This window comes from Canis lupus, chromosome 6 (genome assembly GCF_011100685.1).
Source record: "Canis lupus familiaris isolate Mischka breed German Shepherd chromosome 6, alternate assembly UU_Cfam_GSD_1.0, whole genome shotgun sequence".
In the NCBI taxonomy this organism is placed as follows: Eukaryota; Metazoa; Chordata; class Mammalia; order Carnivora; family Canidae; genus Canis; species Canis lupus.
The window spans coordinates 23,677,767-24,823,115 of NC_049227.1; the positions used below are offsets into that span (position 1 = coordinate 23,677,767).

A 1,145,349-nucleotide genomic window follows, 5' to 3' on the forward strand; every position below is an offset into this window, starting at 1 on the left:
CACAGAAGTCTGGGGGTCAAGAGAATGCTCTGAAAAAATGACACATATTTGGGAGGTGGTGGAGACTGAGGCCACGGGAATGGATAGACATGCTCAGGAAGCGTGCACCCGGGGAGGAGAGAGGCCAAGACAGAATCCGAGGAACGTCATCTTAAAGGGAGGACAGTGGGAGGGAGGGGACAGAGAAAGACTGGCCAGGGACAGGTGAAAAACACGTGTGGTGTCATATAGGCCAAGAAGAGTATTGCAAAGGGGGAGTAGCCAGCTAGGTTGAACAAGGCTAAGAGGCTTGGCAAGATAAAGACTAAAAAAATATCCACCGGACTTAACGATTTACGGACAAGGTCATGGATGACCCCCATGAAAGCCATTTTGGATGAGTTGAAGAGAAGAAATAGAAACATAAGTGTGGACAACTCACCACAATATTTGATCCTGAGAAGGAGGAGAGCCATAGGACCAGTACTGAGACAAGGAAATGGGGAATCAATGGAGAATATATTTTTTTTTTCTTTATTTTTTTAATTCACGAGAGACACAGAGAAAGAATGAGAGACACAGGCAGGGGGAGAAGCAGGCTCCCTGCAGGGACCCGATGTGGGACTCAATCCTGGGACTCCAGATTCACGCCCTGAGCCAAAGGCAGATGCTCAACCGCTGAGCCACCCAGGCGTCCCAAGGGACAATATTTTTAAGATGAGAGAGACTAGAGGATACATTTTAAATTTATTTTTTAGCAATCTGTACCCTCAACATGGGGCTTGAACTTACAACCATCCCTGAGGTTAAGGGTCACATACACTCCTCCCACTGAGCCAGCCAGGTACCCTGAGAGTGGAGGATATCTTAGACACCCAGCCTTGGGCCTACAACAGGGAGTAGCATCAGTACCCACAAGTGGAAAACATGAATTCACCTTGATGGTCCGTTGGGATTGGCTGCCCACAGCGATAGCTCTCTTCTCTGTATTCACGTTGCTCCTACTCATGTTTCCAAGTAATCTAGGACCTCCTACTTCTCTCAGAACCTCATGCATGGGGGGCTGGTTACCTGGGCAGCCTCTAAAGTGCTCATGGGGACTGAGTTTATCTGTTGGGTCAAGGGACTGCCTCTTTTTCCACTGGTCAAGACACAGGAAAGGAGGGAGGTTTTCTTGGCATAGTGACCCACACTGCCTGTGGGCCCAGAGTGTAAATATTCAGAGCCTCAAAGGAAAGATGACTTAAAGAGAAAATCCAGAAAACAAAGAAACTGATTTTCCTTGTGTTTTTTGAAAGCTGTGTTTTGGCAGAAGACAAAGGATTTAGAAGATTATGTGAACAGTGAAAGCTTGTTTCCCCTGCCCCGAGAACAGATTTCCCAGGATTGACAGAGAGAGGAAAGTCAGAGAAGAAGGTGGTTCATTTAGAGGCACGTGCATTACTAAGAAAGGGAGCCCAAGGGCTGCCAGCCCCAAATGGCCTGAGGTGGTGCCAGAGCTCAAAGGAAACCCTTACATGGCTGAGGTGTAGAAATCACCGTGTGTAGTGTTTAGGCCAGTGGGCCTTGGGCAGCTCCTCCACATTGCTCCAGCTGCAGAGGAGTAACCCCCACCTCTTCCACTTTGAAGTTAGATATAACCTCAATTTCCATAAACCCTACTGTAAGGGTGGCCCTAAGAATTAAGTAAGAGCATATAGATGAAAGGCCTTTTAAACTGTCAAGCATTAAACAGACATGAAGGATTATTACTGAGCTTTAAAAAATTATCAGCACAGGGCAGCCCCGGTGGCGCAGCAGTTTAGCGCCGCCTGCAGCCCAGGGCGTGATCTGGAGAACCTGGATCAAGTCCCACGTCAGGCTCTCTGTGTGGAGCCTGCTTCTCCCTCTGCCTGTGTCTCTGCCCCCTCTCTCTCTGCATCTCTATGAGTAAATAAATAAAATCTTAAAAAAAAAATGATCGGTACATATACAGTTCAACCCAGCAAAGAGGAGCATATACTTTTTAGCTGCTTCCCAAACTTTCTTAATTGTTCAGCAAAGAGGGATACACTGGGGAGGGCCACGTTGGCTCTAATACATACCCTCCCCTTCACCGGAGGTTTTGTTAGGCTTGTAATGGTTTCTTCTGCCAGGATCCATTGTTTGGTGGGCCAGTTCCACGTGTGTACACTATGATATATACATGGATATATTTACACACTGCTATGTTCGTACTCGTAATTAATACAGAGACAATGGGGAGGGATGTTTCTGTGGAGAGCAAAGCTTGAGAAATGTTGTGGGTTTGAACATTAAACGGTGATCACCACTGCCCCTATTAACAATTAGAAGAAATATGAAATCATAAGATATGACCAAAACAAGCGTTAATTCTTCCCATTGTAATTATATGGGTACTTTTTCAAAAAGTTATTTTTTGAGATATAACCTACACGTAATATTAATTTCAGGTGTACAACATGATTTATGTATATATTATGAAATGATCACAACATCTAGTTAACATCCATCGAGACATATAGCTACAATTTTTTTTCTTATAACAAGAATTTAAAGGATCTATTCTCTTAGCAACTTTCACATATATAATATAGTATTATTAATCATAGTCATTACATCACCGTGACTTATTTATAACTGGAAGTTTACACCCTTTGACCACCTTAAAACGTTTTGTTTTGGTTTAGATCCTTGCTGGTACAGAAACCTGTGCTTACTAAGTCAGCCCCAGACTAGTAAACCGGCAACCCAAAAAGGCCAGATTGTGTTGGGCAGAAGCCTGGGTCTCAGATGTCCCTCCAACCCCGGCTATCAACACACAGGGAGATGTGCATGACTGAGTGACCCCAAAATATTTTGATTGCAGGTCAAAAGCAGTTCTCCTAGATGAACCTATTCCAACATCTCAAGATGATTTCAGGACAAGCACAGAGGAGCTTGACCAGCGAGGAGGGTTCAGTGTCCCTAGAGAGGCCGCAGGAAACCGGGAAAACTGCAAATGCCAGCCAGGCCGGCACTTAACCCGCTAGTGATGACCCTGGCCAAGCCCCAAGAACTCACCCAGGAGGCGTGGCTGGAGGGGGGTGGAGTCAGAAAGGGAGGGGGCGTGGCTATTGCCGAATTACAGGTAGGAGAGGGTAGGGACCAGATCCAGAGGGAAGTGTAGGGCCAGTCCGGACAGAAAAACGAAGGGGAGGGCGCAGTCATACCCGCAGAGCCAGAAAGAGGGCGGAACCAGGGCAGGGGAGAATCCGGGGCAGAGACCTCTCTGGGTCTGAGGTGGTGCCAGAGCTCAAAGGAAACCCTTACAGAAAGGCCAGAAAGGCAGGTGAGGCTGTGCGCTGCCTCCTCAAAACGCGGCCTGGACAAGACCCAGAAGGCGGGGCCGGGGCTCAAGAGGCAGAGCAGAGGCGTGCCCAAGCCGCGAAGGCAGGGCAGGGGCGGAGTCAGGACCCGGGGCGGGTCCAAACCCAGAGGGCGGGGCGTGGGCGCCGGGCCGAGCCCGGAGGCGGAGCAGGGCGTGCCCAAGCCTAGGGCAGGGGAAGGGGCGGAGTCAAGACCCGAGGCGGGAGTGTGGGCGGGGCGAGCCCGGAGGCCAGGAGAGGGGCGGAGTCAAGACCTGGGGGCGGGTCCAAGTCCAGAGGGCGGGGGTGTGAGTGAGGACAGGGGCGGGGCAAACCCGGAGGCGGGGCAGGGGGCGTGCCCAAGCCCAGGCCAGGGGCGAAGTCAAGACCCGGGGCCGGGGTGTGGGCGGGGCGAGCCCGGAGGCCAGGAGAGGGGCGGAGTCAAGACCTGGGGGCGGGTCCAAGTCCAGAGGGTGGGGCGTGGGCGGGGCAAGACGCCGGGCCGAGCCCGGAGGCGGGGCAGGGGGCGTGCCCAAGCCTAGGGGCAGGGGCGGAGTCAAGGCCCGGGCCCGGGGTGTGGGCGGGGCGAGCCCGGAGGCCAGGACAGGGGCGGAGTCAAGACCTGGGGGCGGGCCCAAGCCCAGAGCGCGGGGGGCGGTGTAAGCGGGGAAAGGGGCGGGGCGTGCCCAGTCCTGGAGGTCGGGACAGGGGCAGGCCCAAGCCCAGAGGGCGGGGTGTGGGCGGGGAATGGGGCGGGGCAAGCCCGAAGGTCAGGACGGGCGGAGTCAAGACCCAGGGACGGGGAAGAGGGCGGGGCAAGCCTGGAGGCGGAGCTGGGGCGAGTCCAAGCCCAGGGGTGGCGCGGAGGCGGGAACTGGCGGTGGCCGGCGCGGAGGTCAGACGCCGGACGGCTGCAGGCCCAGGAGGCGCAGGGCCAGGGCGAGCAGCCCGAGCAGCAGCAGCAGCCCGAGCAGCAGCCGTAGGAGTGTCCGCGCCGTGCAGCCGCAGGGCCGCTGGCTCGTGGACCGCACGTATTGTTCCACGACGTCCGCGAAACGGAACTTGTCTGGCGCGTAGCCAAGCTGGGCGCGGGCCTTGGCGATCTGGAAGGTGTGCGTCACCGCCACGCTGCGCACCTGGGGAGAGGCGGGCAGCCAGATGCAGGGCTGTGCGGGTAGCCTTGTTTCACCGCAAAGGAGAGGAGGGCAGAGGTGTGTTGCCCTTCCGCCGCACAGCAGTTTCAAAGAACCCGTATGCTGGGTCTTGCTCCCGGGATGCCCACCTCAAGGAAGATTTCCTTTTTCCCTCCCATCTCCATTTTCCTCTAGGGCGCAGCCTCCAGGAGGCCTTTTCTGCTTCACCCCCAGCCTTACTGAACTCGGTCCCCCAAAACTGAAGGCCTCATCACCTCTGCACTTCCCCGTCCTTGCACGGTGCTGGGACTCAGCAGGCATTTACACATTCTTGGGGATGCTCCTGGAGAAGCTGACGTGTGTGTGTGTGTGTGTGTGTGTGTGTGCGCGCGCGCGCGCGCGCGGCCCCCCCTCCCCCGCCCCCGTCCCCGTCCCCGTCTGTGGCCTGGGTGCAGCTCACCGGAAAAATCCCCCCAGGAAACGCTCTAGGCTTCTCTAGAAGCCCCAGGGCGCAGCCTTCTTGCGCCCTCCCTGGTTAAGCTTCCCTAGGAGAGGAATACAATTATACAGAAGTGATTACTCTCCAGGGTCTGGGCTGCATTTCTTCAAGAGCAGTACTGGTAGTTATCATAACAACAGGCACTGTGTCTGGCCTGAGCTAAATCCTTTCTAGGCTTTATCTTATTTAATCCCCTTAGGTGGTAGGTACTACCACCATCTCCTCTTTACATATTTGGTGTGTGTGTTTTTTTTTTCCTCTTTACATATTTGAAAGTTTAAAACATAAGAGACTTGCCCAGACTCACACAGGGGAGCCAGATTCCATCCCAGGCTCTTCCCTGCTATGCTGGGATTGGGAGGATGCCCTCCCACCTCATTTCTTCCTCTGTTGTTCCTCAGCTGGACCCTAGGAAGGGGTCAGAAAAAGCTGCTTGATTTTCCCATAGCACGAAAACGGCTCCTGTGGCCAAGCGGCTGGTCTTGGATGCTTGTGCAGGAGAGGCCAATCTGGTCCCTTTTTGCCCCAGGTAGTAAGTTCAGGGCCTTGGGGGATACAGCCGGGAACTAGATCAGCAGGGTCCTGGACACAGTGCTCTCAAGTTTAGATGTCCTGAACTTTCCTTTGGGAAGTATCCTTAACTTCCTCAGAACTGGTTTAGGTGCCCCTTCTATGTGCTCTGTAGTTCCTCATAGTTTCCTCCAGTGTAGCCCTTATCCGAGTGTGTTGAGTTGCCCAGTTGCTGAGCTGTCTTCCCCTTTGGACGGTGAGCTCCTTGAGGTAAGGGCTATGTCTTGTCTCCATTGGTCAGCCCAATGCCTGGCGCACAGTGGGTGCTCAGTGTTCAGTGAAGCAGACTCTAAAACTGGAGGGCTGGTTGCTATGGCACAGACGGACCAGCAGAGAGCACCCGAGCCACAGTGAACAGAACCGTCCTTAGCTAAAGTAGGGATCCTTTACCCCTTCACTGAACAGGGAAACCTAAGAGTGAAACCAGAGGGAGGGGAGCTAAGTCCCGCCCAACCACAATTCAGCAGCACTTCGGCAGCTCATTTACATGATTGTGATTCCTGACTGGTTTCACAAGTTGATGGTTAAGCTTGAAATCATTTAGGTCTGGTTTACGTTCGAATGTCAGCTCTGCTACTTAACTGAATACTCATGGGCAGGTTATTTCACCCCTGTGTGTCTCATTTCCTCTGTAAATGGAAATAACAATGTACAATTTAGTAGTGAAAATTAAATAAGCCAAAGCACAATGCCTACCGCATCCATCACTCAACAGATGGCTGGTATCGTCATTCCCTTTCCTCTGCTAGTTTGCATGGTCCAAGGAGAAGCCACAGAGAAGTGCTTCTTTCTGTGGCCCCTTCTCTATCTGAGTCAGACGGCACTGAGCCTGGAGTATGAAGCCGATGCCAAACCATGTGACCCTGGACAAGTCACTAGCTTCTCCAGTGCTCAGTTTATCATAAAATACAATCATAATCTCTTGCCCTTCTTAATTTAGCAGGACACCAGAGAGAATCAAATGAGCCCATGAGCTAGAAGGATTTTGCAAGTAATGCCAAATACTACTATTTACAGTCTGCATTAAAACATCCTCTCTTGGGGATCCCTGGGTGGCTCAGCGGTTTAGTGCCTGCTTTTGGCCCAGGGCATGATCCTGGAGTCCGGAGATTGAGTCTCACATCAAGCTCCCTGCATGGAGCCTGCTTCTCCCTCTGCCTGTGTCTCTGCCTCTCTCTCTCTCTTTCTGTCTCTCATGAATAAATAAACTCTTTAAAAAAACAGAAAAAAAATCCTCTCTTTTAGGGGTGCTTTGGTGGCTCAGTCAGTTAAGCATCTGACTTATGATTTGGGTTCAGGTCATGATCTCAGGGTCATGATCCCAGGTTCATGAGATCAAGCCCTGAGTAGGCCTCTGAGCTCAGTGCAGAGTCTGCTTGAGTCTCTCCCACTCCCTCTGCCCCTCCCCCCACTTGCACATGCTCTAAGGAAATAAAGCCTTTATTAAAAATCCTCTTTTAAAAATTGTATGTGCAAATAGAAAACTGAATCATCATCATTTGAAAATAGTATTGTGTACACAGTTAGCACTCAATATATCCTTATTACTCAGTAAGCATGAATGGCCACCAGGCTCCGTGTGCATGTGTCTTGAGAGCTGGTAGCCTTGGTGGGTGGCATTAAAAAATGTGAATGTCACAGAACCTGCCTTTGGGAGCCTCCTGTCTGGCAGCGAAGATAAGCTGCTTATGAATGAAGTGACAGGGATGAGGGACAGGCTTAGAGCTAATCACATTGCAGACCAAGGAAGCACAGCCTAAGCAAAAGCCCAGAGGTTGGGATGATTATGAAGAAGCTAGTGCTTGATGTGGGCCCACAAGGAAGGTTCTGAGACCTCAGACAAACATCCAGTTATAGTGTCAAAGGGGTGAGGGGTGGTGCCGATGGAGGTTGGAGCAGGGGCTCCCCCAGCAACGGTGCACTTACCTCGCTCCGGGTGAGCAGTGGTGGAACACTACAGATGGGCCTCAGGGCCAGGTGCAAGTACTCCATCACTGCAGCTGTGTGGGGAGAGAGGGGCCAATGACCAGGGTGCCTCACTCTGTGCAAGCTCCAGGGAGGCCCTCGGGGACAAATCAGTTGGGGGCATTATTTGCTTTGCTAGGGAGAGTCTCTTCACTTTGCCAAATTCTCCCATCCTTGGATTCCTTTAAATCAGTTCTCAGCACACACCGGGGTGCCTTGTTTGGCTGTGAAATGTGTCACAAGGAAGTTGTCATTCATTGTAAAGGACAGACATTTGAAAATAAATCTGAGCAGATTGAAAGTTGTCTCAAATCATGCCTCCTTCTTTCGCTCACTTCTATAACAGTGTGGTCTCCTGAGTAGAAGAGAAAGATGTTGGAGCAGTGGCTCTCAATCTGGGTGGCATGCTGGACCACTTTTAAAAATGCTCACACTCCTCCCGCCCCCTCCCTCTTGCGGATGCTGATGTAATTGGTCTGGGGTGCAGCTGAGGCATTTTTATATTTTATAAGCTCCCAGATGATTCTAATGTGCAGCCACAGTTACGAACTGCGGGGTTATAGTTTGTGAGCTAGGAATTGGAAGTTTATAAACAATCCTGTACAACTGCCAGAATGTGTGGCTGATCTTTCCTTTCCTGGGGGGGGGGGGGGTTGTCAAATAGTGTCAACCATTGTGGCAACAATGGGCACAAAAAGTCACCCCACGTGTGTGGCCAAGTGGGCAAAAGTTTGCAAATCCCTGTTTTCAATGGCAAGCATCCCAATGCATTGAAAACAGATCTTAACTAAGGTCTTTCAGGGATGCAGCTGTTTGTCACTTGAGGGTCAGCTGTCCCCTGGGGCTGACTGCTCCGTGCCTGGTGCTGGCTCTGCATTCCAGCTGGAAGGAGGCCAGCAGAGGTGATGATGGGGGGTGAGACCCGAAGAGTGAGGAAACTCCAGATCCCCAAAAGCAGCCTTCACTTCAGGGTGACCTCGGGGGACAAGGCAGCCCCAGGGCTCCCTCTCCTCCTGATTGGCATGATGCCTCCCACCGCAGACCACAGGGCCAGGTGTGAGCTTTGGAGTCAGCCAGGCCCAGGTGTGATTTCTGCCTCTGCCGCCTGCTCGCTGTGGCCCAATCGCACCCACCTTGCAAGTAGGACGGGGCTCATTCAGGGCGGGGACTTCGGGGAGGAGGTTGCCAGGCAAGTGCAGATCAGGCTTGGGGCACCTGCCCGTGAGAGTGGTGGTCTCCTGAGATTCTGTGCCTTCGGTGCCTCACTCGCCCCCACCTATCCTGTCCTGGGTTTGAAATGAGGGGATGCATGTGCAGCTGGCACATAACAGACACCCTCCTCTCCTTACCTGTTAGGTAAACCCAGGAAGTAGGCACCTGGATCCAAGGCTGGCTGTACCCTAGCTTCTCAAACTGCAAGGAAACAGGGTCTAAGATGAAAACAGGTCTTTCAAGGGCTGGTGTGGAAAGGCTGCATGTTCCCTTTACCCTGGAGCTGGCAGGTGTACCACCTGGCCCCCTGCTTGCCTACCCCACATGGGTAGTGAACTCCACAGCCAGCCCCAACCTTGCTCCAGTCTTGAAATGGAAAACTTTGATCTAGAAAAGTCAAGTAGGGCTTGAATGCATCCATCAGTTTTTAACCTGGGATCGTTCACGTCACTTAGCTATTATTTACATCTGCTTATAGCCAAAGACACTCCAAGGCACAGACACAGAATGATTTTTCTAGAATTGACTTTTCTGCTATTAAAGAATTAAAAAAAAAAAAAAAAAACCAACACCCCAGCCTATGTGTATAGGGTGGTAGGAGATGCATGAAGAGAATGGGTTGGCACAGGGTGAAATGAGGTCTTCGCTTGTATAAAAACTCTCCAGATCAAAAAGACTGACCATCACAAGGGTTGGCAAGGATGTGGAGAAAAGGAACCATTGTCTTACACTGCTGTTGGGAATGTAAAATGGTGCAGCCACTTTGGAAAACAGCCTGGCAGTTCCTCAAAAGGTTAAACGGTGAGATACCACAAGACCTAGCAATACTACTCCTGGGTATACACCAAGGGAAATAAAAATGTAACGTCCACAAAAAATGTATACACTAATGTTCAAAGCAGCATTATTCATATTAGCTCCAAAGTAGAAAAACTCCAATTTCTATCAACCAATGAATGGACAAACAAAATGTGGTATATTCCTAGAAGGGAATATTTTTTGACATTATTGCCAAACAGGATGAATACTAATATGATGCAGGTTACACATGGATGAACTTTGACAGTACGATGCTAAATGAAAGAAGTCTAACACAAATGTTCACGTAGCATATGATTCCATTTATATGGCATGTCCAAACAGGCAAATCTACAGAAACAGAGAGTAGATTAGGGGTGGTGTGGGGCTAGGGGTAGGGTTGGGGTAAAGGTGTAACTGAGGGGGATGGTTCTTTTTTGGAGGATGATGAAATGTTCTAAAATTGGTTATAGTGACGGATGCACCACTCAATATGCTAAAGACCACTGAGTAACGTGTTTTAAATAGATGAATCGTAAAGTATATGAATTATATCTCAATAAAGCTCTTGACATTAATGTGCCCACATGCCGTGAGGATGGATCCTCCAGTGTGGGGTTTCTGGTCGATCCCTTCCAGGCAGGCCTGGCCCCAAGAAGGAGTCTGTAGAGTACTGGATGGGAGGCCAGGGTTCCCTGAGGGGCTGCAGCATTGGGAGCCCCAGGGCCAACACCTCTCTATGTGCTTCAGTCTACCCTCTACTTGTGCCTTACAGAGCTTTGTCATGTAGTATGGGGGCGTCACAAGCAAACTAGCACAGGACAAGTCAACAGAAAGGAATCAGGCTGGGAAAGACTAGGGGATTACGTGGTCCCCCAAAGGGACAGCCACACCCAGTTCTGGCCAGTTCCAATGTTGCCCAGTGGATACTATCACCAGAATTGCTTTTTAATGTGAAAGCTTCTGATTTTCTGGAAGGAGGAAAGGATGACAAGGAGAGAAGATGTGCAAAATCCCAGAATTCTCACTCGGGATGGGGGTGGATGGACATCTGGGCACCTACCAGTGGGGCCATCCACTCGAAGAGGTTGACACTCTCCCCATCATTGATGTAGTATGCTTGGCCACTCTGAGGGGACATACAGGGAGGCGGACAGTCAGGCATCTGCCCCCCCACCCTGATCCCACCCTTTTGGATAGCTCAGCAGCTGCTCTGACCTCCTCAATTCTCCTGAGCAGCCACTGAAGAGTCATGGCTGTTCCCCAGCCCTGGGGACAGACTTGGGCAATTCTTTTTGAATTCTGGGGCTGCCACGCTGACTAGCTTTGTGACCTCAATAGAGTCACTTGACCTCTCTGTACCTTAGTTTCTTTGTCTGAGAAATGGGAAGAAAATAATGGAATCTCCCTCTCCAGGTGTTGTGAAGATTACATGTGATGGTGTATATAAAACACTTAGCATTTGGTGACCATTACTTCAGGACCAACAAGTCCTACATCACGGGGTCACTGCAAGGAGTTAATGATGCTCTATAAAGACATCCCCACCCAAGCTTCCCTGGGCCTACAGTCCCACCAACCATTTTGAGTTGGGGAGAAATGTGCATGAGCCAGGGATCCCCTAGTGATGGGGACAGCACCACGGGAGACTCACGGCCACGTAGCCCTTGGCAGCGGTGAGGGCCTCAGCGGCCAGCACGTGTGCCTGCACCAGATTGTGTACGTGCACCCAGTTCATTTGCGTCCTGCGGTCCCCAAATCGGAACATGAGTAGCCTCTTCTTGATGTGGCTCTGGAGGGGGGATAAACACAGACTCATGCCTGGAGTGGCTCTGAATACCATCTGTAGGATGATGGCTCCCAAATTTCTAGCTCTAGGCCAGACCCCTCTGCCCAAGACCCCTGTCCTGATGTCTCCATGTGGTGGCCATTTGTCCACGTCCTGGAGGGAGTGCCTGACATTCTGGCTCTTGTTGGATTCACACACACACACACACACACACACACACACACACACACATACACACCCGGTCCCATCTCAGTAGACCGCACTCAGAGGCTCAGGCTGAAACCCTGGGCCTCCGCTGGCCTCCCCTTCTCTCCACTCCACGTCAACCCACGTGCAGAGCCAGCTGGCTCAGCTGGTACGCTCTGGCCAGAATCCAGCAGCTTCTGACCACCCCGACTGCTCCCCCCTCTCCTCTCCCTGGACACCCAACTAGTCTGAACTTGTCTCTGCTTCCCTGCATGGTCCCTGCGGCTCTTCCCTACACGGCCAGGGGAGATCCTCCTGGATCTTAGTCACAGCCTGTGTCTCCCAGCTCAGAACCTTCAGGATGCCCACCTTGCCCCCAAAAAAGTCCTGACAATGGTTGAGGAGGCCCTTTTGATCTGGCCCCAGCTACTCTCTGTCTCCTAACTCCCCAGGCTCCAGCCACACGGTGTCCCTCCACCTCCCCCCCCCACCCCAGGAATGGGCAGCAGGCTCCCATCTCAGGGCTTCGGACTCGCTGTTCCCTCTGCCTGGAAGGCTCTTCCTCCAAATACTGGTGTGATCGCCCTGCCACCTTCTTTGTCATTCTGGGTGGCATTCACCTGCCACCTGCTCGACGAGGCTCCCGGGCTGCCCGGGCGCCCAGCTCCCACACCCTGCCCCCCCTTCTTTTCCATCCTACCTCACACCTTCAAATGCTCCTTATCATTTCCCATGTTTATTTCCCATCTCCTGTGAGAACAGGAGGGCAGGAATCCTCGTCTGTTTTACTCACTGATCTGTCGCAAAGCCGGGAGCCGCGACCTTTGTCATACTCAGGTTTGTGCCCTAGTTGCCTGCTCCGTTTGGACCACCTTCTCTCTCCCACCCCGTTTCCTTGGTTAATTCTTTCTTCTCTTCCTGAACAGCACAGGTGTATCCTGGACCTGCCCCAGGATGGAGCCAGGCCCTCTCCCCTCTGTACCGGCGTTGCCCTTCTTCCCTCCACGGAGCCCTTGCCACACATTGGCCCAGTGACCGTGGCGTCGGTCTCCCTGGCCAGGCTGCGAGCAATCTGAGGACAGGGCCTACAGTCCCTGAAGGGCCCCGATCCACGCACACAGCAGCCAGGCTCGTCCTGTGCCTCAGGCCCAGGGCTGGGCTGACATACCGCCACGCGGGGCAGGTGCCTCTGCTCTTCAGGGCCATAGATCCCTGGGGGCCGGAGCACACACGTCCGCAGAGTCCCTCCTCCTAGGACACAGGGAGGGTGGTCAGGGGCTTGGGGAGGGGGTGGACCAGCAAGGAGAGACACAGAAATGCTGTCCACACCTCCCGGTCCTTGCCTGGACAGGTGAGCAAGGAAGACAGGCCTTGGGGTTTCCTTATTCAATTAATTATTCTCAGTCGGTCTGTTAGTCATTTAACAAACAACATTCAGAGGTTCCCCCAACGTCTACCTCCAGCACTGGGCCCTGGGATGGGTGCTGTGGAGAATCCAAGGATGATCAAGAAATGGTTCCTGACCTCATGATGCTCACAGGTCAGTAACGGGGTAAAACTTAGATGCAGGTGTGTGTGCAGCCCATGAGACAGATGTAATCTTTGACTCCCTGCCACTCTACAGACGTAATCTCTTTTGACTCCCCTGAGAGTTAACTGCACCCATTTTACAGATGCACACAGAGACCCTCACTCCCTCACGCCAACGGCTGTAGCTCTTTCCCTTTCCTGATCATCAGCTGCCTAAGGACTATGATGGCTCTCAGGGAAGTCCTACTATGTGCCTGGTGCTCTGGTAAGCCAGAGTTTTTTTGTCCTTCAGGATGGGAGCTGTAATTATCTCTGCTTCCTGGATAAATGAACTGAGGCTCAAAAAGGGGATTTGCCTAAGGGCACACAGCTCAGCCTAGAGGAGCCGAGATGGGGGACAAGAGCTGAGGTTCCTGCCACAAATGGACCTTTTCTACTCCCTCAGCCTTGGTCTCCTCATCTGGAAGATGGGCACTTGCAAGCAGTGGTAGTAGCTGTACTTTCCAGACAATCAGTGGAGAAAGGAAAAGACAGGAGCTGTCAGCACAAGAGCCTGGGGGCTGTGCTGTCCCCCTCGCTCTCACTGCTCTGTGCCAGCAGAGTCCCCCAGACCAACTCAGAGCTTGGTCCAGGGCTTCCTAACTTTTCTGCCCAGGGTGCCCCGCATTGATGGAAAGGGTGAAGAAGTCTCCCCTGGGGAAATCTGGAGGTGCAGCCTGAAGGGCTGCCACAAACATATTTCTCTCAAGTCTTAAGAAAGCCTACAGAATTGTCAGTCTATCTCATAATCCATTTGTTGAAGATTAAAAAAATTTTTTTAAATTACTAATTTGTAAATTATTTGCCTCTCAATCGCACCCCCTTAACTGAGGTGGAGTCTTGTGGGAGATGCTCCACTTTCTGGGGCTCAGGTTTCCCAAAGGGCTGCACCTCAGTTTGGGGAGCCCCTCTCCTTCCACACAAAGTCTCAGAGGACTGTCAATCTAGATGTGCCAGATGCGCCACTCTCCCCTGCAGTGGTGGCCATGGGACCCAAGTCAGGCTAATGACATATTCTCACCCAGGAACGTGACACCAGGATCTAAAATCCTATGAGTGGATTCACCCTGAAGATACTGGTCACAACCAGCTCCTGCTACCCAGTCCCTGGAGCTGCCCCAACCCTATCCTTTCCAAGCTCTGGTGGTCATTTTTCTGCAACTATATTTTCCAGAAACTATCTCACATCCTTCCGCTGTAAGTTCCTTTCACCAGAATATGAGCCAGGGCCGGTGTCTTGGGTCATAACCAACACCCAAACATCCTCACTTTACAATGAGGCCAGCATAGTAGGTTGAGAGGTGGCCCCCAACAAGGTAGGTCCACATCCTAGAACCTGTGGATATGACCCTATTTGGATGAGCATCTTTCCAGATATAATTAAAGATCTCAAAATGAGATCATCTTGGATTATCCGGTGAGCCCCAAATTCTTTGTGAGTCCTCATGAGGGACTAACACAGACATGTGTACCCTAAAGAATGAGTGGGGCCACTGTAAGCTGGTGAGACGAGGAAAGATTCTCCCCTAGAGCCTTTGGAGGGAAGCAGCCCAAATGGCACTTTGATCTCAGAGATCAGGCTGTGAATTGTGAGAATCATGAGAGAACACATTTCAGTTTTAAGCCACCAAGTTTGTGGTCAGTTGCCCCATTTGCACTGAGCTGAGATCTGCAGTCTCAGGGTTCTGCTTCAGGGATGGGAGGCCCTTCATGCTGGGTTAGAGGCAGAGTCTCAGGGACCAGCCTGTGTTAGCAGACACTGGAAATCACCCAGGGTGACCATGGCTGGACTCCTGGAAGGCAGGTATCAGGTAAGCTTTTCTGTAAACAGCCTGCAGCTAATTTTAAACTCTGGGGCACCTGGGCCTGGTGGGGGGGAGGTCTGGTTGCAGCTGACATTGGCCGGCAGGGCACTAGGCAGCTACGTCACAGAGGGGCGGGGCTCAGGGTATCCATGACTCCTGACCACGGAAAGCTGGGGATGCTCGTATAAATAATTCTTGGCCAAAGGATTAAGTGTCTGGTTTGCAGGCTGCCAGTCCAGCCAGGGAAGGCCCCAGGCAGAGAAGAAAGCTCAACCACACATGGTCAAACCCCTGAGAAAACACAGCTGGATGTATGTTCCCTCTGGGATCCGGGGTCAAGGCCTGACAGGTCCAGGGTGCCAGGGTAGGGTGGTGAGATTTTAAGGAAAAGAAGACACCTCATGGGACACCTGGGTGGCTCATGGGACATCTGGGTGGCTCAGTGGTTGAGTGTCTGCCTTCAGCTGAGGTCATGATCCTAGGGTCCTGGGACCAAGTCCCGCATCAGATTCCCCACAAAGAACCTGCTTCTCCCTCTGCCTGTGTCTCTGCCTCTGTCTCTTTCTCTGTCCCTCATGAATAAATAAAATAAAATCTTAAAAAAAAAAAAAAAAAGAACCATGCTTACTCACCTGCTCAGCTGTGGCTACAGGGAAGCATGATGGTTCAGCTCCAGGCTCTGGTGTCAGACCCTCTGGTGTAGGGGTTTGGGGTTTAAATCCCACCTCTGCTCCCTAATAGCTATGTGTCCTTAGCCAAGTCCATTCACCCCTCAGCCCCAGCCTCCTCCCCTTTAAATCTACAGATTATAATTGTGAGGATCTCTCACTCTCCAGATCTACTTGGCTCCTGAGTTTGGATAGTAAGAGAAACCAGGTTTTCTGTTCTTTTTAGTTTCTGAATTTCAGAAAGCAAACAGTGATAATTTGGACAGCAAGGGATTTATCTGGATCATTCTGGCTCCTGAGTTTGGAACGCAGGTGATCCCTCAGGTACTTAGCTCACATGGATGCTATAAAGAGTTACTGAGAACTTTGCATATAAAATTAGTATGAAAAATAGGGCTGGGCATACAGTAAGCCCTTGGTAAATGTAAACTGTTCGTATTCTCTTTTTTCCTTTTTAAATAGTGCCTGTTATTATTTTATTCTCAGATCTTCGAGGTAGATTCCACTATCATCCCCATTTTGTTACAGGTAAAGAACCTGAGGCATGGAAAAAAAGTGTATTGGCCAAGGTCACATCACAAAGCTAAGAGATGGTAGTGGTGCTTGGATTTGAACTCACTTGAGTCTGAGCCAGTGTATGGGAGCAGCTACTGTGTCATATACCTGTCTCTCTCTATATATCTATTAAGATCTGTTTATGAGAATGAGAAAGAGAGAGAGAGGGCATGCACAAGTTGGGGGAGAGGCAGAGAGAGGATCCTGAATCCTGAGAATCCTGTGCTGAGCACAGAACCCAGTGGGATGTTGGGGCTCAATCCCAGGACCCCAAGATCATGACCTGAGCCAAAATCAAGAGTCACTCACTTACCCGGCTGAGTCACCCAGGAGCCTGTCTATCCATATTCTATTATTATTTCTCTATAACCACAGGAGGCAATATGGTAGGGCAGCCGAGGCCGTATTTTCTGGTAAGTTATTGAAGTTTGAGATTCAAGCCCTCACTTGCATGACCTTTCCATAGTGCTCTGCCTCATTCCATAGTCATCATTTTGTACTCTTTTATCTAAAGAGCATACTTAAACTAGATCCACTCCTACATGGCAGAAAAAAGGCCCATTTCTATCTGGTTTCTCCCCCACTCGAGACTATGAGCAACATGAGGGCAGAGACTGGACCGGACTTTCCCTGGACTGTATCCCTGGTGGGGTTCGGGCACATAGCAGGTGCTCAGAATTTGTGGAATGATGAGTGATGAAGGCCCAGGGGAATTGTCCTTTGGAAGGAAGGTGAACCTCAGAAACATAGAAGCTAAAAGCTGGACTCACCCATGCATTCTGGGGGAGGCAGCAGGGTGCACACGCATTTGCCCTGACACCCACCTGGGAGAGGTGTTCCATTGGCCATAAGGGTCAACTGGTCAGCGATGGCTTTGGTTCGTGAGTAGTGGTCCATGTGCTGCCGGAGGAGGACAAGAAGAAAAGAGCCACCAGGTAGGGGTCAGTGACACTGCTGGCAAGGCCTGGCCAGCCCTGCTTCAGACCACACATGGCTAGATTCTGGGCCCCCACTCCCCCACCAGGAAGCAGCCAAGCCCTGAGCCTCAGTGCCCTTCTTTTCTCTTGGGGTGGGAGCCACGGGAGCAGAGCTCAGAGCAGTAACAACAACCAGGGCTCTTCCACTCAGGGAGGCTCTTGCCGGCCCCCAGGGCCTGCTCCGGGATGCAGGTGCAACGTGTGAGTCGGATGACCTGTTTCCACCTAGTTCTTTAGTGTTTGTGTTTTTTTCACATACATCATCTCATTTCCCGCTCTCTGCACCCCCATGGGGTGGAGTGGTCATGCCCAGATGAAAAAATAGAGGCTCAGAGTAAAATGACTTGCGCAGGTTCCCACAGATAGAAAGTGGTCTGGCTGGCTCAAGGCCAGGTCTGTGTGATTTCAAAATCCCTGCCGGCATGGTCAGCTAAAATAGAAGGCTCATGCTACTCAGTTTTAGGGATCCCCTCTTCATGGGACTAACCCCGAGTTGTGAAGTTGATCCTGGTTTCCACCCATCCGGACCCCTGTGGGTCCGAGGCCCAGTGGCCCTGCCCACCTCTCCTGGAAGCCAGGTACCTTTTCCAGTGGGAAATATGGCACAGTGTCCTCATCACCCTGTTCTATGGGCTTCCCGCCGAATGCGACATTGACCGTGCTGGTGTAGATGAGCCTTGGAACCCGTCGACGGACACAAACTGCAGTGACAGGGGCACACAGCAACACACACACACACACACACACACACACACACACACACAGGGCCAATGTGAGTAGGAGTTGGCTGAGGAGGTGCCCACTGGGACCTCCTTGAGAAAATCCACTGACCTCCACCCAGTCTTTGACAAACATCCTGGCCTCCCAGAATATAGATATGCTCAGGAGGGAGTGGGTCAAGTTCTTGCTCCGTGGGACCCTGGGCGCCAGGTTGGCTCACTCCTCCTTCTCAGTATGGCCCTGGCCCCTGAGCTACCTTGCCAGGAACGAGTCAGAAGAGTCTCACTCGATGGGGATATAGAAAAAAAGACACTCTAGGACTAGAGAGAAAAACAGGATGCAGGACAAGGCAAGACATGCCCAGAGAACCCAGATGTAGGTCTTCTATTTTGGAGTTTCAGTGACTTTTCTAACCCTAATCCCTGAAATCCAAACCCCGCTGCCCGTGTCCCCAGACACACTATGGCCACGCTGACCCACCCCATGCAGGGGCCTGGGCAGGTCTGCAGTACACTTAGGATGTGCTGCCCACAGGCCCTCTGCTGGGGGTGGCAGGGGTGGGGGAGGAGGGTCCCACCTCTGTCCCCCTCCCCCATCCCCAGAGGTGGGCCTGTGGCAGGAGAGGGGACAGAAGCAGGAAACACACAGCAGGTCACACTGAGCTCCAAGCGCCTACCATTGATCACTAGTTTGGTGCCTCCAACATTTATAGACTCAATCTGCTCTTTTTGCAGCTAAAAGACAAGACGGAGGTGGGAAAGTCGTGGTGCTGCTCATGCCTCATTGCTGAGGCCATAACACTGGGCTGAGGGGGGACAGGGCAGGGGGCTGCAGAATGTCTGGCTCGGAAGCAGGGATCTGAGAGGCCCACAGGCAGTGGCCAGCTCTGCCCACCAGCTCCCAGGGCGGCTAGGGGAGGTCCCTTCCCCTGCCTGGTTCTCAGCTCCCTCATCTGTGAGGGCAGACCCCCCAGGGTGGTCAGCAGGATTGAAAACACCCCGTGGGAGGACCTGGTACAGTGTCTGACACAGAAGAGGGACTCAAAATGTGCGGGGTCATCTCCTCACTCTGGAAGTCTGGGTTTCCTTAGGGTAATACTGTCCATGTGCTAGCGAGGTTGGGGTGTGAAAAATAAAAACATCTTGTGTACACATGAGAGCTACTTGCATTCCCCCCCCCACCCAGGACAGGGCAAAGCCTTTATAGCTCACTTAGTCCTTACAACCAACCACAAGATGGGTTCAATCTTGATTTCTAAGCTATATTTATTCATTGCTGTAGTTTTTGTTTAATAGGCAATATAATTGCAAAGTTAAAAATAAGTCAGACAGGGGCACCCAGGTCACTCAGTCAGTTAGGCATCTGACTTTTGATTTCAGCTCAGGTCATGATCTCAGGGTCGTGGGATAGTGTCTCGCATAGGGCTCCGTGGTCAGCGCTGAGTCTGCTTGAGATGCTCTCTCTCTCCGTCTCCCTTTGCCCCTCCCCACACCTTATGTGCTCGCTCTCTCTCTGAATAAATAAATAAAGTATTTAAAAAATATTTATTCATGATAGTCACACACACAGAGAGAGAGAGAGAGAGAGAGAGGGGCAGCGACATAGGCAGAGGGAGAAGCAGGCTCCATGCAGGGAGCTCAACGTGGGATTCGATCCCGGGTCTCCAGGATCGTGCCCTGGGCCAAAGGCAGGCGCTAAACCACTGCGCCACCCAGGGATCCCTAAAAATATATTAAATAGGGACGCCCCGGTGGCTCAGTGGTTGAGTGTCTGCATTCAGCTCAGGGCGTTGATCCCAGAGTTCCAGGATCATTCCAGGATCAAATCCCATATTGGGCTCCCTGCAGGGAGCCCGCTTCTCCCTCTGCCTATGTCTCTGCCTCTCTCTCTGTGTCTCTCATGAATAAATAAATAAATAAATAAATCTTTAAAATATTAAATAAAAAATAAATAGAACATTTAAAAAACCCTCAAACAGTAAAAAGGGTATATAGTAAAAAGGAAATTTTTTTCCCACTCCTTTTTTAAAAAATATTTTATTTTTATTTATTTATTCATGAGAGACACAGAGAGAGAGAGAGGCAGAGACATAGGCAGAGGGAGAAGCAGGCTCCCTGCAGGGAGCCCGATGTGGGACTCGATCCTGGGTCTCCAGGATCACGCCCTCAGCTGAAGGCAGACGCTCAACCACTGAGCCACACAGGGATCCCTTTTCCCCACTCCCGATTGCCTGCTCTTCTTCCCACCCCCCCCAGAAGCAACCACCACTACTGTTACAATCGGTGTATTTCTAGAGATGATCTATACTTATTAATATCAGCACATACACACATGTGAGCATATAAATATTTATCCTAGCTTTTTTTTTTCCATACAAACAGGAGGATGTCAAACACTGTTTTTGCACTTTGGACACTATTCTGTTATCAGAACATATTGAGTCACTTCATTCTTTTGCATGGCCTCATAGAATTTCAATGTGTGTGTGTGGATACCTAATAATTTATTTAAATAGTCCTTAACTGACGGGCATTTACGTTCTTTCCCGTGCTTTGTTATTATAAACAATGCTGTAAATATACACACAGCGTGATTTCACAGTCTATGGGTATCTGTATGTTTTGACCTCGTGTCCTCACCCCGAGGAGGTTCTGACATGAGTACCAGTACAGATGAGGAATCAGAGGCTCAGAGAGGTTAAGTGAATTCCCCCTAGGTCACACAGCTTGAAAGAGGCAGAACTGGTCTTTAGTCCCAAGGATGCAAAATGCAGGCTGAGTAGAGTTCAAATCCTTGCTGGATTAGGTGGGGGGCCATAATGAATACACGGCATGAAGGGGTGGGATGGACAGAAGCTGGGTCTGAACCCTGCACTGTTAGATAATGTACGTGGGGTGCTCACCTTCTCAGCACCAGACATTCCATAGGATGCCACATGGAAGACACAGTCCACCCCTTCGAAGGCACGATACAAGGCTTCCTCATCTCGGACGTCCGCCTTAAACAGAGAAGGAAGAGCTGCAGACAGGAGGTTTGGGTCCGGGGCAGAGATCCCAACTCTGCGCGTTGCCAGGTTCCAGAGTTGGGCCTCTGATCCCACCCTGGCCAAGCACCTGGAGGAGAGGGGTTGGGGCAGGATTTACTATGTGATTCTACAGGGCATCACGGTCTTCACCATCATAGCCAGCTCCATTTACCAAGCTGAGTCACAGGGGCAGTACTCGGCGTTTTACACGCACCGTCTCACTGACTCCCCATAAGATCCCTGCACAGCCTCCTTTCTCTGGGTGAGGACACTGAAGCCAGAGTTGTGGAGCCCTGTGGCCATGGCTGCCAGCTGGGAAGTGCCAAAACTTAAAGTCCCACTCCAGGAGCCCATGCTCCTCAACACCATGCTACTGGTTGCACATCAGACACTGTCCCCAGACCTCCACCCCCAGCCTGGGCCCCCCTCCCAGGACCCTCAAGATGCTCATCACTGCACCTGGATGAACTCGGTCCCTGGGGACAGCTCCCACTGTGGCCTGCGGAGGTCGAGCAGGATGACAGAAGTGCCACTCTTGGCCAGGCTGGAACCCAGACTAAAGCCCAGGTAGCCTCCTCCTCCTGTCACCAGAACCTTCTGCCGAGGGGCCTGCATGTGTGCAGTCTGAGTCTTCTGCTGCGGTGCTGGTGTCCGGGCTGTCTCTGGCTCACTGGGTTTGGGCCCAGTTCCAGACCCCCGTCTGGGCGCAGGCTCTACTGCTGGCCCAGGTAATGGTGCAACTCCGGGCCTAGGTGTGGACCCAGGTACTGACCCAGCTCCTGACCCAGGCCCCAGACCTGGCCCAGGTCCTGAGACAGCACCAGGCCCTGGCCTAGGTCTGGACCCAGCTCCAGGCCCTGGTCCAGGTCTTGGAACAACACCAGACCCTGGCACACGTCCGGACATAGCACCATGTACCAGTCCGGGTTCTGAAGCAGCACCAGGCCCTGGCCTATGTCCAGACACAGCACCAGGCCCTGGTCCAGGTCCTGAAGCAGCACCAGGCCCTGGTCCAGGTTCTAGAACCACACCAGGCTCTGGCCCAGGTCTGGACACTGCACCAAGCCCCAGTCCAGGTTCTAGAACCACACCAGGCCCCAACCCAGGTCCTGACACAGCACCAGGCCCCAGCTCCAACCCCAGAACAGTAGTTGGCCCTGGTCCAGGTCCTGAAACTGCACCAGGCATTGGCCTAGGCCCTAACTCAGATCCCAGGCCTGAGACTCCTCCCCAGGCCTGGCAGACAGGGCAGCTCTTCTCACCCTGGCCTGCAGCTTTGCAGGCCTCTGGGGAGGAGCCTGCTGGGTTGGGCTTCATCCTCTACTGAGCCATGCAGATTGAGGATCTGTCCACCTGTAGAGAAAAACAAAAGAAAGAACATTCTAGAGTTGTTGGATCATGTGGATTATCAGACTAAGGGGAACTCCTGGTGGGGCCTAGAGATGCTCTGACTTCCCAGTGAACCTGTCCCTTTTAGAATTTTGAGAACTTTCCAGGTGGCTGCTGCCTCCCTCAGAGAGAGAGAAACAAGGCAGTTAGGCCTTGGGTTTTACAGCTGGGGAAACTGAGGCCCAAAGTCACACTGCATGGCTGAGGTTTACACCAAGCATTCCTGATTTCTCTACCAGTTCTTTAAAATCCTAATTCCCGCATAGTATCAGAGGAAGACAGATCAGATCATGCCCAGGGAACTGCTTTCTGACTGGGAAGGTGGGGTGGGCTTCCTGGAGAAAGAGGTAGACAGAAAAGAAGGCAGAGGAGGACAAGGAGGAGAGGAGACGTGGAGAGAGGAGATGGGGAGGAGGAATCCATGTGGAATTCCAAGTGCCACACCACCTCTACCCTGACACCTGCTGCCTCCGGTCCTCCCAGGTCCTCTGGCTGTGCAGGTGGCTGGCACCGCAGGTCTGTGCAAGCCCTCTGCTGGCTTTGGGGTCAGGTCTGTGAGCCCTGGGGTCCAGCACTGAGGATCCTGTGGTCCTCACTCCAGACTTAAAATGAGCCAGGCTGTCAGCCACTATCACTATCATCATCCCACCCTCTCTGCCCGCTGCCTCCTACTCCACCTGAGGAGAAGATGTGCTCCTGGGGCCAGACCACCATCATCATCACCATTAATAATGGCAGCAACCACGTATGGTGGGCCAACCATCTGCCAGGCCCTGTGGATACACAGATAGGTGTCTCTGCCCTGCCTGAGGCCGGCTGGCTGTAAAAAAGAAGGGGCATGCTGAGTGGCTAAGTGATGAGCCCCGTGGTTGGTGCTGGTGGTGCCACAGGGCAGGGACCCTGACAGCTATAGGGACTGTTATCTTTTAGGCTCTGTTGTCACTGCCCTGCTCTCAGAGTTCCAGGTTAAGGGACACAGTCACACCCCATACAGACATTGGCACTCAGGGGTTTAACAGGGAGGAGACACCCCAAATCTGAGTCATCACAGGAGATGAGTCTAATTCCCCTATAGGGAGGGGGAAAGGGTGCAGCCCCACGGTGGAGCCCTTCTTTACCCAGGATTCTGTTCAGGGGACTGGTCTCTGGGGCCAAAGCCATCTTTCTATCTTATGGGGATGCTTTTTTGGTGACCCTTAGGCAAAATCCTTAAAACCTCAGGGTACCTCAGTATCCATAGCTGTAAAATGGACCCAAGTAACCCTGGCTGCTCCGTCTACCCCACCAGGCGGTCATGAAGAGATGCCTTGGCAGGGCGCTGGGAAGCAGTCTCCAGGAGGGCTCCGCTCACCGTCCTGTCCCCGCGCCGGGAACAGCGCTGGCACCGAGCAGGGGATAAGGAGCTGCTGACCGCGCCGCCCGCTAAGAACTCCGCATCCGGGAGCACCGAGCACCGTGGCTGCGCCCCCCGTGACCCGGGCCGCGGCGGCACTCACTGCCCCGGGCAGCCCTGTGCACTACAGGCTCCTGTCCCCATCACTCAGAGCTGGAAACTGAGGCTCAGGGAACATTCGCGAACTTTGATGGGGTCTCAATAAATGGGTCGGCCGGGTCACCAGGGACTCGCAGTGGGGTGTGGGTAAAGGAACTGGGGAAGGGGCGTCGGGGACCACCCCGGCCGCATCGCCTGGCAGGGGCGGGTCCCCCCGCCCCCCCACGCCCGACTCCGAGAGCGGCTCCGGCCCCGCAGCTCGGGGAACCCCCCCTTAGGCTCCCCGCCCCCCGGGGTCCCCGCTGCGCTCACCTGCCGGGCTCCCGCGGCGCTGAGAGCTCCCGGCGCTGCACCCACGGTCTCGGCGCGGAGCCCGGCGCGGCCCCTCCCGGGGCGGGACGGGGCGGGGCTGAGCTCCGGGACCGCCCCCGCCCCATCCCGGCCCCGCCCCATCCCGGCCCCGCCCCATCCCGGCCCCGCCCCTAGCCCCGGCCCCGCCCATCGCCCGGCCCCGCCCCCGCCCCGCCGGCTCCCCGCGCGCGAACAGCCGCCTCTTGCAGGGCGGTGGCCGCAGGCTCTCACAGCGGGGAAACTGAGGCCCGTCGAACAGGGAGCGGGTGCAATGGGCCCAGATACTGGTGCAGAAAGGACGCAAAGGCCCTGCCGCACAGTGGTCCTAGAAACCCAAGAAACAACATTTCTTTCCTCAGCCCCCCATACCCTGGGGGTCCGTCTGTCGCCCCAACTCGTTCCTCTCTAGGCAGCCTGCCTCCCGCCCACCTGCTGCTTCCTGCCTTCTCTCCCTCTTCCTCGTCCATCTATTCATCATCCTACCTGTTCTTCCATCCACCTATTTACTCATCCGTATTCCCCGTACATTTCTTTCTTCTTTGTCCATTCATCCATTCATCTATCTATCCACCTGTCATTCTATCTTTCCACCTCTCCGCCCAGCCTTACATCCATCCAGTTCATTCCATGTATCTTTCTTTCCTCCCGTCCACGGATCTGCCTTCCTTCCTTTCTTGTATTCCCCTGCCCATCTCGGGGTTCATCCATCCTCTGATACAGTCATCCCACGTTTAGTGGGTGCTTCCTTGTTGTTGGCCTTTCCCTTGTGCTGGGGACCCAGCTGGATCACACCACTCCTGAAGATCCATTTGCAGGGGGCAGTAGCAGAGGGGCAGGCATGTGCCAGACAGCGGGCGCTGCTGCTATAGTGGAGCTCTGAGAACTGACTCTGAGCTGGGAACACTGAGGCCTGCTCACTTTGGTGTGAAGAAGCTACTAGAAAGGCTTCACCCGTTGGAGCCTCCTCTGTGAGCATAGGTGGCGTGGGGAAGAGAAAAAAATCTTAGCTCGTACATGCTATGTGCCAGGTGCTAAAGTATCTTGCCCAATCCTCACAACTCTGTTCTGACATAATTTTAGAGGCAGAAAAATGGGTTCAGAGTGATAAGAAGAGGCTCAGAGTGTGGTGGATAAAGGCCATGGGGTCCCCCCTGGCTTTAAATCTTGACTTTGCCACTTTCTTGCTGTGTGTCTCTGGGCAGCTACAAGGCTCCACATCCTCATTCATAAGCTGGGAGTGGTGCGTACTTTACAGCTGTGATGTTGTTGGGCTTGTAGCAAACAAGGTATAAGGGATGAGGATGGTGCCTGCATAGTCAGTGCTCAACCAAAGGCAGGTGTTACCGTTATATGAGAGATTGAGATTCAAACCCAGGTCCTGTGCCTCACCACTTTCCAAACCTTGTCTGACGTATGTCCATCATTCTATTCCCAGAACTAGCCCCTCCTCTCCCACCAGCAGGGCCACAGGGCTGATAGCCCCAGGTCCAGCTGGCTGCTCTTGTCCTGCTGAGAGCATAGTTTACCACACAAGAGTTATATGTTGAATTGTGTACCTCCTCCACCCCCACCCCCCAAATTCATATGTTGGAATCCTAACCCCCAGGACTTCAGAGTATGACCTTGGAAATAGGGTCATTGCAGATGTGATTAAAGATAAGGTAATAGAGAGTAGGGCTCGTCCAATATGACCAGTGTCCTTATGAAAGCGGGGAAATTTGGATGCAGACGTGCATACAGGAAGAGCATCACGTGGAGGTTGGAGTGATGCGTCCACAAGCCAACGAACTACAAGGAGCCAGGAGAGAGGCCTGTCACAGATCCTCCCGAGTGCCTTTGGAGGGAGCTGGGTCCTGGCAATACCTTGATCTCAGACTTCTGGCCTCCCGAACTGGAGATAATCCATTGCTGTTGTTTCAACCACTCAGTTTGTGGTACTTTGTTATGACAACACCAGCAAAGCAATACAAACACCACAGGCTATTTTCTCTCAGTCTGTGGCGGTGACGTGGAAGGGCAGCTACCCAAGGCAGTGACCAGACTGAGAGCCACAGAGGCAGGGGCTGTGCTCACTGCTGCCTCCCTGGGCCCAGCATGGAGTCTGGCCAAAGCCAGTGTATGTCAAGCCTTAGTAAACTGTGGGTTGTTTTTTGTTTTTGTTTTTTAAATTGATGAATTTTTACTACCTAGATGAAGATCTAGAACACTTCCAGCACCCCAGATGTCCCCAGTATGCTTCTCACCACAGGGTAACCACTCTCCTGACTTCTATTGCCAACAAGAGTTTTTGCATATTCTTGAACATAATGTAAATGGAATTACACACTATGTACTCTTCTCTTGCCTGACATTGTTCATAATATCAATGCATCTTGTTGAATGTAGTTGTAGCTCATTTTTTAAATTGATGTGTAGAAATGTACACTATACAAATGGAACAAACTGTATTTGTCCATTTTACCATGGGGGACATTTAGGTTGTTTCCAGTTTTTGGATCTTATGGATAAAGCTGCTATAAACATTCTCCTATGTGTCTTTTTTTAAAAAACATTTTTTAAAATTTATTTGACAGAGAGAGAGAGCACAAGCAGGGGGAATGGCAGAGAAGCAGATCCTCCACTGAGCAGAGAGCCTGGCACGGGGCTTTATCCCAGGACCCTGGGATCATGACCTGAGCCAAAGGCAGATGCTTAATTGGGTGAGCCACCCAGGCACCCCTCCTATATGTCTTTTATGGAACATATACGCTTTTTCTCTTGGAGTGGAATTGCTGGATCATAGAACAAGCATATATTTTCTCTCAGCAAAAGTTGTTACACAGTTTTACAAAGTGGTTGAACCAATTTACACCACCCTATGCCCTCCCAAGCAGGGCAGGAGAAGGAGAGTTCTAGTTGCTCCATTTCTTGATATTGTAGGTCTTTTTACCTTTTGCCATTCTGGTGGGTGTGCAGTTGTATATCACTGTGGTTCTCATTTGCATTTCACTGATGGGCAAGGCTTTGAGTACTTTTTCATATACCAGTTGTCCATTTGTACCTGTTTGAGTGTTTTGTCATTTAACAAAATTAGGCTGGTCATCTTTTTCTGGTTTTTAAATATTTTATTTATTTATGAGACACAGAGAGAGGCAGAAACATAGGCAGAGGGAGAAGCAGGCTCCCTGTGGCGAGCCTTATGTGGGACTCGATCCAAGGACCCTGGGATCACTCCCCAAGCCGAAGGCAGATAGATGTTCAACCACTGCACCACCTGGGTGTCCCTGCATATGAGTTTCTATTTTTTGTAATTAAAAAATATTTTATTTATTTATTCATGAGAGACACAGAAAGAGAGAGGCAGAGACGCAGGCTGAGAGAGAAGCAGGCTCCCTCCGGGGAGCCCGATGTGGGACTTGATCCCAGAACTCCAGGATTATGCCCTGAGCTGAAGGCATACACTCAACTGCTGAGACACCCAGGCGTCCCTGCATCTGAGTTTTTATTTTATTTATTTTTTTTAATTTTTTTATTATTTATTTATGATAGGCACACAGTGAGAGAGAGAGGCAGAGACACAGGCAGAGGGAGAAGCAGGCTCCATGCACCGGGAGCCCGACGTGGGCTGGGTCTCCTGGATCCTGGGTCTCCAGGATCGCGCCCTGGGCCAAAGGCAGGCGCCAAACCACTGCGCCACCCAGGGATCCCTGCATCTGAGTTTTTAAATAAAGTTTTATATCACCAAAAATTGACACACACACACACACACACACACACACACACACACGAACCAGTCATCACTTCAGCTTAAAAGTCATTTTGCTCCTATTTAATTAAGTACCAGCAATTTTTTGTCTCAGGATATGACCCCAGACCACATAATACATGACATATTCATTTTGTATGTACACAGTAGGGCTGGGGCCCAGCCTGATTTGCACCTGTTTGAGCAGAGCACTCTCTCTGGACTTGGCTCCAGAGCAGACTTTAATTCTGTTTGGTTGAACAGACAGGTGGTAAGCCCACTTGTTTATTCTCCCAAGGTGGGCTGACAGTGAATCTTCATTATGTGGACCAGGGTGATGGGAAGCACTGAGTGAGGGGACTAGGGTAGAAACAATATCCTCTGGTTGGTTTCCAGAGCTGGGCTCCCACAACTGAGCTGGGTGCTCCCAGTTAACTGCAATCTGCCCTGTGGCAGGTTCTGGGGACCTAGAGATGGTTAGGACACCAGCTTCATTTCTGGGTAGAGCTCACAGTCAAGGAGAAGAGTTGGCAGGGAAACAAGGAAGCATGACATGGGGTACTAGGCATAATAAATGCTAGGTGTTGCTGCTATGAAAAGGGATGTTTGGCCAGGATACAGTGGGAGGAAGGCTGGAGGCTCCCAGCTCTCAACGGGTCTCAGAAACATCTTCACAGTGGAGCTGATGTCATTTGAGCTGTGCCTTGATTGAAGAGCAGAAGCCATCAGGCAGAGGGTGGTAAGAAGGGGGTTCCAGGCAGGCCTCGGTGCAGGGCTTCCCAGTGAGTGACAGTTTTGTGGCTGGCGTGTAGGGTATGTTGGGAGACAGGGAAGGAACATTAGGGTAGACCGAGGATGCCAGAGCCTTCCCTCCCTCAGCATCCAGAGAGCCTTGGTGCCTGCAATCCTGTTTCTTGGGAGGAACTCTGGGTTACAGCTTTCTCAGGGCCAATGTGTGCAAAGTGAGTGATTATTTGTGAGGTGGCCTTTCTGTTTAGAGGAATCACTCTGGTCCCTCCCTATAGTTACAGCTGTCCATGATACAGAGCCTGCTGTCAGCCCTTGGTGGATACTTACAAGATGAAGAGCTTCTCCTTTCCTCTTACCTGAGAACACATCTCTAAAAAAGAGTGACATTTGGTTCTGTGTTGTTTTTCTTCTGGAGTTGGGACCTAGAGGACAGGAGATGAAATAAGATGATCCCCCTTAATGCCCAGATTTCTGGGCCTGGTGGGGAGAAGCAGGACAGGAGCTTGGGATGGAAGGCTGCCATGATCAGGATGGACTTGGTCTTGAGGAGGCCCAGGATCTGGGCAGGCTGGAGCCATGAGGCAGGTGGGAGGGGCTGCTCAAAGGGTATACCTGAAGGACTGGGCCTTCCAGAGGAAGCTTCTGGCCTTGGTGATCTCCTGGGCCAATCTCCTTAAATCATCTCCTTCAAACAGTGGCAACGTGGAATCCTTGGAAAGGGGAAACAAACATGAAGTTAGATCCATCAAATGACTGGATGTAACCTGAACATCCAAAGTCTCAGCAGAAAAATTTTAGAGTTAATCAAATGCAGCCTCTCACCCAGGGCAGAAAATCTGTGGGCCTTGGTTTGCATCCTTCCAGGCACAAGGAGCTCACCACCTGACAAGGCAGTCATTCTGCAAATGGGACACTTTAAGATGAGGCACCTGAGAGTCTGTGTCGGGATGGGTGGGCAGTGGCAAACCGAGATGGCCACCGAGCTTCCCTGAAGTCTGCCCCTCTCTTCCCAGCAGAAGTGGGACATGCTCCTTATCTCACTGTTAGGCAGCAAAATCTATTCCACTCTTTCTCCATTGCTTCTATTTTTCCCCCCATTGCTTCTAGTAAAACCAAGCTTCACAGACATGTTTTTCTCGTAGGTCAACCCATGGAATTCCAGAGGCTCGTGTTAAAAACACAAGTTCTCACAATCAGCAAGAAAATGTAGGAAAAAGATGAAGCTGCCTCCGCTCCTTGGCAGCAGGAGCAGAACGATCCCATTCTGCATCCAGACACGATTTAAAGAATCTGATCTGAAGAGGTATTAAACTGCGGACCTTTGCAATACTGTCAATGTATTCTCCTGTGTATAAGGACATGGGTGAGGGGATCCCTGGGTGGCTCAGCGGTTTGGCGCCTGCCTTTGGCCCAGGGCGTGATCCTGGAATCCTGGGATCGAATCCCACATCGGGCTCCCTGCATGGAGCCTGCTTCTCTCTCTGCCTGTGTCTCTGCCTCTCTCTCTGTGTCTCTCGTGAATAAATAAATAAAATCTTAAAAAAAAAAAAAAGGACACAGGTTCTTAGTAATATTCATTACTTCTACTTGTTCTTTTTTTTTTTTTTTTGATTTTTATTTATTTATTCATGAGAGACAGAGAGAGAGAGTTGTAGAGACACTGGCAGAAGGATAAGCAGGCTCCACGCAGGGAGCCCAACACGGGACTCGATCCAGGGTCCCCAAGGATCAGGCCCTGGGCTGAAGGCGGCGCTAAACCGCTGAGCCACTTGGGCTGCCCACTTCTACTTGTTCTGTTCTCTGAACTATTTGTAATATTTGTCCCTAGAAGAGGTACTTGAATAAAGGAGTCATGCAAAGTACTGGACTTCAAAAATTATGCCATGTCCTGTAACATGTGCTTTAACCTCCAAAAACAGAAACCTGGAATCTGGTTGTTTGTCTTACTTGATAATTTGTTGTCTTGAAATGTTATAATTGATAGCACCATGTTCCTAAATGTATAAACATGTGTATAACTTTTCGGTCAGATCAGAAGAGCTTGGTTGGTATTCTTCTCTTACCTGGCCTGTGTGACTTTATCAGATTTACTACTTAAGATCATTTGCATATCTGTGTTTTAATGAATTGAACACTGGGAGACAGAAATATGCACGACTCAAAGGAAAGAGGTTAAGAGCTTCGGTGTCTGAGCTCTGGCTTTACCATTTGCTATGTCCTTAGCTGTAGCCCTATCCCTTGCTGAGCCTACTTATTCATCTGTTTAACGGCTATAGTAATGGCTGAGAGGATTGAAAAGTCATCTATAAAAGCAATGGACCTGCACAAAGTAAGTGCTCAATGAATGTGATCTGTTCTATTATTTTTTTAATGTTTTATTTATTTATTTGAGAGAGACAGAGATAGCCACAGAGATAGTGAGAGAGAACACGAGGGAGAAGCAGGCTCCTGGCTGAGCAGAAGCCCGACATGGGACTTGATCCCAGGACCTTGGGATCATGACCTGAGCTGAAGGCAGGTGCTTAACCAACTGAGCCACCCAGGCACCCCTGTTCTACTAAATTTTTTTAAAAGTTTTTAAAATTTATTTTGTAGAGAGAGAAGGTGTGTGCCTGGGGAGGGGGGAGAAACAGAGGGGGAGGGAGACAATATTAAGCAGATTCCCTGCAGAGTGCAAGGCCCCACTCAGAACTTGATCTGATAACCCTGAGATCATGACCTGAGCTGTAATCAAGAATCAGCCCAGTGGACTGAGCCACCCAGATGCCCCTGAACTGTTCTATTGTTAAATAACACCTCCACGCTCTGCTTCTTTCCCACCTTGAGGAGAGCCAGCCGAGAGGAAGAGCCACAGGGAAAGAGAACCCTTTCTAGCCAATACTTGCTATTCTTACAAGAGAAGCAGAGGGGGAGAAGCCCACATCTGCTGACAGTATATGGAGACAGCTGAACAGCCTTCACTCTGCAACCTACCCTTTCGTGCATGATGCCCTTGGTCAGCAGGCCATGGATTCTGAGGAGTGTGTCCTCATCAACGGGGCAGTGATAGCGGCCCCCCGTGAGGGCGGCCAGATTTCTCAGGAAGTCACCCGCTGCCCTAGTAGGGAGAACAGAGGTTCTAGGGCCAGGCCCACTGACTGGCTAGGCAAGCTCCCTGCACACCCCCAGCCCATTGGGAGCTCAGGTCTGCTGGGCACTGGGCCTCGGGCGCTGAGGCTCTGTGCCCTTGAGACCATGTCAGCATCGCGAGCCCACACCCTGTCAGCTTATGGGCTTGGCGGCCGCATGAAGCAGATTCAGTGCTTTCATGTCGCCACTTAGCATGAAAGCACACGGCCAGCACACGTTCCTTCATTAGACATCTAGCCAGGGCCTGCTCCTGGGTGTTAGGCCTGGCGGGGACACAAGTGTGACCTTTACGGAGCTCGTGGCTTAGATAGAGATCACATATGCACCCAAGTCATCCGAGTTTTGCCAACAACATTGAAGTCTTTTCTGGAAGGAGTAGAAGCTCTCTGGTCTAACACACGTTCCTCTATGGTGATCGTTTCTAAAAAGAACCGTAACAAAGCTACTTTAAACTTTTTCCCCCCTCCACATTCACTAACATGCTCCAGAGAAAGATCAGGAAGGAGAATGCCCCGTGTGCCCAGGGAATCAGCGCCAATCCGTTTCCAGGCTGGAGAAAGTCAGGAGAGCGGGTTCTGGGGGGCTGAGTGGGAGGTGGAGAGAGGGCTTTCACTCGGGCCTAACCCTCGCCGGCCCCTTCTTGCTTCCCGCTCACTGATGGGGGCCAGGAGAGGTCAGGGTCTAAGGGGAGGCCTTGGCCCTCACACATGCAGCCACAGGAGAGGCACACAGCGCGGCCCACCTGCCTGAGTGGTTCAGGGCAATGGTGTGCATTTTCACATCTCCTGTCTCCGTAAGTCTTTGGACTTCACGCAGAATAAGGCTGCAGCTTGTATCTGGCTTCCCGTCGGTCAGGAGGTACAATCCTTCCACATCGTGAAAAGTGAAGGCTTTCTGAAAGAGGGCGGGCAGGTCGTCTGGCTCAGGGGTCAGTGCTAATAGGGAAGGGTAAAATCCAACTGCCTGCTGTCCCCAGGGAAACTGTGTCTGACTGGATCCCACTGACTTGTCCATTAACAGTGAGAGATGACCAGCCTCTTTCAGCCTACCACAGACTGAGGAGACTGCCAAGGTTTGGGAGAAAGAGCACGGCCCACTTCCTGGCTGGTTAACCCCAGCCAGTCACTTAACCTCTCTGAGCCTCTGTGTCTTTACCTATAACATGAGAACCAGAATCCCTTTCTTACTGGGTTGTTGGGAAGATGAAATAAAGCAACAGTTCTTAAATCTAAGAAAGTGCTCTTTGTAATTTGAAAGCCTCACGCAGTATCAGTTTTGGGGGTGATGGTATTTTCTGTTTGGCCAACAGGGTTGGGCTTGGTGGTAGAACTTGCCAGTAATGCCTGCAAGACGGAGGTGCTCCCATGAGCGCGCAGGTGGGTCACCCACTGCATAGCCTCATGACATGCCTCGTCGGTGGTCTCCACCAGGGTGTCCCGCCAGAGTTGCAGGTCCTCTGCAAAGCTAAGCAGGTTGAAGCTGGGAAGAGAGGAGAGATGGGGTGGGGGGCAGAGAGGAGGTGAAAGAGAGTGGCTAGAAAATGCCTGGCTGAAGGATCCCCTTGAGGAAGCTTCATGCCGATGAGCTTCAAGCACCTATAGTGAGCGCCTGCCCCCCCGCCCCTCCCCAGGGAGAATGAGAAGGTACACATTGGATACAGACTGAAGTAGATTGATGTCCCACCTCGGCCACTAACAGAGTATGTGATCTCTGGCAGAGTACTTAGCCTAAGTCTCCTTTTCTGAAAAATAAGAATAATAATGGCAACACCTCCTAGGGGCGCTGTGAAGATGGAAGGAAATCATGCACTCAAAATGCTTGGCCTGTAGAAGGTGCTCAATCAATGTTTACTTATTAATAAGAAGGCAAGGATGGGTCCCAGCCTAGGATCAGAGTCTCCTGCTATCTCCTAGCGTCAACCTGTCTGGGCAGAAAAAACAACCCCAAACCCCCTCTCTTAAAAAATCAGGTTAGCTGAAATCCACAATTCAAGGCCACCTGGTGGTTCCTTGGCTCTGCTTACAATGGTCCCTGGGCCTGAGATGGATTTCTAAAGGCTGCTTTACTTCTACAACAGAGTGCAGTGTTTTTTACTACTTAAATAAGCTTTGCCTCCAGGCCTCGTGAACAGTGAAGACAGAAGCCCCCAAAGGGCCCCTTTGATCATCCTGCCCACACCCACTTGCACCCCTGCCTCTCACCTGTCGCAGTGCTTCCGCAGCTGCTCCCAGATCAGCAGAACCAGCTCCGTCTTCACCTGCTGCAGGTAGGGGCCCATGGATCCCGACGTGTCCACCAGGATGCACACTTTGCGCTCCAGAATGGTGCCAAACAGTCGGCGGCTCCCTGCTCCGAGGTGGTGGGGGCAGAGGTAGGGAAGGAGTGAGGGGTCGTTCCCTCCCCATTCCCGGGGTGGTTTTCTCACAGCAGCTATCAAATATAAGGTCTACCAAATACACCTGTTGCCTGACTGATCACCAATCAGATGTCAGCCCACTGGGAGATGGCCTTTGTGGTGGTGCTGGTGGGGTGTTGGTTGTCCAAGGGCAGAGCCAGTCAGTGGTCGGGGCTTTGGAGGTCAAAGTTTCATATGCGGCTTTGCCTGTGATCTATGATCACTTGCACAAGTGGTTAAAATTGCTCTGGCCTTGGGGCGCCTCAGTGGTTCAGTTGGTTAAGTGTCTGCCTTCAACTCAGGTCATGATCTCAGGATCCTGGGATCGAGCCCCGTGTTGGGCTCTCTGCTCAGGGGGGAGTCTGCTTCTCCCTCTCCCTCTGCCCTCTCTCTCTCTCAAATAAATAAAAAATCTTTAAAAAAATCTTTAAAAAATTGCTCTGGCCTTGAGTTTCCTCATTCCTATAGTTGAGCGATGGGACAGAGTGGTATTTACAGTATTGTTTGGAGCTGGAAAAGATGTTAAAGAGCATGGAGTCTGTCAACTGGTCAACAGAAATCAGCGGAGTCTGGTGCTGTGCCCTCATGGAGTCAGGCAAGGAAGACAGATGTTAGATTTATAGTTATGGCTCTCCGAGGCTCATGACAGAGTGTCATGGGGCACACCATGGGGAGAATCTGAATTCTGTGGGTGAGCTACCACTGCAAGAGGAACAGGAGCGAGTGGAGGAAAGAAGTGGAGATAAGGAGGGAACAGCCTGGGAAGGCCTGAGCTGGAGGAGGAGAGCATGGTGTGCTCCAGGACAAAGGGAAAGCCCATGTGAGGAATCAGGACACCTGGGATGGAGAGACCCGTGGGGAAAGGGACAGGAGGTGAAGTTGGTGACGTGCTGAAAGGATTTGGGATTTATCCCAAGGGGAAATAGAGAGGGCCAGTGGCTTGCCAGCGTCACAGAGACTGGCGGTGACCGCAGACTCTCATACCACATCCTCTGATCCACACTTTAGTCAGGGACACCTGCTACCCTACCCTTGCGGCTCCACAGGCTAACTATGGAGGAAACCTAGGGGGAAAGCTGAAGGAACAGAAGAGGATGCGTAGCATTCTTGATCACCCCTCAGGGACCTCAGCAGAGGCAGTAGTAGAAACAAGGGGAAAACTGCTACAAAACAGATGATGGGCTGCTTTCCAGGAAAAGGTAGATGGAGCTGGCTGGACCCTCTGCCCAGGAATCTGCCGGGACTCATCTGGGGGTATTCTCTAGCAGTGCTCATGTCAATATGAGGAGCCATCCTGGGGCAGGGAGACGTTCCATGAGGATGGCCCTCCAGGCAGCCAGCTGAGGGACCTCTGACCACAAACAGCTGGTGATCCATTGTAGGAACCAGAAGGTGGAAATATAGTGCAAGTCCCCAAGCCCTGTCCTTTCTACCTCAAATCTCTCGGACTCTTTCTACTTCATCCATCTCCATCATCCCCACCTCTTCCAGCTAGCCTGGTCCTTCACCTGGGCCACTGTGATGCTACCTGATTCCACTCCATCCCCTCAGCAACTTATATTCCATGCAGCAACCAGGGGGATTATTGCCAATGCTAACTTGATCACTTTCCCCTTATTTAAAACATTTAGTACCTTCCAACTGCTCTTAGGGTGAAGTTTAGACAAGGCTTCATCTCTCTGGGATGGTCTCACTCTTATTCTCCCTCATTCTCAGCCATATCGGCTTCTTTTTTAGTCTTTGTACTCAGCATTCCCCCACCCCCCAGCACCTCAGACATGCCTGTCTTTCTTCTCTTGGCCCAGCAACATCTATTCACTTTTCAGATCTTGGCTCAAATATCACCTCCTCAGGGAAGCCCTCCATGATCTTCCTGTCCAGGCCTGTCACTCCTCTTGGAGGCTCTCACTTCACCATGCCCATCTCCTGTCTACACGTCACTGTTGTGACATTAGACTTGTTTGTGAGACTCTTTGGTTAATGTCTGTCTCCTAGACCATATGCTCCTTGAGCTCAGGGACCCTGCTGGGTGTTGCCTCCCACCATCTTCTAGTGCCTGATGAGACAGCAACACATATTTGTTGAATAATGAATGAGTGAATAAGTGAAGTAGCCCTGGGTTTTAAAGTGTTGGTGGCATTTGAAGTATTAGCTGGTGCTGGGGTGAGCACTTGTATGCGAAGTGGGGATTCCATTGGTCATCACACTCTTCCCTGCAACAAATGTGCTTTGGGATTGGACAGAGGTATATGACCTTTTTGCTCCATGTCAGCCTCTGACCTGACAACTACACCTGGAGTTGGCAACACTGCCCCTCATCCCACCCGAGGTTCTGGGAAGCAGCAGTCATCACTACACACTACACCCCACTGTACAGTATGGTCTGTTTTACCAGGTTCTACTGCAGAGGATTGGACCTAATGAATTTGCACAGGATCCTGAGGGGCCTCTATGAAAGCCTCCCCCTCTCCTTCCTCCTGTTGTCCCAGGAACCATCCAGGCCCCAAAGCCTCAACACCCCCTGTCCAGCTCTAGCTAGCTCCCTGGTCTCTTGGACCTGATGCTTCTGATCATCTCTCAATCCCCAGCCCACCCTTCCCTAGGATGTGAGCCTGGCTCTCCTGGGCCAGCCCTGCCATTTGCCGGCCCGAATGGGCCTCAATACTCTTTGTAAGGAAGAACAGGGATTCTGCTCTGCTGGGAGCCCCTCCCATATCCACCTTCATGGACCAGCTCTGTGGGGTCCAATCAATACTGAATTGAACCTCTTGAGAGTGAGCCCCTGAGTCACGTCCAGGAGGGCAAGGGGTGGGAGATGGCCTTGCAGGGTGGGCCTGGACAGGCCTGGGTTCTCTCTGGTGCCCTTTGGCCTACACTCTACCTCCCTGACATCCAGCACCTTGCCTGACCTTGGAATCCAGAAAATCGTGTTGTACCTGGATGGCCCTCCTGGTCTCACCCCTGATCTGATGGTTTGTGCACCTGGCCTGGGAAGGGCTGGCCCTGGTCCCTGGGGTTGACCCTGCACTTCCCCTCATGCCCTTCCTGCACTCCAGGACAGCAGGAAGCCTCACCAGACAACAGCCACTGCAGCCTCTGGACATAGCGCTTCATCACCTTCTCCAGGCACGTGATGTATACTTCAATTTCCCTGGGCATCCACTGGATATGTCTCACTCTCCCCTGGATGAAGGCAAGCCAAGGCAAATTTCCCCACATCAGCTATGTCTTTAGATCCCCATCACCCCCATAAATAGTTCAATTGGTTATGGTTAATAGTTTCCAAAACATCTGTTAGGCAGATTTGTTACAGGTTTGCTATTTGCTTACAGGTTTTTTTCTTTTATCAAACTATTAGATTTATGGTTCTAGAGGAGTAGGGGAATTGGGATGATGGTTTTGTGGCAAATGTGGTCACTGAAATAATAAAAAACGTAGCATCTCTAAATTTTAAATTAGAAAACCCTTAATAGTAGGATGGGAAGTCCATAAATGTCAAACTAAAAGATGACCATAGACAGAGAAGGGGACAGAATGATAAAACTCCCATAAAAATCCTTCTGGTGAATAATTTTGAGTTTCGTAGCTACTTTTGACTTTCTAATTTCTCCTAACGCGATAATGTCATATAAAATGGAAAGAATAGAAAACAGGGTCTTCTAAACACACACACACAGACATACACACTCACACACACCATGATTTGTTGCTCACTTGTACTAAATTTCCTTGTTCTAGTGTTAAAGCAATGAAAAAAAATTACCCCCAAACTAGAAACTAGAGAACACAGTAACCTCCCCTGGGGGGCAGAGGAGAAGGGAAGCCCGCTATCCTAATAGAACCATCAGCAGCACTGGGGGTACAGAATTCTGGTGAGTTCTTCAGCCACAGCCTATTCTCAGCAACTTTCTTTCTTTCTTTTTAAAATATTTTATTTATTTATTCATGAGAGACACAGAGAGGCAGAGACATAGGCAGAGGGAGAAGCAGGTTCTCTGTGGGGAGCCCGATATGGGACTCAATCGCAGGATCCCAGGATCACGACCTGAGCTGAAGGCAGACACTCAGCCACTCGGCCACCCAGGCGTCCCTCTCAGCAATGTTTCTAATTGTCACACCATGTAGCCCATCTAGCTCTGGGGGGTGGTATTGGGCCCTCCATGGGTTGACTTTTCTTCCAACGGGATCTGTATTTCCTTATATGCCGAGAGCAATCCCACATTTGGGTGGAAGCAGGAAGAGAAGCCATGGCACAGACATGCACATGGAGTTCTCCCCAGCACACTTGTGCCATTTGTGGCTGATCACAGACAGGGGGTGGCAGGAAGAGAAGAGCAACGAAACCCACAACTTACGTTAATTTCTATGCTGGGCAGGATGGCGCAGTGTTTGGCTGACGCCAGCCCCTGGACCGATTTTTGATGGGCGCAGCTGGGACCCATGTATCTGGAGATTTCCATCTTCAGTTTTTTTAGTCCATAATTCGCTACCCACTCGAGAAGAGAGGAAAGAACTATTATCTTGGGTAACATAGGCTTAATTGAATGATGGTCTGACTCATCTATTGAACCTTATGTTTGAAATCTGTCTCATATTGGAAATGTGGGGTTTCTCGGTCCTCATTGAGCATCCGTTGCCTGTGGATTCTTTCCCCTGTGCTGGGGAGAGATGCATAAGAAATATGGGCAACAGGGGAACACAATTTATTGAGCATATGCTACTTTCTAGTCTGGTGGACACTGTTAGTTCCCCAATTCCATTTCAACTCTCTCCCACAAAATTTGAGTGGAAAGCTATGATTGGTCTGAAGTTCAGCCTAAGCCAATTTGGAGAATCTCAACCTCCCTGTCACAGTGAGAGAGATAAGAATGGGCAGGTTCACGGCAATTACAAGCATGGCTCCGGGATCAGCCCAATCAGACCCAAGCTCAGACTTTTACTGAATGGTTGTGGGAAGAAAGATGTTCTACTTTCAGGATATGAACAAGAAGGGGAATTTCTGCCGCTTGCAACCAAAAGATTGACACCACTAAGTGATTTACACAAAATACACTTCAACTAGCATCAATCCTATTAGGTAGGAACATCTGTCTTCATTTTTACAAATGAGGACCCCGAGATTCTGTGACTAGCTGGATGATTTGCCCAGCCAGGAAGTGGCAGGCCCAGGTTTCAAACATAGGTCTACTTAACACCTCCTCCCCATTTGCCACTTAAGCAGTTATCATAAGCAGCTTTGTCCCCGCTTCCTTTTTTTAAAAAAATAAATTTATCTTTTATTGGTGTTCAATTTGCCAACATATAGAATAACACCCAGTGCTCATCCCATCAGGTGCCCCCCTCAGTGCCCTTCACCCAGTCACCCCCACCCCCCGCCCACCTCCCTTTCTACCACCCCTAGTTCGTTTCCCAGAGTTAGGAGTCTCTCATGTTCTGTCTCCCTCTCTGATATTTCCCACCCATTTTTTCTCCTTTCCCTTTATTCCCTTTCACTATTTTTTATATTCCCCAAATGAATGAGACCATATAATGTTTGTCCTTCTCCAATTGACTTATTTCACTCAGCCTAATACCCTCCAGGTCCATCCATGTCAAAGCAAATTTTGTCCCCACTTCCAACGATGCCAATCTTCCTAAAAGTGGAAGGTTGGTAGAAGGAATTATTGCTTGGGGGGGCATGTGCTGGTGCTAAGAAATTCATACCTCTTGGCTTGAGCAAATTGTATCCTTCCTTGGCAACTGTATAGAAGAATTAACCCTTCGTATGCCCCTTCCTTGAGGGTACTTCTTGTATACAGAACCTAGGAGAAACAGAGTGAGGTTACTTTGTACACCTCTCATTCCTTCCACCCCTCCCTTCCCCCTTGGGTTTCCTTTTGCATGTTAACTTCTCTGTGAATCAAATCAGCCAAGGGGTGTGTGGGTGGCTCAGTCAGTTAAGCACCTGCCTTCTGTTCGTGATCTTAGGGTATTGGGATCGAGCCCTTCATCAGGCTACCTGCTAAGTGGGGAGCCTGCTTCTCCCTCTCCTTCTCCCCCCACCCTGCTTGTGCTCTCTCTCTGTGTCAAGTAAATAAATAAAATCTTTAAAAAAATCAGCTTTTAAAAAAATGTGCTGAAGGGCAGAAGGAAGGCTTTTAGGTGGATCAGGGGAAGCAGGCTCAACCTCCCCATCTCCACACCTCAGGGAATCCTTGCTGGGATTTGTACCATTTCACAGTCATCAATGGTGGGGTGCTCATCTCCACTCCCTTCCTCATTTCCCAATCAGACTCAGCAGAGAACGCTGCCTCTGATGGATGGAGGATGAGTGGTGTCAAGAATTTGCACGTCTGTTTCCCTGGGTTGGGAGACCTGAGTCGTTTGAGGTTAGGCCTGCTCTGGAGGTACGGCTGCCCATGTCCTGGGACAGTCAGAGGGGGTCTCCCTACCATGGGGCCTGCTGACCTTACAGTTCCCCAGGGGCAGGGGGGCTGTTCAGACATTTGTATAGTTTTCAACTCACCCACATTATTCCTTGTCTCTGTATAAAACAGTGAGAGAGATGTCTCTGCTTCCCTCCACCTGGTCTTCCTCCTCTGTTGTGCAGTCCCTCCTTTCACTGGCTGGGCTGCAGCTAGGGGACAATTGGCCTGTTGGCTGGAGCGACCTTGGGGGTGTCATGTGGTGACACTGTCCAGCTTGCCTTAGAGACTTGTCAATTTCAGCTATGTTGCACCCTTGAAATAGAGCTCCAAGATGGCTTTGAGGTCCTTTGGGACTATCCCAAGTCTTCTGGCCTCCCCTGGATCAGCCACAGCTAGAGCTGCTTGTTACCAAGTACTGATGTATACCAGGAGAGGTGATAAGAGCTTTCCATACCCTGTCTCATCTTATCCTCACGGTGCCCCCATTTACAGGGGGTAAGGGGGCCTCCGAGTCAGCAAGGATCCCACCCAGGTCTCGCTCACTCCACAACTCTGAACCATTCTGCTATGTCCTTGCCATTAGAAATAAGATACATGGTCTTGGTTCTATAAACTGAATACTTTAATAAAAATACTTGATGCTCTATCACGACCCGCTGGCACTGGTCATTAGCCCGTCTGGGCCTAAATTTCTTTATTAGTAAAACGGGGAACAAATAGATTACCTGTCACACAGGATTGATTGTTGTAAGCTTTAAATGGGACAATCTTAGCAGAAGGGCTGGCATGTGATCAAGACTCACGCTCATCAATCATTTTGGTTACTATCATAATTAATTCACATCCCACCCATGCCCGCCACCCTCTACGCATGAGCCTGAGCACAGCCATGCCTTACCTGGTGGGACGCCTGCTTTGCCACTGAGTGGCCGCCATGTCAGAACTTGCAAGGGGGATCTCTTCTCTCTGTCAGGGTCCTCTTTAAGGCTCTAGAAAACAGGCAGTCTGTCCCATCAGTAACCTGTTCTCCTTGGCAGGCCCAGACCGTGCGTAGCTCACTCCCATCCCAGGGGCTGCATTTCCAGGAAGTCTTGTCCACACAGGCACTGCCCTCATTCAAAGAACTCCATGAGGTTGTAGGAGCCAGCCCAGGGGCATCATCACCTTCCCTTGCCTTCCCAAACTCTGGAATGAAACCCCAGGCTCAATCTGTCCATTAGGAATCTGTACAGGGAGGGGTCAATGGGAACAAATTCTTTGGACATGTTTGCCCCATCTCCTGCTGCAGACTCAGAGGAGACTGTGGGTTTTAGGTAAAAAAGTGTATGCATGTGTGTATGTGCATGTGTGTGTGCATTTCATAATAGAGAGAGAGGGCATGCTAGGACAGCCGTGGGATTTGCCAGAACTTTCTTCAGTTACCTGCCCTGCTTCCTACTGGACTGGAATTTCTGGGCTTCCAGCGTGATAGGTAAGTTCTGTGCTGTATCGGGAGGAGTTCTTCCTTACTGGGAGAACTGGGCACAAGGGGAAAGTGACAACACCTGAACAAAACTACCTGGGGCCATGGACCAGCTCACACCATTGGGTGAGCTGTTGTGGAAAAGGATCTGGTTGCCGCTACCCCAGGGAGCCTCCAGCCCTGGTTCTGGGAGGCTCTTTGGAGGCCTGGGCACAGCCTAAGCCTCTTCATGCTGAATCAGCTCAGGAAGCACTGGAGGCCCAAGAGGCAGCCTCTGAGACTCTCGGGTTTCATCCCAGAATTTGCCTCTGGGCTGGCTCCTGGAACCTGGTGGAGTTCTTCGAATGAGGGCAGAGCCTGTGTGGATAGAAACTTCTGGAAGTGCAGCCCCCAGGATGGGAGTAAGCTACACAGGGTCCAGATGGATTCCCTCATTCTGCAAATGCACTGTGTTTACAAGGATCTGTCAGTCAGTGAAACGCTGAAGGGCTCCAGATGCTTCCTGTCTGCTCAAAAGCACTGGAGCCTGGGGTCCTTTGAGGGCTCCCTGATTTCTGCAGTGGGGTGCCTATTTTATGCAGGGCAGATTTGACAGGCTGTGACAGAGATAAGGCCCGAGAAGGCACAGGTCACCCCCAGGGTCCTGTGGGCCCCCACCAAGCCTTGGGCGGCAGTAGCTGCAGTAGCAGGAGCCCATTACATACCCTAATACCCTAGCTCCTTTGCCCCCGAGAGAACCTCCAGCACAAGCCCTCCTGCCTTATAGCCATCAGATGTCACAGTGGGGACCAATTCCAAGGAGTCCTTAGTACCTGGCTGAGACAGGAGGCCAGGGATGCTAATAAGCAGGAGCTTATAAGAGCTAATAAGCAGGTCCCCCAGAGGAGTTCTTCCCCTGGGAGGCCAGGGCTGGAGGTACCCTTGGGACACTCACCACAGAGTACCCTGCCCCCACCCCTGCTGGCTCTGGCATTTCAAGATCTAGGAAAGACCAGGAGACAAGGTGGCAGCAAAGTCCTCTGTGTGTTATTAGGGAGGGGAGTCAAACCATTCTGGCCACCGAGGAAGCTGTGGGTTTGGAAGAACAGAGTTTCTTGGGCTGACTTCTTTGCTTGAATATCTTTGGCTTTGCTTTCAGGAGGACTGCACTCTCTAGTTCCTTTCCAGATTGGTTCTTCAGGGAGGACACCAGCAAGGCACACTGCAATTGGGATTGGGAGCGTTAGCAGCACCCCAGCCATGGCGTGCCTCCAAGCAGGGAACACACACACACACACACACACACACACACACACACACACACATGCACACCAGGAGGGGCCACTGGGGCCTCTGGACTCCTCTTCCTGTCCTTAGAATGCCACTTGGGACTGAGAACACTGTGGATCAATCTTATTAATAATAAGCCCGATGCATTATTGGGATGCCTCAGGCACTGAGCTGCTTAATGCCCGGGGGGTCTCATGTAATTGCCGTGAACCTGCCCATTCTTATCTCTCTCCAACAAGGCAAGCCAACTATGCTTTTAGGGAAAGTGCTATCTTATCCCCGTTTTGCAGGGGAGGAACCCAAAGCTCCATGAGTTTAAGGGATGTGACCAAGGCCACTTGTATGTGGAGGACCTTCAGTTCAAACCTGGGTGGGTCTGGTTCCAAAGCCAGTGCTTTCCATATGTGGACCTAGCGTTAACATATGCCTGTCAGCTCACCACGTACCCAGGGCGGATGCTAGCAGAATAGTGATATAATACTTGGTTCCTTTTGCCAACACATTTCTCAACTGCCTGAAAGCTTCTCCAGTGATTCTCAAAGCATGAAGACACCACTTGAATGTAAATAACATCCTAGGAAGGGTGGGTTCAACCATTATTGCCACTAACACTTGGCAAATGTTGGTCAGAGGAGGGAACAGCCTAATGTGCATTCGAGAAGGCAGAAACAAAGCACCAAAGAGGTGTCCCTGCAGGGAGAGCAGCTAAGGCATGGTTAGGGAAGCCACAGACGTGCCCACCCAATGGACACGGAGGAAGGAACACAAAGCTGTGGCCCTGCCCTCCCAGGAGCTCACAACGTAGTCAGGAAGATGTTGCCCTGCCAATGGCTGCAAAGAAAATGTGAGTCAGGCTGAGTCTCCTTCATGGGGTCTTCCTCCCTCCCCACCTTGACCATGACTCCCTTCATGCTGTTTGTCTACCCTGATGGCTTGAACTGCTCCACATCTACCTCCAGCCCTTATCATTCTTCCTTGTTTGAAGTACCCCCATTTGTCAGCTCATGAGCCCCACAAACTCACCTTTGTCCTAGGCCTGCCCTCCCACATTCCCTATAGGATTCTCTCCTGTTTTCTCTCTCTTGGTAAATGGCACCGCTGTCTACCAGGTTCCCCAGCAAGGAACTCGGAAGTTACCCTGGGATTCTTCTTCCTTACCCTATACATTCAATCACCATAAATTTGGTCAATTCTTCCTTAAATGTTTTCATGCCCATTCCCTTATCCCTGTTCTTATTGCTTATAGGAAACTCCCATGCTTCATCCAAAGCCTTGGGTATCTGTGGAGCAGGACACAGAGAGGGAAGCTGATATGGGGTGAGTCGTGTCCCCCAAAAAGATATGTGGAAGTCCAACCCCCCATATATGTGGTTCCCCCATATATGTGGTATATGTAAATGTGATATTCCTTGGAAATAGAGTCTTTGTAGATATAATTAAGGTGTAAGTTAATGAGGACATACTGGAGAAGGGTGTGCCCTCGATACAATAGGACTGGCATCCCTGCAGGGGAAGAGATGCACACACAGCAGGAGGGGAGCCATGAGAAGATGGAGGCAGAGCTGGGAGCTATGTTGCCACAGCCAAGGAATGCCAAGGATTGCTGGTGACAAGGACTCTGTCCTTGACTAAACTTTTTTTTTTTTTTTGAGCTTTTATTTATTTATTCATGAGAGACACCGAGAGAGAGAGAGAGAGAGAGAGAGAGAGAGAGACATAGGCAGAGGGAAAAGCAGGCTCCATGCAGGGAGTCAGAAGTGGGACTTTTAAATTTTTTTTAAAATTTTATTTATTTATGATAGGCACACAGTGAGAGAGAGAGAGAGAGAGGCAGAGACAAGGCAGAGGGAGAAGCAGGCTCCATGCAGGGAGCCCTATGTGGGACTCGATCCCGGGTCTCCAGGATCACACCCTGGGCCAAAGGCAGGCGCCAAACCGCTGCGCCACCCAGGGGACTAAACTTTTGTTGGGCTCCTCTGAGTACTCTTCTTGACTCAGTTTTGACTTTGGCCTATTAAACCCAGTTTTAGTGAAGAATCCTGTTTAAGCCTGTTTTGTAAGAATCTCCCTACCTTTAATATTTAATCAAGTTCCTCTCAGCAAATTTCTATCCACTGACCCTTTTGCTGTATTGGCTATGTATCTTGGCTGCTACCTTGGCTGTAGATTCAGAGCTGAGTTCAATCTCTGTGCTCTACTGTAGTAGTTTTGGATAAAATCTTCCTTGCCATTTTTAAAAAATATTTTATTTATTTATTCATGAGAGAGAGAGAGAGAGAGAGAGAGAGAGAGAGGCAGACACACAGGCAGAGGGATAAGCAGGCTCCATGTAGGGAGCCCGATGTGGGACTCGAACCCGGGTCTCCAGGATCACACCCTGGGCTGAAGGCAGCACTAAACTGCTGAGCCACCTGGGCTGCCCCTTCCTTGCCATTTTTAACAACAAGCATCCAGTGCAATTTTTAAAAACACCAACCAGCACCAGAAGCTAGGAAGGGGTAAGGAGGGACTCTACCCAGAGCCCTTAGAAGGAGCATGGCCTCTCTGGGACCTTGAGCTCAGAATTCCAGTCTCTCAAACTAAGAGGATAAATGTCTGATGCTTTAAGCCACCTGGTTTGTGGTACTTCACATATCAGCCCCAAGTGACTACAACAAAAGTGTGGTCATTCGCCCCACACCTAAGCCATACCTTCTGCGAGTAGTTGAGCGCTTTTTCCATTTCAGACATGATGGCGTTAATGTCATCGCTTTCGTAAATACCTAGACACAAAGCACATTGTGAGCATGGAGAAGGGGTGTAGATCCTGGCAAGTGTCCATATTTGTACACACCAGGGCTATGTGAAGGTGCCCTGAGCCTGAGGGGCAGGGAGGGATCCCAGTGGGCTGAGCTAACTAGCCCCCACCCCTATGCCATCCAGTGGTGAAGGAGATGGGCAGGTATGGTGAGGCTCTCAGCAGGAGGGCTGGCCCTGGGACCCAGCACCCTGCACTCAACCAACTGCTCTCACCCAGAGGAAGGGTAGGTTAGGTAGGAGCAATGGTCCTGATATTCTGGTGAATAAAAAGACCCACCTTGGGATGGGTGTAATGTAATGTGTCTGTAATGAATATTGGTGACTTATTTGAGAGGGATTGGAGTGTAATGACTAAGAAGACAGCCTATGAAGTTGCTCTCTGGTTCTACCACTTATTACTTCTGGGCTTTTGGGCTCTATGTCCCAGCTTTCCTATCTGTAGAATGGGGATAATAGTAACCCACTTCATAGGGTTATTGTGAGGAATGAATAATAATATATGTAAAATACTTGGAACCATGTCTGGCAATATAATAACTGTTACAGAAGCATGTGCTATTATTAGTAATAATCACTAATAATAACAAATGTATATGTCCAGTACTTTTCACAGGATGTGGGAAACGGCCCCAGAGTTCCAGCCCCAGCTATGCCACTAACTATGTAACCATAGGTTACATGACTCTCAACCCTGAGAATCATTTCTTCATTTGTATATTGGAGAGGGTGGAATGTACTAGTGTGTCCTGAGCCTCAATCACTCCTGTATCCCTGTCATGATTTCCCCTTATCTTCATACCACCCAAACCATTGTCCCCTTAATATACATTTTATCAGGGGCACCTGGGTGGCTTAGTGGTTGAGCATCTGCCTTTGGTTCAGATCATGATCCCAGGATCCTGGGATGGAGTCCTGCATCAGGCGTCCTCCCTCTGCCTATGTCTCCGCCTCTCTTTCTGTGTCTCCCATGAATAAATAAATAAAATCTTAAAAATATATATATATATATATATATATATATTTTATCAATTTACTTTTATTTACTTAGAAGCATATATACATATTATTGACATATGTTAGTTTCATGTATACAACATAAAGATTGGATATTTGTGTGTATTATGAAATGATCACTATAATGCCCATCTAACATACTTAAAAGCATATTTTAAAAAATAAAACTTAAGGGTGCCTGGGTTGCTCAGTTAGCTAAGCATTGGACTCTTTTTTAAAAAAAAAAAAAGGTTTTATTTATTTACTTATGACAGACACACACAGAGAGAGGCAGACACAGACAGAGGGAGAAGTAGGCTCCATGAAGGGAGCCTGACATGGGACTCGATCCAGGGTCTCCAGGATCACACCTTGGGTTGAAGGTGGCGCTAAACCACTGGGCCACCAGGGCTGCCCAGCATCTGACTCTTGACCTCAGCTCAGGTTTTGATGTCAAGGTCATGAATTCAAGTCCTACATTGGGCTCCATGTTGGGCATAGAGCTTACTATAAACAAACAAACAAACAAACAAACAAACAAATAAATAAATAAAACATTTTTAAAAATAAATTAATTTTTAAAATAAATTAATTTTTAAAAGCAATTTTCCTTTTTTTAAGAAAAAAAACTTTTATTTATATTTAAGTCAGCTCTAGGGCCAATCTGGGGCTTGGACTCATGATTCTAAGATCAGTCAGTGGAGCTAGCTGGGCTCCCCAGAAAGTTAGCACTTTCTTTTTTTAAAGATTTATGTATTTCTTATTTTAGAGAGGGGGAGGGGCAGAAGGAGGGGGAGAATCTTAGGCAGGCTCCATGCTAGGAGCCTGACCTGGGACTCAATTTCATGACTCCAAGATCATGACCCGAGCTGAAGAATTGGTTGCTTAATCAGTTGAGCCACCCACATGCTCCAAAGTTAGCACTTTTTAATGAAATGTTAAAATAAGCAAATAACTACTTAGGGGAGGAAAAAAAACAATTTTTTTTTCTCTATTCTCTTAGATTTCTCCAGCTGGGAGGATTAAAGAATTAAACTGACAGGGGCACCTGGATGGCTCAGTAGTTGAGCCTCTGCCTTTGGCTCAGGGCGTGATCCCGGGGTCCTGGGATCAAGTCCCACATCAGGCTCCCTGCATGGAGCCTGCGTCTCCCTCTGCCTATGTCTCTGCCTCTCTGTGTGTCTCTCATGAATAAATAAATTAAAAAATCTTTTAAAAAAAGAAAGGATTTAAACTGACAACGACAGATTAACAACAACAAGGAAAAGTATTTTTAACATGTACAGCATGTACACAGAAAGGAGGAAGGCAGTAACTCAGAGCGCATGATTGGAACTCAGAGGCCTATGCTGGTGTCTTAACCAAGGACAGTTCATCTGTAAGGAAGTGACAAGGACAAGACAAAGGGAAGGGGATTAGGCTTGTAGGAGCTGCAGACTGTGGGAAGGCAAATATGGGGAGGTAACTGAGGGAAGAGAAGTGTCATTTTTGTAAGATTTGTTGTATCCAGTGCTTCTCTCCTCTTCCTGGCACAGGAGAGGGAGACACCTGAGATGGAAACGTATTCCTGCTTTTAGGCAAGTGGGGGTGGGAAGGGGCAGAGAACTCCTTCACTGTTTCTTAGTTATCTTCAGCTCAAAATAATCCATATGCCACAGCGGATATGTGGCAAACTTTGGGGTGGCATGTTCTGATCCCTAACTATCACAACAAGAGAAACTATTGCTCTGCATTCCACCTTCACCCGTCTTGCCACCTTCTTATTTTTTTTAAAAAAGATTTATTTATTTATTCATGATAGAGAGAAAGAGAGAGAGAGGCAGAGATACAGGAGGAGGGAGAAGCAGGCTCCATGCCGGGAGCCCGACGTGGGACTCGATCCCAGGACTCCAGGATCACGCCCTGGGCCAAAGGCAGGCGCTAAACTGCTGAGCCACCCAGGGATCCCCACCACCTTCTTATTGTGAACGTATCACCTTTTGGGAAACGCTAAATTCCTGAAGAGACCCTTCAGCCCCCTTCCAGCTGCGACATTCTGAAATATTTTTAAGTCAGGGCACCTGCCTGGCTCAGTCCATAGAGTGGGCCACCCTTGATCTCGGGGTTGTGAGCTGAATCCCTACATTGGGCATAGTGCTCACTTAAATAAATATTTTTAGTAGGTTTACTTTTTTCTTTTTTACTTAAAAAATCGCAGTAAAATATACTTTATATAAAGTGTGTACCATTTGAAACATGTTTTCTTTTTTTTCTAAGATTTATTTATTTGAGAGAGAGAGAGCAGGAGGGGCAGAGGAAGAGGGAGAGAGAATCTCAAGCAGGCTTTGTGCTGAGCATGGAGCCAATGTGGGGCTCTATCTCACAACCCTGAGATCAGGACCTGAGCTGAAACCAAGAGTCGGATGCTTAACTGACTGAGCCACCCAGACACCCACCACTTGAACCATGTTTGAAGTATCCAGTTCAGTGGCATTAAGTACATTCACAGCATTGTGGAGCCCTCACCACCATCCATCTCCAGAATAGGAATTCTGTATTTCCAAATGGGATTTTTCACATGCTCCTTTTCTGGAACACATCTATGGCACAGGGAACTATGTTGGTACTGAGACAACTTTCTAGAAGGAAGGAAGTGAAGGGGTCTGCCAACCCTCACACACCTGTGTCACCAAACCAGTGGAAGCGCCCAGCAGTAGCCTGGGTGACCTCCCGGTAGGCGGCGGCTGTGTCTGTGCGGCTGGCATAGCAGGCAGGGGGCATGATGTCCATCTGGGGCTCACCCACGTAGAAGAGACACACGTTCAAGTGGAGGTCGCAGCCCCCACAGGCCTCAGTCATGTAGGCGCTGAGCATGGGCTGTGGGGAAGAGAGGGCAGGAGGGCCTCACAGCTGACAGCTCCTGGAGTGGCTGCTCTCAGGTCAGCTGAACCAAACTCTCTTTCTTCAGAGCCTGCTGGGCACCTGGTCTACTACTTGGTGTGAGGATAGAAAGATAACTGAGCTTGGGCTCAGTTTCTCTGTCTTAATAGGGTATGGCCTGGGAATGGACCCGAGAGCCCACTCATGCCGAGTGTGGTCAGGGGACCAGAAGCATGGACATCTCCTGGGAGCTTGCTAGGAAGGCAGGCTCTCAGGTCCCAGGCCAGACCTTCAGTAACATGATCTGCATTTTAGCAACGCCCCAGGTAATTCTTCTGCCCATTATAGTCAAGTTTGGGAAGTCATACTGGAGAAACCAGTTGTTAGGCACCCACCGAGAGGAAGATGCAGGCTCATAAAGGATGCCCAGGACAAGGCCTACTCACCATGTCCTGGTCAGGGATGCCCCCTGTGAAGAGGTAGATGCCCTGTGACTGGTGTTTGTCTTTGTCCTTGAAGTCCACTTCCACAGCCTTCCGCAGGGCGCTGAGGACATTCCTGCTGCCCCGACACTGCAGAGTCAGGGCCCACCTGGGAGGGAAGGAGGCTCTCTCAGCTGAGGGAGACCAGCCACGAGGCTCTGGAGCAGGAGGGCAGGGATTCTGCTGGAGAGGGCAACAGAGCAAATGGCACCACAGAGGCTGCCCCCAGACCCAGCAGGTGCAGTCTCTGATGGTCACCTACCGCCAGGCGCTTTGTAGGTTTTCATGGCTCACGGCAACCATCTCGGACCTCCAGCTTTCAATTGTGCTTCCAAACCTTTGGAGGGAAGGAGAGCGGGTGTGTTATTAAACAGGAGATATATTCACTCTATACCCCGGGTCTTTGGGCCCTCCGGGCTTTTAGAGGGGTAATAGTCTGACTGTACCCAAAAATGTTAGGATGTCTCTGGCCAGGGCCAGTCATACGATTTCCTTGCCTGGGTGGCTCAGCGGTTGGGCACCTCCCTTCCGCCCAGGGCGTGATCCTGGGGTCCCAGAATCGAGTCCCACATCTGGCTCCCTGCATGGAGCCTGCTCCTCCCTCTGCCTGTGTCTCTGCCTCTCTCTCTCTCTCTCTCTCTGTGTCTCTCATGAATAAATAAATAAAAATAAAATATTGAAAAAAAAGGAGTGGGGAAAAATTTCCTGTGTGAGCAGAGCGGGGGCGTGGGAGGGAGGTTTCAGTCATAACTCAGAGCCAGGAGCAGCTCTGGCCAGACTTCTTTTCTGACTTCCCCACCCCTCAAAGGAGGGAGTCATTGTCCCATTTTAAATTCCCCTAGAACCAATTCGACCCCGCAAATGACCTTTTTCACTCAGTCTGTACTATAGTCTTTTTTAAAATATATAAATTTATTTTTTATTGGTGTTCAATTTGCCAACATATAGAATAACACCCAGTGCTCATCCCATCAAGTGCCCCCTCAGTGCCCATCACCCAGTCACCCCCACCCCCCACCCACCTCCCTTTCTACCACCCCTTGTTCGTTTCCCAGAGTTAGGAGTCTCTCATGTTCTGTCTCCCTTTCTGATATTTCCTACTCATTTTTTCTCCTTTCCCCTTTATTCCCTTTCACTATTTTTTATATTCCCCAAATGTGTACTATAGTCTTTTAAAGATTTTATTTATTTAGGTTTTTTTAAAAGATTTTATTTATTTATTTGAGAGAGTGAGAGCTTGAGCTGTGTGGGGAGGGGCAGAGGGAGAAGCAGACTCCCTGCTGAGCAGGGAGCCCGATGCAGGGGCTCGATCCCAGGACCCTGAGATCATGACCTGAGCTGAAGGCAGATACTTAACTGACTGAGCCACCCAGGCACCCCTATAGTTTTTTTTTTTTTTAAGATTTTATTTATTTATTCATGAGACACAGAGAGAGAGAGGCAGAGACACAGGCAGAGGGAGAAGCAGGCTCCATGCAGGGAGCCCAAGTGGGACTTGATCCTGGAGTCCAGGATCACACTCTGGGCTGAAGGCGGCGCTAAACCGCTGAGCCACTCGGGATGCCCCCATATGGTTTTTAATTTAAAAAAAAGCATCATCTCATTTTCCTATGAAACAGAATTTAAATCTTTGGGAAAAGGCTGATCCCCTTTATCAAGAAAAAGGTGTCCCTTCTCTGGATCAAGGTTAATTCCTTTACCTGGTCTTCTGAGACCCTGCCCACATATAGCTCCCTCCCCCACACATCCCCTACCTCACTCTATTTTCCTCTGCCCCACTGTCTCTGCACATGTTTGAGTCTGTCCATTCTTTTTTTTTTTTTTTAAGATTTTGTTTATTTATTTATTTTTATTTTTTATTTATTTTTTTTTTTTAGATTTTGTTTATTTATTCATTAGAGACACACACAGATAGAGACAGAGACAGAGAGAGAGAGAGAGAGAGAGAGAGAGAGAGGCAGAGACACAGGCAAAGGGAGAAGCAGGCTCCATGCAGGGAGCCGATGTAGGACTCGGTCCTGGGACTCCAGGATCACGCCCTGGGCCCAAAGCAGGCACTAAACTGCTGAGCCACCCAGGGATCCCTGAGTCTGTCCATTCTTAAAAAGAACTTCCTCTTTCTAACAGGGCCCACTCCATTAGCCACTTCTCCTTCCTGTGTATGGACCAGCTCCCTGGAAAATAATGTCTTAACCACTTCAGCTTCTCCTTATTCTGAAACTCACTGCAGTCAAGCTTCTGGTAGGTTCTCTGGCAAATATTAACAGTGACCTACTTCCCCCTTTCATGAAAATATCTATTGTAGTTGGATAATAAATCTTCTATTACTGTTTGATAAAAATTCTAACAATATCCAGAGAATGAAAATTCCTCCCATTTTATTCCCCAGAAAAAATTCTGTGAATTCTTTACTCTATGTTCCTTTGGATTAAAAAAATAAGAAGCAAAAGGGCACCTGGTTGGCTCAGTTGGGAGAGTATGGGACTCTTTTTTTTTTTCCCCTTAAGAGACAGAGAGAGGGGACATCTGGGTGCCTAAGATGGTTAAGTGTTTTCTTCAGCTCAGGTCATGATCTCCGGGTCCTGAAACTGAGACCCACATTAGGCTCCCTGCTCAGCAGGGAGTCTCTGCTTCTCTCTCTGCCTCTCACCTCCCTGCTCTGCTCATGCGCTCTCTCTCTCAAATGAATAAAAAAAAAAATATATATATATATATATATATATATATTTTTTTTTTTTTTTTTAAAGAGAGAGAGAGAGAGTGGAGGTGGGGGGCAGAAAGAGAGGGAGAGAATCTGAATCGACTCTGCATGAAGCATGGAGCCCGACACAGGGCTCAGTCTCCCGACACTGAGATCATGACTGGAGCTGAAATCAAGAGTTAGATACTTAACAGACTGAGCCACCCAGGCACCCCAGAGCATGTGACTCTTGATGTCAGGGTTGTGAATTGGAGCTCCACATTGGGTGTAATGATTACTTAAAAAGAAATAAAATCTTTCAAAAATAATAAATAAACAAAAATAAAAAAACATAAAACTTGTCAAATCACTAAGTTGTATACAACTGAAACTAATGTAACATCATGTCAACTATATTTAAAAAAGCATAAGTAGAAATAGAATATTATAGTTCATATTCTTTGTAACTTGCTTGTTTCCTTTCATTGGGATTTACTGAGGACATTTTTCTTTTCTTTCTTTCTTTTTTTTAATCTGGAATAGTCACAATTTTTTTTTTTTTTTAATGATAGACATAGAATGAGAGAGAGAGAGAGGCTGAGACACAGGAGGAGGGAGAAGCAGGCTCCATGCAAGGAGCCCGACGCAAGACCTGATCCTGGGATTCCAGGATCGTGCCCTGGGCCAAAGGCAGGCGCTAAACCACCGAGCCACCCAGGGATCCCTGAAGACATTTTTCTAAATGCAAACATGTAAATCTCCCTCGTTCTTTTGAATAGTTGCACTGTCAGGATTGTTTTACCCATTTTGCCAATGATCATGCAGTTTGTTCCCGGGTTTATCTACTATTAGAACTCCTGCCTGGTTATCTATGCAGACTGATCTTTGTATTTCCTTCAGGTAATATATAAAAGTTTAATTGAAGGAATGAAAAATATACACTTAAAAATTTAATACAAGGGCTATACCAAATTACACTTCTACAGACAGTTTTCAAGAGTGCCCTTTCCATCACATCATCACCAGCACTGGGCATTATTATTATTATTATTATTATTTTTTTTAAATTTTATTTATTTATGATAGGCACACAGTGAGAGAGAGAGGCAGAGACACAGGCAGAGGGAGAAGCAGGCTTCATGCACCAGGAGCCTGACGTGGGATTCGATCCTGGGTCTCCAGGATCGCGCCCTGGGCCAAAGGCAGGCGCTAAACCGCTGCGCCACCCAGGGATCCCAGTTATTTTGAATCTTTTAAATATTTGGTTGCCAAACTGAATTGCAAAAAAAAATTATATCTCATTGTTTTGTTGTCAGTGAGCTCTACTGCCAAATTTAGTGGATTCCTTTATTCTTCCCATTCCTGCTTGCTTCTGCAGGATCAAACTCTTTCTTTCTGAGATGTGTCTTCTCAATATCATCCTCTCCTCATTTTCCTCCTACCTCTCTGGCTGCTCCTCTCCTGTGTGCCTCTGCCCGCCCTCCAAACATTAATGCCTCACCAGTTGTGTCTTTGGTTGTCTTCTCTACCCTTCATGTCTTCACAGGTGCCTTCATGCACTTCTGTGTTTTCTCTTTTTTTTTTACTTCCGTGTTTTCAACCATGTAACCAGAACTCTGATGGTTCGCAAACCTGTATTTCCTGGCTAGAACTCCTCACTGGAGTCCCTACGAGGACATCTCCACTTGACAATCTCCAATTCTACATGATTAAAACTATCTTCTACTTCCAAGATCTGCTCCATCTGGGACATCTTCTTTTCACCATTCTCATATCCTATAGCCAAATAATAACTCATTTTGTAGATTCTAACTCTATAGCCTCTCACATGCATCCCTTCTTTCATCCCCATGGCCATAGCTCAAGCCTACTTCACGCTAGTACAGACCACTGTAGCCATCCAGATGGCTTCCATCCCTCCAGCATCACATCACTTCAAAACATCCTTCACACTGTGACTAGAGCATTCAATATCTGATCATCTTTTTACCTTGCTTAAAATCCTCTAATGCCTATATGTCCTATAGTATAAAAGCTCCTGAGCATATCATATATATATGTATATATATATATATACCCTCCATCATCTGTTTAATTTTCTCATGCACAATTTCTCTTTCTCTCCCTATAACCTATTGAACTCCCTGATTCTCCCAAAATTCCATAGTCTGTGACCCCACAGTCTATGTCTCATAATTACAACACCTCTAATTTTCCTGTTGCTTCCTTTACTGAAAATGTCTTTCCTCCCTGCTGCCCTCATCATTTCCATGTTCTGGGCAAACACCTACTCATTTAGCAAGACTCAGCAAAAGGATCACCTCCTCTGTGAAGATTTTCTTTTCTTTTTAGTTTTATTTACTTATTTTTTAAGAGATTTTTAAAAAGATTTATTTATTCATGATACACACACACACACACACACACACACACACACACACAGAGGCAGAGTCACAGGCAGAGGGAGAAGCAGGCTCCATGCCAGGAGCCCGTTGTGGGACTCAATCCCGAGACTCCAGGATCACGCCCCGGGCCAAAGGCAGGCACCAAACCACGGAGCCACCCAGGGATTCCCTATTTACTTATTTGAAACTGAGAGAAAGCATGAGTGCAGGGAGAGGGACCAAGGGTGAGAGACAGAGGGATAGAGAGGGAGAATCTTAAGTAGGCTCCATATCCAGTTTGGAACACGATGTGGGTCTTGATGTCACAACCCTGTGATTATAGCTTGACCTGAAACCAAGAGTTGGACATTTAACCAACTGAGCACTCAGGTGACCCTGTGAAGATTTCCTGATCTCCTGTGTTCAGGTAGGATGGTCTGATCCTGCCTTCTACCTCTTTCTGCAGAAATCAGTTAATCACACTTATTTCTTAACATGCCTGTCTCCCTCTAGTAGATCCCAATTTCCCTGAGGACAGGTATTATATGTATTCACTTCCATATTCCCCAATGCTTAGCGCAGCAATTTGTACATGGCAGGCTTTCAATAAAAGTCTGTTGAATGAATTAATGGTTGGATAAATTAATGAAAGCATTGCCTAAAGTATTTCTCTAGCCATTTCTTTTTTTGGTAGAATGTATTAGAAAAAGATGAGGCTCTGGTACAGAATAATATATAATATGAATGCTGACTTAATAGGTTTAGAATATTCCCTATTTGATATGAAGTGGTATAAAAATGTATAGTCTGGGGCACATGGTGACACAGTTGGTTGAGTGTCTGACTCTTGGGTTTGGCTCAGGTCATGATCTTGGGGTCATGAGCTCAAGCCCCATGTCTGGCTCTGTGCTCAGCAGGGAGTCTGCTTGAGATTCTCTCTCCCTCTCCCTCTGCCTCTGTCCCTCCTATTTGTACTCACTCTCTAAAATAAATAGATCAATCTTTAAAAAAAATTGTCCAAGTGGGTTCCTTTTCTCTCTTAATTAGTGGAAAAGTTATGCAATTATAATAAATATATAAAACTATATATATTTAAATTAAATGTAACTATATGGATTACATATAGTACATAATTTAAATATATGGTATATAGTTATGTATAATTTAAATATATATAGTTATATATAATTTTTAAAAGATTTTATTTTTCAGTAATCTCTACATCTAAGGTGGGGCTCAAACTCACAACCCTGAGACCCAGAGTTTCATGTTCTACTGACTGAGCCATCCAGGTGCCCCAGTTATACATGATTTTAAAAATATATATTCTATACACAATATTTATGTTTTATACCTATGTATCAAATTATTTATCTGTTAAATATAGAATTTAAATACACATAATTTATATAAATTATATAGTTACACATAATTCGAATATATATAGTTATATATATAAATCTATATAATTAACATTTGGAATTAGAGTCTTCAATGTTCTTGACATAGTGTGGCTTGCTAGACCTGAATTGGGACCTCACACTGGGGCATGCCTGGGGGCCCTTCTTTCTCTCTTTTGCTGTTTATCAGCTTGGAATCCAAATGGGGCAATGGGCTAAGTTACTTTATCTTGGTTGATCAAGCACTGTGTTTTGGGGCCACTTATCACCTTCGCCCTAGTGGGACTGTCTTGCCACCATTTAATTATTCAATACCCCAAACAAGATGATTCAAACCAGATAAACTGATGGTCAGCGTAGCATGCTAGGTGCTGGTGACATGTCATCTAGCCACCTGCCAGGAATGTTAGCCCAGTGGCAGCACTGAGCACACGCGACCCCTGGCCCCAGCATCCCCCGCCTCAGGGGGAACTAGAAACTTACGCGATGATGTTGAAGCAGTCCTTGTTGGACAACTGTTCTTCCAGCAGAAGCCGCAGGGAGTGCTGGATATGAATAATGTACATGGAATTGGTCACAGAGATATCCAGCAGTATAACCACTCTAAAAAGAAACACAAGCTTTAAGAAGAGAACCGAATCACTCAGATAATGTTTATTTTGTTCCATTTTACTATTTAAAGCTTTTTCCAGAGGAATTTTGCATGCCAAATTCACAGCTGGCCAAAATCTTTCTCCAGGGAGTGAGGTCAGTGGGAGTGGGTTTACAATAGTAGACTAAGGGGGTCTTGGAAGCTTCTCTCCCAGGGGCTTCTAACATGGAGTAAAGCCGATGGTAGAGATGGTTTACAGGGCAGGGGGGCTGCCTAGAATGATTTTCACACATTTTCCTTGTTTTAAAGCATTGGCATTCGATATTATTATAGGTTGGGGTCTCTGTAGGGGCAACAGAAACAAGTAAGCAAATGAGATGGGGACTTAGGTGTATTGGGGCTTCTAGGGAAATAAGTGTATCTTTTTGTTTCTTCTCTCTGTCCATTTGGCCTTCTTTCACTACTTCAAATCAATTCCTAACTCCACCCTCCACTCTCATTTTGAGATAGCAATTACGGGGTTCCATTTCTTTATTTTTATTTTTTTAGTGAATGTGCTGCCAAAGCGAGAACAAGATGGCAATTACAGATGCAAAAGAAAATCCACTGGATTTAGCGTCAGAAGATCTTGGTTCAGGTCCCACTTCCTGTGTGACTTAGGCAAGTCACAAAACCTCTCTGATCCTTGCTGTATTTAACTATGAACTATTTATAACAAGATTCCTTCCAGAGTTGCTTTGAGAATTAAATGATAGAATAGTATGGTACTTTGTAAGTGGTAATGCATCCAATAAGGTATGGGATGGTAATGATGCTATAAACACTGCCAGTTTTTTCTCCCTGTTCAGCATCCGTCACCTCCCCCCACAGCAGCATCCTGATTTTCCTTTGGAAAACTCCTCTGCTTCTATCAAATGAGTGGGACAGACCCACCCTAAGCTTGAAGGGTGGGCATTTGACATTAGGCAATTAGAACATCCTACCTCCCAGGCCACAGTGAATAGCTCCTGGACAGGCCCTGCCTCAAGCCCCAGGAATGCTAAATTGATAAAGTAAGTGGGGAGCTGCAGGTGGCTATTCCTGGAAGGGAAAGCCTGCCTGACAACAAAGCCAACAGGGAAGGAAGTAGAGCTGAGAGATGGAGATAGATTCTTGACATCCAGGCTCCCCTGGATGGAGCCATGCTTGAAGACAGCTATCAGATCTATTTTAGAATTTTCAGTTACCTTCAACCAGACCTCCTTGTTTTGTTTAAGCCAATTGGCATTTATTTTGTGTTGCTTTTTAACTGAAAGAATCCTGAGTAACACAATGATGATAGTATTGATAGTGATGCTGGTAGTGGCAACTTTTTTCTGCAGGGGTTCTACTGAGTGATCATTGATCCTGAATCTAAGGGATAGTTTCTTTTTTTTTTTTTTTATTATAGTCACACACACACACACAGAGAGAGAGAGAGAGAGAAGGCAGAGACACAGGCAGAGGGAGAAGCAGGCTCCATGCACCGGAAGCCCGACGTGGGATTCGATCCCGGGTCTCCAGGATTGCACCCTGGGCCAAAAGCAGGCGCCAACCCACTGTGCCACCCAGGGATCCCTAAGGGATAGTTTCTGATGCTACCAACAGGGAATCATGAGTTGGGTAGGTGCTTAGGTCACAAAGGGGGTCTCAAAAAGGACAACAATACTACTTGAGGGAAGGTACCTTTTTTCACAGACGGTGCCCCAGATTCTTCGGCTGGCCAAAGAGAGCCACTCAATCCGTCTCTCATACATCCGCATAGCTCTGCTGAGCTGTTTCTGCAAATCCATGGGCCACACAGAGTGAGAGACTGACCAAAGGATGTCCAGTTAAAGGGTCTGTAGGGGGAGGTTGGCTTCTGGGGATGGGGACATGGGTATCCAGGCAGTATAAACATTCCACTGATCCTGGATGAGTCTGCCACAAGACCAGGAAGAGAAGAGTCCACATATTTCATTGTCTGGAATAGGAGAGGGAGTAGATCTTGCCCCAATAGGTTAGAAACTTGTCTGTTTGACAGGTCCCTGCCTGAAGAGCAGATAGAGGAAGCTCCAGAGGTACCTAGAGGCAGAGCACAGTCTATTTATAAGAGGGAGTTCAGTCAATGGCTTGGTCTCCACATTCCACGGCACCTTCCTCCTGTCCCCTCTTCCCAAACCCCATATTCTTTTCTTTTTTAAAGGATTTTATTTATTTATTTGTGGGGGTGGGGAGAGAGAGAGAGAGAGAGAGAGAGAGAGAGAGAGAGAGAGAGAATGAGCAGGGGGGAAAGGCAGAGGGAGAGGGATAAGCAGACTCCCAGTTGAGCAGGAAGCCCAAATGGGGGCTCAATTCCAGGACCCTAAGATCATGACCTGAGCTGAAGGCAGACACTTAACCAATTGAGCCACCCAGGTGCCCCCTCACTCCTCCCCTGCCAGACCCCATATTCTGACCAATTGGACCCATTACTAACCTGGTACTCATAGAGGAAGGGCGGGTCCACGTGAACATTCTTCACTGTCCCGTCATGCCATTCAAACTGTACCATTGCCTTCTGCACACAGATGTGGCCAGGATGGGCAGCAGGTGAACAGAGCACATGCGGGAAATGATTATAAGTTTAATTTGGGCACCAGGTTTCTCCCAATCAGATGTGTGAGAGGGAAACAGGTTTGAGGACATCTGGGGCTGGATTATGCCTCCCTGGTTCAGCAGCAGAAGGTTCAGGACAGTGATCCCTGAGTGCACCACACCTGACAGCAAGCCAGGCTGCCTTCTGGGGGTGGGGGTGGGTGGGGGAGTCTTCTAAACATCAGAGTCTTAATACAAGACATGGTTGGAGGGTTTGAGGTAGCAGCGTTGGAGACCTTAAAACACACTGGCCAGGGGTTCTTAGGGTTGGGAACCCAGACAGGTCTCCATGGACACTTTGAAAATCTAATTTTTCATCCTTCGCCAAGTTGTCACATCCACCCACCTACTCACTCATCAATCTGCTGCTACAATTCTCTATCCCTCTTCTCTTTAGTTCTTCCATATTTCCATTGACCTTCTTCTTCTTCACCTATTATACCTTCCTTCTATTTATCTACCCTTCCATCCTCTTCTATTCATACTTATATATGTTCATGTTTCCATCCTTCCTTCCACCAGGCAGCTGTCCAGGGAATATGCACCAGCTGCTTGCTTGTGTTAGATATTGGGGATATGAGATTGGGGAAGGGCGGTTTGTTCTTTTAAAGGCTCCTACTCTGGCAGGGGTGTAGGCATGCACCAGGGGCACATGCTAACACATTACAGGAGGAGCTAGAGCAGAAGTGTCTGCCAGGTACAGTGAGGACATGATGAGAGCATGTGTGTTCTACATGCCTGCCAGACAATCCTCGCAGAGGAGGTGACCGCAGAACGACGTGCTCACTCTCGCCCCATCTCCCAGAGCTCATTTTCAAATCTTTGCAAAACAGCAGTTGGGGTATATCTGTTGAGAGTTTTAGAGTCCTGGGTGGAAAGCCTGCATCCCACCCCAGGACCCCAGACCCCTGCTCCTTGTGCTCTGACTTATGACTCTTATTTCCTGAACATTTAAGAAGGGAACTGCCACAGAGGAGCCCCCTGCAGAGGAATGGAGAGAACTCTGAGTTGGAGTTACCTCATGGATAGTGGAAGATACTGTTTTCTGGAGAATAGGCACAAATTCCTCCACAGAAGAGAATGCATTGGGTGCCAGAACCTGATAAAGGCTTAGCTTCCTGGCTGTAAATAAAGGGTGGGGCTTGAGATGCAACTCTGGAAGCCCCAGAGGGCTCGTGCCTTTTCATCAGTCACCTGAATCCTGGGGTCTGCCCTCTTTTGGGGACTTACCTTTTAGGCCATTGATCTTTAGCCATTCTGCAGAAGTCTTGTCCAAGTTTGGGAACTCAATTGTGAGGGGACCCTCATGCTTTGGGGGTTTAGGCAAGAGACCTGTGAGTGGCCCTTTTGCAATCTCTGTGGAAATCTAAATTAAATTTAAAAGCCCTCATTACAAAATCATATTTTAGAACCAATGAGTCCTTAGTCTCCCCGTCCCACCCAGTTCCACTAAGTGGAGCATCTGAAAACATTACCTGATAAATTAAAGGCAGTTCTATTTTCTCCTCCAACCAGCCCCATCCCCTTCTCTGGAGATGGCTGGAATTTCCAGGGAAAGAAGTAGATGTCCCCAGCAACTTGCTTCCTCTTTGATTTGTCTGTCTTCCTGGCCCCTTCCCCAACCCTTACCATCAAGATCGACACGGTAGGCTCCAAGATGGCAGGTGGCCCCTCCATGAGCTCCTAATGCAAGGCTTAGAAGAAGTAAAAAGTAACTCCTACACCAGATCATTTCAGGAGCCCTGGTCTAGCCTGGCCTCCCCTTGCACACATTTATAGACTGAAAGCCTGATGTTCTGAGATGTTAAGTCATAACTCCTGTATAAATAAGACACAGAACAGGAATTCCCAAACTTTAGACATCTGAGTACTGCCTTCAAGAATTATGCTGTATCTGAGTACCACTGTGCTATTATTTAGAATTTTTTTTTTAAAAATTCACTTTTTTATTTTTAAAGATTTATTCATGTGATAGAGAGCAGAGAAGCAGAGGGAGAGGGACAAGTGGACTCCATGCTGAGCATGGAGCTCAACTCGGGGCCTGATCCCATGACCCTGAGATCTGACCTGAACCCCAAATCAAGAGCCAGATGCTCAATTGACTGAGTTACCCAAGTGCCCTTAAAGATTTTACTTTTAAGTAATCTCTACATTACAAAACCCTGAGATCAGGAGTTGCATGCTCCACTGACTGAGCCAGCCAGGCACCCCTAGAATTTTTTAAAAATAAATCAAATATGAGGGTGTCTGTCTGGCTCAGTTGGTGGAGCATGTGACTCTTGAACTGGGAGTTGTGAGTGCAAGGCCCATGCTGGGTGTAGAGATTACTTAAACAAATAAAATCCTTAGGGGCACCTGGGTGGCTCAGTCAGTTAAGCATTCAAATCTTGATTTTGGCTCAGGTCATCTTGGGGTTGTGAGATTGAGCCCCACATGAGCTCTGTGCTGGGTATAAAGCCTGCTTAAGATTCTCTCCTTTTCCTTCTGCTCCTGTCCCCAACACTCTCTCTTTCAATATGTAAATAAATCTTTAAAAATAAATAAATAAATAAAATCTTAAAAAAAGAAAACAAACCCAATATGTACCGTTAAAACTTTTTGTTAATTTGATTTAATTTTAAAAATTGACTCCCTTTATTGTACTTAAATAATTTTAGAAAGAAGATGTACTGGGGCACCTGGGTGGCTCAATGGTTGAGCGTCTGCCTTTGGCTCAGGTCACGATCCTGGGTTCTTGGGATCGTGTCCCACATCAGGCTCTCCACAGGGAGCCTGCTTCTCCCTCTGCCTATGTCTCTGCCCCTCTCTCTCTCATGAATAAATACATAAAATGTTTAAAACCCCCCACCACAAAAATAGGTGTATTACTACTGTAACGAGCTAGTTTTAAATGCACATTTAAAAAAAACTAATCCACTTGTAATTATCTTGTAATTATCTTGCAAACTGTGGGTAATACGTGCGTTGCACTGTAGGAAACTCCTGGTTCAGGTTTTGCCATCAGGCAGACCTGGGTTCAGCTCAAACTTGTTCTATCTCTGGGATCTGAGGCAAATTAGTTAGCCTTTGGACTTCAGTTTTCTCACCAGTAAAATGGGGGTAATACTATATCTACAGCAGACTGTTGTGCTGAAATAAGACATTTAAAGAATTAAGTATTGTGCCTATCTTAGAATGAGCACTCAGTAAATGAGAACTATTCTAATTATAATACTAAGAGTTGGGGTGCATGGGTGGCTCAGTTGCTTGGGCGTCTGCCTTCAGCTCCAGTGATGATCTCAGGGCCCTGGGATCAAGCCCTACATTGGGCTCCCTGCTCAGCAGGGGGTTTGCTTCTCCCTCTCCCTCTGCCTGCGCTCTGTGCTCTGCCTCCTTGTGCTCTCTTTCTGTTAAATAAATAAAATCTTTTAAAAAATTACAGTTTTTGTGATTTATAGATACTCAGTAGAAGAGCTGGGACTGAAATGTAACATTCCAGTTTCTAGGCGCTGTGCTCTCCCACCCCATCCAGCCAGACCAAGACATCTTGTCTGTCCCATCTGCACCCTCATTTGGTGGAGCTATAAATCCATTCTCAGTGCCTCCTGTCCGCAGTTACGTTTTCTGTGTGGACTAAACAGCTCACAGCTTTTATGGTGCCACTTCCATGAGCTGGCCGAGCTATTTTGCTGTCGTTATATTAATCAAGTCACCGGCAGGGACACTTGACCTGAATGGCAAAGACCATCTTCAAGACAGCTCACTCTGTGTGGTGAGGTTTCCATCCTCCAAACTGGGGGTTAGGGCAGGGACAGTGGGAGGTGGGTGGGGTTGGCCGGAGCCTGCTGGCCTTTCTCTGAAATACGTTTTTCAGATAGAAAATCCATGAGGGGGACGCCTGGGTGGCTCAGTGGTAGAGCATCTGCCTTCAGCTCAGGTAGTGATCCCAGGGTCCTCCACTGAGTCCTGCATTGGGCTCCATAGGGAGGCTGCTTCTCCCTCTGCCTACATCTCTGCCTCTCCCTCTGTGTCTCTTAGGAATAAATAAATAAAATCTTTAAAAAATACATCAGGATCCTTCTAGCACAGGGGAGGGCCCACCCAGAGCTGCGGGGTACAGTGAAGGGCAGGGCTTTGCCTTGTTTCTCTGTGAGCACACGGGGGTCTTGGCAACCATATTTTCAGAGAAACAGGTGGGAAAGGAAGATGGGAGTGAGCCAGCTCCAGAATCTTTGCCTACACCACCTACCTCCTTCATCATGCCGGTTAGCTCCTCACAGGGGGTCTTTTGGCACAAGGCTTGGATGTGGCCCAGGAGGCTCTGGGCTTTCTGGATTTCTGCCAGCAGCTGATCCATGTCCCAGCTGGTGTAGACCTGGGGGTAATAGGAGCAATCAGCCATTAGAGGTCACTTGGATACTAGCTGTGGCCAACACAGGAAAGGGCAAGCAGTCATATCACTTCCTAAAGCTGAGTGGTGGGTTGGTTAAACCAGACATTATAAACTAGCATCCATGTGCCAGATAGAGCCTGGGAACATGTTGTGTTCCATTTCTACAGTATTGGCCTGCAGTGTTTTTAAATAACTGAAGAAAATCCTCACCTTAAAGATATGAAGAAACATTTTACACTCACTAGACTGGCTATAGCCATAATTTAAAAAGGACTATACCAAGGGTTGGTGAGGATGCGGAGACCTGGAACACTTGTGCACTACTGGTGGGAAACAGATTGGCGGTTTTACCACCAAAGAATTAGACACAGAATTACCACCTAACCCAGCAGTTCCACTTGTAGGTATATACCCAAAATAATTGAGAAAGGGGACTCAGGTACTTGTGCATCAATATTCATAGCAGTTCACAATGGCCAAAGGCTGGAGACAGCCCAGGTGTCCATCAGCTGATGAATGGACAAACAAAAGATCTAGACAATGGATCAACTGTAAAAAAAGAATGAAGCTCAGAGACAGGCTTACAACATAGATGAACTTTGAAAACATTATGCTAATGGAAGGAAGACCGATACAAAAGGTGCATGATTCCATTTATAGGAAATATTCAAATAGGTGAATCCAGAGAGACAGATCAGTGGTTTCAGTGTGGGGGAGGGGAAATGGGGAGTAACTGTTTAATGGGCACAGATTCTTCTTTTAGGGGGATGAAAATGTTTTGGAATTAGATAAAGGTGGTGGTTGCATAACCTTGTGAATGTACTAAGTGCTGCTAATGGTTCACTTTAAAGCTGGCGGCGCCTGGGTGGCTCAGTCATTGGGAGTCTGGCTAGGGTCATAATCACGGGGTTCTTAGATAAAGCCCCACATCTGACTTCCCGCTCAGTGAGGAGTCTGCTTCTCCCTCTTCCTCATCCCCCTGACTCCCACTCGCTCCCTGTCAAATAAATAAAATCTCAAAAAAGATAAAGTGATTAGGGACACCTGGGTGGCTCAGTGGTTGAGCATCTGCCTTTGGCTCAAGGTGTGATCCAGGGATCTGGGATCAAGTCCCCACGTTGGCTCCCCACAGGGAGTCTGCTTCTCCCTCTGCCTGTGTTTCTGCCTCTCTCTCTTTGTCTCTCATGAATAAATAAATAAATCTTAAAAAAAAATAAAGTGGTTAACTTTATGTTATGTGAATTTCACCCTCATTTCATTTTCATTTTTATTTTTTTTAGATTTTATTTATTTATTCATGAGAGACACAGAGAGAGAGGCAGAGACACAGGCAGAGGGAGAAGCAGGATGCTTGTGGGGATCCTGGTGTGGGTACTCGATCCAGGACCCCAGGATCACGCCCTGAGCCGAAGGCAGACGCCCAGCTGCTGAGTCACCCAGGTGCTCCTCACCTCCATTTTAAAAGAAAGTACAGAAGTCACACATACACACAGATTCAGATTTCTGGTTCAAACTATTGGAAGACCTGGCAGCATGGGGGTCACACTCCTCCAGAGCAACAATGGGCTGGGGCTGAGCAGGGATGCCTCCCTAGATGGGGCAGGCGCTATCTAGTCCTCCATAGCCGATGCACTCTCTGCTGTCCCCTCTGAGTCAGCTTAAGTTTTTTGTTATCCTTTTGCCGTTGTCTTGATCATATTAAAATAAGACAATGAAATTTATTGCACTTCTATTTCTACCAAGAAAATACAATAGAGAAGCCAAGATGGGCACAGGTTTTAAGGTAAAATATTTGTTTTTCTTTTTCTTTTTTTTTTAGAGACAGAGTTGGCGCTTGGCAGGTGCACATGAGGATGGGGAGGGGCAGAGGGAAAGGGAAGGGGAGAAGCAGACTCCAGGCTGAGCAGGGAGCCCGACTCCCCACTGGATCCCATGACCCTGAGATCATGACCTGAGCCAAAACCAAGAGTCAGACACTTAACTGACTGAGCCACCCAGGTGCTCCTAAAATAAAAGATTTCTTAAACCAGTTAGTTTCATTCATTTACTGTACTTTCCTAGCCCTTGTAATCTGTGGCCTCAACAAACAAGAGTCTGGGAAATGATGTAACCAGAAAGGGTGTAAACCAAGGAAAATGTTGTTTGACCTTGGCTCCTTGGTATGAAACGGTAGATTCTGTGACACTTGAATACTGTGAGATGCAAATACTCACTGGCTTATGGCTATTAATGGTTTCAGGCAAGACACAGCCTGTGAGCTGAACAGATGGTTGGATTCTCAATCTGCCAAATGGCTCTACACACACATTTGCTAATTGTTATCTCCATTGTGGACACAGGGTGCGTAATGCTATTATTAATCGGGACAAGGACACTACTGGATGGATGGCTACAGAATTCATCATTCATTCAGAATTGATTGCTGTGGGTCCCCTGTAACAGCAAGGATGTATCTTGGAGAAAGACCTGAGGCAACTGTTTCAGACTCAACTTTAGTGGGAGCAGAGGTAGGGTGGAGCTCATGTTGATGACAGAGAGTCAGGATTCCACCAGCTAGGCTTTAAAAGGCCTCTAGGCTCTCTAGTGTGCAATTGACTCATCATGCACGCTGAGCAAAGGATCTCCCATGACTTCACACTGTCCCTGTTCTTCCCACCTTCATCTTAAACTGACTATACTTGTGCAAACCTATTGAAAACAGCGGGCAGGGAGGGGGAAGCATCTATGTACTTACATAGATAGCATGGTCTATCCTGGCCCTGGTCGCCTAGACAGGGAGGTAGGAGGGGCAGTGTGTTGGCAGAAGGGCTTACCTCCGTTTCTGGGCTGTAGCAGTGGTAGTAGCCCCCAAGATGTTCTGCAAGGTTCTTTAGGACAGCCTGTAGGGATGGTGATAGGGTCAGCCCTCACTAGGGCAATGCCAATACTCCCATAAGCCTTCTCCTTGACTGAATCTCCCAACTGCCCAAAGGAAGAATTAGGTACAAGGAGAGTCATATTCTGTTCCACAACTTCAGGGGGCCTGTCCATGCATGGAGCATCCAAGATGGCCCAGCTGGATCACTATGGCCAACCCAAAGGAAACAATGAAGAATCCCAGGTACTTACAAGGGGCACCTGATTGCTGCATTTGTAGGTGATGATGTGGGTGATGAGGCCCATTCCCATGGTTGATTGTTGGATATAGTCAGACAGAATTTCAGAAGGCTGATCTGGGCTGGAGAGGAGACAGAAGAACAGGGGGTGCCCCAGTCAAATCACTTTAAGGACATTCCAGAGAAAAATGGGACCATCTACCAAATCTAACTGGCCACCTGTGGAAGATGCAAGGTGGAGTAGACTGCAGGCCTGGCCTGCCCTGGCTGCCCTGCCCCAACACCCATGGACAGATGGCCTGTGAACTAAGTCCTTCTCTCAAGTGTGTGTGAAGAGTCCTGTGTGATGGCCTTTTCTCAAACACCAGTTTGGTTCCCCAGCCCCGTTTGTGTGGTCTGTTACCCACATAGGAAAGGAGACCTACCAGCTTCCCATTATGGTCACCAGAGAATTCAGCCCTTTCAGGGTGAAGATCTTCCTCAGGGCTTGTAGCAGATTGCTGCCTCCATCAGGTTGCAGCTTCTTCACCCAGAGCTTGAGTTCCTGGAGGCTGAGGAGATGACAAACATGTAACCATGGTGCCGGGTTCAGGACACCCACGAGCTCGTTTCTGACTCACCATAATTCTTGAGGTGAATACCTTTATTCCCATTTTATAGATGACAAAACTGAGTTAGGACTTGCCCAAGGTGATATTGTAAGCAGCTGGCAACACTGGGATTTCAAACCAGGCCTGATTCAAGCCACTCTGCTACCAGAGGGTCTGAGGTAAGCTCCTTCTGTATGCCCCAAGCCACTACCCAGTCCCCCAAGTGCAGATTTAATCCCCTGGCCCCGAGAGGGCTCCAAGAGGGGGCACCATGGCCATGTGGTGGCATCTTGCATGGGCTGGGGTACACCCCAGGCCTAAGAGGGAAAATTATTTCACGCAGAGCTTTCTTGGTTAAATACCTCACATTGTTAACAGTGAGGGAGTTTTGCTCTTTCCATTTCTCTTTCCATCTGATCGAAAAAAATAAAAATAAAATTAAGAAAATCTTAGCTCATTGCCAGTAAGTCTGTCTTTCATTATAACTGTCAAGTCTCCCCTCTATATGGAGAGCAGATCCCAGGGCTACCACTTTCTCCAGCCGATGGGTTTCAAGTTGGAATTTGAGATCATTGTTTTATTTGCTTTCATTATACTTATTGTTATGGCTGCATTCTAATTACGGCAAGTGATACGGGCTTCTTGTTAGGTACTCATAGTTTCCTTCAATAATACATGTAGATGAGAGTTGATGTTTTAAAATAGTACATGTGGCAGAGATATGATCAAAATCACAAGTGGCCTCCAGGAGTGAGAAGCTTTTGCCTATGACCTCAGGGTGACTTCTAGGTCAAACATCCCAGAGATTGGGGGTCTAACTGGAGCAGAAACCACAGCTAAAACTGCTCTCATTCACTGAGATTCCCACCACACACCAGATGCTTATCCCTCACCTCATGGTCACAGTAGTTGAGTGAGGGGTAGGCATCTGGGCCTCACTCTGCTAAAGAGAGTTCGAGGACTGGTCACAGCCACCCAGGAACTGTCATAGCAGGATGCAGAGCCAGTGCTGCTGGAACTGAGCTAGAAGTGCTGGGCAAGGGGACCTCCAACCCAGAAATACATACACGTGGGTTTTCCGGGAATCAGCTCTGGGCTTTGGTAGCCAATCCTGGTTCTGCCACTCTAGACACATACCCTAACCCAAGTCCCAGTTTTTTCATCAGCAAAATGGGGACAAGAATCCTATTCCATATGCTAATTGTAAGTATTGAATAAGATCGCACATGAAAAGTGCTTAGCATGGCACCTAGTACCTGGTGGGCAACCAAGGATATACTCTTCACAGGAAAGAAATTTTTACCTACTAGCATAAGAAAGTAGAAATTCTTTTTTTTTTAATATTTTATTTATTCATAGACACACACACACACACACACACACACACACACACACACAGAGGCAGAGACACAGGCAGAGGGAGCAGCAGGCTCCAAGCAGGGAGCCCCACGTGGGACTTGATCCTGAGTCTCCAGGATCACACCTCAGGCTGCAGGTGGCGCCAAACCGCTGCGCCACCGGGGCTGCCCGAAAGTAGAAATTCTTATACATCATCCCTTGGCCCCCCCCCTCACGAATCCCCCCCAAAAAACCCAGACTAGAAGCTTCCAAATAAAGGACTAGTTAAATCACAGTACATTTATACAGTGGAATAATATGCAGTCATTAAAGAAGAATAAAGTAGATCTGTGGGTGCTAAGCGAGAATGGTACTCAAATTAAGTGCAAAGTCAAAGTGCAGGATGGTGTGATGCCTTCCCATTTATGTTTAAATAAAAGAGGACAAACATACCGAAGCATGTACATGACAGGCTGTGGAAGTATGTAGAAGAAACAGTTATTGAGAGGTGAGACAGAGACTCTGCTATTATTTACCTCTCCATACTGTGTTAATTTTTAAACGTGTATTATCGTCAAAATAAGCAAACTATCTGTGCTAGTTTGCTGGACAAAAATGGTACCTTGTAGTTGTCTTGTCTTTTCATTTTGTGGATTGTTCACAAGAGTGGCCGCTTTCCCAAAGGTTACTGATCCCTGTGTGGCTGCTTTGCGGGTTGTCTCTTTGTAGTCACTCACCTGTCAGGGTCTTGGGTTTGCACTGTATTCATTCCAGAAAGATGCTACCATGCAGGAAGGTAAATGAACAAGCAAGCACCCTGGCCAAGGTGTAGTCACTCACGTGGAGGTGCTGACATCCACGGGGTCTGGCCAGAGGGCGCTGGTGGCAGTGCCGAAGGACAGGACATACAGCTTCTCCTTGTGGCTCAGCTGCTCATTGATGAGGCTCTGGCAGACAAAGGGACATACTGGCTCCTGGAGCTGCGGGCCACTTGGAGCCTTGCCTCACTCCTCACGCTGGGGCTGGCCCCTCTGGACCCGGGTGTCAGCTGTGCTGGGACTGGGTCGCTTAGTGGACCCAAGCTGACATTTGCTTCCTGCCCACTGAGTCAGAGAGGGGTGCAAGTGCCCAGGTGACCCATCCTAGCCTGTGTGTGTGGTGGGGGCAGAGCACAGATCCCCCTCACTCTCTCCCAGTGACTGCAGGCTGATGTCTTCTTCTGGAGCAACTCCTTAGGGCTGTCACACACTTGGGTCATGCACTATGGGGGAGATGAGCATCTTAGCTACCCAACTCAATATGTGCTATGGTTGGACCATTAACCGTGGCATCCAGGGAGGGAGGACAGAGGTCAGGGGCAGTGATTTCTCTCTGAAGCACATGAGGTGGGGACGGAGCCATGGGGCACAATGGCAGCCTATTTGACGCTCTCAAGCTATAGTGGATGAATATCCAACAGTAAGACAGCTCCTGCACCCCCCTCTTCCTGGCTACGTAGAATTTCATCTCTATGCCACCAACACAGACCTTAATCTGGCTAATCTGCAACCAGCACACCTGGGGGAATCTTTAGAAACTCAACCCTGAAGACTTGTTACGAAGGGGACAACGCTGTTTCCTGACGTCTACTGAGACCAGGAAAGGGGACCGAGTCTTGGATGACTAGCCCATGCTGAGCTCTACAAAGTGTCCTCAAACTATTGCATCCAAAGCTCTAGGGGATCCCCATAGGAAAAGAACCCCTCCACATTAGTTCACAGAAGCTACAGGTTTGTTTTTTTTTTTTTCCCTGAGCACTTAACTTGCATGAATTCCTTTCATCCCATGGCAACCCTGTCAGGTGGCTACTATTCTCATCTGCATTTTACAGATGAGGAAAGGAAGGCACAGGGAGATTAGGTGGCAGCGTCACAGCCCAGAAGTAACACAGGTGATGGGGCTTGAGTCCAGTCATCTGGTTCCAGAGTCCTTCGCTTCTTTGTTATGGACAGGCGAAAGATAACAAACTAGCTCTTTGGTCCAGAAAAAGGTCTGGGACCCTGTGCTAAGCTATGCTGGACCCAGTCCAACTGATTACTGTTGGCACATCCTCTTTCCAGGGAACTGGGGGCTCCTGTGGCCAAGTCTAGTTGGTCGGGCGTGCTGTGGTGAGAATGCTAGAAGCTCACACAGGAACTGAAAATGAGCTCTACGTATTTCTTTAAACTGTAGGTGCTAATTAAGTGTGAATTGTTCTTTGCAAAACACCTCAGTTTGCAGTTGCTATAAACAAAGCCGGTTAGCAAGACTCACAGAGGGGAGGGGGGTGTGTGTGGGAGGTGGTTCCAGGTACTTCTCTTGCCAGACAGACTCACCAGGAAGTCATTTTGGAACTCCTCTTTCTGAGAGCCACTGCTCGTGGCTGACACATCAATGACAATGGCGACTCTGGCTCCCTTGATCAGACCAAATGCCTAAAACCAAAGAGGGCAAGTGGAAACAACCAACACAGCTCTGTGCTTCTCTTAAGCCTCTCACCGGGCACTTCTGCATGATGCAGAATTTGGAATGCACCCCCAGCCTCCAAAAGCAGCAGAAGGCAGGCCCATTTTGTAGATGAAAAGGCAAAACCCATTGTCCTGATTTTAGTTCTGGGCCTCATCTGCTCCTATTTTGTAGTAGCCTGGTCTGCACAAGTTTTTTTTTTTTTTTCCCCCTAATATTTACAGTCCATTCTGATAAAGGAATATATGTCCATTAAAGAAAATTTGGAGATCACGGCAAAGCATCCTTTGCAAGATATACAGTTGGATTATCTAATCACATCAGCTGATTTGATTCTACTTCTCGACATCCTTATTTGTTTTCCGCCCACTCTACCAATCAAAGGCAGATGTGTCAAGCTGCCGAGGTATTTCTGTGAGCTTCTAATTATGTTTCTAACACTGCGCTCTACGTGCAGATGCGTTGGACTTCGCCTTGGACTGTTCGTCCTGTTACAGCTGCGTTGTGAACTGGGATTTTCATTCACACGAGACGGATCATTCTTTTGGGGCAGTGGGTTCCACTTAATGCTTTTTGCCTTAAATCCTGCTTTACTGCATTTTCCTGTTCAATTTGTTTCTCTATTCCCACAGAGTACACCCCAACATTCCCTTTGAACGCTCCCTCAGCCAGGGATTTTGCCTCTGATTTCACTGAGAAAAGAAAGACAACCCAGAGTTTTGTTTTTATTTTTTAACTTTCCACACAGAACCTACCACCCTGCCTGCCCCCTTTGCCCACACACTTGGTCTTCTTCCCCCGTTATGACGTATCTACTACAACTTCAAGCTCTAAGGCCAACCTTTGACTTCCATTACCCACTGTTCTCTTGCCAACTAGGGGCTTTGCTGCTGTAATCATCCCTTCTCCTAGGTCACCAGCTCCTCCTATCTATTGTACCATTTCGATCATCATACAATCTACAAAATACTATTTCCCATCTGAAAAAGGAAAGAAACCTTTCAGGACCGCACCTGTCCCTCCTGCTTCCCTCATTTCCCTGCTTCACATTTTAGTGACACTTCCTTACCCACCCCCATTTCTCTGCAACCCCTGGGGTTAGGCTCCTGCCTCCCCACTCCCCCGAAGTTACACTTGTCAAGGTGATCCATGATCTCACTCTTGCCAAACCCAATGGTCAAATGTAGGTTCTCAGCTTCCTCTAATTGGCTTTCTTTAATTGGCTGCGTCAAGCAAGTTGAAGCACTTAACAAGTACTCTTGTCTTTCAGGACATCAGGTTTTTCTGCTTCTTCTACTTGCTGTCCAGTCCTTCTTACCCTCTCCCACCTCCCCGCAAAGTCTACATAGTAGAATGTCCTGGGAACTTGTTAGATGCAAAATCTCAAGTCCTACTCCAGATCTGCATCTAATTAGAGTCTGCATTTTAACAGCCCCCCCACCCTGCTCCGCCCACCAAAAGGTATTTGGCTGCCTTGAATGTTTGAGAAGCACAGGGCTAGGGCTTCATCTTCTTTTCTCTTCCTTATTCACATCAGAGTTTGTCAAGCCCTGAATTACTGACATTTCGAGCTGGACAATCCTCTGCTGTGGGGAGCTGACCAGTGTACTGTAGGATGTTTGGCAGCTTCCCGGGCAACCTCCTGTCTCACTCTTGACAACCAAACATTCCTGCAGACCTCACCAAATGTCCCCTGGGGGCAAAACTGTCCCCTCCTCCCCACCCTGTTAAGAACCACTCTTCTGCATTCACTCCCTAAATGATCTCATGTGTCACGGGATTAGAACACCATTAGGACCCTGATGATAATTCAAAGTCCATCTGCAGACAGAGTTCTCTGGCAGCTCCAAACATATGCATTCAACTGCCTGCTCTGTGTCTCTGCCCAGATGTCTGGTAAGCCTCAGATTTCATATGGTAAAACCAAGACCTCTTGCTTTCCTCCTCATACCTGGTCCTCTTGTGAATGGCATTCAACAGTCACCCAACCACTCTGGCCCCAAACACATCAGCAATCCATCAGCAGTCCTGCTGGCTCTACATTCAAGCCACGCCTTGAGCCCACCATTTCTCATTCCATCCATCCTAGCTCTTGAGCTGAAGTCACTACCATTCTGACCTGGCCTCGGTTCTCTACAGTCAATTTATGAAGTAGCCACGGTGATCTCTTGGAAACTTAAGTCAGATCATGTCACCCTCCTGATTAAAAGCCTCACCTGTGGAATGAGCTCTGAACTGTGTGAGGCCACCCCTGATTAGAGCCTCATCTCCTCCCCTCTCCTTCATATCACTCACTTTGTGCTTGCTACATTGGCCTGCTTGCTGCTTCTAGAACATGCCAAGCTTGTTCCTGTCTTAGAGCCTTGGCATTTGTTGTTTCCTCTGCCTGGAATGTGCTCCCCTAGATCTCTACGTGAGAGTGCCCTCATCTCCTTCAGGTGTCTGCTCAGATGTCTCCTCCTTGACCATTCTATTTAAATAGCCCTCTTTCTATCCTACTCTCTATTCCCTTGCCTTGCTTTATTTTTCTTTATAGCACTATCACTAACTTGGCTTGCATAGGATTTGCTGATTATTCATTCTCTGTCCTCCCCCATTGGACTATAATCTCCATGAAGGTGGGACCTTTGTACTGGTCATGTTTCTAATCCTCAATCCTGGACTGGTGCCTGATATGTAGTAGTCATCCAATCAATGTATGTTGAATTCATGACCCAAACAACCCAAATGCTGAGGCCTCCCAGAACATTACCAATCCTCAGGAGCCAAAAGGAGTTCAAGAGTGGGGCCAGTTCTATTCCTTTTACAGTTTACAGAAACTGTCTTTAGAGATTTTATAATTGAAAGCATTCATTCTCTTAAACTTAGCCATTGGAATTCTAGACATTTATCCTGTAGAAATAACTGGGTAAGTACATAAGAGGGAATTGAAACCTGGTGATGCCAGATATTCCCATTTTTCAAGAGAGGGCTAAAAACAGACATAAACACAGAACACCAGGATTTTAAGTCTTGGCAACTAACTCGAGAAATATTTTTAAACTAGGAGGGCCAAGAAAAACATGGCTGTGGGCCAGATTTGCCAGCATGCCACTGGTTTTTAAGTCCTGCTTTTATCCTCCATAAATATGGAAACAGACACCCAGAGAAGTGAGGCCACTTGCCCATGGCCTTGCTGACAGTAGTTGGGAAGCAGGCCCAATGCTGGCCTGTCTATCACCCCAGGCTGCCTCAACACCCAGAGGACCCACAAATTGATTTATGGGTGATTGCTTCTCTGGGATCCAGCCTGTGCTTGTTTCATGGCTCTTTTGTAGCTCCATCAGAAAAAGGTATGGTGGGGCCTGTTGATGGCTCAATCACTTAAGTGCCAACTCTTGGTTTTGGCTCAGGTTGTGATCTCAGGGTTGTGACATCCAGCCCCAACCTGTGTTGGGCTCCCCACTCAGCATGGAGTCTGCCTGAGATTCTCTCTCCCTCTCCCTCTGCCCCTCCCACTCATGTTCTTTCTCAAATAAATAAATCTTAAAAAAAAAAAAAAAAAAAAAAGAATAAAACCAACCCAGAGAAAAGGAGAGCCCAGAGACAAAGATATGACATCATCTGAGCCCATGGATACAGCTGTGTTTGGGTTTTTCATTTATGTAGGTTGAGAAATTCCTTTTTCAGCTTAAGTCAGTTTAAATTGGAGGTCTGTCATTTGCAACTAAAAGAACTGTAACAAATACAGATGGAATGAGTAAAAGGGGGCAGAAAATGAAATCCTTGCCTCTTACCTTTCTGCTGCTTTCTGTGAGCCACTGGATTCGCTGTTGGTAGAGTTTAATAGCCCTGTCAAAACACCAGAAAGACTCATCACCTAAGGTCAGCTCCAGCACTGAGTGACAGGCACTTATGTGCATGTGAAGAAGATGTGGGTGGGATTTTTGGGTACTGTCTTGCTCTTCTCAAATCTATACCTCCTCAAGTGAGACTTCCTAGTCATAGGGAGATGATCATAAATGCCCAGTAGAGGCAGTTCAGCCTCAGGTTCTCAGTGGACTGATTGACAAAAACCCCACTCAGTTTCCAAAAAGTAGTTGGGAGAACTTCTTGAACTTGCCCTATTGCAAACCATTCCAATGACTGAATAGAGAGCATGTAACAGGTGCTCAAGTTCAGGAATCATCACTTGAATTTAACTGAGCTGCCCTCACTGAGGGCAAGAGGTATTTGGCAGCCTACAAAAGGGCAAGCAAGACCTTTGGATGTGAAATGATGGGGCAGTGGGTGGTGGGTAGAGTTTTAAGGTATACATGAGGGTAAATAGAACGAAGAGTATGAGCTTCATAATAAGATGTGCTGGTCTTTGAGAGCCAGCTGCGCTGTTTACTAGCTGTGTGACCTTTGACAGGTGTGGTAACCTCTCTGAACCTCCAACATAAAGATAATACCAGGACTCCACCCAAGTCAATTTGACAAAAGTCAGATTACTGAAAGCCAATTCCCTAAAAATCAATTTGAATTAGCTGAATGGACTTGAACCTTCCTTAACATGCTTGATTCACGATTAAAACCAATCAACCAAAATATTACAAAATTTTTAAAAAACCTATTTAAAACTTCATACCCAATAAAGTTTGCCACACAGGTTATAGCTAAGGGGCAACTGGGTGGCTCAGTAGTTGAGCATCTGCCTTTGGCTCAGGGTGTGATCCCGGGGTCCTGGGATCAAGTCCCACATTGGGCTCCCTACAGGGAGACTGCTTCTTCCTCTGCCTGTGTCTCTGCCTCTTTCTGTGTCTCTCATGAATAAATACATAAAATCTTAAAAAAAAAAAGTTACAGCTAAAATGTTTTGATAAATCTGGCAAATTGGTCAGTTATCAACTGAATTTTGGATATTTGGTTTGAGAGTGATATATCTCCAGTTGTGATAATTAAACAAGATAATGCACACAGCCTTTAGTAGAATTCCTGACACATTAATAAATTACAGGTATTAATTATTACAGGCTTTTAAGAAACCCCAAGTAAACAGTAATAATGGATCATAGATTGCTACAATAGGGATGGAATATATATATATGTGCTCTGAAAATCTGGTTTGGGAGAGGATAGACTGCCTATTTTTGTTATACATTTGCAAAAGTATAAACCCAACCAATCTGTCATCGAAAGTGATCACTTAACTATTACACCTCAGATGAAGGTGTGAGGTTTTACGTGCTCACCCAAAGGGCCCATGGATTTTAAAAGGCTGAGAAAAACTGGTATGATCCAATCTCTTTATTTGAGGAAAGAGGCATTTAGGACCAGATGTGGGAGAGACCTGCCCAAGAACCCAGAGATTGTTTTTCAAACAAACTTTTTTTTTTTAAAGGTTTTATTTATTGGGACTCCTGGGTGGCTTCAGTGGTTGAGCATCTGCCTTCAGCTCAGGGTATGATCCTGGGGTCCTAGGATCAAGTCCCACATCAGAGTCCCTGCAGGGAGCCTGCTTCTCCTTTTGATTATGTCTCTGTCTGTCTCTGTCTCTCTCTCTCTCTCTCTGTGTCTCTTATGAATAAATAAATAAAATCTTTTTTGACTATTTATTTATTTATTTTAGAGAGAGTCAGGGGGAAGGGGCAGAGGGAGAGAGAGAGAATCTCAAACATACTCCATGCCAAGCATGGAGCCCAATGTGGGATGGGGTTGGATCTCACGACACTGTGATCACAACCAGAGCTGAAATCAAAGAGTTGGTTGCTTACTGACTGAGCCACCCAGGCACCACTGGACACAGTTACTTTCAGGCTGCTGGAATGAGGAAATTCCTGAGCTCTCATACTTACTCAGAAAGCCTTGATTCAAACTGGTGGATGATCTGGGTGGAGAAGTGCACTTTCCTCATCACATTGCTGCCTTCCTCCCTGAAGAAGCAAAGTCTTATGAAGGGGTCTCCCAGGATGGGGCAGGAGTGTGCAGGACCTAAAGGGTTGGGGTGAAGGGAAGGGTGCCAGACTCACAGCACAGCGGTGCCCTGGCTAAGCAGGTCAGCCAGGGTGAGCCTCTCAAACTGTAAACTGCGTGTTGAAAGCCAGTCTTCTGAGTCCTCCCAAGCCGAAGGTTGGGTCTCATCTCCCTGCAGCCTCTGTGAGACGGAGCCAGAATCAAACAGAAAAGTGGGGAAAGAGGGCAAGGCTGAGGACTCCCTAGGTCTCCTCCACCCAGATGCCCAAGGCTTGCCAACTCCAGTGGGTCCTCCCTGAATGCAGTCTGTTCAAGAACTCAACTTGCGGATGAATGTGTGGTTCAGTGGTTGAACATCTGCCCTTGGCTCAGGGAGTGATCCCGGGGTCCTGGGATCGAGTTCTGAACCAGGCTCCCGTATAGAGCCTGCTTCTCCCTCTGCCTGTGTCTCTACCTCTTTTTCTGTGTCTCTCATGAATAAATAAATAAAATCTTTTAAAAATCTTAAATAAAATCTAAAAAAAAAAAAGAACTCAACTTGCTGAGGGAACTGAGGAGGCCTGTGTCCAGGGCCAGCTGCTCTGGAAATACCCATTCTCATCCCTCACCTCATCCCCAGTGTGTGGCTAGACAATCTGAGCGTTGCTTACCACATCTTGCCTGTGAGAGACTGGATATGAGAGACAGTGGCCAGACCACATAGGACGATAACACTCCGACCCACCACCTTGATAGCAACCAGTCCATGAAGCCAAACCACAACTGTAGCAACTGTCCCAGAAGGATCAAGACATGGTCAATGACCGCCAGCTTTCCTATTTTTGTTCCACATCCAACTCAGGACCCACCAGAGACAACCAAATATGCCCTCAAAGCCAATCATAGGAGATGCCTGGCTTCTAGTTAGCGCACTTCCAGCTTCCTCATGCCAACATTTCCCTTCTGGGCATACCTGAAGCTTTTCCCTTTTTCACTCTAAAGCTCTCCTACTTCCCTGCCTTTGAGTCTCTGCCAAACACAAGTGAAAGTGGCTGGCTCCCTTGCTATAAACTCTGAATAAACTTCCTCTCTTCTCATGTGGGTGTTCTTTATTTCCGTACTTGCATTTTCTGTATCTTGCCCAGAGTCCTGCCTTGCTATCAGTCTGATGGGTCCTCACCCAACATTGTCGGCTGATGGAAGAAGGAATGGGTTTATCCCATCTAGTCCAGAAGCCAGAAACAGGAACAGCAGGTAGGAATTTTAAATACAGAATTCCCTCGCCATCACAGGAGTCTGACCACGAGGACTATGCCCTCTTGCTTATACTTAGGGACACCTGTGTCACTTTCACTGTGCCAAGCTCAGGATTTGGGTGGTGGCCTTGGTGGTGGAGCTGAAGTTGTTCTTGGCAATCATTCAACACTGGTGGTGCTTTCTGGAACCCAGAAGGCAGAGAAAACGGACTGGAAGCTCTGAGCCCATTTGGCCTTGATCATCTCTCCTGGGGGCAGGCATTTCTTTCTTCCCCCAGTAGGTGTTTCTGAGACCTTCTATGAACTAGGTGCTGTCATTGGTGCTTGGGCTACAGTGTGAACAAGATAAAAATGTTCTTGCCTTCTTGGACTTACATTTTCGTGTGGGTAAGGTAAACAGTAGAGAAGAGATGAAATCAGTGTATGTAATTTCAGAAAAGAACAGTTCTAGTAAGAACATGGAGCAGGGAAATGTAATAGTGAGTAGGGTGGAGATGGGGAGGTCACTTCAGCTGGGGCGGGGGTAAGAAAAGGCTGCTGTGGGCGCCCCAGATGGCTCAGCGGTTTAGCGCCGCCTTCAGCCCAGAGCCTGATCCTGGGGACCCAGCATCAACTCCCACGTCAGGCTCCCTGCATAGAGCCTGCTTCTCCCTCTGCCTGTGTCTCTGCCTCTCTCTCTCTCTCTCATGAATAAATAAATAAAATCTTAAAAAAAAAAAGACTGAAATTAAAAAAAGAAAGAAAGAAAGAAAAAGGCTGCTGTGAGCTGAGATCTAGAGGTTAAGAGGGAGCTGGCCCTAGGGGGCCTGCTGACTCAGTTGGTTAAACAGCTGCCTTCAGCTCAGGTCATGATCCCAGAGTCCTGGGATCAAGCCCCACATTGGGCTCTTAGCTCTGCAGGGAGCCAGAGCCTGCTTCTCTCTCTCCCTCTGCCTGTTGCTCCCCCTGCTTGTGCTTTGTCAAATAAATAAATAAAATCTTAAAAAAAGAAAGAAAGAAGAAGGAGAAGAAGAAGAAGAAGAAGAAGAAGAAGAAGAAGAAGAAGAAGAAGAAGAAGAAGAAGAAGAAGAAGAAGAAGAGGAGGAGGAGGAGCCGGCCCTGTGCATAGCTAGGGCACCACTATTCCAGACAGAGGCATGGAGTGGGGAAGGTGTCGGACTGTTTGTAGAGCAGAAAGGTGGCCACTTGCAGTTGGAATGTGTAACGTGACATGAAAAGGGGCTGGGAAGGTGTGCAAGGCCTGGTTCAGACAGGGCTTCCAGAGTAATCACTGTTGTGTAATATACATAAGATGTAAGTGTTGCCAGAATTGGGCATGACTCGCCCTGGCCATGGTATGGCATCATAAGGGAGGCCGGCTGAGTCCCACTACGATGGAGATTGCCCTGCAGCATCTGATGGCTGGGGAATGGGCCTGCGCACTGTTTAGCCCACCTGGACTGCATCCACATCAGACATGGCTGTGCCATTCTCCTGGGCACCTGATTGAACCCTAAGTGGGTGCTGCTTGGGCTTGTATCTTCAGGACTTTTGTAGTGAGTGAGGTGTTTGACAAAGGGTTGAAAACTGCAGATAGCTGATTGAGCTCCACTAGACAGGGTAGAGGACACAAGGAGAGTCCAGAGAAGAGCAGGAGAGAATAAAGGAGTGCAGTATGTGGGGTTCTCCATCTACTTGCTTTGTGATACTGGGCAAGTCCATGTGGCTCTTTTTTCACCTGTACAAGGGGCATTTGAGGCTAAGCCAGCACATAGCCTTGGGTGTCCCTGCATTAACAGATCTCAACAATGGTCCATATCTCCCCCTCAATGAAAATGAAATCCTGCTATTATATTCCAGCTAGATACAATTGTAAGCCCTCAGTTCTGTGCCTGAGGCCTGTTCACTGCCCTGTTTCAAAAGGAAATTAGCAAGTAAAAGAAGTGCGAATAACAGTATAGAGCAAACACTTAAATCGTACTTACTATCTGTCAAGCACTGTCCATATGTTGACTCATTTAATTCTACAAAGTAGTTTCCAGCATTACCCCAGAGAAACCGAGGCACAGAAAATTTAAGTAATTTTCCCAAAGTCACATAGTTGGTAGGTGGTACAGCTGGGACTCAAACCCAAGCTGCATAGCTCATGTTAGCATCAAACTGTGAGTATCTTTGTGAAGGATTGAGGGGGAACTGACTAAAAAGATAACTTTCTCATATGATTTTATGCTAATAATGTCCTGCCCTTGGACAGCACCACCTAAAATCATGGTCCCTATCTTGCACTTAGGGAAACGCTGCTTTACCTTGTATAAACAGTAGATGTCACTCTCTTCATCTTTCAGGACTCAACTGACTCCCTGGTTGATAACATCATGCATGGTAGACTGATAATTCACCTTTCTTCCATCTTACTTGCATTTGAATGTGAAATGACCCATCGTGTTTTAGGACATGGGTTTGATATTATTGCTATTTGAAGTCCACCATTACCACATGGACATGATAGATTTTCACTGTAGGGCCCACTGATTACATACTAAGGTATGGGCTTCATATAGAAAGTAGGAAGATCTTTGTTTTGGGGCAATCCTTTTTCTTTCCCCTGCTATTCATCTGTGAAGTAAAGGAGGTCCCAGCTGTAGCTGGTAAGTGTATGAGGGGTCCTTGTACACCTGGGAAGTCATGTATTGGATATGAAATGAGATGAAGTAAAGACTCATATTATATCAACATCTGAAGTCATTGAAAAGAATCCCCCAGAATCTCCAGACTATTGACATTTCCTCATTTTCTTTTAATTAAAATTACTTTCCTCTAGTGCCAATACTTGAGAAAAGCAAAACAGGACCATTTTCCTGATTGTTTGATTGCATTAGAACTGTATTATTTTTGACAGATTGTCATCTCAGACATATAATCTTTAAGCTCTCAGGTAGATTAGGTAGGTGATTATAGGACCAGGCTTGCACCTAACTATCCCAATGACAATTATTTCTGTGGTAGAGTGAATTCTGAGGTCTAGACCATCCATCTACCATCGTGGGAAAACAACGTGTGTTGTGTGTCAACACACACAACAGTGTGTCAACAGTGTGTCAACTGTTTATCAACACATTGAGAGTCAGCCTAAAACCACAGTTCTGGTTATTCTAGAAGTTAATTCTCTTGCTGCAATGCTCTTGCTCTGATAGCACTTCCAGAAACTGATTTTTGGATCTAGCTTTTAGGAAATCCTGAAAGAAACACAAATCTCAGAAAGGGGAATTTTAGAATTACATTCTCTAGTCTTCAGGTTTTGCTAACATAGACAATTTTCATATACTCCTGAATATTTAATGATATGACCAAGAAGGCTATAAAATTTCTATACACAGAATAGAGGTTCCTGTCACTTCTAAAGGCAGAGGATTAGAGGTGAATGCTTAATGATCATTTTCTATCCTGAGATCCTATGTGAGGAAAGAAACACCCAGAGTTTAACACATTCTGCATTCCCTGACTATGATTTGTAAGCACCATGACTCGGTTAAGGCACTAATGTTTTTACCAGTAAGTCTTGTGTCTGGTTAACATGTGTAACCAGTAGTCCATTGTCTGGATTTTGGTCAAGTCCATGGATATCCTTCTGGTCCAATTGCTTCTTTGGATCTCTGTCATTGTTTCTCCTCACACTACAAAACACACAGTGAGTGACTGATCAATGTCCCAGCACTAGACATTGGTTCCACATTGCCAGGGTCTCCAGAGACATTTTTATTTCTGTATGGTAACTGGGAAGGGTTCCTATAGAGTCCTGATAAAAGGTGGACTCCAGGTTCATAAGACATTTTATTCAATTGTTCAGGTAGTGAGAAAACTGAAGCCCCTGGGCGTGAGATGATGCCATGACCTTTTATCCAGTCTCACTTGGAGGCAGGTCCCCCTTCCCCCTCCTCAACCAGAAGGAACAAAATGTGGTTGCTGTTGTTTTCATTTGAAAAATCAGAGAGGATGCTTACCAATGATTTTCCAGAAACTTATTATCACGACCATGGAAGTCATGAGTAATATGTGTAGCCATTATAAAAACACCCGGCACTTATTTTCCTGGGGAGAAAAGGAATACCAGAAAGAGAAAGATAAATGAGACAGTAGCATAGAGACAATAGCTTTCGCAGTATCTATAGTCAACTCAATTCTTCTGTCATTCATTCATTTATTAACTAAATGCTTTTCGAACACTTCCTAGGTGCTAGGTGCTGAGGATATGATGGTGAATAATGTAAGGGAGGCTTCTTCACTTTGGTACTTTTGACATTTTGGACAGGGTCATTCTTGGTCGAGAAGCTGTCTTATACATTGTGGGATGCTAAATAGCATCCCTGGTCCTCCCTAATATAGGCCAGTAGCATACCTACTTCCCAAGTTGTGACAACCAAAAATGTCTATAAACATAACCTAACATCTTCTGGGGAGCACAGTCGTCCCCAGTTGAGAACCACTGAGCTAGAACTTCTATGCTAGAGGGGGAAGATGGATGTTAAAAAATGAAATATAGTATATATGGAAATTGTGGCACATGCTAGGAAGGATGTGAATAGGATGATGGGATGGAGAGTAATTAGGAAAGAGGTCTGGTTTGCATAGGTAAGGTGGTCAGTGAAGCCTTGACCATGAGGAGCTCAGACCTTCGTGAAGGACAGGAAGGAGATGGCCTTGTTAAGAGTATGGTGAGGGCTGAAGTGGGCAGAGAAGGCAATGAGTGAGGGCTGACCCTGCAGCCTGCTCCTCACAGCTTAGAGTCAGCTGTGGACGGGAACAAGATGGATCAATCAGATCCTCTCTGGGAATTTGGAATAAGAGTTACGGGACCACCATGTACATTCAGAAGCAGGAAAAGCTGGTCTTCAGATAAAGGGGAGTGAGTGGTCCTTCCCTGCCTTGGTTTCCTCGGGGCCATTCTCTCTTGCCTTCTTCCTCTCTCTGCTGGCTCCTTCCTGGTCTCCCGTCCCAGACTCATTTTTTCCCCTCTACCGGAGAATTTTAAGTCGGTATTCCTCAAGGCTAAACTATGCCTTCTCTAACCTTCTCTATTTTTTTTTCCTAGGCAGTCTTATCTTTCACTGTCCATGGGCTCCAACTACAATGTACATGCATCAATGACCGCCCCCCCCCATGGCTGGTCAAAAATCCCTACCTCCCACTCTGACTGCCAACCTCCCACTCTGTGTTCATCAACACGGGATATTTCCACCTGGAGTATCTCAAACTCAACGTGTCCCAAGACTGAATTCATATTCCTTACAAACTTATCCTCTTTGCGGTATTTTCAAGCTTAAAGAAAAGACCCACTCTTCATCTCCTTATATGAGTCTGAATCCTAGGAATTATTCCTGATACCTCATTCCCCATATCAAATCCATCACCCAAACTTGTTAATTTTCCCTCTCTCAAATCTCTCCACTTATCTCTGTCTCCAGTGACATTTTCTGTCTAGGCCACTGTCATCTCTGCCACAGACAACTCCAATAGACCCTAACTGGCCTCCTCACCTTCCCTCAGACCCTCCCATCCAGTCTGTTCTCGCTGAAGCTAGAGTGATCTTTTAAAAATACAAATCCAATGCCATACCTTCTTTTCTTCCTCCTGCTTCAAACTAATCAAAGCCTTCTCTTCATTTCTAGGATGAAGACTAAGATCCTTACAATGGAGTTTGAGGTCTTGCATGATCTGGCTGCTGCCCACCTACCTTTCCAGATTTCCCCCTGCTCCCCCATTTTGTGTCCCACGACCCCTCCTTCAGTTCCTGGAATGTTATACAGTCCCTTTAACCACAGGGCCTTTGCATGGGCTGCCTTTGCTCTGGAACATCCCCTCCTGTCTCCCGCAACTCATTCCTGATATTTCGGCCTAAGTGTCACTTTCTCGGGGAAGGCTTCTTCACCCTCTTGCTGTATTTCGGGTCCTACGTGTTATGTAAACTTTCACAGAACTGTGCTCCTTTCTTTCAGAGTACTTATTTTAATTTAGAATGATACATTCACTAGTGATTTTTAAAAATTGGTGTCTCTCTCCCATCAGACTATAAGTTACAAGAGAGCAGGGACTGGCAGGCCATAAATTCTTGGTGGAGGGGACGTTAAAGGAGGGGAGGAGGTTGAGAAAGTGCCTTGGTTCCTGAATTTCTAAATGCTGATCCCAGGTACTTGTGAGAACTGCCTCCACTTTTTGCTCTTGGGTTCCATAAAAAACCCTGTTCCTTGTAATTCCCTATCTTTCTGCTTCAGCTAGCTCATTTAGATTTCTGTTACTTGCAACCAGAAAAAATTGGCTAAAATACAACAAGAGAGAAACTCGGGAATTGCAGCTTGAAAATTTGAGAGTGTGCATTCTTATGAAATCATTAAAGAAAATAGCATAATGATGGTGCAGCAACTTGGTTTTCTCTCTGGGGTCTTTAACCTTTTACTCAGAGGATGCTTTGTTTTTTTGGGAAGCACCAAGATAATGTGGCAACGTTGTTAATGTTAAAAAAATGTTTAAAAAACAACTGGCTTTCCTTCAGGACTCTTGGCTGAGAGACCAGTGACGGAAACTGTTGAAATAGAAATGCTTCGTGAACACTGCATGCCCCGCAATGTCCCAGTTCCAGTTTTTCAGTGAATGATTAACAATCTAATGAATTCAGAGGCCTACACGACTGGATTATAGGGTGACTGTTGTGACTGATGGAGGAGGGTGTGGTCAGCATAAAACACGGACACAATGTAGTGTTCTAGAAAGCACTGGACCTTGGGTTTCTTCATCTACAGAATAGAACGGGGTTGCTAGTAACTGCCCTGCCTGCTTCAACACAGCCATCAAGAGACCCATCTCTGACGTGGGAATGTCAAAGAGCTCTGTAAATACAGACTACTATAGAAATGCAGAATAGTGTTAGAAGGATGTGCTGCTTCTTCAAGCGCTTCAGCATGTGACACATAAGCCATCACTCATCCCATGAACATTTTTAGGATGTTTGCTGGGTGCCAGGAAGAGCTGGTACTGAGGAGGCAGAGATGAATTGCAAAAGGCCCTTACCCTCCATCTTTGCTCAAATGAAACGTCATTAGAGAGCTTTGATTACCCCATCTCAAATAGTACCCTCTCCACACCCTGCTTTACTTTCTTCAGAACATCTTTTGTTTTATCATCTGGAGTATTATTTACTTACTTATTACCTTTTCCCCTCACCCATCAATCCACTAAGAGTAAGATCCATGAGGGAAGGGACTTCGTTATGTTCACTGTCGGAAACCTTTTGTGTAGTCAATGCCTAAAACATAGTAGCTGCTCAAAAAATTTGTTGAATTAGTACCCTCAGGGCAGGTCTGGAGTTTAGACAAAGGTGGGCCAGGTAACCCTGGGGGACTGGGCTCAGGTGGGGAAGGGGATATGTAGACTGGCCCCTAGGAGATGACATCTTGGTCAAAGGGAGAGAGGGAGTAGCCCTGGTTACTGGATAAAAGAAAACCTCCAGCTAGTTTCCTTGTTTGTTAATAGCTGGTCTCCTAAACATCCAGGACACAGCCATCCCCAGGGTTTGTATTTTGAATGGCTGAACAACCTAAGCCTTGCCCGCATCCAATCCATTTTATGTTCTGCTGACAGAATGATTTTTCTGACATGCAGAGTTGTTCACCTGTTTAGAACCCGCCATGGGCTCCTCAGGGCCGGGGATCATGAAGCTGAACCTTTCTCACAATGTTTACCATTCTTTTCAGGACCTGTTCCTTGCTTACTCCTCCACCTTACCTCTTACCCTTCTATAGCCCCTGGCAACCCCTACTTACATGCACCTTACATGCACTATTTCACACCCTCTGTGTTCAAGTTGGACCTGCCTCTAGAAACACCCTTAGCCCTTTTTGTTTGACAAGAAAACCCAGCAAGTCTATTCTGAACCGCATTTGCTGCCCCCAACTCCCAGGAAGGAAATCATTTCCTCCAGTGGGGGGGGCTGCCTCATACCAAGTTGTCATGATCCTTTTTCCAGAACAGCCCAGCTACTGCCTAGTCTACGGTTGCACCCCCAGCACCTAGCACAGCACCTGGTATGTAGGGAGCAGAGGCCCATGGGCCCAGGCTCCTTAAACCTTTTTCACTCGGTCCAGAGCTCAGAGTCTGGCTGTCCTCTCTCTCAGCGTCCTGCCCACCCCATGACACTCACCCTCATCTGCATTTCTCCATTTATTTCTCCATCTTTGGGAGAGGGGCCCCTGGTCATTCCAAGACTCTGCTTTTCCTGGTTCCCACTTCCTCTAAGCTCCTCCAAGCAACTCAACAGCAGAGCCTGCCCTGCCGGGAAGTGTTAGCTGGTCTCCAAGGTAACAGACTGCACCACTGCCACCTGAGGCAGGGACAGGGGAATACCTCCCTCACCCCACTTCATCTTAATAACTGACTTTCCCCAGGCACTCTGCTTTTCTCCACTCCTACAAAAGCCTGGAAGCAATATTTGGGCTTCTATTTCTAGAATCTTTGGGTTGGCAGGAAACTGTGGTTTAGACCAGGAGAGCCCTGGTACGTGCTGCCTTACCGTGGTAGGAACTGAAGACAGGTAGCAGAGAACCTGCACCGTGCCAGGCGTGAAAGCTGGTAACTGCCTCCTCCTTCTCAGATTCCCTGGGGTCCCCCCAGCACACACCCTGAGAGAGGTCTGGCATTCCCTCACCTCCACCAGGTCCAGCCCCACTCAAAACTGGCTAAAACAGCATCAGGCTCAGTGACCTCTTAGCGTCAGAAGAGATCATCTACTGCAGTGGTTCCCACACCCAGGTGCCCATCAGAATCACCTGGGTTGTTTGCTAAGGAAACATACATACATTCCCATTTGGGAGACTGATACAGAACTGTGAGAGAGTGTAGGAACATGAGTCTTTAACAATGGTCCCGGTGATTGTGATGTAACCAGCCCTTGGCCCATAGCTGGGGGACCCTCTTCAAGTCCTTTTTTTTACAGAAGTCAAGAGAGATGAAGTGATGTATCCCTGTCAACCAGCTTGTAAGAGGCTAAGAGATCTCCACTTAGTTTATCTAGGTAGTTTCTCAAATGTCTGTACTTCCTGAACCTTTCATTTGATAATGTAGAACATGTGCTCCTTGCAGTAATCATCCTATGGCAGAGAACCTCTTCTGATGTTGACACTAGCAGTGGCTCCTATAGACCCGATCAGAAACAACAAAATCCCTCGAAATAGAAATTGCTTACCTACCACCAGTCACTGTGGGCAGTAGTCATGGGTTGACAATAGTGTGGCATTCGGAAGGGCATTTTGTCAAAACCAACAAGGCAGGAGAGGAAGGAGATCAGAGAGAGGTAAAGTCAGAAAATGGAAGTCATAAGAGGCCGAGAGCAACCAACAAATGGCTACTCTGTGAATAAGAGGGGAAGGTCCTTGTGCCCTCCCTCTTGGAAATCCTGGGCAGAAGGGGCTGGCTAGCTTTGAGATGCCATTTTGGAAGACATGAGGGCCGAAGACAGGTAGTTTAACACCTTCACAGTTTCCTTGGCTCCTGGATACATAGGTTCTCAACATTTTGCAAGAAGTAAAACCCAATACTGAAATGTCACTGTTCTTGCTTTTTTTCCTCCTGGAGCCTATACAATACACATATTCTGAATGTATTTGTGTCAGATAGATAAAGTGGTGTAAGATTTTCAGGCTGTATGACCAGGCAGGAGGAAAACTATGTGTGCATACCATCTTTCCTATCTCTCCTCAGATGGTATGTAGCTCATTTGGGGCCCCTGTAAGGAATTAGAGCACAATAGGAATTTGTGTTTCTTACCTTAGGTTCTTAGAACCTGATTACAGTCAAACCTCTGATCTTTATTTAAGAGCTGTAGCCTGGTCCCTCTGCCCCAAATATATTGATTGTGGGATTTCCTAATTCTCCCATTAATTCTATTTTTGTTTCATGTACTTTTAAGTTCCAGTATTACAGAATACACACTTAGATTGTTCTTTCTCCTTAAATGACCATTTGCCGTGGTCTGAATTTTTGTGTGTCCCCACCCCTACCCACCAGCCCCTAAATTCGTATGTTGGAAACTTACCCCCTAAAGCGATGGTATTAGGAGGTGAGATAGGAGGCAGTTAGGTCAGGAGGGGAGAGCCCTCATGAATGGGATTAGTATCCTCATAAAAGAGGATGGACAGAACTCTGTAGCCCCTTCTGCCTGTGAGAATACAAGGAGTTCTGCAACCCAGAAGATGACCTTTACCCGACCATGCTGGTACCCTGATCTTGGACTTCCAGCCTCCACAACTGTGAGAAATACATTTTTTTAAAGTGTTGTTGCAATGAATATTGTTTTACATCCTTGTGCACTGTGAGATTTTATTTCTGTAAGATAAAGACACAGAAGTAAAATGTATGAACCTAAGGGCTTTATTTTAGAAGTATAGGCCTGGGGCACCTGGGTGGCTCAGTTGTTTAAGTGCCTGCCTTCAGCTCAGGTCATGATCCCAGAGTCCTGGGATCGTGTCCTTCATTGGACTCTCTGCTCAGCAGGGAATCAGCTTCTCCTTCTACCATTCCCTCCCAACCAAATCCTCCCCCACCTTGGGCTCTCTGGCTCTGTCAAATAAATAAATTTAAAAAAAAATATTTTATTTATTTATTCATGAGAGACACACAGAGAGAAAGAGAGAGGGAGAGAGGCAGAGACACAGGCAGAGGGAGGGAGAAGCAGGCTTCATGCAAGGAGCCTGACGTGGGACTCGATCCTAGGTCTCCAGGATCACGCCCTGGGCTGAAGGCAGCGCTAAGCCGCTGAGCCACCCAGGCTGCCCAAATAAATAAAATCTTAACAAAAACAAACAAACAAACAAGTATAGACCCTAAAAATGAAGTTTTTTCCTAAGTGCATAGCAAACTCATAAGTACCTCCTTGATTTTTTTCAAATCTGGAAAAAAAAAATGAATTCCAAAGCTCTTTTAACTTGTTGATGAATGCTATAGTGTTGTGCCATATTTAGTCTATAAACCACCTGTGTTGGACTGAGCAAATAGTGGTGACTTTGATGATCTTGTCTTCAGCATTTAAAACCCCCTTTGGGGGTGGGGGTGAATGGGTGACGTGCACTGAGGGGGGCACTTGATGGGATGAGCACTGGGTGTTATTCTCTATGTTGGTAAATCGAACACCAATAAAAAATAAATTTATTATAAAAAATAATAAAAAAAATAAGACCCCTTTGTCTTTTTTTAACTGAGATATGACATAACATTATATTAGTTTCATGTGTATACCATAATTCGATACATAATATATTGCAAAAATGATACCACAGTAAGTCTAGTTAACAGCTAATTAGATTTGTGTTTTATAAGCCGCCTAGTCTGTGGTATTTTGTGATAGCAGCCTAAACAGACTAAGATGATATTATTGCACAACATTTTAAAAAGATATTAAGTTGTATTTTGCTTTCTTCCTTTCCTTTATTTCAAGCCAGTAGCAGGTGCTTTTTGTTGGGTTGAGAAGTAGCCTGAAATCAACATTTTTTTCTGTCTTTTGTAAGATCCTAAGCTAACTGAAAGATTAAAGTGACGTGCCAAAGCACGGGAGGTGAAGGATGTGTTTAATGTCAAGAGGAAAAGTGTGAGAGTATCAAGATTCTTTCAGTTAAAAGACACAAACCCAACTCAAACTGGCTTAAGGAAAAGAAGGAATTTATTTGCTCAAACAACAGAAAACTCCAAGGATTTTCTGGCTTTGGCCATGGCTTGATCCAAAGGCTAATATGATGTTAATAGAAATCTGTCTCCAGTTTTCAGCTCCTTTCTTCTGTGATTGCTTTATTCTTAAGTAGGGTCTTCATGAATGGTTGTCAAACTTGGGACACCAGCAGCGCTCAGCTCCCCCAGCTCCCCCAACTTAGCAATCCTAAAAGAAGAGCACCTCTTTCCCGAGGAGCTCCGGGAAAAGCCCAGCCTTGGCTTGGTCACGCAGTCCACTCCTTTCTGAAACAATCTCTGTAACTCTAATTGGCCAGACCTGGCTTCTGCATCCAGTCTTGGAGCCAGAGGGTGAAAAAAGCTGGGTTTGTTTTGTTTTGAACCAAAGAAGGGGACCTGGGTACTAGGCAAACATGCTTCTGAGGGAAGTCAAAGGGGAGAAGACAGAGACAGGTCAAGAAATCAAGTATCTGAAAATCAGAGGGAGTAGGGGCTTGCTCAGTGTTTGGTAGCAATACTTTGAGATGGCAAGACCTAAGAGGAAGTGGGTTTCCAGTCCAAGGAGAAAGCTTCTCAGCTAACCAAACTTCACCATGCCCCAAACAGGGGATGGACACAGTCTATTGTACCATTCAGCCTGAAATAGTTGATATCTCAGCAGTAATGAGTGTAGACAGATGAAAAATGACTGGAGGGTGCTTTCTAATGTTTGAACCATGGACCTCTGCACAACCCTAGGGTGACACAATAACTAGATTTCCTATGAAAGGTGGAAGGTGGAAGGGATCTAGTTAGTTGTTTTTTTAAGCACTACAGAGGGGACAAGACATAGCCTGTTTGGGGAAATTTCCTTGGGTGCTCAATTCCCATAAGGGTCCCAGTAAAATCAAGGGGGGTTGATATCATTTGGTTCAGCAATCAGTGAAGTTATCACTTAGCAGGATTGCAGAAAGCTTGACAATGAGAGGGGAATGATGGAAGACTGAACACAAACAGCTTAATAACTTACATACTTTTTTCCCCAATAAAATATATAATATTTATAGGTTGTTTCTAAGCAGGACTACCTTCTATGGTTGCTTGCATTCCACATCCAGAAGAAGCAAACCATAGATTCAGCTGCTCATGTCTGAGCCAAGAAATCATGCAACTGGGACAAGCTATTTTTATTTCCTTCACACTAGCCAGGACAGAAGTAGTCCTCGATTTGAAGTCAGAGAACCTAGGTTTGAAACCAAGATTCAACAGTTACTAGTTACTGAACCTTGGGTAAATTATTCCCCCTTTGATCCATGGTTTTCTGGTCTATAAAATACCACCTCCACTTAGGAGGAGGATTAAGTAAGATGACATATGGAAAAACACATAGTATGAATTTAATGTTAGTTTCTTTCTCCAACCTCTTATTGAATGCCACTATTTCGTAACCACAATATTTTAAAATATATGAACTGCCTTAAATTGGGTAGTTGATATGCTTCAGTGAGAATATCAGGTTATCATGGTATTTGGGAAGTTTCTGTTATCTAAGGCCTAAGTTCAAGCAGCATGATTTGTAATAGCAAAAAACTTGAAGACTACCTAAATGAATATCAACCAGGGAGGAGGTAACACACACACACACATTGTTTATGTTTACTGACACAGAAAGATTTCCATCATAAAGTAAAAAAGTAGTGGCAGACATGTATAATATGATCTCGCTTTTGTTAGAACTGAACAGGACATACCCATCATATACACACACAACATGCATATTATACATATGACATATATATTGTACATACAGCAAGAAATCTAATATACCATTAATAGTGGTAATTTCTTGAAGGTAGGTTGAGAAGTGACTTTTAGCTTCCTATATTCATTTTTTTTTTTTAATTTACATGTTATTGTAAAAAAACAAAAAATCCCTTCGCCCCAGTTTAGAGTTATGGTAACTTCCTTCTCCACAACAGCACTTAGGCCAAGAAAAAGTTATTGATGATCCTGAAAGTAGAAATGAGGTAAAGTGTTAAGACTGGTGTGTGTATGAGTGGGGGTTACACCGCAATACGAGTCCACTATGCTACTCACTAATGACATTAGTAAAATATGAGGTAGTTAAAAGCTCTCTTAGATACATGGATTATTGTTCCCCTCGAGCAATTTATTATGCATAATGGAAAGGATTTTCTTTGATGGGTTCTTCAACTGCATTTGCATTTTGCCACAGAGAACAAAGCAATGTAAAAGAATGAGTTGTTTTTTAAATTTATTTAAGAAAATACTTGAATTGTGTAAGACAACCAAATTAAATATTTAAACATGAAAAGAGTGCCAGAGTCAGGACACAGCATTTATTTTGCTGACTTGCTCTGACAGATAATAGAGATTGATTTAATAGTGGCCAAATACAATGGCAGTATTTACTAAAGGGCCAGAAAGTGGCTAGTTGGGGATAACTGCATTTAAAAGGAGATCCAATCCTTGAGTCCATTCCTTTTAGCAAAAATAACTAAAACCATGTTGGCAGAACCAAATCTTTGCAAAACATACCACATCTATGGCCTCAAGATAGCTGAGAACCCAAAAGCTTGAAGAAGCCTCCAGTGTTCTCTCAGGATCAACAGGGTGCTTGCATCATCCTGGTCCTCTGTATTGATATTGACATTGGAGCACTGTGAATTTGGTAGTACAGGGTCAGCCTACAAAGGGTCTTGAGTAGTAAAGGTCTTAGGTCTTGAATCCTAAGGAGGTCAATGAAACTGGCATATTATACAAATACTTACTAATAGAATAACCACATAAGGGCTGATCTAAGGAAAGCCTCTGCTTTCAGGAAGAATTTCACTGAAACCCTCCTGGCAGGTAGGTGACTGGGTCTTTCAAATATAGTGTCATAATTTTTCTTTATAACCTAACCCCAAATTTAATTATAATAATTCAATTTACATGTAAAGCAACGTGCCATGTCTCTAAGGAAAACGAGAAAGCCACATTCCTTGCATTCAACAGTTTATCATCTAGTGATAGGTGTTTATTGAACAGCAGCAACTGACATCTGAATGCTTACTATGAGCCAGGCACTTCCCATGCTTTCTCATTTAAACCATCACCTTATGACACTGGTACTATTAGCCTCATTCTACAGGTGAAAAAACCAAGGCTCACAGAGGCTAAGTGATTCACCGAGGGTCACACAGCTAGTATTCTGGAACTGAGATTTGAATCCAGGCAATCTACTCGCCTCAAGTTTTATGACAGAGGTACAAACCAAAGAGAAAGCAAAACCAATTAGATAGGTTTCAAATATGGGAGGGAAAAAAATATGGGAGGGATTTGGGAAAACTGCCAGGAGGAGGTAGTGCAGTCACAGCCAAGACAAAGCACAGGTGTAGTGAAAGAATGGAGACTAGCTAGTTTGGCCATGTAAGGTGAAAAGGTACAGTGGTGGATATAAAGAGTGAAGAGACAGCCTGAAGTCGGATCATGAAGTTATGCTTAAACAAGTTTAGTTTAGATTTCATTCTGTAGAGTGGGAATGACAGGAACTCAAAGAAATGATATGCTTTCTTTTGTGTTAGGATTATTTTGGTAGAAATTATTTGGATAAAGTAGCTGGAGATGAGTTGAAGGAAGACTGGTTCAGACGCTGTAGAAGTCGAATAGCTTCTCCTATGTCAACTGTCCAAGGACTATTTGTTAAGACATTTCTTCTGTGTTGAAGGCTCTGCTATTGTGTGACTTCTGGCAAGTCATATACCTTTCTGACGCCTTGATTTCTTCATCTGGAAAATGGAAAAACTGGATGAGCTCTTTTAGATTTCATCCAGCTCTAAAATTTTCTGAGTTTCATGAAAAAAAATTGTCTTCTTGAAATCTAATCCTGGATGGTTTTAGTCTGGGAGTGGAACTGGGCTGAATTGTAGAAAACTTGAATGTACTTGAAAATATCATCCCATTGTTATCTCCTCCTGGGAAAAGAACCAAAACTCTAAAAAAATAATACAGCATTATGCTTTCTATCTTTGATACCATTTATAAATACCTACTTTTATTTTGTTGCTGGGTAACTGTGACCCAGAAGAGTTGACTTTGCATAAGAGAAACCCAGTCCTCCAGTCTTGTTTTTTTTCCTATAATCTCCTCATAGAGTGGTTAGGACAGAGTTAGTGGAAGACTAAGTCAAAATATGGTGTTTTTGGACTCATGTTACAGGGGGTTTTTTGGCCCCAAAGTGGGGCTTGGACTCACTGACTGAGCCAGCCAGGCATCTGGAAAATGTTATTGTTTTTAAAGCTAATCTGTTTTTGTCCTGAGATATTACCAAGGAGAAGGAAAAGTGTTTTCTCCCACTCTCTTAGAAGTTGTGTTAAGTCTACCATTATAATTTCCAATTGACCTGTTGGGTAATATTTATAGAACTTTTCTAATACATCTCATCTGTGTTATACATCAGGATAGATTTGGATGGTGTGAAGGTAGGGTGATCACCTCTTCCCTTTTGCCTGTAATTTTCCCAGTTAGGCACTGCAAGTCTCATGTCCCAGGAAACCCTTCAGTCTCAGGCAAATGGGGATGATTGGTCACCCCAAAATAAGATGCCTTTATGATACTCAAGAACATCCAAATCCTACCTTGTCTTTATCTTTCAACTCCCCACGAGGATCCTGTAAAGCCTACATAAAGTAGAGACAGGAGCAAAGGGTAAATATAGTGCTTTACTTGATTACTAGTTATCTTTTGGCTGAGCTAATCCTGAGGCCCCTTAAGAAAGCTATAGTAAAGCTGTGATGGAACACATGAACGTGTCTAGAGACTAAAGGCCTCTATGCTCTCCTTCAACCCAAATTTTATAATTTTAGAAGTTAAGATCCTTTGGCCTACAGTGAAGTAGAAACAGAAGACTGAAGCAAAGATGAATGGGCCTAGGTCTACGTGTGAAGGAGAAACACAAGTTGGCTGGCTTTGAGGGCCTTGATTCAGTGGTTCTCTCTCAATTCATTGAAACATCATGCAGAAGAAAGAGCCACAGATGTGTGGTCTTTTATCGCAGAGTGACTCTTCTAATTGGTAAACATGGCCAAATCCATATTCTGGAATATTAACAGCATCTCTTCCCAAGGAGGGAGCAGGGAGTGGGAGTGGAATAAGAGAGGGAGATCTTCTCCCTGTATGATACTAACAAAACCAAACCAAGAGGCAGTGCAGTGTCACTGTGTGAATATGTAAAACCTCTGTAAGAAAGCAACTTCTGAAATGAATTTTTAAAATCAGAGCTTATTTCAAAGCAATAGAAGCCTTTTTAGTTTCTTTAGTAGACAATTTATTTTGATAAACTTGCTCAATAACAAAAATACAAGTGAAGAAAATTATGTTCATTTTATACAGTTTGTATTAACAATTTGTTTTGAAACTATTAATTGAAAAATGTTATAACCAATTAGAAAACAATTCTTAATAAAATTTGGGGTAATATACAGACCTTGATCACAAACTCTAAAATCTCTTGAGGTGATACAACTAATAAGTCCTGTGTAGGGAATACAACCTACACAGGCCATGTTTTTCCTTCATATATTTTTATCCTTCAAAAATTAGTTCTGAAAGACAGCTTACTGTTTTGAATTGTGAATGTAAATTTAATTTTTAAAAGAAGGTCAAAGTGGGTTGATAAAAGTTACTACAATCAGAGTAACTTGTGGCTAGTAGTCTTTTAATAAAGACAAAATAAATGCAACATGTTCTTCGCAAGAAGCCCACGATGCAAAATAATAGCTAAGAGTATATCTAAAGTTAGTTTCCAATACTTTTGCAGGGCCTTTCCTCTAAATCAATAGGTTGTATGTCACCAGGACTATTATTTTACTTAATAGATTAAACAGTGAATTCACAGAAAATCAAGCAAAGATATCAAAGCTTTAGGCAAAAAGGTAAAAACCAATGAAGTGTTTTGGTCATTTAGAATATTTAAAAAAAAGAAGAAGAAGAAGAAGAAGAAGAAGAGGAGCCATCCTTCAAAAACAAAACAAATGGAAGAGAAAATAGGGTAAGAAGAAGAGTCAGAAAAATTACATACACACATTAACAACATAGAACATGGATTACCTTTGGAAAGAATCATACTGAAATGTTTGCTTTTAATGAATTGAAGATTTTTCATGTTTACAGATGTTTAGGCATGTTCAATAGGAGCTTCCCAAACTTTCAAACTAATTTAAGTCTTGTGCAAATAAAACCTATAAATAGTTTTCAGCAGATTTTACAGTGATGTTCTTAGGTATGAGAAGAATGCACACACTCTAAAAACAATGTAACAGACAAAGTTTGACAAATGATTGCACCATAAAACAGTGTTTTATATACAGTTTACAAGATATGATTTCCTGCTATAAATTAATATTGTACTATATAGTACTTATTATAGTGACCTTTTTAAAAGCAACTGCTGACAGTTGTCTAACTTTTCACTTACAGGATTTATAGAATTTTTATATGAATGAACCCATTTCATTGTTTGGTCTGGAAGAGTACAAAGATTTGACTTCACATACTACTTGATGGGACAGTCCCAATCCTGGGTTAGAGTGCTGACTGGTTAGAGGGAGTGTTCTCCTACCAGCTCTTTATGCACTGGACCTCCAAGACAATGATGAAATTAAAGACAATTTAATGGTTTGGGTAATAGATACAAATAAAACCTAAAATTTTGTAATCTTATATGCAATACCACTGTAAGTGAAAGAAGTAAACAGTGGGGGAATTCTTAGCAGCTGAGAAACTTTCTCTCCCCATGCTCATGATCCAGTTAAAAATATTTTGAGAAACTATTTACAATAAAATTCATCTTTTGGAAGAGAAAAGCTCTTGGTCATATCATAAATTAATTTGAACCATACTTTGCTAACACTTTATCTCAGTGGTATAATGGTGACAACCAAAACTTTCCTTCGAAGTGATCCATTTGACGAGGACCAATCAAATCACAATGGGAACTGCAATCCCAAATGTCCGTAGAACACGTCCAGTGGTATTCTCAGAATTAACTAGACATCATAATACTTGGGGAAAAAGAGTCTCCTTCAGTCATTTCCCAAAGGTTTCTTTGACCCTGGAAAGGAAGAGTGTGACATTCCCCCAGAACACTCAAGGAATGCACCACAGTGGTGGTTCACCTCTTACCCTGACTCCTGAGTGAGCTGAAACACTGGGGTTTTCTTTCACAATAAAATACTGCTGAATTAACAGTAAGATATATGAATGTCAAACAAGCCAGTGTGAAACACATCAGGCTCCTCCATTTTATACTCTGAATATCCAAGGAGGCAGCCCCGTTTCTGAAGTAATCATTTTATAATTTATAATTAAGCTTTCAAAAAACAGTGCATTTGTTTCTGTTTGTGTGAAGCATGGACAACACGGGACTCTAACTCTACTGATAGGGACATTTGGGTTGCCGTTTCACTAGAAAGAGGAAAAACTTTTAGCTCCATTGCCAAGAAAGAGCCTCCTGCCCCACATTTCAAACAGGAGATTATCTATAGTGTTCACCTGGAAAAACAACTGGTATGCAAGCATGGAAATGTGGAGAAAAGAAACAATGTATTTTAAAACTATTTGTGGATTGATTTGAGGGTTAGCTGCAATGCTGCTTCTAAGAAAAAAACGTAAAGCTGTGGGTTTAGTACAGCCCTTTAAAGTAAATGCAAAAGTGTTAGCTTTTAGCAAACAAAGGCATATAGTATATAAAGAAAATATTGTATTGCTCAGGTTTTTGGTAAAGGAGATGTACTAATAATGCTTACAGATGAAAAGAACATAAATTCAGCTTTTATAGCAGAGTGAAGTTAGTGTTGTAGAAAGCCAAAATATTATAAATTGATATTACTAGTGAACTTTGTATTTATGTAAAGTTGTGTGCTTGAACATAGAAAATGCATTATTCAGGTAACAGACCAAGCCAGTAGAAAAAAGAGAACCTCTGTACAACAGACGACAGTTGCCAATAATTTAAATAGTGTCAGATTCCCCAAATTATAAGGTTTTACATGATCTTACCTTCTACTCTCATATACAAATAAATTAACCCTACAAAGAATTTTAGCTTAACTTAAAATTGGACCTAGAAAGGTATGGGATTTTATTTGTACCTATTACAAAAACCTGTTAAAATCAAGGGCTGCTACAAAGAATGAGGTAAACTGAAGACTCTCTCCACTATGCAGCCTTCAGATAAATGGCTTTTTTTTCTATTGAGTTCTAGGTTTGCACACCACAGTGTTTTGCTAGCAAAGCATTCAGAGTTCTCTTCCAGGAACTGTTTGCATGTGTGTGTATATAAATTTACACACACATACACACACACACACATATATACACACTGTATACTGCATCAGCAAAATATATATATTATATATATATTTATATAAATATAAGTAATATTTCCCCCACCCACCCACCCCCAACAACATGTTTCTTAGTGTTTGATTTTTTTTTGTTTTGTTTTGTACACAGAGAATAGGGAATTTCAGGATTTTTACATACATTTTAGCAAACAAGTTTTGATCTATTGGCTTCTTGGTGTAGTAATGCAACAGCAAATCATTCTGGTGCCAAAGGCTCATACCATTACAAGGAAGCTGTGAACACTAATTTCTTAGGAGGTGAGGCCAGCCCCACATGAACTTCTCTTGTAACCCTCTGGTCCACCATGATTCATAAATACTTAGACTTTTTTTTCTCAATTAATCATTAGACGTTAAAAACGGAACAACAGAGTCACAAAGGGCCACATGCTTTTCAGTATAAAGCATTCTCCTTCACTAGGTTGCTATCACAGTGCAGACCTGACTGCCTGAATATGCTCAGGAGATTTAGTCAATATTGTCTGTATTTGGTTATGGAAAAGGCTCTCCTTTTTTGTTTGTTTTGTTTTTAAATCCAAAGTGCATAGTGAGAACAAATCAAAGCATTTTTTTTTTCCTTTTTAGCATCAGTTGCATCTAAGCATCTTCCCGTGAGAGGACTACTCAGATGCCTTGTCTTTGTCCTCCCCCCTCCAAAAATAAAAAAATAAAATAAAATAAAAAATAATAAAAGAGTTGAGCAATTTAGACATTCATCAGCCTGGTAAACAAACTTTGCCAGCAAATAGAAGTCCTACTATTGTAAAGAAAATTGATAAGACAAAAAGTACATATGATGACCCAACTACTGTGTTGTTGGGTAATTTATAAGGTTGGCCTCCGACTTCATTGATGTAAAATCCTATTGGAAATATTAGGGCAGCCATACAGAAAAGGATCACTGTAAAACAAACCAAAACACAACATTAGTAACACGGTTTGGTAATTAGGAAAACAATGAAAATTTGGCACAAAGGAAGTTTATAAGAAGGGCTGTGGATTGATAACATGGTCAAACCTGTTAAAACACTGACCACTTGTCAAAAGATTTTACATTTTCTATGGATCACAAAATATTGCCAATGCCTAACTATTCAACACAGTAAAAGCTAGACTAGCCTTTTTTACAAGCGTTAGGACAATTTCGAATATCAGCATTAAGAAAGGGCTTCAAACCTACTAAGTAAGTGCTTACTTACTATTAACTATATAAATGATTTGTTTTTACATTTTGATTTAAAAAGTTTAATTCTAGTATATTTAACACAGTATTATATTAGTTTCAGGTGTGTGCATAAAGTATATTTGACCACTTAAAATAGTAGTTAAGGGCTCTAGCTAGAATGAGAGAGGGTTTATGATCTGGCTCCACTACTTACTGGCTGTGCTTAGGCTTCTGGTTCCCTTCTAGAAATGAGGTAAGTACCAGAAGGATAAATAAAACAATGTTAAGTCCTTGGCCTGATGCCAGGCTGATAGTAAGTGCTGAATAAATGTTGCATATTATTGTCATCAGTTATTCTGCCAATTCTCTGTTCCTCTCAGTATCAGGAGGAATTGGAGAAAAGGTACATAGAGATAATAGTACTATTTTTCTTACTCTGATTTAAAATCACTTAGTGGAAAGAACCTCAGGCTTTTGAGATGATTAGTAAACTCATTAGAGTGGTTATCTCTCATTATCGACAAAGTTAGAAAAAAGATCTCTCTCAGGTTTTCTGAGTACATAGAGGTTAAAGTGGGGTGTGTGTGGGGGGCTTCTTTGTGTTTTGTATAGGAACACAATGAAATATATTATTTGCTAAAAATATTTCTAGAACAGTCCCAGAAAACCCATCTGGGTGGAATTACTCAGTCCTATTTCAGCAAACAGCTTGTGGCCCTGGGCTACCAAAGAAATACTCTTCCTAGTGAATAGAGATTACCATTGACAGGCTAGCTTTTCCAAGAAAATATTTTATGCTTTTTGAAAGCATTTTGGTCAAATGTTCACAGTCCTTCAAATTTCTTTGGAGGTAGAAACATTTCTTCAGCGTAATATGAAGACAGGTTACTATACTCACTGCATATGAAGGATTGAAGCTTTCCATTATTAACCGAATGAGAAACTTCTTCCAAGTTAAACATATCCCCACGAATACAGACAGAGTCCTGGATAATCAGCAGCTGACACTTGTCCTAAATTATTTTTGTGTTAATCAATCAACAAATTTAATAGGAGAGTCCTTTAAAAAGCCAATTAGGAATCTTTTCCTGGAAGACGTACCTCCAGGGTAATATCCAAGGTATTAAAAAGTAACATTTTCTTAATTAATACACTGGTCTATGGAACACATCAGCACTGTTGTTTGCTTTGCACCACCTAGATGGATGATCTCATATTATACATACAGCCTACTTCATTACTTCATTTTGGGCCAACGACCACACCAAATAATGTTACACAAGTGAATTTATTCTTATCCAGGTGCCTACTACTACAGAACAAATGAAAAATTTAGATATTAAGTATTAGATCTTTTTGCCTTTCTGTTGTAGAGTCAGCAGTAAAAGACTATTAGTGCTTCCAATGTCCACTTATCAGTGTTATCTGTCACCAATTTCTAACAGTTCTTATTATGCTCTAATATGGTTTGGTAAGTAAAATGAAACCGCAATCTAAGTAGCTATAGACCATCTAATAGAAAAACAATGGGAGAAAGTTATTGCTTTAAAAACAAATTGTTTCTTAATGTTGACTAATCTAATCAAGAAACGTAATTTGGAAGTGCTTTAGCGATACGCAGGTATTATAACTGTTCATTCTGTTAATTAAAGTGCCAACTTCATTCCTATCTTTTTCTATTTTCTACTGTAAAATAGAAATCTATCCTTTTTAATGAAATAATCATTTAATGATTATATTTAAAGTAGAGTTTAATATTTTACAAGAGTTAAATACATTCCAGTTAGGAAAAGCTTAATCAAATATTTTTTTAATTAATTTTTATTTATTTATGATAGTCACAGAGAGAGAGAGAGAGCGAGCGGCAGAGACATAGGCAGAGGGAGAAGCAGGCTCCATGCACGGGGAGCCCGACGTGGGATTCGATCCTGGGTCTCCAGGATCGCGCCCTGGGCGAAAGGCAGGTGCCAAACCGCTGCGCCACCCAGGGATCCCCAAGCTTAATCAAATATTAAAGAAGCAGTAAACTCCTATTTGATCTAATCCTAGTTTTTAATCCAAAGAGTTTCGTTCTCTATACTCTGGGAAGATTTAATGTAGGTAGCTGAGTTTTCTTTTAAGCTCTTGGGACCTGTGAGGTTAACTTTAGATCTTAAAATCTTATTATTTTTTAAAATTTTTATTTATTTATGATAGTCACAGAGAGAGAGAGAGAGAGAGAGAGAGAGAGAGATAGAGGGGCAGAGACATAGGCAGAGGGAGAAGCAGGCTCCATGCACCGGGAGCCTGATGTGGGATTCGATCCCGGGTCTCCAGGATCGTGCCCTGGGCCAAAGGCAGGCGCCAAACCGCTGTGCCACCCAGGGATCCCTTAAAATCTTATTAATGGTGATAGTATCTATCAACTTTTTACAATTAAATTTTGAGTCCTAAATAAGCCTATAAAGACATAACTTCCAATCTTCCATGGCACAGATTTCTTGATGGTGAGAATCAGATATTGAGTTTACTGGGAGATAAGAATGTAAATTACAAGGGCAGAGTTAAGGATAAGGGGGAGACTTGAAGAAAAAGACATCTTTGTCACCTTTGCCCCCAACAGGCAAGCTGCGTCACATGTGGCTCTCGTCTGAGAGTTCTCCACTGTGTAAACCTATTAGAAAATGTTACCCTGACATTTTTACCAGAACTACAGTTTAAGCAGAATAGAAATATATACAGTAGAGATGAAGTATATTTTCAAAAGCTGAATGGAAATAGCAAGGGGAGCTCAATCCTCAGGACTGCCACCCCCGTGGACTAGCTCTGGTAACAATGACAGTGGATTTAAGGAAGCTGAGAAGGGTAAAGCAGCTCTAAGCTTACTGAGATGACATTAACTACAAGATAGATTGCTGAGCTAAAAAACCAAGGTACGGAATAGTATACATAGAAAATATTTTCATAGAACATCCAAACATATACACATATGTTTCTGTGCACAGGACACCTCTGGGAGGAAATCCCAGAAACTTGTAACAACGGTTGCTTCCAGCAGAGGTATTGAATGGCCACAAATGAGACTCACTTTTCACTTGGTGACACTTTCCTAGGCTTTGAATTATGTATCATATGCCCAGATTATTTTTTAAAGTTATTATTTTAAATTATTTAACTAAAAAATAAAGGCAAAGCACATTACATTTGAGGTAGCTACATATACTTAAATATCTGTTGAAAAGAAATGAAAAACAAGATAACCCTAGTTCTTTCTGTTTATTGGGTTGCAAGAACCAAAGGAATCTTAATGCTCCCATTAACTCATACTAAAGTAGTGTTGTTATCAAATTATACTTTAGATTTTTGGTATTCAGAGCACATGCATTCCTAAATGTTAACTAAGTCCCCAAACTAAATCCTCCTTTTTTGACTTTATCTTACTCCTTAAAGAATGAATTCTTTCTGGATTAAGTGGTTGTTATCTGTGAATAAAGATTCTCTTCAAATTTGCATCACTTAATTTAGCAGCACTGTCTCTACAGCTGCCTGTGGACCCCACTATCCAGAAAAGAATTAAACAAGGTCATCAACTTGTTTCACATTTCTTAACTAGAATGGAGAAGCCTCTCTAGTCAAAGTCAATTTGATCTAAATTTTAAAATTAAGGGAGTAGTATAGACTGAAATAAAACAACAAAGCCAGAAAGATATACATTAAAGAGTTTCATAGGGAGATAGGGAGAAACTGACACTCATAAACGAATATCTCTATCTTATGGTCTTTAAAGATAAATTGAGCTTTAACATTAATAGGGCTCCACGGGATTATGCCTTACCCTACCATACAAGTTCTAAATGAAAATATTAAGTGAAAGTAAGCCGTGTTATAATATTCACTTTTTAAAATTTATGCAAACCTGATATAATTATAAGGTATTGAATTAGAAGTTAAATCCCATGGTATGTGGCATAAGAATTATTATCCTGTTCTTCAGAGCAGAGTTTCTCAACAGGGCCCTATTGCCATTTTAGGCCTGATAAGTCTTTGTTGTGGGGAGCTGTCCTTTGCATTTGTAGGATGTTTTGCCATTATCCCTGGCATCTACTCAAGATGCCAGTAAAATCCTCTTAGTTATGACAACCGGAAATGTTTCTAGACATTGACAAATATCCCTGGGTAGGGGGGTACAAAATTGCTTTAGAGAGAAAGAAGAAAGCAAAATTTCAGAAATATCTTTCCTTCGTGCATTTTTGCTGCTTTTAACTTGGGAAAAGCCCCTGATGTGTTGGGAAATTAAACCAATTTTGTAGAGTACAAGAAAATGTATAATATATATCATACCTTGGGGCACAGCTTAATAGAATATGAAATGATAAACAATTATTAACCAAATGTGTTGATTTTGCAAGGTCATGCAACTTACAGTAGAAACTCAAAATTAATATTAAAAAGCAAATCACCACCTTAATCTAATTTATATTTCTGTACATTTTCTTCTAGATTTACCTTTATTTGGTGGAGGATACCAATACCTTCAAGAGGAGTAAAAGACTCAGTAAAAGACAGCTCTGAGCCACAGACCTGGAATGCTTATGTCACAATGTGAGCAAAAATAAAATTCATTAAAATAGCATTTCATACAAAGCAATTAAGGTTTTGGATGTCTTGGTCTTGTGGTGAGAATTCTGAAGAACTGATGGGACTGTGTAGAGTCTATATGATGGCCACAGCAAGTGGTGCTCTTTGATGATTATGGAGTCTTTATGACTGATTCTTGATATCTTCATTAAAATACCAGTGTGCACGCCTTCTAGACAAATTTAGTAAGCACAGGTTACTTACTTCCAGTGAATGCTATCCATCGAGCATATTTTGTAGCTTCTCTCCGCCAGTGGGAAGCTACCAGCAAACCACATGTGACAGTCAATGAAATGATTCCCATGATGATAAAAAACAGTGTGGTGACCCACTCTGGGGGAAGCCGAGGTGGGATGCACGTCCGGTCTCGTCCATGGATTGTTTGACACTGTCGCACAAGGCCCACAGTGAGTGCTCCTGGGAAGATGCAAAAGGTGGGAGTATTTTAGTGGGTTTGGCATTCCCAAGGAATATCCCCCACCAATATCCCTTTAGTCCTTAAATCTTATTTCTGTGTAAGCCACTCGGGCATTTAATTCCACTGAGTCTCACTAATTAGCATTCTGTTGTATTCCACAATGCAGTCATACTTAACAAAGTGAACTTAAAACCTCACAGAAACCACAAAATGCAGTTCTTTCAGTCATTTATTAAACAAAGTACTTTTTTGAGTACTTGTATCAAGCAATGTTCTGCGTTCCAGGGAAATAACAATGAACAAGACATATGAGGCTCCTGGTCTTGCTATGCTTATGTATTAGCAGAAAGAATTAGAACTTTTTTATTCTCAGATCAAAGACTCATTGTATATTATTCGATTTTGGATGAGAATAAAAATGCTTTTCAGGAAATTGAAGGCAAACTTGAGATATGTCTAATCATAATATACAGATAAAATTACATAATGGATTAAATATTAGAACCAATATATTTTATTAAAGTTTTGCCTAAGAATAGGAGTGCCTCGGTGGCTCAGTCGGTTAAGCGTCTGACTCTTGGTTTCGGCTCAGGTCATGATCTCAGGGTTCTGGGACTGAGCCTCACATTGGGCTCCGTACTCAGCATGGGGTCTGCTTGAGATTCTCTCTCTCCCCCTTTCCCTCTGCTCCTCCCCCCGCTTGTAACCCTCCCCTCTCAAATAAGTAAAGAGATACAGAAAATCTTAAAAAACAAAAAAAAGGACTAAGAACATTACAATATAAATACTTTTCATTAAATTCAAGAAAATGTTGGGAAAACTAGTAGGTTCCCTCCTATGGTAAGCTCAACAATTTCTGTGCAATGCACAAGTGTTCAGATTGCTAAACCATTACTAACATGCTTTGGCAGAAAAGCATAAAGGCATTGGTGGTAATTTTTCAAAGGCCCCTTTCCCATTTAAATAACATGAAGGTGATTTTTGTAAAACCTCAGGTGCTATTGTTACATAAACATGTTCTTATGTCAAACCCAAGGAATTCCTTTATCAAATTTGGGGTGAATTAATTTATAGAAACCTAAATAAAAAAGGTGAAAATGTTTATTTTCTTCTCTTCCCCACTAAGAACAATACAAATGTTACTTTTTTTTTTTTTAAAGATTTTATTTATTTATTCATAGAGACACAGAGAGAGAGAGAGGTAGAGACACAGACAGAGGGAGAAGCAGGCTTCATGCAGGAAGCCCGACGTGGGACTCGATCCCCCGTCTCCAGGATCACACCCCGGGCTGCAGGCAGCACTAAACCGCTGCACCACCGGGGCTGCCCCAAATGTTACTTTTGAGTGAAAATTGCTTATTTCTCCCTTTAAGAGCAACTGCAAATGGGAAAACTGTTGCCTAAAACACAAGAAATTTCTGGAACCATTGAAAACATGGGGCATCTGGGTAGCTCAGCTGGTTGTGTCTGCCTCTGGCTCAGGTCATGATCCCAGGGTGCTGGGATGGAGCCTAGCATTAGGCTCCCTGCAGTGGGGAGTCTGCTTCATCCTCTCCCTCAACCTTGTGCTCTCTGGCTCTCTCTGTCAAATAAATAAATAAAATCTTAAAAAAAAAATAACAGATTTCTGAATCTTTTTTTAGCCTTAATTACTTTCTCAATTTGAACAAAAACACCACCAACAACAAAAAGATATTAACCTCAAAATCATAGCACTTGGCACAAACAAGTGCCTTTTCTGAGGACAGTCAGTGAAATTCTGAGAGGCATTTTGGGAAGCTGCCTTGGTGGGAGAAGACAGCAGAGATGGATGTGTGGATACAGATGTGTGTGTGGGTAGGTAGGACTGCTGGAGGGAGGGGTCTCTCCTGCAACCTGTGTTTTGCCACTGATACATTTTTAGAAATAAGGCAATGTATTCAAAGAAAAGGAAGCAAAAAAATCAGCTTTCTCAAAGCTGAGTTGTAGTTTTTCCCCCTCTCTCTCATGCTAATTCTGATTCTTTTGATCAAGTGGGAGAAGAAAACTCAGACAAGTAGTACCTTTTTCTCTCAAATCATCTAATAATTAGGCCCGTCTTGTAATTTCTGCAAAGGTGTAAACAGCATTCTAACTGTGGGATCATCTCCAGCAGGATTGAGGCAGATGGGGGTTTAGAGGGGAATAGGAAGCGAGCAAACCTTCATAATAATGCCACACACTATCCCTCTTTCTAGCTGCTGCTTGAGAGACTTAGTAGGTTGAAGAAAAGGAAGTCAGCTAAAAGTTTTGATACTTAAATTGCTAACCTTAAAAATATCATGGTAATTGCTTGAACCAGAAAAAGGGAGAGGGTAGGGGTGAGTAGGTATCAGGAAGTTGCATAACTGTTTTTAAATTGAAACACTAAAAAGTTTCCTTGAAAAGAAAACTTAGGGGACAGAGGGTGTCTTATTATGATAAAGCATTTTATTATAATTTTGGAAATAAAGTATTCACAGCAGTGCTCAAGAATGAACAGGAAACTACTCTTGATCATTCAGCAAAAAACTTCTAACAAATTACCCTGTATAGTCACTATCCCTTTTCTTATACTGTAATTGCTATAAAAATAGACAACAGGCAATGAAGGTCCTTTGAAAAATGCAATATTGTGGATTCTGATTACAGCAGTAACTTACTTTACAACTTAAAATACAAAGAAAGTTTTATTGGTAACTCTAATGGACTTAGATTTACATTTGATAATTACTTTTTGCTGGCAAATACTTAAAATTGTACATTCAGTAAATCATAACTAAAATATCTGTCCTCCAAAATATTTCTGAGTATCTTATGTTACCTCTTACTTTCTGTTTATGGACATGGCCAAGAGGTTAGGGCTCAAATTTAAAGAAACCTCCTGTGCTTAAAGACTGTTAAGTTTTCTGAGTGGGATTCCTCTTGCTTCTCTTCCTGACTGGCATACCACACACCAGGTGAATATGAATAGAACAAGTAAGAAAATGAAAATTAGAGCTACCCCTTCCACAAACCAAATGGAAATAACCTGACAGATGTTCAGTTTTAAAAGAATTATGCTCCTGTATACAAAAGTCCTTCTTAGCACAAATCAAGATCAAATACTCAGCAGTTACATTCTGGAAGAAAAGAAAGATAAAGCTAGCTGATAGCCAGAAGATATGCTGTATATAAAAAAATCAATTCACAAACATTTTATTGAATGTGTTTGTGCCCAGCATTGTTTAAGTGGTCAGAGAGTCCAAAAGCTAATAGTCTGTCACACTTTTAGTGAAAATAGACTTTCCTTAAATAAATTATACAAGCTAGTACAAAGAGTCAACATTCTTGTTTAAGTTCTTTTTCATGAGTAAGAGTCTAGGTCAACATAGTCTATATCATGGTCACATATTTTCCATAAGCTGCCTGGGGAGAGGATCTGCAAAGGTACCTGTGCTGCTACTATTACATCTTGTAAGTTCAGGTACTGTTAGTACCCAAACTCACATCGGGTCTTTAAACCTTATCTTTTACCTCCAAGAATAATCTCCTGCCTGTAGATTCAAATCCCTCCCTTATGTTGACTAGATAAGATCTTTACATCCTCCAAATTCTCTGGATACATTTAGTCTGTATCACACAACCATGTATTTGATTTTAAGGTAACTTCTTTTTACCTCAAACAGAAAATGAGCTTTTCAGGAAGGCACTGAACCTTCTCTTCAATGGTAACCCCCAGAATGGCTGGCAGCAGTGGGCACAAAGCAGGGATTAATAAAGCATTTGGTGAACTTAAAAAAAATTAAAAACAAGCTAAATTTAAAACTGCATCGCATTAAATAGGTTCCTCTATAGACCTTGTCTTAGTGATTTCCTAAAGCACACTAATTGATAATTAAGCACAAGCTCAGCCGTTCAATGATTTTTGTTTTATTATTATTTTTTCCCAACAGGTCTTTTGCTTCTGTGAGGGGCCTGTAATTCCATTTCTCAAACAGCCAATCCATCTTTACGTTGAAGCTGTTTCCTAGGTAACCAATCCAGCAAATAAAAGATTTGCACACAATAGGAAAAAGGAAGCCAAACTAGGAACTACAGCATCCCACACTCCTCTCGGTAGCTCACCTGTGTATCATTACACACAAAAGGAAGTCATGAGTCTTTCTCTGTTGAGAGGGGGGTATCTTAACTAAAGAGGCTTTTGACTCTCATCATCTATAGATCCAGACACCGCTGAAAAGATTTAGCACAGCCAGTGTGAGCATGTCTGTTGCCACAATGAGGATCATTATAAGGCATGTCATCACCACAAGTAAAAGATGTGCCACGGAAAATTGGAAACACAGGGCTTGTAACAGACACACAGACCCAACAGAGTCTATTAGAGCTAATCATGTCCAGTAAGTGCTTGCTAACCTGGCTACAGAGGGCAGAGGCTGGTCAAGATTTCTGATGACAAATCAGGTGTTAATAGTATTGAGGATCTCATGTATATGAAAATTCACTTTTTTCCTGCTGTTTTCAGGGTTTTATGTCATCGGTTTTTAATTATGATTTGAGTGTGGATTACTTAAAGTCTACCCTACTTGGCATTTGTTGAGATTCTTGAATGTGCAGATTTAAAATTTTTCATCAAATCCGGAGAGATTTCAGTCATTATCTCTTCAGATATTCTTTCAACTCCCTTCTTTCTCTCTTCTTCTGGAACTCCCATTATATAAGTGCTGGAGAACCTGATAATGTCTCATTGGTCTCTCAATTGCTCTGTTCATTTTTTATTATTTTTTCTCCTCAGATTAAATCATTTCAATTGATTTTGTCTTTGAATTTGCTGAATCTTCTGCCAATTTTTCACTTCAGTTATTGCTCAGGAATTTCTATTTTCTTTATATAATTTCCATCTTTTTATTAGGTATTCTCTATGTGATGAGATACTGTTTTCTTACTTTAAGTCTTTATACATGGTTTCCTTTATTTTTTGGAACATACTTATAATAACTGATTTTTTAAAACTTATTTATTTATTCATGAATAAGAGAGAGAGAGAGAGAGAGAGAGGCAGAGGGAGAAGCAATCTCCATGCAGGGAGCCTGATGTGGGACTCCATCCCAGATCTCGGGATCACGACCTGAGCTGAAAGCAGGGGTCCAACCGCTGAGCCACTCAGGCGCCCCATAACAACTGATTTAAACTCTGTCTAGTAAGGGGATCCCTGGGTGGCTCAGCGGTTTAGCGCCTGCCTTGGCCCAGTGGGCGATCCCGGAGTCCCGGGATCAAGTCCCATGTCAGGCTCCCAGCATGGGCCTGCTTCTCCCTCCTCCTGTATCTCTGCCTCTCTCTCTCTATCATAAATGAATAAATAAATCTTTAAAAAAACAAACTCTGTCTAGTAAGCCCAATGTCAGGGCTTCCTCAGGGGCAGTATCTATTGATTGCTTTTACTTTTCTTATGTATGGGGCATACCTCCCTGTTTCTTTGTGTGTCTTGAAATTTTTAGCTGAAGACTGAAAATGTAAAATATACAATATGACAACTATGGAAATCAAATCCTCCCTTCCCCAGGGTTTGTTGTTGTTACTGTTTGTTTACTGACTTTCCTGGAATAGTTCTGTAAAGTTTGGGTCATTGTTGTATGCGGCCTCTAAAGTCTCTGTCCATTAGCTTAGAAGTCAGCTAATGGCTAGAATAAGCTTTCTTTCTCCTTTCTTTCTTCTCAGATTTTGTTTATTATTTATTTGAGAGAGAAAGCATGAGCAGGGGTAGGAGAGGGAAAGGGAGAAGCTGACTTCCTACTGAGCAGGGAGCCTCCTGTGGGGCTGGGACCCAGGACCTGAGCCAAAAATAGATGCTCAACTGACTGAGCCACCCAGGTACCCCTGGAATGAGATTTCTTTAAATGCCTTGAATCAACGTGTCTCTTAGCCTTTGCTTTCTGTGTCTGTTGTGGTACATTTTCAAAGCTCCAACAGGCAATTTACAACTCTGCTTTAGTACTCACTTTCTGCTTGCACAGAGCCTCAAGGTTAGCTAGAGGCAAGACATTAATTAAGGACTTCATAAGTCTTTCCTAGATATGTGAAAAGCCCTAAATATGTGTATAGCCTTCTAGAATCCTAGAAGTTTTTTAAAGATTCCTTTGGACATCTTGTTCCCTAGTTTTTCCTTTATGTTTTTTGGTTAGCCTTTTGTTAGTGTCAAATGATAACATCTCAGGTACCTGCAAAAATTTTTTTTTTTTTTAGATTTTATTTATTTACTTGAGATAGAGCATGAGCTGGGAGGAGAGGGGCAGAAGGAGAGGGACAAGAGACTCCCCACTGAGCAGGGAGACCGATGTGGGGCTGAGCCAAAGGCAGATGCCCAACCAACTGAGCTACTCAGGTGCCCCAGGTACCTGTAATGTGAAACAACTGCTACCGATTGTTTCTAACAAATATCTGGGACTGAGACAGAGCAAGCTCCAAATCTGGTCAAATAAACGTAAGGCCTAAGGAAATTCTCAGTGAGCTGACATACCAAATGGTAGCAATTCTCTGAGGATGGGGCTTTAAGAAGGACCAGACTCATTTGCCATCTCAAGTGGTTGCTGAGCTGCTGGTTTACACTGCTACCAGCCAATACCAAGGCTATTGGCTTTCAAGGTTACTGTGTAGCTGAGGGGAGGGGAGTGTGGTCAGTGCAATTTAAACTGCCACAAAGCTTGCTGTTATTGCCAAGATTCAGGTGATTTTCTTAAATAAATACTCCTTGATTGCTGTAAGCCTTAGTTAATTTCCAGAGTTCTGAAAAAGTTGATCTGACAATTTTTGTCAGTGTCCTCAGTACATTTGCGGAGGAGGAGATTTTCAGAAGTCTCTAGTCCACTATCACAGGAGTTAAACCCAACAGGTCACAATATGAATCTCAGCTTTGACACACTTAGGGCAAGTCCCTTAATTTTCCTAAACTTGCTTCTTCAGGAAAATAATGACTTAATATTTAAGTTTCTGTGAGAATTAAATAAGATGATGAGATAATACTTGCAAGCAAATGCAACTGTAAGCACTAAATAACTATTACATGTCTTCAGGGTTACAAGTAAATGAGATATTTTTGTTTTAGTTAAAAAATACAAACACAGGGAAGTAGTAGACACAATGATACACTCGTGAAACTCATATTCTAAAATAAAAAGGTTGACATCTGATGGTTGTTATGGTTGCTAGTCGTAAAAAGTACTCAGGACATCACTCTCCTGCCCAACTGCTTTGGTGTATCATTCAGGTTGAAGATTAAGCACAAGGCAAGTTCAGACTTGCTGAAATAAAAGCTCTGGAAACAAATTTTATAGGAATAGCAAGCTGGGAACATTGAGATTGAGAATGCTTTGTTAACAGAATGAAATTACATGTTTTGTTAGAGAGCAAGTAAATAAAGAACAATCATTAATCTTTTTTAGTTTGATTTTCTTTTCCCTTAAACTCTACTGGCTGTTCCATCTCTACTTAAAATACAACTGTTACCAGCTGTTTGCAAGTAGGACTGTAGTTCAGAGGTCATATCTCATTTTAAAATTGACTAAATCATACTAACACTGTCCTCTCATTGTAGCTTATTCTGTTAGCCCTTGCTCCATAAACTTGGCATTGGGTCTAATCCTATAAATACATTAAACATAAACCAGCAGTGAATTTCTATTTTAAAATCTGCCTTATCAACATGAACAATATGGTACCAGAATCTGTCCTATTACAATTCCAATAATTGGAACTCTTAATATATATAAATGCATGAAGTCATTAAAGAAAAGCTCACCACAATGTTTAAACTGTCCATACAATGTATGAAAAATATGTGGGAGAGTATTTCTTACATGGCTGAATAGCCTACTCTGGCTGAATAGGATTGGAGGGTAGAGTGGGGTTCTCAAGTACAAGGGGTTCTCAACCCTTGTACTTTTCACTGTCTTATGTAAGTGTAGATAAATTCATACAATTTTGTCCTTTAAAAAAAAACTGTGCTATTTATTTATTTATTTATTTATTTATTTATTTATTTATTTATTTATTTGAGTGAATGAATCAGAGGAAAGGGCAATGGGAGAGAATCTTAAGTAGGTTCCATGCCCAGCACGGACCTGGATGTGGGGGCTTGGTCTCACAACCCTGAGATCATGACCCGAACTGAAATCAAGTTAATTAACTGAGTCACCTAGGCATCCCTATGCATTCACTTTATATTTTAAAATTCTAAAATGTAAAAAAAAAAAAAAAAAAAAAAAAAAAAAAAAAAAAAAATAAAATTCTAAAATGTTTGTAGAATGTTACATATCCGATTTAAAGAAAGTTACTCATTGCACTTATATTACACATTATGAAGTCTTTCCACCATGTATGAATTTAATCACATGTTCTGGATCTAAAATAAATTAGAGAATGCCAAAGGGTTTAGAGTAAAATATATCAGGCAGAGAACTAAAATGCAGGGCACTTGGGTGACTTAGTCAGGTAAGCATCTGCCTTCTGCTTCAGGTCATGATCCCAGGGTTCTGGGATCCCTGCTCAGCCAGGAGTCTGCTCCTCCCTCTCTCTGTCCCCCACTTGTGCTCTCTCAAATAAATAAATAAATAATTTTTTTAAAAAGAACTAAAATGGGACTTAAATTACTCTGTCTCCATTTTCTTTTCCATTTCAATGAAAGTATCATGAGAAACCACCTTGGAAGAATTCAACAGATCATACTGGAGTACTGACTGACGTAGCAGTTAAACAAGTTTAACATTCATTTCACTTAAATGAATAGTCTCCATGTTTTACATGTAGAAGTGAGCTGGTTTAAGGGAGAGGATATGGATAAAGAAAATAAAATCAAACAAATTTGGTAGCCCAAATTGTTTTTGTGGGCAAAAAAGTGTTGCAGAATCATTTACAAAAGTATGTATGTATGTATGTATGTATGTATGTATGTATGTATGTATTTATTATTTATTTATGATAGTCACAGAGAGAGAGAGAGAGAGAGAGAGAGAGAGAGAGAGAGAGGGGCAGAGACATAGGCAGAGGGAGAAGCAGGCTCCATGCACTGGGAGCCTGATGTGGGATTCGATCCCTGGTCTCCAGGATCACGCCCTGGGCCAAAGGCAGGCGCCAAACCACTGCGCCACCCAGGGATCCCTACAAAAGTATTTTAATAAAAGGGCTGAACATTAATAACTCTAGCCTTCAATCACTGAAAAGGTTCGTCTGTGGACAATGATCAAGAAGTCAACAATACAGCAGACCAGAATGGCTTTCAATCATGCAAAATTCCTGGCCAAAAGGAGCCATAAAATTAGAGAATTTAGAGCTAGAAGGGATCTCAAAGATCATCAGTCCTAATCTCCCCAAGTTAGGGTTTGAAGACTACTGAGGCCCAGAGAGGTTACGTGCTAAGTCCAAGGATGGAAAGTAGCTAGCAGTGCCAGAACTAAAACTCAGGTTTTCAATTAACCACCCCTAAACTATTCCTGCTGCATGATGCTGACTTCCTGAACACCATTCACTAAATAAGGAATAGTATTCCTAAAAATACCATCAGAAACATTTAGATTTATATCAGAGCAGACTTAATTACAACTTTGTAAGCACAAGTGAGAGTGAGTCTAAGAGGAGGAGTCTTCACAGGAGGTCAACACAAAGTGGGAGACAATATTTTTGTCAGTTCATAGGAGTGATTCCTTTGAGTTTTACTCACTCTAAAATACAGTTTCCTCCCACACCCACATTTCTCCCACATTTCTCGTAAATGTTCAAGGAATACACCACTCCCAGTTCATCCTCCTTAAAGAAATATCTCCATTTCTTTGTCTCAAGAACACAAAGATTCTGTTTCCCATCTCTAAGAAACTTTTTTGGTTATTTAAACTCTACTCTCCACTTGATCTTAGCCAAAAGGCTGAGAAGTGAATAAAATCTACTCTCAAACACTGCAATAAGCACTCATATTTGTATATTTATTTGCATCATATGGAAAATGTGCAGTGTCACTTTCTTAGAAAGAACTCTGTAGGGTAAGTCACAAATAATAAATAACTTCCCTGTGGTATAGCAAAGGTTCCATTGTATGACTTCCAGGTCTGTCAAAATATTCTTTTGCCAATTAGCTGATATCTCAATATTAAATAATTCAAAATAATTTATTTAAGAAATTATACTCTCGGGATCCCTGGGTGGCGCAGCGGTTTGGCGCCTGCCTTTGGCCCAGGGCGCGATCCTGGAGACCCGGGATAGAGTCCCACATCGGGCTCCCGGTGCCTGGAGCCTGCTTCTTCCTCTGCCTGTGTCTCTGCCTCTCTCTCTCTCTCTGTGACTATCATAAATAAATAAAAAAAAAAAAATTAAAAAAAAAAAGAAATTATACTCTCTTAATTTATGTAAGTAAAATAATTCTGATAATAAATCACGTTCTAGGGGTGCCTGGGTAGCTCAGTAGGTTAAGAATTTGCTTTTGGCTCAGGTCATGATCCTGGGTTCCTGGGATTGAGACTGCATCAGGCTCCCTGCTCAGTGGAGAGCCTGCTTCTCCCTCTCCTCCTCACACATGCTCTATCTGTCTCTCTCCATGAATAAATAAATATTTTTTTAAAGATTAAAAATTTTCTTAAAGATGTAAATTTAAAAAGATTTTAAAAAATCTTTTAAAAATATTTTATTTATTTATTTAAGAGAGACACAGAGAGAAGGCAGAGACATAGGCAGAGGGGGAAGCAGGCTCCTCCCTGGGAACTCGATATGGGACTTGATCCTGGAACTCTGGGATCATGCCCTGAGCCGAACTCAGCAACTGCTGAGCCACCTAGGCGTCCCAATAAATAAAATCTTAAAAAAAAAAAAAAAAAAAAAATCACACTCTAAACTAGTTGGTCACATATTCACTGACCTAACTGGGAGATATCCTATCACAGTGGCTGGACTTCAGGCTCTGGATTCAGATTCCAGGCCCACCACTTACTGATAATGAGATTTCAGGCGAGTTATTTAACCTTTGTGTGCCTCAGTTTCCCCAGCTGTAATTGAGGCTAACAAAATGACCTCATAGTGTTGCATGGATTATGTGTTAAGCACTTAGAACAAATGCCCGATACAGTACTCTGTTGGTCAATGTTAAATATTATTAACATAAGTTGGTCAATGTTAAATATTATTAATGACATATTGCTCTTTCACCAAAAGTATGTATTTTTACTTTAAGAAAAGAAACAATCTATGGGATTCCACCTTCTTTTTAAATTTGTTGTCTCTCTTGGGCTTAAATGAAAAAATATAACTGTTCAACTCATGTAGATCTATTGAATTATTTAAAAGTGAATCAGAGTTGTAAAAGTTTAAAGTCTTGAAAATGCAAGGAAAATGAGTTAAACATTGAGATGAGTGTTTATTCCATTAATACAGTCCCCAATTATAAAAGAGGATGGATTTAAGAATGGAGAGCTTTGGGCAGCCATGGTGGCGCAGCGGTTTAGCGCCGCCTGTGGCCCAGGGCCTGATCCTGAAGACCCGGGATCGACTCCCACATCAGGCTCCCTGGATGGAGCCTGTTTCTCCCTCTGCCTGTGTCTCTGCCTCTTTGTCTCTCTCTGGGTCTCTGTGAATAAATAAATAAAATCTTAAAAAAAAAAAAAAAAGAATGGAGAGCTTTGGAAAAAGACAAAAGTCCTGATATTCTGACAGCTGCTCTTCTATTTAATCTTTAAGAGGAGTTTGTGTTCTCACTGTAGTTATATTTGGCTTCAGATTGAAAATGTAAAGTGATATCTCCCTCAATTTCCAACATCAGAAAACATTACCTAAGCTGTCACAGAAATATATAAAACATCAATCCCCCATTAATTAGCTTACATTTGTGGTAGATGTGAACTCCTAAGCAAAGACATGGTGGTCTAGGGAAACCATACATCAGAGAAGGTCTCTGCTGAATTTGAGAAGCCTGGCACTATGCCATGAGATAGTCCTGACTCTTCTGTCTAAGTCTGGGAGGCACGGTGCACTATGCTAACATTTCATTCATTCAGCAGATACTAAGCACATGCTCTCTGTCCAATACAATGTGGGAAGTATGAAGAGAAACATAGACATGATCTTTGTATTTCCAGAGGTTATAATATATACAGAGAGCTAAGATGAACACTCAAAGTAAATTTATAAAGCATAATTGTGAGATAATAGAAAATATATATATTGGTCTCTACCTCTGGGCCCCTAACATCCTTGTAATGTCTAAAGTGATAAGAACACTAGGACCATCTCATGTTCTTATATTGGTCTTTGACCTTTGTTCCTGACACAGGGCTCTTTAAACCGTTGTAATTTCCTGGGTGATAAGAGTGTCTTTTGTTCTAATGAGGCAACTCACTAGACTCCTGGATGAGGCCCGGTCAAGGGAAAGACTAAGCCATGATTAGAAGCTGGGAATTTTCAGCCCTGCCCACCCCCCTCATTCTCTTGAGAAAAGTTATGAAAATGGAGTTAATGATCAATCATGCCTACATGATGAAGCCTCCATAAAATCTCAAAAGTACAAGGGTTGGAGAGCTTCCAGGTTGGTAGTGGGAGAAGACCATACACAGAGAGGTTGGAAGCTCCATGGCCCTTCCTATATCCCTTGCCCTATGCATTTCTTACATTTGGATGTTCATCTATATCCTTTATATACGCTATGTCCTTTTATAATAAACTGGTAAACCAAAGTAAGTGTTACCCTGATTGAACCCAAGGAGGGAATCTTTGGAACCTCCAATTTTTAGCCAGTTGATAAGAAGGACAGGTGATAGTCTGGGCTTGTGATTGGCATCTTAAGTGTGTGTGGGGGAAATGGGGTGTGAGGGGCAGTCTTGTGAGAGTGAGCTCTTAACCTGTGGGATCGAACATTATTTTTGGGTAGTGTCTGAATTCAGTAAAATTATAGGACACCCAGCTAGTGTCACAGAGAATTGTCTGTTGTGGGAGAAACCCCTATACATTTGGTGACCAGAAGAGTCAGAAGTGAAGAGTGCTGTGAGTGGTAAAGGAGAGTGACAGGAAAGAAAGACATAGTAGGGAAGAACTAGGTTTTGGCCTACACAGGATGGAAAAACCTGAGTTTTGCCTTTACAACAACAGATAGCAGGATGTGATCCAATGCCAAAAGGATTGTGCAGCCTCGTGACAATAGGAAGCTGGAGATATACACTCTATCCACAACACACCATCCATGGAATTTTGAACAAAAAACTTCACTTCTTTAGGTATGTGCCCCATTTTACAATGAATTATTTCCTGAAGGTTTCCCGATAACTCTTCACAATTGTTTAAATTAGCCTTATTGAGATATACTTTAGATACAATGAAATTTGCCATTTTATGTGTATAATTCAGTGAGTTCTGACAACTGTACATAGTCATCTCAGTCATTACACTGATTATCACCACAAAAAATTCCTTCATCATCCTTTGCAGTCAATCCCTTCCCCCAAGCTCCCAAGATAGACTTGCTTTCTATTACTATAGTTTTGCCTCTTGTAGAATTTCATATAAATAGAATCATACATTGTTTGCTACTACGAATAAAGCTGCTACAGACTACAAACCTCTGCATACAGGTCTTTGTATAGACATGTGTGGTGGTGTGGGTAGGCTATCATCCAATCCGTTGAGGGCCTGAATAAAACAAAAGGCTAAGGAAGGAGGAATTCACCCTTTTCTTTTCCTTTACAGATATTTTCCCCTAGTCTTGCCTATAATTTTTTTTTTAAAGTAAACTTTATGTCCAACCTGGGGCTTGACTCATCACCCCAAGATCAAGAATTCCAAGCTCTACTGACTGGGCCAACCAGGTACCCTTTGCCTTTAAATTTTCTTAACAATGGTTTTCGAAGGATAAATGTTTTAATGACAGAGTCCAATTTATCAATTTCTTATCCTGCCTTCTATGACTACTTAGCAGCAGAGGGAGCATATTTTACCATTCTAATCCCGAACTGAAATTTAGGCAATCAGAGACCATATCAGGTAGGACACCAGAATAATAAACTTTCTTTGTTTTTAAAGCTGTCTAAAGGAGATTACCAATGGCTCACAGAAAAAGACTGCTTAGGAGTACTCAACTTTCTTTATTACATCTGGATAGATAGCTAAAAATAATATTTCTTTAACCACTTAAGAGCAAATACATTGTAAGAATAGTTCTTCACTCCTTACTTAAACAAACTCATTGCCTAGTCCAGATGCTTAAAAATATCAATTGCATTACTTTGGGAAGATTAACTCATTGCAAAATCTAGTCACTGAGTAAATAATCAATAGTATACAAATAATAATAAAGAGATGACAAATACATCTGGCAAGAGGAAGAGGGTTATTCTATCACAACAGTAAGCTTCAGTTGAAACAGCCAAGGTTATTACAAAGGACCTTCTTATAAAACCAAACCTTCTCAATAACAAAAATTATATAGAACATCATCAGTGAGTTCTTCAAGTTCATTCCCAAGTTACCTTTTATTTCTCCACATTCTTTCTAGGTAATTTCAATTAGGTTCACAGATTCAATTATCACCTATCAGCCAATGACTCACAAATTTTTTCCTGTGAGAATGCTTAAGATCTACTCTCTTAGCAAGTTTCAAGCACACAATAGTGTATTAGAAACTATAGTGACCATACTGTACATTAGAGCCTAAGAACTTATTCATCTGATAACTGCAAGTTTGTTAACTTTTGATCAATATCTTCCCATTTCCTGCCCACCCTAGGCCCTGGTAACTACCATTCTACCTGTTTCTAGAAATGCAACTTAAAAACAAATATTCCATATACAAATGACACCATATAGTATTTGTCTTTTGCTTTCTCTGACTTATTTCACCTAGTATAATGCCCTCCAGTTTCATCCATCCATTCATTTGTCACAAGTGTCAGAATTTCTTTCTTTTTTAGTGGGTGAATAACATTCCATTTTACATATAAACAATATTTCTCTGCTTATCTGTTGATGGACTTTAGACTCTTTCCATATCTTGGCTATGTGAATAATGTTACAATGAACATGGGAATGCATATATTTCTTCAAGACACTGATTTTGTTTACGTCAGATACATAACCAGAAGTGAAATTGCTCGATCATATGGTAGTTTTTTTTTCTGAAGAATCTGCATACTGTTTTCCATTGTGGCTATATCAATTTACATTCCTAGCAATGATGTACAAGGGTCCTTTTTCTCCACATCCTCACCAACATCTATTATCTCTTGTCTTTTTGATAATAACCATCCTAACAGGTGTGAGGTGATATTTCACTGTGGTTTTGATTTTTAATCATCTCTGATGATTAGGGAGAAAATACTGTTAAAATGTTCCTACTACCTAAAGTGATTTACAGATTCAACTCAATGTAATCCCTACTAAAATTCCAATGGTATTTTTCACAGAAATAGAAAAAACAATCCTCAAATTCATATGAAACCACAAAAGACTCCAAATGGCCAGGCAATCTTGAAAAAGAACAAAGCTGGAGGGCATCTTACTTCCTGATTTTCAAACTACATTGCAAAGATACAGTTATCAAAACAGTGTAGTACTCACATAAAAATAGACTCAGGGACTAACAGTGGAGCAGAATAGAGAGCCCAGAAATAAATCTATGCGTATACAGTCAACCAACCTTTGGACAAGGGCATCAAGAACATACAATGGGGAAAGGATGGTCTCTTTAATAAACAGTGTTGGGAGAATTGGATATCCACATGCAAAGGAATGAAACTGTACCCCTAGCTTACATCATGCACAAAACTAACTTAAGATGGATTATGGACTTAACTGTAAAGGCCTGAAACTATAAAATCCCTAGAAGAAAGCTCCTGGACATTGGTCTTGGCAACGATTTTTTTTTTTTTTTTTTAATGAAAACAAAAGGAAAGACAACAAAAACCAAAATAGACACGTGGGAGTATCAACATCAAAAGGCTTCTGCACAGCAAAGGAAACAATCAACAAGATGAAAAGGCAACTTGTAGAATGGGAGAAATATCTGCAAACTGTATATCTGGTAAAGGAGTTAAGATCCAAAATATATAAGGAACTCATACAAGTCAATAGCAAAAAACCCCCCAAATAATCCAATTAAATGGACCTGAGCAGAAATTGATCCAAAGAAGATACATAAGTGGCTAACAGGAACATGCAAAGGTACTCAACATCACTCATCATCAGAAAATGCCCTTAATATTAACTGAATGAATAGTGAATATTCTTTATAATCTTTATGACTACTATTTAATAACCCATATTTTATCATATTATTTTCTCCCTCCAACATAAAAGATAAATTAGGATGTAATAATTTTTCATTTTAGTTTCCCAGGCCACTGACACTAGTTTTCTAACTATTGGAGGGGTGGGGGGGGAGGAAAAAAGAAAAAAATAGAAATGAGTATTCACTTAAATAAGCCCACAAAACATGTTACATTTTAGGAACATATCCTGATAATATTCTCATTTACTTCATAAACTAAAGGTATCCCCACAATAGAATGAGAAATGTATTTTTAATGTGGCCAGCCAACTGTTAATTAAGATGTGGCCAGCCAACTGTTAATTAAGATGTGGCCTGGGGAATATACTAGTTCTTGGTATATTTACAGTGAAATGTAAACAGATATTTTCATAATTCTGTTTGTCTAATTTGAAAAAAGGAGAAGGAAATAGCAATAGAGACTTGGAGGGAATAAAAAAGACTATAGAAGTGACAATGTCTGACCTGGGGCTTCAGGAGCAAGTGCTAATGTCACTATATCCCAGAAAATAGGTTACATTTGTGAAACTCAAGGTTTTAGAAATGGGATTAGAAAAGTCTACTCCCCAAGAAGAGAGGGCTTCCAGGCAAAGGTACAAGGTCTAGCATGGGTTATATAGCCTAGTTTTTGTTGCCTCTGTGAAAGTAAGGATACTATCCCTAGTTTTAAAAGAACCAAACTCAGTTCCTTTAGGTTTACTCCTCTTTATGGACCACAGTGTGGAGAACATAAGCAAACAGATTTAAAATTTGGCAATGAGGGTGCCTGGTGGCTCAGTTGGTTAAATGTCTGCCTTTGGCCCAGTTGGACTCCCTGCTCAGCGAGGAGTCAGCTTCTCCCCCTGCCCCTCCCCCCCGCTCATGTGTGTTCTTTTTCCCTCTCGTCTCTTTCAAATAAATAAAAGCTTAAAAGAAAAGAGAATTTGACAATGATCCAACCCCATACTTTGTACTGTTCAATTCAATAAGGCAGCTAAATTCCTCCTCCTCCTCCAAGATTAGCCAAAGGCAGAGCTTATTAGAAAGTCATTTCTTTCATCCTGAAGTGTCGGCTGAAGGTGAAGGTGACTAAAGTCTTCAACTTCTTCTATGATCCACCTATATTGACTAATTTTCCATTATAAGACCTGATATATGACAGAAATTTTGTGATTTGGGCTCCAAGGTCACTCTTCCTTAAGAAGTTGCAAATTTAACCTGGTAATTAAGCCTTTATCATCCATCACAGAGGAGTGATTCTGAATACTGTATGGTATCAATTTTATTGGCCTCCTGTGGATTTGTATTTAAGCCCAAGGAGGATGTGAAAATTGTGGTGGTGGTTAAGACAGGGATAAGAGAGCCAGTTCCATAAAATATCTATAAAAAAACTGGAGGAAGTAGCAATACTGTCTGCTACTGCTCTAATCAAGGTATAACATAAAATGGAATATATCTTCCATTTCAGGAGAACACAATGTACCTAACTTTAATATTCTGTCATTTGGAGGATACCAGTCTATCAACATTAATGTAGAGGAAGCAGTTAGTGGTGCCTGTGGATATGGTGTGCCCAGCAGAAGCAGTGGTGACCAACAGATGCCAAGCTGCCTAGTATAAATAGCACCAAAGCCTGGATGGACTCACTGGTACTATACAAATGTAAGATTTTGCACAAAGGCCAACCTCAAAAATAATTGGAAGAAGGTAAGTTTTCAGAAGGCTGGAGTCTTGTAGTAGGAAGAGAATGTAAGAAGAGTCAGCTACAGGGATGCCTGGGTGGCTCAGCAGTTGAGTGTCTACCTTTGGCTCAGGGTGTGATCCTGAGATCACAGGTCCTGGGATCAAGTCCCACATCAGGCTCCCTGCATGGAGCCTGCTTCTCCCTCTGCCTATGTCTCTGCCTGTGTCTCTCATGAATAAATAAATAAAATTAAAGAAAAAAAGAGCTAGATACAGGTGACATTTAGAGTGTTTTAATCACTTATACCAAAGATAACAAACAGAAGAGAGAAAAAAAAAACAACTTTAAGAAAGAGAATGGATTTAGTGATTAACGAAGACAAATGCCTTCGACATTTTAAAATAATTTTAATTAAGTAATAAGACCCAAAGTATTCCCCTAAAAATGTGGAAAAATATTTGTGAACAGTCTTTAGAAAGAAGAAAAATGCTCAATTAGTAGATTCTTTTTCTAAACACTCAAGGTAGAGGAAGAAAGATTGAATTTTGCTATACAGACAGGGTCTGAATAAATGTTTTGGTGAGATACATATGTATTCAAATTACTAGGCATTGCTCTAATATAAATGCAAGTACTGTTTACTAAGAGTTGAGATATGAAGAGAATTAAGAAAGGACACAGCTTCAATAAGACATTAAAAATACTTGTGGAAATCTTCCGAGATTCCTCACTGCGTAATATAGAGAAGAAAGGTTAGTGAAGCTTTAGATCTGGGCTAAGAGTAGAATATCACTCATCTATGGCAAATATATTATATTCCATGGAATTTAACCTTAAGGAAAAATTGGCATGAGAAGTGAAAGAGCTTGTCAACAAAAATGTGTACTTCCAGGGCACCTGTGGGGACTCAAGTCAGGTGCATCAGACTCAATTTCGACTCAGGTCATGATCTCATTGTCTGTGCTCAGCACAGAGTCTGCTTCAGATTCTCTCTCCCTCTCTCTCCCACGGACTCTCCCTCAAATAAATAAGTAAAATCTTGAAAAAAAAAAAAAAAACAAACGCGTACTTTCATCTCATCTATGATTTGGCACAACTTGCAAAGTCACCAATGGTAGAAATGATACAGGACTTTCTCCAGCCATCTCACAAATGATAAATGACTTTCCTTTCCTTTTCCTATGCATATTTTTAAGCTAAAATATAAGTATGTACTATATACATTTGCTACAAAAATTCAAAAGGTACAAAAGGTGTAATGTAGAGCAGTAAGTAAATTTCTTTTCAGTGACTGACCTCCAATCACCAGTTGATTTTCCTTGAAGCAACAAACACGGTTACCAGGTTCTTGTGTATCTTACAGAGATAATGTATGATTATATGTGTGTGCACATTCTTTATTTTAAAATGTCCATGTAAGATAGTAACATATTATGTTTTATATCGTGCTTTCAAAAATTATTAAATAATATAAAGAATATAACATATACATAAAATTTAAAAATCCATGATATAATGAATACCCATGTACCCACAAACTAGTTTTTTTTTTTTTTTTTAAGATTTTACTTATTTATTTGAGAGAGAGAGAGAGAGAGAAAGACCGAGAGCACATGAGTAGGTGGAGGGGCAGAGGGAGAGGGAGCAGACTCTTTGCTGAGCAGGGAGCCACACATGGGGCTGGATCCCAGGACCCCAGGATCACGATCTAAGCCAAAGGCAGACGCTTAACTGACTAAGCCACCTAGGTGCCCCCCTCCACATGCCAGTTTTAAGGGGAAAGAATAATTATTTTTGAATCCTCTACGTGCTCTCCCTAATTCCTCTCCCCCTAGGTAATCACTTTCCTTGGTTTTGTGCTTGTTAATTTCCTTGTTTGTAGTTTTGTAATTTTTTTTCCTAAACAACATATTTAGTTTTGTGTTTCCAAACTTCATATGAACAGAATTTTATGGGTATACTAACATGACTTGCTTTTCTTATCCAACATGACTGTCTAAGATTCATTCAGACTGTTGTGTAGCTGTAATTCATTCATTTGCACTGCTGTATAGTATTCTAAAATTTATTTATTCTACTCCAGACATTTCAGGTGTTTCTAGTGGGCTGTTGCTATTGTTCTGTTTTCATGATTATAAACAGTACTATGTCTCATAGACAAATGAGCAAGAGTTCCTCTAGAATTTATTGACAAGAAGAAAACTACCAGGCCATAAAGCATATGCACCTTGAATTTATGAATGATGCCAAATTGTTTTCCAAAGTGGTTGTGCCAATTCTACCAGCAGTATATGTGTTCCAGTTGCTCTGTATCCTTACCAACACCTGATACTGCCTGTACCTTGCTGTTTTACTTCATAATATATTACGGAGGAGTTTATAAATTAGAATACATAGAGCTGCCTCACTCCTTTAAAACAGCTTCATAGCGGGACGCCTGGGGGGCTCAGTGGTTGAGTATCTGCCTTTGGCTCAGGGTGTGGTCCTGGGTTCTGGGATGGAGTACTGTATTGGGCTCCCCACAAGGAGCTTGCTTCTCCCTCTGCCTATGTGTCAGCCTCTCTCTTTGTGCTTCTTATGAATAAAAAAATAAAATCTTAAAAAAAAAAAAAGCTTCATAGTATGCTAACATACAGATGTGCCATATTTTATTTACAAAGTTTTATATTGAGAGGACTCTCCAGTATTTCCCCTTATTAATTTCTAATCTTTTCCTATTTTGAACACTAATGCAATGAACAGTCTTATATATTTGCTATAAAATTTATTTCACATATGAAATTGTATCTGTAGAATAAATTCCTAGAAATAAAATTTCTGGATTAAGTAATATGTGAATATAAAATATTCCCATATTGTCCTCCATGGAAATTATATTAATTTGCCCTCAACCAGCAATTTGTGTTTATTTCATCACATCCTCACTAATACAATATTTACCAACCTTTCTATCTCTGCCAATATAATATGTGAAAAATGGTATCTCACTGTATTTACTTTTTTATCATTCTATTTTTTCATTTGTATTCTCTTACCAGAGGCAGAACAACTTGAAGGGCCATTTGTAGAAACTACTGAAATCATGTGTTCACATCCTTTGCTTTTTAAAATTGAGTTGTTGATAATTCCCTATTGAAGTAGAAGAACTCTTTAAATATTAAAGAAATTAACTATTTGCCTATGATTTGAGCTACAGATATTTTATCCTGAGTATTTTTGAGAACTCCTGCTCTAGAGATAGGTTTACTTTCAATACTTGCTTCTAATCAAAGAGATGATCAGACCTAAGGAAGAACATCCAATTACATTTGGCAACAAAGATGTTTTTTAAACACTAGAACTATTTTCTTTTGGAGTTTAGTATTTTAAATAACAAAGTATCTGGTGCTGATACTTCTTTTGGACAGTTCTATCTCTAGCTCTGTAGCAGCTTAAGAACAACCATTATCTCATGTCCTCAAAAACTAATCAAGTATGTTGTTTACAGACCACAAGGCAGAATGTTGACAGAAGGCACTCAAGCAGAACTTAATGCAATTAATTTCACTTACACTAGCTTACAAGGGATTTTCCTTTTAACTTCCAAAATTAAAGTCAATGTTTGAAAAAATCATTCCATAGAGTGCTTTCCAAGGTGAATTCTCTCTAGCCACAAAACAGATATACCAATCAATAGAACAGAAGCAAACACACCTCAACAGATCAACAACTTTATAAAAGATGGCATTAGAAATCAATGGAAAGAATGGATAATTTACCTTTTGTTGGCAAACTGAATTTAAATAAAAATTAAAACAAAACATAATAAAATATTCTTTAAGAAAAAAAGGACAGATAATTTGGTAAACTGTTTTGGATAATCAACTTATCCACTATTTAGAAAAGAAGAAATGAATTAATGCAGATGGCAGATGAATATAAAAATTAAAATCACTTAAGTAAAAAAAAGGAAAGTATTTGAATTATGTAGTCTTAGAAGTAGAGAAATATAGAAATATATAGACCTGTCTAAATATGCAGAGTCAGACTCTATTAATAAAAAGACCATGAATGTAATTTAAACAATAGCCTCTGTGCAATACACATGAAGGGGTAATATAATTTATATATAATGAGGCCTTCCAAATTGACATGAAACCAAACACCAAAGTTGAAAAATGGACAAAGAGGGATGCCTGGGTGGCTCAGCGGTTTAGCGCCTGCCTTCAGCCCAGGGCATGGTCCTGTAGTCCTGGGATTGAGTTCTGCATCAGGCTCCCCTGCATGGAGCCTGCTTCTCCCTCTGCCTGTGTCTCTGCCTCTCTCTCTCTGGGTCTTTCATGAATAAATAAATAAAATCTTTAAAAAAGAAGAAAAGAAAAAAAAGAAAAAAGGACAAAGAATATGAATAAACAATTCATAGAAGATGGCATACAGAGCATTATAAGTATATATATTTTGGGATGCCTGGGTGGCTCAGCGGTTGGGCGTCTGCCTTCGGCTCAGGGCATGATCCCACAGTCCCGGGATTGAGTCCCACATTGAGCTCGCTGCATAGAGCCTGCTTCTCCCTCTGCCTATGTCTCTGCCTGCCTCTCTCTGTGTGTCTCTCATGAATAAATATATATATTTATATATATACTTTAATGTTCACTCTAGTAATTGAACATTCACTTTAGTAATCAAAGAAATGCAGACCAAAACAACATTTCTATTTTTTGACTATTAACTTGGAAAAAACTGAAAATATAAAAACTAAACAAAAAAAATTGGGTAGAGGATGCAATAAAACATTTTCTAATATGACAAATTTCTAAATGTATTCCTCAGGATAATTGGGCAACACATACTAAAACCTTCAAAAATATCCATACCTTTTCATCTAACACTTGTAAGAATTTGGAACATGGTAAAAATGCCATTTCAAAGCATCAGGGAAAAAAAAGGAAACTATTTTAAATTATGGATAAAAATAAATTCAAGATGATTTGCAAAGCCGAAGTTTGCAAAAACTAAGTTTGGAGTAGGAAAGTCCTCTTCTTCTTCTTCTTTTTTTTTTTTTTTTAAAAAAAAAGGTTTTATTTATTTGAGAGAGAGAGAGTGAGCAAACATAAGCAGGGGAGGGCAAAGGAGAGGGAGAGGTAGGCTCCCAGTTGAGCAGGGAGCCCTACATGGGGCTAGATCACAGGACCCCAAGATCATGACCTGAACTGAAATCAAGAGTTGGACACAACTGACTGAGTCACGCAGGTGCTCCTTGAATACTATTCTAAGTGCTTAAGATATGCTAGCTTATTTCATCTCTTTGAACACATCGAGGTAGGTACTATTACCTCTCCAGTTTATAAATGAAGAAACTAAGACATAGAGATGTTGAACAACATCTACACAAAGATGTTGAAGCCAAGGAGTTTGGCTTTAGCCTCCATTATCATCCTGTAGGCTCTACTATACTGCAGTGGTGGCTACCTTGGTACACTAAGATCTCCCTTGAAGATGCCTTGCGGTTTAGCTCCAAAGGGTACAGTTGGCCTCCAGTTAGTGCTTTTAAGAGTCACCTTATTTTTCAAGATGGAGCCACTTTCCTCTCAGGCAGTCCTTTGTCAATAACTGAGCATGAGGGAGTTCTAGGGGCTAGCCATCTCTTCCCAATAAGATACAGCTCCTGTAAGAGGCACTCTTACTCCTAAGTGCCCCAGTGAGCTGGCTGAGACTCAGATCTGCATTAGGATCTGACTACTGTCCTATTTTTTAGCTTCCACTCCCTGTTTTTCATAGGCACTTCGAACACTGCTTGCAGTTCTAACTCCATCTCAGTGTCAGCTTCCCAGAGGATCCAACTGACACAATTACCTTCCTAACAAAATTTAAAGTGTATATACCCCTCCGCTCAGCAATTTCATTTTTATATATGTAATCCTAAGAAAGCCTTGTACATATGGACAAATAGGTACAAAATATTCACTGCAAATTATTTATAATAGTGAAAAATTAAATACTTATGAATAGAGAAATGGTTAAATAAATTATGGTACATGCACACCACAGAATATTAAAAAAGCATGAGACTATTCTGTGCATATTGATGTGGAAAGATCTCCAAGACATCTTGAGAAAAAAAAAAGCAAACTACAGAACAGTATGTATCATGAGATCCACTTATTAAACAATACATATTTACTTCTATAAGTGCACATATATGTAAATGCACAGAAAACTGACTGGTTACTTCTGGAAAGATGGAGCGGGAATAGAAATGGTAGAATGGGCAAGAAGGTTCTCTATTTTTACTTTTCGTTTTAATATTTAGAATGCATTTTTTAAAAATTTTTATTTATTTATGATAGTCACATAGAGAAAGAGAGGCAGAGACACAGGCAGAGGGAGAAGCAGGCTCCATGCACCGGGAGCCCGACGTGGGATTCGATCTCGGGTCTCCAGGATCACGCCCTGGGCCAAAGGCAGGCGCCAAACCGCTGCGCCACCCAGGGATCCCCCTTAGAATGCATTCATAAACGGTCCTCATTATTTACAGATTACATGCTTGCAAATACTCCTACTCACTAAAATTTATTTGTAACCCCTAAATAAGCTATGGTACTTTTGTGGTCATTTGTAGACATAATGCATGTGCCAAATGGCAAAAATTTTGAGTCGCCCAACACACATTTCCAGCTTAAGTCAAACTAGGTAATCTTCTATCTTATTTCAGCTACAATACAGTAAAAAAAAAAAAAAAAAAAAAAAAAAGTGTCCTTTCTATGCTCTCTTAATGCCATGTTTTTCTATTTTTGTGCTTTTTGTTGGTGATTTCACTGTTTAAAATGACCCAGGTATAGTGCTGATGTGCTGTCTAGTGTTCCTAAGCTCAATAATTCATTAACATTGAGTCAACAATATATAGTAGTGTCTTTAAAGAGAAACGCACATAAAGGGGCACCTGGGTGGCTCCTGGAGGTCAGGTCATGATCCTGGGGTCCTGGGCTGGGACCCCATGATGGGCTCAGCAAGGAGTCTGCTTCTCCCTCTCCTCTGCCGCCCCACCACTCTACTCAAGCTTGCTCTCTCTCTCAAAGAAATAAACCAAATCTTTAAAACACACATACATATACATACCAAGGTAATACAGTGACAGGTGGACAAAATGTGACCAGAGACTCCTAGGAACTGAACCCTGTATTTCCGCCAGGGGCAATGATCCAATATTTACTATACCAGCACTCACAGTGACTTTATAGAACATAACTACCAGAAGAGTATGTTTTAAGATTTATGTTAGCCAGAGTTCTTTAAAAATAGAGCAAGAAAGTCATCACACAGCTCTCCTGTGTATTCTAATCCCACAGCCGGCTGCTTGTCATAGTGATAATACAGCTGTTTCAACTTTTCTTAACTCATTTTTTTTTTCACAGAGCCCCCCAAAGGAATTAAATCAGAAAGAGTTACTACTGACACCCAAAGAGACTTAAAATTTTATTCTATGAATGAGCCTTTGGACAGCCTGAATCTGCACTAATATGATACCCATTAGTATTGAGTACTTGAGATATATATATTAAAAAATTTTTAACACTAATTAATGTCTTTAAATTTACTATAACCCTTTTAGCATAGGAAACCTTTTTTAAGAAATGAAATAGCAGACACATTTTTATTTTCAGGATCCAATAACTGATCATTTTTATCAAGTTTCCAAATATTTTTACTACCCACCAAGGCCCAGAGCCAACATTAGAGAACTCAATACATTTTATTTATAAAGATTCTAAAGATCTAGCACAAAAACTGCCCTTCTTATGCCTTTCCCACTCTGGTAAGGTGACACCAGAAAACATATTCATTTTTCTCAAATACTCAAACTTAACACTATGAATTAACTACAAGTATGTTAGAACTTGACTGTACATAGAGCTGATTCTTTCCTTTCACTTAGTTATATTTTTGCTATTAAACACAAGTTAATCAAGATAATGCAAAATAACTTGCTAAGCTGTTTGAAAAGTTATCCTTAACATGAGGGCCATGAAAAGTGGCAGAGACCAGTGGTTAGGAGCACAGTAAGTGAGGTATAGAACAAGTCTGCCTGGGTCTGTGCCACTAACTAGCTCTGTAACCTCAAGCAAGTTACTGATTGATCTCTGTGATTCCCTTCCTTCACCTGTAAAATGGGGATAATAAATAGTACCTATCTCATAGGATTTGGGGAAGTTATTAAATGAGTTAATTCTTGCAAGAAGCTTAGAACAATGCCTGGCACACAGATGTGCTTCATAAATTAGCTGTTGTTCTAGCAAACTATAGAAGTACCTTTTCAGTTGTAAGTCTGGTAAGTTCTAGATACTTGATATCTTGTAAATTTATGAACTTCATTATTCCATGAAGTGGGTCAGGCTAAAAACATAAAAAAGATATAAATCTGCAGATGATGGAATCATGATGAATAACCAAGAGAAGAAACATGTTCTCAGGGCTATTCCTCACTTTTAAAAATGTCAGGTAACTGCTGACCATGCCACCTAATTTAACAGCAGCCAGACACTGCTCAGTATTGCTTATATTCCTCCTCTGTCCTCTCTGCTGCATCCCCCACAGCATTTTCAGACCCTTTCAACACTCCTCAGATTCTCTAATGCCTGCCCAGAGTAGATAACCTTTCTTCCCACCTACAGGAAAAAAATCAAGGTCATGCAAATAAAGCAATCTCATTTGCCCTCCTCTCTACCTGAAAACCTCTTTGAAGCTCAGTGCATCACCCCCAAACTTCTCTGTACCATCTCTTCCTGTTTATTTTAAAATATTTTTTTCAGTTTTATTGAGATATAATTGACATAGCCAAATCTTTTTTTTTTTTTTTTTTTTAAGTAAACTCTGTGCCTAATGTGGGGCTTGAACTCACGACTCTGAGATCAAGAGTCACATGCTCTTCTGACTGAGCCAGCCAGGTGCCCCTCTTCCAGCTTATTTTAAAGAAGATGAGGGCAGCCCAGGTGGTTCAGTGGTTTAGCGCCACCTTCATCCCAGGGCGTGATCCTGGAGATCTGGAATCGAGTCCCACATCGCGCTCCTTGCATGGAGCCTGCTTCTCCCTCTGCCTGTGTCTCTGTCTCTCTCTCTCTCTCTCTCTCTCTCATAAATAAATAAATAAATAAATAAATAAATAAATAAATAAATAAATAAAATCTCTTTTTTAAAAAATAAAGAAGATGAATTCCTTCTTTTTCCCAAACTCCCCTACCTTTCATTTTTCAAAAATCAAATTCCCTTCCTACCCCTTTCTTTTGACTTCAATTTTCACTCCCTGGACCAGTGTTAGTGTGGTTCTAGAATTTAACTACATCAGAGTCTTCTGGGGGGTAGGGGAGGTGGGGTGGAGTAGGGGTGTGTGTGTGGGCAGGAACTTGTTTAAAGTGCCAATACAGGTAATCTTTACTTTTTGAAAGTTTGCATTATATCACTTCACTTTTACAAAAGACCTACATTAGTACTAGTTTTCACTAATCAGAAGAAATCCAAAGAGGATTTTTGCTTTTACAAAAAAAAAAAAAAAAAAAAAAAGTGATTTACAAATATATATATATTTTTTAATGGTGAAAAGGGAAATAGTGTTTGGCATTTGTTTTGTAGCAGGGCATTATAGAAGGAGCACATATCCCAAACTATACTCAGCATCAAGCCACCACAGCTTTGAACTGTATCTGTGAGCTTCTGTGCTTTATTTCAACTTATCCTGTGCATCTATTAGCAAGATATGTCTTAAGATACAGAAAAGCCTAAGTTATTTTTTTAGGTCTAGGAATGCTCACATTTTTTTTCCAGGGAAATCAATGGTAATGATTTCCAAGAAATCAATGGTTTTCTTCACTTTATTTTTTTTTTCAAGATTTTATTTATTTATTTGAGAGAGAGAACAAGCAGTGGGGACGGGCAGAGGGAAGAAGAAAGAGAAGCAGACTCTCCTCACTTAGCAGGAAGCCTGATGTGGGCTCCATCCCAGGACCCTGAGATCATGACATGAGTAGAAGACACATCCTTAATGGACTGGGCCACCTAGGTGCCCCACTTCTTCACTTTATTCTATTTTAGCTTACAAAAGCTTTCTTAGGAATGTTCTACCTTCAGATAGCAGGGGAAACCTGTATCTGGTCCCCACATCCACCGAATCAGATTCCCTATATGTGGTGCCAGCAACCTTCCTTGTGAACAAGATTCTCTTCCAATTCTTGTGCACACTAAAATTTGACAAGTGTTTTGGATTATGGATCTTTCTTTCTCTCCCTAAAAACACGCTTATGTCTTTATATAAAAAAACAAAGTGTATTTCTTTTATTTTTATTTTTTAAATTTTATTTATTTATTACAGAGAGAGAAAGAGAGAGAGAGGCAGCACACAGGCAGAGGGAGAAGCAGGCTCCATGCAGGGAGCCTGACGTGGGACTCGATCCCAGGTCTCCAGGATCATGCCCTGGGCCGAAGGCGGCGCTAAACCGCTGAGCCACCCGGGCTGCCCAGTGTATTTCTTTTAAATGACCATCTCAGATGACCACATTGCCTCTATTCCTTTGGCTCTGTGGGGGAAATTTATCTCTACTCATTCCTCACACCCTTTGTGTTAGGACTTTGACGTCAATGCTCAATATAAGTTGTTCTGTCCGAGATCATTCCTGGCCTTTCAGTCTCTAAATCCAAAGATCATTTCCAGTCTTCACTTTCTTCAGCTTTTCTGAAGCACATAACTATCTCTTTTGTGGGACTGCTCTGTCTTTGCTTTCATGAAAGTACATTTTTGTTGTTTTCCTATCTCTGAGGCTGCTCCTTCTATTTAGTTGGTTCTTTCCTCTTAAATGTTATAAATCCCAAGGCCCTTTATTCTTTCCAGAATTTTAGCCGCATCCTCCACCTGTGGTTGTCCTACTGTTACTTTAAAAACACAACATATCTAAGATGTAACCTTCTGATTTCCCCTACTTTCTCTCATTCATTCAAATATTTACTGTTCATCACTTTATGCTAGGCACTGTTTTGAGTATTGGGCATAAAAAATTTAAAAAGGAGATGAAGGCAGACACTTTCAATGATACTGTTACTGCTTCAGTCACCCAGTTTGGAAATCTAGGAATTATCTTGTTGCTTGCCTCCTTTTTGTCCTTTCTATTGCATAAAACAAAACAAAACAAAACAAAGCATTCTTTCTTTGTAATTTTTTAAATTTGTTCCTTCCTTTCTTTCATGGCTATCATCCCTGTCTAGGTCTTCGTATTCTAATATCAAAATTATTGTTATAATTTCTTCAGTAGTCTCTCTCCTTCCAGTCCCTCTTTATATTTTATTCATTTATTCAACATGTGTTTATGGAATGAATGTCTTCTATGTCCCAGGCACTGTTCTGGGCAGTGGGATATAGCAGCAAAGCAGAAACATCCCTCTTTGCATGAAGCATATATTTTAGTAGAGGAGACAGGAAAAAAAAAAAAAGTAAAGTAATAAACAAGGTGATTAGTAGATAGTCACAAATGTCATGAGGAAAATTATATAGGGGTAAGGTGTTAGAGAAGCATTATCCCAGATTCTCAGGGTGGTTAAGGAAGGCCTCTCTGAAGAGGTGGTATCTAGTTGAGACCATAAATCCTATCATACTACAGATAAATTTATATTCCCTCAAACACCATTTTTATGCTATCTCTCTACTCATGAACTTTTAAAGGCTATCTGCTAATTACAAAGCAAAGGCCAAAATTCCCATCTAACTTTCCAATTTAATTTTCTAAAAATCTACAGATTCTGCTTCAACTAATATTTACTAAGCAGGAAAAAGGATGTGCCATACACAGTGCTTAGCATTTTTTTCCTCCAAAAGATATCCAAATGATACTCCCAATAAGTATTATAATTCCCTTTTTACAGATTAAAAGGAAAGAAATTTGCTTAAGGCCACTCAGCTACTAAGTGACAGTACTGGGCTACAGATAATAATATAAGCAGTTATTTATTAACATTTATTATGTGCCAAACAATGTGTTAAGGGACTTGTTTGTCTCATTTACTTTTCATAATTGAAAGAGATAGCTATTATTATGATTAGGCCACTGATGTGATTATGTGTGATTATTATTAGAAACCTGAAGCTTAGAGAAGGTTAAGTAATCTGCCTAAGTCACTAAGTGGACAAAGCAGGATTAAAACTAAGACCCGTCTGACTTCAAAGTCTGTATATGAGACCACACTGCTTAGTTCATTTAATGGCTCATTCCCCAATGTCACCTGGGACAAACTCTAACCCTAGATCAACACGATGGTTTCTTTTTTTTTTTTTTAACACGATGGTTTCTTTTCCTACATCTCCACCCAGGCTGCTGAACTCTGCTGGAAAAAAAAAGACAAAAACAAAAACAAAAGCCTGAAGACAGGGTTTAAAAAAAAATAAAAATAAAAATAAAAAAAGATGCCTACGGGCCCAACTAGGCCCTCGTTATGACCTAGAAATCTAGCCAGCTGTCTATCATTCTCTATAGCAGCCATCTCCTCCTTTTCCACTCTCCTAAAACTTCCCAATGTACTATGCCTTTTCACTCCTACCAGATGACCCTCCCTCTGCTATCTCACAGAGAAAATATAAGCCATCTAAAGTAAACTCCTTCCACTTTCTACCATCATATCTAAAACCTTACCTTACCTGCTTCCTTACTTCCTTTCCTCTTGTCACAAAGGAAAATGTATCTTGCTTCCTGAAGTCTATCCCTCTGCTATGCTCTATCTACCACTCCGTGTGGTGTCATCAGGACCCTTGCTCAATCAATCATTCCTTCCTTTGGTGCATTATCAACCCCTCCTGTCTACTTATCATCAACATAAGCCTAAATCTCTCTAAAACTGACCCACTCTCTGGGAAACGAACAAGGGGTAATGGAAGGGGAGGTGGCAGGGGGATGGGGTGATGGGCTGAGGGGGGCACTTGACAAGATGAGCACTGGGTGTTATATGTTGGCAAATCAAACTCCGATAAAAAAATATACAACCACCCTCCCCACCCCCTCCAAAATTGACCTACTCTGGACCTCACATTCTTCTCTAGTTAATTAACTTTTCTCTCCCTTCCACAGGCAAAATTCCATCTCCATCGCTACCTTACCTACTAGTCATTTCTCAACTCATTGTGAATAAGGCTCCTTTTGTGTGTGTGTATGTGTGTGTGTGTGTGTGAATAAGGCTCCTATCATACTACTTCACTAAAACTTCTCTCACCAAGGTTATTAACAAACTCTTTAAAACTATGTATTTTTCAATTTCACACTACTTGCTCTTTGGTAACACTGTTGATCATGTCTTTCTTCTTCTCCCCAGGCCTCCACAGTATCAAGTTTTCATGTGGTTTCCCTCTTAAGTCTAGCTCTTTGCCAGTCTCCTGAAAATATTGGTGATCTTCAGGGTTCTGTCCCAGATTCTGTTCTCTCCCCCCCACCCCCGGCCTCACTCCTTGTACTTTTGCTGGAAAATACTACCCTCACCCATAGGTTCTACAATCAATCATACACTGATAACTACTCTGTATCTCCAGTCCAAGTCTGATTTATGAGTTTCAGATCCATATGCTTACCTGCTCGGCAGGTGTATTCTCTGGTTTGACAACCTCTTCAAATTCAAAAGATTAATACTGGGATTAATATTAAAATGACCCCTTAATGCCCTCACAATCAAGTCCAAATTCTTTTTTTTTTTTCAAGTCCAAATTCTTATCATGCTTTAAAAGGTTAAAAAATATTTTGACAATTCCTTTAAAAACATGCAACTATTCTATGACCTAGCAATTACACATTGGGCATTTATCCCAGAGAAATGAAAATTTAAGTTCATAACAAAACCTGCACATGGATGTTCAGAGTAGCTTATTTGTAATAGCCAAAAACTGTCTCAGATATACATCAGCAGGTGAATGATTACACAAATTCTGGTATATTTATACTATAGAATAGTATTCAGCAATAAAAAGAAATGAACTACTGACATGCACAAGTTGGATGTCTGAACCTGTGACAGTGAACAAAATTACACAGGTGATAAAGATGCACAGGACTTATTAATACATAAACACAAGTGAATACAAGTAAAATTAAGGAAATTTGATTAAGGTCTATGGAATTCTTCAATGCCAACACCCTTTGTGACATTACATTATAGTTTTGCAAAAATGTTACCACTGTGGCTAGAAATAGAAATGATCTTCCTCAACAGATAAATAGTATATACCAAAAACCCACAGCTACCATAGTTAATGGAGAAAAATGGTGAATGCCTTCCCCCTAAGATCAGGAATAAGACAAGGGTGTCCGCTCTTGTCACTTGAATTTAACACTGTTCCAAAAGTTCTAGCCAAGGCCATTAGGCAGGAAAAATAAACCCACTAGAGCACTTAGAATAAATGACTTTTAAAGGTTGCAGGATATCAATACGCAAAAATTGAATTTCCATACACTAGTGATGAGCAATCTGAAAATTAAGATGGTAATGCTTTTATAATAACAGCAAAAAGAATAAAATACCCAAGAATAAATCTAACAAAATAAGTGGGAACTTGTGGTTTCTGGTCCAGCAATGTAAGGAGCTAAGAAATTGTTACTCTTGCCCACAAAACAAGAAAGATGCTGAACAAACTGAGTATCAACAACTCTTCCTAGAGCCATCAAAGAGCTGAGGACATATGGCAAACCATTGCCTCCAAAGTTAGAGGGACAAACAGGCAAATACAGAGAATCAAAACTTATCAGATGGAAACCTAGAAACTTTCATGGGAGCAAATACCAGGATAGGAAAACCTAAACTGTAAACGGATACATTCTTGGAGGTCCAGTGTGGTCAAGTTTGAGAGTTAAAAATTCCCAGGGGTGGCAGGGCGGGGTTTGGGGTGGGGGAGCAGTCCCAGGGGATCTCCCATACTTTTGTGAGTTTTATCCACAGAAGTCCTTACAGCTCTCACAGTGAAAATAGGAGAAGAATTCCCCGTGTGTCTGGCAGGAAAAGTTAGTGGGAAAACAGCTATTTTGAAATAAACCCAGAGTATCCTGTTCTCAATGAGGCTTGGTCTCAAAAGAAACTATTTCACCAGAGCCTAAATAACTGGGGTTTCACCAGGGCCCAACAGAGCCGGAGAAAGAGAAATAGCCAACTCCAGGATTTCTTTAGCCTTCGTGTCTCATCTAAGGAGAGTAGGGGGAACTGAGAAACACTTGTTAAGGTGACACGCCAGGGGCACATATTCACTGAAAGACTGAGACCTAATCATAGAACTGTAGAATGTTTTCCCGTCTACAGACATATAGATCAATGGGACAGAATTGAAAGTCCAAAGATAAACGTTATATTTACGGTCAATTGATTTTCAGCAAGGGTGTCAAGATTATTTAATGCGGAAAGAATAGTCTTTTCAACAAGTGATAGTGGGACAAGTGGATATTCACATGTAAAAGAATGAATTTGGACCTTTACTTCATGCCATATACAAAAAATTAACTCAAAATAGGCGAGAGCTAAATGAAGAACTCAGACTCCCAGAAAAAAGCTTAGGAAACAATCTTCATCCCACTGGATTAGGCAATCATTTCCTAGATATGATAACAAAAGCACAAGCAACAAAAGAAACAATAAAGTGGACTTCAGATTTAAAAAATTTTGCGTATCAAGTGATACCATAAAGAAAGTGAAAAGACGGGATGCCTGAGTGGCTCAGCAGTTGAGCATCTGCCTTCAGCTCAGGGCGTGATCCCAGATCCAGGGATTGAGTCCCATATTGGGCTCCCTATGCGGAGTCTGTTTCTCCCTCTGCCTGTATCTCTGCCTCTATCTCAGTGTCTCTCATGAATAAGTAAATAAAGAAATAAAATCTTAAAAAAATAAAAAAAGAAAGTGAAAAGACTGGATGGGAGAAAATATTTGCAAATCCTGAAAATGACTTATCTCTTACAACTTAACAATAGAAAGACAATTCAATAATGGTTAGAAGATCAGACAGACATTTCTTCAAAGATATCAAAATGGCCAAAAGCATATAAAAGATGCTCAACATTACTAGTCATCAGGGAAATGCAAATCAAAGCCACAATGAGAAAATATTTCATATCCACTATGATGGCTATAATAAAAACAGGTATAACAAGGGCTGGTGAGGATGTAGAGAAACTGGTATCCTCATACATTGCTGGTAGGAATGTAAGATGGCACAACCACTTTGGAAGACAGCATGCTAATGCCACAAAAAATTAAGGATATGATATAGCACTTTCACTCCTAAAAATGCAAGAGAAATGGAAACATGTCCATACAAAAATGTGTACATAAATGTTCATATTATTATTTATAAGTTACAAAAGGTAGAAACAACCCAAAAGTCCATCAGTTGATGAACAAAATGAAGTTTATCCATAAAATGGATTATTATTTATCAATAAAAAAGAAATGAAGTACTGATACATGGTAGAGCATGAATCTTGAAAACATTAGGCTAAGTGAATGAAGCCAGTCACAAAAGACTACATATTATATGATTCCACGTTTATGAAATGTGCAGAATAGGTAAGTATACAGAGACAAAGTAGAATAGTAGTTGCTTAGTGCTGGGATAGTTGGGAGGGGAGAAATGAAGGATACACAGAGTTACTTTCTGAAGTGAAGAAAATGTTCTAAAACTGACCATGGTGATGGTTGCTGCATAACTCCTCTGAGAATATACTAAAAGCCAGTGAATGGTACACTTTAGGGATAAACTATATGGCATGTGAATCATATACCAATAAATCTGTTTAAAAAACAGGGAGCAAGGAGGACGTAGCTCTTCATCAAAATAAGCTCTTCATCATCTAGTCCCTGCTTCCCCATCCATAGGCATCTAATGCCACTCCTCCTTTCAAACTACTATTATCAGGCACACAAAACTTTCAGGTCCCTACACAAAACTTGTTTTTCCTTCTACCTGGACCATTTTTACATCCTTCCCTTCTCTGGTCAATTCCTGTTTGCTCTTTAGATCTCAGCTTAGATGTCATTCCTCCCTATGGTCCTTTCTAACCTTCCAAGCCTGAATTAAAGGTACTCTGATGTGCTCCCACAGCAACATGTGCTTACTACTCTCCCAGTGCTCTTCTTACTGAATTCCAATTAACTGTTTAATTATCTGTAGCTCTCACTAATATTTTAATTTTTAAAATGTTTTATTTATTTATTTATTTTAAAGAGAGAGAGAGAGGATGCATGAGCAGAGAGGGCAGTGGGGAGGGGTTGGTAGGGACCAAGAGGGAGAGAATTTCAGACTCCAGGTGGAACTCATAGCTGCAATATGTGCCTCGATCTCATGACCTTGAGATTACAACCTGAGCTGAAATCAAGAGTCAGATGCTCAACCACTGACCCACCCAGATGCCCCTAAAACTGGGTTTTATTTATGGCATCTTGCCTTAGAGAGGGTAAAAAATACTTTCCAAAGGTTGGGCTAAACGAACTTTAAGTCAGAATCACTTCTGTGATCATTTGCCAGCTCAAAAGAATACTTAAGAAAAAAAAGTTCCAAGCTACTAGAAATATTTAATTGTAAAGAGAAAACTGATTTCTCTTTACCTAGAAATAAGTATGAAGCACTTAATGTTCAGACATTCTAAGCAAAGTTTCAAATAGAAAAATAGTGATCTGCCTTATCTGATTAAGATCTGTGCAGACATGTTTAACCTGACCAGAAAATAGTTTTGATTTTCAAATACTTTGTATTTGAATCTTTTCCTGCAATGATGCATTATACATTCCGTATCCCAGTGAATATCTATCTACAAGCAAGTCTGCAAAATAAAACACCCAAGAGAGTACTAAGGCTCAATTCATTCTCCTTTATCAACCTGAATCAGAGCGAAAGTAGAATATATGCTATAGATTATATCTAGAGTAGGAAATAACAACAAATAATAACTACATATTTTGCTAGGTAACTTTCAGAATCGGGGTGGGGGGTAATGTGAAGAAACAGGTTTATGGGGGAGGAATCTGAAAAACCAGTCTTTTAGAAATTTCTCTTTCTCTTTCAGAAATTTCTACAAGAGGTCCAAATAACTGCTGAAAAGCTGTTAAGAATTCAACAGCATTTTCTGTCCAGATGATTTAATTGTCTAAAGTTCCAAGTCAACTGACTGCCAGACCACATTTTAGTGATACAATGAAAGGAGGGGTAAAAGCTTTAAAAAGGAAAGAAGAATGAAGAAAAGAGAATCTTCTCAAACCATAAGACCTAATTTAATGTATGTGACATTAGAGTATGTTAGATTTTGTCCCTAGACAGATAAGGCCAGAAGACTGTAAATGTCAACTCAATTAAGAAAGAACAATAGGCAACCTGTTTCGTGTTATGAATCATACATATATCTAACAGCTTAGAAAAAAAGTACTTTTGAACTTGGAGGGATTTAAAATCCTAGGAATGTGTATTAAACAATCTGCCTTTTATGACTTAAAAATATGAACACTGCAAAAGTGGTAAAGGAAACAAAGCTCTGAACTCATTCACATATATGGTAGTAAGGGAATGCTAAGTGGAGTATAAATGTAGAACATGAGATATATAATTTATATCACCTTTAGGAAAATAAAATATTAGAAAGAAAAAATTAAAGGAAATATGACTGAGTAGATTATACACAATAATTGCTAAAAAGAGTAAATACAGAAAAAGGTAAATTAAGAAAGGAAACAGTTATTTTAGAAGTAAGGTTAAAGCACCCTTCAGATATTCAGAAAGTATGAATTAATGTGCTTCTGATGATAGAATTCTCTTTCTTTACATTCCAGAGTCCAGCAGCCTATCTATCCATGGTGACGCTGACATGATTATAATCAGACAAATATCATAACTTCTGCTACTTACTGCAACTGATCGGTCACATAAAAGAAAATTGCATTTGTATATATGTGCGTATATGTATATGCATGGATATGTTTGGTGTAATAATTGTATTACGAAAATTTGAAAATAAGAAAGTTTCCAGTTTTCCTTTCCAGTTTAACTGATAATGATTTTTTATTGATGTCAATTACATACTTTATATTTTCTGGATAAAAGACATACAGCTCTTAAAATGGATGGGCACAATCTAGGAAAAGAACTGAAACCAATAATTTAGAAGTATAGGAATTTAATGACCTAAAGAATTATAGACTTTAAAGACTGAAACTGCATCCAGATGTTATCCCAAAAGGGTATGGTTAGCTCTAATAAAACTCCTGGAGATTGTTCTCTGTTTCTGTCAGGCAAGAATCTCCAAAGGAACAGAGAAATTTTCATACTGAGGCAGAGGAATGAAGGCAGAGGCTAAGGGCAGGGAACAAATTAGAAATTCAATCTTCTTGCCATTGCAGAGTAGGTATCGGGCAGCTTCCTTTCTCACTTCCCAAACAGAATCTCAAGTGTTTAGATTCAGAAAAATCTAGTTTTATCTTAAATTTCTACTTTAAAACTTTGACATTAGGGATCCCTGGGTGGCTCAGCGGTTTAGAGCCTGCCTTCAGCCCAGGGCATGATCCTGGAGTCCCAGGATCAAGTCCCACATCGGGCTCTCTGCATGGGGCCTGCTTCTCCCTCTGCCTGTGTCTCTGCCTCTCTCTCCCTCTCTCTGTGTCTGTCATGAATAAATAAATAAAATCTTAAAAAAAAATAAAATAAAACTTTGACATTAAAATGAAGGACACTCATAATAAATTTCCTTTCTCCATCACTCTTAATCTGGAGGTGACAAGATCAGTAATAGCTGCCACTATATTATGGGTGTTTACTCAGTGCCCGTCATGGTGTTAAGTGCTTTACCTATGCTCATTTAATTCTGGAAACAATCCAGTGAGGAAACTGAATAACAGACTAAATGACTAGGTGCCAATTAAAAAAAGCTGGAGATAGAATATGAACCAGGTATGACTCGACAGCTGTGCTCAAAGTCTACTATTTAAGAATACTTTTGTAAAACAGTTTGATTTTTCTTGAATGTTTGTCCAGAGAATTAAAACCTTTGGATCATCAATAGAGAGGTCTTATAAACACGGACTTCCACAGCCAAGTGGCACATTCCCCACAAACAGCTATTTTGGATAGGAAACACTAAAATAATTTTCTCCAGGTGTTAAGAAACTCGGTTAATCTAATAAAAGACTGTAACACTATTTTACATTCTTAATTCTGGTTAAAAGCATTTTTTCAAATTAATCTGATTGCCAACCCTACTTTTAATAATAACTATGTTAAAATTCTGGTCCTTGACTTCTGGACAATTTCTCTGGTATATTATTATGAAATTACATTTTTAAAGTCACACGTTTAAAAGACAGTTCAGGAATGGTTTAAAAAGAGTTTCATTTTGATTCTGCTAATTCAAGAAAAGGTTCTTCAAATGCTGTAATGTTAAAAATAAGTTGAGAGATTTACTACACAAAGTACTTTAAAGTAGATTCAACTAAATCTTTGTAAGGTTTGATTCCTCCCATCATTTCTACTCAGCAAAATCTCAAATAGTAGCTTGTGTACTCAAGATATCTACATACTTTCCCCCTTCATCATGCCCTGTTCAAAAGACAGAGTTCATTTAAATACCAGTTATTACGTCTTTGTTTCATTGCTATTTTTATTTGCCTTCTTTAATGAATGCATCATTTCAAAACCAGAATTTAGGGATCCCTGGGTGGCGCAGCGGTTTAGCACCTGCCTTTGGCCCAGGGCGCGATCCTGGAGACCCGGGATCGAATCCCACATCGGGCTCCCAGTGCATGGAGCCTGCTTCTCCCTCTGCCTGTGTCTCTGCCCATCTCACTCTCTCTCTCTCTCTCTCTCGTTCTCTCTCTGTGACTATCATAAATAAATAAATTAAAAAAAAACAGAATTTAAAAAATAATACCCAGGGGGTCCCTGGGTGGCTCAGTGGTTTAGTGCCTGCCTTTGGCCCAGGGCGTGATCCTGGAGTCCCGGGATCGAGTCCCGCTTCAGGCTCCCTGCATGGAGCCTGCCTGTGTCTCTGCCTCTCTCTCTCTCTGTGTCTCTCATGAATAAATAAATAAAATCTTAAAAAAAAATAAAACAAAAAGTAATACCTGTTGTACTATTTCTCATGCAAACAATGCAGGTCCAACGAAGGCATTCTTTACCACTCTCCTCCTACATGTCTTACCAAGTCACCATGTGATATCTTAAATTACAAATAGACTAATGTATTTAAGTATTTAAGAGTGCAGCTCTCTCATGTACAAGCTCCAGGCTTGGTTATTAATACAGACAATATTTGTAATAATTATGACTTTGACACTAGCTATAATTTAGGAAACTAGTTATTGATGAAGTAGGACAAATGAGAATCAAAAGGAAAATCTATCAGGTCATCTAAGAATTCATTAAAAAAAAAAGGGTGGGAATAGTCACATACCCTTTAATTTAGGAAGGCAGATTTCAAAGAAGTAGGCATGATTGCATGAAATGAAATTCTTGAAGGAAAGGAGATTCAAGAGGTTAGGGAGCTCTTGAAAATGTGGTTCTGACTAATTACAGTTGATGCCAATAAAAGAAAGGGGGATAGGTACTAATGAAACCAGGATGGTAGCACAGCAACTCATTTGAATAGCACACTATAAACATTAAAAAAAGCGGTGTGGTATAATGAATAGAACACAGACTTCTGAATCCAGCTCTACCACCTAATTAAATGATGCCAGGCAAATCATTTCTCTCTTTGAATATGCTTTTTCATCAGCAACATGGGAATAACATTTCTTGAGAAGAGCTATTACAGAGGGTTTGCTACCCACTGAATTCAATATTTCTTTGCTGTTCTTTTTGTCCTTAGGCTATATCCCATTAAGGGAGCACAGTCAGAATTCTATGTTCAAAAGTTACTTCTTTTTTCCTTGGTAGTTACATTATCAATTTGATATCGTTAAGCTCACTGTTTTCAATTTGTACTCAGCATTAGGATTTGCTTTCTTTCCATCATTCTTAATTTTCTGAATATATAAAACATATGCATGGTTCAAGCAAAGCATCCTCCTTCTACTTCATTATAGTAGTAGTTCTATTTGTTACATAAGGTAGAAATTCTGGCAATTTGTCCATGGGCTAGAATGTGAATTCTAGTAATGGTAACATTTACATGTACAACTTAAAACTACATAGCATTTATGATCAATTTTAAGATAGGGGTCTATGGCTACTGAAAAGATTATAGCTAAGATTCTTCAAAGTTAGTCCCATTAATTTTAGTTGATGCTTATGCTGCTATGTGCCAAGCACTTAAGTGTTTTATGTACACAAATACTTTAATCTTCAAACAGACCTCTGAAGTATGTTGGCCAAGATCATGCGGCTAGTAAGCGACATAAATAGAATGTGAACCCAGACTCCAGTCTGTGCTATTAGCCACTTAACTATAATGCCTCCTGCATTCAAACTGATGACACCTATGTTCCTGCCATATGGGGACTATAGAATTTAAGCCTTTTCTGGCTTACATAAAGAAAATATGTGATCTTAGGAAAATTACTATATCATAACGTTCCCAATACTAATAAAAATTTAAAAGATAGTATGTCAATATGGACTAAATCTCTTATAAATATTTGTAAATATTTACACAACTCAGCTGCACTAGCCATTCACTGATTTCTCTCATTCAATGAATATTTATTAAATGCCATTGAGAGGTAAAGTGAGTCAAATTACTCTCCTTTCTCCAAATTCCACTGAAAAGACAAGGTTTTATATATATATATATATAATTATTTTTTTTTAATTCTCTAATAGCATGGGAAAATGACAACAAACAGAACTACTGAAGAGTTTCTGGAATGTGTATAAAAGAACAGGTTCACACAAAAGGAGTAAGTACCACTACAGCCTGTAAAACAATAGTCAAAAGATAATCCTCTTCCTCATTACAGAAGTAGATGAATTCTCCTAAAAAAAGACTTCAGTGACACCCTGAGCTCAGAGAAATAGGAACTGAGCACAATATGAGGGTTGTGTGTGGTATCTAAGTGGGATATAAGAAAAGTCAGTAGGAACTGCGTTAGTTCCCTGACCATCTGGAAGAGCTGATGACTTCTGCACCCCAGACTTTTTTTATCTGGGTATGAATGCCTAAACGGCCAAGTTGGGAATATGCTACAGGCTCCTAAAGAGGGGGGGCAGTGGGCAGTAGGAGGGAATGCATGAGGGATACAACACTTTAGTTAACTCTAGGCTAACAGAGAGAACAAAAGCACTAGCCATCATCTTATAAAGACAAAAAAGTAAATAAAAATAGCACAGTGGGAAAGTCCATAAAGTACCCAACCTCCTTGATAATTGAAGATACAATAAAGGATACTCACATCTTAAATAGAGGGAGGTCTACTTAAAGCAGGCATCTTACTAGCTACTGTGGGATTCTAAACAGTTATTGGAGAATAGTTACCTACTGGGTGGTAAGTAGCAGATACCACCAGAAAGAGTCCTCTAAAGCTCCTGGGCTACTCCTATATCAATGATGTTTCAACATATAAAAGTTGCCTGTTGTCTTTTTTTTTTTTTTTTTTTAAGATTTATTTACTTATTTGAGAGAGAGAAAGAGAGAGAGAGAGAGAAAACGTGAGCGGGGGGCAAGGGGCAGAGGGAGAGGGAAAAGATCTCAAGCAGACTCCCTGCTAAGCGCAGAGCCCAACATGGGGCTTGGTCTCATGACCGAGATAATGACCTGAGCCAAAATCAAGAGTTGGACACTTAACTGACTGAGCCACCCAGGTACCCCAAGAATTGTTTGTCATCTAATCCTAACCCACTAAATCTTAGCTAGAGTGGGAGTCCTAAAGGTGATCTAATATGCTGATATATAACTGTATACATCTGTTTAAAATAAGATTTATTGGGGGATCCCTGGGTGGCTCAGCGGTTTAGCGCCTGCCTTTGGCCCAGGGCATGATCCTGGAGTCCCCAGATCGAGTCCCACGTCAGGCTCCCGGCATGGACCCTGCTTCTCCCTCTGCCTGTGTCTCTGCCTCTCTCTCTATCATGAATAAATAAATAAAATATTTTAAAAAATAAAATAAAATAAGATTTATTGATATGGTTTTTTAAGCAATTTGACTTTTTTAAAATTTAAATTGTGAAATTATTTTATCTTCAGGATAATGAAATATACTCATCTTATGCTTCATAATAAGCAAATGAATAGGATTTAAGCAAATGATCTTATAGGCTACCTGTGATCATCAATCATGCTTTGCTTTAACTTTTTAACTTTCAAATTCTTTATCTAACTTGGTTACTGACTTCAACTAATGAGGTCAGGGTCCTGCTTTATACACTTAGCCAGTTGGGGGGAAATCTACTCTAGGGCCACAGACTACAATCCATAACCCACTTAGCAAATGTTAGCTAGAGTAAGGTTGACAGAATGTTAATGGCTTAGTATAATCCGTCATCATTACTGGGAAATCTCCCCAAACATGTCACCTTTGACATGAAGAACAGCACTTTCATATAAACATTTGGATAGGTTTCCTGGTACTCTTTGCTCTTAGTGGAAGAAGGCAGCAATCCAAGTAAGTAGCAGGGGCACAGTACAGTGTGTATGTTAAAAATGAAATGGGGTACGGGGTCTAACACAGGACATATCCTAGTTAAAAAAAACAGACTGCTTTTGATGACTGTACAATAGGTAAATAATCAATTGTATTATATCCTATTTATCCAATGTAAGAAGAGATTAATCCATTTAATTACATAACAACAATTAGCTACTATAAATGTCTGTCCTGGTAGGTGTTTCAGATATATTAACTTTAGTTCTTAGAGCCACCTTGCAAGGTAAATGGTATTATTCCCATTTATAGATGAGGAAACCAAATCTTAAAGAGGCCAAGTAACATGCCCAAAGCAACATAGCTGGTAAATGGCAGAGGCAGAACTTCAACTGAGTTCTGACATCAATCCCCAATCTATTTTCACTATGATTTTCTTAATAAAATAATTGTTTAAGAATTTATCATACAGGGTGGCTCAGTCGGTTAAGCATCTGCCTTTGGCTCAGGTCATGGAGCCCTGTGTCAGGCTCCCTGCTTGATAGGGAGTCTGCTTCTCCTTCTCCCTCTGCCTCTGCCTATCACATCCCCCGTTTGTGCGGTCAATTTTTTTAAAAAATTAAATCTTAAACAAAAGAGAGGCACACGTCATGTTAAAAATATTTTGCACCATCTTAAACCCTAACTGGCATATAAATTTTTTTTTTCTCCTTACTCTGTCCATTATGGGTCCCCCTCAACAAACAGTAATCATTCTAGTGCAGACTCACAGCCCTTTCCATTGGATGAGGGACACTGGATCCAACTTCTTCTGTAACACCTTGTTCCCCCCCTGAGAGAGATCATTTACCCATTACAAATTCCTCATCTCCCCCATGTCCATTCCCCACCATAACACATCACACATATCTATGAACTTTCATGCACTCAGACACACCTTCCTGGTCTCCACTGATTTAACTCTGTCTCAGGCTATTTCACCTGAGGGAATCCCTTAAACATACCATTTCCTGCAAATTCTCTTGTCTTTCTCTGATAGGCAATTTGGAAGTAAAAAATGACAAAAAATATTGTTGACAAATGTAAATAGAATCTCAGTGAAGCACCTAATATCACATAGCAGGAATGTCATAAGCTTTTTTTTTAATTGAAGTACAGTTGACACACAATGTTACACTAGTTTCAGATGTACATTGTGATTCATCAAGTCTATACAATATGCTGTGCTCACCACAAGTGTAGCTACCCTCTGTCACCACGCAACACTATTACAATACCTCTGACTATAGGGATCTCAAAGCTTTAAAGTCAAATTGGCAAATTAAAGGATCAGAGAAATAAGCTCCCTTTTCTTAGTCCTTTTTATCTTTTTTTTGGGGGGGGGAGACTTTTTAGATTTTTAAAAATGCTATTAGCAATGCAACTGTACTGCTTTATACTATTTTTTTGTTGTTACAGAAGTGAATATTTCAGCTACAACATGGTCTTACCTAGTAATCTAACTCCTGTATTGATCCAGGAACCAACATTCAACCTACAAATTAACTTTCATCTTTTTTTTTTTTTTTTTTTTAGAGAGAGAGCGAGCGCGCACGTTTTTTTTTTTTTTTTTTTTTTTTTTTTAGAGAGAGAGAGAGAGAGCGAGAGCACATGCATGAGAGGTGGGGAGGAGGAGAGGGAAAGGATCTCAGATTCCCTGTTAAGTGCACAGCCCAACATGGGGCATGATCTCATGACCCTGATATCATGACCTGAGCCAAGCTCAAGAGTTGGACACTTAATCAACTGAGCTACCCAGGTGCCCCTCATCTTAGTATATGTATGTACATAAATATATATTATATATATTATATATATATATGTGTGTGTATATATATATATATATTTTTTTTTTTTTTTTTTAAATCAAAGTTGGGAATGACAGGATGCCTGGGTAGCTCAGTGGTATGATCTTTGGCTCAGGGTGTAATCCTGGGGTCCTGGGATCAAGTCCCACATCGGCTCCCCCCTAGAGCCTGCTTTTCCCTCTGCCTGTGTCTCTGCCTTTCTTTGTGTGTCTCTCATGAATAAATAAAATCTTTTTTAAAAAGTTGGAAATGACTATATGGTAGCTGGGTCTTGCTTCCAAAATGAAAACCAACTGATAAATGTAAAAAAAAAAAAACCCCTGCATTCCATGAATATGCAGCTACTAAGCAATAATTTGATCTATGTAACAACATAAGTGTTATGCTAGCAAAAATAAGATAAGATTAGGAATGGCAAATATTACTCTCTTTAGTCCATTTTTGCCTGGATATTCTATTCTGACTTCAAACATAACATGTCTGAACCAAACACATCACTTTTGCCCATAAATCAGCTCATTCTCCAAAATTCCCAATTCTGTTCTTACTCTAGGTTTAAATTCTTAGGGTTAACCATAACACCTTCTCTTTCTTGCCATTTGCAAGGCTGGACAGAGTGCTACCGAAGGTATAGAGATCAATAAATCATATTCTCTACTGTTAGGTAACTAAAAAAAAATCTACCAGATTTCTACTAGAAAACAGGCAAGTGACACACAAATAACCATGATACAGACATGCTACCATGAAAAGTGTGTGAGGTATTACCAAGGGGTTGGTGTTAGGGGCGGGGGGATGACTTTGAGGAAGGGATCAAAAAAGTTTTTACAAAGATGGCAGTTGAAATATACTTAAAAGATGGGAAAGGCTGATAAGACTGGGCAGAGTGAGAGAGCATTTCAGTCTGAGAATAGATAACACAAACAAAGTTGTAGAAATGAGAATACAGATTGTATTTAGGAAACAAAGTAATACAGAGGAGCTAAAACACAGATCCATGCAGGGGAAAAAGTAGGATCTAAGGTTGGAAAGGTAAGCTAACGCCATATTGTGAAGATACTTGAATGCCCTTATACTGTGGAAGATTGAAGAGTCACCTGACGGTTTCTGGTACAAGCACATGAAGTGGTTAATATCCAGGATTTTGGAGCTAAACTTCCTGGGTTCAAATCTCAGTTCTTCATATATCAGCTGTGTGACCCTAGGCAAGTTACATAACTTCTCTGTATCTCTGTGAAGGCTAATAACAGCATCTATAGATGGATGTTGCAAAGGTTAAATTAGTAAATACACATAAAGTGCCTAGGAAAGTATCTGTCAAAAAGTAAATACTATATAAGCAGTTGTGATTATTGTAACATTTATCCTTTAGAAAGATGAATTTAGCAGCAATGTATAGAAATGGACTGGAACAGAAATTTCCCTGCTTTTACTCATGCCATTTTACCCTCAAGGACATGCACTGCCCAAATCTTCAAAACTATTTAAATATTCATCATTAAGTGTATCTTCTGTTAAGCTCAAATGTCATCTCCTCCTCGACCACCTGGGCAGAAATCACATATTTGACACATTTCTTACATATATAATTTTACCTTCCCAAATAGAGTGCAGGTTTCTTGAGGATAAAATACTTTTTCATTTGCTTACACGCAATCTCTCAGAATATTTAGTACACTTCCTTAGAGGTCTCACGTACTTCAATAAACATTTGTTGTGAGGCTGTCTGGAATAAAAGTCCAGTGGTATAGGAAATATTTATGGGAAGATCTAAGAAATATGCATAGTAAATTAAAGATTTTATTAAAATGAATGGTACTTTTAAAATGAAATGGTGATAAGCGAAATGGTCTTAGAAATCTTTGCCTCTTGAGTTAGTGGTCTGGTCAGCAGAACTAACTTGAACATGGCCTGTTTTTGAAAAAAAATCTTCTATATTACAGCTGAAAGTAGACCCAGTGATGTTCCAGGTAAATAGCTTACTGTGAATACATCACAAATGGGGAGACTCTGAAATTTTGCTCTCCCATATTCTTTCTTACCCAACCAATGCATTTATCTTTACTCCTTTTTAATCTCTAATGATAGCAGTATATAGTCCCTGGGTCAACAGGGACTATATTAAAAGTCAACAGCTGCCTTTTTGCTCAATATATACAACAGCCAAGTGTCAAAATGCCAAATGTGACCTTTTATTTATAGCAGAGCTAGTGTAAAGAGACATACAAAAAGGGCAGCCTTTTCTCCCTAATTAAAAAAAAAAAAAATAGAGCAGTAATTCAAAGAAATGTCACTTTGCTTTGAAACTGGAGTCATACATTGAAACCTCATGTAAGTAAATTACACGTTTTTGGTATATACTCATAAATACATGTATCAGTGAGAGTAACACCCAAATTCATATGCTTCTCTATTTTGTCAACTCTAAGGCAGTAAGTCCCAATCATCACATTCTACTTGCTCATGGAATATCTGGTAAGGATTCTCCTCCCTATAATTTACAGCTAATGAGAGAACACAGAGTAAGGTTTGCATACGTATGTTACTGAAAGGTGACTTTGACCCAGAAACTTATTTTTAGGCACCTTGATATTCAAAGATTCCTAGGTTCCTTCATGGCTATTGTTTAACCTCTCCAGTATTTCAATAAATATTAGTTTTTCTCATCAGTTTGAGCCAACAAACAGTGAAATAATATAGCCACTAGATCCAATCTGTTGTTATCAATTGTATCAGGTGATGTAAGTATTAAACTTTTTAGCAGCCAGCTGCTAGATGGGCAAAGAATTAGAGAAAGCACTTGGGAAAAATCGTGTAGCTCTAGAGCTTGAAAATAAAACATTCTGACAACCAAAAAGATATGATGTCATGTTTACATAAATCATCATAGACAAGTAAAGCTGTAAATATGAAATTTATACCTATATACTGTCACTGCTGTCACTGTATAACCTAATCCCCTGGGTTATTTAGGGGGTATAAAATAAGGTCACTATGTAAATAGTTATCCATTCAACTAATTAAGCTCTTATTTACAATCCAACAATAACAATTTCATAAACAACAATACTTCATTATGTGACTAAATCTCCCCTATAAGATTATAGAATACAGCCCACTGCTTGAATATGCATTAAAATGAAGTATGGAAAAAAACCAAAAACTCACAGTTGCATTACAGAAGCTAATGACAACTAGAAGAAATTTTATTCCATATCAAAGATTAAATTTTCAGTTATGCTATTTGCCAGGTCTCTATAGAAGCAATCTCATATATCCAAACATATTTCCAGGCTTTGAGGTGAGATTAATCGACTCTTGATATCCAACTGTGAAGTTTATAGACCCAGCTCTTAGATATATTCATTTAAAAATAACTTCTGAACTAAAGGATTTTCACAATGCACTGTGGTTCTTACTCCTTAACCTACAGGAAAACAGAAAGCTGGGAGTCTGAGCCTGCATAACAATTGGAAGGGTTGAAAAAAGTATTAATCTAGTCTGAATGATATAATTTTTATTAATAAAAAAACTCTCAACTACCACTTGTTTAAAATTAATTACATGGCTGGTAAATAGCAGGACTGGGCTCTGACTACACGTTGGTTTTGGTTTCACTCCAAAACCCGTGTGCCCTTTCTACTATAGCTAGGCTGCCTTTCATTTAGAAAGCCTCTTCAATCTGCTCCAGAGACATAGAAACCCAATGCACGTCTTAGTTTGAGTGCTTGTATGTGTCCCCTCAAGTTGATATTACCACTACAATGGACTTTGTAGTCTTTCTTTCTAGATTGGACTTGGCTTTCAGTTATACTCAAATACAGACATACCATGTTACCTTAAGTGTCTCTTTTAAAAATATTTATAATATAATTATAATTATATTATATATAATATTTATATTATTTATATATTTATTGAGAGAGAGAGAGAGAGAGAGAGCACGAGCTGGGAAGAGGGGGAAGAATCAGGCTCCCTGTGAGCAGGGAGCCGATGTGGGGCTTGATCCCAGGACCCTAGGATCATGACCTGAACTGGAGGCAGACGCTTAACTGACTGAGCCACCCAGGTGTCCCATTCTTAAGTCTCTTTTTGGAACAAGGCAAGCTGTAAGGAAGTAAGACTGATGGGATGTCTGGGTGGCTCAGAGGTTGGGCATCTGCCTTCGGCTCAGGGCGTGATCCCGGGGTCCTGGGATAGAGTCCTGCATCAGGCTCCCTGCATGGAGCCTGCTTCTCCCTCTGCCTATGTTTCTGCCTCTCTCTCTCTCTCTCTCTCTCTCTCTCTGTCTCTCTGTCTCTCATGAATAAATAAATATTTTTTTTAAAGGCAGACAGGAATAAAAATGGGAATATTAAAAAAAATGTCTGGACTTCTTATACAATAATTATGACTAACATTGGAGCATTTTGCTAGGTACTAGACCATGTGCTAATTCCTCATATGCCATGGTTTATTTCCTCACAACCACATTGTCCCCATTTTATAGCTGAGAAATCAAATTACATGCCCCAAGTCATAAAACTTACAAAAAGGGAATCCAAGAATCAGATCTAGATATGGCTGACTCTCAATCCTGGGGGACTATTTTAATTTCCCTCTGTTGTAACTCCAATACAAACCCAGTATTTATCAGAAAAGAGGTTAAACAACAACACTGCTGTAGGTCATACCCTGCTGAACAGCGGAGGGCTGATGTAGACAACACAGTATTCCAGCTTTCAAAGCTTTGGCTCTAACAGCCAAGTGACAGAATTTAAGAAGTTCTGGTCAGTCTAATAAATGGAATGGCATCATCACTCTGTCATTACTTTTTCAGAATTTCCTGCCTTTTAGTGATTTCCATTTATTCCTGGCTTGTGTCCATGTTCTTGGTCCCAAATTCCCCTTCTTCAAAACTTTTAGGCCTACTAGCTTATATCCTTCATCCTGAAGTGCCTACATCCCTGTTGATAGTGGTAAAAAGAGAGGACTTCTGGAATGAAGGCTGTAAAGGAAATAAACGCTTTGTTCAGGAAATCTCATCTCGAATTAGAAAATCTGGCCTACACTGTGAAATTTACAGCATCATAAATGATTTCAAGCTTCAGGTATGTCCTGTGAACACTGTAAAAAAGACTGGTCTTTGCATTTTTATTCAAGGTTCTCATTATTTGCTAAGTACTATATATACTGATAATGTCACTTTTTAAAAACCCAAATTAAAAAAATGAAGTATTATTTGAAAAGAAGCGTACTGGTCCAACTGTTCAACTGATGAATAAGTAATGGATAAATTAATTTGACAATAAAAAGAAATGAAATACTAATATTTACTATAATAATATGGATGAGCCTTGAAAACATTATGCTAAGTGAAAGAGGCCAATCACGAAAGACCATATATTTTATGATTCCATTTATATAAAATGTTCAGAATAGGTAAATTCTGAGACAGAAAGTAGACTGGTGGTTGCCTAAGAACAGGAAGTTGAGGGGTGATGGCTAAGGGAGGGAGTTTCTTTTGGGGGTACTGAAAATGTTCTAAAATTGATTGTGGTGACAGTGGCACAACTTTGTGAATATACTAAAAGCCACTGCACGCACACTTTAAATGGGTGAATTTTATGGTTATGGGAATTATATTTCAGTAAAGCTGTTTTTTAAAAAGCAATTTACTGGAAAAAGATTCAAAAGGCCATTGAAGAAATTTTGTTAATGCTTCTTAAAGAATACAATCTCAAGATTTTTTTTTTTAAAGATTTCATTTATTTGAAAGAGAGAGAGCATGCATGCTTAAACACGAGCAGGGGGAGGGGCAGAAGGAGAGTGAGAAACTGAGGACCCCCTCAGCAGGAAGCCCGAAGAGGTGTGGGGTTTGATCCTAGGACCCTGAAGATCATGACCATCATGACCTGACCAGAGCTGAAGGCAGATGTTTAACCAACTGAGCCACCCAGGCACCCCCAATCTCAGGACTTTTGCCCTCTTAGGCAGAACCAAATTCTGTCCTTCACTAAAAGTCATGTCCAAAGTGATAAAATGAAGTTCTGGATAGACTATTTTGTTTATTTTATTTTTATTTTTATTTTTTTAGACTGCTTTGTTTAAACTTGATGTTTCAGAGCTGCTTCGTGGTAAAGCACCTTTGTGATCACTGAAGTTTCCATTCAGGGGAAAGTGCTTCCTGTTTAATAATTTTCTAGTATTTAATTTAAAAAGTCTGCTTGGATGGCTTATAATTTTAATGTCTTTTTTTTTTTTTTTTTTTTTTTTTTTTTTTTTTTTTAATTTTAATGTCTTAAACCAAGGACCCAAACTTGCCAGTACCCACTTACAGATCTTAAACTCTTACATGACAAATGTCAAGCACCCTATCTGAGGTTTACCAGGATTTCCTGTGGACAGGGCAGTGGGCAGCAGAATGGGAAATGACACCCTATTCAAATCTTTCACTTCCCCAAGCTCCTGCCAGGTTTTATGCTTGAGCAGAAAGAAATCTCTTCCTCACAAAAGGTCAGCCATCTCCTAGGTTTCAAAGCCTTTCTCCCCCATGGCGGATAGGGGTAGGGATGGGCTGTAGAATAATGTTCTTAGCTTATCTGTGTCCCCTCACTTAATCTACAGATAAAAGCCGCATTCTCCAATATCCACTTTATCAGTAACAAAATAATATTTTGGATCCTAATTATTCTTTTTTCCCTCAGTTCAGAATATAAGCAGGAAAGAGTGTGTTAATTACTGTGATTCCTTAAACATTTTATTTTATTTTATTTTATTTTAAATTTATTTATTTATGATAGTCACACACACAGAGAGAGAGAGAGAGAGAGGCAGAGACATATGCAGAGGGAGAAGCAGGACCCATGCACCAGGAGCCCAACGTGGGATTTGATCCCGGGTCTCCAGGATCGCGCCCTGGGCCAAAGGCAGGCGCTAAACCGCTGCGCCACCCAAGGATCCCTCCTTAAACATTTTAACATCCAATCTAAACAATTTAAAAAAGAAGAAGAATGAAAATATTTCAGGAATAACTACACTAACTACAACAGACTACAGAGTGAATGTGATAACCAACTGTACAGAGGGAAATTCGGATTAGACATAAAAGAGGAGTTTCTTTATGTACTGGAAGAGACTTTTGGAAAACATTTGGAAATCTTCATCAAGAATACTAAGCAAAAAAAAAAAAAAAAAAAGGAATACTAAGCAAAGCTATCCCAGATGATTTAGGATAGTATAACCCGGGCAGCCCCGGTGGCGCAGTGGTAGCGCCGCCTGCAGCCTAGGGCATGATCAAGTCCCACGTCAGGCTCTCTGCGTGGAGCCTGCTTCTCTCTCTGCCTGTGTCTCTGTCTGGCCCCCCCACCGCATCTCTATGAATAAATAAATAAAATCTTAAAAAAAAAAAAAAAAGGATAGTATAACCCTAAACGGTCACTAAAATCCTTGCTGTAAAGGGATGATAACTCCATAAAGGGATCTCTAGATCATTTTCATTTATCAGAAGCAGCTTTGCTGAATCTTTGAGCTTGTTAGAATTAACTCAATACAACTAAACCTTTTTTTCTCCACAAAAATTTGTCTCTTTAGGGATAAGAAAACAGTGACAGTGAAGTTAAGGGATTTGTACAAACCAAAAGACATCACTTTAAGATTAAAAACAAATCTCCTTCTTTCCTTCTTCTGAAATCTGGCAAGAACTTCAGCCACTTAAGAATTTTTATCTCTGGTAAGTAAATAAAAAGATATGCATAAATAAGGTATTGGTAATACTTCAATGAAGAGTTTTCTTGAAGGGAGTCTGAAACACTGAAACTCAAATCTCATGAGCAAAGCACTGACATGTGGGAAAAGACGTGGAAAGGACTATTCCATATTGGCCAAAATCAAAAAGCCTAAGAAATCAAACCAAGTCATGGATATTATTAAGTTGCTTTCAAAAACTATAAAGCACTATATAAAATGAAAGATATTGCTACTGATGTTGAGTTCCAGTAACCAGAAGACATTTGACCCAGACACAGAATTATGCAATTATATTCACCTACCATTTAATATTTCTTATTAATAGGAACCACTAGGATCCTTACTAAGGAGCCCCTCCCCATGTACTTTCCTCATACATATAATATCTACCTCTGTTTCATTATATCTTCAATAGTTAGTGCATAACTTACAAGCCATCAGTACAATTTCAGGAAATGTTACCACATACAGATGAAAAAAAAAAAAAAAAGGAATGTATTTTCTCTGTTTGTGCACCAATACAATAAAAATGAACTAAAAATTCTGCCAGTATGAAGCGTAGTCCACAACCTTATGATAATATAGTTTATTAGTCAGGATTTTAGGAAGTTATCCTGTTCAGTTTTTTGTTTTTGGATATTTCATTTCCTTCTGTGGTAGTTCAAGTAGAAACTGAAGAGTAAAGAGACCAGAATATAGCAAGGAAAGGCTAAACGACGAAGAACAGTATAGGAGTGATCACAAAGTCCTATGCCAAGAGGGAAGATGAATTTGGCTTGTGTGAAGCCTGGTCATATTATTCTTCATATTTCCTTATTTCCAAGAACATCTTAAAAAGAAAATGTGTCAGTTCTCACAGTAACAAGTTCTGAGCTTTAATTTCAAAACCAGAATTCTAACATATTATAAACGAGACCGGCAATACAACAATATCTAACTTTTAATGAGCACTTAGTATGTGTCAGACTGTTCTAAGGGTTTTACATGGACTAACTCAACCATCATAACAATCCAGTGAGGTAGGTATTATTAATATCCTTGTTTTACAGAGGAAGCACTGTAAAGAGAGAAGCTAAGTAACTTGCTCCAAATCAAAGAGCTAATAAGTGATGAAGTTTGGATTTGAATCTTGAAACTTTCTATACTAGTTCACTGCTGTGGTTTTCAAATTACATCTGCAGAAGCTTTCAGCTCTAGGAATCAATTTTCAAAATATATTTTGTCCATTTAAAAAAAATGCAGTAAAAACACCACAATCAAAATATGTTGTATTTAATGCACAGAAGGGAACCAACACATTAACTTTTTGCTGCTAGGCTGTCACTTCTGTGCAGATCTTAGAATAAAGCTAGTTAGTCCTGTCACCTCTGCAATCTTATTTGAACTTCCTGTAAATGTCCCACTAAATTGGAAGATGTAATTCTGCCCAGAATTTCTTTAAAAACTCAAGACTAGATCTGTCTGCTCAGATAAAAGTGTACATTGAGCATACATTTACTATACCAGGCAAAGTTCAGGTAATGTCTTATCACAGCACAAGTCAACAAAGGAACTTCCCATTTAAGTTTTGGGGGGCTTACAGTCTGACATACTTAAGGTAAGAAACATAGTTAGGGGGATCCCTGGGTGGCTCAGAGGTTAAGCGCCTGCCTTTGGCCCAGGACGTGATCCTGGAGTCCCGGGATCGAGTCCCACGTCTGGCTCCCTGCATGGAGCCTACCTCTCTCTGCCTGTGTCTCTGCCTCTCTCTCTCTCTCTCTCTCGCTCTGTGTTTCTCACGAATAAATAGAATCTTAAAAAAAAAAAAAAAGAAACATAGTTAGATATGATTTTGAAAAATTTCCTACTGTTCCTACTATCTCCTGCAATTATTCCTCTTCCAAGTTACGGAATAGTTAATTGAAGGGTATCCTGAGATGGTTAAGGAAAAAAGGAAAACTGTTAGGAAAAAATCTACCTCCTCTACCCCATTTTAGTCACACATCCCCACTGTCACTTTGGACCAAAATCTCCTGCCCTTCCACGTTGATATATCAATCATTCCTAGTCAGGTCTTCAATTCTATTGGGTCTACTATTCCATTGACCATATACCATCTGCTATTCATTGACCAATACATCAGCTCTTTCCTTTATTCACTTTTACTTTTGATCTAGCTGAGAATCCATTAGCCATCATTACAGTGACATTTTGGCCAATACGTTAAACACCTTTGCTCCTCTGTCATTTTGCTGCATTTCATTGGCAAACCCCAAATGTGAATGAAGCCTTCTATTGGCTTTCACCATGCAGTGGTATCAAAGCAGTTGAGCACTACTAGAGGAGGTCGCCAAGATACATGGCTTATTACACTATATGTTCTAGACCACTGACTTCATTGAGGCTTCCATGCTGCTAGACAATCCTACTGGATCACTGGTTGGCCATTCTCTGCAACTATTTACTTATTTCAAACATTTTCTACTTTTTTCAGTCCTTGAACTTCTGTTCCTCCCATCTCTGCAGCAACTCACAGCTGAAGACTTAGTCTACCAATATGAAGGAGTTATTCCTGTCCTGCATGGTTGAAAATTCATGCATAATTTCTGACTCCTCTAAATCTTAACTACTAATAGCCTATTGACTGGAAGCCTTGCCAATAACACAAATAGCTGGTTAACACGTTTTGTAGGTTATATGTATTATACATTGTATTCTTAGAATAAAGCTAAAGAAAAGAAAGTGTTAAGATAATCATGAGAAAATACATTTACAATACTGCATTTATCAAAGAAAATCCATATAAGTGGACTAGTGCAGCTCAAACCCATGTTGTTCAAGGGCCAACTGTGTCTTTTTCCATGGACAGTTACTTTGGGATTCATGTAAAAGCACTTTGCAAAAAGCATCTTCTCTGCTAGAACAGTGAAACCTCTTTACCCCTAAGTATATAAAGCCTCAAAGAAAGTCTCATAAAAGAAGTCACTGCACATATAGTTTGAAAACAACTGTCCATGAAGTGGATGTCACACATATAACTGTATAAACTAACTAGTAGTAACATCGACACTGTCAACATTTTCAGAAACAGCCCAATTTCATCAAATTCCAAACCATCCCGACACTTTCTTATACACCTTACAATTTTTAAAAAACTAAGATATAACTGACATATGACATTGTGTTCATAAGGCATACAATGTGTTGATTTGATATATTTACATATTGCAAATTTACCACAGTAGCATTAGCAACAGCTCAATCACATCAAAATAATCCTATATGTTTTACAATTAAGAGCTCTGCTAAAACTGTAAAGGCAAGAAAAGGAGAATTTTTTAGTGTGTTATTTTAATAAGCCGTAAATCTGACAGCATGATTTCGTGTTACTAGATCTAGATGGAGGAGAGAAGGGAGAAAGGAGGGAGCAACAAATGTCCCAGCTACAGCTTTTTTAAAGAGCTAAATATATTGCAGGATAAATACAGAACCATAAGTAATACTTAAGAAGTAACTTTGACAGCACAGTGATACATTTTTATAACAAATTATTCACGGAGGGAGTCTGACATTCCCAGCCCCCAATACTCCCTTCACCTGCACTGAACAAGCGGTTAGAAAACAAGCTCATTCCTTCATTCTGATCAGCTCTCCTGACAGCTGTGACATTAATTAGAGGTTTGGTCTCACAGGTCTGAGTGCGTATGTGAGTATGTGTGTGACTGTGTGTGTGTGTGTGTGTGTGTGTGTGTGTGTGTGTGTGGGGGGGGGGGGGAGAGAGAGAGAGAGAGAGAGGCGGCCAAGATGAGAGAGAGAGAGAGGCGGCCAAGATGAGAGAGAGAGAGAGAGAGAGGCGGCCAAGATGAGGAAAACCCTGCAAGGGCATTCACCTGGGATACCCTTCAGAAGGATGCCTACTTCTTTCCTGAGGGCACCACCTCGTCTCTGCTGCCTACAGCTCCGCGGTGTGACAGCAGGCACTGCTACTGCTGCTGGGCTGCTTGCAACTCTAATGTGTTATTTAATTTCGTAACTACTATTAAGATCTCTAAAGCGTTTTGTGATGCGCTGGAATGAAAGATGCTCCATAAAACGAAGTTTATTATTAGTATTATTATAGCTCCCGGGCCTAAAATAAAGCAAAATTATAACCACACAGACTTCAAAGGGAAAAAATTCGGAAGCCACATGCGTCTTAAACACTGCCAAGCGGGGCAGGGGACGGGCGAGGGCGCGGGGAGGGAGACCCCCCACCGCCCAACCCCGCACCCAGCACACCAGCTCCCTCAGCACCATTAACCCTGTCTGGGCGGGACTCCTGGAACCCGGCCGCGGCTCCTCTGGGGTCCGGGGCCCGCACGTCACTCCCCGCGCGGCTTTCCCGTGGTTCTCGCTTTTGCCCCACAGGCTGCGTCCCTCGCGGCCCCGGCTCCCCGCCTAGTTTCTAATTCCTTCGCAGCCGCCTCAGTTTTCTTCCCGTCTCCCACCCGGACTTTCTCCCCCCGGTGCGCCGCCTCCCCTCGCCCCGCCGCCTCTATCCGGGACGAAGCTCGTTCCTCCGCGGTCCCTCAGGTCCGAGTGACTGTCTCCCCGCCACCCTGCTTGCTTCCCCGTCCGGGAGCCGCCAGCGCAGCCCGGGGCTCGCCGCCCCTCGGCCACTTTTCCTCAGCCTGGGGCTCGGCTCTCCTCAGCCCCAGGGTCGCGGTCGCGACCGCGCGCCCTGCCCTCCGCCCGCCCTCCCGCTCGGCCCCCCGGCGCCCCCCCCGCCCCGCCCCCGCCCCCGCTCGCCCCTCCGCCCCCTCCCTCCTCAGGCCGGCCCCCGCCTCGCACCCTCCAGCGCCGCTCCCCCCTCAGCCGGGTCTCCCCTCCGCTCCCGCAGCCCCTCAGCCAATCCCCCGCCCGGCGCCGCGCGCGCCGCCGCTCACCCGCGGACTCCCCGGTGTTGATCCAGTCCGGGTTGGCGATGCTGGCGATGGCGAAGATATCGGCGGCCAGAAAGAGGCATCCTGAGATGATGGTCAGTTTATCCATCTCCCCGCCCCGCTCCCCCCCCACCCCCCGAGCCCCGGGCAGGCCGCGGCCTCACGCCTCCCGCCCCATGGGCCGCCGCCGGGGCCCGGAGTCCCCGCGCCGCCGCCTCGCGCCCCCTCGGCCCCCGCGCGCCACTCGCGCCCTCCGCGCGCCCGGGACCAGCAGCCGCGGCGCGGCCCGCACAGCCGGAACCGCCGCCCGCCCCGGAACTGCTCGGCCCGCCCGCCCCTCACCCGGAAGCGAAGCCGCGGCGCTGGCGAGGCCGGGCCGGCCCCCGGCCGCCGTGACCCCGCTCGGCGCTCCCGGCCCCGCCGCCCCTCCCGGGCGCCCCGGGCCCGCCCGCGTTCCGCCGGCCTCTCTCTCCTCGGACTCCCGCCTCGCTGCGCCCGGGGCGAGCCGTCGGGACCCGCCGCCTCTTGGCTTTCTTGCCTATAAGAACCACACCGCCGTCGTCGTTAATGAGTGTTTCGTGACAGGATGCCCCTCGGTCTTTAGCCTTCCGGAAGGGAGCCGGCGGGCGTAGGTCGGGGAGCCTGCCCAGAAGCTCGCGGCCCCGAACGGCCCCCGGCGCCTCCTGGCGGCCTCGCCCGCTTCGGAGCCGTCGGCCCGGGGCTGCCCCCGTTTGGCATATGACTGTCGACACCTAGTGGGATGCCGGCCTGGACCTGCGAGACAAGGTTCCCACTCTCCGAAAGCTTCCGTCCCGGTGGGGAAGAGACCGACACGTTAACGTTTTATCTTTGAAGATCATTTCAGGGCAGCCCCGTGGCCCGGCGGTTAGCGCCACCTTCGGCCCGGGGCGTGATCCTGGGGTCCCGGGATCGAGTCCCGCGTTGGCACCGGGCTCCCTGCGTGGAGCCTGCTCCTCCCTCTGCCTGGGTCTCTAACCCTGTGTGTGTGTGTCTGTCATGAATAAATAAATAAAATCTTTTAAAAAAAAATCATTTCAGGGACGCCTGGGAGGCTCGGTGGCTGAGCTTCTTTCTGCCTTTGGCTCAGGTCCTGATCCTGGGGTCCTGGGTTCGAGTCCCTCCCTCTGCCTGTGTCTCTCACGAATCAATAAAATCTTGGCGGTGGGGGTGGGGAGATCGGTCCAGGTTTTGCTTTAAGAATTAAATGGGGAGGGGATTGGTCTGATGGCAGGGGAGGAGGAGGGCTGCGGTGATAGCTTAGGATGGGCAGGGAAGGCTCACTGAGGTCGCCAGGACCACGAAGACCTGACCTCTGAAGACCTGGGAAAAGCAAGTGCAAAGAGGATTAGGGGAAGGGACAATGAAGAGGTTGGCTTATTCAAGGAACTGTGGGGGTAAATAGCCTGTTTGGCCGGATTGTAGAAGGAAAAGACAGAGAGGTAGACAAGGCCAGCCTTGGCTTTGGGAGCCATACTTAAAAAGTCTGTATTGTGTTGTAAGTGGAAGGGAAAGGGACCAGAGGTTTTCAGCAGGAGACTAACAAGGTCTTATTTCATCTGTGAGGATGGTGTAATTAGTAGGGGGGAGGGGCCACAGGGAAAGCAGGGATACCAGTGAACAGGCAAAATTACAGAAATGCAGCTTTGGCCAGGATGAGAATGGTGACAGTGGAGGAAAATGTACAGCTTTGGATGTTTTGGAGGCAAAGGAAAGGGCTAACTGACAATGGGGGAGGGGATGAAACAAAGAGAGTCCTCAGGAATGTCTCCTGAGGTTTGGGCCTGAGTAACCAGGTTGTTGGGGGATAGGGTTGACCAAGCTGAGGCCTGAGAGGCTTAAACAGAAAACAAACACCACAAAAAAAACAAGACCTTGGCATAATTTGTTATGATCAAATACTAATGATTGATCTATCTATAATTTTGCTGTATAGTGGAGGTTTCTTTTTCTCTCATGACTCATTGACCAAATCAGCATTAACCCTACCTTTGGATCCAGCGCTTTCCTGGATAGTCCCCCATGCAGCAAACTGGAGATGGGGTACTCATTTTTCTCTTTAAATGCTGCATAGGTCATCTCTAGAAAGACCTAGAAGAGTGACATCTGTCTCTATTTTCGGAATGCCTGCACGTTCACAGAACTCAGCAAGTTTCAAATTCCACTAAATCCAACAGCCTTGCAAAAACACAGGGAGTTATCAGTGTCACTACACAGATTGGGTAAGGAGGGATTTGATTGCTAGTCTATAGACTTTCCTGTCCAAACATTGGTCTCCTGGGGGGAAGGATTTAAAAAAATATATTCTTACACCATTTAGTGTTCCTCTGCCACAGAAATTGGCAGAAGCTGATTGATATATTCCACGGATTCAGATATGCATATCATTATTGCAGGAGGGCTTCACTTTTTTTTTTTTTTTTTTTTTAAGTACTGGAAAAGTTTGATGGAATCACATTCTTAGCTTCTTATCCAGAGTTTCTGTTGCCCAGGAATAGAATAAACTCCAACTACATAGTTCTGAATTACCAAATAATGTCCACTAATGTTGTCTACTACGCAGTTGATGAGAATCCTGAGGTGAAATGTTGAAAGAGTTTGCCTATTCTAACTCCAATGAGTGGAATGATGATCATTTGAATATTGTGTTTAAAAAAGACAAGTATATGGGGCGCCTGGTTGGCTCAGTTGGACAGGTGTCTGACTCTTGATTTCAGCTCAGGTCATGATCTCAGGGTTGTGAGATTGAGCCTGTTTAAGATTCTCTCAGGACACCTGGGTGGCTCAGGTCATGATCCCAGGCGGAGGGTGGATGGTGGGATGGGGGGTGGTGTTTCCTGTGATCAAGTCCTGCATCAGCCTCCCCACAGGAAGCCTGCTTTTCCTTCTGCTTATGTCTCTGCCTCTCTCTGTGTGTCTCTCACGGATTAAAAAAAAAAAAGATTCTCTCCTCTGCCCTTCCAATCTCCCTCTCTAAAAAAAAAAATAATAACGTTTTAAGAATAAATAAATAATAAATAAAACAAGTATAAATTTCTCCTTCTACCTGGGCAGTACTTCCCAGTCCCTCCTATCTCTGCCCCTCCACAAAAGGTGGATCTAAGATTAAAGGATAAAAACAAGCAGTATGATGGTATCTAGACTTATGGTGGTGATCATTTCATAATGTATATGAATGTCGAATCACTGTTTTACACCCTAAACTAATATATGTCAACTATACTTAAATTTATAGAAGAAAATAGTGTGAGGTTAAAAAAAGAATATTTTTTACCAGATTAGTGGTGGCATGTTAGACAATAGTTACCGATCCCATTCCTTCTTACCATCCAGGATCAAATATTTTGGGACCAAATACTTTGCTTATGGATTTTCCATTAACCCTGTTTTTAGCCCCACATCTCATTCTTGACTTACAACATACCTGGTGTTTCTAAGTCCTAGGCCTCCCTTAGATCTATAAGACAGAGCAGTTTGCTTCTCCTCTGTATCTCAGTCTAGATTTTAGCAGAGGCAAAGCCTATGGGTTAGGGAGAGGCAGTGTGATGGAACAAAAAGGATACAGAACTGTATTCTAGGGATGCCTGGGTTGCTCAGTGGTTTGAGCATCTGCCTTCAGCTCAGGGCATGCATGATCCTGGGGTCCTGGGATCGAGTCCTACATCAGGCTCCCCTCAGGGAGCCTGCTTTTCCCTCTGTCTATGTCTCTGCCTCTCTCTGTGTCTCTCATCAATAAATAAAATCTTAAAAAAAAAAAAAAAAAAGAACTGTATTCTAGTCTGCCCTCCCCTCCCCCCACTGACTTGAACTTGGGAAAATCCTGTCACGTCTCTGGGCCTCTTTCCCTTATCTTACTTAATAGACTCCGAGTCATTGCACGCTGCTCCTGTGATAGAACTTCCCCATCCCCTCACTCACCCCTAAGCAAAGCAGCTACGACTTTTCTATTCAGAGAGAGATGAACTACAAGGATCCTTAAGGCAGAAAATCCTTGGGGACCCAGAAAGCGCCCAGAATGGATCTATACTGGCAGCCTGGAGTCATAAACCAGGCAATCTGTGGCTGTTAAGGGGCTGTGAACACGGTGTGCTTTATCTTGATGGATGGTAGGCCTTGGCCGGCAGAGGCCGAATCCAGAGGGGACCTTGGTGCAAGCTGTGGAGGGACCGTGTAATCATTCTTCTCTTTAAGGAGTATCTTTGGCCTGACAAGATAAAGAACATGCCGCCTACCCCCCTACCCCCCTGCCAGAGGGTGAAGTTCACCATACAAGCCAGGAGTGTGGTAGATGGACCATACATGTGCACATGGGGTTTTTGGGATTAGATAAAACAAAAAAAGCTAAATCCAGAGTTTCACAGTTTGTGCCTCTGGCTCACATCTCCTTTCCTCTCACAGACTGGGTTCCACTGGAGCTGACTCAGAGACAAGAGATTATCCATTAGATTAGTGTGCTGAGTGCGCTCAGGAGCAGCTCCTGTGGAGGGTGGGAGGTGGGTGGGTGGGCAGCAGGGAAGCCCAGGGAGCAGTCTAGTGGTGGTGCAGTCCCAGAAAGCTTTGGCAGACCCCATGGGAAACTCTGAAGTTGGGATGGCTGTTTGGAGTTGGGCCAAAGGGGCCAAGCCTTTGCATACCTGCATGGACCAGTCATGAGGTGCTAGGAATGGGGCATGACCTGGGGTGAGGCTGCTTTTCAGCCAGGGGCAATTCCTTGAGAGAGCTGAGATCTGCCTACCTTCCCAGCAGCTGGGGACTAGGCCCTTCAGTCTTCAGGGGTACCAGATCATACAGGGCAATGTTGGCCACTGTGCACCATTGTACTCTCAGGTCCACCAGCTTTTCAGTTATGAGAGCAGGACCCTGGTGGGCATCTCTTCCTGTGGGAATCTTAGAAGAGGAAGGGTATTGGAGCAAACTACAGCTCCCACTGCAGCTGCAGCTCATCTTGAGGCCTGACACACTCAGCACTTCCCTCCTCTCCTGCCCATCCTAAATTCCTCTCACCTTCTGCTAGCACCTCTGGTAGTCTAGGTGGCTTATGTGGTGGTGGGGGCTCACACCTCCATCCCTAAGGAGTTTGAGCCACTAGTTGTCATGTATTTTCTCAGCCTGTGGCTTCTTTGTCCATTTACTGTCAAAGTAGGGCAAAGGAATACCAAGAGATACACAGGCAGATCATATGGGTGCCCAACCATTTCATTTACTCAGGTGAAGAATGGAAGGCTACTCCTCCTCTACTGAGGATGGGACCCTCATGATTACCTGGACAGCAGAGTCATCCAGCCCCCAAATCCTATCTTAGCATCTGCTCTTTCAGACCATCCCTGGCACTAGCTGCTGCAAGTTGGGGAGGGTTCTCTGGGAGACACTGTTGAGTCACAGGGAGTTTACTGGGATGTACCCTTGGGACCCCACACCTGTGAGGGGAGGGAGGGGAAGCAGCACCAGGTCGAGGGAGGTGCTCAGGTGGCAGCACAGCCACAAAAAGACCTCAGTGGACCCCCTCCCCGCTCCAGAGCTCCTGGAGGGATTGCTCCCAGAGCTGGGATTGCTCTCCAGAGTTGCCTGAATTGGATGGAGGGAGGCAGGTTTTCACCCTATGGTGACCAGCCACTGAATGGTAGCTGCCCTGGGAAGGTGTGAGCCTGGGCAAGGAGCTCAGCTAAAAGCAGAGGTGGGGTGGAGGGGCAGGAATCAACCCTTCAGTCCTGCAGGGGATGCTGGGCAGCACAGGACAGCATCCACGACCCTTTGTGTCCTGCAACTGCGCCCATCAGTGTGATCTTGACTCTGCTCCAAGAAGGTTTTTAGCCTGGGATGGAGGGAAGGCAGAAGGACCTGCTGTGTGCCAGGTGCTGATACACTCCCCTCACCAAATCTCTGTTGTGGACTTACTTTAGTCCCACAAACTCTCACCATCCCCCCACTCATAGGAAAGTAGAGGAAAAGGATACATTTTATGATGGAATTAATTTGGTGTCCCAACAGACACCTCGCCAGACTGTTTGGAGGAGGAAACTGGTGATTGATCACAAGAAGCCACCTGCTGGAGACTCCTGGAGGTTGAGAGTACAAAAGTGGACAGGCTCTGTTCATTTCCCTGTCTCAGCTTCTGCAAAGACAGGATTTATCCAGTGAAAATCTTCCATGGTTTCTTGTCTGGGTAAAGCTACAGAAACAGCCGATGAAACTGGAACCTGCCCATGGTGTGTTTTGCCAGCGTCTGACACTTAGTAAATGCTTGATAACTACTTGTTGAAAGCATGAATGCAAGGTACCTACCCTCTCTGTGTCATCAGAGTGGGGATGACAGCAGGACCTACCTCATCACATTGTCTTCTATTTCTTCTAGAATATATTTTTGATCATTTACTAGTTTCCTAAAATTATCCGCTTCATCTGCTTTTTAAAAATTGAGTTCCAAAAGGATAGGGCCCTTGTTTGTCTTGCCTACTGTTGTGTCCCCAGCATCAGTACAAACCACAGAATGGGCTTCCAGTAAATATTTGTCCTGTGAGTGAATGTGTGTGGGGGAGGACAGATTATTTTGGAAAAAAAAGAAGGAAGAATTAATTCCTCTCCTAATCGTGACTCATTTTTTTTTTCGAGCAACCCTTGGCCTTTCCTCATTCAAAACATCCACGAAAACAGTGCAGTTCCAGAAACAGTTGGAACTGTTGATGCAACAATATTTAAAAATACCATTATTGGGAGCGCAGCAGGGGCTTCTGTGCTCTTCTGTGGTCCTCTCGTTATGATCCGCCTCTGCAGACCATTTCGTGTCTTTGCCACATCCTCCTCTGTGCTTTCTCCATCCTTCCCGCCTCAATTGTTTTCCAAGGATGGATGATGGACCCACTGTGAGCCAGGCGCTGGGTTACCTAGGCCCTCCCTCCTCCTGCACAAGTTCTGTTGTTTCTCCACCAAAATGTTCCCTCCGCTTGCTTTCCGGGGTCCACTGAGGCCTTGTGGCCACACGGTCGCCCAACTTCTGCCCCCTGGCGGCCATCCCGAGAGCAGCGCCCGAGGGCTCCCGCCGCCCCGGGGTGCCCCGTGGTCCGCTCCAGCCCGGGCCCGCAGTGCGCCGGCGCCTCGCAGGTTCGAAACAGTTGGGAGTTGGATCCACTCCAGCTTCGGCTCCGGGAGGCCCCCCTGAGCGGCCTGCCCCCCTGGGGCCATGAAGAAGGCCGCCAACAAGAGCTGGAAAGGTAACGGGCCGTGGGCAGAGGGGGCCGCCCTGGGACAAAGGCTCCATCACTTTGCCTCGCCTGTAAAATGGGCACATCACACGCTTGGCCTGGGAGGCGGCCGCTCTCCATCATCTGTTCACTTTACATACTACTTTACATACAGTAAGAGCCCCCTCCCCATTCTTAGTATAGCTTCGAGTTTTGACAAACGAATACCCACGTTAAACAGCCACCATCATGGCACGATCAAGATGTGGAACGATTCCCCACCCCCCCACCCCCGACCCCGTTCCCCAACCCCCCAATGACTGCGCTGCCCCTTTGCCGCCGGCCCGCACTTCAGAGCCTGACCCCGGTGCCCATCTGCTTCCCGCAGTCTGGCCCTTTGCACGGAGAATGTCATAAAAGTGAAATCCTCAGAGGCTTTTGAGCCTGCCTTCTTTCAGCCTTAGCCCCGGCGTCTTCTGAGACTGGGCTTCCCAGGTTGGTTTATCCCATGCACATTTATTTAACTTGCAAGCTGAGGTTGGAACTCCGACCCTGCCTGGGAGGCCACTTCTCGGCATGTTCAGGAAGGCCAGGCTGGAGAGGGTATGACCGCTCCAAATCGCTCCTATAATCCCGTCAAGTCTCCAAAGGTGGTACCTTCTTTATATGGGGTTCCTTTATTTTCTAGAGAGGCTCTGTGGTTTGGGGGAGAGTGAGGTTGAAGATGAGCAAGAACGCTTGCCTAGAGGGAAGAGCCATGAACCCTCCCCAGACCTCCACACCTGGGGGTGGGGACTGGGGGACCCCTCCCTCAGCAGTGGGGGAGGACTCCAGGGGCCCTCAGAGCACCACCTTCAGGTGGATTTGGCGAAGGTTCTCGCCAAGTAGCAGTTTGTCACTTGGCCTTAAGGAAAGGTGTGCTGAAAATGAATGTCCCCCAGAAGTTTCCTGTGTTCTGAAAATGAGTCTTCTGAGAAGCTTCCTCTTGGGAAAATAACTTGTTTTACACCACCCCACAGTCCTTGAAACTTTCCTTGTGACAATTGGTTCTGTAGAAAACATGTTTTGACACCCCTCCACCACCACCCATTGTCCCAGATTTTCCTGCCAAATGATCTTTTCCTACTATTTCCTCCGTCATTGCCATGGCATGCTTGGGTGATTACAGCAACACTGATTTCCCACTTCCACACTGGACCCCACAATCCATGCTCTACACAGAAGCCAGAGGGTGGGTTTTTGTTTTGGTTTGGTTTTAAGAAAATGCAAATCTTACTGTGTCCTGCTCAAATTGCTCCTAAGCTTTTCCAGTGAGGTAAGCCAATGAAGCAGCCCAGGTTGGCTCTGCCTTTGCTCCTAATGCCTCCACCACAAGTCTCTATGTTCTTTCTTGTCCCAGAGCCTTGATCCCATGTGATCCCTCCCACCCTCCTTTGTCTAAACATTTCCTGTTGGTCTTTTGGACCTCAATTCAAATTTGACTACCTTCCCTACCGGATACCTGGTCCTTGTGTCAGCTCCCCTCAGAGCTCTCTGTACTTCCTAGCATGTGTTACAGTTGGTTACTCAACATACATTTACATGACTGATGCCTTTCTGTCTCTTCCACGAAGCTGGAAGATCCATAGGGCAAGAAACTGCTCTTTCCTAGCACACTGCCTCCTTCAAAAAAAAATCATCAAGTGGACAATTGATAACGGACAGTGATTAAGCACTCGGCAGGTGCTAGGCGCTGTGCAAAGCCCTTGAGTGGTCTCGTTTACACTCCCAACAAGCCTGCAAGCTAGACACGTGTTGTCTTCACTTTACTGATGGGGAGACTGAGGAATAGAGAGGTTGAGGAACAGCCCCAGGCGTCTGGCTTTAGGATCCCCGTGGTAACTGTCATGCTGTCGTCTAAGTGACTGGAATGAAATGTCTCCCTCTTTTTTATTAGACAAACAAATCGACTTCAAGGTCAAGTCATCTGTACACAACTTGAGCAAAACTCAGCAGACCAAACTCACCGTTGGGAACCTGGGCCTGGGCCTGATCATCATCCAACATGGACCCTACCTCCAGATCACCCACCTCATCAGGAAGGGGGCTGCGGCCAGGGATGGAAAACTCAAGCCAGGTGACTGTGGTCTCCCCTGCCTCCCTCCTCTGCCTTTGAGGAGGCTCCAGTTAACAGGTTTCCATATAACCGTAACAGTGATGCTGATGTTGTTTGGCAGCCGATTTCTGTGGGCCAGCCAGTTGCTATCACTTCATTGGCTCTTGCTGTTGTGCGTTTTTATTCATTGAATGCTTACAAGAAGTCTCTAGGTAGGAGCCTTTATCATCCCCCTTTCACGGGGAACAAAACTGAGGCTCAGCGCGATTGAATTCTTGCCCAGGTTCACCCCACATGCAGAGGCACAGTGGCGCTCCAGAGTTTGAGGCTCTCTGTGGAGAAACCCTTCTTTCAAAGGCAGTATCGTTCATTGTTACCATTCAGATGCATTAATTCAGAATTATTCAGACCCTCCTGACAATCCCTGAGCTAGGTTCTGCAGTAAACCACCTTATAGATAACGAATTAGGTATTAATAACTTGCCCATGGTCACACCAGGGATCAGGGGCTGGACCCTCTCTGTTAGACTTCGGAGCCCAAGGGCTTTATCCATACCTCTCTGTTTCTCTTGTCGTTGATGAATTTTCCATTCAGCGTAAGACATGTTTTCTGGTGTCTGCTCCAGTTTAGCAAGTCAGGGAGACGCAATGGGCTGGAAGGGTGCTAAGAGGGAAGAACCATCCAGTTTCAGTTGGGCCTGAATTCATGCCCAGGCTCTGCCACTTTGTAGTTCTGTGACCTTGGGCAAAGTCATGTAATCTTCCAGGTGTATCCTAAATCTCTAATTTAGGATAATACCACCTTCATCAGAGGGGACAAGGATTTGGAGAGATAATCTTTATGAAAGTGCTTTGAAAACTACAGTTCTCTGGGAATACTGGCAATCATTTCTCTGAGGCTGTTCGAGTTTCCAGACTTGTGTCTTTTTTTTTTTTTTTTAAATAAAAAATGATTGTGGTACAGGAGCCCCAGTGGATTAAGCCGCTGGTTTGTAACTCTTGTTACCTATTAGAATCATCTGGGAGTTTATAAAACTGAGATGCTTAATGCCCATCTCCCCAGAGGTTCTGATCCAATTGATCCGGGGCCAGGGATGGTTTCAAAGCCCCTCCGGTGATTCTAAGTGCAGGTCAGGTTAGAAGCAGTGGATTAAAGATGAAAATAATTAAATGATGCCATTATGAAAGTTTACCTCACCTTAAAATCCAAAACATTTTTCTCCAAATGTCACTACCTGGTGCCGGGGCACGAAGTGCCAGAAAGAGAGTTCTGGACTTTCCAGACCAAAAAAAGTCCAGGAGAGGTTGTGTCAGCTTTTCTGCTTGTTCTCCTCAGCTTTTCTGGGGTCAGGCGACAGATGCTAGTTGATAGCCAGAGCGCACACTGGCTGGACTGAGACAGGAGAGTGTATTTACGCACAAGAAGCAGGCAGGACCTCATGGTGCGGTCATGGGCTCTGTGAGGTCAGAGGCAGTCTTTAATTCGTCTTTTAAAGCCAGGACTTAACCTACAGTGCTTGCACAGTTGCTATGTCTGCTTAATAAACAAATAATAAGTATTTGTCGCAGCCATTGTGCAAGGAGTTTCCGCACCTATGATCTCATTCAATCTTTGCACCACTCCTGGAAGGGAAGTAAACTGAGCCAGAGGGTTAGAGAGATGAAGGAACAGGGTTGACACACAGAGCTGGGACTCAAGTCCATGGCCCCTGACTGGAAGTAAAATTTCAGTACCAGAGAGAGTCCAGAGTCCCAAATCTCTTCAGGATAGGTCAATCACTTCTCTTCAGGGGCTTGGTTTCAAAGACCCGAATTCAGTGCTTTTGACATTGATGGAGAATTTCAGAGGTGACAGTCCCACAAGCCTGCCATTTCTTTGACCCTATGACCTCCCGTTCCCATTATTTGTTATTCAGGTGCTTCACATTTTTCTTTTCTGGTGTTTCAAAATAGGGTTTCAACTTGATTTCCTAGTTTAGTGTTAGTGTATTCTAGCTAAACTTTAAATTCCTTTTGCCCAGTATGGCTTTAAACAGCCCCTGGGGGGCGCCTGGGTGTCTCACAGTCAGTTGAGCATCTGCCTTGGGCTCAGGTTGTGATCCCGGGGTCCTGGGATCGAGTCCTACATCAGGCTCCCCAAAGGGAGCCTGCTTCTCCCTCTGCCTATGTCTCTGCCTCTCTGTCTGGGTCTCTCATGAATAAATAAATCTTTAAAAAAAAAACAGACTCTGACACCTAGAATCTTAAGAAATTATAGCTTTGAAGGCAAACACAGGTCGCGCACTGGCCACATTCAGTAAGTGTTTCCTGAATGCCTACAGTGTGCAGGGGTCCTGCGAGGCACAGAGGTATACAGGTGAGCCAAACAGATATGGTCTCTAACCACAGGGAGCTTATGGAACTCACAGCCTCATCGGGAGAGATGAAGAAGAAACAAAATCTATTTTTTGGTAGTGGATTGGCTTCCACAAATTTGATTTAATATAGGTAATGGAGACAATGTTTGTAATAATGTAGTTCCTAAAGCCCATTAAAAGAGGAAAAATAAAGTGTAATGAGGTTGGTGTTCATAAATAGCAGATTGGCATTTCTTTATGAAGGGCAATGTTAATATCTATTGCCGGAGTAATCACATTCATACAATGACATGTTTGGTTTACAGCCAGGATGGTCAGGGAATGAAGCTGTTTATTTTCTGCCCTCTTGATAAAAAAAACACCCTTTAACAACGTAATTAAGCAGAATGCCAAACCATAGCTTTTAGCTATAAACACCCCTTTTAACATTAGGCACGTAAGCTCATCCAGTGAGGGGTTTTTGTTGTTGTTGGTTGTGTTTTTTTTTTTTTTTTGCCATTGTAATTAACCTCCATAGGATGAACAGCTATTTCAGACTGCACACTCCGCAGGTAGCTGGGAGAAGCTGGTTTCATTTTGAAGTTAGCTGCAGATACTTGGCTGGTTTTACTACCCTCTTACTTTCTAAGACCCAAGCAGGTTTTCTCCACTCTTCTAAGTATTCATTTTCTTTACTACTTTGAAACTGAAGTTTCTGATAGGATCTAGCACTATGGGAGTTTGTCCTTGGCATTCCCTGGATGCTTCCTCTGAGATTAGCATAATTCTCAACTACACCACAGTGGGGTGTGGTATCAGAGAAGGTACTTCATCCTCTTTTCTCCTTGGAGGTTAGGCTTCAGCTCTCTTGGAATGGGGGTGTTTGAGGGGGCCCTGGCTTCCCTGGAGCAGAGAGATGAACACGCCCTTTGGGACTTCATTGGAGTCCCTTCATCCAGTGTTAGCTGTAAAGCCTCCATCACCATTTGGCAGGCTGTTAGTTCTAGTGAGATCTAGCTAAGACTTTACCCAATGTGAGCCCTTAAAAAGTAGTTTCTTTGTATTCCTTCCTCTCTTGCTGCACGTCCTTGTAGTCAGGATTATTTGGTGCCAGCAATAGAAAACAGTTTTTATTAAGGCACTGAATTTAGAACACTCAGTCTGACAGAACTGCTAGAAAGGCTGGAGAACCAGGCTTGGAAAATGATGAGAACAAAGGACCACGCATAACCACCCCTGGAAGCCGGGTTGCTCCTGTCATCCCTCTTCATCGCCTTGCCTGCTTGGGGTTCAGGGACCCAGGTGGGAGTGTCCAGTGGCTGGATCTCTTTACATGTCCCTGCTGTGCCTGCTGGCGGTAGGGAGGTGGGCACAAATGAGTATCATCCACTTTGGGGGTCCAGGGGCTTGCCGTCAAGGTGTGGTTTCCATCACACTTGCAGGGGTTTCAGAAGCTCCATACTTGACCATCACACTTCTCTCCAGGTCCAGTAATGCCCCAGACTGGGCCCCCTAGCTGTCAAATCCCTTTAACCAACATACTCTCTGTGTAGGCATCCTAAGCTTAATTATTATTATTATTTTTTCGTAAGCTTAATTAAAGCATGCTGAATGTCCAGTGTTTTTCATGCAGAATTATTTGCTCAACTAATACTGTGCAAGATAGAAAATTAAAATCAAAGTCTTGAATCTTAATACCAGAGGAGGACACTGGAAATTGCCAGGCAGGTAGAATAAAAACTAGGTCATTTATTCGCTTAGTGTGTTTTTTTTTCTTTGATAGCTATTCATTTTACCTGAAACAAACACATTTTTAGAATCTTAAAGGATGGTTCAGATTATAATTTTTTTTTAAAGATTCTATTTATTTATTCATGAGAGACACACAGAGAGAGGCAGAAACATAGGCAGAGGGAGAAGCAGGATCCCTGCTGGGAGCCTGACACAGGACTCGGTCCCAGGACCCCAGGATCCTGCCCTGAGCCGAAGGCAGATGCTCAAGCACTGAGCTACCCAGGTGCCCTGGTTATAAATGTTTTTTAGCCTCTGTCACACCAAGGACCAAAGAAATTCATTAAAAACATGATATAATATTTACCGTTACACTGTTATTAAGAAACATCTTGCGTGCATTCTCCATTATGCAAAGGACACCCATGTCACTGAGATGACTTTTTTTTTTTTTTTAAAGATTTTATTTATTTATTCGTGAGACACACAGAGAGGCAGAGACATAGGCAGAGGGAGAAGCAGGCTTCATGTAGGGAGCCCGATGTGGGACTTGATCATGGCCTGAGCCGAAGGCAGATGCTCAACCACTGAGCCACCCAGGTGTCCTGATCATTTTTATTAAATAAAGGCTGAAGCCTGGTTTGGGTTCATAATGAACCAACAATATGAAGCCTTAAGATGAAACAATTCACAGTAAAGCCAAAAGTGGTATGAACCAACTGACCCATTATCTTAATTTTACTGATAATTTTCTCCCTCTTTAGGTGATGTTCTGATTAGTGTTGGCCATGCCAATGTGTTAGGATATACTCTTCGAGAATTTTTAAAACTTTTGCAACACATCACCATAGGCACAGTGCTACAAATCAAGATTTACCGATATTTTATCGACATACCCCCAGAATGGAAAGAAATCTATGATTTAATCCCTGAGACCAAATTCCCAGTAACACGGTAAGTAGTTTATCTTAGGAAATCTTTTGTTATGCTAGTACCCCGGGGTCTGTGAAGCACTGGGTGGGTCTTGGTTTCATGTGAGAATGATCAGTTGGCCCAGGGGAGAAGGGATAGGTGAAACCAGCACAATAATTTGGTGGGTTCTAAATCCCTCTGGAAAAGTACACTCTACAGGACCTAATGTGAGGCAGATTAATGAAAGTGAGAGCCTTGAACCTGGAGCTATAAAAAAAGAGAACCATTCAGGGGAGGAGCTCTGCCTCCAAAATCTACCTGCAATGTGTCCCCTTGTCCAGAGTCAGCTTTAAACACCTGCTGTGAATCCCACTCCTTCATTTGTCTCCCACACATTCAACTTTTTTCTAGCTAGAGTCTTCTCGATAACTAACATGTAAGCCTTTTTTAGGCTTCTGCCACCTTCACAAGCCCCACCTTGACTTGGCTGCCCTCTTCCTGCCCCCCTAGGACAGGAAGACATAGTCCTGTTTGTTTGACTTCAGACATGTGGAAAGAACTGTAGCAGACGTGGGCCATTTCCCCAGATGATTTCCCAGGTGCTCTGCCCCCCACCACCTCTGTGTAGGCCTCTTAGCAGGGCCACTCATAGCCCTCATATTCCTGATTCCAGTGGATCCTTCTCAAGTCTTCATTGTACTTGGCTCCCGAGCAGCATTTGACACTGTACAACTCCCACCACCCCCCTCCTGTTGAAACACCATTTTCCCAAGGCTTCTGCCTTGGAGTTCCCCAGGGCTGAATCTTTGGCTCCCTTCTCTCAATCTTCTGGGCGATCCCTCACTGAGGCCTGTGGTTTCTATCACTCTCCAAATGAGTGATTTTCAGTTTGTATGATCTTCAAACCTTGTACACTTAAACCCTTCATCTTCCACTTGATAGCTCCATTTGGGTGCAACACAAATCCCTCACACTCATTATGCCAAAAAATCAAAGCCAGCTCACTGCTGATCTCCCAGTGGTCCTATCTTACTGGAGGAGCATTTGCCTTGTTGAACAAGTCAGAAATTTAGGATTGTGCTAGATTTCTCCATCTCCCTTGTTTCCACCCAAAATAATCACAAAGACTTGTCATTTTACCTTCTAGTTGTCTCTCACATTTGTCCATTATCTCTCTGGCCACTACCATCACCCCAGTCAGGGCCACCATTTGGTTTCTACCATCTACTCCTGTCCTCTCTTCATTCTCTACACAGAACAATTCTTTTACAATGCAAATCTGATTGACGTGTTCCTGATTAAAATGTTTTATCCAAGAGGCTTTCCTAAATTAGTGTTAAAACACTGTCTGGTCCACCCATCATATGCTTTCAAAGTAACCTGTGTATCTCCTTCACAGCATTTATCCTAATTTCAGTGAAGTAATCTGTATAATCCATTGTTTACTATGTTGCCCTGGGAGAAAGTAGACTGTAAGGCAAGGACTAAGTGTGTGGTTATGCTAAATTTGCCACAGGACTTTCACATGGTTTCCCTTATTCAGAATGAATGAAAAAATCTGGATTTGAAGCTCAGGCTAATCACTTGAGAGCATATTTATCTGGAGCTCAGGTGTACCAGAGACTCTTCTGAGGATGAGATGTGTGAGGAAGTTCTCTTGAATATGAGATCATTTTCCTTTAATGATGAGTTCGGTGCTCTGATGCCAAGAGTGGTCCTTAATAATTTGACAGGATTTCTGAGCACTAGTCACTACAGCTGTGTATCTTTGGTTATTGGGATGGGCTCAAGGAAATCTGGCTAGGGACTTTACTAAGGACTAAAAAAAAAAAAAATGGCCCACATTGCATAGATGTTACTTCAGATATTCCAACTTGTGGTCCAAGGGGCTGATATGGCCAACAGATGTACTTTGCTAGTCTCCCAGAGCATTTTAAAAAGCCAGAATAGCAGTGACTTGTATAGAGAAAGGCAGATCCGTGGGGGCTTTTCCAGGGGCCAATGTTCTTATTTCTCAACCTGGGGATGTGGCTACCAAAGTGTTTATATATTTTTTCATTAAACTATTTATATATTGTTCTGTATATTTCAAACGTTTTAAAATGAAAAATATTTGAATTAGTTGCCAAATTTACACATCTAAGATTTCACGGAAAGAATCTGCTTCTCTGGTTTCTCCCGAAAAATCAGAAGATGGGCTTGCATCCCTACATGGTGATAGTGGGCTAGAGCTGTCCCCTTAGAACAGGCACAGACTGGGGACAAGGTTTTCCCCCAATAACCAAACCACTCATGATTTAGCTAAAAATTATTAATGATAACATTGCTTACAATGTGGTAGACCCTGCTTCCAAGCATTATACCACTTAATCCTCAGGCTAATGCTTTTTATTATCCTGATTATAGATAGGAAAACCAAAGCCAAGAGAGGTGCATGTAAACTTGACAGAGGTCACAGGGCTAAGTGCGGCTAGGCCTGTCTCTAGAACAGCAATGTTCAAAAAGAACTGTGATGGTGTCAATGTTCTCTATTTGATCTGTCGCATGTGGTAGCCACTCCCAAGCACCTGTAATGTGAGGAATTGCAACTGAGGAATTTTAAATTTTATTCAAGTTTAACCATTTAAATTCAGCAGCACAGCTGGAGGACCCTGTGCTGGAGAGTGCAGCTCTCAGGCCTGAGTTGTTAATCATTTGTTTATAGAATGAATGTTTCTTAGCAGTTGTTCAGAGTCTGAGATTCAAAATACTAAAATCTAAGAACGGCAGACTGACCAATCAAAAGCAAAGAAGAAACAGAATAGCACAACTCAAGAATGAGGCTAAAGCCCACAGACTTAGGACCAATACCAAACACTTTCTGACTCCCTTAATTAAACAAAGCATTTTATATCTAAGGCACTTTGGTAATTTATAGGGATGGGGCAGGGAAGGAGCAAAAAGGGAAAGAGAAGGCTTATTACACAAAGCTGGTATGACCTTTTTCAGAAGCAAATGGCACTGTGAACATTGGAGAATATTGCACATAATAATCTGGACAGGCCTAGTGGTATATAAACTGTTTCCAACCAACTCTGACCTCTGCTGGCTTGTGGCTTTATAATCTTACTTCAGTTGAAAAAGAACATAGCTCTACTACTTGTTCCTTATAGTTACCTAATACAGAGTTAACAAAGGATATTCTTTGCAGTCTGGAAAAAAAAGTAACTTGGATTTTTTTTTTCCCATTCTTGTGCTGTTCAGGAAGTCCTGTGCATGTTTGAAAGCAAACTGTTCTAGTCCTGAGAAAATCCACATTTTAAGACTAGTGGCTCTCAGTGAAAATGACTCAATTACTAATTGTTACCAGAAGAGATAAGCTTTAGGAAAACCTGTTCCAATTCTTGGAAGCAAATAGAACAGTCAGAACTGCAAGAATATTAGTGATAACGCAAGCCAGTCTGAAAGGCTGGTGAGGGGGATTGTGGGGGAAGAAAACGATTTCCTATTTCCCTGTAGCAGGACAGATGTCCCAGAGGGCCATAATCACAAAGACCAGGATGAGGGGGAGCAGGAAACAGCACTTTGTTCAGGCTCAGGAACTGCAGGCATTAGAAAGGTCATGCACTGCCCAAGTTTCAACAATCAAGAAAGCCAGTAGCTGGAGATATGAGGGTGGTCTGGCTTGCCAGGCAGGCGTCCCCTTCCTTCCTCATTGCTCATGCGCATCCCTTCTGAAGCTGTGTACTTGGTCAGAGAGGACAATTGTTCTTTCATCAAGGGTGTACAATTAGCTGTGCTCCTCTGTTGGAACCTCCAAATGAGCTCTCAAGAAAACCAACAGTTGGGGCAAGTTATATGGGCAGCCCCGGTGACACGGGTTTGGCGCCGCCTGCAGCCTGGGGTGTGATCCTGGGGACCCGGGATCGAGTCCCACATCGGGCTCCCTGCATGGAGCCTGCTTCTCCCTCTGCCTGTGTCTCTGCCTCTTTCTCTCTGTGTCTATGAATAAATAAATAAAATCTTTAAAAAAAATAATAAAAAATCTTTAAAAACATTTGGTCAGCAACAGAGAAGTGGAATAGTGAATGAGACACATCTGGGTGCAGAGGGTGTTGTATAAATCTGTTTGTAAACCCCAGAGAGAGGCAAATGATGATGCTTAGGGGAAAAAAGAAGACTCAAAGATTTCTCAATAACTAGTGTGTTGAAGATCTTAGAGGCCCATTGGTTTCTGAATACTCTGGAAATGGGTAATATCCTGTTATTGCTGACTCAATGTAACCCATAAGAGAGCTCTGTGGAGGAGATGGCCAGGTTGACCTGTCCTTCTGGAGGGAAATTAACCTACACTTTAAGGCCTGCTAATATTCTGGTCAGTAGTCTGGCTTAAGTCAGTACAAAGCAATATAAAATAAGTTACTTAAGGCAGAATTTGATTTACACTTAGGAATGGAAACAAATGTAAAGGTATCTTTAAAGAGAAAAATGTCAACAACACAGAAAGTGCTAAAGCTAACTTATATCCTTTCTTTTAAGAACCAAAGCCACTTATAAGACATCTTGTTAGGGGATAATGAATGTTTAGACAATTAAAAATCCATTTCTTTCACTATTTTTTTCATTTTAGCACAACAACGAAAACTAAGCAGTCAAAAGATGACTCCTTCACAAGCAGTGATGAAAATGAAGATGTAGTTTCAGATAAAAAACTGAAGTATTATAAATATTCACAGTCCACTGGGCACCAGTCTGCAAGGAGACCAGTGTCTATCTCCAAAGAATGGCATGGATATAAAAAGAAGAACCATACCATTAGTGTAGGAAAAGACATTAACTGTGATGTGATGATTCACAGAGATCTTAAGAAAGAAGTGAGAGCCCCTTCTCCATACTGGACAATGGTGAAGCGAGACAATGAAAGTTCCTCCTCCTCCACAGCCTCCTCCACCTCAGATGCATTTTGGCTGGAAGACTATGCCCACGTTGAAAAGGGCAAGGGTCAACCTGTATTGAAAGTTGCTTAGGAGCAGTTTGTAAATTGGTGATCTTGAAAACACCCAATTTTTGTGCATTGCTATGTACAGGTTTGCTATACTTAACAGGAATATGTGCAGACTTACCACTTCTTTCACAAGTGCATTGTAATGCCTTCAGAGACCTTCTTCAATGATATCCAAACACTTCCCTTGGGTCGGACAGGCCTCACTGCCTTTTCTCAAAATAGCAACATCATTCACATCATTAACACACTCCCTTTGGAGAAGAATGTTTCATCTTTTACAAATGTAGCAGAAGAGTACAGGACCAGAATGTCTAAACATAGAATTTCACTTTTTAAGGTAAGTATCACATTTTTATTTAGATATTTAGTTGCTCTTGTTTTGCAAACTTCAAATGCCCTACTTATAATAAGTGATGCATTTTCTGGCTAGTTGTTCATGTAATAATTTTTCCCCCTTAGCCCTAAGAAACAGAATAGAAACAGACAAGGGAGAGGGAGAAGATAAGGAGAAAGACAAAACTCTGTCACACAGTGAAGATAAAACTGACATAAAATAAGGCAGTGGGAATATAGAATATGATTAATAGGGAATTTATATTCTTCAGAAATAACTCTATATTGTGAAAAAGACAGAAAGGGGGTAAAACCCAGACTACTTAATAGTTCTGATCCAAAAGGATAGATTTTAAAAGGATAATTATTGATGGCTTATCTTTAAAAGCCATCAATATTATCTTGATTTTAATAGTTTCTGATGTTTCTGGGCTCTGTTGTTATACTCCTGTTCTGTTATAGCATCTAAGACAAAGATCTCAGCATATAATAAATACTTTATTAGCCAATTGCAAAGATGCAAGAAAAACATTTAAACAGAATGTTTTATTGACTTTAAGTCAGTTGGGAACAAAAACCTGTATTTATGTTCTAAGACATTTCATCTCATTGGGGAAAAAAAAGATAAATGTTATATTAGAGATTTTTGACTTTCATGTGTTTTCTGCTCTGGGTTGAGAAAACGTTCAGCTCTTCCCTGAAAGATGTGTTTCAGTATTACAACTCATCAACAAAAGGTGTATGGCCCAAATTTCCACTTGCTGCCATGGACTTCCGGCCAGAAACAAACTTCTTTGCAGCCTTTAAATAAAAAAAAAGAAAAAAAAAGAAAAATGAATGGAGATAAGAGGATGTATTATCTAGTAGACAAACTTATTTTTCTGTTATTTCAAGAGTGTATGGGCAGGGCATCCTGAACTAGCAATTCTGGACTAAGCTCTTGTGAGGGTCAGTGCATTATTCTAATTTGTGACATTGTAAGAAAACAAAGCTTAGCTGTTCCTTTGAATGTTCCCTCCTATGTGTGACTGAGAAAGTGTGGTGCTCCAGATATGAGGAGAGCTATTAAAAAGGGGAAAGGGAAAATCTCACTGATGTTGCAAAATAGGGCGGGCAGAGTTGGCCTCAGGCCGGGCAGTACTTTCCTGTTCTGTATTACCATGGCAAATAGTCTTGAGTTAATAAAAATACACCGTTAACATAAAAGTTACTGTGTTCTTTATGCCACTATTTCAAGTATAGAGGCTGGTTGTTTAGGTTGGATGTACTGCCACAAGTAGCAGCCCCTACATTATCTCAGTTTTTTCATGGGGAGACGGTGGGGTAGTGGCAGCCAGGGCTGGGACTCACATGATGATCATATACAAGAGGAAGAGAACCATTTGGAAGAGTATGAAAATGATGAACTTAGGGGCCAAGTGAAATCAAGTCAAGGTTGCTACCTTAAAATAACCTGTTTCTTTTTTCTATCCCCGCTGCCCCTACATAAGGTAGAGCTGTTCATGAGAAGATGGCTGAGACCTCTAACAACGCCCAAGGAGTCGACATTTTTAATATAGGAAGAAACTGGGAAAACCCACTGATTTTGGATTTATTCTGTAGTTTACATATTTGTTAGGCACCGTAAAGAATACAAAAAGGTATAAGACGTAGTCCTTGCCCTCAAAACAACTCAATCTCATAATTATATATGTGAAAAAAAATACAGCAATAGCAGGAGAATGTCTTCGGTTGAGAAGACAAATGGAAATCTTGAGATGCTGGATGGTGCAGGACTGGCATAATAAAGTTCATTTCTTGGGAAGGAGAAAAAAACGCCAAATTCAACTATTAGGTTGAATCACATGAAATGGCCAATATTCAACTCTTCCTGACCTCTAAGAATTTTAAATGGTTTACTCTGGTACTTTTAGTTGAATGAGGAAGACACACACCCTGAGTTGACAAGGAAGCCATCTATGGAAGTGATGGTAATGAGCCCTCCCGCCTCTGAGCCAGGCAGAGAGGCACCAAACAGTAGGATATATGGCCCAAAGGAGCTTATGCATTCCTTCCAAAATTGGATCATTTAGGTCAAATTATTTGATGTTAAATCATAAGTTTTCATTTGCTTACATTTACGATATCAGCGTCAGCTACGGAATCAATCTGCTGAAGGACCGTGGCTGGCGGCGTGTACGATCCAGCAACCAGCGCCTGGGACCCGACTTCATCCAGGAACCCCTCAGAAGACTCCACTGACATTAGGTAGGCAGCTTTCAGCTTGTTCCTGTTCAGTAAAAGGTATGTAACTAAGGCAAAAGCCAGTTTTATAAGAGCAAGGAAATTTTAAAGTATGTTCTCAAACTCAAACCAAATAAAATATGTTCTCGAACTCAAAGATGTTTTCATAAATACACAGATTAATAGATTTGAAATCTTCCAGGCCTAAAGCCCTCCCTTCTGTGTCTTCAGTTAATCAATTATGTTATTATTTGATTATTTAGAAAGCTGTCAATATAAGATTATACTGGAAACCCAACAGACTGCCTTTTGATTTTACACTAGAACTTAGACTTTAATTTTTATTTCTTTAAAGACTATTTTAATGCGAAGTTTTGATTAATGAAGTAAACTCTTGCCTCATAATACTTTTCTGGTGATGATTTTAGGCATTTCTATTAAGCAGACTATCTATGTGGGGTCTTAAGGCACTGTTCACTTGTAGAATATTAATATTGTGTGCTGATTCTCAATCTACCTGCATTCCCCGAGGCCCACTGCTACACTGAGATTTGTCTCAGTGAGGATGGGGCGTGATTGAGAAGGCAAGTGGGGAAGGACAGTAGAGGTCTTACGGTCTTTGCTGCTTAAATATGAGCACAAAGCATGAATTTGAAATAAAAATCCAATTCATAATTCTCTCAGAAACTGGTGTTCAGAAAGGCACTCAAGTAACTTAATAAACTACCCTCGTCTGGAACTCTGTAGCAAGACTTCCATTTACACATAAGCAAAATTTAATGCAGCAGTTTTACCACATTGTCAGCTTAATTAAAATAAGACTTAACCTCTTTTTTTTTTCTACCCAAGAGAGGGCGCGGGGAGAGGGAGGAGAGAATCTCCAGTAGGCCCCACGCCCAGTGAGGAGTCCAATGCAGGGTTTGATCTCACGACACTGAGATCATGACCTGAGGTGAAACCAAGAGTTGGACGCTTAACAGACTAAGCACCCCCAGGGGCCCCAAAGATTTTACCTCTTCACTCTAGGTGACAATCTGATCACCAGAGGGGCGGTGGGTGGGGGTGAAACAGGTGATGGGGATTAAGGAGTGCACCTGCTGTGATGAGCACAGGATGACCTATGGAGGTGTTGAATCACTATACTGTACACCTGAAACTAACATAACACTGTATGTTAACTAACTGGAGTTTAAATAGAAACTTAAAATATTTCTTTACCTACCATAAACTTTACCAAGAGATTATCAGTTTGTTCCTTCAGCAATGACACCTTACTTTCTTTCCTTTCCTATAGGAAGACTCATAAGAACCTTACAAGAAAAAGTATCAACCCCATCAAAACGGCAGAAAAGAAACATATCTTGTTATTAGTAGCTGAAATTCCATTTTCTACATGTTGCCATACCTTATAAAAACTACACTAAGCTACGCTTAAGGAAATACATTTTCTTAAATAAATTAGAATTGAAACCAATTTTTAAGTAAATCTAGGGTTTCAATTTATTCTCATTGTGTTTTGTTTCTGGTGCAATCATGAAGAACAGCATCCTATTAACCAACCTTGGTCCCATGTACATAATATTTAATAAACTACTGTTCTTATTTAAGAGATGCAATTTTTTTAGTGTGTTCAGTCTAACAGAAGTAATAATGCTAATGGGAACAGAAATGACCAATAAGTTGTCCCCTCTTGGGTAGTAATCTGCTCTGTCATACTTCCTTTGTGGACAATACTAAAGGGGATCATGAAGATAGTCTGAGTTTCATGATTCACATTTTGAACTGTCCTAAATGGATGAAGTCAAGTTTAAGTGTTTTAAACTGACATATGAAAAGGCAAGCTTGGTCCAAAGTATGCCTCTTTTGTTAGAGAAACTCCCCAAACTAACTGAGTGAGGTTTTGCTGGCACTCCCAGTTGCTGGAATTCCCATAGTGGGAATTTTAAAATCATCAAATAGGAGACAGATATTTCAATCTTTTAATCAGACACAGTGATCATCCTTTATCCATAGTGAATACCTTCCAAGACCCACAGTGGATGCGTGAAGCCATGCTTAGTACCAAGCCCTATATGTACTATGTTTCTCCTACATACATACCTATATTTAACTTAGGCACAGGGGAAGATTAACAATAACTATTAATAAAACAGAACAATTTTAACAATATAATAAAAGTTATGTGAATATGGTCTATCTCTCTCATTTAAAAATATCTTATTGTCCTGTACTTACCTTTCTTCTTGTGATGTATGAGATGACCAAATGCCTATGTGATGAGATGAAGTGAGATGAGGGACATAGATGTGCTGTGACATAGTGTTCAGCTACTAGTGACCTGACAATAAGTCAGGAGGAGGATCACCTGCTTTCAGACCATGGTTGATTGCAGGTAACTGTGGAAAGCGAAACCATGGATAAGGGAGGACTACTGTATCTTTTTTGGGTCTATCAAATCAGTAAAGAGGTAAAAAAAAAAAAAAAAAAAATTGCCAATGGTTATGGCACAACAGGTACTCTCATATACTGGTGGTGTGATTATAAACTGGTACAACCTTTTTATGTTGGGACTTTGAAATACAAAAATAAAAATATTATACACACACACACATATATTTGAACAGACTTTCATTATAATATTTATAATTCTTGACCCAGTTGGGAATATATACCAAGAATGTGGTATGAAATACAAAAATGTTTTAAAGCCAAAAATATCTTTTACAGTAGGAAATGTCCAACAAGTATATTTTGATACACCTATTGATATTGTTTATGACACATTTTTAGTAATCTGAATAAATGGAAACATTATGATGTTAAAAAAAGAGGAATCATTGGTAAGGAATGAAAGATCGTTTTTGACTTATTTCCAAATTTCAAATTTCTACCATAAACATGCTTATATACTTATAGGATATAAATATATATAATAATAGTAACAATTATGTTTAGAAAGCATAAAATGGTCAAGAAAATAAGCAAAATGTTGAAAATTATATCTCTAGGTGGTATAAGATGTGGGTGTGTTTCCCTTTTAAATACTCTCTGTATCTTTCAATGCTTTTGTGTGTATGTTACAATAAAAAATACAACTTTCAAGGGGACCTGGGTGGCTCAGTCAAGTGTCTGCTTTTGGCTCAGGTCATGATCTCAAGGTCCTGGGATAGAGCCCCAACTCAGGAAGGAGTCTGCTTCTCTCTTTCCCTCTGCCCCTCGCCACTGCTTGTTCTCTCTCTTGAATAAATAAAATCTTAGAAAAAAAACCTTTCAAATAGGCGAAACACAAAAAACAGTTAATACTGAAACATACTTGGCAACCTGGACATCTACACTGGAAAGGTTTCCTTGAGCAACTGTTTTTACTTGATTATAGGCAGCCTTGATAACCTAGGATAGATAAAAGAAAGCTGGTCATTTTTGATCAGTGCCAGTCTTCCTGAAGCAATCAAATGCTTCACTACTGAGGCAAAAACACAAGGTGGAAGGTTAGTTCCATAGAAACAGCACTTGGAATTCTTGCCACTATGTGTTCTTTATTCTTCCAGTGGTCCATAAAGCAGCTGTTTGTACAAATTTATAGTATCCAAGTAGCCAAGCTTTTTTAGAAAAGTGGCAGAAAATGCCAAGATGGTTTAGGAAAAGCAAACACAGAAATTCATAATTGCCCTTAAAGAATAAACACTTTTTAAAATTTCCCCAGACTTTCATTATGCAATTAATACTGCTATCCCTTACTATTCACTAAGAAGAAGGTAGTAATTTATACATGGCCGATTTGTAAAGCTTGTCCGTGTCTGGGATGCCAGAGTCAAGGAGGAAGCAAGTTCAGTAATGTGGGTAGGCATTTGGCAAATATTTGTTGAATAAATTCATAAATCCATTCAATAATTTTCTCCAACCCAACTTTGGCGCCATCCTGGGTCACTGACCTACCTCTAATCACTTAAATTCTAGGACCTCCATTTCCAGTGCATTTTAGCTACCCATTTCCATAGCCACACCCGACCTGGATATAACCTAAATTTGCCCTCCCTGTGAAATCATCAATTCCAAGACCCCTGACCTAAGTCTTTAATCACACTGTCCTTGTTCTTCCACCTCATCATGATCTTTAATTCCTTGGTGTGTCCACTTTTTATCAGGCCCTTTGGCTTCTCTATCTGGCCAAGATCCAAGATTCACTCCTTCAGTCCCTCTTGCCAGTGTGCCCCACTCCTTTTCCATATGCCCATGCTTCTGACCTGCCCACTTTGCATGCTTCCAATCTTGGATTAACCCTACAATCTGTCTCCTCCATTTCTCCATTGGGAATACCACTGAAGAAAAACTATGAAATGACTGTAATACATGACAATATGTGTAATAAGTAACTGCAGTACAAATTTGTAGTCTCTCACCTCTCTCACCAGGAGACATTTACGTGTCTGTCGATCCCCACTCTGTGTGTATCCAGCCATTCACTTGTCCCAAATCCCATTATTTAAACTCTCCTGCCTTCTCTTACTCTCAAGATCTGACTTAGCTTCCTCACTGGGATGTACTTTTGCATCTTTCCAATATCCTCCAAAACATCAGCGTTTGTGTCCAAGGCTACAATATCCACTTGTATACTCTGTATCCCACCTGTTTGCACTTTTTCAGACCTGATCCATTTTAAATTTCCTAGCAACTACACCTGCTCCCATCTTTCTTTCCGTTAGGTATGAATTCTCTCCCAACTTAATCTCTCAGTGTAAGCTCTCCTAAAACTACCACCCAGTAAGTCTGAGCTCCACTTGCCTATGCCAACCTCACATTTCTTTCTTCTCATTCGTTCCTTAACACTTCTAAACACTCTGGTAAAAATTCTATTACCAATGATGTCCTGGTTTATTATTAACTATTGGGGCTCTCTGTGGTAACTAAATGGACATTAATTCAGATTGGATCAAAATGGTGTTAACTGTTCTCTCTTTTCTGGTCTCCAAAAATTTCAGTTTCTCTTCTTTTTCTTTCTGTTTTTTGGTCCATTTTCCTTAGTCACTTGGTGGCACGCCCCAGAACTGGAGCTTTGGTTTTCTTCTCCTACAATCTTTCACACACTATCCTGACTTCAGCACAATTTCTGTACTGAAAACTCTGGCCTTGATGTCACTGGAGTTCTCAATGAGAGGTCCCAGAAACAACTCAATGCCACCTGTCAAAACAGAACCAAAATACCAAGGAGACACTTCCTCCCTTTTCCCTGAAAGCAGAAGTATACATTTGTAAGTTCCTTGCACAGCAGACACACTCTAATGAGATCCACTATATAAAGAGCTCCAGTAAGTCATGGCTTTCAAACACTCCCTATTTTTACTAGAAAAATGTTAATGGAGGAAAGACACTTTTGAGAGATAGTGAGTTTGCAACTTACATCTCCAGCTGCAGCAGCCTGTGAGATAGTGTAAATCCCAAAGAGGCCGGAATCAGAGTAACTAGCGTTAAAAGCAGAAACCTGAAATATAATGAAATTTTACTGCATGTCACTTTATCAGGTAAAAGGACACAATTTTCCAAAGAGACGAAAATTTGGGACCTTCAGAGTATAAGCAAGAGAAACTAGTATTTCACATAACCAGCTATATCAGACTGAAGTGTTTCATGTACAGGTTACTTTTGTTTTGTTTTAAAGATTTTATTTATTCATGAGAGACAGAGAGAGAGAGAGAGAGAGAGAGAGAGAGACAGAGAGAGAGAGAGAGGCAGACACAGGCAGAGGTAGAAGCACACTCCATGCAGGTTGCCTGATGTAGGACTCAATCCCTGGACTCCAGGATCAATCACATCCTAAGCTGAAGGCAGACGCTCAACCGCTGAGCCACCCAGGGGTCCCCAGGTTACTTCTTTTGAAACCATAATGGTTTTAACTTTTTTCATTTAAATATTTATTAAACAGATTGCTTGCTTCACTTTCTTAGTATTTTCTAACCTTTGATGATTAAAGGTTAATGTAAATATTACTTTGTGACAATTATTATGGCTGAATGGTACAGACTGTGGGCTTTGGCATTAAACAAACCTGCTTTCTTCCCTCTGCTACTGCTGGTGACTTTTTTTTTTTTAACCAGTTCACGTACACTTCTACACAAAGTTAAAGGGTTGGGGGGAAATGTCTGCTTAGTGGATGTTATTCAGGTATCCAAGGCAGCCACAGGTCTCTGGATAGCAGGGGTACTGCTGCCTGCAGTCTGAGCAGAGCGTTAAGTTCTGGAAGGTGATCGCAAATGCTTAGTATCATGTTTGCCAGTGTTTATGAGGATGATTTACATAAAGATCACCTGATCTGTTATTAAAAATACAGACTTTCAAATTCCTCTAACAGATTTACTCACTCAGATCCCTATAGATGCAATCTGGAAAAGCCACATTTCAAAAATAATTCTAGGTGATTCTTATGCATGTTAAAATTTGAGAACCACTAGCTCAGCCCATATAGAGCACAAGAAGAAATGTTCTTTAATGTTTTGAAGTTTAATTACCTTTTTGAGACTCTCTTGTTCATACCTCAAATTTCTGGCCAAATGCTAAAGTAGGAATTTCTGTTAAATTACATCACTGGGGGGATCCCTGGGTGGCGCAGCGGTTTGGCACCTGCCTTTGGCCCAGGGCGCGATCCTGGAGACCCGGGATCGAGTCCCACATCGGGCTCCCGGTGCATGGAGCCTGCTTCTCCCTCTGCCTATGTCTCTGCCTCTCTCTCTCTCTGTGACTATCATAAATAAATAAAAATTAAAAAAAAAAATTACATCACTGGGATTAAACTCCATCCACCCAGAAGCATCATTAATATTCAATGGTGAAGACTAGCATGAAGAGAACAGAGCAGACCATGAACCAGGAGAGAGAAATTGTAGAGGGAATTTAAAAAGCAGCAGCTAAATTTAATGTAGGACTAATTTAAGGTAATGGTTTTCAAACTGTGCTCCAGGAGGGAACTCCATGGTTCTGTACAGAAGGTTCCAAGGCTTTCAATGTTAAGTAAACATTAAAAATTTATTTAAAAGTGAAAATTTTTATGCTCAGCATTGCAGTTGGGAAACTGTATGGGATAAAAAAGGTTCCTCTACTTAGAAAAAGAAAAAAGTTTGAAAACTATTATGTAAGAGAGAAAAACTCTCAAGGCTTGATATACAGGAGAACCATTTTAGATTTCTTTCTTTCTTTCTTTCTTTCTTTCTTTCTTTCTTTCTTTCTTTCTTTCTTTCTTTCTTTCTTTCTTTCTCTCTCTCTCTCTCTCTCTCTCTCTCTCTCTCTCTCTCTTTCTTTCTTTCTTTCTTTCTTTATGATAGGCACACAGTGAGAGAGAGAGAGAGAGAGGCAGAGACACAAGGCAGAGGGAGAAGCAGGCTCCATGCACCGGGAGCCTGACGTGGGATTCGATCCCGGATCTCCAGGATCGCGCCCTGGGCCAAAGGCAGGCGCTAAACCGCTGCGCCACCCAGGGATCCCCCATTTTAGATTTCTAAGTCAACATGACCATACATAATAAACTTTCCTCAAACCAAAAGCCTGATTTATGGCCTGCCACATATCACTGTACATCTGCTTTGTGAATGAGTAGCCTAAAGGAAACTATGTTGTCCTTAAGATACCGATCAGTGCTCATACCCCCTGCACTTCTTTATAGTAAAACTCATGATTCCTGCCCAGATGCTATTCTATGATCTTTTAAGGTTTTACGAGATATAAAAAGTATATGATTCTGTAGAAACTGTTCATTCTACAGAGCACTTTCTTCCTTGTGAAGAACATGTTTCCTGGGCAAGGTGTCCTGACTTGTGCTCCAATAAAATATTCTTACCTTCAGAGATTCTAAAAGGTCTGTTCATCTTATGTTGACAATATTAAACAGAGGAATGAAAAGTGAGGTGATTTTAATTCTACTCAAGTGTCCAATGGTCAAAGGCTACCTACTTGTGCCATGTACTGTTGTAAAATCGTGAACAATATTAAATCCTATAATTTAGTATATTTGTTGCCCTTTAAAGGCTTATCATTGAAGGCCATGTGGGGTATTACATTGGCCAAACAATGGTCATTCATTAAATTAGTAACTGCTGACATTTTACATTCTCTTGATTTGAATATCATTATTTTGAAAGTTTTTCTGTCATAAAAAGTGTGTTCTAGAGTAACATGGCTTTTTGTTACAATTTCTTTTTAAATCTCAAATTGGAGGGATAAGTCTGTAAAGTTTTTCGTGTATGATATACATCTGGTGGGAAAACATGAAGAGCAATGAAATTCATGAAGTAGGGGTGCCTGGAAGGCTCAGTGGTTGAGTGTCTGCCTTTGGCTCAGGTCATGATCCTGAGGTCCTGGGATCGAGTCCCGCATCAGGTTCCCCTCATGGAGCCTGTTTCTCCCTCTGCCTGTCTCTGTCTCTCTCTCTCATGAATAAACAAATAAAATCTTAAAAAAAAAAAAAAATCATGAAGTAGCCACAAGAACACAAAATGACAGAAGAAAACTTAGAAAATAGACTAATTACAATCTAGGAAAATATTTAATATCTAAAATTTTGTTCTAAAGGGAACTGAAGTATGAAGTTTCTAATTTTTAAGCATTTCCTTCTTTCTATATTAGAATAATTGAAAAGAGAGGAAGTTTTCTATTAGACCCTATCTCTTCAATTTTACAAAGATTTTCTTTGTTCTTACCTTAGATTTTAAGAGCAGAGTAACAGGACTACATCATACACAGTAAGCCTTTAAAAACAAAAAGGAGAAATGTTGACTACTCAGACTCACATCAAATGGCTGGTGAACTCCCTTGGCAACAGCCTGGTATAGGGAACTGGTGGGATTGCTGCCCCTCTTGACGTGTGGTCCAGCACCAAGGACATACTGGAGAACACTAAATGCATTTGCTTCTGTACTTCCTATGGCAGCACCTTCTGCTACAAGAGCCGCATGAACAAGACTGTCTCCATTCTGCTCTCGGATTTCACCTGGTACCACATAAGGAGAGAGTAAAGAATAAAGGGGCTTTGTCATCACTTGTTTTATTCTTTCATATTTTCTATGACGAAGTATTAACCCACTAAGATTAAGATTTTCTGTGGCCTGGTGCTCTCAGCATGCCATCCTGTTCTCCCCATAACACACACATGAAACATATTTAATACACAACACCCAAACAATCTAGTCTTTCCCTTCTATACTGAGTCTGTTTGGTGGTAAGTAATCAGGCCTATCCCACTCCATTATGCTATTCTGAAGGGGAACGTCCTTCTGATAAATCAGCTCTAACAGAACAAAATGCTTACCTCCACGGTATCTGGCCTTTGCACCAGGTAAACCAAGCCCGCCCCTCATGTTGAGAAACTGTTCCGCAACTTGCTTTAGAACAGGGTGACCCACACCTATTTCAATAGAAACAAAATCAAGCCAGAACCATAGTTTTTAAAATACAATTATAACATATAGGTTTTAAAAATACGTGATTATACAATTCAAGTTATTACAGAAATAGTAAAGAAAACAAGAGCCCCCCACAGTGCTACTCTCCCAGAGAGTCCACTTACAGTTTACTAATACATATTCATCTAGCACTTTTTCTACATATGTACTCCTCATTTTCTTTTCCTTTTAAAATGGTGTTATTCTATTCATATCGCTTCTAACTTGTTTTTGGTAATTTATATCTGAGTGAGTGGTCTACAGCAAAACATTTAATGACTATAAAGAATTCCTTAATATGGATGTACTATCATTTATTTAATCAATCCCTTCTAGATGGACATTAGCATGTTTCCAATCATTGACTATTAAAACAGTATTGCATTGTGCATCAAAGAACACTTTAATATTTAAAATCAATTAATTGACATAGTATATTAGTTTCAGAGGTAGAGTTTAGTGATTCATCAGTTGCATATACCACCCAGTGCTCATTATACCACGTGCCCTCCTTAATGTCCATCATCCAGTAACTTCATCCCCTCTCCCTACTTCCCCTCCAGCGACCCTGTTTCCTATAGTTAAGAGTCTCTCATGGTTTGTCTCCCTCTGATTTCATCTTATTTTAATTTTCCTTCCCTTCCCCTATGTTCATCTGTTTTGTTTCTTAAATTCCACCTATGAATGAAATCATAATATTTGTCTTTCTCTGACTTATTTCATTAGCATAATGCCCTCTAGTTCCATTCACGCTGTTGCCAACAACAAAATTTCATTTTTTTTAATGGCTGAGTAATAATATTCCATACACACACATGTAGGTGTGTGTATATATATATGATCAAAGAACACTATCAAGAGTGAAATGGAGCCAAAGAATGGGGAAAAAATGTCTGCAAATGATATAACTGATAAAGATTTAATATCCAAGATATATATAAAAAAACTCTTACAACTCAAAAATAAGGACAACCCAATTCAAAAATAGGCAAAGGACTTGAATAGACATTTCTTCAAAGAAGATATACAAATGCCCAAAAAGTGAAGATGTTCAATGGTATTAGTTATTAGGGAGATGCAAATCAAAACCACAAGGAGATACCGCTTCATAGACACTAGGATGTCATCAAAAAGACTGATAAAAGTAAGTACTGGTGAAGAAGTGGAGATAATGGAACTCTTGTGCATTGTCAGTGGGGTTCAAAATGGTTCAACTGTCTTGGAAACAGTCCGGCAGTTCCACAAATGGTTAACAGTTACCATAGATCCTGGCAATTTTACTTCTTTTTTAATTTTTATTTATGATAGTTACAGAGAGAGAGAGAGGCAGAGACACAGGCAGAGGGAGAAGCAGGCTCCATGCACCGGGAGCCCGATGTGGGATTCAATCCCGGGTCTCCAGGATCGCGCCCTGGGCCAAAGGCAGGCGCCAAACTGCTGCGCCACCCAGGGATCCCAGATCCTGGCAATTTTACTTCTAATAATATACCCCAAAGAATTAAAAACAGGCGTTTTACCTAAACCTTATACATCAATGTTTATATTTACAATAGCCAAAAGGTGAAAACAACTCAAATGCCCAAGTGACAAACTGATGAACAAAAGGTGATAATGGACTATTTTTGCCAGGAAAGGGTACTTTGCCAAGGAACATTGGTACTTGCTACAGTATGGATGTACTTGGAAACATTATGTTAAGTGAAAGAAGTCTGCTATAGGGTGCCTGGGTGGCTTATATGGTTAACGGTCTGCCTTTGGCTCAGGTCATGATCTCACAGTCCTGGAATTGAGTCCCGAGTTGGGCTTCCTGCTCCATGGGAAGTTTGCTTCTCTCTCTCCCTCTGCCTCTTGCCCTGCTTGTGCTCTCTCTCTAATGAATAAAAAAGAAATCTTTAAAAAGTCAGCTATAAAAGGCCATACACTGTAGGACTCCATTTACATTAACTATCCAGACAAGCCAACTGTACAGAGACAATAAGCAGGTCAGTGGTCACCAGAGGCAAGGAGGAGATGGAGTAAGGAGTGACTACAGTGAAGGCAGAGTTTTTCTTGGGGGGGGGGGAGGGGGTATGATAAAAATGTTCTGAAATTAGATAGTGGTAATAGTTACAGCATTCTGAATATAATAAAGCTCAAGGAACTGTATACTTTAAAAAGGTGGATTTTATGGTATTTGAATTAATACCTCAATTAAGCCGTTATTTACAAAATGAATGAACCAAAAAACAACACTGTAAATAATACCTTTGTGCAACTGTTTTGTAAACTTGACCAACTGCTTTGTATGAAAAATGCTTAAAAGTAAAATTGCTGGGTCTAAAAATATCAATATTTAAAACTTTAATATATTTAAATAGACGTCCAAAAATGTACCAGTTTATACTCCTACTGACAATTTTTGAGTGCTTAATTTCTCCATATCCTGGTTAATACTGGGCAGCATCGATCTTTTAATTTTTGCCAATTTCACTATTAGCAAGGCTATCTTTTACAACAATTGGCTACACACACATTTTCCCCATGATTTGTCTGTTCATGCCTCTTGTCTATTTTCAATTAAGTTATACTTCTTTGAAACATAAACAAAAAACTTGTAAAAGCACTTTGCTTAGAGAAATTTGCCCTTTGTCATAGATTTTTCAAATACTGTAATGAACTCAAAGCCATTTTTTGCTTGTTTTTGTTTTCTGGATTTTCTGAAATGAACATGTCCCTTTTATGATAAAAGCTGTAAACTTATAGTTAAATGTTGGATGCTGCTTTTACTAAAACAAAAGAACCTACCCATTAAAATCCTATCATACAGTCCCTATCTGACATAAACAGAGGACCGAGTTATCAAATTTGGTTTAATCCTGTGCTCATGTAATTACAGATTAAAAGACTACTCTTAAAGAAAGAGAAGGACATGAAGCAATTCCCAACTTACCAAGTCCAATCAAAGCCATTCTTGCACTTGTGAAATGGTTCTGAACATAGTAATGCAACTGAGGAAATTAAGAACATTTGTGAGGTTATATTGGTCTAAATACAAAAAGCTGTAAAAAACTAAAACTGCAGGTCCAAAGAAAATAAATACTCAGGCTTAAAAGCTGCTATAGTGAACTACTGACTACCCGGTGTTGAATTACACTGCTTTTTTTTTTTTTAAACTATTGCTTAAAAGAACTAGAACTTAATGGTGGTAATGGTTACATGGCTGTGAATATAGTGAAAACTACTGAATTGTGCACTTTATTTTTTTTTAAGGCTTTATTTATTTTAGAGAGAGATCAAGAGAGCACATGCATGGGCACGAGTGGGGGAAGGGGCCGAGGGAGAAAGAATCTCAAGCAGACTCCATGCCCAGTGTGGAGCTGACACTGGACTCTTGATCTCACAACCCTCACACCATGATCTGAGCCAAAACCAAGAGTCAGACACATCACCACATGAGCCACCCGGGCACCCCTGAATTGTACATTTTAAGTAGGTGAATTGTATGGTACATTAATTTTACCTCAATAAAGCTGCACTGAAAAGAAGGAATTTTTTTTTTTTTTTTAATTTATGATAGTCACACAGAGAGAGAGAGAGAGGCAGAGACACAGGCAGAGGGAGAAGCAGGCCCCATGCACTGGGAGCCCGACGTGGGATTCGATCCCGGGTCTCCAGGATCGTGCCCTGGGCTAAAGGCAGGCGCCAAACCGCTGCACCACCCAGGGATCCCGAAAAGAAGGAATTTAAAAAACATTAGAGCACACACTGGTTTAAACTTGAAAAAAATGAGGCTAAGTTTATCATTTTTATTATAATGTGATTTTAGCAGATGTGTATCAGATTTCTTTCTTTATACAGATAGTAAGAGAGTACTATTAACATTCTACAGTAGAGCTAAAACCTGTTCTCAATAGGAACACTGTTGCTTCCAAGGGGGTGAAAACTGGCTCTCAGGAGCAAAAAACCATTTTATTCCTTTAAATATAAAACACAAACACATAGTAAATGTACATATGTAAACCTAGATAGGCCGTGTATCTGATATTAAAAATTCACTGTGAGTCAAGAATAGAAAAAATTGGCTAAAAAAGGTTCCTTGGAAATGGGTCATAATGTTGAGAATCCCTTAGGCTAAGGTAACGTGACGGAATCAAGTTACCAGAATCTGTGCCCTAGAGTGAATGGTGCCTACATCTTGGGAGTCACCTTGGAATCATATTCTTGGAATGCCACCATCGCTCAAGGTATTTTAGCACCAATTTCTTTAGAACTTCCTTTAGACTAAGGACACATTTAAATATGCTAATAACTTTGAAATAACCATGGTTAACACCTTGGTATTTGTCCAGGATAAACACACACGCAAGTGCGTGCACACATTAACAACCCCCCCAACACACCTTATTTTTAAAAAATTGAGGTCCTATGGTATATCCTATTCATAAATTCCATTTTCTACACTTGATCTTAGCCAAAAGGCCAAGTGATGATAAATTCCATTTTCTAACTTGACAATATGCTATGGAATTTTCCCATACCAATATTTTTGAATGGCTGTATAGCATTCCATTCCATTTCATAGATACTTAATAAGTTGCTTAACTAGTCCTCTAAATTTGGATATTTAACTTGTGTCTAATTTTTCACCATTATAAACATGCTACAATAGATATCCCTGTGGATAAATGTTTTGCATGTACACTCTTTCCAGTTATAAATTTTTAAAAGTGCTATATGGGGTGCCTGGGTGGCTCGGTTAAGGTCTGCCTTTAGCTCAGGTCATGATCCTGGGGCCCTGGGATCAAGTCCCATATCAGGCTCCCTGCTCAGTGGGAAGTCTGGTTCTCCCTCTCTCTCTACTCCTCCCCTGCTTGTGTTCTTTCTCATGTGTGTACTCTTTGTCAAATAAATAATAAAATATTGGGTGCCTAGGTGGCTTAGTCAGTTAAGCATCTGCCTTTGGCTTGGGTCATGGTCTTAGGGTCCTGGGATCGAGTCCCACATCAGGCTCCCTGCTCAGCAGGGAGTCTGTTTCTTCCTCTGCCTCTGCCCCTTCCCCCCCTCAGCTCGAAGGCACTCATGTGCGCACTCTCTCAAGTGGATAGATAAAATCTTAAGAAAAATTAAAAAATAAACAAATCTTAAAAACAAAAACAAAAACGTGTCATATGAATGGTAGGCATTAAACTGTTGATTGATAAGTGTATAGTTTTCCAACTGGGAAATAAGAGTAAAGAGAGAAGATATACAGTTCAGTTTTCTCTAGTGGCTAACCAGAAATGAAATGAGAATAAAACCTAACTTCCGAGCTGTATATACTTTGCAAATATTGATAGTTCCCAATTTTTCTTTTAATGTCTTTTGATAAATTTTTTTTCCAAGGTCATAGGAGTAGAAAATTAAGATTATATACACGTATCTACACTTGCAGGTTTCACATTCTGGAAGTGAAGTTTTACATTATATATATAGCTGTGACATGTGACAAATCTGTCCTGGCAGCAAAGTAAGGCCAATCTGCTGGATGAGGCAAATGAGCTACCAAGCAGGCTGATGATGGATGGGAGGTGATGTGGGTTTATTCCTAACTGCATATTCAGAGGAGTTACAGGAAGACTTCTGGTCACAAGATTATGAAATTTAACATTTAAATACTGTTTAAATAAGATAAATACACATAGAAAAAGGTCCTGAAAAAGGCATTCACATTCAGTGCCTTTAGGTATGTGAGAGGTTTTCCTTTTTTGCTTGTTTTTATTTTCTGGATTTTCTGAAATGAACATGTCCCTTTTATGATAAAAGCTGTGAAAATTGTTCAGATAAAATTTTATTTAAAAAGCCAAGCTGAGGGGATCCCTGGGTGGCTCAGTGGTTTGGTGCCTGCCTTTGGCCCAGGGCGCAATCCTGGAGTCCCGGGATCGAGTCCCACGTCGGGCTCCCGGCATGGAGCCTGCTTCTCTCTCTGCCTCTCTCTCTCTCTACGTCTATCATAAATAAATAAATAAATCTTAGGGAAAAAAAAAAAAAGCCAAGCTGATAAAAATAATAAAGCCAGCAGGTGAGTCTTTAAAATTTGAAGATAAAAAGAAACGTTAACAAATAAACCTGAAATGGCAGATGGATGTTCAATTTCATGTGAAAATAAGCACATTTGAAAATGTAATGTGTTTTATTAGTACCTCATCTGGTGTCACTTTTCCAATCCTGTAGTCAGGACAGTACAGGGAATTAGCCAAGGCATTTCGGTAAGCTGCAGCATGCAAATTTTCAAGGACATCTGTAAAATAAGTAAAGAAGCATTTGTAGGAACATAATTCAAATAAGAATAACGTTTTTAGAACCTAGAAAGCAACTAGTCTATACAATTTTGGTCACCTTATGCCATTCAAGTGTTAAGAGGGCTTGAAATTTAAAACTCTGGCAGGCGAATGTGCTGAGAAAAATAGGAAATTACTTGGCAGCAGCTTCTACACACCAGGGCTCGCCTATCACTAGAAAGTATAATGGCCTGGGTTTCAGCAAGTCTGACTCTAGTTGTAGCCCTGCCTGATGTGCCATGTGACCTTGGATAAGTCATTTACCTGAATGTTACTTCTAGGCTAAGTAATGAGTTGTCAGGTTAAGATACACGCCAGTGCCAGTGTTAAGTTGAGTTGTCCTCACTGCTGCACTGTCCCTGTCCCTGCCTTCCTACTTCAGTCATGCCTTGTTTGACTGGGGTATGTCCCTTTATTTACTCACTAACTGGGTAATCTCCCATGCCAGGCCCTGCTAGGTGCTGGAAATAGAGAAATGAGGGAGACAAAATGCCTGCCCTCAAAATGCCTAGAGGGAACACTGAAATAAAGCATTATGGGTGTGATGCCAGCAGATCAAAAGAGCATCAGGGATGCAAGGGAAAAGCAGTGGGGATTGGAAAGGAGTAGAAGAAGTAAAATCTGGGCATGAGTCTTTACAGAATGAGTAGGTGTTTACTAGGGGAATGATGAGAGAGGGGCATCTCAGGCAGAGAAAACAGACAGTAGCATAAAGCACAACAATGGATTCAAAGGGAACTGCAGCTAGAAGGGAACAAGGCAGAGCAAGAGGCAAGAAAGGTAGGCCAGGGCCAGACTGTGAAAGCGAACATATAGGTTACATGAAGGATAAGAAGAAGCCTTGAAAGGATATTCATGTCAGAAGGATTGCTCTAATGGGATGTGGTAGATGGACTAAAGAGGCAGACGTGGCAGACACCAGCCAGGAGACAGTAGTAACTGTGCAGGCAGAAAGGATGAGGGCTGGACCCTCACTGCTAACGGCAGGGAAGAAGCCACTGTTGATACAGAAGTCATTTTTTCTGCAATTTTAAGAAAGATCATACTCCTTTGTAAAACAGGGTATCACTGTGAAATAGATTAGCTAACCTAAATCAAGCTCTCATTTGTTGCAGACACTTGAGCAAATCCCATCCCATGCTAGGCCCTGGCAGCCAGTCACCTGTTTCGACCTGAGTGGCCCACCTGCACACTTCTGCTCCTGCCAGAAGTTGTAGGACTTGCAAGAATCCGTGGTACTTATTTACTAGTTTGTTTTGTTGATTATACTTGTCAAGATCATATGAATACCAGAAAGTCCCTATTTTTTAAAAAGTTAAATTGTTTACTTTGGAAAGATCCAGTAAAGGTAAGTGGCTAAATAATAATAGCAACAGTAGCAGCAGCCCTGAACTGCTGCAGGATTTGCCGTTAACAAACTATTGAAAAAAACACTGTATTCTTCTTTCTTTTTTCTTTTTCAAAGATTTTATTAATTTATTCATGAGAGACACAGAGAGAGAAGCAGAGATATAGGCAGAGGGAGAAGAAGGCTCCCCATGGAAACACTGTATTCTTCAAAATAGGGGTTCTATACATACATCAAAGATGAAAAATAATCAAGAATATCAACATTTAGAAACACACGAAAAGATAGGTTAAGATATTAGACAAATTTTTGGAAAAGGCATTTTTAAACCCAAGCAGAGAAAAATTCAATAGCAATTTCTTTCCTCCACAAATTGATTTTCTCTAAAACCCAATATCTTAGAACAACTGAAGCAGGATCAGAAAATGTACTTACGAGCCTGTGGGTTCTGAAAAGCCACAGCTTTGTCAATCCTTAGCTGAGACTGAAGGGCAGCCACTTCCCAACGACGAAATTCTGGTGATGTGGTGACATTGAGCAGGAACTCCATTAGAATATCACTACAGAAGATATCAAGATGAGAGTTTTGAGCCAAAAATTTAAAACCAACGTCCATGCTCTGTAAATGTAATGTTCTCATATATTAAGTTTTGGACTTATGGTAAGCACAATGTTCTACAGTTTGTGACTAAGAGCCTAAAACCAAAATCAGAGGTCATAAAATGCCACATTAAAAAGAGACAAGAACTGAGCGGCTAAGTGTTTCTTTAAAAGCAGATGTCCTCAACACATGCAGGTACTTACACATCATCCCGCAGGCATTCCACAGTGTAGGCCATATTTTCCCTGGTTGAAGTCACACTGCGTCAGAAATAAATTACAGTGATTTATCTAAATCAGAAGAATAAGCTCTCCTTACATCTTTGCTACATCAACCAATTCCTTTGGAAAAATTATTTTGAGGTATAAAAATACACATATTCATCAGCTAAAATATAAAATATTTAAGAAAATATTTTCAAGGAAGGAAATCTTGACATGTTATACATGGATGCACCTTGAAGACATTCTGCTAAGTGAAATAAGTCAGTCTTGGAAGAACAAACACTGTGATTCCACTTTCAGGAAGAACCTAGAGAAGTCAACATCATAGAACATAGAATGGTCATTGTAGGAGGTTGTGGGAAGAGAGTGGGAATTTACTGCTTATTATTTATAAAGATTTTACTTATTCATTTGACAGAGAGAACATAAGCAGGGGGAGCAGCAGAGGGAGAAGGAGAAGCGGGCTCCTTGCTGAGCAGGGAGCCCAATGTGGGGGCTTGATCCCGGGACCCTGAGATCATGACCTAAGCTTAAGGTGGATACCTAACTGACTGAGCCACCCAGGTGCCCCAGGAGTTACTGTTTAATAGCTAGAGAGTTTCAGTTGGGGAACATAACATTCTGGAGATGGATGGTAGTAGAGTTTCTTAAAGTCACTTCACACCAAAGACCCGTATATTTAAAGCAGTAAATTTTTTTTAATCTTTTTTTTTTTTAATTTTATTTATTTATGATAGTCACAGAGAGAGAGAGAGAGAGAGAGAGAGGCGCAGAGACACAGGCAGAGGGAGAAGCAGGCTCCATGTACCAGGAGCCCCACGTGGGATTTGATCCTGGGTCTCCAGAATCGCGCCCTGGGCCAAAGGCAGGCGCTAAACCTCTGCGCCACCCAGGGAATCCCTAAAGCAGTAAATTTAAAGTATATTTTACCACAACTTAAAAAAAAATGGCAATTAAAGCTGAAGATCTCTTTGTACCCTTCTCCTGCTAACTTCAATCCCCTCTTCCCACTCTAGAGACAACCAATTGTAATAAGCATTGTGTATTGTTTTAAAAAAAGTAATAGGGGATCCCTGGGTGGCGCAGTGGTTTGGCGCCTGCCTTTGGCCCAGGGCGCAATCCTGGAGACCCGGGATCGAGTCCCGCGTCGGGCTCCCGGTGCATGGAGCCTGCTTCTCCCTCTGCCTGTGTCTCTGCCTCTCTCTCTCTCTCTCTCTCTCTCTCTCTGTGTGACTATCATAAATAAATAAAAATTAAAAAAAAATAAAAAAAAAAAAAAAATAAAAAAAGTAATAAATGCCTCCTGCCTTAAAAATATCTCACTGTTCCACAAAACATTTCATTGGAATGATCTAGCTTATCCCTTAATTGCTCTGTACTACTAGTCTTGTCATATCACTAGATCATACTTTATTTATCCCATTTCCCTGAAGATAGCATTTAGATTGTTTCCAGTCTTTTAAAAAAAAAAAATGGTATCTTTGTACAGGTGGATTAAAAACAGAAGTTGTAAGATATGCTCCTTTTCAATGTTACTAGATTTTCCTTAATTCTTTTCTAAGTAGTTTTATCAATTTATTCCACTAATTGTAGAAGACAGTCTCCCTCTTCCTTAACACCGCCAACACAGTATATAAATCTGATAGGTTATGGCATCAGACTGTGATTACAGGTAAATCTCAGTGTTTCTGGCTTCCTTCTCTGGGAAGAGCCTGTTTCCATCCTTTGTCTATCCATTTTCTATTTACTTGTCTTCTCTTAACATATAGTTCTTTATTTTTCCTCTTTCTGTTATGTTGCAAACATTTACTACCAGTTACTTGAATTTTCACTTTAAGGCATAAAGATGTTTTAAGGCATAAAGAAGTTTTAATTTTGATATGGTAAAATTCATTAGCCTTCTCCTGCTTGTGTCTGTTTAACAAATCCTTCATGCCTTGATAATAGAGAAAAAATCCCTTATGGTTGAATACTTTCTAGTGTTTTCACTATTTATTTCCTGTTACTTATTTTAAACAAACCTTAATTTACCACCAACTGCTTCAATTCCACGGGTTATCTTGAAAGATGAAGCTCCTTTTGTAGTCTAGAAAAAAAAAGGAACAACTGTACTTTCAGTAATTTTTTAATGCCAAGTTTGCAAACATCATGCTATATCACAATTTAATGTCTAATTATGATTAGATTCAAAAAGAACTTTACCTTAACAGTGGATCCTTTTTTCAGCTTTAAGAATTATAAAGTGAAGTTTGCCAAGAAGCACACAATAGTTTCTCTTTTCCATAGGACCACGATACCATAGCATTCCTGAACAGAGTGAGGTAGTAAAGATGCTTACCAAACTGGATGCAAGACGAAGCAAATGAGAGGTTCCTAAGTGGTTGGAGTCCTCATATCTACTGCCTGCTTTAATAAACAAACCAATTCTTGATGCAGGAGCATAGTTTTCCAGAGAAGCAATCACTAAGCCATTTGGTAATTTGGTAAACTGTATTTAAAATAAAGTGAGATGTGATCAATGCTTTTATATTTCCAAAGATGCTAAGATGTATATGGGTTCCAGTGAGTAACTCAGTGGGACTAACCTCAAGGTCCTGAGGATGTAAAGGCACTCCTGCAGGGGCAGCTGTGGCTTTCACTTTGGGAGCAACTTTCAGGGAATAAAATCTCTAAACACAGAAAAAACAGGTTACATACATTTCTCTCAAATGTCTTGTATTCTGGTGTGCCCAAGCAGCAGAAGGTATTCAGTGATAAAATATCTTCATGGGAGGATTTAGCTCATTATTTCCTAACCACTTTTAAATCTCTATTTGTGATTTGTAGAGGCTAAAGGTATATCTAATCCAGTATTTACTTTTTAAAAGTGTAAAAAACGACTGTATTTTCTCCCTCCCTCCACCATTTAAAAGATTTTATTTATTTGACAGAAAGAGAGGAAGAGAGAGCATAAGCAGGGGGAGCAGCAGGCAGAGGGAGAAGCTGACCCCTGCTGAGCGGACCACATCAATCCCAGTAACCTGGGATCATGACCCTGACTCGCTGACCCTGACTGAGCCATCCCCAGGTGCCCCTTTCCCTTTTAACTATCTAATTAAAGGTTCAGGTGGTTCTTTCTGGCTCTAGCGCTTTGAAATTTTTTGAAAAAGTTTGGGACTGCCATTCCCTTTCATAGATTTTCGCTTTACTGTTTCCCTTATCTGCCCAGAGTCTCATTTTAGTCTACTTTTCAAGTGAAATGCCTTCATCTCCATAATCATTTCAGTAACCTTTAAAAAAGACATAGTATACCAAGGAAACTTCCTCCAAGCCCCCAATAACTTCCAAAGTATCTTGATTCTCTTGGGTGCTACGGTAAGACCACACAACCAAGGATTTTACTTCTTTGACTAATACAAATTTACGTCATCCTGAATTAACCATAGCTGCAGCTACACTAGATTCTCAGTTCATTATATGCAGCCACTGGAAAGGTAAAAAGGTCCTCTTAAATTCTGGATAATGGATCCAAGATGTGTAACTTTATTGGCTTTTGGTAATGATACACAATGCTACAGAATTCATCCTAAGGTTCATGAAGTTATTAAGCAGAGATGTTTTCCCAAAATCAAGTGAACATGCTGGAGTTTCCTGAGGATTCCCTAATATCAGGGGCTGCAATGCCCCTACTCTGTGATGTCCTGGAGGGCATTTTGTTATATACTCAACATCAGTGCTGTGCTAAGTTGGTTCCTAGTTTTCACTTGTTATTAGTACTTTTTAACAATAAATTACAATTAGCTTTTTTTTTTTTACCATCAATTTCGTCTCCTGGGTGTGGTATAGTTAACCCTACTTGTGATTTGCCTTTTGATTTTCTAAAAGTAAAGTTTTAGATACATGAGCATAGCTGTTCAAATATGAATAATAGTCTATAGTTCCACTACCAAGGGAGATTTAGGGTTTTCACCTCAAGAAATAGTGACACTTTGATTATGTACTGCCTATAATTTGTCCCATTCAAATCAGATGCAAAGAATTACTCCCATAATTGTTATACAATCACTAGATAACTCTAATAGCAAAATATGTATAAATTTATTCTTTTGTCAAATGAGGGATACAATTAGAAACACTAATTGCTTTCAAGTTTACTGCTATTTGTTTTCATTGGTCCTCCCCAACTGTTACCTTGGACTTTTTTAATCTACTGCAAAGTGGGGATGGATGGAATGGATATTTTGGGGGTCTTTTGTCAGTCTAACTGGGCTGCTCTCAGCGTTGTTAATCATTGGTTTGTCTAGGTGTGCCTGGATGTGTAATTTAGGCTATATTATAGTTTAAATTACAACCATTTGTATAATCTACAGCGTATATGTATTTAAACGTTAGGCACAGGGAAACTCCATTCCGTTCTTCTGCACCTCCGTCTAGGTTACTGGTCACCTACTAAGGCAGATGCTATCAGCATTTTGGGCTAGGTTAATGTTTTGGTTGTGTGCGTGTGGAAGGGATGGACGCGCCTGTGTACGTAGACTCTTTAACAGTACCTCTGGACTCTAGATGCCAGCTGCGCTCCTCCACAGGTTGTTACAACCAAAATGTAAGGGGCAGCCCGGGTGGCTCAGCGGTTTGGCACCTGCCTTCAGCCCACAGCCTGGTCCTGGAGACCCGGGATCGAGTCCCACATCAGTCTCCCCGCATGCAGCCTGATTCTCCCTCTGCCTGTGTCTCTGTCTCTTCTCATGAATAAATAAATAAAATCTTGAAGAAAAAAAAAGCAAGCAGATATTGCTAACTATCCCCTGGGAGCAAAACCGTCCCAGCTGAGAATTTTTTTTTTAAAATTTTATTTATTTATGATAGTCACACAGAGAGAGAGAGAGAGAGAGAGAGAGAGAGGCAGAGACACAGGAAGAGGGAGAAGCAGGCCCCATGCACCGGGAGCCTGACGTGGGATTCGATCCCGGGTCTCCAGGATCGCGCCCTGGGCCAAAGGCAGGCGCCAAACCGCTGCGCCACCCAGGGATCCCCCCAGCTGAGATTTTTAAAAGTGTTTCTCACTTCCACTCCGGATAAGCAGCGCTCCACACCGGTAGCAAACTGACATTTGAGGAGTTTCCCCCCAATGACAGCTATGTTTGGCTTGGCCTTGGAGAAGGAGTCTTAAGCAGCTCCCGAGGACAGACCAAGAGCCCCTTCTAGAAGTCTCTAATAGGACATCAAGAAAGATACGTTATCCCGTTCGGGCACCATAACAAGGTGTAGAACTTATGCATAAGCTCACACAGGCATTAGCTCATTTCTTCCTTAGGATTTCGCTCATAAGCCCACCTAGCCGTTGGAGAGACTGACACTCGGTAATACACTAAGAGCAGAGGCCAGAGCTGAAGGGTAACGGTGGAGGGCTAGCTCGACGCCGGCCTCCTGTCCCCGAGGACTCGCGGCTTCCTCCTCGGGCACCCAAGTGCAGCAGTGACCTTCAGCGGTCTCTCCACCGAGTCGCTTCACTTCCGTTCTCAAGCCCTTTCACTTTTCCCTTCAGGTTTTCCGGCGTTCGGTCTCTTCTGCTCGTAGCACGAGATGGGCCTCGAGCGCCCGACCCTCACCCAGCTTGCAGACCCCTTGGCCCGCAGAGTTCGGCTGAAGGGCAGGCGGGAGCCTCAGGCCCCGGAACTCTACAACAGGCACCTCCGGTCCGTACCACCTTGCTGACAAACTGCTCCCCCAACCTTTCCCCATGCCCGCCGGCTGTGCTCACCGAGAGGGACCCGGCTCTCCTCAGCAGCTTCATGGCTCAAGATTGCTCTGCTCCACAGGACCCGCCGGCTTGAAGGAAAGCAAGATGGTGGCCGAGGACAGGAGTTTCCCAGCTTCCCCCGCGCGCCCTTTCCCACGCCTTCGACGTGAAGGGGACTCTCTATGCCGCTCGCGCTCTACTGCTCCCTGACCCAACCTCCGGGCCAGTCCAATTCCTCCGAGACGCAGTATAGGCCGACGCAAAGTTTTTAAAGTAAATACTCAGATTACTTATGTTCCCACTTTTTGGATCCTCGTCCTTGCTCGGATATCCACTCTGTGATCTTGCTCTGACTACGTGTAGGACAGCCTATCATAATTCCCACCCCCGCCCCTTTGGATTCTCCCGATCCGGACTGTCCAATGAGGAAGTCCCTTTTCCACCGGATTCCACCTGTTGTATCTAGGCTCCTGCCCGCCGGAGCGCCTGCGCAACCCCCGCCCCCGCAGCGCGAGTATCTCGGCTTTCTGACCCCTCCTGCGCGTGCGCCCCGCGACCTCGGCCCCAGCGCGTTCTTGCCGCGCCCAGACCCCGGCGCTTGCAGCCTTGGGTCTGGGTTTGGGGTCTGATCCCTGTCAGCTCCCCGCAGTGCTCCCCGCCCCCTCAGTCCTTGTGGATGCCTGGGAATCTCTCAGCCTTTAATCCTCCACACCCCCACCTCCTACCCTTAGCTAGTCTTATGCCTGCCCATGCACCCTACACCCTTGGCCTCCCACTGTAACTGTCCGCCTTTCTACTTCCCTTTTCTCTTTTTCCTGCAACAGGTTCTCTTCTTGTGAGGCCCTCCTGCGCCCTACCCTCTTCATCCCTTTCCACCGATTAGCATGACCCATCCTTGATTAATGTATGCTCTTAAGATTATTCCCTACATAAGGGAAGGGAGAAGAAATGTGTGGGAAATATCAGAAAGGGAGACAGAACATAAAGACTCCTAACTCTGGGAAATGAACTAGGGGTGGTGGAAGGGGAGGAGGGAGGGGGTGGGGGTGAATGGGTGACGGGCACTGAGGGGGGCACTTGACGGGATGAGCACTGGGTGTTATTCTATATGTTGGCAAATTGAACACCAATAAAAAATAAATTTATTATTAAAAAAAATTATTCCCTACCTATGCTTCGGAGATTGAATTTGTGTGTGTGTGTGTGTGTGTGTGTGTGTGTGTGTGTGTGTGTTTCTTCTTTCGTTTAAATTTTTAGTCTTTGGATTCCGGAGGACATGGTGTTTCTCATCCCTAAAATGAATGGAATGGAAATAAACTAACAAACGAGCGGGAAAAAAAGCAAGGGTCATGAGTGGGTTAACGATATCAAAGACTGGAAGTTGGAAAGCAGACGGAAGTTTTCATTTGTTGACAAATGAAAACAAGAGAAATCGACTGTTACCATGCAAGTAACAGGGGATATGCTAGATCTGGGTGCAGATTTTCTCAGTGGAGTCCTGGAGAGGCCCAGGGCTTGGAGCTGGCATGTGATTTGGAGATCTTAAAAATATAGGGGGAAATATATACATATTTAAACATACATATAAAATTTATATGTTGAAATTTATATATGTAATTTAAACATACATGCAAAATTTAACATGTCTAGAACAGTTGTGCCAGTTCGGTAGGGTACAGAACCCACATGGCTCTATGTGTAAGAATCTTCAGGCAATTAGAAAAGCCTGCAATGCCTAAAACCAGAGGATGCTTTTTGAAAAAAGGGGCCCTTAGGGGGGGCAGGAACACTTTGAAATGAAAAAATGTCATTGCTTAAAAGAAACAAGAGCTAGAAGACAAAATGGAGGCACTCTCTAAGAATACAGAAAAAAAGAAAAATATGGGAGAAAATAAACTAATGCAGGAGATCTCACATTTGAATAATAGTAAATACAGGAGAGAACAGGGGAAGATAGAGGGGAGCAATTAGTAAATAATTGAAAACATTTCCTTAAAGCCCCAAAAGACTTGAGATTGTTGAGTAACAGGAGGAATATAACAAGGCTTACACCAAGACTTCTCCTCATGAAATGTATGATGAACCCTTGAGGGACGGGGAGACCTGGGTATGTTCATGTTTGGGTTGGGAACTGTTTACCTATAAAGGAATGCTAATCAGCAACCCTGGATGTTAGGAGACTGTGGAAAAATATACCACTTAGAGTAGAATTCTATAAGCAGACATTCTGTCCTTCCAGTGTGAAGTAAAAAACATTTTCAGCCAGGCAATCACTCAGAAACTTTACTACTCACTCTTGCTTAGAAAGTTACTTGTAATTTCACTCTACCAAAAAGAGAACCACCAAGAAATAGGAAGATGCAGTGTACCAGAAAAAGTAGAACCCAGGAGCATAATAAGATGGAATACCAGGATGATGATGTAGAGAATATTTAGAAATCTGCCCAAATCTATGTTCATAATTGAAATGGAATTAAAATAGTTTTCTTGAATTATTCTTATCCAGTGTTGGTATCAAAGTTTATATGATTGTTGGTATCAAAGTTATATGATCTCATAAAATAAAATGAGTTTGATAAATTTTGCAGTTTTGTATTTTCAGGAACAACTTACAGAGATTGAAAGGAGGGAAAAAACTCACCTGGGCTTTTTTTTTTTTTTTTTTTAGCGTTAGATGGGATGAGGTGTTTTCTTTTTTTTTTTTTAATTGGAGTTTGAGGGGGATCCCTGGGTGGTTCAGCGGTTTAGCACCTGCCTTTGGCCCAGGGCGCGATCCTGGAGTCCCGGAATCAAGTCCCATGTCGGGCTCCTGGTATGGAGCCTGCTTCTCCCTCTGCCTGTGTCTCTGCCTCTCTCTTTCTATCTCTCTGTGTCTATCATGAATAAATAAATAAATCTTAAAAAAATAATTAGGGTTCAATTTGCCAACATTTAACACCCAGTGCTCAACTTATCAAATGTCCCCATCAGTACCCATCACCCAGTCACCCCATCCCCTCCCCTTCCACTACCCCTTGTTCGTTTCAGATGGGATGAGTTTTGATTAACATTATCATTTTTAAAAAGTAGTTATTAATAAGTTTAAGTTTTCTACTTTTTCTTGGGCCTATTTACTTATGTCTACACATAATCAAAAATTGTATGAGACAAATTAAATTTGGTCCCAAACTCAGATTAACCAGAATGGCTGATATGGTGGCATACTCAGGAAGAAATTTGCCAGAAGCCATGCTGGTGTGGAAACAAGGGGCAGATGTTATTGGGAGACAATTCTTCATTGGTCTCTTGCATTTCTGCATGACTGTGTTGCCTTGTAGAATTAGAAATTAAAGAACTGGCACAAATATAATCTCTGAATACTGGTGTTGCTGTAACAAACCCCTGTGTCTTTGACCCAAGACCCAATGTCCTCTGACAGTATTTGTAAAACTGTGGAAAGCCAACTTGATAACCTTCAATTAGGGTAAAATCGCAGTTCAGCTCTGCACAACAGGTCACTTAATCTCTAAAGCTAACAAATTTTCTTCTTTGGGGGATGAACCTGTGTATACACACGTGCACACACACACACCACATAAAGACACAGAGGTTGAAAAGGAGAAGTCCCTCTGTGTATCTAAATGCAGGCAGCAATCTAAGAAAGACACTGGTCACTAGTTGGAATTGAATCTCATAGCAGTTTTATTTCTTGAATGCTTTCTGTTTTATCAATATTAGCAATGGTCAGGAAGATTTGCTCCAGTGTTATCCGGCTGACAGAGTAGTCTTCTAGATTGAATAGGGCTTTAGCTTCCTCCAAAATATTAAACACCTTTAACAGAAAAAAAAAAAAAAAAGATGGTATTACTATTGTAATATCCCCAGTGACTCTTTTCCCCACCCAGTCATTCCCCAACTCCTGCCAGGCTTATGCTCAAGGATAAAAAGACATGGAAGGGGGAAACTAGAAAGCAGAAGGAACAGGTGGCTGAAAAATAAAGAGGAGGCAGTTTTCCTCATCAATTTCTTAATAGTATGGAATAATAGAATATAGGGTCAAAAGTCTCAAACTACAGGGCCTTTGAAAAGTAACTTAAAGGTTCTCCTTTGTCATTGTCAGGATCCCATTCTACATACTTGAATTTCAATGCCTCTTTCTGTCAGTCCTCTATTATACATGATGCTAGAAGTGTATGATTTCTACAATCACCTTTCCCCAGCAGATTTCCTGTTTTGGAATGTAGTAGCAAATAATCCCTTGGTGCTCCTGGTTTATGATGTAACCTAGGAAAGGAAAGTAACAGAAGGGCCACATATTTGGTAAGAGTTTTACACGATTCCCAAATAAATACCACTTCAATTGTCCATACCAATTGCAGAGAGAATATATGTTAATGCAAAGGACAGCATAATCCCAAAGCCCATTCTCTTTTAGTATATGTCACTTTGTTAAATATTTCAATAATTTCCGTGTGAAATATGGTCTTAATTGCCACAAACTAAAAAATAGTTTGTAAAAATTACAGAGGGTCAAATAATCACGGCAAGCTCAGACACTTACTTTGCCAAACCTGACTTACATAAATCATAGTTTCATTGTCCCGAAACTGCTCATAAAATTTGGGTGCGGTTTCTTTCTCCAGGTGTCTGTGTATGGGTGTGTGTGTGTTTAGGGTAAGATCCTTATACTGTTCTTTTTTTTTTTTTTAAATTTATTTATTCATGAGAGAGAGAGAAAGAGAGAGAGGCAGAGACACAGGAGGAGAGAGAAGCAGGCTCCACGCCGGGAGCCCGACGCTGAGCCCGACGCTGAGCCCGATGCGGGACTCGATCCTGGAACCCGATCCCGGGACTCCAGGATCATGCCCTGGGCCAAAGGCAGGTGCTAAACCGCTGAGCCATCCAGGGATCCCCAGATCCTTATACTATTCTTACAACTAGGTAATCTTCATCCTAAAGGAAAGAAAAAAATCATCATAATAAAACACGTATGTGAAGACATTCACTGGAGAAATGGGATATTACAGCTTTTGAAAATACAGTAGTAATACTGTAGCCATTCCTGATTGATAGAACGCACTTGGTTTTTTTTATGTTTTTATTTTTATTTTTTTGATAGAATGCATTTGTATGCATTATCACACAATTGAAGATTATTGCAAATGGAATTAATTGAGATTAAAATATTTAAAAAGTACATGTCAATAATACTGATTTTATCTTGTAATGAGTCCCTAAATAACCTTCACAAGGTAAAATGTTAAAAAGCTCTTCAAATTGGGGAATACATCAAACATATAAACTATGTAACATGAATGGAACATAAATGTACAGCTCAGTGGATTATAATAAAGTTAACAAACATGTAAGTGGAACCCAGCACTCACTCCAGCAGTCAGTTATGTGCTACTATTAAGACTCTCTTCCTCCCTATGGTAAGCATTTATTTTCCTATTCTTTATGGTTTTATTGCCTCAGTATGGAATCCAAAGTGCTATAGTTTGATTTTGCCTGTTTTGTACTTCATATGAGTGCAATTATACAGTCTGTATTATTTTTATCTGGCTCTTTCACTCATATTTTTAAGATTCATCAGTGCTGCTATGTATAACTGTACTTCATTTGTTTTCATTACTATAAAGCTGACAGTGTATGACTATACCTCTATTGTTGGTGGATATATGGTATGGTATCCAGCCTCCTAAATGGCCCCAAATGATCCCTACTTCCTAGTAATCACAAAATTGTCTAGTCCTCTCCTCAAAGAATAGGGCTGACATATTTTCACTGCAGAAACAACAGAGTGTGACTTCTGAGGCTGATTCATAAAAGACATTGTGGTTTCTATTTTGCTCTCTTTAGGATCAGTTGATATAGGGGAAGTCAGACACTATGTTGTAAGGAGGACACTCAAGAGGTCCTGTGGAAGGAGAGAAGCATGTGGTGAGGAACTGTCAAAAGCCATATATGCAAGTCATCATGGAAGAAGATTGTCCAGCTTCAGTGAACCTTCAGATGATTGAAGCCCCAGTCAACAGCTTTACCCCATTTTCATGAAAGACATGAGCGAGAACTACCCAGTTAAGCCATTCCTAAATTTCTAACTCACAGAAGTGAGTGTTTATTTTTTAGACTACTAGTTTTTTTGGTAATTTGTTATGCAGCAAGAGATAATATAGTTTGAGGCTACTACATATAATTAAAAAAAATACTCTCTCCCTACCTCATGGTGCTTCTATGAAATCATTTTCCTAGGAGTGGAACTGTTGGGGTAGGGGTTTGAGATTCACTAGCATTAGTAGATACTGCCAACATTTTTCAAGTATTTTTTTTTCCAGGCAGCCACGTTTGAGAGTACACCTTATCCATATCTGTAACAACTCTTGGTATGGTCAATTTTTAAATTTGTAGCCTTTCTTATGGGTGTTCAGTGTTATCTAATTGCAAGTTTAAATTTGTATTTCCCAAGTGCCTGGGTGGCTCAGTCGGTTAAACGTCTGCCTTTGGCTCGGGTCATAATCCCCAGGTCCTCAGATGGAGCCCCACATGAGGCTTCCTGCTCAGCAGGGAGTCTGCCTCTCACACTCCCTCTGCCCACCCCCCACTTGTACTCTCTCTCTCTTGCTCATTCTCTCTCTCAAATAAATGAAATCTTTAAATTTGTAGTTCCCAGATAACTAATGATGTTCAGCACCTTCTATATGTTTGCTATTTTGGTTACTTTTTAATTTTATGTTATTAATTAATTAATTAATTTTAAATATTTTATTTATTCATTCATGAGACACAGAGAGAGAGAGAGAGAGAGAGAGAGGCAGAGACACAGGCAGAGGGAGAAGCAGGCTCCATGCAGGGAGCCTGACAGGGGACTCGAACCGGGGTCTCCAGGATCAGGTCCTGGGCTGAAGCTGGCGCTAAACCGCTGAGCCACCTGGGCTGCCCTTGGTTACTTTTTTAAATAGAAAATTGCTCTATCCAAAACTTAACTATTTCTAGAGTCAACCATCCTTTCTCTTCACTTGGCTGTGTCCAGCATAACTGCCGATTGTACATGAGTCTTGTTGCTGTCAGTGGTTTTGGCCTACCTGTTTGTATTCCAGGTTTTTTGGGAGATACTCTATCACTTAATTTTTGTTATAGATATTATAGATGTTTACCACGGATTTTCACTTTTGTCATTCTATTTGTGTGTGTGTATGTTATGTCTATATACATTTACAATAGCCAAGATATGGAAGGAACTTAAGTATTCACCGGTAGATGAATGGATACAGAAGATGAGATATACATATATCTATGTATCTATATCTATACACACAATGGAATATTACATAGCCATAAAAATGAGGAGATCTTGCTGTTTGTAACAACATGGCTAAATCTGGAGAGTATTATGATAAGTGAAATAAGGAGGATGGAGAAAAATACCATGTGATTTCACTTTTATGTGGAACCTAAAAAACAAAACAAATGAACAATTTGGGTTAGAATCAGACTTGTAGATATGGAGAAAAAAATCGATGGCTGCCAGAAGGAAGGGGGTGATGGGACAGGCAAAATGGGTAAAGGGGAGTGGTAGATACAGGCTTCCAGTTATGGAATGAATAAATCACAGGGATAAAATGTACAGCATTGGGACTATAGCTAATGTTATGGTAACAGCCTTGTATGATCACAGATGCTTGTAGTGAGCATTGCATAAAGTACAGAGATGTTGAATCACTATGTTATATAACTGATAATAATGTAACAAGGTGTCTAAAATGTACTCAAATAAGAAGATTAGACATACATACAGCAAAGTGAATAATGATGAAAATACTACATATAAAACTTTTGGAATGCAGCTAAAACTATTTAAGAGGAAACTTTATGTTTCATATTATAAAAGAGGAAAGATTAAAAATTAGTAAGTTAATTATATAATTAAGAAGTTAGAAAGGGAATAACAATAAATCCAAATAAAATAGAAGGAAGGAGATAATACAGTCAAGAGGAGTTAAAAATACTAATATGTATACTAATACATAGCATAAATGAAAGAAGCTGGTCTACAAAGTCTACATGTGTGATTCCAACTACTGAACACTCTGGAAAAGGCAAAACTTTAGAGACAGTAAAAAGATCAGGGGCTGCCATAGGCTAGTGAGGAGAGGAGGGATAAATAAGTGGAACACTGAGGCTTCTAGGACAGTGAAACTATTCTATATGATACTTTAGTGGTGGATTCATGACATGCATTTGTCAAAACCCATAGGACTGTATGACACAGAGAATGAAATGAACTCTAACGTAAACTATGGGCTTCAGTTAATAATGTATCAGTATTCTAACTATGTTACTTAAGACACAAAATCCATTAACAATTTGTTATCAGTTGTGGTCTTACCGGAAATTCTTAACTGTACATTTGTTTCAACAAGTTTTTTTGTTTTGTTTTGTTTCAACAAATTTTATTTATTTTTATTTTTTAAAAGATTTTATTTATTTATTCATGAGATACACACACACACACACACAGAGGCAGGCACAGACACAGGCAGAGGGAGAAGCAGGCTCCATGCAGGGAGCCTGACGTGGGACTTGATCCCGGGCCCCCAGGATCACACCCTGGGCTGAAGACGGCGCTAAACCACTGAGCCACCCGGGCTACCCCAAGTTTTATTTTTTAAATGATGAATTGTCTTAGTCTAAGTTACTGCATTTTTATAATAAAGTAATGAATGGCACAGCTAGTGCAAGCAAACTTAAACCCAATTCAACTACCAGCTGAAAAAATACTTTGGTTCTTCAGGAGAAAAATGAGCAAAGCAAAAAAAAAAAAAAAAAAAAAAAGAAAAAAAACTGTTTCATTTAATAGTTCTGAAACCTAACTCCTGGTATGGTTATTGGTTACTATAGGAAGGTACTTTTAAATTTAACCATTAACTAAGCATCTTTTCTTTATGATAGGGTCTACCTTCTGTTTCCCTAGAAAGGATGAATTTATATCATTTGACAAGCCTATTTCAAGTTTTTGTTGTTGTTGTTGTTATTGTTTGTTGCTTGTTTTTATCTTTGCAGCCTAAAATAAAAATGTCAAGTGTAGGGGCACGTGGGTGGTTCAGTCAGTTAAACATCTGCCTTCAGCTCAGGTCATGATCCTGACTCCTGGGATTGAGCCGTGCATTGGGCACCCTGCTTAGCAGGGAACCTGCTTGTCCCTCTCCCTCAGTCTACACCCCATGCTGCCAGTCTCTCAAATAAATAAGTAAATAAAATATTTTAAAAAATATCATATCAATGTAGGTTCTTCACTTGTAACCAATGTACCACACTAATGCAAGAATGCAAGGGAAAACTGTGTGAGGGATGGGATGCCTGGGTGGCTCAGTGATTGAGCACCTGCCTTCCGCCCAGGGCGTTATTTTGGAGTCCAGGGATTGAGTTCTGCATTGGGCTTCCTGAAGGGAGCTTGCTTCTCTCTCCGCCTATGTCTCTACCTCTCTCTCTGTGTCTCTTATGAATAAATAAATAAAATCTTAAAAAAAAAAAGAAATTGTGTGAGGGAGAACAGAGTGCATGTGAAAACTCACTTATCAATTTATCTGTAAACTTCAAACTGTTCTAAAAAGTAATGTCTATTAATTTAAAAAAAGTGAAGATGCACCATCCTAAAAATAACCATGAATATATTTTACCACATTAACAGAAAAAAGGCAAAGATTATAAAATCATTTTCATAGATGTGAGCAAATCATAAGATAGAATTCAACATCCATTAATAATTAAGGTTCACAGTAAACTTGAAAGGAACTTCCTCAATCTACTTTATTCACTTTTGGTAATCTCTAATTGTTCTTTTTTCATTGTGGTAAAACATGCATTGTAACATCATTTAAGCCATTTTTAATTGTATAATTCAGTGGCATTAATTACATTCATAATACTGTGTTCTCACCATCATCTATACCAAAACCTTTTCATCATCTGCAACATAATTTCTATACTCATTAAACAATAATTTCCCTTTACCTCAACCTCTATTCTTTCTGTCTCTATGAGGTACCTCATATATAGGTGTTATCATACAGTATTTGTCCTTCTGTGTCTGGCTTATTTCAGCAAGTGTAGTATTTTCAAAGTACAACTATGTGATAGCATATATTAAAACTTCATTCCTTTATGTGGGTGAATTTTGCATATGTATCAAATTTTATTTACCCATTCATCTTTTTTTTAAAGATTTTATTTATTTGAGAGAGAATGAGAAAGAGAGATGTGAGGGAGAAGCAGACTCCCTACCGAGCAGGGAGCAGGACGCAGGGCTCAATCCAAGGACCCTAGGATCTGAGCCAAAGGCAGACACTAAATCAACACAGCCATCCAGGCGCCCCTACCCATTCATCTTTGATGAACATTTGGGTATTTTCCATCTTTTGACTACTGTGAAAAATGCTGTTATGGACATTGGTGTACCAACATTTGCTCAAGTCCCTGCTTTCAGTTATTTTGGGAATCTACCTATGAGTGGAATTCCTAGATCATGTGATAATTCTGTTTAGCTTTTTGAAGAACTCCCAAACTGTTTTCCACAGTGGTTTGACCATTTTACATTTCCACTATAATGCATAAGAATTCCAATTTCTCTATATCCTCACCAACACTTATTTTTCCTCTTTGATTATAGCCAACTTAGTAGATGTGAAGCAGTATCTCATTGTGGTTTTGGTTCACATTTCCATAATGACCGGTGATGTTGAGCATCTTTTCATGTGTTTATTGGCCATTAGTATATCTTCTTTGAAGAAATGTCTACTGAAGTCCTTTACCCATTTTTGAATTTTGTTTCTTTACTGAGCTGTAGGAGATCTTTATATATTCTGGATATTAATCTCTGGTCAGATACATTAGTTGCAAGTATTTTATCCCATTCTGTAAGTTGTCTCTACTTTGATAGTGTTCTTTGGTACACAAAAGTTCTTAATTTTGATGAAGTCCAATTTATCTATTTTTCTTTGTTGTTGCTTGTGCTTTGGGCTCATATCAATGAAGTCATCGCCAAACTCAATGTCATGAAAATTTCTCTCAATATTTTCATGTAAGAATTTTATAGTTTTAGCTTTTATGTTTAGGTTTTCAATCCATTTTGAGTTAATTTTTACATATGATATAAAGTAAATGTTCAACTTCATTCTTTTGCATGTGAATATCCAATTTTGCCAACACCTTTCTCTTTTTTTTTTTTTGTATTTTTTTTATTGGAGTTCGATTTGCCAACCTGTAGTATAACACCCAGTGCTCATCGCATCAAGTGCCCCCCTCAGTGCCCGCCACCCAGTCACCCCCACCCCCCGCCCTCCTCCCCTTCCACCACCTCTAGTTCGTTTCCCAGAGTTAGGAGTCTTCCATGTTCTGTCTCCCTTTCTGATATTTCCTACCCATTTCTTCTCCCTTCCCCTCTATTCCTTTTCACTATTATTTATATTCCCCAAATGAATGAGACCATATAATGTTTGTCCTTCTCCGATTGACTTATTTCACTCAGCATAATACCCTCCAGTTCCATCCATGTGCAAGCAAATGGTGGATATTTGTCATTTCTAATGGCTGAGTAATATTCCATTGTATACATAAACCACATCTTCTTTATCCATTCATCTTTTAATGGACACCGAGGCTCCTTCCACAGTTTGGCTATAGTGGACATTGCTGCTAGAAACATCGGGGTGCAGGTGTCCCGGTGTTTCATTGCATCTGTATCTTTGGGGTAAATCGCCAGCAGTGCAATTGCTGGGTCGTATGGCAGGTCTATTTTTAACTCTTTGAGGAACCTCCACACAGTTTTCCAGAGTGGCTGCACCAGTTCACATTCCCACCAACAGTGTAAGAGGGTTCCCTTTTCTCCGCATCCTCTCAAACATTTGTGGTTTCCTGCCTTGTTAGTTTTCCCCATTCTCACTGGTGTGAGGTGGTATCTCATTGTGGTTTTGATTTGTATTTCCCTGATGGCAAGTGATGCGGAGCATTTTCTTATGTGCGTATTGGCCATGTCTATGTCTTCCTCTGCAGTAACACATTTTGAATTAATCTTTGTGAAGTTGGATATGTGTTTAGATTCATTTTTTTGCATGTGGATATCCAGTTATTATAATATCATTTGTTGAAAAGACTATCTTTGCTGCATTGAATAGCTTTTACTTCTTTGTTAAAGATCACTTGGTTTCATATTTCTGGGCTCTTTATTCTGTTCCATTAATCTATTTGTCTGTTTTTTTCCCCAATGCCACAATGCCTTGATTGCAGAACCTTTACATTAAGTCTTGAAGTCAGGTACTGCCAGTCCTCCAACTTCTTCTTTTTCTTTTTTTTTTTCATTTTAAAAATTTATTTATTTATTTATTCATGAGAGAGAGAGAGAGAGAGAGAGAGAGAGAGAGAGAGAGACGTAGGCAGAGGGAGAAGCAGGCTCCATGCAGGGAGTCTGACGTGGGACTCCATCCTGGGTCTCCAGGATCATGCCCTGGGCCGAAGGTGATGCTAAACCGCTGAGCCACCTGGGCTGCCCTTTTTCAATATTCTGTTGGCTATTTTGGAACCTTTGCCTCTCCATATAAACTTTAGAATCAGTTTATTGATATCCACAAAACTACTTATCCTCTCAATGATGAATACATTTATTTAGTTCTTCTTCATCTTCCTTTATTACAGTTTTGTAGTTTGCCTCATATAAATCTTCTACAAATTTGTTATATTTATACCTATGTATATCATTTTGGGAGCTGCAAATATATATGGTACTGTTTTCTTTTTTTTTAAGATTTTATTTATTTATTCACGAAAGACAGAGAGAGGCAGAGACACAGGCAGAGGGAGAAGCAGGCTCCTTGTAGGGAGCCTGACGTGGGACTCGATCCTGGGACCCTGGGATCACGCCCCGAGCCAAAGGCAGACGCTCAACCCCTGAGCCACCCTGGGGGCCCCGGTACTGTGTTTTCAATTTAAAATTCTTCTTGTTCAGGGATCCTTGGGTGGCATAGCGGTTTAGCGCCTGCCTTTGGCTCAGGGCGCGATCTTGGAGACCCAGGATCGAGTCCCATGTAGGGCTCCTGGTGCATGGGGCCTGCTTCTCCCTCTGCCTGTGTCTCTGCCTCTCTCTCTCTCTCTCTCTCTCTCTCTCTCTCTGTGTGACTATATTAAGCTTATATTCTGCAGCCTTGTTTTAAGCACTTACTAATTACCAGAGTTTCTGGTTCATTCTTTCGATTTTTCTAACAGGTCAATCATATCTTCAGTCCTATTCAGATTATTTATTTATTTTTGTGTGAGTTTTGGCAGATTGTGTCTTTCAATTGATCCATTTCATTTAGATTATCAAATTTATGGACATAGAATAGTTCATAGTATTGCTTGATTATCCTTTTAATGTCTATGGGATCTGTAGTGATATGCCCTATTTCATTTCTGATATTAGTAATTCATGTATTTTCTCTTTCTTAGTTATCCTGGCTAGACATTTATGGACTATATTTGTACTTTCAAGAATAAGGTGTTGCAAACAAAAACAATTTTACTTCTTACTTCCTACTTTGTATGTCTTTTATTTTTTTCTTACCTGATTTATCTGGCTAGGACTTCTGGTACTATGTTGAATAGGAGTGATGGGAGTGGACATCCTTGTCTTAATCATGATCATAAATGAAAGGCTTTTGACCTCTCACTGTTGAGTATGATGTTATTTCTGAGATTATTACATATTGTCTTTATTATGTTGAGGTACATTCTTACTATAACCAATTTGTTGAGAGTTTTTGTCATAAATGGATGTTGAATTTTGTCACGCCTTCTTTTTTGAGGGCATTGGTTGAGATGATCCTATAATTTTATCTTTCATTCTATGAATATGATGTATCCTACATTACATATGTTGAGCCATCCTTGCATCCTAGGAGTAAGTCCCACTTGATCATGATGTATGATCCTTTTAATATTCTGTTTAATTCTGTTTGCTAGTATATACTTTTGTTTTTCTTTAAGTTCCAGTTAGTTAGCATACAGTGTAATATAAGTTTCAGGTGTATAATATAGTGATTCAACACTTCCATACAACATCCAGTGCTCATCACAACAAGTGTACTCCTTAATCCTTAATCCCCATCTTCTAATTACCCCCAACCCTCCACCCACCTCTCTATGGTAATCATCAGTTTGTTCTCTACAGTTAAGAGCCTTTCTCTTGGCTTGCCTCTCTCTCTTTCTCCTTTGCTAATTTCTTTTGTTTCTTAAATTCCACGTATGAGTGAAATTATACGGCATCTGTCTTTCTCTGACTGATTTTGCTTAGCATAATACTCTCTAGCTCCAACCATGTTGCCAGTGGCAAGATTTCATTCTTTTTTTATGGCTGAGTAATATTCCTGTGTGTGTGTGTGTGTGTGTGTGTGTGTGTGTGACAACTTCTTTATCCACTCACTATTTGAAGGACACTTGGGCTGTTTCCATAGTTTGGCTGTTGTAGATAATGCTGCTATAAACAACTGTGAGAAGGAAAAGCAAAGCTGGAGGCATAACAATTCTGGACCTCACATTATATTACAAAGCTTTGTGATCAAAATGGTATGGTACTGGCACAAAAATAGATACATGGATCAATAGAACATATTAGAAAACCTAGAAACAAATCCACAACTATATGGTCAATTAATCTCTAACAAAGCAGAAAAGACTCTTCAATGGGAAAAAGACAGTTTCTTCAACAAATGGTGTTGGGAAAACTGGACCACTTTCTTAGACCAGACACAAAGATAAATCCAAAATGGTTTAAAGACCTTAATGTGAAACAGGAAACCATAAAAATCCTAGAGGAGAACACAGGCAATAACCTCTTTGACAATGGCCATGGTAATTTCTTTCTAGATATGTCTCCTGAGGCAAGGGAAACAAAAGCAAAAACTGCTAGAACTTCATCAAAACAAAAAAAGCTCTGCACACCAAAGGAAACAATCAACTAAACTAAAAGGCAACCTATGGAATGGCAGAAGGTATTTGTAAATGACATATCTGATAAAGGGTTAGTATCCAAAATATATTAAGAACTTATAGAACTCATCACACCTGAAACCGAATAATCCAATAAAAAATAGATGTGAATAGACATTTTCCCAAAGACATACAGACAGCCAACACACACATGAAAAGGTGCTCAATATAAGTTATCATCAGGGAAATTCAAATCAAAACTATAATGAGATATCACCTCACTCCTGTCAGAAAGGCTAAAATCAACAACATAAGAAACAACAGATGTTGGTGAGGATGGGGATAAAAGGGAACACTCTTGACTGCTGGTGGGAATGCAAACTGGTACAGACACTCTGGAAAATGGCATGGAAGTTCCCCAAAAAGTTAAAAACAGAACTAGCCTATGGTCCAGCAATTGGACTACTGGGTATTTGCTCAAAGGATAAACGAATACTAAAAAGGACATATGCACCTCAATGTTTACTCGTATTTTGTTGAGAAGTTTTGCATCCATATTCATCAAAAATATTGGCCTGTACTTTTCTTTTCTTATAGTGTCCTTATTTGGCTTTGGTATTAGGATAATTCTGGCCCTGTAAAATGAATTTGGGAGTGTTCCCTCCTCTTCAAATTTTTGGGAAATTTTGAAAAGGATTGGGGTTAATTCTTTAACTAACTATGAGGTATAATTCATCTGTGGAACCATCTGGAGTTGGGATTTTCTTTCTTGGGAGGGTTTTTCATTCTGCTTCATTCTCCTTACTCATTTTTGGTCTGTTCAGGTTTCTATTTCTTCATTATTCAGTCTTTGTAGCCTGTATGTTTCTAGGGTTGTATTCATCTAGTCATCCAATTTGTTCACATATAATTGTTTCTAGTAGTCACTTATGATCCTTCACATTTGTGAAGGATCCATCAGTTGTCATGTCTCTACTTTCATTTCTGATTTTTTAGTACTTTTTCTTTTTTTCTTAGTCTGGGTACATGTTTGTCAATTTTGTCTATTTTTTTTTAATTTATGATAGTCATACAGAGAGAGAGAGAGAGAGAGAGAGAGAGAGAGGCAGAGACATAGGCAGAGGGAGAAGCAGGCTCCATGCACCGGGAGCCCGATGTGGGATTCGATCCTGGGTCTCCAGGATCGCGCCCTGGGCCAAAGGCAGGCGCCAAACCGCTGTGCCACCCAGGGATCCCCTGTCTATTTTTTTTTTTTTAAGCAGATCTTAATTTCACTCATTTTTCTGCTGTGTTTCTGGTTGCCATCATTTGTTTCTTTTCTGAACTTTGTTATGTCCTTCCTTCTGGTAACTTTGTGTTTACCTTTTCCTTCTTTTTCTAGTTCCTTGAAGTGTAAAGTTAGGTTGTTTATTTAAAATTTTAATTTTTTTCTTTTATTAAAAAATATTTGTATTTATTTATTCATGAGAGACAGAGGCAGAGCAGGCAGAGGGAGAAGCAGGCTCCCCACAAGGAGCCTCATGTGGTACTTGACCCAGACCCTGGGATCATGCTTTGAACTGAAGGCAGACACTCAACCACTCAGTCACCTAGGCACCCCTATTTTTTTTCTTAATGTAGGCTTTTGTTGCTATAAACTTCCCTCTTAGAATTATTTTGCTGCATCCTATAAGTTTTGGTATGCTCATTTTCCATTTTAATTTGGTGCCAGATATTTTTTAAGTTTCCCTTTTTATTTCTCTTTTGACCCACTAGTTGTTCAGGAATGTATTAATTTCTGCATACTTGTAAATTTTCCCCTACTTCTCATGTTATTGATTTATTGTTTCATATCATTGTTGTTAGAAAAGATAATTGGTTTATTATTATTATTTTTTTAATTTGGTAAGGCTTGTTTGGGGGCTCATACAGGTTATATCCTGGAGAATGTTCCATGTGTGTTTGAGAAGAATGTGTTATGTTGTTTTAGATTTATTTGGTCTATTGTGTCATTCATGTTTGCTGTTACCTTATTGATTTTCTGTCTGGATGATCTAATCATTGTTCAAATTATGGTTTTGAAGTCTTTTTACTATTTTATTGTTGCCCTTTTCTTCCTACAGACTGTTAGTATTTGCTTAATATATTTAAGTACCCTAATATTGGGTGTGTATATAATTGTTATATCATCTCGATAAAATTGATTCCTTTATCATTATATGAACTTCTTTGTCATTTGATACAATTTTTGACTTAAAGTTCATTTTATCTGATATGAATATAGCAATTCTGATCTCTTGGTTCTATTTGCATAGGGTATCTTTATCCATCCCTTCACTTTGAGCCTAGTCTTTACATTTGAAATGGCAGTCACCTCCTCCAGTCTTTTCTGACTGCCTTCAGGAAGAAAATACCTTCTGTCATCCCCAGTTAGGGATTCTGAGGCTTTCTCAAATGCTTTTAATGAGTATGCTTACTTCATACTATTTGTTCCCTCTTGGGAGTGAATTCTTAAGACTGTATGACTTCTGTCCATTCTGCTATGCTAGGCTAGGTGATGAGAGTATACTATTTGTTTTCCATAGCATGATGCTGAATGCTCAAATTTGTGTACCTTCTCCCAACCTCATAGATTTGGACCAGCTGTCTGTGCGTGCACACTAACCATCTGCAAAGGCTCACTCTTGACATCCTTGCAGTTGCACATAGGGAGCCAGCCACAAGATATGGAATTTGTGTGGGTGACTTGCGTGGAGCATTGGTGCTTGTGGACTGGTTAGGGGGAATTGTAGTTGAGGTGTTAACAGCGGCTCATGGGCAGGCTTCCTGGTGGGGTCTGCAAAATGACTTGTAGGATCTGCTTCCCTTTGATAACTTCTGAGAGTCTTGCTGTTCTCTCAGCTTGTCCCTGCCGCAGTCATGCAGTGCACCTCAGTATTCTGGATGGAGCAAGAAAAAAGGGGATCTCTTTGCCAGTGTCCCTCACAACTTGGGAGGCTGGATGCTTATTATCTTTTTTTCCTTTTCAAAGATTTTATCTATTTATTCATGAGACACAGAGAGAGCGAGCCAGAGAGGCAGAGACATAGGCAGAGGGAGAAGCAGGCTCCATGCAAGGAGCCCAATGCGGGTCTTGATCCCGGGGCTCCAGGATCACGCCTGGGCCAAAGGCAGGCGCCAAACCCCCAAGCCACCCAGGGATCCCAGGCTGGTGCTTATTAATTCACTCTTACTTTCCCTTCTGGGGGAACTGTAGGCAAAAAAGGTTTCTCTTGGCACTGAGCTGTGCCACCTCATGATCAGGGTGACACTGTTTCTCTTTTCCTCATCAGTAGGAGCAATCTTGGACTTTTCTGCTTACTGATGTGCTGGAACTTCTCTACCGGACTCCAGCTTCCACAAAGGGGATCTTACATGTGGGTGACTGTCAAAATTGATGTTCTTTGTGGAGAAGACAGTAGAAAACTCCTTTGGTCATTTTGATTATATCACATTATTATTACTTTGAAAAAAATTTATCTTTTAGGTTAATTAAGAATAAGAAAAAATAGGGAAGCCTGGGTGGCTCAGTGGTTGACCACCTGTCTTTGGCCCAGGGCATGATCCTGGAGTCCTGGGATCGAGTCCCGCATCAGGCTCCCTACATGGAGCCTGCTTCTCTCTCTGCCTATGTCTCTTCCTCTCTTTCTGTCTCTCTCTCATGAATAAATAAATAAAATCTTAAAAAAGAAGAAAAATAGAAGTTTTCATTTTTATCTTTACTTATTCCTTCTTTGATGCTCTTCATTTGTTTATGTAAATCTGAATTTCTGATATTTCATTTTCCTTCTCTCTAAAGAACGTCTTTTAACATATCTTGTAAGGCAGGTGTACTGGCAAAAAGTTCCCTCAATTTTTTTCTTTTCTTGTCTCAAATTATTTCTCCTTCACAATGAAGTGTAATTTCTCTGGGTACAGAATTCTATGTTGGTGGTTTTATTCTCTCAACACTTTAAATATTTCACTTCACTCTTTGCTTGCATATTTAAAAAAGAAAAGATTTGAGAGAGGGGGTTAGAGGGAGAAGCAGACTCCCTGGGCTCAATCCCAGGATCCTGAGATCATGACCTGAGCCAAAGGCAGATGCTTAACCAACTGAGACACCAGGCGCCCCTACTTGTATGGTTTTTGAGGAGAAGTTAGATGTTATTCCTCTATAGATAAGGTGTCTTTCTTCTCTGCTTTTTTTTTTCCCCAAGATTTTTTTTCCTGTGATTTTCTGTAGTTGAAAACTGATATGCCTGGGTGTGGTTTTTTGTTTGTTTTGCATTTATCCTGTTGATGTTCTCTGAGCTTCCTTGAACTGGCGTTTGGTGTTGACATCAATTTGGGGGAGATTATATCATCATGGTTTCAAATATTTCTTTGGTTCCTTTATCTTTTTTTCCTTCTGATATTCCCATTATGCATATGTCACACCTTTTGTAGTCGTCCTACAGTATGCATACTCTCTTCTGTTGTGTTTTCGTTTGTTTGTTTTTTGTCTTTGTCTTTGCCTTTTGTTTTTGGTAATTCTATTGATACATCCTCCAGCTCAGATTCTCTCCTCAGCCAGGCCCAGTCTACTAACAATCCCATCAAATGCATTCTTCATTTCTATTATAGTGCTTTTGATCTCTAGCATTTCTTTTTGGTTCTTCCGTAGGATTTCCATCTATCTGCTTATATTGCCCATCTGTTCTTACATGCTGTCTACTGTATCCATTATAGTCCTTAGCATGTTAATTATAATTGTTTTCAGTTACTGGTCTGGTCTGATAATTCCAACATCCTTGCCATGTCCGATTCTAATGCTTGTTCTGTCTCTTCAAATTGTGGGGGTTTTTTTTCTTTCCTTTTCATATGCTTTGTAATTTTTTATTGATAGCCAGACTTCTTGGGGAAAAGGAACTGGTGTAATTAGGCTGTTAGTAATCTGGTGGTGTGGTGTGGGGGAGGGGAAGCGTTCTATAGTCTGTGTATCTCTCACTCTTTTAGTGAGCCCATGCCTCTGGATTATAAACTTCACAAGAGTTTCTTAGCTTTTTTTCTCCTCTCTTATGTGGGACAAGATGGTTGAAGTTGGGTATTTCCCTTCTCCAAGGTCAGTTAAGCTCTGATAATACCCTACCCAGTTAGGGTTAGGTTAACTAGTTTTGTCCTGCGGGCAGGTCTTGTTATAAAGAAAAGAGTTGTCTGATATATTTCAAAATGATTCCTCTTCTCTTCTCCCTGCTGGAAGCATGCAGGGTTTTTTCCCTCTGATTACTGTAATAATCTGCTTGTAGATATCCCCCATGATTTCTTACCTGGAATCTTTACCTCTCAGAATTGTCCATACAGCACACTCAGAAATTCAATTACAGATCAGGGTTTCCGATCCTGGCCCTGGTTACCACCGTGGTTTCTGCTTGTAAGTCTCTGCTCGGGTAAGCCAGGACTACCTGTATTTGCCTGTCTCTCCAATCTTGGCTGCAGTGGTTTGCCCTGTTTCATCATCTCTCTTTCATATTCTAGAAGAGTTTGTTGATATTTCAGTTTGTTCAGCTTTTTACTTGTTATGACAGAGTGGCAATTTCCAACCTTTTTATGTGCTGGACTGGAAACAAGAGCGTCTGTTCAGTTTTGAAGGTCCTTGCTTACTATGGGAATCTTAGGTTAAGCTACCCAACCTTGCAGTGAGTCCAAAGTTTCACCTATCTCAGTACTGGCATTGGAACTTGCTTCAGGAAAATTAGCTTTTGCATTTTTAAATTACTATCAAGTTCCAGCTTGATAATTTTTTTCTGTACAGTTTTCCTTTTGAATTGTTGTAATGTTCTTTGTGAGTCTAAGTAAATCATTAAAAAACAATTTTACTTTATGTTTCCAGTATGTATTTTTATTTAGTAGAAGACCTTTTCTGAGAGTATAATCTACCGTTCTATAAAAAGAGCAACTGTTTTCTTTCTTTCTCCTTTTCTGAACAATCTGGATAATGTACCTAAAAATTATCCAGAAAAGGAGAAAGAAAGAAATATAACATTTGGAAAAACAGCATATGTGAGATACTTTGTGGTTAATTCCATATCTTCAGCATTGCATGCAATAAATGCTCCATCAATCTTATGAATGAATGACTAAATGAATATTCAACTGCCTAAAAGACATATTTATCTGAATATTTAGGTATAATTAATATGGTCAATTCTGAATTAATGATCTTTCCCACGTAGTGGTTTCTCCCTTTAATTGAGCATGCACTCATGTGTATATGTATCCATTTCCTATCATATCCTCCTCTCTATTCTTACTGTGACTTCCTTTGTGCAGTCCAATACCATTCACTTCTTTATCATCATTATAGACTCCATGTTTTTAATCTTGTATCTTGACCATCTGGCTACCACGCTGATGATAGAGTGATCATTCAAGCTGGAGACTCAAGAAGTCAAAATTCTTAAAGGGCTTACCATGTCTCTGCTTAATGATTAGAATAACGTAGTGGGAATAGAGGTAAATATAGAGCTGGCTATAAATGACTCTACCATGAGTACAGAGAAGTACTTACTGAATTTAGCCACAAAAGCAGAATTATTGATTTTTATGTTACACATCCAGATTATTTTCTTGAAGCAGTAAAGGAAGTTTATTGTTCTAGTTTACATTTCATAAACATTGCCTGTCTCAGGGACCAAGGAAAGGCAGAAGATAGATGGTCAGGGGGAAACCTTAAAGAATTATCAAAAGAGGGTGCCTAAGTGGCTCAGTCAGTTAAGTGTCTTCTCAGGTTGTCATCCCAGAGTCCTGGGATCCTGTCCTGCATTGGACTCCCTGCTGGTGGGGAGTCTGCTTCTTCCTCTCCCTCTACCCCTCCTCTCTGCTTGTGTGTGCTCTCTTTCTCTTACACATGCACACTCTCTCTCAAATAAATAAATAAATAAATAAAGTCTTAAAAAAGAGTTATCAAAGCTAAAAAGGTTACTTAATCTCAATAATTTAATTCTAGATGAATACATATTAACAGGTCTGTCTTACTGGTTGATTCCTATAATAGACTGGTTAGAGCCTCTGCTATTTTGAGAAAGTTTCTTGGCATTATCATGGATAATATCTCAGAGAAATTATTCCAAAGGAGCTTGGTATAAAGCTCAGTAAAAATAACTCTTAGGAGGGGCGTCTGGGTGGCTCAGCCATTGAGTATCTGCCTTTGGCTCAGGTCGTGATCTTGGAGTCCTGGGATGGAGTCCAGCATTGGTATCCCAAGAGGGAGCCTGCTCCTCCCTCTGCCTGTGTCTCTGCCTCTCTCTCTCTGTGTCTCTCATGAATAAATAAATAAAATCTTTAAAAAAGTAACTCATAGGAAAAGGATATGAGGATATGAAGCAAAACAAAGTAAAAATTTAACACAAGGCAGCCCTGCCTACATTACCTGGGAAAGTTGTTGCTATGAATTCTTTGAACTTCTCTAGTTTACTTTTATTGTTTTCAAACTTAATCTTTGCTGTCAGACTGTATGCATTACCAAATTTGTTCTTGAGGTGCTGAGGGCTGCCCAGGCACTTGAACTTCCCCTTTACCATAATGGCCAATCTGGTACAGAGGGCCTCACATTCTTCCATGCTAGGGGGACAAAGGAGGTATGGTTAAAGAGATTCCCCTTCAGCAGGCAAATTCCGTATATCAAAACTGAGCTAGAATTATAAAGTAACAGTTGTAGTAGGAAAGCTTGGTAATGCAGATGATCACTACTAAGACCATAACTGGAAAGAGGAGATCTTAAAATTCAAAGCAGTTGATTCCTAAATAATAATAGGAACACAGTTCCTTAACTTCCTATCTTCTGTTATTTCTGGATTACTGGATTCAGCTGAGGATTCTTGGCATCAATCAAGAATCAGCCTCTACTCATAGTCCCTCCTACATAGCTCATGTACTTAGACAAGTTCACTGACTTATACTCCTGGTTCCACCTAATTCCCTCCTATACTCTTCTGACTCTCAACCAAGCTTCCCAATGGGTCATACCTGTGGGAAGTTATGATGATAGCTTTGCTTCTACACATCCATGTAATGGTGTTCCACAGCAGGCGCCTGGCTACTGGGTCTAAGCCAGTAGATGGCTCATCCAGAAAGACAACTGAAGACTCTCCCATTAGGGCAATAGCAGTATTCAGTCTACGTCTGTTTCCTTCACTTTATTGACAAAGAAGGAGAAAGTAGATGAAAAAGAAGATAAAGGTACACATGTCATTAATTCATAGGAATTAGGTCATCTATACAGAATGATGATTTGATATGACTCACAAAGCAGTAGGCCCAAGTCCAGATGCATGTATCAATTCATTTTCACTGAAATAACTTTTTTTCTTGGTAATTTATTACAGCATCATTATTGGTAAAATATTTTTGTTTTGGGGAGACAAAAACCTTAAAGAAATAGGGATGAAGGCACTTTTTTAAAAAATGAAGCTCAGAGTCTACAGCTCACATCTGCAAAAGGTTAATTTCATGTAAGTGGGATCTGCCTTATTCCTGACATCTGAACGCTGACAGGATATTAGACTGTCTCACAGTCATTACCTCTGTGTGACAGATGGATTGGGTTGAGTTTGCAGGCTTTCATTCTAAATAGTAGAAACACAAGTAGGCAGCTTAATTGCAACAGCATAATGTCTGACCTGTATATGTGGACAAAATCATCAGCATTTGCTTCCAGTTGCACTGCATACAAAAAGGTTTCCACATACTTGGAAATGTCTGGCTCAGGGACCCCTCTCAGTCTGGCATACATGATCAGTACTTCCTGACCTGTCATGTGGTTCAGCACGGGGTCATCTTGAGGACAGTAGCCAATTCTTGACCTAATCTGAATCAAGAGAGTAATCATAAGGATAGATCTAAGTCAACTATTCCACTGAGCATATAGTTTACATGAATAAGATAGAAAACCTGGTTTTCTAGCCCATGTTACTAAGAAGGTTTGATACCCAAAGAGCTCCCAACAAGTATTATCTCTTTTCCAGGTAGAATCCACTGTAGTAAGATGGAATACTAACATCTCTAACTGGAATTTTCAACACATATCCATTGTGCCCTGCTATGTACCCAAGACAGAATTTTGTTAGAGGAAATTGCCTATTTAAATATCATTGGAAAAACTCTTCTATTGAATCAATTAAAATAATATATAGGATTTTATTTCTAATAATGGTCAAGTTATTTCGATTAAGAAGTATATGATATATATCATACATATACATATGCATATATATATATGCATACATTATATGCATAAAAATACAAAATAAACAAGTCAGACCATATCAAACTAAAAAGCTTTTGCACAGCAATGGAAACTATCAATAAAATGAAAGGGCAACCTATTGAATATTTGCAAATGATGTATTTGATAAGGGGTTAATATCCAAACTACATAAGGAACTTACACAATTCAATAGCAAACAAGCAATCTTATTAAAAAATGAGTCTGAACAGCAACATTTTTCCAAAGAAGATGTCCATGACCAACAGAAACATGAAAAGGTGCTCAATATTACTAATAATCAGTGAAATACAAACAGAAACCACAATGATTTATCACCTCACACCTGTTAGAATGGCTATTATCAAAAAAAACCAAGAGATAACAAATGCTGGTGAGGATGTGGAGAAAAGGGAAGCCTGTGCATGGCCAGTGGAAATGTATATTGGTACAGCCAGTAGAGAAAAGAGTTTGAAGTTTCCTCAAAAGATTAAACATTGAACTACCATATGATCTATTAGTTCTACTTCTGGGTATTTATCTGAAGGAAATGCAAACACTAACTCAAAAAGATAACCACATAATAAAAAAGGTATCTGCTGTTCATTGCAGCATTATTTATCATAGCCAAGACATGGAAACATGAATCCAATGATGGTTGAATGTATAAAGAAATATTATATGTATATGTTGTATATTTATACAATGAAATATTATTCAGCCATAAAAATACAGAAATCCTGACATTTGTGACAACATTGATGGCTCTTTAGGGCATTATGCTATGTGAAATAAGTCAGTCAGAGAGACACAGTATGATCTCACTTATATGTAAACTTTATTTTTGTTTTAAGTATATTGTTATTTTATATTGTTCAGTTTTAATTTTTCTAGGATCTGAACATTTAGATATCGTTGTTCTTATCTACTCTTTAAAAGTTTATGGAATAGCCTCTATGAAGCCATCTGGTACTTTATCTTATTTCATTGAAGAGTGAATCTTTGACAAGTTTATTTCTGTAAAAATTTTGAAAGTTTCAGTTTTCTGTTTATTTCTTTTGACATCAGTTTTAATAATTTGTAGTTAGAAAGTTATGAGTTCCATTAAATTTTAAATTTTATTGGGATGACTGGGTAGTTCAGTTGGTCAAGTGTTTGACTCTTGGTTTTGGCTTGGGCTATGATCTCAGGGTCATGGATTCAAGCCCTGAATCAGATTCTGTGCTTGGTGTGGAGTCTGCTTGTCCCTCACCTTCCGCTCCTCCACACATCCGCTCTCTCAAATAAAATGTTAAATAAAATCTTTTTTAAAAATTTAAATTTTACTTGCATGGAATTCAAGTGCTTTGTGTTTCTTATTTCTTTTTAAAAAGTTTTTACTTAAGTTCCAGTTAGTTAACATAGAGTGTAATATTAGTTTCAGATGTATAATATAATTTCAAGTGATTCAACACTTCCATACATTACCCACTGCTCATCATAACAAGTGCACTCCTTAATCCCCATCACCCATTCCCCTACCTACCTCTCCTCTGGTAACCATCAATTTGTTCTTTATAGTTAAAGAGCCTGTCTCTCGATTTGCCTTTCTTTTTTCCCTTCCTATTCATTTTTTTTGTTTCTTAAATTCCATATATGGGTGAAATCATATGGTATTTGCTTTTCTCTGACTGACTTATTTTGCTTAGCATAATACTCTGTAGCTCCATCCATTTTGTTGCAAATGGCAAGATTTCATTCTTTATGGCTGAATAATATTCCATTGTGTACATATACCATATCTTTATCCGTTCATCATTTGATGGACACTTGGGCTGTTTCCATGACTTGGTTATTGTAGATAATGCTGCTAAGACATCACTGATTGTCAGAGAAATACAAATCAAAACTACAATGAGATATCACCTTACACCTGTCAGAATGGCTATAATCAACAATACAAGAGACAACGGGTATTGGTGAGGATGTGGAGAAAAGGGAATCCTCTTGCACTGCTGGCGGGAATACAAACTGGTGCCATCACTGAAAAACAATATGGAGGTTCCTCAAAAAATTAAAAATAAAACTACCCTACAATCCAGCAATTGCACCACTAGGTATTTACCAAAAGAACAGAAAAATACTATTTTAAAAGGATAAATGCATTCCAATGTTTATAGCAGCATTATCTTATCATTTCTTCGAAATATATTTATATCTCCTTTTTAGGGGCAGGTTTTCCATTTCTTTATTTTAACAAAGTTCTAGTTGTCTTAATTGTTGGTTAGCTGGCTTTATATTTTTAATTATTAATGTATGCACTTGTCTACATTTTTATATGTTTTCCTTCCATTCATTTTTAAAAATGTTTTTCTTTTTTATTGAAATGAGTGTATAATGTATATGTATATTATTCACCCAATAGTTAGTTATTGCATCTCATAGTTTCTTATATATAAGGTTTTCATTATTTTCTAGAAATTTTTGTAATTTGTGGGGCACCTGGGTGACTCACCTTCAGCTCAGTTTGGGATTGAGCCCTACATCAGGCTCCCTGTTTAGTGAGGGGCATCCTTCTCCATCCCCCCTCATTGTGCTCTCTCCTGCTCTCTCTCTCTTTTTAAAAAATATTTTATTTATTTTTTCATTAGAGACACACAGAGAGAGGCAGAGACATAGGCAGAGAGAGAAGCAGGCTCCCCATGGGCAGCCTGACGCGGGACTCAATCAAAGGACCCCAGGATTTTATTTATTTATTTGAGAGAGACAGCAAGAGCATGAGCAGTGGGAAGAGGGAGATGGAGAGGGAGAGAGAGACAAGCAGACGCCAAGCAGAGCAGGGAGTCTGATATGGGACTCAATCCCAGAACTTCAGGATCAAGACCTAAGCCAAAGACAGATGCTTAACTGACAGAGTCACCCAGGTGCCCCTTTAAACCTAATATTTTTGACTACAGGTGTGTTTTTAGTGATCTTTGGCTAATGAGTTTTACTATAACAATGACTTAGAATCAAGTGCCCATCAAAGAGAAAGAGTGATATATTTACTTACCTAAAAGTTTTTGCAAGATGAAAACAGTATGAGCTAAGTCACGAAGCAAACATGAAATATATTTGAAACTCATGTTGCAGAAAATGATAATATATGAAGAACTCGAGGAAATTAATAAAAGTGTCAATAATTTAAAGATGTATAAAGATTATAGATAGACATTCATAGGAAAGGAAATGTAAATGACTTTTAGACATATAAAAAGTTGGAGTGATGTCAACAAGATGGTGGAATAGGAAGCTCCTCAATTTCTCTCTTGATGGATGCACCAAATAAACAGATGCCTATGGCTCAATTCCTTTTGAGAGAAATACAGAAAAAATTAAGAGACTCCTACATATTGGGTAAGAAAATGCCCACATCAAAATGGGTAGGAAAAGCTGAGACACACTCGTTCTGTAAACCCTGCTGTTAGCATACTGCCTTAACAATTAGAAGGGAGTCCCAACTCCCAACTTCTCCTTGAGGAGTGAAAGCTTTGGCCACACATCTTTTTTTTTTTTTTTTTTTTAACTGAAGCCTGAAGAATGGAGAGAAGTTAGCCAGTTAAGATAGGGGAAGTCATTGTGAGCTTAGTAAGTGTAGTTGCTAAGTTGGAAGTCTCACCCTATAACAAGTAAATATTTTTGTTTGTTTTAAGTTTATTTTTTAGTAATTTGTACACCCAGTGTACAACCTAGAGACCAAGAGTCACATGCTCCACCTACTGAGCCAGATAGGTGTCCAGAACCCTTAACTTCTGTGGCTGCCATCTAAGGGACCAGATCCCAAATTACCCAGCTCAGAGCTACGTGGCTTGACATTTATTTGTCCTTAGGACCACAGAAAGCAAAGATGTATTTTATTTTATTTAAAAAAGTTTGGGATCCCTGGGTGGCGCAGCGGTTTGGCGCCTGCCTTTGGCCCAGGGCGCGATCCTGGAGACCCGGGATCGAATCCCATATCAGGCTCCCGATGCATGGAGCCTGTTTCTCCCTCTGCCTGTGTCTCTGCCTCTCTCTCTCTCTCTCTGTGACTATCATAAGTAAATAAATAAAAATTAAAAAAAAAGTTTATTTTATTTTCATTTTTATTTTAATTTCAGTTAGTTAAAAAATAATTTCCGTTAGTTAACATACAGTGTTATATTAATTTCAGGTGTACAATATAGTAATTCAACAGTTCCATACATTACCTTGTGCTCATCAGGACAAGTGTACACCTTAATCCCCATCACCTATTTAACCCAACTCCCCCATCCACCTCTCCTCTGGTAACCATAAGATTGTTCTCTATAATTCAGAGTCAAGGAGGTGATTTTAAACAAGCATGTAATCATTTGCTGTGACTATACCATCAGGTTCAGTGCAGAAGGAAAAGGGGAAAACATCCAGTTCCCATATTCTCCCTATAATGGTTAGACTGAATACTTTCCCAAATGCAGATGGAGAGTTGTGCTTCCATTTGGTCTGCATTTGGGGGCTTATAGAACAGATAATTAGTTGTTTTTCAGAAGCCTGGATTAGCATGTAGGAATTTCCTGTACCTTTCTCTACGGCTTCCTCCAATGATAAAACCAAGTTTCTAGCTTCTCTGTGAAAGGAGTTTGTCTACATATATGGCACCCTGTGCTACTGGCTCTTGTGGGACTGGCTCCTAAATCATCTAACTCTGGGAGCTAATGTTTCTCAGCATTTGCTCGTCCCCCAGGACCATAGAGAACAAACACAAGCACTCCAGGCAGCTATTCCCACTGGCTAGGGACAAAGAGAACACAAAGAGAACAGGCAAAAGCACCTAGCTATGTTTCTCCCTGAAAGGGCTTAGACTGTGTATCTAACATTACAACTTTCCCAGCTGCAGTCCAAAGGTTACGCTTCTAATTATCTTGCATCTAGGAGCTAATGGGCAGGCACTTTGTAGTACTTCAGCAGCCGGAATGTGTGTGTACCTTTCCTTTGCCTTGAAAGCACTGATGAAACTTGACATAACCTAATTTCCCAGGGGCCACTAAGAACAAAGATGGCAGTTTGGACAAGCACAAAGGTTTGAGAGGCACCTGTATCTCCAGCTGGGCTGATTGGCAAGGGTTATCTCCTACTAGCTTCTACAAGGCCACTCTGTTAAGACTAGGAGAGATGGTTTCTACATAAAGTATAGAAACAAATTCAAAGAGCTAAGGGAAATGAAGGAACAGATAAATAAAAGAACAAACAAAGAATAAGTTAAATCTCCAGAAAATGACCCTAATGGGATGGAGATAAATGACTTATTTACCTGACAGAGAATTCAAAATAATGGTCATAAAGATGCTCACTGAGGTAAAGGAGAGAAGTGCATGAACAAAGTGAGAATTTCAATAAAGAGAAAATATTAAAAAGTATGAAACATAAATCATAGAGGTGAAGATTATGATAACTGGATTGAAAATTCAATAGCAGGGATCAACATCAGACCAAATGAGGTGGAAGATAAGATCAGTGAACTCAAAGACAAGCCAGTGGAAATCATCTAGAGAAGAAAAAAGAATTAAAAAGAGGGATGATACTTTAAAGGACTTATGGGATACCAGTAAGTCTACCAATATTCGCACTATGGGAGTCTCAGAAAACAAAGAAAGAGAGAAGGAGCAGAAAGTTTATTCAAAGAAGTAGTGGCCAGCTTTCCATGCTGTCCAGAGAAGAGATACTGTCATAACTTAAAGGAAAACTTTCTTTTTTTTTATTTATGGAAAACTTTCATCATGTCTGGAGACCTTGGTGTCTTGTAAATGAAGAAGAAAGGTATGGGACCAACCTTGAGTTCCAAATGGAACAGCACTTCTTTTTTTTTTTAATATATTACTAAATTTTATTCCTAGTATTTTGTGAAGAATTTTTGCATCTGCATGTGTGAAAGATGTTGGCCTTTGGCTTTCTTTCTTTCTTTCTTTCTTTTGCCTTTGTTTTTGTTCTTTTGGTTTTTTGTTTACTTATTGAGATATAATTGACATAGAACAGCACTTCTACAAAAGGAAAAGTGATAGCATCCGTATCAAAAATCTGAAGAGAACCTGAGATGTTTCTGCTAGTAGCTCATGCCATTGCTGACACTGAAAACCTGGCTGATGTGTGTCTTATCCTCCAGGAATATTGCCCAGCAAACTGTGTTGAAGTTTGCTACTGTCACTGAGAGCTTTCCCCTAAGGTCAGGAACACGACAGGGATGTCCACTCTAACTACTGTTGTTCAACATAGAAGTCCTAGCCTCAGCAATCAGATAGCAAAAAGAAATAAAAGGCATCTAAATTGTCAAGGAAGAAAGCAAACTCTCAGTCTTTGCAGATGACATGATACTCTATGTGGAAAACCCAAAGACTCCATTGAAAAATTGCTAGATCTCTATAGCAAAGAGGCAGGATATAGAATCAATGACAGAAATCAGTTGCATTTCTTTTTTTTTTCAGTTGTATTTCTATACACTAACAATGAGACAAAAAAAAGAGAAATTAAGGAACCGATCCCACTTACAATTGCATCAAAAACCATAAGGTACCTAGGAATAAACTTAACCAAAGAAGTAAAGGATCTGTACTCTAAAAACTATAGAACACTTATGAAAGAAATTGAAGAAGACACAAAGAAATGGAAAAACATTCCATGCTCATGGATTGGACCAACAAATATTGTCAAAATGTCTATTTTACCCAAAGCAATCTACACATTCAGTGCAATCTCTATCATAAAACTATGAATATTTTTTCATAGAGCTGGAACAAACAACCCTAAAATTCATATAGAACCAGAAAAGACCAAAGGGCTATTGAAAAAGAAAACCAAAGCTGGAGGCATTACAATTCTGGACTTTAAGCTGTATTACAGAGCTCCAATCATCAAGACAGTATGGTACAGGCACAAAAATAGATGCATAGATCAGTAGAACAGGATAGAGAACTCAGAAATGGGACTCTCGACTCTCTGGTTAACTAATATTTGACAAATCAGGAAAGAATATCCAATGGAAAAAAGAGTTTCTTCAACAAATGGTGTTGGGGGATGCGTGGGTGTCTCAGCAGTTAAGTGCCCACTTTCAGCTTAAGGCATGATTCTGGAGTCCTGAGATGGGAGTCCCACATCAGGTTCCCTGTATGAAGCCTGCTTCTCCCTCTGCCTATGTCTCTGCCTTTCTCTCTGTCTGTGTCTCTCATGAATAAATAAAATCTTTAAAAAATGGTGTTGGAAAAATTGGACAGTCACTTGGAGAAGAATGAAACTGGACCACTTTCTTATACCACATACTAAAATAAACTCAAAATGGCTGCAAGACCTCAATGTGAGACAGAAATCCATCAAAATCCCAGAGGAGAACACAGGCAGCAACTCTATGACTTCAGCCACAGCAGCAAAAAAGGCATGTCTTCAAAGGCAAGGAAGGCAAGGGAAACAAAAGCAAAAAATGAACCATTGGGACCTCATCAAGACACAAAGCTTTTGCATAGCAAAGGAAACATTCAACAAAACTAAAAGACAACCTACAGAAAGGGAGAAGATATTTGCAAATGATAGATAAAGGACTAATATCCAAAATCTATAAAGAACTTATTAAACTCAGGGACACCTATGTGGCTCACTGGTTGCGTATCTGCCTTCAGCTCAGGGTGTGATCCTGGAGACCCAGGGTTGAGTCCTGCATTGGGCTCCCTGCAAGAAGCCTGATTCTCCCTCTGCCGATGTCTCTGCCTTTCTATGTCTATCATGAATAAATAAAAATCTTAAAAAAAGAAATTATCAGTTGAGTTTGGATGTAAAGTTCTGTAGATATCTGTGAAATCCATCTGGTCCAGTGTATCATTTAAAGCTCTCGTTTCTTGGGAGATGTTGTGTTTAGAAGACCTATCGAGTGTAGAAAGTGCTAGATTGAAGTCACCAAGTATAAGTGTATTATTATGTATGTCTTAATTTTGGTTATTAATTTATTGATATATTTGGCAGCTTCCATATATATTGATATATGGGCATATATATTGATGATTGTTAAGTCCTCTTGTTGGATAGATCCTTTAAGTATGATATACTGTCCCTCTTCATCTCTCACTACAGTCTTCAGGGTAAATTTTAGTTTATCTGATATAAGGATGGCTACCCCTGCTTTCTTTTGAGGACCATTTGAATGGTAAATGGTTCTCCAACCTTTTATTTTCAGGCTGTAGGTGTCCTTCTGTCTAAAATGAGTCTCTTGTAGACAGCAAATAGATGGGTCCTGCTTTTTTATCCAGTCTGACACCTGCGCCTTTTGATGAGGTCATTAAGCCCATTCACATTCAGAGTTACTATTGAAAGATATGAGTTTAGTGTCGGGTGGGGGTGAATGGGTGATGGGCACTGAGAGGGGCACTTGACGGGATGAGCACTGGGTGTTATTCTGTATGTTGGCAAATTGAACACCAATAAAAAATAAATTTATTATTAAAAAAAGAAATTATCAAACTCAACATCACTCATCAGGGAAATACAAATCAAAACCATAATGAGATACCACCTCACACCAGTCAGAAATGGATAACATTAACAACTCAGGAAACAATAGATGTTGATGAAGATGTGGAGAAAGGGGAACCCTCTTACATTGTTGGTGGGAATGCATACTGTTGCACCCAGTCAGAAAACAGTATGAAGGTTCCTCAGAAAGTTAAAAATAGAATTACCTTACAACCCAGAAATTGCACTACTAAGTATTTATCTAAAGGATACAAACATAGTGAATAGAAGGGGCACCTGCACCCTAATGTTTATAGTAGCTATGTCCACAATAGCCAACATATGGAAGAAGCCCAGATGCCCATCAACAGATAAATGGATAAAGAAGATGTAGTATGTATATGTATATATAAAAGAGCTACAAAACTGACAGGTAAGTTTACAAAGTGGCAATAGTAAATCTTCTATCAGTAATGATTTTAAAAGTAAGAGAACTAAATCCCCCCTAAAAGACACAGAGTAGCTGAATGCATAAATTACCAGAATCCAACTGTTGTTATCTACAATAAACTCACATTAGATTCAAAGACACAAATAGGCTGGAAGTGAAGGAGTGGAAAAAGATATTCCATGTAAAAGGTATCAAAATATAGCAGGAATGGTAATACCAATCAGACAAAGTAAACTTTAAAGCAAAAACTATCTCTGGAAGCACGGAAGGTCATTACACAATGGTAAAAGGTTCAAATCAACAGGAATATAAAACAAATGTAAATATACATGCACCCAACATCAGAATACCTAAGTATATAAAACAAATATTAATGGAGAAATTGATAACAGACTCGGGGCAATATGGCGGAAGAATAGGGGTCCTCACTCTCCTGGTCCCACCAACTTACCTATATAACTTTCAAATCATCCTGAACACCTATGATTTACCTGAGATTTAAAGAGAGAACAGATGGAATGCTATAGAGAGAAGGGTTTTTGCTTTTAGCAAGAATCATCTAGGGTGGAATTTACTTAGGTCATGGTCGATATTTTTTATTAAGCCCGCTCATACAGCCACTCTTCACTGAGCAAAATGATAGAAGGAAGAACTCACCACAAAAGAAAGAATCAGAAACAGTACTCTCTGTCACAGACTTACAGAAATTGTATTACAATATGATGTCAGAAAGCCAATTCAGAAGCACAATTACAAAGCTACTGGTGGCTCTGGAAAAAAGCATAAAGGATTCAAGAGACTTCATGACTGCAGAATTTAGATCTAATCGGGTCAAAATTAAAAATCAATTAAATGAAATGCAATCCAAACTGGAGGTCCTAATGACGAGGGTAATGAGGTGGAAGGAAGAGTGAGCAATGTAGAAGACAAGTTGATGGCAAGGAAGGAAGCTGAGGAAAAAGGAGAAAAACAATTGAAAGACAATGAGGATACTAAATGAGAAGAACATGCAGCCAAGAATACTTTACCCAGCAAGGCTCTCATTCTGAATAGAAGGAGAGATAAAGAGCTTCCAAGATAGGTAAAAACTGAAAGAATATATGACCACCAAACCAGCTCTTCAAGAAATGTTAAGGGGGACCCTCTAAAAGAAAGAGGAAGTCCCAAAAAATAATCCACTAAAACAAGGACTGAATAGGTATTATGATGACACTAAATTCATATCTTTCAATAGTTATCTGAACGCGACTGGGCTAAATGATCCCATCTAAAGACGCAGGATAGGGACTGGATAAAAAAGCAAGACCCATCTATTTGCTGTCTACAAGAGACTCATTTTGGAACTAAGGACACCTCCAGCCTGAAAATGAAAGGTTGGCGAACCATTTAACATTCAAATGGTCCTCAAAAGAAACCTGGGGTAGCAATACTCATATCTGATAAATTAAAGTTTATCCCAAAGACTGTAGTAAGAGATGAAAAGGGACATTATATCATACTTAAAGGGTGTATCCAACAAGAGGACCTAACAATCATGAATATTTATGCCCCTAATGTGGGAGCTGCCAAGTATATCAGTTAATAACCAAAGTAAAGACATACTTAGATAATAATACACTAATAGTAGGAGACTTCAACATGGCATTTCCTGCAAATGACAGATCTTCCAAGCACAACATCACCAAAGAAACAAGGACTTTAAATGATATACTGGACCAGATGGATTTCACAGATATATACAGAACTTTCCAGCCCAACGCAACGGAATACACATTTTTCTCAGGTGCACGTGGAACCTGAATAGACCACATACTGGGTCACAAATCAGGTCTTAATACCAAAGATTGGGATTTTTCCCTGCATATTTTCAAACCACAGTGCTTTGAAACTAGAACTCAATCACAAGAAGAAATTGGGAAGAAACTGAAACACGTGGAGGTTAAAGAGCATTCTACTAAAAGACGAATGGATCAACCAGGAAATTAGAGAAGAATCAAAAAGATTCATGGAAACTAATGAGAATGAAGATACAATCGTTCAAAATCTTTGGGATACAGAGAAAGCAGTCCTAAGAGGGAAATACATCGCAATACAAGCATTCCTCAAAAAATTGGAAAAAACTCAATACACAAGCTAACCTCAAACCTAAAGAAATTGGAGAAAGAACAGCAAGTAAAACCTACACCAGGCAGAAGAGAGATAATAAAGATTGGAGCAGAACTCAATGAAATAGAGACCAGAAGAACTGTGGAACAGATCAACAAAACCAAGAGTTGGTTCTTTGAAAGAATTAGTAAGATAAACCATTAGCCAGCCTTATTAAAAAGAAAAAAGACTCAAACTAATGAAATCATGAATGAAAAAAGGAGAGACCACAACCAATATCAAGGAAATACAAACGATTTAAAAAATGTATTATGAATTGCACCCAAAAGCATAAGATACCTAGGAATAAACCTCACCAAAGAGGTAAAGGATCTATACCCTAAAAACTATAGAACACTTCTGAAAGAAATTGAGGAAGACACAAAGAGATGGAAAAATATTCTATGCTCATGGATTGGCAGAATTAATATTGTGAAAATGTCAATGTTACCCAGGGCAATTTACACGTTTAATGCAATCCCTATCAAAATACCATGGACTTTCTTCAGAGAGTTAGAACAAATTATTTTAAGATTTGTGTGGAATCAGAAAAGACCCCGAATAGCCAGGGGAATTTTAAAAAAGAAAACCATATCTGGGGGCATCACAATGCCAGATTTCAGGTTGTACTACAAAGCTGTGGTCATCAAGACAGTGTGGTACTGGCACAAAAACAGACACATAAATCAATGGAACAGAATAGAGAACCCAGAAGTGGACCCTGAACTTTATGGTCAACTAATATTCAATAAAGGAGGAAAGACTATCCATTGGAAGAAAGACAGTCTCCTCAATAAATGGTGCTGGGAAAATTGGACATCCACATGCAGAAGAATGAAACTAGACCACTCTCTTTCACCATACACAAAGATAAACTCAAAATGGATGAAAGATCTAAATGTGACACAAGATTCCATCAAAATGCTAGAGGAGAACACAGGCAACACCCTTTTTGAACTTGGCGACAGTAACTTCTTGCAAGATACATCCACGAAGGCAAAAGAAACAAAAGCAAAAATGAACTATTGGGACTTCATCAAGATAAGAAGCTTTTGCACAGCAAAGGATACAGTCAACAAAACTAAAAGACAACCTACAGAATGGGAGAAGATATTTGCAAATGACCTATCAGATAAAGGGCTAGTTTCCAAGATCTATAAAGAACTTCTTAAACTCAACACCAAAGAAACAAACAATCCAATCATGAAATGGGCAAAAGATATGAAGAGAAATCTCACAGAGGAAGACATAGACATGGCCAACATGCACATGAGAAAATGCTCTGCATCACTTGCCATCAGGGAAATACAAATCAAAACCACAATGAGATACCACCTGACACCAGTCAGAATGGGGAAAATTAACAAGGCAAGAAACCACAAATGTTGGAGAGGATGCAGAGAAAAGGGAACCCTCTTACACTGTTGGTGGGAATGTGAACTGGTGCAGCCACTCTGGAAAACTGTGTGGAGGTTCCTCAAAGAGTTAAAAATAGACCTGCCCTATGACCCAGCAATTGCACTGTTGGGGATTTACCCCAAAGATTCAGATGCAATGAAACGCCGGGACACCTGCACCCCGATGTTCCTAGCAGCAATGTCCACTATAGCCAAACTGTGGAAGGAGCCTTGGTGTCCATCGAAAGATGAATGGATAAAGAAGATGTGGTTTATGTATACAATGGAATATTACTCAGCCATTAGAAACGACAAATACCCACCATTTGCTTGGACGTGAATGGAACTGGAGGGTATTATGCTGAGTGAAGTAAGTCAATTGGAGAAGGACAAACAGTGTATGTTCTCATTCATTTGGAGAATATAAATAATAGTGAAAGGGAATATAAGGGAAGGGAGAAGAAATGTGTGGGAAATATCAGAAAGGGAGACAGAACATAAAGACTCCTAACTCTGGGAAACGAACTAGTGGTGGTGGAAGGGGAGGAGGGCGGGGGGTGGGGGTGAGTGGGTGATGGGCACTGAGGGGGGCACTTGACGGGATGAGCACTGGGTGTTATTCTGTATGTTGGTAAATTGAACACCAATAAAAATTATTTATTAAAAAAAGTATTATGAGCAGCTATATGCCAATAAATTAGGCAATCTAGAAGAAATGGATGCATTTCTGGAAGACCACAAACCACCAAAACTGGAACAGGAAGAAATAGCAAACCTGAACAGGCCAATAACCAGGGAGGAAATTGAAACAGTCATCAAAAACCTCCCAAGATACTAAAGTCCAGGGCCAGACCAGATGGCTTCCCAGGGGAATTCTATTAAACATTTAAAGAAGAAATAATACCTATTCTACTAAAGCTGTTCCGAAGGATAGAAGTGAATGCAATACTTCCAAACTCATTTTATGAGGCCAGCATCACTTTAATTCCAAAACCAGACAAAGACTCCATCAAAAAGGAGAATTATAGATCAATATTCCTGATGAACACAGATGCAAAAATTCTCAACAAGATACTAGCCAATAGGATCCAACAATACATTAAGAAGATTATTCACCATGAGCAAGTGGGATTTATCCCTGGGATGCAAGGCTGGTTCAACACTCATAAACATCAACATCATAGATCATATCAACAAGAGAAAAAACAAGAACCATCGGATCCTCTCAATATATGCAGAGAAAGCATTTGATAAAATACAGCATCCATTCCTGATCAAAACTCTTCAGAGTGTAGGGATAGAGGGAACATTCCTCAGCATCTTAAGAGCCATCTACAAAAAGCCCACAGTAAATATAATTCTCAATGGGGCAGCACTGGGAGCTTTTCCCCTAAGATCAGGAACAAGACAGGGATGTCCACTGTCACTACTGCTATTCAACATAGTACTAGAAGTCCTAGCCTCAGCAATCATACAACAAAAAGAAATAAAAGGCATTCAAATTGGCAAAGAAGAAGTCAAACTCTCCCTCTTTGCAGATGACATGATACTGTACATAGAAAACCCAAAAGAATTCACCCCAAGATTGCTAGAACTCATACAGCAATGTGGCAGCATGGCAGGATACAAAATCAATGCCCAGAAATTCAATGGCATTTCTATCCACTAATGAGACTGAAGATAGGGAAATTAAGGATTCAATCCCATTTACAATTGCACCTAAAAGCATAAGATACCTAGGAATAAACCTAACCAAAGAGGTAAAGGATCTATACCCTGAAAACTACAGAACACTTCTGAAAGAAATTGAGGAAGACACAAGGAGATGGAAAAATATTCCATGCTCATGGATTGCAAGAATTAATATTGTGAAAATGTCTATGCTACCCAGGGCAATTTACACAGTCAATGCAATCCCTACCAAAATTCCATGAATTTTTCCTCAGAGAGTTGGAACAAGTAATCTTAAGATTTGCGTGGGGATCCCTGGGTGGCGCAGCGGTTTAGCGCCCGCCTTTGGCCCAGGGCCCGATCCTGGAGACCCAGGGTCGAATCCCATGTCGGGCTCCGGTGCATGGAGCCTGCTTCTCCCTCTGCCTGTGTCTCTGCCTCTCTCTCTCTCTCTCTGTGTGACTATCATAAATAAATAAAAGTTAAAATAAAAAGATTTGCGTGGAATCAGAAAAGACTCCAAATAGCAAGACTCCAAATATCCAGGGGAATATTGAAAAAGAAACCAGGGCAGCCCAGGTGGCTCAGTGGTTTAGCATTGCCTTCAGCCTAGGGTGTGATCCTGGAGTCCAGGGATTGAATCCCGTGTCGGGTTCCCTTCATGGAGTCTGCTTCTCTTTCTCCCTCTGCCTGTGTCTCTGTGTCTCTCATGAATAAATAAATAAAATCTTAAAAAAAAAGAAAACCAGAGCCAGGGCATCACAATGCCAGATTTCAAGCTGTACTACAAAGCTCTGATCATCAAGACAGTGTGGTGCTGGCACAAAAACAGACACAGATCAATGAACATGATAGAGAACCCAGAAAAGGGCCATCGACTCTATGGTCAACTAGTATTTGACAAAGCAGGGAAGACTATCTACTGGAAAAAGGACAGTTTCTTCAATAAATGGTGCTGGGGTTATTGGACAGCCATGTGCAGCAGAATGAAACTGCACCATTCTCTTACACCATACACAAAGATAAACTCAAAATGGATTAAAGATCTAAATGTGAGATAAGAATCTATCAAAATCCTAGGGGAAAACACAGGCAACACCCTTTTTGAACTTAGCAACAGCAACTTCTTGCAAGATACATCTATGAAGGCAAGGGAAACAAAAGCGAAAATGAACTATGGGACCTAATCAAGATAAAAAGCTTCTGCACAGCAAAAGAAACAGTCAACAAGACTAAAAGGCAACGTACAGAATTAGAGAAGACATTTGCAAATGACATATCAGTAAAAGGGCTAGTATCCAATATCTATAAAGAACTTATTAAACTCAACACCCAAGAAACAAACAATCCAATCATAAAATGGGCAAAAGGCATGAATAAAAATTTAATCAAAGAAGACATACACATGGCCAACAAGCACATGATAAAATGCTCTGCATTGCTTGCCATCAGGGAAATACAAACCAAAACCACAATGAGATGCCACCTCACACCAGTGACAATGGTGAAAATTAACAAGATAGGAAACAACAAATGTTGGAGAGGATGTAGAGAAAGGGGAACCCTCTTGCACTGTTGATGGGAATGTGAACTGGTATAGCCCCTCTGGAAAACAGTGTGGAGGTTCCTCAAAGAGTTAAAAATAGAGCTACTCTATGAATTGCACCACTGGGTATTTACCCTAAGGAGATGCAGTGAAACACCAGGACACCTGCCCCCCAATGTTTATAGCAGTAATGTCCACTATAGCCAAACTGTGGAAGGAGCTTCTATGTCCATTGTCAGATGACTGGATAAAGAATATGTGATATATATTTATATATACACAATGGAATATTACTCAGCCATTAGAAAGGAGAAATACCCACCATTTCCTTCGATGTGGATGGAACTGTAGGGTATTATGCTGAGTGAAGTAAGTCAGTCGGAGAAGGACAATCATCATGTGGTTTCCACTCATACGGGGAATATAAGAAAAGTGAAAAGGATTATAGGGGGAAGAGGGAAATGAGTGGGAAATATCAGAGAGGGTGACAAAACATGAGAGACTCCTAACTGGGAAACAAACAAAGGGTAGTGGAAGGGGAGGTGGGCGGAGGGACGGGGTAACTGGGTGACAGCACTGAGTGGGCACTTGATGGGATGGGCACTGGGTGTTATGCTATATGTTGTTAAATCAAACTTCAATAAAATATATATCTATATCTATATATATATCTGTGTGCAGCTCCAAACTGGGAAGAAGATGCTAATTAAAGTGAAGACACTGATCGGAAAGGAGAATGAGGTTGACATTGAACCCACAGACAAGGTGGAGCGAATCAAGGAGCGTGTGGAGGAGAAAGAGGGAATCCCCCACAGCAGCACAGCGGCTCATCTACAGTGGAAAACAGATGAATGATGAGAAGACAGCAGCTGATTACAAGATCTTAGATGGTTCAGTCCTCCACCTGGTGTCGGCTCTGAGAGGAGGAGGTGGTCTTAGGCAGTGATGGGCCCTCCCTCCATTTTACCTCCTTACCCTGTCGCTCATAATGAGGCACCATATATCCTCTCACTCTGTGGGATACCAGAGCCACTGCCCCCTCTCCTGGATGCCCAGTATTGTTTGGTGGGAGACCGTGAGGACCCCAGGATGCAGTGTTCTTGGCCCAAAGGGCCCTTGCTGGCTATTGGGTTTTAGTTTGCAGTCCTGTGTGCTTCCTTCTCTTACAGCCATGCCCCTAGTTGTCAATAAAATATTTCCTGACCTCCTGGAAAAAAATATATATTGTGTATATATATATATATATATATATATATATATATATATATATATATGAAGAAAGTTCCTCAAAAAACTGAAAATAGAGCCACTATATGATCCTGCAATCCCTCTTTTGGTGATAATACCCAAAGAAAGGATGCCTGGGCGGCTCAGAAGTTGAATGACTGCCTTTGGCTCAGGTTGTGATGCTGTGGTTCTGGGACCCAGTCCCACATCAGGCTCCCTCCAGGGAGCCTGCTTCTCCCTCTGCCTATGTCTCTGCCTTTCTCTGTGTTCTCATAAATAAAATCTTAAAAGAAAATGCCCAAAGGAAATGAAATCAGTACCTCTAAGAGATATCTGTATTCCCATGGTCATTACAATCTTATTTGCAATAGATAAAATATGGAAATGACCTAAGAAACTGTCAATAGATGAATGGATAAAGAAAATGTGATGTATATATATACACACACAATGTAATACTATGCATCCTTAAAAAAGGAGATTCTGGGATCCCCAGGTGGCTCAGTGGTTTAGTGCCCGCCTTTGGCCCAGGGTGTGATCCTGGAGTCTCGGGATCAAGTCCCACATCAGGCTCCCAGCATGGAGCCTGCTTCTCCCTTTGCCTGTGTCTCTGCCTCCCTCTCTGTGTCTCTCATGAATAAATAAATAAAATCTTTAAAAAAAGGAGATTCTGACATTTGCATCAACTTCAATGAACTTGGAGACTGTTATGCTGAATAAAACAAGCCATAGAAAGAAAAAAAAAAACAACAACCCTGCATGATCTCATTTTTATGTGGAAGCTAGAAAATACAGAAAAACAGAGTTGAATGGCAATTACCAGGGATGGGAGGCGGGGGAAGAGTGTTGGTGTTGGGTAAAGACTACAAAGTTGCAATGATGCAGGATAAATAAGTATGATAATGCCATTATGACAAGATGCCATTAAAAAAATCTACCAGACTGGTAGATTGATACAAGAGTTGTTCATATACTCTATTGTGATTGGTTCAGGGATATAGGCATTTGTAAAAATTTCTTGTTTAGTACATATTTATATAACCATATATGGAAAGCACTTTGGCAAGATTCAAAAGATTGTGTTTAGTAGGCTACATTTTGTGTAAAAGAATGGAAGATAGATCACTATATTTTATTGACTATGCATAAAATATATGTAGTGTGATAAAAGTGGTTATCTTTTTCTGTGGGAAAAAATAAAGGAAAGGTGGGTAGGAGAGGGAATTAGACTTGTATACCTTATTATATTGTTTTATGATTTATTTGAATGAATGCCTTTTTTTTTATCCTAGAGCTCCTATTGCTACATATTTTAAACTTCTTAGTGCTTCCCCCTGTTCATATAAACATGTTCTAGTTACTATAAATTATGATTCTGTCTTTGTCATTTCCTAAAATGCTGGGTGTCACTCTTTTTCCTCTTTTGACAGCTGCCTTTCTTCTGTTTTGTTCACATTCATTATTTCCCCATCCTCACCTTTCTGTGTGTCAACCCACTGCTTCAGCTTTCAATGATGTCCAGTGAATACTATTGAGGTCTATTTTGCTTCACATTTCTGTTTCATTTTCTTCTTGACACTTTCTCTTCATGTGGATTGTGTAATAAAACTTTATCCATATTCTCCTCCTATCTCACTGGTTCTGCCCAATTTTTCTTCAGTTATTCTCTATCATAGAAATGTTGATAATCCTCAGGATTCAGCCCCCATCTCCCTTGTCATTATTATCCATACTCCCAATAGATTATCCATCCAGTTCAAATTTCACTTGTGCTTTGATGAATCGCAAATTTATATCTCTGTATCAGTTCATAGATTCCAATGGCATGTTGGCTGTTCTCCCATTTGAATGTGTCACAGATATCTTACACTTGACATATCCTCTTCCAAACAGACTCATCTCTTGTGTTTAGTTATTGGTAAGTAACTTTCACCTATTCATTGACTCATGATAAAAACACAGGCAATATCTTAAGATCGTTTATTTTCCTTAGAAGTTACATCCAAAAGGAGTCCAAATGCTGTCAATTTGACTTTCTTAGTATCTTTCACAACTACTTTTTCTAATAATTGTTTCATACCAAATTCTTATGTCATAGCGGGTTAAGTGAAATAGCCACTCTTTTTGTTTCTAGTTTGTCCCATTAAAGATAATCATACTTTATTTCAGCCAGAAAGAATATTTGCCTTTTCTCAAACTCAATTATGTTATCATGACTATTCCTGTGTCTGGATTCTGTTACTTTTGAGGAAAGAATATATAATATTATATATTATATAATATATAATAATATATATATTCCAGCTTCCCTTTTAGGTCCCCCATCCACTTGCCCAGTTTCCTCCTTCTTTAGGGTACCAACTCAGTAATTAGGAGCAGAAATACCTTTCTGATATTTTTGGTGATGTTAAAGCCATCAATCAACACAGCTCCAGATGTTGTGGTCTCCTCTCCAGTCAGTATTTTGAATGTGGTGGTTTTCCCAGCTCCATTTAATCCAAGTAATCCAAAGCACTCGGATTTCTGGACTACAAGGGAGATATTTCTTATAGCCTTTACAACTGGACACTTATAATAAATCTGAGAAAATAAGACAAAAGACCCCACAATGTACTGGAGCACTGGTTATGGGCCTACCACAATCATAACCTCAAACCCCTGTAGTGCTCTTCCCCTCTCACTTTCTATTTTACCAGATATATCCAGATCCCAAAGAACTCCAATAGATTAGGAGTACTACTAATAAATTCTTGTGATGTTGATTACTGAATGACTTTACCTTTGTAAGTTCTTTCAGAACCAGTGGGGTATTCTTTAACTTGGGAGGCAGTGACAGGGCTCTGTTTTCTTCATTTTTTATATCTTCATCCTCATAGTCCGTTGATTACTTGACAGGACACTGTAGACTATATTAAGACAAAAGTCACAGATATGAATTCACTTTAGGTATCTAGTTTAAACCGAGTGACTGTTTCAAAGCTGACCTGAGGAAGAAATATCAAAGACATCAGAAAATGTTTAATTTCCAAGAGCCTTCCCACCAATTTCCTAAACTCTCATGTGTAAGTTTATTCTTGACTTGCTTAGATTTGGAAATTAGAGACATGAGCATGTTTTTATACAGCTATGAGTAAGCACTATGTTCTTGCCAATAACATGGGCACTTCATGGAAAACAAAAGCCACACTTGTACTTGTTGTCTAGTGTGATTTGTTCCAAATAAAATATGTTGAAGACACCATTAGATCCACGTTAAAAAAAAAGAATTAATTTTTTCTCTTTTGAAGGAAATACCCTCTATAGGTGAAGTCAGAGCTTGAAGAATAAATTAGGATTTATTGAAAGATTGAAAGTAGGGTGGGGATGGAAGAAAGCTGCCATCAGCAGTGGGAGCTTGGTGAGAGATAAGTAGGATTGAAACAACAAGACATGTTTTGTGAATAGTAATTTGTACTGTTTGAGCACAACTTTTTAACTGTCTAGTTTTGTATCAAGCACTCATTTAACAGTACTTCATTTCTGAGGAATGGAGCAGGAGAATGTAGTTAGCTCAGTAAACATGCTAGTCAGAAGAGTGAGAAGAGAGCTGCTTTAAGATTTTTTTTTCTTTTCCATTCTAAAAATTGGATGCATAGCAGCTGTAAGAGTGAACAACTTTGTCCTGCTTTCAATATTAGTGGGAAAACATTCACTCTTTTGTCATTATGTTCACTGTAGACTGTATAAGTAGAGGCCATTTATTAGGTTGAAATGTTTCCTTTCTTTCCTTAGCAGTCTTTTAAAAAATCACAAATGGATGTTGAATGCTTTTTTTTTTTTTTTTGCAACAATTGGTGTTAAGGTGTGGTTTTTCTTCTTGAGATTATTAACATTGTGAGTAACAAATTTTCAAATATTAAACTAGCTTTATATTTATGGAATAAGCTCCACTTGTTCATGGTGTATTATTCCTTCCATATATTCTTGGGTTCAGTTTATGAATATTTTGTTGAGAACTTGTGTGTCTGTGTTCATGAGGGATATTGGTTTCTTGTAATTTCTCCATTTTGGTATAGGATGATGGTTTCACAAAATGAATTGGAAAATGTTCCCATTTCTACTTTCTGGGAGAAGTAATGCAGAATTGATGCTATTTCTTCTTTAAAATTTGGTAGAATTCATAAGTGAAATTATAGGCTTAGCATTTTCTTTTTTGGAGGCTTTATATATGCACATGTCTTTAATTGAAATAAAACTAGTTTCTTTATTCTTGAGTGAGTTTTGATAGTTTGTGTCTTTCTACAAATTGTTCTGTTTCATAGAAGGTGACAAATTTATGAGATAGACTGGATTTCAATTTCTGTGGTATCCATAGTGGTAGCTCTTCCTGTCCTCATACTGGTAGTATGTTTCTATTTCATGATTACTCTGGCTATCGGCTTATCAATTACAATCATTTTTTAAATTAGTTTTTGGTTGCATTCATTAATTTATCTCAATTGCTTTTCTGTTTGCAGTTTTATTTCTTTTATTTTTATTTACTTTTGCCTGCTCTGAGTCTCTTTTGCTCTTTTTATCCTAATTTATTGAGGTGGAAGTTTCAGTCATTAACCTGGGACCTTCTTTTTTCTTCTAAAGTTTCAGAGGTGGAATTTAGTCATACGTCAGTTGCATATAATGCCCAGTACTCATTCCAAGTGCCCACCTTAATGCCCATCACCCAATTATTCTACCCCCCTCACTTCCCCTCCAGTAATCCTCAGTTTATTTCATAGAGTTTAGTGACTCTTATGGTTTGCCTTCCTCTCAGAATGGCTAAAATTAAAGACTCAAGAAACAACAGATATTGGCAAGGATGCAGAGAAAGGGGAACCATCTTACACTGTTGGTGGGAATGCAAACTGGTACAGCCAGTCTGGAAGACAGTATGGAGATTCTTCAGAAAGTTAAAAATAGAGCTACCTTATGACCTAGCAATTGAACTACTAGGTACTTATCCAAAGGATACAAACATGTATTGGTTTGTATCGGTATATGTATTGAAGTGGTACTTGCACCTCAATGCTTATACCAGCAATGTCCACAATAGCTAAAATATGGAAGGAGCCCAGATGCCCACTGACAGATGAATGGATAAAGAAGATGTGATATATATATATCACATCTTATATATATATATGAATATTATTCAGCCATCAAAAAGAATGAAATCTTGCCATTCGCAATGATGTGAATGGAATAGAGGTTATTATGCTAAGTGAAGCAAGTCAAAGAAAGACAAAAATAAAAAAAATAAAAAAAGAAAGACAAAAATACCGTATGATTTCACTTGTATGTGGAATTTAAGAAACAAAATGGATGAACATAGGGAAAGGGAAGGAAAAATAAAATGGGACTTTTTTTCAATAATAATGTAAACCATTTAATACTATAAATTTCCCATAAAACACTGCTTTAGGCACATCCCACAAATTTGGTATGTTTTGGTTTCATTTTCATTCAGTTCAAAATATTTCTTAATTTCCTCTTTGATGGAGGATTCCAGAGATGTATGTTGTTTAATTTCCCAATGCTTATAGATGTTCTCCTGTTATATTTTTATTATTCATTTGTAGCTTAATTTCAAGATAATCAGAAAACACTCTGCATTATTTCTTTAAAAATTGTGAATGGTATTTTGGGTGAAGTTTCCATGTGAAATACTCTTATTAGGGGGAGTGTTCTATAAATATCATCTAGATCTAGTTGGTAGTGTCTTATAGTTCTTCACTGACTTTGTCTTTGTTTTCTACTGATTAGTGAGGGACTATTTGACTATTGACTATTTGACTATTCACCAAAAGCTGTGAATAGGCACATGTTGTTTTGCAGAGGAGATTTCCATATTTTCTTCACCTGAGAAGGGAGTGTGACTTCTTAACAGAGAGAAGTATGCCACTTCTGTAGACTCTTTGTGTTCAGGGGAATCTGGAAATTTAAGATTTTTGGGTCATTAACTCAGATGTTCCTATTCTATGTGTCAGGGTTCCATTCTTTTCTAATAAGAGCTGTGATCTTGGCATAGCAGATCTGCCTTGGTTGGATTTGACCTTCCTGGAGCTCATCAAATCTGAAAATTAGACCTTGAGCCTAAGTACTCACTTTTCTTTGCTTTTCCACTGAAGGAAAATAGAGCTCTCTTACTAATAACTCTCTGCCTTTTATAGAGTAAGGAGTTTAGCAACAGTCTCACAATTCCATTGTTCTAATGGTTGCTATTTTCCCCCATATTTCTTGATTCCTTGTTATATCTATCAATTAGTGCATTCTCTTCCTGACATATCATCCCAATTCAGCACTGGTGAAAATTTTAACAACTGGAACATTACTTTGTGTCAGAGGAAATCTGTGTTTCCTTTTCCATCAGTAACATGGCCCTCATTGACAGTGGGGAATCATCTAGTCCTAAAACTCTATCTTATTATATTCTTACTTATTAGAACTCTCCTGGTACTAATCTGCAGGTAGAGTTCCCTTGGGGCCAAAACCTGTGTAAAGGAGAGGAAGGAATCAGGAATAGGTAAAGAGAGGAGTCAGGCCAAAGGACATCCTCAGTTGACCCCCTGGGAGGAAGCCTGAAGTTGTTTGAGAGGCATTGAGATGACCAAACATTTTACTTTTGTATCTGTAAGTGATTGGATGCAGGCCATCTGGGAAGAAGTGTCACCTTGGAAGACAAGAATTTTTGTAGATGAAGCAATCTATAAAGATAATTACAATTGAAAATTATCTGAAGATAGTGCTCCCAAAAGCTGGGGGCATCAACTTCTTCCCTGAAGGGGGATCTGGGCTAAGAACCATATGATCATTTCACCAGATGCAGAAAAAGCATTTGACAAAGTATAACATTCATTCATGATAAAAGTAGGGTTATAGAGAACATACGTCAACATAATAAAGGCCATCTATGGAGAAAACCCACAGCTAATATCATCATCTATGTGGTAAAACTGAGAGCTTTTCCTCTATGGTCAGAAACAAGACAGGATGTCAACTCTCATCACTGTTTTATTTTTTTTTTTTAAGATTTTATTTATTTATTCATGAGAGACACACAGAGAGAGGCAGAGACAGGCAGAAGGAGAAGCAGGCTCCCTGTGGGTAGCCCGATGCGGGACTTAATCCTGGGACCCCAGGATCACACTCTGAGTCAAAGGCAGATGCTCAACCACTGAGCCACCCAGGCATTTTAAAATGGCTTTTAGAAAAGATTTTATTTATTTATCTGAGAGAGAGCGAGAGAGCAGGAACAGGGGGAGGGGCAGAGGGAGAGGGAAAAGCAGACTCACCACTGAGCAGAGAGCCTGATATGGGGCTTGATTCAAGGACCCTGGGATCATGATCTGAGCCAAAGACAGATGCTTAACTGACTCAGCCACCCAGGCACCCCTAATCACTGTTATTTAACATGGTACTGGCAGTCCTAGCCATGGCAATCAGACAACAAAAAGAAATAAAAGGCATCCAAATTGGCGAGAAAGAAGCCAAACTTTCTCTATTTGCAGACAACATAATCCTCAATGTAGAATGTGGAAAGACACCACACACACACACACACACACACACACACACACACACGAATGTAGAATTGATAGATGAATTCAGTAAAGTTGCAGGATATAAAAATCAACATACAGAAATCTGTTATATTGCTACATACCAATAATGAAGCAGTATAAAAAGAAATTAAAGAATCAATCTCATTTAGAATTGCCCAAAAAACAATAAGATACTTAGAAATAAACCTAAGAAAGAAGTAAAAGATCTGTACTCTAAAAACCATAAAACACTGATGAAAGAAATTGAAAATGACATAAAGAAATGGAAAGACATTCCATGCTCATGGAGTGGAAGAACAAATATTCTTTATAAAAAGTCTATATTGTCCAAAGCAATCTACACATTAAATGCAATCCCTATCTAAATACCAACAGCATTTTTTTTTTGCAGAGCTAGGACAAATAATCCTAAAATTTAAATGGAACCACAAAAGACCCTGAATAGCCAAAGCAGCCTTGAGAAAGCAAAGCATGAGAGCCTGGGTAGCTCAGTTGGTTAAATGTCTGCCTTTGGCTCAGGTCATGATCCCAGGGTGCTGGGATTGAGCACTTGCATTGGGCTTCCTAGTCAGCTGGGAGCCTGCTTCCCCCTCTCCTCTCCTCTTGTGCTCTCTGTTGCTATCTCTGTCTATCTCAAATAAACAAATAAAATCTTTTTTAAAAAAAGCAAAAACAAAGCAAAGCGAAGCTGGAAACTTCAAGTTACATTACAAAGCTGAAGTGATCAAAACAGTATGGTGCTAGCACAAAAATCGATACTAGATCAATGAAACAGAATAGAAAACTCAAAAATGAACCCACAACTATATGGTCAATTAATCTTTAAAAAAGCAGGAAAGAATATCCAATGGGAAAAAGACAGTCTCTTCAACAAATAGTGTTCAGAAAACTGGGCAGCAACATGCAAAAGAATGAAACTGGACCACTTTCTTACACCATTCACAAAAATAAATTTGAAATGGATTAAAGACCTAAAGGTGAGATAGGAAATCATAAAAATCCTAGGGGAGAATACAGGCAGTAACCTCTTTGACATAGCAACTTCCTTCTAGATGTTTCTCCTGAGGAAAGGAAACAAAAGCAGAAATAAGTTATTGGGACTTCATCAAAATAAAAAGCTTCTGCACAGTGAAGGAAACAATCAACAAAACTAAAAGAAAACCTATGGAGTGAGAGAAGATATTTGAAAATTATATCTATATCTATATGTCTATGTATCTATATCTATCTATATCTATGTATGTATGTATCTATCTATTTATCTATCATCTATCTATCTATCTATCATCTATCTACTATCTATAGAGAGAGAGAGGGAGAGAAAGTAGTGCAAGCCCAATGCAGTGCTTGATCCCATGACCTGAGATCATGGGATCATGATCCCCAAACTAAGAGTCAAACATTCAAGAAACTGAGCCACACAGGTGCCCCTGGAGAGATAATCTTAAGGAGTCTGCATGCTTAGCATGGAGCCTTACACTGGGCTCAATCTCAGACCTGAAATCATGACCTGAGCTGAAATCAAGAGTTGGATGCTTACTTGACTGAGTCACCCAGGTGTCCCACAAATGACATATCTGATGAAGGATTAGCATCCAAAATAAATAAAGAACTTATAAAAGTCAATATTCAAAAAATGAATGATCCAGTTAAAAAATGGACAGAAGACATGAATAAACATTTTCCCAAAGAGAATATCCATATGGCCCACAGACACATGTAAAGATACTCAACATCACTGATTATCAGGGAAACACAAATCAAAACTACAATGAAATGTCATTTGACACTGTCAGAATGGCTTGAATCAGAAACACAAGAAATAACAGGTGTTGGTGAGGAAGTGGAGAAAGGGGAACCCTCTAGCACTGTTGGTGGGAATGCATACTGTGCAGTCACTCTGGAAAATAGGACCTTTTAATTCTCATAGATAATTGTGATTTTTTTCTCATCCTAATTAAAATTCCAAGTGGTGGAAGAGACCATATGGTCTCAAGATATCTTTCCTTGTAAAATAGTAAGGATATGCAGACTCAGAGAAATTTATGGCCAAGATCTAGAGCCATCCCAGAATAGCACCCAGGGACAGAATTCAGATGAATGAAATTACAGAGAGACAGATATAGTGGTTCCTGCATCAAGAGGTTCAAGTATAGACTGGAAGGAATTCAGTAATTGAATGGATGGACCATTAAAATAATTTTTTAAATAAATTTTTATTTATTTATGATAGTTACACACAGAGAGAGAAAGAGAGGCAGAGACCCAGGCAGAGGGAGAAGCAGGATCCATGCACCGGGAGCCCGACGTGGGACTCGATCCCGGGTCTCCAGGATCACGCCCTGGGCCAAAGGCAGGCGCCAAACCACTGCACCACCCAGGGATCCCTAAAATAATTTTTAAAATCCTAAGCAAAACCCTGAGCTTATGTGAAATCATGAGAGCTATATAAAGAAGTAATGAACAATCTGACTGGTAGAAGCCATGAAGCCCTACAATATTACATAGTTTTTTGTTTTCTATAAAATAAATAAAGATTTATTTATTGATTTAAGGGGGAGAGAGAGGGAGAATCTCAAGCTTACTCCCTGCTAACTGCAGAGCCCAACATGGGGGCTCAATCCAACCCTGAGATCATGACCTGAGCTGAAATCAAGAGCCAGACACTTAACCAGCTGAGCAACCTAGGCACTCTACTACATAGTTTTTAAAAAGTCAATTCCATATTTACAGCTAAATACAACTCAGACTGTATGTGCAAAAAGCAGTGCTTTCTATCATAGTCAATCCAGTTAAAATGAGAGACTTATGATTCAAATTAGTTCCAGTTAGATCTTGACATAATTGTGTGATATTTTATTTATCAAGTAATAGAGGTAGGAATATGTATGTTCATACATTTTGGCCTAATAGTGAGCTTTCTTTGAGTTGTATCTAAAGTCTATGTTAGTCACTTACCTTCTTGCCTTTTGTGAATATGTTGTGGACATTAGATATAATTTTATGAAAGACAAAGTTTTCCAGGCTCCAGGATGTAGTCTCCAGACACAAAAGCAAAAGTAGATAAAATAAGCCCAAGATAGCCAATGCAATCAAAAATTTTGCAATCCCATGTTTTCCAAAATTATAGACACTGTTCTTGATAACTGAGAATGATAAAAGAGAGATAGCCTTACTTTAAAAACTGATGCAAAGTCTAAGATGACACCAAATTTAAGAAATATAGGATCAAATGAATTTTAAATTCGATTTAAAGAAGTATAGAATATGGAAAATAATTATTTTAATATTTTATTCATTTCTGTTATCTTTCTGGATATCTATAGTTTTTATAATAGTTTTTCTGCCAGTGATTTTTTTCCTCTAGTTTTTACCAGTTTGGATGGGAGATAACATTACAACATACTCAATGAATTTTAAAGGATGAGCCTCCATAAATACAATGCTTAGTAATGAAGAAAACAAATAAATTAAAGGTATTTGTGGCATACCTAACGATTATTGTAGGCCATGTCAAATAATTAAAGTCCTTTAAAGTGAGAAAAACTTTTATTCTATAAATAGGTAAAAGTTTTAAGTAGGAAAAGAATATAATGGCAATAATCATAAGGAAGAAAACAACAAACAGTTGAAATGGACAGTGGCTTATAGTTTTTGGGTTTACTACAGAGAAAATTAACTAATACCAACAGCTAAATTCTAGATATGCAAATAACAGACATCTCTGAGATGTGAGATACATCACCGTTTTTCCTCAGAATTGTATTTTCTGATGTGCCAATATGCAAAAATGCAATGTTTTATTGTAACAAAATACACATAAAACTGACCTTTTTAAACTGTACAATTCAGTGGCAATACATTCACAATGTTCTGCAAACTTACCACTACCTAGATACATAACATTTTCATTACCCCAAAAGAAAACCCAGTATCTATGAACCAGTCATTTTAATCCCCCTTCCTCTAGCCACTGGTAACCACTAATCTACTGTCTCTATGAATTTGCCTACTTTGGACATTTTATATAAATGGAATACAGAAGCAGAAGAAAGAGAAATTAAGAAATCAATCTCATTTATAATTGCACAAAAAGAAAATAAAATAATAAAATACCTAGGAATAAACCTAACCAAAGAGGTGAAAGACTTGTACTCTGAAAACTATAAAACACTGATGAAAGAAATTGAAGAAGACACAAAGAAATGGAAATACATTCCGTACTCATGAGTTAGAAGAACAAATATTGTTTAAATGTCCATACTACCCATAGCAAAAACACATTAATGCAGTCCCTATCAAAATACCACCAGCATTTTCACAGAAGTAGAACAAATAATCCTAAATTTGTATGAAACCACAAAAGATCCCAAATACCCAAAGCAATCTTGAGATTGCAAAAAATATAATCCATTTGCTATTTCCAGATTAAGAGGTATATTTCAACCTGTACTGATTTAGGGAAATATGACTTAATTTTCTTTCTGTGGCAACATATAAATTATTTGGTTCCAGAATGAATTACACACACACACACACATTCAGAGTAAATATGCTTGTTATTTCTCAATTTAAAAAATCAATTTGAAATATGAAATATGGAAGATTTAATAGAATGCCTTTAATTTTTTCCAATTTTGATCTGGCTGTGAATTTACCTTTCTTTACCTGTGTTACACTTAAAGCTTAGTGGCCCAGGGAACTAACTTAATATTCAGTTCAAATAAGGACTTCAGTTTCCTCATTTATAAAACTGAGATAATAATAGCTAACTTTTAGGGTGCTGTGAAGGCTTAAAATTATATACATAAAGTTTTTTCACATAGTATGATATACCAAGATCTGGTGGTGGTGACTTCATGAAATTTATCTTAGATTTTATTATTATGCTTCCCTCCCCGCTCCCCCACCTCCCAGTCTGTGAAAATAACTTTGGTACAGAAACATATTCAAAACAGCAAGCCTGACTATCTTCATTGGAGGAAGAATGGGTTTATCTTTCAGAATATAATGTTAAATGTGAACACCTGAAAGGAATAGGTTGTTTTTAAGGACCTAAGGAGCCTGAGATACTCACATGTCTTACTGCAGTTCACATATATCTTTGGAAATTGTCTGGTACACAGCTTTTTCATCTCATAATCATTAAAGAATTTGCTGATACTCATTGCAAAGTTGTAGCTAGGAAGCATCACTAATACACTATCTATGAGGGTTCTGATGTAGTGAGGAAAATCAAGGTCTATGATGAAAAAGATGATAGATTAGCTTTAATTATCAGAAAATAATGAACTTCCTATAACAACAGACTTCCCCAAGACGACTAAACATTCATCTGGTAAACCAGAGAATTATCGATCTAACAGATTATCCTTGAGAAAATATAGTTATTAAGTCACTAAACTCATTCCTCAATAGCTCATGGCATGGATTTGTCAATTACAGAGTTCAAGAGGAGACTTTTCCAAACAGTGCTTCCCCAGGATCTGATTCCTTCCCTTTGTATGTGTGGGTCTGCTATTAAACCCCCCACATCTTGGCTCTAGGTCTTTCTACTCTTCTCTGTTCCCCATATGGGCTACAAAACGGAAAATTATTGGATTCTGAATTTCACTTTATTGTTGGCCTCTGCATTCTTTTTTATTTTTAAAGATTTTATTTATTTGATACAGAGAGAGACTGAGAGCATAAGCAGAAAGAGTGGCAGGCAGAGGGAGAGGGAGAAGCAGGTAGGGAGCAGGGAGCGCCATGAGGGGCTCAATCTCAGGACCCTGGAATCATGACCTGAGCTGAAGGCAGACACTTACCCAACTGAGCCACTCAGGTGCCCCAGCCTCTGCATTCTGAAATTTCTTGCTAGATCAATGAGGTATTTGAAAAGTTTAAGCAACTTTTAATCGCCAATATTTATAGAAGCATAATCAACAATGGCCAAATTATGGAAAGAGCTCAAATGTCCATCGGCTGATGAAAGGATAAAGATGTGAGATACACACACACACACACACACACACACATATACACAATGGAATATTATCCACCATAAAAAAGAACGAAATCTTGACATTTGCAACAACATGGATGGAGCTACAGTGTATTATGCTAAGTGAAATAAGTCAGAGAAAGACAAATACCATATGATTTTACTCGTGTGAAATTTAAAAAATGAAAGAGATGAACATATGGGGAGAAAATATGAACATAGAGTGAGAAAAGAGGCAACCCATAAACAGACTCTTAACTATAGAGAACAAACTGAGGGTTGCTGGAAGGGAGGTGGGGGAGATGGGCTAAATGGGTGATGAGTATTAAGGAGGGCACTTGTTGTGATGAGCACTGTATGTATGTGAGCGCTGATGTAAGTGATAAATCACTAAATTCTACACCTGAAATAAACAAATAGAAATGCTTGCAAAAAAACCCCCAACAATTTAAAATCCAATGTATATTATTGTTTTACATGGAAGGTCAATTCACAATTTTCATTCCTTCATCCCTCTGAACATGGAAATCTACACTGAATTTCTCATTGCCAAATCCAATAGCCTCTGTGTCACATTTCTTCTATTTGTCCCTTCAAATTAACACTCCACCTTTCTCCATTACATTTTCTGTCCTGGGAAGATTATCTGTATAAATGTAATCAGGGATTTCTTTGCTCTCTGACTTCTGGTTGATTAAGACCCATGGGAAATTCTGTCTAGGGAAGAGGGATGTTTTACTAATATGGCCACTTTGTGAAAATTTACCAAGCTGTGCATTTATGGTCTCTGCACTTTATGCAAGTTATACTTCAATGAAAGGTAAAAATAAATACTCTTGAAGAGCTCTGTGTTGATTGTCTTCTGTAGGGTGAAGATGCTGCTAAGGTATATTGCAATGGAATTTGGCTCCTTGGTATCAGTGGGAACAATGGGATCCTAGAATGGAGGAGCCAGGTGGCAGAACTTACCTATTAGAAACAAGGTAGGAAACAACAATCAAGAAGGACAGAATGGTAATCAGAGTTATTTTTTTCAACTACAGGAATGGAATTGATTTTCTAAACTCAGTATCTCTTGCAGACAAATTTTATTTTACTTTAAAAATATTTTATTTTTATTATTAGAGAGAGAGAGAGAGAGAAAGCACGAGTATCAGCATGAGTAGAGAGAGGGGCAGAGGGACAAGCAGACTCTCCGCTGAGCTGGGGGCCTGACTTGGGGGTCTATCCCAGGACCCTGGGATCATGACCTGAGTGGAAGGCAAGACATTTAACTGATTGAGCCACCCAGGAGCCCCAACAAATTTTATCTTAATCCAAGAACTAAACCAACAGGTTCATGAAACCACACTCCAAGAGAAGAGTCTTCATAATTAGATACTGGAATTCAGAAAACTCGTAGTATCTGGGTTTTAGATAAAAGCAAAATCAAGGTTGCTGCTTCAGTGTGCCCCTAGTGGCAGGAAATACGGATTCTTCTAGTTTAAGACCATACACTATGGTCAGACAATAAAGTCTCAGAAATGAATATAATAGTGAAGATTAACATTACTACTTAACTATTATTTTCTGTTAGGAGAATCTGAGGAAGTTATAGTCTGGCTGCTTATAGGGAAAAGGATTCACTGAGAGAGAAGGGACAGAGAGCCTGCTCTGAGAAATGACCTTCAGTTCCACCTGGGGTCAGGGAAAATAAATGGACGTTAGTGCAAGAGTCCAATGGTTTAAGTTACTAGGAGAGGAAAATTTTAGGAAAGAAATACATGCAAGACTGAATGGGTAACATGATCAATTAATAGGGAGACCATGGTAGAATCTGTAGGTAGTATAAAAGTGATTGATAATAGTATCATTATTGCAGGGAATGAGCATGAATGCATAACTCCGACTTCACTTTTAGCCTATTATTCAGGGGCTCAAACCTTTCCCCCATGGCATAATACTACTTTTTGCAGAGGTGGGCAAAAGGATAAAAAAGTTATTTCTAGTTCACACACTAAATTTCATTTTGTGGTAGGCCAAGGCATAAAGTTAGGGAATGAGTCTGGAAGCCTCTTTTGGTGGGATTCTGCAACTTGAGGCAGGTTGAATACAATTCAAAATTCATGTTTACAAGAAGTTAAAAAGGAATGTTCTAAAAACAAACAAATAGGGGCACGTGGGTGGCTCAGTGGGTAAGCCTCTGCTTTTGGCTTAGGTCGCGATCGAGTCCCGAGTTCCGCATCAGGGCTCCCCGCAGGGAGCCTGCTTCACCCTCTGCCTATGTCTCTGCCTCTCTCTTTGCGTCTCTCATGAATAAATAAAATCTTCTTAAAAAGTATTAAAAAAAACAAATCTTATCTGCGATAATCAATCACCAGGAGAGTCTGCCTCTCTTTAAATTTCATAATCAGGGATCCCTGGGTGGCGCAGCGGTTTAGCTCCTGCCTTTGGCCCAGGGCGCGATCCTGGAGACCCAGGATCGAATCCCACGTCTGGCTCCCGGTTTATAGAGCCTGCTTCTCCCTCTGCCTATGTCTCTGCCTCTCTCTCTCTCTGTGTGACCATCATAAATTAAAAAAAAAAAAAAAAAACTTAAAAAAAATAAATTTCATAATCAGAGAAGAAAGATGGGATCCTGCTAAAACCAGGCCTGAAAGGAATAAACCGGTTTAATGATGATTACATTTATTGCATATTGTATTTCCTTCTGAAGAAAATTCTAATTAGGAAGTTCAAGATTATGTGCTTCATCAAATTAGGGAAGAGTCATACAGAAGACTTTCCACTCTCCAGTCTTCCCATCTTGCTCCAAAGTGCTAAAGATGGGTAAAAACTGAAGAGCCATGTCTTGAGGTGGAGATGGGGGATCTTTCAAAGGAAATCAATGATTGCATACTTATAATCTCTTATTCTTCTAACTCTTTCATGAGGCTAGAGTGATACTGAGTCCAGAACCTTTGAAGGGCTTAAATTCTTTCTCTTTCTTCCTTTCTCTTCCCCATTTCCTCTCTTCCTCCTTCTCTTATTCAAACTCTTTCTCACATACTCATTTGATAAATATTTGCTGATTTTCAAAAAGCACAGGTTTTCAGATTATTATAAAGTAAATGCTTAGCAATTAATATTTTTATCCTCAAGCTCTTTCATCCTTATTTATCTAACATATTTCCTAGAGAAAGGGCAAATTGTGTGAAGTTCTTACCATAGTGCTGTCTTATGATGTAAATGCTGATACTGAAAATAGTTGAAAAGTAGTTAAAGAGGGTGAGCTTGATGTAGGCAGCAGTACTACTAGAAAACAGGAAGCTTCCAAGATACATGAGAGGTACAGCAGACCAACCATATAGCATAAGGATCATCATTGTATCCAGAAAGTTGTAATTTGCAACAAATGCATCCATTCTGCAGTATGTGAACACTCCCTGAGACACAGAGTGCAGAGGTTAAGTGCAGGGTGAAGGACATTGAGCAATAAGAAGTCAAGCCAGAAAATTTATAAAATAGCAAGCCCTGCCTTCATTAAAGCACAGAACTATTCATTACTTCAATCACTTTACCCATTAAAAATAAAGGCCTTAGTTTATCAACCTGAAGTAAACTACTTCTTCCCCAGTACCTCTTGTACAGAAAGGAACTTTATCTGTTTTGTTTTTTAAGATTTTCTTCATTTATTTGAGAGAGAGAGAGAGGGCGCACACAAGTGAGTGTGTGTGGGGTGTGGAGAGGCAGAGAGAGAGGGAGAAGTGGGCTCCCCACTGAGCAGGGAGTCCAAGGTGAGGCTCTATTCCAGGACCTAGGGAACATGACCTGAGTTGAAGGCAGATGCTTAACTGAGCTATGCAGGCACCCCAGAACTTTATCTCTTTTATCCATGTGCTTACCCCTAGAAACTATATAGCTTTACCTCTCCTTCTCCCTCAAATATGCATCTAAAACAAAAGAAGTTGCAAAGTTCACTAATGAGCAAAATAATTACATTAAAAGATGTTATACCATCCTTGCTTGCTCTTTATACCACATCCTCAATGTCTAAAATTGGGTGTCCAAGTAAAAACTACATCTGTTTTGCTGACCCAGCGAGCTTGGATTTGCGGTATGAAAGTGGTGGAATGGGAGTGGGGTGGTGGTGCTGCTGGTGAATAGTAACAGGAAGTTTCATTTAAGCCACAATTATAAACTGTGTGATGCTGTCCAATTTCCAACCAGAGGATTCAGCATTGGGAATTAGTGCACAATTGCTTATCTATATGAGTAGAAGGGACATAGTGAGGAATAAAAATAAGGGACAAGTGACAAGTAATAGCCCTCATTTCTTTAGAGTAGTTTTTGGACCATGCATAATGCTGAGCAATCACATGGGAAGACAATTCAAGAAATACTTTTCAAAGAAATATGTTCTCCCCAACTGAAAAAATATGAGGGAGAACATTTCTATAATGAGGTTTCCACAATATATTCTCTGGCATAATAAACCAAAGTAGTTCCAAATTTCTTTACAAGTTTTATTTTGGGACACAAATCGTTGAATAGGAATTTCCTGTGGGTGACATTGTACAATAAACCTTCATGCAACATCAGTAACACTCACCAGGAGTAAGCAGCAGAAAATGGAGAAGTAGATGAGATCCCACAGAAGAGCAGAGAGCCAGTAAGTAAGTACAGAGACCCCACTCACAAATTGGATGTGCTTTCCCCTAGTTGTTCTCTCAGTCACTGTCTGAAGGCAAAAGGTACCAATCAAAACAGCCAGGCTGAAAGCCAAGCATATTACTATTTGCAATCCATTTTTAGGCCTACAGAGGATGAAATAAATGATAAAAGAAATTATGACATATAAGTAGAAAATGATTTTAGTAGCTATTTTCAAGTATATATGGCCAGCTAGCAAGCGAAATATTAAGGCTCAATTCTAGTAAAAGGAAAGTCATACATACATTATGTGAGAGCCATGAAGAGGGAGAGGTTGAGGCTTGTTGGCAACTTTAATGGAAGCATTGGGGCCAGAAAGTGACATAAAAAGAACGTTGTCTAACACTGCCAATGATGTTGCAGCTGAATGGTATGCCTCATTATTGAATAAAACAGTAAGTATTGTTTTGTTTTCCTCAACCTCAATGGAAAGTGCAGTAATGGAGAAGTCACGAAACTCTTTGTTTTCCATTAGATATTTTGTTACTTTACCTAAAATAAAGAAATTTGTCAGTGGGTCAACATGTAATAAATAACCTACTACTTAAGTTGGAGAGGAAAAACAAAAATATTTTTCCTTGTATCTTTTCCCTTTCCAGCCTCCCACAATGGTTATTTCAAATCTTTGTTACTCCTCAAGAATTCCACTCCATCACTAATCCCTACAATAATCTCACATATAGTCTATAACTTGAAAAAAACAGTAAGTTACTAAGAATTTCTTGCTTTACTCTTGCCTAAAACAAGCATGGCTTATTCTTTTTTCAAAGTTATTTTGGTTATTCTAGGTAATTTGCATTTTAATACACATTTTAAAATTGGTTTGCCATTTCTCCAAAGTCTTTTGGTATTTTGATAAGAATTGCATTGAATCTATAGGATCACTTTAGAAAGAACTGCTATCCTAATAATATTCAGTCTGATTTTTTTAAAAAAGTTTCTGTGTATTTATTTGGGAGCGAGAGAAAGAGAATGAGCGGGGGTGGGCGGGCAGAGGGAGAAGTAGGCTCTCGGCTGAGCAGGGAGCCCAACATGGGGCTCAATCCCAGAATCCTGGGATCATGACCTGAGCCAAAGGCAGATGCTTAACCAACTGAGCCACCTAGGCATTCCCTGTCTTCTTTTCACTGCTACTATGAGTCGCAGTAATTTGTGTTTTCCTCCTATAGGATTGTGTTCATTTCACCTAAGTTGGATTTATAAAATTCCAGTTTGGAAAGCTCTGCCTTTTTTTTGGAGTGTTTACTCCATTTATATTTAATGTAATTATTGATTTGCTAGGACTTATATTGTCATTTTGCTATTTATTTTTAAAAAGATTTATTTATTTATTAGAGAGAGAGAGAGAGAGAGAGAGAACACAGAGGCAGAGGGAGAGGGTGAGGCAGACTCCTCACTGAGCAGGGAGCCCAATGCGGGGCTTGGTCCCAGGACCCTGGGATTATGACCTGAGCTGAAGGCAGATGCTCGACTGACTGAGCCACCTATGCACCCTTGCTATTTATTTTCTATGTCTTATCTCCTTTTTTGTTCCAATCTCTACAACTGCCATTTTATGTTAAATGTATTTTGTATTATACCAATGAAATTCCTTTGTTGTTTTACTGTTTTTTTGATTTATTCATTTTTATTTTAATTTATCTTTTCATTTGTTTTTATTTAAATTCAATTTGCCAACATATGGTATAATACCCAGTGCTCATCCCATCAAGTGCCCTCCTCAATGCCCGTCTCCCAGTTATCCCAACCCCCTGCCCACCTCCCCTTCTGCAACCCTTTGTTTGTTTCCCAGAGTTAGGGGTCTCTCCTCTCCCTCTCTAATTTTTCCCACTCAGTTCCCCTCCTTTCCCTTATAATCAATCCCTTTCACTACTTACTGTTTTTTTAAAGTTTATTTTCTCAGTGGTTGCTCTGGGGAATTACAATTTAATTAGTTCAGGTAAACACCAACATACTTCCGATAGTGTACAGAAATTTTGTTCCAACATAGTTCCCTTCCCTCCTCCCCCTTCGTGCTATTATCATAGTAAAAATTACACTTTTGTATATTATAAGTCCATTAACACAGTTTCATAACTATTCTTTTATGCAATTGTCTTTTTAAATTTTTTTTATTTTTATAAATTTATTTTTTATTGGTGTTCAATTTGCCAACATATAGAATAACACCCAGTGCTCATCCTGTCACCTCAGTGCCCATCACCCAGTCACACCCACCACCCCCCCACCTCCCCACCTCCCCTTCAACCACCCCTAGTTCGTTTCCCAGAGTTAGGAGTCTTTCATGTTCTGTCTCCCTTTCTGATATTGTCTTTTTAAATGTGTTAGACAAAAAGAGTTAATATGTCTATACTTCTTTCATATTTACCTATGTAATTATCTTTCCCAATGCTCATATTTCTTTGTATGGATTGAAGTTACTAGTGTCCTTTTATTTCAGTCTGAAGAAGTCTCTTTAGTATTTTTTAATGGTGGATTTTTTTTTTGCCAAATTTGAGAAGTTTTAGCCATTATTTCTTCATTTTCCCCCTTTTATCATTCTCCTCACCTTCTGGTACTCCCATTATTTATATATTGGCATGCTTGCTATTATTCCATGTTTATCAGAATTTGTCCCCCCCCCCCCCATTTTTCTTCTTTCTGTATAATCTCTACAAATCCACCTTCAATATAGCTGACTCATTTTTCTGACAATTCAAATCTGTTGCTGAACTCCTCTGGTGAACTTTTAATTTCAGTCATGCTTTTCTTTTCCTATTTTTTAAAAAAAATTTAAGCACTTTTAGTTATAACTCCAATTAGTTAACATACAGTGTAATATTAGCTTCAAATGTACAATATAGTAACTCAACACTTCCATATGCTACCCAGTACTCATCATGGTAGATGAACTCCTTAATTGCCATCACCTATTTAGTCCATCCCCCATACACCACCCCTATGGTAACCATCAGTTTGTTCTCTATGATTAAGAGTCTGTTTCTTCTTGATTTCTCTTCTATTTTTTCCCCTTTGCTTGTTTGTTTTGTTTCTTAAATTCCAAACATGAGTGAAATCATATGGTATTTTGTCTTTTATTTCTTTTCATTGTCTGACTGCTGTGGCTAGGACTTCCAGTACTTTGTCTTCCCCATGTGAGCTCTGTGCTGTGAGGGTCTTGTTCTCTGCCCTCTCTGCTCTTGCAGCTCCCTCCTTATTGCAGGCAGCCTCCTGCTGCCTTTCTGATCTTCCTAACCCTTCAGCTGCAATTTCTCTATATTTAGTTAGTTGTAGTTTGTTCTGCCAGTCTTTGGATCACTCTCTGGTTTGTTGACTCGGATGTGGACAATAGAGTAACAACTTTGATATCCCCTCCCCATCCCTTGCTTGCTGTTACTGAAAATGTGGATGGAGTCCTCCTACTCCGCCATCTTCCTTCCACCTTTTTTCCCATTCTCAGTTATGCTTTTCAACTACAAAATCTCTGTTTTTAAAAAAAATTAGTTTCTTTATCAATATTCTTTTTGTGGAGACATAGTTACTATACTTTTAATACTTTAAACATATATTTCCTTTAGTATTTTGAAAATATTTGTAATAGCTGATTTAAAGTCTTTGTCTACAAAGATAAACTCAAAATGGATGAAAGATCTAAATGTGAGACAAGATTCCATCAAAATCCTAGAGAAGAACACAGGCAACACCCTTTTTGAACTCAGCCATAGTAACTTCTTGCAAGATACATCCACGAAGGCAAAAGAAACAAAAGCAAAAATGAACTATTGGGACTTCATCAAGGTAAGATGCTTTTGCACAGCAAAGGATACAGTCAACAAAACTAAAAGACAACCTACAGAATGGGAGAAGATATTTGCAAATGACGTATCAGATAAAGGGCTAGTTTCCAAGATCTATAAAGAACTTCTTAAACTCAACACCAAAGAAACAAACAATCCAATCATGAAATGGGCAAAAGACATGAAATCTCACAGAGGAAGACATAGACATGGCCAACATGCACATGAGAAAATGCTCTGCATCACTTGCCATCAGGGAAATACAAATCAAAACCACAATGAGATACCATCTCACACCAGTGAGAATGGGGAAAACTAACAAGGCAGGAAACAACAAATGTTTGAGAGGATGCGGAGAAAAGGGAACCCTCTTACACTGTTGGTGGGAATGTGAACTGGTGCAGCCACTCTGGAAAACTGTGTGGAGGTTCCTCAAAGAGTTAAAAATAGACCTGCCCTATGACCCAGCAATTGCACTGTTGGGGATTTACCCCAAAGATTCAGATGCAATGAAATGCCGGGACACCTGCACCCCGATGTTTCTAGCAGCAATGTCCACAATAGCCAAACTGTGGAAGGAGCCTTGGTGTCCATCGAAAGATGAATGGATAAAGAAGATGTGGTTTATGTATACAATGGAATATTACTCAGCCATTAGAAACGACAAATACCCACCATTTGCTTCAACATGGATGGAACTGGAAGGTATTATGCTGAGTGAAGTAAGTCAATCAGAGAAGGACAAACAGTGTATGTTCTCATTCATTTGGAGAATATAAATAATAGTGAAAGGGAATATAAGGGAAGGGAGAAGAAATGTGTGGAATATCAGAAAGGGAGACAGAACATAAAGACTCCTAACTCTGGGAAATGAACTAGGGGTGGTGGAAGGGGAGGAGGGTGGGGGATGAGGGTGAATGGGTGACAGCCACTGAGGGGGGCACTTGACGGGATGAGCACTGGGTGTTATTCTGTATGTTGGTAAATTGAACACCAATAAAAAATAAATTTATTTTTTAAAAAAATAAAGTCTTTCTCTATTAAGTTCAACATCTGGCCTCCCTCAAGGATATCTACTGGCTTCATCCCTTCCCCCACAATGTTTGGGCCATATGGTTGTTTCTGTATTAGTTTTCTGGGATTTCCATAAGAAAGTACCACAGAATGGGTAGCTTAAATAACAGAAATTTATCTGCCCATAATTCTAGAGGCTAGAAATGCAAGTCAAGCTTGTCAGCAGGGTTTGTTTCTTCTGAAGGCCTTTTCTCTTTGGTTTGCAGATGGCTGTCTTCTCATTGTATCTTCACATGGTCTTTCCTCTGAGTATGAATGTGCCCTAATCTTTTCTTACAAGGATACCAGTCATATTGGATTAGGGGCGACCCTAATGACCTAAATAAGTTTTATACTTAATTACTTCTTTAAAGAAGTTATATCCCACCCAGGGACACCTGGGTTGCTCAGTGGTTAAGCATCTGCCTTCAGCTCACGGTAGATCCTGGGGTGTCAGGATCGAGTCTTGCATCAGGCCCCCTGTTGGGAGCCTGCTTTTCCCCCTGCCTATGTCTCTTACTCTTTCTGTGTCTCTCATAAATAAATAAATAAATAAATAAATAAATAAATAAATAAATAAATACCTTTAAAAAATTATATCCAAATATAGTTGCATTCTGAGGTACTGGGGGTACGACTTCATTAATGAATTTTGAAGGGATACAATTCAGCCCATAATTCCTTTCTCTGTTACTATTATTGTGGAAACTGAACATTTAAGATAAATAGTGTAACAACTTTGATATCTGAACTCACCTCCTCATCCCTTGCTTGCTGTTACTGCCTTTTAATTTTTTTTAACTTGTTGCTGTTCATTTGGTAGTGACTTATATGGATTAATTCCATAGATTCGGTATCTACATGTGCAGCCACTTATTTCTCTGAAAGGCTTAAAAAATTTTGGCTTTCATTTTTAAAACTGGTTCCTAGGATTCACCCCTGGGTCAGCATAATTTAGTAATCGGCTAAAAGATTTAAGTGCCTAGAACCAGTAAATCTTCCATTCTTTGCCAAAGGGATCTGTGTATGAAGGCACACCTTTCAAATTTAAGGAAGTTTACAAGTCAGCCTCAACTTTTACTTCTTGCTTGGCAGGGTCTCAACATTAACTAGAGGTTTCTGACTGGAGTCTTTTTTCCTAGGTCATTTATGGTCATACACACTACTATTCTGAAATTTATTCAGAACTTTTCAAAGTTCACTTTGGTTATCTAGCTCTCCAGGTATTCCTTTAAAATTAATTTTTGCCCCGTTCTTGTTTGGCTCAACTGAAATCACAGCCTTAGCCAACTGTGATGATGATGTTACCAGTAGATTGCTGCTGTATTTATTAATGCCCTGGGGGATAGGTTTTTTTTTTTTTTTTTCTCCAGAAAGCTGAGCCCTGTGCAATAGGAACAATCCCCTGGGAATGGAATTTTTCAGAGACCTGCTATTTTAAATTATTGACAGTGAGCTAGGGATGGGGGTTTTAATATAGCTCTATATAGATCAGTTTTTTTTCAACTAATTTTAAGGCTTTTCATGGCTACCATTTCACTGAGCTGAGGAAGGAAAGTGATAGAAATAGTTCTAAGTTAAAATGCCACGGACTTTACTGTTTTTATAGAGGTTTGGTAGGTTTTTTTTTAAATATTTTATTTATTAATTAATGAGAGAGACACACACAGAGAGAGAGGCAGAAACACAGGCAGAGGGAGAAGCAGGCGCCACGCAGGAAGCCTGACGCGGGACTCGATTCCGGGTCTCCAGGATCAGACCCTGCGCTGAAGGCAGCACTAAACCGCTGAGCCGCCCGGGCTGCCCAGGTTTTTTTTTTTTTTTTTTTTTTAAATAGAATCCTTTTAGTTTGTTCTGTACTTTTGGTTAACTTCCAGTGTTCTTAATTGGCTGATTTATTAAATTGTTTTCCAAGTATTTTTGTTGCTTTTGTGAGAGAAGGAGTTCATTCCAGCATACCAAAAAATTCGAATTTTCCATTCACTAGGTTTTGGGGTAATTTGCTACAAAGGAATAGATAATAACCTACATAAAAGGGTTGCTTTTATCATTAAGAAAGATAATGCAGAGATAGTATTTAGTATGGTTTTTTTTTTTTTACCAAAAGTAGGCAATGAACAAATTAAATTATTTATACTACCTTCTAAAAATTAGTTTTGAGGAGCCAATCTATTAAGTCTTCTGCCATCTATTTTTAAAAGATGAACATAGTAGACTGAAGGGCAAACTTCAGATCTTGGAATCAACATTTCGCCTTGAGAGCTTAGAGAAATATTTCTGTATCTTGATCAGAATAAAAATTCTATGCTAATTTCACAGCGATACAGTATTTTGGCTCTTTAACTCATCCTCTGAAAGGTTATGCAATTAGCTAAAAGACAATCTATCTCCAAATGCCTCCATTAATTGTTAACTTTTGTGGCAAGTTGTATTGAAGTATCCTTTCCCCCTCATTACCCTCCCACCCCCCAATTTAACTGCCTCTAAAATACTGGTAATTAGTAGGAAAAGAAAGAAATAGGTGACTAAATAGCATAGTTAAATGCTTTCTTTGTAAATAATATGAATGGGTCTTCATATAGCAGCAGTCTCTTTTTTTTTTTTTCCCTATGGGTCTTACCTGGCACTTCCCAAAGTTCTTGATTCTTACGTTTTAGAAAAATCTTAATATTATTTATGAGATTCAAAGCCAAATCAGAATTCCCTGAAATTGAGTAAGGCACAATTGTTCGACCATATTGACTCAAGTCCAGTTCTCTGGTGGGTAGGTCATAATGGAACTGTACAGTTAATAAGAGATACGTAGTGAATACCAAAATTACTGATATCTGTAGCAACATCAACTTCCAATTGCGCCAAGTGAATAGTGCTCTCTTTATAAACATGGAATGAAATTGCTGACAGTAAAGTGGAAACTAAAAAGAGGAGAGAAACATAGGAGAAGCATTATGATGGGTGGTGACCCAAGTAGGAAATTAATAGTGAAATCCATTAATATAAATGCTCCAAATTTTTATCACACAGATATACACATATATACAAATATATCCTTAAGCCCAAGAAAATAAGATGGCATAAAATTTTATTTGTGCAAGGTATTAAAGGAAAGGATTAATATGTAGTTTCTGATCTAACTACATTGAAAATCTTATCAAGACTATTTTATTCATCAATATACTTAGAGTCCTTCTGATCAGAAAAACAAAATTATATTAATTTATTTTATTTAATATTAAACCATAGTCTATTTGTCAATTTTAGAGGGAAATATCCCCATAAAATTTGTATATAACTATTATGCTTTGCTAAGTTTTGATATACAAACTTTGGTTCATCGTGAGAAAATGCCCCTAACCTGGTCAGTGAATATCTTCTGATTATAACAGTCATAACTTTGGGTCTTGTCTTGGAACTGAACAAAGGAGAAATTTATAAGAAAATAAATGAGAACTTTTCAAAGTGATTCTGGGAATTAACAATAGTGAAATTAGCAGCTATGACCTTTATCCAGAACCCATTTCTCCTGCTTCAGGAGATTAATGGGGTTGTAACACACATTTGTTCATATCTGTCTGGATCTTCTATGTCTAAACTCCAAACACCTTTAAGTTCAAATATTAAACAAAATGTACATATTATACCCAAACCAAACATACTTTGCTCACCCCAGTATTAAATTTAATGTTAGCCATTTCATTCAATCTAGAATAAACAGATGTCTCATGATATCTGGGCATATTCATATTCCACTTCATATCTTGTCCCATTTTTTGGTCCTTCAAGAAAGGGAAGTGGGTAGCCTGAATATCCATTTGGGAATCTGCCAGGTTATTGACCCTACAAACACACATAAACAACAAAAAGCACAAAACATTTCATTTTGAGTATAGCCTCAATCTGTTTTATTTAGGGAAAGTCACACAAAGTTCCAGATTTGGAAGAATCCTTGATCTTTCTCATTGGTTATAAGGTATACTGTATAGAGGCAGCATGATAACAGTGGGTCTCAGTAAAACAGAGGGCTGCTGAAAATCCATAGGAAAGTTTATATCACTCTGAGACAATATGAGAAAAGCAATTACAATACACTGTATGTTTCATAAACTGAACTTATTTAAAACTTACCTCTAAATCAAAGATAATGACTATCCATTGGGGGCTAAAATGTTCTTTGTTTTGTGAAATGATGGGGAAATTTATAGAGTTTTGTTTAGTTTTGTTTTGTTCAGATATACTGCCTCTTTCTAAAACTGGCTCCATGTGTGTGGATACTTGAAAGAGATGAAGAGATATATATGAGTAATTATAATTTAAGGAGAAAAATTGTAAGAAGAAAAATGGAAGAAACAATGTATCACAGTATATTGAGAGGAAAGATTAATTATTGGTCAAAGTGGTAAAACCCATAGTAGAAAATATATGATTTAAAAGGTGTATTTTTTCTAAATCACAGGATTATCAAAATATTTTCAATACTCTTCCCGTTAGCATTTGTATGAAAAAGAACATTAATAAATTCTGAACTATGACAATCAAAAGCAATAGGTAGATTGATATGACTTCTGTACCTTAAAAATACATTAAATACATATTTAAAAATCTACTTTAAGGTATTCTTGCAGCATGTTTATTGTTTGATGCTAAAAGTTTGAGGACTATTATGATTTTTTTTAAATAATAAATTTATTTTTTATTGGTGTTCAATTTGCCAACATACAGAGTAACACCCAGTGCTCATCCCATCAAGTGCCCCCCTCAGTGCCCGGCACCCATTCACCCCCACCTCCTGCCCTCCTCCCCTTCCACCACCCCTAGTTCGTTTCCCAGAGTTAGGAGTCTTCATGTTCTGTCTCCCTTTCTGATATTTCCTACCCATTTCTTCTCCCTTCCCTTCTATTCCCTTTCACTGTTTTTTTCATACTCCCCAAATGAGTAAGACCATATAATGTTTGTCCTTCTCCGATTGACTTATTTCACTCAGCATAAGAAGTATTAGGGTAACAGCAGACCTCTCCACAGAGACCTGGCAGGCCAGAAAGGGCTGGCAGGATATATTCAGGGTCCTAAATGAGAAAAACATGCAACCAAGAATACTTTATCCAGCAAGGCTCTCATTCAGAATGGAAGGAGAGATAAAGAGCTTCCAAGACAGGCAGGAACTGAAAGAATATGTGACCTCCAAACCAGCTCTGCAGGAAATTTTAAGGGGGACTCTCAAAATTCCCCTTTGCTTTTAAAATATAATGATTAAATATTTTTCTCTTTCATTTTTAAGTTTTTTGTCTTTATATTTTATTTAATGGTAATAAATTTCTATTAGGAAAACACTGGAGAATATAAATAAGTGCAAAGGCAAAATATTCCTAGTACCTAGAGATAGCACTGATATTTTTCAAATACCTTTATAAAAGGCACAAACATCATAAATTCTCTTAAAAATGGCAAATGGTGATGCCAGGGTGGCTCAGCAGTTAAGCATCTGCTTTTGGCTCAGGTTGTGATCCCAGGGTCCTGGGATCAAGTCCCACACCAGGCTCCTTGCAAGAAGCCTGCCTCTCCCTCTGCCTATGTCTCTGTGTCTCTCTCCGTGTCTCTCATGAATAAATAAATAAAATCTTTAAAAAGGTGGCAAATGGATTATATTTAGTCCATTTATTTTCTTTTTATCTTATTTTCCAGCTTTTTTGAAATATAACTGACAAATAAAAATTATATGTTTAAGGTATAGAACATGGTGTTTTGATATATGCATATGTATAATTGTAAAATGATTACCATAATCAAGCAAATTAATGTATCTACTGTACATGCTTTTTTTGTGATAAGAACATCTGAGATTTATTCTCTCATCAAATTTCAAATTTGCAATATATTATTAAATATAGTCATCATGCAGTACTTGTGGAAACCAAGAAGTCTCCCAAACTGACTCATAACTGAAAGTTTGTATCCTTTGATAAACATTTCCTACTTTCTCCACCTCTTTGCACTTAATAACCACCATTCTATTCTTTATTACTGTGAATTCAACTTTTTTTTTATTTTTTTTTATTTTATTTGTTTTATTTTTTAATTTATTTTTTTTATTGGTGTTCAATTTACTAACATACAGAATAACACCCAGTGCTCATCCCGTCAAGTGCCCCCCTCAGTGCCCGCCACCCAGTCACCCCACAGAGAAGTGAAATCATGCAGTATTTATCTTTCTCTGTCTGGCTTATTTCACTTAGCATAATGTCCTCCAGAGATCCCAGAAATAAACATACACTTATATGATCAACTAACCTACAATAAAAGAGGCAAGAATACACAATATTTTGTCTTTTCAGAATTGTTGGGAAGACTGGACAGCCATATACAAAAGAATGCAACTGGATCACTTTCTTATGCCATACACAAAAATAAACAAAATGGATAAAAAACCTAAATGTGAGACCTGAAACCATAAAATTCCTAAAATAAAAGAGGCAGTCATCCCTTGGACATTAGTCTTAGCAACATATTTGTGGATATATTTTCTGAGTCCAAGAAAAAGAAAGCAAAAATAAATTATTGGGACTAAACTAAAATAAAAAACTTCTGCACAGCAAAGGAAGCCATCAACACAAGTAAATGGCAATTTAGTGAATGGGAGAAGATATTTGCAAATGACATATCTAACAAGTGTTTAGTATTGAAAATACATAAAGAACTTATGTAACTCAAAATATACATATGCACACACACAAAATCAGATTAAAAAATAAATAGATTTGAGGGGAGGTGGGAAGGGGCATGGGGTAACTGGGTGATGAGCATTAAGGAATGCACATGATGTGATGAGCACTGAGTGTTATATGCAACTGATAAATTACTGAATACTACATTTGTGATTAATGATGTACTATATGTTGGCTAATTGAGTTTAAAAATAGATAGATAGATAGATAGATAGATAGACAGATAAACAGATGACCTGAATAGAGATTGTTTCAAAGAGCACATACAGATGGCCAACAGACACGTGAAAAGATGCTCAACATCACTTATCATCAGGGAAATGCAAATCAGAATCATAAAGAGATGTCACCTCACACCTGTCAGAATGGCTAAAATAAAAAAGACAAGAAACAATAAGTATTGGTGAGAGTGTAGAGGAAAGGAACTCTTGTGCACTGTTTGGTGGGAAGCTAGTGCAGCCACTGTGGAAAACCATATAGAGGTTTCTCAAAAAGTAAAAATAGAACTACCATATGATCCAGAAATTCCACTTTTTTGCAAGGAAAAAAAACACCAATTTGAAAAGATATATGCACCCCTATGCTTATTGTAGCATTATTTACAAAAACCAATATAAAAGTAACCCAAGTGTTCACTGATAGTGCATAAATAAGATACGATACACACACACACACACTATAATATTACCCAAAATAAAAGGGTGAGATCTTGCATTTGCAACAACATGGATGGATCTAGAGAGTAAAATAATCAGACAGAGAAAGATAAATACCATATGATTTCACTTATTTGGGGGATCTAAAAAACAAAACAAATGAACAAACAAGCAAACACCCCAGCCTCTTAAATGCAGAGAACAAAATAGTGGTTGCCAGAGGGAAGGTAGGTGTGAGGATGGGTGAAATAAATGAAGGGGATTAAGAGGACAAAGTTCCAGTGATAAAATAAATATGTCATAGAGATGTAAAGTTCAGCATAAGGAATATAGTCAATAACATTGTAATAACATTGTAATAACATTGTATGGTGATAGATGAGAGCTACACTTATTGTGGTAAGCACTGAGTAATATACAGAATATTTGAATTACTATGTTGCACACCTGAAACTAACATAACATTGTAAGTCAGTTATACCACAATAATAAATTTTTAAAAAGGCATTATCAACAGAGTAAAAATGCAGCAGAGACAAAATATTTACATATCATGTGTCTGAGAAGGAATTAATATCAAGAATATATAGAAATATTATAAAACACAACAATGATAAAGAAATGACCTGATTTAAAACATGGGCAAAGGAGAGAGGGGTCAGGAAGATGGAAGAGTAGGATGATCTTAAAGCTCATCTCATTTTATGGACACACTAAGGTAACAGCTACATCTGTGCAACTAACCATGGAAACAACTTGAAGATGGGCAGAAGAGACCTTCCACAGTTAATCATAGAGAGGAGGCCACATTGAAAAGTGTAGGAGGGGTGGAAACACTGTTGGGAAGCAAACCTCTGGAGAGACTAACCAAAAACAGGAGGGATACGAGAAGCACTGAGAAGTGAGAGGATCAGATTCTACACCAGGGATCTCAGGCCCTGGGGATCCACATGGTGAAGATGAGTCCCTATAAAATCTGGCTTTGAAAACCAGTAGGGTTTAACTTCAGGAGCTTTGAAAATTTGTGGGGCTTAATGCCAGGTAATTTAACTCTGGCAGAATAGGAGGGAAAATGGATACTGAGTCCTTAACCTTAAAGAGCCGGGATTTTAAATAACAGTCTGGGACACAGCAAAGAAGCAGCATATTGAAAAGCACCCAGAGTATAGATGAAAAAGAGTTATTTGCTGATCTCAGAACATGCCCTGGAAGTGGGAGGAATCTTCAGGAGATTTCTTCAATAAAAAATTCTTGGTGAACAACATTTTTCTTCCCCTCTGCAGCCTACATACCTAGACAATTGTGGGAACCAGGCTAATGCTCTTCATTTTTTTAAAAGACTTTATTTATTTACTTATGAGAGACATAGAGAAAGAGAGGCAGAGATACAGGCAGAGAGAGAAGTAGGCTCCATGCAGGGAGCCTGATGTGGGACTCGATCCCGGGTCCCCAGGATCCCACCCTGGGCTGAAGGCGGTGCTAAACCACTGAGCCACCGGGGCTGCTCCTAATGCTCTTCATCTATCTTGGTAGTACCACACATCCCATTTCAGCATTTCTTGTGGATGTGCCCTGTCCAACCCACTCACCTCAGCAGGTGTCCCTCCAAAGAGCATTTCCTGCCTCACCACTTTCTACAAGAAACCCCAACATGTAACAGCACCACCCTAAAGAAAGGGAGAAGATAACCCCATACACCAGCATGTCTCAAGTTCCAGTAGCAGAGCTATTTAGCTGGCCATGCAGGAAGAAAAACCTACCATGTGGTTTGTCTGCAGTTGTGGCAGGAAGACTAATTACAGATGTCTAGTCTGACTTCCAGCTCACCCACGAATGGAAGCCTTTGTTGGTCATACAGGAAGAAATATTGCATTTAGTGTGCTCAAAACTGTGGCAGAGAAGCTAACTGTGGACAAGTAGCCTGACTGCTAACCCAGCCCACCTAAGAAACTACTGCAGCCTCAGACAGGTCCCTCAATAGCATAGAGACCAAACTCTGCCCAGTATGCAAACAGCAAGTGAAGCAGGTCATTTCAACTGACTGGACTGAAAGCAAAGGTGGCTTAGCCATAGCAGTAGGGCACATTTGGTCTACATAGGAGACCTGTGAAGTACCTGGTTCTAGAGACCAGGAAGCATTGAAATACAGGGCATCACAGGACCTTTTCTATACAAAGCTTCTTCTTCTTCTTTTTTTTTTTTAAGATTTAAAAAAACTTATTTATTTGACAGAGAGAGAGAGAGAGAGCAGGAGGAGTGACAGTCAGAGGGAGAAAGAGAAATAGGCTCCCTACTGAGCAGGGAGCCCAATGTGAATCTTGATCCCAGGACCACTGGGATCATGACTTAAGCCAAAGGCAGACACTTAACCAGCTAAGCCACCTAGGGGCCCACACAAGGCCACTTCTTTCAAAAGTAGATATAGCTGATCTCCCTAATGCATAGAAACAAGTACAGAGAGTTAAACACAATGAGAAGATAGAGGAATATATTCCAAATGAAAGAATGAGATGAAATCACAGCAAAGGACTAAATAAAACTGAGATATGCAATATGCCTGGATAAAGAATTCCAAGTAATAGTTATAAAAATACTCACTGGACTTGAGAAAAGAGTTGATGAACTTAGGGAGAAATTCAACAAAGAGGGTTGCCTGGGTGGTTCAGCAGTTGAGCATCTGCCTTTGGCTCAGGGCGTGATCCTGGAGTCTGGGGATTGAGTCCCACATCAGGGTCCCTGTGAGGAGCCTGCTTCTCCCTCTGTTTGTGTCTCTGCCTCTCCCTCTGTGTCTCTCATGAATAACTAAATAAAATCTTAGAAAAGAAATTCAAAGAAAGAGACTTATGTGTGAAAAAGAAAAGATGAAGAATTCCATAACTGAAATAACATATACACTAGCGAGAATCGACAGCAGGTTAGAGGATGCAAGAAGAGTGAATCAGTGAGATGGAAGATAGGGTCTTGGAGAGGAGTCAAGCAAACAGCAAAAAAGAAAAAGATAGAATAAAAATTAGAATAAGTTAAGGGGATTATGGTGATATCATCAAGGATAATAACAATCATATCATAAGGATTCCAAAAGAAAAAGAGAGAAAGGGGGAAGAAAACTTATTTGAAGAAATAATAGCTAAAAACTTCCCTAAGGAAGAGAGGAAACAGCTGGATCCAGGAGGTTCAGAGAGCCCCTAACAAGACTAACCCAAGCAGGTCTACATGAAGACACACAATAATTACAATGGTAAAAAGTAATGATAAAGAGAGAATTTTAAAAGTAGCAAGAAAAATTAAAAGTTATGGCCAAGGGATACACCATAAGGGTATTGGCTGATTTTCAGCAGAAACTTTCAGGCCAGAAGAGAGTTGGTATGATATATTCAAAGTGCTATAAGGAAGAAAACCTGCAACCAAGAATACTTTACTCGGCAAGGTTATCATTCAGAAAAGGAGAGATAAAAAGTATCCTAGATAAACAAAAGTTAAAAGTGTTCATCACCACTAAATAAGTCAAGAAATGTTAAAGGGAATTCCTTGAGTGGAAAGAAAAAGCCATAACTAGAAGTAAGAAAATTATGAAAAGAAAAAATTTCATAGGTAAAAGAAAATATATAATAAAGGTAGTAGATCAATTACTTATAAAGCCAGTATGAAGGTTAAAACACAAAAGTAATAATCAATTATACCTACAAAATCAGTCCAAGAGATACACAAAATATAAAGATGTCAAATATGACATTGTATACATAAAGACATAGAAGGGGAATAAAAATTTAGTGCTTTTTGAACATATTCAAACTTAAGCAACCATCAAATTAATATGGATTGTTACACACATAAGATGTTATATATGAATATAATGGTAATGGTAATTACAAATAAAAAACCTCTAATAGATAACACAAAAATAAAGAAAGTGGAATCCAAACATAACACTAAAGAAAGCCATGAAATCATAAGGAAGAGAACAAGAAGACAGACGAAGAGAACTCCAAAGACAACTAAAAAAACAATGAATAAAATGGCAATAAATACATACTTATCAATAACTACTTTAAATTAAATGGACTAAATGCTCCAATCAAAAGACAAAGGGTTATTAAATAGATAAAAACATAAACCCATCTATATGTTGCCTACAAGAGACTCACTTCAAACCTAAAGACACATACAAGCTGGAAGTGAAGAACTAGAAAAACATATAGCATGCAAGTGGAAGCAAAAAATAAAGCAGAAGAGCGGTACCTTTATCAGACATCATCGATTTTGAAATAGACTGTAGTAAAAGACAAAGAAGAGAACCACATAATGATAAAGGGAAATACCTAATGAGAATATAATAATTGTAAATATGACACACCTGGCAGTTTCGGGTCAAAACGGCAAGCAGACCCATTATAGTAGCATCAAGCTGGTGGCTGGACGGTATTTGAAAATAGTATTACAATGCTGCAGGGTTCAATAAACTTAGGTTAATGTAAGATGATACAATATATTAGAATGATGCTGTGAACAAGGACTTAAGTAGTCTTCCTGAGAACATTTATAATGACAGGATGTTTCACTTAAGAGATGACATGATACTCTATGTAGAAAACCTGAAAGACTCCACCAAAAAATTGCTAGAACTTATACATGAATTCAGCAAAGTTATAGGATATAAAGTCAATGGATGGAAATCTGTTGCATTTCTTTTTTTTTTATCTGTTGCATTTCTATACACCAATAATGAAACACCAAAAAAAGAAATAAAGGAATCAATCCTGTTTACAATTGCACCAAAACTAATAAGATACCTAGGAATAAACCTAACCAAAGAAGTAAAAGATCTAGGGGCACCTTGGTGGCTCAGTGGTTGAGTGTCTGCCTTCAGCTCAGGTCATGACTGGGGTCCTGGGATTGAGTTACACATCAGGCTCCCTATGGGGAGCCTGTTTCTCCCTCTACCTATGTTTCTGCCTCTTTCTCTGTGTCTGTCATGAATAAATAAATACAATCTTTAAAAGAACCCCAAGGCCCCCAAAGAAGTAAAAGATCTATACTGTGAAAACTATAGAACACTTATGAAAGAAATTGAAGAGGACACAAAGAAATGGATAAGCATTCCATACTCATGGGTTGGAAGAACAAACACTGTTAAAACACCTATACTACCCAAAGGAATCTACACATTTAATGCAATCCCTATCAAAATACCACCAGCATTTCTCATACAATTGGAACAATCCCTAAAATTTGTATGGAAACACAAAAGAGCCCAAATAGTTAAAATGACTGTGAAAAAGAAAAACAAAACTGGGGCATCATGATTCCAGATTTCAAGCTTATTACAAAGCTGTATTCATTAACACAGTATGAAACTGGCACAAAACAAAAACACAGATCAATGGAACAGAATAGAAAAAACAGAAATGGACTCACCACTATATGGTCAACCAATCTTTGACAAAGTAGGAAAGAATATCCAATAGAAAAAAAAAGACAGTCTTTTCAATTAATGGTATTGGGAAAACTGGAAAGCCACAAGGAGAAGAATGAAACTGGACTACTTTCTTATCTTATCTTATCTAACAAATAAATTCAAATGGATTAAAGACCTAAATGTGAGACCTGAAGCCATCAAAATACTAGAGAAGAACACAGGTAGCAACCTCTTTGACCTTGGCTGTAGCTGAGGCAAAGGAAACAATAACAAAAATGAACTATTTGGACTTCATCAAGATAAATAGCTTCTGCACAGCAAAGGAAACAATCAATAAAACTAATAGGCAGCCTATGGAATGGGAAAATATATTTGCAAATGACGTATCTGATAAAGGGTTACCATCCAAAATATACAAAGAACTTATCAAACTCACCACCCAAAAAACAAATAATGCATTTAAGAAATGGGCAGAAGACATGAATAGACATTTTTCCAAAGAAGACATCTAAATGGCTAACAGACATGAAAAAATGCTCAACATCGTTCATCATCAAGAAAATGCAAATCAAAGCCATGATGAAATACCACCTCATACTTGTCAGAATGGCTAAAATTAACAATGCAAGGAACAACAGATATTGGTGGGGATATAGAGAAAGGGAAACCCTCTTGCACTTTTGGTAGAAATGTAAACTGGTGTAGCCACTCTGGGCAATGCTATGGAGATTCCTCAAAAAGTTAAAAATAGGACTACCTTATGATCCAGCAATTGCACTACTAGGTATTTACCCAAATACAATATAGGCATATGAATCCCAATGTTCACAGCAGCATTATCAACAATAGCCAAACTATGGCAAGAGCCCAAATGTATGTTGACTGATGAATGGATAAAGAAGATGTGAAAAAAATATATGTATATATATGAATATTGCACATATATAATGGAATATTGCTCAGCCATAAGAAAGAATGAAACCTTGGCATTTGAAATAATGTGGATGGAGCTAGAGTGTATTATACTAAGCAAAATAAATCAGTTAGAGAAAGAAATACTGTATGATTTCACACATATGTGGAATTAAAAAAACAAAACAGATGAACACATGGAAGGGGGGAAAAGGAAAAAGAGAGAGGGACACAAACCATAAGTGACTCTTAAGGATAGATAACAAACTGTGAGGTGATAGAGGGGGGTGGGTGGGGGATGGGCTAGATGGGTTATAGGCTTTAAAGATGGCACTTACAATAACCACTGGATATTGTAGGTAAGTGATGAATTACTGAATTCTATCCCAGAAACCAATATTGCACTGTATGTTAATTAATTAAAATTTATTATTATTTTTAGCTTTTTAAAGTTCATTTATTAGAGAGAGAGACAGTCAGACAGACAGACAGACAGACAGACACAGAAGCCAGGAAGAGCATGAGTGAGGAGGAAAGGGAGAAGCAGGTTCTCCACTGAGTAGGGGAGTCTGATGAGAGGCTTGATCCCAGCCAGGACTCTGAGCTGAAGGCAGATGCTTAACTGGCTGAGCGTCTCAGGTGTCCCTTAACTAACTAAAATTTAAATAAAAATTTGAAAGAAAAAAAAAATGGGCAGAAGCCCTGGATAGAGAGACAACTCAGATACTACGGTGTTGGTTTAGGGTTTTAACCTTTAATTCCCAGTGACAGGTAGAGCAACTACTGTGCAGATAATGGCTTTGAATAGTATTGATTCATTCATTTATTCATCCAAGAACTTTTTTGAGTGCCTATTATGTGACATTGTTTGTGGACCAAGTATAGTCAGTGAATAAAACTTTCCTGGTGCCTGTCCTTATAGAGCTTGTCCTAGTTATATTCACAAAGGAGGTTTCTTATTATAATTTTGCTCCCTCTGTAGTTTGCCTAGTGACAGACAAAAGAACATTTTATTGAATGGCTAAGAGGCAATTTCTTAATATAAATTATGTGTATTATAATTTATCATAAATTAAGCAGCATTTTAATTTATATATATCAGTCTTCTGTAAACCTAATTCATGTGAATAAATTACCCCAAGTCAACTCTGAGATATTGACAATATTAAAACACTGAGTCTGAGAGAATGAAGTCTAGACCTTCTGTCATAGCTCTGTCATAACCTTAGCATTTTGGACATTTTGTGAAAGGACATTTTTGTGAAATCTTTTGAAAGATAACCAACTTATATTTGCCTAAGAACAGCCTGAACTCCCTGGACATTTTCAATTTGAAGTTTTTTACAGTGCAAGAAACAAAACAAACCATGCCTAAGATTATGAAAACATGGTTAGGTTTAATATTTAAAGTTATTTCTAGTATAGACTTCAAGTTAGAACTAGAACTTTTCCTATGATGACACAGATATTATTTTTTTCTTTTTGACTAACTCTTAAACTATCTACCACAAAAAAGACACATGCATCAAGACCAAAGCCTAAAATCTTTATGTATTCTCAGCTGACTATATGTGAATGCATGAGCAGAAAATATTAACATATTTGAAAAAATCTGTACCTATGAGTACTTCATTCCAGTACAAATAAGATGGGTTTTGTTTTCCAACTATTGTAGCATTTTAGAGGTGGAAGTTTGTTGTTGTTGTTTTAAAGGTTATTACTACTCACTTAACAAAGACTTCTTCCATGGTAGTGATTGAAGCACCAAAGCTAGCAATGCCCAGCTCTTTTTGTTTCTTCTCCAAGTGATCAATCAGAGCTTCAAATCTGAAAGTAGAAGAAAGGAATGAATCAGCACTAATCTAGATGAGTTTATTCCTATTGTATGTTCCTCATATAAGATGGAATCTTACAATATTTATCCTTTTGTGTCTGGCTTATTTCACTTAGCAAAATTTCTTCTAGATTCATCTCTGTTGTAGCATGTATAAGAATTTACTCATTTTTAAGGCTGAATAATAATCATTTTATGTATACACAACATGTGGCTTATCCATTTATTTGTCAATGGGACATTTGGGTAATTTTTTTGTTTTGGATTTTATGAATAATGTTATGAACATTGGTGTACAAATACCTGTTCAAGTTCCTACTTTATTTTGGGTATATACCTAGAAGTGGAATTGCTGAATCATATGATAATTTTATGTTTAACTTTTTAAAAAAGGATTTATTTGAGAGGGAAAGAGAGAAGAGTGAGTTGAGGGTGGTGGGGGGAGGGGCAGAGGGAAAAGAAAAGCAGCAGACTCTCTGTTCAGTGGGGAGTCTTATGCGGGGCTCATCCATGACCCCATGATCATGAACTTAGCCAAAATCAAGTCAGTCGTTTATCTGACTTAGCTACCGAGGTGTCCCTCTATGTTTAACTTTTTAAGGAACTGTCATAGTGTTTTCCATAGCAGATGCACCATTTTACATTCCCAAAAGCAATGTACAGGGTTTCAATTTTTCCATATCCTTTCCTGTATTTGTTACTTCTTCTGTTTTTTATTTGCATTTCCCTAATGACTACTGATGTTGAGCATCTTTCCATATACTTATTGGCTATTTGTACATCTTTTTGAAGAACTGCTTATTCAATTCCTTTTTCCATTTTTGAATTAGGTTGTTTGGGTTTTCTGTTAGATGTATTTTTAATACTGTTTGATTCCATAATAACTTCTAGTTAGCCGTGGAAAAAATATCTAGTAGATATTCTTCACTGTAATACTTATTGTGAAACAAAGAGAAATAAGGAAGAGATATTTACTTTTAGCAAATTTGTCCCCACTACAACTCCATCTTTGATACACAGTCTTTTGTTGTCCTAAAAAAATACAAATTAACTTTTTGTAAGTATAAAGAACAATAGCTAGTTGATAAAAGTTAATTTGTTCACATATTCAATATCAAATGGAAAATTCCTACATAAAATTACAGTAATTATAAATCACCAAATAACAAAAAATGGATTTAATGAAGTAGAAGCTGGACACTGAGAAAGATTTATCAGCTAGGCAAGTTGGATGGGAGTTTTGCTGATTGTGGTGTAGTTACATCATGGATTGTAACAAATAATTTTACGAGGATAAAGTAACATTGTTTTAAGTTCCTAAGATCCCCCAAATCCATTTACTTCTTAAAAAACATCTCTAATTCCCAATAAGGGACTATCAAAAGCTTATGTGTGATTATCCTCAGAGATGGTGAACTCAAAACTCCCCATCCTCCAAGTTTTCTCCATATTTTAGGCTAAATTCATTTCCATCTAACTTTATCTAATATTGTTTATTCTACTCTTACCTCAGTTCAATCTGACCCCTTTTCCTATGACAACTCTTCACATTTTCCCTCTTCCTTTTGAATGCTCTCAGTAGGATCCCTCCTGTTGGAGATTATTAATTTGTTCTAACTCTCTGAAGAAAGCCCATGGTATTTTGATAGGGATTGCATTAAACGTGTAAATTGCCCTGGGTAACATTGACATTTTCACAATATTAATTCTGCCAATCCATGAGCATGGAATATTTTTCCATCTCTTTGTGTCTTCCTCAATTTCTTTCAGAAGTGTTCTACAGTTTTTAGGGTATAGATCCTTTACCTCTTTGGTGAGGTTTATTCCTAGGTATCTTATGCTTTTGGGTGCAATTGTAAATGGGATTGACTCCTTAATTTCTCTTTCTTCAGCCTCATTGTTAGTGTATAGAAATGCCATTGATTTCTGGGCATTGATTTTGTATCCTGCCACGCTACCAAATTGCTGTATGAGTTCTATCAATCTTGGGGCGGATGCTTTTGGGTTTTCTATGAGGAGTATCATGTCATCGGCAAAGAGGGAGAGTTTGACTTCTTCTTTGCCAATTTGAATGCCTTTAATGTCTTTTTGTTGCCTGATTGCTGAGGCTAGGACTTCCAATACTATGTTGAATAGCAGTGGTGAGAGTGGACATCCCTGTCTTGTTCCTGATCTTAGGGGGAAGGCTCCCAGTGCTTCCCCATTGAGAATGATATTTGCTGTGGGCTTTTCGTAGATGGCTTTTAAGATGTCGAGGAAAGTTCCCTCTATCCCTACACCCTGAAGAGTTTTGATCAGGAATGGATGCTGTATTTTGTCAAATGCTTTCTCTGCATCTAATGAGAGGATCATATGGTTCTTGGTTTTTCTCTTGCTGATATGATGAATCACATTGATTGTTTTACAAGTGTTAAACCAGCCTTGTGTCCCGGGGATAAATCCTACTTGGTCGTGGTGAATAATTTTCTTAATGTGCTGTTGGATCCTATTGGCTAGTACCTTGTTGAGAATTTTTGCATCCATGTTCATCAGGGATATTGGTCTGTAATTCCCCTTTTTGGTGGGGTCTTTGTCTGATTTTGGAATTAGGGTGATGCTGGCCTCATAGAATGAATTTGGAAGTACTCCATCTCTTTCTATCTTTCCAAACAGCTTTAGTAGAATAGGTATGATTTCTTCTTTAAACGTTTGATAGAATTCCCCTGGGAAGCCATCTGGCCCTGGACTCTTGTGTCTTGGGAGGTTTTTGATGACTGCTTCAATTTCCTCCCTGGTTATTGGCCTGTTCAGGTTTTCTATTTCTTCCTGTTCCAGTTTTGGTAGTTTGTGGCTTTCCAGAAATGCGTCCATTTCTTCTAGATTGCCTAATTTATTGGCGTATAGCTGTTCATAATACGTTTTTAAAATCATTTGTATTTCCTTGGTGTTGGTAGTGATCTCTCCTTTCTCATTCATGATTTTATTAATTTGAGTCTTCTCTCTCTTCTTTTTAATAAGGCTGGCTAATGGTTTATCTATCTTATTAATTCTTGCAAAGAACCGACTTCTGGTTCTGTTGATCTGTTCCACAGTTTTTCTGGTCTCGATTTCATTGAGTTCTGCTCGAATCTTTATTAATTCTCTTCTTCTGCTGGGTGTAGGATCTATTTGCTGTTTTTTCTCTAGCTCCTTTATGTGTAAGGCTAGCTTTTGAGTATTTGAGTTCTTTCCAGTTTTTGGATGGATGCTTGTATTGCGATGTATTTCCCCCTCAGGACTGCTTTTGCTGTATCCCAAAGATTTTCAATGGTTGTATCTTCATTCTCATTAGTTTCCATGAATCTTTTTAATTCTTCCTTAATTTCCTGGTTGACCCTTTCATCTTTTAGCAGGATGGTCCTTAACCTCCACGTGTTTGAGGTCCTTCCAAACTTCTTGTTGTGATTTAGTTCTAATTTCAAGGTATTATGGTCTGAGCATATGCAGGGGACGATCCCAATCTTTTGGTATCGGTGCAGACCCGATTTGTGACCCAGCATGTGGTCTATTCTGGAGAAAGTTCCATGTGCACTTGAGAAGAATGTGTATTCAGTTGAGTTTGGATGTAAAGTTCTGTAGATATCTGTGAAATCCATCTGGTCCAGTGTATCATTTAAAGCTCTTGTTTCTTTGGAGATGTTGTGCTTAGAAGACCTATCGAGGGTAGAAAGAGCTAGATTGAAGTCACCAAGTATAAGTGTATTATTATCTAAGTATTTCTTCACTTTGGTTATTAATTGGTTTAAATATTTGGCAGCTCCCACATTCGGGGCATATATATTGAGGATTGTTAAGTCCTCTTGTTGGATAGATCCTTTAAGTATGAGATAGTGTCCCTCTTCATCTCTCACTACAGTCTTCGGGGTAAATTTTAGTTTATCTGAGATAAGGATGGCTACCCCTGCTTTCTTTTGAGGACCATTTGAATGGTAAATGGTTCTCCAACCTTTTATTTTCAGGCTGTCTAAAATGAGTCTCTTGTAGACAGCAAATAGATGGGTCCTGCTTTTTTATCCAGTTTGAAATCCCGCGCCTTTTGATGAGGTCATTAAGCCCGTTCACGTTCAGAGTTACTATTGAAAGATATGAGTTTAGTGTCATCATGATATGTATTCAGTCCTTGTTTGTGTGGATTCTTCCTCTGGACTTCTTCTTAAAGGGGAATTTTAAAAGTCCCCCTTACAATTTCTTGCAGAGCTGGTTTGGAGGTCACATAATCTTTCAGTTCCTGCCTGTCTTGGATGCTCTTTATCTCTCCTTCCATTCTGAATGAGAGCCTTGCTGGATAAAGTATTCTTGGTTGCATGTTTTTCTCATTTAGGACCCTGAATATATCCTGCCAGCCCTTTCTGGCCTGCCAGGTCTCTGTGGAGAGGTCTGCTGTTATCCTAATACTCCTCCCCATAAAAGTCAGGGATTTCTTGTCTCTTGCTGCTTTAAGGATCTTCTCTTTATCTTTGGAATTTGCAAGCTTCACTATTAAATGTCGAGGTGTTGAATGGTTTTTATTGATTTTAGGGTGGGATCTCTCTATTTCATGGATCTGAATGCCTGTTTCCCTTCCCAGATTAGGAAAGTTTTCAGCTAGAATTTGTTCAAATACATATTCTGGACCTCTGTCCCTTTCGGCGCCCTCAGGAACCCCAATTAAATGTAGGTTTTTCTTCCTCAGGCTGTCATTTATTTCCCTTGATCTATCTTCATGGCCTTTTAATTATTTGTCTCTTTTTTCCTCAGTTTCCCTCTTTGCCATCAACTTCTCTTCTATGTCACTCACTCGTTCTTCCACCTCGTTAACCTCGTCAGTAGGACTTCTAGTTTGGATTGCATCTCATTCAATTGATTTTTAATTTCTGCCTGATTGGATCTAAATTCTGCAGTCATGAAGTGTCTAGAGTCCTTCATGCTTTTTTCTAGAGCCACCAGTAGCTGTATAATAGTGCTTCTGATTTGGCTTTCTGACATTGAATTGTAATCCATATTTTGTAACTCTGTGGGAGAGAGGACGTTTTCTGATTCTTTCTTTTGAGGTGAGGTTTTCCTTCTAGTCATTTTGCTCAGTGCAGAGTGGCCAAAAACAAGTTGTATTGGGAAAAGGAGAAAAAGAGAGGAGAGAAGGAAGGAAAGAGAAAAAGAAAAAGGAAAAAAGGAAGAAAATAGAAAAAAAGAGAAGAAAACGAGAAAGAAAAAGAAAGAAAGGAAAAAAAGGGTGGGGGAAGCAAACAAATCAAAAAGCAAAAAAAAAAAAAAAAGAGAGAGAAACAACAACAACAACAACACGGGGAGTATCTTCTGTTTCTGTATACTTTAAGTCCCAACAACAACAACAAAAACACGGGGAGTATCTTCTGTTTCTGTATACTTTAAGTCCCTTGACTTCCCCTGGAACTTGTCCGTCTAGTTGGTCTTCTGGGGGAGGGGCCTGTTGTGCTGGTTTTCAGGTGTTAGCACTTGGGGGAGCTGCTCTGCCCCCTGCCTGGTGCAGGGCTCAGTGGGGGTTGTTTACCCCGTGAGGCTCCAGGAGGAACAACCCCAGTGGCTGCGGCAGCTCTGGAAACCTGGATTCAGCTCCCGCAGTAACTATGGAGCTCTCCGTCTGCAGGGGCCTGGATGCTCCTGTGGCCGGGCCGCTGATCTGCTCAGGTCGGGGCAGGAGCGTCCTTGCTGTCCTGGGCCCTCCCGGCCTCTGCCTGTCCCGGGGGGAGGCTGGATCCTGGGCTGTGTCCCGGTGCTCTGTGCTCCGGGGCCTGCGCTGTTGGATTCACGCTGCTGGCCAGGGCAGCCCCCTCTCCACCGAGCCTCCACCCGTGCCCCCCTCCAAGCTGCTCCCGGGTCCAGCCGTGCACGCTGCAGCCCTTTAGGGAGCTCGGCGCCCTCTCCCCGGGGCGCAGGTGCCTGTTAGTGTCCCAGGGAGCCTGAGGGCATCCCTGCCCTCCTGGGGTCCTGCTCTAACTCCCTGCGAGCGCCTTTCCGCCCGGGAAGATGGGTGCAGCTCCTGCTTCTCTGGGACGGGGCTCTCCTGTCCTGGGGACACTCGCCCCGGTCTCAGCCCGGCTCCTCGCGGGGCCCCTCCCCCTTGGATGCCTTTTGTTTCTTTATTTCTTTTTTCCCCCGTCTTCCTACCTTGATAGAAGCGCAAACTCTTCTCACTGTAGCATTCCAGCTGTTTCCTCTCTCTAAATCTCAGGCCGAATTCGTAGATTTTCAGGATGATTTGAAGGTTATCTAGGTAATTTGGTGGGGACAGGTGATTTGGGGACCCTACTCTTCCGCCATCTTGCCCCTCCCTCGGATATTTCCTTTTCTTATATCCCCCCCAAAATTTAGGCAGAATATGTATTTTTTCAATAAATATTAAGTAGAATTAATCAGTGAAGCCATATGGCCCTCGATTTTTCTCTGTAGGAATGTTTTAAAGTACAAATTCAATTTCTTTAATAAAGATCTTTTCACATTCTATATTACTTCTTTTTTCTAATTTACTTTTAATACAAGTATAATTGATGTATAGTGATATATTAATTTCATGTATACAGTATAATGATACAGTTCTATACATGATTCGGTGTTCATCAAAATAAGTACTCTTAATCCCCTTTACCTATTTCATCCATCTCTCTCCCCATCTCCCATCTGGTAACCATCAGTTTGTTTGCTATAGTTTGAGTCTATAGAGTCTGTCTCTTTTTCTTTGTTTCCTAAATTTCACATATGAGTGAAATCATATGGTATTTGTCTTTCTCTATTTCACTTAGCATTATACCTTCAAGTTTCATCCATGTTGTTGCAAATGGCAAGATCTTGTTCTTTTTTTTTTTAGAGTAGGTTCCATGCGCGACGAGGGGCTTGAACTCACAACCCTAAGATCAAGAGTTTCACACTCTACCACCTGAGCCAGCCAGGAATCCCAAGATATCATTCTTTTTTTGTGGCTGAGTAATATTCCTTTTCTTTCCTTCTTTCCTTCCTTCCTTCCTTTCCTGCCTGCCTTCCTTCCTTCCTTCCTTCCTTCCTTCTTCCCTTCCCTTCCTTCCTTTTTCTTCTTTCTTTTATACACACACCTCCTCCTTTATCCATTCATCTGTTGATGGACACTGGGTGGCTTCTATAACTTGATTCATAAATAATGCTGAAATTAACATAGAGATGCATATATCTTTTCCAATTAGCACTTTTGTTTCTTTGGGTAAATACCCAGTGGTGGAATTATTGGGCCATATGGTAATTCTGTATTTAATTTTTTGAGGAACTTCCATACTATTTTCCACAGTGGCTGTGTCTGCTTGCATTCCCACCAACAGTGTGTGATTATTCCTTTTTCTCTACATCTTGCCAACACCTGTTGTTTCTTGTGTTTTTAATTTTAGCCATTTGGGCAGGTGTCAGATGATATTTAATTTTGTTTTTGATTTGCATTTCCCTGATTATGGGTGATGTTGAACATCTTTTCACATGTCTTTTTTCCATCTTTAGGTTTTCTATGGAGAAACGTCTGTTCATATCTTCCGCCCGCTTTTAAATGGATCATTTTTTTTTTTTTGGCATTGAGTCATATAAGTTCCTCAGATATTTTGGATATCAACCCCTTATCAGATATGTCATTTTCAAATATCTTCTCACATTTGGTGGATTGTATTTTTGTCTTATTGATGGTTTTCTTCAGCGTGCAAAAGCTTTTTATTTTGGTATAGTACCAATAGTTTAATTTTGCTTTTTTCCCCCTTTCCAAAAGAAATATACTTTAAAAAATTGTTTCTATGGCTGATGTCAAGGAGATTATTGCCTGTGTTTTTTTCTAGAATTTTATGGTTTCAGGTTTCACATTTAGGTCTTTACCACATTTTTAGTTTATTCTGTGTATAGTATAAGAAAGCAGTCCAGCTTCATTCTTTTGCATGGAACTGTCCAGTTTTCCCAGCACCATTTGTTGAAGGGATTTTTTTTCCCATTGTATATTCTTGGCTCCTTTGTTGGAGATGAAAATTGACCTTATAAGCTGGATTTATTATTATTATTTATTTATTGGCTCTCTACTGTGTTTCACTGATGTGTGTGTGTCTACTTTTGTGTCAGTACCATACAGTAATGATTACTATAGCTTTGTAGTATATCTTGAAATCTAGGATTGTGATACTTCCAGTTTTGTTCTTTTAAAAGAATGATTTGACTATTCAGAGACTTCTGTGATTCCATACAAATTTCAGGATTATTTGTTCTACTTTGAAAAATGCTAATGATATTTTGATGGGTATATTTTTTCTTGAATCAGTTTTGGTACTTTTTATCTTTCAAGAATTTTTTTCCTCATTTCACCTAAAATATCAGATTTATTTGAATCAGGTTGTTTATAATGTCTTTATTCTTTTGACATGTTATCTGTAGAATATGTCATGATATATCCATATCACCTCATTCATTCCAAATACAGTATCACTAGTTTTACTGAATGCATTGGTCATCTCAAAGAACACACAATTTCTTTAAAAATCTCAAGTTTACTTTTGTTAGACACATTCTATAGACTGGAATATAGGTATGTAAGGTTAGAAGTATTGTTTCTAAGTGTTTTTCTCTTTATTCTTTCAGTAAATACACAGGTGTAAAGCATTTAGAAGTGTGCCCAGTACAAAGCAAATAAATGATTAAACAATCATTCCAAGTCTTGGAAATAACCAAGAATTCCTTGTCATTTTATTCTTTTCCTACTATAGTAAAATGTTCCATGAATTAAGTGGGTTATGGACGTTTTATTCTGGTTGGTTTTTACTCCCTCTCTTCCAATAGTTGGTTTACAATTATTTTGCTAGAGAAAAATCAATTCTGAGTAAATATATTCTTTCCTATCTTCATGATTTGCATTCTACATTGTGTTATGATCCACTCTCTATAGCTTAGAAATCCATATCTAATGTGATGACATTAGTCTGTGTGACCATTAATTTCTGAGTCTTCCCTCTCCTCCATATCCAAAATATTTGGTAGGAACACATGATGAAATATTATGTTTGTAAATCCTTGTATTTCCTATTTAACTTGATGATATATTTATTAATCTTGGTCTCTTCTGATATCATTTATATACTTATGATATGGGATGGGCAGATGTTGTAGTAAAGTGTAATCACTTTCTCTAATGTGTTTCTCTCAGAGATACTCTGAATTTCCAGATTTATAATTACTACACTGTGTTAAAAGTACCCAACAAAATATTTGTCTTCTTTTTTAATTTTTTAAAAAAGATTCTATTTATTTGAGAATGAGTGGGAGTGAGAGACAGCACGAATGGGGGTAGGGGCAGAGAGCGAGAGAGAGAGAGAGGGAGAAGCAGGCTCTTCGCTGAGCAGGGAGTCCGAAGTGAGGCTCCATCTTGGGACTCTAGGAGCATGACCTGAGCTGAAGGCAGATATTTAACGAATAAGCCACCCAGGTGTTCCAAAATATCTGTCTTCTAACTGTGCTGAATTAAAGTTCATATAATAAATGTACAGTTGTAATTTCATTCATTTCCTTTATCCTCCTTCATGACTAGGATTAAAGTCCACCTCAGTTCTGTTCTATGCTCCTGCTTCTCAAGAAGTTTGATTTACTTCCTAAATAAATATAGCTCCCACAGGGAATTTTCTGTTTCATTCCTGTTCTGGGATATAATTATTTCTTTTCATTAATTAGAATCTTGGTTGCCTGAAGCCTTGTGTTTTAATTCCTTCATTCTACCAAAGAGCTCTATATCAGATGGAAATGTAGAACAATGTCCTCTAAGTCTGTCATCTCTATTGTGTATAGCAGCCACCCTGCATATATGGGATATTTAGGTCATAATAATCTTAGACAAAAAGATGAAAATGGCACACTCCCTCAAGGCCAATGATGAGTAATCTTAGTTTCCATTTGTCTTACCTGAGATGAGAATCCCAGGTAGAATTATCATCCCTGTGTTTCCTTTCTATATTTAATTTGGCTAATTACTGAGGTCAACCTCCCTTATTTCTGTGTCCTTATCACCCTTGTTCCAAGAGTTGCCATTTAAGCTACTTTTATCTTTCATCATCTTAATATTTCCCTAGACCTTACTTACCATGCCACTGTCACTAGACTGCACACCTCCCTCAGAAAAAAAAATCAGTAGCAGGAAGATGGTAATGGAGTAGGATGCTTAGCTTGCCTCACCCCATGAACACAACTAGGTAACCATCAAATCATTTAAATTCCCCAGAAAATTACCTGAAGACCGACAGAACAAACATCATGACTAAAGGGAGAGAAGAGGCCACACCAAAGAAGGCAGGGTGTGCAGAAACATGGTTTAGGAGAAAAAGAGATTGTGGCTGCAGAAGGGAGGGAGTTGTGGTGTCAGATAAGGGGAGAGAGAGAGAGATAGAGAGAGAGAGAGAAAGAGATAGATAGAGAGAGAGAGAGAGAGAGAGAGAGAGAGAGGAGCATATGGTAATTCCACTGGCTTGGGTAATGAAAGGGCCTGAATTCTGTGAGTTCTTGCAACCAGGGGAGCTTAAAGCTTGGAGTTTTAAAGGATAGTGGGTTTGGCTGCGATAGAGCTCAAACAGCACTATGTTGTTCCTGGAAGAAAGCAGGCAGACAACCTGGGGGAATGTAGTGTGAAAACAGTGATCTAAAGAGTGCCTGGAGTGGGGAGATTTTTTGCTCCTTGGAGCATGTCCCTGAGAGGCAACATTCATAGAGACACCTTTCTGGGAACAAAAGAACTGGCTGGTGCCATTTCGCTTCCCCTCCCCTCAGCATAAACTCAGAGCAATCTGTGGGAATCAGAGCATAGCATGGACAATGGCTGCCTAATGTGCTTACACCAAACCCCACCCCCCATGCTCTGGTGGAACTGCCCTTCTCAGTCACACTTGCCTCAGTCCCAGCCCGTGGGCCTCTTCCCGGAAAATGAGAACAAACCCCTGTCCACACCATGTCTCCTGACCAGGAAGTTTTGCAGGGCCTCAGTTCTGGTGGAGGTGGTGATAGGCCTCATTTCATAAACAGACAAGAGCAAACCCAGTTAAAACTCAACAGAGTTAGGCCAGGAACCAAACACTGCCACAGCCTCTGCAGATGACTGGCTTGAAGGATAGAGGACAGAGCAGCCAGAACATGACAACAGAGTGCATGCAGCACACACTAGAGATGCTCCCTGAAGTTCCAGGCCCTGGGCACTACATGACCTCTTCTTCATAAGGCCATTACTCTCAGGAGCAGGAGACATAACTGGCTTTTCTAACACACAGAAAAAGGCAGAGACAGACAAATGCCCAGACAGAAAAATGTTTCCCAGATGAAAGAACAAGATAAGGCCACAGCCAGAGATCTATGCAAAGCAAATATAAGCATGATCCCTGTATAGAATTTAAAGCAACAATCTTAAGGATACTCACTAGGCTTGAGAAAATAATAGAAGACATCAGTGAGACCCTTACCACAGAGATAAAAGAGTTAAAAAAGAATCAACTAGAGATGAAAAGTGAAATCAATGACATTAGAAACATACTTCATGCAATGAACAGAAGGCTGGAGGAGGCAGAGGAATGAATTACTGACATAGAAGACAAAGTAATGGAAAACAATGAAGCTGAACAAAGGATAGAAAGATGAATTATGTAAAATAAGAATAGACTTAGGGAATTCAGTGACTCCATCAAATGTAATAACATCCACATTATAGGAGTCCCAGAAGAAATAGAAAGAGAAAAGGGAGCAGAAAATTTATTTCAAGAAATAATTGCTAAAAACTTCCCTAATCTGGGGATGGAAACAAACATCCAGATCCAGGAGGCACAGAGAACTCCCATCAAAATCAACAAAAGGAGGCCAACACCAAGACATACTGCAATTAAATTTACAAAATATAGAGATAAAAGAATCTTAAAAGCAGCAAGATCAAAGGAGTCATTAACTTACAAGGGAAAACCCATAAAACTGGCTGGAGATTTCTCAACAGAAACATGGCAAGCCAGAAGGGAGTAGCATGATATATTCAAAGTGCTGAATGGGAAAAATTGCAGCCAGGAATACTCTATTCAGCAAGGTTATCATTCAGAATAAGAGAAATAAAGAGTTTCACAAACAAAAACTAAAGGAGTTTGTGACCACTAAGCCAGCCCTGTAGGAAATACTAAAGATGACTCTGAAAAGGAGAGACCAAAGTTGACAGTATAAAGTCAAGAAATACAAAACTTAAAAATAAGTATTTCAGTAAAAATCAGTCAAGAAACTTACACACAATAAGAACATAAACCTAATAAAATATATGTAAAAATGAGGGAAGAGTGGACAAAAGAATGAATTCAAATTTGAATGGCCATCAACTTAATATAAACGGCTATTTGCAGAAGATGTTATACACAAATGTAATGGCAACCATATATAAAAAGTGACTATAAATATACAAAGAATAAAGAGAAAAATCCAAATATATCACTAAAAAAATCAGCAAAACATGAAAGACAAGGAAGTATCAGAGAAAAATATCCAGAGACGACCACAGAAGTAATAAAATGGCAATAAATACGTACCTATCAATAATTACTTTGAATGTCAATGTACTAAATGCTCCAGTGAAAAGACATAGGATGTCAGAATGGATAAGAAAACAAGACCCATCTATATGCTGCCTACAAGAGATCCATTTTAGACCTCAATGGTCTAATTGATCAAACAAGAGGGAATGGAGAAACATTTATCATGCAAATAGATGTAAAAAAAAAAGCCAGAATAACAATACTTATCAGATAAACTAGACCTTAAAACAGATTGTAATGAGAGACAAAGAAGCACAATATATAATCATAAAGGGGACAATCCTCAAAGAAGACATAACAATATAAATATTTATGTACCCAACATGGGAGCACCCAAGTATATAAAGAATTAATAATAAACATAAAGGAACTAATTAATAATAATACATTAATAGTAGGGGACTTTAACACCCCAATTATGTCAATGGATCTATCTAAACAGAAAATAACCAAGGAAACATTGGCATTGAATGACACATTGTACCAGACAGACTTAACAGATATATTCAGAACATTCCATCCTAAAACAGAATACATATTTTTTCAGGTGCACAGGGAAAATTCTCCAGAATAGATAACATATTATGTCACAAAGCAGGCCTCAAGAAACACAAAAAGATTGAAACCATACCATGGATATTTTCTACCACAACACTATGAAACTAGAAGTCAACCACAATAAAAAAAATCTGGAAAGAGCACAAGTACATAGAGGTTAAACAACATGCTACTAAACGATGAATGGGTAAATCATGAAATAAAATAAAAAATAAAAAAATACATGGAAACAAAAATGAAAACATTATGGTCCCCAAACTTTGGGATGCAGCAAAAGTGGTCCTAAGTTGGAAGTATACAGCAATACAGGTCTACCTCAAGAAACAAGAAAAATCTCAAATAAGCAATCTAACTGTACACCTAAAGGGGCTAGAAAAAGAACAACAAACCAAGCCTAAAGCTACTAGAAAAAAGAAAAAAATAGAGATCAGACCAGAAATAAATGACATAGAAGCGAAAACAAAACAAAACAAAACAAAACCCAAACAAACAACAGAACAGACCAATGAAACCAGGTACTGGGTCTATGAAAAAAATAAGATTGATAAACAGCTAGCCAGACTTAACAAAAAGAAAAAAAGACTCAAAATAAAAAATGAGAGGAGAAATAACAACACCACAGAGATACAATCTTTTTTTCATTAATCTATTAAATTTCATTTTTCACACTTTAATTTGTATTCCACTTAGTTAACAGTGTAATATTAGTTTCATGTGCAGAATTTAGTGATTCATCACTTACATACAACATCCAATGTTCAACATACAAGTGTACTCCTTAATACCCATCACTGCTTTAACCCATCCTCCTGTCCACCTCCCCTCCAGTAACCCTCAGTTTGTTCTCTATAGTTAAGAGTCTGTTTCTTGGTGTTATATGCAACTGATGAATTATTGAAAACTACATCTGAAACTAATGATGTACTATATGTTGGCAAATTGAATTTAAATAGTAAAAAAAACGTGTTTCTTGGTTAGCCCCTCTTTTGTTTTTCCTCTATGTTTTTGTTTCTTAAAATTTGCAAATGAGTGAAACATATGGTATTTGTCTTTCTTTGATTTATTTCTATGACTGACTCAACATAATACTAACTCCATCCACATCACTGCAAATGGCAATATTTCACTCTTCCTTTTGGAAATATTATGTGGCATAGATATACACCACATTTTGTTTGTTTGTTTGTTTGTTTGTTTTAGAAAGCATCTTTCAACTAACAACATTCAGGAAGATGGAAGCATTTTTGTTTTACGTTCAATTTATTTAACATATTGTGTTTTATTAGTTTCAAGAGTAGAACTTAGTGATTCATCAGTTGCATATAACATTCAGTGCTCATTACATCAAGTGCTCTCCTTAATATTCATTATCCATTTAACCTATCCTCTCACCCACCTCCCCTCCAGCAACCCTCAGTTTTGTTCCTATAGTAAGAATTTATGATTTGCCTCTATTTTTTAAAAAGATTTTATTTATTCATGAGAGAAACAGAAAGAGGAAGAGAGAGAGAGAGAGGCAGAGACAGAGACACAGGCAGAGGGAGAAGCAGGTTCCACACAGGGAGCCTGATGCGGGACTTGATCCCGGGACTCCAGGATCACACCCTGGGCCAAAGTCCGGCACTAAACCACTGAGCCACCCAGGGATCCCCGCCTCTCTCTGGTTTTACCTTATTTAATTTTTCTTTCCCTTCCATTATGTTCATCTGTTTTATTTCTTAAATCATACATACAAAAGAAATCATATGGTATTTGAATGACTTATATTGCTTAGCATAATAACTCCTAGTTCCATCTGTGCCATTGCCAATAGCAAGATTTCATTCTTTTTTTTAAGATTTATTTACTTATTTATGATAGACATAGGGAGAGCGAGAGAGAGGCAGAGACACAGGAGGAGGGAGAAGCAGGCTCCATGCCAGGAGCCCCATGCGGGACTCGATCCCGGGACTCTAGAATCATGCCCTGGGCCAAAGGCAGGCGCCAAAGCACTGAGCCACCCAGGGATCCCTGATTCCATTCTTTTTGATGGCTAGGTAATATTCCAGTGTGTGTATGTGTGTGTGTGTGTGTGTGTGTGTGTGTGTACTACTTTTTCTTTATCCATTTACCTGTCAATGAACATCTAGACTTTTTTTTGATATTTTAGCTATTGTGGACATTGCTGTTGTTATAAACATTGGGATGCACGTGATCCTTTGAATCACTATGCTTCTGTCCTTTGGATAAATGCCCAGTAATGCAGTTGCTGGTTGTAGGGTAGCTCTATTTTTAACTTTTTTGAGGAACCTCCATACTGTTTTCCAGAGTGGCTGCACCTGTTTGCATTCCACAACAGTGCAAGAGGGTTCCCCTTTCTCCACATCTTCACCAACACCTGTTGTTTCTTGTGTATGGATTTTAGCCATTTTGACCAGTGTGAGGTGGTATCTCATTATAGTTTTGATTTGTATTTCCCTGATGCTGAGTGAGTGTTGAGTATTTTTTCATGCATCTGTTAGCTACCTGGATGTCTTCCTTGGAGAAAGGTCGGGTCATGTCTTCTGCCCATTTCTTGACTGGATTTGTTTTTTGGTTGCTGAGTTTGGTTAAGTTCTTTATAGATTTTGGACCTAGTCCTTTATATGATATTTCATTTGTGAATATCTTCTCCCATTTCGTAGGTTGCCTTTTTATTATTTACTGTTTATTTTTTCAATGCTTTATTTAAATTCAATTTGCCAACATATAGTGTAACACCCAGTGCTCATCTCGTCCTGTGCCCTCCTTAATGCCTGTCACCTAGTTACCCTATCCCCCCATCAACCTTCCCTTCTGCAACCCTTTGTTTCCCAGAGTTAGAGCTGCTTGTGGCTTATCTTCCCCTCTAATTTTTTGCCAATTTCCCCCCTTCCCTTCCCTTATGGCTCCTTTCACTAGTTCTTATATTCCACATATGAGTGAAACCATATGATAATTGTCTTTCTCTGATTGACTCATTTCACTTAGCATTAATACCCTTCAGTTCCATCCATGTCAATGTAAATGGTAGGTATTTATCTTTCTGATGGCTGAGTAATATCCCCTTGTGTATCTATCATCTATCTATCTATCTATCTATCTATCTATCTATCTATCTATCTACCTACCTATCCATCCATCCATCCATCCATCCATCCATCCATCCATCCATCCATCCATCCATCCATCCATCCATCTATATCTATATATATCTCACATATTTATCCACTCATCTGTCAAAGGACATTGTGGCTCTTTCCACCTGTAGGTTGCCTTTTAGTGTTGTTGATGGTATCCTTTGCTGTGCAGAAGCTTTTTATCTTGATGAAGTCCCAATAGTTCATTTTTGTTTTTGTTTCCCTTACCTTTGGAAATGTGTCTAGCAAGAAGTTGCTGTGACCAAGGTCAAAGAGGTTGCTGCCTGTGTTCTCCTGTAGGATTTTGATGGTTTCCTGCCTAACTTTTAGATCTTTCATCCATTTTGGGTCTACTTTGGTGTATGGTAAGAAAGAGGTCCAGTTTTATTCTTCTGCATATGGCTGTCTAATTTTCCCCATACCATTTGTTGAAGAGACTGTCTTTTCCACTGGATATTCTTTCCTGCTTTGCAGATTAGTTGACTAGAGAGTTGAGAGTCCTCTTCTAAGTTGTCTATTCTGTTCCATTGATCTATGTGTTTTTGCCAGTACCATACGGTGATGACTGGAGCTTTGTAATACAGCTTGAAGTCTGGAACTGTGGTGCCTCCAGCATTGGTTTTCTTTTTCAACATTCCTTTGGCTATTTGGAGTCTTTTGTGATTCCACAAATTTTAGGATTTATTCTAGCTCTGTGAAAAATGCTGGTGTTATTTTGATAGGGATTGCACTGAATGTGTAGACTGCTTTGAGTAACATAGATATTTTAACAATATCTGTTATTCCAGGGGTTCCTGGGTGGCTTAGTGAGTTAAGTATCTGCCTTCATCTCAGGTCATGACCCCAGGGTCCTGGTATTAAGTCTTATCTGGGCTCCTTGCTCAGTGGGTGCCTGCTTCTCCCTCTCCCTGTGCCTGCTGCTCCACCAGCTTGTGCTCTGTCAAATAACAAATCTCAAAAAAAAAGAAATGCAACAGATTTTTATATGCTGACTTTATATCTTGCAACATTGGTGAATTCATGTATCAGTTCTGGGAAATTTTTTGTGGAGTCTTTTGAGGTTTCTACATAGGACCATGTCATCTGTGGAGAGTGAAATTTGACTCCTTCCTTGACAATATGGATGCCTTTTATTTCTTTTTGTTGGGCTGCTTGAGGCTAGGACTATCAGTACTATGTTGAACAACAGTGGTGGGAATAGACATCCTTGTTCTTGAACTTAGGGGAAAAGCTCTCAGGTTTTCCCCATTGAGGAAGATATTTGCTGTTTTTTTTTTTTTTTTTTTTTTTTTGTATATGGTTTCTATGATGTTAAGGTATGGTCCATCTATCCCTACTTTGTTCAGAGGGTTTGTATCAAGAAAAGATGCAGTATTTTGTTAAATGTTTTTTCTGCATGTATTGAGAGGATGATACAGTTTTTCTCCTTTGTTTTACTAGTGTGGTGTATCATATTGATTTGTGGATGTTGAACCACCCCTTCAGGCCACAAATAAATACTTGGAATAATCCTTTCAATGTATTGTTGGATACTATTAGATAGTATCCTTGTAGAATTTTTGGTCCATGTTCATCAGGAATGGGGTCTGTGATTCCCTTTTTGGTAGGGTCTTTGGTTTGGGGATCAAAGTAATGCCAGCCTCGTAGAATGAGCTTGGAATTTTTCCTTCCAGTTCTATTTTTTGGAATAATTTCAGAGAACAGATATTAATTTTTCTTTAAATGTTTGGCAGAATTCTCCTGGGAAGCCATCTGGCCCCGGAGTCTTGTTCATTGGGAGTTTCTTGATTACTGATTGAATTTCTATGCCAGTTATGGGTCTGTTCAGATTTTCTATTCTTCCTATTTCAGTGTTTTGTTTATATGTTTTAAGGAAGGCATCCCTTTCTTCCAGATTGCTTAATTTATTGGCATATAATTGCTCATAATATTCTCTTATAATTGTATTTCTTTGGTGTTCATTGTGATCTCTCTTCTTTCATTCATGATTTTATTTAGTCCTTTCTCTTTTCTTTTTGGTAAGTCTGGCTAGAGGTTTATCAATCTTATTAGTTCTTTCAAAGAACCAGCTCCTACTTTTATCAATCTGTTCTGCTATTTTTAAATTTCTACACCATTGATTTCTTCTCTGATCTTTATTATTTCTCTTTTCCTATTGGATTTAGGCTTTATTTTCTATTCTTTTTCCAGCTCCTTAGGTGTTGGTTAGGTTGTGTGTTTGAGACTTTTCTTGCTTCTTGAGGAAGGCCTGTATTTCTATATACTCTTAATATACTACTGTATTTCTATATATGCCTTTGCTGCATCCCAAAGATTTTGAACTGTCATGTTTTCATTTTCATTTCCTCCCATATACTTTTAAAATTCTCCTTTAATTTCCTGATTGACTTACTCATTCTTTAGTAGGATGTTCTTTAACCTTAAGTATTTGTGGTTCTTACAAATTTCTTCTTGTGGTTTACTTCAAATTTCATAGAATTGTGGTCTGAAAATATATATGGTATAATCTCAATCAAGTTGTACCAATTGAGACCTGATTTGTCACCCAGTATGTGATCTATTCTATAAAATTTTCCATGTGCACTTGAAAAGAATGTGTATTCTCCTTTTTAGGATGAAAGGTTCTGAATATATCTATTAAGTCCATCTGGCCCAGTGAGTCATTCAAAGCTCTTGTTTCTTTGTTGATCTTCTACTTAGATATCTGTCCATTTCTGTGAGTGGGGTGTTAAAATCCTCTATTATTGTACTATTATAAGTTTTTAAATGTTTATTAATTGACATATATTTGGGTGCTCCCAAGTTAGGGGCATAAATATTTACAATTGCTAGATCTTCTTGTTGGATAGGACCCTTTATAATAATATGTTCTTCATCTCTTATTACATTCTTTGGTTTAAAATCTAGGTTTTCTGATATAAGGATGGGTACTCCATCTTCCTTTTCATGTCCATTAGCATGATAAATGGTTCTCCATCCCCTCACTTTCAATCTGGAGGTATCTTTGTATCTAAAATGAGTCTCTTGTAAGTAGCATATTGATAAGTCTTGTTTTTTTAATCCATAGATACTCTAATATGCCTTTTGACTGGAACATTTAATCTATTTACACTTAGAATAATTATTGAAAGATATGAATTTAGTGCTATTGTATTACCTGTAAAGTCATTGCTCCTGTAGATTGTTCCTTTCTAGTCTTTGTTACTTTTGGTCTCTCGCTTCAATATTTTATTTTAAATATACAATATATGAAATATTTTATGTATTACATATATAAAACTATATAAAATATTAATAAATGTTAATTAAATACATATTAAAGATATTTATATTAAATATCTCTTAATACTTCCTGAAGGATTTAGTGTTCACAAATTCCTTTAAGTTTTTGTCTTGGAAACTCTCTCTCTCCTTCTGTTCTGAACGACAGCCTTGTTGGATAAAGTATTCTTGGCTTCATATTTTTCCCATTAAGCATGATGACTATATCATATCAGTCCTTTCTGGCCTGCCAGGTTTCTGTGGACAGGTTTGCTGCCAGCCTTATCTATCTACCCTTGTAGGTTTAGGACCTCACTTCCAAGCTACTTTCAGGATTTTTCTCTTTATCTTGTAATTTGCAACTTTCAGTATAATATGTTGAGGTGTTCATCTATTTTTGTTGATTTTAAAAAATGATTTTACTTATTTATTCATGAGACACACACACACACACATACACACACAGAGGCAGAGACACAGGCAGAGGGAGAAGCAGACTCCATGCAGGGAGCCCGATGTGGGACTCGATCCTAGGTCTCCAGGATTGGGCCCTGGGCGGAAGGCAGTGCTAAACCGCTGAGCCACCGGGGCTGCCCTATTGTTTTTTTAAGGGTAGTTCTCTGTGCTTCCTGAACTTAAATGTGTGTTTCCTTACCCAGATTAGGGAAGCTCTCAAATATAATTTGGTCAAATAAACCTTCTTCCCCTATTTCCCACTCTTCATCTTTTAGTACTCCTATAATATGGATATTACTTTGCTTTATGGAATTGCTGGGTTCCCTAAGTCTACCTTTGTGATCTAATAGTTTTCTTTCTTTCTTCTTTTTAGTTTCCTTATTTTCCATAATTTTGTTTTCTAGGTTACTGATTCACTCTTCTGTTTTGTTCAGCCTGGTTATTTTGGTCTTCACTTGGAACTGATTCTCAATAGTAGCATTTTTAATTTCAGCCTGACTAGATTTTAGTTCTTTTCTCACTCTAGTAAGGGATTCTCTAGTGTCTTCTATGTTTTCAACCTCAGCTAGTATCTTTATATTTGTTTTTATATATATATTTTACAGTTTTTACAAATATTTTGTTTATTTTAATGAAGCTGGTATAGACAATGTCCATTTAAAATCCATATCCCAGGCCAAAAAGTACAAATAAAATAAAAAGAGCAGTGTTCTATTGAATACACTTCTGCATGAATAGCTTTATTAACTGCTAATGAAAATTAGAACTTTTATGGGATCTTCTGACAAGACTTTTTATCTTAAAATGCTTTCTCTTCAGTGAAGCCATCTTTGGAATTAGTCATTTACTCTCATTATCTCTGTCTTCTCTACTCCAGCCTGATATTTCTCTTCCTTTGGTTCAGATCCTTAACTTTTAAAAGAAGCTTCAAGTTAAGGAATGGTCATTTTCCCATTTTCCCACTTTCTCATTTTCAGTTCTCTGAAAAACTTCCATCTCCCACTGAAAGTCACAATCCAGGGGTGTGCTAGAACTTCAGGGCCAATTGGAAAGTCATCATGAACACCTGTATTGGTCGTTCTTATCACAAGCCTGAAAATGCACAGTCCTGGAAAAGGTGGCCTCTCTGTGCACACATGTAATTTTTAAAAAGGAAAGGGCAATATGAAAGGGGCTGAGGTTTTGTCACCAAAAATCAGCACAATGAAAACAAGTGATAATCAATAATGGGCACTAGAATTCAAATTGCCAGATGTTTTAAAGAGATGGGGTGCCAGTTTTCAATTCTGTTTTGAACACATTACAAAAGAACTATTTTTAAAAATAAGAAAGGTTTGAGGGTAAAGAAAAAATAAAAAGAGTATCTAAATCGTTGAATGTCCCCCTGTTTGTTCCTGATAAACTTCAACCATATCTTCTTCTTCCATTCCCAGTTCTTTTGGAGTGTGATTATCAGCAACTCTCTGACCTTCAAAGAGAAACCTGAGTGAATTCACTGGAACTCCCTGTCTTTGACAGTATGATTCTTTGAGTTTCTTGAGATGTGTTGTCATTTTCACTTTGAATAAGTCAATCTCACTGCTATCCTGTCCAATGACTTTCAGTTTAATGTATTCTCCTTCCTACTTATCTCCCAAGTCCTCAGTTGAAGGTTTGCCTCCTGGTCGGACATGGTGACAGTGGCTTATCCAGGGTTTCCACAAAGCAGCGGCCTCAGGTAGGCAGAACCTTGCTCCAGGGTTTACAAATTCGTCTCTTCCCCACAGCACAACACCGTGACTCTATAATTGTTTTAAATTCTAGTTCAGACATCTTATATCCATATTGATTAAATCCTTGGCTGTACTACCTCCTGTTCTTTCTTTTGGGGTGAATTTCTCCATTTTGTCTAATCATTTTGTCTAGAATACAAGAAAAAAACAGTAACAAACAAAAAGAAACTAGATCCTGTGTGTGTTTTGGTCTGTTAAAAGAAACTAGATCCCAAAAGAAAGAGATACACACACACACACACACACACACACACATACACACACACACATATACATACATACATACATACACACACATATATATATACACACAAATATAAATTTAATGAAAGGAAACAAAATATAAAAATATATAAAGTATATATAAAAATAAAAATTAAAAAGAGAAAAAGAATTTAAAAAATAATATAACAAAAAATACGAAAGGCTAAGGAATAAAAATACAAAGAATGCTATATACTTTTTTCCCCAAGAGCTGAAGCTTTGCAGACCTCTATGATCAGTAGACTTTGCGTGAGTTGTTTGTGCTGATCTTCTGGGAGAGGTGCCTGTTGCACTGATTCTCAGGTGGACTTGCCTTAATGGAAATGGGCCTCCAGTTTTCAGGGAGGCAGGGATTGGTGTAAGGGGCTCCAGACTCCACTAGGAGGCGCTGTTTTGCACCATGAAGGCGTTCATCAATTGATGGGTGGGATGAATGTGGCTGTGCCCTGTTCTTTAGCCCTGGAGCTGAAAATTCACACCCCTCACTCTTCCGTGGGTCTTCACAGAAAAGCAGTCAATCACTCCCCATCCTCTTAGCTTCCATCAGAACTCTGTGTTCACCAGCCTATGATGGAGGATTTACCTCAGGCATGTGAGATCCAAAACCCCCAATTTTAAGAACTTCTGGAGTGCGGACCCATACTGTTCATCCTGGGGTGGTGCGTTTCACCACGCTTCTACCTTTTGCTGGACTCAGCCCAGGAAAGCAGTCACACAAATGCACAGTGGTTTGCAGTTTATGGCAACACATAGGAGAAAGCCAACACTTAGATGCACTGTTCTCAGCTGGCTTCCATGTTCCTATGCCTGGGAACTCTGCCACACTCAAACACCACCTGTTCTTCTTGCCACCCCAGGGAACCTCAGACAATGTTGTCACACCTGGGATTCCATCCTGCTTCACCACCTGAGCACCTTTGGCCAGGCATATTCCTCACTGTAGCAGACTTCTGTTAAGTTCCAATTCTGCACTCCACTGTTTATAATACTTTGTGGTAGCATCCTTAAGCAGGCTCCCTCCCCTCCACCGTATTCTCAGGTGTATCACACTGGATTCAAGTCTCTGCAACTCCTACCTTCCAGAGGGTGGTTGCTTTTCTACTTGTAGACTTGTAGAAATTGTTTTCTCCGATCTCTAATTGGTTCCTCAGGTGTTCAGAATGACTTGATAACTTATCTACTTGGCTTCAAGGGACAAGACAAACTTAGAGTTCCCCTACTCCTCCACCATCTTAACTCCTCTCACACATTTTCTTTTTCTTTTTTTTTTTTTTTTTTACACATTTTCTTTATCCATTCATCTGTTAATGGATATTGGGCTGTTTCCATAATTTGGCTATTGTTGACAGTGCTGCTATAAACATGGGGGGGTGCATGCATCCTTTGGAATTAATGTTTTGTATTCTTTGCATATGTAGAATTTAAGAAACAAACAAACAATGAGCAAAGGGGAAAAAAGAGAGGAAGGCAAACCAAGAAACAGACCCTTAACTATAGAGAGCAAACTGATGGTTACCAGAGTGGATGTGGTTAAAGGGATGGGTTAAAGAGGTGATGGAGTTTAAGGAGTGCACTTGTGATAAGCACTGGGTATAAGTGCTGAATACTATATGCCTGAAACTAATATTATACTGCAGGTTAATTAACTATAATTTAAATAAACAAAAAATTCAAGTAAGCCTTTTGTGAACTTGAACGTATGAGGCAATCCTCTCGTTCAATGAGAGAAATCTTCAGTTGTGAATTTCTCAAATTTAGTCAGCATCTGACAGTTGTAATTGGACACTGGCTTGTTGGTAAATTACTGCTCACCTTGCTAAACATAGAAAATTACAAATGATTTCTGGTCACCCAAACCATTCATGTAGAACTTTGACCCTTTACCTGTGTGTATATTCTTTGGGTAGAATAAATGATAATTCAGCTCCAGTAAAATTTTCCACAGTGGCATCTGGAATATGAGAATGAATTATTTCTGAGATCTTTTCAACATCACAATGTGATTCCTTTTCCATGACTATATGATATCCAGCACCTGAGAGAAATCATTTAAAAGACCACATGAAGCATTTTCAGACTTTTTAATCTCCTTGTAAATCCAAACTTGGCTCTTCATCTTTCAAGTTACCTAGGTCCACAAAGAAGACATGGAATGTCACAAGATACTTTGTTATGAGTCAAGGAAGGCTCATGCCTTAAACTTCCAAATGTGGTTCCAAGAACCAAGGTATTGAATAAACATAACTCCTATAATTTTCTTAGTGAACAATAATAGCTTAGTGTATATAATCAGAAATAGTATACATATGAAGAAAGGCCCCTGTAATCAACTTATCACTCTTGAAACTGTAATCTTAAAAAATATTCATTTATTGTTACTGGTTGTCCAGTGTGTATCAGGCATTAACTAGGCCCTGAGGATTGATCAGTGAACAAAGCATGCAAAATTTCTGCCTTCTTAAGAGCTACTTTCTAGTAAAAGGACACAGATACTAATAAAGAGGAGTAAGTTAAAATATACACTATGTTAGGAAAAAATAAAGCAGAAAAGGGCTATATTAAGTGTTGAAAGAAAGTTGTTAAATTTTAGACAGAGATCCATGAAAAGCCTGAGAATATGATTTCTGACTAGTGATTTCAAAGAAATTAGAGAACTATTACATTTAGTGTTTTCCCTGTTATACAGAGAAATTGTTTTCTGGAATTGGAGAAAACCATCATTATTTTAAATATGCATTACAAATGGTCATTGTATTTGCATTTATGTTTCTATTTAAGATTAAAAATGTGACTATAGGTTTTTAAGTATATATATCTCTTAGAAGATAATCTGGTTTATCTACTTGGTTTATAGTGTGGAAGACACTATTACATTTTACAAAGAGGCAACTATATCCTGAGAATAAAGTGATTTATCCACTATTTATTAGCTATCGGAACCAGTTTACTTAAAAATTGATATGTAGGGCAGCCCCGGTGGCGCAGCGGTTTAGCGCCGCCTGCAGCCCAGGGCGTGATCCTGGAGACCCTGGATCGAGTCCTGCGTCGGGCTCTCTGCATGGAGCCTGCTTCTCCCTCTGCCTGTGTCTCTGCCTCTCTCTCTCTGCATCTCTATGAATAAATAAATAAATAAATCTTTAAAAAAATAAAAATAAATAAAAATTGGTATGTAAATTGTTTTTCATTTCTCAGGAATGATGACACAATTGTGCTCTTAAAACTGAAAAGAAAATGCCTCCTTTAGCAGAGAAGTGGGGTTGTTAAGTGAGAGTTGAATGCTAATACCAACATGGAATTTCCTATGCCATTAAAGAAGCAAACAAAAATCTCAGGCTTTTGATTAAGATGTAAGAAGCAATTTAAGTATATTTAAAATTTAGCATATAAGAAGGGACTGGAACATCCCAAAGTATTATATCTTTTAAAATACCTAGTTGTGTATTATGTACTATTTTATCAGAAATTAGTAACAGTAGTGAATGCTATTAGAAATTAGAAATAATTTATCAAAAGCATAGCTGTTTAAATGGTATGCCTCAGGGAATCCCTGGGTGGCGCAGCGGTTTGGCGCCTGCCTCTGGCCCAGGGCGCGATCCTGGAGACCCGGGATCGAATCCCACGTCGGGCTCCTGGTGCATGGAGCCTGCTTCTCCCTCTGCCTGTGTCTCTGTCTCTCTCTGTCTCTGTCTCTCTGTGACTATCATAAATAAATAAATTTTAAAAAAAAAAAAAAGAAAGAAACTGCAAAAAAAAAAAAAAAAGGTATGCCTCATAACCTAGCACAATTAGTTTAGATAAATCTAATTTTGGATTACAAGTCAACTGTACAAACTCAAACCTCTAAGGCGATCATAAACTTTGAAATACCTAAATGGGAATATAAATATGACTTTAGATCATTTTTTTATTTATCTAGGGCCCAGTTTTACATTCTATAAAATGAGGTGGTTGTTCTGAATATTAAATATGATATGTAAAGTGGATACCATAATAACTAATATAGAGTAAATAATGTGAGTTGAATGAATTCAAATACTGAATAAATGAATGATGAAGCAGCTCATCTTTATCTACATTTATGTTTATACCCAATTTTGAATTACTATTACTATAATTTTAGCCCTTGATAATTAACTGTTTGATGTTTCAGTTTTATCTCCTAAAAAAGTCCTATACTTATCAAAGTCAATGACTATATTATTCTACTTGTATGGTATCCTTACTGCCAATTATCATATTTTAGAGTTATCTCACCATATGAGATGTAAAACTTGTTTGGCAAATGAGAAATTAGTCATTTCCTCTCCTCATCAACCAATTAATTACTCAACACATAAATCTATTTGGACACAACTGTATTCTAGGGACAAAGAAAACTGTCAGTAGGTGTAAAGTGGGAGAAATAAGGATGGCCTTTGTAGGTTGATAAAAGTATTTTGTGAGTCTTAATGTATGTCTTAGAGAACAAACAATAAATATATATAAGGAATATCTAAGTTGCAAAGGGCCTTAAAAACCAATTAGAGGGATCCCTGGGTGGCGCAGCGGTTTGGCGCCTGCCTTTGGCCCAGGGCGCGATCCTGGAGACCCGGGATCGAATCCCACATCGGGCTCCCGGTGCATGGAGCCTGCTTCTCCCTCTGCCTGTGTCTCTGCCTCTCTCTCTCTCTCTGTGTGACTATCATAAAAAAAAAAAAAAAAAAAAAAAAAAAAACAATTAGAATCACCGAAATCTAATTAGTAGGACAGAGGGAGTCACTGATGTTTTGGCTATACTGACAATATATCATTAAAATCATGTAGAAGAATATCACTAAGACATCAATATCACAAGAATGAGCAAAGGGATAGAGAACCAACCATATGTTTGTTTCAGGAAGACAGAAGAGCCACAGCACTGCAGGGTCCCCCTGACCATGATGGCAATGCGGTCACCCAGGAGATCAGCTTCATCCATGGAGTGAGTGGTCAATAAGATGGTACGATTCTGTTTATACTGCTGAAGGAGCTCCCAGGTGGCTCTCCTTGAGACTGGGTCCATACCAGATGATGGTTCATCAAGTAACACTACCTAAAAACCAGAAGAATTATATGACATTCTAGGCTACTGGTGTCATAATTGCTCTTTGACAGGAACACACTTAAGCTAAGATACAAAATCTAGACTAAATATAGTGAAAAAATCCTAGAGAAAAAAAAAATCCCAAACCATGTTATGACAATTGAGCCAAAAAAGGCAAATTCCTTCTATCATTGGCAGAATTCCTTTAAGATTCATATCAACTCTCAGGTTTTTGTCAGCTGAGTTTTCTAGATTAGTTGGAAGGAACCCATGGTTAATGCCTCCTCAACCCCCTCTTTTCTTTAATACCTGGGAGCCCCCCATAAGTGCTATGATGATGGAGAGTTTGCGCTTCATTCCTCCACTCAGTGCCTTTGAAAGTGTATCACGCTTTTCTAGCAGGTTAAAAGTAGACAGCATATGGTCAATTTCCATAGAATACATGTTTTGATATATTCTTTTAACCTAAAAAGAGGAGGCAGAATTTACATGATGCATCCAACTTTATCCTTGTAAAGTGTTTAGATCATAGCTTTCTTTGTACATCTATGTAGATAAATGAAATTTCTTTCCAGTGTAAAAAATACTTTATCCCATCTCTTTTCACACATCAGCTACATAGTGTCTTCTTCACATTGCCTCCCTTTAAAGGAGAGCTCCTAAGGAAAGAGTTTATTCTCAGATTTATAGACATCTGGAACTCAGGAATGGAAAGAGAAAAGAAACATCTCTATTTTCTAGGCATGATGGAGTAAACCACCCCCCCCCTTCATTTCCCACTGAACTCAATTATTAAACCTGGAGAACTATAAAAAGTAAACATCAGAAGTTGGAACAGAATACCATATTTTGGTTTTTTTTTGTTTTTTGTTTTTTGTTTTTTTAATTTATTTTTTATTGGTGTTCAATTTACTAACATACAGAATAACACCCAGTGCCCGTCACCCATTCACTCCCACCCCCTGCCCTCCTCCCCTTCTACCACCCCTAGTTCGTTTCCCAGAGTTAGCAGTCTTTACGTTCTGTCTCCCTTTCTGATATTTCCCACACATTTCTTCTCCCTTCCCTTATATTCCCTTTCACTATTATTTATATTCCCCAAATGAATGAGAACATATAATGTTTGTCCTTCTCCGACTGACTTACTTCACTCAGCATAATACCCTCCAGTTCCATCCACGTTGAAGCAAATGGTGGGTATTTGTCATTTCTAATAGCTGAGTAATATTCCATTGTATACATAAACCACATCTTCTTTATCCATTCATCTTTCGTTGGACACCGAGGCTCCTTCCACAGTTTGGCTATCGTGGCCATTGCTGCTAGAAACATCGGGGTGCAGGTGTCCCGGCGTTTCATTGCATTTGTATCTTTGGGGTAAATCCCCAACAGTGCAATTGCTGGGTCGTAGGGCAGGTATATTTTTAACTGTTTGAGGAACCAGAATACCATATTTTGAAGTACCACTGACCCAGCATTGGGTTTACCATTTTCCCCCTTGTGTATCCTCTTAGCCTGAACACAAAGTAATCCAAAGCATGGTAATGCAGATAGAATTGAGAATGAGGAGAAATTCTTTAGTTCTGGTTTGAGGAATGGAAAAGAAAAACAAAAACAAAAAAAAACAAAAAACTCATAAAGCTCTGAGAGAGTGTGGGAGGTGGGAGGGCCAATTCCCTTTTATTTCTTTTTTAAATAAAAAAGGAACCCATTAGGAGTCTTGCTCCAACCCATTAGGAGCCTTGTGGCAGTGATGGTGGCAAGAACAGAAAGGAAAGGGAATCCTGTAAAAGCCAAAATTCTGAGGGAAAGGAATCTTCTCACTTAAGTAGAGCCATGGCTCCAACAGGAGAGGGTCAAACCCAGTTGCTTTTTACCACCCAGTCAGCTACTTGATTGTGGCACAATCATGAAACTGGGCAATTTCTTTTCTTTCTTTCTCTCTTTTTTTTTTTAAAGTGGGCAGTTTCTGCTAGAGGACTGAGAAAGGAATTTTCAGGAACTAGAAAATACTGGAGAGATAACAGAAGAGAGGAGCAGGAAAGTATGACTGTAAAGTTATTTATGAACTCATGTTTACCCCATCATTTATATATATGGATCTAATCCTAATTAGCATACCAAACTTTAAGAATTATGCTAATTAGTAAACCTCTACCCATATGTGAATTACTGAGTAACATACAAGGGAGAGCCTGGAATATCACTGCAAAGACTTTGAAGCTGACACTAAAACCATAGTCCACAGATAAATAAGATGAAGTCTCATGATTTACTTTTGAAAACATCCAGGATAAAAACAAAAATTAGCTGGCACACAAAGAATCACAAAAATCTCAACTCACTTAGGAAAAGACAATCAGCAGATATCAATGTCAGGATGGCACAGATGCTGGAATTAAACTAGAAAGTATCAACAAAATAAAGAAGAAGTTAGTGAAAATCTTAAAACTAAAAAATTTCAATAACCAAAATAAAAGGCTCATTAGATAATAGAATAGAAATTATAGAGTAAAGGGTCAGTGAACTTGAAGGTTGATCAATAAAAATTATCCGGATTCAGACCTGAGATTTATAGAGAGAACAGCCAGAAAGCTACAGAGAGAAGGGCTGTCGCTTCTAGCAAGGTAGGAAGACAGAAAAAAATAAAGAATTAAGTGAGAGAGGGGCACCGTGAGGAGCCGGGCTAAAGCTGAGCGGCAAAAGTCTCTGGGACAGGAAAGCCCAGCCCTGGAGAAGCCAGGACTTTAAGAATCTGCACCAATTCTTCCCCGATGGAAAAGCACTTAGCAGGGAAGTCGAGCAGAACTGCAGGAGGAGCTGTGGAGCCTCCAGGTTCCCGGAGTCCCTAATAGAGGAAGTGCACCTGGGAGAGAGCATACCACAAACTGTGGGTCAATCTCAGTAGAGGTTTGGCACACGCACCTGGCGGGGCACCTGGGAGAAGCCAGTTGGTCAGGCATGTGGCTCCGTACAGAGGTGTCTGCACCCTGCTGCCCTTGGTGCCGAGGCCCTGGGAGCACAATTCCAGCAGCACAGGGCCCTGGATCCCAGGGCGCCAGGGAACACAGCCCATGATCCTGCACTCCCCCCGGGACACGTGGTAGCAGGGAGGGCACAGGACAGCAAGGACTCTCCTGCCACCGGGTGCCCCCAAGCTGTGCAGATCAGTGCCCCCGTGCCACCCCTGCCCCAGTCCAGGAGCATCTAGGGGAGCTGGAGCTGGAGGCCTGGCCAAGCTGGAGGCCTGGCCGCCACCAGTGTTGTCCCTCCTTGTTTCACGGTGTGCCTGGGAGAGGCGGGGTCACCAGGGAGCAGGGGTCTCACAGGATAAACAGCTCCCACTGAGCCTGGCACCCTGCGGCAGGTGATGGTGCAGGCATCTCCCCCAGGTACACACACCTGAGAATCAGCACAACAGACCCCTCCCTCAAAAGAACAGCTGGAATAACGGGGGAAGAGCAAAATCTTGACCAAGCAGCGCTGGAAAGCTCCAGGGGAAGTTGAGGGATTTATAGTATATAGAACTAGAGGATACCCCTCCTTCTACCCCCCCCCTTTTCCATTACAATTCGTTTTTATATCAGAATAAAAGTTTCCAACTTTTCTCTCTTTTCCCACCTTAACTACAATATTTTTACCACCTCTTCATTTCTAAGTTTTTTTGTTTTTCAGTTTCATATTTCTACAATTACATGTCTTAGATATATTTTCCACTTCCAGATTCCCTTCAACATATTCAACTTAATTTTGGGAGATATAAAAGATATATTTTTTTAAATTTTGTTTTCTCTGCCTCACTTTGTTCTACAATGGTGTAAATTAATACCTTCTAAAACATGACCAGCATATACTCAGAACCGAGTGCTACACTGTGCTGATTCATTGTGTGAGATTATATTCTCTCTTCATTCCCATTCTATCCCCCTCTTTTATCTCATTTATGTTTTTGTGGTCAATGTTGGGGATCTCTATAAGTATTCTGGTTTATGTAAATTTGGGACTGAGCATCTTCTAACATACAGAACTTAATATACTCAGAACCAAGAGGATCACCCTCTAGGACCCCTCAGGTAGACTACATTCTTCCTCCACTACAACTTCATCACCACTACCATCTCCCAGTTCCCCCTCCCCCCTTTTTTTCTTTTTTCTTTTTAAAAAAGATTTTATTTATTTATTCATGAGACACACACACACACACACACACACACACACATACACAGAGGCAGAGACACAGGCAGAGGGCAAAGCAGGCTCCATGCAGGGACCCGATCCTGGGTCTCCAGGATCATGCCCTGGGCTGAAGGCGGTGCTAAACCGCTGAGCCACCTGGGCTGCCCTTTTTTCCTCTTTACTTTTGCTTTTTTCTATCTTTTTTCTCTTTTTTGGGATTCTTGGCCTTTTATTTTTTTTACTAAAATAGGTTAGAGATAGAATTTAGGATAACAATTATAAAGTACTAGCTGGGCTTCAAAAAAGCATAAAAGACACTGGAGAATATCTTAGTGCAGAAATGAGATGTAATCAGGCCGAAATTAAAAATAGTCTAATTGAAATGCAATCTAAATTGGATGCTCTAACAGCGAGGGTAAATGAGGCAGAAGAGAGACTAGTGACATAGAAGACAAGTCTATGGAAAGGAAAGAGGGAATGAGACAAAAACAAATAATAGCCCATGAGGAGAGCCTTTGAGAAACCAGTGATGCCATGAAAAGAATACATGTCAGAATTATTGGAGTGCCTAAGGATGAAGAGATAGAGAGAGAGAGTAAGAGAGAGAGAGTGCACACTGGAAGGTGTACTTGAGCAAATTATAGCTGTATTTCTCTAACCTGGGGAAGGAAATAGGCATTCATATCCAAGAGGTAGAGAAGACCCCTCCCAAAATTGATAAAAATAGATGAACAACCTGACATATAATAAAAAAGCTTACAAATTTCAGAGATAAATAGAAAATCCTGAAAGCAGCTTGAGACAAGAGATTCCTAACATATAGAGGGAAAATATTGGATTGACTGGAGACCTCTCCACATATATCTGGCAGGCCAGAAAGTGGCTGGCAAGATATATTCAGGGTACTAAATGAGAAAAATATGCAGGCAAGAATACTTTATCCAGCAAGGCTGTCATTCAGAATGGAAGGAGAGAGAAAGAGCTTCCAAGACAGAAACTGAAAGAGTATGTGATCACTAAGCCAGCCCTGTAAGAAATATTAAGGGGAGAGGGAGTCCGAGAGTAACATAGACCAGAAAGAAACAGAGACAATATACAGAAACAGGGATTTTACAGGTAATACAATGGCACTAAATTCATACCTTTCAATAATTACTCTGAAAGTAAATGGGCTAAATGCTCCAATCAAAAGACACAAGGTATCAGATTGGACAAAAAAGCAAGACCTATCCATATGCTGTCTACAAGAGACTCATTTCAGACCTCAAGACACCTCCAGACTGAAAATGACAGGGTAGAGAGCCATTTACCATGCGAATGGACCTCAAAAGGAAGCTAGGGTAGCAATCCTCATATTAGAAAAATTAGATCTTAAACCAAAGAGTACAGTAAGAGATCATACTATCATACTTAAATGGTCTAGCCAACAAGAAGATCTAACAGATATAAATATTTACGCTCCTAATTTGGGAACAGCCAATTATATCAACCAATTAATACCTAAGTAAAGAAACTCATAGGTAATAATACATTAATGGTAGGGGATTTCAATACCCCACTCACAGCAATGGACAGACTATCTAAGCAGAAGATCAAAGAATGAATGACACACTGGACCAGATGGACTTCACAGATATATTCAGAACATTCCATCCTAAAGCAACAGAATATATATTCTTCTCGAGTGCACATGGAACTTTCTCCAGAAAAGATCATGTAGTAGGTCACAAATCAGATCTCAACTGATACCAAAAGATTGGGATTATTCCCTGTATATTTTCAGACTACAATGCCCCTCCCTCTGCTCATACTTGTGCTCTCTCTCTGAAATAAATAAATAAAATCTTAAAAAATAAAACACAGAAACAAAAATGAATAGAATGGGAATGAAGAATAGAAAAATATATGACTATAGTAGGATATTTTAGAAATACTCTTCACTTAGTAATAGAACTATTAGACAGGCATCAGCAACTATACAGAAAACTAAATCAGATCAAGTTACTGAACTAATTGATGTTTACAGAAAGTTCCAACCAAACAGTAGAAAACATATTCTTCTCAAGTGCATATGGAATAGTAACCAAGATAAACCATATCCTCAGTCATAAAACCTCAGCAATTTTAAAACATTTATAATTACACAAAATATGATCTCTGACCAAAATAGAGCTAAGCATAACAGAAAGCAAGCAAGACACCTTTCCATCACTTGTACCTTAAGGATCATACTCATAAATGATCTATGAGTCACAGATTAAGTCTCAAGGAATGTAAAAAACATTTTGAACTGAATAAAAATGAAAAATAATAAATTGTATCAAAATCTGTGGGGTGCAACAAAGGAGTGCCTAGAGGAAAAATCATAACAATAAATGCTTATGCTAGAAAGAGAATGCAGATCGTCTTAGAAGCTACATGGGCAAACCAAAAAACAGACTCTTAAATATGTATAAAGAACAAACAGATGGTTACTAGAGTGGGGGCGAGTGGGAGATATGGCTGAAACAGGTGAAGGAGATTAAGAATACACATATTGTGATGAGCACTACCCTACCATACAGAATTGTTGAATCACTATATTATACACTTGAAACCAATAGAAAACTGTATTTTTAACTATACCAGAACTAAAATAAAATTTAAAAAACAAAGAAAGGCACTTCCTCATACTAATAAATGGTATTTGCAAAAAAAATTTTAATGGTGAAAATAGAATGCTATACCCCAAGATAAGAAACAAGTCAAGGATGCCCACAACATCATGCTGTTACTAGCCAGTGTGGCATGAAGTAAATAAATAAATAAATAAATAAATAAATAAATAAATAAATAAATAAATAGCAAATATTGGCACAAAGACCCTATACCTATTCTCCTATGATATGATTGTCTACCCACAAAACCAAGGAATCTACAAAAAAACACTCCTAAACCCATTAAGTGAGCTCAGTAAGGTCAAAGAATAAGCGGTCAACATATAAATATCAATCATTTTTCCACGTACAAAAAATGAACAACTGGAAATCAAAAAGCTTTTTAAAGCCCCCCAAAATGAAATTATAAGACTTATATATTGAAAACTAAAAATGGTGATTATATCAAACAATTTAATAGAGATATCATGATCAAGGATTTGAAATCTCTCAACATGATAACAATGTTGACTTTCTCCAAAGTGCTATACAGATTTAATGTAATATCAATCAAAATCACAGTAGAACTTTTGTAGACACATAAGAGATAATACGCAAATTTATTTGGAAGAGCCAAACAGCTATAATAGCTAAAACACTTGAAAAAGAATATAGTTGGATGAGCAATTGCACTGCTGGGGATTTACCCCAAAGATACAGATGCAACGAAATGCTGGGACACCTGCACCCCGATGTTTCTAGCAGCAATGTCCACAATAGCCAAACTGTGGAAGGAGCCTCGGTGTCCATCAAAAGATGAATGGATAAAGAAGATGTGGTTTATGTATACAATGGAATATTACTCAGCATTAGAAACGACAAATACCCACCATTTGCTTCAACGTGGATGGAACTGGAGGGTATTATGCTGAGTGAAGTAAGTCAATCGGAGAAGGACAAACAGTGTATGTTCTCATTCATTTGGGGAATATAATAGTGAAAGGGAATATAAGGGAAGGGAGAAGAAATGTGTGGGAAATATCAGAAAGGGAGACAGAACATAAAGACTCCTAGCTCTAGGAAACGAACTAGGGGTGGTGGAAGGGGAGGAGGGCGGGGGGTGGGGGTGACTGGGTGGCGGGCACTGACGGGGGGGACTTGACGGGATGAGTACTGGGTGTTATTCTGTATGTTGGCAAATTGAACAGCAATAAAAAATAAATTTATTATTAAAAAATTAAGTGTATAGACTGTTACAGGTCATTAGCATATTTGAAGCTTACTAAATGTGCAAAATGCTAATTGCATGGGGCCAATACCATGTAGCCATATTAATAGCCAGATGCTATGATTAAAAAATTAAAAAATTAAAAAAAGTAAAAGAATATAGTTGGATGAATAGCACTTTCCTATATTAAACTTACTATAAAGCTATACAAATCAGGGCAGTGTGGATCAATAGCACATAAAAGAAACTCTTGAGTTAATAAAGCCACAGAAATATGACCATTTGATCCTTGACACTGTAAAAAGCAATTCAAAGATGAAAGAACAGTATTTTCAAAAATTGGTTTTAGAACAACTGACCATGTATATGCAAAACAATGAACCTAGATCTACATTTTATAACTTTAAGCAAGTGGACCGCAGATGGACCATAGATCTGAGTATAACATAAAACTACAAAAATTTAGGAGAAAATACAGAATAAATCTTCATGCCTTGGGGTTAGGCACAGAGTTCTAGAAAAGATGGCAAAGGCAGGATCCTTTAAGAAAAATGTGATAAAAAATGTGATAGACTGGATTTCAGTATTAAAAACTTTTGGTCTATAAAAAGCATTGCCAAGAAAATGAAAAGACAAACTACAGAAATAGGAAAAATATTTGCAAAGCACATAGCCAACCAAGGATATATATCCAGAATATACAAAGAACTCTCCAAAATTTAATAACAAAATGAAAAATCATATTTTAAGAATGGACAAAGGGCCTGAACAAATATTTCATCAAAGAGGGTATAAAAATAGGAAATAAGTACATGAAAGATGTTCAACACCATTAGCCATTCATGAAATTCAAATTAAAACCAGGATTATATACAAATACATATCTATTAGAATGGTTAGAATGTTAAGAAGGGATGCCTGTGTTGCTCAGTTGGTTAACCATCTAACTCTTGATTTCAGCTCAGATCATGATCTCAGGGTCATGAGACTGAGCTACATGTCAAGCTCCACACTGAGTATGGAGTCTGCTTGAGATTCTCTCCCTCTCCATCTGCCCCTCTCCCTGCTTTTGCTCTCTCACCCTTAAAAAAATGTTAAAAAATATTACAATACCAAATTCTGGCAAGGATATGGAGCAACTGGAATTCTCGGCCATATAGATGGCTGGTGGGGGTTCAAAATGGTACAGTCACTCTAGAAAGAAGTTTGGAAGTTACTTATAAACACTTATAATATAGTACAGTAATCTCGTTATGAGAGAAATGAAAAATTATATTTATACACAAAAAACTCTACCTGAAATTCAGAACAGCTTTCATACTCATACTGTAAACAACCCAAATATCCTTTAATTGGTGTACTATATTACATCTAAACATGAAGTATGGGTGTTATTCTATATGTTGGCAAATTGAACACCAATAAAAAATGAATTTATTAAAAAAATAAACATGAAGTACTACTTAGCAATTAAAAGAAACATACTACTAATCATACATTAGTATGGATAGATCTCAAAGGCATTATGCTCTGTGTCAGTAGCTAATTTTTTAAGGTTACATAATATAGGATTCTATTTACGATGGTATTCTCAATAAGACATTAGTGATTAAGGATAGACCAGTGATTACCAGGGTGGGAATAGGGATGACTTACAAAGGAATAGCACAAGGGAGTGTTTTGGGGTGATGAAACTACTCTGTGGTGCAAGTCGAATGTGTTAAATTTCATATATCTATATATCAAAAGAAAAAAATAAATTTACTGTATAGTTTAAAAATATTTTTGACTCACCACAGAGTAGAAAAATAGGTGTTCTGAGATTGTCATGTCATTAAATAACAAGTCTTGCTGTGGGCAGAAGCCCAGATTTTTTCGAATCTCCATTATGTTCTTTGAGATGTCAAATCCATGAATATAGACCTCTTCTCTGGTAGGAGGGTAACGACCTACAAGTAATCAGAAGACATAAAAGAAGCTGAGCTTTGGTGAGAGAGCATGATAAGATAATGCAAATTACTATCTTAAATCCAGCCTGCTTATGGATTACTCAAAAGAATTAGCACTATCTCCTACAGTATACTTATCTTGATGAGCACTAAGTAATATATGGAATTGCTAAGTCACTATATTGTACAGCTGAAACTGATATAACACTGTATGTTAACTACACTGGAATTAAGATTAAAAAAGGAGTGCCCTGGGGCACCTGTGTGGCTCAGTGGTTGAGCGTCTGCCTTTGGCTCAGGTCATGATCCCAGGGTCCTGAGCCTGCTTCTCCATCTGCCTATGTCTCTGCCTCTTTGTCTCTCGTGAATGAATGAATGAATGAATGAACAAACAAGTATCTAATAAAAATAAAAAAGGAATACACTTTTTGTGATGAGCACTGAGTGATTATAGAGTTGCTGAATTATTATTACCTAGAAAAACTGTCTTTCAAAAATGAAGGATCGACCAGACAAACAAAAGTTGAGAGAGTTCATTACTAAGAGAACTCCATTAACAAGAGATGTTAGAGTTCTTCAAGGTGAAACATAAGGATGCTAAATGGTAACATGAAAGCATATTAAAGTATATAACTCATGGCAAAGGTAAATACATAGACAAATACAGAATAATGTAATACTTTGGTGAGTATATAGTACATGTAATAGTAGTGAGTAAATCACTCTTAATTTTAGTATAAAATTAAAAGACAAAAGTATTAAAATACTATAAGTATAAAAATGTTGATCAACATACAACATAAAAAGATGTAAATTGTGACATTAATATAAAATGTGTTTATGTGGAAAAAATAATATTATAGAGTTCTATTTTTAATTGAAGGTCATTGTTTTCAGTTTAAATAGAATATTATAACTATAAAATATTTTATATAAGTTCCACAAGGTAAACATAAAGGAAATACATAATAAACACAAAAGACAAAGAAAAGTGAATCAAAGCCTGTAAACAGATATAATATATATAACATATATACTATATGTAATATGAATATATGATATATAAATATTTTATATATATATGTAAAAAAGAAAAGTAGATGGCAAAAGAAGTGTAAGAAAGACAATTTTCAAAATGACAGCGGTAGGCCCTTCTCTATCAATAATGACTTTAAATGAAAAGACCTAAAAAAAAAATAGAGTGGCTGAATGGATTAACTAATAATACCTAACTATACGTTCTTTACAAGGAACTTTAGATTTAAGGACACAAAGAGGCAGAAGTGAAGGCATGAAAAAAGATATTCAATGTAAATGGTAACCAAAGAGAGCAGGGGTGGCTATACTTCTATCAGACAAAATAGACTTTAAATATCTCATGAGAGAGAGAGAAAATTATTATATAATGATTATATCATATAACAAAAAATTAAAGTTACAGAAAGATATAACAATTATAAATATATGTGCCCAACATCAGAGCACCTGCCTACATATATAAAGCAAACCCTAGCAGAACTACAGGGAAGAATACATAACAATATTATATTACATGGAGATTCAATATCACATTTTCAATAATGGATAGAACATCTAGACAGATTATCAACAACAAAACAGCAGAACTGAACAATACTTGAGACAAAATGGACCTAATAAGTATTCCACCTAGCAGCAGAAAATATACATTCTTTTCAAGTGCACATAAAATATTCTCTAGGATATATCATGTTAGGTCACAAAGTTAAGTCATCATAAATTTAAGATTGAAATGATATTAAGTATCTTTTCAAATCACAATGGAAGGAAACTAAAAGCAAAAGAATGACAATTTAAAAACTCATAAATGTGGAAATTAAAGATCACATTCCTGAAAAACTAATGGTTTTAAGAAGGAAGAAAAAGGGAAATTAGAAAATATTTTGAGGAGCACCTGAGTGGCTCAGTCAGTTAAGCATCTGCCTTTGGCTCAGCTCGTGATCCCAGGGTCCTGGGATTGAGCCCCATGTGGGGCTCTCTGCTCAGCAGGAAGCCTGCTTCTCCCTCTCCCTCTGCTCCTTCCCCTATTTGTGCTTTCTCTCTCTCTCTGTCAAATAGATAAATAAAACATTAATTAAAAATCTTTGTGTATGGTGTAAGAGAATGGTCTAGTTTCATTCTGCACATGGCTGTCCAATTTTCCCAGCACCATTTATTGAAGAGATTGTCCTTTTTCCAGTGGATAGTCTTTCCTGTTTGTTGACTATTAGTTGACCAGAGAGTTGAGAGCCCATTTCTAGGTTCTCTATTCTGTTCACCATACACAAAGATAAATTCAAAATGGATGAAAGATCTAAATGTGAAACAAGAATCCATCAAAATCCTAGAGGAGAACACAGGCAACACCCTTTTTGAACTTGGCCACAGCAACTTCTTGCAAGATACATCTGTGAAGGCAAGGGAAACAAAAGCAAAAATTAACTATTGGGACTTAAGATAAAAAGCTTCTGCACAGCAAAAGAAACAGTCAACAAAACTAAAAGCCCACAGAATGGGAGAAGATATTTGCACATGACATATCAGACAAAGGGCTAGTATCCAAGACTTATAAAGAACTTATTAAACTCAACACCAAAGAAACAAACAATCCAATCATGAAATGGGCAAAAGACATGAAGAGAAATTTCACCAAAGAAGACATACACATGGCCAAGAAGCACATGAGAAAATGCTCCGCATCACTTGCCATCAGGGAAATACAAACCAAAACCACAATGAGATGCTACCTCACACAGGTGAGAATGGTGAAAATTAACAAGACAGGAAACAACAAATGTTGGAGAGGATGTGGAGAAAGGGGAACCCTCTTGCACTGTTGGTAGGAATGTGAACTGGTACAGCCGCTCTGGAAAACTGTGTGGAGGTTCCTCAAAGAGTTAGAAACAGAGCTACCCTTCGACCCAGCAATTGCACTGCTGGGGATTTACGCCAAAGATACAGATGCAGTGAAAGACTGAGACACCTGCACCCAATGTTTATAGCAGCAATGTCCACAATAGCCAAACTGTGGAAGGAGACTCAATGTCCATCGACAGAGGAATGGATAAAGAAGATGTGGTTTATGTATACAATGGAATATTCCCTCAGCCATTAGAAACAACAAATATCCACCATTTGCTTCGACGTGGATGGAACTGAAGGGTATTATGCTGAGTGAAGTAAGTCAATCGGAGGAGGACAATCATTATATGGTTTCACTCATACGAGGAATACAAAAAATAGCGAAAGGGATTATAAGGGAAAGGAAAGAAAATGAGTGGAAAAAGTCAGAGAGGGTGACAAAACATGAGACTCCTAACTCTGGGAAACGAACAAGGGGTAGTGGAAAGGAGGTGGGCGGGGGTAACTCGGTGACAGGCACTGAGGGGGGCACTTGATGGGATGGGCACTGGGTGTTATACTATATGTTGGCAAATCTAACTCCAATAAAAATATATATAAAAAATTTTTAAAAATATTTGAGACAAATGAAAATGAAAATGAGACTAGAAAAATAGAGATTAAAAAAGAAATAGGAAAAAAATCACTGAAAGTAAGTTTGGTTTTCAAAGACAAATATAATTGACAAACCTAAACTAGAATAAAAAAAGTGAGAAGAGTCAAAGTCAGAAAAGACATTACAACTGATGTCACAAAAATAAAAAAGTTCATAAGAAACTACTCTGAACAATTACATGCTAACAAATTGGATAAAATTGCATGTTTCTAGGAATTTACTCATTTCTTCTGGGTTATGAAATTTTCTAATATACAGTTGTTCACAGTATTTTCTTTAATTTTTTTTTAAATTTTTATTTATTTGTGATAGTCACAGAGAGAGAGAGAATGAGGCAGAGACACAGGCAGAGGAGAAGCAGGCTCCATGCACCGGGAGCCCGACGTGGGATTCGATCCCGGGTCTCCAGGATCGCGCCCTGGGCCAAAGGCAGGCGCCAGACCGCTGCGCCACCCAGGGATCCCCACAGTATTTTCTTATGACCCCTTTGTTTCTGTGGCATAGGCTGTAACATTCCAGCTCTCATTTTTATTTTAATTATTTGAATTTTTTCAATTTTGTTGATATTTAAAAAAACCAACTCCTAAGTCTTATTTTTTCATTCTCTACTTTATCTTCACTGTAATCTTTATTATATTCTTCCTCCCACTATCTTTGGGTTTAGTTTGTTAGCCATTTTCTAGTTTCTTAAAGTATACCGTTAGGTTGTTAATATCAGAGTTTTCTTTTTTAATGTGAGTGTACACAATGATAGAATTCTATCTTTGCACTGCTTTTTAAAGTTTGTATGTTTTTTTAAAAAGTTGTTATTTATTTATTTATTCATGAGATACACACAGAGAGAGGCAGAGACATAGGCAAAGGGAGAAGCAAGCTCCTTGTGGGGAGCCTGATGCGAGACTTGATCTCGGGACCCTGGGATCATGCCCTGAGCTGAAGGCAATGCTCAACCATTGAGCCACCCAGGTGTCCCAAGATTTGTATGTTTCCATTTTAAATTTTCTCAAGATACTTTCTAATTTGTGATTCCTCCTTCGACACATTGGTTACTTAAGGGTGTGTTGTTTAATTTCCACATATTTGTGCATTTTCCAGTTTTCCTTCTCCTCTTGACTTCTAGTTTCATTCTATTGTAACTTGGAAAGGATACTTTCTATAATTTCATTCTTTTAAAACTTGTTAAGGTTTGTTTTTTGAACAAACGTGATCTATCCTGGAGGAGGTACCATGTCTTCTTCTTCTTCTTCTTTTTTTTAAAGATTTTATTTATTTATTCATGAGAGACACACACACACAGAGAGGGAGGCAGAGACACAGGCAGAGGGAGAAGCAGGCTCCATGCAGGGAGCCTAATGTGGTACTCGATCCCGGGACTCCAGGATCACGCCCCAGGCTGAAGGCGGTGCTAAACTGCTGAGCCACCCAGGGATCCCCCTTTACCATGTCTTCTTAAGAATGCAAATTCTGCTGTTATTGAGTTTAGTACATGTCTGTCAGGTCCAATTGTTGTTAAAGATCTCTATTTCCTTAAAGAGTTTTTGTCAAGTTGTATCCATTATTCAAAGTGGAGTATTAAAGTCTCCTACTATTATTGTGCTACTGTCTATTTCTCTCTTTATTTATCCAATATTTGCTTCATTTTTTAAGAACTCTGATATTTGGTAATAAACATTTATACTTTTATATTTGCTTGTTGAGTTGATATCTTTTTTCCCCTTTGCAATAGTGTTTGATTTGGTAAGTCATTTAGGCTCTCTTCGCTTTTCTTCACGCTTTTAAAAAAGATTTATTTATTTGATAGAGAGAGAGTGTGCACACAAGGGGAGGTGCAGAGGGAGAATCAGACTGACTCCCCACTGAGCCGGGAGCCTGATGTGGGGCTCAGTCCCAGGACCCTGTGATCATGACCTGAGCTGAAGGCAGACACTTAACTGAGCCACCCAGGTGCACTGGCTTTTCTTCATTCTTTTTTCTTTTCACTCTTATAACTTGATAATTGCAAATAACCTATCTTCAAGTTTGCTAATTCATTTTCCTGTCTGATCAGCTCTGCTGTTGAAACCCTCTAATAAAATTTTTCAAGTTAGTTATTATATTTTTCATATTCAGAATTTGTTTAGGTTTTTAAAAAATTACTTGTACCTCTGTTAGTATTTTTTTTCTGTTACTATGTTAATGATTCATCATTTTCCTTTTTTTTTGTTTTATATGCATTCCCTTTTAAATCACTGAACATCTTAAAATGACTTTTTGTCAGGTAATTCAGAGATTTGTTTTTCTTAAGGGCCACATTCTGGGGCTTTATTTTGTTCTTTTGATTAGGGCAGGCTTCTTTGTTTCTTTGGTTGTTTTTTTTTTTTTTTTTTTTTGTATGCCTTGTTATGTTTTGTTGAGATTTGGGCATTTAAAAAAACAGACATCTCTCATAGTCTTTATGGACTAGCTTCATGCATGGGAAGTCCTTCACCAAAAACATTTTGAGATGAGTCTTTGGGGGTCGTGCAGATTCTCTCATTCTATTATATATGGCTGCTTTACACTACCCTAATTTCCTCAGGCAGCTTGGAGATCATGTTTCTTTTGTAGTTTCTCTGCCTGTATCCTTGGCACCTGAATGGGGAACTGCAGATTTCCTGCTGCTTTAAAATACTCTAAGATGCTACAGCATTTGCCTCTGTGCTTTTTTTAATAAATTAATTTTGTATTGGTGTTCAATTTACCAACATACAGAAGAACACCCAGTGCTCATCCCATCAAGTGTCCCCCTCAGTGCCCATCACCCATTCACCCCCACCCCGCGCCCTCCTCCCATTCCACCACCCCTAGTTCGTTTCCCAGAGTTAGGAGTCTTTATGTTCTGTCTCCCTTACTGATATTTCCCACACATTTCTTCTCCCTTCCCTTATATTCCCTTTCACTATTATTTATATTCCCCAAATGAATGAGAACATATAATGTTTGTCCTTCTCCGATTGACTTACTTCACTCAGCATAATACCCTCCAGTTCCATCCATGTTGAAGCAAATGGTGGGTATTTGTCATTTCTAATTGCTGAGTAATATTCCATTGTATACATAAACTACATCTTCTTTATCCATTCATCTTTTGATGGACACCGAGGTTCCTTCCACAGTTTGGCTATTGTGGACATTGCTGCTATAAACATCGGGGTGCAGGAGTCCGGCGTTTCATTGCATCTGAATCTTTGGGGTAAATCCCCAGCAGTGCAATTGCTGGGTCGTAGGGCAGGTCTATTTTTAACTCTTTGAGGAACCTCCACACAGTTTTCCAGAGTGGCTGCACCAGTTCACATTCCCACCAACAGTGTAAGAGGGTTCCCTTTTCTCTGCATCCTCTCCAACATTTGTGGTTTCCTGCCTTGTTAATTTTCCCCATTCTCACTGGTGTGAGGTGGTATCTCATTGTGGTTTTGATTTGTATTTCCCTGATGGCAAGTGATGCAGAGCATTTTCTCATGTGCATGTTGGCCATGTCTATGTCTTCCTCTGTGAGATTTCTCTTCATGTCTTTTGCCCATTTCATGATTGGATTGTTTGTTTCTTTGGTGTTGAGTTTAAGAAGTGCTTTATAGATCTTGGAAACTAGCCCTTTATCTGATACGTCATTTGCAAGTATCTTCTCCCATTCTGTAGGTTGTCTTTTAGTTTTCTTGACTGTATCCTTTGCTGTGCAAAAGCTTCTTATCTTGATGAAGTCCCAATAGTTAATTTTTGCTTTTGTTTCTTTTGCCTTCATGGATGTATCTTGCAAGAAATTACTGTGGCCAATTTCAAAAAGGGTGTTGCCTGTGTTCTCCTCTAGGATTTTGATGGAATCTTGTCTCACATTTAGACCTTTCATCCATTTTGAGTTTACCTTTGTGTATGGTGAAAGAGAGTGGTCTAGTTTCATTCGTCTGCATGTGGATGTCCAATTTTCCCAGCACCATTTATTGAAGAGACTGTCTTTCTTCCAATGGATAGTCTTTCCTCCTTTATCGAATATTAGTTGACCATAAAGTTCAGGGTCCACTTCTGGGTTCTCTATTCTGTTCCATTGATCTATGTGTCTGTTTTTGTGCCAGTACCACACTGTCTTGATGACCACAGCTTTATAGTACAACCTGAAATCTGGCATTGTGATGCTCCCAGATATGGTTTTCTTTTTTAAAATTCCCCTGGCTATTCGGGGTCTTTTCTGATTCCACACAAATCTTAAAATAATTTGTTCTAACTCTCTGAAGAAAGTCCATGGTATTTTGATAGGGATTGCATTAAACGTATAAATTGCCCTGGGTAACATTGACATTTTCACAATATTAATTCTGCCAATCCAAGAGCATGGAATATTTTTCCATCTCTTTGTGTCTTCCTCAATTTCTTTCAGAAGTGTTCTATAGTTTTTAGGGTATAGATCCTTTACCTCTTTGGTTAGGTTTATTCCTAGGTATCTTATGCTTTTGGGTGCAATTGTAAATGGGATTGACTCCTTAATTTCTCTTTCTTCAGCCTCATTGTTAGTGTATAGAAATGCCATTGATTTCTGGGCATTGATTTTGTATCCTGCCACACTACCAAATTGCTGTATGAGTTCTAGCAATCTTGGGGCGGAGGCTTTTGGGTTTTCTATGAGGAGTATCATGTCATCGGCGAAGAGGGAGAGTTTGACTTCTTCTTTGCCTATTTGAATGCCTTTAATGTCTTTTTGTTGCCTGATTGCTGAGGCTAGGACTTCCAATACTATGTTGAATAGCAGTGGTGAGAGTGGACATCCCTGTCTTGTTCCTGATCTTAGGGGAAAGGCTCCCAGTGCTTCCCCACTGAGAATGATATTTGCTGTGGGCTTTTTGTAGATGGCTTTTAAGATGTCGAGGAAAGTTCCCTCTATCCCTACACTCTGAAGAGTTTTGATCAGGAATGGATGCTGTATTTTGTCAAATGCTTTCTCTGCACCTAATGAGAAGATCATATGGTTCTTGATTTTTCTCTTGCTGATATGATGAATCACATTGATTGTTTTACGAGTGTTGAACCAGCCTTGTGTCCCAGGAATAAATCCTACTTGGTCATGGTGAATAATTTTCTTAATGTGCTGTTGGATCCTATTGGCTAGTATCTTGAAAATTTTTGCATCCATGTTCATCAGGGATATTGGTCTGTAATTCTCCTTTTTGGTGGGGTCTTTGTCTGGTTTTGGAATAAAGGTGATGCTGGCCTCATAGAACGAATTTGGAAGTACTCCATCTCTTTCTATCTTTCCAAACAGCTTTAGTAGAATAGGTATGATTTCTTCTTTAAACGTTTGATAGAATTCCCCTGGGAAGCCATCTGGCACTGGACTCTTGTATCTTGGGAGGTTTTTGATGACTGCTTCAATTTCCTCCCTGGTTATTGGCCTGTTCAGGTTTTCTATTTCTTCCTGTTCCAGTTTTGGTAGTTTGTGGCTTTCCAGGAATGCATGCATTTCTTCTAGATTGCCTAATTTATTGGTGTATAGCTGTTCATAATATGTTTTTAAAATTGTTTGTATTACCTTGGAGTTGGTAGTGATCTCACCTTTCTCATTCATGATTTTATTAATTTGAGTCTTCTCTCTCTTCTTTTTAATAAGGTTGCCTAATGGTTTATCTATCTTATTAATTCTTTCAAGGAACAAACTCCTGGTTCTGTTGATCTGTTCCACAGTTCTTCTGGTCTCGATTTCGTTGACTTCTGCTCGAATTTTAATTAACTCTCTTCTTCTGCTGGGTGTAGGGTCCATCTGCTGTTTTTTCTCTAGCTCCTTTAGGTGCAAGGTTAGCTTTTGTATTTGAGTTCTTTCCAGTTTTTGAATGGATGCTTGTATTGCGATGTATTTCCCCCTTAGGACTGCTTTTGCTGCATCCCAAAGATTTTGTATGGTTGTATCTTCATTCTCATTAGTTTCCATGAATCTTTTTAATTCTTCCTTAATTTCCTGGTTGACCCTTTCATCTTTTAGCAGGATTGTCCTTAACCTCCACGTGTTTGAGGTCCTTCCAAACTTCTTGTTGTGATTTAGTTCTAATTTCAAGGTATTATGGTCTGAGCATATGCAGGGGACGATCCCAATCTTTTGGTATCGGTGCAAACCAGATTTGTGACCCAGCATGTGGTCTATTCTGGAGAAAGTTCCATGTGCACTTGAGAAGAATGTGTATTCAGTTGAGTTTGGATGTAAAGTTCTGTAGATATCTGTGAAATCCATCTGGTCCAGTGTATCATTTAAAGCTCTTGTTTCTTTGGAGATGTTGTGCTTAGAAGACCTATCGAGGGTAGAAAGAGCTAGATTGAAGTCACCAAGTATAAGTGTATTATTATCTAAGTATTTCTTCACTTTGGTTATTAATTGGTTTAAATATTTGGCAGCTCCCACATTCGGGGCATATATATTGAGGATTGTTAAGTCCTCTTGTTGGATAGATCCTTTAAGTATGAGATAGTGTCCCTCTTCATCTCTCACTACAGTCTTCGGGGTAAATTTTAGTTTATCTGATATAAGGATGGCTACCCCTGCTTTCTTTTGAGGACCATTTGAATGGTAAATGGTTCTCCAACCTTTTATTTTCAGGCTGTAGGTGTCCTTCTGTCTAAAATGAGTCTCTTGTAGACAGCAAATAGATGGGTCCTGCTTTTTTATCCAGTCTGAAACCCTGAGCCTTTTGATGGGGTCATTAAGCCCGTTCACGTTCAGAGTTACTCTTGAAATATATGAGTTTAGTGTCATCATGATATGTATTCAGGCCTTGTTTTTGTGGATTGTTCCACTGGACTTCTTAAAGGGGAATTTAAGAATCCCCCTTACAATTTCTTGCAGAGCTGGTTTGGAGGTCACATATTCTTTCAGTTCCTGCCTGTCTTGGAAGCTCTTTATCTCTCCTTCCATTTTGAATGAGAGCCTTGCTGGATAAAGTATTCTTGGTTGCATGTTCTTCTCATTTAGGACCCTGAATATATCCTGCCAGCCCTTTCTGGCCTGCCAGGTCTCTGTGGAGAGGTCTGCTGTTACCCTAATACTCCTCCCCATAAAAGTCAGGGATTTCTTGTCTCTTGCTGCTTTAAGGATCTTCTCTTTATCTTTGGAATTTGCAAGCTTTATGCTTTTTTCTAGAGCCACCAGTAGCTGTATACTAGTGCTTCTGAATTGGCTTTCTGACATTGAATTGTAATCCAGATTTTGTAACTCTGTGGGAGAGAGGACTGTTTCTGATTCTTTCTTTTGAGGTGAGGTTTTCCTTCTAGTCATTTTGCTCAGTGCAGAGTGGCCAAAAACAAGTTGTATTGGGAAAAGGAGAAAAAAAGAGAGAAAGAAGGAAAGAAAAGAGAAAAAGAAAAAAGAGAAAAGGAAGAAAAATAGGAAAAAAGAAGAAAAAGAAAGAAAAAGAAAGAAAGGGGAAAAAAGCGTGGGGGAAGCAATCAGAAATCGAATAGAAAAAAAAAAATACGGGGGAGTGTCTCCTGATTCTGTGTACTTTAAGTCCCTTGACTTCCCCTGGAACTTGTCCGTCTAGCTGGTCTTCTGGGGGAGGGACCTGTCGTGCTGATTTTTCAGGTGTTAGCACTTGGTGGAGCTGCTCTGCCCCCTGCCTGGTGCAGGGATCAGTGGGGGTTGTTTACCCCGTGAGGCCCCCGGAGGAACAACCCCAGTGGCTGTGGCAGCTCTGGAAACCTGGATTCAGCTCCTGCAGTAACTCCGGAGCTATCTGTCTGCAGGGGCCTGGAGGCTCCGGGGCAGGGCCGCTGATCTGCTCAGCTCCTGGCAGGAGTGTCCTTGCCTCTCCCGGGAGGAGGCCGGATCTTGGGCTGTGTCCCGGTGCCCTGTACACCCGGTCTGCGCTGTTGGATTCGGGCTCCCGGCCGCGCAGCCGCCTCTTCGCGGAGCTGCCGCCTGAGCCCATCCGAGCTGCTCCTGGGTCTAGCCGTGTGCGCTGCAGCCCTTTAGGGAGCTCGGCGCACTCTCCCCTGGACGCAGGTGTCTGTTAGTGTCCCAGGGAGCCTGAGGGCATCCCCGCCCTCCTGGGTCCTGCTCCAACTCCCTGCGAGCCCCTTTCCGCCCGGGAAGGTTGGTGCAGCTCCTGCTTTTCCGGGACAGGGCTCTCCTGTCCTGCGGACACTCGCCCCGGCATCAGCCCGGCTCCTCACGGGGCCCCTCCCCCTTGGATGCCTTTTGTTTCTTTATTTCTTTTTCCCCATCTTCCTACCTTGATAGAAGTGTGAACTCTCCTCACTGTAGCATTCCAGCTCTTCTCTCTTTAAATCTCAGGCCGAATTCGTAGATTTTCAGGATGATTTGAAGGTTATCTAGGTAATTTGGTGGGGACAGGTGATTTGGGGACCCTTCTGCCATCTTGCCCCTCCTCCTGCCTCGGTTTTTCTAGGACTTCCAACCTGGCGTCTATACCATGTTGCCACTTCCATTAGTGCTCCATTAGACAAGACAGAAACCAGTCCTTTGGGCAGCCCCTAGACAAGCCAGAGCATTGCATATAAGTTCTAGTCTTTCCTTTCTGTCCCACGGGAGGAGCTTGGAATTGGGACATTTCCTCCTGATTGTGCCATGCCATGTTTGGGGAAGGGTTGGGGTGAGAAAATGCCATAAACTTCCTACCCTTTTTGGTATTGGCCATGCATTCATTTGCAAGCTGCAACATCCAAAATGACTTTTGGAGTTTTTAAATAAGTATTTTTGTCTGTATATTGTTGCTAACTTAGTGTCTCAGTGGGGATGAAGGCCTGGAGCTTCCAAGTCCACCATATTGCTGAATGTCACTCTTACGTCCTGTTTCTAAGTTGCCTCTATCTTCCTTTAGTCTTATTTAATTGCTGTAGGTCTTTGTGTATTTCCAGAGTTCTGGCAAAATTAGTTCTGACATTTTGTGCTTGTCCTTGTCTATGAAGGGACCAGAACTTGGAACTACAACCTCTGACAATTTGCTCCCAATGGTTGTTTCTGATCTCCATCTTGGTGTATGAATAGGATTTCAATAGGTGGAGAGGTAGTCCAGGCACTCCCATTGAGAGAAAGAGCACATGCAGATGGAAAAGTGCATTGTATGTGTTCTCAGATAACACGCAGAAGATGGGGTGTGTTCCAAGATAATTTATGTAAAGCATATCAACTATACATAATCCATATATTATCATGAACTTAATAACTCAAATCATAATCTTGTGATACTACCTAGGTAGTCATATTGCTTAGAAGGCTTTTAACTGAGACTTAAGACAAAATCAGTTCAAATAGATAAAACAGCAGATAATGTGGGTAGTATCTACCTTCCTGAGCTAGTTTGGGCATTATTTCAGTTTCAAAGGAGAAGCTATTATATCACAACTACTAAGCTCAGCTCTGCTCCAGCCTTGAGAACTTATGCTAACCTCACACACAACTAGGGATTCACTATCCTAATTGTCCCTAGTATTCCTTGTCCATTCTTCATTTCTGGTGAATGCAGTGTGTCTAATATATAAACCTACATAAAATATTCTTCCATGGCTTCTCATTGCAGTCAGCATAAATTCTAATCTTCATAGGATGGTTTCCCCCAAACCTTTCATGATTTGACCTTTTGAAGATTCCTCTAGTTTTATCTTTTGCTATTATTCAAATTCCACCTCTGATCTAGTCAGTTCCCTGCTTTCAAGTCTCCTAGTCTTTGCTTATAATCCATTCGCAGGCCTTCATACATCCTATTTGTCTCAGATTTGATGACACGGTCCTTTTTCTCACCCTCAAAATAGGTTATGTGCCATTCTCTTAGTTGAATAGCACCCCACACATAACATCTCCTTTCCGACTTATGATGTTAAGTTTCAAGTTTCTTTTCTATATCTCCACCAGTATACAAAATTGAGTGTAACAATGCTGTAATCACCACTGTATTACCAATTCCTATGAAAAAATTATATAAATATTTTTACTGAATAAATGAATGTATTACATTACTAAGAGCACTCTGGTTGTAAATAGTTAAAGTGTAATAAAAATTGCCACACTGAAACGACAATACACACAATATCACAAGGTGCTGATTGGTTTGAAGTATTAGAAGGAAGCTGACTTCTGCTGTAAACAGCTGAATACATACCTGTGAGAAGAGACAAGATTGTGGTTTTTCCTGCCCCATTTTGCCCTAGAAGAATAGTGATTTGCCCCTTAAATAAATTCAAGGACATGTTGTTTACTACTACTTTGTCACCAAATTCCTGTGAGATAAAAGAAAGAATAACTTGGTATCTATCACCATCATTTATGAAAGACAAAACATTCATATACTCTATCCTTAGAAGAAACAACATTATAAAACAGGTGAAGGTAGGAGGTACAGGTTTCCAGTTATCCAATAACAAGTCATGGGGATGAAAGGTACAGCACAGAGAATATGGTCAATGGTACTGTAATAGCACTGTAGGGTGACAGATAGTAGCTATGCTTGTGGTGGGCACAGTACAACATACAGACTTGTTGAATCACTATGTTGTCCACCTGAAACTAATGTAATGCTATGTGTAAATGATATGTCAACAAAAAAAATTTAAAAAAAGGAGAAACATACTATGTAACTTGTGAAAAAAGATAATGTGAATGAGGAGCAAAATTTGTAGGTGCACTGAGTTTGTACATTAGGCAAAATAGGTGTGAAGACACAGTGGGATCCATATTTGGTAAGGAAAACAGAGACCTCTCTACATTCTATGTATGAAGAGTATAATATAGTAATTATGGGGTTATTTAATTGTGGTAAGAGCTAGAAAATCTCATAAAAGTTGTAATCAATGATCAGAATAATTGATGCTATGATTTTAGCTAGAAGTTTGGTGATTCACAATAACAGGCCTGGTAATTCTTGAGATTCTAAGGAGGAGTTGGAAAAATCAAATATGGCCCATTATATGTTTTTGTATGGCCAATGAACTAAGAATGGTTTTTTATACTCTTCAAGGCTTATTAAAAAAGAAAAAGAATATGAGATAGACACTGTATGTGGCCCATGGAGCCTAAAATATTTATCCAATCTTTTATAGGACATATAAGACAATGCTTCTAAAAGGTTTCTTTTCTTGAATACTCCTACTGCTTCATTCTGAAATTAGAAAGCCCTTGGTTCCCAAGAACTCACCTAGATAAATCTAAAATCTGCTTATGTGTCTGTCTGTAAGTGCCTCCTATTGGCAAATCCTAACTAGAAACCAAATAGAGGAGGGAATTTGAGGGAATATAGTTAATGGGTTTTCTTTTGCAATGCAGGAGAAATCATAGAAAAGTTGGTAGTAATGTTGCCAAACTGACAAGAGAAAATACAGAATAGTACATCTACAAACTATCCCTAGGCATGGGTTTTTCAACAGTAGCACTACTGACACTTTGTTTTGGAGGGGTTTCCTGTGCCTCAGTAGCATGTTTAGCAGCTTCTCTGGCCGCTACCTTCTAGATGCCATTAGCACTCTTCATCTCTCTCTATCTTAGTTGTGACAATTAAAATATCTCCACATGTTGTCAGATGTTCTCTGAGGGGACACAATCAACCCTAGTTGAAAACAACTGCCCTAGAAAACAAATTTTCTCCCATGCTGATAATACTACAATCTGCTTCATCACTATGTCTCCCCAAAGCTATAGCTCTGCATTTTCAAAAGTCTACCAGAAACATAAATTTAAATACTTATAAAAATCTCAAATTCAATATATCTAAAACTCTGCTCATCATCATCCCATGAAAATATGCTTCTCAGCTGTACTCCCTGTTAGAAAATGATTCCAATATTCACTTAGATGTACAAAACAGAAATATACATTTAATCCTGCACTTCTCATTGTTACTAACTACTATATGCAATAAGTCACCAAGTCCAATTAGTTAATTTAGGCCAGGGGTGACCATTCTTTATTCAATAACTATTTACTAAATTATCAGGCATTGTGTTATATGATAGAGTTATATCTAGGAATCAGTTATGCATAGCCCCACCTCAATGAAGCCTTTGTAAAGGAAGTTAAGAAAAAAAGTATAGGAATGTAATAATAATTATAGATTATGATCAACATTATGAATAAAACAAAGAGCCTAAAAAATGAGAGGTGTGATAGTATAACGTGTAAAATAAATGTTTATAATGGACATTAGGTAACTAATGATAGTGATTCCTAAGAGTTGGAAAACAAGGTCGGCCCTACAATTACCCCAGCTTACCTAGATAGTGTCAAAGCCATGGAACAGAGACAGTAACTCAGGCACAGCCAAGCAACCTACTGGAGTTGAAGATAGGGAGCTCAGAGTCTACTGAGGTGAAAGTAACCTGGAGTACTAAAGTGAGACTTCCTAGAGTATTCTGGTAAGAACTGATCAACATAAGCATGCGAGGAAACTACAAAGAACCATTTAAAAGTGAGAGGGAACAGCTGCTGGCATTCATCTAGGGCCAGAAAGGGTGCCTATTCCCTAGCCAGACTAGAAAATTTCAAGATTCATAGGGCATTGGGTAGATTACAAGAAGGGGCTGACTGAATCAATAGTGGAGAATAATTACCTGTGGACTAAGCAATGCAGAAATGAAAGTATCAAACTATTTCAGAGTAACTTAATTCTTCTGAAAACAAAGATCAAGAGTTTTCATAGAAAATAAAAATACCCAGAACCCGAAAAATTTGAAGTAGGAAAATTTGACCTGTAATGAAAATATAAATCAATTAAAATCAGCCCCAAACTGACACACATGTTAAAATAAGCAAACACATTAAAATGATTATTCTAAGTGTATGTCATATTTTGAAAAAGCTATGATATGGAAGATATTTTAAAAACAGCTCATGGCAATGAAAACTGTAATTTCTAAAATGAAAATACACTTGATGAAATATTGACAAATGCAGGTTAGACACTGCAAAAGAAAAAAGTAGTTAAAGATATAGCAGTAGAACAGCAAAGGAAACAGTCAACAAAACTAAAAGGCAACTTACAAAATGGGAGAAGATATTTGCAAATGAAATATCAGGTAAAGGGTAGTATCCAAGATCTATAAAAAACTTATCAAACTCCACACCCAAAAAACAATCCAGTAAAGAAATGGGCAGAAGACACTAAGAGACATTTCTCCAAAGAAGACCTACATATGGCCAACATGCACATGAAAAAATGCTATCACTTGGCATCAAGGAAATACAAATCAAAACCACAATGAAATACCACCTCACACCAGCTAGAATGGCTAAAATTAATAAGACAGGAAAAAACAAATATTGGAGAGGATGTGGAAAAAGGGGAACTTTCTTATATTGTTGGTGTAAGCTGGTACAGCCACTCTGGAAAAGTACTATGGAGGCTCCTCAAGAAGTTAAAAATAGAGCGACCCTATGACTCAGCAATTGCACCACTAGGTATTTACCCCAAAGATACAGATGTAGTGAAATAATGGAACATCTGCACCCCAATGTTCACAGCAGCAATGTCCACAATAGCCAAATTGTGGAAAGAGCCAAGATGTCCATCAACAGACGAATGGACAAAGAAGATATGGTAATATATACAATGGAATGTTACTCAACCATCAGAAAGGATGAACACTTACTATTTAAATTGATGTGGATGGAACTGGAGGGTGCTGAGTGAAGTAAGTCAATCAGAGAAAGACAATTACCATATGATTTGTGGAATATAAGAGACATTGCAGAGGATCATAGGGTAAGGGAGGGAAAACAGAATGGGAAGTCATCAGAGAGGGAGAAAAACCATGGAAGACTCTTTACTATAGGAAACAAATTAAGGGTGGACAGAGGGGAAGTAGGTGGGGGGGTGGGATAATTTGGTGATAGGCATAAGGAGGGCATGTGATGTGATGAGCATTGGGTGTTATATGCCACTAATAAATCACTGCACACTACATCTGAAACTAAGTATTTACTTTATGTCAGCTAACTGAATTTTTAAAAAGATATAGAGGTAGAAACAATTAAAAACAAACAAACAAACAAACAAATAAAGGATAAAGCCTCAGGAAAGATGTTGCTACAGCCATGCCAGAGACCTTATTGCCAGTGGTATTTTCTAGAAAAAAAAATTTTATTTTGGAGAGAGACTGAGCACAGTTCATGAGCTGGGTAGGGGGAGGGCTAGAGGGAGAGAGAGAGAGAATCTTAAGCAGGCTCCATGGAGCCTGACCAGGGGCTCAATCTCACAATTCTGAGATCATGACCTGAGCTGAAACCAAGAGGTGGACACTTAACCGAATGAGCCACCCAGGTGCCCCTTCTCTGGGATTTTTGTAGTTTCCTGTCTTACATTTAAGTCTCCAATGCATTTTGAGTTTATTTTTGTGTATGGTGTAAGACAGTGGTCCAGTTTCATTCTTTTGCATATAGCTGACCAGTTTTCCTGACACCACTTGTTAAAAAGATTGTTTTTTCCTATTGGGTATTCTTTTTTTTCTCTTTAAAGATTTAATTTATTTGAGAGAAAGAGACAGCAACAGAGATAGTGAGAAAGAGCACAAGCAGGGAGAAGAGGGAGAAGCAGGCCTCCTGCTGAGCATGGAGCCTCAGGTGGGGCTCAATCCCAGGACCCTAGTAACATGACCTGAGCCAAAGGCAGATAGATGCTCAACTGACTGAGCCACCCAGGTGTTCCCTCCCTCACCCATTGGATATTCCTTCCTGCTTTGTCAAAGATTAACTGACCATATAGTTGTGGGTTCATTTCTGGGTTTTCTGTTCTGTTCTATTGAACTACGTATCTATTTTCATGCCAGTACTGTACTGTTTGATCACTACAGCTTTGTAATATAGCTTGAAGTCTGGATTATGTAATCTCTGATATTTTAATTTTGTGTACCATGGTACAGACCTTCTTGAGTTCATCTTGTTTGGAATTCTCTGTTTCTTGAACTTGAGTCTGTGTTTCTTTCCCCTGGTTAGGAAAGTTTTCAGTTATTATTTCTTCAAATAAGTGTTTTACCTCTATGTTTTTCTCTTCTTCTGGGATCTCTATATGTGAGTGTTTGTTCACTTGATGTTGTCCAAGAGATACCTTAACTGATCTTCATTTAAAAAAATTCTTTTTGCTGTTTAGCTTGGGTGCTTTCCATTACCATCTTCCTGATCACCGATCCATGCCTCTGCATCTGTTAATCTACTGTTGATTCTCTCTAGCATAGTTTTAATTTCAGTTTTTGTAGTCTCCCCCGAGTGGCTCTTTTTTAAGTTTTCTATGTCAGCTACTTCTTCTAAACTTAAAGGAATGGTCTTTATCTTGCTTGTTATTTTCTATGTGTTCTCTCTCTTGTTTGCAGAAGCTGTTCAGGCAGTTCTCAGTTCTTCCGGTGGAAATGCTCTATAAATAGGTATAGATTTGTTGTGTCTGTGGAGAAGATGAGTTCAGGATCTACCTACATTGCCATCTTGGATTGGAACTCGGCTTCTTGTATCTTAAAACTTCAATAGAGTGGTTTAAAAAACAAATGGGTATTGCCTAGCTGATATTGCTTTTTTCAAATATGATAAATTATAGAAACATCCAGAAAACTGTTTGAATTTACTATCTGAATTGGAATAAAACTGATACCTTGTAAATTGTGTGCTATTACAATAAAATAGAATTCAACAACAACAAAAAAGTGGTGTGTGGCTACCATAACATTAGTAAAAGTACGTTTAAGAGAAGAACATTGCCAAGGATAAAGTGTATCATTTTATAATGATAAAGAGATCAACTTTTCAAGAACACATAATTTTCCTAAATGTTTGTGCACCCAATAACAGAGTGAAAAATATAAGGCCAAAGAGCTACAGAGAAAAATAGGAAAAATGTGGTTATTTTTAAGGACTTCAATACTTTTCTCTCAATAATTGTTAGAATGTGTAGAATCATTAAAGGATATAGAATACTTAATAAGGGCAGTCCCAATGGCGCAGCGGTTTAGCGCCGCCTGCAGCGCGGGGGGGGGGGGGGGGGGTGATCCTGGAGACCCCGGATCGAGTCCCACATCGGGCTTCCTGCATGGAGCCTGCTTCTCCCTCTGCCTGTGTCTCTGCCTCTCTCTTGCTCTCTCTGAATGAATAAATAAATAAATCTTAAAAAAAGAATACTTAATAAATTACCAACTAACTTAACTAACATTTAGGTATTACTCTAAGAACCAACAGCAGATTACACATTATTTTCAAGTATGTATATAACATGTATTTAGACAGATGACTGACTGAGCTATAAAACAAGAATCAATAAATCTAAAGGATTCATGTCATACAAAGTATCTTCTCTTACCAGAATCAGAATTAGATTAGAAATTAGTACCAGAAAGATCTCTGGAAAATCCCCAAGTAACTGCAAACTAAATAATACAAATTGTACAAAAGCTCTTCTGGAAAAGTAAAGAGGAAATACTTCCCAACGCATTCTATGAGGTTAGCATTATTCCAATATCAAAACTAGAAAAATGCCTTACAAAAAATGAAAGCAACAGATCAATATTCATCATTAAACTAAGTGAAAACGTTCTCAACAAATTTAAGAAAAGTAATTCCATAAAAATAGATGACAGAGTTTTACTTTCGGGAAATCAGCATGAAGAACTCCACAGACACACTCCCCAGTGAAACAAGAAAAGCCGTGAAAATTAAAAAACAAAACAATAATCACATAAAATATTTAGGAGTTGTCCTAAGGGCATGCAGCAAATGAAAAAACATTTATTTAAAAAAATCGACTACAACTTGGTAAATAACAGACTTACTGTTTTTAATATCCTACTCTAGCTTGTCATTCTAGGAATTATTCTAGTTTCCTCCTCTTCCTTCAATGTCCACTATCCCCCAGTATTCTCAGTTCTGTTGGAAATCTTTTAGATCTGTTTCTCTTATGTACACTTTCACAACCCTTATCCAAGTCTTATCAAAAATACCATCCAGTCTTCTTTTTCCCACTTTTCTTCTCAAGTCCCCATTCTTCAACACCTTGTTTTCCATATTGTAGTCAAAATGATCATTAAAACACATACATAATACTCCTCCAGTGCTTTAAACCAATCAATGGCTTCCCAATGAAGCCATTTACTATCATTCTTTTACCTCTAAATATATTGGTTTTCTTTTTGTTCCTCAAACACATGAACATCTTTCTCACCTCAGGGTCTTTGAATTTGCTATTTGTCTACTTATGGTATTCTTCTCTTACTTAGCTTTTCAAATAGTTAGCTCTCATTCTTCAGGTTTCAGCTCAAAGGTCATCTCTTTGGAGAAATTTCCTTTTAACTACATTTAGTGTCATCCCCTCCACTCACACTCAAATGTTATTATTGTATCATCAAGTTTATTTTCTTCACAGAATTTATTACAAAATTCAAATATCACTTGTTCTAAGCCTATCAGGAAAGAGTAGAAGTAAGCATGATGAATGGAGTAAATACTATGCTGTAAGGATATATCTATATTTATATGTTCTATGAATGTCTCTCTTAAATTAGAACTATATTGATTATGACTCTTAATTAAGCATCTTAAGTGTTTTCTAGAAATGGCCAGTTACAAACCCAGGGTATAGTATATGGCTTTCAGTCTTAGCAGGAGAAAGAGACATTTGAAACAAATACCTTGTGTAAATGTTTGATCTGGATACCTGCCACCAAACTAGTAGGTTCAGCCTCAAAATGCTTGTTTGGAGTTTGTCCACAATTTTTCACTTCTTTTTTCTCTCTAATTTTTGTTTCACCAAGCCAGTATGAGCGCTACAAAGAAAGCCAAAATGAAATTACCAAGATGAACTTTCAGAACCAAAGCATTCCATCTGAACAGATCTATAATGAATAAAGCGACTGACTTAGTAATCAAAATATGCCTACAGGGGTACCTGGATGGCTCAGTGGTTAAGCATCTGCCTTCGGCTCAGGGCATGATCCCAGGGTCCTAGGATCAAGTCCCATATTGGGCTCCCTATGGGGATCCTGCTTCTCCCTATGTCTCTGTCTCTCTCTCTTACGTCTATCATGAATAAATAAATAAAATCTTTAAAGAAAAAAACCTGCCTACAAAGAAAAGTCCAGGACCAGATGTCTTTACTGGTACCTAACATTTAAACAAGAGCAACAATTATTCTCCAAGCTGTCCAAAAAGCTTAAGAGAAAGGAACACATCCTAACTCATTCTATGAACTCAGCATTACTTGAAAAGCAAATGCCAAAGTTAGGCAAAGATATCACAAGGAAAGAAACCACAGGCCAATATCCCTTACTAATACAGATTTAAAAATCTTCAAAAAATACTCATAAATTAAACCTAATAGCATATCAAAAGGAATATTCATCATAACAAAGTGGGAGTTATCCCAGGAATGCAGGGTACTTCAACATACAAAAACCAATCAATGAAATATATCACATTAACAGAGCCAATGGGAAAGAAAACATACAATTATTTCAACTGATGCAAATAAAGCATCTGACAAAGTGTCTCATGATAAAGACAATTGGAAAACTAGGAATAGTTTCTTGAAATTCATTAGGGAATTTGTGAAAAAACCCACAGCTAATATCAGACTCAAGAGTGAAAGACTTAAAGCTTTTCTTCTAAAATCAGGGATAAGACAAGGATACCTGTTTTCATCCTTGCTATTAACCACTGTCCTGGGATATTAGCCAGAACAATAAGGCAAGAAAAAGAAATAAAAGACATTCAAATTGGAAAAAGAGAGGAAAACTGTATTTGAAGATATCATGATACTACAATTTAAGGTGCCCAGAGAATCCTCCCCTACACACACTATGAGAGCTAACAGACAAATTCAGCAAAGATGCAGGGTACAAGATCAATATGTATACACCAGTTGTGTTTGTGTATACCAGCTATGAACAATCCAAAAAGAAAACTCTATTCTAACAGTTCTATTTACAATAGCATCCAAAAGAGTAAAATACTTAGGAATAAAATTAACCAGAATGGCGAATGACACACACTGAGACTATAAAACCTCAATGAAAGAATTTAATGAAGACAATAAATGGAAAGTTAAAAGAGAAAAAGATAGTTCATGGACTGAAAGACAATTTTTAGGGGAGGGGTGATTCTGAGATCATCACTGTGTTCTCTGCACTGATTCCCAGAGCTCCCTGCATCACTGGGTTCCAGGGATAAACAGTGCAGACATACTCTTTTCTGGCTGCCTTCCTTTCCTGTCTCATTTTACCTCTCTCTGACCCTTCCAAATAAATTCCAAACCCTGTGAAAGACAACATATTTAATATGGCAATACTACTTAAAGTAATCAACAGATTCACAGTAATTCCTATAAATATTCACTTTTACAGATATAGAAAAACTGATTCTCAAGTTCTTATGGAACGTCCAGGGCTCCATAATAGCCAAAACAATCTTGAAAAAGAAGAGAAAAGCTGGATGACTTACACTTTCAGATTTCAAAATCTATTATAAAACTATAGTAATCAAACAGTGTGGTACTGACATAAGGACAGACATATGGGCCAATGGAATAAAATCGAGGATCCAAAAATGAAACTATACATCTATGGCCAACTGATTTTCAACAGGGGTGTTAAGACCACTCAATGGATAAAGAACAGTCTTCTCAAAGAACGGTTTTAGGACAAAAGGATATCCACAACCAAAAGAATAAAGTTGAATCCTTACTTCATACTATATAAACATCAACTTAAAATTGATCAGATTTAAATTTAACAGATAAAACCATCAAATTCTTTTTTTTTAACCATCAAATTCCTAGAAGAAGACACAAGGGTAAATTTTGATGACTTTGGATTTGGCAATACCTCCTTAGATGTGACACAAAATTCACAACCGATAAAACGATTTTTAAATTGGTTTTAATCAAAGTAAAAAATTATTGTCCATGAAAGAGTACTAAGAAGAGAGTGAGAAGAAAATCCACAGAATGAAAGAAAATATATATAAATCATGTACCTGATAAGGCTCTACTGTCCAGAATATATAAAAAAGATAAGCCAGTTAAAAAAGTCACAGACCTTGAATAGACATTTCTGTAAGTAACATGTTCAATGGCCAAAAAGCAAGCCCATGAAAATATCTCAAAATGATTAGTTATTAGGGAAATGCTAATCAAAACCACGAGATACCACTTTATCCCACAAGAATGGCTATAATAAAGGGAAAAGAGAATAACAAGGGTTTGTGAGGCTGTGCAGAAATTGGAACCCTAGTACATTGGTTGTGGGAAAGTACAAATGGTGCAGCTATTGCAGAAAATAGTTTAGTGGTTCCTGAAAACACGAAACAAAGAATTATCCTAAGTACTAGCAATTATACTTCTACGTATATTCCCAAAAGAACTGAAACAGGTATTCAAGCAAATACTTATAGACAAATATTCACAGCAGCACTATTCAAACATCTAAAAGATGCCCTACATTTCTAACTACAGGTTGATAAAGGAATTGTTCTATATACATACAATGGAATATTATTCAGCAACCCAAGAGTGAGTTGCTGACATATATTAATGTAAACTTCAAAAACATTATATTAAGTGAAAGAAGCCGGACCCAAATGGTCACACATTGCATAATTCTATTTATATGAAACATCCAGGATATGAGTTCATAGAAAAAGAAAGCTGATTAGTGATTGCTACAGTCTTGGGTAGGGAAAATGGGATGTGACTTCTTAATGGGTATACAATTTTATTTTTGGGTAATAAAAATATTTTGGAACTAGATATGTGCAAGTACATTGTAAATGTACTAAATTCCACTGCTTTTTTCACTTCAAAGTGGTTAATTTTAACTTACATGACTTTCATCTTAATTAAAAATTTTAATGTGAAAAAAGAAAAGAGGTACTACAAAAACTTGAAAACACTCTGGCTTGGTTTACTATGTGGCTCTTGCATACCTTCAGCAATTGATGTTTGCAGCAAAATTATGTATGATTTATATCTCTAGAATTTAGAAGCAAAAATCGTTTTGAAATGTTAGTGTTCATGGTTTGTCTCCCTCTCTAATTTTTCCCACGCAGTTCCCCTCAAACCATGAGAGACTCCTAACTCTGGGAAACAAACAAAGGGTTGCGGAAGGGGAACTGGGTGGGGGATGGGGTAACTGGGTGACAGGTACTGAGTGTACTTGATGGAATAGCACTGGGTGTTATACTATATGCTGGCAAATTGAATTTAAATAAAAAAAATGTAAATAAAAGACAAGGTATAAATGGGAAAAAAAAGAAATGTTAGTGTTCAGAAGTAAGGACAAAATGGAATTACTCAACAATGAAGTTACAGCCAGTGCATTTTATCACACTAAGAATACTATTTTTGTACTACATATTATTCAATAATGGCACGAGTATAGAGGGCAAGATGCAGAAATTCTCCTACTGTACGTAAACTGGTCTAATCCTTGAAAGGAAACAGGTGGTAAGAACACAGATATGGAAAATACCCAATCCTTTACTCACTAGGATCTAAGAAATCATCATATATTATTTAGCTGGGAACAACTTTTGCAGACTTTCAGATTTCTTTATTCTCCAATCTAATCCACTATGTACCATGTGGCTGAAGAAGAGTTCTATTACTCATAGTTCTTAATGTATGGTGTCTTATCCACAGACTGTACATTTGGACATGTGGAAGGCTTTAAGAGATCAAGAAATGGCTAGCATTTTCATATGGCTGGTATACACAAAAAAATGATTCTACCGGACCTTTTGATTGGACTATAAATATTACATGAAATAGGTTCATAAGGACTATGGCTTTCTCCAGTAACACCAGCATTAGTACTCACCAAAAGAAAAAAGTACCATGGTTGGGGCACACCACACTGCCCTGGAAAGATGGTTTCCATATACCAGGTCACAAGGCCATATAAGAAAGCATCAAGTAAAAGCATTAACAAAATATAGCCAAATATGAGGTTATCCTCAAGGTTGACTGGTCTCCAAATGTTATCCCATCTAACACCAATTTCTGAAACAAAAAGGAGATACTATAGATGACTCTGTGAAATAGCAAAGAAAAAAGATTGATAGTTTAAATCCTGTCACTGTAAATTACCTATATGTTAATACCTTTATTATTTAAGTCATCTAAGAAAATGATGAAATATGTAATAACAATGGGTTCTTTCCATCTAACTTCACAATCTACAAAAATAAATAAGAATTACTAAGACGAGGTCAGTGAATGAAACAAAAATAATGAAAAAAGTGAGCCTATTAGATCCTATTTTTCTATCCCCTCATCCTAAATTCACATTTAAACTACCATCAGAATACATAAATCTGGAAAAATATTCAATAGCACTAGAGATGAATGCTGACTACAAAGCAGAAGAAAAAGATGTTTTGCTTAAATAGAGTTCTGGGACACCTGGTGGCTCAGTTGGTTAAGTGTCTCAACTCTTGATTTTGGCCCAGGTAATGATCTCAGGGTCATGAGATCGAGCACTGCGTCAGGCTCTGTGCCCAATGATGAGCCTGCTTGAGATTCTCTTTCTCTCTCTTTCTGCTCCTCTTCCTCTGCTCACACATGTGTGCACTCTCTTAAAGAGACGAAGAAAGAAAGAAAGAAAGAAAGAAAGAAAGAAAGAAAGAAAGAAAGAAAGAAAGGAAGAAAGGAAGAAAGAAAGGAAGAAGAAAGAAAAGTTCTGATAGAAGAGAAAAAGAAAGTCATCAAAAAAAGGTAATCCTTTGTTCTATTTCTTCTATTTCTGGACAGAGTGTAGCACAACTAAAAAGCATGGGGGCTTGCAGTGAACTCCAAAAAAGACATTTCATGAATATGGTCAATGAAACTTGTCTTTTCTTCAGCTTCAGCCTCCCTTTCCTATAGACCAGCACCATAAGAAGGATATTCATCAGCACTGTATCTTTGAAAAAGCTATAATAAGGTAACCATTTAAGAAAAAAATATTTAGTAGTATTAAAAATCATCAAAATGAAAGCAATTTTGAGAGGCAGTGAACAGAAAATTAGAAACAACAACAAAAGAGGTAGAATGCAAGTTTTATGAAGTCTGCTGTACCGTGAGAAATCCTCCTACCTATATAGGAATAATATAGAAAAGAAGCAATAACTAAATACAATAAACTAATCCAATAAAAAATAATTCAATTAGAAAACCAAAATGTATACATCCTATTGCAGATTAAGCCAATGAAAACCCCACATCTAGATAAATTCTAGTGAAAATTTTAATGTTCCATATATAAAGAAAGAATAATGCAAGTATCCATATAGAAATCATATGTATATTCTTCTGACTGGCACAGGATTTTGTTCACAGGTGAAAAAATTAAGTCCTCAATCATCTTCATTAATCAATAAGTACAATGAAATTCCCACTAAATCCCAGTAAGATTTTTCATAAATTTTGACAAAGTCATCCTAAAGTTCAAGTAGAAAGCAAAGTGACAAGAATAAAGAACAAGGACAGGGGCAGCCCGGGTGGCTCAGTGGTTTAGCGCCACCTTCAGCCCGGGGTGTGATCCTGGAGACTCGGGATGGAGTCCCACGTTGGGCTCCCTGCATGGAGCCTGCTTCTCCCTCTCCCTATGTCTCTGCTTCTCTCTGTGTCTCTCATGAATAAATAAATAAAATCTTTTTTTTTTTTTTTTTTTTTTAAAGAACAAGGTCTGTAGATAAGACTAACAGAGGCTTCTTGTGGAGAGATGGGAACTTCTAATTTTTCACTCCTTTGATTTTTTTTTTTTTTTAGTTCACATAACTGTCTTTAACAATAAATAAACAAATCTAGGGATAAATAATTTGTATAAGATTTTCTTACTTCCTTACCCACTGTCCCACCCATGCTGCCTCAATTCCACCTTTCAAGAATCGAACAGCAAAGGCAAGATTTGCATGGCAAACACTTACGTTTTAATTCCAATTTGAGCAGACGACTAATTCCCAGTGCCAATGCAACATTTGAGCTGAGACAGACAGTCACTTTCTGGGTGAGGGTCATGTGTCCATAGTGTTTAATAATGGTATTAAATGGAAAGAAAGCGGCAAAATATAGGAGACTTCCAGCAGAAGCAGCCAAATGGACTGCAAATAAGGAAATTATAAGGTCAGCTTAAAGCTTATGCAAAATAATGAATAACTTTTTCTACTACAGTATAGGGTAGTAAGCTCTATGAGGGAAGGATATTTGTCTTTCTTTTTCACCCTTCTATCACTGATGTCCGGCACACAGTATATACTCCCTGAATATGTGTTAAAAATGAATTAACTAACAGTTAATGTATAGAATATTTAGTCATTTAAACAAAGATTTACTCTTGAGCACTTGGCTTAAGAAATTATAAATGTATACCATTATTATTTATTATTAATTATTAATAATTATTAGTGTTCCCAGAGTTTGAAGTATTGGGTAGAATATAAAGTTCTTTATGAAGTTTTAAACACATGCTTCCAATCAAAATCATGATGCCTAAAATAAAGAATAGTTGAATAAATAGATAACAACTACTGAGAGTTAGATGTGGTTATGTCCATAAGCATGGGATCTATAGACTAGAAAAAGAATTCTTGTTAGGATTATCATTGAGACGACATAAAATCAGCACCAAGGAAGAAAGTAAAAACACTCAAATCATGGTCAACTAATCTTCGATAAAGTAGGGATGAACATCCAATGGAAAAAAGTCTTTTCAACAAATGGTGCTGGGAACACTAGACAGCCACATGCAGAAGAATGAAACTGGACCACTTTCTTATGCCATACACAAAAATAAATTCAAAATGGATGAAAGACCTCAATGTGAGACAGGAAACTATAAAAATCCTGGAGGAAAACACAGCCAGTAACCTCTTCCATCTTGGCCGTAGCACCTTCTTACTAGACATGTTGCTGGAGGAAGGGAAACAAAAGCAAAAATGAACTTTTGGGACTTCAAGATAAAAAGCTTGTTGAAGGAAACAATCAATTAAAACTAAAAGGCAACCTATGGAATGGGAGAAGACATTTGCAAATGACATTATCTGATAAAGGGTTAGCATCCAAAATATATAAAGACCTTATCAAACCCAACACCCAAAAAACAAATAATCCAGTTAAGAAATGGGCAAAAGACAAGAATAGACCTTTTTCCAAAGAAGACACCCAGATGGCCAACAGACACATAAAAAGATGCTCAACATCACTCAGATTCAGGGAAATACAAATCAAAGCTATGATGAGATACCACCTCACATCTGTCAGAATGGCTAAAATTAACGACAATGGAAGCAACAGATATTGGCAAGTATATGGAGAAAGGGGGAACCCTTTTACACTGGGATTGCAAACTGGTACGGCCACTCTGGACAAAAGTATGAAGGTTCCTCAAAAAGTTAAAAATAGAACTATCCTAAAACCCAGCAATTGCACTCCTAGGCATGACTCATGCACCCTGATGTTTATAGCAGCACTATCAACAATATATAGTGGAATAGTACTTAGCTATCAAAAAGAATGAAATCTTGCTATATACAATGACATGGATGGAACTACTAAATGAAACAAGTCAGAGAGAGACAAATACCATATGACTTCACTCGTGTGGAATTAAGAAACAAAACAGATGAACATGGGCGAAAGGGGAAAGAAAAAGAGAGAGAGGTAAACCATAAGAGACTCTTAACTACAGAGAACAAATGAGGGTTGATGGAGGGAGGTGGGGGGATTGGCTAAATGGTTGGTGGGTATTAAGGAGGGCAGTTGCTGTAATGAGCATGGGGTGTTATGTGGAAGTGATGACTCACCAAATTCCACTCCTGAAACCAGTATTATACTATATGATAACTAACTAGAATTTAAATAAAATCTTGAAACAAAAAAATAAATAAGACAAACTTAAAAAGACACTCACATTAAATTACAATGATATAAACTATCTTTTTCTTTCTTTCAATCACTTTATTGAGATATTACTGACATATAAAGAGCTGTACATGCTTAATGTAAACAATTTGATGAGTTTGGAGGTAGGTATGTACACCTGTGAATACTTGTGAATACATCACAATCTATGCTATAAACATACCTATCACCTCCCAAAGTTTCCATCTGCTCTCTTTTTCTCTCCCTCTGTCCTCCTTATTATTTCTTTTTAGCTATCAAAAAGAATGAAATCTTGCTATATACAATGACATGGATGGAACTACTAAATGAAACAAGTCAGAGATGTGAATACTTAACCTAAAAGGTACCTCTTAGCAAGCTTTTTAAGTGTACAGTACTGTACTGTTAACTAGGCACTATGTTGTAGATGTTTAAGGCACTTATTCATCTTGCATAATGAAACTCTAACACTATTACCCTTTGACTAATACCTCCTTGCTTCCCTTTTCCCCAACTTCCTGGCAACCACCATTCTAGGCTGGCTGTGTGTGTGTGTATATATATATATATATATATATATATATATATATATATGTATATATCATATAGTATTGTTTTCCTGTATCTTGCTTGTTTCACTTAACAATGGCCTCTAGGTTTCTGTTTTTACAAATGGCAGAATCTCCTTCTTTTATAAGGCAGAAAAAAATCTCTTTGTATTATATACATTTTTTTAAACCATTCACCTGATGAAGGACATTTAGGTTGCTTCCATGTCTTGGCCATTGTGAATAATGTTATAGTGAATATGACAGTGATTGTTTGTTTATTTATTTATCTTTTTAATTTATCTTTTTATTTTTTTCATAATGATAAGGGTACCATTCCCTATTTCCCCCATCTCTCTATTCATCTCCTCTGTTTTTTTTTTCTTGTTTTTTTAATTTATTTTTTATTGGTGTTCAATTTACTAACATACAGAATAACCCCCAGTGCCCGTCACCCATTCACTCCCACCCCCCGCCCTTCTCCCCTTCCACCACCCCTAGTTCCTTTCCCAGAGTTAGCAGTCTTTACGTTCTGTCTCCCTTTTTGATATTTCCCACACAATTCTTCTCCCTTCCCTTATATTCCCTTTCACTATTATTTATATTCCCCAAATGAATGAGAACATATAATGTTTGTCCTTCACCGACTGGCTTACTTCACTCAGCATAATACCGTCCAGTTCCATCCACGTTGAAGCAAATGGTGGGTATTTGTCATTTCTAATAGCTGAGTAATATTCCATTGTATACATAAACCACATCTTCTTTATCCATTCATCTTTCGTTGGCCATCAGGGAAATACAAATCAAAACCACAATGAGATACCACCTCACACCAGTGAGAATGGGGAAAATTAACAAGGCAGGAAACAACAAATGTTGGAGAGGATGCGGAGAAAAGGGAACCCTCTTACACTGTTGGTGGGAATGTGAACTGGTGCAGCCACTCTGGAAAACTGTGTGGAGGTTCCTCAAACAGTTAAAAATATACCTGCCCTACGATCATCTCCTCTTTGGTCACATTCAGTTTGTTCTCCATAAGTAAGAGTATGTTTCTTGGTTTATCTCCACCTTTTTCCTTTTTCTCATTTGTTTTGTTTCTTAAATTCACATATGAGTGAAATCATATGGCATATGTCTTTCTCTGACTTACTTATTTTTAGCATAATACTCTCTAGCCTCATCCACATCTTGTAAATGGCAGGACTTCATTCTTTTTTATGGCTGAATAATATTCCATTGTATATTCATACACCACACCTTCTCTATTTGTTTATCAACTGATGGACATCTGGGCTGCTTCCACATTTTGGCTATTGTAAATAATGCTATGAACATAGGGATGCATGTATCCTTTTGAATTAGTGTTTTTGTATTTGGGGATAGATACCCCCAGTACTGTGATTACTGAATTGCAGGGTAGTTTTTTAACTTTTTGAAGGGATAGGTGAAACAGGTGAAGGGGATTAAGAGCACACTCATTGTGATGAGCACTGAGTAATGTACAAAATTGTTGAATCACTATATTGTACACTTGAAACTAATATATTTAACACTATATATTAATTACAGTGGAATTTAATAAACACCCCAAAAATCTGTTACAGGGTGAGTTTTAGACTTACCTTTATTGAAGAATGTGCTAACCATAAATGCAAAGAATATTGAAGCAATGGCATAACACATAAGAAAGACAAAGATGAAACTACTGTCACTGAAGCGAAAGATTGGCTCACTGAAAATCTACAAGAAAACAATTATGACATCATGTAAGGTACACCATAAATACTATCACATAAGAGAAGAAAGAGAAAATGATAGCCCTAATGAGATAGATCACTACTCAGTGATTGAAACTCAAAGAGATGGAAAATTAACTAAGTAATTTATTTTTTACATAAAGGTTTATGTTTTTTCTCAGATATATAGCAGCCTCTGACTTTCCACAGCAGAAATAACTAGGGTAAGGCTGCAATCAACTAGAAGATGTCTAACACAGAAGTTATTAAACACATGTAGCTAACAAACACTTAAAATGTAGCAAGTGTGACTTAATTTTTTTTCATTTATTTCTCTTTAGATTAAAAAATGAAGGCAGCGTTTAATACAGATCAAGTATTTCTGATGAAAATATAGTGTATGAATTCAGATATGCTGTAAATATAAAACATACACTAGAGTGCATGTTTTATACACAGTACAAAAAGGATCAGGGGTGCCTGGGTGGCTCAGTTGGTTAAGCATCTGCCTTTGACTTGGGTCACGATCCTGGCATCACTGCTCAGTGGCGAGTCTGTTTCTCCGTCTGCCCCTTCACTCTGCTCATGTTCTCCCTCTCGTTCTCTCAAATAAATAAAATAAGATAAAATAAAATAAAAATAATGTAAAACTCTTAATTTTAAAATTGGTTCTATGTTCAATTAATAATTTGTTCATATTAGGCTAAATTTAAAATATCATTAACATAATTTCACCTGTTCTTTATAGTTTTAAAATTTTCTACTGGCCACTAAAAAACCTTCCAGTATTACATATGTGACTTGTGGTATTTCTACTGGACAGCATGAAATGAGATACTTGCCTTGGCAGAGAATAAAACACATATCAAAGAGATAATAATGATATAAAAAAAGAAGAATGTGAAGAAATAGGCAGCCCAGATGATCCAGTTTTGAAGTCCAATTATAAGCTGGTATTCCTATAGGAAAATCAACACAAGTCAAATATTACATGTATCAAAAATTCATACCACTTACATACATTTTTTCTATTTAAATTCCCATGAAAAACTAGGTAAATGGTTAATATCATCTCCATGTTATGAATGAGAAAAATCATGGCTCAGAAACTGTGCTGTTCAATAATATGCATTTAGGGCAATGCTGGCATTAAAATATTTCTCCTGAGTTCAGAGATCTTTCTTCATTACTACACCTAGTATTAGACCAAAAAGGAAAATATCTAAAATTAACCTTCAAAATCTTAAGTTCTCTTTTCTATTATACTCTACTTCTGGGAGTATGAGAGAGATGTGTCTATTTTTTTTTTAATCCAATTGTACGTTAGAAGCCGATTATACTTCTTAGGCTTGTTCCTTGTAGACAATGTGTCTTTTTCCTCACTCTGGTTGCTTTCAAGATTTTCTTTTTGGTCTTTAATTCTCAACAGTTTGAATATGCTTTGTGTGTGTATGTGTATGTGTGTGTGTGGTATTTTTTCCTGCTTTGTGTTCCTTGAGCTTCTTAGATCTGTAATTTTGATGTCTATCATTAATTTTGAAAAATTCTCTGCCATTATTTCTTTGGCTCTATTCTCTTATCTCCTTTTTTTGGGGGGGGGGATTTAAATTATGTATGTGTTATGCTATTTGATATTGTCCTACACTTCTTGAATACTTTATTCTGGGTTTTTACATTTTGTTTTGTCTTTGCATTTCAGTTCATATAACTTCAACTGTCTTATATTCAATTCTGTGATTCTTTCCTCAAGTCTAGTGATGAGCCCGTCAAAAGCATTTTTCATTTTTGTTAGCATGTCTAGATATTTTATGTCTAGATATTCTATTTTGACTCCGTATAGTTTTGATCTCTCTGATAACTTTACCTATCTGATCTTGTATGTTACCTACTGTGCAGAGGAGTTCAAAAAGCAGGCCCTGACTACTATTCTTAGAAATACATGTAATGAAAAAAAAAAAAAAGAAATACATGTAATGAGCACTGAGTGTTATATGCAATTGATGAATCACTAAACTCTCTATCTGAAAATGATAAATACTCTATATGTTAATTAATTGAATTTACATAAAACAGCAAATTAATTTAAAAAATAAAGGCATGTTTGCAAGTTGGCCCTTGGCTGGTGTATGGTATCATGGCTAGTAAACTGTTCCCTACACTGATACAAAACTTTCCCTAAATACAAATCAAAACCACCATGAGATACCACCTCACACCAGTGAGAATGGGGAACATTAACAAGGCAGGAAACCACAAATGTTGGAGAGGATGCAGAGAAAAGGAATTCTCTTACACTGTTGGTGGGAATGTGAACTGGTGCAGCCACTCTGGAAACCTGTGTGGAGGTTCCTCAAAGAGTTAAAAATAGACCTGCCCTACGATTGGGGATTTACCCCAAAGATACAGATGCAACGAAACGCCGGGACACCTGCACCCCGATGTTTCTAGCAGCAATGTCCACAATAGCCAAACTGTGGAAGGAGCCTCGGTGTCCATCGAAAGATGAATGGATAAAGAAGATGTGGTTTATATATACAATGGAATATTACTCAGCCATTAGAAATGACAAATACCCACCATTCGCTTCAACGTGGATGGAACTGGAGGGTATTATGCTGAGTGAAATAAGTCAATCGGAGAAGGACAAACATTATATGGTCTCATTCATTTGGGGAATATAAATAATAGTGAAAGGGAATATAAGGGAAGGGAGAAGAAGTGTGTGGGAAATATCAGAAAGGGAGACAGAACATAAAGACTCCTAACTCTGGGAAACGAACTGGGGGTGGTGGAAGGGGAGGAGGTCGGGGGGTGGGGGTGAATGGGTGACGGGCACTGAGGGGGGCACTTGACGGGATGAGCACTGGGTGTTATTCTGTATGTTGGCAAATTGAACACCAATAAAAAAGAAATTTATTATAAAAACAAAAAAACAAAAAAACCCCACAAAAGTTTCCCTAAATGATAAGGGTAAGTGACTGTGCTAAAACTGTTTGTACAAACACTATGGTTTATGCTGAATATCTGCTTTCCAGGAGTGTGGAATTTTGGTATATGATAGGCAAAGGGTGTCTACCTAACCAGCCCCCTTCAAAACATTAGGTGCTAAATCTGATGACTTCCCTGGCCACAAACATCACAAACATACTGCTGGATTTTCATTGCTGGGGCAAGAGTGGGCTCTGCGTGGCCTCTTGTGAGGTTAACTGAAGAAGCCTGCAGGTGAATTCCTCCAGGTTTTGCCTGTGTCATATCCTGTTATGAGCCAGCTATGTTTATTTCCTAGCTGTGAGCATATAATTAATGCTTAATTAAGTCCCATGAGTCCTTCTATAGATTTTCAGAAATTAGGGGCTGTCTTGAGGATCCTGGGCACATCTACCTTTTCCTTAGTGCCTTTAAATGATTAATTATAGTAATTTAAAATTCCGTATCTGATATTTCCAACATCTATGTCATACCTGTGTCAGGTTCTGATAATTGATTTGCCTCTTTAGACTATGCTTTCTCTTAATTTTTGGTATGTTTAATAATTTTTTGTTGAAACCCACACATGTTATTTAGGGTAACAGATATCAAGGTGAAGGCCTAAGATGTAGGGTTTTATGTTAATTTAGCCAGGAGTTGCACTGTCCTTGAAATTCTTATTCTTGTTACTTCAATTTCTCTAGTGACACATTCTATCTCCTTACATTCCTTCAGATTTTCTCTTCCTGCTGCTTCCAAGAGAAAAGTTTCTCTCTGAAATTCTGCCAGCTTGAAAAACTGATAAGTGGCATCAATATTCATTCTCCTTTTTTTATATTTCCTGCTACTGGGATGTAAATTATGTATGTGTTATGCTATTTGATATTGTCCTACACTTTTTGAATACTTTATTCTGGGTTTATACATTTTGTAAAATGTAAAACATTACACAAAGCATATTCAAACTGTTGAGAATTAAAGACCAAAAGGAAAATCTTGAAAGCAACCAGAGTGGGGAAAAATACACATTGTCTACAAGGAACAAGCATAAGAAGTATAATTGACTTCTAACGTACAATTGGATTAAAAAAATAGACACATTTCTCTTATACTCCTGGAAGTAGAGTATAATAGAAAAGAGAACTTAAGATTTTTTCCTTTTTGGTCCAATACTAGGTGTAGTAATGAAGAAAGATCTCTGAACTCACCAATGATAAATATGTAGAAATAATCCAACTCTCCATACAAAAGAGCCCCACAGGCCTAAAAACATCTTTACAGAAACAGACAAACACAGGGGTGAAAAAAGAGAGAGGCAAACCAAAATACAGACTCTTAATTATAGAGAACAAAACGAGGGTTGCTGGAGGGGAGGTGGATGGGAGGATGGGTTAAATGGGTGATGTGTATTAAAGAGGGCACTTGTGATGAGCACCAAGGGTTGTATGTAAGTGATGAAACTCTAAATTCTACTCCTGAAACTAATAGCACATTATATGTTAACTGACTAGAACTTAAATAATAACTTGAACAAAAAAAGAAAATAATTGAATTACCTTCAATCTTTTTTCCCTTTCCCAGACAATGTATCGCATGATGGAAAGTACAGTTGGAGAGAACATAAGTATGAACATCAAAGGGAGGAAGGAACTAATGATAAAAATTAATTCATCATGAGAATAAGCTGGGTGTGGAAATCTCCTTATAAAGATACTGGTACTATCAAACATGTTCCGGCTAGCATTGCTCTCATGATACAGCATGATGGCTTTGTCTAGGGCATGCTGTACAGCCAGGAACCCTTCTCTGATGTACCCTGTATATAAAACAAACATAGTCAAGTAAAACAGACTAAGGAACTGCTCGGATATATAAATAATAAGGCAATTCAAGTAAGTCATAGCTCATCACCTACAGAACCCAAATTTCCTGCTATATTAAGGCTAATTGCACAAAATTACCCTGAGAACATATAGTTTTTATATGGAAGCAAGGGATACTTCCTCAGCTGAATCTGAATCACATCTTCCCAAAATTAAATACATTTTATGACACTGGTAGGCTTGTTAATGCAATCTATATTGACAAAAATAATGCAGATTAAATATTAGAGAGATGAAGACTTGGAAATGTAAATACAGAAATGAAGCTCAGAATCACATTTAAATTCTACAGAGTAATGCAGAATAGCCCTTAAAAATTGTTTCACTGAAACCAAGTCAACCATATAACTAAAAGGCAACTTAGAGTTTAATCTTTTTTTTAAAGATTTTATTTATTTAATTATAAGAGACACACAGAGAGAGGCAGAGACACAGGCAGAGGGAGAAGCAAGCTTCCCGCTGGGAGCCAGATGCAGGATTGATCCCAGGACCTCGGGATCATGCCCTTAGGCATGAACATTTGAAGGCAAATGTTCAACCACTGAGCCACCCAGGTGTCCCAGGTTTATTTTGTTTTTATCATTTTTTAAAATTGAAACTAGGATTATTAAATTTGAACTTTTCTATTTTTCTAATATGAACATTTAAAACTATAAGCTTCTTTCTAAACATGGCTTTAGCTATATCCCCCCAGTTTTGCTCCTAAATCTTTTTTTTTATAAATTTATTTTTTATTGGTGTTCAATTTGCCAACATATAGAATAACACCCAGTGCTCATCCCGTCAAGTGCCCACCTCAGTGCCCGTCACCCAGTCACCCCCACGCTCCCAAATCTTAAAGTTATGTTTTCTTTATTATTCAATTTAAAATATTTTCTACTTTCTTTATGACTTCTTTGACTCATGGATTATTTAGAAATGGTTGTTCAATGTCCACGTATTTTTCTAATTATCTAATGTTTCCAATGATCTCATTGTTATCAGTCCCTAATTCCACTGTCATCAGAGAACACACTCTATATGATTTCAGTCTTTTTAATTTCAATGAGATTTATTTTATAACTCAGCCTGAGAGTTATCCTGGTGAAAATGCCTTGTGCACTTAAAAAGAATGTGTATTCTAACACTGTTGAGTAATTGCTCAATTACTCAATTGCTCAGGGAAACATTTGAAAATGTTCTTCGTATCATTTACTTCTTTACAATTTTTTTTTGTTTAGATATTCTGTCAACTGATCAGAGAAGGATATTAATATCTCCATCGACAATGGTAGTATTGCCCAATTCTCCCTTTAGTTCTGTCAATTTTTGCTTCGTGTATTTTGAAGCTGTTATTAGATGCATACATATTTATAATTGTTATATCCTTCTGATCAATTGGCCCTTTGTCTTGAAATCTGTTTTACTGGATATGTGTATATCTGCTCCAGTCATTTTATGGGTATTGTCTTTAATCACATTTAAGACTTTTTCTACACATATTTTTTTCTGCCCTCTTCTCTTTTATCTGTCAGGGACTCTATACATATGTTAAAACTTTTGGTGTTGCTCCACATTTCACTGAAACTCCATTTTTTTTATTTTTTGTTTTTCAAACTGAATACATTTTATTTTTTAAAAAAGATTTTATTGATTTATTCATGAGAGACACAGAGAGAGAGAGGCAGAGACACTGGCAGAGGGAGAAACAGGCTTCACACAGGGAGCCCGGCGTGGGACTCAATTCCGGGTCTCCAGGATCACGCCCTAGGCTGAAGGTGGCACTAAACCGCTGGGCCACCAGGGCTTCCCTGAATACATTTTATTGTTCCAAGTTCATTTATTCTTTCTTCTGTCATCTTCACTTCACTATTAAATCTGTCCTATATTTTCCAATTCTAGACTCTGTGTTTTATTCCTTTTTTTATGGTTTCTAATTCTCTGCTGAGACTTACCACTTCTTCCATTGTGTTATAATAGCCACCTTACAACAAATTCTTATTTGCTAGTTCCATAATCTGAGTTATCTTGGAATCTCAGTTGGATATTAAGATACAGTACACAAAACCACTGTAATAGTAATATGATATTGGTTTAAGAGTAGACAGACTAGGGGTGCCTGGGTGGTTCAGCACCTGCCTTTACCTCAGGTCATGATCTCAAGGTCCTGGGATCAAGCCCATATTGGGCTCCCTACTCAGTGAGGAGTCTGCTTCTTCCTCCTTCCTCCCCACTCTTGCTCTCTTGTTATCTCTGTTGCTGTCTGTCTCTCTCTCTTGCAAATAAGTAAAAAAATAAAAAAATCTAAAAAGAAAAGAGTAGTTAGACTAGTAGGAAAAGAAGAGAAAATTTTAGGACAGATTATTTTAAATAGTTTTGGGAAAATTGTTTTCCTCTCTGCAGTAAAAAATGATATTGAATCCCTAGCCCAAACTACACACAAATGTGAACTCCTTCCTCATGGATTAACAACCAAATCATAGAAGGAAAAACCATAAAGAGGAAATAGTAGAAGGATATTTTTGAATTTATGAGTAGAGATGGACTTCTTAAATGAAAATCCAGAAAAAGACCATGTGGCCCCCAAACAATAAATTATATCAAATTAAAGATTTCTGCTCAATAAAGGACAGCATAGATAAAACCAAAATTTGGAAAAAGATACTTGCAAAATTTAGAACCAGCAATGTATCTGAAAATACATCAAACTCCTGAATAAATATAAATCTTTAAATAGATATATAAATAAAATGTGTGTTACATTATTTGAAACTGTGTTCTGAAAAAGGATTGTTGTTTCAAATTTTAAAATATCATAAAGGTTCATCTGTGGTTAATATAACTGAAAGGTTAAGCATAGTTTTCTATTCCTCCCTTGATTCACATAATAGATTACCTCAATTTTCTATTCACTTCCTTGCCAATCCTTCTTAGTCTTTGTACCCGTGTCTTCCTTTGTTTACCAAGGATTCAGTCCTTCATCCTCCCTTCTCTAACATTCCCCCCAAATAATGTGGTATTAAGGAAATCTAAGGGTATATATTACCTGTTCTCAAGTAATATGCTATTTGAAGTTGAGAAGTGAAATGACAAAAATAAAATCCCAACATCTGAAAAATTCATTTTCTGAAATATCTTGATCAATTATCTAAATTATTATTTTATTTATTTTTTATTGGAGTTTAATTTGCCAACATATAGCATAACACCCAGTGCTCATCCCATCAAGTGCCCCCCTCAGCGCCCGTCACCCAGTCACCCCCACCCCCCACCCACCTCCCTTTCTATCACCCCTTGTTCGTTTCCCAGAGTTAGGAGTCTTTCATGTTCTGTCTCCCTTTCTGATATTTCCCACTCATTTTTTCTTTCCCCTTTATTCCCTTTCACTATTATTTATATTCCCCAAATGAATGAGAACATATAATGTTTGTCCTTCTCCGATTGACTTATTTCACTCAGCATAATACCCTCCAGTTCCATTCACGTCGAAGCAAATGGTGGGTATTTGTCGTTTCTAATGGCCGAGTAATATTCCATTGTATACATATACCACATCTTCTTTATCTATTCATCTTTCAATGGACAGATTAGATGTCCCAGATTAGGAAAGTTTTCAGCTATGATTTGTTCAAATACATATTCTGGACCTCTATCCCTTTCGGCGCCCTCAGGAACCCCAATTAAATGTAGATTTTTCTTTCTTAGGCTGTTATTTAATTCCCTTAATCTATGCTCATGATCTTTTAATTGTTTTCTCTTTTTTTCTCAGTTTCCCTCTTTGCCATCAACTCGTCCTCTATGTCAGTCACTCGTTCTTCTACCTTGTTAACCCTCATCGTTAGGACCTCTAGTTTGGATTGCACCTCATTTAATTGATTTCTGCCTGATTAGATCTAAATTCTGCAGTCATGAAGTCTCTTGAGTCCTTTATGCTTTTTTCTAGAGCCACCAGTAGCCTTATAATTGTGCTTCTGAATTGGCTTTCTGACATTGAATTGTAATCCAAATTTTGTAACTCTGTGGGAGAGAGGACCGTTTCCGATTCTTTCTTTTGAGGTGAGTTTTTCCTTCTCGTCATTTTGCTCAGTGCAGAGTGGCCAAAAACAAGTTGTATTGGGAAAAGGAGAAAAAGAGAGAAGAGAGAGAAGAAAAGAAGAAGAAAAAAGAGAGAAGAAAAGAAAAAAAATGGGGGGGGGGGAAGCAAACAAAACAAAAAGTAGGGGGAGTATCCTCTGATTCTATATACTGTAAATCCCTCGACTTCCTCTGGAACTTTCCAGTGCTGCTTGGTCAATAACTTGCTTTTCCCCTGCCCATCTAGCTGGTCTTCTGGCGGAGGGGCCTGCTGTGCTGATTCTCAGGTGTGAGCACCTGGGGCAGCTGCTCAGCCCTCTGCCTGGTGCATGGCTCAGTGGGAGTTGTTTATCCCATTTAACAACTGTTTATCCTGTGAGGCCATTGTGAGGCTCACTGTGGGTTGTTTATCCTGCGAGGCCCCAGGAGGAACAACAACAGTGGCTGCAGCCAGCTCTTCAGCCCTGGAGTCCGCTCCCGCAGTACTAAGGCAGCTCCCAGTCCACCTCCCAGTCTGCAGGGGCCTGGATGCTCCGGGGGCGGGGGCACCGATCTGCACAGCTTGGGGCCACCCAGTGGCAGGAGCATCCTTGCTGTCCTGTGCCCTCCTGGCCTCTCCTGTCCCGGGGAGCACCGGATCCTGGGCTGCGTCCCCCGGCGCCCTGGGCTCCCAGGCCTGTGCTGCTGGAATCCCGCTCCCAGGCTGCGCAGCCCCCTCCGCTCAGAGCCGCCTCCCAGCTGCTCCGTCTAGCTCGTGCGCGCTGCGCTGCACGCTGCAGCCCTTTAGGGAGCTTGGCCCCGGTGTGTGGCGCTCTCTCCCCCTGGGGCGCTGGTCCTCTGTTAGTGCCTCTGGAAGTCTGAAGGCATCCCCGCCCCTCCTGGGCTCCTGCTCCAACTCCCTGCAAGCACCTTTCCTGGAGGATGATTGGTGAAGCTCCTGCTTCTCTGGCCGGGGCTTTCCTGTCCTGGGGGCACTCGCAGTGGGGCCTTAGCTTGCTCCTCGTGGGGCCCCTCCCACTTGGATGCCTTTTATTTATTTTTTGTCTTCCTACCTTGATAGAAGCGTGAACTCTTCTCACTGTAGCATTCCAGCTGTTCTCTCTTTAAATCTCAAGCTGAATTCGTAGGTTTTCAGGATGATTTGAAAGTTATCTAGGTAGTTTGGTGGAGACAGGTGACTTGGGGACCCTACTATTCTGCCATCTTGCCCCCTCTATCTAAATTATTATTATACAGTTTGGAAACATAGGCCACAGTCTTATTTGTTCAGCAACAGTATACAACAAAAATCAAAGATAAACTATGAGTGCTATCACTTGGAGATATGCATCCACTACCGTATTTTTTTATTTATTTATTTATGATAGTCACAGAGAGAGAGAGAGAGAGAGAGAGAGAGAGAGGCAGAGACACAGGCAGAGGGAGAAGCAGGCTCCATGCACCGGGAGCCCGACGTGGGACTCGATCCCAGGCCTCCAGGATCGCGCCCTGGGCCAAAGGCAGGCGCCAAATCGCTGCACCACCCAGGGATCCCCCATCCACTACCGTATTTAAATCATTTCTTCTATTCATGGTAAATATTATTTGGCTGTGTCACTCATAACTTTCAGGAAAAAAATTCATACTGCTTCACCTACACACCAGGTCCTTAAAGACCTTTTTGCTTGCTAGCTTGATTTCTAACAGCTTCATATGCATTCTCTATTCTAGCTATATAAATAAGGAAAGCAAACAAAAGGCCCACGTGGTTCCCTGAATGTGGCATCCTGTCCCATATGTGTTCATGATTTACTTCCACTGCCTGGAATAATCCCCACTCATCCCCAACTAACTAAATACACGTATGTGTAGATTCAGCTTAATCCTTAAGCTTAAATTCCTTCTTAGTAGACTTTGTAAAGATTATTTTTTAATGACCGTCTAATAGGTTCATCTATTGTTTTACTGATTTTATGCTGTTCCCAACTTTTGTTCCTTCTGCTAGAATGTGCATAGCTTTTTTCTTCTATTAAATATTTGCTAAAGATAAAAATCTCAATAGTTGGTAAATCCAAATTCCACACTAAGGGTTTTTCATGTAAGATAATTTTCAAAATAAAAATCTGAATTAAAAATTACCATCACAATTTTAAAACTTTTAGATCAAATCATTAAAATTATACACACACACACACAAGAATAGTCAAATAATATTGATAAATGAAGGTGTTTGTATTTGGAAAGCAAAACACTAAATCACAACTAATGTATAGGATTAAAACTAGTTTTGATAAAATATAAATTTAACTTAAAAAATTACAAGTTAAGAACATATACATATACATGGGTATATACATCTATAAAATACACATATAGCCACATGTATAGATTATATGCAACTGAGATAATAAAATAAGCATGTTTAATTATTTGCTCACCAGGATCTCCTCCATCATCATAATTTACGTTCCTGGGTCCTAGAGTGGGATAAGCAGGAAAGAGTAGGGATGTCTGCCAGCCTGTCCTGTCTGGCCACATCAAAGTTCTCTGTATCCTAACAAAACGCAGATGATACTCTACCTAGAAGTAGTGATAGGAAACAAATCATGCTTAAATCCATATAAAACTGAACTACACATTTTAAAAAAAAGATAAATTAAGTCCAGATGGGAAAACATGTAGTTTCAAAGATGAGACTCATCTGATGTACAATGATTCTGAACACCTGGAAATGATAGTGACTGAAGGCACAGCCTAAGTCCTCTGATTATAACAAGATCTAAAGTCCTCTCAGAATATAGATAGTTCACAAAAAGGAGATACATAATATGGCCCATAAATATATGAAAAGCTTTTCCATGTCCTACAATGAAATAAATGCAAATTAAATTACAGATACATGTCTTACCCATTATACTGGAGAAATCTAGAGTTTAACAACATGCTCTGTCAGTGAACCTGTGGATAGGCACTTTAATACACTGGTTGTAGAATGCAAAATGGCACAACTATAATGGAGAACCCAGCAATGTTTAATAAAACTACATATGCATTTTTGGTTTGATTCAGCAATCCTACTTCCAAGAACAGACTTGGAAAATCCACCTTCAACCATATAAAGGAGACATGCACAAGTTTGTTGTAACATTATTTGTCGTAGGAATATATGGGAATCAACCGAATTGCTCAGACACGGGAAATGGCACAAATTGCAGAATCTGTACACAACAGAGACATACATATATGTTCAAGCTACAGTCAGAAAACAGAAATCACACTGATCATACTAGGTAACTAAAAAGGAAAGGAATTCTAAGGTATCAGGTAGCCACAGCAGGAAGCAGCCACCAGCCCTAGAACTAAGGAAGTAAAAGCAAGAGTTTGGAATTATTAAAAATTATAAGCTTAGAGGAGAGATCCTGTGGGGCTGAAAACCAAACCTCCAAGAAAGTGGCACTGGTCAGCTAGTGTTCTGTCTTACTGCTTAAGAAAGGGTCTTTGGGACTGGGATATATACACTTCTGAGGAGGAGCTCCAGTTGTCCAGTCTTTCAGAGGGGGTGATGAGGCTGCTTTTAAAAAGTGTCAGGTAATCTGCAAACTGCATTTGGCTGCTTCCAGTGGAAAAAAGTACTACTGCCAAAATAAAGAAGCGATGCTGGAAGGTCTTTTATAGCAATTAAAGCAGACCAAAAGCCAATAGGGAAGCTCAAGTTTCTTCTCCCTTCAATCCCTGTCTCTAAAGTTTGCCTCTAGGGCCCTTTATTAGTATTATATGGAGATGACTAAAAAGCAGAAATGTACCTACAGCATCAAAGAGTAGAGTGAAGTAGATCTACGGCTCAAAAAGAAACTTAAGCTCACAAATAAATGATCAATTAATCTTTGACAAAGCAAGAAAGAATATCCAATGGAAAAAAAGACAGTCTCTTCGACAAATGGGAAACAAATGGGGTTGGGAAAACTGGATAGCCACATGCAGAAGAATGAAACCAGACCACTTTCTTACACCATACACAAAAATAAGTTCAAAATGTATGAAAGACCTCAATGTGAGACAGGATACCACCAAAATCCTTGAGGAGAACACAGGCAACAACCTCTTCACCTTGGCTATAGCAACTTCTTGCTAGACACATCACTGGAGGCAAGGGAAACAAAAGCAAAAGTGAACTATTTGGGTTTCATCAAGATAAAAGCTTCTGCAGAGCAAAGGAAATACTTACATACAACACCCAGTGGTCATCATCATAACAAGGGCTTTCCTTAATACCTGTCATCCATCTAGCACATTGCCCACCCATCTCCCTCCATCAACACTGTTTGTCCTTAAGAAATCTTATATGGCTTGTTTCCCTTTCTCCTTTGCTCCCCTCCTTCCCATATGTTCACCTGTTTTCTTAAATTCCACATATGAGTGAGATCATATGGTATTTGTCTTTCTCTGATGGATTTATTTCACCTAGCATAACATCCTGGCTTCATCCATGTCATTGCAAATGGAAGATTCATTCTTTTTGAAAGCTGAGCAATATTCCATCATGTGCATGCATGTGTGTGTGTATAGATATAGATACCCATCTATATCTATATCTGTATCTATATCTATCTATATATCACATCACTTTATCATTTCATCAGTTGATGGACACTTGGGCTCTCTCCATAGTATAAACATCAAGATGCATGTATCCCTTTGAATATTTATTTTTGTATCCTTTGGGTAAATACCTAGTAGCTCAATTACTAAATTATAGGGTAGTTTTATTTTTAGCATTTTGAGGAATCTCCTCTAATTTCCTGGTTGACCCTTTCATCTTTTTTTAAAAATTTTTATTTATGATAGTCACAGAGAGAGAGAGAGAGAGAGAGAGAGAGAGAGGCAGAGACATAGGCAGAGGGAGAAGCAGGCTCCACGCACTGGGAGCCCGACGTGGGACTCCATCCCAGATCTCCAGGATCACGCCCTGGGCCAAAGGTAGGCGCTAAACTGCTGCGCCACCCAGGGATCCCCCCTTTCATCTTTTAGCAGGATGCTCTTTAACCTCCACTTGTTTGGATTTCTTCCAAATTTCTTCTTGTGATTGAGTTCTATTTTCAAAGCATTATGGTCTGAAAATATTCAGGGGATAATCCCAATCTTTTGGTATCGGTTAAGACCTGATTTGTGACCCAGTATGTGGTCTATTCTGGAGAAAGTTCCATGTGCACCTGAGAAGAATGTGTGTATTCAGTTGTGTTTGGATGGAAAGTTCTAAAAATATCTATGAAATCCCATCTGGTCCAGTGTATCATTTAAAGCTCTTGTTTCTTTGGAGATGTTATGCTTATAAGATCTGTCATTTGCAGAAAGTGCCGTGTTGAAGTTTCCCAGTATTAGTGTATTATTATCTAAGTATGTCTTTAGTTTGGTTATTAATTGATTGGTATACTTGGCAGCTCCCACATTCGAGGCATAAATATTCATTATTGTTAGGTCCTCTTGTTGGATAGATCCTATAAGCATGATATAGTGTCCCTCTTCATCTCTTACTACAGTCTTTGGGATAAACTTTAATTTATCTGATATGAGGATGGCTACCTCTGCTTTCTTTTGAGGACCATCTGAATGGTAAATGGTTCTCCAACCTTTCATTTTCAGGCTGTAGGTGCCCTTAGGTCTAAAATGCTCTTGTAGACAGCAAATAGATGGGCCTTGCTTTTTTATCCAGTCTGAAACCCTGCATCTTTTGATGAGATCATTAAGCCCATTCACATTCAGAGTTACTATTGAAAGATACGAACTTAGTGTCATCATAATACCTATTCAGTCCCTGTTTTTGTGGATTATTTCTTTGGGCATCCTCTTTCTTTTATAGAGTCCCCCTTAATATTTCTTGCAGAGCTGGTTTGGTGGTCACATTCTTTCAGTTTCTGCCTATCTTGGAAGCTCTTTATCTCTTCTTCTTTTTTTTAATCTCTCCTTCTATTCTGAATGACAGCCTTGCTGGATAGAGTATTCTTGGCTGTATGTTCTTCTCATTTAGGACCCTGAATATATCCTGCCAGCCCTTTCTAGGCTGCCAGGTCACTGTGGAGAGGTCTCCTGTTAACCTAATACTTCTCCCCATATAAGTTAGGGATTTTTTTGTCTTCTGCTGCTTTAAGGATCTTCTCTTTATCTTTGGAATTTGCAAGTTTCACTATGAAATGTCGGGGTGTTGAATGGGTTTTATTGATTTTTGGGGGGGTAATCTATCTCCTGGATCTGAATGCCTGTTTCCCTCCCCAAGTTAGGGAAGTTCTCAGCTATCATTTGTTCAAATACACTTTCTGGTCCTCTGTCCCTTTCAGCGCCCTCTGGAACCCCAATTAAACATAGATTTTTTCTTCTGAGGCTGTCATTTATTTCCCTTAACCTATCCTCACGATCTTTTAATTGTTTTTCTTTTTTCCTCAGCTTCCTTCCTTGCCATCAACTTGTCTTCTATGTCACTCACTCTTTCTTCTACCTCATTAACCCTCGTTGTTAGGACCTCCAGTTTGGATTGTATCTCATTTAATTGATTTTTAATTTTGGCCTGATTAGATCTAAATTCTGCAGTCATGAAGTCTCTTGAATCCTTTATGTTTTCTAGAGCCACCAGTAGCTTTATAATTGTGCTTCTCATTTGGCTTTCTGACAATTGTAATCCAAATTCTGTAACTCGATGGCAGAGAGTACTGTTTCTGATTCTTTTTTTTTTGTTGTGAGTTCTTCCTTCTAGTCATTTTTCTCAGTGAAGAGTGGCTAAAAACAAGTTGTACTAGAAAAAGGAATGGAAAAAAGAGGAAAAAAAGGGGGGAAACAAAGAACAAAAAACAAAAACAAAACAGAAACAAAACAAAACAAAAACAAGGAGGGGTATCCTCTGATTCTATATACTGTAAGTCCCTCGACTTCCCCTGGAGCTTTCCAGCGCTGCTCGGTCAAGAACTGCTCTTCCCGTCCTTCCAGCTGGTCTTCTGGGGGAGGGGCCTGCTGTGCTGATTCTCAGGTGTGTGCATCTGGGGGAGCTGCCTTGCTCCCTACCAGGTGCACGCTCAGTGGGAGCTGTTTATCTTGTGAGGCCCCTGTTCCTTGTCGGCCCCGCTCTGCCCCAGGCACAAGGTGACACAGCAAGGAACAAGACTGGCAGAGGCCAGCTCTCCAGCCCTGGATTCAGCTCTGGCAGTAACTACTGCAGTCTCCCAGTCCACAGGGGCCTGGATGCTCTGGGGGCATGGGGCGTTGATCTGCACAGCTTGGGGGCGCCTGGTGGCAGGAGCATCCGCGCTGTCCTGTGTCCTCCTGGCCTCCGCCTGTCCCAACGGGAGCTGCCGGATCCTGGGCTGTGTTCCCCGGCACCCTGGGCTCCGGGGCATGCACTGCTGAAATCACGCTCCTGTGGCTGCACAGTCCCCTCTGCGAGGAGCCGCAGCCTGAGCTGTTTCTGGGGCCCCACCAGGCGCACGCTCCAGCCCTTTAGGGAGCTTGGCCTGGGGCGTGGTGTGCTCTCCCCTGGGGCACACTACTTCTGTTAGTGACCCCTGGGGACCTGGGGTCTCCACCACCCCTCCTGGGATCCTGCCCGAGTTCCCTGTGAGCACCTTTCCATCTGGAAAGATTGGTAAAGTCCCTGCTTCTCGGGGACTGGGCTTTTCCTGAGCTTTCCTGTCCTGGAGACACTTGCCACCCAGCCTTAGCCTGGCTCCTCGAGGATATCAAGTATCCCCCACTGGATACTTATTTATTTTTCTGTCTTCCTACCTTGATAGAAGTGTGAACTCTTCTCACTATAGCATTCCAGCTGTTCTCTCTTTAAATCTCAGGCCGAATTTGTAGGTTTACAGGATGATTTGAAAGTTATCTAGGTAAGTTGGTGGGGACAGGTGACTTTGGGATCCTACCATCTTCCCCTGCCATCTTCCACCATCTTGCCCTGCCCTCTCTATTCATGTCTTCTGTCCATTTCTTAACTGGGTTATTTGTTTTTTGGGTGTTGAGTTTGGTAATTCCTATGTAGATTTTGGATACTAATCCTTTATCAGATGTGTTGTTTGCAAATATCTTCTCCCATTCTGTAGGCTTCCTTTTAATTTTTTTTACAATCATTTCCTTTCCTATATAAAATATGTGGATATTCTTTCCCAGTTTTTTTTCTTTTAATAATAAGTTTATTTTTTATTGGTGTTCAGTTTGCAAACATACAGAATAACACCCAGTGCTCATCCCGTCAAGTGCCCCCCTCAGTTCCCGCCACCCAGTCACCCCCACCCCCCCTGCCCTCCTCCCCTTCCACCACCCCTAGTTCATTTCCCAGAGTTAGGAGTCTTCCATATTCTGTCTCCCTTTCTGATATTTCCTACCCATTTCTTCTCCCTTCCCCTCTATTCCCTTTCACTATTATTTATATTCCCCAAATGAATGAGACCATATAATGTTTGTCCTTCTCCAATTGACTTATTTCACTCAGCATAATACCCTCCAGTTCCATCCACATCGAAGCATATAGTGGGTATTTGTCATTTCTAATGGCTGAGTAATATTCCACTGTATACATAAACCACATCTTCTTTTTTTTAATAAATTAATTTTTATTGGGTGTTCAATTTACCGACATACAGAATAACACCCAGTGCTCATCCCGTCAAGTGTTCCCCTCAGTGCCCGTCATCCATTCACCCCCACCCCCTGCCCTCCTCCCCTCCCACCAGCCCCAGTTCGTTTCCCAGAGTTAGGAGTCTATGTTCTGTCTCCCTTTCTGATATTTCCCGCACATTTCTTCTCCCTTCCCTTATATTCCCTTTCACTATTATTTATATTCCCCAAATGAATGAGAACATACACTGTCCTTCTCCAATTGACTTACTTCACTCAGCATAACACCCTCCAGTTCCATCCACGTTGAAGCAAATGGTGGGTATTTGTCATTTCTAATGGCTGAGTAATATTCCATTGTATACATAAACCACATCTTCTTTATCCATTCATCTTTTGATGGACACCGAGGCTCCTTCCACAGTTTGGCTATTGTGGACATTGCTGCTAGAAACATCGGGGTGCAGGTGTCCCGGCATTTCGTTGCATCTGTATCTTTGGGGTAAATCCCCAGCAGTGCAATTGCTGGGTCGTAGGGCAGATCTATTTTTAACTCTTTGAGGAACCTCCACACAGGTTTCCAGAGTGGCTGCACCAGTTCACATTCCCACCAACAGTGTAAGAGGGTTCCCTTTTCTCCGCATCCTCTCCAACATTTGTGGTTTCCTGCCTTGTTAATTTTCCCCATTCTCACTGGTGTGAGGTTTCTTTCCCACTTTGTTGAAGATTAGTTAACCATATAGTTGTAGGCCCATTTCTGGGTTCACTATTCTGCTTCGTTGGTCTATGTGTCTGTTTTTATGCCAGTACAATATTGTTTTGATGATTATAGCTTTGTAATATAGCTTGAGAATCCAGAATCATGATGCCTCCAGTTTTTTCTTTTTTTATATCACTTTAGCTATTGGGGTCTTTTTCTAGTTCCATGCAAATTTTTAGGACGGTTTGTGCTAGCTCTGTGAAAAATGCTAGTGGTATTTTGATAGGGATTGCACTGAATGTGTAGATTGCTTTGGGTAGCATAGACATTTTAACAATAAGTGCCCTTCCAATCCATGAGCATGGAATGCTTTTCCATTTCTTCCTCTTCAATTTCTTTCATAAGTGTTCTATAGCTTTCAGAATACAGATCTTTTACTTCTTTGGTTAGATTTATTCCTAGGTATCTTATTGTTTTTGGTGTAATTGCAAACAGGATCAATTCCTTTATTTTCCGCTGCTTTGTTTTTGGTGTATAGAAATGCAACAGATTTCTGCACATTGATTTTGTATCCTGCACTATGCTGAATTCATGTATGAATTCTAGCAATTTTTTGGTGGAGTCTTTCAGGTTTTCTATATGGAACATCATGTCTGCAAATAGTAATACTGAGTTTGACTTCTTTGCTGATTTGGATGTCTTTTATTTCTTTTTGTTGTTTGATTGCTGAGGCTAAGACTTCCAGTACTATATTAAATAGTAATGGTGAGAGTGGACATCCTTGTCTTGTTCTTGACCATAGGGAAAATGCTCTCAGTTTTCTCCCACTGAGAATATTAGCTGTAGTTCTTTTGTGTATGGCCTTTATGATGTTGAGGTATGTTACATCTATCCCTAAAGGATGCTATATTTCTCAAATGCTTTTTTTTTTTGCATCTATTGAGAGGATCATTTGGTTCTTATCATTTCTTCTATTAATATGGTGTATCGTGTTGATTGATTTGCAAATGTTGAACCAGCCCTGCACACCAGGAACAAATCCCACTTGATTATGGTGAGTAATTCTTTTAATGTACTGTTGAATTCAATTTGCTAGAATTTTATTGAGAATTTTTGCATCCATGTTCATCAGGGATGTTGGCCTCTAATTCTCCTTCTTAGTGTATTTATCTAGTTTTGGAATCTAGGTAATTCTGGCTTCTTAGAATGAGTTTGGAAGTTTTCCTTCCATTTCTATTTTTTGGAACACTTTGAAGAAAATAGGTACTCACTCTTCCTTAAATGTCTGTAGAATTCTCCTGGAAATCCATCCAGCCCTGGACTTTGACTTGTTAGGAGATTTTTGGTTACTTATTTAATTTCTTTGCTGGTTATGGGTCTATTCAATTTCTTCCTGTTTCAGTTTTTGTAGTTTGTAGGTTTCTAGGAATTTGTCCATTTCTTCCAGGTTGTCTAGTTTGTTGGCATATATTTTTTCACAGTATTGTCTCGTAATTTTTTATTTCTATGTTTATCTCTTTTATTTGTGATTTTATCGATTTGAGTCCTTTCTCTTTTCTTCTGACTAGCAGTTTATCAATTTTATTAATTCTTTTGAAGAACCAGCTAATTAGTTTCACTACTTCGTTCTATTGTTTTTTGTTGTTGTTGTTGTTTATGTAGCACTTACTTATGCTCTTATCTTTATTATTTCCATTCTGCTGGCATTAGGCTTTATTACTGTTCCTTTTCTAGCTCCTTTAAATGTAAGGTTAGGGGATCCCTGGGTGGCGCAGCGGTTTGGCGCCTGCCTTTGGCCCAGGGCGCGATCCTGGAGACCCGGGATCGAATCCCACATCAGGCTCCCGGTGCATGGAGCCTGCTTCTCCCTCTGCCTATGTCTCTGCCTCTCTCTCTTTCTCTCTCTGTGACTATCATAAATAAATAAAAATTAAAAAAAAATAAATAAATGTAAGGTTAGGTTATGTATTGAGATTTTTCTTGATTCTTGAGGTAGGCCTGAAATATACATCTCCCTTAGGATTGCCTTTGCTGCATCTGAATGATCTTGAACTATTGTGTTTTCATTTGCTTCCATGTATTTTTTGAATTCTTCTTTAATTTTCTGGTTAACCCATTCATTCTTCAGTAATCTCCATGTATTTGTGATCTTTCCAAATTTTTTCTGTTGTTGACTTCCAGTTTTATAGTGCTGTGGTTGAAATTAATCCTGGTATGATCTCCATCTTTTTGTACCAGTTGAGGGCTGAACTGTGACTTAGTATGTAACCTATTCTGGAGAATGTTTCATGTGCACTTGAAAAGAAGTGTACTCTACTGCTTTAGGATAAAATACTCTGAATAAATGTTAAGTCCATCTGGTCCAGTGTGTAATTCAAAGCCATTGTTTCCTTGTTGAGTTTCTGCTTTGTTTTTTTGTTTGTTTTAAGATTTTATTTATTTATTCATGAGACAGAGCCAGAGAGAGACAGAGAGAGACATAGAGACATAGGCAGAGGGAGAAGCAGACTCCTTGCAGGGAGCCTTACACGGGACTTGATCCCGGGTCTCCAGGATCAGTTCCTGGGCTGCAGGCAGGCGCCAAACCACTGAGCCACCCGGGCCGCCCTGATTTTCTGCTTTGATGATCTGTCCACTGCTATGAGTGGGGAGTTAAAATCCCTACAATCATTATATTATTATCAACAAATTTTTTAATGTTTATTATATATTTGGATGTCTCCAAGTTGAGGGCACAAATATTTAAAATTGTTATATCTTCTTAATAAACAGATTTCTTAATGCCCTTCTTCATGTCTTGAGTCTTTGGTTTAAAATCTAGCTTTTCTGATAAAAGTATGGCTATTCTTGGTTCTTTTAGGTCTAAAATAAGTCTCTTGTTATGGTTGATATTTTTGACTCTGCTACTGTTCATACAGCCATTCTGCACTGGACAAAATGACCAGAAGGAAGAATTCACCATAAAAGAAAGAACCAGAAGTAATAATCTCTGCCACAGATCTAATGGATATAGATTTAAGTAGCATGTCAGAGGTACAATTCAGGGGTACAATTATAAAGTTACTGGTAGCTCTTGAAAAAAGCATAAAAGATTCTCTTACTGCAGAACTGAGATATAATCAAGCCAAAATTAAAAATGCCTTAACTAAGATGCAGTCTAAACTGGATGTTCTGACAGCTAGGGTAGAAGGCAGAAGAGAGAGTGAATGACATAGAAGACAAGTTGACATAAAGGAAGGAAGCTGAGGAAAAGACAGAAAAACAACTAAGAGCCCATGAGGAGAAACTCTGGGAATTAAGTGATAGTTTGAGAAAGAATAATAATCGTCTTATTGGGATTCTGAGGGTATGCAGAGACAGAGAGGATCAGAAAGTATTTTGAACAAATAATAGCTGAAAACTTCCCTAATCTGGAGAAGGAAACAGGCATTCATAACCAGGAGATAGAGAAGATCCCTTCAAAATCAACAAAAACTGATCAAAATCCCTAAATATAATAGTGAAGCTTGCAAATTTCAGAGATAAAGAGAACATCTTAAAAGCAGCTTGAGACAAGAGAGTCCTAATCTATATGGGGAGAAATATCAGATTAACAGCAGACCTATTCACAGAGACCTGGCAGACCAGAAAGGCTGGCATGATATATTTAGGATACTAAATGAGAAAAACATGCAGCCAAGAATACTTTATCCAGCAAAGCTGTCATTCAGAATAGGAGAGATAAAGAGCTTCCAAGATAGGCAGAAACTGAAAGAATATGTGACTACCAAACCAGCTCTGCAAGAAAGATCAAGGGGGACCTGTAAAAGAAAGAGGAAGTCCAAAGAAATAATCCACAAACAGAGATTAAATAGGAATTACAATGACACTAAATTCATATCTTTCAATAGTTACTCTGAATGTGAATGGGCTAAATGATCCAGTCAAAAGACACAGGGTATCAGACTGAATAAATAGGCAAGACCGATCTATATGCTGTCTAGAAGAAACTCATTTCAGACCTTAGGACACCTTCAGACTGAAAATGAGGGGGCAGAGAAACATTTACCATGCAAATGGTCTTCAAAAGAAAACTGGGGTAGCAATCGTGATATCTGATAAATTAGATTTTAAACCAGACTCTAAAAAGAGATGAAGAGGGACACTGTATCATACTAAAGGGTCTATCCAACAAGAAGACCTATCAATCATGAATATATATGTCCCTAATGTGGGAGCAGCCAATTATATCAACCAGTTAATAACCAAAGTAAAGAGAAACATGGAGGGCAGCCCTGGTGGCTCAGCGGTTTAGTGCCACCTTCAGCCCAGGGCGTGATCCTGGAGACCTGGGATCGAATCCCATGTCAGGCTCCCTACATGAGGCCTGGTTCTCCCTCTGCCTGTGTTTTGGCCTCTCATGAATAAATAAATAAAATCTTTTTTTTTTTTTTAAAAAGAGACACATGGGTAATAAGACATTTTTAGTAGGAGACTTCAACATGGCACCACAGCAAAGGACAGATATTCTAAGCAGAAGATCACCAAAGTAAGGAGGGCACTGAATGACACACAGAATCAAATGGATTTCACAAATATATACAGATCATTCCATCCTAATGCAGCAGAATACACATTCTTCTCAAGTGCACATGGAACTTTCTCCAGAATAGATAACAAACTAGGTCACAAATCAGGTCTCACCTGATACCAAAATATTGGGATAATTCCTTGCGTATTTTCAGACCACAGTGTTTTGAAACTTGAACTCAAGGAGGGCAGGGCAATTCAAAAAGAAAAAAAAAAAAAAAAAGGAGGGCAGGGCAAGATAGCGGAAGAGTGGGAGTCCTCAACAAACCTGGTCCCACCAACTTATCTAGATAACTTTCAAAACATCCTGAACATCTATGAATTTGACCTGAGATTTAAAGACAGAACAGCTGGAACGCTACCGAGAGAAAAGTTTTCGCTTCTAACAAGGTAGGAAGGCAGAAAAAAAAAAGAAAGAAAGAATCAAGTGGGGGAGGGGCATTGTGAGTAGCAGGGCTAAAGCAGAGCTGGGAAAGCCTCTGGGAAGGAAAGTCCAGCCCTTGAGAAGTGGGAACTTTAAAAATCTACACTGGATTTTTCCCAGATGGAAAAGTGCTTAGCAGAGAAATCGGGCAAAATCCCAGGATGGGCAGTGAAGCCTTAAGATTTCCTGGTCACTATTAGAAGAGGGGCGCCTGGAGGGAAGCTCACTGCAAACTGCGGTATGATATCAGTAAAAGGCTGGAGTGTGACAGCCTTCCAGGGCATTTGGGAGAAAGCCAGTTGGTTGGGCGGGACAGATCTGGACAGAGGTGGCTGTTTTCCTATCCCTTCGGAGAGGTGGCCCCTGGGAGCACAGTTCCAGCAGCATAGGGCCCTGGATCCCAGGGCGCCCAAGCAGACAAATCTGGTGATCCTGCATTCCCCTTGGGATAAAAGGAACTGGGAAGGGCACAGCACAGAGAGGACTCTCCTGCTGCTAGGTGCCCCCAAGCTGTACAGATCAGCTCACCTGCACCAGCCTGGTAGCATCTAGGCCAGTGTGGGCTGGGAGAATGCATTAGTTACTCGCCATGGAGCTGACTCCAGAGCTGGAAACCTGGCTGCCACCATTGTTTTTTTCCCTCCTTGTTTCACCATGTGCCTTGGAGAGGCCAGCTGCCAGGGAACAGGGGCCTCACAGGATAAACAGCTCCCATAAAGCCCAGCACCTAGCAAGGGGTGGGGCATCTCTGCCTAGGCACAGACACATGAGAATCAGCACAGCAGACCCCTCCTCCAGAAGACCAGCTGGATGAACAGGGGAAGAGCAAGTTCTTGACCAAGCAGCACTGGAAAACTCCAGGACCAAGGGAAAATCGAGGGAATATGGTATATACAACTAGGGTGCCCCCCTCTTTTAAAATATTTTTTTCTCCTTTTTCCATTACAACTGTTTTTTATACCAGACTAAAAATTTCCAATACTTTTTTCTTTTCCCACCTTAACTACAATATTTTACCAGCTCTTTATTTTTAAGTTTTTTCATTTTTGACTTTCATATTTCTACAGTTAAATGTCTTAGATACATTTTTCACTTCTGGATTCCCTTCAACATATTAAATTTAATTTTGGGAAATATAGGAGATACGGGTTTTTTGTTTTGTGTTTTTTGTTTTCTCTGCCTCATTTTGTTCTACAATGGCAGAAGTTAATACCACAAATTTCTTCTTGTGATTGAGTTCTTCTAAAACATGACCAGCACATACCCAGAACCAAGTGGAATACTGTGATGCTTCATTCTGTGGATCTTCATTCTGTGGATTATATTCTCTCTTCATTCCCATTCTGCCCCTCTCCTTTATCTCATTTATGTTTTGGTGGTCAATGTTGGAGCTTTCTATAAGTATTGCTGGTTTATATAAATTTGGGATTGAGCATCTTCTAATATACAGAACAAAATATACTCAGAACCAAGAGGATCACCCTCTACGACCCCTCAGGTAGACTACATTCTCTCTCCACTACCATCTCTTACCATCACCATCTCCCAGATCCCCTCCCCTTTTTTTCTTTTTTCTCTTTTTCTGCTTTACTTTCTCTTTTATTCTTTTTCTTTTTCCACTTCTTTGGGGTTTTTGGCCTTTTATTTTTTACTACTTTGTTTTAAAATTTGTTTACCATTTTAGTGGTCCTTTTGTTTTATTTTTTTCTGATCTTCTTTTTAATTTTCTGGTTTCTGACCTTGTCAGAATCATCTAGGGTGAAATTTACTTAGATCACGGTAGATATTTTTGACTCAGCCTGCTCATACAACCACACTGCACTGAACAAAATGACTAGAAGAAACAATTCACCACAAAAGGAAGAAACAGTACTCTCTGCCACAGAGTTACAGAATATGGATTTCAATTCGATGTCAGAGTCGATTCAGAAGCACAATTATAAAGCTACTGATAGCTCTGGAAAAAAGCATAAAGGACTCTAGAGACTTTGTTACTGCAGAATTTAGATCTGATCAGGCCAAATTAAAAATAAATTAAATGACATGCAATCCAAATTGGATGTCCTAACTGCTAGGGTTAATGAGGTGGAAGAAAGAGTGAGTGACATACAAGACAAGATGATGGTAAGGAAGGGAGCTGAGGAGAAAAAGGGAAAAACAATTAAGAGACCATGAAGAAAAGGCTAAGGGAAATAAATGATAGCCTGAGAAGGAACAATCTGTATAACTGGGGTTCCAGAAGACACTGAGAGGGAGAGAGGGCCACAAAGGATATTTGAACAAATCATAGCTGAGAATTCCCCTAAACTGGGGAGGGAAACAGGAATTCACAATCAGGAGATAGAGAAGTCCCCCCCCCAAAAAAAAACATTCAACACCTTGACATTTAATAGTGAAACAGGGACTAAATAGGAATTACAATGACACTAAATTCATATCTTTCAATAGTTACTCTGAATGGGAAAGGGCTAAATGATCCCATCTAAAGACAGAGGGTATCAGACTGGATAAAAAAGCAAGACCCATCTATTTGCTGTCTACAAGAGACTCATTTTAGACCTAAGAAATGAAGAGGGACACTATATCATATTTAAAGAATCTATCCAACAAGAGGACCTAACAATCATGAATATTTATGCCCCGAATGTAGGAGCTGCCAAGTATATCAACCAATTAATGACCAAAGTAAAGACATACTTAGATAATAATATACTAATACTGGGGGAATCAACACAGCGTTTTCTGCAAATGACAGATTTTCTGAGCACAACATCACCAAAGAAACAGGAGCTTTAAATGATACACTGGACCAGCTGGATTTCACAGATATTTACAGAACTTTCCATTGAAACGCAACTGAATACACATTCTTCTCAAGTGCACATGGAACTTTCCTCAGAATAGACCCCATCTGGGTCACAAATCAGGCCTTAACTGATACCAAAAGATTGGGATTATCCCCTGCATATTTTCAGACCATAATGCTTTGAAACTTGAACTCAATCACAAGAAGAAATTTGGAAGAATCAAACAAGTGGAGGTTAAAGAGCATCCTGCTAAAAGATGAAAGGGTCAACCAGGAAATTAGAGAAGAATTTAAAAGACTCATGGAAACTAATGAAGATAAAACCACTCAAAATCTTTGGGATACAGCAAAAGCAGTCCTGAGAGGGAAATACATCACAATGCAAGCACCGCCCCCAAATTGGAAAAAAACTCAAAATGCAGAAGCTTACCTTGCACCTAAAGGAACTGGAGAAAGAACAGAAAATAAAACCTACACCCAGGGGATCCCTGGTGGCTCAGCGGTTTAGCGCCTGCCTTTGGCCCAGTGCGTGATCCTGGAGTCTGGGGATGGAGTCCCACATCGGGCTCCCGGCATGGAGCCTGCTTCTCCCTCCTCCTGTGTCTCTGCCTTTCTCTCTCTCTCCCTCTCTCTCTCTATGTCTATCATAATAAAATAAATATAAAAAACTCTTCAAAAAAACCTACACCCAGCAGAAGAGAGTTAGTAAAGATTCGAGCAGAACACAATGAAATAGAGACCAGAAGAACTGTAGAACAGATCAACAAAACCAGGAGTTGGTTCTTTGAAAGAATTAATAAGATAGATAAACCATTAGCCAGCCTTCTTAAAAACAAAAGAGAAAAAAATAAAATCATGAATGAAAAAGGAGATCACCACCAATACCAAGGAAATACAAATGATTTTAAAAACATATTATAAGTAGCTATACGTCAATAACTTAGGCAATCTAGAAGAAATGGATGCATTTCTGGAAAACCACAAACTACCAAAACTGGAACAGGAAGAAACAGAAAACCTGAACAGGCCGATAACCAGGGAGGAAATTGAAGCAGTCATCCAAAACCTCCCAAGACAAAAGTCCAGGGCCAGATGGCTTCCCAGGGGGAATTCTTTGAAACATTTAAAGAAGAAACAATACCTATTTCTACTAAAGCTGTTCCAAAAGATAGAAAGAGATGGGAACTTCCCAACTCATTCTATGAGGCCAGCATCACCTTAATTCCAAAACCAGATAAAGACCCTACCAAAAAGGCGAATTATAGACCAATATCCCTGATGAACACAGATGCAAAAATTCTCAACAAGATACTAGCCAATAGGATCCAACAGTACATTAAGAAGATTATTCACCACCACTAAGTGGGATTTATCCCCGGGATGCAAGGGTGGTTCAACACTTGTAAAGCAATCAATGTGATAGATCATATCAACAAGAAAAAAAACGAGAACAATATGATCCTCTCAATAGATGCAGAGAAAGCATTTGATGGAATATAACATCCATTCCTGATCAAAACGCTGAAGAGTGTAGGGATAGAAGGAACATTCCTCAGCATCTTAAGAACCATCTACAAAAAGCCCACAGCAAATATCATTCTCAATGGGGAAACACTGGGAGCCTTTCCCCTAAGATCAGGAACATGACAGGGATGTCCACTCTCACCACTGCCATTCAACATAGTAGTAGAAGTCCTAGCCTCCCTCAGCAATCAGGCAACAAAAAGACATTAAAGGCATTCAAATTGGCAAAGAAGAAGTCAAATTCTCCCTCTTTGCAGATGACATGATACTCTACATAGAAAACCCAAAAGACTCCACCCCAAGATTGCTAGAACTCATACAGCAATTCGGCAATGTGGTAGGATACAAAATCAATGCCCAGAAATCAGTGGCATTTCTATACAATAACAATGGGACAGAAGAAAGAGAAATTAAAGACTCAATCCCATTTACAATTGCACCCAAAAGCAGAAGATATCTAGGAATAAACCTAACCAAAGAGGTAAAGGATCTATACCCTAAAAACTACAGAACACTTCTGAAAGAAACTGAGGAAGACACAAAGAGAAAAATATTCCATGCTCGTGGATTGGAAGAATTAATATTGTGAAAATGTCAATGCTACCCAGGGCAATTTACACATTTAATGCAATCCTTATCAAAATACCATGGACTTTCTTCAGAGAGTTGGAACAAATAATCTTAAGATTTGTGTGGAAATGAAAAGACACTGAATAGCCAGGGGAATATTGAAAAAGAAAGCCATAGCTGGGGGCACCACTATGCCAGATTTCAGGTTGTACTACAAAGCTGTGATCATCAAGACAGTGTGGTACTGGCACAAAAAGACACATAGATCAATGAACAGACTAGAGAACCCAGAAATGGGCCCTCAACTCTATGCTCAACTAATATTCGACAAAGCACAAAAGACTATCCACTGGAAAAAGAACAGTCTCTTCAATAACGGTGCTGGGAAAATTGGACAGCCACATGCAGAAGAATGAAACTAGGCCAATCGCTTATACCATACACAAAGATAAACTCAAAATGGTTGAAAGATCTAAATGTGAGAAAAGAATCCATCAAAGTCCGAGAGGAGAACACAGGCAACACCCTTTTTGAACTTAGCCACAGCAACTTCTTGCAAGATACATCTATGAAGATAAGGGAAACTTCCAGAAGCAAAAATGAACTATTGGGACTTCATTAAGATAAACAGTTTCTGCACAGCAAAGGAAACAGTCAACAAAACTAAAAGACAACCTACAGAATGGGAGAAGATATTTGCAAACGACATGTCAGATAAAGGGCTAGTATCCAAGATCTACAAAGAACTTATTGAACTCAACAGCAAAGAAACAAACAATCCAATCATGAAATAGGCAGAAGACATGAACAGACATTTCACCAAAGACGACCTACACATGGCCAACAAGCAAATGAAAAAAATGCTCCACACTGCTTGCCATCAGGGAAACACAAATCAAAACCACAGTGAGATACCACTTTACTCCTATGAGAATGGCTAAAATTAACAAGACAGGAAACAACAAATGTTGGTGAGGATGTGGATAAGGGGAACCCTCTTGCACTGTTGGTGGGAATGAAAGCTGGTACAGCCACTCTGGAAAACAGTGTGGAGTTTCCTTAAAGAGTTAAAAATAGAGTTACCCTATGATCCAGCAATTGCACTACTGGGTATTTACCCCAAAGATACAGCTATAGTAAAATGCCAGGACACCTGCACCCCAATGTTCACAGCAGCAATGTTCAAAATAGTCAAACTGTGGAATGAGCCATTATGTCCTTTGACAGATGAATGGACAAAGAAGATGTAAGATATACACACACACACACACACACACACACACACACAATGGAATATTACTCAGCCATCAGAAAGGACGAATAGCCCCCATTTACTTTGACATTGATGGTACTGGAGATTATTATGCTGAGTGAAATAAGTCAATCAGAGAAAGATAATTATCAAATAGTCTCAATCATATATGGAATATAAGAAATAGTGAAAGGGACCATAAGGAAAAAAGGAAACGGAATGGGGAAAAATTAGAGAGGAAGACAAATCATGAGAAACTCCTAACTCTGGGAAACAAAGAGTTATAAAAGGAGAAGTGGGTGTGGGGGTGTGGTAAATGGGTGATGGACATTAAGGAAGGCGAATGATGAATTGAGCACTGGGTATTATACTGTATGTTGGCAAATTGAATTTAAATAAAATATTTAAAAAATTGGGGATCCCTGGGTGGCTTAGCGGTTTGGCGCCTGCCTTTGGCCCTGGGCGCGATCCTGGAGTCCCGGGATTGAGTCCCGCGTTGGGCTCCCAGCATGGAGCCTGCTTCTCCCTCTGCCTGTGTCTCTGCCCCCCTCTCTCTTTCTCTCTGTCTATCATGAATGAATAAATTTTAAAAAAATCTTTAAAAAATTAAAAAAATGAGTCTCTGGTATGCAGCATAGAGGCAGATCTTGTGTGTGTGTGTTTTTTAAAGATTTTATTTATTTATTTATTTGTGAGAGACAGAGACATAGGCAGAGGGAGAAGCAGGCTCCTCATCCTCTGTTCTGTTCATTCTATCCTGATGGTTGTCAAGGTCCATTACCCTTCTTTCCCTCTTCTTTCAGCTTCATTATTTTCCATAATTTTATCTTCTATATCATTGATTCACTCCTCTGCTTTATCCATCCTCGTTTTTTTAAAAAAATATTTTATTTATTTGAAAGGGCGAGCGCGAGAGAAAGAGCAAGCAAGGGGAGGTGCAGAGGGAGAAGGAGAAGTGGGCTTTCCTCTGAGCAGGAAGCCCAATGTGGAGCTTAATCTTGGGACTCCAGGATCATGACCTGAGCTGAAGGCAGATGCTTGACCAACTGAGCCACCCAGTGCCTTCTCTTCTCATTTTTATGGCCTCCACTTGGGATTGCATCTTGGTTATAGCATTTGTAACTTTGGCCTGACTAGATTTTAGCTCTTATATCTCTGCGGTAAGGGATTCCATAGTGTCTTTTATGCTTTTTAAAAAAAAGCCGAGCTACTATCCTTATACTCGTTTAAATTCTAGTTCAGACTTCTTACTTATATCTATATTGATTAAATTCCTTGCCATGAGTCCTACTCCTGTTCTTTCTTTTGGAGTGAATTTCTTTGTCTCATCATTTTGTCCAGAAAAGAAAAGAAAAAGAAACAACAACAACAACAACAACAACAACAAAATAGATCCTGGGTGTATTTTTAGTCTGCTTGTTAAAAGAATCTAGGTCCCAACACAGGAAAGTAAAATTAAATACAATTCAGGTAAAAAAAAAAAAAAAAAAATATATATATATATATATATATAGAAAAACTTGAAAAAATAAGAAAATAAGTGAAATAACTATAATTAAAAAAATTAAAGTACAAAAGAGGCTAGATACTATTTTCCCCTAGAGCTGAAGCTTTGCATCCCGCTATGATCAGTAAACTTTGTGTGAGCTAGTTGTTTGTGCTTGTCTTCTGGGGTAAGGGCCTGTTGCACGGATGCTCACTCAGGTGGACCTACCCTAGAAGAAATGTGCCTCCAGGGCACAAGGAGGCAGGGCTTGGTATACGCAGTTCTGGATTCCACTAGATGGCGCTGTTTTGCTCCCTGAAGATTTTTCAGCGCTGATGAGTAGGATAAATACGGCAAAGCCCCACTTCCTAGCCTCAGACCTGAAAGTTTGCACTTTCCAATTTTCAGTGAACCCTCACAGAAGAGCAATCAATCACTCTTATCTTCCTGGTTTCCATCAGATCCCTGCCTTCACCCTTCCTGTGTCAGAGCTTTTTTTTTTTTTTTTATCTCAGGTGCATGACTGAGTTTCAAAACCAAATTTTAGGGACTTCTGTGGCGTGGACTTTCACTGTTCCTTTTGGGGGAGAACTTGCCACACTTTTGCTGCCTGCTGGCCTATCCCAGGAAAGTGGTCGCAGGATCATGACTGTCCAGTGGTTCACAGTTTATGGCAACACAGAACAGAAAGCTGGCACCTAGACTCGCTGTTCTCAGCTGGCTTTCATGCTCCTAATGCCTGGAAACAATGCAGCACTTAGTTGCCACTCTTTCTTATGACTCAGGGGATCCTCAGACCAAGGTGTCACACCTGGCCTTCCACCCTACTTTGCCACCCGAGCACCTTTAAGCTAGGCACGTCCCCCCTAGTAGCAGACTTCTAAAAGCTCCAATTTTGCATTTCACTGGTTGTAATACTTTCTTCGTACCACCGTATCCACAGCTCTCTCTCCCTGAATTCAAGTCTCCATACCTCCTATGTACCAAAAGGTGGTGGCTTTTCTACTTGTAGTCTTTCGGGGGGATGGGGTGACTGGGTGACAGGCACTGAGGGGGGCACCTGACGGGATGAGCATTGGTGTTATGCTGTATGTTGGCAAATCAAACTCCAATAAAAAAATATACAAAAAAGAAAGATTTGCAGTTTTTGTTCTCTCAAATCTCTAAGTGCTTTCCTGGGTGTTCAGAGTTATTTGATAACTATCTAACTGTATTAGAGGGACAAGACAAGCTTAGAGTGCCCTAATTCTCCTACATCTTAACTCTTCCTACTCATGAACTTGGGCTGTCTTCACGTTTACTTAAGTCTTCTGTAATTTCTTTCAACAGTGCTTTGTAGTTTTCAAAGCACACTTCTTGCACCTTTTTGACTATTCTTCAGTATCATATCCTCTGTTCTGTCCATTCTACTATCCAGCCATTCAACTAGCTTTTATGTTATTGTATTTTTAAGTTTATAATTCTTGTTTATAACTTCTATGTCTTTGCTAAGATTTTCTATTTTTTCCTTTCAAGACAACTTTTAGTTGTTTTTGAAACTTTTTTTTTTTATGGTGGCTCCTTTGAAATCTTTGTTATATCAAATTCCAACCTTGATTCATCTCAGTGTTTGTGTCAGTTGATTGTCCTTACTCATTCATATTGTGGTTTTTTTCAAAACAAGCAAGCAAAGGGAAAAAAATGAGAAAGAGAGATAGAGAGATAGAAATTAAGAAACAGACTTCTAATTATAGAGAACAAACTGATGGTTACCAGAGGGGAGGTGAGTAGGGGGATGGGTGAAATAGGTGAAGGAGATTAAAGAAAGCACTTGTCCTGATGAGCACTGAATAATGTCTGGAATTAATGAATCACTATATTGTACACCTGAAAGTAATATAGCACTGTATGTTAACTAACTAGAATTAAAATAAAATCTTTTAAAAAAAACATAGAAAAATAACTAAAACCTTGGCTGCTTTAAAATAGAAAAATCTAATCATCAAAAGAAAATCTGATCACAAAAAAACTGAAAGAAAAGCCACAAACTCGAAAAATATACAACACATATGAAAGACAAGAGATTCCTATGTAGCATATACAAAGAAATTGGTCAATTAATATGAAAAATAAATTTTTTCCATAGAAAGTTGGGGGGAAAAAAAGAAAATTGGGGGGAAAGACCAAATGTATACCTCACTAAAGAATGATTCATCACTTTAAACATGGACAGACATATGCTAATCTCATTAGAAACCAAGGAATTGGAAATTGAAGCCAAAGTTACATACCACTTCACACCTGTGGAATTAGCTAATTCACACCCATGGAATTAGTGAATATAAACATCTGAAAATATTAAATTTGATAACGAGAACTCTCAGACACTGTTGCTGGGAGTCTGAATTGGTGTCATCAGTTCAGAAAACAATTTGCCATTATGTAATAAATTTTAAGATGTGACCATGCCCCAGATATTTTATGTCCAAACATACATCCAGAGTACCTAACCTTCATAGTAGCACTGTTTTGCTGGCAAAATAGAAAAAAAAAATCTGTAAAAAATGTAAAGTGCCCAGTAGCAGAAATGGTAAATAAATTGTGATCTCTTTGAATAATGTAATACGATTCTGTAAATAAATCAGAACTCCCCCCAAAATTGTGATTTTTCTTGGATCTTTGTGTGACAGATAATTTTCCATTTTACCCTATTCATTTTGTCAATTATGCTAGGAGATAGGATCCTACTGAAATCTTTTATTACATCAGGCAGTGAGCCTATTTCAGTTTATCATAAGGTAATAGCTGGAATCTAGTACAAATATTTGAGGAAACAAGCAGAATCAATTAGTAATGAGAATAAAACTTGAAATGGCACTTAACACACTTTGAGCCAATGCATACTGTTGAGCCTAAATCCATTATCAGCATATGGATAATTCTGATTTAGTAAATGGAAGCTGGTACAGAAGCATAGAGTCATGGAAGGATGGGACATACGGAAAGAATATATAGTATCCTATCAGTGGTTTTATTAATTTTGCCTTTTACTTAACCTGCATCTGCATTATAAACATAGAGTTTGGCTCCATGTAGATTTTTTTTTTAATTTTTATTTTATTTATTTATGATAGTCACAGAGAGAGAGAGAGAGAGAGAGAGAGACAGAGACACAGGCAGAGGGAGAAGCAGGCTCCATGCACCGGGAGCCCGATGTGGGATTCGATCCTGGGTCTCCAGGATCGCGCCCTGGGCCAAAGGCAGGCGCCAAACCGCTGCGCCACCCAGGGATCCCTCCATGTAGATATTATAGGTGATTATTTATTTCTATCACCACCAGGATAGAATGTCTAACAAGATCTGCTAATCAGACACCAGTTCAAAGACACCAGACACCAGTTTCTCCTTCCCATGGGCTATGCTATAATCAGATGCTTTTTCAGCACCTATGGATGTCCTAGTTCTGAATCAATGTGGCTGAAGCTTAGAGTTTTTTCTAGTGATTTATGAAAGGACTTATATCTGTGTTTCATTTGAAGAAAGAGGACTTTTTTTCCATGCTTGATTCCTTGTTAGTGAAAATGCATCTGCTCCGTAGCTTGTTTCACCACTCTTTGTAGATCTAGAAGCAATGCCTAAGTAGTCAAAGATTCCCATGAGTCTAAGGCCTTCTGTGTACAGTTCTTTCCTTATCATAGTGTAACAGTTAATTAGTAGCACAGAAATTAGTTACTCAGATCTGGATTCACATTCTTGCTCTATCATATACTAGTAGTTTGATCTTGGGAACATTGGTTGCTTCATCCATAAAATAGGGTTAGTAATAGCAAAGTCATTAAAATTCTAGAAATTGTTAGCACAACTACTAGAAAACTGTGTATTTAGAAAACTCTAAATAAAATGTTCTCACCTGAAGTGGCAGAGGGTCACTGCTGCTTTTGAAGTTACAGTCAAAAATGATGGCAGCCAGTACTTTATGAGATCCATAGTCATATTCAATGTACCTCTCAAACTCTATTTCTGAAGCAAACCCTCGAACTGTAAAAAGGATAAATTGTTCATTACAATAGAAAAAATTTATATTCCACTGAAGGGGAGATACATGGATAAAAGCTTATCCCAGTATTATAAATTTAAAAACAGTGTTTTCCAAGTATCACAACTACTTAATGGTTATTGAGGGTTCAAAACAATGTTAAGTATAAAACTTCACTTTAGGGGATCCCTGGGTGGCGCAGCGGTTTAGCGCCTGCCTTTGGCCCAGGGCGCAATCCTGGAGACCCGGGATCGAATCCCACATCGGGCTCCCGGTGCATGGAGCCTGCTTCTCCCTCTGCCTATGTCTCTGCCTCTCTCAGTCTCTCTCTCTCTCTCTCTCTCTCTCTCTCTGTGTGACCATCATAAATAAATAAAAATTAAAAAAAAAAACTTCACTCTAGTTTTAAATAATAATTATAAAATATATATGAAGACAAGCCATTAGTCATAAGGGAAATGCAAATCAAAATCACAATGAGATACCAATTCATAGTTATAATAAAAAAGATGATAACAAGTGCTGGTGAGAATATGGAAAAACTGGAACCTTCATGCATTGCTGACCAGAATATAAAATAGAACAACTTTAGATAACAACTTTTGGTAGTTCCTCAAAAAGTTAAACATAGTTACCACATGACATATTCATTCCACTCTTAGGTATATACTCAAAAGAAGTGAAAACACATGTCTACATATACCTTAGAGATGAATGCTCATAACAGTATTAGTTGTAAGCCAAAACGTGGATTTAGCCCAACTGTCTGCCAAATGATAAAGGATATACCAGGTGAACACAGTATATTCATATAATGGGCTATTACTTGACAATGAAAAGAAATGAAGTGTTGATACAAACTACAACATAGATGAACTTGAAAACATGCTAAGTGAAAAAAGCCAGTCACAAATGATCCCAACTTCCAGGTATATAAAATTTATATGAAGAGTTTATATATAGGGGCGCCTGGGTGGCTCAGTGGTTGAGTGTCTGCCTTCCACTCAGGGCATGATCCCGGAGGTCCTAGGATCAAGTCCTGCATTGGGTTCCCTGCAGGGAGCCTGCTTCTCCTTCTGCTTGTATCTCTGCCTCTCTCTGTCTTTCATGAATAAATAAATCTTAAAAAAAGAGAAAGGCTTATATATAAACCATTGACAGTAAAGGTTTATGATATGCAAATCTATAGAGACAGAAAGTAGATTAGTGTTTTCCTAATCTCGGTGGGATGGGAAATTGTAGAGTCATGGCTAAAAGTTATAGGATTTATTTTTGGTCATGAAAATGCTCTAAAATTGATTGTGGTAATGGATATGCAACTCTGAATATACAAGAGTCACTGAATCGTATGCTTTAAATGAGTGAATATGTGGTATGTGGCTTAGATCTCAACAAGCTGTTTAACAGTTCTTTTCTTTTTTTATTTAGTAGGCTCCACACCAATGTGGGGCTTAAACTCACAACCCTGAGGTCAAGAGTCACAGGCTCTATCTGCCAACTGAGCCAGCCAGGAGCCCACAAAAAGATATCTCAAAATAAGATAAATCAGGAGGTAGAGATCACTTCAAACGGTGCTTAAAAAAAAAAAACTGACTCATTTGAATGTAGCTGTATAGAGATAACAGAGGAAGGAGTGAAGATAAATCAATAGACATTACCTAACTGAACAAGAGACAGAAAAAAAATGGGAAAAAAATTTGAATAGATCCTCAATAACTTCTGGGACAATACAACTTTGAGAAATAATTGTTAAAAGCTCCCCAAATTTGGTGAAAGATAGAAACTACAGATTCAAAATGCTCAGAGAACCCCCTAACAGAATAAACCAAAAGAAATCCACACTCGGGACATAATCATAGTTTTGACAAAGACAGAAAATATCTTGAAAACAGCCAGAGAGAAGTGATATGTTACCTATAAAAAAACAAGGATTCAAATGCAGATTCAAATGCAAAAACCAAAGAGGTCAGAGAAACTGGCAAATACTTTTTAGATGCTGAAAGGACCAACTCAAAATTTTATATCAAATGAAAATAGTCTTCAAGAATGAAGATGAATTAAAAACATTCATAGATGAAGGAAACAAAGAAAACTCATTGCCAGTAGACCTGCTCTAAAAAATTGTTAAAGTTCTTCAGAAAGAAGGAAAAATGACAGAAGGAGGAAACTTGGAACTTCAAAAATGAAGTTACAAGCAAGAGCTATGGTAAATATCTGGGTAAATAGCTTTAAGTTCTTTAAAATATGTGTGTAAATTGTAGCACTTTCTGGTATAGTTTTCAACTTATATAGATGTGAAAACTACAACCTAAAGAGAGAACTATAAAGGGACCTATATACTGGTAAACATTGCCATTAAAATAAAATAGCAAAAATTCTAAGTTGTGAAAAATTATGCATGCATATTTTAACCCCAACAGCAGCCACTAATAACATTATACATCAGAAGTCCAATTTTTCATTTTTTCTTTCATGAATGATGCCTAAGAATTCTTCAACTAACTCTACAAAGTTACAAAGACTTTCTCCTATGTTCTTGCCTAAATGTTTTATCATTTTACTTATAGATCTGCGATCCATTTTGATATATTCTTTTAATCTAAGGTGTGAAATTTCATTGTTTTGGCTACTGATGTTCAAGTGTTTAGCATTATTTGTTGAAAAGATTATCTTTCTACTATTGTAAAAAATATTTTGGCATATTTGTATAGTTCTCTGTGTTCTCCACAGGTATAACTTGCTTTATTGCACTTTGCAGAAACTGTTTTATAAAATTTGAAGGTTTGGGGCAACACTGAGTCAAGCAAATCTACTCATACCATTTTTCCAACCGTATTTGCTCATTTCATGTCTATATGTCACATTTTGGTAATTCTTGCAGTATTTCAAACCTTCATATCATTATTTGATGGTGATATGTGATCAGTGATTATGAATTGCTGAAAGCTCAGATAATGGTTAGCAATTTTAGCAATAAAGTATTTTTAAATTAAGGCATGCATAGCTTTTATAGACATAATACTACTGCATACTTAATAGACTACAGTATAGCATAAACATAACTTTTATACACACTGGGAAACCAAAAAATTCATTTGACTAGTTTTACTGTGATATTTGCTTTACTGCTGTGGTCTAAAACTGAACCTGCAATATCTCCCTGTGGTATGCCTGTATTGTTTCAATGATCTATGAATCTATCCCTCCACCAATATCCCACTGTCTTCACAACTATAGTTATATTGCAAGTTTTAAAATTGGGACGTGCGATTTCTCTAATTTTATTCTTTTTTAAAACACTGATTTACTCCATTGAAAACCAATTTAATAAGTTTTATAGAAAACCTTAATTTATAACCTTTTACACTGATGTTCAGATTCCTCTTCATACTCTCCGTGATCTCACTTACAACATCAATATTAGAAGGCACATAAATCAATTCCCAATCTTCAGGATTTTTGAGGAAAGGTGGCAAAGTATTGATGGGCTGGGAAGTATAATTGTAAGGTCCGACAACGTTTATAGAAGTAAGTTTACGGAATAGCAAAATCATCACTGGAAACACCAGTACTGTTAAGATTTCCAATATTAAAGTAAAGACCTGCCTCCTCTAGAAAAGAAACAAAAAGATGATGGTTAATTCAAAAACACACATTCAATGCATATGGATAGCTCTAGGATATTAAACTTCTGCCAAGTTTACTCTGGAGCAACCAAGTGTTTCCTAGACTATCTTGTACCCACCTTTACTTCCTCCCCTCCCAACTTGCTTATAGGTCATACTATACTACTGATTAAGTCAGTTTTATACATTAGGAAAAGCTACCTATAGCTCTGGAATTGATTTTTTCAAAAAGTATGTATGGACGGACACATCCACAACTCTGAACTGAAAAACAAAGCTATTTATGAACATTTTACATGGATGCCTTCACCTACCTTTAAGGTAAAGTTTTTCCAGAGGAGCACAGCAAATTGGCTGAATGTCAATAAATCCATTCTTCTACAATTCAACTCCAGGGGTATGTGAAAGGTTTTATATTATCTAATAATGTGAACATCAAACAAATAACAGAATTATTTCTTTCTCCTAATTTCATTCTTAATCATCCTCAAATATTGGTAGCATATTTGAAATAAAGAAAATAATAGTTTCTATTTTTATATTAGTTTAGTTAATATCTGATGAGATTCTAATATGTTTAAAATATAAGTAAGATGTGGTTCCATTTCTCCAAATAGTTATATGTCTGTGGGTATTAGGGCTGAATCCTAATTCTTTCACAGAATGATGGTGAGAATGGTTTCATAATGATATATTTATCCAAATAAAACATATGTACACACAAGAAAAATATTCATAAGTACACTTAATATAACTATTTATAATATAAAAAACCTAAAAACAACCCAAAAGTCAACAGTGGAATGGAAACTGTAGTATATTCATACAATAGAATACTGAAAATCAATGACAGGGATGAACTACAATTACACACAGTATAAATAAATATCCCAACATAGTACTGACCCATAAAAATCAAGTCCAAGAAGAGTATGTTCATTAGGATCTCACTTAGCTGAAGTTCAAAAGGTAAAACTCCAGCACCTAGTGATTAAGAATACATTCACAGGGGGTGCTTGGGTGGCTCAGTCAATTGAACATCCAATTCTTGGTTTTGATTCAGGTCATAATCTCAGGATCTTGAGATGGAGACCCAGGAAGTTAGATTGAGATTCTTTCTCTCCCTCTCCCTCACCCTTCCTCCTGCTTGTTCACTCTTTATTTCTAATAAACACATAAATCTTAAAAAAGGGAATACATTCATAGGAAGTATACTGAAGCAAGGAAAGGATTATTCCAAATATCAGAATACTTACAGACTGTTTGGAGAGGCTAATACAATAAGTGGTTCTAAATTCCTAGAGATGTTCTTATTTAATACTGTAAAAAGATGAGTAGGAATTTCTTTTTTATTATATATTTTATATTGCTCATATAAATAGTCTTATATATATTATATATTGTACAATAAAGAAAACTTGAAAATACATAATTTTTTAAAGATATTATTTATTTTATTTGAGAGAGCAGAGCGAGACCATGAGCGGTGGGGAAAGGGGGAGGCAGAGGGAGAAGCAGATTGCCTGCTCAGCAAGCATGGGGCTCAATCCCAGGACTCAGTCATGACCTAAGTCAAAGGCAGACGCTTAACCAACTGAGCCACCCAGGCACCCCTATACAGTGTTTTTATATCCAATTTCATTCATAATTTATGAACTGAGAGTCACACCTGCTTCCTAAAACAATACTGAAAATACACAACAGAATGTGGGAAATGTGAGTAAAGACAGCTCAAAAATACAGAAAGAAAAGCTAATTCATTATATTAGCTCGTGGTAGGTTTATTAGAACTGGCAGAACTCAATTAGGAACCAAAAGAATAAATTAGATTTCAATAAACAGAGAAAATGATGAGAAGAAAGGCAAGATAGCATAAAACTATAAGGTATGTTCAGAGAATGGCTGAGGTTTTTTTTTTTTTTTTTTTTTTCCGGCTTTCTGTAAGAAAATGTCTTGAAATCCCTAAAATACACAGTATTTTATGGCTTTTTTCCCTGAATATATCTATAATACCAAAATATGAATTTTATAAATTGAACAATTATTAAGATAAGGTGCACATAAAGTCCTTGCATGGAATATATATATAGCACTATAACTGAAACCACATATTATGTACAATATATTTATTTCTACATGTATATATAAAGTTTTAAACTTCCTATATGCTGAAGATGTAATCTCCATCTTTTTTTTTTTTTTTTTTAATTTTTATTTATTTATGATAGTCACAGAGAGAGAGAGAGGCAGAGACACAGGCAGAGGGAGAAGCAGGCTCCATGCACCGGGAGCCTGATGTGGGATTCGATCCCGGGTCTCCAGGATCGCGCCCCGGGCCAAAGGCAGGCGCCAAACCGCTGCGCCACCCAGGGATCCCCTGTAATCTCCATCTTATGATTGTCCCTACGTGGCTATCACAGCACCAGGCTCCCAGTGGACTCCCAGAAACCTACCTTCCGGGTCTACTCTAGCACCAGCCAGCTCCCATAGCAGGAGATTCCTAGTCCATCCTGATGCCAGCCAGCTTCACAGCACCACGCACCTGGTGGGATCCTGTAAACCCAGGCTCCTAGATAACCCCAATGCTGGCCAATTCTATGATCATGGTGGCTCCTATGGCTCCAATCAGTTCCTTATAAACCCAGGTTCCAGGTGGGCACCAGACTGGCCTCTGTGGACCTAAATCACATCCTAGTTCCCAGAGATTTGGGCTTCTGGTTTACCCCATCACCAGACCAGCTCTCATGGACCCAGGTACCCGGCCCACCCCAGGGCCATATCAATCCCCACAGACTCAACCTCCACGTTGCACTCTGAGGTTATAGACAGACCCCTATGGTCAAGATTTCCAGGTCACCCTACTGCCCAGCCAGTACCTATGGCTCCAGTCTCCAGGCTGGCTTCCGTGAAACCAGGCTTCTGACCTGTTTCAGTACCAGACCAGTCCCCATGGACCTGTCACTAGGCTCACCACAGTGGTCCAGGGTGCTGGATGGCTCCAGGATCTAGTTTTACCCACATGGACTCAGGTCCCAGGTCTGTTACCAAAGATTCAAGTGCCAAGCCTGCCCCCATAGAACTAGGTACCAGGCAGGTTCCCATGTACCCAAATACCAGGCCTTTACAACTGCTGACCTAGACACCAGATCAGCCTACCCCATTTGCGGACTGCCCATTTGTGGACACCACCAGATGACCCACCCAGAAACTCTGGACTGGCTAACTGGTGAAGGGTTTAGCCTGACAAAGCAGGTCTGTAAAGACTGGAAGAAGTACCTACTTCCTAAAATGTCAGACACAGATACAAGGCCACAAGGATTATGAATAATCAAGGAAACATAACAACACCAAAGGAAAATAAAACTCCAATGACTAACTAAAAATAGGCGGTCTATCAAGTGTCTGACAAAGAATTCAAAATAATCTCTTAAATTCAGTGAACTACAATAAACACACATATACGACTAAATTAAGAAAACAACACACAAACAAAATAAAAAGTTACATAAAAAAGTAAAAACTAAAAAAAAAAAAAAAAAAAAAAAAGTAAAAACTACTACCCCACATCCCACCCCCAAAATCTCAGAGTTGAAGAACATAATGACTGAACTGAAGAATTCAATAGAAACCTTCAACAGCAGACTCAATCAAAAAGAAGGAAGAATTAGTATAAAAGAAGTGAGGTCAATGGACTGTCAGAATAGAGTAGTCCCAAGACGGCAGTGAAGGAAGATTCTGAATTCACCCCCTTCCACAGACATACCAAATCTACAGCTATATATGGGTAATTTCTCTCTGAAAAAACTCAGAAACTAGATGAACTGCTTTTCATAACAAAGGATGTAAGGACCACATTGAAAGGGGTAAAGAATCAGAAACAAAGACTCACAAAAAACTCCATTCTGGCATGGCAATATACATAGGGAAGGATATCACCAGATAGGTGTTTCTCTCAGAGGAGCAAGGGGTTGGTACCCTACACTGGGCATCCTGACCCCTGGGATCTGCATTGGAGATATGAGCTCTCAGAATGTCTGGCTTGGAAAACCAATGGGACTGACATCCAGGGGTCCTGAAGTGCTGTAAGAAACAGGTTCCCTCTTGGAGTGCTTGCATATGGTCTCACTGGCCCTGAGACCCAGTGAAAGAATAGTAGTATGAAAAATCCTTAGACCAAATGTGAAAGAGATTCATTTTCATATCACGGGGCATCAGCTGGAGGGGCAGGGGAGAGTTGAGATGTACCCCAGAGACAGAGGCACAGGCAGATGCCATTGCCTCACTCTCCACATAGCCTGCTAGCACAGGTAGGTGAGCTTGGACACAGCATCCCCAACCACCTTGCTGGGGCGGGGGAGGGTGAGCAGTCACAGCACTTGCTGAGGCCAGACAGTACCTGCAGATGCAGCACTCCTCCATTGCATGGGTGATGCAGGCAAGCACAAACAGTCAGAGTTCTCTCTCCCAGCTAAAGTCTGCAAGCAGGGTAGCTGCAACATTCCCCTTCACTCTGGCTGGGATTGGTGAGTACACGCAGTTACGGTATTTGTCCCACTCCCAACTTAAAGCCAGCATGCATACAAAGATAAGGCACTCTTCAGTTGCACTGATGAAGCCAACGCATTTTCCTGCTGCCTTTCTGAAACCAGAAAGTATGTCCTACCCTAGATGATCTCCAGCTGCCATGCTAAAGTCAGCAGGAGCGTGCAATCCACAAGGAGTCACCCCTCAGTTGCCTGACCCTGGTGGCCAAGAGGGCCCTGGTGTTCCAGAGCTCCATGGAAAGACAGTTCTTCGTAGATCACCATTCCCAGGGCACTGCACAGAAAGCAGACTGAAACACAACCCTAGTCGTCCTGCAAAACAGGTTTATTTACTTAATCTGGAATTTCAATCTGAGAGACAGACTTCAGGTTTCATACACTAAGAGGCTAAGTATAGGTGGTCCCGGGGAATATAAGCAGGGAGAACACCATTCTTGTGCATTCCCTTATCCTTTTCACAGTTCAATGAGATTTACCAGAAAGAAGCTTATACACTCATTGGAATCTCAATTTTTACAACTGTGGCTCAGGGGTATGATACTTCCTGATCTCCTGGTCTGGAGGCCAGCAGAGATTATTACTGTGGTCCCACAGAACTGTACATATTTGTATACTTTAAAAGCTGCTGCCTAGACTTGGCTTCCAATCAGCCTCAAAGTAGGTGCTAAATGAGATTTCTTCTCTTGGATCATGGATGGTCTTGGTGTACCTTAATCAAAGGCATATCAAGAATAAATCAAGTGGTTTAGATAATCATAAATATTTGAGAGATCCAGGTCAAAGTTGGAGGATGAGGATCATTACATAAATAAAGCCACTCCTTCAGTAGCTGTTTCACCTAATACATAGTAAAGTTAGTGGACTGATCACTTATAAAAGCTATTCAAGAAGGTTAAAAGACAAATGTATAAAGTTAATGAAAACTACAATAGTTAAGAGACACAAATATAAAAGATATAAAAAGTGACAAAAATAAAAAAGGAAAAGAGTAAAAAATGTAGTTTTGGAATGTGTTCAAATTTAAGTTGCTAACAAATTAAAATAGATTGTTATACACAGGATGACATTTTTGACCCAGTAACCACAAAACAAAACCTTAGAGTAAGAAAATGAAAAAGGAATCTAAACACTAAAAAAAAAGTCATTGAACTGTCAGAAAAGAGATAAAGAGAAGAAGAACAGAACAGAGAGAAACCAGAAAACAATTAGCAAAATGGCAACAAGTACATACCTACCAATAATTACTTTAAAATAAATGGGCTAAATTCTCTAATCAAAGACACAGAATGGTTGACTGTATAAAAAAAAGAGAGAGAGAGACATATATGCCTATATACTGCCTACAAGTGGCTCACTTAAGAAGGATAGACAATAAAAGTGAAGGGATGGGAAAAGATATTCCATGTAAATGGACATAAAAAGAAAGCCGATGTAGCTATCCTTATATTAGTCAAAATAGACTTTAAGGGCACCTGACTGGCTCAGTTGGTAGAGAATATGACTTTTGATCTTGGGGTTATGAGTTCAAACCCCACAATGGATGTGGAGTCTACTTAAAAAAATAAATCATTAAAAAAACCAGACTTTAAAATGAAGACTATAATAAAAGACAGTGAGGGACAGTATATAATGATAAAAGTCAATCCATCAAGGAAAGAAAACATTTATAAATATATATACACCCAACATCAGAGCATCAAAATATATAAAGCAAATATTAACAGATTTAAAGGAGAAAAATGACAGCAATATGGATTTTAGCACCTCATGTATAGGTCATTCAGACATAAAACTCATAAGGAAACACCTTAACACATTACATCAAATATTTTATATATATATATATAATATTCCATCCAAAAGCAGCAGAATACACATTCTTCTCAGGTGCACATGGAATACTCTCTAGAATAGATCACAAGTTAAACTACAAAACCAGTCTCAATAAATTAAAGAAAAGTGAAATCATATCAAGCATCTTTTTTAACACCATGGTATAAAACTAAAATCAGTTACGAGAGAGAAATGAGAAAAATACAAATAAGGGAGATTAAACAACATATTACTCATCAACAGCTAGTTTAGAGAAGAAATCAAAGGAGAAATTAAAAAAAATACCCAGAGGACAAATGAAAACAATTATAATACACCAAAACCTATGATATGAAGTAAAAGTGGTTTTAAAGGGAAGTTCATAGTAATATAGGCCTATCTCAAGAAATAAGAGATATCTTAAATAAACATGCTAATTTTACAACTAAATAAACTTCAAAAAAAGAATAAACAAAGATCAAAATTACAATAAAGGAGATAATAAGGATTATAATTAAAATAAATGAAAGACTAAAAAGACAATTGCAAAGATCAATGAAACTAAGAGCTAGCTCTTTGAAAGGATAAAATTGACAAAACCTTTAGCTAGACTCACCAAGAAAAAGAGAGAGGGTGCAGATAAAATCATAAATGAAATAAGAAAATTTACAACTGATACCACAGAAATACAAAGGATCATAACCAGTATGGAAAATTATATACCAATAAACTGAACAACCCAGAAAAAGTAAGCTCCTAGAAACTTACAATCTTCCAAGACTGAACTATGAATAGATAAGTCTGAACAGACCAATTATTACAAAAAGATTGAATTAGTAATAAAAAACCTCCTAACAAACAAAACTCCAGAAATAGCTTCACTGGTGAATTCTAACAAACTATGAAAGAAGAATTAATACTTATCCTTTTCAAACTCTTCCAAAGAACTGAAGAGAAGGAGCACTTTCAAACTTATTTAAAAAGACCTTCATTACTCTGTATCAAAACCAGACAAGCACATCACAAAAAAGAGAAAATTAAAGGCTAATATCCCAGATAAACATAGATATAAAAATCCTGAACAAAATATTAGCAAACCAAATTCAGTAATACATTAAAAGGATCAAATACCATGATCAAGTGGGATTTATTCTAGGGATGCAAGGATGGTTCAACATCTGCAAATCAATCAATGTGATATAACATATTAACAAAATAAAGATGAAAACGATATGATAAAAAAAATACGATCACCCCAATAGATGCAGAAAAACACCTAAGAAAATTTAACAATCATTTATGCTAAAAAAAAAATCTCAACAAAATGAAAACAGAGGGAACATACCTCAACATAATAAAGGCCATATATGACTAATCCACAGCTAATATCATACTAATTGTGAAAAGCTAAAAGATCAGGAACAAAACAAGGATACTCACTATACCCACTTTTATTCAGCATAGCATTGGAAACCACAGCAATCACACAAGAAAAGTAAATCAAAGGAATTTAAATTTGAAAGAAAGAAAACTGTCACATTTTGCAGATGATATGGTGCCACATATTTAAAAAACCCTAAAGACTCCACTAAAACAGAATAAATGAATTCAGTAAAGCTGCAGGACACAAAATAAATATATAAAAATCTGTTGCATTTCTATACATTGACAATAAACAAGAAAGAGAGAGATCATGAAAATAATCCCATTTACAACTGTATCAAATAGAATAAAATACCTTAGAATAAATTTAACCAAAGAGGTGGAAGACCAGTACTGAACACTATAATACATTGATTAATTGAAAAAATACAGTGCAAAAGCTTCTTAACTTGATGAAGTCCCAATAGTTAATTTTTGCTTTTGTTTCTCTTGCCTTCATGGATGTCTTGCAAGAAGTTACTGTGGCCAAGTTCAAAAAGGGTGTTGCCTGTGTTCTCCTCTAGGATTTTGATGGAATCTTGTCTCACATTAAGATCTTTCATCCATTTTGAGTTTATCTTTGTGTATGGTGAAAGAGAGTGGTCTAGTTTCATTCTTCTGCATGTGGATGTCCAATTTTCCCAGCACCATTTATTGAATAGACTGTCTTTCTTCCAGTGGATAGTCCTCCCTCATTTGTCGAATATTAGTTGACCATAGAGTTGAGGGTCCACTTCCGGATTCTCTATTCTTTTTTTTTTTATTTTTTTTTATTTTTTATTTTTTATTTTTTATTCATTTATGATAGTCACAGAGAGAGAGCGAGAGAGAGAGCAGAGAGAGAAGCAGGCTCCATGCACCGGGAGCCTGATGTGGGATTCGATCCCGGATCTCCAGGATCGCGCCCTGGGCCAAAGGCAGGCGCCAAACCGCTGCGCCACCCAGGGATCCCTCGGATTCTCTATTCTGTTCCATTGATCTATGTGTCTGTTTTTCTGCCAGTACCACACTGTCTTGATGACCACAGCTTTGTAGTACAACCTGAAATCTGGCATTGTGATGCCCCCAGCTATGGTTTTCTTTTTTAATATCCCCTGGCTATTCAGGGTCTTTTCTGATCCCAAACAAATCTTAAGATGATTTTTTTCCAACTCTCTGAAGAAAGTCCATGGTATTTTGATAGGGATGTCATTAAATGTGTAAATTTCCCTGGGTAACATTGACATTTCCACAATATTAATTCTTCCAATCCATGAGCATGGAATATTTTTCCATCTCTTAGTATCTTCCTCAATTTATTTCAGAAGTGTTCTGTAGTTTTTAGGGTATAGACCTTTACTTCCTTAGTTAGGTTTATTCCTAGGTATCTTATGCTTTGGGGTGCAATTGTAAATGGGATTGACTCCTTAATTTCTCTTTCTTCAGTCTCATTGTTAGTGTAGAGAAATGTCACTGATTTCTGCTGATTAAAGTCTTAAAGAGAACCCCCCCCCCCCACAGAAGCAGTTCCTAGAACAAAACCACAGCAAAACAAATATTCATAAGAAAGATAATCATTCAGAACACTGGAAATAGTAAGATAAAATGGAAACAATGAATACATAATGGCAATTCCTTCAATGAAATCCTATTCATTTGCTTCAAGGAGGAGGATAAAAAATTGTACTTTCATGGGAGGATAATATATCACGTAAGGGGAAAAGATGAAAAACATTCTATATAATATAAATACTTTTTTGTAAAAATATGTAAGAAAAATGGCAGAATATACTCCAATGTGTTGACAGTATTTGTCTTTCAAGAGTGAAATATAGGAGATTCACACATTCTATAATTTGTTATGTTGATAAGATTTGAATTCTATACAATGCACCTGTATCATTTTTTCAATTACTTCTTCACATGTTGGGGGTTAGAAATCTGTGAAGAAGTACCTGAAGAACTGACTGCCCCAAGACCTTTTTCCTCTTGCTCTCATAGTGGGTAATATTTTGAAATACTAACTATAAGTTTGCACCTAAGTACAATCTTAGTATCCCCCATTCAACTTTTTTTTTTCTTTTTGTCTCAAAGGAGAGAGAGAGAAATACCTGAGCCTAAAAGGACAAAGTCTAGTTCTTATCATTTGTCCTTTCTAGGTAACACAAATGAATTGAAATGATGCACAAAGAGGAAAAGGCTTCATTATATCCTGTCATCCCACCTCCTTTACCATCTCCAAGACAGATCTGGGAGAATTTTCCAGCTGAAGAAGTCCGACTCCACAGAGCCAGACAAGGAACGGGTTCACTCATGATATACTGGCCCTGAATACTAGATGCACTCCCGCTCCTGTCCCCGCAAACCTGGATGCAACACTAGGGTGGGAAAGAAAGGGGGAGGTAGTAGGATAGCCATGAACCTAGGGGTCTAAAAAATTTAGGCAACCTATTGATGTGTGGGCTCTAAAAAACAATTAAACAGGGTTACTGAAAATGAAGCCATTACACTGCTTACAGATGAGATTTACAGTCACTACACTTCCTGTTCTGAAAAGCACCAAGCTGTTCTGAATGAAACACAGCAGCTTTCTTAATTCTGCCAAAACAGAGGTATCTTTCCTTTTAAATCTTCTGCCTACTTTGCATAAAATGACGTGATCAAGATGGCCTGAATGTTCCTGAGCTGGACTAATGTTTAGACAGGCTCCCCCTGGCTCTAGGTCCTGATCACCCTTTTCTCTGGGCATCTGCTTTAGAAAACCTGTAATTACACTTCCTTTCTCTGTTTAAAACATAAGTAGCTCTTTTTCCAAGCCTCTTTCCTCTTTTGTAATTCCAAACTGTCTTTAGCAAGGACCTGGGAGCCATCCTTTGAAATAATGTAATCCTCAAGGAAGATAGCACCCCTATTCCCAGTCTCTGTGGGAGGGCAGGAGCTAGCTTCTAACAGGCAACAACCAGCAAGCACACATGGCCTGATTGCAGAACCACAGGAACAAACTTCAGCAAGTTACTCAATGTGTTCTACAGGTCCACCTCCCCTCTACAGTCCTCCAGGGCACTCCCATTGTCTCACTCAGCCCTCACACACCCTCCCACCCTTTGTTTCAGCAGAACTGAGCTCAGACTGACCTCCTTGCATGGAGTCTTCCTTGCCTGTTTAACTTAGTTCAGTGCAATTCTTGCTTTGGCAGACGAAAACTAAGACATGTGAGCTTCCGTCAGCACTTAACTTCCATGTTCCTTTCCTGTATTTATCGGACCGTTACTGTGTTCCGTCAGTTGAAATATTCTAATCACCTCAGAAATGGGTACAAGTAGTGTCCAGTTTCTTTTAGATGATGAAACAAGTTCGGTGAAATCAAACATTTACCTTGAGACATTGCTGTAACCTGAACGTCCGTGTCCTCCTTGCCTCCCCAGGTTTGTATGTTGAAATCCTAGCCCCATTAGGTCATGAGGATGGAGCCCTGATGAATGCCATTAATGCCCTTAAGACACAGGCCCCAGGGAGCTCCCTTGCTCCCTCCACCCTGTGAAGGACACAGTGAGAAGAGGCCTGTCTGTGAATCAGAAATCAGGCTCTCACCACACACGGGACCTGTATGAAGCTTTGAGACTTCCCAGCCTCAGGAAGTTACTCAGAGTGTCCTACTGTGAGAAACACATCTTGTTTTTAAGTACCCCAGTCATGTGCTGACGTTCTGGACGTTCTGGACTCAGCAGGCCGAGACCCACATGTGCCTCCAGAGCCCTGCCTTTCAAGTACTTGCAACAGTCAAAATAAAATTTTGTTGATTTTGCTCTGGTTAGGGACACGTGGGGGCTCAGTCTGTTAAGGGTCTGCCTTCTGCTCAGGTCATGATCCTGGAGTCCCAGGATGGAGCCCCACCTCCAGCTCCCTGTTCAGCGGGGAGCCAGCTTCCCCCTCTCCCTTCGCTCCCCTGGGCTTCAGGCTCTTAGCTTCTCTGTTTGGGGGTCCAGAGAAGTATCTCTTACTTCCTGTGCTTGCTTTGGTGTCTTTGACGCGGAGGGCACTTTCTCCTCCCTGGGAAGCCCTGGATGCATGCCCCAGAGCAGGGGGACCCGGACAGGCAGAGGACGGGAGTGAGGTCCTGTGAGGATGGAGGGCCAACACCGGGGTGTGGTGGCCCCTGACATTCGATAGTGGGGTGCAAGTCATACTAGAATATGTGTGTTACGTACAGGGGGGACTGGGGTGTCATTTTGGAGCGCAGCAGGGAGCGCTGTGGAGGGTTCCCGCGTATTTGGGGCTTGGGGGGTTTCGGGCTCTGCACTCAAGAATGAGGCTGGCGGGTCGGCCTCCGGGGGAGTCTGGGGAGCACCCCTGCCTCCCCGGGGAATCTGGGGAGAAGACGCCAGGCGGGCAGGCCCCACACTCACCGCTCTCACGGCTCCAAACCACCAGGGCCACAGCTCCGCCTCCACCCCCACCTCTGAGGGACACGCGCCCTCCCCGCCGCAGCGCCTCCTCCCAACGCCTTCGCCAACCGCCCAGCTGAGAGTTCTCGCGAGGCTCTGGTCTCCCGCCTCGGCCCCTGCCTCGCGCATGCGCGCACACGCCCGGCCCCAGGCCGCCCCTTCCCCCCTGCGGCCCTCGCGGCACGCGTCTCCGCACCCTCTGTGCCCCGGACACTCTCTCAGAGCGTGAGGCCTCGTTAAACTCCTCTCTCGCGCCCTGCCTGAGGCACCCAAACCCCGAGGGCCCTACCTCGTGGCCGTTCGCCCGCTTCCGGGCTCCTGGCCCCTGCCCCGCGCCAAGCGACCCCATCATCCTCCGCCTGTCCGGGTTCCCTCGTGCCTCGGGTGCCTGATCACCCTCGCAGGCCGGTAGCTGGCGGCGGGAAGTGGGAGGAGATTCAGTGGCCACTGCCCTCTACGGTCTGTGGGGGTCAACAGGTAACTGGCAGAGGTGCAGGCACAGGAGCTTTGGGGCCACTCTGCTTTGGGGCCACTCAAAGCCCCGGACGCGGACGCGGCCGTGGGGCGACCCGTGTGTCGCTCCGCAGCCTGCGCCGCCTCCTGCCTGGGCCTGGGCGGCCTCCGCCCGTGGCTGCTCAGCGCGTGGAGACCCCTGTGCGTCCTCCGCGCGCTCCCCTGACCCGCCGCCCGCTCCCTGGGCCACGAGGTAGGGCCCTCGGGGTCTGGGTGCCTCAGGCAGGGCGCGAGAGAAGAGTTTAAGGAGGCCTCACGCTCTGAGAGAGGGTACAGGGCACCCACAGATTGGTCCATGGTTGCCTCTTTGCAGGACCCCACCCCAATACCCACCTCCACTGTAGCGTAATGGTTGGCAGCCCAGGTTCTGAATTCTATCAGAGGGCGCTTCTCTTCCCTACTGGACCAGGTATCAGGTTCTGGCCTCTCAGCGCCGAATGGATCTGGGCTCTTGAACTGTCAAGTTAAGCTTTGTCAGGAGAGGGTGCTGGAATAGCTCTAAGGACGTACAGAGAAAACTCCCTGTTCAATGTGCTATGTGGTTTTCAGGCTCTTAAAGGGTACACTGAGGATGTTCCTGCTTGCTTGCTGGGTACCCCTCACCCTCTGTGTCTCCCATGTGCAGTGAGGATAATTGCTGCACTATCTCTTTATCCCATCTCTATGGGAGTGGAACCCATAGAATGTTAAACCTAAAAACAATAAAACACAGAATAGCTTCTGGGTATCATTTTATTACTCACAAAATCCAATTGAGAATGCAAAAACTTTGAACAAACATGTCAAAATAGAGCAGCTTCATGAACTCTTTCTGTCTTGCAACTGGACAACAGTTATCCCTACTTGTCTGCTCATCTGCCCATGAATCTCGAGAGTGATCAGATTTCTCATGTGGCTGATGGGAGACTCCATGTGCCCGGACAAGACCTGAAAAACTGCACTCTGTCTCCCTTTCTCCTTCATTTCTTCTTCTTCTTTCCTTCTTAATCATATGTGGGGAGAGAAGAGGAAAGAAAACACACTATTTTAGAGAATTGTTATGCTTAATGTTTTTGGACTCTAAATGTCTTGGTACAAAGATTCTTTTGCAGGGCAGCCCCAGTGGCCCAGCGGTTTAGCGCCGCCTTCAGGCCGGGTTGTGATCCTGGAGACCCAGGATTGAGTCCCATATCAGGCTCCCTGCACGGTGCCTGCTTCTCCCTCTGCCTGGGTGTGTGTGTGTCTCTCTCTGTCATGAATAAATAAATCTTTTTTTTTTTTTTTTAAAGATTCTTTTGCAAATGAAGAATCCTGGTTTGAGTCTTGGAAATAACAACCCAACTTACTGCTACTTCTTCAACGATAGTGATTTTAATTAGATCCTTTTTGGTATGAAATTGTGTGTGTAGCCATGGGAAAGATGATTTGATACAGTCTTAATGTTCCTCTTAACCATAACTCAGGTACTGAAACATAATCGTCTTGCTCTGCAAGCTGACCCATTTGACAGCACCACCATTTCTGGATGTTTCTGTTTAAATAATCCGAATGCTCAGAAAGAAGTCCTTTTCCAACCTTGATTAATGGCACTCTTAAGTTTTTAGGAAAACAAACAGCAATTTCACCAAATGTCTTTAGATTTGCATGTGCTGGATACATAGGCCACAAATGTAAATCTACAAAGGAGTGACATATGTTCTCCTTTGGGGAGCTCTTTATTATGTAAATATATTTACACCAAGATATACACACCCATAGTTATGCCCCTCTATGTATAGACAGAGTCCTAAGGTCACTGGTTGGGAGTGAATCTCATGGTACCTTTTCATTATAATCACCTTCTGTGTTCTCTGGGTTAGCAAAGTTCAGGAAAACTTGTTCCAGCGTTATCTGACTGATGGAATAATCTTCTAAATGGAATTGCTCTTTAGCTTCCTCCAAAATACCAAACACCTTTAGCAACAACAGCAATAAAAATGTGCAGTTACCACTGCAGTCATTCCCACCAGTGCCCAACCCAGATGAGCCTCTCCTTGCACTTACTCCAAGTCCTGCCAAGTTAATGTTGGAGGACAAAAGGGGGAGATGAAAAAATGATTGAAAACTTAATTGAGAATCTGCAAGGAAGCAGTTCTCTGTCCCCATTCTCTTGAAGGATTCAGACTAATAATGGGATTTAAGGAACAAATCAATTAAACTCTAGGGTTTTTTTAAAAAAAAATAACATACTTTACTCTTCTGCTCCTCTCCCATTACACATACCTGGATATCAAATATTCTCCCCATCATTAGTGCTTTTTTAACATGAAATGTTAGAAAAGAATGGTTTCTACATTTACCTTTCCCCAGCTACTGTCCTTGCTGGGAATATAGTAGGTAAGGATCCCTTGGTTTTCCTGCTTTAATGCACTACCTAAGAAATGAAAGACAAGATAGATGAATAATCTTGCAGATATTTTAAATTTATAAAATATTGCTGCATCAACAATTATTCACAATAGAGGGTGAATAGACATTGTCAATACAAAAAGGGACATGGTCAAATAACCCATCCTCTTTGGTATACATGAGATGGTCAATTCCTTTTGGATTCATTCCTGATGAAAGTCTTATTACTGTGGAGTTCATAGCAATTATTGAGGGCAGGCTTTCAGGCACAATAAAATTGTCAGCTCACATGCCCCATGTGAAAATCCTGAGCTTTCTGAAATTCTTAAGGTTACAATAAGATTATATTTCTGAAGATAGTGCTGAGAATATGAGCTGGCCAGATTTTCACTCTGGTTGTATGGTTATGTATACATGTGCAGTGTACTTGGTGGGGGAAGAGAAAAGGACAAAGCCTCCTTGCTGTTTTTATGATTACATGAACTGTGAAAGAGGAAATCATACATACAAATTACCAAAGTCAGGCTGTATGTTCTGGTTTTGTTTACTGGTGGATAAGAACCTACCAGTGGAATAAGAGGGAAGAGGGTGGTATCCACTTCTAATTAGAATAAACAAATGTGTTTACATTCATCAATGCACATTTGTAGGTTGTTGCAAATTGGGTTAACTGTGGTCAAAATGTTTTAAGGTAAAAAAAAATACATGTTTATAAGGGTGAGCAGATTTTCTTAATGTGAATTTTAATGCGTGTATTGTCTCCACGATCACATAAAGCTTTTTTGTGTGTAAAATATTTGAAACATGGAGTTTAGTAAATTATTCAAAACAAACACTGGTGAAATCATCCCATTTAAGCCAAGTAATAGGAACCCAAACACTCCCATGTCCCACTTCTCAGCCTCTCTCCTCCATAAAAAATGACCAATGCCTTCATTGTTATTGTGGACATTTCCTTTTCAGAGGTGTTTTTACGTATGTGTATACTTCTAAAAATTGAGGTAGAGTTTTTCTACATAAAGGTCAAACCTTTATGTGAATGGAATCTGGTATTTTCTTTTCTTTCTGCTTCTTTTACTCAATGTTTGTGAGATTCATTCATGCAGTTACATATAGCTGTAATTCATTTTATTCTCTAAATAGTAATCTAGCATATGAATATTCTAGTTTATTTTCCATTAGGCTATTGAGAGACATAGAAGTGAATGTTGTTAACTTAAATATTATTTATCTCCTTTTTTTTTTAACTGAGTAGAATTTATTTATTTTTTTATAAGTTTATTTTTTATTGGTGTTCAATTTGCCAACATATAGAATAACACCCAGTGCTCATCCCATCAAGTGCCCCACTCAGTGCCTGTCACCCACAAGTATTTAAAATATAGCTGTAGGTAGAATTGTTGGACTATTGCTTTTAAAAAAGATGGTCCAGTTTCACCTGTGAGATATAGTGAGTTAAAGTGTCACTTCCATTGTTTTGTTTTGTTTTTTTAAGATTTTATTTATTTATTCATGAGAGACAGAGAGAGAGAGAGAGAGGCAGAGACACAGGCAGAGGGAGAAGCAGGCTCCATGCAGGGAGCCTGATGCAGGACTCAATCCCAAGACTCCAGGATCACACCCTGGGCCTAAGGCAGGTGCTAAACTGCTGAGCCACCCAGGGATCCCCACTCCCACTGTTACTACAAGAAAACCAGACAAATTGCAAATTAATACAATTCTTGAACCTATCAGTTTTCTGATAGGGAAACTCAGGGCAAATAGCTAACCCATATCTGGACTTCTACAGGGAAGATCAGGACCATAGCATTTGCTTGTACAAGGCAGACACTGCCAGATGACATAAGCTGAACTGAGAAATATAGTAAACTGCTAAAGGTCAAGTGTGGGATAGCAAGAGAATTATGAAACCCATTTAAAAAATCTTTTTTTTTTCCAATTTTTATTTATTTATGATAGTCACAGAGAGAGAGAGAGAGAGGCAGAGACACAGGCCGAGGGAGAAGCAGGCTCCATGCACCGGGAGCCCGATGTGGGATTCGATCCCGGATCTCCAGGATCACGCCCTGGGCCAAAGGCAGGCGCCAAACCGCTGTGCCACCCAGGGATCCCTAAAAAATCTTTAACCTCTTGGGATGTCTGGGTGGTTCAGCAGTTGAGTGTCTGCCTTTGGCTCAGGGCATGATCCCAGTTCGGGGATCAAGTCCCACATCAGGCTCCCTGTGAGGAGCCTGCTTCTCCCTCTGCCTGTGTCTCTGACTCTCTCTGTGTCTCTCATGAATAAATAAAATCTTTAAAAAAAAATATTTGACCTCTCTGATTTAGGTTTTTTAGTAGTGCTCGCTTCTTATACACACTAGAGAACTGAATTTTGCTTGTGAGCCAAGCTGAGATTTTTTTCATTTAATGAAGGACTTAATATATTTACGTATATTGAAAGGAATGTTTCATTATAGTCCTCCTATATAAATTTTCAAGTTATATGTTCATATATACAAGATAAATGCATAAATATAAATACAAATGTAAATATACAAAATATGTCTCTGTATGTATTTCACTTTGTGGTTAGTTTTTTTTTCTGTTATATTTGTGATACAGTAGAGTATATATTTTTGTTCTGATGGTTAACTTCATTCCAACATCTTTTCCTAATATTCATAAATTGTCCCTTCTTTTTATTCAGTGCTCACCAATAGTTCCTATTCAGAAACTTCTCTAATCATTTCTCAATGTGAAATTTTTGTCTACATAGTCTTCAGGGAGAGCCATTGGGAACAATATCCCCTGAATACCTATTTGTTTATAACTCTTTTTGAATTTTATTCTTGAAGATCATTTTGGCTGTATATGAAAACTATGGCTTACATTTTTCTTACCATAAAATGTTTTGTCACAAAGCCTAAAATCAATCTAATTTTCTTTCCCTTATAAATTTTCCTTCTTCCCCTTGCTTTTTAAAAAAAATTCTAAGATTCAAAGGTCATCCCCTTTTATTATTAAAATACAATAGTTATATTGAAATATTCCTTGGTGTGATGATATTGAGTCAATTTTTCAAGTTGTCCTTTCAGTAAGCAGGTTTGTCTCAGGAAATTTTCTTGAGTGACAGTTTTTAGTATTCATTCTAATCTATGGCTTTTCTTTTCTCCTTTTGGATTAATTTCATAGTTGTGTTGGATTGTCCTTGCCTCTCCTCTGTGCTTACATTTTTTTGAATGCTTATCTATGTTTCTGTGTAAAGATTTTCTGTTTTTCTCCTTTCCAGTCTCCATTTCCCTTGTGCTTTTTATGTGGTTTATTTACTTTTGATGGTTAAGTATTTCTGAAATGTTTAACTTAAAATACCCTCTCCAATGAGGTCAGCTGTCTTTGCACATCACCCTGTTGTTTAGCCACCAAATCTCTTTGTCCTTTCAATTGCAGTTTAGGATTTTCTTGCATACCATCCATCTCCTTCTTAATTTTTTAGGCTCATGTTGAAACATTAGATAATAGTTTCATTTGCTTTGTGGCCTTATAGCTCTGCTGCTCTTTCAACGTCTGTAGGTATTTTTTTTTAAGATTTTATTTAATTATTCATGAAAGACAGAGAGAGAGAGAGAGAGACAGACAGACAGACAGACAGAAACACAGGCAGAGGAAGAAGCAGGCTCCATGCATCCATGCAGGGAGCCTGACATGAGACTGGATCTCGGGTCTCCAGGATCACGCCCTGGGCTGAAGGCGGGGCTAAACTTCTGAGCCACCGGGGCTGACCGGTATTTTCTTTTATCCTCTTTTATATTTTTCTGTGGGATTCAATTATAACATTTTCAGTGATTTATCTTTAAATGAGATTAATTTTCGTATAGCTTTAGGAGATTCCTATATAGAAGGTGAGATGGGAGATGAAGTCTTTCTTAGCTTTAGGGTTGCTCCTGTAGGATTCCTTCTTTGAGTCTTCTGGGATGTATCAAGTAATATGGCCTACCTAATACCTTCCTCTGGTACTTCCTCATATCTGCATCCTACACACTGTAAGTTTAAATTTGAGATCCTTTTCTCCAGAGAGGATCTCTGCTTGGTCCTGCTTGGAATCCGAGGATGCTCCTGACTATCCATTTGAGGGTCCCCCCTTTACATGGCAGTCTCAGCATGAGCTTCCAAACCCTGAAGAAGGTCCAGAGCTTCATCACTGATCTCAGTGCTACAATGGCATTTACTTCCACAATTAGCATTGTCTAACTGCTCACATTTTCTTTTTTTGTTTGTTTTTTTCTTTCTTTTTCTTGTTTTCTGGTGTTAAATTTTTTTCTCTTTTGTTTGTAAGCCAATTATTGCATTAAAGATGCATTTGTTTTAATTTTTACCAATTTCTAGTTTCATTTTTACCAGGAGTACTTTTCAGAATATATACTCTTCCATGTTGTAGAAATAGAATCATCTTTGCATTTTAAAAAAGGAACACAAGGTCACTTGGATTTCCTTGGGTTTATGTAGAATTATTTACTCTAAATATCTGATTATTGTGGTAAATCCTCTTTAAAGTATACATTCTAGATGACTTTTGCTTGCGATATATTTATTCTATTTAAAAATCAACATTTAAGTGTAGGTTCCATGGCAGTTCTTTCTTGATGCTGTCATATTTGAATAGGTATTTGCTCCAGAATGATGTGAGGAAGAATGGGGCAACAACTACCTGACAGTTGAGAATGTGTCTCGAACCCACATTCCCATTAAACCTCTGTGTCCATATCCTCAAGGACAGGTCTTGGGTCAGTATTTAGTGTCCTTCCTTCAAGCAGAGCTGGGACAGCACACAGTAAGTGAGGATTTTTGGTCATGGCTTCTCTTTGTGGTAATTTAGACACCACATGGAATAGAAGTCTAATAGAATAAGTACTCAAAAATATGTTCTGAATGAATACATTAGGTGAGTATTGCACTTCTTAATGCATGCATCATAGGGATATCACAATCACTATGATCAACACTGAGGTAATTATTTTCCCATATATCTGTTCTCCAATCTGCTCTTCCATTCATTTCTTATCTAGTTTCTGATCTCTGTTCCTACTGCGTAATCAATCATGCTATTTTCCATTGCCTGGAAGATAAATAAACTCCTTAGCCTGATACACAGTTAGAACTTCATTATATTTTGCTCAGTCTAACAAAATGAAAAGTAAGATGAAAAATCAGCATTATTAAAATCTTTGCCATGCTTCTGCTTTATGTTTAGGAAAGAGAGGTAAAAGACAGAAAGAAATAGTTGCCATCTCTGATATTATACACCATGTAGGCAGAGAGGTGCTTGTTGAATTTAGCAGCAGAAGCGGAACTAGTTTTGAGAGAAGAGAAAAACTTAGTGGTTCTTGTTTGCATTTCTATACCATATCCTGGTATAGGTATGCATCAAAAGACTAGGGATACATGCTTAGGTGGAGAAGAAGCCTTAAAACTTTGCATGGGTAATATGTGAAAATAATTGAGAATTGTACTAAAAAATATAACTTTAGCAATATAATTTATATTGACAGCACAAATCCAAAGCTGCCTTAATTAAAGGGATACGAGGACTAAGTGAGAACCTTTTTGTATGTATGCTTTGGCTTTTGTTATGTATGCCTTATTATGCTAAGAACCTATAGAAAGAAGGATTCTCAAAAGGAATTCAGTATGGAAGATCAATAAATACCAATAACCCTCAGAAAATAGTTATTGAAGACATAAAACATATGGATGGTGAAATTAAAAAAACACATGATTTAATACATCCCTATAAATGTTAGCTCAATTTAATTTACCTGGGAATGTTAGTGTGATGAAATATTTTAAATCCTCCAGTTTATCCTGTACATCATTCTTGACCTTGACCTTCAGGATGTAAATGTTGCCAAACTTGTTTTTGAGGTGCTGAGGGCTGCCGAGGCACAGGAACTTTCCCTGCACCATGATGGCCAGCCTGGTACAGAAGGCATCACATTCCTCCATTCTAGCAAAACATGATAACATAAAAAGTTCTGTTTTGGAGGACAGTCTATAATTCAAATGGAGCCAGGATTTTGTGACTCTGTTTTCTTTCTTTTTTTTTAATTTATAAATTTATTTTTTATTGGTGTTCAATTTGCCAACATATAGAATAACACCCAGTGCTCATCCCATCAAGTGCCCCCCTCAGTGCCCGTCACCCAGTGTGACTCTGTTTTCAATGTGAAATGGAATTTGCTAATCACAGAGATCATAGTTGGAAAGTGAAAAATTTTCAATTAGTAATAGAGTACAAATCCTCAAACACAACATCTCCTGAAGTTCCTGCTCTTTCCCCACTCTTAATTATTTAACTCAATTGAGGATTTTTGGTCATCTCATTCATTAGGATTGAGGAGGAACTCACACACCTAAGCATATTTATTCTCATTTCTCATTTATACCCACTACAATACTTGCAAATCCTCATTCAAGCCTCCAAATGAGCCACACCTGTGGGAAGTTATAATGATGGCTTTGCCACTTTCACGCGTCCGTGTCACAGCATCCCAGAGCAGGCGTCGGGCTTCAGGGTCCATGCCAGCTGATGGCTCATCCAGCAAAATGACTGAGGACTTTCCCATTAGAGCAATAGCAGTGCTCAGCCTGCGTTTGGTTCCTCCACTTTATGGTCATAGAAGGAGAGAAAATTTAGGGGAAAGAAGTTATACAAACATATCATCAAACATGTAACATGGAATTCCACATTGCTGGTTAGTTGTACTTCAATAAGTTAGCAGACCCAGTACAGGTGTATATATCAATTGATTTTCATTTGAAATGTAGATGAGTGACTTTTATGTAACTGATTTTAGAAGTACATTGTCAGTGGCATTTATTTACTTGTGGTTAGGGTACCATAATTTCCCAAGTATATAAATTTACTATAATTCAAAGAGCATAGATTCCTCCTTTCTTGGGAGACAAAGAGTCTAATGGACACTTGGAAGAATAATGTAATCCCTTTTGATATTTAGAGGCTATAGTTTAAGTAGGAGCTTTAGTTTCATCTCTGCAAAGGAAAGACACGGAACTACATTGATCTGTTTTATTACTATTATCTAAAACCTAACAACCCGTGATACAGTTTTACAATTAGATAATTGTGTGACAGAGGGACTTAACGTGGAGTTGTGCGTATTTATTTCAAACACCAGAAACATAGGAAAGCATCTCAACATTAACAGCAGCATCAAAAAGATCATCATAATGAAACGACTCACCTATAGGTTCCGATAAGCTTGTCAGCATGAGGTTCCAGTTGCATTGAACTCAACCATCTGTTCACATACAGCTGAATCTGGGGCTCAGAAACCCCCCATGATCTGGCATACATGATCATTATTTCCCGGCCAGTCATGTATTCCAGCAATGCATCAGACTGAGGACAATAGCCAACTCTTGACTTCACCTGATAATGAGAATTGCCTTAATAAGGACTCAAGTCATCTATCCCGCTGAGCATCCCTGGATAAGATAGAAGACCACAGTGCTCCAGGCCATGTCTCTAAGAGTCCTACCAAGGATCTTTCTTTTCTAAAGGCTACACAATGATAGCTGCTGGATCTATTGTAAAATGCTGGAATGACAGGTTCCTCAACTCGGCTTTAATGATCTTAAGAATGAAAGATTAAAATAAAATCCCAGAGTCCACAGAATTTGGAGGACTATTAGAATATGAGATTCTGCCCTCATTAATAAGAAACTCTAAAGGGCATGACCACCATGGAAATTTTTGCATTGCACAACCTGTGCAGCCGTGTGTAGATCTTGTTTCACAGTAAGGCTGAACCAGAAGCAAAGCCTTTCCCCACTCCCACAAACAGAAGAATGCAATGAGTGTTGCTTTGCCAATAACCAAACCTTTTATGGATTTGCTTTCAGATGCACATAGATGAGAGAAAAAGATAACATTATTTTATTAAAATTCATTAAAATTAAAAATAATTAAAATTATTCTAAATAATTAAAATTCATACCTTTTTCTTTGAGATTTTATTAATTAATTTACAATAATCTCAGACCATTTACACCCCTAGTCTCTTGGCAGAAATCAAAACAAACCCTTTCTTCTATTCTAGATATAAAATTATTCTCCCATATAATTTTGAAAGTAAATGAGCTGCATACAACCACAACTCAGTGAACAAAGAAAAAAGATACCATGAATGCCATCAGTAGAAACAATACTCACCTGAAACATAATTGAAGTGACTTCAGATATTGGGATTATCAGATCAGATACGCAAGTGTGATTGTGCTTATTATGTTCAAATAAATTTTAAAAACTCAAAAACGTATTCATGAAAAAAAAATGAAGCTGGAGGTATCACAATTCCAGATTCCAAGCTGTACTACAAAGCTGTAGTAATCAAAATAGTATGGTACTGGCACAAATATAGACACATATATCAATGCAACAGCATAGAAAGCCCATAATTATATGGTCAATTAATCTTTGACAAAAGAGGCAAGAATATTCAATGGGACAAAAACAGTCTCCAGTCTCTTCAACAAATGGTGTTGGGAAAACTGGGCATCCACATGTAAAAGAATGAAACTCGACTACTTCCTTTCACCATACACAAAAATTTAAAAAAATGGATTAAAGACTTAATGTGAGACGTGAAACAATAAAAATCCTAGAAGAGAACACGGCAGTAATTCCTCTGCTTTGGCCATAGAATATTTTTCTAGATATGTCTCTTGAGACAGGGGAAATAAAAGCAAAAATAAGCTATTTTGCTTTTATTTTCAAAATTGAAAGCTTCTGCACAATGAAGGAAACATCAACAAAACTAAAAGACTGCCTACTGAATGGGAGAAAATATTTGCAAATGACATATACAATAAAGATTTAGTATCCAAAATATGTAAAGAACTTATAAAACTCAACACCCCAAAACCAAATAATCCAATTTAAAAATGGGTAGAAGACATGAACAGGCATTTCTTCAAAGAAAACGGCCAAAAGACACATGAAAAGATGCTCAATATCGCTTATTATCAGGGAAATGTAAATCAAAACTACAGTAAGATATCACCTCATACCCGTCAGGATGGCTTAAAATCAACAACACAAGAAACAACAGGTGTTGGTGAGGGTGTGGAGAAAGGAAAACCTCCTGCACTGTTGGTAGGATTGGAAACTGTTATAGTCACTCTGGAAAACAGTATGGAGGTTCCTCAAAAAATTAAAAGTAGAACTACCCTATTATTCAGTTAATTCTACTACTACTACTACAGTTATTTATAGAAAAACATTATTCAAATGGATAAATGCACCCCAATGTTCATTTTTTTCACCCCAATGTTCATTGTAGCATTCTTTACAATAGCCAAATTATGAAAGCAGCCCAAGTGTCTATTGATTTATGAATATATATATATATATATATATATATATAAAGATTACTCAACCATAAAAAGAATGAAATCTTGCCATTTGCAAAAACATGGATGGATCTAGAGAGTATAATGCTAAGTGAAATAAGTCACAGAAAAACAAATACCATATGATTTCACTCCATTTGCAGAAGTTAAGAAACAAACAGACAAAGGGGAAAAGAAGGAGAGAGACAAACCAAGAAACAGACTCTTAACTATAGAGGACAAACTGATGATTATCAGAGGGGAGGTGGGTGGAGGATGAGTGAAATAGGTGATAGAGGTGAGAAGTACACTTATCATGATGAACACTGAGTAATGTATGGAATTGTTTTTTTTTTTTTTTTAATTTATTTTTTTATTGGTGTTCAATTTACTAACATACAGAATAACACCCAGTGCCCGTCACCCATTCACTCCCACCCCCCGCCCTCCTCCCCTTCTACCACCCCTAGTTCGTTTCCCAGAGTTAGCAGTCTTTATGTTCTGTCTCCCTTTCTGATATTTCCCACACATTTCTTCTCCCTTCCCTTATTTTCCCTTTCACTATTATTTATATTCCCCAAATGAATGAGAACATATAATGTTTGTCCTTCTCTGACTGACTTACTTCACTCAGCATAATACCCTCCAGTTCCATCCACGTTGGAATTGTTGAATCACTATATTGTTCACCTGAAACTAATATACTGTATGCTGACCATACTGGAATTAAAATTAAAAATATCTTTATGAAAAAGAAAAGTATAAAGTCACCTGGATATTTTGGGAATGAACTATATATAATGTCTAAATATTAAAAATGAGTAAGTAAGTAAATAAATAAATAAATAAAGCATATTACAAGCTTTGTGGATGCATTTGATAGCAATTTAATGACAATGGAAGAAATTATCCTGGAGATTAGGTAATATGAAAGTATCTAGGATGCAGCACAAAAATTAAAAATGGGGAAGTGAGAAAATGAGAGATATGGATAGATTGGAACTATCTGGATAGCTGAAGTTGGAGGAGAGAAAGAAAGAACAGGAGAAATATTTGAAGAAATCATAAGTTAAAATGACCCAGAACTAATTAAAGACACCAACTGATTAATCGAGGTATGTCAAGTCCATTCCAAGAAGGACAAAATTTTAAAATACTCAGATCTAACTATTTCATAATGAAGCATATATATAACAAAGAGAAAATTTAAAAGGTAACTACAGAGAAAATAAATATTATCTATAAAGGAGTATCAGACTGAGCTAATTTCTCAAAAGTAGTGATGTAAACTAGATGATAGTGAAACAACAGATGAATTTGCTAAAGAAAAATAATGGCAAACCTTAAATTCTATACAGTGAAAATATCTTTTTGCCAATTAGGGTAAATAAGAGGCATTTACAGGTAAAAACAAAACATGAATAAGAAAGTTTGCCTGTGAGTTTCAGATTGAGAATCTGCAACTACCATTTCTATTCCATGCTGAGGAGAGGTTTTAGCCATTGCAATAAGGCAAAGGAAAAAAGCATATGATTAGAAAGGAAAATAAGCCCTCGTTATCTGCAGCAGTCATGATTTAAAAGTAAAAATTTCAATATAATTTATAGATAAATATTAGAATTAAGAGAATTTGGTAATTTTGTTGATTAGAAGTTCAATATTTAAAAATCAATTGCACTCAGTGTGTCTGGGTGGCTCGGTTGGTTAAGCACTGGGCTCTTGATTTGGGCTGAGGTCATGAATCTCAGGGTCCTGGGATCCAGGCCCATATCTGGCTCTGTGTTTTGTGGGGAGTCTGCTTCTGCCCCTCTCTCTCTGCCCCTCCCTCTGCTCACACACACACACTCTCTAAAATAAATAAGTAAATCATTTTTAAAAATCAGTTGCACTCAATAGACCATCAGCAAATAATAAAATATAAAATCAATTAATTTAATATGAAAACAATATGTATAGAAATAAATTGCACAGTCTTATTGTTTCTTGATCTTATATCCAAACAAGCTGAATTCTAAGTAGTGTATTATCTCTGTAAAACTTTAAAACCATTAGTTTGAGAGATTTAATGAGACCCAATACATGGAAACATATGTTCACTATAAATATGTCAATATTCTGGAATCCCACTTAAAATCCCAGCATTTTTATGTAAAAATAAGATAATTCCTCAATTCATCTATAATTTAAATTTTTTAATCAAAAAAATAATTAATCTGAGAGAGAGAGTGAGCATGAGCAGGGGGAGGGGCAGAGAGAGAGGGTGAGAGAAAATTCTCAAGCAGAGTCCCCACTGAGCATAGAGCCCGATACAGGGCTCTATCCTAGGATCCTGATGTCAAATCTTGGTCAAAATCAGGAGTTGGATGCTTAACTTACTGATCCACTCAGGGGGCCCCTCAGCAGAAACTTTTGAGGCTAGAAGGTGGTGGAATGATATATTTAAAGTGGAAAAAAAACCATCATCCAAGAATTCTATACCAACAAAACTATCCTTCAAAAATAAGGAGAAATAAATTCCTCAATAAATAAAAGATGAGGGAGATTTTTACCATCAGATCCACCCTACAGTAAATGCTAAAAACAATCCTTTACATTGAAATTAAAGGATACTAGGAAGTAAATTGAAGCCATGTGAAGAGATAAAGATCTCTGATAAAGCAAAGGACAGTGGCACATATAAAAACTAGAATTATTATAATTTTGATCAATGACTATTTATTATATACAGTATTGAAAAGGCAAATGCATAAAATAATATTTAATGGTACACAAAGTATAAAGATGTAATTTGTGACAACAGTGACAAAGTGTAGACATGGGGACAGAGGTGTATAGAAGTAGAGTTTTGTGCATGATTGAATTTCAGTTGCTATCAATTCAAAAGAGATTGTTACAACTTTAGGATGTTAGATGAAATCCCAATGGTAATCACAAAGAAAATATCTGTATAATATACACAAAAAGAAATAAATTGTACCAAAACATGAAACTACCAAAAAAAATCAACTAAACACAATGTAAGGCAGTAATAGAGGAAATTAGGGACAAAAAATGTAGATAGGAGATATAGAAAACAAGAAATGGCAAAAGTCTTTCTCTATTAGTAATTACATTATTTTTTTTAAAAGATTGTATTTATCTATTAGAGAGACAGAGCACAAGTTGGGGGGAGGAGCAAAAAGAGAGGGAGAAGCAGACTCCCCTGGTGAGCGGGGAGCCCAACACAGAGCTCGATCTCAGGACCTAGGATCATGACCTCATCAGACAAAGGCAGACACCTAACTAACTGAGTCACCCTGGTGCACCTCAATCAGTAGTTACTTTAAATGTAAATGGATTTAATTCCCCAATCAAAAGGCATATATTGGCAAAATGAATTAAAAACAAACAAACAAACGTGATCCAAATATATACTATCTAGTCAGAGACTCACTTGTGTTTAAGGACACAAATAGGTTAAGAGTTAAAAAGGACAGGAAAAAAATTTCATGCAAATAGTGCCTGAAAGAGCTGGATGGCTATAATATTATCAGACAAAATAGACCTAAAGTCAATAACTATGACAGGGACAAATACAATATTATATATCAATGAAAGGATTGATTTGCCATGAAGATATAACAGTTATACACATCTATGCTCCAAATATCAGAGCTCCAATGTATATAAAGAAAACAACAATAGACTTGAAGGGAGATAAACAACTAAAAATATGAGTTAGAGACTTCAATACCCCATTTTTACTTATTTTCTTTAAATTTTATTATTGAAATGGAGTTGACATACAACATTAGTTTACAATATCGTGATTCAATTCTGTGTATTATGCAATGCTCACCATGATAAGTGTAGTTGCCATCTGTCACTAAACAATGTAATTAGAATATTATTGACTATATCCCCTTTTGCTGTATTTATCATCCCCATGGCTTATTTATTTTATAATTGGAAGTTTGTACCTCTTAATCCCCTTCACCTATCCCCTTCCTTCTTGGAAACTCCCAGTTCGTTCTGTGTATCTAGAATCTGTTTCTGTTTTTGTTTGTTTGCTTTTTAGAATCCACCTATAAGTAAAATCACATGGTATTTGTCTTTTATCTTTTTTAAATTGTCTGACTTCTTTCACTTAGCATAATACCATCTCGGTCCACCCATGTTGTTGAAAATAGCAAGGTACCATTCTTTATTATGGCTAAGTGATATTTCATTGTATATACCACATCTTTTTTATCCCTTCATCTATCATTGGACACTTAGACTGCTTCCATATCTTGCCTAATGTAAATAATTCTGCAATAAACATAGGGGTGCATATATCTTTTTGAATTAACATTTTTCTTTTCTTTCTTTTTTTTGCATTTTTATTTTTTTGTTTAAATACATAGTAGTGAAATTTCTAGATTGTTTTATATTTATATTTTTAATTTTTTGAAGTACTTTCATACTGCCTGCTGGGAATTTTAGAATCTCTGACCCCAAGAACCATCTGGAAGAACCCATTCACCTCCTATCATCATGCTTCACTTCTTCCTCTATTTCATTTTTTTCCCTTCTAGTATAAATGTGATAAATCTGTTTAATGTATAAAATATCTCCTGTCTCAGTCTCACAGCTTAGGGTGAATTCTAATGCTTCCCTTTCCTTCAAAGCCAACTTTATTCAAAGTTTAACCCAAATTCTTAGCTTCACCTCTGTTACTAGGATACTGTTCATCCTAGAGCATGCAGGCTCCCACAACCCCATCTTCCTTATGTCATAATGACAATGTCCTATGAATTAAAGAAGAAAGAAATGCACCATTTAGGCTCCCATTACTACCACTCAACTGACCACAGTACAATAGTTCTTGCTAACAGCATCAGTGAAATTCTAGTTGCTAAATCCAATATACACTATTTAGGCTTTACATCCACTTGAGATTTCCTAGAAGCTGACACCACTAACCATTTTTTTCTTCTTGAATTTTTCTTCCTACTTAGCTTTTCCCAAGGTTATGCAGTCTCTTCCTGGTTGCATGTGCACACAATGACTGGTTGGTTCAGGTATACAAAAGACAGGTACCTTGCCTTGATTTGGGACAACTCTGGAAGGCCATCCTGCTCCAGAACTTTAAGGTACATGAAAACCTCAGTTACAAGTGAATTGCAATTATAAGTGAAATGCTTCTTCTGCCCAGACTTTCCTTCCTTACAGCACCTTGTCTGGCATATGTTAGATGTACTGTGAGACAACTTGCCTTTTACTCTAGTGGTTTCAAAGAACACAAAAGATAATCTTGTCTAAAATTCTTGTTGCCTATCTCCTCAAAAGCTTATGTCTCTCCCCAGAACCTACTGAGTCAACAGTATCAATATCAATGTCAATGTCTATCATGATTGCCATTTATTATCTTCAACACCTGCCTGTTACCTGTACCCCCAAGGCACCAAGCTTCTCATATCTTAGATTGCAATAGTGTCTTACCTTTTGGAGGCTTTTAGTGATGCTAAAGTGCTCAATGAACACATCCCCAGTGGTAACAGTCTCTTCTCCAGTCAAAATTTTGAAGGTAGTGGTTTTTCCAGCTCCATTGAATCCAAGCAATCCAAAGCACTCTCCCCTTTGAATTGTAACAGAGATATTTTTCACAGCCAGAACAACTGGATACTTAAAATATATCTAAAAAAATCCAGAAAACACAATGTAGCAAAGAGTATTTGAAGATCAAATAAATAAATACCTCAGACTGCTGTGGCCACTATTTTAGAAAGTTTCACAAGAATTCTTCTATTTCACTGGAAAAATACATATTGATTCTGAAGAACCACAGTTAATGGACACCAATGACAAGTTCTTAGGGATAAATAAAGCCAGTATATTGGCCAGTGAATGATGTTACCTTTGTGAGTTCCTTAATAAGCACTGTGGAATCCAATTCCTTCTGAGGCTGCCCCAGGATTCTCTGTCTTTCATTTTGTACATCTTCATCATCAGATTCTCCAGATAGTTCCTTGGACACTTTTCTCTATATTTTCAAAACAAGAATCATAAAAGTGAATGCTCTTTAGGTGTCTGGTCTACAGTGGGTGGTTTCATGAAAGCTAAACTGTGGAATAATCTCAAAGACATTAAAAAAGAATATTCTAGTCATTCCATGAAGTATTTGAATATCACCTCAGCATCATGTACAACTTGACTAAATTTTGAATAATAAATAGTTCATTAAAAGAATGATGGTAGAGATCAAGGGGGAAGAAAAAGTCATTCGACATAGTAGAAAGTTTGTGAATTAACATGCCACAATGTGTACTTTAAATCTTTAAAAGATGGAACTTATTTTTTAAAGTTTTTTTTAAAATTCCAGTTACCATACACTGTAATATTAATTTCAGATGTACAATATAGTGATTCAATACTTCCATTCAACACTTGCTGCTCATCACAAGTGCACTCCTTAATCCCTATCACTCATCCCCCCACATCCCCTCTGATAACCATCAGTTTGTTCTCTATAGTTCAGAGTCTGTTTCTTAGTTTGTCTCTTTCTCTACACCCCCAATTCATCATTTTGTTCTTTAAATTTCACATATGAGCGAAATCATATGCTATTTGCTTAAAAGACAGAATCTAAAACATTCAGGGAAATAGCTTTTGTCACTTGGATCTTGTGAAGGAAATCATCCCAAGAGCTTAGGGAAACTCTAAAAAACAGTCATGAATACTTAATCATAAATAACTTTTTTTAAGATCAATAAGGAATAGAAGCCAAGAAAATCAGCAAGGCTTAACTAGATTTTTCCTAAGAAACTCATTGGCTTATACTTTCAAGATAAATATTACAAGATAATATTGTTCTTTATTACTCTTAATTAGACCAAATAGCTTTGGGAAACTGATCTCAAGATGGCAGAACAGAAATTTGGCATAATTTTGAAAACTGTTTTGTCCAATCAATTCAGAACACATTGGTTTTTATTTCCACAAATTAAAACATTTGGATTCCATAGTGTGTGGTTTTTCTAGAATCGGATGCCTCAGGAAAAACTGCAGCTACAGCTGAGATCAATCAAATGTGATTTATTACAATTAAAGTCCGTTAAACACTGAAAGGCTAAAGAATAACTTTCTTTTATGAAGAAAAGGGAAAAATGAGTAGGACTTCATCTTGAAGTACTTTAACACTACCAGAATGGCAATGTGAGGAGATCTGTGGACCTGTACCCTAGTGAAAGTGGTAAAATCATCTAAATAATAATTGTGTAAAGGCTTTGGAAATTTTCCTATGGGCATATAGCAAATGAAGAGGCATTTATTCAATAAATATACTAAACTTGGTAAAAATAGTGAAATCCCGTGACATTGGATCATAACTCACTCCTTCTCTCTCTTCTTGTTGCTCAGAAAAGAACTTCACTTCAGGCAGGTGCAGCCAAGAATACAAAGCTCCCTCTTCCCTACCCTTTACAACTGAGGGCTCAGGTAAATTCTTGGGGGAGAAAGAATGTAAGCATTTCACATTTTGCAGAGGCAAAGTTCTGGGTGAGTGTAATTGAGAATTTGGGGTTCCCTTCTCCCACCTATTCTCTATACAGAAAGTGGAGGATCTTCTACCTGGGGTGTAGTATGATATATTGAACTCGAGTTCATTCTTGGGATGAAGTCTTCATGCTGAGAGGGATAAGCTAAGAAGAGTAGAATCTACTGTTTCCCAATGAGCACCCAGCTTCTGAAATAGTGTTATCACTCAAGAAAGAAGCACACCACCATCTCTGCCCTCAACTTTGGAGTGATGGCCCAGAAATTTTACCCAGGGGTAGAGTTAGACTGTAAAACAGAGAGCTCATATGTTCTCCTCTATAGAATTATCTTTATTTGAAACAGTATAGGGAAGTTCAAGCCTAAAGATTGTCTCAAAACAATGGAAGTTTTTATTTAAAACAGTTACAAAATGACTGGTAGCTTCATTGGAGATATAAATAGGCTAGCTACCTTTATTAGAAAGAACCAGGGAAAGACATAGCTATGAAGAGCCCTCCTAGGGTGAAACTAATCTTTAACACTAACCTCAAACTATTTCTGCAAAGAAGTTCTTATTTATTTATTTATTTATTTATTTATTTATTTATTTATTTATTTTATGATAGGCACACAGTGAGAGAGAGAGAGAGAGGCAGAGACACAGGCAGAGGGAGAAGCAGGCTCCATGCACCGGGAGCCCGACGTGGGATTCGATCCCGGGTCTCCAGGATCGCGCCCTAGGCCAAAGGCAGGCGCCAAACCGCTGCGCCACGCAGGGATCCCAGAAGTTCATATTTAATGGTTACCTCAATGGAGCAACTTATGTGTTAGGACATTGATGACAGAAATACAAAAATCAGCCAGCTGTTAGTAGAGCTTAACAGTTGGGTTGGACATGGAAAGAGACAAAAAGAGACCTTCAAACCACGTCATTCCATGCTCATGCCTCCATGTCCAGGTCTGCATCCTCTGAAGAACAATACCAGAGGCTTCACACTACAAGGAAAATAGATTTCACAGAAACATCCCAGCCAGTTAAATAAACTAGCAAACAAGAAAAGTTCCCTGGGAAAGGGTGATACCCACAGAACCAATATGTATTTAATATACCCAGAGTTTAGCAAAAAATTATGATATAGAAGAAACAGGAAACTGTGTTCCATACAAAGGAAAAAGATCTAGGAATAGGAACTGCCTTTGAAAATGACCAGATGTCAGATTTAATAAACAAAGACTTAGACTTAGACTTTAGACTTCAAAGTAGTCATTATAACTATTTTCAAATTAAAGGAAACCATGTTTTAAGGAGTAGAGGGAGGTACGATGATAGTGTTTTATCAACTAAAGATTACCAATAACAAGATAGAAATTATAAAAGAAAGAATTCAATGAAAGTTCAGGAGTTGAAAAGTATAATAACTAAAATGAAAAACTCACTAGAAGAACTCAATAATAAATTTGAACTGGCAGGAAAAAATAATTAGAAAAGTAAATAGATACAAAGGGAGTATTAAACCTGAAGAATGGAGAGAAAAACAATCAAGAAAAATGAACAAAGCCTTAGAGAAATGTGAGATACCACTTAGTGCATCAATATATGCATAATGAGAATGTCAAATGGAAAAAAGAGAAGCAGAAAAATATTAAAAGAAATGGTGGAACTTCCCAAGTTTCATGAAAAACATTAATCTACACATCCATAGCTTAGTGAATACCAAGTATGATAAACACAAATAGATCTGTACACAGACATAGAAAAAATGCTGACTGCCAAAAGCAAGGAGAAAATCTTAAATCAGCAAGAGGTAAACACTTTTCACTTATAAGAGATTTTCTAACAAGAGTAACACCTGACTTTTTATAAAAAACAGTGGAGAGTTATATCAGCAAGATGATGGATTAGGTAGGCTCAGTGCTTGCCTCATCCCCCCACCAAGGCAATGATTTAACAAATATTCACAGAGAAAATAACCCTGGGAGAGCTCTGGAGTACAATTAAGAGGCTGCAGCAACCTGGTGGAGTAAAAAATCCAGGCATGGCCATATAGAAGAGTAGAGAATGCATTTTACCCACATCAACCCATTCCTCAGCTTAGCACACCTTGGTACCAAGAAGAATCTCTTTGTTCACAACCTCCCTCCTTGAGAGAAAAGTAGAGCAAGAAGGTCCCAGCAGCCATTGTTATTAGTAACCGCAGCCCTTACTGCTGCTAAGAGACACTAAAGCCTTCAGTGTCAAAGATGTTTGCAGTCTTCAATAATGCTAAACTCAGCTGATGGAACAGTCCAGAGCTTAAGCTACTATTCACCCCAACACCCTGAGCCAGAGATACTGCTGTACCCCAGTGAAATCAGAACCAGAGATGCCATACCCCACCCACCTGGTGCCCTCACACTCACACATAGGTAAAGATCTTTCCCCACCTAAGTCAGTCTATAAAGTTTAGAAGAGGTGACTGTTCCTAAATGCACAGACATATATACAAGGCTACAAGGAACACACGCAAAAAATATCAAGGAACAACAACAAAATTTTGAACACAAAATATGACACCACTAAAGGATCACAATGAACTTCATGTAACTTATCCCAAAGAAATGTAGATTTAAAAATTACCTGACAAAATAATTCAAAATAATTGTTTTAAAGAAGTTCAGTGAGCTATAAGAGAACACAAATAGACAATTTAATGAAATTAGGAAACAACATATGAATAAAGGAGTTCAAAAGGAGATAAAATCATAAGAAAGCACCCCGATGTTTCTAGCAGCAATGGCCACTATAGCCAAACTGTGGAAGGAGCCTCGGTGTCCAACGAAAGATGAATGGATAAAGAAGATGTGGTTTATGTATACAATGGAATATTACTCAGCTATTAGAAATGACAAATACCCACCATTTGCTTCAACGTGGATGGAACTGGAGGGTATTATGCTGAGTGAAGTAAGTCAGTCGGAGAAGGACAAACATTATATGTTCTCATTCATTTGGGGAATATAAATAATAGTGAAAGGGAAAATAAGGGAAGGGAGAAGAAATGTGTGGGAAATATCAGAAAGGGAGACAGAACGTAAAGACTGCTAACTCTGGGAAACGAACTAGGGGTGGTAGAAGGGGAGGAGGGCGGGGGGTGGGAGTGAATGGGTGACGGGCACTGGGTATTATTCTGTATGTTAGTAAATTGAACACCAATAAAAAAAAAAAAAAGAAAGAGAACTAATAAATGAATTCAGTGAAGTTTCAGTTTACAAAATCAATGTTTAAAAACCCATTGCATTTCTACACACAATAATGATCTATCAGAAAGAAAAATTAAGAAAACAATCCCATTTATAATTGTGTCAGAAAGAATAAAATACCTTGGAATAAATTTAACCGTGAAGGTGAAATTCCTGTACACTGAGAACTAAAAGACAATGAAAGAAATTGAAAAAGACTTGAATAATGGAAAAAATATTATGTGCACATGGTTTGGAAAAGTTTATATTGCTAAAACCAAGAGGCTCAATCTAATCAATTAGTAGCAGAGATGCATTTGAATCATAAAAATACTGCTAATCTAAAAAAAAGACATGAAACGAAAAAATAAAGTATAGATATGAAAGAAAATAAATAGCAAGTTGATAAATTTAAACCCAACCATATAACAAATTACATTAAGAATAAAGTCTAAAAAAAAGAATAGCCTAAATTCGATTAAAATATAGAGATTGTCAGATTGAATAAAAAACAAAACAAAGTGAACTATGCTATCTATAAGGAACTCATATCAAATATAGTAATATACAGAGGTTAAAGGTCAAATGACAAAAAACATACATCATGCAAATTATATGAAAAAATTGGCAGAGTAATATCAGACAAAGTATATTACGGAACAAGGAATATCAACAGAAATTTTTGAAAAGGCAGTTACATAATGATAAAGGGTCAATTAATCAAAAGGACATAAAAATATTAAGTGCAGGTGCACCTAAAATTTAGACTCTAAACAGAGAAGGCCCAACCCCCCCCCCAAAAAAAAAGAAAAAAGAAAAAGAGGAGAAATAGACAAATTCACTGCCATCCATCCTTAGAGTCTTTAACGCTAATCTCTTGAAAACTGGCACAACAGGTTAATGAAAAAAGAAACAGTAAAATGTAGAAAAGTTGAACAACATTATTAAACAACTTTATCTAGTTCACAGTTAAAAAACACTGCATACAATAGGAGCAGAATATGCGTTCTTTCAAGTAAAGGAACATTTGCCAAGATAGGGCATGTTCTGGGCCATGAAACAAGTTTTCATAAATTTATGAAGACAGAAGAATATGTACTCCAGCAACAAATATCTGTAAAATATTGAAATAGTTAGAAATTAAACAACACACTTTATAAATAACTCATGCACCAAGAAAGGAATCACAAAAGATATTAGGAAATGTTTTGAAGAGAATGAAAACATGGTATGTCAAAATTTATGAGATGCACCTAAAGCAGTGATAGGGAGATATTTATATCATCAAATATTTATATTAAAAAGAATAGTCTTGAAAAGGAAAAAGTCTCATTGATCCAACTTCTACTAGAAAAAAAACAGAAATAAAAATAAAATAAAAATAAATAAAATAATACAAGTAAATCTCTAATAAGCAGAAAGAGGTAATAATGGCATGAGCTAATACAGTGATATTGGAAATAGAAATAATAGAAGGAAAAAAATCAATGAACCCAAAAGTGGGTTATTTAAAATATCTATAAAATTCAATAAATTTTAGCTTAACTGATCAATAAAAAAATTACCAATGTGAAGAATGAATAATGGGACATTACCATAGATACTCTGAACCTCAGAAGACTAAGAGAGCTCCTTGCAAAGGAAAATTCCTGATATGACAGAAATATTGTATATTTTGATTATGGTGAGACTGTAATGGTTTCACAACTGTAAATATTTGTCAAAATTCAAAGATGGTAAAACTTAGATGACTAACTTTGAAATGAAAGAAATCATGTCCCAGAGAAAAAGAATATTGAAATACATAATATATGTTGGTGAAGTTACAAAAACTTATGGGCAAAGGAGGGAAAAAAAAACATACTGCCATACAGTCAGGGAAAAAAAGGTAGGCACTCAACCGCTAAGCCACTCAGGCATCCCATAAAATATAATCTTTATTCATAAACAGAAATTGAGGCAAAAACATCCATGCTATTTACTTGCAACTATAAGAACTATAAATGTTATAAGAATTCAATCATGGGAGACCTGTACTTGGAATACTGTAAAACATTGATGAAAAAATTAAAGATGACACAAAAAATTGAAAAGACATTCCATGCCCATTATTTGGAAGAACAAGTATTGTTAAACTGTCTATAGTACCCAGAGCAATCTATGATGCTTACTGTAATTCCTATCAAATAACAACAAATTTTTTTCACAGAACTAGAATAATCCAAATATTTGTACAGTACCACAAAGACCCTGAGTAGTCAAAACCCCAAAGATACAAATGCAATGAAACGCCGGGACACCTGCACCCCGATGTTTCTAGCAGCAATGGCCACTATAGCCAAACTGTGGAAGGAGCCTCGGTGTCCAACGAAAGATGAATGGATAAAGAAGATGTGGTTTATGTATACAATGGAATATTACTCAGCTATTAGAAATGACAAATACCCACCATTTGCTTCAACGTGGATGGAACTGGAGGGTATTATGCTGAGTGAAGTAAGTCAGTCGGAGAAGGACAAACATTATATGTTCTCATTCATTTGGGGAATATAAATAATAGTGAAAGGGAAAATAAGGGAAGGGAGAAGAAATGTGTGGGAAATATCAGAAGGGGAGACAGAACGTAAAGACTGCTAACTCTGGGAAACGAACTAGGGGTGGTAGAAGGGGAGGAGGGCGGGGGGTGGGAGTGAATGGGTGACGGGCACTGGGTGTTATTCTGTATGTTAGTAAATTGAACACCAATAAAAAAAAAAAAAAAAAAACAAAGGAAGATAGTGGAAAAAAAAAAAAAAACAAAATAAAACAAAACTGGATATCACAGTTACAGACTTCATGTTACATTACAAAGCTTGACTAATTAAAACGATATGGTACTGGCACAAAAACAGACACATAGATTGACAGAACAAAATAGAAAACCCCAAAATAAACCCACAGTTACATGGTCAATGAATCTTCAACAAAGGAGGAAACAGGATGCTGGTGATAAATGGCCATGGAGGAAGTGTCAACAAATATGAAAAAGCAAATCCATCCATAACTATACAGACAGTCCATCTGAACTATTCAGCCAATGGAACATTATTCAACCATAAAAAATGGAATCTTGCCATTTGCAACAATATGGATGGAGCTAGAGAGAATAATGCTAAGTATACTAAGTCAGAGAAAGATAAATACCATATGATTTCACTTATATGTGGAATTTGAGAAACAAAACAAAAAAAGAGAAAGAGACAAACCAAGAAACTTTCTCTTAACTATAGAGAAAAAACTGGTGCTTACCAGAAAGGAGGTGGGTGGGGGGAATGAGAAAAATAAGTGAAGGCAATTAAGAGTAAACTTATCATGATGAGCACTGAGTGAGGCATGGAATATTTGAGTCACTATATTGTATACCTGAAACTAATATAACACTGTATTTAACTATACTGGGATTAAAATTAAAAACAATAAAAATAAATATGTACAAACATATGTACAGGAAAATGCAGTAAAATGAATTGCTAGATATTCATCACTTTATCAAACAGCAATAAAATGAACAAGTACTTGGAAAAAAAAGAATAAAATTATGGGAGATGACACTGCCATTCCCTGACCTAGCCTAAGTAAACAATTGTATCTTGATTTATGTTGGATGCTAATGCAGTTTGGAGTGGAGAAGTTAAGGAGAAAGTTGTGCTGCTTTAAGACTGAGTATAAGAAGTGTGCTTCAATTCTGCCTTCCAAATCTCATGTGGACTTCTTTCCTTACCAACTCTAAATTGGGATAATACAGGGAAGGGGATTCCAGCAAATAAGGTTCTGGCTTAGCCAAATTGGCATCATGCCTTGGTAGATCACAGTCAAACTGATGGAAACCAAAGATAATGATAAACTTTTAAAAACAGCCAAAAACAAAACAAAACAAAACAAAACAAAAAAGCAATGCAATACACACAAGAGAAAACAATTTGAGTGATTGGTGTCTTTTCATTTGAATTAAAAGAAGCCAGAAGATAACCAAACGACATGGTAGAGTGCCAAGAAAAAACCCAACTATCAACCTAGGCTTCTAAAGAAAGCAAAGTACACTCCAAGAATGAAGATAAATAAAGATATTTTCAGATAAAAGAAGACTAACATAGTCCTTCTCTAACTAAAATAAATTGTTAAATAAGTTTTCAGTGTAAAGGAAAATCATAACAGAGGGAAACTCATATGTTCAGGAAAGAATGAATAGCAACAGAGATGCTAAATACTAGGTAAGTATAAAATCATTTTCCCTATTGGTTACTTTGAAATGCATAATGTACTAAAGCAAAATATAGTACTATTTTTCATGGTTAATAACATAATGACATATAGAGATGTAAGACATACACCAACTATAGCATTAAAAACAGTGAGGGATAGAAATGGACATTTATGCTTTCACAATTACTACATTTCACAATATGAAATAGACTATGAAAAATTAACTATATATTTTGTAAACCCTGCATCAACCACTAAAGATAAATATAGAAGTAAAGCTAGAGTAAATTGAAAAATTAAAATAGAGTTCCAGAGGTGCCTGGGTGGCTCAACTCATAGGCTTCTGCCTTGGGCTCAGGTCAAGATTCCAGGGTCCTGGGATCAAGACCCAGTCAGGCTCCTGCTCAGCAGGGAGTCTGCTTCTCCCTCTGCTTTTCCCTCTCATTCATCTTGCTTTTTTTCTCTCTCTCTTCCTCTCAAATAAATGAATAAAATCTTTTAAAAAATGAAATAGAATTCCAAATATATTCAATTAATCCAAATTAAGGCAGAAATGGGAAAGCAGTGAGACAAAAACCTGAAGGGGCAAACAGAAGACAAATAATATATGTGGTCGATAGAAATACAAATTTATTAATGAAGGACTAACTGCTCAAATTGAAAAGTCAGAGATTATTAGAATAGACAAAAAGTTAGGACCCAATCACATGCTGTTTACAGCAAGCCACTTTAAATGTAAAGACAGAATTTTGAAAATAAATGTATGTGAAATGACATACCATGAAATAGTACATATAAGAGTGAAGGTGCCACATTAATTTCACAGGAAATAGACTTTAGGACAAAGAATATTAGCAGAGATATATGTCATTACCAGCAATACTCTGATTCAATTAATCAGAAAGACATGTAATAATATTTATTAGCTTAGTGATATTCAAAATGTATTTTTAAAATATGACAGAATTAAAGGGAGAAATAAACCTACAACCAGGATTGGAGATTTTACACTCTTTTCTCAGCAATTGAAAGATAAATCTAACAAAAATATCAGTTAGAAACTAGGTAATATAAACAATCCAATCAACCATCATAACCTAATTGATATTTATAGAAAATTACAACTAACATGCAAAATACACATTTATTTCACATAAACACATCACCAAGATTGATCATATGCTGAGCCATATAGCAATTATCAATTAATTTAAAAGGATTTACTATAGAGTATGTTTTTTTATCACAAAGGAATTAAACTAGAAATCAATAACTATTAATATATCTAGAAACTTGCCAAATATTTTGAAATTTATTTATGGACTTTTAAGTAATCCATACATCAAAAAAAGAAATCATATAGGAAATTTTAAAAATTCTTAAACATTTGAATAATAGTGAAAATATAAGACATCAAATTTTTTTCAGGGTACAGCTAGAGAACTATTCACAGGGAAGTATTTTGCTTTCAATGTTTATATTATTAAAGAAGAAAGACCTAAAACCTGTAGTTTCAGTCTTTCCATAAAGAAACTAGGAGGAAAGTAACCCAAAAGCAAGTAGCAGGAAGAACAAATTTTAAATAAAGACCAAAAATATCAGTGAAAGAGAGAACAGTCAACAAGAAATGAAATTAGTAAACACAAAATTTGGTTCCTTGAAATAATCAATAAAAACAAATGCAGTTTATTGAAGGTAAATTAAACTCGATAAATTTTATTTTAAAAAATATATCTCTGGGGCACCTGGGTGGCTCACTTAGTTGAGCAGCCAACAGTTTCAGCTCAGGTCATGATCTCAGGGTCCTGGGATTGAGCCAGGCCCATGTCAGGCTCCATGCTCTGCACTCAGCAGGGAGTGTGCTTCACTCTTCCTCTGCTCCCTCCCCACCTCATTCTTTCTCTTTCTAAAATAAATAAATAAATCTTTTAAAATCATATATATATATATGATATTTCTGTGAACCCTAGATTTTTCTTCTACCAGTACCTAAGATAGTCATATATAGATAAATGCTTTTCAGGCTTAATGTTCCATTTGCTTGGAGTTTTTTATTTTTACTTTTTTGAGATTTTATTTAGTTATTTACTTGAGAGAGAGTGTGAGTGAAAGCGAGCAAGTGAGGGGAGGAGCAAGAGCCACCCAGGTACCACCCTTTACCCTTCCCACCTTCTTAAAAAGATTTTGTTTGGAATTATCCTTTTTTTTTTTGCATCTAGTATTAGAATTTTTATTGATAAGTCATGACATTTTTATTTCTGATTTACACTTTGTCTAAATTATAAAATAATCATAAATAGCAATGATAATAGAAACTAGAATACAAACAGGTTTTTTTTTTAGAAGTAGATGTGCATTAGGTTCTCAGAATGAGTATAATTGATAATAAAATCTTAAGGCTCATGCTTAATTACTCACCTTCTTGAATGTCTTATAGATACCAAAGTAAACATATTGATTGAAAAATGTTCTTAGCTTCCACAAGGTAGTGTCCAAAAAGAAAAGGAAGAGAAGGTAAATAAAGCCTATGATACTCATTATAATCATGTACTTTCCAATCATTTTCTCTTCCAAAGAATAAACATTCTTTGCAATATCTGAGAATGGCAGAGTGAGAGAAAGAGAAGGAGATTAAGAGAGAGAGAAAGAGAGAGATCTTAATACAGAACACTGACACCATGAACAAGGCCTAAGAAAGCAATAAATAAGAAATAAAGGGGGGAATGAAGTATTAGGCTAAATTGAGAAAAGTAAACTATTTGAAGTGTGAAAAGTGATTATCCTACTACACAAATATCATTTCAACAATGAATTTTGAAGGCTAATTTCATGATTATAATATATAGTAATCAAGTAAGCATATTAATATTAATATATTTATTGATATGGCTATTAACTATTGCATGTTATGAAAAATCTGCCCCAAATCCTTTTAGAAGTGTGAAATCTTAAATTTATAATTAGAAGAAAATATTAAAGTGCAAATACTCTTGCAAAAGATAACACTTTGCTTTTAAAAGGTAAAAATGACCATTAGTGATACTTCTTGAACTTTCTTCAGAAGTTGAGTGAAAAAGTATAGAATTTTGTTATAAGATAATTATATACTTTTCTTCCTTTTAAAAATTTATCTTTTGCATGGTTTTAAATTTACAGAAAAATTACAGACACTATAGAGAATTCCAAATATTCTGCATGTGCTCCTTAATTATTAACAGCATACATTGGTATGGCACATGTTATAATAATGAATACATATTATCTTTTTAAAAAATATTTTATTTATTTATTCATGAGAGACAGAGAGAGAGAGAGAGAGAGATAAGCAGAGGGAGAAGCAGGCTCTCTGTGGGGAGGTGGGTAGGGTGGGGAGAGGAGCCTGATGAGGGACTTAATCCCAGGACCCCGAGATCATGACCTGAGCCAAAAGCAGATGCTTAACCACTGAGCCACCCAGGTGCCCCAATAAATATTATCATTAACAAATATCAAATATTACCATTAATTAAAGTCCCTGATTTATTCAGGTTTCCTTTTTAAAAATGTAATGTTCTTTTTTGTTTGTTCTGTGAACCAGTCTAGAATCCTATATTATATGTTGTGGTTGCATTTCCTGAAGTACCTCTTAACTGTGACAGTTTCTCAGATTTTCCTTATCTTTTATAACATTGACAGTTTTGAGGAGTACTGGTCAGGTATTTTGTAGGACTTCGCTCAACTGGGATATGTCTCATGCTTTCCTCTTTTTTCTTCTTTATGATTAGACTGGGATTATGGGTTTTGAGAAGATCACAGAGATAAAGTAAGATTTTTATTTCAAAAACAACAACAACAACAACAACAACAAAAGGTACACACTACCAGTGTGATTTATCACTGTTAATATTGACCTTGATCACTTGGTTGATTTCTAATTAAGTTAACTCTATGGTTTTTATTTTTAATTTTTTTAATTTTTTATTTTTTTATTTTTATTTTTTTACTCTATGGTTTTTAAAAGATTATTTTTTGTTTTTGCTATTTTTATTTTTGTTTTCTTGACATGCTAGCTTTGTATGAATGTTGGCTATCCCTGTGAATTTTCATGAACCATCAAAACAATAATTTTATGCAGTGGTGATGATGAGTTTGGGTTGATTACTTGGTTGCTTAGCTTATGAAAGGATTTCTATTGGCAGAGTGAAACAATTTCTTTAATAAATGTCCTTCTGCTGCTGGTGGTAGTGATGTGGTAGTAATGTGGGTACAGTTTTCTGATTCCCTGATAACTTTTTGTTTTATAGTACCATTCATTATTGCTATATTTTCCTTCTTTTTACATATCATTAACCTTCCAAGGCATAATTCTGTCTTCTAAGTTGTTCTTCTCAGAAGTGGTGCCTTCCCAAGATGAGAATTTTACAAAAGTGATGAGAGATCAGATGCAAGAATTCAGAGAATCTAACCAAGAAAAATACAAACTTTCCAAACACCACTGAAATCCATCCTAATAATGAAAAGAAGACAGGATAACAATAAATGATTTAAGAACCCATCTTATGATGTTAGAAAATTAGTTGTTCAAAATGGAAAATGTGGAAGAAAAATTTTAAAACCCGAGAGATTAATAATTTAAGAAACAAACGTGATATGAAGAATCAATAAACGTGAAAGCTTGTTTTTTGAAAAGACTAATATGATTGATAAGCCTTTGGTAAGATTTATCAAGAAAAAAATATAAGTAGAAAAAATTCAGAATATTATAAATGAAAATGCTAAGTTCGATAGAATTCATAGATTTTAAAAATACCAGAAGATATCATAAACGAATTTATGCCAATGATTTTGAAAATTTAGGTAGAATGAAATGATTCTACAAAACTCTATCAGTTCCTTTCCCCAAATTATTAAAGAGGACACCCAAATAGTTTTATCTTTATTAAGGAAACATGATCAATAATCTCCATGAACATTCAGTTTATTATTTAATTTTTTATGCAAAATAAGCTTATGTAATTTGACAGAATATGTAATTCAGTAAAACAAAGAAGAAAAATCATTTGCCCATCTGAACAGGAGCGTAAGTAAAACTGAACAGTTATTTATGATTAAAAAAAAAAGTTTACTAAACACAGGATGGTGGCAGAGAAACTCCCTTAATCCAGGAAACTAAGATCCCTTTGAATCTCAGTTCTGGCTCATAAAAGCTGTGTGAAATAGGGCACATAGTTTCAGTGAAGATGTTTTCTCTGAAGCTGGAATGAAACTAGATGTCTGCTATCACCACTTTGATTAAATCCAAACTATTTGTCCTGACAAAGCAGTATGTAGTGTCCTTATTGGCAGCCTGCTTAAAATGTACCTATTGAAAATAAGAAATCATCTACTCACAAATTATTAAAGTTAATAAAATAAATAATTTAGCAAGTTCAGTATACAAAACGATCTTTCAACTTTCTTTGTATCAGCAAGAAACAAAAAAATGACACTTCAAAAAGTGATACTATTTATAATAGCATCAAAAGATATGTAGGAATAAAGTTAGTAACGTATCTGTAATACTTGTAAACCAATAACTACCAATTAGTATTAAATAAAAATGAAGAAGTCCTAAGTAAATAGATGGATGGCTAGAACTCAATAAGCAAAGGCATATACCAAGCCACAGAGTGTAAAAACAAAATTGTAAAGATATTAAATCTTTCAAAAAAATTTTTACAGAATTAAAGCAATGTCAGTAAAATTCCTACTAGATTTGTTTTGTGTGTGTGTGTGTTAAAGAAAAGGTAATCCCTAAATATATACAGAATTGTAAAATAAATGTCAAGACATAGCCAAGTTCCAATTTCAAAACTTACCACCAAAGCTAAAGTAATCAAGATGGGGGTGGTACTGAAACAAGGACATACAGATCAATTAAATACAAGTGAGAGTTCAGAAATAAACCCATACTTCTGAGGTTAACCTGTTTCAACAAGAGTGCTAAGTTAATTAAGTGGGGAAATGGAGTAGTCTGGAGTAGTCTTTTGAACAAATGGTGCTGGAATAACTGGATATCCATACACAAAAGAATCAAACTAGAACCCTGTCTCACACCATATACAGAAATCAACTTACAAGAGAATCAACAATCTAAATATAAAGGCTATGACAATAAATCTCTAGGGGGAAACACTGGGTAAATCTCTTTGACCTCTGATTAAGCAATGATTTTTCTTTGACACCTAAGCTGTACAAACAACCAAAGAAACAATGGGTAAGCTGGACTTCATCAAAATGAAACACTACTGTATATCAAAGGACACAAGTAAGAAAGTGAGAATACAGCCCTGGGAGAAAATATTTACAAGCCATATATCAAAGAAGGGTCTGTTTTCCAGAACACATAAAGACAAATAACCCAATTTCAAATGGGCAAAGTACTTGAATAGACATTTCTATGAAGAAGGTATACAAATGAACAATGGGTACATGAAAAGATGCTCAACATCACTGGTAACAGTAGAGAAATGCAAATTGAAACAACAATGTGATATAACTTCATACTTACTAGAAAGGCTATATACTTTTAAAAAATGGAAAATAACAATTGTTGGAGAAGATATGGAGGAACTGGAACCCTTCTACATTGCTGTGCAAAATAGTCCTTGCTTCTATGGAGACTTGATAATACCTGATTTCCATGTCACTAGATTTTACCAGAAATATTTCTCTTCCATTTTTTTCCACCTCACCTCATCTCCTAAAGTTTATTTCATACAGTTTATAGTTCTGAACACTGAGCTTCCCTTTGAGGCCATTGACTACTCTTCTAGGTAATATCTGGCTTACTAAGTATTCCTTCTCACTCTGCCCACTCTCACCAAGATAAGATATTTTCAAAATTAGCTAATAAATGATACAATACCACCATGGGGATTTCTAAAGTTAAAATGAATGTTTACCCTTTCAACAAACTTCAGTACTGTTTGTCTTTCTCTTTACTTCTTTTCTGGCTCTTTTTTCTGTTGTACAGCACTTTATCATTCAAATCACTACATTTATTTATTTATTTATTTATTTATTTATTTATTTATTTATTTAGCAGTTGAGTTCCTCTATATGCAGATACTGTATTAGATACTGGAGAATGGATGTCATCCATTCCTTCAAATAAATTTTGGGTGGATGAGTATGAGTGATTACCAGTAGTGGAGGTGGTGGGAGGTAACAAAAGTAAATGTAATACAAATACTTCCCCTGGAGGTTCTTTTCCAAAGATGAAATGCATTTTGCAATGAGAGAACACAAGCTGTGAATCCCAGTTCTACACCATAAACGTTTGGTGTAAGTCATCTTCCTCGACAGGAGTATAAAAACTGAGAACTTGAGGTTATGAAGATTTCAAATAATGTAATTACATACTATGTGGTTGATTGTTAGTAGCTCTTATATCTGACAGCTACTCTAAACTTACCTTAGCTTTGCTTTTGAGGTTTTATTATATTTACAAAGTTTTTCTCCCAGTCTTACAAAATGATTTATGTACTGAACATGTGTCTTGACTCTCTCCTTTGGAATAAGGGCTGACTTCCCACATACCTCATGTGCTAAGCCCAGGACTAATTTCTTAAGCTTAGGAACCCCATGGATACTATTAAAATGAACAAAGGGAAGCCTCACTAAAGTGGAGTCAGGAGGACAGCAGGGGTAACTCTCACACCCTACCACTCTGTCAGTGACAAGAAGTATCAATCATAGATCCAAAAGAAGAATCCTCAAAGGCAAGAATCAAAAATTACAGACCCCAACAACAGTAACAAAAATGTACATTGTGTCTCCTATAAGAAATTGATGACCCCTGCATCTTGGCCAATGAGAAACAGTCATCACCCTGAACTCTTGTTTCTCTCTGATGGACTTGTTTAAACAATTCCTCTTAAATAATGTTCCTCTCTAAAATAATGTTTGTGAGACTTGCCTATGGTTTGCTGTCACTTGCTTGTTCTGTATTGCAGTTCTCTGCCATTCCCCAATTTACCCATTTTTTGCTGGAAAAATTAGCAGTTTTATGTTTAAGGTTAATAATACTTACTTTCTGTACTACAATTTAGGTAGACAGGAGGTTTATTTCCAGAGCACCATTTCTTAATCTGGTAGAAAGTAAAATAGTCATTGATACACTTCGCAAGGTTGTAATTGGGAAAGAACAGTAATGAATTAAGTATGAAGTCTCTGGTGGCTCTGGAGATCCTATGTTGAACTTCTAAAAAAGATGATAAGATTAGATTTTATTATAGGAAATGAACTACCCTGAAAAGAATAAATCCCCCAAGGATGATCCAACAAAGCTCAGGAATTAAAAAACAGATGATTATATTCAAGAACACTAATTATTTCCCAATAAGTTTGTTAACTGACATCCAGTGACATACTTTGTGTTGATAATTGTGGAGTTCTGAAAAGTCTCTTTGGTGAAGTGGGTGTGCATGTGATAAGACTTCCTGGCACCTGATAAGGAGAGGAAACTACCACTATTTTTTTTTTAACATTTCTAATCCCAATTGATCAAGTAAGGAAATAAAGAGAAATTGGAGATATAGCCTAGAATTCAACAGTAAGAACAGATAGGGAAATTATGACATCTTTGAGAGGAGAAAAATCTTAAAGGGAACCAGCTGATAGATAACTACTATAGAGATAGTTAAAGCTCCAGAATGTATTTACTATGAACAGTTATTAGAGACTAAGTTCCTGGAGATATGCTTAATTTATGAATTGATATTATGGAATTTTTATCATGAATTCAGTTTTTTAGAAAGAAGATAAAAGGCTAGCTTAAACAGAAACTTCATGGAAGATACTGTGGGCAAAAAGGTAGCCAGGAAACGAAACTTCAAGTGTCCAAGTCATGGTGATTCTATTCATTGTAGATTTTAAATTGATAAAGACACAAATTGTTGATCCAAGTTAAAAAATTCAGGATATTGGCTAATTGAACAGATGCCAAGTTCCTTGCAACTTATTAACTGGAAAATTAAGGTCAACAGATGCTGTCAATAACCTTAAGTCAAAGCTACCTTTGATGCTTGCTTACCTTCAAGAACACTTGCTTTCATTTAATTGTTGGCCTCTGCCAATTCCATAATTTCCTTTCAGTTCATTATTTTTGGCACAGTATCACTCGTAATGTTTGTTCTCCTCAAAAGTGAAAGTCTCTTTTGACTTCCTAATTGCCAAATCTACTGGCTTCCTTTTTGTTCTCATCCTACTCCACATTACTCTTTGCAACATAATCCTCCCAAAAAAGTCTTTCAAAAACTTTCTAAAACAGTAATTTATTCCTATTCTTACTCTTAAACAACTATTACTCTCTAGTCCCCTAAATGATCATTTCATTTTAGATTAGGGCTCACAGACTCAAATGAGTCTCCCTCACAACACAAAGTATTCTTTGAACAAGTGTACAAAAATATACAAACATTTGCTTTCCATACTTTGGGTATTCCTTTGAGAGAATGAGTGCTAAGGTATATCTGTTAACAAGTTTTTTCATCTGCTATGCAGAAGCTTAACTCTTAAACATGTGAAATATTCATTCTCAAAGGAAGTTACAGGCTATTCTTTTGTGGCCAGTGAAGGGCTAAGGGAACAAGGCAGGAGCTAGTGTTTATGATGCAACAGAAAGGGAGGATGTGGGAGAGTATTCAGGCCAGCTGAAATGCACATTGGAGGGTGAATTAACAACTGCATTTACAATGGCCATTTTAGTAACTATCTCTCCAAATCTCAAATTCAGAGAAGGAAAATGAGGAAATACACATTCAAGAATACTGTAGAAAACAGTCCTGGAAGGGAGGGAAGCTGGCTTAGATAATTATATGGACATCAGATGCATATAGAGATTTTCTTCCTGGAAAATCTTGTTAGGTTGCTCACAATCTTGTGACTTTTCATTTAATTAGGGAAAAAAAGGCACATTGCAAAGCCTTCCTTGAACAAAACTGTCAGCCTCTCCCAAGGACTCAAGGTTCCTCTCCATTCTTCCTTCTCTTCATCTCACTACAAACCGCCATAACATCAAGGGAAAACACTTTTAAATAATGGCTTCATATAGTTGAGATAGAATTTATTCTAACTTTCTGAGGACTGCTCTTCTAAAATGAAAGCTGCTTTTTTGTGTTCTCTCTGTATGACAAGTGAGTCTCAGGAAAAATGTTCCTAAAATTCCCCATATCTGTTGCAAAACAAATTATTTAAGTCATGCCATGGAGTTACTAGAGGTGGGGATAGAGTGGAGGAAACTTGTCAAAGGACTTGTAGGTCAGGTTCAGTCCCATCAGTTCAGCATGAAGATCCCAGCTCTAACAAGGCGCCCAGAATATCATAGGCACTCAAATGTTATGAACCTATGTCAAATACAGGATTTTCCCAAAACCTAAAACTTAATTGTCTATTAATATCCTTAGTTCACTCCTACTTATTTATTTACTGCTGCTTTCTGGGGAAAGAGAAATTTTGTAAAGTCCTTACCCTTACCAAATTGCAATGTGGCATCTATGAGGGTACTGAAAATGCCTGAAAGGTAGTTGAATAGGACAAGTTTGATGTAGGCAGAAGTACTTTTAGTAAACAGGAAGCTCAGCAGATACATGAGGGGAATGGCAGACCAGCCATACAGCATGAAGATCAGCATTGTGTCCAGAAAATGGTAATCTGTGATGTAAATATCCAATTGGCAGAATTTAAATGCTCCCTGAAACACAGAGAGCATAGAGATAAAGGCAAGTAAAAAATAATACAAGCCAGAATGTTTAGAGAAGGAGATAGCAAGTCCTATCACTATTTAGCATGGATATATTCATTAATTGAATCAATTAGCCTCTAAAAAAAGCTCCAGCTTAGGAGCATAAAGGTAGGATACTCCTACCTCTACTTCACCAAAGGACAGTCCAATGAGCAAACCACCACAAGTCCCTTAATTTTTTTCTACCTGGAATTGTTTTTAGCTTATTTATTTTTATTAAAATTAAAAAAATTAAGTTCAATTAGCCAACATATAGTACATATCATCTAACTGATGTACAAACTGATATCATCAGTTTCAGATATCATGTTCAATAATTTATCAGTTGTGTATAACACCCAGTGATAGAATATTTTTTTAAATTAACAGTCAGTATACTTTCCCTTAATAATCCTAATAACTCTCAGCTTTCCCAGAAAATAGGTTATTTCTGTAGAAAGCCTATTTCTCTAAAGATTTTTTCTTATCTCTGGTTATACCTTATCTATCATACCTTTGAACTGGGTCCCCTACTCACATCACATTGACCCAAGGAACTCTGGGGCTTCCTTCTTATATTTTTCTAATTGAAATTTAAAAACAGACACTGAAGCATAAACTTAAAGGGACTTAAATTGAATGAATGATGATGGTGGAGATAAATCTGTAGTTGTTAAAGCAAATTTCTAGAAATCAGTATCTCATTAGTAAATGCAGTTTCTCTACAAATGTCAGGGTTGTCTCTTTGGGCAGTTACATAATTATATAGCAGGACAACCAAGAAGCAAATAACACAGTTAAGCTAAGAATTTTTATGCAATTGTGATGTCCTTGGTTGTGATAGCAGTAGCAAAAGAAGACTGGTAGATCTTAGTTGAATTCAATACCTATAGTTGGTTTGTTTTTGAATAAGCATACTGTAAACCTAAACTGAATAAATAGAGTGAAGTACCCAAATACAAGTCATATGATCTAACAATCCCTGTGTTTGAATGCTTAAAATCCTTGAAAGCCACAGATCAAAACTTATTTCAAAGAAAAGTCAAATTCCTACTTGGATAAATGATATATTCTGTTCTTGGACAAGAAGACTGTGAATATGCAGCTTCTATGAAAATTGATCTATAAATAAACATGCAAACAAAGTTTCAAGTAAATATTTTTTTAAAGAATATTACACCCTTTTTGAACTCGGCCACAGTAACCTCTTGCAAGATACATCCACAAAGGCAAAAGAAACAAAAGCAAAAATGAACTATTGGGACTTCATCAAGATAAGAAGCTTTTGCACAGCAAAGAATACAGTCAACAAAACTCAAAGACAACCTACAGAATGGGAGAAGATATTTGCAAATGACGTATCAGATAAAGGGCTAGTTTCCAAGATCTATAAAGAACTTATTAAACTCAACACCAAAGAAACAAACAATCCAATCATGAAATGGGCAAAAGACATGAAGAGAAATTTCACAGAGGAAGACATAGACATGGCCAACATGCATATGAGAAAATGCTCTGCATCACTTGCCATCAGGGAAGTACAAATCAAAACCACAATGAGATATCACCTCACACCGGTGAGAATGGGCAAATTAACAAGGCAGGAAACAACAAATGTTGGAGAGGATGCGGAGAAAAGGGAACCCTCTTACACTGTTGGTGGGAATGTGAACTGGTGCAGCCACTCTGGAAAACTGTGTGGAGGTTCCTCAAAGAGTTAAAAATAGACCTGCCCTACGACCCAGCAATTGCACTATTGGGGATTTACCCCAAAGATACAGATGCAGTGAAACGCCGGGACACCTGCACCCCTATGTTTATAGCAGCAATGGCCACGATAGCCAAACTGTGGAAGGAGCCTCGGTGTCCAACGAAAGATGAATGGATAAAGAAGATGTGGTTTATGTATACAATGGAATATTACTCAGCTATTAGAAATGACAAATACCCACCATTTGCTTCAACGTGGATGGAACTGGACGGTATTATGCTGAGTGAAGTAAGTCAGTCGGAGAAGGACAAACATTATATGTTCTCATTCATTTGGGGAATATAAACAATAGTGAAAGGGAATATAAGGGAAGGGAGAAGAAATGTGTGGGAAATATCAGAAAGGGAGACAGAACGTAAAGACTGCTAACTCTGGGAAACGAACTAGGGGTGGTAGAAGGGGAGGAGGGCGGGGGGTGGGAGTGAATGGGTGACGGGCACTGGGGGTTATTCTGTATGTTAGTAAATTGAACACCAATAAAAAATAAAAAAAAAGAATATTTTTATTTGTTTATTTGAGAGAGAGAGAGAGAGAGAGAGAATGAGTAGAGGGAGAGGGACAAGCAGACTTCCTGCTGAGCAGGAAGTCTGGTGTGGGGCTTGACCCCAGGACTCTGGGATCATGAGATCATGACCTGAGCCAAAGGCAGATGCCCAACCAACTGAGCCACTGAGGTGCCCCTATATTTGTTATTAATTTTTTTATAACATGGTGCTGTAACATTGGGTGCATAAATATTTGCAAGTGTTAGATCTTCTTGTTGGATTGTCCCCTTTACTATGATAGAGACCTTCTTCATCTCATTACAGTCTTTGGTTTAGTGTCTAGTTTTTCAGATATAAGTATTGCTACTCCAGCTTTCTTTTGACATCTATTTGCATGAAAAATGTTTCTAGATCCCTTCACTTTCAATATGTAGGTGTCTTTAGGTCTAAAACAAGTCTCTTGTAGGCAGCATATAGATAGCCCTTTTTAAAAAAAATTCATTCTGACACTCGGGGTCTTTTGATTGGAGCATTTAGTCCATTTACATTCAGAGTAATTGTTGATAGATATGTATTTTTTGCTATTTTATTATTTTCTGTTGTTTCTGGAGATTTTCTTTGGTCCTTTCTTTCCTTCACCATTTTTGGTCTTTTCTTTCCACTCAAAGCATCCTCTTTAATATTTCTGGCAGGGTGGTTTAGTGGGCACAAACTTCTTTAGTTTCTGCTTGTCTGGGAAACTTTTTATCTTTCCTTCTATTCTGAATGATAGCCTTACTGGATAGACTATTCTTGGTTGCAGATTTTCCCCATTAGTATGTTGAATATATCATGCTACTTCGTTATGGCTTGCCATGATTCTGTTGAAAGATTTGCTAGCTTTATGTGTTTTTCCTTGTATGTTAAGAACTTCTTTTGTCTTTCTGCTTTTAAGATTTTTCTTTATCACTTTATTTTGCAAATTTAATTACAATATATCTTGGTATTGGAATGCTTTTGCTGATTTTGATGGGAGTTCTCTGTGCTTCCTGGATTTGGATGTCTGTTTCCTTCCCCAGATTAGGGAAATTTTCAGCTATTATTTTGTCACATAAATTTTCTACCCCCGTTTCTTTCTCTTCTTCTTCTGGGACTCCTATAATACAAACGTTATAATGTTTGATGGAGTCACTGAGTTCCCTAAGTCTATTTTCATGTTCCATAATTCTTTCTTTCTTTTTGTTCATTTAATATTCTGTATTACTAATTCATTTCTCTGCTTCTTCTAGCCTACTGTTCATTACATCAAGCCTGTTTCCAATCCCAGTTACTGCATTCTTCATTTCTGTTGGATTCTTTTTTAATACTTCTATTTGGTAAGGGTCTCCTTTTTTAAAATATTTTATTTATTCACAAGAGACACAGAGCGAGAGAGAGAGAGAGGCAGAGACACAGGCAGAGGGAGAAGCAGGCTCCATGCAGGGAGCCCGACGTGGGACTCGATCCCGGGTCTCCAGGATAACGACTTGGGCCGAAGGCAGGTGCTCAACCACTGAGCCATCCGGGCGTCCCTGGTAAGGGTCTCCTTGATGTCTTCCATTCTTTTACAAGCCCAGAAAATATCCTTATGATTTTTGCTTTAAATTCTCCATCAGGCATGTTACTTACATCTGTTTCACTTCAATTTCTTGCTGTGGTCTCATCCTGTTTCATTTGGGATGAATTCCTCCATCTTGGCATTTTGTCTAAATCATTACCTTCTTTTTTTTTTTTTTAATTTTTATTTATTCATGATAGGCACACAGTGAGAGAGAGAGAGGCAGAGACACAGGCAGAGGGAGAAGCAGGCTCCATGCACCGGGAGCCTGACATGGGATTCGATCCCTGGATCTCCAGGATCGCGCCCTGGGCCAAAGGCAGGCGCCAAACTGCTGCGCCACCCAGGGATCCCCATTACCTTCTTCTTTGTGTTAGAAAAGCCTGTTGTGGGCAGCCCTGGTGGCGCAGCAGTTTGGCGCAGCTTGCAGCCTGGGGTGTGATCCTGGAGACCTGGGATCGAGTCCCACATCGGGCTCCCTGCATGGAACCTGCTTCTCCCTCTGTCTGTGTCTCTGCCTTTCTCTCTGTGTCTATGAATAAATAAATAAAATCTTTAAAAAAAAAAGAAAAGAAAAGCCTGTTGTTTCCTGCTCCTGAGAGTAAATGGCTTTATGAAGAAGAGATCATGTAGTGCCCAGAGCCTGGTGTTCAACGTCTCTGGTGTGAGCTGTGTGTGCCCTGCTTTTGTGTTTTGTGTGCACCATCCTTCAGGCCAGTTGTCTGCAGAAGCTCTCCTTGTCTGCAGTGGGTAATGTTTGGTTCTTGGTCAGAATGTGATGAGTTTTAAGTAGGTGTGCTTTAGTCTGCTTATAAATGAGACCTGATACCAGTTCCACTAGAACTGAAACCCAGCAGAACTCTTTGATTGGGAGTTGTGGTATGGTCAGAGGTTTCTGCTGTCATCTGGGGAAGGTGCTCACTGTACTAAGACTGAGGCATGCTTGACTGAGAAGGGCAGTCCCACCAGAGCGCAGGGGCGTGGGACTTGTTGTAAGCAAGTTAGGCAGCCTGTGGGGGCACCTCTGCCCTGCTTCCTGAAGGTGGCTGTGTGTATATGATGAGGGGCAGGGGAGTGAAATAGTGACAGCCAGCTCCTTTGTCTCCAGGAGAGGTGTCTCTGTGAATCCTGCCTCTCAGGGAACTACTCAAGAAGAGCAAATGATCACCCCCCATGCTGTCTGCCTCTGGATTGTTTGCCTGCCTTCTTTCCATGAGCAGTGTAGTGTCTTCCAGGCTCTATCCCTGTCAAGTCTGCTGATCTTTAAAACTCTAGGCTTTAGAGATGTGATATGGGCAGAGGTTTGTGCTGGTCTTTTGGGGGAGAAACCCACCATGCTGGACTGAGGCAAGCTTGACTGAGAAGGAAGGGCAGTCCCACAAGAGCCCATTGGGTGGGACTTTGTGTCAGCAAGTTAGCCAGTGTGTGTCAGCCCTGCACTGCTTCCCACAGGTGGCTCAGTGTTTTTCCTAAGAGGTGGGGAGGGAAGTGATGCCAGCCACCTCCTTTGTCCCTGGAAAGGTATCTCCATGAAGGTTGCTTCTCAGGGAGGTGTTCAGGGAGGTGCTCCATGAAGAGCAAATACTGTCACCCTTGTGTGTCCCAAGCATTCTTCAGACTGCCGTTTTCACCCATTCATGTGCTCCCACGTTTGCCTGCCTTCTCTCCAGGAGCAGGGCAGTGACTTCAGAGCTCTATCCTAGCCCAACCTGCAGACCTTTTAAAACTCCAGGCTGTAAGCCCGGATGGTTGCAAGAACTCACAAAAATAATCCACCCCTCCCCCTCTTGTTTTCCCAGCAATGGCACTGGAGAAATGTTCTTCTTGTGCATTCCTGTGTGCTGTACTCTCTCTCACTCTTCTTTGTGACTATAGCTCCCTCCCATCCACAGTACCAGTGACCTGCCCCTACACCATGTCTCCACACTTCCACCTTCTATGATGTAGCCTCTGCTCTCCCTTTAGTTGTGGAGTTTGTTCTATCAGTCTTCAGGTTGATTTTTTGAGTACTTCGAATTATTTGATAGTTATCTAGTTGTGTTCTTGGGAGCAGATGAGCTTAGCACCCTCCTCTCCCGCTGCCATCTTCTCTTAGAGTTGGTTTTTCTTTCTATTTTTTTTCTAATTTTTAAAATTTATTTATGATAGTCACAGAGAGAGAGAGAGAGAGAGAGAGAGGCAGAGACACAGGCAGAGGGAGAAGCAGGCTCCATGCACCAGGAGCCTGACGTGGGACTCAATCCCGGGTCTCCAGGATTGCGCCGTGGGCCAAAGGCAGGCGCTAAACCGCTGCGCCACCCAGGGATCCCCAGAGTTGGTTTTTCTAAGGTCTCTCTCTTTGGTTTGCAAATGGCCACCTTTTGCTGTGTCTTCAGATGACCTTTACTATGTGCATGAACACTTATGTCTTTTTGTATGTTCAAATATCCTCTTCTTAAAAAGGATAGCAGTCAGATTGGATTAGGGCCTACCCTAACTATTTCATTCTAACTTAGTCACCTCTTTGAAGGCCTTATCTCCAAATACAGTTATGATTTGAGTTACATAATTAGAAAATAGGAATTTTCCAAGGGATATGGAAGGAAAATGAGGTCTCAAGAAAGTGTATCTAACACTTACCAGTAGTAAGCAGCAGGTAATGAAGAAGAGGATGAAATCCCACAGTAGAGCAGAAAGCCAGTACACAGGGATGTAAACCCCACTCAAAAATTGGATGTGCTTTGCCTTAGTGACTTGTTCAGTCACTGTCAGGAGACAAAAGCCACTGATCAGAAGAGTCATGCCAAAATGTAGATTTAAGGCCACCTGGAGTCCATCTGACAATCTACAGAAGAAGGAACAAAAGTAGATATATCAGGAAACCAATACAGCAGAAAACATAAATTTCTATCAATAACTTTTTAATCATGTAAATGTAATCATATAGGGTAGGAGAGATGCACTTAAATATCAAATTTAAGTGCATATTAAATTAGGGGCACCTGGGTGGCTCAGTCAGTTAAGCATCTGCCTTCAGCTCAGATCATGATCTCAGGAATCCTGGGATCTAGTCCTCTGTCCGGCTGCGTTCAGTAGGGAGTCTGCTTCTCCCTTTCACATGACCTTCCCTCTTGCTCCTGCTCTTGCTCACTCTCACTCTCTCAAATAAATAAATACATAATCTTTTAGAAATGTCAAATTTTAATAAAAAGAATAACATACGTTCCACTTTGTTTTTTAGGCTTAGAGTAAGGCTGAGGTTTATTGAAGATTGTTATGGAAGCATTAGAGCCAGCAACTGTCATGAAAAGAATGTTGTCTAATATTGCCAAGGCCAGAGATGGTGAATGATATGCTTGATTGTTGAAAAGAGCAGTAAGAATTATTTTATTTGTCTTCACCTCAATGGAAAATGCAACAATGCATAAGTGAATACAATCTTCATTTTCCATTAAGTATTTCAGTAGGTCACCTAAGATGAGGAAATAATGTTGGTCAGTTTATCCACAAAAGAGATCATCTACAAAGTTATGTTGGGGAAAGAAACAAATAATTTATTTGGTTCTCATCCCTTTCAATTTTCTTATAATGATTATTTCAAACATTTGTTATTCTCCTCATGCACTCTACACTATTATTAAATTCCAAGCTCTCTCATTTCATAGCCTATGATCTGGATTCCTACTTCACTGAGAAAACACAGGCAACTTGGTATAGATTTTCTTGACTTATCTTAGATTCATAAGTAACTTCCACTTACAGATTTTATTGCTTAAAGCAGAAAATTTTTCTCTGTGAAAATAAAAAAGCTGGATTAAAAAAAATCACCTCTTTGAAGGTATTATATACCTAAAAAAAGCAATCAACATTTGGGAGATAAACCCTTAGAAGGAATGGAAATGCACTGAATTGAGCCAAACATTCTATATCCTTTTTTCCTTTAAAGCATTTTAGATTTATAATTGATGGAATGCATTGGTAAATACTGAAGCCTTCAGTGGGGCTCCTAAAGGGCTATACCCTAAGAGTAAGAGTGAGTAAGATATAGATGAGTTCTTACAAAAATTTTAACCCAATATTAAATTACTTAAATCCTCATTTAGATTTATATCTTCCCTTAATCTCATTGCCTTTCAGGAGTTAAATCTCCTCTGGAGCAGATAATCTCAAGTAAAGTATATATAATTTTCATATACAATATTTGGCATTCAATTAAAAAATCACTAGATATACTAAAAAACAGAACCAAGAAAAAGCACAGATAATAGAAACAGATCCATATATAAACTAGATATTAGAGACAGAATATTTTCCAGAGAACTGGAGTCCATAGGAAGAATCAAATACTTATGTTAGAATTGATAAAGCACATAAATTACAATCAACATATAATTCATAAATCAATGTATAACTCATGGACACAAATGAGGAATAGACCAGAAACTGGAAGACAGGTTGATTAGAAAATACCCAGCTAAAAGCACAGTAAGAAAGAGAATGGGGAAAAAAGATAACATAAATTAGCAATATTAGAAATGATACAGGGGAAATCACTACAGATCCTGCAGCCATCAAAAGGGTAATAAAGGAATACTCCGAACAATTCTACAAACATAATTTGACAATTTAGATGAAATAGAACACTTCCTCAAAACACGCAAACCATCACAATTCTCCCGATATGTCATTTGAATAATTATAACTGTTAAGGAAATTAACCTCATAAGTTAAAAATTCCTCCCAAAAGAAATCTCCAGGTCTAGATGTTTCTCCAGAGAGCTTTATAATATATTTAAGGAAGAATCAACACTATACACAATATTTTTCAGAAAATACAGGAGGAGGGAATGTTTTTGAATTCATTTTTTCAAGTATTACTCTGATAGAAAAATGATAAAAGTACCAAGAAAAAGGAAAATTACAGACCAAGGTCTTTCACAAATATAACACCTCTTAACAAAGTATTAGCAAATAAAATTCAGCAATATATGAAAAGAATTACAACCATGGTCAAGTGGAGTGTCTTCCAGGGATTCAAGGCTGGTTTCCTATTTAAAACTCTACCAATGTTACTCAGCATGTTTTAGGCTGAAAAATCATTAATAATCATATCAATCTATGCAGAAAAAAACACATGACAAAACTTCTAATCATTCATGAGAAAACTGAATAAAAGGTATAGGTATAGTGATAGGGGTGGGGCAAGATGCTGGAGGAGTAGGGTCCCCAAGTCACCTCTCCCCACCAGTTTACCTAGATAACTTTAAAATCATCCTGAAAACCTACGAATTCGACCTGAGATTTAAAGAGAGAACAGCTGGGGGATCCCTGGGTGGCTCAGCGGTTTAGCGCCTGCCTTTGGCCCAGGGAACGATCCTAGAGTCCTGGGATCCAGTCCCACATCGGGCTCCTGCAGGGAGCCTGCTTCTCCCTCCTCCTGTGTCTCTGCCTCTCTCTCTATGTCTATCATAAATAAATAAATAAATCTTAAAGAGAGAGAGAGAGAGAGAACAGCTGGAACGCTACAGAGAGAAGAGTTTGCACTTCTAACAAGGTAGGAAGGCGGTAAAAAAAAAATTTTATTTTTAAATCAAGTGGGGAGGGGCACCGAGAGGAGCCGGGCTAAAGCTGGTGGCGAGAGCCTCCAGGACAGAAAGCCCAACCCTGGAGAAGCAGGAACTTTTAAAAATCTGCACCGGATTCTTCCCGGAAGCAAAGGTGCTCAGCAGGGAAACCGGCCAGAACCACAGAAGCACTGGAGCCTCCAGGTTCCCGGGGTCACTAACAGAGGAGGTGCGCCCTGGGGGAGAGCGTGGCACAGACTGTGGGCCGAGTGCAGTAAAGGGCTGGAGCGAGCCAGGCGGGGCCTCGGGAGAAGCTCAGGTGGCGGCTCCAGGCGGAGGGGGCTGCGCCCTGCTGCCTTCAGGAGCCGGATCCCCAGGAGCACGATTCCACCAGAACAGGCCTCGGATCCCAGGGCACCGGGGGACACAGCCCAGGATCCTGTGCTCCCCCTGGGACAGGAGGGGAGGGCACAGAACAGCGAGGACTCTCCTGCTGCTAGGCGCCCCCAAGCTGTGCAGATCAGCGCCCCCCATCCCTAGGAGCATCCAGACCTGTGATGACTGGGAGACTGCGGTAGTTACTAAGGAAGCTGACTCCAGAGCTGGAAGGCTAGCCGCCGCCAGTGTGGTTGTTCCTCCTGGTGTCACCCTGTGCCTGGGATGGAGCAGGGGCCACCAGGGAACAGGGGCCTCAGAGGGTAAACAGCTCCCACTGAGCTGTGAACACACCCGAGAATCAGCACAGCAGGCCCCTCCCACAGAAGACCAGTTGGAAGGACAGGGGAAGAGCAAGTTCTTGGCTGAGCAGCGCTGGAAACCTCCAGGGGAAGTTGAGGGATTTACAGTACATAGAACCGGAGGATACCCACCTCTTGGTTTTTTTTCTTTTTCTTCCTTTTTTCCAGTACAACTCGTTTTTAGCCACTCTGCCCTGAGCAAAATGACTAGCAAGAAGAACTCACCACAAAAGAAAGAATCAGAAACTACTCTCTGCCACAGAGCTACAGAACTTGGATTACAATTCGATGTCAGAAAGCCAATTCAGAAGCACAATTATAAAGCTACTGGTGGCTCTGGAAAAAAGCATAAAGAATTCAAGATAATTCATGACTGCAGAATTTAGATCTAATCAGGCGGAAATTAAAAATCAATTAAATGAGAGGCAATCCAAACTGGAGGTCCTAACGAACGAGTGAGTGACATAGAAGACAAATTGATGGCAAGGAAGGAAGCTGAGGAAAAAAGAGAAAAACCATGAAAAGACCATGAGGATAGGTTAAGGTAAATAAATGACAGCCTCAGAAGGAAAAATCTATGTTTAATTGGAGTTCCAGAGGGTGCTGAAAGGGACAGAGGACCAGAAAGCATATTTGAACAAATCATAGCTGAGAACTTCCCTAATTTGGGGAGGGAAACAGGCATTCAGATCTAGGAGACAGAGAGATCCCCCCAAAATCAATAAAAACCATTCAACACCTCACATTTAATAGTGAAACTTGCAAATTCCAAAGATAAAGAGAAAATCCTTAAAGCAGCGAGAGATAAGTGATCCCTAGCTTATATGGGGAGAAATATTAGATTAACATCAGACCTCTCCACAGAGACCTGGCAGGCCAGAAAGGGCTGGCAGGATATGTTCAGGGTCCTATGAGAAGAACATGCAGCCAAGAATACTTTATCCAGCAAGGCTCTCATTCAGAATAGGAGAGATGAAGAGCTTCCAAGATAGGCAGAAACTGAAAGAATATGTGACCACCAAACCAGCTCTGCAAGAAATATTAAGGGGGACTCTGTAGAAGAAAGAGGATGCCCAAAGGAATAATCCACAAAAACAGGGACTGAATAGGTATTATGATGACACTAAATTCATATCTTTCAACAGTAACTCTGAACGTGAATGGGCTTAATGATCTCATCAAAAGACGCAGGGTTTCAGACTGGATAAAAAAGCAAGACCCATCTATTTGCTTTCTACAAGAGACATAAGGACACCTACAGCCTGAAAATGAAAGGTTGGAGAACCGTTTACCACTCAAATTGTCCTCAAAAAGAAAGGGGTAGGAATCCTCATATCAGATAAAGTTTATCCCAAAGACTGTAGTAAGAGATGAAGAGGGACATTATATCATACTATCCATCAAGAGGACCTAACAATCATGATTATTTATGCCCCGAATGTGGGAGCTGCCAAGTATATCAATTAATAACCAAAATAAAGACATACTTAGATAATAATACACTAATAGTAGGAGACTTCAACACAGCACTTTCTGCAAATGACAGATATTCTAACCACAACATCTCCAAAGAAACAAGGGCCTTAAATGATACACTGGACCAGATGTACACTTTCACAGATATTTACAGAACTTTCCATCCAAACGCAACTGAATACACATTCTTCTCAAGTGCACATGGAACTTTCTCCAGAACAGATCACATACCAGGTCACAAATTAGATGTTAACCAGTACCAAAAGATTGGGATTGTCAAAAACCAAGTGGGTGGGGCGGAATGAAAATTCCTTCAATGGATGAATGGTTAAGTAAACTGTGTTACAACCCCATGATGGAATAGTCCATAGCAATGATGGAATGAATAATGGATAGACATGATACCAGATGTTGAGTGAAATGCCAATCCAGAAGTGTACATATTATATGATTCCATTTTTATGTCATTCTTAAAATGATTAAACTATATAAGTGATCCTTGTGGTGAACAAAATGTTCTGTACTAATGTCAATATCCTGCTGGGGATATTGTGGTATAGTTTTGCAAGATGTTGCCATTGTTATGTAAGATCACTCAGTATTATTTTTCACAACAGTAAGTTGACAATTATCTCACAATAAAAAGCTGAAGTGTTAAATTCAGTGTTAATGGTTCTTATTCTCCTCCACTTCTAAAGAGAAAACAAAATCTACTTTAGTTCTCTTCAGATATATTTCAAATCTCTTTTCTCCTTCTTTCACAGCCTTAACCTCTCTTGCCTAGATTATCACAATTCTATCCCAGTTGACTTCATTGACATTGGATCTGTTCCCTTTGGAATCATTCCCTCACATTTAATTCAATTTAGTAAGACTATATTTAATTATACACTCATTGATTGTATGCCAGAATTTAGGTTAGGATCTAGAGATATAAAAGAAGTTGTGGCCTCTCCCTAATTAGTTTGAGAGACGCATGAAAAATGTGTTATTGTAATTCTGTGAGGTAAATTCCAAAAAAAAGAGGTATTCATCTAAATTGTGGATGAAGAGAAAATGTATACTTCTGTTTGGGAGGGCAGGTGGTATTTTTCAGTTATTATAAGTCCATATCCTTTCTAAAGCACATACCCATTCATTTTATGGCTTTGCTTAAAAAGTTAGCAGTGATTTCCCCATATTAAATGCATGTACTATTTGAGAAGAAAGCTAGAGATGAGAAATTACCTAGAAATCTATTTCCTCCCTAGTAAATATTTTATTTTTTCCTTAAGATTTATTTATTTGAAGAGAGAGAGTGCATGAGTGGGAAAGGCAGATAGAGAGGGAGATAGAATCTCAGACTCCACACTGAGTATGGAGCCTGACATGGGGCTCATCCCACAACCACGATTACAAACTGAGCTGAAACCAAGTGTTGGATGCTCAACCCACTGTGCCACACAGTTGCTATGCAAAACATTTTCTTGTAGTTTGGGGAAAAGAGAGAGCAAGTTATAAAGGATTTCTTGCTCTATCTTTATCCTAAAAAATTCAGTTAAAAACGGCATACAGGTTAGAATAGAGAGAACCCATATAAAATTAGAATTCACTTATACAAGGTTCTGTGGCTAAGATAATAAGAGCACAACTTAGAAAAGTACATGTAAATTATTTATTTATTTATTTATTTTTATAATAAATTTATTTTTATTGATGTTCAATTTGCCAACTTACAAAATAACACCCAGTGCTCATCCCGTCAAGTGCCCCCCTCAGTGCCCGTCACCCATTCACCCCCACTCCCTGCCCTCCTCCCCTTCCACCACCCCTAGTTCGTTTCCCAGAGTTAGGAGTCTTTATGTTCTGTCTCCCTTTCTGATATTTCCCACACACTTCTTCTCCCTTCCCTATATTCCCTTTCACTATTATTTATATTCCCCAAATGAATGAGAGCATATAATGTTTGTCCTTCTCCGATTGACTTATTTCACTCAGCATAATACCCTCCAGTTCCATCCACGTTGAAGCAAATGGTGGGTATTTGTCATTTCTAATTGCTGAGTAATATTCCATTGTATACATAAACCACATCTTCTTTATCCATTCATCTTTCGATGGACATTGAGGCTCCTTCCACAGTTTGGCTATTGTGGACATTGCTGCTAGAAACATCGGGGTGCAAGTGTCCTGGCGTTTCATTGCATCTCTATCTTTGGGGTAAATTCCCAACAGTGCAATTGCTGGGTTGTAGGGCAGGTCTCTTTTTAACTCTTAGAGGAACCTCCACACAGTTTTCCAGAGTAGCTGCACCACTTCACATTCCTGCCAACAGTGTAAAAGGGTTCCCTTTTCTCCACATCCTCTCCAACATTTGTGGTTTCCTGCCTTGTTAATTTTCCCCATTCTCACTGGTGTGAGGTGGTATCTCATTGTGGTTTTGATTTGTATTTCCCTGATGGCAAGTGATGCAGAGCATTTTCTCATGTGCTTGTTGGCCATGTCTATGTCTTCCTCTGTGAGATTTCTCTTCATGTCTTTTGCCCATTTCATGATTGGATTGTTTGTTTCTTTGGTGTTGAGTTTAAGAAGTGCTTTATAGATCTTGGAAACTAGCCCTTTATCTGATACGTCATTTGCAAATATCTACTCCCATTCTGTAGGTTGTCTTTTAGTTTTGTTGACTGTATCCTTTGCTGTGCAAAAGCTTCTTATCTTGATGAAGTCCCAATAGTTCATTTTTGCTTTTGTTTCTTTTGCCTTCATGGATGTATCTTGCAAGAAGTTACTGTGGCCAATTTCAAAAAGGGTGTTGCCTGTGTTCTCCTCTAGGATTTTGATGGAATCTTGTCTCACATTTAGATCTTTCATCCATTTTGAGTTTATCTTTGTGTATGGTGCAAGAGAGTGGTCTAGTTTCATTTGTCTGCATGTGGATGTCCAATTTTCCCAGCACCATTTATTGAAGAGACTGTCTTTCTTCCAATGGATAGTCTTTCCTTCTTTATCGAATATTAGTTGACTATAAAGTTCAGGGTCCACTTCTGGGTTCTCTATTCTGTTACATTGACCTATGTGTCTGTTTTGTGCCAGTACCACACTGTCTTGATGACCACAGCTTTGTAGTACAACCTGAAATCTGGCATTGTGATGCCCCCAGCTATGGTTTTCTTTTTTATAATTCCCCTGGCTATTCGGGGTCTTTTCTGATTCCACACAAATCTTAAAATAATATGTTCTAACTCTGTGAAGAAAGTCCATGGTATTTTGATAGGGATTGCATTAAACGTGTAAATTGCCCTGGGTAACATTGACATTTTCACAATATTAATTCTGCCAATCCATGAGCATGGAATATTCTTCCATCTCTTTGTGTCTTCCTCAATTTCTTTCAGAAGTGTTCTATAGTTTTTAGGGTATAGATCCTTTACCTCCTTGGTTAGGTTTATTCCTAGGTATCTTATGCTTTTGGGTGCAATCGTAAATGGGATTGACTCCTTAATTTCTCTTTCTTTAGTCTCATTGTTAGTGTATAGAAATGCCACTGATTTCTGGGCATTGATTTTGTATCCTGCCACACTGCTCAATTGCTGTATGAGTTCTAGCAATCTTGGGGTGGAGACTTTTGGGTTTTCTATGTAGAGTATCATGTCATCGGTGAAGAAGGGAGAGTTTGACTTCTTCTTTGCCAATTTGAATGCCTTTAATGTCTTTTTGTTGTCTAATTGCTGAGGCTAGGACTTCCAGTACTACTATGTTGAATAGTAGTGGTGAGAGTGGACATCCCTGTCTTGTTCTGATTTTAGGGGAAAGGCTCCCAGTGCTTCCCCATTGAGAATGATACTTGCTGTGGGATATTCGTAGATGGCTTTTAAGACGTTGAGGAATGTTCCCTCTATCCCTACACTCTGAAGAATTTTGATCAGGAATGGATGCTGTATTTTGTCAAATGCTTTCTCTGCATCTAATGAGAGGATCATATGATTCTTGGTTTTTCTCTTGCTGATATGATGAATCACATTGATTGTTTTACGAGTGTTGAACCAGCCTTGTGTCCCGGGAATAAATCCTACTTGGTCATGGTGAATAATTTTCTTAATGTATTGTTGTATCCTATTGGCTAGTATCTTGTTGAGAATTTTTGCATCCATGTTCATCAGGGATATTGGTCTGTAATTCTCCTTTTTGGTGGGGTCTTTGTCTGGTTTTGGAATAAAGGTGATGCTGGCCTCATAGAACGAATTTGGAAGTACCCCATCTCTTTCTATATTTCCAAACAGCTTTAGTAGAATAGGTATGGCTTCTTCTTTAAACGTTTGATAGAATTCCCCTGGGAAGCCATCTGGCCCTGGACTTTTGTGTCTTGGGAGGTTTTTGATGACTGCTTCAATTTCCTCCCTGGTTATTGGCCTGTTCAGGTTTTCTATTTCTTCCTGTTCCAGTTTTGGTAGTTTGTGGCTTTCCAGGAATGCATGCATTTCTTCTAGATTGCCTAATTTATTGGTGTATAGCTGTTCATAATATGTTTTTAAAATCGTTTGTATTTCCTTGGTGTTGGTAGTGATCTCTCCTTTCTCATTCATGATTTTATTAATTTGAGTCTTTTCTCTCTTCTTTTTAATAAGGCTGGCTAATGGTTTATATATCTTATTAATTATTGCAAAGAACCAACTCCTGGTTTTGTTGATCTGTTCCACAGTTCTTCTGGTCTCGATTTCATTGAGTTCTGCTCGAATCTTTATTAACTCTCTTCTTCTGCTGGGTGTAGGATCTATTCGGTGTTTTTTTTCTAGCTCCTTTATGTGTAAGGTTAGCTTTTGTATTTGAGTTCTTTCCAGTTTTTGAATGGATGCTTGTATTGCGATGTATTTCCCCCTCAGGACTGCTTTTGCTGCATCCCAAGATTTTGAACGGTTGTATCTTCATTCTCATTTGTTTCCATGAATCTTTTTAATTCTTCCTTAATATCCTGGATGACCCTTTCATCTTTAGCAGGATGGTCCTTAACCTCCACGTGTTTGAGGTCCTTCCAAACTTCTTTTTGTGATTTAGTTCTAATTTCAAGTCATTATGTTCTGAGAATATGCAGGGGACGATCCCAATCTTTTGGTATCGGTGCAGACCCGATTTGTGACCCAGTATGTGGTCTATTCTGGAGAAAGTTCCATGTGCACTGAGAAAAATGTGTATTCAGTTGATTTGGATGTAAAGTTCTGTAGATATCTGTGAAATCCATCTGGTCCAGTGCATCATTTAAAGCTCTCGTTTCTTTGGAGATGTTGTGTTTAGACCTATCAAGTATAGAAAGTGCTAGATTGAAGTCACCAAGTATAAGTGTATTATTATCTAAGTATTTCTTCACTTTGGTTATTAATTGATTGATATATTTGGCAGCTCCCAATTCAGGGCATATATATTGAGGATTGTTAAGTCCTCTTGTTGGATAGATCCTTTAACTATGAGATAGTGTCCCTCTTCATCTCTCACTACAGTCTTCGGGGTAAATTTTAGTTTATCTGAGATAAGGATGGCTACCCCTGCTTTCTTTTGAGGACCATTTGAATGGTAAATGGTTCTCCAACCTTTTATTTTCAGGTTGTAGGTGTCCTTCTGTCTAAAATGAGTCTCTTGTAGACAGCAAATAGATGGGTCCTGCTTTTTTATCCAGTCTGAAACCCTGCGCCTTTTGATGGGGTCATTGAGCCCGTTAACGTTCAGAGTTACTATTGAAAGATGTGAGTTTAGTGTCATGATATCTATTCAGTCCTTGTTTTTGTGGATTGTTCCTCTGGACTTCTTAAATGGGAATTTTAAGAGTCCCCCTTACAATTTCTTGCAGAGCTGCTTTGGAGGTCACATATTCTTTCAGTTCCTGCCTGTCTTGGATGCTCTTTATCTCTCCCTCCATTCTGAATGAGAGCCTTGCTGGATAAAGTATTCTTGGTTGCATGTTTTTCTCATTTAGGACCCTGAATATATCCTGCCAGCCCTTTCTGTTCTGCCAGGTCTCTGTGGAGAGGTCTACTGTTACCCTAATATTCCTCCCGATAAAAGTCAGGGATTTCTTGTCTCTTGCTGCTTTAAGGATCTTCTCTTTATCTTTGTAATTTGCAAGCTTCACTATTAAATGTCGAGGTGTTGAACGGTTTTTATTGATTTTAGGGGTGGATCTCTCTATTTCCTGGATCTGAATGCCTGTTTCCCTTCCCGGATTAGGAAAGTTTTCAGCTATGATTTGTTCAAATACATATTCTGGCCCTCTGGCCCTTTTGGCGCCCTTGGGAACCCGAATTAAACGTAGGTTTTTTTTCCTCAGGCTGTCATTTATTTCCCTTAATCTGTCTTCATGGTCCTTTAATTGTTTGTCTCTTTTTTCCTCAGTTTCCCTCTTTGCCATCAACTTGTCTTCTATGTCACTGACTTGTTCTTCCACCTCGTTAACCCTCGTCGTTAGGACCTCTAGTTTGGATTGCATCTCATTCAATTGACTTTTAATTTCTGCCTGATTGGATCTAAATTCTGCAGTCATGAAGTCTCTTGAGTCCTTTATGCTTTTTTCTAGAGCCACCAGTAGCTTTATAGTAGTGCTTCTGAATTGGCTTTCTGACATTGAATTGTAATCCAGATTTTGTAACTCTGTGGGAGAGAGGACTGTTTCTGATTCTTTCTTTTGAGGTGAGGTTTTCCTTCTAGTCATTTTGCTCAGTGCAGAGTGTTCAAAAACAAGTTGTATTGGGAGAAGGAGAAAAAGAGAGGAGAGAAAGAAGGAAAGAAAAGAGAAAAAGAAAAAAGAAAAAAGGAAGAAAAAAGAGAAGAAAAAGAGAAAGAAAAAGAAAGAAGGGGAAAAAAGGGTGGGGGGAAGCAAACAGAAATCAAAAAGCAAAAAAAAAAAAAACCACAAACAATAACAAAAACAAAAACAAACAAACAAACAAACAAAAACCAAAGAAAACCACAGCGAAGTATCTTCTGATTCCGTATAGTTTAACTCCCTTGACTTTCCCTGGAACTTGTCCGTCTAGGTGGTCTTCTGGGGGAGGGGCCTGTTGTGCTGGTTTTCAGGTGTTAGCACTTGGGGGAGCTGCTCTGCCTCGTGCAGGGCTGCCTGGTGCAGGGCTGGATGCTCCTGGGACGGGGCCGCTGATCTGCTCAGCTTGGGCAGGAGCGTCCTTGCTGTCCTGGGCCCTCCCGGCCTCTGCCTGTCCCGGAGGGAGGCCGGATCCTGGGCCATGTCCCCAATGCCCTGTGCTCCGGCGCCTGCACTGTTGGAATCATGCTCCCGGCAGCAGGCCCCTCCGCGGAGGCGCCGCCGGAGCCCATCCAAGCTGCTCCTGGGTCCAGCTGTGCGCGCTGCAGCCCTTTAGGGAGCTCGGCATGCTCTCCCCGGGGCGCAGGTGCCTGTTAGTGTCCCAGGGAGCCTGAGGGCATCCCCGCCCTCCTGGGGTCCTGCTCTAACTCCCTGCGAGGCCTTTCTCCCCAGGAAGATGGGTGCAGCTCCTGCTTCTCCGGGACGGGGCTCTCCTGTCCTGGGGACACTCGCCCCGGCCTCAGCCCGGCTCCTCGCGGGGCCCCTCCCCCTTGGAGGCCTTTTATTTCTTTATTTCTTTTTTCCCGTCTTCCTACCTTGATAGAAGTGCGAACTCTTCTCACTGTAGCGTTTCAGCTGTTGTCTCTTTAAATATCAGGCTGAATTCGTAGATTTTCAGGATGATTTGAAGGTTTTCTAGGTAATTTGGTGGGGACTAGTGATTTGGAGACCCTACTCTTCCGCCATCTTGCCCCTCCTAACTCCATGTAAATTTTTTAAAACAAACTGGGAGTAGTTAAGTCTAAATATTATGGCTAGATAATTTCTAGCTAATGAACCAAGCAGTAACAATTGAAAATGGCTATCAGTGCGGCTACTGTATTATTCTCTTGTATTTTTAGTTTCATTATCAATATAACAATGAATCATATTCAGTTAATCATTTTACCTTTTTAATGTAAGTAGTATACTGCATTTTAAAAAATGATTTTATTTTTATCCTCTGCCCTTATGTGTGACTTCAGTTAACAAATGCTTACCTAATATTTGCAGTGGAGGAATAACAGGGACAATTATTTGTAGTCAGTCAATCACAACTTGTAGGTTGTGATCAGTATTTTTTTTTAAGATTTTATTTATTTATTCACGAGAGACACAAAGAGAAAGAGAGAGAGGCAGAGATAACAGGTGGAGGGGAAAAGCAGGCTCCCTGCAGGAAGCCGGATGTGGGACTCGATCCTGCGTCTCCAGGATCACACCCCGGCTGCAGGCGGCGCTGAACCACTGCGCCACCGGGGCTGCCCTTCTGATCAGTATTATAAGGAACAATCAACATTTCTGAAATGTATTTTCACAACAGAAACTCAATAAGAGAAAAAAAATAACCACACAGGCTTGCCAATACTGCAAGATTTTTGCTAACTCAAAAGAATACTGTTCACCAGGAGGCAGTTAAAGAAAACAAACAAACAAAAACATTATCTGGGAGGATACCCCAGATACTTCCTCCTCATTTAACTGATGTCAGTAATAAAAATATCTGCTAAATCTGGGTGATTGCTCAGATTAAATGATATACAGGTAAAATGCTTAGCTAGGCTCTTGCCATAAACAAGTGCTCAGTAAATGTGAATTATTATTACTACTACAGTAAGTGTATTCAGAGGAGCTAGCACACTGTTTAGTTATACTGTAGCGAAGTATACAGTTAAGACCTTTTTTGCAAATCAAACAACCAGATATTCATCTAAGAGCAGTGTTTTTTACTTAATGAATCTTACCTTGTACTTCCTTAAGTGTGTGTTTGTCAGACTCTAGTATACTTCTAAGATGTTTTAGGAAAATCAGGGCCAAACTAGAATTTCCAGAAATATATAAAGGCACAATTGTTCTACCATATTGATCCAAATTCATTTCTCTGGCCTTTTCATTAATATTATATGAAAGCTTATCAGCTTCTGAGAGAAAAATAAAGGAACCTAGAAGTGCCAGCATCTGTAGCAAAATCAGTTTCCAATTCCTCCAACTGAACATTGCCCTCTTTATGAACATGGCCCAGAACTGCTGGTGGTAGAGGGAATACTAAAAAAGGAAGAAAGAAACAATATTATCATATTCATGGACCTAAACAGATCATTCATGATGAAATTCATTAAGATGAATGAACACTCTGGAATTTTATGGGAGAAGACACATAACATTTATCTAAATAAATACTGAGAATAGAATCTAAGCACAGTATAATACTACATGAGAGTATGACCAGTCTTTTCTTTATAAGGCAAGAGTCAACAGACTATGACATGTTTTTGTAAAAAATTAGGTCCAAATTTTCCTGGAACACAGCTATATCCATTAATTTCTGTATTGTCTATGGTTGCTTTTGTGCTACAAGGACAGGTAGAGCAATTCCAAGAGAGACCTTGTGGCCAACTTCACCTTACATATCTATTATCATTCCTTTATATAAGTTTGCTGATCTCTATTGTATTTAATAATACAGTGTTCAAGGTCGGGCTTTTCATATAATACACTTAAAATCTCAATAAGATGATTTTCTCCAGTCAAGAAAATCAGGCTTCTATATAGGAGGAAGAAATAATTAGGAGGAGAAGGAAAGAATTGCTAGGCATCTCAGAGGGACTTCATATGGTGAGGACTGCACTGATTAGGGAAAGATCTCTTATGTAGTATCAATTCCTATCTCAAAAACTTACAATACTGGGCATGTTTGATTGTTAAAAATCATGCTCTTTTCGATTCACTCCAGCTTTAGTGAAAGAAAGAAAACTCAAATTTCTGGATTAGCAATTTGAAAAATAAAAAAGAATTCTAAGAGAAAAAAGACTGAGGAATAGCAATGGTGAGAATGACAGCTGAGATTTTTTACCTAGACCTCATTTCTTCTGCATTGGGAAATTAATTAGGTTGTGGTAGAAACTGCTCCCTTTCTGGTAGGGTGCAGTGGTTATTTGTATACTTATTTTATAAGTATAAAAGAAAATGTACCTCTTGTGCCCTCGTCAAATAAATATACATCAATCAGGTTTCTTAGCAAAGGTGCTTACCCCAGTATTAAACATAATAGCAGGGTTTTCATTCATGGAGGAATAATCTGCTCTCTTATTGTTTGACATATTCCTATTCTGGTTCTTAATTGAGACTTCACTCATCACAGAGAGAGGTAGAGTTTGGGTAGCTTGGATATCTGTTTGTGAATCTTCCATATTACTGACTCTACATAAAAAAAAAATGGTGCAAAGCATTTAATTTAACTCTACCCCATAATATCTTTTTTTGGAGAATGTAAGTTACAACATTCAACTCAGAAGGCTCCTTGATTTGCTTACTGACTTGGCAGAGGCATTATATGGAGGCAACAGGGTAACTCTGGTAGAGGAGTGGTTCCCAAACACCACTTACAGGACTGCTGACAAAATTAGGGCAAGGTATTGAATGTTTCATTAGTTGAACTCATTCAAATTAAAGATTAATGTCTAATTCATACTTTGAATAAGTCAAATATCTGTTCTTTTTTAAAATGAGTTTTTTTCAGTGTTGTTATTGTAAAAAAAAAAAAAATCCTATCAGTTCCCTCCTCTCCACATTGCTTAAATTTCTAATGTGTGACTGAGTTTGGTGGGTTTATAAAAGGGACCAAGATGTGGTTCTTCCTCCCCAATGGCTTTTATTTTAACTTGCTCACCTAAAAAAGACTTCTTCCATGGTAGTAACAGAGGCACCAAAGCTAGCAATGCCTAACTCATACCGTCTCTTTTCCAGATCAGTAAACAGAGCTTCAAAGCTAGAATTAGAATAAAATAAGAAGGGTGAAGGGAAAGGAGAAGGGGAAGAGTAAATGTTAGTATCAAATTAGAAGATTTTCATTTTTATATATTTTTGTTCTGAACTGATTTCCCCTCAGCAGTGGGGAAATGTAGCTCATTCTTCACTTCAATACTTATAATAGAAACTAGTAAACTGCTGTGGCATATGTGGCCCACTCCACTTAATTTCTGAAAATACATAATGTTGGTCTTCTAATAAACTACAGAGACTCTATATATGCTAAAAACTCTAGCTAGCTCACGTAAATTAACTTGTCAACTACATACACATGCTATGGTTATTATTCAGTAAGTTTTTATTTATTTTTTATTTATTTATTTTTATCTTTGATAGTCAAAGAGAGAGAGAGAGAGAGAGAGGCAGAGACACAGGCAGAGGGAGAAGCAGGCTCCATGCACCGGGAGCCCAACGTGGGATTCGATCCGGGTCTCCAGGATCGCGCCCTGGGTCAAAGGCAGGCACCAAACCGCTGCACCACCCAGGGATCCCCTCAGTAAGTTTTTAAGTAAAAACTTATTCAAAAATAAAAAATAAAAAAATAAAAACTTATTCAAATTAATAGGGGGGAAAAAAGCCACTCACATAGACAGTGAAGTAATTGCAGTAGGAATGGGAGATATACAGAGAACCAAGTGATTTAATAGTCAAGAAAAGCCATAGAAATTGAGCCAGATGCAATGTAGAGACATTGAGACTTTTAAAGAATTGTTTTCCTGGTAAGATTTTACAGTACTTCATATTTAAAAGATGATCTTTTCCAAAACCTCCTGGTTTCAAAACCATCAAATATGTTCTCAATGAGGAACATATAAACTGTGCACATTTAGTGACGGAGGAACTCAAAATTCCCTCTAGGGAAGATCTATCAAAATTTTCTCCGTATTCAAACTTAAACTGTTTTCCATTCAATTCGATCTAGTTTTGCACATTGGTTACAAACCTACACTATTAATTATATAGAACAAGTAGAATCTACCCACATGACAGCCCTTAACATGTTTCAACTCCATTTCCTCTGGTGCTTCTTTATTCCCAATGCTTGGCTTTCCAACTAGGATTTATACATTTTCTTCTTTTTCTTTAATTTTAGTTAAGAAATTAATATGTGTGCATCATATAAAACTTAGACATGAATGTCTAAAAATATAAACATCGTAATATCGTGCCCCATAGATGCCCACTGTAAATACACTAATATGGTGGCATATTTATTTATTTTTGTTTCCTTTGGTTTTATTAAACATGACAAAATTAAACTGTATGATGATTTAAAATGCACAAATATAGCACTAAGTGGAGATAAATATCCATTAACAACTTAATGAATAAATTCCAGTATATTATGAAAGAATAAGATCTAAGTAAAGTGTAGATTTCTCTTCAGTTATCTTAAAAATTAGAAGTCCTAAAAGTCCTACCATACTACCATCTTTAGTTGACTAAAGATGCACGTAAGTAAAGAAAATAAGATTCAGAACATTATTATGATAGGATTTCATTTTTATAAAACTAATTATTATTATTGTATCCATGTTAATATATGTATGTGATGTGCAATATATTGTACTCATGTCAGTATAATGCATGTAATAATCTTGAGAAATACACACAGAAATTTTCCCAGTGATTATTCCTATAGGGAATGATTATGGGAGACTTTCACTTTCTAATTCATATGCTTCAGAACTAAATAAGTTTCTTGATTTTGTCATCATGCAATCACATGTTGATTAACACACTCTAGGCTCCTTAGTGATATTCAGGAAAGAACAAAAATAGTAATAAATAAAAGATTATTGTATGAGCCAATCATAATATGAAAAACATATTTTTCTTCTTTTTTTTTTTTTTAATTTTTATTTACTTATGATAGGCACACAGTGAGAGAGAGAGGCAGAGACACAGGCAGAGGGAGAAGCAGGCTCCATGCACCGGGAGCCCGACGTGGGATTCGATCCTGAATCTTCAGGATCGCGCCCTGGGCCAAAGGCAGGCGCCAAACCGCTGCGCCACCCAGGGATCCCGAAAAACATATTTTTCTAATTACATGTTTTATTATATGGAATACAAAAAAGTATATATTTAACAAATATAAATATCACATACATTATATATATTCTATATATTATAGTAGAGAGGAACACAAAAAATATTAAAAAGAAAAAATTGAACACCTTGAGTACAGTTGTTTTTCCCATGTTTTGTATTATATATAATATATAATACATATAAGTATATATTTAATAGATATATAGATATTATAAAGACAATATATAGTCTACTTAAGAGAATACAGAAAAAATGTGACCAGCTAGAGTATACCACTGTTAACATTTGATGTACTTACTGCTATCCATTACAAAATTTTTATCATTATATATACTTTTAATAAAGAGGTTTTTTTTTAACTGAGGCATAACAAAGGATACTTACTTGTAAATGAATTTTCACAAATGTACATACCTGGATAACCATCCAGATAAGATAGAGAACATATCCAGAATCCCACAAGGGGATTCTAACAGATCCTTTCTTAGTCAATAACTTCCTCCTCTGTGCCTGCATAGGCATGTGCATGCACACACATACACGTATGCATCTTATGGTGATTTTATTTATTTATTTATTTATTTATTTATTTATTTATTTATTTATTTATTTATTTATTTATGGAGTTCAATTTGCCAACATATAGCATATCACCCAGTGCTCATCCCATCTTTATTATTTTAAAAGAGTTTACTTTTAAGTAACTCTACACCTAATGTGGTGCTCGAACTAACAACCCCGAGATCAAGAATTACATGCTCCACCAACTGAGCCAGCCAGGCCTTCCTCTTATAGAGATAATTTTAATTTTAGAATTCTATAACTAAATTTTTTTCTTTTTTTCTCTTTAAAATTTTATTTATTTATGTAAGAGAGACACACAGAGGGAGAGGCAAAGACAGGCAGAGGGAGAAGCAGGTTCCATGCAGGGAGCCTGATGTGGGACTCAATCCCAGAACTCCAGGATCACTCCCTGAGCTGGAGGCAGAAGCTCAACCGCTGAGCCACCCAAATATCCCTAAAAAATTTTTTTTCTTTTCTTGAACTTCATATGAATTGAATTCTACTTCCTGGGTAAAAAGTACTTCCTGGGTAGTTTTTTTACCCAATGTTTCAATGTCTGACATTCATTCATGTTATATATACCACTACTTTATTCTTTTTTGTTGCTATATATTCTTCTATTTTCCTGTTGGTGGCTTTGGTTTGGAGCTATTATGAATAGTGTCTACAAATACAAACACTCTTTCACATCTCTTCTGATGGATACATATTTTCAAGGTATATACTAGGAATAATTGCTGGGTCATAGGATAATCACATATTTAGCTTAGTAAAAATGGCCACTCATTTTCCAAAGCAGTTTTACCATTTTATGCTTCTACCAGCAATGAGTCCATTTACCATGTTCATATGCTATAGTCTATCTGTGCAGTTTTAGACATTTTTGTGGGTGTGTAGTCGTAATGTACTGATTAGTCTCTTTATTTTTTGCAGTTTTCCTCAGAATTCTGGGAAGAATTCTTGGCATAGTGTTCTCTTTCAGTACTTCCCTTTTCTTCCATAATTATTAGTCATATTTTTATTAGCTAATCAGGAATTTCACATCATTTATCTCATTTTCCCTCTTCCAAACTGGTCTAGATTCAATGTCCTCTTTAATTTGATTGAGGCTATATAAAACACAATTTCTAAAGTTTCCCATTTTTGGAAATTATATGTTGGCCTGTGCCTAAATCTACCAAGATCCTTCCTTCTTTCCTGCCATGAAGTTCACCATGATGTGGTAATTTCCCATAAAATATCTTTCTTTTCCTTCAACCAACATTTTCTTAATTATCAGAAATTAGATTTAGTGTTAGTTTTTTAATTTCCACCATCTAAGAGGTAATTGTCGGCAACAAACCTTGAGACCAATCAGGAGATCTGCTTTGAGGCAAATGAAATATTTGTTGCATGTCTATACTTGAATTACTCTCTTTACTATGTTTTGCTTAAACTTTGTACCAGGAATAACACATTTCCTCCTTTTAACTTGTAGGAGTTAACAAAATGTTTTATCTTCATTGTCACCCACCGGTTTCTCTTTATATTTATAGCCTCTAATTCTTGAATTTTTAAGCATATAAATATTCCCTGATATGTAGCACTATTCTGATACCTCTCTTATGTCTCTGTTCCTTTGGAAGGCTGCATATCATTCCACTACCACATTATTCTAAACTTAAGCTTCATTCCAAAAGTCTCAGCATTGTTTTATAGCAAGTAACAATACTGTTTTAAAATTTAAATTGAACACCAATAAAAAATAAATTAAAAAAAATAAAATAAATAAACTAAAAAAAAAAAATATTCTCTCTCCCTGGGGCATCTGGGTGGCTTAGTGGTTGAGCAACTGCCTCTGGCTCAGGTCATGATCCCAGGGTCCTGGGATAGAGTCTTACATCAATCTCCCTGTGGAGAACCTGCTTCTCCCTTTGCCTGTATCTCTACCTCTCTCTGTGTGTCTCTCATGAATAATAAAATCTTAAAAAAAAAAAAAAACAATACTTCCCTTGTGAGATACATTCAATGAATCAGAATACAGGTATATGCAATTACAATTCTTCTTTTCTTCCTCATTATTTATTCAGATTCATAAAAAAATCCATACTAGAACAATTATTTTGCGAAGTCAGTGTTCAGGAGATCCCTGGGTGGCTCAATGCCTGCCATTGGCTCAGGGCGTGACCTGGAGTCCTGGGATCGAGTTCCTCATCGGGCTCCCTGCATGGAGCCTGCTTCTCCCTCTGCCTGTGTGTGTGTCTCTGCCTCTCTCTCTCTCTCTGTGTCTCTCATGAATAAATAAATAAATAAATAAAATCTTTTAAAAAAAAGTCAGTGTTCAATTACCATTAGCTATGAAAATCTTAGCTGCAATGAAGATCACTAAGAATTCAACCATCATTTCATTTTTTCATATTATATTCTAAAAAAAAAAAGATCCATAGGTATCTTTCTCTTAAAGAGAAAGTATCTCTGCTTTTTTTCCCCATTTTTAGTTTAAAGATTTTTTTTTTATGATATACATATATATATATATATAGAGAGAGAGAGAGAGAGAGAGAGACACAGGCAGAGGGAGAAGCAAGCCCCATGCCGGAGCCCCGCGTGGGACTCGACCCGGGGATCCGGGACCCCAGGATCGCGCCCTGGGCCAAAGGCAGGCGCCAAACCGCTGAGCCACCCAGGGATTCCCCCATTTTCAGTTTAAAATATCTCTCTAATAGGGATGCCTGGGTGGCTCAGTTAAGCGTCCTACTAAACCGCTGAGCCACCCAGGGATTCCCCCATTTTTAGTTTAAAATATCTCTCTAATAGGGATGCCTGGGTGGCTCAGTTAAGCGTCCTACTCTTGATCTCAACTTAGGTTTTGATTTCAAGGTCGTGAGTTCAAACCCCTGTTGGGCTCCATGCTGGGTGTGAAGTCTACTGTAAAAAAAAAAAAAAAAAAAAGAAAGAAAGAAAGAAAGAAAGAAAAGCCCTCCCTGATAGAAAAACACATTCTTTCCTAATTTTATGACTTTCAAGTGAGTCCATAATTCTATGGCTCAGCAATCTACAATTAGTTGTTCACCTCTTGGATCTTCTTCCCTTTTCTGTTCTCTAAGTCCAAATGCCTAATAAGAATATATGATAAATATCTTCTGCTTCCAAATATAAAGATATGATAAAATATGAAGAAGGTACTATAACTGTGAATATGAAGATCTGATAAAAGATATCATTTGCTTAAGAATACTTTCAATTCCTGTTTTAGACATTCTTTGAGAATGTCATTAGTATCCATATGAATGAGGATAGGCAGCGAGTGTGATAAGTTTAAGCAAGTGCTTTACTTTTTTGTCTCCTTCAGAGAAACTCTGCAGCTTCACATGTATCACAATTATCATAATGGGCAAAAGCACTCATCTGGTTCCCAACTTTTCTGAATGAGTCAACTACCATGTATCTCTGAGGATACATATATAGAATTTTATTTCTAATTCTCTATGATATTTAATTCTCTCATTCCAGGTTATGGCTAGAATCTTGGTTCCATTCTGCTGCCTGATCACACTATTCCATGTTGCTGCTTCTCAAGAACTTTTAGAATTACTAAATAAACAATGTTGACATGATGCAGTTCCTTTTCCTTCTTTTCTCTTTTTTGACATATTTCTCTTTTTCCTAGAAAAGGGAGCATTTAAGTTCTTCACATTTTTATGGAATATAACAACTGGCTTGACTTTTGGAAATACTACAGCAACTATTCATTTGTATAATACAAGAAGATAAAAATATCATACTCTGAATGTCACTGATAAGTATACTTAGTTTCCATTTTCCTTTATCAGGATAGTTATCTCAGGTAGAATTATTATTCTTTGTGACTACCTCTGATGAAAAACTTGGCTGGCAAGTGCAGTCAAACTGCCTATTTACTCTTAGTTCCTGTCACCTTGGCTTCAAGAGCCACCACTAAAATCATTTTCATCTCATTATATTTCCATTCACTCCACTCACCAATTTTGACTCTACCAAAACATACCATTAGTTATAACCAATTAAGACCAGGAAGCTATAGCCAAATGTAGCATCCTTCTTTTCAGTGCAAGTGACAGTAAAGATGGGAGTTTTGGCTTATTAAATAAACTCTATTTGCCAAGCTTGAAGAAACCAGGAAAAGCAATAATGATTACTGGTTATCTAAACATCAATCATTTTGTATTCTCTGGACTCATACCTGTGCGTGTACTCTTTGGGTAGAATAAAAGATACTTCATTACTAACATTCTTCTCCAAAGTGGCTGTTGGTATATAATATTGAAGCAATTTGAAGATTTCTTCAACATTACAGTGAGCTTCCTTCACCATAACAATGTGGTATCCCACACCTGAGAAAATCCATTTAGAAAAACAAATAAAACCAATTTTGTATTTCCAATATTCTTGTGAGACAATTCATGGCTTTCCATAGTTTGGGTGATCTAGAAAAAGATAAGGCATGTTAATCATAAAAGTCTAAGATGTCTAATAAATTCCTCTTTTGTAATTTCATTAATTTTCTTAGGCACTGATAGAACAGAGATGGGGAAAAAAAGCTCTGTTAAATAGAGATCTATATAATTTACCTGACAGAGAATTTAGAATAATATCATAAAGATGTTCACCAGGGTCAGGATACCAATGCAGCAACAAAGTGAGAATTTCAACAAAGAAACGGGAAGCTTAAGAAGTATCAAAAATAAGTCACAGAGCTGAAAATACAGTAACTAAATTGAAAAATTCATTAGAGGAGTTCAGAAGTGGACTGCATAAAGTAGACAAAAGGATAGGTGATCTCAAAGTCAAGTAATTGGAAATTATTCACTCAGAGAAACAAAAAGAAAAAAGAATGAAAAAGTGTAAATAAAGCCCAAGAGACTTATGGGACATCACTAAGTAGAATAATATATACAGTATGGGAGTCCCATTAGGGGGCAGCGGGGGAGGGGGAAGAGAGAGAGAGAGAGAGAGAGAGAGAGAGAGAGAGAGAGAGAGAGAGAAGGAATAGGAGGAGGAACTAGAGGTTTATTTAAACAAATAATGGCTGAAAATTTCCCAACCAAGGAAAGGAAATGGGTATTCAGAGTTACAAATGCAAAGGATTTATACAAGATCAATCCAAAGATACCTACAATAAGACACATTATAATCAAATGGTAAAAAGTCAAAGACAAAGAGAAGATTTTGAAAGCAGCAAGAGAAAAACAAGTTGTCACATACAAGGTAATTCTCATTAGACCATTAGTTGATTTTTCAGCAGAAATCTTGAAGCCTAGAAGAGAATGCTGAGATACATTCCAAGTGCTGAAAGAAAATTACCAACTAGGAATACTCTATTTGGCAAAACTGTCCTTCAAAAATGAAGGAGAAAGACTTTCTTAGACAAACAAAAGCTGAGAGAATTCATTACTTAGATTTGCATTATAAGAAATGCCAAAGGGAGTTCTTCAAATTGAAAAGGATGGCTAAAAAAAAAAAGAAAGGATGCTAACCAGTAATACAAAATCATATGAAAGTATAAATCTCATAGATAAGGGTAAATAGACAAATATAGAATAATGTATATTGCAATGATGGTGGATAAGTTACTTTTAATTCTATAAAAGTTAAAAGATAGAAGTATTAAAAACTGTAACTAAATGTGTTATATTGTTACTAAAAAGTATAACTAAAAATGAGACATACAGGGATCCCTGGGTGGCGCGGCGGTTTGGCGCCTGCCTTTGGCCCAGGGCGCGATCCTGGAGACCCAGGATCGAATCCCACATCGGGCTCCCGGTGCATGGAGCCTGCTTCTCCCTCTGCCTGTGTCTCTGTCTCATTCTCTCTCTATGACTATCATAAATAAAAATTAAAAAAAAAATGAGACATACAATACATAATACAGATATGAAGTAAAGATGTTTATATTATATAAATATGATATCACTAACTAAAGTGTTATGGAGGAAGTAAAGAAAATAGCTTTTTTAAAAAAATATTTTATTTATTTATTCATAGAGACAGAGAGAGAGAGAGGCAGAGACACAGGCAGAGGGAGAAGCAGGCTCCATGCAGAGAGCCCGTCGCGGGATTCAAACCAGGGTCTCCAGGATCACGCCCTGGGCCGCAGGCCACGCTAAACCGCTGCGCCACCGGGGCTGCCCGAAAATAGCTTTTTAAAAATTTTTTTGAAAACAGCTTTTTATATGCAATAGAGATTATCAGCTTATAATATACTGTTATATGTGTTCCATGATAATACAAATATGTCTAGAAATTACACAAAAGAAAAAATTGAAGCATATCAATACAAAAAATCAGTAAAAAGGAAATAAAAACAGCAAGAGAGGAGAAGAGGGACACAAGAACTACAAAACAAACAGAACACAATTAACAAAAGTAGGTATTTCCTTATCAAACTACTCTATGTTAAATATAAACAGATTTAATTCTCCAATCAAAAGAACAACTGAAGGTATATTTTTTTAAATGTTAAGACCCACTCCTATAAGAAAATACCAGGTAAAAGCTTCTTGACACTGGTATTAGCAATGATGTTTTTTGGATATGAAACCAAAAGGACATGAAAGGAAATTAAAAAAAATAGACAAGGGTGACTACAAAACTAAAAAGATTCTGGGGACATGTGGGTGGCTCAGACAGCCAAATGTCTGACTCTTGGTTTTGGCTCAGGTCAGGATTTCATGGTCATGGGATTCAGCCCTAAGTAAGGCTCCACTCTCAGTGGAGAGTCCGCTTGAAGATTCTCTCCCTCTACACGCCCATCCACTTTCTCTCTCTGTCTCCCAATCTCTAAAATAAATTAGTAAATCTTAAAACAAATTTAAAAATTCTGAATGGCAAAAAAAACAATCAACAAAATGGAAAGGCAACCTAGAGAATAAAAGAAAATGTTTGTAAACCAAAAATTCCTAGGAGAAAACAAAGGAAGCAATCTCTTTGACATTGACTGTAGAAGCCTTCTTCTATATAGGTCTCCCCTGGCAAGGAAAACAAAGCAAAATTAAACTATTGAGACTACATCAAAATAGCTTTTGCACAATGAAGGAAATCATCAGCAAAACAAAAAGCACACTGAATGGGAAAAGATATTTGCAAATTATATCCAATAAGGCATTAATATCCACAACATACAAAAATATTATACAACTCAATACAAAAACCCAAATAATCAAATTAAAAAACAGGCAGAAGATATGAGATGGCCAAAGGTATCTCCAAAGAAGACATACAGATGGATGTTTATATGAACATATGAAAAGATGTTCAACATCATTCATCATCAGGGAAATACAAATCAGAACCACAAGAAGATATCTCTCACACCTGTCAAAATGGCTAAAACCAGTAATACAAGAAACAACAGGTGATAGTGAAGATATGAAGAAAAAAGAACCCCCTTGCACTGTTGGTGGAAATGGAAACTGGTGTAGCCACTGTGGAAAACAGTGAGGAGGTTCCTCAAAAAATTAAAAATTGAACTACTATATGATCCAGTAATTTCACTATCAGGTATTTACTCAAAGAACACAAACACATCAATTCAAAAAGATATATGCATCCCATGTCTATTGCAGCATTATTTACTACAGCTAAGCTATGGAAGCAACCCAAGTGTCTACCCATTGATGAACAAATAAAGAAGATGTGGTTAATATATACAGTGGGATATTACTTAGCCATCAAAAATGAAATTTTGCCATTTGTGACAACATGGATAGACCTAGAGGGTGTCACGCTAAGTGAAATAAATCAAAGACAAATACCAAAGAATTTCACTTACATGTAGAATATAAAGAACAAACAAATAGACAAAACAGACTCAAATATATGAGAAATAAACTATCAGTCACCAAAAATAGAAGGGGTTGGAGGTCGGGGAAATTGGTGAAGGGGATTAAGAGGGATGAACTTCTGGTTACAAAATAAATAGGGAATACAGTCAATAATATTGTAATAACTTTGTATGATTACAGATGGTAACTAGACTAATCATAGGGATCATTTTGTAATGTATAAAATACCAAATTACTATGATATACACATGAAAATAATAGGACACTGTATGTCAATTATACTTCCATATTAAAAATAAATAAATAAACTATGACCATTACTTCAAAGAGCTCATATTTGAGCTCCAAAAAAAAAAAAAAAAAAAAAAGACAGAGGAAATCATAGAAATTTTGGGGAGACAAACAAAAACTTATGGAAATTATATTAGAATATTACTAAGACATCAATATCCATGAAGATTATGTTTGAAGAATATTAAGATATCAATATCCAAAAAATAATCAAAGGGATAGAGACCATATATTCTTTTCAGGAAAACTGAAGAGCCACAGCAGCGCAGGGATCCCTTGACCATGATAGCTATGCGATCACCCAGGATGTCAGCTTCATCCATATAATGGGTGGTCAATAAGATGGTACGATTCTCTTTATACTGCTGAAGGACTTCCCAGGTGGCCCTCCTTGAGGCTGGGTCCATGCCAGATGTTGGCTCATCAAGTATCACCACCTAAAGACCAGAGGAACAATTCCGTAACTATTAAACATTATGTACTAGTGTCCCTAAGGTCTTACCACTTATGGGGCTTACTCTGATTTTGCTTTTTCAGTCACTTTTTCAATTAAGCTAAGATAATAAATTTAGACTAAAACTGAAAATAATTCCAAACCTGTGACATATTTACTATAAGCATTTGGTAATGTGAATTCCATATGGGATTTCACTTGTAAGGTTCCTTTTACAGTGTTAGACCCGTATCAGCTCTCAAGTTTCTGTTGGCTGATTTAGTGGGGGTTTTTTTGTTTGTTTTTTTACCTTGGAGCCCCCTATAAGTGCTATGATCATGGAGAGTCTGCGCTTCATGCCTCCACTCAGTGAATGTGAAAATGCATTATGCTTATCTAGAAGGTTAAAAGCAGCCAGCATATGATCAGTTTCCATAAGACGTGTCTTTTGAGGTATTCCTTTTACCTGGAAAGAGAAGCCAGAGCTTATGTGGTGCTTCCCGCTTTATCCTTAGAAACACTTTATACAAGTAATCTATCTGAAGTACATCAATAGAGTGGGAAAAAGGAACATATCTTTTTTGGCTTACCACACAATAGAAGTAAAGATGTTCTGACACAGTCAAATAATCAAACAACAAGTTTTGTTGGGGACACACGCCCAAGCTTTTCCTGATATGGACCATCTGCTGTGAGATGTTATATCCATTAATATAGGCCTCTCCACTGGTAGCAGGATAGAGACCTAGGGATTAAGCAGAAGACATAATAATACCTTAGCTTTCATGAGGGAACATGACAATAAACTGCTCACTAAAACCTTAAATTTGAAATCTATGAGGATTGTTCATTAGAATTAGCAATATCTCTCAGAAGAAAATTCCAAAAACTATCAATTTTTTAAAACTATCTAATTTTTTTTTCTGAGTGAAATAAGTCAATCAGAGAAGGACAAACATTATATGGTCTCATTCATTTGGGGAATATAAATAATAGTGAAAGGGAATAGAAGGGAAGGGAGAAGAAACGGGTAGGAAATATCAGAAAGGGAGACAGAACATGAAGACTCCTAACTCTGGGAAATGAACTAGGGGTGGTGGAAGGGGAGGAGGGTGGGGGGTGGGGGTGAATGGGTGACGGGCACTGAGGGGGGCACTTGATGTGATGAGCACTGGGTGTTATTTCTGTATGTTGGCAAATTGAACACCAATAAAAAATAAATTTATTATTAAAAAAATTAAACTATCAATTGTTATATTGGAGGTGATGAGATTAAAAATACTTAATTTTTAAGTTTTTGATTAACTCATGTTCTAATATTCAGTGAGTATGAATGGGTACAAATAACTCAGGTATCTAAACACTAAAGAGTTTATTATATTAGAACTTAACAGCATTGCATCAACTATTTGACAACACTTATTAATTATGTTATGATTGTACACTTCACTAGATTATGCTAAATTCTTTTAAAACTTGAAAACCCAGATAATAAAACTGTTATCCATGAAGAATTTAAATTCTAGTCAGGGGAGTTAACACACTGTAACAATAGTTTCAAAATATTGATATAGTTTTTATCCACAGCTCTCATAATCATTGGTTAAGTTTAAAGAAGAAAATATCACTTTAAATCCAGGAACTCATAAATCCTACTTTATACTTACTGTGGTAAGCATTTATATTGTACAGAATTGTGAAATCACTATGAAGTTAATATAATATTGTATGAAACTAACATGGTATGTCAACTATACTTCATTATTTTTAAAAAAGAAAACATGACCAAGAGGATAAATGTGTTTAGAGATATCCATCCAACATGATGTCCCAAATTATCTCTGTTGTGCTACGGTCTCCTCCATCATCATATTTGTTCCAGACATTTTCATTTTTAACAATGTAATCTAGTTTTAGATGCATTGAAATGCGATTGTTTAGCTGATCATCCCCATCCACTACTTCCATAGAGGACTTTTCATTTCTCATTTTAGTGATTTGAATCTTCTGGTTTTTTTTTTTTTTTTTTTTCTTGGTCAGTACAGCTAAAAGTTTGTCACTTTTATTGATCTTTTCAAAGAACTAACCTTTGGTTTCATTAATTCCCTTATTTCCTTCTTTCTTCTTGCTTTGGATTTAGCTGGCTATTATTTTTTAAATATCTTAAGGTGGGCAGATTATTAGAGGACTTTTTAATGTAGGAGATTATAGCTATAAATTTCCCTCTAAGCACTGGTTTAGCTGCATCTTATTAGTTTTGTGCATTATGTCATTTTTATTCATGTCAAAATATTTCCTAATTTTCTTTGTGATTTCTTCTTTCACCATTGGGATTTAGAAGTATGTGGTTTAATTTCCACAAGTATATGAATTTCTGAAGTTTCTTCCTGTTGCAAATTTATAATTTCACTCCACTGTAATTAGAAACTACACTTTGTGTGATTTCAATCTTTTAAATTCATTCAGGTTTTTTTTTCTTTTTTTGTGGCCTAATGTAGTCTATCCTAGAGAATATTCTACATTGGTAGAGAAGAACATATTTTGCTGTTGTTGGATGAGATGTGTATAGATACTTATGAGATCTATTTTGTAATATTTTTCAAGTCATCTATTTACCTGTTAATATTCTGCCTCCTTGCTCTATCTTTCATTGAAAGTGGGATACTGAAATCTACAATTATTACTTTTCCACTTGTCTATTTCTGCCTTCAATTCTGACAGTTTTTGCTCCACGTATTTGGGAACTTTGTTGTTAGGTGCATATATATTTATAATTGTTACAACTTCATGGTAAATTGACCCCTTTATCATTATAAAATATATTCTTTATTTCTAGCAACACTTTGTTTTGAAGTCTATTTCGTCTGATATTTGCATAGCTACTGGAGTTTTACTTTGGTTACATTTTGTGTATTTTTTCCATCCTTTCACTTTCAAAATATTCACATCTTTGAATATAAAACATATCTTCCCTAACTCTAGGAAACAAACAAGGGGTAGTGAAAGGGTGGTGGGTGGGGGGTTGGGGTGACTAGGTGATGGGCACTGAGGGGGGCACTTGACAGGATGACCACTGGGTGTTATGCTATATGTTGGCAAATTGAACTCCAGTAAAAAAAATTTTTTAAAAACATATCTTCTGTACACAGCATAGAGTTGGATTTTTTTTTTTAAAGATTTTATTTATTCATGAGAGAGAGAGGGGGGTGGAGCAGAGACACAGGCAGAGGGAGAAGCAGGCTCCATGCAGGGAGCCCGACGTGGGACTCCATCCCGGGACTCCAGGATCAGGCCCTGGGCCGAACTTTGCGCTAAGCCACTGAGCCACCCGGGCTGCCCTGGATCTTATTTTTTTATACATCTGACAATCTGCCTTTTATATGGATAGTTTAATTCACTAACAATATTATTATTATTATGGGTGCATATATGTCGGCCATTTTGCTTTTTTTGTTTTCAATGCCTCATGTCATTTTTATTACTCTATTTCTTTTTTATTGCTTTCTTTCACAATGATTATTTTCTAACTTAACATTTAAATTCCTTTAATGATTTTTCACTGTATATATATTTTTAGTTATTCTCTTAGTGGGTGCTCTGAGGCTTACTACTATACAATTTACCAGAATCAACTTCAGATTTATACTAAATTCTAGAAAACTGATATAATTTTGTTCTGTCTTCTCTATTTTTGTGCTAGTATTGTTATACACATTTCATTTACATGTGTTACCACAATAGTACATTGTCATAATTAATACTTATAGAATTTTATGCGTATTACAGAAGTGGAGAAAGGAGAGCAAGCATGTATTTACAGTTTGTTAAATTTACTTATAATTTAGAATTTTTGGTTTTCTTCAGTTTGTTAAATTTACTTATAATTTAGAATTTTTGGTTTTCTTCATTTGTTCCTATGGATTTATGTTTCCACCTTGCATTATTTCCTTACTCTATTACAACTTTGTTCCCATCCCCCTCTTTTATGCTATTATTGTCAAATTTATTATTTTTCTGTATTGCAGGCCCAACATCACAATTATCTAAATATATTTTTAAAGATTTTATTTATTTATTCATGAGAGAAATGGGGAGGAGGGGGAGAGCACAGGCAGAGGGACAAGCAGGCTCCATGCAGAGAACTCGATGTGGGACTTGATCCTGGGACTCCAGGATCACACCCTGGGCCAAAGGCAGGCGCTAAACTGCTGAGCCACCCAGGTGTCCCTATCTAAATATTTTTTATAAAATTTCTTTTGAAATTAGTTAAAAGGAAAAGTAGTATGTATTAATACTATCTTTTATAATTATATAATTAACTTTATTGATGTCATCTTTGTTATTTATGTGTGTGTGTGTGTGTGTGTGTGTGTGTGTGTATGTGCCTGTGTTCAGATTTCTATCTCAGCTTCCTTGCTTTTTAGCCCAAAGGGTTTTTAAAGGCAGGTCTGTTAGGAATGAATTCTGTCAGTTTTGTTTATCTGGGAATGTGTGATTTCATGTTAATTTCTGATACTTAGAGATGAGATTTTCAGCTGATAATTTCTTCTTTCAGCTCTTGGCTTAAAAAACTTTTTTTTGTAACTGTAAGTTTGTACCTCTTAATCCTCATCACTGATTTTGCCTATCCCCCCACCTACCTTCTCTCTGGCAACCATCACTTTGTTTTCTGTATTTAGAGTATTTCCTTGTTGTTTCTTGCGAGTCTACATATGAATGAAATTATGAAGTATTTGCCTTTCTCTGTCTGACTTATTTCACTTGGCACCATACCCTCTAGTTACATTCATGTTGTCACAAATGACAAGATCTCATTCTTTTTCATGGCTAAGTAATGATTATATATATATATATATACACACATACACATACACACACCACACGCATATATATACATATGCATATATATCACATACATAAAAATATACAACATACATATATACACACTACATCTTCCTATACACACATATATATATATACAACATCTTCCTGTGGTATCTATATTTGCCATATATATTATATATAATGTAAATATATCATATACATACCACACAGACACACACACACACACATACATATATATATGTACTTATATCACATCTTCCTTATCTATTCATGTATCGATGGACACTTGAGTTGCTTCTATTTCTTTGTTGTAAATACTGCTGCAATAAATGTAGAGGTACTTGTTATCTTTTTGAATTACTGTTTTCATCTTTGGGTAAAAATCCCTTAGTGAAATTACTGGATCATATGGTTATTTCTGTTTTTAATTTTTTCCTTAATATTTTCCTTAAAGGAAAATCCATACTATTTTCCACAGTGGCTGCACCAATTTACATTCCCACCAACAGTGCATGAAGGTTCCCTTTCCTCCACATTATTTCCAACACTTACTATTTCTTGTCCTTTTGACACTATCCTGACTGGTGTGAAGTGATACCTAATTGGAGTTTTGATTTGCATTTACCTGATGAGGACTGATGTACATCATTTTCTGTGTCTACTGGCTATCTCTATGTCTTTGGAAAAATGTATATTCAGGTCCTCTGCCCATTTTTTAATCAGACTGTTTCCTTTTTTTTTGGTGTTGAGTTGTATGAGTTCTTTATATATTCTGGATATTAACCCCTTATTGGATATATCATTTGCAAATATATTCTCCCATTTCTCCCATTCAGGCTGTCTTCCTTTCATGTTTTGCTGATTTTTTTAGGGATATATATATATATATATATATATATATCAATTTTTTCTCTTTATGCTTTGCACATTAGTAGTTTTTGATATATGGTGAACATTAAGTTTATAAGTAGCTTCTTCTGCATATAGCAATCTATATTAAATTGATAATTTTCAAATTTGAACCCATTCTTTTTTCCACCCCTCCCCATGTTTTAGGTATACGTTGTTATTTTTTTTATTTTTTATTTTATTTTATTTTTTTTGTTATTTTTTAAAAAATATTTTATCTATTTATTCATGAGAGACACACAGAGAGAGGCAGAGACACAGGCAGAGGGAGAAGCAGGCTCCCTGCAGGGAGCTCTATGTGGGACTCGATCCTGGGTCTCCAGGATCAGGCCCTGGGCTAAAATAAACGGCTCTGCCACCCGGGCTGCCCTGTTGTTATTTTTTATATTGTTTTATTTGTGAGTTCCTTGACTGATTTTTTTTATAGAAATATTCATTTTTACTGATTTTGTGTTTCCTACCTTTATATTGTCATTATTGGTCTTTCTTTTCCACTCAAAGAGTCCTCTTTTATATTTCTTGCAAGGCTGGTTTAGTGGTCATGAACTCCTTTAGTTTCTGTTTCTGTGGGAATCTCTTTATCCCTCCTTCTATTCTGAATGATAACCTTCCTGGAGAGAAGTATTCTATCTTGGCTGCAGATTTTTCTGTCAGCAATTTTAATATATTATGCCACTCCCTCCTTGTTTGCAAACTTTCTTCTGAAAAATCTCCTGCTAGTCTTCTGGGTTTTCTTTTGCAAGTTACAGTTTCCTTTTGTCTTGCTGCTTTTAAATTTTTTCTTCATCACTATATTTTGCCTATTTAATTACAATATGTCTTACTGTGGATCTGCTTTTGTTGATTTTGATGGGGGTTCTCTGTGCCTCTTGGATCTGGATATTTGTTTCCTTCCCCAGACAGGGATGTTTTTAGCTATTATTTCTTCAAATAAATTATCTGTCTCCTTCTCTTGTTCTTCTGGGACTCCTATAACACGAATGTTATTACATTTGATGGAGTCAGAATTCACTAAGTCTATTCTCATTTTGCAGAATTTTTTTGTTCTCTCTTCTGTTTAGCTTGATTACTTCCACTACTTTGCCTTCTAGGTCACTAATTCATTCCTCTACTTCTCCCACCTGCAATTTATTCCAACAAGCATGTTTCTCATCTATGTTTATTGAGCACTTTATCTCTGTTATGTTGTTCCTTATTTCTGTGTTAAAGGGTCTTGCTCATGTCTTCCACTCATTTTTCAGTTCCAGTGAGTATCCTTATGATCATCGCTTTAAATTCTCTATCAGGCACATTACTCGTATCTGTTTCACTTAGATCTCTGACTGTGGCCTTGTCCCGTTTTTACATTTGGAATAAATTTCTCTGTCTCTTCATTTTGTTTGCCTCTCTATGTCTGTTTCTGTGTTTTAGGAAAGTCAGCTATGTCTTCTGATCTTGAAAGTAGTGACTTTATGAAGAGGTCCTGAAGTGCCTTGCAGTGCAGCACCCCTGTTCATCAGAGCTTGGCACTTTAAAAGAGTACTGTTTATGTCTTGCTGTTGTGCCTGAGCCACTTTCCTTTCAGTGAAGTTGTCTGCAGTGTGCCCTCTGATGCCTAGGATCTAGGCAGGCCAGCTCTGAAGGGGTGTAGCTGCCAGGGAACTTGGGAATGAGGTGACAATGTTAGCAAATTTGCACTGGGCCACTAGCCTTATGCTGGATCCCCTTAAGTCCTGCAGTGGCTGGGGGCAAGAGACTGGGCTTGGCACACAAGGATGTCTGGGTGTAACAAAGCAAATTGCAGGGCACACAATAGCAGGACAGGGTGCATATGTGACTTTACCAAAATTTGTCCTGAGCCCAGGACTGAAGCTAGCAGGTTTAAAGTGGACAAGATCTTAGGAGAACTCAGGGCATTGCACAACTACTAGGTTAGGTAGTAAGTGTATGTGCAGTCCAGCTGCCTCAAATGGCCCTATGTTTATGTTGGGGCCAGGGGATTCGGGGGTGGGAGCGAGGAAGGGAGAAAGGGTGCCTGCCAGCTCTTTCAGTTTTGGAGAGGTCCTCCAACACGTTCTGAAATCAGTATGAACAGATTTGTCTCCCATTTGCTCCTAGCACTTTATAAACTGCTCTTTTTATGTTGCCTCTCTGTGCAGGCTGCTGTCTTTAAGGGCAGTGACCCAGCTATCACTGGCCCTCTCTGCTTGCCTTGTATTGAATCAGCTGACTTTTAAAGCTCCAGGCTCCAAGTTCTACTGGTTTTACAAATTCAAAGAATTATGCTTCTCTGGTTTTCAAAGCCAAAAGTTATGGGGATTAGTCTTCTCCATGTGAGCTCTCTGGTGCAAAGATCCATTTCTCTGCCCTATCCATGGACAACTCCCTCTCTCCTGCAGGCAGCCTCCCTCTACCTTTCTGATCTTCCTAATCTTTCAGATGCAGTTTCTTGTCTATATTTAGTTGTGGAATTTGTTCTGCCAGTCTTTGGATCACTCTCCAATTTATTTACTTGGATGTGGATGATACCTAGTTACAAACGTGGCATGGGGTGAGCTCAGGGTCTTCCTACTCTGCTGTCTTCCCAAACTCCCCTGCATATTAATTTTGTATTCTGTAATTTAATAGAATTCATTTATTCTAATAGTTTTTTGGTGGTGTCTCTAGAGTTTTCTATATATATTATTTACAAATACTGATAGTTTTAAGTCTTCCTTACCAATTTAAATGCCTTTTATTTCTTTTTCTTGTCTAACTGCTGTGGCTAGGACCTTCTTCTATTATGTTGAATAAAAGTGGTGCCTGGGTGGCTCAGTTGGTAAGGTGTGGTTACTGAGCCCTCAGCTCAGGTTGTGATCCCAGGGTCCTGGAGTTGAGCCTCACACCCTGCTTCTCCCCCTTCCTCTGCCTGCCACTCCCCATGCCTGTCCTCTCTCTCTCTCTCTCTCTCTCAAATAAACAAACATAAACAAAATTTAAAAAAAGTGGTGAGACTAGACATCCTTTTTTTTTTCCTGATCTTAGAAGATTTCAGCTTTCTGCCATTATGATGTTAACTGTAGGTTTGTCATATATGACATTAATCATAATGAAAAATGTTCCCTCCAAACACACTTTGTTGAGAGTTTTTAATCAAGAATGGATGTTGTGTTTTGTCAAATGCTTTACTCTGCATCTACTAAGATGAATGTATGGTTTTTATCCTGCCTCTTGCTACTGTAATGTAGCATGCTGATTGATTTGCCAATATTGAATCACTCTTGCATCTGTGGCATAAATCCAACATGATCATTATGAATCCTTTTTTAAAGATTTTATTTATTTATGAGAGAGACAGAGAGAGAGAGAGAGAGACTGGCAGACACAGGAAGAGGGAGAAGCAGGCTCCATGCAGGGAGCCCAATGTGGGACTTGATCCTGAGACTCCAGGATCACCCCCTGAGCCGAAGGCAGACGCTCAACCATTGAGCTACCCAGGCATCTCCATAATGAATCCTTTTAATGTATTGTTGAATTTGGTTTGCTAACATTTTGTTGAGGAGAATTACATATATTATCATCAGAAACATTGGCCTGTAGTTTTATTTTTGTATTTTGATTTGGTATCAGAGTAATAGCTGGCCTTCTAGAATGAATTTGGAAGTTTTCCTTTCTCTTCTATTTTTTGGAATGCTTCGAGAAGAATAAACATTAACTTCTCTTTAAAGGTTTGATAAAATTCACCTGTGAGGACATCTGTTCCTGGGCTTTGGTCACTGGGAGCTTTTTCATTGCTGATTAAATTTTATTAGTAGTAACTGATCATTTCAAATTTTCAACACTTTATTAAATATAATCCCATTGCCTTCTGGCCTCCATTATTTCTAATGAGAAGTCAGCTTTTGGACCTACCGGGGTGTAACTGAATGTGACAAATTATTTTTGGCTTCCTGATTTCAATATTTTCTCCTTAATAATTTTTTACTATAGTATTTCTCAGTGATGATATTTTCACATTTATTGTATTTGAGGTCTGTGGAGCTTCTCAAATGTGTAGATTACTGTTTTCAGCCTTTATTTTGTAGAATACTTTTTTGGCTTTGTTCTCTTTCTCCTCTCCTACATCCTTATTACATATATACTGCTGCATTTAAAGTTATCAAAAATTCCTATGGAACTGTTAATTTTCTTTAATTCTTTTTCCTTTGTTTTATTCACATTTTATAATCTCTATCAATCTATCTTCAGGTTCCCTGGTGTTCTCTTGTGACAATTCACAAAAATCTACTGCTAAGCCCCTTTAATGAATTTTTCACTTTGGTTATTATATTTTCCAACTCCATAATTCCCACTTGTTCTTCTTTTTATAATATATATCTTTTTATTGATATTTTCTATCGATATTGTTTTCATACATTCCATTATTTCTTTAATCATGGTTTCCTTTAGTTCTTTCGAGCATATTCATAGTGGTTGCTTTGTAAAATCTTTTTAAAACCTGTTATCTGGTATCTCTCACATGAAATTATTTTCAATTTGAAAAGAAAGTAGATTACTGAACAATTTTATGTATCACTGAACTAAGTTGTAATTATCAAAAGAATACACAAAAGTCCTGTAGGCTTGATCTACAGTATCTATGTGAGGAAACTTTGAACAGATATATACTCTTACCTGAGAGAATAGATAGAGTAGTGGATTTCCCTGCCCCATTGTGTCCTAGAAGAACAGTGATCTGCCCCATATATAAATTCAAAGACAAGTCTTTTAAAGCTATCTTGGTAGTATTTTGTACTTGGAATTCCTGTTGAGGAAAACACACAAATATTGATTTTATCTATCAGTATCACTTTGGAAGAACAAGCACTCATATCAACTATCTATATAAGAAACCATACCATACCAAAAAATAAATAAATAAAAATATAAAAGTAAAAAAAAAAAAAAAAAAAAAAAAAAAAGGAAAAGAAACCATACCATATAATCAATCCCATGAGGAAAAATATTCAAATTTAAGAAGGATGAAAATGTGACTAGAAAAAATATTTGAAGGCAGAACATGAGTTGTAAAATTTCACAGTAAATCTATAAACATTCCCTCAGTAATAAGTACTTATGCTTTGATTCAATTAATATCTTAATGCCATAATCTTCTTCCATCCATGGATTTGTCCTGGTTTGGAGAACTGCTAATAGAAAACTTGGATAGAATGTAGATGTTTTATAGGTATCTCAAATCTCTTATGTATAGTTTAGCAGTGCTTCTGCTTAAGATGCAAAAATATGGAGGGGCACCCGGGTGACTCAGTTAGTTAAATATCCAACTCTTGGTTTACCGTCTCTTAGTCATGAGATCAAGTCCTGTGTTGACCTTTGCTTCAGATTCTCTCTCCCTCTCCTTCCTGCTCACATACTATCTCTCTCAGCTACATACATACATACAAAAATATCTTTTTAAAAAGATGCAAAAAGGGGTGCCTGGGTAGCTCAGTTGGTTAAGCATCTGCCTGTGACTCAGGTCGTGGATCCTGGGGTCCTGGGACTGAGCCCCACTTTGGGCTTTTGCTTAGTGTGGAGCCCGCTTCTCATTCTCCCTCTGACCTTCCTGCTGCTTGTGCTCTCTCTCTGTCAAATAAATAGTCTTTTAAAAAGATACAAAATTATGGAAAGAACATCATTCTCACTCTAGAAAACAAGAAACTTTCTTAAATACTCTAAAAATCATAAATTTTCTTGAACTCATCAGGGAAGTGATATTTCTAGGCAATTAGCCTTAAATTTAAGAAAAGATAGATGACTTCAAGGAGAGATGATATATAAGCATTTGCTTATCTGGAAGAGACACAGGCACTATGTAATTAGTAAAATGGCTTGGGTAAAATTTTTAATGAAAATGAAGTAAAAATACTTTAAGAAACACAGTATCCAAATAAAAAACTTGAGATTAAAGCCCATTTCATTTATTTTCAAACAGATATTCCTTTCAAAATAATCTGTTGATGGTGAATAAAGCAAAACATCTTGTGTAACAAAAAAAGCTATTTCTCTTTTACCCTAAATGGCAATAAATGTTTTCTCCCTAGGTTTTTTCCTTATCCTCTCTTCTCCCTAGACCAAAGCGCCAGGCTCATGAACTGCTTAAGTAGAGACTGCACAGAGGATGAAGACAAAATACAGTTCAGTAATTCTAAGGCCTCAGGTGATCCCATGAAAAGCTGTTAGGCAAGAAAGGCTATTTAAAGGCTATTGAAATCTCTACTTAGATGAATGTCTAAAGTTTTATGTCTAAAAAGAAACTTTCACTTTAAAACCAACTAACCAAGCAAATCTCAAATTCTCCCTCAGTATCTTCAATATCCATAAATTGCTCCACCAACCATCCATTGCTCAAGGCACGAAACCAACTACATTAGCTTCCTCCTTTTCCTTCAATTTTACACCCAACCAGAGAGCAAATCTTTTCAGCTTTAACCCCAGATATATTCTGAATCTCTATACCTCTATCTCCACAAGACTAGTCCATGCTGCCATCACATCTTACCCAAGCTATTACAAAAGCCTCCAATTTGTCTTCTTTCTTCCACTCATAATCCTCACAGTAGCCAAAGTATTCTCATAGAAAAATAAATCAGATCATGTCTCTCTACTTAATAAAGGTCAGTATCAGTCAATGTACATTTGGGCTCTTTTCATAATTTGGCTGTAAACATTGGGGTGCATGTATCCCTTCAAGTTAGTATTTTTGTATTCTTTGGGTAAATACCTAATTATGCAATTGGTAGATCATAGGGTAGTTCTATTTTTAACTTTCAAAGAAATCTCTATACTGTTTTCCAGCATGGTCACACTCATTCACATTCCCACCAACAGTGTAAGAGTGTTCCTCTTTCTCCACATCCTCACTAACACCTGTTGTTTCCTGTGTTAATTTTAGCCATTCTGACTGGTGTGAGGCAATGACGTGGATGGAGCTAGAGTTTTATGCTAAGTGAAGTGAGTCAGTCAGAGAAAGACAACTACCATATGATTTTGCTGATAAGTGGAATTTAAGAAACAAATGAATACGGGGGGGAGGCAGGATAAAAGAGGCAAACCAAGAAACAAACTCAACTATAGAGTAAAACATGGTCACAGGAGGGGAGGTGGGTAGGAGGATGGGTTAAATGAGTGATGGGTATTAAGGAGGGCATTTGTTCTGATGAACACTGGGTGTTGTATGTTCAGTGATGAATCATTAAATTCTATACCTGAAACTAATAATACACTGTATGTTAACTAACTGGAATTTAAATAAAAATCTGGGGGGGAAAGAATAAAGGCCTATAATTATTGCCCAATATTGTCTGTTGGTCTCTTAGCATAAAAGGTTTAAAGTCCCTTGGCAGTAAGCAGTTCATAGTTCAAAGGAACTCTTGGTGTACCTTCCTCTTAGGGATCAGAGGCCATGGCTGCAATGACAGAAAGTGCCAACTGCTCAAGTGGATCACTAGAATACTAGTAACTAAGACCACTCCTGCTTGTACCCCTTGGTTTCCAACCATGTCTCTACCTCTTGGGGACACAGTACCACATAATGTCCTTTCTTTTATTGCGATACTCCATCTGAAGGATGGTGACTCATTTCCACAGATTACCATCTTTATGCCTCAAATATGCCCTCAGCAGGCTATTTCATCACTCCCTTCAGATGGGAGTTTCTGGATGTACATTATAGACCAGTGTAGCTCACTGTTGTGAGCTCACTGCAGTATCTCCTTTGCTGGAAAGTGGAATTCTTTGTGATGTGACAGTAGGTGAAATCCCATACTGGTGAACCAAACAATCAATAAGCTCTGGGATGGTTATCTTGATTGAGGCTCTACAGGCAAAAATGTGTCTAGAGTAAATGCTGATTCCTGTAAGATGAAATGAAGACACTTTCAATGTGAAAGAGGTCCTACGTACTTATCTAGACATCAAGTAGATGTCTCATCTCCTTGTGGATGGTCCTCAGAACTAAGCTTTGTTGAGGAGATGCTAGAAATGTGGCAATAAGAATAGTAAGATTTACTTAGGGACTGAGAGCCAGTATTTCAGTTTTTCTTCTACTCCTGCCACTACAGATTTCTATTCCTATGATCACTGATGGCAGAGGCTGGCTAGTGTTACCTGAGTAAATTTGTCTACATGGTTATTTAATACCTCTTCTGTGATAGTTGGTCTTTGGTGGATGTTAACATGCATTACAGAGGTCTTCCCACTTTGTTTTCATTCCTATAGTTCCACTCATGTATCTCTACTCTAGAATTTCTTGTCCCTAATCTTCCAGTCTTTCTCACTGTATGCCCCTAATTTGCCAGATCATTCACCACTGCCTAGTTCAGTGTTTTGGGGCCAATCCTGTGACATAAAGTGGAGGACCAGGTGAACAGTTTGAAGTTCTGTCCTTTAGGAAGATTTCTTCTCCTTTTGTCTTTCAAGTTTATTCCTTTTTGGGGCTCCAGTGCAGCTGCTAATCATTTGTGACCTTTACTCATGTACCAAGTTGAGCTACCCGTGAAGCAAACTAGGAACTCCCTTTGTGTGAGTTGGTTAATATAAGACCTCAGTACAACCACGTGTGTGAGCTGAGGGAAAAGTACTGAAGCAATAGTCGTGGATGACATGAAGATTTAGATTCCCTGCTCACAAAGCTTGCTGATATCCACTAATTTTGCTCATGTTCAATCTTTGATATACCGCTTTCATCTTAGGATGGGTAACTGCTGGTCTTGCCTGTCTTTACTGATATGGTGGTTCAGCTTATGATGGAACCCAGCTCATGATGGCCATTTCTGGACACAGTGACTTGGTATTCCATGATCAGGTGCTTCATCTCTACCAAGGCCCAACAGCATACAAGAACTGTTTTTGACATGAGAGACACCTAACTCTGGGAAATGAACAAGGGGTAGTGAAAGGGGAGGTGGGCGGGGGGTTGGGTGACTGGGTGATGGGCACTGAGGGGGTACTTGGCGGGATGAGCACTGGATGTTATGCTATATGTTGGCAAATTGAACTCCAATAAAAAATACTTTAAAAATTAAAGAAAAAGGAAAACAGCAATGATTTTCCTCAGAATCATACTTCTCATCACAAGAGGTCTTTAATCTCTACATCCTGTTTTCCCAGTGATGCTTTTTGGGGACCTAGGCTGCATGTGATTGTTAAAATGAGTGACACCAAGAGAGAGGTTTCTAGGGATCTAGGAACAGCTGCCCCATGGATTCAATGGGAGACCATGCAGCCGTGGGCTGAACCTTAAGAGGGAAAAGACGCAGGGTGGGCAAAGAATGCCAAAGAGAGCAAGCAGGCCGCATGAGGGTAGAGGATGACCAATTCCAAGGTTTTAAGGTCAGGACAAGAGTACAGCATCCTCACTCAGGCCAGCCATGGTGGTCTGTACAATAATACAGGCACATGTCTGAGATAGGGTGGGTTCTGTTGAGTCTAATAAACCAAATATCCTGAAAAAAAAAAAGAACTGTTTTTGAAAAATATAATTCTCTGCTTCAATTGCTGATGGCATGGCCTTGATCCATAACCTTAGATATCTGCATTGTTATTCTTCCACTGAGGTTTACCATAAAATCTACATGATATACTTTCTCAGTATGATGCCCACAAATACCATAAAGTCTGTTGGGTTGGGATGAACAACAGCAAGAGTGCTACTACTACAGCCTTGATCTGCTGCAGTATCCTTTCCTGCTCCAAACTCCACTCAAAGTTGGCAGCTTTTTGTGCCACTTGGTATGGGGTAAAAACAGTATTCTCAGGTATAGAGTACATTGGTTTCAAAACCTGAAGTGGCCAGCAGGCACTATCTTCCTTTTGGTAGGAGGTATAAAATACATAAAATTATCCTTCAGAAAGAATTACTGGCAGATAGCAGATCACTAACTCCTAAAAATTTTACCAATGTAGTAAGTCCCTGAACCTTTATAGGCTTTATCTGTCTCTTCCTTAGAATACATATCTAACCAAGGCCTCCAACATACTTGTTATTTCTTGCTTATCTGATCTGCTCACCAATATAGGGGGCCAGACTGATGCTCTGCAAAATATATAGCTAATACAGGTCCCTTCAGATTCTATTAGGACAGAGAGCTGAGGAGCCTATAACCCTGGACAAATAAATATATACTGTGGTTGTCCATTCAAATAAATACAAAAAAAATCTCAGATCCCCATTGATATAGGAAAAATGAATTTGCCAAATCAGTAGCCCTATACCATGTTCTCAGGCTGTGTTAATTTACCACAAGTGAATTACCACATATTATACGAAAGCTGCAAATAGGTGAAGTATTTGTTTGAATATGTGGTAGATCCACTGTCACTCTACAGGTTTGCAAGGACCAGAGTGGAGAGTTAAATGGGATTAAGGGGAACTACTACTCATGCTGCTTTCATCTCTGCCACTTTCCCATAAATGTGATATTGCCTTTGATTTACCACCTTGGCCAGTGGGGGTATACAGTTTCAAAGGATTCCACCTGGCTTTTCCAGTAGGACAGCTTATCCCCAGAGGCCAAGGAGTCAACATAAGGGGTTATACCAACTATTGGGTATGTCATTTCTAATTATTTGTATGGCAACTACAGAAATGTCCACTAGGTGGTAATGTAGTTCCAGTGTACCTACTTGAAGTCATCAGAAGCTAAGATTACCTTTATTACCTAGCTTGAACATAGCCTTGCTCTAACAATAGGATCATGAAGATACTTTGGATCTCCAAGTATGGTTACCTGAATAAATTGCAGGACTTGGGTAATCATTATCACAAACATTTACTGCAGTGCTGCTGAGCACTTCTACCTAGCCAATCTAGACCCTCCTTCAAGTCAATGAGTGAATTCTGAAAAACTGGAAACTGTAAAGGAGACCTTGAATTTATATAGATCAGGTGCTGTCTTAGCTCCTGATGATTCAACTTTTACTTCTTCTGGTAGTGTTGGTTGGTCAATATCCTCACTGGCTATACTCCTATCTTACCTCAAGAGAGCTATTTCTGCTAACCATCATTTGTGGGCCAGGTGTTCCAGACTGCCACACTATACTTGACATAGTGTATTATTAGAAAAATTGTTCCTGCCTGTGTCACCACCAATCCTCTATTTGGTTGGACTCACATTACTTCCACTGCTACAAGTGAGTTCATTTCTGTTAAGGTATCTCTTACTGCCAGCCCTTATCAGTGATGCTGGTATTCCTCTCACTAGTATATTCCTTATTGCTTTGACCAGGCCTACTGCAAAACCATGTTCATGTAATAGATTAGTTGGATGTGACTGGTTAAGTGTCTTCTGAGGCTGCAATCAAGTGACAACCTGGGCTAAAGTCATCTGAAGACTTGACCAAGATCAGGGTATACATTTCCAAGTAGACATACTCAAGTTCATTCTGATTGTTTAGGGAAGACTCAGTTCTTGTCCATATGAGCAGCTTGAATGACATGGTGCTATCTTCAGAGCAAGTAATTCACAGTCAAGGCAAAAGCCATAATGACTTCTATGATCCAGTCCTGGAAGACCTGTACTTCTCTTGCACAGCATTATACAGGTTACAAGGTAGGCATATTTACTGCAGAAGGGGACTGCACAAAAATGTGAGTATCGGTGAGGATCCCTGGGACCATCATGAAGGCTGCCAACAACCATAGTCTGCCCTCTGTCTCCAATGATTCATTTTGTACTCACATAAAAAGACCTTCCTCTGCTCTCAGTGCTATAAAAGTCTCAACTTTTATAGCATCATCTCAAAGTCCAGGGTCTAGTCATCTAAATCAGGTCCAGGTGTCTATGAGCCTCCTGTCATCTAGTTTCTGGAGATTACCTCTTGGAGTACAATTACCCTAGAACTGAAGATCTGTGATCCAAAGAGACTTGAAATCTACCATTTTCCACTCTCCCCACAAACCCAACACAAAGTACTGGGATATGCATAACTTAACCACTACACATACTCTCCGTCTCACTCTAAGTAGAAGACAAGAAACATAAAGCAGTCAAATGAAATTCTGAAATCTACTATTTGACATTGTTGGTAGTTCTTTGATAAGGACTGAAGACCAGATAATGATTCTCCAAGGTTCTTGGCTCCACTTTCTATTCTCTTGACTCTGACTTCTCAATCATCCTTCCTTTGCCATGAAAAGCATCCTATGGCTGCAGCTGAGTTTTTCCTAGCCTGCTTTCTGTTTGTAGAAGTTTGGCAGTTCAAAGTCCTCTATTCATTTTTTACTATTTCAAATCTTTTAAATAGAAGCTAGGGGTATTTCCTGTAGCACAAATTTATTTAAATTTTGTTCACTAAAGCCACAAAAGCCACTTCTACACATAGATTTGAGACAACCCTTCTTTACCTTTGGCTTCTGTTGAGGCTCTTGACAATTAATGCTTTGTTACTGTTCCTACTGTTTGATTGTATAGTACCCTGAGGTACCACCCTTGGATATTTCTCCATCTAAAACAAGAGTTTTACTCAATATTTTTAGTTTTGATTAGAGTTGACACAAAACTTTACATTAGCCTCAGGTATACATACAACTTAGTAATTTGACAAGTTAACACATTATGCTGTGTTTACCACAAGTACAGCTACCATCTGTTTCATTATATCATTATTACAAAATCATTGGCTATATTCTTTATGCTCTGCTTTTTATTCCCCTGACATACCCATGCCATAACTGAAGGCCTGTATCTTCCTCTCCTCTTCAACCATTTTCCCCAAACTTCCATCATCCTACCCTTTAGAACCACCATTTCTCTGTATTGATAGTTCTGGTTCTGCTTTTAGTTTGTTCATTATTTAGCCTTGATTTATGAGTGGAATCACATGATATTTGTCTTTCTCCATCTGACTTATTCCATGTAGTATAATACACTCTAGGTCCATCCATGTTGCGTCAAATGGCACAATCTCACTCTTTCTTGTGACTGTGTAATATTCTATTATGTATATAGACCACATTTTCCCTTATCCATTCATTGGTTGGTGGGCATTTAGGTTGCTTCCACATTTTGGCTATGGTAAATAATGTTGCAACAAACATTGAGGTATATGCATCTTTTCAAGTTAGCTCATTTTTCCTAGGCAAATACCCAATAGTGGAATTATTAGATCATGTAGTAATTCTACTTTTAATTTTTTGAGGAACCCCCATGCCATTTCCACAGTGGCTGTACCAATTTATATTCCCACATGACGATTCCTTCTTCTGCATATCCCTGCCAACACTTGTTTCTTGTGTTTTTGATTTTACCCATTCTGACAGGTATGAAGTGGTATCTCATTGTGGTTTTGATTTGCATTTCCCTGATTATGAGTGATGCTGAGCATCCCTTCATGTGTCTTTTGGCCATCTTTGGAAAAACGTATATTCAGGTCCTCTGCCCATTTTTAAAATCAGATTGTTTCTTTTCTTTTTTTTTCTTTTTTTTTTGTTGGGCTGTATAAGGTTTTTTTTTTTTTTTTACATATTTTTGATATTAACCCCTTAATAGATATATCATTTGCAAGTATCTTCTTCCATTCAGTAGGCTGTTTTGTTTTGTTGATTTATATACACATCTCCAAAATTAGCTGAATTTGCAGGGAGGTCTCTGGGTTTCCTGAGGCTGAATTTGCAGGGAGGGCTCTGGGTTTCCTAAGGCTTCCTTAAGAGTTCAAACTAAGCTTAGGTAGACCTTTGAGAGGCAATGCCAGCCAATGTACAGTTTACCTGAATACTACATGCCTACTATTGGTGGAGATAAATTAAGAGATTCAAAAGTCCTTCCTTGATGAACTGCTTGACAGAGGAGAGATTGCATAACAGATAAATGCAAAACATTTGTGAACAGAAATTAATGTTCATATACTCAAATTATTCATCTCCAATAGACTCTACTTTTTAAAATGAGAGCATTTGTGGAAGATACCATATAGTTTATAGAAAATCTGAATCTATTCTGGAGGAAGGAGAAAGATGTAACTTCTTATCACATATTGAAAAAATTTAATTTTGATCTTTCTCAAAGGAAGTAAACAGTATGGCCATGACTTTTTATTAGTATGTGATCTTTTTCTTGGCATTTCTGGTAATAATCACTTACAATGAACTATAAACTAAATTTCAGTCCCAACAAGAAAAAAGCAATACCTTGTATAAATGTTTGATTTGGATACCTGCCACCAAATTAGTAGGTTCTGCTTCAAAATACTTGCTTTCATTTGTTTCATAAAATTGCCTTGTTTCCTTTTTTCTCTCTGGTGTTTCCCCAAACCAGTGAGAGCGCTAAAAAAAGGGAGGTAATAAAAGCGAAATCACTGCAATGGTATTGAAAAATGATGCTTTAGAAAATACTCTAGCCTGTTACTTTTTGTCCCAAGATGGATTGCTAAAAATTTCTTGGGATTAAATTTTGGAGCTAATTGGCTTAATTTGAATCCCCAAGGCATAAAAGCAAACTATCCTACTAAAACCAAAACTGAAAAAAAAAATAATAAAAAAAATAAAACCAAAACTGTCCAAGAGAGGGACAAAAGAGAATTGCTCTAAAACGAGGTCCTAGCAAAAAGTATTGTATCATTCTTTGTCATATCTTCTCTTAGCAATATATAAGTCAATGAGAATAAGAGAAAAGACTGAGAAGGGAGGGCAAGTTACACATGATTCTCAAAATGCTATGGCTCTGACTCTAAGACATCAGTGCTAAACAAGGATATAAAGCAGGTGGTGAGTGCCCAGATAGGGGACATAACTAAACCTCTTATTTTTACCACCCAAAGACCCATGCTATATTAATTTTTGTATACCTGAGTTCAATCGCTTCTGAAATATTTGCCTATAAAATGCGACAGATTACTCAGAATTTGTAAAGTTTGGGGCTATAGGCCAGGATCTACAGATTATTTACAGTTATATGTACTGGGTGCTTTAAAGTATATCAGGAAAAGGCCAGTGAATGGCCAGAGTAATTAAAAATGATTCCTTCAGGGCACCCTGCCTTTGGTTTAGGCCATGATTCCAGTGTCCTGGGATCGAGTTTCACATTGGGCTCTCTGTGGGGAGTCTGCTTCTCCCTCTGCCTATGTCTCTGCCTCTCTCTGTGTCTCCCATGAATAAATAAATTAAATCTTTTTACAAAATAAAATGATTCTTTCACTTGATCTATTGATTCAGTTATAGAGAGTGGAAAATCAATTCATGATGGCTTTTATAGAAATTATAATACATATTTATAAGGGCTGTAGCCTCTCTCAGTAACAGAAGTATTAGAACTCACCAGCAAGAAAAAGTTCCATGGCTTGGGTATACCATACTCCCCTGGAAAGACAGCTTCTATATACCAGGCCACAAGGCCATATAAGAAAGCATCAAATAAAAACATCCCCAGCACATGGATAAAGTCAAAGTCCTCCATTTTGGGTGGTGAGATGATGTTACTCCACTTAATTCCAATTTCTAAGAGATAACAGTTGACATTTAATTTAGGTGCCATTTAACACTAAAACAGTTATCCATCTGCATCATAATTAAAGAGTGAAGAAGAAAGGTGTTAATATTTTATAGAGATTCCTATTACAGTCAGTTGCTTTCTTATACCATTAGAATTTAGGACATCTGAGCAAGTAATCATGTAAAATGCTTCCTAGCATGCCACAAAGAATCAGTTATGAGTGAAACAAAACCAAAATACACTAAGTCAGGAATATAAACTTAGAGAAAAATAAGCAAACCTATGGGTTAAGACACTGTCTCCTCTCTGTCCACCCCTCTTCATGCTAAATGTTCACTGAAAATATAATTTTAGAAAACCAAAATCATTGAAATGCAGGGATAAATGCTATCTATCTACAGGAGAGAAGACTAGAAGACTTTTTGCATAGATGGTGCACTGATGAAAAAAGGAAGACAAAAAGTTATTAAAAGCAGACCTGTTTTGCTTCCTCTCCTAGCACTAAACAGCAGCCAGGAACTCCGAATGGAGTAGGGAAAGGCACTAACAGACTTGAGTAAATTTACAGAGAGAATGTGGAAGCATTCATGTACTACAGATGGTGGTAGGAAGTAATATAATTTTTTGAAGCACAGTTTGACAATATTAATCAATTTTAAAACTGTGAATATCTTATGAGAATATGGCCAAATTTACAAAGTAAATACTCACTCTCCATTTCTGCCTTGACTAGGAATTTAGTTCCCAGTGCCATTGCAATATTTGAGCTGAGACAAGAAGCTAGCTTCTGGGTGAATGTCATTTGTCCAAAGTTTGTAGAGATTGTGGCAAATGGAAAGTAGGTAGCAAAATAAATGAAACCTCCAACAGAAACAGCAAAATGTGCTGGAAATAAGAAAGAAAGAAATCATAAGGTCAATTTAAGGAACATGCAAACACCTAAACTACAAATATCTTTGTGTTACTGAAAGAGTGTAATAAAATAAGCACAGTGAGAACAGAAATTGGTTTTATTCACCATTTGCTTACCATTATACAATGTGTGGCACTTAGTAGATGCTCAAAAGCATTTTTTGAATAAACAAAAGGCTGAAATTAAACATCTCAGTAACTAATTTTTCTGGAATTTATCATTCTATAATGTAGTAACCATGAATATTATAACTCTTAGTGGAAATTTTACATATTCATTATCATTCAGCACAAAAAATTACAAATGTAAATACTATTATTGACATAATCAGAAAATATCTAGATTGTATTTCCAGATACTATGAGATTCAGTCTATGTCATGATACTAGGTCACAAACAGAGGAGGTGTGCCCCAGGGAAGGGCATGCCACACACTGTGGGCCGAGCTCCCTAAATGGCTGGAGCATGCCAGGCGGGGCCATGGGAGCACTCCAGGGGCTCAGGCGGCAGCTCCGGGCAGAGGGGGCTGCGCGGCCCCAGGAACGCAATTCCAGCAGCACAGGCCCCACAGCCCAAAGCACCAGGGGACACGGCCCAGGATCCAGTGCTCCCTCCAGGACAGGCAGAGGCTGGGAGGAAACAGGGCAGCAAGGACGCTCCTGCCGCCGGGTGCATATCAGTACCCTCCGCCCCCGGAGCATCCAGGTCCCTGCAGACTGAGAGCCTATGGTAGTGACTGCGGAAGCTGACTCTAGGGCTGGAGAGCTGGCCACCGCCACTGTTGTTGTTCCTCCTGATGTCACCTTGTGCCTGGGACTGAGTAGGCGCCAGGGAGCAGGGGCCTCACAGAATAAACAGCTCCCACTGAACCGTGTGCACCTGACAGGGGCGGGGCAGCTTCCCCAGGTGCACACACCTGATAATCAGCATAGTAGACCCCTCCCCCAGAAGACCTGCTGGAAGGACAGGGGAAGAGCAAGTTCTTAACCAAGCAGCGCTGGAAACCTCCAGGGGAAGTTGAGGGACTTACAGTATACAGAATCAGAGGACACGCCCTCCTTGTTTTTTTGTTTGTTTCCCCCCTTTTTTCCCCTTTTTCCTTCCTTTTTCCAGTACAACTTGTTTTCAGCCACTCTGCATTGAGCAAAATGACTAGAAGGAGAACTCACTACAAAAGAAATAATCAGACACAGTACTCTCTCCCACAGAGTTACAGAATTTGGATTACAATTCGATGTCAGAAAGCCAATCCAGAAGCACAATTATAAAGCTACTGGTGGCTCTGGAAAAAAGCATAAAGGATTCAAGAGACTTTATGACTGCAGAATTTAGATCTAATCAGGCAGAAATTAAAAATCAATTAATGGGATGCAATCCAAACTGGAGCTCCTAACGATGACGGTTAATGAGGTAGAAGAACAAGCGATTGACATAGAAGACAAGTTGATGGCAAAGGGAAAGGAGGAAAAAATGAGCGGGAAATATCAGAAACGGAGACAGAACATGAGAGACTCCTAACTCTGGGAAACGAACTAGGGGTGGTGGAAGGGGAGGACTGGGTGACGGGCACTGAGGGGGGCACTTGATGGGATGAGCACTGGGTGTTATTCTATATGTTGGCAAATTGAACACCAATAAAAAATAAATTTATAAAAAAATTAAAGGCTTAATGTAAAAAAAAAAAAAAACAGACCAAGAACCATATGATCCTCTCAATAGATGCAGAGAAAGCAATTGACAAAATACAGCATCCAATCCTGATCAAAACTCTTCAGAGTGTAGGGTTAGAGAGAACATTCTTCATCATCTAAAAAGCCATCTACAAAAAGCCCACAGCAAATATCATTCTCAGTGGGTAAACACTGAGAGCCTTTCCCCTAAGATCATGAATATGACAGGGATGTCCACTCTCACCACTACTATTCAACATAGTACTAGAAGTCCTAGCTTGAGCAATCAGGCAGCAAAAAAGAAATAAAGGCATTCAAATTGGCAAAGGAGAAGTCAAACTCTCCCTCTTTGCAGATGACATGATACCGTACGTAGAAAACCCAAAAGCCTCCACCCCAAGATTGCTAGAACTCATACAGCAATTGAGCAGTGTGGCAGGATACAAAATCAATGCCCAGAAATCAGTGGCATTTCTATACACTAACAATGAGACTGAAGAAAGAGAAATTAAGGAGTCAATCCCATTTACAATTGCACCCAAAAGCATAAGATACCTAGGAATAAACCTAACCAAAGAGGTAAAGGATCTATACCCTAAAAACTATAGAACACTTCTGAAAGAAATTGAGGAAGACACAAAGAGATGGAAAAATATTCCATGCTTATGGATTGGAAGAATAAATATTGTGAAAATGTCAATGTTACCCAGGGCAATTTACACGTTTAATGCAATCCCTATCAAAATACCATGGACTTTCTTCACAGAGTTGGAACAAATAACCTTAAGATATGTGTGGAATCAGAAAAGACCCCGAATAGCCAGGGGAATATTGATAAAGACAACCATAGCTGGGGGCATCCCAATGCCAGATTTCAAGTTGTACTACAAAGCTGTGATCAAGGCAGTGTGGTACTGGCACAAAACCAGACAGACACATAGATCAATGGAACAGAATAGAGAATCCAGAAGTGGGCCCTCAACTCTATGGTCAACTAATATTCGACAAAGCAGGGAAGACTATCCACTGGAAAAAAGATAGTCTCTTCAATAAATGGTGCTGGGAAAATTGGACAGCCACATGCAGAAGAATGAAACTGGACCATTCTTTTACATCATACACAAAGATAAACTCAAAATGGATGAAAGATCTAAATGTGAGACAAGAATCCATCAAAATCCTAGAGGAGAACACAGGCAACACCCTTTTTGAACTTGGCCACAACAACTCTTGCAAGATACATCCATAAAGGCAAGGGAAACAAAAGCAAAAATGAATTATTGGGACTTCATCAAGATAAAAAGCTTCTGCACAGCAAAAGAGACAGTCAACAAAACTCAAAGACAACCTACAGAATGGGAGAAGATATTTGCAAATGACCTATCAGATAAAGGGCTAGTATGCAAGATCCATAAAGAACTTATTAAACTCAACACCAAAGAAACAAACAATCCAATCATGAAATGGACAAAAGACATGAACAGAAATTTCACAGAGGAAGACATAGACATGGCCAACACGCACATGAGAAAATGCTCTGCATCACTTGCCATCAGGGAAATACAAATCAAAACCACAATGAGATACCACCTCACACCAGTGAGAAAGGGGAAAATTAACAAGACAGGAAACAACAAATGTTGGTGAGGATGTGGATAAAGGGGAACCCTGTTGCACTGTTGGTGGGAATGTGAACTGGTGCAGCCACTCTGGAATACTGTGTGGAGGTTCCTCAAAGAGGAAAAATAGAACTAAAAATAGTTCTAAAAACAGAACTGCCCTACAACCCAGCAATTGCACTGCTGGGGATTTACCCCAAAGATACAGATGCAATGAAATGCCAGGACACCTGCACCCCGATGTTTATAGCAGCAATATCCACAATAGCCAAACTGTGGAAGGAGCCTCGGTGTCCATTGAAAGATGAATGGATAAAGATGTGGTCTATGTATACAATGGAATATTACTCAGACATTAGAAATGACAAATACCTACCATTTGCTTCAACATGGATGGAACTGGAGGGTATTATGCTGAGTGAGTGAAATAAATCGGGGAAGGACAAACATTATATGGTATCATTCATTTGGGGAATATAAAAATTAGTGAAAGGAAATAAAGGGGAAAGGATAGAAATGAGTGAAAATATCAGTGAAGGTGACAAAACATGAGAGACACCTAATTCTGGGAAACGAACAAGGGCTAGTGGAAAGGGAGGTGGGCGGGGGGTTGGCATGACTGGGTGATGGGCACTGAGGGGGGCACTTAGCAGGGTGAGCACTGGGTGTTATGCTATATGTTGGCAAATTGAACTCCAATAAAAAAATTAACCCAAATGGATGAAACACCTAAATGTGAGACAGGAATCCATCAGAGTCCTAGAAGGAAACACAGGCGGCAACATCATTCAGCTCCTTCACAGCAACTTCTTGCTAAATTCGTCTCCAAAGGCAAGGGAAACAAAAGCAAAAGTGAACTACTGGAACTTCATTAGGATAAAAAGCTTTTGCACAGCAAAGGAAACAATCAACAAAATTAAAAGGAAACCTATGGAAGGGGAGAATATATTTGCAAATGAAATATCAGATAAAGGGCCAATATCCAAAATCTATAAAGAACTTCTCAAATCCAAAATCCAAAAAAATCCAGTTTAGAAATAGGCAGACTACATGAAAAGACATTTCTGCAAAGAAGACAATCTCCACTGAGTCACTAATTATCTTTCCAGGAGTTTTACACTCACCTTTATTGAAGAACGTGCTGACCATAAAGCTGAAGAATATTGTGGCGATGGCAAAACATAGTAAAAAGATGAAGATAAGAGATGGATCACTGTACTGGATGATTGGCGCAGGATCTATCTAACAAAACAAACAGGAAGCCAGTTAGCCACACTCTAAATGTCATCACAGCAAAACAAAAGAAGAGAAAGAAAACATCTTTAAATATTTTAATAGTACTAGTGAAACTAATGACAAACCTCAGGGATATGAGTAAACAATTCATTAATTACAAATAGTCCATACATCTAGACTTAAAGTTTATTTTGCTGAAAGACTAAGTAGCCCCTGTGTTTCCAGAGTGGAGTCAACAACAAGCAAGTGTTCACTTCCTGACAACCTTAATCCATTAAGTCCACACCATATATCTGTTTTCCTCTCAAAGTTTAGCTATAGCATACTACAGTGAATTAGACACTTGCCTTGACAAAGAAAATCATGCACATCAAAAGGATGATAACTGAATATAAAGAGAGGAATGTGAAGAAACAGGCAGCCCAGAGCATCCAATTATTTAGTCCTATCATGAGTAGGTACTCCTGTGAGAGAGTTAACACAAACCAAACATCATATAAAACAATATAATTATACAAAATTCATTTACAAAGATTATCTAATTTATTTCCACCACAACCAAAATTGGTTAAATAAGAAATATTATCATGTCTAATTTATAGAGGAGGAGATCAATGACTTGATTAAAATTATTCAGCTAGCATGTGGCAGTCTGTGATGCTTATAAGCCCAGAGATGACTCTCGCCAATAATTTACCTGATACTGTTCAGGCATGAAAAATGCTTAAATAAAACTATAAACTGCTTAGATTAATATCCCCTTTCTATTTATTATGCTTTCTTCAAGAGAGCATTAAAAATGAAAATATATTTTAATTCAATTACAAAAGATAGAAGCAAATACCAAAAATATGATAAAAATAAGGAAGGATATTTAGTTTTAGCAATAATCTTTATGGATTATATTCTTTAAAGAAATATTTGGTATTTCAAATGTTAACAAAAGAGCATTCAAAAAGTTTAGGTAACAATATAATGTAGAAGACCAGTAATAAGATTCAAATGGGTGGCATGAGTCTTCACAGGCTTTTAAAAATATTTCTATTGAGGTGCCTGGGTAGCTTAGTCAATTAAGCATCTGTCTTCAGCTCAGATCACGATCCCAGGGTCCTGGGATGGAGTCCCATGTCGGGCTTTCTGCTCAAAGCAGAGTGTACTTCTCCCTCTTGCTTTCCCTCTGTGCTCTCCCTCTCTCTCTCAAATAAATAAATAAAATCTTAAAAAAAGACATTAAAATATTTCTATTGAATTTTACTGTAACTTTAAGCTCTTTGAGATTAGGGGGCAAAGACTATATCTGCCTATTTGTATCTGCCTCGCCCATACAAAGAGTTTAACAAATGTTTGTTGAATGAATGAATGAATGAATGTTAGGATCTTTAGGACTTGCATAGTTTCCAAAGTTCTTAAAAATGGGCACAGGCCCACTTTATTATGCACAGGGGACAGAAATAGGGATAAATGGGCCCCTTTAAGTTTCCTAGCAATCAATGCTACAACCAGACTTTCTTAGTAAGTCTTATTAACCAATAAAAATGACAAAGTATATTTAACAAAAGAAATGCAAGACTTCTGGGGTGCCTGGGTGGCTCAGTCTGTTTGGTGACCAACTCTTAGTTTCAGCTCAAGTCATGATCTTGGGGTCCTAAGATCAAGCTCTGCATCCAGCTCTCCACTCAACGAGAAGTCTGCTTTAGGATTCTCTCTCTCTCTGCCTCTCCCTCTGCTCTCCCTCACTAAAATAAATAAATCTTTTTTAAAAAGTAGTGCAATACTCCTACACTGAAAACTAAAACACTGTTTTAGTGTTCTTTAGTGAAAGAAATTATAAGAAATATAACTGTAGGAAAGATACCCCATTTACAACCTGTTAATTCAACATACTATTGGAAGTCCTAGCCACAGCAATTGGGCAAGAAAAGAAATAATGGATGCAAGTCAGATTTATTTGCATATGATATGATATTATTCATAGAAAATTATAACAGTTCCAATAAAAAATTCTTAGAACTCATCAACAAATTCAGTAAAGTTGGAAGATACAAAATCAAAATACAAAAATGTATTGAATTTATATTCATTAATAAAGAACTATTAGAAAGAGAAATTTTAAAAAATCTTATTTACAAATGCATCAAAAAATAAGATACTTGGGAGTAAATTTAACCAAGGAAGTGAAAGACCTGTACACTGAAAACTGTAAGATAGATATTGAATAAAGAAATCAAAGACAACATGAATAGATATACACTGTACTTGTGGATTGGAAAAATTAATATTGACAAAATGTCCACACTACCCAAAGCAATAGACAGATTCAATGCAATTCCCATTAAATTCCAATGTTATTTTTCACAGAAATAGAACAAATAGTCCTAAAATTTGTAGGGAACCACAAAGGACCGCAAATAGGCAAAACCATCTTCAGAAAGAAGAAAAAGCTGGAGGAATTCCAATTCCTGATTTCAAACTATATTACAAAGCTATAGTAATCAAAACAGCACAGTACCATCATTAAAACAGACAATAGAGCAATGCAACAGAATAGAGAACACAGAGATAAACTGACACATTTATGGCCAATTCATTTATGACAACTCAAAAATATACAATGGGAAAAGGACAATTTCTTCCATAAATCATGGAAGGAAAAATGGATAGCTGTATATAAAAGAATGAAACCATACACACAAAAAAACACTCAAAATGGATTAAGGACTTTAATTTAAGACCTGAAATAAAACCAGGAGGAAACATAGGTGGTAAATGCTTTCAGATTGGTCTTGGTGATGATTTTATGGATCTAATTTCAAAAGCACAGGAAAAAAAAAAGAAAAAATAAACAAAGGGGATTATATCAAAACAAAAATCTCCAGAGCAAAGGAAACCATCAACACAATAAAAGTCCGAATGGGAGAAAATATTTGCAAATCATATATTTGGTAAGAGGTTAATATCCTACAACTCAATAGCAAATATCAATCTGTTTCAAAAATGGGCAAAGGAACTGAATAGACATTTTTCCAAAGACATGCTGATGGTCATCAGGTACATGAAAAGGGGCCCAACATAAGTTAGAATCAGAGAAATGCAAATCAAAACCACAATGAGATATCATTTCACACCTTTTAGAATGGCTGTTATCAAAAAGACAAGAAATAAAAAAATGTTGGTAAGGATGTGGAGAAAAGGGAACCCTTGTACACTGCTAATGGGAATGTAAATTGTAAATTGGTGCAGCCACTAAGGAAAAAAGTATAGAGGTTCCTCAAATAATTAAAAATTTAAATTACCATACAATCCAGCAATTCCAGTTATGGGTACCTATCTAAAGAGAACAGCATTAATTTGAAATGATATGTGTACCTATATATACACTACAGCATTATTCACAATAGTCAAGACATGGAAGCAACCTAAGTGTCCACTGATGGATGGATAGATAAAGCAGATGTGGCATATATGTATGTATGTGTGTGTACACACACACACACACACACACACACAAAAGAATACTATTCAGCCATAAAAATGTCATTTGCAACATCAGACCTTGAGGGCATTTTGCTAAATAAAATAACTCAGAGAAGGCAATTACTCTATGGTTTCAATTAAACGTGGAATACAAACAAACAAAACCTTCAAGCTCATAGATACAGAGAAGATTGGTGATTGCCAAAGGTGGAAAAGGGGGAATGGGCTAAATGGGTGAAGGGGCCCAAAAGGTACAAACTTTCCATTATAAGATTAAAAAGTCATGGTGACTTAATGGACAGCATAATGACTATAGTTAATAATGCTACACTGCATATCTGAAAGTTGCTTAGAGAGTAGATCTTAAAAGTCCTCATCACAAGAAAAAAAATTATTTTGTAACTATAGTTTGACCGATGTTAACTAGACTTATGGTGATCATTTCACAATGTATACAAATATTGAATCATATTACACACCTGAAACTAATAAATAAAATGTTACATGTCAGTTATACTCCAATAAAAAGTCAATGAAATCACAAGTGAATTATATGAAAATATCAACAAAATTGACAAGTTTTTGGCTAGACTGACTAAAAAAATGAGAGAAGACTCAAATTACTAAAACCAAAACACTACTTCTGGTTTTGCAGAAATAAAAATAATCTATTAAAGCATACTATGAGCAACTGTATGCCAAAAAAATGAGATAGCCTATACAAAATGGACAAATTCCTAGAAACACAGTCTCCCAAGACTGAATCTTGAAGAAAGAAAATCTGAAGAGCTCACTAATCAAAAACTTCCAACAAAGAACATTCCTGGACCAGAAGGCTGTACTGGTGAATTCTATCAAATATTTCAAAGAGGCAGCTGGGTGGTTCAGTCAGTTAAGCATCCAACTCCTGGTTTTGGCTCAGGTCATAATCTTAGGGTTGTGAGATTGAGCTACTAAGTCAGGCTTTACACTGGGCATGTAGCATGCTTAATATTCTCTCTCCCTCCCTTCTACCACTCCCCGCCCCACCCCTCTCTTCTCCCTTTCTTGTGTGCATGTATGTATGCAAAAAATAAAGCAAAATAAAACCCAAATTTTTCAAAAAGAATAAACAATAATCCTTTCTCAAACTCTTCCAAAAACTTGAAGAGGAGGGAACTCATAAGTCCAGGAGTCAGATACACAAGAAAATAAACTACAGACCATTATCCTTTATGAATACTGACTCAAAAATTTTCAACAAAATAGTACCAAACCAAATTCAGCAGCATATTGAAAGAATTATATATCATGATCACATATGACCTATTCTTGGAATGCAAGGAGGGTTTAACATACAAAATTAATCAATATAGTACACCACATTCAGAGAAAACACATGATCATCTCGATTGATGCAGAAATTCAAAACTGATAAAACAGTCAACAAACTAGAAATAGACGGGCATTTCTTCAACTAACAGAGGTCATTTATTATTTATTTATTGAAGATTTTTAATTTATTTATTCATGAGAGACACAGAGACAGAGAGAGAGGCAGAGACACAGGCAAAGGGAGAAGCAGGCCCCATGCAGGGAGCCCGAGGTGGGACTCGATCCCGGGTCTCCAGGATCATGCCCCAGGCCAAAGACGGCACTAAACCACTGAGCCACTAGGGCTGCCCAACAGAGGTCATTTAAAAAAATAACAGTTAACATCATACTCTTTTTACCTAAGATCAAGGGAAAAGCAAGGATGCTAGCTTTTACTGCTTCTATTCAACATAGTATTAGAAATTCTAACCAGAGCAATTAGGAAAAAAATATATTAAAGGCATCCAAATTGGAAAGGAAGAAGTAAAAGTATCTCTGTTTGCAGTATGAGACAATCTTACATGCAAACCAGATTCCATGCCTAAAAATGTCAGTATTAATAAGTGACTCATCAAAGTAGGAGAATACAAAGTCAACACACAAAAATCGGTTGAACTTCTATACCAATGAGCAATCTAAAATGGAAATTAGGAAAACAATTCCATTACAATAGCATCAAAAAGAATAAAATACTTAGGAATAAACTTAGCCGAGGAGGAGAAAGATTTATACAATTAAAACAATGAAGAGTAAAAGATTTCTACATTTTTGAGGCCAATACACTTCCAGAAAATAAGAAAATATTAGAAAATTAGATAAAATTAGGGAAAAAATGGTGAAATAAAGAGCAAACAGAAATTTCATACATTGCTAATGGAAGTGGAAATTGTTAAAACTTTATTGGCAAACTTTGGGACTATAAAGTTAAATATGCATACTCTAACATTCAGGAAAAAATGTATGATATATTAATAGAAGCATTATTTATAATACCCAAACTCCAAACACTAAAGGAGAATAGGTAAATTGTGACAGTTATACTATGGAATCTTAAACTGAGTTATACTTATGTAACTCAATGAATATAAATGAACTACAGGTACAAATTCACCTGAGAGAATGACACAGACACAACATAATACAGCACCATGATTCCATTTATCAAGTACAGGATAGACAGAACTAAGTCATAATATTATAAATCAGGTTAGTGTATACTTTGGGGGAAATGTTTTGAGGGGAACACAACAGACTTCTAGAGTGTTGGCATGGTTTTATTTCTTATGGGGTCATGATAAAATGGGCATACTATATGATAACCCATTCAACTCTACTACAATCGTCTGAATGTCAGTGTCTCCTCAAAATTCCTAAATTGAAAACCTAGTTCCCAATGTGATAGCACTTTGAGGTGGGGCACCTGAGAGATAATTAGGTGATGAGGACTGAGCCCTCATGAATCGGATTAGTGCCCTCATAAAGGAGACCCCAGAGAGCTCGCATTCCTTTTGTCAAATGAGGAGACGGTGATGCAGTGCCATCTATGAATCACAGAGTGGATTCTTCATCAGACATTTTGAATCTGCTGGCACCTTGATCTTAGATTTTCCAGATTCCAGAACTAAAAGAAATAAATTTTTATGGTTTATAAGCCATATATATTTTGATATTTTTGTTGGAGTAGCCTGAATGGATTAAAACACATACACTCATGACTTGTACTCTTTTCTGTGTATATGTAGCTATACTTCAATGAAATTTTTTTGAAAAATGAAATATAAATATTTTAAGTCATAACATGACATTTCTATATCATCTTCTGGGGACTCAAAGGAAGGAAGTGTTAAATTATAATAGAGAATTAAAGAGAGATAATCAATAAGGAGATGGCAGCTATAACACCTGAGACAAGTAAGTTAACTGTGTTTCACCAATCAGAAAACAGAGAGGAAAGCATTACAGTCAGAGGAAACATAAACATAAAGGAAGTTTCAAAAAAGGCCATTCGTTTTGGCTGGGAGGAAAGGTATTATGTTTTCTTGTTCTCAGTGAAAAACAATTCTGGAAGGGACTATAAGAGGTCATTTAAAATTTTTTTTTTCAGCAATCAGAAATTGGTTTAAAAAATCACAATTTTTTTTAGATTCTACATATAAGTGAAATCATATGGTAACTGTCTTTTCTCTGACTTATATCACTGAGCATAATACCCTTTGTGTCTATCCATGCTGTCACAAATGGAAAGATCTCACTTTTTTATGGCTGAGTAATATTCCATTGTATCTATATACAGCATCTTCTTTATTCATTCTTCTATAGCTGGACAACAAACAAATGAACAAAAACAAAGACACCCATAAATACAGAGAACTGATGATTGCCAGAGAGGAGAGTGGAAGGATGAGAAAATGGGTGAAGAGGAGTTGCTGGGAGGTACAGGTTTCCAGTTATCACATGAGTAAGTAAGGGGAAAGACAGGTACAGCATAGGGAATATAGTCGATGGTACTGTAATAGCATTTCATGGTGACAGATGGTAGTCACACTTGTTCTGGGCAGATGTAAATCTGCCCAATCACTATGCTGTACAGCTGAAACTAATAGAACCCTGTGTATCAACAATACTGCCATAAAGGGAGATTAATTCAGGAAAGATGGTGGAGGAGTAGGGTCCTCACCTCACCTGGCCCCACCAACTTACCTAGATAACTTTCAAACAATCTTGAAAACCTATGAATTCGACCTGAGATTTAAAGAAAGAATAGCCAGAAAGCTACAGAGAGAAGAGTTTTCACTTCTAACAAGGTAGGAAGATGGGAAAAAATGAAATAAAAATGAATCAAGTTGGGGAGGGGCACCGCGAGGAGCCCAGCTAAGGCCAGGTGGCGAGAGCCTCCAGGACAGGAAACCCCAGCCCCGGAGAAGCAAGAACTTTTAAAACTCTGCACTGGATTCTTCCCGGACAGAAAAGTGCTCAGCAGGGAAACTGGGCAGAATTGCAGGAGGGGCAGTGGAGCCTCCAGTCTCCTGGAGTCACTAATAGAGGAAGTGCACCAGGGGAAAGCGCACCACGAACCGAGGGCTGACCTTGGTAAAGGTCTGCCATGAGCACTCGGCACCGGGGAGAAGCCAGTCGGTTAGGCGGGCAGCTCTGGACAGAGGTGTCTCGGCAGCCGCAACCCCGGAAGCGTGATTCCAGCACCGCAGAGCCCTGGATCCCAGGGCGCCAAGCCAGCGGACACAGCCCATGATCCTGCACTCCCCCCAGGACAGGCGGAGATGGGGAGGGCACGAGACAGCGAGGACTCTCCTGCTGCTGGGCGCCCCCGAGCTGTGCAGATCAGAGCCCCCCTGCCGGCCCGGGAGCATCTAGGCCATTGCGGACTGGGAGACTGCGTTAGTTACTGTGGGAAGCTGACTCCAGAGCTGGAGACCTGGCCGCCACCATTGTGGTTGCTCCTCCTTGTTTCACCCTCTGCCTGGGAGAGATGGGACCGCCAGGGAGCAGGGGCCTCCAAGGTAAACAGCTCCCACTGAGCCCAGCACCCAGCGGGGGTGGGGCATCTCCGCCAAGTACACAAACCTGAGAATCAGCACGGCAGACCCTCCCCGAGAAGACCAGCTGGAAGAACAGGGGAAGAGCATATCCTTGACCAAGCAGCACTGGAAAGCTCCAGAGGAAGTCAGGGATTTACAGTATATAGAACCAAAGGATACCCCTCCATTTTTTTCCTTTTACCAGTACAATTAATTTTTATATCAGACTATAAATTTCCAACATTTTTTCTCTTTTCCCACCCTAACTACAATCTTTTACCACTCTTAATTTTTAAGTTGCTTCCTTTTTGACTTTCATATTTCTATAATTACATGTCTTAGATAGATTTTTTACTTCAGGATTCCCTTCAACATACTCAACTTATTTTTGGGAGATATACATGTTTTTGTTTTGTTTTGTTTTGTGTTCTTTGTTTTCTCTGCCTCATTTTGTTCTACAATGGCAGAAGTTAATACCTTCTAAAACATGACCAGCATGCACCCAGAACCAAGTGGTATACCATGCTGGTTCACTCTGTGAGATTATATTCTCTCTTCATTCCCAGTCTGCCCCTGTTTTATCTCATTTATGTTTTTGTGGACAATGCTGGGGCTCTCTACAAGTATTTCTTGTTTATATAAATTTGGGACTGGTCATCTTCTAACATACAGAACTTAATATACTCAGAACCAAGAGGATCGCATTCTAGGATCCTCAGGTAGACTACATTCTCCCTCCACTACAACTTCGTCACCACCACTATCTCCGAGTCCCCCTCCTTTTTTTGTTTTCTTCTCCTTTCTTTTTTCTTTTTTTCCTCTTTACTTTTGCTTTTTCTCTCTTTTTCTTCTTCTTCTTTGGGATTCTTGGGCTTTTATTTTTTACTACATTGTTTTAAAATTTGTTTTTCTCTTTAGTGGTCCTCTTGTTTAATTTCGTTCTGATCTTTCTTTTCAATTGCAGGTCTCTGACCTCATCACAATCATCGGGGGTGAAATTTACCTAGGTCGTGTTTGATATTCTTGACTCAACCACTCACACAGGCACTCTACACTGAGCAAAATGACTAAAAGGAGGAACTCACCCCCCCCCAAAAAAAGAATAAGAAACAGTACTCTCTGCCACAGATTTACAGAATTTGGATTACAATTCGATGACAGAAAGCCAATTCAGAAGCAAAATTTTAAGCTACTGGTGGCTCTGGAAAAAAGTTAAAGGATTCAAGAGACTTCATGACTGCAGAATTTAGACCTAATAGGCTAAAATTAAAAATCAATTAAATGAGATGCAATCCAAACTAGAGATCCTAAACAAAAGGGTTAATTGGGTGGAAGAAAAGTGAGTGACACAGAAGACAAGTTGATGGAAACCAAGGAAGCAGAGGAAAAAAGAGAAAAACAATTAAAAGACCATGAGGAAATGTTAAAGGAAATAAATGATAGCCTCAGAGGAAGCATCTACATATAATTGGGGTTCCAGAAATCACCATGAGGGCCAGAGGGCCAGAAAGCATATTTGAACAAATCATAGCTGAGAACTTCCCTAATTTGGGAAAGGAAACAGGCATTCAAATCCAGGAGATAGAGAGGACCCCCCCATAATCAATAAAAACCATTCAACACCTCGACATTTAATAGTGAAGCTTGCAAAATCCAAAGATAAAGAAAAAATCCTTAAAGCAATGAGAGACAAGAGATCCCTAACTTATATGGAAAGAAGTATTAGGTTAACAGCAGACCTCTCCACAGAGACCTGGCAGGCCAAAAAGGTCTGGCAGGATATATTCAGGGTCCTAAATTAGAAGAATATGCAGCCAAGAATATTCTATCCACCAAGGCTCTCATTCAGAATAGAAGGAGAGATAAGGAGCTTCCAGATAGGCAGAAACTGAAAGAATATGTGACCACCAAACCAGCTCTGCAAGAAATATTAAGGGACCCTGTAAAAGAAAAAGGAGGCCCAAAGAAATAATCCACAAAAACAAGGACTGAATAGGTAATACAATGACAGTAAATTCATTATCTTTCAATAGTTACTCTGAACGTGAATGGGCTAAGTGATCCCATCAAAAGATTAAGGGTATTGGACTGGATTAAAAAGCAAGACCCATCTATTTTCTGTCTATAAGAGACTCATTTTAGACATAAGGACATCTACAGCCTGAAAATGAAAGATTGGAGAACCATTTACCATTCAAATCGTCCTCAAAGGAAGCTGAGGTAGCAATCCTCATATCAGATAAATTAAAGTTTATCCTAAAGACTGTAGTAAGAAATGAAAAGGAACACTATATCATATTTAAAGGGTCTATCCAACAAGAGAACCTAACAATCATGATATTTATGCCCCTAATGTGGGAGCTGCCAAGTATATCAATAACCACAGTAAAGACATATTTAGATAATAAAACACTAATAGTAGACTTCAACACGTCACTTTCTGCAAATGACAGATCTTCTAAACACAACATCTCCAAAGAAACAAGGGCCTTAAATGATACACTGGACACACATACATCACAGATGTATACAGAACTTTGCATCAAAACACAACTGAATACACATTCTTCTCAAGTTCACATGGAACTTTCTCCAGAATACACCACATACTGGGTCACAAATCAGGTCTTAACCAATACCAAAAGATTGGGATTGTTCCCTGCATATTTTCAGACCATAATGCTTTGAAACTAGAACTCAATCACAAGAAATTTGGAAGAAACTCAAACAGGTGGAGGTTAAAGAGCATCCTACTAAAAGATGAATGGGTCAGCCAGGGAATTAGAGAAGAATTAAAAAGATTCATGAAAACTAATGAGAATGAAGATACAACCGTTCAAAATCTTTGGGATACAGCAAACACAGTCCTAAGAAGGAAATACATCACAATACAAGCATCCCTCAAAAAATTGGGAAAAAACCTCAAATACACAAGCTAACCTCACACCTAAAGGAACTGGAGAAAGAACAGCAAGTAAAACCTACACCAAGCAGAAGAATAGAGTTAATAAAGATTCGAGCAGAACTCAATGAAATAGAGACCAGAAGAACTGTAGAACATCAGCCATTAGAAACGACAAATACCCACCATTTGCTTCAACGTGGATGGAACTGGAGGGTATTATGCTGAGTGAAATAAGTCAATTGGAGAAGGACAAACAGTGTATGTTCTCATTCATTTGGGGAATATAAATAATAGTGAAAGGGAATATAAGGGAAGGGAGAAGAAATGTGTGGGAAATATCAGAAAGGGAGACAGAACATAAAGACTCCTAACTCTGGGAAACGAACTAGGGGTGGTGGAAGGGGAGGAGGGCGGGGGATGGGGGTGAGTGGGTGACGGGCACTGAGGGGGACACTTGACGGGATGAGCACTGGGTGTTATTCTGTATGTTGGTAAATTGAACACCAATAAAAAATTATTTTATTAAAAAAAACTGAGAGTTGGTTCTTTGAAAGAATTGATAGATAAACCATTAGCCAGCCCTTTTAAAAACAAAAAACACTCGAATTAATAAAATCATGAATGAAAGAGGTAATATTACAACCAATACCAAGGAAATACAAACAAGTTAAAAAATATATATTATGAGCAGATATACAGCAATAACTTAGGGAATCTAGAAGAAATGGACACATTTTTAGAAAACCGCAAGCTACCAAAAGTGGAACAGGAAGAATTAAAAAACCTCAATGGGCTAATAACCAGGGAGGAAATTGAAGCAGTCATCAAAAACCTCCCAAGACACAAAAGTCCAGGGCCAGAAGGCTTCCCAGGGGAATTCTATCAAATGTTTAAAGAAGAAACTGAAGTAAGTCAGTCAGAGAAGGACAAACATTATATGTTCTCATTCATTTGGGGAATATAAATAATAGTGAAAGGGAATATAAGGGAAGGGAGAAGAAATGTGTGGGAAATATCAGAAAGGGAGACAGAACGTAAAGACTGCTAACTCTGGGAAACGAACTAGGGGTGGTAGAAGGGGAGGAGGGCGGGGGGTGGGAGTGAATGGGTGACAGGCACTGGGGGTTATTCTGTCTGTTAGTAAATTGAACACCAATAAAAAATAAATTAAAAAAAAAAGAAAAACAATACCTATTCTACTAAAGATGTTCCGAAGGATAGAAGGGGATGGAATACTTCCAAACTCATTTTATGAGACAAAGACCCCACCAAAAAGGAGAATTAAATACCAATATCCCTGATGAACACAGATACAAAATTCTCAACAAGATACTAGGCAACAGGATCCAACAGTACATTAAGAAGATTATTCACCATGATCAACTGGGATTTATCCCCAGGATCCAAGAGTAGTTAAACACTCCTAAAACAAAGTGATAGATCACATCAACAAGAGAAAAAACAAGAAGTATATGATCCTCTCAATAGATGCAGAGAAAGTAATTGACAAAATATAGCATCTATTCCTGATCAAAACTCTTCAGAGTGTAGGGATAGAGGGAATATTCCTCAGCATCTTAAGAACCATCTACAAAAAGCCCACAGTAAATATCATTCTCAATGGGGAAACACTGGGAGCCTTTCCCCTAAGATCAGGAACATGACAGGGATGTCCACTCTCACCACTGCTATTCAACATAGTACTAGAAGTCCTAGCCTCAACAATCAGGCAACAAAAAGAAATAAAAGGCATTCAAATTGGCAAAGAAGAAGTCAAACTCTCCCTCTTCGCAGATGACATGATACTGTACATAGAAAACCCAAAAGTCTCCACCCCAAGATTGCTAGAACTCATACAGCAATTCAGCAATGTGGCAGGATACAAAATCAATGCCCAGAAATCAGTGGCATTTCTATACACTAACAATGAGACTGGAGAAAGAGAAATTAAGGAGTCAATCCCATTTACAATTGCACCCAAAAGCATAAGATACCTAGGAATAAACCTAACCAAAGAGGTAAAAAAAAAACCCCTAAAAACTACAGAACACTTCTGAAAGAAACTGAGGAAGACATAAAGAGATGGGAAAATAGCCCATGCTCATGGATTGGAAGAATTAGTATTGTGAAAATGTGTATGCTACCCAGGGCAATTTACACGTTCAATGCAATCCTTATCAAAATACCATGGACTTTCTTCAGAGAGTTGGAACAGATAATCTTAAGATTAGTGTGGAATCAGAATAACCAGGAGAATATTGAAAAAGAAAACCATAGCTGGGGGCATAACAATGCCGGGTTTCAAGTTGTACTACAGAGCTGTGATCATCAAGATAGTGTGGTACTGGCACAAAAACAGACACATAGATCAATGGAACAGAATAGAGAATCCAGAAATGGACCCTCAACTCTATAGTCAACTAATATTTGACAAAGCAGGAAAGACTATCCACTGGAAAAAGGACAGTCTCTTCAATAAATGGTGCTGGGAAAACTGGACATCCACATGCAGAAGAATGAAACTGGATCATTATCTTACACCATACACAAAGATAAACTCAAAATGGATGAAAGATCTAAATGTGAGACAAGATTCCATCAAAATCCTAGAGGAGAACACAGGCAACACCTTTTTTGAACTTAGCCACAGTAATTTCTCGCAAGATACATATATGAAAGCAAGGGAAACAAAAGCAAAAATGAATTATTGGGACTTAATCAAGGTAAAAAGCTTCTGCGCAGCAAAAGAAACAGTCAAGAAAACTAAAAGACAACCTACAGAATGGGATAAGATATTTGCAAATGACATTAGAAAAAGGGCTAATATCCAAGATATATAAAGAACTTATCAAACTCAACAGCAAAGAGACAAACAATCCAATCATGAAATGGGTGAAAGACATGAACAGAAATTTCACCAAAGAAGTCCTACACATGGCCAACAAGCACATGAGAAGATGCTCTCATCACTTGCCATCAGGGAAATAGAAATCAAAACCTCAATGAGATACCACCTCACACCAGTGAGAATGGTGAAAATTAACAAGACTGGAAGCAACAAATGTTGGAGAGGATGTGGAGAAAGGGGAACCCTCCCGCACTGTTGGTGGGAACGTGAACTGGTGCAGCCACTCTGGAATACTCTGTGGAGGTTCATCAAAGAGTTAAAAATAGAGCTACCTTACAACCCAGCAATTGCACTGCTGGGGATTTACCCCAAAGATACAGATGCAGTGAAACAGCAGAACACCCACACCCCAATGTTTATAGCAGCAATGTTCACAATAGTCAAACTGTGGAAGAAGCCTCGGTGTCCATCAATAGATGAATGGGTAAAGGAGATGTGGTATATGTATATAATGAATATTACTCCCCCATTAGAAATTATGAATATCCACCATTGCTTTGATGTGGATGGAACTGGAGGGTATTATGCTGAGTAAGTAAGTCAATCAGAGACGGAAAACCATTATATGGTTTCATTCATATGGGGACTATAAAAAATAGTGAAAGGGATTATAGGGGAAAGGAGAGAAAATGAGTGGGAAATATCAGAGAGGGTGACAGAACATGAGTGCCTCCTTAACTCAGAACGAACAAGGGATAGTGGAAGGTGAGGTGGGCAGGGGGATGGGGTGACTGGGTGACAGGCACCGAGGGGGCCACTTAACGGAATGAACATTGGGAGTTACACTATATGTTGGAAATCAAACTCCAATAAAAAATATATCCCAAAAAACAATACTGCCATAAAAAAACTTCTTAAATCACGGAATCACAAAATCTTGGAATTGATTTGTATCCAAATTCATCTAGACATAATTTCACAGGATTATTTCTTTGTAGCTCTCTTTATTCCAGAGATGTTTGAGGGCAACTGGCATTTAAATTATCTTTATAAACAACAATGATAACAAGGTGAAGAGTAGGTAGGGGCCAAATATAAGAAAATGTATATGCTTAAGTGGATTTTATTCAGCAGAGAGCAAAGATACATTCATCCTTAAATTTTGTTTATAGTCATTTGTGTTACAGGACAATTACTCTAGCAACAATGTGCAAGGTTAATTCAGAGGACAGCTGAGGGGTGGTGAGACTTGTGACAAGAGCCTTGAGTGAGAAGAGGTGGATGGTAAGAAACAACGTAGGACTGATCTGTGAAGTGGTGTGGTCACTAAGAAAGGGAAGAGAGAAAATGACATGATTCACGATGACACGAGGAAACTAGTGAAATGGAGAGATGGCTGATGTTAACAGCCACATCTAATAGCTATTGAGGGATTACTAGGTGCCTGGAAATGTACCAAACATTCAACATGTTTTCCTCCTTGACACTTCACAATCTCAGGCCTAGGTGCTTTGATAGTGATGATTTTTTACATAATACCTAGCTTAATATCATGACCACCTTGCAAATTAGTAATTGTACTCAACTTATATCTGACAAAAAAAGCTAGAAAAGTTATACGACATTTCAAAGTCAACAAATAATAGACGTAGAATTCAAATCTATGATTTATAAAGTTCCTGAAACAAATTAAGCAATAAATCAATTATATATAAGTATATAAATCATCTCTCCCTCTCTATATATTTAATATATTATATATTAATTATAAATATGTAATATATATTTAACATATATATAACATTAATAATTGGTTAAATGACTATATTTTGAACTGCAAAGAGTCTGGCCATAAAACAACTTGGTCTCTACCCAGACACGGAAATTCTGAAGGGGACTATAAGAGGACATTTAGAGAAAAAAAAATCAGAAATTAGAAAAACTAATCACAGAATTACAGAATCTTTTTTTTATTTTTTTATTTTTTATTTTTATAATAAATTTATTTTTTATTGGTGTTCAATTTACCAACATACAGAATAACACCCAGTGCTCAATCTTGAAATTTACTTGTATCTAAATTCATCAAGACAATTCCACAAGCCCAGTGGATTACTTTTTTTGCAACTCACCTGTTTCAGAGAGATTTTAGAGCATTTGGCATTTAAATTCTATTTGTAATAATCTTGTAATCTTCTAGAGATAAACTGAAGAATTTCAATAAAAACAAAATTTGAGAAAACTCCCAAAAGAAATAAGTGCTTACTTTCTGACTGCTAGTGAAACATAACCATCTACCAGCGCTGAGAGTGTAAAAATAATCCAAGTCTCCACAAAAATTTATGCTACAGACCCAACTTTTTCTACAGAAGTTCTATTTACCGCAAGAAAAGTAGAGTTACCTTCAATCTGTTTTCCTTTTCCCACACAATAGCCTGAGTGAGGGTAAGATGATTCATAGAGAAGATAAATAAGATTACTAAAGGGATGAAAATACCAAAAAAGGTAAAGAAGTAATCATGAGAATATGCTGGATATGGAAATCTCTGAACAAAGACAGTGACGTCTTGAAATAGCTTTCGTGTAGCCGTGTGGTTATAGTATTTCATGATGGCCCGATCCAAGGCATGCTGCATAACCAGGAACCCTTCAGTGATATACCCTAAACGAGAAAACAAGGATTGCTAAGTACAACAGAACAAGAAATAGCTGAACTGAACAAAGAGAAAGGTAATTAAAGTATATCAAAAACAAACAACAAAGTTAATTCTTGTAAAGAGGCCCTTGTTATAAGCTAAATTTCACAGAGCAGCTGTTATGTTTCCCAATGCAAATACATAATAAATACTTTTTTATTATTCAAAAAAATTTTTACCTGAGTATAGTTGACACACAATGTCACATTAGTTTCAGGTGTACAATGTAGTGATTCAACATGTTTACACCTTATGCCATGCTTACCACAAGTGTAGATACCATTTGTCACCATACAATGCTATTACAATACAATTGACTATATTCCTTATGCTGTGCCTTTTATTCCCATGACGTATTTATTCCTTAACTGGAAGCCTGTATCTCCCATTCCCCTTCACCCACTCTGCCCATCCCCTCCTCCTCTCTGGCAATCATCAGTTTTTCTCTGTATTTACAGGTCTGATTCTGCTTTTTATTTATTCATTTATGTTTTTTTTAGATTCTTTTTAAAAGGATCCTAATTCCCAGCTTCTTAGAAAGTAAAATATTGTATGAAATTACAGAGCTGCTTTCTGCAATTGAATAAACTATTGCATAGGTAAAGACTTTAATTTGGTACCTCTGACATTTGAAAACTTAAGTGAAGTTCATACCGAGTTATATGAGCTGATGTCCACTAAAGCAGAACTGCTCAATGTGGTCCTTGGATCTGTGGCATTATGTAAATAGTTTCTGTTACATACGTTTAGTATAAAAATGAGCAAACACCTAAAAATTTTTATCAAAGTCTGGCATTGCCATGTCATTTAAAAACAATTTTCTACTCATCTATATAAGTTTTTTATTGATTTTGAATGGAATCTGTATTACATTTTCTCCCCTCGGGATCTTGGCTTACTGTTCAATAGGGTCTTTCACATAAGCAGAAATATTTACTTTTGGGATCCCTGGGTGGCTCAGGGGCTTAGCGCCTGCCTTTGGCCCAGGGTGTGATCTTGGAGTCCCAGGATCGAGTCCCACATCAGGAGCCTGCATCTCCCTCTGCCTGTGACTCCACCCCCCTCTCTCTCCCTCTCTGTCTCATGAATAAATAAAATCTTATTTTTTAAAGAAATATTTACTTTTAATGAAGTTCAATTTGTCTGTTTCTTACTTTTATAGCAATACTTTTTCTGTCTTAATGAATCACTACTGGCCCCAAATTCATGAAGATATTCTCATAAATTTTGTTGTGGAAGCATTTTTTACATTTAGGCTTATGATCATTTTGTTAATTAACTTTGTTAATTAACTAATTTTGTATAGAGATGAGTTGGTGATCAAGATTCACTTTTTCCAACTAAATACCATGTTATTCCATCACAATTTGTTCAAATAGATTTCCTTTCCCCAGTGAATCATATTGGAGCCTTCATGGAAAAATCAAATGACTGTATGTACATGAGTCCTTTCCAGACACTCCATTCTTTTTATTGATGTATTTGTTCATCCTTACACCTAATAGAGCAATGTCTTAATTATGTAGATTTATAAGAAGTCTTGAATGTTCTTTAACATTGGCATTCCTTTCCAAGATTTTTTTTTACTAATCTAGACCCTTTGTATTTCCATATAAATTTTATAATGAGCTTGCCATTTTTTTTAAAAGACTGCTAGGATTCTATCACTATATTGCTAACATAGATCAAACTAGGGAGAAGCTGCCTTCTAACAATTTTGAATCATCCAACCAATGAGATGTAGGTGTTTCATCATTTGTTAAGGTCTTTTAAATTTTTCTCTCAGAAACGTTTTGTTGTTTTTGGTGTAGATTTATAATTTGTTTTTGTATACTGTCTTTCTATCTTGGGTATTTGCTAAATTTACATATTATATGTAGTACTTTTTTGTGGACATCTTCAGAATCACCTGCTTAACATGATTCTGTCAACTTCATATAATTTCACTCTTTCCAAAATCTGTACCTTTTATTTCATTTCTTTTTTGGGATATGTTAGGACTTCTAGTAATATGCTGAAAAGAATTGATGACAGCAAACATCTTTACTTCATTCTTATTAGGGGAAATGTTCAATATTTCACCAGGAAGATACAAATTTCTAACACATGTACTTTATCAGATTCAGAAACTTCACTTTTATTGCTACTTTGGCTTGGAGAGTTTTTTAAATATACTTTTTATTTTGTAAAAAAATGTAGTCTTACAGAAAAGTTGCAAAAATAATACAGAGTCCTATATACCATGCATTCTCAACAGCTATAGCTTCAAGCAGGCCATAGCACATAAAACAGATCTGTAGTATGTCTGTGGCAATAAACTTTAATGAAGGCAATGTACTTAGGGAAAAAATGTCTAAAATGATTCCCTAGAAGGGCAATAATGAAAAAAAGATTGAGAAATATTGTTAATATCCTGCACCCAGCTTCCCAAATATTACATCTTATATTACCATGGTACATTTGTGAAAACTAAGAAATTGAATTGGTACAATTTCTAATTTATAGAAACTTTGTTTGGATTTCACCAGTTTTTCCCTAGTGCCATTTTTTCTTTCTATTCCCATCCAGGATTCTACATTGCATTTAGTTGTCATGTCTCCATAGTCTCCTCTGACCTATGAAACTTTCTCATCCTTTCTTGATTTTCATGACCTTGAGAGTTTTTGAGAATCTTAGGCATGTACTTTGGAGGATGTCCTACAGCTTAGGTTTGTACAATGTTTTTCCACTAATAGACTAGAGTTAAAAGTTTTGGAGAAGGATACCACAGAGCTAAAATGCCCTCTTTATCACATTATACCACAGTATATCATTTTGATGTCATTACATGAAAATACTCATAAAATTGTTTTAAATTCCTTGTCTGCTAATTTCAGTATCTGGCTTATCTGTCCATTTATTTATATTGACTTTTTTTCTTTTAATTTTAGGTAACATTTTCCTATTCCTTTGCATATCCTATAATTTTGGATCTTGTGCCAGAAATTGTTATGAAAGGAACAGTGGACACTTAACTGTATAATGTTTGTTCTATTTTCTTAAAGATGCTAGCTCTTTCCTTTGTCATAGAGCCAAAGGGAGGAGCTGATCATTTAAATTCCAAGAGTTTAGTTGAGTCGAATTTGGGCCTCAACTTTAAATTCAGTTCACTTCTGTTTTCAAATGGTACCTTTTACCTTTCTGCCCAATTCTCCTTTCTACTGTGCCATGGATGATGGACATGTGTACTTTGTTAGGGTCTCATGTAGGACAAGCTTGGGCTATAGTTTCACTAACAGAGCTCTGGTTTACTTTGGGATTCCGTTTCATCTGGTTTCCACAATACAAATGCTGTCAAATTGTACAAATTCTGCTTCCTAGTTTACCTCCACTGCTGGCAGCTGAATAAACATCCCAAAGTTAGGGGGCAGCTGAAACACCCACTCTGCCAGCCCACACCACTGGGAAATGCACAGCTGCTTTTTCCTGATCTCTACAAAGTATATCTATGTTCAGCTCAATTCATGCCCAGGTTAGGTACTTGCTTCCAGGTACAGAAGCCACAGAAGCTCTTTATGTAAAAAGGGCCCGTTCCTCTCTGGAATTCAGTTCATCAAAGCTTCCTTGCATTCAAAACTCTAAAATGCCTTCATGATATATAATTTGCATTTTATTGTTTTTCATTCTCAATGTTTTATAAAAGTACTAGTTTACAATGACTTGAAAATTAAAAAAACAAAGCAAAACAAACAAACAAACAAACAAACACCCAGGACCTTCACCAGAGGAGCACTACCTTAAAGAACATTTATTTTCATTGGGACAAGGTCAACTTCCAAGCACAGGCTCCCCATACAGCTATCCATGGAAGCCTATAGTCTGCCCCAATATTCCTTCAGAGAGAAGTATTGATAAGACTTTAATTCAAGATGATTTATTTATTTCTCAAAGTCCCTTACTGACTGTAGAAGAGCATGAATGTTTTTAGTGAGGACACAGAGATTCATGTATACATAAATTAAATGTATTTTTAATTGTTCTTGGTAACACACCAAGTTCAGTGTTGATTTCATACATACTGCATTTAATTTACAACTGCAATATTTATGGGTTATTTAGCCCTTAGCACACTTTACACAATCTCTGTGCGAGCCCCAGGTACTTTACCTGTGGAATTGATGTAATCAAACCTGTCTCACAGTACTTTGGAATAAGAGTTAAAGACTCAAAAATTTTAGCTGTTGCTATGCCAGAGTGAGGAAGAACATGCAGTAAAAATATCTATTATATAAATAAAAATTGCTTTCCTGTTTAGAACTACTGTATAAATTAAGAAATTAAGGTTATATTAAGGAAAAGAGTTTATAGAGACAAGCAAGTAATTCAACAAAAATAGGGATTAGAGCCTTTAATCAACTAGTCTATTAACATTTTTTTAATAAATTAATTTTTTATTGGTGTTCAGTTTACCAACATACAGAATAACACCCAGTGCTCATCCCGTCAAGTGTCCCCCTCAATGCCCGTCACCTACTCACCCCCACCCCCCGCTCTCCTCCCCTTCCACCACCCCTTGTTCGTTTCCCAGAGTTAGGAAACTGAGGGGGTGTTCTGTCTCCCTTTCTGATATTTCCCACACATTTCTTCTCCCTTCCCTTATATTCCCTTTCACTATTATTTATATTCCCCAAATGAATGAGAACATACACTGTCCTTCTCCGATTGACTTACTTCACTCAGCATAATACCCTCCAGTTCCATCCACGTTGAAGCAAATGGTGGGTATTTGTCGTTTCTAATGGCTGAGTAATATTCCATTGTATACATAAACCACATCTTCTTTATCCATTCATCTTTTGATGGACACCGAGGCTCCTTCCACAGTTTGGCTATTGTGGACATTGCTGCTAGAAACACCGGGGTGCAGGTGTCCCGGCATTTCATTGCATCTGAATCTTTGGGGTAAATCCCCAACAGTGCAATTGCTGGGTCATACGGGCAGGTCTATTTTTAACTGTTTGAGGAACCTCCACACAGTTTTCCAGAGTGGTTGCACCAGTTCACATTCCCACCAACAGTGTAAGAGGATTCCCCTTTCTCCATATCCTCTCCAACATTTGTTGTTTCCTGCCTTGTTAATTTTCCCCATTCTCACTGGTGTGAGGTGGTATCTCATTGTGGTTTTGATTTGTATTTCCCTGATGGCAAGTGATGCGGAGCATTTTCTCATGTGCGTGTTGGCCATGTCTATGTCTTCCTCTGTGAGATTTCTGTTCATGTCTTTTGCCCATTTCATGATTGGATTGTTTGTTTCTTTGGTGTTGAGTTTAAGAAGTTCTTTATAGATCTTGGAAACTAGCCCTTTATCTGATAGGTCATTTGCAAATATCTTCTCCCATTCTGTAGGTTGTCTTTTAGTTTTGTTGACTGTATCCTTTGCTGTGCAAAAGCTTCTTATCTTGATGAAGTCCCAATAGTTCATTTTTGCTTTTGTTTCTTTTGCCTTCGTGGATGTATCTTGCAGGAAGTTACTGTGGCCAATTTCAAAAAGGGTGTTGCCTGTGTTCTCCTCTAGGATTTTGATGGAATCTTGTCTCACATTTAGATCTTTCATCCATTTTGAGTTTATCTTTGTGTATGGTGCAAGGAGCGGTCTAGTTTCATTCTTCTGCATGTGGATGTCCAATTTTCCAGCACCATTTATTGAATAGACTGTCTTTCTTCCAGTGGATAGTCTTTCCTCCTTTATTGAATATTAGTTGACCATAAAGTTGAGAGTCCACTTCTGGGTTCTCTATTCTGTTCCTTTGATCTATGTGTCTGTTTTTGTGCCAGTACCACACTGTCTTGATGACCACAGCTTTGTAGTACAACCTGAAATCTGGCATTGTGATGCCCCCAGCTATGGTTTTCTTTTTTAAAATTCCCCTGGCTATTCGGGGTCTTTTCTGATTCCACACAAATCTTAAAATAATTTGTTCTAACTCTCTGAAGAAAGTCCGTGGTATTTTGATAGGGATTTCATTAAACGTGTAAATTGCCCTGGGTAACATTGACATTTTCACAATATTAATTCTGCCAATCCATGAGCATGGAATATTTTTCCATCTCTTTGTGTCTTCCTCAATTTCTTTCAGAAGTGTTCTATAGTTTTTAGGGTATAGATCCTTTACCTCTTTGGTTAGGTTTATTCCTAGGTATCTTATGCCCACAGCAAATATCATTCTCAATGGGGAAGCACTGGGAGCCTTTCCCCTAAGATCAGGAACAAGACAGGGATGTCCACTCTCTCCACTGCTATTCAACATAGTACTGGAAGTCCTAGCCTCAGCAATCAGACCACAAAAAGACATTAAAGGCATTCAAATTGGCAAAGAAGAAGTCAAACTCTCCCTCTTCATCGATGACATGATACTCTACATAGAAAACCCAAAAGCCTCCACCCCAAGATTGCTAGAACTCATACAGCAATTTGGTAGCGTGGCAGGATACAAAATCAATGCCCAGAAATCAATGGCATTTCTATACACTAACAATGAGACTGAAGAAAGAGAAATTAAGGAGTCAATCCCATTTACAATTGCACCCAAAAGCATAAGATACCTAGGAATAAACCTAATCTATTAACATTTTTAATTTTCATTTCATGCTATATAAATATTTAAGTGTGCTTATATACACACACATGGATTATCAGCTTCAAGTACAGAGAGCTGAATTAATCAACTCCTCAATTCATGACCCAATAAATGGTTCATGACCCTTAATCTACTTTATTTATTTTCTTATATTCCTATTTTCCTTGCCCCTCTTTCCTACCCATTGGCAACATTTCTAATATGTTTGATGAGTACTTTTGTGTTTCTATATTTTCTTCTAAATTTCCCACTGGTTTTTCATTTGCATATACTTTATGTTAATGAAATTATATAATAAACTACTAGCTTAGTTCCCTGCAAGATGCTGCTACATCTAGTCCAGTTTTCTTAATCCACTGCTCTGATGCTGCCTCCTACTCCTTGCCACCACAACCAGCATTGCCAGGAGCTTTCTTATGGATCCACAAAAAAAGTTTAGGATTTCTACCCAAGAACATATTGTTAATTTGGCTACTACTAGGTCTGAATGTCCATGTTCCCCAAAATCCACATGTTGAAATCCTAACCCCTAAAAGGTGATGGGGGGGTGGGGCCTGTGAGTGGTGCTAAAATCGTGCAGCTCTCATAAATGGAATTAGGACCTTACAAAACAGGCTCCAGAGACCTCTCTAGCAAACCAAACTATGTTTGAAAGCACAGGCTAGGAACCAGGAAGAGGGCCCTTACCAGAGAATAACCATGCTGGTGCCTTGATCTTGGACTTCACAGTCTCCAGAAGTAAGAAATAAATTTCTGTTGCTTATAAGCTACCCAGTGTGTGGTATGTATTTTGTTATAGCCACCCAAACAAACTAATAAAGCTGCCACTGACAGACTGCCCCCCACCCAGAATGTCTATATCAGCTTATTCAGCCTCCCTCCTGCAGTGCATTTATATATCCCTGGCAGCTCTTAGCATTATCCAACTTTCTAAGTTTTTCACCAGTCTAACCCTTATAAAGTAATAATCCAGGCAAATTTCATAATGTATTATATACATGGGAAAAGACTTAAGATTCCTTTTTAAATTCTATACAAAACAATTTCAATACCTAACAGAGTAAATGTCATAGCTCTGTCAAATTAAATTTTGTACTTTTGTTATTCTTTTAGCATATTTAACTTGTAGGTTATTTCAAATTTCTATGATTTATGATAAATTGGTTATAGCTTGTTTTTCTTATTGAGTGATTTTCTCAAGGTAAATGGGAATTATTGTTAATGAAAGCAAAGCTTCCTTTCAAAGATGTTTTAATGATAGTCTGCATAATAAATTTTAAATTGCTATAGCTATATTAAAAACTATTCATCAACCCAAAAGAATAGTATACAGTTATAATGGATCAGACTCTGTCAGTATCTGGAAATATATATGTTAGTCATTAAAATAAAAATTTCACAAGTGAACCTACATGAAAATATAAGGTATACACTGACCAGGAAAAGATAAAAATACACTGTTCCAATGTATAGAAATTTTACACAAGTTTTGGAACACTGAAAATTTTAAATAAAGAAATCACCAGCAGCACAGCAAGTTAAAAATTAACTTTAATTTTCATCACCAGGTTGAAGAAATACAGGTATAAATATGTGATGGCTCTTACCATAAGACTGGGATATTAAAATAAGAATGACTAAAGATCTGCTCACCAGGTGGCCCCCCATTTGAATTACGTTCACTTCTGGGTCCCAAAGAAGGAAAAGTTGGAAAGAGAACACCTGTTTCCCAGCCTCCAGTTCGGAAGAAACTCACATACTTGTTCCTCTGAAAACCACTAAAACGCAGAGAATATTTTACCTATAAAGAGCAAAAAGAAATCTGTAAATGAAAAAAATAATTAAGCAAGAATGAGAAACAAAAGGAAGCTAAAGAAAAATTGCACGTGTGATTCTGAGGCAGACTGTCAAGCACTAAGTAGATTCTGAACACCAGCCAATGGAGCAGACTTGTTGTGTGGCTACTGTGGGTCTGCGGTAAGCAAACACAGTGGCAACTTGCACACCACTGCCAATATTTTCCCCCCAAAATAGATAGCTGGCATGCATACTGAAATGAAATATACCAAAAGGTATTGCTAATTTCTCTTTCCATTATGTCAGTCAAGTATTCCAAGAGGAAAATTTCTTGCTCTCCTAAAAGTGATTGTAACATAAGAAAGAATCCCACATGAGGAAAGAGGAGAAATGTGATAAAGTATAAATATGAAATACTGCATAATTTCATTATTAAATAAAAAGATAATACTAATTCTAGAGAACTAAGTAAACTTCAAGGTAAATCATGCTGGGCCTAAGTAGCTTTACAAGACAGCAAATGGTCTAGCAGCTAACTAGGGGCAGGGGTCAGACCAGAGAAATCGGTAATATCAAGAGGGGCAGGCAGAGGTCATAAACTAGGTAAATATTAATATGCTTAGTTATCAAGACAAAAGCTTTAGTCACTTATTGCATGTTCAAGGATTAAGAAGCATCACCTGTTCCTCAAGGAGCTCAAATTCTAGTTGAGACAACATATATATTTACATCATAGAAAATTCAGTGATAGTAATATGTACAGGGCATTTATGGGAGTATGAAGGATCAAAGGGGTGGGTGTGGTTAGGAGAGCCACTGTACAGTGAGTCACAGTAACAGTATTAAAGGTAAGAGTGAGCCAAGTAGCAAGGCAGTAGGGAGGTTGTACAAGGCATAATAGGTGAAGTTTGAAACTACCAAAAACATGTTGACCAGGCTCTATATATACACTGATGAGCCTACATCAGCATCACTTACACTGAATCAGTAACTTGAGGGAATTTTATATATGTGAAAGGAGGGAGGGAATGATGGGACTGAATGGAAAGATACCTACAACTCTACTTATGACACAGTGGTTTTCCTTACTTCTTCATTCCATTGACAACCATCTGTATCTTAAATGTAGAATTATCGCTTCATGCAATCATCTGTACCATATTCTGGTTATTTCCCTCAACACCAAGGACGCCAAGTTCAAAGCACAGTGCTCGTCTCACTTTCTTGGAAGTTGTTATTAGAATCTTCCTCAGAGTCCGCCTATATCCTAATTCTGATTCTGCTTGACTAACCTTAGCACTGTTTTCTAGATTTAGATTTTGGAGAAAAATGATGAGATTCAGCCAAAAGAAAGAGGAACCTTTTCATGTTGTGTTACATGCTTTAATACCTCAGGTCTTTTGACCTGTGAAATGTGCATTTACTTCACTATCACGCACAGAGCCGGAGGCAGCTGCCTTATCAGATACAGTGGTAAAGGTCAACGTCTCCTATGCTTCTGATCTATAAGAACTAAACCTAGTATGTGGTGAATTTAATTCTTTCCCCATCAACATAAAGCTCTGGCTATATAGATGCACAGACACAGAGATTAGCTAGATTTGGATTTAAATCTCTGCTCTACAGGCAGCCTGGGTAGCTCAGCGGTTTAGTGCCGCCTTCAGCCCAGGGTGTGATCCTGAAGACCTGGGATCGAATCCCACGTCAGGCTCCCTACATGGAGCCTGCTTCTCCCTCTGCCTGTGTCTCTGCCTCTCTCTCTCTCTGCGTCTCTCATGAATAAATAAAATCTTAAGAAAAAAAATCTCTGCTCTACTATGTACAAGCAGCATGGTTTTGGGTAAGCTGCAGTCTCCTGACTTAATGAATGAAATAATTATGCCTCTACTTGATTAAGCCTCAGAAACTGGAAGTACACTTACGAGGTTCTACATAAAACCTTCTTACCTTAAATGGCAGGGGATCATTACTATTTTGGAACTTGTGGTCAAAAATAATACCAACCAACACTTTTTTAGAGTTATTCTCTTGCTTAACATACTCTTCAAATTTTCTTTCTGAAGAAAAGCCTTGAACTGTAGAGAGAAAAAATCGAATGTGAGTTGCCCACATAAAGGCAAAGTATCTGACTGCCTTTTCTATCTATAGGATGGGGAAATGATTTACATGGGTGAAAGTCTATCAAAATATAAATTATAAAACATTGTTGCTCAAACATTGGCATAACAAAAATGGATATTAGGAGTACATAAAATGTTTAAGAGTTTTAAAACTTTTATCACAAGTTTAAAATATAATTATTATAATAACTGCATACTGAAATAAACTAAGGAAGAGGGATATTTCCAATGTGTTTTTAAAGTTCCACCTTGGAAGGAAATAACAAAATTGATCCATGCAATCTATTCAAAGTCCTAGAAGATGGGAATCTTTAATATATGAATAAAAAATCCTCAGAAGTTGAAGAATGAAACTTCACAAGTTTAATATTTGAGGTGATTATGTGTCATAATCATTATTTTTTCTATAGTTGGGAAATCCCAACTATGCTGCACTTTTCTCAGGGTGGGCACAGCTGGGATATTACAGCAGGGACAAAGCTGTAAGTAGGATTTCAGGGACTGGAATCAGATTTGCACCTACACAAAATGAGCAGAAGCAAGAGGAAACAAAGTCCTTAAGAGAATTCAAATGATTAAAGCTGGAAAAACAAAGTCTACATTAAACATAACAAAACAAAACAACATAGGAACACAGCTGGAAATAGAACCTAATATTGAAAGTACGCTGTGAACGAAGTGAAGTGTGTACAAGCAGGTAGTCAGGCACACTTTGGGGCGGGTAACCCCGACTTCCGCATCTGAGCATAACCACTGTCATCCGTGCCACCCATGCATCCTTTATGTCTCAGGAAACCTCCCAATCTCTTTCCCTTAACCACTAAATGTTGTGGGAAATCTCCATGACGCTTTGTAATTGCCACGCTGTAGTGGTAAGCTTCAAGGAAGGTATTTACTACTCAAGCAGGAGTATGAGAGATAAAGGGAGGAGAGATTTGTGAGGACTTTATGAGGCTAAAACATGTGTTTGCCTAGATTTCTCAGAAAATGGAACTGCAGGGAAGTTTATTATTTATTTATTTTCATTTATTATCTGGGGTGACTTTATTTTTCCCCAGCTTTATTGAAGTTCATGACATATAAAAATTGTGTGTATTTAAGGTGCAAAACATGATGGTTTGATGTATGTGTACACTATAAAATGACTGCCACAATCAAGCTAATTAATGTATCCATGACCACACAGTTACCACTTATTTTACCTTTAAAATTATCTGCCCAGAGTTATTGAGGTATCACTCACAAATTAAAAGTATACATATGTAGGTTGTATAACATGATTTTAAGGTACACAACATGTTTTAATATATGCATATATTATGAAATGATTACCAAAATCAGGTTAATTAACACATCTATCACCTTACATAGTTACCATCTTTTTTATTTGAGAACACTACAAGATCTAGTCTCTGAATACATTTAATATACAGTATTGTTAACTATAGTCACCATGTACATTAGATTGCCAGGACTTATTTGTCTTTATAACTGAAAGTTCATACAACTTGACCAATAACTCCCCATTTTCCCCACCCATCCCCAGCTCCAGAAACCATGAAACTATGATTCTTTTTTTTCTGAAACCATGATTCTACTCTCTGCTTCTGTGAGCTCAACATTTTTAGATAACACATATAAGTGAGATTATACAGCATCTTTCTGTGTCCAGCTTATTTCACTTAGCATGATGTCCTCCAAACATACATATTGTTACAAATGACAGGATTTCCTTCTTTTTTATGACTGAATAATCACATTTTCTCTATGTGTCCATCTGTTGATGGACACTTTGGTTGCTACTATATGTTGGTTAATTGTAAATAATGCTACAATGAATAACTACAAAGCTGCAAACCTTGAAAAAGGGAGAAGCACAGGGTAAGTGCTATATTCACCCTGATATTTTGCCTGAAAGTGTTTGCAGAAAGCTGCAGACTTACTGAGCTGAAGAAAAAAGGTGAGAGTTTGGGCTGTCAAAATGGCTAGAACTTGAAAAGTTCCAGAGAGAAGAAAACAGCAGAGAAGTGGAAAATTGACTTGTAAGTCAACCCCTAGTCACCAGCCAACCCCTTAACTGATGATGCCTAGGTTCAAGCCATGAAACCAAGAAAATAACAGCAGGTGGCAGGCTACACTGCTAAGCAGGGATTTCAGTAGGTGGACAATATTGATGAACCAAAGAATAGAGTTCAAGCCCCACAAAGGTAGTGGAGCCTTCATAAATACTCCAGCTTTGCAGCTGACACACTAGAAGAGCCACACCCTAGGACAAGGGGTAAGCTGCAGTTGTAAAGACAAAACTAAAATACAGTCCTCACGAAGAAGCTCAAAACCAGACTTTGATGGAATCAAGTCACTCTGTCAGTATTCTAACAACTATCCAGAAGAAAACTTAAGCCTCTTTGGATACACATAAGCTCATGCTTATGCTGTGTGCCTCTATGTTCCTCTGGCACACCATCATATAGCACTGGGGTTATACTTACCCAGGTTTAAGAAGCACAATGAGAAACGAGGAACACAGTATCATAGAATTGGATAATAACCTAAAATAATATAAATTGATCATATAATTTTTAAATATTGCTACTTGTTTTAGTCTCTAGGAGAAAACACTTTATATGAATTTAACTCTCAAGTTTAACAAAATCTATAATAGTATACCTAGGAGGTTACTATCTGGTAATAAGGATATATCCTACAATCTTTAGTTGGCAGATAAATGCCCAATTAAAAGGTTATACATATGTCTTCACTGAAACTCAATTTAATAATACATTTTTTTAAAAAAACTTCTATTTCTAACCTGAGAAATTATACTGTAAATCCCTTTTCACAAGTTCAACGATACCCTTCACCACAACACTTTTGGAAGGCACAAAAGCCAGTTCCCATGCACCAGGAAAAATCATGGGCACTTCAAGGAATGCAGGCAACTCATCAACAGGCTGAAGAGAGTAATTGAAAGGCCCATAGTTCCTTATAATCAAAAGCTTGCGTGTTAACAAAAGTGTACCAGCAAATATTAATGTTAGGACGAATTCCATAAATAATGCCATCAATCGTCGTCTCTAGGAGATGGAAACAAAAAGATTATGTTAATTGTCCTATGAGTCCATTAACTCTGCAAACGCTTAATTGTTTTATATTAACAACACTTCTTAAGAGAAGATATATAGATAACAAAAAAGAACAGCTTCACTCTATAATAGCAGTAATTTCCTGGACCATCTTTTCATTCCTTTCTACATGTCATTCTGCTATTATTTCACTCTGTAAGGACTCTTCATATTTGGAAGAGATAACCCCAGCCATAGAATTGAGAAGAATATAACAATATAAATTGAAATGCAGGGATCAGGCTGTAAGACATTTTCCACTGTGGTCTCTTAGCTATTGCAAAAAATCTTATAGATAGCTCAACTTACTTTTAAAATAAAATTCTTCCACAGAAGAGCCATAAATTTGTAAAACCATGAGAAATCCATTCTTCAGCTCTATGGAGGGAGTAAAGATTTTACAAAAATAAATTAAGTTTATAACAAAATGTAAATTTTAGACAAGTAATTTACTTAAATTTAAATTGTTTCATTTTCTAATCAAGCGTAAGGGATGACAAAAAGAAACAATAAGCATTTGAAATATTTGAGATTTTTATCCCTATATCCTTACTTGGTATTCCTGAGTTTCTAGTATATATAAAACTTCAAGCACAAAACAAATATCAGTAAGTTATTGATGCAAGTTTCCAGGTAAATCTGACCTTTTCCAATTATTATCAAAAACACTAATTTAAAAAATAATACAAAAAAATAATTACCATCAGCAAAAAGACAAAATGGTATGGAAAATGACATCACAGCTATAAACCCAAAATGCCACTCAACAATTAGCAAGATTGAAAGTACCTCCATTAATAACATTGCTAGTGGGAACAGATTCATTCTTATATTTCACAAATACATGCTGAACTTTTATTAAGTGACATATTAAGTGTAGGTGTATAATAGGAAACATAACAAATAAAACCCTTCCTTCATGGTATGGGCCGCATTGTAGGCTATTAATAATCCAGAATCTGAAGTGGACTATCTATCAATTCCCAGCTCTACTACTGTCTGTGTGATCTTGAAAACTTGACTTAAATTCTTGCAGCTACCAGGGAGAGAGCTAAAATTCAGGGCCAGAAAGGGGAGACATTATTTTTAAACCTCACCTTATAAATAATGATGACTATGGAGGAGATTGGCCTTCCCAGGAATTGCAGCTCAATTTCAAATTTCAATCTTTGATACCAGATGAAGGTATCCCATATTGCAAATGCCTACAGGTGACTGATATAAGAAAATAAATCCTCTCAGGAAAAAAATAACATCCTGGGGAGACAGCTATTCCTATTTTCTGCATATAATTATCTGGCAGTCCTTACACTTAGGGTGCAATTATCAGGAGCAAAATTTAAAATAACTACCCTTACCATTTCAAGGCAAAAAGCAAAAGAAGCTTTAGAAATTCCACAGAAGGGCATAAGATTAGGATTTCAAAGGATGGAGGAAGAAGGGCATCTAGACCTAAGCATAAAAGCTAAACTATAAAATACAAAAAAATAGATAGGAGACTATCTTTGTGGCCTTGTAGCACACAGAAATTTCCTAAAGTGAATGAAAAAATTACAAACTATAAAAAGGGGCTTCATCAAAATATAAAATTACTGTTCATCAAAAAATACCATCATGAGGGTAGCCCAGGTGGCTCAGCGGTTAAGTGCCGCCTTCAGCCCAGGGCATGATCCTGGAGACTGGGGACTGAGTCCCACGTCGGGTTCCCTGCATGGAGCCTGCTTCTCCCTCTGCCTGTGTCTCTGCCTCTCGCTCTCTCTCTCTCTCTCATGAATGGATAAATAAAAAAAAAAAATGAGATGATGTATGTGTTAACTAAATTTATTGTTTTAGTTGTGTTAGCTAAATTTATTGTGTGTAAATTATCACACTGTACATCTTAAACTTATTCAATGTTTTAAGTCAATTATATATATTAAATCTGGAGAGGGGAAGAAGTACATATTGACAAAAAGCACAGAAAACTGATTTTAAAATGGACCAAAGTCCTTAACATACAGCTTCCCATAGAAGGCATAAAGATGCCACACAAGCATATGAAAAATATGCTCCATATCATATATTATTCAGTAAATGTAAATTTAAGAAACGAGGTACCACTACACATCTATCAGAATGGCCAAAATCCATTAACACTAATGACACCAAATGTGGCCAGTATATAGAGCAACAGAAACTCTCATTCATCGCTGGTGGGAATGCAAAACATGTAGCCACTTTGGAATGGAAGAGAGTTGCAGTTTTCTACAAAACTAAACATACTCTTACCATACAGTCCAGCAATTACAGTCCTTGGTATTTATATAAAGGAGTTGAAAACTTATGTCCATACAAAAACCTGCACAGGGATGCTTACAGCAGCTTTACTTAGAATTTCCAAAACTTATAAGCAACCAGGATATCTTTTAGTAGATAAATGGATAATTATACTATAATATATCCAGAAAACAGAATATTATTCAGTGCTAAAAAGAAATGAGGTATAAAGCTATGGAAAGACATGGAAAAACCTTACATGCATAATGCTAAGTGAAAGAGGCCAATCTGGAAAGGCTACGTACTATATGATTCCAACTATATGACACTCAAGAAAAAGTAACATCATACATATATAGTATAAAAAGATCAGTGGTTCCCAGGGCTTGGGGGTAGAGGGAAAAGGAATGAATATATGGAGCCTGGAGGATTTTTAGGGCAGTGACTACTCTGTATAGACACTATAATGATGGATACATGTAATTATATATTTGTCCAACCCCACAGAATGTTTAACAACAAAAGTGAGTCCCAATGTAAACCATGGACTTTGGATAATAATGATGTTTAGGTGTAGATTTACTAATTTTAACAAACATCATACCCTGGTGAGGGAGCGGTATAAGGAAAGCTACACACGCGTGCAGGTTGTGGGTATATGGAAAATCAATACACCTTTCCTCAATTTTGCCATGAACCTAAAACTGCTCTTAAAAAAGTAAAATATTAACAAAAAGCACAGGAAAAACTTCTCAACATCATAAGTCATCAGTGAAGTACAAATAAAACAAACTGAGATACCTCAAAATACACACAAAAATAACTGACAACACATAATATTGGAGAAGATGCAAAGCAAAAGTCTCATCAATTACCAGTGGGAATACAAAATGATACAAACACTTTGGAAAGCCTTAGCAGTTTCTTTTTAAAAATTATTATTATTTTTTTAAGATTTTATTCATGAGAGACCAAGAGAGAGAAGCAGAGACATAGGGAGAGAGAGAAGCAGGCTCCCTGCAAGGAGCCTGATGCGGGACTTGATCCCAGACCCTAGGATCACGGCCTGAGCCGAAGGCAGACGCTCAACCTCTGAGCCACCCAAGCATCCTCTTTTAAAATTTTTTTTTAAAGCTTTTATTTATTTATTCATGAGAGACACACAGAGAGAGAGAGAGAGAGAGAGAGAGAGAGAGGCAGAGACACAGGCAGAGGGAGAAGTAGGCTCCATGCAGGGAGCCTGACGTGGGACTTGATCCCCAGTCTCCAGGATCAGGCCCTGGGTTGAAGGTGGTGCTAAACCGCTGACCCACCCGGGCTGCCCATATTATTTATTTTTAAATTACAGTACAATTAACATACAGTGTTATATTAGTTTCAGGTATACAATATAGTGATTCAGGATTCTATACATTATGCAGTGCTCATTATGGTAAGTGTACTCTTAATCTCTGTTGTCTATTTCACCCTTCTCCCCAGTCACCTCCCCTCTGGCAACCACCAGTTTGTTGCCTATAGTTAAGTCTCTTTTAGTTTGGTCTTTTTTGTTGTTGCTCATTTGTTTTGCTTTTTAAATTCCACATATGAGTGAGATCATATGGTATTTGTCTTTCTCTTATTTCACCTAGCATTATATTCTCTAGCTTTTTCCATGTCATTGCAAATGGCCAGATTTCATTCTTTTTTTTTAAATTTTTATTTATTTATGATAGTCACACACACAGAGAGAGAGAGAGGCAGAGACATAGGCAGAGGGAGAAGCAAGCTCCATGCACTGGGAGCCTGACATGGGATTCGATCCCGGGTCTCCAGGATCACACCCTGGGCCAAATGCAGGCGCTAAACCGCTGCGCCACCCAGGGATCCCAGATTTCATTCTTTTTTATATCTAAGTAATATACCATCATATATATAAAGATGTGATATATCACATCTAGAAGATATATATCTCTATATCTATGTATATATCTCTCTATATATATCTTACATCTTCTTTATCCATTTATTTATCAATGGACACTTGGACTGTTCCCATAAGCTGGCTATGGTAAATAAGCTGCAATCAACACAATGTGAATATATCTTTTTAAATTAAATTTTTCATTTTGAGTAAATACCAGTAGTATAATTACTGGATTATTCTGATAATTACATTTTTATTTTTTAAGTGTTTATTTAAATTCCAGTTAGTTAACATACTAACATATCCAGTGTGATATTAATTTCAGGTGTATAATATAGTGATTCAACAATTGTATACAAACAACCAGTACTCATCACAACTGCTCTCCTTAATCTCCATCACCCATTTAACCCATTCCCCTCCCCTCCAGTAACCCTGTTTGTTCTCTATAGTCTGTTTCTTGGTTTGCTTCTGTTTTCCCCTTTGCTTATTTGTGTTGTTTCTTAAATTTCACACAGGAGAGCCACTAGGTGGCTCAGTCAGTTGAGCACCTGACTCTAGGTTTCAGCTTGGGTCATGATCTTAGGATCCTAAGATCCAGCCCCGCATCAGGTTCAGTGCAGTTTGTTTATCCTTCTCTTTCTGCTCCTCCCCCTGTGCTCTCTCTTTCAAATAAATATATTTGTCTTTCTCTGACTGATTTATTTCACTTAGCGCAATACTCTCTAGCTCCATCCCTATCATTGCTAATGGCTAGATTTCATTCTTTATGGCTGAGTAATATTCCAGGATATATTTATCTCCATATATATGGATGGATATATATATCACTTCTTCATTATCCATTCATCAGTTGTTGAACGTTTGGGTTCTTTCTATTTTGGCTATTATAGATAATGCTTCTATAAACATTGGGGTGCAATGTACACCTCTGAATTAGTGCTCTTATATCATTTGAGTAAATACTTAGTAGTGCAATTGATGAATCAAAGGATAGTTCTATTTTTAACTTTTTGAGGCACCTCCATATTGTTTTCCAAAGTGGCTGAACCAGTTTACACTCCCACCAACAGTGGGAGGGTTCCCCTTTCTCCACATCCTCACCAATACCTATTGTTTCTTGTGTTACTGATTTTAGCCATTCTAAGTGTGAGGTGTTATCTCACTGTAGTTTTGATTTGCATTTCCCTGATAATAAGTGATGTTGAGCATCTTCTCATGGGTCTGTTGGCAAGCTGGATGTCTTCTCTGGGGAAATGTTTGCTCATGTGTTCTGCCCATTTTTCAATTGGATGATTTGTTTTTTGGGTGTTAAGTTGTATCAGTTCTTTATATATTTTGGATACTAACCTTTTATTGGATTTGTCATTTGCAAATATCCATTGCCATACCATAATTACCTTTTAGTTTTGTTGATTGTTTCCTTCACTGTGCAGAAGCTTTATCTTTTGATGTAGTCCCAATAGTTTATTTTTGCTTTTATTTTGCCTCAGGAGACATATCTAGAAACATGTTGTGGTAGCTGATGTCAGAGACTTTACTGCCTGTGCTCTCTTCGAGGATTTTTATGGTTTCAAGTCTCACATTTAGGTCTTTAATACATTTCAAATGTATTTTGGTGATGGTGAAAGACTGTGTTCCAGTTTCATTCTTTCACATGTAGCTGACCAGTGCTTCCAATACTATTTGTTGAAGAAACTTTTTCCCATTGGATAGTCTTCTCTCCTTTGTTAAAGATTAATACATGATATAGTGGTGGGTTTATTTTTGGGTTTTCTATTTGTTCTATTGATCCACGTGTTTATTTTTGTGTCAGTACCAAACTGTTTCATGATAGCTTTGCAATATAACTTGAAGTCCAGGATTGTGGTATCTCTAGCCTTGCTTTTTCTTTTTTAAAACTGCTTTGGCTAAATGGACTCTTTTGTGTTTTTTTTTTAAATAATAAATTTATTTTTTATTGGTGTTCAATTTGCCAACATACAGAATAACACCCAGTGCTCATCCCGTCAAGTGCCCCCCTCAGTGCCCGTCACCCATTCACCCACACCCCCCGCTCTCCTCCCCTTCCACCACCCTGAGTTCGTTTCCCAGTTAGGAGTCTTTATGTTCTGTTTCCCTTTCTGATATTTCCTACCCATTTCTTCTCCCTTCCCTTATATTCCCTTTCACTATTATTTATATTCCCCAAATGAATGAGAACATATAATGTTTGTCCTTCTCCGATTGACTTACTTCACTCAGCATAATACCCTCCAGTTCCATCCACGTCAAAGCAGATGGTGGGTATTTGTCGTTTCTAATGGCTGAGTAATAACCATTGTATACATAAACCACATCTTCTTTATCCATTCATCTTTTAATGGACACCGAGGCTCCTTCCACAGTCTGCCTATTGTGGACATGGCTGCTATAAACATTGGGGTGCACTCCCGGCATTTCATTGCATCTGTATCTTTGGAGTATAACCCCAGCAGTGCAATTGCTGGGTCGTAGGGCAGATCTATTTTTAACTCTTTGAGGAACCTCCACACAGTTTTCCAGAGTGGCTGCACCAGTTCACATTCCCACCGACAGTGCAGGAGGGTTCCCCTTTCTCCACATCCTCTCCAACATTTGTGGTTTCCTGCCTTGTTAATTTTCCCCATTCTCACTGGTGTGAGGTGGTATCTCATTGTGGTTTTGATTTGTATTTCCCTGATGGCAAGTGATATGGAACATTTTCTCATGTGCTTGTTGGTCCTTTCTCTGTTTAAAACATAAGTAGCTCTTTTTCCAAGCCTCTTTCCTCTTTTGTAATTCCAAACTGTCTTTAGCAAGGACCTGGGAGCCATCCTTTGAAATAATGTAATCCTCAAGGAAGATAGCACCCCTATTCCCAGTCTCTGTGGGAGGGCAGGAGCTAGCTTCTAACAGGCAACAACCAGCAAGCACACATGGCCTGATTGCAGAACCACAGGAACAAACTTCAGCAAGTTACTCAATGTGTTCTACAGGTCCACCTCCCCTCTACAGTCCTCCAGGGCACTCCCATTGTCTCACTCAGCCCTCACACACCCTCCCACCCTTTGTTTCAGCAGAACTGAGCTCAGACTGACCTCCTTGCATGGAGTCTTCCTTGCCTGTTTAACTTAGTTCAGTGCAATTCTTGCTTTGGCAGACGAAAACTAAGACATGTGAGCTTCCGTCAGCACTTAACTTCCATGTTCCTTTCCTGTATTTATCGGACCGTTACTGTGTTCCGTCAGTTGAAATATTCTAATCACCTCAGAAATGGGTACAAGTAGTGTCCAGTTTCTTTTAGATGATGAAACAAGTTCGGTGAAATCAAACATTTACCTTGAGACATTGCTGTAACCTGAACGTCCGTGTCCTCCTTGCCTCCCCAGGTTTGTATGTTGAAATCCTAGCCCCATTAGGTCATGAGGATGGAGCCCTGATGAATGCCATTAATGCCCTTAAGACACAGGCCCCAGGGAGCTCCCTTGCTCCCTCCACCCTGTGAAGGACACAGTGAGAAGAGGCCTGTCTGTGAATCAGAAATCAGGCTCTCACCACACACGGGACCTGTATGAAGCTTTGAGACTTCCCAGCCTCAGGAAGTTACTCAGAGTGTCCTACTGTGAGAAACACATCTTGTTTTTAAGTACCCCAGTCATGTGCTGACTGGGGCAGTCACACAGCACATACGTTCTGGACTCAGCAGGCCGAGACCCACAGGTGTCTCCAGAGCCCTGCCTTTCAAGTACTTGCAACAGTCAAAATAAAATTTTGTTGATTTTGCTCTGGTTAGGGACACGTGGGGGCTCAGTCTGTTAAGGGTCTGCCTTCTGCTCAGGTCATGATCCTGGAGTCCCAGGATGGAGCCCCACCTCCAGCTCCCTGTTCAGCGGGGAGCCAGCTTCCCCCTCTCCCTTCGCTCCCCTGGGCTTCAGGCTCTTAGCTTCTCTGTTTGGGGGTCCAGAGAAGTATCTCTTACTTCCTGTGCTTGCTTTGGTGTCTTTGACGCGGAGGGCACTTTCTCCTCCCTGGGAAGCCCTGGATGCATGCCCCAGAGCAGGGGGACCCGGACAGGCAGAGGACGGGAGTGAGGTCCTGTGAGGATGGAGGGCCAACACCGGGGTGTGGTGGCCCCTGACATTCGATAGTGGGGTGCAAGTCATACTAGAATATGTGTGTTACGTACAGGGGGGCTGGGGTGTCATTTTGGAGCGCAGCAGGGAGCGCTGTGGAGGGTTCCCGCGTATTTGGGGCTTGGGGGGTTTCGGGCTCTGCACTCAAGAATGAGGCTGGCGGGTCGGCCTCCGGGGGAGTCTGGGGAGCACCCCTGCCTCCCCGGGGAATCTGGGGAGAAGACGCCAGGCGGGCAGGCCCCACACTCACCGCTCTCACGGCTCCAAACCACCAGGGCCACAGCTCCGCCTCCACCCCCACCTCTGAGGGACACGCGCCCTCCCCGCCGCAGCGCCTCCTCCCAACGCCTTCGCCAACCGCCCAGCTGAGAGTTCTCGCGAGGCTCTGGTCTCCCGCCTCGGCCCCTGCCTCGCGCATGCGCGCACACGCCCGGCCCCAGGCCGCCCCTTCCCCCCTGCGGCCCTCGCGGCACGCGTCTCCGCACCCTCTGTGCCCCGGACACTCTCTCAGAGCGTGAGGCCTCGTTAAACTCCTCTCTCGCGCCCTGCCTGAGGCACCCAAACCCCGAGGGCCCTACCTCGTGGCCGTTCGCCCGCTTCCGGGCTCCTGGCCCCTGCCCCGCGCCAAGCGACCCCATCATCCTCCGCCTGTCCGGGTTCCCTCGTGCCTCGGGTGCCTGATCACCCTCGCAGGCCGGTAGCTGGCGGCGGGAAGTGGGAGGAGATTCAGTGGCCACTGCCCTCTACGGTCTGTGGGGGTCAACAGGTAACTGGCAGAGGTGCAGGCACAGGAGCTTTGGGGCCACTCTGCTTTGGGGCCACTCAAAGCCCCGGACGCGGACGCGGCCGTGGGGCGACCCGTGTGTCGCTCCGCAGCCTGCGCCGCCTCCTGCCTGGGCCTGGGCGGCCTCCGCCCGTGGCTGCTCAGCGCGTGGAGACCCCTGTGCGTCCTCCGCGCGCTCCCCTGACCCGCCGCCCGCTCCCTGGGCCACGAGGTAGGGCCCTCGGGGTCTGGGTGCCTCAGGCAGGGCGCGAGAGAAGAGTTTAAGGAGGCCTCACGCTCTGAGAGAGGGTACAGGGCACCCACAGATTGGTCCATGGTTGCCTCTTTGCAGGACCCCACCCCAATACCCACCTCCACTGTAGCGTAATGGTTGGCAGCCCAGGTTCTGAATTCTATCAGAGGGCGCTTCTCTTCCCTACTGGACCAGGTATCAGGTTCTGGCCTCTCAGCGCCGAATGGATCTGGGCTCCTGAACTGTCAGTTTCTCGTGTTTTTTGTTTTTTTGCTTTTTAAGGTTTTACTTATTTATTCATGAGAGATAAAGGGGAAGAAGCAGGCTCCTTGCAGGAAACCCAATGGGGGACTCGATTCCTGGACCTGGATAAGGCCTTGAGCCATGTCATATGCTCAACCACTGAGCCAGTCAGGGGGCCCCTTAAACTGTCAGGTTAAGGCTTTGTCAGGAGAGGGTGCTAAGCGTAGCTGTAAGGACGTACAGAGAGAGAACTCCCTACTCCATTTGCTGTGTAGTTGTCAGGCTCTTAATGGGTACACTGAGGGATGTTCCTGCTTGGTTTTTACCCCCCACCTGTGCAAACTTAGCATTCCTCTAGCAACGAGTATAGTTTATTTATTTTATTTTTAGATTGTGTTTATTTATGAGAGACACGGAGAGGCAGAGACATAGGCAGAGGGAAAAGCAGGCTTTCTTCCCGGAAACCCGATGTGGGACTTGATCCCAGGACCCTGGGATCACCACCTAAGCCAAAGGCAGATGCCCAACCACTGAGCCACCCAGGTGCCCCTGTTCCTGCTTGCTTGCTGGGTGCTCCTGTGTAAATCCCTTAACCCCTCTGAGCCTCCGTGTCCAATGAGGAAAATAGAATGATTACCTCACCCTGAGGTTTGTAGTAGGATTAAATGATGCAATGCATGTAAAGAGCTTAGCAGGGGAAGTGACGCTTTTTTTGTTTGTTTCTTGCTTGAAGGTAAGAGGTGGGTTGCAAAATAGGGAGGGCCAGTGAAAAAGACCACCTGACTGAAGGAATTATTTTAAAGGATCATTAATAAAGCCAACTGGCGATGAGATGAAACTAAATAAAAATAATAATATTAAATAAAAATAATAAAATGATTTCCTCTCTCTTTTTAGAGATGGACAGCCTGGGAAACAAATTTTACAATTACTGAAATCACATGCCAGAGATCTATGGGTAGTTTTGGTTGGAACCCATGGAAAGTTGTATTACACCTAAAAACAGTAAGACAGAAAATATCACTTTATTACCCACAATATCCAATTGAGGATATAAAAACCACCACCCCTAAACCATCCCAAAATACAACAGCTTCAGTAACTTTCCATTTTGTAATTTCAGGAGGATCATCCTCCCATGAATCTAGAGAAGTGATTAGATTTCTCATGTTTATTATGAGACTTCATGTGCCTAAACAATCAGAAGAACTTTGTCTCCCTTTATATCTTATTTTTCTTTCATTCCTTCTTAATCAGAGAGTTGGGCAAGAGTGAAAAGTAAATACGCTGTTTTTAAATAATGTTTTTGCTTCTTGGACTCTAAATGTTCTTGGTGCAAAGATTCTCTTACAAATGTAGAATCTTGGTTTGAATTTTGGAAATAATCCAACTTATCCACATAAATTTTGATACTGATTTCAATTAGACTTTTTTGTTACAAAATTGGTGTGTGTATATGGGTGTGTGGGTGTGCATATATATCTATGGGAAAGAGGATTTACCCCCAGGCTTTATGATCCTCTTATGTATAATTCAGCTGCTAAAACATAAAGCTTTTACTCTTCAGGGTGTCCATCTGACAGCTCCATCATTTCTGGATGTTTCTGTCCAAACATTCAAAATACTCAGGAATAGATCCTTGTCCCCACCTTGATAAATGCATAGAAAATGGAAATTTTACCAAATGCCTTTAGATTTGCACAAGCAATCCATGTAAGTCTACAAAGAATTGACGTATGGGGATCCCTGGGTGGCCCAGCGGTTTAGTGCCTGCCTTTGGCCCAGGGCGCGATCCCGGAGACCCGGGATCGAATCCCACGTCGGGCTCCCGGTGCACAGAGCCTGCTTCTCCCTCTTCCTGTGTCTCTGCCTCTCTCTCTCTCTCTCTCTGTGACTATCATAAATAAATAAATATTTAAATAAATAAAAAGAATTGACATATGGTCCCCTTTGGGGGAGTCTTTATTACATAAATATATGTATATATACAGATATACACACAGAAATGCCCCTCCATGTATCCAGGTGTAGTAGAAAGTACTGAAGAAGACAGCATAGTGTCACTAGTTAGAAGTGAAACTCATTGCACCTTTTTCTCATTAAGCTTCTATGTTTTCTTGTTTAGCAAAGGTCATGAAGACTTCTTCCAGTGTTATCTGACTGATGGAATAGTCTTCTAAATGGAATTTCTTGTTAGCCTCCTCCAAAATACCAAACACCTTTAACAATGATAGCAATAAAAAGTACAGTTACCACTGCAGCCATCCCCTCCAGTGCCCAACCCAGATGAGCCTCTCCACCACTTCCTCCAAGTCCTACCAAGTTATTGTTTAATGACAAAAAGCACAGAAGGGGGAAATGAGAAAAAGAAATGATCATTAAGAATCTGCAAGGAAGCAGTTCTCTGGCTCCATTTTCTTCAGGGGGACAAAAAAAAAAAAAATCTAGAGGTGGAAATTTGAAGCAATTAAACTCTAGGAACAATTGAAAAGTAACCCAAAGTCTCTGCTCCTTCTATAACATTAGGCTCCCATTCCACACTACAATCCCAAACACTTCCTACCATTAGTGCTTTCTTAGCATGTAATATTAGAAAAGCATGGTTGCTACAATCACCTTTCCCCAGCCATTGTCCTTGCTGGGAATGTAGTAGTTAAGGATCCCTTGGTTCTCATGTTTTAATTCACTACCTAGGAAAGGACAGATAGATGAATAATCTTATACATTCCATTTTAAAGTTCTAAAATATTCCTACATCAACTTAATTATACACAGTAGAGGGTGAATAAATTTGGCAAATAAAAGAGGGACATCATCCAAAAGCCCACGTCTTTCGTATATATGTGACATGGTTAACATTATATGTTCTCATTCATTTGGGGAATATAAATAATAGTGAAAGGGAAAATAAGGGAAGGTAGAAGAAATGTGTGGGAAATATCAGAAAGGGAGACAGAACGTAAAGACTGCTAACTCTGGGAAACGAACTAGGGGTGGTAGAAGGGGAGGAGGGCGGGGGGTGGGAGTGAATGGGTGACGGGCACTGGGTGTTATTCTGTATGTTAGTAAATTGAACACCAATAAAAAAAAAATAAAAAATTAAAAAAAAAATTCTTTCAGTAGGCTTTAGTCACAAAAAAAAAAAATGTTAGTTCATATACACAGTTTTAAAAACTTGAGCCTCTACAATGCTATTGTTACTACAAACCAAGTCTTGATAATATGAACTGGCAGGATTTTCTTTCTGGTTGTGTGATTATGTATGCATGTACAGTGTATTTGCTGGGGACTAGAGCAGGACAAGGCTTACTATTCACATGCCATATGAAAGAGGAAATCACACATATAAATCTGCAAAGTCAGGCTGTGTGTTCTTATTTCTTTTACAGGTGAATAAGAATCCACTGGCGGAATGAGGGAAGGAGTGGGGTATCCATTTCAAATTCAGAACAAACAGATGTGCTTATACTTATCAATGCAGATTTGCAAATTATTACTAATTAAATTAATTGGGGTTAAAATCGTTTTAAGAATATATGTTAAAGTAGTCAAAGAAGTCAAGACTGAGGTGGGTCTAATTCCTTGGCAGCCTATAAGTAAATCAAAACCTCAGCCAGGGTAAATGCACTTGAATCTGAGAAAATGAAACTCAAGAACAGACAATCAGAAATAGCCAACTAGGTTTTTGCAAATTAGACAACTGCTTAAGCTAGAGCAAACTAAATATTCCCTTGTTTACCCACATATCTTTTCTATATAAACCTTTCCCTTAGCTCCTGTTTGTGGAGTCCTCTTCATCACTTTTAGAGTGATGCTTCCCAATTAGAATTGATATATGCTCTAATAAACTCTTGAAAATTGTAATTTGTGCCAGTTAATTTTTTACTAGTTTTGGTGTCAGAATTGGAGTCCAATAGTATCCTTCCACCCAATGGTCCTGGGAGCAAAGAGCAAATAGGCACAGGTACTTGCTGGGCCCTTTTAGCTCACTACTTTCACACTATGCCTGAAAGTCTTGCGTATGGATGTCCCTTTTGAGTATCTGAGCTCTTCACTATTGTGTCATGAGCTCTCTGACTAGATTTGAGCTTGTCTTTTACCAGACTGGTTCTGGAGTTGAACAGGGTCTGATTTAAACATTATTAGCTCTCTGACTTCAATCAAACTGGGTCCAGGGTCAGACTGGATCCAACTTAAACTGGGGTAAATTCAATGTGGGGCCATAGGTAAAATTTTGTTTTAAGGAATGGAGAGGAAAAAATTAGTTTCTCTGAGTCCAAAGAGTCTAGGACTTCCATCTGGGAATCCAGCTAAGTATTATGTACAGAAATTATGGGCTTATGTTGTTTATCCATTCTGTCAATCTCTGTCTTTTGATTGGAGAGGTTTAAAGGTTTAAATCTTTTCTGGCCTTCCTTCCTAGAAGACAGCTCTGCCAGGTATATTATTCTTGGCTGCAAGACACTTTTTTCTTTCAGTATTTTGAATATGTAATCTCTTGGCCTGCAAAACTTCTGTTGAGAAATCTGGTCATGGTCTTATAGGAGACCCTTGCATGACACCTTTCTCTTGCTGCTTTCAAAATTCTCTTTTGTTTCTGATATTTGGGAAATGTATTACAATGTGTTTTTCAGTTAACTTTTTTCTACTTCAACTATTTGGGGTCCTTTGGGCCTCACGAATAATGTCTATCCATATCCTCCTCAAGTTTGGAAAGTATTCTGTCATTCTTGCTGTAAGTAGACTTTCCGTTCCCTTTTAATCCCCATAATGCATATATTTCCATTACAATGTCCCATAAGTCCTGTGGGCTTTTTTTTTTTTTTCCTATCATTTTGGTTTTTTTTTTTTTTTTTTTCATCTCTGAATCACTTCAAATGGTGTATCTCATAGTTCCTGATTATTTCATTTGCTTGGTTGAGTTTGCTGTTGAAGCTCTCTATTGAATTCTTCAGTTCAATCATTGCATTTTTCAGCTCTAGGATTTCTGTTTGTTTGATGGTGTGTATTCTTGTATTTTTCATTTTCTTCATGTATTGTACAACTAATTATGTTTTAGTTGTCTGTGTGTTCTTGTAGTTTGATAAACCTCTTTTTTTAAAAAAAGGTTTTTATTTATTCATGAGAGACACAGAGAGAGAGGCAGAGATACAGGCAGAAGGAGAAACAGGCTCCCTATAGGGAGCCCGATGTGGGACTCCATCCCAAGACCCCAGGATCACAACCCAAGCTGAAGGCAGATGCTCAACCACTGAGCCACCCAGGTGTCCCTCGCTAAATAAACCTCTTTAAAAGGATTATTCTAAATTCTTTGTCAGATAGTTAAGAAACCTCTCTTTAGGGTCAGTTATTGGAGATTTATTAGTTTCTTTTGGTGGTATCATGTTTACCTGATTCTCTGTCATCCTTGATTCTTTGTGTTTGTACTCGCCCATTTGAGTAAGTAGTCTCCTAGACCTTATAGGTTCACTTCATCAGGGACAGACCTTCATCTATCAGCTTGAGGTAATGGACTATTTATGTGGTTGCTTCCATGGGCAATCAGTGCTTGTTATCAGGGCCTTGGTTTGGGTGGGTCCATTGCTTGTGCTCTAAAGTAGCGGGAAGAGGAGAGGCTGTCTGGTCAGATAGGGCCAATGGCTCAGCTCCACAGCTGGGCAGAGCTACTGGCTGGAATCTCTGACAAGACACAGATGAAAGTGAGGCTGCAGGATGGGCTCCTTGGCTTCCTGGGTTCTCTGGCCAGACTTCCTAGTTGGGCAGCAGTTGGTCAGGACTTTGCATTTGCTTCTCCAGCAAGCAGGTTTGTAAAATAGGCTTCACACCTGGCACAGCCTGTTGGCTGGGGACCCAAATCAGGAAGAAGTACCCTCTGGCTCCCAGAGGCCAGACATAGAACCAGCTCAGCTCTGCAGATGGGTGTAGCCACTGACTAGAATCTCTGCTCCAATGCCAGTACAAATAGGAATGTGATCTGCTAAAATCTGAGTGCTGGTTGCTTTAAGTACCACCCACCTTCTCTGTCCTATGTGATTCCCTGTGGTAAATCTCCTCAGTGATACCTGTAAGGTGAGACTCAAGTGGGCCTACCAGAAATTGTCCATCAATACTGGAGAACCTAATATTCACCTTTGGCTCTCTTTTTCCCACTGAAGAAAACATAGGCCTAGGTGGGCCCTCTCAATGTGCCAGCCTGGGGAAAAGGATGATGCAGTCAGTATGTAGCTGCTCCTCTTATCCTTCTAGTGTGATCCTTCTCAGTCTCTATTGTCCAGGAGGCTGCTTTAACCTCACTCCCAGGTTTTGGAATTTTCACAGTTGTGTCTCATCTATGGATAGTTGCTAGTTGTTGTTCTTGTGACTGGGGCTGAAGTCAAGAATGACCTATATTGTCATCTTGATGACATCACTCAATATTATAAGTTTCTAAGTTTCATTCATGTTGTTTCATATAGTACTAATTCACTCATTTTTCCTTTCTGTACAGTAATCTGGTATATGATTATTTCACAATTTATTTCCATTCACTTATTCCCCATGGGGTGCTTTTAGTGTCTGAATATTGTGACTATCACTAATTTAAAGGTTATTTTACTTATCTCATGGGATAAGTAGATGCAAAGATCTAAGGTATATTTGAAGGTGGAATTTTTTGGGTCATTGCTCTTTTTATAATTGGTTGTACCAACTTTGGTTTCACCTCAGAGGTGTGGAAAGTTGGAAACAGTGTACCCCTGCACTTCAAACAAGAAAAGGTTGGACAAATTGCAGATTAATGGCTTTTCTTTAACTCATCAGTTCTGTGATTAGGCAAACAATGGGCAAACAACTAACAATATGTGGGGAGAGACAGGCACCTGCAGGGAAAAACAGGATGAAAGAATTTGCTTTTACAAGGCAGGCATTGATGGATGCCATAGAGTAATAAGATTTTGCTAAAATTTTAACATATTGCTAAAAGTTGTGTATTACAGCTAGCATAAAATCATGGAGACCATTCTTTTGTTTTAACCTCTCTTAATTCAGTTTGTTTTAGTAGTGTTTTTTTTTATATATACAGCAGAGTTGGAATTTGCTTGTTAGCCAATCTGAAAAAAATATTTTTTATTTAGTTCGAGTTAAGCCTTTTTATTAGTTGATTGATTGATCGTTCCAATATGTTCTGTAGCAGGCCTCCTACACTGTTCTATAATTACATGGAAATGGAAATGCATAGATCTACATACATGCATAAATAAACATACATATTCCCATATGTGGTTGGTTCTACTTCCTGTTACATTTGTAATATACCAAAGGTTTGTGTTTTTGTTCTAATGAATAACTCCTTATTAATATCTTTATGCTAGTATCCATAATCCCATCTTTTTGAGATAATGTCTTTTGGTCCCCTTTATGAACAACATTTTCTGTGCTAGCGATCTCTTAGTTCCCTCTGCCAACATGTAATTTAAAGCAATATTCTATCATGTACAGCTGATATCTAATATATATTTAATGATCATATTTAACTTACCAAATATTTTTGCCTTCTTCCCTTGTTTTTGATAATTGTATTATACATGCATTTATAAAATACATATCAATTATGTGGTATTTTATCACACAAATACCCTTCATTTAGCCCTTACATTTATTCAACGTCCACAATTAGTTCTTATGCAGAAGCTTCTCCAACCATTTCTTAGTTGATCTGAAATTTTTTGTTCGTATATTCTTCAGAAAAGACTGATGGGAATAATATTCCCTGAGTTCTTATGTGTTCATGGCTGTGACTTTTAGTCTTGAAAGGCATTTTGGTTGGAGGAGAAAACCTTGCTTTCATTTTTCTTTCATTGAGTATCTTAAATATCTTACATGCTCTCCTAGCATAAAATTTTCTTGTAATAAAGTCTGTGCTCAATCTGATTTTATTTCCTTTATATATGACTTGTCTTTCTGTCTGAAAATCCAAAGGTCCCTCCTTACTTTATTATTAAAGTGCAATAGTTATATTAGACTATTCATTGGCATTAATGATTTGAGATCAGTTTTTTTGGGGGGAGCCTTATTGACTTTTCAATTAGGTTTTATTTTATTTTAAGAAATTTTCTTGATAGTATTTAGTATTTATTCTATCCTGTGACATTTTTTCTTTGTAGAATATTTTTACGATTGTGTTTAGTAATATTCCCTTCTTTCTTACTTTCCTTCAAATGCTTGTTTTTTTTATGTAGTATGTAATAGTTTATTTATTTATTTATTTATTTATTTATTTATTTATTTTTGTATACATTTTTTTGGAGTTCAATTTGCCAACATATAGCATAACACCCAGTGCTCATCCCATCAAGTGCCCCCCTCAGTGCCCATCACCCAGTCACCCCAACCCCCTGCCCACCTCCCTTTCCACCACCCCTTGTTTGTTGTTTATATTTTTGTTTGATGTTTTCCTCTTTTCCTCCATTCCAATATCCATTTCCCTTATACTTCCTATACTATTTGTTCCTGGTAATTGTTTCTGAAATGTTTATTTATTTTTAAAGATTTTATTTATTTGAGAGAGAGACACAGCACGAGTCGGGTTGGGGCGCAGAGAGAGAATGGGAGATGCAGACTCGCTGAACAGGGATCCCAGTGGAGAACTCCATCCCAGGACCCTGAGATCATAACCTGAGCCAAAGGCAGACACTTAACTGACTGAGCCACGCAGGTGCCCCTGAATTGTTTACTTTCAAAAATGCTGTTAGTTGTCTTTCCATATCTCTTTGTTGTCTAGTCACCTAATTTCTTAGTCCTTCCTAAGATTTAGTATTTTCTGCCATGCAAATACTTACTTACTCTAAATATTTCTCGTTCCTCTGGTAACCCCCACATAGAAGTGGATATTCCAGCTGCCTTTCCATATAATATTTATTTCAACTTTTTAAAGGCCAATATTTATATATGGGTTCCATGTCAGTTCCTTTTTAATTCAGTCATATTTGAACAGCTATTTGCTCAAAATAATGTCAGGAAGAATGTACTTCTGTTTGTGGGTTTGTTTGTTTTCTGTGAAACTTCTATACATATTTTTTATTGGAGTTTATTTTGCCAACATATAGCATAACATCCAGTGCTCATCCTGCCAAGTGCCCCCTCAGTGCCCATCACCTAGTCACCCCAAACCCTTGCCCACCTCCCTTTCCACTACCCCTTGTTCATTTCCCAGAGTTAGGTGTCTCTCATGTTTTGTCACCCTCACTGATATTTTCACTCATTTTTTTTTCTGTGAAAACTTCTTAACACAACTAGGCACAAGAATTTTTTAAGAATAAACATTAAAAAGGATCTCGGGGTACCTGGGTGGCTCAGTTTGTTAAGCATCCAACTCATGATTTTGGCTCTGGTTATGATCTCAGAGTTGTGAGATTGAGCCCTGCATTGGGCTCCACGCTCAGCCCCCTTAAGATTCTCTCTTTCTCCCTCTACCCCTCCCCAGCTGAATTATGCACTCCCCCCTCTAAAAATAAAAAAAATTAAAAATCTAAAAAAATTAAAATGATCTCAATATGGAAGATAATAAATTTCAAGAACTCAGAAGAAATAGTTATTGGAGACCTATGCCATTTGGGGGGTGAAAACAACTAAATACTATTTAACCCATGTCTAACAAAGTTAACCTAACCAAACTAATTTACCTGGGAAAACTGTTGCAATATACTTTTTAAAATCCTCTAAAGTTTTCTCATCTGTATCTATCTTGAACTTAGCCTTCAGGGTGTAAACATTGCCAAACTTGTTCTTGAGGTGCTGAGGGCTGCCCAGGCACATGATTTTTCCCTTCACCATGATGGCCAGCCTGGTACAGAGAGCATCACATTCCTCCATACTAGCAAAACAAGACACCAGAATGATGTAAGGCTGAAAAGATCTCTACTGCAAGACATTCTGTAGCTCAAATTTCCAGTATTTTATGACTCTTTTTAAAATGGAAAGTTACATTTGCCCATCATCAACATCATGGAAAGTGAAGATACTTTCAAGTTCAAAGAAGTTGAGGATCAAATTCTCAAATGGAACAGATCCTAAACTTTCTGCCCTCTCCTCTCAGTGAGAATTCTTGGTTATTCCACTCATTAGGATTCAAGAGGAGTTCATATTTAGAAAAGTTTACTGTCCAAATATTACAAGCCCCAAATAATACCTCTCATAGTCATGAAAACACTTCCAACCCTTAAAGAAGCCTCACAATAAACCACACCTGTGAGAGGTAATGATGATGACTTTGTCACTTTCACGTGCCCTTGTTACTCTGTTCCAGAGCAGGCGCCGGGCCTCTGGGTCCATGCCAGTTGATGGCTCATCTAGGAAGATGACTGAGGGCTTTCCCATTAGGGCAATGGCATTACTCAGTCTACGTTTGTTTCCTCCACTTTATGGTCAAGGAAGGAGACAGAAAACAGAAGCAGAGATTAAGTTACATTACAGTAATTTAATACATCAAACATCTATTTAATACATATCATCTTTTACAGAAAATAGTTTGCCTATTTCCAAGATGCTGAGTCAGAGAACAAAGATACTAAAAATGCTGATTACATGCAGCTCAATCAAGGCACCAGATCTAAAACCACATGTATAAATCAAATCATTTTCATTTGAAACATAGAAACATGTTTCATTTGAAACATTTTGCTTACAAAATCATTTTTAGCTATGTTATCAGTGAAATTTATATTCTTTTTTTTTTTTAAATTTATAGTCTTTTTCTTGAGATTCCTAGATACACAAACTACATAGAGGCCACATCAATACAAAGAATCTTACATTTGTCTTTATTTGAGACACACAGAACTATAGAGATAGAAAAATAGTCTCTTTGCAATTCAATAGCTACAATTCTGATAGCACCAGAATTTTGAGTTCCATCCCAGCAAAGGGAAGATATAATACTGTCTAGGTTTGCTTTACTGCTGGCATCTAAACATTGTCAGGGCATTAGATTGCTTCACAGTAACTGCCTCTGTTTGGAACTCTGGTTAAACTGTGGGCACCCATTCCAAAAAGCAGAAACATAGGAGATTCATCAATATTGTCTGCATTGAGAACACCAGTATGATATCTCACCTGTAAGTGTAAATAAACTTGTCAGCATAGGGTTCCAGATTCAGTGATTGCAGCAATTTATTCACATATTGTGTAATCTGGGTCTCAGGAACTCCCCACAACCTGGCATACATGACCATTAGTTCCCGAGCAGTCATGTAATCCAGCAAAGCATCGAACTGTGGACAATAGCCAATTTTTGACCTTACCTGAAATAGAATAACAATGGGCACAGTTCAACTATCTTACTGAACATATAGTAAATATGGATAACATAGGAGACCTGTAGTTCTCCAGCTCATTCCTCTAAAGGTTAGAATCCGCAGAGTTTTTCTAAAGAATTTCTCCTCCAGTGACTATAGAATCATTGTGTCTGGAGGCTATTATCAGGTATCGGAACCAAAAGTGTGCAAAAGTATGGACTTTTCTATGATGTTATCTCCCTATATATGGCCATAATCATCTATTACATAAATGGAAAAATAATTTTTATTTTTTATTTTTTTTAAGATTTTATTTATTTATTCATAGAGACAGAGAGAGAGGCAGAGACACAGGCAGAGGGAGAAGCAGGCATCATACAGAGAGCCTGACGTGGGACTCGATCCAGGGTCTCCAGGATCACACCCTGGGCTGCAGGCGGCGCTAAACCGCTGCGCCACTGGGGCTGCCCGGAAAAATAATTTTAAAATAGCAGTGCACCTATTTACATAAGTATATTCACCTAATGAAGCAGAATGAAATAGAGTTTAGTCTACCACTGGCTCAACCTTTACTCATAGTAAGCCTAGAGGAAATTCTGATGACCATAAAAAGTAAAAGAGATCTAAATCACTAGTCTGATACACACTGTTAATAACTGGATGGATATTTTTGAAATTTGGGATCTTGGGCAGCCTGGGTGGCTCAGCAGTTTAGCGCCACCTTGGGTCCAGGGTGTGATTCTGGAGACCCAGGAGAGTCCCACGTTAGGCTCCTTGCATGGAGCCTGCTTCTCCCTCTGCCTGTGTTTCTGCCTATCTCTGTGTCTCTCATGAATAAATAAATAAAATCTTTAAAAAAATAAAATAAAGAAATTTGGGACCTTATTTTCTCTTATAAGACTTCATTGGTTTGGTCTCAAGGGATGCTAGGATATCATAGCCCAAGATTGTCACAGAAGGAGAGGCTAGAAAATAATATTTAGGTTCAGCTCAGTGACATCCTATTTTTGGTAGTGGTAGATAGATGGGCAATAACTGGAGTCTTCCATAGCTCTTTTATATGCAATATGACTTTATGACCATCATTTAAAATGTAGGTAAGTAGAATTGGGATCCCAGCTTTTATTTCAGTCATTTATTGATGATAAAGGAAGACAACATATTATAAAAATTTTATAATATTCAGACAAAATATCTGACTAAAACCTAAGTTAAAATCAACAATAAAAACAATGAATATTTTAAAAATATCTAAATTTTATACACTTTAAAACCAATTTTTAAGACTACATTTTTAATTCAGGTGTTAAGAGAACTCAATACATCTTGCAAAATATTTTGAACAACAGATATTTTGATGCAGTGAGAGGCCATTTTAAACAATGAAAAGGTAATAGTTAAATAAATAATCAGTTAACTCATAACAATATAAAAACCCCCACAGATTTAGCAGATTCTGGGAAGATGGTAGAGTAGGAAGCACCAACTTATCTCCCCATCTAGACAACAGTTACACTGGCAGAATCTGACTAGTAAAATATCTGGGAGCTCTGGAGTCTATTGAAAACTTGTAAATTCCAAGCAAAGATTTGTAAATTGTGATTAATTTTAATCAATTTCAGCTTTTAGTGCACTAGCACCTACCATCTTCTATTCCTAGCACTATGGTAGCATCTGTTCACATATTCCTGGAGCAGCTTGTACAGAGCTAGGGGAAGTCAGCTGGACTAAAGGTATCCTGTCCTCTAAATATTTGGCACCTGTACTCTGATTGCTTATTGATGCTTCCTTCACAAACAGGAAAGTAGAGTCCATTCAAAGGAAGAAAATAAGTCAATAGACAGTATCCCTGAGGAGAACCTGACAATAGACCTGTTGCACAAAGACTTTAAAAGACTTTCTTAAAGATGATCAAACAACTAAAGGAAGGTGTGTGGAGAAAGTAAAACAAAAAGATGTATAAACATAATGGAGATTATCAGTTAGGAGGTAGGAAATCTAAAAAGAAACTAAAAGAAATTCTTTTACCATTAAGTACATTAACTGCAGTGAAAAATTCACTGGGGGGATTCAAAGGCAATTTTGAGTAGCCAGAAGAAAGAAAAAGGAGACAAAAAGCATAATGGAAATTACTGAGCCAATGAAACAGAAAGAAAAAGGATTAAAGAAAAGTGGATAAAGCCATGAAACCTGTGGAACACTATCAAGTGGATGAATATGCATTGTTAGGGTCTCAAAAGAAGAGACAGGGACAGAGAGAATAGTTGAAGAAATGATGACTAAAAACTTCCCAAATTCAAAGAAAAATAATAATAAATAAATAAATAAATAAATAAATAAATAAATAAAATAAAATAAAATAAAAACTTCCCAAATTCAATGAAAGATGTGCATATGAATAATCAAGAAGCCAAATGAACTCCAAACAACATGAATTCAAAGGGACGCACACCATGATGCATTAAAATCAAACTTTCCAAAACCAAAGATAAAGAGAGAATTTTGAAAGATGTAAAGCAAAGACATGTCACTTACAAGGGATTATCAATAAAATCATAAACATATTTCTCATTAGAGACCTCATAGGTAGGTCAGAAAGTAGTGGGCCAAAATAGTCAAAGTGCTAAGTTTTTGCTAAGTGCAAAAGTTAAGAGAGTTCATTAATACTAGATCTACTCTGCAAGAAATGCTAAAGGAAGACCTACAGAATGAAATAAAAGGACACTAGAGTATAACTCAAAGCAGTATGAAGAAATAAAGATCTCAATTAAGGAGTTTATATATGGGCAATTATTATTAATAAAAGCAAATATTATTGTAACAAAAGTTTGTAATTTTTTCTACATGATTTAAGAAAACAATACACTTTCTAAAATTACTAGTCTAATAGTTACATGTTATTGCAATTTTGTTTTTTTTAGGCCATATTTTCTACATAATTGAAGAGACTAATTCATTTGAAATAATTATTAAAAAATAAAATAATTATTTGTTCATGTTTTTGGTCATAAAGATGTAATTTTGTGACATCAACAAACAAAAGGAGTAGGGACAGAATCAGGGAAATACAAATCAAAACCACAATGAGATACCACCTCACACCAGTGAGAATGGGGAAAATTAACAAAGCAGGAAACCACAAATGTTGGAGAGGATGTGGAGAAAGGGGAACCCTCCTGCACTGTTGGTGGGAATGTGAACTGGTGCAGCCACTCTGGAAAACTGTGTGGAGGTTCCTCAAAGAGTTAAAAATAGACCTGCCCTACGACCCAGCAATTGCACTGCTGGGGTTATACTCCAAAGATACAGATGCAGTGAAACGCCGGGACACCTGCACCCCGATGTTTCTAGCAGCCATGTCCACAATAGGCAGACTGTGGAAGGAGCCTCGGTGTCCATCGAAAGATGAATGGATAAAGAAGATGTGGTTTATGTATACAATGGAATATTACTCAGCCATTAGAAACAACAAATACCCACCATTTGCTTCAACGTGGATGGAACTGGAGGGTATTATGCTGAGTGAAGTAAGTCAATCGGAGAAGCACAAACATTATATGTTCTCATTCATTTGGGGAATATAAAAATAGTGAAAGGGAATAAAGGGGAAAGGAGAAAAAATGAGTGGGAAATATCAGAAAGGGAGACAGAACATGAAAGACTCCTAACTCTGGGAAACAAACTAGGGTGGTGGCAGGTGAAGTGGGCGGGGGATGGGGGTGACTGGGTGACGGGCACTGAGGTGGGCACTTGATGGGACGAGCACTGGGTGTTATTCTATATGTTGGCAAATTGAACACCAATAAAAAATAAATTTATGAATTAAAAAATAAATAAATTGAAAAAAAAGGAGTGGGGACAGAGCTATAAAGGAGCAGGATTTGTGTTATTGAAGTTATCCTGATATAAATGCAAATTAGAGTGTTACAAATTTAAGATGTTAAATATAATCACCATGGTAACTGAAGTAAACAGGTACAGAAGATGGACAAATGGATATGAAAAAGGAATTTAAACATTTCACTGAAAAAATCAACTAAATGCAAAAACAGACCACAAATGCAGGAAATAAGGGAAAAAAACAGCAATACCACATATAGAAAACAGAGAGCAAAGTGAAAGAAGTGAGTCCTTTCCTATTAGAAATTACTTTAAATGTATATAATTAAAATCTCCAATCAAAAGACAGAGATTGGCAGAATTATTGAATACACACAACCCAGGGGTACCTGGGTGGCTCAGTCAGCTAAGTATATGGTTCTTAATTTCAGTTCAGATCATGACCTCGTGGTCATGGGACTGAGCCCTGCATTGGGCTTTACGCTGGGCATAGAGCCTGCTTGAGATTCTCTCTCTCACTCTCTCCTCCTCCCACTTGTACTTTCTCTGTCTCAAAAACTCATGATCAATTCAATTCAACAAAACAAAAATTCATGATCCAACTATGTGCTGTCTACAAGAGACTCACTTTAGATCCAAAGATACAAATACATTGAAGGTAAAAAGATGGAAAAAGATATTCCATGCAAATGGTAAACAAAAGGGCAGGCTAACTATACTAATATCAGCCTAAATAGACTTTAAAAAATATAAGAGACAAGGAAGGGCATTATATATTAGTAGACATTTCAATGCAGCAAGAAAATACAATTACAAATATCTATGCATCTAATAACATATAAAATATATGGTGTGAAATTTATAGAATTGAAGGGACAAATAGTTCTACGATAATAGTTGGATACCTCAATACCCACTTTTAGTGATTGATAGAAAAATCAGACAAAAGATAAGTAAGTAAATTGAGGACTTAAAAACACAACTAACCAGATTTATCAAACATACAGAACACTACATGCAATAAAAGCATATACATTCTTTTCAAATGCACATGGGACATTTTCCAGGATGGAACACGTTAGGCTATAAATTGTCTCCATAGATTTAAAAAGAGATATCATACCAAATACTTTTCAACCACAATGGGAAGAAGTTAAAATGGATTACAAAAATAAAACTAGAAAATTGACAAATTTGTGGAAATTGAACAATACCCTTTTAAACAAGGGATCAAAGAAGAAATTACAAAGAATGTTAGAAAATTCTTAGAGATAAGTGAAAATGAAAACATACCAAAACCTATATGGCTTAGTGAAAGCATTGCTTAAGGGGTAAATTACAGCTTTAAACACACTAAAAAATAATATCTGAAATCTACAATCTAACTTTACAACTCAAAGAAACAAAAGGAAAAAATATTAAACACAAAACTACCAGAAGACAGGAAATAATAGAGCAGAGCAGAGATAAATGAAATAGAGAAGAGAAAAACAATAGAAAACATCAATGAAACCAAAAGTTGGTTCTTTGAAAAGAACAAAATTGACAAATCCCCAGCTAACCAGACTAAAGGGAGGCGGGCAGGGAAAGGCAAGGTCAAATGCTTAACAGCACTGGATTTGGCAATGATTTCTTAAATATGACATCAAAGGCAAACGAAAGAAAAAATAGACAAATTGGACTTCATGAAAAATTAAAAATGTTGTGCATCAAAAAATACTATCAACTAGGAAAAAATGCAACCCACAGAATAAGAGAAAGACTGCAAATTATATATCCCATAAGAGATTAATATCTGATTTTATAGAGAACACCTAAAATTCAACAACAAAAACAACATCCTGATTCAAACATGGGTAAAGGATTTGAATGAGCATTTCTTGAAAGAATATAAACAAATGGCCAATAAGCAAGAAAAGATGCAAATCAAAACTACAATGAAATACCATTTTGCATTCATCATGAGACATTTTCTCAGTACCTTTTGAAATGAGAGTGTAATTTTAACCTTTCATTCTATTAATGAAGATCACATTTATTAATTTATATTTGTTGAATTATCCTTGCATTCTCTAGAATTCACCACTGAAATAATCTGGCCTGAGTTTTTTTTTTTTGAGGAGGTTTGATTACTGTTACAATTTCCTTAATCACTATTGATCGTTCCAATTTTATGTAGTCAGAAGTGGGATTTCTAGATCATATGATAATTCTATCTTGGGGGGCACTGCCATAGAGTTTTACACATTAGCTCTACCATGTGACAATTTTACCAAAGTGCACAAGGGTTCCAGTTTCTTCACATCCTAGACAACACTGTTTTTGATAGTAGACCATTTCTCTTTTTTTTTGTATATTTTTTTATTAGAGTTCAATTTGCCAACATACAGCATAACACCCAGTGCTCATCCCGTCAAGTGCCCCCCTAAGTGTCTGACACCCATTCATCCCAATCCCCCGCCCACCTCCTTTTCCACTACCCCTTGTTCCTGTCCCAGAGTTAGGTGTAACTCATGTTACATTACCCTCACTATTATTTCCCACTCCTTTTCTCTCCTTTCCGCTTTATTCCCTTTCACTATTTTTTATATTCCCCAAATGAATGAGACCATATAATGTTTGTCCTTCTCTGATTGACTTACTTCACTCAGCATAATATTCTTCAGTTCCATCCACGTTGAAGCAAATGGTGGGTATTTGTTGTTTCTAATGGCTGAGTAATATTCCATTGTATACATATACCACATCATCTTTATCCATTCATCTTTCCATGGACACCAAGGCTCCTGCCACACTTTGGCTACTGTGGACATTGCTGCTATAAACATACAGAATGTTCCCTCTATACCTACACTCTGAAGAGTTTTGATCAAGAATGGATGCTGTATTTTGTCAAATGCTCTCTCTCCATCTATTGAGAGGATCCTGTGGTTCTTGTTTTTTCTCTTGTTGATAATGATCAATCACATTGATTGCTTTACGAGTGTTGAACCAGCCTTGCATTCCAGGAATAAATCCCACTTGGTCATGGTGAATAGCCTTCTTTTTTTTTAATTTTTTTTCTTTATTTATGATAGTCACACAGAGAGAGAAAGAGAGGCAGAGACACAGGCAGAGGGAGAAGCAGGCTCCATGCACCGGGAGCCCGATGTGGGATTCGATCCCAGGTCTCCAGGATCGCGCCCTGGGCCAAAGGCAGGCACCAAACCGCTGCGCCACCCAGGGATCCTGAATCCCTTTCACTATTTTTTATATTCCCCAAATGAATGAGACCATATAATGTTTGTCCTTCTCTGATTGACTTACTTCACTCAGCATAATATTCTTCAGTTCCATCCACGTTGAAGCAAATGGTGGGTATTTGTTGTTTCTAATGGCTGAGTAATATTCCATTGTATACATATACCACATCATCTTTATCCATTCATCTTTCCATGGACACCAAGGCTCCTGCCACACTTTGGCTACTGTGGACATTGCTGCTATAAACATACAGAATGTTCCCTCTATACCTACACTCTGAAGAGTTTTGATCAAGAATGGATGCTGTATTTTGTCAAATGCTCTCTTTCCATCTATTGAGAGGATCCTGTGGTTCTTGTTTTTTCTCTTGTTGATAATGATCAATCACATTGATTGCTTTACGAGTGTTGAACCAGCCTTGCATTCCAGGAATAAATCCCACTTGGTCATGGTGAATAGCCTTCTTTTTTTTTAATTTTTTTTCTTTATTTATGATAGTCACACAGAGAGAGAAAGAGAGGCAGAGACACAGGCAGAGGGAGAAGCAGGCTCCATGCACCGGGAGCCCGATGTGGGATTCGATCCCAGGTCTCCAGGATCGCGCCCTGGGCCAAAGGCAGGCACCAAACCGCTGCGCCACCCAGGGATCCTGAATAGCCTTCTTAATGTACTGTTGGATCCTGTTGTCTAGTATCTTTTTGAGAATTTTTCGTCCATGTTCATCAGGGATATTGGTCTATAATTCTCCTTTTTGATGGGGTCTTTGTCTGGTTTTGGAATTAAGGTGATGCTGGCCTCATAGAACGAGTTTGGAAGTATTCCATTTCTTTCTATCTTTCCGAACAGCTTTAGTAGAATACGTATTGTTTCTTCTTTAAACGTTTGATAGAATTTCCCTGGGAAGCCATCTGACCCTGGACTTTTGTGTCTTGGGAGGTTTTTGATGACTGCTTCAATTTCCTTCCTGGTTATCGGCTTGTTCAGGTTTTCTATTTCTTCCTGTTCCACTTTTGGTGGTTTGTGGTTTTCCAGAAATGCATCCATTTCTTCTAGATTGCCTAAGTTATTGGGGTATTGCTGCTTATAATATGTTTTTGAAATAATTTGTATTTCCTTGATATTGGTGGTGATCTCTCCTTTTTCATTCATGATTTTATTAAGTTGAGTCTTTTCTCTTTTGTTTTTAAGAAGGCTGGCTAATGGTTTATCTATCTTCTTAATTCTTTCAAAGAACCAACTCCTGGTTTTGTTGATCTGTTCTACAGTTCTTCTGGTCTCTATTTCATTGAGTTCTGCTCGATCTTTATTAACTGTCTTCTGCTGGGTGTAGGTTTTATGTGCTGTTCTTTCTCAGTTCCTTTAGGTGCAAGGTTAGTTTGTGTACTTGAGTTTTTTCCTATTTTTTCAGGGATGCTTATATTGCGATGTATTTCCTTTCAGGACTACTTTTGCTGTATCCCAAAGATATTGAACAATTGTATCTTCATTCTCATTAGTTTCCATGAATCTTTTTAATTCTTCTCTAATTTCCTAGTTGACCCTTTCATCTTTTAGCAGTATGCTCTTCAACCTCCACATGTTTGATTTTCTTCCAAATTTCTTCTTGTGATTGAGTTCTAGTTTCAAAGCATTATGGTCTGAAAATATACAGGGGACAATCCCAAAATTTTGGTATTGGTTAAGACCTGATTTGTGACCCAGTATGTGGTGTATTCTGGAGAAAGTTTCATGTGCACTTGAGAAGTATGTGTATTCAGTTGCGTTTCAATGTAAAGTTCTGTAAATATCTGTGAAATCCATCTGGTCCAGTGCATCATTTAAAACCCCTGTTTCTTTGTAGATGTTGTGCTTAAAAGATCTGTCATTTGCAGAAAGTGCCTTGTTGAAATCTCCTGGTGTCTATGTGTCTGTATGTCTGAACTTTGGTCATTGATATACGTGGCAGCTCCCACATTATGGGCATAAATATTTATGATTGTTAGGTTCTCTTGTTGGATAGATCTTCTAAGTATGATATAGTGTCCCTCTCCAACCTTTCATTTTCAGACTCTAGGTGTCCTTACGTCTAAAATGAGTCTCTTATAGACAGAAAATAGATGGGTCTTGCTTTTTTATCCAGTCTGAAACCCTGTGTCTTTTGATGGGATCATTAAGCCCATTCATGTTCAGAGTTACTATTGAAAGATATGAATTTAGTGTCATCATGATTCCTATTCAGTCCCTGTTTTTGTGGATTATTTCTTTGGGCTTCCTCTTTCTTTCACAGAGTCCCCCTTAATATTTCTTGCAGAGCTGGTTTGGTGGTCACATATTCTTTCAGGTTCTGCCTATCTTGGAAGCTCTTTATCTCTCCTTCTATTCTGAATGACAGCCTTGCTGGATACAGTATTCTTGACTGCATGTTCTTCTCATTTAGAACGCTGAATATATCCTGCCAGCCTTTTCTGGCCTGCCAGGTCTCTGTAGAGACGTCTGCTGTTAAACTAATATTTCTCTTCATATTAGTTAGGGATCACTTGTCTCTTGCTGCTTTAAGGATTTTCTCTTTATCTTTGGAATTTGCAAGTGTCACTATTAAATGTCAAGGTGTTGCACGGTTTTTATTGATTTTAGGGGGGGATCTCTCTATCTCCTGGATCTGAATGCCTGTTTCCCTCCCCAAGTTAGGGAAGTTCTCAGCTATGATATGTTCAAATACACTTTCTGGTTCTCTGTCCCTTTCAGCGCCCTCTGGAACCCCAATGAAATGTAGACTTTTCCTTCTGAGGCTGTCATTTATTTCCCTTAACCTTCCCTCATGGTCTTTTAATTGTTTTTCTCTTTTTTCCTCAGCTTCCTTCCTTGCCACCAACTTGTCTTCTATGTCCAACTCACTTGTTCTTCTACCTCATTAGCCCTCATTGTTAGGACCTCCAGGTTGAATTGCATCTCATTTAATTGATTTTCAATTTCGGCCTGATTAGATCTAAATTTTGCAGTCATGATGTCTCTTGAATCCTTTATGATTTTTTCCAGAGCCACTGGCAGCTTTATAATTGTGCTTCTGAATTGACTTTTTTCTGACATCAAATTGTAATCCAAATTCTGTAACTTTGTGGCAGAGAGTACTGTTTCTGATTTTTTCTTTTGTGGTGAGTTCTTCTTTGTAGTCATTTTGCTCAGTGCAGAGTGGCTAAAAACAAGTTGTACTGGAAAAAGGAATTTAAAAAAAGAGAAAAAAGGGAAAACAAAGAACAAAAAACAAAAACAAAACAAAACAAAAACAAAAACAAAAACAAAACAAACAAGGAGGGGTATCCTCTGATTCTATATACTTTAAGTCCTCCAGCACTGTTCGGTAAAGAACTTGCTCTTCCCCGTCCTTCCAGCCTGTCTTCTGGGGGAGGGGCCTGCTGTGCTGATTCTCAGAGGTGTGCACCTGGGGGAGCTGCCCCGCCCCTGCTGGGTGCATGGCTCAGTGGGAGCTGTTTATCCTGTGAGGCCTCTGGTCCCTGGTGGCCCTGCTCAGTCCTAGGCACAAGGTGACACCAGGAGGAACAACAGTGGCGGCGGCCAGCTCTCCAGCCCTGGAGTCAGCTCCCTCAGTCACTACCGCAGCTTCCAGTGTACACGGGCCTGGATGCTCTGGGGGTGGGGGGCACTGATCTGCACAGCTCGGAGGTGCCCAGCGGCAGCAGTGTCCTCGCTGTCCTTTGTCCTCCCGGCCTCCGCCTGTCCCAAGGGGACTGCCGGATCCTGGGCTGTGTCCACTCCTGCCCTGGTCTCTGGGGCCTGCGCTGCTGTAATGGGCTCCTGGACGCACAGCACCCTCCTCACTCACCAAGCTGCCACCCGATCCACTGCCTAAGCTGCTCCCAGGGCCCCGGGGCGCGAGCTCCAGCCCCTTAGGGAGCTCAGCCTGCGGTGTGTGGAATGCTTCCTTGGGGCGCAGGTCCTCTGTTAGTGACCCTGGGAGCCTGAGGGCATCACTGCCCGTCCTGGGATCCTGCCCCAGCTCCCTACGAGCGCCTTTCCATCCGGGAATATTGGTGAAGCTCCTGCTTCTCCAGGCCTGGGCGTTCCTGTCCTGGAGGCCCTCCCCACCGGACCTTGACCCGGCTCATCACAGGCCCCTCCCCTTTGAATGCGTTTTTATTTATTTATTTATATTTTTTTCCATCTTCGTACCTTGATAGAAGTGCGAACTCTTCTCACTGTAGCATTCCAGCTGTTCTCTTTAAATCTCAGGCCGAATTTTTAGGTTTTCAGGATGATTTGAAAGTTACCTAGGTAAGTTGGTGGGGACAGGTGACTTGGGGACACTACTCCTCCGCCATCTTGCTCCGCCCCCAATCTGTGTGCAAACTTTTACGTGGATTTCTGTTTTCAGGTTTTTTCGGTAATGGCTAAGGGTTCAGTTGCTGGTTTATATCATATGAGTATGTTTAGTTTTGTAGAAAACCACCAAACTGTTTCAGAAAGTGTCTGCACCACTTTCTATTTGCACCAGAAATGATTGCTCCATAACCTATTCACCATTTGTTTTTGTTAGTTTTTCTGGTTTTGGCCATTGATACGGTGTTATCTCAATTTCATGGTTGTTATAATTTGCATTTCCATGAGGACATATGATGTGAAACTTCTTTTCATGTTATAATTTGCATTTCCATGAGGACATATGATGTGAAACTTCTTTTCATGATCCTTATGATCCTTTTATTTTCGGAGGCAACGGTTTTTTTTTTTTTTAATTTTTATTTATTTATGATAGTCACAGAGAGAGAGAGAGAGAGAGGCAGAGGGAGAAGCAGACTCCATGCACCGGGAGCCCGACGTGGGATTCGATCCCGAGTCTCCAGGATCGCGCCCTGGGCCAAAGGCAGGCGCCAAACCGCTGCGCCACCCAGGGATCCCGGGAGGCAACGTTTTAATGTTGCCTCTTTCATTTCTGATTTTTTAAAAGATTTATTTATTTGAGAAAGAGATGGAGAGAGCGCATGGGGGTGGGGGGCAGATGGGCAGCGGCAGAAGGAGAGAGAGAATCCAGAGGCCGACTCCCTGCTGAGCTTGAAGCCCAACATAGGGCTGAATCCCAGGACACTGAGATCATGACCTGAGCCAAAACCTAGAGTTAGCTGCTTGACCAACTGAACCATCCAGAAGCCTCTCATTTCTGAATTTATTTTTCGAGTCTTCTCTTTTTATTTTTTTTAATTAGTCTAGCTAGGGATTGGTAAATTTTGTTTATTTTTTCAAAAAGCCAATCAGTTTTATTAATTTTTTTCTCTTGGTTTTCTATTTCCTATTTGTTTATTTCTGCTCTAATCTTTATTATTTCCTTTATTTTTCTAACTTTGGGTTTAGTTTGTTCTTTTTTGTGTTCCTTGAGATGTACAGTTAGGTTATTTGATATTTTTATTTTTTAATTTTTTTTTATATTTTTATTTTTTTATCTGGTATTTGATATTTTTAATGTAGACAGCATATAATGCCATAAACTCTCATTTTAGTACTGTTTTTGTTAAACCTCTCAGTTTTGATATGCTTTGTTTTCATCTTCATTTGTGTTGAGATATTTTTTAAATGCTCCTTTATTTATTTTTAATTTATTTTTTAAATTCCAGGATAGTTAACACAGTGTTATATTAATTTCAGGTGTATAGTATAATGATTCAACAATTCTATACATGATTTAGCACTTTAAATGTACTCTTAATCCCTTTTACCTGTTTCACTTATTGCCCCCCACTCCTTACCTCTAAGGGATAACCACTAGCTTGTTCTCTATATTTTAAAGTCTGTTTTTTTTAAGATCTTATTTATTTATTCATGAGAAACACAGAGAGAGAGGCAGAGATATAGGAAGAGGGAGATTCAGGCTCTCTGTGGTGGAGCCTGATGCAGGACTCAGTCCCAGGACTCCAGGATCACGACTTGAGCCAAACATAGATGCTTGACCACTGAGCCACCCAGGAACCCCTAGAGTCTGTTTTTATTTTTTCTTTGACCCAGTGTTTGCTCAAGAGTGTGTTCTACAGTTTCCACATTATTTGAGGTTTCTCAATTTTATGCAGTTATTAAAATCTAGTTTTATTCCATTGGGTCAAAAAAAGATGCTTGATATATTGATCTTTTTAAAAATTGTTAAGCTTGTTTTGTGACCTAAAATTTCATCCAAATATATTCCTCATGTGCTTGAAAATATTGTATATTCTGGTGGGTTAAAAGTTCTGTATGTCACTTAGCTCCATTTGATATATAGTACTGGTCAAATTTACTCTTTATTCATATTCTGTCTGGATGTTCTATCCATTACTGAGGTTTCCTATTATTATTGTATCAGTTTCTCCTTTCAGATCTGTTGATATTTGTTCATATACTTAGGTGTTCTGATGTTGATATAAATATTTACAATAGTTATATCCCCCTATTGAGTTGACACTTTTTATCATTAGTGTCTCCTAATGGTTTTAATTAGTTTACTTTGTCTGCTATAAGTATAGTCACCCCTGCTTTCTTTTGCTTACCATTTGCATGAAATATGTTTCCAAAACTTCTCTTTCAGCCAATGTATACCCTTGAATTTAAAATGAGGTTTTTGAAGACACAACAGTTGTATCTTAATTATTTATCCATTCAGCCTGTTTCTTTTCTTGTGAAGAGTTTAGTCTATTTAGATTTACTGATAGAGAAGGATTAATTATGGCCACTTTGTTGATTGCTTTCTGTTTAACAGTTCTTTTGTCCCTCTTTTTCTGTCTTGCTATATTCCTTTGTGCATCATCGTTTTTGCTTTTTTGATTGACTGACTGATAGGGGTTAATTCCTTTTCTTTAATGTAACTTCTTAGATATTTTCTTTGAGGTTACCAAGGGGCTTACACAAAATGTTTTATAAGTCTCTTTTAAGCTCTTTTTTAACAACTTAAGTTCTCTGCTTTTCCTTCTTTTACCTCCACATTATATGCTATTTATGTCAAAATTTATATCTGTTTATATTATATTACATATCCCTTAACATAATTTAGATATAGTTGTTTAAATATTTTTTCATTTAACTTTTATACTACAATTAAAAGAAATTTGCCCACCACTAATACGGTAAGCCATTTCTGGTTTTGTCTATATACTTACCTTTACCAATGAGCTTCTTATTTTGTTATGCTTTCATATTGTTGGTTGTCTAGTGTCCTTTCATTTAACTTGAAAAACTCCTTTGAGCATTTTTAAGATTGCTCTAGTGGCGATAAACTCCCTCAGCTTTTGTTTGTCTGAGAAAGTCTTGATCTCCTCTATATTCTTGAAATACACATTTGCTGGGGAGAGTACTCTTGGTTGGCAGGTTTTGTCTTTCAGCACTTTGACTATATCCATCCCACTCACTTCTAGTCTTCAAAGTTTCTGCTGAACAATTCTCTGATCATGAGTGGGGGTTTTCTTGTATGTAACAAGTAACTTTTCTCTTTGTCTTTAACTTTATATAATTTGATTACATGTCTCAGTATGGGTTTCTTTGGATGCACTTTTTTTTTTTTTTTTTTTTACTGCTTTGGTCTTCTCGATCTGATGCCTCTATACTTCCTCAGTTTTGCAGTTTTTATCCATATTTTCTTTGAATAAGCTTTCTTTTCTGCTCCCTTCTCTCTCTTCCTTCTCAGACTTCCATAATACATATATTGGTCCTCCTGATGGTTTCCCTATTTTCCTTATGCTATCTTCACTCTTTTTCATTCCTTTTCCTTTTTCTCTGATCAGAAGATTTCCACTGACCTGTCTTTGAGGTTTCTTACCCTTTCTTCTGCTTGATGTAGTCCACTGTTGAATTCTTCTACTTAATTTTTCAGTTCAATTGTTGGATTCTTCAGATCTATGATTTCTGTTTGGTACTTTTGTGCATTTTCTCTTTGTTGAAATTCTCATTTTGTTCTTGCATTGCTCTCCTGAACTTGGTTAACATACTTATGATCATTACTTTGAATTCTCTGTCAGATAAATCACATATCTCATTAGGGTCTTTTTCTGGAGACTTACCTTGTTCTTTTGTTTAGAATATATTTCATTGTCTCTTCATTTTTTCCTGACTCATATATTATTTTATGCACATTAAATAAAAAAAGCCAACTCTCCCAGTCTAGACAGGTTGGCCTCATGTAGGAGAAATCACCTAGCCAGAGATTCTTCAAACCTCTTAAAACTTTATGCTTGCCCAATCGTCATTTACATTAGTGACCCTAGGAGATTAAAATCCCATTAGTGCCCTGGAATCTGAGGAAGTGCCCACAAGCCCATTCAGGCTCCCAGAGGATTACTAATTGCTTGCCCCATTAGCTCTAAGATGAAGATTAATTTGAAGTCCAACTTTTGTTGGGATGTTAGATATGTAGTCTATCCCTTCAAGCAAGAAACTGGGGTCCACGTATGTTAGTCTACTTGCTTTGTGCTGAGCCATGGGGAATGGCCACTGAAAGTGCTTATATACCTGTTGAAACTGCTTTTTTTTCTCTGCAGCCCTGGAAGAATTCTGAATGCCACATCCTGTCATCCTCCAGAGCTAGGAGATTTGGGACCAGTCCTTTGGGTGGCAGCCATAAAAACTAAGAAGCTACATTGTATGGTTTAAACCTCTCAGTCCTCATGGAGAAGCTGGAATTGGGGATTCTCTCCTGAATGTAAGGCACTGTGTTGTGGGTGGGGTTGACAGTGCGAATGTGTCCCAGCTTATCCTACCCCTTTTGATTTGAGTGTTTCCTCAATAGTATGATGTATAGGAATCTCCCAATTCATTTCTGAATTTCCCTCAGAGGCAACTGATCCCTGGGTAACTGTTTATTCAGTGTATCCATGGAAGGAGGGAAAGTCAGGCCTCTTATTGCACCATCTTGCTCTCCAATAGTTTCTAAAAATGGTAAAGACACGTTTGTCTTACATTCTCAGAATAAGGCTATTTTTATTATCCTACCATCTCCCCTCAAAAATTTATTTCTCTCTCTGAAATCCATTGGCTGAGTCAACAGTATCAATATCAATATGTGCCATGATTCCTACCTATCACTTTCCACTACTTGCCTCTTAGTTCTCCCCCAAGGAATCATGCTACTCACAACCCAGATAGTAATAGTGTCTTACCTCTAGGAGATTGTTGGTGATACTTAAGTTCTCAATGAACACATCTCCAGAGGTAGCAGTCTCCTCTCCAGTCAATATTTCAAAGGTAGTAGTTTTTCCAGCTCCATTTAATCCAAGCAATCCAAAGCATTCCTTCTTTTGGATTCCAAGGGAGATATTTCTGACAGCCAAAACAGCTGGATATGTAAAATATATCTTAAAAAAACACAGAAAGCACAATATAGCAAAGGATATTTATAGATTAAATACAAAAAATACATTAGACCCCTATGGATTACTATGGAGCTCAGACAGCTTCACAGAAACTCTTCTACTCTATTGGAGTAATACACATAGATTCATAAGACCACAATGAATCCTTGATGCTAATGGCATGCTCTTTAATAGGAATGAAATCATGGTAAGTTGGCATTATATAATATTACCTTTGTGAGTTCCTTAATAAGTACTGTGAAATTCAACAATTCCCGAGGCTGCTCCAGGATTCTGTTTCTTTCATGTTGTACATCATCATCTTCAGATTCCCCAGATAATTCTTTGGACACTCTATCCTATATTTTCAAAGACAGCATCATAGAGATGGATACCCTTTAGACATCTGGTCTAGATAACTGGTTGGCTTCAGGAAGACTTAACTGGGAGGTAATCTCAAATATGTCATAACAGAAAGTTCAAATCATCCCCAAAAGATTTCCTACATACGTATCACTTTAGCTGTCATGTATAAACTTATCCTCTATTTCCAAAGTTAAAAAATTATACTCCTATTCAAGAGCAAGTAGCTTGTTCTTATCAAAATAGATACTTCATCAAAAACTGGAACCACAACACTACACATTTTAAAGAAACATTTAATAATGCATATTTTATAAGATACAAATAGAGCTAAGAATAGGGAAGATATTAACTCTTTCTGTTCCAAGGAGTGGAATCCAGCAACCATTTCATATAGTAATTAAAAAAATATGAGTTCATCAGGAGATTTATGATGGAGAGGGGAGAAAAAGTTCAGGGAATTCCACATAGTGGAAAGAATATAAAAGAATACTTTAAGACTTTTCCATCACTGTTTTTTTATTTTAAACTTTGTTTTGAAAAAATTTTTATTTATAGACAAGTACAGGATAGTTCCAGCATGCATTTTTAGCCTTCTAATGTTAACACCTGATATAGTCATGGCACACTGATCAAAATAAAGAAATTAACATTGGTTCTATTCTAGGAATTACAGATTTTACTGTAGTTCAGTGCAAAATATGTTGAATAATTTTAATGCCACTTTGAGTCTAAATTTTTAAAGCATAACATATATGCAGACAAGATATAAATCATAAGTCTGCATCTTATTAACTTTTCACAAGGTGAACATATTTATGTAATCACTCCTGATAAAGAAAACAGAGCATCACCTCAACAGTAACTAGGATCCTGACTTGTAACTCTAAATATTATATATTAGTTTTGTCTGTTTTTGAAATTTATATATAAATGGAATTCTACTTTAAATTTTTAAATTAAGTTTATTTTAATTCCAGTATAGTTAACATACAGTGTTATATTAGTTTTATGTGCATAATATAGTGATTCAACAATTCTATATATGACTCTGTGCTCATCACTATAAGTGTACTCTTAATCCCCTTCACCTATTTCACCCGCCCCACCACTGACCTCCCCTCCAATGACCATCAGTTTGTTCTCTATAGTTAAAGGTCTGTTTCTTGGTCTGTCTGACTCACTCAACCAGTCTGTCAGGCTGTTAGCCCAGGCTCTGTACAATATTTATTCTTTCTCTTAATGGAATTCTACTTTATATATTTTTGTGTCTGGCTTCTTTGAGGCAATACTATATTTGTGTTATTATTTCATGCTGTTGCATATGAGTTATAGCCTGTTTCTTCTCGTTGCTATATTCTATTGTGAGAATAGACCATTTTTAATCCATTATATGACTGATAGACATATGGTCTGCTTCTTTCTCTTCTTTTGAAGGGGCCTATTATAAATAATGGTGTGTGAACATTCTTGTAAATGTCTTTTGGTGAACATGAGTGTGCATTTCTGTTGGATTTATACTTAGAAGGAGAGCTTCTGGGTCTCAGTGTGTGCTCATTTTCATATGCATATGAAGAGAACACTTTAGAAGTAATGCCAGACCATTTTCTAAAGGGTTATCAATTTATATTCCCAACACTAGTGCTTGAGACTTCCAGTTGTTCTGTAACCTGAACTTTGCTCCAGACAAGCTGAAAAGCTCCTTGAATGTTTTCCACCTCCTCATCTGTGCATAAGTGACCTCTATGCCTTGGAATCACTTTCTTAAGTGTCACCCAATACCCAGAGCTTAGTTTGGTGACACCTGGATGCACTTCCAACATTTTGAGCTTCTGTTTATTAAACCACATATTTCTTTGGCTTGTATTTTTCTGAGCTCTGATTTGGTCCCTGTCCTAAAACCCCTTCTCTGGCATCTCGACAGAAGTATTTCACCTCTCTTTCAAGTCTGTGGATCTGTTTGTTCCTCCTGGATCTCTCTCAGGAATCTGAGTCCTGTCCAACTTCTAGTGTGATACCAGGTACACAGTAGGTGCCAGAGGCATATCTTCAGAATATATAACAACCTCAGCCTTGGGTGTTAGACTTTGCTGGTTCTAACCAACTGTTTGCTTGCTCACTTAGTCTGACACTCTAGTTCCTGGGCTTTGACTACCCATTGAGAAATTCTCTACATAATCTTGCAGATTAATGGTTCAGCTGAATAGAAGATACTCATAAGATCTGGACACCAGTTGCTGGCTCCACTGATGATACCAGGGCTGGGCCTTTGTTTCTTCCTCTCTTCTTGAGGCACATCTTGGATACTCCCTGCCTTTCCTGTCCCTGTTAGTACTATCATTCAGACCTGTACTGGGAAATGTGAAGACCATATTGGCATGGTAAGAATTTGGACTGAGGTCTAAGCCTGTGGGAGAGTCATGCAATTTCATCTATTTTGGTAACAGAGAGGCTCCTTTTGATTAAAATATTCTTTCTTCTGAAAACATTTCAGACAGTGGTTCACAAAGTGTGAAGGAGCAGCAGAAGCATCAATTGAGAATGTATTACATTTCCAAGTTCAGGTCCACAAAATTAGCAACTCACGGAACAGAGAATAACAACTTGTATTTTAAGAAGACTTCCAGGAGATTCTGATAAATACTAGATTTAGAGAGCAACTACTATAGAGCCTTACTTTTTTTTTAATTGGAGGTCAATTTGCCAACATACAGTATTACACCCAGTGCTCATCCCATCAAGTACCCCCCTCAGTGCCCATCACCCAGTCACGGCATGCACTTGCCCACCTCCCTTCCACTACCCCTTGTTCGTTTCCCAGAATTAGGTGTCTCTCATGTTATGTCACCCTCACTGATATTTCCCATTCATGTTCTCTCCTTTCCCGATTTATTCCCTTTCACTATTTTTTTTATTCCCCAAATGAATGAAACTATATAATGTTTGTCCTTCTCTGATTGACTTCCTTCACTCAGCATAATACCCTCCAGTTCCATCCACGTTGAAGCAAATGGTGGTTATTTATCATTCCTAATGGCTGAGTAATATTTCATTGTATATATATACCACATCTTCTTTATCCATTCATCTTTCTATGGACACCAAGGCTCCTTCCACAGTTTGGTTGTGGACATTGCTGCTGTGAACATTGGGGTGCAGATGTCCTGCCGTTTTACTGCATCTGTATCTTTGGAGTAAATCCCCAGGAGGGCAATTGCTGGGTCATAGGGCAGATCTATTTTTAACTCTTTGAGGAACCTCCACACAGTCTTCCAAAGTGGCTGCACCAGTTCACATTACCATCAAAAGTACAAGAGGGTTACCCTTTCTCCACACCCTCTCCAACATTTGTTTTTCCTGTCTTGTTAATTTTCCCCATTCTCACTGGTGTGAGGTGGTATCTCATTGTGGTTTTGATTTGTATTTCCCTGATGCGAGTGATGCAGAGCATTTTCTCATGTGCTTGTTTGCCATGTCTGGGTCTTCTTTGGTGAAATTTCTGTTCATGTCTTTTGCTCATTTCATGATTGGATTGTTTGTTTCTTTGGTGTTGAGTTTAATAAGTTCTTTATCTGATAGGTCATTTGCAAATATCTTTTCCCATTCTCTAGGTTGTCTTGTTTTGTTGACTGTTTCTTTGGCTGTGCAGAAGCTTTTGATCTTGATGAAGTCCCAATAATTCATTTTTGCTTTTGTTCACCATGCCTTCATAGATGTATCCTGCAGGAAGTTGCTGTGGCCAAGTTCAAAAAGGGTGTTGCCTGTGTTCTCTAGGATTTTGATGGATTCCTGTCTCACACTTAGATCTTTCATCCATTTTGAGTTTATCTTTGTGTATGGTGTTTAAGAATGGTCCAGTTTCGGGATCCCTGGGTGGCACAGCGGTTTGGCACCTGCCTTTGGCCCAGGGCGCGATCCTGGAGACCCGGGATCGAATCCCACATCGGGCTCCCAGAGCATGGAGCCTGCTTCTCCCTCTGCCTGTGTCTCTGCCTCTCTCTCTCTCAATCTGTGTGACTATCATAAATAAATAAAAATTAAAAAAAATATATTAAAAAAAAAGAATGGTCCAGTTTCATTCTTCTGCACATGGCTGTCCAGTTTTACCAGCACCATTTATTGAAGAGATTGTCCTTTTCCAGTGGATAGTCTTTTCTGCTTTGTCAAATATTAGTTGACCATAGAGTTGAGGGCCCATTTCTGGATTCTCTATTCTGTTCCATTGATCTATGTGTCTGTTTTTGTGCCAGTACCACACTGCCCTGATGATCACAGCTTTTTAGTACAACTTGAAATTTGGCATTGTGATGCCCCCAGCACTGGTTGTCTTTTTCAATATTCCCCTGGCTATTTGGGGTCTTTTCTGATTCCACACATATCTTAAGGTTATTTGTTCCAACTCTCTGAAGAAAGTCCATGGTATTTTGATAGGGATTGCATTAAACGTGTAACTTGCCCTGGGTAACATTGACATTTTCACAATATTAATTCTTCTAATCCATGAGAATGGAATATTTTTTCATCTCTTTGTGTCTTCCTTAATTTCTTTCAGAAGTGTTTTGTAGTTTTTAGGGTATATATCCTTTACCTCTTTGGTTAGGTTTATTCTTAATTATTATTCCTAAGTATTCCATCCCTTTCTACCTTTCAGAACAGCTTTAGTAGAATAAGTATGGTTTCTTCTTTAAACATTTGAAAGAATTCCCCTGGGAAGCCATCTGACCCTGGACTTTTGTGTCTTGGGAGGTTTTTGATGACTGCTTGAATTTCCTCCCTTGTTATCGGCCTGTTCAGGTTTTCTATTTCTTCCTGTTCCACTTTTGATAGTTTGTGGTTTTGCAGAAATGCGTCCGTTTCTTCTAGATTGCCTAAGTTATTGGTATATAGTTGCTCATAATATGTTTTTGAAATCATATTTCCTTGATATATATATATATATATATATACACACATATATATACACACACACACATATCCTTTCCTTCCTCTCTCCTTTTTCATTCGTGATTTTATTAAGTTGAGTCTTTTCTCTTTTGTTTTTAAGAAGGCTGGCTAAGGGTTTATCTATCTTATTAATTCTTTCAAAAAACAAACTCCTGTTTTTTTTTATCTGTTCTACAGTTCTTCTGGTCTCTATTTCATTGAGTTCTGCTCAAATCTTTATTAACTGTCTTCTGTTGGGTGTAGGTTTTATTTGCTGTTATTTCTCCAGTTCCTTTAGATGCAAGGTTAGTTTGTGTATTTGAGTTTTTCCTATTTTTTGAGGGATGCTTGTTGAGATGTATTTCCCTTTCTTTTCTCTTTTTAAAATGTTTTTATTTATTTATTTTTAAGATTTTATTTATTAATTAATGAGAGAGAGAGTGAGAGAGGCAGAGACACAGGCAGAGAGAGAAGCAGGCTCCATGCAGGGAGCCTGCTGTGGGATTTGATCCAGAGTCTATAGGATCACGCCCTGGGCAGAAGGCAGGCGCTTAACTGCTGAGCCACCCAGGGATCCCTGTATTTCCCTTTCAGGACTACTTTTGCTATATCCCAAAGATTTTGAACAGTTGTATCTTCATTCTCATTAGTTTCCATGAATCTTTTTAATTCTTCTCTAATTTCCTGGTTGACCCTTTCATCTTTTAGCAGTATGCTCTTTAACCTCCAGTGTTTAAATTTCTTTGAAATTTCTTCTTGTGATTGAGTTATAGTTTCAAAGCATTATGGTCTGAAAAAATGCAGGGGACAATCCCAATCTTTTGGTATCCATTAAGACCTGATTTGTGACCTAGTATGTGGTGTATTCTGGAGAAAGTTCCACGTGCACTTGAGAAGAATGTATTCAGTAGCGTTTCAATGGAAAGTTCTGTAAATATCTGTGAAATCCATCTGGTCCAGTGTATCATTTAAAGCTCCTGTTTCTTTAAAAAAATAAAAATAAAACATAAAGCTCCTGTTTCGTTGTAGATATTGTGCTTAGAAGATCTGTCATTTGCAGAAAGTGCCATGTTGAAATCTCCCAGGATTAGTGTATTATTATCTAAGTATGTCTTTACTTTGGTTATTAATTGACTGATATACTTGGCAACTCCAACATTAGGGGCATAAATATTCATGATTGTTAGGTCCTCTTGTTGGATAGATCCTTTAAGTATTATATAGTGTCCCTCTTCATCTCTTACTACAGTCTTTGGGATAAAGTTTAATTTATCTGATATGAGGATGGCTACCCCTGCTTTCTTTTGAGGACCATTTGAATGGTAAATGGTTCTCCAACATTGCATTTTCAGGTTGTAGGTGTCCTTATGTCTAAAATGAGTCTCTTATAGACAGAAAATAGATGGGTCTTGCTTTTTTATCCAGTCTGAAACCCTGTATCTTTTGATGGGATCATTAAGCCCATTGACGTTCAAAGTTACTATTGAAAGATATGAATTTAGTGTCATCATGATACCTATTCAGTCCCTGTTTTTGTGGATTATTTCTTTGGGTTTCCTCTTTCTTTTACAGAGTCCCCCTCAATATTTCTTGCAGAGCTGGTTTGGTGGTCACATATTCTTTCAGCTTCTGCCTATCTTGGAAGTTCTTTATCTCTCCTTCTATTCTGAATGACAGCCTTGCTGGATAAAGTATTGTTGGCTGCAGGTTCTTCTCCTTTAGGACCCTGAATATATCCTGCCATTCTTTTCTGGCCTGCCAGGTCTCTGTAGAGAGGTCTGCTGTTAATGTAATATTTCTCCTCATATTAGTTAGGGATCGCTTGTCTCTTGCTGCTTTAAGGATTTTCTCTTTTTCTTTGGAATTTGCAAGTTTTTATTCAATGTCGAGGTGTTGGACAGTTTTTCTTGATTTTAGGGGTGGAAATCTCTCCATCTCCTGGATCTGAATGCCTGTTTCCCTCCCCAAATTAGAGAAGTTCTCAGCTATTATTTGTTCAAATATGCTTTCTGGTCCTCTGTCCCTTTCAGCACCCTCTGGAACTGCAATTAAACGTAGATTTTCCTTCTGAGGCTGTCATTTATTTCCCTTAACCTCTCCTCATGGTCTTTTAACTGTTTTCTCTTTTTTCCTCAGCTTCCTTCCTTGCCATCAACTTGTCTTCTATTTCACTCACTCTTTCTTCTACCTGATTAACCCTCATCATTAGGACCTCCAGTTTGCATTGCATCTCATTTAATTGATTTTTAATTTTGGCCTGATTAGATCTAAATTCTGCAGTCATGATGTCTCTTGAATCCTTTATACTTTTTCTAGAGCCACCAGTAGCTTTATAATTGTGCTTCTGAATTGGCTTTCTGACATCAAATTGTAATGCAGATTCTGTAACTCTGTGGCAGAGAGTACTGTTTTTGATTCTTTCTTTTGTGGGAGTTCTTTCTAGTCATTTTTCTCAGTGCAGAGTGGCTAAAAACAAGTTGTACTAGAAAAACGAAAGAAAAAAAAGGAGAGGTATCCTCTGGTTCTATATACTGTAAATCTCTCGACTTCCTTTGTAACTTCCTAGCGCTGCTCAGTAAAGAACTTGCTCTTCCCCTGTCCTTCCAGCTGGTCTTCTGGGGGAGGGGCTGCTGTGCTGATTCTCAAGTGTGTGCACCTGGGTGAGCTGCTCCACCCCCTGCCAGGTGCACTCCTCAGTGGGAGCCATTTATCCTGTGAGGCCCCTGTTACCTGATGGCCCTGCTCCATCCCAGGCACAAAGTGACATCAGGAGGAACAACACCACTGGTGTCAGCCAGCTCTCCAGCTCTGGAGTAAGCTCCTGCAGTAACTACGCAGTCTTCCAGTCCACACAAGCCTGGATGCTCCAGGGGTGGCAGGCGCTGATCTGCATAGCTTGGGGGCGCCCAGCAGCAGGAGAGTCCTTGCTGTCCTGAGCTCTCCTCACCTATCCCAGGGGGAGCACAGGATCCTGGGCTGTGTCCGCTGGGCGCCTTGGGATCTGGGGCCTGTGCATGTGGAATCACAGTCCTGGGGCCCCGGCTCCCGAAGGCAGCAGGGCACAGCCCCCTCTGCCCAGAGCCGCCGCCTCAGCTGCTCCCAAGGCCCTGCGGGGCCGCGCTCCAGCCCTTTACCGCACTCGGCCCACAGTCTGTGCCCCACTCTCCCCAGGGGCACACTTCCTCTGTTAGTGATCCCGGGAACCTGGAGGCTCCCTGCTCCTCCTGTTCCATTTCCCTGCTAAGCCCCTTTCCATCCGGGAAGAATTCGGTGTGGATTTTTAAAGTTTCAGCTTCTACAGGACTGGGCTTTCCTGTCCTGGAGGCTTTCACCACCTGGCCTTTCACGGCTCCTCCTGGGGGCCTCTCCCCCACTCGATTCATTCTTCTTTTTTTTTTTTTCCCCTGGTTCCCTACCTTGTTAGAAGTGCAAACTCTTCTCTCTGTCGTATTCCAGCTGTTCTCTCTTTAAACCTCAGGTCAAATTCATAGGTTTTCGGGATGATTTGAAAGTTATCTAGTTAGGTTGGTGGGGACAGGTGACTTGGGGACCCTAGTCCTCCGCCATATTGCCCCTCCCCGGCTATAGAGCCTTACTATTAAATGTGCATTCTCTGGGCTTGCAGAATCAAGAAGGCTTGGGAGTTTGTTAGAACTATCCAGGGGCCAAATTAGAATGAATGAGCACTTTGGGGAAGGAATGGCCCTCTGATACAACATATTCAAAGGAAAGCTTATTATTATAATCAAACTATAAAATATATCATGTTTGACTGATTATGTTTTGAAAGCACAAAGTTCAAATTATAGTGATGATCTCTGATTCACATGGATCTCAGTCAACATAGATTGATTTATATTCCTATATTCAATAATGGAGTTACACATGTATAGAGTCATGTTTTTTGATCTTAGAGTTATCTCTAAGATCCATACTCAGCTACTTACCTTATTAAATTTCTTGTAAATTTCAAAGAAAATATAGCGATACACGAAGGTTCTCACTTTCCATGAGGTGGTCTCCAAAAGGAAAATCAAAAGGAAGAAAATAAATCCCGTGACAGCCATTGCAATTAAGTATCTTCCTATTGCATCATCTTCTAAACTATACACATTCATCTCAGTTACTGATGTCAACAACAAAGAAAAAAGATAATTAAATTAAAAGTTAAAAAAATCAATGAATTTAATTCTCATTAAAATTAAATTAATTAAAAATTAATTCAATGAGAAAACTCTAAGAAGTCAACAAACTGGAAGTAGTATAGAATCAAATAGAGTGGTTATCAAATAAGCACAAAATTACTATATTCAATGGTATGCTTAATAACTTTATAAGTCATGCAAAATATGTTCAAGATCCTTTAAGATACTTTAATTCCATGAATTTTATCTTGCTATAGTTCTAGGCATCCATTATCAATATGGTACTAGACAGCCAGAACCATTGGGTTCATGCCTGCTCACACTAGAGTACTGGGTAACAGCAGAGGTTCTCCTTGCCCCCAAATATGTTTTCCTCTGAAAATACTTCAGAGAATGGTTCTGAAAGTGTGGAGCAGTGGCAGTGGAATCACCTGGAATGTGCTACATATGCAAATACTCTTACCTGCAAGGGAATACTAATATTTCAACTAAGTTGGAAGTGCTCAAAAGCTGACACTTTTTCTATGGCTTATGAGAAAAAATTAATAATTACAAGGTTCTAAATTCATGATTAGGAAAACAGTAGGCTCATCAGGAAGGTGAAGATGATCAATTCAACCTTTTTCACTGTTAAAAAACTTTTTATTGGGATCCCTGGGTGGCGCAGTGGTTTGGCGCCTGCCTTTGGCCCAGGGTGCGATTCTGGAGACCCAGGATCGAATCCCACATCGGGCTCCCGGTGCATGGAGCCTGCTTCTCCCTCTGCCTGTGTCTCTGCCTCTCTCTCTCTCTCTCTCTGTGACTATCATAAATAAATAAATAATTAAAAAAAACTTTTTATTAACATATTATCTACGTATATAGAAATTCACAAGTGTAGGACTCAATGAATTTTTACAAATTGAAAATACCTATGTAGGCAGCAATATATTTTGTTGTTTTAAAATTCAACCATATTCTATTTTATCTTATTTTTTTACTGTTATCATCTTGTATACTTTTATAGGGATAGCTGTAGGCATTATATTATGCTAGTTATCACAGTCATGGTGTCTTTCTTTTACCAGTTTTTAGTGAAGGATAGAAAACTTTCTATGATTTACATCTCCTTAATCTCCCCATTTCTAATTGTCTTAGGTATTTTCTCTACATACATTGAGAACATTATTAGACAATGCTATTATTTTTACTTTAACTGCCAAACTCAGGAAAACTCAAGAGGAGAAAGTATATTGTATTCATTCATATTTTTACTCTCCATTATTCCTTCTGCTTTCTTGATGTTCCAAAATTCCTCTTTTATCATTTCATTTGTGTTTATAGAACTTTTGTTAGCTATTCTTTTAGAGTTTCTACTGGTTACAAATTCCTGTAGATTTTCTTCATTTAAAAATGTCATTTCCCCTTCATTCCTGAAGGATATAGAATTTTCTATGTATACAGAATTTTGAGTTGACAGCTCTTTTATTTCAGCACTTGGAAATCATGCTGTGCTACTTGCGCTGGTCTTCATGGCTTCTGATGAGAAACCTACAAATTAGGAGAACTGTTTCTCCTTTGTAGATAATGTGTTATTTTTCTGTATCTGCTTTCAAGATGTTTTTCTTATCCTTATTTCAAAGTTCGATGATGATGTCTCTTGGCGTGACTTCTTTGGTTCTAACCTATTTGAAGTTTATTTAGCTTTTTGAATCTGTAAGTTTATATTTTTTATTTTATTATGTCTCTTTAAATTGAGATATAATTGATATATTAGTTTTGAGTATATAACATAATGATTTGATATTTGTAGGGTTTTTTCTTGTGATGAGAACTTTGAAGATATACTCTTTTAGTAACTTGTAAACATATATATATATATATATATATACAATACAGTATTATTAACTATAGTCATCATGCTGTATATTACATCTCCATCACTTATTTTATAACTGGTAGTTTGTACCTTTTGTACCCCTTCATCCATTTCACCCATCCCAATCCCCTGTCTCTGGCAACCATTAATCTATTCTCTAGGAGTTCAGTTTTTCTTTTTAGATTCCACATATAGGTGAGATCATATGTTATTTGTCTTTCTATGACTAATTTCACTTAGCATAATGCCCTCAAAGCCTATCCATGCTGTTCCCAATGGCAAGAATTCCTTCTTTATGCCCAAAAAATATCCCATTGTGTGTATGTAAACATATATGCATATATATATATGCATATATACATAAATGTATGTTTTCTTATCCATTCATCTATATGGAGATTCTTTCCCATCAGAAAATGCAATATGCATATAAGTTGTGAATCTTAGCTCTAACTTGTACAAGTTGTGTGACAGAGTAAATTATTCAATTTTGTATAAACTTTAGTTTCCTCAAAGTGAGAATAACAACATATAACTTGATGGTTATTGTGAGGATTCAAAATAATATAGGTAGAGCTATTTACATCCAATAAGTAATCAACCAGTAGTATCTGATGAGGTGAGTCCCAAATACTCACTTGCTTTACTACAATTTACGAAGGCAGGAATGTTTGCTGATGAACACACTATCTTTGTCTCTTGGTTATCATAATATTTGCTGATGCTCATCCCAAAGTTATGTATGGGTATCACCATCAGTGAATTAAGTAGAAGGCTTTCAGAAGGTTTTTGGCCTATGATTAAGAAGATAACATTAACATGCTTTATACAAAATGAATTGCACCAGGAAACAAAATCTTCCCAAATTAAACTGAGAAAATTATAAAGCCATATTATTATCTTCACAATACTCTCATTTCTGGCCACTAAGTATATGATAATGTCTTGTAACATAGTTTATGTTGATAATAACAGCACTGGAAAATCCTTTTGGCAAAGTTGATACCCATATAACCTGTCTTCTGCCAACTGATGTGAACAGGAAATGCATACTGATTTCTCATTCTTCTGATCTTATATGATGAATATAGAAACAAGTTGTGGTAGGAAATTTAGCCTATGACAACAGTGGCAAAGATATATATATATATATATCAGTTGAAAGGAGATACATCTTCAGAGAACCAAGCTTAAAGCTCACTTAGGTTTCTCTAAATATTAATGTGTATAATAGTTGATGAATAAACATGAAGAGATATAAAACATGATTATGGGTTAAGGTTGTGAATGGTCATTGTAGGACTTTAAGACTGAGCTCAGATTATTGGTAGCAAAGATAAAATGATACATCTGAGCAAAAAACATATTTGTAAGACACTTTGACAGAAGAGAGGTGACCAGTCAATGATAACAGAGAATGAGTGAAGTTCCTAAGATATAAATTTTCTAAGTGGTAAAGTCATATCAAGCCTGCCCCAAAGAGGGTAACAATTGGCATATATGCATATAATCTAGTATCCAGAAAGAATAATTCTGAACATTGGTTGGCCACTTGAGTAGATGCCAAAAATAACAAGGAGCTAGTGTTTAACTAAATGTTTAACTATAATTAAAGTATTTTAGCCTCTCTCCAAAGAATACATAAATATCCTCTTACTTTTAGGAGTAGAGGAAGATCTTCCTACATAAAGTAACTTCCTAAGAAAAGTAATATGATTCCTTAGCTAACAAACTGTTGAAGGATCCCATATGAATGGGGTGTGAAGGGATATAAAAACAGAAAAAATGTGTTGTAAATGCATGGATAATATTTAAAAATACTTATCTTCTAGTTTAGCATGTGTGTGAACCAATAAGAGTAGAATACCAATCAGCCAAACTGGATACAATCATAAAGAGTGTGGCCACCTTGTATGTAATGGAATACTGACCCTTTCTGTAGGCTCTAGAGAAAAGCAGAATTACTATCTGCTGTTGTGGTTTGCCTCTCTATACATTCTCCATATCTCGGATAACAGTGTCCTGATTTTCACATCATCTCTGAATAAGGAGTCTAATTTCTTCTTTTCTAATCTCACATCCTTTATTTTAATCTATTACTACATTGATCAGGACCTTAGGTGTAATGTTGATTTTAAAGGGAATGTTTTAAATAATATAGAATTGTGTATGATATTCATAAATGCTTTTTGTCAAGTTATGGAAGTTTCTTCCTAGTTATTAAAAAAATGCTATAATGGGGCACCTGGGTGGCTCAGTCAGTTAAGCTACTGCCTTCACTCAGGTCATGGTCCCAGTGTCCTGGGATGAAGCCCTGCATATCAGGCTTCCTGCTCAGGGGGGTATCTGCTTCTTCCTCTCCCTCTTCCTCTGCCTTTGCCCCCAGCTTGTGCTCTCGCTAACTCTCTCTCTCCCAAATAAATAAATAAAATCTTTCTTAAAATGCTATAATGAATTGTTGGATGTTTTTGAGTGATTTTTGCATATACCAAGGTTTTCACCCATTAATGTATTAATGTTCTGAATTACATTAATTGACTTTCTGAGTCTCTTATTATTCCATTAAGTCTACCCTGCATACAGAAAAAAATCCAATTTGGTCATAATGAATAACCTTTTCTATACTTTGCTGAATTCAGTTTGCAATATTCTGTTCAGAATTTTTGTATCAAGGGGCATCTAAGGTGGCTCCGTGAGTCTGACTCTTGATTTCGGCTTAGGTCATGATCTCATGGGTTGTGGCATCAGGCCCCAAATTGGGATCCACACTCAGCAGGGGATCTACTTGAGATTTTTTTCCTCTCTGCTCCTCCCCACAATTGGTTACTCTCTCAAATAAATCTTTTTTAAAAAGAATTTTTGCATCTATATTTAAGAATCACATTAGTTTGATATTTTCCTTTTTTCTATTCTTTTCTACAATGTCAAAGTCATACTAACTTCATAGAATGAGAGGCTGTGTTTTGCCTGCTGTTCTCTAGAAGGGTTTCTATGAGATTAGAATTCTATTTTATTGCAAGTTTCATAAAACTTACTAATACAGCAATATGGGCCTTATGTTTTCTTTGTAGAAAGATTTAAATTCTTGAATGGCTTATAAGACCATTTACAGTTTCAAATTCTTGAGAACAAGTTGGGAAGTTATTTCTATACAACTCTAATTATTCTAAATATTCAAATGTATTACCTTAAAATTATTTATCATATCATCTTGTCTTCCTAATGCCTCAGCATCTATGTCTTCACTTTATTCCTAATACTTCTTATTTTGACCTTTCCTTTTTTTACTTTATCATTTTACCAGAATTGGGCCAGTATGATAATCTTTCCAAGAACCCATCTTTGGTGATTTTGGTATTCTCTTGTATTTTTGCTTGCTATTTATTTAGCTTCTACTTTTATCCTTATTTTTTCTTGGATTTATTCTGTTGGATAAGTTATATATAGACTTGAATTTTTCTTTGACTAGTTACTTTTAAGTGCATTTTTAAAATTCCAAACGTACAGTTCTGTTAGTTTTTACTAACTTCATGAAGTGAGTTGATAAATATTCCCTCTTTCTCTATTTTCAGAAAGATTTTGCACAATATTGTTTTTTTTCTCTTAAAAGTTTATAAGACGGTACCAGTGAAATGATCTAGGCATAGAATTTTTCTCTGGGGAATATTCTGATAACAACTTAATTGCCTTTATATATAGGGAGTGTGATAAAATAAAAAATATATTTGGTCTTTGTCCTCAGAGCTCCTAAAATTCTTGGAATTTAGTAAGTGCTGAGTGTCTTTTGTTATTCCTAAGAAATCTTTTTGGACCATACCTGAGATTATGTTAATGGGCTGACTCACATTGAGGCCCCTAGATAGCTTCAGAATAAGAGCTGCTGCCAGAAAAACCAACCAGGTGTTTAGGGAGCTGGTACCTTCAGTCCCAGCTCCAAACCTATGGGAGGGGGAAAGGGACTGGAGACTTAGTTTAATTTTCTGCCCAAGATTTTACCAATCATGCCAACATAATTCATTAACTCAGAAGATGAACATAATCAGTATGGTGAGAGGGTGTCAGCCCAGAGAGGACATAAACACCCTGTATACTGCTCCACCTGATATCTTGGTATATGCATCTCTTCCATTTGAATATTCCTGAGTTAGATGCTTTATGATAAAAGTGTAATCACAAATATAACATTTTCCTGAGTTTTGTGAATCATTGAAGTGAATTAATGAACCTGAAGAGGTGGGAACCCTCATATTTGTAACCAGGTGAGACAGAAGTGCAGGCACCCTGGGGAACCAGGACTTCCAGCTGGAACCTGAAGCAAGGCAAGTCTTTTGGGACTAACTCTTTAACCTGTGGAGTCTGTGCTAATTATAATAGGTAGTATCGGAATTAAATTGTAGGACACCCATTTGATATCAGAAAATTGGTGTTGAAAACCAATTTTCAACCAGTGATAGGCGATCACTGAGATTTTAGTGTTCATCAAAGAATTTTGCCATTTCATCTAAGTTGACTTTGTTGGCATAAAGTGCTATGTGATAACCTCTGTCTTTTTAATGCTTCGAGGATCTGTAATAATGTTCCCTCTTTCATTCCCAGTTTTAGGAATGTGTACTTTCTCTTCCTTTTCTTGGTCAGTCTCACTAGGGGTTTACCAATTTTATTAATTTTGTGAGAGGACTTCTTGGCCTTCTCTCCTTAAAAAACCACTTAAAGCTAAACATTTATCAAAAGTTGTTATGCTAAATTTTAATTATCATTATGTTCAAGTAATTTTCAAATTTCAGTTGTGATTTTATTTGATGAATGTGTTATTTGAAGTGTCTGCCTTTTAATTTATATTTAATGTAATTATTGATATGGCTTGCTCTATTTTTATTTTGCTATTTGTTTTTGGTTTATCCCACCGCTCGCTCATATATTCCTTCTTTGTTAACTTTATTGGGGGATTAATTGAATAGCCTTCAGTGTGGTTTTCTTTGTATTTATCCTGCTTGAGGTACACTGAGCATCTTGAATCTGTAGTTTTAGATCTTTTACAAAACTTTGGAAATTCTAATTCATATGTCTCAAATATATCTTTATGCTCCATTCTTTCACTTTTCTATTACATATATGATAAACCTTTCAATATTGGCCACAGAGGTTACTGAAGCTATATACATATTATTTCAATCTCTTTTTCACTTTTATTCTGATTTTATAATCTCAATTGATCATCTTTCAAAGTATTTGTATCTTTCTTACTGGATGCTAAATCCATCCAATATTTTTAATTTTATAATTTATGTATTTTATAGTTTCTATATTTCTACTAAAATTTCCTATCATTCATTAATAGAATAATTTCCATGGGCATTGTAATAGCTGCTTTAAAATCCTTATCTCCTAATAATGATATTTATATCATTTAATAATCTGCATTTCATTGATTTCCTTTTCAATTATGATTCACATTTTCCTTTCTTTACACATCTAATAATTCTGATTGCATTCTGGACATTTTGACTTTTATGTTGTCAAGATTCTTTCATTTTCCTCTGAAAAATTTGCTTTAGCAAGCAGTTAACTTGATAGCAATCAAACTCTGTTTCCCCTGCAGTAAGCAGCAAGTGGAAAATCAGTTCAGTTGCTTTATCCTCAGTCTGCTTATATTTCTCCTCTGGAAATATTCCATAAAGAGATTTTGGAGTGAACCTCTGTGGTCCCCTCTTCTTTATTTTAATTTAGAGAATGCTGCAGCAATCTCAAATTATGTGTTCTGATTCTTAAACTAAGATTGCAGGTTTCTATCAGAGTTTAGCTATCCCACACCTCCAAACTATGCCTTTTCCTTAGGGAAAAAGTGACAGAAATGAAAAACTCACACAATGCTTTTTCAAATGTGAACTCCCTTCCAGTTTCTGCCTATCTTCAGTCAAAATAAAGTACCTTTAAATTTTTTTAAAAAAATTGTCAATAGTGGGATTGGGGCAAGATGGCGGAAGAGTAGGGTCCCCAAATCACCTGTCTCCACCAAATTACCTAGAAAACCTTCAAATTATCCTGAAAATCTATTAATTCGGCCTGAGATTTAAAGAGAGACCAGCTGGAATGCTACAGTGAGAAGAGTTCGCGCTTCTATCAAGGTAGGAAGACCGGGAAAAAAGAAATAAAGAAACAAAGACCTCCAAGGGGGAGGGGCCCCACGAGGAGCCGGGCTGAGGCCGGGGCGAGTGTCCCCAGGACAGGAGAGCCCCGTCCCGGAGGAGCAAGAGCTGCACCAACCTTCCCGGGCGGAAAGGGGCTCGCAGGGAGTTGGAGCAGGACCCAGGAGGGCGGGGATGCCCTCGGGTTCCCCGGGACAGTAACAGCAACTGCGCACCCAGGAGAGTGCGCCGAGCTCCCTAAGGGCTGCAGCGCGCACGGCGGGACCCGGCGGGACCCGGAGCAGCTGGAGGGGCTCGGGCGGTGGCTCCGCGGAGGGGGCTGCACGGCCCCGGGAGCAGCTCGGAGGGGCTCGGGCAGAGGAAGAGGCTCCGTGCGGAGGGGGCTGCGCGGTTCCAGGAGCAGCTCGGGGAGGCTCGGGCGGCGGCTCCGCGGAGGGGGTTGCGCGGCCCGGGAGCACAGGGCGCCTGGACACAGCCCAGGATCCGGCCTCCCCCGGGACAGGCAGAGGCCGGGAGGGCCCAGGACAGCAAGGACGCTCCTGCCCCAGCTGAGCAGATCAGCGGCCCCGCCCCGGAGCCTCCAGGCCCTGCAGACGGAGAGCTCCGGAGTTACTGCCTGAGCTGAATCCAGGTTTCCAGAGCTGCCCCGCCACTGGGGTTGTTCCTCCTGCGGCCTCACGGGGTAAACAACCCCCACTGAGCCCTGCACCAGGCAGGGGCACAGCAGCTCCCCCAACTGCTAACACCTGAAAATCAGCACAGCAGGCCCCTCCCCCAGAATACCAGCTAGACTGACAACTTCCAGGAGAAGCCAAGGGACTTAAAGTACACAGAATCAGAAGATACTCCCCCGTGGTTGTTTTGCTTTTTGATTTGTTTCCTTCCCCCACCTCCTTTTTTTCTCCTTTCTTTTTCTTTCTCTTTTTTTTTTTTCGTTTTTTTTTCTTCCTTTTTTTTCTCTTTCTCTTTTCTTTTCTTCTTTTTTAGATGCAACTACAACAATTCTTATTAGAAACTTAATAGCTTAAGGGGCTGGGTGAAGAGGGGCTAAATGAGTGATGGGTATTTTTTTTTTTTATTTATGATAGTCACATAGAGCGAGAGAGAGAGAGAGAGGCAGAGACATAGAGAGAGAGAGAGAGAGGCAGAGACATAGGCAGAGGGAGAAGCAGGCTCCATGCACCGGGAGCCTGACGTGGGATTCGATCCCGGGTCTCCAGGATCGCGCCCTGGGCCAAACCGCTGCGCCACCCAGGGATCCCTGATGGGTATTTTTTAATAATGATTTTATTTATTTATTTATTCATGAGAGACAAAGAGAGGGGCAGAGACAGCTCCCAGTGGGGAGCCCGATGTAGGACTCGATCCCAGAACCCCAGGATCTCACTTGAGTCAAAGACAGGTGATCAACCACCAAGCCACCCATGTGCCCCAGTGATGGGTATTAAGGAGGGCACTTGTGATGAGCACTGGATTTTGTATTAAGTGATGAATCACAGAATTCCACTCCCAAAACCAATGTTATGCTATTTATTCATTAACTAGAATTAAATAAAAACTTAACAATAGAAAAGAAATTTTATATCTTAAATGGTTATAGATTCCAAAGAAGGCTTAAAATCATGTAATATTTGACTTTACAAATAAGTACATAAGTTAAATCCAAAGTAAATAGAAATAAAGAAAAATAAATATAAGAACAGAAATCCCCACAATAGGACACAAAAAATAAATATTAATAAAACCAAAAGGTAGCTCTTTAAAAGGATTAAAATATTGGTAAAAATCCTGACAAAGACTGATGAGAGGGAAAGGTTGGGAGAGAGTAAGTGAATACAGCAATATCAGCAATGGATGAGCAGATGTGAATGCTTATCTACAGACCTGAAAGGATCACAAGAGAATGTTAGGAACAACTTAATGCCAATAGTTTCAGAAATGTAGATGAAATGCAAAACTTCTTTGAAAAGAAAACTTTTCAAAAATTTTACAAGGTATGAGAAATATTAATAGATCTATATTATAGACAAATTAAATTTATGATTAACAACAAAACTACACACACACACACACAAATCTCTAAGCTCTGAGGATTTCACTGATGAGCCCTATCTAATATTTTAAAAAGAAAAAATATCCATTTTACAAAAAATTCTGACTTTAGGCCTACCATTTCAAGTAACTGAATTTCTGGCAGCAATTCAAATAAGCAAAGAAATAAATTCTCTTCTAAGATCTCCAGAAAGGGATGGAGCCTTGCAGATAGCTTGGTTTTAGCCCAATGAGCCCTTTGATAGATTTATGATCTATAGACCTGTAGGATAATATATTTGTATAATCTACTATGTTTGCAGCAATTTAGTACCACAGTAATAGAAAACTAACACAGAGACTAATTGACAGCAATGTTACTAACTCAGTAAATGAGCACCAGAGTATAAATCCTTCTACATGTTTCTTAGTCTACTATTCAGAGATCAGTTCTTCCTCATGTGGCTTAATATTGCTCATTGAAGAGGTATGCAAGGAGTACTAAAATAGGTTTCTGGGCAGCCCGGGTGGCTCAGTGGTTTAGCGCTGCCTTCAGCAAAGGGCGTGATCCTAGAGACACAGGATCGAGTCCCACATCAGGTTCTCTGCGTGAGCCTGCTGCTTCCTCTACCTGTGTCTCTGCCTCTATGTGTGTGTGTGTGTGTGTGTGTATGTGTGAGATGAATAAATAAATAAAATATTTTTTTAAAAAATAAATAAATAAAATAGGTTTCTAACTCACTCAGGGAATTTTTTCATGGGAGGGCAAGGCCTAAGGTCAGTTAATGGGTTAGGAGCCTATTCCTCTCAGTCTCTGCAAGACCTAGTATGGCTGAATTACTTAAAACAGATCTAGTTAATATTTACAGGGTCATTTAATAAAGGAGAGGCAGCATCTATATTCCAAGAAACTGCTCTTTGCCATCATTGCCAGTGTAGTCAATGTCTCCATAATCTCAAAGTCAAAGGAGGAAAAATGAAAGAATAACTATTGTACAGAGCCTGAACTTACAGCCTGAAGGACAGGGTTAGTGAAAATGTTAGTGTCTTAATTGTTTGCACTGTACCCAACATAATGCCTATAATATTTGTGGCACTTATTAAAGGTTATTAACTTACAAGTAGTGTAAGTTTTCCCTGGAAACCCAGAACCAAACAACTTTGTAATGTTCTTATCTTCAAGGCCATATTTCTTTTTTATGCCACTAGAAAGGGGTAAATGGTGTGATGTCCTCACCTGATATTTCGGTTACTATTACATTCAATATTACGCTGAAAACTCCTGCACAGTACTGGAACATGACGAGCTTGATGTAGGCACTGGTATGACTAGAAAAAAGGAAACTTATCAGGTATGTGAAGGGAATGACAGCCCAGCCAAACAGCATGAAGATGAACAATGTATCCAGAAAGCGGTAATTCTTGGTCAGTGCATCCAATCCAGATAATAGGAATACCATCTGAGAGAGAGAGAGAGAGAGAGAGAGTAAACAAGTCAAGTCAAAGTAGAAAAACTATGCAATGCCTAAGAATTCAATCTAATCACTTAGAAAAGAGAAATAATCCTCCTTTGTTAGAACACGTAAGTATTTATTAATCAAATAATTTTGTCCATGAGTATGGCTATGAGGTTCTTCTACTTCTCCCTCAGGTGAGCATATACCCTCTACTTGCCTTTCTACTTGTTTTCATATACTTGAAACGGTTCCATTTTGTTCTCCTTGAAGAAGATCAAAGTATATTCTTTCTTCCCCTTCCTCTAAGCCCAAATAAGGCAATTCTCAGTATTTCCAGAAATGAGATCACCTAATAGAAAAACTTTTTTTTTCCCCAAGATTTCCATTCTGGCAGCTGTAAGCTGTGCTAAAGACCTACCCTCCGTGGCCTCCCATTTTTAGATTCTTCCTGTTGACTATACTCTGTTTTCCTACTCCTTTTTCCATCTCAGTCACTCAGTTGAGAAGCACACAGGGAAACTCAAAGTTAGAGGGGATCTAAGTAAGAGAATAGAGAACTTATAGAGCTATTACAGAAAATAAATTTCCAGAAATCTACATCACACAAGTTATTAACTGGTTTCTCCAAATATTCCAGAATTATTTATTTTGAGCTATTAAATGATTATGTAGCAAGATCCTTGAAAAGTGGATGGTAGAGTTAAGCTAAGGATAGCTACTAGTGATTGAAAGCAGGGTACCAGTGGTAGTAGAAAAAGCAACAAAAAAATGAACATAACATAGATGAAAGTATTTAGGTATTATGGGCATGGTACATTGCTTCTGTCATCACAGACTTTCAGTCTCAAGAGAAATGCAATGCATGTAATTACTTAGGTAGAATTTCGGGTGACCTACATATTTTTTTGTTGTTGTTGTTGAAAGACAATGTTTAGGGATTTCACTAATTGTAAAATGTACATTTTTTTAAATGTACATTTTTGAGTAGAAAGACTCAACACTGTAAAAATGTAGATATTTCCCAAATCAGTCTACAAACAAAAATATCAATGAGATATTTAGCTGAATGATTTTAAACTTTATTTTGAAATGTAACACATTAAAAAATGCACAAAATACAGATGAACAGATCACTGAATTATTACAAAACAAACACTGCTGTGAAATCACCAAAGAGAGAAAGGAGGGGCAAGATGGCGATAGAGTAGGGTCCCCAAGTCACCTGTCCCCACCAAATTACCTAGATAACCTTCAAATCATCCTGAAAATCTACGAATTCAGCCTGAGATTTAAAGAGAGAACAGCTGGAATGCTACAGTGAGAAGAGCTCACGCTATCAAGGTAGGAAGACGGGGGTGGGGGGGTGGGGGGAAGAAACAAAAGGCATCCAAGGGGGAGGGGCCCCGAGGAGCCAGGCTAAGGCCAGGGCGAGTGTCCCCAGGACAGGAAAGCACCGTCCTGGAGAAGCAGGAGCTTCACCAATCTTCCCCGGGCGGAAAGGCGCTTGCAGGGAGTTAGAGCAGGACCCCAGGAGGGCGGGGATGCCTTCGGGCTCCCTGGGACACTAACAGGCACCTGCGCGCCCAGGAGAGTGCGCCGAGCTCCCTAAAGGGCTGGAGCGCGCACGGCTGGACCTGGAGCAGCTCGGAGGGGCTCGGGCGGAGGCTCCGCCTGAGGGAGCTGCGCTGCCGGGAGCTCAAATCCAACAACACAGGCCGGGAGCACAGAGCGCCGGTGACACAGCCCAGGATCTGAACCTCCCGCTGGGACAGGCAAAGGCCGGGAGAGCCCAGGACAGCAAGGATGCTCCTGCCCCGAGCTGAGCAGATCAGCGAGCGCCCTGCCCCAAGAGCAACCAGGCCCCTGCACACTGAGAGCTCCGTAGTTACTGCGGGAGCTGAATCCAGGGCTCCAGAGCTGACCCCGACCACTGTGGTTGTTCCTCCTGGGGCCTCACAGGGTAAACAACCTCCACTGAGCACTGCATCCGGCAGAGGGCAGAGCAGCTCCACCAAGTGCTAACACAGCACAACAGGCTCCTCCCCCAGAAGACCAGCTAGACCGACAAGTTCCAGGGGAAGTCAAGGGACTTAAAGTATACAGAATCAGAAGATACTCCCCCGTGGATTTTTTTTTTTTCTTTTTGCTTTCTGTTTGCTTCCCCCACCTTTTTTCCCCTTTCCTTATTTTCTCTTTTTCTTCTTTTTCTTTTTTCTTCCTTTTTTCTTTTTCTCTTTTCTTTCCTTCTTTCTCTCCTCTCTTTTTCTCCTTTTCCCAATACAACTTGTTTTTTGCCACTCTGCACTGAGCAAAATGACTAGAAGGAAAACCTCACCTCAAAAGAAAGATTCAGAAACAGTCCTCTCTCCCACAGAGTTACAAAATCTGGATTACAATTCAATGTCAGAAAGCCAATTCAGAAGCACTATTATAAAGCTACTGGTGACTCCAGAAAAAAAGCATAAAGGACTCAAGAGACTTCATGACTGCAGAATTTAGATCTAATCAGGCAGAAATTAAAAATCAATTGAATGAGATGGAATCCAAACAGGAAGTCCTAGCGAAGAGGGTTAATGAGGTGGAAGAACGAGTGAGTGACATAGAAGACAAGTTGATGGTAAAGAGGGAAACTGAGGAAAAAAGAGACAAACAATTAAAAGACCATGAGGATAGATTAAGGGAAATAAATGACAGCCTGAGGAAGAAACACCTACGTTTAATTGGTGTTCCAGAGGGTGCCGAAAGGGAAAGAGGTCCAGAATATGTATTTGAACAAATCCTAGCTGAAAACTTTCCTAATCTGGGAAGGGAAACAGGCATTCAGATCCAGGAAATAGATCATGCCCCTAAAATCAATAAAAACCGTTCAACACCTCGACATTTAATAGTGAAGCTTGCAAATTCCAAAGATAAAGAGAAGATCCTTAAAGCAGCAAGAGACAAGAAATCCCTGACTTTTATGGGGAGGAGTATTAGGGTAACAGCAGACCTCTCCACAGAGACCTGGCAGGCCAGAAAGGGCTGGCAGGATATATTCAGGGTCCTCAATGAGAAAAACATGCAACCAAGAATACTTTATCCAGCAAGGCTCTCATTCAGAATGGAAGGAGAGATAAAGAGCTTCCAAGACAGGCAGGAACTGAAAGAATATCTGACCTCCAAACCAGCTCTGCAAGAAATTGTAAGGGGGACTCTTAAAATTCCCCTTTAAGAAGAAGTCCAGTGGAACAATCCACAAAAACAAGGACTGAATAGATATCATGATGACACTAAACTCATATATTTCAATAGTAACTCTGAACGTGAACGGGCTCAATGACCCCATCAAAAGGCGCAGGGTTTCAGACTGGATAAAAAAGCAGGACCCATCTACTTGCTGTCTACAAGAGACTCATTTTAGACAGAAGGACACCTACAGCCTGAAAATAAAAGGTTGGAGAACCATTTACCATTCAAATGGTCCTCAAAAGAAAGCAGGGGTAGCCATCCTTATATCAGATAAACTAAAATTTACCCCGAAGACTGTAGTGAGAGATGAAGAGGGACACTATATCATACTTAAAGGATCTATCCAACAAGAGGACTTAACAATCCTCAATATATATGCCCCGAATGTGGGAGCTGCCAAATATATCAATCAATTAATAACCAAATTAAGACATACTTAGATAATAATACACTTATACTTGGTGACTTCAATCTAGCGCTTTCTACACTCGATAGGTCTTCTAAACACAACATCTCCAAAGAAACGAGAGCTTTAAATGATGCACTGGACCAGATGGATTTCACAGATATCTACAGAACTTTACATCCAAACTCAACTGAATACACATTCTTCTCAAGTGCGCATGGAACTTTCTCCAGAATAGACCACATGCTGGGTCACAAATCGGGTCTGAACCGATACCAAAAGATTGGGATCATCCCCTGCATATTCTCAGACCATAATGCCTTGAAATTAGAACTAAATCACAACAAGAAGTTTGGAAGGACTTCAAACACGTAGAGGTTAAGGACCATCTTGCTAAAAGATGAAAGGGTCAACCAGGAAATTAAGGAAGAATTAAAAAGATTCATGGAAACTAATGAGAATGAAGATACAACCGTTCAAAATCCTTGGGATGCAGCAAAAGCAGTCCTGAGGGTGAAATACATCGCAATACAAGCATCCATTCAAAAACTGGAAAGAACTCAAATACAAAAGCTAACTTTACACCTAAAGGAGCTAGAGAAAAAACAGCAAATAGATCCTACACCCAGCAGAAGAAGAGAGTTAATAAAGATTCGAGCAGAACTCAACAAAATCGAGACCAGAAGAACTGTGGAACAGATCAACAAAACCAGGAGTTGGTTCTTTGAAAAAACTAATAAGATAGATAAACCATTAGCCAGCCTTATTAAAAAGAAGAGAGAGGACTCAAATTAATAAAATCATGAATGAGAAAGGAGAGATCACTACCAACACCAAGGAAATACAAACGATTTTAAAAACACATTATGAACAGCTATACGCCAATAAATTAGGCAATCTAGAAGAAATGGACGCATTTCTGGAAAGCCACAAACTACCAAAACTGGAACAGGAAGAAATAGAAAACCTGAACAGACCAATAACCAGGGAGGAAATCGAAGCAGTCATCAAAAACCTCCCAAGACACAAGAGTCCAGGGCCAGATGGCTTCCCAGGGGAATTCTATCAAATGTTTAAAGAAGAAGCCATACCTATTCTACTAAAGCTGTTTGGAAAGATAGAGATGGAGTACTTCCAAATTCGTTCTATGAGGCCAGCATCACCCTATTTCCAAAACCAGACAAAGACCCCACCAAAAAGGAGAATTACAGACCAATACCCTGATGAATATGGATGCTAAAATTCTCAACAAGATACTAGCCAATAGGATCCAACAGTACATTAAGAAAATTATTCACCATGACCAAGTAGGATTTATTCCCGGGACACAAGGCTGGTTCAATACTCAGTAAAACAATCAATGTGGTTCATCATATCAGCAAGAGAAAAACCAAGAACCATATGATCCTCTCATTAGATGCAGAGAAAGCATTTGACAAAATACAGCATCCATTCCTGATCAAAACTCTTCAGAGTGTAGGGATAGAGGGAACATTCCTCAACATCTTAAAAGCCATCTACGAAAATCCCACAGCAAATCAATGCCCAGAAGTCAGTGGCATTTCTATACACTAACAATGAGGCTGAAGAAAGAGAAATTAAGGAGTCTATCCCATTTACAATTGCACCCAAAGGCATAAGATACCTAGGAATAAACCTAACCAAAGAGGTAAAGGATCTATACCCTAAAAACTATAGAACACTTCTGAAAGAAATTGAGGAAGACACAAAGAGATGGAAAAATATTCCATGCTCATGGATTGGCAGAATTAATATTGTGAAAATGTCAATGTTACCCAGGGCAATTTACACGTTTAATGAAATCCCTATCAAAATACCACGGACTTTCTTCAGAGAGTTAGAACAAATTATTTTAAGATTTGTGTGGAATCAGAAAAGACCCCGAATAGCCAGGGGAATTTTAAAAAAGAAAACCATAGCTGGGGGCATCACAATGCCAGATTTCAGGTTGTACTACAAAGCTGTGGTCATCAAGACAGTGTGGTACTGGCACAAAAACAGACACATAGATCAAAGGAACAGAATAGAGAACCCAGAAGTGGACTCTCAACTTTATGGTCAACTAATATTCGATAAAGGAGGAAAGACTATCCACTGAAAGAAAGACAGTCTCTTCAATAAATGGTGCTGGGAAAATTGGACATCTGCATGCAGAAGAATGAAACTAGACCACTCTCTTTCACCATACACAAAGATAAACTCAAAATGGATGAAAGATCTAAATGTGAGACAAGATTCCATCAAAATCCTAGAGGAGAACACAGGCAACACCCTTTTTGAACTTGGACACATTAACTTCTTGCAAGATACATCCACGAAGGCAAAAGAAACAAAAGCAAAGATGAACTATTGGGACTTCATCAAGATAAGAAGCTTTTGCACAGCAAAGGATACAGTCAACAAAACTAAAAGACAACCTACAGAATGGGAGAAGATATTTGCAAATGACCTATCAGATAAAGGGCTAGTTTCCAAGATCTATAAAGAACTTCTTAAACTCAACACCAAAGAAACAAACAATCCAATCATGAAATGGGCAAAAGACATGAACAGAAATCTCACAGAGGAAGACATAGACATGGCCAACACGCACATGAGAAAATGCTCCGCATCACTTGCCATCAGGGAAATACAAATCAAAACCACAATGAGATACCACCTCACACCAGTGAGAATGGGGAAAATTAACAAGGCAGGAAACCACAAATGTTGGAGAGGATGCGGAGAAAAGGGAACCCTTTTGCACTGTTGGTGGGAATGTGAACTGGTGCAGCCACTCTGGAAAACTGTGTGGAGGTTACTCAAAGAGTTAAAAATAGACCTGCCCTATGACCCAGCAATTGCACTGTTGGGGATTTACCCCAAAGATACAGATGCAATGAAACGCTGGGACACCTGCACCCCGATGTTTATAGCAGCAATGTCCACAATAGCCTAGTTGTGGAAGGAGCCTCGGTGTCCATCAAAAGATGAATGGATAAAGAAGATGTGGTTTATGTATACAATGGAATATTACTCAGCCATTAGAAATGACAAATACCCACCATTTGCTTCAACATGGATGGAACTGGAGGGTATTATGCTGAGTGAAGTGAATCAATCAGAGGAGGACAAACATTATATGTTCTCATTCATTTGGGGTATGTAAATAATAGTGAAAGGGAATAGAAGGGAAGGGAGAAGAAATGGGTAGGAAATATCAAAAAGGGAGACAGAACATAAAGACTCCTAACTCTGGGAAACGAACTAGGGGTGGTGGAAGGGGCGGAGGGCGGGGGGTGGGGGTGAATGGGTGATGGGCACTGAGGGGGGCACTTGACAGGATGAGCACTGGGTGTTATTCTGTATGTTGGCAAATTGAACACCAATGAAAAATAAATTTTTAAAAAATGAAAAAAAATCATCAAGGATCCCAATACCACTTAAAGTACAACATCTCCCTCCTCTGTGAACGTAAACACTATCCTGACCTTTATAATTACTTTCCTTCTTTTTTTAAAGTTTTAACAAAAACATCTCTAAACAGTACTTGTATTTTCAATTGTATATAAATGGAATTATATAGTATGACGTTCTTCATACCTGCCTTCTTTTGCCAACATTGTATTTGTGAAATCCATCCCTACTGTTGCCCAGTGTGGTAGTTCATTTTCATTGCTGTTTAGTATTCCAGTGTATTTTTGTATCACTTTTATTCATCTGTTATATTTAATAAATATTTGAGTTGCCATGTTTATTGTTTATTATTATGAATTACATTCTTAATTTTCTTGTACATGTTTCTTGCACATATATATGCATCATATGTATACACACACACACACACATATATAATTAATAAACCTTCAAAGTTTTAGAAGAAAATGCCAAATTGCTTACCAAAGTAACTGGACCAACTTATGTTCTCATCAATAGTAATTGCAGTTTCCACTGCATTACATTTTTATATATATTTGGTATTTTAGCTTTCTAGATTTTAGCTATTCTGGTAGGTTTGTATCACTCTACGTTTTGTTTCCTATTGCTGCTGTAACAAATTCACAAGTTAGTGGCTAAAACAACACAATTTTATCTTATAGTTTTGGAAGGGTTCTCACTAGACTAAGATAAAAAGGTCTGCAAGACTGTATTCCTTCTGGAGGCTCCAGGAGAAATCCATGTTGTTGCCTTTTCAGGCTTCTAGAGGCTGTCTGCCTTACTGAGCTAAGGGCAGTTTCCTTTATCTTCAAAGCCAGAAGCTTAGTATTTTGGAAGCTCTTATCTCCAATGTGATGGTATCTGGAGGTGTGGCCTTTGGGATGTAATCCGGTTAAGATGAGGTCATGAGGGTGGGGCCCCATGATGGGATAGTGTCCTTATAATAAGATGAAAACTTGCTCTTGAGCTTTCACTCTCCCTCTCCTTCTTTCCTTCTGTTTCTGCCATGTATGGACAGTGTGAGAAAAGAGTCATCTGCAAACCATGAAGAGCCCTCATTGGGAAACCAAATCAAATGCATCCTTGATCTTGGACTTCCTAGACTTTGCAACCATGAGGAAATAATTTTCTATTATTTAATCCACCATATCTATTTTGTTATAGCAGTCAGAGCTAAGAAGCTGGCTTTTATATTTCCTTTCTTGGAGACCTTTACATCATTTGAGTTACTGTCCAGCATTCTTTCATTTCAATCTGAAGGAATCCATTAGCATTTCTTGTGGGGTAGGTTTAGTGGTAATTCATTTCCTCAGCTTATTTAAGACAGTTGTTTTAAAGTCTTTGTCTAGCAGCTCCAATCTTTGTATTTTTCTTAGATTGATTGATTTGACACAGAGAGAAAATGCACAAGCAGGGGGAGAGGGAGAGGGAGAAGAAGGCTCCCTGGTGAGCAGGGAGCCCAGTGCAGTGCTCCATCCCAGGATCCTGGGATCATGACCTGGGCTGAAGGCAGATGCTTAACCGACTGAGCCACCCAGGTGCCCCCTGTTTGTACTTCTTCAGGAATGGTTGCTGTCATTTTATCTTCTTCCTTTGAACAGACTATGCTTTCCTGCTTATTTGTAGGCCTTGTGATGTTGTAGAAACTTGAGTAAAATATCAGCCACTCTTCCAATCTTTGCAGACTGACTCTGTGTCAGAGCAGTTCATCAGTAATTAGTGGGGTTTGTTCTGAGACTAGGGATCACTCCTATCCCATTAAGATCAAAGTCTCTCATGTCTTTATGAGCATGTACACCATCTTGGCCTGTATATTGCTTTCTCAATTCCCTCCCCTATAAATAGAACTGCTTTGAAATGTGTTTATTCCCCAGGGCCTTATATCAGGCTCTCCTTCAAGCCTTAGTCTATATTATAGTCTTGATTAATAATTTCTTCCTTCAGGCATCTTCAGGTCTGTGGTACCCCGGCAGGTTCACAACCAATGGATACCACTGCTCTTCCCTATTTAAAATCCAAGTTAGACAAAAAGAGAGCAGTCCTTCTTGCAAGCCTCTCGATATGTTAGAATGTTGGAAATAAAGATCTGTTCTACTTCTTCCACTTCAGGGGAGAGCTGGCAACTGGACTGCCATATCCTCCAGACCAAGACTGTGCTACACTAGGGATAGGTTGAATTAAGGGCTCATAAACATGCTATGAAATTTCCTATCATTTTGAATGTGACATTTTCTTGTTTGGGCATTTTCTTGGTTGCTATAGACCTATGATTGTTTTCCAGAGTTCCTATAAAGTTATAATAAACTGGCTGAGTTTCTGCTTTTTTTTTCTCCATGGGCAGGGGTGGGGGGGCAAAGGACTTGGGACTTCCTAGTATGCCATCTTATTGACAACATTTATCTTTATGTTTTTGGTAAGTATTTTCCTGACAATTAATGCAGTTGAATGCTTTTCCATATCTATAGATCATGTGTCTATCTTCTTTTATGATACATCAGTTCTGACCTCTTTCTCTTTTTTTCTGTTTCTCTGTTTTATTCTTACTGCTAGAGAATTACACTTAGAATATGATCCAGATGTGAAGTTATTCATAAGAATATTAAAAGAACTATGGTTGAATATGTCTGAGAAAATAAAAAGGTGGAGAGCATAGGTTTACAGATGAATAACTTCATGAGATAAATTTTGGAAAGTAATTCACTGTAAGCTTTATATCTGAGGAATACAAATATGAAATGAAGAACTTATTAGATAGGTTTTATTTTATATTGTTTTTTAACAACATCTGTTGTTTCCTGACTTGTTCATTTTAGCCATTATGACTGTTGAGGTGGTATCTTATAGTGGTTTTGATTTATATTTCCCTGATGCTGAGTGATGTTGAGCATTTTTTCATATGTCTGTTGGCCATTTGTATGTCTTCATGTCTTCTGCCCATTTCTTGATTGGATTATTTATTCTTTGGGTGTTGAGTTTGGTAAGTTCTTTATAGATTTTGGGTAGTAGACCTTTATCTGATACAACATTTGCAAATATCTTCTCCCATTCTGTGGTTGTCTTTTGATTTTATTGACTGTTTTCTTTGCTGTGCAAAAGCTTTTTATCTTGATGAAGTCCCAATAATTTGTTTTTGCCTTTATTCCCCTTGCCTTTGGAAATCTGTCTAGTAAGAAGCTGCTGCCCAAGAAATGCACAGTGGAAAAAAAAGGAAAATAAACAGAATAGTATTTGAGACATCTGTGACACAGTGAAAAGAAACAATACACATGAAAACAAAATCAGAGAACAAAAGGAAAAGGACGATGAGACAGAGGGAAGTAAAAGACTGGCCAAGAAATTTATAAAACTGGTAACAGATACCAACCTTCAGATTCAGGAAGCTTTGAATATACCAAGCAAGGTAAAAACAAAAAAAACCTAAGCACAATACAGTAAGAATGTTAAAAAATCTACCTCAAAGGAAAAATAGTAAAAGAAAACTGTGCAAAAAAGACACAATACTTTCCAAGGAATTTTAAGAAGTCTGATAGCTGACTCCTTGTAAAAAAATGATGAAAATAAGCCATGACAATGGAATGACATCCCTAAAGTGCAGGAGGTGGGGGGAACAGAAAAATATTCTTCAAGGGATAAAAAAAAAAAAAAAAAGAAATAATTTCCAAACAGTCTGCAAGATATTTTCTCGCCATTAAATCTTTCCTAAAAGAAATACCATAGCAAGTTCTTCAGGAAGAGAAAAATGATCCCAGATAAAACTACAGAAGAGAATAAAAAGCAATGGGAAAAACTATGAATGAATACAACTAAATATTTACTGTAACAAAAAAATAGTAGCTTTTGGATGATAAATGTATAAAATTAAAATGCCTTATAACAATAACGTAAAAATCTGGAGGTTATTTTTGGAATGACAAGATCTTATCACTATCAGGGAGGTGGTAACAGCAGTAACTTGCGGTGACAGTAATTAATCATACATGCATGTTAGGGGCACCTGGGTGGCTCAGTCAGTTGAGCATCTTGCCTTCAGCTCAGGTCATTGTCCCAGGGTCCTGGGATTGAGCCCCACAATAGGCTCCCTGGTCAGCAGGAAGTCTGCTTCTCCCTCTTCCTCTGCCCCCCACCTCACTCACGTTCTATCTCTCTTGCTTGCTCTCTCATTCTCAAGTAAACAAAATCTTTTAAAAAAACACCCAAATGTGCATGCTAATTTTTAGAATGGTCACTGAAAGAATATTTAACACAAATTCAATAGAGGGCAGAAGAAAAAGGGGAAACAGGAAATAAAACAATTCAAATAGGGATCCCTGGGTGGCGCAGCGGTTTGGCGCCTGCCTTTGGCCCAGGGCGCGATCCTGGAAGACCCGGGATCGAATCCCACGTCAGGCTCCCGGTGCATGGAGCCTGCTTCTCCCTCTGCCTGTGTCTCTGCCTCTCTCTCTCTCTCTGTGACTATCATAAATAAATAAAAATTAAAAAAAAAAATAAATAAAAAAAACAATTCAAATAAGAAAAGAATAAACCCAAACATATTAGTATTTCTTTGGATACTTTAATTATAAGGCCAGATCGTTAGCCTGGAAAAAAACTAACACAACTATATACTGTTTATGAAAAAAAATTTTTAAGAATATGAAGAATCAGAAAATCTAAATGCAAAAGGATGAAAATACATTTACCAAGGAAACAATAATCAAAGTACCTATGCTATTTCTAGAAAAAGCATATTTTAAGGCTAGATGCATCATTAGGGATAAAAGACAGAAATAACATTGTGATACAAGGGCTTAATCCATCAGGAAAATACAATTAGAAATATGCATGCATCCATGAATATATAAACTGTAGGTATAAAGCAAACTATATGAAGCAAAGCTTTAAACTGTATCAAAATTTTACAGAAAAGAAAAATAAGCAACATATCAGTAACAACAGAGATGAGTAACTCTCCAATAAAAACAGGAGACATGTTAACAAGTACACATAAAATATTTACCAAAATTGATCACATGCTGGATCATAAAATATGACTCAATGTATTTAAAATGAACAAAACCATTCACAGTATATTCTCTGAGCAAAGTGCTATTAATCTATGAATACATTTTAAAACTGTTAGAAATCAAATTACACATTTCTAGTAAACATCATGGTTCAAAAGTATTTTAGAAATTAGGAAATGTTTGGGATGCCTGGGTAGCTCAGCAGTTAAGCATCTGCCTTTGGCTCAGGGTGTGATCCTGGAGTTCCTGGATCGAGTTCCGCATTGGGCTCCCTGCATGGAGCCTGCTTCTTCCTCTGCCTATGTCTCTACCTCTCTCTCTCTCTCTCTCTCTCTCTCTCTCTCTCTCTCTCTGTGTGTGTGTGTGTCTCATGAATAGATAAATAAAATTTTTTAAAAAAAGAAATTAGGAAATGTTTGTGAATTAGCGATAATGAAGATCAAACCTGTGGGATGCAGCTGAAGTGAAGAGATAATGTAAAGCTCTGGAGTTTTGGTTTGTGTGCACAGTGTGGCTCTCCCAGTTAGTTCCTGTGACAACACTAATGATTAGTGACCCTCACAATGTTAGTGGTTTGCCCTTACTCTGTTAACTGGCTATCCAGTAAGCTGTGAGAAGAGAACAGCACTGAGCACCTTGTCTATAGTAGTGCATAGAGCAGCAGAGAGAGTGTCATGTTTTTCTTTCTACTCTGGAGCTCTCTGTATTCATGAAATGCTTCTAGCCTCTGATCTCTTTTATCTGTTCTAATCTGTATAGGATCAGAGCTCTTCCTCAGAACCAAAAGTTACAACCTTCCAACCCTAGAGCACCATGGACAATGACTATAAGTTTTCTAATGGCATGGAAGCCAGTGAAACTGGCCTCTGAGCCCTATATCTCATTTAAAACAAATGGGTTTGCTTTCACTTTCACAGCAGGGAAGGATGGCCAAAGAGATACCAGATGGACAAAAGATAAGGAAAGTGACAAGTGTAAACTGAACAAATATTCTCCTAAATCCTATCTATTAATTATTCAAATATTCAAATGCTCACACAAATGCACAAAATTTGAATGGTCCATGGCACAAAATTCAAAAATCTCTTGAGGCAATCAGATCACTAGAGTCAGGAGAAAATTACCTACAAAAAAATTTGTCGGGAAGCCCGGGTGGCTCAGCGGTTTAGTGTCGCCTTCAGCCCAGGGCATGATCCTGGAGATCTGGGATCGAGTCCTGCATCAGGCTTCTTGCATGGAGCCTGTTTCTCCCTCTGCCTGTGTCTCTGCCTCTCTCTCTCTCTCTCTCTCTCTCTGTGTGTGTGTGTGTGTCTCTCATGAATAACTTTAAAAAATCTTTAAAAAAAATTTGCCAGGACGCCTGGGTGGCCCAGCAGTTTAGCGCCTGCCTTCAATCCAGGGCGTGATCCTGGAGTCCCGGGATCAAGTCCCACATCAGGCTCCCTGCATGGAGCCTGCTTCTCCCTCTGCCTATGTCTCTGCCTCTCTCTGTGTGTGTGTCTCTCATGAATAAATACATAAAATCTTTTTTAAAAATTAAAATTAAAAAATTGACTTTGTTTACTATGGGACTGCTATTGGTAGTATGACAGGCTGTGTCTTTCCATAATTACAGATGCCTTGGGCCAATACATATTAGAGAGCAAGCAGGTCCAGAAGGTAGCTTAAGAAATACATTTCTGTTTCTTCAAATAAGAATATTTTTGTTTTAGAAAATAAATGTAAAGGAAAAGATTTTCACTGAGGCATATTCCACAATATACTCCCTGACATAATGAGCCAAAGTATATTTTTATCTTTCTTGAGAGACTTAGATATAGGTCAATATTAGCTGAGGAGAATCTTCTGGAATGTACCAGAGAATAAAACTCCTCAAAAGACTTTGTCTAATACTCACCATTAGTAAGCAGCAGGCAATGAAGAAGATGAGGAAGTCCCAGAGCAGAGCCGAGAGCCAGAAATTAGTGGCAGAGACTCCACTCACAAACTGGATGTGCTTTGCCTTAGTGATTCTCTCAGTCACCGTCAGAAGACAAAAGCTACTGACAAAAATACTCATGCCAAAAAACAAATTCAAGGCTACCTGTGCTCCTGTTAATTTTCTACAAAGGAATGAATAAAAAAAGACACATTGATAAGACAACTAAGTGGAAAATACTAGTTTCTAAAAATAACTTGTTATTTATTATATATTATTTATTTTATTATTCTATTAACTTTTAAAATTAACCTTTTTTAAAGAATGTGTTCAGATAAGGAAGAAGGACTATATTTAATGTACCAAGCTCAATTCCAATAAAAAAGCATACGTACCTTTTCTCAAGTTTTTTAGAAGCAGCATTTAGAGGCTGAGGTTTGTTAGAGACTGTAATTGATGCATTGGGACCAGAAAGAGCCATAAAAATAATATTGTCTAATACTGTCAGGGATAGTGGTGGTGAGTGGTATGCCTGGTTGTTGAACCAAATGGTAACCTCAGTTTGACGTCTAGTAGGCTGAAAGGAAAGTGCAATAATGCATGAGTAAATGCATTCTTGACTTTGCCCCAAGTATTCCGTTAGGTCACCTGGAATGAGAAAACAATAATGACCATGGGCTCAGCATGCAATACAGATCACTTAGTATGCATTTTGGAAAGGTAGAACCCACTAATTTTACTTGTCCAATATTTTTTCTATTTCCAGTGTCTCACAACATCTCTGACAGACACATCTTGATCATTCAACTCAAGAACTCTATTCTAATAATCTACACAAACCTCGCACCTTTTAGCTTAGTTTCACTTAGAAAATATAGTCCACCAGGAAATACAAATCAAAACCACAATGAGATACTACCTCACATGGGTCAGAATAGCTGTTGATGAGAATGTGGAGAACGGTTAACCCTTGTGCACTCTTGTTGGCAATGCAAACTGGTGCAGCCACTGTGGAAATAGTATGGAGGTTCCTCAAAACATTTAAAATAGAAATACCATATGATCCAGCGATTCTACTATTGGGTGTTGACCCAAAGAAAACAAAAACACTAATTTGAAAAGATATAAGCACTCCATGTGTACTGCAGCATTATTTATAATAGCCAAATTATGAAAGCAACTCAAGTCTCCAGTGATAGATGAATGGATAAAGAATGGATATATATACACACATATATACATATATATGTTATATATATACACACACACATTACTCAGCCATGAAAAAAAGAATGAAATCTTGCCATTTGAAACATTACTATTGATATATCTGTGACACATAGTCTTTTTATTTTTGTATAAACAACATAATATAGCAGAAAAGGAACCACATTATTAATCAGAGAAATCATTTCTCCCTCTTCTCTCCTCTGTCATTTCTAAACAACTACATGGTCTTTGACTAATAAATGTTCATCTAGTGCTTCTGTCATGGAGGAGAAAAAGGAATAAAGGAATATGTGATTTAATGACAGCTTTTATGCCACTCAGCCTATGTGTATGCTGCAAAATCAGGATAAAGATAGAATAATCAACATTTCTCATGCATTTTCATTTTTCACAATGGAATCTAAAGGATAAAAGAGAAACGATCTGCCAAACTACACAGCTCTATGCTAACCTAAACCAAAACTGTCAACCACGCAGCAGCTAAAGGAAATACAAAGGAAACACATGAAAGGCAATGATCAGCCTTGAAAGACGGACAGACTTGCTCCTTATAGATGTGATTTAGTGTAGTGAGTGGGTTAATACTGCAGACTCCCACCAGGCAGTCCTAAAATCTAGTCCCTACTCTAATACATACCAGATTCATTTTTTTGACAACTTAGTTAAGATCTCCAAGCCTCAAGAGATGTGTGGGAAATATCAGAAAGGGAGACATAACATAAAGACTCCTAACTCTGGGAAACGAACTAGGGGTGGTGGAAGGGGAGGAGGGCGGGGGGTGGGGGTGAGTGGGTGACGGGCACTGAGGGGGACATTTGACGGGATGAGCACTGGGTGTTATTCTGTATGTTGGTAAATTGAAGATCAATAAAAAATTAATTTATTAAAAAAATAATAAAAATTAAAAAAATAAAATAAAAAGATCTCCAAGCCTCAAGCTAGTATGATTGTTACAGAAATGTAGATAACTGAAATATTTAGAAAAGTTCCTGCCAAAAGTAGTGTTCAGTACATGTAATCAATTATTATTATTGTCTTCCAAATAAGTAGTTCAGAGTAGCCTGCCCATAACATCTTCAACCTAACCTGTTTTAAAATATGGGTAATCTAGAGATTTGTGCATAGCCTTTCAGGATTTAGTACCATGATACCACATTGTAAGCCTGGTTTTATGTGAGGTTTTGTGCTAAATTTTACAAAACAAGATATTTTAGTACTTAAAATCATTCCCTAGAAGGTGTAGCAAATAGCTGGCAGATGGCTACAAAGTGCCTTCATTAATAATGAACTTTTGTGGCCAATCTCCTTGAGGGATAATTCTTATTTCTGATTTGGCTGCCTTTATGAGATTGGTGACAGTCAAGAAAGAAAAGAGCAATTGCTAAATATTCGTTAGGACCCTTCTTTGTCAGTGATACAAGCAGGTTTCCAACAATTACCAGAAAGAACATTACCTTTCACTTCCTGAAGTTTTTGTTTCTTTGCCTTTAGTAAGATCTCAAGATTTTTTGTTAAATTCCGAGTAAAATCAGAATCAACAGCAATTGATAAAGGCACAATGGTTTGACCATATTGTTCCAAATCCATTTCCCTGGCAGGTTCAGTTTTAGTTCTTATAATTTCTATTCCTTTCATCAGAAAATAAACGATGCCCAGAAATCCCAGTATCTGCATCAATATCAAACTCCAGTTGCGCCAAGAGAACATAGCCCTCTTTATGAACATGGCATAGAACTGCTGGCAGTTAAGAGACCACTGACAAGAAGAGAGAAAGATGCCATTACAATGGTTACAAGCCTTAATGAAATTCATTAATATTAATTTTCTGAATCTTATGGTAGAAGATGTACACATTCTATAAATATATCCTTGAGTAGAACACAGCCATGGTTAACACACAGGTAACAAGCAAAACTTCTTTTTGGGGGAATATGTTGAGGCTTGGCTTCTAATTATACTGAAAACCTCAAAAGGATGATTTTTTATCACAAACACAATCATGGCATCTCTGAGCAGAACAACATGACATCAGGCTTCATCAATATTAAATCATGATCCTTTACTCCTATCTCTATTTGACAAATGAAGCATTCCCATAATGTGCATATGTAATAAGTTTCCACTGCTAGGTGTTCATCCATGTGATAGTGGATAGCCAGGAAACAAAAAATGAATTTATTTTTAAACTTCAGTAATAGGGGATCCCTGGGTGGCTCAGCAGTTTAGCGCCTGCCTTTGGCCCAGGGCGTGATCCTGGAGTCCTGGGATCGAGTCCCACATCAGGCTCCCTGCATGGAGCCTGCTTCTCCCTCTGCCTGTGTCTCTGCAGAGAGCTCTCTCTATATATATGTCTATCATGAATAAATAACTAAAATCTTTAAAAATAAATAAATAAACTGCAATAATATACTCCAGTACTTTTTCTTCAACTTCTAAATTTAAAGTAATATGCCTAATTGTTAATTTGAAAAATGTTACTAAATATGTTATTTTCTTTTTTTTTTTTCAGGCTCTTTGGCTCATCTATAGTTGATTATATTTTTTTCAGATTAACAACAGAACCTGTTCCTTTTTTTAAGATTTTATTTATTTATTCATGAGAGATGCAGAAAGACAGAGGCAGACACACAGGCAGAGGGAGAAGCAGGCTCTATGCAGGGAGTCTGATGTGGGACTCAATCCTGGAACTCCAGGATCATGCCCTGGGCCGAAGGCAGGCACTAAACTGCTGAGCCACCCAGGGATCCCCACAAAACCTGTTCCTTTAAATGTAAAGACCTCCTCTGAAAAGGTGTCTGAATATTGAAGAAAAGCATATAGAGTATATATATTACTTGGGTATGTAATCTATAGCTTAACCAACATTTTGGACACCCCATAATTTATCATGAAAAAAATATTCCTAATTAATCAACCAATATTATCTGAATAAAACAATCAGCATTTGGATGTTGTCATTAACCAAAAATAAGATAAAGTTTAGAAGGAAAATTTTTTCTCATATTGTCTTCAAAGCAGAAAAATGTGGTTTCTGACTTTAAGAAGACGTGTTATTAGATACATTTCTAGAGTGAAAGAATATGCAAATGCAAGAATCAACTTTTCTAGACTGGTCTGCAAATCTTCTTTCATCTGATTTCCCACCAGATCGGGAAGAGTGATACCTCAGAAGAAATACACAAGCAAGGAGAGGAGAAAAATCACATTTCTAAGTAACTGAATCATGCCAAACAGTCTGCAATTCACATTACTAGTATAAACACATTAACAGTCTCATGGAGAATGAAATTGGAGCACAAATATGTTAAATGTCTTGGTCAAAGTCAAATAAGCCAGTAAATGATAGAATAGGAATTCCAGTTCTATCTGGTTCAATAAATGGTGCTGGGATAATTGGACATCCACATGCAGAAGAATGAAACTAGACCACTCCCTTTCACCATACACAAGGATAAACTCAAAATGGATGAAAGATCTAAATGTGAGACAAGATTCCATCAAAATCCTAGAGGAGAACACAGGCAACACCCTTTTTGAACTCGGCCACAGTAACTTCTTGCAAGATACATCCACGAAGGCAAAAGAAACAAAAGCAAAAATAAACTATTGGGACTTCATCAAGATAAGAAGCTTTTGCACAGCAAAGGATACAGTCAACAAAACTCAAAGACAACCTACAGAAAGGGAGAAGATATTTGCAAATGACCTAGTTTCCTAGTTTCCAAGATCTATAAAGAACTTCTTAAACTCAACACCAAAGAAACAAACAATCCAATCATGAAATGGGCAAAAGACATGAACAGAAATCTCACAGAGGAAGACATAGACATGGCCAACATGCACATGAGAAAATGCTCTGCATCACTTGCCATCAGGGAAATACAAATCAAAACCACAATGAGATACCGCCTCACACCAGTGAGAATGGGGAAAATTAACAAGGCAGGAAACCACAAATGTTGGAGAGGATGTGGAGAATGTTGCAACAGGATGTGCACCTGTTGCACTCTTGGTGGGAATGTGAAATGGTGCAGCCACTCTGGAAAACTTTGTGGAGGTTCCTCAAAGAGTTCAAAATAGACAGACCTGCCCTATGACCCAGCGATTGCACTGTTGGGGATTTACCCCAAAGATACAGATGCAATAAAATGCCAGGACACCTGCACCCCAATGTTTATAGCAGCAAGTCCACAATAGCCAAGCTGTGGAAGGAGCCTCGGTGTCCATCGAAAGATGAATGGATAAAGAAGATGTGGTTTATGTATACAATGGAATATTACTCAGCCATTAGAAATGACAAATACCCACCATTTGCTTCAACATGGATGGAACTAGAGGGTATTATGCTGAGTGAAATAAGTCAATCAGAGAAGGACAAACATTATATGTTCTCATTCATTTGGGGTATATAAAAAATAGTGAAAGGGAATAGAAGGGAAGGGAGAAGAAATGGGTGGGAAATATCAGAAAGGGAGATATTGGCCTCAGAACATGAGGACTCCTAACTCTGGGAAACGAACTAGGGGTGGTGGAAGGGGCGGAGGATGGGCAGTGGGGGTGAATGGGTGACGGGTACTGAGGGGGGCACTTGACGGGATGAGCACTGGGTATTATTCTGTATGTTGGCAAATTGAACACCAATTAGAAATAAATATATTATTTAAAAAAAAAACAAAAAAAACCACACACGCACACACAAAAAACAAAAAACAAAATTCCATACTCTGGTTATACAACACCCACTCTGCTTCATGACTGGCCTGTAAACCCCTCAGTAAAGGCACGCTTATGGGCCACTCTGAGAAATGTTAATCATCTCAGAATCCCTGGTCTTCATTAGAGAAACTGTAGGGCATAGACAATCGGAACAACGAAAGAAATTCTTGGGAATCCATTGAATTTTCCCATGCTAATAAGAGAACAGTTGGGGAACAGTCCATTAGGAAGTGCCAAGGCCTTCCAATGCATAAATTTAAATGGCTTTTTTTTTAAGGGCTTTTATGTGTGTAAATAGTGATAACTTTTGCTCTGGCCCTTTTTCAACTCTGAACAAACTAACAATTTTAAAAACTGAGATAAGTGACTCTTAGAAATAACAATAGTGACAGTAAAATCTGATTTTTAACTATCATATTTTACTTTTGAATTAGAAAGTTAACTGGATTGCTTTATAGACTCTTCCTGACTTGGCCTTCCCTGGCTAAGAACTCCAAAGTCTCCTAGAATTCAAAGATTAGGATAAAATTTATCTTTTTTTATCCCATCCAAACATATACCACCAGCATTACATTCTTAGTGAAGATGCTCACCCCGGTATTAAACATAATATTAGAGTGTTCACTTGAGGTTGGAGAGTATGATCTCTCAAAACTTCTGGGCACATTCATATTCTGGTTCATATTTTCTCTTCTGTTTTTGTCCTTTAGGGACAGGGTCTGGAAAGCTTCATTATTCTCTGTACTGACCCTACACATAAGAAAACATTCATTTTAACAAGAACAGCAGTTTTATTGCAAGGTTTTCAGAGTTGGTGGAAAAAAATTAAAAAAAAAAGCACAGTTATCTAATATTAATATTGGATAAAATAAACTGAACTTAATTAAGTTAAAGGTGTAACAGTATCTTTTTTTAGAAAGGAAGGTATTAAATTTCTTTTATTTTAAGGAAGTATATTAATTCTAGCAGGGTTTTTATTTTTATAATGTTTCTAAGCATATGCCAGTTTAATAGATTTGTTTTTCAATTTTCTGCTCCAGGCAATCTAAATATCTGTAATGGTTTACAGAGCAAAAGAGCACATAATTCAGTTGTACTCCAAGAGTTCACAACTCCACAAGAGAAAAAGACATTTTTATTTTATTTTATTATTTTTTAAAGATTTATTTATTTATTTATGATAGACATAGAGAGAGAGAGGCAGAGGCACAAGAGGAAGGAAAAGCAGGCTCCATGCTGGAAGCCTGACGTGGGACTCGATCCCGGGACTCCAGGATCGCGCCCTGGGCCAAAGGCAGGTGCCAAACCGCTAAGCCACCCAGGGATCCCCTATTTAATTTTAATATACAAAAGAAAGTGCTTAACAGAATCATAATAATCATACTATCATGGGAAATCTGAGGTCCACCCACAAGTGCTCTGAAACCTGTGATGAAATCTCATAATTTGAGAGATAAATTTTTCACTCTAAGCCAATGAGCCAACAAGACTTTGATACCTTTATTAACCAGGATCAAAAGGAAAAAAAAGCATCAAATACTGATTTAGTCTGACAACAATATTTTAAATTCAAGGTAGTGTTTGTGCTATGTCTGGTCACTGTGATGCTACAAACCAAGAAGTATGGTTTCTTCCTTGACTTTTTTCTCTAACTTCTTTATTAGGGTTTTATTAATTTGTATATAATTAAGACATATTCAATGGGAAAAGTTTTGAAAATTACAACTAAAAGAAAACATACTCAAGATCTTATGACTCAGACATACACAAATGACATTTTTCTATATCTACATATGCACGAGCATGAATGTATGTATACATATACATAAAATGCAAAATTTGAATCATGCTCTAATACTACAATGTTACATAACTCGCTTCTAAAATTATTTACATTCATTTTAGGTGCTGGGAAAATTGAAGAGTCACATGAAGAAAAATGAAACTGAACCACTTCTTTACACCAATACACAAAAATAAACTTAAAATGGATGAAAGACCTAAATGTGAGACCTGAACCCATCAAAATCCTAGAGGAGAACACAAGTAGCAACCTTTCTGACTTCTTGCTAGACATGTCTCCAAAGGCAAGGGAAACAAAGGCAAAAATGACCTATTGGAAATTCATTAGGATAAAAAGCTTTTGCACAGCAAAGGAAACAGTAAACAAAACTAAAAGGCAACCTACAGAATGGGAGAAGATATTTGCAAATGACTTCCCAGATACAGGGTTATTATCCAAAACCAATAAAGAACTTATCAAACTCAACACCCCCCAAAAAAAATTCAGTCAAAAAACCGGCAGACATGAACAGACATTTCTGCAGAGAAGACATACAAATGGCCAACAGACACATGAAAAGATGCTCAACATCACTCAGCATCAGGGAAATACAAATCAAAGCCATGATGAGATACCAGCTCACACCTGTCAGAATGGCTAAAATTAACACAGGAAACAACAGATATTGGCAGGATGCAGAGAAAGGGGAACCCTCTGACACTGTTGATAGGAATGCAAACTGGTGTAGCCACTCTAGAGAACAGTATGGAGTTTCCTCAAAAAGTTAAAAATAAAACTACCCAATGAGCCAGCAATTGCACTACTAGGTATTTATCCAAAGGATAGAAACATGTGATCTGAAGGGGTACCTGCAGCCCAATATTTATAGCAGCAATGTCCACAATAGCCAAGATATGGAAAAAGCCCAGGTATCTGTCAACAGATGAGTGGATAAAGAAGATATGAGATACACACACACACACACACACACACACACACACACACACACTTGAATATTACTCAGTCATCAAAAAGAATGAAATCTTGCCATTTGCCATGGCGTGGATGGATTTAGAGGGTATTATGCGATGCGAAATAAGTCAGTCAGAGAAAGACCAATATGATTTCATTCATATGTGAAATTTAAGAAACGAAACAGATGAACACAGAGGAAGGGAAAGAAAAATAAGATGAAAACAGGAGGGAGGCAAACCACATGAGATTCTTAACTCTAGGAAACAAATTGGATTGCAGGAAGGGAGCTATGGGGGGAAAGGGATAATTGGGTGATGGACATTAAGAAGAGCACTTGATGTAATAAGCACTGGGTGTTATATGCAACTGATGAATCACTAAATTCTACCCCAGAAACTAATAATATATCATATGCTAACTAAATTAAATTTAAAATAAAAATTTTTATATAAATAAAATTATTTGTATTTACCTTAGTATATCTATATACTTCTAATGACTATTGAATTTCATCTTACTGTACAGATGTGCCAGTTAACTGGCCAATTTTGATTGCTTTAACTTTTTGTTATTACAAACAATGCCATGATGAACATTATTCCACATTTATCACTATCCACAAAGAACAAAATTGCAGATGTAGAATACTCACATTTTAAAACATTTAAAACTTGTCTCTCTTGTCAATTGCCCTTCAGAAAGAGGCCAAGTTTATAACATCTTCCTATTTTACCACATATTGACCAAAACATTTTTTTTTTTACATTTGGCTATTTTATCATTCCTTTGAATTAATTTGACCATTTGTGGTTATTCTTTTGTGAATTAATTTTCTATCACTTGTCTAATTTCATATGGTATTTTCATATTTTTCTTTTGGATTTAGAAGAGATTCCTATTATAATTAATCTGTGCCATTTATCATTTGTTTCTTAATTTTGTTGGAGTATTCTCTGATACAGAAATATTTAGACTTTACTTAGCTAAACATTTTTCTTTAAAGTTTCTTACAAAAAAAGAACAAATGTAAGAAAACATCTATATCCTCAACTCAGAAAATTTAACATTTTGTTAGTTTGAGCCAATTTTTAAGATATATTACAAATAAATTTAAATCACCTCTGAACAAGATTGTCAATCCCCTTTTCTTCCTACCATCAAGTCAACTATGATGTTTGGTATGTAATCCTCTAGATACTTTTTAAATAAACTTTTAACAATAGAATAGCTTTAGATTTACAGAAAAGTAGCAAAGATAATACAGAAATCCTGTATACCCCTCATGCAGTTTCCCTATTGTTAACATCCTTCATTACCATGGTACATTTATCACAACTAAGAAACCAACATGGACAAATTGCTATTAATTAAACTCCACTTTTTATTCACATTTCACTAGTTTTTCCACTAAAGTCCATTTTCTTTTCCAGGATCCCACAAAGCATATGTTATATTTAGTCATTATATCTCTTTAGGCTCCTCTGGTTGGTGACAGTTTTTAACACCTTCATTGTGTTTCATAACCTTGGATATTGTGATGAGGTGTTTTGTATAATGTTCCTCAATTTGGGTTTGTCTTGTTTTTCTCATGGTTAGAATGGGGTTATGGCTTTTTGGGAAGAATATTGCAAAGATGAAGTACCCTCTTCCTCTCATTATATCAGGGCAAGGGGGGTATACGATATTAACATGACATATCACTGCAATGAAACTATTACTTTGATCACCTGGCCAAGATAGTAGTACGTGAGTCCATACTGATAACAGAACTGAATGAATAAATGGAGAAGGGAGACAAATCTTCCTTGTAGAATTCCAGATAATGATATAGATACTATTCCCTCCACAAAGTATATGTATGCAATCCTTCCTCCCCTTGAGTATGATCTGTGTCTAATGACATGTTTCAGAAGAATAGAGTACAAAATAGGGATAAAAGGTAATTTTACAGTAGAGCAATTAGATATATTTTAATATTACTATACACACATATGCATCCATAAATGTGTATAGTTTTGTTTTATGAGTTTAATGTTTTATGTAAATGGTATATTTAACAGTCCTACAAATTTCTTTTTTCCTCTCAAAGATTAGACATTTTACATCTCTCCATGTTGACATTTGTACAAAGAGAAATTTAGTTCATTCTTTCCAACTGATATGTGTTGTATTTCATTACATAGGTATCATATTTTATTATTACACTGTATTATTTATTCCAGTATTTTGCTATTATACACTTCAATGAACATCTCTGTATCTATCTTCTAGGCAATTATGTGAGATTTCTCTAGAGTGTATATATAACAGTGGAATTTCTAGATTGTGGAAGGTAGATATTTTTAACTCACTGGATGTTGCCATGTATTCACCAATGCAGTAGAACCATCTTACTGTATAATTGGCAGGTTTGAGAGTTCTTTCCTTTTCATCAGCACAATACTGGATATGCACTGCCAAAGTGATTTTGCCCATTCTAAGTTCTTTTTATTGAGTAAGAAATTTTAGAATTGGCTGATCAATTCTTAAAAAAACTTCTTCTGGGATGCTGGTTGATAGGGCTGGAATTGATCTGGATGGAAACCATAGATCAATGTGGGGAGAATATGGTTTTTGGTACTACTGTTCTTCATTTTTTTTCTTTTGTTTTTTAAGATTTTGTTTTTAAGTAATCTCTACACCCAACATGGGGCTCAATCTCAAAATCCCGAGATCAAGAGTCATGTGCTCCACTGATAAGCCAGCCAGGTAGCCTGGTTTTTGGTGCAATTGTAATTGGGGTTGAGTCCTTGATTTCTCTTCCTGCTGCTTCATTATTGGTATAGAAATGCAACAGATTTCTGTATGTTCATATTGTAACCTGCAACTTTGCTGAATTCATGTATCAGTTCTAGCAATCTTTTGGTGGAGTCTTTTGGGTTTTCTACATAGAGTATCATGTCATCAGTGAGTAAAGTTTGACTTCTTCCTTGCTGATAGGGATGCCTTTCATCTTTTTGTTATCTGGGGAGGCTACAACTTCTAATACTAAGTTAAACACTAATGGTGAGAATGGACGTCCCTGTTTTGTTCCTGACCATAGAGGAAAAGCTCTCAGCTTTTCCCCACTGAGGATTATATCAGCAGTGGGTTTTTTATATAAGGTTGTTAAGATATTGAGGTATGTTCCCTCTATGTTCAAGATTTTTGTCAAGAATGGATGCTGTATTTTGTCAAATGCTTTTTCTGAATCTTTTGAGAGGATCATATGGTTCTTATCCTTTCTTTTATTAATGTGGTGTATCATGTTAATTGACTTGTGAGTATTAAACCACCTCTGCAGCCCAGGAATATATATCACTTGATTGAGGTGAATAATTCTTTTAAATTCAATTTGCTAGTATCTTGTTGATAATTTTTATATCCATGTTCATCAGGGACACTGGCCTGTAATTCCCCTTTTTAGTGGGGTCTTTGGTTTTTGGAATCAAAGTAATGCTTGCCTCAGAGAATGAGTCTGGAAGTTTTCTTTTCATTTCTATTTTTTGTAACAGTTTGAGAAGAATAGGTATTAACTCTTCTTTAAGTTTCTGGGAGAATTCCCTGGGAAATCATCCATCCCCAGAGGTTTTTTTTTTTTTTTTTTTTCCTAAAGATTTTATTTATTTGTGAGAGACAGAGAGAGAGAGAGACAGAGAGACAGAGAGAGAGGCAGAGATACAGGCAGAGGGAGAAGCAGGCTCCATGCAGGGAGCCTGATGTGGGACTCGATCCCAGGACTCCAGGATCAGGCCCTGGGCTGAAGGCAGGGGCTAAACCGCTGAGCCACGGGGCTGCCCTTTTTTTTTTTTTAAGATTTTATTTAGGGTTGCCTCCGTGGCTCAGTTGGTTGAGCATCTACCTTTGGCTCAGGCCCTGATCTCAGAGTCCTGGGATGGAGCCCCGAATCAGGCTCCCTGCTCCACAGGGAGTTTGCCTCCCCATCTGCCTCCATCTCTCTCTGTCTCTCATGAATAAATAAATAAAATCTTTAAAAAATATTTTACTTATTTATCTGAGAGAGAGAGAGAGAGCACAAGCAGGCAAAGTGCCAGGCAGAGGGAGGGGGAGATTTAGGCTCCCTGCAGAGCAGGGAACCTGACACAGTGCTCTATCCCAGGACCCTGAGATCACCACCAAAGCCAAAGGCAGGTGCTTAACTGACTGAGCCACTCAGGTGCCCCTGTTGGGAAATTTTTGATTACTGATTCCATTTCTTTGCTGGTTATGGGTCTGTTCAAATTTTCTTTTCTTTTTAATTTTTTTATTGGAGTTCGATTTGCCAACATATAGCATAACACCCAGTGCTCATCCCACCAAGTGCTCGGCTCCGTGCCCATCACCAACTCACCCCAACCCCCCGCCCACTTCCCCTTCCACTACCCCTTGTTCATTTCCCAGAGTTAGGTGTCTCTCATGTTTTGTAACCCTCACTGATATTTTCACTCATTTTCTCTTCTTTCCCTTTATTCCCTTTCACTAATTTTTATATTTCCCAAATGAATGAGACCATATAATGTTTGTCAAATTTTCATTTCTTTCTGTTTCGGTTTTGGTAGTTTGTAGGTTTCTAGGAATTTATCCAATTCTTCCAGATTGCCCAGTTTGTTGACACATAATTATTCATAATAATCTCTTATAATTGTTTGTACTTCTATGGTATTGGTTATGACTCTCCCCTTTCATTCTTGATTTTATTTGGGTTCTTTCTCTTTTCTTTTTGATAAGTCTAGCTAGGGGTTTCTCAATTTTATTAATTCTTTCAAGGAATCAGCTCTTAGTTTTATTGATCTGTTCTACTGGAATTTTTATTTGTTTCTGTATCATTTAGGTCTCCTATGTTCTTTATTATTTTCCTTTTTCTGCTGGTTTTAGGCTTTATTTGCTGTTCCTTTTCTAGCTTTTTTAGGTGTAAGGTTAGATTGTGTATTTGAGACTTTTCTTGATTCTTGAGAATATCTATTGCAATATACCTCCCTTAGTCACTACTCCATAAAGCAGTGAGACTGATAAGATTGTTTTTAAGCCTGAGAGAGTGAAGTCTAGAACAGTCCAGAGAACCAGAAAAGACTTTTTGTGAGGTCTTTTTACTTATAACTAGTTGGCCTTCACTTAGCAGTATCCTGGAATCCCTGGACACATTCTCTTTGAGCTTTCACACAGTGTAAGGTTATCTCAGACCATAAACCATTGACAATTTAAGTAGGTTACAAAGACATGATTAGATTCAAGATTTCTCTTTGAGCTTTCACACAGTGTAAGGTTATCTCAGACCATAAACCACTGACAATTTAAGTAGGTTACAAAGACATGATTAGATTCAAGATTTTAAAGTCATCCCCAGTAAAATCTCCACTTTAGATACTGGATCACATAAATTCTCTTTGCTCTAGGACATTCCTAACCCTGACTCCCAAAAGGTGCAGGCACCCAAACACAAACCCTGAAGTTTCATAAATAACCTTCTTACCCAATATTCCTCTACGCTGGATATTTAGTACTTGGGCTTAGTTATTTTATGCAGTTCCATAGCCACATGATCTGCAGGGAAGATCCTGCTTCTCCAGCTCACTGAACTGCTGTTCTCATCCTAATCACGTGACTCACAGCAGCCTGAGCCCATTAGAGGAACAAGGGGCAAGGACTAGTCTGTTGGCATTCATAGAAGATTATCATCTCTAACAGTCTAATACTATTTCTTCAATTACTCCATCCCCATACAGTGAAATCTGATTATAGAGCAAGAGATTTTTCCTCTCTCCTGCCCCTCCAAGCATCATTACTTACTTAAGGAAAACTTCTTCCATGGTAGTGATCGAGACACCAAAGCTACCAATGCCCAGTTTTTCTTGACTTTTTTCCAGATCAGTAAGTAGGCCTGTAAACCTAGAAGGAGAAGAAAAGAGAAAGCTACCACCAGATTACTTTCATATAAATGTTTCTTGTTCCCAATTAATTTCCTTCAGCAGTGGTAAAAATGTAGCTCATCCTTCACTGCAATGCTTGTTACAGTTCCCATGGTTCTGATGAAAGAGAAATGTGGAATATATGAAGGGAAAAAAACTACCAAACTGCTATCATAAATTCCTTCCTGGTTTTCTGATAAAATTATCAACTGACTTTCTCTACATATTAACATTCATCTCTAATTAAGATTTAATTTACTTAACATATGCTGTAGTTCTTATAAAATACTAAATCAAAAAGGAAAAATGTTTTCAAATTAATAAGAAGCAGAAGATACTCAACAAAGAAAATGAAGTATGAATAATAGAATGTAGGAGCTAGAAGAGAATTGTTTCCTCACATAACCAGGTAAGTTTTGTGCCATCTCAGGAAGATGTGATACTGTGCCATCAAGGTTTCTGAAAAATAGTTTTTCTGAGATTTATGTTTCTCTACTTTAGAAGATCATCTACTCCAGAAACCTATTCAGCTGTTGAACCTATGTACTATGTTCTCTCTAAGGAGTGAATATGACCACAAAAAAGGAGACCAAAACTCTCCATTTTGGAAAGTTCTATCAAAATTTTCTCTATTTTTTTAGCCAAAATTAGATTCAATTTACTGTCTCATAATTAGTGGGAAAAGTAAGTTTTAGAATACTACTGACATGTTTATCAAGATAATTTGTACACATGTTTATCAATATATGCATGGCAAAATCTTATATATTTTTTTTAAAAATTATGAACCACTTTAGTGAGGCATGATTGACATATGTACATACACACAAGCTGCACATATGCAATATACACCATCAAGGCCTCCCCATATTTTCTCCTATCTCATTCATTCATTCATTCATCCATTCATTTTTGTAGTAAGAACATAAGATCTACCCTCGTGGCAAATTTTAAGTATACAACACAATATTCTTAATTACAGGCACTATGCTGTATAGTAGATCTCCATAACTTAAAGTTCTTGCAAAAACTGAAGCTATGGACCCTTGACAATCACTTCCCCATTTTCCTCTCCCCACAGCTCCTGGAACCCATGATTCTATTCCCTACTTCTATGAGCTTGACTATTTTTAATTCCAAATATAAGAGAAATCATACAGTATTTGTCTTTCTGTGTCTGGTTTATATCACTTAGCATAATGTCTTTAGATCTATCCATCCATATTGTCACAATGGCAGCATTTCCTTTTTCTTTAAGTATGAATAATATTTCATGATATGCATATACCAATTTTCTTTATTCATCCACAGATGGACATTTAGGTTGTTTCCATATTTTGATTATTGTGAATAATGCTGCAATAAACATGACAGAGCAAGTGTGTCTCTTTGAGATCCTGATTTTAATTCTTTTTCACAAACATCTGGGGGATTGCTGAATCATATTGTAGCTCATAATCATATGGCATAGCTGAATAATCATGTGGATAGCTAAATCATATGGTAGCTAGTAATTTTTTCGAAGAATCTCCATACTATTTTCTGCATAAAAAAATCTTAAGTAATATAAAAACAAACTCAAATTTTAAGAGTAATTTTTTCTATGGAGAAGGATTATAGGATCCTTTGACTTTTTAATTCATTCATTGCTATAATGAGGAACTTTAGTAATAATTGTGTTTTTGTGTATAATGTTGGTTAAACAGCAGACTCTGGCCTCTTAAGGGCTGGATAAATCAGAAAAAAAACAAAAATTTATAATGAATCATCAAAAATTATTATTATTATCCTTTTACTGATTAAAAAAAGTAGCAAATACAGAAAATGTGGATAACATAAATATTTAAAGAAGAAAATAAAAATAGTCTTACTACCTAGAAAATAACACCACTCTTACTAATGTGATATACTACTTTGATTCTATTGTTTTATTTCCATATTTTGCATACTGGTATACTACATTATAGGATTCTATATCCAGCTTTTACATGTAATGTAACGAGTGTTTTTCTATGAAAATATAAATTCCAAAGATTAATTTATATTCCATTGTATGAATGTTCTGTAATTGAATGAATTTTTATTTTTTAGGGGGAATTTAGGTATTTCTAGATGTTTCCTTAGAAAACAATTATATCCTGGAATTGTTGGGTCAAAGTATATGAATATTTTTAAGAGTTTCTCACTACTAGTATCTAAAGAGGAAATTTCACAAAATCATTATCAATGCTTACCAAAATCATTTTAAACATTTTTCTTCCTTTAAAAGCAAAAAAAATTATAATAAAATCTAGCTTAAATTTGCTCTTCTATTATTCCTAGTGATTCAGAAGAATTTTCTATATATATGGGAAATTTCTTTATCTTTTAATGAAAATGGCTTCTCACTTAAATACTAATTTTCTTGATATGAAAATAATGTTTAACTCTAAAACACTTAGAAACTATAGATAAAAAATGTACAAAATAGGAGGATGACAGAGGAAGAGGATCCTGAACTCATCTCATTCCACGTACACACCAAGGCAACAACTGTTAACTCTGAAAGCAACCTAAAGACTGGCAGCACAAATCTTCCACAGCTAAAGACAGAGAGAGAAGACCACATCAAGAAGGGTAGGAGAAACAAAGATGCAGTCAGGAGCCAAGAAGATCAGACCTTAAACAGACATCCCTGGCACTAGGGACCCACACTGGAAAGAGAAGTCCTCATAACATCTGGCTTTGAAAATCAGTGGGGCTTGATTCCAGAAGCTTTAAAAATCATCAAGGTTACCTCCTGCAGAACTAGAGGGCAATAGGAAACTGATCCCCTATTCTTATAGAGCCAGCACACTAAATAATTGGCCAGAGACACAGCACAGATGCAGGAGCTTGAAAACTACCATGGTATATGTGAAGCTTGATTGACTAATTTTAGGACATATGTCAGAGGTGGGGGGCAGGGATCTGCAGATTTCTCCAGGAACAAAAGTGCTTACAGGCATCATTTTTCCTGCCTTCTCTCAACCTAGATAGGCAGATTGCTTATAGAAGCCAGTTCTAATACTCTTTATCTACCTTTCTAGAATTACAAGGTCCAGCCCAGCAATTCCCCACAGACCAATACCATTTAACCCAACTGCCTCAGTAGGTGCTCCTTCAAAGTGACTCCTGCCCTGGGGTTATGGGGGAGGTAACCCTGCACACCAGCACACTCACAGTGCCAACTGCCAGGTTTCTTAGCTGGCTGCACAGGGAACAAGCATTGCCCTGGAGTGTTCCTGTAGATGTCACAGTGGCTAACTGCAGACAGCCTGGCTAGTCATGCCCATGAGCAAAATGATGGTAGCTACAGCTGGGCCTCTCACAGCATAGAGAGAAAACCCTGCCCTGTGCACCAGCAGCAGGCAAGGCAGGCTGTGGCAGGCACAGGACTGAGGGCCAGCCCCACTTACCAACATGCCTACAGCAATCACAACTCTGCCACAATGGGAAAGAGCATACAGCCCATACAGGGGACACCCCTGGTACGCTTAATTCTGATGACCAGGGAAGATGCACTACAGGGCACCACAGTATGCTTTTATACAAGGACACTTCTTTCAAGACCAGGAGATGTAGCTGATCTGCCTAATACATGGAAACAAACAGAAAGAGCCAGACAAAATGACACAGAGGAATATGTCCCAAATAAAAGAGCAAGCCAAAAATCACAGCAAAAGAGCTACATGAAATGGAAATAGACAATAAGCCTGCTAAATAATTAAAAGTAATGTTCATAAAGATACTTGTTGCACTTGAGAAAATAGTGAAATTCAGTGAAAACTTTAACAAAGAGATGGATAATATTAAAAAGAACCAGTCAGAACTAAAGAATTTAATAACTGAAATGAAAAATATACTAGAATTAATGAACAGCAGATTATATGGTGCAGAAGGATGAATGGATCAATAACCTTGAAGACAGAGTAATGGAAAACAACCAAGATGAACAGCAAAAAGAAAAAATAAAAATGAAAAAAGATTAAGGGATCTCTGTGACATCAAGCATAATAACATTTGCATTATAGGGATCCCAGAAAGAGAAGGTGGGGGAAGAAAACATATTTGAAGAAATAGTAGCTAAAAATTTCTCTAATCTAGCTAAGGTCCAGGAAGCACAGTGCGCCCCAAATAAGATGAAGCCTAGAAGGTCCACACCAAGACATAATAATTAAAATGGCAAAAAAATAATGATAATCTTAAAAACAGTAAGAGAAAAGTTCCATAAAAGGGAAACCCCAAAGTTACATTTTAAAAGGGAAACCCCAAATAGTAACCAGCTGATTTTTCAGCAGAAACTTTGTATGACAGAATAAAGTGGCATGATATACTCAAAGTTATGAAAGGAAAAAAGCTACAACCAAGAATACTCTACCCAGGAAGGGTACCATTCAGAATTGAAGAAAAAAAAAGAGTTTCCCAGATAAACAAAAGTTAAAATGAGTTCATCATCATTATACTAACCTAACAAGATGCTAAAGGGATTTGTTTAAGTGAAAAAAAAAGGCAATTATTACCTGTTAGAAAATTATGAAAGGAAAAACACCTCATTGGTAAAAGTGCACATACAGTAAAGGTAGTAGATTAATGGCTTATAATGCCAATATGGAGGTTAAATCACAAAAGTAGTGAAACCAATTATATCTACAAAAATTAGTCAAGAGATACACAAAATAAAGAGATGAAAATATGACATCATATACATAAAACATGCAAGAGAGAGAAAGAAAGAATCAAAGAAAAGAAACTGAGTGCTCAAAAAAAGAAAGTGAAGGGATAGAAAAAGATATTCCAATGCAACAATAGTCATATCTGTGCACTTTTCCCTCCATGCTCCAACCACACTGGCCTTTGTCTAGGCTCTCAAATGTGACATGTCCTTTTTTTCCAATATTTTTTTCCTCCAAAAATTGTTTTGAACCCAGTTCCTCTCTTACCTTAATTTTATTCATCATTTGGATACTGGGCTTACATGCTGCTCACTTTTCCTGATGATTCCAATATAAGAGCACCTTATACTTCCATAAGTAACCATTTATAATTGTGACTCATCAATGATTATTTAACCCATTCATCAAATATTTAGGTAGTGCCAACTATGTGCTAAGCAATGTTCTCAGTCCAGGAGACAGAGAAGTGAACAAAACTAAGTCCTTGATATCACATTTTAGTGTGAGACATAAGACAATACAATAAACAAATAAATGAATAATATGATGTCAGGCAGTTTATCAACTTTTCCTCTCTTCCATCCAAAGTAATGGGTACTATTCATGCCTGTATCCCTTGCACAACATAAAACTATATAAATTTTAAATTCTTAAAAATTTGGAAACTTTCTTCTTCATTATCCTAGTTAAGATTAAAGAGAACACTGTGGGGACACCTGGTGCAGTCAAACATCTGCCTTTGGTGCAGGTCATGATCCCTGGGTCCTAGGATCGAGCCCCACATCAGACTCTCTGCTCGGCAAGGAGCCTGCTTCTCCCTCTCCCTCTCCCTCTCCGGGCCGCTCTGCCTACTTGTGCTCTCGCTTCCTCTCCCCCTCCTCAAATAAATAAATAAAAATCTTTTAAAAATATTCCATCAAAAAAATAAAAATAAAAATATTCCATCATTAGGATGAAGCACAGTTTATTCACTTACTGAGGACGTCTTACTTGCTTACAAGTCTTGGCAATTATGAATAAAGCTGCTATAAATATCCGTGTGCAGGTTTTTTTTGTGTATGTAAGTTTTTAACTACTTTAAATATGCATATACTGCTGAATTGAATGGTTAAGAGTATGTTTAGTTTTGTAGGAAATCACCAAATTATCTTCCAAAGTGGCTGTGCCATTTTGCATTCTGCCAAGCAATGAATGAATGAGAGTCCCTGTTGATCCACATTCTCATCAGCATTTGGTGTTGTCGGTGTTCTGGATTTGGGCCATTCTAATCAATGTGTGGTGATATCTAATTATTGTTTTAGTTTGCATTTACCTGATATGAAATGGGCATCTTTTCATACACTCATCTTCCACCCATCTTCTTTGGTGAGGCATCTATTAAAGTCTTTGACCCATTTTTAGGAGTGACTAAGTGGTTCATTCAGTTAAGCATCAGACTCAGTTTCACCTCAGATTATGATTGCATGGGTCACAAGACTGAGCTCTGCATTGGGCTCTGCACTCAGCACAAGGTCTGCTTGGGACTCTCTCTCCCTCTCTCTGCCCCTCCCCTCTGCACGCTCTCTTTCTCTAAAATAAATATTTAAAAACAAGTCTTCAACCCATTTTTAAATTGGGTTGTATGTTTTCTTATTGTTGTGTTCTAAGAATATTTTGGATAACAATCTTTTATCAGATGTGTGTCTGCAAATATTTTTCCCCATCCATGGGTTGCCTTCTAATTCTCTAGATATTGCCCATCACAGAGCACAGTTTTTCATTTTAATAAAGCCCAGATTTTCAATTATTTCTTTTAGAGATCATGCTATTAGTGTTGTATCTAAAAACTCATTGCCATACCAATGGGCATCTCGGCTTTCTCCTAGATTATCTTCTAGCAGTTATATAGTTTCTCATTTTACATCTAGACCTATGATCCATTTTGAGTTAATTTTCCTGAAAGGTGTAAGATATGTGTCTACGTTAATTTATTTTTCATATGGATGTCCAGTGATTCTAGCACCACTTGTTGAAAAGGCTCTTTTTTCTCCATTGCTTCTTTGACAAAGATCAGTTGACTATATTTATATTGGTCTATTTCTGGACTTGCCGTTCTGTTCCATTGATCTACTTTTCTATTCTTTGACTAATGTCACACTGTCATGATTACAGCAGATTTATACCAAGTCTTGAAACTGGTTAGTGTCAGTCCTCCAACATTTTTCTCCTTCAATACTGTGTTGCCTATTTAGAGTCTTTTGCCTCTCTATATAAACTTTAGAATCAATTTGTCTATATCCACCAAATAACTTATTGGGATTTTTATGAGGATTACATTAGGGGTGTCTGAGTGGTTCAGTTGGTTGAGGGTCTGAGTTTTGATCTCAGGAACGTGGGTTTAAGCCCCATGTTGGGCTCTGCACTGGGACTGGAGCCTACTTAAAAAAAAAAAAAAAAAGATTGTGGGACACCTGAGTGGCTCAATGGTTGAGCGTCTGCCTTTGGCTCAGGATGTGATTCCAGATGGGGGGATTGAGTCCCACATCAGGCCCCCTGTGGGGAGCCTGCTTCTCACTCTCTCTGTGTCTCTCATGAATAAATAAAATCTTTTAAATAAAATAAAATAAAATAAAATAAGATTATATTGAATCTATAGATCAAGCTGGGAAGAACTGACATCTAACAATATTAGTCTTCCTATACATAAACATAAAATATCTAATTTACTTAGTTTTTCTATTTCATTCATCCAAGTTTGGTAGAACTTGCATATATTTGGTATTTGGTAGGTTTATACCTAAACATTTCATTTTTGGATGTACTAAATTTTGGAAGTGTGTTTATAATTTCAAATGTTTCCTATATGTTGTTCATTGCCAACATATAGGAAAGTGATTTACTTTTGCATACTAACTTTGCATATTGCCTCTTTGCTATAATCACTTATTAATTCCAGGAGGGTTTTTTTTTTTTGTCAATTCTTTCAGATATTCTGTATAAGATGATTGTATCATCTGTAAACAAAGGTAGTTTTATTTCTTCCTTCCCAATCTACATAACATTTCCTTGTCTTTTCTTATTACATTAGCTAGGACCTTCAACATGATGTGGGAAAGCAGTGGAGAGAGATTTCCTTGCCTTTGTCCTGATATTAATGGGAAAGCTTTGAGTTTCTCACCACTGTGTATGATGTTAGCTACAGGCTTTTTGTAGATACTCCTTAGCCAGTTGAAGACATTCCCCTCTATCTTCTTTTGAGAATGCCAACAAGCTTGTTTTATGCTGTAAGGGAATACGAAGCTAGTTAATTACATCTTGCAAGAAGATGAAATTGGAACAGTCTGTGGAAGTTTATGAGTCTCCTCTTCCCTTAGTTAACATACACATTCCAAACACAATTATTATTCCTTGCTTCTTCCTTTGACAACTAATTTGGTTAATGGTTGTGGGCAAACTGCCTGTTTCCTCTGGTTTCTAGAGTTTCTTCCTCCAGGAGCTGCTGTTATATAGGCTACTATTTCTCTTATTATCTTAGTAACTCACTTGATTTCACTCAGCAAGAAGAAAATTTGTGCTAATAACTTACCATATCTTAGTCATTACTTAACAACAGGCATTCAGAAATAGAAATAATATATCAAGACAAGCCCAAATTAAACCTAACTTGCATGACACCCCTCTACAAATAATGAAATCCTCAGGAAGTAAATATTTTTATAAGATAAAAATTTAATAAAATTGACGAATGGATATATAATAACAGGGCTAAAGAGTTATACAGGACTGTATTAGAAATTTTAAAGATGCTAAAGTACATATAACATATTACCATCATTTGATTAATCTTCTTCTTCAAAGATTATGTAGCATATCTCTCTGTCTCTTCCTTTTTATCATTTGGAACAATTTCATGCCTTCCTTTAGTTATTTCACCAACCCAGCTGAGCTCTAGTTCAAAAGCTTTATCCTTAACTTCATTATGTACTATGTAAATTATTTTTGCAACTTATTTAACAACATCACAGTGGGTCATTTTTTTCATCTGAAGCTTTTCTATTCATCTTTTGCAGCTTACCTGGCTTTGCCAATGGCACAGCCCCAATAACCATATGACACTCCTGATGTAGGGCTGTGCACCATCACTCACACTGTAAGACCTTAACATGAAACCACAGCCAAAAGGTCTAAAAGCACTGTAGAGTATATATACATGTATATACATGGCCACTCTTGTTGAAAGACATTTTAATGGAAAGTTATAGCCAAAATTAGATCTAAAGTTGGAAGCTTCTTTTGCAATGATTGCTAAAGAACGAGCATCTGCCAACAAACCTGCTAGTGCCATTCCAAATGCCAATCAACATTAAAAAGTTGTTTGTTGGAACTTTGTAAAGTTTAGAAAGGACTAACTTTTCTACCCCCAAAACAATGCCATCTTTACATCTGATTCCAATAGCTATACTATCATTTTCCACAGCCTTCACTGCAAATACAACTTGAAAAACTCTTCCATTAGGACAGACTGTAGAGGCTGATAGGTCATACTCTGCCTTGACTGCTCATCATGCTAGACTTGTGGGACTTAAGGTGCTTCAAGGCCTAAAGCACACTGGAGCCACAGTCTCATAGCAGGCTCTCTCATGATTTGCCTTGGAAAGTAAATTTTTGACTATTACTTATCAAGTGGCAACTAGAAAGAATCTACTTGCCAAGCCCAAGGAAACCTGGAAAAGTAATAGTTATTTTTGGTAATCCAAAACCATTTATCTAACATTCTCTGGATCTTTACCTGTCCGTGTGCTTTTTGGGTAGGATAAATGATAATTCAGCTGCAACATTGGTTTCCAGTCTGGCATCAGGTACATGCTGTTCAACGAGTCGAGTAATTTGTTCAACATCACAATGAGGTTCCTTCACTATAATTATGTGGTATCCCACACCTGAAAACATTCATTAAAAAGTCAAAAAATTTTAAATGTAATCTTAACACTCCCTAACCCCAAAAACAAGCTCTCGTCTGTTAAAAATTTCATTTTTTAAGAGGAATCATGATTGTGCTTAGGAACAAATGATTTTCAAATCATCTTCAACTCATTCCTCTTAGTTCCTGTCTTTAATCTTTGGGATAAATAGGTTTCATATTCTTACCAGAATTCAAACTTGTAAAGTTTTATTGTTTTATGTTTTCTTTTTTATTTTTTATTTTTTTAAATTTTTTATTTTTTTTTTAATTTATGATAGTCACAGAGAGAGAGAGAGGCAGAGACACAGGCAGAGGGAGAAGCAGGCTCCATGCACCGGGAGCCTGACGTGGGATTCGATCCCGGGTCTCGAGGATCGCGCCCCAGGCCAAAGGCAGGCGCCAAACCGCTGTGCCACCCAGGGATCCCTGTTTTATGTTTTCTTTGGATTTTCTTCCTTCCGTCATTCTTTAAATACTTAACGCTTACTCATCACATTTCAGACACTTATCAAAAGTGGAAACTTTACCTTCATCATATTAATGAATGAAAACTGCAAAATTTCACCTTATTGTACTAGGAAGTCTTTACTTGGTCACACAAAAACAGGCTATGTGGACTTGTGACACTAAGTCTTTCTGATCTGTTCAGGGTTTTATATACATACACATGTTCATGTGTATGTTTGTCCACACATCTGTATGGATACACACATACATGCTCATCTTTCTGGTCTTGTTGCTCTTATTCTTATTTTATCATTCATCACTTTAAGCTGGCTTACTGTTATATCCTAAAATGGTGCTTCTGAATCCAATATTTCTAACTTCTTCTTATATGTACATTTGCATATCTAATGAAAACCACTCTTGTTTTCAATGCCTTCCATTTCCTACCCCTGACCATCAAACTTAATTTCTTATTGATCCTCCCAAAAAACCTGATCCAGGCTGACTTCCTCATTGTTCTAGGAGTAAAAAAAGTCCCATTTTTATCCTCTTGCTCTTACTTACTTGTCCATTTTCCTAAAAGATTTTGTTCTTTTCTCCATTGCCTTTATAAAGCCTGTAACTGAAGGCATTCTATGGATAACCAATATACCTGAGCAATACTTTTGTGTCTATAACTAACCTACTATGGATTTTTATATCCTCATCTGTAAGTGCAAAATAATTCAATAATATTAGTCTCTCTCTTTCTGACGTTCACAAAATTGACAGTTTAAGTAAGACCCTACATCCTCTTTGATGGGGAAGTGGTAGCATATGAGAGTACCAAGCATGGGCCTTGGTGCCAGAGGGACCCAGGTCCACTCCCATTGTTCTGCTTCATAAAAATGGTGATGTTATAAAGATTAGATGAGATAATATGTGTAAACATGAATATAACTCACCTGCAATAAATGTGAGTTGAATGAATGAATTCAAGTACTGAATTCATGATTAATAGAATGACAGAATGTTTAACTATTCTCATTAATTTGTCTCCTCCTCATTCTGAAATCCTGATATACTCACAGCTTTGAGACACGTAATTTCAGAAACAATTATATAAGCTTTTGTATTGTTCACTTTCAACGTACTAGTCTTACTGACTAACCAAACTATATATTTATCAGAGTCAAGACAATTTTATTCCACAGTTTGGTCATTTCCTGTTCAATAAAGTCTTGTTGGGGATCCCTGGGTGGCGCAGCGGTTTGGCGCGGGCCTTTGGCCCAGGGCACGATCCTGGAGACCCGGGATCGAATCCCACATCGGGGTCCCGGTGCATGGAGCCTGCTTCTCCCTTTGCCTGTGTCTCTGCCTCTCTCTCTCTCTCTCTGTGACTATCATAAATAAATAAAAATTAAAAAATAAAAATAAAAATAAACTCTTGTTGGTCAACCACCACATCTCAGGAATATTCATGAAAATAAACTGGAAAGCATTTAACTCATTATACTGGGAGTTTGATACTGATTTGATTGAAAAGGGTCAGAAATATCTAGTCATTGATTTTTTCCTCTCCAAGCCACGAATCTATGTGCTAAACCCTCAAAAGCATTACTTTACTTCTCCAACAAATTAACACTTCAGTAGAAGCCACATGAAAGAAATAAACATGACTTTTGTGGGGTCAACAAACAATATTTTCCAAGTCAGAATATACTTAAGTAATAATGAGAAGTAATTAACTAGATAGGAAATGTCTAAGTTACAAAAAACCAATTTAAATAGTTTAGACCTAACATAATTAAGGACACAGGAAGTTTTTGAGGACTTGTGTAGAGGGACAATAATAACAAAAACCATGTTTGAATAATATTATTAAGCCATTAGCATCCAAAAAATGATCAAAGGGAGAGAGACCATATATCCTTTTAAGGAAAATTGAAGAGCCACAGCAGCACAGGGATCCCTTGACCATGATGGCTATGCGGTCACCCAGAACATCAGCCTCATCCATGTGGTGGGTAGTCAGTAAGATGGTTCGATCATGTTTATACTGCTGAAGGACATTCCAGGTGAATCTCCTTGAGACTGGGTCCATGCCAGATGTTGGCTCATCAAGTATCACAACCTAAAAACCAGAAGAACAATTCCATGATTTATGCTGTCCCCCTTATGGGATAACTTACTATTTATGGGGGCATATTTAAGTTAAGATACATAATCTACACTATATTTTATTAAGAACTCTGCAAAATTAATAGTAATTTCTCTTTTTTAAAAGATTTTATTTATTTATTCATGAGAGATACAGAGAAAGGAGGGGGGCAGAGACAAAGGCAGAGGGTGAGGCAGGCTCCATGCAGGGAACCCGATGCGGGACTTGATCCCAGGGCTCCAGGATCACACCCCGGGCCGAAGGCAGGTGCCAAACTGCTGAGCCATCCAGGGATCCCCAGTAATTTCAAGCTCTATAACCACATTACAGCACCTGGTCAAAAGTGGGAATCCCCTCTGATTACCATTTGGGAAGTTCCTTTTAGAAAGTTAGATTGATATCAGCTTTTAGGTTTGTGTCAGGTGAGTTTCATATACCATCTGAAGCAGGGATTCGCGTTAACCATTCTTTACCTTGGAGCCTCCTATAAGTGCTATAATTATGGAGAGTTTGCGCTTCATTCCTCCACTCAGTGACTTTGCAATTGCATCATGCTTTTCCAGCAGGCCAAAAGAAGTTAGCATTTTATTAACTTCTGTGGGCCGTATCTCTGGAGGTACTCCTTTTATCTACAAAGAGAAGCCAGAGTTTACATGGTACTTCCACCTTTATACTTAAAATATATCTTACATCAAAACTTCTCTTACACAACTATTTATATATGAGACAATTCTTCCTTTCACCTTCCTTTATGGTAAAAGAACAATGCCAAAAAAGATTCCACTAAATTAGGGTAAAGATGTTGTTCCTTGTTCATACTGCCTGAAGCATATGAAGAGTGGGGGAAAAGAACATCTCTTTGACTCACCACACAGTAGAAATAAAGATGTTCTGATACTGTCAACTCTGCAAACAATATGTCATCCTGGGGGCAAAATCCCAAGTTATTCCTGACGTGATTCATGTCTTTTGAGATATCATATCCATTAATATACACCTTTCCACTTGTTGGAAGAGTCAAACCTGGAATTAAGCCGAGGACATGACAGAAGCTTAGCTTCTACGAGAGAAACTAACTGTCCATTAGCATCTAAACTTCAGTCTACTTAAAGATTACTAAAAAAAGCTATCAGAGCCTTCTACAGAAGTAGTAGTCGTAAATATAAATGGGTTACTTTCTGATGATGAGGAAAGAAATAATTTTTTTTCCTTTATTTTTTGTCTATATATTCTAGTTTTCGGTGAATATGAAATAATATGAATTACTTGAGTGCTACAAAATGCTTTGAAGAATTTGCTGTTCTAATATTCTAGTACTATTGTCTGCCATTTGATAACATATATGAGCCATATTATGATCTGAGCACTGCATTATAAACACAATGGCTGATTTTTTCAAATGAAAAATTCAGAACACAGGACCCTAACCCTCTAGAAGTTAAAATTTTGTTGGAAGAGAAAATGTTATCACATATAGTGGCCTTAAAATATTTGCATAACATTTATGCAAAGATGGCAACTGGGCCATTTTTCTGCTGAAAAAGTTGATAACATTCTAAATAGTTACAAAACTCCTTAAGTTCCACAACTCAATAATTCTACTTTAAGGGGCACCTCTGTGCCCAGCTGGTTGAGCTGGACTCTTGGTTCCAGCTTAGATCTGATCTCAGGATCATGGGATCACTGCTCTCCCTGCTTAGTGTGGAGTCTGCTTGTGTTTCCCTCTCCCTCCCCAAAGCTCTCTCTTTCTAAAGTAAATAAATCTTTTTAAAAATAATTCCACTTTAAAAAATACACTCTGAGGGGTGCCTGGGTGGTTCAGTCAGTTAAATATCCAAAATCAAGCTGACTTTGGCTCAGGTCATGATCTTGGGATCATGAGACCGAGCCCTGCATGCGGCTCTGTGCTCAGCATATAGTCTGCTTGAGAATGATATCTCCCCTCCCAAAAAACAGTCTAAAAAAATTACAAAAAAATTTTTTAAAGCACTCTGGAAAGGAAAAATGTATTCAAGATTGTCCATTACATTTAGGGTAATTAAAATGTTTCCCTTTACTCTTGTTGCCAGGCCCTCTAACCTATTTAACATTTGTCCCAGATTTTTCATTTTTAACAAAGTATCATCATTAATGATACTAACATAAGATGGGGCAGGTGCTGGATTGGAATACCTCTAACTTGGTATATCTGACTTCTGGCATATTTGCCTAGTGGTATGTGAGAAGTATGTACAATAAGTAAGAGTTATCACACTTTAATGCATGGGTCTGAAAGAGGAACAGTAACAATGTTCTTGATACAACGTTACTAACACATCCATTTAAAGACAATTATACAGGCACTCCCTGATACACTAAAGTGGGATAAGATGACCGAGGCTATAAAGAGTGATGACCGAGGCTATAAAGAGTGAACTTTTTAGCGTGGGAAAAGTACTCAGTAGTACTGCCCTTCCTGGACATTTGGTATATAGGCCAGTTGTGCCTGTGAATTGTATCACCAGGAACCGTGGCAGGTTGGATAAGTGGGAAAATTGGGTAAGGTCTACTTAAAGTTTTGTGAGAAATTGTGGGAAAGCAGTCCTCACCTCGACCATACAGAGAACAGGTTAGACGTTTTCCTTTGGTACCTTTGTAATTTATCATTTTATATAATTATGCAATTGATTTATCTTGTCATTTGGTGAGTCAAGGGTTTCCAAGATTGCCCCCAGTGTTGATAAGCCAGAAATACAGAATTCAGCATATAGTCCTACTCATGGCTAAGGTTTATCACAGCAAAATGATTCAAAGCAAAAGCAGCAGAAAAGATAGGCATGTATAGCAAAGTCTAGGGGAAATCAGGTGCACACATCCAGTGGAGTCCCACAGGACACCCTTAATTCTTCCAGCAACAAGTATTTTTTTTATATTTGAGAGAGAGAGAGAGAGAGAGAGAGAGAGAGTGTACAAGCAAGAGGAGCAGCAGAGAGGGAGAGAGAAACAGGGTCCCCCACTGAGCAGGACCCTGGGATCATGACCTGAGCCAAAAGCAGACACTGAGCCACCCAGATGCCCTCCAGCAACAAGTTTCAGTAAGTCATGGGAAATGTTCTCTATCAGTGAAGCCCATCAGAGGCCCAGCATTAAGGGGCTGGTCATATTGGAAGGTACCCTCCACTTAGGACATACCAAAATTTTAGACCCCCAAAGGAGAGCAGATGTTCAGCATAAACTACATGGTCTGCATAAACAGTTTAGGTACAGTGAGCTACTTTTATTAGGGAATATGGGAACACTCTCAAAATCCAAGTTCTCAGATGCTAGCCAAAGCCCAACCCTATAAGCATGCCTTTCTAAAGAGGGCAGTCTCTGGGCTATTATATCAACTCTTTCCTGCACATTTAGCAATGCTTTTTATTGCACAATCCTTTCTGGAGTAAGCTAAGAAAAAAAGATAAGACTGATGAAAAGTTAAATGCTTAATGCCCATTTCTCTAGAAAGCTTAGACTAAAGATTAATTCACATATAAGTTTATCAATATACATTACCCATAGAAGTCCAATGGATACCACTGACCACATGAAAGCTAGTGAAAAATTAATCTGCTTTAAAAAATCATACTTGTTTTACTAAAATTGACCCAACGAGAGTGATTTAAAAATTACAGCTGCTGAAGGTGTGTTTACATATTCCTTCATGAGGCATGACTTTCTATCTAGAAATTAAAAGACCAATTTAAATTAGCTTCAGTCATTTTATTCCAAACTTCCTCATGATGGAATAGCTATAAATGTTCAGGCCCATGAGCAGAAGAAACTTTTTAAGCAATTATATAATGCCTTTTATTTATCAGTGTCATCAAATGATTCAAATAAAAAAGTAATATTGGTTCCATTTGGTTCATCCAACTAATTAATGGAATCAAAACAAAGTTTTTGAAAGTTCTTCTGCTGAAGATGAAATACCTAACATTTATTATGAATGCTATAATAAATTCAGTTATTCAATTCTATATTCTTAACTCTTTGAGGAACCTCCACACTGTTTTCCAGAGTGGCTGTACCAGTTCACATTCCCACCAACAGTGCAACAGGGTTCCCCTTTCTCCACATTCTCTCCAAAATTTGTCGTTTCCTGTCTTGTTAATTTCCCCATTCTCACTGGTGTGAGGTGGTATCTCATTGTGGTTTTGATTTGTATCTCTCTGATGGCAAGTGATGCAGAGCATTTTCTCATGTGCGTGTTGGCCATGTCTATATCTTCCTCTGTGAGATTTCTGTTCATGTCTTTTGCCCATTTCATGATTGGATTATTTGTTTCTTTGGTGTTGAGTTTAATAAGTTCTTTATAGATCTTGGATACTAACCCTTTATCTGATATGTCATTTGCAAATATCTTCTCCCATTCCGTAGGTTGTCTTTTAGTTTTGTTGACTGTTTCTTTTGCTGTGCAGAAGCTTTTTATCCTGATTAAGTCCCAATAGTTCATTTTTCCTCTTGTTTCCTATGCCTTCATAGGTGTGTCTTGCAAGAACTGTGGCCAAGTTCAAAAAGGGGGTTGCCTGTGTTCTCCTCCAGGATTTTGATGGATTCTTGTCTCACATTTAGATCTTTCAACCATTTAGAGTTTATCTTTGTGTATGGTGTAAGAGAATGGTCTACTTTCATTCTTCTGCACATGGCTGTCCAATTTTCCCAGCACCATTTATTGAAGCGACTGTCCCTTTTTCCAGTGGATAGTCTTTCCTGCTTTGTCGAAAATTAGTTGACCATAGAGTTGAGTGCCTATTTCTGGGTTCTCTAAAAATAGAGCTACCTTGGGACGCCTGTGTGGCTCAGCAGTTCGGCATCTCCCTTTGGCTCAGGCATGATCCTGGATTCCCAGGACTGAGTCCCACATCGGGCTCCCTGCATGGAGCCTGCTTCTCCTCCCTCTGCCTGTGTCTCTGCCTTTCTCTCTGTGTCTCTTGTGAATAAACAAATTTTAAAAATCTTTTAAAAAATAAAAAATAAATAAATAAAGCTACCCTACAACTCAGCAACTGCACTACTGGGTATTTATTCCAAAGATACAGATGTAGTGAAACACCAGGACACTTGTACCCCAATGTTTATAACAGCAATATCCACAATAGCCAAACAATGGAAGGAGCCACAATGTCCTTCGACAGATGAACGGATAAAGAAAATGTGTGTATGTATATATATATATATATATATATATATATATATATATATATATATTATATAAAATCATGGAATATTACTCAACCATCAGAAAGGATGAATACCCACCATTTGCTTTGACATGGATGGAACTGGAGGGTATTGTGCTGAGTAAAATAAGTCAATCGGAGAAGGAAAATCATCATATGGTTTTACTCATACGTGGAATTTAAGAAATAGTGAAAGGGATTATAAGGGAAAGGAGGGGAACTGAGTGGGAACAATTAGAGAGGGAGACAAACCATGAGAGACTCCTAACTCTGGGAAATGAACAAAGGGTTGCAGAAGGGGAGGTGGGGAAGGGGTTGGGGTAACTGGGTGACAGGCACTGAGGAGGGCACTTGATGGGATGAGCACTGGGTGTTATACTATATGTTGGTAAATCTAACTTCAATAAAAACAAACTTAAAAAATAATAAAGCTAAAAAATTTAAAAAATAAAATTCAATATTCAAAAATAAATCTGCCTTTGCTATGGTGATATTCATGCAAATCTTGGTAGAATAAAGCAATGTGGAAAACCAAAAAGTAAGGAACAGAAATCTACCTGGGATGGATTATGGTACTCACATAATTCATAACTGTTTCTAAAATTTAAACATTCTACCAATAGAAATAAATGCCATAGTTTTCAAAATTTTAAATATTTAAATCTATAAATTTAGTAAAAAACATTTTTGAAAAAAATTCTGGAAAATAGGGTTAAAGACAAAATGCTAAAGAAAAAGATACTTTAGCACCACAGTAAGTACTTTTTTCCTTTACTGTCCACCACCAGTCCAATTCTTAAAATTTGAGCCTTAGAGAACTAGTTTGTAAATTAAATCAAAGTGTCCTATGATATCATTTAACTTGCTGTTAAACTGTCCTTGAGGAAGTACAGACACTGGACTTACTAGAGAGAGAATTTAAATAATTTGCCTTAAAATATGCCCAGAGAACTCACAGAAAGAACTCATAGAACTAAATGGAATTAGGCAAATTGTTATAAAGTTAAGATGTTAATTGTAATCCATAGGGCAACCATTAAAAAATTTATACAGAAAAAGAAACACAAGGAGATCAAACAGTACACCGAAGGAAAAAAATTAATCACAAAATAAGCAATTCAGGAATGGAGAAATATCAGAATATAAAAGATGTACAGAAACAGAAAAATGGCAAAAAGTCCTTCCTTTTCAGTAATTATTTTAAATGGAACTAGATTAACTCTCAAATGAATGGCAGATTTGGCAAAATAGAAAGTGATCCACCCATATGATTTCTAAAAGACTCACTTAAGACATAAGTGGCAGATGAGAACATGAAATTCTGTGCAAAGAGAATACAAAATAGAACTGGGTAGATATATAAGACATATTGACATATTGTATGACATATAAGACATACAAAAGACATATTGAGACAAAATTGTTATAAAAGACAAAGAAGGTTAGTAACCCATGAAGAAATTAAATTACAACAATGGTAAACATATATGTACCTCACAAAGAGCACCAAATATATGAGCAAAAAATAATGGAATTGACGGGAGAAATAAACAGATCTACAATAATAGTTGTAGACTTTAATATCCCATTTTCAACAATGAAGAGAAAACTAGAGAGATCTGATCAGTTAGGGAACAGAAGATTTAATGCTTTAAACCAGCTAAACCTAAACCACACATATAGAACACTGCCCAGTCACAGCAGAAAACATATTCTTCTCAAATGCCCATGGGCTCTTCAAGATAGATAGTATGTTAGGCTACAAAACAAGTCTTAAATTTAAAATGATTGAAGTGATACAAAGTATCTTCTCCAATCACAATGGAATGAAACTAAAAGTCAACAATAGAAAAACAACCTGGAAAATTCATAAGTATGCAAAAATTAAACAACACTCTCAAAGAAGAAATTACAAGTGAAATTAGAAAATGCACTGGGACTAGCAAAAATGTAAACACAGTATGACATAACTTATTGAATGCAGGGAAATCAGGTCTCAGAGAAAAAATTATCTTTGCAGACACTTGCATTGAAATCAAATAACCAAATTCTGCCTTAAGGAACTAGAAATGTTGATGAAGTCCAAATAGTTCATTTTTGCTTTTGTTTCTTTTGCCTTTGTGAATGTATCTTGGAAGAAGTTACTGTGGCCGAATTAAAAAAGGGTGTTGCCTGTGTTCTCCTCTAGGATTTTGATGGAATCTTGTCTCACATTTAGATCTTTTATCCATTTTGAGTTTATCTTTGTGTATGGTGAAAGAGAGTGGTCCGGTTTCAATCTTCTGCATGTGGATGTACAAGTTTCCCAGCACCATTTATTGAAGAGACTGTCTTCCTTCCAATGGATAGTCTTTCCTCCTTTGTCGAATATTAGTTCACCATAAAGTTGAGGGTCCACTTCTGGATTCTCTATTCTGTTCCATTGATCTATGTGTCTGTTTTTCTGCCAGTACCACACTGTCTTGATGATCACAGCTTTGTAGTACAACCTGAAATCTGGCATTGTGATGCCCCCAGATATGGTTTTCTTTTTTAAAATTCCCCTGGCTATTTGGGGTCTTTACTGATTCCACACAAATCTTAAAATAATTTGTTCTAACTCTCTGAAGAAAGTCCGTGGTATTTTGATAGGGATTGCATTGAACGTGTAAATTGCCCTCGGTAACACTGACATTTTCACAATATTAATTCTGCCAATCCATGAGCATGGAATATTTTTCCATCTCTTTGTGTCTTCCTCAATTTCTTTCAGAAGTGTTCTATACTTTTTAGGGTACAGATCCTTTACCTCTTTGGTTAGGTTTATTCCTAGGTATCTTCTGCTTTTGGGTGCAATTGTAAATGGGATTGACTCCTTAATTTCTCTTTCTTTAGTCTCATTGTTAGTGTATAGAAATGCCACTGATTTCTGGGCATTGATGTTGTATCCTGCCACACTGCTGAATTGCTGTATGAGTTCTAGCAATCTCGGGGTGGAGTCTTTTGGGCTTTCTATGTACAGTATCATGTTATCTGCAAAGAGGAAGAGTTTGACTTCTTTGCCAATTTGAATGCCTTTTGTTTCTGAGGCTAGGACTTCTAATACTATGTTGAATAGCAGTGGTGAGAGTGGATCCCTAATCTCCTGATCTTAGGGGAAAGATTCCCAGTGTTTCCCCACTGAGAATGATATTTGCTGTGGGCTTTTTATAGATAGCTTTTAAGATGCTGAGGAATGTTCCCTCTAACCCTACACTGAAGACTTTTGATCAGTAATGGATGTTGTATTTTGTCAAATGCTTTTTCTGTATCTATTGAGAGGATCCTATGGTTCTTGTTTTTTCTCTTGTTGATAAGATCAATCACACTGATTGCTTTACGAGTGCTGAACCAGCCTTGCATCCCAGGGATAAATCCCAAATGGTCATGGTGAATAATCTTCTGAATGTATTCTTGGATCCTATTGGCTAGTATCTCGTTGAGAATTTTTACATCTGTGTTCATTAGGGATATTGGTCTGTAATTCTCCTTTTTGGTGGAGTCTTTGTCTGGTTTTGGAATTAAGGTGATGCTGGCCTCATAGAACGAATTTGGAAGTACTCCATCTCTTTCTATCTTTCCAAACAGCTTTAGTAGAATAGGTATGGTTTCTTCTTTAAACGTTTGATAGAATTCCCCTGGGAAGCCATCTGGCCCTGGACTCTTGTGTCTTGGGAGGTTTTTGATGACTGCTTCAATTTCCTTCCTGGCTATTGGCCTGTTCAGGTTTTCTATTTCTTCCTGTTCCAGTTTTGGTAGTTTGTGGTTTTCCGAAATGTGTCCATTTCTTCTAGATTGCCTAATTTATTGGCGTAGAGCTGCTCGCAATATGTTTTTAAAATCATCTGTATTTCCTTGGTATTGGTGGTGATCTCTCCTTTTACATTTATGATTTTATTAATTTGAGTCTTTTCTCTTTTGTCTTTAATAAGGCTGGCTAATGGTTTATCTATCTTCTTAATTCTTTCAAAGAACCAACTCCTGGTTTTGTTGATCTGTTCTACAGTTCTTCTGGTCTCTATTTCATTGAGTTCTGCTTGAATCTTTATTAACGGTCTTCTGCTGGATGTAGGTTTTATTTGCTGTTCTTTCTCCAGTTCCTTTAGGCGCAAGGTTAGCTTGTGTATTTGTGTTTTTTCCAATTTTTTGAGGGATGCTTGTGTTGTGATATATTTCCCTCTTAAGACTGCTTTTGCTGTATCTCAAAGATTTTGAATGGTTATATCTTCATTTTCATTAGTTTCCATGAATCTTTTTTAAAATTTATTTTATATTGGTGTTCAATTTGCCAACATATAGAATAACACCCAGTGCTCATCCCATCAAGTGCCCCCCTCAGTGCCCATCACCCAGTCACCCCCACCCCGGCCCACCTCCCTTCCACCACCCCTAGTTCGTTTCCCAGAGTTAGAAGTTTCCCATGTTCTGTCTCCCTTTCTGATATTTCCCACTCATTTTTTCTCCTTTCCCCTTTATTCCCTTTCACTATTTTTTATATTCCCCAAATGAATGAGACCATATAATGTTTGTCCTTCTCCGATTGACTTATTTCACTCAGCATAATACCCTCCAGTTCCATCCATGTCGAAGCAAATGGTGAGTATTTGTCATTTCTAATGGCTGAGTAATATACCATTTTAAACATAAACCACATCTTTTTAAACTTTTTAATTTATTTTTATTTTTTTAATAATAAATTTATTTTTTATTGGTGTTCAGTCTGCCAACATACAGAATAACACCCAGTGCTCATCCCGTCAAGTGCCCCCCTCAGTGCCTGTCACCCAGTCACCCCCACCCTCCTCCCCTTCCACCACCCCTAGTTCGTTTCCCAGAGTTAGGAGTCTTTACATTCTGTCTCCCTTTCTGATATTTCCTACCCATTTCTTCTCCCTTCCCTTCTATTCCCTTTCACTATTATTTATATTCCCCAAATAAATGAGAACATATAATGTTTGTCCTTCTCCGATTGACTTATTTCACTCAGCATAATACCCTCCAGGTCCATTCACGTCGAAGCAAATGGTGGGTATTTGTCGTTTCTAATGGCTGAGTAATATTCCACTGTATACATAAACCACATCTTTTTAAACTTTTTAATTTATTTTTATTTTTTTAATAATAAATTTATTTTTTATTGGTGTTCAGTCTGCCAACATACAGAATAACACCCAGTGCTCATCCCGTCAAGTGCCCCCCTCAGTGCCCGTCACCCAGTCACCCCCACCCTCCTCCCCTTCCACCACCCCTAGTTCGTTTCCCAGAGTTAGGAGTCTTTACATTCTGTCTCCCTTTCTGATATTTCCTACCCATTTCTTCTCCCTTCCCTTCTATTCCCTTTCACTATTATTTATATTCCCCAAATAAATGAGAACATATAATGTTTGTCCTTCTCCGATTGACTTATTTCACTCAGCATAATACCCTCCAGGTCCATTCACGTCGAAGCAAATGGTGGGTATTTGTCGTTTCTAATGGCTGAGTAATATTCCACTGTATACATAAACCACATCTTCTTTATCCATTCATTTTCAATGGACACCGAGGCTCCTTCCACAGTTTAATTCTTGTCTAATTTTTTGGTTGTGGTTGACCCTTTCATCTTTTAGCAGGATGGTCCTTTACCTCCCTGTGTTTGAATTTCTTCCAAATTTCTTCCTGTGATTTACTTCTAGTTTCAAAGCATTGTGGTCTGAAAATATGCAGGGGACAATCCCAATATTTTGGTATCGGTTAAGACCTGATTTGTGACCCAGTATGTGGTCTATTCTGGAGAAAGTTCATGTGCACTTGAGAAGAATGTGTATTCAGTTGCATTTGGATGGAAAGTTCTGTAAATATCTGTGAAATCCATCTGGTCTAGTGTAACATTTAAAGTTCTTGTTTCTTTGGAGATGTTATGCTTAGAAGATCTGTCATTTGCAGAAAGCGCCGTGTTGAAGTCTCCCAGTAGAAGTATAATTATGTCTTAACTTTGGTTATTAATTGATTCATATACTTGGCAACTCCCACATTAGGGGCATAAATATTCATGATTGTTAGGTCCTCTTGTTGGATAGACGTTTTCAGTATGATATAGTGTCCCTCTTCATCTCTTACTACAGTCTTTGGGATAAACTTTAATATATCTGATATGAGGGTTTCTACCCCTGCTTCCATTTGAGAACCAGTTGAATGGTAAATGGTTCTCCAACCTTTCATTTTCAGGCAGTAGGTGCCCTTATGTCTAAATGAGTCTCTTGTAGACAGCAAATAGATGAGTCTTAATTTTTTATCCAGTCTGAAGCCCTGTGTCCTTTTGATGGGATCATTAAGCCCATTCACGTTCAGAGTTACTATTGAAAGATATGAATTTAGTGTCATCATGATACCTATTCAGTCCTTGTTTTTGTGGATTGTTTCCTGGGACTTCCTTTTTCTTTTACAGGATCCCCCTTTATATTTCTTGCAGAGCTGGTTTGGTGGTCACATATTCTTTCAGTCTGCCTATATTGGAAGCTGTTTATCTCTTCTTCTATTCTAAATGACAGCCTTGCTGGATAAAGTATTCTTGGCTGCAGGTTCTTCTCATATAGGACCCTGAACATATCCTGCCAGTCCTTTCTGCCCTGCCAGGTCTCTGTGGAGAGGTCTGCTGTTATCCTAATACTTCTCCCCATAAAGGTTATGGATTTCTTGTTGCTACTTTAAGAATCTTCTCTTTATCTTTGGAATTTGCAAGTTTCATATTAAATTTTGAGATGTTGAACTTTTTTTATTGATTTTAGGGGGTGATCTCTCTATCTCCTGGATCTGAATGCCTGCTTCCCTCCCCAAATTAGGGAAGTTCTCAGCTATGATTTGTTCAAATATGTTTTCTGGTCCTCTGTCCCTTTCGGCATCCTCTGGAACTCCAATTAAACATAAATTTTTCCTTCTGAGGCTGTCATTTATTTCCCTTAACCTTTCCTCATGATCTTTTTTCTCTTTTATCCTCATCTTCCTTCCTTGCCATCAACTTGCCTTCTATGTCACTCACTATTTCTTCTACCTCATTAACCCTCGTCATTAGGACCTCCAGTTTGGATTGCATCTCATTTAATTGATTTTTAATTTCGGCCTGATTAGATCTAAATTCTGCATTTATGAAGTCTCTTGAATCCTTTATGTTTTTTTCCAGAGCCCAGTAGCTTTATAATTGTGCTTCTGAATTGGCTTTCTGACATCGAATTGTAATGCAGATTCTGTAACTCTATAGCAGAGAATACTGTTTCTGATTCTTTGTTTTGTGGTGAGTTCTTCTTGCTAGTCATTTTGATCAGTGCAGAGTGGCTAAAAACAAGTTGTACTTGTTAGAAGCGCAAGTTCTCTCTGTAGCATTCCAGCTGTTCTCTCTTTATTTTTTTAAAGATTTATTCATGACAGAGAGAGACAGAGACAGAGAGAAAGAGAGAGAGACAGGCAGGCAGAGGGAGAAGCAGGTTCTGTGCAGGGAGCCAGACATGGGACTCAATCCTGGGTCTCCAGGATCACACCCTGGGCTGAAGGTGGTGCTAAACCGCTGGGCCACTGGGGCTGCCCTGTTCTCTCTTTAAATCGCATTTGAATTTGTAGGTTTTCAGGATGATTTGAAAGTTATCTAGGGAAGTTGGTAGGGACAGGTGACTTGGGAACCCCACTCTTCTGCCATCTTGCTCCGCACCCCCTAAATACGGATTTTTAAACTTTATAATGATTTGCACCTTAGGAACAGTGAATTAATCAGAAACTGTGTATATCACTTAAATAAGAATGATATCAATGTCAGGAGGGTACACAGAAGTTTCAGAACTTGAAGCACAGTATCTGTGACCAGGGTGACCATGAAAACTTACCTGTGAGAATCGACATGGTGGTAGTCTTTCCTGCCCCATTAGGTCCAAGAAGAACAGTGATTTGCCCCTCATATACATTGAAAGATAAGTTTTTTACTGCTAAGATGGTATCCCTCTCCGTTGTGAATTCCTGGGAAAACAACAAAACAAATGCTAACTTTAAATCTATTATTTTTTAAAGATTTATTTATTTATTCATGATAGACATAGAGAGAGAGAGAGAGAGAGAGAGAGAGAGAGAGAGAGAGGCAGAGACACAGCGAGGGAGAAGCAGGCTCCATGCTGGGAGCCCGACGTGGGACTGGATCCCGGGCCTCCAGGACCACGTCCTGGGCTGAAGGTGGTGCTAAACCACTGAGCCACCTGGGCTGCCCCCAGCTTCTGTCTTGAAGCTGATAATGCAACAGTCAGCTACAATCAGTGTCCTCCTGCTAAGTTCCAGAACTTCATGCTGGATACCCATTATACTAGGTGTCCTTGAGGCACTCCAAGCACTACTCATTAGCACATCTGAAAATGTATTCCTCATGCCATATTCCTCACCACAACCCACACAGATGTATAAAGACAGAAACCTGAGACTAACCTACCTTAGATATTTCTCTCTGCCTCATCTACTGAGATTCATCAGTCATTAATCATGCTCACCAATCCACTTACTCAACAAATATTTATTGAAGGCCTTTACTATGTGGCATATACATTGTGTAAGGTACTATGAATACATTAATGAAGGAGACCAACACAACTCCTGCTCTCATGAGAGAAAAATGCCAGTAGGAGAAACAGATAAAAAAATCTGGGAGGAGGGGCAAGATGGCGGAAGAGTAGGGTCCCCAAATCACCTGTCCCCACCAAATTACCTAGATAACCTTCAAATTATCCTGAAAATCTATGAATTCGGCCTGAGATTTAAAGACAGAACAGCTGGAATGCTACAGTGAGAAGAGTTCCCCGCTTCTATCAAGGTAGGAAGACGGGAAAAAGAAAAAAAGAAACAAAAGGCCTCCTAAGGGGGGGAGGCCCCACGAGGAGCCGGGCTGAGGCCGGGGACACTGAGGCCGGGGCGAGTGTCCCCAGGACAGGAGAGCCCCGTCCCGGAGAATCAGGAGCTGCACCAACCTTCCCGGGCGGAAAGGCGCCCGCAGGGAGTTAGAGCAGGACCCCAGAAGGGACGGGGATGCCCTCGGGCTCCCTGGGACACTAACAGCACCTGCGGCGCGTGCAGGAGAGTGCGCCGAGCTCCCTAAGGGCTGCAGCGCGCAAGGCGGGACCTGAAGCAGCTCGGAGGGCCTCGGGAGGGGGCTCTGCGGAGGCGGCTGCCAGAGCGCGAATCCAACAGCGCAGGCTCCGGAGCACAGGGCGCCGGGACACAGCCCAGGATCCGGCCTCCCCCCGGGACAGGCAGAGGCCGGGAAGGCCCAGGACAGCAAGGACACTCCTGTCCCGAGCTGAGAAGATCAGCGGCCCCGCCCAGGGGCCTCCAGGACCCTGCAGACGGAGTAGTTCCTGTGGGAGCTGAATCCAGGTTTCCAGAGCTGCAGCAACCACTGGGGTTGTTCCTCCTGGGGCCTCACGGGGTAAACAACCCCCACTGAGACCTGCACCAGGCAGGGGGCAGAGCAGCTCCCCCAAGTGCTAACACCTGAAAATCAGAACAACAAACCCCTCCCCCAGAAGACCAGCTAGACCGACAAGTTCCAGGGGAAGTCAAGGGACTTAAAGTATACAGAATCAGAAGATACTCCCCCGTGTTTTTTTTTTTTTCTCTTTTTTTTTCTTTTTGATTTCTGATTGCTTCCCCCATCCTTTTTTTCATCTTTCTTTCTTTCTTTCTTTCTTTCTTTCTTTCTTTCTTTCTTTCTTTCTTTCTTTCCTTTCTTTTTCTTCTCTTTTTTCCTTTTTTCTTCCTTTTTTCTTTTTTCTTTTTCTTTTCTTTCCTTCTCTCTCTCTTTCTCCTTTTCCCAATACAACTTGTTTTTGGCCACTCTGCACTGAGCAAAATCACTAGAAGGAAAACCTCACCTCAAAAGAAAGAATCAGAAACAGTCCTCTCTCCCACAGAGTTACAAAATCTGGATTACAATTCATGTCAGAAAGCCAGTTCAGAAGCACTGTTATACAGCTACTGGTGGCTCTAGAAAAAAGTATAAAGGACTCAAGAGACTTCATGACTGCAGAATTTAGATCCAATCAGGCAGAAATTAAAAATCAATTGAATGAGATGCAATCCAAACTAGAAGTCCTAGCGATGAGGGTTAATGAGGTGGAAGAACGAGTGAGTGACATAGAAGACAAGTTGACGGCAAAGAGGGAAACTGAAGAAAAAAGAGACAGACAATTAAAAGACCATGAAGACAGATTAAGGGAAATAAACGACAGCCTGAGGAAGAAAAATCTACGTTTAATAGGGGTTCCCGAGGGCACTGAAAGGGACAGAGGTCCAGAATATGTATTTGAACAAATCCTAGCTGAAAACTTTCCTAATCTGGGAAGGGAAACAGGCATTCAGATCCAGGAAATAGAGAGATCCCTCCCTAAAATCAATAAAAACTGTTCAACACCTCGACATTTAATAGTGAAGCTTGCAAATTCCAAAGACAAAGAGAAGATCCTTAAAGCAGCAAGAGACAAGAAAGCTCTGACTTTTATGGGGAGGAATATTAGGGTAACAGCAGACCTCTCCACAGAGACCTGGCAGGCCAGAAAGGGCTGGCAGGATATATTCAGGGTCCTAAATGAGAACATGCAACCAAGAATACTTTATCCAGCAAGGCTCTCATTCAAAATGGAAGGAGAGATAAAGAACTTCCAAGACAGGCAGGAACTGAAAGAATATGTGACCTCCAAACCAGCTCTGCAAGAACTTTTAAGGGGGACTCTTAAAATTCCCCTTTAAGAAGAAGTTCAGTGGAACAATCCACAAAAACAAGGACTGAATAGATATCATGATGACACTAAACTCATATGTGTCAATAGTAACTCTGAACGTGAACGGGCTCAATGACCCCATCAAAAGGCGCAGGGTTTCAGACTGGATAAAAAAGCAGGACCCATCTATTTGCTCTCTACAAGAGACTCATTTTAGACAGAAGGACACCTACAACCTGAAAATAAAAGGTTGGAGAACCATTTACCATTCAAATGGTCCTCAAAAGAAAGCAGGGGTAGCCATCCTTATATCAGATAAACTAAAATTTACCCGAAGACTGTAGTGAGAGATGAAGAGGGACACTATCTCATACTTGAAGGATCTATCCAACAAGAGGACTTAACAATCCTCAATATATATGCCCCTAATGTGGGAGCTGCCAAATATTTAAACCAATTAATAACCAAAGTGAAGAAATACTTAGATAATAATACACTTATACTTGGTGACTTCAATCTAGCGCTTTCTACCCTCGATAGGTCTTCTAAGCACAACATTTCCAAAGAAACGAGAGCTTTAAATGATACACTGGACCAGATGGATTTCACAGATATCTACAGAACTTTACATCCAAACTCAACTGAATACACATTCTTCTCAAGTGCACATGGAACTTTCTCCAGAATAGACCACATACTGGGTCACAAATTGGGTCTGAACCAATACCAAAAGATTGGGATCGTCCCCTGCATATTCTCAGAACATAATGCCTTGAAATTAGAACTAAATCACAACAAGAAGTTTGGAAGGACCTCAAACACGTGGAGGTTAAGGACTATCCTGCTAAAAGATGAAAGGGTCAACCAGGAAATTAAGGAAGAATTTTAAAAATTCATGGAAACTAATGAGAATGAAGATACAACCATTCAAAATCTTTGGGATACAGCAAAAGCAGTCCTAAGGGGGAAATCCATTGTAATACAAGCAATTCAAAAACTGGAAAGAACTCAAATACAAAAGCTAACCTTACACATAAAGGAGCTAGAGAAAAAACAGCAGATTGACCCCATGCCCAGCAGAAGAAGAGAATTAATTAAAATTCGAGCAGAACTCAACCAAATCAAGACCAGAAGAATTGTGGAACAGATCAACAGAACCACGAGTTGGTTCTTTGAAAGAATTAATAAGATAGATAAACCATTAGCCAACCTTATTAAAAATAAGAGAGAGGAGACTCAAATTAATAAAATCATGAATGAGAAAGGAGAGATCACTACCAACACCAAGGAAATACAAATGATTTTAAAAACATATTATGAACAGCTATACGCCAATAAATTAGGCAATCTAGAAGAAATGAACGCATTCCTGGAAAGCCACAAACTACCAAAACTGGAACAGGAAGAAATAGAAAACCTGAACAGGCCAATAACCAGGGAGGAAATTGAAGCAGTCATCTAAAACCTCCCAAGACACAAAAGTCCAGGGCCAGATGGCTTCCCAGGGGAATTCTATCAAACATTTAAAGAAGAAATAACATGTATTCTACTAAAGCTGTTTCAAAGGATACAAATGGAGGGAATATGTCTACACTCATTTTATGAGGCCAGCATTACTTTGAATTAAAAGGATGGAGAAAGATATATCGTGGTACACAAATTACTAATATGGAGTAGCTATATTAATTTCAGACAAAATAGATTTCAGAACAAGGAAAACTATCAGGGATAAGGAGAGGCATTTTCAGATGATGTCAGCAAGATGTCAGAATAAAAGGTCCTGAGCTCTAGCTCTCCCCCACACATAAAGAGATTTAGCAACTACTCTGAAGAAGAATGGCACTGTGAGATTTCTGGAGCCCAGGGGTAAGGTTATAGCACCCTGGTAGAGCACAGAAACTGAGGGAAAGAGAAGCAGTTTTGCTCTGCCCACATTGCTTCTCCTCCAAGCCAACATAGAAAAACATCAATAAAGATCCCTTCAAGCCCACAATTTCTCCAGTGGCAGAAAGAGAGAAAGAGGCAGACATCCAACTTCCCCAGATTTCCGTCTTTCCCACTTGTGTCTTGCCTTACATGGAATGCCAGGGGAACTAACACAGCTAGACCACCAGAAAGAGCTGGGACCAAGGTGGTGGCACTAGTGGATCTTAGTGGTAGTTCCACAGTGGTAGTTCCATCAGACAGCCCTGCCCAGTCACATGTCTCCACTGATAGATCCTCCTGAAAACCGAGGCCCACCAGCTGATCCTGTGAAACAACAGAGCCCCTCCCAGCAATCATGTGGGAATGTGGAGACCAGGCCCCCTTCCATGACCAAAAAGCCCCACTAGCCAGCCCCACTAGACTATAGTCCCACTAGACTGCAGAGCACCAGCAACAGGCCGTCTAACAATATACTCTGCAGCTATCATACAATGGCACACTCCATTGGCTCCAATAGTAAGCCACATTTGCCCATGGGTCCCACAAGCTGGCCCACCCAGTATCCCAGTTTAGGCTGATCGATAAATGTCTTTTCTTGCCAAAGGCAGTTTGTAAAGAATGGAAGAGATATCTTAAGTGTGCAAGAAACCAAGGCAAAGTTACAAGGATCATGAAAGATTAAGGAAACATGACACCACTAAGGGAAACTAATAAAACTCCAGTAACCAAGCCTAAAGAAACAGATTATAAACTGCCTGACAAAAAATTCAAAATAATCATACAAAAGAAAAAATCTTAGTGAACTAAGAACTCAGGTAGACAACTAAAGAAAAATACATAAACAAATGAGAAGTTCAAAAAGAGAGAAGCCATGAGAAAACAAAAATCCTACAGCTGAAGAATACAATGACTGAATTGGAAAAATAATTAAATAGAAAGCTTCAATGACAGACTCAATCAAGCTGAAGAGAGACTTAGTGAACTCAAATACAGGTCATTTGGAATTATCCAGTCAGAGGAGCAAAAAGAAAAATGAAAAATAGGGAAGAAATACTATGGGACATATAAGATAACATGAGAAGAAATGACATATTCATTAAGAGCCAAAGAAGTAGAACAGATAGAGGAGTCATAAAGGTTATTTGAAGAAAATATGGCTGAAAATTTCCCAGATCTGGGGATAGAAATGAACATCTAGATTCATAAAGCTTAAAAATGCCCAAATAGGTTGAACCAAAGAAGTCTACATAAAGCCACATTATGACTACATTGTCAAAGGTTAAAGACAAAGAGAATTTTCAAAGCTCCAAAAGCAAACTAAGTCATCATGTACAAGGGAACCCATATAAGACTATCAGTGGATTTCCTATCCGGCCAGGAGACAATAGGATGATATATTCCAAGCACCAAGGAAAAAACTGCAAACCAACAATACTTAGTAAAACCATCCTTGAAAAACAAAGGAGAAAAAAAAAAAAAAAACAAAGGAGAAGTTAAAACAAAAGCTGAGCAAGTTTATGACCATTAGACCTGCCTTACAAGAGGTAATAAAAGAAATTTTCCTTTTGAGATGAGTTGATGTTAAAGAACCACACAAAAGCATATGAAAATACAAATCTCATCAGTAAAAGTAAATATACAGACAAACATAGAATATAATAATACCGTAATAGTGGTGTATAATCACTTTGAAATGGTATTAAACAAATACAAAATGAGTTAAGAGTAACTATGGTTGCAAAATTTGTTAGTGGATACACAATACAGAAAGAAGTAAATACTGACATTAATAAAGTGTCGAGAGGGAATAAAAATGTAGAACTGTTGGATGCAATTAAGGTTAAGGTGTTATCAGCTTAAAATAGATGTCATAATTATAAGATTCAATACAGCTTCAGGGTAATGACAAAAAAATTTGTCATAGGCACATAATAGAAAAGAGAAAAATCAAAGCATAACAGCACCAAAAAATCATCAAACCAAAAAAAAAATAGCAAAGGAAGAGAGGACAAGACAATCATAAAACAGTTGGAAAACAATTAACAAAGTGGCAATAGTAAAACCCGACTTATCAATAGTTATTTTAAATGTAAATGGATTAAATTCACCAATCAAAAGACCTAGAATGACTGAATGTATTTTTTTAAAAAAGACCCAACCAAATGCTGTCTATAAAAGATTTACAAATATTTAAGCATACACATGGGTTAAAAGTGAAGGGATGGAAAAATATGTTGTGCAAATGGTAACCAAAAGAAAGAAGTGGCTATACTTCTATCAAATAAATTAGACGTTAAGTCAAAAAGTTACAAAAAGCAAAGATGATTATATAATGGTAGAAGAATCAATTCAACCAGAGACACTGCAATTTTAAGTATACATGTACCCAACATCAAGCCATCTAAATATATAAAGCAAATATCAACATATCTGAAGGAAGAAATAGGCAGCAAAATAGTCATAACAGTAAGAGACATCAATAGCCCACTTTCTTTTTTAAAAAAGATTTTAAAATTTTATTTTAGAGAGAGAGAGAGAGAGCAAGAGCAGAAGAAGGAGCAGAGGGAGAAGCAGAAGCAGACTCCTTGGTGAGGAGAGAGCCCAAGGCATCGTTGGGTCCCAAGACCTTGGGATCATGACCTGAACCGAAACAGACATTTAACTGACCAAGCCACCCAGGTGCCCTAATAGCTCACTCTCAATAATGGATAGACCATAGAAACAGAAAATCAATAAGACAACAGCAGTCTTAAACATACCAAACAGATCTAACAGAGATATAGAGAAAACTCTACACAACAGAATACTTGTTCTTTTCAAGTGCATGTGAAATATTTTTTAGGATAGATCACACACTGGGTCTCACAGTAAGTCTTAAATTTAAGAGGATTGAAATGATTCTACAGATCTTTTCTGACTATAATAAAATAAAACTAAAAGTCAATAAAAAGGGGAAATTGGAAAAATTCACAAATACATGAAAAGTGAATAAAACATTCTTAAACAACCATTAGGTCAAAGAAGAAATCAAAACAGGAAATTAGAAAATAGCTCAAGACAAATGAAAACAAAAACAACATACCAAAACCTATTGAATGCAAGAAAAAGCTGTACTAAGAACAAATTTATAGAAATAAAGGCCTACATAGGGGTACTTAATTGATCCAAATTAACTAATACATCCAGGAACAACTCCTCACCAAATACTTGGACAAAGAAGAATTCAGCCAAATGTATAACTGATGGAACAAGTAAAACCACAACTGTGAACATAAATTATGTACACATCAATTCATCATCACAGTTCCAACTAGACATTAGTTCTTATACTGGAAGTACTGTAAAAGACATCGTTATTGTAAGACAAAGCTGGGTTCCATTCTGAAGAAAGGATAAAGAAGCCCATGAATTTGTACTTTATTTGCATATCTGTCATTTTTACTTTGTCAATTAATATGCTGAATATAACTTTTATTAACATCTTATGGTAGGAGGGTAGGGCCATGGCCAGTGAAAACATTTACTATACACTATAAATTAACTTTCAGCTGCATTAGGAAAAAGAGATTTATAAGAGTACCTTGTATAGATTTTGAATCCTGATACCAACCACCAAGTCAACAGGTTCATCTTCAAAATAATCACTTTTAATCATATCAGTAATTTGCCTTTCTTCCTTCTTAATGCTTAAAGCTTTATTAAACCAGTAGGATTTCTAAGAAAAGACCAAAACCATAATTATCATGATGTCACTGAAAAATTAAATCTTAACACTTTAGTTCATTTCACTTTGGTTTCAAGATGGGTTGAAGTACATATACTGAAACAAAATTTGGAAGCAAACTGCCTAGAATGTGAACTTCTATGCAATAAACACAAAACGTGTTATTTAAAAATCTCACTTTCCAAGGGGCACCTGGATGGCTCAGTCAGTTAAATGTCTGCCTTCAGCTCAAGTCATGATCCTGGGGTCCTGGGATAGAGCCCTGCATCAGGCTTCCTGCTCAGTGGGGAGTCTGCTTCTCCCTCTACCCCTCCCCTGACTTGTGCCCTCTCTCTTTCAAATAAACAAATAAATACAATCTTTAAAATAAAATAAAATCTAACTGTCAAGAGGAAAGACAAAAGAAAATCTACTTTAAAATGGCTCAATGAGGGGCACCTGGGTGGCTCAGTGGTTGAGTGTCTGCCTTTGGCTCAGGTGGTGATCCCAGGGTCCTGAGATCAAGCCCCACATCAGGCTCCCCATGGGGAGCCTGCTTCTCCCTCTACCTGTGTCTCTGCTTTTCTCTGTCTCTCATTAATAAATAAAATTTAAAAATAAATAAATACATAAAATGACCCAGTGAAAAGTATTTGATTACTCTAAGTCAGGTCTCTTTATTTGGATATGCAGTATACAGACCAGCCCCTGGAGATTCCTAACACGTTTTCAATGAGTCTATGAGTTCAAAATTCTTCATAAAAATACTTTAAAAAATACATTATTTGCCTTTCTATGACATTGATATTGTATCTACTACAAGATTTTGTGTCTCCTGGAATTGAATGCCTTGAATATGATTTTTTAAATATTCTGTGTGGTGAAATGGGAAATATGAATAAAGCATTTCTATAGAAAATGGAAATATAATGGGAGCTCTGAGAAAAATTACTTGTGTCATTGTTTGAGTCATGAACTAGCCTCTTTTTTCATGGAATATCACTTTTCTCTGAAAGAATGAGAAACAAATATTACGGTTCTTCAGACTTAGATATGTAGCAGACATTTTCTTGAAAATTAATAAAGAGATGTTAACATTTCAAGGAAAAGAACTAACAATATATGCTGCTAAAAATAAAATTTGAACATTTAAGTGAAAATTAGGATTTTGAAAAACTGATATCCACTGTTGTGACAAATTTCCAATTCTTAAAAACTATCATGATGACATCATGTTGACAGTAATAAATGTGATGCTTTGATAATGGATGATGAAATGTGTCATCACTTGGAAGGTATGTTATCAGTGAAACAATATTTTTCAAATAACCAAAATATGATGTTATAAATTTAAGCATGGTTAAAGATCTATTCAAATCACAAGATACTTCAATGAATATTATTATAAAATAGAATAAGAAATGTTTGTTAATGTGTTTTCAGATTCCAAACGTCAACTAACTGCTAGAAAATTATCATTAGTTGACTTTTGGTGAAGTACCAAAGAATACCCAAATATGTTTAAAAGGCTACTTAAATACTCCTTTTTTCAACTACATATCTGCACGAGGCTGTATTTTCTCCATATATTTTAGGTGAAACAAAATAATGCAAAAGATTGAATGCAGAGCCAGATATACACTCTCCAATGAAAATCTAGTTAACTTCTATTAAGCTTATATAAAAGATATTTGAAAAATATAAAACAAGCTACTTTACTCACTAATATTTTTAAAATTTGAAAAATAGCAATTTTTCACCAAAATGTTGATTTCAACATGTAATAGGTTTACTAGTAATATATTTAAATAAGTTGATAAATATTTTTCAAATTTCTTAGTTTCAGAAGAGGAGGCAAGATGGCAGAAGAGTAGGGGTCCTTTTTTCATCTGGCCTCCCAAACTTACCTAGATAACTTTCAAACCATCCTGAATACCCATGAATTCAACCTGAGATGTAAAGAGAGAATAGTTGGAATGCTACAGAGAGAAAAGTGACCACTTCTTATGAGGTAGGAGTGTGGAGAAGAGAAATGGAGAGGATATATTGGAAGATAAATAGCAGAAGAGGGAGCCTTGGGAAGCCGCTGCAGGAAAGCGGTACAGCGCACAATCAGGAACTTTAGAAATCTTCTCTTGAAAGTGTCTTCCCTGCCTAAAAAGTGCTCAGTGGGGAAATAGGGCAGAATCACAGGAGGGGAAGTGAAGTCTCAATATTCCCAGTGACATAGTAAGGATACGGGCACCCAGGAGAAAGCTCAACTTGTGCCATAAACCATAAATCTTGGTTGGATCATGGTAAAGGACTAGAATGCAGCAACCCTCCTGGAGCATCTGAGAGAGGTGGTCCAGGTGCACACTCCAGCAGCTGAGCTCTCTGCCCCAGAGCCCTTCAGCGGACAGAAGCAGGCTATCCCCCATTCCCTCCAGAACAGGCAAAACCAGGGAGGACACAAAATGGCAAAAGCTCTCCTGCTACTAGGCACTCTTCAGTTTGTACGAATCAGTGTCCCCACACCTGCCCCCAGAGGATCTAAACCAGTGTGCACTCAGAGACTGCAGGCTGGTACATGTGGGGAGCTCTTGGCTCTGGGACTGGAGATTTAGCCTCAGTCATTTTTTTTCTCCTTTCACCTTGGAGAGGTGCAGACTCTAGGGAACAAAGGCCTCACAGGACTAACAACTCACATGAGCCCAGCACCTGGCAAGGGGTGGGGCATCTCCACCGAGGCACAGACACCTGAGAATCAGTGCAGCAGCCCCCTCCCCCAGAAGAACAGCTGGAAGAACAAGGGAAGACCAAGTTTACTGACCAAGCAGCACTGGAAAGCTCTGGGACTGAGAGAAAATAGTATATAGAACTCAAGGTTTTTTCCTTATGATTCATTATCTATCAGGTTAAAAAAATTCCAATATATTTTCTTTTTTCCTGCCTTAACTACAATATTTTATCAATTCTTCATTTTTAAGTTTTTTCCTTTTCAACTTTCATATTTTTACAATTATATGTCATATGTAATATTCTTCATTTTTGGATTCCATTCAACATATTCAATTTAATTTTTGTAGATATATAAATTATAGGGTTTTTTTTGTCTTGTTTTGTTTTATAATTTTGGAATTTAGTACCTTCTAACAAATGGACCAAAATACACAGAAACAAGTGGAGCACCATGTTGGTCTACTCTGTGAGATTATATTCTCTCTTCCTTCCCATTCCACCTCCCTCTTTTGTCTTCTTGTTCTTATTTCTGTGGTTGCTGTTGTTTCTCTATATAAGTTTTTCTGGTTTATATGAATTTGGAATTTAGCACCTTCTAACATACAGACAAAATACACTCATAACCAAGAGGATCACCTTCTTGGTCCACTCTGTGAGACAACATTCTCTCTCCTCCTACACTTCTTCCTCACCTTTTTATTTTTTAAGTTTTACTATTTTTTAAATTTGTTTTTCACTTTCATGGTCTTTTTTTTCTCTTTTCTTTTTCTTTTACTGTCTAGTCCCTGACCTCTTCAGATTTGTCTAGGGTGTATTTTACTTAGGTTGTGATTGATATTTTTGACTCCACTTGCTCATATAGCCATTCTGCACTGGACAAAATAACTAGAAGGAAGAATTCACCACAAAGAAAAAAGAACAGGAAGTAATACTCTCTCCCACAGATCTAATGGATATGGATTTAAGTAGCACGTCAGAGATACAATTCAGGGGTACAATTATAAAATTATTAGTGGCTCTTGAAAAAAGCATAAAAGACTCTAGAGATTCTCTTACTGCAGAGTTGAGATCTAATCAGGCCAAAATTAAAAATACCTTAACTGAGATGCAGTCTAAGCTAGATGCTGTAACTGCTAGGGTAAGAGAGACTGACATAGAAGAGAAGTTGATGGAAAGGAAGGAAGCTGAGGGAAAAAGAGAAAAACAACTGAGAACTCATGAGAAGGAGAGGCTTTGGGAAGTAAGTGATAGTTTGAGAAGGAATAATATTTGTCTTATTGGAATTCCAGAATATATGGAGAGAGAGAGGGTCACAAAGTATATTTGAATAAATCATAGCTGAGAACTTATCTAATCTGGGGAAGGGAACAAGCATTCATATCCAAGAGATAGAGAGGACCTCTTGCCCCAAAAAACATCAATCAACACCATAACATATAATAGTGAAGCTTGCAAATTTCAGAGATAGAGAGAAAAATCTTAAAAGCAGCTCAAGACAAGAGATTACTAATTTATATGGGGAGAAATACCAGATCAAAAGCAGACCTATCCACAGAGACCTGGCAGGCCAGAAAGGGCTGGCATGATATATTCAGGGTAGTAACCAGAAAAACATGCAGCCAAGAATACTTTACCCAGTAAGGCTGTCATTCAGAATACAAGGAGAGATAAAGAGCTTCCAAGAAAGACAGAAACTGAAAGAATGTGTGACCACCAAAATGGCTCTGCAAGAAATATTAAGGGGGACCCTGTAACTAAGGAGGGAGCCCAAAGAAACAATCTACAGAAACAGAGACTGTATAGGTAATACTATGACACTAAATTCATATCTTTCAATAGTTACTCTGAATGTGAATGGGCTTAATGATCCAATCAAAAGATACAGGGTATCAGACTGAATAAAAAAGCAAGATCCATCTATATGTTGCCTACAAGAGACTCATTTTAGACCTACGGACACCTCCAGACTGAAAATGAGGGGGTGGAGAACCATTTACCATGCAAATGGTCCTCAAAAGAAAGCTGGAGTAGCAATCCCCATATCAGATAAATTAGATTTTAAACTAAAGATGATAATAAGAGATGAAGAAGGGTACTCTATGATATTTAAAAGGTCTATCCAACAAGAAGACCTAACAATTATGAATATTTATGCCCCTAATATGGGAGCTGCTAAGTCTATCAATCAATTAATAACCAAAGTAAAGAGATACATCAATAATTATAAATTAATAGTAGGAGACTTCAATATGGTGCTCTCAGCAATGGACAGCTATTCTAAACAGAACATCATCAAAGAAACAAGGGCCTTGAATGACACATTGGACCAAATGGATTTCACAAATATATACAGAACATTCCATCCTAATACAACAAAATACACATTCTTCTCAAGTGTACGTGGAACTTTCTCCAGACTAGACCACATACTGGGTCACAAATCAGGTCTTATCCCATACCAAAAGATTGGGATTATTCCCTGCATATTTCCAGACCACAATGCTTGGAAACCAGAACTCAATCACAAGAAGAAAATTGGAAGGAACTCAAACACTTGGAGGTTTAAGAGCATACCACTAAAAGATCAATGGGTCAACCAGGAAATCAGAGAAGAATTAAAAAGAAACATGGCAACTAAAGCAAATGAAAGCACAACTGTTCAAAATCTTTGGGATATAGCAAAAGCAGTCCTAAGAGAGAAATACATTGCAATAAAAACCTCCCTCAAAAAATTGGAAAATTCTCAAATACAGAAGCCCACGTTGCATCTAAAGGAACTGAAGAAAGAACAGCAAATAAAGCCTGAGCCAAGCATTAGAAGAGAGATAACAGATATTAGAGCAGAACTCAATGAAACAGAGACTAGAATAATTGTAGAATAGATCAACGAAATCAGGAGCTGGTTCTTTGAAAGAATTACTAAGCTAGATAAACCTCTACCCAGACTTACTAAAAAGAAAAGAGGAAAGACTCAAATTAATAAAATCATGAATGAAAGAGGAGATATCACAACCAATACCAAGGAAATACAAACGATTTAAAAAATGTATGAGTAACTAAACCCCCCAAAATTAGGCAACCTGGATGAAATGGATGCATTGCTCAAAACATACAAATTGCCAAAACTGAAACAGGAAGAAAAAGAAAACCTGAACAGGCCAATAACCAGTGAGGAAATTGAAGTATTCATCAAAAACTTCCCAAGAAGCAGAAGTCCAGGGCCAGATGTCTTCCCAGGGGAATTCTACCAAACATTTAAAGAAGAAATAACATGTATTCTACTAAAGCTGTTTCAAAGGATACAAATAGAGGGAATATGTCTACACTCATTTTATGAGGCCAGCATTACATTGATCCCCAAATGAGACTAAAAGGATAATTATAGACCAATATCCCTGATGAACATGGATGTAAAAATTCTTGATAAGATACTAGCCAATAGGATCTAACAGTACATTAAGAGGATTATTCACCATGTCCAAGTGGGATTTATCCCTGGGATGCAAGAGTGGTTCAACATTCAGAAAACAATCAATGTGACAGATCACATCAATAAAAGACAAAAACCATATGATCCTCTCAATAGATGCAGAGAAAGCATTTGACAAAATACAACATCCATTCCTGATTAAAACTCTTCAGAGTGTAGGGATCCAGGGAACATTTCTCAATATAATAAAAGCTATTTATGGAAAGCCCACAGCAAATATCATTCTCAATGAGGAAAAACTGAAAGCCTTTTCCCTGAGATCAAGAACACGACAAGGATGTCCACTCTCACCACTGTTGTTCAACATAGTACTAGAAGTCCCAGCCTCAGCAATCAGACAACAAAAGAAATAAAAGGCATTCAAATTGGCAAAGAAGGAGTCAAACTCTCACTTTTCATAGATAACATGATAATGTATATAGAACACCCAAAGACTCCATACCAAGATTTCTAGAACTCATACAGCAATTCAGCAATGTGGAAGGATACAAGATCAACGCACAGAAATCAGTGGCATTTGTATACACTGAGACTGAAGAAAGAGAAATTAAGGAATCAATCCCACTTACAAATGTACCCAAAACCATAAGATACCTTGGAATAAACTTACCCAAAAAGGTAAAGAATCTATACCCTAAAAACTACAGAACACTTCTGAAAGAAATTGAGGAAGACACAAAGAGATGGAAAAATATTCCATGCTCATGGATTGGCAGAATTAATATTGTGAAAATGTCAATGTTACCCAGACCAATTTACACATTCAATGCAATCCCTATCAAAATGCCATGGGCTTTCTTCACAGAGCTGGAACAAATCATCTTGAGATTTGTATGGAACCGGAAAAGACCCCAAATAGCCAGAGGAATGTTGAAAAAGAATACCAAAGCTGGAGGCAGCACAATTCTGAACATCTAGCTGTATTACAAAGCTGTGATCAAGACAATATGGTACTGACACAGAAACAGATACATAGATCAATGGAATAGGATAGAGAACCCAGAAATGGACCCTCAAATCTACGGTCAAATCATCTGTAACAAAGCAGGAAAGAATACCACTGGGAAAAAAGACAGTCTCTTCAATAAATGTGTTGGGAAAATTGGATAGTTACATGCAGAAGAATGAAACTGGACCATTTTCTTACACCATACACAAAGATAAACAAAATGGTTGAAAAGATCTAAATCTGAGACAAAAATCCATCAAAATCCTAGAGGAGAACACAGGCAACAACCTTTTTGAACTTGGCAATAGCAACTTCTTGCTAGACACGTCTATGAAACCAAGGGAAACAGAAGCAAAAAAAGAACTGTTGGGATTTCATCAAGATTAAAAGATTCTGGGCAGCCGGGGTGGCTCAGCGGTTTAGTACCACCTTCGGCCCAGGGCCTGATCCTGGAGACCCGGGATGAGTCCCACATCGGGCTCCCCACATGGAGCCTGCTTCTCCCTCTGCTTATCTCTCTCTCTCTCTCTGTGTGTGTGTGTGTGTTTCATTAATAAATAAATAAAATCTTTAAAAAAATATTAAAAGATTCTGCACAGCAATGGAAACAGTCAACAAAACTAAAAGATAACCTACAGAATGGGAGAAGATAATTGCAAATGACATACTAGATAAAGGGCTAGTATCTCATCAAGAAGATAAAGAACTTCTCAAACTCAACACCAAGAAAAAAACATCCAGTCATGAAACGGGCAGAAGACATACAGACATTTTTCCAAAGAAGTCCTACACATGGCCAGCAAGCACATGAAAAATTATCCACATCACTTCTCATCAAGGAAATACAAATCAAAACCACAATGAGATACCACCTCACACCAGTGAGATGAAGAAAATTAACAAGACAGGAAACAACAAATGTTGGAAAGGAGGTGGAGAAAGCGGAACTCTCTTGCACTGCTGGTGGGAACGCAAACTGGTACAGCCACTCTAGAAAACAGTGTGGAGGTTCCTCAAGAAGTTAAAAATAGAGCTACCCTATGACCCAGCAATTACACTATTGGGTATTTACCCCCAAAATACAGATGTAGTGAAATGCCAGGATACTTGTACCCCAATGTTTATAGCAGCAATGTCCACAATAGCCAAACTGTGGAAGAAGCCACAGTGTCCTTTGACAGATGAATGGACAAAGAAGATGTGGTATATATATATATATATACCATAGAATATTACTCAACTATCAGAAAGGATGAATACCCACCACTAGCTTTGATATGGATGGAACTGGAGGTTATTATGCGGAGTGAAATAAGTCAATTGGAGAAAGACAATCATCATATAGTTTCACTCATATATGGAATATAAGAAATAGTGAAAGGGACTGTAAGAGAAAGCAGGGAAACTGAATGGGGAAAAATTAGAGAGGAAGACAGACCATAAGAGACTCCTAACTCTGGGAAACAAACAATGGGTTGCAGAAGGGAAGGAGAGTTTGGGGAATGGGTTAACTGGGTGACAGGCATTAAGGAGGGCACATGGTGGATGAGCACTGGGTGTTATACTGTATGTTGGCAAACTTAGATATTTTTTAAAAAAGAAACAAATTTCTCAGTTTTAATGTCCAAATATGGTCAATATTGATAGATAAATCCCTATTAAACAAGCTCTTTTGGGTGCTCAGTAATTTTTAAGAGTAAAAGGAGTTCTGAGACTAAAAATTTTGGGAACCACTTGCTTTGAACCATAGAATGATAAAAGGGGGGGACTGAAAATAGAGGATAATATAGAAATACTCCCCACTTTGCTATGGCTTTGATTCTAAGTAATTTGGGCTAACGGGAAAAAAGCAGATGGTGATATGAGACACAATTCAACCCCTCCTCACTAGGACCTAAGGAACCCACCACATATTCATTTGGATGGAGTTTTTTTTTCTGTAGAAAGCCATTTGATTCTATTATACGTGTTACAAAGTTAACTTGTAGCGGCTTTAACTGAGAAAGAATTAAAAAAAGAGAGAAAGAATAAAAACTGTATTAGTACCATAAGAGTGGAACACCACAGGGAGAGTGTTTAAGGTAATAATGTTCACTGTTAGACAAACTAAATATTTAAGAACTGGGGTTTCTCTCAATAACAGAAGCATTAGAACTTACCTGCACAAAGAAATACCATGGCTTGGGCACACCATACTTCCCTGGAAAGACAGCATCTATATACCAGGTCATAAGACCATATAAGAAAGCATCAAATAATAGCATTCCCATAATATGTGCAAAAATAAGGCTATCATGTGGGTTCACTGGTGACAGGATGTTATCCCACTGGACACCATACTCTGAAACATAATAAATAGGAGACAGTTATCTGAGGTGCCCAATTGTGACTAGAACAAAGTTATCTAGCTACTTTATAATTAAACAACAAAAATGTATAGGCATTCTCTGGAGAGAGGTACTATTTGCTATTCATGGATACTTTGAAATTTAGGCTGTTCAAGAGGATAATAAAGTAAGTAATGATACAATGTGCCTCTTCCTACAGCCAAATTCAACTAAAAGTTAGTAGTCACTGAAATAAAAATAAACAGTCACAAGAAGTCCATAAAGTAAGCTTTAAAGCCATAAACAGACCTATTGGTTGGGTTAGTGGCCCTATTTCTCCATTCTCTTTCATTCAAATCTCCACTGAAATAATCAGCAAGATACATAAATTGGGAAATACATTCATCAATATAAAAATAAAGTTTGTTTTCTAGTTTCTGGTCTGTCATGTAAGGAGCTTAGAAGTCACCACTCCATCCTAATAAGGAGTAAAGAAGTGAACTGAAAAATGGCCCATTCTTAGATCTTTCACAGATGTGAGGTTACAGAGTGAACCACTGCCCCCACAATTGGAGAGATGGACAGGCAGGTGCAGAGAATTTAATGAAACAGAAACCCTAAGCAGTAACCCCCAAGGGAACCAGAACTGGGAAAACCTGAACTGTGTAACTGATGAAATGTCAAGGCCCAGTGCAGACAGATATGTGGGTTAAAAACTCCAGGGGATCAAGTCATTGAGGAGTCCCCAAGCTTTTGTGAGTTTTACCTTCGGGAGCCCTGTCAGTTCTTCACAGTGAATATCAGAAAAATCTCCTTTAGGAGAGAGAGGGGGAAAAGGAGCCATTTTGACATTCTATTCTTAATCAGGCCTTCCTTCATGAGAAACTATTTTAGCAGAGCCTAACTTACCTAGGGGGAAGGGAAATATGTAGCTCCAGCCCCCCCTAGCCCCTAGCCATCCTGTCCTATCTAAGCAGAGCAAAAAACTGAGAAGCACTGATGGAGTTCATAGTCCATGGGTACAAGCTTATCAAATAATTGAGGCCTAGTCATAGGACTCTGCATCTTTCCTCTATATCACTAAAGGCCTATTCACTGCAATTCCTTTTCCTTTTATCCAGTACCTCATATTCATCTTTTTTAAAGATTTTATTTATTTATTTGAGAGAGAGTAAGAGAGAGTATGAGCGGGGAAGGGCAGATGAAGAAGGAGAGAGAAAATCCCAAGCAGACTCCCCACTAAGCACAGAACCCAATGAAAGGCTCGATCTCAGGACCCCAAGATCATGGCCTGAGCCAAAATAAAGAGTCAGATGCTTAACTGACTAAGTCCCCCAGGTGCCCTTCTTATCCATCTTTTAACAAAAATTACAAGGCATACTGAAGGGCAAAGAACACAGTTTGAAGAGAATGAACAAGCATCCAAATTAGACTCTGATTTGACAAAGATGTTGGTCTGATTCCTCAGACCAGGAATTTTTAAAAAACTGATCAACATATTAAGTGCTTTAGTGGAAGAAGTATACAACATGCAAAAGCAGATGTATGCAAAGAGATGGAAATTCCAAGAAAGAATAAAAAAAGAAATGCCAGAGTCCTTGGTGTGGCTACAGAGGAGACTGTAGTGGCAAGAATGATGGACAGGAAGGTGGGAGATAAACGTGTTCAATACTCCACTTCTACTCAACACTGTACGTATGTGAAGTTAATCCTTAGAAGTTAAGCAAGATAAAGTGATAAGGCAATTAGAGAGGAAGAACTAAAAGTACTCTTACTCACAGATGACATGATCTTATTAATAGAAAATCCTAAAGATCCTGCCCAAAACAATGTTAACACCAACAAAAGAATTCAGCAAAGTTTCAGGATACAAGGTGAACATACAATAATCAATAGTATACTATCTACTAGTAATGAACAACTAAAAAGGATTTTGAGATAACAGTTCCATTTACAATAGCATCACAGGAATGAAATTCTTATGAATAAACTTAGTAAGAGCTGAAAGACTTGTATGCTATTACAAAATATCACTGAAAGAAATTAAAGAAGACCTAAATAAATGGGAAAACATCCTGTGTTCATAAGACTGATGCTGGTGAAGGACAGACATATAGATCAAAATAATACAACTATGAGTAATGGCTAACTAGCTTCTGACAAGGATTCCAAGATAATTACATGAGGGAAAAAAAAGACTAATTTCCACAAGCGATATATACATGCAAAAGAATTAGTTGGGACTCTTCCCTTACAACATGTATAAGTATTAACTTTTTTAAAATAGATCAAAACCCTAAATAAATACAATTACTTTTTTAAAAAACTCTTAGAAAGAAAACATGGAGGCAAATATTCATGACTTTGGGTTTAGTTTAGTAAACATATGGCACCAAAACACAAGCAATAAAGTAATAAATAAATTTGATGCCATTAAAATGAAAAACCTCTGTGCATAGAGGGCATTAACAAGAAAGTTAAAACACAATCTACAGAAAGAAAGAAAATATCATATAATAAAAGGCTTGTATCTTGAATATATAAAGAACTCTTACAACTTAACAACAAAAGATGAACAATCCAATACAAAAATAGGCAAAGGACTTGAATAGATATTTCTTCAAAGAAGTTGTACAGATGTCCAACAAGCATGTGAAAAGATGCTTAATATCATTAGTCATTAGAGAAATGCAATCCAAAGCCATAATAACATGCCACTTTATATCCACCAAGATGAGAATATTAAAAGGAGAAAATACAAACGCAAATGAAGAGAAACATGAATTTAAAAATAGTGAAAGGGAATAAAGGAGACAGGAGAGAAAATGAGTGGGAAATGTCAGTGAGGGTAACAGAACATGAAAGACTCCTAACTCGGGAAATGAACAAGGGGTAGTGGAAGGGGAGGTGGGTGGGAGGTTGAGGGACTGGGTGAGGGGGCAATTGATGGGATGAGCACTGGGTGTTATGCTATATGTTGGCAAATCGAACTCCAATAAAAAAATATACAAAAAAATAAAATGAAATAAAATAAAATAAAATAAAATAATAAAAAAATAAAAAGCAAAACAGGGACACCTGGGTGGCTCAGCGGTTTAGTGCCTGCATTCGGCCCAGGGCATGATCCCAGAGTCCCGGGATTGAATCCCACAACATGCTCCCTGCACAGAGCCTGCTTCTCCCTTCTTAATTTTCCCTTCTTTCCATTCTCGGGAAAATTAACAAGGCAGGAAACCACAAATGTTGGAGAGGATGCGGAGAAAAGGGAACCCTCTTACACTGTTGGTGGGAATGTGAACTGGTGCAGCCACTCTGGAAAACTGTGTGGAGGTTCCTCAAACAGTTAAAAATATACCTGCCCTACGACCCAGCAATTGCACTGTTGGGGATTTACCCCAAAGATACAGATGCAGTGAAACGCCGGGACACCTGCACCCCAATGTTTATAGCAGCAATGGCCAAGATAGCCAAACTGTGGAAGGAGCCTCGGTGTCCAACGAAAGATGAATGGATAAAGAAAATGTGGTTTATGTATACAATGGAATATTACTCAGCTATTAGAAATGACAAATACCCACCATTTGCTTCAACGTGGATGGAACTGGAGGGTATTATGCTGAGTGAAGTAAGTCAGTCGGAGAAGGACAAACATTATATGTTCTCATTCATTTGAGGAATATAAATAATAGTGAAAGGGAATATAAGGGAAGAGAGAAGAAATGTGTGGGAAATATCAGAAAGGGAGACAGAACGTAAAGACTGCTAACTCTGGGAAACGAACTAGGGGTGGTAGAAGGGGAGGAGGGCGGGGGGTGGGAGTAAATGGGTGACGGGCACTGGGGGTTATTCTGTATGTTAGTAAATTGAACACCAATAAAAAATAAATTAAAAAAAATGAAAAAGAAAAAAAAATTTTCCCCATTCTCACTGGTGTGAGGTGGTATCTCATTGTGGTTTTGATTTGTATTTCCCTGATGGCAAGTGATGCAGAGCATTTTCTCATGTGCATGTTGGCTATGTTTATGTCTTCCTCTGTGAGATTTCTGTTCATGTCTTTTGCCCATTTCATGATTGGGTTGTTTGTTCCTTTGCTATTGAGTTTAATAAGTTCTTTATAGATCTTGGAAACTAGCCCTTTATCTGATAGGTCATTTGCAAATATCTTCTCCCATTCTGTAGATTGTCTTTGAGTTTTGTTGACTGTATCCTTTGCTGTGCAAAAGCTTCTTATCTTGATGAAGTCCCAATAGTTCATTTTGCTTTTGTTTCTTTTGCCTTTGTGGATGTATCCTGCCCTACGACCCAGCAATTGCACTGTTGGGGATTTACCCCAAAGATACAGATGCAATGAAACGCCGGGACACCTGCACCCCAATGTTTATAACAGCAATGTCCATAATAGCCAAAGTGTGGAAGGAGCCTCGGTGTCCATCGAAAGATGAGTGGATAAAGAAGATGTGGTTTATGTATACAATGGAATATTATTCAGCTATTAGAAATGACAAATACCCACCATTTGCTTCAATGTGGATGGAACTGGAGGGTATTATGCTGAGTGAAATAAGTCAATCGGAGAAGGACAAACATTATATGTTCTCATTCATTTGGGGAATATAAATAATAGTGAAAGGGAATAGGAGGGAAGGAAGAATAAATGGGTAGGAAATATCAGAAAGGGAGACAGAACATAAAGACTCCTTACTCTGGGAAATGAACTAGGAGTGGTGGAAGGGGAGGAGAGCGGGGGGTGGGGGTGACTGGGTGGCGGGCACTGAGGGGGGCACTTGACCGGATGAGCACTGGATGTTATTCTGTATGTTGGCAAATTGAACACCAATAAAAAATAAATTTATTATTAAAAAAATAAAAAAACACAGAACAGAACAAACACATGTTATATAACAAAGATAAGGGATTTTTCATAAGTAATTAGGATCCCTAATCAGTTGACTATTTACAATATAAAGAATTGAACTGCTGATACAGGTAACAGCATGGATGAAGAACAAGTGCCTTGGGCTAAGTAGAAGTCAGTGTTAAAACTGCACAATTCCATTTTCATGGATTCTGGAAAACGCAAAAATGCCAAGATGAACAGATCAGTGATTGCTACGTATTAGGGGTTGAAGAGAAAGGGCAACACAAGGGAATTTTTTTATGAGGAAACAGTTCTGTTTCCTGATTGCTGTGGAGGTTAAATTAATATATACAGGTGTTGAAACTCACAGAATTGCACACCTCCAAAAAGGGCAATTTTACTGAGTGTAAAGTTTAATATTTTAAAGGGCTCAGAAAAAAGATAATAAATGAATATGAAGAACAACTTTATGTTCACAATTTTGACCACTTACATATAGTGGACAAATTCTATACAAGACACAAGCTACTAAATCTTACTCAAGGAAAAGGCATAATCTGAACATTTCTACATCTATTGAAGAACTAAATTTTTAATCAAAACCCTACTCAGACCCACCTCTGGTAATTTACTCTTATACTACATATCCAAGAACACAAAAATACTTATGTATAATTCATTTCAGATTTATTCTATCTTACTTTTAAAGATTTTATTTATTTGACACACAGAGATCACAAACAGGAGGAGTAACAGAGGGAGAAGGAGAAGCAGGCTCCCCACTGAGCAGGGAGCCCCACTGAGCAGGGAATCTAATTCTCCAGACACTGAGATCATGGCTGAGCCAAAGGCAGACACTTAACTGACTGAACCACCCAGGCACCCCTCAGGCTTATTTTAAATGAAAAATAATATAAAGTTCCTAAATGCTCATAGATAGAAGATAGGTTGAATGAACATTGCCACATCCACACAATGTATCTATAAAAACTAAAGAAGATATATTGGCAAACTCATAGGAAATTATTTCTAAAATATGTTAGCTGAAAAGCACATTGTAAAGGAATATGCAGTACATAAACACTTTTATAAGAAACTAAGTAATAAGAAAATATAGAAATTATGAATTTTTTAGAAACTAAAACACAGAAAAAGATAAAACAGAATTGAGTAAGATATTACCTACAAGGATGAGAGGTATTGGTAAAGGCAAAGACCACACCAAAAAGGAGAATTATAGACAAATATCCCTGATGCCTGTGTTCCCTCTAGGATTTTGATGGAATCTTGTCTCACATTTAGATCTTTCATCCATTTTGAGTTTATCTTTGTGTAGTGTAAGAGAATGGTCAAGTTTCATTCTTCTGCATGTGGATGTCCAAGTTTCCCAGCACCATTTATTGAACAGACTGTCTTTTTTCCAGTGGATAGTCTTTCCTCCTTTGTCAAATATTGGTTGACCATAAAGTTGAGGGTCCACTTCTGGATTCTCTATTCTGTTCCACTGATCTATGTGTCTGTTTTTGTGCCAGTACCACACTGTCTTGATGACCACAGCTTTGTAGTACAACCTGAAATCTGGCATTGTGATGCCCCCAGATATGGTTTTCTTTTTTAATATTCTCCTGGCTATTTGGGGTCTTTTCTGATCCCACACAAATCTTAAGATGATTTGTTCAAACTCTCTGAAGAAAATCCATTGTATTTTGATAGGGATTGCATTAAATGTGTAAATTGCCCTTGGTAACATTGACATTTTAACAATATTAATTCTTCCAATCCATGAGCATGGAATATTTTTCCATCTCTTTGTGTCCTCTTCAATTTCTTTCAGAAATGTTCTGTAGTTTTTAAGGTATAGATCCTTTTGGTGCAGTAGTAATTGGGATTGACTCCTTACTTTCTCTTTCTTCAGTCTCATTGTTAGTGTATAGAAATGCCACTGATTTCTGGGGATTGGTATTGTATCCCGCCACACTGCTGAATTGCTGTATGAGTTCTAGCAATCATGGGTGGAGTCTTTGGGTTTTCTATGTACAGTACCATGTCATCTGCAAAGAGGGAGAGTTTGACTTCTTTGCCAATTTGAATGCCTTTTATTTCCTTTTGTTGCCTGATTGCTGAGGGAGGCTAGGACTTCTAATACTATGTTGAATAGCAGTGGTAAGAGTGGACATCTCTGTCATGTTCCTGATCTTAGGGGAAAGGCTCCCAGTGTTTCCCCATTGAGAATGATATTTGCTGTGGGCTTTTTGTAGATGGCTTTTAAGATGCTGAGCAATGTTCCCTTTATCCCTACACTCCCAAGAGTTTTGATCAGGAATGGATGCTGTATTTTGTCAAATGCGTTCTCTGCATCTATTGAGAGGATCCTATGGTTCTTGTTTCTTCTCTTGCTGATATGATCAATCACATTGATTACTTTATGAGTGTTGAACCAGCCTTGCATCCCAGGGATAAATCCCACTTGGTCATGGTGAATAGTCTACTTAAGGTATTGTTGGATCCTATTGGCTAGTGTTTTGTTGAGAATTTTTCATCCATGTTCATCAGGGATATTGGTCTATAATTCTCCTTTTCGGTGGGGGTCTTTGTCTGGTTTTGGAATTAAGGTGATACTGGCCTCAGAGAATGAGCTTGGAAGTACTCCATCTTTTTTTTCTATCTTTTCTATCTTTCTGATCAGCTTTAGTAGAAAAGGTATGGTTTTTTCTTTAAACATTTGGTAGAACTCCCCTAGGAAGACATCTGGCCCTGGACTTTAGTGTCTTGGGAGGTTTTTAATGACTGATTCAATTTCCTCCCTGGTTATTGGCCTGTTCAGGATTTCCATTTCTTCCTGTTCCAGTTTTGGTAGTTTGTGGTTTTCCAGAAATGTGTCCATTTCTTCTAGATTGCTTAATTTTTTGGCGTATAGCTCCTCACAATAAGTTTTTAAAATCGTTCGTATTTCCATGGTATTGGTGGTGATCTCTCCTTTCTCATTCATAATTTTATTAATTGAGTCTTTTTTCTCTTCTTTTTAATAAAGCTAGCTAATGGTTTATCTATCTTCTTAATTCTTTCAAAGAACCAACTCCTGGTTTTGTTATTCTGTTCCACAGTTCTTCTGGTCTCTATTTCATTGTGTTCTGCTCGAATCTTTATTAATTCTCTTCTTCTGCTGGGTGTAGGACCTATTTGCTGTTTTTTTCTCCAGCTCCTTTAGTTATAAGGTTAGATTTTGTATTTGAGTTCTTTCCAGTTTTTGGATGGATGCTTGTATTGCGATGTATTTCCCCCTCAGGACTGCTTTTGCTGCATCCCAAAGATTTTGAATGGTTGTATCTTCATTCTCATTAGTTTCCATGAATCTTTTAAATTCTTCCCTAATTCCCTGTTGACCCTTTCATCTTTTAGCAGGATGGTCCTTAACCTCCTCATGTTTGAAATCCTTCCAAACTTCTCTTTGTGATTTAGTTCTAGTTTCAAAGCATTATGGTCTGAAAATATGCAGGGGATGATCCCAATCTTCGGTATCGGCTCAGACCTAATTTGTGACCCAGTATGTGGTTTATTCTGGAGAAAGTTCCATGTGCACTTGAGAAGAATGTGTATTCAGTTGCGTTTGGATGTAAAGTTCTGTAAATATCTGTGAAATCCATCTGGTCCAGTGTATCATTTAAAGCTCTTTTTTCTTTGGAGATGTTGTGCTTAGAAGATCTATCGAACGCAGAAAGTGCTGTATTCGAATCTCCAAGTATAAGTGTATTATTATCTAAGTATGTTATCTAAGTATGTACTTCAGTTATTAATTGATTGAGATACTTGGCAGTTAACACATTCGGGGCATAAATATTCATGATTGTTAAGTCATCTTGTTGGATAGATCCTTTAAGTATGATATAGTGTCCCTCTTCATCTCTCACTACAGTCTTTGGGATAAACTTTAATTTATCTGATATAAGGATGGCTACCCCTGCTTTCTTTTGAGGACCGTTTGAGTGGTAAATGGTTCTCCAACCTTTTATTTTCAGGCTGTAGGTGTCCTTATGTCTAAAATGAGTCTCTTATAAACAGCAAATAGATGGGTCTTTCTTTTTTATACAGTCTGAAACACTGTGTCCTTTTTGGGGGTCATTAAGCCTGTTCACCTTCAGAGTTACTATTGAAAGATATGAATTTAGGGCAGCTCTGGTGGCGCAGCAGTTTGGCACCGCCTGCAGCCCAGGGTGTGATCCTGGAGACCCAGGATCCAGTCCCACGTTGGGCTCCCTGCAGGGAGCTAGATTCTCCCTCTGCCTGTGTCTCTGCCTCTATCTCTCTCTCTCTCTCTCTCTCTGTGTGTGTGTGTGTATGTGTGTGTGTGTGTCTATGAATAAATAAATAAAATCTTTAAAAAAGAGAGAAAGATGAATTTATTTTCATCATAATACCTATTCAGTCCCTGTTTTTGTGGATTGTTTCCTTGGACTTCCTCTTTCTTTTACAGGGTCCCCCTTAATATTTCTTGCAGAGCTGGTTTGGTGGTCACATATTCTTTCAGGTTCTGCCTATCTTGGAAGCTCTTTATCTCTCCTTCTATTCTGAATGACAGCCTTGCTGGATAAAGTAGTCTTGGCTACATGTTCTTCTAATATAGGACCCTGAATATATCTTGCCAGCCCTTTCTGGCCTGCCAGGTCTCTGTGGAGAGGTCTGCTGTTAACCTAATACTTCTCCCCATAAAGGTTATGGATTTTTTTATCTCTTGATGCTTTAAGGACCTTCTCTTTATCTCTGGAATTTGCAAGTTTCACTATTAAATGTCAAGGTGTTGAGCAGTTTTTATTGATTTTAAGGGGAGTATCTCTCTATCTCCTGGATCTGAATGCCTGTTTCCCTTCCCAAGTTAGGGAAGTTCTCAGCTATGATTTGTTCAAATACAGTTTCTGGACCTCTGTCCCTTTCGGCGCCCTCGGGAACCCCAATTAAACCTAGATTTTTCCTTCTGAGGCTGTCACTTATTTCCCTTAACCCATACTCATGATCTTTTGTTTGTCTCTTTTTTCCTCATTTTCCTTCCTTGCCATCAACTTGTCTTCTATGTCACTCACTCGTTCTTCTACCTTGTTAACCATCATTAGGACCTCCAGTTTGGATTGCATCTCATTTAATTGATTTTTAATTTTGGCCTGATTAGATTTAAATTCTGCAGTCATGAAGTCTCTTGAATCCTTTATGCTTTTTTCTAGAGCCACTACTAGCTTTATAATAGTGCTTCTGAATTGGCTTTCTGACACTGAATTGTAATCCAAATTTTGTAACTCTGTGGGAGAGGACTATTTCTGATTCTTTCTTTTGAGGTGAGTGTTTCCTTCTAGTCATTTTGCTCAGTGCAGAGTGGCCAAAAACAAGTTGTACTGGAAAAAGGAGAAAAAGAGAGGGAAAAAAAAGGGGTGGGGGAAACAAAAGAAAAAACAAGGGGGAGTATCCTCTGATTCTATATACTGTAAATCCTTCGACTTCCCCTGGAACTTTCCAGTGCTGCTTGGTCAATAACTTGCTCATCCCCTGTCCTTCCAGCTGGTCTTCTGGGGTAGGGGCCTGCTGTGGTGATTCTCAGGGGTGTGCATCTGGGGGAGCTGCCCAGCCCCCTGCCAGGTGCAAGGCTCAGTGGGAGCTGTTTATCCTGTGAGGCCCCTGATCAGTCCCAGGTACAAGGTGACACCAGAAGGAACAACAGTGGTGGCGGCCAGCTCTCCATCTCTGGAGTCAGCTCCCACAGTAACTACCACCGTTCCCAGTCCACAGGGGCCTGGATGCTCCAGGGGCAGGGGGCGCCGATCTGCACAGCTTGGGGCTGCCTAGGCGGCAGGAGGGACCTTGCTGTCCTGTGTCCTCCAGGCCTATGCCTGTCCTCGGGGGAGTGCCGCATCCTGGGCCGTGGCCCCAGCGCCCAGGCTGTGGGGCCTGCACTGCTGGAATCACGCTCCTGGGACTGCAAACACCCCTCAGTGTGAAGGCACAACCTGAGCCACCAGAGCTGCTCCCTGGGCCCCACGGGGTGTGCGCTCCAGGCCTTTAGGGAGCTTGGCCCGCGGTGTGTGGCGTGCTCTCCCTGGGGTGCAGTTCCTGTTAGTGCCCCTGGGAGCCTGAGGGCATCCCTGGCCCTCCTGGGATCCTGCCCGAGCTCCCTAGGAGCGCCTTTCCCTCTGGGAAGATTGGTAAAGCCCTGCTTCTCAGGGACTGGGCTTTCCTGTCCTGGAGGCTCTCCATACCGGCCTTAGCCCGGGTCCTTGTGGGGCCCCTCCCCCTTGGATGCTTTTTTATTTCCTTTTTTTCCCCTCTTCCTACCTTGATAGAAGCGCAAACTCTTCTCACTGTAGCATTCCAGCTGTTCTCTCTTTAAATCTCAGAGCGAATTCATATGTTTTCAGGCTGATTTGAAAGTTATCTAGGTAAGTTGGTGGGGACAGGTGACTTGGGAACCCTACTCTTCTGCCATCTTACCCCGCCTCCCGCCACAGCAACTTCTTGCAAGATACATCCATGAAGGCAAAAGAAACAAAAGCAAAAATGAATTATTGGGACTTCATCAAGAAAAAAGCTTCTGCACAGCCAAAGAAACAGTCAACAAAACTAAAAGACAACCTACAGAATGGGAGAAGATATTTGCAAATGACCTATCAGATAAGGGGCTAGTATCCAAAATCTATAAAAAATTTATTAAACTCAACAGCAAAGGAACAAACAACCCAATCATGAAATGGACAAAAGACATGAACAGAAATTTCACAGAGGAAGACATAGACATGGCCAACAGGCACATGAGAAAATGTTCCGCATCACTGGCCATCAGGGAAATACAAATCAAAACCACAATGAGATACCGCCTCACACCAGTGAGAATGGGGAAAATTAACAAGGCAGGAAACCACAAATGTTGGAGAGGATGTGGAGAAAGGGGAACCGTCCTGCACTGTTGGTGGGAATGTGAACTGGTACAGCCACTCTGGAAAGCTGTGTGGAGGTTCCTCAAAGAGTTAAAAATAGATCTGCCCTATGACCCAGCAATTGCACTGCTGGGGATTTACCCCAAAGATACAGATGCAGTGAAACAGCAGGACATCTGCACCCCGATGTTTATAGCAGCCATGTCCACAATAGCCAAACTGTGGAAGAAGCCTCAGTGTCCATTGAAAGATGAATGGATAAAGAAGATGTGGTCTATGTATACAATGGAGTATTACTCAGCCATTAGAAACGACAAATCCCCACCATTTGCTTCAACGTGGATGGAACTGGAGGGTATTATGCTGAATGTTTGAAGGACAAACATTATATGGTCTCATTCATTTGGGGAATATAAAAATTATGAAGGGGAATAAAGGGAAAGGAGAGAAAATGAGTGAAAATATCAGTGAGGGTGACAAAACATGAGAGACACCTAACTTTGGGAAATGAACTTTTGGGAAATGAACTTTGGGTAGTGGAAAGGGTGGTGGGTGGGGGGTTGGGGTGACTGGGTGATGGGCACTAAGGGGGGCACTTGGTGAGATGAGCACTGGGTGTTATGCTAGATGTTGGCAAATTGAAGTCCAATAAAAAAAATTTTAAAAAGAGAGGTATTGGTAAGAAGAGGGAATGATTCTTATCTAACTATTGCTTTTTTTTTTACAGTTTTTACTTTCTAAATATTGTGTTAATGTTTTATATACTCAGAAATTTATATTATACAAACAATGGTGTTGGAATGAAAAATGGGATACAAACAGAAACAAATGTACCTACTTATATTTCAAATGAATAACTAAACTGAAAGTAAAAAAAAAAGTACTAACCCAAATAATTTTTTAACCTAGTACTTTGACTACACAGCCTCAGACTAAATGTAGAATTACAAATAATTACCATATTTAATATGTTTTTTGCTTACAGTGGTATGGATGAACATTTCCCTACCTATTTTTGGAGTAGTGCAAAACTGAACAAATGCTTAATTATACTGATAATGGTGGGGGGCCACATTTCTCATGGTTGGACAGGGAGGTGGTATATATATGGATAGGGAAAAGGTAGAAGGAACTCTTGATATTAGATAGGAATTAGATGCAACAGTGTGACATCACAGATGTTAAAATATGGGTATTAGCTAGGTGTCTCAACCTTGACATTACTGACATTTGAACCTGGATACCTCTGTTTCAGGGAATGTTCTGTACTTTGTATGATATTCAGTAGCAGTCCTCCACCAGATACTATAATCAAAAACAAAAAAATATCTCCAGGCATTGCCAATATCCCCTAGGTGGCAAAACTGTCTCCCAAAACAAGCCCACAGATATAATAAAGACATGCAAACACATATATACATAAATAAATATCTGCATATATATTTTCATGTACATACAGGTATATATATAGTGTATATACATATATACACAAACATATATATATAACAGAGATATAATTTTTATGATAAATTACTATAATCCAGAAAAATATTTAAGAAACACTACAATCATCTTTCACTCACTGTCCCATCCACTCCTTTGGCAACCCCATATCGCATGCCTTTTCTTCCTGGGAATCTAATCATCAAAGTCAGTTTTACAAAGGAAAGACTCACGCTTCATTTCCATCCTGCATATAAAATCAATCCCCAACGCTACTGCAACATTTGAACAGAGACAGAAAGCCAGCTTCTCAGTGAGGGTCATATATTCATACGCGGTGCTCACGAATACATATAGAAAAAAGGTGACAAAATAGAAGAAACCTCCAAAAGAAACAGCCAAAGTAGCTGAAAAGAAGGAAAATATAGAGTCAGTTCACATAAACTACAAAAACTTGATGCAGAAATATCCTCATCTTATTACAAAAAAGCTCTAAAATTTAGGTCTAAATGTAGACCCTACAAAAGAAGAGAAAATGGCTTTGTTACCACCAACCACTGTATCACAAACATCTAGAACTGCTGAATACAGACAGGTTCTCAATAAATATTTTGCTTAAATGAATGAGTGAATTAATGAATGGCACAAGGAATAAACTTTTCTGGAATTTATCCTCCTTCTTACACTAATGATTGTGGATATTTACTCATCTAAAAAAGGACTTATCTTTATGTTTATAAAAACTTCCTTTCATTTTTATTCATGACTACTCAGCCTAACAATCTCTAGATGTACACCACCACTAATTATGTCATACAAATACACCTACACTATTTCCATTTATTTTGGAATTTTGGAAGATGAAGCCTGAAAAAGTTGACAGAGGTTATAGACATATTTCCAGTCTTATTTATGACACTTTGAATACTTAATTATAATACTTTATGAAACAGTACATTAAAAAGATGGAGAAAAAAGTCAGTGTAATAGAGAAGCATCTGGATTAGAATGCAATGTATCATGGGAATTGCATTATTTCAGATCAACTCTTTTAATGATGATGGAAAAATCTAGACAAATTATTTTTTTAAGTTTGTTTGCTTGTTTATTTATTTATTTGTATATTAAAGTATTACTTTTTAAGTATGATAAGGACAGAGAGCTACCAGGCAAGGACAATTTGTAGGGCCAAAATCAAGGTAAGAAGAGAACTCAAGGGCATAAGAAATTAATACATGCTAGTAAAGAAAAGAAGCTCAAACTTTTACTTAGGGCCCTGAAAAGCTACATCTAAAGTACAAGTGTACCAGAAATAGAACATTTTCAATCACCTAAAATCCTTATTAGATTATTATCAAACCCCTAACCTAGGGGCGCTAGAGCCCCATACCTAAATGACTGATGGATTTAAAATTAAATCCTCTCTGCAGGAAAAAAAAGTCATCCAAAAACTCATATTATTTCTAAAATTTTTATATGCAATATTTTACATTAAGTAAAAAAAAATTAGTAGGAATACCAGGTTGGATTGTGTCTACCATCTGAATATTCTTATGTTAAAGCCCTAACCTCCAGTACCTCAGAATGTGGCTACATTTAGAGAGAGGGCCTTTAAAAGGATGATTAAGTTAACATGTCAGTTCACCCTCTGGGACAGTGCTGTGTGTTAAAAACATTCCCCAAGACTTCATTCTTTTTTGTGGCTATTATTCCTGTGTGTGTGTGTGTGTATGTGTGTGTGTACATCACACTTTCTTTACCCATTCATCAGTCGATGGATACTTGGGCTGTTACCATAATTTGGTTATTGTTGGATAATGTTGATATAAACATCAGGGTGCAAACATACTTTTGAATTAATATTTTTGTATTCTTTGGGTAAATACCTAGTAGTGCAATTACTGATTCATAGTTCTGTTTTTAACTTTGTGAGGAACTTCCAGGCTAGAGAGTATTATGCTAAGCGAAATATGTCAGAGAAAGTCAAATACTGTATGATTTCACTCATATGTGTCAAATACTGTATGATTTCACTCATTTCACTTAAGAAACAAAACATATGAGGGCCACCTGGATGGCATAGTTGGTTGAGCATCCAACTCTTGATCTTAGGGTCCTGAGTTCAGGCCCCGCCCAGCATGGAGTCTACTTAACAAACAAATCAACAAGCAAAACAAATGAGATGAGGGGAAAAAAGAGAGAGAGGCAAACCAAAAAACAGACTCTGAACTATACAGAACAAACTGATAGCTACCAGAGGGGAGGTTGGAGGGGTGTGGAGATGGGTGAAATAGGTAATGGGAATTAAGTAGTGCACTCACTGTGATGAGCACTGGGTGTTGTGTGGAATTGCTGAATCACCGTATCATACACCGGAAACTAACAGAGCACAGTATGTTAACTATACTGGAATATTAAATTAAATTATATTAAATTAAAGGGGGGCAAAAGGACAGGATGTGGTGAAATAGGAACCCTTATTCATTGCTAGTGGGGATAAATATAAAGTTGTATAGTCACACTGGAAAAAATTTGGGAAAGTTCTTTAAAAGTTAAATATAAATTTATCTCACAATCCAACCATTCCATTTCCAGGAGAACTAAAAACATATGTCCACACAAAGACCTGTATGTAAATAGTCATAACAGTGTTATTCATAATGGCCAAAAATACTGCAAACAATTTAAATGTCCTTCAACCCTTAGATGGATAAAAAAATGCATATCCATATAAGGAAATATTATTCAGCAATTAGCAGAAAGGAAAGACTGATACATGCTAGAGCAAGTAAAAGGAACTAGACTAGATATTTTAGAAGACTCCATATTTTACCCATACATACCAAATGTCCGGATAGGTCAAACTGATATATAGAGAAAGCAGGAGTTGTTGCCTTATACTAGAGAGACAAGAATGAGAAATTAGCTCAAGGGAAATTTTGAGAGTGATAGAGAGTTTCTAAAATGAGATTTGGTAATGGTTGCGTAACTTGAAAAATCTACTAGTGGGTGAGTTTTATAATATATATATTATACTTTTATAAAGATGTAAAAATATGTAAAAAGATATAAACAGGCATTTTATAGAGAAAAACATACAGTTCTTATTAACCTAAAAATATGATCAGCATCAGGCAACACTCTTTTTGAACTTGGCCACAGTAACTTCTTTGCAAGATACATCCATGAAGGCAAGAGAAACAAAAGCAAAAATGAACTATTGGGACTTCATCAAGATAAGAAGCTTTTGCACAGCAAAAGAAACAGTCAACAAAACTAAAAGACAACCTACAGAATGGGAGAAGATATTTGCAAATGACCTATTAGATAAAGGGCTAGTATCCAAGATCTATAAAGAACTTATTAAACTCAACAGCAAAGCAACACACAATCCAATCATGAAATGAGCAAAAGACACGAACAGAAATCTCACAGGGAAGACAGACATGGCCAAAAAGCACATAAGAAAATGCTCTGCATTACTGGCCATTAGGGAAATACAAATCAAAACCACAATGAGATACCGCCTCACACCAGTGAGAATGGGGAAAATTAACAAGGCAGGAAACCACAAATGTTGGAGAGGATGTGGAGAAAGGGGAACCGTCCTGCACTGTTGGTGGGAATGTGAACTGGTACAGCCACTCTGGAAAACTGTGTGGAGGTTCCTCAAAGAGTTAAAAATAGACCTGCCCGACCCAGCAATTGCACTGCTGGGGATTTACCCCAAAGATACAGATGCAGTGAAACGCCGGGACACCTGCATGTTTATATGCACCTCAATGTTTATAGCAGCAATGTCCACAATAGCCAAACTGTGGAAGGAGCCTCGGTGTCCATCGAAAGACAATGGATAAAGAAGATGTGGTATATGTATACAATGGAATATTACTCAGCCATTAGAAATGACAAATACCCCCCATCTGCTTCGACGTGGATGGAACTGGAGGGTATTGTGCTGAGTGAAATTAGTCAATCAGAGAAGGACAAACATTATATGGTCTCATTCATTTGGGGAATATAAAAAATAGTGAAAGGGAATAAAGGGGAAAGGAGAAAAAATGTTGGGAAATACCAGAAAGGGAGACAGAACATGAGAGACTCCTAACTCTGGGTGGTGGAAGGGGAGGTGGGCGGGGGTGGGGGGACTGGGTGATGGGCACTGAGGGGGGCACTTGATGGGATGAGCGTGTTATTCTATATGTTGGCAAATTGAACATCAATAAAAAAATAAATTTATAAAAAAATATGATCAGAATCAATAATTACCAGGAAATTACAAATTAAAAGTACTATGAGATGCCTTTCACACCTCAAATATGATACAAATTTTACAAGTCTGAAACAGTAGCGATACATACTTACTGCTAGGAGGGATTTGAAATTATACAACCACTTTGGAAACAGTTTGACATAACCTAGTTAAGTAACCTGCTCACATACCCTACCTGAGTAAGATATTCCACTCCTAATTATACACCCCAGAAATATCCTTGTATATCTCTACCAACTGACATATACAAGAATGTTCACATCAATATTATTCATAACAATAACTAGAAACAACCCACATACCTATCAAACATAAAACTGATAACTGTACAAGAGAATTCCATACAAAAAAAGAGAATACCATACAACAGTAAAAATGAAATTACAACTATATAAAGCCTAAATCATAACACCATGCTGTATCCAAATTATACAGTATAATTTCATTAATAAAACTAAGCAATACATTAGCTAATAATAGATATATATAAGTGGCAAAAAAAAAAGCAAATCTGTAAAGAAAAGTAAATCAGAATAGTGGTTATAATCAGAAAGGAGCACCTAAAGCATTCCTTAGATACTAGCAATTTCTGTTTTCCAATGTGGTATGTTGAGTACTTGGATGAGCACCGGGGTATTCATTTTATTATTATGAACACTGTAAAAACACTCTTGCATTTGTTATCTATTTCATACCATGAAAAAATTTAAAGGACTTATAATTTTAAAAAACAGATATGGAAAAGCACCTGTAGAAAAAAAATAGAATGGTAGCACTTCCATAACTTCCAAAATATAAAATTTTATATAACTCACCAATCTCCTATTAAAACGTGTAATTTATTCCTGCTGATTGTATTCACTGATGCCATTCTCACATAAACCACAATCTTAATACATTGGTGAATTTAAGCAAAATAAGAATTTACTGTTCCTTCTGTGTGGTACCTTTGTTTCTCATTCACTTACACAGCAAGAGGAGCTCTTTGAAGTTTTACCTTTATTCAAAGTGTCCTGTTAAATAATCCACCTTTGGCATGTTCTCCAGGCTTACCTGAGGTCTCTGAATTGCTATCAGAAGAAAATACCAAAATCTCTGGTGCTCAAAAGAAAATCCCAACAAAAAAGCTAGCTTTGGCTTTTAATCACCTCCCACCTAACTTTTGGACTTTGTGCCACCTCAGCAATGTTTATAAACAGAAATAATTTTTAAAAATATTTCATCAGCATCATAGTTGTTTTGGCCAAAGAGTCTCTCCTTGGCATTTGTATACTTTACCCCTCAGCATGTTACCTTCAGCTTGACTTTGACATAATGATTCTCCACTCATAGTTTTACTATACTTCATGATAGGTAGTAGGTATGACTCTCTACTTTGTAAGAACCAACCAACTGGTAGCAGTGTTATTGCTGAAAACAATAAAAATACCAACGAAATGTAAAGTTTACCATAAAGCAAATTTTTTATAGTACCTGGTGTCTTAAATGACCAAGAGAAGGTAATACTCTAATTATTCAGCAAGTATGAAAGATATAAACGTCAAAGTGATGAAAATTTGTTGTCTGAAAAAATATATATACTTCTTTTTTTAATGAATGGTAAGTAACAGAAAATGACCACTGGAGAAGTACAAATTCCCTTAGTCCAGTCTGAATTTATCCAGTCATACATCCCTCTCATATGTGAGAATGCAAAGGTTAGGAAGTTGATTTGCACACGCTTTTTGCATATTCAACATGGTCCCAGGCATGTGATGAGTGATCCAAACACTTTCAAGAGCAAGTGAGTGAATGAATATTTCCACATGACGCTACTTTAGTTGACACCTTCTTGTCACATGTGATCTTATGTAGGTTTTTATCCTCTTTTTACAGGCACCCTATGCTATACTGATTTTCCCTGATCTTTGCTCTTCCCCTCAAATCATTTTACATGCATATGATATCTGTCTTTTTTGTTAGAGTGTAATAAGTAGAGGCTGAATATGAGGTGGTAGTTGAAGTTTAGAAAGAGCTCCTAAATGAAATCCTCTTTAAAGTCAACTGAAATGCTGAGAATCTGTCATGGGAGGAGTCTTAGACTCACCTGTATTGAATAATGTGGAAATCAGAAAGCCAAAGGATATAGAGGAAACGACAAAGCACAGGAAAAACACGAAGACGAGAGATGGGTCACTGTACTGGAAGACTACTTCAGGTACAATCTAACAAAACAACCAGGATGCCAGTTTAGTCATAATATAAGAGGTGTCACAGATAAACAAGGGAGGCAAAAGAAAATACCCTTAACACTTGAGTGGCCCTAGTGAAATGGGTCACTGTTCAGAGATATGCAAAGTTAAATAACCTTTTTCTCATGGAAGGGCTGCCCATCTAGATCTATGGTTTTATGTACTAATAAACTGAGCAGCTTCTGAATTTCAAGGGGATTGAATAAAAAACATATATATTTCTTTGCAACCTAAAACCCACTCAGCCCACACCCACAGTTATCTTATTCCCCTTGAAGTTTAGCTGCAGCATGCTGTATTCAAATACATACTTGCCTTGACAAATAAAATCATGCACAGTAAACAGGTGATAATTACAAACATCAAAAAGAATGAGACAAAATAGGAAGCCCAGAGCATAGCATTACTGAGTCCTATCATGAGCTGGTACTCCTGTAGGAAGTTAACACAAACCAAATGTCATGAAAAATAGTTCATAGTTTTCAAAATGCATCCATAAACATATTCTGACTTATTTCCCACAAAAACTTATATAGGTTAAATATTATCACCCTGATTTTACATAGAAATCAAGTCTCAGAGTAGTCAAGGAATCTAAAACCAACCACCTAATAAGTGGCAGTGCTATTGATTCCACTCGGAATTTTAAGTCCAGATCTTCTTCCTGATAACTTACCATTTGCAGTTCTAACACTAGAAATACTTAATTAAAAATTTAAAACACAAAAAACAAGACCATCTTTCTTTTTATTATGTTATATCTCCAGGAACTATTAAAGGAAAGTAAATATGCTTTAATTCAATTATAGATTAAAGTAGGGACAGGCAAATTACAGCCAATGGGCTAAATCCAGGCTGCCTTATACTTTTATAAATAAAGCTTTATTGGCATACACCCATGCTCATTTACTTCTGTACTGTCTATGGCTATGTTCATTCTCCAATAGAATTGATAGCTGTAATATAGCCTGCAAAACCTAAAAAATATGTATTATTTAGTTTTGTTTACAGATAAAGTTTGCCAATCCCTAACCTACAAAAACCCTTTTAATTTTACAGATCATAAAGCCAGACTCAAAGACAGTGAGTTGCTTCTCCAAAGCTGTACAGAAGGAGCTCCCTGTTCTGTGCTCTTCCCACTCCATCATGCTGCCTCTGCACATTTCTGAAGCTACTTTTCTCTGGTACAGTGAATGAGAAACAGATTCCCCAGGTTTGAATCCTCACTCTGCCACTTACCAGCAATATAACCTTGAGCAAACCCCTTGACCTCTCTGTGCCTCAATGTCCTCATCTATGAACACTAAAATCCAAACAACATAATGGGCAAGTTTGCAGAATTTTAGCAGTGAGATTCATGAACTATAATTCAGCATAGTATCCAAAATATATAAAGAATTTATAAATTCAATGCCCAAAAAACAAATAATCCAATCAAAAAATAGGCAGAAGACATGAAACCAGACATTTCTCCAAAGAAGACGCACAAATGGCCAACAGACACATGAAAAGATACTCAACATCCCTCATCATCAGGGAAATTCAAATCAAAACTACTTGAGATATCACCTCACACCTGTCAGATTGGCTAAAATAAAAAACACAAGAAACAACAGGTGTCGGTAAAGAAGTGGAGAAAAAAAACAAACCCTCATGCACTGTTCATAGGAATGCAAACTGGTGCAGCCACTGTGGAAAACAGTATAGAGGTTCCACAAAAAAAGTTAAAAATAGAACTACCCTATGATCCAGCATTTACCCAAAGAATATAAAAATACTAATTCAAAGGAATACATGCACTTGATTTTTATAACAGTATTCTATAATAGCCAAATTACGGAAACAGCCCAAATGTCCACTGACTGATGAATGGATAAAGAAAATGTGGTATGTGTGTGTGTATATGTGTGTGTGTGTATAGGAAAATTACTCAGCCATCAAAAAGAATGAAATCTTGCCATTTGCAATGACACAGATAGAGCTAGAGAGTAAAATGCTAAGTGAACTTGACAGGATGAGCACTGGGTGTTATTCTGTATGTTGGCAAATTGAACACCAATAAAAAATAAATTTATTAAAAATAATAATAAAAAATTAAAAATTAAAATCTTAATAATGTGGCCAAAAAAAATGCTAAGTGAAGTAAGTCGGTCAGAGAAAGACAAATACCATATGATTTCACTCACATGGAATTCAAGAAACAAAACAAAGAAGAAAAGAGGAAAAATAAAAATAAGGATAGAGAGAGAAATCAAGAAATAAACTCTTAGGGCAACCTGGGTGGCTCGGCGATTTAGCGCTGCCTTCAGCCCAGGGTGTGATCCTGAAGACCAGGGATCAAGTCCCGCATCGGGCTCCCTGCATGGAGCCTGCTTCTCCCTCTGCCTGTGTCTCTGCCTCTCTCTCTACCTGTGTCTTTCATGAATAAATAAATAAAATATTTTTAAAAAGAAATAAACTCTTAATTGTAGAGAACAACCCTGATGGTTACTAGAGAAGAGGGAGGTGAAGGAATGGGTGAAACAGGTGGTGAGGATTAAGGAGTGCACTTGTCATGATGAGTACAGGGTGACATATGGAACTGTTGAATTATTATATTGTATACCTAATACAATATAGGCAAAATATAATATACATATAATATAATACTGTATGCTAACTGGAGTTTAAATGACAACTTTTAAAAAGTTACAAGACCGTTTTAATTTAAAAGGGTAATTTAAAAAAGGATTTAGTTTTAAAGGATCATTTTAATTTAAAAGGATAAAAAAAAATGGTGCAGCTACTCTGAAAACTGTGTGGAGGTTCCTCAAAGAGTTAAAAATAGACCTGTCCTACGACCCAGCAATTGCACTGTTGGGGATTTACCCCAAAGATACAGATGCAATGAAATGCTGGGACACCAGCACCCCGATGTTTATAGCAGCAATGTCCACAATAGCCAAACTGTGGAAGGAACCTCGGTGTCCATCGAAAGATGAATGGATAAAGAAGATGTGGTTTATGTATACAATGGAATATTACTCAGCCATTAGAAACGACAAATCCCCACCATTTGCTTCAATGTGGATGGACCTGGAGGGTATTGTGCTGAGTGAAATAAGTCAACTGGAGAAGGACAAACATTATATGGTTTCATTCATTTGGGGAATATAAAAAATAGTGAAAGGGAATAAAGGGGAAAGGAGAAGAATGAGTAGGAAATATCAGAAAGGGAGACAGAACATGAAAGACTCCTAACTCTGGGAAACGAACTAGGGGTGGTGGAAGGGGAGGTGGGCGGGGGGTGGGGGTGACTGGGTGACAGGCACCGAGGGGGGCACTTGATGGGATGAGCACTGGGTGTTAGTCTATATGTTGGCAAATTGAACACCAATAAAAAATAAATTTATAAAAAATAAAAAATAAAGCTTTTACCGTGGGGGGGTGGGGAAAGTAGTGGTGCTAGTTTCCAGAAACTATTCAAACAGATGTTTTCTACTATATTATTAAAGTAATATATTTTAATTTTTTTATTTCAATATTAAACTCTGTGGCTTTAGTGTCCTCTGTCTACTACATAGGAAGTGCTTAAAATTGTGTCCTGAATAAACAAATAAATGTGAGGGTATCTGGTTATTTGAGTCTTCCTAATACTCTTACAAATGGATTCAGGTATATTTTATTATGCAAAGGAACCAAATAAGGAAATAAAATGTTAATTAAAAGACTACAGAACCATGAAATAACAGATTTATTAAGGATCACCGAAAAACTCAGTCTATTAAAGCAAATTTCAATGAAAAATCGAAAAGAGAGTTTAGAGGACACCTGGGTAGCTCAGCGGTTGAGTGTCTGCCTTTGGCTCCGGTTGTAATCCCGAAGTCCCGGGATCAAGTCCCACATCAGGCTTCCTGCATGGAGCCTACTTCTCCCTCTGCCTATGTCTCTGCCTCTCTATGTCTCTCAAGAATAAATAAATAAAAATTTTTTTTTAAAAAAAAGAGAAAGTTTACAAAAACCTAAGTAACCTATGACACCAAAACTTGTAGGTATAGATATGCGGTGTCCACATGCAAACACTCATACAGAGAAAGAAAAAGATACATCAAATTGTTGAAATATCTCTGAGTAAGTGGCTCAGGCCTGTTTTCTTCGTCTGTTTCATTTTTTTAACGTGCATTATTTATGTAACAGGCATTGGTATTTTAAAAGAAATCATTTGGAATTGTGTGTCTCTATCTTAAATGAGTGCTGAATGAAGCTAAGACAGCAACCCAGCCAAGATGCAAGGTAACTGTCTTAAATAAAAGGAAATAGTGTCTACAGTTCTTTCATACAAAATTTCTAATTTAAAACAAAATTTTAGAGAAATGGAAGGCTTTCCCATCTGGCCTAGATGGGGGCAAATAGGACCAGATTTACCCTCTAACTAGAAACAACTTAAAAAAAAGACATCTATACAATGAACATCACTCAGCCATAAAAAAGAAGGAATCCTACCATCTGCAACAACACAAATGGAGCTTCAAGGCATTATACTTAGTGAAAGAAGTCAGATATATGTGAAAAAAGATATATATGGTGGAATATTATTCAGCCATAAAAAGGAAAAAATTTTGTGATTTGCACAACAAGAACAGACCTTGAGGATGCTATGCTTAGTGAAATAAGTCATACAAACACTTTATGATATCACTAAATGCAAAATCTAAAAACAGAAATAACAACAAAAACCCAAATCATAGATACACACAACCAATTGGCAGTTGCCAGAAGCAGGGGGTAGGGGAAGGTGCTTAAAAGGCACAAATTTCTAGTTATAAGAGAAGCAAATCCTGGGGACGTAATGTAAAGCATGATGGTGAGAGTTAACAATACAGTATACGTATTTGAAAGTTGCAAAGAGAGTAGACCTTAAAAGTGCACATACACAAACAAATCCTAACTATGTATAGTTACAGATGTTAACTAAACTCATTATAATCATTTTGCAATGTATACATATATCAAATCATTATATTGTACACCTAAAACTCATATACTTTATATGTCATTTAGATGTTAACTAAAAAAATTAAAAATAATTTTTAAAGTAAAGAAACACAAGTAGAAAACTGATTCTCAAGACATGGAAGACCAGTCAATAAAGGCCAGTAATCGCTTAGAGAAGAATGAAACAAATGAGATTAGCCCTGTGATCAATGAATCACTTAGCTAGTTGCTAACCAGCTGCCCAGCTAACTAGAGTGAGAGTCCAGCAATGTTCCTGAGAGCAGAAGCTTGGAATCCACAGAGGACAAGGTGGCTGGAGTTTGCAGGGTCAAATAACAGCAGAGATAATTACAGAGGGAGAGTTTCAGGGATCTTTGAAAAGTACTCCTACTTGAGTCTTCATATTAGTATTCATCAGCATATATGCATAAAGAATGAGGTCGAGGCCATAAAAAGAACCATTTATAAGGATTAGAAGAACAAATACCTACAGATCACAAATGGCTAGAAATAGTTCCGGTTTCCATGAGCCAGAGTTTAAAACCACATAATTTAAAACCACATAATTATGGGGTTATAGGTAGAATACTTTCAAGGATTTTGCATTAACAGTGGGCCAAATTTAGCCCTAGACCTGAGTCTAGGTTGGATTTTCCAACCTCAGCACTACTGAGAACATACTCAGTGCAAAGCATTGTCCTAAGTGTGTTATATACATCAGGATACATCAGGATTTCTCAGTATTATTTACATTTCAGACTAATTTTTAATTGTGGGGGGAAGGAGGCTATCTTATGCATTAGAGGATATTTAACAGCAACCCTAAATGACCTATGAGGTGCCAGTTGCAACTATCCTAGGTAAACAAATATCCCCAGACATTACCAAATGTCCTCTGGGAGGAAAACTGCTCCCTGTTGAGAAGTACTTAGAATAAATGCCACTCTAATCCACTTAACAAAAATTAAAAGCAAGACCCCAAAGGACAATACTGTTTCCAGATTATTTAACTCAGTTTCAAAATAAAACTGAAGAATATAGTAACACAGAAATACCCAACGCTGAACAAAGTCCACAATGCCTGATATTCAATAAAAATTTACTAGATGTAATGGACAATCTCTAAGTTGACCCCTAGCATCTTTGCCCTCTATTATTCACACTCCTGTGTGGTTCCCTTACATTGAGTGTGGGTGGGTCACCAAACTTGTTTTAATCAATAGAATATAGCAAGGGTGGTTAAATGTCATTTCTATGATTATGTAACATAGGATTATGGCACTTTGCTCACTCTGAGACTCTTTCTCTTGCTCAATTTTATGATGCCTTAGGCCATTTATGGGTATATGGCAAGTTGCTGAGCCTCCATCCAACAGTCAGAAAGAAACTAAAATACTCAGTCCCACAACTATAACAAACAATTCTGCCAACAACTACATGAGCTTAGAAGAGATTCTTTCCCTATATGAGACTCAGATGAGACCACTACTCTGGATGACATCTTGGATTGCAGCCTTGCAGAAAACATAGCAAAGCCATGCCTGAATCCAACACACAAAAAGTATGAACTAATAAATGTGCGTTATTGTAAGCTACCATATTGTGGTAATATTGCTACATAGTAGTAAATAAATAATATATAAGGTATGCTAAGAAGGAGATATATGACCCATACTGAAAAGAAAATTCAATCATCAAAACTAACACACAAATGTGCAAGTATAGAATTAGTGGACAAGGACATTAAAGCTTACTATAATTGCATTCCATCTGCTCAGTAAGCTATAGGAAAATGTTACATGCTCAGTAGACACAAAGAAAATATTAAAGTATCTGAGACTAAAAATACACTAGATTGGATTAGCATCAGATTAGATATTGCAGGAAGCATTAGTGAACTTGAAGATATGATAATATAAATATATAAATGAGCCAACATTCAACACAAAAGGCCTGGGGGAAAAAAAGAGTAGAGCATCGATAAGCCATAAGACAAATTCAGGTAGCTTCATGTAGGTCCCTCAAGGATTGGAGGGAGAGAGATGGCCTAAGAAATATGTAGAAATAGGCCAAAGTTTTTAAAATTATGGCCAAACCTAAAGATACAAGAAACTCCATGAAATCCAAGCACAAGAAATATGAAGAAAACTACACTAAGGCATATCATAGTCAAATTGCTGAAAACTAGTAAAACAGGAAATCTATAAAGCAGCCTCTAAAAATGACACATTATGTACAGTGTGGGGGAAAGCCCCATCTTACTGGAAACATGCAAAGCAACATTACAGTGGATCAGATACTTAAATATTAAAAGAAAAACGTCTTATTTAGAATTATTAACATAACATAAATATCTTTCAAAAATGAAAGCAAAATAAATACTTTGCCAGATATATAAAAGCTGAAAGAATAAAATCAACAGAACAGTACTACAAAAAATTTTAAAGACATTTAGGGAGAAGGAAAATGGTATAAGATGAATCTGGATCTACACAAGGAATAAAGAGAACAGAAAGTGAGAAATACATTGTAAAAATATAAAACTTTTTTCTTATTGTTTCAATCTCTTTACAAATATAGTTTACTTTTAAAAGCAAAAATAATACCAATATAGGATAAAGAAGTAAAATGTATGACAAAATGACAAATATGTATACTATAACCCTAAAGTGACTAAGAGCTATAGCCAATAAGATAAGAAGTTCAACTAAATGAGAAGAGACTGAATAAAAAAACAGCTATAATACAGTCACAGGATACAAAATTGATGTACAAAAATCTGTTGCATTTCTATACACTAATAATGAAGCACCAAAAAGAGTAATTAAGAAAATAGTCCCATTTGCAATTGCACCAAAAAGAAGAAAATACCTGGCATTAAACTTAACTGAAGAACTGACAGACCCATACTCTGAAAACTATAAAATATCAATGAGAGGAACTGAAGATGACAAAAATGGAAAGCAATTCGATGCTCAAACCACAAATGTTGGAGAGGATGTGGAGAAAGGGGAACCCTCCTGCACTGTTGGTGGGAATGTGAAATGGTACAGACACTCTGGAAAACTGTGTGGAGGTTCCTCAAAGAGTTAAAAATAGATCTGCCCTATGACCCAGCAATTGCACTGCTGGGGATTTAACCCAAATACAGATGCTGTGAAACGCCAGGACACCTGCACCCCGATGTTTATAGCAGCAATGTCAAATAGCCAAACTGTGGAAGAAGCCTCAGTGTCCATCAAAAGATGGATAAAGAAGATGTGGTATATGTATACAATGGAATATTACTCAGCCATTAGAAACAACAAATCCCCACCATTTGCTTCGACATGGATGTAACTGGAAGGTATGATGCTGAATGAAATAAGTCAATCAGGGAAGGACAAACATTATATGGTCTCATTCATTTGGGGAATATAAAAATTAGTGAAAGGGAATAAAGGGAAAGGAGTGAAAATATCAGTAAGGGTGACAAAACATGAGAGAATCCTAACTCTGGGAAATGAACAAGGGGTAGTGAAGGGGAAGTGGGCGTGGGGTTGGGGTGACTGGGTGATGGGCAATGAGGGGGGCACTTGGCAGGATGAGCACTGGGTGTTATGCTATATGTTGGCAAATTGAACTCCAATTAAAAAATGTGTTTAAAAAATTAAAAAAATATGCAGGACACAACCCTAAATTACTCAGCAAACCAAGGTAAAGAAAATTTTAAACCTAGATAGAGGGGAGGGGCAAGATGGTGGAAGTGTAGGGTCCCCAAGTAACCTGTCCCCACCAAATTACCTAGATAACCTTCAAATCATCCTGAAAATCTACGAATTCGGCCTGAGATTTAAAGAGAGAACAGCTGGAATGCTACAGTGAGAAGAGTTCACGCTTCTATCAAGGTAGGAAGATAGGGGAAAAAAGAAATAAAGAAACAAAAGGCATCCAAGGGGGAGGGTCCCCCGAGGAGCCGGGCTAAGGCCAGGGCGAGTGCCCCCAGGACAGGAAAGCACCGTCCTGGAGAAGCAGGAGCTTCACCAATCTTCCGGGGTGGAGAGGGGCTCCCAGGGAGTTAGAGCAAGACCCCAGGAGGGCGGGGTGCCCTCAGGCTCCCTGGGACACTAACAGACACCTGCGTGCCCAGGAGAGTGCGCCGAGCTCCCTCAAGGGCTGCAGCGCGCAAGGCTGGACCCAGAGCAGCTGGGAGGGGATCCGGCGGCAGCTCCGAGGAGAGGGGGCTGCCCCGGCCGGGAGCGTGATTCCACAGCGCAGGCCCAGGAGCACCGGGCCAGGGACACAGCCCAGGATCCGACCTCCCCCCGGGACAGGCAGAGGCCAGGAGGGCCCAGGACGGCAAGGACACTCCTGCCCCAAGCTGAGCAGATCAGCGGCCCTGCCCCGGAGCATCCAGGCCCCTGCAAACGGAGAGCTCCGGAGTACTGCGGGAGCTGAATCCGGGGCTCCAGAGCTGGCCACCGCCACTGTGGTTGTTCCTCCTGGGGCATCATGGGGTAAACAACCCCCACAGAGCCCTGCACCAGGCAGCCCTGCACCAGGCAGAGCAGCTCCCCCAAGTGCTAACACCTGAAAATCAGCACAACAGGCCCCTCCCTCAGAAGACCAGCTAGACAGACAAGTTCCAGGGGAAGTCAAGGGACTTAAAGTATACAGAATCAGAAGATACTCCCCCGTGTTTTTTGTTTTGTTTTGTTTTTGTTTTTTGATTTCTGCTTGCTTCCCCCACCCTTTTTTTCTTTCTCTTTTTCTTTTTTTCTTCCTTTTTTCTTTTCTCTTTTTCTCTTTTCTTTCCTTCTTTCTTTCCTCTCTTTTTCTCCTTTTCCCAATACAACTTGTTTTTGGCCACTCTGCACTGAGCAAAATCACTAGAAGGAAAACCTCATTTCAAAAGAAAAAATCAGAAACAGTCCTCTCTCCCACAGAGTTACAAAATCTGCATTACAATTCAATGTCAGAAAGCCAATTCAGAAGCACTATTATAAAGCTATTGGTGGCTCTAGAAAAAAGCATAAAGGACTCAAGAGACTTCATGACTGCAGAATTTAGATCTAATCAGGCAGAAATTAAAAATCAATTGAATGAGATGGAATCCAAACTAGAAGTCCTAGCGAAGAGGGTTAATGAGGTGGAAGAACGAGTGAGTGACATAGAAGACAAGTTGATGGTAAAGAGGGAAACTGAGGAAAAAAGAGACAAACAATTAAAAGACCATGAAGACAGATTAAGGGAAATAAATGACAGCCTGAGGAAGAAACACCTACGTTTAATTGGTGTTCCAGAGGGTGCCGAAAGGGAAAGAGGTCCAGAATATGTATTTGAACAAATCCTAGCTGAAAACTTTCCTAATCTGGGAAGGGAAACAGGCATTCAGATCCAGGAAATAGATCCTGCCCCTAAAATCAATAAAAACCGTTCAACACCTTGACATTTAATAGTGAAGCTTGCAAATTCCAAAGATAAAGAGAAGATCCTTAAAGCAGCAAGAGACAAGAAATCCCTGACTTTTATGGGGAGGAGTATTAGGGTAACAGCAGACCTCTCCACAGAGACCTGGCAGGCCAGAAAGGGCTGGCAGGATATATTCAGGGTCCTAAATGAGAAAAACATGCAACCAAGAATACTTTATCCAGCAAGGCTCTCATTCAGAATGGAAGGAGAGATAAAGAGCTTCCAAGACAGGCAGGAACTGAAAGAATATCTGACCTCCAAACCAACTCTGCAAGAAATTGTAAGGGGGACTCTTAAAATTCCCCTTTAAAAGAAGTCCAGTGGAACAATCCACAAAAACAAGGACTGAATAGATATCATGATGACACTAAACTCATATATTTCAATAGTAACTCTGAACGTGAACGGGCTCAATGACCCCATCAAAAGGCGCAGGGTTTCAGACTGGATAAAAAAGCAGGACCCATCTACTTGCTGTCTACAAGAGACTCATTTTAGACAGAAGGACACCTACAGCCTGAAAATAAAAGGTTGGAGAACCATTTACCATTCAAATGGTCCTCAAAAGAAAGCAGGGGTAGCCATCCTTATATCAGATAAACTAAAATTTACCCCAAAGACTGTAGTGAGAGATGAAGAGGGACACTATATCATACTTAAAGGATCTATCCAACAAGAGGACTTAACAATCCTCAATATATATGCCCCGAATGTGGGAGCAGCCAAATATATCAATCAATTAATAACCAAAATCAAGACATACTTAGATAATAATACGCTTATACTTGGTGACTTCAATCTAGCGCTTTCTACACTCGATAGGTCTTCTAAACACAACATCTCCAAAGAAACGAGAGCTTTAAATGATACACTGGACCAGATGGATTTCACAGATATCTACAGAACTTTACATCCAAACTCAACTGAATACACATTCTTCTCAAGTGCACATGGAACCTTCTCCAGAATAGACCACATACTGGGTCACAAATTGGGTCTGAACCAATACCAAAAGATTGGGATCGTCCCCTGCATATTCTCAGACCATAATGCCTTGAAATTAGAACTAAATCACAACAAGAAGTTTAGAAGGACCTCAAACACGTGGAGGTTAAGGACCATCCTGCTAAAAGATGAAAGGGTCAACCAGGAAATTAAGGAAGAATTTTAAAAATTCATGTAAACTAATGAGAATGAAGATACAACCATTCAAAATCTTTGGGATGCAGCAAAAGCAGTCCTGAGGGTGAAATACATCACAATACAAGCATCCATTCAAAAACTGGAAATAACTCAAATACAAAAGCTAACCTTACACATAAAGGAGCTACAGAAAAAACATCAAAAATCCTATACCCAGCAGAAGAATAGAGTTAACAAAGATTCGAGCAGAACCCAACGAAATCGAGACCAGAAGAACCGTGGAAGAAATCAACAAAACCAGGAGTTGGTTTTTTGAAAGAACTAATAAGATAGATAAACCAATAGCCAGCCTTATTAAAAAGAAGAGAGAAAAGACTCAAATTAATAAAATCACGAATGAGAAAGGAGAGATCACTACCAACACCAAGGAAATACAAACGATTTTAAAAACATATTATGAACAGCTATACGCCAATAAATTAGGCAATCTAGAAGAAATGGACGCATTTCTGGAAAGCCACAAACTACCAAAACTGGAACAGGAAGAAATAGAAAACCTGAACAGGCCAATAACCAGGGAGGAAATTGAAGCAGTCATCAAAAACCTCCCAAGACACAAGAGTCCAGGGCCAGATGGCTTCCCAGGGGAATTCTATCAAACGTTTAAAAAAGAAACCATACCTATTCTACTAAAGCTGTTTGGAAAGATAGAAAGAGATGGAGTACTTCCAAATTCGTTCTATGAGGCCAGCATCACCTTAATTCCAAAACCAGACAAAGACCCCACCAGAAAGGAGAATTACAGACCAATATCCCTGATGAACATGGATGCAAAAATGACAAATACCCACCATTTGCTTCAACGTGGATGGAACTGGAGGGTATAATGCTGAGTGAAGTGAGTCAATCGGAGGAGGACAAACATTGTATGTTCTCATTTATTTGGGAAATATAAATAATAGTGAAAGGGAATAGAAGGGAAGGGAGAAGAAATGGGTAGGAAATATCAGAAAGGGAGACAGAACATAAAGACTCCTAACTCTGGGAAACGAACTAGGGGTGGTGGAAGGGGAGGAGGGCGGGGGGTGGGGGTGAATGGGTGGCGGGCACTGAGAGGGGCACTTGACGGGATGACACTGGGTGTTATTCTGTATGTTGGCAAATTGAACACCAATAAAAAATAAATTTATTATTTAAAAAAAAGAAAATTTAAACCCTAAAAACAAAAAGAAAATCCTCAGATGCCAAATCAAGATGGCATACATCTTAGAATTATCTAATACAAGGACTTTAAAGTAGCTATCATTTAAAAAGTGCTCTAATAACAATCACTCATGAACACTGACAATTCAATAATCAATTATAATAGAGGTGCTGGCAAATTGAACACCAATAAAAAATAAATTTATATTAAAAAAATTATAATAGAGGGAGATTTTAACATACTTCCCTCCATAACTGATATAACTGACATAAAAACACATGTTAAAGATATAAACAGGGGCACCTGGGTGGCTCAGTTGGTTAGGCATCTGCATTCAGCTCAAGTCATGATCTCAGGGTCCTCGGATCAAGCCCTGCGTCAGGCTTCCTGCTCAGCAAGGAATCTACTTGTTCCTCTCCCCCTCCCCCTCCCTCTACACATGCACACATGCACTCTTCCTCTCTCAAATAAATAAATAAAATCTTTTTTTTAAAAAAAAGATATGAATGAGAGAGATGCCTGGTTGGCTCAGTCAGGGTAGCATGTCACTCTTGATCTCAGAATTGTGAATTTAACCCCCTCACTGGATATAAAAACTACTTAAAAAATAATAAGTTTTAAAAAGATATGAACAACAGAGTCACCTAGGTGGTATAGTCAGTTGCATGTCAGCTCGGGTATGATCTCAGCGTCCTGGGATCGAGCTGGTGTCAGGTTCCTCACTCAGCCAGCAGTCTGCTTGGGATTCTCTCTCCCACTCCCTCTGTCCCTCCCACTCATGCTTGCATGTCCCACTCATGCTCTCTATCATTCTCAAAATAAATAAATAAAACTTAAAAAAAAATATGAACAACACAGGGGGTGCCTGAGTGATTCAGTCAGTTAATTGTGGGACTCTTGATTTGGGCTCAGATCATGATCTCGGGGTTGTAAGATGGTGCCCTGTGTCAGGCTCCACACTGGGCATGGAGCCTGCTTAAGAGCCTCTCACTCTTCCTCTGCTTCTCTCCACTTCTCCCTCTCCCCCTTTCTAAAAAAAAAAAAAGTTTGAATAACATTTGAAATTTTAAATTTCTAACAGTTATTGTAGCATGCATAGAAAACTGCACCTATTGAACAGTACACACTGTTTTCAGTGCACACATGCATACAGAACATTTGCTAAAATTGACTCTGGTAAAGCCCACAAAGCCAGGATCATCAAAATTTCAAAAGACTGAACTCAAATACTGGCTCTTAATGTGTTTGAAAATTTTTAAATGCTTTTCTAATGATCTTCTGGGTCAAAGAAAAAATCCACAATGAATATTAGAAACTATTTAGAACTGTATGATGAAGAAAATACTATACTTCAGTTTGTAAGCTGCAACTAAAGTTATGACTAGATGTAAATTTAGAGGCTTAAAAGCAAGGATTAGAAAAGAAGAATGTCTAAATACCTGTGGGGGGACCATAGCCTGCACAGGCTGGACACAAAAAGCACTAATCATAAGGGTAAAGACTTCATTACATTATATTTAATAACTTTTATAAATACAAATACACTGTTAAGCTACAGACCAGGAGTAAATATATTTACAATATATACATCACACAAAAAACTAGTATTCAAAATAGGTAAAGAATGGTTGTAAGTCAAGGAAAAAAAAACACATAACCCCACAGAAAAATGGGGAAAAGACTTTTGAACAGACGCTTCACAAAAGAGGATATCCATGTGGCCAATAACCATATGAAAAGGTGCTAAACAACATTAGTTAACAAGGAAAATAAAATTAAAACCACATGAGATACCACTATATGCCTTCCAGAATACTTAAAATTTAAAAAGACTAACATCACCAAGTGCTGGCATACTTATGGAGTAAGAGTTAACTCCCATACATTACTGACTAAGAGAACAAACTGGCACAAACATTTTGGAAAAACATTTGGCCTCATTTAACAGGGTTGAAAACACGTATACAGTATATTCTATTCCATCAATCTCAATCTTAGGTATATACCCAAAAGAAAATGTGCACATGTGCACTAAAACATTCACAACAGCTTACTGTATTAGCCCAATACTTGAACAACAAAGCATCTATCAAGAGAAGAGTGATAAAATGTGATATATTCATTAAATCTAATAATAATAATCAATGAAAATGGCCAAACAGAAGAACACAAAAGGATAGCCACTGTATAATTCTATTTAAATAAAGTTTAAAACCGGGGTAACACTAACATAGGATTTTAGAAGTCAGTGATTATCTTTATGGAAGAGGGTAGGTGTAGTGATTTGGATGGAATGTGAGGAATTTCTGGATTGCTGGCATCGTTCTATTTCTTGACTAGAATAGTAGTTATTGAGGTTTGTGTAATATGATCTGGAGACACAAAGAAAAGACTAGTAAATTGTAGTTGAAAATAGATTTCAAAGATATTACTCACCAGTTAGAAAAGACAGAAAAAAACACACTGGTCAGAGAAAACAAAATAAAGAATGGTACAAAATGCACCATTTGGGGTGGAGGGAAAAGGGTTTAATGTGAAGTAAGACTAAGGAGTAACACTGGTTAGGGAAACCCATGAGAAGGTTTCCCAAATAGCTGGATGGTGAAAAATCAGTAAGAGCTTGTACTAGAAAATACTTCTATACACAGAGGCAAAGAAATAGAATTTAGAAAACATAACTAATATATACAGCTACATAACATTTCCTATGCACTAGCAGCCAGTATGTCTTTAATCATTGCCACACCCTATGTGGGAGTAGTATTTTTACCTCTATTTTAAAGGCAAGGCAAAGAGAAGAAACTTACCTAAAAGTTATAAAGTCAGGAAATGGCAGCTTTCCAAATACTATATATACTATAATATACTGATAAGAAGGAGGTTTCAAGCCTGGGTGATCTGGGTGATGATTATTTCATTAGCATATCCAGGCAACCTGGAAGGAGGGATAATCTCTTGCCCCAGAAAAGAATGATTTTTCTCTCTATTGTTCTGTCTTCATTAAACCCAAGCATCACTATCTCTTCATAGAAACAGGATACTTCCTTACCTCAATATAACTTGGGAAGTAGCAAGGTCAAACTAGCTTCAGAACGACCTGATATGTGGGAAAGGAAGTTGCTGAAAGGAGTATTTACAAAATTCCAGAATATGAACTCCAGAATATGGAAATATCCACTTCTACTGATTTCTATGACCCAAATATTTCTTAAACTCTTCCCTCCTTTATATTAAACCACTTTGACTTAGGCTCTCCCTGCCTTTCTCCTGCTCTAGTTACAACTGCTTCACAATTGGTTCCACACCTTCAGTCTTGATCATCGTAGTCAAACTTTGTGTGAGCAAACTATGGGTCAAATCCAGCCCACAAACTACATTTGCATGTCCTATAAGCTAATAATGGTTTTTGCATTTTCTAAATGACTTTAAAAAAGAAGAAAAAGATATGTGACAGAGATGCATGTGACCCACAAGCCTAAAAAAATTTACTATTGTGTGCTTTCCACAAAAAGCTTGCCAATCCTTAATCTAAGCCATGCTCCCTCCACATCCCTTTCCAGAGTCATTCTTCTGCCAGCAGCACTGACAGGAAAACTGATAGGATACTGGAGTCTCAAAGCCCATCTTCCTGGGTTGTATCCCCACTGCACAGACCAAGTATCACACCCTTAGTACTATAAGAGCAACTTTTCTCACACCTGTAGGGTACTTAATATTATAAAAGTAACTCCGTTTACTACTATTTCCTCAACTAAACCTTTAACAAATTGTAGGTAGAAATTGTGTCCTCTCTTTTAAATTGCCTTTTGTTGAGTGCTTACTATAGGTGAGAGACTGACCCAGATACTTTTTTAAATAAAATGTCACTTAATTTCCCTGATAACCCTAGAAATTTGGTATTATCTTCAATTGACATCTGAAGAAACAGGCTATGATCACAGATTAATTACTGGTGGAGCCAAGATTTAAAGCTAAGCTCTATCAAAGCCCTGATAAAAAGTAGGTAATTAATTAATAAATGAACAAATTAATGTATATATGGATGAATCAATGGTTTTCTCTGTGACCTTATAGCCAGTGTTTTTAACAATATGGTCTTTATCTGACTTAACATTGACAAATATCTCAAATCTTGGAATTGAAGGGTATCTTAAATTAGTCTAATTTAAGAGCTCATATGATTATTTCTTTGTGCCCATTTTATTCCAGAGAAGATTCAGGACATTTAACATATGACCTCTCTCCATAATATTCATGTTAAATAGTCATTTAGTTGATAAAGCTACAGGCCAAATCAAGATTTTAGATAAAAGTACAACATCAGAAAATTGATAAATGATGTAGTGTACACTCTATCTAGTCTATATTTGTATATTGCTATTGCAGTATAACTAATCACTAATGCCAAATGTATAAAACACAAATCTATTCCACAGGCCCAAAATGCTACAAAGAAAATGAAGTTACCTTTAATCTCTTTTCCTTTTCTGAAACAATGGTCCTGATGAGGGTAAGTTCAGTTAGAGAAAATACAAGTATAACAACCAAAGGGAAGAGACTTAGAAAAAGCCACAAAAAATCATCCTTGTAATAAGCAGGGTATGGAAACCTCCTAATGCGAATGAAGAAATCACCAAATATAGTTTCTATACGTCTGCCGTTATGGTACATCATGATGGCCTGATCTACGGCATACTGGAAAATCAGGAACCCTTCTCTGATGTACCCTAAATGAGAAAACAAATTGTCAAATTCAGTATACCAAGAAACAGCCAGGCAAACAAAGGCAGCAATTTGGGTGATTCAAAGCTTTTAACTCAAAGAACAAAACAATTTCCCAAAACCTATAGTGATTTGGGACACAGATAATAAATAACATATTAACTTCCTTCCCAAAATTAAAATGTTACTTGAAAATGGTATAGTTGCTTTATGTAATTTTGTAAGACAAAATAAATGAGAATTCAATATTAGGCATACCAAACATAAATAGAAGTGATGCTCAAAACAGAATGTGATGCAATCCCATTTATATTAGCATCAAAAAGAATAAAATACATAGGAATGAACTTAACCAAGGAAGTGAAAGACTTATACTCTGAAAACTATAAAACACTGCTGAAAGAAATTAAAGATGGTACAAGTAAATGGAAAGACATTCCTTGTTCCTGGACTGGAAGGCTTACTGTTGTTAAAATATCCATACTATCCAGAATAATCTATAGATTCAGTGCAACCTCTATCAAAATCCTTCTGATGACCACCAGGTGTATGTATGGAAGTGTTGAATCACTAAATTGTACACCCAAAACTAATATTACACTGCATGTTAACAAACTGAAATTTAAATAAAAACTTTAAAATTCCAATCACATTTTTGTAGAAAGAGAAAAAAAATCCTAAAATCCAATTGAAATTGAAAGAATCTCAAAGAGCCAAAACAATCTTGAGCAAAGAGAGCACCTGCTCTTGTGAGCTGGAGGCCTTACACTTCCTGATTTCAAATATAATGTAAAATTACAGTGATCAAAAGAGTATGGTACAGTAGCAGCATAAAGACAGACATAAAGACCAACAGAACAGAACAGATAGCCCAGAAATAAATTCTCACATATATGGTCAAATGACCTTTGACAAGGCCACCAGAAGAAAGGATACTCTCTTCAAAACAAATGGTGTTGGATAAACTGGATATCTACGTGCAAAAGAATGAAGTTGGATTCTTACCGTATACTGCATGCAAAAGTTAAATCAAAAGAGATTAAAGACCTAAACATAACACCTGAAACTACAAAACTCTAGAAGAAAACATATAAGGTAAAAGCTTCATGACAGAGATGGCCTGGGTGGCTCAGTGGTTGGGCATCTGCCTTTGGCCCAGGGTGTGATCCTGGGGTCTGAGATTGAGTCTCACATTGGGCTCCCTGCAAGGGGCCTGCTTCTCCCTCTGCCTGTATCTCTGTCTCTCATGAATAAATAAATAAAATCTAAAAAAAAAAAAAAAAACAGCTTCATGACATTAAATTTGTCAATGATCTCCTGGATATGACACCAAAAGCATAGGTGTCACAAAAGCAGAAAATAGACAAATGAGATAACTTCAAACTTAAAAGCTTCTACACAGCAAAGGAAACAATAGAGTGAAAAGGCAACCTATGGAATGGGAGGAATTATTCACAAACCATATAACTGATATAAGGTTAATATCCAGAATATATAAAGAGGGCACACTTGGGTGGCTCAGTTGGTTAGGCATCAGACTGTTGATTTTGGTTCAGGTCATGATTTTGGGGTCCTAGGATCCAGCTCCATGAGGGACTCTGCACAAAGGGGGTAATCTTCTTGAGGGTTCTCTCTCTCTTTCTGCCCCTCCCCCCTCTCACACACACTTTTTCCCTCACTCTCAAATAAATAAATAAATCTTGGAGCACCCTGGGTGGCTCAGTTAAGCATCTGCCTTCAGCTCAGGTCATGATCTTAGGGTCCTGGGACTGAAGCCCTTGTTGGGCTCCTAGCTCAACAGGGAGTCTCTTTCTCCATCTCCTTCTGCCTCTCTCCCTGCTTGTATTCACTTGCATACTCACGCTTTTGCTCTCTCTCTCTCAAATAAAAAATCTTTTAAAAAATTAAAATTAAATAAATATATCTTTTAAAAAAGAATATATAAAGAACTCCTCTAACTCAACAACAAAAATAAGCCTATTAAAAAATGGGCAAATGACTTGAATAGACATTTCTCCAAAGAAAACACCCAAATGGTCAAAAAACATATGAAAAAAACATTCAACTTCACTAATCATCAGGGAAATGCATATCCAAATCACAATGAGCTATCAGTGTGCAACTGTTGGGATAGTCTACCAAAACAAAACAAAACAAAACAAAAAAAGCAGAAAACAAGTGAGGATTTAAAGAAATTGTAACCTTGTACTCTGTTGGTAGGAATATAAAACGGTACACAGTATGGAGGATTCCTCAAAATACTAAAAATAACCACCATATGATCCAGCAATCCCACTTCTTGGCATATATCCAAAAGAACTGAAGAAAGAATCTCAGAGAGATAATTTGCACTCATGTTCACTGCAGCATTATTCACAATAGCCAAGAGGAGAAAGTAACTTATGTCCCTCCATAGGTGAATGGATAAACAAAATGTGGTGTATACATACAGTGGAATATCATTCAACCTTTAAAAAGAGAGAAATTCTGTCATATGCTACAACATGGATGCACCCTGAGGACATTATGCACAATAAGACAAGTAATGTGTGATTACACTTATATTGGGCATTTAACAGAAACACCAAGTAGAATCTTGGTTTCCAGAGGCTGGAGGAAAGGAAAAATTAGGAATTGTTTATTGGGTAGCATTTCAGATCTGCAACATTAAATGTTTGAGATCTGTTGCACAACAACATGGCTGTAATTAATAATGTATCGGGCACGTAAAAAGTTAAGAAGGTGTATTTCATGTTAAGTGTTCTTATTACAATAAAAAAGTCTAACTTTTAAATTTCACTGAGCTAATTCTGATATTCTTTCCTACCACCTATCCTCAACTGATTAAATCAGCTAAAGTCCTAATAATTAACATAGAATCTTCATGTTGAAAGGGACCTAAAGGGTGACCTAGTCCAAACGTTCATTTCTCAGATGAATAAACTTAACCCAAAGTGTTTAGGATCATAAAGCTACTGATTAATAGCCAGAACAAAAAAACATCAAGTCACCTAACTCCCAGTCACCATACTTTAATCAAAGAATGTTCCCTCATACGAATTTTTAAATATTAATTTGCTATGCAGTGTCACTCAATAGTTGGGGAGGTTTTTTTTATTTTTATTTTTATACGACCAACTCTTCTGATTTTAAATTACTCTTTTTATACCAAGAAAAGATATTTTTAATGAACTTACTCTCATAAATTACATTTCGGTTGCTGTAGATTAATTGTAAGAGAGGCCAGACTCCTTTTTAACTTTTGCTTGGAAAAATATTCAAAATGTTTTTGATAAGATGACAAAACAACACACAACCAATCCCATCACTGTAACTTAGCTATTTTCATTTTTGAACAGCCATCCCAATATTTGTACAGATTCATACATACTTTTTTCTTTTTAAAGATTTATTCATTCATTCATTCATTCATTCATTCATGAGAGACACAAAGAGAGAGGCAGAGACATAGGTAGAGAAACAGGCTCCCTGTGGGGTAGCCTGAAGCAGGACTCAATCCCAGGACCCAGAGCTCATGACCTGAGCCAAAGGCAGACACCCAACCATTAAGCCACTCAGGTGCCCCTTCATACATACTTCTCATAGCTACAATTCTATATATGTGATTCTCTATTTACTAGGCCTGGTAAGGATTATTTTTAATGACTACACAATAGTTGTCAAACCAATATATCCTCATATTCTTACCCATTACTTATTATACACTGTTTTGATTATTGCCAATTTTTGTTGCTAACAGTTAAATTGCACATAGTTCTTTTCTGCTGTTGAATGATTTCCTAAAGATAACTTCTCAAGATTGTTAGTTAGTTCAAAGCCCTTATCATTTATTTTTTCCTTCAAGGTACTTTATACAATTAAAAAGGAATTTTAAATTATCATTGCATAAGTAAAACTCATTCATCAACCAAAAAGAATAATTTAACCACAATGCTATGAAACTTGAAGTCAACCATAAGAAAAAACTGGAAAGACCACAAATACATGGAGGTTAAAGAACATCCTACTACAGAATGAATGAGTTAGCCAGGAAATTAAGGAAGAAATTTAAAAAAATACATGAAAGCAAATAAAATGAAAACACAACAGACCAAAACCTTTGTGGTGGAGCAAAGGTAGTCCTAAAGGGAAATATATTACAATAAACCTAACTCAAGAAGCAAGAAAAGTCTCAAATATACAACCTAATCTAACACCTAAAGGAGCTAGAAAAAAACAGCAAATAAAGTCTACAGCCAGCAAAAGAGGGAAATAATAAAGATTAGAGCAGAAATAAATGATATAGAAACAAAAAATTAATAAAATTAAGAGCCTTCAGGATAACGAAACTAAGAGCTGGTTCTTCAAAAAAATAATTCTTTTTTAAAGATCTTATTTATTTATTCATGGGAGATACACAGAGAGAGGCAGAGACATAGGCAGAGGGAGAAGCAGGCTCCCTTTGGGGAGTCTGATGCAGGACTTGATCCCAGCACCCTGGGATCATGACCTGAGCCAAAGGCAGATGCTAAACCACTGAGCCACCCAAGCATCCCAAGAAGTAATTCTTCAAAAGAATTAATAAAATTGATGAACACATAGCCAGATTTATCAAAAAGATAAAAGAAAGGACCCAAAGAGATAAAATCATGAATGAATGAAAGAGGACAGATAACAACTAATACCACAGAAATACAAACAATTGTAACAGAATACTATGAAAAATTATATGCCAACAAACTCAGCAAGGAAGAAATGAACAAATTTCTTCAAATCTACAAATTACCAAAACTGAAACAGGAAGAAATAGAAAATTTTAATGGACCCATAACAAGCAAAGAAACTGAATCAATGAATCAAAAATCAAATAATCAAAAATCTACCAACAAACAAAAAGTCTAGGGCCAGATGGCTTTCCTGGAGGAATTCTACCAAACATTTAAGAAGAGTTAATAAATATTCTCCCCAAACTGTTCCAAAAAGTAGAAAGGGCAGGAAAATTTCCAAACTCTATCTATGAGGCCAGCATTATTCCAAAACCAGACAAAGATCCCACTAAAAAAGGAGAATTACAGGAAAATATCCCTGATGAATATGGATGCAAAATATCTCAATAAAATACTAGGAAATCAAATTCAAAAGCACATTAAAAGAATTATTCACCATGATCAAGTGGGATTTATTCCTGGGCTGCAAGAGTGGTTCAACATTAACACACATGAAACACCATATTAATAAAAGAAAGGATAAGAACCATATGATCCTCTTAATAGATGCAAAAAAAAAAAAGCATCTTTTCTTGACAAAAACCCTCAACAAAGTAGGGATAAATGGAACATATCTTAACATCATAAAGGTCATATATGAAAGAGCCACAGCTAAGATCATTCTCAATGGGGAAACACTGAGAGCCTTTACTCTATGATCAGGCACATGATAAGGATGTCTACTCTCACCATTACTATTTAACATAGTACCAGAAGTCTTAGCCTCAGCAATCAGACAACAAAAAGAATTAAAGGCATCCAAACTAGCAAGGAAGAAGGCAAGCTTTCACTATTTATAGACAACATGATACTCTATGTAGAAAACCCAAAAGACTCCACCAAAAAATTACTAGAATTCATATATGATTTCAGCGAAGTTGCAGGATACAAAATCAATGTGCAGAAGTCTGTTGTACTTCTATACAATAACAAAGCAGCAAAAAAAGAAATCAAAGAATTAATCCCATTTGCAATTGTACCAAAAACAGTAAGATATCTAGGAATAAATCTAACTAAAAAAGTAAAAGATCTATACTCTGAAAACTATAGAACACTTATGAAAGAAATTGAAGAGAACACAAAGAAATGGAAAAGGATCCCACGTTCATGCCCTGGAAGAACACATATTGTTAAAATGTCTACACTACCCAAAGCAATCTATACGTTTCATGCAATCCCTATCAAAACACTACCAGCATTTTTCACAGAGCTAAGACAAAACAATCCTAAAATTTCTATGGAGCCACAAAAGATTCTGAATAATCAAAGCAATTATGAAAAAGAAAAAAACTGGAGGTATCACAATTCCAGATTTCAAGCAATATTACAAAGCTGTAGTCATCAAGACAGTATGATGCTGGCACAAAAACAGACACACAGATCAATGAAACAGAACAGAGAACCTCAAAACAGACCCAAAACTATATGGTCAAGTTCCTCCAACAAAGCAGAAAAAGAATATCCAATCGAAAAAATACAGTCTCTTCAATAAATGTAGTTGGGAAAACTGGACAGCCACATGCAGAATTATAAAACTGGACCACTTTCTTATGCCATACACAAAAATAAATTCAAATGGATGAAAGACTTCAATGTGAAGCAGGAAACCATCAAAATCCTAGAGAACATGGGCAGAAACTTCTTTGACCTTAGCCATAGCAACTTTTTATTAGACATGTCTCTAGAGGAAAGGAAACAAAAGCAAAAATGAACTTCTAAGACTTCATCAAGATAAAAAGCTTGTGCACAGCAAAGGAAACAATCAACAAAACTAAAAGCCAGGCTATGGAATGGGAGAAGATATTTGCAAATGACATATCAATAAAGAGTTAGTATCCAAAATCTACTAAGAACTTACCAAACTTAACATCCAAAACACAAGTAATCCAGTCAAGAAATGGGCAGATATGAATGGACACTTTTCCAAAGAAAAAATCCAGATGGCTAACAGACACACGAAAAGATGCTCAATATCACTAGGCATCACAGAAATACACTTGAAAACCATAATGACATGCCACTTCATGCCTGTCAGGAGGGCTAAAATTAACAACCCAAGAAACAACAGGTGTTGGCAAGGATGTGGAGAAAAGGGAACCCTCTTGTACTGTGGTGGGAATGCAAACTGGAGCAGCCACTCTGGAGAACAATCTGGAGGTTCCTTAAAAAGTTAAAAATAGCACTACCCTATGATCCAGCAATTGCACTACTAGGTATTTACCCAAAGGATCAAAAATACAGATTCAACAGGGTACATGCGGGCCAATGTTTATAGTAGCATTATCAACAATAGCCAAACTAGGGAGAGAGCCCAAATGTCCACTGACTGATAAATGAATAAAGAAATATATGTATAGACACACACATACACACACACACACACACACAATGGATTACTCACAGTCATCAAAAAGAATAAAATCTTGACATTTGCAGTGACATGGATGAAGCTAGAGTGTATTATGCTAAATGAAATAAGTCTGCCAGAGAAAGATAAATACCATACGATCTCACTCATACGTGGAATATAAGAAAGAAAACAGATGAGCATATGGTAAGGGGAAAAAAAAGAAAGGGAAACAAGCCATATGAGACTCTTTAGGATAGAGAACAAACAGAGGGAAGGTGGGTGGGCGATGGGCTAGATGGGTGATGGGTATTAAAGAAGGCACTTGACGTGATGAGCACAGTGTGTTGTATGTAACTGATGATTTACTGAATTCTATTCCAGAAACCAATATTGCACTGCATGTTAACTAAACAAAATTTAAATTAAAAAATAATAATAATTTAGAACCATAAATACGCAGGCAATGTTAGCATATGAAGATGTGTCTATTAAGTCAACAGAGCCAACATTTACTAACTACAACTATATAAATGCAAGAATACCCACTGATAAGGTTAAGGAAATGATCTACAGTAACAGAAAGATATTTTTCAAAGGTATGAGGCTTTCTATATGCCTGTTTTTACAATAAAAACTCAATTTTAGATATGTACTGCCACAATCAATAAACTTTCTCACTCACTGGAAAAAAAATAATTCACACATGTTGATATGATTTCTAGCTTGCAACCAAAATAATAATTTAAATATGCTGGAGGACTGCTCACTTGGACTTCCCCCATCATCCTCAAAAGGGTTCCTGGGTCCTAGAGAAGGTGTGTTTGGAAAGAGAAGATGTGTATTCCATCCATTTACGAAGCTTTGCAAAGCTGAAGGTCTCTCAGTACCTGCACCAAGACGCAGATGATATTTTACCTAGGGAAAAAAAAATAGAAAACAAACAACGTGTTTGACCAATGAGTACTGAAAAGCAAGTATGAGCAGTGAAAGGAAAAGAAAATGCAAAGTTAAAAATTGTGTTTTGAGGATGGAGTGAGCAATTCAGGATTCTAAATGATAAGAAATGACAGTATCACTAATACAAGGGACAAACAGCAAGCCTCATGTGCCATAATCACAAAGTTTGAAATCAAGTAAATTTATATCTCTACTTTATCATCTTCATGCATTTTGCCTCTGAGTTACAAAGACACCAATATAGTGGTACCTTGTTTATTATGAATGTATTTTTCCACACCCACAACTGGCCTGCAAACTCAGTGAGATCTCAAACAGTTCTATTAATTTCCTTTCCTATTATGCTAGTCAATTATGGTAAAGATTATCTCTCTCTTCTAAAAGTGAGTAACAGAAAAGTGAAAAGCCCAGACATAGTAAAAGTAGGGATAATACAATTTAAGTGTAAAATGTTGCATATTTTAAGTATTACATGAAAAAAATGATATATCTAGAGAGCTAAGCCAATTTCAGGGTTACAGTAGATCTGAGTAGCCTGACAAAGCAAGAGGTTACAGTTGCCAAAGGTCTGTAGAGGCAGAACAGAGAAGTCAGGAGGATGAGAAGGAACAGGCAAGTGCACTGAGTCTAGGCAAACATTCACATAACCCAGTTATTCAAAAACATTTTAAATAGCTACAGGATGCTTAAATACTATTAACACACAATTCTCTACCTCAAGGAACTGGCCAGGTGTTCAGGGAGCAGAGAAGAGAGAAGGGGAGACTTTATATAGGTAGCTACAGCAAGAGTTTTATAGAAATTATTAATGAGTTACCCCCAAAAATGAGAGATAGGCAGAACCAAAAGGAAAGAGGATAACATGATCAAAACCAGAGAAGCAGGAGATCACACAGTACAAACTACTACAGGTTCAATATTGCTAGCATGAAGTTCAAAGGGAGAAGAGGCAACATAAAGCTGAAGAGCTATTCAGTAAACAGGTCACTGATGACCATGTATTCCACACAAAGGACCTTCATGGAGAACTCCTGAAGTTTTTTTAAACAACCATAGTGACATGATCTTTTTTGTGTTTTTAGTAGATCACTGTGGTATCTATGGTAGAGATATGCCTTGCTCAGGAAAATCAGCTAAATTACCAAAGAGTTGGTTTTAGGGGTAGGATGGGCATGAGAGGTCATCAACTCAGAAAACAGATAAGACATTTTGTTTGATAAGCTGTGGAAAAAGAGAACTGGCATCTGGGGAAATAACGTGGGGAATCTTGTCAGGTATCCATTCTAAATGCTACACACAATGAGTCATCAACAAAAACAAAGCTTGTATTACACCAAAGTTATCTGAAATTCAAGCCAGAGACTCTACATATACCAATGAACCTGCATCATATTCAGCATATACTTTTGAGGCAGTAATTTAGTACAGGTAGGCACAGCTGGGAAAAGTGAGGAGAGGATGGATAGAAAGAAAGGCTACCTACTATCCGACCAATGATCTTCCTTTTTCTTTCTTCCTTCCATTAGCAAACACTTGTATCCTAAATGTAGGATTTGGCTCTGTGCATAGATACTATAGGTTCATCATTTCCCTCAACCCTGGGAAGCTCATCTCTAGCATGTGGTAAAGAGATACACCAAGTTACCAAGTTCAAACACTGTCCATTTTCTCCCCTTAAGGGATGTTATCAGAGTCTTCCTCCACGTCTCTCCTAATTTGGACACAACCTGGAAAATCCTAAAAGCTGATACTAGAGATTCAGAAGAGAAACTAGGTAATTCACTCAAAACAAAGAAGTCTTTCATATTGGAACCTCTACTCTACTTCTTAAAGGCCAAACTTTAATATTTGAAGGGCCTCCAAATGAGTTATTACTGGTGGGTTACAGAAGTTTCCAGACATGCGACCAGTAATAATCAAGAATTCTGAAAGTTAAAGCAATTACCTCTTTGGAGACATAAAACAAATATATTAAAACATGACACAAAGTACAAAAAAGTAGGAAGGAGGCATTCACCAGAACAAAAATAAGCAGCAGGTGGATTGTTCTAATACAAAGTCAGAAAAGCTCCTTCTAGAGTTCACAGTCCCAGGAAAGGGAGATACCTCAGCCTAAAATACATTCAGACATGGGTGAGTGAGCTGTTTTTGGTTTTGCCTTTAACTTTCATAAAATAATAGCTTTGTTAAAAACTTCACTTCAGATACCAAGTTAAAATGGCAATTACTTTAATGAGCTAAAGTTAGCTCATTAAAAAGTTTAAATATCTAATTATAGATATGCACTATCTGAAACTCCAGAAGGTATTTAAACAGATAACAGGCATTGCTACCCTTCTTTTTTACCTAGCTATATTCTTATTTTCTTCACCATTTGCAAGACCGGAAGCATCTGCCTAGCCAGGGAGAGTGTTAAGGGAGCATCCTTACTAAAGCTCCTGTTACTCTATTTTCTGAATATAAGGCAATCAGGCAGCAGATACAGTTTTCTCCTCATGCTATACATCAGTATAATGTAACAGTTAAAAGCACAGGTATTAAACCATGTATTAAAATAAAATAAAAATCCCTGTTCCGTTATATACTGGTTGTTAGGAACTTGGGCAAATTAGTTTTCCCCATTTATAAAACGAGGACATTACCTATATCTCATTAAATCTCTGAAACCTAACATATAAAGTTTTAGATAAAACTTTCTTACCTTAAGTGGCAAACTGTCATGTCTATTTTTGAAGTCATGATCAAATACAATAGCAGCCAGCACACGAACCTCAGGCTTCTTTTCAAACTCAACATACTTCTCAAACTCTGCTTCTGAAGAAAAGCCTCGAACTGTAGAGAGAAAATCTCAGTAAGTCATCACATAAACACAGAATGTCTAATGATTATCCCCTATCTGTACCATGAATACCATAACCCTATCATAACATTATACTTTTTAAAACATTATTACTCAAACATTGACATTACAAATCTTAATTTATATCTGGGGTACACAAGAATTCTTGCATTTTATAGAAGTTGGAACATATTAGAAACAATAATCATTACAACAACTATATATTAAGGTATATTAAAGTAAACTGGGACGAGGGAACTTTTCAATTGTGTTTTGAAATCTAGTGATTAAAAAATTTTGAGGAGGGCAGCCCCGGTGGCTCAGCGGTTTAGCGCCGCCTGCAGCCCAGGGCCTGATCCTGGAGACCCTGGATCGAGGCCCATGTCAGGCTCTCTGCATGGAGCCTGCTTCTCCCTCTGCCTGTGTCTCTGCCTCTCTCTGTGTGTGGGTCTCTATGAGTAAATAAATAAAAAATCTTTTAAAAAGTTAATTTTGAGGGGAAATAAGTGACAAAATTATTTCTGTAGAAAGTGTATTTCAAAAAATATTGTAGAATAAATTGTAGAAAACAATTGTCATAGAATAAAAGTAGTTAATTTTCTCATTCACAAATTAAACTACAAAATTTTAAAAACATACAAAATGACACACACACAACCACACACATACAGGTAACTTAAATAACTATAAAGTTTTTTCTTTTTTAAATTTTATTTATTTATTCATGAGAGACACAGAGAGAGAGAGAAAGGCAAAGACATAGGCAGAGGGAGAGGCAGGGTCCATGCAGGGACCCAATGTGGGTGGGACTGGATCCTGGGACTCCAGGATCACACCCTGTACTGAAGGCAGACGCTTAACCATTGAGCCACCCAGGCATCCCAAGTTTTTTCTTAAGAATTACAATATTTCCAATGTAAACAGGGTAGGAAAGTCTTGGATAGTCTCTCCATAAGAAAACATAACTAGTTATGGAAATTTCAAAAATAAAGTTATATAGTATGTTCAAGGATCCATACTGTAAAGATGTCTTTTCTGTAAAAATTAACATATAGAGTCAATGTAAGTCTAGTAATTATCCAAACAATTTTTATAAAAAATTACAAGCCAATTCTAAAATTTATATGGAAACACAATGGGTGAATGGGTGAATAATAAGGTGTATTAAAAGATGTGCTTTTGGAGCATCTGGGTGGCTCAGTTGTTTAAATGTCCAATTCTTGATTTCAACTCAGGTCTGGATCTCAGAATTGTGAGTTCCAGCCCTGTATGTGCTCCACACTGAGTGAGGAGACTACTTAAAAAAAAGAGAGAGTTTCATTCCACTATATTACTAGAAAGAAAAACCAAACTATAGAAGAGTACATATAGTACACTCTTATATAAGAAAATAAGGAATATATGAGAAAATACAGAGACACACAGACTCACACACACACCCAGAAATACATGCATACATGTAGAAACATTATTTTTGCCAAAAGAAACACAAAAAGAATAAATCAGACACTAACAGTATTGGTTACCCAATAGAGAGTGAATGAGAACAGGTTAGAAGGAATCATGGAAGTAATGTCAGCTCTCTAATTATACATTTTAATACAGGTTTGATTTTTGTTTGTTGTTAATCTTTTACATATTCAAAAATAAAATTAAATCAATTAGAGGGGTATAACAACTAAAACTTAATAAGTGAATCCTAAACAGATATTAATACCATAAAACACAGAAAGAAAGAAAAAGTATTAACCTAAGTAAATTTTAGGTACAATATGTTGACATACACTCCTAGTTGAATAAAGTCTAAGAAGAAAAAGAACTGCAAAGAAATCTTCTAAGTGTGCTGGGTAGTAAGGTGTAATGTAAGTAATTCTGAAACACCTTTGTAAGATTGGGCAAATGAGTGTATCAATGCTACTAGGATCTAGGGCTCTGTGAGAGAAAAGAGGTACAAATATGTAATGGGAGAAGGAAAACAAGAGGCCAATATTGTTGGACTGGCATTGACAGTATCAAAATAAACATGATTTCAAAAAAAAATCCTACATCTGTCCGCTAAAAGAGTCTAGAAGCAAAGACACTCCAGTAGTAATGAGTATACCCAGTACTTTCTTTCCCTATGTTTCATTGTGAGGAAGCAAACACACAGAACACATTTACAAATATGTATCAGGCCCTGAGGGGACAAGTAAAAAGGAAGCCAATGCTGACCCAGTTGAAATGGGGGTTTAAGTGTAGACCTTCCTAGTGGTGCCTTCTAGAAGGGACTTTGATAGCAAAAGGAAGTGTGGGACCCAGGAAATTTAACAAAACTCCCCTACCCCTGGACAAGCAGAGCAGGACTAACTCCATTTTGTGCTACACCCGCCATCTCCTATATGACCCCCACATGACCTGCTTATTGCTTAAGGTGCTCCCCCACCCTAGTCAAGCTGCTGAGCACACCCTTACCAGAAATCGGCTCATAACAATGTAACCCCGCCTTGTGCCTGCCAAAACTGCGCGCCAATTCTGACCAGAGTGATAGGCCAGTTCAAATGGTCACTATAGGGTAAATTGTGATTCAATTGGCCACCTGTGTGTGGACCAACATGACTGTGCAACTTTCTATGTGTGTTACAATCCCATTGGCCCCTATAAAGCTGCTGCCTTTTAGCCTCAGGGTCCAAGTCCCTGCTCCACTGTGTCGGGTATACTTGGACCCAAGCTCGAGCTTGTAAATAAACCCTCATGTGTTTGCATCGGTGTCGGCTCCTTGGTGGTTTCTCAGATTCACAATCTTGGGCACAACAGGAAGATTCTCTCTCTCTCTCTCTCTCTCTTTTTGTCTTGTTTTTCCCATATCTCAGTTCCATAACACCATCTCTAAAAAAAGGAATTAAGACTGCTTCATTGATTGAATCTAGTTCTGGGGCAGAGAAAATACAAGGTGTTCAGCCTGAACAGCTAGTTCTGTTAGAAAGTGAAAGAGCTCAAAAGCCGACAAACATGCATCCAAAGAACATTTCTTTAAAAAAACAAACAAACAAAACACAAAATCTGCTGGCTAAATCTGGGACAATTTTATAATAAAAAATCATCATCAAAAAAAATCATAATCATCAAATGATTACATCATTCAGATATGTTCTCTACACATAATGCAATTAAGCCAAATCCAAACAAAAATATAACTAGAAAAACTCCAACTGCTTAGAAATTAAGAAATATACTTTCAATAACTTATGGAATTCAGACTGAATTAGTCTATTCAGAATAGACTAATGTCTTAAACATGCATGTAATATTTCTTAACAAAATATAAGCAAATTAAATTCATATATAATAAACTCAAGTAAATAGATTCAATAGTTGAAAAATCATTGTATTAACAAAAATAAGAAAAACCACATGACCATCTCAACAGACACAGAAAAGGCATTTGACAAAATTTAACATTAATTCATGATTTAAAACAAAATTTTAGGAAACTAGGAATTGAAGGATATTAATTTCAATCTGATACAGAACATCTAAAAACAACATATAACAAATACATTGCTCAACGGTGATATATTGAAAATTTTTCTCCAGAGACAGGGAACAAGAAAAGAATCCCTTTATCGGTCACTTCCTGTCAAAAGATAAAACATACCCAGTGTTGGTGACGATATGGAACTGAAACTCATACATTTCTATAAATCTAGTTACATCCCCAATGACTCAAAAATTTCACTATATACCAAACAGAAACGTGTATATATGTCCATCAAGGGGTGCTTATAGAGGTGGAGCAGGATGGTGGAGGAGTAGGGTCCTCACCTCACCTGGCTCCAACAACTTACCTAGATAACTTTCAAACTATTCTGAACACCTACGAATTCAACCTGAGATTTAAAGAGAGAACAGCCGCAAAGCTAGAGAGAAGGGTTTTCAGTTCTAGCAAGGTAGGAAGATGGAAAAAATAAAATAAAAGAGAATCAAGTGGGGCAGGGGCACCGCCAGGAGCCAGGCTAAAGCAGGCATGGAGAGCTTCTAGGACAGGAAACCCCAGGCCCAGAGAAGGACAAACATTGTATGTTCTCATTCATTTGGGGAATATAAATAATAGTGAGAGGGAATATAAGGGAAAGGAGAAGAAATGTGTGGGAAATATCAGAAAGGGAGACAGAACATAAAGACTCCTAACTCTGAAAAAAAAAAAAAAAAAAAAAAAAGACTCCTAACTCTGGGAAACGAACTAGGGGTGGTGGAAGGGGAGGAGGGCGGGGGGTGGGGGTGAGTGGGTGATGGGCACTGAGGGGGCACTTGACGGGATGAGCACTGGGTGTTATTCTGTATGTTGGTAAATTGAACACCAATAAAAAGTTATTTTATTAAAAAAAAGAAAATTAGTTATTTATGATCTCACACAATTTGGATTACTCTTACAAATATAATGCTAATGAAACATAAACACAAACTATATAATATATCCATATATAATACAGAATACTATAATGGGACATAGTGAATAGTTCCATTTACATAAGGTGAAAAGTAGGCAAAACTAATCTATGGTCTTAAGATGTTAAAATAGTAGTTAAATTTGAGGGAGTCAAAATTGCAACCTGGCACATGGAAGCTTCTAGGGTGCTGAAAATGCTCTGGCCTAAAATTACAGATTCCTTATTAACTACAAAGAGGATATCTGCCTTGACAATGGAAAGTCTGGTGGAAATCCATTTTACTAAAATGAGCAAATATAACCAACTGAGGAACAAACTGGTAAATATGCTTCCAAAAGATATTCACTAAGAAGATCCTATATGAAAGATGCAATATTTCCAACACAAATGATCAAATTGAAACTAAATGTAAAGAAACAATCAAATAGAAATTAAGAAGCCTTCTGCAAAATAATTGGCCTAGTCTTTTAAAAATATCAGTGTCATTAAAACCAAAACAATAAAATAGTCTAAGAAAGTATTCTAAGTCAGAGGTCAGCAAATTACGGGCTGGTGCAGGTCAAATCTATCCCACAGTCTGTTTTGGTATGGGCTTGTGAGTTATGGATGGTTTTTACATCTATAAAGGGCTCCTTAAAAAGTATTTTATAGTCATCTATATAGCTCTTAAAACCTAATATATTTATTAACTGGCCCTTTACATAAGTTTGCCAACCCCAATGAATATTTAAAAATCTGTAACTGGAGAACATCTGGATGGCTCAGACAGTTGAGCATCCAACTCTTGGTTTTAGCTCAATGATCTTGGGTCATGGGATCAGGCCCCAAGTCAGGCTCTGTGCTCAATGAGCAGAGTCTCCTTGAGATTCTCTCTCTTTCTCCCTCAAATAAATAAATAAATAAATAAATAAATAAATAAATAAATAAATAAAATCTTTTCAATAAAATCTCTAACTGGATCCTGGATTCCAAAAAAAGAGAGAAAAAAAGCTCTAAAGAACCTCATTAGGACAATACATCATTGTATCAATTTTTAAATTCTTGGGTATAACTTTTGTAAAGGTTATGTTGGAGAATGTCCTTATTAAGAGATATAGCATTTGAAGGTGACATGTCATGATGAATGCAAGTTATTCTTAATGGTTTAAAAAAATCCAGTAATTTTATATATATTCTTATATGTTTTACATACTTATATACATATTATATATGTGCATACATATATATATGTACATAAGTGTGTGTATGGAGAGTGAATAAAAAAGCAAATGTGGCAAATGTTATTTTCTGAATCGCAGTTTATTTGCATTTTCTCTATAGGTTTGAGATTTTTCAAAATCAAATGTGTGTATGTGGACAGGGGCCCAAATCATTATGCTAAAAGTAAAGCACTGTATAATCCTCAAGAATTCTTTACCAAAGATTTTAACAGACATTATTACATGTATTGATTAAACCAAGTCAGTTATCAAGCACCATTATCAAAGTCTTACCCAATACCAGATTTCTAATCATAATTATGCTAATAGCAAATACACTGTACTATACTATTCAGATATTATACTATCTGAACTTGAACTGATATATTAAAATCTTCTAGGAGCGGCTAGGTGGCTCAGTCAGTTAAGTATCAGGCTCAGATCAGGATCCCAGGGGTCATGGGAGTCTGCTTCTTCCTCTGCCCCTCCCCTCACGATGCATGCACTTGCGCGCTCTCTCTCAAATAAATAAACAAAATCTTTTTAAAAATAAAAGCTTTTAGTTTGTTTTTAAAAGTTATAATTCTTCAGTGGAAGTAAAATCTGAATGTGGGAATTTTCCAAATGAAGACTTTTACACATACCCTTTCATATCCACTGAGCTATTTTGCTAAAGAGTTGGTTCAACAGAAACTAAAACAAGGTAATCAGGCTCAATCAAGAGTAGGAAAATTTCTCAGCTTCCTTCCCTTTAAATTAGCACTTTACTATACAAGACATTAATTAATAAATGCCACCATGGACTTTCAACCCATCAGATCTCTACTTCAGTCTTCAGACACACTTTCTCATGAAGACTTCAATATGACAGAATAACAATGTTTCTTAGATTTTCATAAAAGCAGCAGAAACAGCAGCCTGTCTTCTATCCCCCACCTCCATATAAAGGGATACTTAAAAGTAACTTTCAGCCCATCACAAACACCAAAGTTCTTTGGAGATTCATGGTTTCTATCATTAAAAATCCATAGGAATTTTGCATTAAGTTACATAAGGAATGGGGATCCCTGGGTGGCTCAGCGGTTTAGCGCCTGCCTTCAGCCCAGGGTGTGATCCTGGGATCCCAGGATCGAGTCCCACATCAGGCTCCTGCATGGAGCTTGCTTCTACCTCTGCCTGTGTTTCTGCCCACACCCCCCTCTTTCTGTCTCTCATGAATAAAAAAAATAAAATCTTTAAAAAAAAGTTACATAAGGAACATTTTCCTTTTTAAAGATAGTTTTTTAAGATGGCAAAGTAAATATATAGCATATACTCTCCTCTTCCTATCTCAAAGCCCTGCACTTAAAAGGAGAAAATTAAATACGTAATTGTTTAAGTATATAACAGAATAAACCCACACACATGTAAAAGCATGAGACAAGATGGGAGAGGTGCTTACAAAATTCTGACAGTATTTTTAACATTGGAGACAGAAAAGAGAAACTAGGTGCAGAGGAAGGTGAGTGTAAGGAGATAAGGATTATTTTGGCATAATTCTACGTGGTTTTACTCTTCTTTTCAAATGCATTCATATACCATACCCAAGTAATATTTTCATTAAAATGTTTAAAATTAATTATCTAAAGGTAGAGTTTATGCATGCATCTAAAAATAAACTACCTTGGGATGACTGGGTGGGTCAGTGGTTGAGCATCCACCTTCGGCTCAGGTCATGATCCTGAGGTCCTGGGATGGAGTCCTATATTGAGCTCCCCACAGGGAGCAGGCTTCTCCCTCTGCCTATGTCTCTCCCTTTCTCTTCGTGTCTCTCATGAATGAATAAGTAAAATCTATTTTTAAAAACTAATTAAAAATAAATAAAAAGAAACTACCCCTAGTCATCCTGAGGCTGTGTCCCTTTGGCATGCTATCAGGTACTCATCCTAGTTTAAGAATGCAGTCAGAGACAAAGAAGATTTACAATTACATAATTCCATCATCTAATTTTAAATATTAATTTTGTTTATGATTATGCCAGGAATATGTTTGATATCATGTGACAGAGTTCATAATGTTATATTCAGGAGATTAACGTACAAGTTTAAGGTCACTGAAGCATGCCCTTTCAAAAACAAATTAGTAATTATGTTACAAAAACATTTTAGACACCACAGTTTCTAACCTGAAATATTGAGTCTTAACTTCATTATCACAGTCTCAGTAATATTTTTTGCCACATCACTGTGAGAAGGTACATATGCAACTTCATATACAACACTCCTGTTATAGAGGAAAGGAGGTGGGAACAAGACAAAAAGAGATCTGTAAATAGTAACATTCTGGAACTCTTTTTTTACATCTCTGCGATGAAGCAAAATCAATCCAGAGAAGAAGAGTGTCATGAAGATTTCCACAATTAAAGAAATCACCTTCCTTTTCTGCAAAAGAAACCAAAGGATTATATTAACTAAGAGCCTATCTATGTATCTGTACATGTGCATGAATCTGTACTCTTGTGCATATACATGTATACAATTTAAACATATTACTCAGGTCCATTCTATAAAACAAATGGCTTTCTAGCCTGTCTTTTTCACCCTTTTCCACATTTCATTATCTGTTCTATTGGTTTATCCTATCAGTACTCTTGAGAGAGTTAGAACTGTGACATTAAGCCATGGAACAAAAGGAACCAGATAAAATCCATAAACTAAAACGAAGTGAAAAAGTTATTTAAAAATTTCTCCTTCAGGTTCGTTAGCCATTACAACCATTTCCCATGGACACTTCCACTTACCTTTAAAACAAAATTTTTCCAGAGGAGGACTGCAAATTGGTTGAGCCACAATAAATTCATTTTATCACAAAGAATGGAAGTTCAACTAAGAAGGAAGTAGAACATTTTAAAAACTTACATCGCCTGGAAAAAAATGTTAAATTTAGTCAAGCAAAATGATTACTTCCTTGTTCTACTCTTTTTTCATCAATTCTGAAAGATAACTACTTTAAATAAGTACTTGTCTGTTCCTGTTCTTATATTAATTCATAATATTCACATTGAATGGTCTTCTAATATGTATGAAAATATCAGGTGACAGAGATGCAAAATGTAATAGGTTGCAGCCCCATGTTCACAATGAAAGATGTAAACTGTAAATTTGGGATGTCAATTATTATTTTGATAGGCTCTGAGATAAATTCCTATAGAATAATGCTGAAAATTTCCTATTTAATACCTACTCTGTGCCATATTCTATCCTAGGCATTAGGTATATTTGAAATGATTGGGATCCTTTCCTCACAGTGTGAATAGTAGTGTATAGTAAATGAGAACCCAGAATCTAAAGTTGGGCTGTTTGAGTTCAGATCTTAACTCTCTCACAAGCTATAAAATTTTGAGCAAAATAATTAACCTATAGCTGCCTACCATCTGTAAAATCAGAAAAATCACAGTACTTACATTATAAGGTATTGACCTGGGGTGATTTGCCTCTATGGAGAGGGTAGCTAAAAGGCTATGCCATTTTTTAAAAATTGCAATAAAATATACATAACATAAAATTTGCCACTTTAACAATTTTTAATTGTACAATTCAGTGGCACCAATTGCATTCATGTTGTTGCACAACCATCACCATTAACCATCTCCAGAAATTTTTTATCTTCCCAAACTGAAACTCCATAGCCATTAAATAACAACTCTCTATTCCTTCTTCCCCCTAGTCACTAGCAACCACCATTCTACTTTCTGTATCTATGAATTTGACTCCTTTAGGTACCTAAAAGTGGAATCACTTCTTTGTGACAGTATTTGTCCTTTTGAGACTAGCTTATTTCACTTAGCATAAAAATGTCTTCAAAGTTTACCCATATTGCAGTATGTGCCAGAATTTCCTTCTTATGCACCACTTTTACAGTCTTATAGGGCTTTCAAAATTAGCATTGGACTTCAAGACATATTAAAGAGAGGGACGGATGTGGTGAGTATTGCCTTAGTACTAAAAGGTGTTGCATCCTTTCAGTGAGTGAACTAGCAAGAGTAACCAGGGAATGCAGCAAAGAAGAGCACCTCAAATGCTTCTGAATTTCCAGTGGCAAGCATTCATGGTAATGCGCACAGTTTCCAGCCAGAAGACCAAGATGAAGACTACCTAAGAGAACCTAAAGGCACAAGGGAGACAGAGGGATAGGAGGAGCTCACCCTTGGTCTGAGCATAAATTGATCTCATCCCAGTTAGCATGCTAATCACTTTGATCACTGAGATGAATGACTCAGATCCAGGAAGATCCAGAGACAACAGCAAAGTTTTAAAAAACAATTGATTGTGACAACATGGATGGACCTAGAGGACACTATGCTAAGTAAATGTGTCGGACAGAGAAAGACAAGTATCATGTGATTTCACTTGTATGTGGAAGTGAAAAAACAAAACAAACAAAGCAGAAACAGACCCATAAATATGGAAAACAAACTAGTGGTTGCCAGAGGGGAAGAGGAGAGAGAAATGATCAAAAATGGGTGAAGGGGAGTGGGAGGTACAGGTTTCTAGTTATGGAATGAATAAGTCACAGGAATGAAAGGCACAACATAGAGAACACAATCAATAGTATTGTAACAGTGTTGGTATACTGACAGGTGGTAGCTATGCTTATGGTGACCACAGAATAATATTTAGAGTTGTTGAATCACTGTGTTATACTCTTGAAACTAATCTAATATTGTGTGTCAACTATACTTCAATAATAAATAAATATTTAAGACTTGTAATATCCCAAAGTCTTACAGTACAGCTTAACATGTCCTAGAAAACAATACTTATGTTGTTCCTGTGCTTGAAACCACTGTCAATTTCTCAAATTAAAAATTTTTTAAAAACTGTATTGACATTGCAACCACAGCCCAGAGAGGTGAGTTGGAACTTATAGCTTAAACTTAACCAAGTAAGGTTGCCAGATAAAATACAGGATGATCAGTTAAATTTGAATTTCAGATAAATGACAAATATATTGGGGGGACATACTTATACTAAAATATCCATACTTTATCTGAAATTCAAATTTAACTGGGTACTCTGTATTTCATTTGCTAAATCTGGCAATCATAGACCCAGGCCAAGCCGGCAGAGATATTAGAATTACCTGAAAAAAAAAAAAAAAAAAAAAAAAACCTTTAAAACAACTACTATTACAATGCTTGAAAGACAATTACAGTCTTTTTTTGTGACAATTACACTCTTGGAACAAAATTTAAAGTAGAAAATATCAGCAAAGAAAGAAGATGAAAGGAAAAAACAAAGAAGAATTTTAGAGTTGAAAATAACCAAAATAAAACACTCACTGACAAGACTCAATAGCAGAATGAAGATGACATAAAACACTCACTGACAAGACTCAATAGCAGAATGAAGATGACAGAGGAAAGAGTGAGTGAACTTGAAGAAAGAGCAATGGAAATTATCCAATATGAACACAACAGGGGAGGAGGAGATTTAAAAAGATGAACACAGCCTCAGGATTATGTGGGGCAACAAAAATAGTCTACCATACAATTTTCAGAGTCTCAGAAGACAGGAGAAAGAGTGTGACATTGATAAGATTTTTAAAGCAATAATGGTTGTAATCTCCCAAATGTGGTAAAAGACACTAACTTGTAGATATAAGAAATTGAGCAAATCCCAAACAGGATACGTCTAGACACATCATAATCAAACATGATAAAAACTTAAGACAAATAAAAAACTCTTTAAAAAACATCAGAAGATTAAAAAAAAAAATCAGAAGAGGAGGAGGTGGGGCAAGATGTTGGAAGAGTAGGGTCCCAAGTAACCTGTCCCCACCAACTTCCGTAGTTAACTTTCAAATCATCCTGAAAACCTACGAATCGGCCTGAGATTTAAAGAGAACAGCTGGAATGCTACAGTGAGAAGAGTTTGCGCTTCTATCAAGGTAGGAAGAGGGGAAAAAATAAATAAATAAAAACGCATTCAAGAGGGAGGGGCCTGCAAGGAGCCGGGCTAAGGCCGGGTGGCAAGAGCCTCCAGGACAGGAAAGCCCAGTCCCAGAGAAGCAGGAGCTTCACCAATCTTCCTGGATGGAAAGGCGCGCGCAGGGAACTTGGGCAGGATCCCAGGATGGGCAGTGATGCCCTCAGGCTCCCAGGGTCACCAACAGAGGACCTGTGCCCCAGAGAAGCATGCCACACACCGCCGCCGAGCTCCCTAAGGGGCTGGAGCTGGCGCCCAGTGGGGCCCTGGGAGCAGCTCAGGCGGCAGCTCAGGTGGCAGCTCTGTGCGGCCCGGGACAGCAATTCCAGCAGTGCAGGCCCCAGAGCCAAGGGCGCCGGGGGACACAGGCCAGAATCCGGCACACCTCCAGGACAGGCGGAGGCCAGGGGGACACAGGACTGTAAGGACGCTCCTGCCGCCTGACAGGCCTGAGCTGTGCAGATCAGTGCCACCCCCCACCTCCATCTCATGCATCCAGAGCATCCAGGCCCCTGCTGACTGGGAGCTGTGGTAGTTACTGCAAGAGCTGACTCCAAGGCTGGAGAGCTGGCCGCTGCCACTGTTGTTCCTCCTGGTGTCACCCTGTGCCTGGGACTGAGCAGGGCCACCAGCAAGCAGGGGCCTCACAGAATAAACAGCTCCCACTGAGCTGTGCACTTGGCAGGGGGGAGGGCAACTCCCCCAGGTGCACACCTGAGAATCAGCACAGCAGGCCCCTCCCCCAGAAGACCAGCTGGAAGGACAGGGGAAGAGCAAGTTATTGACCAAGCAGCGCTGGAAAGTTCCATGGGAAGTTGAGGGATTTACAGTATATAGAATCAGAGGATACTCCACCTTGTTTTTTCTTTTGTTTGTTTCCCCCACACCCTTTTTTTTCCTTTTTCTTCTCTCTTTTTCTCCTTTTTCCAGTACAACTTGTTCTTAGCCAGTCTGCACTGAGCAAAATGACTAGAAGGAAAAACTCACCACAAAAGAAAGAATCAGAAATAGTCCTCTCTCCCACAGAGTCACAAAATTTGGATTACAATTCAATGTCAGCCAATTCAGAAGCACAATTATAAAGCTACTTGCGGCTCTAGAGACAAGCATAAAGGATTCAAGAGACTTCATGACTATACACTTTAGATCTAATCAGGCCGAAATTAAAAATCAATTAAATAAGATGCCATCCAAACTGGAGGTACTAACGAGAGGGTTAACGAGGTAGAAGAACGAGTGAGTGACATAGAAGATAAGTTAATGGCAAGGAAGGAAGCTGAGAAAAAAGAGAAAAACAATTAAAGATAATGAGGAAAGGTTAAGGGAAATAAATGACAGCCTCAGAAGGAAAAAATCTACGTTCAGTTGGGGTTCCAGAGGACGCTGAAAGGGACAGAGGACAAGAAAGTGTTTTTGAACAAATCATAGCTGAGAACTTCTGTAACTTGGGAAGGGAAACAGTCCTTCAGATCCAGGAGATAGAGAGACCTCCCCCTATAATCAATAAAAACAGATCAACACCCCAACATTTAATAGTGAAACTTGCAAATTCCAAAGATAAAGAGAAGATCCTTAAAGCAGCAAGAGACAAGGGATCCCTAACCTTTATAGGGAGAAGTATTAGGTTAACAGCAGACCTCTCCACAGAGCCCTGGCAGCCCAGAAAGGGCTGCCAGGATATATTCAGGATCCTGAATGAAAAGAACATGCAGCCAAGAATACTTTATCCAGCAAGGCTCTCATTCAGAATAGAAGGAGAGATAAAGAGCTTCCAAGATAGGCAGAAACTGAAAGAATATGTGACCACCAAACCAGCTCTGCAAGAAATATTAAGGGAGACCCTGTAAAAGAAAGAGGAAGTCCAAGGAAACAATCCACAAAAACAGGGACTGAACAGGTATTATGATGACACTAAATTCATATCTTTCAACAGTAACTCTAAATGTGAATGGGCTTAATGATCTCATCAAAAGAACAGCGTTTCAGATTGTATAAAAAAGCAAAACTCATCTATTTGCTGTCTACAAGAGACTCATTTTAGATGTAAGGACACCTACAGATTGAAAATAAAGGGTTGGAGAACCATTTACCATTCAATTTTTTTTTATTTATGGTAGTCACACAGAGAGAGAGGGGGGGGGGCAGAGACACAGGCAGAGGGAGAAGCAGGCTCCATGCACTGGGAGCCCGACGTGGGACTTGATCCCGGGTCTCCAGGATCGCGCCCTGGGCCAAAGGCAGGCGCTAAACTGCTGCGCCACCCAGGGATCCCCCATTTACCATCCAAATAGTCTTCAAAAATCAGAAAGGGAGACAGAACATGAGAGACTCCTAACTCTGGAAAATGAACTAGGGGAGGTGGGAGGGGGATGGGGGTGACTGGGTGACGGGCACTGAGGTGGGCGCTTGACGGGATGAGCACTGGGTGTTGTTCTATATGTTGGCAAATTGAACACCAATAAAAAATAAATTTATAAAAAAAATTGTCCTCAAAAGAAAGCAGGGGTAGCAATCCTCATATAGATAAATTAAAGTTTATCCCAAAGACTGTAGTAAGGGATGAAGAGGGACAGTATACCATACTTAAGGGATCTATCCAACAAGAGGACCTAAATATCATGACTATTTATGCTCCGAATATGGGAGCCACCAAGTATATCAATCAATTAATAACCAAAGTTAAGACATACTTAGATAAGAATACAGTAATACTAGGAGACTCGAATACAGTGCTTTCTACAATAGATAGATATTCTAAGCACAACATCTACAAAGAAAAAAGAGCTTTAAATGATACACTGGACCAGATGGATTTCACAGATATTTACAGAACTTTACATCCAAACGCAACTGAATACACATTCTTCTCAAGTGCACATGGAAATTTCTCCAGAATAAACCACATACTGGGTCACAAATCAGGTCTGAACTGATACCAAAAGATTGGGATCATCCCCTGCATATTTTCAGACCATAATACTTTGAAACTAGAAATAAATCACAAGAAGTTTGGAAGGATTTCAAACACGTGGAGGTTAAGGACCATCCTGCTAAAAGATGAAAGGGTCAACCAGGAAATTAGGGAAGAATTAAAAAGATTCATGGAAACTAACGAGAATGAAGATACAACCGTTCCAAATCTTTGGGATACAGCAAAAGCAGTCCTGAGGGGGAAATACATCGCAATACAAGCATCCATCCAAAAACTGGAAATAACTCAAATACAAAAGCTAACCTTGCACCTAAAGGAGCTGGAGAAAAAACAGCAAATAGATCCTATACCCAGCAGAAGAAGAGAGTTAATAAAGATTCGAGCAGAACTCAATGAAATAGAGACCAGAAGAACTGTGGAACATATTAACAAAACCAGGAGTTGGTTCTTTGAAAGAATTAAGAAGATAGATAAACCATTAGCTAGCTTTATTAAAAAGAAGAGAGAAAAGACTCAAATTAACAAAATCATCAATGAGAAAGGAGAGATCACCACCAACACCAAGGAAATACAAACGATTTTAAAAACTTATTGTGAGCAGCTATACACCAAAAAAAATTAGGCAATCTAGAAGAAATGGACACATTTCTGGAAAACCACAAACTACCAAAACTGGAACAGGAAGAAATGGAAAACCTCAACAGGCCGATAACCAGGGAGGAAATTGAAGCAGTCATCAAAAACCTCCCAAGACACAAAAGTCCAGGGCCGGATGGCTTCCCTGGGGAATTCTATCAAACATTTAAAGAAGAAACCATACCTATTCTACAAAGCTGTTTGGAAAGATAGAAACAGACGGAGTACTTCCAAACTCGTTCTCTGAGGCCAGAATCACCTTAATTCTAAAACCAAAGATCCCACCAAAAAAGGAGAATTATAGACCAATATCCCTGATGAACATGGATGCAAAAATTCTCAACAAGATACTAGCCAATAGGATCCAACAATACATTAGGAAGATTACTCACCATGACCAAGTGGGATTTATCCCCGGGATGCAAGGCTGGTTTCAACACTTGTAAAGCAATTGATGTGATTGATCATATCAGCAAGAGAAAAAACAAGAACCATATGATCTTCTCAATAGATGTAGAGAATGCATTTGACAAAATACAGCATCCATTCCTGATCAAAACTCTTGGGAGTGTAGGGAGAGAGGGAACATTCCTCAGCATCTTAAAAGCCATCTACAAAAAGCCCACAGCAAATATCATTCTCAATGGGGAAACACTGGGAGCCTTTCCCCTAAGATCAGGAACATGACAGGGATGTCCACTCTCACCACTGTTGTTCAACATAGTACTAGAAGTCCTAGCCTCAGCAATCAGGCAACAAAAAGAAATAAAAGGCATTCAAATTGGCCAGGAAGAAGTCAAACTCTCCCTCTTTGCAGATGACATGGTACTGTACATAGAAAACCCAAAGGACTCCACCACCCCAATATTGCTAGAACTCACACAGCAATTCAGCAGTGTGGCAGGATACAAAATCAATGCCCAGAAATCAGTGGCATTTCTATACACTAACAATGAGACTGAAGAAAAAGAAATTAAGGAGTCAATCCCATTTAAAATTGCACCCAAAAGCATAAAATACTGTGGAATAAACCTAACCAAAGAGGTAAAGGATCTATACCCTGAAAACTACAGAACACTTCTGAAAGAAACTGAGGAAGACACAAAGAGATGGGAAAGTATTCCATGCTCATGGATTGGAAAAATTAATCTTGTGAAAATGTCAATGTTACTCAGGGCAATTTACACATTTAATGCAATCCCTATCAAAATACCAAGGACTCTCTTCAGAGAGTTGGAACAAATCATCTTAAAATTTGTGTGGAATCAGAAAAGATCCTGAATAGCCAGGGGCATTTTAAAAAAGAAAACCATAGCTGCCGGGGGGCATCAAAATGCCAGATTTCAGGTTCTACTACAAAGCTGTGGTCATCAAGACCGTGTGGTACTGGCACGAAAACAGACATATAGATCAATGGAACAGAATAGAGAATCCAGAAGTGGACCCTCAACTCTATGGTCAACTAATATTCAAAAAAGCAGGAAAGCAGGAAAGACTATCCACTGGAGAAAAGACAGTCTATTCAATAAATGGTGCTGGGAAACTTGGACATCCACATACAGAAGAATGAAACTAGACCATTCTCTTACACCATGCACAAAGATAAACTCAAAATGGATGAAAGATCTAAATGTGAGACAAGATTCCATCAAAATCCTAGAGGAGAACACAGGCAACACCCTTTTTGAACTTGGCCACAGCAACTTCTTGCAAGATACATCCATGAAGGCAAGAGAAACAAAAGCAAAAATGAATTATTGGGACTTCATCAAGATAAAAAGCTTCTGCACAGCCAAAGAAACAGTCAACAAAACTAAGAGACAACCTACAGAATGGGAGAAGATATTTGCAAATGACCTATCAGATAAAGGGCTAGTATCTATACTATATAGATCTATAAGATCTATAAAGAACTTATTAAACTCAACAGCAAAGGAACAAAAAATCCAATCATGAAATGGACAAAAGACATGAACATAAATCTCACAGAGGAAGACATAGACATGGCCAACAAGCACATGAGAAAATGCTCCGCATCGCTGGCCATCAGGGAACTACAAATCAAAACCACAATGAGATACCACCTCACACCAGTGAGAATGGGGAAAATTAACAAGGCAGGCAACAACAAATGTTGGAGAGGATGTGGAGAAAGGGGAACCCTGTTGCACTGTTGGTGGGAATGTGAACTGGTACAGCCACTCTGGAAAGCTGTGTGGAGGTTCCTCAAAGAGTTAAAAATAGATCTGCCCCACGACCCAGCAATTGCACTGCTGGCGATTTACCCCAAAGATACAGATGCAGTGAAACGGCAGGACACCTGTACCTCGATGTTTATAGCAGCAATGTCCACAATAGCCAAACTGTGGAAAGAGCTTTGGTGTCCATTACAAGATGAATGGATTAAGAAGATGTGGTATATGTATACAATGGAATATTACTCAGCCATTAGAAACGACAAATACCCACCATTTGCTTTGAGGTGGATGGAACTGGAGGGTATTATGCTGAGTGAAATAAGTCAACTGGAGAAGGACATTATATGGTCTCATTCATTTGGGGAATATAAAAAATAGTGAAAGGGAATAAAGGTGAAAGGAGAAAAAATGAGTGGGAAATTTCAGAAAGGGAGACAGAACATGAGAGACTCCTAACTCTGGGAAACAAACTAGGGGTGGTGGAAAGGGAGGTGGGCGGGGGGGTAGAGGTGACTGGGTGACGGGCACCGAGGGGGGCACTTGATGGGATAAGCACTGAGTGTTATTCTATATGTTGGCATATTGAACACCAATAAAAAGTCAATTTATTTTAAAAAATTAAAAATAAATCATTTTAATCTAACATAATGGTTAAAACACAAAGTATTAAAAATAATGGTAACAATAATTTCATTAATGGATACACAATATAAAAAATGCAAACTGTGACATCAAAACATATCAAAAACACAAAATGTGAAAGGTATAGCACAAAAACGTAGAGCTTCTGTATGCATTCAAAATTCAGTTGTTACCAGCTTAGACTGTTGTTTTGTGTAAGCTTCATGTTAATGACAAAACAAAAGACTAAAGCAGATACACAAGAGGTAAAAAGAAAGGAATCAAAGCATACCACTACAGAAAATTATCAAATCATAAAAGAAGGGAGCGAACAAGGGAGAGAGAAAGGAATTACAACAGAAAAAAAAATTAATCAGATGACAAAAGTAAATCTTTACTTATCAATAATTATTTTAAATGTAAATGTACTAAATTCTCCAATCAAAAGACACAGAGTAGCTGAATGGATTAAAAGACTCATTTCAGCTTTAATGACACACATAGGCTCAAACCAAATGGATAGAAAAACACATTCCATGCAAATGGTGGCCACAAGAGGGCAGGGGTAGCTATACTCCCAGCACACAAGGTGACTAAGCCCAAAGACTGTAACAAGAGACAAATAAGAACATTTTATAATGAAACAGGGATCAATTAAGAGGATATAACAATTGTAAATATTTATGCACCAAATATCAGAGCACCTAAATGTATAAAGCAAATATTAGAAGAACTGAAGGGAGAAATAGTCAGCAATACAATAACAGAAGGGACTTCAATACCCTGCCTCCAACAAGGGATAGATCATCCAGACAGAAAATTCATAAAGAAATATGGGACTTAAACTGGACACTAGACCAGATGGACCTCATGAACATATGCAAAATATTCCATCAAACAGCAGCAGAATATACATTCTTCTCAGGGGTGCCTGGGTAGCTACTCAGTCAGGTAACCATCCAACTCAATCTCAGCTCAGGTCTTGATCTCAGAGTTGTGAGTTGAAGCCTCATGTTGGCCTACTTAAAAAAATAAAATGAAAAGAATATACATTCTTTTCAAGCATACACAGAGCATTTTCAGGGATAGATAATATGTTAGGTCACACAACAAATTTTAACAAGTATAAGAACACTGAAATCACATCAAATATCTTTTCCAGCCTTAATGGTATAAAACTAGAAACCCTGTAACAAGAGGAAAACTGGGAAATTCAGTGGAAATTTAAAAATATATAGAAATTAAACAACATGCACCTGAAACACCAATAGGTCAAAGAAGAAATCAAAAGGGAAATAAAAAAGTCTTGAGGGGGCATCTGGATGGCTCAGTCAGTTAAGCATCTAACTCTTGATTTCAGCTCAGGTCTTGATCTCAGGGTCATGAGTTTAGGCTCCATGTTAGGACCCATGCTCCAAGATTAAAAAAAAAAATCTTGAAACAAATATAAATGGGAACACAACACACCAAAACTTATAGGATGCAACAAAAGTAGTTCTAAGAGGTAATTTTTAGTAATGAATGCCTACATTAAGAAAAAAGGGGGGAAAAAGAAGGGATGACATCACGGAGATGGCAAAGTAGGAAACCCTAGCCTCTCCGTTCCCTCACAAACATCAACAATTAGCTATTCATGAACAAAAATAGCTCTAGGAGAGCTCCGGAGTCCACTTAAGAAACTTCAAGAATATAATGGAACAAAAAACTGGAGAAAAAAAAAACACAGAAAAAGGGAAGGAAGAACAAGATTCATATTCATTTTTGTCTGTATCATCCCAGTCCCTCAGGTTGGCACTGCTCAGTACCAAGAAGGAGTATCCCATCTAGAAAGAGTTCCCCTCTCTTTCTAGATGAGGTGAGGTGAGGTGAGGGAGATCAAGGTGAGCAACACGCTTCCCCCATCTTTTGGTGCACCACACAAAGGACCTGAATATGTTTCACCCCACCCAGAGACCAGCAAAACTGATACATACAGAGATGGCTAGGGATAAAGAATAAAGGAGAGGCTACCAGTAATAGCCAAGCAGTAGGAGCGACCCTGGTTTTCAGTGACCTGTTCTGCAAACAACATGAGCATCTTTCACCACTGAAGAAAATATTAGCCAGCACAACCAACTGATCCCCTACAGAATTCACTAGTTTTTATTCCACAGGTATTTGGATTTGTAAATACCAGATGCCTGAGTCCCTCCCCAGCTCCCTATTCCCACCAAATCCCAGGAACTGACTCCAGGCTTCTGTAGCTACACAAGTGCAAGATGCTAATCTGGCCCCCTGTGACTGACCCCTACCACCATGTTTACACTTGAGGCTACCCCCTCCAGCTGTGCACCTGCCTGCCACCAGCTTGCCTTCCCATAACAAGCCTATACTGAAGTGTACATACCTGTAGCCAATAGTCTAAAGCCACAGAAGGATACATCAACAGCCACAACCCCTACAGCTGCTTATGGGTCCAGATTTGGCCCTATCTCCAGGCACTGGCCAGCACCACTGGGTTCACCTGCAGCTAGCCCCTCCAGCTGCACACCTGCACTCCCTAGCCTGATTCTTAACACTGGTCTCCACTGCTGTGGAGATACTGCAGCCACAATAGTGCACACTGACAGCCAGGCCCCCCAGCTTCAGCCTTGTCTCCTGGCACTGGCCTGCACCACAGGGCTTACCTGAAGCTAGCCCTACCAGCTGTACACCTGCACTCAAACAGCCAGACTCACGTCACCAGCCTCCACTGCAGTAAGTACTTGACATATGATCCTAGCCACAGAGGGCATGCCAACAATCAGCATATCTAGGGCTGCCAGTGCATCCTTAGTTGGCTCTGGTTCCCATCACTGTGTGTGTCTGCAACCATCCCCTGCTACTACCTGGGAACCAGCAGCTGGCCCCCAGCACTAAGTGTGTACACACCATGGGCCTATCTTGAAGTAAAGTGAACCCCCATGGTGCTCACCAAAGGCCACATAGTTGTCAATGGTGCAGACCCCAGCAGTGGTGGCCCCCAATGCTGTGGACCCCCCAAAAGACATCCAGATCCCTCAGACCCAGAGCAGTCATAAGCATCACACATCAAGACTCTGTCACAAAACACCCCAACATGCTTCCACCAAGTGAAGGTCTTTCGTTACCGAAGCTGGTCCATAAAGTCTGGAAAAGGTGACCGCCTCTTCCAATGTGCAGATGCATATGCAAGGCCACTAGAATCACAAAGTATAAAAGAAACATGATACCACCAAAGGAACATAGTAAACTTTCTGTAACTGACCCCAAAGAGATAAACTGCACAAGAAAGAATTCAAAAGAAATGTTCTAAAGATGCTCAAAGATCTCCAGAGAATACAGATAAATAACTTAATGAATTAGAAAAACATTATAAGAACAAAATGAGACGTTCAAGAGAGACAGAAAACAACCCTAGCCACAATAACCTCAAAAACAATAAAATACTTAGGAATAATTTAAGGAAATGAAAGATACATTGACTGAAACATGAAGACATTGATGAAAGAAATTGAATACACAAATAAATGGAAAAGCTATCCTAAGTTCATGGATTGAAAATGTTATTGTTAAAAAGTCGAGACTGCCTAAAGCCATCTATCTACAGGTTCTGTGTAATCTCCAGATTGTCAAGGGCTGAGAGGTGGAGAGAAGTAGGGAGAGACTGATGAAAGTGTATAAACTTTCAATTATAAGATGAGCAAATTCTGAAGATCTATGGTATGACTATAAGGGGGGCACTTGGCAGGATGAGCACTGGGTGTTATTCTGCATGTTGGCAAATTGAACACCAATAAAAAATAAATTTATTATTTAAAAAAATACCGTATTGTACAATTGGAAGTTTGCTATGACAATAGATCTTAAGTGTTGTCTCTCACACACACAAAAGGGCAACTATGTGAGGTGACTGATGTGTTAATCAACTTGAATGAGGGAATTCTTTCACAATGTATATGTATACCAAATCATCATATTCTACACTTTAAATATACAACAATTTTATTTATCAATTATACCTCAAAAAAGCTGGGAAAATAAGAAATTAAAAACCATCTAAACAAATGAAAAGACATCCTACGTTCATAGACTAAATGATTTAATATTGTTGAGATGGCAGTGCCCGACCCCCTCCCAAATTGGTCTACGGAATCAATCAATCCCCAACTGCCTTTTTACAAAAATAAACACAATGATTCCAAAATTTATATGGAATGGCAAGGAACCCTGGAATAGCCAAAAGAATCTTGAAAAGGAAAAATGAAGTTTGAGGTCTCATACTTATTAATTTCAATAGTTTCTACAAAGTGACAATAATCAAAACAGTATGGTACTGACATTAGCACAGATATACAAATCAAGGGATTAGAATTGGGAGTCTAGAAATAAACCTATGTATCTATGGTCAACTGATATTCAATAAAGGTGCCAAGATCATTCAATGAGGAAATAACAGTCTTTTAAACAAACAGTATTTAAGCAACAGGCAAAAGAATAAAGTTAAATTATTGCCTTGGACCACATAACAAACATCAATTCAACATGGATCAAATAGCTAAAACAATAAATTCCTAGAAGAATATATTGGGAATAAATCTTCATAACTTGGATGCAGCAATACATTCTTAGAACATCAAATAAAAATATAAATTGGCTTCATCAATCATAAATCAAAACCTTTTGTGTATCAAAGGATATAAAAAACTCATGAATGGAATATTTTCAAATTACATACCTGATAAGGGTTTCATATACTGAATATATATAAAGCACTCTAAAAACTCAACAACAAAATGACAAACCAACTAAATAATGAGAAAAAAAGATATAAAAAGACATTTCTCCAAAGAAATTACACAAATGGCCAAGAAGGACACAAAATGATGCTCAACATCACTAGTCATTAGGGAAATGCAAATTGAAACCATAATGAGATACCACTTAAATAAATAACAACTTTTTTAACAGAATAAAACAAGTTTTGGCAAGAACTTGGAAAACTGGAACCCTTACACACTGCTGGTAGGAATGTAAAATGGTAGAGCTGCTGTGAAATTTCGGCAGTTCCTAAAACAGTTAAACATATAATTACCATATGACCCTGCAATTCCACTCCTACGTATACACCCAACAGAATAGAAAAACATGTCCATTCAAAATCATGTAATGTTCACAGTAGCATTATTGGTGATAGTAAAAAAGTAGAAACACAAAATCTCATCAACTGATGAAAAGATAAACAAATGTGGTATATCCAAAAGTGGAATGAGGTACATAACAACACTCAAGAACCCTGAAAACATAACGTTAAGTAAAATAAGCCAAACACAAAAAGCCACATATTATATGATTCTATTTATGTAAAATACCTAGAATTGGCAAATCCATAGAGATAGAAAGATTAGTGGTAGCCAGAGACTACAGATATGAAGCAATAGCACAAGTGACTGTTCAGTGAGCACAGGATTTATTTTAAGGATAAACCATGTCCTAAACAAACAAAAACGTTCTGGAATTAGGTACTGGTAATGGTGGCACAACACCGTGAATGTAACAAAAGCCACACAGTTCTAATACTTTAAATGGCAGAAATGATAGATAAATGAATGAATGAATGAATGAATGGTAGGAATGGTTAATTTTTCCTCGTTGTAAAAAAAGAAAAACCCCATGAAATGGGTAAGAGGATTTTCCTATATCATAGCTGAGATTCACAAAGGTTAATTCACTTTACTACATTCAAATAAAACCAAAGCTGGGGTACCTTCCCAAAACCTTTTTTTTTTTTAAGAAAAAAAAAGATTATTTATTTAGGGGGCACCCGAGTGGCTCACTCAGTCCACTGAGCTCTGGACTGCTGGTTTCCTCTCAGGTCATGATCTCAGGGTCGTGAGGTTGGAGGCCCCCTCTAGCGCTCACACTCAGCAGGGAATCTGCTTGAGGGTCTCTCTCCCTCTCAAATAAATAAATAAATAAATCTCAAAAAAAAAAAAAAGATTGATTTCTTTCAGAGAGAGTGAGCATACGTGCGGGGGGAGGGGAACAGGAAGAGAAGGGAGAGAATCCCACGCACTGGGGTCCCCGTGGGGTGGGGCTCGCTCTCACAACCCCCAGACCGCGACAGGAACAGAAACCAAAACGAGGCCACTCAATCCCCTGGGCCACCCAGTTGCTCCCCAAAACCTTCCTAACCAATAAGCTACCACCAACAAACCTTCCTAACCAATAAGCTACCACAACAAAAAACAAACAAACAAACAAAAGATTAACAGTTAAAATTCAAACCCTAAGTCTCCAGTGGGTTCTCCTGTTTGTTGGTTTTGGGGGCTGTGTGGCCATATGGGTTTGGGGGCGTCAGCGCGCGCACAAGGAGGGGCTGGCCTGTGGGTGGAGCAGCCCCCCCGCCTCAGCCTCGGCACTTGGGGGAGGACGACCCGGGCCGGCTGGGTCAGGCCAGGACGAGCCCGGGGCAGACAGGTCCCACGCTCACCACTCGGGCCTCAAAACTGCCACACCTGCGCCTCAGCCTCCACCTCCGCCGCTCAGGTGCACGCGCGTGGTCCTCGCGAGACCAACCTCGCGTCCCAACGCCCTCCCCAACCGCCCACAACCGGTTGGCCGCCAGGGCGTCCAGGAGCGTGCTACCTGACGGCGGGAGGACCCAGAGCGCACCGCCTCAGCGCGGCTCCACACGCATGCGCCCAGCACACCGCCTCAGCGCGGCTCCACGCGCATGCGCCCGCACTCCCTCGAGTCCCCAGCTCCCCAGCCCATCCCTTCCTACCACCCAGGCAACGCCTGGAGGGGCCAGCCCCACTTCCCCAGTTCCCAACTGTTTCACTGCTTCCTCCTCCTGGCCCACCCCACAATTCCACACTTCTCCAACCACAGAGACTAGGAGAGGGGTGAGATGCTCACCTTGCCGACACCATTTAAGAGAAAGCCAACTCAGTAATCGAGATTAAAAATTGTTATTAATTTTTAATTTTCAAAATACAGAAATTAAATATAAAAGTGCCACGAGGTGCTCTATGGGAGGCTAACGCAAAAGGGAAAATCAGTCATCCTGACCCTGTTTTTATTTAAAATGTTGATATTTTTGTTCAATATGGATTTTTTTGGTGTTTTCATTTTTTCAATATTGCATCATTTAAAATATTTTTTTAAAAAAATCTTCAGTACTGTGTATTTTGAGTTCTGAATATGTCCCTTAAATTTGGCACTAAAAGTGAGGACCTTAGCCATTCTGTTTTCCTCATCCTAGTGACAGCTCAGCCCTACTGTCACCTTCAATATGGTAGTGGCAGAAAATCTAGAAAAGTACAAGTGGCCACCCCTGGGGTAGGTTTAGGGGGGCAGGCAGTTGGAGGAGATAGCAGGGAACTTCCAGAATTCCAGAAGCTGACTTGCCTTGTCCCAGGACAAAGCCTCAGGGGACAGGGAAAGAAGAGTTACACATGCAACTTGCTTACTGGCCCCCACATTTCTAATAAGTTTATTAATATTTTCTCTAATAAGTCATTATTACTAAGAGTACTTTCATTATTTTAATAATAAAAAATCAATAACACCTAATAATATGAACATGATATTTGTTAATAATGCTTATTAAATACTAACCTGCTAAACAACAAAATGATTTCAATTATGCCTCATCACAATTCTGGAAGGTTGGCTCTAATATTACTAATATTATCTGATTTTGCAGAAGAGGAAACAGGGTCAAAGTGGTGAAGTCTCTTTTACATCCAGCATGTACAAGCTGTATATCCAGCATGTACATTTCATCAAAAAAGGCATTAGAGGGATCCCTGGGTGGCGCAGCAGTTTGGCGCCTGCCTTTGGCCCAGGGCGCGATCCTGGAGACCCGGGATCGAATCCCACATCGGGCTCCCGGTGCATGGAGCCTGCTTCTCCCTCTGCCTGTGTCTCTGCCTCTCTCTCTCTCACTGTGTGCCTATCATAAATAAATAAAAAAAAAAAACTTAAAAAAAAAGACTTAAAAAAAAAAAAGGCATTAGAATGCCAATAAAACCTTCGAAACAAATTGGGATATTAGGATATCTGTTACAATGCATCACATGAATGAGTTAAAGTAGGAAAATATTACATAGTTGGCCCTTGAGCAATACAGGTTTGAAGTACACAGGTCCACTCCAGAATTTAAAAAATATATATAGTACAGTACTATAAATGTATTTTCTCTTCCTTATAATTTACTTAACATTTTCTTTTCTCTAGCTTGCTTTATTATAATAGAGTATATAAGACAAATTATATGTTAATTGGTATGTTTATGTTATGCTTATGTTACCAGGAAGGCTTCTGGTCAACAGTAGTTAATTAAGTTTTTGGGAGTCAAAAGTTTTTGGGAGCGGATTTTTGAAGGGGTATTTTGGTTGCTCCTAACCCCTGTGTTGTTCAAGGATCAACTGTAATCACTTTCATAAACCCATAAATGCATATAAAACTCTTAACAACCATTCCAGATGAAAGTTCTTTCTAAACGAGGCATAACAGGGTATTTGTTTCTATGTGACCCAACAGCATGCTATATCCCCCAGAGCCTCAGCCAAGTGATAATGACATCACAATTTCAACGACTCCTTCTACTGCTGGAATGTTTGGGGCAAGGAGGTGTTTGTTATACAACCCGATACCTGCTAAACCAGCTTCTAATCTAGATTCTAAATCATGTTCTACAGTTGGACATCAGACTTGTGCTGGTCACCTGGAACTCAGAACCAATAAGCCCCCCCTAAAACCATTGCTGCTACCTCCAGTCTGTGAGGGAGGAAGAAGGCTGCCCTACCCTTTTATGAGGACTTCTTCCAAAGGTGGTTACAGGCTTCTGAGCTCAAACCAGATCTTCATGTTTGGCAGCTTAAATTTTACTAGGGATCTGGGTAACCTTACCCAAAGCTATATAAGGAAAATGATTGTAAGTAATTCACAGACTCTATCTCTTAAATAGTTATGCATTTCTTTTTATGCAAATTAAAAATGACTAAAACAGCACATTAATCTCCAATCATATGCTAATTTGGCTTCTACTAAAACCAAAGAAGGTAATATAATTTTTAAGAAAATATATGAAGTAAATAATAAAAGAGACATCATGAGGTGTTAGAGCCTCCACAGAACCGGGCAGCTGGGCTGCTGGTATATGTGGTCACCTAAAAATTCCCTTCAACCGCTAGGTCATATAACTCTTGACTCCAGCCAGAGATATCGCATAACTCTCATTTTGTAAAGATTCCGAAGCCTCACAACCAGTGACTACCCTGTGTCATTGGCTCCAACAGAATTAATTCAATCAAGACCAATTTTCCGGGTGATACTTTACTAAGGACCTGGGTGATGCCACTCAAAGCTTTGTAAGGAAAATGATTTGAGGTGATTTGCCGACTAGTCTTATTCCTACAGGATTTTCTAGAAACAAATACAGGAGTTTTCTACTTAACCAAAGCTCAGTAATTTAATTAACAATGGAAACAAATGAACAAATGGTTCTTCTATCTCTTTTACTTAATATTTGGTTTTGATTTTCCCCCTCAAGAATAACAGACCAAACTCCTTATTTTCTTTATACCTCTATATTTGTAAACCCAATAAATAAGACTTAATAGTAATAACATAAGTTATGGTCCATAAATGTTTCTGTAATCCCAAGACTTGTGCTAAGTATATGACATACAATATATTGTGCTAAGACCTGTATTAAGTATAAAACAATTTATTTCATCGGTGCCAAGACTTGTTCTAAGTACATGACATACAATTTATTTCATTGGTAAATATTTTGACACTTCCTCATATACTGTCTTTTATTACAATGTGACTATTTCCTAAAAAATAAAATAAATTAATTAATTTAAAAAGCCTTACTCAGCTCCCAACCCAAATATCAAGGAAGTGACAACACAAGCACTCCAGCTTCCTTATCTGTCTCCCAGACTATATTTTTGCTCTTTTGTTTCATCCTATACGTTGGTGCAAGAATCATCTTTTTAAATAGTCAAAGTTTGGGGGCATATTACCTCTTCCCAAAGAATCACACTTCTTAGCCTCCTGATTCCAAGAAGCTTTCCCAGTTTTATCTTCTGGTGCTCCCAGACATCAGCCCCCTGTTCCAACTCAACCCTGTCTGGCAAGACACTGTTCCCAAGAACTAAACAACATTCCTCCATCCATAGGCTTCACCTGCGTGGAAGTACCCTCTTCTTCTCTGCCCTGTATCTCTTAACCTTTAGGAGTAGAGTTCTGGAGACTGACGTCAAGAGCAGATCCCAACTCTTCTGCTGATATGTTGGGTGACCTAGGACAAAGCCCTTCACCTCTCAGAGCCTCAAATGGCAGCACAGCTAAAAACATCTACCTACCACAGAGGTTGTTGTATCAGTCAGATGATGCACATAAATACATGGTGTGGTATCTGGTTCATAATAAAGATCAATAACCTCTCTGTTATCATTGTTGCTGTTACCATTAACTTTATGTTGGGGCTTGATTTTTTCCCCCATCCTTCATAAAACCTTTTTATCTAAGTGATCAACGTCAGAATGATCTCTTTTCTTTGAAGTATCAAACGCATTCATTTTTCCTATCTGATCTGACAGCTAGAATTTACTGCCCTGCACTGTTGGTTACCCTCCTGTGCACATACTGTCTTATTCCCTCCTCTCTAGAATAAACTCCTTGGGAAAAAAAAAGATCTAAGTCACCTTACTGCATTCTTAGGCATTTTGGCTCTTTGTGTGACTGAGGCCTTTACATCTTGTCCTGGGAGCTTCCCCCTTTTTAAAAGGTGTAGGTTAGTTGAGTTAATCTAGAACAGGGTGAGCTTAAAGCAAACGATAGTCTGGGATCTGGAGGTGGGAGTGGGAGTAGGAGGGAGGTTGAGATAAGAGAGACCAGACAGCGGCAGAATCGAAAAGAAATGTATTTTGTTTCCTGTTTGTTTTTAATAACTATCTTCTTTTGTCTAAGATCTCCTAGTAGCAGAAAAAAATTTAAGGAAAAAGGAGCCCTGCCACCTTTTGCACCCTATCACCCCAGCCTCCTCTTTCCGGGTAAGGACGACTAGTTAGACGCCTAAGCGCTTTGCAAGGAACGTGGCTCCAGCTAAGTATAGGAATTGTGAAAGTGGACCCAAGAATACTAACTCCACTGCAACCCTGGGGAAACCAAGGTGGAGGGGACCCAGCTCGGCCAACCGAGGCGGGGCGGGGGGAGCGGGGGCTGCGGTCGGCGGAGACCCGAGTTGCTCCGCCCCCTCAGCTGGGCGGCGACCAGTAGGCGGCACCGCCGCGCAGCGCGTTCATATAGGGCGCAGCCCCGGGAGTACGGATCGCTGAGCCCTACCTGAAATTAGAAGGTCGGTGGCGAGATGAGCTGGGCGCCAGCGTTCCTGAGCGCTGCCGAGGTGCAGGAGCACCTCCGCAGCTCCAGCCTGCTCATCCCGCCTCTGGAGGCGGCTCTGGCCAACTTCTCCAGCGGCCCCGACGGAGGGGTCATGCAGCCGGTGCGCACCGTGGTGCCGGTGGCCAAGCACAGGGGGTGAGTGAGGAAGGCCGGGGCTAAGGGCTGGAGGAACTGGAAAGGTGGAAAGGGAGGCATGCATGCGAAGGGAAGCAGCGGGGGAAAGGAAGAGAGAGCTTGCCTAATCATTGCTAGTAACAGCTGCCACCTAATATTTGCGCTCTCGGCCGTGCCAAGTGGATGCTTTTCAAGGGTTATCTTGCTTAATTCAACACATGCTCCATATGGGTAGGTGTTGATGGAATCATTTTACTGATGGGGAAAATGGAGACTCAGAGGTTAAGTGACTTACCTAAGGCTACATCGGTAGATAGTGGCAGAACTAGAATGGTTTTTCTCATCCAAAGCCAGACTGTCCAACATACTCTGCACTGCCTAAAGAAAGGGCAGAGGAGAGGCAGGGGGGCGGGAGGACACAGGAAAGAGAAAGGAAGGTCTATGGGGACTTGATCGCACACCCCAGTGTTGGTAGGAAGGGGTTGAAGCTACTCCCTCTCTCCTTGTAGTTTCCTGGGGGTCATGCCGGCCTACAGTGCTGCAGAGGACGCCCTGACCACCAAGTTGGTCACCTTCTACGAGGGCCACAGCACCACCTCCACGGTCCCCTCCCACCAGGCCACTGTGCTGCTCTTTGAGCCCAGCAATGGCTCCCTTCTGGCGGTGAGCAACTCCTTGCCCTGGGGTGAAGTGGGGCCCTGGGGCCTAGAGTTAGTGCCCAAAGTTAGCTCTCTGAGATAGCTGGGTGAAGTTTTAATTGTGACCACAGATGCCCCGTATGAATGATGATGTCTCTGGATCCAGCAATGATAGAGGTTATCTGTGACCATGTATCTGTTTCTAGGACTGCCTGAAGATGCATAATCCAGCACCAGAGCCCACTGCTACTTCAAGTGTGTGACAGACAGTGTGGAAGTAATAATCTCATCATTCATGTATATATGCTCTTGTCCTATACCAGTTGCTCCAATATACAGTTTGATCAAATCCAGTAGCCAAAGAAACATTTATTTAGTGAATCTCTATAATGTGGAAGATCTTTCTGTAGGAATGTCCTGTAATCCCTGGGAGTCTTTTCTGACAGATACACAGTAACCTGTTTTAACATTTAATGATATCAAAATACAGCAGTAGCTCACTTACTGAGCACTTTGTATGTGTCAGGCGTGGTTCTGAACACTTTACATGTATTAATTTTCTTAATACTTAGAACCACTCTTTGAGGTAAGTAGTAGTAGTATGCCCATTTTACAGATGAGGAAACTGAGTTGTAGAGCACCAATGCCCTATCTTATGCAGATTTACATAACTAATAAGTGTATGGCTAGACTTCAGACCTACTCGGTGTAAGTCCACGGTCTTTGGTTTTTTGGAGACTATGTCTACTGCCTTTCCAACTGCCACTTAGCATTTACCATGTGCCCGAAAAGAGAAATTGATCTCAATTATGACAACATTCCTCCATGGGAGTTTTTATTTTCACACACACCCTCCCTCCCAATTTCTGTTGGGGTCCCTGAGCCTCAGAGTAGTAGAGTCACTTTGCTTGAGGTCACACAGCTGGTTAGTGAGTGAAAGGCCTAGGGAATCATTGCGAGATCTTTCTGACTAGGGAACCAATATTCTTTACTTATGTGCTCTGTGCCCTGTGCCCTGCAAGCTGGCTCTGAGACCATGCAGTTGAGTTGTTATCAGGGACAAATGCTTCATTCCTCCCAAACCTCCTCTGGATCTTTAAATCCTCTTCCCCTGATTTCAGGCTCCCCAAGGAACCTGACTGTAACATTACTCCTCTGAAAAGACTGTCTAGCTCTTCCCAACATACACTTATTCAAAGGAGACGACATTTGTGCTACCTACCAATGGTGGTTCCCCAGCAAAGTGGAACCAGCTCAGGCTTTTAAATGAAACGACAAGACCTTAGATCCTTTCTGAATCTGCTCAGTAAAAAGCAATTCACTTCCTTGTCTGTAAAATGAGAATACTCATGCTACCTGGTAAGGTCAACTAAGATGAATAACTTAAAAACAGGAGAATGGTCAAAGGATGGTGGTTATTTTTAGCTAGATGTAATTCAGAATCACCTGGGGAGCTTTTGAAAACAAGGATGTCTGGGTTCCTCCCTTAGGGATGCAGATTAGTTAATGCATCTGGGCGTTGGTATCTTCAGAAAGCTCCCCACGGGTATGGCAGGAGTGGAGAGCCATTGAGATAGAATTTCTTGGCTCTGGCACAGATATCAAATGACTTGCTCTAATTCTTCAAATTTATCTGTCATTTGGTATTTTGAGAGACCCAGGACAAGAAAAGAAAATGGGCAATCCATGAGGGCTCATTGGGCACAAGATTGTGTACGTTTATGTGAGTGCTTTTAACCCTTACAAAAACCCTCTGAATGGTTGGCATTATCTTTGTTTTTACAGGTGAGAAAAACGGTCCTTAGAGATTAAGATATCTCCTCAAAGTTGCATTTCTCATTAAGTGGAAGAATTAGATCCAGATTTGATAGCAAGCCTATGCTCTTTATAGGATACTATGATGCCTCCTAGGGCTGCCCTTTCTGAGCTACTTCTTTACTCTTAAAGAAGTGCCCCTGGCTCATTGTCTCTCCTTCCCTCCAAGGTCATGGATGGAAATGTCATAACCGCCAAGAGAACAGCTGCAGTTTCTGCCATCGCCACCAAGGTAAGACTAGTGCTAGGCTGTGCTGTTAAGGTTTGCTGGAGAGTGGGGTCAGGTGTCTCTGGCTTGAAAGCTTAAGGGAGAAGTGAGGAACTTATTTTGGTATTCCTTTGGACATAGCTAGAACCCCATATCCCAAATGTGGGATGTCAGGTGAGCACAGTGATTCACGAAATTATTAGCTACCATTTAATGAGGACTACCAGATTCTAGGTACCCTACATACATTATTCCTGATCTTCATATCAACCTTGCAAAGTATATATGAATATCTCCATTTGCCAGGTTTAGGGAATGTGGCTCAGAGAGGTTATGTGAGTTGCCGAAGATTGCACAGTTACTAAGCAACAGAGCAAGAATTTAAAATGTGACTTCTATGACTCCTAGGACTGCTTTCTGGCCCCTGTACCACACTGCTCCTGGTAAATCGGTGTAATTGCTCCATAGGCCAAAGCCAAGAAAATGAGGAGATCTGAGCAGACTCATGTATTCATTCAGCTAGGCCCTACCTGAGGCCCTACCATGTGTCGAGTGCTGTTCTAAATGTCAGGGATATGGCAGTGAAAAAAAACAGAGTGGCACACACATAGGAGGTTAGAGAATAAACAAGATGAAATTGATTTGCTAAGAAAATAATTAACCAAAAACAAATCCCTTTGAGTTTAATAATATACTAGGATTTGCTTTTAAAAAAAAAATCCTACTACCAGCAGAAAGCAGTGTGCTGGATGAAAATAAAGCAGAATCGAGAATATTAGGGAGGGGTAACCTTCCAAATTATCAGGGAAAATCTCACCTACCAAGAAGGTGACATTTGAATAAAGACTGAAGAAGTGAGTGAGAAGGGGGAAAGGGGGAACTCTCTAGGGGGAAGGGAAAGCACATGAAAGGGGTGATGATGTTCCCAAGCAGTGTCAGAGCATCCTACAAGAAAAACAGTATTTTTAGAGGTTAGGGTTAAGAGGAGGCTTGGAAAACTAGGTGTCTTCACATGAAATGGAGAAGTACAAGGTCTGCTGACACTAGTTTATGATGCCTTGGCATCAAGGAAGTGTGGGATCTGGGGAGCAGCAGAGACCAGGTGTTCAGACTGCGAGAGTGTTAAGATATTCGAAACACAGGATAGGGAAGGAGGAATGTGAGGATGAATCTGGTAATCCGTGTGGGAAGGGGGCAGACTACAGCACACGAACTAGTTTTTTGAATTATGTCCAGACTCAACTCAGACTGAAATAATCAAGGGACTCCTTGAGATATATTTGTTCTCTGGTACAGTACTGCCTTACATTCTTTTGTAAAGGTCTTTTCAACATAATTTCCCACCCGTTGTCTTGACACATCTTTGGGTTTCTGTGAGGAACGCAAAGAACGTACTATTGGCCTCCTTTCACATGGAAGGAGATGGAGACTAGGGCTTCCAGAAGTCGGGTAGCCCATGTAGCTGGAGGTCTTCTGAGGCCACCTGGTCTCTTGGCCCAAGTCTGTGGTTTTTCATCCCTGCTATGCAGCAGCATCACCTGGGGAATATTTTTAAAAATTCAGACCCCCAAACCACTGATCTGAAATCACTGAGGGTAGGGCCCAAGAAACTAGTTATTTTTTTCAATAGTCTCTGGTTAAGTCTGATGATCAACCAGGTTTGGAAACCAAACTCTTATAGCATCCAATTACACTTTGCTTTTTTGTATTGATAAAAATCTGCACTCCCACAAGAGCTGAGCATCATTAAGAAGATGCTTCAGAGCTTAAGCTGAAATGTCACAGCTTTATGCCCAGGGGTGCAGATGGGTTATTTCAATAAGGAACAAAGAGCCTATTATACTTTTTGCCCTGGAATAGAGAATATTTTCTTTTCTACCACTTCTCGTCCATTTAGGGCTTCAGGGAGGAGAATGAGAAGTTTTCGGCTCTGACAGTCACTATAACTCCTCTGCATTTGGGTTGCACATAACCTGAGTTGAGGACGCTCACATGCCTTAGCAAAGTGATTGTATATATCAGGGTTTATCCCTGGCATGCATTTATTCAACAAATATTTAAGGGTCTACCAGGGGCCAGATCTAGTGCTTGGCCTGCAGCATAGAATGGTGAGCAAAACCAGACAACAGTACCTGCTATCATGGAACAGAGTGTCCATTTGGGAAAACAGATGTTAACCCAAAGATCATACCAATAAATGTAAAACCGCAACCCTGAAAAATACATTGAATGCAAGAGATGAAGTGCTGTGAGAGTGTATAACAGAGGGTCTGTGGGACTTGGGATGGCTTTTCCTGTATAAAGGATATCTGAGCAGAAATTTGTAGCGGGAATTACTTGTGAGGGACAGAAAGGAAAGTATTCCATGAAGAGGAAAGAACTTGTGCAAAGGCCCTGTGGTTGATGGAAGCACATGTGCTTGGGAACCCACAAAGAAGGTGGTATGGCTGAAGGACAAGAAGTGCAGGGGAGCATGGCCTGAGAGGGGGCTGGGTAAGATGGCAGGGGTAGACTACACAGTGCTGTTCATTAGCAAATGCAGATGAAACACACTTTCAAACTCTACCTAAGAAACCTAGCAGATTCGTATACCTGCTTTTAATTATCTGCGTGCTTTGGAAAAAGAATGAAGTACCACTAGTCCTATTATTTTTTAGTAAGTCTTATAAATGTTATACTATTTAGGGAGAGGGATGCCAATTGTGACATTACCAAGGCAACAAATTATCAAGATAACCAATCAGAATTAGAGATTTAGTTTCAGAAGTGGAAGGTTACTTTTAGAGGACACCGCAAGAATTTCTGCAGCCCAGTACACTTCTAAGAATAGATTCATATTAACTGAGGACAGAAAAAAAAATTGATTTAGTTTAGGAAAAAATCACCTAATTCTCCTTGTTGGCTAAGAGCATAAGATTGCTTGTTTTGTGGATAAAACTTTTCAAGTCAGATACCTTGAACAATAGTTTATGGCACAAAATGGTATCTCTCCTTCTGTAGCTAAAGCAGAGATGAACATTTGCTCATACTTCTAAGACTCCTTTTTTGCTACTAATTAATAATTCAAGAGACTGTCACTTTTAAGATTACATTTCAGAAATACAGTAGTTAAGATTGTAAGAAAGAGCAGGCCCAAGGGACTCAGATTTTACTAAATGAAATAGAGAAAGGGCAAAAGAAGGTCTTATTTAATATGAATGGCTTGAGGGGCAAGTGATGTCCTCTATACCAGTAGTTCCCAACCCAGAATGATTTTGCCTCCTACCCCCACCCCCAAGGACATTTAGCAATATCTGGAGACATTTTTGGTTGTCAAAATTAGGGGAGGTAGGTGATGCTTCATCTAATGGATAGAGGCAGGGCTGCTGCTAAACATCCTGTGCATTCACAGGATAGTCCACCCACCAACTCGGGCAATAAAGAATTATCCAGCCCAAATGTCAGTAGTAGGACATTAGAGGTTCCCAGTCAGTGGAACCAGTCAGGTTCTCAGACAGTGCTGAGGTTCAGGAACCCACTTTATATCTTATACAAAACAGTGGATAGGTGCCAAATCCGTGCAAATAAGACAGTCTCTGTCCTCATGGGCATACAGACCATTACAAGAAAATAAATCACAGGATCCCTTGGTGTCTCAGCAGTTTGGCACCTGCCTTTGGCTCAGGGCATGATCCTGGAGTCCCGGGATCGAGTCTTGCATCAAGCTCCCTGCATGGAGCCTGCTTCTCCCTCTGCCTGTGTCTCTGCCCCCCTCTCTCTGTGTCTCTCATGAATAAATAAACAAAATCTTTAAATCTTTAAAGAAAAGAGGGTAGCCCTGGTGGCTCAGCGGTTTAGTGCCACCTTCAGCCCAGGGCCTGATCCTGGAGATCCGGGATCCAGTCTCACGTCGGGCTCCCTGCATGGAGCCTGCTTCTCCCTCTGCCTGTGTCTCTGCCTCTCTCTCTCTCTCTCTCTCTCTCTCTCGAATAAATAAATAAAATCTTTAAAAAATAAAGGAAAAGAAAAGAAATCTGTAAACAAATAAGTACTGTGAAGTGGTGACTTCTCACTTGACCTCCTGGAGAGGTGACACTTGATATGAGTTGGTCGTAGAACCCCAGTCCCAAACAGACACACATACATCCCCAGCAGCTGCCACAATTGCTCTACATTACTCTCTAAAGGAAGATGGAGGCTGAGAAAGGATCAAAAGTGGGCTCAGAAAATATAGCTGAGAACCTTGAGTAACAAGGGCCCATGGATTCTAGGTAGCTCTTAGAAGTAACTCAGAGCTCTGAGAGGTGGATGTGGCTTCTCATGTCCCCAAGGTAGGTTTGGCTTCTCATGTCCCCAAGACAGAGTAGCACAGGAAAGAGAATGTGGGCTTTGGAGAGTGAAAGATGTGGTTTTGGAGCTCCATCGTACCATTTCATAGTTGTAGGACTCTGAGCAAGTTACTTAACCTCTCTGGACCCCAATTTCTTCATCTGGAAGAAGAGGATAAAAGTAGGAGTGCCTAGTTCACAGGGTCATTGGTTGGACTAAATGAGATCATGAGGCTATAAAGCATTGGCATATATTAGTGCTCAGTGAAGGTTCCCTCCTCCTCTCTGCACTCTGTAGAGGGGAAACTGAAACACAAAATGATATCTCCTTCATTTCCTGAGAGATAGTGAGGAGCTGAAGATAGGGTAGAAGACACCTGATATTCAAACCATGGCTGCTGTCTCTCCCTTGACCTTTGCCACCTTGTTTCTCTCAAATAGTTTTTGAAACCACCCAGCAGTGAAGTGCTGTGCATCCTGGGGGCTGGGGTCCAGGCCTACAGCCACTACGAGGTCTTCACAGAGCAGTTCTTCTTTAAGGAGGTAAGTCCAGGGAAGGTTGGGGGAGAAGACAGGAGGGAGCAGTCAGGGGCATTTATCTATACTCCTTCACTGCAACGATGTGGGCTATTCTAAAATAGTTAGGTTGAGAGTCAGATCTAGACCATTCTTTTAATGACTTGCCCAGAAGTCCTGTTGGAGGCAAAGAGACGTGAATCACCTGTCTCTAGTTTCTTTATTCCTAGGGTATGCCAGAGGACATAGCAAGCCTATGCAGTTAAAGGATTATATTATATCCATTATATATACATTCAGTTTTCCTTTGGGTCCCTCTCCATGCTTCTCCTAGGAGAATCTGGGGGTCTTTCGGTATTGAGGGGTATGGACCCACAAAGTCAGAACCAGGCCCAGAAGGCAAGAGGCCCAGCACCCTGTTTCTACAGCCTGGGTGTTGGTCCATCTTTCCCCAGTCATGACTCCCACTTCTGATGGAACCATTTGATGCTACTTTTATTTTTTGTACGTGTGAGAGGGATAGGGAAGATTTTAAAATGACATTTTTTATTCTTACCTTTTAAAAGATTTTAAAAATTTATTTGAGAGAGAGAGCATGAGTTGTTGGAGGAGCAGAGGGAGAGGGAAAAGCAGGGAGCCAAACTCAGGGGCTCATTCCCAGGACCCTGAGATCATGACCTAGCCAAAGGAAGTTACTTAACAGACTGAGCCACTCAGCTGCCACAATATGACATTTTTAAAAAAGATTTATTTACTTATTTGAGAGAGAGAGAGAATGTGGGCAGGGAAGGACAGAGGGAGAGAGGAGTCTTCAAACAGACTCCCCGCTGAGTGCAAGCCTGATGCAGGGCTCAATCCCACAACCCTGAGATCGTGATCTAAGCCGAAATCAAGATTTGGCTGCTAAACCAACTGAGCCACCCAGATGCCCCTTAAAATATGACTTTTTAATGATAATAAATAATACCTCTGCTCTGGCAAATGTAGACTACAAGGAAGAAAAAAAAAAGTACCTTTTATCTGTTTTCAATAATAAGCAGTTCACACTTTCCAATCCTTTCATTAGCTATTCATAAAGTAATTTCTATCATGTTAGATATACCCAGTTGTATATCCTGTCTTTTCATGAAATGTTCTAACACCATCACTTTTCAGATTACCTATCTTTTGTATCCTATTTGCATAATTTTTTATCAAGGAAGGTGCAATGCGTAGCCATTCTCTTTTGACTGGGTATCCTATATTGTTTCTTACCTTGGTTGATGAACTTACTTAAACATAACATTTACTTCTGTATTTCTTATGTTTCCTTGTGAGAGATTCTTCAGGCCTTGTTTTCATTTGAAGGTTGACAACCTCCACTCCACACGTGGAAGTCTGCTAAGCAGGCTGGCGAGTCCCCACCTCGTGGTGGGGCTAATGACCCTACTCCCACCAGCATCTGCCAGAATTTTAACTATAGCTACGACTCTTGACTTTTTCATCCCTTACACAGTTCACTTCTCCAACACTTCTCATTTTCAACCCCCTACATACCCTTCACAGATCAGGTTACTCTATCAGTTACTCTATGCACGGCACTGCCATAGAATCCCACATCTGCTATGAGTCCTTTACAGCGTCTCAAACACAAAGTGGGAGTATCATGTTCACTGTACCCACTTATCATGTGAATTTCATAGAGATGAAAACTTAGGCTGCATGAGGTTAAGTCATTTCAAGAGTGAGGAGAAGGTGACAGAGTGAGGATTGATTCCAAGCCTGCCTAGCTCCAGAGCTCGCTCTGCTATTAAGTTATATAGTAATATCTATTAAGCTATAGAGGCTAGGTATCCCTGGCTAGAACCGGAAAACTGCCTCCACTTCTTGCAAGGAGAAAGGAGTAGAGGAAGGTCATTTTCAAATATTTGGTCAGGTGTCTTCCCTGATTAATGCTGTACCCTTGATCAAATGCTCTTTCTCCATAGGGGGTGATTTAAACAACCACAGCCCTTACCCCAGAGTGGTTCAGCTTTCCCCTGGTACCCCTGGGCTTGATGAAACATAAACAGTCAAACAATCATGGCACCAATGTCCTTCTTGTTACCCTTCAATGAAGGTGAGGATATGGAACCGCACCAAAGAAAATGCAGAGAAGTTTGCAGACACAGTTCAAGGAGAAGTACAGGTCTGTTCATCAGTCCAGGAGGCTGTGACGGGTGCAGATGTGATCATCACAGTCACCATGGCAACAGAGCCCATTTTGTTTGGTGAATGGGTGAAGCCGGGGGCTCATATCAATGGTAAGCAGAGTAACTCCATAAACCACGGGTAGGCAGTGGCCAGAGTTGTCCCTAGGCTGGACCGAACAGCTGCATCTGCAGTGATGTTTTACTCATGCAGAATGAGCAGGCCTTTTAAGGTCCTCAGAAACATGTGAGCCCTGAAAAACAATATTCACTCAAAAATATGAAACAGAAGTCACAAACCTGAAACCTATAATAAATTTAATTAAAGTTCTATAAAATGTAGCATTATGACACATGGTCAGTCACAGCTAAGTTCTTAAATGTAATGAAATTTAAATCACAAAAGCTAAATGATTCATTCTTTCTTAATGATACTTAGACTAACTCCCCCCCAGTTTTTTTTAATTGTAGCACAAAAGACATTCAATGTGCCATGTGGATGCTCTTTAATATGTGTGATCGGATATGTGGGACTCCAAACATAAGAGTTCCTGGGCTTCTGAAGACTCCCAAATGGCTCTGGAGGTTTTAGCAAGAGCTAGTCTATATTGAATACTTACTACTGCAGATGCTGTTCTAAATTCTTGATTTGTATTCAATCAGTCTTTACGACAACCTTATGAGGTAGGAGCTATTATTATCACAACCCTCATTTTATAGGTGGGTAAACCAAGGCATGGAGAAATCAAGTAACTTGCCCAAAGTTAGAAGTCTTTAGAGATAGAGCTGGGATTTGAACTGGGGTGATCTACCCTCAGAGCCCAAGCTCTTAACTTATGTTCTATATTATCTTCCAATAAGAAGACTGGAATCTGGTGATTGAGCAGCCAAATACTAGGGATTTAAACATGTTCTCAGTGCCCTGTGTTTTAGTGACAAGCACATGGTGTGAACTCAAAAGCTAAGAATTCTGTACACATTGGCAGATGAACAGGCAGTAGCCAAGTGTCATGATTATGCATCCACTCACAAATGTGTATTGAATGCCTACCATGTGCCAGGCACTGTTCTAGATGCTGAGCAGGCCAAAATAAACCAGCACTCAAGGTCATTGCTTTCCTGGTGCTCACATTCTAGGGAGGGGAAATAGGTAACAAACAGGTAAATAAATAGATGAGCTGATGGTTCCAGCTAAAGATTAAGTTCTGTGGAGGAGACAAAAGTGTGGCATGTCTGAGGAATGGGCCAAAGCCAAGTGAAGCTCTCAGCCTGTGTGGGTGGTGTTATGATGTGGGTCCAGGGGGTAGATAGGCAAGAGATGGGTCAGTTCTGGATTTATGGACAGTAACACCACTTCTGGAAGGACTTTGGAAATCAAGAGAAACTGGTTCTTGGTGAAATGGATATTGCTCAATCTTCAGCAAGACAAGCTTGATTTTTTTTTAACCCTAAAGCAGCATGTATTTATTATCATGCAGTTTCTATGGTTTCGGGAGTCTGGACATGGGTCAGCTGGGTCCTCTGCTCACACAAGGAGGAAATCAAGGTGTTGTCCAAGCTGCTATCTCATCTAGAGCTCAAAGCCCTCTTCCAGGCTCAGGTGGTTGTGGCAGATTCTTTACATTGTAGGACAGGAGTGCCTGTTTCCTTAGGGCGACTCTCAACTTCTAGAGGCAACCCACCTTCCTTGTAATGTGGATGCTCCATCTTCAAAGCCAACAATAGAGAATCTCTCTCACACTGTGAATCCCCAGGAAGGGCTGTCTTGATTTTGAGGCAAGATGTCTCTTCTATTTCCCTAGCCTAAAGGCAAAATTGGTTTGTATGTTTATAGAGGCATCAAATATACTTCAGAGAAGTATGTTGCAAGTGCAGTTGACAGGGAAATACCAACAATAGATTTCCCTTACTTTGCAGCTTAGCTTAGAGATAGACCCAATTCCACCCTCCCCTGCACTTCCCTCATCCTGCCTGCGTACCCACCCCAGCTGGGGTCTGACCCTCACCCATTCTTGCTCCACTGAAGCAAGGCCAGCACCCATTCTGAGTCAGACCCCCTCCCTTTGCTGCCTGGCCCACCTCCATCTCCCTAAGTAGCCTCACACAACCCTTTGAGAACTCACCCTGCTCAGAAGAACTGGGGCAGGAGAGGGTGGGGGTTGTGGGGAGACACAAGGGCAATGAGAAGAGGTGGCTTGAGAAGCTAGGGTTTTTCCCACCAGCTTATGATTTATTTACAAGCTTCATTTAGTTTGTGCTTTTGTTCTATAGAACTCGCCCACACAAATGACCTCCAAGAAGGACATTTTTCCACCACTCTCGTTGAAATTAGAGTGAGGGGGACAACAGCAGGAGAGGGGGCAAGTAAAGAAAACTGGACACAGTGTGAGAAGGCATATAAATGCTGCCCTATGTTGGGCTAAGGCTTTATAATGGTTTCCAAAGACTAGCTGGCCATGGGCTGGATCCAGCCAGCAGATGTGTTTTGTTTGGACCATAGTATGCTCCAAAAATCAAGAAATAACACATGCAAATAGATTTCCTGCTTCTCTTTAAAAAGAAGAAAAATGAGGGGGAAGAGGAGAATATCTAACAGCAGCCCTGCATTCTCACATGGCCACAATTAGCTGGAGCTGAAGGATGATTGCTGTCTTTACAAGGGCCTGCTTTCTTCTGTGTACTTGGGCCTTTACCATGTCCAACCCAGTCCCTCTGACCAGCTTTGTTCCTGTTCATTACCTGCCTGGCCCTGCAGGCATTTGATGGCAGCTTCTGCATTATCTCACATGCCAGTGCCAGGAGGCATGATTCCTTGGATTCTTCATTATGCTCCTGGGCTCTGCAAAGGATGTGAAATCTTGGTGCCAGCATGGAGCCAGTTTCCTCTTTATTGGGGCTTCTCCATTTCCCTGGCCCTGAGCTCTTTTGTCATGAGTTAAGAGAGAAATGATTGAGGGTGAGGAATGAGAATGATTCAAAAGCAAGCAAATTGACAGATGATGGAGGAGTGCAGGGTATGAATAAGCTGTTAAGTGATGTCTCTGTTCCAAGGCTCTTATGAAGAAGTTGCTGCCCCAGATAAATGGAAGAAGTATGAAAGGCATGGCTCGCTCAGAGCCAGGAGGTATACTTATTAGATACATAAAACCGTGGTGAGCACCTTCACTTCTTGGATCCTCTGTGCATATTTTAAGTGGGAATCAGACATGAAGTGTACTTGTGAGGACTATAAATAATACGTGTGAAACATCCCACAGCTAGTAGGCAACCAATAAATGCTGAGTTGCCTCAAAATCTTTTAGAAAGATCTTGATATGAAATGCAAAAAAAGAAAAAAAAAAAAGACCGGCATTATTCTTATTGATGAGTGTTTATTCTTGCTGATTGGGAGGGGTTGGCACTGGGAAATAAGGAATCCCAAATCTGAATGTTCCTGTGTATCGTATGTCACTTCCTTTTCCCCTACCCCTCTTCTATTCTTTGACATAGTAGTGTCCCTTGCTGCTAGTTCTGAGCTCAGGGTATGTTTTGCTATCTCTCAGCCATCGGAGCCAGCAGACCCGACTGGAGAGAGCTGGATGATGAGCTGATGAAACAGGCTGTGCTGTATGTGGACTCCCAGGAGGCTGCTCTGAAAGAGTCTGGAGATGTCCTATTGTCAGGGGTGAGCCTCTTTTCCCGGTGGGCTGCTGTCCAGCTGGTTTCACTGGGATCCCAAGGTTTCATTAACCTCCCCTTCCATTTGGACAGCCCCAGACCTCAGTCACACCCCAGACCTCAGTCACCCCCACTTCTTTGGGGGGGGTGTGTGTGTGTGACAGCTCCTAAACATCTCTCAACCCTATCTAATCCCCTCTGAAGTAATGTGGCCATTATGGTAGTGACATGTGTTTTCCTGTCCCCTTTGCCTGGAGAGAGCAGCCTGATGGATTTTTCCATCAGATCAAGCTGTCTTACAAGGCAGTAAGGTTGGGAGATAAGTGCCTGAAAACCTTTCCAATGTGGCCAACAAAATAGGACTGGAGTTGGTCACTTTTGGCCGTATTCTTTTGTAATCAGAGCATAGGAAAAAAAGAGAGCTGCCAAAATGGGTGCCTCCACCCAGACCCACCCCCCGGCCTCCAGTTCCCCCGCGTGGCCCACTCCGAGGCCCTCTTCCTCAATAATTTCTAATTCTCTCACCTCCTGTTCTATCTTCCTAATATCTTTTCAATTCCTTGGACCAATCAGATTTGCTGTAGCTCCCTAGAGCTAAGGCACTAATCCCTCTCAGGTCTTTTTTTTTTTTTAGTGTAATTTTCACAGGAGGTTTTATTATTGTTTCTGTGTTGGTCCTAAGTGTTTTTGCAAATGCACAGAGAAAATAAAACTAAACTCCTTGTTAAAAACAAAAAAAACAAAAAAACAAAACAAAAAAAAAAACATGCTTATTTCCTCACTGACCTATTGTCTTGGCTGGACATTCCCCTGGTCACAAACTTATATCTCTGCATTCATGGTAACACAAAGGCAGATGCTATGCAAAAAAAAAAAAAAAAATTTATTTTGTTTATTTATTTATTTACTTAATGAGGGAAGCCATTTTATAAATGGCCTTATGTCAGGTTTTTCCCTTACCTGGTTCTCGATGCCCTCCCTGCCCTGCCTCAGGAGCTGGCTGGAGTGGACATTGGCTCCATGGCCTGGGTCAGTGTATGTTCATTTCACAGGCCGAGATCTTCGCTGAGCTGGGAGAAGTAGTGAAGGGAGTGAAGCCAGCACACTGTGACAAGACAACAGTGTTCAAGTCTTTGGGTAAGGACTATAGCTCCCAGGGCACACATCCAACCAGAGCACAAGGCAGGTTAGCCCATTGGTGGAAAGAGGAATGAGTCACTGGACTCCATACATGAGTCATGAAATCCATCACTTGGGTCAGTTATTCACACAATGATTCACTCATCATTCACACTTGGTCAGGCTCATAGAATAGTGGGTAAGCCCATGAACTCTAGAACTGGGTGGTCCTGGGTTGGCTTCCCTTCTGTGCCAGTCCCTGGATATGCGTCCTTGGGAAGGGACCTCACCTGTCTGAGCCACAGTTTCTTCATCACCTGTTATCGCCAGTGTTTTTGAGAATTCAGTGACATGTGTGTGTGTGTGTGTGTGTGTGTGTAAAACAATTTGCACATAGCAAGTATCAGCAATAAATCATTTACACTTCGAGCTAAATAAAAGTTGGAAGAATCAAATAAGATTAAAAACAGGGAGGAAGGCAAACCATAGGAGACTCTTAACTATAGGAAACAAACTGGAATTTGCTGGAAGGGAGGTGGGTGGGGTGATAGGGTAACTGGGTGATGTGCATTAAGGAGGGCATGTGATGTAGTTAACACTGGGGGTTATATACAACTGATGAATCACTAAATTCTACCCTGAAGTTAATAATATACTGTATGTTAACTAACTTGAATTTAAATAAAACCAAAAAAGTAATAATAAGGTAAATGAAAGTCAGAAGAAGGTATCCTTCAGGGGATAAAGATGTTGTAAGACAGGGAGCTTAAGGGAAATGGCAAGGAGACCCACCAAGAGATCCATGCGGGAAGTATAACTGGAGACCCCTTTTTTTTCCTTCCTTCCCTATGCTTCTACTTGCTAATTTGAGAAGGGCTTCCATGGGGAGCCCCATTACCACCAGACTTGTGCAGGCAGAAGTACAACCAGGGACGGGCTCCCAGTAGCCAATCTGCTCCTCTTCCCAGCAACTACACCCTACCAGGTCTAAAGAAATGACACACATGGTAATAGAACTGATAGTCAGTTAATACACCTAAAATACTGATACACTCCCAAACTGGTTGATAAATAGTTGCTGCCCTGAGCCCCTCACAATTGTCCTCTGCCCCTCTCTCAAGATCTTTTCTATTTCCTATGATCAAGCACACAAAGCTCTCATGCTTGGGAGAACATTAAGAGGGCTCTGACCACCTAGCATTCTTGCCAGTCAGTATCTGTGCCTTGGTGGTTTTTAAATATTTTAAAAGTCTCTCATGCACAGAGAGATAGGCAAAGGCAATATAAACTTTACCCAATGCCTGGTTCAAAGACATTATACTGATCCAGTTGTGACAAAATTTCAAGTTCAGAGCAGATCAGAAGTCAGCAACCCCTTCAGAAGACGATACTACAGAAGTCTGTTCCACCCTCTTAAGCAATGTTTGTTTTCTTGCTTTGGAGATTGGTTTATCGGCACATCTTTTCATCTAGCAGATGCATATTAAACATCTCCTATGTATCAGACTGTACTGGGTACAGTGGTGACTACAAGAATTAATAAATCAGCCCCTGTCCTTTGAGAACATACACCCAATGAGGTTGAGTTATGTATCCAAAACAACAAGATAAATGGAGTTGCTGAAGGATGCAGGGTTTGGACTAGACTGAGGGTCAACAAATGATAGCCTGTGGGCCATACTAAGCCCACTACCTGTTTTTGTCCTGCCTCCAAACTAGGGATGGTTTCTAATTAAATGACTAGGGGAAAAAAAAGAATATTTTATGACAAATGAAAATGATATGAAATTCAAACTTCAGTGTCCATAAAGAAAGTTTTATTGGAACGTGGCCAGGCTTATTTCTTTACCTATCCTATGACTGCTTTTGCACTAAAAGGGCTGAGTTCATCGCAAGAGACCATAGGGCTTGCAAAGCCTAAATATTTTCCATCTGGCCCTTCACAGAAAGGTTTATGACCCGTGAACTAAACTTTGAAAGAAACTCAAAATGTGTTTGGTGGGCATTTCTCACTTAGTATCTTGTCCCCGCCCCACTCTGTCCTTCGCAGACCTTCCAAGCCTACACTCACCTCGGGTATCATTCTGTGTTACCCTGATGAGCATTAGCAGCACAGACAATGTTTTCAAAAACTGCCAGTCACAGGGTCTGGGCTGTTCCAGGAAAAGTTGTTCTGACAAAAACTGAACGACATTTCTGTCTGTTCCAGGAATGGCGGTGGAAGACATGGTTGCAGCCAAACTAGTGTACGATTCCTGGTCATCTGGTAAATAAAACAAAGGATCTTTGCATTGAAGTAGATGTTACAGATCAAGGGATGCTGTTACCAGCTGTTTCATGATTTCTAGATCAAATGAGGGAGTCCAGTGCCTAGTGAGCTATATAGTTTTGAGCTTATCATGTCTTACCTTAACTAATGAGATCCCCATTTGTGTGTGTAGTTGGAAAGCAAAACTAGGTGGCCATTTCTTCTGTTATACCAGATTATAGCAAATGTCCTTTCCCTATATTTCACTGCATTTTTGTAATTCCTTGAAATAAAGCATTTTCCAATTCTGCACTTCTTGCTTTGGTCATTTCTATGCTTCATGGCAAAGAAAGTGAGGGGATCATGTGCTTCCATCACTTCCTGGGGAGTTCCAAGGACTATCATTTATTTTTATTTTTTAAATTAGCATACAATTCATGTACCATAAAATTTACCAGTTTACACAATTCAGTGATTTTTAGCATGTTTACAGGGTGCAACCTGTAATCACTACTGTCTAATTCCAGAACATTTCATCACCCCCAAAAAAGAATCCTGGTACTCATTAGCAGTCATTCCCCTTTCTTTCTTCTTCCCAGCCCCTGCCAACCACTGATCTGCTTTTTATCTGTATGGACTTGCCTCTTCTGGACATTTCATATAAATGGAATCATATATTATGTAGACTTTTGTTTCTGGCTTCTTATAATTTAAATCTCAAGGAGCAATGGAGCTTCTATATTAGTCAGGACTTTTTTGGTCACAGGTGGCAGAAAACACAACTCAAACTACCTTAGGCAGAATGGACAAATGAGGAATGGAATGTATTGGTTCTTGTAATTAAGAATAACACAGGTAACTGGTCACAGCTACAGCTGTATCCAGGGTTCCAGGTGTCCACAGGACCTCATCCTGCTCTCTCCATCCCTTGACTCTGTTTTCTTCAGTGTTGGGTCCTTTGCTAAGTAGGTTTTCCTCTGGCTGTCCTCTTTAGCAACCCTAGCAGAAATGGAGATTACCCTAGAACTGAGACTCATGGGACATTGTAGATCATGTGCCCATTTTTGTGCCTAACATTAGAGCTAACTTAGATGGAATACTCTGGCCCAGGCCGTGCCATGTGCCTATCCCTGAAGAAACATCATCCAGGGGAATCTGATGCCCCTATTATCCAGGCCTGGGTCACATGACCCCCTAGAAGTCAAGAGTAGAATTAGCCCACCTGACCACATGACTTGACAGAAGGGAGAGGGTCTTAGCAAAAAAAGAGAGGAATGGGTATTGGATGTCCACTAAAGTACCAGTGTTGAGAGGGTCAGTAGGAATTATCTAGTCCAACCTCCTCAACTTACAGATGGGGAAACTGAGGTGTATTTTCCCTAGCTCCCCTGAATCACAAGCAGAGTTGTGTGGCCCTTGTCCTGCCAAAGACCCCATCCAAATCCACCCCCACTCCTAGGCTGGTTATCAGATAAGTCAGAAGCCAAAAAAATCATTTTCTACTGCTTTGTTTTCCTACCCAAACTCCTCCTAACAGGTCCTTTCCATGTTCTATGTGACTTAGCCCCAAGTTTATCATGTTTACCAGGCTGTGTGATGGAGGCCTTTGGATTGGAATAAACTATTCATATGATCAGAGACGCCCGAGTGGCTCAGTGGTTGAGCATCTGCCTTTGGCTCAGGGCGTGACCCTGGGGTCTGGGGATCGAGTCCCACATCAGATTCTCTGTGAGGAGCCCGCTCTTCCCTCTGCCTATGTCTCTCCCTCTCTCTCTCTCTCTCTCTCTCTCTCTCGGTGTGTGTGTGTGTCTCTCATGGATAGATTAAAAAATATATATTCATATGACCTGCTTCTGCACATGGCAAATGACTGTGAAGTCTTTCTGGGGAACTCAATGGTCACAACCCTAAGGCATGGGTAGAGAAGGGTATGTGATAATGGAATCATTAAAAGTACCTTGATTACAGTAATTTCTCTGACATTGGCCATAGCAACTTCTTTCTAGATACGTCTCCTGAGGCAAGAGAAACAAAAGCAAGAATAAACTATTGAGACTACATAAAAATAAAAGCTTCTACACAGCAAAGGAAACAACCAACAAAACTAAAAGAACTAAACCCCTCTGCCCCCAAAACAATATAATAAAAAATGTCTCCTGACATTGCCAGATGTTCCCAGGGCAAAATTATCCCAGTTAAGGACTACTGACTTGGAAGAAGATGGGTTTACTTCTAAGCATATTGAGTTTGAGGTACCTGTGAGACATTCGAGGGGAGATGTCAGATAAGCACTCAGGCTTATGGATTTGAAGCCCAAAACAATGGTCTGAGTTGATGACTCAGATTTAGGAATTGCAAGCATACAACTGAACTGTGTAACAGGATGGCCTGAGATATAAGCACGACATGCATTTGCACACCCTAATTTCTCAAACTCCTTCAGTGAAATGTTCTTTCTTTTCTTTCTCATTGACTTTCATGTTAGACTACAGAGAGAGGGAGAGAGGAGGGAAAGAGAGAGAGAGAGAAATGTAAGGGGGATGGTGAGTTTGACAGCACTGGACTGAGCTATTCTAAGCATCTAGTTTAAGGGATGGAGGTCTGAGTTCAGTGAATATTTAACCTCATCCTGGCTCATAGTCCTCTAATCTGTCTCTAGGCAAGGTATTTATATTGCTCTAGCTTCTCGTAGGTCTCTTTTGTTTCATTTAGTTTGAAATATCTAGAATTTTTAGAACATTAGTAACCTTTTATAATATAGTATAAGTCTTCTTTTCTTTTTTTTTAGTATAAGTCTTCTTTATAGCAATGCTACATAATGGAGAGGCTATATCTTTGATGATGATAAGTTGGGAGAACCCTCACTTACTGATTCTGTAAATAAATCATAAGAGGCCAAGAGCCTACAAAAAAAGCATAAATGTGCCTGGCAAGACCTCCAATGGCAAATATCTCCCCAAAAGAGGTGGGAGTTTCATGTTTAGACTCATTTCTCCAACTTGGCCAATGACTGACTCCAACTATATTACAGTTGAGGCAGAAAATGGATTGAGAGTGGTTTGTGCAATGGGGCAAAGGTTTTACTTTTCCAAGTTACTCCTTTTTGATGTTACATAAACTACCCTTACCCTCAGATATCATGTGAAAAACTACAGTCAGTGAAACTCCCAGGAATCAAAAGACCAACATAATTGCATCTCGCCTCCAGTCTACTCATTACATCAGTTATGCAATAATATTTATTGACCACCTTCTGTATGACAGACCAGCACTTGGGACAAGGACTATATCAGTGAATATAGGACAGAAAATCTCCATGTCCTCAAGGGGCTTATGTTGTATTAAGGCAGAACTTGGCTTCTCTGATAGGGAGGTGGGCATAAGAGAGTTCTCAGTAGGGGGAACTTTTTAATTCACCTTCTTTGCTCCCTGGTATATAGGACTCTTGGTAATTCTATTTCATTCATATATTTTGAGCCAACTTTTGTGACAATTGCAGATATGGATATAAAGATACCCTTTAAATAGGGCAACAGGAGATGTTCAGGAATGGTAGATGAGCCAATAGAATATACAAGCTGGGTTACCTTAATAAAAATAAAATTCAGCTGTTGAAAAAAAAAGTAAGTCTCACAACCCATTCTGGCCTCCAGACTTTTATGATTATTCGTTGTGATAACATAAAGGGATTATGTTTGGTCCCTTCTTTTTAATCCAGCCATTCTTGATGGAATTTTCATGTGATGTTTTATAATCCACATGCCCTTCAAATTCATATCCTTTCTCTCATCACAAAATTGACATGAAGGCTGAAGGGATAGTCATGGCCAGAACTTCCAGTTCTACTGAACAAACAAATGTTCCCCTTCCTGTATTTTCTGAGCCAAGTGCTGCCCCTCCAGTAGGACAGCATGGAAGATTCCAACTAGAAATGAGGAACGCCCACAAAATGCTTAGAGCTAAATTCTTTAAGGCTGAATTCCAGTAACATTTCCACTGGCCTGCCTTTTCTTATTCTCCCAGAGAGTTATCCTTCTATTTCCATAACATGATATTCTATCCTCCACATAGCAATGCTGGTTTCCAGCTCAAAATTCTTTGTACCACCTCATGCTGCCTCTCATTTGCTAGAATACATCACCAGGCTTTCTATATTACTTTTATCTCTGACAATAATGTAGAAAGCACCACTAGAAAGCATCCTTTTTGTTAACAGTAGCACTACCCTGGTGGCTTCTGCTTCTCCTATATCCTAGGAACCAGTGTCTCACCAGGCAGATTCCGGGAAACATGTGGAGAGAGGCATCTAAAATAATGAAATATGATACAGAGGGATCTAAAATAATGAAATATGATACAAACTCAAGTCTCTACCTACAAAGTCAAACACAACCAACTTTTCTGAGTGTCTTCTATGTGCCAACTGCTTTTGTGCACGTTTTTTAAAAGCAAGCACAACCTCCATTTACTCTAGACCAACAAAATGCAGTATTTGTAAACATAATCATCCCCTAGTGCAACATATTTATTCCATGGCTGGCAATCTTTCTGAATCAATCTATTGAGGAAGAATGAGCTGATTGTTCATCAGATGTAAACATCTATATCTTCCTTAAGTGTATACTCTCCATGGTGCCTCTTGAAGTAACCCAAACAGATGTGCACTAGGAACCATGCTGAAGATAAACAGCTGTTTCTATATTATACACACAAGCAATGGTAAATTCACTTGATGTAAGTCCTGGCTATAAAAATCCAATGAAGCTTAGTTATTCAGTAGGGCTTCAATTTGAATTTGAGATTGCCATTCAAAAATGTCAGCAGCAATGCTGCCAATTTATATTGTAGAACTTACATGTATTCAGACATGTGGTGATGGTGACAGACAACAGTAAATAAAAGATATGTACATAACAAATGTGAAAATGTAGAATTTCCTCTTGCCATCAGCTTTCTCCTACAAATGACCTAGATTTTTCCTCCTCTTTTGAAATTTCAGAAGGCACTTACCTTTAGAAAAATCATCAAATAGGCCAGACTTTTTTCAGTGTCCTTCTTTTCTCTCCACTCCTATCCTCTTGCTTAAACACTGGACTTGGACTGCTAAGACGGCCATAACAAAGTACCATAGACTGGGTGGCTTAAACAACAGAAATTTATTTTCTTACAGCTCTGAAGACCGGAAGTGCAAGTTCAAGGTGTTGGAAGGTTTGGTTTCTCCTCTCTCTTTGGCTTGAAGGTGGCTCCCTTCTTGTTGTGTCCTCACATGATCTTTTCTCTGTGTGTGTGCGCAAACCCAGTAACTCTTCCTCTTACAAGGACACCATCTGTGTGTGTCCCTTGTAACCCTGATGACATCATTTAATCTTAATCACCTCTTTAAAGATCCTACCTCCAAATATAGCTGTGTTGGGGCTTAAGGCTTCAGCATATGAATTTTGGGGAGATACAATTCATATTACATAAAAGGTATATTCCATATTCTATTTCTTTCTTCACTCTCCCTGCTCCCACTCTGTCTCTGTCACCAGGCAGAAGTATTATAGACCCATGTCTCTTACTTCTAAACATGTAAACATCTGTTGAGGGTTTAGACACATTAAAGTTGGCCGTGAAGCCTCAGGTCAATGAAGAAACTCAAGTCTCTACCTACAAAGTCACAGAGCTAAGGAGATGACTAGAGTTGGGAGTCCCCTAGGCTATGAAGCTCAGAAAGTCAGCAGCACACTTGTGTGACAAGAGATTATAGTTCAGAGTTGGAAAACTAAAGTTTCCCCTTCTCTGTCATCCATTTTATGCTTTCTATAGCCAAGAATATCAAAAGGATAATTGAAGAGAAACACCATTTTCTTATTCCTGATTCTCCTTGAGTTGCTCACTCACGGTTTAGAGTATTTCTGAGTACATTTGGGCCTCTTTGCTAGGAGGGTATTTCTGAAACCCTAGAAACCATTCTCAGTAGTCTGGCATTGGGCAGAGGGGGTGTTGCCTGAGTGTTTCCAGTGAGCCACAGCATCACCGCATTGCTGCAGGCTCACCCCGTGGACCCAACATTCCATCAGAGGCTGGTGTCAACCAGTTGCCCAGGCTCTCGTAGCACCTGCTTCCTTCTGTTTATGACATTAAGAACTTTCTTCCTGGGACCAAGATGCATGTGTATACCCTGAAGGTCCTCATCAGAACAAAGCAGCAAAGCTTCTAGATCAATCTGCTCTCTCATGAAAATGGGAAGGAATTCTTCCAGATGATGAGACTGCAGAAATACTTCCAGAGGAGTAGCATCAACCACATCTTCCTCCCACCCCACTTCATCCTCATCCCAAGGCAGATCATCGTCATGATTGTTTTCCTCTCCCTCTTTATCTGCCTCAGCTTCATCAACCTCAGCTGCTCCTTGTCCCTGAAGCAATTCACTGCACATTTTAAACTCCAACCCCCTTTTGATGTCTGACATGTCTTCGGGACTTGATATTTTGTTCTTTCTAAAAACAATATTTCCTAGACCTGGACGGTTGAGAATGGATTCATGTTGCACACATCCATCATCCTCTGCTGAGAACTGGGGCTTCTCTTGGAAGTCCCCTGAGAATGCATCTTCTTCCTCTTCTCTGAACACTTCCATCACATTCCTCTGCCCACTTCTGCTCTCTTTCCCTACCTGCTCTGCTGTATCTTTGTTCTTCTTGAGCTTTAACTTGAAGGTATCTTTAATGCCCTTAGACAGTGACCCAAATGTACCAGAAGCAGAAGCATTTGCAAGGGATGACCTGGAGAATGTGCCATTGGAAGAAGAAAGAGTCCCAGATTCTTCCTTGCTATAGTTGCGAGCCATTTTATTTTGGTGCTTCTCCTGGAGCCTCTCACATTCTTTGATCTGCCTCCTAGCATTTTTCTGAGCCTGCTCCTTCAGCCTGGTAACTTTCTTGGGGTTCATGATATTCTGGGTAGTGGCAGCCTTATCCAGGAGAGCAACACATTCATTTTGTTCTCTGCTGGCAGCCGCATCCAGCGGAGACTGTAAGCTGTTGTCCAGGGCAAAAATGTTGGCACCAAAGTTAACCAGGAATGAAACACAGTGGGTATGACCATTGGAAGCTGCATAATGTAGAGGAGTATTTCCCCAGATGTCACATCTATTGGGATCCCCTCTAGAAGAGAAAATACCAAAAATATATATAAAAACATTTTTTTCTTAGAACATGGGGTCCAAAACAAAACAAAACTGAACAAAATACATTTTAATTAATCCTGCCTTAGCATTCTAAAACTTCTGAAAGTCCAGATATGTCACATCTATCTAGACATCACATGATCAGAAACAAAAGCTCATCCCCTTTTGTCTCCTTTTTAGAAGAAAAGCTTTCCAAGAACACCCTCAAAAAGCAACTTTCATGTCTCATTGTCCGCAATCGATCATGCCTATAAGAAGAGAAATAGAGCTATCATTTTAAATTTAAGTTGATTACTCTGCAGCTAGGAATAAGATTACGTAGTGGTATGCTGGTAAATGCTTAACAACTGGTGAAAAGATCGAAGTTCTGATTTATAGCATGTGCCAATATTTGTGTTATAAATACACCCACCATGACAAAATTCAAGGTACTAATGTGATAAGACAGGACATGGAATTTGGAAGAGATGTCCAAAAGCATACCTTTATAAATTATTTCCACCATATATGTAGATATAATAGATATGCAAAACTTTAAGAGTATAGATAACAGTAAAATGTACTCAAATAATTAGGAAGTGATAATTTTTGAGTATTTAAAAATATAATTTGTTAAGTCATAAGTTTAAATACCTTTATTTTTAATAATGACTGTTTAATGGACTCTCAGACTTCCTGAAAATTTAGCAATCACATCTCATAAACTGGTAAGAGCTGTTTCCTACTCTAACACTGGAGTCACATGTAGGAAAATAAATAATAATAAACAAAACTAGGTTACCACCAGCAAAAAAAAAGAGAGGGGAATGGATGTTAGGTAGGTAGCAAACTGTGTCTGATATAACCATTATTCATATAAAGAGTAGAACATCTCCATTGATTCTCCAACTCACTTCCATGCAATTACAATGTCATATATGTGAATAGTTCTGCAATAGTTTATGGTGGAATTGAGGGCATTGTTAGATGGTTTTAAGACTGGAGACCCCATGGCAGCATAGAAACTGGCTCATGGTTGATGCTTAGTAAGCATTCCTGAGATGAATGAATGCCTAATGAAGTCTTGCCCCAGACTACAACCCCAGCCCTCCTGTAAGATGTTGAGTTACAAATAGGCACAAACAGAAAGTAAAGAAGTAACTTATTGTTAATATGACTCTGGCCCCAAGCCCAAACCACTGCTGAGAACTCTGCTAATACAGGTGCTAAAGGGCATCTTCCCTCACCCTAGACTAGACTCCCAAATCAGGATCTCACTAAACTTCCCCCAGGCTGGCCCATGGAAGGACAGGAGAGAGGGTCTGAGAAAGCCTTTTGACATTCTTGGGGAGATGATTCGTGCCCTTGCAACTACTACATCAAGGCTCTGTGACCCTTCCACTATTCTGTGCTACTCAAAGTTTGGTCTCTGGATTAGTAGTAGCAGTGGCAGCTGCTAGTTTGCTAGAAATGTGAAGTCTTGGACTCCAGCCCAGATGTCCTGAATCAGAATCTGAAGTTTAACAAGATCCCAAGGTGGTATATAGGCTCATTGCAGATTGAGAAGAGCTGCACTGGTTAATGTGGCCCAACCAGTGTCCAATAATTTGATGAGTCAGATTTGTAATTCTTCTCTAGGAACCCCTAATCTCCTCTCATTTTTTCAATTGTGAAGTATCTATACATTCAGTACCATCACCACCAACAACCATCATCATCTCCTTCTTAGAGAAAGACCAGGATAATTATCAGAGGGGTAAAATAAGGCTCCAAGTACTTAACTGATTTGTCCACTGTTGCACAGGGAGCACACTTTGGATCAGGCCTGCCTCCAAGTCTAATAGTCTCCAATACAATACAGCCTTACCTTAACACACCTCAGTTTTTCTACTTCACCAGCTATGAGGCCTCAAGTTTAACTTTCATAGGACTCAGTGTCCTCATCTGTATGAGTATGAGAATAGTTTTTATGGAATTGTTATGTGAATAAGTTGACATAAAGCACTAGAAAAGTGCTTGATACATAGTAAATCTTCAATAAACATTGTTATCATTTCCCTTGTCTCTAAACTCATAATCCTTAATTTCATATCTTTGTTTTTTTCTCACACCCATCTAATAAATTCCCATAGTGCTATAATAGCTCCTGCAACTTTTTAACACTTAAAATCTTACTTAATCTGTTCAACCTTTATGCACCAACCTCCCTGATTAGATAACATGACTCAAAGGGCCAAGCCTATGTCTTTTTGTCCTTTGTATCATATCTCCTAGCAGAAGTCTCAGTCTTAACCTAAAGAAACCAAGCAGGTAAGTAAGTAACTAAATGGAGCCAAAGTCATAGTTGAGTACAAGTTCCAACAGAAAAGAAGAGCTGTCACTCTGTAGCAACTGACTGCCACCTCAAATAAAAGCAGACACAATATAGTGAGAGCTTCCATTTTCCAAACAGAGCCAGAAATCCACAGTCTCATGTGGGATTTTTTGATTTTTAGATGTTGGCTTGAATTTAAAAGAAAAATACAGTGAAGTCCAAATAAAACATATTTGTGGACTAGATCCAGCCCATAAGCTGGTAGTTGGCAACTTCATTCTGAGCAGAGAACAGCATGAACAGATGCACATATGGGTGATGTTAAACATGGCATATCTGGGGAATCAGGGGTACATTTCAGCATGACACGAGTGCATGGAGATGGGGCAGGAGATATCAGTGCAAAGAGGAAGGTAAGAAAATGAAATTCAATCTAAGGAAAGCAAATATTAAATAAGACAGTTCTGTTGGGCAGCCAGTTCCAAGAGGTCTGGTCAGTACTCCTGATTTAATTGTTTTAGATCAAAGGAAACCTTTTTCAGCCTTAGCACAGTTGTATATCTTAGGAGGGCATAGTGTCTCACCCCCCAAAGATGTAGTTTTGCTTTTTATTTATTTTAGCCAAGCACCATATTCAAAAGACTCCTTAAGTACTCTAGACATCAAAGAGGAATTGTAAAAACATCCAAGATGGTACTATAAAGCTAAACAAAAACATACTGGTTAAATTTTCCTGAAATTATTGTTGGATTGCATAACTTAAAAAAGAAATTATTGAGAGAAGTGAGCTATGGTGGGGATATTAAGGGTATTAAAAAGTTTAGGTTAAATTTACATGCTTTGGGACATATGAAGTAGAATTTTCCTGTCTCAAGGGAACTTAAATGATCCCTCCAAAATGGGAGGAAGAACATAAAGAAAACCTTGAGATGACCCCAAAGATGGGTCTCATTTTAAGAATATTTCAAATGCAAAATTCCAAAATTTACAAATGAAACTGTTGGTAAGATGATTTAAGTGTTTCTCTCATGCTTTTAAGCTATTTTTCACTTGCAAAAATTCTATTTAAAGGCAACTTTCCAAGCTTGTGTATAACTTAAGTCAAAATATTTTCTAATGACAAATTTCATGAGGTCCTTCTGAATTCAATCTTTGTCTTTCAATCCTTGGTGTCTTTTGTACTTCTTGATAGAACCATTACACATACCTGCCAGATATTCATTAACTAATCCCCCTCATTCAATTATCTGCATCCTATATTGATGCTATATGGCTTGCCTGGGCTAAATTCAGTCTAGCATGGATTTCTTTTCCAATTTTTTTCCAAAGGAGAAACTCACTGAAGAGATTTTAAAATAATCCATATTTTGCCCTTGCTTTTTGGTGGGTCAGCACATTTGGGCAATAATTTTTAAAGCTGGATTGGTATTAGCACTAAATAGGCAAATTGCTTAACTTACTCTGAGCATCTGGTCCATTTCAATTTTTTCTTTTGGAGTTAATTTGATGTTTTGTGTGTGAAGCTGTTCTCAGGAAAAAAATAGCCTTTCAAAAATGTTTTTCTACATAAGGAATATTTGGATTTACTAATAATCAAAGAAATGTAAATGAAAACAATGTACCACCATTTTCTTGCCCATCAGATAGACAAGGATTAAAAAGAATAGTAATACTCAGTTTTGGCAAGAGTATGGGAAAATGAACAATGTTGAGGGATCATAAAGTGGCTTAAATTTCCTGGCAGGATATGTGCCAAAAGCTTTTAAAACATAGCAATCTCTTGAACCAAGAGATTCTGCCTATCCTAAGAATATATCCTAAGGAAATATTAGGCCCTTGTACGAAGATGAATAAGCAAGGATGTTCATCTCTACTTATTTATGAGTTAAAAGACTGGATTCAAATTTAAGTGTCATGAACAAGCAACTGATTAAATAAATTATGATAAGACCATAAAACAGAATAGCATGTAGTCATTAAAAAAAACAGTGGCATAGGGATCCCTGGGTGGCGCAGCGGTTTGGCGCCTGCCTTTGGCCCAGGGCGCGATCCTGGAGACCCGGGATCGGATCCCACGTCGGGCTCCCGGTGCATGGAGCCTGCTTCTCCCTCTGCCTGTGTCTCTGCCTCTCTCTCTCTCTCTCTCTCTCTCTCTCTCTGTGACTATCATGAATAAATAAATAAAATCTTTAAAAAATAAAAATAAAAAAAATAAAAAAAATAAAAAACAGTGGCATAGATTTCTACTTTTAAAGTTGCAAATGAAAAAAAAGTACAGTCTATAATCTATTGTTAAATAATTAGAAGCAGATTTCAGAATAGTTTGTAGAATATGATTGTCTTTTGTAAGGGGGAAAAATATACATGTATGCACATGTTCTTAAAGGAAAAAGCCTGGAAGGATATATGCCCAAATGTTAATGACTGTGAAAACTGGTTTGATTTTTACTTTATTAACTACATCTTTCTAGTACAATGTAAAATTTTGCAATAAGTGTGTGTCCCTTTAAGAATCAAGGAGGAAGATAACTTGCTTCTATTAGAAAATGAAACAAAACTGAAAAAAATCCATATACACTTAATAGGCAAAATGAAATTTTGTTAATTGGGGCCATTTTCCAAATGTAAGATAACATATGTAATTATTGCTTTTCATCTTTAAATCTTGAAAAGAAAGAATACACAATTTTTAACAAAGCCAGATATTGGACATTAATGATTACCATGTGATCCACTGTCAATGATCAATGATGGATTAATTTCTAAATTCAAATTTTAAAGTTTCCCTTTTAACTCCCTTAAATTTAATTGGCAAATTGATCTCACACAATCCCTAAGCTATGGTCAATATGGGAACCTAAAAAAACTTGTACAAGATTTTTTTTTTCAGCTTGTGTACTCCAGGGCAACTTAACAGAATGTGGGGCCTTACCTTCCTCTTCCTCCACCCACCACAATGTCCAGTCAACTATAATTGATTCTGCATCCAAACTACCAATTAAATCCATCCCTGTCTTCCCATTCCCACTGCCACTGCCATAGTCCAATTTGTCTTTCATCTCAACCATTAAAACAGCCTCTAAACATTTTCTGTGACTGCTATACAGCTACCTGAGCAAGTTTGGTAAACACACATCTACCAGGTGGCTATCCTATATAAACCTGATAAACCTGACAATGGCTCCTATGCCTTTAGAACAAAGTTCAACTCTCCAACAGAGTTTACAATGCTCTTGTGATCCGGCCTTGTCTCTTATAACTTAGCCTCTCCCCTTACAGCCACATCCAGCTATGCTCAACTTCAATGCCTAGACTGCACAGTGCTCTCACTTGGGGGAAACATTCTGTCTTCCATCTTCTGGCCAGCTGCTTCTCACCTTTCAGGTCCCAACTTCAAAGTTCTAAAATGCCTATTATCAGTCTCTGGATTGGGATAGATTCCTGTGTTATTTATTTAGTGCTCTCTCTTTTCCCCTTTGTAACATATATTATACATGACTTACTTAATTTCTGTCTTCATCTCTTAAATCTGATCGCTATGAGGAGAGGAATGGTGTCTCTCTTGTTGATCACAGCATCTCCAGTGGCCAGTAAAATGGCTGGCACATTGCAGATATATATAAATAAATATGTATTAAATGGAAATTAATTCACTTAGTTCTTTTATTAGCATTTTCTTTTTTTCCATTCTTTACTCCTGTTGCATTTTGGTTGCCAACACTGCCTAGCCACTCTGGTAACAAGCAAAAGAAAAGAGCTAGCTAATTCCTGCATTAGAATTTGGGGGGAGTACAGGAGCATTTGTATGTATCTAATAGCTAAAGAGATAATAAAGTTCAGACAGACCGAGATTCCCTTTTATAGCTTGAAGCCAACTACTTCATCTAAGAATCATGGGCTTGCATTAGGACTGAATATTAATAAAAGGCTGTGGGATTATAATGGCATAGATTTAAAAAAATAAAATAAAAACGCATCATTTGTTCCAATCAAGGTTGACATCTTAAAGTCAAGTAGAACAGTGATTCCTTTTTAAACAGCCAACCATTTACATTTCATGGAAAAGATTTTTTAAAAGTGCAGAATTAAAATAGTCCCCCCACCCACCCAAAGCAGATAACAAAGACTTAGAGTTCAGGATCTTTCTATGTGTGGTTCATAAGGGATGAGCCATCCTCAGGTTGGCAGTTTAGTGTGAAAAGAAAATCTCTAGGTAGTTTTCTCCCTTTCTCTAAAAAGACAATTATTTAGACGGTCTATAAAGAACCAAGTATTTTCACTGGCTTCCCTCTCTCTGTTGTCTGAAAAAGCCTACCGGAAACACGGTCTCCAATCAAAAGTATCAGATTGAACTTACCCTCGGCTGCAGATTATTTCTAGGGCTTCCAGATTCCCATGGTAGGCTGCCAGGAGTGTGGGAGTCATACCATCCTCATCAGAAAGATTCAGATCTCTCCTGGTAGCTTCTTTCAAGAGTTCCAGGTAGCTATCACTAGCAGCTTGGTGGTAGCGAGTGGACATTTTTTCTGCTCACCAGAGCCTGGCCAGATATCACTCTCCAGGCAAAGCAGGTTGTCAGTGGAGCAGCCTTCCTATAAAGCTGGTTAATCAGTGACAAGGAAGAGCGTCACCCCAGGACAAAGCTCATTCTAACCTCCTCTATGGAAGGCAGCCAGAAAGGTTCACAGCACTAAACTTGGACCTTTCCTTTCTGGCATGGCCATGACATCGAATATTAAGGACCTCTGTGTTCATCTTGAATGTTGTGAGGCACATTTAATCTTTTTATGTCCATTAGCAAGTCTTGAATGCAATATTGGTCATCTAGGCACAGAGTGTACAAAATAATTTCCAAACAATTCAGAATCTCCACTGAGGAGGTCTATTTTTAAAAAACATTTTATTGAAGTATAATTTATATACTATGAAATTCATCCATTTTAAGTGTATAATTTGATGATTGTTGGTAAATTTACAGAGCAGTGCAAGTATCACCATAATCCAATTTTAGAACATATCTACCACTCTCAAAATATCCCTCATGCTCATATGTAGTCAATCCCTATTCCCATTCCCATTCCCAACCATAGGAAACTACTAATCTGGTTTCTGTCTCTATAGATTTGCCTTATATGGGCATTTCATATAAATGGAATCACAAAATATATATTCTTTGTGTCTAGGGGTTTTTTTTAGCTTCACATAAGTTTTGAAGTTCAATTCCTTTTTTAGTAACAGTACTTCCTTTTTATTGCTGAATAATATTTATTATACCAATACATCAAATTTTAATTATTCATCCAGTAGCTGATGGACTTTTAGATTGTTTCTCCATTTAGATGGTTTTATGAATAATGCTGCTATGAACATTTACACACAAGTCTATAGATATATATTTTTATGTCTCATGGGTTTATATCACAGAGTGGAATGGCTGGGTTATATGACAATTTATATTTAACTTTTTCAGAAATTGCTAAACTGTTTTCCAAAGTGACCATACTCTTTTACATTCCCACAGCAGTGGATGGTGAGAATTTCTCCATATCCTTGCAGCCTCTGTTGTCTTTTTGTTCATTGCTATCCTTAGTGGATGTGAAGTGGTATCATTATGGTTTTAATTTGCATTTACTAATGATTAATGATGTTGAACACATTTTCATATGCTTATTAGCCATTCTTACATTTATATGTAAATTCTCTGCCCATTTTCTCATTGGGATATTGTCTTATTGAGTTATGAGGGTTCTTTATATATTTTGAACAAAAATAATTTATCTGATATATTTTGAACTGAATGAAAATGAAAATGCAACATCTCAAAATTTGTAGGATGCAATTAAAATAGAGCTTGGAGAAGAAATTTGCAGTTTTTATGCCTGTATTAGAGAAGGAGAAATTTCTCAAATCAATAACTACAAGTTCCACCTTAAAGAAAGAAGGAAACAATGGAAAAATTAGTGTAAATAAAGAGCACAATATAAGACCAAAAACATGGTCCAAATCTATCTATAATAAAAATAAATGTAAATGGACCAAATTCATCACTTAGTAGACTCAGCCATATCTTATTTACGATAGTCACAGCTAAAATATAAAATTACAGAATGATTGAAAGCAAAAAATGGAAGTTTTATCAAGAAAATACTGAGCCTGGATGGCTCAGTCAGTTAAGTATCTGACTCTTGATTTCCGCCAGGGTCATGATTTCAGGATGGTGAGATTGAGCCCCACATAGGGCTCTGCCCCGATGTTGAGTCTGCTTGAAATTTTCTCTCTCCTTCTTCCTCTTCTGTCTCCCCACATGCGCATGCATGTGTTTACTCTCTCTCTCTGTTTCTTTTTAAAATATTTTATTTAAATTCAATTTGCCATCATATAGTATAACACCCAGTGCTCATCCCATCAAGTGCCTTCCTTAGTGCCCATCACGTAGTTACTCCATCCCCAAAATCTTTTTTTTTTTAAAAGAAAATACCGACTGGGATCCCTGGGTGGCGCAGCGGTTTGGCGCCTGCCTTTGGCCCAGGGCGCGATCCTGGAGACCCAGGATCGAATCCCACATTGGGCTCCCGGTGCATGGAGCCTGCTTCTCCCTCTGCCTGTGTCTCTGCGCCTCTCTCTCTCTCTCTCTGTGTGTGACTATCATAAATAAATAAAAATTAAAAAAAAAAAGAAAATACCGACAGAAATAGTATAGCTATATTTACATCAGACAAAATACAGTTTAAGACAAAAATTGCTAGGGATAATACATAATGATGAAAGGAACAAGTCATCAATAAAATATGATATTCCTAAACTTGTGTGTATGTAATAACATAGCCCCCAAATAGAAAAAACAAAAATTCATAGAAATGGAAGAGAAAGAACAAATCCACAATCATAGCAGATTTTAATACACTTTCTTAATGTTACATATCAATTAAACTAAAGATTAGAAAAAATATAAAAGATCTGAACACAATTAAAAAGCTTGATTTAAGAATACTATGTAGAACTCTTACTGGATAAAAAATACATGTTCTTTTCAAGCACACAGAAAATATTTATAAAAATTTGCCATCTAATAGAACCAGTGCAGGCCTCAATAAATATAAGATGACAGGTTTCATGGAGACCATGTCCTCTGAAGATACAACAATAAAATTAGAATCTATCACCCTATATAACTGATGAACTATTTATATATTCTCCTGTGGTATTTTTTACATAGTTTTTACCATCAACTACATACCATTTTGCATTGTCTTTTCTTCTCCTTAAACCACCATAAAAACTTCCCATATTGTTACAAAATATTTAATATGTTTGGACAATAGTCCATGGAACTGGGATGCCCGGGTAGCTCAGCAGTTGAGTGTCTGCCTTTGGCTGGGGGTGTGATCTGGATCCAGAAATCAAGTCCCACATCAGGCTCAGTCCAGGGAACCTGCTTCTCCTTCTGCCTATGTCTCTGCCTCTCTCTCTGTGTCTCTCATGAATAAATAAATAAATTTTTTAAAAAAACAGTCCATGTAACTGAAGTGAGGAAGACCTATTTTCAAAGTCTGTATCTATTTATTCTTCTTATCTCTTTTTGTCCAAACCTTTATTCCAAGATAAATTATCTGTCCACTCTGAGAAAATACAAGGCTTTCATCTGCAAGTTTTTCACAATAATTAGCTCCAGGGTCAATGTTTGTTCCTTTTTCTGGTTTCTATGAGAACACCAGTAGACACTGTAGAAGCAACCTGGAGGCAACATTTTTTATTTGTAAAGGGGGAAAAATAATTTTTTTAGCCCAGCGTGTGAAATATTCAAACATGATTATGGATACTTTGAGAACAAGGTTATGTTCCTTAGCTATTTTTTGCATGAGCCACTTAAATTTAAACATAATTGAATTCATTAATGGACTCTAAAGTAGAAAATTATATATAACTTGAGAGAGGGCTTCTCAAAGATGAATTATTTGAAGTAGAATTCTAAGTGCCAATCAGACAAGGAGTCTGTTATGAGATGAAGATGAGGATAATGATATTGTGATAATGATGGGGAGAAGGAGAATGATAAAGGGAAGATGGAGGCAAAGAATAAAGAGAACAGAGCAACCATGGATGAGAAGAAGGGTTGAAAATGGAGATCTCAACTCCAGGAGTACTTATGACTTGGACTTAAACTCTCCTGTGAAATGGAGCTTTTATTTTTTTATTATTTTTTAATGGTAAAAATCCTGGCACTCTTTGGCATTTCCTTGGAAAAACTTTGAAAGAATGGATTATGAAGGGGAAGTAAAACAGAAACAAATGCCGAACTTGAAGATCCTCCTTAACCCATTCCCTCAAAATGAGGTTGACAAAGAGGATTGAACTTGGACCTAGAAGACCTGAAGTCCATATGATCTACAACTTACTGCATCTGTTTGAGTCTCCATTTCTTTGTGGATAAAATTGGAGGATATTGCTCATGATCATATCATCCTCTAAGCCTATAGTAGTAAAGGTGAAATGAGATAAAATTACGAAGTATAAAATATGGTTTTAAAAATGGGAAGAAGCCATGTGATTGTGGCTTCCCATGTGAAGGGAGCAGAAAGAGAGAGAACTAAAACTTAGTAATTGGTCTTTTTTATTTGCTACTGTACTTATCAGAGTAAAAAGGAAACAAAATTGGTAGGAGATGGTGAAGGCAGAGATTAATGAAAATAACTAAGACAGATTTGCATATAATTTAGACAATAACTGCTCATGAGAGATCTGGATAATTGTGGGGCAATTGTGGCTTGTGACTTTATGTTTTGACCATAACTGGCCTTGTGTTTCCACACAATACTTATTTCTAGTATTTGAGAAATACTACTTTCTCATAAGAAATAAGAAATACTTATTTCTAAGTATTTGAGTCTGTTGCTACAGTATGTTGCTGGATTCTCTGAAAGTCAAAGAAGAATATCTGCCTTACACACTGGTAGAAAGACTTTAAGGGTCAGACTTAAATGTCCGTGACCCACTCCTGAATATTTCTGAGCAAATCAAAGCCTTATCAACTTCCTGTTGTAACCAAACCTGCACTGCCCTGCCTCCTTATATTCCTGCTTTATTAGTATGACTTTATAGAGAAATGTCCAACTAGTGACATATGTCCCTCTGGCTGCCACTTAGTTTCAAAGGGAGTAGGCTTTCTTTCCTCTTTTGTTTTTTTGTTTTTTGTTTTTTGTTTTTTTGTTAAACTCACTTATTACCTGACACTTCAAGCATTTAACTATTTCAATTTTAAGATGCCCTGTAGACTCATAAACAGTTCTTTTTGCCAATGACCCAGAGAACACAGGGTTAATTGGCCCCCCAGGGACAGCACTTGGAGAGTCTCTTACTAATGGGTCTGCTCCTCCCCACAAAGCAAAGGCATTGTCCACTCTTCATTGCTGTGTTATAATTTTGCAGTCTCTCCAGCCAGAGTACAGCTACCTGACAGCTGAGTGTTGTAAACAGTTTTCCCACATGCCCTGGAGTCCAATCCTGGCTAAGAGGAAGTAGCCCTTGGATGGAGAATTTACCTAGGATTCTGACTTATCTATAAAAGAGTTCTGTGTGTTCCTTTGCCCAGGGAGAGAGATGGGAGGAACAAAGATTAGTGGTAGTTGGTCTCTCTAGTCTACCCCAAGAAAAACCAATGCCAGCAAAATGGAAACCAAACTTCTCCCTTGTTCTGAAAAGCCATTCACTGCTAATTGGGAAAGAAATTCAATGGCTTGTGCAATCCAGAAACACATATTTTTATTAATGAGATTGCCCCCTAAACCCCAAGAGATCTGGTTTTCAAAAGCAGCCTGTATTTGTTCTCCAAAGCTATTCACTACTAATTACAGAGGAAATTCACTTGTACGGTAGGGAAGCACATTTTTACTAAATAAGGATAAAGAAAAGATCCAAGCAAAATGTTTGCTTTTAACAAGATTACTTCATCTAATGAGCATCTTATTATGAATTTTAATGAAAATAAAAGGAATAACAGAAAGTGAAAAAAAAATAAAAAGGATTACAAAAGTCCTGTTGTTACACAGAAAATTTACAGAAATTAAGCAAGATCATAACAGGCATCGTTTATACATGATTGTATGTGCTGAACTTGGGTTTGTGAGAAATCTACCTATTGAGGTAAAGACATTTTCAAGTCCATTATCCAGAAAATGTAACTTACACATGTATTTTTTTCATCTTTAGCACAGCAATAAAACTCCTCAACCTATTTGATGTGGATTTTTCCTATTCAAAAGAGATTGAACAACCCTGCTTCTCATTTAAACACATATATTACCCCTAAAATACTGAGAAACTTTCCTGTGTTGAAGGTCATTGGTGTTGTTTTTCTTAGAAACATTGTTAAATACAAACATGAGGCAATCAAAGGAACCATTGTCTGCCTTTTTGTTTTTTTCTTCTCCAAATGAAAATATTTATGAAAATATTTAGTTGGGTAAGTCGACTATTGAGATTGTAATGTCCCTGAAGTATTGATTGGCCTTAATGTATTCACATAAGTTTCAAGCCATTCAAAGCCCTGTTTTTCTGCCAGAAAAACACACAGAGCTGTTATTGTACCATCTGGTTTGCATGAGGAATCTCTTGGCATCTCTTAACTGCACATTTTATAAATGCTAAATCCCAGATGGCATTACATTGTAACAGTGGAGAGTTTTATAAAGGTTTCCAAAAACAAATTCTTTAAAATGTGAATGCTGGATAGTCTAAGCAGGGACTATTAATTTAAATTCTACACTTCAATCAGCTGTTAACTAGACAGATTTCCTTTTCCTTTTGCCTTTTCCCCCTTTCTACTTAATTATTGGCTCTGTGAATTGAAGGCTTCAATCAAATACAATCATATGACCCAAAGCTTAGGTTCTTTTTTTTTTTTTTTTTTCCAAAGCTTAAGTTCTTATAAAAGTTGCAAGAACAATGATCACTGGAAAACCTGTATTAGCTGCCATTTTGTTTCAAGATGGCAGAATTTACCACAAAGGAAGTATGTTATAACACCTGTTAGCAGATCATCAAATACCATCAAAACCATTCAACTCTTTCAAAGCTGATAGTTGGACTGGAAACTAGGGAACTGTGAAGACCATGCTTTGTGTTGAAACAAAGCTCTAATACAGTAATGGTTAAGAACACAGATTCTTTTTTTTTTTTTTTTTTTTTTTTTTTTAAGAACACAGATTCTTAAGTCAGGGATTGACGGACACTAAACCAGAAATTAGGGTAGCCGGGGTGGCTCGCGGTTTAGCGCCACCTTCAGCCCAGGGCGTGATCCTGGAGACCAGGGATTGAGTCCCATGTCAGGCTCCCTGCATGGAGCCTGCTTCTCCCTCTGCCTGTGTCTCTGCCTCTGTCTCCTTTCTGTGTATTCTCATGAATAAATAAATAAAATCTTTAAACCAGAAATTAGATTCTGCCATTAATTTGGGTAGATGACCTCTGGGCTTCAATTTTCTCACCAGTAAATGAAAAGAAAACTCCACAGAGTTATTACAAGTAATATTATTTACAGGGTTGTTGCAAGTAAGTAGAGGTGGTATTTGGAAAATACTTTATACAATGTGTGGTGTGTAGTCATTACGCAGTGGATGTAAATTAGTAGTCATCCTACTGGAAATAGAAGCAGAAGTAGAGTAGAAGTAATAGTACTACTAATAGAAAGGTAGGTACTCTCCCTTCTTTAGGTCAATCATAGATGGATAATTACTGCCTTTTCTTCAAATTTCTCTTTCCTCTGCATTTTTCTTCTTTTTTGATCCTATCTTTTACCATGGTACAATAAAAAGAGTACATATTTTATAGTCACAGAGTTGTATTTCAATCTGAGAATATGCATTTGTCTTCTAGGGCTGCCACAACAAAGTGCCTCAAACTGGGCGACTTAACCAATAGCCTTTTTTTCCTACAGTTCTGGAAGTTGGAAATCCAAAATCAAAGTGTCAGTACAGTAGTATTGGCTCCTTCTGAGGGCTGTGAGGGATGGATCTGTTCTAGGCCTCTCCCTTTGGCTTGTAGATGGCCATCTTTTCCCTGTGTCCTCACATGGTCTTCCCTCTGTTTATGTCTCTGTCCAAATTTTCTTTTCAAGTACACCAGTCATACTGCATTAGGGCCCATCCCAATGATCTCATTTTAAGTTAAATTAGAGGCTCTACCTCTAAATACAAAGGCCTTCCAAGAACAAGGCTCAGAATTGGCATATTACCATTTCTACCACATTCTGTTGGCCAAACCAGCCAGATTTAAGGAGAAGGGAGGGCACAGGGAACAAGCTGACCTCAAAGCATGTTGTAAGGGATGGGAGTACAGGAAGGAGTGGAAGATGGTGACTTTTACAACAGATCTCCACATCAGCTTCAGAACTTTAATATTCAACATATTCTATCAACTAAAAGGAATACGCTACATTGCCAAGGAAACCTGTGGTAACCACTGCCCTAGCTACTACCTATGCAGTAATCTATATTGATACTCATATGTATGGGTTTTTATTTAGAACTTCTGAGTCATCCATTTTCCTCAGCTTCCCTATCTCTATCTTTACAGGTTGATGAAGCTTCATATGCCTTTGTCCTAGTTCTTTCTGAGCCCATGACTATTAGGAGGGTTGTGCAACTTGGATCTGTCTAAAGAACCATGGGGGAAAATGACAACATTGTATAGTTACACTGTTCAAGGAACCACCTTATGATGTTTAAGAACATTCTCATTGACATAGTCCTACTTATTTTCCTAAGTAAAATTCATATTTGACATTTGAAAGCTATTTTAAGCTGTATTAGCATAGCTGGTAGAAGTTTCTAGACTTCTTATTTATCTTATACTGCTAAATTCTAATAAATGCCATATTGTACTTCTAAAAGCTAACTTAAACTGCAGGAGAAGCACTGAGCTTTACAACACCCCCTCATACACACACACTCACACACACACACACACACACACAGAAAGAGAGAAAGAGAGAAACAAATTAGAAAGAGTTTGGGAATGGACCTTGGAGACTTAGTTTATTACTAGAGCTCTGCTGCTAATTTCTATATAATCTTGAGCAAGTTACCAAACATCTTAGGTGTCATTTCTTCATTTTACAATAGGGATATGGACTTTGGAAGCCTCATGAATCAAATCTACTCACTTGGGTATTATACCTTTATACCATGAAGTTTGAACCCATGGGCCTTTGATTCTACAGCTTATACCGATCACTTAAAAACAACTCAGATTTACTGTTACTGCTGTTATCACTTTAAAGTTATTTTAATTGTTATTTTATCACCAAGACAATTCAATCAATATAGAAAAAAATAAAGTCAGAAAAACAGCAGTTTCCCATCTCCCCATTCCCATGGATGATTTAGTACATATATTTATAACCAGTAGAAGAATGAGAACACAAATCAGAACCAACAACAGTTGTACTGCAACCTGAGGACAATTGCCAATTTGAACAAAGGCTGAGAACCAGCCACACTGTTGTTTAGGGTAGAATAGGCTGTGTATTTACATGAATGTATAATATCTATGTCAGCAGTATTGGCTGAGCCCATTAGCTCTCCAGTTGGTTTATTGATTGGGTTTGTTTGTTTGTTTGTTTATTAAAAAATGGAACTGTACTCTTGTTTGGTGCTAATTAATAAAATATGTTGGGGCTTCCTTTTTCAAATTAAGTGTGCATGATTGTATATGGAACAAATACTAAGATCCCAGAGCAGGAGGGCTAGGGAAAGGGATATGGAGTTCTTACTTGACTTGAATGTGCACCTGAGGGTGCTTTGTGTAATACATTGTACACTACAGCATCTTATATTTTTTGAGTTGAGTTTCAATAAATTACAATTTTTAACCCATTAAAAAAAAATTTGTAAATAGCCAGCATAGCCAGACTGGGCTGGACTGCCTGATTACTTGCAGGGTCGCCTCCCCTGGGTAACATGGTTAGCTCTCTGGAAATGCCTTCCTGGATTTTCTTTTTAAAAATATTTTTTAAAACACTTAAAATAAATGTTTTTAAAAATATTTTAAAATATTTTAAAAAACATTTTATTTATTTATTCATGAGAGACACAGAGAAAGGTGGAGACATAGGCAGAGGGAGAAGCACGCTCCCTGGAGGGAGCCTGATGTGGGACTCAATTCCAGGATCATGATCTGAGCCAAAGGCAGACACTCAACCAGTGAGCCACCCAGGTGCCTTATCTTCCTGGATTTTCAATGCAGATACACATTTATATACACATGCACAGGCACATAAATCTATAGACATACACATAGTAGGGCTTTTTAAGTAAAATATGAAAACATTAATTATACAACTCAAAGACTCCAATTTCATTGTGGACATCTTTAATATCAGCATCCACAGATCCACCTGAATCCACAGATTCATTTCAGTATCTGAAGATATTCATAGTTTATCTAGCCATCTCCTGATGACAACATTTAGGTTGTCTTCAATCAATATGTTAAATTTAAAAAGACAACAAGCTTGGAATTTAAGAATCGTAAACTATTGTTTATAAGAACTGGTTTTCAGAAGTAAGGAGGGTACTTGCCTAAATGAGGCAAAAACACTGCCTTGTTCTTAGGCATAACAACCTAAAATTCCCTTCAAGAAATGTCTGGTGATTAGCAAGTGAGAAGTGACCTCGGGACCCTCAGGGAGAGACCCACTCAGAGAGGAGAGGTCTTGTAGTGATTAGCAAAGTGTACTAATGAATTAGTCTCCGATGTCCTTATCACCATCCCTCTTGCTTAGGGCTTTTGTGCTGCCCCTTAGTCTCCCAGAATGCCCAGTTTGGGGCTGAGACCAGAGCTGCCCTTTCCAAGGTAAGACCTCACACATTGGAGAAAAAGCACAGAATGGGGAAACGGAGCCTGGGTGTGGGGCCTGGGAAGGTGGAGCAACACATTAGCCTATTGCCACTTTTTACCAAGTCTCTCTGAATCTTCCTTCCACTCTCCATCCTCTATTGTCTTCCCATCATAGTCTTAACTATCATGGTAGAAGACCTTCACATTTGCAAAAAGATGTCAGTTTTTGGAAAATATGCTTCAGAGGAAAGGAGTAACTATTGCTATCATGCCTTTGGTCAGAAGCTAAATCCTTTCACCATCTCTACTCCCAGAAACCTGTTTTTCGTGGCTTTTGCTCCTGCTCCCCCATTCCATATAACACAATGGGTTAATTCCCACAAAGACGTTAATTGCTAGTGACCACTCATTTTCTTGCCTCCCTCCCTCCAGGTTCTTGATCTTAAGACTCACCTGTGGTGCTTGTTAAACAATACACCCACTTGAGACCCTCCTGTGGAGAGCCTGATTCCACAACTTTTTTCCTGGGTAAGACCCAGGAATTTGTGCTGTTAATGAGAGCCCCATGTAACCTTCTAATCAAGGAAGTTGAGGAAGTAGTACTCTATAACCTACAATTGTATTTCAGACACCTGTAACAGGGACTGGCGGTTACTCCTAAAGTTACACCAAAAAGAACACATAAATCAATAATTGCAAATGCGACCTCACAACTTTACACAGAATTTGAACACTAATCACCTATTATAGAACACAGGCTGCAGTCATCTAGGTGTCTCAAATTGCAATGAGAAAACATATGTTAATTGGGTCTTAGAAAATCTGAGTTCTCAGAGCACCTGGGTGGCTCAGGTCATGATCCTGGGATCCTGGAATCAAGTCCTGCATCAGGCTCCCTGCACAGAGTCTGCTTCTCCCTCTGCCTATGTCCCTGCCTGTCTTTCATGAATAAATAAAATCTTTTAAAGAAAAAAAGAAAATCTAAATGCTCAACATGGCTCTGACACTCAGTTGTCAACAGGTTGGGCTAATTGTTTTGCCTTAGTTTCCCCATGTGTAAATTCCCAACTGGTACACAATATGACATTCTTATATTGATCACTACTTTTTTGACCCAGAATTTCTACCTCTAGGAATTCATCCCAAGGGTTAACCAGGGAAATATGAATGTCCATCATATCATGGTTTATGAATATGAAAAATAGGAAGCTGTTGTAATGTCCATCATTAGGAACAGTTAAACTCTGATTTATCTAGACATTGAATACTATGCAACCTTAAAAATGGTAATGGAGATCTTTATGTTTGATACAGAAAATGTCCGTAACATGTAAAATAGTAAAAGTGGGTCAGGAAACATAACTTAAACTTTGGTCCCAGGTTGTTGGTTTTAAGCGTGTGTAGTATTTGTATAAAAAATCCATAATGTGGGACGCCTGGGTGGCTCAGCAGTTGAGCATCTGCCTTTGGCTCAGGGCATGATCCCAGAATCCAGGATTGAGCCCCCACCAGGCTCCCTGTGAGGAGCCTGCTTCTCCCTCTGCCTATGTCTCTGCCTCTCTCTTTCTGTGTCTCTCATGAATCAATAAATAAAATCTCTTTTCAAAAAGTTCATAAAGTTACATATCTAAATATTAGCAGTGGCAAACAACATTGCAGGTGACTTTTTCCTTTTCTTTATATCTTTCTATAAGTGTCTGCAGTAAGCTTAAACTTTTATACTTGGGGGAAATAATATAGCATCCATTTTTTGTAAGAGTACTTCATGCACATTGCCAGGGTAATGCCCGCAATAGCCAGGCTAGGGGCTACTTAAAGGAAAGGTCTTACTTTAATATGGTGTGAACAAGAGATGTTCTTTTCTCAAACTCTACCACTTTTTTTCACTCTATGTTGGAGTTGTAATATTTTGCCCAAAGTAACTAATTTTGCCTAGAGTTATGAAGAAAACATTAATTCATTCACCTGGAGCCAATTTCAGGGAACTCTAGTTTCATGGCAGGCCTGCAGAACACCTAGTAGAATAACCGAAATGCAAGTGTCAGAAAAGGCAGAACTATATCTTCCTTCAGGCCTTCCGGAAATCCTCTCCTGTCCCAAATCCCTCCCTCTCAGCTGGGAGGGCTGAAGAAGGCTCAGGTGTCTCCAATGGGAAGAGGGTGGGGCCACACCCTGTTTTCTGCTATAAAAAAAAAAAAAAGAAAAAGCACAGAGGCGTCTACCCACCTACCTGGCTGATTTGGTGGTACGTTTGGCCATGGCATGCAAACAGAAAGGAGACAGTGGGAGTCCCTCAAGCTGGTTTAGTGCAGATTGGAGGTGAGTAATCTTGGCAGCAGAGGGAGGGGACACAATGGCCTTATCTGCTGAAATTCATTCCTTCTTAACTCTCCCCAATCCCTTTTCAGCACCTACAGGTCACTTTCTTTATTCTTCATCCTTGTGACTTCAGTGAACTCAGTAGGTGTTATGCAGTTGGTGAATCCCATCTTCCCAGGTATGCCTGTTGGGTGAGGGGAAATGCTCTTAGCCTCTCTTAAACAGGTTGCAACTACAGAGCCAGAAAACCTAATCATGGCTTAGACAATATCCACTCACCCTTTCTTAACTTGATCAAGTCACTAGATTTTTCCATTGCTTACCTATGGCTTGCTATGCTGGCTAAACAGAAGATCTTGTGAAACACCTGTACTACTTTCTACTCCCTCATTACCTCAAGCTCTGTGGTATCCAAAGACCAGCAAAACAGTGCTAAGTGCCCATCTTCAGGAACAGATATTTTCAAACACAAACTCATGCTTAAGGAAAGCATCAACATAATAGACAAAAATTGGAGCTGTTCCTCTTAGAATTTTTCAAACTTTCACCTGAGCAAGAGGATGTAGAGTAGCAGATCATAGGCAGAATTTAGCCTTTAAAAAGCATCCTTGAGCTTATGTAAGGCACTTTTTTGAAGTTTATTTAAGTAATCTCTACATTCAACGTGGAGTTTGAACTCCTAGCCCTAAAATCAAGAGTCTCGCAGGCTCTTCTGACTGAGCCAGCCAGGTGACCCATGTAGGACGTTTTTTAAACTTCAAGTTGGAAAGTCTTTAGACACAACATTTGTTCTCCAGTTCTTTACAGACCTATCATCTCCACCTCCATTAGCCTCACCGTCAAGGTTCTAGTCATATAAGTATGCATGGTTAACCCTATTTTAGGCTTAACTCTGGAAAACTTCAGAAAGCCCCAGGCATTTAATTAATACCTTCCTTATAGTATTTTGCATTGTAGTGATCTTTCTCACGAACCTGTGAGCTACTTGAGAATAGGGGTCAAGCTTTGCCTCTCTCAACTGGTATCCTTCCTTGATGCCTGTTGGAGAGGAGATGCGCCCATACACTTTTTTAGGAATCCTGCCTCCTGTGGTTCAAAGATACTCCCAAATGCTTTCTTTGCTCTCCAGGTACTGTCATTTGCCATGAAAATAAAATGACAGTGGAATTTCCAAGGGATCTTGGCACCAAAAAATGGCATGCATCTGTGGTGGGTAAGTAATGTGTATATTCTTAATCTTGCCTCAAAGCTAGCCCCATTTTTCAGGTGCCACATACTCTGGAACAACTGGCATCCAATTCCCATGATACCACAGGGGTCCCTGATTTGCATGATGTCACCAGGAGTGGGAGACCTTGTTTCCTTAAAAACTCGTCTTCTCTCAGAATCCAATGGGAAATTTTTATTTATTTTATTTTTTTAATAATGAACTTATTTTTAATGGTGTTCAATTTGCCAACATACAGAATAACACCCAGTGCTCATCCCATCAAGTGCCCCCCTCAGTGCCCATCACCCACTCACCCCCACCCCCCGCCCTCCTCCCCTTCCACCACCCCTAGTTCGTTTCCCAGAGTTAGGAGTCTTCATGTTCTGTCTCCCTTTCCGATATTTCCTACCCATTTCTTCTCCAATGGGAAATTTTTAGCTGCAAATTATAGCATCTCTCAAAACTTGGGTCATAACATCCAGATGGGACAATAAAAAACAAAGTGATTTGAAGTAGCTTAGAAATGGATTGGCAGTCTTGACTGTGTTGCTTTGGTTTACTTTGTCACTGAAATGTACTTTTTGGCCATTTTCTCTGGCTTCTGTAGATCCATTTAGTTTTGAATTGTTGAACTGTACTTCTATCCTGGACCCAGAAAAGCTCACCCTGAAGGCCCCATATGAGACCTGTAGCAGGAGAGTGGTAAGTATTTGCTCTGAGGAGTGATTTGGGAAGTAATAACCTAGTAGTTACTACTAGTAACCCTACTACTTAAGGATACAGACCTGAGAGGAGAGCATTTATTCTCAACCAGGGGTGGTGAGTGTTCATGGTGGTGATGGTTGGTTGGTTTTTATCTTTTGTTTTTGTTTTGTCTGCCCAGACGATATTTGGTACTGTTTGGAAACCCTTTGAAGACCTTATTGGCTGTCACAATTGGAGTGGGGGGTTGTCTGTACAAGCTGAGGTTGCTGATAAACAGCCTACATTGCACAGGGTGGTCTCCTTTAACAGGAATTTCAGGCCTGAAAGGCCAGTAATACTGAGGATGAGAAACCCTGAACTTGGGGCCTTGTTGTGAGTCCCAGATTTGCCACTATCTAGTTGTGATCTCTAGCAAGTGAGCTAACCTTTCTAAGCTTTTGCTTGTTCATTAGAATAGGGAAATCATGGTACTCTCTCCACAAGGTATCTAAAGATGAATGATATGATGCAGATGAACTTGGCACAGCACCAAGATACAACAAATGCTCAAAACAAGCTATTTTGATCTGTAACCTCCATGAAAAATGGAAGGCTATTTTGGTGCTGGCAAACAGAACTGCTATGCTATAAAAAACAGGTGTGGGAAAGCAAGCAGCAGCTGAGCAATAGGGTTTTCTCTATTGCCAAGCAACAGTACTGCCTAATCAGAGTTATTGGGACCAGTAAAAGAAACCTCTCAAACGGTTCTCGAGCTTGTAGTAGGCAAAGAACATTTGGGGAATTGAGAAAGTATAGATGTGGTTCATTTAATTGATGATTTAAGTCTGGGGTATATCTTAGAAATCTGCATATGTAACTGGCCACTTGATCGAATTCCACAGTGAAGATCTTCAGTAATTTTTCCTTTCTGAAATAGCCCTTCCCAACTTGTAGAGAGCTTAGAGTTGCTTTCCTTTAAACCAAAGGCCTACAAACTATAACTTATGGATGGCCACATTTAGTCCATGGTGTGCATAAGCATAATGGTCCTTGAGCTAAGAATGGTTAAAGTTTTTTTTTGTTTTGTTTTAGGACTTAAAAAGAAAACATGTGCTAGAAATCATAAATGGCCTAAAAAGCCTAAAATGCTTACTAATACTTTATAGAAAAAGGGTGACTGTTCCTTACTAGAAACAGTTCTCTAAAGCGGGGTAAATACTGGCTTTGCCAAAAACCTGGCTCTGTCCAGCCCTCAGAATAATGGCTGCTACATAAGTTACATAAGTGCTCAGTGCATGTTTGAATGACTTGGGCAGAGGCCCCAGATTAGCCAGAACCATGATATTCAGACAAAGGTAAGTGTCAAGAAGAACTCAAAAAAAAAAAAAAAAAAAAAAAAAGAAAAAAAAAATCCTAATTCCTGAAGCTCAAGCAACTATTTGCTGCGAAGACAGGAGTCTTTACTGGGATATCTAAAAGGGCTAGCTATAGTCTCTTGGTATAAGAATCAGGTACCTTTCAGAAACTGTGGTACTGGTAACCTCAAGAGGTTTGCCCCTCAGTTAGGTCCAATGGTATTCTGGGATCACCTTTCCCATGGAGGTCCCCATACTTACTGTTCTTACTATGCCATTTGCACACAGCTTGGCCAGCATCAGATGGCCATCAGACTCACGGACAACAATGCTGCTTCAAGACATAAGGCTTTCATGTATCAGATCAGCTGTCCAGTTATGCAAACAGAAGAAACCCATGAGCATGCAGGATCCACAATCTGCACAAAAGATTCCATGTCTGTGAGTGAAGCAGGCTAACTGCTTCTCATGGTGACTACAGGGGAAATGAGGTGGTTTACACAGCTGGGGTTAGGAACAGGATCAGGATTGCAATCCTATCTTCACTACTAATTTGTTTGTTTGTTTTTTTTTGTTTGTTTTTGGGGGGCGGGGGGATGGTTTCTTAACCACACTGAGCCTTATTTCCAAGCCCAAAGTAGGGGACAATGATACCACATTAGGGTGGTGCTGAGAATTAACTGAGAGGGTATATATAGTGCTCAACACATCATACCTGGCAGTAGAAAGGATTCCGCTGGTAACTGCAATCACATTAATAACCATTTGAACAAACTGAGTACTTATCATGTCCCAGGCTCTATGCCAGATAGGATATAGTACAAAAGCAAAACAGCCCAATCACATACTCATGGATATTTATACTCTAACATAACTAAATTTGACAATGGACAAACAAAATACCTTCATACTTTGTTCTAATAATGATAAAACTGCATGGTTTGACCTAATTCTTGACTTCTATGGACAAAGCTTAAAATGTACACCTAAGGATCCAATGTCTCAAAATTGGAAGGATCTTCCAGTTGCCTTTTGGCATCAGAAGTTCAGAGATGAAATTGTCTAAGGGCACAGCTAGTTTTTATGACTGGGCCTGTGCCTCTTCTTATTCCCCACAATCAGACCTCTTGGCATACGAAATACACAGTAGTTGCTCCGGATGTTTTGCACATACTGTCAGGTAGCACGATCTCAGAAACTTTCTTTTCCAAATCAAAGCCTCACATCATGGTTTCGTTTCTTCCAGTTTACCTTTAACATTATTCCTGGCATGGCTGATGAAAATACGGTATGGAAATAACTTTTTCAATTACAGAGCTAAGTAACCTTTTGTTCTATAGTAAAGATGACTTAACTTCAACCCTGATTAAAATAGACAAATAGTCTTGAGGTTAAGGTGGATGACTTAACTTCAACCCTGATTAAAATAGACAAATAGTCTTGAGGTTAAGGTGAGCACTAGCCCTCTAAATGAAACTTCTGTCTTCAGAATCCCAGTGGTGGGAAATGGATGATGGAGGTTGATGATGCAAAAGCTCAAAATCTGACTCTTCGGGAGGCCTTGATGCAAGGATATAATTTCCTGTTTGATAGCCACAGGCTCAGTGTCCAAGTGTCATTCAATGCCACTGGAGTCACTCACTACATGGTAGGTGTGAATCCTCTTTTACCACCACCCAAGCACAAACCAATATTTCTAAGTCCAAGTGTGATCTCAACCATGTCATCAAAATTGAGAATAAAATGGATTTAAGAGTATCTTAATGCGTTCCATGTGCTAAGCACTGCACTGAGGACTAAAGATATAAGGGTGAACAAAACAGATCTGTTCTTCCCATAGATGTAGACTGACTCTATAATGTGATAGAGGGTAGTACTAAAATCTTCTGGGAGTCAAGATGCTCTGGCTTAGTTTCCTGTAATACGGTTCTACTGTAGGATTTGGTACTTTTGGAGCCAACAATCAAGACACTAAGTTAAAGGAGTTACTGTGCCAAAGTACTTTAAACAGGTCCTGGCACCTAGGCAAGCACTTAAATGCCAACCATTTTAACGAGAACAGCCCTGTTACACATGGAATATAAATGGAGTGCAGAGTCCTATAAGCATTTTCTCTGAATACTATTACCATAAAAATCAGCTTTTGCTCACCTATGCCTAGAAATCACCTATAGGTTCTAACAGTAGACCATGCTAAATTGCCAGATGTTATGAAATACAACATTCTAAAACTAGAACACCTGATGAGCATTCACTGGACAAAATGCTTAAATTCTACTCCAGCCAAAATAGTGCCCAATACTTGAGTGTTTGCCCTGACGATTCTCTCAGCATTGGTTAGAGATTCAAGTAAACCGAGGTCTTTCAAAAAATGTTTCTCTCCCTACCCCAACCCTCAGCAAGGTAACAGTCACCTCTACACAGTGCCTCTGAAGCTTATACACACATCTCCTGGGCAGAAGATCATCTTAACAACACGAGTACTTTGTATGTCAGGTAAGGTCCTAGGAAAGGGCAACTGCTGTTGTGGAAGACACTATTATGGAAGCTTAAAGCTGATCACGGGCATTGTGTTGGCCACTCCCTCTAGATCCCGTGACCTGTAACGCCACACACATGACCCTCACCATACCAGAGTTTCCTGGGAAACTACAGTCTGTGAGATTTGAAAACACGAACTTTGCTGTAAGCCAGCTGCACAACCATGGGATTGATAAAGAAGAATTAAACGGCTTGAGGTTACACTTCAGCAAATCTCTTCTCAAAATGAACGTACGTTCCTATCATGAACCACTGAGATTTATGGAAGCAGGACTTGAAGCCCAGTCTCTCGGTAACCCTGATATAGCTGATGACTTGTCCATAAATTCTAACTGTCCATATAATGGATTCAAACTCTGGAAGGAAGGCCTCATTTGATCACTTTGCCTAAGTGAAATTTACCCTCAAACACCAAGCCTCTTTAAACCACTGCAAGAGGTTGTGTGTGTGTGTGTTTTGGTTTTGGTTTTCCCTCAGCTCATTGAACTGCTTTTAAGTTGCTAATGATGACCCTCTGACACCCTTTTAAAAACAGGACAGTTTGATCCAAACAAGTGTCCTCAACTGTTCTCACTGAGGCCAGTCTTGACTGAAGCAATTGCCAGGGACACCTAGAGAGTAATCTTATGTCAGAGTATGTGTGTTTTGCAATAACATCTGACCACATTTGTAGAGTCCTTTTTACTCAGACCTGGCTTGGCAGAGCACTCAGCTCTTTGGAATTTGATCTGTTAATTCAGGCTTTAGTGTCTAGTACAAAGAGCATGCAGAGCTGGGGATTTCAGGGCATGAGTTTAAAGCAATAAATTTCCTGCCTAGGAAAGCATCCTGATCTGGAGCAAGTGATAGGCTCTCTCTTGTTCTGGTTTAAAGGGAAACCAGATTAATTCTGGAGTGTGCCCTACAGGTATTCAGTGTACTTCCTGCCTGCCTCACTGTGGACTGTTCTGGGCCCCCATGGCTGTGGCTGCTAATTGACATTCTTGTCTCCTTTCAGTCCTCTGAAAAATGCCTACCCTATCAGTTCTACTTAGCATCTCTCAAGCTGACCTTTGCCTTTGAACGGGACACGGTTTCCACAGTGGTTTATCCTGAGTGTGTTTGTGAGCCACCAGTTACTATAGGTAAGAAATCTTTTCTCCTTTATCTCTTGTATATGTGGGAAAACATATAGAAGTTCAGACTCTGTATTGTTTATACTTTGAGGAAACTGATCAGAGCAGAAATCTCGGTGTAGCTGCTATAACAGGGCCACAAGAAGATAATATTTCCAAAATACACATATGGAGAGATCTTACTATAATGAATCCATGTTTAAGTAGTCTGGATATATTCTGCATTATGAGCCTGAGCTCCCCATCTAAATAAGATTGATTCAAATCTGTAACTAGGACTACAAAATTTTAAAAGACTTCCCCCAAATGCCTACAGATTTTTTTCAAGGATGTGAAGTTAGGTATTTCTTGTTCGGTATTGGCTCTGCCCCTATGCTTCTTATTTTCTGACCCATATCCGGTCAAGCTAATGGGAAAAACTAGTTCCTGCATTAATTGACCCCACCTCCACCCCCTCATTTCCCTTCTCCAAACCACTCAGGATTTGAGCCTTGAAACAAGGGATATATTGACACAAGGCATTACACCTGAACCCATAATCTGACCCTCAACTCACTTGAGCCCCTCAGGGTTTTCTCACAGGTCTCCTCATCAACACATGAAGGTTGGTAGATGACCACTAATATGGCAGACCTATTTCTTTAAACTCTTACCACAATCTAGTTACAGGTGACCTGTGTACCCAGGATGGGTTTATGGATGTCAAGGTCTACAGCCACCAAACAAAACCAGCTCTAAACTTGGATACCCTCAGAGTGGGAGACTCCTCCTGCCAACCTACTTTCAAGGCTCCATCACAAGGGTTGACACTGTTTCACATCCCCCTAAATGGATGTGGAACAAGACTTAAGGTAAGTGCCAGCAGAATGAGAAGTGTTCAGACTAGATTGTAAAACCACTGGTCACCCACTTCTAACCTTTCTCTAATCTTAAGTTCAAAGGTGACACAGTCATCTATGAAAATGAAATACATGCTCTCTGGACAGATCTCCCTCCAAGCACAATTTCCAGAGATAGTGAATTCAGGTGTGATACAACTGCTACTTTTTAAGCTCCACATTAAATGAAAGCAGTCTTCTAAACTAAAATTCTTCATACTACTTTGCCCCTCCCCTCGTTACAGAATGACTGTGAAGTGCCATTACAGCAGAGATGACCTGCTGATAAATACCAATGTCCAAAGTCTTCCTCCTCCCGTGGCCTCAGTGAGGCCTGGTCCACTTGCCTTAATCCTGCAAACCTACCCAGGTGAGACATCACAACCTAAGAAATCCTACTTAAATACTTTTAGAGAAATCTTTCCTAACTTGAATTTTCTGATGCTGCCACACTAATGGAACAGTAGTGATGCCTTAGCTCCCACTACAACCATCAACCACTTGAGTACTGAGGAGGTTTCCATTCCATTTCAGATAAATCCTATTTGCGACCCTATGGGGATAAGGAGTATCCTGTGGTGAGATACCTCCGCCAACCAATTTACCTGGAAGTGAAAGTCCTAAATAGGGCTGACCCCAACATCAAGCTGGTCTTAGATGATTGCTGGGCAACACCCACCATGGACCCAGCCTCACTCCCCCAGTGGAATATTGTCATGGATGGGTAGGTATTCTCTATCCATAAGGTAACTCTCAGTTAATAAAAAATAAGTGAAGGAACACCTGGCTGGCTCCGTTGGTAGAATATGCAACTCTTAATCTCTGGGTTCTGAGTTCGAGCCCCATGTTGGGTGTAGAGATCACTTAAAATCTTTTAAAGATTTAGTCATGAGAGACACACAGAGGCAGAGACATGGGCAGAGGGAGAAGCAGGCTCCCCACAGGGAGCCTGATGCAGGACTCGATTCTGGGATCCCGGGATCATGCCCTGAGCCAAAGGCAGACACTCAACCGCTGAGCCACCCAGGTGTCCCCACTTAAAAAGTCTTTAAAAAGTATTGCCAGTGAAGAGAAGATAAAACCCTCTTGGGTTTCAGAAGAGCACTAGTCACAAAGGCCCTGATCTTTGTCTGTGTTCATTAGTAACCAATCCTTGGTCCAATAGCATGACTCATGCTTTCCTCTTACCCTTGAATCTAAAAGAATCAGATCCTCCCCCAAGGATGTCTGGCCCTAAGACTCTTTATGTGGAGAGAAAAGATGTCCAGTTCCTATTCTACAATGTTCCAGGCACGGTGCTATATATGCCACATGCACTATTTGAACCTCATCACTCTGTACAAGACAATAGGCACCTGACTTCATGAAGAAACCCAAGCTTGCTGCTTAATAAATTGCCCAAAGTAATTGGTAAATGGTGGCATTTGAATGCCTATCTAACTATGGCCTGCATAACATAATGCTCTGAAGTTATGACTATATACACTCACAAATTGGTGTTTGTCCTCTGAGCTCTGCCTTCAGGGGCCTGAACCTGGAAAACCTTATACTATCCTCTCCCTTGCTAAGCTCTTAAACTCCAGGTACATTCCTGTCCCAGGACTACACGTAGTCCCTCCTAACACAATTTTCTGTATACGTATAGGTACCATCATAGAGCTAAAATAGCAGGAGTTATCTACCTTTGTCACTGACCTTTACGAACTGCCTAGACATAACTGGTACTCACATTAGTAGGAAGAATTAAGTCAGTGACATCAAGAACTCCTATAAAACTTGTAGCTCTTTATGGGTGTAGCTGGCAAACAAATAGGTACTTAAATCCTATAGGTTAGAAAAACAACTAGCATGTACAACTGACGACTTTTTTTGATAGACCACATCAGAAAGCATACTAATTAAAAGATAAAGGTAGAAGGTAGAACAATTCTGAAGGTATTTGAATATGTGGCTGTATCTGGGCAAATATTGAGTTAAACTTTGGGGGAAATGTGGCTGATGTTCTTCCCTGGTATATGCCTCCTAGCTGTGAATACAATCTGGACAACTACAGAACGACCTTCCATCCAGTTGGCTCCTCTGTGACCTACCCTACTCACTATCAGAGGTTTGATGTGAAGACCTTTGCCTTTATATCAGAGGCCCAAGTGCTTTCTAGCCTGGTAAGCGATTAAGTCACCTGGGACTGTTTGATTGTGAGTGCATCAGTTCCACTTAACTCTTCTTCTATCTCCAGGTCTACTTCCACTGCACCGCATTAATCTGCAATCGACTGTCTCCTGACTCCCCTCTGTGTTCTGTGACTTGCCCTGTATCATCCAGGCACAGGCGAGGTAAAAATTTCAAGTCCTCCTTACCATGAGTCCTTAAAGCAAGCATTATCCTTTCACAATTGGAAACCTCAAGAATAAGGGCTCTGGGGTGCCTGGCTGACTCAGTCAAGATATGATTCTTGATCTCAGGGTTGTGGGTTTGAACCCCATGTGGGTACAGAGTTCACAGAAGTTTGTTTTTCTAAGTAAAGTCTTCACTGGGACTCTTAATTCCAAGAAACCTTCTCATCCCAGTCTGCCCTAGTCCTATAAGGCTGAAATGGCAAGTTCCTGATGATGGGCAAGTTTGGTTTTTTTTTTTTTTAATTTTTATTTATTTATGATAGTCACACACACAGAGAGAGAGAGAGAGAGAGAGGCAGAGACACAGGCAGAGGGAGAAGCAGGCTCCATGCACCGGGAGCCCAACGTGGGATTCGATCCCGGGTCTCCAGGATCACGCCCTGGGCCAAAGGCAGGCGCCAAACCGCTGCGCCACGCAGGGATCCCGGCAAGTTTGGTTTTGCACATGGACTGGAGCCTGATCTTTCACAGACGTGACTCTCCAAAGTTACTATTCTAGATTCTAGGTGGACTGAGAAATTAATCTTCAGATATTGTTTCTCCTGCAAAGGTTGGGAAAACCCATATAGAGCAGGGGACTCCATGCCAATGTGCTCTAAGAAGTCCATTGACACACCTTTACTAGTCATTATTCCAGAGGGTCAGACACAAACGGTTTTCTATCTCCAGCCACAGGCAGTACTGAAGAAGAGAAGATGATAGTAAGTCTCCCGGGACCCATCCTCCTGTTGGCAGACAGCTCTTCACTCAGAGGTATAGTTTTAAAGCCTAGGGCACTGCCTGGACTCAAGTTCTTAGTTTTATGTTAAGTTTAACTATGCATAAATACATGTTTATGGTAATCCAAAGTAATAAAGACTAAGTCTCTCTTCCTAGCCATACCTTTGTTAACTCTCCTATGTACTTTTCCAAAAATCACCCTTAAAAAAAAAAAATCTCTTAATGCAAGTAGAATTATCATATATCCTACCTACTTATAACTTTTTAAACTTGTTTTAACCACTTTATCTGTTTGGAGAGCTACCTCCCTGCTAACAGCTATATAGAATCCCATCCACGTGGCTCTGTCTCAGCCATGGTCCTCATTCGTGGATATGTAGATTACTTCCAGTTTTGTCACTAATGCTGCAATACAATCCTTTTAAATATTTGCCTACTACACCAATTTGGGATACCCATTTGTTTGGGTTTTTTGTTTGTTTTGGTCTTGGCCCAAATTGGAGGGGGCAAGGAGAAAGAATCTCAAGTAGACTTCAGCTGAGCATGGAGCCTAACTTGGGACTCCAAATAGAAGACCCTGAGATTACAGCCTGAGCCAAAATCAAGAGTCGGATGCTTAACTGACTGTACCACCCAGGCATCCTCAGGATATCTTTCTAGAAGTGAAACTATTAGGTCAGAAGGCATGTGACTTAACATTGCCAAACTTTAGTCTGTACTAGATTCTATTTCTGTTAATATCCCATATTTTCATCCCAGAACATCTTAATTTGAGGCCTACAATTTTAAAGTAAGCTGTATTAAATCCCTAAAAACCTGCAAGAAATCATGCCCTTAGAACCATCTCTACTAGTGCCATAACGTTAGTTAAATAGGCTGGAACAGTAAGGTTCTTTCCAGGTGTCAGCTCATCTGTTTTAGATTAATAAAAGTGAGTAGGAAGTGGGAACAGCCACGGGAGCAGAGAGCAGGATGTTGGCTCAAAGAGTAAGCCTATATATATATACCCCGTTATAAGTTACCCAAATGAGTCCTTTGAACCTTAATCTTACCTCTCTGGGGAGCCTCAAGGCTTCAACTTAAGATCATTTAAATCAAAAGTCCTAAGACTTTAATGTCTGCTTCCTTCCTAGATGGTGTGGACTCAAAAGGGCACAGGGCTGCTGGATATGTTGCTTTTAAAACTGTAGTGGCTGTGGCTGCCTTAGCAGGCCTTGTGGCTGCTCTAGGTCTCATCATCTACCTGCGTAAGAAAAGAACCATGGTGTTAAATCACTAAGGATTTTCAAATAAAGTGTTTGTTAAAGTAAGCTGCTTGCTTGTACCTCATTAAACTTCGATGGAGTTCAAGGATTGTTTCTTGCTGTCACACTTGAAGAGGGAATATAGAACCTTTCCACAATCCTGATGGGCTTTGGCTGTGTAACATGAATAAGGAAATTGAGGACTTAATTGCTTCCTGTTAAGCTTTTTCTGACCCCGCTGCCAAAACTGGCAGTGCCAGAAAATTCAACCAGCAGTGGGTCTTAGCTACAGCCCAGCTCTGGGGATGCCTTTAGGTAACTTTAGTCTTCTACCCTCCATTCATATATGCAAGGTGCAGAGACAAGAAGTCACCCTTAGTCATTGGCAGGATTTCCTTTCCCTAGAAGGGCAGGGTAACCAGGTGTTCCCAAGGAATTAATCTAGTGTTCTGCTTCAATTTTCCCTAACTCAAATTACTCTTTGAAAGAAACTTCCCCTGAGAACTTGAGGTATTCACTTACATTCTTCCTTGTACTCCTCATGCAATCTGAGACCAGTTATCTCCCTTAGGGCATGGAAAAGAATATAAGGTTCTAGTTTTCTTAGGGACAGTTAAAACATTCCCAGTCTCATTATGACTCCACAGCTATACACCAGCCGTTTAGCTGAGCCTGGAGAGCTGCTTTCCCACTACCTACACTTGATTATTCCCTCCACTTGAGACTTTTCCCTGAGGGTCCCCCATCTTCTGCTATGCTGTAATTGTATTGAAAGAACCAGTGTTTGCTTCACACTGTAACTCTAACAGACTATCTTCAAGATAACTAATACAGAAAATAACTTGCTTGTATCCTTCAAATAGAAAACGGCTGGCTCTAAACCAGAAACTTTCCTAGGAAAAGTCTTAAAGCTTTCAAATACCTATACATGGCTGGGAGGTTAAAACAGTCTTCAGTGTTCTTCAGTCTTCAACCCTCAACTGTTCGTAGTCTATATTCTGGCTTTTTAAAAACCTTCTTGAGGAAAGAATATTATATATGAATAGTGGATTCTTTTTCTTCCAATATACCTTTTTCATTCTACATCCTTTCATTAGATTTACGTGGTAGAACTTAGCGGCAATGAGGGGAAGGAAACCACTCACATTGTGTGAAAGATCTGGTCTTTCTACAACGATAAAAGTCAAAGCTTCTAGACTGTAATAGTAGTCAAAAGTTCAAGTTATCTCATCAAAGCCATTATTTGGCTATTGCTTTACAAGGGAATATCATTTGCTAATGATAAAAAGTCTTGGAGTCAAGCTCTTCTGTGGTGGTCAAGTTAGTGTTACACATCACAACTAGAAACCTGGTAGTGGACTTGTTAAACCTTGTTTAACCTTGTTAAACCTGTGCTGGACTTGTTAAAATGGCATTTAAAAGTTAGCCATTTGGGATGCCTGGATGGCTCAGCGGTTTAGCATCTGCCTTCGGCTCAGGGCATGATCCTGGGGTCCTCTCTCTCTCCCTTTCTGTGCCTCTCATGAATAAATAAAATATTTAAGAAGTTGGCCACTTAAGCTTCCTGATCCACTGTGGTAGGCCGAATAATGGCAACCCCAACAGATCCATATCCTATCCCCAAGAATCTGAATATTATCTCTATAGTCCCAAATGGACTTTGCAGATGCGGCTAAGGACCTTGACAAGGGGAATATTATCCACTAAGGCCCGATCACATGGGTCCTTATAAAAAGGACAGAAGGATCAGAGTCAGAAGTCCCAATGGAAGCAGAAATCAGAGTGCTATGGGCCACAAGCCACAGAATATGGTCAGCCTCTATTAGCTGGGGATGGCAAGGAAATGGATCTCCCCTAAAGCCCCAAGGAACATAGCCCTGCTGCCCCATTTGGGACTTCTGAATTCCAGAGTTATAAAATAACCTGTGTTTTAAGCCACTAAGTTTGTATTAATTTGTTCCAACAACAATAGGAAATAATCTCTAATCAGTCCCTACTGACAACACTTTGATAGAGATGCACACATTTTACACAGAAGAGCAACTTAAGCCCTAGGGTAGCTTGTCCAAGATCTATCTTGAGGATGGAGCTGGAGCTTCTCATCTCTAAGTTGTTCTGTTTGTGTAGTGTCATAGGTCAGGATCAAAGTGACCTGGCCTCCAGGCTGCCCCCACAGCAGGCATGGTTCTGATGTTTGCCACAAATGCTACGGCAGAACTGAGAGAAAAGCTAAGCTAGCTGTGGAGCAGCTGCTGGGATGAACACTTGTTGCCATGGTAGCCTGGCACAGGTACAAGGAGTGATTGACTAAAGTCATGTTCTTAACTGCTGAAGGTACACATCCTACTGTACATGGGGGAGGCAGCCTCACTGTGTGGAAAGAGTGAGTGTTGGATAAAGCTATGTGCTAGAAGAGATATTCTTAATCAGGCATACATATTTTGAAAAATATGTCATGTCCTGACCCCACCTACTAAACTAGAATCTTTGGAGGGGGATTTAACATGTTTAGGCTCTGTGGGAGGCCAAAGAATGGCCCCAAAATATCTATGTCCTAATCTCAAAAACCTGTGAAGATTACCTTCCATGGGAAGAGGGACTTTGCATACATGATTAATTTAAAAGTCCTGAATGGGGAGATTATCTGGATTATACAGGTAGGCCCTAACTGCAATCACAGGGATCCCTATAAGAGAAAGGGTGAGATCTGACCACAGAAACAATAAGGCAATGTGACAATGGCAGCAGGAACTGGAGTGATGCAGTGTGAGGCCAAAGGAGGGGCTACCAGCTAAGGAAAACATAGACACCAGAACCTAAAGGAGTCCAGAAAAAGGACTCTCCCCTTGAGCCTCCAGAAGCAACCAGCCTCACTGGCACCTTGACTTTAGCCCAGTGAAACTGATTGCAAACTTTTGATCCCCAGAATAAATCAGTCATTTTTAAGCCACTGAGCTTGTGGTAGTTTGTTATAGCAGCAAGAGGAAACTGATACAAGCTCCTCCAGTGATTCAGACATACACCCCTGGGTAAGAATCACTGTATTAGACAAAGGCAGAGGCCCGCAAACTTAGTCACAGACAATGTGTTACAAACAGACATTGTTGCTTATACACAGGAACTAAGAACAAGGGAGCAGTTTATTGTTTCAAGGACTTGGTGGATTCAAGTTGCAACCAGCTTCATTTCTAACCCATAGAATATTCTGGTGGAATTGAGGAATTACTGAGAACACAAGTCCATCCTGAGATGAGAATTGAAGTTGGAAGCCACTGAAGTACCAGAATGTGGATTACCTTTGATGGCGGTCACTACTATGCCTATAAGCAGAGAATCCATGGAGTTAGCATTGCTTCTCGCTTGAAGGAGGTGGTGCATGAAGTGGGAAGCTACCTCACTGTGGACAGGACAGGGGGGCAGCAGAAGGTAGAACATGCAGTGCCTGGCATATCCACACTCTTGATCAGAGCAGCTTCCACCTGCTGAGTCAATGGACTCCAGTGGACTCCAGTGTGTGGGTTGGATTATTTAGGTAGTTTAAGTACTGCTTCTTCTCTTGAGAGTAGATGTCCTGCCAGAGATTAGAGTTCCAGCTAACTTCTCCATGGCCCTGACCTTGGATCATACAACATTCAACGAACCTTGCTTTGTGAGTAAACGCAACTAAAACACTCAGTGCACCAGGACTGATGGTGTAGAGTAGGCTGCTGAATCAAAAAGACTTTTCTTCCCCCTTTCTTCTCCTGTGATATTGTGATTTACAGTAAAAAATAGATATTTGGTCTTTGAGCCATCTAGCACACAGCTCCTAAAACCCTGGGAATTTCTGAAGTGTTGGAGCAATTAAGGAGCCTTTTGTTACATTATTAAAGAACTTTGGGAAACCACCAGATAACCTAGGGGAGGGGGCTGGTTGCCAGGGAAACCAATCTTGAATAGAGGGTAGGAACTTTCAGTCTCACTCCCTTGACTTCTAGGACTTGGCCAGTGACTTAACCAATCACTCCTACATAATGAAGCTTCCATTAAAACCCAAAAGCAGAGGGTTCAGAGAGCTTCCAGTTTGGAAAACACAGGGAGATTTGGGGAGAGTGGTGCTTTCAGAAAGGATGTGGAAGTTCCTTGTCCTTTCACCATCCCTATCCATTTCTTCCATCGGGCAGTTCCCGAGTTACATCCTTTAATAATAAACCAGTGATCTAGTAAGCACACTATTTCTCTGAGTTCTGTGAGACACTCTAGTAACTCTAGCAAATCAAACCCAAGGAGGGTTTGTAGCCAGACCGTCAGAAGCACAGGTAACCACCTGGACTTGTGACTGGCAACCGAAGCTGGGTGGGTTGGGTGAGGACAGTCTTATAGGACTGAAATCTTAACCTGTGGGATGTGATGCTATCTCCAGGTAGATAGTGACAGAATTGATTTGAATTGTTGGACACCGAGATGGTGCCAGAGAATTTCTTGGTGTGGGGAAATCCCCATACACATTGGAATTGGATCCCAAAATCCTCGTTCTCTCCCATCCCCATCTTCCCTAATAAAAGAACTTGGACTCTGTTCTGGAATGGCACAGTATATCCCTAGGGATATACCCTGATTGGGCTAAATAATCCAGATTAAAACTCAATCCCTTTGCAGACCAGCTACCAGCAGGCATATGGTTCTGTTCAATGAAATTGAAAGGGGTATTAGAAAGGGGGTATCTGTCTTTTTCTTGTTTTTTTTAAAAAAGAAAAAAAGCATGTAAGTCTAGATCCTTTTCTTTCTGCTTGTGGATGTGGTTGTGTGACACTGTGATTCTTTGAGCTGTGGCAGCCATTTTGTGACCATGTGGAAACAAGCCTAATGATGCTATTTGAGAATGATGAGAGTAAAACATGGAAAACCTAGATTCCTAATTACTTTATTGTGCTTCCTGAATCAACCCTGAAATCACTTGCATCTTGCTAAAAAGAAAACCACAGGCCCCCAAAGGGAGTAACTCATACAAGGCCAATTCATCAAACCAGAGCTTAATACTTAATCTAACTGCAATTAGATTAAGTATTTCCCCCAGAAATGAAGTCTTAACTGATCAGTCAGGACTTTTCTAGTCAGCATCAATGAGGTAATCTGTCACATGGGCCCTCTCCCTTCCCCAAAGAAAGATGAGGTCATCTGTGTAATACTTCCAGCGCTTCCCACTAAGGGAAAGTGACTTTGCCTAAAACAATATTTTCTTTTGCTAATAACTTCTTTGCCCCACCCTCCTTCCTATAAAAACCTTCAATTTTGTACAACTCCTCAGAGCTCCCCTCTACTTGCTAGATGGAATTCATGACTCACTTCATAAAACCAATTAGATCCTCAAGTTTACTCAGTTGTAATTTTGTTCTTTAACAATCCTTCATGTTTAGTGAGATGCTAAAGATTCCTATTTTTAAGGGCGGCAGTTTGTTTCTTGTAGGTAAAAACATTCAAAATGATTCAGGATTAAAGAAGCTTTATTTTTTTGGAGAACGATTATGGCTATAATCTGCATCTATAAGAACATACCAAATTATTTGTAAGATTTCTTTTAGATTAATAGCAAAATTTGTATAAACCACAAATAAGATCACCTTCTGTTAACAAATTTATTTTGCTTTGGCTCCCTCAAGGCACAAGAGGGCCAGAATCTTGTGGTGTTCATCTCTGAATTCCCACTGGTCCTGAAGGGAGGGAAGATGATTTGACCAAAAATATAGTACAAAGAAGCTTGATTATGTGAAAATTAGTAATGGGAAACCTGGCTAAAATGGAGTCAGGAGGTTTTGGCAGGGGGAGCATTTGTGCCCTACCACTCCAAATCAACTGCAGACCCAAGAGGAAGAGACTGACTTAACTGTGAACATAGATACCACTCTACTCCTCCAGCCCAAGGAAGAGCTGCTTTCCTCATTCCCCACCCTCCACCCGGCCACAGCTCAGCCAATGAGAAGCTACTAACTACACTTTCAACTCCCACTTTCCTCTAATGGACTTTCAGCTCATAACAGCCTTCTTAACTTACCCTTTCTTTTCTCAAAAAAGCAAGCCTTGGTGTGCCTGGGTGGCAGCAGTCAGTTCAACGAGGGACTCTTGGTTTCAGTTCACGCTATGATCTTAGGGTCCTGAGATGGAGCCTCTTGTGAGGCTCCACTCTCAACACGAAGAGTGCTTGAGACTCCACTCTCAACACGAAGAGTGCTTGAGATTCTCTCTCCCTCTGCCCCTCCTGTGAGTGTGCACTCTCTCTATATATAAAATAAATCTTTAAAAAAATAAGTAAATAGGGGTGCTGGGGTGGCTCAGTCAGTTAAGCATCTGCCTTTGGCTCGGGTCATGATCCTAGGGTCCTGGGATCCAGCCCCACATTAGGGTCCTTGCTCGGGGAGGAGTCTGCTTCTTTTTCTCCCTCTGCCCCATCCCACCTGCTCCTTGCTATCTCTCTAAGATAATTTTTTAAATGAACAAATATAAATAAATAAATAAATAAATAAATAAATAAATAAATAAGCAAGCAAGCAAGCAAGCAAGCAAGCCTCTCCTTTGTTCCCTGGATTTACCTACACTTCTGCCACAGCTTGGTCATCCCAGATTGCAATTCTCTTTTATTCCCAAACACACACATCTTTTGCTGGTAAGATAACTGGCAGCATCTATTTTTAGCATTTCAGAGCAGACCTATGTAGTTTCTTTCCTTCCATACCTAGGGATGGATGCTCCCCGCCTCCCCTTAGTTCCTTTAGGGTCAGAGGAGCAAGGAAGATGCTGTGAAGCAAGCACTGGCTGCAGGAAACATGGCTTCGAGCCCTGGCACTGTGGGCTTACAGTGTCTGTGGGTAAAGCACTTGCCCCTCTCTGGCCTCAGGTGTGCCATCTTTAGAAGCAGAGGATTGTGTGATCTGTGGAAGGCTTCACCTGGGAGCTTCTAAGCAATGCAGAAGCTTTGGTCCTGCTCCAGATCTAAGGACTCAGAATCTGCCTTTTAGCAGGACCCCTTGTACAGATGCATTTAAGTTTAAGAATCTAAACTTTCAAAAAAAATAATAATCTAAAGTTTCTTCCGTCCTCAGTGCCAGTCTTTGCTGAGCCTGCTTCAGATTGCTGGACATGAGCTCCCTCTTCTGGCTCAAAAGTTAAACACTTTCTTTAGGAAACATTTCTGTTCCATTTCCACCTGCTGGGTTTTTGTTTTGGTTTTTGCTTTTTGGTTTTGGTTTTGGTTTTGTTGTTTGTTTTTTTAGGATTTCAAATGCAGCTTGAAGCTCCAGCACCTATATAGGGGCATAAGGTCTCCGAGAGCATGTATATGGGGCCTTGAATCTCCTCCCAAGTATTGGAAAATCAAGACACCCACTGCCAGGAGTGAGAGGTGCCCTTTCTAACCTAAATGGCTCTCGATTCCCGACTGCCAAGTGGTCCACCTTCCCCATGTCTCATCCTTGTCACTTCTGCTTTAACAAAAAAGTAGTGAGAGAGGAACAAACAGAGCCCAAGCTGGCAGCCAATGATGGCATGCCCGCAGCTTAGTCACTAGCCAGTTCTGAGACCTTTGACAAATGATTTACCCATTGACCCAGTTTCCTCCTCTGCTAGTAGAGGAGTCTGGTAGGAAGATGGAACACAGCAAAATTGCTGTGAAAGGTCAAAAATGGTAATGAGAATGAAAGATGTGAAAACCTGACATACTTCACAAATGTGAAGGTTTTTCCCTGATGCCCTTAGTACAACTGGCTGACGTGGCGGATTCCAGCCTCATCCCAGACCAATAGCTCTGCTATTGCTTGGCCTAACACTCTTCATTATCGTTTGTCTACATCAAGATTTCTCAACCTTGGCACTGACATTTGGTCCCAGATGTTTCTTTTTGTAAGGGGCTGTCATGTGCATTGTAGGATGGTTAGCAGCATCCCTGGCCTCAGCCCACCATATGCCAGCAGCACCCCTTCTCCCAAACACACATACAGTCATGACAATCAAATAATGTCTCTACATGCTGCCAAATGTCCTGAGATACAGGCTCTATATCCAGGACTTCATGTTTTTTCTAGTCAATGGAAAATGTTCAGGGGTTTCTATATATCAGGTTCTAGGCTACCCAAAGTGAATCTGCAGACATTGTTTTCATCCCCAGAGCACTGGTGGAGAAGGGGGCAGGTAGGGAGGGTAGGAGGAAGGATAAGTAAACATAAGAGAACAGCAGCAAAACAAGAGACGATTCAGTTGAGCAAGGGTATAATTGTTCCACTGTGTTGTAGCACTTTTAATCTAGAGATCACTTGCCTCAGTCTCCCAAAGACTCCGAGTGACTGAGGAAGTCAATGCACAGAGAGGTTGTCACTTGCCACCATGACTTTTCCACAAGGGCTGTAAGTATAAAGAGAGTACACATAGCAAGACATGACTTCATAGCTCATATGAACCTTGAGCTGGGTTGTAGAAGGTACAAATGTTTTGAAATGGGAGGTTTGGAAGGGGGATGCTCCAATATCACTGATTTTCAACTTTTCTGCCACACCTGATGGATAACATCCACCATAACAACATACCCAAAAGGCATACCTGGTTTATATGTAATCCTCATACCTTCTCCCCAGGAAGGCAAAAAAATAACTTCAATAGGGGATCCCTGGGTGGCTCAGTGGTTTAGCGCCTGCCTTCGGCCCAGGGCGTGATCCTGGAGACCCGGATCGAGTCCCTCATTGGGCTCCCTGCGTGGAGCCTGCTTCCCCCTCTGCCTGTGTCTCTGCCTCTCTCTCTCTCTCTCTCTGTGTGTGTCTCTTATGAATAAATTAAAAAATCTTAAAAAAAATAACTTCAATTTATTGTCACAACTCTTACTAATCACTCGGGATGTGTGTGCATGTGTGTGTGTGTGCATGCACGCACATGCATACCTATATAAATCACTCCAACATGTATATTCACACAGGCACATGGTGTTTTGGGGGTTGCCATGGCATAGGTAAGAGAATTCTACATCCTCTCTTTACCCCCCTCTCTAGCTCCACCTTTTCTCTCCTGCGCAAGGAAACACAGCAAAACCTACGTGAAAGTACTCTAATTTATCCTCAACCCTCTTGTGATAACTCACATGCCTTTGCCAGAATGTTGCAACTTCTGGGCTAAATCTCCTGTTCTTTTGTTTTTTAAAGACTTCGTTATTTTTTAAGTAGTCCCTACATCCAATGTGGGACTCAAACTCACAACCCCGAGATCCACAGTGGCATGCTCTCCTGAGTTAGCCAGACACCCCTGAATCTCCTGTTCTATGCAGAGCAGACAACAGAAGCCACACATAGGTAGTAGTTGAAATGGTACTTCTCCTTTAAAGCTATCTATCTATCTATCTATCTATCTATCTATCTATCTATCTATCTATCTATCTATCTATCTGACAGAGTACAAGCTGGGGGAGCCCCAGGCAGAGGCAGAGGGAGAAGCAGGCTCCCACCCTGAGCAAGGAGCCCAACGTGGGGCTTAATCCCAGGACCCCGGGATCATGACCTGAGCTGAAGGCAGATGCCCAACTGACTGAGCCACGCAGGAGCTCTGAAATGGTACTTCTGTGGGGACGACTCTTGGGGCAGCCAACCATTCACATTCCATTTCATGAAACTGGCCATCCCTGGAGTTATTTGACACAGCAGCAAAGGTTATGGGTACTGCTACAGACAGTATATATTAGGGCATATATTAGGGCATTATATATTAGGGCCAAATTTCAGAAGGCCTCAAAGGCAGGTGGAGGAGTTGACATTGAACCGCATGCTGGGTACAAGGGTGGATTTGGCAGTCAGGCAAACTAGGCTTGAATCTCCCTTGTTTCTGTGTGCACTTGACAACTTAGCCTCTCAATCTTCCAGCTTCTTCATCTCTAAAATGGGTGGGAGTGAGGACTGGCTAAAAATGTGTATTGGTTTGTAGAGGGTTTAAGATAGTGCCCAACACATGGCAAAAGCAGACACCTAGGCAGATAAATTAACGTTCCAGCTGTGTGAAGTCACAGCTTCCATGCTCCAAGGATAAATTACCTTTCCAAATGAGCCACACATTGAACTATGCCTAAAAGGCAAGCCACCTTTTGAATAATCAGTGAGTCCTAACATTCCACCAGGCGTGGCTAACAAGAGGCCTTTTACTCATTCCATTCCACTGTTTTAAAGGACGGTGTGTGGTGCGTTTTGACAACTATGCTTTATAGGCTTATTCTGCGGCAAGCGCTCTGCTAGGTTCTGTACGTTATTTTACTTTGTTTGATCAGCAAAGGCCTTGGGCTCCAGGCAACGTGATAATTTGAATTGCAAAGCCATGATTTAAGTGCCATGTTTCTTGGCAGAATTCGTGAGTCAGTTCTGCTTCTAAACCTTAGTCTCACTTCTAAAATCCCGAGGCTAATGGATATTAAAAAAATGAGAAGCCAGCAGGGGCAGCTTGTGATGGGTCTTACCCAAGTATAGTGGGAAAGCACCTTGCATGTTGCAGGGTTTGAAGCAAGGATGTTTATGAAATCCAAAATATGTTTTAAAACCATCTCTTGGCTACTTCTAGGAATGCATTCCATAAAATGGCTATGTAAAGCTCTCAGCATGGAAAATACTTCCAAATCTCGTATCCCCAGCCCAGGCTTACACTCTAAGCCAACTGCCTACTTCACACATCCTATTGGTGTTAAAAAGGCATATCTGACTTAACACAGGCAAAGACTTTTGAATATTCATCCATCCCCCATTTCAGAAAATAGTGTATCTACCCATTGGCTCAAGTTAAAAAAATTTAGGTGCCATCCTATGTTACCCTTTCCTTCATCACCCACATGCCATCCATCACCAAATGCTGCTAGCTCTCCAAATGAGGAATATCTCCATCACCCCCATCCCGGTGTGGTGCCACAACCATCCTCTGCAGACCTAACTGGCCTTCATCTCCTGATCCATTGGCCACGGAGTTATCTTTAAAAACCAAGTCTGATTATGTCCCTCTAAAATGCATTGTCTTCCCTTTGCTCTTTGGTGTAAATTTCTTACTCTGTGGGGCCCTGCATGATGGGCTCCCGTCTCTTTTTCATCTACTCATTGCTTACCAGGCCCAGCCACACTGACATCATTTCTTTTCCAATCTTTGGGTCTCTGTGTCCCTGTGCTCCCTGCTTGGAATACCCACCCCCAGCTCTTGGCATGGCAGTAACTTCTCAATCTTTGGTTCAGAGAAGAGATCCTTGTTTGCTGTGACAAAAGTGGCCTCCCCTGGCTATTTATCGCCCTTTTACTTTCTTTGATATGCTTATCACAATCCAATATTTTGTTTACTTGTTGTAGCAGGTAGACCGTGGTAGGGGAAGCCCATGATTCTGACCTCTAGTATACATGCCTTTGTGTGATCCTTCCTCTCAAGTGTGGCTAAGACCTGTGATTGCTTCTAACCCACAGAATATGGTGGAAGTGACAAGATATATGGGATTACATATACATGATTATACTACATAAGAAAGTAATGTCTGCCTTGCTAAGAGAATTTCTCTCTCGGTGGCTTTAAAGATGCAAGCTGCCAAATGTGGGGTGCCACAAAGCCTACAAGGAACTGGATGCTGCCAATGACCATGTGGGCTTGGATGTGGATCCCTCCCCAGTTGAGCCTCAAATGAAAACCCAGCCCCAGCAATACAGCACTTGTAGTCTTGAAAGGACCCAACTAAGCCAGGACTCCTCACACACTAAAAATGTGACATAACATATGTTAAGTCTATAGTTTGTGGTAAACTGTTATACAGCAACAGTTAATAGACTTCTTAAGTGATTCTTGTGTTAGAAAATAAACTTCAGGAGGCCAGGGACCTTTTCATTTTTTCATTACTACCCAGCTGGGAGGTAGCATAGACGGATGAGAGCAAACATTTACATGAAGAAAAGAAATGTTTAATAAATACCAAGTATTAATACTCCATATACTGGCAGGAACAGGCAGTTCTTGTTCTTTAAGAGGTAAAGCCACCTTTAGGGACAGGCATGGCCTTCATGGGACTCAGAAGTTTCCAGATTAAAGCCTTTATGTCCTACTGATGCAAGTAGCAGGTTTTTATTTTGTCTGCTCAGCAAATATTTCCTCTCCTTCTCATATTCCTTTGGGAGTATGCACCCCACCCTACGTGAAACCAATGGGGTTGACCTAAAACATCCCCTGGTTACTAAAGCATTGACTTATGGCCCATCCCTGCTCCATCAGCATAGTCTACCCTCCTGGTCACTGATTGGGTCAGGGTTGTTCACATGACCCAAGTCTGTGCAATCAGCCCCAAAGTCAGAATATCTGCAGGTGCTGGTGGGTGAGGCAGCTTCCTCATCACTGCAGATGCAGAGTACTAACCATGGGGCTGACATAAAGCCAGAGCTGCTGGGGCCTCCACATATGCAGGACCTGCCTGGAAAAACAGCTCACACGAAGAAAGCAATGCTGAGGGATGAAGGGGGAGAGATGCCTCAAGATGCCACTTGAGTCTCTGGATCCAGCAGTGCCTGAAAATCTACACCCTGGCTTTTTAGTTGAGTGAAATGAACTCCCCTCTTCTGCTCCCTTCCCCCCTTTTTAAAGCCACTTTAGGTGGAGTGTCTTATCATCAGCCCTATTACCTGGGATCTGCCATGAAATCAACAGAGAAGGAAAAAGTGGGTCTGATGTCTCAGGGGTGAAGAAAAAAAAAGCTCATCTAATAAATATTTAATAAAATGCCACAGACCACTGAAGTAGAAATCCCACTGGATTTTAAAAGCTTGTGTAGTCCTTTAGCATTTTCATTGGACTTTTTATAGAAATGGCTTAAGCTAAGTTCTCTAAACAATACAAAAACTATCAAGTGCAAATATTTTAAAGAGTAACAGCACTTAACAGTACTCAACATAGAAACTGTATCTTTAGACTTTTTCAAAAGTGCCCTTGGCTAAAGTTAACTTTGGACTCGGTTTTTTAACTTTGTCTGAGAGGGCATTATTGCCAAATATTGCTGGTTTTTCTGATAAAAAGCTAATAAGGCAGAAGAGATTGCTCTGTTTTGGATTACTTTTCCCCACTTTGCTTCAAATAAGTGAAAAATAAACAGCCCCTCTCCTTTCTGAAGGAAAGAAAAAAAAGAAAAGAAATCCACAGTTGCCCCCAAAGTGGGTGCTTGGACACAAGATCTGAGCCTCCAGGGTCAAGCAGCCAGGCTGCAGGGGCTCACAATTGGGCCAAGGTCAAGTCTGCACATGGAGGAGGAGTGAAAGGCAGGAGGAACTGCTGAGCCACTGCAGTTCTCAATTAATTCTCATGTGAGGGAAGGCCAGCCAACAGAACCCCAGGACTCATGCAAGCGCAATGAGCTCCCCAAATCCAAATCCCTCCCCCCCCCCCCCCCCCCCCCCCCCCCCCCCGCTCCTATGCATAAATGAAGAAGTTAGAGGATGCTTCCGAGGAGTGCTTAACCACCTCCCGCCCCCCTTCTGAGTCATAATCCCAAGGGCTGAGTATGATCCACAGCCTTCGAGAGGTGCTTGGAAAAAGCTCTGGCTCCGCTGGGCTGGTTATTCCTGGTAGAGCCCCTCTAAGTCTGCGGACTTCATAGCCAGCTGACAGTTGCCACTGGAGTTTTGTTGTGTCAAAAGTCTGTTTGGTAACAAGAAGAAATGGTTAGCTCTAGGGCCTCTTTAAAGAGCTTTAATGTTGAGAGTGCACAAAGCTGAATATATGACATTCTTTGTTGGTTTATTTTTAGCTGCTTCTTGCAACCACATCAGATTTAAGGCCACACCTATTTTACAGATGAGGAAACTGAGGGCACAAGAGGCTAAAATAACTGAGTTAGGAATAGGTATTATGGCCCCTTTCCCCATTCTAATTTTGATAATGTATTTTCTCTGTCTGCTATGTCCTCACCACAATCCCCTGATTGTTGGAGTGACCCTATTTTACCAGTGAAAGAAAACTGAGAGCTGAGAAGTTAAGCAACTTTTTCAAGATCACACAGCTAAAAAATGGTAGAGCTGGGATTCAGACCCTTATCTTCTGATTCCAATTAACTGTTTCATGATATCTTCAAAAAAAGGGAGGTAGGGGGGAAAAAGGAAGAAATATTGGTCTTTTTTAGTGTCTGTGATGGTGTGTTTCTGAAGAATCTAAGAAGGTACATAGCATTATTGATATTAACTGGATCTGTGGGTTATCTTTTAATTTCAATTATCTTTGCCAACAATGACACCCCACTGTGTAAAACTATGGCATACACCAGAGTTAGGCTGACCAATGAACATTCCCAAGGTCCTTCTTGCAGGTTTATATGGGAGCTGAGAAAACAGGGCACTGCACCTTGGTAAACAGACCTTGGTTCTTTTAGAGCAAGGATTGGCAAATTCCTTGGGCCAAATCCAGCCTGCTGTCTGTGGTTGTAAATAATTGGAACACATCCATGCTCACTTGTTTTCTTATTATCTATGTTGCTTTTTGGCTACAGCAGCAGGGTTGAGGATTTGCAATATAGATCACATGGCCCACAAAGTCTAAAATATTTATCATCTGGCCCCTTACAGAAATTATCTGCTGATTCCTATTTTGGAGTCATTTGGTACCTTGGTTAAGACGCTTTGGAGTTCACTGACCTCCGTGTACGTCCTTTCTTTGCCACATTTTGCTTTGGGACTTGGTTTCATTTCCCTTGTCACAGAATGGAGCTAGGACCTGCCTCATAGGGTGGTTGTGAGGATTACATGAGCTAAAGGCCTGGAAAATGCATTAACAGAGTGCCTGGCACAGAACAAGTACTTGATGGGTTTTAGCCACTATCATCAATTAAGCAAGAGCCTAAAGGAAGCATAATGGAGTCACATTCCACTTGAGACTTAGATTCTAAATTCGACAAAGAGAAAAAGATAAAAATCAAGCATTTAAAAAAATCATCTCTAAAAATCCCTTAGGAGGGCGGCTCATTATAGACAAACACATGGTCTTAAAGTAATTCTGACACAGCTGGTTTTCCCTCCAGCATTTAAACAGATCACTGTTCCTTCAGCTGAGGCTCCAGCCAAAGTGTAGCTGGCATTTAGGAACCATATTGTAGAACAAAATCCATACCGCCAAACAGTATGGATTCACTCTCAGTATGGTGAGACACACGCTGAAGAGCAAAGATGATGGAAACAGACCTTGGTAAATAGCAGGTTCATGGGCCCCTGTATCATCTGGAGATGCGTGTATGTGGAGTAGAATGGTAGCTCATTATTCTTGTTGCCTCCCCACAAAAAACATTGTATTTTGAATCTGTGTAAATGTAACATCATTGCCATGACAACAAAATGAGTAATTGGGTGTGGTGGATGATGACAGCAATTTTGTTTGAAGCTCCATTGTAAATTCTCATTTGATACCTGATGTGTGTGGGAAACGATAAGGAACACCTGCCTCTCACAATTTTACTTCTAGACATCCAACTAGCATTAGGGTAATATTTGTGAAAATCCTCCAAATGGTAAAAATTAAATTACTGAATTAACATGTATTTACCTGGGAGGAAACCAGTAGTTGACAAGGCTGGAGACCACGATGTAGGACACTATGATTGTCCCTGACATGATGAGTGATACAAAGCTCAAACCACAGAGGACACACAGCAGTGAGAGGCCGCCCACTGAGATGACCAGTCCTAGAGGAGAGCATAGTTACAGGAAGCATTCAGCTAAAACAAGTTGAAAGCTGCCAGACCCCAGGCCACTGTGTTTGTGACACTTAATTCAGATTTCTTAAGTGAGATCTCCCATCAATATCCAAATTTCCAGCATCACTTAAAAAGGAGGTAATCTAACCACCCGAGTGGGCCTCACTGCAAGGCAAACATCCTTTTCCTTGCCTTGGGAGGGGTCAAATAGCTCAGAACTCCATCCTTTTGGCTACAGTGATGTAATTTCAGGGATAAACCCTAAAAGGAAGTAAACCAGAGAATATAAATGGATGTGCTGCTTTTTTTTAACAAAGATTTACAAAATCATGGGTCCGTGTTTTTCAAAGTGTGGCTGACAACCACTGTTATCAGAATCAGATGCCTCTGGAAGGCTTGTGAAAAAACTCTGATTTCTGGACCCCACTCCAGAACTACTCATTAACAATCTCTGAATGAGGCCTAAAAGTCTGCATTTTCAAAAAACAAGTAAGACTTATGCACACTCAAGTTCCAGACTTCTGTTCTAAAGGCTGTGTATGTTAGAAAATCTTTCCTTCTCCAAAGGAAACAGAAATTGTTCCATGTCTTTAAATCCTGTCCTCTGTAAAGCTTTGCATGACACCACCAAAAGTGGCTCCCTTCTTCTAAATTTACTTTTGCTATATTACTCATTCATTCCTCCACCCATTCTTATATCCATCCATCTACATCAATATTTACTCAACAGCTACTATGCCTAGCTGTATTCTGCTCATCTGCCTAGGATGCCTACCAACTCCTTCAGTGATAAATTGCCTTATCCATAGGGAATTGCCTATCCCCTGGGGAGGGAAGCAACTCTGGGTGCTCTTAGCTCTGGAAAGCCATAGGATAAACCAGAGGTGACTGCCTGACCCAATGGCAACCAGCTCTATGGCCAGCATCCTGTAGTTTGTGATCCGATATGAAAAGGTAAACCGGGATGCCTGGATGGCTCAGTGCTTGAGTGTCTGCCTCTGGCTCAGGTCATGATCCCAGAGTCCTGGGATCGAGTCCCACATCTGGCTTCCAACAGGGAGCCTGCTTCTCTCTCTGCCTGTGTCTCTGCCTCTCTCTGTCTCTCATGAATTAATAAAATCTTTAAAAAAAAAAAAAAAGGTAAACTAAGCCAATCAGATCTGCCTTCTCAGTAATTTTATCTTAGCAACAAAGGGAGAAGGTGATAGTTGGCAGTGTGACTTCAGGAGGAAAGGTGGAGAAGGAGAAACACTAGTACTTAGCCAAGCACCTGGCATGCAACAGGTGTTCAATAACAAGCTGTGGAATAATTGGATTCTGTTACCATTCATGCAGAAGCCACTCTGTGCCCATATTTTATGGGGCTCTAAGTTTCAATCCTTACAACAACCTTTTGAGACTGTATTATTATTTCCCCAGTTTACATATGAGGAGCTTACAGCTCAGAGAGGGTAAATAACTTGTCCAAAACCACATTGGTGGAGATTTTAATGTGGACTCCACAAGGTCCATCTTTTAACTATTCTGACAATCTGCCTTGGTCACTGTGATCTTTTCAAGAACAAGTGCATTTGATAAGAGTGACAGGTACTCAATAAATACTGTGCTTCCAACTGAATCATTTTCCAAGGGAGTGAATAGATGAGCAGGATACCTTCCAGTAAAATGACCCCCACAAAAGCAGCCAGGGAGGTAAGCACCACGATGAGGAGGAAGAACCCAACAGGAACGGCTGACATGGCAACAAACACCAGCACACTGAGGGCCAGAAAAGGATGCCTGTCCAGGTATTGACCCACCAGAGACTTCATAAAGGCAACCACCTGTAGGCAAAAGAGAACCAGCCAGGATTGAATGTCATATCCGAAATGCCAGGTTGATGGATCCACTTGAGCTGCAGTATAACCAGAGGCTGTCAAGTTGGATGGCTTGTAAGAAACATAACAAGTCAACACTAACAATCCTCCCAAGACATGAGTCACCCTGACAATAATGTAAGGCAGCTGTAGACAGGTGGCAAATTTGAAGGTCCCACCCAACCTCAAGTTTTTGACAGGATAGACCTGGCCATGGCTCTACAACTTAACACACACCTCCTCAAGAGACCCTCAGCATGTCTGTGCATGGATGTAATGTACAATTTATCTCCTACTTCACAACTGAGGTTTCATACTTGAGGCCACTGAGGCACAGAGATGTTAAGTCTGAGCTACTTGGCATCACCTGGGAGCTTGTTAGAACTACAGTAGCTCAAGCCCTGCCCCAGACCTGCTAAATCAGATGCTGGTTTTTAATGAGATTCCCAGGTGACTTGGACATGCATTAAAGTCTGAGAGGCAATGGGACTTCCCTAGAGTCACAGTTTCCAAGTGGCAAAATCTAGGCATTTGAAGCTGAATCTTTTCACTCTAAATGTCAAATGCTTGCAATTGCTGCCACCTTGTCAGGAAAAAATGCTTTTATGTCACCATGGATACCACAGTCAGGCCATAGCTCCAGGACTACTGTCAGCTTATGCTATGTTAATCAACAAGCTATCTTCACTCATCAGGCAGAAGAGTTTCTGGATCTGGCTCAATGGGGGAGGGCTGCTTTAATGCAGAGCTGGCCCTAGAAATTCCAGAAGGATGGGCTTCCTCCTCTCATTAAGCCCCATTCTCTCTTGCCTCACTACTGACGTGTTAGTTCCCTCTAGAGTTTCCATCAATGCAGAACTTTTCCTCATCAAAACCTTCCCAGGTCTCATTCCTTAAGGCCTTATAGGCCAGCAGCTGAAATGAAGAGGAAAATCAAGCTACAGTGATCATAGGAACAGCTAGACAAAATAGGTGCCTCATGACTCCAATGGTGGGAATCTGGACAAGCGGGAAGACAGGGTTTTGTAGTTCAAGATGATGGTGATCAAAGTGCAGGGTTCATATTGCTTAACCAGAAAGGGCTGTCTATTTCAAGAAAACCTGCCATTGGTCCTAGGGCTTCAGGGTTGCCTCCTTAGGAGAATCTCTAGGCATGACCAAGTCCACTTCCAGTCAGGGCACAAAACATGCCACAATGCCCACTGGCTATACTGCCTCTAGCTACTCCTATTGGAGAAGAGCTACCAGACTTGGCTATTCAACTTCTCTAGCCAGAGATGACTATACTAGGAATGCCAAGCTCTGATAATCAGGACCCAGTAAGACTCTCCTGTTAAGGTAGTTAAAGATGAGAGACGAGGGGTCACAGGAGTGGGGCTGGTCCCTGGAGCTATCTTGATTGCTTTCCAGCTCTAGTCCACGTGTATTCTTAGTAAAACCACCCAGGCAGCATCTGAACTATTCTCTAGGATCCTTTGAATCAAGAGACCTAGTAACTGCAGAGGGGAGCAGATGAGGCTTAAACGCTAGAAGGCCAGACCTATGAGTTTACATGCAGACCATCCAGCACAGTAGCCCCTATGGCCACTGCATACCTGAAATATGTCTAGTATGACTGGTGAACTACATTCTTAATTTAATTTGAATTTAAAAACTGATATATGTTGCAATCACTGGAATATTTTTAATTACATTTCAAATAAGGTATATTACTAATAAATTTTTCAAACATACAGTTTATCAAATCTGAATAGAGATCAAGTGCTTTCAGTGGAAACTTAGTATCAGAATTGAGACATGCACTAAGTGTATTAAAACATGTAAACTGGGCAGCCCCGGTGGTGCAGCGGTTTAGTGCCGCCTGCAGCCCAGGGTGTGATCCTGGAGACCCTGGATCGAGTCCCACGTCGGGCTCTCTGCATGGAGCCTGCTTCTCCCTCTGCCTGTGTCTCTGCCTCTCTCTCTCTCTGCATCTCTATGAATAAATAAATAAAATCTTTAAAAAAAAAAAAACATGTAAACTAATCACTAATTTTTTATATTATTACAAGTTGAAATTGTATTATTTTAGATATACTGGGTTATATAAAATATATTACTAAAATTAATTTCACATCTCTTTAATGCTTTTTAATATGACTACTAGCAAACTTTAAATTCTATACAAGGGTTGCATAGTATTTCCCTTGTAAAGCACTCGTTTAAACTTTATCTAGAAAAAAAACAGGAAGCAAACTGCTGGCACTTGAACAGGACTATGATATAATCAAAGGGCCAATTTAAGAAATATGAACCCAGCAGTTATGTGCAAAAAGCAATTATGAGGATTTGCAGGAAGTCAGGCAGGAGACACTGATGGTGAAATGATGGTAATACAAAAGTGGAATGACAAAGGAAAAATCAATAGGACTTGGGGACAGTAAGGCATGGGGATCCAAAAGGAGAAAACCAAGACTGTACTTCTTCCAGACCCTAGGGAATCTATTTTTCTCTTAACCTGTTCTGAGTCTGGGCCCTACAATCAAAAAATAGAAAGTCATTCAGATATACAGAGAGACCATTTAAGATGCAGTTAAGTCCAGCAATTATCTTCCCACAGGAAGGATGGCCCTGCTCAGGCCAGTCTGTCACAGAAGGGGAGGATATGATTCAGTCACACCTAATAACAGAGGACATTCATTAAACACTCAGGGGCCAAGCACTGTTTTAAATGATTTCAGTGTATTTCCTCATTTATTTCTCCCTTCAATGCTCAGAGGCAGATAACGAGGAACATTATTTAAATCCAGGGAATTAGAGCATAGCAATTAATTTCTCATTCTCATGGCAACAGGTAGGGATACAATGGGAGGATGGAAAGTGGGACAGCTTATTACTCAGTAACATGAACTGCAATTTTCCATCCCTATCCTGGAAATAGGCACAGGTCATCCGAACTGGGTTTTACAGGCAGAGTGCTGTGCTGAAGAACTCAGGAACACCAGCCTGGGACAGGCTAGCACCATTAGGAGCCAGGCTCTGTGCTATAGCCTTCTTGAGCCACTTCTGAGATTATTCTCATAACAAACCAATGAGCCTGGCATTGCTTATTTTAGAGAAGGGGTGATAGAGATTCAATGTCCTAAGCAACTCCACCCAAGGTCAGAAAAAGGCAATTTATTTTAAAATGCACAAGAGTATGGTAGGTTCCAAAGTAATGCAGCCAGTATTTAAGGACAGAAAGGCTCCATCTGAAACTATTCAGGAGACAAGGCAATTCCCTGGTATCGGAATGCAAAAGACCCTTGCTACCAGAGGAGAGAAGTATGGAGGCATCAGGATTATTTAAAATCACTGGCAATGATGGCAAGTGCAAAGTATCCATACACTTTGAAATGTCTACCTCAGAATGTAGACATGAACATTAAATAAGACATGCCAAAGGCCTAACACATGCTTGGCATATAGAAAGCAATCAGGGTTAATCAATTCACCATCAATCTCTATTATTTGCAGGTTCTATATTTGCAAATTCACCTACTCACCAAAATTTATTTGTGACCACAAAATTCACATTTGTGGTGCTTTCGAGAATATGTATAGAGCATGGAAAAATTTAAGTCACCTGACACATGTTCCCAGCTGAGGTCAAACTAGGCAATGCTCTTATTTCAGCTCTTTAAAACAACTGTCCTTCCAAGGTATATTTAGTACCACTTTTCCTCACATTTCATGGTTTTTTTTTTATTATTATTGGTAATTTCACCATTTAAAATGCAAGAAGTGGGACGCCTGGGTGGCTCCCTAGTTGGGTGCCTGCCTTCAGCTCAGGTCGTGATCCCAGGATCTGGGATTGAGTCCCACATCGGGCTCATCGGGCTTAAGGACAGAGGAGCCTGCTTTTCCCTCTGCCTATGTCTCTGCCTCCCTCTCTCAGTCTGTGTCTCTCATGAATAAATAAATCTTTTAAAAAAATTTAAAAATTAAATGCAAGAAGTACTCTCTAGTGTTCTTAAGTGTAAGAAGGGTAGGGATCCACCTTAAGAGAAAATGTGTTAGATAAGCTTCATTCAGGCAAGAGCTATAGTGCTATTGGCCATGAGTTTAACATTAATGAACCAACAACATATACTAAATAAGTTGTCTTTAAGCATAAATACACATACAACAGTTTATATATTTATCAGTTGATGAAAATGTTGTGACTAGAAATTTGCCAGAATCTAATCTTATAGGTCCCCTAGGAGAAATTGCTCAGTAGTTGCTATTTTGTTGTTTGAGGTGACCTCATAGAACATAACTAACACATATAATAAGAACCAAATGCACATGTAGGATGAGTAGGAGGGCCTTTCTTACTAAGCTAACTTTTAATAACAAGAGTCTCAGCCTGTTGACTAGAAAGCTGCTTGGCCAATTTAAAAATAGCTTGCTAAATTCACAAAGAGGGCCAGAGGCATTTTGGGATGAGTCCAGGAAAGATCTCTATAGAGTATATTGCTCTAGACTGCAAAGTGGTGTCTCTTCAAATATACCCAAGGGGAACCGTGCTAATACAAAAAAACAGATCACAAACCAGTTCATTTTGTTACATACACATATGTATTTTATGAGTATATTGTATAGGAAAAAACGTCTAGAGGGAAGACAGCAAAATGTTAATATTATCTCTGAGAGCTGTTATTTTCCCTGACAAAATGCTGAATGACTTATAGAAGAAAGAAAAAAATTCAAGAAAGCAGAATATACTATCTCAAGCCCCATTGCCACCAAATGGCTACTAAACACTTGAAAAGTGGCTAATTCAAATGGAAATGTGCTATTAAGTGTTAATAAAATACACACTAGGATTTTGAAGACTTACTACAAAAAAGAATGCAGAACATCTTCATACTATTTTCATTAATAATTTTTTATGATTACGTATTGAAATGATATTTAGATAAATAAAATACATTATTAAAATTAACGTCACCTGCTTTTTACATTTTAAATGTGGCTACTAGAAAAATTTTAAATTATCTATGTGGCTCATATCATACTTCTATTGGACACTAGGTTTCTCGCAGAAAACTGGACTCAAATCTTAAAGTAGGGGACTCCTGGGTGGCTCAGCAGTTGAGCAGACTAAATTAGACATGGCTCATTAAGACTTTCTTCCCTTCCTCCTCCATTCTTATTGCCTGGAATGTGAATATAATGGCTAATGCTTTAGCAGCCATCTTGGACAATGAGTTTGAAGATCACAATTTACACATGGCAAAGTGGTGAATTACAGAGATTCCTGATCTACCTCCAAATTTCTTCTACTTCAGAGAGAATAACTTTCATGGTGTTTAAGCTGCTGTTATTTGGGGATTTTCCATTACACAGTCTGATTGTAAACTGACCTTTGAGTTATTCTGGATGGACTCTACCAGCAAAGACAGCTTCTTCTGCAGCTCCTGCAAGTCCTTTGAGGTACTCGGAGGATCCTCTTTTGCCATCCTGAAACCAATGCCCAGTCTCTTTAGAGATCAATTCTTCTATCAGTAAGCTGTCCCGGGCAGGGCACAGTTGAATCTCTCATGTCACCCAGTCTCTTGCTGTCACTGGTGAAACAAAAAGAATCTTGAACCATTAGTATAATATTCACCTAGCTAGTTCAACAAAAGCTTCTACTATCCTCACACATTGATGGTAGGTGTGCAGGTGAAGGGTAGCTTGGCAATATCAGAATTTCTAAGCACACATACCTTCAACAATGTATTTTTCAGTAATCTGAAGGAAATAATCAAATAGGTGTATCAAAACATACAAAAAGGATGTACAGTGCAATTCTATGTGTAATATATAATAAACAGCAAAACATTGGAAAGAAGCTGTGTATCAGTAGGAAATTGGTTAAATAATGATAAGTTCATAAGATGTATTACATAGTTGTTGATAATGTGGACATCTAGTTAGTGACATGAAAACACATTCATGATAAGTGAAAAAAATTTTTAAGATATCCTATATTGTTACATAAATATATGTATTTTATGTCTATATTCCATAGTAAAATAAAAGACCTAGAAGGATATAGATCATATAATACCTAAATGTTAATGGTATTATCTCTGGGGGCTTATTTTTTCAGTCTGACAAACTGCTACAAAGAATATAGAAGCAAGAAAGCTGAATACACTATTTCAAGCCCCTCATTGCCTCCCCCCACCCCCCACCAAAAACCTTTAACAGTGATGGTGGCCAACTTCTTTATTGACTACCCACACTAAACAGGTTGGCTTCCAACCTTATAGCACCATAAATCATTCTCTGTTGACTTGTAAGTGTCCTCTTAACAGGAGAGGTGTCTCAAGGGCAGACCTAGCCACAATTATACACTGTGACTCAACAGCCTTTAATTTCCAGGACTGTCCTAAGTCATGTGACTACAAAACCAATTTGTTTAAGATCTCTTTTTCAACCTTGTTGGATTTTAAATATCAACAAATATATCATTCTCATTTTTTATTTCCCAGAACTGTAGGGCTAGACACAATTTCACCCTTATAAATGACCTCCTTACTACTGATAGTAAAAAGAAAAAAAAGGGATGCCTGGGTGGCTCAGAGGTTGAGAACCTGCCTTCAGCCAAGCAAGTGATCCTGGGGTTCCAGGATCGAGTCCCATACCAGGCTCCCTGCATGGAGCCTGCTTCTACCCCCTCTGCCTGTGTCTCTGCCTCTTTCTGTCTCTCATGAATAAATAAAATCTTAAAAAAAAAAAAAAAGAAGAGCCTCAAGGATTCTGTTATAGTGATCAAAATTAACTAAGTGATGCTGACACCTGTTTACCATATTGACTTATACCACACGGTAATTATGTGAGTTAAGGGGAGAAAGTTACTTTACCAATACCTAGAGGGTCTAAAATGCAACTTAAAGTACGTTTTCGTCACTCCAGCTAGAGAGCCTTTCCTACAGCTCCGTTTGTGAAACAGGAAACCTTTGGATCTTTGAAGATCCAACTGGCACACATCTCGTATTTGGGATGTTCCCAGGACTCAGCTCTCCTACTCTCATCTCTGCAGCAGACAGAAACAAGCCCAGCTCCCATTACCGGTCTCCAGAGGTCTAGGGAACCCAAGGGCCACCCAGACCGGTTTGGGGAGTCCGATGGTAACGAGCATGGGTAGAATGTCATGGGCCACAGCCATCAAATACATCCACCTGGCTTCCAATCCCCAGCCACTCTACAGAGGGAACTCCCAGGCACTGAGAAGTCTCTGGAGCGGAGGGCAACCTGGGATCCCCAGCGCGGCTCACAAGTTCCTTGCCTTCTCCCGGGCCCTCCAGGCTGACCCAAAAGACCACTGGCCAATCCGACCCGCGGCTCTTGCATTCCAGCCCCTCCCAGAGTTAACGGCCAACCCCAGCGTTTCAGCTGGAAGGGAGAGGGGGTGCATCTCCGGTTGGGGGAAAGGAAAGCTGGGCGCCTCGGGCCGCCCCAGGCCGCCCCCTCCCCATCTGCTTACAGTCGGTCAACCCTCGAAGACGCTAGGTGGAGCAGGCGCCCAGCTTCTAGGGATCCTTGCGCAGAGGGGAAGAGAAAGAGAGGCAGGTGCAGACGGGGAGGGTCCGCACGCGAGAGAGCACAGAGGCTAAGAAAGGGGCGTTCACGGGGGAGTGGAGTACCCGGTCATTAATGTGGGGGAGAAGAATCCACCTTTGTTCCCTGGAGAGCCCCTCTCCGCGGTGTCGGTAGAGAAGAGAGACCTGCGGGAAGGAGGGCACCCATATTCATGAATCTCGGGGAGAGGGTTTGGAGACTCCCCCGCCAGGTTTCCCAAGAAGGGACAAGGTCTCGGGGGGTGGGGTGGGATGCGCTGGCAACCCTTTTACCAAATCTAGTGGTGGGTGTGAAGAAGTGCGTGTGTTCCCAGCCCGTCTTGGGGGCTCCGAAGGGTGAGACATTCCTTTTCACTAAACTGCGGACAGCGCAGGAGACCCTCTCAACCCATGCCCCCGAGCCGCTTCGTATGCCCCTCCCCGCGAGGTGACCTAGCCAGCCCGGGCACGTTGCACCCTAGCATCCGAGATGCGAATCTCACCGGTCCTGGCGGCCGCGCTGTCCAGCCAGGGTCTGCAGGCGGAGGCACAGAAGCGCGGTGGGGGGAGGAGGAAGAGGAGCAGGGAGAGACGTTAGAGGGAGGAACTCTAGTGCGCACAGGCGGGAGCTGGCGCCTGTTTCCTGCCCCACCCAGGCTGCCGCCGTCCTCCGCCCTCGCCCCGCCCCCTCACGTCCCTGGCCCCGCCCCTCCACGCCCTGACCACGCCCCCACCGCCCTGACCCCGCCCCCTCCAACGCTCTCGCCCTCCGGCCGCTCTCGCCCCGCCCCTTCCCCCGCCCCTCAGGGCTCGGCTCTCCCCGCCCACCTCCCGAGGAAGACCGCGAAGCTGCCGCGAGGCCTCCGGCCGCGAGCTCCACACAGCGCGCTCTCCGCCTCAGCATTTTACAACCACCCTGACAGGCCCTCAATAATATACAGCTGAGGAAAATGAGGCCTGCCCTACACTCTCGGCTTGGAGTGAGCGTGCACAGGCCACCGCCGAGACAGGTGCACTTGGCCTCTGAGCACGGCTTGCACAGCGTCTTAGGGCGTCCCCTGCCTAAATACCTACACCTGAACCACCTCTCCTGGAAGCAATCCTGGAGGCCAGGACATCCAGCGATGAGGTACGGCCTGACTGGCAAGTTTTAGCTACTACGACTCACGCAGGTGCCACGAACCAGCGAGAGCCATAAAGATGGGTTAGGTTATCATTTCCACGTTTTATAATTGAAAAAGTCTAAACCCAAGGCCCTTGGTTCCACGTCAGAGCCAGGCACATGTTCCCTGGCCCCAAATCCTGGCCCATAGAGTAGGGTTTCTCCAAGGGCAGCGCTATTGACATTTTGGGCAGGAAAATTTTGTACTGAGGGGGCATCCTTGTGCTGACTTTTTATCAGTGTCCCTGGCCTCGACCCACTAGATGCCAGTAGTAATCCCCTTCCTCCCACTTGTGACAACCAAAAAAATGTCCCCAAACATTGCCAAATATCCTGTGACAGGGCACAGTTTCTGTTAAGAACCACTGCCATAGAGGTACTGGTAAAGACCAGGGTCTGAGGGAGGGGGTTCCGACAGTCCTGGGCTCTCATCTCAGGGCTGGCTCTTACCGTGTGACCTTGGGTGAGTGACCTCTCTGGGCCTGGGCTTCATCTGTAAAATGACAGGCCTGAGCTTTGGCCTGCTACTGCAGAGTTCTCAGGCCTTATCCATCCAGGGACCTAGATGGACCTTCCTTTCCTCTGTGACCTGCAGCAATAGCAGCCTGGGAAACAGTCACAGGGTTTTAGTGAGGTCAGGTGCAAGAAGAGCTGTAAAGAAGTTAGTACCTATCTGGAGTATAGGAGGAACTCAAAAAGATTCGATGGTACAGTCTTCTACCAAATAGTATCTCTAGAAATAAACAGGCTGGTGGGTAAAGAAATAAACATGGGGGCAGTAATGATAAAAAGAAGCTACAGGATCCCATCTAACTTCACAACAGCCAAGAAAAGGGCAGCTAATGGTGGAAATAGGACATGGACAGGTAAGTATCCCTAAATTCTTAAGTTTCAGGCAATCCTACATGGCTTCATGCACTTTGTTCTGCTGCAGTATGGTGGATGCCCCACCTAAGAAAATGTTGACTTTTTTTTTTTTTTCCTTTAGAACAAAACATTACAACTGTCATTCCCTGGTGGGCATTGCTTTGAAAAGCTGAATTGGGGCCTTCCTTGGGATTTTTGTTCAAGGGTGCCATCTAGGGGTGCCTTTGTGAATCCTCTAATTCCCCTGACCACAGACCTCTGTCATTGTAGGGACAGCCAGATTTTGCTTTTTCCTTGTGTGTTGGCTGCCTTCTCCATATTATGTATTTCCGGATGGCTGGGATCTTAGCTGTCTCCATATCATTAGGACTTGGCTCATGACGACTATTGATGGGTCAGTAAAATAAAGCTATGTGCAGCCTCTTCTATGCTTTTCAAAGCTAACTTACTCTGGCTGAGCCCGTTTCTGAGACCATTTCAGGTCTTAGAAAAGTCCTGCAAGGGACACCTGGATGGCTCAGCAGCTGAGCATCTGCCTTTGGCTCTGGTCTTGATCCTGGTCCAGGAGTCAAGTCCCACATTGGGCTCCCTACGAGAAGCCTGCTTCTCCCTCTGCCTGTCTCTGCCTCTGTGTGTGTGTCTCTCATGAATAAATAAATAAAAATCTTAAAAAAGAAAAAGGAAAAAAGAAAGAAAGAAAGAAAGAAAGAAAGAAAGAAAGAAAGAAAGAAAGAAAGAAAGAAAGAAAGAAGAAAGAAAGAAAGAAAAGGCCTGCCAGGGGGCTCTGAATAAGAAATGTGTGAAAATTTCCCCAGCCACACATTGAAACCCTAAGCTGTTAATATCACAGAAATGGGAACAACCCAGACTCTAGCTGACCTCTTCTCCCCAAATTGCCAGATTTAGCAAATAAAAATCCAGGACACTCAATTTAAAGTGAAGATAACTTTTTAATATAACTGTGTCCCAAATAGCGAATACTTAAGTTTAAAATAATTGTTTGTTGTTTACCTGAAATTCTAATTTTACTGGGCATCCTGTGTTTTATCTGGCAACCCTGTGTACTTGGAGTTGAAGGATTGAAGGACTTGAAGCCTGCATCCGTCTTAGGAATTATCAAACAGAAAGTTAAGTCAGGTGATTCTGGTGCAGATAAGGTGGCCAGGGGTGGGAGTGGGGGGACATGTATTTTCATTCTCCTTAGTAGATATCTTGTTTACTTTCAGTCTTTCTTTAGACCATATGTAGATTTTTGATTAAAGCTAGGGAACATATTCCATAGCCAGCCAGGTTGAAATCCCAACTTTGGCACTGACCGAGCCCAGTGACTGTGTCTGTTTCTTCAGCATAAAATTTGGGATAATAATTGTATTCATTTTCTGGGTTGTTGAGTAGATTTGGAAAGATGATGCTCATTAAGTGCTTAGCACAGTGCCAGCAGATAGTATAGCTCAATATGAAAGCCATAATCATTGTTTTGATGTTTTTGAACATAGGTAGACTCATAGTACACTAGCTTTCAATGGAAGCATGTCTCCTATTCACCCACAGGGTCATGAGGCTCATTAGCATCCTACCAGTTCCTTTCTACTAATTCACTTTGTTGAATTACAGCTGCTGGGTTTTATGGGACATTAGGCTTCATGCCCCATTATAGGACGTCTGGTAATAACCTCATTTCTGTCTAAACCAAAGTTTCAAACCCTGTCACTCATTCATTTATTCCAGATACTATTTGAAACTGTATTTATTGTGGCATCTAAATGTGGTTATCTGTCTGATTGGATAGAGGTCCCCAAATGTGGGGTGACTATCCGGTGGAAGCCAGTGGTGCAGGCCTTGAAAGGATTCACTTGAGGCAGAAAAAAGAAGACAGAACTTGAGAGGTGGGCAGGACATCAAAGTAAAGGCCGTCTGCAATGAAGCAGTGGGTGGGGGCTGTTTTTAAAGAGGGAAGGTGAGAAGGTATGGGGATGCACCGAATTCTACCTTTTTCAGTATCTGTGCCTGGTTGTAAGTAGCCCATTGGTCACTTAGGGCCTGTGGATATTTTGAGGTAGGTTACCTGATGGGACTATGTGAACTCAGCCCGGGGGTTACTGTGGGCCCTGTCTACAGTCCATTGGTCAAGCGTATTTGCCCAAAAGCAACCTCTACATATATGCCTGATGATAGAGAGTACAAATATAAGAGATGAGGAACCACAAAGTTATTTGAAAGTATGGAGAGCCCAAAGTTAAGGAAAAAGTAAGAAAAAGGAGAAATGGAAATACTTTGTGCTGTGCAGTGCTTATGGTAAGGATCTCAGAAGTGTTTGTGTTCTGAACAGGTCCTTTGTGGAAAGAGTACTGGACCCTGGGGATCATAAAGACAGGCTTCAACTTGTATCACTGCTTCTTATGAGTCAGATCAACTTGGGAAAGTCATATATGTTTCTCAGTTTTCATTTTCTCATCCATAAAATGGGAACAACATGGGAGGTTTGGGGAAAATTGAATAAAAAAACAGATATGCAAGCATGGCACCCCAAAAGAGCTCAATAAGTCTAACTTGGTTTTGACAGAACCTTTAAAAGTAACCAAGTGGGGCAACCCGGGTGGCTCAGAGGTTTGACACCGCCTTCAGCCCAAGGTGTGGTCCTGGAGACCGGGGATCGAGTCCCACGCCAGGCTCTCTGCATGGAATGGAGCCTGCTTCTCCCTCTTCCTGTGCCTGTGCCTCTCTCTCTGTCTCTCATGAATAAATAAATAAAATCTTAAAAAAAAAAAAGAAAAGTAGCTGTTGTATTGCCATTAATGAAGAGAGAAATGTGGAGGGGTAGGTGGGGGGATGAGGCAACTGGGTGATGGGCAATATGGAGAGCATGTGATATAGTGAGCACTGGGTGTTATATGCAACTCATGAATCACTGAACTCTATCTCTGAATTTAATAATACACTATATGTTAATTGATTTTAAATTTAAGGGCATCTGGGTGACTCAGTCAGTTAAGTGTCTACCTTCAGCTCAAATCATAATCTGAGTCTGGGGATGGAGCCCCGTGTCAGGCTCCCTGCTTGGTGGGAGTCTGCTTCTCCCTTTCCCTCTGCCTCTACCCCTCTTGCTCTCTCTCTCTCTCACTATCACTCTCTCTCTCTCTTTCAAATAAATAAAATCTTTTAAAATTTTTAATTTAAATTAAAAACATTTTTTAATAAAAATATAAAAAATAAAAAGGACACTTAAAGAGATTTAGCAACTTGCTCAAGCCACAAGCTAATTAATGGGAAGGGTGGGATCAGAACCCAGCTGTGTCCAGCTCAAGAATTTAACCACCATGCTATTTGCATTTAGACTTTACCAAAGGCACCATCTTTTATTGCCATTCACCTCTACATTCCCAGATCACTGCTAAGCACCCTCTCATCTTCTCTTCTGTCATCAGCAATTTCTGCTGCGCAGCCAGGCCTCCAGCAAAGGAAGACACTAGCTGAGTCAAGCCCCGTCTTGTATCTTGTATCTGGGCACAGCTGAGGCCCCTCCTTCCTTAGCAACAGACGCTGAAGCCTGGTTACAGGCGCCAGGGCTTGGAGCATGCAAGTACCTCCAATGTTAAAAAGAGCCCAAAGAGGAGGAGAAAGAAGAGTTAGGCTGCTGGGGTATTGTTTAGTGGGGTGTTTCTTCCCTCTTCTCTGTATTAATATGTAACTCTGCTTCAGTTTTTCTTCTACAGTGAACTTCATGTGTTCCGGAAAAGTTCCAAGAAAGGAGCTGCTCAGCGGAAGGGAAAGTGGCCAGAGCAGGAGGTGCTGGAACCAGAGGAGAAAAGCCCAACAGAACCCCAAAACATACTTGAGCTTCCCTTCTTTCTTCTATCAGAGAACTCCTTGGGGGGCTGAAGTCTATGACCTCAGAGAGGCAGCCCTGTGAACAGAGCTTTCAGAACGTTGAGAAAGTTCCATTTTCTGTATCGTCCCCATCATTATGCTATAAAGAAGTGTGAACTTCAGAGCCACTGGTAGGAGAGGATCATCCCCAAAGAAACTGAGAGCTTTTTATTCATTTTGTAATAGATCCAATTAGAATGGACAACATGAGTGACATGGGTTGCTCATCTCAGAAGGTAGGTGTGAATTTTAAGATGTACTATTTTTTTTTTTACCTATATTTTCAACATGTAGGGAATTGGGGAGTAGGCAAAAAGGGGATGTTTCAATCTTAGCCTAATTGCTGTAGACTTGACTGAGCAAGTGTGTTCACCACATTTTTATGTTTTTGCTTTGAAATATGCTTTTGGCTGAATTAGGCTTTTGAACATCTTAAGGTTTTGCTATGAAAATTTTAGAAATAGACACCTGTTGTTCCTTTCCCTTCCTTCCCATTAGATCATTAGATGATCTTTTCCATCCAAAAATTCCCAACACTGGGTGTACATCAGAATATCCTAGACAGCATCTTGAAAACATAGTTAGCCTCACTCCCAAAGGGTCTGATCCAGAAGGGTTGGAGTGGGGTCCCCAAATCTATATTTTTAACTTAGAACAGAGTGATTCTGTTACAGCAGGTCCTCAGGTGAGGATTTAGCAATGGCCTCCAAGAAGGATGTGCAAACATCATGTGTAGTCGAAAATCAGCCCTCTGTAAAAGTAATAATTCTATCCACTCTAGGTGTCAAAATCTTGGTTTTAAAAGCCAAGAGCCACTAGGTTGCCATATACTAAAGTGCCTAGAGGAGCATTTTAAATGGAAACTTTATGAAATTAAATTGGATTTGTTAGTAATGGCTGAATCCACCCTCTGAAGTGAAAACTCCCTGCAGTTTATCAGAGAAAACACTTACATGTTAATAGTATTAATGAACCACTTTGCATACTGAATAGTTCTTACAAAAATCACTCTTTCCCCTTGAAGATGCCACAGAGAATTCTTAGCCAGATATGGTCAAGAAAAGTCTCTTTGTTCTGTTCTGGAATTGATTTCTGGATCTGCTGATCCTATGCCTATCTCATGTGTTCCTGACCCATGCCCGGAAATGTTCTCAGGGTATTTATGGTTCTGTGTATATAAGTCAGTCTGTGTCCATGAACTAGCTAAAATTTCATTTGTTCTTCAAAGGTTATGCTTCTATCACGTTCTATAAAATTCTTAATGTTGGCTTTCTTGCAAAATGTTGTTTTGCTTTTCTTTATTTTCCCAAGAATGGCTTATCTCTTTGTATGATATTCAGCTGCCTCTGTATCTGCCCTTTGGATGACTATCTCTTCTTATGGAGGAGCATGAATTTAATTCAATCTGGCTCAAACTCAAAAAGGAATCTATGAGCTCAAATAACCAAAAAGTCCAGATTAAATCTATGAGCTCAAATAACCAAGAAGTCCAGATTAAATCCAAACTCAAAAAGGAATCTATGAGCTCAAATAACCAAGAAGTCCAGATTAAATCCAGATTAAGCCGATGTCACTGGGAGTCTGTCTTTCACCCTCTGGGAGTTTTGCTTCCTTCCATTGTTGACTTTATTTTTAAGGAAAGCTTTATTCCCACATAAAGCAAAGATGACTGTTGAGAGTGCCTCTTTCTCTATAGGTCTGGTGAAAGTCAGAAAGACTGATCAGCCCAGTGTAGGTCACATGCCTGTCCCTAGAGATCACTGTGTCTAGGAGGATGGAGTCCCCTGATTGGCCAGACCTGTGTCACATGCACTTCCCTGGAGCTAGGGCTGGGATCAGGCTAATGTACAGCACGAAATGGGAGAAGAGGCAATGATATAATGACTTATATCCAATGTCCATCCACTAGGGCTGTGTTCTACTTCTTTTGGTCACAAGAGTAACTTCTCAGTAGGTGTCAGGGCTGATACCAGGTTTATTCCAACCATGAGCAGAAGCATAAAGGCCAAGGCACCTCCTGAATATGGATGTTACCGACTCATTACCATTTTTGTTGTTACTTACTCAAGATGTCTGAAATTTGTGATGTGTGTTTATTGCTCTTTTAATGAAGATTTTTATTTGAAACAGATTTAAAAGCTAGGCTAAGGGAAAGATTTCCACTGACCACAAAACCTCCTTGCTTGCAAAGACAAAAACCAGGCAGCCATAATTTATCAATCAGTGTATGTTGTACATTTAAGGTCCTGAAGGAAATCATAAACAACTTCATGGTGCTGAAAGTACTGTTGCCAGAATCTACCCCAGATGGTGTGGTACCTCCTTTGCATAACCAGGTTCCTTTCAGGCTAATGCCAGAGTTCTCTCATTTTGTTCAAATGATTGGTATAGATCTGAGATTAATTTTTTAAAATTTATTTTGAGAGAGAGAATATGCACACACGTACATGCACATGAGTAGGAGAAGGGTAGAGGGAGAGAATCTTCCTGCAGACTCCTCACTGAGCATGGAGCCTGACACAAGGCTCAGTCTCACCACCCTTAAAATCATGACCTGAGCCAAAACCAAGACACAGATGCTCAACTGACTGAGCCTGCCAGGTGTCCTCTGATATTAAATTCAGTAGCAAAAATCATGTTGGAGATAAATGATCAATTCTTAGATCCCTGAAATTGAGGTCAAGGGCAAAGAGACAGACACAATTATTTAAATCAACTAAGTGAATTCTTTAAGCTAAAAACAACTAGTTCTATGGATCTCAAACTCATCTTGTTTAAACTCAAGATGCAACCTTGAGTTGCAAGCCCAAGCAACCCTATTTTAATGAAGTTTTGTTGGTGAATCTGATGTGCCCCAATTTTTGAAAATAGCTACATTAGACCATTAGATAAGTGGGCCTGTTGTATGTTTTCAAAGATCTCTGGCTTGCTGTGCATCTTTGTTTATGGGTTTACATGTTTTTGTTTACTTTTAAAATCAACACCTTCCTGGGGTACCTGAGTGGCTCAGTGGTTGGGCATCTGCCTTTGGCTCAGGTAGTGATCCCGGCCTCCTGGGATTGAGTCCCACATCAGGCTCCCTATGGGGTGCCTGCTTCTTCCTCTGCTTGTGTCTCTGCCTCTGTCTCTGTGTCTCTTGTGAATAAATTAAAATCTTAAAACAACACCACCACCTTCCTAAAGTAATTTGCCATGTTAGTGATACTTGCTGTTTCCCATGTGTTCGGATGCAGAGTCATGTGTATTTAAAAGCTCCTCTATGTGGCTGGGATGTGTTACCTATATTCTCTGAGTTTTATTTCTTCACGTCAGACATGGGTATAAAAAACTCTCATAAGGTTGAACAGTGCCTAAAGCAAAATAACTTGGAATAATGATATTGTTATTATTTTCTGAGGTTGAATCATCAGTGAGCAGTTGGTTAGGGAAAGAGGGTGGCTAACATCTGCTTCATATACCCCCTATTTGCTACCCCCTGCCAGTTAACCTTCATGACATAAGTTGCTGACCCAAGTAAGTCAAATCAATCCAGTAATGTCTCATTTTACAGAATTCAGTCAAAAGTCATTGCCTGAGGTGAAAATTCATAGTCAAAATTGCCCTTGAAAATCCCATACACCATCTTTAAAGTGCTGTGGAGTAACATCTCTCAATAAATCCAGCCTCAGAGGTTTCCTCTATGATGGGACCAAAGGCACTTTCTCTATCACAGCCCCAGATAAACAGTTGTTGTGCATATAGGGGCTGCGTCCTAGGACAGAAACACACAGAGAATCCTTCAATACTGCAGTCACTTTCAGGTCTGCTCAGGAGAGGGGCCTGGGAACTGAGAGTGACCATGGGAGCCACAAGTTCACCCCTACCTGAGGGTTATCCCTAAGTGCACACTCACTGAATGGAATGGTAGACTCAGACACCTACACTGTTTAAGTGATATATATATTTTGTACAAGAAGCATAGACAGTTGCTCATGTGTGTGTTAAACACACAAAAAGTACAGTGCCCCTGCATAAGCAGACTTCAATTTGGAATTGTGTATTTGTGAAAGGCAAGAGTCTAATTTTTTTTTATTTTTTATTTTTTTAAGAGTCCAATTTTTATTTTTTATTTTTTTTTAATTTTTATTTATTTATGATAGTCACACAGAGAGAGAGAGAGAGAGAGAGGCAGAGACACAGGCAGAGGGAGAAGCAGGCTCCATGCACCGGGAGCCCGACGTGGGATTCGATCCTAGGTCTCCAGAATCGCGCCCTGGGCCAAAGGCAGGCGCTAAACCGCTGCGCCACCCAGGGATCCCAAGAGTCCAATTTTTAAAGTTAACCCCTTGAATCATGACCCAGGATCAGGAACTTGGGGTCTTCCCAGGGGAAAAATATCTATTAATTTGCTCATAGAGGGGTAGCCAAGGACACTGGAGGAAAGACAAACTACTAATTTAAAAATGAAACCTACACCATGGATGAGGTGAGAAGGGTGTTTAGTGGGCAGAACTCTGTCCCTAAACCCTTTCTTGGGGATCTCTACTCCTTGCCAACCTAAAGATTTGGAAATCTTTCCTAATTCCTAAAGAGTGGCTTTGTTCCCATTTCTCACAGATCACCAAAAGTGACTCGATACATCACATGAGCCACTCCCAGAGGCAGCCAGAGCTGCCCCCTTTCCCTGCTTCTGTTAATGAGCAACCATCGGAACTCTATCAGGTATGTTCACCTGGCTACTGCTCTTCTGCTGGTACTAGTGGAGGGACAAACAGACAGACTTGACGAGAGGACTCAATGGCTTTGGTTACTTCTGCCACCAGAAAAGACTCTAGCCATGTGGGGAAAAGAGCTATCCAGTAGCATAAAGGTGAGTTAGGATCCGGCCTTCTCTCTACCCTGCCATATTATTCAACCATTCTAAACTTCTGCATCTTCAGTTATTTCTACCATATAGCCATGTCCACAAAGAATAAAGACAATGGAAGTAAATTACCTGACTCACAAATAAACTGTTTATTGAAAGCCAGCCGTGGTCCCTGACATCAGAAATCATGCTCACAGTAGACAGAGAAGTAACCATCCAGGAAACATTTGCCTGAGTTAGAAGGTAGAAGTAGTGTAAGGCATGTGAGACTTCCTGAGTCTCCATGTAGTAGAGCTTCAGCTACTCCAGAGGTGTCCTTCACCATGTCCTGCTCTGCATTTCTCCCCCTGTAGACCATCATGTCGCACAGCTTTTATCCCCCCTTAATGCAACGCACGTCATGGACACTGGCTGCACCCTTCAAAGAGCAGCACCACTACCGAGGACCCAGTGATTCCATTGCCAACAACTACTCTTTAATGGCCCAGGACCTGAAGCTGAAGGACCTGCTGAAAGTTTACCAGCCAGTCACCATCAACATCCCAAGGGAAAAGATCTTTCAGGGGCTGCCATTAGGTATTTGTAGCAACATGCTATACCGGCTCAAAATGGGACATTGAGTGGGATGTTTAGTCCTGGGTTCTAGTTCTGGCTCCTTTGCTTGCTGCAGCTAACCTTGGATAACCTCATAGAGTCTCAGTCTCTGCATCCATGAAATGAGAATGATTGTGATAACTAACATTACATTTATCATATGCCACATCCCCTACATTTGACATACACCAAACACTTGTGTTATTGATTGCTGTGTAACAAATTATCCCCAAAACTTAATGGTTTAAAACAACCTGTATTGGGGCACCTGGGTGGCTCAGTGGTTGAGCATCTGCCTTTGGCTCAGATCATGATCCTCGGGTCCTGGGATCAAGTCCCACATCAGGTTTTCCACAGGAACCCTGCTTCTCCCTCTACCTATGTCTCTGCCTCTGTCTCTGTGTCTCTTGTGAATAAATAAATAAAACCTTTTAAAAAATTAAAATTAAAAAAAAAATAAAACAACCAGCATTTATTATCTCACAGTTTCTATGAGGTGAGAATCTGGGCATGGCTTAATCTAATGATTCTGGCTCAGAGTCTTTCACAAGCATGCAGTCAAGGTGTCAGCCAGAACTATAGTCATCTAAAGGTACCCACGGACAGATCCTCTTACACACTCAAGTCCTCGGGTCCTTGCTGGCTGTTGGCCATAGACATCAGTTTCCTGCCACGTGAGTTTTTCTATGGGGCAGCTCACAACATGGCTTCTGGCTTCCCTCAGAAGGAACAAGGGAGAGAAAGAGAGAGAAAAGAGCCAAAAATATGGTCTTTTGGGAATTTAATTCTGACATCCTAACACTTTTGCTCTATGCTGTTGGCTAGAAGTGAGTCACTAGTCTAGCCCACATACACAAGTGTTATGATACCAGAAGGCGGGGAATCGTTAGGGACCATCTTGGAAGCTGCTTACCATAGTACTTTATATGTATTAATTTATTTAATCCTAATGGGTAAAGATAAATCTTCTTCAGTAATTCTTACTACTTGTGTGTTAGAGCCTCTTCATCTGCCCTCTGTCTCAAACTTATTTTCATATTTTGCATTTTTCTCTCTGTGCTGTATGTCCGGGTGAGTTCCTCATATGTATCTCTTTCTTTTTCTTTTTTTTTTTTTAGGATTTTTTTTATTTATTCATGAGAGACACACACACACACAGAGGCAGAGACCCAGGCAGAGGGAGAAGCAGGCTCCATGCAGGGAGCACGATGTGGGACTCGATCCCAGTATTCCAGGATCACGCCCTGAGCCAAAGACAGATGCTCAACCACTGAGCCACCCAGGCATCCCTCATATGTATCTTCTGATTCACTAATTTGCTCTTCAACTCTGTTGAGCCTTAAGATTATCATGTCTAATGATTTTTTTAAAAATTTTCATGACACTGAGGGGGGCACTTGACGGGATGAGCACTGGGTGTTATTCTGTATGTTGGCAAATTGAACACCAATAAAAAATAAATTTATTATTTTTAAAAAAACAAAAATTTTCATGACAATATCTTTACATTTTCAGATTTTCTAATTGGTTCTACTCATGAGTGTCATCCCTGCCAATTTCTTGTTTAATTCTTATGGACATAGGTCTTTCAATATTCCTGGGAGGATCTTAAACATTTATTTTGGAGCAATGTTTATATTGCTGTATTATTTTCACTTTGTGAATCTATCCCTTGATTATTGAGTTTACTAGCTATCTTTGTTAGTGTTGTTTTTTCCCATATGTTCTGGGATTTTAGTTTGCAGGTTTGTGTTGAGAGTTTTTTCCCTTCTTGTTACATGTGTCTCCCACCCCATTGTTTTTATGGAGGTATGATTCACATACAATAAGATGCATAGATCTTAAGGGTTCAGTTCAGTGAGTGTTGACAATTGTTTATACCATATAGCCACTACCCAAACAGGATGTGGGGCATTTCCATCATTAGAGAAAGTTCTCTTGTGCTCATTCCAATAAGTTCTCTCCTCTACCCAATACCATCCCTCACCCCCCCTTTTTTTTTAAAGATTTTATTTATTCATTTGAGAGATAGCTCATGAGTGCAGGAGAGGACAAGCCAGGGGGAGAGGCAGAGGGAGAAGCAGGCTTCCCACTGAGTGGAAGCCCAATGCAGGGCTCAATCCCAGGACTCTGGGGGTCATGACCTGAGCCAAAGGCAGACATTTAACCAATTGAGCCACCCAGGTACCCCATAATCTGACTTTTTTATTCTTATGCCTTCACCTATCCTCTTAAAACCTCAAATTAGAACCAGACCTTATATTGATGGTTTAAGATCCCCATCCTAAGGTGATATTTGGGGATCTTGTAGATGTGGTCCCTGAGACCATGTGAAGCTCAGCCTAGTTATTATTAGGCTTTTTCTGTTGTCTCTGGCTGCCATGTGAATTGAGGATCCCTGTGCTTTATCTGCATGTCAGTGCTACTGTGTCTTAGGCCTGTCTTCATGGATAGGACAGCCTTGTTTCAGTGCTGGTTTTATGCTATGAGCCTAGCACTAGTCCCCTACAATCATAGGGTGTTTTTGGATTCTGTTACTCCCCCAGGTAACTAACTCCTCCCTACTCTTGGATACAGAAGCCAAGTTTATGACTTTTACTTTGTACTCTGTGCATTTCTGGTCCACATAGAAAAGCATCTTGTTGAACATTGTAATGTCTTTTTAATTTTTAAAGAGTCTGTTATCATTGTATTTGGAGTAGATTGAGGAGCTCAAAGTATGAAGTCAAGATACATCTAGACTAGGAGTCTTCAGTTCTCTTTGATACTATCAAAATGTCAATTTAATATTATGTTTTTAACACTTCTCTGTTAATTTATTTAGGCTAAAGTCTTAAGCAAGCAACAGTATCTAGTTAAATTTTATTAATATAGTTATATATCACTTACTGAATTCATTTGTAGTTACCTTATATTTATTGTAAATGATACTAGTTTTTCTCTTCATGATAATCATATTTCCTTTAAAATAAGTATACTGGGATCCCTGGGTGGCGCAGCGGTTTAGTGCCTGCCTTTGGCCCAGGGCGCGATCCTGGAGACCCGGGATCGAATCCCAAGTCGGGATCCCGGTGCATGGAGCCTGCTTCTCCCTCTGCCTGTGTCTCTGCCTCTCTCTCTCTCTCTCTCTCTCTCTCTGTGTGACTATCATAAATAAATTTTAAAAAAATAAAAAATAAAAAGAATCAGCTTTATTTTAATAAATAAATAAAATAAAATAAGTATACTAAGTTTAAAAGTCTGCACTTATTTAAAGACAAACGTTAAACAGTAATTTCCAAAGTTTAGCAAGTAGGACATATAGGATTAGTGAGTGAATTGGGTAGGCAGTTATTAATATTTATCAATTATATGAATAAATGGAAGGTATGTGCATCCCCATTTCACATGTGGGAAAGCTGAGGCCTGGAGTGTTGAAATTACTTCTTCAGAGTCACACAGATGATTAGTGCTGCATGTGGGACCAGGTGACCCATCTCCTGTCTCATCCCAATGCACCAAGTCTACTCTCCTTAGTCATGTCCCTATGAGTAAAGGATGGCCCAAGGCCCACTAGCCATCCCTGATGTGTTTCTTCTCTCTTGCTCTAGCGAATAACTGCTCTTCAGGACCCAACAAGAAGAAAAGAAAGTTCTCCCCTAGAGACAAAGAGGATCTCACCAGGTAAGTGTCCCTATGGGTATTGGGGATTGCAGGATACCAGGCTGAACTGTAGAAGTCTTAAAACCATGCTCTCAATCTTGATTTCAAAGCATTCTCAGACTACAAGAAACCATGTTTTGTTTTGTTTTGTTTTGTTTTGTTTTGTTTTGTTTTTTCCATTAGTCCCCTTAACCCAATTTTTTAAGGCTCTGAATAAAACTAAATTAACCAACTGAACAAAACCAATGCTAGCATTCCTACGGGTGCGCATGGTTAGAGGTTGTCATTGAAGGACACACCCATGCTAGTTGATGACACAGAGGAGAGGGGCTTCCCCTGCATAATAACACTCAGCAGCATAGAGACAGTAGGCTTGACACAGAGCACTTCTGCAGAAAGCCAACGGCTGAGCTGTGTCTCCTTTTTTTTTTTTTTTTTTTTTTTAAGATTTTATTTATTTCTTCAGGAGAGACACAGAGAGAGAGGCAAAGACATAGGCAGAGGGAAAAGCAGGCTTCCTGTTGGGAGCCTAATATGGGACTCGATCCCAAGACCCTGGGATCATGCCCTGAGACAAAGGCAGATGCTCAACCACTGAGCCACCCAGGCATCCCTGAGCTGTGTCTACTTTTCAGGACCAAGCTGGCCTGCAGTATCTCAGTCTCATCACCTATAAAGAAGGAGGTGGTGATATCTTCAACCTTTCCAGGAAGCAGGCCTATGAGTCCAGAAGAGCAGATTGATGTGATGTTACAGCAGGAGATGGAAATAGAAGGTAAAGAAACCCAACCGTCTGAATCAGACTTAGAGGTATGTTCTTGCTGCTTCCTTTTTCTCAATTTGCTGAGTATTATTCTTGGCATCTCAGTGATTCTGAACTCAGAGAGAACAGCAGAATCACCCAGGGAATGTTTTAAAAATACCAAAGTCCAGACCTCATGACAGACTACCAAATAAGAGTCTGTGTGTGTATATTTGTGTGTGTGTGTGTGTGTGTGTGTGTGTGAATTGCTTTAGTGAGTCTTAGAAACCTTTGGTTCCTCTTAGAACATAGGTTGCAAAATGATGACCCATAAGCTAGGGTTGCCAGATTTTGAAAAACAAAACAAAACAAAAACAGGACACTCAGTTAAATTGGAATTTCAGATAAACAATGAATAATTTTAAAAATTATACTAAAATGCTAAATGTATAAGCATATCCCAATGTATCTATAGTTTATCTGGCAACTCTACCATAGGTGAATTTGGCCTATAGATGTGTTTTGAAAATGCAGGAAATCTCATATAAGCTGGATTTCTAACCTCTTTTGAAAAAATTAAGAAATTTAAGCTGAGAAGTAACTACCTCCTTTCGATAAAAAATATATTTTCCAGTTTGTGAGAGTCTCCAGTATTCTTTATTATTTTCTTATGTCCAGCCAGCTTTCACTCATTAACATTCCTTGCTTGGTTTTAGGTAGACTTTTGAGTTTCTAACCTATTTTAAAAGAAGAGGAACAAAACTTTAGAGCAAATAGCTTATGAGTTTATAGTATGTATAATAAAATGATTTATGGTAAAAATCATAGGGACTAAGTATGTGCTATTGGCAGAATTCCATGCTAAACCCTCTAGGTGCTTGACCCCATTCAAGACCTGGGTACTAGGATTACTCCGGTTGTCCAGGTGCGGAGATTGGGGTGAGGTCTGATAAAGAACTTGCCAGAGATTACACAGTCAGTAAGAGGCACAACTAGAACTTAGACCAGGTCTGGCTGATACTAAAGTCTCTATGGTAGCATTTCTCACACTTGCCTGATGATAAGAATCACCTGGGATGCTTGCTGAAAAACCCCAAACTGACTCAGGAGGGCCCATGGATCTGCATTTTAATAAGAGCCTCTCTCCCCACCCCAGGCAGTTCTTACAATGAGGGAACTTTGGAAGTTTCTTCTCTATAGGGAGCTCCCATTTAAATTTGGAGAAAGGTGAGCTCAGCCTTTTCTGACCACAGACAATTGTCACTAAAGCTCAAACCTAATTTCCTGTGCTTCGTGCTTCTCATCTATCTTAAAGTATTCGTTCCTAGAGCTAACTAGCCTTACAGCAGCTTAGCGCCCTAAATAAACAAAACTTCCTGAAGTCACCAGGTCACACTGGCCATTTTTGTTCAGTTTGTGTGTTTGTGTTGCTTTTCTAAACTCGGAAACCCATGGTCAGATTAGAAGTACCGTAAGTCTCACTTTTGGGTAATTGGACTTTTGGGTAATTCTCACTGGCAGCTACAAGCCACAGGATCCAAGGGCTTTGTAGGCCATCATTGTTGTTGAGGAGGGTGAATTACTGAGTCCATTGGAGGATCTTGTTAATCATCATCTTAAAGTTCAGCAGATAGATTCCCTCTGTCCTGGCCTAGTACTCATCCCCCCTGTTACTATTTGCATGGCATTTGACAAGCCCATCCTTCTACCCCACCAAAATCTCTGGCTCTGGTTGAATCCCACAGAGTCAAGGAGAATTGCCCACCATCACACTGCAGTGAGTATGTGGTGATGGGCCCCAGAAAACCCGATTGAAGGGAGTAAAGGGTAGGGATGGGTGGGGTGTGAACAGAGTCCCCTGGAGGCTAACAGATGTGGGCAGGTGGACACAGTTCACCAATCACAGTCATTGTCTTGCTGGTGGTTTGTTTATGGAAGAGGTACTATTACTATTTGACCAACGGGATCCGAAAAGACATGATTGCCCCCGAAGAGGAAGAAGTGATGCATCGGATTTCAAAGCTGATTTCTAACACGCTGCTGACAAGTCCCTTGCTGGAACCCCTGGTGATCCTTCTGGTGAAGGAGAAGGAAAATGACTACTACAGTAGCCTCATGAAAAGCATTGGTAAGGCTGGGTGTAAATGGGGCAAGGGGCTCCTTTGTGGAGAGCGCCTTCTTCCTCTATCAGTCCACCCTGGTTCCTCTAAAAAATGCCAAAAACATCCTTTTCATTCACATGCTCTCCTGTACATCACTGATGTCAACGCTAGCAGTTCCTGCACTTCGATGTGCATCCGTATAACTTGAGGATCTTGTGAAAAATGCAGATTCTGATTAGACAAATCTGGAGTGGGTCTGAGAGTCTTCATTTCTAACAAGCTCCCAGGAGATATGGATGCTGCTTACCCCAGGGCAACACTAGGAATAGTAAGGGTCTATTCAGGTTTTAAAATCTAGCTCAAGACCTGCCTCTTAAGTATTTTTTTTTCTCTGCAACCCTCAGTGGTCCTTCCTGTCTCTACTTTTCAACTCAACCTGCTTTGGAATGTCTCCTGGGCCATAATTCTCCTCTGTTATATAACACTGGCATTGTCTTTTCATTTCTTATGGGTCTTGGCCCTCCTATTAGACTGTCAGTTCTTCGATGGTGAAGGACGTGTTATTGATTCTAGCTCCTCTTCATCCTTAGGCCCGTGTCTTGTACACACAGTAGGTCATTGGGAAACAATGATGGTGAGTAATGTGAGAAATGCATCAAAGAGGAGAGGTGATCATATGAGTTCCTTACCTTTCTATTTTATCTGCAGAATAGCTGTCTTTACCAAGATGTCTAATTATTTTTAATTTCCTAATTAACTTTCTTTTTTAAAAAAGATTTTATTTATTCATAAGAGACACACAGAGAGAGGCAGAGACGTAGGCAGAGGGAGAAGCAGGCTCCCTGTGGGGAACCCAATGTGGGACTCGATCCCAGGACCCCAGGATCATGACCTGAGCCAAAGACAGATGCTCAACCACTGAGCCATCCAGATGTCCCCCCAATTAACTTTCTTGTCTACTCTAGGATAGAAAAATCATAAACATGTAAAGTCCTTCAAATTCCAGCCTCAACTGACTTCTGCAGTCTTATCACCTTGAACTCTACCACTTACATCTAATATTTCTACCACAAAGTAATTCACAGCACCTTGAGCATGCTTTACAAAAGTTATAGAACTGTACTTCATTACATACTGTTCCTTCTGACCCCTATGCTCTTCCTTTTCTATCTTGTCTACAAATTCCTACTCATTCTTCACAATCCAGCTCAAATGTCACTTCCTCTGAAGCTTTTACCGATCTTTCTTTCCTGAGTATGTGAAATATTTTGTTTCTAAATTTCCATTTCTTTTTTTTCCCTAAGATTTATTTATTTATTTTAGAAGGAGCAAGAGGGAGGGGCAGAGGAAGAGGGAGAGAGAAACCCAAGTGGACTCTATGCTAAGTACAGAGCCCGATGTGGGGCTTGATCCCACAACCCCAGGATCAGACCTGAGCTGAAACGAAGAGTCAGATATTTAACTGACTGCACTACCCAGGCACCCCTAAATTTCCATTTCTAAGTATCTGGTGTCATCTGTTATGTTGAATTTTTTGTGTGACTGCTTAGGTGTGGGAAATCAATTAATGATCAATGAGGTATCAGCAAATAGTGATTTTATTGTCATGCATGATGCTAGATATCCTCATTTGGGCTCAACTCCAGGTTCTAAGCCTTAGACTGTGAAGTTACACTCCTCCTTCTCCTTGAAATTTCTTCAAAAAGAAAACCAACCAACAGAGTAGAGCTTCCCCAATTTAATTATATCCAGAGGATTATCAACATCATGGGTATTATCAGTGTAAATAGTCAGAGGCTCATTTAATTCTAAGTACTGCAGCTAAGAGCACAGTGTTCAAGGTCCCTAGTTACTAACAAAGTGTGTGCTCTGTTGGTTACTTAGTTGATTACATCCTCATGGACCCAACAGAGCGAGAAAGACTCTTCATCAAGAACATTCCCCACGTGTTTCCTCAAAGAGTGATCCGGGCCCCTGTGCCCTGGCACTGTGTCTACAGGAACGCCAAGAAGTGGAATGAGGAGCATCTGCACACTGTGAACCCCATGATGCTTAGCCTGAAAGAACTGTGGTTTGCCGAGTAAGAAGTTTCTTCCCTCCCTTTTCTTTGCCTTTCTTTATTGTTTGTACACAAAAGACAATATTTTAGGTTGGGCACAGTGTGAGTAGCCCTGCCCTTGAAGGGAAATGATGAAAATCCTAGACCCAAAGTGCATATGAACTGTGAGTGACAGCTCTCCGGGCAGTGAAATGACCCTTCTTTGTGCTCCCATGATACCTAGCACCTATCTTGAAGTCCTGGCTCATCCTGGAACAGAGCAGACTTGGAGCCAGCCTGCTTAGGCCCAGATCTGTTTTTTGTTGTTGTTGTTGTTTAAGGTTTTATTTATTTATTCATGAGAGACAGAGAGAGAGAGAGAGGCAGAGACACAGGCAGAGGGAGAAGCAGGATCCCTGCGGGGAGCCCCATTCAGGGCTCTATCCCAGGACCCTGAGATCACGACCTGAGCCAAAGGCAGATGTTCAATCACAGAGCCACCCAGGTTCCTGCAAGATGAGCTCTTGAACAGACTGCATTCAGGGAGGACCCGTCAGAGTTGACAAGCCTTGGACATCCAGATGGAGGGGGACCTAGGGTTCCTCAGGTAACTCCATGCCAGCACAGGGATGGCAAGTAGTGGTCTCAATTATGTTCATGAGTGACTAAATTGGCCACAGCAAGTGGAGGAATTTAGAGGATACAGGAGCCACTTTTTTTTCTTTCATTTTTCTAAATTGAGGTATAATCCACACACCATAAAATTCACCCTTCTTAACTGCACAGTGCCACAGTTCTTGATACATATTTGTACTAAGTATATATTTGTACAACTCTCACCACTCCGTCATTCAAGAATATTTTCATCATCCCAAAAAGAAATGTTATATCCATTAGCGGTCTCCTCCCACCCACCCCCTTCTGCCTTCTACTCAGCCCCTGGAAACCATGAGTCTGGTTTCTGTCTGGACAGATTTAACCTATTCCAAACATTTCATATAAATGGAATCATACACTATGACCTTTCCTGTCTGGTTGCTTTTTGCTTAGTATCATGTTTTCAAGGTTCATCTGACATTGAAAATGTATCAGTATTTTGTTCCTTTCTGCAGCTGAATATTACTCCACTGCATGGCTGCACCATGTTTAGTTTATTCATTCATCAGCTGCAGAGAAGAGAGTGTCATTTTGGGAGTTCCATAAAGGGAGGTGTAAATCCTGGTGGGAGAATAAGGCCACCCAAGTTCAATGAAAAGTCAAGCTGATGACATGATGAACTACCACCATCTGAGTTTTTATTAGAAAATCTAAAGCCAGGGATGCCTGGGTGGCTCAGTGGTTGAGCGTCTGCCTTTGGCTCGGGGTGTGATCCCGGGGTCCTGGGATCAAGCCCCAAATCAGGCTCCCCACAGGGAGACTGCTTCTCCCTCTGCCTGTGTCTCTGCCTCTCTCTCTGTGTCTCTCATGAATGAATAAATAAAATCTTAAAAAAAGAAAAATCCAAAGGCAAATATGCTTATTTAATTTTGATTGGTTGAACTTACCAGTAGCTCAGACATTTTATTTTGGGGAGGCTTTGTAGCTTTGAATGTGTTTAGTCTTAAGGGAGCCCTGTTTCTTAGAGAACTTACTTGTTTATCACATTCTTAGTTGTACCTATATTTTCAGAGGGAATTGAGGGGGAAGTCAAGCTAGCCTGGAACTGACCAATGATATGAAATAAGCACATTCCCTTCTTTGGATTGAATTCAGTTTTCTAACTCATTGGGGGTGCCAGTCAGGACACTGAAAAAAAAATGAGGCAGAAGTATATAGTGTAATAATTTATAGAATGGGCTCTCAAACTATACTACCTGGGTTCTGGTTCTTGCTTTGTCAATAATGAATAGTTAATCTCCCTAGGTCCCTGTTTTTTTATATGTAAAATGGGAATAATAATAATAATAATACTTACCTCATGGGATTTGTTGGATGAGTTGCTAGAACAGTTTTGGCATATAGTAGTTGTTCCATAAATGAAGGTACCACTATAACTATAAGCATGTTTATGGCCTCAAAAAATAAACTAGAAACTACCATTTCAGAGATGGTAAAATTTGCCAAATTCTCACTGCCAAGAAGATGTATATGTGCATTTAATTTGATCATGTAGTGAAGATGGCAAATTATTGAACCTATAGCTTCTGAAAAGATAGTATTCTTACCACTTGCTTTTAGGAGTTCCCTAAAGATTATATAGGCAACAAACGCAAAAGTGAACCAAAACCATTTAGAAGATTTTTGTCAGTTGAACAACAACAGCAACAATACCACGAAAGATTTGTTAAGGAAATGATACAGACAGCTTTTCTCTGTGACCTGCTTGATTTTAATTTAAAAAATTCTAAGAAGTCACCTAGTAATTAGTGAAGGGTGAGGGACTTGGGGGCCATAATGAGAATTGTGGTTTGAAGAGCCACTGCAGGAAGTCTGTTAGGACTGAAGATAAGTAACTTAATTGCCAGATGGCAACAGGGCCATACTCAGGTTGGATATCAAATGTGTGGTGAGGGAGGTCTTGGGTTCTATCCTTCCTTCCCTAACAGTGCTTTGTGACTGGCCAGACAAGATGGGGACTAATTTAACTACCTTCACCAAGAAGGAATAAAAATGGAGGCTGTGGGATTTAAGAAGGATGAGGAAAAGTGTCCTAGAGGTCATTCCAATGAAAATGAAAAGTAAGAAATGAGACAAGCTGAAAAAGTGAGCAAAGATCTAGTTGAGGAAGTGAAAGATAGTGATGATTTAAAAGACTGACTTATAAATGAATGGAATAGACATCAGGAAAAGATACGGTGGCTCTCTAAGCTAAAAGAGGCCTCAGGGGACATGATAAAGAGCAACACATCCATTGATCTGAGAGAAATGGAAGAAGATAAGAGCCTCATAGGAGACAGAGGAAGGAGATTCATGTGTTCATTCCACATATATTTTTCATGTGTCTGCTTTGTGTAAGGCACTGTGCCTACAGGATACTGTGTGTGTCTTGGTGAGCCTGCCAGCCATTGCAGGTAGGTCTATGGAGGGTTTTTTTGTTTGTTTGTTTAGACCAAAGCAGTCCTCCAAGTTGTCCTGAGTGGCTCACTCAAGGGCCACACTAAGGATTAGATGGAACCTACTTGATCATGAAGGTGTTGCTTCTCTTGACCTATCTTCTCTGTCTTCACGTTAAAGAACATTGATTTGTCCATTTGATATTCTAGGTCCCGGCCAGGCAAATACCAGGTTGGTGCCAAAACCCCACTCCCCAGATGGGTTACCCAGAGTAGAACACATAGGAAGGCTCAACAGATACCAGTTGAGTTGGTTCATCTATCTGCTCTTTGCAAGGTTCCTGTGGACTTTCTACTCCCTCCTCAGACTCCCAGATTTTTCAGATACAGTTTCACTCTCCTTGAAAAATAAGGATATATGCCCTTTGAACCCATCCTACAGAATTCATTTTTTTAAAAAAGATTTTATTTAATTATTTGACAGAGAGAGAGAGCACAAGCAGAGGGAGTGGCAGGCAGAAGGAGCCGGAGAAGCAGGCTCCCCACAGAACAGGGAGCCCTGACATAGGGCTTGATCCCAGGGCCTTTGAATCATGACCTGAGCTGAAGACATGCTTAACCAAGCCACCCAGGTGCCCTTAGAATTTATTTTTAAGTGTCTTTGCAGCCCAGGACATTTCTCCCTCTCTTTTGGCAGATTTCAAGACCTCAGGTTTGTTCGAACAGCAGAATTACTGGGAGGAAAGTTGCCTCTGCAGCCTCATGAATATTGGGATGTGATCCAGAAACACTGCATGGAAGCACGCCAAATCCTTCTCAACAAGTCAGTGTCTGGCCTCAGAATCGGACTGCATCACAGTATCATAAACTCTCTGGAGTGAGAGTGTTTCTGGAGTGAAAACTGGTTTCCAGCCTGGAGGTTGCAGTTTACTGACTTCCCACTGGCCTCTTTCTCTGTCCCCTTCTTTGCACTTTCTATCCCCAGACAGTCTTTGTGTCTCCCCATGTCCACTCTTCTTCAGCCCTCACTCCTAGTCTCCTTCTGCCTTTTTGAAACTCTCATTACCATTCCTTATTGGAGTTACCACTTCCCTTCCCTTCTGAAGTCTGTTAGACTGTGCTAGATACCTGACAGTGCATTTGAATGATTTATGTTCAGGTGGCCCAGATAAACAACTGCAATATTCCAGAGTTAGGGAGCTTTCAAAACTGAGATGATTCCTTTTTCTTTTGCAAATGTGTGCAGGACTGTGTCCAAAGTCAGAGAAATCCTCTTACGTGAAATTATGGTGGTAATACCCACCAATGGGTTTTTATTATCAGAGACAATGCATATGAACTGTTGGCACATAGTAGCTGCTCAATAAATCTCCTAGTTTTTATCTTTACAACTATGGCTATTCCTAGTACTTTTCTAGCATTCAGAAAAGAGATGTGATAGGATGAAAAAGCCAGTGGTTTCCACTGGGAATTAGGAATCAAGGGAAGTAGGAATAAAGAATAAGGAGGCATCCATTTCTGCTTCTGCTTTTCTTACTTCTAGGACCAACTTCTGAGCAGCTACTGTCACATTGGAGTTTCCCTTCTTACGTTTTCTTCTTTTTCTCTTCTCTCTCTCTTTCCCCCTATTAAGTCTGAATCAGAGGCCAGGCATTTGTCAAGGAGAGAAATTGGACAGAACATCCCAGTTCCTTATGCCCTTTTACCACAACCTCTGATTATAGTGAAGAAAGCAGAGACTCTTAGAGCAGGACATGCTACCAGTATCCCTTGTGTATTTGAGTATTGCTAATGGAAGAGTAGTACCTCAATTCATATCTTATTTCTTTCTTTCCAGGAAAGAGGTGTTTACAGGTCGGGTGGCCAGGGATATGAAAGTACCAATTTGGAAAGCTGCTTAGTGGGAACTGAGCCATCTTTCTGGTCAACAGAGAGAGGGGAATGTCTGATCGGACTTGTCCAAGCTCAGAAAAGCTTCTTACTCGGATGCCCTCCTGTCTTTACAGGTGGATCCCTACCTGTGCCCAGCTTTTTGTCTCAAAGAAGGAGCAGTGGGTCCATTTTGCTCCCAAGAGTGACTATGACTCTTCTCGTAACATTGAGGAATATTTTGCTTCCATTGCTGCTTTCATGTCACTCCAGCTGAGGGACTTGGTTATTAAGTCTCTTGAGGACCTCATGTCCTTTTTCATGATACACAAGGTATGTAGGGGACCAGCAGTAGGCCCTTTTGAGGGGAAAACAACTGAGACCATCAGAATTCCGTTACATTGGTTCTCAGCTGTAAGCCAGGATAAAAAGTAAAAAAATTCTTGACTATCACATATATCAGATCATTATATGCTCATTAAAATGATTTCTGTGAATCCCAGCAAGCTTTCCTGAGTTAATTAACTACTACTAAATTGGCCAAGTTCTCTGGAAGTGGGGAAGTTGATAAGAAGTTGCTAAGAAAATTTAAAGAAAGATTGAGTAAAATGGAATTCATACCCCTTATAGGAAGGAAACAGGTCACTTCTTTATCCTCTCTGTTAAAGAAAGGAGTTGAAAAGTTTTATTATCAGTCTTTGGCTTGATATTTAGGGAGTATTGTGTATATCATTGCATATATTCACTTTTTGTTCTTTGAAAGGGGCATCCCTGAAAACAAAAGGCTTTGTTGACCTAATAAATAACTTTCTGCATGAAACTACTACAGTGAAGTCAAAATAAAAGCTAAAAGCACTAAGTCCTATGTTATGTTTTCAAAACATAGTAGCATTCCCTAAACTTAGATAGCCTAAGGATCAAGGAAGATTAGTTTGGATTTTATGCCATGTGCACATTTTACCTTAAAAAAGAGTAATAAAAATATAAAATTACCTTGTTATAAAAGGTTAAATTCTAAGTATTTTTCCAAATGAAGTAAAGATGAACAATTGACCTTTTGCTCAAAAAAATATAGAAGCCAATGCTACTGAATTTAGACTCTGCTGTTAGCTTTCTAACAAGAACCAATCTATAGATGTCACTGTAGTCATCTACTTTGCTAAGCAGAAGAGACTCGGATGTAGGAACAAATCTCACTCTAAAATTCCATACAAAGGGAAAGAAGAGGAAATTTATGGATATTTGATACATGATAGCTATGCAACAAATGTTTATCAATCATCCTCAAACAGATCTGGAAATGTCTAACATAATTGACTTAAACAAGTACTTTACAGCTGTGCTATGACAATTTTGTTAGGCAGTGTAGTTTATGAGAAATAACTTATGTTACTAGCCTGATAGGAAATTGTACATGCCAATATTTCCGTTGTAGGAATGTTGACATTTTAAGTGTTTAAAGTAGACTATTAACTCATTAGCAGGCTCCATCTGAGGCATATAGATAACTATTGATGCTTTTGGATTCTGTCAACAAATTTTTATTGAGCACCAAGTATGTATTAAATGCTGCCTTGGATATTTTGGAGGGATCAGACACAGATCCTGCCCTCGAGGCTAGAGTAGAGAAGATAAAATATACATATAAATATCTGCAAGAGAGAAAGATAAAATATCATGAAGGAATGGAAATTCAGAAGTTCAGAAGTAGAAGAGATTGGTATCTTGCTGGAGAATAGGGAGGCTTCCAAGAGGAGGGAATTTTTAGCTGAATTTTGAAGGATAAAAAGGATTTGAAGATACTAATGCAAGAATTTCTAAGCAAAGTAAGCATAGTGAATAAAAGCTTTGGGGAAGGGGGAGTGGATGAGGTCAGGGTGGGCTAAGCCATACCTAGACCTTACTTGAACATAAACAGTATATGGGACTCCACATTTCCATTTCTGGTGTTCATGTCGTACTGTGAATGGATAAAATTCACTCCTTTGATTCTGGAAGGCCCCACCTTGTGACAGCCACCATATCTTATATCTCCTAAAGGATGGGAATGATTTTGAGGAGCCCTACCAAGAGATGGAGTTCTTCCTACCTCAGCTAATCACAATAAAACTTGAAGTCATTGAACCCATTATTGTCTTTAATCCATCTTTTGATGATTGCTGGGAATTAATACACAACTCTTTCTTGGAAATTATTAAGAACTCTAGAGAGATCCCCAAGGTATAGTATCACCTGAATCATTTGTTTATAGTTTTATTTACTTATTGAATAAAATATATTTAAAACGGCTGTTTTTACAAGGTATTTAGTTAGAGGAGTTTTACTTTGGGAGATAAACGCTGAATGTGCTCCCCCCTTGACTCCAGAAAGGAAACTTGAGCCATAAAGAAATGTCCATGCATTTGAGAATTGTGCTTTTATTTTTTTTTTTAAGATTCATTTATTTATTTGAGAGCGAGAAGAGAGCAAGCAGGGGGAGGGGCAGGGGAGAAGGAAAGAATCTCAAGCAGACTCACTGTTGAGTGTGGAGCCTGACATGGGGCTCAATCCCAGGACCCTGAGATCATGACCTGAGCCAAAATCAAGAGTTGGATGCTTAACTGACTGAGCCACCCAGATATCCCAAGAATTATGCTTTTAATAAGAGCATAATTAAGAATTACTTTGTGAGAGATGCCTGGGTGGCTCAGCAGTTGAGCGTCTTGCCTTTGGCTTGGGGCATGATCCCGGGGTCCTGGAATTGAGTCCCACAAGCAGGCTCTCTACATGGAGCCTGCTTCTCCTCCCTCTTTGTATATCTCTGCACTTCTCTCTGTGTCTCTCGTGAATAAATAAAAAAATCTTTACAAAAAAGGAAACCTTTGTGAGCAAGTAGATTTCCTCCCTACCCTGGCCGGCCATGATCCAACTTCAAAGGGGCAGATGTGTCCCAAGCCATATCCAACTTAGGTTGATTGCACAATGGAACAGTGCCATGAACTCACCAAGAATCTTCATAAAACGATATCTAATTTAGTTTGTTTAACCACTGAAGGCATCAAAGGGAAAATTAAAGCTTCCCTTCCTGGTCCAAACCCCTTCCAGTTTCCTTTCCTGGGTGGCATTGCTAATCATATTCCAGACACTTAGCAGACTTTTATTGCTGGCCAGGATCACCCACATGAGTGTGACTCTCTCGTGCTCTATCTTCTATTTCCCTCTGGATGGTCGATGTGTCAAGAAGACCAGTGCCCAGCGCCACGTAGGGAAGGGAACTGTGGGGTGTTTTTCTCTCTTTCTCCTCCTCCCTCCCTTCCCAGCCATTATGTGTAATGCTTAGATGCTCTTAAGTACTCTTCTCCTTGCAGTCTTATACTTTTATACTTATACTTATAGGATTCTAAAAGCTCAAGATTAGATTTGGGGGCTGTAGAGCAGCATATGAGGCCAAATGCTACAGTCAATCTCACCAGATAACTCTAAATTTGAGGTTTCAAATCCAACCAAGCCTGGTTAACAAGAAACTGGGTGTGCAGAGGGGAAAGAAACAGTGGGTAACTCTTCTACAATCAATATCCCTAGGAAGGAAATGAAAGAAGAGACCCTATAATTTGGAAGGATAAGTGTGGGGCTTGGGGACAGATAAAGTACATACCACTCAAGTTCTCTTTCACAGCAATATTTGTAAGCAGCTGGGCTGGGAGAGCCCAGGGCTCACTCATGTGGCTGTTCCAGCAAACATCAGCAGGGATGGTAGTAGATTTAGTGGATTGTAATGACAAGGAGATATAATCACAGGTCATAGTGTATACCAGGTTTGAAACCTAGACCCAAGTGAATGCCAATGGCACTTTATCAGGTTGTGAGAAAAAGCAGCCTAGGTTCAGTATTCTCCATCTAGAGATGCCCACAGCACTGGTTCATGCCTCAAACCCCATAGACTATTTTATCTCTGAATTGGATATTGAAACTTAAAAAAAAAAATAGCCCCTCGGGTTGAATATCTAATAAGAATATCTAAGAATGGGGCAGCCTGGGTGGCTCAGCGGTTTAGCGCCGCCTTCGGCCCGGAGCATGATCCTGGAGTCCCGGGATCAAGTCCTGCGTCGGGCTCTCTGCATGGAGCCTGCTTCTGCCTGTGTCTCTGCCTCTCTCTCTCTCTCTCTCTCTGTGTGTGTGTGTGTCTCATGAGTAAATAAATAAAATCTTAAAAAAAAAATCTAAGAAGAGTAACAGGTAGACAGTAGCCCCAACCCCTAGCGGACCTGCCTTTTTTATGGTTAAATTTTATTTTAATTTTACTTTATTTAAAGATTTTATTTATTTGAGCAAGGATGAGGGATAGAACATGAGTGGGGTTAGGGGCAAAGGGAGAGGGAGAAGCTGGCTCCCTGCTGAGTATGGAGCCCAACACAGACAGGCCTCAATCCCAGGACCCTGAGTTCATGACCAGAGCTCAAGTCAGATGCTTAACCATCCAGGTATCCCTTTATTTATTTATTTTTAAGATTTTTTTTTAAGATTTTATTTATTTATTCATGAGAGACACAGACAGAGAGAGAGGCAGAGACACAGTTAGAAGGGAGAAGCAGGATCTATGCAGGGAGCCCAATGTGGGTCTCCATCCCAGGTCTCCAGGACCACACCCTGGGCTGAAGGCAGCGCTAAACCACTGGGCCACCTGGGCTGCCCTAAGATTTTATTTTTAATTAATCTCTACACCCGATGTGGGGCTCGAACTCACAATCCTGAGATCAAGAATCCTATGCTCCACCGACTGAGCCAGCCAGGTACCCCCCAAATTTAAAAATAACAGTTTCAAGGTACAGAAGGGAAGCCTATTTATGAAAAGGTTACTAAAGGAAACCAAAGTAAATATTAGAAAATACTTGTCTTAGTAATTGAGACATGGATGCTACAATACTGATTGAAATGAAAAGAGGTGAATGAGAGGCATAAATACAATGAAGTGGGGTGAACTAAGGGTTTTCTAAAACTAAAAATGCAAAAGGAAAATTTAAATCAGCATTAGCAGCCATGTCAATGCATTACTTTCATGATCAGAAATACACACACACATACACACATACATTATTATGGAAGGGGTCTACTTGGGCCAGTCTCTCTCCTGATGGGAGAATTTTCTCACTCTAAGTGCCAGGGAAATCCTGAACTTGGAGAAGCGTGTAGGTGTGAGCACTAAGGGTGATGACAAGACCAAGAAGTCAGGAACTAGAGAACCAGGGAGATCAGCAGATGGTAACCATGATTACCTGGAAAAGGCACCATTGATCTCTGTTTAGTTTTACAGACTACTCTACAGGGCATGGGAGAACAAGCCACATTTAAAGGACAGTAAAAGGTTTTACTTTCTCTCTCAACTGAAGACTTCTTCTCAAGAAACAATCCCTTATGCTGCCCACATGTAATCTCTTGCATGGTCTGGATATACCAATTATGTATCCCTAAACCATTTCATCTGTATGCTTGACCAATGCCAGATCCTCCATTTCTTTGCTTTCAACCACTGTCTGCAGTGTGGCCACAGCAAAGAAATTATTCCTCCACTGGCTTAAAAACCTTTAGATTGTCCAAAGAGGGAGGACACAGACTATTTGCATTAGCTTTTCCCCCTTTCTAAATCAGTGCATTTTCATCCATGGTACATAACTACTGTAACTAAGTAGAGCACTCTGACAGTCTTTTCTGGGACCAATCACTTAACTTTCTCAGTAAGGAGGACAGTGGGTCCCTAGCAGGGACTTGGCCGTCTTCATGAGTCATACAAATGAGAACATTTCTCAGGGACACACTTATGCCATTAAGAAGTTAAAGAACCTGAGAGGCACCTGGGTGGCTCAGTCATTTAAGCATCTGCCTTCGGCTCAGGTCACATTCTACTTTAAGCAGGGAAACCTCACATCCTAACTGAGGTCCATGGGGACTCTCCATGGACCAGAGACTTGAAAGTTCAATGAAGGGAAAGATGATTAACCCAAAAAGAGGGAGAGGAGAGAGGTCAAGGGAACAGAAGGGTGATTCTGGTGCTATCCAAGAGGAAAAAGAGTGAAAATGTAAACTGGTGTCCCTGGAAATGTGTCTGTTGCAAAAGATTTTACATTTTGGTGCCATTTCCTTTCTTAATGTTGTGTGGCTGTCTTGTGACACCAAAACAATTTCTATTCTTTAGGTGGAATCTGTCCTGTTCCCAGAGTTGAAAGGCTATAATCTGATTCTTGGAACCGTTAACACTGAAGAAAAACTAGTTTCTGATTTTGTGGATCAAACCTTTGAGGTATTTCAGAAGAATCAAGTTGGACCCCGCAAGTAAGTAGGTTTAGTTGTAACTTAAGCCATTTTGTTATGGATTTGTTTGTCATCAATTTACAATCACTGTTCCCACATATCAGAAATGTATACATAGTGAGAATAGCCCAATACTTACATAGGTATTACTCTTTATCTCCACTTTACAGGTGAGGAAGCTTTCCCAACATTATACAGCAAATAAATAGGAGAACAAGAATTCAAACTTAGTTACAGGTCCACCTCCATTATCTGAAGGCTGTGAGGCTGGATAGGTTTTGGTATTTAGAAATTTCTGGATTTTAGAAAAGTAACAATATACTTTTATATAATGTATAAAAGTATATATCATATATTATGATCCAGTTTCAACAAGACCTCAGGAAGCACCCCTTAATTAAATGTATTGATATTTCTATAGTGAAAAGTATGAATATTCAGCCAAGTAGCCTCATATTAATTTAGACCAGCTTTTGCTATCAAGTGAATTTTGAAGTGGCTTTCTGTTTTCAGAGCTTTTTGGAATTGAGAATTAAAGAAAGGGGATTGAGGACTAGTTATCTGAATGCTCCTTAATTATTATACTGTAGAATATCTCACAGTTGCTCATGTGAGCAGTCCCTAGTTTAGGGTAATCAGATAATACAGCTTCCAAACTGAGACACTTTGAGAGTGAAGAAGGCTTTATTTTTTTTAACTTTTTAAAAGATTTTATTTATTTATTCATAAGAGAGACAGAGACATAGGCAGAGGGAGAAGCAGGCTCCAGGCAGGGAGCCCAACGTGGGACTCGATCCCAGGACTCTGGGATCATGCCCTAAGCCAAAGGCAGACTGCTGAGCCACCCAGGCATCCCTGAAGAAGGCTTTATTAACAATTGCCATGGCACAACAAATAAATCTGGGTGATCCCAGGCAAACCAGAATACATGGGTTTCTTCAATGCAGCTCTGTCAATATATTAGGCCAGAAAACTCTGGATTGTGAGGAGCTGCTGTACATGGTAGGATGTTTAGCAGCATCCCTGACCTATACCCATTAGATGCCAATAGGATCCTCCCACAGCCATTACAACTAAAAGCATCCTGAGACATGGCCAAATGACCCCTGAGTGGTCAGATCACCCCCAGTTGAGAACTACTTCAAATCTAGTCTGAAAATCATAGACTCAGATTTGGAAGCTATGTCCTTATGAATTTGATGTGGGGGCATCTATTTGAAACCTCTGTTTCCTCTGTTTTTGGAGTCTGACACATAGTTTGTCTTTTTGGACTGACTGCTCCTCATACTATGTCTCAGTTTTAGAATCTCTGAAGTATTGGCCAATTCCTAGAAGTGTACCACTGGGCCCTACAAAACTAATTCTGCTTACTCCATAGTTAAGCATTATTTTATTTATTATTTTGTTTTATTTTATTATTTTACTTTATTTCTTATTATTTTAATTTTTTTAAGTAGGCTCCATCATGGGGCATGAACTAATGACCTCAAGATCAAGAGTCACTGCCCTACTAAGCCAGCCAGGTGCCCTCATGTCATCTTTATTTTCATTCAAACTTTTTAGAAAGACTTTATTTTTTAAAAAGTATTTTATTAATTTATTTGACAGAGAGAGCACAAGCAGGGGGAGTAGGAGAGGGAGAAGCAGGTTCCCCGCTAAGCAGGGAGCCTGATACAGGGCTTGACCCCAGGACCCTGGAATCATGACCTGAGCCAAAGACAGTCCCTTAACGAACTGAGCCACCCAGGTACTCCTAAAAAAGTAAAAAATAAATTACTTTATTTTTTTTAAGATTTATTTATTCATGAGAGACACACACACAGAGAGAAACAGAGACATAGGCAGAGGGAGAAGCAGGCTCCATGCAGGGAGCCCGATGTGGGACTCAATCCCCAGGACTCCAGCATCACGCCCTGAGCCGAAGGCAGACGCTTAACCGCTGAGCCACCCAGGCGTCCCAAATTACTTTATTTTTAAGTAATCTCTATACCCAATGTAAGGCTCAAACTCACAATCCTGAGATGCAGAGTCTATGCTCCACAGACTAAGCCAGCCATATGCCCCTAATTCAAATTTTTTTTCAACTCATAGCATCCCAGATACATCCTCCATTTGGGAGAAATCTGTCCAGCCATTTTTGCATGATCTGATAAGACAGGAAAACTTAATTTTATCCAATAGATTTTAGATTCATTAGTTCCAAATTTTCATCTTAAAACTTAGTCGTAGAATTTTAGAGGTGGAAGAAGGAAGAGGAACTAATGTTTATTACATATTGACTGTATATCAAACACTGTATTCAATTCTTTATATGTACATTATTATAGGTAAGCCTTACAACAATCCTTTGAGGTGTTAATATTTCCACTTAAGGTTTATGTATACAATGGAATATTACTCAGCCATTAGAAATGACAAATACCCACCATTTGCTTCGATGTGGATGGAACTGGAGGATATTATGCTGAGTGAAATAAGTCAATCAGGGAAGGACAAACATTATATGGTCTCATTCATTTGGGGAATATAAAAAAATAGTGAAAGGGAATAAAGGGGAAAGAAGAAAAAATGAGTGGGAAATATCAGAAAGGGAGACAGAACATGAAAGACTCCTAACTCTGGGAAACGAACAAGGGGTGGTGGAAAGGGAGGTGGGCGGGGGGTGGGGGTGACTGGGTGACGGGCACTGAGGGGGGCACTTGATGGGATGAGCACTGGGTGTTATTCTATATGTTGGCAAATTGAACACCAATAAAAAATAAATTAAAAAATAAATAAATAAAAATAAAAATGCCCCAAATAAAAAAATATATATATTTCCACTTAAGACACTGATCTTTGGAAAAGAGAAATATCTTCTCTAAGTTCATGCAGGTAGGAAGTGGCAAAATTGGAATTTGAAGCCAAAGCTATGAATTCCCAGTTCAGTATACTTTTTGCCATATTATATTTCCCTTTCCTGCTTTGGGCTAATTTTTATGATCTTATATCTTCATTTGCTACTTTTCCTAATCTGATTTGGTGACCTGTATTTGCATGTCTGATTTTATACCCTTCGATTATGGAAGATACTTAAACGTATACAAAAAGTATGATGACTTATTGGATAACATGGCAGAACAAAACATCACTGCGTTCCTGAAAGAAAATCATGAAATTGAGGATTTTGTGACGGTAGGAAATATCACTTGTTATTTCATATCTTGGTGACTTGTGCTGCTGCCAATCCAATACGTAGTCAGTATATTTTGTTAGTATATATGCCGTGGTCAGCATTGGACTCGGCTGGCTGGGGGTGCAGCTGGGGCAAGTGCATGAAGGCTAAAGGCAAATCAAGCTGCTGACTGTGCTCCTTTCTACAGAGGATCAGTAGCATAAAAAAACGGAGAAATGAAATTGCATCAATGCACATTACCGTGCCTTTGGCCATGTTCTGCCTTGACACCATGACCTTAAATTATGACCTCTGTGAGCGAGCCCAAAATCTTAAAGACCGTCTGATTCAATTCCAAGTGGAAGTAAACCGGGACACCAATACCAGGTACTGTTCCTATGGACAGAGAGAGAGCAACAATATTTGGCATGAATGGGAGAATGGAAAAGTAGCCAGAACTTGTACCTTCCAGCAATGACCAGACAGAAATTCTAGCTTAGGTCGTTTCTGCTCCAGAGAGAGGGTAGTGAGGAATTCAGGTTCAGGCTAGATGGTGAACAGAAGAGAGAATACTATGTGGGGTTTGGAGCAGAAAGGAAGAAAACATCTGGCAGCTGTCCATCTCTGATCCCTCAGCCTTTGCTTTCTTGGAGCCATCTTTAGGGAGATGCCACGTCATGGACTTGGCTGTCTGAGGCCACAGGCCTTCTCCCCGGCCATCAAGCACACATTCAGAGACACAAGGTGCTTACTGGCACCCTCTGGAATCACTCCTGTGTGGGCTTCTGGTGTATAGGTCAGAGGAGTCTGTCATTCGATCTTCAGCTCAATGTGGTACCTTCATTTCACCAATGACTATATATTAGTGAAGATGTTTTTGGTTCTAAGGGATAGAAGCTCAGATAGACTGGCTAAAGTGAAAAGGGGTGTCTGGGGCTCACGTGTTGAAAAGTTCAGAAATTGCTAGATTCAGGCCCTCCACGCTGCAATTAGGGATATAGCCTGTCTCCCTCTACTCAGCCTTCATTCTCTGACAGGCACTCTCCAGTCAAGGACCTAGCAGCTCCATGCTTATACCTCCCAGGTTTCCATCCAGAGGGGGAAGTGGTTTCTCCCTTTCCAGTTACCTCAAAGATCCTGGCCCATGTGACACCAGCCTGACTTGGGGATTTTATGTAGCCCTGAATCAAATGCCATGGTATAACTATATGAAAGTTGCAAAATGATTAATCCATGTTATTCTAGCTCTCCAGAGTGCTTTTAACTGTAGACTAAGACAAGTTAGTAAGCACGGCCACTACTAATATTGTTATATGTTGTATTATTATATGTTGTATTATCCCTCAACATACAACATATGTTGTATGTTGAGGGATTGTATTATATTATATATATATAATGAATAATACAACATATTAATATTATAACAATGTTATATATATAAATATATAAAATTTTAGCATTTTCTAGTACCTTAAGTTTACAGAATACATTTCAGAACCTCATGAGCAAATTTGAGATAATAATAACCTACCATTTTTCCAGCACATGTCTGGAAACAGTCTGGGCACTGTATAAGCATTCTGAACACTATAGATCTAATCAAGTCTTTACAACAACCCCAGAAGATGGTTCACTATTCTCTCCATTATGCTAGTGAAAAAACTGAGACTCCTGAGAGGTTAGCAAGTGGCACATTACAGGGCTTAACCTAGTTTATTTTGACCCCAAAGTCCATACTTTCCACCACCACACTCCCCACATTCAGCTTTCTCATAGAGTGATGAAATGATAGGATTCCTGGTTTGAGTGCCAGAAGATTTGGTTTTGAATCTAAGACCTTCCATTTACTAGCTGTGTGTCCTCTGACTTCACCTCTTGTATCTTCAGTATCTGCCTATAGAATAAAAATTTGGGACCAGGACATAGAACTACTTCAATCTAGTAGGACACTTTCTTTGGGAAGTTTGAGCTTCAAAGAAAATTTATTTTGTAAGCAGTAGTTCTTTTGTTCATGTTAAGTGAAAGCAACATGGTGCCTTGGCTGGTCAGTGCATCCATCTTCATCAAAATAAGTTCCTTCAGGGGATCCCTGGGTGGCGCAGCGGTTTGGCGCCTGCCTTTGGCCCAGGGCGCGATCCTGGAGACCCGGGATCGAATCCCACGTCGGGCTCCCGGTGCATGGAGCCTGCTTCTCCCTCTGCCTGTGTCTCTGCCTCTCTCTCTCTCTCTCTCTCTCTCTGTCTCTCATGAATAAATAAAATCTTAAAAAAAAATAAGTTCCTTCATCAATATAATTTCCTTAGACCTTTTAGATATAAGTGAAAATAAAGGTCTCCTTATGAACCCAAGGATTTCTAAGGATGTGGAAACCCCAGGTTGGTGGCTGAGCTTCTTTCTTCCTGCCTTAAAAATGGTGACTCTGACTCATTTGGCTTTCTCAACCACCCCACAAGTAGGTAAGACTGATATAAGGTCCCTTACTGAATGGAGGAGAAAATGAGGCCCAGAAAGAAAAATTCACTTTCCTAAGCAGATGGGTTTGAATTTTGTCTTCTCATCCCAAACTCTGTCCTTGCCACTTCATTGTCCTGTCATTGCTGGGAGTGGGGTGCCTTACTGTTGCCAGTGACTACGTGTACCCTAGAATGTGGAGTACTCTGCACATAAAGGAAAGGAGGACACTTTGGAGTACATTGGTAAGAAAGTGGGCATGCCATTCATACCCACTACAGGTACATGGGTTTAAGGCTGCTAAAGCAAGGACCTGGAATATTGACCAAAAATTCAAGGACCTACATAGATTCACATAAAATTATCCTTATGGTCCAGCTGCTTGTTTCCTTCAATGTGAGAACTGTTATCCAAATAATGACAGCAGGTAGAAGCCACAGATTAATCAAGATTTATTAGTCTCCTTTATGCCATCTCCTACACGAGAGAATAGCCCTGTGCTTATGGGACCTCTGGCCTTTTACATTTTAAATAACATCATCTCTATATGTAGAAAGCAAGGCTTTTTGTCCTCAGCTTATCCCTGAATATTAAGGTGTTCTGTTGGTCAGATGCCTCCTATCAATGACCCATATTGAGGACCTTTTAGAGAATCTAACGGGTATTGGGTTTGCTACCACCCTTCTGGGCCTTGGCAAGAAGCTGATATCTAGTAGCCACATACTATTTATCCTCTGAATTCTCATACAAAAGGGAGGAAGGTTGGAGTTTCATCAGGTAAGAGTCTATTAGACTAAGAGGCTCCACCTATATTAGGCTAGACTAGATGCTGTAATGAATAGACTTAAGATGTCATGACTGAGGCACACCTGGGTGGCTCAGTCAGTTAAGCATCTACCTTCAGTTCAGGTCATAATCCCAGGATCCTGGGATCAAGCCCATATCAGGCTTCCTGCTCAGTGGGGAGCCTGCTTCTCCCTCTCTCTGCCCCCTACTCGTGCTCTCTCAAATAAATAAGTAAAGTCTTTTTTAAAATGTTATGACTGAACACTATAGAAGTTTTATTCTGCCCTTTCACGAAGATGGCACCAAAGGTGAAGAAAAACGCCCCTGCCCCTCCCAAAGCTGAAACCAAAGCAAAGGCTTTGAAAGCTAAGAAAGTGGTGCTGAAAGGCATGCACAGTCACAAAAAAAAAGAAGATCCGTAGGTCACCTACATTCCAATGACCCAAGACCCTGCCTCTCTGAAGGCAGCCCAAATATCCTCAAAAGAGCGCCCTCAGGAGAAACAAGCTTGATCACTATGCCATCATCAAGTTCCCCCTGACTACTGAGTCAGCCATGAAGAAAATAGAAGACAACAACACACTTGTATTCATTGTGGATGTCAAAGCCAATAAGCACCAGATCAAACAGGCTGTGAAGAAGCTCTATGACATTGATGTGGCCAAGGTCAACACCTTGATCAGGCCTGATGGAGAGAAGAAAGCATATGTTCTACTGGCTCCTGACTGATGCTTTGGATGTTGCCAACAAAATTGAGATCATCTAAACTGAGTCCAGCCAGCTATAAATCTAAATTTTTTCACCATAAAAAAGGAAGTTTTATTTCTTTTTTTAAGATTTATTTATTTATTTATTTATTTATTTATTTATTTATTTATTTATTTATGATAGACATAGAGAGAGAGAGAGAGGCAGAGACACAGGAGGAGGGAGAAGCAGGCTCCATGCCAGGAGCCCGACATGGGACTCGATCCCAGGATTAAAACTCTAGGATCGCACCCTGGGCCGAAGGCAGGCACTAAACTGCTAAACCACCCAGGGATCCCTGGAAGTTTTATTTCTTCTCAGGGTAGCTCCAGATTGGTGGGGGAGACCTACTATGTACATCCAGAAATTCAAGCATATGGTGACTTTACATCTTTAACATGTAGCTTTCAAGGTCATTCTCAATGTTGACATCCTAGACAGTTGGAAGGAGGAAAGAGCATAAAGGGATATGCAAATATAGTTTTATTTGCTGCTCCTGAAAGTGATACTCATCCCTGCTTCCCACTTCACACTAACTGCAACTCAATCACGTAACTATATTTGCTGTTGACTGAACTGTCCTTCTTTGTTCTGTACCCCTCCTAGCTACCCTGCTATCTTGGGTTCTGGTCCAGTTCAGCCAGTGTGTCCCTGAGACATCACAGAGCCCTTCACCAGCAGGAGCAGTCACTCAGCTGTTATAACAGACTAGATTTCATTTATCTAAGTACTCAGAAGGTGCCTGCTCTGTGCCAGCAAGGCACTGGCTTCTGGGAATAATTAAGGGGGATATCTTCTCTGCCCTCAGAGACTTGACACATTCAGTCTACAGCAAAGCCTTAGTGTCTAGTGACTATTTGAAACCAAGGCCTATAAGGAGATGATGAGGTTAAATGAGGTCACAAGAATGAAGCCCTAATCCAATAGAGCTATTGCCCTAATAAGAAGAGGAAGAGACACCAGAACTCTTTCCCCCTCTACCACATGAGGTCACAATGAGAAAGGCAGCTGTCTGCAAGCCAGCAAGAAAGCCCTTACCAGGAACCAAATTAGTTGGTACGTTGATCTTGGACTTCCCAGCCTCCAGAGCTGTGAAAAAATAATTTTCTGTTGTTTAGGTCATCCAGTCTGTGATATTTTGTTGTGGTAGCCTAAGCTGACTAGTAAGATATCCAACTAAAAATACAAAGGAAACGACATGTAATGTAGCTCAGAGTCCAAGAACTGGAAAATACTTCTAATCTACAGTATTGAACCTATGTTGTGCAGTAGTTAATTTTTCTCTGCAGAAATCTTCTAAATTACATAAAAAATCATTTCTAAAGTCTTGGCAGCATCTGCAAAGATGTTTTAATCCTATTTTCTTCAGTTTGATAAAATTAGCTTCATTATGGTGAGGTCTCCTTACATTAAGAAGAATTATTGAGTGTCAATTATACTTCAATTAAAAAAATAAAAACAAAAAAAATATTGAGGACTTCAATATTGAGAGGAGTGGTTTTTATCTGTAATTTATGAACGTCAACATGTAATGATCAGTGTAATGATCAGACTAATAACAAACACTGTGAGAGCAATTTGCTAACAGTTCTTGAAGGCCACTGTGTGCTAGGCATGGATGTATTGCAGATAATTTGTTCTTAATTATAATTAAAATACTGATGATAGTCATCATTGGCTTTTGTATAAATTTGAATTATCCTTATAGTAGTACCCTTTTTCATAGTCTTGTGTTTGGGAAGTGGGCAGTTAGATCCAGTGGTTGAATGTCAGTTTCTCTTTATCATCTAGGAACTACTCCTAGCACATGAGGATAAATTTGCTGACATACTGTGAAGAGTAGTGATTACCAATTAATTTAGTGCTCTGCTCAACATAAAATTCAAAGAGTCACTATTGGTGGTGGTAGTGATGGTGGTATTCATGTTGTTTTTGTCTAAATCTGGATTCTACCCATGGTACATTTATTAAGAGTACAAGCTTTGGAACTGATTGAACCAAGTTCACATCTTGTCTCTGATACCTCCACACCATGTTGCTTTGGATAAAGTTATTCAGCCTTACTTTCTTCCATTCTAAAATGTTGATAATCGTCCCTACCCCTTAGAATGTTGTGAAGATTAAATGAGCCAATATATATTCAGTGATTAGAATGGGGCATAGGACATAGTAAACCCATGAGATATTATTTCCTTTACTACTGTTTTTATTATTGAGTGTGGTGTGCATGTAAATATTACCCATCATGGATTTGCAGGTAGAGAAAAGTTGGAAACCATTATTCTAGTTGACAAATAAGAATCATGCCTGTTTAGCATAATAGATTTTATAAGAAAGTGATTTTAGGTGATAATGGTGATGGTGGCTGTTTCTTTCCCTGTAGCATTTGTAATCAGTACAATATCATCGCAGACAAAGTCAGTGAGATTCCTGCCAACACTGAGGAGCTGGTATTCCTCATTGAATTCTTAAAGAAATCAAGTAATGTCACCGTGTTCAAACTCAGGAGGCAACTTAGAGATGCAATTGAACGGTTAGAGTTCTTGATGGATTATGCAGACCTACCCCGTAAGTCCAACACCCTGTAGACTTATATGCAAATGTATATTTATATTTTTAGAAATAAGGAGTCAGGAAGGAGAGTTAGTAATCCTACCACTAAATGTCAATTTTGGGAGAGCTGCTTTTCAAGCATCCCCATATATTAAAGGCACTAATTTCCACACTCTTACACAAAGAAATTTGAATCAAACAAAAGGGATCTTATTGTTAAGCTAAAAGAAGAAATATCTAGGGACTTGATGAGTTCTTAGATGCCTTTCTTGATATCTGTGTCTGGTGTTTCTGAAAAAGTCACTTCCAAATGCAGAGTCCCTTTATAAATGGATAGATTTATTTCATCTATAATCTTAATGCAATTCCACCTTTGAGGAGAGGCCAGGGCACTTTCCTTCATGTCCCTGTATATCTTAAAAGGAAAGAAATGGCTAGGGCCCCTTCAAGGCTTATTGGGCCAAGGTAGAGTTTTGTAGGGACCAGGTTCTGAAGGAAAAACTGATACAGTGTCCACAAGCTAAGTTTTCAGATCCTTCTTCCATCTGTGAATTACCTGGTATTCATGGTGTTTGTGGGGAAGAGTGATGGAATGGAGAGATGGGGACTGGGAGTGGAAAGCAATGCCCTGCCAACCCACATATTCATGAGCTGTGCCCTTGACCATGTGAACACACACTGGACCTTTGCTTCCTAAGTTCCCAAGGGTACAGAGGGAACCCAGGATATTTCAGCTGACCAGAGTCTTAGGATGAGCAGGGGATCTGGCACTGATTTTATTACTGACATTTAACCAAAAGGGAGACTGGGACTCAGATGGTGACAGTTTAAAGAGGAGAATCAGAACATGAGCCCAGGTTTCTACTCTACCCAAACCTAGCCTGGGAACGCAGTGAAGCACAATGGTTAGAACATCGGCTTTGGAGTTTGTTAGACCTGGGACTGAAGTCGTCCCTGCCACCTTCTAGCAGTGTGATCTTGACTACTTGGCTAACCTTTGTTTTCCATCTGCAAAAACAAGGATGACAATACCATTGCCTTTCTAGCCTGGCATTTGGTAAGTGCTCCATAAATGTTGGTTATCATTCATCCATAATGGGCCCATCCATTCGTTGCCACCCCCTCACCCACTTCTGTTGACCTTTTGTTCTGCTGAATTAACTCCCTGCATGTTGACCTATGCTGAGGAGTGTCCTGGAGCTGACTGTATGTGTTTTGCAGAAGAGGATATCAAGTTGAACAGCACTCTGTTCCTCTGGCCAGACCAGATTGAAGATATCTTTGAAAACAGCCGAAACTTGCTCCTTAGCAAGAGGGATCAGGCTGAGATGGACCTCATTAAAAGGTACAGAAAGAGTGTGAGATTGTTTTAGAAATGATACCCACTGGATAACACGCTGTAGGTTCCTGGTTCTGCTCAGAGCCCCCCCACAGCAATGCGTGGGCGAAGGCTGGAAACAACTGGTAGAGAAAGAATTTTCTTTTGTTTCCCACTGAGGGATGTTCTCTTTAAGCCTGCTTCATTCACTCTAGTGACCCTGCCAGTGCCTTCCCTCCCTGCCTTGAACAATTGGAATTTGGCAGTGCAGAGAGAAAAAGACAAAAATAGTGGCATGGCATAATGGCCTCACAATAATAATAGCAAAATCATCCCCCTTACATTAGAGATCACAGATTTGTGAGATAGCAAGACAGGGATCATAGAGGCATGGTAGGAGGCTGAGAGATGGCCTGTTTGGCAGCTGGTTTTGTTCAGTACTAATGTGGCTATATAATTTATTCATTCATTATTTGTCAATTCAACTAGGATTTTTTTTTTTTTTACAGATTTTTACTATGTGCTGTACTGTATTCCAGACATGTTAAATGTGTTTGCACACTAAATAAAAATTTTGATCCAGGGGCAGAGAAAATACAGACCTACTGAAAAATCAAACAATGTCAAGCGAAGTGGGTCAAGAGCCACGTAGATGGCAAAGACATACATGCACTAATGGCCATCCCAGCTTGTAACACTAGGTTTATGAACAGTAGGGTCTTACCAGTTACTATCCCCTTCATACATGAATGGCCCCCAGCCTAACTTTGGATCTTACAATCCCTGTAAATACTCACAAGAAAGGAAACGAGTAGATAAAAGCAGGGATTTCTACACAGAATGGGAGTTTGGACTGAAGGAGAAAACTATTTATTCACTGCCTTCAAAATATGGCCTAGGTCTGCTATCCAGAAAAAAACAACAGCAACAACAAAAGTGGATGTGTGTACACACTTCCAGCAACCTTCTTCTCTCTCTACCCAGAAATTTTAGCCAAATGGGTGCTACTGATATTTTTTAATTAATAAAATAAATAAAATTTTAAAAAATAATAAAATAAAATAAAATAAATTTATTTCTTGGAACAGTCTTAAATTCACAACAAAATTGAGAAAGTACAGTGTCCCCATTTACCCCATGTCCCCTTATGTACAGCCTCCATCATGGAACTGATTTGTAGGTTAGATGAACAGGAGCAAGTTTCTTTATCTTTTTGAGCCTCAGTGTCCTCATCTGGAAAATTGGATAACTGAGCCCATCTCAGATCATATCTTTTTGTGAGAGTTCTCATTGTGCAAAAGGATGAAGTGAGATGACCTGAGATTGTGCCTGAGTGGTACCTAGCACATGGTAGGAATTCAAAAGCTGTCTGCTACCTTCATACCTTGAACGATGACTTCTTTGGGGAGAAAAAATGCTTCACTGATAAACCACAGCCTTGCGAGTATACTTTTGGAGCAGTGCTGTCCCACTACTTAGAATCAATAAGTGTTGTTAAAGTTCAGGGGAGTAAGGGGTGACTCTGGGAGAAATGGGAACTGTCATTTATGATGAGAGGAGAACACTGGCTATCTGCTCTTGGAGGGGCAACTCTCACCCTGATGACACCTACTGGTTCCTCCACTCTCCATAGCAGAATTTAGCAGAGGAGGGCTCCAGGAGAAATCCGAAGCCCTGGGCTCAGCCCTCTCTTTACGGAATGCTTAAACCTCACATCCATCATTTTTGCATTAATCTTGAGAACAGTATGTGAGGGGGGGCTGAGCAATGTTCATTTAATTTGTCTTCTGTGAAAGCAACTCCATTACCTCACCTGGGTAGCTCAGTCAGTTGAGCATCTGCCTTGGGCTCAGGTCATGATCTCAGTGTCCTTCGGATCGAGCCCCACATCATGAGGCTCCCTGCTCAGTGGGAAATCTGTTTCTCCCTCTCCTTGCTCTTGCTCTCTCTTAATCCAAATTTATTATCAAATATATAGAACTTAAAAAGAAAGAAAGAAACTTGACCTATTTTACCAGCCACATTAATTTTTTGCTTCGGCACTAATTATTCCCCATTTTCTAATCCCCACACCCAACCCTCAATTCCTTCTTACACCTTCTTCCTCCTCTGTCCACTTAGTGCCTAGTCAACTGACACCCATAGTCTAGCCTCTGTCTCCCTTGTCTGTTGGATCCAGACAGGGCTCCACCAGCAGAGAGGCTCAGGAGTTTGGAGAGTGATGACTTTTTCTCCTTTCCCTCACTGTTTAGCCCTGGAGCTCTGGCAGTAGCTTCATCCCTCCTGGATGACAAGTCTTGCTTCTCCATGGTTTCCGTTCCCACTGCTCCTTTGGCCCTAGAGGTCATAGTGGCTTCCCTCGGAAGCTACCCATATCTTATCTGTGTAGATAGTCCCTTCATTAAAGCCTCTCTCTTTGAACACTGGAATGAATTCCATTTCATGCCAGAATTCTGACCAATCCACCATTTTTAAATCCCTAAATTATCCTCCCTCAGACTCCAGGTAGTCCCTCAAATACATTTTGGGACTTACTCAACCTAGTTTCCTGAGTGCCTCCTATTTACTAATGACTGTATTATTGTATGAAATATATACATATGTATATATTGTGGACATGAAAGTACTTTGGAAACTATAATATGCTAAGCAATTATAGCATAACACTATATAATATAGTCTACCTTGTTAGAAAAAGGGAGAATTAAATGTGTGACCTTCTTTGTTGTAAAAAAGATCTTCCCTGATCATTCTAGCTAAAGTAGCCCTCTACTTCCACCCACTAGGCACTCTGCCCTGTTTTATTTTTTTCAGTTTTTATGTCTATCAGAAATACTTCATCTTATATTTATCTATGTATGAATTTATCCATCCATCTATCCATTCACCCACCCATTCATCAATCCATATGTTTCTTTTTTTATAATAAATTTATTTTTATTGGTGTTCAATTTGCCAACATACAGAATAACACCCAGTGCTCATCCTGTCAAGTGCCCCCCTCAGTTGCCCGTCACCCATTCACCCCCACCTCCCGCCCTCCTCCCCTTCCACCACCCCTAGTTCGTTTCCCAGAGTTAGGAGTCTTTTTTTTAATAAATTAATTTTTTATTGGTGTTCAGTTTACCAACATACAGAATAACACCCAGTGCTCATCCCGTCAAGTGCCCCCCTCAGTGCCCGTCACCCATTCACCCCCACCCCCCGCCCTCCTCCCATTCCACCACCCCTAGTTCGTTTCCCAGAGTTAGCAGTCTTTATGTTCTGTCTCCCTTTCTGATATTTCCCACACATTTCTTCTCCCTTCCCTTATATTCCCTTTCACTATTATTTATATTCCCCAAATGAATGAGAATATATGTTTGTCCTTCTCCGATTGACTTACTTCACTCAGCATAATACCCTCCAGTTCCATCCATGTTGAAGCAAATGGTGGGTATTTGTCGTTTCTAATGGCTGAGTAATATTCCATTGTATACATAAACCACATCTTCTTTATCCATTCATCTTTCGATGGACACCGAGGCTGCTTCCACAGTTTGGCTATTGTGGACATTGCTGCTATAAACATTGGGGTGCAGGTGTCCTGGCGTTTCATTGCATCTGAATCTTTGGGGTAAATCCCCAACAGTGCAATTGCTGGGTCGTAGGGCAGGTCTATTTTTAACTCTTTGAGGAACCTCCACACAGTTTTCCAGAGTGGCTGCACCAGTTCACATTCCCACCAACAGTGCAGGAGGGTTCCCTTTTCTCCGCATCCTCTCCAACATTTGTGATTTCCTGCCTTGTTAATGTCCCCCATTCTCACTGGTGTGAGGTGGTATCTCATTGTGGTTTGGATTTGTATTTCCCTGATGGCAAATGATGTAGAGCATTTTCTCATGTGCATGTTGGCCATGTCTGTGTCTTCCTCTGTGAGATTTCTCTTCATGTCTTTTGCCCATTTCATGATTGGATTGTTTGTTTCTTTGGTATTGAGTTTAAGAAGTTCTTTATAGATCTTGGAAACTAGCCCTTTATCTGATACGTCATCTGCAAATATCTTCTCCCATTCTGTAGGTTGTCTTTTAGTTTTGTTGACTGTATCCTTTGCTGTGCAAAAGCTTCTTATCTTGATGAAGTCCCAATAGTTCACTTTTGCTTTTGTTTCTTTTGCCTTCGTGGATGTATCTTGCAAGAAGTTACTGTGGCCGAGTTCAAAAAGGGTGTTGCCTGTGTTCTCCTCTAGGATTTTGATGGACTCTTGTCTCACATTTAGATCTTTCATCCATTTTGAGTTTATCTTTGTGTATGGTGAAAGAGAGTGGTCTAGTTTCATTCTTCTGCATGTGGATGTCCAATTTTCCCAGCACCATCTATTGAAGAGACTGTCTTTCTTCCAGTGGATAGTCTTTCCTCCTTTATCGAATATTAGTTGACCATAAAGTTCAGGGTCCACTTCTGGGTTCTCTATTCTGTTCCATTGATCTATGTGTCTGTTTTTGTGCCAGTACCACACTGTCTTGATGACCACAGCTTTGTAGTACAACCTGAAATCTGGCATTGTGATGCCCCCAGATATGGTTTTCTTTTGTAAAATTCCCCTGGCTATTTGGGGTCTTTTCTGATTCTACACAAATCTTAAAATAATTTATTCTAACTCTCTGAAGAAAGTCCATGGTATTTTGATAGGGATTGCTTTGTAGTACAACATTAAATCTGCCCCCAGCTCTGGTTTTCTTTTTTAATATTTCCCTGGCTATTTGGGGTCTTTTCTGATTCCACACAATCTTAAGATGATTTGTTCCAACTGAAGAAAGTCCATGGTAATTTGATAGGGATTGCATTAAATGTGTAAATTGCCCTGGGTAACATTGACATTTTCACAATATTAATTCTGCCAATCCATGAGCATGGAATATTTTTCCATCTCTTTGTGTCTTCCTCAATTTCTTTCAGAAGTGTTCTATAGTTTTTAGGGTATAGATCCTTTACCTCTTTGGTTAGGTTTATTCCTAGGTATCTTATGCTTTTGGGTACAATTGTAAATGGGATTGACTCCTTAATTTCTCTTTCTTCAGTCTCATTGTTAGTGTATAGGAATGCCATTGATTTCTGGGCATTGATTTTTGTAATCCATATGTTTCTTATCTAGGTTTCCCCAAACTAAAATAGAAGGATAGGGATCTTAATAGTATATATTACAAATGTCTCCCTGATGCCTAGAGCAGCCCTTCAAATGTATTAAGCCCTCAACAATAAGTATCTAATGGATGACTAAATAATACGTATATACACACATTTTAAATATGATGTGTGTATGGAATAGGTATATATAGAGTTCATATATATACACACATACATATTTACCTGTACAGGTAAACATCTGGAAATGTTTAACTGCCAATAGGGTCACAGCAGACATCTCTGGGAGGTAGGATAATAAGTTTTATATATATATATATATATATATATATATATATATATATATATGATAATAAATAGATAAATAAGGATATTATCTATATATAGAAAATATATATAAATATATATTATATATATGTGTAGGATAATATATATAAAATGCATTAGAAGATCACATTCTCCCCAGGCTTGAATATGGATGGGCAATTGCTGATACTTTGAAAATCAAAAGTGGAAAGTTCAAATGTGATGGGGCTGTCCTTTACTTTTAGGTGCTCAGAATTTGGGTCGAAACTTGAAGGCTACAACAAGGAACTGGAAGGGTTTAGGAAACGTGAAGTGATGACCACAGAAGAAATGAAGAACAATGTTGAAAAGCTTCACGAGCTTTCAAAGAACCTAGATCAAGCACTGGTGGAATTTGAGGTTTGGAGTCTTGGCGTCTGGGGCTGGAGACTTATGATTGTCCTGTCCTGTTGAGTCTGCTTCTCAGTTTTGTATTTTCTTAACATTACCTGTCAGGTGGATAGTATTGATTGGTGGATTGACCAGTTCATTCATTGGTGCTTTCAACTCTCTTTTTCTATACCCCTACATTATGGCAGCTTTTTTGTTAGTCATTGAGTACACAAAGAAACAATTACAGAAAAAAAAAAAAAAGAAACAATTACAGTAGAATAGTTGCTCACATACATTGAGTATTTATTATGTGCTTGACAATATACAAAGGGCTTCATATATGATATATCACTTAATACCCATAACAAACCTTTGGGGTAGGTACTGTTATCATCCCCATTTATCTCTATTTAAATAGGAGAACTAAGGCTTGGAGAGGCTAAATAAATTTCCCTGAAGGTCAACTAGTGAGTTCTTTAACCCTTAAAGCTCTTATTGTTGAGGTAAGTCAGCATAAAAAGGGGCAGCATCATGTAAACAGCTAACATACATATGAAAATTGTGAAAATGGGGAAATGGATATGGTAGAGTGGGATCAAAGATGATGGAGCAAGCAGCAATTTATCCTAGAGTTTCATCCAGCTAGATCTTAGCTGTCACAGCCCTCAGAGGTAGCAGAAGGACCTTCTTATTTGAGCCTATGTCTTATTTTCCTCTCTTACTCTCTGGATGAATGAACATCTTCCTCAACTTGTCTTTCAAAGCACTGAGAAATTTGCCATGGTGTCTTCTAGGGTTCAGAAAACCACCCACCCAATTAAACAGCATCCCCTTTTGCCCTGCAGTTGATCAATAAGGAGGAGGAACTGTTGGAAAAGGAGAAGAGTACCTTCCCTCTCCTGCAAGCCTTGATGATCAACAAAGTGCCTTATGAGCAGCTATGGCTGACGGCATATGAGTTTAGCATCAAGTCAGAGGAGTGGATGAATGGTACGCTTTGGGCTTAGTCTACTGGGACATGGTGGCTGATGGGGTAGTGGATCCAACCCAGCCAGTTCTAGAATAGGGTTTGGACTTCAGATTTAAGCTAGACTTTTCATCATATTGTTATACTCTGGATTAACACATCCACACAGTCAAATTTTTGTGATGTGATAATGATAGTAAATAGGAATTGAAGAGCCAGACCTGTCACCAGGGTAAAAATAGAAGAGGCAGCCAACCAGAGCCATGGATTGCAAAGAGGCAGATGGGGGGAAGAAGAAGATGGCATTTCCACCACTGTGCTGCTTTAAGAAAGCCCAGAGTGCCATAGACATCTGTAAACTACTACTTTTTCTCTAGATCCTGGAGGTTAGGGAGAAATGGAGGAGGTAGAGTCAACAGGACTTATCTGGACTTATCAGGATTGATCTGATATGGGGCAGGGGGCAGGGAGGGAGAGGGAAGAAACTGGGGGACTCCCAGATTATGAGCCCAGGCAATTTGGTGAATATTGCCATCACTAAACAAGAGAAGTAACAAATTTGCTGGGAAAAAAGACCCATCGGTTTGAATATACAGAGTTCAAGGTGTCTGCAGACACCCAAATGGGAATATTAATCAACAGTTGAATATATCAGCCTGAAGTTAAGTTATATGTCTGGGGGGGGGGGTGATTTATATTGGGAAATAATTGATTGTAGATTACAATGAAAAGCCATGAATGATGTCACCTGGGGAGAGTGTACATAAGCAGAGGACAAACTCCAAGATCCTTAGAGCTGAGCCCACAGTTTGTTTCCATTGCTTCAATGTTAAATGACCACAACTGTGATGAACGTCTGTTGCCCGTTTAATAGATGCAACTATGATCATTTTCTTAGGAGAAGTTCCTGAAAGTGAAATAGCTAGATCAAAAGTCATGTGATAAAAATTATTAGGAGTTTATTTATTTTTTTGAAGTACCAACCCTTTTTTTTTTTCTTTAAGAATTTATTTATTCATGAGAGACACAGAGAGAGGGAGAGGCAGAGACACAGGCAGAGGCAGAAGCAGGCTCCATGCAGGAAGCCCAACGCAGGACTCAATCCTGGGTCTCCAGAATCCGGCCCTGGGCTGAAGGCAGCACTAAACCACTGAGCCACCAGGGCTGCCCTATTAGGAGTTTAAAAACTGTTTTTGTTGTTGTTGTTACTGTCTTCCAGAAAAGTTATGTTTTAAATTTTAAAAGTACCCTTCTAGCAGTACTAAGAGTGCCCATTCCTCACACCCTTAACAAATCTGGGAAATAATAGCTTTTAAAACTATTTTTGCCAATTTATTTATTTATTTATTTATTTATTTATTTATTTGGCTGATTTAATATTTGAATTGGTATTTTTCTTTTTCACTTAAAATTTTTTCCTTTTTCACTGATGCTCTTAATTTTTCCATGTAATCAATCATATCTGGACAATTCTAATATTTTACCTTATTTGTATACCCCCTTTTTTATTCACTGTCTGTGTTGATTAGCACCTCCAAAATAAACAGTGCTAATAATGGGCCCCTTTGTCTTATTCCTAATTGTAATGGGAGCTTTTACAGAGTGTCACCTTTAAACATGATGCTTTTTGTTGGTTTGAGATACAAAATTTTTATGGTGTTAAGGAAATATTTATAGTTTACCGTCTTTTTATTGAAAAGATAAATTGTATTAAAATTTTTTTGCCTTTAAATCTTTATTTTTTTAAAAGATCTTATTTATTCATGAGAGACACACAGAGAGAGGCAGAGACATAGGCAGAGGGAGAAGCAGGCTCCCTGTGGGGAACCCAATGTGGGACTTGATCCCAGGGTTCCAAGGTCATGCCCTGAGCCAAAGGCAGATGCTCAACTACTGAGCTACCTAGGTGTCCCTAAATTTTTAATTTTAAATTCATAACAGCAGAAAGAACATTCTGGCATATAGTTCTAAATGTTAACACATATATAGATTCACCACAATCAGAAAGCAGAAGTTGGGCAGCCTGGGTGGCTCAGCAGTTTAGCGCCACCTTTGGCCCAGAGCAAGATCCTGGAGTCCCAAGATTGAGTCCCATGTTGGGCTCCCTGCATGGAGCCTGCTTCTCCCTCTGCCTGTGTCTCTGCCTCTCTCTGTGTCTCTCATGAATAAATAAATAAAATCTTAAAAAACAAAACAAGTTTCATCACTTCAATAAAATTTCTCATACTGCCCCCTTTGTAGTCACTCTACCACCAGCCAAAAGTCACACACTACCCCCAGCCAAAAGACCTGGCACTGTGGAGCTCTTCACTGTTACTATAGTTTTCTCTTTTTGAAATTGTTTTGTAAGTAGAATGATACAGTGTATAACCTTTTGAAAGTGCTTCTTTCACACTGCATACTACTTTGAGATTCATTCAAGTTATTAGTTATAACCATAGGTCCTTCCCTTTTATGCTTGGGGTAGTATTCTATTGCGTGGATATACCAGCTCATTTACCCCACTTACCCATTGGTAGATATTTGGGCTATTACCAGTTTCAGACTCTTATGAATAGCTGCTATAAACATTCATGCCTGCATTTTCATGTTGACATAAGTTTTCATTCCTCTGGGGTAAATGCTCAGGAGTAGATTGCTGGGCTATATTTAAGGTTTATATATAACTTTGTTTAAAAAAATGTCTCGGGCAGCCCCGGTGGCGCAGCGGTTTAGCGCCGCCTGCAGCTGAGGGCGTGATCCTGGAGACTTCGGATCGAGTCCCACATCAGGCTCTCTGCATGAAGCCTGCTTCTCCCTCTGCCTGTGTCTGTGCCTCTGTGTGTGTGTGTGTCTCTATGAAGAATAAATAAATAAAATCTTTAAAAAATAAAAATAAAAAAATAAAAAATGTCTTGTAGGACAGCCTGAGTGGCTCAGCAGTTTAGCGCCTGCCCTCAGCCCAGGGCGCCATCCTGGAGACCCTAGATCGAGTCCCACGTCGGGCTCCCTGCGTGGAGCCTGTTTCTCCCACTGCCTATGTCTCTGCCTCTCTGTCTCTCTCATGAGTAAATAAATAAAATCTTTTTAAAAAAATGTCTTGTAATAGGAAAGTATCCCTGATTCCTCTCTTCCATCTGTTGTATCATTTCTGTTATTCATTTCATCTGTATATAAACTGTAATCATCAAATATATTGTTGCTTTTATTATTTTGAACAAACTTAACTGTTAGATCAGCTAAGAATAGGGAAAATAAAAATATTTATTTTACCTTCACTTTTCCTTCTCTAATGCTCTTCCTTTCTTTATGTAAGTCTGAGTTTCTGACAAATCCTTTTCCTTCTTTTCAAGAACTTCTTGTAACAGGGGCACCTGAGTGGCTCAGTGGTTGAATGTCTGCCTTTGCTTCAGGTTATGATCTCAGGGTCCTGGGGATTGAGTCCTGCATCAGGCTCGCTGCAGGGAGCCTGCTTCTCCCTCTGCCTATGTTTCTGCCTCTCTGTATCTCTCATGAATAAATAAATAAAATCTTAAAAAAAAAAAAAAGAACTTCTTGTAACATTTATTGCAACATAGGTCTACTGGCAACAAATTCTCTCAATTTGTTTGTCTGAAAAAGTATTTTTTGTTCCTTCACTCTAGAAGGATAATTTCTCAGAATACAGAACTTTAAGGTTGGTGGGGTTTTTCTTCTCTCATTCCACTCTATTCTTGTTTGTATGGTTTCTGAGGAAAAAGGGAATGTAATGCTTATCTTTGCTCCCCTAAGGTATGGTGGTTCCCCTACCCTCTGGCTGTTTTAAAGTTTTTTCTTTAACTTTGATTTTCTACAGCTTGAATATATCTAAGTGTAGTTTTTGGCATTAATCCTGGATCTGTGGCTTGGTGGCTGACATTAATTTGGGGAATATTCTCAGTCTTATTCTTCAAATATTTTTTTCTGTTCCATTCTCTTCATTCTCCCTCTGTTATTTCCATTACTTGTGTGTCATATCTTTTGTAGTTATCCCACAGTTCTTAGCCATTCTGTTCCAATTTTTTCCCCATCTTTTTTTTTTTTTTAATTTTGGAAGTTTCTAATGATATATCCTTAAGCTCAAAGATTCTTTCATCTGTGTTCAGTCTACTAATGAACCTATCAGATGTCTTCCTATTTCTGTTACAACGTTTTTGCTCACTAGCAAAGATTTTGTTACTGCTGTACTTTATTTTTTTTAAGATTTATTTATTTGAGAGTGAGAGTGCAGGCGCACACACACACACACACACACACACATATGAGCAGGGGGAGGGACAGAAAGAAGGGAGAGAATCCTCAAGCAGACTCCCCACTGAGCCCAATTCAGAGTTCCACAACCCCAAGGTCATGACCTGAGCTGAAATCAAGAATCCATTGCTCAGCTAACTGAGCCACCCAGGTGACCCACTTATTGCTATTCTTTAGATTTCTTGGATCATCTATATAAATAGTCATGTCATCTGGAAAACTAAGACATTTTATTTCTTGTTTTCCAGGCTGTATGCCTCCTATTTCTTTTTCATGCCTCGTTGTATTGTCAAGGACTTTAAGTATGATATAGATTAGGAATTGTTAGAGTGAAAATCCTTGCCTTGTTCCTCATCTTAGGGAAAAAGTATTACATATTTCACCATTAACTATTAGGGGTTTGGCTTGGTTTGGTTTGGTTTTTTAAAAGCACTTTAGTGAAGTATGAGTGACATGTAAAAAGCTGTACAAAGTTCCAATAGAGAGTCTAATGGTAGTATAGGTTTTTCATAAATGCCCCTTATTGAGCTGAGTAAGCTCTTTCCTATTCCTAGTTGGTTTAGAGGTTTTTATCATGAATGGATACTGAATTTTGTCGAATGCTTTTTCCACATCAATTGATATTATCATGTGATTTTCCTTTTTTAGACTGCAAATATAGTTTATTATATTGTCTGATTTTTCAAATATTAAACCAGCCTTACATTCCCATGAAAACCCCTGATGGACATGATATATTATTACTTTTATATATTCCCTGGATACTGCATACATTTCTTCTTTTCAAAAAGTTTTAATTTTTGACTACTCACCTCAAAAATGTCTGGCTGATTAAGCATGTAAAATTAATAAAGCTTTATTTAGTCTCAGTAGTCATGAAAGAAAAATACTTCTGAGTAAATTTGCAACATCATGATGCAAGATTTAATACCTGTTTGAAATGTCCAAGGGGAAGAAAGCAGCAGCATGGAAGGATTTTGACTGAATGTGAAACCCAAATGCTATAGGTTCCCTATGAAGAAAAGTCTTGGAGCATGTTTTTAAAAATGAGAGGTCATTCTTTGTTTATAAAAAATCTTAAGATAATTTCAAACTTACATAAAAATTGCCAGAGCTGTCATCCCCCAATTGTCAATATTTCACAGCATTTGTGGAACACCTTTACTGCCTCTATAATAGTATCCACACCACTATTAACAATCAATTCCTTTTTATAAGATTTTTTATTTTATTTATTCATGAGAGACAGAGAGAGGCAGAGACATAGGCAGGGAGCCCAATGCGGGACTTGATCCCTGGACCTGGATCATGCCCTGAACCAAAGGCAAACGCTCAACCACTGAGCCACCCAGGCATCCCAACAGTCAGTTCCTTAACTGCACTTGCATTACACTCCAGACATTGTATTAGCCACTTAGCTCACTTAATGTTCACAATCACATTCCAGAGTGTCCATTATTACCCCTGTATCATAGGTGATACTGTTGAGGGTTTAGAAGGGTTCAAGAAAACATGCTCAGGGTTTCATTAGCTAAGGAGATGTTTCAGTTCCAGATCCAACTCCAAGCCTGTGCCTGTTCCAATATCCATACTCACAGGCACAATTCTTATTGCACAGAGTTAGAAGTGTACGTGACTAATAACCACTCGATGGTCTGACCCTTCCCTCACCCCATGTTTTCTATTTCAGGACCCCTCTTTTTGCTGAATGCTGAGGAGATTGCAGAGGAAATAGGGAATATGTGGAGAACAATATATAAATTGACCAAGACCCTAGCTGATGTACCTGCACCCAGGCGGTTAGCAGAGAATGTGAAAGTCAAGATTGATAAATTCAAGCAGCACATCCCTATCCTCAGCATTTCCTGCAACCCAGGAATGAAAGACCGGCACTGGCAGCAGGTTCCTGTCACTCTCCACCCCTCGCCAGCCCAATCCATACCCAATGCATACCTGGTCTTGGTAGCCCTTTAGAAGGCAGGAACCAATCAATACTGGGTCCAGCGTCTGCTTTCTGAAAGGGAGAATCTACTTGAGGCTAAAGCAGCAGTAATGGGGGGGGAAAATCTTTTATTTTTTTATTTTTTTAAAAGATTTTATTTATTTATTAGAGAGAGAAAGAGGCAGAGACACAGGCAGAGGGAGAAGCAGGCTCCATGCAGGAAGCCTGATGTGGGACTTGATCCCAGGACTCCAGGATCATGCCGCAGGCCGAAGGCAAGTGCTAAACCGCTGAGCCACCCAGGGATCCCAGGGAAAATCTTTTAAAGGAAGGAAAGGGGCAGAATGAACAGGTTGACCCTTTTCTTTGGCGACCCTACTGCTGATATTTAAGTACTGCTCTAGCCAATGACCACAAAGCCTCTCCTTGTCTCCTTCCCTAAGCAAATGGCTGCTCAGGGTCCTACAGGGTGATAAGAGCATTGAATTACATTGGGAAGGCCTTGATTTGTCCCTTGACCTAGGACACACAAAAGAGAAAGCCACACCTTTTCTGCCTCCTGACAATGCCAGATGGTTCCTGCTTGGGCTGACCAGACTGTAGAGCCCCGTTGTCCAACAGGCTATGTTCAGAAATAACATTTCACTCTTCTTTCAGCCCTTTGAGTCTATAAATGAGAATAATAAATATTCTCCCTAAAAATAGTTGGGACTTTTATAAGCAACCAAGTGTGAGGGTGATAAGTGTGGTGTGAACACTAAGCAGAAAAAAGAAAACTCACTGTGTTTCTAAAATAATCATCACATTCAAGGGCTAGCAATGGCCTTGAAACGTCCTCTACCCAGGAGTTGCTCTGTGTGGAGGTGGAAATGAGACTGGCTCTCCATAGGCAGATTTCTCTATGATTCGGCCTGGAATTCCTCTCTGGGAACCATGCACAAGACTGAGGACAAGCCTCTGGAAGGACTCACTCTGAAAGCACATCCATTACCTTTCAGAGAATGAAGTCTGAGCTAGAAGCATTTTGATCTCTCTGGGAATATAGAGATCTTGATATATCAGAAATTCCAGAGTTTTCTGTAAAGAGGAACTGCTTTTATTTCCCAGAAAGCCTTGAAATTCAACATCTAAGCAAAGGGTGTAAAGGAGGACAGGCGAGAAGTCATCTGAGTAGACTTCTGGTCTTGTACTGCCCTAGCAGAGGGGTCCGCACAGGGGCAGCTACCCCCAATTATAGGTGCTCATAGGGTGCCACTCCCCATGGACCTAGCCCAACTAGAGCTTTGACCCATTTGGAGGGCTGGGGAGGTTGGGTAAACAAATCGCCTTTGATAGTGCTATCTCTCCATAAGGTGGCACTATGGAAAGTACCCTTGTCAATGGCATTTAAACAACCCTCCCAGGAGACTCAGGATATCTCCTCTACTTGGTGCTCTCCCTGTGATGATGCTGTTCTCATATGTGGGTACTTTAAAAAGCCCAACCAATCCTAGACATTCATAATTCTCATTTACAGATCACTTAGGTGGACAGATTGGAAAAAAATTACTTTGAATTAAAAGAAAAAAAACAAAAAAATAAGAATTAAAAGAACAATATCAGTAATAGCTCAAACATATTGAATACCAACTCTGAACTAGGTGCTGTTATATATTTTGTGTGGATTCCCTCATTTTATCTTCCCTACAGCCCTTTGAAGTAGGGAATATCATTGTCTCCAGATAAGAAAACTGAGGCTTAGAGTAAATTGTCACATGGCTAGTAAACCGTGAGAGAGGGAGTTGGAATCTAGGTCTGTGACTAGGGGAAATGGGGTGAGAAATACCAGATCAGAGGGGATAATAGCCATAGGTAAGAGTGGAGTATAGCCCCAAGAAGGTGGCTCCTGAGTAACGAGCCCCTAAAGCAGAAACCCAGTGGCCTAAACAGTTAAAAGTGAGCTCAGAAAGGAGAGAGGCCACCAGATACACACAGTGCCCCTCCCACCTAGAGCCCCTTCCTGCCTACACTGTAAGTCAAACCACAAACCACCCCAGTGATAGCTGCCAGCCTGGGAAAGCCGTTCTCTGCCCTAATGCCTAATTCAGGAGATCAATTTTCTGGCTCTCGCAGGGAACTCTGAAGGTTAAACCACCTCTAGCTCTAAAGGGTACAGGATGGATCTTCTGGAGACATGGGGTGTGGGGTGGTTGTGCTGTGGTTTCTGACCATTTCCCAGAACTTAAGCAGGAAGGGCTGGTCCTTGGGTTTGGGGCCCTGATACCAGCAAAGAGGTTGCTACTGTGGTTTAAAACAAGTCGTAACAGGGTGACATTTGACCACCTGATGCGCACCAAAGATCGCCCTCTAGGACATTGCTGCCCAATGAAAATAATACAAGCCATATGTCTAATTTTAAAGTTTCTTGTAGCCACATTAAAAAACAAAAACAGGTGAAATAAATTTTATGAATATATTTTATTTAACCAAATAAAATATTTAACCAAACATTCAAAATATTTTTCAATAAGTAGTCAATGTAAAAATGTTAATGTAATCTCTCACATTACATTTGTCATACTAAGTCCTTGAATATGATGTGCTTTTACACTTAGAGCACATCTCAGTTTGGGCTTGTCACATTTCAAGTTTTCAAATAGCCACAAGAAGTTAGTGGCTCCATATTGGACAGGGCAGCTGTAGGCTCTTAGAATTAGGAAACCAAATGCTTTGTTAGTCTCTGTAATCAACAAAAGCAATCTGAAAAAAAAAAAAAAACCCTACTAATCTCTGAGTCTTTTCTATGGGCCAAGCACTATGCCAAGTGCTTTACATAGTTATTAGCATTTAATCCTAGAGAGAGTATGTGTTCTAAGCTGTACTTTCAGGTATTAGGGAATAAATCGAAGTCCAGGGTCACCAGGAACAGTTGTGCAGATTGTGTACTCCATAACTCTAGGGAATGTGGTTTTGGGGAACTACAGTGTGAATTGTACTTTTTTAGAGTTATGTAGTGTATAACCTTCACAACTGTACATGGAAGACCTGAGAGACTCACTAGATGTGATGGAGAAGAGCTTTGTAGGGAGAACTGGGTCCAAGTCCCAATTCTGCCATTTATTAGCTGGATGGTCTTGGCCAAGGTACATATTTCCTTTGTCTCAGTTTCCTTATATGTACAAGAGGAATAATAATACATTAGTAACTTCCTCATCATTATTGGAGGAATGAAATAAGTGCATAAAGGTCTTAAAACACTGCCTACTTCATAGAAGCCCTCAATAAATGTTAATTACTTCTATGATTTCCATTATCTTAGTGGACCTCCAAGTATCCTCAGGCCATGACTGGTAAGCCATTTGAATTAGCTGTTTCATTCATGTTTTCACTCTGTAGATATTTACTGATGCCCACTAAATGCCATGCTTCAGGGACACATGGCTAAATAAGACATCCCATAGTCCTCCTAGGGCTGGACAGAGATTGGGCAATAGGTGAGGTTTCTCAGAGTCTCATTCTCTTTCAGGTCCTCCTACTCCTCTAGAGCATGTTTGCTCAGTCCTTGAGAAAACTGCTCAAAGCCATCAGAGACTTCACATACGAACTTCTTCAGGGATATTTTCACTTAAAAGACAAGCCTGGGTAGTATTTACACCAAAGGAATGGGCCCAAATGCTAACCGTTCCAACAAGTTAGCACACTGGGGTGGAAAGGAAAATATTTGGGCAAAGGGGGTTTCTTCCTCCTTCCCAGCATCCTCAGATCACAGAATTGGGGGTTCTGCATATCCTGTATACTCAGGACTTTCTCCTTTTACTCAGCAGACCCTTATTGCAGCTTCTGTCATAGACCAGGCTTTGCACTAGGCCCTGGAGCACAAAAACAAACCAGATCTGGTTCCATCTCCCAGAGTGCTCACAAGTTGGCACTGTGCCCAGCGCTGGTGAGCAGTGATCCCCAATAAACCAGAGAGGAAGCAGTGTGCCTCCTAGGCCGCCTCCCACATTATTAGACTCGCACCATCCAATTTGATAGCCATTAGCTAAACAGCTATTTAAATCAAGTAAAACTAAATAAAAATCAGAACTCAAATCCTCAGACACACTGGCCACATTTCCAGGACTCAATGGGCACAGGTGACTAGCAGCTACTGTAAGGGACAGCACAGAGGAGAACGTTTCCATCATCATGGAAAGTCTACTGGCCAGTGCCACCTTGAACAATATGCATTTGTTTTCCTCTCTTTTCTGCAGATCAGTGAGATTGCCGGCTATGAAATAAAGCCCACAGAAACAACTTGCCTCTCAAATATGCTGGAATACGGGTTCAGCAAATTCATTGACAAGTAAGACTCCTTTTCCCCTTCAGGAAGCTCTTCAGTCAAAGTATCTGAATTCCCACAGGATATGACTAGCCTCATATCAGGCTGTTTTTCTCCCTCTGGTTCAGAGTAACTTAAATGTTTTTAGTAACCTCCACCTTGGGTGACTAGCTACTGGTGAAACCCACTTCCAGCTGCCAAGTGGATGACATATTATGACTTGAAAATGGAGTCAGAGATTTTATTTCAAAGGGAAATCTGAGGGATGCCTGGGTGGCTCAGTGGTTGAGCATCTGCCTTCAGCTCAGGGCGTAATCCTGGAGTCCCGGGATCGAGTCCCACATCGGGCTCCCTGCATGGAGCCTGATTCTCCCTCTGCCTGTGTCTCTGCCTCTCTCTGTGTGTGTATCTCATGAATAAATAAATAAAATCTTCAAAACAAAACAAAGGGAAATCCGAAGGGAAAAAAAAAAGTTATTGGAAACTGAGCTCCAAGCCCAGGTCTGAGTGGTTTCTGGTAAAACCATTCCACCTTTCTGGGCTTTAGTTTGCTTTTTTAAACAAACAACAATAAACAGGAATGGCTTTCTGAGCCCTTAGGAGTCCAAGAAACATGGTTGGTGAGAGAATTCTTCACTTCTTTTCTCCTTTTCTACAAATGCCCTTGGACTCTGTGTATAAGAATTACTGTTTTCAGGACCAAATATTCTGTGGATTCTGATGGTTTGTCCAGATTTCCTTCAGGGCAGAGGATGGGAGATGCTGTACTGCCTGAACTAGAGTTCCTGTTAGACAGCTGGATTCAGGTCTAACTCGACACACACACTTCTCAGAGCATGGCCCCAGACCAAATGCATCATAATCATCTGGGAACTTGTTAGAAATGCACATTCTCGGGCCCCACCCCAGTCTGCTGAATCAGAAATTCTGGGTGTGGACCCTGCAATCTGTGTTTTAACCACTTTTTCAGGTCCAGTGTCCTGTGAAGAGCCACCAGCCACATATAAGCCTGTCATAGCCCACGAAAGCAGTGTGTCCAGTGAAGAGCCATCAGCCACATATCCTACTGAGCCCTTGAAATGAAACTATTCTGAATTAGAAGTGCTAGAAGTATAAATAGGTCTAGATTTCAAAGGCTTATTAAGAAAGCCTAGGAGAGGCAGCCTAGGACCCACACTGCTTTCTCTCTGGTTTACTGGGGATCACTGTTCCACCATCCCACAATTAAGGGGAAAAAAAGCAAAATACCTAATAAGTTTTAATATTACATGTTGAAATGATAATATTTTGGATATACTGAGTTAAATAAATTATTAAAATTAATTTCACCTGTTTCCTTTTACTTTTTAAAAATATGGCTACTGGAAAACTTAAAATGACATAGATGGCTCACCTTTTATTTTGAATGGGCAACACTACTCCAGGTGATTCTGATGCAGGCCAGAGTTTGGAACCCCTTCTTCATTCTCATGGGATAATGGGTCTAATCTAAGGCCCCCAAATCCCTCTGCCACCTGAATGCTCTGATGCAGTCCCCAACCCCCCAATACCACCATCACAAGCCCTCTTTGAGGAGCAGCCTGGAGACATATTCTTTTCTACCAGATGTTGGTTATTTCATTAAAAGGCCACCTTATCTTCCAATAAGATATTTCTAAGAGATAACAGCCATTGAACATTTATGCTGCACTAAGCACTTAATAAACATTAACCAATTTATTCATATCCATAACTATAACCTAATGTTGTACTACTATTACTATTGCTGTTTAACAGATGAAGAAATAAGTTGATTCCAGTGATTAGGTAACTAGCCAGAGGTCATAGCTAGTAACTGAAAGAACCAAGACCCAAGCCTAGACTGGCTGATTCCAGAGCCTTAACCATTACCCTGTACTGCCTAAAGAATAAACCCACCTAAGGAGACAGAAACTAAGCACACAGTGACTCTGCCACTTTCTTTTTTTTTTTTTTTAAGATTTTATTTATTTATTCATTCATGAGAGACAGAAAAGCAGAAACACAGGCAGAGGGAGAAGCAGGCTCCATGCAGGGAGCCCGACGTGGGACTCGATCCCAGGTCTCCAGGATCACGCCCTGGGCTGAAAGCAGGTGCTCAGCCGCTGAGCACCCAGGAATCCCAGACTCTGCCACTTTCCATGCCAATAGACTCAACTGTGACAAACCCAAAAGGGGTTACACCTTGGCTAAGTTGTTTACCTCTGTGTATCTTAGTCTTCTTATCTGTAAAATCAGAAGAAAAATAGTAGCTGGGTGATTAGTTATGGTGGAGATTATGGTGTAAGGCATGTAACCTGAACTGAGTTAACACCTAAGTTCTCACCTACTACCTGTGAGTGAAGTGTGAATTCCCCTGTGCTCCACCATCCCATAGTTAATGCAGCTTTATCACAGCACATAGTTTATAAACTTCTGTAGTACATTTGGGTAAGGTCAACTCTTGATGGGTTTCAGGGACTCCCAAACTCATTAATCCTTCCCCTGTGCAATTATTTGCATAATTACAAGTCATAAAGCATGTTACAAACATTGTACTTAATTACACCAACAACCATGCAGACGGGGACCTCAAGCCTGTCAAGTGACTTGGTCACAAGTCACAGCTTTGTAGCCAGCCTCCTCATCTCACACCTACCTGGGTTGGCACCTGCCCTTATTAATTATTCCCTATATGCACACTCATTGTGGTCATCTCCAAGAAGGACATATTTAGGACAATGACCCTGATGCTAAGGTCTTTATTAGTCATTCTTGGGAATATGCCATTCACTGCCCTGAATGGAGCTGAACTGAGGGTTCTCAGCTCTGTTTAGTTGGTCCTATTTGACTGATCACATGTGAATAATTCTCTTGCTCCTTGTGACAAGGAGAAGGAAAAAGGCACAAAATGGGGGAGGAAGACACAGTGGATTAGAAGCCAGGGGAACTAGTGTCTAGACCTGGTTCCTGCACTCCCCAGATGCCAGTATGGCTTTGGCCACATCACTTGCTTCATCTGGGCTTCAGTTTCCTGATCTCTATGTAAAGACCAGATTGTCTCTTCTGCAGTGGAGCTTTCAATGAAAGACAAGAGCTGAGGCAGAAAGAATAATCCCTCCTTCTTCTTCCAAGAATTTGGCTTCCCTGTTCTTCCCAATTCCCAGGCCACACTTGAGTTTACTTGAGTCCTGGACTTGAGTCCCAGGCCCAACTCTCAGTGTGGAAGCAAGAAGAAAGAAACTTGTCTTCCCCTTTTCTGTGGAGTAGAGGGGCTCTAGATGTGATTCAGCATATGAGGAAAATAGCATTGGTTTTTTAAAAGGTTGGGGACAGGGGCACCTAGCTGCCTCAGTTGGTAGAATCTGTGACTCTTGATCGTGGGGTTGTGAGTTCAAGCCCCACAATGGGTGTAGAGATTATGTTTAAAAAAAAAAATAGAGAGGTAGGGACAGGAAGTAGAGCAAAGCCATTAGTAAATTAACAGAAGTTCTGAGATCTGAATAGGAAGTCAGAATAATAATTCTGGACTAAGTAAAGAAAGAAAATGGGGGAACAGAGGTCTTATTTTAATGGCTTTAAAAGACTGGCTCTCAAGTGGAGACCACCTCTCCACTAGGAGATATTTGACAGTATTTGGAGACATTTTTGTTGCCATAACTGACAAGGTGGGCACAGGGAGAGTCTGCTACTGGCATCTCGTGAGTAGAGCCCAGGGATGCTACTAAACATTCTACAATGTACAGAACAGCCCTCTCTCCCAACAAAAGAATTAATTATCCACCCTGTATTAGTTTGCTAGAGCTGCTATCACAAATATTATAGACTGGATGGCTTAAGCAACAGAAACTTATTTTCTCCTAGTTCTGGAGGCTGGAAGCTCAAGATCAAGGTATTGGCAAAATTGGTTTCATCTGCAGCCTCTTTTTTTTTTTGGTTTGCAGAAGGCTGCCTTTACCCTGTCTCCTCACATGGTCTTCCCTCTTGTGTGTCTGTCTTAATCTCCTCTTCTTATAAGGACACCAGTCGTATTGGATTAGGACCCACCCTAATGACCTCATTTTAACTGAACAAACTACCTCTTTTTTAAAATTTTAATTCTAGTATAGTTAACATACAGTGTTATATTAGTTTCAGGTGTACAATATAGTGAGCAACAACTCTATATGTTACTCAGTAACTGAACTACCTCATTACAGACCCTGTCTCCAATAGGGACCTCACATTCTGAGATGCTGGAGTTTAGGACTTCAGCACATGATTTCTGGGGTTGGGGGAGGGGACACAATTCAACCTGTAACAGCCCCCAGACTGCTAGTCTGAGGGTAAGAAATCCTTCACAACATCCAAAACAGCTGGCACATTTTAGAGTTGGATAGTAAACATTTTAGTAAAATGAAGGGCATTTTGAATTTGTCTTAGGCATGAACTGAAATTCCTCCTTTACTGTGTTTTCACTGGCCTCCTCTCACTAATGTTGTTCGTGTGTTCTCTTTAGATTGGAGCCCATTGGTGCAGCTGCCAGTAAGGAATACTCTCTGGAGAAAAACTTGGAGAAAATGAAGTCGGACTGGGTTAACATGACATTCAACTTTGTGAAGTACAGAGACACTGTGAGTGTCAGCCCAAGTGCCCAGCCCCCTGACAGCAGCCCATTAATTATGCAGTAGATTACAGAGAGGAGTCATTCAGAATTGCAACAGAACTCAGGAAGGAAGGATTTCTGATGTCTTTTTTTTTTTTAACTGAGATATAATTGACATGCAACATTGTGTAAGTTTAAGGTTTACAAGTGTTGATTTGATTTGATTTACGCATTGCAATATGATCACCACCCTAGTGTGAGCTAACAGCTCTGTGATGTCACATAATTATCATTTCTTTTTTGTGGTGGGAACAATTAAGATCAGTCTCTTAGCAACTTTGGAGTTTTTAATGTGGTCTTGTTGTCTATAATCACTATCCTGTGCATCACTAGATTGTTTCCTCCCATCTGCCTTCCTTGTGCCAGTCATTCTTCCTTCCAAGCCCCACAGGAAGGGTGCATTTTTAAATGAAAAAAGCCTTTTGATGCAGAGCAACAAGCTTTCTCAGTGCAAAGGAACTGAACAAGACTGCTGAATTAGCATCTCCCAGGGAGGGCTCCCCACCCCTCACCCCTGTCCTTCAGAAACATACCTGGGTAAACAATACTTAAAGTATTTCAAAACAAAATATATGTTTTTTTAGTCACTCCTGTTTCTTAAGACTGTAAGAACTGTAGCTGAGCCAATGGAAGGGAAAAGAACTGGGGCCTCTTTCAGCAAGACTAGGCAACTGAGGGTGCCAGCAGCATGATGCTGCACCACCTAATGGGATCAGATACTGCTAGAGGCTCTTGTGCTGGGATGAGGGGTTGAGTTGGGGTACCTGGGAACAGCTCAGTTGCACCTGGCCCATCTTTATAGTTTGGTGTTGTTTTTTTAAAAAAAATTTATTTATTTGACAGAGAGAAAGAGAGAGCACAAGTAGGCAGAGAGGCAGGCAGAGCAGGAGGGAGAAGCAGGCTCCCGCTGAGCAGTGAGCCCCTATGATCATACCAATGATGATACCGGTTGGATCCCAGGACCCTGAGATCTTGAACTGAGCCAAAGGCTTAACCAACTGAGCCACTGAGGGGCCACCCCCATCTTAAGAGTTTTTGACTGACACAGCTATAGACAAGGATCAACAGCAAAAGGGAGTCACCGTATCACTTTATTAAGAGCTAGAAACACCTTCTGGTGCAGAGCTACTGGTAGAAGGTAGATAAGAGAATATATCTTAGCCCCAATTTAGCCACCCAGGAAGTAAAAGCAAAGCCAGAAGGGCCAGACCCGCCAGAAAGAAGCAGACCCTTATCAGCTTGCTCAGCATAGTGGCCCAGGCAAAAGAGTGCCATTCACAGGAGCTGACTTTCAAGGCACAGGAACCTGAACTGCTAGTAAAAAATGGTCCCAGGAAAGTATAGGCAGAGGTTCCCAAACTTTTTTCTGTTTGTGGAACCTTTTGTGTCTTAGTACTTTTTTCATAGTTTCACTCCTTGGGCCAAAAGAAATACCTAACAGCTTTATGAAGTAATTAGGTTCAAACAACTTTAGTATTTGTGTCCTATCAACAACTGTTTTTTTTTTTAAGTTCTTTTTTTTTTAAGATTTTATTTATTTATTCATGAGAGGCAGAGAGAGAGAGAGAGAGAGAGAGAGGTAGAGACACAGGCAGAGGGAGAAGCAGGCTCCACGCAGGCAGCCCGACATGGGACTTGATCCCGGGTCTCCAGGATCAGGCCCTGGGCTGAAGGCGGTGCTAAACCGTTGAGCCACCTGGGCTGCCCAACTGTTTTGTTTTTTTTTTAATACATATAAATTGAAAGAAAAAAATATTTGTATTTCATTTTTTAAAAAACCACAGCAAATTGCCGTGAGTTTGCTGCAATGTCTAGGAGCACCTCACATACAGTTTGGGAACCACAGTTCAAGGCCCAAACAGTCAGATTTGCAGTTGATCCTACCTGAGGGAGAGGGAGCAAAGAAAATGGACAGGGAAATAGGAACATAGGGAAGGGAATAGAACCATATGCTCCCCTTCCCTACCCCATCCCAAACAGACACTAATTTCAGGCCTGAGCTGGGACCGTATTTGATTTCTGCAATGGATGTAGAAAATATATGTCATTAAGAATACTTTTTAGGAAGCAAATAGAAATTCCATCACTTATAAGACAGATTTCTGTCCCACTTGGGCGGACATATGAGCTGTGGAGCCTTTGGAGATCAGTAAGAAAAGTGAAGGGGTCTTGTGGTTTTGATGGGTCAGGATATCTTTATTTGCAGGATACAAACATCTTGTGTGCAGTTGATGACATTCAGCTGTTACTTGATGATCATGTGATAAAGACCCAGACTATGTGTGGCTCCCCATTCATCAAACCAATAGAAGCAGAATGCCGGGTAAGAGGAAATGAGATTGAGGGTTTGTAATGTCTCATTAGCTCTGGGTTTGTTGGAGGAGGGAGAAGATTTTTAAGTTCAGTTAACAAAGAAGCTCAGTTTTTCCTGATTGGAAAAAAATAAATAACACAAGACTAAAGCAATAACCATCCAAGTAAGCATATGGCACACTGAGCCTTTGCAACAGTCTGCCAAAAGAGAAGATGAGATGATTCTAATGCACTGAGTAAAAATACATTTGGCAAGTATTTTATGGACTACAGTAGTCTAGAATGTAAACTGCACAAGGATAGGGGTTTGGCCTCCTTTGCTCATTGTTTGTAGAAGTGGCATAAGCTAAGAGTGCAGACTCTGGAGCTAGACAGCCAGGGTTTAAGTTCTGGCTTCGTCCCTTGTTGTGTGACCTTGGACAAGTTACCCAAACTGTTGTATGTCCATTTCTGCGTCTGTAAAGTGAAATTTGTAAATAATATCTCCCTCATAAATCTGTTGGATTAATTGGTTTCACATACATAAGGCCCTCAGACCATCACTTGTCACAGGGTAAGCAATATGGCTGCTATTATTTATTATTATTCCACTAGGAAAAGAACTACATAAGGGCAAAGACTTTTGTTGGTTTCTTTCATTGCTGAATCCATATTGCCTAGAACAATGACCAGAATATAGGGGGCAAATACTTAATAAGTATTTTTTAAGTGAATGAGCAAATAAATGAATGAATCCATCTAATTTGTTCAGTCAGTGGGCCTGTGTTACAGAGTGAAGGTTAGTGACTCAGATATGAAATGCTAAATTCACAGAAGTGGGAAGAAAAGCTGGTTCGTGTGCAGGAAATTTTAGATGCCTGGTTGAAATGCCAAGCCACCTGGCTATACCTGGAACCAATCTTCAGTTCAGAGGACATCATAGCCCAGATGGCAGAAGAGGGGAGGAAATTTGCCACTGTTGATAGTTACTGGAAATCACTTATGTCCCAAGCGGTAAGTTTTTACTCCCTAGCACATCTTACGATCAGGAATGTGGGATGCCATATGGATGTTCCTCATTGTGTATCATAGCCATGTCCCTTGAAATTTATAAGTAAACTAAATTTTTTCATTTTTTTTTAAGATTTTATTTATTTACTTAAGAGAGACACAGGGAGAGAGAGAGAGGCAGAGACACAGGCAGAGGGAGAAGCAGGGTCCATGCAGGGAGCCCGATGTGGGACTCAATCCAGGGTCTCCAGGATCAGGCCCCAGGCTGTAGGTGGCACTAAACCACTGAGCCACCCGGGCTGCCCAATTTTTTCAAATTCAATATTTTAATAATTTTTCTAATTTCAAAAATTAGAAACATAGAAATGTTACTAAAAATTCAAACATAGGAATATGTAATACAGAGAGTGGAGGACTTTTGAAAACACACCTCCAAGAAAGCAACTGTTAGCAGTTTGTATAATTTATTTAGCTCTCATTCCTAATAATGAGGTAGGAGATTTTGTCACAGAATAATGCAATAAAATGTCTATAGATTGAGGATCACTTTAGAATTCAAATAATTCTCCATATTGAGTTACTTAGTTATTTAAAGTATGTTTATTTGGTACCCATCATTGAATTAACAGAGAATACTTGAAGATGACTAGGATATGATTTCTACCTTCATAGAATTCAGTGTCTTGTGAGGAGAGAGTGTTAGGTAAATAGGAGAGTTATGATAGAAGCCTATACAAATAGCTTTTAGAACACAGGAGGGTAATTTAGTTGCCTGAGAGTGTTTAAAGAAGGCCTCCAAAGAGGATGACATTGGAAACAAGTCTTGAAGGATGAGTTCACTGGGTATACAAGGTAATCAGAAGTATCTATTAAGAGATGATATCTTTTTCCTTTTTGAAGTCAAATGTGTTCAACTGAGTCTCCCTTATAAAGAATTTACCTCAAGAAAATTTATCTGCTCTAGTGGGCATTTATACTGCCCAGCAAGTGGAGCCAGTTTTCATGATATCCTGCTTTCTCCAACTCTATTAGTATTAGTATTAGTTTAGTATTAGTTTAGATACTTTGGTTGCAAGTATTGAGTGACAAAAATTCAACTAATTTTAGATTTTAAAGATCAAATTGAACTTTATTAAACAATTAATAAGTCAGGCAGCATCCCATCTAACAAATAGAGATACACTCTGAGGAGTTGTATAAAATGAAAGTTTTTTGTAGAAGAAAGAGTCAACCATCTCCAGAAGAATAGGATCATGTTGTAAGAGCATTCACCCTTGTGGGATTAGGAGGCTAAATTAGCTGGGCAGGGGGATCAGTAGTTCATGGACTTGTCATACACTCATTACAATGATCAGTCTCAGAATCTAGAAGCCCCATGGTGATTCTCACTTTTTTTCATGGAAATTAGGTGAAAGATACCAGGGTTCTGGTGGCAGCAGATCAGCCACGGATGGCTGAGAGGCTTCAAGAAGCCAACCTCCTGTTGGAGGACATCCAGAAAGGGCTGAATGATTACTTGGAGAAGAAGAGACTATTTTTTCCCAGGTATTCAGTACTGTTCTTTTGTTTGGAGTTGCCTTTTTGACCCATATACAGGTAGAATTACCTTTTTTTCATCTTGAGAGTTGGCTTCTACCAACCTATTTAATAATCTTTCCTGGTTCTCCATTCCCCACAAGGCAGCTCTCCAAGGTAGGGCATGTCTTCTTGTCATTATTTAGAATGAGTTTGAATGAACACCAGTAGGGGCCAAATCCACACTTTAGCCAACCATCATGGTCAATACCTAATTGAAGGGATATAGTAGTCATGATTAAGAGTTAAACAGACCTCTGTTTGAGTCCCAGCTTTTTCACTCACTATTCTTGAGACCTTCAGCAAATCTGAGTCCACTGTAAAATAAAAATATAATAATGGCTCTTACATATATGTTTGTGTAGATCAATGAATTAATGCATGTAGAGCATTTGGATGTCTAAACTATTGAAGAAATGTCAGTTGAATGTTTTTGTCATCAAATTTTGTAGTTTCTGATAGGTATGTTTATAAATATTTGACTCCCCCCCTCCCCCACCAAGAACCAGTGCATAAAAGTCAAAGTCATTTTAGAGGGCTAGTTCCAGAAAAGATGGTACTTGCTCCTGATAATCTGTCCATGTCTAGATCACAATGGGTGGTCACTCCATGTCATTTGATTTGAATTGGGATGTAGGTTAAATCCCAATGTGTTTTTAAGAAAAGTATATTTTAGTGTTCCCTTATCTGGAGACAGAAAGAGCTGTACTGGGATTGTGAAGAGTGATTGGTTTTATACTTTCAAATTGAGGAGGTAGGGTAGAGACAAAGGAAGTTTCTGAAAGTATTGTCATATGTTAAAGACTTACAGGATCCTAGAGGTGTGGCTCTTGTCAAGTGAAGGTTGGTTTTTGCCTCTAGCAAAGCATTAACTTTAAGAGAGTTGTGAGTTCCTGGAAAAATGTCTTACTCTGCTTGTCTCAGCTATTTGTCAATGGCCTGCAAGTTGTAAGGAAATTTAATTTTACCTCCATTTCCTTTTGCCTTTGTTCTACACATCAGATTCATTAATAGCATACTTCTTATTTCACATTTGTGACGTTTTGTCATTCCTGGAGATAAGATAAGGAAGTCTTCTCTCTCCTAGTGGTTCTCAATACTGACTATATATTAGAATCACCTGGGATTTTAAAAACATAAATCCCCAGACCCAACCCCAAACCCATTATATTAGAATTTGTGCACAGTGCAACCTTGGAAATGGAATTTTCTTAATAAGCTTCACAGGTGATTCTAAGGTGCAGCCAAAGTCGAGAACCACTGTTCTATCCAGGTTTCTTCCAAAAGGTAGCACCCTACCCTGAAACCATATTAAATTCACATATACCAGCTTTTTTTTGTTTTTTTTTAAACATATACCAGCTGTTATCCTTTATCTTGCTCTGAGGCAAAACCATGGTGAAGGGGAGTATGGCTGATATTTATGGAGTGTCCTCTACTCTTTGAGGAATATTATCTTGTTGGGAAAAGAGGTTCTCAAAAGAGATTCCAGTTGCCATCTTTCTTTGCTTTAAAATAGGTTCTTCTTCCTGTCAAATGATGAGCTGCTGGAGATCTTGTCAGAGACAAAGGACCCCCTCCGCGTGCAGCCGCACTTGAAGAAGTGCTTTGAAGGAATTGCCAAACTAGAGTTTACAGACAATCTGGAGATTACAGGCATGATCAGCTCAGAAAAGGAAACCGTTCCATTCAAACAGATTATCTATCCAACTCAAGCCAAAGTAACTCTCCTCTTACCTATTTTCATTCTTTTCTCTATAACAGCAATACAGAGAGATACAGAGAGCATATTGATTGGTTAAGCACTTGGACTCGAGTTCCATACTGCCTGGATGTGGAACTCTGGGTTCTACAACTTAAGGACTGGGCAACTTTGGGAAATTGTTTAGTCTTTCCAAGTCTCAGTTTGCCCATCTCTAAGATGGGGATTATACTGCAATCCACCTGATACACTAAATTTATGGAAGGATTTCAACCAAACCTGATGTGGAGGCAATAGTATGCATCAGACCCAACTGCTGATGCTATTCAGATCTCCAAGGGCAGAGCCTCTCTCTAAAAGTGATCTGATCGGAGCCACCTGAGTGGCTTAGTCAGTTAAGCATCAGACTTTTGATTTTGGCTTAGGTCGTGAGATTGAGCCCTCCATTGGCTCTGTGCTGAGCATGAGCATGGAGCCTGCTTAAGATTCTCTCTCTCTCTATTCTGCCCTCCCCCTCCACGTAACACTCTCTCTCTCTCTCTCTCTCTCTCTCTCAAAAAAGTGATCTGGTCAGACAGCTTGCTAAGGCAGGTGTTTATAAAGGTCAATAAAGTATTATGGAATAAATGCTATTTTACTCAGGTTTTTATACAAGTGTCTTTATATAATGAATAAAATGTAAATTACTCCCACTCCCACTGAACATGACAGCACCTCCATTGGAAATAGAAAAGCACTCTTGGCTTTGCTAACCATTTTTGCCAACCATACATATAAGTTGTAATAACCAAGAGTCACGTTACCAATAGACACCAGCTAGATCATAGGTGTCTGAAGTTAACAGCTACAGTGACCTAAAATTCTAAAACTGAATAATTTGCTGCACATCTGAACTGCCTGTAGAGCTTAAAAAAAAAAATCCAAATGCCTAGGTTGCATCCCATAATAATTAAATCAGAATGGCTAAGAGTGAAAGTCAGGCATCCATATTTTGTAAGAATCTCCAAATGATTCCCATGCACAGCAAAGTTTGGGAACCACTGGAATAAGGTGAGAATTAAAACTGCTCATTAGAAATGAGCAACTTATTATATGAACTGAAACATAAATGTGTCATTTGCTTCCTGAGAAGTTATGTTTCAGAAAAGGACATGAAATGCATGTTAAGAATCCCCCATTTCCCCTTTACATCACACATACTTCCTAGAATAAAAAATATATAATAAATATAAAACACATAATTAACGAATATTGTCTTCAAGGGGTGTAGGATCTTTGGCCTCCCTCCAGCCTTGGTCCAGAGAGAAAGCTGGGTCTGCCCATGATCCCTCTTTCCAGGCATGGCTAACTTGCTGCTTCTTTGTCTTACCCTGCAGGGCATGGTGGAAAAGTGGCTCCAGCAGGTGGAGCAGATGATGCTTGCCAGTATGCGGGAGGTTATTAGACTTGGGATTGAAGCATATGTCCAGGTAAATGAAAATCGGAGTACACGTGCCAGGGTATTGGTACAGCAACAACAACTTTGGGATGATGATTAAGTGGATCAATTCTAACCACCCCTTTGCCTTTTCCCAAAACCCACCCCAAACCTGCTGGGTAATGCCTGGCCCCTCCGTGACCCCTCTGTGCTTCTCTCCTCTTTCCCTGTGAATCCTGGGGTGATGCACATATTTCTGGTGAAATGTTTACGGTTTGGGGCAGGTGGCACAAGACAAGATGGTTAGCCAGAACCCTCTGGCTGCTAGCCGCAAGTCCCTTCTGGGAAATGAATTGATGGCAGGAGGTCTTTTTAGAGCACCTTCCAATTAAGCATCTCTCCCTCTAGGCTTTCCGTTTACATTACACATACCCTGAACAGTACAACTCATTAAATTCCCAAAGCTTTAGGGGAAACAGGTATGATGGAAGAAAGCCAAAAGAAAAGAACTGTTGGCAATCACTCTTCAGCCAGCTCCTAGCAAGGTTAAATGTAGGAAGACCAGAGCTTTGTACTCCTTGACTTTGGGTGTCTTTTCTTACTTTCCAGGGCCCCACCCCCACGACCCCTTCCATCAAACAAAAGAATATTCATTCAGTTAACACCTTCCCACTAAAATATGGGGTACTGACCCTGCTGTCCCTCTTAGAAGTAGCATTGTAAATGAAAGGCCAGTCCTTTGTCCTATGATTTATTTTAAATAAAAAATTAAGTTAAAGAAAAACGGCTACCTGTATGGACTGACTCCATGCCGTTGCATCTAGAGCAAGAGCCAGCAACCTTTTTCTGTAAACTAAATGTTTTTATAATGTCTTCAGCTCTGTGATCCACACACACCATTTATCTTTACCCTCATAGTACAGAAGCAGCCTTGGATGATAGGTAAGAATGGGTGTGGCTGTGTTACAATACACCTTTATTTACAAAAACAAAAGCAAGGCCAGATCAGACCTCTGGGCAAGGCTAAGAAAACTGGCACATTACTGCAATATTATGTAGCCATCAAAAAGGGTGGTTATGAAAACTCTCTGTAAACCTTGACTGTAACTGTGTAAAATACTTGGGTTGGGAGCTTAAGAAAAAAAAAGAAAAAAAAAAGAGTTGATGAGATTGTTGATGATTTTTTTTTTCTCTTTCATAAAATTCAGGAAGACACAAGTCAATAATCCCAAAGATATCAAGTCTGGTAGCTTCTGAGGGTGGAGGAAGGTTTTGTGTTTGTTGAGGGGATAGGGTGGGGAATGTTTTTCAGATGTTGGTTTAAGTCAAATAAGTTGAGCTGACTATACCACCTGACCCCATCCCATACTTTCCCAGGTCCCTCGTAATCAGTGGGTCTTGCAATGGCCTGGCCAGGTGGTCATCTGTGTCTCCTCCATCTTTTGGACCAAGGAGGTGTCCCAAGCCCTGGTCGAAAAGACCCTTCCAGTAAGTGAGCATGTTATGAAGTTTGTAGAGGAGATTCAAGGTCAATTAGGATCTATAGGATATATAATTAAAGTAGCCATGTTTTCTAAACAACAGCAACAAAATCACAGCATCCAACAATGGCATAGAGAAGTCAGTGTTTTCATTGGGACAGTGGGTTGGAGAATTTGGAATTGGAGCTGTTCTGGAGTTATCTAGTATAATACCTCTCATGGTCCTTCCCAGACAGAAATTCTAGGCTGCAGTATTCTTCATTTTTATCACTTTGTTTTCAGGGGTCAACCTGGTAAAATTTCCACCAACAGAGACCTCTCTCTAGCCTTCTTCCTGGGCTAAACGACCATATGGTCCTGTTTTCTCCTCTTCCACCATTACCTGCTTCTTGCCACCTTCAGTTCAACACAAACCCACCTACAGCTCTTCATGCAGTGTCCTCTTGAGACCAAGAGTGCTCTCAAGTCCTGCTTGTCAGATCCAGATTTGCATATTTCCAGTTAACTCCTGTCATTGAGGCCAGTGCTTGAGAGTTCAAGACCTGAATGAACTTTAGTTCAAATCCTAATACTTGGGAATCCCTGGGTGGCTCAGTGGTTTAGCGCCTGCCTTTGGCCTAGGGCATGATCCTGGAGTCCCAGGATCGAGTCCCATGTAAGGCTCCCTGCATGGACCCTATTTCTCCCTCTGCCTGTGTCTCTGTCTCTCAGTCTGTGTCTCTCATGAATAAATAAATAAAATCTTAAAAAAAAAAATCCTGATACTTTCCCTTGTTAGCTGTATGACTACGGGCAAGCTACTTAACCTGAGTCTCAGTCTCCTTGACCATATAATGAGCCGCAGTGTACCACATTGTTTTTTTTTTTTTTTAATTTTTATTTATTTATGATAGTCACAGAGAGAGAGAGAGAGAGGCAGAGACACAGGCCAGAGGGAGAAGCAGGCTCCATGCACCGGGAGCCCGACATGGGATTCGATCCCGGGTCTCCAGGATCGTGCCCTGGGCCAAAGGCAGGCGCCAAACCGCTGTGCCACCCAGGGATCCCAGTGTACCACATTGTAGTACAACATCATAGTACAGTATTGTTGGAAAGTTAAATGAGATGGTAGCAAGTTAGTACTAGAGCCCAGGCTATGAGCCCCACAAGGCAGAGACCATGTCTATTTTGCTTACTATTATATTTCCTGGAGTTATTGCAATGCTGAGCACATAGTAGGTGTTCAATAAATATTTACTGAACAAATGAATGGTAACTTCATTCCCAACCTTTTTACCATGGTATAATTTCCCATGATTATCTCATCAGACCTTCTGCTACTCCCCTCTCAGATGACTGGCTGCAGACCAGAAAATATTTCAATTTACTATATTTTGCTTTATACCTTAAAATTAGAACATTAGCATTTGACCAAGGTTCAAATTTCTACACATTCCATGTTGATAATTCCTACAAACATATTGCACTTTACACTTGCAAACTGCTTTCACTGAATTTCATTTCAAACTTTTTGAAACACTAAAAAATTCTGATTTTTATGACAGCATCTCTGTCCCCTAATTTTCCTACATGTAATAAGGGGAGACTGTTTCTCATTACACACTCCAGCCCTGGAGTGTATATATGCTGAATAATGTGGCTCAGCATCCTAAAAGAAGCAGGTGTTGATACAGGATCGCTATCCATCCATCCGTCCATCCATCCATCCATTGTTCATTTAAAAAATATTTATTTGACATCTGTTCCATGCTGGAATGATGCTACAAAGCAAAGTGAATTAGAGTTGAATAAGAAAGACATGGTCCCTGTCCTTGTGGATTTACAGTCTAGTGAGGGAGATAAAAAGTCTCTTTGATAGAACTGTGATGAGGAAAGTATGGGGATCCAGGAAGCATGGGGAGGAAGGAGAGAAGCAAGAGAGGAATTAGGATTGGAAACAATTTCCCAGAAAATTGGTGTCTAAGAGGAGACATAAAATATAAATAGGAATTCGCCAAGCAAAGAACAGGAGAAAGAGTGTTCCAGAGAGAAAGAGAGAGACCAGAATGTGCAAAAATCTGAAGATGAAAAATATGGTGCATTCCAGCAACTGAAGACACTTGGGTTCAGAATAACTGTGGAATGGTTGTGGTTTAAAAAGATGTATGGAAAAAATATATATATATGTATGGAGCAGCCTCATCATGAAGGGTTTTCCAGACCCACAGAAAGGGCAATGGGGAAGCATTTGAAAGGCTTTTTAAATTTTAGTTTATTTTTTGCTGTGTGACAGGTACTTTATTAATAATAATAACTGTCAGTATTTACTGGGTACTTTATTCACATTGTGCCAAGTGCTTCACCATCTCATTTAATCTTCAAAACAGCTCCAAGAGGTAACTGTAATCATCTAGACTCAACAGAACAAGATACTGAGACTCAAAGGGTTAATATGGTTTACCCAGAACTGCATAGCTAGGAAGTGGGGAAGGTGAACTATGAACCTAATGTGGTCTCTGGTTTTTTTCCTTTTAAAAATTTATTTCTATTTTTTAACTCCTTATTTTCAAGTGATGTCAGCCTTACAAGTAATGATGCAATAATAATACAAAGAATTTTCATATATCCTTCATCGAGAATCCCCCAATATTAACATTTTAAATAACCACACTACAATTATCCCAATCTGGAAACCAGCAGTGATGCAAGATACAATCTTATCTAATCTTTTAAATTGACTAATCTAGGGCAGCTCTGGTGGTTTAGTGGTTTAGCGCCACCTTCAGCCCAGGGCGAGATCCTGTAGACCCGGATCGGGTCCCTGCGTGGAGCCTGTTTCTCCCTCTGCCTGTGTCTCTGCCTCTCTCTCTGTGTCTCTCATGAATAAATAAAATCTTAAAAAAAAAAACTATAAAAAAGAATAAAAAGACTGTACTTTAAAAAAATAATAAATTGGCTAATCTAAATTTAGCCATTTGCCCCACTGATGTCTTTTTGTCTCATCTGGGGTCCATTCCAGGATTACAGTTTGTGTACATTTACCTTTTACATCCCCTGTGTCTCCTTTAATCTGAAAAAGTTTCAGATTGTTTCTTGTTAATTCAGATTTATTGCATAATTTATATACAGTAAAATTTACCCATTTTAATGTACAGTTCTGAGTTTCAGCAAGCACATACATTTGTGTAACCACCATCACAATCAACATATAGAACCAGTTCATGCCCCTCCCCTCCAAATTCCCTCAAGCCCTTTGTAGCAACCCCTTCCCCTGCTCCAGCTTCTGGCAATTACCCCTCTTTTGTCTGCTCCTATGGTTTTGTCTTTTCCACAATAATAACAAAAAAAATCAAGGTATGTAGTCTTTCAAACTTGGCTTCTTTCAGTTAGCATAATGCATTTGCAATTTGTCTAGAGGCTAATGAAGGGGGTGAGGAAAAGGGAACTGAAGGGATAGCTTGGGCCATGGGGTGGTAGAGGGTACCATTCCCTAAGACGGGGTTACAGGGGAGAATCCAACTTAACCAGTTGTCCCCTCCTTTGCCCCTGCCAGGATTTTCTGAAAAAGAGCAACGATCAGATTGCACAGATTGTCCAGCTGGTGCGAGGGAAGCTGAGCAGCGGGGCTCGACTCACTCTCGGGGCCCTCACGGTCATTGATGTCCACGGTGAGCGAGGAGAGAGGCCTCTCTGGCATTGCTGACTGTCTAAAAACAGCAGCCAGGCTCGCTGCTCTCCATTCCTCTGGATGGAGTGATTCAGGGTCCCTTTTCCCTTTAGGGAGAGGCTTCTCCAACTAACTGAGAGTAAGGTGAGGAGGTAAGGAGAGAAGCTCAGGTTTCTTGAGAATCTCCAGCATGTTTTCCCCTCCCATCCCCGCCCTTGTTTCCAGGAAACCTCCAAGCAGGACTCTCGCCAAGACAATGGGCAACCAAAGCGATTTCTGAGATTCACCAACTAGGAATGATTTCTTGAGGCTACCATAGCTAATATTTTTTAATACTCACCGGTGCCAAGCTTTGTGCTGAGTGCTCAACATACATTATTTCATTTTTATACATACTTCTCAAATTGAGAACCTGAGGCTTGTTTACCTAAGCTATATGAGTGTATCCAGAGGCCTACAGCTAATAAGTAGCAAAGGCTGTTTTATAATTTGATGTAATTGGTTTTATTGTAATTCTATGTCTGTCTGATTCCAAACCCAGGAGACTGGAAATGGGCAGTGTATGCAAGGAGGAAGCGGGAGAGAGATAATGTCTTCCAGCACTTACCTTTAAAAAAAAAAAAAGAAGGGGAGGAGGAGGAAGAACTGGGGCCTTTATATAAAACAAACCACCCCCTCACCCTCACTCCATCACCACCAAGGAAACTAGGGCTGGACTAGCTGGTTGCCTGGAAACAGTGTCTTTCTTGTTCATACTTCCAGCTTCCTACTGGCATTTCATGGCATCTTATTCTCCTTAAGGTTGATGCTCTTTTCAATCTAATTTCTCTTGGATAGACGAGCATGCAATCAGGGAGAGAGAAGGGAAAACGTGATCTTCATTTGGTAGGAACTGAAGATGTGGTTATTGCCCAGGGTACCCCAGAGTGGTTGTGTTCACACACATGCACACGCACACACACACACACACACACACACAGAGCATCGTGCAAGCATTCCCAACTCAGTCCCTTGAGATTCACCTTCCTTGGGACACCTGGGTGGCTCTGCGGTTTAACACCTGCCTTCGGCCCAGAGTGTGATCCTGGAGTCCTGGGATCGAGTCCCACATCGGGCTCCCTGCATGGAGCCTGCTTTTCCCCTTGCCTGTGTCTTTGCCTCTCTCTCTCTCTATGTCTCTCATTAATAAATACATAAAATCTTTTTAAAAAGGGGGGCGGGCAGCCCAGGTGGCTCAGTGATTTAGTGCTGCCTTTGGCCCAGGGCCTGATCCTGGAGACCCAGGATCGAGTCCCACATAGGGCTTCCTGCATGGAGCCTGCTTCTCCCTCTGCCTGTGTCTCTGCCTCTCTCTCTCTCTCTCTCTCTCTGTGTGTGTGTGTGTCTCTCATGAATGAATAAATGAAATTGTTTTTTAAAAAAAAAAGCATATTTAAAAAAAAAGAGAGAGATTCACCTTCCTCTTGGGTCTCTCATGGAGACCCCTACTCCTGCTACCACTCTATGATTTCCCTCAAGAACCTGGAGGAGTATCAAATTCCTCAGGAAGGACAGGAGAGCTGTTGGTATAATCTTCAAAGACTCTTCTAGAGGGTTTTGGATTTCACTATCATAAAGACTTCTCTTCGCAAAGAGACAGTAGACTTATAGGAGTGTCCCTTTACAAAGTTATGTTTCTGAGATACTAAATTCGAGCTGCTGCCCTACTTTTTTTTTTTTTTAAAGTAGGCTCTACGCCCAGCGTGGGGCTTAAACTCACAACCCTGAGATCAAGACCTGAGCTGAGATCAAGAGTTAGATGCTTAACCAACTGAGCCACCCAGGTGCCCCTGCTGTCCTAGTTCTGAGATCTCAATAGCTCTCACCTAAGAGTTCCCTAAAAAATAGCTAATGATTCTTAGAAACCAATGTTCACTCTTCAACTTCAGGGCTTCCTATCACTGTGAGAAAATTAAATTAGGCTCATAATCTTGTGACAGAAAGAAGGAAACCCAGAAGTATATTTCCCTTCTGGTTTCTCAGGCCCCCTAATGGAAAAGCTGTATCTAACCATGAGTTCATGGGGCCCCTTCCCTTGCCAACTGCATCAGGCCAAGCTGATTATGTTCCCCTAGGATATCCTAGAAGTCTGGAACAGGGCCCAAAGGGTCATACTGGGGATATGACAGCATTTGGGGTAACTACAATATTGCAAAGCTCTTTGGGTCAGTACCCCAAGAATTTGGGAATGATAACAGTAGCTAGTATTTATATAATCTTTCTTTTCTTTCATCTATCTGTATCTGCATATTTGTGTAGATGTGCAGATATGCAGATATTTATATATGTAGTTATATATATGTATGTATAGATATATATGTGTGTGTGATATATGTCTGTACATATAGTTGACCCTTGAATGACATGGGTTTAAACTGTACAGGTCCACTTACATGAGAATTTTTTGGGGGTAAATACAATACTGTAAATGTACTTTCTCTTCTTTATGATTTTCTTAAACATTTTCTCTAGCTTTATTGCACATTATATAATACATAAAACTTACAAAATATGTATTAATTGTTATCTGTAAGGATTCCAGTCAACAGTAGGCTATTAGTAATTAAGTTTGAGGAGAGTCAAAAGTTACACATAGATTTTTTTCTATATTGTAGATGGGCACCCCTAACCCCCAAGTTGTTCAAGGGTCAACTGTATACAGTTAATCCTTCTAATAACCTTATAATAACCCTATAAAGCAGGTACTGTGTTATCCTCATAGAGAGGTTGAGTAACTTGCCCAAAGTCACATAGCTAGTTAATGGCAGAATCAGAATTTGGATCCAGGCAGTCTGATTCCAGAGGATGTGCTTTTAATGCCTCTGCCGCATTGTCTGAGAGTAGACAGTGCAGCAGATTCTCTGCCTGGCTCCTTGGGAGAAGCAAAGACCAGCTTCTGAAAGAAATTACTACCTGCAAGTCAGGACTGGGCAGGGAGGCTAGTTGAGCCTGAAACTGGAGAGTGAGGGATGGCCTAGATTATGTCCTCAGACCTCCTCTGAGCAGTCTGTGGACATAGAAGTATGCTGACAGTTCTGCATTTGTATGTTTCTATGTCTGCGTCTGTCTCAACAGCTCGTGATGTTGTGGCCAAGTTATCTGAGGACAATATCTGTGATCTGAACGATTTCCAGTGGATCTCCCAGCTGCGCTACTACTGGAATTCAGAGAATGTGCATGTGCAGATGATCACCACAGAAGCCTTGTATGGCTATGAGTACCTGGGGAACTCCCCCCGACTGGTGATTACACCCCTCACTGACCGCTGCTACAGGTAACCTCTGCCCCCTCACCTAGACTCAAAGGGTGAATAGAGAATTTCAGAAGGAAAATCTTCTGAGGAAGAAGGTGAGGGACATCTTGACTTTGTGACTTTACATTTCAAATTCTCAGATTTTAGAATTTTGCCCTTAGTTACCATGGTCCCACAGATGGTCATGGAAATTAGGTGGTAGGCCAGAAAAAAGAACCTGGTAGGAGTCCTAATGCAAATTAATACGACCAAATCAACAAGCAGAACATTGATGCCTGTCCTTAACAATGCCACAGTACTTAAGTAGAAAGCTCTCCCATGGCAGGAATCAAGATGGTGCCTGGAGATCCCATGGATAAAGAGAAAAAGGGCCAGGTGAAGGAGTCTGACAAGGAGCTCCAAGCTTGGCCATCCAGTCTGGTGGCGAGATGTAGTCATTTTGTGCTCAGTAAAGTGCTTTCCTTGGTGTTCATAACATTAGAAATCTGAACTCTGTGGATGTGTCTGTCAACTTTATGATATTTAGATTTTCTTTGATTAAAGTGCAGTTTTTTGTAATCATAAAGATAATTCTTGAGTATTTTTTCAAAATCCATAGTGATTTATTTTCTGTGTTCTGTGATTTTTAGTCTTCAATCATTCATTTATTTCACCTGTTATTTAATTTTTTTTTTAATTTTTTTTTAATTTTATTTATGATAGTCACAGAGAGAGAGAGAGAGAGAGAGAGAGAGAGAGGCAGAGACACAGGCAGAGGGAGAAGCAGGCTCCATGCACCGGGAGCCTGACGTGGGATTCGATCCCGGGTCTCCAGGATCGCGCCCTGGGCCAAAGGCAGGCGCCAAACCGCTGCGCCACCCAGGGATCCCTCACCTGTTATTTAGTATCCACTTCTTAAACTCTCCTGTGTATCATGCATGCCCTCAAGAAACCCTCAACCTAATGGGGTCAGGGAACAAGACATACTCAGATAAGTATAAGATGATATGTTAACTGAAACTATAGTGAAGAACACATCATTAATTTCTAACATTTATTTTGCCCTTGTTCTTATCAAACTGAATCAAATACAGGTCCTGAACTCAAGAGTTCATAATCCAGTGGGGGAAATATAGGTATTTCCACCACTGCATTAGCACTGGGAATCTTTAGAATCTGGAGTTAATGAAGATTTTTAACTTTTATTTAATTCATTTATGTATATATTCATTTATCCATTCAAACAAATGTTTATGGACGCCACCATGCACTAGGCTCTAAGGTTATAGCACCAAGTAAAACAGAATTTCTTATAATGATGAAATATGTTGGTCATGTAATCAGTGAAAAAAATTAAAGTTATTTGTACAAGTCAAAATGAAATAAAGCAAAAAAAAAAAAAAAAAAAAAAAGAAAGAAAGCAAAAGTCAGCTTCTTTCCAGTGTGTTAGGACTTGGGCAGGGGGGAAGGACTTGGGCACTAAATTCTTTTTTTTTTTTTTTTTTGAGAAGGAGATAGGTGGGGGAGGGGCAAAAGGTGAAAGAATTTTAAGCAGGCTCCATGCTTAGCATGGAGCCTGATATGGGGCTCGATCTCACAACCCTGAGATCATGACCTGAGCTGAAATCACAAGGTCAGCTGCTTAACCAACTGAGCCACCCAGGTGCCCCATTGGGCACCAAATTTTTATTTTTTCCCCTTAGGACGCTGATGGGGGCTTTGAAGCTGAACCTTGGTGGAGCTCCAGAAGGACCAGCTGGCACAGGCAAGACAGAAACCACCAAAGATCTGGCCAAAGCTTTGGCCAAGCAGGTAGGGAAATGCTGTGTATTCTTACCCTCACTTTCCTTTCCTCTCTGGACTTCTGTCCCAGAGAGTTGGCATGAAGTTCAAGATGGCTTAAGGGGAGAGTCAGAGTGGGGCCCTGGTTCCTGCTGTGGAATAGGAAGAGAGGAGCCCCACTTGTGTTTCATGTGCAGAGTAATTCAGATATGAGGGAACTCATCCCTAACAGTGTCTACATCCTCCTTCTCTCTAGTGTGTAGTCTTCAACTGCTCAGATGGTCTGGATTACAAAGCCATGGGGAAGTTTTTCAAGGGGCTAGCCCAGGCTGGAGCATGGGCCTGCTTTGATGAATTCAACAGGATTGAGGTAATGCTGCAACTTCCCTGCAGAGCAGGAGTTGATACAGGAGCCTTTTTCTGGGTTCTCAGCTCCTCTGTGACAGGGCCTTATGTGTCCTCTAAGATCCCTGCACAAAATACTCAATGAGCTAAACAAAACAGTCCCAGGAAGACAAAGTACATTTTTATATACATATTCATCGTCATCATATTCACTCACTTATTCAAAAATTTATGGAGCAGCTAGTATATGTCATATACTCTGCAATTGTTCATGACACAAAGATAAGGTAAGAAATGAGTGTTAAAATTTAGCAAAGGGAAATAATTAAATGAAACAAATAGAAAATGATATAGAAGTCTATAGTAGTGGTACAAAGGAGCCATCACAAAAGAGAAAGGGTGATTAGTTCTATTAGTTCTATTCGGGTGGGGAATTTAGGTCAGGAAATGTAAACATGCATTTAGAACCAATAAACAATGTTTGAATACATATGATGGGTGAAACATTATGCTACGTGCTAGAACAAAGATAAAATACTATGGAAATAAGTAACACACACGTACACCAATTTTCTTTCTCTTTACCAAAACCCCAAATCATGATCTTAATTTTAAATGTCTGGTTCTCAGATGATTGGATTTTGTCATTGCTAAGTGAGGGGAACTCTGGCAGAGTGGGGTGATGGCTGTCAAAGCAGTTAACATCAGTCAGCCATTCTCACCCCAGGTAGAAGTGCTGTCTGTGGTGGCTCAGCAGATTCTCAGCATTCAGCAAGCCATTATCCGGAAGCTAAAGACATTCATCTTTGAAGGCACTGAGCTCTCTCTAAACCCAACCTGTGCTGTCTTCATCACCATGAACCCCGGGTATGCTGGCAGGGCTGAGCTGCCAGACAACCTCAAGGTAAACATCAGTGTGTATAAATTCTGGGTGTACTTTATGGTAGTAACCGAGGATCCGTTGTTGTCAAGCAGGAATTGTGAGGTATTCTCATTTTTCAGGATAAGATAGAAATTGGGATTTCTACATGTAATCTGATTTTGTGATCCTACCTCAATGCAAACAAAACAAAACAAAACAAACCACTGTATGCCAAACAAAAGCATCTAATTATAAGACAGCATCAAAGTTAGACACAGAAAGCTCTGGAAAGCTCTGAGAAACCTAGGCTGAACCAGGGGCACCTGGGTGGCTCAGGTTAAGATCTCAGGGTCCTGGGATTGAGCCCCATGTCTGGCTCCCTGCTGAGTGGGGAGTCTGCTTCTCCCTCTCCCTCTGCCCTCCCCCTACACATGCTCATGCTCTCTCTTTTGCTCTCTCTCATTCTCTCTCTAATAATCTTTAAAAAAAAAAAAAAAAAAAAACCTAGGCTGAACAACCTGGAGCTCCTCTTTATTACTATGGTTAAGCCAAGGTGGTGTCTATACCAAAGCAGACTATTCCAACCAGCTACAGAGATGACAAGAAAGCATATATCTCCCAGTGCCTACTACTGATCTGGCCTGAGTTACAGCGTGACAATAGCCATTGATCCTGCTCCTAGTGGAGAAGGAAGGTGCCTCTGAAGTGAAGAGAGTCACCCAGGCCATATTCAGGGGAATAGGCTATAGATGACCTTAACATGCTGCTCTCATGGGAAGAAAACCCTAAAGTACAAGATGGCTGGATCTCCTCCTATGGGAAGAGACTCTAGCACTCTAACTGTATGAAAAAAGGTACCAGAGAGAGACTTCCAGGCCTGCTTCTTTATGGATTTTCTTCTAAGTCATTGCTCCATCTCCCTGAGTAGAAGACACAAGAGAGAACCAGCCAAACCCATATGGGTATGTAACCTGCCAGAAATGCATCTGATCAGTGCTCTGGAATCTTTTTTTTCTTAAGATTTTATTTATTTATGCATAAGAGACACAGAGAGAGGCAGAGACATAAGTAGAGGGACAAGCAGGCTCCCTGCAGGGAGCCCAGTGCAGGACTCAATCCCAGAACCCCAGGATCATGACCTGAGTCAGAGGCGGATGCTCAACCAATGAGCCACCCAGGCGTCCCAGTGCTCTGGAATCTTATTCAGACCCTTTCTCCCTGCCCTCCAAATGGAAAAGAATCAGGGAGATCCTTAGGAATGGCTCCTCCCTCAAAGCCAGCCTAGGCCAGTGAGTACCAAAGTAGAATTTGGACCCACATTTCTTATTTTTACCACCCAATCATTGTGACTTCCCCTTACACCCTTCCCCCAGCCAACAACCCTGTTAGGTCTGCATAAGCAGGTTTCATGAGACAGTGTGGTATAGCAGACAACATCAGGGTTTGATGTTAAGAGGCCTAGGTTCTAGTCCTGGCTCTACCTCTAACTAACTGCTTGACTTCTCCTCTAAGATCTAAGGTAATAACAAGAGCTGATGTTTATTAAGCACTCGCTATGTGCCATACACTTTTCTAAGCACTTCACTTATATGATAACATTTATTCTCATGAGGGTGGTATGGTTGTTGGCTCATTTTGAGATGAAATAACTAGAGGAGTTAGATTACTTGCTCACAGCCACATTACTTGCTACCTAACAGAGCAAGGACTCAAATCAAGATCTGATATTAAAAAAAAAAAAAAAAAGATCTGATATTAAGATTGGTCCTGCATTCCTAAATGATTGCCTCTGTCCCTATTGAACACAGAAAGGGTCTGATAGTTGAATGATGCTCATTTGGCATAGGATAATGAGGTGTTGTTAGAATATCAGCACCTAGGGCCTTCCACAAAACTATTGAGGGACATGGTATGACAACATGTCAGGCCAGTGGGGAAGGTAGCTGAGCAGTGGATCTGTCCAACAAAGATGGTCCCTCTGCATTTTCTCTTCCTGCTTTCCTTTCCTTGATTTCACTAGAGTGGCCTGAAAACCATACTGCTTCTTCTCTTTGCACCTGTAGACTTACCTTCCCCGAGTGTTCACTGTATGTGTTCAGGTTCTCAATGGCCATTTCTTTTCTAGGCCTTATTCCGGACAGTAGCCATGATGGTGCCAGATTATGCCCTTATTGGGGAAATCTCTCTCTACTCCATGGGGTTTCTGGACTCTAGAAGGTATGTTACATTGACTTTCCAGTAGGTTCTAAAGGCTCTGAAAGAGTACCGTCTGTGTGATAGATTCAAGGTAAGTTGCCCATTGGAAGAAGAGAGAGGAACTCAAGAAATGTCCATTCCCTAGTTGATCTGAAAGCACATAGCCCCGGCTTTTTTGTCGACCCTATCCCTGGCCAGGAAATGGCCCAGATGCCTAAGTAAGGGCCTCCTCTCTCTTTATGTATCCTTGGACTTCTGCTAAAGAAATTGGCCTTTATATCCCAACCCTACTCCACACACACAAACACACACACACAAACACACACATACATGCACACAAACACATACACACATGCACAGCTTAAGGCAAGAGTTTAAAACATGAAATTATGCCAAGGTTGAAGAGGAAAATTTTAATATAATTTGTAATTAACATTGTTATCATCATAACATTTACTGACTTAAAAAAGTAAAGCATGTACATGGAAAAAAATTGTCATGTTATAGAAGTAAATAAAGGTAGTTTCTTCTCAGTGACCTTGTGTCTCACTCTCTGGGGATTAACATTGTTAATAGTTGGATGTTTCTTCCAAAACTTGTGTGTGTGCATGTACTTGTACATTCACATATATGTGTAGAAGTATCACACATGTAATTTCTTATATGATAGATTGTATACATATGTGTGTGCTTGCTGTTTTATTCCTAACTTTGAAAGAATTAGAAGGCTTCCTTAGTTCATCATGGTAGTTACCATGGTAACTTCTTCTCTTAGAGGAGAAGTAACTACCGTGGTAGTTCAAATGATAGTTCTCCATCAAGTCCATGAGCAAGCCTGATTCCTGAAGGGACAGGACACTGGGATGTTGGGAATGTCTGCTGAGCAGGAGCTGGTCCTCTCTGGCAATCTGCAGATGTATTTCTGCCCTCCTAGTCTCGCTCAGAAGATTGTGGCGACCTACCGCCTGTGCTCAGAGCAGCTGTCCTCACAGCATCACTATGACTACGGCATGCGGGCAGTCAAGTCTGTGCTCACGGCTGCTGGCAACCTGAAGCTCAAGTATCCTGAAGAGAATGAGAGTGTTCTGTTGCTCCGGGCCTTGCTTGATGTTAATCTGGCCAAGTTCTTGGCTCAAGATGTCCCTCTGTTTCAGGTATGCAGTGCTTTGGGACCTCGGCCAAGCACTGAGACTCAGTTTCTAAAGGCGAACTATTTGTCTGGCACTTTCTCCATCTCCAACCAGCAACCCCTACCACCAGACACCCTCCCTCGAAGTTAGATAATAATAGTGATAGCACTAGCCCTGTCTAGTTCCTGATTTTAATAAAAATGGTTTCACTGATAGAATAATAGCTGCCATTGGGTTTGGGTAGGTTTTTTTTTTTAACCAAATGTAGTTTTCTTTTGTAATTATTTTAATGCCTCTCTTCCTTATCAGACTGTGAGTTCCATAAAGACAGAAATCATGACTATCTTATTCATTCCCAGTACATTAATTGTCAAACAATACAGACTTATTAAATATTTATTGCCTTGTAAAAATTTTTTGGGAGGGAAATCATGTCTTACAGATAGTGTTGGACTTTGTATTTGTTGATGAGTTTTGGCATAGAAAAATGAGGTTTGGAATTTTAAAAAGATTTCTGCTGTCTATAAATCTCATTTTCAGAAAATATTGAGGTCATACCTCTGACAATTCATCCTTTCCACTTTCTCTCAAATTCTTGTTAACAGGGAATTATATCAGATTTGTTTCCTGGAGTTGTTCTTCCAAAGCCAGACTATGAAGTTTTTATGGAGGTACTGAATGAAAACATCAAAAAGATGAAACTCCAACCAGTACCTTGGTTTATTGCGAAAATTATCCAGGTTAGTTCCCTGTGTCCATATAGGAATGTACCTGGTTTATGTACACTGAAGTCAGGAATTGGAATTGTGGTAGACTGGAACTGAATGACAGCGATCAGAGGTGCCTAGATACAGATGGGGGTGCCTTCGGGTCTCATTTCTAGGAGGTGAAGTTGAAATCCAATGTTTTTCCTCTGACCATCTTCCATGGGGTACCTTTTTTTTTTTTTTTTTAATTTGGGGATGAAACAAAACATTTGAGGGTGTTGGGCTTGAACTAGTCAGGACTTTCTCAGTTTCCAGTGATAGAAACCCACCTCAAACCATCTTGGTCAACAAGAGGGAATCTGTTCATTTACCTAACTTAAAAAGCCCAGGTGTATTTGACCTCAGACACTCAGATCTCAGATCTCAGATCTGAAAACCTTTCTCTTCATCTCTGGGCTGTCTCTGAGTTACAACTTCATTTTTGGTTGGGTCCCAGCAGCCTCAGTTTCAGATTGTCCCAGGGTCAAGCCCAGAAGGAAAAAGAGCATTGCTCTCCAAATTGCTTCAGCATAAAGTCTCAGTATTAGCTTTGAAGTGTGCTTTACTTTGAAGTAAAGTCACATGACCACCCCAGAACCAATTACCGGGAAGATCATTTATATTTTACAGATAAGTCTTTTTTTTTTTTAAGATTTTATTTATTTATTCATGAGAGACACAGAGAGAGAAAGAGAGAAAGGCAGAGACACAGGCAGAGGGAGAAGCAGGCTTCATGCAGGGAGACTGACGTGGGCCTCAATCCCGGGTGTCCAGGATCAGGCCCTGGGCTGAAGGCAGTGCTAAACCGCTGAGCCACTCAGGCTGCCCTACAGCTAAGTCTTTTAAGTCAGACAGTCTTCTGTCCAAATCCTGGCTCTGCTACTGATAAGCATGGGCAAGTTACTTAACCTCTCTTGGGCTCAGTATTCATTCCCACCACTAGATGCTAGTAAGTAATACCTGAGTGGATTAAATGAAATAATCTAGGTAAATCCCTTGATACTTAGCACATTGGTAGGTACAGAGCAAATAAGAGTACCCATTTCTTAAATAATACGGAACCTAAAAATGTATGTATTTATCCAAAAGATATTTACTTATTTGAGAGAGATAGAAAGAGTGAGAGAGAGAGAGAGAGTGTGTGTGTGTGTGAGGGGGTGGAGGGGCAGAGAGAATCTTAGGCAGGCTCCATGCCCAGTGTGGAGCCAGATGCAGGTCTCAATCTCACAACCCTGAGATCATGACCTGAACTTAAATCAGGAGTCAGACGCTTATCCAACTGAGCCACCCAGGTGCCCCTATCCAAGAGATATTTAGACTATAGATCATAAAAAAGGCTACAGTTCATCAGAGGTAGAAGTGACTGTGGGAATCCCCGTTTCAGTCCCTCATTCCCCATTGACTTCTGACTAGCTTGAAGTTCTGGGAGGTCTGCAATGATTAACTGCTTAAATGTCTCCTCCCAGATCTACGAGATGATGCTGGTAAGACATGGCTATATGATTGTTGGAGACCCCATGGGCGGCAAGACCTGTGCTTATAAAGTCTTGGCTGCAGCTCTGGGTGATTTATACGAAGGTAAAGCCCATATCCCTGGCTTCATGGGAGCATAGGACTTCCCCCTAGGTTGGCTCGCTCCATGGAGATAATGCCAGGCTGTTAGTTTTGCCATCCCTGGATTGTAACATCAGAGCCAGAAATAGAACATGGTACACAGATGTCTGCAAGCAGAAAATAAAGGTGGGGGTGGGGGAGCTTTAACAGGGATTTTATGTGCATCTTATTAAGTGGAGGAATTTTCGCTTATTTCTCACATGCTGAATAATAGCTTCTCCAAAGACTTTTTTTCTTAAGATTTTATGTATTTATTCATGAGAGACAGAGAGAGAAAGGCAGAGACACAGACAGAGGGAGAAGCAGGCTCCATGCAGGGAGCCTGATATGAGACTCGATCCTGGGTCTCCAGGATCACACCCTGGGCCCAAGGCAGGCGCTAAACTGCTGAGCCATCCGGGGATTCCCCTCCAAAGACTTTCCAATGAGAGAGAAACTCCTGCCACTGTCCTAAACAAATTATCCTGAAAGCCAATTATTGCATGGTTTCTTTTCTTCTCCTTTTTTCTTTTCATCATTTCTTCCCCTCTCTTCCCTTCCTTTCCCTTTTCCTTTTTTCTCCCTCCCTCCTTCCACCCCTTTCCTCCTTCCTCCCATTTGATGTAGAAGATAAAACCTCAGGCTTTTTTTTTTTTCTTTTTTAAAGATGTTATTTATTTATTCATGAGAGACACAGAGAGAGAGGGAAGCAGAGACACAGGCAGAGGGAGAAGCAGGCTCCCTGGGGTGGGGAGCCCAATGCAGGACTCAATTCTAGGACCCTGGGATCATGCCCTGAGCTGAAAGCAGACACTCAATCACTGAGCCACCCAGGGATCCCAAAACCTCAGACTTTTGAATCAGAGCCAGATCTTGGACAAATGACTAAAGCTCTCTTAGCTTCTGTTCCCCACGTGTGAAATGGGATTGTTGTGAGAATTAAATGAGATTATGCAGGAAAATAACCTAGCACAGTTCCTGCTTGACAAATGAAAGCTATGTGTATTGCCAGAGCAACAATTTTGAAGTTTTTTCCTTCATAAAAAAGCAAGCCTGTGTTTTTGTTTATTTTTTTATTTTTTTAAAGATTTTATTTATTTATTCATGTGAGACGGGGGGGGGGGGGGAGGCAGAGACACAGGCAGAGGGAGAAGTAGACTCCATGCAGGGTGCCTGACATGGGACTCGATCCCCGGTCTCCAGGATCACACTCTGGGCTGAAGGCGGCACTAAACCGCTGAGCCACCCAGGCTGCCCCTGTTTGTTTATTTTTTTAAAGATTTATTGATTTATTTTAGAGAGTGAGAGAGTAGAGGGGAGAGGCAGAGAGAGAGAGAAATCCAAGCAGACTCAGTGCTCTTGACTTAGTACTGGATCTTAAGACCTTGAGATCATGACCTGAGCTGAAACAAGAGTCAGATGCTCAACCAGCTGTGCCACCCGGGCACCCCACAAGCCAGCAGTTTTGAAAAGCAATGCCTTATATTTACACAATTCCTTCCAGTACTTCATCTTAACATGTTTTTTCTAACAATATTTGTTGACTTGAGTTGCTGTTGGATTTTTGAGGTTTTTTGTTTTGGAGACTAATGTGGCCTACGAACTAATTAGGGAGTTTCAAACTTCATATTCTGGTCATGTGAACACAGTTTAGGAAACTAAATGAAGAGAAAAGAGGCTTCCCTATTACTTTTGCCTTGGGATTCTGCAGAAATGGTTCTTTATTTAGTTCATGGTTCAGGCACTCCAACTTTTCCTTACTCTGAAGAATCATGTACAAGTGTGGTTATTTTCAACTCTTTTATCAGGTGCACTTGATGTGCCATCTATTAGCCTGTGTTGGATCCTAGTACTCTCATGGTGTGACTGTCTCAGAGGCCACTTGCTGAACAACTAAGAAGAGGTTTCAGGACTAAACTAGTCCTTCAGATAGAGGTGGGGGTGGGGGAGTAATGAGTATTTTCTAGAATCTTTTACATGTAAGCTGTTATCTCAAGTCAAAGCCAAGGTTCTTAGGGTAGTTGTGACAGCCAGGTACATAAAGACATCTGGTAGCACGGACCTCCCTCTCTCCCTTACTACTTGAGTTCATTTCAGCCCAAGCAGATTTCTTTAGATCTTTAGCATATTTGCCCTGTTTGAAATGAGACCCAAGAAAATATGCTGGGACACTAATGGGCATAATAACCTACATTTAAGTCATTGCACATCCAGATATCCTGATCTTTATAATGACTGAGTACGAATTTTATAAGGACTCTCCTAGGATGGCATATTCTTGACGGTTGGTCAGTCTGAGATGGCATTACCTCTTGTCTAATGTTCTGGTCTTGCCAGAACCTGTGTAACTCATGTTGGACCTTCTTGCCCAGCCAACCAGATGGACGAATTTGCTGTGGAGTACAGGATCATCAACCCCAAGGCCATCACCATGGGGCAGCTCTATGGGTGCTTTGACCCAGTGAGCCATGAATGGACAGATGGTATCCTTGCCAATGCTTTCCGGGAGCAAGCGTCTTCAATGTCTGATGAACGCAAGTGGATTATATTTGATGGGCCAGTAGATGCTGTTTGGATTGAAAATATGAACACAGTTCTGGATGACAATAAAAAGGTACTACTTAGTGTCCTATCACTGTTACATAGGTATGGTATAAATTCTCTTATTCAAGTAATTGACCAAAACTATATAATGCATACATTTATTGCAGTAAGAATAAATGCCCCACAAGAAAGTAACAGCTTATGAATTACGCTTCTGTTTGTACTTGTAGTTGGTAAGCTTTGTATGTTTAGGGATAATGTTGCATTGTAGTTAAAAGCCTAGGTATTGATATCATATTGAATCACCAGCTCTAGAATTGAGCTGTTGGACCTCAATTTCCTCATTTGTTAAAAGGTAGTAACAGAATAGGGATATTGGCAATTAAACAAGTAGCACATACATTGTGCCTGATATGTGGAATGTGTTTTGGTTATCCATTGCTGTATACTTAGAGACTTAAAACAGCCATTTACTTTGCTCATAATATTGTGGATTATAAAGTTTGGAAGGGCTCAGCTGGGTTTCCATGTGCCTTGGGTGTCTCACTTAGTGAGCTTGGAACAGTGGCACTTCTTACATGGTAGTTAATTTTCCAAAAGGCAGGAAGTGACAGCTTCCAGAAAATTAAGAGCTGTAGTTGGAACTGGCATATAGCATCACTTTTTCTCAATTCTATGAGTCTAAGAAGTCACAGGGCCTGCCCAGATTCAAGGGAGTGGGGAGAGAGGCTCCACTTCTTGATGGAGCAGGGCAAGGCCACTTTGCAAAAACACACATGGGATGGAAGCTGTCACTGCAACAGTCTTTGGAAAATATATTCTGCCACAGTAAGCATAGCACCTAAAGAGCTTGGACTCTGGAGCTGGATAGCCTGAGTTCAAACTCTGCACTGCCACCTCCAGCTGGATGAACCAAGGCAAGCTATTCAGTTTCATCATCTGTAAAATGGGAACAATAGTGTCCACATCATAGTGTTAATCAGGAAGATGAGATAAGATAATATTCCCCAGGTGCTTTTAATAGCACCTGACATATAACAAGTGTTATCTTACTGTATGTTAAAATAAAATTAAATTAATCATCATTTTTAAGGAAGAGTTTCTACACTGAATATACACGATTATCAAATCAAAATATGCTTTCCTAGTGCATTAAAATTTCACAAGACTGTGAGTGAGTCATGCTCAACAATGGAAGACCTAATTATCCAAATTACACACACATGCTAATTATAGCACGTGCATAACTTTGATTACATAACATATAAAAATAGAAATGTTTTATTACATGATATAGGGTATGTTATATAAACTAATTGTACAAATGTACTATTGGTCTTAAGATAATTATAAAGAATCAATAATCAGTGAATTTTCTGATGACTCTTCTCTGGGTGTAAATCAAACTAGTGTCAGAGGTATCAGTGTCTTTTACTTTTCTTAATATTCAGAGATGACACTGCTGGTGGTGTCAGCCCCATAACAGCTATGACCTTCCTGGGGATACATGCAGTGACCTGCTTCCAGGTGTGTTTTATGTGGGCCAGGTAATGTAAGGACTTGTTTAGTACAACTTTGGATGAGCAGCAGGGAGTGATAGGGTTTTCTTTTTGCCCCTGAGAGACCAAAGCCTCACGTAATCTTATGACTTAACTATCTCACTTAAACCCATGTTGGCAAATGGGAAGCAGCACTACTATCTTTGTACATACTCAGAGGCTGCCCTATGTACTCACACTACTTTCTATGGGGACATACCTACTAACCACTAGGACTTCTGATGGCCTTTCCTTCCATCCCAGAAAGGATTTGTGGAAATGCTCTTGTCCCTCTAGCCCTGCACCAGTTCATGAGGGATTCCAAAAGGAGTCTTTCATGGGAAACAAGCAAATAAAACAGGAGGAAGGTATGAGTTAAGTTCTATGTTAAACACTGAGTAAGAACTATGAAACTTGCTATAGTCTGATAACTTCTCAATCTTCCATCTGCACAGAGATTTTTGTCTGTTTTATCCTACGCACCTGTGCCTGATGCATAGTTGGTACTCAAGAAATATTTGTTGAATGAACTTCAACCATCTCTGTCTGCCCTGAGGCCTTTCACTTGCGGATGGAATCTAACCCCTTTGCCTGACTTTCCCACCTCTGCTTTGTACTTTCAGCTATGTTTAATGAGTGGAGAAATTATCCAGATGAGCCCTAAGATGAGTCTGATCTTTGAGCCAGCAGATCTGGAGCAGGCCTCTCCAGCCACTGTGAGCAGGTCAGTGAGCCTTACACTGGTATCCTGAGGGTTGTGTGGCCTCACTGACCCTAAAAACCCACAAATGTGATTAAGTGGATCACCGACATTATTTGTTGTCCCTCTGATTTATCCTAAACCCAGTCTTCAACCCATGGTGCTGGTAGGAATCTAAAATTGGACATGTACTTTGGAAAGGAGTTTGATATGATCTTCTAAGATTGAAACTTCACATGTGTCATGACCAGCAATTCTACTTCTAATAAACTTTTGCCCGTGTACAATAAAATTCATCTACAGGAATTCTCAGAGTGGCATAATTAACAATAACAAACACTTGGAAGCAACCCAAATGCCCATTAACAGGAATGAATTAATGTAATCAAGTCAAAAATTGTAATTTTTTATCATTTTATTTTATTTTTGTTCCATAATGATAAGTGTACTCTTTAATCCTCATCTCCTATCTCACCCATACCCCACCCACCTCCCCTCTGGTAACCATTACTTTGTTCTCTATAGTTAAGAGTCTGTTTCTTGGTTTGCCTCTCTCTTTTTCTTATTTCCTTTGTGCATTTGTTTCTTAAATTCCACATATGAGTGAAATTATATGGTATTTGTCCTTCTCTGACTGACTTATTTCATTTAGCATAATATTCTCTAGCTCTGTCCTTGTTGTTGCAAGTGGCAAGATTTCATTCTTTTTATGGCCAAGTAATATTCTGCTTTATAGAAATATCACATCTTTATCTATTTATCTATGGATTGCTTCCATAATATGGTTATTGTAAATAATGCTGAAATAAACATAGAGGTACATGTATCCCTTTGAATGAATGTTTCTGTAGCAAATTATAATATTTATATATCACTCAAAATAAATGAATTGTGCTGACGTGGAACCCAATGGATAAATCTTATTAAATACAGTAAGTATAAAATCTTAGCAATATTATGTATGAAGTAAGCCCACAATATTACATACAGCATGATGTCTTCCTTTAAACTGCTAAAAACAACTAAAATAAATATATATGCATTTTAGGAACATATGTAAGAAAGAAATCAATCAATAAATGGGTAACCATGATATCCAAGAGACTGTGTTTCCTCAGGTAGGGAAAGCCAGACGTATAGGGTAAGGGAGACCATTGGGGTTAGATGAAGATTATTGTCAAGATCCAAGCTTCTGTCTGGGTGGTGGGTTCATGAGCACTCACTACATTATTGAAAACAACTAAGAAAGGCCATGCATGGGCTAATGTTAGTGTGCTAAGGATGATAAGTAATCCAATCCTGTGTGCCTGAAGTTCATAAAACAATAAAAATCAGTCCACATTCCAAAAAGCAATGTCAGGGAGTAGAAAGAGCAGTGGCAAGTCAGACCAACTTGGGCTCCCACCCTGGCCATGCCAATGTCTAGCTGTGATACCTCTTTGAAGTCACTCAGCCTCTCTGAGCCACACTCTCCTCATATCTAAAATGTGACCATTAAGAAGAATATTTAGAGATAAAGACCATTAGGATGTAGCATAGTGCCTAACGTGCAGTAGATAATAAATAGCAGCCATATTAGTAACAAACAAGAGAGTACCTAGACATAATAGAATGGGGAAAAACACAAAACATTTACTACATAAAGGATCAGTACATGCTAATAGTAATGTTAATAATAGTTTACATGGATTAAGAGTTTTCTTAATCCGGAAATGGTGCTGAATTATTATTTTCTTATTTAACCATTACAATAGCCTTATGAACTATGTATTTTTTTTAAGATTTCTTGATTTACAACAAAGATGTAGAATTTCAGAGACAATAAGGAAATATTGCCCAAGGTTACTCAGATAGTCGAATCTGGAGCTGGGATTTAGACCCAGGGCACTCTAACTCCCAAGCCCCAGCTATTATCACTGGCTTTCAGCCTTTCCTGACAAAATCTGGGACCCTTCCCTTTGGGCTGGAGCTGGTGAGGATCTGTGTCCCAATCCAAACTCCAGCCTCTTACTTTACCGTGACTGCCTGCATTTACCTCACAACTGTCTGCTTGGGAACCTGGATGTGGATCAGGCTGGTCCTCTCTTTGTGCCTGCCAGGTGTGGGATGATCTACATGGAGCCCCATCAACTAGGCTGGAAGCCCTTGAAGGACTCATACATGGACACCCTTCCCACTAGCCTCACTGAAGAGCATAAGGAATTGGTGAGACCATCACATTTCTTTACTTCCCTCCTTCCCTGTCTCCATATTCCTCATTACTAATACCTTCTACACACATCTTCATCTAGATGTCATGCCCTTTCCCATTGCCCTACTTGCAGAAATATCTCTAGAAATTGCTCTAGAATAGGCCAGATTAGAAAGAACTATGCTCCTCTCTGAACTGCTACTCCCCATCCTGGTGACCTTTACTCTGTATCTTCCATAGCTAGGCACCTGGAACCAGTGTAGAAAAGCTTGTATTGCAGCTACTAAAAGTGTCTATACCTGTTTTCCCTTCCTAAAAAATAAGTGAACATGTAGGTTAGGTGGGTACCCGAGCACAGTCTCAGACTAGGGAAGCAGAACCCAGGCTTTTGGTGTCTCCTGTTTTTCCCTGTGTTAGTAGAGTTCCCTAGGAAAGGTTCCCACTGAAGAAGTCAAGAAAGGTATAGTTAGGTTCTCTTCCCACTGCAGAAACACTCTGGTGAGCTATGTAGAATGGCCATTCCTGTCCCATTTATGTACATGTACAATGTATATAATGTAATTGCATACATTTATACAGATACATGTCCACATGCACACCCAGAGACGAGTCTACATACCTGCACCAGAAGCCTTCAGGGACTCCTTAAGTGTCCTTAGTTCGAAGTCTAGCTTCTTAACAAGACCTCTGAGGCTACGATCTGGCCCTGCCTGCCTTTCCAACCTCATCACCTGCCTTCTTCCTCAGCTTGTTACCCTGCAGCCCTTGCATTTTGTTCTCATTCCTAGAAGACCCCAGGTTTCATCCCCTCAAGGCTTTTGCACCTTTTCTTCCTCTTCCTGAAAATATCCCATTTTATCTTGTGAGGGATAATTCTCCTTTATTATCCTGGTCTCAACATAAAGGTCTCCTACTCTTAGAAGCCTTCCCTGACCATCCTACTAAGCCCTTCCTGTTATTCCCCATTGTAACACCTTTATTTGTCTCCTGCTGGTACTTTTCATGAGTTTAAGTACTTTATTTCCTTGACTGTTTATTTATTGTTTGTATGCCGCTCAGTAATCTCCACGAGGGCAGAGATCTTGTATATCTTGTCAGTTGTTTATCCTCAGCACCTACAACATGGCAGTGAGCAGATGCTCAATAAATATTTATTGGCTGGATGAATATACCACATATCCATGTACACATGTATCATTCATTCATACATCATTCATTCATGTATATTCTATACATTTATAATATAGATATGTATGCACACATATACATATCTATTAATGCATTTATTTAGTGATGACCTGCCTACTTCTAAAAAAAAATGACAAGATAATTTACAGTGACAGCCACATATAACAAAAATGAAAAAAAAACTCAAATGAGAGGAGAAAGGAGGAATTTTTAAAAAAGAGTAGCTGGGGTGGGTAGCAGAGACAAGAATCATTATACCCACAAGTGAATACATACAAAGAATTACTGAAAATGAGCCCCAAACTTAGCTCTGTGCTTCTTCTTTTTGTTTTTTGGGGTTTTTTAGATTTTATTTATTTATTCATGAGAGACACAGAGAAAGAGAGGCAGAGACAGGCAGAGGGAGAAGCAGGCTCCATGCAAGGAGCCCGACGCGGGACTCGATCCTGGATCTCCAGGATCACACCCTGGGTTGAAGGCGGTGCTAAACCGCTGAGCCACCGAGGCTGCCCAACTCTGCTTCTTATGGCTACTTTATACAGGAGTCCAACCTTACAAATGCAGAACAGTCATTTGAAAATATTGTTTAGAGTTCCTAACATTTTTTGTACAAGCAAGTCAGATACCCAGTCTGGGTCCTAAAATTATTTTGTAGCTGACCCACAGTAGCTCCAAGTATCCCTGAGTATCTAGCTCTGGGGTGTGAAACAGGGATGGCATTGTGGGCTGCACAGCCTGTCCATTAAGTAGGAAGCTAGTCAGGAGCTTTGGTGTCTGTAATCTTTTTTCCCCATACACCCATTCTCAAAAATAATCAGCAACTCTACCAGCATCTCCAGCCTTCCAGAGGTATACTGAGGCATTGATCTTAACGTTCATTTTTTGATAACATGTCTTCAAATTTCACTTCTACCTTCAGGTCAATGATATGTTTATGTGGCTTGTCCAGCCCTGCCTAGAATTTATTCGACTTCAGTGTAAATTTGTGGTCCAAACATCTCCTGTCCACCTTGCCTTCTCAATGATGAGACTGTATTCCTCCCTGCTTGGTATGTGCTACCTAATATTCTTAAGCCAAATGAAAGTGGAGTATGTGTGGGATATTTTTTCTTCTCCCCATCTCTTCTATTCCCCTTACCATGAGTCACAATGAGACCAGAATTTTGGTCTAGAATAAGCAAGCGTTCGGAGTATAGCCAGTAGAGTTTAGTGGAAGAGTCCATGTGTTTTGGTTTACCCTTAATCTGGATTAATTTCCTGAGTATTTTTATGCAAATTACCTCATCTTTTCCTCTCTTAGTTTCCTCATCTACACAATGGGAGTAATAACTTTTGTCCATCTTTACCTAACTAGAATATCCTGGAGGGAAACAAATTTAGATGATAGTGTGAATGTATCTGAGAAAAAAATTCAAAGTCCTGAAAAAAATAAGTCCACAAATTTTCCCATGCTAAAAAAAATTTACAAAAATCTGAATTCACTAATTACATGGTTACACTGTTAAGAGAGCTGATCACATCAGTCTACAAAACTAGAGAACCTTCTCTAGGACATGGCAAGCACATAAATCCTAGAATTATTTATTTAATGGTCCTGGAGAAGTTCTCAGTAATTATCTCACATAAATCAAATTGCATTGAATTCTGTTGGAAGTGATCAAGGCGTGTCCATTTGGAGAACTTTTACTAGATGCCAATTCTTTTTCAAGATGCCACATAATTCAAACTCAAGATGGATCTTCCTATAATTCCTATTACATGAACATTTTTTTCAGCTCATTTCTTCCAAAAGCATTTATAGGTGCAGGTAAAAAATATAACATGGTGAACAATTGAGTGGAGACTTTCTTTGGCTACATTTTATGTGATTTTCTGAAGTTAAAATTACCAGCAATTTTTTCAAAGGCACACTAACTGCATACAATGCCATATATTTGCATCATTAGTTGTTAAGTTTTGCATACTTTCCCAAACTCTGTGTCCTATCCTTGTGTAGTATCTCCTCTAGGGAAGAAAGCATCGGATGAAGAATGGACTCATTGTTCCCAGCACTGAGTGACATAATCTCTTGCCTTCCCAAATCTATAGTCTTGAATCCTTATTAGGAGTGCTAAAAGACACACAACTACAAAAACTGGGGACTAGGTTTGAATGCACACATACCTGATTTCAAAGCCCTAACTTTTTACTCTGCTAGTGCTAAAATGCAAGAGCATGATAACTATGATCAACAAGGCCTTAAGATAAAGAATAAAAAACACATTTTTAGCCTTTTATGTTAAAATAATTTTAAACTTGCAAAAAAAATTGCTAAAAGTATGTTGAGTCACATATCCCTTTACCTAGCTTCCTTTAATGTTAACATCTTATATAACCAAGGCACAACGATCAGAATAAAAATAATTAACATTGATACTATATACTATTAACTATACTACAGACTTTATTTGGTTTTCACCAATTTTTTCTCAAATGTCCTTTTTCTGTTCCAGGATCCAATTCAGGGGGTCACATTTTTATAAATCGTATCTCATTTGTCTCTTCTAATCTATGCCATTTCTTCAGTCTTTCCTTGTCTTTTTTTTTTTTTTTTTTTGAATAAACTCTACCTCCAGCATGGGACCTCATGACCCTTAGATCAAGATTTGCATGCTCCACTCTTTCTTTACCTTCTATAACTTTGTCACTTGATAATACTGGCCAATTATTTTATAGAATATCTCTCAATTTAAGTTTGCCTCATGTTTTCTCATAATTAGATTGGGTTTATGCATTTTCAGCAAGAATACTATAAAAGTGATGATGCATCCTTCTCAGTGCATCATAAGAAGGTACCTGATGTTGATAGATCTTATGACTGGTGAAGGCTGTTTGTCAAAGTTAGCTTTGGCCAGAGCCACATTTCTCCAGTGTAATGTTATGTTTTTCCTTCATAATTGGTAAGTATTTGGGGGAATATAATTTGAAACTATGCAAATATCCTATTTCTCCCCAAATTTTCCTCCACTGATTTTAACATCCAGTAGTGAGTCTTGTGTACCATAGTTACAACAGTGGCATTTGCCTAATGTTAATTTTCCATTTCTATATATATTCCTTCTACATTTACTAATTAGAATTCTTCTGTAAGGAAGAACTGTTCTTCCTTATTTATTTGCTAATTCAGTTATTTACTAACTAAAGTATGGACTCATAGATATTTATTTTATTCTATGGGTTATAATCCAATGTTGTAATTATTTTGTTCCTCAAATGTCTTTAGCCATTGAGAGCTCCTTCAGGTTGGTTCCTGTGTCCTTTCAAAATTAGAAAAATTAAAAAATATATTTTAAAATATATGAAATATATTAAAATATATTCTAAAGTATATAAAAATAAAATAAGAAAAGGGGCACCTGGGTATCTCAGGTGATTAAGTGTCTGACTCCTGATTTCAACTCAGGTTTTGATCTTAGGGTCGTGAGTTCAAGCCCTGCATTGGGCTCACACTGGGCATGGAGCCTACTTTTAAAAAAAGAAAAGAAAAATGATTAAAAACTAGCACTTATGTATATAAGTGGATAAAGGACCTGGTGGGTGATAGCCACTCAGCCACTATCAGTCCCCTCCCCAGAGCCCACACAGACCAAACCACCCAATTCACATTGTTTAGATCTGTATATAGGTGGATATATGCAGCTTCTCTTAAGGTTCCTTTTTCTTGCTTTTAGATGAAATCAGGGAAATAGATGAGGAAAGTGAATTATATGAAGGTCTGACAAGTCAACAGATCTTTCTCTGGCTGCAAGGTCTATTCCTCTTTGCCTTGGTGTGGACCGTGGCAGGCACCATCAATGCGGAGAGCAGGAAGAAATTTGATCTGTTTTTCCGCAACCTGATCATGGGTATGGATGATAAGAATCCAAGGCCCAAAAGCGTCAAACTCACAAAAAACAACATCTTTCCAGACAGAGGTAACAGTACTTGTTTGTTTTGTTTTGCTGTAATAATTTGGATCGTATGGTTCCAAATCCAATCAAAATGTGTGGTCCAAGTAAGATTTTTACAAAGGCTTGGGGAGATTTTTTAGCTTGCCTGATTGGGTCCACATTTATAAGAGATGGGTGGTCCTGAAGTCAGGGTCTTATGGGATGTTTTAACTATTTTCATTTAGAAAAATTCATACAAGTTTTTTCTCCTCAAAATTACCCATGCTCAAACAGGCTCCAGGTGATAGAATGAAAAATGTAGCACTTTTGTTTTTCTTATTTCCTTCTAGTCCTGTTTTGTGTGTTTAAATTCATCACATCATGGTGATTATGACATTAATATTTGTTGTAATTTTGTCATTGTAATATATTGAAATGTTTCCAATTTTGCTGTATACATTATCTTCAAAATGATCACCATAATGACTGGATACTCTATGTGTGACATCATTTACTAAAAGAGTAAAAGATTTTTTTCTTTTAAGTAGCTTTTACTGTTTTTATTCTTACCACCATAATAACATATAAAATTTAGAAGATACAGAGAAGGGAATAGCTGAAAATAAAAACCAGTGGTAATCTAACTACCTAGAAATAGTTTCAATATTTTTTCTTCTAGTTTTTTCTATATTTCTTTAACAAAAAGGAGATCAAAATATAAATGCTTTCCAAATGGCTATACTTTTTGTGATTATAAAAAAGTATATGAATGGCCATGAAGTAACTTCTGGAGTGATAGTAACATATATATGGAAAGAGATTTGGTCTACACTAGATATGTGCATTTGTCAAAACTCAGTGAATGTACACTTAAGATTTGTGCATTTCATTGTATATAAATTTTATATCAAGAGGAAAAATATAAACAAATATTGAACAGGAAATAATATAAATGTTAAAGTTTATGGGGAAGTTTATTTTTTTTTGAGATTTTATTTATTTATTCTTGAGACAGAGAGAGAGAGAGAGACAGAGAGAGAGAGGGGCAGAGAGAGAGAGGCAGAGACACAGGCAGAGGGAGAAGCAGGCTCCATGAAGGGAGCCTGACGTGGAACTCGATCCGGGGTCTCCAAGATCAGGCCCTGGGCTGAAGGCAGCACTAAACTGCTGAGCCACCAGGCTGCCCTATGGGGAAGTTTAAAATAAGATGACTTAATGAATGGATAGAGGAATAAACAGGTGTATGATAAGACAAGTAAAAACTAATGGTAAAATTTAGGAGAGGGCTATACAAATGTTTGCTGTGCAATGTTTTCAGTATTTATGTTTGAAACTTTATATAATAATCATAATAAATGAATGAACAAGTAGATGTCAGTACCCCTCTACACAGTTTTTCCTCAGCACATGTAGCACACTTTATGTCATCTATCGAATGAACTGCATAGAGGCCCTGGACCATTAGTTAGATAGTAGTACATTTATACTTTTCCTCTTTCTTTTTTTAAAGATTTATTTATTTTCTTCATTTGAGAGAGAGAGCATGGGGGAAGGGAGGGGCAGAGGGACAGGGAGAGAGAAACTCAAGCGGACTCTGTGCTGAGTTCAGAGCTTGACTTGGGGCTTGGTCTCATGACTCTGAGATTGTGAACTGACCTGAAACCAAGGGTCAGACACCCAACTGACTGAATCTTTTTGTCTTTCTTTCTTCTTTCTCTTCCTCTTCCACCTCTCCCTTCATCTTTTATTTATTCTTGGGTTTAGAAGATTATTTTTTTATTGTGCTAAAATGTGCATAACATAAAAAATTTACCATTTCAACTCTTTTTAAGTGTACAGTTTAGTAATGTTAGGCATTGTTCTGCAACCATCACCACCATTTATCTCCAGAACTTTTTCCATCTTCACAAACTAAAACTCCATGTTCTATGAACATTAATTCCCCATATTCCCCTCCTTCTGTCCCCATGGCAACAACCATTCTACTTTCAGTCTATAAATTTGACTACTCTAGGTATCTCATATAAGTAGAAGCATATGGTATTTGTCCTTCTTTGAAAGTTTATTTCACTTAGTAATATTTTCACAGTTCACCTATGTTGTAGGATGTGTCAGAATTTCCTTCCTTTTTAAGGCTGAATAATACTCCATTGTGTGTTAATACCACATTTTGTTTCTCTCTTCATCCGTTGGTAGACACTTGAGTTGCTCTCACCTTTTGGCTGTTGTGAATAATACTGCTATACACATGAGGGTACAAATGTTTGTTTGAGTCTCTTGCTTTCATTTCTTTTAGCTATATGTTCAAAAGTGGAATTTATAGATCATATGGTAATTCTGTGTTCAAGTTTGTGAGGAATTGCCACAATGTTTTCCATAGTGGTTGTACCATTTTACATTCCTACCAGCAATGCACACGAATTCTAATTTTTCCACATTCTCATGTATTGTTTTGTTTTTTATAATAGCTATACTGAGTGTGAAATGCATTCTTGATTTTTTAGAAAAATATGAATAGATCATATAATAAAATATATATATTTAAAGATAACCACTACTAACATTTCAGTAACCATCCTTTTGACATTTCCCTATGCATATATGTGCACATAGATTTATTTTTTCAAACTTGGGATGGTTCTGCACTTGCTTTCATTATTTTTAGCTTTTGCTATCATTAACAACATTGTGATGAACAGTGTTCTGGTGGCTACCTACTTGCTTGATCTATGATTATTTTCTTAGGATAATTTCCAAGAAATAAAATAGCTGAATCAAGGATCAATACAATTTTAAAGCTTTTGATTGAAATTTTAGAGCTTTTATTTTTTTAATAATAAATTTATTTTTTATTGGTGTTCAATTTACCAACATACAGAATAACACCCAGTGCTCATCCCGTCAAGTGCCCCCCTCAGTGCCCATCACCCTTTCACCCCCATCCCCCACCCTCCTCCCCTTCCACCACCCCTAATTCGTTTCCCAGAGTTAGAAGTCTTTATGTTCTGTCTCCCTTTCTGATATTTCCCACACATTTCTTCTCCCTTCCCTTATATTCCCTTTCACTATTATTTATATTCCCCAAATGAATGAGAACATACAATGTTTGTCCTTCTCCGATTGACTTACTTCACTCAGCATAATACCCTCCAGTTCCATCCACGTTGAAGCAAATGGTGGGTATTTGTCGTTTCTAATGGCTGAGTAATATTCCATTGTATACATAAACCACATCAAAATACCATGGACTTTCTTCAGAGAGTTACAACAAATTATTCTAAGATTTGTGGGGAATCAGAAAAGACCCCGAATAGCCAGGGAAATTTTACAAAAGAAATCCATATCTGGGGATCCCTGGGTGGCGCAGCGGTTTAGCGCCTGCCTTTGGCCCAGGGCGCGATCCTGGAGACCCGGGATCAAATCCCATGTCGGGCTCCCGGTGCATGGAGCCTGCTTCTCCCTCTGCCTATGTCTCTGCCTCTCTGTGTGACTATCATAAATAAACAAAAAAAGAAAAAGAAAAAAGAAAACCATATCTGGGGCATCACAATGCCAGATTTTAGGTTGTACTACAAAGCTGTGGTCATCAAGACAGTGTGGTACTGGCACAAAAACAGACACATAGATCAATGGAACAGAATAGAGAACCCAGAAGTGGACCCTGAACTTTATGGTCAACTAATATTCGATAAAGGAGGAAAGACTATACATTGGAAGAAAGACAGTCTCTTCAATAAATGGTGCTGGGAAAATTGGACGTCCACATGCAGAAGAATGAAACTAGACCACTCTCTTTCACCATACACAAAGATAAACTCAAAATGGATGAAAGATCTAAATGTGAGACAAGATTCCATCAAAATCCTAGAGGAGAACACAGGCAACACCCTTTTTGAACTCGGCCACAGTAACTTCTTGCAAGATACATCCACGAAGGCAAAAGAAACAAAAGCAAAAATGAACTATTGGGACTTCATCAAGATAAGAAGCTTTTGCACAGCAAAGGATACAGTCAACAAAACTCAAAGACAACCTACAGAATGGGAGAAGATATTTGCAGATGACGTATCAAATAAAGGGCTAGTTTCCAAGATCTATAAAGAACTTCTTAAACTCAACACCAAAGAAACAAACAATCCAATCATGAAATAGGCAAAAGACATGAAAAGAAATCTCACAGAGGAAGACATAGACATGGCCAACATGCACATGAGAAAATGTTCTACATCATTTGCCATCAGGGAAATACAAATCAAAACCACAATGAGATACCACCTCACACCAGTGAGAATGGGGAAAATTAACAAGGCAGGAAACCACAAATGTTGGAGAGGATGCGGAGAAAGGGGAACCCTCCTGTACTGTTGGTGGGAATGTGAACTGGTGCAGCCACTCTGGAAAACTGTGTGGAGGTTCCTCAAAGAGTTAAAAATAGACCTGCCCTACGACCCAGCAATTGCACTGTTGGGTATTTATCCCAAAGATTCAGATGCAATGAAACGCCGAGACACCTGCACCCCAATGTTTATAGCAGCAATGTCCACAATAGCCAAACTGTGGAAGGAGCCTCGGTGTCCATCGAAAGATGAATGGATAAATTTTAGAGCTTTTAAAGCTAAATTTCCCCTGTGCCTTCACCATCCTGAGTATTACCATTTTTTAAAATCTTGGGCAATTTGAAATGCAAAAATGCTATTTCATTTTAACTTTCTTCTCTTTGTAAAAAATATTTTATTTTTTTATTCTTAATATATATTTTATTGGAGTTTGATTTGCCAACATCTAGTATAACGCCCAGTGCTCATCCTGTCAAGTGCCCCCCTCAGTGCCTGTCACCCAGTCACCCCATCCCCCTGCCCACCTCCCCTTCCACTACCCCTTGTTTGTTTCCCAGAGTTAGGAGTCTCTCATGCTTTGTCACCCTCTCTAACCTTTCCCACTCATTTTCTCTCCCTTTCCCTATAATCCCTTTCACTATTTTTTTATATTCCCCTTATGAATGAAACCATATAATGATTGTGCTTCTCCAATTGACTTACTTCACTCAGCATGTAAAAAATATTTTAATAGATGTTAATTTTATTTATTTTTAAAAATATTTTTTTATTTATTTGAGAGAGAGTGTGTGAGCATATGCGAGAGAGCAGAAGTGGGAGGAGCAAAGGGAGAGGGAGAAGCAGAATCCCTTTTGAGCAAGGAGCCTCGATCCCTGGACTGGAGCTGAAGGCAGATGCTTAACCAACTGAGCCACCCAGGCTCCCCAATAAACATTAATTTTGGAGCAGTTTTAGGTTTATGGAGAAAAATGAGTGTGAAGTACAGAGTTCCCACTTGTCCCTTTCCCAAACCACCCCTCCCTCCCAATCTCCCCATTATTAACATCTTGCATCAGTGTAGTATACTTGTTATAGTTGATGAACTAATACTGATAAATTATATTTTAACTAAAGTCCATAGTTTGTATTTTCACTCTTTGTATTTTATACTTTTCTTCTAAGAGTTTTAACAAGTAACATCATCTATTCACCATTACAGTATCATATAAAGTAGTTTAATATTACCCTAGAAATCCTTAGTTCCACCTATTCATCCCCCCTGTCCCCTTAACTCTTGGCAACCATTGATTGATTGTTTTCCTATCTGTATAGTTTCACCCTTCCCAGCATGTGATATAGTTGGAATCATACAGTGTGTAGCCTTTCAGGCTTTTTTCACTTAGTCATATGCATTTAAGACATTTTAGATCTTTGTATGCCTTGATAGGTTATTTCTTCTTATCACTGAATAATATCCCATTATATGGCTATTTATTAATTCACCTATTAAAGTACATTTTGGCTTATTCCAATTTGGGGAAATTTAAAATAAAGCAGGTATAAACATTCATATTAAGGTTTTTGTGTGGATATAAGTTTTCAATTCATTTGGTAGATACCCAGGACCATGAGTCTTGCATCAAATGGTAAGCCTGTGTTTAGCTTTGTAAGAAACTCTCAAACATGTCTTCCAAAGTGGTTGCACCATTTTGTATTCCTAACAGCAATGAATGAGAATACCTATTGCTCTCAATCTGCCTTAGCATTTAGCGTTGTCAGTGTTGGTATTAGCCATTCTAATAGGTGTGTAGTGGTATCTTGTTATAATTTGCAATTGTCTAAGGTATCTGGGTGGCTCAGTGGTTGAGCATATGCTTTTGGCTCAGGTCATGATCCTGGAGTCCTGGGATTGAGTCCTGTGTCGAGCTCCTGAAGGGAGCCTGTTTCTCCCTCTACCTCTTTCTCTGTGTCTTTCATGAATAAATAAATACATAAAATATATAAATATAATAATAATAATAATAATTTGCAATTGCCTAATGACATATGATGTTGAGCATCTTTTTTTTTTAAAGATGTTTTAAGTAATACCTATATGCAGTGTGGGGCTTGTACTCACAACCCCAAAATGAAGAGTTCCACACTCTACTGACTGAGCCAGCCAGCACCCCTTGAGCCTCTTTTTGTATTCTTATTTACCACCTCTATATCTCCTTTGGGGAGTTACTGTTCAGATCTTTCACTCATTTTTAAATTAGATTGTTTATTTTCTTATGGTTGAGTTTGTTTTCTTATAGTTTAAGTATTCTTTGTGTATTCTGGATATAACTCCTTTATCAGATATGTTTTGCAGATATTTTCTTCCACACTGTGTCTTGTCTTTTCATTTTCTTAATGGTATCTTCAATAGAGCCTAAGTTTTGAATTTTAATGGAATCCACCTTGCCCATTTTTTTCTTTCATGGGTCATGCTTTTTGTGTTGTATTGAAAAAGTCAACATCAAACTCAAAGTCACCTAGATTTTTTCTTATGTTATCTTCTACAAGTATTATAGTTTTGTGTTTTGCATTTAAACCTATTATCCATTTTAAATTAATTTTTGTGAAAGATATAAGATCTGAGTCTAGGTTCCTTTTGTTTGTCCATAGATGTCTACTTGTTCCAGAGCCAGTTTTTGAAAAGACTATTCTCCATTGAATTGTCTTTGCTCTTATGTCAAAAATCACTTGACTCTATTTGTGTGGGGGCATATTTCTGGATTCTCTAGTCTGTTCCACTGATCTGTGTATTCTTTTACCAATACTGTACTGTCTTAATTACTATAGCTTCATAGTAAGTCTTGAAGTTGGGTAGTATAAGTCCTCTGTCTTTGTTGTCCATCAATATTTTGTTGGCTATTCCATAGAAACTTTAGAACCAGTTTTCAATACCTACAGAATAATTTGCTGGGATTTTTACTGGGATTGTGTTGAAGCTATTGATCAAGTTGAAAAGGACTGACACCTGAACTTTTGAATCTTTCTATCCATAATCATGGATTCTATCTCCACTTATTTAAATCTTGTTTGATTTCCTTCATCAGCATTTTATAATTTTCCTCATATAGCTCTTTTACATTTTTTATTAGATTTATTCAAGTATTTTATATTTTGTACTAATGTAAATGGCATTATGTTTTTAACTTCAAATTCCTATTTTTCATTTCTGGTATATAGGAAAGCACTTGACTTTTGTATATTAACCTTATATCTTACAATCTTGCTATAATCACCGACAAGTTCCAGTAGTGTTTGGTTAATTCTGTTGGGATTTCCTGAATGGATGATTATCCATTCAGGATAATCATATGGATGTTTGCCATCAGCAAACAAAGACAGTTTTATTTCTTCCTTCCCAATCTTTTATTGCCTTTTTGAAACAATCTTATTGCATAAGCTAGGACTTCCTATATGATGTTGAATAGGAGTGATGAGAGGAGGCATCTTATCTTAAGGGGAAAGTATCTAGTTCCTGATGCTAAGTATGATGTTAGCCATAGGTGTTTTGTTTTGATGTTCTTTCTCAAGTTGAGGAAGTTCCTCTTCTATACCTAGTTTACTGAGAGTTTTTATCATGAATGGGTGTTGGATTTTGTCAAATGTTTTTTCTGAACTCTACTGATATGATCATGTGATTTTTCTTCTTTAATCTGTTCCTGTAATAGATTACATTAATTGATTTTATGCCTTATATACCTAGAATAAATCCTGGTTGATTGTGGTGTGTAGTTTTTTAAAATACATTGTTAGATTTAATTTGCCAATATTTTATTAAGGATTTTTGCATCTGTTTTGGTGAGAGATAATGTCTGTAGTCTTCCTCTCTTGTGTCTTTGGTTTTGGGATCAAGATTATGCTGACCTCAAAAATAAATATGCTTTTATTTTCTGGAGAAGATTGTAAGAAATTGGTATAATTCTTTTTCCTTAAATGGTTAGTAGAATGGTTAGTAGAATTCATCATCCAGGTCTAGTGCTCTCTCTTTTGGAAGATTATTAATTGTTGATTCAGTTCCTTTAATATATGTCATTCTTTTTAAATTATATCTTTCTCCTTATGTGAGTTTTGGTAAATTATCTCTTTCAAGGAATTTATTTTATTTCATCTAAGTTATCAAATTTGTGGTCATAGAGTTGTTCCTATTATTCTTTTATTATCCTCCTAATGTCCCTGATATCAGTAGTGATGGTTCCTCTTCCATTTCTGATATTAGTAATTTGTATCTTCTCTCTTTTTCCCTTGGTTGGCCTGGCTAGAGGTTTATCAATCTGATTAATCTTTTCAAAGAAACAGTTTTTGGTTTTGTTGATTTATCTCTGTTGATTTTCTGTTTTCAATTTCCTTGATTTCTGCTTTAATTTTTATTATTTATTTTCTCCTCCTTATTTTGTTTTTTTTTTATAATTTTTTTAATGATAGAGAGAGAGAGAGAGAGAGAGAGGCAGAGACACAGGCAGAGGGAGAAGCAGGCTCCATGCACCGGGAGCCCTGACGTGGGATTCGATCCCGGGTCTCCAGGATCGGGCCCTGGGCCAAAGGCAGGCGCCAAACCGCTGCGCCACCCAGGGATCCCTCCTCCTTATTTTGGAATTAATTTGCTCTTCATTTTCTAGTTTCCTAAGGTGGAAGCTTAGATGATCAATTTTAGAGCTTTCTTCTTTTCTAACATATGCATTCAATGCCATAAATTTCTCTAGAAGCTCATCTTTCACTGAATCCCACAGATTTAAAAAGTTAAGTTGTCATTATCATTTATTTCAAATATATTAAAATTTCTCCTGAGACTCTTCTTCGATTCATGTGTTATTTAGAAGTCTGTTGTTTAATCTTCAAGTATTTGGATATCTTCCAGTTATCTTTTTGTTACTGATTCCTACTTTAATTACATTGTGTCTGAAAGCATTTACTGCATGATTTCTACTCCTTAAATTTTTTAAGGTGTGTTTTACAGCCCAGAATGTGATATCTCTTGGAAAATGTTCCTTGTGAGCTTGAGAAAAATGTATTCTGCTGTTGTTGAAATAATCTATAAATGTCATTGAGGTCCAGTTGATGGTGATGGTGCTATTCAATTTAACTATATCCTCACTTATTTTCTGCCCACTATCTGTCAAATACAGATAGAGGGGGCTTGAAGTCTCCAACTGTAATATTGGATTTTTTCTATTAATTTTTGCCAACCTATCTTATGTATTTTGATGTTCTGTTCACATTTGTAGTATGAAATAGGATTTAATTTAATTTCTTCTCTTTTTAATTATAAGTGAGATTGAATTTTTTATACGTAACAGGTATTTGTTTTTCCTATGTTCTGATTGGGTTTTTTGTGTTCTTTAATGCTCCATTATAGGGTTTTGCTTTGTTTTTTTTTTAACAGACTTTATCTAAATATAGGTTCCTTTTCTAAATTTTCCCTGGATTGTGATGAGTCCTTTCTGTCATCATCATTGAGGGAAAGCTTAATGGTCTAGCTTTCATATCTATCACGTCTTTTCTTATTTCTGTGTTTTTTTTCCTTTTAAGATGCATATTTTTTTCATTTTAGTATGTCACCTACAACTTCAGTTATGCTTTTACTACCATGAATGATTTTAGTTCTGTTATTGTTATCTTTTGTTTCCTTGTTATCCTTTCTTAATGTAATGATTAAAAGCAAGTCATATTGTCAGGGCCTGAATCCTGCCTCCAGAACTTATTAGTTAGCCTTAAGGAAGTTGCTTATTCCCTCTCAGTTTCCTCAATTATAAAATGGGGACAATAATAATAGTATACAGTCTTGGTGTTCATATAAGAATTAAATGAGTTAATGGGGCACCTGGATGGTTTCGTCAGTTAGACATCCAACTCTTGATTTCAGCTCAGTTATGATCCTGGGGTTGTGGGTTGAGTCCTACATTGGGCTCCACATTCAGCATGGAGTCTGCTTGAGATCCTTTCCCTCTGTCCCTCCCCCATTCACACTCATTCTCCCTCTCAAATAAATAAATAAAATAAATTTAAAGAATTAGGGGATGCCTGGGTGGTTCAGCGGTTGAGCATCTGTCTTTGGCTCAGGGTGTGATCCCAGGTGCGGGGATCCAGTTCCACATTGGGCTTCCTGTGAGGAGTCTGCTTCTCTCTCTGTCTATGTCTCTGCCTCTCTCTCTCTTTCTGTCTCTCATGAATAAATAAATAACATCTTTTTAAAAAAGAATTAAATGAATTAACAAATATAAACACATTTAGAATAAAAGCATGGTATATAAAAGGTATAACATTAGTGATTTTTATTGCTGTCTTCTTATCACTGTCACCATCATTCTCATCTCTATTAACTCATCCATCTTCCTTTTTAAAATCTCATCTTGCATTTTTATCTTAGCCTGTTTTCTCCTTATGGCTTTTTTTTCCCTGTTTCATAAAAAAAAGAAAAAAAAGGGGATCCCTGGGAGGCTCAGCGGTTTGGCGCCTGCCTTTGGCCCAGGGTGTGATCCTGGAGTCCTGGGATCGAGTCCCGTGGGATCGAGTCCCGTGTCGGGCTCCTGGCATGGAGCCTGCTTCTCCCTCTGCCTGTGTCTCTGCTTCTCTCTGCCTCTCTCTCTCTGTCTTTCATGAATAAATAAAATCTTTTAAAAAAATAAAAAGAAAAAGAAGAAAAAGAAAAAAAAGTGTCTTTTTGTACTCTATTTAGGATTCCATTCAGTATCCTGAAATTTGGTTTTGAGCCTTAAATTAAGCAAGGTTCAGAGGTATGTTCTTCAGGTATAATTTCCCTGTTATATTCCTTTATATTACAGTATTTTTTTTTCACAGTTTCCATATGGTATTTTCTGCTTTTCTCTTCCTTTCAGATCAATCTGTTCGTGCTTTGTGTCAGCCAAGATGGTGCATAAAGTGCCCTTGATCTCATTCTTGGTCCACTTTGTGACATCTTTCCTTTCCTTCTGCAGCTGGAGGGCTAGTGATATATATATATATATATATACAGCTCCCACTGAGTTTCTAGGTAACTTTGCCCTATAACATCTGTCTACTGTGATGGCCTTGCCTCCTCCCTCCACATCCTACTCAATTGATGTAGTGTAAGAAAAACCATAATTTCCACATGTACTGAAAATTGGTTTCCTCACATACCTTCTTTTGCAGCAAGTACTTTGGTTAAAAGCAAATTTGAGTCGAAAAGGCCATTTATCAGACTACAATGACACCTTGCAAGTGATCAGTGTAAATCTGTCCACAGAAAGTTAAGCTTTACTTTTTCAACATAGTAATCATACATCTCTCTTTCTGCTAGTTTTCCAACTTCTCACTGCTTTTGGACATGATCAGGGTAAATAATATTCATATGACACTTTTATTTTTTATTTTTTTTAAAGATTTATTCATTTATTTTAGGGACAGAGAGCATGCATGAGCATAGGTGCTGGCAGAGGTGTGTAGAGGGAGAAAGAGTCTTTAAGCAGACTCCCCTCTGAGTGTGGAGCCCAACACAGGGGTCCATCTCATGACCCTGAGATCAGGACCTTAGCTGAAACTAAGAGTCAGACACTTAATCAACTGAACCACCGAAATGCCCCCATATAACACTTTTAAAATAAACCCAGGTGCTATAAACTCTGTTCTACAGTAAGGAACAATAGGATGGCCAACATCCAATGACCACACGTGATCAACTAATGCCATCTGTTGGAGGCTGCCTTTTCTATTTATTTCCTGTGAACATTCTAGAAAAGGGAAGTTCCTCAACAGAGAGGCAACTGCGGCTCTTTACTTTGAAAGACTATGTCTCTGAATCTAAGGTGCTCTGCCTGACTCTTCCTTACTCGTTATGGACTGAGACCCTGCTGCCCCTCACTCTCCTAGTGAGGAGAAAATAAGACAGTCTGTCCAGATTAATACCTGGCAGGGCAAAGAAACAGCTACCCAGTTTTCTGTGTGGGCTGTAACCTGAGTTTCCTGGTGGCCTCTGTTGTCTTTCTTCATGCAATCTCTTAGGGTAAGATTTTCCATTCCAGCTGAAGATTCTGAGATTTTTTTCAGTTTTTTTTCCCCCAGTGACATCGTTCCACTTCTTTCTCTTCTGCCTTAATAAGTATTTTAGTTTGAAATTACAAAACTCCTAGCCAGAACCCATTTGAATCAAAAGATATGTTTTAAGTACTAAGTATGCTTTTTTTATATATAACAACTTTATTGAGGTATAATTTACATAACATAAAATTATCCCACATAAGTGTACAAATCAGTGGTTTTTAGTGAATTTGCATAGTTGTGCAACTGTCACCATAATCCAATTTCAGAACATTTTCATCACCCTAATAATATCTTTCAGGCCCATTTTCAGTTAATCCCTGTTCCCATTTTTAGCCCCAGGCAACCACTCACCTGCTTTATATTTGCCTTTTCCAGGTATTTCATATGTACAAAATCATGGAATATGTGACCTCTCATGTCTGGCTCTGAGTATACTTTCTTATTACCAACTTCAAAAGATTAAAATGCCTTTCTAGCCTTTCCACAAAGACCCAGGGTTAGAAATTTCATGGTAAGAGCTCCAAGGAGGCCTTCCCTGACCTTACAAGGCATTGTGTTCTAAGCTTTTCATGCTCAGGAGCTGTGGTATTAGTGGACTTCTGAGATAAATGCTGGAGGAACTACAGTGGGGAGCATACATTAAGGAAAGCAAACAGGCCTTTAGGGGATTCTCTCAAGGTTAGGTTCACATCATCTAGCATGGATCCTTGTTTGTCAACCCAGAGATTTACCTGTCCAGAAAGTGCTAAATTTCCCTTTATACACCTATTCACTGGGTGCCTTTGAAAATTCACTTCTTTTTTGAAAAATCTACCTTATTCTCTCAAGTGTCAGAGAGGAGCACAGAGTAAAGTAGGAGATGGTCAGAGGTAATAGAATTACATGGATTTGTACTATTTCTACTGTTCTCTCCTTTCTGGACCAGAATTTGGGTTAAAATCACAGTACAGAGTGAACAGGAACCATTGCTCTGGTAAGAACCAGAGACCTAGAGCCAAATCTTTTCAGTGCTTATCTGTGTGCTCAGAGCTATGCAACATGTCTGACATATGTATTTCATTTATCCTCTGCAGCGATTTTCTGAGCTTGACGTAAAATCAGACTCATTTTACAGGTGTACAACAAATGGTAACCTTAGCCAAGGTCACATAGCTGGTAAATCTACTTTTACTCAGTTGAACCTTTTCTGTTTGGCCTTAATGTTCCTGTATCAAGCCACAAACTAGCTCTGGCTAATCATATCAGCCAGAGAAGGGAGACAAATAATTTTCTGATTCAGATGCTTTTAGTGTCTCCTCTTTTATTGTAAAAGAAAATGAATTCTATTAAATAAAAATGACCAAAAAGTATCTTTGTTCATACTACCCTGTCACAAGTATTTCAGTTTTCAAAAAATCTTTTCTCTGTCTGGTCCACCTGATTTCAGCTCTGTAGCTAGTTACCATAATGATATATATTCTATTTCCATTCTATTGTCATCTGTCATTCATTTTTTAAAGATTGTATTTATTTTTAAAAAAAGATTGTATTTATTTATTTGAGAGAGAGGGAGAGAGCAGAAGCTGGGGATTGCGGGGCACAGAGGAAGAGGGAAAAGCATTCTCACCACTGAGCAGGGAGCCTGACACAGGGCTTGATCCCGGGACCCTGAGATCATGACCTGAGCTGAAGGCAGATGCTTAACTGCCTGAGCCACCCAGTTGCCCCAATCTGTCATTGTTTCTTAAAACCATTTTTTAATGTTAATACTTAGTTTTTGCAAAATAATCCATTCATCTCATAAGACATAACTTTGACTGGTCTCCTAATGTGAGACATGTAAATGATTTCCAAATTTTTGCTATCACAGATGGTGCTGCATACTCATGTATAGAGATTATTTTCATTGTGAATTATTTCCTTATGACAAATTCCCAGAAGTGGGATTTCTGACTTAGACTACAGAACATTTTTGTAGCTCTGTAAGCCTAATGCCAGATTGCTTTCTAAAAGTGTTATGCCAGATTAACTTCTAGGTAAAGCTGCAGAGTGATGTAGGATAAGAGATAATACCTAAGGAAATGAACAAAAACAACAATGACAATTTTAGCCTAAAATTTTCCCAGCAATAGCTTCAGGAAATGTTCCAACCTGATTTTCTAAGCATTGAAAAGTGGTGGACAGAGAAGCACACGATCTGGCGTGTTCTATCTCTCAACCCAGAATCCACCACCCCACTCTTCTCCTAAGAGCAATGTTGGGAGGAAAGGTAGTGAGTTGACAAAATCTTGAGAGTTCTCCCTGGTCATCACCAGATTACAGTGGAGAGAAGCAGATGGTGCCTGCAGATGTGAACAATGTCTAAGAGAAACCCTTGGACATGTGAAGCCCCTGTATGCTCCTGTAGGATCTTAGTACAGGTGGGAGCAACTACCAGGGTTTATATCTTCCAGAGCTCTATGCTGTGTCAGAGTTGTGAGATGAATGCTATAGGAGTGTGGGGTATGTCACTAGCTGGGTTGGGAACCATAGTTTAGAAAAATTGGCCAAATTGTAGAAAGGGAGTATACAGCCCAGATTTCCAGGAAGGGCAATTGAATATTTCCTTTTACCCAACCCTGTAACTTCATGCTACAGAAAAGAAAGCCAGACCAATCCTTGAATTGTGGTCAGGAAAGTAGGGAAGATAAATTGGCTTCAGATAACGTTGGGAAAGATGTCAAGAAGAACTTACTTCATTATATCAGAGCAAAAATGATATGGAAACTACAAACATGAGACAGAAAGAAAGAGGCAGACAGACAGAATGAATGAATCTAAAAAGAAAACCTTACCATGGCACAGCCAGTTAAGCATCTGACTCTTGGTTTTGGCTCAGGTCATGATGATGTCAGGGTCCTGGGATCAAGCCCAGTGTTGGGCTCCACGCTCAGCCCAGAGTCTGCTTAAGATTTTCTCTCCCTCTGCCCCTCTTACCTTGCTCTGTGTGTGTGTGTGTGTGTGTGTGTGTGTGTCTAAAACAAATAAATAAAGCTTTAAAAATAAAAATTTTTTTAAAAGGGGGCACCTGAGTGGCTCAGTCATTTAAGTGACTGCCTTCAGCTCAGGTCATGATCCCAAATGTTAACTAGACTTACTGTGATGATCATTTTGCAATATATACAAATATCAAATCATTATGTTGTACACCAGAAACTATTTTATATGTCAATCATACCTCAATTTTTTCCCAAAAAACATCTTTTAGAAACTAATATCTCTTATAGTAAATCATGATTTATCTGAAGTTTAACAGGTCCTTCAGTTTTACTCAGGCTCCTTTTCTTCTGCTAGAGTTAAGTGAAATGAAATTTAACATCTTTATTTTAAAATAGTATAATATAGGGACACCTGGGTGGCTCAGTGATTGAGCGTCTGCCTTTGGCTCAGGTCGTGATCCTGGAATAGAGTCTGGTATAGGCTCCCTGTGGGGAGCCTGCTTGTCCCACTGCCTATGTCTCTGACTCTCTCTCTGTGTCTCTCATGAATAAATAAATAAAATATTTAAAAACATTAATAAAAAATAGTATATGATAGATTATGTATAATGTAATAGTTTTTATATGTGATATGTAATTATATATGTGTACACTAATATTAATATATTATAGTATAATATATAATGGTATAATATGTAATATCAAAGATCCTGTCCTTATCAAATCCTTTACTTTTATCCGTCCTTCCATGTTCAGTGTATTTGTGTCCCTAAAGAGAAAGCCAAGGTTACCATCAAAAGTTATTTCTGGATGTAAGATTTGATTTATTGTCTTCTTTTGCTGTTCTTTTCAATACTTCTTGTTTTACATTGTTAAAATAACTATTTGTATAATTAGTACCTACCATTTTTTATACAAATGATAAGGTCACTACTCTTTTTTTTTTTTAAGGAAATCACAATTTTTTAAAATTTATTTATGACAGTCACACACACACACACACAGAGATAGAGAGGCAGAGACACAGGCAGAGGGAGAAGCAGGCTCCATGCACCGGGAGCCCGACGTGGGATTCGATCCCGGGTCTCCAGGATTGCGCCCTGGGCCAAAGGCAGGCGCCAAACTGCTGCACCACCCAGGGATCCCAAGGTCACTACTCTTTGAAAGGTGTTTTTCCAATTTATACAGTTACCATTAATGTAAGTTTCACCACAGCTCTGCCAGTACTGGTAGTTACACATTTAGATGGCTCTAGCTGAGTGATAAAATACCTTAAGTATGAAATGTAATGTACTGATGACCTGTCCTGTGTCTTTGAATCCAGGAAGCATCTATGATTTTTATTTCCTCAAGCAAGGTGGTGGACATTGGTACACATGGACAGAATATATCACCAAAGAGGAGGAAAATATCCCAGCTAATGCAAAGGTAAAAGAGAGGCATTTGTCCTAGAGTTTTGTTTTCTAAAATTGCCTGAATTTTCACAAGGTGGAGGAGTTAACATCAGTTCTGTATTCACATTTTTGAAAACTTTCTTTAGAAAAAGTTTTAAACATGAGCTAGATCAACCTTCAAAAGCATGGGCTTTAGAATTAGATGCAGATTCCTTACTCAGCCTTCACACTCTTTGCTTCAAGTTACTCAACTACACAATAGAAGAGAAATACTTAAAGGGTGTTTGTGGGCAGCCCAGGTGGCTCAGCGATTTGGCGCTGCCTTCAGCCCAGGGCCTGATCCTGGAGACCCAGGATCGAGTCCCACGTCGGGCTCCCTGCGTGGAGCCTGCTTTGCCCTCTGCCTGCGTCTCTGCCTCTCTCTCTCTCTCTCTCTCTCTCTCTCTCTGTGTCTCATGAATAAATAAATAAAATCTTCTTTTTTTTAAAAAAAAAAAGGGTGTTTGCAAGAACTGAAGGCACTCTGCATGAACACGTGGCACATGTTATGTGCTAGATCTAGGTCAGTTACTATTTTGATTATTAGCACTGTCATGTGATCAGTTATCAATGCCAGGTGGTGATAGGTCTTACCTCTCAGACATCTCAGCCAAAAAAGATTGTTGCCTTTTCTTCAAAATTCCCAAAAAATTCCCTTGATGAGGATTCTTAGAAAAACAGTGCTGATTTACAGGTTTTCTGGTTAACAGATGATTCAGCTACAACTCCTGCTCATTTCTTTGTGGAAAATTTGCCTGTTAGTAATATGTAGCGGACATACTTTATCTTTCTGGGGGTGATTGCAGATCATTCAGGCCCCAAATTGAGTGGTGGACAGTGGATGGAAAAGTGGGAATATTGACAATCAAGTCAGACAGCTAGCAGGACCACAGCTGATCCTGAAGATGGTGTGATAAGCAGAGGTAGATGTGTGCTGAATTTAGGACACACTCTGGAGGCTGAGTGTTGTTCAGAAGCCCCAAGCATGGAGGTCCAAAACTTGAATTCACCTTAAAGAGCTTAGTCATCTGAACTCCAGGGGTTTGAAATTGTGCTGAATTCATACAAATAAGATTGTCCAACTCAGAGAGATTCTAAGTTCTGCTAAAAATTTTCCCTTTGTCAAGTGTTCTAGTCTCTGAAATTAAAAATCTCTGAAACCCAACTTGCTTTAAATTTCATCTTGGTAGCAAAATAAGCATCTTGTGCCTGGCCTTGCATTCAGCACCACTTCCTGGCTCTGTGGCTTTGGACAGGTGAGCCAGTAATTCTCCAGCCTCAGAGGGTTACTGGGAAAACTGCAGGGGATAATGCAGGCAAACCCTCCATAGTTCAAAACCTATTAATTCTCTTCCTCTACACTTCAATTCCTGCCCTGTCTATTCCTTTTCCTTTGAGTAAATTACTTATCAAAAGTAGCCCAGCCTTTTTCTATTAGTACACAGAGAGCTGCCATGTTGCTCTGTATGTACAGACTCAGTTTGCACCATTGGTATTTTGGTCTAGCTTTGCTTTAGGGACACCATTTCCATAAACCACAATGTGCATGGGGCTTTCTGGAGGTGTGCAACACAGTGGCTCCATATAAGGAGCCCCTTCCAGCCTAGGCATGTAAGGAGATGTCAGCATATGATATACATCTTCCAGTCCCCTCCTCTCTTCCCACAGAGGGACCAAATGTAGCCAAATGGTTACAAGGGTTCAGGCTCAAGGAAGTCAAGCTAAGGTAAGGTATTCTACTCAAAGTAATAGGGATTCCAGGAGCCCAAGACCAAGCCCTTAGAATCCATTTGGGGGCTGAATACCAGGAAGAGTGTAATAATGGCCATATTGGAAAAAAGAAAAAAAAGGTTAAGTGGGGATCTGAGTGTTGGAAAAAGCAGATCAGGAATAAGTGCAGGGAATGGGGGCTGAGAGTCACACCCGACCCTCCCAAGCCTGGAGTAGAGATGACATATGGGAAGTGGACTTTGGGGCAAGGCAGATGGGTTGGTTCAGAGCAATGATCTCAGGGGACAACAGCTATAGACTGGTCCTTAGTGTAATTGGTACCTATACCATGATATAGACTTTGGAATCAGACAAGCTGGAATTCAAGTCCCTGTGTTTCCACACTTGCTGTGTTACTTGGGCAAATTGCAGAAGAGCTCTGGACCTCAGTTTCCTCATCTACAAAACAGAGCCCAAAATGCCCATCTTGACATGTATGATCTTATTTAATCCTCAAAACAGCTTGGTGATCTGGGTGCCTTTATTATCCTGTCTCACAGATGAAGAAACTAAGGTCCCCAGTGGAGTTAAATATTCACTCAAGGTCATAAAGATAGTAAGGGATGAAGCTTAATGGATAATAAGTCTCCCAAGTGCCGACCCAGCCTCCTGGCCCAGTAACAAGACTGTCCCATGTCTTTGTGGTACAGGTTTCAGAACTCATCATCCCCACAATGGAGACAGCCAGACAGTCCTTCTTCTTGAAAACCTATCTGGACCATGAAATTCCAGTGCTGTTTGTGGGGCCCACAGGCACTGGCAAATCAGTCATTACCAACAATTTCCTTCTTCGCCTTCCCAAAAACACTTACCTACCCAACTTCATCAATTTTTCTGCCCGAACCTCAGCTAATCAGACTCAGGATATCATCATGTCCAAGCTGGATCGGCGGCGGAAGGGCCTTTTTGGGCCTCCCATAGGGAAGAAAGCGGTGGTATTTGTGGGTAAGACATTAGCCTGAATCTGAGCACAACCAGATTCTTCTATGCTGCAGCAACCACAACCCCCTTTGTAGGACCACTGTACAGCCCTTTTACTCTCTCTAAGAAATGATGTATTTCTGACTAATATAATTTAGTATTCCTTCCCTCCCCTTTTCTTCTCTATCCTTCTTCCCTTCCTTTTTCCTTCTACTTCCCCCTTCCTTCCCTCCTTTTCTCTCATCTTTAATTTAATTTTTCCTTTCCTTTCTTTCTTTCATTACCATGTATTTCTTGATCAAGTACTATATGTCAGATTTTCAGTAAGTAAGATATAGTCCAGGCATTTTTGCCTCAGGTAGGCTCCCAGTTTCTCCTGAGATGAAGATAAGCCTTTGGATCAGGCAAGGTTACCTTATAGTGAAAATTAGTTCCAGAAGGGTGTTTACCCTCTTGCATCTCCAAAAACAACACTCACTTTGTGATAAACTCCTTGTTCCATTTTGTGTCAGAGAAATGTTATCAGTAAATGAAGTAACTTAAGAGTTGCTAAATAAGTATTTGTGAAATAAGCACATTGAATTTTCCCAGGATTTTACCTGTTTACAAAGCACTTCCTCATTTATTTCATTTGACCCTAACATCCCTGTGAGGTTGCTAACCATCATTATCATTTTACTAGTCAGCTAATTATGGCTCCAGATGGTTAAATTCTGTCAAACATCTAGAAAATTCTGGAGCCATGACCCAAACCCAGGTTGTTGTTGTTTTTTATGACAAATACATTATATTTTCTACTATCTTACTGCTAACTCATAGGGTTGTCACTTAATAAAAGTAATGCCATCCTCTTCTGGGTTATTCCATGTCCTGTCCTTAAATTTTATGTATTGATAGTGAATATTATGTGTAATTTAAATCCTTGCCCACTAACATTAGCTTCTTAAAGGCAGAAATCCAATTTTATTTTGTTTTTCCTTTCTTTTCTTCCCTTTCCCCTTCTCCCCAAACTGTTCTTCCTTCTTATTTCTTAGGGTAATATCCAGAAACAATTTAAGCTTTGTCACCAAACAGATCTAGGTTCAAATATCACTTTCTACTCCTAGGCATATTGTGACTTAACTTCCATGACTCTCAGTTCCTCATATCTAACATAAAAGTAATACTATCTTCCTTATAAAGTCATTATTTGGATTAGATGAGATATGTATAAAACCCTTGAAATGTTATCTGATACAAACTGGGCATTCAATCCATTTTCAGGGGAAAATTAAGAGAGCTTCCATTTTATTGAGTGCCTTCTATGTGCAGTGACTGGATTATAATATGATATTGGGGGAAATCAATTTTTGCTCTTGAGAAAGTCACTTTCTCTGCCATTTCGGTTTTGATCCTCAAAACCCTAGCTCAAAACTTTTCTCTCATTGGGTTTCAGTTGTTACCTGGTGGTTGAATTATGTACCCTGTTGGCTGGGAGTATGACAGTCTTCCTCACCACCATATCCCCAGAAACTAACAAAATATCCAGCGCACAGTAGAGAATCAATATATTGTGGTTGATGGAATGGGAAAAAGATTAAATGCCTCTTTGTTGATGACAATCCATGCATCCTTAAAGTCACAATAAGCAGACATCTCAATGAAATAGGAGAGCCCAGAACCCAGAAATCCTCTTCCCATATGGTTAAAATATCCACTGGCTGAGCCCTGCCTAGAGTGGGAATGGGACAACTAGGAACAGACTCTCCATAAAGGGAATAGTCATCTAATACCTCCTCTGAAAGCAAGAGATCCCAAAGACTTACAATGTGTGGCCATGCCTTCTTTCCCCAGATGACCTCAACATGCCAGCCAAAGAGGTGTATGGGGCCCAGCCTCCCATTGAGCTCTTGAGGCAATGGATTGACCATGGTTGCTGGTTTGACAAGAAGGACACAAATAAGCTGGACATTGTGGATGTGCTGCTTGTGACAGCCATGGGGCCCCCCGGGGGAGGAAGGAATGACATTACTGGTACGTGAAAGAGAAAGTTCATTCCTCTTCATTGTCTAGCAGAGCCAGACAACCTTTGTGGATGGATGGTTGGTACAGGGCACTCTGTCCTGATGGAAGATGGATAAAAGTATATTTAGGCTGTAGCTAGAAGGGTTTGGGCCCACTCTAGGGAGTGGAATTTGAAGACTTCATGTTGGAAGTTGTGTGAAATGGACCTGAAGATGAAAAGAAAATGTGAGAGTCTTTGGCTAGGCTCTGGAGGGACAGAGTTCCCTGGAGGAACTCTCCATATGAAAAGGAGTAGCCAGCATGTATTCCAGGCAGGAGGTTAGACCAGAGGTTCTCAAGCAGGAGTGATAACAGATTCACCTGTTTTGTTTTTTACAGTTCTTCAGATTGCCAGCGATAAAACAACTAAACGAAAGTGGCCTAAGCAAAATAATAATAATAATAAACAAAAAAACAAATAAGAGTTCTCCCTATCACCTGACAGTTCAGAAATACATTTGCTTCAGGGGCAACTGGATTCTTCCAGGATCTGTATTTTAATTCTGAGATACATTATTGTTTAAGAATCTTAATACCATTTTTAAACCTAAGATTCTTTTTTTTTTTTAATTTTTGTTTATTTATGATAGTCACAGAGAGAGAGAGAGGCAGAGACATAGTCAGAGGGAGAAGCAGGCTCCATGCACCGGCAGCCCGATGTGGGATTCGATCCCGGGTCTCCAGGATCGCGCCCTGGGCCAAAGGCAGGCGCCAAACCGCTGCGCCACCCAGGGATCCCAAACCTAAGATTCTTTGACCTCACTCTCCCCCCTGACATTTAATCTTCTTATCTGTAAAATTTACCATAAGGAAAATGGACAGGATAATCTTATTTAGTCCAATACAGACTCAATAATGATCACTACCAAGACATGCACTAGTAAAATTGCTGGACTTTAAAGAAAAGGAAAAAATCTTTTGGGCATCTAGGCACAAAAGACTACATGACTTTTAAGATAAATAAAATTAGAGCATCTTAAAACTGTCTAACCACAATGCTTTATGCAGAAGAAAATGAAATATTATATTTAAGATGTTCAAGGAAATAAAATAAGAGTCAAGGATTTTATAACCAGCAAAGCTGACTTTCACATATAAAAGGAAAACTGTGATCAGAATGCAAGAACTCAGATTTACTTCCACAAGCCCATTCTCGGGAACCTACTAGAAAATGAGTTTCACTTGATGAAAATAACTATAAAGAGGTTGATATAACAACCTGTAGTAAGCATTAAATATACTATTATCTGTTGAACTAAGACTACCTAAGAGAGATTATAATAGGTACAGGCTATAAGACTCAGTGTCAGAAATATAGAACAATTGAAAATGGAGGAAAGGTATAATGCTGAGTGAAATAAGTTAATCAGAGAAAGATAATTGTCTTTGGTTTCACTCATATGTGGAATATAAGAAATAGTGAAAGGGACTATAAGGGAAAGGAGGGAAACTGAGTGAGGAAAAATTAGAGAGGAAGACAAACCATGGGTGACAGGCACTAAGCAAGGCACTTAATGAGATGAGCACTGGGTGTTAGACTATATGTTGGCAAATTGAATTTAAATAAAATATATTTTTTAAAAGAAATCTTTTTAAAAATGGAGGAGAGATGAGGATAGCTAGTACAAAAAGTTTTAAAGAGTCTTCAGTTACCATAATTGGTAGTAGTAGTAGGTTCTTATTCTAAGAGCTTTGTGTAAAGTAGGATTACACAAGAGTTACTGTGGAAGTTTCTTTTTCCACTGACACTTGTGTCCTTGAGAACCAGGAGTCTCAGTATGGAAGAAAGGAGATGTAATGTAGATGAAATTAAGTGAAAGCCCTAGAATCCTATATTAGAAATATCAGTAGTAACTCATGATGTCCACTGATGTACTAGGTCTAGGAAATAATAAACATCTCATTAACACTGAACATGCCTAGTACCTGGATTATCTTGAAATCCAGTTTCCTACTGAAAGGAACCAGAGCATAGCTAGGGCAGAAGATATACAAGATGAGCTTGTAACTTCTTGATATACCAGATAATGAGAAAGCTTTCAAAGATTAAACAGTTGGGGATCCCTGGGTGGCTCAGCAGCTTAGTGCCTGCCTTCGACCCAGGGCGTGATCCTGGAGTCCTGGGATCAAGTCCCACATTGGGCTCCCTGCATAGAGCCTGCTTCTCCCTCTGCCTGTGTCTCTGCCTGTGTGTGTATGTGTGTGTGTGTGTGTGTGTGTGTGTGTGTGTCATGAATAAATAAATAAAATCTTAAAAAAAAAAAAAGGATTAAATAGTCATGTCAACAGGACTCAGTTGGCAACATAAGGAAGCTCTCACTGGCCAAAGATGGGAAAATTAGAGTTTCAACGATGATTTTAATGGATTGAAATTTATCAAAATATATTTAAATCCATTAGTCTATAATAACGATGATGGTTGGTCATTTTCAGAGGATGGTAAGGAACCAATTTATTATCTTGAAAACTGATAAATAAATGGAATCAAACGTTTATCCTGACTATTATTTGAAATGTACCATGGTATAAGCAAATCCTAGATAAGGGTAAGTGTCTCTTTATAAAAATATTCCGGCTAATATATGAAAAAGAGATGATAGAATCAAAATATCACCACTTTACACTAATGAGTGAATTAATAGATCTAGCCATTGAGCATCTGTAGCTACCAATATCACAGGAGAGACATCATTCCTTCCATCTAATGAAGGAATGTATTACCACCTACCATTTGGCCAGAAACTGAATCTGAACCTGATCAGATCAGATGTCTAGATCCAGGTGCAAATTACTTTGAAATGCATATGAGGATAGAGGAACAGAATTAACTGCACCATGAGTATGCAATCAGCAAAATACTGACTGTGAGAACTCTACAGATCGAACAACCAGATACTCAACAAACAAAAGATGAAAGAAAGGGATGGAAGGAGGAGAACCTATAGATTAAAGAGACTTAAAAAAACACTTCAGGGCAGCCGGGGTGGCTCAGCGGTTTAGCACCACCTTCAGCCCAGGGCGTGATCCTGGATCGGGTCCCATGTCAGGCTCCCTGCATGGAGCCTGCTTCTCCCTCTGCCTGTGTCTCTGCCTCTCTCTCTCTCTCTCTCTCTCTCTCTCCTCTCTGTGTATTCTCATGAATAAATAAATAAAATCTTTTAAAAAAACATATCAATTGTTTTTTTTAATTGGGAGGATTAAACTCTGGTGTGTAGGAATGAACACTTGAGAGATAAAAACATAAAGAAATGCAAGACAGCAAATTACTGTAAAAGTCAGGATAGTAGTAATCTTTGGAGAGAGATAGAAGGCTATCTTTGGGATGGGATATGTGGAGGGGCATCTATGGAGGATTGGCAAAGCTTGATTTTTTTTTATTTGGATGGTATATGTAAGGCTGTTGACCTTATGATGACCCACCAAACTTTGTATTCGTTTTTCTCTGGTTTTCAGTATCTGCATTTTATTTTATATAATAAAATGCTTTAAAAAAAACAGATATACAGATAAATTTATTATTTTTTAAAATTTTTATTTATTTATGATAGTCACACACAGAGAGAGAGAGAGAGAGGCAGAGACATAGGCAGAGGGAGAAGCAGGCTCCATGCACCGGGAGCCCGACGTGGGATTCAATTCCGGGTCTCCAGGATCGCGCCCTGGGCCAAAGGCAGGCACTAAACCTCTGCGCCACCCAGGGATCCCCAGATAAATTTATAGAAGTAGAAAATAGGTTTTTCATTGCCAAGAGCTCCAAGGAAATGAAATTAACTGTTAATGGGTACAAGATTTCTTTCTGAGGTGATTAAAATGTTCTAAAATCAATTGTGGTATTGGTTGTACAGCTAAAATATTAAAAAACAATTGCATTGTATACTTTATATGGGTGAATTATATAGTATGTGGATTATATCAATAAAGCTGATATGTATATATAAATATAAATAGATATCTAACATTAGACAGGTAAGTAAAAAAAAAGACAGGTAGGTAAATATAGATAGATATGTAAGGATACCAATTTAATAGTAGTTAATTGGGGGAAGAATGGATTTGGTATGTGAGAGGTAAGTCAAAGATGATGCTCACTTTCTATAGAAGTATTTCTGAATTGACTATTTTACAATGATCACATATTGCCTTCACTTTTAAAAACAATCTTGAACACTAGTCTAGTGCTATTAATAGAATTACTGCAATCATGGAGATGTTCTGTGTTTGCATTATATGATACAATAGCCAGCCATTAGTCACATGTTACTCCTGAGCACTTGAAATGTGGCTAGTGAGACTGAGGAAATTATTTTTAATGTTATTTAATATTAATGAAGTTTAAATAGCCATATCTGGTTAGAGGCTGCCATATTGCATAGCATAGCTCTAGAAAAATAAGGCAGAGGAAAACATACTCTTCTATGTCCCAGGATCACAAGGCCCAGGAGATAGGTATGAGTTTATATGTTTTCCAGGACGATTCACTCGCCATCTAAATATTGTTTCCATCAATGCCTTTGAGGATGACATTTTAACCAAGATTTTCAGTTCAATTGCTGACTGGCATTTTGGGAAAGGATTTGACGTGATATTCTTAAGGTAAGAGGTCCCTATGTCTTCCTCAGTATTGGCCTGGATCCTCAGTTCTGGCTCCTCCTTGATGAATCTGCCTTTCTCTTCCTCCTAAGGTATGGAAAGATGCTGGTACAAGCTACTATGACAATTTATAAAGCTGCAGTGGAGAATTTCTTGCCAACTCCCTCCAAGTCTCATTATGTCTTTAACCTACGGGACTTTTCACGGGTTATCCAAGGGGTACTGCTCTGCCCTCACACCCACCTGCAGGTCAGACACTATTATTTCTGTTATCAAGTTCATTCAGCAATATCCGTGGCTATATGGAACAAACAATGATAATAGTAATAGCTAACTTTTATTAAGCATTTGTCTCTGGTAGGTATTGTGCTAAGTATTTTGTAAACATTATCTTGTTTAATACTCAGTCAATCCCAAGATTTAGGAACTGTTTGAGAAATACCAGCTCAGGTACCACCTTCCATTTACATAAATAATTAACTCTGGATTTTCAGGATGTGGAAAAATTTATCCGGCTTTGGATCCATGAGGTTTATCGGGTCTTCTACGACCGTCTGATTGACCATGAGGACAGGCAGGTCTTCTTCAACATGGTGAAGGAAACCACATCCAGTTGCTTCAAGCAGACCATGGAGAAGGTAAGCAGACCCTATGAGCATTCGGCCCCAGAAATGATTCCAAATATTTGACTATGTTAGTCTCAGATTTCAAGTTTCTTTTTCTTTTTTTTTTTAAAGATTTTATTTATTTATTCATGAGAGACACAGAGAGAGGCAGAGACACAAGCAGAGGGAGAAGCAAGTTCCATGCAGGGAGCCCGACGTGGGACTTGATCCCGGGACTCCAGGATCACACCCTAGGCCAGTACTAAACTGCTGAGCCACCCAGGGATCCCCAGATTTCAACTTTCCTTCCTAGTGGAGACTCATGGCTCTGTTTTCCGAATCTCAGGAAATGGAATTGAGTCAACTAGTCACTAGGTTTGATGATAATATACTTGGCCCAATTTTGCCTCACTTCCCTGATAGCATATACATTTGTATCCATTCAAAGTGGCTTATGATCTGATGTAATTGTTTATAATCAACTTAAAATAATTTTCTAAGGTTAATTAGTTTCTGAGTTGAGAAATGAACTGTGAAATTTTTATGGTTTAACTGAGGCCCTGGTGAAGCCCAAGTAGAAGAGAGCCATGGTTTCCCTCATCTAGTTGTACCTCTGTTTTTAAGAAACTGTGATTTCACCACAGAAAAATTGCAGGTGTTTCATGTTGTATCCAGGGGCCAAGTACAAAAGCACTGCCAGGTTCCATTATCAGGAAGAGAAAGCATCTAGAACATTCCTACTCTTGCAACAGAGTGGAGACCAGGGATAACACCTGTACGTTTGTTTGGTGAAGGAACAAGCACATAAAAAAATGATGCCACTGCTGGGTTCTCACAGCCTGACCACCAATATTTTAACCATTTGACAAACAGATTAACTATCACTTTCATGCTTTTTTCTCTAATGTCCCTTCATCATAGTCTTTATAACCATAAGATCCATATATTATGTTTTAAAAAAACTATTGATGAACCCTCACTCTGGAGAATATGCTCAGAGGAAACAAACATATCTCTTGTTCCCTCTCTCTATACTTCCCAGTGCCATCTTAGTTGGGCCACTTGTGGAATGCCGGCTGAAATTTATCTTTTCCACAGGTCCTCATCCACTTGTCACCCACTGGAAAGATAGTTGATGATAATATCCGTAGTCTCTTCTTTGGAGATTTCTTCAAGCCAGAAAGTGACCCAAAAATCTATGATGAGATCACTGACCTAAAACAGCTCACAGTGGTCATGGAGTACTACCTGGAAGAGTTCAACAACATCAGCAAGGCCCCTATGTCCTTGGTCATGTTCAGGTTTGCCATTGAGCACATCTCCAGGATCTGTAGGGTCCTGAAGCAGGACAAAGGCCACTTGCTCCTGGTAGGGATTGGGGGCAGTGGGCGGCAGAGTGCCAGCAAACTGTCCACATTCATGAACTCATATGAGCTGTATCAGATTGAAATCACCAAGAACTACTCAAGCTATGACTGGCGGGAAGACCTGAAGAAGATTATGCTGCAGGTCGGAGTGGCCACCAAGAGGACCGTGTTCCTCTTCACTGATAACCAGATCAAGGATGAATCATTTGTTGAGGACATCAACATGCTTCTAAACACAGGGGATGTGCCCAACATCTTCCCAGCTGATGAGAAGGCTGACCTTGTAGAGAAAATGCAAATGGCAGTCAGGACAGAAGGCGAGAAGATTGAAGTCACTCCTCTTTCTATGTATAACTTCTTTATTGACAGGGTGAAGAAGAACCTCCACATTGTCCTTGGTAAGAAGAAGCAAATGCAGTTTGCCCTTTTCCTCCGGAGTGCTCTAAACTCAGTCTTCTTACAGTGGTCCTCTTACAGTGGTCCAAGGATTGATCCAACCATGGCACTCACCCAGGGGTTTGTGCCTGAATTCCTGTGGAAAATGACTCTCCCCTAAACTACTATTTTAAAACTGTTCCACTTTTCTCAATTCTTTTTTTTTTTAAGATTTGTTTATCTATTCCAGAGAGAGAGCGAGAAAGAGAGAGAATAGGGGGAGGGGCAGAGGGAGAGGGAGAGAGAGAATCTTAAGCAGACTTCCCACTGAGCACTGAGCCCAACACAGGGCTTGATCTCATGACCCTGAGATTATGACCTGAGCTAATATCTAGAGTCAGATGCCTAACCAAATGAGCCACCCATGTGCCTCCTCTTTTTAATTTAAATTTTACAGTGCCATATTGGTTTCTGGAGGAGAACACCACCTAGTGCTCATCACAAGTGCCCTCCTTAATACTCATCACCCATCTAGCCCATCCCCCTGTACTCTTCTCAATTCTCTAAATTCTCCTCTGAACCTTCTCCTTCCATTTAGTGCATTACCCTGTGGTCTCACATCTGGAGTTCTCTCTGTGAATGACATCCCCAATCTATCCAGAAACCTAGGGGTTATATTTAATACTTTTCTCTCATGCCACCATGTCCTGTCAATTTTTACCTCCTTGCTTTCTCTCATATCCACTCATTTATCTCCATCTCCACCACCTTTGCATTAGCTAAACTACCATCATTTGTCCAGCCTCACTTCTGCAACCTTGTAACCATTCTCTCTAGGTCCACTCTTGTCCATTCCAGACTATTCTGTTCCACTGACCTAGGATGGTTTTTTTTTTTACATGTATTGCAAATATGATCATTGTGTATACATGCGTGCACACACACACACACATTAAACACTTAATATGCTTTCTATCAAGATAAATGCCAAAATTCCTAACCTCTGGTTTTATAAGACCACATGCCATACTGTCCCCTGTATTCTCTCCATTCTCCTCTCAAACCAAGCTTCCTCTTCTCTCTCTGATCTTCAGCAACAGTGACATCCTCATACTTCCACCTGTTCATCATGCCTCCTTCTACCACATTGAGCCTAAATAAAAAAATCAATGGAACTTAGGCCAAATTTGTGCTTGGATGGAGATAAGGTCAGAAACAAACTGATGGCCCCCCACTAACTTCCATAAGTAACTATGTATGTGGTATCCATGGCTCCCATTTGTCTGTGTCAGAACAAATAGAGCAAGAGGATCAAAGAGCACAAACCATACTGGCTAGATGATATAAAAGATCTGGAAAGGAGAACAACAGGTATGAGAGACCAGTCAAGTCAGAAGGCTATTATACTGAATTCCCACCACAAAGTTGAATGAAAATATCCTATGATTCCCCTATGCTTCCTAGGCATTCATCATTACTATTCCATTACACTCCTCAGTTACCAAACAAGAAACCAACCCCTTTACCCACCAGAATCATTGGAAAGACCTGCCTGCCTCCTGGCCTTGGAGGAAGGAAACTAACCAAGTCTGCTTTTCATTAGCCATGAGCCCAATTGGGGATGCCTTCCGGAACCGCCTGCGGATGTTCCCTTCACTGATCAATTGCTGTACAATTGATTGGTTCCAGTCCTGGCCCACAGATGCCCTGGAGTTGGTAGCCAACAAATTTCTGGAAGATGTGGAGCTTGATGACAATATTCGGATAGAGTAGGTATTAGCTGCATTTTAGTACACTAACCAAATAATCCAAATGGAAAATCCAGATATTGGCTGTATTGTTATTATTGTTTTAAGATTTCTCAATTTATATATAGAAAATCACATTTAGTTAGATATTTAATAAGACACTTTTGCTGAAAAAAAGAGTGAAATTTCATTGTTCAGAATTGTCCTGGAGATGCACTGTTGTCAGAGCTGTGAGAACCAAGCTCTAATAATATAGCTATTTCAGTTTTAGAGCATATAGTCTCAGTAGGGGTGACATCGCCACCAAGGGAATGAAAACTGGTTATTATGAGGGTGAAAAAAGTCTTTTATGTATAAAGCACAGATATACAAAAACAACCCAAAAAACATATTTAATTTTGGCTAGAATAAGGGAAGAGATGAGAATGTTGACCTCCCAGGTGCCCCATGAAGGCAGTGGTCATGTCATCTGCTTTGTCTGACTCTATATCGTTAGTGTCTAACAGGTGCCTGGTACATAGTAATTCAGTTACTGTTGATTAAATGAGTGATTGGAAAACGAAGAATTATGTAGGGGCCAGAATACTGATAGCTATAAATTCCATTTTAAGAACTTTGAACTTTATGCTCTAGGCCAGAAGACCCTTAATTTGGGTCTATAGGCTCACAAACAGAATTCTGAGGGTCAGTTAATGTGAATGGAGAAAAATCATATGTTCATTTTCACTGACATCCAGCTGGTATTTTGAATTTCTTTTAATAAAGAATGTAGGCAATAGATCCCAGTAGGATTAGCAGGACTTGTTACCAATGGGAATCAGTTGTGTGTTTTTTTAATAACTCATTCAGTCACTATAGATACATCAGCGTATCATTTCCTTCCAAATTGTGGTAGGTTTTAGACCTGCTGCCCAATCTTATTATTTAATGTAGAGGTCATCAAAGTATGATCCACTGGCCAAGTCCAGTTCATAGCCTGTTTTTATATATAAAGTTTTATTGGAACACAGCCATGCCATTTTCCCCCATAAAACAACAGCAGACTTGAGTAGTTATCACTACTCAACCAAGTGGGCCATTTATTTTTACTGTTTGGCGCTTCCTAGAAAAATTTTGCTGACCCCTACATATCACAAATTTGATTTTTAAAACATTTTGAGGGCAGCCCAGGTGGCGCAGCAGTTTAGCACCGCCTGCAGCCCGGGGTGTGATCCTGGGGACCCGGGATAGAGTCCCACATCAGGCTTCCTGCATGTAGCCTGCTTCTCCCTCTGCCTGTGTCTCTGCCTCTCTCTCTCTCTCTCTGAATAAATAAATAAGAAAATCTTAAAAAAACATTTTGAAAATGATTTCAACATAATTGATTCGTTTTGTAATCCCATGTATTTTGTTTCATGCATTTCGAAGCATTATCCTGCAAAATCCAGAGGCTTCACCAGATTGCCAAAGATTAAGAACTCTTGCTTAAGCTCTGGTGATTACTGAAGTGATCAGAAATAGAACTTACTTGTTTGAAAATCATTCTAGTAAGAATATACACTTCTCCAAAACTTCTTACAGCTGCATTGACCTGTCTTTGAGAATTTGGGTCTCTACCAGGCCATAGTCAATGTGCATCATCACATCTGTAGCCACAGATGTGCTAGGTGCCTCTCGAGGATGTTGGGCCTGCCTGACCATCCTTGTGTCCTCCGTAGGGTCATCTCCATGTGCAAATATTTCCAGGAGAGTGTGAAGGACATGTCACTTGATTATTACAACACACTTCGCAGACACAACTATGTCACCCCCACCTCCTACCTTGAATTGATCCTAACCTTCAAGACACTCCTGAATACCAAGAGGCAAGAGGTTGATATGATGAGGAACCGTTACCTGACAGGTCTGCAGAAACTGGAGTTTGCATCTTCACAGGTGAGCACAGGGATGAAGAGTTCCGGATTAGGTACCTTGTTCAGGTGCAGAATTTAAGAGGTCACTATATAAAAACAGCATCTGCTCCTGTACTTGCAGAGCTCACCTTGCTTGCCTCAGCCTCAGCCAAGCCCTATGAGATTCTGTCTGCCTTTAAGATTTTGCTATTTTGGTCTTCTTTGGGGTGAACCTCAAATGTGTTATCTTACCTCTCATGCCTGTTTTGTCTCTACATAAAGGAGATAATAATTTTTACTTCATAGGACTATTACAAAGATTAAACAGCTGATACAAGTATAGTCCTTAGCAGAATGCCAGGCACATGAATTAGTAATTAATTTGTGCTTGGAGCCGCTTAACAAACTGTCTAAAATGAGAGCCGCATAAAGACGTGGATTTGCAGCACCAACAAAGAACTAAGGTAACTTTATAGGAGGTTGACCACTGAGTACAGGAAACCCACCAGCACTATTATACAAGAATAGGACAGAACAGCAGAAGTGACCTCGGGTGGTCCCCAGGGGACCTTGGCTTTTAGAGAGGTGTTGAAAATTGGACTCTGTCCACACAAGGGTGAGTAAACCCTTGTTTGAGGAGCAGCAAAAGGATATAAGACAGTCTAGACCAGAAGAGAGCACAATGGTTGCCAGTTAACATTCCTAGAGCCTTATTACATGCTGGTACTGTCTATGAGGAAAGTACTATTGCCATTTCCACATTCCACACAAGGAAAACACAATGCAGGGAGGCCAGGAGACTTGCCAAAGATCCTACATGCAGCCTCATGAATAGCTAGTGCAAGTGGTCAGGCCAAAACTGAAACTCAACTGTGCATGATTCCAGAACGGTAGTTACAAGATTGTGAAACCCTCCTCAAATATGCATCTGAGCTGCCTCAGCAGGTAGAATCAGGGCCAGTTGGTTAAAAAAAAAAATGGCACAACTCTTCTGAGAGGTAGTGAAAGCTCTCCATCATTAGAAGTGTTCAAACAGAGGTCGGAAAACCACTTGGCAAGAGTACTGTAGGGGGCATCAGACTCTTGGGAAAAATAGCCTTGAGATTTCCTCTTATCCCAAGTATCTCAGACATATATGTTTTTTCATAGACAAAAAAAAAAAAAGCAGATTTTTTTTTCTCCTAACTTCCTTTTGTTTTATCTCTTCCCCAACCTCCCTCCTCACCCCCACCCAATACTCAAATTTAGGCTCAAGAGCACAGAGGAAACTGTATCTTTTTAAAAAATGTTTAAGTTTATCACTATATATCTAGTGTCTTGCACTGTGCTTGATAATTTACAACGTATACTGTATAGTGTGAACTCAATAACTAGTATTGAAAGATCAAAGAGAGAAACTCCAGCCAACAAATATATACCCAGTATCATGGTAGAATCATTAGTATTTTCCACATATATGATAGGTTGGAAAATTGTTTCAACTCTTGCCAACAATGCTATTTTTGGCATTGACAGAGCTGACCCTGCCCCGCTCCTCTTGCTAGGTGGCGGTCATGCAAGTAGAACTGACTGCTCTTCAGCCTCAACTCATCCAGACCTCTGAGGAGACCGCCAGGATGATGGTAAAAATTGAAGAGGAGACAAGAGAAGCTGATGCCAAGAAACTTCTGGTGCAGGCAGATGAAAAAGAGTCCAATGCTGCTGCTGCCATTGCTCAAGGAATCAAGGTAACCAGCATTTTCTGGGGCTTATCCATTACCTCACTAGAGCCTAACACAGCCCTGCAGGCCTATCCTGCAGGAGAGAAAAGTGAGGCTTGAAAAAGACAGATGACTTTCCAAGCATCACATAGCTAGTAAGTGAAGAAGCAGGTCTTGGTGACACCTGGCTCTCTCCAAGAAGAATTACTGGTTTCCAGATATTCTCCACCTCACTCAGAGTCCAGGCCTACAAGACCAAATATGCTCTAACCTCATCTCATTACTTTTCCCTCATTCACTCTGCTCTGACCACACTGGCTTTGTATCTATTCCTCAGAGAAGTACAAAAGCACTCTCCCACCCCAGGGCCCTTGCACTGACTGTTCCTCTGTCTGTCTCCTTCACCTCTGTCATGTTTTTTCCTCAGATGTGCATGGCATGTTACAGGTGTGGAATAAATCATTGTCAAATGACAGAATGTTGAACCTAGAAGACCCCCCCTTGAAGGTGATTTTTATACCAAAGAATAGCCCTGGGAAGGGCATCACCTACATTCTGATATTATTAGAAGAAAATCTGATTAACATTCATGTGATGTTAGATATTTCCCAGAACTTTTAATTACCTAATTCCATTTGACTGTCACAACCACCTTGGGCCTTAGACTTAGGAATGACAGGTATCAATGACACTGAACTTCTGTGGTGAAGTGACTTTTCAGAGTCACATAGCTACTTAGTGGGTTTAGAATCCAAGTCTATTAGCACTTAGCTCAAGATACTTGTCCTGCTTAGCAGTTAGAAAATCTTTTTAAGCATTCTTCAATAAAGAACTTGAATGAGAAGTAGCTTGTGTCTGGCTTCTAGGATAAATAAGTCATGGGGTACTTTATTGAAAAGGACAAGCCTTCCAGACTGGCTTTTCTACAGTGAGTCCTGAGACCTGACCTCTCATAGATTTCCTTGGGTCTAATTGCTGGTCTCAGAGTCACAGTGAATGCTCTGGATAAGGGAGATATGCTCACCCACAGTCTTAGGGGTACAGCCAGGAGCCCAATGGACCCATAAAAGATTGTGACCACCAGGGACCATAATCCAGTGGGTGTTTTGCCATTCTATGACAAGATGATAATAATAGCTATTGCTTAGTAGCACCATGGTGGTTTCTTATAATCCTTCATTTAGCAAATATTTATTGAACGCTTGGTGTGTGCTGGCATCTTCCTAGGCAATAGAACAAGAGAGACAAAATTCCTTCCCTCATGGAGACTGTATTCTCTTGTCCTTGATTTACGTTGTTTTTTTTTATCATTATAATAGCCCTGCAAAAGCAAATGGTATCATTTCCAATTTACACATAAGGAAATCATGGTACAAGAACTTTAAAGACGTGCGGCTACCAAGTGACCAAACCAGGATTCAAACCTAGAGTTCTCTGATTCTGAAGCCCTTGTATTTGACTATAATTCTTGGAATAGCAAACTGGCCACTAGGGAGTGCATATTTATACTGTAACACACACAGTATTTTTTTTAATCTGATATAATCCTCCACTTTTAAAAAATCAAGAGATTTCAAGTAAAAATTCTAAATGTTCAGTTTTTCTTAGGAAGAAAAGCATTCTGGCAACATTGGACCTGCTTTCCTGGGTTGCAGCCATCAGCAACATTGACTAGATGCGGCCCCATGTGGCTTCAAGCTCAATAAAGCCCCATCCAGCCCACTTCCCACACTCAGATCACAGGCCTGGCCCCTATACACAGTGAATTTACAACTCTTCCATGGTTGTGTGCTAGAATTGGGCACATTAGGACTCACTATTTGTTCCGCCCCTTTCAAAATTCAGTTTTTTCATCTATAAAGTGGAGATACTAAGAGAAAGATAAGGAAATTTTGTAGTATGTGTTCAGCACACAGAGTTTAGTGGCACATATTCTCTAAAACTGTTATTCTTTACCTTGCAACAAGTGGACTTGCCCATTTGATAAAGGGTAGTCTCTTGTCATGTGTGGGTACCATCACCCAGGATTCTGCTCCACAGTGTCAGGGGAAAACAGGGACTCAATGAAGCAGGAAGGACGCTGTAGGTGAAATGGAGATGACCTACCACACCCATTCCTGGGCAATAAACTGTTGCCTTGAGTTTCAGTGTCAAGGGTGAGGTCTGATGTTTTGCCATCTCATCCCTGAGTGTGAGGAGTGACAACCTAGAGGTGAATCACAAGGTGCATCCAAGGAGGAAAAAGAAGCTATACTTGCTCAGTTTCCCTGAGGACAAGAACCCCTCCCTGAACTCCACAGAGCTACAGTCCTTCTCCACACAGGAACTATCATTTTCTCTAATCTCCTCCCATCCCTAGAAATGAGATATCCTGGGAAAACCCCCAGTGTGGTGGCTCCTGTAGCAGAGAGGCTCAGCCACACAAGTGGAATCCATCCAGGGATGGCAAGGAGACTGGCAGAGAAAGAGGCCCCAAGCACTTGCTTCCCAAGTACAACAGTTTGCTTAGAGTGGTCATTTCTTTTTAAGCTAATGAATCATTTCTTTTCCCCCTAGTGAGGATAATAACTGATGCCAGAATCACTGCACAGTTGAATTTCTGTGTTTTGTCAGAGGGCACTGTGCTTTAAACCTTCCAAAGGGCCCTGGTACTCCCTTTGCATTGCTAAGCAACAGATCTTTTTTTTTTCTTTCTTTTTTTAGAGAGAGGGAGGGAAGTGAGGGAGAGGATAGGAGGCGCAGAGGGAAAGGAGAGAAAGAATCTTAAGCAGACTCCTCGTTGAGCGCAGAGCCCTCAACTGAACACGGAGTTCAGTCCCATGACCCTGAGATCATGACCTGAGCTGAAACCAAAAGTCAGATGCTTAACTGACTGAGCCACCAAGGAGCACCAGGGGTCATTTTTAATCATGTTATTCTTATCATAGAAACAAATGATGATAGTAATAACATGTATGAAAGAATACTTAAGAACTCAGCATTAACATCTTTTCAATTTTCCAAGTTTCCTTCTAGCCTCTGTCTATACACGTGGATAGTTTCATGTTACTGCAGTCATAGCATCATTACAATTTGCATCAGCTTTATTTCTTTAACATCCTATCACAAATGTTTTTCCAAAATGTCATATAATCATTTTAATGACCATCTTAAGCAACTGCTTCTCTCATCAAGTAGCCACTACCCTACTAGGCACTGAAGTCTATTCCTTCCTGCCCTGTTTTCAGTGTTTCAAGAGTATAAATGGGAGTTTCTCAACAGCACCATGTGTCAGAACCAGATTTGGAGTTTTAAAAATTCAGGTGCCCAGATCTCACCCAGACTGAATGAATCAGAATCTCAGGGCGTGGGACCTGACCATGAGGGTGCCCTAAATGTTCTTCAGTGACTCGGAGACAGAGCCAGGGTTGAGAATCACTGTACCCATAATATTATAATTAGAACCTTTTGGAGGCACTTGACAATCAAGCTTGTTGGGACCCAGGCCATGATCCTTAGAAAGGGAGCAGAGCTACCGGGCCACTGGAAGACAAGAAGCATGTGTATGCCACTAGTTGTCTGGCACATTCTAAGAAAGGAACATGGAACTATTGATGGCACCTGTGGGCACTTGGGATCATTGAAATTCACCAAGAATCCAAACCTATAGCTAAGTCAACATCTTTGGTCTCCTCTGCCATCAACCTATCTAAAACTGACCATGAGAAATGGCAGGCTTTGGTTTCAATTCTTTTCCTCTTGCCTTGCCCTATCCTAGGACTAAAGAGGGAGCAAACTGAATTGCCCCTGGGAATGAGCCATTTTTGCCATCTGAAGCAGAACATTCCATTTTGATATTGGGAACATCTGATAGCATTCATGGGGGCAGGAGTGTTGTTTTAATACAATAAAGCCAAACAAAACATTCTGTGTATGTATGTATGTATTTATTTTTAAAGATTTTCTTTATTTATTTATGAGAGACACAGAGAGAGAGAGAGAGAGGCAGAGACACAGGCAGAGGGAGAAGCAGGCTCCATGCAGGGAGCCTGACATGGAGACTCGATCCTGGGTCTCCAGGATCAGGCCCTGGGCTGAAGGCAGCACTAAACTGCTGAGCCACCTGGGCTGTCCCATTCTGTGTATTTAAAAAACAGAAAACTTAAAATAAAGAATCCATGATATACACACAAGTGTACGCATGACATACATACCCATACAGATGTAAGAAAGTGAAACCTACCTTTCTTTTGTTTGCCTACCGTAAACTTGTAAGATGTGGGCTTCAACACACACTGCTTTGTCTAGGAATCCTTGATCTCTTATGACACTTCACATGTCTGCTGGTGTGACCACTCGGTGGGCTGGGCAACTGACAGAGAATTCACAGAGCAGGAACCAGGGACCTATGGTTGAAGCTTTGTGACCTGAGGCTAACTCATTCTGCCTCCTGAAACATTGGCTTTTTGTTAGTTTTATTTTGTTTTTTTATTTGATAATTTGGCTACTAAATAATCTATAAGGTCCCTTTCAGTTCTAAAATCTTATAATGTTAAGCTTTCTTTAAAAAAAAAAAATTGAAGGGTGCCTAGCTGGCTCAATTGGTTAAGCATCTAATTCTTGACTTTGGCTCAGGTCATGATCTTAGGGTCATGGGATCAAGCCATGGGGAGTGGGGAGTCTGCTGGAGATTCTCTTGCCCTCTCGCTCTGCCCCTCCTACATGCGTGCACGCTTTCTCTCTCTAAAATAAATAAATAAATCTTCAATAAATAAACAAATATTAAGATATAACCCACATGCCATTAATATTCACCTTTTTAAGTTGTATTTCAGAGGTGTTTAGTATTAGTACAGTTGCAGAGGTATCCACCTATCACCACTAATTCTAGATGATTTTTGTCACCCCACAAAAAAACCTAGATCTGTTAGTAGTCACTCATTGCTCTGTCTCCCCAGCCCTTGGCAACCACTACCTCACTTTCTGCTCCTATGGATTTTCCTTTTCTGCACATTTCATGTAAACAGAATCATTTAACAGGTGGCATTTTTTGTGTCTGGCTTTTTTCCCTTAGCAGGTTTTCCATGTTGTCACATAAATCAATACTTCATTCCTTTTTATGGCTAGTAATATTCCATTGTATTAACTTTGTCCTCAAATGAAGCAACAGTAGACAAAACATGCACCATCTCCTATTTCCAGAGCTCTCTACCCAGCCGTAATCTCTGTTCCCATCCTCATCCTTAAACTCTTGCCTTAAACTCCACCCTGTCTCCAAGCTTCACTTTATCCCTGACTCTACCCCTGCCTCATCTCTGAGCTACAATACATCCCAACCCTCACCACATCTCTGACCTAATCCCACTCCTCATGCCTTATTTCTTCCCCAAACTTGCCCTAACCCCCTTCCCAGCTGTCACTCCACCCCTGGGCCTCATCCTCTATTCTATTTCTCTACCCATCCTTGATCAGTGGGTATGAAGTTAACCCACTGCATATATCTCTTGGGAATTTGTTTAAAACCCAAAGCTTGATATTTTTCTTAAGATCATAAATTGGATGAATTCTTAAATGTCTAAGGCATCAAAACCACAGCCCAGAAAGTCCACGCATGCTGCCACTCAACAGTGAGAGCCACCCTCCTGTGCTGAACTCCAGGAAGGGGTGCCATCCTGGAAGGACATGGAGGGGCAGAAAGAGCCTCTCCCAGCTTCCTCTATGAAGTGAGTGCCCAGTATGCCAGGTACCAGGCACTCATCCCTCTACCCCTGTGCTGCCCACAGACTGAATGTGAGGGGGACCTGGCAGAGGCCATGCCAGCACTGGAGGCTGCACTGGCTGCTCTGGACACCCTGAACCCGGCAGACATCTCACTGGTGAAGTCCATGCAGAACCCACCAGGCCCTGTCAAGCTGGTCATGGAGAGCATCTGCGTCATGAAAGGGCTGAAACCAGAGAGGAAGCCAGACCCCAGCGGCAGTGGTAAGCCCCTTTAGCATCCCGCCCCACTCAGCAGTCTTCACAGCCTGCTCTTCCCTGACAGGAGGAGCAAGCCCATGGGCAGGGTCTGGGGTCTCAGGGAAATCAGAAGGGCTCCAGGAGATACATGCTTATCCACACAGCTCTTTCCTGTGCCTTCACCATCCTCGTTCCTCTTAATCATTTGGGGAAAGGCTGGCATCTCTAGATGAGCCTGAGCTTATTCAAGGCTCCTGCCTGCAAATCATTAAAAAAATGAAGGTCATGGGTATGATAGGGCCGACAGTAGTGCATGGTTGCAGGGGAGAGAAACAGAAAGAGATGGAGAAAGATAAGCAGAGAGAGAGAAGGAGGGGAGAAACTGAGAGATAAACAGAGAAGGAAAGACAGAATGAGACAGAGCAGCAGAGAGATGGAAAGAGACAGATACCTGGACGGACACAGGCATGCACAAGCACACAGAGATAATGACCTGAACAAGAGGTCAGGAGGGAGGGAGGCAGAGAGATGAAACAGAGGAGCTGGCAATGGAAAGTTAGAGGCAGAGAGACAGGGGCCAAAGGAGGCAGAGGCAGAAGCCAAGGCGAAGGGAAGACAAGGAATCATACTTAAAAATAGGGAGGAAAGCTCCTCCTATCATTGAACCTAGAAGCATTAATAGGTGAGCAGTCATTCTCCTTAAAATCCGAGTGAGATGTATGACTCTGTATTATTAATAGCAGTAACAAGGACTTTAAAAACCAGCCTCGGGATCCCTGGGTGGCGCAGGGGTTTGGCGCCTGCCTTTGGCCCAGGGCGCGATCCTGGAGACCCGGGATCGAATCCCACGTCGGGCTCCCGGTGCATGGAGCCTGCTTCTCCCTCTGCCTGTGTCTCTGCCTCTCTCTCTCTCTCTCTCTGTGACTACCATAAATAAACAAACATTTAAAAAAAAAAAAAAAAAAACAGCCTCAATAATATTCCTTGCCTTTTCAATGCTCCTGTCCTGCTATTCCTCCATTTCTTTTGAAATGCTCTAAATCCTCCATCCCTCATTCAGGAACCTCTGGCTTCTGCTTTCCATTGATGAGCATTTGGTATCAGGCCAAAAACCACATGAAGAAGATACAGAGGTGATCAAGAATGGAGAAGTAGGAAGTGGACTTCATAAGAGAATCCCTTACAGAAGCAACTGAGATGTAATAAGTTGGTTGAGTAAGGATGAGCCAGCCCACCACTTCTCCACCCTGGCTGCACCCTAAAATCATCTGGGAGTGTAAAGAATGCTAAATAAAGCCCATGCCTCCATTTCTAGAGACTCCTACTCCATTGGTCTTAGGTACAGCCTGAGCTGCATTTTTTTTAAGCTCCCAAGTGATATAAGGTGCAGCCAGGGTGGAGAACTGCTAACATGTGCAAAGCATGGCCAAGGTCACAAAAGTTCATCTTCTTGTTGGATCACTGATGATCTGCATAGCACCCACCATTCACCTTTCTTATTTTAAAATTGAAGCAAATTGTGTATAGTTAGTATTCATTTATCCTGCAGAATTTTAGCCAAAACATTAAGATGGAACAAAAGAGCAGTTGAATTCATTTTGGGTACCTTGAATTTAAATGAAGCAAATCATTTTCCTGAATGCAGACAAAAACCTCCATGGGAAATATTTGTTTGGTTACTGTGCTTGCATTACAAACAGGACACATCTTACCTATTGTATTTAATATGATCTCCAAGTATAACTTTTTTCTCAAGCCTGAGGTTGGCGAGTGTTTACAGTGCTGTAAGCCAAAAGAGCTTCCAATTCATTTCTAGCATGTGAACAAAAAGGGTGCAGCCCCAGGATGGAATTGAGGCTCATTCAATTATTAGTCAGTATGATGGATGCTGAGGAGAATAAGGGCCCTGCTTTGTTTCTGGATAGGCCAAGGACAGCTTTCCATATAGTTACAAGCCTACATGCTACTTCCCCACTCTTGCTCTTTCTCTGGAGACTGCCTCACTCACAAGTGCTGATTAGATACCATCCAGCCCACCTCCCAGACTTGAAAAGGAATATTCAAAACACATACTCATGGCTCCTTCTCCTTTTCTATTACTGGAACAAAGGACAACATTCATTTGATATGTATTTATTGATAACTGAGTATTAGGCACTATACCAGATTGTAGTAAACACAGCAGGCGCTTACAGTTTTAAGGGAGAGGCAGTTAATAAAAATGAAACAAAAACGGTTGAATAAACAGGTTGCATGAATGCTGAGAGGAAATGGACATTCTAGCAGCTGAAAAGAAAGAAAATGCTGGGAGAGGGTAGAGTGGTCCAGCTTAGTGATGGAAACCTAGGGAAACCTCTCAATGGAGGTGACTTTTATTTTTTTAATTTTAACTTTAAAGATTTATTTATTTGAGAGAGAAAGAGAGAGAGAGAGAGAGTGGGAGGGACAGAGAGAGAAGAAGAGAGAAAATCTCAAGCAGACTCCCCACTGAGTGTGGAGCCCAACTTGGGGCTCCATCTCACAACCCAGATATCATGACCTGAGCTGAAACCAAGAGTCAGAGTCTCAACAGCCACCCAGGCACTCTGGAGGTGACTTTTAAATTGAGCTGAAGGCTGGTCAGGAGCTAGATGCCATTTACAGGCTAGGTGAAAGGCTCACAGCAGGAAAGCACTTAAGACCATTGAGGAGTTGAAGGAAAGTTCTTCCTGACTGAAGTCTAAGAAGCAAGGCAGAGATGAGGTAGATGAGTTCAGTAGGCCTCCCGGGGCATTCTGAGAAGCTTAGATTTTTTTTTTTAATTTAATTTAAATTTTATATTTTTAGGACAATTTTAAGGTCACATCAAAATTGAGAGAAGGGTACAGAGATTTCTCATATACTCTTAACCCACACATATGCATAGCATCCCCCGTTATTGTTCCAGAGTGGTACGTTCGTTAAAATTGATGAACTATGTTGACTTATCATTATCACCCTGAGTCCATAGTTTATATTAGAGTTCACCCTTGGTACTGCACATTCTATGGGTTTGGACAAATATATAATGACATGTATCCATCATTATGATATCATACAGAGTATTTTCCTGTCCAAAACATCCTTGTCAGATCTTTGGATCTTTCCCCAAATATGGGTAACCAGCCAGAATGTCTTAATAATAATCCAATCTCCATTTCTTGTTCCAAACAGGTAAAATGATAGAAGATTACTGGGGAGTTTCAAGAAAGATTCTTGGAGATCTGAAATTCTTGGAGAGTCTTAAAACATATGACAAAGACAACATCGCCCCAGTGATCATGAAGCGGATCCGGGAAAGGTTCATTGATCACCCAGATTTCCAGCCAGCTGTCATTAAAAATGTGTCATCTGCCTGTGAGGGTCTGTGCAAGTGGGTGAGGGCCATGGAAGTGTACGATCGCGTGGCCAAAGTGGTGGCTCCCAAACGGGAGCGGCTGAGGGAAGCTGAGGGGAAGCTAGACATACAAATGCAAAAACTGAACCAGAAGCGAGCAGAACTGAAGCTGGTGGAAGACCGCCTCCAGGCTCTGAATGATGACTTTGAAGAGATGAATACCAAGAAAAAGACCTTGGAGGAAAACATTGAAATATGTTCCCAAAAGCTGATCAGGGCAGAAAAGCTGATCAGTGGTCTTGGGGGAGAGAAGGACAGATGGACAGAAGCTGCCCGGCAGCTGGGGATCCGGTATACTAATCTGACAGGGGATGTACTATTGTCCTCAGGGACCGTGGCTTACCTGGGGGCCTTTACTGTGGATTATCGGGCCAGGTGCCAGAAGCAGTGGTTAGCCCAGTGTAAGGACAAGGTCATCCCCAGCTCCAGTGACTTCAGTCTCAGCAACACATTAGGAGATCCTGTAAAAATTCGTGCCTGGCAGATTGCTGGGCTACCCATTGACTCCTTCTCCATTGACAATGGCATCATTGTGACCAATTCCAGGCGCTGGGCCTTAATGATTGACCCTCAGGGGCAGGCCAATAAGTGGATCAAGAACATGGAGAAAGCAAATAAGCTGTCCATCATCAAATTCTCAGATGCCAACTATGTGAGGACGCTGGAAAATGCCCTGCAATTTGGTACCCCTGTCCTACTAGAAAATGTTGGAGAGGAGCTGGATGCCTTTATTGAGCCTATCTTGCTCAAGTCCACATTCAGGCAGCAGGGGGTTGAGTACATGAGGCTGGGTGAAAACATCATCGAATACTCCAGGGATTTTAAGTTATACATCACAACCCGTTTGAGGAACCCACATTACCTCCCTGAAGTCGCCGTGAAAGTCTGCCTCCTCAACTTCATGATCACACCCTTCGGTCTCCAAGATCAACTTCTTGGCATTGTGGCCGCCAAGGAGAAGCCGGAACTGGAAGAGAAGAAGAATGAGTTGATTGTGGAAAGTGCCAGGAACAAGAAGCAGCTAAAAGAAATTGAGGATAAGATCTTGGAGGTCCTATCCCTGTCTGAGGGCAACATCCTCGAGGATGAGACTGCCATCAAAGTTTTATCTTCCTCCAAAATACTGTCTGAAGAGATCTCTGAGAAACAGGAAATTGCTTCAGTAACAGAAACACAGATTGATGAGACTCGAATGGGCTACAAGCCAGTGGCTGTCCACTCTGCCACCATCTTCTTCTGCATCTCTGACCTGGCCAACATCGAGCCCATGTATCAGTATTCCCTGACATGGTTCATAAACCTCTATGTGCATTCCTTGGCACACAGCAGTAAGAGTGAAGAACTAGACCTTCGCATTGAGTACATCATTGAACATTTTACCCTCAGCATCTACAACAATGTCTGTCGCTCTCTGTTTGAGAAAGACAAGTTACTGTTCTCCCTACTCCTGACTATCGGCATCATGAAAGAGAAAAAACAAATTAATGAGGAGGTTTGGTATTTCCTCCTAACTGGTGGTGTCGCCCTGGACAACCCTTTCCCCAACCCAGCTCCCGAATGGCTGTCTGAGAAGGCATGGGCGGAAGTGGTGCGTGCCTCTGCGCTGCCAAAACTGAAAGGCTTGATGGAACATTTAGAACAAAATTCTGAAGAGTGGAAGCTCATCTATGACTCCACCTGGCCCCATGAGGAGAAGTTCCCTGGATCTTGGAAGTTCCTTAAGGGATTGGAGAGGATGGTGGTCCTACGATGTTTGCGGCCTGACAAAATTATTCCAGCCATTCGTGATTTCATTGCTGAACACATGGGCGATGTCTTCATCGAAGCCCCTACATTTGATCTCCAGGGGTCCTACAATGATTCCAGTTGTTGTGTACCATTGATTTTCGTGTTGTCTCCGGGTGCAGACCCAATGGCAGGTAAGGGCAGAATGCTGTATAAAGAACATAAATGGATGGGCAGCCCTGGTGGCACAGCGGTTTAGCGCCGCCTGCAGCCCGGGGTGTGATCCTGGAGACCCAGGATCGAGTCCCACATGGGGCTTCCTGCATGGAGCCTGCTTCTCCCTCTGCCTGTGTCTCTGCCTCTCTCTCGCTCTCTCTGAATGAATAAATAAATCTTAAAAAAAAAAAAAAGAACATAAATGGAGGTACCTGGGTGGCTCAGTCAGTTCAGCATCTGCCTTTGGCTCAGGTCATGATCCCATGATCACGAGCCCCACATGGGGCTCCCTCCTCAGCAGTGAGTCTCCTTCTGCCTCCCTCCCCCACTCATCCTTCCTCTCTCTCTCTCTCTCTCTCTCTCTCTCTCTCTCTCTCAGATAAATAAATAAAATCTTGGGACGCCTGGGTGGCTCAGCAGTTGAGTTCTTGCCTTCTGCCCAGGGCATCATCCTGGGTCCAGGGATTGAGTCCCACATCAGGCTCCTGCATGGAGCCTGCTTCTCCCTCTGCCTATGTCTCTGCCTCTTTCTGTGTGTGCCTCTCATGAGTAAATAAATAAAATCTTTTAAAAAATAAAATAAAATCTTTAAAAAAAAGAAGGAAAGAAAATAAATGAGTCAGAATTCATGGTTGAATAACAGCAATATGTCTCTTATAGCAGGAATCTGAAATTCAGATGCTTTGAAAGCCACACAGTTAACAGGCTTAGGTGGGTCTGGAGCCACTGAAGATTTCTTTTTGCAGCTCCCAAGCATTGTGTTGTCTAATAATGTGAGCTCAGGATGGCCAGATAACCTGACTTTCAAGAGAAATCAGAAATACAGAAATAACCCATTTTCACATCTTGATAACTCATTCAAATTTTTCCTAAAATTGTGAGGGCTAGACCAGGACTAATTTTAAGCTTATTGGCTATTACTTTATCATCATTCTCTTAAATAATTTCCTCTATTGCTTTTCTCAATTAGGCTTTTGATTTTTAAAAAATTAAGATTTTTTAAAAAGATTTATTTATTTATTCTGAGAGAGAGAGAGAGAGAGAGAGAGAGAGGCAGAGACACAGGCAGAGGGAGAAGCAGGCTCCATGCAGGAAGCCTGATGTGGAACTCGATCCCAGGTCTCCAGGATCACACCCCAGGCTGCAGGCAGTGCTAAACTGCTGCGCCACTGGGGCTGCCCAAAATTTAAGATTTTATTTATTTATTCGTAAGAGACACACAGAGAGAGGCAGGGATATAGGCAGAGGTAGAAGCAGGACTCCTGCAGGGACCCTGATGTGGGACTCCATCCCAGAACCCTTGGATCATGCCCTGAGCCAAAGGCATATGCTCAACCACTGAGCCATCCAGGAATCCCTTTTCTTTTTGTTTTTAAATTAAATTTTTTGAATAATTAATACTGTGTATAGTTGTTTAAAAAAAAAACAATGCAGAAAAGTATAGAACTGTGGCTAAACTAGGGCCATTCTGTCCCCTCAAGGGACAAAAAAAAATTTTTTTTTGGTCACAACTAGAGGGTGCAACTAGCATCTAGTAGATTGAAGCTGAGGATGCTACTAACCATCTATCCTGCATAGGACAGTCCCCCACGGCAAAGGATTATCTGGACCAAAACATCAGTAGTGCTGAGGCTGAAACACCATCATGTAGTGTGAAAGCTACATCTCCCTCCTAATCATTCCTAAAGTAACCATTATTACCAGTTTGTGTACCTTTCCAGGAACCAATCATTGCATTCTTAACAGGTATAAGATGTTGACAGGAATAGATTAGTTTTCTGTTCTGTTGGATCTCAAAGCTTTAGTTTTCTCTGTTGTTGAATGAAGAAAGAGTACCAGAAAGGCAAATGGCAAAAGCTGTCATTCTCCTGTGAAAGCTGAGGAGTTTGATACCTATCCTGACCCAGATAGAAAGCCAGCACCTCTGCCCCACAGAGGAAATCAGAGGAAATGAACTGGTACCCTTTCTACTTTCCCACACCATAGTGTTATTGTCAAAGATCAATCCATAGCTCCTTTCTAGTAGCTTTATTTTTGTCCCCTGTGTCCTTTATGTGGCAGATTTAAACAAGAAAAATTAAGGGAAGTCAGGAATGGTAAAGAAGAGAAATAGAGGAAAGGTCAGAGTATGGTCTGTAAAATGATGATGTGCTGGCAGAGGGCAGGCTTGTTACATCCAAAGCCTTATCTTGCATATTCCTATTGTTCTGTTCTAGAGACCTGATCAGATTCAGCTTGGATAACTTCCCAGAAGACTTCATGGGTACTGTGTCCCCTGTAGTGCCTCACACTAGGAAGCCTATACTCTCTGATTATCTTTCCTTTTCTGATTGAGATTGATCAGTAGACTCAGGCATTGTCAACTTGATCCACCTCCCCATTCCACTTCCCTTGTAAAGCTTCCCATTAGCCTCACACTTAATAAGATGATGGTTCTTTTTTTTTTTTTTTAAGATTTTATTTATTCATGAGACACATAGAGACAGACATAGGCAGAGGGAGGTGCAGGCTCCCTGAGAGGAACCCAATGCGGGACTCCATCCCAGGACTCTGGGATCATGCCCTGAGCTGAAGGCAGATGCTCAACCACTGAGCCACGCAGGTGTCCCATGATGATGGTTCTTAATCTTGGCTGCACATTGGAATCACCTCCGAAGGCTTAAAGAAAAATCCTGTAGGCTAGCCCAGGTGGCTCAGTAGTTTAGTGCCACCTTCAGCTCAGGGCGTGATCCTGGAGACCTGGGATCAAGTCCCACGTCTGGCTCCCTGCATGGAGCCTGTTTCTCCCTCTGCCAGTGTCTCTGCCTCTCTCTCTCCTCTCTCTGTGTTTCTCATGAATAAATAAAATCTTTTAAAAAAAATCCTGCAGGCCATGACCTCAACCAATTAAATTAAAATCTTTGTGAATGAGGCCCAGGCATTGTGTTTTATGAGCTTTTCGGGTAATTCCAGTATGTTTTGGAAACAACTGACCTGATGGTTTTTTCACGGCCTTAACAAAATCATTCCTCAGATCCATTATTTCATTAGGGATAGCAAAACGAAATTTAATTATATCACTCCTCCCGCATTTATTAGCTAAAACTTTTCCTTTGTCAACTCATTGGCTTACTCTGATTATATAGTTCAAAAAGGACCAGCAGAATAGACATTTGGTTCATTCCCTTGATTTTCTCAGCTTTCGGATTGATGATTTGGTGCCCTGGTAACCTATGAAGTTACTTAAGCAGTAAGATTTTCTTTGTGCCATTGTGAGCACATAGATTTTAACATAGTGGATGTTTCAAACATGGTGGCGTTTTATTATTTATCGTTCCTTTTGATTCTCACATCATTCAGTCCTTGGCCTGTGGGGGTTCCTTCATGCCTAAGGTTCTCACATAACCCCAGTAGTTTTTTATAGCTTCCTGGCTGTATAGAATTACCACGTATTCCAGGCTCATCTTGTACAGACATTTCTCTAAGGAACTCCAGTTCTTTCAGCAGAGGCCATGGCATTTGGAAACCACAATCTGGGTACTACCGAATGAGTCATTGATTGCAGGCCTTACTGCTCACTAATTCTCTTCCTGGGAAAGGAATCTACCCTCTTCTTTTCATCAGTGATTTGAGTTTTTATCTTCAATGACAGTGCTTTCCATTTCTAAAAGTTTCATTTGTTTTATTCCAAATCCATGTATTTTTTTTTTCATATAATTCTGAATTATATGCTTTGTGGTCCTTCTTGTGTGTTTCTTTCATGGTTCTTTTCAGAGATTATATTAATCTACTAGGGCGGCTATAACAAATACCAAAGACTCAGTGGTTTAAACAATAGAAATTTATTTTCTCTAAATTCTGCAGACTAAAAATCCAAAATCAAGGTGTCAGCACGGCTAGTTTCTTCCAAGGCCTCTTCCCTTGGCTTTGTGTCTTTATATAGTTTTCTCTCTGTTGAGTGTGTCTATGTCCCAGTCTCCTCGTCTTATAAGGTCACCAGTCCTATTAGATTAGGGCCTGACCTAATGACCTCATTTTAACTTAATTATCCCTTTAAAGACCCCCATCTCCAAATACAGCCACATTCTGAGGTCCTGGGAATTAGGGCTTCAACATATGGATTTGAGAGGGATACAATTTGGTCCATAACCGAGACCCTATGTAATCCTTGGGGGTATTAATTCTTCTGATTGTTCTATATGCTCACTCTCCCTTATAGTGATATGTTTCCTCATGTAGTTGGTAATTTTTTTATTGAGTTCATAATCAGAAAGCTTGTGTTATTTCGTGGGAGTCTCATAATACCTTAGGTTTTAAAAGAGCCCTAACAGAACAACTTTGCATATGGAAATCCTGATGCCCCAGGGATTTTGCCATTCTGGATCAATTTCATGGGAAATTTCTCAGGTTGGGAATCCCTCCCACAGGGAACTGTAAACTCACACTACTCATTTGCATGTGGCATAGACTTAGTGTTTTGTTTCCTCAGTGAAGAGTTGTTTACTTTTTCTACCCAGGCTCCAGGCCAGTGACGAGTTTCTGCATTGCTTCTTGACCAGTAGCCTGATTTCTGGCCACCTTAATATGATCATGCAGCCCTTTGAGGATCCTAACCATACAGAAGTCTCAATTCCAGCCCCCCATCTCTTATGAGTACAAAAGCTATATCTCCACAAACTGCCAACATCTAGACTGGTTAAATGAAACATGGTGTATTCCAACGGTGAAATACCATTGTCATGTGTAACCATGAAAAAGAATAAGACTTTTCTGTACCTACAGGCATACCTCATTTTATTATGCTCCACTTTATTGTACTTTGCAGATACAAAGTTGTTTTACAAATCGAAGTTTTAACAAGTCTATCACTGCTCGTTTGTTCGTCCTTCCTTCCTTCCTTCCTTCCTTCCTTCCTTCCTTCCTTCCTTCCTTCTTTCCTTTCTTCCTCCCTCCTTCCCTCCCTCCCTTTCTCCTCCTCCTTCCTCTTTCTTTCCTTCCTTCTTTTTTTCCTTCTTCCTTTCCTTCTTCTTTGAAGATTTTATTTATCTATTTGAGAGAGAGAGAGATAGTGAGAGAGAGGGCAGGTGAGGAGGGAGAGGGAGAAGCAGGGTCCCTGCTGAGCAGGGATCCCAGACATGGGGCAGTTGATCCCAGGACTCTGAGATCATGACCTGAGCCGAAGGCAGATGCTTAATTAACTGAACCACTCAGGTGCCCTTCTTTTTTTTTTTTTTTTTTTTTTTTAAGAGAACAGATCTGCATTTTTATTTAACTTTTCAATAAGTTTAAATCCTTGAGGGGTATAGCATCACATGATTCCATGGCCAATGGCCTTAGCGGGTAAGTTCTTGGGAATTTGGTACAAACCATGCTACTGTTTCCATGAGCAAGAGTTACTTTTCCTCACATTACTGTTTTTGTTCCGTTTGCCACAAGGAGTCACTGTGCTGTTCTTTGCTTCATACCCATAAGCACATCTCTTCCCTAGACAGAATTCAGTTTCATGTGGAGCGTAAACACCTCCACTTTTAAGAAGAGCTGTCTGCTCCCTCTTGTTCCAGAGAAAAATAGCCTTGGACCACAGCCTTCCAAACATATTTGTCAACTTAGGAGTCCTGTTCCCAGCAGGCTCCACAGGCTTCAAGGTGGCAGAAAGAGTATTGGTGCCATTTTTCTCTTCTTTTTTTTTTTTTTTTTTTAAGATTTTATTTATTTATTCATGAGAGAAAGAGAATCAGAGACACAGACAGAGGGAGAAGCAGGCTCCATGCAAGGAGCCCAATGCGGGACTCGATCCTTGGAATCCGGGATCAGGCCCTGAGCCAAAGGCAGATGCTCAACCAATGAGCCACCCAAGTGTCCCTGGTGCCATTTTTTTTCAAACAATATTTGCTCACCTCATGTCTCTGGGTCACATTTGGGTAAAATTTGGCAACATATCAAATTTTTTCATTATTACTATATTAGTTCTAGTGATCTGTGATCAGTGATTACAACTCACTGAAAGCTCACTTGATGGTTAGCATTTTTTAGCCAAAAAAATATTTTAAAGTTAAGGTAAATACATTGTTTTTAGACAAAATGCTATTGCACCCTTAATGGATAACAGCATAGCATAAACATAACTTTTATATGCACTAGGAAGCCAAAAAAATCATTTGTTCACTTTATTGCAATATTCACTTTATTGCAGTGGTTTGGAATCAAACCCACAATATCTCTGAGGTATGACTGTTTCGATGTGGAAAAGATCTAAATGAAAGAAGCAAATGCAGTTTTCTATAATTCACATAAGTATAATAGTATGTGCATTTATTTAAATGCATAAAATATCTCTGAAAGAATTCACAAAAAGCTAGTAACGTCGGCTGCCTCTGAAGAAGAGAGAAATGAAAGAGACTTACTTGAAATTTCACTATACAAATGTCTATTTTTTTAGTAAAATACATTTGTAATAACGCAGTTTCTAGTTCTTTGGTTGTGTGCTCACCTCTCTAGTTTTGAGTTCCTTCTTCATTTTTGGTATCTGGGAATTTCTCTTTTAGTCTCTGATTTTTTTTTTTCTTTGACTGGTGTAATTTTTTTAAATCAAGAATGTCTATGTATTCAAAACAAAAGAGGAATCAATAGTAGCTTCATTTACCCTCTTACCAGAAGTCTAAAGCTTCCATATAGAGATACTTTTTTTTTTTTTTTTTTTTTAGAGATACTTATTTTGTAATTGACAGAAGCCTGAGTTTCTTTCCATGTCCAGAATTTCAATGTAACCCTTCCTTCTGTATTGTTACGTTAATATAGTCTTAGTTGGCCTGTCCTCTTTCAAAAGCCTCTTTTCTTCCCCATCTCAGGCCTGCTGAAGTTTGCTGATGATCTTGGCATGGGAGGTGCCAAAACACAGACCATCTCCCTTGGCCAAGGCCAAGGCTCTATTGCTGCCAAAATGATCAATGCTGCCATCACAGATGGGACCTGGGTAGTGTTACAGAACTGCCACCTAGCCACGAGCTGGATGCCCACACTGGAGAAGATCTGTGAGGAGGTGATTATTCCTGAAAGCACCAACATCAGTTTCAGGTGAGGGGCCACCCCATCACTGCCTGTTTCTGGGCCCCAACCTTGAGCTCCAGATGTCATGTTGGTGGCTGGGAATGTAAAGGTAAACAAATACAGTTCTGCATTAAAGAAGTTCTCAGTCTAGCAGAGGACAGAGCACAGATGAGTGATGTTGACGCTATGCAGTACCTACTATACTTGATTGAACAAGAACCAAAGAGCACAGAAAAGGGAAGAGAAAGTTGGGGAATGCTGGGAGGCCTGACAGTTGCCTGGGGTTTTGAAAGATGAATAGGATTTTGCCAGGAAGGACATTTCAGGCAGAAGGGACAGCATTTATAACAGCAAAAACATGTATAAAGAAAACACTGAGACGTTATTCCATGGGGCATATGCTGTGAGACGTTGTTGGAAAATGTAATATGAGACATGTCTAGAAAGGTAGATTAAATGTTAGCAAATCTGATTTTTACAAATTGTCTTGAAAAAAAGCCTTACTTGCAATGTAGGCACCATTGTCCATATTGCTCTATCCTAGATTTCTTGGGCCCTGTGGAATTTTAATCAATATTGGAAATAGCTACTTGTTTTTGTGAACTTTAAGCCCAGCAACACTGGGCCTCAGTTTTTGCATATACAGGATGACGAGATAACCCAGATAGACTCAAACCCCTTTTCAACTCAAATACTCTCCTATTCCAGGCCAAGGGTCAGCAAACTATGGCCTGTGGACCAATAGGTGGCCTGCTACCTATTTGTGTATGGCTTATAAGCTAAGAAGAGTTTTTATATTTTTTAATAGTTGAAAAAATCAAAACAAGAGTATTTCGTGACACATGAAAATTAAATGAAATTCAAATTTCAATGTCCATATAGTTTTATTGAAATGCAGACATGCTTATTCATATACTGACTGCTTTCACATTAAGTAGTCATGACTGAGACCATATGGCCTGCAGAGCCTACAACATTTACTCTTTGTAAAGAGTAAATCTCTTTCTTTTACAGGAAAAGTTTGCCAACTCCTGTCCTAGGCCACAAAGGTTGCTGGTTATTTTCATCTTAGTCAAGTCTCCCTGAAAACAGGAAAAGTGTTTGGTGTTTATCGACAAAGCCAGATTAGGCCATAGTTTATTATATTCATGTAAGACTCATAAAATTCATAGAAGAGTTTAAGGGGGATCCATTAGTTTCAGGCATTCTCTCTGGTTTGGGGGACGCCTGGGTGGCTCAGTGGTTGAGCATCTGCCTTTAGCTTGGGGCATGGTCCTGGGGTCCTGGGATTGAGTCCTGCATCATGCTCCTTGCAGGGAGCTTTCTTCTCCCTCTGCCTTTATCTGTGCTTCTCTGTGTCTTTCATGAATAAATAAATAAAATCTTAAAAAAAAAAAAAGAATTCTATCTGGTTTGAAATGGTGAGTTGACTAATTATCATCAATGACACACTCAATGAACAAAAAAATTATTTGTGCTGACATTAAGGTTTTCCATACTATGGTCCTAATCCAAAAGTCATTACCTCGGGTGCCTGCAGGAGCCAGGATTATAACATACAAGAGTAAAGAGGACAGGCACAAGATATCTTGCAGTTCCCACAATATGGTAGCAATCATCATGGGCAGTCAGCCTTGCTGTTGGACATCAGCGGAGAGATGCAGGGATGGTGGTGAACTAGAAGCCCATGCCCTTTAGAGAAGAGCAGTGACTACCTAGTGCCAAGTACTCAATGTGGGCCCCTTATGATCAGATTTTCTGAGTATTTTAAAGGGAAAGTGGGAATCTAGTTGTTTTTTTTTTAAGCCCTAGATTTTTAAAGCTTGGCAACTACTTCAAAACTATGTTATAGGCATCGTGTTGACCTGCATGATATGAGCTAAACATCACCCAACTGCAGCCTGAAGTCAGACCTCGGGCTACCTGTTTATGGCCTCTTCCCTCCCTCCCTGGCCACTCCTGGGGTGCCAGCTGTAGTACCTGGGCATCATAGAATATGATGTGGCATTTAAGACAGGGCCTTTGGAGTCAAGGAGCTCTGAGTTCACATCCCATGTCAATAGTTTCTAAGCGGTGTGTCTGAAAAACCCACTTGACCTCTGCATGCCTTCATTTCCTCACTGGTACAAGCAGATAGCTAATCCTTTCACATACAGTGGCTGTGAGGATTAAAGTGAAGGAAGGGACGTATGTCAAATTCTTAGCATGGGGTTTGGCATCTAGTAGTACCTAATAAATGGTGGCTATTATTTTTTGTTATTGTTTTTCAATATAACATTACATTGCTCTAAATAGTTAGGTCTGTTGTTCTTCCAGACTCTGGTTAACCAGCTATCCATCAGAGAAATTTCCAGTCAGCATCCTCCAAAATGGGATCAAAATGACCAATGAGCCCCCCAAAGGGCTCAGGGCCAACCTTTTGCGCTCCTTCCTCAATGACCCCATCTCAGACCCTGTGTTCTTCCAAAGCTGTACGAAGGCAGTCATGTGGCAAAAGCTGTTGTTTGGCCTTTGTTTTTTCCATGCCATTGTTCAAGAGAGGAGGAACTTTGGACCTCTAGGTAAGAGATGACAGTGTACCTTGGCTGCTGGGGCACAGAGCACAGACAGGTGTAGGTGTATGTTCAGGTTTGTAAGGTTGGGCTGCTTCTGACATTATCAATAGCATTGAAATGACCCACCTCAATGTATTTTCAGCTCTTCTTTTGGGTTACACAAGGAGGCAAACAGACCTCTTGGTGATTTTCTCTGAGTATTCTCTTTCCTTCTACCACTATGTCATAGCCCCCATTAGCTCCACAGACTACCTGACCACTGAGGGGTGCAGGGATGAGATAGTCAGGGGAGGGGGAGGGGGCACTGCCTCTGCATCTGCGTTTCACACACCACATTCTCTCACCCGTGCCAGATATCTAAAAATCCATGTAATCGTTTGGCTTGCAACCAACTGGCCAGTTGTGTTTTGTGTGCCAGAACATGAATTTTATTATTTTGTTATATTTTTTATTTAAATGTAAATGTTCAGGAGGAAATTAAACATCTCTGTTGAACACAGATCCCACCGTACACTGCTGTCTTCCCCCATGCCCAGTTATTTCACACATTTATGCCACTTTCCCAGACCTACTGGGCATTTATTATTTATAACCTTGAAAATACAAGTGGTAGTTTCTTCAAGGCCTGGCCATCCCATGTTCCCATGAGCACAATGAGGGGAATTCTCAAAGCTGACTTAGTTCTGTTGCCAAATCATAGATACTACTCCCTAGCTATGCTTTAGTGTTATTTTTGGAACTCTGTGCATTACCACAGTATTCCAGCCAGAGTGAATAATTCTCATTCCACAAATCCCAGGACATTAACATCTACCTTAACAAATGGAGAGATCCATAAGGAAATTGATTTTACAATGGATGTTTTCTCAGGCAGAATGGCTCCCACATTGGCAGTAAATGTCAAGGCTAATAGTTGGCCTGGTGCTTGATATTCATGGAGCTGAAAGAGACTCCTGATCCATAATGATGCTTAACTGAACAGCTCTGTCTGTGAGTGGAAATTATGAGCTCTTGGCAGTAAGCCTCTAATTCTTCTATGCTTTGTGCAGGTTGGAATATTCCTTATGAATTCAACGAATCTGACCTGAGGATTAGTATGCAGCAGGTCCAGATGTTTCTGAATGACTACAAGGAGGTGCCATTTGATGCTCTAACTTACCTGACAGGTATTTATGGGAGGAGTCTTTTCTAGTTATAAATCTCCAGTATCATGCTCCACCCTTCTACTCTTCTGATCACATCTCCATTCATTTGTTTACTCACTCATTCTTTCTTTCAACAAACATTGAGCTTTTATGCCAGTCACCATGCCGGATATTGTAAAAAACTAAGACATCGCCCGGGTGGCTCAGCAGTTTAGCGCCACCTTTGGCCCAGGGCGTGATCCTGGAGACCTGGGATTGAGTCCCACATAGGGTTTCCTGAATGGAGCCTGCTTCTCCCTCTGCATGTGTCTCTGCCTCTCTCTTTCTCTCTCTCTCTGTGTCTCTCATGAATGAATGAATGAATAAATAAATAAATAAATAAATAAATAAATTTAAAAAAATAAAAATAAAAATAAACCTGACTCTAAAAAAAAAAAAAAGAAACTAAGACACAATTTCTAATTTCAACTGGTGGCTCACAGTCTAAAAGGAAAATATATACATAAAGAAATACATGACAGGGGCACCTGCGTGGCTCAGTCATTGAGGCATCTGCCTTCAGCTTGGGCTTGGGCCATCATATTGGGGTCCTGGGATCAAGCTCAGGCTCCCTGCTCAATAGGAAGTCTGCTTCTTCCTCTGCTTCTGCCCCTCCCTCCACTCAGGCTCTCTCTGTTTCTTTCAAGTAAATAGGTAAAATCTTTTTTTTTTTTTTTTTTTTTTTTTTAAATTCATGAGAGACATAGAGAGGCAAAGACATAGGCAGAGGTAGGGACACCTAGGTGGCTTAGTGGTTGAGCATCGGCCTTCCGCTCAGGGTGTGATCCCAGAGCCCTGGGATCGAGTCCCACATCAGGCTCTCCACAGGGAGCTTGCTTCTCCCTCTGCCTCTGCCTCTGCCTCTCTCTCTCTGTGTCTCTTATGAAAAAATAAAATAAAATCTTAAAAAAAAAAGATATAGGCAGAGGGAGAAGCAGGTTCCCCATGGGGAGCCTGATACAGGACTTGATCCCAGGATCCTGGGATCTTGACCTGAGCCAAAGGCAGACACTTAACCACTGAGCCACCCAGGAGGCCCAGTAAAATCTTTTTTAAAAATGATTTTAAAAAGGAATAAATGACAATAAATAAAAAAAATAAACGACAAATAAATAAATGACAATACAGTGGTAAGTTCAACAAGAGAAATATTTATAAAGTAGAAAGATAGCACAATGATTAAATTTCAGGGATGGCGGGATCCCTGGGTGGCGCAGCGGTTTAGCGCCTGCCTTTGGCCCAGGGCGCGATCCTGGAGACCCAGGATCGAATCCCACGTCAGGCTCCTGGTGCATGAAGCCTGCTTCTCCCTCTGCCTATGTCTCTGCCTCTCTCTCTCACTGTATGCCTATCATAAATAAATAAAATTTAAAAAAAAAAAAAAAAAAGAACTTAAAAAAAAAAATTTTCAGGGATGGGGTAGGGGACAATCATGGAAAACTTCCTGAAGGCATAAAAAATGAGTTTTGAGGGATGAATAGGAGCTTACAAGTAGAAGAAGAAAGTAGGGTAGGCAGGGGGAAGGAAGAAGGAGAGCATTCCCAGCAGAGGTACCCTAAGGTGAAAACAGCACTTGCCATTTTGTATTAAAGCCAGTGACCTTTTATTAGTCACCCAGTATATATGAGTACATAATATGGAAGAATGTAAATGTATAAAACATGGTTGCTTCCCTCAAGGAACACATCATGTAACCCCAGAGATAAGAGATAAAATATAGATGGGCTAAGTGAGTGGAATACCATGGCCAAAGGTCAAAATGCATCTCAGTAGGAAAACCTCCGGCATTTTCAAGATTATACATAAGCTCCTTCCTCAGCTCCATACATTGAGGAGTTTGGATCCTTTCCCCAATCCTGCAGCAGGCACTCTATATACACAATCATCATATTCAGTCTCCATAGCAACCTTGTGAGCTTCATGTTAGTGACCCCATTTTATAGCTGATGAGATTCAGACTTGAGAGCAGTGGTTCTCAACCAAAGGTAGTTTTGCCCTCCAGGGGACATTTGACAATGTCTGGAGACATTTTTGGCTATCACAACTAAATAGAGGTGGTACTGGGTAGAGGTCAGGGATGCTGCTAAACATGCGTCATTGTCTTACAATGCATAGGACAGCCCCCCACCACACAGAACTATCCAGTTCAACATGTTAATAGTGCTAAGATTGAGAAATCTTGATTTAGAGTGATTAAGTTCAGTTGTAAAAGGTCACACAGACCTTAACGCGGCACACTGTTCCCTAAACCAAAACCCCAAGTGACACACACAACATAAATTCAGTGGATATAATTATCTATCAGGGGCAGAGCTGGCAAAAGCTCCATCAACTTTTGATGCCACGTCTCAGGACATACTTGTGTGGTCACTGCCACAGGGATAGCACTGAAGGACTCATGCCAGGAATTAAATGCACAAGAACTTGCCTCTCACACCCTGCCCCCTACAAGGGACCTAGAGAAGTGTAGCCTGTCTATATGCATGGAAGGCAAGAAAAACCAGATATAAATGATCATCAGAACTCTGTATTGACACTAATCAAAGAGACAGATCTCGGGGCACCTGGGTGGCTCAGTTGGTTAAGCATCTGCCTTTGGCTCAGGTCATGATCCCTGCTCATGCTCTCTTTCTTTTTCTTTTTTTAATTTCTTTTTATTGGAGTTCAATTTGCCAACATACAGCATAACACCCAGTGCTCATCCCATCAAATGCCCCCCTCAGTGCCCATCAACCAGTCACCCCAAGCCCCCACCCACCTCCCTTTCCACCTCTCCTTGTTCATTTCCCAGAGTTAGGAGTCTCTCATGTTCTGTCTCCCTCTTTGATATTTCCCACTCATTTTCTCTCCTTTCCCCTTTATTCCCTTTCACTATTTTTTATATTCCCCAAATGAATGAGACCATATAATGTTTGTCCTTCTCCGATTGACTCATTTCACTCAGCATAATACCCTCCAGTTCCATCCACATTGAAGTAAATGGTGGGTATTTGTCGTTTCTAATGGCTGAGGGAATATTCCATTGTATACATATACCACATCTTCTTTATCCACTCATCTTTCGATGGACACTGAGGCTCCTTCCACAGTTTGGCTATTGTGAACATTGCTGCTATAAACATTGGGGTGCAGGTGTCCCGGCATTTCACTGCATCTGTATCTTTGGGGTAAATCCCCAGCAGTGCAATTGCTGGGTCGTAGGGCAGATCTATTTTTAACTCTTTGAGGAACCTCCACACAGTTTTCCAGAGTGGCTGCACCAGTTCACATTCCCACCAACAGTGCAAGAGGGTTTCCCTTTCTCCACATCCTCTCCAGCCTTTGTTGTTTCCTGTCTTGTTAATTTTCCCCATTCTCACTGGTGTGAGGTGGTATCTCATTGTGGTTTGGATTTGTATTTCCCTGATGGCCAGTGATGCGGAGCATTTTCTCATATGCTTGTTGGCCATGTCTGTGTCTTCCTCTGTGAAATTTCTGTTCATGTCTTTTGTCCATTTCATGATTGGATTGTTTGTTTCTTGGGTGTTGAGTTTAATAAGTTCTTTATAGATCTTGGATACTAGCCCTTTATCTGATAGTCATTTGCAAATGTCTTCTCCCATTCTGTAGGTTGTCTTTTAGTTTTGTTGACTGTTTCTTTTGCTGTGCAGAAGCTTATCTTGATGAAGTCCCAATAGTTCATTTTTGCTTTTGTTTCTCTTGCCTTCATGGATGTATCTTGTGAGAAGTTGCTGTGGCCAAGTTCAAAAAGGGTGTTACCTGTGTTCTCTTCTAGGATTTTGATGGAATCTTGTCTCACATTTAGATCTTTCATCCATTTTGAGTTTATCTCTGTGTATGGTGTAAGAGAATGGTCTAGCTTCATTCTTCTGCATGTGGCTGTCCAATTTTCCCAGCACCATTTATTGAAGAAACTGTCTTTTTTCCAGCGGATAGTCTTTCCTCCTTTGTCGAATATTAGTTGACCATAAAGTTCAGGGTCCACTTCTGGATTCTCTATTCTGTTCCATTGATCTATGTGTCTGTTTTTTTTTTTTTTTTTAAGATTTATTTATTTATTTATTTATTTATTTATTTATTTATTGTAGACATAGAGGCAGAAATACACGCAGAGGGAGAAGCAGGCTCCATGCCAGGAGCCCAACGCAGGACTCAATCCCAGGACTCCAGGATTGCTAAGGATTACAAAAACCTCATCTGATAGAATGGAATCAACTTAGGGTATCTATAGCACAGTAAAGTCTGGTTTGTAGAGAACTACTTTCTCATTCCCTTCCATTCACAGGCTCCAAGTCTCCCAAAGCAAAGAACTCCTAACTCCAAGAACTTTTGTACCTAGAGATACTTAAAACTGTTAAGCTGTCAGAGCAGCAGGGTGCCTGAGACTCTGCCCCACCCCGCCCCCGCAACAGGCAGCCATCCTTAGCGATCTTGGGGTGGAGTCTTTTGGGTTTTCTATGTACAGTATCATGTCATCTGCGAAGAGGGAGAGTTTGACTTCTTCTTTGCCAATTTGAATGCCTTATATTTCTTTTTGTTGTCTGATTGCTGAGGCTAGGACTTCCAGTACTATGTTGAATAGCAGTGGTGAGAGTGGACATCCCTATCTTGTTCCTGATCTTAGGGGAAAGGCTCCCAGTGTTTCCCCATTGAGAATGAGATTTGCTGTGGGCTTTTCCTAGATGGCTTTTAAGATGCTGAGGAATGTTCCTTCTATCCCTACACTCCCAAGAGTTTTGATCAGGAATGGATGCTGTATTTTGTCAAATGCTTTCTCTGCATCTATTGAGAGGATCATATGGTTCTTGTTTTTTCTCTTGCTGATATGATCAATCACATTGATTGCTTTATGAGTGTTGAACTAGCCTTGCATCCTGGGGATAAATCCCACTTGCTCATGGTGAATAATCTTCTTAATGTATTGTTGGATCCTATTGGCTAGTATCTTATTGAGATTTTTTGCCATGTTCATCCATGTTCATCAGGGATATTGGTCTATAATTCTCCTTTCTGGTGGGGTCTTTGGTTTTGGAATTAAGGTGATGCTGGCCTCATAGAACGAATTTGGAAGTACTCCATCTCTTTCTATCTTTCCGAACAGCTTTAGTAGAATAGGTATGGGTTCTTCTTTAAATGTTTGATAGAATTCCCCTGGGAAGCCATCTGGCCCTGGACTTTTGTGTCTTGGGAGGTTTTTGATGACTGCTTCAATTTCCTCCCTGGTTATTGGCCTATTCAGGTTTTCTGTTTCTTCCTGTTCCAGTTTTGGTAGTTTGTGGTTTTCCAGAAATTCATGCTCTCTTTCTGTCTCTGTCTTTCTCACTCTTTCTCTCTATCTTATATAAATAAATAAATACAATCTTTAAAAAACAAAAACAGAGAGCTAGGTCTCGTTTGGACCGTGGTTATCAAATTAGATGTCAATACATTCTTAATCTGATACCCTCAGCCTTTTAGCAGGGAGAGTAGAGACCTTAGAAGAGACAAGAGCACATCTTGGTCCTGTAGGAACTTATGCTCTTACTACTAGAATAGGCATATAAGTAGCTATAAAGAAATGCACCTTCCTAAACAAACATAAAACCTAAAGCCTGTAAGGGTACCTCCTGGAAGAAAATTTGCTGACAAAGAAGTGCACCATCACCCTGTGCCTGAGACTTACCTTCACTTGTGTTCTCTCTTGGGTACCATCTAGCTCTATCATACTGACTTCAGTGAGGGAAAACCACTGTTTCTTTAATTTTATATTTTAATTCTTATATTTAATATAGTGCTATCAAAAACTTATTTATAGATGGGACAGGCTGTAATGTTCTAAAGACCTGGAAAAGTCTACAGAGAGAGCCTCAGAAATGTAGATGGTCTGGCCTAAGGCAAAACAGCTTCTGACAGGGCTCAAATTACTCAATAAGTATAAGCTTCCCCTGAAACCCTTACTTCTCCCTTAATGAACCACCCAGATCATCCTTCTAGGCATTTAGACCCTTCCAAAACCAAGAGAAGCTGAGGCCTCTTGCCCCAAACTTGGGTCATACTTCTTGTTTCTTGTCTGTAGACCTGCGTCTTCCTGGAATGGTTGGAATTGGAAATGAGCCCATCATTCACACACACTATACACACAGATGTGTTTCCTCCTTGCAGACTAGTGTGTTGTCCATAACTACGAAATACCAGGTGGCACCCACATACTGTGGAATCTGGACCAGCTAGAAAATACATCATGGGGTTAGTGAGAAGGATTTGATGTAGCTTCCAGAGAATTACCTAATTCTTTTTGTAGAAAACTGAGTGTAGAAAACCTGAGTTTCAGAGAATGATATTAATGAAGGGAGTGGAGTATCCCAAAGCAGAATGTATGGGATAATGTCAGTTTTCTAAAATATTTTTATTTGTAATAGCTATAATAAACAGAATGCTTTCTATGTGCTAAGCATTGTGCGAAATGTTTTATAAGCTTTATTAACCCCAACCTTGTAAGATAGGTACTGAAATTACCTCTACTTCTTGATGGATGAGAAACTGTTGGAATTGGAATCCAGGACTGTCTCATGCTAAAGTGCTTGCCCTGAACCACCTCTCTGTAATGGCTTTCATGTATGTATACACACATGCACACATACATGTAGAAGAGGCCTAAATGTTTATAGTTACCTCTGGTGGAATTATTGGTGATTGTATAGTTTTTCTTTCAGTTTATTTCTGCTTCCTAAATGGTGAACAGGTACTATTTTTGTAGCAAACGTAATACCAAAAAGGCCTGGTGTCATCCCAAGGTAAGCATTAGTTTCAGCAACTCTGTATCTCAGCAGAGTTCCTTAGCTGGAAGAATCCTGTTTTAGGTAGCAACCAAGTTCATTATGACCTTTCTTGAGCTCAACTTCTTCCTGTTGGTTATCTCCAGGGGAATGTAATTACGGAGGCAGAGTGACTGATGACAAAGACAGGCGTCTCCTGCTGTCCCTTCTGTCCACGGTCTACTGTAAGGAAATTGAGCAAGATCATTACTATATTGCTCCTGGAGACACTTACTACATCCCTCCTCATGGCTCCTACCAGGTGAGGGGCTCTGCAGTCCCCATGTGGCCAGGGGCTGAAGTGTAGGCAAGGAGGGCCCAGGGATAGCCTTGGGCTTCCTAATTTAGGTCCATAAGCTATTTCCAATATTCCAAAAAGCCTCTAAGAGAGACATCATTACTGTTTAATGAAAACTGGGTATTTGATGGATAGGTCCTTCTCAAAATATGAAGTTCATCTTGGAGAGTTAAGAGGAAAGATGGCTAAGATGAGGCCTTACTAGTAAACAGGCTGGAAATTGGTACTTGAAAACAAAGGTTCAGGAGGGGAAAGGACAGAAAAACTGGACGGAAGAATGGGACCAGGAAGAAGAAAACAGGAAACCTATAAGAGATTGAAAAGGGCTTTCTTTTATTGAGCACCTATTACATGCCAAGGCCTACCCCTCTGTAACCTCACTTATCTTCTCATTTACAGATAGGGAAACTGGTGATCAAATCACACAATTTGTTTGCAATAGAACTATGATCTGAACCCAGTTGTGTCTGAGTGCAAAGCCAGAACTATGGGGGGAACAGGGAGAGGCTAGGGGTGGGAGAGGAGATACTCAGACCTCTAGCTTCATACTCACTCCCCAGAAAACCATATGAGGAAGAGCTTGGGGTGTGGACGAGGGGAGAGGAGTGGTGTGTGCGGCAGTGAGCAGGCGTGGCCCATGTTACCAATCCAGTATGATTCTTTCTTGGGTTAGGTCCGGCCAAGCCCTGAGTGATCTCTGGGTTTTGTTTAACTGAAGATTTCCTTTCCAGTCCTATATAGACTATCTCAGGAACCTACCCATCACAGCCCACCCAGAAGTCTTTGGCCTCCATGAGAATGCTGACATCACCAAGGATAACCAGGAAACCAACCAGCTGTTTCAAGGGGTGCTGTTGACCCTCCCTAGGCAGTCAGGAGGGAGTGGCAAGTCCCCTCAGGTAACCAGGCTTGGGGCAGGAGACATAATTCCATTTTCCAGGAAGTTTTCCACCTGGTAGTCACACAGGATTGTGGCTGATGACCAGGAAGGCAGAAAAGTAGAAGTCTGGCAGACCCCTGAGGGAGGGTATGGGTGTTCAGGTCTTCCTGCTGAGAGTCCTTAAATACAGACCTAGAAGAACACCAGTGTTTCCAGACTGTCAGCAGCTCCTGTATACCCCTCATGACTCGTTGCTATACCCATATATCATCTATACTCCATTTACATAATGTTTAAACCTAAATCTCTTTTGCTTAAAAACATTTCTTTTAAAAACTGCAAATTATTACCATAAACGGAAACCCAATGTCATTCCCATAAAGTCACAACAGCCACTAAAAGAAAGCTAAATGGTTATTAGGTTCTTCACAGATGATGTTGCTGAGGCCCTGCTGGCTCTTGTGGAAAGGGGAAGATCAGCCAATGTTACAGAGCATTTAATTAGCACTGATCTGAGACTTTGTCCTTGAGAAGAATGAGAAGGGAAAGGTGGCTTAAACTTGAAAAGAGAGTGACTTTCTCACTATGTGATTCAACACGATTTGCTCCATGTCCTAGAAACACCTAGAATCATTTTGAGTGCCTTTCATGGTTAGTCCATGCTTTATGAAGCACAGACCCATCCCACCATCCTCAGTCTACAGCTGGGGGTGAAATGAGCCCAGTGAGAGGAAGAGACCTGCTTCAAAGCATTCATCAACTCAGAGGCACAGCCAGACCCAGGGCCATGATCTCCTGATGCCACCACACCCTCTTCTTTCCTATTCTTCCTGTCCCTTCCCCACCTTCTGAGCTACCCCAGGTTTAAGCCCTCTCAGCTATAGATTTCTCTTGATTTGGCTCATAGTGCTATAAGTGAGAATAGGTATGAAGATAAAGCAGCCTGCCTGGTCTCAGTGGGAAGAGGGAAGAGGGAAGGAAGTGTGTGTTCCAAGCCTCTCAGATCCACAGGATAGCAGAGCTCTCTGTCTCTGCCACACCCAGGTCCTACTTCCTCCTTGTTCCTCTAGGCCTGTCCCCTCTCCACTTGGCCAACTCTCATTGCCCTGGCCCATTCTTGTTCAATATTAAGGAATGACCTACTGCCTTCCCAGGTATCCTATCCTGTCACTGGCACTGAGCAAGAGATCTGTACTGTGAGCTGGTCCCAAGACACTGGCTGAGGTTGCTGTGGGAGATGGTCTCCTAGGGCTAACCTTAAAGACAGGAGGAGTTTGCCAGGATTCAGTGCTGCCCTGAGGCTATCTGGCTGAGCAGGAATTCCCTGCTCAGCCCTCAGGCACTTGCTTCAGGATAGGGCTCTCATTACTCTACTTTTTTACTTTCTGAGCCAAAAGGTGATGCCTTCCTAAAGACCAGTAGAGAGGTGAGGGACCTCCTTTCCCCCAGGCAGAACTGGCTTCTGTAGGAGAGTCCCAGAAAGGTCATACAGACTGTGATTAAAAAGACTAATGCTCATTGGTTCAGGTTTACCCAGACAAAACCACAGCGCACAGTCCTTGTTTCTTATTCACCTCTCTACTGTCTGTACTTTAAGGAAGTGGTTCAGGAGCTGGCCCAGGACATACTCTCCAAGCTACCCAATGACTTTGACCTGGAAATGGTTGTGAATTTGTACCCTGTGGTCTATGAGGAATCCATGAACACTGTCCTAAGGCAGGAACTCATCAGATTCAACAGGTGGGTCAGGTGGTCTTACTTGGACCCTGGGAGTTGGAGTGTAGGGGTATGATCTAATGGCAGTAACTGATGTGTACCCTTGATTAGGATTGCTGTGCAGAGGAAGTGGTCTGCCCCACCCATAGGGAGGTCTATAAATAGGGCCATCCCAGTGTGTGTTCACTTACAGTTAAATTGTATTTTCTCTTCATTCTCTCCCACTCATTAATATGGCACCTGCAGGGATCCCTGGGTGGCGCGGCGGTTTAGCGCCTGCCTTTGGCCCAGGGCGCGATCCTGGAGACCCGGGATCGAATCCCACATCAGGCTCCCGGTGCATGGAGCCTGCTTCTCCCCTCTGCCTGTGTCTCTGCCTCTCTCTCTCTCTCTCTCTGTGACTATCATAAAAAAATAAAAATTAAAAAAAAAATATGGCACCTGCAAAGTCAGATTAAAACAAATACTTGGGACGCCTGGGTGGCTTAGTGGTTGAGGGTCTGCCTTCAGCTCAGGTCGCGATCCTGAGGTCCCAGGATCGAGTCCTGCATCAGGCTCCCCTCAGGGAGCCTGCTTCTCCCTCTGCCTATGTCTCTGCCTCGGTCTCTGTGTCTCTCATGAAAAAAATAAATAAAATCTTAAACAAAAACAATACCAAACAGGCTAATAGTAAAGGTAACTGTTAGAATCACTTTTCATAAACCTTTAGTGCCAGATATGACGCCTAGCACCATACATGTGTTTGCATTCAAGCCATAGTATAGTCTTTTGAAATATGCAGTTAGTAATCCCTCTACCACCATTTTACAGATTAAAAACTGTAGGGTTTTTCAAGGTCACATGGTCATTCAGTGATAGAACTGAGTTTGAGCCCAGCTGTCTGATCCCAGAACCCATGTACTTAACCAATATGTGAAATCCGTGTGAACAGAGAAAGTGGTGGAGAGAAGTTTATCCCATTATCCTAACCGTGTAGCGAAGGGGTGTTATGGATGGGCTGGCTGTGGGGCTCAAACTCTCTGGCCCTCTTCACTTCAATTACTGTATATAGCTCAGAGCCCAATAGATAGATAGTCTTGATTTGACTTCTAAATAAAACTGAAAAGATTCTCAAAGACCATCTGTGCCAAATGAGAAAACTTCTCACTTCTGCCTTTGAATCCAAGGTTCTTACTGCTTCTAGTTCTTCATCTGTTACTGTCTCCATTTTGCTCATTGGTCATTGCTCAGTTTTAGGGACAGCCCTGACTCTGAAGGACAAGAGAACTAGAAGAATGTCATCTAAAAAGTCCTTGCCTTCCCAGTTTTAGGATTATTCTCTAGAGTCAACAGGCAGTTGGCCATAAGGGGGAACAAAGCAAAGTATGCGGTGTGAGCCAAGGATGCAGCAGCACTGCTGTGAGTCAGATACCTTGGCATGATAGGATGTAGTTGTCACTCATCCAGATATTAAGCCTAATGGCTTCTCTCTTCTGCCACTCATCCTTTCCTAAGGTCACTAGAGCTCTTCCTCTGTGGTAGCAGGAGCTTTCACTAGCCTGGCCACTGATCATTGTAATAGAAGAGAACAGGGTAACAGCACTCTTACTTTCCAAAGATGGTCAGGATTAATCACATTGAGTAATATTCTTACATTCCCCCCACTACCTTTTTTTGACCTGTTCACTGAGTGATATGAGAAGCCCAAAATGATGAGGTGACAGTTCAGCTTCCAATTCAGGAGAACCATTATTGTGTCTTCTGGGGCATATGTTCCTTCCCTGGGTACTAAAACTTTGAAACAGAGCTCATATTTGCAAAAATAAAAAGCTCCTGCAAGTATATCATTAGGTGTAATAGCTACTCCTCTGTGGTATAATCCCTCAGGTAGTCAGTTTGCCCCCTGACTCCTCAGCAATGCACCTAATTTACTCTTAATATGAATATTTAGTGGTTACACATCCAGGAATCTCTTTCTTGTATTTGATCATTCTCATATCCATTTGGCTGAGATTCCAGAAGTCTTTGGAGATGACAGGTTTTCTCTGGTGGCATGTTCTTTGGCACTCTCAGGTGAATTCCCTCTGGGCTTGGCCAGGTCTCATAACACAGAGGCCAGAGAGAAAGGCAAGCAATCTTGGCTTCTCCCAGACTATCCTTCAGCTGCCTTTTCTCAGGCATGGACCTCATAATCTATAAAAAGAACATCTTTGACAATATGGATCAAACCCCTTCAAATTGTATTACCTTTTCTTAAAAAGGATTTATTTACTTATTTGGGAGAGAGAGTTAAAGGGAGAGAATACAGAAGTAGAATGGAGAAACAGAGGGAGAGAGAAACTTAAGCAAACCCCATGCCCAGCGCAAAGCCCAACATGGGACTCGATCTCACAACCCCAATGTCATGACCTGACCCAAAACCAGGAGTCAAAACCTTAACCTAATATGCTACCCAGGCACCCCAATTGGGTTACCTTTTGACCCAGAAACTCTACCATTAGCAGGAAAATCATTATTAGTTTCCACAAAGAGTGATATGGTTGGATGTCCCTAGCAATGTTGTTTACAATGACAACAAACCTAGAAATACCATGATTCAACATTAGGGAAATTGTTAAATAAAATGAAATATATTGCAGTCATTAAAAAGGATGATTTCGGTCTCTATTGAATTAGAAAGATGCTCCCTATATGCTAAGAGAAAAAAAGATAGAAAAAATGTGTTTACATATAGAAAAATTTGGAAAGATAAACATCAAAGTTATCTTTGGGTGATAAGATACTGGGTGACTTAATTTTTTTCTCATCTTAATAATTTTTCTACAATGAACTTATATTACTTGTATGACCTTTGGAAGAGGGGAAAAGTGAAAGGAGACCTCATGTCAGTGTACTTGGGTAGAAGAAACCTGGACAGCCTGGCTGAGCCAGCATCTTTGTTCTTGCAGGCTGACCAAAGTGGTTCGAGGAAGCCTCATTAATCTTGGCCGAGCCATCAAAGGGCAGGTCCTGATGTCCTCAGAGCTGGAGGATGTCTTCAGTAGCATGATCGTGGGTAAAGTGCCAGCCATGTGGATGGCCAAGTCCTACCCATCACTAAAGCCACTGGGGGGCTATGTGGCTGACCTGCTGGCCCGCCTGGCCTTCTTCCAGGTACCTGGGAGTCAGGGTAACTGAGCATCTGCATGTTCATTCAGGTGGAGAGGACTTCATGAAACGGATTGAACACACACTAGAAAGAGTCTTCCCAGACTTGAGGAGGAAGAGGCAGGGGGGAGACTTTTCAGAGTCTTTGGAAAGATTATAGCCTCTATAGAGGCAGGAGTAGGAACTAGAATAAATGTCACAAACTGGTGGCTCATGGGCCAGATTTGACTAATAGATATATTTGGTTTGGCTGCCTGGTAATTTAAATTTTTTGAGCTAACATGTAAACATTGAATTATTACACATAAAAATCCAGGTATTTGTCCTGCAAAGAAAGGGAAGACTTGAAACAATGGGCCTGCATTCCTGAACGGCAACTGTTAGGAGATGAGTGGCTATTGCTTACTTTAGACATGGCACATAGTTTCCACTGCTATAGTCTTCACTAGTCTCTCTTGTATCCCTGACACAGCCTGCACCTATGCTTTTCTTAAAGTAGAAATATATATCTTCGTACCTTTCAAAAGTGGGAAAAATAGAAGCTAAACTGAGAGGGCTGCCTATTTTAAAAAAAATGAGAAAAAACATCTTTCTTAATGGGACTCATTTACATTACCTGCCTTTGAACTATCTTTGATGTGTTGTTGATTTTGAATTTTTATTTCTGTGCCTCTCCAGGAATGGATTGACAATGGGCCCCCTGTGGTCTTTTGGATCTCTGGATTCTACTTCACACAGTCTTTTTTGACGGGTATCTCTCAGAATTACGCCCGGAAACACACCATCCCCATTGACCACATCGGATTTGAGTTTGAGGTAGATGTGCTTTGGGTTAGGCCAGCTCGAGGGACCAACCAGGGAAAGCAATGTTGCCTATTTCTTATGAGTCCAAACATTTGGATGTATTAAGGCCCAAATGTTTCTGAGATGGTACAAGTAAAGTATTTAGCATAACTTAAAATAGCTCCAAAGTTATGCCTGACAGAATCAGAGGATTCCCAAGTCTTTGTCTCTGTATATATACAAGGAATCTTTCCAGAGGAAAACTCTGCCACTATTATACCAAGAAAAATTAAAGCATCTTCTCCCACTGTTTATTCACCATGGTGGACTCTTAATTTGGAAGGATGTGGATGGTCTTGGGTAGTCTTTTGCTTGAAGTCAAAGGAATGTCCAGTAATCAAATATCACTCTGTCCATACATGGAGAGAAAGGAGTAAGATCCTGTTGTTGGGAGGTTGCAGACTGGTTGTCTAGGTCTTAATTTAGTTTATGAATGAACTTGATTGTCTTTGAAGACATCATTAAGCTGAAAATAATGCAATATAGTAACAAAATAACAGGGATAAACATTGGAGAAAAACAATAAAATCATATTTTTGGTGTTGAAATGATTATATAATTAGAAATCCTAAAGACTCTAGAAATACACCTATCAGAATACTGATAGAAATATACCTATCAGAATACTGATACTCTAGAAATACACCTATCTGAATAGGTATCAGAATACTGTTATGGTGGCTGGATACTGGTTAAATATACAAAAATCAATAGCCTTTTTCCTATTCTAGGAATAAGTACTTAGAAGTAAAAATGTGAAAAATATTTTATTCACAATAACAGAAAATTAGAATTTGACTGATTTTAAATGGATTTTGTGATCTCTGGTTCCCCATAATCTCCACCATTCCTTGTTTTACTATACTTGGACCATTTTCTGTACTTATCTGAAGGAATTTGACTTTACCACCTCTGAATCTAAACAGTGGTGTGCTGGAGCTGGCTCATATCAATTCACCATAGCCAGTTTGTTGCTGGTTATTACATAGTTGATAGCTGACACTGACCGTGTATACCATAGAAATCAACAAAAACTACAAGTCAAGGCTTTATTTCTCCCTACCAGAGAACTGTTTTACCAGCATGTGTCTGAATCTAACTCCTCACTTTATGTATCCAGATCCAGAAAGGGAAAGGACTGTGCAAGGTTGTTAATCTAATTATACTTAATGTGGCCTCCTGACTCCTACATTAGTGCATTCTCTATCCCCACCATATATAAGGGCACCATGCTGACTAGGAATCAGACTTGGTCCATGTGTGAAGGCAGAAGTATTATTACAGAGACCCCAGTGTCCTGGGAAATGCCTATTGGGAAAAGCAGACATTATAGCAGATTTTCTAATCTCTTAATGCTGCCCCATTTAGGGAAAAGGCATAAGAACTTACAAGATTCCTCTCTTCCAGGTAACCACACAAGAAACGGTCATGGAGAGTAGCCCAGAAGATGGGGCCTACATAAAAGGCCTATTCTTAGAAGGTGCCCGCTGGGACAGGAAAACAATGCAGATTGGGGAGTCTTTCCCCAAAATTCTCTATGACCCATTGCCCATTATTTGGCTAAAACCTGGGGAAAGTGCAATGTTTCTGCATCAGAACATTTATGTGTGTCCAGTCTACAAAACAAGTGCCCGAAGAGGCATCCTTTCCACCACAGGCCACTCAACCAACTATGTGCTCTCCATTGAACTACCAACAGACAGGCCCCAGAAGCACTGGATAAACCGAGGGGTGGCCTCTCTGTGCCAGCTGGATAATTAATGGCATCTGTCTCAATGCAGAAAATAAAAGGCATTTCATTCTCGACCACAACCTAGCTTTCCTTTCGTAAGAGGCACATGGTATGATGATGATGGTGGCAGTTATATTAATAGAGCACTTGCTATTATGAGCCAGTATTTCAGAGCAGCCCTATAAAGTAGGTTATTATTATCATCATTTTATGGCTGCAGATATCATGATACAGAGAAGGTAAGTAAGATCTTCCAAATCAGATAGCTACGAAAATAGTGGAGCCTGGATTTGAATACTGACAGTGGGACTCTTTCTTCAACCTAGACCTTTAGTCATTTGGCTAAGCACCTTTGTGTTTTTTTCCTGTTGGTTTCACTATAGCTGCCACTGAAGTTTTAATTGCTGCTTTCCTATTGTGTTTCTATGCACTAACATCAGAGTCTCTCAGGTTCAGAGGATTACTTTCATTTTTTAAGGTTTTGATATATTTGAAAAACACTTTTCACAACAATCTTATGTGGTTTAGGGTATTACTATGGCCATTTTAGAGATGCAAAAATGGAGGCTTAGAAAAATAACTAGCCCAAGGTTCCACAGTTTATCAGTGGTAGAACTGAGACACAAATACTTCTCTACTAGCCTGCAATAGATGCGTATATATTTCAGGAAGAAAGGAGACATGAGAGAACCAGTATTTGTTGCGTGCCTCCTGTGTGCCATGGGTTGTTTATTTATTTATTTATTTGTGTGTGTGTGTATGTGTGCCTCGGCTTTTAGATGTCTTGTTTGTTCCTAACAGTCTCTCCCTCTGGAGGTTCAGGAAGATTATGTAACTTGCCTAAAATCACCTAGCTCTTTCATATTGCAGAGTCAGGTTTTGAGGCAAGGTCTGTCTGGCTCTAGAACCCATGCATTTTTCACTGCCACATGCTGCCTCCCAGTCAACGACTTATTCATAACTATGTTATGATGTAGAATCTTAAATGTGTGGCTGCAACACCTATGTCCAAAAAATTTCTAGTTTATACTGTTTCCCCCCAGGGCTAGCTAGAAGAGAGTCCTGAGGCATATGAACATCACCTTCTTGATATATTTACTTCTCAACTAACTCCTTCACTTAGTGCTTTGGCTTTAAGTGACTTCCTTCAGGGCATTCCACTGGCCAGTTCATTGTTGAGCAAAGACATAAGGCTGTTTGAGTCTAATGTGTCTGCTGGTTTCTCTGCCTCTTCAACTAGAAGAAATGACCTCAGGGTCTTTGTTTTTCCTGAATGTGGGAAGCTTCTGAGAACCAAACAAACATGTTCCAGAAACCTTTTCATGGAAACATGGAGTTGATAAAATTCTGATTAAGAACCTTGAATTCTGAGATTAGCAAATTATCTGATCCTAGAAATTAAGTACAAAAGGGCAGTTCCTCAGATCTTGCCAGGAGGTAATAAAGAAACAGCAAAGAGGAGCAGTCTCTTTCAGCTCAATGTAGGTAGCTTACTAGTTATTTTTTTGAGAAAGACAGTCCCTCCCCCCACACCCCCAGTGGGAGAGAGAAAATCAGAATGAATAGAGAGCTGGAACTGCCATTATCATTCCAAGTAAGATTGTTAGTCATGTGAGATGGAAAGATGGTCAGGATCCCAAATGCCTTAATCTTGGACTGGTTAAATCATATTGTAAGCTTTAAGGCAGTGAGGGGGTTGCTAAGAGAACAATTGAATTTTAATTATCTAACCCCCAGCTTCAGCAACAAAAAGCTGAGGGAGGCAGGGACTGACTTTCATTCCTCAGGGGTCAAGGGACAGAATGTTTCTGTACGATGGATTAAATTTTTGTAATTTAAAAAATTTCCTCCACTTTGAAAAGAAAGAGTGCCCTAAATTTGAGGTCATTTTCTACTAGGGCCAATGTGATAATTAATGTCTTCCCCTGGGAAAGAGCAGTATGTTCTTCAGAAATCCTGGTGAGTTAGAGGCTGGAGTCCTGGGGCAGAGATGGCCAGAGACAGCTTGGTGAGAAGCTGCAGGTCCTGCCTATAAATAGCTCAGAAGATAACATCAGACAAACATTGTCACCAAGCTAGTTTTTGCTCTTTAAAAATCTAGCTGTTGGGTAAATAGTTTTCAGTCCTTGTCAGTGTTGGAAGAAAATTTCATTGAAAGAGGGGACATAGGGATGATAAATTCTACTTTTAAAAGACCAAAGATGAAAAAAAAAAAAATAAGACCAAAGATGATGGGAGGAAAAAGAAGCTATTATAAACATAACTTATATGGAAGTTTTGACAGTAAATTGACAATTATGTTTCTGGGTATTAGAATATACATCTTTGCAAAGGAGGCTAGGCATATAAAATGCACATTTAGGTAAGATTCCTGGCACATAGAAGACACTCAGGAGATGGACTTCCATTTTGGAAGAGGTTGGGTGGGAAGGGTGGTTTCTACACTTTGACAGAGTTAAAGGCAAAGGTTGCACAGTCAAAATCACCTTGAATTACTTAGAAAGGGACCAGGAAAGAGAAAGGCAAGCCATGTCTCAGTTGGTCCAGCAGAGCCAGTTTTTCCTCCAATGCAAGAACAGATCACTGTTTCAATGGTTGATCATCAGATAAGTACTTGATTTCATAGGCCCTATGTTTCATGAGAAAATGCTTAAACCCTAGAACCACATCTGAGCAGGGTACGCTTCCACAGTGAGACCAGATTTGAAGGAGAGTGATAGAACAGCAGATTCATGTTTCCCAATTCAAGCGAGTCTAGGGTTTATGCTTACTCAATGGCCAACACATCTGTCAGCACATTTAAATTTCTCGTCTCTCTTCACCAAAGATTGTGTTCAATATGCATATGCTAGTGCCACAGTTGATATGTTCTCCATGTCCTTGCCAAACTCTGTAGTACTTACTTACCCTCAGCATGAAAGTGTATGCTTTTGCTCACAGGTGCAGGTTTTGGGATTGAAATATAATGTTTACTTTGACTGAAAGGATCTAGGTGACAAGGGATTCTTACATTTAGGTATGGGCAGGAAGTTATATCTGCTGCTTCTGAGGGTCACAAAGCCATTTTGGAAAAGAATAGAGAAAGACCAAAATTGATATAGGTTTGTCTTTATTGGTGATGCTCATTCTCTTTGGAGGTCAAAAGGAATAATAATGAGGTACACATGACTTGCCATGGGACTCCACACATGCAGGGGTATAAATCTTTTATATTTTGATTTCTCTTTGTACCATTTCTGTTTAGACATAATTTGAAAGCTGGGTTGGCCCTTGTACTTTCTAATGTTAAGATAAAATACTTATAATGAATGCAGCAGTATGGGTTTCAAGTGAGCCTTTCAGATCCTATGTGCATCCTTAAGACAGGCCTTAAGATAAAGTAAACATATGTGCATTTACTTAACACAACTACTTTTGTGTATGTTGGGGGAAGGGATGGGTCTCAAGTAAAATTTCCATGAAACAATACACTCAATCCAATGATGCACTTAAGAAAAAAAAGATATATTTATCTTAGAGAAAGCACAAGCAGGGGGAGGGGAAAGAGGGAGAGAGAGAGAATCCACAAGCAGGTTCCTGCTGAGAGAGGAACCCAACACAGGGCTCCCAAGACCTTGGAATCAGAACCTGAGCTGAAATCATCAGATGCTTAACCAACAGAGCCACCCAGGCATCTGCAATGAGGCACTCCAATGAGAAGTTTATCTGGGAATTGGGAAGGTCAAAAGATAATAGAACATACACAAAGAAACCCACTTTCAAGCAAGCCTTTGTGTTTTAAGCAAAAACTCTGGGGAAAAAGCCTAAAAATATTCTGAAGGTGGTATATAGTTTTATAGTTGCTATGAGAACTTCCAGCAACTGGCTAATTTCTTCATATCAGCTGGCATGTTTGGCAAATGGCATTTCCATGAAAAAGCTTTGTCATCCTTGTCTTCCTTTTACAGGCCTTAGTCTTGTTTCCAAATGATGCTTCAGTGAGGGTGTAAGCTCTAGGGTTAGTGTCATCCATGTAGGCAACAAGATTCTGATGAACTGAAAAGATGTGTGAGCACAGATCATGGGGTGAATACCAATATTTTTGAGGTTTTTAAGAAGATACTTAAATTTTTGCCCCTAATCAAGCAGAAGGGTTTTGTCATCTGGTTTACATTCAAGACCTAGTTGGCTCATCATTCTGAGAAACAAATTTTCTTCTGGGTTAGGAAATCTCATCATGAGACTTGAGATATACTGGTTTGGAAAATTTCCTCAGTTTTTCCTGGCTTCGAAGTCCCCGGCCTCGTAGTGGGGTAAGGCCCATTGGAGGCAGATGAATCTGAATAATGAGAACAAGAATAATGATAATATTAAGAATGATAATCATTACAGCAGCTTATACTCATTGAGATTTTACTAGGTACCGTGCTCTCTGCTAAGCACTAAGTCTACACTGATTCATTAATCCTTTAAGTCCTCATACACATTAATCCTTACAATAATCTTATAAGGAATTAGATAATGTCTATAGATGAGAAATGGAGGCTCACAAGTTAAATACCTCAAGCTACTATGTACTTCAAGTGGTAGAACGAGGATTTGAACCCAGATCTGATTCTAGAGCTTGTGCTCTTTCATACTGCCTCCATGGAGGGAAAAATGACTACAGATCACATGATGAGATGAAACTCCAAAGAAGAAAAGAAAAAAAGTTTGTGTATACAAAGCTATAGTAAGAAACTGGGACCAATCTAAATGTCTACTAAATGGCTGCTGGGTAAATTATGGCACACTCTTGTAACAGGATACAGCAGCAACCATTTAAAAAGATGGGAAGCAGAAATGACCAGAACAGATGAAGTAAACTAAGCAAGCAGCAAACAGTATGCCCAGTATTCCATGTACATTAAGAAAATGTATGTACACAAATATAGAAACAAAGACAAAGGATATATTGCCCAAATTAGGTTGAGCCGGTACAGTATAAAATTGTTGTTTTTCTAGGTCAAGAGTAGGACACATAATTTCATATGGCCTAACCTAGCTGGTACAGTGCTAACTTCCACAGGGTGAAAATTTTGGACCATTTTCACTTTCAACCTCATGCACTTCCCTTTAATGCTATTAACAACAAATCTGTCCTTCATTATAAGGAAAATAAAATTATTTCCATAAAAAAGATGAAAGTCAAAAAGAGAAAGTTATATAAATATAAGCTAGCATTCCCTTCTACATGTGGGAGAGTTGTAAGAGTATGAGAAATCAGGCATCAATTGGCATTTTAGTTTGTTGTGATGGATTGGGGGCATGCAAAGATAGCTTACTTCCAACACGCCTGCTACAGAAGCTCTAGGCTTCTCGGCAAACGCTAGCCCTCTTGGTATGCGTTCTTGGAAATAACTGGGTTGGTGAGGATAAGTACCTACCACAAATTAACTGGAGTCACACTTACTGGCCTTGGATAAGGAATCTGGTAATGTAGTCCAATTTCAATCCTGGCTGTGCATTCATCTATACACTGTTTAATCAGGTCTGTGTCTGTGAGCTATTAAAAGAGGAAAATGGGTAAGATTCTTAGCATCTTTCTAATGCTCCTTATGTAGAGGTGTACATCTTCAATTTTCTCAGCTCACCAGCCAGTAAATGAAATGTTGATTATTTGAAAAATCAAAAGCAATTTAACATAAAATTTACTGTGGATTTTAAACTTTTAAAAAATTATTTAATAGGGTAATATGAACACATAGTAAAACATTTTTCAAATAATACAAAAAGATTTAAAAACGAAGTCTTCCTTTAATCTCTGTCACAGTTCCCCTTCTCAAAGACAATAGTTGTTAGCAATTTCTTTCTTGTCCTTCCAGGGATATTCTATGTAGATATAAGCCTAAATATATATATTTTGGTTTTTTTCCTTAAACAAATTATAGCTCACTTTGTTTTGACCCTTGCTTTTCCCCCTAACAACTTGAAGCTCCTTCTAGATTTACAGAGAGCTGCCCATTCTTTTTAATAGATGCACAAAACTCCAACATAAAGCCATGTTATAATTTAATCAATCTTTTTCTGATGGACATTTAGGTTATTTCCAGTCTTTTGCTATTATAAACAATTTTATTATGGATCCCTCTAAAATTGTTTTTGGCTTACATGCAAATATATCTAAAAGATAAATTTCTGGAAAATGCAGGGTCAAAGGGTATATGTTCATGCATTTTGAATTCTTACAGATATTCCCTCTAGATTCAAACTACTCTCTAAGAGATTGTACCAATTTATATTCCCACCAACACTGAATGAGAATGCTTCTTCACGTCCTCCACATGTTGACCAAACTTTAACTGAATTGTTTTAGCAAATGCTGTCTAGAAGCTCCCTAAGTAAGATATCAGAGAATGATCCACCTCTTCTTTTGAACTGTAAACTTCCTTGTAAGGGGAAGAAACAGCTTTTTAAATTCCCAACTAGTAAAATTATGGTAGTCCAGTTTCAAGTAAAGAAATCACAAGTTCGTTCCAAAAAACAGAATGCCAGGCAGAAGCACAGAAACCCTTTCTTTCCAAGGATGGAAAATGAGTTGACACATGGCTCTGCTGAGTTTGCAAGTGGGCCTCAAAGCAGACTTGGGATTGCACCAGTCCCAGATGACACCCACAGTGACGTCTGGGCCAGTGAGGCTTGGAAATTCCAAGGGCGTGCCTGTCCTATGGTACCTTTTGGAGCAGAGAAGGGTTCTAGGAACTGCAATGCACAGAACTAGAGCTGGGTCCCTTGGGGCAGAGGCTCAGCTTTCTGACCTCTGGGCTTCTCAGAATCTGTTGCTCTGATGTCCACATCAGGAATAGATTTCCATGTTCCCATTTGCCATTAGGATTCAGAGCAATTCATGAGATACTTTTGGATTATTATTAAGCTCTTACAAGCAAGTGAAGTTCCAAGAAACAACTTCTATCTGCATAAGGGACTGGGGAGAAAGGAGCCCCTGATAAAGATATGTATGGTTAAGGGGGCTGAGGGGCCCTAGGACTCCAGCTGTCCATCTGAATAAGTCTGGGTTACAGTTCTCCAAACTCAGTCATTTAGAGGCTGCTTTCATGATTCTGCTAGATCCACACACCATTTATACTCATATTAAACTTTTTCTTTAAATATTATGCTTTATCCTAAGCATAGTATTTGTAAAATCATCTGATATTTTATTATCTTTCTAATACATGGCAAAACAAGTACACATTTTAAAATTAAAGACTCATATACCTCCTCCCCAGGCATAACAAAATAATCTCACTCATGTAGCATCACTGGCACATACGCTTCCCTATGGCTCATACCACACTGGGCCAGTTCAAGCAGAGGCAAAGGAAAGCTTGATTACTGCCATAACTGAAAACCCAAAGAGTTTTGAGAAGTCCTCACATAAATGAGCCTGAAAAGATTTACTGGGTACATCCTGCTATGATACCCCCAGCACCGGGCTAGACACGGTGAGGCCCATGGTCCCTGTCCTTCAACTATCCAGGCAGAAAAACTCTGATGCATAAAGCTCTAGAAAAAGCATGGAGGCATGTAATTAACAGGGCAATGACTACTGTAGATGGCTACACAGGAATTCAGAAAAGGTTTCTGCCACAGGTTGAGTGAAGGCAGAGAAGTTGAGGAAGACTTCCTGGAGAAGGTAAGTTAAGCCAAAGAATTTTTAAATGCTCATGAATTCAGTGACAACCACAAGGTAGGTCCTATGGGGTATACAAGAAAGTATAAGACATTGTCTGTGTGCTCAAGGAACTGATAATCTGGTTGGGGAGACCACACCAACATAAATGAAATAAGAAAGAAGGTGACCAACTACTTAGGGGAAGGCATAGGTTAGTGGTCTCCCAACTTTTTGATGATCTACTTTTTTTTTTTTTTTAAAGATTTTATTTATTTATTCATGAGAGGACACAGATAGAGGCAAAGACACAGGCGAGGGAGAAGCAGGCTCCCTGTGGGGAGCCCAATGTGGGACTCAATCCCAGGACCTTGGGATCATGCCCTAAGCCAAAGGCAGATGCCCAACCACTGAGCCACCCAGGTGCCCAGATTATCTATTCTCAATAAAAAATTTCTGAGCCCACAGCTCCCATTTATGTACTCATATTGATTTATAAATATATTAGTAAGTTCATTAAATGTACCAATAAGCTCATAAAAATACATAAAATAGGGGCACCTGGATGGCTCAGTCCCTTAAGTATTCCATGTACATTAAGAAAATGTATGTACACAAATATACATCATGCCTGTTGTGAGCTTTTTCAGGTGGCAGATGAGAGCCTGAGGCTGGGTATTCAGATATGGGGGGCAGGAATCCTAAAGTGGATGCATGGGCCTCAGCACAGAAGGCTGACTTTCAGAGGCTCCTTACAGTGGGCAGAAGGGTGTGTGGAGAAGACACAGCCAAAAGGGACACAGAAACAGGGGTCAGAGAGGGAAAAGAGAGTAGACTGTCAGGAGATTTCATGAGGGGAACAGTAACAGCATTGATTTTGTGAGATCAATAAGAAGGCAAGAAAAGTCAGAAACTAAGAGTCTCTTTCCGTGCTTAGTGCCAGGCAGTCTTCATAAGAAGCTAATAGCTGATGCTTTATAGTTTATTGAGATGGGTCAAATCAAGCCTCTTACAAATGGTCCTTGACTCCCTGGTGTCTGGGTGTGCAGTTCCGTTAAACTAGCTAGTAGAGGCACTATCTTACCCAATTCTGTGCTCCCAAAGGGCAAATCACTCTTCTAGCCAAAGAGGCTTGAGTTCAAAGAGAAGTTATGAAGGGAGCCCTGTGTCTTAATCCTAATTCTCTTTCCTCTGAATGAGTTTATACTTGGAGGCCTTGAATAGTTTATGAATTGGAAGAAAGAAAAAAAAAGTTTAACTGCACACCTCCTGCTGGAAGAGCTGGTGACAGGCACAAGTGTGTGAAGAACCCTGAAAGCCCTCAGTGGCCTGACTTGTGTCACCTGGCTCATGGTGTCCTCCAAGGGCACAGAGCCATTTGAGACCTGAAACAAATGAAGAGAGAAACCCAGACTGGGCTCTGCTTCCCGGTGGTTGAGCAAGCTAGTGCGCTGTGCCTCTGGGCCCTTTCTGCCCCACACTCTACCACTGTGACCTATACTGCTCAGTCCTCTCAATTTTCGGAAGAAAAAGAACAAACGTCATAAGAAACTGCCCTCCTCCTTACAATCTCCAGTTAGGGTTTACTTACGTTTTTGTTTTTCTGGAACAGTGTTCTGGCTTCATTTAATATGTACTGTTTTTCTTTAATGGTGTCTTCCATCTGCCCTGATGCTGCCTGCCATTTCCTCACAAGCCTGAAAATTCTGCGGTAGAGGCCAAGAACTTCTTGTCGTGTTGCTGTTGTCATCCTCAGACCCACCAAAATAGAAGAGGGAAAATTTGCATGAAAATTCAAATTTTGACAGTAGGCAGCTAGGCAGATGTATATTTTTTTAATCAGGCTCTTTAATTAGTCTAGAAATAATTGCTCTTTCTCAACAGATCTGTTTAGTAGCATTGCCAGAATGGTGCTGTAGGAATATCAGCTATCTCTCAGCTGTCTTTGCATATCATCCCATGGTTGAGAGTTAATGTTTGCCATGACGGCCATGTTTACAAACACAGTAAACCAAAATTCGATTGTGCTATACTTAAAAGCCGTAAATTCTTTACCAGACTAACATAGGAAGATGCATTTAGTGTGTATTTTTGTAAAACTACAATACTCATCAGAATGCCTGGAAAAGGCACATTTTGAATAACTAAATATTCTGGTTCAGTAACTTGAATTTAATGCAGGGGTTGTAAATTTAAGCACCCTTGGGGCTTGCAGATAAAATGAGGAAGCCTGGTTGGGTGGGGACAATAGCCAGATGGAAAGGATGTAACCCCCTGAAAAAGGATAGTTGCTACTTAGCTCCAGGCAGCTGCTGCCACATAGAAATGAGGGCCTAGGGCAGCTCCTGGGTGGCTCAGTCAGTTGGGCGTCCAACTCTTGATTCTGGCTTGGGTCATGATCTTAGGGTCATGGGATCAATCCCCATGTTGGGCTCTGTGCTCAGTGCAGAGTCTGCTTGGGATTCTTTCTCTCTTATCCCTCTGCCCCTCCCCACAACTCTCTAAAATAATGAATAAATAAAATCTTTAAAAAAAAAAACAAATGAGGGCCTAGGAATGCCAGATTTCCAGATACTTTAATAATAGGTAGCAATCCAGATTTCTCAAATGTGAAATCTCAAAAAAGACATTAATTCGTTCTTTTTGAAAGTGTGAGTACCATGAAGGCCAAACAAAATGGGCCAGGCTACTTTAATAATAGGTAGCAATCCAGATTTCTCAAATGTGAAATCTCAAAAAAGACATTAATTCGTTCTTTTTGAAAGTGTGAGTACCATGAAGGCCAAACAAAATGGGCCAGGCTCCATTCCACCCAGAGGCTGCCAGGTTGCACCTTCTCTTTTGGTTCATCATAACTTTGTTGAAAAGATTTCTCAAAATTGTTGGTCTGCTTCCTTGTCCACCTAAGAACCACACAGTAAGGACAACTGAAAATCTTTCTGATGACTGAAGAGCTTGTGGCCTCTTTGGGTTTTTACTCTGAAAAATGAATTTTAATTTCAGAGGACTTAGCTAAATGAGTCCTGACCTAAGTATATTCCCTAAAGTTAACTGCAATTTTCTTTTTAAGTTTTTAAATTTATTTATGAGAGAGAACGCACAAGCAGAGAGAAGCAGCTCGATCCCAGGAGCCCCGGACAATGACCTGAGCTGAAGGCAGACACTTAACCAACTAAGCCACCTGGGCGCCCTGCTAATTGTATTTTTAAAGATTAAATTCCTGGAAAAAAAAATTAGTCAGCTTTATTTGTATTATGAAATATTTAGGTATACAAACAGATATAGAGAATATTAACAGCCATATATTCACAATGAAGCTTAAGGAATACATTACATATGTATATACCCCTTCCAGTCAAATTCCCCTTCCTCTCTCCTAGAATGAACCACCATTCAGAACTTGTTATTTAGCTTCTCACACATAGCTTTACACATAACATTACATAGTATTGCTTAGCACGTTTACAAATCTTATTTATTTATTTATTTATTTATTTGCAAGTTTACAAATCTTATATAGACCCTTGAACAACATGGGGCTTAGGAACACTGACCACTACACAAAAATCTGTGATTAATTTTTGACTCCCTCAAAAACTTTACTACTAGCTTACTGTTGAGACGAAGTCTACTTGATAACATAAGCAGTGAACACACACACACACATATATATATATTATATGCTATATTCTTACAATGAAATAAGCTAGAGAAAAGAAAATATCATTAAGTAAATCATGAGGAAAATACACTTACAGTGTTCTGTATTTATCTCACATAATCTCTGTACGGTTTGGACCTGCACAGTTCAAACCCATGTTGTTCAAGGGTTGACTCTATATAAAAGGTATTATGTTCTTCTGCAACTTGCTTTTTTGCACATGTACATTTATGTTGTTATATATAGCTCTAGCTCATATATTCTCAATATTGTAATTTAGCCCACTGTATGAAGATATCCGAATATACTTGTCTATTCTGCTAATGTCCTAATGTTGGACATTAGGTGTTTTTGTTGTTGTCATTTTGCTTATGCAAAAACTTTAGCCTATGTGTTCACTATTTACTTCTACATCTAAAAGAAATTCAGGGAAGATAGAGTTGAACTACGACATGATTCTGATTAGTCAGATTTTAGAGAATAAATACACTCTTTAACAAAGGGTAGCCTGGGAAGACAGGGACAGATTTGGTAAGCGAGTAGCAGGGCCAGGCACTGGGACACCTCATTATGAGTGGTTTTCCTCAAACAGGCTCATCAGGATGGGGAAGTAGGATGCTCACTGCCCTATGGAACAGGACCCATTTCTAACCCAAGGGGGAGGGGTAACATGTAGAGATCATATGCTTGTAGGATGGATGGTCCTGAGCTTATGAGAACTTGGGCAGCTAAATAATGCAGGTGAGAGCTGGAAAGAGTTTTACTTCTCTAGAAATTCTAAGTACCTGCAAGGAATTTACCTTACAGAGGATTTCTTCATAAGATTGCCCTTCCTGGGGTTCCCTGGGTGGCGCAGCGGTTTGGCGCCTGCCTTTGGCCCAGGGCGAGATCCTGGAGACCCGGGATCGAATCCCACATCGGGCTCCCAGTGCATGGAGCCTGCTTCTCCCTCTGCCTATGTCTCTGCCTCTCTCTCTCTCTGTGACTATCATAAATAAATAAAAGTTAAAAAAAAAAAAAAAAAAAAAAAAAAAAAAAGATTGCCCTTCCTGACCCTGGTGATCTTTCTTGAGCAATGCAGAATGAACCAAGGCTTAACCATTGGCTAAAAAGTATGAAAGCACTACTTCACCCAATTCAAAAGTTAAAAATGAAAGTTATAATCAACACCAATTCTGACGTCCGTGAGGCCTCCCAGAAAAAATGCTTAAGAAGAAATCCGTAAAAACCAAGAAAGAACATACGCTTTGTGGCTAGTCGTAATAAAAACCCATGAGATGATGATGACTTTTCCTGGTAAGGAAACAGGTTTCTGAGTTTCTGGTTCTCCCTAAAACTCCATGGTTTCATGTGAAAAATACATGAGTCAGTTCCTGTGCGGGGCAGGGAGTCTGTAACTTCTATTAATGATTGCTTCACTTCCCTGTCATTAACAGATGAAACTTCCCTGACTATATGACACTTGAGGAAAATGAAGGTCTGGCATATTAAAACAGCAGCAACCTTCTCCAAAGCCTGACTTTCACTGGTTTCTTTCTACTACTAGAAGGAGCCACAGCTTTAAACTGTAAGATCATATGCTATAATCAGATACACAGCCCTGCAATTAGAGTACTCAAGGTAAGGAGCAGTACTAACAATTGGTACTATTTTAATAGGACCATTTTCAAAACACATTAATTGATGTTTTAAGTGCTTTGAAAACTAATCCTGTAACGGAGATAAGTGATGTCTCCCTAGGTGACCCAGAAAGCTTAAGTCCCAAAATTTCTAGAGAAAAGGGTCTGAAGCTGTACTTCCCATTGTGTACTAATAGCAAGTCTAGCTTAATAACACTTGCTTCCAAGTCTTCAGAGAACAGACAAGAAAATGCCTCTTTTGCTGTTTTCTTACTGGATTTGAGTTCTTTGAGGGAATGTTTTTACTTTAGGGGTACATATCCATGCTGTTCTTGACCGCCTCCCTTTTAGCTGACCAACCCCTACTCATCCCAGTGAAAATATGGATGTTTCAGAATATCCTCCCCTCACCACGCATTATTGGGTCAGGTGTCTGTTGAACCTTTCCATGGATCCTTGAATTTCTTCTTTGTAGTACTAGTCACTCAAGTAATAATGGTTTATTAGTTCTGTCTTCCCCCAATTGATTCTCAGGTTTATGGGGGGACAGTAACCATGTCCATCTTCTTTACTGCTGAAGTCTCAGCACATAGCCAGGTGCGTAACTTGTATTCAATAAGTGTTTGTTTAATAAATGAAAATATCTTAGGATGCAGAAAGCTTGGAATTCTAGAAACAAAATTAACCATATAAAAATTTTTTTTCAAGCTCAAATTTCAAGCTCAAATTTTTTCCGTTTGGTTTATGTTTGTCTTTGTTCCTAGGAAGCAACCTGTTTAGAAAAAGTGCCTTTTCCCTAAGAGTTTTCCTTCCAATAGATTTAATGGCTTGAAACCAACATTTATTCTTTTGAAACTATCAATGATCTCTCACTACTGGTGCAAGGCCGAGGCAGCCCTTTTCTTCACTAGTCTCAGGGGTTGATCCAATGCAATTTTCTGCTGGGATTTTCCCACAGGCAACATGAGGAATATCAAATTGTCTAGAGGACCACAACTTTTTAAAAAGATTTTATTTTTAAGTAATTTCTACACCCAACATGGGGCTTGAACTCAAAACCCCTAGATCAAGAGTCACATGCTCCACTGACTGAGCCACCCAGACACCCCTAGAGGACCACAATTGAACCAGCCTCAACTGGCTGCATGGTCGATTCCTTTATTTAAAGATCCCATTTATTTATTTGAGAGAGATAGAGAACAAGCGGTTGGGGGGGGGGCAGGGGGAGAGAGACAAGCAGAATCCTGGCTGAGTGGGGAGCCTGATGTGGGGCTTGATTCCAAGATCCTGAGATCATGACTTGAGACCAATTCAGACATTTAACTAATTGAGTCACCCAGGCACCCCACAAAGTCAATTCTTAAATAATTCTTAAAGTTTTGTAACTTTTTTTTTTTAAAGATTTATTTATTCATGAGAGACACAGAGAGAGGGGCAGAGACACAGGCAGAGGGAGAAGCAGGTTCCCTGCGGGGAGCCCAATGTGGGACTTAATCCCAGGATTCTGGGATCACGACCTGAGCCGAAGGCAGATGTTCAACCACTGAGCCACCCAGGTGCCCCAAGTTTTTTATTCTGAGATTGACATTTCATCAAACTGTTTAATTTTACTTCCTTAACTGCGAAACCCCAGAATGAGGAAGAAGAGATATGAAGTGTCCCTGGAGGGAAATGTGACTGGACATTGGTCTTTTCTTAAAATCATATACCATATAAACACAGTACCAAGAAAAAATTCACTACCAAGCATCTGCCAAGTGCAGCCTGTGCCACTAAGCAAGCAAAGGCTGACAAATGTTGCTGCTAGAGTGTTTTGGCCTCTGGTCACAGTCAGAAGTTTCCCCTACAGCAAGTGTCCCAAAGGATGGTTGGGAAGGTGATTTTTTTGATGTACAAATATTTTCCCATTGTGATTTTTTAAATGTATTATAATAGCCCATCAAACCCATAATTTAAAGTGATTTTGATAGCGCAATATGGAGCTTCCTTTAAAGCTGGTTTAAAATATGGGTAAATAGTAGTATAAATTGAGATGCAGAGTCTGAAAAACAGAAGTTTCAAAGCTACTGCTCTAAGGCACCCTGCTGTCCTGCCTTGGTGTTTAGTGTCTGGCTGAGCCATTCCATGTACAATGCCTATTTTCTGCTAGCCACCCCAATGAAACTAGTAGACACCTATTTGTTTGCAGGCTTTTCTGGGGCACTTTTTTCTCTGCTACTATCACAGCTAGCCATTGCTATCTTGCAGTTTCATTGTGTCTTTTTCTTCACAGTCTCTGAATTCCTAGAGGGCTTGGACTCTTTTGCTCATTAGAATAATTATAATACTACATTTTGCTTGGTATTTACTCTGTGCCAGAGGCTTTGCTAGCTAGATGCTTTACGAATATCAACTCCCCAAATCATTACAATTCTTTAAGGTAGATAACTACCATTATCCCCTTATGAAGAAGGAACCTGATGCAGAGAGGTAAGTAACTAGTCCAGGGTCACATTAGCTATTAAGAGGTGGGCCTGAGGGCTGCTGGGTGGCTCAGTCTACAGAGACTCTTGATCTCAGGGTTGTGAGTTCCAGCCTCACACTGGTTGTAGGCTTTACTTAAAAAAGCAAAAAACAAACAACAACAACAACAAAAAAAGGTGAGGCCAGGATTCAAACCCAGACCGTCTGGAGTCCAGCCCAAACTTTTTTTTTTTTTTAAAGATTTTATTTATTCATTCATGAGAGAGACACACACACACACAGAGGCAGAGACACAGTCAGAGGGAGGAGCAGGCTCCATGCAGGGAGCCCAATGCGGGTCTCCATCCGGGGTCTCTAGGGTCATGCCCGTCCAGCCCAAACTTTTAATCATTAAACAGAATGCTCAATCTCAGTGACTGTGGTTAAATGTCTGTTAATTGCTTTAAAAAGCTTAGCCAGTTGTGGCAATGGAACTAAATAATTCTATTCCCATCCTACAAGAGCAAAAGATCATTTTTTTTTTGCACCTTGATATGAATAACCTTTTAATAAGGTTTCTGTATACTATCTGCCCTTCTTCCTCCCCTGCAACTGCACTTCCTTAATAATTATGTTGCACATCGGCACCTTTAAAAGAGGCTGTGCACTTGGCGGGATTGCGCTGCTCTTTGGTTCCCTATGGCAGCTCTGTTCTGATACTCCAAAGGGAACTGACATCACAGAAGAGGCACCAGGACTCATTACAGGCCTTCCCGGTCCTTCCCAAGCATCCATTCATCACTAACCACTGGGACCAGGCACATGAGATTCTAAGGATACACAACCTTGATAAACAAGCATCTACCATCCCTGTCCTCTTAAAGTTTACATTCTAGTGGCAGAGCAGATGATATACAAGAGAAAGACAATTTCTGATGGTGATATGGGCTCCATAGGAATGAAACAGTAATATGATACAAATGAACAGACAGGGTTACTTTATTTTGGGTAGTGACATCTGAGTCCTGAATGACATGAAGGAGACTGTTAAAGCGAATGGTTAGGGGAAAAGTGGTTCAGGAAGAGAGTGAGAACCAACAAAGGCTAAGAGGTGGTAAACACCATCAGTGTTAATACATGGAGAGCCTGTGGGGGAGGTGAGGCTGCAGGTGAGCAGAATCCAGCACAGGCAGGGAGGGCAGGCCCTGGAAAGGAGCTTGTAGTCTAAAAACAAAAGGAAGACACCGGCAGATTTTAAGCAAGTTGGGAGTACCATGGTCTAATTTACATCTCTTAAAATGTGCTGGATTTGTATCTTGCAGATGGTGAAAAAAATCTTGCCTAATGAGATTTAATTGACAGGAGAGTTGGGATTAAGAGCCAATAAAACTGGATGATTATTTCCCTGACCAAGAGCTTTCCCATTTTTATTTTGGAGTAATGGGGAAGTAATCAATGTAAAACAAAACACAACACACCACCCACTCACCCTTCTACTCTATGGTGAGTGGAAATAGTGAAAGGTCCAGGTAGGCTCCAAGAACCCACTCTACACAGCACATGTAGGCACGTGGCATGACCAGATTTAGTTTTACAGGAGGCCTGTGGGAAGATATGCTAGTACTAGGGGATTTATCCACTTCACCCTTTCCCCCACCTTTGGAAAGGCCATCACAGCATGAACGCTGAGGAGTTTAAGAGCAGAGATGAAAATTCCTTCTCCAGATGAAATTTATAGAAGTATGACTCTGGTCTCAGGAATGTAAAAATTCCCAGTGTTGGACTCTCATGAGGCTTTGCCTTCTACTTAAGAAAAAGTGTTGCCGTATGAACAAGGGACAGAAAAGGAAATGGGAATTAACTGACTTTCAAGCCCCAGGTTGAAGGAAAGACTCTTTCCATTCCTTCGGTATCACCCCTGAATAGAATTTTTTCTCCTCATAATGAATGTAATATTTCTCTCCCAAGTACTTTATGATTGGGTGGGTGGGGGTGGTGGTGACTGTGAAACTCACCCAATGAAATCACTGTCTTATGTGTTCATTGGGCACCCATGCTGGCCTGCCCCTCTCCTGACATCCCATCTCCATAGATCGGACATCCCTTCTTTTTGTCAAATGAAGGTCCAAATTCAAACAACTGAAATATTCTTTCTTTGCCTAGCTGCTAATTCTCATCCTTGTACTTCCACTGCTTTTAGCAAGGTGCTTTTTTCATGCTGAAATGGGTTCAGCTATGTCCCTGCTGTGTGTACCCCAGGCATGTCGAGCACACTTATATCATGTTCATCCTGTTCTGTTGTAAATTTCTATTTGGTTTACCTTTCTTCCTTCACTGTGTGTATTTTGGGGAGGGATAAAGAAGGTTGGGACTGTGCCTCATTCCTCACATTCTTAGGCCTGGTACAAAGTTGGAATTTGAAATATATGTTATAAGAATAAGTTTATACACACAGAATGGTCACCAGTAATGCCCATTCTCATATGTGGTGGTATTTGGACCAGCGTCCTAACTGAAGACCCTAAAATATTTAAAAATACTAATTAACACTCACAATGATGTTTTCAAGAGTGGTGCTGTGGATGTCAGAATAAGGAATTTACTTATTTTTTATTTATATTTTTATTTATTTATTTATTTATTTATTTATTTATTTATTTATTTATTTATTTATTTATTTATGATAGTCACACAGAGAGAGAGAGAGAGGCAGAGACACAAGCAGAGGGAGAAGCAGGCTCCATGCACCGGGAGCCTGACGTGGGATTCGATCCCGGGTCTCCAGGATCGTGCCCTGAGCCAAAGACAGGCGCCAAACCGCTGCGCCACCCAGGGATCCCTCAGAATAAGGAATTTAAGACTTTGTTATTTGGGGAGGAGGCCTTATCGGTTCCATCTAAGGCAGTATTAGACACACAGTTATAATGTAACCCTTACCCTTAAGTTCTTTGAAAGTCGATAAGGGTTGATGCACTGGACTGAAATGATTTACTGTTTCCATGAAGCTTAGAACCAAACATATAGAAAAATGTGGTTCTGATAGATTTTTTTCTTGGGAAAAAAATTCTTCTGGGGAATAGATCCATTGCACCCAAATGATCAGGGGTCAAACCAACCTACAAAATCGTAGTTTAAAGTTTCTGTCACTTGGAAAACCTCTAGGGAACTGATATGCTCTCATAATGCTAAAGCAAAGTTTTTCTTGCCCCAGAAAGCCAGGGTAGAGAATGACTGTCTTGGTTTTAGGCGTTCAGTTTTCCTACACATGTAAGGAACAGAAGATACAATGTAACTAATAAGCAGATAGGTTCTGGAATGGCCAAACCTGGGTTTGAATTCTGACTTCACTACATTGATCAAGTCTTCTTGAGCCTCAGTTTCTTAAAAAGTGAAGTGGGGTAACAATAGAACCTTCTTCAAAGAGTTGTGGTAAAGATTATTTATGAGATAATCCATGTAAATCACTTATTTTGGGAGCTAAAGAAGGCAAATATTACCTGAATAGGAGGAAATAAAGAAGAAACAGTGAGGCCTCTTTTATCTATACCAAGTTTTGTCGGCAGAGGAGGAAAAAGAAGCAGGCTGCCTGTTGGCGAATTTATTGCTTTGTGATAGTAATGGATTTTCCTAAAGCTGTTTCCCTCTGATCATTAATAATCCCTGTACAGTAAAGGACTATTGTTCTTCAGTATGAGTAAATAACCCTGTCGGAGGTACCGCTTATCTTCAGACCACAGCACATACTTCTTACTGGAAATATAATGCAGGTGCCAACACCAAAAGCATGCCCAGACTTCCCTTCCTATTTTTCTTCCTTTATCTCTTACTCCTTGCTTATCCTTTGGCATGTTTTCCTCCTGCATCTGTTATATTTCCTACGTTCTGGTATACACCCATATCCTATACAGTATCATCCTTACCCAAATCGAATAACCTTCAAGATAAGCTGTGCCCCCACACATCTTTGCTGTCTATCCTCTCTCCTTTTCATTAATAGACAGACGGATCGAGATAGTCACAGACACATGAACATACCCAATGGACTTGTTTCCTGTCCTGGGTGCAGTGTTTGGTTACTAGATTCCAAAAAGGGAAGTGTAAAGCCATATTGTTTTGCAAATCTCAGGATATGCTTGTGTGGTGTACTTAATCATAGCACAGCTATTCTCTGAAATAGCATCTTTTTACACAGAAAGTGACAATATGGGTGTCAGAGATAGGAGGCAGGGAGGAGAAGGTAGATGGTGTTTTCATTTTACTTAAAGAAATGGAAATTAGGTTTGGTCCTGTAGTATGGGAAATCTCCAGAATGCAGGGAAAAACCAAAAATACTGATATCTGAAAAACTTCTAAATTATCCCAAACAAGATCATAGGAGGCAAGTATGTTCATTCTAAATATACCACCATAGGAGCACACACAACATTATACTTGTAAGGGGAACTCCAATCAGGCTTTTGTAACCAAGAGAGATACAGCTTTTTTCCCCTCAGAGATGGATATTCTAAATGGAAACCAAGTTTTGGCCCCTCAAAAAGAAATGGAAGTATCTGTTTCCTAATCTGCAGATTTTAAGAGACAAAGACAAAGTAAGGGTCAGTTAGAGGTGGTGAGAACCAGTTACCAGAAGTAGGGGGAGGTGTTAGATGTGCATGTGTATGTGTGTGTGTGTGTGTGTGTGTGTGTGTGTACGTGTCTGCTGGAAATAGATGAAAACTAGGTCAATGCTAAAAATCAACCCCAGTCATTCATTCATAATTACTCAGGATTTCACCTCATCATAGGAACTGGGGAAGTCCAAGAACAAAAAACATTAGGTTTAAATTAACATTTCAATCCCTCCTTTGTTATAATTTCCTAGGGAAATGGATTAGGAAACTGACAAAGGACTTGTTAGAACATTAGACATAGCTGGAGCTTTCTAGCATCTGACCCTTGATCCAACCCTCTGATGAATAACCTCACCTTAAGTAGGGGGCTCTGCTCTCAAGACAGTTTCTAAGTACCCTCTAATTATCAAGTAACTACAAACCGAGCAACTTTTCTCATCTGCAGATGCAACAGAGCTCCTTACTAGACAAAATTCCTTGAGAGTAGGAGCAACGACTGGCACCCAGAATACGTTCACGCTCCTCCAGTCCGGCACTGACCAACAGAATGTATTTCAATGACGGAAATATTCTGTAACTGTGCTGCCCAACAAGGGTAGCTAGCCACTGGCCACATGTGGGCACATGAAATATGGTTACTGCAACTGAGGAACTAGCACTCAAAATTTTATTTAAATAGCTACATGTAAAAACCAAATAAATAGCTACATGTGGCTAATGGCTCCTGGAGAACAGCACAGGGCTACACCAAGAACTGCAAATCAAATGTTCAGTTTGATAATGTTCAGGTCAGGCAGATAGTTGAAAAGGAGGGGCACATGGGGAGAAGCTTACTGGCGCTAGCTGACTGTTGCGGGGGAGGAACCTCAGGCTAGTGTGGCCAGATTGTCTCATTTTTCAAATGAAGCTGAAGATCTGGATTTTGATGTCCAATTTTTAAACGTTGGCAAGTAAATTTTTAAAAGAATTTAAATTTAAATCACTTTGTGGGATGAACGATATGTTTGCATGCAGTATCTGTCTTGCCAGTTTGCAATCTCTAATTTAGCCCAACCCCTCCAGCTCAAAGAAAAAGACCTTATCCAAGGCCACTGCTGGTCAGAAACAGATCCAAGATTGAAACCCAGGCCTTCTCATACTTCTGATATCCTTTCTAGATTTTACGAGATTAACCATATCTAGATTGTGGCTGACAGTTGGCAGCAGCAGTGGGACAAAAGCCCCTTTGTTAGAGTTGTTGAAGTCCATGGCTGCTATCTTATGAATAGTGTTCCTACCTAGCCATAACTACACAGTGGGCCCTATGGGCAAAGCTCTGTACCAGGAGCCAGAAGGACGCAAAGAAGAAATAGCCCGTGGGGGAGTCAGACATATGAACAATTAACAAGCAAAGTCAGCCTTGCTGTAATGGACACAAATCACCTGCGCACAAGTCCAAAAGCACTGACAGCTGGGGTTGGAAGGGAAGGAAGAGATTTGAGCCAGGGCTTAGAGGATGAATAGAAGCTGGATAGTGGGTGGATGAGTCTCACTGATTATGAGAGTCTCATTATTGCGGGATATTAAGGGAGCCTTCTTTTATCTCTGAGGCCTTATCTGTGTCAAGGGTCTCCTTTCAATTGTTTTCCCCTTAGGAGTCATCCTTGGTCCCTCCTCCTCCCGTACACTTCACTACCCAATCCAGCAGCAAGTCTTGCAAGCTCTATTTCCAAAATGCATTCCGAATTTAATAATCTGCATTTCCACTGCCACTACCCATCTCTCCCTGGGCCTGGGGCAGCAGCCTCCTAACAGGTCTGACAACTTTCTACCCTACTCTAGCCAGCAGCCGAGTGATTTTTTTTTTTTTTTTAATGTAAATCAGGTCACTCCCCTTCTCAAAACCCTCAGGTAACACAACAGCCAAACCTTAACCTTGGGCATTTAGCTGTGCATGATCAGGCCCTCCCACTTCTCCATCACAGACCACTCCAGCCCGTGTTCTTTCAGTTCCAGCCACCTGGCTTTCCCGCCGTTTCCCTCCTCAGGACCCTTCCTGTTGGCTCTCTTCTCCATCTAGAAAAGTCCACTCCCTAGCTTCTCTCCTTTCACGCATCTCCGTGGAACTCTGGCCTTATCTGAAAAGCCTCACCCCACCTGGAGTGGCCTTCCTCCCACCTCCTACCGCTTCACACCCCGTATTATGGTCTTAGGGGGGCATGTCGTACTTGCTGATATCTCCTTACTGACTGACATTTTAACTTTCTCCCGGACTCCAATAAACAGTCACGGAGCAAGGCCTCCGTCTCGTTCTCGTTCGCGGACCGAAGCCGTTTAAGAAGCAGGTTCTCACTACCGTCCTAGGAAGCCTCCGTGGCCTCTACGGGACCTCGTTTGGGTCAACCTTCCCCAGCTTGACGCCTCTCGCCCCCGGAATTGCCCCTACTGATCTCACATTTACATTCGGGGATCCAAAGGATTCAGGAAAAGTCTCTGTTGGGCCCCAAACCGGCATCTCAGCTGTTCGCCAAACAGGCCTCCGCTTCCTGGCCCTCGGGCCGCTTCCCCCGGCGGGGTCCCGAGGCCGGTGGCGAGGACAGAGAGCCGCCCTCGCGAGGCTGGGGTCACACAAGCGCGTCTCCTAGCAACGTCGCACCCCCGCCCCCAGCCCATCCCTGCCCCTGGGGAGTCAACCCCTTCCCCCAAGTCTCCCGCGCCAGGAGTCAGCGTCTCCATCCCCTACACTCACTCTGCGTCAGGCCTGCCTTCCCCCACCCACAGAAGCGCCGCAGCCTACCGCGGGCTAGGAGGAGGCGGCGCCGGGAGCCTTGCTGAGCCGCGGCCGACGCTGGTCGGGCAGGTCCGGTAGGCCAGGCCGGACTAAACCACCGGGGGGGGGCCCTCCGTGGAACCATTAGTTCCAGGTCAGGGATGGTCTCAAGTCTCCCTGAAACTTCATACTCTAGCCCACCCTCCGCCGTATACCCAACAGTATAGCCAACTTCATCGTCTCCCTAGTTTCTCTTTACCCCTTTTCGCTATCCTCCCCCACCCCCACTCTAGCCAAAAAATGATCCAGTCCAACTCCTCCCAGCCCTCCCTCCGCGTCGCTAGTTCTTTGCCCTTACTTGGCGACGGCTTCGTACGTCCGTGCGTACGTCGTGACGCAATCTTCCACCCGTTCCTCCCCGCCCCTCTTCTATTCTCTCCCTCCCGGAGCGGGCGGCCTGCGGGGTTACCGGAAGTGATGATGCAGGAGGCGATGGAGGGGGCGGGGCTTGGGGGCGGCCGCCGCCGGTGGGCCGCAGATGAAGAGGAGGCGGCGGCAGTGGTGGAAGAAGAGGCGGCGGCGGCGCGGGTAGGGATCCTGGAAACGCGAGCGGGGATGGTAGGTGGTTTGGACCCGCCGGGCCGCCGTCGTTTCCAGAAAGGGTTTGACTGGAGGAACCTCTGGAGCAGCTGTGAGTTTTGGGGGGGGGTTAAGGAAAAGCGGGGAGCATTGAGAGATGAAGGGGCGGGGGTTGGGTACCTTCGAGAAAAGGGGGTGGAAGGGGAGGAGTGGAAATCAGCGCCTTGTCTGGACTGGTCCTTTTGGAAGAAGAGGCTGTGAGGGGAGCCTGTGGCGTGTCAGCTGCAGGGCGCAAGAAAACTTGCCTACTGTCCCTGCCTCGCCACCGCCAGCACCCCTCAACCCAGGCCTGGGGATCTGGGGGCTGGAACAGCCCTGGAGAGGGTGTCGACTCTGGTCCTATGGCCCGGGTAAGCTCTGTGAGGTAGGAGTCCAAGCGGGAGGTGGTGGGTGAATCTCCGGCTCCCTCCTCCCTCATTTTCCTCCCCACCCCCATCCTTCCCTTTAATCATTAACAGCCCTGGAATTAAGGGGCTCAGACCTGAAGGCCTTTCTGTGCACCTTTGCTATAAACGATAACCATCTGTGCCTGAGGTAATGGGGCTGGAAGCTTTGCCTGTATCCTGTGTAGGAAGTGGGACGGGGTGACAATGTATTGTTTTTTATTTTTTTCCATTCCCCTTTCCCCCTTATCTTTCCTCATATACACCCCTCGTTTCCACCTCAGTTCTCTGTGGCTACGTGGTAATCCTGGTGTTTTTTTTTTTTTTTTTCTTTTCCTTTATGGCACTTGGTACCTTGGTTACCTCTTTTGAATTTGGTGTTCAGCCTCTCCCAGATCTTCCTGCAAGCTTTGTAATACTTCAGTTACAGGCTATGTCACATTGGGAGTACCTCTCAATGCCTGGTAGCTCCAAATTAAGATGAGCATTTTCTCCTATGAATACTGGGATTCCAAAGCCCTTGCAAGGATTCCTAAATGGCATCATAGCCCAGGAATCAAAGTCTCTTGTTCTAAATACTTTGTGTGTGAGGAATTTACATGTTGTCAACTCTTTCCAAAATGATTTGATGTTAGGCTAATTCTGGATTTCTGTGTTTCTCTCCACCCACACTTCATGATGCACTTCAGAGAACAGAAAACCCCATATTACTTTTTTGTTTCTGCAATTGGACAATAGCTCTTTTATCTTTTTCTCTATTCACACAAGTCTTCAGTGACACTTTTGGCTTGTGCTGATTTCTGTCTTATGCTCTCATTTATTTAGCTGATTCTTTGTGTATAGACGGACTTAAATGAGAAAATGTGATTTGTTTAAAAAAAAAAGTACAAACCAATAACAAAAATTATTTGAAGAAAGCAGAGAATGACTGGAAAGAAGATCTCTATTGATGTTCTGTGGGTTTCAAAAAAAAAAAAAAGTCACCAAGTAGTCCTCTTTTAGCTTGTTGTAGGAATTTCAGAGTGAAATGTAATGGTTCCTATTTTGATGTTGATATTTTCTTTGGTAGTCCTCTGTTGAATGCGGAACTGTGTTTTCTGAAGAGCTTTAAGAAATAGTGCCTACATTTTAGAGGTCCTTTGGTTAGAAAGTGTCCATAACTCCTGGGCCTCTATAACTGAATTTATGATGCGTATTGCTAGAAGAATTATAACGGATCCCATCCTACTCATCAGGGCTTTCAGGCCTGATAAAACGATGTTTAATGCTTTGATTATACAAGTAACAACATCATGTTTAGATGTTTCACAGAACTGTAACAAAAGAAAAGAATGAGTACTATTCTCACCTTAATTGATTTGGAACCATTGAATATAAAGTCAAAAATTCATTCATTCAACAAGCATTATTGATTAGCTAGTAAGAGCTAGCCAGTATTTTGGGCTGTGGTTGACAAAGGTGAATGCAGGCATAAGGTCTGAACTCTTATGGCGCTTATACTGTAGTGTGTGGGGCAGAATAAATAAGCGAATCAGACTTTGCTAAGTGCTGAAGTACAGGGATATGACAAAACATGTCTAATCGGGATGCAGTCAAAGAAGACCTTTTTAAGGAGGTGACCCTTAAGTTGAGCTTTGAATAAAAAGAAGCCGGACATGCAGATATATGGGAGGAGCCTTCCAGGTTCCTGGGACTAGCTAGTGCAGAAACTGGCAGGAATGACTCTGGCAAGTTCTAGGGCTTGGGAAGAAAGGGGTGAGGTGGAGGAGGGGGAGGGTAGAGAGGTGAGGGAGAATGGGAAAGGGGAGTAACAGCCAGAGCCTCGTGAACAAAAAGGAAATGAAAAGTTTAGGTCAGAGAGGTGGAGGCTGGGCTCAGAATAGGTAGGCAAAATAAGAGCAAGAAAAAGGAAATAGAAAGTGGTGCTCCTTTTTGATCAGTTCTGTTTCCTTTCTTGGAGCATTATGACTTACTGTTTTGCAGGTACTGTTGATTATTGCAATAAAAAAAAAAAGTCACCCTGCTGAGTGTGGGAGAGGAGGCGAGATGGCTGTGGTCACCTGGGTCTTTTCTGGCAGATAAACGTCAAACTGTGTTCAGAATTAAACAGAATGTTCAACTGAGAGTGCACTTTTTTTTCCTTACTGTTTTCTGTCCTGTATGCTGCTATTTAAAATTGCATAACAAGTACCCTGCATATGTTCTAATGCATGAATCCTCCTTTGCTTCCAGCTGTGTATGAATTTAGGGTTGAAGTTTGGGCAGGTGATAATAATACGCCCCTGTTGTTCTCCAAAGATGTCCATTGGGATCTAAGTTTGAAGTTACTTTTGTAGGGAGACAGGTTTTGTGTTGCAATATTTCCACTCTTGTCTGGTCTGCCTGGTGACTAATAACACTCAGCTGAGGTGTAGGTTGGTGCTAAAAGTTCATTCAGTGGATTACAGTAGATAAATGACCATTGTGGGCGCAGTCCCACTGTGTCGGCATCTTTGGGCTGGCACGTAACCAGGGGATGTAACCTACTTTGGCTTCTGTTAGGGCCATTCATCTCTAGTAGTCAGCTACTTCTCAGCCTCACCTTGACCAGATTGTCCACTTGAGAAGCCCAATCAGGACTCCTCCTTGATTTGGCCCTCTACTGCCATGTCACAGTGGCCCGAAACAGAAAGAATACTCTCTTTTCTTCTTTTGAACCCCACAACAGTGACTAGTGTGTTCTTTGAGTGAATTGGCCCTTTGAGCCATGTGGTTGAGGGACTTAAATGTTGCTTAGGCTATTTGTAGTAAAGTTGGTATTAGAAATGCTAAATAAAAACCTTTTAGTGTTTGAGGAAAAACAAATCAGAAATTAAGGACCTGTCACCTGTTTTAAGTTCTGGTATTTTAGTAGCATTGGTAGATGGATTGTGAAAATTAACTTGAATAGAGCTCACTGGGCAGTCCTGAGGGTAATGAAGGGAGTGGAATAGAGCCTGGTACTGAATTACTTAATTCGGACTTGAATACAAATGGAAAGTCTTTTAGTTAGCAAACTAGTGACTAAAGTGAACAGCTAGGGACAGGCAAACAATAGACTCCGCTCTCCATACTGCAGAATAACTCAAAGGAACAGAGAACTGATAGTAAAATATACGTGTGTGTGTGTGTGTGTGTGTGTGTGTGTACACACAGGGCTTTTGTTGGTCTAGGTTAAAGAATTTTGGACTTTGTATGCTAATGCTGGGCTTCAGATACTTTAGCCAATGGGTTATTAAGCTGTCTACTATTCATCTTCATTTCAGTGGTTTATTATAACGCAAATATGAAAATATCCTGTAGGCTGAAATTTCATCAGCCAGTTTGGAGACTGGTGACTCTTTTCTAATTTCTGAAAGGAGGTAGATGGATAGGAGGGCACTTGAACACAGGGAGAAGCCATTGACTCCTATGTTGGCCACTGATTGTGTTTGGGGAAAGAATCTACAAAATCTAAATGAATTTGGAGTCTTGGAGCTGAGCTGGCTTTTAATATAGGATGCCAGTTAATTTCTTTCTTAAACTTCAGGGGCTTTTGGTCATATTCCTCTGAAAGGTGGGCACCTTTGGAAGCTAGTTGATGCCACTTATTCTTGGAGTTGTGGTGTTTTGTATTGCATTGAGTGACTTAAAATTAATCTGATATGGCTACTTTTTTTTTTTTAAGATTTTATTTATTTATTCATAAGACACACACACACACACAGAGGCCGAGACACAGGCAGAGGGAGAAGCAGGCTTTCTGCAAGGAGCCGGATGTGGGACTCGATCCCGGAACCCGGAATAATCCCCTGAGCTGAAGGCAGACACTCAACCGCTGAGCCACCCAGGCATCCCCGAGCATCCCCGATACAGCTACTGTTTTGATGTCTGTGCTGCAATAAGGAGAGTTAATTGTACACTGGCTACCAGTTGTTTCAAGGTGAAGATGTGGTAACTCGATTGAAACAATGGTAATTACTTGGTAACTCTATTTCCCCAGCTCTTGATAACTACAATTACCTCTTTGTGTCTGTTTACAGGTGTTGATACCAGTGAACCAGGACCAATTCTCCCTAAATGTTGCAGTGTTCTGAAGCTCTTTGCACAATGGACCAGGGTGTTTGAGTTAGTGTCTTTCAGTTCAAATCTAGTTTCACTGATTCTTGTGTCTGGTTCTCTAGGTGATGGAAGGTCCTATTTCTTTTGGGGGAACAAGATTACCATAGCACTTAACCATTTAACTAATGAGTAATACATATTTATTTAGCAAACATGTTTATTTACTTATTTAAATATGTTTAGCAACATATTTATTTAGCAAAGTAATGAGAGAGAAGGTTGGAAGTGCCTCAAACTCTTAATTCTTTGAAGTCTTGATATGCCAAAAGAAAAAAATGGGAGGGAGAAAGTTCCAAAGAATCTTCTTTTAGATGTGTGTGAATGAAACTTTACTTAAATACCATATATCAGAATAGGGAAACTCAATAAGTCAGTCTTGAGGTCGTGATTAGCCCTTATTGTGGCCAAAATAAGCCACCTATGTCCAGTGCATCAGTCCCAACCTAAGTGCATAGAAAGGTAGGCATCATGCTAATGATGAGAGTGTGGCTTTGCTTGGGACTGTCCTGAGTGGAGCTGTGCGGTGTTGGATTTTGAGCTGAATTGCAGCATGGAAGGTTAGATTACATAGCTTTAGGAAACATCTTTGGGCAGCCTGGGTGGCTAGTGGTTTAGCGCCACCTTCAGCCCGGGGTCTATCCTGGAGACCCAGGATCCAGTTCCCGCATCAGGCTCACTGTATGGAGCCTGCTTCTCCCTCTGCCTGTGTCTCTCATGAATAAATAAATAAAATTAAAAAAAAAAAAAAAGAAAAGAAACATCATCTGTGTTCCTCTTCTGCTCTGCCCTGCTGGAGGGCTCAGCCTCAGGACCTAGGGACTAGAAATAATTCTGTTGCTAAGGCCTGTAAATCCAGACCAGATATGATGCTATCTTGGATAGCAAAACCCTGTATAGTGTAGTACTTCCCATTTTTGGAGAGCACTTAGCATCTTTTGTAACCACTGCCTTAGTCTCTGCTGTCATTCCAGGAGACAGTGTGCTGAAAAGACTTGTCCTCTTATTTTATTAATAGATTGCTTCCGCCCTGTCAGGACTGCAGAGTTTGGTTATAGCCTGCAGAGTTTGGTTATAGCTTTTAGCTCTTATTGGTTGATGAAGGGTTTGGACTCTGCAGTATCTGCTTAAGATGGGTTGGTATGTGATCTATAATTCTGATTCTGAACAAGACTCAAGTCATAGCATTTACTATATTGAATGTAGTTCATTCTTCTTCCTGCAGTTTAGGAAGGGGAGGAAAAAGACCCTCAAAGAACTTTAGAATATCTGGTGTAGTGTTTTTTCAAACTAGGCTATAATGGAACCCTCTTGTAGGTCATTGCTGGAGTACACTGTGGTGGAATGAGGAGGTTTTGCTCTTTTCCTTCCATTTTCCCTATTATGCTTCACTCTGAAAGTTAACTTTAATATTCTGTTATGTTGGGCTTCCCCAGAAGAATGCTATAGAATAGAATGTTCTGAAGCCAAAAACAGGTTGAAAAGCAGTGATTTAGTCAGGAAATGGAAATCTAGAAAGGTTATAATAAAGTTGCTTAAAGAGCAAGATACTGGCAACTACAGGACCAGATTCAAGTCTTCTCTGTACTAATTTTATTTTCTCATCTACACTGCCTCATATGTGTAGGCACTTTGTTTGAGTTTAATTGGAATCCTTGCTGTTTGTTTTTTTTTATATATTCTTGGTTCTTTACTCATTTTGTCACAAATTGCTGTTCTTTCAGGAAAACTCCTTATAACCACAACCACCTTTGCAGGGTATGTGAAATGAGGTTATTAATGAGTGGGGGCACTAGTAAATAGCTGGCCTTATATCCTCAGAATGTTTCTGAAAGTGACAATAGTACTTTCAAATAGGAGTTGAGGCTTTATCACTTCGATTTCTTAAGCTATCAGGCAGGCTATAGAGAATACCTATGCAAAATGCTGAACCAAATACTTCTTTTTCCCAGTGACCTGGCCTGTGATCTGAACAGGAAAACCTGGGTATATCCATTGACAGGACAGTTTTAGAACAGTTTTGGGAAATAACTACAATGGCCACATCCCTGCCCTGTTTTTTCTTTTTCCCCTTTTTTTTTTTTTTTTATGAAGCAAATTTGTTTTCAGTTAAACTCTTGCTTTATATCTACTTGATGATTACTTAGTGGCTGCTGTTTATTTTTTTTAAGAGAGTGAAGGGGGGAAAGGGCAGAGGGAGAGAGAATCAGACATTTGCTGAGGGTGGAGCCCAACATGGGCCTCCATTTCATGACCCTGAGATCATGACCTAAGCTGCAATCAAGAGTTGGATGCTTAACTGAGCTACCCAGGTGCCCCAGCTAGTGGCTGCTCTTAAAAAAAATTTTTTTTTAAGATTTATTTATTTATTTGAGAGAGAAAATGCACGTGTATGTGCATGTAAGTGGGGAGAGGGTCAGAGGGAGAGAATCTTCAAGCAGACTCCCTGTGTGGAGCCCTGGCTCGGGGCTCAATCTCATGGGTCATGAGCTGAAACCAAGACTTGGACCGAGCTGCCTTCCCTGAGCCACCCAGATGCCCCAGCTAGTGGCTGTTCTTTAAACAGAAAGAGAAGGTTAGCAATACCATTGCAGTGAGGTTGCTGGTATGGTTTCTAAGTGGCAGGATCATGGACATGCTAGAAGTCCCAGGTCCTTAGAGGAGACAATTTTTCTCAGTTTCAGTGACGTTTTCTTTCTTCTAAGTGAGTGGAATTCAAGAGCAAGAAGTGATAGAATGAATGCTCTGTGTCCATTTTAAAGAATGTTTCTATAATTCTTTTACTCCTAGTAAATTGGTTTTTCTTTGAAGTAACAAGTCATTGGGTCAGTCATTTACTCAAAATAGTTGGTTACAGATGATGCCTATCTTTGAGAAGGAGCAGTTTACTTGGGGATTTCCTAACATTTTATGAAAGAGAAAAGTCTAAAGACTTCTAAAGGCATTTAGATAGGTGGGTTCAGTTGTGGGGGGAGGAAGATATGTAGAAGAGCAGGCCTTTGGGATGGTGGGGTGGGGTGGTGGTGTTATTATGGGCTGGGTACACTGGGTGAAGAGAAATGCCCATCAGTGGTCCAGCTGGGAAAGGGTAAAAATGTTAACAGTGGCACTGTCCAGGGGAAGAGTGGGTAGAAAGGAGCAGGCCCACAGGATTGCCCAACTCCAAGGAACACTGTTCCTAAGGAGGGAAACAGGGGCCTGTGGAGTTGGGTAATGCAGTGGCCCACACCAGGGCTCTGACCACAAGTGTTCTTTCCCATTGCTGGAAAGTATATTTCTGATGGGGAGTGGTGAATGCAGGGATGCAGTATCTGGTTTGACCAGATTGGTCTTAAAGATTGCTTGTGGAGTGCTGGCTTAAGTTTTTTGAAATCTCTGTCTCTTTTGATTTTACTTTTGACAAATCAGAAGTTGGTAAACAAGAGGGAATGTGATGTCCTTGGGTGCATCAGAGTTTGGGTAAAAGTACATAATGAAGCAAATACTAGGTGGTGATTGTTATTTAACAATATCTACTGTGCAAAGGGAACAGTTACATGTAAACTATTGAAGTAATTCACGATTCTCTCATGGAGACTATAATGTGGGATAAATCACAACTAAAATTATTAAAGAGTAATCATGTTTTACTTCACATTTCTGCAACAGTCCATGTTTTCTTTACCAGGTCAAATTAGTTCCTAAGTCTTTCTTCTTCTTCTCATTCATTCATTCATTCAAGACACAGAGAGAGAGAGGCAGACACATAGGTAGAGGGAGAAGCAGGCTCCCTGACGCAGGACCCCAGGATATGACCTGAGCCAAAGGCAGATGCTCAACCATTGAACCACCAGGTACCCCATGTTTCTTCTTCTTCTTTTTTTTTTTTTTTTTAAGATTTTACTTATTTATTAATGAGAGACACACACAGAGAGAGTGAGCGACAGAGACACAGGCAGAGGGAGAAACAGGCTCCATGCAGGGAGTCTGATGTGGGATTCGATCGCAGGTCTTCAGGATCAGGCCTTGGGCTGAAGGCAGTGCTAAACCGCTGAGCCACCCAGGCTGTCCCCCATCTTTCTTCTTTTAAAAGAAATTTTATTTTACCAGGTACTTGTGGATCTGTCTAGGAGCCAATTTCCTACTTGCACTGAAAATGGCAAGCAGTGCTCTGAATTGGTGACAGCTGTAGATTTAATGATTAGATCAAGTAGAGAAGTGGCTTCTGAGCACCAGTTTAATTGGTTTTAATGTGGACTTCTTTTTCTGAGGTTATTAATTCTGTTTTTCCAACAACAATTCTCTAATACTATCTAAATGTCCAACGGTTCGATTCTAATACAAACTGCCTGGAGTTAGTGCATAGCCCTCAAAATAATGACTCGTTCTCATAAGATTGTTCCACTTTAGATACCAGCTACAAGTACCGAGTAATCCCAAGGTACCTGCACTTCTGCCTGGCAAACTACAAATTTGGGGTTCGTCACAACCACCCTCCCCCAGATTCAATAATTGTCAGAACATATGACTCACAGAACTGGGAAAAGTATTCGGGATTATAGTTTCTTTATAAAGGATACAACTCAGGAACAGCCAATTGGAAGAGATGCATGAGACAAGATATGAATGAGCACAGCTTCCATGGCCCCTCTTGGCACGCCAGCCTCCCAGCATGTCATTATTGTGTTCACCAGTCCTGGAGCTCCCCTAGCCTGGTTTTAGTTTCATTGAGTCTCCTTTATGTAGGCATAATTGATTCAGTCATTGCCCTGCTGCTTAAAGTCCAGCCACTCTCCTCTCCCCTGTGGTCTGAAAATTCCAACCTTCTAATCAAGTGCCTGGTCTTTCTGGTGTGGCCAGCCTCTGTTGTGAAGCTATGGAAGGGCCCACCCTGAGTCACTTCATTAGCAGAAACTCCAGTGTGGTCCACCAGGGAATCCTTAGGAATATCATAGGACACTTATAAAAGTAAGGATGTACCAAGAGTTTTAGGAGCTGGGACAAAGACCAAATATATACATGCACACACATTTTTTTCCCAAATGTATTTCTTATCATACCACATTAATACTCCAGTTTTGCATCCCATAAGTAGTAATGGAAGGAGTCTCCCTAAAGTTGATTTAGATAATAACTAACAATATGTATTTACTGTTAATTAGATGGAGTTTTTTGTTAAGAAAGTGCAGATAGAGTAGCTTTGGATTACAAAGGTACAATCTCCTCCCTCAGCCAGTATAAAATAGCATTCCCAGGATATGTTATAGTTCCTTGAACTTAACAGGTGCTTTAGCTCTAGACTTCCCTAGTGCAAGAAATGAGCTCACTTAATAAGATATCAAATATACAGAATTCATGTTTCCTTTCAGTGTGACTTGAAAAAAGATAGTGCATTGGTTAAGAGCATCAGCCTAGTCAGTCTAGGTTTGAGCCTGAACTTTATCACCTACTTACAGTTTGATGTTGGATGAACCACTTAACATCCCTAAGTTTCATTTTTATCTTCTTCATATATAAAGGGAGGATAATCACAGGAAATAATTGTGAGGATTCAATAAGGATATGGCACAGTGCCTGGCATAGATATAAACATCTAAGAACATCAGCTTTTATTAGCTACATGCATGCATAGCTAAGCTTACCTGGGTTGGCGGCTCCCAAGGGGCCAGGTACTATATCATTTTACTTTTATATAGGAGGACATATGGGACAGTATATAAAACCTTGATGGGCACCCAATAGACACAGGTTATCTATCACTTGAAAATAAAACCTTCTCTGGGTATCTGGGAAGTATAGGAGTGACTCTGTGATGGAAACTTCCAGCCTGTTTCCAGGGCTGGCTTAAAACCAAGAGATGGAAAATCTTCCTGAAACTATAGAACACGCATGAGCAACGGGGACTGGGGCTCAGTAGCAAAAGTACTGTTGAACCAAAAAATGGGAAACTGATCCAGGAGACGTTTTTATCTTTTACAGTATACCTTGAAGTTCATTGAGTTTGGGCAAAATTATATGAGGCTTTTGGAAAGAAACAGCAAATTTTTCAGCTGGTCCAGAAAACCTTTGAGAGTCAGCTGGCAAGTACTGTGTTGTGTATGTGCTTCTCAGAGAAAGTGAAATGCCCAGGTATACTGGTAAAGGGCTTACCAGCTGCTTGAGGTTCACTTGTTGGTGAACTCTTCGAAGCCCAGTTCTCTCTCTCTCTCTTTTTTCTTTTTTAAAGACTTTATTTACTTGAGGGGCGGGGCATGTGGCATGAGCAGGGAGAGGGGCAAGTAGACTCTGTGCTTAGACTGGGGGCTCCACCCCAGGACCCTGTGATCATGACCTGAACTGAAGGCAGACACATAAGCTGACTGAGCCACCCAGGCACCCCGAGGCCAGGTCTTGAATTTTCCCTATAGCTCTATTCCCTGGAGATGCTACTCTAGTGGGACCACCACTGGACTAAGTCTAGAAACTAGTCTGGCCTCTGTCACAGTTACTGTGTGTTTTTGGGCAAGTTACAACGCCTCTTTGAGTCTGTTTCCTTACCTGTATCATAGATTTGAGACTAAATCACTATTTTTCAAAGTGTGGCATCGGTTACATTTTTAGTGTATATGCTGCTGAAGTGAGCATTCAAGTGTTTTTGGTAGAATTGATGGTACACAAGATGATTTTTGGTGGTACACGGATGAGTCCTTTTTGTTTCCTAGTTCTGTATTTTATTGCATATTAATGAAAACATAACAAGTCACATACCTTTGTCTTCATGGATAGTGTTGCTTAGAATGACATTAAAGTGGATATGATTTTTTTTAAGCTCTTTAGAAAAATATTGGGGGAACGATAGTTGGAATGGTAGATGGATATTTACCATGAATATGACCATAGATCATAAAAGTCATCTAGAAAAGACTGGAATTTGTAATTTCTAAGGTTTAGTCATTCTGTTGCAGTGCTACACCTTCGTGAAGTTCTGTGGTGATAGATACTTTAGAGCGGGTCCTTAAGACTTTCCTCATTCAAGCAAATTGACACATTTCTATTTCTGCATTCGTAGTGAAGATACCGATAAGTAAGTTGTATAGAATTTAAAATATTGTAAATGTTAGTAGTGGTGGCTTTTTTTAAAGAATAAGAAATAAGTAGTATTGCTTCCTCTTTCACCCTAAGCAGTTTCCCTGCAACCAGGATTGATTTTTGTTCCTTTCACTCTTTGGGGTTGAGGCTCCCCATGGAAGCAGCTAGGGTTCTGACCTGTTCTGTCGTGGAGAGAAAAAATGCCAACTCTCTCTGTCTCTCGCCTTTTTTTTTTTTTTTTTTGGCCAACCCTCTCTCTTGAATGCATGCCAGTGCATGTATTCTAGGTTCTGGAAGGCTGGGGCTCTGCTCTGTCTTAATGTCTGGTACATTACTTCTTGCTGGTAACTTCTTTAAAAGTACAGTGTGACATGTGCCGTAAAATGAAGTTAAAAACTGAGGCAAGCTTTATTTAAAATTTCATTTCACTTTCTGTCATATTGCTTGTAACTCAGCAGAGGGAGGGTCTTGAGAAGTTAAATGAGCAGTGGTAGAAATGAAACAAACTATTGTAGGAGGTGCTTTCTTTTTAAGTAAAACCTCAGAATAAAACTGAAATCTCGATTTCGTAATAGGAGCCAAGAAAGTTGCTTTCAGAGGTAGTCTATGGTTCTTAAGTTGTTTGTTTTTTTTTATTTAAACCTTAATTACCTTTGTTCCCTTGACATCTTCTATGTATCTTCACACTGTCATCTTTCATTATCTACTTTGGTTGTTGGCCTATGTTCTGCAAGTGATTTTGTTTTATAATTACTGCAGCATAGAGGCTCATGCATCTGTCTAGCTCGTGTAATAAATTGTTTAATGTTTCAAATTATAATTTTAAAAAATTGGTATAAGGATGGTTCTGTGTCTGTTCTCTTTCTGTGCCATGTGTTACCTAGTCAAGATGAGGTCAAAATAGAGCGAAATGGTGACAGTGATGTAGCCCAAGATTATTTTCCTTCTTCCTTTATTTAATACAGTGTTTCTACTTGATTTCATAATGAGACACTCTCACCAATTGAGGTGAAATCTAATGTTCCAAGCCACAAGCCCTCATACTTTGTAAATCTTGGTTTTGTCATTCATACTGTCTTGTCTCCTGAGAGAAGTGGTGACTTGTGGTATTTGGCACGTTGGGAAAGGGCAAAAGCCTTTACTCAGGCCTATATTTTGCAGTATTAAAAAATCTCTTTTCCCACTAAAATCTGTTTCATGACGTGCATGACATTCATCTTTGTGCAGATTCACAAGTCTGCCTTACTCTGGGTAGATATCTTCCAGAGTCCATTTCCCTTGGCACAGAGTTTAGTCATTATTTATAGATAACTGCTGATGAGTCTGGGGAAATCCTGAAAGGGGCTGGAGGGGTCTGGTGACATTTGCCCTTGGTCTCTAGACTAGGGTTTACAAAGCTAGAGTGGGGTTGTTTATTTCCTTCTCTTCTTGGAAAATTGCCATTGGATCAATGAGTCTTGGTTAAGATTTTTTTTGTGGGCAGCTGAGTTGTTGGGCCTTTAACGATGGGAGCCACATGAAAGACTGTTCTTTCCCAGTCATACAAATAATTATCTCCAGGTAGGATAATCTCTGCAGAAGTGTAAGCATTTAAGACCACACATTAAAAAAGATAAAATGTAATTTAGAGTCAGAAGGAAAGATTTACATATATAGTGGTAGAGTTCAAAACCCTTTCAAGCCATTCTTCCATGTTTCCCGCGCTACTGGAGAAGACCACTTTGGTCTTCTCATGGTAACCTAATGTTTTAATTCTTTTTTTTTCTTTTTTTTAAGATTTTATTTATTTATTCATGAGAGACACAGAGAGAGAGAGAGGCAGAGACACAGGCAGAGGGAGAAGCAGCCTCCGTGCAGGGAGCCGAACGTGGGACTCGACCCTGGGGTCTCCAGGATCATGCCCTGGGCTGAAGCTGGCGCTAAACCACCACTAAGCCACCGGGGCTGCCCTAATGTTTTAATTCTTATAGGAAACTTGAACTTTCATGGCAACTTAAGTAAAAAAATGAAAGTGTATAACTAAAGACTTTATCTCTTAACTTTAAAAACCTCTAAAAAGAATCAGAATTGCTTAGTTTGTCAGGGCATTTGCTTTTCTAAGTGTCCAGCTCAAAACCATTGCTTAGCTTAGCAGAAAGAGATAATAAAATGTTATGCAACAGGTAAAAATCTTTCCAGTTGCCTTTTCCCCATTTGGAAGGATACAGTTTTTCCTTCCCTCTGAGTAGTTGGGCCGGAGTTCCTCCTCTTTCTGGTTTGTAGCCTTACTATTTTGCATACAATGCTTAAGTTGACAACACTGAGTTCTCTGGTCTCCAGCATTTAGTTCTTGTGACTTGGCCTACTTAAGCAAAAGAGCTTTTGATGATAATAGCAGCGTAACAGAACAAAACTTTCAAAAACATACTTTTAATAGCACTTTCGATTTCCAGACAGGTATAAGATATTTTCTAAGAAGAACCAGCCTATGTAGTTTTCAAATTAGACATACTTGAGCAGGGGACCAGCTTTCCCAGACGGAATGTGGATCATTCATAGGGAACTTTTGAAATTCAAAACTAGCCCTGTAACCTAGAAAAATTTGGCCTCCAAATTTGATGCTTTCACCATTGTATTCAAAGTGAAATGTGTGTAGCCTGAATTTTTCTTGAGGACTGATTCTAGGATTGGATACACAGTGTTTCAGGAAAAATGTGTTTATGGGTTGCCAGCTATTCATGCCAATGCATTTGAGCAGCTTTGTGGATCTTGTTCTTAAGGTCCTTACAATGTGGTTAGGAAAACAGACATAACAATTAGAAAATGTTGTAAAATCAGTGCCAAAAAATATCCATGTTATAAATAAAGATGGAGGGGTGCAGAGAGGCTCTAGGTCAGCTTGAAGGAGGTAGGAGAGGAGTCCTGTGGGAAGTAAAATCTTAGCTGGTCTGGAGAGACAAAGACTAGAGAGTGAGGTGGCATTCCACGTAGAGGTAACGGTATGTGTAAAACTACCGAAGCATGGGAAACCATGGCATTTTGGGGAATGGCAGGAGTTTCAGTATGCCTAAGGGATGTAGAATGAATGAGATGGCGAGAATGACAGTAGTTAAGGCCAAACTCGGAAGGGGGCTTCTTTGTATGCCCTGCTGAGTTTTGATTGTCTTTTGTGAGTGAAGGGGAACTATTAAATAATTTTGAGTAGAGATGTGGCATACTCACATGGGTGTGTGTGTGTGTGTGTGTGTGTGTGTGTTTGTGTATGTGTGTGAGAGAGAGAGAGTGAGAGAGAGACAGAGACAGATCTTTCCAGCAATAGTGTAAAAGAGGTTGGAGAGAGCAAGCCCATTTGTAGGGAAACTTATTTGTGGGAGTGCTGCAGTAAAGGTGTCAGTGGCCTGAGCTGTAGAATTACTGAGGACAGGTAGCTACTCAAGAAGTAAGAATTTACAACATTTGGCTTAATCTGATAAAACTACTGCTTGCATGTCCCGCATGGGTCAGTAGGCTGAAGGGTGCCCTGTTCCATATAGTCACTTGGAGACCCAGGCTGATGAAGATCCTGCTATTGTGTGTTGTCTTGGTCACCATGGCAGGGAAAAGATGGGCGGGATGTCATGTGCCAGCTCTGTGCTTAGGCTTAGAAATGATAAGAATCACATCTGCCTATGTCTCTGCCTCTCTATGTCTCTCTCATGAATAAATAAAATCTTAAAAAAAAAAAAATCACATCTGCCTACAGTTCATTGGCCAGAAATAGACACATTCCCCCACCTCACTGAAAGGAGGCTGGAAAATTGAGGGAACAGATGTACTGCTTGGTGAGCTTCTCTGTCTATCCACAGATTTACGTGAAGTGGTTTTTTTCTGAGGTAATATCTTCATCAGGATATCAGTAGTACCAACTTCATAGGGTAGATGTGGGGCTTAACTGCTGTCATGACTCTAAAATGCCTACTGTTGTGTCTGGCACAATAAGGCTGTTGGAGGGCATCTTTAGGTTTGATCTTGAGATTGAGATTTTCTCACTGGGTCATATCTATTTACTGGGTTATAATCAATAATTAAAAACCAAACTAAAGAAGAGAAATAGCATAAATTAGAGTGAATTCTAGAAATGGTAAATATTGCTTCATGAAACTTTTGCGATATACATGTATTTACATATGTGTATTTGGTCAGGAAGTAAAGTGTTACTTCTCACTGAAGGCTGCACTTAAGAGTTTGGAAGACACTGATCTAGTCCAGTCTCTCATTTCACAGTAACTGAAAGACTTATACATACCAAACAAAAAACTACTCTTATTTAAAAAACATTTTTGGGGCACTGGGTGGCTCAGTTGGTTAAGCATCAGCCTTTGGCTCAGGTCATGATCTTAGGGTCCTGGGGTCGAGTCCCATGTCAGGCCCCCTGCTCAGCAGGGAATCTGCTTCTCTTTCTCCCTCTGCCCTGTTACCCCCCCCCCCCCCCCCCCACACACACACTTGCTCGCTCACTTGCTCGCTCAGTCTCAAATAATACCTTTTTTTTTTAAGATACTATTTGAGACATCTCTTAACATGCAGTGTCAATAGGACTCCAACTTAAAACCCTAAGATCAAGTCGAATGCCCTATCGAGTTGGCCAGGCTCCCCCAAAAAACTACCCTATTTAGTATGTTTTTTTGAAAAAGGCAGTTTAAATTTTCATAATTTTAAACGAGTGGACTTGAAAAAGCAGTATCTTTAATTATGAGAAATAGTAAAACATGGGTTTGAATTTTAGCCTTGCCACTTGCTATCCCACAAATAAGTTTCCCTATGTCTGGGATTGTTCCCTCCAACCTCTTTCATGCTATTGCTGGAATGCTCTTTCTCTCCCTCCCTCCCTCTCTCTCTCTCTCTCTCTCTCTCTCTCTCTCTCACACACACACACACACACGCACACACACGAGTATGCCACATCCCTACTCAAAATTATTTAAGGCTAGTTACTGGTACTTCCTGTGCTTTAGTTTTCTCATCTGTAAAATAGTGATGATGATAATACCTACCTCATAGTGTATGATTGTTGGATTAGTTCATATGTATAAAAATGTTTTGAAATTGATGGATAGTATGTTGTAAAACTTTTGTAAGCATCTGTGAACATTATTGTGTAAAAGTGGCCCATACCATGCATGTAGGTAGACCATGGTAATCTGTGCAGTGCACTTGGTGCATAGTAGGTGCTTATTTTACGTTTGATTTTTTAAAAAGATTTTTAAAGTTTATTTATTTAGTTATTTACTTAGATTTTTTTAAAAAAATTTATTTATTTATAAATAAATAAATTTAAATTTATTTATAAATAAATATATAATAATAAAATAATATAAATTTATTTATAAATAAATAAATTTAAAAAAATTATTCATGAGAGACACAGTGAGAGAGAGAGAGGCAGAGACATAGGCTGAGGGAGAAGCAGGCTCCCTGTAAGGAACCTCATGTGGCACTCGATCCTGGATCCTGGGATCACTCCCTGGGCCAAAGGCAGATGCTCAACCTCTGAGCCACCCAGGCGTCCCTAAATTTTATTTTTTAAAAGATTATTTATTTATTTATTCATGAGAGACAGAGAGAGGCAGAGACATAGAGGGAGAAGTAGGCTCCCTGTGGGGAGGCCAATGTGAGACTTGATCCCAGGACTCCAGTATCATGACCTGAGCCAAAGGTGGACGCTCAACCACTGAACCACTCAGGTGCCCCCTATTTATTTTAGAGATTGAAAGTGTGCGCATGCGCATGCAGGGGAAGGGGCAAAGGAAGAGGGAGAGAATTTCCAGCAGACTCCCCGCTGAGCATGAGCAGGAAGCAGGACAATCTCACGACCCTGAGATCTGACCTGAGCTGAAATCAAGAGTTGGACGCTTGACTGACTGAGCTGCCCAGGTGCCTCTACCTTTGATTCTTTAGAAAATGTTTATTAGGTGCCAATTAGCCCTTTTCATGTTACCATATGCACTCCCTGCCTTCTTAGAACTCCTAATGTAAGATGCAGTCACTGAAATAATAGCATCCTGTCTCTTCTGTGGACTTGTTATTTTTGACCACCTGCTTGGGAGCCGTGAATGTATATGTTACAGAAGAGTAAAGGATATGTAGTGCATTCAAGCCTTGAATGCATAACTAATGAAAATCCTTTTTGGCTTTTAAAAAATGTTTTGGCCTGGAAGAAACAAGTATCAGAGTTGTCTTTAAGATTGTTAGGTTGACTTCTCTTGCAGTGAGTAGCTAGCGTCAGCCAACTGATGCAAGCAAGAGATGTGCTGTGCCTTTCACAGGGCAATGGTGGATAATGACTGTTTCATTTGGATAAGCCAGTTGGTGATACTGAGTAGTAGTGCCCTGGGTGAATAGGAGTTAATCCTGGCTGCCTGGCAGAAGTAGATTTGTTATATAATTTATGGCACCCAGAAGCCCTTTAGGGAGGTCTTTATTGTCTTATTATCAAGACACTATCCATCTAGGCCTGAAGATTAATTTTTGTTGCTCTCATCTAGTTCCACCAGAGTGGTTCTCATAACTGAAAGGGTAGCAGCTTGCTGTTAAATGCCTGCACTTGCTTTTGCTTTAACACAAAGGTATGTTAATCAAGAATGGGTATTAGAAATCCAGAAATGTTTCAGTTGGTGATTTATTAAAGTTTAGAGTACTTTTTTTTCTTGTTAAACTGATTTAACTTTTGAAAAATGAGTCCTATTCAGGGTTTCAAACATTTCCTTTTTGACTAGCCTCAGAAAAGGTTTATTAACATATCTGTCTTGTAAATTGCTGCCACGGTTCATTTCTGTCAGTCCACTACTGAAACAAACGCAGGAGTGTCAGTTCAGCTTTCTGTCATCTGACACAAGTGGACTCCTTAACTCTTATTACTGGTGGATGTCCACTGTTAAACAAGCCTGTACTATTTTTTATGACTCACTGAGAAGTCATGTGGTGGTGTGATTCCCCGTCCTCAGCGACCAGCACTTAAACTTGTAATTTTCAATGTATTGTGTTAAAACAAACTTCTAATTCTGGCTATTTTTCTTTTCAATTCTAGACCTAAAATTGGAAGCCCTATTTTTGTAAAACTCTCTCCTAGAAAAGTCACCGGTGTTGCTACCCAAATATCATAACTGGGCCCGGGGGCGGGGAGAGCAAAAGCTAGCTGTTTCACATGGTTAAGCAGAATGTGTGGGCCTGCCTGCCAGCCAGCGGAGGTGGAATCTGCCCTTTGCTTTCTTGGCAAGTGCATTTGGCTTTGAAGGCTCTGATTAGGACTTTAGTTCTTGGCCTTTTCTTGCTGTCATATAGACTATAGTCTGTTGTCCCCTGTGGTTCCAAAGAGATGGAGGATCTTGGTGGTCCTCCATCTCTTAATATCTTTGATGAGGTACCTGCTTCAGCCCTCAGAGTTAAAAGCCACTCTGCCCTCCGCCAAGTGTTAGAAAATAAAACAGTGGGATAGTAGTATAAAACTGGCTGTGAGTCCTTCATTTTCAGTATTCAGTATTAAAAAAAACTGGTTTTTGCCCTTGCATCTCCAAACATCTTAAATGTGTGATGCCTTAGTTTACTGAAGTAAAGGAGAGGCAGTTCAGACCAGCACCTGAAGGCTTTCCATTGGAGTTCATCTGATTAGCAAACCCTTGAAGCTTCTTAGAGTGCTGCATGATCATGGCTTGAATGAACTCTCTGGACTTTCTGTCTTGCTAAGAGAGGCTGGAGTGATATCCATCATAAATGTAAATTTTTTCCAAAGGACTGGAGTGCATGTCAAAAAGAGGCGTAGGGATCCCTGGGTGGCGCAGCGGTTTGGCGCCTACCTTTGGCCCAGGGCGTGATCCTGGAGACCCGGGATCGAATCCCACATCAGGCTCCCGGTGCATGGAGCCTGCTTCTCCCTCTGCCTGTGTCTCTGCGCCTCTCTCTCTCTCTCTGTGACTATCATAAATAATAAAAAAAAAAACAAAAACAAAAAAAAAAAACAAAAAAAAAGAGGCGTAACAGGATGAACATGTTCCTATTTCAGCTTTAACTTTGACTCTTGTTCAGTTTGAGGTGAAAATTAGCTTGTGGCATGCAGAGAGATGGAGTGGTGTATGCTGGCTGAGAAGATGTGTTTGTATCACATTATCTGGGGATTGATGAGGTAGGGAGTTAAGTGGAACAAGGAGACAATTCCTACTTTTTCTTCTCTCTGAAGGTAGAGGTGTGCTGGAAGGATAGGAGTCCAGGAGAGGTTGGACTTTAGGAAGCAGCTCTGGAGAGGTGAAGTTAAGTTCTACATCCTTAGAACTCGACTCCCTTTGCTGTTGAGTATTTGGTAACGTCATCATATAATTAGATTGGTATATATGGCTACCAGTTATTGAATACTAACTTGTGCTAGGGACAGTACTAACTATGTTGGACTCATCATTTATTCAGTCATGAGTTAATACATTTTAAGTACACAGACTAGTGCCTTGTACAGAGTACTCAGTAAATAATAGTGATTATTATTCACTCAGCAGGTATTTATCAAACATTTGCTTATGTGACAAAGCTTAGATGCACAGGACAAAAGGGTGAATAAGATAAAATCCCAGCTCCTGTGGCACTTCCCTTCTAGTAGTGGGAGAAGACAATAAGTAAAGTAATAAGAATCAGAGAGTGAAATGTGCTGGGAAGAAATGAAATGATGTGCTGGACCCGAGTGAGATGGTGCTGTAGGGTGGTTGGCCAAAGAGCGCCTCTCAGCATTCTGAGACCCATCTGGTATGAAGGAGCCATTTATTCTTCACTGTGACCCTTTGATTTTCCCAGTTTTCAGGTGAGAAAACTGAAGCATAGGTGATTAAGGATGTGCTGGGGATCAGATAGAGCCGAGCTGTACACACGCAGTCTATGCAGTGCATGTCCTGCCCTTTTTCAGAAGGGGTAAGATTATCCTGGGCAGCTCTAGGAGCTGCAGTGTATGCAAATGGGTTATGAGTGAGGAGAATGAACGTGGTTGGGGTGTAGGTAAAACCCTGATGCATTTCAGAAAAGTTACATGTAATTTCATAGACCCCACTCATTGGATGCAAAATTGGAGTATATGAGTTTGTGGTGCACATGTATAGTTCTTTCTGAATCCAAAGCTCTCCTCAGATTTTCAGAGATATTGGTGACCAAAAGAGCTTATAGTGCTGCTGCTTTATTTTAGAATTTTCCTATAATCTGTTTTATGACAATAGGGCCTAGCTATTTTGATAGGGCAGAATTTTGATAGCATTGCAGTGGCCATTTGGTAGCATCAATTTTGGCAGGTCGGTATGGGTGGGAAGTGGGCAGGAACTGGGCTGGAATCATCAGATGTCTGTCTTTGCCAAGCCTCTATTACTATGATGCCAGCTGTCAGGTATAGAGCTCTATTTTGATTTAATTATCTGCTTTTCTTTACACATGTTAATGAATGCCCATGTAGGTGCCCATTTGTGAAATAAGTAACTGTTTGAAAAAATAAAAAATAAATAAAGCTCCAACCTTGGGGCCTCGACTTTTAACCTGCAGGGAACGTATTTCCAATAAAGGCACACAAAAATGAGTGTTTCCTGTCACAGTTTTTAAAACCTGAATACTTTCTAAAAAGGCTCTTTAGTGCTTGAAACCAGAGAGAAATTGTTTCAGCAATAGTAATTGAAACCAAGAGGGTAGCCGAATTCTGGTTAGATCTAGCCTTTCAGGTTCGTAGGATGTTAGATCTAGCCTTTCAGGTTCGTAGGATGTGGTTTAGATCAAATACCCGTTTCAGCTGGAAGATTGATCATGTTGTTATTGCACAGAGAAAGACTTCCAGGAGCTCTTGCTTTACAGCTTTTCACGTGGTGTCTAAGTACTGAGAGGAGGTTCCTCCTTGGGAACATGAAGATGATAGAATGTGTGTACACAACAGAATAAAGCAGCTGTAAGTGCTTTGTGGCCTGTCTGCCTGAAGGAGGCCTAAGGTTGTGAAAATTGCAACTGGAAAGGTTCTTTTGCTCATTAGTCGTATCAGCTTTTAAATGGCATCCTGGTGGTCCACCCAGTTGTAAATAGAATTTCATAGTTTGCTCAAGTTTGGGATTATTGGTCCTGGTGTTCAGCTAAGGGATGAAATTATAGCCTAGTTAATTGGTGCTGGATGATGAGTCAGAGGGCCTAGGCAGCAGATATTTTTCTGCTCTGTGGGTAGAAGAGATCTGGGTGACATAGCAATGTGCTAGTGGGGGCTCTTTCTCTTGTGACCGAAAACCTGACATCTGGCTTATGCAAAAGAGGAATTCATTGGCTCATTGTGGAGTTCGGGCTTTGATCTGACAAGGTAGTACAGTTGGATTCTAGGTGCAAATAATGCCTTCAAAACTCATTTTCTCTTTGTCTCTTGGCAGTGATTTCATTCTTGGGTCCTACATGCATCTGAAGTAAGATCCATATGATAAGAAGGGACCATTTAATCCTCACAGTGACTCTTGGGTAGGCATTATATTTTCTCGGGTGGCTCCCTCTGGCAGGAGGACTACAGCAGCTCCAACTTCCTATACTTCTAAGATTTACTTTGTCTGCTGAGGTCACCTGTATATCCCTGACCCAGTCAATGAAGCCAGGGGCATGTGAGGCTCAGGTGGCCCTGAGTCACATAGTCCATTTTGATCCCCACCCAACTATGTGGCCAAGAGTTCAGGAGATGGATCTTCAGGTGAAAACTGGGTAATCATCTGATGAAGAGTCCGAGTGCTGGGGAAGTTGGCAAGTCATTGTTGCACACAGTAATACCCTTTGATCCAGTCTGAAGTTAGAAAGCCCATATAACAACTCTGTATCCAGCCTGTTAACCATTTCCAGGGGTCCCACAGTTCCATTTTGAACGAGCCTCTTTGAATGTGATTCTTCAGGTTCTGCCTGGTCTGCAGGCGAGATCCTTCTACCTTGATGCTAAATCTGTGGTAGAGGGACTGTCAATCACTAGGCCTTAGGATGAGCGGTGGTGGCTCCTGCTTCTGCTATTACTGCTACTTTTTGATGGGGGTGAGACAGGTTAATTTCCTTTTGAAAGAATAATTGGGAAGATTTAGGTAAGATTAAAAAGTGTCCTATGATTAATCTTTTTCAACCCCCTTTCATCCCCCCATTATTTAACAATATATCTTGGAATTTTTGAAGCCAGAATCATTGGATCTGTGAGTCTTTTTGATGTGATTTACAATGAAGCAAGTGATCTTTCTTTCCATCCTCCTTTGGTGGTTAGATATTTTCCCTAAACACAGTGTTTTAATGTGCTTTTGGTAAGGATTTTTTGCAAGAAGTTGAATTACCTGGCAGATATCCCAAGATGATGTTGGGAGAAATACACACTCCCAGTACACTATACAAGTTGATAGTTCAGATTGGATTATATACATATACAATTTTTTTTTTTGTGTATCCTTTGATCTGTTGGTTCCACTTTGAGGGTTTTATTCTCAGGAAATTTTAAGTGTGCTGAATTTTAACTGCATGTTGTTTTTATCAGAGTAATGTTTATAATAGTGAAAACTATTTTTTTTTTTTTTTTTTTTAGTGAAAACTATTTGAAGGAAGCTAAATGTCCTTCCAACAAGAGACAAAATTGACTTGATTTAGTATGGTACCTCCATTCAGTGAAAAACTTATCTGAATATTAAATATGTTTCAACAGAGAATCCCAGTTGGATTTGCCTTTTGGCACATCCTCTGTAATGCAGCACCAAATTTTTGACAGATTGACTAGTAGTAAGCTATTAATAGTCTGTGGGTTACGTGACATAACTAGTGTGTTTGCGGTGATACAAGTACTGTCATTGAATTGCTGCTTTTTTAAAAAGCATTTTATTAGAGGAGAAGATTTATATGAAAAATATTCAATGGAAAATATTTGCAAAATAGAATGTACAACATGACCTCACTTTTGTTTGAAAGTTCCAAGTGCATAATGTAGACATGCACAGATTTTGTGTGTGCCATTCATGTGTGCTCCTTTAAGAGACTAAAAGGATATACTCATATATTAATTATAAGCGGTGGGATACTAGGGGATTTTTTTATGCTTCTCTCTATTTTCTAAACTTTACAGAGTTAACTGCGTAATACTTCTGAATTTGGCAGCAGGAAAGAAAGCCTTAGTGGCCTTACTTCTCTGACCAGTTTACTGATGTGGTTGAAAACAGATATTCTTTTATTATACAGCTCTTTCTTTTCTCCCTCTTCCTCTTCCCGTCTGATATGCATTAGTAGTCAGCTTCCATCGTGGGCCTCTAGGAAAAAACTGATAAATGTGGCCTTAATGGATTTGGAATTTTTTTTTTTTAAGAATTAGCAAACATTTAAGAGATTGATGAGTTACCACATGATGAACCTGAGGCCTTCTTAGAGGAAATGTGGCTCTAGAAACCACATCTATACATTTGTGGTAATTCTGGTGCCCCTTTAAGACATTTGATGCAGTCATTTGTCACCTTTATATTGGGTTCCTTCCTCCTCTTTCGACTCCTTTCACAGTTTCCTTTCTTGCCTTTCTTTTACTTAGGGGCAAAAACCAAAGCTTATCTCCAGTTAACTATTTTTCAGTCACATTGTGACTACTGAATTGCTCAGAAGGAGACTGAGAAGTGAACAGTTGATGTGGTAATTGGATGTTTGAGGACTAATCATCGACAGTCAGGTAAGCCTCTAGGGTGGCTGGTACTCATATGCCAACTGGAAGCCAGGAATCAGTGCCTCCTTCTCCCATGGTTTACCTTCAGCGGGGCCTAAAAGGCTGTATCTTAAGAAAGAAAACAAGCAGTAAGCATAAAACCAGAGATGAAGAATGTAACCATTTTTATTCTGGTACCATGGAGCCCAGATCCAGGATAGCTCTCGGGTCTTAAACCAGGAAGGAAACTGAGAAAGCTGGAGCAGAAACACAAAGAATGTCAACCTGGAAATCTGGTGCCCTTTAATGATGTCTGCTTTGCACATGAGTGGATAGCCTGACTTGTCCCAATCAGTAGTGACAGGAAAAAAGATGCTGAGTGTGGGTCAGTAAAATGATATGGCCCTTTTTTCGTCATGTGGGTTTAGACATGTAGCTCATTCCTGGAGCTCAGAGACCAAAAATGCTTCATTATTTGGTATTTGGAAACTTTATTGTACATGCACTGTGTTGGCTTAGTTGTGTTTGGCAATCAGTATTTGTTCTAGCCAGCCCACACTGGCCTCGTCCTCAGGCCTCCAGCTGGATATATATTCTTACTTATAGTATATTTGAAGTGTGCAAGGTGAGGAGCAGTAAGAACACTTTAAAAAAATTATTCTGTGGAAAGCTGGCTGCTCTCAGTCATGTGATTTAAGAGTATTTTACAGAAATATAACAAGTTGGTTTATTTTCTTAAAAAAATTTTTTTCTCCCCATCCCCCTGCCCCCAAATCCCTCTTTTTCTTTTCTTTTGCACTTTTGAGATTTGTTGATGTAAAAAGTCATGTGTTCCTACCCAACCCTAACTGGAACTGCTGTCTTAGCTTGCTGCTGTAGTACATTTTAGGACAAAAAGTCTTTTAAAAGCATGAAAATAGCAGCAGACGGGGCTCGTTTGCTTTGGCAGAGGGAAAGCTTTCCCTCCCAAGTAGCTCTGGGTAAAGAGACCTGATCTCTGAAGGTGATCTTATATGGCCCAAGTTCCAAGTGACAGCAGGCAACTCTCTATTTCAGGCACCCCCTGAGTCTACCTCTTTGTTATTTCTGTAAGTTTACTTTCTAGGAAGTAGTTTACAAATGGCCACTGCCCATCCTCTATTTTTCTCTCAGGTCATTCAGCATCTCCAGCTGCCAGGTGAGATCGCAGGGCTCCTGTGGTCTTGCTGTGAGACCCCCGTGGGGGGAGCTTCTCCCAGCACAGTGCAGTAAACCCCCAGTGTCTAGAGAAAAGCCATAGGAGGAATTCCATGTACTTATGGTCTCTGGCCTTTGAGTGTCTGGCATATATAGTAAGAACTGGAAACTTGCACCCAGCTAGCTCTACAGACTGGATGGAAGTTGGAAAGCGGTCTTTTACTGCCACTAGATAGAAACACTGGCATTTGTCAGTAGTTATTGTTTCTGAAGAGACACTAGATGAGAACAGAATGGGCTGGGCCAATCAGCTTTCCCTCCAGGAAGTCTCCAAGTAGATTGTAAGAGCCTTGCTGACACTGATTTTTGGTGCTAGCATTTGCCTCCTGTTTTTTAGCTTCTCATTTCATGAGGTTGTTCCTGGGGTGACAGGCTCCTCATCAGCAGCCAGGGCAGCATTCCTCTAAGTAGGCTTCCTGACCCAACCAGCAGCAGCCACGAACCAGCTCAGTCTGGTCTGTTTTCCATATGCCAGGGCACCTGCTGACCCTGCAGAGATCAAACTAAGATGATTAAGGAGATGCAGGCCTGCAACAACAGTGTAATCTTTCACCTGTTCAGACTGGAGTACCCCTGTTTTCTCTTTCCTCCTTTTGGACTTCTTGTCTTATTTTCTCTTGGGTCTGATAGGCTTGGGCAAGCAAGGCAGGCATATGAGAGCCGTTCCTTGAGCAGGCAAAGTGCCTGTTCTTAGAAGGCTTGCAAAGTTAGAACTTTAGCCTCACTGGATGCCAAAAAAAGTGAAGGTAGCCCCAGAACGTTAAACTTGAAAGGACTAGTCTCGACCCCTCACTTTAATGCTGGGATCACACAGACTCGGAGAGGTTAGGTGACTTGTTCCAGGGTCCACACTGTGGGGAGGTACCAGACCAGAACCAAACCTGGAAGTTTACTCCATATCTCTGGTGACATTTAGGTGTTGCTAATGTACCTTTTTGTCTTGGACCATGATCCTCTCCTTGGGAGAAGGGCATGTCTTTGGGACACATTGTAGCAGAGAATAGTAGTGAAGCCAGTGATGAAGAATGGTGGGTTTAGAATCAGTTGGCCTGGATTTGAATCCGTTTTCTTTTGTGGACTGTGGGACATGAGGCCAAATTCCTTAAACTCTCTTCATTTCTCCTCTCTGTAGAGGAGGTTACTCAAGAGATACTTCCTGTGTGAGGAAGATACTCAAAAGGTTTGGGAAGGTTTGGAAGATACTTAAGATATTCAAAAGGAAGATACTCAAACCTTTTGAGTATCTTCCTCACACAGTTGTAGTGGGTTAAATGTTGACAGTGTGAATCCCCTCAGTACCTATGTGTAGTCTAAAAGATACTGCTGTTACTAAATATTTTAAATCACCTTTTCACCTGGATCAACCACATTGGCCTTTTGACTCTTTCTTTTCCATTTGGTGTTTCCAGTCATTTAAAGACCAAACAAGAGCCACTTCTCTGAAACTTTCCCACGGGGTGGACTTTGGAGTCTGACAGGCTGGTTTTATCTCCTAGTCACCCTGCTTAGTAGTTAAGAAACTTCGGTTTCCTCATCTGTAAAAGGTCTAACAAGCTGGGTGGTTGCGAGGCCAAAGGCGATGATGCATAGGAAGCATGCAGCCCGAACGCTTATCACTTCCCCTTCGTCAGCCCTTCCACCTTTCTTTCTGTAACTGGTTCACACTCCTCTCTCCTTTTCCTGTCTCCAGTCACCCTGTGTCCTGGTGTGGTTTGGCCCTCCAGGATCATTCTCTTCCATAACGTGTCCTTCTGTCTCAGTCATAGACAGTAAGCCTGAGGAGAACCAGGAACTTGCCTACAAGATAGATCAGCTCCTGATCCTTCTTTGGAGCCAGAGCATCCACAGGGATCACAGCCTCTGGGGTTGCCCCTGGCCCGGCAGTGGCAGCTCCAGGCCTGGGGCCAGGCAGGCAGCCAAGCCCATCCCCAGGAACACTGGCCAGGGCTGGCACGGTGTGGGGTGTTGGGGGGGTTGGGGCAGAGAGGGAGGGTGACAGAAGCATTTGGAGCTGAGATTGAAGGAGAAAAGCTGGAGGCTAATCCTGACCCAGCATAAACTGAGCAGACTTACTGGTTTCAATCTTTTAAGTAAACCCCGAAACTACATTTGTGCCCAGAAGTAGCTTTCCAGGGGTATATGTGTATGTGTGTGTTTTCTTTATTTTTCTTCCTGCCTTTCCTTTCTCCCTGCCCCTTGCCCTGTTCATCTCACTTATGCCCCTTAGCTGGAGCGGGAGAGCAGAGTCACGGTGAGGACAGGGAGACAGGAGCTGCACTGGTTACCTGGGGAGTCCTGTGTACCTGAGCCAACATCTCTCCCTGCCCCCCCACCCCCACCCCGAGCTGCACTGGCCACTGAAAAGAGCACTGTTCAGGAGGCTTGATTCTGTCACCGACTTGGCAAGAACAGCAGCAGCTATGACAAAGGTTAACACTTACTGAACACTTTCTGTGGGCAGAACATCTCACATGGATTATCTCATTTACTCTGTCTTGAGGTATAGCTGCCCCATTTTAAAGTGAATGCTGACAGTCACACAGTTGGTGCCATCACCATGATTCACATCCAGGGTTGTCTGCTCCAAGAGTGCATCCTCTTAATCACTCTGCCCCTCTGTTCTCTGTTGCTAGATAGCTCTTTGGCCTTGCTGTGCCTCCATTTCCTTTCCTATGAAGTGGGAGTAACTATGTCACAGAGCTACATACTTATGTAGAGTGATGATAATGTAATACCATATACAAAGTGGTAATTCATTGATAATGGTGCTCTGTGGCTGGTGAAGCTTGGCACCAGATTGTGCTGAGGCTGTCCTCTTCAGGGAGGCGGCTGGGATGACCAGTTGGAAAGGCAGTTCCATTAAATTAATATAAATGAGTATCAAGCTAGAAATCCTGTCTTCTGTAAGCCTACAGAGCTCGGCCTAAGTGGGAAAGGGAGGGAGTAAAGAACTGGCTGGAAGCATGCCCCAGGTTAGGTACAGTGAGTAACTCTTAGCTTCAGGGTATCCCTAGAGGACAGCAAATGCCCAGCTTGATTGTACTCAGCATCAGTCATAAGGAAGTCTCATCCTATGGAGAACACAGTCCTGCAGGTGTTTCTGGGCAGTGGTGCGTTTGAGCAGGGTCAGTGCTTCAAGAGACTGTTCTTGAACAAGACCCAAGCACATGACTCCAGGCAGGGGTAGGCATCCTGGTAGGGCCTGGGAAGGCTGTTCAGATAGGACGAGCTGGGGCTTTCATCAGGCTAAGCAGATACTGCTTGGCTGTTAATGATAATGAATGATAGCTGTCCTCCGTCATTTCTGGGGCAGCGGGAGGGTGGGGGGACGATGGGCACTGTGTAGCAGGTGCCCTTTATCTGCATTTCCTGACAATCCTTACAACTGCTTTGTGAGGCAGATACCATTCTGCAGCTTAAGGAAATACCAGTTTCAATTATGGTCAACAATAATCACTGGCAAAGTTGAGCTTTGATTTCAGAGCGAGAGTTTTTAACCAGCCGATGGTCTGAAACATCCCCGCTTTACAGCATCTCTGGCGAGGCTGAGTGCATGGGCCTCACAGCTGCCTGGGCCCCGGAGCTCGCTGGGAGAGGACAGCGAGTGAGACACCCTTTTTAAGCACTGGGCACAGACAGTGTGCTGTTATCTTCCCAGTGGCTGATGGAATCGTGTTCGTGACTCCAGAGCTCAGGACCCATCCATTGGTGGGCTCTCCCTTGGTGCTCTGATGTCGGTGGACTCAGCAGTCTGGCCTAGAGGTAAAGGTGCATTTCTCAAGCCAGACATACCAGGTTCTGCTTGTGTGATGTTGGGTGATTTACTTTGTGCCTCAGTTTCCTTATTAAATGGGGTTGCGGGGACAATACAGGAGTTTTACTGTCTGTAAAGTGCTTATTAGCATAGTGCCAGGCATGATATCAAGTGTTCAATAATTGATAACTGCTATTTTTTTTTAATTTTTATTTATTTATGATAGTCACACACACACACTCACACAGAGAGGCAGAGACACAGGCAGAGGGAGAAGCAGGCTCCATGCACTGGGAGCCCGACGTGGGATTCGATCCCGGGTCTCCAGGATCGCGCCCTGGGCCAAAGGCAGGCGCCAAACCGCTGGGCCACCCAGGGATCCCGATAACTGCTATTATTAGCTGTTAGCCATCAGCTAGCAAGTCCAGGGAGACTTCCAACTTTGAGACACTTGAAGTGCTGCCATTTGGGGACACAGGGCTTATGAGACCGAGCCTGGGAGCAAAACTGTTTTCCCAAGGAAAGAGGTAGATACAAAAGAAGGAGAGGCCACTGAATCATCAGGGGGCTGTATTTGCCATCAGATCTGAAAATATTTTCTTCTGGCTTGAGATCGTCACTCGCCTCAACACTCATCTGGAGTGGGGGCATTTCACAGAAAGGACCAGAATGGAAGAGAGATCTGACCTTCTGGCACTTGCTGATTGATCATCTGTTTAAATTGATTTTCCCCTCCTTTTTCTCATCTGGGCATGTTAAAAGCCTTCAGGTTCTGCTGTGTCAGGTCATCAAAGATGCTCTTATGTGGAAGGCCGTTTGGGGAAATGGGATTAGGGCCTCTTTGGGAGGCCCATCTGTTTGGCCTACCTGAAGGCCCTGGCGCCAGGATTTGGAGGAAGCTGGTACAATGAAGCATCTGTCCTATGGGGGTGGGGGTAAGTGGCCTGGGGTAGGTGGGTCAGACAGAGGCCAGGAAATCCTCTTATCCTGCCAGGTACCTGGGCCTCCCTCAGCAGCAGGAGCTGAGCAGCAAACCCTGGTGAGTCAGCGTGCCTGGGAATTAGAGTTGCCAGTCTGTGAGCATGTGGGGTTTGTGTAAGTTTGGGCCTTTTGTTTCTTTTAGCACTGTAGTCTTTAGAAACACAAATCTGGAAACCAGACCTTCCACATGGTATAGTCCTGCTTGTTTTGAGATAATTCAGCTTGAACAGTTGCTTTCCTTGTATGCTGGTCTTCTAAGAATTAACCCCTTGCCTTTTAAAATTTTAATAGGTTGTGCTTATGGCTAATTCACTATACTATTAAAGCATAAAAGGACTTAAGAAAACATACTTGGATCTGTCTTTTCCACACCAAAAAATCCGTGTAGGGTTTCAGTGGTTTTTTTTTTTTTTTTTGAAAGCCTAAGTGGAACTGCAAGTCTTTTTAGGGCATGTATGGGCATGTCTCTGTCATTTATTCTCTTTGAGGGTGGAGAATAGGACACACCCTGATACGATTAGTCTTTGATAAGTAGAAGAATGATTCTGCTCATCATTTAACATGTATGCTCAGAATTTACCCATAAAATTCCTTTTGAAGATAACTTCAGATTTATCTAGGCACCATTTGGAGGAAATCAAAATTCTTTAGGTAAAGTTTAAAGCTCCAACCTTCCATAAAAAGCACCCTTTTGGGGGAACTTGGGTGGTTTAGTCGTTGAGCATCTGCCTTTGGCTTAGGTTGTGATCCCGGGGTTCCGGGATCGAGTCCCACATCGGGCTCCCTGCGTGGAGCCTGCTTCTCCCTCTGCCTACGTCTCTGCCTCTCTCTCTGTCTCTCATGAATAAATAAAATCTTTAAAACACACACACACCCTTCTGCCCCACTGCCTATCTCCTAAGAGATTTGAATTTGGATCACTAAGGGCCACAACGCTTCCTAGAGCTGGAGAGGCATGGGACTAACATTGATGTAGGTCCCCTTTACCTACTCTGCTTCTGGCTCCTGGTCTAAAGTTGTATTAACATCATTTTGGTGGCTGCAGTGATTATGGCAGCAGGTAGAATTTGACAGGTACTAAGTTGTAGCTGGATCTTTTCGTGAATTAGTTGGAAGTTAAGAGAGTCCTGAGGAGGCAGTTGCAGAGAATTCACTTCACCCTTGACCAGGAAATTTCTAGCAATTCTTCTAAAAACATTCTTAAATAAGTAATAAACCACCATGATGAGTTTGTGATGTATCCGTGCAGACTTTTCTTTTTTTATCTGCTAATTATCCTACCATTTTGAGATTATATTTGGATAAATGAACCCTTCTTTTAAGGTGGAGACACCCTCTTGGAGGACTGAGCTTGCCAGCCTTGTAGGCCCTTCCTGTTTGGTGTGGACTTGGCTCTGACTCTTTATACAACCTCACAGAGGACCTGGGGAGGGGAGAGAGAGAAACTGGAGGACTGGGAACCTTGGTGTGGGGTATAGGCCTGGTGTTTGGCTCCTGTGGGTGGGCAGAGGAAGCGTGGAGAAAGGGCATTTCACCTACTGTTTCAGAGAGCCCCAGAAAGGAATCTGAAGAGATCAGAGGCAAATTTTACTTTGCTATTTGGTTAGGACACTGCATGTAGTCCTGACTCCCCAGATACTTTACCTTGTCTTTAGGCCATTATGAAACTGTATAGTTGTCTTAAATGTGGCTACCCTTTCTCCCTACTCCTTCTACTTAAAAAAAGAAAATCTGAGGATTTTGACATTAGGAACTAGAAGATGAACTTTTTATTTGCACCTTCTGGCTTAACCCAGGACCAAATAACTTTCTTATGTGATGGCAAGTTGGCAAGACAGATTTCCTCTGGAATATTTCTGGCAAAACTGTAGTCTTCCTTGATGCGTTCTGCACATGAATCAACCTCTTTGTAACCTATGTTACCTTAAGAATTTTAGGCATTTTCTTACTGGTTCTCCATATGTGCCCTAGCCCTACATCTCCAATGTGAAGGGTAGAGAGCTTATGGGAAAGAACTGTGGGTATCTCCCTGGGCTCATGGTTGGCTCACGAAATAGAGTGGTGCCCTGGGGCACAGTCCCCAGAGGGGAGGGGAATTTGTGACTGCCTGTCTCCCCATCCAGTGGTAACTGCTCCGATTTTCTTCCAGGTTGGCTAGCTCCTCTGGCTGATGGCATGTTGAGGCACATGGGCCAGTGGCTGCGAGGGCATCTGATCCAGAGGGGGCCACTCTAGAGGCCAGGCCACCAGCACCATGGGCCAGTGTGTCACCAAGTGCAAGAATCCCTCATCAACCCTGGGCAGCAAGAACGGAGACCGTGACCCCAGCAGCAAGTCACACAGCAGACGGAGCGCAGGCCACCGTGAGGAACAGCCACCAGCGTGTGGCAAGCCAGGCGGGGATATCCTTGTGAATGGGACCAAGAAGGCAGAGGCTGCCACTGAGCCCTGCCAGCTGCCAACGTCCTCTGGAGATGCCGGGAGGGAGCCCAAGTCCAATGCTGAGGAGTCTTCCCTGCAGAGGCTGGAAGAACTGTTTAGGCGCTACAAGGATGAGCGGGAGGATGCAATTTTGGAGGAAGGCATGGAGCGCTTTTGCAATGACTTATGTGTTGACCCCACAGAATTTCGAGTGCTGCTCTTGGCTTGGAAGTTCCAGGCTGCTACCATGTGCAAATTCACCAGGTTAGTCACAAATACTTCATATCACCAGGTGAGCAGAGGAGGATGAGTGCACTCCTGGGCAGGGATGCCCAGCTGGGGTAGAACTGGGTTGGCTTCTTAGGGTTTTGGGTAAGTTTTTTTTGTTTGTTTGTTTTTTGTTTTCGGCAGTTTCTATAAACCTATGCAGCCCTTGAAGAACAGGCAACGACTGTCTTTGCCTGAAATTAAGCAAAGAATAACCCACATGGAGCCCTGTGGCCACACTGCTGCCCAGCACCACTGCTCTTTCAGACTTTTATCTTTTCTTTCACTTGTTTACTCGTAATTCACTCACTCCCTCACCCACTTGATATTTATTGTACACCTGTCATGTGCCAGGCACTGTGAGTGCTGGTCTGGGGAGCACCTTTGAGGACCCGCCTCCATCACTCACGGAGTCAGTTGCCCCTTCTAGCTCTGTGTGCATGTCCCTCAGCCAGCGTATGTGCCAACAGGGACAACTGGCCCCAGTTAGTAAGCAGTAGTTGTGCACATCACCATGGTCATATGTCCCTGTAGAGGTTGGTTGTGGGGGAGGTAGTAGCAAGGTTACCCAACGTGTAGTTTGCAGAGCACACACCCCCCACTCCGCCCCCAACCCGTTTCTAGCCCCTGGGTTTCAGATGCCTTATATTTTCAGCTGAAACAGCAGTCTCTGAGGTGATCATCAATGAGAGACCATGTTGTAACCTGAAAGTGTTATGTAGATGTTAAAAATACATACGCAGTTTTTGTTCTTTAATAATAGAACTTTGATCTCTGGTGGCAGAGTTAGCCAGAATCTTTGGCTCCAAAGATCTCCCTTGACAGTCACCAAAAATATTCCAAAAACAAACAACCCATAGAGAATCAAAAGGAAAGCAGGAAGACTCCCCGTCTAGGAGGGGAGTCTGAGCTTAATTGCTGTTGCAGAATGGGAAATAGAGCATCAAGCGGGAGACTGGAGTTTCGCTTTGGAAGGTTGGATAAGTGAATGAAGGAACCACCATCAGCCTCCTACCATGTGCCAGACACTGTTAGAAGCAGTGGACATATATTAACTTGTTTAGTCCTCACCAAAACCCTATGAAGTAAGGTGGTATTCTCACCATTTGACAGATGGATAAATAGGACTAATTAGTGGAGGAGTTGGAACTCAAATCCAGGCCGTCCAATCTCAAAACCATGCTCTTACTGTACTATATTGCCTCTCAGCAGATGATGATACTGTTTACAAATATTAATTGTGCCCCCTCCTTCCTGTTGCAGGAAGGAGTTTTTTGATGGCTGCAAAGCAATAAGTGCAGACAGCATTGATGGGATCTGTGCACGATTCCCTAGCCTCTTAACAGAAGCCAAACAAGAGGATAAATTCAAGGATCTCTACCGGTTTACATTTCAGTTTGGTCTGGACTCTGAAGAAGGGCAGCGGTCACTGCATCGGGAAATAGCCATCGCCCTGTGGAAATTAGTCTTTACCCAGAACAATCCTCCAGTATTGGACCAGTGGCTAAACTTCCTAACGGAGAATCCCTCGGGGATCAAGGGCATCTCCCGGGACACTTGGAACATGTTCCTTAACTTCACTCAGGTGATTGGCCCTGACCTCAGCAACTACAGTGAAGATGAGGCCTGGCCAAGTCTCTTCGATACCTTTGTGGAGTGGGAAATGGAGCGAAGGAAACGAGAAGGGGAAGGGAGAGGTGCACTCAGCTCAGGGCCCGAGGGCTTGTGTCCCGGGGAGCAGACTTAGTGGCTCTATCCCAGGAGCAGCAGCAGCAGCAGCAGGGATCTGCCTGCTGCCCTGCAGCCAACGGAGGAATTGGACCTTTCTGGAAATTACTGAAGATCCAGATATTTTCTACTTTACACCTTTCTCTGCCTTGTATCTGAAAGGGCTCTAAAATGCTGTATCATGTTTTAGGCACTTTCTTCACTTTTTGGTTATTTTGGTTATTTCTTTTTTTGGGGGGGGTTCCCCAAAATATTTGAACCTGGCTACATGTTGTGTATTTTTTTTGAAGCCTTCAGATAGAATAAGCCTGCCATTTCTTGCACAAATTAGATTTTTTTTTTTTTTTTTTTTTTTGTGGGGAAGGGTGTAGAGCAGGGAGGGGGGAATGGGATGGTTAGGTTGAATTAACATTACAAGATGATACAGTGCCAGATCTCAGTTTTGCATATTCTGTTTTTCAGGGCAGGTCTGTACTGTGTGTAGTGCTGTTTACATGGTTGAATTTAGGTTGTAATAATTATTTTAAAAGATTTACACAGAATTGAATAGCAGTGTTAACTGTTAACCATATTGCATTAATTCCCAGGCGATTTAAAGCTCTTGGAGAGCTAAGGCCAGCCAAGAGCATTTGTAGTCTGGTGACAACCCCCTTTTAAGCTAATTTATCCGAAACTCTTTATTTTCTTCACTTCTTGCTCATTCCTTCTTTGACCTATTGCATTTCATGTTGAGTTTATCCATCAACATGCTGCACCTGTCAGTCAAGTGAGCAGTTTTGGTTTTTTTTTTTAGAACACATAGTACTGAGAACCACTTAAGCATTGAATGCAGAGAAAGCAGTGCTACCTCAGTTTTGCTGGAAGTAGATTTTGATAGTTTTCTTTTTTTGATGAATTTTCTGTATTTTCATGTTGTAAGTGAAAATACTTTTTTTTTTCTTTTGCCTTGGAGCCAAAGTTTCTGTTCCTGGTGGTCGGAAAACCGTGCCTGCCGGCCAACTGACTTGAAGGAAAACTGTGGTATGGAGCTCTGCTTGAATTTTTTTTTGTAAAGTTTTTTTTTCTTTTTTTAATATCATCAGCTTACTTGTCTGGCAAGTGCAGAAGCCTGGGATTGGCCTGAACTCTGCCAAACAAATATAGAAGTGTATTTAATAGTTAAATGTGTGCCCTTTCCCTTCTTGCTGCACCCATGTTGTCACTTAACCCCCAGGAGTTATTTATTATCTTCTTTGTTAATGTCAGGCTCGTTTGGGGTAATGTGATGACTGTTTAGGTTTACATGACCCTTCTCTCCTTCCCCTACCCCCAAATATGTATATATACATATATAAGATATGTATATATTTTACCTATATAAAATATATATATACACATATATGTATCTATATTCCTTTGTTTCTTTTTGCCTGCTAAAACTGGCCATAAATGAGGGAGCTGCCTTCAATATATAAAGCATAAGAGTGCCAGGTAACATCATAAATGGAGGCTTTTGAATCTGAATTTGGACCATCTTCACTAAAGAGAGGATGAATTTTCTCAAACCTTTCCTCACAAGAGGGAGGCCCAGTTCCCCAGACTCCTCCATGTGCTTGCTCCAGAAGGCCACCTTTGGCCAAACTGCCACACAGGAGCTGACTCTGGTCCTACCTGGTTTCAGTAGAGGGTCCTCTTGTTATTTTTCCATTAAAAAAAAAAAAAAAAAAAAAGTGTCCTCAAAAAACTGTACTGGAAGGGTGGGTGGCAGGAACTTGTACAGTTCAGCTCCCAACACTTTGGAACAGATTGAAAAGGGAATCTTTTAAATAAAAACATAAAATATTTATACTCTTGAGGTAATGAGAGTTTGTCTATTAAACATTTGGAGTTTTCTTCCCTAACTACTTCCATCTGCCTCCCAGGTATATGTTTCTCAGCCTGGGCAGGAATTGCTTATTTTGAGTTCCTTTATTAGGAGCCTTATGGCTCCAGGCTCCCATCTTTCCAAAGATGATTACTTAAGGAGTTCCTGCAGTCGGTGTTTTTCCAAGATTGACATTGACATTGACATAGGAAACGTACTTGGTTTTTTTTTTTTAAGATCCTAAACTTGGCAGTTGCCCCTTCTAGAGGGACAGAAGGGAAACTTTAAAGAATCAGCCACAGCAAGTTAGTACTGCTGGAAAGCTGAAGAGGGTCTCAGGCCAGATGTCTGGCTTTGTTCTAGCCTAAGACACAAGTTCCTTGTATAAAGAGAGTTTCCAGGGGCCCCAGCAGGTTCTGTGGGCTCAACTGTAGTCAGGGTGCCTAGACTGAGGTTTTAAAGAGACTGCCTTCTCATCCAGCCAGTCCTGCGAGCCCAATATTTCCTGATTCTAGACTGGATAGAGTTTGAAAAGGAAAGGGCAGGCTGCTCCTAGCCAGGTAAGGCTCCCTTATGTCTTAGATTACAAGGATATATGGAGAGAAGAGCACAAGAGAGGGTGGCACCAAGAATCCTGAGGACTCTGGAGGAACTGGATTCCTTCCCCAGCCTACAAGGTGGCATTCCATGCATTAGGTATGCTAGAAGTGGGTAGATTTTTGTGAACTATACAGCCTCCCCATCCCGACCTCCCACAAAGAAAGCCATTAAATAAATTATTTTTGGTTATATTTTTAATGATCTATTTGTTACAGAAATGCAAATGAGAAACCGGTAAAGGAAATAGGGAAGGACTTGTAGGTTCTATCCAGGCTGGAGTTCCTGGTGCAAGCTAGCTCTGGGCCAGTGTTTGACTTGAAAAGCAGTTTTTTAGCAAAGGGAACGAAGGTGGGGTATGTGTATGGTTTGTAGTCATGGAGAAATTAAAGGTCCCTGTTCCTTTTAGCCTAGAAATAGGTTTGCTGTTTAATGAGCAAGCAGTAATTGTGTGGAAGAGGCCACATGCATGCCCCTCGGGGGTAAGCCAGTGTGTGCTCTTCACTTTAACAACATCACATCAGGGTGGTACAGAGGGGCAGGATGTGGATTTTGAAAATAGGCAAATATCTGAGGGTGACTACGAGAAATTGAGTATGTATTGGGACATTCTTAGTTTTTGGCAAATGGCTTTGAGTTTGTGGTGTATTCTTTAGTGATTAGAAAGCTATATGAGATGAAGTATTGCTTCATTGACATGCTCTTGCTCCATCCTTGCCATATTTGTATCATTAACCCCACCTCTTGTAATGACACTTCGCTATGCTTAAGCTGGATGCCTCAACAGTTTTCCCTCACCTGGACCAGTTGTGCCCACATGTGAGCTGGGTCCAATACCCCCATCTACTCTTCTGGTAAGAAAAATTAGAGCTGGGTAATGATCCAAATTTCACCCAAGCCGAGGCCTAAAGAAATCCAATTGGAAATGTACTAGGCAGTGTTTTCAATATTAAACTTCCCTAAGGAAGGCACAAACTAGCTTTCTTGGGAAGGGAGCAAGGATTAAGCCACAGAGTTCATATTTAATACAGTTCTGCTCTCCCAGAGGCTGGTGTCAAAATTTAGTCCTCAGTGCTGGAGTCCACAGGATGTGGGACTCCATAGTTCATTGGATGGCCTCAAATCCTATTATGCCAGACTGCATCAAACAACGATGGGAAATTACTGGGATAAGGACTTGGGTCTAAAAGTTTAAAAATCAAAACATCTCTATGTAAGACTGTGGTTTGCCACATTTAAAGAGAAGTCTTTTGAGTGTAGTGAAGCCCAGGAATAGACCCAATTATACAATTATAAGGGCTGGAGAGAAGCTGCTGCTAGGTTTATTTTAGCTGCCCGCTTTGCCATTTTTCTTGGGTCTCTTAATGTTGCTTAGTGATGACTTGAACATCTTGGTAACTGACAAAGGTCTTCCCTTGGGGGGGGGGGTGGACTCGAAAAACTTGGAAACTGACAAAGGTCTTCCTGTGGGGGGACTCTAGCAGTATCTTGTTTAAACAGTTGAAAGGGAAAGGATTACTACAAGTTATTAAAGTATGTTAATTGGGACTCATGTGAGGACCTATCTTGTTGATCCTCCTCCTACTCCATAATCTGTTTTCTGAATCCTAGAGGGGGTTTCTACCCACTCCCTTTCCAAGTATAATTCTTATTGGTAGTATATATCCAGTTTAACCTGGACTGAGGGCCATGTTTTAGTGAGGATCTATGCAGGTGTTTTTCCTTATCGAAAGAGTTTATGCTTGAGCACTGGTTGCAGAAGCCGAGATGATTCAAATAGCTTTGAGTAACCATCAGGTTCTCCTGATTCAGGTGCTGGGGCCTCAACATCCTATTCCTCTTGGAAACTAAGCCTGCTTTCATAGATACTTTTTCCACTACCCACCTTCTCTTTTTGCTACTTAATACAACATAATCTTGGATATTGCCAAAGGAAGCCCTTCAGCAGATGGTGACACCCCCCCACCCCACCCCCCGACTCTGATCCCCAGCCCCGAGTCTGTAATTAATTGCTCTTACCTGTTGCACTAACGAATATGATTCTAGGTTTCAAAGGGGGAACTTGAAACAATAGGCAAATGGGGCTTGGATGAATTGGTCCTACAGATACCCTGCCTTAACCCACTGAGGTGATGAGTCCACTACTCATGTGACCCTCCACCTTTGTGGATTCCTCTTGGTTTGTGACCAGTGTGTTTCCTAAGGTTGTACAAACTTATTGACAAAGGTCAATACTTCCGTTTGTATTCGCTGCACTGTTGCACTCTCAAAATGGCTCCTTGAATATTTTTATTAACTTGTTACACACATTTTTGTCTGTCTACATTTTTCTTTTGATGTTTTTTTATTTGGAAGGTTACCTGCTGTTGGATTTAATAAATTTGTTTACTTCACTATTGACAATTCTGAGAGAGAAAAAAAAACCACAAACCCAACCAGTGACTTTATTTTGGGGCGAGATTTACCCGCCGGGAGCCTCTTCCAACATGATATTGGATAGCAGTTCCTATGCTTTGGAAAATAATTCAGATGGTACAGGATCCTCAGACTTCAGACATGGATGTTGACTTCCCACTTACCAACTTAATGGCCTTTGGGGTCCTAATACTTGTAGGCAAAAAGACCAATGAGTCCTCAGAGGGCTACTACCTAAATAGTATTATTGTAGCAACTGATGTCGATTCCTATGAGGAACAAAAAGTGAATTTGAGCACTGTGCTAATGGATGGCTCCTACATCTATCAGGTTGGCAGTGATTAAGGCAAAGGACACAAGCTGAAACTGTCAAGTGCCACTGCTGTGTGACCTTTGGCAAGTTAGTGAAATTCCGAGTTTCCTTATACTCCTCTGTAAAATCAAGAGACTATTATTTCCATCAGTGTTAGGATTTAAAAAGTTTTTGTAAAGCACCTAAATCACCTAAGTTTAAGGTTTCCAAAAGGATGTCAGGTGAGTAATGCAAGGAATCCAGAGAGGAAGAGATGGGGGTTGGCATGGTCACACTGGACCTTTCAGGTCACTGCCCCTCCTGGGGGCTTAACTTCCCTCTCTGTGCCAAACTGGGGGTGGGGTTGGGGCTTTGACTAACATGATTCCTGATGGCTCTATTTGGCTCTTACATCCTAGAAGTCTGATTATGGTAGACCAGTTATGACCCTTAGCTTCCTTTCATTGTATTTTCTGTCTTGTTATTGTTTATATTCAGGAAAGCTATTGGCCAGCCATCTTACTCACTTCTTTGATGGAGGCCCTAATGACCTTCCCAAAGATTTCCAGCCTCATGTTGGTATCTCCTAAAAATAAGTAAGTACAGTGGTGGGACTAGATGTGCTTTTATTTTTTCCTTGTAGTTGGAAAGGACTTGGGAGTCATGGCTACATCCTTTAGCTAGGGAGAAGGTTATAAGGTTTCCTCAGTGAACCGGAATTTCTTTTATTTTCTTTCCTTATTATCAAGGTTAGCATCAAATGGAGGATGGAAGGAAATGGGGTGGGGGTGGGGGTTAATTTTTTTCTTACTTATAAAGTGTATCTCCAAAACAGATTCTTATTCCCCAGTTGGCTCTTGGGCTTGTCTCTTCTGTGCTTAAACCTTTCAGACTTCAGCCCAGCCACGACCTTAACAAATAGAAATTTGGGGAATTCCAAAGTGAAAGATTTAGGTGCCTAGTTAGAGCCTGGAGCTATTCAAAGTGTTGATATGGTGTTGTACAGATTATATATGGCTAAAATACAAATTCTGATTAGATGAGGGGCAAGCAACTTCTTCACACCAGAGATGAGCTTAACTGCATGTAAAATGGATGTTTTCTAGCAAAAAAGGTATACAGAAGGTAGTGCCGAGGATCCAGAGAAGTACCAAAGAGTCATCTCAACAGTGGCATCTTCTCTTTCTTCAAGTCCAGTTGCCAAAAGCACATGGCTGGGTTGGCTCTGGAAGTCCTATTTTAGGTCGGGGTTGTGACCTAGGTCCAAAGGGTCAGTCTTGGGGAAGGAAAGGTATGGAAACCAGCCTAACCTTTTCATTTCCTTTCCTTTGTTGTGACTTCTCAAGAGGCCCCTATCTTATGAAAACCATAAAAGGCTCTTCTTGGGGCTTAATGTTCTTCCCATGTAATGTTCCAACCTTGATTCTCTTGCCTTAGGGGTGCTGAAAAAGTCCTAGTGGATTATGGCAGCAATGCAGTCAACAGCAAAGCCTCTGACTATAGTGCTTTATAATCCATGCAGATTGGCCCTGTGTTTATCTGGGATGGTGCTGCTGAAATTGCTAGTATATTAAAATAAAGAGCTACAAAATGGTATGGCACCTTAGTGTAAGACAAGACAAAAGAAAACACATATGCTCTTAAATATATGGACTTACATAGTAAAGGACGTATTCTTCTTGATTGGTAAGTAAAGATAGGTAAATGGGTAAAATCTAAATATTTTGGGGGAAGTTGCCATATGCCAAAACAAATTCTGGGAGGAATAAAAGGTATAAGTGTGAAAATTAAATTATTAAAAAACGATACAAGGGTGCCTCGGTTAAGCATGTGACTTAATCTCAGCTCAGGTCTTTTTTTTTTTTTTAATTTTATTTTTATTTATTTATGATAGACATAGAGAGAGAGAGGCAGAGACACAGGCAGAGGGAGAAGCAGGCTCCATGCCGGGAGCCTGACGCGGGACTCGATCCTAGGACTCCAGGATTGCACCCTGGGCCAAAGGCAGGCGCGAAACCACTGAGCCACCCAGGGATCCCCTCAGCTCAGGTCTTAATCGCATGGTTGTGAGTCCAAGCCATAGGTCGGGCGGGCATGGAGCCTTCTTAAAAAACAAACATCCCCACCCGCCCAAAACCATACATACTTGTCAGCGTCTATTAAACTGATCTTGGGATCAATCAAGACTTTCTAAATATAATAACAAATAAAAGAAAGCATAAGACTTCTAAAACTACCTTAAAATAAAAAGCTAGAAACATTTTTGCAATAATCAATAGATATTATACTTAATCCATAAGGAGAACTTAAAGAAAAACAATTGGCCAAAAAAGCTTCTGGGAAAAAAAAAAGATACCGATCTATAGGATATTCAAATAAACAGAAATCAAATCTATTTATTTAATGGATAGTTTTTTTTTAACCTATCAAATTGGCAAAGATTTGGAACAAGTCCAGGCCAATAGAGTAAAAAACTTCTGAGAAATTAAAACTGTAAGTGTTCATACTTACAGATGCTGTAAGTGTTCATACCCAATTTCACTTCTAAGAATTTTTTCTTAAGAAATATTATTTGTCAAAGATGTATGTGCAAGGATTTAATTGGTTAGGGACAATTTCAGTGTCAAAAGGGGACTGTTTTGGAAATTATGGCACACATCAACACATTGGAATATTATACAGCTATTAAAAAACTCGAATGATGGAAAAAGTATGACATAAGACTGAAATAATGACATTGTTAACTCTGAGTGGTGGCATTAGAAGTGATTTTACCTTTTTTTGAATTTTTCAAGTTTCCATTAATTGGTTTTCTTTATAATAGGGAAGAAATTATTTACAAAAGGGGCAACAAAAGGAAATGAAAACAAACATGGCTGAGTGTCCTAAACAATTCCATTATGGGTGAGGAGGTCAAAATTGGGAGCAATATGTTCAAAGCCTAAATCAAGAGTTGTGTAAAAACCCTTGGGAGTTGCTTTTCCCCCTCAAATGAGAAGCTGCTTTTCTAGCAGCTGCCTTGGCTGCCTAGAAGGGTGTGGGAGGAAAAATGCACAAACGCACTTATGAATGGAATGTGTGTTTTGCAAGAGGCCAAGTTGGCAGCTTTGGCTTCCAAAAGGTGGGAGCATCAGCTGAAAAGAACAGAGTGTGCAGACTGAGGCTTCAGAAACCTTATGGTTGGGCCCATCTCTTCAGAGTTCTAGAGTTGGGGGCCCACTGGGAAACCTCCCATCAGGAAGGAAATGGTCTTGGCTATTCCTAGGAGCAAAGGCAGCACTCTTGGCACATGGAGCCTAATCTGTTCTGTGATTCTGTACTTGGAAGATGCTCCTCAGTAAATTGTCATTCATTGAACACTTAATGTGGGTTTTCCCTAACTTAATCCTCACAACAACCTCATGAAGTAGGTACTAATGTCCCCATTTTAAAGGTGAGGTAACAGGTTCAGAGACAAAAAGTCATATGTAGCCACTACTCTTGCCATTTTTCATAAGCTGGATCTTTGAATGTTCACAATAATCCTTAAAAAGATACTTTCCCATGAGAAAATATACTCCCATGAGATTAAAGTGGTTTGCCCGGAAGCAGAGCTGAAGTACCAGCCCAGGTCTGTCCATATTCAAAAGCAGACACTTACTTTGTATCCAGACTGGAGTCTCAAGACAAATGGCAGCTAAGCTCTTAACAGCTTTGGAGCTCAAGGTGGGGGTGGGGAAAGAATCCAGCAACATTGGCGTTTTAAGATGTTCTCAGGGCATTCACTATATACCTGGGAAGCTTTTCTCTTTATAAGGGAGCTTCATAAGCAAGTTGCAGTATCTTGCTCCTAAATCACGCTCTTCAGTTGTGGCTCCTGGTTCCCAACTTATACATTGGGCCAGTTGTTGTCAAAGTTAAAATGATTAAACACTGCCTCAGATGCCCAACCTTCAAAGTTAATTTTAAGTATTCTAGTTATAAAAGCGAAATATGGTGATTTAAAATAAAAACAGCCTATACACAGAAAAGCAATTTGGTAAAACCTAGTCTTCCAATCCCACCACATTTGACATAGAGTCTTACAGGTTTTGTTCCAGGCCTATGCATGTCTTTGTGTATCTTTCTCTATTCCGTAACTCTCCATATTTCCTACAGCAGAGACAGGGAATGCATAATCATGTCTTTACAACAATCCCATGAGGTGTGTACCATAACTGTCCCAAGCACAGAAACGTTACTCAAGTTCACATAATATGTAGAAAAGTTAGGATTCAGAGTCCTTTTGTATCCAGAGGTCCAACTGCTACTTCTTGCCAATTTCTTTTCTAGAAATTTTACTTACAATTTTTAAAAGTGGCTATCAAGAACTCCATTGTGCTCACCCTGCGATATCTCCTCTATACATGCATGAAACTATCCCATTACAGCATACTGCTACAGAAGTGGAATTGCTGGATCCCAACGTATGGAGCACTTTACAAGGGTTTTCAAGGGTTTTGGTAGGACACATAATATATGCCAGATTAGCTCATCTCTTTCAAAAGGCAGATAAATATCTCTTTCAGAGTTGTGTGTGCCTGTACCCATGTCCTTTCCAACACAGAATGTTAATATTTTGAGAGGTGATTAAAAAAATAGCAGCTTTCAGTGAAATTGAAGCTTTCAGTTCTAAGGGGGAGATCTGGTGTGATGGAGGCACCTAGTGGTAAAGGGTGACACTGCGGTCTCCCCGAAGGGAAGGAAGCATTCCTAAAATTGGAGTTGGGTGCTTCCAGTGTTGGTGAAAAACACAGTCTTCCACTCTCCTGTGTCTGTGGACCTGCCAGATTTTCAGTTCAGCCTCTTTTCCCTTCAATTTTATGATAGAAGTCTGCCTAACAGAAATTTGCTTCATAGATACAACATCAAAAATCTATATAATGCCAGAGCAGTCCCTTCCTCCTGGTTTCCTTTCCTACATACACCATTCAATAGGAGTGTTACACGGAATGAGCACCTACTACAACTTTCCTGTGTGTAAGTCCACTGACCCAAAGAAAGTACAAACTGGTTTCCTTCTCACCCCGTCTTAAGATGAAGAATGCTTGGGATCCCTGGGTGGCGCAGCGGTTTGGCGCCTGCCTTTGGCCCAGGGCGCGATCCTGGAGACCCAGGATCGAATCCCACATCAGGCTCCCGGTGCATGGAGCCTGCTTCTCCCTCTGCCTATGTCTCTGCCTCTCTCTCTCTCTCTCTGTGACTATCATAAATAAATAAAAATTAAAAAAAAAAAAAAAAAAGAATGCTTGAATTTTAGGCATTTATTGAAAATTTGTACATGCCATATAAATGGACTGAACTTTAGCCTGACCACATTCTCTGCCATTGCCCACAAGGGATAAGAAATGGCACATGGAAAATGATGGGCAGACTCACAAACACATGTTTGGGGTGTTGCTTTCCTCTTCGTCTTTTATTCCCATCAGTCCTAGGCCAGAGAATGATCCATGAGTGCTGCAACAAATGAATGAAGATAGGTTTTTAATCCACGGGGCTGAAAGAATGGTTACAAACTCCTACATAAGAGGTGTTAAGTTTTTTATTCATGAGAGACACAGAGAGAGGTAGAGACACAGGCAGAGGGAGAGCAGGCTCCATACAAGGAACCCGACGTGGGACTCAATCCTCAAGGTCTCCAGGATCACGCCCTGGGCTGAAGGCAGCGCTAAACCACTGAGCCACCCAGGCTGCCCAAGTTTTTTTGGGTATATGTATGCAGCAGGGCACAGGCAGGTTAAGACTTTATGGAAAGCTGCCTACTGAAAATGGTTCAATGGAAAGAAGATTGACCAGTCTTAGAGGCCTAGAATCGAGACTGCTCTACCATTTAACAGATTTGAAACATATCTCAACCAAGGGTGAATGACCCCAAACTGAGCCTCAATTTCTACAACTATAAAACAATTAAATACTTAAATTACTATCTTACAGGGCTTTTGTGAAGACTGTAGAAAATAGCTAAAATATACAGATCATTTCCTTTTGCATTCCTCAAAAACCATACAGATCATTCACCATGTACCAAGCATTCTTTTTACGTACTTTTTAAATATACATCCTCATTTAATCCTTCAAAACAGCTTATGTACCTAATGTAGGTACTAATGCAAGTATTAATTATTATGTCCATTTTTCAAAAATAATCTCCTAGACTTAAATAGGTTGCTCAGTAAGCTGAATGACAGAACCAGGTAATGGCAATCTGCCATCAAGAGTCCTTTTAAATAATGTTATATTGTAAAACACTTGGTACAATGGCTGGAACTTAGGAGTCATTCAGTACATGTTAGTTCCCTGCCTCCTTGTAGTGAATATTCAAAGGTTTGGGTTCAAGGGCTACGGAGCTCTCCATGGCAAAGCAGGTAGAAATGAGCAAAGACAAACCCAGAATCTATCACCACCTGATATCTTAACTTACACCAACAAGCAGTCTTTTGGACATGAAGGACGAACTCTGTGTGGAAAGTGGCTCTGGAGTCATACTATCAGGGTTCAAATCCTAACTACACTTACCAGGCTGTGTGACCTTAGGCAAACTTCTTAATCTGAGCCTTTTTCTCCACTTGTTAAATGAGGATTCAGCACCTCAACTGAAAACATGCCATGTAAACATGCCTGACACTTACTAAGCGTTTGATGAATTAGTACAAATATAGTCATATTTTTTTTAAGATTTATTTATTTATGATAGACACAGAGAGACAGACAGACACAGGAGGAGGGAGAAACAGGCTCTATACCGGGAGCCTGACGTGGGACTCGATCCCGGGATTCCAGGATCGCGCCCTGGGCCAAAGGCAGGCGCTAAAGCACTGAGCCACCCAGGGATCCCCTAGAGTCATATTTTCAATATTAATTTTAACTTTTGAAAATAAAAGGATTAAGAGCTGAGTCAGGCTCCAAGCATGAGGAAACCAATTCTCTTTGTTACTCCTTCCTGAGCCAAGACTATGGGATCATGGAGAAAGCTGCAAAGACAGGCCCAGAGAAGTTAGTCACACAGGAAGCTTATAGTTTGGGTAAAGGCATGCTCCTTCTGCTGGGTTTGCCCTACAACGCTACAGCTATCAAAATGTAACTTTTAGAAGAAAGAAGGGGGGGTCCCTGGATGGCTCATCTGTCATGATCTCAGGGTTTTGATATCCAGCTCCATTTGCCCCCCCAATCCTCAGCAGGGAGTCCACTTGAGATCCTCTCCTTCTCCCTCTGCCCCCCAGCCAAATCAATCAATCTTTTAAAAAAAAAAAAATTAGATTTTCTTACTGCAGGATTTGCTATTGCCAAGGTGTTTTCATGGCTTTTGTCATATGTTGTTTTAGGTTCACACTAAGGTGGAGGTCCTAAGCCTTTTTGCTCCCTGACCCCAATGCTCCTTTCCTCAAGCCCTCATTCACTATAGAATGACCTGGCCACATCTGGAAGGAGAAAGCTTTGGCCTACTCTAGCTTAGTTTGCCTACACAATGGAGAACTGCAATCTAAATATTCTACCTGCAACACACAGACCCCGCCACTTATTTTACAGACCCCGCCACTTATTTTACCACTTCCACAATGGAGGAGCTATGTCAGTGCAAGTCCACTTGCTCTTAACCAAAATATTTTTTGTCAATTTATGGTCACCTCATGCTGTTAACCTACCCACAAAAGGCTGTCTGAAGTATCAGTCTAAGATGGGTTTTTGTTTCAAATGTAAACACTTAATGGTATTTTCTGTTCCTCACAAGACCGCAATTCTCTCAGACTGCCCAGCAGGCAGCCTATCTCCCCAATGGCCCTGAGATGCATGTTAAAGGATTTTATGACAGGAAATTAATTTCTGATCCGGGTTTCAAGGCCTGAGGCATTCATGTTCTGCAATCTAGGATCTTAGGCCTGGAAAAGAATCCTAGAATGCCAAAATTTTAAGGGACTTTTTAGAAGTAAATATAATCTAGTGATTTTCAAACCATGCTCAAAAGAGCTACTGCCCTCTTGCTTCTCTCCCCCCAATATATATACTCACTCATCCACCTACGCACTCATTCCAGAACTGCCTATCTTCCTATCTTTATGCTCTAGGATTTAACAGCAATTTTTCTTCTAAAGAAAACATTTTATAGTTGAAAGGGTTTGAAAATCACTGATTTACTCCAAATCTCTCATTTTACCAAAGGTAAATTGAGACCCACAGTGGGAAAGTGGCTTGGCTACTTGTCAGAGTAGGTATGTAACAGAGCTGGAACTGGACCGAGTTCTGTTCCATTATTCTTCAGGCTTTGAACCAGCAAAGCAGGTCCTCTTTGCAAAGAGGGAGATGGACGAAGGCAGGAATATGCTCCTGAAATGTAGGAAAGATCCTATATGCTCTGGGCCTTGCCCTAGACCTTCTTTGTTTTCACTCAAGTGGGGTTAGGCAGCTGCCTCTTGTCCCACAGAAGCTGCAGGACCTAAGATCTCTGGCTTTAAACTGGGATGAGCTACCTGCCTGATAGTAAGCTAGTAAGAGTAATTATAGAAGAACATATACATGTAAAATGAAGATATAATACCCATCTCTTTTTTTTTTTTTTTAAATTTTTATTTATTTATGGTAGTCACAGAGAGAGAGAGAGAGGCAGAGACACAGGCAGAGGGAGAAGCAGGCTCCATGCACCGGGAGCCCGACGTGGGACTCGATCCCGGGTCTCCAGGATCGCGCCCTGGGCCAAAGGCAGGCGCCAAACCGCTGCGCCACCCAGGGATCCCCAATACCCATCTCTTAAAACTAAAAAGAGAGGATTCCTGGGCAGCCCCAGTGGCTCAGCGGTTTGTGATCCTGGAGACCCGGGACTGAGTCCCACATCGGGCTCTCTGGAGCCTGCTCCTCCCTCTGCCTGTGTCTCTCTCTCTCTCTCTCATGAGTGAATACATAAAATCTTAAGATTCCTGTAAGTCCTCATTTATGTGCCTGAATGTGAATAAAAGGCCTTTCTCTAAGAACAGCTGAAGTCCAGAGGCCAGAATCATGAAGGGACAACCCTTTCAGTTCTTACCTCTTGGTGCCTGGCAGCAGGATGAGGCAGAGGGTGCCTGGGCCCAGGCTGTGGTAGAGCTTTCCTATCTTCCGGCCCCAGCGCCAGGCTGCTATCTTTGGGTGGTCCACCTTCAGAGCCTAGGATCAAAGCCATATATTGACACTCAGCCAGAGTATCATCTGCTCACCTTTGGAGGGGCTGCACCATGGGATCCCAGGAAAAGTTCTGTAAAAATCCTCTATCTGAAGCTAAAGCCCCCACCTTCAAGGTTCCCTGTCCATCCCAGCATCTCCAGGCCACAGGTCAGTTTTAGGAGTAAGTTGTTCTTTCTTTCATATGGATTGGGTCTTCCAGGGCCCCTTGGCAGAGGAGCCACATTACTAATGGCCCCTGTCACTAAGTATCTTTGTGACCTGGGCAAGTCACTCAACCAGTTCTGGCCTGTATTTCTCATCTGTTAAGTGGGAGATTAGACTAGGACAGTTTCCCAAACTTCAGCCATTCACCTTCTACCTTAACCCTTCTTTGTGTATCCCTCTAATATTTTTCTTTAAAGTGAGTCAAGTTTCTTCCTTCACCTCATTGAAATATCTATGAAGTCACAGGTTCAATGTGATTGTTGTGTAAGTATTAGAACAACAAGATCTTAACCTAAAAGTCAGGGGGAAAAGTCCATCCAGGACCACTAAAAATCATCTTGTGTATGTACTAAACTTTGGGAAACACTAGATTACTGAAGGCTTGCCCAGCCCTTTAACCTCCTATGTTAGCCCCTCAACTTCCCTTGGAGAGCCACCTGGAGGATTAAAAGCCTGATGGTAGCAGGTATGGAATGGATAAAAGTATAAGATCTTGGAGAAAGAAAAAGGTGTCTAGGGCTAGAAGAAGCTGGAGTGTGAAATAAAACTAGTGCCAAGGCAGAAAAAAGATCAAAGGCTTGAGTGTCACTTGAGCTGGACTCTCCTAACTTCTATAAACATCAGAAGGAAAATCAATAGTTAGAGCCAGCCAACCAAGGTAGCTACCTCTAATGCCAGGATACACTCACTCACTCACCTGTAAGGCCTGCTGCTCAGAGGGGGGAGGTATGACACGAATCCCCGGGGGCCTTCTTGATTCAGGAGGTAAGCCCCTGAGCCAAGCATGGAGATGCCTGGGGGTTAGGGCATGTCGGCCTTTCAGCTTCCAGTCCTTGCCTTTAAGAATGTCGAGGGCCCTCTGGGCACTGCCAAAATTTTTGAATTCTGAAAGCAAGAATAGCCCCTTCTGTTATTAAGGGCCGCAAAGCCTGGTCACCGCGGTCACCATTGAGGCTGGAGGTCAGCCAAGGCCAAAGGAGGACAGAATCAGCTGTTAACCCAGTCAATCACCCCAGGTGGGCTTATGTGGTGAACATGTAGACTTACTCAGGAAACAGTATCTTTTTTGCTTTCCGCTTTTAAGATCTTTAGGCAAGATCACAGCTTCCAGGCCAAGGAAGAGGTTGGACTGCTGTAAGAGATGTTCTTTGAAGGTTTCACTCACTCCAGACAGGTATATAGTACCTCGGTTTTCAGAATCTTGTTCTAGCTCGTTCACAAGAGTGTTACAGTCAAGGGTGAGCTCTGTCACAGGTCTCTGCACCTAACCAAGGAAGATGGCATTAGTGGTAGAAAGTCACACTTAGGGGCACCTCAGTGGTGCAGTTAGTGAAGCCTTCAATTCTTGGTTTCACCTCGGTCATGATCTCAGGGTCATGAGATCAAGCCCTGCATTGGGCTCCACGCTCAGCACAGAGTCTGTTTAGGACTCTCTCCCTCTCCCCCTCTGCCCCTCCTCCTTGGTCTCCTCTTCTCTCTCAAAATAATAAATAAATCTTACAAAAGAAAAGAAGGTCACCACTTCAACCTTTAGGCCTATTATATACTAGCAAGTAATTCTGCAGTTTCTGTATAAGGGGGTTAATGACAGATGCCTCAGAGAACTATGGTAAACACTTAATAAATACTTAAATATAAATGTTTTTATGTAAGCATACTATCTCCTCCCTTTCCTCCCCACCAAAACACCCTGCAATGGAAATGAATTCCCTGATTTTTACCGCAATGAGACTGATTATTTGCAAATAAGAAACTTCAAAACACCATTTGATCCCCTTGAAAGCTAAAGGAAAGGGCTGCTACAGAAAAACACACCAAATAAACCATCTGGGGTCTAAGTAGTGATAAAGAATACAAGGAAGACCCCAATGCAGCCAGGCTGATTCTGACAAAAATTAAAGCTGTTGTGTTTTAGGTCACTGCTAGAAGAATGCTGGGCTTGACTGAAGACTTCCCATAATACAAAGTCTTGTGCTCAAGAGTCTTGAGGGCTTTTTATTATATACTAGAGCACTATAAATACAGGCTGTGCAAGGTCAGGGCTGAAGGGTGCTGCTTTTTGCTTTCTTTGGCCACTCTACCTTGATGCAGGCACCTTCTACCAGAACGCCATCCAAGGATTCTATGGCCAGCTGAGCAGCTTCCAGGACTTCATATTGTATACAGAGATGTGGCTGCAGAAAAAAACAAGATTTTCTTATTCCTGCTTTCCAGGCTCAAACTGCTAGAGAAGGGACTGGGAAAGGGCCCTAACCTTGTGGCCAAAGCCACCAGAATAAAATGTTCTCTTTGCTGTGCTAAGCCAGACAGCAACTGCAGATCAACTTTTAAGTAATCACCAAAGTTCAAGAACTGATTTCTCAGGCAGTAAATAACCTTTGTCAATTAAAATTTAAGTCTTCTCTCCATGGGTGGTACGGGCAAAGCACTAATAAATCTTTACTAATCAACTTGCTTTTCATATTTATTATGAACCACTGAATTCATAAGTGCAAGTCATTCAGATTCTCATTTGTTGTTAGCTTAATTTCACACAGGCAACTTTCCTGTAAGTTTGGGGAGGTTAAATGCTTCCATTGGATAGGCTGCATCTTTAAACTGACTGCTTTTCTGCTTGATGATGAGAGGTGCTGCATCATCACTGAGATAAAAGTGCTCCCAGAGAAAAGCTTCATGATACTGGATTTGGCAAGGATTTCCTGAATACCAAAAGCAGGGGTAACATAAGACAAAATGGACTTTATCAGAATTAAAAAGTATTATCAAAGGACACTTTCAACAGTGTCAAAAAGCAATCCTATGAATAGGAGAAAATACTTGCAAATCACATATCTAATGAAGATTTCATATCTAAAATAAACTAAAACAACAACAAAAAAATCAAATAACCCAATTAAAAACAGGCAAAGGACCTGAATAGATATTTCTCCAAAGAAGACCTACAGTGGCCAATAAGCATACAGTAAGATGATCAGTATCACTAATCATTAGGGAGATACAAATCAAAACCATGAGCTACCACTTCACATCCATTAGGATGGCAGGAATGGAGACTGATAAGGAAAAGAAAAGGAGACAGGAAGTAGAAAAATGGGAGAAAAAAAATGTCAGAATACAGAAATTGGAACCCTTGGCATTGCAGGTGGGAGTGTAAAATGCTGTAGCCACTGCAGAAAACAGCATGGCAGTTCTTGAAATTATACATCAAATTACCATTTAACCCAGCAATGGTACTTTTAGGTATATACCCACAAGAATTAAAAAAAGAGACTCCAATGTACATTTGTATTCACAGCAGCATTTTTCAGAATAGCCAAAAAGTAGAAACAAGCCAAATGTTCATCAACAGATGAATGGATAAACAAAATGCAGTACACATCCACACTATGGAATATTATCCATCCTTGGAATAGCACGAAATTCTGACATGCTACAGCATGGAAGAAACCTGAAGACATTTCGCTAAGTGAAATAAAGACACAAAAGATTAAGTACTGTATGATTCTACTTACAGGATGTATAACAGAGTAGTCAAATTCATAAAAACAGAAAGCACAATAGTGCTTACCATGCTTGGGGGAGGAGGACTAGAGAGTTGTTGTTCAGTGGGTTCAGAGTTTCAGTTTCAGGGGATAAAAAAGTTCTAAAGTTCTGGATACATTTCAAGATCCCCAGCAGATGCCTGAAACCACGGATAGTACTGAACTCTCTAAATACTATGTCTTTTCCTATACATATATATCTATGATAAAGTTTAATTTATAAATTAGGCACAGTAAGGGATTAAAACAATAACTAATAATAAGGTAATTATAACAATATACTGTAATAAAGTTAGTGAATGTGGTCTCTATCTCAAAATATTCCCTTACCCTTCTTTTGATGATGTGAGACGATAACATGCCTATTTGATAAGATCAAGTAAGGTGAGTGGCATATAAAGGCATTGTGAGGTAGTGTTAGGCTATGCTGCCCTTCTGATGATATGTCAGAAAGAAGATCAACTACTTTTAGACTGTGGGTAACTGAACCCATGGAAAAGGGGGTACTACTGTTAATTAGTAACAGAACTGTATATTTTTTAAAAAGTTACAAAGGCAAATTTTATGTATATTTTACCAAAAAAAAAAAGAGAAAAAATCCAAGAATTACAGCAAGAGATTTTAGTCCCCTGACATATCCTTTCCATCCCTTAGGTCTGTCTTCCCAGGGAATCTTTGTATTTCTATTTTTAGGTACAGTAAAGACATTAATAAAAGATTTGGAGAAAGCACATTTTAAACATCCAGGATTCTGTACTTAGATCACTTTGAAAGATGGCAGATTTCTTGATTCTCAAAAGAATCAGAGAGTCTGGCAATGCTGGGTACATATCCTTCTGAATCAAAAGCTGCTCCATCAAAAAGCATGACTCGTACTCCAGTTGGTGACAAGCTCATGTCACCAATATCTGTTATGTGAATGGCCCCAGGAGGCACCTGAATTCCCAACACTAACCTAGAGGTGAAAATCTTATCTCATTACCTGATGGGTTTCAAGAACAAGAGTCATTGACCGGATTGGACCAAAGCTCTTAAAAAGCCTCTTCAGAGCCCTGAGGTTGCAATTTTTGCTAAATGGCCCAGCATAAACAGTTGACATCTCTGTCCACTTGATCCTCATCTGTAAGAAAAACAGAATGCAGTGAGGAGGTGAATGTGGTAAGAGAATTAAGTCTAATCTAAAGAAAACATGAGTTAAAACATGGGATAATTCTGCTTTAAGTAATTTCTCAACACAAAGCCGAATGTACAAAGATTAGTATATAGATATTTCACAACCACTTTATTTGGAATAGCAAAAACTTATAAAACACATATGATGAAGATAATAGATATATAATACAATGGAGTACTATACAACCATTAAAAAAGAAGAGAAATAAGATCATGTGCTGACCTGAAAAAATGTATAAGACACACTACTAAATGAAAAAGCTGCCAAATATTATAGTTTGATTCTTTTATAAAAATGTATTTTCTAAAATATTAATACATACATAGAAAAAATGTGGAGAAATGCAGAGCAAACTTATTAAAGTATGCAATACATTCTTTAACTCAGGGAGATTATAACTTATAAATAAATCATCTAGTAGAACTCATCTACTTACCCTCTTGTTCATCTCTTCAGTGAGGCTGGGTGAAAAGGGTTCAAAAGAGAACTGGACAATGCTGAAGGGAAACAGGGGAATTTCCACTCTGGCCTGCTCAAGAACCTGCAGAGAATAGCAAAGCCTGTATGAGACAGGAACCTAATGGCTCTTGGAGGTGAGCTACAATAATATAAACAAGGTTGCCTTTTTACCCATATTAAAAAGCAAAATGGGGCCGACTTTAAGGTCTGAAGAAAATGGTGACACAATACAGTCTCCTAGAAAACAGTAAGGAGGGATCCCTGGGTGGCGCAGCAGTTCGGAGCCTGCCTTTGGTCCAGGGCGCGATCCTGGAGACCCGGGATCGAATCCCACGTCGGGCTCCCAGTGCGTGGAGCCTGCTTCTCCCTCTGCCTATGTCTCTCTCTCTCTGTGACTATCATAAATAAATAAAAATTAAAAAAAAAAAAAGTAGAATTAAAAAAAAAAAAACAGTAAGGAGAGTAGGTAAAATCATGTAGGACCCAGGCCTTTAGCATCATTAAGAAAAAGAGACTACTAGAACCTTTAAATTACCTCTAAGAAAGAAGTTAAATTCCAGCACAACTCCCACCATCTCATACTGTTAATGCCTGTGAGTAAAGACAGGAGAGGAGGCTTAAAAGACTCTGGAAAGAAATCAAAAGGCATAGAAGACTTAGATGAAGTACAAACAAAATCACCCCCAGAAAGAAAAAGTACAACTAAATGCCAAAATAATGAGCAAAGGTCACAACTGTAATATTTCGCAACACTTGACTAGGTAAGAGGTTGGAAGCCTCAGAAAAATGCTTCTAAGAATAAGGTATATAGAGAAGAGCTAATACCCCCTTAGAGACACTGTCGGGAAAGAAAAGAAGGAATTAAGGGGGGGAAATGAAGGATATCCTGCAGAAAGTTAATAAGAAAATGTCAACATTCCCAAGAGCATTATAAACTCCTTATTCTTTCCAGCACAGTATCATCTTCAAAATAAGCACTGTTAAAAAAAGAAGAGAGTGTAACATCAGCAATAAGGAACAGAAAGAGCTTCAGGTTCTCACTCTCCTATAGATCCCAAGTTAACAAAATACAGACCAGAATGCCTTTGTGTGTTCTGTGAGAACTCTAGAGGCCAGCTGAGAAGCTAATAGCATTTAGACCAACATAAAAACCAAGAAGAGATTCCATCAAAAGGAGGAAAGAAAGGGGATGCCTGGGTGGCTCAGTAGTTGAGTGTCTGCCTTTGGCTCAGGGCATGATCCTGGAGTCCCAGGATTGAGTCCCGCATCAGGCTTCCTGCATGGAGCCTGCTTCTCCCTCTGCCTGTGTCTCTTCCTCTCTCTCTCTCTCTCATGAATAAATAAAAAAAAATCTTAAAAAAAAAAAAAAGGAGAAAGAAAATCTGTAGTGTTTTCGTTTCTTTTTTTTGGTTTTTTTTGTGTGTAGTGTTTTCCATGCCAATTCATATCTCCCCCGCATTCAACCTCATACAGTGCAACCCAAAAGAAACTTCCCAAATTGAGGATTGTCCCTTGGACAGAAACACGAATAGACCTTGCACTCAACATTTTGAGTCGTCTTGAGGCTGCCTCCGGGACGAGTTTTCTGTCTCACTTGACTCAAAGCACTGATGGTACTGGCAGCATTATTTGGGAACTCCTTAGAAAGAGTGAGGTCAGCAAGGTCATGGACTAGGAAGGTTCAGGCCCTCATTCTTCCACAAACACCAAGTTAACAACAACAAAGAGACCAGAATACCTTTGCAAGAACTCTAAGGACCAATTGAGAAGCAATAGCACCAAGACCAACAAAAAACCCAAGGGATTTCAGCAAAAGGGAAAGGAAAATATGCAGAATTTTGTGTGCCCACCTATATTCCTCCTCTATCCTTCCTATAACTAGAGGTCCTCCCTCTGGATGGAAACAAAAAAGTAGACTCTGCATCCAATATTATGGCTAGTCTGAGGCTGCCTGAGAGACTAGTTTCTATCTCACCTGACTAGAGCACTAATGGAACTGGCAGCCTTGTTTGGAAGCCACTGAAAACAAATGCAATTATCATAGCACATTAGAGCTGCAGTTCCACAGCCAAATGCCAAAGGAAGCAAGAGATTATGAGCACTGAGAAGAAACAGACAAGCTCCTTAAGGAATCTAAAAGTATACACACAGGCTCAGAGAAGATACATCCTCAAATTGGTGAGAGAGGTCCTGGAACCTCTCTAGCTAATCGGTAAAAGTCTTCTGTACCATGATGCCAGGCCTTAACAATGGGACAGGTAGTAGGTTTTTTTCCCCCAAATGACTAGGTCTTAATAAAAAAGATCACAAGGCATACAAAGAAATAGGGAAAAATGGCCCAAAGGAATAAAATAAAATTCCAGAAACCAAAACTAAAGTAACACAGAATGAACTAAAAGAGAACAAAGACAATTAATGGAATCAGGAAAATGACACATGAACAAAATGGGGTTCAACATCATATCTGATCTGGAAGAAGAAAGAGTCAGCAAACATGAAGACAGATCATTTAAAATCACCAATCAGAGTAAAATGAAAAAAGAATGAGGAAACATAAATAGATCCTAAGATGGGACAATGTCAAGACCAATATACATATAATGGGATCCTAGAAGAAGAGAGAAAGGGGAAGAGAGCTTATTTGAAGTAACAATGACTAAAAACTTCTCAAATCTGTGGAAAGAAATGAACATGGAAATTCAAGAAGCTCAAAGAACTTGAACCAGGATAAATACAGTAAATCTAAAGAAGCTCACCTAAAGAAGACACATTACAACCAAACTGTCAAAAGTCAAAATCAAGAATAGAATCGTGAGAGCATCAAGAGAAAAGCAACTCATTACATACAAGGGAACTTCCTTAAAATTATCAGTGGACTTCTCAGCAGAAATCTTTGCAGGCCAGAAGAGTGGTGTGATATATTCAAAGTGTTAAAGAGAAAAACAAAACAGAACAAAATAACATCAAGAATACTGTAACTTGCAGAACTCTGCTTCAAAAATGAAAGAGAAATTAAGATTTTCCCAGATTAAAAAAAAAAAAAAAGCTGACAAAATTCATTACAATTAGAACTTATCTGCAGGAAATGCTAACAGGAGTTCAAGAGGAAAGAACAGTAGATAGCAACATGAAGCCACATGAAAAAAGTTTTCAGTCAAGGCAAACACATGAACCAATGTTGTAACCTCTATTAAGGTAATTTTGGTGTATAAATTCACTTTTAATTCTTCAAAATTTAAATGACAAAACCAAATATTTCCCATGTTAATGAATATACATCTATATAGATGTGATTGAGTATTAAATATTTATTCACTATCAAAATCTAATTTACTAGTAACTTAAATTTTTTTTAACATTTTGAGTATAGCTGTCACACACAATGTTAATTTCAGGTATACAACACAGTGATTCAACATCTCTATACATTATACTATGCTCACCACTACAAGCATTGCTACCCATCTGTCACCATACAATGCTATTACAGTATCACTGGCTCTATTTCCTGTGCTGTACCTCTTTTTTTTTTTTTTTAAGATTTTATTTATTCATTAGAGACAGAGAGAGAGAGAGAGAGGCAGAGACATAGGCAGAGGGTGAAGTAGGCTCCACGCAGGAGCCCAATGTGGGACTCGATCCCAGGACTCCAGGATCACGCCCTGAGCCAAAGTCAGATGCTCAGCCACTGAGCCACCCAGGCATCTCTGCTGTACCTTTTATATAAAGGTGCAATTTATGACATCAGTAACAAAGTGTGTGTGTTGGAGCTTATAAAAGCAGTTTCTGTATGCAATTGAAATTAAGTTGTTATCAGCTTAAAACAGAATGTTATAACTTTATGTAATTGCAATGATAACTATAAAGAAAATATTTATAGAATGTAATACACAGGGCAGCCCCGATGGCCCAGCGGTTTAGTGCCGCCTACAGCCCAGGCTGTGATCCTGGAGACCCAGGATCGAGTCCCACGTCAGGCTCGGCTCCCTGCATGGAGCCTGCTTCTCCTTCTGCCTGTGTCTCTGCCTCTCTGTTTGTCTGTCATGAATACATAAATAAAATCTTAAAAAAAAAAAAAGAATACACAAAAGGAAATGAGAAGTATAAAATTATGTCATTACAAAAAAAATCAATGAAACACAAAGGATAGTAGAGAGAAAAAGAGGAACAAAAGCTACATGATATACAGAAAACAAAAGATAAATAGTAAGCCCTTCTAATTTAGTAATCACTTTTAAAAAAGTACCAACAAACTGAATTCAACAGCATTTTAAAAGGATTATACATCATGATCAGTGGGATTTATTTCTGGAATGCAAGAACGGTTCAATATATGAAACATCATCCCATGGGGGCACCTGGGTGGTTCAGTTGGTTTAAGCATCTGCCTTTGGCTCAGGTTGTGATCGCAGGGTCCTGGAGTTGAGCCCCACATCAGGCTCCCAGCTCAGCGGGTTACCTGCTTCTCCCTCTCCCTCTGCCACCTCCTTGCTTGTGCTCTCTCTCTCAAATAAATAAATAAATTCTTTTAAAAAAGAAAAAAAGAGAAAAAGAAAAAAGAAAATCATCCCATGTAATATACCACCTTAATGGAAAGGACAAAACCCACAAAATCAGGGCACTGGGTGGCTTGGTCAGTTTAAACATCTGTCTTCAGCTCGAGTCATCATCCCGGGGTCCTGGGATCAAGCCCCACATGGGCTCCCTGCTCAGTAAGGAGCCTGCTTCTCTGCCCCTCCCCCAACTTGTGCTTGCTCTAACAAATCTTAAAAACAAAAACACAGGGCAGCCCGGGTGGCTCAGCGGTTCAGCCTTCAGCCCAGGGCATGATCCTGGAGCTCCAGGATCGAGTCCCATGTCAGGCTCCCTGAATGGAGCCTGCTTCTCCCTCTGTTGTGGCTCTTCCTCTGTTTGTCTGTCATGAATAAATAAATAAAATCTTTAAACAAAACACAGAATCATCTGAATTGATGCAGAAAAAGCATCTGACATGATTCAACACTCTTTCATGATAAAAACAATCAACAAACCAGGAACAGAAGGAACCACCTAACAGAATAAAGGCCATATATGAAAAGCCCACAGCTAATTTTTCAAAGGTGAAGGGTTGAAAGCCTTTTCTTTCTCTAAGACAAGAAACAACGATGCCTGCTCTTGCCACATCTATTCAACATAGTACTGGGATTCCTAGCCAGAGCAATTAGACAAGAAAAAGAAATAAAAAGCATCCAAATTGGAAAGAAAAAAGTAAAATTATCTCTGTTCACATATGACACGTAGAAGACTCAAAAGAATCCGCAGAAACATTGTTAGAACTAATAAATGAATTCATCAAAGCTGAAGATACAAAATCAGCTGTGTTTCTATATACTAACAATGATCAGAAAAGTAAAGTAAGTGGGGGAAAATCTCATTTACAAAAGCATCACAAAAGAATAAAATTCTTAGGAATTAACTTAACCAAGGAAACACTTGTATGCTAAAAAACTACAAAACATTGCTGAAAGAAATTAGAGAATAAGTAAATAGAAACATTCCCATGTTTACAGATAAGAACACAATACCATTAAGATGTCAACAGTACTGAAAGCAACCTCCAGATTCTATGCAATCCCTATTAAAATTCTAATGTCATTTTTTTCTAGTATCATTTTTTTTTTTTTTTTGTAGAAATAGAAAAAATCACCATAAAATCCTTACGGAATCTCAATTCTAAAAGAACAAAGTTGCGGGACACAAGTTTCCTGATTTCAAAATGTATTACAAAGTTACACTAATCAAAACAGTATGGCACTGGCATAAAGACAGACATACAGACCACGGAACAGAACACATTTCAAAAATAAAACTTTGTGTATATAGTCAAATGATCTTTGACAAAAGTATCAAGACCATTCAATGAAAAAGGATAGTCTCTTCAACAAAGAGGTACTGGAAAAGAGGGAAAGTTGGAACCTTTTCTTACATATATATATAAATTAGCTTAAAATGGATTAAACACCTGAAAGTAAGATCTAGAACTAGAAAACTCCTAGAAGAAAACATAGAGGAAAAGCTTCATAATGTATTTGGCTATGATTTCTTGGGTATGACATCAAAAACAGAGGCAACAAAAGCAAAGACAAGGGGGAGTATATCAGTTCATCAAAACACACAATCAATATGGTGAAAAGGCAACCTGTGGAATGAGAAAATGTTTACATATCATATATTTGATAGGGAATTAAAATCCAGGATATATAAAGAATATGTGTGTGTGTGTGTGTGTGTGCACTTATTTGTAGTTATATAAAGAACTCCTAAAACTTTAACAAAAAACCCAATTCAAAAAGGGGACTTGAAAAGACACTTCTTAAAAGATTATATACAATGGCTAACAAACACAAGGAGAAAAAAAAAAAGAGGTTCAACATTGCTAATTACCAGATGACAATGAGATATCCCCTCATACACATTAGGATGGCTACTATCAAAAGAGAGAGAGAGAGAAAATTAAGTGTCAGCAGAGATGGGGAAAAGTTGGAATTCATAAGCTACGCACTATTGGTAGGAGTGTAAAATGCTGCAACCACTATGGTGAACACCACAGTAGTTTCTCAAAAAAAATTAAAATCTCTTTTAAAAATAACAATTTAGGGACACCTGGGTGGCTCAGTGGTTGAGTGCCTGCCTTCAGCTCAGAGTATGATCCCGGGGTCCTGAGATGGAGTCCTACATTGGGCTCCCCGTGGGGAGCCTGCTTCTCCCTCTGCCTGTGTCTTTGCCTCTCTGTGTTTCTCCTGAATAAATAAAATCTTAAAAAATATATAAAAAATAAAAATTAAAAATAACTGTTTAGGGGTGCTTAGATGGCACTGTCAGCTGAGCATCTGACTGTTGGTTTCAGCTCAAATCATGATCTCAGGGTTGTGAAATCAAGCCCTGTATCAAACTCTGCAGTTAGTGTGGAACTTAAGACTCTCCCTGTGCCCTCGCCCTCACTAAAATAAATAAATCTTTAAAAAAACTAACTAGAGCAAAATAATAATATGCAGAAGTAAAATGAATGATGACAGCACCAACCACCAAGGATGGGAGGGGAAAAATGCAAACATATAGTTAAAGGTTCTTATATGTGAAATGGTATAATATCACCTAAGGTAAACTATGTTAAATTAGATATGCTATAAATCCTAAAGCAACTACTAAAATAGCACAACAAAGAATCACAGTTAAGGCACTGCCAAAAGAGATAAAATAAGATCATAAAAAATACCCCAGTAACTCAAAAGAAAAAAAAATAGGAAAAAAATAAAAAAAGATGGTACAAATAGAAATAATAGCAAGATAAGAGACTTAAACCTAACAGTGTCAACAATCATTAAATGTAAATAGCCTAAACACTATTCTTAAAAGGCAATGATTGTTGGAATGAATAAAAAAGCAAATCCTAACTGGTCACAAGAAACCCACTTTAAATATAAAGATATAAATAGACTAAATGTAAATTAAAAATATATACCATTGTCAACAATAAACAAAAGGAAGCAGGAGGGGCTATATCAGTATCAGACAAAGTAAAAGAACAGAAAATGCTTCAAGGTGGGGATACCTGGGTGGTTTAGCAGTTGAGTATCTGCCTTTGGCTCAGGGGGTACCCCTGGGTCTAGGGATCGAGTTATGCATCGGGCTCCTTGCAGGAAGGCTGCTTCTCCCTCTGTTTATGTCTGTCTCTCATGAATAAATAAAATCTTTTAAAAAAAAGAAAGCTTCCAGGGATAAAGAAGGCCCTATTTTTAATGACAAAGGGGCCAATTCATTGGGAAGACATAATGCATAATGTTTATGTATCTAATAGGAAAGCTGCATTAAACATAAAGCAAAAATCATGGAGCCCAGGTGGCTCAGCAGTTTAGCGCCACCTTCAGCCCAGGGCCTGATCCTGGAGTCCCGGGATGGAGTCTCACGTCGGGCTCCCTGCATGGAGCCTGCTTCTCCCTCTGCCTGTGTCTCTGCCTCTCTCTGTGTGTCTCTCATGAATAAATAAATAAAACCTTTAAAAAAAAAAGCAAAAATTAATGAAACTCCTCAAAGAAATAGACAAATCTACAATTATAATGGGAAATTCCACCTTTCAATAAATTTAAAAGGATTCAGGTAATTCAAAGTACATTCTTTGGATGATAGAGAACTTAAGAAATTGGAATAGATTTCAGGAAAATCCCTAACTTTTTGGAAAACAAATAGCATACTTCTTAAAAGCTATGAGCCAAAAAAGAAATCAAAAGGAAAATTAAAAAGAATCCGGAACTGAATGAAAACACTTTGCAGTATTTATTGAAACATCAATATTTCTAAGATGCAGCTAAAGTAGTATTTAGAGAGTAATTTAAAGCTCTAAACCTGTAGTAAAAAAGAATGACCTCAGCTAACAGTATTCTGGATGCATTAGCCAAAGCATCCACTGGAAAAAAGACAGTCTCTTCAATAAATGGTGCTGGGAAACTTGGACATCCACATGCAGAAGAATGAAACTAGACCATTCTCTTATACCATACACAAAGATAAACTCAAAATGGATGAAAGATCTAAATGTGAGACAAGATTCCATCAAAATCCTGGAGGAGAACACAGGCAACACCCTTTTTGAACTTGGCCACAGCAACTTCTTGCAAGATACATCCATGAAGGCAAGAGAAACAAAAGCAAAAATGAATTACTGGGACTTCATCAAGATAAAAAGCTTCTGCACAGCAAAAGAAACAGTCAACAAAACTAAGAGACAACCTACAGAATGGGAGAAGATATTTGCAAATGACCTATCAGATAAAGGGCTAGTATGCAAGATCTATAAAGAACTTATTAAACTCAACAGCAAAGGAACAAACAATCCAATCATGAAATGGACAAAAGACTTGAACAGAAATTTCACAGAGGAAGACACAGACATGGCCAACAAGCACATAAGAAAATGCTCCGCATCACTTGCCATCAGGGAAATACAAATCAAAACCACAATGAGATACCACCTCACACCAGTGAGTATGGTGGAAATGAACAAGACAGGAAACAACAAATGTTGGAGAGGATGTGGAGAAAGGGGAACCCTGTTGCTGTTGGTGGGAATGTGAACTGGTACAGCCACTCTAGAAAACTGTGTGGAGGTTCCTCAAAGAGTGAAAAATAGATCTGCCCTACGACCCAGCAATTGCACTGTTGGGGATTCATCCCAAAGATACAGATGCAGTGAAACACCGGGACACCTGCACCCCAATGTTTATAGCAACAATGTCCACAATAGCCAAACAGTGGAAGGAGCCTAGGTGTCCATCGAAAGATGAATGGATAAAGAAGATGTGGTATATGTATACAATGGAATATTACTCAGCCATTAGAAATGACAAATACCCACCATTTGCTTGGATGTGGAGGGACCTGGAGGGTATTATGCTGAGTGAAATAAGTCAATTAGAAAAGGACAAACATTATATGATCTCATTCATTTGGGGAATATAAAAATTAGTGAAAGGGAATAAAGGGAAAGGAGAGAAAATGAGTGAAAGTGTCAGTGAGGGTGACAAAACATGAGAGACACCTAACTCTGGGAAATGAATAAGGGGTAGTAGAAGGGGAAGTGGGCAGGGGGTTGGAGTGACTTGGTGATGGGTAATGACAGGGGGCACTTGGCAGGATGAGCACTGGGTGTTATGCTGTATGTTGGCAAATTGAACTCCAATAAAAAAAATTAAAAAAAAAAAAGGAAAAGAAGGAATACAACTATACTATATAAGCACACTGGAGTACTATGCAGCTAATGATAAAAAAAATTAAGACAATCCTTAGTAAACTGATATAATTTCCCAGATACATTGTTATGGGAAAAAAGCCACTGCAAAAGAGCTTATATAATATGTTAACTTCTGTGTAATAAAGAAAGAAATAAGAAAGCATATATGCATCTGCTTTTTTTTTTTTTTTTTTAAAGATTTTTATTTATTTATTCATGAGAAACACACAGAGAGAGGCAGAGACATAGAGGGAGAAGCAGGTTCTCCAGGAGAAGCCTGATGTGGGACTCAATCCCAGGACCGATCAGGACTCAAGCCACAGGCAGATGCTCAACCAGTGAGCCACCCAGGTGCTCTATATCTGCTTTTTTTTTTTTTTTAACCAAGAAGAACAAAGAATAAATCAGGTAGTGAAAAGGATTGGGTAAAAGGGATAATAGGCGAGAGAACCGCATTTATCTGAGTACAGAGTTTACAGGGTTTTGGTAATTTGGAAGCACATTAAGGTTCTACAGATCCCAAAAATAAATCAACAAAGATTCCAGGGGGGAAGAAAACCCTAAAACCGAAAGCACAATGAAACAAATGAACACAACTATATATTCAATACAAAACACAGCTAATCTGAAGGGGAGAAAAAAACCAATACAAATTATAAATGAAACATTCACATACCCAATACTCAGTTATAGACAGGGTGGGGACAGGGAGGAGAGTGAACTGCAAACCAATACTTAACTCATTCTATAGTGATTTGGGTGCATCAAATCTAAAACGATTTTGGATATAGTTCAGGTTTGTGTGAATGAGTTAATTGTTGATGTTGTTGGGAGCCAATGTTCCCACACTAGATAGAGAGCGTTACAAATAAAGAATGAAGAAAAGCAAGGAAGAATCTTGTATGAAAAGGCTGAAATCAAAGGTATTCATATAAACACATGATTTCTAAAATATGTATATCTCTGTACTGCGTGTGCATGTATGTATGTATCAACATGCATATATTTCCTCTGTCTGCTTTACTGGTCTAGAAGCAAAGACACCCTAGTAGCAATATGCATACCCAGTGCCCAGATCTTGGTTTCCAATATCAAGATGTAACTGAATTATCTTGTGCCAAAAAGGAAAAAAAGATATTCCAAAAAATTATGGGTGCATGTCATAAGGACAAAGGTGACAACCTGAAGGGGCTACCACTAGCCAAATTTGGGAAGTTTGAAAACTAAAACAATTTAGTACAATCATAAATTATAAACCACTGAAATAAACAGAAATCTATGAGTCCACACTGAATGAATGAATGAATGAATGAATACAAAGCTAAAGGAAGGACTTTTGCTTACAGATTGCTGAGTAACAACTAATAAATACGAAGGAAGTGCTAGAGCTAGAAATCATCATTGTGCAACCATCAGGTAGGAATCAACAGTTTTTGCTAAATATGAGGGGAAGTTCTGATAAAAAGCTGGATATCTGCTTTTCTTAAATTATCTCTTCATATTACTTATTAGAAGGGACAAAAGTAGTAAATCTACAGTGGAGAAAGCAGACAACATCTTGTGAAGGTTATCAAAATAGACAGCACAAAATAAAGGACACATGGACATGTGCCTCTGAGTGTGATACCCTGAAAAGGAAACATGACTTATAAGTAGTTAGGTAAAGAATGCATAACCTGTGTCTAATCATGGGGAAATGAACCCATAATGAGGAACATTCTGTTCAGGGTAACATGTATTACTTAAAAACTACCATTGTCATGAAACACAAAGAAAGGTCGAGGGATGTATCCAGATTAAAGGAAACTAAAAAGATAGGACAACCAACTGCAATATTTGATCCTAGTTTAGATACTGTTCTGAAGGAAAAAGAAATGCTACAGGACATTATTGGGTCAACTAAGAAAACTAGAATACAGATGAAATTTGAAAAAGATACTGTATCAATATTAACTTTACTGAAGTTTATTATGGTTATGTAAGAGGATATTTCTATTCTCAGGAGATATATATTGAGGTATCAGGGGAAAAGAGCCATGATATAAGAAGCTGATAATCAAATGGTTTTGAAAATAAAAGGTCATATAGAAACAGGAATATAGAAAGAAATAGCAAGAGAGCATAAACATGCCAGAATATACATAAACAAATGGGGCAGAGCATTAACAGATGAACAATCTGGATAGAAGGTTTATGTCACCACTCATGCAAGTCTTCTATAAGTCTGAAATCCTTTCCAGATAAAATAAAAAAATATATAGAGAGATCTTCTGAACAAGATGACCTAATAAATGCATGCTGCAATACATCCCTTCAACTTTATGCATACAGGAATAATATGTAAAATTTAAGAAAATTAAAAAAAACCAATCATATAAACCAAGATAAATATCTCACTATGCCAGATAATGAACAGAAATCCAAAGTAGTGTGCAATGCCAAAGGTAGGCTCTGCAAGCAGACACTGGCAGCTGACAGTTCTGCTCCTGTGAAATAACTGGGACTAAAAGTGCTCCATATAAGATGGGAGACAAAAACCAGACTTCATAATGGTAGCTAGGATTATTGATGTAAAAAAAGCTTGACACTTAGTGTGAATTGCAAGGGATACATTCCCCTGTTTTGAGCACAACGTTCAAACAGACAAGTTACTCACCTCTTTATTTGAAAGGCACTTAACAGTTTCACAGTTTCTAGCAGAAGAAAGTTCACTAGTTTCTGGTTCCCGGGTCAAGAAAAGGAGCTTCTGACCCATTAAGTCCAAGCATTCTAAAACACTGCAAAAAAAGTAGAAGAGATCAAGAGAAGAACAATAGTTTTTCCTAACCTAAGAGTTACTTCTCTATACTTGCACTGTCTAAATAAGGTAGCCACTAACAACATGTGTCCATTTAAATTAAAATTAATATTAAATTATGGTTCAGTTTCTCAATACACATTAGTCACACATCATCCTGTACTGTGTGGACCTTACTGGAAAACACAGATCTAAAACAATTCCATCACTGGAGAAGTCATATTGGACAGTACTGTTTTATATTTAGGGGAAGTAAGGATAAACATGAAAAATACTCAAAGCTCTAACAAATTTATATTCTAAGGATCTGACACATTTATTATGGTGTGTAGATGAACTCCTTCCAAGACTGTTTTTTGTTTTTCCCTAATCTGGGCTAATACATCAAAGGTGACTTGTCTAATCAAAACATCCACTAGTTTATCATCTCCCCTAATGCTACTTAGGTTCACTGTATTTCAATGTCCTCCTTTTTGGTAAAAGAGTTTAGACCAGTTACTATATTTAGAAAATAAGAAAAATAAATACATACGATTTAGAGTGGAAGGTGCTATTTTTCTCTCCATGGTTTTTGTGATAGTAGAATGTTACTCATACTATTGGTAAACATTTCTCAATAGACTCAAAAAAGGAAAAAAAGAATCCCCAGGTTTTGTAAATAAGAAACTAAATACTCTTATTTTTGTTCTTATTTAGAAATAAAAATATTACCTTGTGTTTGGCTGCTGAACTACTTCTGCTGTATTTCTTAGCTCTTGGCCTGTTGCTAGCAATTCTTGGTGACTAGCTAGTGCCTCCAGATTTAGTTCTGCAATCTTAAGAAAATCAAGTGGTAAAAATCATCTCATTTCCTGCAAAGCATCTGAGGTTTAAAACAAACAAAACGGATGCCTGGGTGGCTCAGCGGTTGAGCGTCTGCCTTCAGCTCAAGGCATAATCCTGGAGTCCCAGGATCAAGTCCCTTATCAGGCTTCCTATGAGGAGCCTGCATCTCCCTCTGCCTATGTCTCTGCCTCTCTCTCTGTGTCTCTCATGAATAAATAAATAAAAATTTTTTTTTAAATTTTTATTTATTTATGATAGTCACAGATGTAGAAACTGAAATTCTTCAGAGAAATTGACCCAGATCATATAGTTAAACATAGTACTATCTTTCTTCTTACTTTAAAATTTTAAAATAACCTCTACACCCAACGTGGGGTTCAAACTTACAACCCCGAGATCAAGTCACATGCTCCTCTGATTGAATAAGCCAGGTGTACCTGTACCATCTTTATTTAAAAACAGGAAGTCCAATTTCAGAGACTACATACTTTGCTACATTATGCTACTCATACAGGTCTTAATTCCGAATGCTCACCTTGAATTACACTTCCTATTTTATAAGAAAGGTAAGAATAGGAAATGGTGGTCTGTGATTATCCGTTCTAGTTCCATAATTTTAAGAAATGCAAACATACAGGTCAAAGATACTAACCTTCCTTGGGCCATACTTAAGGAAATACCGAGCCAATTCAAGGGTTGTTCTAGCATCTTCTGTGGCATCATGACCAAGTCTATTTGGACACTGTATATCCTTCCTGGAAAGTCAAGATAAAACTGATACACTCAACAGTATTTTCAATGATAGGTTCTTTCAACCACTTCAAATACTCTGGTCACATGTAAAATTTCAGCAATCTGATCAGATTTTATCACAACAATCAAGATTCCTTACTCCTAAGAGCCAGGAGAGTACCTGGAGTGAGAGGCACTGACAATATACAAGGATTAGAAATGGCTTTGTCTACAGCAAGCATATCATCTGGACAAAAAGCTACCCAATAAAATCTCTGGTCACTCCCCAGCCAAACCCTTGCCTCATTCTTTTACATGTAGCTACTATTTAAAGTTACAGAAATTTTATATTTGCATGCAAGTATCTATAGGTACTTAACTCTTTTCTTGGCCATTTTCAAAAACCTTAAAAAAGTACATATGTTTGTGTCTATAAATTTATCTAAATGTAATCTATGTCATATGGATATCTAGGTATATACAGATCTTGTTCTGCATCTCCATTTTATTCTCAGTAGTACCTTAAGAGTTTCCATATTAGCACATACAGCTCCATCACATTCTTTTAATAACAAAGTATTATGTAAAATATTTGCAGTTTGGGGCTGTTTTAAAACCGTATTATAATGAACATTTTTGTGCATGTGTTTGTACATAATAGGATACATTCTACAGGATTATTGTTTTCAAATTCTGGTTAACTTTTCTGTCCCTCCCTGTCTAGTTCTATCCATCAACTCTCAGTTGTGAATGTAAATTTAATTTTGTATTTCCATAATTTCATTTGTATTTCCATAATTTTGTATTTCCATAATTTCATTTCTGAGTCATACTTCTCTGGAATTAGGATCCCAGGATTTGTAAGAAATGAAAGGAATAATATTTACAGACTAAGGAGAGCAGAGACAATGAATTTTGCAATATGCATTAAATAATATATGCTAACTTATATGCAACTTGTCAGGACAGTATTGTAATATGCAAACAACCTACCCCAAAATAGCTTTGGCTAAGAACTTTAGCTTAAATCTTCTGCCCTGCTCTCTGACATAAAGCAATGATGTATCAATAACATACGGATGTATCATCTGAGGAGGAAAGAGAATAGAATAAGTAGCATTCTATGCTAAAGGAAAAAACAAGTGGGTTGGGGGAACAGAAGAACCCAAGACTTTAGATTTGAAATAAATGGAAAAGGCATATATTCTGAAAACACTAAGTCAGATACTCACTTTCAGTGCTCTGAGATCCAAGTCTAAGGAATGGCCCACTAACACAGCGTCAGGAGGAAGCAGTGATTTTAACTGTCTCTGTACATCTTTGAGTCTGGTTGTCACTGGGTTAAGAATCTTCTTTGTGATTCCTGAAAAGCTTTAATAAAAAAAGAGAAATGGACAGGCGAGGATGTTATTAATAGGTTTACCTCCCTGAAAAGTCATTTCACAAAGAATATTTTTATTTTATTTTTTTTAAAGATTTATTTATTTATGATAGACACACACAGAGAGAGAGAGAGGCAGAGACACAGGAGGAGGGAGAAGCAGGCTCCATGCCGGAAGCCCGACGTGGGACTTGATCCCAGGACTCTAGGATCACGCCCCGGGCCAAAGGAAAGCACTAAACCGCTGAGCCACCCAGGGATCCCCACAAAGAATATTTTTAAAAATTAATATATGCTCATTATAAAAAGGTTGAAAATACAGATCAGCAAATAGGAAAATTTTTTTTAAAGTTTTATTTATTTATTCATGAGAGACACACAGGGAGAGAGAGAGGGGCAGAAATACAGGCAGAGCGAGAAGCAGGCTCCATGCAGGGAGCCAGATGTGGGACTGGATCCTGGGTCTCCAGGATCAGGTCCTGAGCCACTTGGGCTGCCCTGCAAAGAGGAAATTTAAAATAACCTCAAATCCCACAACCCAGAGATTACTTTTTACATTTTAGTAAATAGCCTCTCATATTTTTTGATACATATATCATGCATATGTATGTATATATATTTTAAAGATTTATTTTAGAAAGAGAGAGCAAGAGAGAGAGAGAAAAAATCCTCAAGCAGACTCCCGGCTGAGCATGGCACCTGATTCAAGGCTCAATCCCAGGAACCTGAGATCAGGACCTGAGCCGAAATCGAGTCGGATGCTTACCCGAATGAGCCACCCAGGTGCTCCCATGTACATATTTTATTTTTATAAAAATACAGTCATAATGCATGTTACTTTATAACATGATTTTATCATTTGCCATACATCATAAACAAGCTTTCACATCGTAACTCTACTTCAACACATCCATTTAAATGGCTAGAGTATTTTGTTATATGGATTTCATATACTTTAACCAATCCTCTACTTTCAGCTGTTTATGCTCCTGTTTTTTTTTTTTTCTATTATTTGAGTTCAATTTGCCAACATATAGAATAACACCCAGTGCTCATCCCATCAAGTGCCCCCCTCAGTGCCCGTCACCCAGTCACCCCCACCCCCCGCCCACCTCCCTTTCTACCACCCCTTGTTCGTTTCCCAGAGTTAGGAGTCTCATGTTCTGTCTCCCTCTCTGATATTTCCCACTCATTTTCTCTCCTTTCCCCTTTATTCCCTTTCACTATTTTTTGTATTCCCCAAATGAATGAGACCATACAATGTTTGTCCTTCTCTGATTGACTTATTTCATTCAGCATAATACCCTCCAGTTCCATCCACATCGAAGCAAATGGTGGGTATTTGTCATTTCTAATGGCTGAGTAATATTCCACTGTATACATAAACCACATCTTCTTTATCCATTCATCTTTCGATGGACACCAAGGCTCCTTCCACTGTTTGGCTATTGTGGACATTGCTGCTATAAACATCGTGGTGTAGGTGTCCTGGCGTTTCACTGCATCTGTATCTTTATACTCCCATGTTTTTTGAAATATTGTGATAAACATGTTTATACATACATCTTTCCCACAAATGACTGTTCCCTAAGAATACTAATTATGCCTGCTAATAGGACAATGTTTATCACTATCATGGCCTCTCTGTGCATAAGTAAGCTTGAATCTATAGATACAACTTCAAGAGTAGTGTTATACCAGGTTTTCTTTGCCTAATCACTATAATATGTACATTCTGAAATTACATGATAATCTTTAAAAAGACAGACTAAAATTTTTGAGCTTCAAATTTCTATTATGGAAAAACTTTGTTTTGTTTGGTTTTTGAAGTCAAGGCAGCTTAACCTCTAAATTATTTGACTGCCAAATGATGATTTGCAGATTTTTCAAATGTGGTCTTCTCAGAGAGCAAAGCTCCAGGTCTCTGGCAGTTGCTAGATAATGATTACAGCTGGCAGACTCTAATCAAGGAAGATAGGGATGCCTGGGTAGCTCAGTGGTTGAGCATCTGCCTTTGGCTCAGTGCGTGATCCTGGGATCTCGGGATCCCAGGATCGAGTCCTGCATTGGGTTCCTTGCAGGGACCCTGCCTCTACCTGTATCTCTGCCTTTTTCTGTGTCTCTCATGAATAAATAAAATCTTAAAAAAAATAAATAAACAAGGAAGATAACATTCTGCTTACTTAAGGTCATAGGAAGACTAGAGAACAAGAAGGGTTAAAGAGCTTTATATACTGACATTGTGCAATTTCAGTTTTAAAATTTACAGTTGTGCTCCCCAGGCTTGTCTTTGATAATATAGAAATAGATAATACCTAACTACACAGAAACTACAAACTATTCCTGTTGACACATCCCATTCTAGTCTACTAGTGCTAGGGAGGGCAGAAGGCAAGTTGCAAAATACCTGGTAAGGTAATCCAGAATCTTGTTGTCAGGTTTAACGAGTTCATCCATAACACAGCTGCCTCCTTCAGCAACCAGTGAGATGCGTGTTAGCTCTCTCCCCTTGGATGTGACACACTGAAAGACCAGGCCATCGTCAGACTGCTAAACTGAGGAAGACTGCTTCCTCCCATTATTCACACCTCAACTGCCATTGACTGTAACCTACTGGGGGCCCAGTAACACAATGGCCTTTGCTAACTAAAGTCCAGTATGAATGAAATTAAAGCTAGGAAGACTCCTGGACATTTCATCTAATTGCTCTGAAAAGGATGTGCACAAGAAGATGGATGGAAATGATATCAACCATTATTTTACCACTTATTAGTGTGTATACGACATCGCACTATTAGCTAAGTACTACTAGAAACTAATTTTTTTATTAGTGCACTCTATTATCTAATGCAATACTAAGCATTCTACATATACTAATTCAGTAACGTGATGAGGTACCTCTGTTATTATCCCCACTTCAAAGAGAAAGGTTAGGGAATTTGTCCAACGTGACAAAGCCATTAACAGGGAAGGCCAGGATACATATCCTGATATGTGACTCTAAAACTTTAGCTCTTAGCCACTCTATTAAGAAATGAGGGACTGGTACCTGAGTACTGATATGGGATGCCCTGTCTTTGAAAGGATTAGACAAAGTAAAACCCATAAGGAGCTTGAGGGAAATTCTTCTGATCTTAAATGTGTAAAACTAAGCCAAACCAATGGTCATTGAGTTAGAGTCTTTAGGGGTACAATAACAAAACACCTATTCAAAAGACAGAAGGGGTAAACTTATACTAATTGACAGAGATTTGGTTAAATATAACAACTAGTTAAAAAAGTTGTGATATTTACTCTTCATCCTGGAGTATATATCTAAGTTTTCTAAAATGTGAGTAAAAGGGTATACTTTCAGTTCTTTAAACCAAAATACTGGAACTAAATGCACTGGTTCACTGATGCATTAGACTCAAGAAATCATCTACTACTAACCCTCCAGTTGAAACATCAAAAGTAGTACTTACCATTTCACAGTCAAGTCCAAAGAGAGGACTGTTGTCTGTTATAGAACCATTACATTTGGTAGGTACAAAGTTTGCACAGTCAGGACACCCTAGGAGGAAAATAAATAAATAAAATATAAATATAAATAAAATATTTTCCTTTAGGGATGCCTGGGTGGCTCAATGGTTGAGCATCTGCCTTCGGCTCAGGGCATGATCCCTGGGTCCTGGAATTGAGTCCCGCATCAGGCTCCCCACAGAGAACCTGCTTCTTCCTCTGCCTATGTCTCTGCCTCTCTCTGTTTCTCATGAATAAATACATAAAACCTTTAAAAAGTATATTTGCCTTTAAAACTAGAGATGATAAATATCACTCTTAGATTCATTCACCAAGAGAAAACTGAAATACCGCATTTGCTGGACACCTTCTCTATTAGACGCTTGAAATATAAAAACTAAAAAAGAAACAATGTCTGTCCTCAAGTTTTGTTCCATCTGCTCATTTTTATATTCTGGGATAATACTACAGGCTGCTGTTAAAAGAGATACTAGGGCCTGGACTTCTTGGCAGTTCCCAAATAACAGTATTTCCTCCTTAGTAGAAAAAATTATAACTTAGTTGTAGCTGGGGCACCTGGGTGGCTCAGTCAGTTAAGCATCCAACTTGATTCTGGTTCAGGTCATGATCTCAGGATTGTGAGATCAAGCCCTGCATTGGGCTCCACGCTGGATGTGGAGCCTGCTTAAGATTCACTCTCCCCCCCATCCCCCACCCCTTCCCCTTGTGTGCATGCACACACTCACTCAAAAAAAAAAAAAAAATCTGGTTAGATCCTACATCATTGGACCTTTCCATTGTAGGCACTAAAGGAGGATGAATACAATAATGCAAAAACTGCATATAGCATCTTTCTTTCCTAAATAAAGAAAAAGGAGGAATGAGATTCCACCATAGTAGAGATCTAAAAGGACTTCAGTGTAGGCAGAAAGTTAAGTAACATTCATCACATGTATCCCTGCACCCAATTCTACCCTTCAGACTTCTCTGAGATCTCTGTTCAGAAACATGCCTGTAATTTTCTGGACTTCATGGCCTGAAAATTCCCTACAGGAGCCCATCTAGAAGCTAGGTACCCCCTCCATTGTGTCCCTTTAGTCAATAACTAGGCACATTTAGCTCAGGGCCCCCAAAGTGTCTGAACCACTGAAAAGATTCCTACCTTCACACAAAGGCTCAAACAGTAAAAATACCTACATCTTGTATGACAAGAAACAAATTGGAGTTTGAGAAACTTTGACCAGTTTCTTTGTCATGGTACCTTGATACTGCCACTCATTACAAGAATCAAAACACGGTCTAGACCAGAAAAGAAGACATCCCTAAATCTGGGAGACTGACTTTCTTTTTCTTTCTTTCTTTCTTTCTTTCTTTCTTTCTTTCTTTCTTTCTTCTCTCTCTCTCTCTCTTTCTTTTACAAAGAAAGAAAACCTTTTCAAAAGCACTGTGAGTCAGGTACCATGCTAAGCACTTTTGTATCCATTAACTCTTAATCCCCATGGCAATCCAAGATATATTAACTATTATCCCCATTTTACAGATAGCAAATAAAAAGATGTTCAATATCATCAGCCATCAGAGAAATGCAAGTCAAAATAATAAGATACTGCTTCATACAACTATAAGGGATTTAATAAAAAAGAATAACAATTGTTGGTTAAAATGTACAGAAACTAAAACCCTTATACATTGCTGGAAGGAATATAAATGGTGCAGCTGCTTTGAAAAAACTGTCTGATAGTTCTTCAAAAGGTTAAACAGGTACCTTATGACCCAACAATTCTACTCCTAGGTACATACCTCCCCAAAATGGAAGCATATATCCAGACAAAAACTTGTACCTCAATGTTCATAGCAGTATCATTTATTCATAATAGAAAAAATGTGGAAACAACCTAAATATCCATCAACTAATGAATACATAAAATATTGTATGTCCATATAGATAATATCATTTGAATGAAAATGAAGGTGATAGAGGGCAGCTACACTTAATGAGCACAGCATCAACTGCAGAGCTGTCAAATCACAATACTATATACCTAAAACTAATGTAACATTGTATGTCGATGACTATACTTCAATAAAAAAATAATTGCTTGTTAAATCTTTTAAAAATTAAAATATAAGGCTATAATAAGTAGAATAAGCTGAAAGATATGAGTTCTCATATATGGATGGTGCAACACAGTATTTTCAAACTAAGTTTTATATATGTATAAAATTCTTTTCTTTTACATATATATGTATTTTAATAATCATTATTTAATCTCTACACTCAATATGGGGCTTGAACTCACAATCCTGAGATCCAAGTCTCATGCTTTTCTGACTGAGCCCACCCAGACACCCCCTAAAACTAAATTATATTTAATCTTACTAAAATTAAACTTAAAATAAAAGGAAAAGGGACACCGGGGTATCTCAACAGTTGAGCATCTGCCTTTGGCTCAGGGCATGATCCCAGAATTGAGTCCCACACTTGGGCTCCCTGCAGGGAGCCTGCTTCTCCCTCTGCCTATGTCTCTGCCACTCTCTTGGTGTCTCTCATGAATAAATAAATAAAATCTTTAAAAAATAAAAGGAAAAGAAATTAAAAAAAAATGAATTACTGACACATGCTACAACATGGATGAACCTTGAAAACTTTATGTTAAGCGAAAAAAGCCAGTTACAAAAGACCATATATTGTTTGATTCTATTAATATGAAATATCTACAATAGGTAAATCCACAGACAGAAACTAGAGATTGCCTGGGGGTGGTAAGGCTGTCGTGTGAAAAATAATAGTATACAGTTTCTTCTGAAGTGATGAAAGTATCCTAAAATTGACTATGGTGATGGTTGTAAACCTATGTAAAAGAACTACTGAATCGTGTTATATTAAAAGGGTGAATTATATGGTTAATTATATATCTCAATAAGAGTGGTTTCTTTTTTTAAAGAAATTTAACATTACTGTGATTAAAAGGTATAAAGAAAATAAAATGAAATTAAAGCATTTTCGTTAAATTCTTGCTACATAACTGACCAAGGCTCTGAGCGCAGACCTGTTCTATTCACTGAGGTAAATGAAGACAGGGTATGGTGGGGTAAGAGGAAGACTGGAAGTATTAGAGAAGCGTTAAAAACATACTGACTTTAATATACTAAGAAGAAATAAAAGAAAACTGAAAAAGGAATAACTTTCTCACAGAAGATTTCAATGATATTTAAGGTCATGTTTATGTATTAACTGAAATCATCACTTTACCAAACAAGGTACACATCTACACTTAGGAAACACTGCACTTAGTGTTTCCTTATTAAGTAAAATATGGATTAAGTCATTTGGAAAGCAGTCAAAAAAAAAAAAAAAAAAAACTTCCAATAGTAATACTTACAAATAAACTTACATATTCTGATATTGTTACCAATATCAGATTAAATCTAAACCAACCTTGTAATGGAAAGTGAAATGTTTTCATTTCCTCCTTTGTGAGAAGGCATCTGGTTAAGCACACTTTCTTAGAGCCATACTTTTGAATAATAGGGTCATTCTGCAGGTTGACTCTGACTTTTGAACTGGTAGAAGGTAAAGACCCTGAAACAAAAAGGACCATTAAAAGTCAGGATGTGTGTTTAAGAAGTGGCACCTGGGGTGGGCTCAGTCAGTTAACCATCCCAACTCTTGATTCTGACTCAGGTTGTTACCTCAGAGTCAAGATCAAGCCCAGCATCAGGCTCTATGCTCAGCACAGAGCCTGCTTGTCCCTCTACCTCTGCTCCTCTACATTCCTCTCCCCACCACCCTGTGCTCATGCTCTCTCTCTGCCGCTAGATCTTAAAATAAATAAATAAAATAGAATTTTAAAAAATAAAAGGAATGTGTGTTTAAGAAACTTCACAGGAAAGGATGCCTGGGTGGCTTAGGGGTTGAGCGTCTGCCTTAGGCTTGGGACATGATCCTGGGATCTGGGATTGAATCCCACACTGGGCTCCTCGCATGGAGCCTGCTTCTCCCTCTATGTCTTCTGCTTCTGTGTCTCTCATGAATAAATAAACTCTTAAAAAAAAAAAAAGAAACCTCAGAGGACATATTTCTAAACCTTGTGTCAGGTAAACACAGTGAAGATGCCTGAGGACATTTTTTTTTAAAGATTTTATTTATTCATGAGAGAGAGAGAGAGAGAGGCACAGACACAAGAAGAAACAGGCTCCATGCAGAGAGCCTAACGTGGGACTTGATCCCGGGTCTCCAGGATCACATCCTAGGCTTGAAAACAGCGCTAAGCCGCTGTCCACCTAGGCTGCCCAGAGGACATATTTCTAAACCTTGTGTCAGGTAAGCACAGTGAAAATCAAAAGATGTGCAAAACCCAGCCTCAACTAAGGAGTTTGTATGTAATTAGGGACACAAAGAGAATATAAGTGTCAAATGGGTTATAATAATAAAAGCTATAGAATGGAAAGGAGGAATAATATACTGGGGTGGTGAAAGATGGTTCAACAGAGGAAAAGGTCAGCTGCTGAGTCTTAAAGAAAAAGCAGAATTTAGAAGGTTGGTATATTAGACCTGTCCATTACAGTGCCTGCCACTCCTAATAGCCCATTCCAGCTAAATCTATTCCAACCCTAGCCACTTAAGCATCAGCCTACTCTTTAAGCAGGAGTGGTTACCACTTAAAAGAGACCCATCTAGGGGTGCCTGGGTGGCTGTTGGTTGAGTGTCCGACTCTTATTTTGGCTTATGTCATGATCTCATGGTCCTAGGACTGAGCCCTGTATCTGGCTCAGTGCTCAGCATGGAGTCTGCTTGTCCCTCTCCCTCTGCTCCTCCCCCTGCTCATGCTCTCTCTCTAAAATAAATAAATCTTTGAGAAAATAAGAGAGAGAGAGAAAGACCCATATATAAGCAGACCAATAAGTTGATATTCCTGGTTAAGAGATGCTCAAAAAGAACAATGGTAATTAGCTGAACTGATCAGATTACTTGCTTCCAGAATCAAACTAAGGAATACAGAGAACTGACAAGTTAAAAACGAACAGAAAGCAGAGATGTCATGAGAGGGCTTTCTAGTCTACATGCATCCTTTAATATCCCTCTCAAATATTTAAGATGATTGGAGTATCTATCTGGTCCTTGTAACTAAAAAAGTCAAAATACTAAACAGAGGTGATTCCAGGTAAAACAGAAATGCACAAAGCAAACTTGGTATGGATGGCAGTGCCTAAACCAACTGAGGGGAAAAAAAAAGGTTTGTGTAGGAGAACAGTGTAGGAAACAAGGTTGAGGTGTATAAAAATGAATTGTAGACCACTGCAAATGCCAGGATCAAGAGTTTGGATTCCAGTCCATCATTCAATACATAATGGAGAACAACAGAAAGTTCCTAAGATGGGAAATGGCATAACGAAAAAGTATTTAAGAAAGATCAACCTCAAAGGTAATGTGGAAAATGGAGTAGAGAAAGAAATGAGAAGGTTCTGCAGAAATTCTGGACCAAAAAAAAGAAAAAAGAGATTAGAGTCTGAATCAAGATGGTGGAAAGGATGAAGGAAAAGGGATATAGGAAAGAAACAGTACCCAAGAAAAACAGAACACAGTGATAGAATAATTCAATTCAGTCAACAAAATATTTACTAAGTACTTCTATGTCTGGCAATGTTCTAGCCACTAGAGATTTCTCAATGAACAAAGTCAACAAAATTCTCCACGGAACTAAAATTCTAGTTGGGAAGATGGACAATAAACAAATATATGTCAGGTAAGGATAAGGACTACGGAAAAAAATAAAGGAGGGTAAAGAGGAGAGAGAATACTGGGGCAGGAAAGCGGTTGTCATATATTTTATAATTAGGGAAGGTCTCTCTGATAAAGTGACATATGAATAGATATTCATGGAAGCAAAAGGAATGAGCAATACAGATTGGTATGAGGAGCCAAAAGAAAAGTAATCCTAAAATTCAAGACTATTGTCTTAGAGAAAAATAATACCAACTGAAAAAGTGATTTGAAGACAGGACAGTATTACATTATTTAAAGATGAGAAAAATGCTTTTAGCTATGCTATGATTGGGAAGACAGGAATAACCAAATAGCAACATCCAGCACGCCAGTGAAAATGCAAGTCTGAACTTTGGAACATCAAATCTAGAGATAAAGATACAGGAGTTATCCAAAGAAGAGTGATAGATCAACTTGGGGAGACATAATATTTTGAAAGAAAAACTCAAAGGAAGGAAGATCAGTGTTACAGACTACACTTTGGGACTCTGATGCTTAGGATGGGAAACAAAGTGAAATCCCTAAGAGGATAGAGAAGTAGCCATAATCCTCTGATTCCTCAAAGTCTACAGATTAAAATCTAAACCTTAGCATGACATTTACAGCCTGCAGGACATAGCTCTAACCTACACTCTCTCAGCCTCATCTCTTACCACTACCTGCTCTTATTCCAACCCATCCTCCTCTAATTATCCCCAACAATCTATATTCTTCAGCCATATCAAAGTTCTTTTTTTCCTGATGATTTCTTCTGCAATGCTATGTCTTTACATGAGCTTTGAATCTAGAAATGACTACTCTGTTATTTACTCAAAGATGTTTAAAACACAGAAGTAAAATCAAACACAGAGGCAGGTACGATACAGGCATCTAGTGGAAGAAGAGGGTAACAACGGAAAGAAAAGGAGTTCAAGGTCTTTGAGACAGGATAATAGAAAGCACAGCCCTAGGAGACAGGAAGGAATCACTGGCTACTCCTCACCACTTTCTCATGTCCCCTCAGTTTATTCAATTATTTCTGAACACACATAAAAAAGCATCAGTGGACAATACTTACTATGTCTAATGAACTCTAGCTAAGTTCTTTTCTATTCCATCACTTACCTCCTTGCCCCCCTACAAAAACAGAAGATTAACTACAACTTACTCAGGGACACAACACATCATTTGCTGTCATGGATATTTCTCTTTTAGATTGCCAGCATTTAAACATTCTGCCTATTCCCCACTGTGAGTAGCATTAAGGGTGTTCCTGACATTAGTCAAAGGCAAGCTCTTCCTTCCCTTCTGTACACTCATGGGTACAAAGATCCAGTTTAAAAATTATTCACAGTAATTTCTAAGACTTCAATGTTAGTGATATGCAGGGATAGCCTTTGCTATCTCACCTAACCAGATGGTTTCTAGGGTATGAATACTGGCTATGGTTTCTGCTCTCCTATTCTCCTAGGTACTTACCCATTTTTTCTTCAAAAAATTGCTTTTCTGTTTAAGGTAGTTAAAATTGAGCTTAGTTGTTTGCAAGAATAAATGTAACCGATAGATCCACTTAATAAGCATACTATAGTATCTTTCAGAATGAGCAAATCATCAAACCAGAATCATAGCCATACCTTCCCCCATTTTGGATTGATCCCGTGTTGCTTGTTTCTTTTTCAGTCCAATGATATCAGCTAGAAAATTAGATGATGGAGGTGGCAAGCGGAATTTCTGAAAATACATAACCAAGTTTTTATAAAAATTCTTACAAGTAGTTAAAATATTATCAAAGACTTGCACTTTTATTGTCAGCTCAGTGCTATGAAAGGTCTGGACTTTTTTGTATTGCAAAACGAGGACTTTTTCCTTAATGTGTAAAAGTGATTAGGTAATCTAAAAAATAAAAGTAACTAAGTAAATGAAGCTACCTTTATCCTACCCTAGAAATTTTCTTTTGTTCTCTGATTACACATTGGAAACAAAGACAAATATTACAGAGATGTCCCTTATATTTTTCTGTATCTATTATGTTAGTAGACAGCTTGCCAGGTAGTTAGGACACAAAAAAGCTGAAAGGTTGAGAACTCCAGCCTTAGGCTCACTTGCACTGAAATTCTAGCTCTACCACTTACTGGCTATAACTTGGACAAGTTATTCAGTTTCCTTACATATAGAAGATATTTTTAACTCTCACAGAACTACTGTGAGAAGTAAAGATGATGCACACAGAATGACTGATGTAGGTCCTGGCACATATGTAGCCTTTAATAAATGAAAGCAAAAAAGAAAATGGAGACCCAAGATTCGGACTCACCAACTTGAATCCCTCAAGGGTAAATGGATGAAAATGTCCAATAAAGAATGGAGATGGCTATGGGAAGGAAAATGGAGAGCAGCTGCCTCTTCCAAAGATAACAGCTGCTATTCAGCTCCAGATGCTGTTCTAAGGATGTCCAATCTTATGATGTAATCAAGAGACCAAAAACACAGAATTTACGTAAAGTATATAATTTCTGAAAACATCAGAACCCAAATAAAGTAGGATATCATCACCTTGGATACTACATATAGATTGTAATCTGGTAATAAATGTTTCGCCTAAATTATCAAAGAAAATCAAATGCAAATCTTAATCTCAACAAGAGATCTCTGAATCTTAATCTTTCTTGCTTTCTATAACCTCTACTGCTTGTTCAATCAGATTGCTAAGGAGCATAGTTTGAGACGTGCATTAGTCTCTGGATGAGAGGACTCAACTCACGCCCTAATACTTACGTGTCTGAATGCCTTTCGGAGAAATCCAAACTCCAAATAGAACCTGTAAAAGTGTAGCTGGCTCATTCCCTGCAGTACAAAAACCACTACGTTGTTCAGGTGGTTTTGGTGAAAAAGCTGGCACCAGCTGTTGAAAAATCAAACCGATACAGCTAAAAGTGATACCATCAAGTCAGTTGTAGACATACAAAAGGGAAGTGTGGGGAAAAAAAACAGTGAGCAACAGTTAATGGAGTTTATCATCACTCAATGACTGCGTAGGAAAAAAACAGCTATTACTGCACAGAATTCAAATAAAGATCTCCTGAGATAATTATTTATTGCATTCAAATCAAGTAGGATACCAAAGGAAACACAATGCATTCAAATTCAAAGTCCTATTATTATTTGTTTTAAATTGGAAATAAACTCATTTTACAAAGGCATATCCTCAAGATCCCAAGTGGCTGAGTCCTTTCTAAGCTAGTAATCATATGACTGGTTTCAAGAAAGCCAGTTTCAGATAAATTGACAGACTACCAGCAATACTTGATAATGAGGAAGATTGCTTTTCAGTTATCTAGGCAATCTCCCTCTGATAGATATGTCTGAAAAACTGAAAAGTTTTGAAAACTTTTTTATTGGTACATATACAAAAGCAATTTTCATTAGACATTTAACAATGGCATTGATATCAGAATAGTAAAATTCTCTTTGCCCCTTAATGTAAAAGGAACGAAAAAGATAAACTGGAACTCTTAACATATGATCACGTAATTTAAATTGGGTCTCCACTAGGGGTTACAAATCAAAATACCTTTAAGTGGTGTTGGGAAAGGTCACTGAAAAGACCTGAATGCCAGCTGACCTGTCAGCTGGACCCTGGCACCTGACAGCTCCTTACTCCCTTCTCCTCTGTCCTTGGAATGTGGAGTCTGCTTGTTTTTCCTGATCCCAGAGACTGCTCCAAGGACATAGCCTTGAGATAGTTATGTGGTGGTGAAAATACCTGCATGGTTCATGACTGAACCCAGTTAAAAACTTCTAGATAAACTTTTTAAAGATTTGGCAAACAGGTATAGGTATCCAGTTGTCTTCCTCCTGTCCAAGACAAGCCTTGTATGTAAGTTCCCTTCACTTATTATTAAAACTGCCACTTACAAACCTGGAGTGGCCTGCCTCTTTCTTCAGTCTCTCCCTGCCCTCCAAGTAAGTGGGGCGGGTTTCACTTTACACCCAGGAAGCTCCCAAGAGGGTTGCAATCCAAAAAGCAGTCAGATAATGTAAATAAGGGAAGTGAACCAGAAGAGATAAAGTATCTGGATTTTTTTTTTTAAAAGGGTGTTTCTTTTTTTTTTTTTTAAGATTTTATTTATTTATTCATGAGAGATACAGAGACAGGACTTCAGGATTACGCTGTGGGCCGAAGGCAGGCGCTAAACTGCTGAGCCACCCAGGGATCCCAAAATATCTGGATTTTAATAAAGGAATTCTCAAATTAAATGCTGGCAATTCCTGTAAAGAAAAAAATGTAGGGGTGCCTGGGTGGCTCAGGCGGTTAGGCATCCAACTCCTGATTTTGGCTCAGGTCATCATCTTGGGGTTGTAAGATTGAGCCCCATATCCAGCTCTGCACTGAGTATGGAGCCTACTTGGGACTCTCTCTCCCTCTCTCTCTGCCCCTCCCCTTCATTAAAAAAAAAAAATTCGGACATTCTGTATGGCAAACAAGTAATGTCAATTAAGGAAATATAGGACCCTCTAGACACTAGTTTGAAACCTCGGGTCTATCCTCACCATTTAAGTTCATCTCATACCTGGGTTTAGGAACACTGGATTTGCCCAGAACTGCATACTTCAGCAATTCACATAACTGGTCATGGGTTACTTCACAGTTTTCAGCAAATAAAATGGCAGATAAGCGGGCTTTCTGCAAAGGTAAATCAGGGCATTAAAAATTAGAGGACTACTGGGGCACCAGAGTGGTTCAGTCTGTTAAGCATCCGACTCTTGATTTCAGCTCAGGTCACGATCTCAGGGTCTTAGGACTGAGCCCCACATGAGGATCCCCACTCAGGAGGAAGTCGGCTTCTCTCTCTCTGTCCCTCCCTTGCTCACACACACACACTCTCTCTCTAAAATAAATAAATAAATAAATCTTTTAAAAAAATTAGGACTACTGAGAACAGGAACAAGGCAAAGCAAATTATACGCAAACATAAAGAAGGATCTATTAACTGTAAATGAAGGTCTAAAACAACCTGTGATATGACATTATTATTAACACAATGTTTATAAATATTGACACAGAATCTTATTATAGATACTTGATTATGTGCTAGGGATAGTAGAATGAATAAAACATGATTCACGCTCTCAAGTTCATTCTACTAAGGGAAGAAAAATGCAGAAATAGGTTAATTCCAATACAATGCTATTATAAAGCTGTCGCAGAAAGGAGGCTAACTGCCTTGAGGGTTAGAGTTTGGGGGATAGCTTCACTGATTGAAAATACTGGCAAGGTCTTGAAAATAATCTGTCAGTCAGCTGAGGGGGGAACATTGTGTCTGAACATGCAGTTTTGTTTGGCTGGAGCCAAGAAGGCATGTTGCAGAGCAGTGGAGATTTCAGAGAAGATGAAGGGAGTCACATCATAGATCGCTGGGGTCTAAGCTAAGGAGTCTGACATTATTCTGGGGGAAACATGGAGTTCACTGAAGTTTCTCCCTCCTATATATAGGAGTTTTGCACTTATATTTGGTTATTAAAGTAAAGCAAGTTCATGTTTGTGAAAAGAGTCAGGTAACAGAGAAAGGTAAGATAAAGACAATAGATAAAAGAAAATAAGTCACCTGTACTTAGACAACTTTCATTTTGATCTGAGAGGCAGCAGAGTAGACTGGTTAAGAGCTTAAGCCCTGAAGTCATACTACCTGAGTTCAAAAACCAAGCTCTAACATCTGGGCTAAGTGTCTTAACCTAAGACTCAATTTCCTCATCACAGAGTAATTTTAATTCCACCTCATGAAAGTATTGGGAAGACCAACGAGGTAATACAAGTACAATGTAGTGGAACTGACATAAGTACTTAATAAACATTAGATATTATTCCTATTTTTCCCATGAGTTTTTAAAGCTCATGTTGAGCACCTATTAATTAGTTATTTAACAGTTCTTAGCACTTTAATTTAGTAAGTCATTTAATTCCTACAAGTATTCTTTTTATTTTAAAAGGTTTTATTTATTTATTCATGAGAGAAAGAGGCAGGGACATAGGCAGAGGGAGAAGCAGGCTCTCCGCAGGGAGCCCAATGAGGGACTTGATCCCAAGACCCCGGAAACATGCCCTGAGCTGAAGGCAGATGCTCAACCACTGAGCCAGCCAGGTGTCCCCTTACAAGTCTTAAGTGGCTACTACTATTATCCCTATTTTACATAAAGAAATTGAAGAATGGAAGTGGTAGAACAAAGACTGGAATACAGGCTCCAAAGCCCTAACTCTTCATCTCTGTACTATACTGCCCCTAAAGGATTACAGTATTCTGTTTGTTTGGTAACCAACTCTGCACCCCTCCCTCCCTGCAAAAATCGGTTAAATGTAACAAACACCAATTTTAATAGTTCATTCTCTAAATTTATCTCAACATTCACAACTTCTATGAAAAAAATCCCCTATTGATGATAAGTGTTTGTTTTTTTAATTATAAATATCATGAACATCCTTTCAAACATCCCTATGTACCTGGATAAATACTCTGGATAAAGTCCCTGGTCAAAATAAGCTCCTACAGTTGACTCTTGAACAACACAGATTTAAACTGTGCAGATCCACCTATATGTGGATCGTTTTTGGTAAATACAGTATGGTACTGTAAATGTATTCTCTTCTTTATGCTTTTCTTAGTAACATTTTCTGTAGCTTACTTTTTCTAAAGAATATAGTCTAGAACACAAGTAATTTACAAAATATGTATTAACCAACTGTTTATGTTATTGCTAAGGTTTCTGGCTATAAGTAGTTAAGTTTTGGGGGAATCAAATGTTATCCATGGAGTTTGGACCGCACAGAGCAGAGACAGTAGATGGTGGTTCGGTGCCCCAATCCCCCATGTTATTCAAGGATCAACTATCTAATTCTGACAAATACTATTAATTCCTGAAAGAAAATACCAATTTATATTTACAATAAAAAATGTAAGACTGGTAAGTGAGACTGAATGAGGTATGTAGGGTCTATGTGGCAAAGAGCTAGGGGAAAGTGAGGGAAAGAGCTAGGACTAAGGGAAGGAACCCAAGGCATACATGCAGAAGGAGAGCCCATTGTGGGGTGTCAAAGAGAAGGAAATTATAAACATGAAGAGAAAACAAGAATGAACCTTGTGGAAATAGAGAAGTAGAGATTTTAACAAGTATGGATAGAAAAATATATAAATGTAAACATGTATGTATATATGGGTATACAGATATATAAACACGTATTTCCTAGCTCTCTTTTGGAAGTACTGACATCCCAATAGCACTGAGCACATCTAGTACCCAGATTTTAAATGTCATTCTCTCCTAAAGAGAACCTACCATTACAGAAAAAAATTACAATTTCAGGGCTGGGCAGGAAAAGCACAGATGAGCCTAGAATACCTTTTTTTTGTGCCAAAATAGAAAAGAAATGATCAAAGAATGATGAGGTCATGTCCAAAGAACACAGAAGCTAGCTTAATGCTCAAATATGGGATATTTTGAGTATCAAAATAAATATAGTAATGGATAATAACCCATTGAATGAAATAGGCAATGAGTTCATACTAATGAAAAAAATGAATTACAAGTTTAACAAGGAAGCATCTCTATCAAATTTAAAGAGAACAAGAATGCAACAGATCAAAACCATGTACAACCTAATAAAACTTAAAAGAGTGTCACTTTGGTAGTCCTGTCAAACATATATAACCTGAAACTAATCAATGAGGAAACAGACAAACCAACTTGAGGGACGTTCTACAAAATAAGTGGTTCAGGATTCTTTAAGAGTAGTAAGGCCATAGATGTCAAGGAAAACACTAAAGAATTGTTTGGACTGAAGGAGACAGGACAACTAAATATTACACATGGTTCTAGACTGGATCTTCTTGCTAAAAAGGATATTATTGGAACTTGAATGGGATGAGGATAAGATGGTAGCAATATATCCATGTTATTTTTTTATTTTGATGGTTGCATTGTGATTCTGTGGGGCCGCTTATGAGAAACATATATTAAAATATGGGGGGGCAGTCATGGAGGATTGTTAGCAATCACTTTCAAATGCTGCCTGAGGTGGTTCTTGGTACTGTTCTTACAACTTTTCAAGTTTGTGACTGTTTCAAAATTAAAGAATGATGAGACTGTTATACTTCTCATCATCTTTAAAAAGTTGTTTGCCTGGGGGATCCTTGGGTGGCTCAGCGGTTTAGCGCCTGCCTTTGGTCCAGGGCGTGATCCTGGAGTCCTGGAATCGAGTCCCGTGTAGGGCTCCCTGCATGGAGCCTGCTTCTCCCTCTGCCTGTGTCTCTGCCCCTCTCTCCGTCTATCATGAATAAATAAATAAAACCTTTAAATAAATAAATAAAAATAAAAAAAATAAAAAGTTGTTTGCCAATTTGACAGCAAAAAAGAATCCCTTTCAAGTAAAATGTTTTCATAGCACTAATTCCCTTTTTACATCCTACAGGTATCTTCTTCGTGAAAGGTTGTGGTCTGCCATTTCCCTTTAATGACAGACCTATTAGCACCGTACCTGTTTTCGCTTTTACCTTCAGTAGTTTTCACAAGCCAGTTATAAGGGTGGTGCACCCCAAGCAAAGCAGGCACAGTGAAGCTCTTTCCCCAAGAGGTGCCCTTAACATGAAGCCCTCATAGCTTTGAACTGTCTGTGACCATCTGCACTTTATCTTGATCTTGTACATCAGTTAGCAAGATCTGTCTTGAAATACCAGAAAACCTAACAGATTATTTGGGGGGAGAGGGGGGTTGGAAACGCTCCAATTTGTCCCCCCACATAAATGAATACATGCTGCTTTGCTTTACACCATTTCAGCTTATAAGATTTTACAGAATTGTTCTACTTTCGGATAGTGGGGGAAACCTGAATAAAACTTCTATCTACTGTTCGTCTTCCCTCTCTTTCCACTAGAACTAAGTAGTAACCCCTGTTAATTCACTGATGTACCCCAAGTGCCTAGGCCAGTGGCCAGCATACGACAGACAACAGAAATCTGATGACTTAAGGGACGGACCGTGCATATTTAGTTCTCAGTACATGGCTGGGATGCTCAACAGCCTTATTATTGACTTACTGGCGTGGCATGTAAACTGCACGAGGGCAGGGAATTTTGGGGTTTGCGCACTGAGATATCCCCGGAAACCAGAACAATTCCTGGCACACGGGTGACCCCATGAAGTATGTGTTGAGTGAACATTCTTTTTGGGTCTCGGGCATCACATCAGTTTTAAACAGCACTGGGATAAGTGGTACTAACATTATCGTTCCCATTTTACAGACTAGCAAGCAGGATTCCGAAAGGCCAGTGGGTGGGTGAGGCCGACCCCGCGGCGTCCAGGGCAGACGGAGTCTCCCGAGCCTCCCACTCGGGCTCCCCGTTGCTCACCTTGGCCTCGGGCTGCCTCTCCCCCAGCTCCCAACGGGCTCTCATCGCCTCAGCCGCCCCGACCAGCGTGTTCGGGGCCCGCCTCCTCTTCCTGCCCTTCTTGAAGTGCTTCCCGGTCCTCTCCCTTTCGGGCTCCATGAGGCTGTGGAGAAAGACCCGCGAGAGCTGAGAAAACGCCGTCTCCAGACGGGGAAGCAGCTAGGGCTTCGAGAGCCTACAGCCTCCCTCAGATCCTCGCTTCAATTCAGTGTACGAAGCCCTCCCACCCCTCCCCGAAAAGCGAGGGCGCCAACGATCCTCCCTGTCCCGCTGCGGAGAAAACCGCACCGAGATCAACGGTTTTACCGTCCGCGCCGGAGGCCGGATTCGAAACGGTTCCCCAACGGCGCGAACACGCCTCCGCCCGTTGAAAAAGAGGGAAAAGGTTGCTGCCAAGCGACTTCCCTGTCAAAAAACACTCCCCGTGCCCCCGAGCGCCGAAAACACCAACGAGAAGACGAGCAAACGGCACCGACCGCAGCAGCCGCCGCCTCAGTCGCAGCCAAAGCCTCCGCCGCAACCGCCTCCTCAGACGCGCCAGGCGTTTGAATGGACCGGAAGTGTGGGGGGGGGTCTAACGACTTCCGGCAGTTGGGCTGCGGGGAAGGAGGAGTTCCGGGAATGGCGACCAAGAAGTTGGCGCGGTACGCTGCGGGGGGTGTTCTGGTCTGGGGGTGGCTTCTAGTCGGGCGCTGGCGCCCGAGGCAGGGCTGGGCAGTGGGCATTTGCGGTGTCAGCCCTCATTCTCTGCAGCCTCGGCGTCTCCGATTTGCCCCGTGTCTGGCCGGGACTGAAAGGTTTCCGCCTGGATCGCGGCCCCCCCGCCTCGCTCAGGCCGCCCTCTGCGCGCGGGTGGAAAAACCGGGCTTCGCGACTGTGTGGCCTTGAGCCACTGTGTGCCGGTTCTAGGCCTCGGGAAACGGAATGGACGTGACCGGCGCCTGGTAGGCCGTTCCGAGTTCTCAGGCGCTCCCCGTTTAATTCATAATGTGGATTTATTGTGGCTTTCTCCCTGATACCTGGTCACGCTGTGCACATTTCTGAATTCTAGAATTCTGTCGTATTAGTAAGTAGCACGGGCTTCAGAGTTGAACGATCCGGGGGTTCGCATACCAAATCTGTGTCCTTACGCAAATTACGGAGTCAGTGCTCTCATCCATAAAATAAGAGGTAGCAAAAGTGACTACCTCACACAGTGGTTGAGCATTAAGTGAGATCACCAGAGCTCAGTGCCTGCTCCGTAGTAAGCAATCAATTAAATATTACCGGTTATTTTCAACTCTTTGCACTTCCCATCATAGGTCTTAAAAAACAAAAACAAAAACCAACCGGAAGTGTCTGCTTAGTTAAACTTGACCAGTTCCTCAAAGTAGTTGTCTTAACACCTCAGTATGCTCACCCCTTTTGTTGGATTCAAGTATTGCCTTTATGGATCCTTTGTCATACATTACCATACAGTAGTTTACCATAGATGCCTAGTTTCTTCACCCAGAGGTGTGTTTGGGGCTCTTAGAAGACTGGATCTGCCCTATCTCCTCAGACCTGTGCTGTGCACATACCAAGGGCTTGAAAAATGCAAAAGCAAAAGTAAGCTTTTCAGTGCTTTGCCCCTGCAATCACTCAAGTTCCTCAATATTTACTGTAAAACAAGAGGAGCAGAAAGAATTAGTCTGAGTTTGCAAATTTGAACTCTGAGGCTCATGCAGGTGAAATGACTACTAAAAAGAGACGGTGGCAGTCCATCTAAGAACCAAGGTCTTTTGCTCTTAAAGTCTAGTTCAATTTCCTGTCACTCACATTAATACATTAAGAATGGGGGTTATGCCATTAGTTTGTTGGCATATTCAAACAGGAATGTAAATGAGTTTGTTGAACATATTGAGTTGTTTCACATTCTTAGGCAACTTGGATTAATTAGAAGAAAGTTCGTGGCACCAGCAAATGGAAATCTAGGACGAAGTAAATCCAGTAAGTAATATGCTTCGTTTCTTTACATTTTGTATCGTTGCACTTTTAACTCTGGTAAAGCATAAATACGCCTTTTGTTTTGCAGAGCAGTTGTTTGATTACTTAATTGTCATTGATTTTGAGTCAACGTGTTGGAATGATGGGAAACACCACCAGAGCCAAGAAATAAGTAAGTCTGGACTGCCAGGGGCCAAAGCTAGCCCTAGAGGAGTCACTTTAATAGATATAATAGTTAACAATTAAAGAAAATAAGATAGTCCATGAATTGGTAGTTTACTATAAAACCTGACTAAACCAAAAAAACCCCAAAAACCTAACATCTGGAAGTATCATCATGTAAAATAATTACTTTAGAATTCCATACAAAATCTCAATTGCATAGGAACTGAAAAAATACCTTTGCAAAAAGCAGTACATTTTAACTTCTATATGGTCTTCATATTTAATTGTGGGAATATATTCAAGAGTTTTAAATAGATATATTCATAACTTTAATATTCTGACTTATTCTTTGGCACAATTTTATAACTTAAATCACACGGCTTTGGTCTTTTTAACATGCTGAAATAATGGTAAAATATGTTTAATTTAGAGTGATTACAGCATTAATCTAATAATTATATATTTAAATGTCAATTGATTAAATAAATAAATGTCAATTGCTGATTCTTTCATATAGTTGAATTTCCAGCAGTATTGCTGAACACATCAACTGGAGAGATTGAATCTGAGTTCCATGCTTATGTTCAGCCTCAAGAACATCCAGTTCTTTCTGAATTTTGCATGGAACTGACAGGCATAAAACAGGTATACTCTTTCTTTTCTCTACGTTTCTTCTCACCCTTCCCCTCCCCCAAAACCAAGAAGGTCAGATGCCAAATATTAAAATTCTGAAATCAGTTTTTAAGAGAAAATAAAAAGCATATACCCATTTGGAATTAGATTTATGTACTGTTAGAAATAATGCTCCCTCCAGATCTCTTTTGGAATATTTAAAAATTAAAAAGAATAGTATTGTAAGAATAAATATCAGACTTATTTCACAGAAATTAAGTGACACCAAATTTCTGTCAGTCAGGATTTAATTACTATATTTCTGTGTTATTTTAGGTGGAACAACCTAATTTTTCTTATCTCACAGTGTTCTAATTATCTCTCTTCCACATGTTTTAGTATCTTTTTCACAAAATAAACTAGCAGTCAGAACTCTTCTTTTTTTACATCCCCCTATAGTGCCTAATTACGTGCTAATGATGTGTTAAATGATTATGGGATTTGATTGTTGAATTCAGATTTTGTGACTTTACTCAGGCTCAAGTTGATGAAGGAGTCCCTCTGAGAATTTGCTTATCTCAGTTCTGTAAATGGATTCAGAAGATTCAGCAACAGAAGAAAATTATTTTTGCTACTGGGATTTCAGATCTGTCTAATTCTGAAGTAAAATTATGTGCATTTGTTACTTGGTCAGGTAAAAAATAAGTTCTACCTATCAATCATAAATGAGTAGGATTATTACTATTATCACTACATAATTATATGTAGTAAGAATTGTACTTGTTAACTTCTTAGGTCTCGAAAAGAAATCTCAGTGCCTAACAGATGTTAACTAAGGAAAGTATATTTATTCATATTTTACGAATTATCATTCTGGGATACTTTCAAATTTTAAGACTTTAAGAATCTTTCTAGATTCTTCCTTCCTGTTCTTCTGGCTCCAGGCAGGATGATTTAGTGAAAACTCTTAACGCTACTTTCTACAACCTTGAATAAAAAGAGTCTCCATTCAACTCCAGTCCTTTGCTTTATACTTTTATACTAGGAAAAAATGGGCCATTAAAGTAGATCCTTTGTATGCCTATGATTTAGCACTACCATTATTAGTCATTGATAGCTATGCTGTGCCATCGATAATCATATTTTGGTTTTAGGTTTCTATAAGATGTCTGGTTTCTCAATTATGTTAGTATTTTCTAGAATGTTGAAAGCAGATAACCTCCTTGCAGGCCTTGTAACTTGACACGTTACTCTTTTTTTTTTTTGACACATTACTCTTTTTTTCATTACTCTTATTTCGGAAATACTCCGTGTATTTGAGTTTTTAAGAAATTATTTTGAAACTTAGTTACCAACCTAATTTCTTTTTTTTTTAACAATTTATTCTTTTTATTGGTCATTTAGGAATTTTTTTTAAAGATTTTTAAAATTTATTCATTCATGAGAAACAGAGAGAGAGGCAGAGATACAGGCAGAGGGAGAAGCAGGCCCCCTACAAGGAGCCCGATGTGGAATTCGATCCTGGACCATGGATTATGCCCTGAGCGGAAGGCAGATGCTCAGCGACTGAACCACCCAGGCGTCCCACCAACTTAATTTCTTAACAGTAAATTATGTGAAGTGAACAATTGTTAGACATTAACAGCAATTAAATCTTATTTTGTTTTATGTAGTATGTTGTTATATGTAGCATAGCTTATATATATAGTACATTTTACACTTGGATCTGTAGTATGTAATGATAGTGTTCTATATACTATTATAAGTATTAGGTTTTTCTAAATCTTGTTTTATTTTATATATTTCAATATATAAAATTTTGTTTATAAATGATAGGATGAGTAAAAACTGCTGGCATCATTGAATTTGTTCTATTTTAACATACTTATTGCAGACTGGGACTTGGGGGTTTGCCTGGAGTATGAGTGTAAAAGAAAACAGCTGTTAAAACCTGTGTTCTTGAATTCTTGGATTGATCTCAGAGTAACTTACAAGGTAAGGATCAAAGATGGGGGTATAGTCACTTTCCTTCTATTGAAAAATGATTAAACTTCATCTCATACATGGGTATAGGTTACTGTAAGTAAAATACTATATTTTAAAACTTTCACATAAATACATTTCTTAGGTATGTAAGAATGACAAAATAAGCATATTCCAAATCTTTTTTTTTTTTTCAATTATTTATTCATGAGAGACATGGAGAGAGAGAGAGGCAGAGATACAGGTAGAGGGAGAAGTAGGCTCCATGCAGGGAGCCCGATGTGGGACTCGATCCTGGTACTCCAGGATCACTCCCTGAGCTGAAGGCAGATGCTCAACCGCTGAACCACCCAGGCGTCCCAGCATATTCCAAATCTAATAAAACTAAAAATTATGAAAAACAAGTGGTTAATACATAGCCTTTCTAATAGTAACCTGGTTTTGGATATGTCTTCTTTTATTTGGTTAGATTTTCTATAGAAGAAAACCAAAAGGACTAAGTGGTGCCCTACAGGAAGTAGGAATAGAATTCTTAGGACAAGAACATTCTGGTTAGTATAAATTGAAAATAATTTTATTATGTAAATAACAATTTTACATAGTTTTATTATATAAATAAAAATCTTATTTTTACAAAGTCTTTCATATGAATCTCATGTTTTTGGTGATATCATTAATAAGGAATATCCTTCAGTCTAAAGTTCCTAACCTATAAAATTCAAAGATTTCTGATTTTTAAATTATTACCATAAAGTAGTATAAGATAAAGATTGCCATCTAGTGGCTTTCTGGTTGTTAAAAAGAATGAAAATGAACTAAATCAAATGGAGATTAAACAGGTGCCCAAATAACACGGCAAATTAGTGAAAAAACTGAACAAGACCATTAGATTACTCATCAAGCATGGTCCCTAAGAATGTTTACATTTTTGTGAACTGTAATACATTTTTATCTCCTCTATAAATGTGGAAGATCTTGTCTTTTGTTAGTAAGGTTGCCACAGCTTTTTACTAGTCCAATTTATCATGATTAAAATTAGTAGATCATAAAACTAATAATATGTTCCAATGTAAATTGTGATTTCTTATTTTTGCTGTATTTCCTTACAGTGGTACTACTAAATTCAGTGTTTGAAATCTATTTCCTCAGGATTGGATGATTCTCGGAACACTGCCATGCTTGCTTGGAAAATGATCAGGGATGGTTGCTTAATGAAAATTACAAGGTCTTTAAACAAGGTTAGTGGTGTCTTGCCTCTTTATTCTGTCATCTCAAACTCCAAAAGTAATTATAGGTTCATTGAAATACAGATATCATATGTGCAATAAATCGATGAAGATATTTTTCTTTTTTGTCAAATCATATGATGTGTATCAAGAGATTATGAATGCATAGTCTCTAAAGCTATTGGATTTGTCTGTGGAATCCTAGGTTCCCACTAAGAAGAATTCCAGAATTTTGGCCAGAAATTTGAATACGAATCAAGTTGAAGAAACATCAGCCTGCAACAGTAACATTCAGGGTCTGAGCATATATGATAGGGAGCCTAAAAATGCAGTAAGTTCTCATGGAAAAGTTCAAATGAGGCCAGTTGTTATGAATTCTCCTGTAAAGGTACAGCAAGATCAGTTCCAACTAAAGAACAACGTAAACACAGGTCTTCACAATGGCAAAAGCAACTTATCTCTTTTTAATACAAAGTCCTCTAATTCTCTAAAGCAGTTGCCATCTTCCAGCTTGAATATACCTATGCAGAAGGACATAAGAAACAAACACCTTGCATTTAATACCAAATCTAAGTCTTCAACGATTGGTTCAGAATTGGTACTTGTTTCAACTACCATTTCATCTGTTAATCATGTTTCTGATACGGAAATGAGTTCTGCTCTTGATTGTTTACCTATGTTGGCCGATTGGGAGGATATAGCTTTACTGCCAGCATCTCAGCCTGAGCAAAATATAGATTGTATACCTCCCATTGGTGACTCAAACTTAGACACTTCATTTAATTCTATAGAAAGATTAATGGTTTTAAAAGAAGGCATAGAAGAAGGTCCTCAAAAATCTGGGACCTCTAAGTCTGTTGTATATAAGAGTCCACATACTACTATTTATCATGTGAAAGAAGCTAAAGATCCAGGTTCAGATGTTTCTGACTTTAAATTACCTGAACGCAAATCAAGTAGCTTCTACAGTGTTAATGCCAGTGTGTCTCATCCTTCAGTTTTGGAGAAATACCCCCTTCTTTTAGGTGGTCCTAAGAGGAATGTATCCAGGCCCCCGGCTTTCCCACCAGCAAAAAAACAGACCCTCACTGTTCATGAAGAAAAACCTACATCATCTGATGGCTCCCCAGTGAGAAGTTGTTCCTGGAAGGTCCTCCCTTCTATCTTAGCTTCTACAGTTAATCTACAAGAGCCTTGGAAGAGTGGGAAAATGACACCTCCTTTATGCAAGTGTGGCCGAAGATCTAAGAGACTTGTTGTTACTAATAATGGACCAAACCATGGAAAAGTCTTCTATTGTTGCCCAGTTGGGAAATACCAAGAAAACAGAAAATGTTGTGGTTATTTCAAATGGGAACAAGCACTTCAAAAGGAGAGAGCCAACAGCAGAGTTCTGTCTCATTCCCCAGGAGGACTCACTCTTAGTTCTGCAGAAATAAGCCGTAGTTGTGACAGAAATATAAATTTTTGTGCTAAAAATTCATTGAGACTCAGACCTTCAATGAGGAGTTGATAAACTTTCTCTACATCCAAACTATTCTTTTACTTTGATGTGACCTTTTGTGTAATAAAAAGAAAACAAGTGTGTAGTGCTATAAGTTATGGAAACTTAGCATATCTGAGGTCTGTAGATTGTACTGGGGCTATTAAACACACACAAACTGTAAATTGAGAAAAAAATTTCACAGGCTTCTAATTTCATTTGTCAGTTATCTAACATTTGTTTTCTGTTTACATATGGATCCTGATTGTTCTTGAGTTTCCAAACATTGTGAGTATCTGATAATAGTTGTACACTGTTTTATTTTTTTTAATTTTTTTTTAAGATTTATTTATTTATTTATGATAGACATAGAAAGAGAGAGAAACACAGGAGGAGGGAGAAGTAGGCTCCATGCCGGGAGCCCAACGCGGGACTCGATCCCGGGGCTCCAAGATCGTGCCCTGGGCCAAAGGCAGGCGCTAAACCGCTGAGCCACCCAGGGATCCTCCACTGTTTTATTATTATGTCATATATTAACACTTGCCAAATGTATCATACTGTTTTGAAGAACCACAATTTATTTTTTTAAAGATTTTATTTATTTGAGAGAGAGAGACAGAGCATGAGCAGGGGGAGGAGACAGAGGGAGAAGGAGAAGCAGACTCCCCACTGAGCAGGGAGTCTGACTTGAGAACTTGATCCCAGGACCCTGAGACCATGACTCCAGCTGAAGGTAGACACTTAACCAACTGAGCCACCCAGCCGCCCCAAAGAACCACAAATTAAATATCTTGTACACTGCATTTATTAGATTAGATATAAGCAACAGTAGTATATGATGTCCTTCTTTTATACTTAGACCTTGGAATAAATTTGAGATATTTTAAGATATTTCAATAAAAATATGACTAATAAAAATCGCTAGCCTATTTTCAGGTAGATACTTATACTTTAAGAATTATGATAATCTTCTAACCAATATTTTTGTTTTTCTAATAATAAGTTGTTTAGTTATATTTCAAAACTTGAAGATTTGTTCTGATTTGTATATTAACATCAGAAATATTATTTAACTAGAATTTGAAAACCAACAGGTTGGCAATTTGGTTCAGATACTATATGTCTAAAAATTTCTCAGCAATTGATGGTATTCTTTTCATATCAAAATCATGAGAACATTGACACTAATACAGAGGAATTTACTGAATATTTTATTTCAAAACTTACCCTCTGATGTTATAACCATAAGATGTTTTATTTTTTTTAAAGATTTAACTTTTTAACTAATCTCTACACTGAATGTGGGGCTTAAGCTTACAACCCTGAGATCGATTCACATGCTCTACTGACTGAGCCAGTCAGGTGCCCCAATCATAAGATATTTTATTTTTTTATGAGATACTTTAAATCAACAATTTACAAGTATATTATCACATTTTTAATCACCTCTCCAGAACATTGTGGTTTGTCTTTGTTTTATAGATACTGTGATAAATAATAGAATGGATTTAAATTGTTTCCCATTCTTTCTTCCTCAGTTCATTTCTCTTTATCTTCCCACTGATAGTCTTTGGCAGCTCTTGAATAAATTCTACCTGTTGGTATCAAGGGGAAAAAATTAGCCCAGAAGTTTTCATCTTTAGACCAAGTCAGTAATATAGCAGTTTTATTATCTCTAAATGAAAGAATTAGGACACCCATCTGGGTGGGTTTTGGTAACAACCTCGCAGGGAGAGGGGTATTGTTGAGATTTTGCTTGATATTTAGTATTTATTAGAAATCCGGTAAGCCAAATGACCCAGCAAATTATGTCAAGAGTTTCATTTTAATCTCAAAGATTCTGATTGTTATCCACATCATTAGTTCATTTAGCATATTTGGTGTAGCGTGTTTGAGGAGAATGTTCATTAAAATAAAAATAATAAACAGCCGAAATTTTTCAGAACAGTAAGCAGATTGTCATCATAATTAGAATACCTACCTTTCTGGGATATTTGTAAGGTGCTGTAGTTTTTTTTACATGCTCCTGAATCTCCTTTTTCAGTTGTTCTTGGTCACATGACTTATAATCAGGGGTCAAAACAATAAAAGCCTTTACTACCTAAAAAATATTTGAAACACCAGGAGGATGAGTTGTGTATTTTTATGTTTTAGTGTGTCTTGATTACTTTCTCTAACCAGGAATCTTAAGTGCTTGATAGGATGGGCCAGAAATTTTCATAGGGTTTGATTCTAGCTCTGTGCTCTTAAGCCAGGCAGTTGAGTTCCATACTTCCTATTCTGTAGTACAAGACAGTTTCTGGGACCCCTGCTTTGTTAATGATCTTAATGAACTGGAATTTGCTCATCTAACTACATCTTGAACTCTGCTTTCTGACCTTTTTCTGTTTCTGAGCTGTCTTTGCTTTGACTTCTTGCCTCATCTTTTATCTCCCTCAAGAAAATTTCCTTTTAGAAAAAAAATAATCCTTTCAGAAACTCAGCAGTGCACTAAGCATAGCCTCTTGGGTAACATCTAAGCTTGATCTAGCCTAGTTTCTAGGCTCAGTGTGGCCCTTATAAAGAGTATTCATACCGCATTTGCTATATCCTTATTGAACGGAGTTCATTGAGACTGTCCACTCTTCATTCCAGAGATACTTGTGTTGATAAAAGGCTGTGAAGATTCCAACAGCCACTTTGCTATTACTCTGACAAATTTACCTAACCCTGAGGAAAAAGAATAGAAAGTGGTGATAACCCTTGCTCTCTAATTGGCAGAAAACCAGGAAGACTTCATCAGTTTATGCTCACAAAGCCCGTTTCCAAAATTCATTCTTCCTTGAAATGTTTTGGAAAGGGACGCCTGGGTGGCTCAGAGGTTGAATGTCTGTCTTCGGCTCAGGGCATGATCCCAGGTTCTGGAATCGAGTCCCACATCCGGCACTCTGCAGGGAGCCTGCTTCTCCCTCTGCCTATGTCTCTGCCTCTTTCTGTGTCTCTCATGAAATCTTAAAAAAGTTTTGGAAAATTCTGCCCTGCCCAGAGTTTTTGGGCTACCTATATATAATTTTATCCTATTCATTTTTTGATACTTAAGAAAATGTTTATACTGGCTCTTTTGCTTAACATTTTTATGAATTAAAAAAATTTAACCTTGATACAAGTGAATCATTCAGAGCCAGATTATTTTAAGAACTAATGTTTATAATTACTGTTTTGCATATTGATGACTTCTACACCTTGGGTAGGGTCTATTATATCTTTACAAAAGTTTTTTTTTTTTTCAAGATTTTTTTATTTTAAAGAAAACCCACACAGCAGTAGGGAGAAGGGCAAAGAGAGAGAGAGGGAGAGAATCTCATACTTAACCCTGAGTGTGGAGCTGTACACAGCTCAATCTCATGACCCTGAGATCATGATCTATGCCAAAATCAAGAATCAGATGCTCAATTGACTGAGCCACCCAAGTGCCCCTATAAAAATCTTTGTAAACCATTACAAAAGATGATAAATTAATAAGGAGCACCCTAACATGATTAAGAGCATGAACTCTAATATCAGATGGCCTGGGTTCAAATCACACTTTGTTGTGTAATCTTGGGGAAGTTAGGATACCTCTGTTTCTGTTTTCTTCTCCAAAAAAAAAGAGGTGGTGAGAACTAAATAGGTTAACATATACAGGTCCTACGTAGGGCTTACAATACCTGGAATATACTAAGTCATCAGAACTACTAGGTATTAGTTGTAGTAGTGTTAGAAGTACAAAATTTTTTTCTTTTTTTTTTTTCTAATATTTTATTTATTTATTCATGAGAGGCACAGAGAGAGAGAGGCAGAGACACAGGCAGAGGGAGAAGCAGGCTCCATGCAGTCCTGACATGGGACTTGATCCCAGGTCTCCAGGATCACACCCCAAGCTGAAGGCGGCACTAAACCGCTGAGCCACCGGGGCTGCCCACAAAATTTTTTCTTAACCGAAATCCTTAAGTCAGCTTCAAAGTTTCTCTGAAATTCTGTGCAAAATTTTGCATTTTTATGAGAAACTACAATGGTGGCTATTTAATATGGTAGCCAGTAGCCACACGTTACTATTTAATTAAAATGAAATAAAAATTTTCTCAGTCACATCAGCCACATCTCCAGTGCTTTATAGCCACGTATATTGTATCAGATGGCACAGATCTAGAACATTTCCATCATTGCCTAAGTCCAATAGTGCCTTATGACCTTCAGATTCCAAAGAGCTTTGTGATCCTACGGGTGGAATTTGGAGTGAAAGGATAAACTTCAATAATCACAGAATCACTTCCCTGTTCTCTTTTATATGGAATTTTGGAGGCCCTGCCTGGCAAAGGGGGCCTGCAGAATAGCATGGAACCTTTAAACCCAAACCACCATCTGATCACCCCCACTACGATTGAGCTTTCAGGAACACATATGACTTGACTTGATTTCGGGATCATGAGTTCAAGGCATAAAGCTTAAAAAAAAAAAAAAAAGCTTTTAGGACCCCTGCCTTATTCACAGGTTATTTTCTGAATCTTCTACTTGTCTTCCTACCCAGCCTACTTCTAGTTGCCTCAGTTCCTACCTCTGACCTTCCTGCCACCCTCGATATTTGATGCCGGCCTATCCTCCTCAGCTATACTAGGGATCATATTGTTTTCCAGAGCTGGGTAATAACTTAATCCTATTTAGCTGACCTCTAGCATCGTATCCTACTATAAGCTGGGGGTTGTTGACATTCATATCATCCCTCTATGGAAAAGATTCAAATTCCTTATATTTATATTTTCAGTCTTATTCCTGGCAGTTCTTTATGATTAGCATTTTTACTAATGACTATCTGACTTGCATAGTTAGTGAAACATTTGGGTAATTCTGTTTCAATGAACTGTTGAAAAGTATGTGTTAGACTGCCAACAAATTATAAAGTAGAAATGAATCCTTTCTTTTTTTTTTTTTTCTTACCTCTCCCCTGATGGGGTCTGGGCTGCTGACAACAGCTGCCTCTGCAACTGCAGGATGTTCAGTGAGGGCACTTTCTACCTCAAATGGTCCAATTCTGTAACTGGAAAATAAAACATGCCAACAATTTATAAAGGTGAGCAGCAGGTTCATTCCAGAACACCAATGATCAATTAACATAAGACATATGTGCAGATGAAAAATTACCCAGAGGATAATATGATATCATCTGATCTTGCAACAAACCAGAAATAGCCATCTTCATCCATATAGCCCCGATCCCCAGTGATGTAGAAATTGCCTCGTAGGGTTGAAGCGGTTTTTGTGGGATTATCCTATGAAACAAATTGCATTTTGTTAGTATTACTGTGAATCTGATTCTTCTGTTGAGTTGGATTTTTAAATGTTCAAGGGAAACAAAGTGGTTTTTTTTAAGAAGCCTTGGAATGAAGAGGAGCCAGCACGTGGAACAAGGATGAAATTCCAGCATTGAGCTAGCCCAATCTAAGAAAGGTAAACTACAGTTACAAAGATAGTCATGCTGCCATACTTAGCATTTTCTTTTCTTTTTTTTTTTTATTTTTTATTTTTATTTTTATTTTTTATTTTTTATTTTATTTTTTTTTTTTGCATTTTCTTTTCTTTTTAAAAGATTTTTAAAATTAGAGAGTAGGGGAAGGAGGGGGAGCAGAGAGAGAGGGAAAGAATCTCAAGAAGACTGCATGGAGCACAGAGCCCAATGTAGGGCTCAACCCCATGACCCTGAGATCACAACCCCAGCCAAAACCAAGAGTTGGATGCTAATCCAACCAAGCCACCCAGGTGCCTCCCTGAGAATTTTCTTTGATGTATCACTAAACACTGCAGGAGTTCAAAGATCCAAGGAGTGGGCTAATAAGTCTTTAATGTGGCTAATATCTAACACTGGCAGGAAAAGAGAGAGAGGTGAATACTCAGAGTTAAAAGAAAGCATCAGCACCTAATAATTCAAAGAACAAACTGTTTGTTTTTGTGTTTTGCTTTTACATAGAAACAGAGAATTGGTTCTATAACTTTGGCAAGATGGGAAAGGAAGTATTGTTACGTTATGTAAAATTCACTGACAAGTAGAACCTGGACCTTTGATTATATCAATGTAAACTTTGCTATAATTTGTATACTTTGATTAGAGATGAAAATAGGTTTGCAAACCGTGGGGAGCTTGGAAGGCCTCTAGTGAAAGACATTTCTTAATCTCACGGCTCCATTTTCTGTCCCTCTCACTCAAGAAAGGAGACCACTAATCAGATTTCAGGAAAATGATTGGCTACTACTGTATAGTGTAGAGGAGCAGTGTATACAAAAAGGGCTGTCTTTCTAGGGCTACCTTTTCTTACCTTCATGAGCCTTGGGAGAACAAACATTTGGGTGTTTCCTCAATTTCCTATCTGAGGGGTCACAATTTAGGACATCTCTCAAAAAAGTCCAAGCACCTATCTAGGTGTGTTTTGTGACAGAAAGGGATAGTTTCCAAGCACTTTTGAAAAATAAATAGGAAGTAAGAGGTTATTTAAAAAGTCTCTTACTACATAATGAGTAAAAAGGCCAAATGGTCGGTTAGGTAGAACTTGAATGCCAATATCTCCTTCTTGTCCCGGAGGTAGAACATTGCCATTTACATCTAAAATCTAGGATAAAAGAGAACAATTTATTTCAGGGAATTTTTATGCAAAGGTACATGTTAAATTTTTACTTTGTTTTGTTTTGTATTTTTGCCATTTAACATTACAGACTTCAAAAAAAATTTTAAGTGTACTTTAAATTCCCAAGAGAAATGTGTTTATTTAAATTCTTAGTACAAAATATAAACTGCAAGTTAGCAAATTGTGAAGAGTAAAAATCGTCTTTAATTCTACCGTCTAACATTAATCGCCCTTTTGGTGATATCTTTTGAGACAATATAAACATAGGAAAAAAATAGGATCACTTTATAATACACTTTTATAATCTGCTTTTATCATTTGCAATATGTCTTGACTGTCTTTTACTCTCAAGTAAATATTTCATTACTGGTTTTCAAACTTTGTTTAACTTTGGAACAAATAAAACCTTATTTCAAGAGCCCAATATTAGTAAGCAGGGAAAAGGGAATGTTCTCTGGTTGAGACACTGATGAGTATGCCAGAAGCCTAGCTTTCTTACCTTTTTCCCAGTCCTTCTGGTTCCCTGAAGTACCTAATAGTAGCTAGCATTTCATAAGCACTGACTGCATTCCAAGTAAGAAATACTACAGTTCTAAGTACTTAACTTGCATTGTTTTCCTTAATTCTTATAACAGTCTTATTTGGTTAGCATTATTACAGCACTCTCCCTAGGTACCAAGGGAGAGATGAATGATGATAAAGGCCTCTCTTTCAGACCTTTATTATGTGCCAAGTACTTTGGTATGCTTTTTAGAGATATTATCTCATTTAATCCTCACAAAAAACCTATGGTATCAGTTCTATTATTAGGGCAACCAGCCATCATGATTTACCCAGGACTGAGGCAGGAGAGTGTCCCTGAGATGTATGACTTTTCATTCTAAAACCAAGTCAAGTCCCAGGCAAACTGGGACAAGTTGGTCACCCTTGTCCCTATTTTACAAATCAGGAAACTGAGACTTTAATAACCTCTCTAGAGACACTCAGCCAAAGACACTCAGTTCATGAAGCTCAAAGCCAGACCTGAACCACCAGGCAAGCCTGTCTTTAGACAAGGTTCTCACAAAGCAAGGGGAAGAACCCACATCTGGTTTATTATATAAACTGACATCAGCAATCCATTTCAAACTTCCTCTCTGATCATAAGAAGTAGGATCCTTGTTTAAAATACAGATTTCAGGGTCCTACCTAGAAGGGGCCTGAGAATAAGTATTTTTTAACAAGCGTCCATGTAATCCTTATGATCAGAAAAGCTTGGGAAACATTGATTTAATTTATAACTTACCCTCATTTAGGTTTGGTGCTGAGTGCCTCATTCTGTAAATTCATCCATTTTGTGTTTTTGATACTATGTTATGGTTTTCTCTTATGTATTAGTGTCAGTTCCTTTGGCTATACCTAGCTTTGCGTCTGCTGATCTGAGAACCATTCTAACCCTGTACAAAGTGTGCAGATCGGATAATAGGATGCTCCTTAGGGACCAGGTGGTAATAATGGTCATGGTTACAGAGAGCCAGGAAATGGCCAGGCAGGCCTGGGAAAGGAGAAAGATACTTTAGCTACTATAAACTGTAGCTTCCTTTGGCCTACTTGAACCCCTTAGAAGGTCTTGACCTCTCTTATCAGAAAGGCAGTATAGTGCTGTGGTTAAGAGTACAGATATTGGAACCAGATTGCTTGGGATTGAATCCCAGCACTAGTAGCTACTAGCTATGTGAAATAGCTATATATAAAAAATGGTTCTTTTTTATTTTTTATTAATGTACAGTTGAAATGCAATGTTACATTAGTTTCAGGTGTACAACATAGTGATTCAACAAGTTTATATATTTTTCTATACTCACCACAAATATAGCTAGCTACCTTTTGTCACCATACAATACTATTATATAACCATTGACCATTGACTCAATTCCCTATGTTGTGTGTTTTATCTTTGTAACTTACTCATTCTATAACTGGGAGCCTGTACCTCCTACTTCCCGTTCAGCCATTCTAGAATGGTTCTTATGTTGGTATGTCTCTCATAGGTTCTTTCAGGGAATCAAATGGATTAATATTTATAAAATGCCTAGAACTGCTTGGTACAAGAAACTGCTTTGCAAGAAAAAAAGTGGAGACCACTAAACTAATGTCTCTAATCCATTTCCATTACATGGAAATTAAGATATCATATAAGTAACATGAAATCATCACCAAAACTAGGAGTGTTGGGGAGGGTAGAGTGCTGTTAAGTGGTAAACCGATTGGGTCCTTAAAAATTCTCCTGGAAGGGGTGTACAAACCTTAACATCAAAAGCAGGAGACGGCTTTCCCATTGAGCCAGGCTTAATTTTCATTCCCTTAAAATTTCCACAGATCAGCACCTAGTTCAGAAGGAGAAAGAGGAAAAAAAGAGAGAGAGAGAGAGAGAGAGAGAGAGAAAAGAAAAAAAAACAGAAGGAGAAAGAGTCAAGTAACGTTATAAGAAACTTAAAATTCATTTATTCATCCACCATGCATTCATTCAACAAATATTTATTGAGAACTCATGATGACCAAGGCTCAAAATAAAACAAATTTTCTGCTCTTGTGGAGTGTAAAGATAGATGCTAATCAAATACTTAAAGTTATAACACTTAATAAATTGATAATTACTAAAATATTCATATTTATGAAAATATTTGTACCCATATTAGCATGATACTTGTTATGTTGTTTCTATTTAATGCATCTGTCAATTTTATTTTTGATATTTTAATTTTTGACCAGGTACTACATTCTTATGGTTTAAAAATAGAAGCATTATAAAAAGACACGCTATGAAAAATTTCTTTCAGCTTTTCCTTTATCTGCTCCATTGTATGCCTCCTCTTCCTTACACTTTTATTAGTAGTTTATTCATTTCCCCTAGGATTTCTTCTTATTCTTATTTCTACGAGCTCCTTAAATAACCCTTTTTTAAGAGTATATTCGCCAAGGAGTCATCTAGTGAACTCTTAATATTTCAAGTAACAAGGAACTCAGCATTCTCCATTTTTGAGGCAGCCCTAAGAGAGTTATAGGGGAATCTTTCTATAGATCTAGCATTCTTTCACTTAAAATATATTTTAATGCTCTCACTTTGATCAGCTCTATAGTGGTTTTTCTCAATGAATGCGTGAACAACTGTCTGTTACAGAACTTTTTTGCAACTAGCTTCCCTCCCAACTTTTTTTTTTTCTGATTTTATTTATTTATTCATGAGAGAGAGGCAGAGATAGAGGCAGAGGGAGAAGCAGGCTCCCTGCGTGGGACTTGATCCTGAGATTGAGGGATCATGTCCTGAGCCAAAGGCGGACGCTCAACCACTGAGCCACCTAGGAGTCCCCCAACTTTTTTTTTTTAAGATTTTATTTATTTATTCATGAGAGAGAGAAAGAGAGGCAGAGACACAGGCAGAGGGAGAAGCGGGCTTTCATACAGGGAGCCCGATGTGGGACTCATCCACACCTGTGGGTCTCTAGGATCACGCCCGGAGCTGAAGGCAGCACTAAACCGCTGAACCACCCCAGGCTGTCCCCTCAACTTTTTTTTTTAACTATTCTAATCACTCATCTACCTCCTATCCCTCAATCATAAGCATATAATAAACACTTATTTTAAAAATTATTTACCAATTATTTATATTTATTTACAGGTTTTATTCATCCAACTAAGTCCAGCCCTGTCTTTTCAATGAGATCCTATACCGTTTCAGTCTGTCCATATCCTTCGTAGATATCCAGACCTGTCCTTTTTCTCCATTGTTCAGTAACTTCAGGATTGATTGGTTCGCCCGCACTCACACAGTGCTTTAAGCTTTTGAACTTATAGCTTCTCACAAAACAGAAAAATTAAATTTAGGAGAAAAAATGGAGAGAAATGAAAATTAGAATTATTTCTAATGAAATTCAATATAAGGTACGTTTTTGTTCCTTCCTCCTTTCCTCCCCTCTCCAATACAAAATAAACAAACCATTCTAACATCATAAAATGACTCCCAAGACATCCATTTTTTCCCACTTTTTTTGGGGGGAGTGTGTGATCTGTTGAAAAAAAAAAAAAGCCATGTCATCCTCAGGGAAGGTTTTGCATGATAACATTTTAAACCAGTGATTAAAATTTTACCAATTGTGTGGTTAAACTGACTGTAGAATATTATGCAATGGAATACTGTAGAGCTGTTAAAAAATAAAAATAAAAAAATAAGTAAGCTCCTAGACAGTGCTTTCCAGTAGAAACTTTTGCCACAATCAAAGTGTTCTTTATCTGCACTATCCACTGCAGTATTATCTAGCCCTATGTGGCTATTGAGCACTTGAAACATGGCTAGTGCAACTTTGGAACTGAATTTTTAATTAATTAAAATTAAATTTAAATAACTATATATGGCAAGTGGTTACCATATTGGATAGAACTGGATAGCACACAGTTCCAGGATGTATTGTTAGGCAAATAAGAGGAAAGTACAGGACTGTGAACATATTATGTTTCTATTTATGTTTATAAAAGAGAGGGTGAGAACACTGGCATATTGGTTTGTTTGCACAGATTTCAGGGAGGATAATGGAGACCAAGGACGGGGCTTAGAGAAAGACCTTTCACTCTACATTCTTATGTACCTATTGAATTTTATGTCATATGAAATATTTCCTATTCAAAAAGTTTTAACAATTTTGACAGTTTAAAAATATTTACCAATGCACCCTTTCAAATAGAATCAGTAATAGAGCAAAAGACATTCACCCCTTTTCCTATTTGCTGGGGTAGGGCTCCAAAAAGGGGTCATTCCTCTACTTTCTCAGCTCAGGTAACATTTGTCATCCAAAAGATTAAACACTTTTTTATCCATAACTACTGGGCTCAGGGGTATACCCATGGCTGAGCCCTCCCTTTCCTTTCCTCGCTTGGGAGTGCCTGCCCTGGATGTACCAATGGTGACTTAACAAAAAGCACAAAGGAGAAGGGGGAGAAGAGATTGCTAAATTCCCTACCTACTAACGTGGAACGATGTTTTTAGGCAGAAAGATGCTTTATCTTATGGCTTCCTCTTCCTCTCCCCTACTCCCACTAAGTGACTGTTTACCAACCTTTCTTACCTGGTCATATCACTCTGTATGAGCATTCGGTATGCAGTCGGTGCTGAACAAAAGACTGTGATGGGAAACTTGGAAAGTGTCTGCAATGTAGAAGTAAACTCTTAGTCCTATTACAACTTTAATGAGTCCCCACATGTTTATGGCAGGCACAGCACAACCTCAACATTGCTTATTCTAACGTAAATGTCACACCTTTCCTCTGCATATCCTTTCAAGATAATTGACCTTCCAGATGTGAAATATCTTAAGCCATGTGGTCTTCTCTGATTTCTGCAAGTTACTTTTATTCATCAGTCCTCTTAGGGACGTGGCTAAAGCATTCCTAAATGGTCACCTCTTGTGCTCTCCTTACTTGGAAGATGGAAGTTGGCTCAAAACAGTGGCAAGTAATGTGCAAATACGCATGCTCCCTGGATCCATGGAGAAAAGACACTACTCCAAGCAGACTTTGCCCAACCTGTGTCTGAGGTATTCCATATCACATCTGAAGGTGTCAAATCCAGCCAGAACCTGGGAAAAGAAAGAATAGTCCTGATTTAACTAAGGAGAACAAATTTTAAAAGACCAATAAATGCATCATCATCTTTGTAATTTTGACACATGAAGCTGGAGCTGTGTGAAAGTACCTTCCATTTACAGATAATCCTAAACCAAAACTGCTGTGGCTGTGACCAGTCATTTTAGGAGATCCGCTTGTTCCACTGGTGAAGTAAATGGCCATCATCTCATCGTGTTTTGTATTCACACAGGTGTGGTTGTCACTGGCGTGTCTACAAAGGAAGAACTACAATGATTCTGCACATTGCACATGGCATCATAAACTATTAACCACAGAAAAGAATTCAAGAAACCATCTACTCGGATCTCTTCACCTCATGGATCAGGCCCCCATGATTTAGGTTGAATTCCAAGGTAAAAGTCATCTCTTTATCTTCTTACATGCTTTCTGGAATTAAACTAAATTTGTCATCAAAGTCCATTTATAAGAGCTGGCTTCATAGCTTTTTATTGTATAATAAAGAAAAGCTGAAGCATTTAAAAAATCTTAAGACAATTTATCATACCACCAGCAGAATGAGGGATGTGTGATCTTATAATCATGGCTTTGTGAGAACTGTGGATGTTTTCAAATGTGATTTTTTTTAAGAAAGTATGTTAATAGAAGTCATGGGTAATGGTATAAAGCCGGTTGGTAATTCCCACATTGTTCAAGAATCAGCTATAGGAAAGTAAATTCTGCACACCCACTGTCTAAGAAGCATAGAGATTTTTTTTCTGGGAATATTGGACTGAGAAAGAAACATTAGAATTAGAAACATCCAGGCCACAAGAATTATAGAAAAGCTGTTTTCAATGCCTAACAAAGCTCAACTACTTAGTCTATGATTCTGTCATTTTCTTTCTTAAAAATAGTACCTATAGCTGCGAACCTATCACTTCTATTGTAGATATGATTGCTTTTGAAACCTAAGGTGGGAATATCCTACCAATCTCTCATCACTAGAGGCAGTAAACATAGCAGTTAGGAGTGTGAGCTCAGATGCCAGACTCCCTGGGCTTGAAACCCAGCTCTGCGAGATCCTCGCATTTGACCTCATTCATCTGTATTACTATAGTACCTGCTCCTTAGGTTATTGAGACATGTAAATGAGTTAATATATGTGAAATGCTTAGAACAGTTTTGGGCACTTAACCAATGCCATATAAATGCTACCCATTGTTGCAGTTATAACATTTCTAATTAGAACAGTACTTGGGTTTTGGTAAGAACTCAGTAAATGTTAGCTATTTTAGAGGAGGGAGGAACAAGTCTTTAGTTGCAAACATGTTCCCAAATCCTTGAGTAAAGGTGGGAAGTTCATTCTAGAGAGGGAACTGGTTGCCAACCTAAAGCTAAGTTAGAATCAATACCTGGCAAGAGTGCTAAGCAACCCCTGGAAGCATTCCATAGCAGGGACTGAACATCAATGTAACTTGGTTTTCTTATTGCATCCATTAACATTAAGTGTTCTTCTTATTTATAACCTGAAGTGTTGCTAACTGGAAGGAAATGATATAGCCTACACAAAAGAATTGATTATGATCAGTTTCTCTGGGAGATGATAACAGCTCTGTGGTTGGTGCCATGAATGCACCTCCCAGATCCTGCTGCAAGAATGAAGCACTTACTCCCCACCAGTGCTGGGAGCCCTATTTAGAGATTCCTTCAGTCTGAAGAGAGCTGCCTTGCTCAAGGTCACCCCTCCTTGTAGGGGGAGCCCATACCCAGTTACTGATCAGTATGAGTATATAAAGGCCAGGACCTTTGCTTTATTTGGGAACAGCTCTGAAGGGCTGTCCAAGCCCCAGAGGTCCCAGTGGATTGGCTGAAGGTTTTGCTGGGAGTGCATGGCAGATGAATTTCTTCTTTTACTCAATCCCACTATCCTTCCACTTCCTTCATAGGTGCTGACCCCAAGACAAATCTTTAATAAACCTCTTACACAACTAATTTCTGTCAAAGAGTCTGCTTCCTTCAAGGTCCTAACATACAAAAACCACTCCACATTCCTTGCTGCCTCAGAGCTTTGCAGATTATGAGTGCAGCAATAATCACCAGTTGTTCCCTTTGCCTTGTTTCAGTTTTCATTTTTCTGATCACTTGTGGATTGAATCTTTTCAGGGTTTCCTTTCCTTTGAGGGGAAGCTGTTCTACAGCAGTTATGGCCACTCACTTTATCATCTCCTTGAGGTTCCCCCACCCATCTTTGGGTTTTTGAGATACAATTAGCTTGGAGTGCAGATTCTCACATTTAGATGCAACAGCATCTACTGCTGAGGCTAAAACTTCATTGGTGATGATGCACTTTGCTTTCGAAGATTGTAGTCTGTAGAGAATGTCTTTCTGGGTCAGCTGAGTAGTTCCTGGAATTAAAACTGTTCCTAAGGGAGCAGAAGAGAAACAATGTACAGAAGGAAGCATTTCCCTTATCATGTTAGTCACAGTAGTATAGATTGCTTATGTGTACTCTTTATGTCTCAAAATGAGTTTACCATTCAGTTTACCAGTCTCTTCCATTCATTATTCTGCTTTTGCCTTTCAAGGGATCTCAATACCTGTGGCCCTTTTGACCTAATATGAAAGTGTGTTTTTTTTTTTTTAAAGATTTTATTTATTAGAGACACAGAAAGAGAGACACAGGCAGAGGGAGAAGCAGGCTCCATGCAGGGAGCCCGACATGGGACTCGATCCAATGTCTCCAGGATCACTGGAGGCGGAGCTGGAGGCGGCGCTAAACCGCTCAGCCACCAGGGCTGCCCTGAAAGTGTGTTAATGCTGGTTAATTTTCTTCTATCTAAAGACCATTCATAACATTCAGCTTGAATAAAGTTTTTTTTTTCCATTTTTTTAAAGAGAATTTTGATTGAGGAGTGATATTGCCCGTATTTATTGGCTAAATGCCAGATGCTATTCTAAGGTTTTTGCATGTTTTATTTAATCACTACCAAAAAACCCCAAACACAAAATCTATAAATAACTTGCTAAAGATCACTGGAGTAGAAAGTGGCAGTGCAGGGATTGAACCCTATAGCCTGACCTTAGAGCTGTACACTTAACTACTTTAGTCCAGCACCTTTTAAAATATAGATGAATGTTTTATGATTTCTTTCCAAAGAGAAGGATTGAGGCATTCGTCTTTTCTGTGCATCTACTTTTCCTTGCTGTAAATTATTCTTTAAGTGTAGTATATAATGGTTAAAAGTCTGTCCTGGAGCCAAGCAGTCTTATAGCTTGGCCTTGGACAAAACACTTTATCTCCATAAGTTTCAGATTCTGCATCTGTAAAATGGCAATTCTATAAGATTGAGGAGTAAATGAGGTAAAATGTGTAAAGAGTGCAAATAAATATTAGCTATTATTTCCTCAAAGGATTAATGAACTTTCAAGAATATATCTACATTTGTATTTATATTTACATGTATCCATATCTATATGTTAGGCTCTACCACTCTTAAGTCCATACTCTGGGACACCTGGGTGGGCTTAGTGGTTGAGCATCTGCCTTTGGTTCAGGTTGTGATCCTGGGGTCCTGGGATCAAGCCCCACATCAGGCTCCCCAGAGGGAACCTGCTTCTTTTCTCTCTGCCTATGTCTCTGCCTCTCTCTATGTGTCTCTCATGAATAAATAAATAAAATCTTAATTAAAAAAAAAGTCCAGGCCCTAAAGAAAGGGGTGGAAGGTATGCACTTCCCAGTGGTTTTTACTCTTCCTAGCATCACATCAGGAAAGGAAGATTGAAGAACACATACTTGGTCATTCCTGAACTCTTGACATTAGCTCATCTTTCCATTTTGGAAAGGACAAGCCCCTCCAGTGGAGGTCTTCAGGAGACAGAAAACCAAGACCAAAACACAGAGTTCTTCAGAATATCATTATTTTCTAATAAGGCAACGCAGCAATGTTTATGAAGCTTTACTCCAAGGTTATTCCTTAGAGATGTTCCATCTGGGATAAGTTATTAGCCGACCGTGGACTAATAGTTTTCTCTAATTTAAAGGCACTCTCTAAAAACAAGCCCACTGATAACGTTTCATGCCTAGTAGAAGCACTTTATTTAAACACGTCACCCTTAGATAATTAATTTCTGCTAATGTATTATTCATATCCTATCTTTATGTTTTTTAAGATTTTATTTATTTACTCATGAGAGACACAGAGAGAGGGGCAGAGACATAGGCAGTGGGAGAAGCAGGCTCCATGCAGGGAGCCCGATGGGGACTCAATCCCAGGACTCCAGGATCACACCCTGGGCCGAAGGCAGACACTCAACCGCTGAGCCACCCAGGCGTCCCTCATATCCTATCTTTAAAAGAACCTATTTATTAATAGTGATCAGTCTTATCTATTAAAATTACTTTCTGTCCAAATTAATCATTCTGGGGAGCATTACATAGTTTCTTGCCAGGGAGCAAAATGTTACTTTAAGTTGTGGGGGAAGACTCTCATTACCATGTTTATGATATAAGGTATACAAAATGATGTTATCAATTTATACATTTGCATGAAGGGTCAGAAGACTCTGGCACTAGTAGCCCCTTTTCTCCCTGTTAACAGATCTACATGAAAAGACAAAGTTTTTCCAGAAGTTTGTTTGATGGGCAAAAGAAGTAATTTTCATAATTCAATTTGGCAACAGAATTTGAAAGCCTAGTCCATCCACTCATCCCTCTAGGTGGTAGATAATGCTTATTTTCAGCATTGTTAGTACATTAGATTTACCATTTACTGTCTCCATTTTATTCTTCCTTTTAAGAGACTCTGCCTTCCTTTCTGCAGCCCCAGTAACCATGTTTGTATCAGATGAGCCTCCCTCTGACTACATCTGACTGGCCCAACCCAAGCCATGCCAGTCGGATTCTGCCTCAAGTATTTGATTTAAGAGACTGAGTGGATTGGGACATGCAGAGTTAGGACCAAGGCATCTGTGTAACAAACCAAACCACCCGTCAGCCAAAATGAAGAACAAAGAAACCATGTGCTAGCAGAAAGAAGTCAAAGGAACAGATGCTTGAAGGAGAGACAGACAAGAGCCATAGGGCTTCAGAGCAAAAGAATAAGAGAAAGACCAGTTGCTCTGTGTGTACTTTTTTTTTTCTGTAAGATTCTTCAGTAGACATTCAATAATTTTCCTTGCTTATTGAACTAATATGAATGGATTTCTGGTCCTGGCAATCCTACAGTCCTTGACTAAGACAATGAGCTTAAGCAGCCTTAAGCAGCGTTCATGAAAACTATCATTTTGTTTAAAAAAAAAAAACCGTAAAAGTGGGACCGGCTACTCCAGTGTACAATTTACATGTACATGTGATATGAGAACTTGTAACTCTCAAAGACAAGTAATTATGATGAATTAAGAATGTTTACTTAACATAATTTTCATAAGAGTAGGGATATTAATTAACTCAACAAATATTTTACCGAGCACTTACTATATGCCAATAATTGGAGGTACAGACATGACTCTTTCATAGTCATTGGCTTTAAAGGCTCATACATAGTCCTAGGGGAAAGACAAATTTATGAACAAATAGTATACTCAAACAATATAGTACAGGCTAAAATAGAAATGTATACATATTTTCTAGGGCAGGTCAATAAAGAAAGCACCTGAATTGGGACATCAGGGTAGGGTTGCCTGAGAAGTGAGATTAGAGTTGAGACCTGAAAATCTAATAGAAGTTGTCCAGGTGGTTAGGTGTGAGGGAAAGGCTTTCCAAGCACAGGAAACAGTGTACACAAAATCCAGGAAATAAGAAAGATCATGAACCTTATAGGAAACCATTTGATATAGTTGGAGCGCAGAATATGAAAACAATGAAGGGAAAGGAAGATAACAATGAAGGGAAGATTCCATGTCACATCTAAAGAAGTTCTAATTTTACCTAGTAGGTAATGGAGAGATTAAATAATGTCAAGGAGCATGTTGACAGGATAAAACATGTGTTCTAGAAAGACCACTAGCTATGGAGGATGGATGGGATTAGAGTAAGGTGTGGGCACACACAAGATCAGAATTAGGGAGACTTTTGGGCACATCCATTCAGGATATGGTAAATGTGAAGTAAGGCAATGACAATGGAGTTGGAGAAGAAGAGGGTCTCGAGAGTCATGTGGGAAGTTAAATTTACAAGATGTAGGAACTGATTTGGAAGGAGTAAGCTGCTTGCTTTGGGCACCAGATGAATGGCAGTTAATCATGAGAGAAATAAAGGCATGAAACAAGAACTGGGGTGGGTTCTTTGAGTTTGTGGCTTCACTGAGTTCCAGATGACCACAGGTCTATAGGAAGAGAAGAGTGGTAGGTAAGAGGGTACTCAATTGTTAATTGGCATTTGGTTAATAAACCAATTTCATTATGAGAAACTCAACTCATAGTTTAGGTCAAAAGATATGATGGGTTTCCAACACATTTCTAAGGTTCCTGAGAATATTCCTGAGAATAATACTATATTATGTACCTCAAATAATCTACCCAAATAAATGTCTCATGATTACTTAGATGTTTTGGAAAATCTCCCATCCGGCCTAGTGTAAATGTAATCAGGCTGCAACACTACTAACCTGTTCGCAGACAGGCTACATTCGCAAGCCACCATTCTGGGATCTTGGGCAGAATCACAATTACTCGATCTCCTCTTTGCAGGGCACAGGCTTCAGTAAGTATATTGGCAAATTTCCTAGACAAAGATCCCAGTTCCTCAAAACTCCATCTCACTTCTTCCCCATTTCCATTTATCCACCAGAAGGCTGGATTGGAAGGTCTCTTTCCAGCCTGAGGAAAGACAAACCAAGGTCCTTATGCAGCTAAATTCTATTTTAACTGACTCAGTGGAATCTTTTTTCAGATGAAAATTCACAGGTTATTAGTTAGGACGCACACAGGATATGTGGAAATAACTCTGACATCTTTATTTCTAGCTGTTGGAAGCCATGTTATTTCTCATTTAGCTTGATTGTTTTTCCTTCCAAAAAATTAGAATTCTTGTATCCCTTTATATTCTCTCCATGCTTTATCTATGCCTCATTCCCTACCATTTCTGACCTGTATACTACTACTACTTTTTGTTTTTTTAAGAAGTTAACCTTTACGGAACTGCTAACATGTTGAACCAGATAATTCTTTGCTATGGGGGACTGTCCTGTGTATTAGAGGATATATAGCAGCATCCCTGGCCAAAACTATTTCCAAACATTGCCAAATATCCCCTGGGGGCAAAGTCCCTTCCATCTGAGAAACTATAGCTGGACTGGCCCTTGTTCCATACCTTTTCCATATTTGTCCATTGGTCCAGGACATCTTTAGCAAAGTTGAAATACTCTGGAATCTCCAGTTTGAATTCCTGTTTCATGGATTCATAGTTGGTAAAGTTCTGAGGGGGCACTGTCCTATAATCTTTATGCAGTACTCTCACAGAACCAGGGATTGCCAGGCGCCGAAAACACTTGGCACGAAATAATGTCTGCATGGTAACAAGAGCTAATATAAGTCTTGCTGGATGAGCTTGCACTCAGGATTTCCACAGAATCCAGTCCATCTAAAAGATAAGCAAAGGGACGTGTATTTGTCTCTATCCCAAAGGTAGCCATACCCCAAAGTAGCGTAGTTTTATTATTATTATTTATTATCATCATACGAGTGCCATTCTCTGAGCACTCTATATGTTTCAAACACTGTACTTAGTGCTTTACTTACATATGAATTATCACTAAATCTTCAGAGCAACTCTGTGAAATGGATATTATCATCTCTGTTTACAGACAGAAAAAAACGACTAATAAGAGGCTGTCTTAGTGAACTCTGGCCACCATAACAAAATACCAAAGACAGGATAGCTTAAACAACAGACATTTATTTCTCACAGTTCCAGAGGCTAGAAAGTCCAAGATCAAGTGCTAACCAGTTCAGTTTTCCAGTATGGGCTCTGTTCTTGACTTGTGGATGACCATCTTCTCTTTGCATCCTTATATGGTAGATAGAGTGAGAGCTCTGGTTTTTCTTCCTCTTCAATTATGATACTAATCCCATCATTGGGGCCTCACCTTTATGACCTCATCGAAACCTAATTACCTCCCAAAGACCTCGCCTCCAAATACCATCACATTTTGTGGGGTAGGGTTTCACCATATGAATTTGTAGGGAGACACAAACATTCAGTACAAGACAAAGGCATTGTTTGGATTTGAACGTAGAACTATCTGGTCCCAACTCATTCTCCTGACTATGTACTACATCTTATTTTCTTCCATATGCATTTCTTTTTTTAAGATTAAAAAAAAAACTTATTTATTCATGAGACACACGCAGAGAGAGAGAGAAAGAGAGAGGCGCAGAGACACCTCCATGCAGGAAGCCCAACTTGGGACTCGATCCCGGGTTTCCAGGATCGGGCCCTGGGCGGAAGGCATCGCTAAACCGCTGAGCCACCAGGGCTGCCCCCCATATGCATTTCTAAAGAAGTGAAGATCTGAGTCATTCAATTACACTCAGTGAAAGCAAAGATATCTTTCACCTGCATTTCAAAAGTTGTACAGACATGTTAAGGAGAATTTCCACAGTGGATAATCCATAAGTGAGGAAACTGAGAGTAACCTAGTACCAATTAGACATGAAAGAACTGTCAAAAATCAAACTTTAATTTATAGGCTGTAGTTAGCAGGCTCCCAGTAGGAGCCTACACAACCTTTGAGTCCAGACTTGAAGCTGCACTTACCAGAGATGTCATAATAGGGCTTTAACCTTTAGGACTTTTGTGTGAGAGGACCCTCCAGGCCATCTAGTCCTCCCTGCTTCGTGGGAAATCATTTGATCATGATGCCATTTACTTGGCTGAGGTCTCATAAACAAGGTTGTTAAAAACATGGTTGTAGGGATTATAGGGTTCTCTTCTTCATACTTTCTGTAATTTTTCAAAATCCCTGTAATAAAATACTACTCTCACAATCATTAAATCATTTTTTTATAGAGGGAGGAGAGGGGCAGAGGGAAAAGGAGAGAGAGAATCTTAAGCAGGCTCTACTCATGGAGCCAAATGCAGGGCTGAGATGAAGACCTGAACTGAAATCAGGAGTGGGATGCTTAACCAACTGAGTCACCCAGGTGTCCCATCATTAAATAATTTTTAATTGCAACTCTGTGTGGTCTGAAGGCAGCATGGCTATGTGGAAGAGTTTCTATATTGATACATTGCCAAACAATAACTAATAACTGATCTCAGCCATAAGTTATATTCTAAATGGTCCTGGTGTTTGGCATCATGTTGCTGCACCCAATGCACTGGGAGATCTGGGTACTTCTTCTGACCATCCCACCCGTTTATGTGAGGACCTGACAAATCACAGAGCTTGAACCCTCTGAGATCATCTGGCTTAAGCACCTCATTTTTCACCTGCAAAGAAAATGGAGCTTCAATAGGTTATGTCAGAGTTAGAACTAGAACTCACATCTTTGGATTCCCACTTCAATTTTTTCTTTACTGTGGCTCAATAGGATTCAGTAGAGCATGATTCTTAACCAAGGCTGTGTATTTGAATCACCAGGAAAGCATTTTAAAAAATACTTGGGTAAGGGGGCTGCCCTGGTGGCTCAGCAGTTTAGCGCCGCCTTCAGCCCAGGGCCTGATCCTGGAGACCCGGGATCGAGTCCCACGTTGGGCTCACTGTGTGGAGCCTGCTTCTCCCTATGCCTGTGTCTCTGCCTCTCTCTCTCTTTCAGGAATAAATAAAATATTTAAAAAATATATCCCTGGATAGGGATGCCTGGGTGGCTCAGCGGATGAGCGTCTGCCTTTTGGCTCAGGTCGTGATCGTGGGGTCCTGGGATCAAGTCCCACCTCAGGCTCCCCTCAGGAAGCCTGCTTTTCTCTCTGCCCATGTCTCTCTTTCTCTGTGTCTCTCATGAATAAATAAATAAAATATTTTTTTAAAAACCTGGGTATTCTTGGGTCTTAGACCAATTAAATCAGAATCTCTGGGGGTGGGACCAGGGCATCATATTTTTAAAAATTTCCTCAGAGGATGCTAATGTGCAATCAAGGTTGGGAATCACTGATCTAGAGGTGGTGCTCTGTGAGCTAGCAGATCAGCATCACCTGGAAGCTAGTTAGAAATGCACATTCTCAGATCCTAGTTTCCCATTTTACCAATGTAGAGACTAATAGAACCTCTATCAGAGAGTTGTCCCAAAGATTAAATGAGACAATGCATGCAAAGTGCTTATCATGGCATCTTGCATATTACTACCCACCCACTGGAGTAGGCGTTGGCAAACTTTTTCTGTAAAGGTTCAGATAGTAAATATGGCTTTGTGGGCCATATGGTCTCTCTCTGGCAACTGCTTACTTCAACTCTGGTTGAGACGGCAGCCATTGACAAACAATTTATGACTAAATGGGCATGGCTGTGTTTCAAACAAAACCTATTTGTGGATATTGAAACTTTAATTTCATGTAATTTTTTTTTTAAAGATTTATTTATTTGAGAAAGAGCACAAGGGGAAGGCCAGAGGGCCAGAGGGAGAGAGAGAAAGAGACTCTCAAGCAGACTCCCCACTGAGGGTGGAACCCAATGCAGGGCTTGATCTCACAACTCTGAGATCATGACCTGAGCCGAAACCAAGAGTTGGACACTCAACTGACTGTGCCACCCAGGCGTCCCTCATGTAATTTTCATGTGTCATAAATTAGTGTTCCTCTTTTGACTTTTTTCAAGTATTTTAAAATGTAAAATTAAAACTATTCTTGCTTTGCAGCCTGTATAAAAACAGGTAGAGGACTGGATTTAACTCACAGGCTATAGTTTGTTGATCTTTGGAACTAGAATGTAGGTCCTATGAGGATGGGTGTTTTGTCTCTTATGTCCATGGTACTATCTCTGGGAAATAACATAGTGTTTGGCCCACAGTATGTGCTTATTTGTTGAATAAATAGATGGTGTTTTCAGAACAGAGAACTTTGTATATAGTTTATTTCAATAGCTCAACGTTCTAGTAGACCTGAGAAGTGCCTTTATTGCTTAACCAGATTTAAATGACTGCCTGCACTGTTCACATGTGGCTAATTAAATTTAAATTAATTTAAATACTATTTAAAAATAAGTTCTTAGTAATACTAGCTGCATTTCAAGTGCTTAATAGTCACATGTGACTAGTAGCTAATGCCTATAGGTAACTGCAGATACACAATAAATGTCCTATCATTGCAGAACATTCTTGTGAACAGTGCAGATCTATATTGATACTAGCTAAGAACTGGATGATATGAAACATGAAAATACAGGAAAATTGAGGTGAAGGGTTTCTAAGAAGATTTTACTAAGGGTTCAGGATTAGTAAAGTACTGCCCCTCACTATTGTTTTGTTTGGCAGTGGGGGTTAAGTAGGGAGGAAACCACCCTTCTCTGCTGTTTGCCAGCAAGTTACAGCCCACACATTTGGCAGCTATCTCCCTTATTACAGATTAGCATCAGGTTTCCTTAAACTGAAGGAAGAAGTTAAGTAGTAGTTTAAAACACTTTATTTTTAGTGTTGCAACTTTTATCTTAATTTTAATTTTTTAGAGAAGGTCTTCAAATAGTTCCAAAAACATAAAAATTACAGTGAAAAATTACCCCCTGCCTGGGTGGCCCAGTCTTTTAAGCACACAACTCTTTTTTTTTTTTTTAATTTTTTTAAAAAATTTATTTATGAGAGTCACACACAGAGAGAGAGAGAGAGAGAGGCAGAGACACAGGCAGAGGGGGAAGCAGGCTCCATGCATCAGGAGCCTGACGTGGGACTTGATCCCAGGTCTCTAAGATTGCACCCTGGGCCAAAGGCAGGCACTAAACCCCTGCACCACCCAGGGATCCCAGCACACAACTCTTGATTTTGGCTCAGGTCATGGTCTCAGGGTTGTGAAATTCAGTCCCATGTTGGACTTTGTGCCAGGCATGGAGCCTGATTAAAATTTTCTTTCTCTCTCTCCCTCTGCCTTCCCTGCTCCCCACCTTTTCTCAAAAAAATCTGCTCCCTCCCACCTTCATCTCACTGCTGCCCAGTTTCATCCCAACTCACTTCCTGGAGGAACTATGATAACTTCTATGTATCTTTTCAGGATTTCTTTCCATGTATTTAAGCAAATGACTATAGGTTCTTATTTCCCCATCACTTTGACAAAACAGGTAGCCTAGAATAACACTATTCTTCCCATTAAATTTTTTTTTTGCAACAAACTCTTAAGTCTTTCCATGTTAGTACATGGAGATCTTTCTCATTTTTAAAAATTTTTTTTTTTTTTTTTTTTTTTTTTTTTTTTTTTTAAAGAGCTGCATGGTGTTCCAGTGAAAAGCTACACCATGATTAAGGTAGTCCTTAATTGCTGTCATTCGAATTGTTTCCATTATTGTGCAATTAAGATGAAATTTTGAAACTATTTCCTCCACTACATTTAGAATCTTTCAAATATGCATTGAAAAGAAAATTGACCAGTCAGTTGGAGCTTAAAATGAGCCTAACCATTCTGTTCTACCAAAAAGAAAATATCAGCATCCTCCCAATCAAAGATAATAAGATTGACTTCTCAACAAAATTTTTTTCCGGTAATCTTAGCATTTCACAACATCTATTTTCCAGGTTTACAATATTCTTTGTAAAAGAATTGTATTATTGAAAGAGCTGAGTTATGAGTCCAGATGTTTGTATCAAGCCACAGAAAACTCTTCTAAGAAAGAAAGTGCCACGGCTGGCCAGTTGGGCTTGGAAGTATTTAAGGTCTCATCTGAAATGTAAGCTCTACATCCATATAAACAGCAGTGCAGAGGAGGTTTTAGCCTCCTTACATCTCCATAAGTATCTCTCCCACCAAGTAATCCAAGTAATAACATTAACTTAGCATATATCATCACCTCAAAGCAAGGTGAAGCCTCTACTATTCTCCCCAGCCCTAACAAGATCCTGCTTTAAACTTCCATATAGGACTTCTAGAGCTTCTCTTGACCATTTCATGGAGAGAGGGGCTACCCCAGGATTATTTCCTTGAATTTTCATGTATATATTCCCTAAAATTTCCCTAGACATAGTATGCATACTTTCCAGGGACGCCTGGGTGGCTTAGCGATTGAGCACCTGCCTTTGGCCCAGGGCGTGGTCCTGGAATCCCCGGATCAAGTCCCACATCAGGCTCCCTGCATGCAGCCTGCTTCTCTCTCTCCCTATGTCTCTGCCTCTCTCTCTCTCTGCTATCTCTCATGAATAAATAAATAAAATCTTTAAAAAAAGTATGCATCCTTTCCAGATGATAGAGAAGATGGATTCCAATCTGCCACTGAGCAGGGTGGAGAGCTAAGTAGACAGTAATAGTGTAAAACTCAGCTGTTACTTGGACTCAATTAAATTTTTTTCCCAAAACATTTTATCAAGTTAACACATACACAGAGTTAAAAAAAAAATTACAGAGTCCCAAAAGACTTAAAATGAAAAACATAGCTGCTATGTGTAAGCTTCTTGTGTGTGTACATATTCCTGGTCACTTATAAACTAGAATTACACAACAGCTGAGGAATTCTGATAGAAACACTTTGGCTGCCTGAGACTTCCATGACAGCATTTTTGTTTTGTTGGTTTGGGTTGCTTGTTTGTTATCTTTGCTCAAAAGTATGTGTGCCAGACCAGCAAACCTTACTTAGGAGACAGATAAGGTAGTACTCACTTAAGTGGCAGGTTCCGACACAGCTGGAAGTGATGGCAAACCTGTTTGCTAGAAGAGCAGCCCTGAAACTTGAACTCTCACTTCTGCTTTAGTCCTGGTTGCAGCCAAAAGAAGAGGGAGAAGTAGTAAGTAGTCTGACAACTGGAAGAAGCAAGACACAGCCAGAAGGCCTTTCCTGGATTGGTGGAGACATTCTAGAGGGAGGAGCAGGAGTTCTGGGCTAAATTTACACTGAAGGTTTACACAATCTCCTGCCACCCTCCTATTCATAGTTAATGATTTAAATACGCTGTAGACTTTTGCTGGGGGGCTGGGAAAGTAATTTACTCACAGGAAGGAAAGTGCCCATGATGTTGCTGGAGGGTTTGGTCCTGTGAAGGAATAAAGGAAATTTTCTCTAGGAACGAAGAAAGAAAAAAGGATGGAAAAGGACACAGAAGGGTTTTGAAATGGAAAAGAAAGAAGTTAAGTGGCAGAGTGGGTTGCTCTAGGTCTCATGAACCAGCTGCTGTGTTTCATGTGTTGCACTACCTGGGACTAAACTAAACTAAACGCTCTCAGGTCCTTCATTTTCTCAAATCCTTCAGTGCTTCCTAGTTCAAAAATCTGAAGTCTTTACGTAGACTACAAGAAACTGCATAATCTGGCACAGGATCCTCTCTGACCCACCACTTGTTCCTCCTTCTTTACTCTGCTGCAGCCACATCAGCACCTTGCTTTTTCTTGAACATACCAAGCATATTCCAGCCTTGGGATTTTTGAATTTAGAGTTTCCACTGCCTGGAACACTCTTTCCTTAATGCCCCTTTGCCTTAATCCCCATTTTTTTGAGGTATCCTATCAAAGAGGTCTTCCCTTACTATATTTTCTAAATAGCACCCCTCATTTTTTTCTCCTTAACCTGTTTTAACTCTTTACATCTCTTACCACCACCCTTAAGAGAAGAACTTTGTTCTTTTCCCTGATGCATCACTATTGTCTAGAACAGTTACTGGCAAGTTTTAGGCATTCAATAAATATTTGATAGGTAAGTAAATAAATGACTCTTCCAGTTACATGTGACAGAAACCCAATTTAGATTCAATTAAACAAAATTATTGGTCAATTTTGGTTCTATGAGTTTTTGGTGGTTGTTGATTCCTTGGGATTCTCTATGTAGTTAATCACATAATCTGCAAATAGGGACAGTTTTACTTCTTTCATTTTTTTTTTTTTTTTACCGATTTAGGTATTTAATTTAAATTCAGTTAATTAACATATACCGTATTATTAGTTTCAGAGGTAGAGTTCAGTGATTCATCAGTTGCATTAACACCCAGTGATAATTACATCAAGTGCCCCCCGTAATGCCCATCACCCAGTTACCTCATCCACCTCACCTACCTCCCTTCCAGCAACCCTCAGTTTGTTTCCTATAGTTAAAAGTCTCTTATGGTCTATCTCCTTCTCTGATTTCATCTTATTTTATTTTACCCTCCCTTCCCCCATGATCCTGTTTTGTTTTCTTTTTTTCTTTTTATTTTTTCCTGTTTTGTTTTCTTAAATTCCACATATGAGTGAAACCATATAATGTCTTTCTCTGATTTATTTCAGTTAGCATACCATCTAGTTCCATCCATGTCGTTGCAAATGGTATATAATGGAATATTACTCAGCCATCAAAAATAATGAAATCTTACCATTTTTGCTTGTGTTTCCCTTTGAAGACATGTAGCAAGAAGTTGCTGTGGCTGAGGTCAAAGAGGTTGCTGCCTGTGTTCCCCTCTAGGATTTTTATCTATTCCTATCTCACATTGAGGCTTTTCATCCATTTTGAGTTTACTTTTGTGCATGGTGTAAAAAAAAAAAATGGTCCAGTTTCATTCTTCTGCATGTGGCTCTCCAATTTTTCTATCACCTTTTGTTGAAGAGACAGTCTTTTTTCCACTGGATGTCCTTTTCTGCTTTGTTAAAAATGAGTTGACCATAGAGTTGAAGGTCCATGTCTGGATTCTCTATTCTGTTCCATTGATCTGTACGTCTCTTTTTGTGCCAGTACTATACTCTCTTGATTACAACATTATAATATTGCTTGAAGTTCAGAATTGTGATGCCACCAGCTTTGGTTTTCTTTTTCAACATTCCTTTGGCTATTTGGGGTCTTTTCTGGTTCCATACAAATCTTAGGATTATTTGTTCCAGTTCTGTGAAAAATGGTGATAGTATTTTGATAAAAATTGCACTGAATGTGCAGATTGCTCTGGCATCTAGCATGGACATTTTAACAATATTTGTTCTTCCAATCCATAATATGGAATGTCTTTCCATTTCTTTGTGTCTTCCTCAATTTCTGTCATAAGTGTTCTATTGTTTTCAGAGTATAGATACTTTACCTTTTTGGTTCAGTTTTTTCCTAGGTGCAACTCTAAATGGAATCTATCCCTTAATTTCTCTTTCTTCTATCTCATTGTTAGTGTATAGAAATACAGCTGATTTCTGTGCATTGACTTTATATCCTGTGACTTTGCTAAATTCCTGTATGAGTTCTAGCAATTTATTGGGTGGGGTCTTTTGGGCTTTCCACATAGAGTATCGTATCATCTGTGAAGAGTGAGAGTTTGAATTCTTTGCAGATTCGGATGCCTTTTATATCTTTTTGTTGTCTGATTGCTGAGGCTAGGACTTCTAATACTATGTTGAATAACCATGGTGAGAGTGCACAACCCTGTTATGTTCCTGACCTTAGAGGAAAAACTGAGAGTTTCTCCCATTGAGAATGATATTTGTGGTGGCCTTTTTGTATATGGCCTTTATGATTTTGAAGTATGTTTCCTCTGTCCCTCCACTGCAGAGAGTCTTAATCAACAAAGGATGCTATACTTTGTCAAATGCTTTTACTGCATTGATTGAAAGGATTATATGGTTCTTGTCCTTTCTTTTATCAACATGGTATATTATACTAATTGATTTGCAGATGTTGAACTACCCTTGCAGCCCAGGAATAAATCCCACTTAGTCATGGTGAATAATCCTTTTAAGTTATTATTGGATCCTATTGGCTAGTATCTTCATGAGAATTTTTACCTCTCTGTACATTAGGTATATTGGTCTATACTTTTTTGGTGAGGTCTTTGTCTGGTTTTGGGACAAGGTAATGCTGGCTTCAAAGAATGAACTTGGAGGTTTTTCTCCCATTTCTATTTTTTAAAACAGCTTCAGAAAAACAGGTATTTAAAAAAAAAAAAAAAAGAAAAGAAAACCAGGTATTAATTCTTCTTTAAATGTTTGATAGAATTCCCCTGGGAGGCCATCTGGCACTGGACTCTTGTTTTTTGGAGATTTTTTGTTTTGTTTTGTTTTGATTGAAGTTCAATTTGCCAACATATAGTATAACACCCAGTGCTCATCCTTTTTTGGAGATATTTGATTACTGCTTCAATTTCTTGGCTGGTTATGGGTCTTCTCAGGTTTTCTATTTCTTCCTGTTTCAGTTTTGATAGTTTATATGTTTCTAAAAATGTTTCCATTTCTTCCAGATCATCTACTTTGTTGGCATATAGTTGCTCATAATATGTTTCATAATTGTTTGTATTTCTTTGGTGTTAGTTGTGATCTTCTTTCATTATGATTCTATTTTTTGGGTCCTTTCTCTTTTCTTTTTGATATGTCTGGCAAGGGATTTATCGATCTCATTAATTCTTTCAAAGAAACAGATCCTGGGACACCTAGGTGGCTCAGCGCTTGGGCGTCTGCCTTTACTTCAGGGTGTGATCCCGGAGTCCTGGGGTTGAGTCCCACATCGGGCTCCCTGCAAGGAGTCTGCTTCTTCCTCTGCCTCTGTCTTTGCCTCCCCTCTCTCTATGTATCTCTCATGAATAAATAAATAAAATCTTTAAAAAAAAACCAAAGAAACAGATCCTAGTTTCATTGATTGGTTCTATTCTTTTGGTTTCTATTTTGTTGATTTCAGCTCTAATCTTTATCATTTCTCTTCTCCTACTGGATTTAGGCTTTATTATTTGCTATTCTTTCTCCGGCTCCTTTAGGTGTAAGATTAGGCTGTATAGTTGACACTTTTCTTATTTCTTGAGAAAGGCTTATATTGCTATCTACTTCCCCCTTAGGTCTGTCTTTGCTGCATCCCAAAAGTTTTGAAAAGTTGAGTTTTCATTTTCATTTGTTTCCATGAATTTTTAAAATTCTTCTTTAATTTTCTGATTGTTCTATTCATTCTTTAGTAGGATACTCTTTAACCTCCATGTATTTGTGTTCCTTCCAAATTTTCTCTTGTGATTGAGTTCAGGTTTTAAAAATTGTGGTCTGAAAATATGCATGGTATAATCTCACTCTTTTGGTACTGGATGAGACCTGATTTGTGACTA

General features: G+C 39.7%; 18 protein-coding genes, 3 long non-coding RNA genes and 2 pseudogenes across 100 annotated transcripts; 9 read left to right on the plus strand and 14 right to left on the minus strand.

Moving 5' to 3' along the window:
• Window positions 1-4,157: 4,157 nt before the first annotated feature.
• SDR42E2 (short chain dehydrogenase/reductase family 42E, member 2) lies at window positions 4,158-24,079 on the minus strand. 2 transcript variants are annotated; one of them, XM_038540084.1, is made up of 12 exons: window positions 23,991-24,079; window positions 21,257-22,150; window positions 20,675-20,770; window positions 18,449-18,506; window positions 17,635-17,753; window positions 16,900-16,975; window positions 12,647-12,729; window positions 11,158-11,295; window positions 10,567-10,632; window positions 8,843-8,906; window positions 7,455-7,528; window positions 4,159-4,462 (listed from the first exon to the last, which is right to left on the minus strand). In XM_038540084.1, the coding sequence occupies exons 2-12, from the start codon at window positions 22,112-22,114 to the stop codon at window positions 4,223-4,225; spliced, it is 1,872 nt and encodes a 623-aa protein (XP_038396012.1). In that variant the 5' UTR covers window positions 22,115-22,150; window positions 23,991-24,079; the 3' UTR covers window positions 4,159-4,222. The 2 variants fall into 2 exon arrangements, with proteins under 2 accessions (XP_038396011.1, XP_038396012.1); XM_038540083.1 differs by lacking the exons at window positions 17,635-17,753; window positions 18,449-18,506 and having other exon boundaries at window positions 4,158-4,462.
• Window positions 24,080-27,809: 3,730 nt separating this feature from the next.
• VWA3A (von Willebrand factor A domain containing 3A) lies at window positions 27,810-87,900 on the minus strand. 8 transcript variants are annotated; one of them, XR_005360828.1, is made up of 35 exons: window positions 87,576-87,900; window positions 83,017-83,104; window positions 82,566-82,689; window positions 77,858-77,982; window positions 77,684-77,761; window positions 75,644-75,698; window positions 71,738-71,836; window positions 70,224-70,330; window positions 67,881-68,006; window positions 67,469-67,577; window positions 67,174-67,239; window positions 64,217-64,342; window positions 61,219-61,354; window positions 61,007-61,110; window positions 59,831-59,911; window positions 59,059-59,153; window positions 57,246-57,365; window positions 50,561-50,635; window positions 50,263-50,407; window positions 49,618-49,813; window positions 45,857-45,927; window positions 42,945-43,097; window positions 41,333-41,423; window positions 40,533-40,643; window positions 39,731-39,828; window positions 38,383-38,520; window positions 37,102-37,210; window positions 33,834-33,978; window positions 32,967-33,111; window positions 32,375-32,526; window positions 31,477-31,600; window positions 29,116-29,213; window positions 28,860-28,925; window positions 28,373-28,554; window positions 27,810-28,250 (listed from the first exon to the last, which is right to left on the minus strand). XR_005360828.1 is itself a non-coding variant. In XM_038540086.1 (34 exons), the coding sequence occupies exons 2-33, from the start codon at window positions 83,076-83,078 to the stop codon at window positions 28,874-28,876; spliced, it is 3,516 nt and encodes a 1,171-aa protein (XP_038396014.1). In that variant the 5' UTR covers window positions 83,079-83,104; window positions 87,711-87,900; the 3' UTR covers window positions 27,810-28,554; window positions 28,860-28,873. The 8 variants fall into 8 exon arrangements, 4 of the variants coding, with proteins under 4 accessions (XP_038396014.1, XP_038396016.1, XP_038396013.1 ...); XR_005360829.1 differs by having other exon boundaries at window positions 27,810-28,260; XM_038540086.1 differs by having other exon boundaries at window positions 27,810-28,554; window positions 87,711-87,900.
• Window positions 87,298-157,339, plus strand: LOC111096282. 2 transcript variants are annotated; one of them, XR_005360833.1, is made up of 8 exons: window positions 87,298-88,076; window positions 104,753-104,854; window positions 118,404-118,528; window positions 123,020-123,258; window positions 141,271-141,480; window positions 142,028-142,147; window positions 146,010-146,086; window positions 157,186-157,339. It is a non-coding gene; the product is annotated as an uncharacterized LOC111096282 (long non-coding RNA). The 2 variants fall into 2 exon arrangements; XR_005360832.1 differs by having other exon boundaries at window positions 87,315-89,310.
• MOSMO (modulator of smoothened) lies at window positions 99,608-162,370 on the minus strand. 2 transcript variants are annotated; one of them, XM_038540089.1, is made up of 3 exons: window positions 162,246-162,370; window positions 105,095-105,307; window positions 99,608-100,009 (listed from the first exon to the last, which is right to left on the minus strand). In XM_038540089.1, exons 1-3 carry the CDS (start codon window positions 162,349-162,351, stop codon window positions 99,825-99,827), a joined length of 504 nt encoding a protein of 167 aa, XP_038396017.1. In that variant the 5' UTR covers window positions 162,352-162,370; the 3' UTR covers window positions 99,608-99,824. The 2 variants fall into 2 exon arrangements, with proteins under 2 accessions (XP_038396017.1, XP_038396018.1); XM_038540090.1 differs by lacking the exon at window positions 162,246-162,370 and adding an exon at window positions 126,271-126,367.
• A 6,957-nt stretch (window positions 162,371-169,327) lies between these two features.
• Window positions 169,328-193,074, plus strand: PDZD9 (PDZ domain containing 9). 9 transcript variants are annotated; one of them, XM_038540098.1, is made up of 7 exons: window positions 169,328-169,468; window positions 171,375-171,554; window positions 176,365-176,554; window positions 181,122-181,833; window positions 183,320-183,469; window positions 183,959-184,112; window positions 192,742-193,074. In XM_038540098.1, the coding sequence occupies exons 1-4, from the start codon at window positions 169,438-169,440 to the stop codon at window positions 181,516-181,518; spliced, it is 798 nt and encodes a 265-aa protein (XP_038396026.1). In that variant the 5' UTR covers window positions 169,328-169,437; the 3' UTR covers window positions 181,519-181,833; window positions 183,320-183,469; window positions 183,959-184,112; window positions 192,742-193,074. The 9 variants fall into 9 exon arrangements, with proteins under 9 accessions (XP_038396026.1, XP_038396025.1, XP_038396023.1 ...); XM_038540097.1 differs by having other exon boundaries at window positions 183,959-184,076; XM_038540095.1 differs by lacking the exon at window positions 192,742-193,074 and adding an exon at window positions 185,347-186,244.
• UQCRC2 (ubiquinol-cytochrome c reductase core protein 2) lies at window positions 182,309-207,844 on the minus strand. 2 transcript variants are annotated; one of them, XR_005360834.1, is made up of 15 exons: window positions 207,687-207,844; window positions 204,532-204,615; window positions 204,285-204,434; window positions 203,968-204,032; window positions 201,926-201,982; window positions 201,557-201,681; window positions 199,636-199,733; window positions 196,407-196,464; window positions 193,345-193,440; window positions 192,827-193,026; window positions 189,451-189,531; window positions 187,366-187,442; window positions 186,288-186,448; window positions 183,945-184,098; window positions 182,309-182,630 (listed from the first exon to the last, which is right to left on the minus strand). XR_005360834.1 is itself a non-coding variant. In XM_038540091.1 (14 exons), the coding sequence occupies exons 1-14, from the start codon at window positions 207,717-207,719 to the stop codon at window positions 182,547-182,549; spliced, it is 1,362 nt and encodes a 453-aa protein (XP_038396019.1). In that variant the 5' UTR covers window positions 207,720-207,844; the 3' UTR covers window positions 182,309-182,546. The 2 variants fall into 2 exon arrangements, 1 of the variants encoding a protein (XP_038396019.1); XM_038540091.1 differs by lacking the exon at window positions 186,288-186,448.
• A 3,484-nt stretch (window positions 207,845-211,328) lies between these two features.
• On the minus strand, window positions 211,329-406,787 carry LOC479816 (ATP-binding cassette sub-family A member 3-like). Of its 6 annotated transcripts, XM_038540129.1 has the most exons (32): window positions 406,660-406,787; window positions 394,811-394,916; window positions 394,229-394,481; window positions 390,745-390,872; window positions 367,365-367,506; window positions 360,568-360,827; window positions 356,887-357,003; window positions 355,931-356,048; window positions 351,804-351,977; window positions 349,715-349,896; window positions 345,533-345,667; window positions 338,041-338,158; window positions 324,245-324,399; window positions 314,720-314,875; window positions 314,209-314,419; window positions 311,233-311,383; window positions 287,238-287,336; window positions 275,472-275,643; window positions 274,427-274,721; window positions 267,223-267,469; window positions 266,877-267,081; window positions 265,491-265,710; window positions 261,401-261,565; window positions 259,278-259,469; window positions 253,240-253,266; window positions 251,526-251,620; window positions 251,132-251,326; window positions 231,260-231,447; window positions 230,607-230,774; window positions 230,011-230,201; window positions 211,855-211,928; window positions 211,329-211,476 (listed from the first exon to the last, which is right to left on the minus strand). In XM_038540129.1, the coding sequence occupies exons 2-32, from the start codon at window positions 394,868-394,870 to the stop codon at window positions 211,336-211,338; spliced, it is 5,034 nt and encodes a 1,677-aa protein (XP_038396057.1). In that variant the 5' UTR covers window positions 394,871-394,916; window positions 406,660-406,787; the 3' UTR covers window positions 211,329-211,335. The 6 variants fall into 6 exon arrangements, 1 of the variants encoding a protein (XP_038396057.1); XR_005360838.1 differs by lacking the exons at window positions 230,011-230,201; window positions 230,607-230,774; window positions 231,260-231,447; window positions 253,240-253,266 and adding exons at window positions 342,790-342,852; window positions 395,753-395,816 and having other exon boundaries at window positions 211,351-211,476; window positions 211,782-211,928; window positions 251,526-251,652; ... (1 more) ...; window positions 275,463-275,643; window positions 406,660-406,741; XR_005360836.1 differs by lacking the exons at window positions 230,011-230,201; window positions 230,607-230,774; window positions 231,260-231,447; window positions 253,240-253,266 and adding exons at window positions 342,790-342,852; window positions 395,753-395,816 and having other exon boundaries at window positions 211,446-211,476; window positions 251,526-251,652; window positions 259,282-259,469; window positions 275,463-275,643; window positions 406,660-406,741.
• Window positions 248,193-248,597, plus strand: LOC102154900 (annotated as a pseudogene).
• Window positions 308,233-308,984, minus strand: LOC100686999 (annotated as a pseudogene).
• A 1,140-nt stretch (window positions 406,788-407,927) lies between the features above and the next one.
• Window positions 407,928-543,977, minus strand: LOC479817 (ATP-binding cassette sub-family A member 3-like). 12 transcript variants are annotated; one of them, XM_038540102.1, is made up of 33 exons: window positions 543,877-543,893; window positions 536,432-536,549; window positions 535,644-535,712; window positions 535,022-535,286; window positions 532,040-532,167; window positions 529,949-530,096; window positions 521,385-521,644; window positions 505,214-505,330; window positions 504,755-504,872; window positions 500,140-500,313; window positions 499,255-499,433; window positions 498,129-498,263; window positions 488,636-488,765; window positions 478,840-478,994; window positions 478,560-478,715; window positions 478,043-478,253; window positions 473,925-474,075; window positions 466,968-467,066; window positions 466,330-466,498; window positions 465,043-465,343; window positions 451,701-451,950; window positions 451,119-451,323; window positions 444,415-444,637; window positions 441,977-442,147; window positions 436,342-436,520; window positions 424,844-424,969; window positions 424,429-424,623; window positions 416,817-417,004; window positions 416,047-416,217; window positions 415,371-415,558; window positions 409,530-409,603; window positions 409,012-409,143; window positions 407,928-408,193 (listed from the first exon to the last, which is right to left on the minus strand). In XM_038540102.1, exons 3-33 carry the CDS (start codon window positions 535,701-535,703, stop codon window positions 407,951-407,953), a joined length of 5,301 nt encoding a protein of 1,766 aa, XP_038396030.1. In that variant the 5' UTR covers window positions 535,704-535,712; window positions 536,432-536,549; window positions 543,877-543,893; the 3' UTR covers window positions 407,928-407,950. The 12 variants fall into 12 exon arrangements, with proteins under 12 accessions (XP_038396030.1, XP_038396031.1, XP_038396029.1 ...); XM_038540103.1 differs by lacking the exon at window positions 536,432-536,549 and having other exon boundaries at window positions 407,928-408,190; window positions 543,877-543,976; XM_038540101.1 differs by lacking the exon at window positions 536,432-536,549 and having other exon boundaries at window positions 543,877-543,976.
• A 2,841-nt stretch (window positions 543,978-546,818) lies between these two features.
• LOC489979 (ATP-binding cassette sub-family A member 3-like) lies at window positions 546,819-738,018 on the minus strand. Of its 16 annotated transcripts, none has more exons than XM_038540116.1 (32): window positions 737,952-738,016; window positions 721,888-721,972; window positions 721,273-721,528; window positions 713,345-713,475; window positions 710,454-710,601; window positions 702,316-702,575; window positions 685,392-685,508; window positions 684,932-685,049; window positions 684,139-684,255; window positions 678,806-678,979; window positions 665,190-665,371; window positions 655,748-655,882; window positions 647,371-647,500; window positions 635,170-635,324; window positions 634,775-634,930; window positions 634,139-634,274; window positions 631,541-631,691; window positions 621,960-622,058; window positions 613,990-614,146; window positions 610,135-610,435; window positions 607,846-608,098; window positions 607,430-607,634; window positions 593,238-593,460; window positions 584,462-584,617; window positions 581,768-581,946; window positions 572,768-572,893; window positions 572,343-572,537; window positions 555,974-556,161; window positions 555,108-555,278; window positions 554,545-554,735; window positions 547,502-547,575; window positions 546,819-547,104 (listed from the first exon to the last, which is right to left on the minus strand). In XM_038540116.1, the coding sequence occupies exons 2-32, from the start codon at window positions 721,945-721,947 to the stop codon at window positions 546,985-546,987; spliced, it is 5,064 nt and encodes a 1,687-aa protein (XP_038396044.1). In that variant the 5' UTR covers window positions 721,948-721,972; window positions 737,952-738,016; the 3' UTR covers window positions 546,819-546,984. The 16 variants fall into 16 exon arrangements, 15 of the variants coding, with proteins under 15 accessions (XP_038396044.1, XP_038396041.1, XP_038396042.1 ...); XM_038540113.1 differs by having other exon boundaries at window positions 634,064-634,274; XM_038540114.1 differs by lacking the exon at window positions 737,952-738,016 and adding an exon at window positions 737,747-737,885 and having other exon boundaries at window positions 634,064-634,274; window positions 721,888-722,010.
• Window positions 738,019-740,060: 2,042 nt separating this feature from the next.
• Window positions 740,061-741,931, plus strand: LOC119872183. The gene is made up of 2 exons (XR_005360841.1): window positions 740,061-740,402; window positions 741,658-741,931. It is a non-coding gene; the product is annotated as an uncharacterized LOC119872183 (long non-coding RNA).
• An 822-nt stretch (window positions 741,932-742,753) lies between these two features.
• On the plus strand, window positions 742,754-759,987 carry CRYM (crystallin mu). The gene is made up of 8 exons (XM_038540134.1): window positions 742,754-743,020; window positions 743,509-743,662; window positions 745,622-745,684; window positions 750,409-750,510; window positions 752,582-752,765; window positions 756,194-756,315; window positions 757,361-757,445; window positions 759,637-759,987. Exons 1-8 carry the CDS (start codon window positions 742,851-742,853, stop codon window positions 759,699-759,701), a joined length of 945 nt encoding a protein of 314 aa, XP_038396062.1. The 5' UTR covers window positions 742,754-742,850; the 3' UTR covers window positions 759,702-759,987.
• Window positions 752,388-757,768, minus strand: LOC111096284. Its single transcript, XR_005360842.1, has 5 exons — window positions 757,269-757,768; window positions 757,095-757,167; window positions 755,391-755,490; window positions 754,334-754,454; window positions 752,388-752,905 (listed from the first exon to the last, which is right to left on the minus strand). It is a non-coding gene; the product is annotated as an uncharacterized LOC111096284 (long non-coding RNA).
• Window positions 759,988-764,812: 4,825 nt separating the features above from the next.
• Window positions 764,813-802,284, minus strand: ANKS4B (ankyrin repeat and sterile alpha motif domain containing 4B). Of its 3 annotated transcripts, XM_038540133.1 has the most exons (5): window positions 801,730-802,284; window positions 798,242-798,432; window positions 789,801-789,958; window positions 786,202-786,474; window positions 764,813-766,823 (listed from the first exon to the last, which is right to left on the minus strand). In XM_038540133.1, the coding sequence occupies exons 4-5, from the start codon at window positions 786,228-786,230 to the stop codon at window positions 765,734-765,736; spliced, it is 1,119 nt and encodes a 372-aa protein (XP_038396061.1). In that variant the 5' UTR covers window positions 786,231-786,474; window positions 789,801-789,958; window positions 798,242-798,432; window positions 801,730-802,284; the 3' UTR covers window positions 764,813-765,733. The 3 variants fall into 3 exon arrangements, with proteins under 3 accessions (XP_038396061.1, XP_038396058.1, XP_038396060.1); XM_038540130.1 differs by lacking the exons at window positions 798,242-798,432; window positions 801,730-802,284 and adding an exon at window positions 773,497-773,739 and having other exon boundaries at window positions 789,801-789,957; XM_038540132.1 differs by lacking the exons at window positions 789,801-789,958; window positions 798,242-798,432; window positions 801,730-802,284 and adding an exon at window positions 773,497-773,739 and having other exon boundaries at window positions 786,202-786,945.
• ZP2 (zona pellucida glycoprotein 2) lies at window positions 786,185-798,487 on the plus strand. The gene is made up of 18 exons (NM_001003304.2): window positions 786,185-786,290; window positions 786,380-786,468; window positions 787,420-787,503; window positions 788,108-788,202; window positions 789,828-789,980; window positions 790,786-790,827; window positions 791,029-791,187; window positions 791,939-792,035; window positions 792,130-792,311; window positions 793,078-793,204; window positions 793,859-794,046; window positions 794,130-794,221; window positions 794,319-794,443; window positions 794,608-794,797; window positions 796,100-796,235; window positions 796,310-796,406; window positions 797,139-797,222; window positions 798,323-798,487. The coding sequence occupies exons 1-18, from the start codon at window positions 786,229-786,231 to the stop codon at window positions 798,466-798,468; spliced, it is 2,148 nt and encodes a 715-aa protein (NP_001003304.2). The 5' UTR covers window positions 786,185-786,228; the 3' UTR covers window positions 798,469-798,487.
• Window positions 802,285-811,868: 9,584 nt separating the features above from the next.
• Window positions 811,869-824,196, minus strand: TMEM159 (transmembrane protein 159). Of its 4 annotated transcripts, none has more exons than XM_038540137.1 (6): window positions 824,025-824,196; window positions 823,640-823,689; window positions 821,338-821,538; window positions 815,767-815,935; window positions 813,962-814,100; window positions 811,869-812,071 (listed from the first exon to the last, which is right to left on the minus strand). In XM_038540137.1, the coding sequence occupies exons 3-6, from the start codon at window positions 821,431-821,433 to the stop codon at window positions 811,990-811,992; spliced, it is 486 nt and encodes a 161-aa protein (XP_038396065.1). In that variant the 5' UTR covers window positions 821,434-821,538; window positions 823,640-823,689; window positions 824,025-824,196; the 3' UTR covers window positions 811,869-811,989. The 4 variants fall into 4 exon arrangements, with proteins under 4 accessions (XP_038396065.1, XP_038396064.1, XP_038396063.1 ...); XM_038540136.1 differs by having other exon boundaries at window positions 823,609-823,689; XM_038540135.1 differs by lacking the exon at window positions 823,640-823,689.
• Window positions 824,197-824,355: 159 nt separating this feature from the next.
• On the plus strand, window positions 824,356-995,862 carry DNAH3 (dynein axonemal heavy chain 3). 3 transcript variants are annotated; one of them, XM_038540141.1, is made up of 62 exons: window positions 824,356-824,650; window positions 829,250-829,653; window positions 834,014-834,118; window positions 834,617-834,839; window positions 838,448-838,520; window positions 839,135-839,309; window positions 841,180-841,369; window positions 843,228-843,423; window positions 847,111-847,236; window positions 848,420-848,615; window positions 850,323-850,502; window positions 854,452-854,588; window positions 857,636-857,741; window positions 857,930-858,108; window positions 864,092-864,276; window positions 865,483-865,606; window positions 871,255-871,408; window positions 872,227-872,371; window positions 878,287-878,498; window positions 882,771-882,862; window positions 887,334-887,448; window positions 889,687-889,803; window positions 890,607-890,786; window positions 892,192-892,328; window positions 893,878-894,079; window positions 895,437-895,529; window positions 896,855-896,965; window positions 900,491-900,605; window positions 903,719-903,917; window positions 905,579-905,687; window positions 905,914-906,027; window positions 906,730-906,906; window positions 908,990-909,081; window positions 909,995-910,214; window positions 910,796-910,930; window positions 912,403-912,514; window positions 914,902-915,143; window positions 917,235-917,335; window positions 919,411-919,516; window positions 921,610-921,739; window positions 924,401-924,643; window positions 941,248-941,351; window positions 943,777-944,071; window positions 945,881-946,060; window positions 950,560-950,683; window positions 950,773-950,929; window positions 951,175-951,318; window positions 952,384-953,050; window positions 954,631-954,796; window positions 956,473-956,689; window positions 958,191-958,373; window positions 964,109-964,307; window positions 967,476-969,617; window positions 976,467-976,692; window positions 978,982-979,226; window positions 980,270-980,386; window positions 987,306-987,460; window positions 988,228-988,395; window positions 989,974-990,116; window positions 993,020-993,224; window positions 993,897-994,034; window positions 995,469-995,862. In XM_038540141.1, the coding sequence occupies exons 2-62, from the start codon at window positions 829,615-829,617 to the stop codon at window positions 995,820-995,822; spliced, it is 12,216 nt and encodes a 4,071-aa protein (XP_038396069.1). In that variant the 5' UTR covers window positions 824,356-824,650; window positions 829,250-829,614; the 3' UTR covers window positions 995,823-995,862. The 3 variants fall into 3 exon arrangements, with proteins under 3 accessions (XP_038396069.1, XP_038396068.1, XP_038396070.1); XM_038540140.1 differs by having other exon boundaries at window positions 829,264-829,653; window positions 995,469-995,822; XM_038540142.1 differs by lacking the exons at window positions 824,356-824,650; window positions 829,250-829,653; window positions 834,014-834,118; ... (1 more) ...; window positions 838,448-838,520; window positions 839,135-839,309 and having other exon boundaries at window positions 841,257-841,369; window positions 843,343-843,423; window positions 995,469-995,822.
• On the minus strand, window positions 986,771-1,018,791 carry LYRM1 (LYR motif containing 1). Of its 7 annotated transcripts, none has more exons than XR_005360843.1 (4): window positions 1,018,190-1,018,357; window positions 1,005,015-1,005,163; window positions 1,001,225-1,001,317; window positions 986,771-987,381 (listed from the first exon to the last, which is right to left on the minus strand). XR_005360843.1 is itself a non-coding variant. In XM_038540156.1 (4 exons), exons 1-4 carry the CDS (start codon window positions 1,018,647-1,018,649, stop codon window positions 987,379-987,381), a joined length of 411 nt encoding a protein of 136 aa, XP_038396084.1. In that variant the 5' UTR covers window positions 1,018,650-1,018,767; the 3' UTR covers window positions 986,771-987,378. The 7 variants fall into 7 exon arrangements, 6 of the variants coding, with proteins under 6 accessions (XP_038396084.1, XP_038396086.1, XP_038396087.1 ...); XM_038540156.1 differs by lacking the exon at window positions 1,018,190-1,018,357 and adding an exon at window positions 1,018,484-1,018,767; XM_038540158.1 differs by lacking the exon at window positions 1,018,190-1,018,357 and adding an exon at window positions 1,018,532-1,018,762.
• DCUN1D3 (defective in cullin neddylation 1 domain containing 3) lies at window positions 1,018,394-1,055,550 on the plus strand. Of its 11 annotated transcripts, none has more exons than XM_038540146.1 (4): window positions 1,018,394-1,018,599; window positions 1,043,222-1,043,356; window positions 1,051,450-1,051,985; window positions 1,053,252-1,055,550. In XM_038540146.1, the coding sequence occupies exons 3-4, from the start codon at window positions 1,051,555-1,051,557 to the stop codon at window positions 1,053,733-1,053,735; spliced, it is 915 nt and encodes a 304-aa protein (XP_038396074.1). In that variant the 5' UTR covers window positions 1,018,394-1,018,599; window positions 1,043,222-1,043,356; window positions 1,051,450-1,051,554; the 3' UTR covers window positions 1,053,736-1,055,550. The 11 variants fall into 11 exon arrangements, with proteins under 11 accessions (XP_038396074.1, XP_038396075.1, XP_038396077.1 ...); XM_038540147.1 differs by having other exon boundaries at window positions 1,018,394-1,018,594; XM_038540145.1 differs by lacking the exon at window positions 1,018,394-1,018,599 and adding an exon at window positions 1,018,640-1,018,658.
• Window positions 1,055,551-1,064,130: 8,580 nt separating this feature from the next.
• Window positions 1,064,131-1,108,371, minus strand: REXO5 (RNA exonuclease 5). Of its 3 annotated transcripts, none has more exons than XM_038540162.1 (20): window positions 1,108,075-1,108,371; window positions 1,107,560-1,107,701; window positions 1,102,733-1,102,845; window positions 1,100,937-1,101,063; window positions 1,099,796-1,099,892; window positions 1,095,855-1,095,998; window positions 1,092,379-1,092,467; window positions 1,091,322-1,091,437; window positions 1,088,766-1,088,904; window positions 1,088,527-1,088,621; window positions 1,087,454-1,087,556; window positions 1,086,688-1,086,791; window positions 1,085,836-1,085,956; window positions 1,073,391-1,073,495; window positions 1,072,763-1,072,900; window positions 1,070,320-1,070,412; window positions 1,069,286-1,069,502; window positions 1,068,936-1,069,123; window positions 1,067,898-1,068,016; window positions 1,064,131-1,064,338 (listed from the first exon to the last, which is right to left on the minus strand). In XM_038540162.1, the coding sequence occupies exons 2-20, from the start codon at window positions 1,107,695-1,107,697 to the stop codon at window positions 1,064,257-1,064,259; spliced, it is 2,328 nt and encodes a 775-aa protein (XP_038396090.1). In that variant the 5' UTR covers window positions 1,107,698-1,107,701; window positions 1,108,075-1,108,371; the 3' UTR covers window positions 1,064,131-1,064,256. The 3 variants fall into 3 exon arrangements, with proteins under 3 accessions (XP_038396090.1, XP_038396088.1, XP_038396089.1); XM_038540160.1 differs by having other exon boundaries at window positions 1,107,905-1,108,120; XM_038540161.1 differs by lacking the exon at window positions 1,108,075-1,108,371 and adding an exon at window positions 1,107,887-1,108,042.
• ERI2 (ERI1 exoribonuclease family member 2) lies at window positions 1,084,540-1,117,143 on the plus strand. 5 transcript variants are annotated; one of them, XM_038540167.1, is made up of 9 exons: window positions 1,084,540-1,084,595; window positions 1,109,499-1,109,566; window positions 1,109,652-1,109,735; window positions 1,110,246-1,110,373; window positions 1,110,878-1,111,034; window positions 1,112,235-1,112,335; window positions 1,112,793-1,112,874; window positions 1,113,473-1,113,561; window positions 1,113,755-1,117,143. In XM_038540167.1, the coding sequence occupies exons 4-9, from the start codon at window positions 1,110,350-1,110,352 to the stop codon at window positions 1,115,060-1,115,062; spliced, it is 1,761 nt and encodes a 586-aa protein (XP_038396095.1). In that variant the 5' UTR covers window positions 1,084,540-1,084,595; window positions 1,109,499-1,109,566; window positions 1,109,652-1,109,735; window positions 1,110,246-1,110,349; the 3' UTR covers window positions 1,115,063-1,117,143. The 5 variants fall into 5 exon arrangements, with proteins under 5 accessions (XP_038396095.1, XP_038396092.1, XP_038396091.1 ...); XM_038540163.1 differs by lacking the exon at window positions 1,084,540-1,084,595 and adding an exon at window positions 1,108,095-1,108,242; XM_038540165.1 differs by lacking the exon at window positions 1,084,540-1,084,595 and adding an exon at window positions 1,108,363-1,108,664.
• Window positions 1,115,820-1,134,807, minus strand: ACSM3 (acyl-CoA synthetase medium chain family member 3). The gene is given in 13 exon segments (XM_038540171.1): window positions 1,115,820-1,116,627; window positions 1,117,014-1,117,133; window positions 1,119,986-1,120,085; window positions 1,120,190-1,120,317; window positions 1,121,548-1,121,649; window positions 1,123,950-1,124,030; window positions 1,125,375-1,125,498; window positions 1,126,764-1,126,861; window positions 1,127,135-1,127,273; window positions 1,127,390-1,127,533; window positions 1,129,478-1,129,685; window positions 1,133,868-1,134,078; window positions 1,134,572-1,134,807. Coding segments are annotated over 13 exon segments (1,743 nt in total). The 5' UTR covers window positions 1,134,773-1,134,807; the 3' UTR covers window positions 1,115,820-1,116,540.
• Between the last annotated feature and the right edge of the window lie 10,542 nt (window positions 1,134,808-1,145,349).

Coding starts and splice junctions, on each gene's coding strand:
- UQCRC2 (XM_038540091.1), bottom strand. CDS start 207,719: ATGAAGCTGCTGAGGAGAGCCGGGTCCCTCTCG. Junction 204,616..207,686: donor GGAGAGCCGGGTCCCTCTCG/GTGAGCACAGCC, acceptor TTCTGTGTTTAG/AGATTTTATTCCCTGAAAGT. Junction 182,631..183,944: donor CTGACGCTGATATCGTAAAT/GTAAGCAAATGA, acceptor TTTTATTTAAAG/GCTGCAAAGAAGTTTGTTTC.
- TMEM159 (XM_038540135.1), bottom strand. CDS start 821,433: ATGGCAAAAGAGGATCCTCCGAGTACCTCAAAGGACTTGCAGGAGCTG. Junction 815,936..821,337: donor CCATCCAGAATAACTCAAAG/GTCAGTTTACAA, acceptor TTTTGCCTACAG/GTGGTTGCCTTTATGAAGTC. Junction 814,101..815,766: donor GGGGGTCATTTTACTGGAAG/GTATCCTGCTCA, acceptor GCTCTCCTCTAG/GACTGGTCATCTCAGTGGGC.
- DNAH3 (XM_038540141.1), top strand. CDS start 829,615: ATGGACAACATGAGTGACATGGGTTGCTCATCTCAGAAG. Junction 882,863..887,333: donor TTCAGCAAATTCATTGACAA/GTAAGACTCCTT, acceptor TGTTCTCTTTAG/ATTGGAGCCCATTGGTGCAG. Junction 979,227..980,269: donor GAGGAACTTTGGACCTCTAG/GTAAGAGATGAC, acceptor TGCTTTGTGCAG/GTTGGAATATTCCTTATGAA.
- PDZD9 (XM_038540098.1), top strand. CDS start 169,438: ATGAAGAAGGCCGCCAACAAGAGCTGGAAAG. Junction 169,469..171,374: donor CGCCAACAAGAGCTGGAAAG/GTAACGGGCCGT, acceptor CTTTTTTATTAG/ACAAACAAATCGACTTCAAG. Junction 171,555..176,364: donor GGATGGAAAACTCAAGCCAG/GTGACTGTGGTC, acceptor CTCCCTCTTTAG/GTGATGTTCTGATTAGTGTT.
- ZP2 (NM_001003304.2), top strand. CDS start 786,229: ATGGCATGCAAACAGAAAGGAGACAGTGGGAGTCCCTCAAGCTGGTTT. Junction 786,291..786,379: donor TGGTTTAGTGCAGATTGGAG/GTGAGTAATCTT, acceptor ATCCCTTTTCAG/CACCTACAGGTCACTTTCTT. Junction 794,222..794,318: donor TCCAGAGATAGTGAATTCAG/GTGTGATACAAC, acceptor CCCTCGTTACAG/AATGACTGTGAAGTGCCATT.
- REXO5 (XM_038540162.1), bottom strand. CDS start 1,107,697: ATGGAGCCCGAAAGGGAGAGGACCGGGAAGCACTTCAAGAAGGGCAGG. Junction 1,073,496..1,085,835: donor AGTGCCTTTCAAATAAAGAG/GTGAGTAACTTG, acceptor TATTCTCTGCAG/GTTCTTGAGCAGGCCAGAGT. Junction 1,064,339..1,067,897: donor CTGCTGCCAGGCACCAAGAG/GTAAGAACTGAA, acceptor CATTTGTTGCAG/CACTCATGGATCATTCTCTG.
- DCUN1D3 (XM_038540149.1), top strand. CDS start 1,051,555: ATGGGCCAGTGTGTCACCAAGTGCAAGAATCCCTCATCAACCCTGGGC. Junction 1,051,986..1,053,251: donor ACCATGTGCAAATTCACCAG/GTTAGTCACAAA, acceptor TTCCTGTTGCAG/GAAGGAGTTTTTTGATGGCT.
- LYRM1 (XM_038540155.1), bottom strand. CDS start 1,018,649: ATGGTTCCACGGAGGGCCCCCCCCCGGTGGTTTAGTCCGGCCTGGCCT. Junction 1,005,164..1,018,531: donor CCGCCTCCTCCTAGCCCGCG/GTAGGCTGCGGC, acceptor GGATGACAACAG/CAACACGACAAGAAGTTCTT. Junction 1,000,112..1,001,224: donor AGATTCCTTATCCAAGGCCA/GTAAGTGTGACT, acceptor CTCATTATTCAG/ATTCATCTGCCTCCAATGGG.
- MOSMO (XM_038540089.1), bottom strand. CDS start 162,351: ATGGATAAACTGACCATCATCTCAGGATGCCTCTTTCTGGCCGCCGAT. Junction 105,308..162,245: donor CAACACCGGGGAGTCCGCGG/GTGAGCGGCGGC, acceptor GCATCTTCCCAG/GAGCACTCACTGTGGGCCTT. Junction 100,010..105,094: donor ATGGATAGCATTCACTGGAA/GTAAGTAACCTG, acceptor TTTGTTTTACAG/TGATCCTTTTCTGTATGGCT.
- ANKS4B (XM_038540130.1), bottom strand. CDS start 773,660: ATGTCCACTCGCTACCACCAAGCTGCTAGTGATAGCTACCTGGAACTC. Junction 766,824..773,496: donor GAAATAATCTGCAGCCGAGG/GTAAGTTCAATC, acceptor TTTCTCTTCTAG/AGGGGATCCCAATAGATGTG.
- VWA3A (XM_038540086.1), bottom strand. CDS start 83,078: ATGGCTACACATATTACTCATGACTTCCATGGTCGTGATAATAAGTTT. Junction 67,240..67,468: donor GCAGCAATCAGGTGCCCCTT/GTAAGTACCTGG, acceptor CCATCCCTACAG/GCTGTCCTAAAGAACCTTGC. Junction 59,912..61,006: donor TATCTTCCACTATCCATGAG/GTAACTCCAACT, acceptor ATCTGTGTGCAG/AAGGCAATGGTACAGTTTGA.
- LOC479817 (XM_038540101.1), bottom strand. CDS start 535,703: ATGGATTTCTCATGGTTTTACAAATTTATGGCTCTTCTGTGGAAGAAT. Junction 499,434..500,139: donor AGTCAAGGCAGAAATGGAGA/GTGAGTATTTAC, acceptor GTTATCTCTTAG/AAATTGGAATTAAGTGGAGT. Junction 478,716..478,839: donor ATCTTTACTTCTATTGTGTG/GTAAGCCAAAAA, acceptor TTCTCTTTCCAG/GTAAAAGGAATACCTCAAAA.
- ERI2 (XM_038540163.1), top strand. CDS start 1,108,148: ATGGACCGGAAGTGTGGGGGGGGGTCTAACGACTTCCGGCAGTTGGGC. Junction 1,108,243..1,109,498: donor GCGACCAAGAAGTTGGCGCG/GTACGCTGCGGG, acceptor TCACATTCTTAG/GCAACTTGGATTAATTAGAA. Junction 1,113,562..1,113,754: donor TTACAAGGTCTTTAAACAAG/GTTAGTGGTGTC, acceptor GTGGAATCCTAG/GTTCCCACTAAGAAGAATTC.
- CRYM (XM_038540134.1), top strand. CDS start 742,851: ATGAGCTGGGCGCCAGCGTTCCTGAGCGCTGCCGAGGTGCAGGAGCAC. Junction 745,685..750,408: donor TTTCTGCCATCGCCACCAAG/GTAAGACTAGTG, acceptor TCTCTCAAATAG/TTTTTGAAACCACCCAGCAG. Junction 752,766..756,193: donor GCCGGGGGCTCATATCAATG/GTAAGCAGAGTA, acceptor GCTATCTCTCAG/CCATCGGAGCCAGCAGACCC.
- LOC489979 (XM_038540113.1), bottom strand. CDS start 721,947: ATGAATTTATTGTGGCTCAACCAATTTGCAGTCCTCCTCTGGAAAAAT. Junction 713,476..721,272: donor GTTAAGACTCAATATTTCAG/GTTAGAAACTGT, acceptor TTCTCTCTACAG/TTCGAGGCTTTTCTTCAGAA. Junction 685,050..685,391: donor GCATGATTTTATTTGTCAAG/GCAAGTATGTAT, acceptor TTGTTTTGTTAG/ATTGTACCTGAAGTAGTCTT.
- LOC479816 (XM_038540129.1), bottom strand. CDS start 394,870: ATGGATTTATTGACATTCAGCCAATTTGCTGTGCTCCTCTGGAAAAAC. Junction 314,876..324,244: donor ACCTATTTTTCTACTCTGTG/GTGAGTCAAAAA, acceptor TCCTCTTTTTAG/GTTAAAAGAATATATCAAAA. Junction 259,470..261,400: donor TGTGAACTGCAGTAAGACAT/GTGAGTATCTCA, acceptor TATCATTCTCAG/TTATCAAGAACAGTGTCTAT.
- SDR42E2 (XM_038540084.1), bottom strand. CDS start 22,114: ATGAAGCCCAACCCAGCAGGCTCCTCCCCAGAGGCCTGCAAAGCTGCA. Junction 20,771..21,256: donor CAGGGACCGAGTTCATCCAG/GTGCAGTGATGA, acceptor TCTCTGTTTAAG/GCGGACGTCCGAGATGAGGA. Junction 12,730..16,899: donor CAATGGAACACCTCTCCCAG/GTGGGTGTCAGG, acceptor CCTGTGTCCTAG/GAGGAGGGACTCTGCGGACG.